The following is a 1,084,966-nucleotide window of genomic DNA, read 5'->3' on the forward strand; positions in this document are numbered from 1 at the left end:
TACGCTCAACCCCTCCCCGTGCTCGTCCCCAGGAGCCGGAGCTGGCTGGCTGCTGAGTAAAAGGGCTCGTTTCCAAACCTTGCAGGCGACAGAGATACCGAGTTGTTTACTGTGCACTAAAATGATCCAGTGCCTCTTTTCTACCGCAATTTTGTCAAGGCTATGCATGTGTGTAGGGGTCTCTCCTCCAATGCTGCCCTGTTTTTTAAGCGACACTTTCCAGCTAAGACGACTTCTTTTTTTAAAGCACACTGTAAAATGGTTTTATCTTCTCCCTTCATGCTGGAGCTGGTGATCCGCTCCATTATCGACACGTCCTGCCAGGAACGGTGGCCTGCCGTTAAAAGCCCTGCAGATGGAGGAGAAAGGGGCTGACCCCTCGGGCAATGCTGCAGAACACCTCGCCATTAGCTCCCGGTGCTCGCAGCATCACTGCCCTTACCAGGCTCGTTAGTGGCAGGACCTGCACTGATCTGCATCACCCGCTTCTGCAGCCATCAGTGCTGCGGTCTCGTTGCATGCACGGTCCTGAGCAGGGGACTTCTGCTGGGCTGCAGTTGATGGGACCTTCTATCTCTGGGCTGAAACCACTGATAGGGAAGAAGGAGCCAGCTCTATTCATCTGCCTGTCATTTTGTCAACAGGCCTTGGACCTTCCTTTCTCTTTTTCCTGCTCTGATCTCTTCAAGGAAATGGAAGATCGTTACGGGTAATACCAGTAACACTTTTATCCGGCTTCCGGGAGCACCCTGTGAGAGTTGGCTGCATGTGAGGGACTGAGGCACATTGAAATTAGGGATGAGATTTTTCAGTCCCACCGAAGGGATTTGGATGCCCAGCATCCATTAAAATGAGTAACAATTCCTGTCCCGCCCTAAATGGCCAGAGCCCAAATTGCTTCACGAGATGGAAACCATCTTGGTTAATGCATGGACACTTAAGCCCTCAGCATCTGACTTCACTTATATTTTATTTCCAGCAAACTTAGTTGATCATGTCCAATGAAACACTTGTACAACCCCCGCCCCCGCACCCATTACCCGCTCCCCGACAGCTCATCGGGCCGTCGCTTGCCAGCTCTGCTATCAGGGGAAGGTGATGAAGGTAGCTAATTTGTTTGCAAGTTGGTGAATGATGTAAAAGGTTCCTCGTCCATCATAATAAAGGCTCTCGAAAAAAACGAGACAAATGGCCCTTCCTCTCATTTCGCCTGCGCTATACGGGGACATTTGAAACTGAGGGAAAGTTCAGCGTAGCCATATGTACAGAGGGATGCGCACAAATCACAGCTGCTGCTAATTGGATCCAGAAATCTAATTGGTCCCTCATGGTTGGCCGGTGTTACATATAGGGTCATCGCGGTGGTAATGTGGGCTCCGCGGGGGCTCGGTCGGCTCGACTTGGCAGCCCGGTGGCAGGGGGCTGTGCTGGCACCGTGGCCCGTGCTGTGCCGGGGTGCTGCTCCGCGGAGCCGGGGGTGCAGAGCTCCCCCCCAGCAGCTCAGGCTGCTTTTGCTTTCCTTGACCTGCCACAGGGGCTAAGCTGCTCTGAGCGTCGGCCGTGGCGTGGCACGGGTCGCCGGCTAAGCAGAGTGGGCATCCAGGGCCCTGGCCAACTCCAGGGGGAGATAAAATAATATAAAATAACATAAAATAATACAAAATAACATAAAATAACTCCAGCTGGTTGCTCCTATGAATGCTTCACCCAGAAAGCATCCCTACACCAAAGCGTTGAGAAACACCTCTTAAACCGACAGAAATAGAGGATGTTTCCCACATTTCCTTCCTACCCAAAGCGCATCACAACCTTTTTGTCTGTGTCAAGGACTATTGGTATTTTTTAACCCTTTTTAGGACCACTGTCCAACTCCACGCGCGCGAGCCAAACCGGCCACTCTGGACTGGGATGCTCCCAAGCTATGTGGGGCCAGGGGGCCTGGAAAAGTGGGGAGGAAAGCCCCAAAGGTTGGTCTCAGGGCCATTTTAGTCCTGGAGAAGGCTCCAAGTCTTCTCATATTATGCAAATATCCTCAGTCAATCCTAATTTTAATAAAGTTGATTAATCATTGTGCTGCGGACAAGGACAGTTATTCCCTGACTTATGCCATGGCGTTTATTGAAGCTGTATCCTTAAATGAATTACTGCAGGGATCATTAAATTTTGACTTAAATTGGACATAGTAAGCTCATTTAAAAAATAAAAAGCTTAGCAAGTTATATATAAACTAGAGGAAAAATGAATCTCCGCAAAGTGTCTTCCATCCCCTTTTCGAGTAGGAACCTAAAGGGCAGATTTGCAAAGGGGAGTTTTGATATGCAGGGCAAATTTGCACGAGGGCGCTTTGAAGCTGCATTTGTGCAAATCCTAATTGAATTGTGGGCTCAAAATTTGGTGCTTTATCTTCATTCAGCTCAACGGGTGCCGTAAAATGGAGAGAAACAGCCTTGCAGAGCCACTCATCCCCGAATTTGGGGCTGCCAGGAGAAATATTGCTCCCCTGGAGAGGGAAAGTGAAAACTGCCGCCCTGTCCCTGCGCAGTGCCGAAGGGTTTGCTGGGAAGCGGGTGTTTCTCCATGAGCAGGTAAGGGTTGCTTGGGTTGCTTTTGAGGGCAAACAGGGTAAAGTGGAAGTGCTGGCCGTCAGCGTGTGCCCACCACCTTCGTAGTAGCATCGTCCAGAGCTGTGCCCCGTGCCGTGGGAGCCGGGGGGGGAGCAGAGACCCAGAGAAGAGGCAGGCATTTTTTTTCTACGGGATTGCGCTAAAAGTCACAGAAAAAAATCCGCCGTTGGCTGATGGCTTTAGGGTTTGAGTACTTGTTCCCTGAGGGTTTTTAGAGGGAGGATGGAGGTGTTGAATGTGTGTCTTCCATCTCGCAAACATTTGAAAACAACTCAATATTTGTTGTTTTAATTCTCCTCGTATAAAACTGTTGACATTAGTCTTTGGTGCCGACAATAATCACAAGAACAACAACGGGGCCTTTGTTGGACCAGAGGACAGATGGGAAGGAGGTTTCCAAGCCCCTGTCCCGTGTGCTGCTCTTTGACACCCCATCCCTGACAGCAGGGCTAGGCAGGACGTAAGCCACTCAATTTGGGGTTGCAGGGGAGCAGGTACGACCCTATCGAGTGCCTGAGGGTGGGGCAGTGCCATGTAAAACCCCAAACCCTGAAGCCTGTCCATAGTGACACTCAATATTCGTTTATTAAATAAAAAAAAGACTGCACCTCTGCCCATGGATATATGTTTGCAGTAAGGGGGAAAGACTATAAACAAAAATGAGGTGATAAAGCAGGGGGGTTTTTTTAAGTAGCAATATTCAGATCTATCTTTACATCCAACTTGTACATTCAAGTCACGCTTTTTCATCCCACCTTACACATCCCAGTCACACCATCCCGGGGGGAAGGGGGGAGCTCGGAGGGTAAAGGCATTGCAACCGCACGTGCTGCATCGGCCAGCTCTGCGTTTTCCATGCCTCCCTGTATTTTAATTAAAAACCTTTAATTAATGTTTCACCTCGTGTCAAAATTCCTTTCAGCGTGACTATCACTGATGGACGTATCTCTTGGGAAATGGGGCAGTTTGCTCGAGGGAGGAAAGATCCCTTTTTTAAGAGGCGATTACGCAGCAGACTCCAAAGGGCTGCAGTTCCCTGCCCCTTCGTGTGGACTTTTTTGATCACGGCAGGATCGAGCTGCTGCTCTAACAGGAGGTTTCAAGGCAGCTACTAATCTTTTAAGGAAATACAAACCGTGCTATGCTTCGGACCTTTAAAAATACACAATAAATGCAGAACAAGCATACGCATGCCCCCCCCACAAAAAAAAAAAAAAAAAAAGAAGGAAAATAATGTAAAACTTCACTTCTCCATTCAGGCTTTGCGCTTTCTGGTGGTGGGCTCAGCAGCCGGGGGGTTCGGGCCTTCCTCGATAACCCCCAAGTGCTTTTTTTCTCGATTGAAATTTCTATTGCATCGCCATCTCGTGGTTTTTTGCAAAAATTGCTGGCACTGCAGAACGCCTGCCTCGCGCCGCCGGTGCTTAATTGCACGGTGACACCTATTAAAACGTAATGCGCACATGAGGTACATGGGTAATTGCAATTAATATTGCGTAGCTGGACCTGTAACAGTGAAGCTGGGGAGGGGGCGATGGGGGGAGCGCGGTTACGATTTGTGCCCTGGCGGGGCTCAGCGCTGCCTTTCGCGTTGCCGTACACATGTGGGCCCTCGTCCAGGGCTCCGTTGCTCACTCCTCTGCGTTACACGGACGCTGGAGGTAGTTACCCGATGGGTTTTGCTTTTGCAGGTGCAAACGGGGTGGTGGGCTTGATCCTGATCCATTGGAAGGACTGGGAGCACAGTGTCCTCTAAATGGTGAAAGACATCAGGGCTGTTATTTAGGGTAGGACGTACAGCTGGCTCATGTCTATGCAATTGCTTTTTTTTGTAGATTTGACTGGTTTTCACATCATTTTACTTTGATTAGTTTGAGCTGCGTGGAAACCGTGAAGGGCAAAAACCAGATTTGTGATGTTTATTACATTACCATCGTGGCACTGGTACTGGTTTGGGAAACGGTCACTGACTTTGACCTACACTACTGTTTCTAGTTACACGAAGGTGCAGTTTTCATGAAGCCTACCATGATGTTTAGTCCTGTGGACACGCCTTTATAAAAGTCTGGACAGTTTATAAAAGTCTGTCAAAAACTGTGCTCTTGAATTCATTTCAACGTGTCCCAGCAGCGTTCATCCCCAGGTAATAAAACCTCCAGGCCTAAAATCGGCTCGGCGAGGCAATGGGCTGTGCAAGAGCCCCGCTGAGCAAGGAGGCGAGCGCGGGGCTGATGTTGCAAGGAGGGACGGTTGGGAGGTTGTGAGCGTGGGGTTGTGATTGCAAGGAGGAATTGCGAGGTTGTGAGCGTGGGGTCGTGGCTGCAAGGAGGGATGGTGGCAAGGCTGCGAGCACAGAGCTCCCCACCTGCACCGCGTGCTCTCTGCAGCCCACCCACTGGTCCTCCCGCCGTGGGGACGGGCTCCCCGGGGGCTGCGTGAGCCACCCCAGACCAGGGGGACCCACAACAACCCCTCTCTTGCGGTCACAGCATCTTTGCTGCCTGGACAAGCAGCACGTAGGGGGTGAAACACTCCATACCGCCAAGGAGGATGAGCTGCAAATCATCGGGCTGAAAGTCTCAACTCCAAGCACGCCAGTGACAGCTCTCCAGTCCAACCCACTCCATTGAGCAATGGTCAAAATTTCCCCACCTCGGTTTCATCCCGCTGGAAAGGGAGAAAGTCTTTGCAGGAGGCTGCATGTGTGCCCCTGGTTTTCCTCAGCACGGCAAGGAGAGCGGGAATGTTGAAACTCAGCCGGCGGTTGGGAAATTGCCCCCCCTCTAATACAAGCCAGACCCATGGAAACCCTCCAGGTCTCAAAAGCCCTCATCGGCCCAATCAGGACTTTGATGACGAAAAGCAGAATAAAAGTGAACAGGAAGAAAGCGAGTTTAAACAAGCCCAAACAAGAAACAGCAGATATTGAGAAAGCAAAGTGAGCAGCCACAGGCAGCCCCAGCTGTTTGAGTGGCCCTGGAAAAAGCCAAGAAACCACAGAAAATGCCATGTGGTGGTGAATGGCACCAGGTCTCTCCGTAGCCGTATGTATATGACCATGAGCGCTATGGACAAAGGAGGACAACGCATAAATCAGTGAACAATTTTGCCAGTGAAGAGTTGTTGTGAAGCCGGTGTTTTGCTCAGCTTTGGGGCTTCCTGATGAAGGCAGTCCCATTTTCCTGGGAAAAATCCCCCTGAAGATGTTGGCTGGTGGCCTCCCACTTCACATCCGCAGGGCACAGGGCTCTGCTGCCTCATCCCTGCTGGGTCTCCTCCACACCCCCCTGTTTACAGACAGCTGGAGCAACATACATGGTCCTGTCCCCCCCTTGTCTCCCCTCATCCTACTAAGCCTCAAACAGGGCTTTCCTTCGCTCCCAGCATGGTGCCATGGACTTCGCGCTCCCTCCCTCCAGCCCAAGGAACATAAGGAACAAAGCACTGCAGAGGTTGTTTGGGCAGGCTGCTGGGTGGGACATTGCTGCCGCATTTGGGACCAGCTCTCAGGGCAGAGCAGAGGCTGGTGCAGTAACGGCAGGGATCTGTGGGTGCCAGGAGGACAGCCTACAGCGGGACCTGGAGAGGCAGGAGTGGTGTTTGGCACATAGCCCCTTTGGAGGTAGATAATCCATATTATTATTAGTCATTTTAAAGCATTTGCAAGAGGCAGTTCCCAGCTTACATTTCATTCCACCACGGAGCAAGTTTAGAAACAAAGGAGAAACTTGTTAATTTGGATCTCGCTGAAATGAATGGTTTCCTTTATACAGGTTGCCTCTCAGAAATGTTAAGGTTTAATTAATCCCTTGCTGGAAATAATGTACAGTATTACCCTAATCTCTAATGCAGGATATCATTGCTAATGCTCAGCATAAAGAACGAGGCTTTATTAAACGTACAGCTGGAAACACGACCGTGCCCCCAGCGGTCCGGTGTGAGCAGCTCTGCTGTCTGCTGACCGGCCTCAGCTGCTTGGGTAGGTGAAATATTTACTGCTGGTTGTTATTTGGGACTCTATTTTTGTGCTGGAGCTTTGCTACAAGCCAAGAGGGTTGTACAGCAGCGTGAGTCCCAGCTTTCCCATTCTCTGTTTCGGCCCTGGCCGTGTAGCCAGTACAGCTCTTGGTACCACATTACTCATCAAAGGGGAGCAAAGCCACCCGAGGGGGACAAGCCTTTCCAGGCAACCAACTGTGTCTCTTTGGTCGTTTTGGTAGCATTGAGTATTCCTGACATAGCCCGTCCCCGGCACCCCCTGAGCTCCTGCTGCCAGTTCTCCCCTCAGCTCTCTCACACACGCGGGCACCTGCTGCCAAGATCTGCCCTGGCCCCATCTGCTCCGCTCTTCATCCCCGTCTCCTGGAAACCACTCTTCTTCCTCACCCTTTGCCCTAGGCTATATATAAAGGGCTAATCCCAAAGCTAGTGGTGTCAAAGAAAGAGCTGCCATTGACTTGAGGAGACTGCGAGGACCTTAGCTGCTCACTTCAGGGTGGATTTTTAACAGATTATTAAATAACCACAGGAGAACAGTACAGGTTCATCATTGAGATGCTTAAAATTTTGTAAGTGAGCCCAGCTGTGATTTCTTTCTGCCAGGAGAATGCAAAATGTGAGGGGTTGGGACAGGTTGATGCTCACTGGTGTCCTTTGACGTGGCTTGTCTTCATTTGCATTTTTGTAGGTGAGACGTGAAGCGCTGGTTGGGTTTTGAATGAAAACTGCAGCAGTTTCAGTGCAGAATATCAAGACGTGCTCTAGGTGGTCACGCACAGAATCCAACTGGAGAGGATCAAAGGAAAAGCGTCTATTTTTGGTTTTACATCTACTAATTACTCTGAACAAATGAGCAATGCATCTGAGAAGTAATCTTTTTTTCAGGTTTCCATCTGGTAAAAGTCTTGTAGGTGCTGTAACTTCAGAATAATTTCAAGCCTGTACTTTTCACTGAAGACTCTGAAGTTGGAGTCAACCAGTGAGTGGAAGAACGCAGATTTGTTTTTGTGTCACGTGTGCCCATTCAGAAAACTACTAAAGCGACACATCTCAGGGCTGTGAACACCTACACCTGGTAATGCTGGAAGAGGTGAGTTTTATAGTTGGTGCAGAATCCCTTTTGCATAGATTTCCTAAGGAAAAATATTTCAGAGGATCGGTCCTCTGTTGCTTATTTATCTTCTAGCTGCATTGGTAGGTGACCTTCCTTTGCAAGCTCACGTTGGGAGAAGGTTTGTCCTGGTGCGCTGAGGTCAGATGGGTATTCCCATGCAGTAATACCAGAGCTGGCTCCTACTCCAGGGCTTTCCACTATGCTTTTCCCAGGGGTATACCAACCATACACCAGGGAGGTGTAGGGAGGTCACGTCTCTGTTGGAGTTCTCCTAGGGATAGTCCTGATGACTGGCGGCAGCTCAGAGATGCTGTTTTCCAAGCCTTGTCTCTATAGTTGGTGGAGGGAGGTGGGTGCCCTCAGTAGGTGCTGGGACCTGAACCTTCCCTGTCCTGATGGATGGTTTGCCATCGCAGTGCACCACGACACCATTGTGGGTGAGTCTTGACCTACTGAACATCAGACCAGGGGGGTCTTTCCTCCTCTTATCCGTGCCCTGCTGCCTGGGCAGCACCACGTTGTGCATGGGAGCAATGTCCGTACAGGCAAGCTGAGGCTCAGGCCAGGGGCATTCACAGGGCCTCTGAAACTGGTACATTGAGATTGTGCATCCTGGGACCCAGTGGCTTCCTCTCTGCAGCTCTTCTCAATGTGTGGTGAACTGGTGCTACCTACACTGCACCTTCCTAGGTCTTTGTCTTCTGAAGCCCTGGTAAAGACCTTGAAGTCAATTTTGATGGCATGCAGGGAGGAACTGGAAACAGATAAGCTGACCTTGACTTCTCAGAAAGAAGTAGAATATTCCTCAGGGCTTCGCTTGGTTTTGAGAGGTACGAAGTTGCACAGCCAGGGCACGGCCTGATCACATCGCCACGCACACCAGCTTTGCAACGCTCAGTGCTGTTGCAGGCGACAACTTGTCAAGTAATGTGGATAAGGCAGACCCTCTTGCTTTTGCAGAACACATTCGAAACCTAGATTTTTATGCAAAGGGAAGAAAGAATGAAAGACAGCTGAAAGAACAAAAGAAGGAACAAAAGAATGACTGAACAAATAAAATAAAAAAAGAAAGAAGGAAAGAAAAAAGATTAAAGGGGCCCAACTCAAAGAGTTGTTTCCTTTTTATAACCTGTGAAGTTATACCAAGGTGAGAGTTCCCTTTGCTTCTAAGTCCTGTTCTGCAGTGATGATAAAATAGCACAGTGGGGAATGGGGAGGGTTGTGGGGATGTGGGGAAGCGGGAAGGAGTTAGAATTACACATTGGATTTACTATTATTTGAGTCCTACAGGAAGGGTAGATTCTTGCTATATTATATCCAAGGAGCGCAACAGTACTTAAAGAGTAAAAATCTCCGCCACTTCCCAATGATGGATGAAGTAGCACAGGGTGGCAGGCTGGTTCCCTGGGAGGCCACTGGTGATTCTGGGGTGAATTTCCCAGCTTTCTGTGAAAAGGAGGTTTCACATCATTCGTGAGCGAGTTCCACCCACCGAATCGTAGTGTCATGGACCCACGGAAAGGAGTGGGAGCAGAAAGGGAGACTTCAGAGCTGCTGTGTTTTAGACTCCGGTTATTGCAGAGTATTCTGTGCATCATTTGGAATTTGGGATTGTTTTTGTCTGAAAGCAATTGGCTGGCAAGATTGCTGTAAGAATTCCTAGTACAGCCATGTTGGAAAAAAAAAAAGGCTTTTTTTTCATGGAAAATTTTGACTTTAAAACTCAAAACTTGAAAATTTTAGCTGAAAACTGTGGGAGCCTTCCTCAGTGTGGCTTCTTGTTTTCTAAGAAAAATAAAATAGCATAGATGGAAGTAGAAAGTTTCTGTTTTCATTTAGAAGGAAAGTTTTCTGCCAGTTCAGATGGCTGGTAGTCTCTAGCCTGGCTTGTCTGCTGGCCTCTGGCTTCCCTGGTTTTCATGGATCATTGTTTTCAAGGAGGCAGTGGGAGCTTTGCAGAGCTGAGAAACGGTTCGTGCTTGGCCACGGCTGTTTCTGAGGATGGAAAATGTCACTGGAGTGTTTGAAGTCACTTTGCCACCGATGTCCAGCCTAGACACTGGTGGAGAGGAGACGCTTGTGGCTACATATATATAAATGAGTTAGCAGGGTGTGATCAGTAACAATCTGCTAAATAATCTGATAAAAAAGGTGGGGTTTAGGTTGAGAAATATGAAAATATAAATTCTTAAACCCCCTGTTGTTGAAAGATTTGTTCAGGAGTGGTGATGTGGCCGGCGGTGGCTGAATTCAGCTGTGGTGGTTTTGCACTGTGGGAACGTCTCAGAGCTGGGGTCCCCTTGCCTTAACGAACCATTTGCTCTTCCAGGAGGGTTTGGGGCTGGGAATAGGGACAGTGCATCAGAAGAGCTCACCCTGACTTCAGGGCAGAAGAACCGCTGGATTCTTCTCCTGATGCTGCGAAGCGCAGCACACCCATTGGTACTCCATCAGCCACGTGCAGCGTGGGCATGCCAAAGGGGCCCCACGCAGCAGCCTCCCACCTCCCGGCGGTGCCGTGGCCACCCGTGTGTGGTGTCACCATGGGCAAGGCACCTCCACTGACCTTCCGAGAAAGAATTGCATTGGCGGGGGATAAACTGCTCCCCACGTATCCCATCTCTGGCTAAAGCCTAGCCTGTTAAATTAAGCCCGTTTTGTTAAGGGTTTTAAATGCTGCTTGCCCATATGCAGAATTATGTCTTTAAAGATTAAAAAATCCAATATAAACAAAATAAATCCAGGGAGCTGAATGCATGAATCATTATTTTAGTACATATTGTCCATTCTAATCTGCAGTCCAATTGTGAAGTCATTCAAAATGCTGCTTCTCAGTAATTAGCAGGAATCTAACTCAGAGCCAATTTCTGATTAAATGTGCTTAAAATCAATAAAACATCATGAGTGATTAGAGTCACGTGTGATTAGCCCTGTCGAACAAAGCAGAGTAAGTTATGGCCTCAGTTTAACTTGTCAAAAAACAGAACTGGGGGTGGGAATGAGGAGGAACAGCTGATATTTCTATAAAGGGTTTTTCCAATTCTCTGTCTTTCTCTTCGCTCCTTTGGAAAAGTGAAAGGATCGGTTTGTTGTCTGAAAATTACAGGCTGAAGGGGAAAGTTTGGGGTGGCTTTGGCTTCTCTCATGGGTTTGTTTAAGGATACGCTAGGAACAGCATTTTTTAATCTTGTGTCTCAGCTGCAGGAGGGTTACCTGCTTCTCCTGGCGTCACTTTTTCTCCAGCTCAGTCCTGACTATTTGCGGAAGGAAATACCTGTAAGATTTTTTTTTATTTTTTTTTTTTCCTGGAAGAGGCACAAAGATCTCTTCTCCTCCCTCCCTGTGAAGGGGAGCCATGCAGTGTCATATCCCCTACCAGTAACAGAAATAAAGAGCAGCAGCAACTCAAACCCAGGTGTTGATTGAAAAGCAAAAGAGGGTAAAGCTGGTGGTGAGATGGTTTCTCTCCCTCACGCTGCCGTGCATTGGGGCAGCTCGCGACACTCCTGCCCTGGGGTCACCAGGACACAAACCACTCCCTCCGTCTACTTGGCGTCCGGCATGAGGCGCTGCTGATGGAAAGTGGCTTTTTGGGCAAGCAACTACTGGCAGCATCCCCCCCATCCCCAGCAGCTCAGGGCCAGGAGGCGGAGGTGTGCCAGCACCCGGCTGGGAGGGAGACGGCTGCGATCTCACGTTGGGTGCGTGGGGGCTGCGTGGGGTGGGAGAGCTTCTCCGGAGCTCAGCGCTTGGCAGGGTTCACCAGCAAAACTTCCCTTGACGTCAGGAGATGGAGAACAACACTCATTTATAGCTACAGCTTCTTCACTTACAGCTGTGTGACCACATCCCCGCCGGTTGGACCCTCGGAGGAAAATCCAGCTGCATTGCTCGGTGCTTCCTCCGGATCCAGCCCTAACAGTGATGCTGCTGGGGCTGCTTTCTTCCTATCTCAGTAACCAGAACAAAAAACCCCACATCCACAACGTGCACATGGTGGTGGGTGAAGAGGGGAGGCTTGGGAAGCATTGTCCCAAGTGTATTTCCGCTGGCAGACTGCGTTTAATTGTATTGTTTTGTGGCCTATTTGAGAGGACATTGTTTATTTCAAGAATACATCCACATCCTCATTTCCTGCTCTCGGCAAGGTTCTGGCCTTCCACCCAGTGAAGCTCAGGAATTTTTGGCAAAATCTGATTTTATTTTTTTTTCCTTGTGTTTGTAATCCTGACATGTTCCCTCCTACAGACAAAAGTTGGACATGGAGTTGCTCGGAACCGCTCATTCCCATGAGACTCCTCATTTGCCTGTCCTCTGGGATAATCGCTTATCACTCCGTGTCACACCTGGGAGATGCAATGAGCCGTCTGGGAAGGCTGTATTTAACTCGGGCAAAGGACCCGGAGGCACAGGGAGCCTTCTGCTAAGAGGAAGCCTGCAACCCCACTACCTCCAAGAACCATGCTGAGCTTTGGGTTGGCGTTTCTTCCAAACGAAAAGGTCTTGCAAGCCTCCAGCTGAAAGGGAAAGGCAAAGAAAGTTCATTAAATGGTGTTCATGAGTCAAAATTAGCAGTCTAGAGTCAGCAAGGTCAGGTTGTGCACCATAACGTGCCATTGGTGGCCAAAGCAGGAATGTCACTTCTCATTGAAAGTCAGTGCACACCAATGGGGACAACACACCTGGTGCACCTTATATAAATGTTCTCTCTTTTATAGGTTTTCTTACTGCTGTTCTTGCAAGCTGCTGGTCTTTAATGGCAAAAATAGTGCAGAAACAGAGGAGCAGATCCTCAGCAGATGTCCATGGCAGGAGCTGGGTTGCCCCCAGATTACACCAGCTGAGCCCCAAGGTCTGCTGTGCTCCGAGAGATAAATCACCCTGCACTGACCTCCTGGATCCAATGGCGATGTGGGACCATCTGTGCTCATCCTCGGTGCCACGGTACACACGGGGAGATCTGCTGCTCCCTTCGCCAGGCAGGAGGAGGGCTCAAGGTAGTCAGAGAAAAGACCATCCAACATGGGGTGCTGGTCGGCGCTCTGCATCTCTGGAAATAAAACCCAGAGCTGAATGTTGGAATTACATAAATCAGCTAATTATTCCTCTCCTTGCACTCCCTGTGCATAGTTTGGTGTCTGAGTTGGGGTTTTCTGCTTTTCTCCAAAGCAGCTGGAGATGGGATGTTGAACATGGTGTGTTATTGCTCCTAATGGTATTAAAGAAAAACATCTCAAGTGCTGGTTGGCATGTTTTGATTATATGTGAGGGTAAAATGAGTGCCAGATTTGGAATGGGGAAGACTTTTTCCTCCAGATTAGATTAGCAGGAGCTGTTGGGGGAGCGAAGCGGAGAAGCGAGGCGTTGGAGGGGTGGGGGGGCACTAGATATAATCTCTCTCTTAGACTTAATTTGGCATTTTCACTGAACAAATCCCCGCTACAGAAGACCAGAGCCCTTGGTGGTTCCTTTTCTCTCTTCCTTTGGTGTTACTATTTGTGGCTTTATTTATTTGTACTAGAAGCCTTAAGCTCGTTATGGCATTTTTCCGAAGTGTTTTTGTGGCTTGTGTTGAGTGAGTGTGTGCAGAGCAGTTGTTCCCTGGACCCTTTTGGGTTAATGTTTGTCATATGATTGCCTGTGATTTCATGACCTCTGTGGCTGAAGTGAGCCCTGTGGGTTTTTTTATGTATGTGCAATTTAGCTTTTAATTAAGGCCTTGTTATCCAGGGAGTTGCAGCTCGGTTGGCTTGCATGCCCCAAGGTTCTGCTGGCTTGATACTGGAGTAAGGTAGCCCATATTTGGAAATATTCAGCTCGTTTCTCTTGTTTCAGTTATCCAAGCTGTTTGAATTAATCTTCAGTCTTCTTTTCCAATGTTTACTGAAGAACAGCAGTTTTTTCTAACACTCCCTTTTATCACACAGTGTGATCAGCCGAGCTCAGACAATGCGTATTCATGCTGGGGTCTGTTGCTCATTTAACAGTCTACAAACTACTAACGAAGTGCAGATGCATTGAGGAAGATCCTCCCTCCGTGGATGAGCCCCGGACCGGGATGCATCGCCGAGCCGTGTTGTGCGCTTGGCAGCAGCCGGTTGCAGGCGTCCCCGGGCCGGAGAAGTTGCACTGGCTGTTAGTAGGACTACTCATCCCTAGGAGGTCTTCTATACCTCTGTCACCCTCATAGCTTACCATGTCAGCGCTATTAATTCAGCTGGGTTTTACTTCGATATATCTTCCTATTTTCTCCTTTTCTGTGCTAGCATGGTTCATCGGGTCCCTGTGTTTAGCTCTTAAAATACATATTATACACAGGCATAAGGTCTGCCTTTCTGCAGAAAAGTGAGCGGTTTCTGTTGCCGTGTTTTTTGGGTGCACAGGATCAATTTCAGAGCTGACTTCCTTTTCATGCACGATCTCTTTTGTCTGTCTCTAGGATACACAAAGATTTTGGGAGCTTTGACAGATACCTGGCTGCAGATTAATACCAGACAACCAGAGAAGATAGATACCAGACCTTCATCCTGCCCCTTCGGAGAGACCTGGTTCTCCCCTTCCTCCTGCCCCTCCCCAAAACAGGGATTTATTTGACAGCAAGTTCCTAAGACGCCACCATGCTCAGCTGTTTTACTAAACTAGCCTAAAGATTACTACTGCTAACAGGTTTCCACGCATCTGTTTTGGAGACTTTTAGCATAAGGGGAACTCAAGTTGAATTTAGTGGCAGTGGTTTGGGATGTAATTCTGGATAATCACATGCCATGTCTGTGAGTAATTAATAGAGATGGCTCAAAAATCAGAATTTCACTACCAGGCCAAATTTGGAGAACCAGAAGGTCTTGAGATGTTTTTGATAAAATACTTTTATTGATCAAATGCACATTCGTAAAAGGAGGATCCAGATCTGAGCTCAGATTTGGTACATTTTAAGAGTTCCTTGTATGTTAGGTGGGCTCCAGCATCTCCATTCTCGTGCAGTTTGAACGGCTCAGTGTTTCGTTCTTAGCACTTCTTATAACTGCCTTTGTTTTAAAGCTATTGATTTCTGTTTCCCATTTTTCCAAGTTCAGTGGTGAGCTTGGAAATGAGATGCTGAGCTGGGTGCTACACTAATCTAATAATCTTTAGAAATTGTTCTGGGGTGTTTAATATTCGCACGGTGGCCAAACTCTGAGTTCAGTCAGTCGTAATCATCACACTGGAGCACGGTCAAGATGCGAAGTTTGGCGTGGACCCTGTGGCCATCTGGCCACAGAGAAACCAGCTGCCTCCCAAGCTAAAAATGCCCTTCATTCATCATGATAAATCTCCTTTTCTACCAACAAACCTTCATTCTGCAGCTTACTTCTCTGCCTGTAAATGACCATACTCCTCAAACAGGGTTCTTGACGGTTGTTTAGGTTTCACGTGGCCTCTTGGAGAAAACTCACACCAGACACCCTGGCATTAACAGTGGGTAGATTTGCCAGACCTTGCAGAAATCCACCACCAGGTACATGCGCCTTGGTGGCATCACCTGGGAAGGCAGGTGCCTGTAAATCATTTGAGCCAAGGGGTACAGAAAGGTATCCCTGAAGGGACAAGATCCTCCCAAAGGAAAGACACATTCAGAACATTTTTAAAACTGATTTTGGTGATACAGGGTAGGAGTCATGTCTCCTGACATTGAGTTCTCCATCGCTTGCTAATTGAGGAAAAGAGATGCTTGTGAGGTAGGAATTACCTCCTGCTAAGTTCAGAGGCCTCAAGTAGGTCAGATAAATCATGCTTTAGCCACTCATTTCTCTCCATTAATGCTAAAAGGAGTCTAGACCACTAGCTCCAATGTAGGTATCAACCCCAGAGACATCCAACATCCACGGCGATGTGAATCTCAGATGGGTTGTCTCTGCCCCTAAGCTTGAATACAAGAAAAGGGAAGCCAGGCTGAAGGCAAAGGCAGCAGTTAGAGACAAAAAAAAAAACAGATGCAAAATGTCGAGAAAGGTAAAAGCTATGAGATGGCCCATAGTCCTGGGAAGCTAAGGGCACCTATCTAAAAACAAGGTAGCACAAGAAGTGAACAGCAGAGAAAAAGGCAGGGTTGGACCAGTGCAGGAAGATGAAAATTTCCTTTCAACACTAAAAGTAACAGTTTCTAAAATCCACCTTCTCTGTCCCTCCCAAAATGTAAATGCTGGTAGTTACCTCTGTGAAAATCTGGAGCAGTTTTGTGGTAGCAAGTAGCAGATTCTTGGCTACTGGAGCCTCAATGTGGCAGATGGGTTTTTTGGAAAATGACACTTGCGGAGCCCAGCTGGTAACCACAGCTGAGATCTCCCTATCAGAGATCTTAGGAGTCAACGGCTGCATGGGCTTTGATTTCACTGGAAACAGCGGCTGGGCTGCTGGAAATTACACCCAGGTGTTAGGTGGAGAGGTCAGGCTTGGCCAGCGGTTCCCAGGACAATAACTGACCCACTTCAGGCAATTACGCGTGTTTACCAGCAGAAATGTCTGCATTAACCGTGATATTGCTGGAACATGCGGCTAATAATTTTTGCCTTTTCAGGTGAGCTATTAAAAAATTTCCTCCCCTGGTTCTGTGTGATATTTAGGTCTATTTTGGCTGAAGGTTGGGCACCTCTCTTCTGTCGCTGCCCAAGGCACCTTGCTTTGGAAAGGCCAATCTGCCGCCAGCCTGCCGCTAAACCAAGCCAGAAACAAGCATTTTCCACCCCCCAGCAGGAAAGGCTGGCATTTAGAAACAGTTCCCTTCTGAATCACACGAGAAACTTGGAATATTAAAACATTTTCTTGAATTAAAGGGTAGTAGAGTGTTTTATCTCACATGTGGCAACGTGAAAATCAGTCAACAATTTCCCGCAAAAAGCAAACAACGCAGCATATGGGGAACTCTGTTGGTGCTGTTGTTGTTGTTGTTGAAATCTTCATGGTCCCAGAAAATTTTGAAGAGGTGTTATTTTCAGATGGAGGAGGGGGGAAAGCGTGTGGCATGATTGACCAGTTGCACTCGCTTCCGTCTCCAAAACATCAGCTGGGTTTTATCTCTGCTGAGGGCTGGATATTTTTTCCCTAGCACAAATGACTTTGTGTTATTATTTTTTTTTCTTGAACCAGATCGCCCTATAGCCAAGCATAAATGAAGGCAACTCCAAGCGTTTTCAGTGTCACCTGCAAACTGGCTTTTGTATTTTAACCCTCCCTGAGATCAAGGAAATACGGCTTTCTTTGTACCATCTGATCTGAATGCTATTTAACCCTCCCTTTCCAATAGTTTCTGTGTCCTCAAACTTTGTCTCTAAAACTTACTTTTTGCGCCCGTGCCATATGCACACCCACCTGGATGTGTTATGTGCTATGTTATGTTTTATGCTGTGTTAAGTGCTATGCACACACACCTAACCATGATGTGTTACAAGTAGAGATAGCTGTGGATTTTCCATCCTGTCATTTTCCAACCGAAAAAGTAGATTCAAAAACATCAAATTTTGCTGTTGAAAAATAGAAGTCCTTTCTCCCTGTATGTACAGCCCCCCAAATAAAGCCATCATTGGGAAAATTGAAATGAAATATTTAATTTGCAGGGGGGTTGGACTAGGTGACCTCCAGAGGTCCCTTCCAACCCTACGATTCTATGATTCTATGATTATATGATTATTTGGGGATGGATCGATTGTAACTAGTGTGTATATACTATTTCAACTAAATGTTTTATTATCCATCGTTTCAACCAAGTGTTGAACTGCTTTTGCCCATGGTGAAACCAGGGAACATGACAGCCGTGGTTCAGTTCTGTACCTTCTTATGGGAGATGACCTCTCCCTTCACATGGTGCACAGTGGTCATCGCACTGGTACGAGTGATAGGAAGTGGCATTTGGCCAAGGCCATAGACCTATGGAAAAGGGGAAAGTCATTATTTAAAACTGGGATTTACTGTTTTACATCATTGCTCCCAGGGAAAGGAGTAGTGTTGGGCTGCTCCTCAAGGTATGTTTGGGTCCACGAGATACTTCCCATTGCCTGCAGGGAGCACTGGAGAAGGTCTTCATTTTGCCAAGCTTGTCTTTGTGAGTGTTTTTAAGGAGGAAAGTGATTTTGGTACCAATTGGGCGGGGTCAGTGGAATGGACGGAGTCAAGCAGATGATGAAGAATTTGTTGGTATTGATCTCTACAAACAAGGGAGGTACGTACTTGTTCTTTTAAAAAAATAATTATAGAAAACATTGCTATCCATTCAGCACGTAGAGGTGGACAGGAATGGTGGTTTTGCTTTGCTTTCAAAGCCCTAAAATGCTTCTAAACAGAGCGACCCTGTTGCTGCCTGTAGGAGTTCACAGTCATCCTCTGATCAGTCCTCCTCTCCTCATCTCCCTAAAAACGATTAGTGGTTTGTCCTTTCTGTTGTACTTCTCAATCATTGCCTTTGCAGCAGCCCAGGAGAGTGGAAGATTCCTGTTCACAAGGCTCCAACTGCAAAGTGATGTGGCCAGGAGGGAGAGAAAGTAAAGTAACTCTGGCTGTACATTAGTCAGACTAATGAGTGGGATAACAGGAGACACTAGAGCAGAAAGTTGGAGAGAACACTTAAGAAAAAGAGAAAAAACAAAAAAAAAAGTAAAATACAAGGAACAGACAGGCTATGCTCAGAGGTCTACTTACATGATGTAGGGTTTGAGAATTAGGTCTATCCTGTGAAAATAAATAGTTTTAAAACCATTTTTTACCACAGTTGCATTTTCTAAGACAAAACACTTTATGAACTTCACTAGAGAGGTTCTTCGAAGGTTAAGTGATGGTGCTGTGGGTAAAGCATAATCCTGAAAGGCAAGAAATCTGGGTTCTCCTCCCGGGTCCGTGGCGATTTTGTTGCACGGACATGGCCAAGTGACTTCATCCCCACTTACCATGTTTGTGCATTCAGTCCTCCTTTAACCCATCTTAGTCTTTCATGTGGCTTCATAGTCCTCCAGACCAGCTAGTGAGCAGCTAACCTGGGCCGGCCAAGGTGTTGACGCTGAAGCTCAAGCCCTGTGTAACGGGTCTGTTTGGATCTGGTTAATCCAGTGGTTAAACCAGTTTTATGTAGCTGTGTGTACATGTGGCTCCTAAACCCATGGGATCTGAGCTCTCTTCTGGGCTTGTGCAACTCTCCTTGTTTGCTACATCTTGGTTTTTTGGCAAATCAGAGTGCATGCTAAGTCTGTGCTAATACACAGACTGAATGACAATATACTATCAGAGGTTATTTCACTCCTTTCTCACCCTCCGTTTTATGGGATTTAGGCACTGTGCACACTAACCAAGGCAAGAGTTACTTAGATTATTTCATTTTCAAAAAGGAGGTTAGTTGTTGGTGGTGGTGGGATGTTTGGTTTGTTGGTTTTTTTCCTATAAATAATTTTCTTTTTGCCTCTGAACATGCTGGAAAAGGAAAATTATCTTTTCCAAAATGATAGCCTTATCTATGGTCTAGTTATGTCCTCTGAAAATTGTCTCAGCTTTCAGAAGCATCTGTTGTGGAGAAAATATTACAGCTGTTCTGCAGTATTTAAAGGGCAGAAGCACCTAAGCTATTGCTCCCCTGACTTCTGTTTCCAATGAGTGAAAAATATCTTACAGCCAGAACACTGCTGATCACCCAGCACAGTGCAGAATTGTTGCTTGTTTCCTATTCTCTAACAGGGACGCACCAAAAATAGAAACAGCTGCATCTTTCAATTGGGTGAAATTTGAATAATGTTGCTGTGCTTGAAATAAAATGGGAAAGCCGTGTGGAGTGAGGGTTTGATCTGGTAGGTGCAAATGAGACCGTATTTCAGAATTCTGTGGCAGATATAATTCTAGATTTTTCCACGACCCCAAACTCAAGAACGTTTGAATCTGGGGTTCTAGTTTCTTCTCATAAAGACAGCAACATCGACACAAAGGTTTACAGTAGACTGCTCAGGGAGTGGTCTCACCAGAAGATGCTGATGATGGACAGATGTAGCAGACCAGTGACTGCCAGATGACCTCAATGAGATTTTAGGCCAAGAAAGTAATAGAGCTGCTTTTCTTCCTTAACTCTGTTCATTTGAATGATTTTATGGGTTCTAATAGAATTTACGGAAATCGGTAGAATTTTTCCTGAGGGATTATACATCTCTCGTCTATAGGAATATACAGGAAAGTAGCCCCAAAATTCAGGGCTCTCCATGAAGTTGTCTGCTGTTGTCCTTGCCTATAAGACTGAACCTGCAGGTGTTACTTCGCATGGGTGACAGGTCTCCGGCACACAACAAAGCTGTTATTCAGTAGACAAATACAAACTGAAAGCAATTTCTGCATGTGCAATGGATAAACTAGGTGGTTTAGGTCTTGCAGTACCTAAGTATCTTCAAAGACCCAGGTCCTGATGTAGGACCAATCACTGTGATCACTCAACATGGGGTCATTACACTGGTGCTCGTTATTGTGCTCCACAGTGTGAAAGAGAAACAGGGTTGCAGTCCTATTTCAGTGCCGTGTCAGGGTCAGTCTGTTCCTCCAGGTCTGTCTAGGACTGTCTGAAAGGCTTTGGAGGATCCTTCTTGGTTTGTTGTCAACTCATGGGATCACACCTCTGTTTGCTCCCATCCTCCTGTTCCTCTCGGTCTCAGCGGGTCTCCGAGGCCTCCCAGAGGCTGTCCCTCTGAAACGGTTACATCCTTCACATACTTGGGCTCATTTGTCACGTCCCCTGGTTTACTCATTGCACGGTGATGCATATTTACTAATTCTAACATTTCCTCGTTAGTCATTCCCTCCAGGCCCATTAATCACTATAAATTCCCAAACGAGAGGCTGCAGTACCTCGTTCCTTCCAACAGACAGCTGACACGTAGTAATTAGGCAGCTGAACATAAAAATAATGAGGCTGAGGCTCCCGCAGATCTCCTTCCCCCTCTCGGCACCTCGGGGGCAGCCTCTCTGCAGCACGCGCGGCCCCACACGCCACCGCTCGCTCCGCAGTTGCACAAGCTGCTCCCCAACACGGTTGTGCCCATTTCCCTCCCTTTACCCCCCAAAAACCTGCTCTCTGATCCATTGAAGAGGTACCCGAGCATTTAGCTTCATGACTTCTGGCGGTATTTTCCGTGCATCACGTCAACCTAGACACTGAATTATTTAATCTCCCTGCCTCCCCTGGTTCCCCGTCATGCGGGGACTGGTCCAGCTCCCGTTGCTCATCTCTACCTGCTGCTCCAGAAAGTCCCTGTGCCAAGCTGCCCTGCCAGTTCGCCACAGACTCTCTAACTCAGAGCACACTCTTGGAAATAATGCATCTTTTCACAGTGGCTTTACACCCTGAAATAAATAGCACAATTCAGGCATTGGTTTGACTGCCACGTGCAACGCAGAAATGGTCTGAGAGACCAAAAAGCTCTTTGTGTCCAGCCTAATTTCCCTATTTTCTTGTATTGTCCCTCCTCTGCACAGTTAGGGAGCAGTTCTGCAGCCTTTTTTCTCTCTTTTTTTTTTTTTTCTTTGGCCAGAATGGTTTGTGATGATCACTTTTGTTTGCCGCAGAAATACCCTGGAAACGGAGTGCCCATGGAGAGGGAACGCAGCACCATCCACTCCAAATTACACTGTCGTGTCCGGCATCACTGGCCAAACTGGAGTTAATGGGAGGTAGGAAGAAACTTCCCCTGTAGCTCTTTTTTTCTCCTGCTCCCTTCTGGAGCAATGTGTCTTGGCTGCATTTGGCTTAAATAGACCCTTGATCTGCTTTGTTTATGGTAATTTCTTTATTCCTGTGAGGGAGAGAGGGAAGCCAACACCGAACTGATATTGTTCTGGGACTGCAGATGGGCAGATGGTTTGAAAAAATGATTGCAAGATTTCACTTGCACTCTGGGCCTGTCTTTCACATTTGGGTGCAAAGACCAAGTTTTGTCTTCTGTCACGGGGAGCCTAATTTAGATTGCCTAAAACTTGAAATCAGTTTGAAGACAAATCCCCAAGGTCAACGACTCCACAGATTTGGAGGTTAAGGAATTGAGGTTAAGAACTGACAAACGAGGATGTCGAGGCAAGATTATGGAAATGAGGATCTGTAGCAAATTCTGTCTCGTTTCCCCCTTGTAACCTGCTAATGACATTAGCGCCCGTCTTTGACAGTCCCTCCTCGAAGGGGAACTTACTTGAGCACTAAAGACGCTTTTGTGTGTCCCAGAAACACACACAGGAAAATAAGTGGGCAAATCTGCTAAGACCCAGATATGGGACATAGGCCTTAAAAGCCCTGCACTGACTTAAAAGAAATGACCTGAAATAAGGAAGAGAGCAAAACACTGTTGGCAGGTGGGTCCCCACCACCGTATCCCCATCGCAGTCCCCGTGCTGAAAGCAAATGTCCTTTTTTACCCCCTTGCTGCTGAATGCACTCAGTTAAAAATTCAATCTTCTCATGTCCCCAGTGAGCTGGAACACTTCTACTGTCCCTTCTCACGGCTGCGAAGCTGCGATTCAGAGGGATTAAAGCCAAGATCATAAACCAGTACTTATTAACCCTGCCTGCCCAGCTCAAACCACCCATCTCTCGAGTCCTCGGTGTAAGTTAGCATTTTGTGTATTGCATTTTTGTGATTGCTAATGCAAGTCACTGTTCAGAGGAAGTAATTTACTCCAAGGGGAGTTTCTGGGTACCTAGTCCATGGCCCAAAATTTTTGCTGTAAGTATCTTACCCATCTTCACCTAGGAACACTGTGCGAAGTGTTGCCTGGATTTATTTCTGCAGGGTGGTGGTTCTTTGACTGAAGAACAAACCCCATATTTTCCTGCAAGGTTGTGTCTCATCTCGCACATTGCAGCTTGGTTGGTGCAAGCGAGGTTTCCTCCTGAAGTGGGTGTAGTGCCAGACCTTTCCCCCCTCTTTTTCTCTGGATCTTCCCCACTGTAACTACACAGATTGCTGACCAAGGACAGCTGGATGGATAGAAGGCATTTAATGGAGATGGCTTTAGTTCCCTGTGAATTTGGCGGACTGAGCCACAGGACTCACTCCTTCTCCCCTTGTCTGTAGGACTTTTCTACCAGTGTTGGTGAGATCAAGCCCATTTCTTTCCTGTGATTAGATGACCGAAAGCAAACTGAAGATGCTCCTTTTCTTTTAACATATTAGCCAGTGATGGCTAATGAAAATCTGAAAGATATTTTTTAACTGTAAAGTGACTAAGATATAGCCTACATGGACAACACGGTATCCATGTGGATGGAGGCATTGAGTATGGATAAATAATGTATATGGCTGTTTGAGACGCACCTTATTCACCTGCCTAAAAGACCTGCCATCCTATTGATCTCAGATGTATGAATTTATGGCCTTGTTATGGATTTTCTGATGCCTCAGCTCCCTAACATTGAAGCATTCATTCAAAGTAGCTATAGTTTTACAAATAGATTTTTTTTTTTCAGAAATAGAGTTTTTCCATCTGTTTGTTCCATTTTCCCATCTGTTCCTCCAGCCTCATAGTCTTGTTCAACCTGTTTACGAAGATTGCCTTTAAGTGAATATATATATATTTTTTTTCCATTCCAGGACAATTGTTTCTTTCACAGTGGTTTGATTTGTTCTTAAACTGCCTCTCTGAACTACTCTGGGCATTTTTTCTGCTGATCCATTTACTTTTCCAATATGCGCTTTAATCTATTGATATGACCAGATGCTTTAAGGCCACGAGGAGTTCTTGTCCAATGCACGGTGATGACTGCAGCAGGGCTACACTGTGACCTGCAGCTAGATCCTGATGAGAAACCCAGTATGCCCCGTGGATAGCATTACGGTGTCCACCTGGATACCACAACAGTGGATGACACCAGGACATTTCCAGTAGTGCTGCTCTTGGTCAACGGGATGAGTCAAAAGCAAAGCACAAAGGCATGTTGCTTTTTTGCTACACCAAAATAGGACTCGCTGCTACCAGAAGAAGCAGGGCAGTAGACAGCCCAACTATCGCTCTCTACCATGATAGGTGCTCTCCACCACAACATCGTTCTGTCATCCACTCAGGAGCATTTTCTGCACTCATCTAGTGTCATCCAGGTGTTGTTCAATGGCCAGACATCTTTTACAGAAGAGTTGTCAGGCAATCCAGACACACAAGCAGCTTGTGATACAAAGCAGATAAATTTAAACTTAAGAATAAATTACCACAAAATAAACTGCCTGTTCTCAGTAGAGGCCTCCACTGAAGATGGTCTTGAAGCACCTCCCAATGGTTCCTTTCACTGAAGGAACCCTAGTAGCTTTGAAGTATTTACCAGACAGAGATTAATGTACCCAAGGCAGTCCCCAGCCCAGGTTTGACCAATCTCTAAAAAATTCTTCGGAATCAAAGGCAGTATTTTATTGCAGCTAGATCAGAAGCTAGGCTGGATTTGTCTCTCTGTAATTGTTGAGAGACACAAGTAAGCACTCTTCGAGGAGCTATCATTTCTGCTACAAAGAGAGCACAAATTTGCATCTCTCCAGGCCACCCAAAAAGTGATCTTTGATTTGTCAAAATAATCCTTTATGCAGAGGAATCGAGAGCTTGGAAGATATCCAAAAATGTGTTAATCTACACTTTTAAAATTTCTCTTTTTATGTAAGGAGGGGGAGAACTAATAATAAGCTTGTAAATCATGTGGTTAAGTTTAAAGACAAATGCTTTGGGAAAGTTTTCTAGCCTTCTGCAAGACATTTTGGTTTTATCCTTCTGTCTCCACAAGACTTTTGCCTTCTACTGTTTGCCAGCAGGAGGAAGACTGGAAAAATTCTACTGGTCCTGTCATCGCAAGGGACAATTGTGGAGTGCTTTTATTGTTATCCTTCTCCTTCTGGTAGAATGAGATCAGCCCCTCCATTTAGCTAAAGACAAGGCATCTTCTTTTTTGTTCCAGATGTGCTAAGCTATTTGTAAACAATGAGGGGTTTTGTTGTATTCAACATGAAGTCAAACACTTCGTTGCGTGTTCATGAGCCTTTGAAGACTGCTGTGCTCCACCTTTCAGGTAAAAGGGCTCACAGAAAGTGTTCGGGGCAAAGGAGACCCCAGTTCCTTGTTTCCATGCAGGAGGACCTCCCTAGAAGGACTCATACCAAGCACTGGCCTTCCAGACTAAGTGCAACACCTACTTCTTTTAAAGGTTTATACTTAACAAGAGAATCTCGCTAAGATATGCGCATGCCTCTTGCAGCAGCCCCTCCTCCTCATCTTGGCAGTGGCTTTATTTTCGGGTGGTCTTCTGGCCGCTTGGAGCTAAGTAGAAATGAGCTATAAATTTACTTCCAAGGGCAACTATTTGGGCCATGGGATTTTAGGTACAAGAGGCCAGTCCCGCATGTTTGACAGCAAGCCCAAGGCTTTACCTTCGAGCTCAGCATATTTTGATAAAAAGTTTATCCATTACTAACCTTGGTTTGGTTCTCTTTGTTCCCAGAAAACAAAGGCCCTGTGTTCACAGCTTAATCCCCCCATACAAGTGTTTCCTTTAACTAAACAAAAGTCCGCTAAATAAGAACGTTTCTCCCTGTGGGTAATGATGCATTCCCCCATGCTCATGGTATGCAATATTCCCTTAGTTAGCTTATTTTGCTACTTTTTACACTTCGATTTCCATACGCCGCTGCTCATGTGTGGTGCCAGTGCTGTTGGTGATGAATTTCTTGCAGAGCTGACTTGAGCAATGTCTCTCTGAAGTAATCATTTTCTGTCTCCCCGGGCGTTTAGCTGAGTACGTAGTCTCCAAGATCTTTCACCAAGCACCCATCAGCTATGAGTTCAAGCTAAGCAAGACACTATCCTGTTCCAGAGGCTGAGCAAATCACATGCCTACGTTGTAACTAATTAGTTCTATTGGCTGATTGTTTTTTAATATGTCTGCTTTACAGGTAAACAGATTCATCTTAGGAAAGCAAAGGTAATAATTATGCTGGGGTTTATTCATTGCCTTCCTTCAGAGACTGAAAGGCTGAACACTGAAATAGGTGTAATTTAGCTGTACAGAGAAGTCACTTGGTTTTCATACCCAGACAGGATTGCTGGGAAAGATTGGGAAAGCCCAAAAAAATTGTGGAGCCTCCTAACAGGACTCCATAAATGGATGACATTAGCCGTGTGGTCTCCAGCCTCCGACTCCTCGTGAACCTCCCCATTTAAAATGGAACACTTCCTAATTGGCAAACTCCCTGGAGAAGCCAATTTCTGGTGCAAGGAGCCCACCACATAAACCCCACGTTCAGACGGCTCAAGAACATCAGCGATTCGTGATGTTCAACTCAACCTTATGATCCCAGATGCAAATCTGAGCATGGGCATCTCGCAGACATCTCAGCAACTGCTCTGGTAACTGTGATGCTATTTGTGCATCGGTTGTATTGCAGAAGCACGCGGAGCCGTCTCAGGGCACACAACCCATGGATCAAGGAGATGCAAAAAAACAGAGCTTGACCCAAAATGCTTATGACTGAAATACCAGAAGGGTGGATGGCAGCACAGGAGACAGAAAAGCACAGCTCGCTGGTACAATTTAGCTGCAGTCAGGGGATTGCAGGAATGGGAACCCTGAAAAGGGAAACCTTTCAGTCTTACAAATTAAGGAAAGGGAAGAAATTCACCAACTTAAAATTCTTGGAGGGAGATGTCCTATGTGTATGCTGTAAGGTAAAGCCATGGGCAGATAGTACTGCCTGGGTGATGTCCTCACCCATAGCACTCCTGCATGTTTTTGTAATTGTTTTTAAAGAAATCTGTGCCTCGAAAACAAAAAGCTATGGCTAGAGATATTCAGGAGTGGCAGTGGCTGCCCTTAATTTAGCATGGCCAGCCTTGGAGACCTGAACCAGTGAGTACAATCAAGCTCTCAGCACTGTCCATATGTAACAGTCCTACACAGGATGAAATCTGGGTTCCCCATTCCGGGAATTTTCTGGTTTGGAAGGACCCTTCTCCTTCTTCTTTCCACCACTGCAAAGAAGCTGTTTTCAATGGAAATTTTACCACGGCTAGGTTTTCCTGCCTGCCCTCCCTGGGCTGGGAGAGGGAGGAAGACCTTTACCTGCTGTTCGCTGCCGGGCAGGGGGCACCATGAAGGAAAACAAGACCCAGGCGTCTGGCAGGGGCTTTTTCGGCTGGATTTCGGTTTGCCTGCCGGGCTGGGGCTGCAGCTGGCTGGCCTGATCTCCTTCCCTCCCACCGGCTCTCACCGAGAGCAGAACATGCCTTCTCCTGCTGATTTCTGCTTGCCATATTGATTGCAGCAGGGTATAATGGAGACAAGTCAGGCAGAAAGCCAGCCACCCTTGGGAATGATTAAAGAGCAAGCAGGAAAGGATAGAAGTGAAGAAAAACAGGCTGACACTTAGGACGTGGTGGATTTGGAGCAAATTATGCCCCTTTCTTCACCTCACCCCAGCCCGGTGCCCAGGACAGCGCGGCAGCACCTCTTTTTCAGCTCTGCCCAAAAGAAGCATCATATCGACCCCCATGTACGCGGGGAACAAAATCCCCAGAACGTGTACAATATCCCCATTGTGCATGGATTTGCAGACTGATTATTCGGAGCGTAGCCAAGGAAAGGTAAGGCTATGACCCATTGTTTTCGTGCGATCAATTGAATACTGTCATTTGCATTTAAAACGCTCCGAATTCGCACTGTCAATATGCCAAACAGCTGCTCGGGCTTTTCAGCATTCCATGGTGACAATCACACTATCGTACATCATTGGCACCAGGATTTGCAATACTCTCAGTGTCAAAATTTTGTGGGTTTTTTTTTTTTCTTTTTCTTAAAGAAAAAAAAAATCTCCCCCCACCCCCCCCCCCCACACACACACCCCCCCGCCCCCCGCCAAAATACCCAAACCTGTGAAAAATCCGCTTTTAAAATGATGGCGTTCGATGCTGCTAAGCAGGCCCTCACAGATGCCAACATATCAAAATTCATCTCTTTTCTTCCTCTCCTACAATTAAAAGGTAGTTAAGAAAGAGGCTGTTCCTGATAGATCCACCTTCTGTTTTCTCCTTTGTATGCGTATTATTCATTAGCAGTCTAATAAGAGTTTCAAAATGCTCTGTGCCTCTGCCAGCAGGGCATATGTATGTAGACATGTGCTTGTGACAGATAAGTACATAAACAGCATATTGGCACCAGAAAGACATCTGTGCCTAGAAAAACGCTTGTGATATGTACATAAATGACATTTTAGCTCTAGTCAAGTCCTTGTGGCTTTGAGAGGAATATGTGACTGTACTCTTCTCTGTGAATACTGAAAAGGTGCATCTTAGAAAGGAGAGTATTTTAGAGGTTTTTCGGAGAGCTGGGGGAAGAGCTCGGATGCGGGAAGCCGCCCCGTGCGAACAGCCCGGGTTGCAGCTCCAGCTCTGCCAGGTTGCGGCAGACGGCGGTGGAGTCTTGCCGGGGGGATCGTGGGCGGCTGCCGCCGGCAGCGCCGGGAGCACGGCCCCCCTCGGGGGGAAGCACCCGGCACCCCCAGAATCCGATTCCATACGTCAGTATGGGGTCTGCCGTGTGGGGGCGCGGGGATGGCAAAGGCGATGCAGCGCCGGGCTGTGTAGGGAATAAATTCTTGGCCCAAAGACCAAAAAGTCAGGGGTGATCCAGGGTCTGGTGGCATGGGGAGTGCTCCCTGCAGCTCATAATGCCTCAGTTTACCCATTCATGGTGACAGTTGCCTGCCTTGTAGCTTTAATGAGTGCTGGAAATGTTGTTGGGGCCAGGAGACTATAGTTGAGAGATCTGCCGTAGTCCCAGGAAAACGTGGAGAATATTTGCATCTAGTCTTAGGTAGGATAAAGAGAGAAGATGCAAAATTGGAGGCACTTTAGTGTTTGCCATGCATGCACAGCAGTGAATATGGACTTGGCTCACTGATTTCGGGGCTTGGAGTGAGACTTCCAGAGATATTTGAGCCCTGACCTCCTATGGGAGCGCTTATGTCCCAGTGAAATCGCCTCAAGCTGGGAACTGAAACTTAAGGACTGGGTTCAACCATGTCTTTCCTGAGCTTGCTGCAGGAGGTGCAGGTGCCCCAGCACTCTCCGTTCCTCACCTTCTGCAATTACAAATCTCCTGTAGATTTCATTTGATCCAGTAAACCAAATCCTGAAAGGAAATGAGTGTCCAAAACGGCCGTTGCCTCCAGGTCCGTCGGGACTCACCTGGGCTGGATCATGAAATGGTAGCTGCACCTGCGTGAAAACCCTCTGGGATGTGGCCTTAACGCGCACATCGGGGTGGTCGCTGCTGTTCACCAGCTTGCCTACGGTGAAAATGGCATCACTCATTTGGGTCTGACATAAGGAGGAAAGAAGCAGGAAAATATTCCTCGATGTAAATCAGGATGGGTCCTTGGACTTCGCTAGAGCCTGTCGGCTGACGTGACCTGAGGACACGGCTCGCCGCGTGGGCGGGGGTCTCACACCTCCAACGTGGTGGATGGAACCGCGGTGGTGGGTGAGCTGTTACTTGCCTGAAAAAAAAAGTGTTCAGAAGGAAAATTGTCTCCAGTCATTCTCATTTTGCATGTGATTTTCCCTACATATGTTTCTAATCATTAAGAAATTCTGTAGCTTAAATAATGCTCTGAAAGTACGGTAACTGTTGGACTACATTCTGTTGTAACCTTATTGAATTTCACTTCTCTGGAAAAAATAATGGGATACTATATCTTGAAAAACAAATGGTAATTGCATTTTTAACAGAATGTTTCTCTTTGTGTTTCAAAACCTTCTGCACACAGTTAGACATCTAGCCAGGGAAGAAGGTACAAAGCATATGGGCCAATTTCTGTCTGTTGGCTGTTCAAGATGCCTTAATATTCGAGCAGTGATGTGCGTGTGTCCATGCAATATGGCACAATTTATCTACCCAGTCTCCATGAGCTCAGGTGAGGTGATCAAAAAGTTGTGTACTGTGGTCAGAAAAGGTATTTCAAGGAGGAATTGGGGAAGGTGGGTTTACATCCCGCTCCCTATTAGACGTGTGGGGGTACATCCTATCTCATATTAATTCACATTTTGGTATTTGGACCACAGCAGACCAAAGTTCCTGTGTTTGTGGTGATGGCCAGAGGCAGAGGTACATCTTCCAGGAGACCAGGATCTCACAGCTAAGGGTCTCGTCGAGACTGCAAAAATAGGAATTGTCCGACGCTTGCACTGCCCATGCGCCGCAGCAATATGACTTCCTCAGTGCTTCGGGGATTTGCACATCACCACGTGCTGGGAACAGATTTGATTAAAGCCTGGGACCCAAACCAGCATCATCGCAATGCAGTTTGGTAACAGGCTGGTGTTACTGCCTACTGAGGTTAGGAGAGCCCTGGTAATACTGGAATGCTCTTCCCTAATTTTTAGTAAAGCTGGCGTGTTAAGAACTTTGTGGAGAGGTACATTTGGACATGTGAAGCTTCAAGGCAAAGTAATAGGCTTGAGGTTTCTGACTGACAAGACACATGTGAGTACATGCGAAATGTGCTTCTCCTGCTAAAAATAACATTTCTCCTGTCAACCACGATGCATCCACCCCCACAACACCACCCAGAAGAACACATTAACACCTTGGCTTTGCACGTAGCCCAATTCACAGCAGCCACAAGTGGTAGAGGGATCTGCACTCTGTGTGCATGCTGACAAATCATATGGCATAGCGAAGAACAGAGGAGTGAAACTGGGCTAGCAGAAGTTGACGCCTTATCATCACAGTCCCTTTGAGCATGCTGTAGGCTGACACCTCCACCAACCGAGTCATCTCCCCGATGCCAGGATGAAGAGCACAAGCCCACTATCCTGATTTAGCCTCTGGTAAGTGAGGCTTGGCTTGCCGCACCGGGAAGGGTGGGATCAGTGTGTTGATGCAAATCTGTACAGGAGCATTACGGGTGCACCAGCATGGGGACAAGCAAAGCATGTCCAACCACTGCTGCTCACAGCTGTGCTGCGGTGACGTGTAAAATACGCTTTATAGACCACTGATGTGAGATGTTTCTCCCATTACTGCTCCCCATTTAATGCCTAATACCAACTGGAAACCTGTAAATAATATTTCAAACCAAGAAGCGTTGGGTTGCAGATACGTATTACCCTTTAAAGGAACTCCTGCAATAACTAAGGTGCGGGTCTGACATACAGCCTGTGTGTGCTCCTGCTGGAACTGTAGTCACGAAGGTTATGAAAGACATGGACAGCAAAGCTTTTAAGAGCAGTGAAAGACTAGAGAATACCAAAATTTTTTTGCAAAGTAAATCCCTTAAAATAAGAAAGAAAAGAAAAGCTGGAAACAAGATGTAGCTAAAATATTGGCAAGCGACATGAGGTTGATTCATGGTCACAAAGGTCAGTCCACTGCAGCCTTCCCCCAGGACTGAGCGAAGCTTTATTCGAAGGAGATTTTCGGAAAACCCAGGAGATTTAAATGCCTAAATTCCAATCTCTCCTTTAGCTGGCAGGGGCGTGAGCCTATGTTCTCACTCTCGCAATTAAGCTCCTTTAACTCTCATTTAAGTGGCTGGGCAGAGCCCTGGGCTCTCGCAGTGCTTCTGAACTTCACCTGCTGGCTCTGGCCAAGCCGGGCAGGCTTTGGTGGGCGCTGAAGGCATCCAGCCCTTTGCAGACGGTGCTTAGCACTTAACAGGATCAGCCCCTTAACGTCTTGTATGGTGTCCATCACCTCAGATGCCTTACCGTTTTTTAAATTATGCAACTCCCACTGTATGTAATTAGCCAAGTAAGCTGCTTTCACCTAACCTCAAATGTTTGTAATGCTTATAATCCCAGCTAGGTGTCTGTATAAAGGAGCTCCTTGTTAAGGGCAGAAGGGAGAAATATTCTTCCGTAAGAAAATTAGGGAGTTGGCAGAGATGTAAAGCTTAAGTGTTGCAAGATTGCTTTTGTTTGGCCTAACATTTGAGGTTTTGGGGTTGGTTTTGGAGATCCCAGTGTTTAAAATTAGTTATTCAGCAGGTGGTCTGGCACTAGCTGTATATAGGAAAGCAGCTCACCCATGGCAAGTCCTGCCCCCAATAAGCTATCAGCATCTTAACTTGTTTCATTTTCTTTTTAGTCTTTTCTTACTCCTGTTTGAGCAAATATAACACCAGCACCAAGTCCCTTCCTGGGATGAAAATCTGTGAGTTCATCAGCCAAGATGGAGCTTCGGTTTTGGCCTGATTTTGTTTCTTTCTTGGAAAAGCTGAACGGGCAGACTGTTTTGGTGGTTCTGGTCACGTTTCTTTTGATTATTGACCTTGTGAAAAAGAGACGTCCCAAGAATTTCCCTCCAGGGCCACGGCTCTTTCCTCTCGTGGGAACCTTTGTGGACTTTAAGCAGCCCCTCCATCTTGAGCTGCAGAAGGTAAGAGCTCCATGGGCATTTCTTCTACTAACAATATTTTACCTCTTCAGTGACTTTTGTCACCAAGCCTGTGAAGCAAGGGCTGAAGGAATAGCTATATAATACCCATGCATGAGGGATGCCCCTTCTTGGTTTTATCTCTTACTATCACCTCCTCTTCCATGGGAGTAGGAAGGTTCAACGGGAAAGAAACTTGTAATGGAGGAAGATTTACGTTCTCCTCCTCTTTCTTCCCACCCCGACCATTTTCTGCTGGAGCCCAGGAAGGGTTTGGAGGTGCTGGGCCAGGCTGGGGGAGGGATGGCAAGTGCTGTGTGGCAAATGAACGGTTTGGACTGTGAACATCACCTCTGGAAATTGTATTGTCATTGTCTTTGGCCAGAGGCCAATGATTTGCCCCATTACATCCAAAACAAACATTTAAGACCCTGAGTTAAGCATCCCTGTGGCTTCTCCTACATCACAGAAGGAGGCAGCGATTGCTCTGGAAAGGTTTCCAGAGCTTTGAATCCCACTAAAGCCAACAAGAGAGTGACATTTTATACGTGCTGAGTATGCTTCTCTGAAAACGCGAAAGGAAAAGTTCTGACTTGCTGGTTGCAAATACCCTTTCTAGTGACTATTTGTCTCATGGTTTTACTTAGCAGGCTGACACCAGCTTGCCTACCCTGGGTTTTCACAGGCTACAAGCACGGGTATCCCCAGAGGGACCCTTGGGGAAGGCTGAGGCAGCATGCTCAGGATATTTTGTCAACGCACACAATTATTATTAATAAAATCAGTCACATTCATTTACATTCACACAACGACTGAGACACCCATTTGGTCCCCAGACTGGTTTTCTGAGTCACCATGGCAGTTCAGGATGATCATGTGTGTCCTATCATGTAGACTCATATTAAGAAGAGGATGGCCTGAGCTCCTTGCTAGAGTGGGGCACAAGACATTATATGATCGCCCTTTGCTCTTATACATCGTGAGTTGAACACTGCACAGGAGACAATAATGCCAGCAAAGTCCATGCAAGGACAAGTGCCTTCAGCTCTTGTACCCTTCCTGTAATGAAAAGAGATGGAGCAGATGCCCATCAGTTACAAAGCAACTAATGTCCTTTTTACAAGTTAAATTGATGCAACCGCCTGGTGAAACCCGGGTCATACCTGTTAACAAATATAAGCAAACCATCTCTCCCACACCACACCTCTCTAACATTTTTTCCACCATCTCCAACCTTCACGGACTAGTTTAGGTTGGATGTGACCTGCAGTCTTGGGTTTGGGTTTTTCTTAAGTCCCCTTGCTCCCAGCAGGACTAAATTCAAAGTTATAAACCATTTCTTGAGGCCTTGTCCAGGTGAGTTTTGAAAAATCTCCATCTTCTTGCTCTCAGAGGGCGATGAACTCTCTTCCAGCTTACTGGTCGGTACGGGAACATCTTCAGCGTGCAGTTTGGAAGTCTGACTTTTGTGGTAGTCAACGGATACCAAATGGTGAGAGAAGCGCTTGTCCACCAGGCTGAAATATTTGTAGATCGGCCAAATATTCCACTTCTCCAAGAAATATTTAGAGGCTTTGGTAAGCACAGCTATGGCGATTTTGGTACATTTCTTTTTCGTCTATTTGCAATGATAACAATTAGAGTGAAAGAGGCTGAATTCAGTCCTTGGTAACTGCACCCGTAAAAGCTTGCAGAGAGGAAGACAAGAATTGAATTGAGTCTAATAATCTCACAGATGTACATTTTAATCTCTCTGGGACTTCGGGATGATGATGGGATCAAAGTCAGGTCCTGATGAAAGAGGAGAAATAAGCGCAAGCTGCCCAGCGATCGATACACTTGAAGAGTTTTCCCCTTGGTTTTAATTTCTCTTTTACTTTTCCTCCCCTGGGTTGCATATAGCTCCAGAGACGGGGTATGGTGCTCCTGCCTGCAGCTCTGCCAACAGCGTGATAGTACTTATAGTATTTTGGCTTACACCTTTTTTTCCCACGCAAAGTGACAAAGTAGCAGATTACAGCAAATCCATAAAGCTAGATCTTTGGCATGAGCCAATTACTCTTGAATTTTAATTCCCAGGCAAAGCCATGGTTTTTCAATGTCTGCGGGGTTTGTTTGCTTTGGTTTGGGGTTTTTGTTCAAGACAAAGGGCCATTTCTGAATCCTATCGCTCATACGTGACCCAGAGTGAGGTTCGTTTGCTTGTCTTTTTCCACCTGCAGGGCTCATATCATCAAACGGGCATATCTGGAGGCAACAGAGAAAGTTTGCTGCAGCAACTCTGAAAAGCATTGCTGTAAGTTTTGAGGAAAAAGTGCAAGAGGAGAGCCGGTACCTTGTGGAGACGATCGAGGAGGAGAAAGGTGGGCGGTTAAGGTACAGCACCGTGCCCAAAGCTTCCAGCTAAATTAATGATGAGAAGTGAAACTTTTACTCTAATGCAGCTCCTAACGTGCAAAATATTTCTTCGATAGCTCAAATCTCTATCCTACACTTCCAGACTGTGCCTCTCGGCACTTCTTTTAGACTTCAGGCCTCCTATTTTAGTTCTTCCTTATTAATATTAAGCAAATAGATACTAGGCGTTTGCTAAAGCTCGCATGTTTATATAGCTAAGAAAGTCTCTCCTGTATTCTGCGGAGGAATAAACGCAGCTCTCCTGCTATCAGGCACGTATGCTCCGAGGCTTAGTTAACCTCTGCTTGTCCTTGGTTTCGCAAAGTATTTTAAAACTTGTTTAGTCAGGCTTTCCTTTTGTATCGTGCACAGATGAAGCGTGTGCCTTGCTCTTTTATGGTCCAGCTTTTAAGAACTGCCAGAGGGATATTAGTAAGAATAATTTGTATGTTGGTACATGGGTGATGTTGCACTTCAGCTTTAAATAGAAGCAGATGGGGTTTAGATAATTCTATGGAGCTATATATAGTAAACAAGAAAGATCTAAATAGGAATTGTGAAATTATATACTGAACTTGCTCCATTTTAATTGCCGTTGCACTGAACAGGCCAAATACTTCATGTTGCCAATTGATTATAGTCCTTTATAGTCCTAATCAATAAACTAATTAAGCTGCTGGTTTGGGCCTTTCTTCCCATTAGTAATGACAAATAGTGATCATGTCCGTCACTCTAATATCTGAGCACCAGCCCGGTTTAATTACTTTCTTGAAGAGCGGAGAGATGAGCAGCCCTGCGCGCAGTGCCTTGCATCCCAAAGCGATGCTCCCACGCGTAGCGACAGCAGCTCAGGGCTGGACTGGATCAGTTACTGGTGTTAGTCTCTCGTATCATGGCAAGTAGCTCTCCAGGTTGCCTAAACGTGCCCTAGGAGATGGTGGTCTCAGCTTGGTAGTTCTCCCAAGAAATGCGGATGTGACAAACGTCACACCACACTTCTTTTTGAGATTTTTAGGAGTTATGATGTGCACCATATCTATGGGCCATGTGAGATTGTGCTGGACTTTATCGGCAGCCGCAAAGACGTGCAATCCTCACCCTCTCCCTTCTCTCCCATCCCACTTTATTTCTTTGTGGTGGACAGTTAGAGGCCAGTGCAATGGCATTTTTGCAGTGTGGTTAGTCCTGGGCTCCCTGTCCCAGGCTAAGCTTCAAGGGACCCTCTCTTGGCATTTAAAATTGGCACCAAAGCCATTTTGGAGCATGCAAACCCGACAGCCATAGCGTGGCATCCTACTGGTTGTTTTCCCTGGAAAACAGTTCAAACCCTGCTTCGGCAGCTCTGTGCTAACGTTGGTGTGTGCCAGTAGCCTGAGCTGGAGACGGGAGGGGATGTCCTCAGAGGACGGATGTTGTGGCACACATCCAACCTCCAATGGGACACTGGAGGTGATGGGGGTGGTGGGGACCCCAAGACAGGGGGTGAAGCCTTAGCATCACCATAGGTGAAAAATAAGTAAGGTCTCACCCCAACTTCCCAACTGTTGATGTGGTAGAGCACGTGGGTTAGACTGAGATTTTAAAGAAAAAAAAAAGCAAGCTGTCTTTCACTTTGTTTCCTCCAGGACAACCATTTGACCCTCATTACAAAATTAACAGTGCTGTTTCGAACATCATCTGTTCCATAACTTTTGGGAACCGCTTTGACTACCATGACAACCGTTTCCAGGAATTACTGCATTCACTGGCAGAAATGCTGCTGCTCATGGGAAGTTTCTGGGGCCAGGTAAAACCGGTCGGATGCTTTTCTACCTTCAGCTGCGTGTAAGAGCTCAGAAACTGGAGTTTCTAAGCAGATGTAATCTGCTTTTCCCTGTAGAAAAAGAGTCATGTTATAAGGGAAATGACCACGAGTATTGTTTTACCTTAGACTGGGTTTATACACAAAATCCATCAGGAAAGTAAGGAAGCAAGTTAAAATTGTTGAGGGTCACGGAGAAAAACCACTGCAGGGTTGTAAAAGCAATCTCATGCCTGAACATAACTGAAGAGCAGTGGAAAAACCTTAAAAATATCTATGTTTCTACAAAAAGAAGAGTCAACTAGTAGCACTGTCGGTGAAAGTTCCCTTCTTTTCCCCTACCCCTCTCCCAAACAGTTTCTCAAATAGCTTTTATTTAGGACAAAACCATCTGAGAGTCCAGGTTTCTGACGCAAGCAGGTGGATCTGGGGACAGACTGCCCCTAGCCATTCTGCATGGCCACACACCATGGGCCAGGTCTGATCTCTGTCCCCTCCACAGATCCCAGCACTAAGGGGCTCCTCTTCATCCACGCTGATTTATGACTCACTCTGGTGGCCGCCTTACATTAGGTGACAGCTTTGGCCAGCCAATATTAGAGAACCTGATCAGCAGAAAACATCTGGCCAATTCGTATCTCGTTTGTACTTGTTTACATCTGTGTAACTAAACTGACCTTTGCAGCAAAACTGATTTGTTTCCTGGTAGCAAGCAGAGCTAAAAATTGTACTATCATCTCAACTGTGGTACCTGCTTTTTTTTTTCAACTCAAGAAATGCTCTTTTGCTCTGTTTGATTTCTCACCAGCTGTATAATGCTTTTCCTTTGATCATGAGATGGCTACCAGGACCCTTTAGGAAAATCTTCAGGCACCAGGAGAAACTTCAATATTTTTTGAAGGGAGTGATCGCAAAGCACAAGGAGGATTTGGACCAGTCCGAGGCAGGAGATTATATTGACTGTTACCTGAAGGAAATAGAAAAAGTAAGAGAGAAATACCTAAAGCCACCTAAATCTTAACCCAAGAAATGAACAGACGGGACTCAAAGCTGTTTTGTCACAGGAGCCCATGCCTCCTGCGTTGCCTTCTCCTCCCTACCTCTTCCCCGTCAAACTCAAACTTTTTAGCAACAGCAGGAGCCTGATCACTTTGAAAACATACTGATTTTTTTTTTTTTTTCATTTGAAAGTATTTACACTTTGTCTTCTTCCATTTTTCATTCTGTCATGTGGCGTAGGAGGACTCTCGGGGAACATGTTCACATTTCTATGAGAGCTCACAGGCCTGTGTTTGCTATTGTGAAACTTCACATTTAAAAACGCTACCTGCTTTCAAAAGTCACTCTACAGCAAATAGGGTGTCTTTCAAAGCAGTTCACAGGCCTTGAAATTCAATGAAAGTAAGGGGTAGAATTTCCAAGCCCAGGGGTGATGGATAATAAAATAGCAGCAGGACTTGACTTATGTATTGGACTGGGTTCTTGAAAGCGTCGCCACCCTAATAAGAGTTTTCATTGCTATGCTTTTCCCCAAGTTTAAGGGTGACACCAGCTCATATTTCCATGAGGAAAACCTGCTGTGCTCCACTCTGGACCTCTTCTTAACGGGGACTGAGACAACAGCAACCGCCATCCGCTGGGCTCTGCTCTACATGGCTGCGTACCCCCACATTCAAGGTAGGAACACTGATGGGTCTTTCGTTTAGCCCAAAGTCAGATAAGCGAAACTCAGAAAATGGAGCTATGTCCATCTTTACTCCACGTTGGACGTGCCTAAGCCCCAGGTTTCTTATTGGGAACCTTTTGAGCACAGATATTCTTTTTTTTTTTTTGCTTTCCATAGAGAAAGTGCAGCTCGAAATCGACACAGTGATCGGCCAGTCCCGCCAGCCCACCATGGCCGACAAGGAGAACATGCCATACACCAGCGCGGTGCTGAGTGAGGTCCTGCGGATGGGCAACGTTGTGCCGCTGGGAGTGCCCAAGATGTCCACCAGCGACACCATCTTGGCAGGCTTCCACCTGCCCAAAGTATGTGGAGACCACCAGCTCTCCCATTGCCCCACCAGAGAGAGGTCTTCATGGCCCAAGTCCCAGATCTCACCTGGAGAGGAACCAACCAGCAGGATCTTATAGAAATATCACAGTTATATAGAAAATAGAAGCCTTCCTCCTATGGGTCTCACCTCCTAATGGAGGAGAATTGTGAAAATTTTCAGTTTTACAAGGTTTATCCCTTAAATTTTATACAAGACGTCCTCCAAGCATTATGGGAATAGAGGGCCAAGAAACATAGGAAGGCAAACAGTTTGGGTATTAACAATTATCTATTAAAAGTAGCCGTTGATAAAAGCCAGGTAATAGATATTGATGTGAACACACAGTTCTGGCATTATGAAAGCAAATATGAGATTTAGGTATACCTAGTCTCTTCCATGTATATGATTGGTTTCATCAAGGAAAATTAAAAATAAAAAAACCCGGGCAATTTGCTCCACACTGATTAAAATATTTTTGTTTTTCTGGTGGAGGTTGTGGAGATAAACCAGATCAGCATTTTTTAAAAAAGCTCAATAAAGCAGATCAATTGAAAATTATTCAGTTAAATTGCTTCAAATTCCTATGGGAACACAACGTTGTCAATTTAAAGGTGGTTTATATGAACATTGCCGGTGACAGCAGCACAAGGTACGGATCAACACTATGGTGATATATAGAGGAGCACAGAAGTGAACAATCCTGTAGGCTTTCACCCTAATTTAATTACATAGCTTACGAAAAAACATTTTGCCCTCAAAAAAAAATGTAGTTTACATTGTGTGTGGAACAGAGCTAATAATAAACTAGTCTGACAACATGTCGGCTCTTCTCCTTCGCATAATCATCCGTTTTCTCCACCTCTTGCAGGGCACCACCCTGATGACCAGCCTGACTTCGATAATGTTCGACAAAAACGTGTGGGAGACTCCAGACACCTTTAATCCTGAACATTTCCTGGAAAACGGCCAGTACAGGAGGCGGGAGGCTTTTCTGCCCTTCTCTGCAGGTAGGATGATGGATGGGGAGATGGTTTTCCTTTTTGCAAAGCTTATTTTTTCCCCAAGACACCCACTCCAGAGTAGGGGGTACTGCTCCTTGTCCGGCTTTCAGCCCATCCCCATGGTGAAAATCCCAGTAACAGTTAATGCTGACTGCTCAGAGCAGGAGGGAAATCAATTTGTTATTGTAGGATGAAAAAAAATAAGGCTTCTTCCTCTTGCGCAAGCTGCGTAAATGGGGTTTTTTTTTGCCTAGTTTCCTCTCTTAGTCTATCCGAACAGCCGTCGCAGTTTGCTCAGCAGCAAACTTCTGGGGAAGGTTTCTGCAAAATGTGTGGGTGAACATTGCCACCTAACCTTTCGAGGAAGAAAAGCTCCCACAGCTTGTGCAATGCGGCGTGCGCGAGAGGAGCCCAAGAGGCGGTTGAAGCTCGCTCGGGACTCGGCAGGGTTATTTTTGCTCCTTTTCCAGGCAAGCGGGCTTGTCCCGGGGAGCAGCTCGCCAGGACCGAGCTCTTCATCTTCTTCACAGCCCTCCTGCAGAAGTTCACCTTCCAGGTGCCGGCGGCCACCACCCTGACCTTCGCCTTCACACTCAGCCTCACGCGCTGCCCAAAGCCCTTCCAGATCCAAGCGCTGCCTCGCGACTGAGGCTGGCGTAGGGCCACCCCGCACCCCACAGCTTCAGCCCTCCTCAAGCCAGAAAGTGTCCCTTCTCCCATCTGCCCCGCAGATTTTGGGCTAAAATGATGGGGCATCTAGCACCCACCAACACGCAGGTGGCAGCGGAAAGGGCAGGAGGGCCACATCCTGCACACTGCAATGAGGACAACCCCTGGGGCTCTTCCTTTCACCTCCTGCCTCCTCCCTCTATCAGTTTGACAAAATGCATGAATTTAAAAGCCTTATTACTTCATTTCCACTGTTAACACCTCCCAGTAAGGTGTCTTCCAGCTGAAAAACCATGGGCATAGTTGGGGCCACAGTGGTTCTTCCACAGGGGATACGTCCACCACTCAGAGACCGTTACACAACCTTTACATCTGCAGCACCCTGAATGGCCACGGGCTGGTGTTTTCTGAGGTCTCCCTGGTCAGTGGAGCAGCTGGCCTTGGACGTAGAAGCTCTGGGTTCATGTCTCAGCGCCAGTTTGGACTTCCAGGGGGCCAAGGCCAATCCTGAGGTTCAGGTGGCCTTGGCCTTTGTTTCGTATGCGTTCCCCGCTTTACCCCACACCACCGTGTTGCTGTTTTGCAATGGAAATAGAGATCCTCACAGCATGATCATGCGTTTTTTTATCTCATACATGTATAGAGTAGTTTGGGTTGGAAGGGACCTTTAAAGGTCATCTAATCCAGCCCCCCCTGACATGGGCAGGGACATCTTCAACCCGATCAGGTTGCTCAGAGCCCCATTCAACCAGAACTTGAATGTTTCCAGGAATGGGGCATCCACCCACTCTCTGGGCCACCTGGGCCAGTGTTTCGCCATCCTCATTGTAAAAACTATCTTCCTTATTTCTAGTCTGAATCTACCCTCCTTTAGTTTAAAGCCATTATATGGAAATTTTAGTTAGGAGGCTACAGCGTAGTAGAAGCAGGTTCTATCATAGGCCGGCCCAAGTGGGATGGCATGAGGAGCCACAGCATCCATGCCATGGCTATAAAAATGCAGTATTGCAATTGTACGAGCAGGAAAGGTTTATCGAAAAAGATCTGTGGTAGTAAAATACACAATGGGAAAGAAAAGTGGCAAAAAAATAATTGCGCGCGGTTGCGCGTCAGCTGAAGCCCAACAGAATGAGAAGCAGCAGAAAGTGTCGGAAGGGTCGTGCCCGTGGCGGCTCACTGCTGGCTGCCAGGAAGGAAACATCGGCGCAGAGGCTTTGCAGTGGGAAGTCACGAGCTCGTCCCCGTCCCTTCCCCTTCTGCTGAAGATCGGTGGCCGGGCACGAGGGGCATGTCCATAGCATGGGGCTGAGGAGGTGGGCTGGGGGCATGGCACCCCCTGCGATGGAGACACTGCTTCTGCCCGCACCAGGGTCTCTTTGGAAAAGAGTTAATTAAATATGAAACTTGCAGAGATCTTTTTCGATTTACGTGACCGAGCATTAATGCTTAGAAGGGCTGTCTCCTGCGTGCTTTTTTTTGGAATCTAGTCACAGCAAAGATGATTGGTTTTGTTTCTTCTCACTTTTAAGTCACTCGTAAGTGACTCTTCTGTGTGCGCGCATGTAGGATACTGAATAGTTAACAGGGAAACAGGATTAAATCAAGCTTCATTTCCACTGTCTTTAGCCTCCATCTCTGGCATTAACCGCCTTTGCTGCTTTACAAAGCAATCGCTGTGCAGTGGCAGATTTGTGCCACATGGGAGAGTCCTTTGCACATCACATCCCCGCCACGCCGGGCACACAGGGATTTTGTCAATGAGCCATCCTTCTAACTGATCATTTTAATCCTATTGCATTTTTAATTAATGTTTCGCAGTTATAGGCTCCCGTGGTGGTGTTTTTTCCTTTCTAAAAGAGAAAACATAAAAGATCTGTGGACTTTTTTTTCACCTATGAAGTTTTCAAAGCCATGCAGGACTAAACACTGGCTTCTCTCCATTTTTTTTATCGCTTTGCTGTAGGTCTGACCCCTGGTATATGGGTACTGTTTGTATTATTTGCACCAGCTTAGCAAACAAATGTTGATCCCTTCCATCTTCCATTTCAAACTTGCCTTTCCCTGTTACTTTAGAGTTCCCTTCCCTACTCACAGAGAGAAGAAATGATTGAAATAATCTTATTTTTCTTCTTTCTTTTTTTTTAAAAAAAATCTGTTGGGAACGCCCCCACTGCCTCCCCCATTTTTAAAGGTAATGATCCCATACCACAAACGAAGGAGGCATTAATTTGTTTATTTTTTGAGTGGAACATCTCATGTCAGTGCAGGGGAACACGTGCATCTCCACAGGCTCATGCTTAAGTGTGCTTAAAAACCAAAGACAAAAATCATAGAATCATAGAACCTTCATGGTTGGAAAGGATCTTTCAGATCATCGAGTCCAACCATACACACACACACACAAAAAAAAACCAACCAAACAAACAAAAAAAACCCCAACAACCTACAATCTCTGCCACTAGAGCATGCCCTGAAGTGCCACATCTAGACGTTTCTTAAACACCTCTAGGGATGGTGACTCAGCCCCCTCCCTGGGCAGGCTGTTCCAGGGCCTGACCACTCTTTCAGTAAAGTCATTCCTCCTAATATCTAACCTAAAACCTCCCCTGCCGCAGCTTCAGACCATTTCCTCTGGCCCTGTCATTATTCCCCTGGGAGAAGAGGCCAACACCCCCCTCTCTCCACCCTCCTTTCAGGGAGTTGTAGAGGGCAATGAGGTCTCCCCTCAGCCTCCTCTTCTCCAAGCTAAACATGCCCAGCTCCCTCAGCCTCTCCTCACATGCCCTGGTCTCCAGACCCCTCACCAGCCTGGTAGCTCTCCTCTGGACACGCTCCAGCACCTCAATGTCCCTCTTGTACAGAGGGGCCCAGAACTGAACACAGCACTCGAGGTGAGGCCTCACCAGCGCTGAGTACAGAGGCACGGTCACTTCCCTGCTCCTGCTGGCCTCGTTATTCCTGATACAAGCCACAGTGCTGTTGGCCTTCTCGGCCACCTGGGCACACTGCTGGCTCATGTGAAGCTGGCCGTCCACCAGCACCTCCAGGTCCTTTTCTGCAGGGCAGCTTTCCAGCCACTCTGCCCCAAGCCTGTAGCGTTACTTGGGGTTGTTGTGACCAAAATGCAGGACCCGGCCCTTGGCCTTATTAACACTCATAGAGTTGGCCTTGGCCCATGGATCCAGCCTGTCCAGGCCCCTCTGTAGAGCCTTCCTACCCTCAAGCAGATCAACGCTCCCACCTGGTTTGGTGTCGTCTGTGAACTTACCGAGGGTGCACTCAATCCCCTCATCCAGATCATCGATAAAGATATTAAACAAAACTGGCCCCAAAACTGAGCCCTGAGGGACACCACTGGTGACCGGCCTCCAAGAGGATTTCACCCCGTTAATCACAACTCTGTGGGCACGGCCATCCAGCCAGTTTTTAACCCTCCTCGAAAACAGTTTTATCCCCTTCAAGTTCCACAATAAAACGGGATTTAACTTTTTAAAGTTTCTTAAGTGTAACAGTTATGCAGCAGCTTCACTCTTGCTCCAGCAGCACTGCTGCACCTCTGTGCTTGTTTTTGGCACTGGACAAGACCTACGGCCCCAAAAGAGAGCAAACGAACCCAAGTCATGCCCTGGAGCGTGAGGTGGGAGCTGACGACCACAAACAGCCGTGGCGGGGCTGTATGGGGCAATAGCAAAGTGCTGCTGGGAATGCCCCTGTTTCTTCTACAATAAAACTCAACACACACGTCCAGATCAAATGTGGCGTACGTGCGTGACCAGCTACCTGCCTCAGGGCCCCTCTTAGATGGGAAAATTCAGCACAGCCCGCCACCAGCTGCCACTGAAGGGCCACAGCCTGCAGAGCTGGGCATCTGCTTCGGCTTTTCAGCACCCGCTTCAGCTTTGCTGGGCTTTGGGCACGGCTTCGGCGCAGGCCACGGACTCAAAGGTGGGGAAGGGATGGCTGGAGGGCTCGGGGCAGGGCCAGCCTCATGGCCGGAGGAGGATGCTCTGCTTGCGCTTGTCTGGCAGAGGGAGATCAGGAAATGACAGTGCCTAGAAACAGCTGCAGATCCCGGACGGCTGTTTGCTTCCAGCCCATAGCACCCTGACCCACTGAAACCTCAACCCAGGAGTCAGGTGGTTTGCGAAAGGTTTATGCAAACTTATCTCAGATGCCCCCGCCGACCTGGGGCTCAGTCTGTGACACTCTGTACCAGCCAACAAGCTCCTGCAAACGAGGAAAGTGCAAGGTGCTCAGAGCAGCTGGAGCCTCCCTGGCACCGAGGAGCCAACGCCGGGACGTGGCACGGTGAGGGCACCACAGGGAGGGGAGAGCGGGGCTCGTGGGAACGGCACGGCCAGGCTGCCGGGAGGCTTTAATCCTGGCTCTGCAAAGCTCATTTCTGTCCTTTAGACAAGGACGTGGAGCGCTGGGGTTTTGCGAAGCTGCAGTGGGAAGGGGGAGGAGAGCTCTGTTCTGTGTTTGGTTTTTTTTAAATGAGATCAGAGGAAATGGATGAGCTTAATCAAGAAAGGGTTTAACCAAACGGTCCTTGCTGAAACCTGAGAAAGCAGGAGTCTGAACATAGCCTCCATGCCAGGTCAGCAAAAGCCACTCCATGCTGTCTTCTGTTTGTGCCCACAGCTGCGCCAGCACATCGTCCCTCTCCCCCTGTCCCTAGGAGGTTCAGCGGTGCACCGTGAGCTTGATCTACCCTGACCTGCTGCGGGACACGTCCCCGTGGAGCCCCACCATCCACCCATGCTGCGCTTCTTCTGGGACAGCATCTCCTTCCAGATGCTCCTCATCTTCCTCGTCGTCTTCCTGCTCATCGCTGACTACATGAAGAACAGAAAGCCAAAGCATTTCCCTCCCAGCCCCTTCCGCCTCCCCTTCGTGGGGCACATCCACATGCTGAACTTCAACGATCCCCACATCATGGTGGAGAAGGTACAGGGGTGGTGGGCACCATGGAGAAGGGGATGGAGGGAATTGCAGCTACGCAACCTTTGCAGCGTGGCGAGGGGGTTAACACAAGACCCATGGCCCATGAGGACTCGGTGGAGGTCACCCCAGGGTAGTCAGGAGGTTTACCCTCAGTCAGCAGCAACGTGGATGAAGTTTGCCCGGGTACGAGGAGGGGGACAAGCGTGGAGCGATCCTTTGGGCAAAGGGTATGGCTTGATGCCACAAGTGCAGCCACGGCTGTAGGACCCCCGTAGGTCTGACCAGGGACTGGAAGGGTGTGAAACAAAAGCTGGAAAAACACAGGATGGAAAAATCAAACCTGGAGAATTCCACTTGATTTGTGGCCGACTAACCCCAACTCCTGACCCGTGATCCAGGAAAAAAGGAAAAAGACTGCATGCAGACAAGCAAACACTTGTGAAACCCCACCTCCTCTCTGTCTCTTGGCTTCCCGTATTTTCACCCGTCTCCCCTGCCAGGGCTGTCTCTGTCTCAACAGACACATTCATTGCAAATAAAACCCCTTCTATTTATTTCTCCTCTTTCTTCCAGTTTACTAAAAAATACGGGGACATCTTCCACATGCAGATGGGCAGCACATCATTTGTGTGTGTAAATGGGCTGCGGCTGATTAAAGAAGTTCTTGTAAACCAAGCGGAAAACTTCATGGATCGCCCTGAAATTCCTATCGACAGTGAGGTCTTCAGCAAAAGGGGTGAGTTATCCCTCAGATCCCTGAGATCAGCTGTAAGGTCAAAGCATTGACCCTGCAAAGGTCCAAGACGGCTGGAGATAAGGGAGAGCTCTGGAGCTTTTTCCCCTCGGTGGAGGGATCTGCCTTGGCTCACGGTGGCATGTTTCTGACAGGACTTGTCTCCTCCAATGGGCACTTGTGGAAGCAGCAGAGAAGGTTCACCTTGACCACCCTCCGAAACTTTGGCTTGGGGAAGAGGAGCCTGGAGGAGCGCATCCAGGAGGAGTCACAATGCCTTGTGGATGCATTTAGGGATGAGCAGGGTGAGTGCCACGGGCCTCAGAAGCCGTGCTGAAGGCAGGGCCCAGTACGTCCCATTATATTTTTGCCCATGATTCATTGCATGCTGAAAGATACCTCACCTTGCAAGTGATGCTAGCACCCTGCCAGCATCCCAGCTCCCTTTTACAGGTGTTTTGCCCTCAAACATCCAAAGCGTCATTCGTAACCCGCCTTCAGCCTACTGCTCTCTTGGAGATTTCTGGAAAATCCCATGGGTGCGTAAGCACCAGTGTTTCCAATGAATTCAAGTGATGTCCACTCTTCTGCAGACCTTGCTTTCCAAAGTAAATAAACACCCCCATAATCTGATTGAACCGGGACCGAGGGTGGGATGTTTGCTCCACACTGGGGCGGCCCAGCCACACTTGGCCAGCTCATAGAGGGGCGAGGTGTCGCGGGAGAGCAGTGACACAGAATGTTGCCCATCAGGGGCCACTCATTTCAGTCATATTTGTTCAATATTTTACCTCCGACAACTGTGTTTTCTTCTCGTTTTCTGTGAAGGATGGAAGAGAATTGATTGTTGCCTTTTCCTTCTCCAGGGAATCTTTTCAACCCTCACTTTAAAATCAACAACGCCATTTCAAACATCATCTGCTCTGTCACCTTTGGCAACCGGTTTGACTACCATGATGAGGACTTCCAAAAATTGCTGCGGCTGATCGACGAGACGGAAACCTGTAAATAATATTTCAAACCAAGAAGCGTTGGGTTGCAGATACGTATTACCCTTTAAAGGAACTCCTGCAATAACTAAGGTGCGGGTCTGACATACAGCCTGTGTGTGCTCCTGCTGGAACTGTAGTCATGAAGGTAATGAAAGACATGGACAGCAAAGGTTTTAAGAGCGGTGAAAGACTAGAGAATACCAAAATTTTTTTGCAAAGTAAATCCCTTAAAATAAGAAAGAAAAGAAAATCTGGAAACAAGATGTAGCTAAAATTTTGGCAAGCGACATGAGGTTGATTCATGGTCACAAAGGTCAGTCCACTGCAGCCTTCCCCCAGGACTGAGCGAAGCTTTATTCGAAGGGGATTTTCGGAGAACCGAGGAGATTTAAATGCCTAAATTCCAATCTCTCCTTTAGCTGGCAGGGGCGTGAGCCTATGTTCTCACTCTCGCAATTAAGCTCCTTTAACTCTCATTTAAGTGGCTGGGCAGAGCCCTGGGCTCTCGCAGTGCTTCTGAACTTCACCTGCTGGCTCTGGCCAAGCCGGGCAGGCTTTGGTGGGCGCTGAAGGCATCCAGCCCTTCGCAGACGGTGCTTAGCACTTAACAGGATCAGCCCCTTAACGTCTTGTATGGTGTCCATCACCTCAGATGCCTTACCGTTTTTTAAATTATGCAACTCCCACTGTATGTAATTAGCCAAGTAAGCTGCTTTCACCTAACCTCAAATGTTTGTAATGCTTATAATCCCAGCTAGGTGTCTGTATAAAGGAGCTCCTTGTTAAGGGCAGAAGGGAGAAATATTCTTCCGTAAGAAAATTAGGGAGTTGGCAGAGATGTAAAGCTTAAGTGTTGCAAGATTGCTTTTGTTTGGCCAAACATTTGAGGTTTTGGGGTTGGTTTTGGAGATCCCAGTGTTTACAATTAGTTATTCAGCAGGTGGTCTGGCACTAGCTGTATATGGGAAAGCAGCTCACCCATGGCAAGTCCTGCCCCCAATAAGCTATCAGCATCTTAACTTGTTTCATTTTCTTTTTAGTCTTTTCTTACTCCTGTTTGAGCAAATATAACACCAGCACCAAGTCCCTTCCTGGGATGAAAATCTGTGAGTTCATCAGCCAAGATGGAGCTTCGGTTTTGGCCTGATTTTGTTTCTTTCTTGGAAAAGCTGAACGGGCAGACTGTTTTGGTGGTTCTGGTCACGTTTCTTTTGATTATTGACCTTGTGAAAAAGAGACGTCCCAAGAATTTCCCTCCAGGGCCACGGCTCTTTCCTCTCGTGGGAACCTTTGTGGACTTTAAGCAGCCCCTCCATCTTGAGCTGCAGAAGGTAAGAGCTCCATGGGCATTTCTTCTACTAACAATATTTTACCTCTTCAGTGACTTTTGTCACCAAGCCTGTGAAGCAAGGGCTGAAGGAATAGCTATATAATACCCATGCATGAGGGATGCCCCTTCTTGGTTTTATCTCTTACTATCACCTCCTCTTCCATGGGAGTAGGAAGGTTCAACGGGAAAGAAACTTGTAATGGAGGAAGATTTACGTTCTCCTCCTCTTTCTTCCCACCCCGACCATTTTCTGCTGGAGCCCAGGAAGGGTTTGGAGGTGCTGGGCCAGGCTGGGGGAGGGATGGCAAGTGCTGTGTGGCAAATGAACGGTTTGGACTGTGAACATCACCTTTGGAAATTGTATTGTCATTGTCTTTGGCCAGAGGCCAATGATTTGCCCCATTACATCCAAAACAAACATTTAAGACCCTGAGTTAAGCATCCCTGTGGCTTCTCCTACATCACAGAAGGAGGCAGCGATTGCTCTGGAAAGGTTTCCAGAGCTTTGAATCCCACTAAAGCCAACAAGAGAGTGACATTTTATACGTGCTGAGTATGCTTCTCTGAAAACGCGAAAGGAAAAGTTCTGACTTGCTGGTTGCAAATACCCTTTCTAGTGACTATTTGTCTCATGGTTTTACTTAGCAGGCTGACACCAGCTTGCCTACCCTGGGTTTTCACAGGCTACAAGCACGGGTATCCCCAGGGGGACCCTTGGGGAAGGCTGAGGCAGCATGCTCAGGATATTTTGTCAACGCACACAATTATTATTAATAAAATCAGTCACATTCATTTACATTCACACAACGACTGAGACACCCATTTGGTCCCCAGACTGGTTTTCTGAGTCACCATGGCAGTTCAGGATGATCATGTGTGTCCTATCATGTAGACTCATATTAAGAAGAGGATGGCCTGAGCTCCTTGCTAGAGTGGGGCGCAAGACATTATATGATCGCCCTTTGCTCTTATACATCGTGAGTTGAACACTGCACAGGAGACAATAATGCCAGCAAAGTCCATGCAAGGACAAGTGCCTTCAGCTCTTGTACCCTTCCTGTAATGAAAAGAGATGGAGCAGATGCCCATCAGTTACAAAGCAACTAATGTCCTTTTTACAAGTTAAACTGATGCAACCGCCTGGTGAAACCCGGGTCATACCTGTTAACAAATATAAGCAAACCATCTCTCCCACACCACACCTCTCTAACATTTTTTCCACCATCTCCAACCTTCACGGACTAGTTTAGGTTGGATGTGACCTGCAGTCTTGGGTTTGGGTTTTTCTTAAGTCCCCTTGCTCCCAGCAGGACTAAATTCAAAGTTATAAACCATTTCTTGAGGCCTTGTCCAGGTGAGTTTTGAAAAATCTCCATCTTCTTGCTCTCAGAGGGCGATGAACTCTCTTCCAGCTTACTGGTCGGTACGGGAACATCTTCAGCGTGCAGTTTGGAAGTCTGACTTTTGTGGTAGTCAACGGATACCAAATGGTGAGAGAAGCGCTTGTCCACCAGGCTGAAATATTTGTAGATCGGCCAAATATTCCACTTCTCCAAGAAATATTTAGAGGCTTTGGTAAGCACAGCTATGGCGATTTTGGTACATTTCTTTTTCGTCTATTTGCAATGATAACAATTAGAGTGAAAGAGGCTGAATTCAGTCCTTGGTAACTGCACCCGTAAAAGCTTGCAGAGAGGAAGACAAGAATTGAATTGAGTCTAATAATCTCACAGATGTACATTTTAATCTCTCTGGGACTTCGGGATGATGATGGGATCAAAGTCAGGTCCTGATGAAAGAGGAGAAATAAGCGCAAGCTGCCCAGCGATCGATACACTTGAAGAGTTTTCCCCTTGGTTTTAATTTCTCTTTTACTTTTCCTCCCCTGGGTTGCATATAGCTCCAGAGACGGGGTATGGTGCTCCTGCCTGCAGCTCTGCCAACAGCGTGATAGTACTTATAGTATTTTGGCTTACACCTTTTTTTCCCACGCAAAGTGACAAAGTAGCAGATTACAGCAAATCCATAAAGCTAGATCTTTGGCATGAGCCAATTACTCTTGAATTTTAATTCCCAGGCAAAGCCGTGGTTTTTCAACGTCTGCGGGGTTTGTTTGCTTTGGTTTGGGGTTTTTGTTCAAGACAAAGGGCCATTTCTGAATCCTATCGCTCATACGTGACCCAGAGTGAGGTTCGTTCGCTTGTCTTTTTCCACCTGCAGGGCTCATATCATCAAACGGGCATATCTGGAGGCAACAGAGAAAGTTTGCTGCAGCAACTCTGAAAAGCATTGCTGTAAGTTTTGAGGAAAAAGTGCAAGAGGAGAGCCGGTACCTTGTGGAGACGATCGAGGAGGAGAAAGGTGGGCGGTTAAGGTACAGCACCGTGCCCAAAGCTTCCAGCTAAATTAATGATGAGAAGTGAAACTTTTACTCTAATGCAGCTCCTAACATGCAAAATATTTCTTCGATAGCTCAAATCTCTATCCTACACTTCCAGACTGTGCCTCTCGGCACTTCTTTTAGACTTCAGGCCTCCTATTTTAGTTCTTCCTTATTAATATTAAGCAAATAGATACTAGGCGTTTGCTAAAGCTCGCATGTTTATATAGCTAAGAAAGTCTCTCCTGTATTCTGCGGAGGAATAAACGCAGCTCTCCTGCTATCAGGCACGTATGCTCCGAGGCTTAGTTAACCTCTGCTTGTCCTTGGTTTCGCAAAGTATTTTAAAACTTGTTTAGTCAGGCTTTCCTTTTGTATCGTGCACAGATGAAGCGTGTGCCTTGCTCTTTTATGGTCCAGCTTTTAAGAACTGCCAGAGGGATATTAGTAAGAATAATTTGTATGTTGGTACATGGGTGATGTTGCACTTCAGCTTTAAATAGAAGCAGATGGGGTTTAGATAATTCTATGGAGCTATATATAGTAAACAAGAAAGATCTAAATAGGAATTGTGAAATTATATACTGAACTCGCTCCATTTTAATTGCCGTTGCACTGAACAGGCCAAATACTTCATGTTGCCAATTGATTATAGTCCTTTATAGTCCTAATCAATAAACTAATTAAGCTGCTGGTTTGGGCCTTTCTTCCCATTAGTAATGACAAATAGTGATCATGTCCGTCACTCTAATATCTGAGCACCAGCCCGGTTTAATTACTTTCTTGAAGAGCGGAGAGATGAGCAGCCCTGCGCGCAGTGCCTTGCATCCCAAAGCGATGCTCCCACGCGTAGCGACAGCAGCTCAGGGCTGGACTGGATCAGTTACTGGTGTTAGTCTCTCGTATCATGGCAAGTAGCTCTCCAGGTTGCCTAAACGTGCCCTAGGAGATGGTGGTCTCAGCTTGGTAGTTCTCCCAAGAAATGCGGATGTGACAAACGTCACACCACACTTCTTTTTGAGATTTTTAGGAGTTATGATGTGCACCATATCTATGGGCCATGTGAGATTGTGCTGGACTTTATCGGCAGCCGCAAAGACGTGCAATCCTCACCCTCTCCCTTCTCTCCCATCCCACTTTATTTCTTTGTGGTGGACAGTTAGAGGCCAGTGCAATGGCATTTTTGCAGTGTGGTTAGTCCTGGGCTCCCTGTCCCAGGCTAAGCTTCAAGGGACCCTCTCTTGGCATTTAAAATTGGCACCAAAGCCATTTTGGAGCATGCAAACCCGACAGCCATAGCGTGGCATCCTACTGGTTGTTTTCCCTGGAAAACAGTTCAAACCCTGCTTCGGCAGCTCTGTGCTAACGTTGGTGTGTGCCAGTAGCCTGAGCTGGAGACGGGAGGGGATGTCCTCAGAGGACGGATGTTGTGGCACACATCCAACCTCCAATGGGACACTGGAGGTGATGGGGGTGGTGGGGACCCCAAGACAGGGGGTGAAGCCTTAGCATCACCATAGGTGAAAAATAAGTAAGGTCTCACCCCAACTTCCCAACTGTTGATGTGGTAGAGCACGTGGGTTAGACTGAGATTTTAAAGAAAAAAAAAGCAAGCTGTCTTTCACTTTGTTTCCTCCAGGACAACCATTTGACCCTCATTACAAAATTAACAGTGCTGTTTCGAACATCATCTGTTCCATAACTTTTGGGAACCGCTTTGACTACCATGACAACCGTTTCCAGGAATTACTGCATTCACTGGCAGAAATGCTGCTGCTCATGGGAAGTTTCTGGGGCCAGGTAAAACCGGTCGGATGCTTTTCTACCTTCAGCTGCGTGTAAGAGCTCGGAAACTGGAGTTTCTAAGCAGATGTAATCTGCTTTTCCCTGTAGAAAAAGAGTCATGTTATAAGGGAAATGACCACGAGTATTGTTTTACCTTAGACTGGGTTTATACACAAAATCCATCAGGAAAGTAAGGAAGCAAGTTAAAATTGTTGAGGGTCACGGAGAAAAACCACTGCAGGGTTGTAAAAGCAATCTCATGCCTGAACATAACTGAAGAGCAGTGGAAAAACCTTAAAAATATCTATGTTTCTACAAAAAGAAGAGTCAACTAGTAGCACTGTCGGTGAAAGTTCCCTTCTTTTCCCCTACCCCTCTCCCAAACAGTTTCTCAAATAGCTTTTATTTAGGACAAAACCATCTGAGAGTCCAGGTTTCTGACGCAAGCAGGTGGATCTGGGGACAGACTGCCCCTAGCCATTCTGCATGGCCACACACCATGGGCCAGGTCTGATCTCTGTCCCCTCCACAGATCCCAGCACTAAGGGGCTCCTCTTCATCCACGCTGATTTATGACTCACTCTGGTGGCCGCCTTACATTAGGTGACAGCTTTGGCCAGCCAATATTAGAGAACCTGATCAGCAGAAAACATCTGGCCAATTTGTATCTCGTTTGTACTTGTTTACATCTGTGTAACTAAACTGACCTTTGCAGCAAAACTGATTTGTTTCCTGGTAGCAAGCAGAGCTAAAAATTGTACTATCATCTCAACTGTGGTACCTGCTTTTTTTTTTCAACTCAAGAAATGCTCTTTTGCTCTGTTTGATTTCTCACCAGCTGTATAATGCTTTTCCTTTGATCATGAGATGGCTACCAGGACCCTTTAGGAAAATCTTCAGGCACCAGGAGAAACTTCAATATTTTTTGAAGGGAGTGATCGCAAAGCACAAGGAGGATTTGGACCAGTCCGAGGCAGGAGATTATATTGACTGTTACCTGAAGGAAATAGAAAAAGTAAGAGAGAAATACCTAAAGCCACCTAAATCTTAACCCAAGAAATGAACAGACGGGACTCAAAGCTGTTTTGTCACAGGAGCCCATGCCTCCTGCGTTGCCTTCTCCTCCCTACCTCTTCCCCGTCAAACTCAAACTTTTTAGCAACAGCAGGAGCCTGATCACTTTGAAAACATACTGATTTTTTTTTTTTTTCATTTGAAAGTATTTACACTTTGTCTTCTTCCATTTTTCATTCTGTCATGTGGCGTAGGAGGACTCTCGGGGAACGTGTTCACATTTCTATGAGAGCTCACAGGCCTGTGTTTGCTATTGTGAAACTTCACATTTAAAAACGCTACCTGCTTTCAAAAGTCACTCTACAGCAAATAGGGTGTCTTTCAAAGCAGTTCACAGGCCTTGAAATTCAATGAAAGTAAGGGGTAGAATTTCCAAGCCCAGGGGTGATGGATAATAAAATAGCAGCAGGACTTGACTTATGTATTGGACTGGGTTCTTGAAAGCGTCGCCACCCTAATAAGAGTTTTCATTGCTATGCTTTTCCCCAAGTTTAAGGGTGACACCAGCTCATATTTCCATGAGGAAAACCTGCTGTGCTCCACTCTGGACCTCTTCTTAACGGGGACTGAGACAACAGCAACCGCCATCCGCTGGGCTCTGCTCTACATGGCTGCGTACCCCCACATTCAAGGTAGGAACACTGATGGGTCTTTCGTTTAGCCCAAAGTCAGATAAACGAAACTCAGAAAATGGAGCTATGTCCATCTTTACTCCACGTTGGACGTGCCTAAGCCCCAGGTTTCTTATTGGGAACCTTTTGAGCACAGATATTCTTTTTTTTTTTTGCTTTCCATAGAGAAAGTGCAGCTCGAAATCGACACAGTGATCGGCCAGTCCCGCCAGCCCACCATGGCCGACAAGGAGAACATGCCATACACCAGCGCGGTGCTGAGTGAGGTCCTGCGGATGGGCAACGTTGTGCCGCTGGGAGTGCCCAAGATGTCCACCAGCGACACCATCTTGGCAGGCTTCCACCTGCCCAAAGTATGTGGAGACCACCAGCCCTCCCATTGCCCCACCAGAGAGAGGTCTTCATGGCCCAAGTCCCAGATCTCACCTGGAGAGGAACCAACCAGCAGGATCTTATAGAAATATCACAGTTATATAGAAAATAGAAGCCTTCCTCCTATGGGTCTCACCTCCTTATGGAGGAGAATTGTGAAAATTTTCAGTTTTACAAGGTTTATCCCTTAAATTTTATACAAGACGTCCTCCAAGCATTATGGGAATAGAGGGCCAAGAAACATAGGAAGGCAAACAGTTTGGGTATTAACAATTATCTATTAAAAGTAGCCGTTGATAAAAGCCAAGTAATAGATATTGATGTGAACACACAGTTCTGGCATTATGAAAGCAAATATGAGATTTAGGTATACCTAGTCTCTTCCATGTATATGATTGGTTTCATCAAGGAAAATTAAAAATAAAAAAAGCCGGGCAATTTGCTCCACACTGATTAAAATATTTTTGTTTTTCTGGTGGAGGTTGTGGAGATAAACCAGATCAGCATTTTTTAAAAAAGCTCAATAAAGCGGATCAATTGAAAATTATTCAGTTAAATTGCTTCAAATTCCTATGGGAACACAACGTTGTCAATTTAAAGGTGGTTTATATGAACATCGCCGGTGACAGCAGCACAAGGTACGGATCAACACTATGGTGATATATAGAGGAGCACAGAAGTGAACAATCCTGTAGGCTTTCACCCTAATTTAATTACATAGCTTACGAAAAAACATTTTGCCCTCAAAAAAAAATGTAGTTTACATTGTGTGTGGAACAGAGCTAATAATAAACTAGTCTGACAACATGTCGGCTCTTCTCCTTCGCATAATCACCCGTTTTCTCCACCTCTTGCAGGGCACCACCCTGATGACCAGCCTGACTTCGATAATGTTCGACAAAAACGTGTGGGAGACTCCAGACACCTTTAATCCTGAACATTTCCTGGAAAACGGCCAGTACAGGAGGCGGGAGGCTTTTCTGCCCTTCTCTGCAGGTAGGATGATGGATGGGGAGATGGTTTTCCTTTTTGCAAAGCTTATTTTTTCCCCAAGACACCCACTCCAGAGTAGGGGGTACTGCTCCTTGTCCGGCTTTCAGCCCATCCCCATGGTGAAAATCCCAGTAACAGTTAATGCTGACTGCTCAGAGCAGGAGGGAAATCAATTTGTTATTGTAGGATGAAAAAAAATAAGGCTTTTTCCTCTTGCGCAAGCTGCGTAAATGTTTTTTTTTTTTTGCCTAGTTTCCTCTCTTAGTCTATCCGAACAGCCGTCGCAGTTTGCTCAGCAGCAAACTTCTGGGGAAGGTTTCTGCAAAATGTGTGGGTGAACATTGCCACCTAACCTTTCGAGGAAGAAAAGCTCCCACAGCTTGTGCAATGCGGCGTGCGCGAGAGGAGCCCGAGAGGCGGTTGAAGCTCGCTCGGGACTCGGCAGGGTTATTTTTGCTCCTTTTCCAGGCAAGCGGGCTTGTCCCGGGGAGCAGCTCGCCAGGACCGAGCTCTTCATCTTCTTCACAGCCCTCCTGCAGAAGTTCACCTTCCAGGTGCCGGCGGCCACCACCCTGACCTTCGCCTTCACACTCAGCCTCACGCGCTGCCCAAAGCCCTTCCAGATCCAAGCGCTGCCTCGCGACTGAGGCTGGCGTAGGGCCACCCCGCACCCCACAGCTTCAGCCCTCCTCAAGCCAGAAAGTGTCCCTTCTCCCATCTGCCCCGCAGATTTTGGGCTAAAATGATGGGGCATCTAGCACCCACCAACACGCAGGTGGCAGCGGAAAGGGCAGGAGGGCCACATCCTGCACACTGCAATGAGGACAACCCTTGGGGCTCTTCCCTTCACCTCCTGCCTCCTCCCTCTATCAGTTTGACAAAATGCATGAATTTAAAAGCCTTATTACTTCATTTCCACTGTTAACACCTCCCACTAAGGTGTCTTCCAGCTGAAAAACCATGGGCATAGTTGGGGCCACAGTGGTTCTTCCACAGGGGATACGTCCACCACTCAGAGACCATTACACAACCTTTACATCTGCAGCACCCTGAATGGCCACGGGCTGGTGTTTTCTGAGGTCTCCCTGGTCAGTGGAGCAGCTGGCCTTGGACGTAGAAGCTCTGGGTTCATGTCTCAGCGCCAGTTTGGACTTCCAGGGGGCCAAGGCCAATCCTGAGGTTCAGGTGGCCTCGGCCTTTGTTTCGTATGCGTTCCCCGCTTTACCCCACACCACCGTGTTGCTGTTTTGCAATGGAAATAGAGATCCTCACAGCATGATCATGCGTTTTTTTATCTCATACATGTATAGAGTAGTTTGGGTTGGAAGGGACCTTTAAAGGTCATCTAATCCAGCCCCCCCTGACATGGGCAGGGACATCTTCAACCCGATCAGGTTGCTCAGAGCCCCATCCAACCAGAACTTGAATGTTTCCAGGAATGGGGCATCCACCCACTCTCTGGGCCACCTGGGCCAGTGTTTCACCATCCTCATTGTAAAAACTATCTTCCTTATTTCTAGTCTGAATCTACCCTCCTTTAGTTTAAAGCCATTATATGGAAATTTTAGTTAGGAGGCTACAGCGTAGTAGAAGCAGGTTCTATCATAGGCCGGCCCAAGTGGGATGGCATGAGGAGCCACAGCATCCATGCCATGGCTATAAAAATGCAGTATTGCAATTGTACGAGCAGGAAAGGTTTATCGAAAAAGATCTGTGGTAGTAAAATACACAATGGGAAAGAAAAGTGGCAAAAAAATAATTGCGCGCGGTTGCGCGTCAGCTGAAGCCCAACAGAATGAGAAGCAGCAGAAAGTGTCGGAAGGGTCGTGCCCGCGGCGGCTCACTGCTGGCTGCCAGGAAGGAAACATCGGCGCAGAGGCTTTGCAGTGGGAAGTCACGAGCTCGTCCCCGTCCCTTCCGCTTCTGCTGAAGATCGGTGGCCGGGCATGAGGGGCATGTCCATAGCATGGGGCTGAGGAGGTGGGCTGGGGGCATGGCACCCCCTGCGATGGAGACACTGCTTCTGCCCACACCAGGGTCTCTTTGGAAAAGAGTTAATTAAATATGAAACTTGCAGAGATTTTTTTCGATTTACGCGACCGAGCATTAATGCTTAGAAGGGCTGTCTCCTGCATGCTTTTTTTTGGAATCTAGTCACAGCAAAGATGATTGGTTTTGTTTCTTCTCACTTTTAAGTCACTCGTAAGTGACTCTTCTGTGTGCGCGCATGTAGGATACTGAATAGTTAACAGGGAAACAGGATTAAATCAAGCTTCATTTCCACTGTCTTTAGCCTCCATCTCTGGCATTAACCGCCTTTGCTGCGTTACAAAGCAATCGCTGTGCAGTGGCAGATTTGTGCCACATGGGAGAGTCCTTTGCACATCACATCCCCGCCACGCCGGGCACACAGGGATTTTGTCAATGAGCCATCCTTCTAACTGATCATTTTAATCCTGTTGCATTTTTAATTAATGTTTCGCAGTTATAGGCTCCCGTGGTGGTGTTTTTTCCTTTCTAAAAGAGAAAACATAAAAGATCTGTGGACTTTTTTTCACCTATGAAGTTTTCAAAGCCATGCAGGACTAAACACTGGCTTCTCTCCATTTTTTTTATCGCTTTGCTGTAGGTCTGACCCCTGGTATGTGGGTACTGTTTGTATTATTTGCACCAGCTTAGCAAACAAATGTTGATCCCTTCCATCTTCCATTTCAAACTTGCCTTTCCCTGTTACTTTAGAGTTCCCTTCCCTACTCACAGAGAGAAGAAATGATTGAAATAATCTTATTTTTCTTTTTTTTTTTTTTTAAAAAAATCTGTTGGGAACGCCCCCACTGCCTCCCCCATTTTTAAAGGTAATGATCCCATACCACAAACGAAGGAGGCATTAATTTCTTTATTTTTTGAGTGGAACATCTCATGTCAGTGCAGGGGAACACGTGCATCTCCACAGGCTCATGCTTAAGTGTGCTTAAAAACCAAAGACAAAAATCATAGAAACATAGAATCATAGAACCTTCATGGTTGGAAAGGATCTTTGAGATCATCGAGTCCAACCATACACACACACACAAAAAAAACAACCAACCAAACAAAAAAAACCCCAACAACCTACAATCTCTGCCACTAGAGCATGCCCTGAAGTGCCACATCTAGACGTTTCTTAAACACCTCTAGGGATGGTGACTCAACCCCCTCCCTGGGCAGGCTGTTCCAGGGCCTGACCACTCTTTCAGTAAAGTCATTCCTCCTAATATCTAACCTAAACCTCCCCTGCCGCAGCTTCAGACCATTTCCTCTGGTCCTGTCATTATTCCCCTGGGAGAAGAGGCCAACCCCCACCTCTCTCCACCCTCCTTTCAGGGAGTTGTAGAGGGCAATGAGGTCTCCCCTCAGCCTCCTCTTCTCCAAGCTAAACATGCCCAGCTCCCTCAGCCTCTCCTCGCATGCCCTGGTCTCCAGACCCCTCACCAGCCTGGTAGCTCTCCTCTGGACACGCTCCAGCACCTCAATGTCCCTCTTGTACAGAGGGGCCCAGAACTGAACACAGCACTCGAGGTGAGGCCTCACCAGCGCTGAGTACAGAGGCACGGTCACTTCCCTGCTCCTGCTGGCCACGCTATTCCTGATACAAGCCACAATGCTGTTGGCCTTCTCGGCCACCTGGGCACACTGCTGGCTCATGTGAAGCTGGCCGTCCACCAGCACCTCCAGGTCCTTTTCTGCAGGGCAGCTTTCCAGCCACTCTGCCCCAAGCCTGTAGCGTTACTTGGGGTTGTTGTGACCAAAATGCAGGACCCGGCCCTTGGCCTTATTAACACTCATAGAGTTGGCCTTGGCCCATGGATCCAGCCTGTCCAGGCCCCTCTGTAGAGCCTTCCTACCCTCAAGCAGATCAACGCTCCCACCTGGTTTGGTGTCGTCTGTGAACTTACCGAGGGTGCACTCAATCCCCTCATCCAGATCATCGATAAAGATATTAAACAAAACTGGCCCCAAAACTGAGCCCTGAGGGACACCACTGGTGACCGGCCTCCAAGAGGATTTCACCCCGTTAAACACAACTCTCTGGGCACGGCCATCCAGCCAGTTTTTAACCCTCCTCGAAAACAGTTTTATCCCCTTCAAGTTCCACAATAAAACGTGATTTAACTTTTTAAAGTTTCTTAAGTGTAACAGTTATGCAGCAGCTTCACTCTTGCTCCAGCAGCGCTGCTGCACCTCTGTGCTTGTTTTTGGCACTGGACAAGACCTACGGCCCCAAAAGAGAGCAAACGAACCCAAGTCATGCCCTGGAGCGTGAGGTGGGAGCTGACGACCACAAACAGCCATGGCGGGGCTGTATGGGGCAATAGCAAAGTGCTGCTGGGAATGCCCCTGTTTCTTCTACAATAAAACTCAACACACACGTCCAGATCAAATGTGGCGTACGTGCGTGACCAGCTACCTGCCTCAGGGCCCCTCTTAGATGGGAAAATTCAGCACAGCCCGCCACCAGCTGCCGCTGAAGACAGAGGGAGATCAGGAAATGACAGTGTCTAGAAACAGCTGCAGATCCCGGACGGCTGTTTGCTTCCAGCCCATAGCACCCTGACCCACTGAAACCTCAACCCAGGAGTCAGGTGGTTTGCGAAAGGTTTATGCAACCTTATCTCAGATGCCCCCGCCGACCTGGGGCTCAGTCTGTGACACTCTGTACCAGCCAACAAGCTCCTGCAAACGAGGAAAGTGCAAGGTGCTCAGAGCAGCTGGAGCCTCCCTGGCACCGAGGAGCCAACGCCGGGACGTGGCACGGTGAGGGCACCACAGGGAGGGGAGAGCGGGGCTCGTGGGAACGGCACGGCCAGGCTGCCAGGAGGCTTTAATCCCGGCTCTGCAAAGCTCATTTCTGTCCTTTAGACAAGGACGTGGAGCGCTGGGGTTTTGCGAAGCTGCAGTGGGAAGGGGGAGGAGAGCTCTGTTCTGTGTTTGTTTTCTTTTAAATGAGATCAGAGGAAATGGATGAGCTTAATCAAGAAAGGGTTTAACCAAACGGTCCTTGCTGAAACCTGAGAAAGCAGGAGTCTGAACATAGCCTCCACGCCAGGTCAGCAAAAGCCACTCCATGCTGTCTTCTGTTTGTGCCCACAGCTGCGCCAGCACATCGTCCCTCTCCCCCTGTCCCTAGGAGGTTCAGCGGTGCACCGTGAGCTTGATCTACCCTGACCTGCTGCGGGACACGTCCCCGTGGAGCCCCACCATCCACCCATGCTGCGCTTCTTCTGGGACAGCATCTCCTTCCAGATGCTCCTCATCTTCCTCGTCGTCTTCCTGCTCGTCGCTGACTACATGAAGAACAGAAAGCCGAAGCATTTCCCTCCCAGCCCCTTCCGCCTCCCCTTCGTGGGGCACATCCACATGCTGAACTTCAACGATCCCCACATCATGGTGGAGAAGGTACAGGGGTGGTGGGCACCATGGAGAAGGGGATGGAGGGAATTGCAGCTACGCAACCTTTGCAGCGTGGCGAGGGGGTTAACACAAGACCCATGGCCCATGAGGACTCGGTGGAGGTCACCCCAGGGTAGTCAGGAGGTTTACCCTCAGTCAGCAGCAACGTGGATGAAGTTTGCCCGGGTACGAGGAGGGGGACAAGCGTGGAGCGATCCTTTGGGCAAAGGGTATGGCTTGATGCCACAAGTGCAGCCACAGCTGTAGGACCCCCGTAGGTCTGACCAGCGACTGGAAGGGTGTGAAACAAAAGCTGGAAAAACACAGGATGGAAAAAATCAAACCTGGAGAATTCCACTTGATTTGTGGCCGACTAACCCCAACTCCTGACCCGTGATCCAGGAAAAAAGGAAAAAGACTGCATGCAGACAAGCAAACACTTGTGAAACCCCACCTCCTCTCTGCCTCTTGGCTTCCCGTATTTTCACCCGTCTCCCCTGCCAGGGCTGTCTCTGTCTCAACAGACACATTCATTGCAAATAAAACCCCTTCTATTTATTTCTCCTCTTTCTTCCAGTTTACTAAAAAATACGGGGACATCTTCCACATGCAGATGGGCAGCACATCATTTGTGTGTGTAAATGGGCTGCGGCTGATTAAAGAAGTTCTTGTAAACCAAGCGGAAAACTTCATGGATCGCCCTGAAATTCCTATCGACAGTGAGGTCTTCAGCAAAAGGGGTGAGTTATCCCTCAGATCCCTGAGATCAGCTGTAAGGTCAAAGCATTGACCCTGCAAAGGTCCAAGACGGCTGGAGATAAGGGAGAGCTCTGGAGCTTTTTCCCCTCGGTGGAGGGATCTGCCTTGGCTCACGGTGGCATGTTTCTGACAGGGCTTGTCTCCTCCAATGGGCACTTGTGGAAGCAGCAGAGAAGGTTCACCTTGACCACCCTCCGAAACTTTGGCTTGGGGAAGAGGAGCCTGGAGGAGCGCATCCAGGAGGAGTCACAATGCCTTGTGGATGCATTTAGGGATGAGCAGGGTGAGTGCCACGGGCCTCATAAGCCGTGCTGAAGGCAGGGCCCAGTACATCTCATTATATTTTTGCCCATGATTCACTGCATGCTGAAAGATACCTCACCTTGCAAGTGATGCTAGCACCCTGCCAGCATCCCAGCTCCCTTTTACAGGTGTTTTGCCCTCAAACATCCAAAGTGTCATTCGTAACCCGCCTTCAGCCTACTGCTCTCTTGGAGATTTCTGGAAAATCCCATGGGTGCGTAAGCACCAGTGTTTCCAATGAATTCAAGTGATGTCCACTCTTCTGCAGACCTTGCTTTCCAAAGTAAATAAACACCTCCATAATCTGATTGAACCGGGACCAAGGGTGGGATGTTTGCTCCACACTGGGGCTGCCCAGCCACACTTGGCCAGCTCATAGAGGGGCGAGGTGTCACGGGAGAGCAGTGACACAGAATGTTGCCCATCAGGGGCCACTCATTTCAGTCATATTTGTTCAATATTTTACCTCCGACAACTGTTTTCTTCTCGTTTTCTGTGAAGGATGGAAGAGAATTGATTGTTACCTTTTCCTTCTCCAGGGAATCCTTTCAACCCTCACTTTAAAATCAACAACGCCATTTCAAACATCATCTGCTCTGTCACCTTTGGCAACCGGTTTGACTACCATGATGAGGACTTCCAAAAATTGCTGCGGCTGATCGACGAGACGGTTGGCCTCCATGCGTCCGTCACGAGCCAGGTACAGCCCTCCTGCCACCAACACAGACGGTGTGTAGTTTTGCAGTGCCATAGTGTCTTCTCTGGAGTCAACCTTGCAACTCATAGCATTTTCATCACCGAACTTCACTGTCATTCCATATTCCTTTATTCAATTTGCCTTTCTCCTTTTGTGTCCAAAGCTGTACAACTCTTTCCCGTCTATAATGAAGTTCTTGCCTGGATCCCACCAAACCATTTTTAAAAACTGGAGGCTGTTGAAAAGTTTCGTTAGAGAGAAGATCAACAAACACAAGGAGGACTGGAACCCCTCGGAGAGCCGGGACTTCATCGATAGCTACCTGCAGGAGATAGCCAAGGTCAGCAACACAGAGCAAACCCTTCCACAGTGGGGCTTAGAAATCAGGAGGGATGAGAAAAGAGCCCAAATTCTCCATCTGAGCTGCCTCTGTGGCCATTTATGAGCTTAGGATGGACATCAGGTTCAGGGCACCCACCATGAGGATGGAGGTGCAGGGAGCCAGCAGCTTCTGCCAAAATCCTTGGTGTTGACTTGGACTAAGCCTGGTGTCAGGGCAGCCCTTGCTGTTCATGCAGCACTAACACACCTTTTTGTGAAGGACGATGGCAGTGGCAGCTTCCAGGAGGAAAACCTCGTGGCGTGCACACTCGACCTGCTGTTCGCCGGGACCGAGACCACTTCCACAACCATCCGCTGGGCTCTGCTGTATATGGCCATGTATCCGGAAATTCAAGGTATAATTAGCAAAAGATCGATCCTTTTCCTTGCTTTTAGTCCTCACAGCTTTGTGAGACACTCCTTTTTTTTTTTTTTTTTGAGAGAGAAAAACTGAGAGTTTTTTTCTTGAACTTTGGCTGACCCCTGCTCTTCCCTACCAGCCCGCGTGCACGCGGAGATTGACGCAGTCATCGGGCAGGGGCGGCAGCCATCCCTGGAGGACAGGAACAACATGCCCTACACCAATGCTGTCATCCACGAAGTGCAGAGGAAAGGCAACATCATCCCTTTCAATGTGCCAAGACTGACGGTGAAGGACACGGTCGTGGACGGCTTCCATATACCAAAGGTAACCTCAGCCCCGAGCACTGAAACTTCAGCAAGCGAATCTCAGTTTCCCAGGTGCGATTCGCCAGACAAGGTCCCTCCTGCGCGGAGAGGAGGGGCAGGGCCACAGCGTCCCTGCCCTGTCCAGAGTTCACTCCCAGTGAACCCGTATTTTGCCATCCAAACAACATTCTCCAGCCCATCGAACGGTGCAGAGCGCTGCAGGGCCACACACCCGCCGCGCACACCGTCGAGGCACAGATCCCATCTCACACAACTCTTACAGGAACTTTGGCCCAAAATTGGAGCAGATAAAAGTGATGCTGATGAGAAAAAAACGTGGATATATAATCATGGTACCTCTGAACAGACAAGTAGTAGGAAAAACTGTGCGTGCTGGGGAGTGTTGGACAAATAATTGCAGCAGAATTTGACTATGGATGTTCTTTGTGGAGACGAGAATGCCCCCTCGTGCTGTCAGTGACAGAGAAAGTGCAATTTATTTTTGTTTTTCTCCTCTTAGGGCACTGTTTTGATCACAAATTTAACCTCTGTGATGTTTGACAAGAACGAGTGGGAAACCCCCAACACTTTTAACCCTGGGCATTTCCTGAAGGATGGACAGTTCTGGAAAAGGGAGTCTTTTGTGCCGTTCTCTCTAGGTAAGATTTGCTGGATTTTGGTGCTTCCGTGCTGAAGCAGTGGGATGGGGCTTCCAACTGCACAGTGGAGAGACACAGAAAAACAGCAACGGAAAGGACAGATGTTGGCTCCAACCCTGGAGGTGCTGCTCAAGCAGTGCTCAGGTGGCCACCCCAAAGCACCACAACCACACAGTGAGCCCTTTCTTGTCTCCCCTCGCACGCACGGAAGAGAGATGAGAATGAACCGAAGACCGTAACAATGCCAGAGACCCTAGAAACGCCTTCAGCAAGGCAAGAGCATGGCTCTGTGCTCCTACTCGCACATGGCTGAGGTCGCTAGGGGCCTCACAGGGTACCCCAACCAACAGCTTCCCTGGGGAGAATGGCTTTTAGCACCCCTGTTTCCCGCCCCAGCATCACACACCTTCTCTGGTAGCTCTCCTTGTGTAGCTCAAACCAACCACCTCTCCCAGCACGGGCACTTCCAGACCGTGTGCCAGCACAGCTTATCCAAGCAGGGGAGGAGGCGATGCCTCTGCACGCGACTACACACATGTGCCCTCACACAGTCATGCGGTTCAGGGGGCAGCCCATGCTGTAAACCCAATGCTGTTATTGGGGAGCGCAATTTGGACTGCAAAATTCATCCTGGGAAGGGGATAACACAACTGAACCACGGTCCTAAGGGAAGGCAGAGGCTTTTTTGGCAGCAAAAGCAGCTCGGCAGCCAGCACATGCTGAAGGTGCCGTGGGTGGCTGTCTCCACAGGGAAGCGCTCCTGCCTGGGTGAGTCGCTGGCCCGCGCCGAGCTCTTCCTCTTCTTCACGACTCTGCTCCAGAAATTCACCTTCCAGCCACCCCCGGACACCACGCTCAGCCTGCAGTTCAAGCTGGGCATGACGATGACCCCGCAGCCCTACAAGATCTGCGCCGTGCCTCGGTAGGGAAGCCTCGGCCACCATCCTTGCAGGGACAAATCCTTTGGCAAGGATGTCGAACGGCTCCAAGGGAAAACAACCACCCGGCTCCTGGGAGAGGCTGGGCAGTCTGTTTGTTCCTTTTAAAGCCATTGCAAAATCATTTTTCACAAGCGGACCGAGGTGAGCAGCCTGGGATCTGCCAGGGCACTTTTCGGCTTGGGATGCAGCACTGCAAATGAATGAGGGACGTGGGGCTTCTCTAGTTTAATGATGTACAGCCATGCTTCACCAGGGCAGGAAAATGAGAAACGCTTTAGTGATTGCAGTGTGCAGGCTGTGACTACGTACTGTGGAAGAACAGTACCAGCCTTTGTTTTATAACATTAATGCAGGTATTAATTGCAAACGTTTTTTGATCTTGTTATCCTTGACACGTAATCCATTAAAAAAAAGTCATGCTGTAACATCTCTTTCCCATGCATCAATAAATCCTTATGAAAACATTTTTGTCCCAAAGCGTTCTGCAAAGTGAAGACCAACCCAGGCCATTTCCAGCGCTGGCTGGAGCCTTCAGCCATGCCCCACAATTCAGGGCAGGGAGTGGCAGGGGGCTGCGAGCCCACCCGGGCAGAGACAGCCCCACAGCACCCGACCCACATCACTGTGGCATTGCCCTCCGGTAGCAGAGAGATCAGCACTGTAGCAACAAAGGCAATTCCTAGAGCTGATGAAAACAAAGGACCCTGACAGTACAAGTAAACTAGCAGGGAAACCATCAAAGCCTGGGGTCAGGTCCTGGTGTGCCACAGCAATTAAGAGTGGAACACCCACATGGAGCATGGGAATGCTCTCCACTCCGACAGCTCTCTCTCTAAAACATCTATACTTGTAGCTATAGTTGTGAGTCCTGCCTCCTAAAATATGTTACATCCTCCCCATTTACCTGCCCAGCATCAGGAAGCAGCATGTGTGCCCCGGGGGCAGAGGGGAGAGCTCCAGCTACGCACAGGCTAAATCTGCTGCATTCAACAGTCTAATGAATTAAAGCGTCCCTTGGAGAATACCAGCACCAAACCGCGATGATTTTAAACCATCACATGCAAGGCGAAACAGGTCCAAGGTTGACAACTGATGGTTAACACCAGTAACCGCATCGATTCAGTAACAGTTGTGCCATGGGACCCCGGCACGGCTCCCAGGCGTGAGAAGCTGCAGGTCCCAGGAGCAGGATGGGGGCCACCTGGCAGGAAGGCATGGCACAACCAGCGCCGACCACGCACACCTCCAGCTCCGGTTCACCCAAGGAGGAAGCAATCTTTTCCTGTTCATTTTCAATTTTTCCTGGAGTACTTTTTCTGCATTCCTAGAGGAAGCAAGTTTTTCCCAGCATCTCTTATGAGAATTACGTCATCTCCGGAAGGAATTAAAAGCATCTTTTTTCCATGCAGCATTAAAACCCAGGTGGGTTTAAAAATCCTTTTATTTTAACTTGCATTTTCTTCTCCTCTGAGCGCAGAGAGGGGGAAGCACGGAAGCGGGGCTGGCCCTGCAGACCTCCCCAGAAAAGGGTAGAAACACCCTTCAGCTGCACACCAGCACCAAGCACCGCCATACAACATGAAGCAAAATTTTTAGCAGGTGAACATGGCTTTTGGCAAAGCTCCTTCAAGCACAGGGCTTGTGGGGAGGCTCTGCCCCCTCCTCTGATGTTCTGTGCCAGGCACAGCCAGCTGAAAACAAAGAGGGTAGACTAAGATGCTGTTCCTGGTGGAGATGTGAGAACACACGATGGGAACCAAACCAACCTATTTCTAAAATGCAGAAGACTTGACCAGGTTCTCACTAGACGTGGGACAAGACATCCCCAACCCCAGCTCACTCCCCCTCCTCTCCCTGCTCCTGGCGAGCGGCTCCCACATCTTCCCTTCGCAGCAGAAAGAAGGAAGTTCATTTGACTTTTTAAGACCTTATGCTCTTTCTTTTCCTTCCGTGGGAGAAGCAGAAGGGGAAGGCTGGAAGTGGGCTGGGTGCTTGGAATTGACTGGAAACAGGAGAGGGGAGCAGCAATGAGTTTCTGTTGTGTGAAGCATTACTCCCAAAGCACTCCAAGTTTCAGGTGTCATCTGACTTCTCTTTTTTCACTCCTTAGCTGAGTCCCATTTCCTTTCGGGCACACACACCACCCCTCGCTCGCCCCTCCTGTGCTCAGGAAGGCGGCACTGGCTGTCGGTGCATGGCCCGTGACAGCTCACGCACGGTCTGAGAACATCCTGCAGCTTGGCTCAGGCTTCCTGCACAGCCTGAGCCTCCTCCCTTCCCTCCTCCCTCAAACACGCACCTGCAGGTTTTGTTCCTCAGTGTCTGAAAACGCTTTTACATCCAGCCTCAGAAAGAAGGAGAAATGGTTCTTCCATACCTGGCCATTCCTTTCACACTCACAAGGACGCCTCTGCCAGCCCAAAGGCCCTTCCACGTTGAGTTATGACGCAGCTTCCCATCCTCAGAGGAGCAGCAGCCTAAAGCAATAAAAGTCATTACTTACCAATGTCCGGATAGTCAGGCCGAGGATTATGGTTCAGAGAAAGGGAAAACCTGTGGTAAAAACGGGTCTGAAACAGGGCCCCTGAAGGAGACTTGTGACACCTCTCCTCCCTGCTGATCTTCACTCTGGAGGGCTGAACAGCTGCCGGCTCATTCCCAACCTCGCTTCTGGGTTCAGGTTGGTGCTCAGGGAACACGAAAGCTGTCAACGAGACTAAGAACCGGGCACATAAACACCCTGCAAAGCAGACCGAAGAGGGCAGTTTTCTTTTCCAAAGAATCACCAGCACGGTGATTTACAAGTGTGTACCTGTCCTCTACATCCTCTTAGGTGGGGCTGAGGAGAGCAGGCAGAGATCCTAACTTATTTCCGAAGCAGTATTCGATTACTGAAGTCACTCGACAGCTAATTTGTGGTTGGTTTTAGTCCTTTCACTTCACAAGGTCACTTGCCCAGCATCCAGATGACTGTCAGCAGACTGAGCGGAGGAAACCAGCTTTGGGTGGGAGAACCGTACGCAAGAATGAACTGCAACGAGGAAGGGAAGGAAGCACAACTCTGCTTTGTTGTTATGGCACAACACACATGCACTCATTACACAAACATGTTACAGATCTCGTAACATGACATTTTAGACGGTGTAATGATAACAGCATGAAGACTCAGTTCGTATGTTGCCCAGAAATACGGATGCTTACATCAGCTAGGGACCATTAAACACATCACTTGGAATAAAGACACCAAAGAATTAATTTTTTTAATCTTTATGTGAATATAAAAGAATTCCTTCCAAAGAAAAATAAAACCAAAATTTTAAAAATTAGTGCAATTTTTCAAGTTCTATGCAACACAGTGTTTACATTTGTTTTAAACAGAAGATGTAGACACTGATACACTGAAAACCTTAACTCTAGCTTGACTAGTGGGGGGAAGGGAAAAAAGCAAAAAAGTTAAGAAAATTACTTTACTAGACATTACCAACTCTTAAACAATTGCTTCCATTTTCTAATTCCTAAACTATTTATGGCTACTTAAATAAAACATCAGTATTGCTTATATTACTTATTTCCAAGTAAGTGTATATTGTCGAAAATAGAATACCCATATATATATATTTTTTTTTTAATGAACAAAAAAAAAATCAGTTTGGTGAAAATTTATTTTCAGTGTATGTTTCTTAATCCACTATAATACAGTTGTTGCAAAAGAACCTTCTCAAAACTGCTGCCTGATCCACCTTGAGTAAGAGAACCTACTAGTCCAAAATTTGTATTATTATTGCTACAAAACGCTTATCTTCCATAGTGGTTATTCTTAATCTTATATAAAAAATATTAACAAATGATATGTCAATCAGAACATATTTTTGTTTCTTTGGATCTCTATTACCCGTTTTATTGGAAACTGGCTACAGTTACTAATAATGCTGATTAAATTCAGCAATATTCAATGATTTCATCTCGTAATTTGAATCTGTTCCCAACTGTGCTGTCTGGGCACGATACGAATTCACCTTGCATCAGAGACAAGACGTCTCTTTCTTCGTCCTGCCTCGGCACTGGTGCAATTGCATCAGAGAACATTGTCTTGACCTTGTTCTGCTGCTACGTGTTGCAGACAACTCCGCGGTAACACAGCAATGCTATTAGTAGCTTTTTTTGTCTAACATGAATGAAGTTAACATTAAGATGATACTTATTCTAATGATCCTTTTCTGCAGAGCCAGATGAGCTGCAGTGAATACAACACCATGGGTTTATAATCAAATATTCATTCCTACATATCGGTTCCCCATTCACAGGACGTAACCCCAGCTTAACCAGTTATAAAACAGCCACTCTTGAACAGGTTCTCAGTCCCAAAGAAACGCTTAAGTTATATTCACAGGCTTAACTTTTAACAGTTTGGAAAAGTCCCAAATAAGTAAAATTTCACCTAATACCTGAAAACCCGATTCATTTTTGGCAACCTCAGTAAGACTACTGGGGACAACCTTGCCCTGAAAAAGGCTGATCCCTGTCTGTAGTTCCGTTTTAAATTCTTCCATCGCTAGTCAGAAGACAAGCTTCCAATTAAATTATATGAAGGTTCTTGGTCATTTTTGGTCCCAGGGTCTGCAGTTTTGAGAAGTGCACATCAAAGACATTTGCGCCAAGTTTTTCACTATTCAGCACCTGATAACGACTACTGACACAGCTCCACTACTGTGAGGAATAAAACAAATGCATCGAGCCTACTAACTACATGAGTATTGGACAGACGTCCATGAAAGCTTCCATGCTGTAAAGAACGAGGGTTAAGAGACCCATTCAACACCACCAGTGACAGTTTCACATTTCACTAGAACACACCAAAGTACCAGGTTTTAGAAATGTAAGCATCTTACTAAGACTTAAGTCTCCCGTTCCACTGCTCACCACCACCTCCCACACCGCTAGCAGATTAAACAAGCAACTGTATCTTAAAAATACAAACCCCAATAATATCACTGCAGCAATAAAAGACCTCAAAACCCAAGAGGTAGTCCAAAGACGCATAGAGTCCTGAAGAACACAACCTGACAGACAAAACTATCCAAGAGCAGTTTGTCTGGCATATTCTCTGCTCATACCACATGTAGCATGAGACTGGCTTTTAAACAACACCTTGTGTGGACAGAAGTGTTGAAAGAGGAAATCTCTGTTGAATGCCTAAATGTATAGCACTATAAAACTATCACCACAACTAAGAAGCAACACTTATTAAATATTAAAAACAAATACTTCCCTTTTCGCTAGCATTGCATGCAATGCCTAGTCAAGAATTTAAGATGCTGGGGAAGAAATCAAAGAACAAGCCATACTGAGGGGAATGCAAAATGGAAGACTACTCAAATTTCACAATTCAAAACTTAAATTCTGCAAAGCTGAATCCTGCCCTCAAACCAAAGATGGCCTTAGTGGTGCAGACAGACATATGCTTTCATTCACGCACGTGTCTGAATTTTATATTAGATCACGGACTGGTACAACACCCTCAAATACTTAGTTTAAGTGTATTGCAAGGGCTGCTGTAATTTATTTTTTTTAAATTATGGGTATAATTAATTTGGTCTAGACAGTTTCAAAGAAGAGTGGACATTAACAAGTCCCCTAAAAATACATTTCACAACAAAAATAAGACATTTGGTAAATACTGACATGAATTTTGTGAAAGACAGCAACTTCCTGCACACAAATTTCAGATATCAAACCCCATTTCATCTTCTTTAATCTAGATACTGCAAAACTCTTACAGTTCATCCACTTTCCTCCCTGCCAGCAATCTTTGCTGCCAACAACTAGTAAAGCTATCTTTCACTCATCTGCCGAGCGCAGTTAGTTCAGAATAAGTGAAGGGCAACTACATTTAAAGACAGAAGAAAAACAATTTATGTGCGCAGGGTTGTATAAACAGCTGGAAATAAATGGGGTTCCTTCCCATCTGAGCCTCCTTCTGCAAATAAATGCAGTGTACCAATACGCCAGACTTTTAAAACATAGCCCAGACTTTTGAATTATTATAATAGCTTTTTTTCTCATACAGGAAAAGACAGGTTATTTGGCTTTAGTGAATTCAACACCTTAAAGTCAGGTTTTCCTTAATATATATATATATATATATCTATATATATGTATATGCACAAACTTCATCTTTTTTTAAATAAACTGAGTAATTCTGCTTCTCGCTTGAGATGACAAATCCTGTCTTCCGCTATATAACAAGTCAACTGGTACTACACTTTTTTCTTTTTCTATAAATGCAAGTATTTTCTTGCTTTTAAAATTTTCTTTGTATTCTAAAAAAAGTATTTTTTAAAACATGCTATCAATCTTTTAAATTTATTTTTTAGAAGAGCCCAGCAAAAATGCCCAATATTGCCAGTTTCCTGAAGTACGTTTTTGCATAACATCTTCCCATTACAAAAGTCAACTTTCTAGCCCAAACCCATTAAATAAAGTTTTAAATATATAGTGCCAATTTTTATATTTACAATATATTCTGAAGGCAAATATAAATCTTTTCAGTTGTGCTTGTAAATACATACTGCAGTTATTAAATCTACTTCTACTTGGAAAACTATGTGCTACCTTCTAGACACACCACTGATCAACTTAAACCACTTCCTGATAGGTTCTGATGTTGAATTCGCAGTTGCCCACCATTCTAACCTCCTCTTTCATCAAGTAGTTAAAGTGGAAGTTATAAAACATTTAAGGACACTTTAGCATATAAGTTTTCCTCATGGTCCTTGTGGTTTAATCAGATGTTGCACCCTGGACTTTAACAGTGAGATTCCTTCTGGTATTGGTGACATGACGTTGCTGAGCCAGGAATGAGCGTCCAGGACCGTCTCTGCAGGCACCACTACTGCCAACTAGTCTTGATTCCATACCTAGCTTCTGAAGAGTCAGGCTCTGCAAATAAGTTAAACAACATTTACATTATAGCAAAAACAGAAGAAAATTGGACATCTTTCATACACGAAACTCGAGCTTATTTAGCAGTCTGCACACAGAATTTCTTTTACTGTATTTCTTATATACCTTCTGTATTTTTTCTTATATTTTATATTTTCATATACACCTACTGTATTTCTTATATACCCTGCTGCCATAAAAGATATGAAGAAAATAAGATTCATTCACATTTGTATAGAATGTGTTAGTTTTAGCTTATTGTAAAGTTGTTCCTTTATTAAGTAATCCATTTAATTTTACTTTGTTTTTTAGTTCCTCATTCCAGTCTTTCTTTATGAAACTCTATTTAAACAGCATATGAACAACTTTATCCAGTCCTTTTCGCAGTAATCTAACACCAAATGCTCTATCAACCTTTGCAACACTGCAGCAGCATGAGAAGATGGCTCTCGCTTTATTTCACAAACACTGTGCTAAAGACATGGAACATCTTAAAGCAGGAGTCAGGGAAGCTTTTGAACCATGGCCTCCCTTCATCTCAAGCCCAAAAAATTCCAACAACAAACGCTATTGGACATTCAGGAATTTAGTCTGCTAAATCCAGATGGAAGCTTGCGGCAGCAAATAGTAGATTACTACCATGGAAGTCATGGCGTACACCAAATTTTAACTCTCCTGTTCCAAAGCACAGAAGACAAGCAGAAAACATAACAAATTAAGTTTACAAAATAGTTGATTGTTGCAGTAATACCAGAAATACCAGCCTCAACATTATCTCAACAGGACTGCAAATTCCAGCCAGAACTCACTCAAGCTTGCCTTCTGACTTGAAGTCAGAATTAGCAAGCGAAGAGTGATCTCATTTTAAACTGGAACCCTCAGGCTTTGTTCCTTTCCTTAGTTCCCTGCTTTTAGACATGAGGCCTGCAAAGTTCAGTTTTGCTGCCACACATCGCTAAACTATTAGCCTTGCTTCTTGAACACCAGTTTATAGTGAATCTAAAATGAAAAAAATGGTAAGGTAAGATTTAACTGTCTCATTTAGCAAAATGTGTTTTTCTGATCCTTGAGATACCAACAAACTTTTGACCCACCTTGTTATACCATGCAGTTACAATAAGCTTTTCCTCGTAATCACGCAACTTCGCGAGCTTGAATTCAGCCTGCAAACAGAAAATAGAAAAGACAATCTCAGTTAACACACAAAAATAATCTGCATAAACTCATGCTCCGGTGACTGAAATAAACACATGCAGCAGAATTGCTGAAACACGCAAAATAACTAGAAGGCTTAGAAGCGTAAATAAAGATACTTCCATAAATGACTATGAGAGAAGTTATAGACTACTTCAAGAAGAGAATATACTTCACACAAGTCGCAATTCAACTTAAAAAACATATTTTGAGGGTATGTGGAAGGGAAATGCATGAAAGCCTAGGGTGCATCATAAAGTCTATAAACAATGTAGTAATTTTTTTTACCTGGAAGTCCAAGACAAGAATGTACCTCTAGTGACTGAATTTTTCTTCTGTTACTGAATTGCTATCAGATAATATACGTACCTAGTTTATAATGTAGATGAGGCCACAGCATGTATAAAGTCAGACCTTTCAGCCTACTAACTCGCGTTGAGGAATTTTGTATTTGCTCAGGTAACTATTCTAACCAGTCCCATCAATATTCCTATAAAACTGAATGCAGCATTTCCCACATTTTTTTTGGTCCTCGGACTACTGTCAACAATCCTTTCAGGATTTCAGCCAGGCAGATTTTACTGATTTAACAGGTTTTACTCTTCTATATAGTTTCAAGAACTCCAGTACATGAAACCACTGATATCAGAGGTCTAGTAAATTAAACAAGTCACTGCTCAAACACCTGGTCCCCCATACAGACTGAGTTGCATTACTACTGAAAAAGGTCAGACTCTGCACCTCTGTGTAAGTTACCACAACACAGCAAAATTATTAGTCTTATCAAGTATTTCACTTACATCTTTTCAGAGGGTTTAGAGAGAATACAAATTAGAGTTCCAGTTGTACATTGAAAAGCACTGTTGAAAAGTAAACCACTCTGTCAGACTTATACTAGGATACAAGGTTAAGTAAGCCAAACTGAAAATCTCTAGGTTTGATGGTCTGTGCAGTTTCTAACTAAATGCAGCACTGAAGGGTACTGGATCATTAACAAACAGTAACTTGAGCATCTAGTATCAGAGACGGCAGAATATATTAGAAGTTACTATTAAATATATGTAAATTTTTACCTCTAGTGCATCAATTTTTTTGTCTTTCTCCGTTAACTGTTTTCTGAGCAACATAATTTCTGCTGATGCTGGATTTAGCTTGGGGTCTAAGGTTTTTATCACCTACACAAGGCAAAACGAAAGCATTACAAGTCAGGTTTGATTCTCAACAGCTCTGCATCTCATTTGCTCACAGAAGAAACATGAAAACAGATTAAGCACTAGTCAGGCAATAATGATGAAAACTAGGTTGTTCCACTGTACAACAGAAGATATCAAAAGGTGCAAAGGAATCATTAATGCATCGCATGCTTTAAGCTAAACCCCATTCTCTTATACGCTTAACTGACTACAGTGAGCAATTTGACTAAAAACACGACACGTAGCTACTGATTTTCAGTGCTGGGGGGGGACTCAAATTTCTTTAACAATTTATGAGGGAGGAACGTATACGTTCAGAAATACATCACTCACATTTCTTGCTTTCTCAAGGTACATTTTATATCTTTCTTCCATTGCTTTCATATCCTCATCTTTTTTCCGCAAAGCTGCTTCCAGCTCTCCAATCTTCTGGGCTGTTTACAGAAATCATCAACAAAGACATACAAAAAAATAGACATGGTACTTTCAAGGCTTCTGCATTCTCTTGATTTAACCACCCGCCAAATAAACTTGCTAGTTACTACACAGTTTCCTCAGTTCTCATTTTTGTTTCAGTTGTACCGTAAGGTCCCACCTGATCCTCAATTCCCATTTTGCAGAGTACTGTCCAACAAAGCTAAGCCCCACGAACCTTTCCTGCCCAACATGATGTGCAAAAAAAACCTCCTCCCACCCCCGTTTCAGGTTTAAAGCTAAGCTGTAGTAGAAAGCCTTATCCAGACCAGTATTGCATTGCCCAGTGGCTATGGGAATCATTTCAGAAGTAACTTAACACAGTCTCGTTAAAAAAAAAAACAAAAAAAATAAACCACACACAAAAAAGCCACACTGAACAACTTACGGTTCTGACTAACATCAGGCTGGAGTTCTGCAAGATCAGCCTCTTTCTTCTGTAACTCATCATGAACTTCATTCAACTTTTCCCTGTGAATGAAAAGCTCGGCTAAGGATTAAGCTCACACATAATTCCATGCACAGTTTTAAGAGCTGAAAGCCAAAACTTGATGGTGGAAGGGTTTAAATAACTATTTTAAACTCTGGCAACTCTTTTGAGTTTAAATAGAAATATTAGTATGTATTTTTGGAGAACCATAAAAAGTTGTGATTTCTTAATTGAGTCTCATTTACCTAAAACTAGAAACAAAAAAGAAAACGAACAATAAATCCCCCAGCATCTCCTTAGCAAGAACAACGTCTGCTGAAAGGATGGAAGTATTTCAGAAAAACGAAATACGTTTTGAGTCCAGTAAAAGTGATGGTTTTAGCACTCTGTTGTAGAATCAGACCAGTTAAAATGCTATAGGTGACGAACAGACAGTTACGCGGACACTGGTATTACAAGACGATCACGATCAGAGTAGACAAAACTAGAAGGTTAATACTTAACTCACTATGTGCATGATTCTCATCATGATTCTGGCTTAGAAAACAAGACATCCCTACAAAGACTTAGGCAGTTTCTGTGCTACAACAGTCAAATTATTTAGCATAAACAAGCTATCGTGCCTTACTTACATGTGCGCTGCCAATTTCTGCTTCAGGTTGCTAGACTACGAAAGGAAAGAGTTACAATTCAGTTATATTTCAGCATTTGGTACCATATCTTACGTATCCCCTAAATAAGTCAAACCAAATAAATCCTAGGAAAACTGCATTTTTTGATGCATTTCTGTAACTACATTCATATTTTTTGCATCACACAGATACCAATTCCAGCACCTTTTTTCTTTAAAGCTATCCTCACCATACCAACATTTAATGATAAAGCTACAGATTTTTAAAAGCAAAGTAGAAAGTAGAGGAGAGTTACAGTTCCTTAGAGAAGGCAGGGGGAAGGAATAACATAAAACACGAGCTTTTCAACTGAAATGCAGTTGCTGTAGGGTCTCATGGACCCTCATACTATAGAGACTAAACTCATCTGCTCTGAATACAGTAGAGCCAAGTCTGTGTTACATAAACTGAGGGAGTTGTTTTCAGGCAGGAGAGTTTTTAGAATACATTGAACTGTCTCAATCATTTAAGATCTTTCCTTGTAACGTCTTTCAAAAGGTGTGTGTTTGTTCGGGTTGGGCGGTTAGGTGACCCAAAGGGGCTTCAGACCTTGCTTACTCTTACTACTGCATAAACTAGTGCATTTCAAACTAATTTTAAAACAAACAAAAAAAACCCAACCCAAACAAACAAGCACACACAAACTACAATCCTGCCTTCTTAGTAGTTACCAGCACTAGACACACTGCAAAAGAGGCACATCTAAACAAACGACTTGATGTTACACTAAAGGATTTTAAACAAAACCAACAAGATGTCTTCAAGGTCAAGAAGCCTGAACTTTCACTTACTCCTTCAGTCTTAGATCCCTGCTCCTGTAAAGTCTTTTGCAGATCTTCAATCTGCTGTTGTAACTCCCCAATACGCTCTTCATTCAGCCTTTCAGGAGGAAAAGAGAGTTATTACCCATCTGACTGCATCACAACTGACAATTAGATTTTTCTGTTTCATGTCTGGATGATAATTTTTCAGAAGGTTTACCCAGCAGGACTTAAGACAAAGAAACTGGTTTCAAATGCTTTTAGTTTGACTTGAACTTCTGAAACAAACACGTGGCAGCTTCATTGAACATGTTATAATGAAAGACCTAGAATCATTTCAAGTTTTGAGCAAGCTTTACTACCCCAAATTCTCATATCCTAGTAAAATGCTTTCAACATTCATTAAATAATAGAGAATACATCAGACTATATCTCAGCGTTACAACATGATTAGTCTGAAGTTTTAGAAACAGAGTTTATATCCACACTTGGTCTACCAAGAATCAGGGCTAAGAAAAGTATCCTACAAGCAACACCTTCTTCAGAGCACATTACACACACCTCTACCACATTTTACACCACCATGTTTAACCTACTTCCCTTCTTGCTTCTTCATAAGCCTTTGTTAACGATTACACCGGTGAAAGAAAAAGCATAATTGGCTTCCTGCACAGTGCTACTCTACAGATGCAAGCCACAAGGCTGCTCTGAAGGTCTAGAAAACACTTTTTGCTATATTTTAAGATGCTGTTTCACCCATCACCTTTTCTCAGTTTCTAGTTCATTCACTGTCCGATGCTTTTGCTCCAACTGTTCCTGGAGCTCTGTAATACGTTCATTTTCTGATCCTTCCTGTTGTAACAGAAGCATCTTATTTTCATGCTGCAGGCGAATAAACATTTCTCTGAATCAAAAAGAAGGAAAAAGTCACTGTTAATTAAGAGAAAGGTGACTAAGAGTAGGACGTAATATTCCTGTTTATTCCCCCAACCTTAAAGTGAGCGAAACAAGTTCTGCTTAAGGATATAGTTGGAGTAATAATGCAATTTTTTATTAAAAGGCAACTTACAATTTTTAAACACCACAATAATTTAGAAGACGTGAACTAAGTCTTAAATTAAGTCACTTCAAGACTTTGTTGTGCCTTTATTTTTCATTCTGTCAGACTTTAAAAGTAGTATTAGTTAGCCTTTAACTGCTATGTTTTATTTGCAGTGTATTATTTATTTATTCTGTCTGCCAGTGGCAAGCTAAGATTTGTTTTGCTCCTTAAAGAGGATTCTTCCAGCCAAACTTTATATACAGCAATCTGATATGCTTTTAAGAAAGAATGCAAAGTACATTACAGTATGGGGAAATAATTATTAAAGCTACACGGGGGCCCAGACAAGCATCATGGAGGGAAAGCAAGACATGAGATACAGAGTCATGTTGCCAAAAATATTGAACTTTTACAGGGACAATATAATTCCCCACTCATGAAAATCCCAGAACAGCCTTAACCTTTTTGTCTTACCTGTATTCCACCGGTAGAATTTCAGCAGCAAGATTCTCATGGCTTTTAACATGAGATGCACCTGAAATCGGACAGGAAGTTTGATTTAACAAACTTAAAAGAAATTACTAATATACATAAAAAAGCTTCTGAAGATAAAGCAATACCTGTTTGAGTCAAGTGATCCTGTTGCATCTGTGAATACCGGAGCTCTTCATTTGTCTCTTTTAATGCATCACACTGTACTATCAGTCTCTAAGAAGACATATTTGAGGTGGAATTAAGTCATACTGCATCGCTTCAAGACCAAATAACATTAATTAGAAATAGTACCAACACACAGATATTTTAATACATATTTTACGTTTTATATGTGTATACATACACTCACAAGGCGCTAAACCTTATTTTTAAGGCAGCACTACTTCTGTGAAGGTTTTCCTCAAGCAGGGAATTTGAGAGATTTATTAGGTGTTCAAATAAACTCTCATTCAAGAGACTTACCTCTTTTTCTTTGATTAAAGCTTCATGTTTTTCTTCAAGACGTTTCATTTCAAATGCGAGCTTATCAGCTCTTTTTGATTCTTCAGACAGTTTGTTATGAAGCTCCTGGACCTTTTTATACAAAGACTGCATTCAGCACATGAATATTGCAAGATGCTACCTTTAAAAGCTATGTTAAAACCTTCACTCCTGCCCGGTTCAGCCAGAGTAAACAGCTAGTCCTCTCCAAGCCTAGGGGAGGGGAGATAGAATGCCAGGGCAGGGGGCGGGGGGTTTGTTTGGTTTTGGGTTTTGTTTTGCTTTTTGGGTGGTTTTTCTGTGGTTTTTGGCTTTTTTTTTCTTTTTTTAATATTTAACTCCTGCATCACTTAACTGCTATTGAAATAAGTGAAATTGAAATAAAACTTCTACAGTTCAAAATAAATTTCTGTGAAGAAAGTTAAGAATATTACATACAAGTGATATCAGTAATAGCTGAACAATCTCTCCCAGACACACAAAATCATGTCAATTATAATGAAGAAAAAAGCCCGCAAAGCATGGTCAACCAATCAATTGAGAGGGCAACTACATTTTAATAAACAGGGAAAAACTAAAAATGTATGGCAGAGTATGAAGAAGTTTTCACAAATAAGAAAGATTCTAAGGGGACAATACAGGTTAAATCCATGAGCTGTTAAACTTAGCTATTAAATTTTTTTTCATTGAAACATAATTAAAATAAAGTTATTTAGATAAGACAACTATCTGAGGAAAAAAGTAACGTTTTAAGCATAGATGTGGCCTTACCTGTCTTTTGTAGGTTTCTAGTTGGGCACGTGCTGCATTTGCTTTCTTCAGTTCATCCTCCAGGCTGACTGTATTGTGCATATACATCATGTTGGTTTCTTGCAGAGATTTGACTTGTCTGCGGAAGTCATTCAGATCCTGTAGCTTTTTACGATACACTTCAACAGTTGATTCCAGCTTACTTGCTTTGTCTGCAGTAGCCCTTAAAGTATAAACCGGAATTAGAAGAGTCTGTTTCTTCAAAAGATTAAAAACAAGTCGAATTCTGCATTCATGCACATTCAAGCTATTTTCAAAGGGAGATGCAATGTACTTAACAGCAGAGTTAAATCTTACTGCTTTATTTTTAAATGCATAATCAATGCAAACTTGTATTATGCAAAGACTGCTTATGAAAATTGAAATCACCACAGGGTTTGAGTGGTAGTAGGACCGATGTTCGTATGCCAGAAGTACAAGCAAGGGTTAGCATGTCAAATATCTCTAGGTCATTCTGTGGGGTGCAATATAAATGCAACATAACATGCTGTGCTAGGCAGTCATCTCAAAGTCCTTGTACCTGGTAAGGAAAACCACCCAGACATTCTCATTGCAGGGTTATACCTAATTATACATAATTAGAACATAACTGCACTATGAAAATGATCTTTAGCAGATATGACCAAGAATTACCACCTGATCATTAACAAAAATCTATGTGCTAAGAAAATATTTGGATCATAAATACACAAATTAGTTTTAATATTTGTGATTAATATCTGCTATCTCATACCACTAGAAGCTAGTACAAGAAAATTATGCAAGAAAATCTATAGTTAAGATTTGTTTCAGATGTCATTTAAGAATCACTGTAAGTTAAACACCTGAAACCACTTTTCTTTCCATGTTTTATTCATACTATACTATGAATAGCAGACCTGCTTTTGCAATATGATTTGCTTTGGACATTCCTTGGGTGGTCTGGTATTTAATGTGATTTACACAAGCTGGAATTTTAATCTCATCAACGTTATTGTGTATTTCATCTTTCTTTTGTTAATCATGTTACTAATCTAAATCTAGCCTACACAAAAAGTTATGTCGAAGTTCTAGCAGCATATATGCTTTTCTACATGAGAAAAGGCAACCTCTTCTCAACACAAACGTCCCCTTAATAAGAATGCACACGCACACCACCCGCTAAAAATTTCTTAATTCTTGCAGAACTTCACCTTCCATCCCATGCGAAGAATAATAATTTCTGTATCGATTAATCCTGCTTCACAGGAAAATTCCATGTTACTATTCTTATGCAAACAACAGAAGCTATCCCTGAAAGCTTCCACTCCATCTCTGCTTTGTCAAAGGGCCCTTTTCCAACATTTATTTTAGATCTCGTTCAGATAAGATCTATCTGCAGGAATAATGCCTCAGAAAAAAACCTTGTTAAATACAAAGCCTTGGATTTTGTCATTAAATCCTCCTAAAGTGTGTGAGGGGAGTTATCTCTATTACATACCTAAGAATATCGTTTTCATCTTTCAAGGCTCTAGATTCTTCTGCCAAAGAGGTTAGTTCATTGTTTCTATGTTGCAGTTCAATCAATTGTTTTTCTAGGTCTTCACAATGGACACGATAATCATCTTTTGCAGCTTCAAGCCTATCAGATTAAAATCAGGAACTCTATTAAGAACTCGCCGTTATTACACATTTTTCATGTAGTGCTAGAACTATTAAAAATAAATAAGACAAAGGAAACCTATTGTTTTAAGTAGCAAGAAAAACAGTAATGTAAGTGTGGAACATTTTTGTTTCTACCTGTTAAATCATAATGGATTCCGTACTACAAATTCACTTTATCAATACAAAGGGATCAAATGAAAAGGTTTTTTTTTCCCCCCAAAGGGATCACAGGGAGAAAGAGGAGTATGTAAGAGAAATCAGTACAGGTTTAGGGGTTTTTGTTTTGTTTACACAGAAATTGCTTCTGCACTCTTTTTCTGCTTTCCATCACCTTTTTTTGACGTGTCAAATAGCTGCAATACGGCCACTAGAAAATATTATTTTCTACAAAAAGTAACAGTTCCTTTTACTTTTTAAAGGTAAGTACCATCTGCAAAATATGTTTTTACAGTACTAGAAATCTTTTGTAGAAAAAGAAATTGAGATGGAAAACCCTGAAAGGGTACCAGAAATTCTCAGGATATATTTGACCTGACAAGCGAGGGATTTTTCAGAGACATCATTTCATACCTGAAGTTTTCTTCTTGCAGTTGCTCAAGCTGCAACTGTGCATGAAAATACTTTTTTGCAACCACAGTATTTGGATCATCAAGAGAGTCGTCTAATTGATCTAGCCTGTCATTCATAATCTCATTTTCTGACATCAAGCTGTTTTTTTCATCCTGGAGGGCAGCCACCTAGTGCAGATAAAACAGCAGCAACATTGTAAGACCTGCCCAACTGGAAAGAACTAAAACAAGACAGCAATACATCACCAAATTAGTTTATGAAAAAGATTCAGCGTTTAGAAATTTTAGAATGTAAATTCACATAGCATACTGGAGCATACAGATGCTTTAGTGTACGACAGTTATGAAGCACTAAAGGAAAAGTCCCTCTAAAAAAAGACAAATTTTTGGATCTGAAACCATGGCAAAGGCAGACAACGTGATATGGAGAGGATCTGGGACTTTCATTAAAAAGGATACCATGGACGCCATAAAAAAAAACAACTTTTAAGGATTGGTGTAAAGGTACTCTCCATCTTGCTTGTACGTAACAATAAAAAGCAGGATGGCACTGGCTAGCACACTAACACAGTACCGCCGTGCGCTCAGCAGTGAATGGTTGTGCAAAAAGCGGTTTCAGGCGCCATAAGCTAGTAAGCACACACGCAAAAGAAAAAACCTAGGCAGCTTCATATAGAGCATGCATATTTTACAACAATCAAACAAGTTTGATATCGAAAGTGTTCACAGCTAAGCAAATGAGAATACAACACTTTATTGAAACAGTTAAGTATATTAACAGCCATAAAAATGGGGAAGGATTAAGAGCATAGAACCTTTAAAGTTTTTCTAGTGAAAGCTGTTGTGTTAATTTTAACATCCTGTCAAACATAAGAGCACGTAGCATGTGTTAGTTAACTGGCATTTAAACAGGACAATATGCTTTTTGGGTTATGTTTTCCTGAATCATAAAGAAAACCTACCTTTCTTATACTCTTGGAAAATATCAAGGAAGACTGAGACCTTACAAGTGAATTTATTAAGAATTAGTTTAAATGAGAAGCGTCAGTCAATATTATGGCTTCAAATAAATAAAATTTAAAAAAACACCCCAACATATCATGGTGACATTATTACATAAAACATCAGATACAACCTGAAGTATGCAATATTAAGAAACAGTTTGTTTGTGATCATAATTTAAAAGTCTACCAGTAAAACAGATGTAAGAGAAAAACCAGCAATTAATCTACCACTTCATTAGATGCTGGCTTTCTAGTTCACTCCTTTATTACACACGAGATGTCACTTTAATACAGACACACACACACACACAAACACCTGTGAGTAGAGAGCATGCCTGAGCCTTGCTCACGGTAATCCTTCCTGTTCAAGGTTTGGCCACTCCTTAAACGAGCACAACAGTCACACTTTTAGAGCAATGTTAAAAGAACACCCATCTCACACTTTAAAAAAAACTACACCTTTCACACAACTCAGAGCAAGTTTTCACCTTTTCTATTATTTCAGCATAACAGAAGTGGTGTCAAAGTCAACAAATTATGAAGAGATACTTTAAAAACATGTCCCAGTATTACAGAGCAGTGGTGTCATTAACTCATCTGTTTATACTCAGTGGTACCTTTCCCTCAAACACCTTTCATGCCTTCCCCTGGCCCACACCATGTTATGAGCAAATGGCTTTATGCATCCTATCACTAATTAAGACAGAAGTCTTGAAAGAGAATGTGAGAAAGGAGAAAGCCTGGGACTTCTCTAGTGAGACATGCTGAGTCTCCTAATGGAAGCAGAAAGGGCAAGTACATTTTATCCCAGCACCTCTAGAAGAGAGTTTTTGAACAGTGAACACACTTTTTGCAGTTTAACAACTGTAATCTGCAAGTTCAGCTGTCAAATCTTTCCTCCTGCCCATTTATAAGAAATCATTTTCTCCTGCAGATCCTGCTCACAAGTGTTTTTAGATCTCTGCTTTCACTAGGAAGCCTTAGTACTGCCTCAAGAAAAATGAAATATCAATTCAATTCTATCAACAGTTTCCTGGGCATGGCAATTAGCTATGAGCTACTTATATATAAGTATTCCATTTTTCCAGTCATCATTACCTTTAAGAAATGTAAAACTGGCATCTGGCTTTCTGGGTTTTGGTTTTGTTTTTTTTCCCAGGGGCACATACAGCAAATACAGCACTCTGGCTCCTCTAAGAGGATGCCACCCAAATCTTCTCTTTGTACAGAATCAGAGATGAACTGCCTTACCAGATAAACCTCCTTCTACTCTCAGATTATAATGCCATAAAAGAGAAATCAGATTTAGGGCTAACAAATGGATTATTTTTTTCTTTTTTCTTTAAAAAGTTGATTGAAATGAATGTTCCTCTTTATTGTTATGATGTGCTCCCTCGTTTTTCTAAAAAGAGACTTGATTAACTTCTATACCAATTAAAAACAAAAGTAGGCCTATTATTAGTGTGGGTTGAAAACGTCAGCAAGGATCTATTAGTTTCCATTATTTTTATTTCCTGAAATATTCTCCAAGTTGCAACTGCGTACAAAAAAAAAAAAAGAGTAAGTTTTAAGATAAATTTCAAATTTTAGTCTTTCATCAGCTCCTACTGAAAACAGCATGATTTTCCTATGATTAAATCTAATGACCAATTGTTACATGAACTGGATTTTTTGGACACAGTTCAAAAGACTAGAGGAAGCAGTGACTAAAAACAAAGTGGGCAATTTTTAAAGCCATGATAGCATTGTTTTGATGGCTACCTGCTACTAGGGGTAAACATAAACCTAGGAGACCAAACCACCTTTGCATTAACAGTTGGTACAGCACCTCAGCTTATACTTCCATCAAGAAACTATGTCCAGTAATTGCATTCTGGAGTACAGAATGATTGCTTTTCCCACACAAATGGCTAAGAATCCTCATAGGAACTTAAATAAATGCAAAATTCAACTTTGCCCTTCAGAATTTCTGCACCTTAATAGCAGTACCACTACGTATTAAAGAAATAAGCGACTACTTGTTTCTTACCTGTAAATCTAGCTCTTGACATCTCTGTGCCAACTCTTCTTTTTCTGCTAGTGCTTCCTGAAGATCTTCCAAAGCTTTTTTAAGCTTTTAAAAAATAAGACAGTCAACCATTCATTTTCAAGTGGAAAACAGACCAAGCAGTTTGTGCAGATAGAAGACAAAAAAGTGCAATTTATTGTTGAGGTTCTTTTATTTTAACTTCTAGAACTGGAGAGGAAGAGCAGCCCTCTTCTTCATTTAAGGGATGGCAAGATACCAACTTATTGTTCGGGCTTGAACTACAAGGACAACAAATATCAGGCAGTTACCTGCTGTTCCATTTCGCTTGAAGCGTCACTTGTGGAAGGACCTGTTATTTCCTTGCTCATGAGCTACAGAAACAGGACACAGGAAAAGAAAGTTAAATTAGAGGTTTAGTATCTGTAAATTCACTGTCTACTGAGTACCAATTCTATTTTCCACCATGCCCTTGCATCCTTGCAATATATCAGAACAGTTTAATAATAAAACCACTTCATGGCTGGTAAAGAATTTAAACAAATCTAGAATAAAATGCCTTTTTTTTTTTAACTCCTCCCTCCCCAAATTAGCAGTAGCATCTTATTGGATGAATCTGTGATCTGTTTAAGTTATTGTTACCCCCTAGCCAAGTTAAAAAATTGAGTAAGCCAGAGGATGGGATTTCACTCAATTAATTTAATAGTTATCACACCTCTTTGTGCCACGTCAATTGCCATTAAGTAAACAATGGGAACATAAGACTCATAGAATCATAGGGTTGGAAGGGACCTCTAGAGATCACCTAGTCCAACCCCCTGCCAGAGCAGGGTCACCCAGAGCAGGTTGCACAGGAACGCGTCCAGGCAGGTTCTGAATGTCTCCAGAGACGGAGACTCCACACCCTCTCTGGGCAGCCTGTGCCAGGGCTCTGCCACCCTCACAGGAAAGAAGTTCCTTCTCATGTTTAGGTGGAACTTCCTATGCTCAAGTTTGTGCCCATTACCTCTTGTCCTGTTGCCAGGCACCACTGAAAAGAGCCTGGCCCCATCCTCCTGACACCCACCCTTTAAGTATTTATAAGTGTTGATAAGGTCCCCCCTCAGCCCTCTTTTTTCCAGACTGAAGAGACCCAAATCCCTCAGCCTTTCTTCATCAGAGAGGTGTGCCAGTCCCCTCATCATCTTGGTAGCCCTTTGCTGCACCCTCTCCAGCAGTTCCGTGTCCCTCTCGAAACGGGGAGCCCCGAACTGGACACAGGACTCCAGGTGCGGCCTCACCAAGGCAGAGTAGAGGGGGAGGATGACCTCCCTTCACCTGCTGGCCACACTCTTCTTGATGCACCCCAGGATTCCATTGGCCTTCTTGGCCACGAGGGCACATTGCTGGCTCATGGTCATCCTGTTGTCCACCAGGACTCCCAGGTCTCTTTCCACAGAGCTGCTCTCCAGCAGGTCAGCCCCCAACCTGTACTGGTGCATGGGGTTATTCCTCCCCAGGTGCAGCACCCTACACTTGCCCTTGTTGAATTTCATAAGGTTCCTCTTTGCCCAAATCTCCAACCTGTCTAGGTCTCTCACATAAACACAGCTCTCACTGATCTCCAGTACAAAGATGTACACAGTATGTTTGTCAACAATTCTTCAGAAATAGAGTTTGGTTAGTCAGAATACAACAAACAGACTTACGGGTTTATTTCTCCCAATAGGGCATTTATAGCTTTAAAGACTATTCAGTCAATTTAAATCTAAGTTTTAAAGCCTACTACCAACTCCACTGCTACCTAGATGAGGGTGCAATTGCACATTACATTTTCTTTCTGGGCCCTGCTTGGTCCTGATCCTCCCAGATGATTTACAGACGTACTTACACACTTCCCTGACCTTTCCTTGGATGAAAGAATTCACAAAGATTGACAAATGGATATTCAGACTTCTCAAATGACAGCATTAGGCTATGAATTATTACTTACCTCTTGAATGGCAGTCATGACAACATGTTGAACAGACTCTTCAAGGGTCATGATATTCTGTATGTGTTCTATGAAAAAGAATTCGCAGTGACTCACCACAACGTTCATCTTAACAGCTTGAGTAACATGACATACTGTTTGCAGAAAGATCCAGAATAAACTATTCTCTATAAAGCTTCTTCAAAACAAGTAGCGCTCTTTTTATACAGAGCACTACTGTTAACCAACATTATTATCCAGTAATATGATAGACAGGCATAAGAGATTATAAACTCTTCAGTGAACACATTTATACTGTGCATAATAGAGCAAGGAGATTTTAGGACATCTGTATTTCCACGGTTCTTTTTTTATAGATACACCTATGTATGTACATGCATAAGCTTTTGCAAAGAGTCAACAAGCTTGTAATTGAGTTAATAACTAAACCTTAATGAAAAAAAAAAGTAATTCCTAGCATCTTCATTCCCAATGCAGCCTAATGGCTTATGTCCCAATCAATCTTTGATGCAGTCATTTCAGACTACCTAGGAATCACACCTACGCTACTAACAGAATCATGCTGAGGATTCCTTAGCCATCAGAGCATTGAGCGTTAGCTCTGGTAAGGGGAGAGAAAACTCAACTGATTCAGTTTTGAGCCCCTGCAGATAAGCAAAAGGCAGTTTCTAATATAAGTTTTTAATTTAATTTGCTTTATTTGCATTTGAATAGGAAGTTCTAGATCTGTAGTTTTGGGTTTTGGTTTGTTTTGGGTTTGTTTTTTTTTTTTTTTTTTTTTTTTTTTTTTTTTACACCCACCCTGAGCAAAGTTTGAGTTTTATTCACCAAAGTTTCCCAAAGATTTTCTGCTTTTAAGTGAACTCCAGTTTCAGAATAGGCATGCAACGTGCTGCTTGTTGACCAGATTAAGGTAGCACCCACCTTGTTTCCTTTCACAGTTGACTGCACAACCTAAAATAAGCTGCAGAAGCCTGCCCAGTTCAGTGGGATTCGAGTTCTCCGATATCTGGTTTAAGTCCGGAATAAGCTCTTCTGAAATCTGCTGACCCAAGAACTGAAAAAAAAAAAAAAATGAAGACAGAAAATGGACTCCCACTTTTGTCCAACATGAAAATCTGGTATCACGTGAGAAACCTGGACTCGATAAGCCACCCAGAGAAAACACTCTACTAGTAAGTTTGTTACCATAAAACTTATGGATGGGAAAGATTTTAACCATTAAACATGGAGATACACACTAAAAATACTGGCTTATGAGAGAGTACGTAGATAGCAGTATCAGATTAGGGGATCTGAAGAGGCCTAGACAAAGCAGATGCTCTTAACTCATTTGTCAGAGGGCTTGATACATGAAACCCAGATGTCACACACTGTGCCTCTCTTGGGCCAGAAAAGACCGTTCCAAATGTCTGTCTCTGTCCCTCAGCGTGGATGTGTGTTTGGGGAAAGGGGTACTCAATGCACTGCTAGCCAAGGACATTTACCATACTTGGGACCTCATATTTTTCTCTGAATAGACCTAAATTAATTAAACAGCACTTAAAAATATATGCAAAACACCTACCAATTATTTAGTGCAATGAAGTTACGCACTTCAGTAAGAGTTGTATAAAACTGTACCTGCAAAACCACAAGTTTTTAAAGTCTATTAACTGGGGGTTTAGTTAACTGACCACTTACTACTGTCACTTTTTCATGTGTAAGTTAAAAGTTCTTGGGCTAGACCTGAAATATGAGAGAATTAATTTATTCTACCAACAAAATAAAAACAGGAATTTAAAGTGATTCCAAATTCAGTTTCTCCCTAATCCTTCAAAAAGCACCCCATAAACCTAAAGAAGTTCTATTTCTGGGATTGCCAGAGAGCCTCAGGCAATACAGAAGGGCTTGGAACTCGGTATCACAACTAAACCCAGGTGAGACCAGGAAGCCATGAAATGATCTGGCAAGTTTTTCTATACCATACCCACTACGTAGCTGTAATCAAACTCCATACAAAATTCAGCAATTTCCCCCCCCCCCCCCCCCCCCCCCCCACAGCACCCTTTTATGGCTACCATACTCATCCTGCATAAGAGAAAACAAACTATAACCCTTACTACGTCCAGGAGGATTCGTAACTTATCTCCCAGTTTCCAAGGGAATATTGTAAAAGCTAGACTAGGGTTGCCGAGTCTGTTCTCTTGTGTATAAAAGGATTAAAACTTCACTAGACAAGAGAAAATACGAAATGCACACGCAAAACTCAATGGGATTCTGCAGCTCAGTCCTTATGATATTCGCCTGGGCAATGACAGAAACATGGTTTCCAGATTATACTCCAAGAGTCTTATCTAAAATACACCTGCTCAAGTTAATTTTACGCTCACTCAGACCTCCCAATTAACCAGATAATTATCATATACTTTCTGACGAAAAGGTCCTTAAAATAAATTACTTTGCCAAGACAAAAAAAAAAAAAAGCTAGGTGAAGCAGGACAATCATCGTATTGTTTAATGATTAGAACAACAAAAAAAATTGCTGCTTTTTCCATACCTCATGATAGTAGTCCATAATTCCTTGAAGTATCTTCTTCAGATTACTGGACTGATTGTTGTACATGAAAGATAAGGTTACAGACTTTTATTACAATTCTTAATTTTGCTGAAATTAAATAATAATTTATATTAAAATGTTTATATAGCAGCTCTATGAGAGGACCCTACAATGACAGGTGAAAAGAACTATTGCAAGAAAAAAATCCCCATGCAACAATGCTGGAAGGCACTTAAACTATCGACAGACAGTTCAAGTTCATTTACAATAACCTAAAAAAAGTCTGAGCTTAATTCCGTAGTTTTTAGACTGCTAGGTAGTCTCAGCAGAGACACACTATCCAAACCCACAAACTTCCACTAACTTCAGATTTGAATACCTTTATTCTCCAGTTGTCACCAACATCATCTTTAATGCGATTTAGCCAAGATGCATCAAACCAAGCAACATCTCTGAAACAAAATTAAATGATTATACATCAACAAGCACACAAATAAATAAGATACCAAATTCCTAGCATTAAATCATCAGATGTTTGACTACAGTGCCTAATAAGGTATGAATTCCTGGAGATTGCAAGTTATACCTATGTCACAGGAAATCTCCATCCTGCTGGCTGAATTAAGACACTGCCTTCCAAGGCAGGAACAATTTCTGTACGTGCTTGGGCTAGCCACAGCTAGGAACACAAGGATCTGAAGGTCTTTGTTATGCTGAATTTTATACCTGACAAAGTGATCATAATGCTGTAAAGAAACATCCTCTTTTGACCAGTGCTGACATTATGTTTGGTACCTACTCTCCAACATCTGGATTTTCCAACATTTGCTACACCTGGTCAAAGGCACTTATCAAGAAAAAGTAACATTTTAAACTACTGGCATTTCATACTTTCGTATGTCTTTGGTTCCCCTGGGTAGAAGCATATTCACTTAGCCAGCATAAATAAGGATGAGTTGCTGAGGGAGGTGTTTGCACACATCGAGCTGCCAAGCAATACAATTACAGCATATCTAACAATATTTTAACTTTTACACCATGCTGTTTATTCATTGGTCTCAAGCACCTAATAAAAGACAATTATTATCCCTAGTTGCATATCAGCCAATTTGGTTGTAACGAAGTCTGCCCAAAGCCCATGGTACCCTAGTACCACAAACACATGGGAAGTCACCCTCAGCGAATCTTTACTGCGCAACCTTAAATCAATTTCTGCCATGCCTCCAGGAAAAGGTGAACTCTGTCTTTATACAGCACATTTAAAACCTTTTCAGGCAGACAGGTGGGTTGTTTCTGGTTGTTTGGTTTTTTTGTGTTGGTTTTTTTTTTTTTGGGGGGGGGGGGGAGGGGGGCATTTGTTTTAAGTAATTTCTTAGTAATCAAAAATATAGTTTTAGCAGGAGATGGTAATGCAGACTTCTCCTTTATTATCTGAGCCCACAACAGCAATAAAACTGCAGTGATGACTTGTAGCACGAGACTTTCAATAAAAGACTCATGTTACAACCCTCTGAAGTCTGAAGTAACTGCAAATTTCAAAATTAGCGGATCACTCAAACCAAGTACCATTTGTCATCACACCAATAAAATGGGAATTACTTTGTTTTTGATTAGATCACTATTATTTTTAATAATAAAATTGCCATTGAAGTTGCACAATTCTTTTTTTCCACACAAGTAGCAAATTATCATTTAAATCCTAGAACTTAAATCTAAATCAAGTGAGCAATCCCAAGAGGAAGACAGCACAAAGACATGTCTTTTGAACTTTACGTTTCTCATTCCAAAGAGGAACATATTGCCTGAGCATGGATATCCATGGAAATATTGTTGATGAGAAAAGTGAAAAAGATCATATCTTTCCTGACCAATTATCCTTAAGTAGGAATTTAATACTGCAGTATTAGAATATCTCATCACCATCACCAGTCTATCACACTATTATTCAACTATTATATCATCGCCAAAACAACAATGTAAAGGTGTATTTTATCTTCTGCTATAAACTGTCTATGCTAAGTTTCTGACTAACTATACAAAAACCTTTGGGTGGGAGAAAGCAACTATGCACGTCAAACACAAAAACCTCAAGAAATGAAACAGCTTTTTTTTTTTTCAAACTTAAGTATCAACTTACATTTGGTGAAGTACTTGCGCCATGGCAACCCCATTAGTCAAGTCCTGAACATCTCTGCAAGGTGCATCAGTATGGAATGTCTGCAACTAAAAAGAGGGAAAAACACTGTGTTTCTCGCTCTGTAGACAGGTACATGAAATTAGTTACCATCTTCGTTTTCCTCCTTAAGGCACAAACATTTAGCAAGATGTATTTCTTCTTGAAGCAATAGTTGATTCCTTCTTGAAATATTTATTTTTTAAGTCAACCTAATTATCTCAATATTTGTAACTGTTGATTATGACTAGTAGCTTAAAAAGTTAGTAGTAGCATGCTTTGCTTTTTCATGCTAGCCCTTCTATTGTAAATCAGGTTACACAATACTGACTTGGGAAACTAAAGTCATAGTTATCCATCCCTCAAATTATGTTGGAGTGCTTAGTTCTGGACACACAATTACCTAAACAAAAAGTGGTATCAGACAGGTGAAAGTTTGGGAGGCGGTGGGGGGTGGTGTAGTGTGTGTGAGAAAAATTCAGTCTTTTACTGTAAGCGTTTAGTAATATAAGTCATGACGCTAATAGAGACCCCTGAAATTATTTGGGGGTTAAGAATTTAAGGGAGAAAATTACGCAAAACCAGTGGAAAACACAGTTGTCTGAGAGCTACTACACACTTTAAGGATATGAAGATAGCTGAAAAAGACTGAACCATTTCAAGCCCTGTGAGCTGGCAAAATATTTCCTTGCAATTCAGGAATTCCCAAATTACTCTAAAGATGTTCCTATTTAAATACACAACTTCAAAATACTGCTAAAACCCAAGAAACTTTACCTAACCAGACGTAATGCAACTTTTCCTGGTCATCATATTTTATTCGTATATTATTCCTGGTGTTTATATTTAACATATATACATATTTTCCTGTTATTTTCCAAGCATCACACTACCTAGTGTTTAAACACAGGGCTGGACACAGTTTTACCCCATCTACATATTTCTTTCTAAAGATTAAGCAACAAAGTCCCAGTTTTCACTCTTCTCCTCTATTACAAAACCAGATTATAGATGGTAGCATTTTATAATAAGTTGCCTGATCTATTCTATATGAATTGTTACATGCAAGCTTTGTATCCTAACTGGTGCTTCCAGGCACAAGTACAATCAAAGTCCCTTTGTAGTAGGGCTACACAAACAAGATGCAACTCCCATTCCGAAGACTAAAATTTAATAGCTCAAGTGTTTTGCAGATAGCTTCTCCAAAAGCAGCTCAAATGACATAAATACCTTCGACATGTCTGCATCCTTACAGAGCACAGCAATAAACACTTACCCAGCAGACAGCTCTATGCACAATAACCAAGAACCCCATCATCAACCTGATGTATAATCCTAGTTTGTTACACATCCATAGGCAGAGCTGCTGCTGCTCTGCTAATTTCTGCCTGTAATTCTGATTGCTTCATGTATAAAGCCTTGAAACACGGAGGCATCCAGGTCCACAGATCACTCTGCAGACTGTAAAAAGTGACTGCAAGCTCTGCAAAATACTCCATGAGGCTCCAGGAATTTGTGTCTCGGAGAACCCCTAGAGCACAGACAATAAGTACATTTGTCTCTAAGAGTCCCCAGTGAAGTTTTCTTCCATGAACTTGCCTGAGGCACTTTTTGCAGCCACAAACGGAGATTCTGCAGGATATCCCCTTGTCAGAGTTTGTCACCTCACCTCCCTTGCTTCTTGTACAGATGGTGAACACTCTCCCCGGGTTGTCTTCTCCAGGAGATCAAGTCTGTATTGACCTTTACCACACCCATCTCCTCCCACTGCGTATTTCCCAGGACCAACAGTCCTCATTTATTCAGCCAATACTCATATGGAAGCTCTCCCATACCTCCTATGAAGATGATAATTTCTTCTCTAAGTTTTCTGTTTTTCCTGCATTTAAGAACTGTAGGATGTGATTACCTCAATGTGAAAAATGTTTCCCCATTTTGGATATTACGTATTTTTATTAAACTATTCCCAAGCTTATTGGTAACATTTTGACAGAATTATCTGTTATAATTGCAACATTTCTATTCACAAAAAACCAATCATCTCAGAGCAGAAAAATAAAAGCTCATCAACAATTCTGTTAAGTTCAGCCTTCTTTACAACAATGAATAAAACAGAAAGGGGAAGTTTGCTGTTACTCTGATTAAGATGTGTATGTGAAATAGAATGGAAGCAAGAACAGATCCTTCTAATCTCTGTCCACTGTGAAAATTGACTTCTTAAACTCACTCACTACGTTCACAACATCCTAAATTACCTGTCCCTCTGTGAGAGGGCTTTCCCAAACATCCTGTGAACCGCAAGCTTCTTCAGAGGTCCCTGGAGAGTGACCTTGTCAAGTGTGTGGGAAACGGAGCTACTTGGACCAGAGTGGTGGAAAAGCACACAGAAACTCAGTTCCCAGCTGTGAGAATTTGAGGCAGTTGTCATTCATTCTGTGTTTATAAAGAGTGACCATGCACTCTGAATATTCGTGTGCTTCCTTCAGAAAGAGTCTAATCAAGCCAAGAAGAGAAAAATATGCAAAGCGCATTTTTGTTTTTGTTTTTTGTTTTTTTTTTTTAATTTGTTTTTCAATTAAAAAAGTATTTTTTTTAAATCCTGTGTTACAGCAAGTGAGAAGTCAGTAATCCCTGGAAGGTTATATAAAAGATTAAGCAGCACACCACGCACTGAAGCGGCTGTGATTGACAGCACTGGTTTCTAATACTATAGCAGCCTTAATGCCAACGCAGGAACAGGCACACAGGCTTACGAGTCAAGACCGAGTATGACAGAATTCAGAGTTTCACGGCACAGTATCGTGATGCTGCTGTTTGGATATAGCCCCTTGTAAACCAAAGAAATTGCTACGCACAGGTACTACCATTTCACCCAAGCCTCCTAGAGCAGGTGAACGAAGCTGTAGAAAACCTTGTGAAACGCAACACTGCCTTACATAGGCCAGTACCTCCCAGAAGAGAAACAGCTCATTAAAATTAAGCAAAAAGCAGGACTGAGAGACTTAGTTTCTCCATATATTTAAAAGTTACATAAGTGCCTAGAAATAACAGGAGAGCAGTATTAATTATGGATTGTCCAAACCTCATGCCAGCCCAAACATTTCCTCAAAACCGATTTTTACTGTACTTACAAAAACAAAAGGTAATGGGCATGGGAAGGAGGTTGGTAGAAGCAGCCGTAGACTTCAGGACTGTGTAGTACTCCTAACCTTTTTTCAAATTTGGTTAGATTTACTAAATATAGCTTCAAGGACATGCTGCTACTCATGCTGAAGAACACTTCATGAATCTAGCTTAAATGCACCATGCCAATTGCTGCTACAAGAGGAGGAAATATTTTTCTCTCAGACATACAGCTACTATGTTCATAATATACGTTTGAAAATTTAATTCTATGTCATGTGACATTTAACGCCTTTCCTCTGGATTTCCTGAAGGCTCTATCCACCAAACAACTGTAGACTAAACAAGAGTGCTTACATTACCCAGGAGAAATCAACCTATCCAACTCTTGGGAAGGTATGGCCTCAACTTTATCTGCACAACGCAGAGTTGAGGTTCTACATTTTATACCCAGACTACACAGACTAGGGACAGAAGTTTTATAGAGTTAGTCAGAGATTTTAAAGTAACAGCAAACATTCACGTTTTTAATCCGAGGATATTAACAGAATAACTAAGCCAGTGACAAAGTTAACATTACCAATGCTGCCAGTGCCAAACAGGGCTACATGTATTGTGGAAAAAGCTTTCTGTTTAAGGTGTTACCATGAATCTAGTCTCTAGTTTGGAGACAAAGACAGAAGCAGCCTCAGAGCAGTACAGAAAGACACTCAAGCAACTTTTGCCCTACTAGAGTAAAGAAAACACCTATTGTAATGGCACCTAAACATAGAAGATACTACTGCATCACTAGGCCTACTGCTGCTACTGTTATCACTCCACTCCTACCCAGAGATGGAAAATATTAAGGTTCACTTCACGTATACTAATCAAATTTTGTCATTCTGACTTAGAAAATTGTTTCTGTAACAAACTTGTGAGTTCAATCTCAACAAATATTGCGTAAGTCAATTTTCCTTGGAAACTCATATACATTTCCCCTATAATTTAATCTAACTCTATTATGGTTTTCCCGTAACACCCTCAAAACTTTAAATTTAATGACACCCGGGTTGGAGAACCAACAGATAATATTTTTATTTGTATTTTTTCTTTCTTCTCTGGATAATAAATGTTTTCTAATACAGAATTTGCCAAAATAAAATAAATAAAATCAACCACAAACAAGATCCAGTAGCAGAACACAGAAAATCATTAGCATCTCTTTGCTATATTAATGAGTAAATAAATTGAGAAACCTTTAGAACCACAGAGCGTTACAGAACCCTCTTCTCTTCAGATACAGAGCACTTCATTCCCCTGCTCCCCAAATATGGCTATCTTCAGCAGACCAGTTTTTTGTCTACTATTCAGTCTGAAGTTCAAGTTGAAAGGATGTCTGAAACATATCTTCATATTAACAAATGGTTTCTACTAAGTTGTAAATAAGGTCTCAGAAACAGGGTGTTAAATCTAAAAACATACATCTGGCAATGCATCTGCTGAGTGTTGTATACAAAACCTGAACACACAGAGCTGGATGTTCATTTACATCAACAACACTACACAAAGCTCTTTCAGTTTGAGGCTAGTTAAAGTTCCATTGGTATTCCCTTTAAAGCTCATGATGTAGTTACAACTACGCACTGTGAAAATACCAAAAATGAGACTTAGGCTTAAAATATTTTAAGCAGGAATTGTAAAAATTATAAGAGTTCAGCACTGCTGACAGGATTTTGAGACAGAGTTCAGGAATGCATTGATTTATTTTGCAACTGTATCACGATGGGAGTTATTCCTACCTGACTACCAAGAGGAAAAAAGTTAAAGAGCCCAAAAAAGATAAAGAAAAGGATGCATTGATTAAGTGACAAAAGATATCCAACTCCAGAGAGGTAGTCATAAGTCAACTGAAGTTCTAAAGACCAACAAAACATTGGAAGCAAACAAGGCCACTAAAAGAAAAATGGAGGAAGGAAAAGAAAGGAGGAAATTGGTTTTCAGTGATTTATTACAGACTTTAATTCATTGAAACTTCTGTACTGTCATGCAGAAAGAAAGAGGAATACCTACTCAGGTAGCTGTTGCTATTACTTTTGCCAGTTTCATTCCTGGATCTCCACAATGTTTCTAAAACACTCCCTTCTTTCCCTGATTTACACTTCACATAGGCAAAACACCTGCTATTTCTAGAGAAACGCTTCACGCCAGGTAGTTGTGGCCTTCTCTGCCAAGATTTCATGCAGAAGTTCTATTTAGCAGAGCTCACTCTCACCAAAAATACTGCACCAGAATTACAAACAAGGAAGCAGAAGAAACTTGGAAGGAACAAAGGATAAAAAGAACGCAAACTTAATTACTGAACTGAACAAATACCTGTGCAAGAAGGGCGTAACACCACACATTTAGGTGTGTTGCGACCGACTAATTAACGCTTTAACCAACTGAAGGCTGGTATGAAACGTTCTGAGGTTTCTGCTCCTGTCAGCTCAATTCAAATTAATTGAATATATTTGTTACTATTGCTAATTACCGAGCAGTTTCCACAGGGAAAGCCACTGCCGGAGAACCACTACTCGGGCCTACAGGACACTCAAAAGCCCACATCCGCCCTTCTGTTTGCAGGAACGCGTACGAACACCTGTTCCCCGGGCAGGACCCACGGCTCCAGCCGTGCCCGCGCCCCCAACGCCTCACCTTTCCCCTCGCTCGCCGCCCGGGCCGCTCTTACAGGAGCCCGGGCCGCCCATCCGCGCCGGCGGGTCCCGTCCCCCCAGAGCCCCTCTCGGCCGGAGGAAGCCGCTCCTGAGGGACCCCCCCTCAGCAGGCGCCTCGGGGGCCGCCCCACTCACCCAGAGGATGAGGCTGTCACACAGCAGGAGATCCGCCGGTTTCGCCTCCATGACGGCGGAGGCCTCTTCCCCCCGCCCGCCCCCGCTCCAGGCGGCTGCGTGAGCGACCGAGGCACCGAGCGTGCTTACGCCCGCAACGACGCGTAGCTGACGTGACGTGACGTGACGTGACGTGATCGAATGTGACGTGACCGGGCAGCCCACCCCGCCCGCGCCGTTCCGAGCGGCGCCCACCTCCGCGCGGGGCCGGGATGGGGGGGGCGGCGGGGCAGAGGTGCTGTCAGGACGTATACGTCAGGGCCCGCCCATGCCTTCAAACTCCGGGAGTGGCAGCGGCACTGACCAATCACGGGGGAGGGGTGGAGGTGTTCGTGCCAATCACGGGGGGGGACTCGGTGTGCGCGGGGTGGTGCCTCACGGCGGCGGGTCCCCTCAGCGGCCGACAGCGCTCGGTGCGGGCCCGGAACTGGGGGTGTGGGCGAAGGGGGGACGTGTCCCCTGCCCACGGGACGAAGCGTGGGCCGGGGAGTCAGCCGGTACCGCCCCTGCCCTCCCTCGGCGGGCAGCACAGGGGGCACCGCTCCGTCCCAACATGGCGGACGCCTCTTCGCGCCTCTGGGCTGTCAGAGCCGCTGCTGTAGGCCGGGGACGGACGGGCCGCGAAGGTGGCGGGGTGAAGAGGTGTAAGCACGGTTCAGACTTAACCTGTGCCTAAGATGTAGGTAGGTCAGCGCGCCTCTGCCAGCCACAAATGCTGCTTTCAGAGCAGGATACAGAATTGCTTAAAAAATACTGTTGTTAAATGAGGCCAAAATACCCATTCCTTTTTTTGGGCAGGCGCAGGATAGAAAGCGTTTAAGCGTGAGGCTGATGAGCAACTGTTTTAACCCCTCTCCATGAGGTGGAGCAACATCCCCCTCATCCAACAACACAGGTGGGACTGCGAAGGGCTATGGCAGTTTTACCTCTTCTTAAATTATATTGTGTTTTTTTGTTTTTTGTTTTCCCCCCACCCCCCCACCCCTCAGTGGCTATTGTTAGCACTCCCCAAACCCCAGCAGACCCCAGCGCCTCCCAGGCGGCAGCCCACCCCGCCAGTGAGGGGTCGAAGGAGCCTGGCAGCTGCGGGGCCCTGCTGAGCCGCTCCTCCACAGCCAGTCTTTCATCCACCACCCAGTCTCCGCAGGCAGCCCTGTAGTCACTGCCTGCACAGCGCCTCAAACACCGCCAGACGGGCATAGAGCGCGTTCTTTTCATCCTACGTATTTCACTACATGATACCTAAAACGTAGGAGTACATTTTTTGTTTGATCTTTTCTATTTCGGGGGGAAAAAAAAAAAAACCCACACTGAAATTCTTTCACTTGCTTTCCTGTACTATATTTATTTCATAGAAAAACTTATTTGATCAGATCTTGGGTATGCCTGGCTCAGGATCTTGTCTTCTCTAATACCCTGCCCCAGACACTCCAGAGAAAAACCTAAGCACCTTACACTAAGAAGATGCGATTACCCTGTCCCTCTGCTGTTTCAGCACTAGAACTTCAGTAACTTTTGTCTCAAATAGCCTCTTCTACTAATTGATTTTAGCCATTTTTTTTGTTATCTGATTCTGTTTTATGAAATGGTCTTACATTGCCTGTTGTTACTGGAATGTGCAGGATGACATTAAACACATCAGCGTGTAGAGCAGCCTAAAAGTGGACTAAATAACTTGAATAGTACCTGTTACAGGCATTGTATGCTCTTCTTTTTTGGCTACGCTACTCTAACATACATGCTTTAATTTTCTGTTACTAATTCGACTTTGACTCACAGAGATTAAAACTATGTAAAAGGAAGTGGCAGTATTTACATGACTATGTCCCCTCATAGTGCTGTCCAGAATTGATAAAGGCTCAAGAGTGGACCTGGATTTCTGGAAAGCCGTTGATTGTTTCCTTCACCAAAGGTTCTTAAAGAGATTTGGTTGCCATGGGAGATTATGGGAAATCCTTATTAAGAATAGAATAAGGGATAAAAGGTTTTTACAGTAATATCACACAGAGTTCTGTGCTAGGATTTGTGCCTTTGAGCATGCTCATGTTAGTTTTTTAATATTTTCACTCTTTTATAAGTTCTACTAGCTTTTGTTATTTTTTCCTTTGCCACGTCTCATTTCCTCCCTGTTTCTCCTTTCTATTATTTTATATCCTTTCCCTTCTTAGGAAGCACCACATCCTAGCATCTCTCACTTCCTACCAACTTTTACCCAGTTTCCTCCGACCCATTTCACAGAAATGTGTAATTCTGCATTTCAGCTTTTTGATTTCATATACTTTTTCTCTGTAGATTCAACCTCTCACACACTTGCTTTCTTTATACAGTTTCTACAAGCAACTCCTTTTTTTCCTGGGTTTATGCTACATAAGCCAGGGAGCAGCAAAACCCAGCTGCTTTTCAGGGAACATGGAGTCAAAAGCAACAACGCAGCCAGCAGGGCAGGGGGTTCACCAGGGCCCCATCCCACAGTACCCAAGCAAGGCGAGCAGGGCAGCTCCGGGGATGTTCAACCATGAGTTCAGATAGTCAGGCAAGTTCATGGTGATGAGGCAAGTATAAGGTAAAGCCCAGAAGGTGAACCACCGGTCAGGGTCAGGCCCAGCGAGGGTAACCAGAGTCAGCCACAGTCCCATGATCACCAGGCGGTTCTGAGGTCAAGCTGGGAATTCAGTCCACAGGTCACAGTCCAGATCAGCAGAGGCTATGGCCAGGCACAGGCACAGCTGTGAGTCTGTTGAAGGCCAAGGTCTAAGCTTAAATAGAGTGGCCTGTGGGCAGAGGGTGTGGCGGAGGCACCAGGTGAGGCCATGAAGGCCTGTTAGTGTACTCAGGGCCCTGACAACATACCCTGTTTCGTTGGGGTCATCTTCCATACATGCAAAAACTACTGCAGAGGACAGTTTTCCACTAGAAGGCTAAAAAGTGCAGACAGGAGGGAAGGGTGGAGCATAATCGGATCCAGCCAAGGCTGATACCCCTGTTTCAGAGTCTCTCCACATTCAAAAGCATCCAGAAATAATTATTCAGGAGGGATGCCTGTGAAAGCATCCAGAAATAATTATTCAGGAGGGATGCCTTGGAAAGGTGTACAGACTGTGGACAGTGCAGGGAGATCTGTGGGAGAGGCAGTCTTTTGAAATAAAAAAGCAGGCTGTACAGGTTTGTTAATCTGGGGATTATGTTAGAAGAGATTGGCTCACCCATGCTCTCCTGGGTGTTGCGTCCACATCAGACAGCTGACTCCGACTGATTGAGTGCTCACCCAGATAAACCAGTATTAGCACACAGCAAAGATCTTTCTAAGGAACGTTAGTGACATACCAAATTCTACAAAGAACAAATGCAATATGGTACAAATACATATGGAAATCTGTGCAGCTATTTTACATCTTTCAAGTTTCAACTACACAGGAACACCCCAGCACCAGCAATCTGTGCTTAGAGTTCACCTGGGGAGCAGAAGTTGTAACAAAGGGAAGCTATGTAAGATATGTAGAGTAAGGTGGTATGTATTTTCTGAGCCTTGTTGGAAATTTCTTCATGAGCTGCAGCTCACGTGAATGTCTGTCAGCAAATTCTGGTTTTGTGCCAATCAAAAATTATGACCTACTTTAATATTCAAGAAACAGGGAAGACTAGCTTGGCACCTCACACCAGGACTGCCGTTCAGTCTCCTGATGTCTAATGCCCGCTGTTAGTACATTTTAAAGTCAGGTTAAATTACTTCTCACAATAGGAACTTACTTAAAATGTGCCTTCTTGGCAAAGCATCCGACAGTCTCTCAGTAAGGCTTGTCTACCTTTCTTAACAAAACAGAAGAATGGCACTTCCTACAACATTTTAAATTGCTAGGCTTAAAAGTAAAATCCAATTCCTAATTATTTTTTTTTTCATTTTCAATGGGACTTACATTATTATATCCAGTAATATGAACAATATTTATTTCAGACATTACTTGGTGGCTTGCTCTAGAAAGCTGCATATCCAGCCACTTGAATTGTCCCATACCTTCTGTGGCAGATATGCATGTCTCTTGTACTTTAAAAATATTCTTGTTGAAAAATCCTCATTTGCAGGACTGCTTCTAAAAGGGATTTTCTAAGCACTTGGGAACAAAGATGTCAGAATGTAAAAATATGGAACAGTGACGCTTGGTGGTTAGTTATGTAACTTGCACATTTCTCGTCATTAGAAGACATGAGATGAAAAATTATTCTCAGCTTTTCAGCCATGTTTAGTAGCTTGACTGATACGATGTATGGAAGTCTGCACTTCCTGAACATCTTTCAAAAGCTTTAGAAGCAGCAAATAAGCCTCATGATGTTCTGTGGCGCTGAGGCATGTTTGAATTTTTCAGATGCACAAAGTAGAAACTAACCAATTGCCAAAATGTGTGCAGTTAATTATTACACAATACAAACTGATTTGATACCGGCTGTATTCCCTGAGCCACATGTCCTGTCATAATCTCTTTCCTCATTCAGCGCTTCCTTTTGAATCAAGCTGTATGTGGATTGGAAGTTGTTTTATTTTCATGAAAAAGGCATTGGCTACCTGTTTCTTCTCCAAATGTGGCCAATTTAGAAGTTACTATAATCGAATAAAGATTATTCAGCATAACTAAACACCTACAGATCATAAAATATGAAGGAAAAAACACACATCCATCATGGTTATATCATGAACTCATGTTATTTGACTGCTCAAGATTATCAGTACTTTGTGATCTCATGCAGGTTTGTGTTTCCTGATTGCAGAAGAGATGGAACAGGCTTCCAAAATCTACAGGTCACTGGCAGTCAGCACTTTTGGTCTTGCTTACTCCATTCCGGTGTAAGAACAGGGTGGAGGGGGTACAGGGGATAGTTTATTTCACTATTGCTTTCTGATCTTACCATGAATTGTATTTTACAAGAGCAGCAACCCCCAGAACAGTGAGTGATTGAGGTACAGAGAAAACCTTACCATGATCTAAAAAGGCGCTGTTTGGGCACATGATACTGGCTTACCTCCTTCCCTCTATCTTAGAAAAACAGCTCGAGGAGATGAAAAAAAAGAAAGGATAAAACCAGAAACCATAAAAAGAGATAGTCCTGATGGCTGAAATACTACTGGGGTAGCTGACCACTTCAGTGTTTCAGGTCTATGCCCTCGTATGATTTTAGTGTTTTAGGTAAGGTGGGGGCGGAGTAGGACGATATAGGGTATATTGAGTATGTTTATACGTCGCAGTTGGCCACCACGACTGCCTACTGTGCTGTGTCAATGTGTCTCGTGTTTGAAGGAGATCCCATTGTTTTTTCTCTGAAGATGCTGTACCGTCCTTTCCAGGTCAATTTTGCCCTGAGGGAAATGGGAGCAATGTCATGATGATGAATGTAAAATTTTTCACTATGTAGCTGATGTATCTATTTTGTAAAATACTCTGAAATATTTTGTCTGGCTGTTACAGGAGATGAAAGTCACTATAATCTATTCATTATAAAAAGTGTAGGAATTCTGGATCTTTTGTATATTAATTCTGAAAATTAATACCTCGTATGAGAGTATATTCGTCAAAGGAGTATTGTATTCAGGCTTTTCTGAAAGGTGGAAATATTTTCACATGGAATAAGCATCTTTCAAGTATTTTCACATTAGATGGAAATACTTTCATCACTTGAGGCCCTTCTTGGAAGGCATTCAACTATGAGAACACTCGCTTTTAATAAAAGACTGTTTAAGCCAGTGGGATTCCTGGAATTCCTGAGCCATTTATGCTCTTCTATACACTTTTCTTAGCACATCTTAACTCAATGAGCATTTTCTTTGATCCTCACAGACTTAGTGGTGGTAAAAAATAGTCATCTCATTAAAACCATGAAGGCTTAGACTGGCATTTGTAGTCTGTCTTACAATGAATTTTGTTTTGCCTGGAGTAATTCTGGGGTCCTTGGTTACAAACCTTCAGGTATAGTTATCTTAGCCCTTGTGATACAGGGAGTGTGTATATAATAGAGCACAAATGCATCTACACCTGTTACCCAGAAGAATAATAACACAATTACTGTGTTATTATTTTAGTACATTTAGTTTATTATAGTAGTTTCAGAAAAAAATAGCAAGTACTTTTAAAAATATTAATTAAGCTTTATCATATGTCAGTGAAGTAGGCATTGGTAAACTGAAACAGATGTTACTTTAACAATATTGCTGTCATGAGCTATGCAGATCATATTTTAATACAGAGAATATTAAATTGCAAAGTAGGAATCTATCGTTAATCTTGTGAGTAAGACAAATAAATGAAACCTCATAGGGTCCCCCCCAGCTTTTTATCTTTTATTGGAGGAAGATGAGAAGGGGAAAGGAGCTGACTGGACAGAGAGGTTGCTTGGACTTGATTTGAAGCAATTGTTAAGTTACTTGCCTCAGTACTCTTCAGAGCCACAGGCTCTGTGAGTGAGCACATCTGAAGAGATGTGGCTTCTTTAAATGATATATGTGAGCGTCTCTGTCCAGTCTAAGTTCTCCTGGGGAAAGGAAATTCACTTGCAAGGTCAAAAAGAAAAAGACAAGATGGACTATGTGAGGACTACCTCACCTGGTCACTCCTTAAAGAGCTAGAAAAGATAAATGCAGAGAATGACGGACTATATCTGCTTTAGTATAATGTAATTCCCATGGCAGGGGTGTTAGAGAAAAGATGGAAATAATGCCACAGAGCCAAAAGTTGTGATATCTCATTAAATTCCATAAAAAGCTATACTGGAAACACAGCAGATCAGAGGTGGAAAATGAACTACCTACATTTATAAAAAAGATTGAGACCAGATCTTTGTAATTGTATCTTTTGGCTTCATACAGCAGGAGAATAAATAGTTACCATCTTTAAGGAATGATCTACCTCAATTATCTTAGGGAATTATCTCAGAATTGGCAACTTTGTGACTTGAGCAGGAAAAAATATTTACACCTCTACGACATCATTTTCCTCAACAAGACCTTGGTTTGTCACTGTAACCTCTCCTCCTAGCATGCTCTCTTACTGCCTCAGTTGTTTCTCTAACATTTGTCAATCTCGTATCTATGCCTTTCTATTTCTGGCTTTTTGTTTTCTTTCTCAGAGATCACTGCACTTCTATTTTAGTACTCTTATCTTTTTTTCAGTGAACAGGGTCACAAGTGAATGTGAGCTTTGGCAATTCCAGTATTAGCTAGCTGACAGTAACTGACATCATGGAACTGTTTGCACTGTCATGGTAGCAGCTCCTTTGCAAGTTTATGTGTATTAAATTTCTCAGATACAATTTCAGTTGGTGCCAGTAACACAAAAATTCAGTTCTGGGATACTAACTATGTCAGAGACATATTTGTCACAAATAAATCCACATTCACAGTTTCAAATCCTGTTTCCACAGGTACCTTGAAAAGGCAGCATCATGTTGTGACTTCATTTAACTAAGGCACCGCTTCGGCAAGTGGGTTTGTGTCCCAACAAGACCATTTGGTTTGCAGATTCTGACTCCTGAGAACATCCTTGCACTTATTTGCTATTGTGCACCACATATCTCCGGTTTTCACCACAGACTACTCCATAAGTAAGTTCATGAGCACGTTTTTTGCAGGATCAGGGAAATCACAAACTTAATTCCCAAAAAGAAGTAATCCCTTTAGATTGATTCTGTGCCAGGATACTGGTATGTAGTCTTGCACAGAGAAACTAACGATGGTAATATCTCTAATATCTTTAATCTCTCTAAACACAACATAATTTTCAAAACTCCATGTTCCATTGTACCTTTTATATACCATTACCTTATTCAGAAACATTATCATCAGTACACAAGGTTCACTGAATAAAATGTTAATAACTTGTTCATTTCCATTATTTTTAAGTTGAAAATTAACAGCTAAGTTATGAACGATTAGTCCTTTCTCAACATCTATAAGTTGGTGTGAAAAATTACTAAAAGACATGTTTTTAAATGGAGTATTTAAATAGTATTCTGTAGTTGAAGAAGAAAAACCTGTGTTCAAAGAGAAACGCTAGGTGAAAATGTCGTAAGTTATCACTTGCTATTAAATAACAGAGAAATGTCTAAAACCCAACCATAGTTAAACAGAGTAGGAAAGCTATCGCTATGTAAAGCGTAAGATGATTTGTTCTGATGCTCACTGCACATTTATATGTTGAATAGGCCAGTTAGCACGCCCCTGTCAAAATTGAGCTCAGATTTCCCATCATTTTTATATCAATGTCATTTCTCTTTTTTTTCCTTTGAAAATAAGCTTCAATTTGCCTAAAAATTTTGAGCACATTTTCTTTCATATTTTAAGGTTCTCTTGATATAGCATATTCCAAAGAGTGCAAGCCAACTCCTACAGCAGGCAGGTCGACCCTCTTTTTTAACAGATTGCTCGCTCTAAGCGGTGCCAGGGAGGTTACAATTATTTTTATTGGCATCTCTAAGAAAATTACATTTTGCACTTGCATAATTTTTTTTTAGATAAAAGTTACAATTGTCTGATTTTACTAGCTGTTCACTTATGTTTCCATTTAAAGAGATTTCTCTTTTGCTTTCCTGATGCTCTCCACTGGCAGCTGCTCTGACATGTTTTGCTTTTGCGTAGGAACTGGGTTCACAGCGGTTCTGATAGTTTAGCTTCTCATTTTAGCAGAACACTGTAAAGCCTGCCTACGTATCCAGCAGCCACCATTCTTACATCCCGGGATGGAATTAGGTCACAGCTGGGACTCACTGAGAGTTCATAAAGCAAAACTCCATCTCAGCCGAAAAACCCCTGGTTGGTGTCAAATACCATTACACAGGCAAAACAATTCCAGGAAGTGTTATTTCACATCTTTGTACTTCTCAGTTCCATCTCTGTACTTCTGAGTCCCAATTTTTGGTTAGGTAGGCTTTTGTGGAGTAGAATAAGAAATGTTATTTGCAAAATTGGGAATTAATAATGCAATAATACAAGTAGTTGGCATGAACAGATCTGTTGGCTTTGATGGGGCTATTCGACTAGGCAAAATAACCCAGGCACATAAGTGTTTGCCAGCTCAAACTCCAAAGCCAAAATGACAAGCTTATGATCAGTACACAGTAATACTTGCACTGCAGTTGCGCTTTAAGGCCTCAACCAACTCAACCTCAACCATCTAAGACCAAAAAAGCCCAACGTAAAATTAGACAAAATGGATCCAGCACTGCAAGTTTCAGGCATGTACCGGGACCAAAAATGTTAGCAAAACAATTGGAATGGCTGACTATGGTGTTTTTACTGATTTAACATACAGATTCATAAAAGTTTAAGATATTTTCTTGTGTCCATTATCTTTCTCAAAATATTCTGGAGCTATGTGAAGGGAACCTTGCTATTATTTAACAGTCTGGCAAATAAGTACGGTCAAATTCAATGAGTTAAGCCTAATAAAATCTCGGTTTCCCTGTTAAAGACTGCAGATTCCCTGCTGCCCTGCATCTAGCTGTGCCTGGGGGTGACAGAAGTGCTTTGAACTGTAATGGTAACTGAGCAATAATAGGTTTAGAGTGACATAAAAAACGGAACCAAAATCCTGCTTATGGAAACAATGCAGAATTTAGCATCCAGTTTCCAAGACCAGCGTTAGGCAAGGGCGTAAGTGACTGCAAGAGCCATAGCACTATGCGTACAGCCCCTGGCAAGTAAAAGGAAATCTTCTGGGCTTATTTCACCTTTACAAAACATCTATCATCTTTTTGCTATTATTTAGTTAGAGAGGGTTTCACCTCTATATTAAAACCACTCAGATCCTTCTTTGAGTTAGTACTAATCATATGCTCGAGTGGCCTAGCTAAAATAGATGTAATGTGTTCAAACCGATTTTCCAGTGTATAAACATTCCTGTCTAAAAATCACAGGAATAACTGACATCTTTGTTAGCAGCCTTTATGAATTTAACATGTTGAGCAGACTAGTTGGGAAAAGGCTGGAGAGCAAGAGCTGTGCTCTGGTATTTGGGGAGCCCATTTTACTAGAAGAGCATGGAGAAGATGCCACTGCTTACACTGTGTCAGTTCTCTGGATGAAGAAACGGCTCCAGCTTCTGCATCTGTCAGTCTGGCACCTTTAATAAGTAATTAAATCACACTGTAGATTTGTATACATACTTGGATAAATCATAAATGACAGCTATCACACTGGCATGTGAGCACGCCTGCATACCCAGGGCAGGAAATCGCATACACTATTTCATTTGTTGCCAATTTATCTGTAACAAAGTGAGGAAGATGCCCTGGGGACTGGTGACTAACAAGGAGCATTGTTTATGCTACAGATCCCATCCGGTTATTAGTCTTTGAAAAGTGCTTTGTTTAGCTTATCAGTGCTTCAGCAGGAATGCCAGGGGCATTATTTTTGTTCTAAGTGTATTTCTATTCCAATATTACTGACTCCCACTCCACTCCTCCATGAGAGGTTATGTGTTACCTGAGGGCTGAACACTCGTCATGTGCTTTGGTGCCGTGTTGAATCAGGATCAGGATGGTTAACACTGCACAAAACCAAGCCCTTAACAGGTTTCCTCATTAATTTTGCTGTATTGAATTGGAGAACGATCTGTACAGAAAACAAGCCTTTCTTAAGGACCATAGAGCACGACAAAGAATAAATACCTTATGAAGTATGTACGTCTGTCAATGAAAACTATTTTACCATGTTAGACTTTCTGCTTAAATTCTATACTTGATTAATTGGACAATATTGTGTTACACAATCTAATTCCGCAGTTACGCAATTCCAGAGTATCACAAGTGTCCGGCAAGTTTTAAGCCTGTTTCACAACAGTACTGATAAGCGGCTACTCTATCAGATGATCAAAATACCTGTAGTGTGCCCTTGATCGAGTTAATATTTAAAAATAGTAATGCATTTTTTTTTATTAGGTTCAGGTATCTTTTCAATAATGCTAAACATCTTTTGAGGGAAGATTTATTTTGATGTTTTAGAAAGGGAGGGCTGTTTCATTTTTCCCTGTTTGGTCCTTTCTTTTTTTAGCAGATTTGCTTTATTTGAGGGGAAAAAAAAAACCCATCACGTTTCTATCATAAGTGTAATTTAGAAAACCTGGCAGACCCTTGCCATTGGGCAACTTAGTTAATAATTGACAAAGACTCATAGCTTGGCCTTAATGAATGATGCCACACCAGCACTGTCAGCGGGTGTAACTTACTCAGCTCCTCTCAAACATTTCTGGAAAAAGGAATGGTAAGCCCAACTTTATGTAGGTCTTCTGAACCAGGGTAGGAAGTGTTCATTGGAATGATTAAGAATAAATAATTGAAGTATTTATTTAAGCTTTTAATCATTAGATTACTTTTGGAAAATTTGCATTAATCAATTCTTCGCTTTAAAAGATGTAATCTTTTTAATTTGCTTGTGATTAGGTTAAATATGTATTGTCAAATAATGAGCTGTCCCAGTGTATCCTCCCTGATCATTTTAATTGGCCTTATAATTGAGACACGGAGCAGCTGCTCCCCTATCAAAGGAATCTGACCAAGAGGTCACCCAGTATCATGCCTTCTAACAAGTTTAAACCGCAAAGCAAAGTCTATTTTACTTCTAAATAATGGCAAACGTTCATGGAAAAATGAATAAATGTTTTTTAGCACTTGAATCTGCTATGTGCTTTTTAAACTTTAATTCCTTCTCTTCAAACATGCTGGTGAGAAGGGACTCATCATTGATGCTTTAAAACTAGATTTTCTTGTGGTAGAACTGAAAGATGTTTCAAGCTGAGCTGTGTCACAGAGATAAAGGTTTATACCCAGGAGCTTCTCGCTCCATAATCAACAATCGGATAACTACTTCACGCCTTTCTTTTGCACACAAGTATTAAAAATGTACCAAATCTAATGGCTGTGTTTTAGTACAGTAGGCTTGATTTTGCAGAGTCCTGCTAGAATTATTTGCTGAAATGCTCAGCTTTCATTTTAAGCCAAAAGATGTGTTCAGATTTGAAGAGTTTCAAAGTCTGGCCCCTGATGAGGTACCAACATGGAGAATTCTTTAGCAAATCTGACCCCAAAAGCAAGTAACACCTGGGGTGCTCACTGAGAAAGGTATATAAACATAAAGACCTGGTATATAAACAGAAACTGGTGTCAGAGTTTAAGGCTTTCTCTGGATCTTTGAATTCTTAAGTCTTTTTCAGAATAATTTGCTTCTGAACTTTGGGTGGGTTCTTTTTCCCATTTCTTCCAAATGAAGTAAATTGACTTCTACTACATTTAATCTTCCCATTCTGGCTGTAGCGTGATTCCCAAGAACTTATGGGCTAATACACCAATATTTTAGGGTTTTTAAAGATGAATCTTAGACAAAAGCTAATATTAGGTGTTCAAAATAGTATTAAAATTGTACAGAAAATCTTGACTTGGGTATCATCCTTCATATAACACAACAGGAATATTGTAGTTGTAACGTATGAGGAGTTCTTGAGCTTCCCTGTGTCTCTCGGACTTGGGAACCATCTCATTTCAAACCTCACCAGGGTGACCAGTATGAATCCTGAAAGAACTTCCAAACTTGATTTTCTGTGCTATACTTTGTGATGCTCCCCGATTTGACTGCAGCTAATCAGGTTACTAGAAGATGATGCTTCTGGTGACAAATGGTACAAGTTTGTCCCACTTCTCCCAGAGCAGAGATGTTCCTGGCACAGAAGCACAATTTCCAGGTGCTACAGAGATAACTTCTTCCATAGCCCCCTTTTCATTGATCAGAGCTGCTTTACAGTATCAGTATGGCATTATCCAGGCCTGGGGGTTTCAAAGGTGAGATAGGCACCAGGATGCAAATACAAGGCTATGAAACAGTAACTCCTATAGGCACTATCAAAGTTTCCAGCCTAAGATGTTAACAGGAATGAAATTTTAATTACCGTTTGTAATTACATGGAGAACTAATCTATGAGAGGAAGCTCCCTTAAAACCTGTCATTTTAGGCTAAGTCACACTAAATATTTTATTTTGTTAAGACTGTTTAATGCCATCAAAAACTCACAGCCTCATGACACAAAATATTAACTGCCATAACCGCTACTTCAATGTCTAATTCAATCTGCTAGTTCAAATGTTCAAAGGCTGGCTCAAGATTTTGGAAGGGGTAAATTAATTCTGGCAGACTTATAGCTATGTCAGATATCATCTGTCTTCTCTTTCTATCAGATCCAGCTGGGCGGTCCCCTTATAACTAGGATAAAGCCGACTCGAGCACCATTTTGAGTGCTCAGACTAAAAAAATCAGAAATTTGATTATGTGCACGTAATCTATTAAAAATAAATGAAAGATTCAGCATGTTTTTCCTAGCCTATCTACTCAAGACAAGACTAAGCCACTGATGATACCTTTGCTGAAGGTGACTCTGAGTCTCTATTTTCTCCAAAATGCTCTATTAATGTAAGATTGGCTATAGCAGGTCAAACCAGGGCCACCTTACCCTCTCTGCAGCAATGGATGCCTACAGCAGAATAAAGAAACATTAATGATGCTTCCCCAGAATACTCTTTCATTCTCTAGCAATTTATGGTTCAGGAACTTCCTCAGTCAGAGGTAATACCTTTGCATTTAATAGTACTTGATGCCCAGTACCTGTTGAACTCAGAAATTTCTAGCATCCATAACAAGAATGTCCCCTACTTAATTGTATAAAGAACTGCCTTTTTTTTTTCCCCCTCGGAATTTGCCACCTGTTAGTCATACTGCCACAGCTGGTCGAGGTTCCCACCTTGCTTCATTCAGTGAGAGAGAGATTACAAGAAGATGAAAAAATGCTGCTTCATGGTACCGAGTTTAAATGATTTTTCTCTGTCGTATATATGCACGAATTCTTCATCCAGTGTCATTAGTATAGAATCATTGCCTGGTTCTTTGCTTTAACACACAGAGTCCTAGCTCTGAAGAGCATTTTCAAAGTCTCAACACCAACTTGCCCTCAGCCGATGAGTTCCCAGCCCCTTCGCGTGGTAGCTTACTCAGCAGCCAGAACCGGCATCACATGGCAACACAGCAGCATTCAATTTTCCTATTTTCTGAACAGCACAAACTCTGTTTCTGTGGACTTGCTCATTAAGTCAGCAGAAGATGAGTCATCTGGAAAAAAACTATAATCATTTGTCCCCTAGGAGTCATATAGTAAGTTAATTATTGTACAACACATTCTAATACAAAATACACGAGCGGTTTCAACTTGTTGAGGTTGCAGAGGGCAAGAGAGCTTTTCAAAATTTCCATCAGTTACGGTCTGGGAATGCTGGGTTTCCCTTGACTCAGTATCTATTGCATAATCAGAAACACATTTGCTTCCCTTTGTTGTATGAGACAAAGCTAAAGAAATGCGTGTGTTATTACTTTGCAAAAATAAAGAGTAGATACCTAATCGTCTTAGGTAATGTATGCAGTGTTTATAAACACAACTGCTCTGGGGCAGTTCCTCAGCTGATGAAAACTATTACAGCTTGTATCAGTTGAAATAATGCTCTTCTGAATCTGCAAATACCCCATCAGTACTTAAGGGGAAGTCAAAATACAGGAAGATTATGTGCCATATGGAATTTGGGTGGAATTGTGTTAAAACCTGCTTGCCTGGAGTTCACCTGTCAGCGTACTGGACTTGAATCTGGTCATTGTTGTGTTTGGGTTATTCATATCCAGTCAGCCCAGGTTTGTTGGGCTATTGTGTGGTTGTTATCTCAGCAGGAAATAATCATCTTATCAGTGCATGGAGAGGAAAACTTGAAAACAATGTAAACGCCTTCAGCATCTGAATTTTTTCTGTTGAGAATCAGAAACAAATAAAACTTCACAAACCGTAAAGGAGAAAGGCATTTTCCAGTAGTTATGGCACGTTGTTCTAGAACCTCTGGTTCTTCTTATTTACAGATCCTGATTATAGGAAGGAAAGACTGGTATTAAAGGTGCTGATTTAAAATTACTAATTTGGTGAACTCGTAATTTTAGACATGGCTCTGGCAAGAAAGCCAGTTTCCTGCTCGTTCCTTTGGCAGACCTACATTACGACCTCTCTCTTCTTTCTTTGAATTATTACGTTAGAAAAATTAATTACTTAAATAGAAATCTTTGTCTGTTTTCAAATGTGCTTGAATCTTCAGTCACTCCAGATCTTCCAGTGTTTGACATGCAAAATATAGGATCTAGTCAATTTTCTCTTTATCAAAACTTCTATAAATAGGTCAAATACTTGGAATTGATCAATTCATTGATCCACTGTGCAGACGGGTGCCAGTCAGGTATCTGAAAAACAAATAAGCAATCCAAATTGGGCAAGAAGGGACAGGAAGCATACAGGGATAGTGCAATCCCAAAGTATGCCAGCATCTCAGCTGAATGCCTTACTTCAGTAATGGAGAAATAATACCCATTCCATATAACGCTGCACCTCTGTGGTCAGAAAGAAGCATGTGAAATTCATAATTCCTTGATCAAAATACAAAGTAAAACTGTAACTGATGCCATCTCCTGTTGAACCTCGCTAAACATGCGTAGGCAGTGGAGGACAGTCAATAACCATCCAGACTCTGCCTTAAAGTGGAGGAACTTCCTTGGAAGCTCCCACCCAGTTTCAGAAGCGCTCCTCTGTTTCTGGGACTGATAGAAAAGTTCCGATAACATTATCTTGAGAAAGAAAGGACACTAACCACATTATTATTGCATTTTCTTCAAAGACTGATCTCATTGTGGTTACGGCAATCGAACATATGGGTAGATGCAAGTTTCTCCACAGTGCGCTAAAACAAAGTAGGTAGGTCCAGCATCCATGACAGATTATCTAACGCATCATAATAAAGGTAGCGAAAACTTTCAATGTGGTAGGGAATCAAGTAAGAGATATTTTTTTATCTCCCACTGTATCAAACAATGTTGTCATAGATGCATATACCGCCAAATGGATTCTGCCTGTTTCCAGGCAATGATTTAGGAGCAAAGACTGGAAGACCAACGTACATCCTTCAGGCTTTCCCCTACAGAAATATTACGATACAAATGTGCTCCAAAATGCCTCTTTAGCATTTCAGAGGCTTACAAAATTCTTATCTTAGCGCTGTAAAAACAAAGCTTAATATTATTCTTAATTATAGACTTTGCTAAGCAAAGGGAAGGATTGTTTGGAAGCAATTTATTTACTTGAAGGAGTCTTTTTGCTATGTAGCCTCTGGTACATGCTAAGGATGCCACTCTGCCACCCACGGGAGGCAGAGAATGCCCGAACTATATTTCAGTACATTTAAGTGGTAGACATGACTACAAAGGAGGTAGAAGAAAGATCCAGAGGCTACTAAAGCGGACTCCGTGTGCTGTCTGACTAATAATGACAGCTGGAGAAGCCAGTGGTTCAAACTCACCTGGCTTTCAAAACATAAATATTATCCAGTGGTGTGTGGATGTATCACTGGAAGCAGAAACGTGGCACCATGGTCTTACCTCTGAGACTGGTCCTTTCTGGAGGATTACACAAAGCACTTCACTTCGTTGTGCCTCGCTTTCATTATCTGCCAAGGTAACAATTAGTTATGTCTGACATCTATACTTAGTTTCTGTGACTCTCTGCTAATCATAGCAAATTATTATTAATGAACTGAATACGACGATCAAAACACTAATTTATTGAAGACTCTGTACTACTTCCCTTCCAGGATTCACTCCAAATTTGGCAACCCAGCAATCACGGTGACTTCAGCTGCCCCATCTGTCTCCAGACAGCTACTTTCCCAGTAGAAACCAACTGCGGACATTTATTCTGTGGTAAGTTTTCTGGACTGACAGTGCAGTGCTTATACAGGGTCCTACATGCAGTGCACTTCTTACAGAGATCTCACGTCCTGTATAAGAACCAGGACCAAGCCCGTCTCCCTGGAATTAATGTAAGATCTCACTAGAAGCAGGAGAAGCCCCATCATCATATCCTTCCCGCCCCGGCCTAAAAAAGCCTTAAGACAACAAAAGGAAACAGATCATCTTGCACGGTACTGTTAAATTACAAAACAAACTCATGGAATGGGCAAAATTGCAGAAAAACACACAGTTTGTCTTCAACTATGCAAGAAAACCTTACAAAAATCAACAGTCTAATAATCATATAGTTTGTGACTGTAAAAGTCTTATCTTCAAGCATGAACTCACTTCTAGGAAGACAGATTGTCTTTTTATATGTCAATACTCAACAGCACAAAAATCCAGCTGTCCCATAAAATTGATTCTGATTGTATTTATATTGGTGAAAATCAGGAGTAAAACACCATAATTTCAGGTCTGATTCTGTTCCAGAGACTTGCTTTCCATGGGAAACAATTGCCTAAAATAAAGCAGAAGTGATCTGGAGCAAGAAGGCATAACTACCTTGTAGACCTGTAAAAGCTTTCTAAACAAAAAAAGATTAGTGGAAGTTACATATTAAACAATTCAAAAAAGTGAGTTTCTGGTCTTCCAGTCTTCTTTTAATCTGTTTATCTTTCTTTTAAGTAAATCCATGTGCTCATGTAGGGAAAGATTGTTCAAAGATATCTCATCACGATGGATGCTCAGTCACTGTTTATTCCAGTCCAGGATCTGCCTTAAGTGGAAAGGGACAGATCCGGATTTAGAGTGTCCTTCTGTTGAGGCTGCCCGTGGTGTGGTCTCCTGTCCTCACCCGGTGCACTTAGAGTCTCTGGATAACCTAATAAACACATAATTCTGTAGATAAATGTGTCTGCTAAATGCCTTCTTTGAGGCTGCTAAACCATATGTTTAGGATGACAAAATTTAAATAATTTTTCAAAGGCAGTACAAGGATGGAGCACAGAGCAGTGGAGGGAGTTATGTTCATAACTGCATTTATAAAGGGGATTTCAGGATTTTTAAGGCCCACATTCTGCACCACGAGAGCCAGCGGGGGCTTTGCACCTGCTTCGAAAGGCAGCAGGATAAGGCCACCAGCATACTTGGACAGAACGTTGTTTCTCTCAGACCTCTGAGATACATTATCCAGTGAATTTACAGGTGAAGTTTACAACCCTGCCGCCCCCGCTGCTTATCAGGTTCCCTGCTGTCATCCCCACAGCAGGGCTGGCAGAAGAGGACTAGAGTTCGTGATCTGATGAGGCTGAAACTACCCATGAAGGAACTTCAGTGCTACTGTGCAGCATGAGATCAGCAGTCTCTGGCAGAGGGGCAGGCCGGTGGCTGGAGGCGACAATATCTGATCCTGTGACAGCAGGACATGTCAGAAGACACTGGTCGGAACCATACAGCTCCTTTCTACTGCTCTGGTATTTTACAGAGACCTCAAAGCAAGTGCATTATATTTACAAGCCATTTACACTTTTTTCACCATGTAGGAGTGTTATAAAAAGACCCAAGCATAAATGAGAACAAGGTTCTGTGTTGTTAATGCTGGTGCAATAAAAGCACGTTTTTATCTTTAGGAAGTGTCATTTTTCTCTAGGTTAGATTGAAATGATGCTCACAGAGCACAACTCCTCACCATCACTGCCACTATCTCCGACCTCCGAAACCACAACACATCGGTGGATCACCAACAGCTAGGGACACTTTGTAGGGCTCATCTACCTCATGAGTAACTTTAGGTTGTTTCATGTTTTTACAACATTGTTTTATAACACACAGGAAAAGGATGCTTTGAATGTAACTCACTCCAGGACAAAGAGTAAGCATATGGCCTCAAAACGTGTTTCAAAGAATGTCACAGAAGTCAGAGTTTCAAGTACACAGACAGACAAACAACATCAACTTCCCTCTTTCTCTGGCCTGCTTAATTTTCCCTTTTCCATCTGTGAATATGACATAATGACATGGACTTTATTTTTATTTTATTTTGAGACCTGCAGAGAAGAAGTACCATATACAAACTTGGTATATATTGTTATTGTTAGCTGCATATATCTAGCTCGGCTTTACTTGCCTCAAGTACATCATCATTTACACTCTGAAGCCTTGATTCCAGTGCAATGCATTATATATGTTATGACTATGTTTATATAGTAGAAGCGGCCTCTGTAACATGTCTGTTTTTCATGTCTTAAACCAATAAAACTTTACATCGGGCTTATCAAAACCATTCTGCGTAGATCTAAGTCTGTTGTGACTGAAATCAGTAATAAAACTTCTCTCGATGCCCCGTGGAATGGAGCTAAGGCAACGCTGAGCTCTCTTAATAAATTCCGCTCTGGTAAAAGTTTTATTTAAAAAATGTGGTCAACCCAGAGCTTTTAAAGAAGATTAATGTGGACTTATAAAAAATGTCTGATTTTATTATTAGTAGTAATTCATACAGTTTGTCCTGAAGTTTTCCTTTTCAGCTTCAGTTTGAACCATATGTTCAGGAAGTTCAACTGAAAAGCAATCCTTGAGCAATATTATTTTTTTCTAATTAACAATAACCACAGAGGTATTTTAGAGAAACCTATGGACTCCCGCGGAAGGTTGTGTAGCCAGCCAGATTAAACCAGGATTTTGTCTGTTTTATGAAAAACGCACGGAAGCACAAATAGGTCAACTTCAGAGAAGTCCTTCCTTTCCTGTTCTACTAAACAAAGGATTCTGCACGCAGCAAATTTTAATTTCCACAGGGCTCTTTTTTGAAAGCCCTTGAAGAACTATGGGATCCACCAGTCCCCCTTTGCCATTACTGGGAATGAGCAACAGAGCCGTGTGGATGACGATCCAGGATCTGGACCCAGAAGGTCAAAGCAGTTCCTGAAGCCAGGCACGATGCTTGTCAAATGCAGAAGTTCAAGGGAAAGCTGGAGGCTGGCTGCCAGGCTGAGTTTATCCGTACCGCATGGGGACTTAGATACAAACACAGCCGCGTGCCCAGCCACCCGGGCTGTATGTGCAAACAAAACAGAAGAGTCATAAAGACAAACCCTGCACTCGAATGAAAACACAGTAAAAAGGACAAGTCAGAGCAACGTTCATAAAAAATATCTTTGGGCCAAATTTATCATCCTTAGTATACAGGACATAACCGATAGCATCACGAGCACTTTTATACTGCTGCACCGAGGGCTCCTGAAAACTTCTTGTTACAATAGTGCTTATGAGAAAGTGCTCGCTGGTTATTTTTAAGAATAAAGAGCATTGTTCAATTCAATAAAACAATTCCATCAAAATGGCGGCACAGCGTTCTGCTTCTGTTTTCACTGGGGTCCTTGTCAAATTTGATCAGTTTAAATGTTGAGATTTTTTTTCCTGACCTGTCACACTGCACGCTGCGCCCGGGAGCTGAAAGTCAAGCTGTGCTGCTTCTGATTAGACGCTATTTATGCTTTGCTGTTTTTGCTGTTAGTGCCAGCTCTGACATTGATGTATGTCAACCACTGCTCTCAGTTATACGTGCAGTCTAATCGCACTGTCCTCACACTCGGCCCTCTTTCACACCTGAGACCTTAGTATAAGAAGAGATGATGATGTATTTGGAAACTCACCGTTGTCTGGGCAAGAAGAATCAAAAAGAATGCAGCAACTCGCTCTTCCACAGCTACGCAGTTCCAGAACGGTCACAGAGTTGAAATACAGTAAGAGAGAAAAAAAAAAATCAGATAGACAAAATAGCCCACTGTATGATACCTTATCGCAGAGACGTGTTATGCCACCAGAAGTCTGCATCACCAAGCTGTCCCTCGGCTGTGCGTACTGGTTTATTTGGGATAACTGACCCTCACAACCCTTAAAAGCCACACTGGCTCTGGAGGAACTCGGCGTTCATGCAGCTGCACTGCTTTTGTGCACAGCAGCCGGCGCTGGCTCTGAAGGGTACCCGTATTCCCCAGTGCTTCAGCCACAGCCAGGGGAGATTCAGGAATGACACTATCCGCAGGAAAAGAAATTGAATCAAAGTCTCCCTTAGGAGGTCCATGTATCTCTGTGCATACTAGTGTAGAAGAGCTGAGGCTCCATTTTTACAGTCACTTTGCAGAGTAAAACCACGTACTAAAATGAAAGCAAGGAATTAAATTCATTTTTACAGTCTGTTGTAGAAAGAGGGTTTATTAATTCTGATAACTTCCTTGTAAACATTAAATATCTTCAAATATATTTAATGTATCTTAATTTCTGTTTCTTTTTCTTTCTTTTTGTAGGTTCCTGTCTGATTACATACTGGAAGCATAGTCCCTGGTTAGCAGCGATAACCTGCCCTCTCTGCAGACAAAAGGTAAGACTTACCTCCCTCGTACACATCTGCAGTATGATACATACGAAATGACAAGCCTGAGCTCTTGGGATCAACTTTATTTATCCCCTAATTTTCCCAAGCATTTCAAAATCCACTTAGACTTGAATGACCCTGCAGCAATTCGCATTTATCATTTGACACATGTCATAGCAGGCAACGCTGTGAAATGTTAAACAGGCCTCCAGCATTTTACTTTTGTATAGTTTATTGAATCTCTGGGATAACATTCCATAAAAAGCAATATGGAAGTTCCTAATCTCATCTGACCCCGGTCAGAGGCTGCCTGTTGTACTGGAAGGTTGGATGCAGGTTATAAAAGGAAAATGTTCTTGCTATTGTGGAACTGCTGGAGCTGGACAAAGGTCCAGTTGCAAGAGAGAGACTATGGAGAGACACGTACGTACTACAGAATGCTATCCTTATACTGGACATTAAAATACACCGTGCTAATGGCAGTCTTTTCTTATGAAGGTGGTTGTTCTGGGTAACATCTCTTGTGAAAAACACCAAGATCAGCCAAGTAAACAAATCGTACATGACATCAGAGATTACAACAAGCGCTTCTCAGGGCAACCTCGACCCGTAAGTATTTGCAAATCTACATTTACCTAGTTAGTACCGCATAACACACAGAGGATTGAGAGACCTAGCAATGAAAACTAGTTTGTATCATTATGTGAATTACCTTTCCGTGCACTTATTGGCGATACCATAGTGGAAGTGTTACCAACTGCTGCTGGGTCCAGCACCTTCTAGAAAAGGTGCTTCTCGGCGTTCCTAGCTCAGAGGAGTCCTGCAGTCACCCTGGCAGGGAGGAGAAATCAGTGTGGGATCCAGCACAGGACGCAAAGCAGAACTAGAAACGGTCGGACTGGAACTTTCAAATATGAACTCAAATTCAAACTCCAGGATTTTAACTTGTCTGTAAAATTTCAAATCAGATTCCAGCTTAGAAAGCAGCTGGTTTTTTCCCCTGGTATTGCCAAGTTCGAACAGTCCACAGTGGCTCTGCAGTTTTTTAAAGCTGGAATCCCAGCTGGTACAGAGACGTGACAGGCAGTGGAAATGATGTGAAAGATGAGGGCTGAAGGCACAAGTGAGGCCCATTCCTGACAGGGTGTAGAATATCACCAAAGCAAATCTTCCTCTCCTGTCACATCCTGGTAGGAGGCCTGACAGGACTGTGGAGTCTGTTTCAATCTACAAACTAAGCTAAGCGCTGAATATTATTTTTCAACCCAACAAACTAGCATTAATGAAGAGGAATAATCACTCGGTCCTATTGTTCCTTTCCACACCAAGGCGAGGAACTTGAACGCTCACCTTCAAGCATTCACAGCCTACACTTGCTGTCCGATTTTAAAGACAGGCACATACTCAGTGCAGTCATTAAGGCCCAGTTTCCAAAAGGATTCAATGTCAAGCGTAGTACTTTCTTTTCAAAGTGCCGGGGGAGCAGAGAGTCCTTTAAGTGTGCCTCTAGGTACTGGAAAATAATTGAACAGCGTAGGTGGATTTGGACAGCACAGGAAGTTTCTGCATTCAAGAGATTTGAATCTAAAAGTGCTCAAGACACACTGAACTGAAAGAACTGCCTGCATCAGAATGCAAAATAATGTAACTCATCTGAATATTTAGTTTGCAGATTACCTTTATGACATGCCGTTATTCCTGACTCTTGCCTTGCGAGGAATCTTCACCTGGCATGGTCTCGTATGGATTTTTTTCCTAAGAGTTGCTGTTTGCTCCTTTGGAACAATCATATGCTTGTCTTCTCCATTTGACACGACGCCTGGGCCTCTCTGTAGGACGCTTGGAACAGCTGATGACATGGCGGTTGTTTCCCTTCTATTAATTTGCATGATAAACATTTGTCAGCAAATTGCATCGAATGGGGTAAATATGGCAAGGTCTGCAGCTCCGAGCGTGCAGTCAGAGTCCTGACTGACTCAAACTGGGATTCCTCGGTCAAACTTCACCGAGCGATGGCAGGCTTCTCTGATTCAGGGCAGTGTATGACGGATTTGTCGTTCTGCTGCTGACAAAGGCTGAAGCAGGACTCAGCAATACCAAGCGAGCCGGTGTGCGAGCGCTTAGGTGGCCAGTTTTACACCCCACTGTATATTTGCTAGACTCTTTCACGTTGTGCTTTTCTGTAACTTACCTTCAAAGTGCCTGAATTGAAAATGCCTAAAGCTATGAACAGAGCCCGAAATCACAATGCCAAACAACTTGCAGTTGAAGAATTTTAGAACTCTTGAGCTGTAACATTTTACATCTTGGCTCAATTTAAATAAAATTCTAATTTGAGAACCTAGCAAACATTACAATCGCTAAGTCTTGTATAATACAAGGAATGTTAGATAGTATCGCTACAAAATCTGGTATCAGTGCTTTGTCTTATCATAGCTGATTACACATCCACTGGAATACAGATTTTTTTACAGCTCTGCAATGAGTACAGTCCTGATTTTAAAATGGATAATAGGAGACTGGTAGTAACACTGGCTTGGAACAAAAATACAACTATAAAGTAGTATTAGAAGGGGAGAAAGGCATTAAAAATTCATGCAACAAATGTGAACAAATCTCTGCGTACTCTTTCGTATAAGCCTGTGCCCGGTACACAGCCTCCCGGAACTCTGGGCATCTGAGCTTTAACAAAGTCAGCAGGACTGTTTGTTTCCCTTCTAGACCTCACACACTCCTTGTGATTTCCTTGTAAGTCTTGGTACCAGCTCAGCCGGAAAGATCAAGGCCAAATTCATGATGCTGATATAAATAGCAGGAAGTTTATGGCAAGTGTGCCGAAGTTGGGGGAGGGTGTCCACGTCTGTTTATGTTGAGCTGCAAAGAGTTAAAAATGCTGGTGCAGGACCAGACAACCCTACGCGCCCGTCCCGGTATAATCTGTACATTTGCTCTGTATTTACAGACGGGGGCCTTCGCTTTTTCATAGGAATTGTATATTAAAATAGATATATTAAAATTTATGAATATTTATTGTTCACAGTACACTGGTCTCCAACTGCTTTTTCCTTGTTTATATTTTCGGTTGACATATTTTATTGTGCCCTTGAATCGTAAGCTACGATATACCATCATGTTGCAGTTGTTTTCTTGCTTGTTATAATCTTTTTGTTATGATGTTTCTTCATTTTATTCCCATCAACTTTCATTGTCTTTAATTATGTCCCTGAACTTGTAAAGCTGTTTCTCTTAACAATGGGTACTTTGGAAATGGCAACAATTGCTTTTCCATGAACTACAAGGCAGGAAGTGCATTGTTTCTTTAAAAAAATTACCAGATGTTTTTGAGTGCTGACTACTAACATAAAAAAACCCAGAAACGACTATTTTCCAAGTTCTCTAAGTGTAATTTTGTTATTGTGTAACTTCTGTTTGCATTTAACTGAGAATTACAGCCTATGCCAGTACTAAAGAATGGAATTTCTATCAAGCTAAGCGTATAAAGATGGAGTCCATTGATCGGGATACTGACTGCGCGGAGGGGACTGGAGGTGGTTTCTCTTGCGTAACACGGGCTCACCAAGGGGGTGGCAGTTTGCAGTCTGGAGAAAAGAAGGGTTCTCACGAGTGATCTATAACAGAGTGAGTTATAGTTGAGCTGAATACGCTCTTTTGGTCTGTCACCCCCTTGCTTCTTAATCCTCTCCTTCAGGTGGGGACTCTGGTTTTGCTTCTTAAACAGAATAGTACCTTTTTTTAAAGAAGTAACAGACAAATGGCAGAGAAAGGAGTAATTTCTGAGAGAATTTCACTGAAGGCAGTGGCAGTGTCTGGGTCTTGCAAGATCAAAAAAATTTGTACTGTCAGAGGTGAAACATTTTTGCTGACTACAACCAGTGTCCAAATGCTTTCCATCCACAGCCCAGTTATGCCACGACCTGTTGTTGCGAGCCTGGCAGTAGGACTGACTGTCCAGGGCAGCCTTCAAAAATCACTTGGGAACAAATGAAAGCCTTTTGTTGACAGGATTTGGCCAGCAGGCAGCCAGGAAGGTTTCTGAGCCTTAACAAAAGTAAGTTTAAGGAAGGAAAGCCCTCTCTCCCTCTCCCTCTGCGTTCCCGGTACCTGCTGTCGCCGAGCCCAGCTCTGCAGCTGGTGGGCCGGGTAGCCACACGTGCTCTGAGCTGGGTCTGGCTGATGCAACGTGATGCGAACAGACCCGGAGGAGAGCTGGGCTGTTTCAGGGCTGACTCCCCGCGAGGCAGCTGGCAGGGTGGATGGAATGCACCTGCATTATGAACATATTTTCAGCAACTGTGTCTGCTCAGCCTAGTCTTTCAATGTCAACGGTGGGCCGTTTCACGTCTGCACAGCGATTAACGTGCACTGAGGGTGAGTGACTTGCAAAAGAAAAAATGGCACAAATTATTGATAGCAAAATGACTTCGCTGCGAGAATGGAGACAGAGAAAAGAGGGTGGGAAACAGAAGAAAACAGAGAGAAAAAGACTGTGTAGCTGCAAAAGCGATTCTAAACTATCAGCCACCAAAGAAGTATTATGATCAGAGTGAAAAAATAACCACATATAACTTTCCAATGGAAGTCACATTTGGGTCTTAGCTGTAGCAGATACTAAAATTAAAAGGCCCACGTGTGATGCCAGGTGTGAAAAAGCATGGCAAAGGGCAGCGCTTCAAGTCCACCTGAGTGAGTTACATTGTCCCTTGTGCTGTTCCTGCTTGTGGCCAGCCTAAATATCAGCACTGGGGCACCCGCAGCTGGTTGTCTCATCTTCTCTGACCGGAGAAAATGATTATTCGTTGTCCCTGGGGGGCACGGATTATTGACAGAAAATACCCAGTGCTTCACAGTGAAGTGAATGTGTTTTATTTCTCATTAAAAATTAAAACGCGCACTTTACATGATAAAAGTATATTTTTACCACGGACAGTACAGTGAGAAGAAATTACCCTCATCAATAGCATCTGGAAATTCGTTATCCCTGTTGTTTCCCAGACGACGTGCCTCTGGATTAGCAGCTGTTCATGATGGAGCGATACTCTCTCTGGTGCTCCACGAGTTTCAGAAACACTTGGTATTTCTTGTCATAAAATCTGCACAAGAAAATAAATTTCAACAGAACCTGAGATTTTAAGATTTAAATCCCCTGCCCCATCCCCGTCAGGGAGCTCCCGGCTCCCCGGGGCCGCCCGCCGCCGGCAGGGGGCGCCCTCTCCCCGCCGAGCGCCGCCCGCCCGCGCCCGGCTCCTCTCGGCAGCGCACGGCGCCTGGGCCCGCGGGGCGCCGCGTCACGGCCCGGCCGGAGCGGGTCCCGCCCTGCGGCCGCTTCGGGACGGCAGCTGGGGTTGCCTTCACCTCCCGGCACCGGCGGAACCGTTCGCCGCGTCCCCTGGCCGTGCCGGTGCCATTGGCTTGCCGAGGAAAGCCATGGCATGAGCCACTGGGCTACCGGCCCACAGACGGCAAACCACTGCCTTCAGCCAGTGTAGAAAGCGGGATCCCTGCATCATCCGTAAAAAATCTGGGTGAGAAATCGTACCCCATTCAAGCAGAGCTATAAAGAGACGGACCAGACCGTCAGTAAACTCTCACGGATGAAGACACGAAAGTCAGAATTACCTTTTATGCTCATGGTTAGGCTGCACGACTCTCCCAATTTTCCCCATTTTCGCCATGGCCTCCTAGTAAAAGACAAACACGAACTGGAAAAGCCTGTTTTGATTTAAAATACTTTTTGACAAGAACAAGATGTTTCAAAACCAATCGGAACATTACTGATGTATTTTGTTTCGGCTGAACAAGCCAGATGGCATAAAATATGTTCAATCCTATTATATAGTAGTCATGAGAACAAAGTACTGCAGACCCCTCAGTAAACCAAAATCTGTTCCTCTTTCTTACTGGGAGTCCGAGGCAGAACAGACTTATCTTTTATTATTTACACTACCCAAAGGAAATGTTAAACACTGCATCCCCGGAGGGGAGATTTCTCAAACAAAACAATACTTTACATGAGATCTCTCAAGCATATTCCCAAAGTATCAATTCCCTACAGCGACAGAGGACCCGAGTGTGCTCCAGAGGCTAAAGGTAACTTGCAAAGTTCTGTTTCGGAGCCCAGAGCTGCCCTCCCATTCCAGAACAGAGGTGTAAGAGACGGACTTTGATCCTACTCTGCTTTTGGCCAAGCCAAGTCAGACCAAGAGATCTCACAGAATGCCCTGCAGAAGGAGTCTCTGGGACACAGCCCCGTGCGGAAGGGAGAGGACCAAACAGTTTGGTTCCTTTCCTGATCTCTGTGAGATTTTGATTTTCTGTGGATTCTCCTGAGCGATCCCACTGGAACGAGACACTAATCACCGACGTTAATAGAGGATCACGCTCTCAGGCAAGGGTGGAGGCAGCGGGCACGGGCTATTTTCAGTGGAAGTTATTTCACAAGGAGCATTAAAGCGATAGCTTTCAGATGGAACAGTGTTAAAACATAACAGGATCAGGATTCAAGAATCAATGTCTGACTAAATCTCTATCAGCGTTCACAGGTTCTAAGCAGGACCCGAAACCTGTTCTAATGTTAGTGCCTAAAGCACAGCGCTGTGAGAGTATCAGAGTGAGCCCTGGAGAACAGTCAGCGTGAGCTGCTGCTGGAAGCCATCTAGTCAACTACCATGGCTAGATTTTTAAAAGGGTTGGATGATTTTATAGGCTGTAATATCTGCTGTAGTAAAATCTTTGCTTCCCACTAATCCTGCGTTTTACAGCTGAGGATGTGCTAGAACGTCACGACACAGATGAGGAACGTAAGCTCAGTTTCACTGGCCCAGGGCAGGCAGGGAGGCTCTGAGGATAAGCAAGATGATCATCAGACTTCGCATCTTGCGGTTTCCCATTTCCCCATGTTAAAGAAATATGATCGTGACCGAAATGCTGGGATGGAAGTGGGCTGCCCCAGAAGCCAGCAGATCCTCTTTCTCCCATGCGGCGCAGCGTTTGCTCAGCTGGGCACACGGTGCCTGGGATGCCACCCGTGTGCCAGAGCAGACGGCGGTCCCCAGCCCTGCCTGGATGGGCAAACCTGCAGTATTTATTACCTGCCATGTTCTGGGCGTGTTTGCTTCGTCCTTCATCAACACGTCCTCATACTGCCAGTCCGAGTGTGCTACTGGAATGTGGAACGCCTACTTTCTACATTTGTCAACTGCAGGCAGTTAATACTGGATGAAATCCCGGCTCTACCAAAGTCAAAAGCACTGCCAGTGACGGGGCAGTCAGGATTTACTCCATTAGTGCATCTGATAAAACAGCGTGGAGTATTTCTGTGCACTCATATCCCTGTACTCTTTCGTACGTGCAGAACTTGATTGGACTTTGATTCCCCAAGAAACACCCTTGAAATAACACTTCCAGTGAGATAGCGCGTTCTTTCCTCTGGGACATGTGAGCCGGCTGGCACAGTCTCCGCACACCAGCCAGGTTAACATACTGCCATGGAAAGGTTGGTATCGTTCCCGGTTAGAGAAATGGCCATTTATTCCCTGGTCTTTACCAGGTGATACTTGCTCAAGCATTGTTCCTGTTTACAATCGTCTATCCTTTACAATCCCTTACACAGCCAGCTGGATTTAGAGGCTACACACACAAAAAAAAAAAAGAATGAACACACAGAAAAAAAAACAAACCCAAACCTCAAAGTAAAAGACAATTCCCTCTGTTACAATCAATGCTGCTTTTCCAGATATTTTCGTGTCTTACAGAAAACATAAGGCAAAGCCCCTGCAAGCACTCTCACTAATGGGAAGAGTCGCCTTGCTTTCTGCTCCCTGCTTAACACCTCCTTTTGACCTGCCCTGGAGATACTGCACAAAAATAAACCCAAGGCGTCCAAAGGGTCTAAACATCTCAGACAAATCCACTTCTTTCTCAGGTGTAACAAAAATGAAAGGAAGAGCCAAACTTTGCCATCTACACGCTCCATGCACACACAGGGTCTGCCTGGTGCTGCCCCATTCTGGGCAGCGTTGCGACGAGGACAGAGCCAGCGCCGTTCCCAGGACATGTTCTGCTTCTGCCATGCTCTACACACTCATGTTCTGCTTTACTCTGGGGGCTCTTAAAACTTCCAGAGCTGATAAATGCATTACTGCTGCTTTGGGAAACAAGCCAGCCTTTGGGGATCAACGTACCTTCAGACAGGCTTCATTTGTACACTGTTACTCCTCTACCTCCAGGTCTCCCCCGGGTCTAACTCCAGGCCTCCTCAGGCTGGTTCAAGAGAGAACAGACACCAGCGCTGACCCCACCAGGCACGGAAGGTCTGTGGGGAGCCTTGCTCGACACGGCTGTCCCACTGGCCACTCCGGCCCTGGCTCAGGCTCCCTCCCACATGTCCCCTCGCTCCCCGCCTGTGCCACCCTGCTGGGGCCCAACACCACACAGGGCACTTGCAACACTCCAGCTTTCAGACCACTTTGGTCTTCGGAGGGTGCACCCGAGTCTCCACAGGGCTGAAGAAAGCCCCTACGCGCCCTGGGAGGTCTCCTCAGACCTGAAACCCCTGGCGCAGACGGCCCATCTTCCAACGGGCAGCCGGGGAGGGAGCCACTGCTCCAAGTTTATGGTTGGACTTGATGATCTTAAGGGTCTCTTCCAACCTAATTGATTCTATGATGGGGCTGGCAGCAGGACGGGCTAGAGAGGTCCCTAAAGGAAAATTGGTCCCTCAAGCCCTGATCTAAACTGGGGAATAGGGCCTGGGTGCTGCTTATCTTCTACTGGTTGACCCATCTATCCACCTAAGGAGGAAGGTGCCACGTCTTTCCAGCTTAAGAGGTAAAATACTTCTGTATTTTTAGATCTACTGAAAATGCCTGGGTCTTTGAGAATCCACAGCGTTAAGATCTCACAGCAACTAGCACGGTAATGTGGAATAACATGTTAAAAAAATATACAGACATCAATTTTCAACAACTCACTCATTCTACGTTGCTCAAAATATCCTAAATGAATTCCCTTTCTTAATTTGTATTTCGGTTGTGTGTTTTTTTGTTTTTTAAAGTCAGTTTGGTCATTGTTAGTTTGAACAAAAACTTTACTCCCAGAGGAGAGTCTTTTCAACAATTTTCTGGGGACAAAGAGGAACAGAACATTGAAAATATGAATTTATAATGAAATCGGAAACAAAGGAACATTAGAATCGCATTACTGAATCAGATCAACCTTGTGCACTGTTCTGCCTCCAACAAAGCCTTAAATATAGCAAAGTGATAATACTGCTGTTCAGAAATAGTTTCTTTGAGGGTTGACATCCAAATCCATAATTCCAGTCACCAAGAATTTCACAATCTTAATTTGAATGACGCTCTATCTTCTTTGTTTGCCAGTCTAGACGGCACAATGAATACAGTGATTTAAACACAATGAATTCTCTCTTAAAACAAAATATTTTGTAAAATTGCTTTTTAATCATTTCTTTTCTCTCTTTCCATAAAGGCTATGCTATAAATAAACCCTGAAAGTTCGCATTTGATCATCGTTTCTAAAGGCTGGGCAAGAGGCAAGTGAAGGGTTTACACAGAAAAAAAGAGAGGCACTGTGGAGCAGAAATAAAGGGATGCATTCATGATTTCTAACCTTTTGTTAGAGTGTCAAAGCTGAGACAGATACAAGCCAGTAAACACTCTGCTTACCATGGAGAGAGTCAGTCGAACGGGGTGACCCTGCCCGCGATGGAAGGCACAGGCCCAGGGAACCAAATTCTCCAAGGCCCACCAAGATTTCAGAACAAGGTGCCATTTTGCTGCTGGAAGGGCGGCCCAGCCGGGAAGGTCAGTAGTCATGCAAATTCAGTACTGCTGGCTGATTTCTGCTCCCCGGCACGACCTGGGGCAGGGGGTAAGTTTAAAACACCAGAGTAGCCTCAACAGGCAGCGGATCTCCCAGGGAAACCCTATTTGGAACCCAGGGAAAACCCTATCTCCTAGGGAAACCCCCTTTTGACGTAGAATATAAAAGCTGGAAATGTCAACTGTTGTCCCTTCAATAACGGGAAGGAAAAGGTTTTTAACGCTGTGTGGCAGCCACAGCGCAGCAAGCTGGTCTGTCACGCCAGGAGGCACCAGGAAAAGCATGTCAGCCTGGCGTCAGGAGCTCACTGGAGGTGCTTCCAGGGGCTACCTTCAGACTGGGAGTCCGGTGTTTGATTCCCTAGTCAATGGGCTGCTGCGAGGGCTGTCTCACAGCACCCAGCACGATCCTGCTCACCCCCCAAGAGCAGCCCGTCTCCCTTGGGACTACAGAGGGAGCCAAGGAAGATCAGTCCGCTTGGGAATAGTCTGTAAGTCTGATTTTCAATAGTGACTCAAGGACTCACGTGGCTGAATATTACTGAAAATTAATAGGATGTAGGCCCTTAAAAGCACACATTAAATGAGAAACCAGATTTAGGGATGTCAGCCTTAGGTAAGGAAGTCAAGTAACAAAATCCCATTGAAATTAATGAGCTGAGAAACATCAGTCCCCTTAAGAGTTTGGGCTTTTGCTTTATTTATGTACTTTAAAAACTGTATCCAAAGTTAAATGGATGAGGCATTCGAGCACAAATGCAATTTCCCAGCTGTGTTCTCCCCACTTACTCATTTTGATAATCCCAAGAAATGTTTGGACTTTTACCTAGCGTAGTTATTAACTTAACAGTGAAAACAACCATCTATCATCTAAAGTTTTACTGTACAATTTCAGTGGCTGAAAGCATTTGGCTCACGCATACAAAAGCCCCCAGCAAAGCTCACCAGCCTGTGTGGGTGTAACCACGCACGACGTGAAAACCAAGAGGGGTACTCAAACGCATATTAAGCAAGTTTTCTCTGCGAAGGCGGCTGGTTTATGGCTTGTCCAGTGACAGCCACAGTTCTGTTGCACCAAGAACGACTGGCCTACAAATGAGAAATAACTCTGCTGTAAACCAGTTTGGGATCATAAATTGTAACATAACTAATTCAGAAATCTCAGAACAGGCTGCGGTGAGATGCACGGCTTGCTCTTCTTCTTCCTAAGCTGAAGCTGTTAATTCACCTCATCTTAGTACTTACGCAAAAGTAGGAAATTCTATTCATTTTTATTGTGGCAATACAAGCCAAGTGATCAATCACTGCCATTCTTACAGCCAAACGTGGTGAGAAATCGGTACCAGCAAAAGTGCTTCTTCACGTCATCCTGAGAATGACAGGAGTGTAAGCATGGAAGGCCAGTCTCAATTCCTGAACCACTCAGAGCTTTGAAACATGAATTTTGCCTTCATTACCCTGAAAACATTACCCAGGCTCCCACTCAGGCCAGTCCCAACTCTCTGGTGTTTTCGTACAACTCGACTGTCATAGATCCAGCATCACCCGAAAACAAGTTGCCCCATTTACAACAGACCGAAAGGTAGGAACACCCTTCTCCATCAGATTTGTTCTGATTTGCAGAATTCAGCAGGTTGTAAGTACCTTCAAACTAACAGACTGGCTTTCTTTACGCTTCTAAGTCCTCGTAACAAACACAGTAAATAATGTTATATGTAATAATTGTTACTGTTTTTCAGCAGTGAAGAACCTCTCTCTCATTCATTACTATTCCACACACATAAGCTGAGACTAACAGATGCTAACTACCATCATTCTAAGAAGTCCAATCACAGATATATTTGAATTTGAGGGCAATAAATAGATTTCTTGAAATACTGATGTTCAAGAACTACTTTTAAGCTTTTCTAAGAATCGTAAGCAAGGCTGCTATTTTCTTATAGGCTTTTATTTAGGGATTGCTTACTCAATAGCCTGGAGATGCAAAATTCATCTTATCTGTGCTTACAGGAGCTACATGAATGTATTTATGTAACAGAGCCCTAGCAGAACATTACTTTTTAGTGGTATATGACTGCATGAAGAAAGCATGTGATGGACCATATACAGTATTTTTCTAGTGGGTTTCCCCCCCCCCACCCTTAAATTTGTTTGAGTTATAGGGGCAGATCTTGGCAGCAAGCACAAAGCCCAAAATCTGTAACTCAATTCTCTGTGGTATTCTGAACAGAGCGAGCCAAGTTTTAAAACACATTATGGATAAATATTAGAGCTGAGCAAAAATTTCACACCTAAGACCAAAGTGTGAAAATTTGGCTTTCATTCATTTAGTGAAAAGGTGGAAAATTTCACACAAGCTTGTATTTTCCTTTTGCTCTGTTCCAACACAGATTTCTGTTTGTATCAAACCTCTCAGAGAGAGTGTACATTTCAGTCTGTCTGTGCCTGTAAGCGAGAAGGAGGGAAAAGAGGAGAACGGAAGGATGGAGGTCCAGCGAGCAGGACACCAGCTCAGGACTTGAGTTCAAGTCTGTCTTCGAAGAAAAGTCACAGGTCTTTTGGATCTCACTATCCATACGTTCGATAACAGCACTGGCCTACCTTAGGGGAATATTTTATGCATTTGTTTGTTGAAGACTGCTACTGAGGTGGAGGGGAATCAGGCAGGTAGTTTAAAAGAAGCCCAACATTATTCTGCCTCTAAACCATCCAACCTCAGCAGACAGGGCCTTGGATGGGCCTTGGATGGATCCTCAGTACTGCAACAAGGAAGTTTTCTGGTTCAAGCACTGAATCAGGATGCAGAAAGTTTGCAGCAGATTCCCCGAGTTACCTGGGACATGTAATTTAGTCTTTTAATTTTCAGTTACCTCTCTCCGCAATAGGCTGCGCCCATTGTTTTTCCCCAGGTTTGGTTTGGCTTATAGACAGAGTTTGTAAACTCTAGGTTTGTCCCTAATTTTGTCCTGTGGGTGGTGGGAGCTCTCAGTCCTACTGCCGGACTCATTAACGTATGTACCACTCCACCTGTCCTGTACCGTAGGAGCACGGTTTTCACTCCTTAGTATCAGAGACAAGAACAAACGGAAAAGCGATCGCATAACAATAGAGACAAGTGCAGATAAGGCCACGGTACCAATTCTACTTCCAGAGCACCTACTTTTACTCAGCTTCAGTGACTACACTGAGTGTCAGACAGACTGTGGCCACCACCGCTCAGTGTCACACAGAGCTTGAGCTTCAGCCAGGCTGGCCAGCCAACAGACAAAGCCATAAGAGGAGCAGCAATGGCAAGGCAGCTGCTGTAAAGGGTGGCTTGTTGTGCTAGCGATGATATTAATTACTTATTCCGCAGACCAAATTTAGAATGGGACAAGGGTCAGCTATGATTGCCACATCATCTATCAGCTGGAAACTATGTTTGGGTCTAAGCTCCAGCCACACTGCTACTAAATATAGGTTGTTTTGTTGTTGATTTGACTCTGTGCTCCCCCGAGTTGCCTTTGACTATCAAATAATTAAGCAGTTTGCTTTGTGAGGGCTCCAGTGCTGGCACCTCTTAGTGCCCAAAGCTGCTTGGATGCAAACTTGACAGCTTAGCAGGGGTTTCAGCTTACCCGGGCAATGGAAAGAGCCCAAGTGTTTAGCTCCTGTTTCAGTTTCACGGATTGCTGGCACTGGGTGCCATGAATCAACAGTCTGTGGGCAACATCTAAGCCGTCTGCACAGGAGCTGGGGCATGGTTTAGCCACGCTTACCCTGACATGAGCTCGTCTAGATTATTCATGAAGCGTACGGCCACTTTAGTGTCTGCGTCAGAAGATCCAAGACAGTTTTAAATACGGCTAGCACAGGTACTGATAAGATGCAATCCCAGCAGCACACATGGAAACCTGCCCACCAGCCTGGTTTCCACAACCTGGGGCCTCTCTGCCTCCTCGCTGGTTCCCCACTGTGGGTGGCAGCTTTGTCACCAACGGGGAGGCTCCCTGACTACACCACCAACTGGGACTGACAGCACATTTCCCTCACCCCCTTCTGAGGTGGAATAAATTTCTTAACCACACACAGCATCGCTGTTACAATAGACTAAGAAGGTTTGTCCATATAAACCACATGAAAATATATTGATTTAACCCACTTTTCAGGCTTGGGAACGTTATGCTGACAGGCAGCTCTGTTCAACAGAAAGCAAGCTCACCTGGGAGTCAAGAGAGCAGATTCCTACGTCAGATCCCAATGCAGGGCACTGCACTACAGCTAATTTAGCTTATAGCTGTATCAGCCTTCTCCACACTCATCGCTGCTGGTGATGGAGTAGACTAAGTCTGGGAGCGCTGCTCTTCTGCACAACCTGGAACAAATTGCTTCGCTTCTCTGGCTCCTTTCTCACCCTCTGCTGGCAGTATTGAGCAGCCTGGTCCGGTGGGAGGTGTCCCTGCCCATGGCAGGGGGGTTGGAACAAGATGATCTTTACGGTCCCTTCCAATCCAAACCATGCTATGAACTATTCTATGACTAATGCTTTTACCCTCAATTTTAGGTGGTAAAACCTTTGGGGCAGGCAGGGCAGGTTTGTCCTTCCACACCGATTTGTGCACAACAAAAGGAATGAGCTGGACAGAAAGCAGAAGGAGTCACTTGGAGAGGGGAGGTAAAACAGAGAAGTTGCATCCGCACAGGATATCCTGACACTCAGCTGTGTATTTGACACAATATTTAGTTGAACTGCACCACTTCCTTTAAGGTGCAAAATTCAGCTTTATTCAGCTGATTTCTTTTCACATTCACGCTGAACATAGAGCTTTCCTCGCGTTTAGTCATTGAGTTCAAACTTTTATTTGCCATCTGGCAATGGACTGGGCTGTACTGGGGGGAGGGGATAGGAAAGGGGGCTTTTTTTTTTTCCTTTTTTTTTGCATCTGTATTTGCTTTATGAGCTATGGCTAAGGCATCATTTACACATGGGGAACTGGATCGGGTTCTCTCAATTCTTTCCATATGTTCACTTACGCTGTCAAAACATTTTTTCGATCTAATTAATCTGCACACGTCTCTCCGTTCATTTCCCCACTCGGTGGGTTTTAGCATTTTTGGGGTATCTAGCTGGGATTTTGTCATAAAAACACCTTCTGCCTACACTTGGCTTTAGGGTTACTCCATCAAGAAAATGAAACCATTTGCAACACTTCACTCTTCTCTATCTAATTATTCTTTCCCTGTTTCCAACGCTAAGGAGACTTTCCTTTTCCCCTCATCTTTCAAAGATATTCTTTGCCATGCTCCAGTGTCTACCTGAGGTTAATGAGGGAAATCCCTGCTGTGAGTTTTGATTTGGGATTATTTTTTATCTAGTTAATCTGATGTGTGGTTTACTATAAAAAAAACCCCATCTACGTCAGAAATATGCTTACATTTTACCCAATCTGGACTGCATTTGGGAAATTACCCTGGACAGGGGCTCATAAAAACCACGAGACCTTTAAAAAAAAAAAAAAAGCATTTCACTACTGTAAACCAGTAGAAGGTTGAGATGTTAAAACAGAGAGTAAAACTGCATTAAAACATGAAGAGAGCCTTGCTGGTAATTTTACAGACATCCTATCTCCAACAAGAAGTTAAAATACCACATAAGAGAAAACTGATATCTTATAGATATCCAACATGCGGCAGGCAGAGAGTAAAACCTAGAAGAAATGAGAAATTTGTTAGGAGTTTAGGACGGGACTGCACAGCCATTTCTCCTGGGGAAGCACAGTACAGAGAAGACAGCTGTCCATGGCAGAGGGCAGCTGCTTTCTTTGCCATGATCGTTACAGACAAGGAGTGAGCAACCTTTTCACTGCTCCAGAAAGTCTTTTTCTTTCCCAAATCAGAGGCTACAAGTGATTAAACTGAGTGAGAGCTGAAGCAAAGCACACTGATCAGCTGATGATACTGTCCCATTTTGTTAAAAACAGGGGCACCCTCTCTTCTCTAGGTCTGAAAATCAGCGTCAGCCAGGGATGAGAAGCTACGGCTCTCATTTGCTCTCTGCCATTAAATCTGTCCTTTAAGGAGAGTGCCGTTCCTTAAAAGCACTTTAAATGCTGGATACATATTGCTATGAAATTTTAGAAAGCTCTTGATTCCTTAAAGACCTGGGAAGCCTGGTCTGATGGGTGGGACGGCCAGTCTGATGCCAAATGTGCTCTAACAGCAAGGGACAACCCCAAGCCGAACTGTGGGATTCCTGCGGACACAGAAATCAGAGATTTATGTGAGGAAACTTGTTATAGTCGCATCAGAATTGGTATTTTGCTCCCCTTGCCCCTAAAAAGATTGGCTTGTATCTCTTGGAGATCAGTGGGAAATGGTAAATACAGTTCTCTTTAGCATTAAAACTTCTCTGTAAGGAGGCAGCTCTTTAGACGCACAACCTCTCCGCGTAGCGCAGTTACGTTCATTGCACAGAAAAACCTGTAGGCACCAACTCACACTAATTCATTGGGAAAAAACTACTCCTGTTGGCAAATGTCAAAAGTTACCCTCATCACTACTCTGCCTGTTACCTGACTTTTTTCTGTACAAAACCAAAACCAAAGGCTATTAATCCCCACCTGCCCCAGAGCCATAAAAGAGCCTTTGATTACAGTAATATTACATAACCTCTTTTAATGAGCAAATCTAAACCTGCCACCCAGCAATGCCAGCAGGAATTTTTAAAGGTATCTGAGGCATCTTTTTCCTCAGGAGGCCTTCTAAGAAAGCAGTTGTATCCATTTGGTAAATAGAAAAAAAGAGCCCATTTTATAATTGACTGTGCCCAAAACAATAGCTGGTTCTGTCTGAAAACACCCCAGTTCGAATTAAAAGTGCAGTTGGCGTGCGAGTGAGTCATCGAGTGGTAGCAGAGTTTGGCTGGCTCACAGCCCGAGATCTAATGTAGCACCATCCTGCCCCAGGGCTTATCTTTAAAGCGGAGATCTTGCAGAGAAGAGCACACTAGACTCTCTCCACCTTCCCACCTCCAACTTGTGGCTAGGTGGGAGGGTTGGTGAGCTGGTTTATAAGCTGTGCTTTTTATCTCCGGGAAAGGCAAACAGCACAGAATCCCTCCAGAGCGATGTTCTCACCTTACAACACCCAGCTGGTCACCATTTCTTTTGCTTTGCTGTCCCATCCCCCAGTGAGCTGCACTTTGTGGCTCCTGTTTCCAAGCAAACCTTGCCCCTTCACTCGCTTTAATGAGAAATTTCGAAGCCACTGCTCCTGAAACGCTCGTGGGGGAAAGCTCTTCCCAGCACAACTTCTGTGACTGTAAGGAGGGCAGTCGGATACATTGGCTCCTGAATTTTAATCTCGGACAAGTCATGCAAGCCTCCTGGACCTCACTTTCTCATATATTCCATGGGAATCAATAACACCACTAGATTAATATCACTTAGGAGGGAAATCTAGCCAATGTGGGACACAACTGAAGAAAAAACCACTTTGTGCTTCACGACTCAGCTGATGCTAAGAATTGCGCCAATTCCTGCTGCTGAGGATCTGTCCTTTGATATAAAGACAGCAAGCTGAGAGGAGAGATGAATAGCAGAGACTCAAATGGCTCATGGAGCTTTGCACTTGTAGGTCACCGATCAGAACCTCAGCGAGGTCAGTGAGTGTTCATGAGTTATGGTGGTATGCAAGCTTTTTACAGCGTCCTTTGCAAAGTGGATTTATTGGTTTCAAATTAATTTCTATTGTATGCAGTTTTCACAACATGAAACCCCCCATTGTTACAGCTCAGACACTGTTAACCCTTTGCAAAGCCGCACATGAGAAACTGCTACCACCACCACCTGAACAGCCTGCCTTTTAAAATCGTACTTGAAGAAGCGTCCTAGCTGTGAACTGAGCCGGGATGACCTCAAAGAGCCTTTCCTAGCCTTGGGTAGGGGCACAGCCATGAGAGGAAAGTTGTCCTGCAGCTGCACATACTGTTCCTCACTCGTGCATAAATCGGGAAAGGCAGAGCCCAGCTCCGCGGGCTTGTTCTCTGCTCCCCACAGTGACTCCACAGCCTCTGCTGGGTCTGCGAGAGAGTACGGAGAAAGATAAGTGTGTGTGCTGGCAGCATCACAGGCCTATTCTTTGCAGAAAGTACTTTCTGAGAGAAAAAAACGAAACAGCAGAAGCAAAAATGAACAACTATATCATTATCTAATGTGCTGAGATCTCAGCAGAGATCATTTCAAAGATCCATATTGTTTACAGCAGCTGATGAGTCTAACAAGTGCCGAAGCTGTGCTCTTGCTTAAAGTGCTAACATATTTACAGTTTTCAATCCTGTCCTTAGCACTTATCTGTCATTTCAAGATGAATGCTCCTTTTGTACAGGCTAATTACTTGCACGAATACTCCACTAGCTTAAAATCCCAGATTTGTTTCATTTTTCCATTAGCAGCAATTTCGTACTTTGGAAATTGCTTAATACAGCAAATCTTAAAAAAAAAAAAAAAAAAAGATAGTTTTTGTTCAAAGGTATTTCTTTGGCTGTGACAAGTCTAGAATGGGGGGAGGGAAATTAAATTACTTTTATCTGATTAGAGTCTTAATTTTACTATACAACTTTTCTAAATGCACTTACCCATTGTTCTGCTCTGGCTTGGTTATCTATATAAAATCAGACCGGATCAGTAACAGGCCTGGCTAAGTGCTTTTCTCACGCTTAACAATCTTTTCTCTCTATATAATACATCTCTATATATAATACATCTAAAATTTGGTAGGATCCCATCCTACCTCCTCCTCTCCCAACAAACGGTAGGACCATGTGCAACTGCAAAGCTGTCAGTCATTTCATTTTTACAGGAATAGAAGGACTGCGGGCCATTCTACAAGTCAGTAACTTAATTAAAAAAAATATAACCCAGACATGCAAGAAAAAGGATACAGCTATAACAAGGAGGTCTTATCCCGTTGAATGTTTTACATTACATTCATTGGGTTACTGACCTGTCACGAACCAGTTTCAGATGCAAATCAAAAAATGCCCAGCAATGCAAGATGTGTCTGTTGTTTCTGCTAATCCTGATCCCACTGCAGCCAAAAGTCTGCAGCAAATGTCTTCAACTGCCGTTTAGAAGGCTCCACACTTGCGCAAAAAGAACACCCAGTCTCTCGGTTACATGTTAGATACAGCATGCCTACACCTAATGTCTAAAGCTACACGCCTGTGAATGAAAATGCTGATCTTGAATTAGCCTCTGTTGTTCCTAAGGAATTGCCAATACAAACCAGGAGTGAATTTGTGCTTTAAAGGATGTGGTCTCCCATTCCTGCCCAAATATTTTCTAAAAACACAAATTCTGCATACGAAGTGCATTTCACTGCAAATGTATAACACAACCTTTAAAAGTCATGAATGCTGTAGATATTAAAAATTGCTATAAACTTCAGAGTTGCATTCACATCAGACTACACAGGCCGTCTTCCACGTTATATATATATAGCTATGAAAATGACCACACATAATAAACTGGTTGCGGTTCTAAAGTAAGGTTTTGATTTCCCATTCAGAAGTCAAAAGACGTTCCAATTATGTGCAACGGCGTTGTCAGTCTACCGGCCTTTCCATTCTTACTTATTTTAATCCACCGGCGCAACACCATTAGCACCATCATAGATTTTCTTTGCACTTTTCATTCTAGCACCTTTACTATAACTATAAAACCAGCCTATGAGATACTTAACCATCACTAGATCTGCTTCACAACTCAGCTGGATGAAGAACAAAGTCGAGCAACTTGCCCAAAGTCATAGAGTCAGTGGCAAAGCTGGGGATAAAATCTGTGTACTCTGATATTCGAGTAAGGTAACATACATTGTCTTCTCAATGCAAAATTCTGCTTTTATTTATACTGAGGTGAACTCAGAAGAACTTGATACTACAGTGGCTTAGGTTAGATTTGAACTAGTACAGCTAGTTCAGAGACTAGTACAGAAACACTGAGTTTCACCCAATATATGCAGTATCTCCCATTACTAATAAGAACTACATTGGCAAATACAGCTTTTTCTCCCCCTGTCACTAAGAAATACTATACTACATTTTACGTGGTATTTGTTTGATCCATAAAGCCAGGCAATTCAGTTCTTATCTCAAGGACATTAAACAAGTCTGCTGATTTGAGGTGTCTAACATTTCTGGACATTAGTATCTGTTCATACTGGAGGAGTTACAATACAAACAGGGAGGACGATAAACAAAGCAAAGCCTTTCTTCCTTAACCCTTAAAGCTAACGCTGCAGGAAAAAATCCAGCACGCACAGGGGAATATGGGCAAAAACCTCTCCAACCCTCAATCCTACTGCTGTGTTGCAGATACAAGGTATTATCTATCCATAGCACGTTTTGCTGCTTCCTGAAGTCACAGTCAGAAGAACGGCAAATGCCATCATTCGGAGAAACTGAGAAAGTTACAAAACATAGCAAAAAATGTGGATGGGAGGAAAATGAGGCAGGGAGGTTCAAAGGCAGCTAAACGAAATGATCATGTGAAACAGATCCTGTGTAATTAGCCACTAGGGGGAACAAGAGTCATGCTGCTTAATTAAGGTGCAGTCACTTCTAGCAGTGGGCCCCGAGGTTTATCCTTGCCCAGGGAAGCTGGCTGGGGCCTTGGAACACTTGCCCTGTGAGCTTTGGAGTGGGACAAAGTTTTTCTGGCCTTTGTCTGAGTTTCACTTTCCCCTTTCAGGTCTATAAAGGCCTTGGCACAAGCCGTTACCAAGACTTGAAGAATTCATACACCTTTCGTATTTTCTAGCTGCAATTAACTGTTTTCTCACCTGAAGCAAAAATATTTAAACAAAAACCCGGGAGCAGAAGGGAGGAGACAAAGGAAAGGGAGAGGACCAAAAAAAGAGAAATGGGAAGAAAGGCAAGGCTCTATTTTTCGGACAGCGTACACTTTGGTGTTGGTTCATTTAAAGCAGAAGGGAGGAAAAATCACATGGAGCTCATGTGCAAACTGTGTGAGAAATGTGGAGCAATGCTCTGCTGGTATCGTTAGACTGAGATAGTGGTTGGGAGCGATGGCGAGGGACCCCCATCCCACCTCGTGCCTGCTGACCTGCACGACTGAAGCCACATGAGAAAAATGAATGAGGCAAAAAGTCAAAGCCCCTCTCGGGCCACTTTTTCTTTGCTGCTGCTGAGGACACAGCCCTGTTCAACAGCATGGCTGGGACTGAATCACAGACAAACAATCTTTTCTATTACCATAAAAATGACAAAGAAGTAATAGTTACAGGCTTTAAACACAAGACTCAAATTAAATAGAGTTCTAAGTGGTATACTGTAACTGGAAGCAGGATCCTACTCCTATTAGAGTCGGCTCAGCCTAAAGAGTATCAGATGTTACTCGGGCCTTAGAAGGCCTGAGACATAAACTATGTGTGTAAGAGAAAAAAAAGTCAAATGACTCATGACAGAGTTTGTTTTAATATAAATGACTTCTTCTGGCTCTTTGCTTTTAAAGACTTGCCATTTTCAGATGTTGAACAGCTAACTTAGGCAGCTGGCTTCCTTAGCCAGTGTCCTTCATTTTGTGTATAAAACGTTGGCATTTACAAACTCATATTCCTTTGGCTAGGGGAGGGCAGTTTATTTTAGCACTGTGATCAATGCCATCATAAATCTTCCCTCTTCCAGTCCAAGAACACTGGCACAGCCCAACCAGTGCTGCGTGGCTATGCTGGACCCACAGAACAGAGGATACGCCACAACGCTTTACTGAAGTCCTACAAGCCTTGAGAGCGGACCTAGGGAATCAGCACTGAATGAGCCACAAACCATCCCTTCCTCTTTCCTTTTTATTACATGAGGACACAGGTACTAGACTGAGATATGGAAAGAGCAGGGAAAGAGACAGAGGAGAGGAGAGGAGAAGAAAAAATGAAAAAAAAAATAAACAGAAGAGAGGCACGAACAAGAAGGCGACAAGAATACAAGAGCCAAGAATAAACAACATCAGAGGGGGAGTAGGGAGGGGGGAGATGGTGGGGATATGGGGGATTTAGTGACGAAATAGAAAAGCCCCGCTCTCCGCCACATCTATCTTCTTTCTCATGTTTCTTTTATTCTCTTTCCATGCCTGGTTCTCCTCTGGGATGAGTGGAACTTCCACATCCAGAAAGCCAGAAGTTCAGCATTTTGTGTCTTATGGCAAATGAGCTGGCTATCCAATGTTTCCACAGGGGCAAAGTTATACAAAGCAAATGAAAAGCAAAGCTTGCTTAGTCTCCCTTTCATGCAATGCAAAAATCATCCCTTAGATGGGACTATTGCAAAATTAAACAACCTTACAACAGGAGCAGTAAATAATGAGTAATGTGCTTGTATATACAAAGCTTTTATACCAACCAGTCAAAGAAAGTGAGGATAGCTCATCACAAAAAGACCCCATTTATCAGAAGAGCTTCAAACAGCTTAGCATCTTTAGGGCCATTAGTCATCTCTTTCACCTAAGCTAAGTGCCAGCTTCCAACCTAGAGGCTAACGCATATCCAATTCATCTGCTGTAAGGCACTCGAGCACGGCTTCCCTCAGTCTCATCTAAAGATACAGGATTCAATACCTAAACTACTTAAAATTAACAGAAATGAGTGATTCCACAACCACAGATAGGAAGACGCCAGTATGGGAAAATTAGGCAAAAATCAAGTCTAACCAGACATTCTGATAGCAAAAGGAGCCTGACACAAGGCTGCTAGGCTCAGCAATATTTTGCTGAATATATCCAAGGTGCCTAACTCAGTTCTGAGCTACAGGGCTGGACAACGAAGGGACCTTCCAAATGCCACACGTTATCATCCTCCACCCCACAGTTCTGGGAGGAAGAGGTTGGGCTTGGTTACGGTACAGCCCTCCACGCATACTCTTGCTGTGGAGAGATTCTTCAGAGGAGAAAATATTGACTACAAATTGGTTTATTTCCAGAGTGTTTACCCCTGGAGGGTCCTCTGTGATTTCAGAGCTCCAAAAGAAGTGACGTGGTGAGACCTAACCACTCCTCCCTCTGCTTAGCCGGGAGTGTGTTGCCACATCACTTTACTCTGTTCTTTGGCAAAACAATGTGCTCCCATCAGAGCTTCCACACCCACCCTCCTCCCTAAAATTTCTACCTGATAAAGGACTATTTGGAAGCCGTGCAGAAAAGAACAACTTATAGCAGGTGCTCACACAAACAGGCCCTACATGCGTCAAAATGTATTTATGTACTGAAGGTTAGTAAGGTTTTGGTGAGTGCAAGCCCTGGGAATACTACACATTGAGTACATCCCCCATACATTATTCTTAGCTGTAAAGCGCACTTGTGAAAGCTGACAATCCAACTCACTTTTGCTGCTTAAACACGCTTATAAGGCACAGCAAGATATGGGCACTGCAGTTCTCCTTATTCATGTTCTTCTAGTGTTTTTCAACCCTCATCTGGGGGAGTATCTTTGTGCAAAAATCTGCAACTTATGCTTTTCCATACCCACTTGGTGGTTAGCTTTTCTGCCCAGATTTCCCTCAAGAGTGACAATTATGGTCTTGCTAATCATTACGTGAACACTTGTCCCAGTAAAAACAAAACAGAGCCATGAAGCGATTTCATATGGATTCTCTCTACATGTCACTGTCCAATTTCTAGTATCAAACTGTGCCTCAGAAATGTCACAGCACAGTGGGTGTGAAAGGTTGCTTCAAAACAAGAAAGCAAGCAAGGGTTGGGAATGGTTGTTATATGTCTCCATCTAAGAAACCAAGGAAACAAGAACCTATGACTTAGCTGAACAAAGGAAGAGTAGGAGAACTGGATTCCAATTCTGAGGATGAGCTGCTAATAAAGGAACTGCCTTCTATTGCTAATAAAACTAACAAAGGTTACGGGATCTCTCCTCTACCATTTGAGATCAAGTATTTTGTGAAAGGGAACAAAGAAAAATGTCTTCACTGTTAACCACCAAAAAAATGAAATGTACTGGAAATGCCTAGACAGTAAACAGAGTCTTGTTAAACTACAGAGATAGGGCAAATTTTGAGAAACGAAGCCCTCTAGACATCTTCAGGAGAAAGGACAACGCAGTACATGAAAGTTATAAAACTTCTTCAAATATAGGGTGGCAAAAGTAAGGGTGGTATGAACTACTGGCATCAAATCCCATGACTAAGTGATCATAATGTCCTTCAAAAAATTTATTGTGAAAAATCCTCAAGCATTTCAGACAGCTAGTGCTCTGACTCTACATGCTTGTGCTTTGCCACAGAACAGTCTGATCCCCTGTGCTGACATAGCAAGAGTGCAAATCCCAGATGGAAAATTAATCTCACAATGCAGCCAGATTGAGTTTCCAATTCTCCAGTGCATAACTTGAGGGTTGTTCTGCTCAGCTATTGAAGAGGTGAGGGCAGAGGGACTTTAACTTGTTTGACATCCCAAACATCATTTAAGCAAGACACACTCTGCAAAGGACCTTACTGGCTATTGACAGTTACAAAGGATCCATGGTACCCTCCTTTGTACTCATCTTTCTATAAAATATTGCTATCACATTTTTCCCTGCTTAAATGGCCTGGACAGAAGGCGAGTCCAAGGTCCAAATGACTTCAGCTATGTCTCTGAGTATATGGGTAAAATCTGTCCTTAAAATAGAAAGGAGATGGATCACAGTACTTTTTAAAGAAATATCTATCTACCATAAAGACATATTTATGGTTTCTTCATATTTATGGTTTTCCTCAAGAAAAGACAGCGCCAGGAAGCTAGAAAAACTTTAAGGTTGTGATATTATTAAACTTCTACAAGCTGATCTTAGTCTTAACTCCGCTTGAAAAAAGATCAACTAATTGTGCATCTCCTTAGACAAACCCTACCATGGTCATTTCATGGTTTGTTACAAAAATATGCAGCAGCAGAACCTGAACTATTCTAGGCAGCATATCTTCTCCTGCTTGCCAGGTCTGGGGCTTACTGACAGATGAGAAGAATACCATTGGTTTAGTAAGAGTCTCAACTTCTGCAGATCAACAAAACACTAAATCTTATTCTTTGCCAACATCAGCTGATGTAAGTTTATTAAAAGCTAAAACTCATGACAATCTACACATTGAGCCTACAGACAGAAGAGACTGTATTCGCATGCATATCGCTGCTTCTAATATGGTAACCGGGTACGTGCATGCAAGACAGAGACCTCAGGTGAAGTCAATGGAGTTACGCCAATGCGCAAAGCTGGCTGCACCTTCAGCATAAACACAGAGGATTAAATAGATTTCTCCGGTCATTTGAGCATCGGAGAGGTCTTTATTACCTTTTCAGTCCATCCTCATAAATGTAAAAAATAAGTAATAAAATCTTTATCACCACTCTCAGACAGAATGAATAAACAAGTAAGTCACACTGATATCCCAACACACAGTGCCCCATCTCCTTTCACCGATGCCCAAAATAAAAGGCCATGTTTCATTTCATTTTGTTAGTGTGGTATTTCAATAAAGCACCTACTTTTAGAAAAATAATATGGACACATCTTTAAGTGTCGGATTTCTGAGATTGTTGCCTCCAACTTCAGTACTTCTGTGTCAGATACTTGGCTAATGTAAACGGGTAGTTCTGTTGTAGCCAATATATTACACTGACCTAGTGCAGCTGCCCTTCCTTGTCATTAAAGAGTTACTGAGAAATTCCAAATCTGAACATTCACGTACTGGATGACATTTAAAATGGAGCGTGCTAAGTTTCCACAAAAGGACAGCACTTAACAAAAGACACCGCCTTTGTATCCTATTACCTATAGCATCCACAGCTTGTTTCTGAATGGGAAATAATACGAACCAATCGCAAGAGCTGTAACAGCCTTTATCATTTCAAGATGTGTCATCTACCAGTGAACTGCGTGTCAGATTCCTGTTTGGGCTCTGATCCAGTAAAGTACTTCAGCACACGGGCAGTCCTGCTTATCTTCAACTGAGCTTCTTGCCTACTTGAAAGTTAGATGATGTACCTAAGTGCTTGATTGGATCAGGGCACTGGAGTAAACTGGTGTCACTCCTCTGAAATCCTGGAGCAACACTGATTTACATTAACTGAGGATTTTGCACTATGAATATGGACTAAGCTCATCCATCATTTCAGTAGCTGTATGACCTGATACAACAAACTTTGACATTTTCTTAGACAAGTTTTTACCTGTAATAATTTCAAGTGATATAAAACGACCACAAATCATCTAATGTGACAATGAACCAAACACTACTGTACAGCATGTACTGATCTGATCATACATCAAATGTATGACAACATATAGCGTTAGACATTGCACTCCACCAAGAATGTTTAACAGCAACAGAGTTATTTCGCTCAACTCCAATATAAAAGGCAGCCAGCAGGATGATATCAAATGATGGCAGCTCTGCTTCTCATAAAAGGACCTTGGGGACTCCAAGGAGATTTGTGTATCTGCACTTCAACAGCATAGCAATGTGGAAATGTTAAAGTTAGTAAAGCAAACAGTCCTCAAATGAGAAGGGCAACAGATGTCAACCAGTATCACATGTCAGTAAACAGCAACAAGACAGAGGGTACTTTTCTTAGCACTTTTGTGAAAGCGTCGTGCTATCAGCTACAGCCACATCTCAGCTGTTTGACTCCCTAAGTGGTGGTGCTTGTATGTGTGATTTCACTCCCACCAAGAGAGGATTTCCAACCGTATGGAAATACTGTCCACTGAAGTCAGCTGAAAGTAGAAATGCTTCTGTATATTTATTGCGGCTTGAAAAGTGAAGAAAAATCACACTCTCAAACTGATTGAAAGCTCATTCTGTGCCTGGCAGAGACAGACAAAGCATTTATATTTCTCAGCTTTAATACAGAAGGATCATCTTTAGGGCAAAAGAGTAGTTGTGATTCATCCACTTTTTACCCTTACTGCAAAGACTTCTGACAGTAAGGCCAAAATATGCTAACTAAAAAGGCACTCTTTGTACCATAAACACTAGGCCACAAGGAACTGGACAGTGGCCATCAAATCACTGCCTTTTAATTTTTCTCTCTCATCTATATTTCTCCAAAGATTTCTGGTAAGAAGGCAGCTGACTCTACACAAAAGCCAGAGGCAGTGCCAGTATCTTGGTGGTTTCATGCATGCCGTATTGAATCTAACTTTATTACACAAGGAAAAAAAAAAAAACCTTTCAATTAGGCAAAGATGTATTTCAGTGTCAAAACACCAAGGAAAGAGGTAAAGGGATAAAGTTCTACTGCCGAGTCACTGCTTTGAGTCCAGCCCTGGTTAGCTGCAAATATACTCCACAGCCATGGAACATCTTAGCCGCTTACGTGGAAAACAGTTTGGTTCTCAGCAAGCAGCAGGGTCTACATCATGAAGTGTCCATGACATCCCTTGATGACTTTGCTGCCAGTCAGAAGCGAGAGAACAACAAATGAATGGACTGTGAAGATCCACCTCTTTTCACCATTACAATATGTCTCTAACAGTAGGTATATAAGCTACACACTGAAACTTAAAGTCTCTTTTTTTATGGAGCACGTGTCCTGTCAGTTGAGATTGATAATACACAACCTTGGAAGGAATTTTTTAAAAAAATCGTTTAGATGAAGAGGCCGTACCCAGCCAATACACTACTCAGAAAAGCAAGAGCTGTCAGGTAGCCTTGCCCAAGGTTGGCCTCCTCTGAAACCTGGGCTCAAACTCTACGTGTACAAATCTGGAGCTTTTGAAGAACAGGAAGGCAAGATCACAGCACCTTAACACACTCCTTGTGTAGGGTATGGTGCTTAAGAACAACCATCTCCTTCCTCTGCCTTCCCCAAATCCTCTGATTAAGGAAACAGGAGGCAAAAAAGCCATCCCAACACGGCAGGAAGGCCTTTACTAAAAGGTGCATTAATTGGGTAAGGCAAGCCAACGAAATGATTAATTTGCTGCTCTCCTTCAATATTATGTTTACACAAGTTGATTATAGCACTTAATTACTAATTCACCCTGCTCAGAAACAAGAGTGCTTTAAATTTTTAATGAGATGAGGGAAGGCAACATTCCCTAACTCAACAGGGAGAAGTCATTTTATTTCCTCTTTTGATTTCCCAAGTTATTACCATTTCTAAGGAAAAAACCATCTCCTCCCTGATCTTGCATTTGGTTCTTGCTTTTGAAAATATGGAAATCAACAAGACGCTTGTATTAATTTCAATCCCTGACCTGACAGGTAATGCTTTGGAAGAGGAATAGAGGATCAGATCATCAACTGAAGCACGTCCATGGAAATAAGTGGAACAAAATTACACGAGAGACTGCCTGATCCAGAAATGGAAATAGGCTGATCCCCTTCAGTTCTGTCAGCAAAAACGCTGACTATGTCCCGGTACTATTTATGGGTGTTCTTATGAAATGTTGTCTACTCACAATTGCCAGTTGGTCTTACTGAGGTTGTGGACCAACTGTTGCACTAAAGAACTTCTTTACGTTCACGATAGTCTGTGACATTTTCATTGTTAGAAGGTGAATACACTGAATATCACATGTTCTTCCTGGCTGATCTTTACAAACCCTGTGTTATGTGTGGGCTTTGTTGTTTGATTTTATCCTCTATGCTATACCACCCAACAACTTCCTTAGACAACCGAGAGGAGATGTCCATTAAATTAAACATAATCAAGCAGTGCACAAACAAAACTCTTTCGAGTTCCTTTAGCACAGGGTTGTAAGTGAATCATTTCCCCTGCACCACCATAACTTCCAAGCCCTGTCTGCAGTAATATGTCTCCCTCACAGTTATGGTCTCTATGTCTGTTCTCTTGAAGGTGAGCCAGGTGACCTTGATCCGCATAGCTTCCAGGGCTGCTTCCAGGCACGCAAAGTGTACCTAAGGGGTACTTCACTTGCTCAACTGCTACTGCTGCTAAATAATTCAGCTAATCCACATTAGGTAATTACCTAACACCTCCTTCTATAGAATCCCACTAATTTTAATATACCTCCAATCCGCTTTATAAGAACAATGAAAAAGCTTTTCCCTGTCTTTTTGCAGGATATACCACCAATTTGCATAACAACCAAATCTAACAAAGAAAAGACCACATGTCCCTTAAAAGTCAATTTTATACCTGAAAAATCTTGTAGTCATGTAGACTCTAATTTCTAGCTCAATGTTTTACACCAATAATGATTACAGAAAGCTGATTACAGAAAGTTACCAGTAAAAGGTATGGTAAATCATATGAAGTTTCTTTTCTTCCATATCAGCCAGTAAGAATGACACACATTAAAATAGTAAATTAATACAAAAAATAATCTGGTAATCTAGTTTCATACGGGTAATTTTATTAATTGCTTTAATATGCAATTAAGGAATAGTCAGTGGGCTGCAGGATTTTATAAGGTAATAATCCTGTTCCCTGGTGTACAGCTTTGTCCCAAAGAGTAGGTTATCCAAAAAAAAAAAAATAGCTGGATGACTGCCAAATCAAACAGCACCTTCTTCCCATTTTCAATTACATACAAGTGAGGCAGAGTAACGAGGATATACTGGAAACTTTGACATTTATTTATTGAACATTTTTACTGAGAAGGAATTGCTGGCTTGCTAAACCGGAAACTATATTTTTACTACAGAAACAATCACATAGAAAACCACGATCCTGCTGCTCAGCATGAAAGGAATGGCTAGAACCAATAAATTGACCCATCTAAGCCAGCAATGTTAAGGTTATTTCATTCAATGCAGCACATATTTCAAAAATCCAAAACCCAAAAATACAGTGTATATTCCAAAAATCTTTACGTCATACTATTTTACACAGCGCTGTCTTCTGCGTCCCAGCCAGGCTGTGTTATGGTTCATAGGCACAACAATCAAGACACAAGAAAACCACTAAAAGAAAAAAGGTGTAGCATTTGTAGGGGGAAATGAAAAGATAACCCAAATTGAAAGAAGAAATTCAGAAGATTTTCTCCCCTTTCCAGAGATTCTAGAGACTAAATAACCAGAAGATGAAATGGGGAAGAACTCACCACACTGCGTATTCTTTTTTCTTTTTGCATAGACCAATTGTTTTAATTCAGTTTTACCACAGAGGAAAAAAATGCAGAGAGTAAATGAAGAGGAAAATAGGGAAGTCAACATTCTTTGAAGCAACAACATATGGTGACCAGGCATGAGAGATGGAGGTTATAAATCTTTCCTTGATAGAATTACCTAAAGAAGAAATTGCAGCTTCAAGGGGCTTGCGCATTTAAAACCACACAAGAATCTAGCAAATTAACCTGTATGGTTACAAATTTTGCAATAACTTCCATTTCCAATGCTTCTCTGTAAAGGCTCAGCGTACTGAGGATTTCGGTACTAATACAGATGTGGTCAATAGAAAGCATGAAAACCTTGGCTCCACAAATCACTCAAAATAGGAATAAAAATATATGAAAATTAAGAATTAGAATAAAATGCTGCATCCTGAAAACACTCCTGCCGTAGCATAGAAAGGGAAAGGAGACAGGAGGTACGTTGGTGCTTGTTTCTTTGTGAGAAGAAACTTATTTAGGGATACCGAAGGATAGAGGAAAAGCTCTTTAGTGTTCTAGCCGCTATGACCAACTGCTCAAGAGAGTGAAGGGTGAGAATCCTGTTGTCTCATGTACGCTTCTGACTGGGTTCATCACACAGCAATATGTAGGTAAGTAAGCTGTCCTTGCAAAAAACATCCTCCTCTGAAGCAGATACTTCCCCATTTCCAAATCCCAGTGATGGAATGCCACAGGACTAAGCATCAGGATAGTACAGGAGAGTATGAGAGTAACAGCAACCACAACGGCCACAGACTTTACCCCTATGGAAATACCATCTAATTCTAATGCATTTCTTAACTGTTAAGCTAAATAAAGCCTAACTCCAATTACTATATAAGGTTACCATAGAGCTGGGTCTTCCCTAGATGACCCATCTTTTCTTTCCTCTATTGAAAAGTGAAGCCCTGGTAGATTTGGAGGATCTTCTGTGTGTCCAGGTTTTCTGAGTGAAGAGCAGAGTGCTGGAGCCCTGGCCCTGACTTGGCTGCCCCATGCCCAACCCCCACATTGACAGAATGCACAAGCAGGTCAACTCTAGCACTTAATGCATGTTACATCCCCAAAGCATCACATTCGGCATGCAGACACAAGAACAGCCCTGTTCCGTAGGCTCACCAGCTCCTCAGGCATCACTCGCAGTGCACATACTACACAGCACACATCCACATCCTTCCATACGAGATTCCCTGGCAGAAGCCTGGCAGCGCTACTACTGTTGCTCATCGCTAGTGGGTTGTACCTGTCTGTTCAGCAGCCATTCTTTTTGTAAGCAGAGCATGTTAAAACTGGACTAAGATTATCAAGAGTGATTTTGAGGGATCCTGGCTTTGGGTGCTATTGCCAAGCTGTCCTGAAGACGCTCGAGTTTTAGAAAATGGAGAACGGCCAGCCTACGAAAACCAGATAGCTTTTAAGTGTTTTGATTTTGACATTGAGGGGAAATGTCCAAAAATAATTCTGAGAAATGTGACCAGTCACTGGGACAAATACAGTAAAAATTCCCCTTCAAACAACCATAGACATAAGGAAAGAGGTTATTGGTAAAACCCCCACAATCTTCTCCTTTACTATTAGACTGAGCAAACAAACAGCTTTGGAAAGCACAATAATTAAGCACAAACCATCTATTAGAGGACAGGTAATAACCTCTATTATTTGCAAAGACTACAACAATGCTGCACATTTGCAGCAGCACCTCTAAGAACCGTTTGTTTTGGAAGATGTGTTAGAAAAATAAATGTAAAAGGCTATTGAACTGCAATGCTAGATACGCGTTTACGCCTTCCCACCCCCAAAAAGACATTTATTCCGTTTCTTGTTTCTTGATCCCATGAAGCTGAATTCCTTTTAAAATATTTTTACAAAATCTAACGTATTTGCTGCATGATACAACTGATATTGTCGTAGGTGGCACCTCTTTAATGACAACCCCAACGCACACTAAGCCAAAACACTTAGCGGGTGGTTCTTTCACACTGCAGAGATGGTGTGTGACATCCCGGATAGGATTCAGGGCCTCACCTGGCTCCCAGTGATCACCACAGGCAGTATGACGGAAAGAAACATGCTACGAATGCCCAGGGGGATGTATAATAGCGGTAGCTTCCAAACTACTTTCCCCTTTTCTGTTTCAGAGATATGCCAGGGAAGCTCATGGGCTTGACCCAGTAACTCAGTGAACCAAAAGGAAACTCTCCCGCTGACCAGCAAAGCCCTTGGAACCAGACCTTACACAAACGGCTGCTGAAGCACTCAAAAAGGCAGATGCTGCGTCTGGGAAACCAGACTCCTTATGCGTGGCTGAGGCACTGGACTGCACTTTGTATTTATTCTTTTTCTTTATGTACTGGTGTTAACTTACTTGATTCAAGCAGAAATGGGAAGGGAGCATAAGGAGCCACTGGAAGTCCAGCTCCCAGCAGCCACAGGTAAGCTCTTAGAAGAAGTTTACTCCAGGAAGACCCACAGAACTTGTACCGTGCTTATGGCAAGCCAAAAACCATTCCCATAACCAAAGACGCAGGTACATCCTGACATATCGCAAGAGTAAAAGAGCAAACACTTTTTAAATTAAAAAGTCTGAGACGTGACTGGTTCAAAGGATCTAGTTTCACTGAAAAAGATTTCTGAAGGAGCAAGCTATGTAAACTGACATGTATGTATGTACGTATAAAATACACTTATCTGTTCTGACATTACTGGATACGCTTATGAAATATTTTGATACTAAAAGGCAGGGATAAAAACTAAGTGTAAATGAATATACTAAAATTATACAAAGAAACACTAGAGAAAATTTCGCAGCATTAGATTTTCCTAAGGTTATGAAGACAGACTTAATGAAATCAGTTTTGAGATGCATGGTTATTGCATAATAGGGCAAAACATCTTAAACTTGGAGTGAAATACCTGTGTACTTAAAGGCAGAAGATTAGCAGAAGAGTAGGAATTAAATAAAAAGTCCAGTCACCAAAAGCTTCTACTGAAATTACATTTATCAAAACAAGTTCTCTTTACAAGCACTGGAATTATTAAATAGAGATATCTATTGTACTCTATACTTCTTGCAATGGGATTAATTTTAATGGGAAAATTCTTATTAAAGGAAACTGCTCTTCCTGCTAACCACACTGTAGAATATTCACAATTGGAAGTTTCACATTTGGAGAAACGCCAAACACGGCCCAGTTCCTCAGCTTATGTTGAGCTGTTTATTGGTTCCAGCGGAACCGCATCGATTTTACTAGGCTGAGAAGCTGACCTCCCTATTCGTAAAGGACATTCAGGTATGTTTTTGTGCAAAATTTCAACTACAAATACCTGTGCCTGATGTGTCCTGGTTTGAGGTAAAACAGAACCAACTTTCTGTTCAGTAATTTTATTTCTTAGCCAGGCCTCTTCTAACTCTCTGAAATTACCAGCATGTTGTGTCTGAAGCGGTTCGTTCAGAGTGAGAAGACAGTTTGTGCCAAGGAATGGTATGCAGCAAGGCTCTTGCTTATCCTTATCGCTATAACAACCAAGGTCAGCTAATTTCGTTATTTGCCCCGTTAGAGGGTGGGAAGCGGAGGGGCGCAGAGGGGTCCCACCTGCGGGGAGGAGCGGACAGGACGGGTGACCCAAAATTGACCAACTGGGGTATTCCATCCCATCTGCCCCACGCTCAGTCTAAAAGCTGAGGGATCAATGGGTCAGCTCTCTTCCTTCAATGGCTGACATCCGAGGAGGACCCTGCCTGTTCATCTGCCTTTGATCCTGATCCGTGTGTTCCTGACTCCGACTCTGGAACCTGGTTCCCCGCCGTCGCTGAGTCCAGCCCGGGACTTCCCCAGTGCCTACCGGTGACATCATCCTGGGAGCTTAATACGGTTTTGCGTATACTGTATCTATTTCATTATTTTCCTTTTTATCTTATTATTAATATTTTATTAAAGTAGTTTAGTTTCTTCTAAACTCGTAAATCTCTCTTTATCTCTCCCCCTCCTCTCCGTGCACGAGAGGCTGGGGGCGAGCATCCGTTGCCGGCCATTGGCCAATTTGGCCAAAACCATGACATGATGTTATAAAGAAAAATCCATCTAGAGACCATCTTGATGAATAATTTTGTCCAACCGGATGCAGCATGAGGAGAGGACATGCCTTATACTGGTGGAATTGCCAGATGGGAAAACAGGTATGATTTGGGGCACGGAGACCCTTCTCCAGATTTCTTTTATACTGCTGTTGTTTACATAAAAGCACCTAAGTCATGCTTTGGCCGATCCACTGGACATAAAAGCCTCACTACTACTTTTACAACTGTTAATGGATTGAAAGAACATGATTAAACAAGAAGTTCCATCCTCATTATTAACTCTGCATTCACTGTGGGCAAGACAAGAGGTATAGGTGTGTCATTTTTTACTGCATAAATAGTGCTGTGTTGTTTCTTATGTTTAACATTCCTGAGTATGAAGGAAGGAAAGTAAGACAAATATAACTGGGATGAAAGTGTGACCTTCTCGCAGGATCAGAGCCTTGCCAAATTCCCGTTTTTGTCTCCAGAATTACATGGCCTAACTTCATAGGCAGCAGCTTCTACCTGCATGTCCCTACAGTCAAAAGACAAAGGAACCTTCAATACACCTAAATAACATACAGAGTTAAAAAGAGGGTGGAGAGAAAGCAATGCCGCCTCTTCTCCAGCTGTACAGAATGTACAAACTTTTCCACTTGAATTAAAGTCTGCGCACGGTGCCAAATGTCAAAGTGTAAAATGCATTAAAACTGAAAAAAAATAAAATAAAAAAATCAGGCACTGCATACCTGTATAGATGCAAAATCCCCAGAAGCACAAGCTCCAAGAATAGCAGCACCCACCAAAACAGACTCCACTTCTTTGGACAGGACAACAGGCTTGCCTATACAAGAAAAAGCCATGCCTCTGTTAGGAAGAATATAGCAGTACTGCACTAGCGGCACAATAAATAATTAAAGCCAAAAGAAAGACAAAGAACAAAGGAATCAAAAAGGACTTGCAAACCATGTTCACAACTCCATTCAGCGCTACAGCCTACTGTAGACTAATGTAAATCTCTCTGCTCTGTTGTTCCAGGCTCCAAGAAAAATGCAGAATTTAAATAAAACAAGTTCAACAAAATAGTAACGCAGAACATAAAGCATACAAAGAACAACCCCCCAGATCTTTGACTCTATTTATCTCAAAGGGCTCGGTATAGACCTGTTACCCACACCCTCCAAACCCACGTGCCTATTAAAAGTTGACCTCGAGGGGAAAACAGGGTGGTACCCTTTTTGTTTCTTCTGCAACAAACAAACAAAAAAGATTGTTTGTGTTTGTTTTTTAAATATATAGCCAACAAAGCCAGTCTGGTTTTGCTGGAAGACATGAAAATATAACTAGTAAACTTTCACAAGCTATGTATGAAATAAGAAGAGAAATCTTGTCTTCCAAATTGTGCAAGATACTCGAAAACAAGATTAGAACACTGGAAAAACAAACTAACAAACTCAATATATAGTCTGAAGTAGAATTAAAAATTATTGTTTCATCACCCATGGGTATTACCATGAACATACTTTCCCTCGGTTCGCACAGAGTTTTCTAAGACCTGTATCACTAGTGTAGAAACAGCAGGAAAAGGACTAATATACAAATGAAAATCAGCCTGCTTTCTTAATTCTCCTTAAAAACATAAAACAATAGCAAAAGTTTAAATACTTTTCTAGCTGTACTTTAGATGCTTATCCTCACTAAGCCAAAAAATTTGATATTCCTACAGTATTAAGAAATGTGTCTAAATTTCCATTACTGAGATAATTTCATCCAATGAATGATGATGCAAACACAGTGGTGGGAGGGCGGCTTCCTTCTGTGAATAGCCTCAATGATATTATGCCCCCAAAAACGCTGCTCCCGAGAGCCAACTGTAAGATCAGAAGGAGCTGAAATTTGGAGGAAGCTCTAAAGCGAGCCATGAACAAGCCCTACAGAGAAAAAGGCAAATCCACACTTTTCAAAATGAGAAATAAAATTATTTATATATGAAACCATTATTGATACAAAGCAAATTCACCTTGCACCCCAGGCATCCAGCTACATTATGCTAAGTTTGGACTGTTCCACCAGCATAATGCTCCTCACAACCACTTTTCAGTGAGTGACACAAAGCTGCCGCAGTGGTCTTTATGCCATTTTTTCCTACATTTAGCACAGGCAGAGTGACAGGGAGCCAGTGAGACCTTGTTGCTTGATTACTGGAATGACTAGCAGCGAACTAGCATAATTACAGCATGCCTTAAATTGCTCTGACCAAACAAATCCACCTTAAAAACATTAGTGTAGGATCAGTCACCTGAGCATTCCTCCGGTTCAGATGGACCACAGCTCAGGACTTGGGTCAACTTGGAATAGAAAATCTAAAAATCAAGTTTACAGCTACACGGCTGCGTGCCAGGCGCTGAAGCAGTAAGCAATTTTCAGCGTGCTCTAAAATTTACTGCAGATTTCCCGCATCATCAGAATGAATACAGAATTCTTACCAGGCAAACAAAAAGATCAAGATACTTTTTAAGTGGCCTGCGAAATTATCTATTGGATGTCTGCATGGCTGAGTCATGGGCATTTGCAGCTAACAATAATATATTCAGATTTTTTTCTTTTCGGGAAAGAATGGGGGATTGATCCTGGAATGCGAGTTATTTTATCTGATAGGCTCTAATGAGTTCAACATAACCAAGAGCATTTCAGTGAGATGAACTCTGACATCCCTTGTCAGTCACTGATTTTACAAATGGGGGAGAACTCCAGACTGCAAAAAGGCCTTTTTGTACGGAATTGTACTTGGCCATTAGTTACAGTCAAAGAACTTCTGATTACATTTTAATCAGAATACCTTTTCACGGATCTTTTCTTTTACACATCACGAACCAGCACCCCAACTCTACACGTAGCTGAAATTCACCTAAAACATCTGAGTTATACAAGGGAAGGCACCGACTTGTCAACATCATTTTTCACAAACAGAAAGTGTCACTTGGACTACAATGTACTCAGTGAATTTTAAGGTCAATAGGCATTATGCTTTTTGCTTCTCCATTGCTGTTTTCATCTCAGGTAAATACATAAAGCATGTTTTCATCTTCCCTCCTGCAACAAGGTTATGAAGTGTGGTGTGATGTTAGGGCAAGTCAGATCTCCAGACCAAATGCCCCAAATCTGAGCCTTAAACTGTATTCATGAGAGCTCAACTGGTCTTAATTTGAAATATACCCAAAACACACATCATTCAAAGTTGCTCTGAAGTCCTTTACACTAAATTTTGTTATTTTTTCCACATTTTTTAAAGTGTATTCAACTGACTCACAGGTGTGCTAAGATGTCCAATGCCCACAGGCTTAAGGGAGACCAAAAATACTGTGCAAGCCTGAGCCCTCCTCTTGTAGTGAACTACATACCCAGGACCTTCCCCCCACCGGGAATTCTACAAAACCAAATGGAACACCATGCAGGAGCAAGAACCCAGCAATTGTCCCCTAAGCCATATTATGACACAGCCATGGAAGCAATTCAGAATCGAATTGTTCTACATAATGGATCCAATGTCCAGCATGAGCAGGCAGTGTCAGAAGTCCAACAGAATTCAAATAGGATGAAGTTAATAGAGGTTTTAATAAAACACATCAAACGGTCACAAAATGTACTGGCCACTATCCTTGCCTAACTAACTTCTTGTAATCTGACCGAATAGAATCATTTCTAGAGAACGCTTGAAAAGTTTTTAAAAATCTGAGAGTGAGAAACATCTCTGACATGCAGTTTATACATATTGGTTTTAAAAATTCCATACAAAGTTTTTATATTTATTCTATCGGCAAGTCTAAGAGCCACAGATTACAAATCATGCTGGAGGTTTCTCCAGAAGTCTGTTTTCTAACAATATGACATATGGAGCTTTGTTTGCATCGCATCTCTGCGGTATTCAAATGCCTTTAAATTTCAGGAAATCCAGTCTTGCAGGAAGTAACATTTCATTACACGCATTTTGGCCAACCAGCAAAATCCAGTTCTATATAAAGAAAGTATTTATTTTTCCAAAGACAAAGTATTTAGCCACCTATAATAAAGGACCTTACACTCCTTTCCCCATGCTTCCTCGTAACTTACCAGTAATGTCAGCGTGCATCTGCACAAAGAGAGGGTTCTTGCTCAGCCCACCGCACAGAAACAGCGTGTTGATACGATGCCCTGCAGCCTCCATAGCTTCCAAAATATGTCTTGTCCCTAACTTCAAAAAGGGGGGAAAAAACAACGACAACAACAAAAACCACATGAGCACAGGAGAGCAGCCACAGGAACAGATCTTAAAGCACAATTTGCTAAAACAGAATGATACTGCTAAAAAGAATGATACGAACTGGCCCTACCAGTAACTTGCGGGCTGGGAACAGACCTGCAGGCGTACGGCCACTGCTTAGCTTCCAGCCGGTACCAAGCATTGAAATTAAGAACTACAAAAATCAAACAGATGGCACAAAGAATTGGGAAGTACATGGACGCCGCATATTGCAATAAACATCCTGGGGCTGGCTGAAGAAGCAAGAACGTACCAGTATAGGATAACACAGGGAAATGGGGCTTACAGGGAAGTACCCATAAGGCTGAAGACCGGGATTACGAGAAGACACAGAAATGGGCACCAGGAAAAATTGGGAAAAACTGACGGTGGTGATAAGCAGCTGTTTATGACCAAGCACAGCAGAGTACGGAAAACATTTCCAGATCCAGAACTAAAACCTACATGGCAAAGATATCCCCACCAAAACCATCTATTCACTTTGTATAACAGCATCTGAAATCACCCTCAGTCAAGAGATTTCAATTCTGAAGCCAAATAGCAAAACAGAACAAAAAATGGAGCAAATAAACCCCTGTATTTTCTGTCTTTTCAGCAAAAAGGAAAACCTGAAGAATTTTGTATTGGCTTAACTATTTCTCTTGGCCTTTGCCCTGTGCAAAATAAAATGTTCCGTTTCATGCCTGGATTAATTGAAACATCTAAAATGTAGGCATATTTTTAAACTTTTCAGTTACAGTCTCCATTCTGAGAAACTCAAATTAGAAGAGCGCGGTGTTCCGCTTCACGAATGATGAAAGCAAATGCTTTGCATTATAAAAAAAAAATAATCTTTTCTCTTTTTGTTTGCTTTGCTCGCCTCCAACTACTCACTGAAGTCAACTTTCTCCCTCTTTCCTCTTGCAAGAACATTTTCCATTTCTTGGACAAAATATTTGTCCAAAAATAATTCCCAGCTCTTTATAATACCTTGGAAGTTAATTTTGAAGCTCAGACTTGACAAAAAGCCAAATTCAAGCCAAAATTTTGCACTAGCTGACTCTTTATAGGTCGATTTCCCAGAAAATCTGGGATCTGGTCAAAGTTTTCACAAACTGTCGTTTAAGTTTTATTTATGCCATGCTGTAAGTTCATTAAGAGGTCTGCGGCCTGCAATAAACCCCTCTTCAAATAAAAGCTACTGAAAATTGAAGGTAGCAGAGTTTCATCAGACAGGAGACGTTCCCTGTGAGTGACTGGCACCACGCTGGACAGGCCTTCAAACATATTTTGGTTTTTCAGGCAAGCGATTATGAGGAACTTTAGCAGCCGCAACACCAGATGACTAAATCCATCGCTTCCCTATTGACACAGCGGGCTAATTTCCAAATCACACAGCCACAATTTTAATTATGGAAAAATAAACTGCTCTAAAAAGAGTCTGTCTCCTCAGAACGGGCTTGACGGCCACAATTATATCTCTGATCATGTTCTCATCCGTCTAACTGTTGCACCGCAGTTTGCAATGAATAGTTAAAAGGATATTCTCTTTCACTACTTCTGAAATTCAAATTTATTAACAACTTCTCTCACAACATACACACGTCAAAGACCCTGAGAAAGAACATGCTGTGAAAATTATTTTGTGTTTACCTGCCTGGAAAATTGTATTCACATAGCAATTTAAATTAAAGCCAGACCTATTTCACTATGGGTGGGGGGGAACTAATTTAATCCTGGATTGGAGAAAATGCAAATTGAGGGGCTTCAAATGCAAATTTTACATAAAAAGAAAAAAGGGTCTCCTGCTGAAAAGAAAACTAGAGATTAACATTCTGTGGGCAGGCCTACACTTTTTACAAGATTTTTACTTGTGTTTAAAGTCTATCTTGCACCCATTGAAGACAGCGAATGGTACCGGATTGGGGCTGTCCTGAGCAAGAACTGTTTCCTTCAACAAAAGTGAAGCTAAAATTGTGAGTGACAGAGTATGGGAGGAAAATTAAATTTCCTAAGTATCACATTAGCAGTTAGGAAATATATTGAGTCAAACCCAAGTCTACTCTGTCTACTTTTTAGTTACTGTTTCAAGAAAAATGAATTTCCACTAACTTACAATGAAAACTACAGTATGCCCTTTTTATATTAAATCTCATGATCAGTGCAATTAGCTACCAAAAAGATTATGCTACCAAAAAGATGCTGAATTTAGTGTTCAACACAGTATTTGCGTCTTACGATAAAATTTGAGTTGTATCATATAATGAGATAATAGGTGACTTTCCCAGGATTTCCAGCAGCGAACGTTTCCACTTCGTTAGCACGATATAATAATGGAGCACCTGTTTGATACTGGAAAGTTTCTTTCAGGGGGCGGTATCAGGTGCTGGCATTGTTTAAACTCTCCTCGACATCCCTATTGAAATGGTGGGATTATACTGAAGCATCAGGTATACCCAAGATACATTCATCTTAAAATGGATCAAAACTCCCAACAATGAATTCCAGGCTGGGGTTAAGTTCTCGTTATTTGCTGAAGAGGGAGGGTTAACGCATAAGATGTACAATTCACAGTAAATTTACAGCAGCCGCCCACCCTCTACATCCCAGATGGCTGACCCAGCCTAGCAAAAAGTTGTTGTTTAACCAGTAGAGAGGAGTTTGGGAGTTTTCCAACTGAACAGAGTTTTGTCAGGAAAACTCCCCAATTCATCAAACTTAATGTTTTCCAAAAATACCTCAGTTCAACAATTTAAAAAAAAAAAAAAAAAAATCACAAAAAGGATGTCAAAGGTATGCTGATTTCAGTCACCAAACGCCTGGGGATAGCACGCCCCATTGAAAATACCCTGAACCGGGGTTTCAAAACAATTTCTTTGACCCAGGTTTTCACCTCAAAATAGAATTTCTTGTGAACTGGAAATCCTGGGTTCCAGAGAAAATCAGGGCAGGAACAAAAGTATTCCGATAAAATTACCCATGTCTGCATATTAGCAAACATCGAGGACGTTTTCCTAAAGACGGTCCCTCTGTCTGCTTTTACAGAAATAGAGCCACGGGCTGGAAATGCTCCGCACGAGGCAACGGCTCTCCTTGCAGCAGGGAAAGCGAGGGAGGAATAAGATCTGGTCTGTTCGGACCGTAGCGTTATGAACTGAATCACAGACGCACTCCAACTCGCTGTGGTACACAGTTCTGACTCATCTAACAGGCAAGCGGGGGAAATCCGTGGACTTAGGAACAATCTGAAGCTGAGGCATTTTAGGGGAGCACAAGTTCCTTCATACAGTTGCCAAAGCTTTTTTTTTTCCACTCTCTCAGCTTCCCTCTAGACAGCCCATGATGTTAACGCTGCCCCATATAGTATCAGCCTCTTTCCTCACATCTGCTCTAGAGGCAAAAGCTCCATTTACAGAATCACCATACGGAGCAAACTTTTTAGGGGAACATTTTCTCCACAGTCTGACGATGATCCTAGAGTAGGGAACAGTCACCAACATGGATAAACAGTATCTTGTTCCTTTAAGGAGTCCATTAAGGGAATTCATCTATTATTAGATATCTGTTTAGCAGAAGGGAATGATCAGTCTGCCACAGAACACGAGACAACTCATTTATTCTTTTATGCACTTAAAATGGCTTACAGCAATGGCTTGAATCGTAGCCAAGTAGATAAGGGCAAGTTCATCCAGACCCCGAGACAATGTTAGTCCGACAACCTGTGCAAAGATCAAAAAGAAAACATACAAATCCAGCCAAAGTAAAACGCTATTATTTTCTATGCTTTCTTGTTGTAACAAGTTTTAAGTGCTAATTCTAAGCCCTGCTTTTGTGAGCCGTACACATAATGTTATGTTAAACATGTTATTCCTGATCTGGGGAAGAACCGCATAAATTGTTCTTGCCCTTGCAAAGAAATAAAGAACAAACAGCACATTGTATGGGATTAGAGATAGATTAACTCTGACAGTTTTATGTTATGACTCAGATATTGCTCGTGAATATATTTAATGTAATAATATGAAAATGCTATTACATAAAAATAACTTTTTAAAAGCATTTCTCCCCCTCCCTTCCAAGCACCGTAACACTGAAACACAATTAATAATTAAAGACTATATCTTAACCTCCTTTACTCTCGCATAAATCAATACTGCACTGTAGTTACTCTGGATTAATATCAGCGTAGGCAAGACCTGAATGCAGCCATAATTGCGGCAGAAAAAATGTGTTTCTATTACCAGTATTTGCATACAGCCATCACGCCAAGGAAATTCTGATTCTGCTGCAGCATATAATTCTTTCATAAAATAATACAGGTATTATTAGGACCCCAAAATATATAAGACATCTATTTCTTTTTAATGTTTCCCTCATTTGTGATTTAATGTGTTGCAGCGCTTACGCCTACCCTCTGCTATCTCAGCCTCAAATACAGCAGATCTGGGGGCTGGGGAGTAGCCTGAGATGCTCACTTCAAGGACAATATGCAATTTCAAAGTACATTTTTGCATTAATCACCAAGTATTTTGATACCATCAAATTATACCCTTATATTCTTCTGTTGTGGTTCTGCACAGTAACATCCTGGCTTGTGACCTAGCCAATCTACCACCACCACGTTCAGTGGAGAGAAACATCCAAACGTTTAAAGAGGGGCTGAAAATCTCCCCAGCAGAGGTTCTCGGGTGAGCTTCCAAACGCTGCTCTTTCTGCCCCCGGATTGCAATGCTCTGAAAATTTCTTCGTCCAGATCATAATATTTCAATCCCTTTAAGTTTCAAAAGTAGCAATTTTAAAACCACAAGCCAGAATTGGATCAGATTTAGCTTTGAACTGAGATGTATGAAGCACCATGGTTGCATATTTCCAATCATGAGAGCATCTATGCCCACTTTTAACAACAAGCACAGGAGCTTTTCAGTTTCTGTTGAAATCTACTACCCAAAAATCTAATACAGCACATTTACTGAACATTTATCTGTTTAAACCAAGCAACCTCTCCTCAGAATATTTCATTCCTTTCCCAGATAGGCATACCCAAATTTGTGTTGAAAATCACTGCAAAAGAAATGCAAAATTGGGCAGACAGGTGAGTTAACAACAGCAAACGCTGCCAGTCAGTGCTCCAAAAGGCGATTCCTAAAAAAGATACTGGGACACACATAACACTCCTCATATTTTTAGACAAGAAACGTGGTTGTAGTCATATCTCAACTACAACAATCTCTGGTTTTCTACTGAAACATTAGCACACTTCGAAATGCAGCAAGAAACCCAAATCCTATGGGACAGTTTAAATAGCTAAGGAGGAGTACGCTCAAAATTGAAAAAAAGCTCCTTCCAAGCTTTTTTTATTTTTTTTTTTTTTTTTTACCCTGTATTGACCTTTTTGCAAAGACAGGCTGTTTCTTACCATGCCCTTTAGTGTCAGATCTGTTAAGGGAGATCTGTTACCATGGAAATCTGGCCAAACATGTAAATCAACAGTGAGGAAACCCACAGGCAAAGATTTCTTAATCAGATCCAGGTGACTGTTCAAGTATGTATATATACTGTGAGCACTAGAAGAAAAACAAGTTGGAAAAAGAGTGGGGGAGGTTATTCATCAAACGTAAAACATTTGTACTACCATCAAATGCAGAAAACCCATCAAAGAATGCCAAATCCCAAATTTAACACAACGAGGGAGAAAGGCAAAAGCAACTTCTTGCCAAGCCCGTGCACCGCAGGCTGCGGACAGTGGGGATGTCCATCTGTGCGGCCCTTCAACAGGCACCCGAATTCCTCGGTTTCGTGGGATGAGGGGAGATAGCGGCAGTTTGTGATCTCCAGTTTGTACGTTGTCTCCTACTGGTCCCTAGAGGAGCCAGAGCTGTTTGACATTTTGGGGGCTGATGCTGCTTGTCTCTACCAGAAAGGTGCTGCCACTGTGGACGAGAAAGCTAGAGAAAAGCAAGCTGAGAAAGAGGAACAAGGAGGATTCCAGACAGAAATGCAAACCAAATTCCTTTACAAATGTTTAAAATTTTCTCTGATTAATCAATAGCACTGGACTTACAGCTTTCCTTTTTTAAACCATAATTATTTCAGTGTGTGTTATGATTAAAATACAGCACTAAGGGTGGAGGAGAGAAAGCAAGTGGCTGCTATTTTAGGGAGGAGCCGAACATGGGCCTAAATATGATGGTATCTAAGTTGCGATACTACACCCAACTCCACACTATCCAACGGATTTTTTCCTGGACAAGGAGTAATTTTAGGACTAACATTGAATTCTTCAGTGCTTTGGCTTGCAATGACTCTAGTGACATTCCATTTCAAAAATGTTGCAATTATGCTCAGAATATTTTTTCAAACACCCATAGTATCATAAACAGATTCATATATATTTTTCAACTCCTCGGAAATCTCCAAGTGGGGCATTTAATTCTAGACATGTGGGTCAATAATAGCATCTAACCCTAATTACAATTGATTAGTCATTGTCTCATCCACTGTAGACCCAAACAGCGATATTCATTTAGCCTCTACATGTATATTCAATCATGCACTAATGAGATCCCTAAGGGAATTTGGCATATGCTTTACTAGTTTGACTTCTGACCTGCTAGCAGCTGTATATTTATACTTTGCATTCAACCATTCAGCTGCATGTTTTTTCAATTATACCTTACCATGTGTATGCTATCAGAGGATATCATTCAAAATGAAGTACACTTGGAAGACATTAAAATAACTAATTCACATCATTATTCACGTACTTTAAAATGTACTTTATGTGTCTTCCTGGACCTGAATTATGATAATTTTGAGGTCACAATCATTTTTTCCCGCTTGTTGTAAAAGTGGCCCTGTTTTCTACATCCCTAAAGACTGCACTATAAGCAGTACATGCTAAGGACAAAGTCATTTTATTTCCAGTCTAAATCACGGCTTGACTGTTGGGAAGGAAAAGAAAGGAAAGCTTCACTCAACCACAGACCTACCAGACAGCCCAGCTTCTATCTGATCTCCATCCTGCTTGATGACTCTCGCAAGGATTAGCCATTCGCGCAGCTCTGACACAACACAAGGACTGCGCAAAAGAGGCTGAAGTTCAGCCAAATGTGCTTAAGACACACATAACCTGGGAATTACACTTTTTTTTCCACACCTTTTTACCTTTTTTTTTTCCCCCCTCTACATATAGATATGGGTTCAAGGCACTACATTTGGACTGAGTGACTGGCAAAATCCTTCAAGCACTTGCCAGTTCCAGTTTCTGCCATGTTTGTGTTATATGTAACATTACACCATCAGCTCTCTGGTGCTTTTTCTGTTCAGGAGATACCTTCTAGGAGAAGGTATCAGTAGCAGCTGGATCTGACTTGCAGAGTTGAGCACAAGCTGTTGCTATTAAAAAGGAACTATGTTAAAAGTAGAGAATAAGAAATCACTGCAAGTTTGCCCAGGGTTACATTCATATCTGGGACATAACTTCAGAAAGCAACAAGAGGCTGGTATTTAATCTGTTCAGGAATCCTGGAAGATGCCAGGAGGTATCTTTCAGGAAAAAAATCTAAACATTCTAGATTTCTAAATCTAAAAAAAAGGGCCCTAAAACATCCAGAGGTACAGAGAACTGCCCAATGTGATTATCATATTCTGCTTGAAAGATCCCAGAATTGCTGATAGATACTGTGTGCGTAACTTTTTTTTCAGGAGACAGCTCTTTAGATGGGGAAATGTCATCGAGAAGCATAGGAAAAGGAAATTCTGTCCTAAAACAAAGCACTTCACAAAGTGCCAAAGGGCATATAATCTTTGCTGTCAAATAGTTAGATACTTTTTTTCCCTCAGAAGATTAGAAACTGTGATTCTAGGAAGCACAAGTATTTAAACTTCAAAGCACAAATGATCACATTTTTCTTCTTTTTTTACTTTCCTACTCCAGCCTACCTATACAGGATTTAACGTATTAATGACGGCTAGATGTCAGACCTACACAAAACAGACTGAAGAGCAAAAGTGCTACATACACAGCAACTTCTGCAGCTCACTGAATTGCATGAAAAAATCCAAGTTTTGTTGCTCACAGAGTATGCCAATTTGTCAGACCAAATGCAAAATTTACAGCTGTCCAGAAAATCCTCATGTAATTCAACCCTCTCCACTTCCAGTAAAAGAAGGGAGAAGAGAACATAGGAATAGTACTGGGAGGGTTGCACAAGACTGGTCTTCAGCGCGAGTGGTCAGCGGGAGCTGGTTTCTGGCAAGTCTGTCTAAGCCACTCGCGCCCTAACAAGTTACCACAAATTACTAGAACGGTGATAAATGCAGCTTGCAAACTCTGCTCCTGGGACAGGCAAAGGGACAGCAGTCTGCACAGTGAAGTTTCTGGGCTCAGCTGCTCGGCAGGCAGTTTGCCATTGCCGGACCTACTTCCTAGCAGCGCTGGGAGCCTGGGAGAAAGGAAAGACAGGCTTAGGAAGGCAGAAGTAGGTGATAGGCAGCAGCAAGTAAGAGGCAGAGATTTGTGACCTCAGGTGTTGTTTTTTAATGATCTAGACGTGCATGGGCTTTTTGTCTCTGCAAAACCAGCCTAACTCTTCACAGTGTCGCACCTAGCACAGGGAAGTGAAGGTAATATGCAATTGCACACCTAAGTATGGAATTCTCATTTTGTTTTCTTTCAATGACAATTTGCAATGGCTGAACAGATACAAATTCCTACACCCTCACAGAGAATATACTAAAGATAATAAACCAGATTCTCTGAAATATTCTGCTGTGATTTCCAGGCAAATAATTTATCAACATCACCAACAATCCCCCAAAACGAGACACTGTGTTCTTATTAAATATATGACTTAATGTAAGTAAACACATAATCCAAAGTTTGGGCCCACACTGTTCATTAAAAAAATGCCTTGCACTTGTATAGCTGCTGCCACTAGTCCCTGCGATAAGGCTGAAGCTTGTGCTCCACATGTAGAAAGAAATGAAGAAATCAGGAGAAAAATTCATTTCAAATTGCAAAGTTCATGGGTTTTTTTGTTCAAATTAAATTTTTTAAACTTAACGAATATTTGAGAAGGACTGGGGGAAAGGGGATAGGGGGAATTAATAAGAGACTTGTTTACTACATTTATAGCTATGCAAGCATTTCATTAGGATAGTAATATCTGGAAAGCATTAGAAAAATACCATGGAGCAAATTAACTTTATAAATTATCATCATCCTTTTTATAAGATATCATAACCCTTTTTACCAATGGTATCCTCCACAGTTTTACTAACTGCAGGAGACTCAAATCCAAAGTTATGACACCATACACTCAGATAACGTGGAGTTCTATTCCCAATATTCTGTATTTAGTGTCACATCACAATCCAAGGTTTTTGCACTATGAAATTAGTCGTCGTCAGTCAGTTCAGTATCAGACCTACTATAGGCAAGCAGACGACTCTATACTTATTTTTCCAACAACAACAAAAAAGGGTTATCCTGGTATTACAGACTAAACTAACTGTTTGTCTTATGCTTGTGCTTCATATGGGGGCACCGGAAAAATGGCCTGGAAGCCAAAATTTTGGAAAAAAACCCCAGATCAATCCTTATTCCAAACATACACTGATGCATTTGTTTCCATTTTTTAAAGAACAAAGAGAATTCTAGGAAGCACGAATCTACTTCATCTTGAATGAAGTCCAATACATTTCTGGAAATGCTGGTCAAGTTCTTAACAAACAAGTAAGGCATCGGGCACTACAAAGCATGGAAGGGTCATCCAGAGACAGCAGGTAGCTTTACCTCCCCAGGGAAGCCTGAAAATAACTACAGAACTGCTTGTGCTTAATGCATCTACCAGGACTGACCCTTGCCTTTTAGACCAGAGTGATAAACTGGAGATAAAATGCCAAGTTTGCTATTTTTTTCTTTAATCTAAGGAGGAAAAATAAATTAAAAGAGAATCAAATTTTCATCCAATGTGCCTAACTGTCCAGCTAGGATCTCTCTGGGAGTGACATGAACCATCTTAAAAGGAATCCAAGCCAAAATAGCTTGAGAAAGTCCAGATCCGACTGAAGTATCTGGACTGTCTTCATCCACTTCTAAAGCAGACCAAACTAAAATTCCACATCACACACAGCCTCCTGCTGAAGGAATGCCGGAGCTACCTCCAATTCACTCCTACATCTTAGGTTTTGTCTGAAAATTCATCCTGGCTTTCTCTGTTCTATTCGCGCTGCCATGCAGGAGTTTCTCATACAGTGGTTATACCTTCCTTTAGATGACTGTTCTGAAAATATTGAATAATATATTCCTAATTAAGCTATATCTCATGCTTGGAGTTCAACAGTGTCAGCTACAAATTAAAACACATATTTAGCCCAACGCATAAAGGTCTGCTGAACAGGGCTGATGCTATGGTATCAAGAAATACCCCCAGCTGGATATAAAAGAAGTTGAAAAGCAGAAAGTTAATATCACCACTCAGATACGCCAAAGGTATCTGAGGGGAGTTTAAAGCTTTCATCTTTGAGCAATCACCTGGCAAGCCCTTGTAAATACTTCCAACCCACTATCAGACTGTTAATTCCCCTGTTTCAGAATGAGGATAGAGCAGCGCCGTTCTGCACTGCTGGGAATACAGTGTAGCATCAATTTGTAAGGCAGGTATGTGATAAAGGAATAAGAAGAGTGACCTGGCTGCAGCTTTTGACTGTAATTCCGGGAAGGCGACGTGGCCTCGGACCACATGATCTATCTGAAAAAGAGGAAAGCAACATTTTTGGAATGATTACATCTTAAACATTAGGTCTCAGAAAAGCGTAATGCAGTGTCATTACTTTAAAAAGACAAGAGAGCTACTAAATTACTCATGAGGTGTTAAGTCCTAGTCCTAGTGAAGCCAATGGCAAAACTCCCACTGACATTACTGGATTCAGGATTTGGCTTTAAAACAGGAAGAAAAAACAACCAATGCTGCATCGAAAAATAGGCAAAATGCTAAGCACGCAGCTCCTCAGTCAGAAGAGGAAGCTGAAAGGATGACTTTTTTCCTGTCCAACACCATCTGAGAGCATGTCCTCTAGTCTCTCCCCTTCTCTTGCATGCACACCCTCATTGGAATTCTACCAGGAGCATCTTCTTGGCCCAAATCCCTACATCTTTCTACATAACACTGTTAAAATAAAATACAAGGTGTGTTGTCATCCTGATAGATGCTCCATATCTTCATTGCAGGAAACAATATGTATACCCTGACAAGCAATTATTGCTATAAAAAAAGATCAATATAGGCTCTGTCTATACTCAATTTATAAATCATCTGGTCCTTTCACTTCACAGCGACTACCATCATTCACCAAACAAAGTATCAGGTAGAATAACATGGGATTTTAAGACAATAATTCAGCAGGTTTTGTGGCCTCTTGATAATATCCGATCAGAGGTGACAGTAAAAGCTAAAGAGGCAAAACTAGAGCTACTCAAGAGCACTGAGTATCTTTGGCAATACCTATTGGCAGCAAACCACATTAGGTATTTCATTTTTAACAGCGTGAGTCTAGTCCCTAGCCAGTGTAGCAAAACATACAATGAAGCATACACATCTGAACATCACAATAAAAATAGCTCCTGCCTGTTCTCTCTGAGATTTGCAAAGACAAAACTCAAACCTGTGCACGCGCTAGAGACAAAGCTCAGGCCTGAATTTGGCAATCTTGCATAAGCTCTTTAGAACATAGGAGTAGCTCATAAACTTAGAAAAAAAAAATCTATAAATAAATATCGCATATATATGTGTGCGGTGAAAACACTTTAAACAAAAATGTTACAGAAGTAATGAAGCTAGATATTTAAATGCTTTTAATTCAATACATGGGCGCATGAGGGTTGCATCCAGAAACCCTTTTCTGCAATTCTTTATTTTACAGTTTGTAATGATGTCATGCCATCCTTTGTCTGTCTTGTGCAATATCTTTGTTCCTATAAATTTTGGAAATCCGGTGCAAAAGCCCATCTAATACACAAACAAACAAGCTTTTTAAAAACAAGCAGAGTTCTTAATTCTTCATTTGGGCTCTATCTGAACCAGGTTTCAAAATCCAACAGTCTTTTATCGCAGCTGTATCAATAAAAAAATTAATTAGAGATTTCTAAAGGGAAGGGTATCAGTTTTAAGAAGTTCAACAGACTGTTCAAATTTCATGAATAGAATTCACCTTTGGGCATAGATCAAACAATGAAAATAATCCCAAAACGTGCCAATTTTTTTTTTTTTTTCAGAAAGCTTGAAGTATGAGAAAGCAGGACTTAAAAGGACTACAGCTTTAAAAAGGCAAAGATAATGAACGCAACTTACCCTCCACACAGTGCACAAAACACTTCCTATGGCTCCCTATGTGTTTTCTGTACATACAGTCTCAAGAAAACCATGATATATTCTAAGACTGTTTTAATAAGACACCTTCCCTAATATACCTAACAGGACTTCGAGCTGACTTGTGCTATGGGTCCTAACAAGACCATACCTTTTTGCCAGCAATTTCTTTAACGACTCAGGAACATCTTGTCCTCCGGTACTAGAACAGAAAGGATTTTTAAAATCATCTTTCTGAAATGCCCTAACTCTCATGGTACATTTTGAGTGTGGAACCACCCTGAACCAGCCAAGAAAAAAAAAAAAAAAAACGACTTGCTGTATCCTCTCCAGAGCTTAGTTAAGTGTCTTTAGCCGCTGTGTATTAAGCACACAGAGACTTCCTCTCTCAAAAGTGCTCACAAAGAAACGCACAAGATTTGCCATTTTCCTTTTAAAGTGATGCTGTCACAAGAAATAATTGCATCTTACTTCTGGTTGCAGCAGTTGCCTATAAAATGGGACATTTTGGTTCTAGCCCCACCTTGACCTGAAAAATTTAAAATACGCGCACCCCACCTGCTGAGAGAGCGCTTTAGCCGGGAGGCTAAGGATGGGTTGGAGATGGCCTGGGACATGGAGGCTGCAGAAGAGGAAGAGGGATGACTCTCCCACTGAAGCTGTGACACCGTACAGAGAGGAATGTCAGATTCACGTGGCCAAGGAGAGTGCACGGGAGGGAACAACAATTCATACCTCAGCGCTTTGGGTGTGTCCGGGCTCCCTCATCCTGGATTATTTGTTTCTCATTCAGTGACTGTTCCGTGTGGAATGTATAAATGTGGTGATGGCCCAATCTACTACTTCCTGGCCATGTACTCTGATCACCAGGCTTTTAAAAGCGTGGGTGGTGCTAGCTCTGAGTAAGAGAGCACTTAGGTCTGCAATTTGTGAAAGATCAGACCCACCTGTACGTTTGGAGAGCTTACAGAGGATACCCACAGCACTAGGCCCACCTCCTGCAGTTTCTCACGAGGAGCTTAGCACTTCACCCCTCAGGGCAGTCAGTATTTCTACAGACTGAGAGGGAGACACACAGGGAGCTTTAGAAGCTTCCAGGGTTAAGCAGCCACTAAGGTCTTTCTTACTAACACTTTTTGGACTCAAGCCAAATACTGTTTTATACATCTAGCCTTTCTTTTGACATCAGTCTTTTAAGTTCTGACTGCCTCCCTGTAAATAAGAAAAATCATTTTTAGAGAATCCAGTCTGGTTTTAATTTTTATTGATAAATTAAAATAACCTAATATAGTTAGATTCTGCACTCAAGGAAAGAATTGAAGTGACAATATAAGAAGTATCTATCTAGACAGGGTAACACGTTAATATATTGCTATTCTGCCCATACAATACATCTTTCATCACACATTCATATGATGTGCCCATCACTGAGCACAATTGTTCTATATAATACAACATGTATCATTTTCGCTATCTCAAAGTCCATCTCGGCCTCCTGCTAAAGTAAAGAATGAATGCCGATTTGCCTGTAAATTAATAACAATAAACATCACCGCCATCATAAAAGGAAGACACGCCCTTAGTGCTCTGCCCCATATATAATCCCCTATCAGTATGCAAATGAACAGTTTGTAAGAACTAATTGTGCATTGCTTTCAGCAGCATGGTTTCTCCTGTGATCTTAGAGAGGTGTTTAAGGCAGAGCTCCGGCTGAAGTGACAGTGAAGCTATCCTGAATGACGGCAGTTATACGTTTGTGTCTCCAAACACTTACCAGTTTTCCCGTAGCACTTTGACCTCCTTCATTCAACCACAGTCCAGGTACCATTGCAGAGAAATAAGGTCCCCAAACACCAGGCACAAAAATGGGTGTTTCACTGACCTGGAAAAGCAAGAGAAAGCTCTAGTGAATCAAACTACCTGTCGAAGTAGTTTGGCAGCTATCAAGAGTCCAATACTGAAATGATTCCTGCTCCTCCACTGGAGTTACCAACATGAGTGGAGATGTACAGGTAGAGATTTACTCTAAAGAGAATGCGGAAAAATACGTTCCCTGTTTGTATCAGTTTTAGATGAGATGACAGAGCTGCAGCTACTGATTGCAAAACTGCCCCCGCTCACTCCCATTTACAGAACAGCTGGGTCTGGCCATGCAGAAAGTAAGAAAGTTCAGGAACAGGAGCTGCACTTCACAGGGCAAAACTGCCCCGTTTCTCCAGAAAAACACCTTACTGCGAATGAACAGTTGGATACAACACTCCGCATGACTGTCATCAGAAAATACAACCAATGTAATCGGCAACCGGTGTTTACAGAGCACTCATCCTGTATGTCTTCAGAGTTAAGAAAGGGGGAATCCTGCTGACAGAGGACAGCAAGGTCCCCTGAGATCTGCCATCAACTCCCGAGGTTTGCAGTGGAACCCCGAGCTCCAGTGCTCCCACAGCGCTGTCAGGAGAGTTAGGTGCCTTGGGGAGAAGCTGCAAACCTGGGCCTATGGTAGCCAACAGGAAACGTTTGCCTGGGTAAGCATTAGATTCTGCCCCTTACTTAGGCTTAGCTTTATACAAACCACTCCTTCCTTCGCACCTGTGAACTTTTAATCAAAGCAGATATCTAAGCACTACCATCCAAAAACTGAGCAGGACTATATTCTACCGCTTGCCTACAAATATAACACCCACATATACAGTGATACCCTGCTCCTATGCAATATTTTTGTGGTTAGACCACTCAGGATGTGGGAAACACTGGTTCATTTCCTTTCTCTGCTTCAGAAGATGCAAATTACCAGTTTTTAAGGGTGGAGGGCGTTTTCCTTCCTCTTATAAAGCTGTTCCCCTTTCAAAAAACTAGATAGACTTTCTAGACTTCCTTTCTTGGCTCTAGTACTGTCTACAAAGACTAGTTATGTATTCTGTACTGGCTGAACACGTTAATAACTCTTGCAGCAGGGACTGGAGAAGACAGGTCGTCCACCCCCTGGCAGGCTACCCATCTTCTCTTGGAAGCATGACTCATATTGTCTCTTCCAGGACCAAAAGAGGTGTATACACTCGAGGTATACACAGCCATGATTTCACTGGGAAAAGAGGACAGCAGTGCAGTCCTACACCACCACACGACGCACAAATGCACTTCCCACTATTCCATGCTAGTGGGAAGGCTAAATCTGCAACAGTTCTCTAGAAGGTGGGAAGTTCTCCAAGAAGTGGAAACAAGAGAATTCCCTAACAGAATAAGTTTGTATGTTTGCAATGCTGGAACAACAAAAAAGAAAGGTCTCAGTCAATGGGACAATGTTTTTTTAGATCTTGCTCTTCATTAGCAAAATTCTAGACCCATTAAAGGATGCTTGAGGTTTGCCATTGATTTCAATAAGGCCCAGATCTCACGTCAAAATAGTTTTGAGGAGGAGTAATTAAAAAATGAGGCCTGTTCCTGGTAAACTTGATGCACATTCTCCCTATATTGAAACAGGCCAAACTTTAAAGACAGTTTTTGCTAGCAACTAGGGAATATGCTCTAGAATGCAGTTTACTGGCATTTGTGCATCGCACATGTTTAGTAAATACACCAGCAGGGAGGTTGCTGCACAAACAATAGTCTGCGCAAGCCATAAACTTACATTGCAGCTGATTCTTGTCACGAAGTTAAGTAGGAAAACAAAACAACAAAAGCTGGTTTCTCAACATACAGCACTACAGTTTCAATAAATACTTATTTCTCTTAGGAACGCATCTAATAAATACAAGAATCTTGCTCAGTTCTCCCCTATCAGCTCTAAGACTTACTTTCGCTAAAGACGTGTGCGTGCACATATGTTTGTGTGTCTGCGTAAGATTTTGGCTGACTAAACCCATTAAAGAGCAAGAATAGCTGCACTGAATTTAAAAAGGCATTTATGACTCCAAGTGGACGAAGCTACGTCAAAAACATTGCAAAGACATTTGGTTTTGTTTTGTTTTCTCTTAAAACTACAAATTAATACAGCTTTGAGTTTTCAACACCTCTATGGGGCAAGCCGCCTTTTACAATTTCAATAACAAAATGCAGGGCAACAGAAAGAAAACCCTAAAATAACCTGATTTTTTTGACCAGTTTCACATCACTGACCTGACTGAGAGCACAGCATAAGGTCAAAATTCCCAGTTAGGATCTGCTGTGAACTAGCGATGGAAGCGTGCTGGGAACCCAAGCGTCTCATCTCATTCCCATCCTATAGCTGTGGACGCAACATGTGTCTCTACAGGTGGGAAGGAACATTTAGGGCAGAAGGGGCCTGGGTTTTTGAAGTCTCATCTCAAAACATTTTTAATGCAGCAAACGGTGCAGTATTCTGCACTTTACTTCGATTTCTAAAGGAATCATCTGGCTACACGAGACATATCAAGCTTAAAATCCAACTGCTACACAGTCTGAAGAAACAACATAGTCTAAGGATATCAAGGGCACAAAGATGCTTTGTGAAATCAGGGAAGTTCTAAACATCAAGAAGGACAATACAGTTTAAAAAAATAAAATAAAATCTTTCTTCTGTCATTAGTCCTCAATTGTCCTATATGTCTGATAACACTAACAGGCTTAGACCGATTAAAAGACCAAACTCTCCCTGGAGCCAGTGTTTCTGGCCACGTATTTTGGACACCCACAGGAATTTGCCAGGACAGGATATTTTCCGTGCTGGCTCTTCTCAAATTACACTGAGACTTTCCTATCTTCCTACTACTGAAGTCCTGTTTGTACGCATTCCAGCAAACTTTCAACACATAAACAGTGCAAACGAGGGAGCTGCGTATCACCACACTGATGAATATAACCAGTGGGGTACAAGGTTATCATTTTTTTCTGCTGTGGGAACTTTCAACTGGAACGAAGAATACTGGCTGTCGTGCTGGGCTTTATTGGTACCACATATGGCATCATCAGATTTTCTATTTCCTCCTTCCACTTGAAGAGTTTAATTCACATTTTGCAGACTCCAGATCTTGATGCATGTGGAAAGTAAGAAAATTGGGAAATAACATACTCCCCAAAACAGACAGACAATCCTTCGGAAGCAACAGGGTGAACATTCGTCCGTAGATATAAGCATAAGAAATAGAAAATGGTTTCCATTTTCCCTCTTTGAAATAATTTACTTAAGTTTTTCAAGCCATGCAGCAGCTGGCATTTGTGTTTTCATAACAAAAAGTCCAAATTCTGTTTGAGTATACATACCAACCAATCCCACTAAAACACATGACTAGACATAAGCGTAACGTTGGAGAAATAGTGCCAAGTTTGCCACAGAACCCAGAAGATAAGTACTCAGAGACTCAGAACTAATTTTGTTACACTCATACCATGTCCTTTTTATGGCTTTCTACTGCCTTCAGACATCCTTATGATGATACAGGAGGATCAATGTGGTGTCAATATTTTTTTTCCTTTAATGAGCTTAAGAAAATCCTTAATCTTTTTAGTAGAAAAACAACATCTGTTTTAGATTTATGGGCAAATGATTATTATTATTTTTAAAGCAAACAAGACATGTCATCCTTCTTTGAAAGTTAAAATACATATTCAAAGGGAGCCTCAGATTTTCTGCCTTCTATTTAACTTAAATTCATCCTGTGACACACTCCTATTGTGAGGCATATTGACGTTTATTATTTTTCACATGTAGCGAAACTGAAACACAGAGGGGATATCCTCTGCTAGACGTTAGAGTGATCTCCGCAGAACAATTATTGCAGCAGGAATTGGAAGATGGAAGACGAGAAGAATCTGAACCTATTCACCCTTTGAGTCATAACCAGCAACTATAAATATTTCAGTCGAGTATATTCACACAGAGACTATTGCCCTCATCCGTGATGATGCCTACTTACTGAAGTATTATACTCAGACGAGCAATTCCACCTCACAGTTATTCTGCCTTTGGATGGGGAAGAATTCTTTTGTGCAGGAAAACGCCACCTTTCCATGTCTCCCCAACAAACACGTTCCTAGTCGCTCAGCCCATCATTTCAGATGAGATGAGCATTAAGCAGTTCCAAGATTCCTGCTCATTTGGAGGGAAAAAGAGTTCAACACCTTCTGAAAGGGAGAAAAAGGAGAAAAAAGTTCGATCTGGGAGGATTTAACCTCAGCGTGTGCTTTATAAAAGATCATACTAATATGTAAGATATGTAAACATTATAGAGCAATCAGAAACAAATGAAATGATGAATTCAGTTTAACAATATTCAGCTGTGGTGCAACTGCCAGAAGGCACTTTTTGTTATGAATAGATCATTTGGATGAGTTACAGACCAGATTTCAACCCTGGCGTGTGCTGGGAAAATCAATGTCAAACTATCTAAGATCAGAAGGTATCAGCAGCACATCTGGCAGCCCACAGAAATGAAAAATTTCTTTAAAATATATAATGCTATATAGAACTAAGCTAAAGTATGAAAGTTCCTGCTTAAATGGCACTAATATGAGCTCTGTGAGGTATTGCATTTAGTTGAGCCCTTCTCACTTGCCTCTCCCTCTAAAACAAAAACAGGCAAAAAAATCCACCTCTATTGTAAAAGTCTACTTGGAAAACAGCATTACTTACCACTTTTAGGCTAACTAACTTACAGAGAAAACCAAAGGTGTCAGTGCCTTTAATCCAAATTACGTTTAGCTTTCAGGACTGTCATTTGGTAAAGGAGCGGAACAGAACACAGACCTTCGCAGACAAGAATCACCTAGGCATACAGCCATCCCATAAAATGAGCAAGTCGCAATGTGAGATTTATTTCACTTAGCTTTGTTTGGCTAGACTAGCCATAATGATCAGGCACATGCTTGTGCTTCCTCCTCAGTTTTATGTAAATGTTACGGTAATCAGAGACAAGACAAAATAAAACAGGCCTCAGCGGTGAGCAGAGTTTTATGGAAGCATGAGTTTCAGCAGAATTTTCTTCCTTAGCTGACACCATCTGTCGCTGGTGGAGGCTTACACAAATTCCTTACAACAACACTAGCAGAAAATTTGACTATTACCTGAGAAGTAAATCTTTCTATTATTGGGGTATATTGCTATATATCCATCTTCTTCCACTTTCATTTCTGCTTCCTAACGTTGGGTCTCTGATATCTGGCAGCATTCTAGTATCACTATCAGAGTCTTTATTTACTTGCAGTATGCCATAGAGAAAATCGAATTTCTGTGGAACTATACTTGACTTACACTCACTTACATGAAAGCAAAATTAAGCCTTCATTCGACTGTCACAACTTTTTTAGAGTAGTCATTTGCTAATGAGAAGTTAGGTCAGAAAATTTGTTTGAAAATCACCTCATTTATCAGCTTCTATAGCCAGAAACTCGAAATAACAGCTGCTTTTGTTAGGCTAGGGCAGGTATGAAAAAAGATCTAAGATACTAATGGAGAGCAGGGAAAGAAACAACGAAAAGCACTGTATCAGTCACCAACTAATAAATGCTCTTTACAGTTCTGGACTTTGATCATTGACAAGTCAAATACTTTCATTAATTTCTCTGCTGACTTTTAACTTTCAAACTTTCTGACTGACTGTGGATTGAGAATACTGACATTCATTCAATTCAGGGGTTTTACACAGATGCATAAAATCCTGTATTAAGAAAACTGTATCATTTTGCTTCTGCTGACAGATGGGTCTTATATAGTTACTCGACCAGAACTCTCTGACAAAGACTGAAAGAGATTCATAAAAAAAGGAGCGAATTCAAAGGGAAACCCAAGAATGTTTCATTTCTAGGTTTCTGGTTCAAACTTAGGTCATGGTAATAGCTACTGAATGTGTGATTTAATAACAGCACTTTCTGGTGGCGTATCTATTAACTGGGCGGAGTTGGGCCATTCAATTGTATTTGCAGTGAACTGATGCCTACCCTAAAATTGCCATCCTGGCATTATTTCTCAAGCACTGAATGGGTCTAAAACTAAGCTTCCCCATAACTCTGGAGGCAATTCTCTAGATTAAGACTACGATGAGGTCAGTCAACTTCTTAAAATATATTTATTATTAGCAGTAATTACATGTTAAACACATAACAGCATTCAAGCTTTAGCCTGATGTAAAATATTTTAAGAAAATAAGGTCTTGGAACCCAAGAACACAAAGGAAATTAACATTTATTAATATTCCAATTCCTATAGGTCATATACCACAAGTAATTTATTTGATTATATTTTAAGCTTACGTCCCCTGGCCATCATCAGTTTGCTATGTAGCTGCATAGCTTGCGGTGGCAAGTCACATAGCTCTCTTCCACGTGACAGGTTGGCATCCCTTGGGCCATCCACAGTGACAGAGTTGTTCTGCAATGATATTAAGACTAGCCCACAGAAAATTTTGCACAGAGCTAACTTTATCCCACTGGAAGCGTGGAAGTTACTTGAGTGACAACAACACAGATACAGAAAGTGGCCGTCAGGATTGCGCCTGAACACATCCATCCACAGACGATTTTGGTAATCTCTTTACATGCAGTTGAAGAATTCTGGCTTATGTGATGAAATCACTTTCATAAATACCTTGCTGAACGTCCACTCCATCATTTGTTGCCAAGACTATGTCACAGGTTTACCAAACCTGAGACCTGGAAAGTTACTAAACCTTAGAGACTCCCACTTAGTTATGAGAATGGCAACACAATGAATCAAAGCAAAACAAAATTTCCCAACTATATCTATCGAGGTTGTGCAACCAAAAAAAAAATATTGAAAGCAATCAGGCAATAATTTTGCAATATAAGATACTGCAAGATAAGATTTCTGTGGATCCAGGCAAGGTTGAAAAAGACAGACAGAAAGGCAGATATCATCCAAACCAGAAAAAATCACACAAGAGAATCAAAGGGTTCTGGGCACTACCCAGAGTGTAAACTTATGGCAAGAGAGCGGCTGTAGTGAGAAAGCTGAAACATGTATTCAATATTATTTTTTTGCCCAAATTGTCTTCTTTTGTGTTGGCTGTAGTAAAGACATGTTTTTACGTCATTTGTGTCCCCTCACTGCCTTCAGTCTCATGGGAGGTACGTGTAAAGGGCGAGTGCTCGCAGGACTGGAGCTCTGGCAGGGGCACGTGTGCCTATTCAGCTCGCAGCGCCTGAGGTAATTGGCCTGAGGGATCTCAGAGGAAAGTTAACACCCAGAAAATATAATTGAGAGGCTGAGGGAGAAGACAACGATATTGCTTATTTACACAGGTCCAGCATATTTCAGTCCAGCAGCTCAGCAAGGTTCCAAGTGCAGCAGACCCACAGAGGACACCTATGATAACGTTAAAGACGTTTTTGATTTTGCTGCTTATTCTGCACTTGGTAATATCACAAACTTGTGTGACAAAAATCAAATCAATCACAACCACAATAATACCCGTAAGTAATAACTACCAGAATTAGAAACATAGAGGCACTACGCTTCAAAAGGCAGAATGGGATCTGAAATTTTCCATGATGATTTGGAGCTAGTATTGCAGTTCAATCCCTGCTTTAGTTATTTTCCAGACAAAACTTTCAGTACAACCTAAAAGCAGGAGAAACAGATGAATTTTTAGGGACTACTGTTAGCTATTATTCCAAATAGTAACCCTTATGAGAAGGGTGAATGACACGCATGCAGAACTATTTCTAATCTTCTACATTTTCCATAACACATTAACTGGTCTATAAACTACAGACCAAAGAAGGCATACGATTAACGCCCAGTAAAGAAACCACACTACTAGGGCAACTTGATTGCCTCATCTGTGAAAATATTTCATGTGAGTTATGTGATGGGACAATATACTGCACAACCTGGCTTTATATCTAACGAGAATTAATTGGAAGAAAACTGGACTGAGATTATTAAACATTTCCACTGTTAGATTTTTTTTATTCCAAGATAAATAAGGAAAGGCATTTGAATTTTTAAAAAATATTATGATTTTTAATGAAAGAATATGATGAATTACAATATTTTTAGTTATTAAATTTGTACTTAACTGATATTTAGGGGTATAAAGAGAAATTAAACTGGAGCAGTGCTTCCAGTCTTGGGAACCAAGGGCTCAACTTGTACAAACCAGCATATTAACCGCTAGCTTCCACGGAGATATGCTGATTTTTACTGTCTGAAGATCTAGGCTAACGCTTGTATTTAGGCACTTAAATAAACACTCTGATTTTCAAAAAAAAAAAAGCCAAAGACCCCCATTTCGCATTGATTTCTGGCTCAGGAGCTAAGAACATGAAGCCAGCTCTTCAGGTATCCAAAGGTGGACTTGGGCACGTACCCTTAGGTTGGTCCTAGTTTTTTAGTGTCTATAGATACTAAAAAATATATATAAATAAATATATATATATAAAAAATAAATATATAAAATATATTTATTATATATATAAATAATATATATAAAAATATAATTAAGAATGCTAACAAATGTCCATACAGGTGAGAGACACGTCTTCAAACGAGGGATAGCAGATACTTAGATACAGAACAAGAAGGGAATATGCCTGCTTCTGCATGTTCATCTTCTTCATTTCCTAACAGTAGAGAGAGTTCTTGCAGACAGCTCCTGAAGTCAGCACTCTTCAGAACATCACGCTAGCTCCTTAAGCACGCTTCAAAAAGTGAGAACTGGACGTGACTTTACTAGGTGTCCTCCTCACTCAAGGGGGAGGACCACATACTCAAGCGTTTACTGCTTTAAAACTAATCCACCAGCAGAAACTATACGGCAGAATTTGAGGGTTTCACCCCTTAACCAGAGGATCTTCGTTGTTAAAACAGTTAAACACATGAATTAAAATGTTGCTTAAAACTGACAAGAAAAAATACCAAATTTATAAAAAAAACCCTGTTTTACTCAGATGTATTTTATTTTACCTTTTAAATTGCACTAGACCAGGCCCTTGCCAAGAGCAGGGAATGCTGGAGGTCACAGGCTGCACTTGTATAAGCAGCTTTTCTGGAGGGCTGCCACCAGAAGCAAGTTCGAAGTTGCATTTCTGAGAAGACCTTCTGACAATGAATGCTGTGGGGCAGAACTAACTCACTGCACCCCTTAACAGAGCTACAGACCCCTCTATACGGTGGCCCGTTTTTAGATAGCAGCCAGGTCCAGCCTCTTCTTCTGAGCTGACTGTGGGTATTTGATGCTGTTTTTTAATAAGCTGCGTCAGTTTTCAGCCAATGGTATGTATGGTATTAGTACGGCTTAGGGTACAGCCACATGAATAAATTATTATGGGCAAAAGTAGGAGGTCAGTTGCCCGGCAAAACCACCTCTACTCATCATCTTTCTGTGGTGTATCGTGTGACAGATCCCAGGGACCTCGCACATTCCACAGGAAACCGGGGCCAGGAGTGCTCCTGCAGAGTTGCTGACATTGTGCAAATATACACTATAGATTACTCACTTAATTTCTTCATCTGTCCATACTCTTACCTGATCATACAAAAGGATTTAATTTTTTTTAATTTTTTTTTAATACTAATCTTAACGAAAGAAGCCCGCAATGATATCAGCCTTCAAATATTAACCAGTAAAGCGGGACAACTGACATCTGTTTTAAAAAGAATAATATTTTTCACATTCTGAAATTCTGCCATTTTCCTGAGGGGAAAATAGGGTGCCCACCTCTCCTACTGAGGGGAAAATAGGGTGCCTACCTCTCCTACTGTAAACTTTTGTCTTCCCCTCTTTGCACTCAAACCTCCAAATTCACAAGCAGAATATAAAAATAGGAAAACATGAAAATTATATTGGAAGCAAAATGCTCTTCCTTTTGTTTCCCTTACTATTTTTAAATGGTGAAATGTTAATGAAATATTACTTCTCTGCCAGAAAAATGTATTTTCATAAATCTCCTTTTCAGCCAGGAAAAGATGTTAGTAAAATGAGAGACAGAGAGCAAAAAGAAAATTTCAAGCATGATTAAATCAAATAGGGGGAGTATATATTTTATTTTCACTATATATTGCATTCCTCATCAGAGGAAGGAAACTCAACTGTAAGAAAGCTGAGTTTGGCTCACTGCATTTAGGGTTGCATTAAACCTTTGCAATGAATTTTCTCCTCAGAAGGACAGAACAAAACCAGAGTGGGTGCTCCAGTTCAGAAATGGTACTGAAATACGAACAAGGAACGGCACTTAGCCACCAAACTCTCACAAGCCTACCAGCAATGTCTTTGGAGCTCCTTGTCATTCAAACAAATCTTTTCCTTGTACATATGGAGCCGGTCCCTCCATGTACTTTTTGATAAAGGCATAAGAGACAGCCTACAACCTATATTCTTATTATCTGTGTGCCATAATAAAGGAGTTGTGAGGAGGATTAGAGATACCACAAACGCATGATCCACGATCCACTGGTTAAAAGCAGACGATGTACAAGAAGTGCAAAAAAGTGTTAGGAGATGCAATGCATCTCTCATTCACCTCATCTTATCTTCACCCAGAAGAACCCTGGCCATAGAAGCTGAGAGGGCCGCATCTGAACAATGTGTTCAAGTCACGTTTCAATTGTTTGCCGAATTTTGCCTGCTCTTTGCAGAAGATAGGAGCTGTAATAGGACATGAGCATTTGGAAGTTTGCCACTTAACAGCACAAGCTAGAAGAGGAGCATGGCTAAATGGTATCGGTATCAGGAGCGTTAAGTAATCACCCAACCATGTTACCTGTAGCCACTGTGTGAGACAAACAAGCAGAGAGAGGAAATATAAAAATCAGTGTTCTGGAATAGACACAAACTTCTCAACCTTTTATGAGATCAACAGAGAGCCGGTAGGTCCCTGCCAGTGTTCTCCTTAGCGTTGAGTGATGACTTTACTGACCCACTGTGAGCAGCAGATTCTCATGTTTGCATTCATGTGGATAATCCGCCCATGAAGCACTAAAAAACTCTGAGTCATACATATGAATCAGGGTCACTAGCCTTACATGTGATGGAAGAGAATGGCAGCTTGGCGTTAGGTAGCTCTACCATCTTGGAAGTTAGATCCGGAGACTCCTGTTACAAAGAAGCAAGTCCTGAACACTGTTCAGGTAAAACTGAAACCAATGACCAGAAAATTTGAGCAATAAGATCCATCCCTTGACTTGAGCAGCAGGCAAAAAGACCAAGATGGTAGAAAAGATGTTAGAAGTGCAGATGTACTTTTTTCTTTGCAGAAGAATGATGCTGTTTTCTTTGTAGAAAGAAGAGTTGTATGAGGAACTGCCAGATGGTTGAGACACTGGACCCAAGAACTGAGAACCGTCCTCAGAGACGGGCTGGAGCAAGTGGATCAAACAGCTTCTGTGTCAGTACAAGGAGAAGCCAAGAAGGTCCAGAGAGTAATTTCAGATTAACAGTTAGGTCATTCAGAGTCACATACGAGGTAAGTCTCCAGGAGACTTATCGGGAGCAGAGAGAAGTCTAAGCACAGCATCCGCCTCTAGAACTGTCCCTGGGTTTGCTCTCCCCAGACAGAGAAAAACAACAGTGGTGTCCTCAACAGAAAATTTGCACCCCTGTAAGTTTTTATTCCTTGGGTGTGAGGTTAACCTCCTGTGTTTATTCCAGGAAGCAAACTTGGAACTAAGCCTGGGACAACTTGAGAGTTTCAGCTCTGGAAGAAGTTAAATAAGAATGAATTCATGGGTAATCATTCCAGATTCATTCAATGTTCACCATCCCATCTGCCTAAATCAGAGATGCAAGAACTTCAAATACCTTATCAGGTCTCATTATCAGGCACCCTGACCAAATGCTCAGCTTTGAAACAAAACCTTTAAACTAGATGAATTTTGACTGTTCCAAGCTTGAATGTTCACATACATTTACTTCTGCCTTTTATCAGTATCCATTAACACTAAGTATATTTTATGTTTCGGCTGGGGAAAGTATACAACAGGCAGACAGTAGCATATCATCCTTTTCTTTGTATTTCCAAAGGTCAAGGTTTCTTACATAAATTGCCAAAAAAGACCTTTAATCTGTTAAATTGTTTTCAAGATCCAAAATAGAAAAAAAAAAAGCCCACATTCATGAGGGATTCAGAAGCTTTTTGCTAAGCACTTAAGCACTAGCAGTTCTGCCTTGATTTATTTTATTGTTTTATTTAGTGAAATGTCTGGATACAGATATACAGATTAACCTTTTTCTTTTTGCTCATATTTACTGTGTCGCCTCCCTTGAAATGGGAACTACAAGTGTTTTGATAAATGGACTGAAAGGTTGTCTGGTTACGCCATAGCTTCTACTTGTGTCCCCGGCTGAAATGCTATTATGTACCCTTCTAAAGCAACGTTGCTCCATGACTCACAGCAGTTACTTCTGTGCCTCTCATAACAATAGCTCACTGGGGATATAGGGCCTCCAATGAGCTAGAAGAATTTATACCACCCATTTATTTTTACTTCTCTTCCAATGATAGATACTCTCTGTCACAAAATGCCAGTTTACATGACAATTATAAATCTTCCAGCCCAGACAAGTAACTGTAGGCCATTTTAAATATTCACTTTATACCACTACAATTTGCTGCTATGGTAAATTAAATTCCTGAAAGTTCTTCTCAATGTTTAAAAAAAAATAAAATCAAAAAGACAAACTGAAGATCCATATAGCCTGCTAACCTGTTGTTAACAATAGCCAGTAACAGATGGCTTAGGGAAGAGCACAGGAACACGGTAAACATACAGAAATTCTTCCCCAGAATGTCTTCCCGGCCTCCAGTGAGTTGAGATTCAAGCAAATTTCTGTTCTTACTTCCAATCAACACTAGAGACTTCAAAGGTGACTGTCTGACATTGCAAACAAAACACACTTTTCATGAATGTTAGCAATCTCCCAATAAACAGCTCCATTTGTGCATTGGAAATTTACTATCACGCTGATTTGTAGATCAGTGTAAGTCTTTTACAAGAACGTTGGAGATTTTTAAGTGTCTCAGAAATATTGCTTTAGCTCACAGCCCTTCGACTTCAGTTCTGGTTCCTAAACAAACACGCCTCAGACCCCACTTGCAGCACTATCTTATTTTACAAGACTAGTAAAACCTCATCCCAGCTGAAAGATTGGGAACTGTGCATCGGAACAGCTGTGTCACAAATACTGGTTGATGCTGCATCTCACTCACTGGATACAAAAGCAACTCTACCTCCAAATGATACCTCAGAAAACCCCACCAAGCCTCCCAGCCAAACTCTTTGTGTATTCAAGGCGTGCCTGGTCCTTGTCACTGTGGCTAGAAGACAGCAGTGGGACATGCTGGGCCAGCACAGGAACAAAGGGTCTCCCTAAGAGGTTTCTAGCACCGATGTTTTCCCAAAGAGCTGATGGCAGAATCATCGACTGCAGGAAGATGTGAGCTATCCTGTCTCACCATTTCCTGGAGATTGTATCATAAGATCCTTGTCTTCTCTCAAAAAGTATTTTCATAGTTCTCTCTAATACGCATGCTAGGGAGTCCAAGTCTTAACAACCCCAGGCCCGTCAGTTCACTCTATCAGATGCTGACACAATCCTGAAGACCTTGGAGCTTAGTAGCTGATGTGACCGAAATTCAAGGCAAGGGTGGGAAAGAAATCTCAGACATGGCATTTAAACAGGAAATTCAAGGGTTTTGCTGCATGTAGGTATTATTCCTAACCTTATTATTTATGGGGGAGAATTATTCTTCAAAACCTGCAGTTTTTACTGCAATCAATGGGAAATATCTTGTAAAACCAAAATATTTTCAAATGAGTTCTGGTGTACTTATCTACTTTGGATGCCCTTCCTACATACCTTAAGGCCTTTCTTATTTATTTATTGCATAATACAGTACATTTTAGAAATTTATTTTCCCTTTTCGCCATTAGGTAAGTATTCCTTCTATATTAGTGAAAGCCACTACCAACAATAGTATCATACTTCCAGGTAAAATAAATCTTCTTCTGCAATACCCCAGAGTTACTGGAAGCAGATTTACATTATATAGGATATACTATCACGCACTACTTTAAACATATTTTTAAACATTTGAATAACTAAATGGTCAAATCCTGAGAACCTTACTCGGTGTTTATTCAGCCCTTACTTACTGAGACAAACTCCCAAGGTCAGAGTAAACACTGAGAGAGGACCTCAGGCCTTCACCCACACTTATAAACAATGAACTCAGCATAAACTGCGATTCCCGGCTGAGACTGGGAGAAAAGCAGCAGCTAAGGCTGCTCCTCATTTTGCTTCCAGAATGATTATATGAGAAGAGATTTACTTTCTCTCTAATAAAACTTGCCCCATCTACGATCTTCCCCTCCCCACAGCTGGAGCAGCGACAGGAAACTTAGATGAAGAACTACCGATTCATGAGAGGCTGAATAAAATTGGAAATGGAGAAAAAAGGCTTTAGTAAGAGGCCTGCTGCCCAAATACTGATGAATTTTGCCTGCCTGGGGGATTTGTTGCTGTTAGAAAGGGAAAAAGGATACTCAGAAATATCACTGCATCTGTATCCCCTTGGACCACATAGTCCCTAATACCCAGCACTCGCACATCACACTGTTCATTACGAAGATCTCTCTCTGCACAGGTTCAGTTTCATGCTCATATTGCAAGTGGGTAAACTAAGGAAAGGCAACAGTCTGACAGGATCACACAGCAAACCAGCAACGCTAAACAAAATCTGGGATTTTGACTCCAAAATCCACACTACTCATTGCAAATACGGCTAATTCCAAAATTTTAAATCTAACAGAAAACTATTGAATTGTTTTTCATACAATTATTCTATTCCCTTGAAAATTCTATTTAATTCTTTCAGGGCCCAGAAACAACCTAACTGATAACCAAGGACATCCCTTATCATATCTAATTTCATTTGTATGTTAGTTATTCTTTTACAGTTCAGTTAAGTTCTTGTAAGAATAGGAGCATAAATAGGAGTCCTTTTTGTTCACCGTGAGATCTAGACACACAGAATAAGCAGGCTGTTTAATAAATTCATGCCTGCTCACAAAACCAAGATAAACAACGGATCTGGAAAAGCCATTCATTAATACATAAATATGCTTGTGATCTGAGAGAAATCCCCTATCCAGCTCTCCTCACAACAGAGCACTCCAGGAAGACACTTGGGTTTGCTCAAGACTGTGCTTCAGGCCAATACATTCTTCTGGGTCTAGAGAGGAGCAATCAGAATTGGTTAGTTTGTAGCATTGATGAGAGTGTTGTACCTGTCAAATCTGATATCATCACTTTGAAGAATATAGAAAAGGAAAGACAAAAATCTTCTGTTCCAATGAAGGGCCACTGCTGCTGATGGACATTCGTGAACAAAAACGAGAATGACGATACATAAAGATCGAATCAACATGAAGTTGCTTTATCCTGTCTCCTACAATGGAGTGATGCTATACGACATGAACATCAATGAAGCTCCGTCTCTCTTGCTAACTCTTTCTATGGCAAAACAGAGTGAGGAAGAGGAGAGGAGCCCTGTTTGCAGTCAGACCTGGAGGAAGCCCAACATAAGCCTTTATATCCATTGTGCTCACATCAAAAAGAATAGAAAATCCAAGGAAGGAAGAAAACAGATCTCTGGTTTACATGTTGTTTACCATACAGTGCAATACACTATTGTCTGTAGTGTGTAAATGCTCTCAATTCAGAACACAGAAGAACTTTGCAACGTACAAGGCAAAATTTCCAAGTCGGATGCCATACGCTCCCAAAGCACTGCATTGGTGTGGTTTGTAAAAGTAAAGACATAACAATTAACAACTTACAACACTATGAAATGCCTCAGTCTCCCACCTAATATAACTGGAATAACGGTTCCTACTCTCTTATCCCATTCATTCACTGTTGCAAAGAACCCCAAGACAACCAAAGGGAAGACACTGCAGAACGGTATTACAAACCCGACGCCCTCGTCCATGGCTCTGTGTCACACAGGGTAGCGTGCAGTGAACCGCAGTATGGAAACCATTGTGTCTATTGGCATTTTCAAAGCAAGCGTTTTCACTGCTGTCAGTGAGACGTCTCTAGAATATCATCCTTCATGTAGTCTCCAAGCACAATATTTTTCAAAGCGTTCGCTCTGTCCACATCTATTCTTTGAGTCTTTGAACTCAAGCGATCTGTTCACAAAAGGGAAGGAGAGCTGACTGCAGAGTTTTCTGGACATATTACTAAGCTTTATCTAGCTTGTATACAGCAGAGACCTCATTGCTTTCAGCTACATTCCCCTGAACAGGTCGATTACCAGCAAAGCGATGGGGTGCGAAACCTGGATGTCTCTGATGGGCACACACTGAATAGGAAAGTTCCCTTCTCCCAGTCACTAAGGCATACCTGAGCTTTGAATTATCTCAGGCCAGGAACAAAGGAATCTTGCTCATAAGAAAAACTTTTAATAACTCATTTACTGAGAAAGCCTCCCTTTCATCTCTGCCAAGCTTTAGGAAAGGCTGGGAGGCAAGCAGAAATAAACATTATACAGACTCACCACTGCTGGCTCTAAAGTAAACTCTCCAACTTCCTATTTACATTTCAAGATCTTAAGCTTTGTGGTTTACTAGTTCTGCAAGTAAGTGCTTTGGGTTTTGGAGGCTGCCTGCACATGATCTCCCACCACTACTGAAGTCTTCCTAGCTTTTATTAATATAATAAGGAGGTCAGAAAAGCAACAGTCTTTTATATACCCTGCTAGCAGAAATATTTTACTTCTCGCCTTTTAAAAACAAAACAAAGCAAACAAAGCATACAATATCAAATTAATGCCAGCAAAGGGGATATTACAGTTTTGTTTGTTTCTTTTTCAAACCGAGGATGCTAGAACACAGAACGAGACAGTCTCATTAAAAAAGGGTGTGGAGGACTTCTTTGAGGGACAAGTAGAAGGAGGCGGCAATTTTATGGACATATAACCCTTCTAAGGCCATGGGCTGAAAAGGCACCTAAGTAGACTCTGTGACCTTTTCCTCTGAGGCTAAATCTGTGTGCACTAAGGACAGGCAACCTGTATCAACAGTCGTGAAGAAAATGTGGTTTTCATTTGATGCAGCCCTCTCTGAATGTAAAACGTCTTCATTAGTTGGGAAGTCAGCACTGTGACTGCTGCCAAATGCAATATATAAGCCAGCAGAACTGAACTGAATGAGGACAGAGCAAGGCAGAGGTCCCTGCGATACTAGTTTATTTCTACCATTTGAAAGACACTAGCTCTGTGACTCATCTGCAGAACAGGCCTTACAGAAGAGAAGAATATTAAAAAACCAAGAGGGCAGGCGCTTATCAGTTTCATAAAGCTCACACAGATCATTTCAAAAACTTAGCTGGGGCAACCTAGCTTCAATAGGTTTGCTTTTGTTTTTTCCTTTTTTTCCTACTGCATTCCTCCCCCTTCTCGCCACTGGCCTGACCCTCCCAAACCCAGCCCCTTTCCCCTGGTCAGGAGAAGGACAAATTGCTGCCTTTGCTAAACCCTGGGTCAGGGCCAGTTGGCACTGGGACACGTTGCCCTGGGCTTCTGGCCCTGTCCCCTCGGAGCCTGCACGTTTCACGTCAGGGATGCATGTGCAGCAGTGACTGAAGAGTGCGAGGCTGAAGTGCTGCACGCAGTCCTCCGACTCGCTCTCCCGAAACACGTTGCCTAGTGCCATCCCACTAGATTAAATATAGCTGGCAACGCAAGTACCAGCCTATTTAGTCCCCGCAAGTTTTCCCCTCGTCACAGATGATTTCAAGCAGCTGAGGAGTCCCTGTGTAGTAATCACTCAAAAGTCTGCTGCTTTAACAACGTGGCATGTTCTGAAGAGGAGACTCTCGTATCAGAGCCAAAATATACTGAATCCACTTGCTGGTCTGGCTCCCACCGAGATTACAGAGCTCAGGCTCTGAGAACACTTTGAGCCAGCATGTCTCTGCAGTCTCCACTCCAGGATGTACTGCAAAGGACACGTACTGTGCATGCTTTGGGGGTGGAAACGTGCTTTACACTCTATTTGTGTGAACAAAGCTGGCAGCTTGGGCGGATATTGTGGAGCAAAGAAGCTCTATTGTGTTTGCCAGTCATCACGAGAATCAAATGAACAAATTTAGAATAAGCAAATTGGGCTGAAGTTCCTTTAGCAGAGAACAGTCAAAGACTAGTCAGGCTTGGTAAAAGAGAGTATGGGATATTCTTCCTGAAATAATTCATAGTAAACACTGGGACAGAAAAACGATCTGATCTGCCCATTTTGCTGTTCGTGTAGTTGCTCAAGCTCTGTCTTTTAGATCATGTAGTAAATCTGAAAAGACAGAAAATAAATTACTTGTGCCTCTCCAATTTAAAAAATGACTAAATTATAAGCTTCAAACCACATACACATTATCACCCGGGGAAAAGAACTGCGCACCAAGCCAGGTGAGTCAGTTCCCAATGACAAGCGTCAGAGCAGTAACAAAAACAGATGCAAAGGAAGAGACTCCATCTAAACCTGAAAAGATTCCCTGTCAATCCCAAAAAAGAAGTTTTGAGTACAGAAAGCTGATAAAGAAGAAGGAATGACTGAAGAAGCACACAGACCACACAAACAAATGAAGATGGAAAAAAATATCAGAGACTCTGGATAGGAAGGAACACAAACCTTGTCTATTTGGGACTCCAAATGCCAGCAAATTCGCGCCCCCACTCCCCAGCCTCAGTAAGCTGAAATCAAGCCAGACAATGTTCCCATCAGAAGCTGCTCTGCCTACTTCCTTCAGCTGTGAATCCGAAAAGGTGTTAGAGCAAGAATGACAAATATTTTCATAATGGAACAACTGTTCTGGGACAAGTGCAAAGCAGAACGCTGATCTCTAAGAGAGCCTAATTCACCACAAAATAGGCAGAAATGAGAGTTTATACACATTTGATGAACAAGGCTATTTGATTTGGATCTCTCCTACTTTATTCATTATGCATAAATAGCACACATCCTGTACACATACAGGATTAGCAAGGACCCCATACTGCAGACAACAAAAGAGAAGATGGAGTGTTGCAAAAGAGCATCCCTGCCCTCCCTCACAATGTCTTCAATATTTCTGAATCTTGCAGCTCTGCATGCACATCCTCCTTCTCCTCCATAAAAGTCCCAGTCAGAGAGAAGAGGCACTATCCCCTAGTGCCTCCAATAACCCTCAGCACTCTCAATATTCCCATTCCAGAACTATCATTTATTTCTGCTTACCATTTTAAATTACTTCAAATTCCTTTCACGACCTCCGGCTATGAAAAACTAGTCCCAGTCTGGTCCCAGTCTGCGAGGTGTCACATAAATTTACTCAAACCTGTAGTCTCTTTGACAAAAGCCTTACAGTCTAATGAAACATTTTGAGGGGGAAAAAAAAAAAAGTTTTATTACGTGACTTTAGTACCCATAAGAAGAGTGCTATGCTGATATCAGGTATGGGAAACTGCAAGATTTATCTACCAGAAAGAAGCAGCAGTTCTGCTAGATCACTTGCTCCAAAGAACACTAGGAAACTTCTGTGTACAAGTACCATGTCACACTGCTTGTTCATGTGACGGTTTTGCTGTTTGGTAACTGGCACCCGAGAGTTAAATCAATTCTCGGTGGTTTTACACATCTGCAAAAGGGCAAACATGCCTGCGTTCAGGACTGGGACAAGATAATACAGATCTCTTACCTGAAATTCCCCCAATCACATAAAGGTTTCATAAGAAAACAAAGGATTTTTGAAACCTTTAAAATATCCCATAAAACCCTTAAGACGCTGGCAGGAAGACAGGCTTTTAGGAGAACCAATTACCTTATTCCCAGAAGTTAGGGCATGTCTGTTAGACCCATGCAAACTACTAGTTAGGAATAACATGCAAGCTCCTATTTCAATGCCTCAAACCTGCTGCTATTTTACTGTGAAAAACTATTCACAGATTTTGTGTAGTCGCCATGGCTACAGAAGGAAAGTCTCCTCAAAGTTCCAAAACTTAAATGTGGGTGCTGGAGCTTAGAGAGCCTGTCTGCAAAGCACGATGACATGCAGCAGCCCACTCAGAAAAGTCCCCCACCGAGTCTCCGTCACTTGAGACACCTGCGCTGCACAGACAGATCAAAGCCGCAGCAAATGAATCTCAGCTCTAAACAAAGGGACAATCCTTCACAAGTAAAAGGACAGCTTATTTGCCATTCCAATTGCAGATTCTGCCAATGATTTTTGCTAGGGCAAAAGAGGCAGCAGAGAATCGTGTAAAATGAATAACTGTCCAAAAATATTCAGAAAACCATCTTTTCTTTTCTTTCTCCTCATGGATAATGGATGAGCCCTGAGGTAGCAGGGACTTTCGGCAACTACCAACTCAGACCTGGACTTGGATCAGTAACCTAATTACAACGTGCTTTTTGCTTCTCTCATGAGCTATTTGAGTATCTCAACAGAAACACAAAATGCTTTGTGTGCGTCTGATTACTCCAAACTGTCAGTGGTTAATTCCAAAAGCGTATCCTCACTTAAAAATGGCAGTTCTACCACAAATTAAACTATTATAGCCATGAGTAAAATTAGGTTCTACATTTGTACTTTCTAAAATATCAAAGGCATGATTAGCGAAGTCTTTTGTTCAAGATCTCTAGAGTCCTTGAGGTAATGAAAACTGGGTCATGGAGCAGTTTCTCTTGAAGTTTAAAGTAAATGCTGCGTTCAAGCAATACCTGCTTCTGTGACTCACGGAGTATTCGGTCTAGAGAATGGAAATACTGTACCAACGCACATACACCAACTGTAGTACCCCTGCCCCCACCAAAAGAGGAGGAAGGGGGGGAAGAAAGAAAGGCACAGCAGATGATTTTGAACAGTTTCCTGTTACGATCCCTTGAAAGAAATCCAACCGTACTTTCACCCTGCTTTCTGTTTTCTGAATTTCTCCTGACAGTTGGCTCTTTCGTTTGCCAGAACCACAACAAAGGACGGCCTTGAGTTTCCACACAGGCCATTTTCTCCCTCTCTTGTCTCTGATCATCTCACAAAGGTATTATTGTTGCTGGCTCACTGGGGCTCAGTGCACCTGAGGCAGATCAAAGGCACTTTTTAATGCCCGCCTGACCACACAGGTCTCTCTCCCACTGCATTAAATTAAACTCGATGATTAATCTCTGTAGCCCTGAGGGTCCCTTGGTGCACAGGGAGAGAGAAAATATATATTTCTATCAAAACACAAGTATAATATACTTTCATTTTATAGCCCTAATTAAAAAAAGGAACAGCTAATTTCAGCCAAATGCAGCTGCATATAGGTCTCATTAAAACACAAATACAACTGCTCTGTGTGCTCTATATTCACTTCATGCACTCTATGCAGGTAACAGATAAAAGAACAGTAAAACAAAGTCCTTTCACAGATTAAATCCAGAGAAGTTTAGAATTTGCTTATTGTCTGCTGGCTAGAGATTGTTATACCTCTGAACAGATGAGTGAAGGAAGGCAGTTAAGGAAATGATTATAAAATGCTGAGTAGTTACATTAAATAAAAATCTACTTAAATCTAGCCAAAAACTGCACAAGCATCTATTCCCGAGTTTGCACTCCAGTGATTAAGAGCCTTAAAAGGTTCCTACCTGGCCTATGGTGTGCAGTCTGTGTATGACTGTGGGATTGCTTTAATGGCAGAGCATTGATTAACATCAACGTGGACCTCATCATGTCACTTTTGTTACATTAGCATATTTAATGGAGCCACATCTCTTATGGCTGTGGAGTACGCACACAAAAAGTGCCATTAAAGTGTTTATACTGCTCTAGTTCGGGGAGCAAAACAAACTGTAGTTGTGAACTGGGCCTACATTAAAACTTACCAATACACATATATTAAAAATTAATAAATAACCACACATGTGTCCTCCTACAGGGCTGCTTATACTAAAGGAATAAGTTAGAGCCAGCTGGCCCATTTCCAGCCGCTCAACATTGCCCTTAGACCTTTTGGGGAAACTGTCTGAGAGCTCCTCAGCTCATTTTGGTCCAGTATTATGTCGCTATTGACCCAACTCATTTTAACGATTTAAACTAACTCAGCTAAATGAAACAGGTTAGGAAGAGTTCACACAAACAGCTTCTTCTGAAAGGGCAGATATATATCTCCATCAACAAAATGGAAATAATACAAGTAGTGGCAGGCTCGAAGGGTGACTTCTTCCCCCAGAGCTGGTATTTGCAGGGTGCCCTACCTGCCCTGTGATAGACAAAGAGATACCAATGTAATTTTTCAGAGACAGAGTAAGCTAAGATTGGTGGAGTTTGAGATTTGAAACTCTTGTTTAGGAAGGAATCCACATATATTCCAATTCGTCTACAGGATTTAAGCTTTTGTTAAATGCTCTGCTTCACAATACTGGGATTATTCACATCTTTAAATTCAATCATGTGCTTAAATGCTTTGTTGAACTACAATCCATATGACAGAATCACCGTTTATTCATGCTCAAGATCACCACGTATTCATGGTGTTACTACAATGACAATGCAACTTACTCTTAAGCCTGACATTTTATTATCAGCTTCCTTTCTTTTTCTCTACTGGAGATCACTCTCCATGAAGCATGTTAGTCCTCCCTAAAAACCTCTAGCACTCCAGTTGCCATTTGCTCGTTTAGGAAAAATCCAAATTATAGTCAGTCTAAATTTAAGACCAAAATTAGTTTTAAATAAAAAATGTGGCAGAAAAGGGTACTTATCTAAATGGAATGCTTTCAGACTCATACATTTTAAAAAGGTATAAATTTCAAAAGCAGACACTAAATTTTAATTGCAATCTCAGAAAAAGCTTTTGTATTAATTCACTGAGAAAAATTAGCAAAGTGAAAATTGCTTATCGGGGTTTTTCTTTCTTTTTAGTCATGATACGTATCATAATTCTATACATCATGGCAACTTTCAGAGGTAGAAGGATTTATATTGATTAAGTGAAGAGGTGGGGGAGAAGGGCTGTGACTGAAGACAAGCACTCCTTCTCCAAAGACACTATTCTGTAACACATTAGTGCCAGGCTTGTCACGGATAACTCAAGCTCAGAGTCTTTGGCTCAGATTTCAGGTTGCTCTTTAAGCCACTCTAGCATCATGGTTTTTACTTTCCATGTCATTTTTCAGTATTGATTTCTGCTACTATTAAGGTTCTTGCTTAATAGCAAAAGCATGGTAATATATAATTAATATCCAAAGGTAAAGATGGAGTTACCAGAAAAAATTCAAGGAAAAAGAAAAGGGTGGGAAGGACAAAGGTCATTTTTCCCTTCAAAAACACTAGTTAGTATATTCTCTACAAATTAGGACTGCGCATACAACCTACCCCCATGTGGCATGAAGATGTTCCACAGATCATAGCAACACGGGATGTAATTGGCTGGTTCTCACATGGCAGGTTATGTCCTTTCACATCTGCTCCAATTACTCCTATTAAAATAAAATTAAAATTCCATTTTAAAGAAGAGCAAGCCAACTCTCACAAAACAGAGCTTTTCCGCACACAAGTAAGTGCTGAGTATCTTACACCACTGCCATATATTAGTCTACCTAGTCAATAAACAAAGTTATTTTATCAAGTCAGATATTAAAATTTATTTTTATTCTAGATACCTAAGGACACAAGATGATTTCTTCTATGCTCATGTTTATCATCGTAATTTTTAAATGTTATATTGACTACAACCTGACCTTTATTCTTTTAGGTAGTACACTAACGTGCAGAATAAAAGACTGCCCTGTTGTGAAAGGCAGACTGCAGATATGTTTATTTGTTCACAGTTTATCAGGCATACACTGTATGATGTGTTTTGTCAGAGGATGAGTTGGAGAAAAGGGTAACTTGGCAGGAGACTGGAAGGCTGCCAGTTTTGTTGTCTTGACTGCCGCTGCTGTTCTGTCCACGTCAGACAGAACCATGTAAAGGAAGAAAACTTCCCTTAGAGGAACTGCGCTTGGCTCTGAGGAGCCTCTGCGTGCAGGACAGGACAGGACAGGACAGAGGACAAACTCAGCAAGCACTCAGCCTGCAGCAGAAACATACGCCCAGGAGATGCCAGAGAGGAGCCAGGAGCTTGCTTACAGAAGTGGCAGGCTTACAGCCAAGCTTCAGCATGCATCACATCGTGCTTAATTCACGTAAGGGGAGGCTAAAGTGGAAATTCTGCCCTCTCCTCCTCCTCTCCTGAGCTGCATTCTTGCATCACGTTGTGCTGCACCCAGCAAAACCCAGTAGCCCAACAAGTAATATCCTTTTGTTTGTCTTTTTTTTTTCTTGAACATTGCTTTTCAACTGGCAAACTGGTCACCAGACTGCACATTGCAGATGACCAGTTTGCCCATCCTGCTGAAAAAGAATAATGTTTCTCCTCACTGTAGAAGCATCAGGAAAGCATTTGCTGGACATCGTAAAAGATGCCACATTTCAATAACACCTTCTTGTTTAGGTCACCACTGCAAGATTCAAATTGGTCTGTCGGGGTGTGTATTACCGTGATTGCCATGGTTATGATGGTATTACCACGGTTGGAAGTTATCTAAATAATCAGAAAATTAAGGGCTGAAGTTTTACAGTCTTCAAAAATCTGTCCTTATGTCCCTTTATCCTAGCTGGCTTGTAACTATGTAATAGCATCGCTTTCATACACAGAGTTTATTTGTAGGGAACAACAGAAAGCTAAAAGTATGGTTTCTCCCTCTTATGCTTTATTTTTCCCTGCTCAAACACAGACACGCATGAGTTCATGTTAAGAATTTTGGATAGGGTTGTCTAAAAGGCAATTTCCCGTACATTGTGTTAGAATTTCTTAAAGGAGTTAAAAATATTGTTCACACTTCAGAGGGAACAAATCTATTAAACTGAATTGTCCACATATGTTGCAAATGTATTTTCACAAACAATACAAAATTGAAGAGTCTCGTGTTTAGATACTTTTCAATCACTAAGAAAACATGCATTCTGCAAAATAGGCATTCTGGGCCTTTTTGAAATCAGTGGGATTTTCTCAGTGGCTTTACTAGTGTTTAGAGTTGCTAGAGTCTTCCTATTTGTGATTAATTGGAGTCAGACAGCAAATAAGTCTGGAACATTCTCCTAACAATGAAAGCTTAGATATTTTATTCACTAAAAAGAATTTAATTGCTGTTATAAGTCACATTCACCTTTAACTTAGTTGGAATTTTTCATACTCTGAGACAGACTCAAAATCTTTTGAAGATTCTCAAGCGAGACTGAGAACAAGAAGTCTGTGCAAATACCACACAAACTGTAGGAGAGATTTTAGAAAAGCAGGCAATGCTTAGCTTGCATCCTTTTGGATCTCTTCCACATTTTAGTGACAAACTATTTTAGATACTGTATAATAAATTATTACTTTTGCTGAAACAAAGCTGACGTCTTTTTAAAGGTGCAAAATAAACATTATTTTTATGAGGCCAGTCACAAAAGACTGGCCTCCCATAGTCGCATTTGTATCCGTAGGCTCTTTTAAATTGATACAGTAGGTCAAAATGTAAGACATAACTACTTGGCTTTCAGATTTTTACTTTTCCATAATAGGTATCAGATGGACTGATTCAGGAGTCACAGATGACCTCCACACACATACGCATTACATAATTCTTTACCTTATTTTACTCAAAACTTTGAAGCCTTCATAAACTTCAGGAACCTGTCCAGCAAAAACACACCTTATTTCCAGCCAAAAGCAGATCTGAACAGTGTGTCAGAAGTTATTAACACTGAAAACAAGATGTCCACCATGTCATTTTGGTTTAGCCTCCAGGATACAAAAGAGCCCTTTCCGTTACTCTGCTGTTACCGATTATTTTCAAAACAACCAGCAGACTGTGTTCAAGAATAAGAATAATGACACCCACTGGATGTTGTTGTCTCACAAACTAATCTAATGCTTACCAATATACAAGTCATATCCTTCAAACAAATTGTAAGCCTCAATATTTCAACACAGATCACAGCAGAGTAAGCACTAAAACACACATCAGCACCTTTTCAAAACAGAAGTTTTACATCAACTACAAGAACTATTTATTTCCACTGTTTTCATGTTTTAATTCTGTTTCAAATATCTCGTCTCTATTTTCTTTTCTTCTGTGCCTCTTCTATCAACATTAGAAGATTAATATGCTTTAGTGCATTGCTGTCCTTAATATCTTTTAATTAGAACACAGTTTCACTTCTTAGCTCTCTCATCTGTGTTCTCCTTTTGCTTTTCTGTTTTTCCTTCAGGATTTTCAGCTCTGTATTCTACACACTGTAGATTAAACTAGACTAGGTTTAAACTAAACTAGATTTAGGTTATTTTTATTAATGGCGATGGATAAAAGAGAGCTATTCAGTATTTGAGATGTAGCCACACCATTCTCTTTACGTGCATTTGCACTCTCCAGCTCTCCTTTTGCTCCTGCTGTCCCTTTTGCTATCCAAATCTTTTCCTTTTTACTGTTTTTTTTCCTGCTAGTTTCCCCACCTGTTTATTACCCTTCCCAGATTCAAGACGGATGAGTTGCATCTTAAATCCCTCCTCTTCTCCCAGACTCTACTCAGATACCGTGTGATTAGCACGCAGGTTCTCCTGTGGCGTTACCGACTCTTCCCTCTGTAATGCGTCTCTCCCTCTCTAACAACAACCTATACATTATTTTTTTTTCTCCTGGCAATGATTTCAGTAGTCTGCTAGTGTTTGTGGTGCCATCTGGGAAAACATATTCTGATCAACAGAACTAGCGTAAGCAGACTGTCTCTATCCGCTGAAGTTTTACTCTGCTGGGTGCCAGCAACTGTATGTTTCTAATGTTAGGGTTTCTTTACAGAAGTCTATAGCGAATGAACAGACAGTTGCTCTCTATTATTTTTTAAATTCAGTTCATTGATTTCAGCACATGAAATTTACTGGGCACACTTTTTGTGCTCTGAATCCAGTACTCGCATAATGATGCCAATTAAATGAGGACCCTCCAGTGTCATTTTCACATGCCCTGTGACAATCCAGTTTTTCAGCAACTTCATTATTTCAGCTCAGCTTATTATTACATCCTTTTCAAGAACAAAAAACTGCCAGGGCACAGATTTTAAACACATTTTTATGCAATTAGGATAGTAATTGACACAAACAGATTTTTAGGTAAGTCACAATAGTAGGGACACAACACATCTGTAACTATGACGCTGAAACTCAGGCTTCCTTTTTGCAGCTGGATCTGTATCTAATCCTTCTGAGGTAATAAGAAAAGCAATCTACATGATTACTTAAGCTTATCAGAAACAGATATCAGAAGCAAAGTAAGTGGACTTAAACATTTAAAAAGTTCCCGGCCACAACTTCTAGAAGAATAAATGAGATAGATACAAAACACCGCACTGGTACTTTAGCAGCTAATCATATTTCACTTAGATCTAGAGAAAAATACTCTGATGAGCAATAGATTTCCATTGAACAGTACTGTTTCGATAACACTGAAACTTTCTGAGGTGAGGCTTTTTTCTAACCTATCAAACTAAAAAAACCTCAATTTCCTGCTGAAAAAGTTACATTGAATCACTTTGTTATTGACCGTATTGTGATAAGGCCAAACAGCGTAGTAAGAAAATGAAGCCACTGAGCCTAACCAAATATTTTTCAACACAGTCGAAACTGGGCACATCAGAATATTGTGCTGGAAAAGAAAAAAAACTAAGCATCAGGCCTCCCACTCCAGTTATGGATAAAAAGTTCAAAGTCGCAGAAGGGGAATGCCGTGCAGTGAACAGTTTCCCCTCTACCCTTGTTTGCTAGTTTAGACACACAGTGTTTACATATTCTAACCCCCTAGACCAAAAGCAGCGGTCTTGGTATGTATCCCACATTGTGCTAGCACAAATGTACCTGAAAAAGTCTCTATCGCATTATTTAAACGAAGCACGAATCGCTCGTAAAATCAAGAAGGAAGACTAACTATGAACAAGCCTCAGACATGAGACTTCTCCTTTAGAATGTTCATTTTTTATTTTTCTTGCCTATCCCTAAAGTTTTGAGCAACAGAAGATGCAAACTCTCAGCACGCTGGCATGCCAGCACAATGGTGTTTCAGTTCGAAGTGGAACTAGGAGAAGTTAATACACAATTTGGAAATCCAGCTGAAAAGAAATAAACAGTGATAGACCCTTTCTATAAACAGATATTCAATATTAGCAGTTATTGTAATGGGTTTTTTATTTTAGTTCTGCTATTTCATAAAAATAGCATCAGAGCGAATTGCTGGATACAAAACAGGCTGTGAGAAAAATGGTTTTCTAAAATTAATTCCATACATTCCTGTTTCCAAGAATAGTAAATACATGACTGAGTACCTAGTCCTCCAGCATGTGCATCAATGAGAGACGCTGCTACTGCAATCCCTGCAGGGAGACCCAGATCTTTGGCAGCTTCTGGCGTTAGACCGTTTCCAACAGACTCTCCAGGAGACAAGACGTGGTTTCCTGGGCAGACACAAGAAAAACCAAACACCTGTCAATTTACTAAACAGAAAAACAAATGTGTATGTTATTACAAGAACTCCCTTCCTCTCCCTCAAGTTAGTGTGGTATATATAAAACAAAAAAGTGCATCAAAGAACTCTATCTGATTAAGAACTATCTCATTATCTGTCTGTATATTAACTACAAGCATGCCAGATCAGGCTGTCCCATAGCAATTCAAAAGTTCAAAAGTATTCAATGTCCTATCTAGCCACAGAGAAAGATTTCACCACAAGCAATTAAATTCTGCCTGGCATCTTTCCAAGAGATATGAAATCCCAAGTTCTCGTGGTAGTTACTGACTTGGCTGCCTGCAGCCATTCTCTGGGCATGTGAACCAGACTCAGCTCAGCCCATGCCCGCAACTGAAAACTCCACCTGTTGCACAAGGCAGGGACCAATTTTTTTTTTCCATTTCCATCCTTTCCAGCAGTTTCTACTCAGAATAGGGTGGCTATAGTAACAGAAACTCTGAAAAAGAAACTGGCTTAAGCAGCAAATTCCTCCATTTGCAGCTGTATTTCCTCACAGGCTTAAACAATCCGGTTTTGAGCCTGCCTTGGCCTTATGAAGTATGAAGAACATCATGGTCAGCCTGAACACAAGCAATGCAACCCTTCCTTCTCAGTCCTGTCACCAGGGAGCCTGGTGGTAGGTCCCATCTGCGTTTGTCTCCATTCTGATGTGTAGAAAGGAAGTAAAACACTCTCCACAACAGAGAATAATGCAGAGGAATAGCATATCAAACAGTATCAGAAATACCGTAATGCCCATGAGCATAATCTTCTAGAAATACAGTTATATGACCTTACTGCTAGATGAAAAGAAGGTTACGATATTAAATTCACAGGTGGAAAACAGGTCTTCAATTTTACATATCACTTAGATCTTTGTCTTTGCTGTAACTGATGTTGGTTCTTCGCTCTAAGGAAGGTGCTTGCTTCCTGACGGATGCAGTGCATGGAGCACTTTGTGACCAGACGGCACACACAGCTTCTCGGTGTTCGTTTTTCCAAGAGTTTCTATTCTGTTGAGAGCCACACGTCGGCCTCTGAAATGCCAGGCTGAATCTCATAATGGAAATTTAAAACAAGTATCTATAGCCCAAACCTTTGCACTTGACTTTGGGTTTATATGCAAATGTTGTGGCCAGTAAGTAAACCTTACCATTTAGCTTATACAGAAGGAAGTGATGACATTAAGCTACCTTCTCACAGGAAAAAAGTCTATATTTTATTAATTCTTAGCGTAAAGTCAAAACGTCTTGCTAGCTTTTTCAAGAGGTCTATCTTTAGCATTTTTTTCCCCAATAAGTTGGAGAGGACGACGTTTCTCTTTAAGAGAACTTTTTTATTACCTTTCTGTTTTTTTAAGACATTGGAGAATAATACCAGTAAAACAAAGTTGTCTGCTTCTCCTGACATTCAAAGACCCTGCAGGTGGAAGGAAGTTCAAAAGAGTTCATGCAGCTAAAACCACATCGTTTTCTTCAGAATCAGTCAGCTGACCTGAAAGCATACAAATATCTTGTATATACAGCATGAGATGAAATTAATCCAAAATAAAACCTCTTTCCAGGCACTCAGTTCCATGGTTGGCTTGTTTATATCAGTCGTACTGGTCAAACATTTTAGTGTGTAATTATTATGTGGTTAAATTCCATTTTAGAGATCAGGGCTACTATTAGACAAAATCTTTTCCTACCAGCTTCTCAATTACTGTATTTCTAGTTAATGAGCACTAAGGGAGCATAAGGGAGCACTTTCAGAGATAAAGATAATCGTCTCTTCTATGGCAGGAGTAGAAAATGACCCTACAGACTCCTCTAGTACTAGTTATGTGCCAGATACTTGTACTAGTTACGTATCAGACCAGCAGCATTGCTATCCCCCATGCGCATAAAGTGTGTGAGAACCTGCAGGGATGGGTTTCCTGTGATTTGAAAATGCAACGTAATAATCTTGTATTTAAAAAATTGGAATTAACCGTAGAGTATGCACTGTCTGTTTTAGGAGTCAAGGTAAACCTGAGCAATTATTCCTCAACTGAAAACACCTCCTGACAATCTGGGAAGCGACAGCAGTCAGGAGTCGCTCATGACAGGGACTGGGAAGGGGAGTCTCCTAGGTCACCCAACAGCCAGGGAACGCAGAAAAGTGGCGCCAGCAAGCAAGCGCAGCAAGGAGAGGACACTGGCTCTGCCCCTCTACTTCATCATCCCAGCTTTAGAAATCCATGAAAGCCCTGCTAGACCCACACAATATGTTCACGAGGAGCTTTGTAAAAGGGAAGAAGTGGGCTCTGCAGGGGCACTCCTTCTGTCATCATGGAAGTTGCCTCCCCACCCACACAAGTGTGAGTAAGTAGGTGTGGAATGGGCAGAGCCTTGCCTGAACCGCAGGGGTAGAGACCTGGAAAGGGAATTATGATTCTCATGGTTTACTCTTCACTGAAAAACTAGAAAACTCAGCCAGGCGTCAGTATGCTTAGAAGCTGTAGGTATAAAGCTATTAAATGATAAAATAAAAAACACAAAAAGCAACCAAAGAGGAGCCACAATTAAAAAGCAAAGCATTTGAAACAGATTGTGCTCCAGTACTAGACTGGGAGAGGGTGAACAGATTCTTACTTGAGTAAAACACAGTGGCTTTAAAAGTCAAGGGACAGCTGCTATAAAAATAAAGGTATTCTATAGCTACACACAGCAATTCAAGGGCAGGTGCTGCCCCCCTTAAATCCTACCTGTCAGGGGCAAGAAGCTGTCGGGGAGGGAGGCAGGGAAATGGGAGCCGCCAGCACACAGAGGCAGGCAGTGAGAGGAGCACAGAGGCTGCATAAAAGAGGCAGTGAAAGGACTGAGGCTTCTCAAGGCTCCTGCCAAAGTAAATGTATCGAGTCTTTTGTTTACAGTAGTCTCCTGTGCAAGTCATTTACCTTTGCTATAATGACTTCCAAAATTAGACCTAACCAAACAAACCCATAATGGCTGAAGCTGGAGAACTTTCTGTTTCACATTCATACAGCTGTTTCACTAATGCAATGCCTTAATCCACAACCTTTTCGTTCCGTATGAGACAGACTATTTCTAGCTATTTTTTCCCCTATAAAGCAGCGAGTTTACAAAAGGAAAAAGCTGTCTGAATCTCTTCCTCCTCTTTTATCCTTCTTCGAAGACTAATGTTAGAATTTGCTATGATCAGGTTTTGTTTAAAGAATTTATGTGGTACCAACGACCCTCTACCTTTTTAGGCGGTTACCGCAGCAACCAGCTATTTACCAGACGCAACACACAAGGCAGACAATACATCTTCAGTCAAGTTTAGTAATCAAAATTCACTGTACTGGCTTACTAATATTTAACAGAACTAGGTACTTTAGGATGTCGAGCTTTTTAAAAATAACAAAAGCAGAGCGCAGCAGGGGGCCCAGCTGACTCAACTATGACATACTCCCTGAGAACAGCTTTTCATCTATCATGCAGAACGCGGCTGCATTTCACAAGCACTTATATCTGGCTGTAAATACAAGGAAAAAAAAATCAAAAAATAGAAGTCCCTTTTCTTCACTATCGTGACACAAGCAAACTTGAACTTGGATATCTCAATCCCTTGTTGAAATTCCAGCAAGCTCAGAAAGAAACCCAAGCAAACTTGTCTCGATTTTATCATCTCCCCCAAACTGGACAATCTAAATGCTTTTTAATTTAAAAGACAATACACAAAACAGACAGCCTGTTAAATAAGCGATATATAACATGTATTGAAGAACTTATCTAGTTAAACAAAAGGGTGCAAAATAGTCATCAAAGGAAACAGGACCTTAGTAAAAAGAAGGACCGTCCATCCAAATGGATTGTGCAAAAGGCAATTTAAGGATTTTCCCCCCTTTGTTCATTACAAAGCTTGTAGACAATCTCCAGTTTCTGTGTTTTATAATAATCTCCGCAATGCCAAAAGTCTGGGATATGCACGGAATCTGAATAAATAATATTATAACTCTTCTGATACATTGTCCCAACCGTATATCACACACAATACATTACCAAATATCCCTCTGGCTTACATACGATACTCGTATTTAACGGAGACGTGTATGGCTGATTGGTCTACAATTTTTAACCCAGCTGATTAGCAAACATAGGTAGCGCTAAGATCAGAAGGAAGCAGGATAATGATGCAGACTATAAAATTACGACACTACTTTTTTTTTCAGGGCTGAATGCATGCTGGTTAAAGGGTGTTAGAAACAGTCAGATTTGGGGCTTTCTAAACATGGAAATACCCTCCATCAAATTTCCTAGTTGGCAGTTAAAAACTTCAGGATTCTCATTGAGGAAAACCCAAACAAATTGTGATATTATAGGCCAGCTTATTTAAAAGTGAGAAAAACAGTCGGTTAAACAAAATCACTTTGGCTTTCTTCAGTTCAAAATCCATCTCTGCCTATGCGAGCTGCCACAGTAGCTTGAGGCACATCTAATTTGGGTCCTTTCCATCCCACTCTCCCATCCAGCTTATGCCTTTGGCTGAACTACATCTCAACTACCTAACATGTAATTACTTCAGGCAGACATATTAGCTTGCTAAACACTGGCAAAAGCAGGCAACCTATGTGCAGGCAGATCCTGATTCATTAAGCTGAAAAGTAAATTGGTCTGCAGACCAATAGGTGCCTACTTCAACAAAGCCTACTGCCTTCTTGTCCAAATGAAAGAGAGCTACTTCATGTATAAATAATAAGCTTTCCTGGTTAAAGGTCAAAAGAAAAAGAAAAAAAGCATTCTGCATCATTGGATCGTTAGGCATGTACATTGACGGACGTGACTGAGTTTTCATTACTAGATTTCAGTGAAACAGTGCAGAATGAAAATCTCTTGTAATGCATGGTTCAGTACTCGCTATGCTGACAGGCCTGTGGGTATACAATACGTATATTTGGATGTCTTACTAAGTAACTACATGCAATGCATTTGCATCCAAACTCAGCCACCTGATCTCATATTTTAGCTCAGAAACAATAATTTCAATAGGCTGATAATTTGGATTTCTGGCACTTTGCAGTACAAGGTTCCTAATAGTCTCTCTAAATGCAAAGATGATCAACGTAGATGACGTGACTATCGTTATACTTTGAGAGTCGCAAGTAACCAGACTTCGGTTTGGTAAAGCACATCAAAAAGATTATACAGGCAATTTAGCTTGTATTAACTATGGATTATTACTTAAAAGAATTTTTTTTATTACTGGATGTTTTTAATAATTCACATGACAGCAACCCCTCTTTGAAGAAAAAAAAATACCCCTTTTTCAAAACTGAAAGAAATGACAGACCAAAAATAACCTGATCAGTTACTGAAAGGACGCTTTTGAATCTTTCAGCTAAGCTTCTGATACCTGCACAAGCTTATTCCCCACCATGTTCACACAGCATCCAGCTCTAATACCTGTACTGAGAAGATACTGATGCATTCTAAAGGGTTCAGAAATGAGTCAGGAAAGCAATTACAAGGATTGAGAAGTATGACAGTTCACATCAGAGTTTTGGTGAAAAACCTCAAGCAGCTCAGTGTTTTCCTTTAACGTAGAAAATTGCAGTCTATGCAGGTCAGGCACGTCACTGCAGTCTGCCAGACAGGAGTAGGAAGTTAAAGTTCAGATGAAAAATAAGGTGTATTCTTCAATTAATTCATTAATTTTGAGAAATGACAGCAACTAGCAATCAACAAGCTTTAAGTCTGAAGTGGGCTCTCCATCACAGGAAATTATAAAATCAAGATTGGTTCTAAGATACACTTTAAACTACTTAAACGTTAATTTTAGGGAGTCAACAGCCTCTGACTTGGAGGAAGTCGGCAAATTGTTTGAAATAGCCCTTCTGTTTTTGTGAATCCTGACTCATAAAGCAGACATCACTGTTTTAACAGGTATCTCAGTGTGAGGCTCAAGCAAAAAAAAAAAAGAAGATGAAAAACAAATCAGGACCAGGGAGAGGAAGAGCCAAGTAAAAAGAAGAAATGACCCAGAACTATTCTGAGAAATGCTTTTTTTTCCTCTCTTCTTTTTTTTAGAACTGTATAAAAAGTAAGAAAGGAGGATATTTGAGAAATTTAAATATTAAACAATCACAACAGGCTCAAAGTCTGCTCAAAGTTTCTCCAATGACTTTTAAAAACAAATTCAAAGAAAAAGCTCCTAGTTTTTACACTACAAAGAAAGAGAAAGTTCACAAGTCCACAAAGTTGACAGAGTAGAAGAAAAGAGAATTCTTCAGGCAGACAGAGCCTGAGACCGGAATTCTAGAAGTGGGCAGTGGGAATTTTTTTTTTCTTTTGAAAGCTCTGTGCTTTTGCTATTAGTTGTCTAAGCCATGATGTAGCCTGAGGATGAAAGAACACCACAGAGTACTCCTCACTTATTGCAGCAGAGACGAGGGAGAAGTGGAAAGGTACCATCTGCCAGGACTCAACCTGATGATAAGCAGGGTGAATGATGGTTCCTCTCCTTACAGTGGAAGAGGAATGGAAAATGTCACCCAGGAACCACTGTGAAGAAACCTGAGCTACCCAAGTTTAGCCCAGCCTCTTAAAGAACGGTTATTGGAAAGAGGAATAGCTCAGGCAGGAGAAACTGGCCGACAGGACACTCCTGAAATTCAAGAAAGGGAAAAGCAAAGTTGTGCACATGAGGTGGAAGGACCCCAGGCACCTGGACAGGCTGGGGGACAACTGTCTGGAAAGCAGCTTGGCAGGAAAGGACCATGAGGTGCGGTGGACACCACGTTGAACATGAGCCAGTGATGTGCCCTTGCAGCGCAGGTGGCCAACAGCCTCCTGGGGTGCGACAGGAAGAGTGCCACCAGCAGGCCAAGGGAGGCGATCCTTGCTCCCTGCTCGGGAGGCCACATCTGGAGCATTGTGTTTTATACTGGGCTTCCTCAGGACAGGATAAACGTGGACATACTGGAGCAAGTCCAAAGAACCTGAAAGATGACAGAGGCATGTCGTACAAGGAGAGACTGAGAGACCTGAGACTTTAAGGCCAGCAAAGAGAATGCTTGGAGGTGGGGGGGATCTTATCAACATGCATATAAATATCTGATGAGAGGGAGTAAAGATGACAGAGCAAGACTTTTCTCGGTGGCACCCAGAGACAGTACAAGCGGCAACACACACAAACTGAGATACAGGAAATTACATTTAAACAAAAGAAAAAATTTATTGGGGAAAGTTGGTCACGGCACTGGAACAGGTTGCCCAGGCAGGTTTTGGAGTCTCCATCCTTGGAAATTCTCAAAACTCAACTGGACACAGCCCTGAGCAACCTGCTGTAGGTGACCTGCTTTAAGCAGGAGGAGTTGGACTAGATAATTTCCAGAGGTCCCTTCTAACCTCAACCATTCATCTGAGTCAGTGACCTCAAGATGGAAAAAACATAAAATAAAATAGAAATCACAGGAACGTGTAGCTTTTCTGAGAAAAATTTTTTCTAACTTCTTACTGCTGAATCATATATTATGAAATAATGCCTGAAGCTTTGAGGAAGGAGACACCCTAAAACCTCTTTGTACTGTGCCAGTTTCAGCTCCTTTACAGTTGCTACAGCTCTTGGACGGACTGAAATGACAGGAAGCCAGAAAAATGTTAGCATATTTGGAACAGTCTTCAGTTGTAAATTCCATGGATTTTGACAGCATGTAAGTGTAAATATCCTCTGATTCATCCTTTTAATTTTGTTTGAAATTGCAACGTGTTGTAATTTATTGGGGATAGCAAAAGACCAATGAGAGACAGATAAAGGGACCCCATACTTAAGAGAATCCTTTTACTTATTATCCTCTACCATTTGCAAAGTATGGTGTTTAAAGCTCATTGTTACAATCAAGTGTTATGAAGAACTGGCAGCTACAAGCTGACCTGAAAAAAAAAAATCATCCCTTTCTCTCAGCCTTCAAGGAAATCCCTCATATACTCTGGAGCATCTGGCATCAAAGGCCTTGGAAGAGATAGAAAACTGGCAGAACGAAGGGATTGACCACTCCCTTCACATCTCTTGTAGCATAAGTTAATATTGACTGTATTCTCCCGCCCTGGACTGAACCTTCCATTTTCAGCCTAAATGTAAATAAACGAGTGGAACTTCCAAGTATTAGAACTGACTAGTTCTGACAAAATACAAAACCTAAGCAGATTCTATTTAAGTGTAAGAAGTGAGGTATACAAAACCATTATCTTCATTACCATTCCACATTTGTATGTGGAAGTAGACGCTGGCAGATGCAACACAAACATTCATATAATAACATGTTCATGAATAAACAACCTGCTGTTTTGCCACTTGTTTGAATGCCTAAAGGAACACCATAAACCCAGCATATTGTAAAGCTTGTGCAGAGTAAGAATGACAGCAGGTACCAATCAAGAGTCACAGCGATCTTGTCAAAGCCCCAAATCATACACGATTTTCTTTATTACCAATTCATGAATAAGTACTACAAATAAAAGAGCATTAGAGCAGAACACCCAGTCATAAAATTCTACAGATCCTTCTTCTCAGGGTGCTAAAAAATGGCATACACAAGTGCTCAGGTACATGAAAACACCAAGCTTCCAATCTCCGAAGTCCCGGACTTAGGGGAATAGTTAGGGACAAGAGATTGCAAAGTGCTAGGGCTGTACGCTAAAGCACAGGCAGAGTGCTATTCTACTGACGCATAGGAGGAAAGGCCACTAACTATAAATGCGCTTGAGAGTCAAGTCGGACCCTTCATAACTGAAAACCCAGTGCCAAAATTTGAAAACAAAATCTAAAAAAAAAAATCAGAAGAAATCCTACTGGAGATGGATTGAGGCAATCTGTGCAAAATGGGAAGCATTCTTCTTTAAGGTGGCTAAGGACAAGTGGGTAAAAGATACAGAGTGAGATTTAAGTAGAGAGATGTATAAGGACCAGAAGGTGTTCTTCCTCACACCACCATCGCCTGCAAAGTCAAAATCAAACATGAAAGAATTCTACCAGTCTTATGCTAAAGCAAATTAAGCAAAGCTACAGTTTTAGAGCTATGAAACAGAGAGATGTGCTGCTTGAAGACAAGCATAAAACTCTCATCTCCGTATTATCCAGTCATACGAAAGTTTAAGGGAAAAAAAAATCAAGTAACGTTAAGAAGGAGTTTATCATTTTGTGAACAGCATTGTTGATGATGGTTGTCTACAAAACCCTATCCGCCGGTATCACGATCTGTCCATGCAAGAGTTATTTCCATTAGCATCTTAATTTCAAGCACTGGAAGTTTAAGGTTAGCATTGAATTTCCGTAAAACTTGGGAGATTTAAACAATCTGAATACTTTTCTCAGTTTTGCCTCAGATGTTCATAAAGAACCCATACATATGAGTTGTGTATTTATTCAGTTTTGAGGATGTGGCTGTAAATTCCTAGTCAGGAAAAGCTGGGAAATGGGTTTATTAAATCCTTATCATGTTGAAGGGCTATATTTCCAAGTATGAAGCTTGCTTTTCAAAAAAATACTTCATTAAAATCAGGGTACTGTTTCATCATAGATGAAAACACCCCTTTACAAAAGAGCATTTTAGCCTTCAACACAGGATCTACAAGAAAAATAAAACCTATTCTGCAATACCTGCAATGCTCTCTCAGACAAAGGCATCATCTTCAACCAAAAAAAGACCTGGCATAAAATATTACTATTCAATAAAAAATCGTTATTTGGTCCCTTAAGTAGCCCCTGAAGTAGATGGCCGTGGTGAAAATTTATCAGGCATTTTCCTCCAAATGGAATATACGCTTCAGTACCCTAAGAGGTCTATAGTACATGAAATTTTAACGGAATTGTTAATGTCTTTCTAGGTTTTATAATACCACAAAGAGATACTCATCATGTGCTTTCACCACAGCAGAAAAATGCTAATGCCTGTAGCACACAACACTTTCATAGTGGTTTTGAATACAAGCCGTCTTCTACTCTCTTGGTGGGCAAATTAATGGGATCAATAAATTTTGTAGTATCTCCAGATAACACTCTTTACCTTCAGAAACGTGATCAGTAAATTCACAATGTACAGAAGGGACCACAAACAACTTATTATGTGGATTCCCTGAAAGATTAGTCTGCTCTGAGAAACGTGAAATGTCAAAGGGCTGGGAATTTTCATATGTGAACCCACGCCTTGATGTGGGAAAGGTTTGTGGAAGATCCTAAAGGTCAAATGTGAGGGTCTCCCTTATCAACAAGGTCATATGTTAAGTTAAACTGAAACTACGAGAAGCGTACTACCTGGAACCACAAGCACCACTCTGATTACAGTAAATATATTTTTAAAGGGCAAGGCTTTTTAAAAGTGATGCTTAAAAGTGTATTTATCAGAATAAAGAAATATGTACATTAAAGAAGTTGTTCTCAGGTAATTTCCATAAATATTTCCAGTGTCATGAAAGTTAAAGCTACTTCAAAAAAAAGTCTAGTCATAACTATTCTTCTATAGTTGGACTGGAAAAAAGAATGATTTCAGTAGAGATTAAAAAAACACATAGCTTTTCTGCCTATTTTAAACTGGTAAACTATGCATTTACTTTTATTACAGTAAGAAAATGTTGCTAATTTTATCTTGTAAAATTTTGCTTTGTTTAGAAAGAAATGATGATTCAGAGCCTACTAATCTTTTAGTAGAGATATGTGAGAAAATTACTATTATCTGTCTTTACAAGGGGAACGTGCAGGCATAAAAATACATCCTTGTATTTGAGCTAAACAAACCTTGAGCAGACATACACGGACTTGGACAAGCTTGAGAACAGAAAAGGAAATTCCACTAGAATTACTTCACACTTCTTAGGTTTTTGGTTTTGTTTTCATTTTAGGAGGAGTTTTGACCATGTACAACCTTCCTTCAACTTACTCCTACCTACGTTATCTGGCAATTTTGAGTTCCTTAATCTGCAAGCCAGCTAAATCTACTGCTTCAAATTCTTTCCTGTCAGCCGTAGCACACTATGATGTGCCTCCTGGAAACACACGCTCTGACTGTTCATCCATGTGAGTTATTTAAACAAATTGCCTGCCTTTGGTATAATGTGCTGAAGTTAACGGCACCTGAGACTGTTCATTTAGGCAACAGCACTCTGAAGCAATATTATAAATACAGTTTGAGTTGAGCTTGTGCAAGGTGTGATCCTGTGTTCGTTGTGCTCAGTGTAGCATTTGTGGGCTCCTGGAGGAGGTCTATGCAGTGACGGTGCCTCGCCACCAATGCTGACACCTTGGGAGTTGGTAGGAAGGAGTCTTCCACCACACAAGGCCGTTCCAGCTGCAGTTTGACCGGTGCCGCCCCAGTGACTGAATGGCACTCTCCTGGTACGTGGATCTACACGGTCTTGATTAATTTAAATTAAGTAAAAGAAAGCTGAGCTTATTCAGAGTGCTCTTCCCAAGTCCAACAACACTGAACACTCATTAAAACAAGCAAACTCCCTAAACTTTTATTGGAACAATGCTACCATTCCCGTTTTCCCATGTAAAGGGACACTGGTAAGATTAGGGGTGGCAGAAAGTAAAGCAATTCCACAGCACACAACGCAGACCTCAGCATTGTTGAGTAGCTTCTGGGCAGGGACTGAGTTGGTTTGTTTTGGTGTCTTTTTGTCTCCTTCTGAAGCTAAACCCTTCCAAGGGGCTCCAACAGGTGCAGTTTAGAAGATAAACTCAAAGGAATGAAGGAGTAGTTGCTACCTGGTTTCCACATTCATACAGAGAGCTCCTTACTCCCTCTTCATAGACACATGAAAGAACGTCACTGTCCTGCTTTTTTTGTGATTTTATCACACAGCTAAATATAATGAATGCAACACTTTCCTTTTTAAAAACGCAAGGTTAGACAAATGGTCATGGAAATAAGCATATATTCTACCTAAGGCCAGGTTTCAGCATTATTATGCAAAACAAAAACTGTCTTATACTTTGGATACACCTAAGGTAATCGGACCCAGAATCTGAAAATCAAAGGGTTTCTCAAGGTGACTAAAAGTACGTGCTCTTCAGAAGCTTCAAGTTCTAGCCTATAGTTTGGTGCAATTCTGGAGGTCAGATTCTGCTTCTCCAATTCCAGCTGAGGTGCACCCAGGTACTCTGTGGTTCATTTCTTGAAAATCAATGCAAGTGCCCAGGGAACTAGACGCTTTCCCCATTAGCTCAGGAAAACATTTTTGTCTTGCAAGAAACACCTATCAACAGAAGTTAATTTGCTGATTTATTTTGTAAACATTGTGTTTTAACAAAAATGTAAGCCTGATATTAGAAATTAATGATTTTTGTCTTGCTAAATGTTGAGCCATATATAGACTAGTTTTATGAGGCTTCCATCACAACAAAAGGGCCTTTTTATTAATGGCTACTTTATCATTTAAAACATGTATGTTTAGTTACTTAAAATGGCAAATTGCTTTGCACTGTCCTTGAAGTGCATTGCATAAATATTGTATAAAAGCCTTAGCTTACACTTCATAAATAATTTATTTTAAAAATACTCTTCCATGAGACCACCAGCTGCCGAGATGTTCAATTTTCTGGTAAAAACATGTATTTATTGCAAGTCTTATTTTAACTTGTTGAAGATTTGCTAAAAGACACATGTGATAGATGTCATAAGAATTGTATTCAAACTAAAACCTCAGGAAGCTAAAAGCCTACTACTCCTAACAGGTTTTATACCTTTGCATAAGCAGTTTCAGTTGCAGGGGGAAAAGCTGAAATCTATTCAAGGAAGCTTTCAAGTACCATTTTCTGATAACTTGAAAATTACTTATAATATATTTTGTGATGATCAGAAAATTTTATAGATTTCATTACATTTCATTTCACTACAGTCCTCCCTACACCATTTCCATTTCATGTTGCTGCATTTAAACTGCTGTACAAACTTGTTCAAAGTGCCAGACATGAAAAAAAAAATCAAAGGAGATTTCAGATAATTAACTTTGATGAATGAGCATATTTTAATTCATGTCTGGTAATATTCTTGTTAATGACATGTCTGCTTAGGACATCCATTAAAAGTCCATTAACTTAACAGGGAAAGTCTAATAAAGTTATCCTGGAAATTTTCTGGTATATTAACATTATGGACTTTTAATGAATATCTGCTGTAGGAATTGCTATTAGCAAGGCTACCATTCTAATTAAAGTTAAGGCTCTAAGAGAGTGAAAAAAACAGTATGAAGATAATAACAAGCAGAAGTAGCACTTTTTTTTGAAAATTAAGAGTGATTGGTACAAGTCACAAAACATGCTATCAGTAACAGCTATAAATTATTACATTGTGGCCGGCCATCCACTATACCCGTATCAGGTGCTTCCTTCATGTAATCAATTGCTGAGGCTCCCATTTACCGCTCCATTGTTGAGGCTGAGCAGTAGAAAAGGCTAGCCAGGCCTTTCAGAAGGGTAGAAGGTATAAAATTTAAACACAGTTTTTGATGACTATGCCAAATAAAAGTGTACTTAGGAAAGGCATCCAACCTTGTTATCAACCCATTTGAAGCTTCATCAAGTCCTGCTACATTTCTGTTGACATTCACAATAATACAGCAAAGGATCTTTTTATATGTGTGTATCTTTTATATATATATGTGCATATAACTTTTTACTGTATTTGTACAGATATAAAACAAAACAACACCCAGATTTACCTATTTTTTCATACTTATCCTTCACCAAATCTTCCAAACCGATCATTTCCCAGAAACTGTCATCCCAACCTCCATCTGAAGTGTACGTCCACTTGCACACTACTGTACAGAGGGACCTAGAAAAGAGACAATATAGGCATGGAATGAGGCAAATGAACACTTTTAGTTTTAAACTTGTGACTACAAAGAAATTTGTGCAAAATGATCTCTTCATTCACTGGTCAAAAATTCCAAGCATAATGCTAACATTAAAAAAAAATTGATTACTCTTTGGAGTGCACGTCTTGAGATACCTTAAAAGGACCTTATGTTTAAGATTCTTCTAAGCTGAAACAACTCCTGGTCTGGCCGCTTCACTGCATAAATCAGTCAAATAACAGGCCGTGCATATGCCTAGAAGACAGCATGGCATGAACATAACAGCTCTTTAGCAAGCAGCTCAGAGAAATATTCCTGCTTTTCCAGGCTGTACCTAAATAGCAATGTTTTGCACACAGTATGTCCCTAGAAAAACTTTCTATTAGTTATGTTCAAGCTGAATTACAATTTACAGGAGATTATGTATGCACTGATAATTGGGTTAAATGACGCTGCTTCAATACCTGCAGGTACAAAATGTCTTTATCAGGTGAATGTGTAGAAGCAAAATCGCATCCAACCACCAGAGCTTCTGCATAGCGTGTGCTCAAGTACCGCTACCATTAGGTCTGTATTTCAGCAGAAGCCGATGGCAATTCAGTGACATGCTGAAGCAGCATTAGCCATGACGCAGCCGGGTGCAATATTAAGTTCCAGTTTCAAGTCTCATTCCTGATAAGCTGACGCTGAACTTCACTGTGACAGCACAGCATCACAAGGGCAGACTGCAGGAGCAGAGTATTAACAAGAGAACTTGCGGAAATGTCTACCATAGCAAACAGAAAGTTTTTCTCCTAAAATGATCCATATCCTCAACCTCTCATTCCCCCAAAATATGAATAACATTCCTAAAGATTTAGTATCACACAGACTGTTTTCTGTCTGAACACTAAGAACCATCTCAGAAGATCAGTATTTAATTGTGCTTGAAAAGTCAATAAACTAAAAGGTATTTAAAACGCCAAACACTACTGAAAATCTCAGCTGCCTGTAGTCTCGGGAATACTACCATACCATCAGGTGCAAGACATCTTGGACGCATCTCAGGGAAACACCACATTATAACTGTTCTCAAAGAGAACCCCCTTTCAGAGATGGATTTTCATTGGTGTCTTACAAGACAGATTATTTGTGACTCATTTTTAGCCAAGACGTGCTTTCACAGATACATTCTTCTTATTAGGATCTTAAAATTTGAACATGTATCTCCAAAGCAATTTTACTGAATTTTGCTGAAGCATTTGACTTTTTCTTGTGGTTTTGCATAAGTAAAATCCAAACAAAATTCCTGTCTACAAAAAATATTTTTTGAGTTAAAGTAAACCCTCCCTTTCATCCAAGTCAGCTACCTAGGGACCTAAATAAGGAGAATTAGACTAAAAGTCTTCTTATTTTACTACATATTGTTACTTACTTTACCATAATGCCTAGGCAAACCAGCTCTGGACAATGACCCCAGTATCTACAGCAAGGTAGAATTACTGAACAAAGAAGCAAGACTGCTGCCTTCAGGAAACTTAAAAATAAGACAGCAACAAAGCTGGGAGTCAGATACAGCGAGGTGTCCCAAAGAATGTCACGTGTATCAGCATCTACAACCTGTACCTATAAAACACGCTCAAACCCAACTAGATACTCAAAATACTAAGTATTCCACCAAAGGGAGAGACAAAACTTCACATAAAATACTTGCTGCTAGTACAGATCCCATTGCACTTTTCCTGCCCAGGCAAAGTAGAACTTCTAATTTTACAGCTGTAGCAAAAAGCACGCAGTAAATAATAAAGGCTCTGGTCGTTTTGAAAAAGAGGCCATAAAGGGACTGAATTCTGCTATTTCAAGCTTGACAAACATCCTTGCCATAGTTTCCCATTCATTTATATAGAAATACGCCACAAAGAAAGCAACAGTGAGTGCCTCTCCTCCATTAAAACACAGTAACAGAAACTAGCAAAGAAACCACAGAATCACAGAATTGCCTAGCTGTTTTTGTTTACCATCTACAAACCAAAGCGAAGGCTTCTAGACGCTGATACTGGACACACAATAAAGCCAAAAAAGAACAGGAAGAGCCTTTCCACACAGCTAGAAAACTATCACCTGGAACTCGGATTCACCACGTTTGGGGGGTTTGCAAGGAGAATCAAGGATATACAAGTGAGAGCAGGATTCTCATGGAGCAGGACAGCTAAAGGCACTGTTCTCAGTGTACATCCATCCTCTTACGTGACACTGAGCAGATCAGATGATTATATGGACTCCCCGTACTCCCATTTTCTCGTCCAGGACAGAAACGTACATTCTAAATGCATCGCGTTTCACCTCATTCTGTTCTTTTGGAGTGAGCATGTTTTCACAACCAGAGGACTGGTGATGTTCATTACAATCCCACTGTTGACAAAGGTGCATTGTTTGCTTTTTGCAATGAGAGAATTTATTAACATTACCCATTCTGGGGGGAATAAAAAAGAAATAGAGATAACTATTTACATCCTTATAAATATTGTAGAGATTACTCCAGGGTTACTCTTCTAAACAGCTTTGACACACACACCCCTTTTTTTTTCTTAAACAGTTTAAGAATAAATCAGGCAATTACAAATCAATGTCTGGTTTGAAAACAGAAAAGCACATGACCTGTAACTACAGCAATGACAATGTTGATATAAGAAATTCCAATTTCTAAGGATTTAAAAGGCAGACACAGAAATCTAATTAGGCCCTTTGACAAAAACTGGCTGAATAAATAAATTCTAGGCTAAAGAAAATACTGTGAAAAAATAAACATTTTCCCCAAATCAGCTCAAACCTCTAATTAAAAGGAAAAATAAAGACAGGATATTTGAAATAAAGATCATTTCATCACTTTAGGAAAAATTTAGACATAAAGAGTGAAACAATAATGCATCAAGTTTTCCCAAATATGGTAAATACCAAATCATAACAAATTATCATCAGAACTGAACATGTATTTTTTTAATTAGATCTATGCTATGAACTATTGCCACACCCTGAAACATGCTTCAAGGACGAGAGCTCAATGTCATGGCTTCTCACTTTCAAAGATCCCAAAGCAACTCCCTCTGAGTTTCCACGCTTATCCAAAGCGAAAGCGGAGCAGCCTTGGAGGATTCCAAAGAGCGTGTTTTAAACAGCGGCCAACTCTCCATCCAGCTCACCGTGCGCAACACCACATTACATGTACAGGCCCACTGAAACCGTGTGAACGGGGACAGACTGGCCCTTGCCAATCCACCGAATTCCAGCATATTGGAGCTCTCTTACTCGATATGGCTGGGCTGAACATAGTCTAGTATGAAACGGCAATGGGACTGTGAGCATCTTCATCCTGCTCGTGTAGATTAATGCAAAGTGCTTGCAGAGGAAGCATAAACAGATGATTCTGGGTTGAATTTTTAATACAATGTAGACAACATGAACTGGGAAGGACACCTCTTCCCAAATTAGTTAACTGGCAGATCTGTAAGTGTCTCCACCAGTATATGATCACTGCAGCCCAGGCTGCCTCCAGTCTTAACATCACCAATTAACTCACTTGCACTGGTGACCATCAGGTCCTGTATCACATCCCTTCTTGGTGGGGCTGTCTGTTACCTGGCTTAAGGTACTACGTGCATTTCTTTGATGCAGTCCAGGAGTCTGCTGGATTGCCTACAGCTCACCGTGATACTTCTCCAGCAGATACCAGGGTGGTTGAAGGCCCCCAGCAGGACAAGAGCCTGCGAGTGCGATGCCTCCCATAGCTGGAGTAAAAAGGCTTCATCAATAAGCTCCCCTTGATCAGGTGGCCTGTAGTAGACATCAACCACAAGGTTCACTTTGTTGCCTTGCTCTCTTATTCTTACCCGTAGGCTTTCAACCTGCTTGTGGCTATTCTTCAGAGACGTTGGTAGGTTTTTATTTTCATGGCCACAACAACCTCAAAATGCTTGTTGTAAACACAGTCGGAGCATTTAGAGTTCTCTGGGATTTAAGCTCCTTATTCCACCCTTGCCGCTACTCAATTGCCACATAAAAAGTACACATTTAATTGACCAATATAGCTTTATACAAATCCTTAATATCTACGAGAAAGTATTATACTGCAGAAAGGCACTGTGGTCTCTTAGATAATAGTTGAAGAAAAAAGGATTTCTTTGAGATGCCCATAACGACAGATTAACTTCACACATGCTTCAAAAGAACCTGGATGTGTGGAACTCAAATCCCTGCCACTTACCTGATGAGGTGCTCTAATAATTACACACAGCTGCCCAATTTGTATATCCTGGAGCGCTGTAGGCACACGTAGACAGAGCAGTTTGTTCATGGTTTTTCACCTTTGAATACCCATAGCATAGATATTTATTAACTTTATGGGCAATCGCTGAGAAATTCTCCTCCAGAGTATCACCCTGAGAAAGTGAGAGCACGACTTGAAACTTGGAAAAAACATATCCAGAAAGACATTACGGTAAAGAGGGAGCCAAGGAACCAAATCGCTACACCTCAGAGAAAGCCTCAACTATTAGAAAATTGTGGATTATTTCACAGCAGCTCCTAAATTTTATGAGATGAAGGGCAGACAGTAGACAGAAACAGTACTGATATTCACTGTGGTATATTCCTTTTTTCTGAACTATTTGGCAGTATTGCCTCAATAATTTGGCCATAACATCAGACTTGCACTAGCTGAAGCTCGATGAACCAGATGGATAGAAGCAAATGTTCCCCTTACTTCACTACCAGGACCAGCTAGGTTCAAAGGTGCTGAGTTAATAGGCAATCATCTAGGCAACAGTCCTTTCCCGACTGCCTAATCTAATGCAGGACTTGAGAAGACATGGTGTGGGAACCCTCAGCAGCACAGGCCATATTTAGCTAGGCTGAAATACCATGAATTTGAAGACTGTTTTCCTCAAGCATATTCCCAATACAATGAAATGAAGGATTTCCTTTCCCTGTTCAGAACAAAATGTTTTGCTTAGAATACTCCTACTGAAAAAAACAACCCTTTTGCATGGAAAACTTTTATTTAAACCAGATTTTCAACAAGAAGATGATTATGTTTAGAGTTTCTTACAAATTCTAGTCTACAAAGAACTATAGGATCCTACTTGCATTCAACAGCCTCAAGAAAAAAAAAAATCCCTGCCACATTCATTACAAAGTTGATTTGGCTGGGCACAGCGTATTGCACAACCCATTCTATTAGTGTCTAGCTCTGAGATTTGCACATCTTTAACTGAGGACCGACTGTGGATGTGCTTAAGTCCTGTATGACCAAAATCTCAGTATTCTGAAAAACCCACCAGCAGAACGTCCTCATAAGAAAACAATGAGGTTCAGGGAGTCTGTGGTGATTGAACACACACTGATAATTCCCAAAATGTTGTCTGGAAGCAACTAATTGCTCCCACTAACCTTCAAAAGTTTCTAGGGCAGCTAGACTCATGGCCAAAGCAACTCAGGTGCTCAACGTTAGTTGATACGTGGCTCTTCCCACATTTTCTACCCATTCTGAGTATTATTTCTCACCCTTTTGTACTTTATAGAGAGAAGGAAATCATATACACTCATAAAAAAATGGGAAATACAGTATGGTCTTAGTTATCAGCATAAAAACGTATGTAAAAGATAAACATCCCAAAAAAACTTCTCCACACCTACTTCAGAGTTGCCAGAGCTTTACGCTTTGTCTGTTAGTTGCTGACACCATCTCCCATGCTCCAGAAGGGATAAAACAAGCAAGGACATGACTCTCAACTCTGCAGAGATTCTGCCTTGTCTGGGAGAATACTTGCTATCTCTGACAATGAAACACAGTTTGGGACGTATTCTATAACTGCAGAGTTTGGAAGTCTTCTGCAAGTCATCCTAATTTTGAGTATAGATTAATATAAAAGTCCTAGTAACAAGGATCGTTACTAAAATAAACGTTTTTTCCCTGAAAAGTGACCCCATAAGGTATTTACTCATGACTTTCCATTCAAGAGGGTTAGTACAATACGAGTTAGCCTGAAAAATGAGTCAGCTACCAGCTGGAAAGGCAGTGTACCCTGTATTGACCATCCTGAAGTGAATGGAAGCTTAGCTCTTGATTCCAAAGCAAAAGGATCTGCTTAATTCATCCTAACTGTTCAGAAATTAATTACAACTCATTAACATAATTAATTTTGCAGGCATTATTAACAGTGTAACAGTTTAATCACAAAATACATTCAATGGATCATTTCAATGAAAAATGTCTGTGCAACCTGGTTGTCATACTGAGAGTGACTTGATGGTGACGAACTCAAATCAAGTGCACCTTGGTGAAGACCGTACCAAAGCTAAGTCCTACAGAATCTAGGATAGGGAATAGTCAGGTCCCAGTAGAAATAGCGTGCGGTAGGGTAAACTAACTTTCTGTGGTCTGTTGCCCAGATTTATTTAAAGATACAAAGAATCAAAAACTGAGAAAGCTGTATGACGTTCTAACGGCAAGAAGGAGACCTGAAACAATGGAGTGTGACTGTCACAACATCAAACATGTTTTTCCTTTTGTTCTGCAAACTTCAAATTCAAAACAGATTTTTAATTCAAATTGAAAACCAGGGATTAGGTTCTGTTCAAGTGAACTTCCCCGCATACTGACATCTGCACCAAGCTGTCAATGTCCTCCCAAATTATGCACCCCACAGTCTCGAGGCTTTTTACAAAAACGAGCAATTCACCGCTCTAACACAGTCACAGATCTGACTGTGGTTTTGGCAAAAATGTTCCAGACAAAAAATTAAGACACAGCACACATGCTCCCAGCATCCAAACTTTATATTAAACAGAACTGGGCACTGGTACTGCAAGAGCCCGAAAAACAGCAGAGGTTATCGCAGAGCAATAGGAAACATGTAATTCTTCTCTGTTCCACTATGGCTAATGCCATATACATTAATACACGACCTTTGCAATAGAACCAGATTATTAGATCCACATACACCGCTGTTATTTATACCTGTCACGCCAATGTCTCTGCCTGCCTGGTGTACTGGCTTGCTTTGGGTCAAACAGGAAAAGAAGGGGGCAATTTGTCCTAAGGGAATACTTCTCAGGTAACAGGAGAAAAAAATGTGGCACCTAGTTATTTGGTTTTGAAACGTATAAAATGCTTGAGACGCTGCCCATGTTAAGTGTTTGCTAAAAAGAATCAAAGAGCAGTGGGTTGAGTTCACAGCGGTGTAAGAAGAGCTGCACCTGTTGTCACTCAGTTACTACAGTAGATCTCTCAGGCAGATTAGTTTTAAACCACAGGGCCAAGTAAGTCTGGGTGTGCTCTATTTCACACACGCTGTCTGCATTTTACTCATTTCACCTATTCAACAGCTCTTTAATTGCATGTACACAAACCAAAACATGTCAGGGTCTGTTCCATCCATCCAATCCTGCAAATCCCAAGTTCCTAATATTTACAACACACCACTTTTTATTATTATTGCCTTTGACCCAAAGCCTATGAAATTCCTGCCTGCCTAAACCCACTGTCTTAGTACAGCAGTGCAATACGACTCTTGCCTGAAAAGGGTTTTCTTCTTCTAACAAAACATTAAACATGCCAAACAAAAAAGACAGGTGGGGAAGCCTGTTTGGGACAACTAGCAGACACACACCAGTTGCACTCAGAGGCCTCGACTTTCAGTCTTTGCATGTCTGAGGACTTAAACCCGGCCAATAAAGGTAGCAAGGAAATAACAGTAATCAGCGTTAGCAATTCTACTAGCTTCATCCTTTCTATGCTCTGCATAACATTTATATTTGTCATAAATAATAAAGAGCAGTCTAACTGCCATTTAGATTTTTTAAAGGAGTTAAATATCACAGCAAAATCAAAGCTTCCTCTCCAATTCAAAACCTTCATTAAAATTGCACAGAAAAAACCCCACTTATAATATATATAATTACAGATCTAAAACTCCAGGCTGAATTTCCTTCCTTCTCCATGATGCAATGAAAAGCCAGTATTTGTTAACATTAAGGTCAATGGCAATTTTGTCAACTTTCACAGGTGAAATAGGATTAAAGTCCAGATCTCAGCCTTCAAGAGTTAACGTTCCAAAAATTATTTGGATCTTCCTTTTTTTTGTTTTGTTTGGAAGTCTTCATTATCTCTTTTTAAACATCTTCAGTATCGAATTCACCATGAGGAAAAATGAATCTCAGAAAATACCTCTTGAGCTTCAAAATATAAAGTTTTAGTAGAAAAGATTTCTTTTTACTACAAGCGTGGAAGTTTGGTAGAAGATACCAAATCCACAAAGTCACTAATCCAAAGAACAGCGAACAGCTGATGACCTATAAACTGGATACATTGAAGCTAGTGATACTGATATTGACCTTTCCAAACCCTTTCAAGCCAAATTTTTTTTGTTGAAAAAAAAAAAAAAAAAAAAAAAAAATTGAAGTAATACATTTGGCCTAAAGATTTCACAGATTTTCTTTAAAATCAGTGTTTAAAGTATTTGTTTGCATTTCAAGATACACCATTCCCTCCATTTTTTTTCTGCACACTGCTGACTCAGTCAACTTGTAGGGTCCTAAAAGACTCCTTCACAGTCAAGACTAAATTTTGGGTTAAAAATCTGTGGACTTGTATTCAGCAGCTCTGCTGACCTCAAATCTGGAAAGTCAGAAGTCTCACTGGACTGGTGACATGGATTTTTTTTAAAGAAGTAAAACAGTTCTCCCTTGCTCTACCGTAAATCTCCCTGCCAAAGCACAGTCCATGAAAGAGCAATGTACTCCTTTAGGTAAGAGGAAGGCTCTTGGGGAACTGGAGCTACATCACAGCCCTTGAGGGACTGGCGTCCATCAAATCTCTGACCAACAGACGTAGCCATTACACCAGTGCTTCAAAACTTATTTGTCAGACAAGGAAACGCAGGGGGCTGTAAGGGGTAATAAGGTGAAATGGAGAGTTTCTCTTTCAAACCTGGGAGGTATGGGATCAGACTTCACCACTGCTCAGGGAAACCCATGCTACAGATCCAAGCACAAAAATGGTCCCTCTGCCTCAAAGGGCAGCTGTCCCGAGGCAGGCCAGACAGCCAGATATGGCCATGACTGGTTTCCACATGCAGTAGGCAGGAGCTCCAACTCTGGCAAAGGCTGCACCATGTGAAGAAAAGCACTGGCTAAGCATGTGTCACAGATATTGTCTCCATGCACACTTGCTGGCCAGCACCATTTCAGTATTGTATAAATTCTCAACAATATCTGGGAAGAAAATACAAGTAAACAATTTCTTGTACAACCATAACATGGTTTCCTTGCAGATTATTTCCAGGACCTCACCAAGAGGAGGAATTTCAAGGCAGACATATTACCATGGGCTTTTAGGCCTTTTGTCAGGATACAGCATGTAGAAGCAGGATTCGACTCTTCTGAACACACACCACCACGTGTGACCTCAGCAACAATCAGTGAGCAGGAAAGTCTTTCAATTGGTAAATCAAAAAGTTAAAATTATTTCTGTAAAGGGAGAAAAGGAGTAATTAACTCAAACCTCGCTCAAATATTTGGTGTTCATGCTGTAACACTTAGGAGGTTTTTGGCTGGCTTTTTAAATTACAGATTTTTCTAACCAAATATGTTTCTTACTTAAAGGGATAGATTTTATTGTATGAAAAATACAATTCACATTTGCAATTTTCTACACCCACATCTATAATTAATCTCCTCTGATTACAGCCACTCCCTGACAAGATTCCATGTTATATTTAAGCCGTGGGTGCCACTTTGAAAGGAAAAGAAAAGAAAAAAAAAAAAAGAACAATAAGATCATTTTCAAAGACTACATAGCAGCACAAGGTTTCAAAGCAGCAAAGTGCTTTAAACTCTGGTATCAACATACTGACCACCCCAACCAGAGTTAAGAATGATCTCCAATTACCACCACAATAAGCACAGAAATCTCTTGAGAAGTGTAAAGTGTAGATGTTTCCTGTACTCCAGAAGAGGTATGAGACTGATGTTGTATTATACGGATATACCTCAAACTTAATGACAGGCTGTTGGGAAAACCACTTCTGTGACACTCAGACTCTAAGGATCAACCCCCATAAATAAAATGCTGTACATTAAGAATGTGACATTTGTACATCTTGACAGAGATGTGAAAGTATGCATTTGACATATAAATCTTGGAATAAAACTGACATGTTTTACTTTTTCATAAATACACACACACATATTTATACACATACGGAAATTCACTTTGGCTTGGGAGAATGTACCTGTCTGTAATTGTTTGCTATAACCTATTTAAACCTGTTTTTTAAAAAACACAAATAAATACATTAAACACTGCAAATGTCAAAAAAGACGTACAAGAAAAAAGGTAAATCACACCAACTAAAATGAGATTATGTTTGCTATTTGTAACAGAGTACAATTTTTTTTTAAAATATGTTTCTCTTTAGGAGCACACCATCAAAAGATTTAGAGACTTAGACTGTTAAATTCAGTATTCCTAGAAGAAGTTATGTCATCAGACCTGAAGGGGAACACCCATCTCAAATGCAACATACCCAGTCAGATTAATCCCCTGTGTACATCCAGTAATTTCAGTGGATTCATACCAGGGATCCATTTAGCTAAACATGTTGAGTTGGACCAGAAAGCACAAAATAAGAATATTTTATCCGCCCACATACGCCTCACCATGTCATGAGGCAAGGGGAAGCAAACAGTCAGCAGACTGTTTGCTTTTTTATTAACTTCATTCGGTATTATATTACAGACACCCAACCAAGATTCAAGCCCATTGTCTTCAGCATTGTTGAAAAACACATAATGAGACACAGTCCTAGACACAAAAATGTATTGTCTAGACAAATCAGACATAGCATGTGGAATTGGAAATATTAATCCATTCCCTTAAAAGATGGCAAACAGAGGCAAAAAAAATTGAGTGACTTGGCCAAGGGTCAAAGAGTAAACCTCATTCAGACCCCTGAATTGAATCTTGAACTCCAGAAACTCAGTTTAGAGACCCAGGCAGAAAGACACCATTCAGGCACTATGATGCTGAACATACGAAAAATCTTCCTATGCACAGCTACAGCCTAAATCTTTAAATACGAGAGTAACAAGAAGCGTGCACATATATAAAATTGAGCCTCTTTGCCACTGTAAGTTTTAAAAGCTTAAAAAGCAGAGGAGAGGTTATAAAAATCATCAAAAAATGGCAAGGCAAATGAAAAGCAAAACTGGAAATAAAGCCCACGCATCTAGCTGCTCCAGTCCGGCAGCCTGCCCTCTGGACATACCTCCTGCCATTATGCAACATCAGCAGTGTTACAGTTCAATTTATTCAGAAAAATATACCCTTTCAAGCTCAGTATTTCAAGCCAATCACTCTAAAAGAGGAAGTCAAATATCTATTTCAATTAAGAGCTTGTATTTAAAAAAACCTATCTTCTCCTGTTACCTTCTTCAGGCAGTTAAAACTATTACACAATTAAAACTGGAAGTATCAGTATAGAGAGCCAGTGTACAGCTTTCCCCTGGAAGCCTAACCTTGAGCAAATTTATCATAGTTCAAGGCTACACCAAACACTCAATGAAGTTAGTCAAAAGATTAAGCAAAGACTACAAGTAACTGAGAAAACGGAAATGGAAGTCAGGTTTCAGGCAAGCCCTTTCACCGCCATACGGCTTTTGATAGAGTGAGATTACTCCCTTCAGCAACACAAATTTCTCCCAGTACGATACCAGCAGCACACCACTGCACAAATCCACATGTGCATCACCTAACACATCTGTCAGTACCAGTCGGTGCTTTAGCCACTGGCCATCACACGGCCACATGTATCCTCGCATCTCTTAGCTATATGATAATAGCCTTTATTATTCCACAGGACTGGCATCAGCAGGCTATCGGAAGACTGCAGTTATTAGCTCCATGACACTTCATCCTTCTACTGTGTGCAAAGTAAACATGGGACACGCAGCACCAACATCCAAGTATAGGGAGCACAAAGACTTAGGAAGTACTGTGGACTTTTCCAGTGGTTTAGAAAGCATGGCATGATGCTGAGGGCAGTGTCTGGCCAGGAGCCATTGGGACACTGACACTGACCAGTACAGCAAAACTCCACACGAGCAATGCCACACTTGATGATGTGGTTTATGCCGTTTTCATATAATTGAGTAGAATTAGATTGGTGAGGAAAAAAAACACCCTTACAACCCTAACATTGGTATTTTGAGAGAGAGAACTATTAGTCCAGAAATCCCTTCGCAAGTTCACTATGAAGACACATTTTACTAATAATGTATCTATTCGTAACGTCACAACTGTTGGGAGGCTAATTTAGCACAGTACTTGAACATATGTGCAAGTATAAAGTCCTGAACAAATGTCAATAGAGTTAACTGGAGTTTTTACCAGCTTAGTCAGACTATGCTGAACTGGCACCTAGGCTGTCATGCACTTGTGGCCAGACAAAGCCTAAGTGAAACCAGAAGTAGAGAAATTGGCAAGAGTACTGCAATAAAAGAAAGTTTTAATAACTACATTTTGATGCAGACTGATCCGATTTCACATGATAAACTCCAATATTGAGCCCTCCTTTACTCAGGCAAACCTCCTTCGAGTCTTGCTCAAGGTAGGATGACAGGATTCGGCTACCACCTGCACCTGAATCGAAGATGCACGTTGGAGATTCCTACACGGGCAAGGGAGTGTGTCATTACCTCCCGTCACAAGAATCAGTTCATTCAATGTATACTCTTAAAATCATGAGTCATTCCTAAATACTGGATATATTTGGTCAAAATTTACAGTCATTAGTACCAGCTTTTAAAAACATTTTTGATGGTTAGATTTTAAGGTAAGGCATTTAAATCAAAGGAAAAGCAAGATGGCTCATTCCACATACATGACATGCTGTACTGTATGCTTGTATTGCAATCTTTTAAATGACAGTATCAATGCACCTAATTCTACAGTATATTTAATAATAATAATAATTATTTGAGTGTACAGTCCTTTGCAATTGTATTCATGTAAAAAGGAGGGTAAATTTTTGAGCAAATCTCAAAAAAGCAAGGAGATCAACAGTATTATTTGGATAGCTGTGTGATTTCGCAAACCAAAGAAAACTCCAACAAGCAGAACCACAAGGTGTTCTGAAACGGGTAACAGAAGAGAGTAAAAGTATACATAAATTTCCTTAAAGTAAGAATGAAAAAAACAGCTTATTTACATCAGTAGGGAGAGGAATGGGAGAATATAGAAAATACGGAAGGGTACAGAACAGATAAATCAGGTGTCATTATTCCTCAGAATACAGCAATACATTTATTCAAACAAAACAAGCAATCATTATGCAATTGAAAAAAGGTATAGGTATTGCTAGGACCAAAACCTTAACAGAAAAAAAAAAGAAGACTACATTATATGGATATCTAGACTGGCTCCACACATAATAATAGAGAGAAATAATCTAAGAGAACATAAACCCTCATTAACTGAGCATGATTTAAAAGAACTATCCCCAAAAGGAAGTTAACATGTTGTCAATTTTATGATTCCTCTCTCCTTTTTTCCCTCTGAAAGAAATACCGCTGCCATTGTAAAAGAGAAGGGACTGGACAAAATGAACCTCCACTTTGATTTGTTATAACAATTAATCAGATCAACCCATGTGTTCTTGGAAGGGTGGCTAAAAGAAAGACGTTACTCTCCTAATTTCAGTTGCTTTAGCCTGTTACACAAGGAAGGTGGACATCAATGGTTTCTACATTCATTTAAATCTTAAAAACAACTTCATCTGGGAATGAACATCGGCAGCTCTCTCAGAGACAGAGCTAACCCTCCCAGGTAAGCTGGGTAATGCCCGAGCTTGCCTTACACTAAACACTGTGAAAGGTGACGGTTGAACCAGAAGGGTGGAGTTTACCACTACTCTAAACTCTAATGAACCCTTTCATGCAGTTCTAACAACATGAAAATATTTCCCTTTCTTGATACTTGAACTATACTGCAATACTTGCAGAAAATACACTTGTAAATGCTGCAAGCACAGAGAAGAACAGACTAAAAGTCCATTTAAAATCCCTATGTTAGCTGCCTGAAAAATAAAGAATGCTTTATTCCCTCTTTAATGCTTTATATTTTTAAATTACAAAAAAAGCGCAAGAATTTCCACATTTGTATGTTTTACCAAATTAAGTGGTGGAATTAAAAAGGTCACTCTTCATGGACACCCTGTACATTTTTATGTAAGAGGAATTAAGAACTTTTTTTTTTTTTAAATGTAATTTTGCAAACTACTATTTATCTATGAGCTTGGTCCTACAAAGAGTTAGGTGTGAGTAACCTGACCTAAACAACTAGTGTCTTTGACGTCAACTCGAGCATTTATGTAAGTCACTTGTTTGCATAAGCGACTGCAGGATTGTGCTTGACCTATTCTATATAGTAGTCCTTACTAACTCCAGCAATTAAGTCAGCAATATCAGGCTGTGCATTCTGCACAATTAAGCCATTTTCCCTAGTGTAAAGTGGTTTGCACCTTGACAAAGAAAAGCACAAAGAAAATTAACTCCCTGATGTTCTAAGATGGTCCTACAGGTGAAAGGCTAACTTTCACTGCTGCAAGATGCAGAAAGAAATCCTAAGGTCTCAATTTAACTGAGTTCTCCTGTCCTGACTTGCCATGGATGGTATGAGAATGAGGAGGAGGGACAGTGCAAGACCTGCTGTCCTGCAGTAATCAGAAATATGCAACTCTGGACTGCAGTAATGAAAAACAGAAACAAACAAACAAACAAATCTACATCCAGATCAAAAAATAACAGCAAGTGCTATCTAAAAGGCAGTAAATAATTAGAGAGAATTTTCTGGAAGAAGGAATAACATGTCATACCATGGACTAAATCCACAGTACCTTAATTGTCTGAAAATCCTGTCATAAGACAAGTGCTGCCAGTCAGGTTACTCGGCTGGAGCAAGACATCAGATGAAAACTTCTCTGCGTGGACTGACCTTGATTTTTCCAAATACACAATTTCTGCATAATCGGTGCCAATTGATCTCAATCACCAACCTACAAACTGTTTGTGAATTGTTATCTGTGTCATACTGAAATCACAAAGTATCTTTTCGGGGCCATAAGTGGACAAAAAGTTCAGAGGAGAAAAATGAACAGTGTAAGAAGAAAAGTTCCCCAAACATTCATACAACCAACAGCCTGTTCATACCAACATGCTTGGAGAGCAAATAAAGGACCCAGACCAGCAAAGCACTTAAGCACATGCTTTAACTTTAAGCACGTGCCTAAGTGCTTTGCTGGAAAAAGGCCCAAAGAAAAGAATGAACATGGTTAACTGAAAAGCCCTTCAGAATTGGATTGACTGCTTTGTTTTTCCATTAACTCTAGTTGCTAGTAAACACACGTTTGGTCTCAGCATCCTGCCCAATATATTTAACCCGTATCACAAAAATAGCGATCTGGTACAACCAATCTCTTTCCTCAGGGATGTCCCACATATTGGAAAGCGAGGGAACTGCAAGAAATGCTAGGTATTTAGGCTTCTTATAAGGCGTGAGTAGAAGCAGCACCTTCACGTCTGACAGTGAAACCCACATGAAGGCCCCAACCACTAAATACTCTTTCAGAAGTTCACCACACAAGCCTGCATTGTCCTGACTCTTCCACTTCTTACATCAAGCTCCACAGAGAGCTTTTGGAGACCTCATAAAGAGGGCACAGAACACTGCCACAGGACCGATGGCTCTTCTTCCCATCCCCTACTTGTGAAAGAAAGAAACCCAAGCTTGGAGAAGATAATTTCCGATTCTGAGCCTTGGGAATGTGACAGTCTTTTTTATTACCTCCACCTTGGTCCATTAATAACATTTTTATATGCATCAAATTTACCCTAAAACCAAAATGAAAACAAAATTCCCTAGAATATCTTAAGCAAAACGCTGAAGTTAAAAAAAGACTGGAGTCCAAAAATGGAAAGATGATTAGGGAGGTAAGTGAAATTGGAACGAAACAATAATAAAAAGCCCTAAGAACACATCATATATTCATAGTTCTTGAATCATTAAGGCTCTGCATGACAGCTCTCACAAGCACCGGTATGGCAAACTCACTGACTTTTAAGCAGGAGTGAAAGCACTTAAGCCCTAGGACAAATAATTTGAAAATCTCAGCACAAGTCTGATCTCAGAGAGTTTAAAGGAATGCAGACTGCCCAAAAACACAGCAGCTGTTTGTTTTTTCTGCCACCTTTCCAAGGTTCATGTCTGGAGTGAGGATAAACAGTTCTGAAAAAAAGTTATGTGGAGTTCAGACTTTAAGAAAATAAAACATCAGACTAGTATTTCTTGCAGAAAGATTAAAAAACCCCAAACCTTAAATTATTCAGCCCTGGAAGTTTTCAGGTAGAGGTCTCAGGAGCAGAGAGGTAGATGGCTTGAGGCTTCAATATATTAAAATGCTTTCCCTAAACCAGTCTGCCTTTTCAAAAGCTTGGCCTGATGTGGTTTTCTTGAGCAATATTCCTCCAAGCAGAGTTTCAAATTTAATAAGGTAAAACTGTATTCCCTATTTTATGCACACATGTGTGCATACACACACACAAACAGAGGTCCTTTCAGATAAACCAACAAGTAAACAAGATAGCGGATGAAGCCTCAGAATCAGCCTGAAGTGATTTCCATCAGCACAGCAGGTATCACAGTGAGAAGGTTATTTCTGCTATGTCATTTTGGACGACGTTCTTTTTCCTCTCCCTCCTGCTTTCTCTCCCTATTATTCTGTTTGTGCCAAAGCAAATGAGCATCTACTTTAAGTAATTAATTAATATCTCTCTTGATAGGTGAGGCAATTAGAAATCTCTTGACTCTTAACACTTTTAGTAGCTATAACTTTCCATTGATCCACATTTAAAGAGACATAACCTGAAAAAGAAAGAGTTAACAGGAAATTTAGGTAGATGGATTACCAGTGGAGCTAACCCGTGTAAATAAGGATTGTCTGTGTTGCTACAGGCAGGTCAAAAATAGCAGGAAATTTCAGGCACCATGTTGAGATTCGACATCCGTTTATGAACTGTCCTTATACACAAAATGAAGAGTTGCTCCAGGACAAAGTATACAAAACCAGGAAGTCCAAAATAAACTGGAATCCCTCCAGAGAGCTCTCCTGTTATATTCATACCTGGTGCTACTGGTATGATAGGTACCACAGAATGAGGTATGGTGAACACTAAAGAACTCTGATTTGTCTTTGAGATACACATTCAAATTATATAAATCATGGACAAGCATTACCCAATGTGACATATGAAAGATACTGTTCAGGAAGGAGACTACATCAACGGCTCTTTCCAAATCCACGCTGCATATGTATGCCTGCAGAGCTTGGGGGCTTGGAAGCAGGAAGGGCAAGAACAGCGGGGTACTGCACAAATATGAAGAAGACATGTCAACAGTGTATCACGGTCTCACACATTCCCCGTTTTCCCATCTTTACAGGGAGATGAAAGCACGATGCAGCATTACCCTTGCATACAGATGCTGTGCTCAGGGAACTAAGAACAACATCACACCTACTTTTTCCATTAAGACAGGAAGCACACTCGATTTTTTTCTTGAAAGTAAAATTATATCATAATATTGCTTTTTCTCAAAAAAAGCCTGTATTAGGTATTTTATATACAACAACACACCAGCATGAGAAACTCCCAAGTACAGTTTCATGGAGGGAATCTAAGAAGATGGAAACTACAGGAAAATAGTTTTCTGTGTATTTTGTGGCACGTTCTCCCCCTCTCATCACTTTTAATTAAATATAAAACCACTTTATTGTGCAGAACCAGCCTCATCTCTCAGAAGAAAGAATTCACCTTGGAAAATGAGATTGGAAGGAGAGAAGGGTATTTTTCAAAGTTTTAAGTTTCAAAACTGAAGATTCAAACTGCAGTTAATGAAAGTTGGAGTTATTTCCTTCATGCTAACAACATGTACTACACATGAACAAATGCAAGTGGGTTTTGGGGGTAGGGAGGGTTTTGAATCTAACAGGCATATCGCTCTTTGCACATCCTCAGGTAAGTTTTTCCTGATCAGCTTCTGCATTATGAAGGGCTTTCCTGCTTTCTTTCCCATAAGAAAAATTCCTTGTGTGTGGGTACCAGAGGCAATTGCTTGGCCACCTTCCACAGTCTCCCTTCTATTCTAACAGACACTGGCACGTGGAGCCCGGGCTATGAGCTGCCTGCAGACCATCGGGTAACATGGGGACAGGCTCTCTGAGGAATGCTTACTGTTTCCAGATCCCCACTCAGGAGAGTCCAAGGATACATCTGTACTGCAGAACACCAGCAAGCTTTTAAGTCAGGCAGACAAATCTGAGATAGAGACTTGAACTAAAATAAAGTGGACGAGCACGGGTTTTAACTTAGATTAGCAGCTCCAGGGGCACTTTAAAGCTGAGCGTAAGCACTCTGAACCAAATATATAAAATTCGGATACTATCTGAAGCCAGCTAATAGTAAAATATTAAATATAGAACTTCCCCTTAGCTTTAAAATTAAAGTAACAGCCAGGGTGGAATCTGAAATTTCAACTGTCCTATCCACAAGAGAATTAAGCTTCCTATGCATGTAGGGTCTGACGACCTATAAGCGTAACTTCAGTCATCTTTGCTGTATCACACTGCAATCATTATTGCTTCATCTGTTTCTCTCAAGTCAGGCAGGCAGAATCCTACCATTGATATTTAATTAAAGAAGGTAGTAAGAAAATAAACAACCTTTCTTGGAATGTCTTTGATTCCATAAGTACATATACATTTCATCCACTGAAGACTAAATTACAACCTTTCATCTAATGAGCAACTTAATGGAATGGCACTGGAATAAAGAACGGGGGAAGGAAAAACCAAATCCTTGGTGATTTCATATAACACATTATATATTTATATATCGGGCCCACTATCTGGCAACATCAATTTGCAAGCTACAGTAAAAGTGTTCACTGTCTCAATGTAAGTAGAAGGCATAGCCAGGCACTTACACCAAATCAATAACCAGATCTTAGTTATAGTTGAAGCAGCAGATGGTCTACCACAATGAAGAAATGACAGAACACATATGTAGAAGCGTCTGCTTTCTTTAGACACATTCTTGAAAGCACTTTATCGTTGATCTAAGATTATTTTTGTAGGCAGATGACAGGTCAAGCATAAAAGTACACTATCTTAAAGGTTACAGTGTTGGCAAAATAGGTATCACTGCCATGGACAAAGAATCATTTTCTTTTGAAGTCTGCGTTGTCAGGGTATTTACATTTCACAGTTAAAAGGCTCCTCTCTGGATAATACAAATGCTAAAACAAATAAGAGAAAAAGTCCTATGTAAGCTAATGCTACTTTAAAGAGATAATGTAAATCAACCCTGACACCATCAGTGTCATCCTAAAGCACGATAAGAATTTCCAGTGAAAGTTACTGACATTAAACAGATTTAGATAGCCAGCCAACAAAAATAAAGCAAACGTGTAAGTAAACTGCCTTCCAGGCCAAGACTGTTGTTATAACCATGTATTACAGTGAAAGGGAGAGGAGGAACATTCTACTGGTGAAAAGCAGTTGTTTGGGAACTCTGGAGGAAGAACTGTCCAGGATAAATAATTTATAGTGTGATCTGTGAAAATGCCTACGGAACAGGACACCTAATTCTCACTGCAAGTTAGACAGAAAGCTGGACACCCAGCTGAACACGTAGAAAAATGTCACCCTTCAAATTATACAGCTATTTTCCCATCTATAAAATAATAATGCCACCTTCTTACTTAAGAGCAGCATTTTAAGGCTGAATTTATTAAGACTCTCTCATATGCAAGATATGACACAAGCGTAAAGTGGTTTGTTTTGTTTTTTTTTTTAAAAAAAGAGCCCCTTATGGAATAATAAATTTAAGTGAGTTTTAATATTTTTAAGCACTATCTGTACACATACAACGCACAGACTTCATGCTACATAGCTTTCTTTTCCTTCACTGGATGAGAACACTCCTGGAATGTTATTGTTTTCAGGGGGTGGGTTTTAAGAATTTACTGTGAATACATGCATTATATATGTGCGCACTGAAACACTGCTGGGGCTGTAAATGACCCAGGAGTTCATAAACTTGGCTATTTTCTTATCCAGTTCAAATTTATGCAAGAAAGCAATTGTTACCCAGCTCTTGCTGAACAGAGACCCGATCTCACAAAGGACAAGGGCTTTGCATGGGGCTTTCCCTGGTGTTTCACGTAAGGAAGAGTTCCAAGAAGATGGCAGATTGTTTATAACGTGCCTTGTGCCATGAAGGTCTGATCCCTGACAGTGTTCACCGAAACTAATGCAAAAGAAACATACACATCCTGAGCAGCCAGCCTATATCTGAAGAGAACTGAGATGATTGGGAAAAAAAAATGAGATTACGAGAACCGAAAGACAAGCTCCTCTGTGGTTTCTGCCTTGTCTTTCCTCAGAATTTAAGACCATAACACCGCAACCTCCTTCGATACTCCTCCTCCCCCACTCCAGCTTCAGTTAAGCACAGTTACCCAGTTCCACCATTAGCTAGCACGTCAGCAAGCTGGATCTCAAAGACTCCTAGCCATCTCTTTCCAAACTTTATTAAGGGAGATTATTATCTGACCCTCTGAGAAGCTAATAATTACAGTGTTCATATATATATTGCTTCTGCACAGGATCAACAATGAAAGGGTTGTTTAAACACAGCTCCTTTGCTTCGATGGAAAACGTTGTATGTGTACCACTCATCAGCTCAAGTAAATGTTAATGACTATTATGGAAAAATAAAAGACAAACATTTTCTGATGTACATACACACAGTATATTTATTTAAGAGGCTTCTTATGATGTAGGATGTTGCATTTTGAGACTGAAGAAATAAGACATTTAACAGCAATGAATATATGAACCCTGATTTTTTTTTTTTTTTAAAGCACTGGAGAATGTCTTAACCATCACAGAGACACACACACACACTCGCATATACACACACTCTCAAACTACCACACTAGGCAAGATCAGAGCTTAACAGCCAACAAAACACACATTCAATCCCTGAGATCATTTTCCTGAAATAGAAAACTACATATGTTTCTCAAATTTCACATCAAGCCACTGCACAGCCCGAACTGCAGGGGAGAACAGAGCCAAGCCTGCCTTTGGGCTTGGGGGAGTAAGAACCTGAAAACAAGATGATTCCTTTCATATCACCACATTTCTCGTCCACAATCTAAACTTACAAACACCCCTGTTTAACAGCATTTCTAGCGGGGGTTGCTTATCAAGCAGCCTTTGCTTTGTCAAATTAAGACACATTGCCTTGGATTAGTGAGACTCCCTGAGTTCAAAATGACTTCATGGTTGGCTCAGAGTTCACTGTCTCTGTGGCAAGTTGCCAGTAATACATCTACTACCGCGCCTGCCCCCAATCCTTTTCTATACTGACCGAGCTGACTCTTTTTTTTTTTTTTTAGCAGCAAATGAACACAATAGAAAACTAAGGGCGAGATAACTGTCACAGCTAATTAACAATCCTAACATCTTTAAAAAAAAAAAATCAAAGTAGTAAATATTTGAAAATCTGAATGCAAGTCCCTGAAATGCAATGTCTCAATGTATGTCAAAGCTGTGGGAAAGGGACAATGCAGGTTTTCTTCACTGTGCAGACACAGTTAGACACTATGAAGGGCTCCTGTTCTTGTGGAAAACACATTAAGCTTCTTTTGCTAATATTTTGTAAAGGGCATTTGTACAATAACAATAGCTAAAGCTTCCTGTTTGCCTGTGTGCTTCCTGGCTAGCATTAACGAGACCTGCTAACAATTTTCTTATTTAGCACACAGAACTCTTTCAGATTACCCTGTAGACTCAAGGACATGTCGGTTTTAAATAAAAAAAAAATAAAACCTAACAGTAATGGCCCACATTGCACCTGCCCTTCAGAGTCCTGATAACTTTTACAGCTATAGGTTTCCTATTTTCTTACACCGGATCAGGCTGTGTGTCACCAGTCTCCAAAGAACATGTTTTGAATTTATTAAAAGCCTGATAGAAGTGGAATTCTCTCATTTGGCAAAGACACCGTCACAGGGACACTTGCTTTTGGCTCCGTGACAAGAAATTCATGGTACTTTGTTTGTCCAATCCACAAAAACACCATCCCTCCCTTCACAACCAGCCCTTCAAGATAATTCTCCCTTCTCCAGAGACTTCTCCAAACAAGTCTGCAAGCCTGAAGTCTTGGGTTTCATTTCATAAACAGGACACAAAACCCGAGTGCAATTCAGGATACTGTCACTGCCACATGGGCTGCCGTGCTAACCAGGAAAGCTTTCTGAAACATTCCCTAGCCCCTTTCTTTACAGAGAGAGACCTAATTTTTAGACCAGGCACCTTTTGAAGCAGGCACAAAATATAAACAAGAAGAAGCCAAGAGCCAGAGTCCCAGCCAAAGGCTATACATTAGTCATGGCAAGGCTAGGAAGGAAGGGAAGGGCAGCTGGCCCCAAGAATCTGGTGTCTGTGCTGCTCCAGTTACCACATCTCACTAACCAGGATTGCCCAATCCTTTAAAAAGACACAGGCATCCTTCAGACAATCATTTAACTCACACCAGTTTGTTTTTTCAACAGTGACTCTAAACATAAGCTCCTCCTCCAAACTCTCTCTCTTTTCAAAGTTTCCAGCCTATCTGGATAAAATATTTGGTGAGGACTCCACTAACCACAGTGATGAAATACCTCAGAGCGGTAAAAGTAAGCAACCTCGTAAGAGTATATGTATATATCGGTTTAACAGATGAAGAACAAATACAGGGATGAACAAGAATCAAATCCTTAAAGGTATTCAGCTGCCTAAACACCTCCAAAGATGTAGATTTAATTCACTTCTCCACTTCTTCAACTCACATAACAGAGCAGAGACTTGAATATAGATCCTTGGATTCAAAAGCACCTTCCTAGCTTTAATGTTTTATTACAAACTTTCATCACTGCAATTCAGCAATGGACCGGACTCTACTTCTGTTTCTCCCAGCATATTCTTCATCGACCCCGGTAATATCAGTGGAGTTCTCTGGATTTAAATCTGTAACAGAGCCATCTCTAGCCCTAATGATAAGGAAGTGGGAACAGGTTACAAATAAACCTTAAGGACGTAATCACTGCTTAACATAAAGAGTCAGCTATTTAAACGTGCACAAGCCAAGGAACTAGCTCTCATAAATGAAAGAAAAAAATTTGTCAGGGTATTTTCCTGTTGAAAATATACTGTATATTAAAATATATCACTCCCTCTCACACAGACAGGGCCCAATATTAGTTATGTGGTTCCCAGAAATGTTTTTTTTAGGAACTACAAACACTTGTCTTTCACTTTACTGCCTATAACTACCATAACAGTATGAATTTCTTTCTTATAAAACTGATTTTATCTGAAGAATCTCATGATCCCAAGATCTACTGGAAGGAGATAATTTACAAAAGATCCCCCAAAAGTATATGAAACATCTCTGTAACACCATTTTCCCTGTCGTGATGGCTAGCAGTTGAAGACTGACTGGACAACTATTTCCACAAGAACATTATTTGGGTCAACACTCATATATGAGATGAAGTCTCTACTAGATAACACATTACTTTCCCCAACTATGGAAATATCTAGAGTGTAATAATATAAAATATAATTAAAAAATTATTCTGCACAAATATTCAGTTTGTTCCAACTCTTTTTGGTAATTTTGGGAGGTGACTTACAGCATGATGTTGAACACTCTCTACCTCAATAATGTCAGCCTGACATTCTTCCTTATGTTTCCAGATCTTCCTCCACAGGTTTAATCTCTCTTTGGTTACAGCTCATCTTAAACCACGTAAATCCAGCAAAGAATAGCTAATTTTCCAATGACTGAGTTGCTTATGCTTGAAAGTGGCCCTGAAACAGAACACTGGATCTAAATACACACGAACTTTGAGAAATTTGTGTGTGAATTCTACCCAATTTAACAGCTCAGCCATATTCTTATCTGCAATATAATCCTTCAGAAAAAGGACTTCAGAAATACAGTAAAATTGCAGATGTGCATCTCTGATAAGAATTCTCCATCCATAATACAGTAACCTGTAACTAAACCAGATAGGCATTTAGATTTTATTAAGATAGCTTTATCCAAAATACCATATAAAGGAAAAGTTATGAGAGGTTAAAGATGGTGGGTGGAAGAGAGTGAGTCACACTCGCCAGGAGTAAAAGTGCTGAGCCTCTGAGAAGCATTGCTAACGTGTCTGTGAAAAAACAGCCCTCTTCCTCTCCACAACAGTATTTCTGAAATAAGACAACTGAGTATTTGAGTGGCAAACCCAATACTCGTTGTCACAGCCTTGGGGGGGCAGGAGAAGGGAAGTTCCAAAGTTCTAAATTTTTTAACTAAAGAGCTGTCAGTAACATTTTTTAATGCAGAGTAGTCATCTGTATGAATCATGCAGAACAGTTCAATGGTCTTTCATCAAGTCAAAGGAGAAATAATAAAAAAATAAATATTTTTAATATGAACTATCACAGGCAGCAGTCTTTTAAGAACAATGGGAATCAATGATTTGGAACTTATCCTTTGCAATTGATGGCTGGATGCTGTTTGGTGAGATATATAGCGCTCTCAAAGACAGTCTCAGAACATGTTTGAGCCTCCACCTTTCAGGTAAGTATCTACTGTTTATCATACGTCCACTGGATAAAACATGGCTACAAGGCAGCTCAAGCCAGCAGAATCAAAGGTGAAAGACAAACAATTTCATACTCAGAAAAACACATCAGGAACTGCTTTTCAAATACTTCAAATCCTGATCTCACACACTACTTAACTTTGTGCACTGAGTAATCTCACTGAAGCCAAAAAGACTACACATAGTTTTTAAAAGTTAAATACATACAGAACGTTTTAAAGAGCCCCTTAAAAATTCAAAGAAGCAAGAGTAATAGTTTCAACGTGTGCAGAAGTCTTTCCTATAAAAGTGCCCTTGGAATTGCATTTATTTTGGTAAAATCCCCATCACCAAAACAAATTTAAAAAATTAAATCTTTCTTTTATCAGGGCCAAGTTATGTCTGATGCACAATGACTAGCACTGTGTCTTGCCCTGTGAGTAGGGATTTGTGCTCAAAGGGAGAAATATTATACTTGATAAATTCACATTTCCCTAGTATTATAAGCATATGAAGGACAAATTACTTTAGTTCACCAAACTACTAGGAAATTCCCAAGAAACAGGTGTGCACAGGGGAGAGCAGAGGAAGAAAAAAAATTAGGTTTGATTCCAACAAGACATTTCTTGTCCTTATTTTCCTGTCTTTTCCTTCCTCCTCTGTCACCCCCTAAGACATTCCACTAGAGCCAAAACAATGGGCTTAATTTTGGGGAGCACATTAAGGCAGCAAAGGAGGATGTACAAGGAACTATTTTATCCAAAATAGAAGACTTTGTCCAGAAGCTCTTTTCCTAACATTCCGTTCTCCCATAGAATGTTAATTGAGACAATCAAAAAGTTTTTGAATAATCAAAACGTCATTTCTAAGGGAATGAAGTTGTCAGTAAAAATTCAGTCAACTGCACTTTGGAGTATTATCTTCAGCAGCTTTTTTTTTTTAAGAGAGATTCTCTGCCTCACCTCCAGAAAGTTACTGCTAAGAACACAAAGCCAAAGCCAGGCAGGAACAAGGAGCTGTCATTACCACCGTACCCTCCCTCTTCAGTCCTACTTCCAAAGCAAAACCTGAGCTTCACTGACCTTAGACAGTCCCGAAGGCCACTGCAAGCCATGACAGCCGGACACCAGCTGACAGCACCACAACACTAAGTCTACAGCATTAGTCTTACCCCATCTTTTTCTTCCCTTCCCCGCACCCACAAATAACACTGCCCCCTAAATTAAGGCATCCATGAGGGACAGTAGACAGGAACTCTGTTACCATACTCCAAGCTCCTAACTTCCTTTTAAACCTCCTGCCATACATTTTGGTTTCATACAAAGGCTGAAGAGGAGGCTGAAAATTTTAATCTTGGGAATTCAGACTATACTCCTGTACAGGTTAGAGGGGCACTAAAGAATACAATCATCAGTTCATAAGATCTGTTTGCCTTTTCACTATTATTAGCGATATTTATTGCAACAGAAGTTCCCAGGAGGAATTAGGGTCCTACAGCATTGGGCACTAACACACCCAAGAAAACACCTACCCTTCCCCAAAGACTTCACAGAAATTATAACCACTGACAGGTACGTGCCGCAGAAGATGAACAAATACTACATTGGAATAGCAACTACCAGGCATGGCGTAACTCTAGCAAGAGTTTTGTGAAAAAACAAAATGTGAGTTTTCAGGAACAAGTAAAAGGAAGATGATAAAAAGCTTTACTGTACTAAGCACACTGTTATCTTTTTTTGTATCCAGATTCCCCACCACTGCAGTATCAGCTGTTAGCGGCAATCCATTAATTCTGCAACTTGGATAGCTGCATAGCTGGTGTAACTCCTATACTTCAATACAATCATTCATTTCCCAACAGCTAAAGAAGTAGTCGTAATAACAGTTACATTTTTAAATCTGCAGGAAGGTACTGCTGTTCTCCTACATCTGCTCTCACAAGCTACACTAGGTTATAGGTTAAGAAGGGCAGAGAGAGGAAGGGGCAGAGAGGAGTTCTTTTATACAGTAGGACTGCCACTATTCAAAACAAGACAGAACAGGCTATGGAGCAAGGAGGGCTCTGGGAAGAGCAGGAACTCTGTTTATCAATGCTGGACATCCCTCTGCTCAAGCAAGATAGGAATTCTTTTTCAAATATATCACCATTCTCTCTGAAACTGCTTCCCTTCCTTTAAAAATAAATCGCAAATAATATTTGACTCCAAGCTCACCTAGGCTGTATTCTATTTTAGCTTCTTCAGCCATTAGCACAAGGTGACCATTAGCACAAGGTGACCATTTCATGATTTGCTCACACATTTATCCCATCTATTAGTCATCACCTGGCCACAAGGCCAAATTAAAACTGTGTTTGGAACTGAATTCCAAACAGGGTCCCTGGCCAAATAAGAAGGGTTGAATGAAGACACCCTTAGCACATGTAAGAGCAGATGAAAATGTTCTATTAGTACACAAATTGCAAGAATCTGTAACCTAATAAAGTGACATTTATTTTCTGGGTCATCATATCCCCCAACTACCTCAAAAGGGTTCTCTTCAGGACAGGTGGCTACCTTTCTCACACATGACTGTACCTGAATTTGAGGAGCCCTTGATCTCTTACACCCTTACAGAGTGTATGGGAACAATGCAGTCACCTTTCTCCATCCAGTCCCCTGACCAAAGGGCGCGAGTTCTAAATCAAAGCCTTGAGTATTTTCACAAGATGGAGACCCCGCGTGGCACATCCTCTGGGAGCCTGGGATTTATCCTCTTGACGTTGGGTCAGGTGACAGGACTGCTTAGACTGCAAGATCTTTGGGATGAGAGTTGTTCTTCCGTTACACGGTTCACAGTTATACAGCATACAGCAGAGTCTGACTAAAAGTCCACAGGAAGGAGGATCTGAGATACTATCTTTCAGTTATCATCTAGCACTTTCCTGCTCTATAATACCAGTTATTCAACAATAGCTGTCAATCATGGAGACTAACTAGGAAGAAAAAGAGCACTCAAATAAAAAGAACCATGTCTGATGTCTGATGATGAAATCTTCAGTTTCCAGAGAGACTGAAACTGTCCTGTGACCAGTTTTGATTTTACACTAATTTTTGCACAGATTCAGCTCCACAAACTGCAGTGGAAATAATTATGAACAGCACTGAGCTGGGCATGGAACTGGTCCATACGACTTTATTTTAAATAAATAGTACTGTACCCCACTTTTCACAAGGACTTGTTTATCTGCAAATGTGCTTCACTTGTACTGGCCACTTTAATCAAGATTTTAAAGAGATTCTCTGACAGGGTTTTGCTAAACTGCTCAGCAAGTATCCTAGGATGCTTTTGGGGAACAATACAGCTGCCATGTTTTACAGTGAAGCGACCATTTTAAACAAGATTTTACCAGATCTCTCGCATATGGCAAAGAAGTGTTTTCTTCCACTTCTCAAAAAAAATCAATAAATTTGTCAACAAAAACAGATTTCAAAGAATTATTAGAAGCATATTTCACAGTAACTAGAGCAATCATATTTATGTTCCAAAATCGAGTACAAGACAAATTAACTGACAGTTGTAGCAACACACTGTATCTGTGAATTACACTGCTCACAGGAACAACTGTGTTCAGGAATGCACAATGGAAGCAGGAGATAGGTTCAAGATGTTTTGGAGCAGGCTGAATTACAGACAGATGTACATAACAGCATGTCCAGTCAAAATGAATTAAAGCAGAAACACACATAAGAAAATAGACGTAGAAGACCAAATCATATCGTTATAATTAACGTACCTTGCAGTGACACCTGTGGCTTTCCAAGATAAGAAATCCGGAAGATCAAAGAAGTAGCCTGCCTTCTCCCAGCACGATTCTTTCAAGTTCTAACAAAAATATTTTTAGAAATGCAGATATTAGAGGTCAGGCATGATCATGTCCTTATTTTAATGCAATTTAAAAACCTGACATTTATGTAACAATTACAATTTTCCACACCCAATATTCTGATCATCCAGTCTGCCCTGCTCACTTCACAGTGATTTACCGCCTGAAGAACTGAGACTCTCCCCCACCACAGGCTGATCACAAGAAAGGAGTTTCCCATGAAGAGTTCATGGAGGCACGTTTCAGATCAATAATGTGGGCTCTCTCAGTTCCCCGTCAGCTGCTCAATGTCAGAGCAGTCTCAAAGTCAACAGAAAACCTTCTCAAAAAATATTTGCTTGAAGAATGCCCTACTTTCTAAAATTAACCATTTTAAATTTAATATTTTTGAATTGTAAGTACAGGAAGAAAACAAACAGCTCCGTGAGCACAAGAACAAAGCTTTCGAATCTATTTCAAAATGACTGAAATATGATTGAAGCATGTAAGAAAGTGTGAGCTTTCAGTGAAGCTTTTTTCCACAGCAGGGACATTCAGGAGCTCTCAACTGCCTGAATTAGCCAGTAACAAACAGCTTTAAATCCACACTACAATCCTACAGCTGCCATCACAGCATGCACATGAATTCCCACGAACAATTAACAGAAGTTTATCTTTGCAAACTGCCCCTCTGCAAAATTTCCTTGAAACGCATAACAATACACAAAGCTGTATGAATGCCTAGGCTTCCACTTAAAAAGAAGTTCAACATTATTTCTTCAGCTGAAGGAATAACTGAAGACAGTTACAGGAAAACCCTCCAATTAAGAGTATGATACCTGCAAGCTCCTGATAGTCACGTGACATTTCCAAACTCCTAAAAACCTCTTCTACCAAGATAGATCATTTACAGAGATCACTATACTCTGCAGACAGCTAGTGGACCAGAAAGCAGGAAGTCTGTTGGAAGAGGCTGGTCGTATCACCTGGGCAAGACTCTGTTCTTTGTTTCTATCTCCAAAGCTCAGTCTGATTTCAGCTTACAATAGCAATGCCTATTCTTAAAACTACTTTTTCACAAAAACTGTCTCCACACTTGCCACAGGAATCAGATGATGATGAATGGGAAGAAAGTTTCCCCAAGAGTAATGGTTTATTCTAGTGTGACATAAAGAATGAGCATCACTGTCCTACAACACAACAATACCATCCCATGGCCACCTCTGGCCTCAGTACATTAAAATAACTAAAGAATATCAAAACCAAACAAAATTCAGTGCTGTAACCACAAGGTTCACAATTCAGACTTCCAAAGGAAGATAAGATTGCTTTAAAAACCTCCAACAGCTTTTTAAATAATTGAAACAGTGCAAAGTTTTCTCACTTAAGAGCAGCTGTTGTACTAGAAATGCAAATCCTAGCTGGGGTCTTTTGGGGATGGAGCCCTGCTGGATGGCACAGCGTCAGCCAGAACACAAGTGAGGTCAACACTTACATCTAGCAGGCTAAGACAGAGCTGGAGAGATACTTCAGAAGTGCATGAGATGGGAAACTACGTGGGTCTCCATCTCTGCACGAGAAATTTGAAGGATGATTTATTGCCTTCTTGTCCTTTACCATTCAGGTCCCACCTTTTTCATCTACGCTGCATAAGTTCAGGCCAATACTCTTGTACAAAATTCCAGAAGTAGAGGATTTTTAGAGAAGTATTAAACACTAAGAGAGTCTCAACAGCATAAGCTTTGTCAACAGCAACCCCACGTCCACCCCGTTCTTCCCAAAAAAACCCTGTAAAAATGATGTGTGGCACACAGCTGAGCAAAAGGCCAAAGTATTTTAGTAAAGGTTCTATCAGCTTTGTTATTGCGCTTTTCTTTTCAAGGCTTTTTTTTTCCAAAATGATCCAGTAAATTGTCAATAACTAACACGATAATTTAAATTATCTGCATTTTAAAAGCTGCCATCAGTTTTCTGGAGCAAAACTTAATTGCATGCAGTATCAAGAACGTACAGACTGAACTAAAATAAGATAATTCAATTTTAAGAAATACTACTTGGCTCTATAACTTAGTTCAGATACTATATGATATCAAACCAATATCTTACACGTGCAGAAAGTTACTGAAATGGAATCTGTGAATTCCAGAAACTAAGCTGCAACTGGGTAAGTACAAAACCAGCAAAATTTTGTTTAGTTTTGGATCATGCAAAGAATCTCCCTTCTTTGAGTTTAGTTCTTCAAAGGCATCTAAAACTTACTGGGTTTCTATTCAGTTCAAAAAAGGAGTGCACCAATTACAACTTTCTAACATAAAATGCACAACCTTTGGATGTTTGTTCCTAATCACTCAGGTTTACCTTACTTTGTAGACATTTGTGGCTGCTACTTGCATCAAATTTAACTTTATATGTGAAGGCAAAGATGTGCCATAGTCATAGTTTAGTACAAGGTCATTCAGCCTGATTATTTTGATACTAAATGCCATTATGTATTGTTAATATACCTGACAGTCTTCAAGAAGCAACGGGGCTAGTTTGGCTATTAGTGACAATCAGAAAAGAAACTGGATTTTAAGAATAACTGTCCTCTTCAAACAAATCTGTTTCATCAAAGATACTCCTTGTATCCTTATTTTATTACTTCAAGAATTCCCAAAAGCCACGTTAGTGACACTAAAATACATTGTTTCATGAACATCCAAATGATTCATCCTTTGCCATCTTGATGCTTTGTCATCACTAATTAGTACAGACAAAAAAAATCATAGCATGCCCTGATGCTTTTTCCAAATTTAAAAGTCTCCACGTTTTCGACACTCAGTGAAGTTAATTCTAATTTATTTTCACTCACAGTCAGGAATCTGTGACCACATTAAAAGGATTGTGGAAAAGATCCGGGAACGTTCCCAATGCTGTATTCATATCCTGCGACTCACCCTCCAAACTCACTTGTAAAGAAACTAATTCAATCTTTCTATTTTCCAGGGGTAGTTACTTATGGAGTCCCCTTTCCTCATCTCTCTCTCTCTGCTTTGGGTTTTTTTATCAACTATACCTCCAAACAATCACTTTCTGAGATCCTTACAGATAATCACAAATACTCTTTGGACACAAAGAGTTTAAGAACTCTTGGGTGCAAAGAGTTTAAGAATTATGAAGTACAATGTCTTTTAATCTTCCTAGACAAGAAGGGTCTAAGAGAGTGAGGGATCAGGGAACTGATACAGAGCACAAGAGAGACCTCCATTGCCCATTTATTCCCTGACAAGTCAAAAGATTACCATGAAGCCATACTGCACAATTTTGTATTGTGTTAAATGTATTGGTTCACTTCTTAATTGAACTGAAAATACACACACAGTCAGAATTTCACGTGAGCTCCAACATCCAATATAAATTTTTGGAGAAACTTAGAGACACATTCTCCTTGGGAAAGCTGAAAATGCTTTTGTCGTGATTTAACCCCAGCCAGCAACTAAGCCCCACGCAGCTGCCCATTCGTTCCCCTCTGGTGGGATGGGGGAGAGTATCGGAAGGGTAAAAGTGAGAAAACTCTTAGGTTGAGATAAAGGCAGTTTAATAAGTAAAGCAAATGCTGCACACACTAGCAAAGCAAAAACATGGAATTCATTCACTGCTTCCCATTGTCAGGCAGGTGTTCAGCCATATCCAGCAAAGCAGGGCTCCATCACCTGGAACAACGACTTGGGAAAACGAAGGCCATCACTTTGAACGTCCCCCGCTTCATTCTTCCCCCAGCTTTACGTGCTGAGCACGGTGTCATATGGTATGGAACATCCCTTTGGTCAGTTGGGGTTAGTTGTCCCAGCTAAGTCTCCTCCCAACTTCTTGCGCAGCCCCAGCCTACTCACTAGTGAGTTGATGTGAGGAGCAGAAAAGGTCTTGATGCTGTGTAGGCACTGCTCAGCAATAACAAAAACATCCCAGTGTTATCAACACCGCTTCCATCACAAATCCAAAACACAGCTCTATACTAGCTACTATGAAGAAAATTAACTTTACCCCAGCAGCACAGCTTTCGCATTCATATTTTACTGGTTTGATGAGGTAGTCTGTTTCTATACAGGAAATCTTTGATTTCTACTCTTACTGAGTATGTAATCTTCTTGTAAGACGAAGGGATCTTCAGACATCTAATGGTTTTTTCCACCAGAAGGAAAACTTGTATATAAACACCAAAAATGTCCTGACTTCTGTTGTTGCTAATACAGATTAAATATGAATCAAATTATCTTAAACGCCGTTATAGACAGCCTTTGTATCTGATCTCTGTTGGCCACAAGATTAACTAAAGATGGGCTAGAAGCAAGACGTCTGATTTAGCACAGGGTATCAGTCTGAATTTCATGGCTACTTATAAGCCAAAACCCACAAATTCAAAAATCATCCCAAACTGGTATGTTAGAAATCTAGATTAAAACCAGGAGGGACAGATGGAATCAGAAAAAATGTTTTACTATTTTGTATAAAAAAAAAAGCTGGTGTGAGCACTCAAGTTTGACATCAGGTCAAAATTTAAGTAATCTGAAAATCAGAAAAGATACTCATTCACTGAAGAACCACCTACTTTTCCCAATTCACACCCAAATTTGAATTTCAGTCTCCCAGGCAATCTGTGATAGTAGGCTACATAGCGTATCAGTTTCTTGTTTTCTAAATTACAGAAAACAAATATACATTGTGTGAAAGGAAGAAAGAACAACTGAAGACTTAATGCACACACACATGGGGATATAAGAAACTGATGTCCCATGAACTACTCCATTTGAGAAAAATCAAGGACTTAGAACTTGGATCTCCCACACTTCAGACTTGATGCCAAGCCATGCAATAGAGCTATTCTGAGATACCCAAAATAAGCTCTGAGCAGAAATTCTATCCTTGCCAGAGCCAAGGCTGCAAACTGATCAATTTTGCAACTACCCGTTGCACTCTAATTGGTAAAAAATTAACTAACTGAATTATAAGATTCATCTTGAGGCTGGAACTGGGGCAGAGGGGAGAGGGGGAACTTGGAAAGTAACTTCTTAGAGTAAGGCTGTGACCATTGTGCCAGAAAAAAAAGAAAAAAAAAAAAAAAGAAAATTATTCAAAACCTATTGATTTTAGTTATTAACTGCAAAGGAATGATATCCTAGCTAGTCACTCTTTGAAGTAATTTTTTTGCTACAGGAAGGTTCTTCTTTGCTCCATAGTAAGAACAGAGTTGTAAAAATACAGTATACGAAGTCTGCATTTCATTTGGAGAAAGTTATCAAGCAAATACTTACTCCCAGTCCAGCATCCCCCACCCATTTAGAACAAGCTGGAGCATCTCTGATTTAATGGGACTAGTATTTTTTAGAAATAGCTGATTTATAATGTCATCACTATGAGGAAAACATAACAAGCATCTTTTCATTTTGGCACAAGCTACAATAAAATTTCCAGCCAGAAATTAGTAAACAAGATTTTTTTCTTCTGCTACCTCTGGGAAAAAAAAAATACTGAGGCTAATTCTAGAGCTGGACAAACCTTCACTGGAATTTTTACATTGCTCTGGTTAAGCTATGCTCTCACTGCTGTGGTGTTGGGTTTGCCACAGCATAGACATCCATACAGTCATGTTGTACTGACAAACATTTGCAGCAAAGTAATTTCCAAGTGAAGGAGTATGTACCTTAGTTTTCAGTTTATATGCATGCATCTACCTACCAGAACTATCTACACACTCATTCAGGCAGTGAACATCCAATTTCTTTAGCCAAAACCAACAAAACAGCACAACCTGCTTAGCAAAGCTGCAAAAAATGTACCTGCAACTACAGAAGTAGAAAACTATTGCAATAATGTTTTGCAAGATATTTCTCAACAATGAAGAAATCAAAGGAAATAACAGCAAGAGGAGTGAATTTAATTGTTTATTTTGAAAGATCCAGTGAGCAGGGACTACTTCACTTTTCAGTGAGGTTTACATTCAAGCTTATCTTATTGACTTCAGGAAGACTTTTTCAGAATTATCTTTCAGTTAGTTTCTAAATATTTGTGAAAGGATAATGATTCTTTATTTCAACTTCATCTCCAGTTGACATTTTTAATTCAGCTGACCACATCCAAAAGTCAAATGTGACCGCATCCACAGAAATTAGCTTTTTTAAGAAGTCATATATTCACTTTGCTTTACATTACAGATTTAACAGTGGATTCTCTTTATCACCACACATGGTCCACTCAGGCAGAGAAATACAACGCTCCCCGTTAAGTGGACCGCAGATGTGCACACTTTAACAAGACTGCCCCACAGGCTACACAGTAGCTGCATTCAGTTGATCATTTAGTGCAAACAGCTGTCCCTGACACATAAACTCCACTTGCAGTGATGGCTTTCTCATATGAACACCTATCTGCAATCACAAACATCAAGACCACCCAATTAATTTCATGTAGACTAACCACTAGATGCCAGAGGGTAAAATGATTCAGCAGCGATCAAACTAAATTGAATGTAAGCCAATACAATTCAAATAAAAGATCTCAAAAGGCCTATTATGACCTTCATAGTTTAGTTTCTTAATTCAAGACCAAAATGGAATAGAGATGAAAAGCTGGAAGAATAGAATACACCCTGAAGCCTCTAGTCTCTAGTTAAATCTCTATTCTGTGTACAGTGGGAATGTAAGGAGAGGAAATGTTAAAGAGAAAACATTATATGAAAAAAAAAAGCCTAAAAGAAGCAGATGAGAGCAACTTGCAACTTCGAAATAAAACTGCAACATCCCTCTGCAAATAAATGCAAGTCAAGTGTAACAAGAAAGCCACAAGAGATAAGAACCAGTATCTACTTCTTGTACATGATGTTAGGTCATTCCTCACAGTGAATGAGGTCATCTTCAACTTCAATTCCAGTAACAAGATGATGGAATGGAAAAACACAGTTAGGTCACCTTAGCCCTCTCCCCCCGTCTTCATTACTTCCAACCAATTCAGGGTAAATTTGCAAAGTCATATTCTTTAGTAATACTTTTAATTGCTTAGATGAAAATTCTTCAAGTAATAGAAACTCAATTCCTCTCTTAGAGAGACAGCCTAATCACTTGAAACTTAGCAATGCTGCTGAATTGATCTATCTCAGACCCTTCCTCACAGAGGTCAAGTTTTCAGATACTACAGTTAGGAGAATCCAGGGCAAAAAGTGAGAAGACAGGATCTCCTAACGTGGCCTTCCTAGTCAGGTTAGCATCCTGGAAAGGCAGAGGGAGGCTTTGATGTCAATGTACACACAATTAACCTACAGGTATAACGACAGTCCAATGGGTCATTTAGTATCAATACCTTAAATAACTTACTTCCAAAAGTGCATCTAGTTAGTCTCCTAAATCACTAGTTTCCTAAATGACTCTTAACAAAATAATTTAGTTTACAGTCACATTTCTGCAACTTATCTTGTATTAGCAAGACTGCAGTTTTGTATGACTGAAACCATGGAATATGGAACATGAAAAAGTCAAGGGAAATCTTGAATATTTATTAGTTAGGCAATGAACTCAAAAAGAAACATTTATATTTATGCCAGCCTAAATAAACTTCGAAGCTCAAGAAAACAATGTTAAGAGTTCCAAAGAACTGTGGATTCACTGAAAGGAGAATATTTCATTAAGACTAATTCTAAGGTTCTTCTAATTCCATGATGTTTATTGTTATAAATACATGAGGTTTGATTAAAAGAAAAGTATCAAACATTTTCCCGATGACACAAAAGTTAACTCTGCTGGTTACTTCAGTGGATTTATAAATTGTTCGTACTTATTAGTACCAGGTTTTTTTATCATAACTACAGATATCAAGCAGTTATTTTCCCCACTGCACCCTATCTGCAAAACCCAGATCAATGCAAGCAGATATGGAATATGCACGGCACCAATGCCAGGCAAAGATGTACAGTGGGAAAAGAGCAAAAACATTTAATAGCAGAAACTCTAAATTCCTGGAGAGTTCAAAAAAAGTTCCAAGGAATTCAAGGCAAAAGTCAACACTGAATCTTCATACATGAGGGTCTACCCGCTGTCCTGGAGCATGACTGTACAAAGTGTATGTCTGTGCTTTTTGGTTTGGTTTGGTTTGTTTATAAACATCCATGTGTTGTACACATTGTAGACACACCAAGCTTTCTGATCAAAAACTTTCCAGAAACCTGATGCCTACCAAAGAGACAAAGGCCCGAAGCAGCTTCTGGATACACCTCGGTTTAGCTAGTTTTGATTGTGGCCAGTCATAGAAGAATGTGCCCAATCCATTGTTTGCCTTAAGGTCCTGGAATACTGTCAAGTATAGGACAACATTAGAGAGAATATTAAGAAAGGAATAAGGAAGGAAAGGAAAAAAACCCATCCCTGTGGTTCACGGCATGGGGATGTTGACTGGGGCATCATATAGTTCACTGTCTCATACACGTTTCAAGAACTAAAAGGCAAATGAAATTTTAGGAGCCTATTTCAGAAAACAAAGACACTTGTTCACACAAAGTACAGTTGGAATCATCACCACAGGACACAGAAGGTGCAAAAAGTGCATCTGGGTTCAGAAAAGATTAGCTAAATTCATGGAGCAAAAAACTCACTACTAATCAGACAAATAACGAGTCAAATGGATTTCTGGTCTGACCCAATACAGTTCTTGCATCAAGCAGCAGGCTGCACCACTTGCAGTCAGATGGCTGGAAATAGTTCTAGAAACACTGGGAGTGTTTTCAGATAAAACCTGAACCAACTGTGCATATTTGCAAAGGTTGGCAGAAAATTCTGGGAGAGCGTTTTACAATATAGCAACAGACTTTTGGGATGCTTTGAGAGGGATCTTATTTTAAAGCAGCTCCTGAGACTGCACTGCTCACTGGAGCAATCCGTATCTTGGTACGAAGGGTTATTTCATATATAATATAGAAAACACGAACAGAGGTTAGGAATTAAGGAAGACAAATAAACTACTCAGATCTATGATACTTTAAAGAAATCTTGCTGGTAGTATATTTGGTGACATTTAGTTACCAAAAGCTAGAGAGACTGAAGGCCACGATCACAGACAGACACACACTGGGGGCAGACACTATGTGAAACTTCCCCAGGCAGTTCTGCCAGCATATCTCATTCCTAACATTCAGTGGTCATAACAATCCCATTTTTGCCCTCTTCTCAGCGACACTAAAGGCCACGTTTTTAAAAAGAGTCTAATTTTACACCCATGAAGTTCCCATCTAGCCAACTGACTCAACATGTGGCCTGCGCGAACCAGGTACAGTGCAGTTATTTTCTGAATATCAGTTGTCACAATTAAACAGAGGCACAATGGGAATTCCAGGTTCAACTTTGGAAAGCCTTCGGATATTCTCAGTTAAAAAGGATAAAATAAAAATAAAATGTTTCTTTCTACCTGCTAATCTTGTGACTCTCCCAAGGGATGTGAAAACCAAACTTCCTTTTTGCCAGCTTATGTATTATCACTGACTTAAGAAATAATCCTGCAATCAGAATAGAATATTTTTTCCTTGTGGTGCATCAGCTAGATCAAAATCTCACTCTGCTACAGCTCTGGCAACTGTATAGTATTAGCAGGAGGGAAATACACTAAGCACAGTAAAGAAAAATGATACAACTCAAAAAACATGAAGGAAACATTAAGTACCATTTTATAAGTAGTTTTCCTGACCATACCTTTAATACCTGTGTCACAGTTTATTCATCTATAAAACATTAATAACAAAGTATCTGAAGAGACGTAACTAATTTATTATTTGTAGACCACTTGAAGACGCTTCACTGAATAACAACATATGTACAAACTGGTGTTTCAGCTCTCGTTTGGAAAACCTGACATTCAAAGTTAGTGTAAAATTTGCCTGCCTTGGCAAAAAGTGAGAACGCTTGCATTACATGAGGCTGAATTTCAGCTGTCAGAGGCTAACATCAACCTTTGCTGCCCTAAAAGTCATGTAATACACAGGCACCTTACTGTGGTTGGCACTGAAAATAAACCATCCAATTCTTCATGCAATCCTTTCACCCTCCTACTCTGCAACAAGTATAGAAGCAGTAAGCAAAGACTCGATCATGTACCTCTCTGAAGGCAAGAAGTTTATCACTACATGCCCACATCTCAACTGATTACAACCAACTCCATAATAAATGTTATTGTTCCTTTTCATGAGCTAGCTGAGGTGCTACTGTAAACGTTGCTTAAGGTGACAGAGCTAAGCAGGGTAAGCTTAAGCAGTTTAACAGTATGTCTTTGCTAGTCCACTCAGGATGCAGGAACTGTCGTGTGAGCAGCTCAGCAAGCAGATAATGAAGTAAAAAACCCTCTCTTAAGGATAATAATCTCTTTAGCTGGTACGTCAGGAGCTGAAAGGAGACATATGAACAAGCCCTGTTCCGTAATGCCCTTCTGCCAGGCAATTTCTGCTACTGGCTGGCATGTAGGGTAAGGTGAGTTCTATTTCCTACCCATGTGCTCATGGAAGGAACAAGCCCTGCAATACTTGCTCTCCCCTTTATACTATAGCAATTATGTCAGAGGGCTTTGAGGCCATAGCCTAGACTTACATCTCTGTGTGACCACATTTGGAGACCCAATAATCTGGCCTTTCCTGATCAGTCAGGTACTGATATTCCAGACCTTGCAATATAAAAATGTTTTAAACACAGTGGATTCATTTAAGGTTTTTACAGCTTACTTTTTATTATTTATAAAACGGCCAACATATGATACTCATAGCTCAAGATGGAACGTACTAGTAAATGGATATTAGTATTTCAGTACAGCATCTACAAACAACATTAATTATCCTCTGTTATCATTACTCTGTCAGTACCTGCTTCTACCAGTTAATTCCTTTGACCTTCCCCAATCTGCACCTTGTTACTATATGATGTTTCATGTTTGTAAGGACAGGAGACTTAGCTTGAAGCTGGCAGCAAGTAACTTACACTTGGGCTTTGTTAGAATGACAGCAAGCATCACTGAGACCAAATGTAAAAGCCAGATTGGCGGGAGGTTATAAAAAATTCAAGTGGCAAGCATTTCTCCTTTTATCTGACAGTTACTATTAAAAGGCCATATGTCATTCCGTAACACACAAAATTTAAACGCAAGAGACAGAGGTAGAGTTCCACATTATGAACAGAGCACCTTCCCTCTACAGTCTACTTCCTACAAATGGGACAGAACTAAATTGAAGCTCTAACTGAACAGTTTCTCTATGAGCAGCCAAAGACATCACACATCCCCTCACCGCTGGATGCAATGCCTCAAAGGCAGGATCTCTGGGCAGGATACCCAATGCTGAGATGGTGTTTAAATTGCTATAAATCTATCCCAGAAGTGGCACTTACACCCCTCTAAGCATGCCCAGCTACAGTAGTTGGAGCAGGAAATATGCTTCCATAACTAAATCCTAGGATACTTCGCAGACTCATTCTTTACCTGTAACTAAATTTGTAGGTATAGCTAACCTTAAAATTAGGTAAGAAAAGCTTATGAAATGTTTCAATCAGGAAACACTAGATTTCAATAAAATCAAAGATAATTCCAAATAACTGAGAGGTCAAAAAGAACCTCAAAACATTTTCATCACAACTTAAGGCTGGCCTTATTTTGCACACCTTTGGGTTCAACACTAAGGCTGAAGACTTTTGTTTTAGAAATTTTGTTCTCCAAAATTAAAAAACAAAGGGTATTAATTATTAGTAAAAATGCATCACAGTCTTAGATGTACTCACTTCCTTTATCCAGAGCAATTTAGGCGGCTGCATTTCCACAGACATCACTCCCCCTACATAGTTCAACACCTTATGTTGCGTTGCATTGATGCGCTCAACTTGACTGACTGCACGATGGTCCATCCACATAATAACATTCCTATAGTTTTGTCCTTGGAGGGAAAAAAAAAAGAAGATAGTTTAACCCCACCTCAGTACTGCAAATTGCTAGACTCTAAGCTGCTTCACGCTTTCACTTCTACATAGAAACCTCGAATTCTATTTGCTTTAATAATTCACAGTAGATATCTAAAGATAAAATTCTAGCCCTCTGAGCCAACTTTAAGACATGTTGAGCACTGAGAATGCTGACTGAAACCAATCAGGCTTGTAAGCACCCAAGAACTTTGAAACACCATGCTCTTGTAGACTGTATCTCATTCAAAGAACTCAAACTTCTTGACAAAGTATTTAGTTAAAACTATGAAGCCTTTTGGTGACTATGATCTAAAAATGTGAAAAAATCTGAGCAATTATGTTATAAACTGAAATTAACTCAGTTAGTCAGCTAGCTAGATAGTTACAAGGATTCTCTCTCCTTTTCTACTGTTATGAGAACTACCCTAATTTCTTTTAGAAATAGTTTCAGAGGGGTAATTTGCTGAAATGCTTTTATTTTGGATGTGGAAGGAAAAAGCATTTGGCAAGTCTGCATAGGATGTGAGAGCAAGAAGCAAAGAATATTTTATCAAAATTAACCTAGAGAGGACCTGCTAGACAGCTGGAACAGTAATCCAGGTGACACTTTGGACTCCTCTCTTGCTAAGTACGCTGCACACTCAACTTCATGACACAACCACTCGTGCATGATCTTGAAACCATACTCCAAGACAGGGCAGAAGTATGAGGCACACCATTATTTCTAACATGGATTTAAATGCAAATTCCAACTGTGAAACTGCCTGAAACCACACCGTTGCATGTCCATACCAGTGTGACAGTATTCAGTGCATTCTTGTCTTTCTACTTAACAACAACACTGTGTAAACTCAAAGTTCTTGGAGATATTAGGGAATAAAAAATGAGAACTGATTTGACTCAATAGACCAAAAATAGCCCCAGACATCATTAGGCATTGAACAGACTGTAAGAGACTCTCAAACTGAAAAATAAATAATCTCATTTAAATTTAGCAAAGGACATTCTGGGGGCAAAGCTGGTTTTTTGAGAAGGCTAGGAGGAGATGACAAATAGATCTGAGAATAGAAAGGGAACATCAACAGAATTGTGATTATGGCTCTGTAACTACTGATTTCGCACACACCTAATCTTAAACAGGATTCACTGAAAAAAAGTGCATCATAGACTTTTCTTGAGTCTTCTGAATCATCTACTCAAAAACTTATAAATTATCAGAATTTTTAGAAAAAGGTCACAGACTGTTTCTTAAGTTTAGAACTGTCCTAGACAAAGGCAGAACACCAGGGTAATAAAATACACAAGCTGAACCTCTTGCCTGCAGCTCCACGACAGAGTATGCAGTTAGACTACACCAATGCTGCATTTTTAGCATTCCTTTAGCCAATGTGAATGGGCATTTATAGACACGATGAAAGTCATGATTAGTAAAGTCTGAAGGAGGAGAAAACATGCACACAAAAAAATGAACATAGATTTCTCTAAGAAGAAATTTCTTTGTGCCAAGATGAAAGAATTTGATCTTAGGATACCAAACATTTAGCCAAATTACCAAACAGTAATTCTCATCTCAAATTTAATTTTGCAGTAGAATGAAAAATAATAAAACCAGAGAAGAATTCCCTTGTAAAAGATTTTTCTATCATCTGTATCTCCAAGAGTCAACCCCATCCCTTGGCGTTTGGATGAAATTGTACATTCACTCACATCAGTGACAAAACATGTACGGTAACACCAATTTTTGTGCTGGAATCCTACCTTCACAGTTGACTGCCAAAGGTTGGAACTGTTTATCCACAACAACAAGGGAACACGTTGCATCAAAACCAACCCCTCGAATCTGGCTGGTATCTACTCCACAGACAACTTTCTGCAAATATACAAAACACACATGAATACAAATATATCCATATATATATGCATGTACCATGTGAACTAATGACTACAGAAAATGAGTTACAAGTTAGAAATGCAAGCTCAAACTCAGAAATTGAGATTCAGTATTCTTTATCACCTCTAACCAAAAATACACCAAATTACCAAAAATCCTTTGCTTTTCAAAACCAAATTCAAAGACCCATGAAGAGTTGTTTAACAGCCTTTTAATCTTATTAGTCACAGCCCTGGATGAAAGCAGGAACCACAAAAAAATCAGAAAATAAAGGTAGCAGAAAACTAGCAATGTTAATTTTCTCTCTTTTCTGAAAGCTTGTATGTGAGCGGCATGTGAAAAATGGACACAGGATTAGAGCCAAGTGTTTCCATCAGTTACTTCACTCGGCTCCTACCTGTGGAAGCAATGATCTTCTAGAATTGCTTTGGTAATATTGTGCCACTTTTTGTTTTTCAATAGTGAAGGGTCCTAAAAATAAAGTTGGCCAAAACCTGTAGCAGTGATAAAGCTCTGCAATGCACATCTTTTCAAAAGCTCTGCTACCAAGAATTCGGATAGCATACTTTTTGGAAGATTTTTCCAAAAAAATATCACCACCCCAAAAGGTCTGAACTTCATGGCTTCCAGCAGCACTGGAAAAAAAAACACAACACCCACATGGATTAAGTGCCAAGTGAGGTTGCAAGACACCTAAAATGTAACGCAGTAATAAATTGCCACTTCTCAGCAACAATAAAAATATCATTATTTTAATTAGTACCATAACGAAAGACTTTCACTAGACTTGCTACGGTGCCAGTCTCTTACTGGCTCTGTAAAGCTATAGTTTCAGAGACCATGTTTTATTGCTTATATATAAGAGATGTATTTAAAGAGGTCCAGAACAAGAACAAAGCAATTCACAATGAGAAAAATCAAATAAACAGAATAAAAGACTTGCTCTGCTTTAACATCAAGCTGTTCTTCCTTATCACTCCTGTCACTCCCTTCTTTGCCTTCCTTCCCCCTCACCTCGTCTCCTTCATTTCAGGGCATTTCTGCAGAGCCAAGCTCATTAATGTTTGAAAAGGCTGATCAATAAAAAGAGAATGAGTGAACTGTCCATCTGCAAATTACCAAGCATATCATGAATATTTAAAAAGCCAACCTTAGAACATGGAGCAGGCTGGGGCTTTATTAAGAAGGATGAAATGGCCTACCATGTGCACTGCCAAGCAAGGTCACTAATTTACTTTCACCACCAGCACGTACAGGCAGATCGTTGGATCAGAGGGCTTATTTCAATCTTGTTTTATACTTGATACTATCCACGAACATATATAATTTATTTTGGTCTTATAATTCTGGACAGGCGTCTTAATGAGGATCATAGGTGACAGAGATTATATTAGGCACCAGATTACAACTTCTCTACAATAAATGCTCCTTTGTGACTCCAGTGCAGCACAATGCACATCTTTAAATATATGCATTACCAGGTTCTGAGCAACCTTGACTCTTCAAAGAACTGTCTCATGTCTAGAACATACACCATTGAAACAAAATCCACAGATGTGATTCCTGAAGGCAGTGGGTAAATCCACCCTCTGAGCTAACAGTGCAAAGGAAGAGCTTTTATTCTATTTTCAGATGTATCACAAGCTTCTTTCACTCTGGCCTTCAGCTCCTCACCTGTATAACAGACATTGTCAGGCTACATCTGCCATAGCCTCAAGGTGTTTTAATGCACAGGAATGGTTACAGTTATACAGTAATACCGTATGCACAGAACTGGATGTTAAAGGCCAGTGACTGGAAGACTTTAAACTTTCAAAACTTGAAGAGCCACCTGCAACACCTATCTCCTTTATTTTCTCTTTTTTTGCATACCTTTGTGACCGAGCAACAGGCAGCCCATATGCCTGCAGAGGATTGCTCGTAGTGGTCTGGCTGGGGTTCCCAAATTTGGATTGGCTGATCTGCATGTGCCACTACTGTCCCAAACTCGTCTACCAAAGCCGCGCGAACACTTGCTGACCCAACATCAATTCCAATGTAGTATTTTACTGGAGCCTGCTTCTTACTATGCATTTTTAACAAAACCTGTTGGGGGGAAATAAAAAAAAAAAGGGTTAAAAACAGATAAAATGACTGATGATGCAAAACTGTGCTGGACAGGACAGGAGAGATGCTGTGCAGGTACTCTGCTTGGTAACTCTTTTCTGCAGGAAGTCTCCACTTGGCATTTTTTAATTGATTTGAAATCTTAATTAATTTTCAAATCTTGCACTAGTTGTACTTTTTTTCTTCAAATGTTTGTAAGTTTCATGGCACAGAAGCTCCTGAAAAGCAAACTGTAAATTTGCAAGTAAGAATATGCATGCTAAGATAAAGTTCATGCACTCATATAATCAAGGAACTGAGCTGTGGCCATACAGTATTATGCCCACATAAAGGGAAAAAGGGGGAAGGAGACAGGAAGGGAAGGAAAGGGTATGGTTCCAAACTCAGCAACAATCAGGAGCTGGTGTTTAACACAGGAGGAAAATTTCAATCCAGAGACTTATGGGTTTTCCTGAGCTCTGGCAGATGGGGAAACTGCTGATGCCTGGTAAATTGGATTCACCTCTAGATGAGACAGGAAGAATCACCACAGATATGTCATTGCCTCAATGCAAACAAATTACACTCCTCAATTAGTGAAAGGGGTGTTGTGCATGGCTCTACTGAATCCTGACCTTAAGAGGAATGAGGAGACAAGAGCTGCTGCCTCCCATAGAGACAACCAGCTCATGAGTGGCATATTACGGCTGAATGAGACGGTGAGTCACGACAAATTTCTGCAGAATCTGAAAACAGTTCCCCCCCCCAAAAAAAAAAAGTGGTGTGATGCTGATAATTAAAATAACTAAGTGACAATCTGGCACTTATTACCCACTTTTGAGCCCTTCAAAGAAAAAGAAAAAAAAAAACACAAAAAAAGGTTTAGTTTTTAAGAGCTATCCACGATCCACACAATTTTAAAGATTCAGAAAATAATTTGCTGAAAATGTGTTGAGTTATGAAAGGATCCCAGGAAATCTCTGCCTACTCTCTGACAACCTACAAGAACAAAGTGAGGTTAAGTTAATTGATTTAATTATTCACAATGAGTTGCTTACTTCACTATATTACGTTTAACTATTTGACATTTAATACAGTGACAAATGCACTGTACTTAATTTCTCACAGTTTGTTCTTAATTAATAGTTAACATTTACATTCTAATCAAGCTGGGAGAGTGCTAAGTAAAAGCTGATACAAAGTATTTAAAATGTCAGACAAGTACCACATTTAGTGCTTGTATGAATCTCTTAGTAAGACTCTAAAACACACAAAACTCAGCTGATGCATAGTTTCTGATTTGCAGAAAATGAATGGATCAATTATAATCAGATGAATACACAGTATTTACTGAGCACCAAAATGGCTCTACTTAAAAACAGCCCATCTCTCCCAAAGAAGTGACCTGGATTATTTCTGTGCATGGAAGATGGGTTGTTCAGAGGCAGAGTTATGGGCAAAGGGGGAAAGATTTAGAAAGTACCGCTTAGTAGAACAATGGGATTATTCACATTTCAAATTAATCCTTTTTTTTTTTTTTTTTTTAAATAACTAGAGTTTAGTGGCAAAGTATACCAAAAGCCTGACAGAAAAAGCGGTGGAACAGAAAACAGTGAAAGTCCTCTTTCTACCTTCAGACAGTAACAGCTGCTGTAAATTGTAAATTGCCTTCAACTTAGGAAGCAATGTTTTTGAATTGTTTTATTTCTACAAGACAGAAAACCAAGCCCTTTTTTTTTCCCCATGAAACATCTTGAGTATAGGTCAAGACCTGTCCTTGGGTGTCGGTCTGAACATACGGTTGCCGTGTAAGTGGCTGTTCCCATCTCTGGTTGGCTGGTAACCACTTCATGCTTAGACTCCCACTGGGGACCAGGGAACATTTTTTTGTTCTTCGCTCGGACGGCATTAGCATGAGGGAGTTCTGTCCCATCACTACAGCTCCTAAGCACCTTGGTACAAACCAAAGCAGTTATCACACTGCATTCTATGTGCACCACAGCAGGGTCACTAGAGGAAGCTGTACAGATCACTAGCTTCTAACAGTATCAGAAACTAGAAAAAACTCAAAGCTACAGAGCATATTGCGGTACTGTTGTAAATACTAGCTTCTCCCTTTCAGCATACTGATTCTGCCCAGCAGATCAGGGGCAATACACACTAATCTTGTTAAGCAAGGTCATCTGTTCAAGCGATGAGCAATCAGCTAAAAATAATGGTGTGCCATGAGTCTAACACCTAGGAATACTGGCAAGAAAGCTCACTTTATTTTCTTGGCTCTGGCTCTATGACCTGGTCAGACTAACAAAAGCTAATGCCTCTGTCACAGAGAGGACAATTCTCCTGATATCAGTGATTAATACCACATCTGTCAGCTGGGGATACTTACAGCACTCTACATCTTCCTCTTAGCCCTTGGCTGTAAAAGCAGTTTTAAGACATTCTTTTCAACAGATGACGTTCACTTTTTAATTTTGCACTCCTTCTCCTCAAAGCTTAAAAGGCTGGCTGCAGATGCTGCTAGCTACTTGCAAGAAATTCTCCTACAAAGAAATTGCATAAGACTGTTCCTGATACTATCTCATGAATTTCCCTGTTTTTCCCTATTTCGGCACTGCCTTTATAGCTGCTGACTCATAAAAAGACAAGAATAAACCACAAACTGCAAAGAAGATTATTTTTTTAACATAGGCTTACTTGCTTCTTACTTGCTTTTTTCAAAATACAAATAGCAAAGGGAGTATTTTACATCCTGCCTCCTTCTCACACACACACACAATTACTCTGATTTTTGATTTCTCTTCCATCTACGGCAGCCTTGATTTTAGCTCATTAATGTGTTTTTGCTACTTAGAGAACAAGCTTAACAGATGTTAGAGAATTAAGCTCATAGTACCTCCTACTCAGCACTTAAAATTATGGCTTTGCATTGGATTCTTCCCACAAACATTTGAAACCTGGAACCCAATCAGCCCATGTCATGTTTACTTTCCTTTTTTTCCTTACTAAGCAACCAGGACGTGCATGTGTGAGTGACTATGCAGGAAGCAGAGTTTGTTTATGTGCTCCAGCAGTACATATCAGTCTACGCATATCCACTACTTTATTTCTGTAAATCAGTGTACATAAGAAAGAGTTAAGTGACAAAGTCCAAAAACAAGAACCACAAACCTATTTTAAATGGTCTTTCTCTGAGTAAAGCTCACCTAGATTTACAAAGCAAAACTTCAGTATCTTACGAAAAAAAGGCTAAAAGTAAATATTAATCCTTTTTTTTCAAGCACAGCAAGCACTACGTTACTGTTCAAAGTATAGAGTCTCTGCAATAGGATCTGATCTGCTTGCAAAAACATCATTTGATGCCAAGGGTTTTTCTGCAATACCAATCACTTGGTATGTCACCTACTTGTCAATCGGATCCACAAAAAGCACTGTCATTTCTAGGTCATAAGTGTCACCAATTAGGGACTCTGTCTAAAGGTACTTCTTGAGAACCTAAGAACTCAGCAGTGGTTGGTGGAAAATATTTAGCCAAAGTACTTTAATAAGAATTTAAAGAGGAATGTTGCCTTTCATTTTTCTTTACAGAAGATTCCTTTGGTACAAGAGGAAGCGAGTTCAGAGGTAGAAGAAGGTCCCAGCACAAAATTCTTGCTTTGGAGTCTGGACACCAAGATCCATTGCCATGTGTAAAGAAAACTTGGTTGTGCAAATAAAACTTTGGTTTGGATTTTGTATCTACTGAAGTCTTAGCATACAGCTTCTGCAGTCAATGCAATCACAAGGAAAAGAGCGAACAAGAAAAACAATTGAAATAAAAAGTCCCAAAGGTCCAGTCAGACATGTCAATTCCTCGAGTGCAATATTCCTACCAAGACACCAAAGTATTTGATGCATGGATAATGCATGTTTGTGGACCTCTCAAGAGGTGGAAAGCACTGCTGATAATGCCACTACCTTCTACACTCCTGAAGTACCTAACTCAGGAAGCCTGGCTTCTTGCAGCCAAGTAAAAAGGCCTCCAAAACTTCAATACACCTTTGCCTGCCCATTTCAGAATAAGCGCCCTGTATTTAGAACTTATTATTTGAATCTGCAAACAGAAAGAGAGAAAAAAAAAACCCAAAACATTTTAAAAGACACGTCCAGCTTGACCGCCTTAGTCCATGACTACAACTCCTAAGACAGGACAAGAAGCCAAAATTCCCTCCAAGCACTAAAACAGCAATGGCCTCTTTCTTTGCAAATCACAGCAGGGACAGAATGGCTTTTCAAACAAGCATTTATGATCAAAGGGCTACAGCATATGATAAATATTTATATGGCCCATTAAATAATAGTCTGTATAAATATTATTCAAAATGTGCGTGCTGGAAACCACAGACTTCCCAGTTTATCCTTAAACAAATGTGCTAGTTTTCCCACATAGGCAATGAAAAGAAGGAGGGGTGAAACTGTCATTTGCAAAAATATTTCTTTAAAAAAAGAAAATCCTTAACATTGTTTACTTTAATTTAAAAGGAATGACTAAGTAACCAGATGATTGTTTCATTACAACTAACTACTAAACTCAGACTATCCTACCTTAATTCACGGTTATCAAATTGCCAGGATGTACCTTTGTGTTAAAGCTACAGCACAGGAAGGCTGCACACTCACCCGCACGCAGGCAGAAGCTCAGCAGAAGTATGTATCAGCAGCAAGTATAGATTTTGTGGTATCATGTGCTCAAATACAAGGAATTATGAAGGGCTGGCACGTCTGTTTTAAACTTTGATCTCTGGAACGCTGCAGGTTGCCCAGACCCAGCGACCACGGACAAACAGTATGGTTTTAGTAGTGCAGCTGTGCTTTTACATGGATTACCGAGAAAAAGATTAACAGGCTCAAATTAGGCTTCAAAATCTTACTGTGAAAAGATCTAAATATGCTAAATAAAAGCTGTTTCTCAATTGTAGAAAGGAGATAAAATGAAAGAAGCATTTTTGACATTATATTGGAAATTCAGCAGTTTGTTGGCTTTCTAGTGTTACAGTAAACTAACAGAAGTGGTGGTGGTAGAGTGGCCATCTCTTCTTGAAGACAGTGAACTCCCTTTCCTCTTACAGGATCTTTAATTCCTGTTTGGATGTGAAGAGACAAAGAAGGCACATGTCTGTGTGGGAGAGTGGGAGCAGACGGAGAATTCTAACACTGCGCTGAAGGGCAGTACTAATATAGAATAATAACCTTAAATGCCCAAGGGACTATGCTATAACTATCAACAAGCATTTATTTTTCAGCTACCCAACAGCAAACAAAACAAAAACAAGGAACAAAAGCAAACCTCATCTCCCCTTTTCCCTTCCCAAAACAGAAACACGTACATGCAGGAGATCTCTGTCTTAGGAATGTGAGGACTGTGTTAACAATAACAAAACTGGCATAAATAAAAACCAAGCTAGAGAAAATATGCTTCTTCACTAAAATCCAAACATTTCTGGATTGTTTTCCATCCATTATTTCATCCATTCCCTGGTAAATTCTGTAGACCTTTCTCACATCTTAGAACAAGGAAAAACAGCTTCAAATAGTGGAAGAGACCTCATTTTAGCAGTAGAATCAGACCCCAACTCCCAGTCCCGTAATACCTAGATTGCTCCACCAAAATCTTCCTAATTGCCCCCTAACACTGTAACATAGTCTCAGTAAATCCCAACACAGGACTGAAAACATTCTACTACTTTCTAGTATCTCCTTCTCCCTATATAAATAATTCACTATGTACTAATCTTCTGTAATGTCTCTCCATATCTTTTTTTTTCCCCCTCTCTCAGTATCCAAGACAAAGCCATTACTTCATCACTGCCTTCTGCCCTTTAATTCTATCTTTTGTATTTTAAATACTTTCAGTCCAAACTTCTTCCACCTGCTCCGATATAAAGTAAAACATATCCTGGTTTATCCTGGTGTAACTAATTAGCGGAGAAATGAAAATGACTAACAAATTATTCTAAGAAATGAGATCCAAAATTTCTTTATTTTCAGCTTCTACTGCCTACATAGATATCTCACTCATGAACAGCAGAAAGATGTCAGCATGACCGGTGTCAACAAATATCAAGCTCTTAATTGTACAACAGAGTTGTTTTTCTTTATAATCTGCTCTAGAAGAGATTGTACTAAAACAGAAAAATGATGCTTGCCTTCCAGTTACTTTCTTGAACTCACACTGGCAGATACAGCCCATAGTACCACTGATCAAATAAAAACAGCATTCTGAACCCTGATTAAAGAGCGTGGCTGCACTGGGTCAGATGAAAGGTCCAATTAATACAGTATCCTGCCACAAGCAGCAGAAGCCATAATAAAAGCACATGCCTGCCCTTTTCATCCAGCAATACTTCCCCAAGACACCTTCTTCCTCCTGCTATCTACAGTAGAAGCACTTCCTGAGGCAGAAATTTTATCTTTAGGATTAGGAGACCTTGAAGGCTTTTTCCTCACCAAATTTGTTTGTGCTCTTCTTGAATCCAGGGAAACTTTTGCAATTGCAAACTACTGTCGTAATAAGTTATAAAGTTCTGTGTAAACAATGCAAGAAAAAGTCTTTTCATTTGTTCGGAGCGTGCCACCTGCTAGTTTTGTTTGACGTGCCTGAGTTCCTGAGCTAGAGCAGACATTAAGCAATTGCTCCGTATTTGCCTTCACCATGCAGCTGCAATTACATCGCCTTCTGAATTGTTCCCAGAAGGCTCTCTGCAGCTATTTAGCGACCATGGGTGATGAGCTGAACTCACAATCTTAACATGGCCAGGTAAGTCAAAAGCCATTTTTCTGCTTCCTGATTCTTCCTGGATGTGGCAATAATAAGTACCATAACAGAGTGCAGTAGTAAGTACTAATAAGCAGCAAGTAACTATCCCAACACTGGTTTCTTTTTTTCCTAAGACTGCAGAGATACTGCTCAGAGACGCCCACAGGAGAAAAACATGTTGGTCCCAACTGATGGGAACAGAGAGGCCCTATTATGGAAAGCCAGGGATTTCAAACTTCAGGCAATTCCCACTACATTGGCCCTCAAAGTGTGTCTAAACACAGGAATCGAGGAGCTCCTCACAACTATATGCTTGGAGAAGACTTAAGGCTACTGCTCACTCTGGTTTTCCTTGGAAGGAAGATCAAGGCGCCCACACCTGGGCACTGATGGACTCTGCATTGCAACAGGCATAAGACCAATGCCGCAGCACGCCTCACACAGCAACCAGGCTGCCCAGTCAGAGGCTGTGAGACCAAAAACCGACCAGGAATATCACTGCAAGATCATCAACATGACAGTGGTAAACTGGGCAGCCCCATTTGTTCCCCAGCCCGTAACCACGCTGCACAAAAGAACAAGCTCAGCTCGCTCTCTGCTTTACTGATCGTCTAACACCAGGAACAGCAGGAAACAGCTGCAGAGAGGAGCTCTCAGGAAAAAGGAAGGCTGAGCAAAGAGCAATATGAACACACAAAGTGAGATGAGGAGAGAAGACACATGCTACTGGGGAAACCCAACAGCTCCAAATCCCTCTGGGGCTCTCTTGCCCTGCTCGGACTGGGCCATCACTTTATAGGCAGGGTCTGATCCTGCATCCATTAAAGTCAGTGGCAAAACTCCCAGCCATATTAGTAGTGCGGGATTAAACTCTTGACACTTGTGAACATCACAGGTGCGGTCACATATCTGCAAGATTTTGAATGCTTGCCATAACCTACAATTTGTCAGAGGAAATGTTGATCAGTTTATGCCAAGACACAATTCTCATGCAGGAAAACCTAAGGAATTAAGAAGGTATATAGCAGCACGCTTTCTTTTCCACACCCTGAAAACAGCAATCGATACAATTCACGCACACCAACATATTTAGATCCATTCCCTCCTCTGACACTGCAGCTGCATGCAGCCCTAAAGGCTGTGCTAATGATTTGGCAGAGAGACATGTCCCAAATGACACTGCAGAATGCTTGAAGCTCTGAAAGAAGACACTATCTTGTTTACATTGACTGTGAGGGGAAAAAAATGCCATCTGATTATTACATAAATTCTAGCTGTAACAGCTTCATGACTAGTTGAAAGGAGGCAACAGGCTCCAAAATGACTGATGGATCCAAGTGGTTGGATCCATCAGCTTATTAATCTAACGCTAAGATCTTTCTTATTCCTGTATCTCTATCACTTAAACCTGCCCCATGCTGGACAGAAAGAACAATCTTTGTTCATTGCCTCTAAAAGAGAGATAGATCCCTGTACTGTGACTTTTGTATTTTTTCATTCTCTTGTATGCTAACAGAAATGGAGAAACAAGCAATAAAAATAAAAAAACTCCACCACACATACACAAAAGCAGCACACAGTAAACATATCCCTAGCACAATAATCTTAATTTACAAAATATAAAATACATATTATAAAATATAACTTGAAGCAGAATGCAATTCAAAAGGCACAACTGAAGTTCATGTTAACATATGCACACTAGCTTTAAACTGCATTCCTGGAGCAAACCAGCCTCAGCACCATGAGCTTCAGGGCAGGGTACATACGCTTACCCGGAATCCTAGGTAAATAAAGCCATTATTATGCTACTGTGGATACCAAATTAGTCAACTTTAGGTTAGTGCTGATACTCTAGCTTTTATCAGTTCTGTAGATTTCAGTGCTACATCAAGGTTGAATTTGGCCCTAGCTGTGTGACTATGTACCAGTAGATCAGTATAAAAATAATTTGTTCTGAGTTCACAGTTTTATGAAATTACAAAACATCAAAATTAGCATTCTGGCTGAAATCCACTGCATTTCCCATCAAGGCTTACACATTTAAGCAACATCTGAACCAACTGTCTATAATTACTCCTGGCAGATACTGGAACACTTAGACCAGCAGTAGATGCAACAGTGAAATCAATTTTTAAAGACATGCTGTAAACCATTTTTTTCAAGATGCTCAGCCCAGAAGCAAACATGTGTCTATACGCCAAATCCACAGTTTACAATACAGTATTTGTTCACTCTTGCATAGTAAGAGCACAAGAAGAATGACAGCCCTAAGTAATCTGTCACTTTAAAATTAAACATTTATTTGGGCTGAAAATCCAAAAACACTAGCCCTGAAGTTCCTGTCATAACTATTTAAGAGGAAGTGAGGTTGCACATTAGCTTAGGTTAAAAGAAACACAAATTCTGCACAAAAATCAGATCTCTAGATAGACCGTACATGTCTACATCCCTTTCTTTTTTACAGTGAAAGAATCACATCTGTTCATCTGAACCCAGTGAGTTCTCTTCCTTCTTCCTACATACACAGCTGGGTTTTTTTGTTTGTTTGTTTTGTTTTTATCAATGCAAAATCTGCCTTCTTAATGATCCTAACAGTCTCATCATTTCAAACTCCCACAAAGACAAGCCTGAAAGGGTATCAGGCCAACACTTGTCTATAAGTTCCCTACAGTGACTTTCTCAAAACATCTCAGATGTTAAGATCGTACGCTTGCTTGCCTCAAACAGCTGAAGGTCACAAATTTTTCAGACTTTATTTTATGAACGGTCTGAGTACTTTCCCTTTCACATGCGGAAATGCAGAGGGGAAACTGAAGGCAGCTCAAGACACCAACCAGAAGGTATTAACAAGAGCCAAAAAGACAATGCTGATCAGAGTTTTCCCTTTGAAAATGAAGCTCAGAAACACCTTTCTACCAAGGCCATGCCACTACTGTTGATTTAGCACTCCAGGCTCTTTGATATTCCAGTGGAAGGTACCAGGAAAAATTTCAAAAAGTGACTCATTAGAAAAGCCGGAGATACAAAACAGGAACACACAGGAGAGCTATTCTGATCCTCTTCTGTAAACCTACCAGTTCTCAGGAAACAGATCAACCTCCAACATAATGAAAAGAATGGTTAAAGGAAGAATGGCTTATGGAAAGAGAGAAGGCAGACTTATTGAGGAAGTACAAGAAACAAAATGGATAACAACCCTTATTTGGGAAGAGGACAACTTTTTCAAAAGAACAAACCATTTCAAATAATAACTTGGTGTAGGACTGTTAGAAACACAGGACAGAGTAACAAAAGTGGCTAAGAATACACATAAAAACCTCCCAGCATAGTACTAGTTTATTTAGTCTCTCCTGACGCTATAAATTTCTTTCTGCCCTGATTCTTACAGCTGGGAACAGCTGTACCTACAAGAACCCAATTCCCCCTGTTTTCCTCTTTCATCCTCATATCCCAGGCACCCTTCCCAGGGGAAAAAAAAAAAAAGAAAAAGCTGCTATTTTTTTTACCATATGCCAGTACATATTCCTAAAGGAAAGGGGGCCATTAACATTTAAAGACACTTTAAAATTTCATATGTTTTTTGTACTATATTTAAGTACATTTAGAAAAAAGTTAATTTCAATAAATTAAGCAAATAGTCTTCCAGGATGAGGGAATACATGAGGATGAAAAATGAGGAGACCACCTTCACGTAATGTGTCTGTTTATTACTTTCTAAGAACCTCAGAGATGAGAGAGCCCTCTCCTCTCCTTCCTCGACATTTATTTCTTGTGTTCTCCAGAGAAGAGGCACTGATGCTAAATTTACTAAACTAGATAACAAGTCCCAGACACCTCAGCAGAGAAAGAATCTGCAAGGTCACCAGTTCCTCACGGGTGCGGAGCACATCACTAGCGACGAACACGGCCGTTATGGCGAGGTCTGGAGCCAAGCGCAAGTAAACTCCACCAGGTTACTGGGGTGGGCTCCCTGCCAGCCCACAAGCTTTATGAGAATGCAGGAGCAACTGCCATGCAAAGGAGACAGTGCTGCAAAGGTGTGAGAAAGCGGAGCTGCGAGAGGAGGAAGGAGGCTGCAGTGGAAGCAAGCAGCAAGAGGACCCCGCTGCCAGCAACGCCAGCCTGGAAATGACCAATGTGCGTTAAGGGCAAAAAATACATTTAAGGAAATCTCCCAGGGACCTGGAGGATTAAGCAAGTATGTAAGTGATGTACACGTCCCATCTGCCTACGTCAGGTCACCTGAGCGCTGACATTTAAAGCTCAGGGAAAGGCATCAGGGAAAATGGTGACTCCTCCACCCCTGCCTGCAGGAGGAGGCCTTGGGAGGAGGAGATGTGCCTACCCCAGTCCTGCAAAACCTCCCCCGGCGCTGCCTGGAGCCTGTCAACACAAAGGGCCTGTGAAAAAGGGCAGACCCATTCTCATTAAATTTAAGCGTTATATATAGGCTGTGCTGTTGAGAAATATCAGTAAAAGCAAACTTCGGGAAGCCAGGCAGGGAGATGAGAATGTAAATCCTATAATGCCCCACCAGTTACGCGAAAACCAGTCTCCGAAAGGGATTCGGAGCAATTTAATCGCACAGCCAACGCGCGCCCTGGCCGAGGTGCGTGAGGCCCGGGAGTGCAGCGAGAGGGGCTCCCTGGGGAAAGAGCCGGAGGGCGGACGGAGAGGGGGCGGTGATACACAAGGGCACCACAGGCTTTTTTAATTAAACACCACCACCGCAAACGCGATACGTTTCTCAACCTCACGGAGAGCAGGGAAGGAGTTTGCGTGTCAGCGCGGAGCTCCGGAGAGAGGGGCCCAGCAGGACCGGGCGCGTTGGGCCCGCCGCCGTTAACGGCCCTAACGGCCGGCGGGGATGAGGGAGCGCGCGCCCCCTCAGGGGCGGCGCCCGCCTGGCCTGGCTGAGCTTGGGGGGAGCCCGCCCGGCCACGGCTCAGTCGCCACCGGGGCTTGGCGAGCGCCGGTCACTTACTTGTCCAAACTGAAACACTATATTAGCGGGGTACAGAAAACCGCGCTTTTCCTGACAAGGCAATTTCCTGACCGCCGGCCGCTGCCGGGAAGCCCGCCGCGTTCCCCCCACCACCCCCGGCTCGGCTCGGCCCGGCCGCGCTTGCGCTGCCGTCCCCCGCCGGGGCGGAGAAGGGGGAGGCGGGAGCGGCCGGGCCTCCCCCGCTCGCCTTTGAAGGCCGCGCCGGCCGGTGCCGGCATCTGGTTTGCATTTGGGGGCCCGCGTTGTGGAGCTCGCCCCGAGCGCCGTTAAAGGGATCTGCTGTGTGTTAGGCATAGCTGTCAAGCTGCACTGCCCTGGAAAGCCGAGCGTGCACTGTGCCCTGTCAGGAATTCAACTGATACCAGTATTTTTTGCCTCGGAAAGGGAATCGTATTTCTCCTTTATTTAAAAGCAAATAAAACAGAAACAAGGAGGAGGTTTGGCTCTTTTCGTTAAAGGGCTTGTTGCTAAATCGTATTTCTCAGCCCTGTGGCCATACATGACTGCAGAAATGTTGGGGGTTGCAGAAATGTTTAGCTTTTAAGCGATGCAAGAAGCCACACTGAGAGCCAGGGGAAGACTAAATATAAGGAAACAAGCAGAAGGGTATGTCTGGAGTGAGGACAACTCTAAAACATCCCCCACCTTGACCCATAAATACATAATCGCTTCTTAAATAAATAAAACGGGACTGCAAGCCATGAGTTAGATTTTTCTCCGTGGGGTTATTCCATTTGAGCATTTTACCTGAAAAGTTGGAAAATTCCTGATGGGAGGAATAAACCCTGAGTTTATTTAAGGTTTGTTTAAAATGGAGGGCAGGGCAGTAGGATCCGCTTGTCATTTTAAAGCATCCCTTGAAAATGGAGATGGGCCAGCAGTGGCTGCACGCTCCGGCGCAGGCAGGACCAGACCCCACCACATCCCTCCACGACCCACGGGGAAGGAGCTGATGGAAACCCTCATGCTCCCACCACGTCCCAGCGCTTCTCAAGAGGCCCCGGGGAGCCACTGGGGATTTTTCCCGTTATCCCCCCAAATAGTCTACAGCAGGAAATCTTGTAGCAAAAAGCTGTCTTGCAACATTTCCAGAGTTTTCCCACTTTGGCCCAGGCAGAAATACTGCAAGGAACAACCTTGCTCAGGGAAAGATGAGTGTTGTCTCGTGGTTAGAGCACAGGGTTCGTGGTCAGGAGCTGTGGGTTCTCATTCCAGCTTTGCCACTGAATCATTTTGAGAGCTTTGCTAGTCACTTGGTATTAGAACCAGTTAGTAATTTTCCGTTGGAGTGATTTTCTGATGGAAAACACCACTTCTACAAAACCGAAATCTTCTGGGTGAAAACTGACTTTCCATTGGGAATACTTTGCATCTAGGTGGGGTAGAAAAGGACATTAGACCCAAACTGAAGTATTTGTAGTTTTCTTGCATTAGTCTAAATGTTTTGCTTTGATAGATTTAAAAAAAAAAAAAAATACCACCCTCCTGACTGTAATTCCAAGTCAGCTCATTGCACAGGGGGAGTGTGTGCTCTTGTGCTCTGCTCTGCTTCCCAGGAGGTCCGCACCTCCTGTTGTGGGATGCAGATTTCTCCCTTCTGAGATGTGTACCTCCCAATCCGAGTCTGACCGGTCCAGGCACGCAGGCAGCTGGCCCGTGGGAACAAATCCTAGCGTGAGGCTACCACTCTGACCAAGGGAGTGCGCCGCGGAGGGAAAGCGTAGAGTTCAGAGACACAAACAAGCTGTTTCATGTTAGTTCACTGCCCCAAACCAAAGCACTGTGACTGTGGATATACCAAAATGTTGTGTTCAACTGAAAAGCAGTAAAATGAAGCCAGAGAAACGGACCTGAGTGTGCTTCTACTTCCTCTGACAATCAGATCTTATAAAGCCTGCCATGCGCGTGCTGAGCTCTGGTTTATAGTTCTTGCTCTTTATCCTCCCAACTATCTCCCTTCTCCGCTGTTTTGTTCCAGAGTCCTATTCTTCTGTTCATTAAAAACAAACTTCATTATTTCTCTCCTCTGTATATTCATAGATTGCTGACACTTTCTTTTAATATAAATAATACTTGTTCTCCTCCCACAGTGTATTTGTAGATGCTGTTTAAATCCCTTCTTAACTTTTGTTTTGCCAAGTTAAACATTAACCATTACACTGTCTTTCATAACAGCAAGTTTTGGATTCTCTAATAAGCTTCCTCTTCATTTGTTTCAGTCAGAATTCATCTTTTCTGAACATGAGTGATCACAGCCCGACATAACACATAGTGTTCAAAATGATGTCTTGCTAGTGACTTCTCCAATGGCAATAATAATTCCCTACGCACTCTTAGTTACAGACAGACAGGGATCAATTTTGCCTTTTTTACACCTATATCACATCAGTACCTCAATTTATTCAGGTCTTTTTGCTCCAATAAATAGCATTTAAAAAAAAAAAAAGTTATCTGTCTGTAAGTACAGACAAATGTATTAAAATGTATTAACTTTTCCTTAATACATTTTTCCAATTCATTACAGTTCTCCAGCACTCACATGGTTTCTTTCCAAGGGGGTTACAAATGAAGACATTTTCAAGAACAATTACAAGATCTCCAGCCTCCAAAATCAAAGTCCTGAAAACGCTTTCTTTTTAAATTAAAGAATCAAAGTTTAGATTATCACATATTCCCAAGACCACATGAGGCTTAATTCATTACTCCTTTGAAATATTCTGAAAGCTGAGGGTTAAGAGGTGTTATATTAGTGCAGAATAATGATGATTAATTTGTGCTTCATACCAAATGCAGGAAGAGTAGACATGTGTGCAGTGAAGCCTCTATAATTTCAAAATCTTTCTATAAACTTGAAAATATCTTGTAAGCATACGTAGGTTAAATGGAACACAAGACCACTTTTTTCTGTTTGGAGTGTGGCTGTTGTGGTTTTGCTTCAGATATTACTGCTTCAAATAACCTCCCTCTTTTTCCAAGATTCTGGACAGATTCACTTAAAATACACCCTTTTGCCTTTTCATTACAAAGTAACTAATGAAAATTCCATTTTAAATGTGCTTTCTGAGAGATGGGAACATTCTTCTTTTCATTATTAACAAAAGCCTGTGTTTCAAGCTGTAGGGATACAGCTTCAGGTGGTGTAAATCAGCATGGCTCTGAGATGGCCTGCAGTCCTCTCCACCAGCACTGCAGAACAATTTAGTGGTTTTAGATGACAGTTGGCATCTTTGAAATATTCTCTTTTGCAGAACTAGACTAGATGTGACACTTGCTGGAGAAGAAATCTTGCATAAATCTGTCTAAAAAGACTCCCTTAATCATATTACTTCACTACCAGTGGTAACCTTTGGAGGCCAAAGTCCAGACAGGTTGAGAAATGGAACATGAGTACATAAAGGTGACAATTCCATTAACTGCAATCAAAGAGAGAGGTGAATGGTGAGATAAAGACAAATGACTTATTCTATAAAGAAAAGAAAATATGTGTGTGAAGGGGAAAGAGACAGAACGAACATTTTCCAGCCTTGTCAAGGAAATAAAGATCTGGTCCCGCTCCATTGAGATCAACACGAAAATGTCTCTCGGCCTCCCTGGATGCAAGCTCTGGCCCAGCATCCCAGCCTGCCGTTGAATGTTCGCGCGAACCATGGTTTCAGGAGTCCACATGTACACAACCCCAGTTGCCCCAGTAGAAAACTATATGCAGAATGTCTTGCTGAATTGCCCACAATAGCTGTGCTGGAGATGCAAATACTGGGCCTAGCTTTGCTGTCAACTGGATATTTTGCAAAAATAAGTAAGTGGAAGAATTCTTGGCATTTCTGCATCCAGTGACTCAAGATTCTCAAATCCACCAGAAACGATCATAGAATCATAGAATCATTTAGGTTGGAAAAGACCCTTGGGATCATTGAGTCCAACCATCAACCCCACTCTACAAAGTTCTCCCTTACACTGTATCCCTTAACACCACATCTAAACGAGTCTTAAACACATTCAGGGATGGTGACTCCACCACCTCCCTGAGCAGCCTATTCCAGTGTCTGACCGCTCTTTCTGGGAAGAATTTTTTCCTAATGTCCAGCCTAAACCTACCCTGTTGCAGCTTGAACCCATTCCCTCTTGTTCTATCGCTAATTACCTGTGAGAAGAGACCAGCACCAACCTCTCTACAGTGTCCTTTCAAGTAGTTGTAGAGAGTGATGAGGTCTCCCCTCAGCCTCCTCTGCCTCAAACTAAACAGTCCCAGCTCCTTCAATCGCTCCTCATAGGATTTATTCTCCAGGCCCTTCACCAGCTTTGTTGCCCTCCTCTGCACTTGCTCCAGCACCTCGATATCTCTCTCATATTGAGGTGCCCAAAACAGGACACAATACTCAAGGTGAGGCCTCACCAGTGCTGAGTACAGGGGGACAATCACCTCCCAACTTCTGCTGGTCACGATCTTTCAGTCCAGCATGCTGCACTTCAACCCCGAGGGCTGAACAGAAACAGCTTTGGGACTTTCTTTTGGGCCCCAAATCAGAAAGTGTGGGTACATTTTGATAACAGAAACTACCACCACACGAGACAAATTAAGTTCTGACGCAGGTTCAGTGCCAAGCTTCAGCACAGATAAAAGAGAGATTGTCGGGACATATTATCATCCAGTATTCTTCAGTGAGGGCAAGGACAGCGTAAGTAGCATCGCTAAATTCACGTTACCTAAGTTTTTTCAGAGGAGGTGGAAGCTCAGAGACTAGCCACGCTGGCTACTGAGCCGCTTCGCAACACTGGAAATAAAGCCACGAAGGGATCAATCTGTTATCTCTCAAATCTGTCTAAATTTCAGGTAAAGAGGAAATGAATAATATAAAATCTATCCACATATACAATCTCCTTCTCTTTTGCAACTTTCAAGAATTTCTATGCAGAAAACCTCATCCAAACCCAATCCATGTACCAAAACAAAACAAGCAGGTAAGCAAATTGTTTTACTTACAGAAGCTGAAATGGATCTTTGAGGATTCAAAAATTCCGCTTACTCCAGTATTGATTAGCATAACAATTGAAGGGAAGGAAAGATTTATACAGGCTCATGTAACCTGTGCTTCATTCAAGCACCTGAGGGTGGTTTTTGATTTCGTTTTTAAGAAACAGTGTAACACTGGTGTAGGAAAGAAGCTGGGGAATACTCTGGACGAAATGCTTACTGAGCCATTAGACTAGGACTATTCATTCAAACAGGGAAATAGGGAAGTAAAAAACAACTGAATGCTATGCAACAACAAGAAGGGATTTTTGAGTGTACAATAGGAAAAAAAGGAAATTTCCTTCGGGGGACTTCTTCTGTTTATAATAGAGATATTAAGCTACTGTTAGATACTAGAGCAGCCAAAAAGGGAAATCCCTGTTCTACACGACTCTAAATATAGCTAGAAATATAATTCAGATTTTATCAATTTGTGACCCATTTCTTTACGTTTTGGGTAGCTCACCTTGTAATACAAAAGTCAGAAGCCGATACAAACAAGCATACAATGTTTCAGGCTCCACCAAAATTCCAGTGTCTTGCCCAGGGCCTGTTCCTGCCTGCCCTCTTGGCTGGATACCAATATCCTTTATTCTCAGGGGAGTCAGCCTTCCAAAAAACCACTTGGCACTTGAGTCAGGGCTGCTCTGTTTTCCTAACGTTCACGGCAGGCAGGATGTTTTCTGACTCTGGTACCCAACAGTTGAGCATTCCAGACAGCACGGGGATTTTTCTTTTGAAACCACACTGCCAATGCCATGAGAATAAGTGAAGTTCTGTGATACCGTGTGATCCTGGTGGGAAAATAGCATGACTTTGTTGCCATACAATGATGCACAAAGGGAAAATGCGCATGACTCTTGCCACCTTTATAGACTCGCCGTCTGTGGTGTGAATGCTGAAAAAATTCTGGCTTAAAGTCATGTTTTCGTCAACTGGTTCCCCTCTGGGAAGACTGCCAGATCTCCACAGATTAGGTTAAGGAGAAGACCACTGTCCCCCCTGCAAAATGCTTGGCCAGAAAAGCAGCTCGTTGCTGCAGTGTAGCAGGGGGGTGCTCAATCATCTTTGCACACATTGTTGCTGTACCCATCCACGTTGCCAATGTTTAAGGTCCCTTCCAACCCAAACCATTCTATGATTCTATGTGAAAATGTTCTGTTTGCTCCCCAGAATAGATTCAGCCTGTGAACACACACTACAGATACCCCTGCAACTTCTGCGTGTCCCTTTATGCTCCTTAAATATTAGGAATACAACTTTATCATTGACATTTATATTCAAGCAATTCCTGAGATCCCTGATGTCAGGGCCAACCACAGCTGTGCAGCCTTCACCTGGTGGAACAGAAGCTACGGAGGTGAGGGCAGGCAGGTTGCAACTCACGGACAGGGCTGGACTCCTCACTGACCAGGAGCAGACAAACTGCCCTGCTCTGTCTGGGAGGCAGAGTTGCCAGAGATATCTTCCATCATAACTCGAGGGCAAAATCCAGATGTGCAAAATCGCAAAATCACAATCTGTCGAGCTGGAAAATGAATTTCACAAGCCAAGCTGTGAAAATCCGTCGAGCTCCTTAAATTTCACAATACCTTACATCTCATGAAAAATAACTAACAGAGGTTAAATATTTTTCTGCAACATCCTTCCAGACTTTTTCCGTAGAACATGACTAGCGTATGTGAAGCGGTTTGTTACAGTGGTGATACGTCGTACAGGGATGCCAAAATCCAGTACGCATGGAGAAGGATTGAAGAAGACTCAACGCAAGCAGCATGGCCTGTTGCCGTGCCTGAGACTTTCTACAAAAGGCAGATCCTATTTTGCCCTTTGAATTTAGAAACTAGTGAACACCCTCATGGGAGGCGAAGTACCATCAGCATCTGCTCATTCGTAAAAAATATAATTGTCTGTTCTCCAAGGCTAAGAGTGTTAACTGGAATCTGGACTTCCCAGATTATAAACAACATGCAGCCTTTCTCCTAAACTCACTGCAAAATGTACAAATGATGTTCTAAAGCCAGCACTGTAATCTTTTAAAATCTTAAATTCAACGGGGACTCCTTCAAGTACATAAAAAGAAGTTTGTTGGATCGTTTAGCCACCTGCAAATCATACACAAATAAAGCAAACAGCGCTAGAAACAGGAATAAAATTACCAAATATGTGGCTAGTTCCTATAGCAGTTAGATTTTCATGCTCTGTATACAACCCAAAACAAATTGTCTGCTTATAATTAAAATATGATACTGTTTCCAAAAGCCTTGCCTCTAGGGAGGTAAGTTTATACCACGGGGCAGATTCAGCCCTGGTGTAGTATTTCTGATTTTCATGGAATTACACCATTAAAGAATTTGGCCCAACATCTTACCCACACTGATGCAATTCAACTTTTAAGGGACAGTTATGGGGTTTCCTCCTAACTCAGGCCAAGCCTCTGGAACAAGGGAAGTCTGTAAAAGAAACCGTTGGAGGAATGTTTTAGTCTGACATTTAAGAATATTCATATATTAGAAAACGTCACAGGATTTATTTTGTACAGATTACACATTAGAATTCCTGGCTTTTTTTTTTTCTTTCCTTACAGATACATTGCCAGTAGGTGGTCACAGCAAAACAGGATAAAACCCGAAGAAATGTAATGAAACAATTATAGACAGCCGTGAGTAGAAAGACATTTGTGGATCCAGTTAATTCCACTTCATCTTTGTTATATAAATCTATTTTCCAAACTAAATGTATTGCCTGAGCTTGTAATATACGATTAACAGAATGGCTGCGCCACTCAGGACTCTGGAGAAAAATGTAAGATGTTAATTCTCCAGCATTTTAGGTAACTTTAAATGTTTCAGCTATGATTGATCTTTGTATTTATGCTTTGCGTGACAGATGGAAATCAGAATATACTCACTGGTGCTCCCACTGATGTTGAAAACGTCTGACTTTTGTGCAGAATCGGAGAAAAAGAGCTATAACGCTTCCCTCCTCCTGAAGCTAACCTGGTCTTTCCTAAAATCATGCAGCTTCATAGATCATGGCCCAGAAAACAGGAGTCTCCCCGGCTCTTCCTGCCAGTGCTCCCCGTACCGGGCACCGTGACAGGGGGCGAGTTGCAAACAGGGGAAATGTGATGCTGTCAGAGGTCGGGGGGAGATTATTCCTTCCCTCTGCAGTTGCTTGAGCCGCCCAAACAGCAGAAGCAGATGCCTAGGTTCTCACTTAAGGCTTCCCGGGAAAATCAACACTGTTTCAAAACTGTATCAGGACCAAAACTACAGAAATATTAATCAAGGGGGAAGAAGGATGCAATAGCTTTCGACAGCAGTGAACTGGTAAATGAGGTACCCCGTGTTGATCTCTCTTACGAGTCAGAATATTCAGTGCGTCGCATCAAAACCCCCTTTAGACTATTGACATAATATTAGAAAGAACATGGAAAAAGATGGTAAGCATAATAGTATGTTTACCATCAAAGGTACATTTTAATTTACTACTTGCATTTTTACATTAATCTGACAATCATAAAGCCTTACTATAAATCAAATGGAGCAAATGCTATCAGTAAATTAAAATATGTACAATAATCCGTGTACAAAAGTTAAAAAACCTTTTGGCACAGAAGACAGCTGTGATTCAGAGTTCTTTCCAGGGTGAAGCACAAGCACCAGAAGAAAACTGCTCTAAAAATCACATTCTGGTTGCTAACCTTTGGATTTTACAGCTTGTCTTTCCGAAACAATGATAAAACTTCACAGATTTAATCAACTTTCTGAATCATTGACCAGTCTGAAAAACTGAAAGTGAAATAAAAAGCAAGACACAACAAAAAACAGAAATCAGATATCGTTGTTGCCGTTTCTGTCAGCCACAGCTAGGAAATGTTGTTATAAAGGAAGATAAAATTTGAGGAAGGAAATGAATGGTAACTGCACTCTTATTTTACGCTATTTTATGTCTGATTGTTTCAAAAGTAGGAGGAATACGAGACTGGGTATGTAACTCCACCCTCTCCAAGAACTGCCAGGACTGTCGACCCAAACATGAGAACAGTTTCCTTACCTACAGTGTGTTGTAATCATGGAAATATCATGGCATGTTTTAATTGACACTTTGTCTCCATCACCACGACGTACACTGAAAAGTCGTCATCTTGGGAGACACAGGACAGGAAAATTAGGATGGCACATAATTATCCCATGGGTTGCAAACATTTCCCTCAATGGACCCCTGGCCACGGAGGGCACAACTCCACCATGACGGGCACGCTACCCTGAGAGCTACGTGTGGCTGCTGAGAGCGCAGGCGCTGGTACAGACCCCCCTAAGCTGGTGGCAGGTTTTGGGAGGGAGGCCAGGGGGTTGTGCCACCTCTATACGTACTCTCTCTTGCTGCCTTCAAAGGGAACGATGCTTTCACTCTGTCCGCTCATTGATCTGTATGTTCTACTGCTATAATTCAAATTTCCCCCAAAAAATCTTAAGGTAACCTCTGAGGAACTGGGAGGAGGGAGAAGAAGCTTTTACTGAATGAAGCGCGTTTTCCAGAACACAAACTCATGCTTTTCAACCACCTATTCCAGTCAATCTGATGGGCTAGTGCTGTGCTTCAGGTTTACTCAGGTTTTTCCCCTCTCTTTATTGCTTTTAAATTAACTGGCAGCTAAGAGTTTAATCTAAAACAATTTTGTATGCTTTTCCTGCCTTAAAAAAATGCCCATCGAGGAATTATTTACTCAGCACCAAGCTTTAAGAAAACACCTTGATATGGGAGGAAAAATAGCTGTTAGAATTGCTTTAATATGTTAGTGAAGGGAAAGAAATCCCAGGCAGAGCTGTGGATGCGACTGTTTATCATCCTTTGAGAAAATCTGTGTTCTAAATCAGCTCAGTGGTACTTGTGTCACCAAGTTTCTAATGTTGTTGAAAACTGACACCAGTGCCATGATCTGAGTAAGTTAAAGTTTTGACCCAGGAGTAATGTCCCCCTTTAAAAGAAAGACCTCCAGAATGAAGACTTCAGCTGCTCCATCTTCAGCTAGAGAACTGTTTTTCCAAGCTGATGCCTGTATTGGCTTCCAACCAAAACTGAATGAATGCAAAGGAGGAAGCTTAATGTACAGCGGTTTAAACAGATAGAGGCTTTTGGGGTTTTGGAACATCAAACCCTTCAGAGTACAAAATATTTGCAATTCGGTATTGCAAGCATTTCCCTTCCCACTGGAAGGTTAACTTATCGTAGAGGAATACATCGCTCTCAGACAATATCACAGGCTGGTCGTGTTCTTGCTACCTTAACTTATTCTTATAACCAGAAGAAAATCAGCGTCGCCTGTGGTGAGGGTTGTCTTTGCGAGACCACTCTCTCATATCATACTCCTATTTAAGGGAACCAATTCAGAGGTTGAGCATAAGGCTAAGGATCTCAGTGGTATTTTGGATTTTTAATCACGTATTTTGGGCAGGTATTATGGCCTTTTCAAGGTAATCCCTATTTTAGCAGTTGTCCATAATTATTATCTTCATTTGTAACCTCTTGCTTTATTTATTCCGTAGAACTTTGCACAGAGCCTGTGACAACGGAGACTCACTGACTGCAGCTCCTCCCAGCTCAGCTTCCAGCAATACATCCCAGCCATTTGCAGCTTGTTTAGCATGCAAAAAGCCACACTGGTACTCTGGGTTGAGTAACGATGTTCTTATTACACCCACTCAATGTCCTTAATATTGGGTAACAGGAAACCAGGGGATGAAACAAGCTATTACTTTTGGTTTCTATGGTCCTGAATCCGTAAGCTCTAGTTCTAGGGAGGTATCTGCTCTTTGACAACGCTTCCCATATTGTCCTTCAGCCAGGAAGATGGATGTACCTTAGTTAAAGTGAGTCATTCACTGAACCCAGGCCAAACTTTGAAGCAAATCTGGGCCAGTTTACCGCCTCAGGAGGAAACCTGGGTTTTGCATGAATTAGACGTGAAAATAAGCAGAGCCTGACTGACATCTTCTCTGAATTCCAACTGTAAGGGTAAAGCCCAGCGGGCATGAGCCTCAGGCATGATAAAAATGAGGAGGGGAAAACGAGGCTTCCTGTCTCCCCTCCCGGAGCCAGAGACACACACGTTACTCAGAACTTAGGGTACATTGTTAATTATTTATACAATAATTAAGTAATGTTTATAGAATGTCTTACATATGTAAATTGCTGTAAATATGCTTACATTTTTCCTGCAGTCTCCAATTAAACGAACTTTCATTTCAGAGCAAAACAATTCCATACCAACTTGTTACACCAGTTCTTTAGCCAGGCAGCTTTTTAGCTAATGGTCCCAGCTCGAGCTGCCCTATTGTATTTCTCTACGGAAATTTCTGTGCTGGTTTGTAGTTGTTTTAGTTCCATCACAGATCCCATTCTGTTTAATGATAATTTGATTTTGCATTGCAAGACCCAGATGTACATTAGGAGGTCACAGCCTTTCCATTTATCTCTTAAAGTAACTATTTTTTCCCCAAGTTCCATCAGGTTAAAACAGTTAGCAATTTTTCTCCTTGAAGTGTCCCTTCAGCTTGGCCAAGATATATAATAGATCAGTGTAGCTACAAATGCATTACACCATTAGTCATCAATTAGTTTTAAACCATCGCTGTAATATATCATTTATCTAGCTTGCTGTAGCACTATTGTGAACATTTAATTTTTTTAAGGCATCTTGATTTTTTAACCTGACGGCTGCATCCCCCTTTTGTCTCCTATACAGACATCTCCTTAAGGAACAATAAAAATTAGATTTGTTTGACCTGCACTCAGGGTTCGTTTAAGCGAGATGGATTTTAATTGCTCTGCCTAGTCTACCAGACAGCTTTTATGTAATATTCCAGACATTTACGCACTGTCTTTTCCCTTGCTGTAAGCAGGTGTGTGTGCCCACAAATGCCTGTAAAGCAGCTCTAACAATTCATTTCACATCTCTGACGATCCTCTGGGAAATTGGTTACTCTGAGATATCATTGGCATCAAATCAGGGGCTCCAGTCATTGCCACTTCTTTCTTCCTAGTACCGTTTTCTTTTGTCTCTAAGATTCAACATTTTGTGTGGCTAATTCTAAAAGGACTTTGCTGAGGACTGTGTTCCTTGTGCTTGCATTGTCATCACGCAACACAGATGACTCACCTCTGCATCTCCCAATAGTGAGAGCGCAGACTGAGCCTTACCTGTCTCTCCCAAAGTCCGCACTGTCCTTCGACCATTTGCAACACATTTGACTTAGATTTATGACTTGAAAAGGTCTGGAGTATAAGACAACTAAGACTGAGAGAAGCATGTCTATGCCACAGACGTTCAGTATCTTGAAGGATCTCTAACTTCAATTAGTAAGTCACGCGAGCAAGTTATCACAGCATTGACTCAGAGCCCGAAACACCCTGGCTGCTCTGCCAGCTTGGAGTAGAGGCAAAATGAGCTCACATTTGCCCACGATGAACCTTATTTGCTCCAGCTGCTCCAGCAGGGAGAGGAGAACCTCATGCGGAGAGTTCTCTCCCTGCTGACTCCTCTTCCACGGGCGATACAATCTGAAGATGAGGTCCTCTATTTTTCCTATTCTTCCCATTCCTAAAAAGGAAGATTTGGCTGTTCTGTGAGTTACCAAATCAGCACAAAAAAATGGGCCTCCTAAGCAGTTATTTGTGCCTACAGCTGGTTCTGGTCTACTCTCTGTTGGACACACACATGTACTTAATTCCCATTTGTGCTGGATGCCTATTAAAAGAACAGATCTGCAAGTGAGGAGGGTCTCCTCTACCATGTCAATGGAAGTGAAATACGTAAATCTCCTGTGCGCTGAGGGTGAATGTATGCTTAAAATGCTTGGGAGAACAGCTGTGAGAAAGAATAAGAGGTTTGTATTATGCTGCAAAGTGTCACTGATCCAACATGCTAAGCTGATCCTCATGCAGTACATTGTGCTTGCTCCATGCTCGCATTATGCTGCCTACTGCTTCTATGTGTGGGTAAATCAAGACGCACAGCATTTCAGACAGCATAGAAAATGGGATAAACCTGGCTTCTTCCACTGCAGTCTAACCAGCAGCATGGTTCACAGCGGCGAGGGACCACTGGATTGGAAAGAACAATTCCAGTTAGGGGCCCCGCGCAGTGAGTGGAGGTGGAGATCATGGCGAGAGAGCTGTGGAGGAGCTGTGGAGGAGCAGGGGAAACTGCCTGTCTTTCCCAGTCTGGGAAGCCATAAGAGGGACTGGAATAACCTGCGTCAGTGCCACTGTTTTCCTCCCCTTTCATCTGCCAGTGGTGAATCCCAGTCACTCGGGAGACTTCCTGGAGTGAGACTGGTATATGATGATGCATGAATCACAAAACATTTAAATAATATTAAGGGTTCTGTAGGAGGCTGTGGAAGGAAGTCCCATTTCCTTTCCTTAAAACCGAGCAGGATTGCACCTTGGCCAAAACCCACAGTACGTCTTCAAAGTGCGAAGTACAACTGCACAGCTCAAGGCATTCGTCTTCCACCTCCCTGCCTGAGCCAGCACCCAAGCCCCACGATAAACTGCACATCTGGTTTCCCTCTGGACAAGAGAGAGAGGCAACAGAACACGTTAGATGTTAGTTATGGCATCAACGGAAGAAATTCAGATGCTACACTGAGAGAAGCCTTCAAAGATTTGACATGATACAAAAACTATGAATACAGCAGTGACATCAGGAAAGAGATGGGAAGTCCAATGCACTTCTTAATTTCATATTCTGTTTCTTTTTCTAGGGCTTGTATATCCATCAATAACACACACCAATATTTTTTACTTCCCTGACAGAAGCACTGAAAATCAGAACCCATTTATTTAGCACCAAACAAAATAAGAAGCGAGAGCAGGCTTCAGTACTAGAATACACATTTCCAAACCTCCGAGGACCAGACGCAGCAGAGCTGGAACACTCAAGAGCTGTAATGTGCGCTGAGGAGTCACATTTGTTCAAGAAAAGTCACATTACTTATATTAATTGGATGTGTCCAGCTCATCCTGAGTCCACTTAAGCCTTGGCAAACCTCTAACTCCAAGGCATAACAAAAGTATTAATATAGATATTCCTTTATATTATCCCATTTACATAACGACTCCCACCTTTGCAACCTAATACTTATTCTTTGGAACACAGAGAACTGTTGACTCATATCTGGACTGCAATGCCAAAAACTCCTAAATTTAGAGATGTTTGGAACAAGAGAGTTTGGTTCAGGCCCATCCACAACAGCAAATTAAACACAAGTCATCATGTGTGCGAGCGACATTTTCAGCATGTCCAGAGCCTGGCGTGAGCTGACATTCTTTCTCCCAGTAAGATTTACAGAATTTGCGCATTGAAAAGTATTGAGGTAAACCGTGGTCTGAGGGCCAAGTGCATAAATTAGACCTGTCCCCTCCCTTCAGTAAATTACACATATCCACACTGTAGGTTGGCTAACTATGCTTTTGGCAGCTTGAACGAGTCTGTGCGAGTGTGTGTTAACAGAAGGGGAGTTTGTGTCACACTCACGCATTTACATTTTCTTTTCTACGACTTTGGTGCGAGGAATATGTTGTACATCATTTTTTCCCTCCATTCACATCAGATACTAGATTAAACAGGCAGAAAAAAAAAAAAGCAATATTAAAAGCGCTGGCACATATTGCACTTTCTCAGCAGAAATCGTGTCGCTTGTACATCGGTTTGGTTTAAATTACGTAGGTCAATTGAAGGTCAGCAAGAAGTGCCGGATTAGCATCCTCAGAGACTGATGTCCTCTCCTCATTCACTGAACAAATCCAGATCAAGAAACGTCAATTAAAGCTTCATGCACAATGCTTCTTCCTTAGGAGACAGTTATACTCCCTCAGGCCAACCAAGTGCTCACCCATTCCGTGAGCCCTCTGCTTCTGTGGCAAAACAAAATGACCGGTTGGCAAGACGATAAGGGGACTGACACTATGAAACTGCTTCTTTAAACACTGTCACAAGATTTTTATGAGCTGCATATTTGCAGTAGTTCATGTACCTGTGAAATAACTGAATCACTGTCTTCCATGTGTCAAAACGATGCCATTTCTGGGCTATTCCAGCTTCCTCCCACGGTTCTACCACGTTTTAGGTAGAATGCATGGCCTAAAAACCCAAATACGTCTTGTGGCTCCGGCTGGCTCTTGGTGACTTCTAAAAAAGCAATACAGTGAACGCCTCTAGAAAACCCACACATTACCCCAAAGGGATGCAGTCTGCACGCCAGGCTTTCAGCCTCTCCAACTGGGTTATCCGTGCAAAGCTTTTCTCTATCACCTGAAGAACCAGCAGAATTATTTTAAATTGAAGGCGGAAAGCCTCATGTAACCAGAGGAGATGAGAACTAGGGCTTTCTGAAAAATGGAAAACACGGAACAATTTTGGATTAAAACACGAAAGAACTAAATATTGCATATAAGTCTTCTCCTGAATTGCCAGCAAATTCATCCTCTTGCCAGGAATCCCACTCAGCCCAAGCCCTCCTCTTGCAAAATTCCTTGGTATCCCATCTTCCAGGCTGTGTGATATCTCTACTTCCCCTCAATTTCTTTCCCAAAGGTCTTTCCCCAGATCCATGGCATTCCAGCGCTGTGGCATTTCTCAGTGTCCCTTTGAGCAACTGGAGGATGTGCTGCTTTGTGTGCTCTGTTCAGGCTCTTCCTAGCAGGTCTTCAGCCCCTCCCAACGTCTCCTGTGCAGGGTGAGGGAGATGAACAGTAGAAGCAGTTGTGGGAGTGTCCGGACAGAGGGTCAGAGCTCAGTTCCTTCCCTTAAATCCTCTGTGTTGACCTCTTAGCAAGCAGAACTGTTGTTCCAGAAATGAGTTCCAAAAATGAAAGTTGCAGGAAAGGTTTCCCTCCTTCCAGTTCTTCCTACAGTTATATCCAGGAGAACAAATTGATCATTAGGGGCTGACCCTGGGAGTTGGCAGAGTCTGATGAAGGGCTGTGGGGAGGGAATTCTACGTCTGTCTCCCAAAGCATTCTATCCTCTCCTTTTGGCATTGCATGCTCAGCCCTGGTTTGGAAGGGGCCACTGGATGGGAGGTGGATTTACCTGAAGAGGGAAAGAAAGCCATGACAAATAAAGTGGGCGGCCAGTTCTGTGTTAGCACGTGAGAGGAGGAGATGGTGCACCACTTGGTGAACCCTCTGTCCACACCTCTGGAGCACCCAGCCCTGCTGCTCTGCTGTGCTGGCCCTCCAAGCAGCAGGAGCCAGCCTGCAGGCTGTGGGCGCAAAGCTGAGCGCACCTTAGGGATGTCTGCTGCTTTGGTGATGATGGGAGACCAGTCCCAGAGCACCAGCAGCTCCCTCCTTGGCTTTGCCCTCCTGTTTCCTCCTCTGCCTCATCTCCAGAAAGAGATCTGCTGCTTCACAAGTCCCTTCCCTCCTCTGCAATTAGGACTACACTTCATTAACAGCCCCCAAAAGACAAGCCTGAATGCAATTCCCAGACACATACCTCGGGAGACTTTTTCCAATGTGCACCACATTTTAGAAGAAATGCTTTCTCTTATGCCACTCCCTCCTGCTCCCAAGCGCAGAACAGCCTGGTAGCAACTACAGCAAACTCACGGTGGGATGGTAAGAGCAGAGAAGTATTCAGGGTTCACAGTAATCTCCTTTACTGGGATTTAGCAGAAATGTAGCTGGCATGGGCAGAATATTAAAAAAAACTGAACGGTCTTTTGGGCATACTGCAGAAACTGCTGCTACAAAGTTATGCAAATTCCAGAACTTCTGTTTCTGTAAATAAAAATTTTCCGGGGGGGTTGAACATACAGAGGAGACAGTCATGTGCTCTAGCCTGAACAGGAACTGGGAAATTCAGGGTCTAGCCCCAGCTCCACTCGCAGACAGGTACTTCGGCTCACTCGGCTTCCGCTTCCCATATAAGACCAAAACAATGGTAATAAAAATCACAATGAAAGTGATTGAAAAAGATTTGCGTACTTATTTAGCATGTGTTTGCATCCTTTGCATGTTAAACAAGGGATTGTTCCTCCACCCACAATCTCAGAACAGATAGGGAAGTAGGAAGCGGGTGGGAGAACGGGAACAAAGCCTAACGCGTGTAGAAGTAACTTCAGTTGTGCAGAAAAAGAAGCTGAAATGTGTATTTTAGAGAGGCTAAATATGCACCAACTCGGAGCCTGGTGGAAAAAGTCAGGGAGTTCATACCAGGAACATAGGCTATGACACAGAAGGAAGTATGGAAATAATTGTGGAAGAAGCTCATAAATGGGTGGACTGGGCTGGAAATACTGGTAGGGCTGAAGGCAGTATCGTGACAGGTGTACAAACGATGACGATGATGAATAGGCTTTCAGTTTGGACAGTGACGAAGCATGAGTCCTGCTGACTAAGAGTGAAGCAGCCCAGACGGTGACTGTTAGATTCTGCTGCTGCAGGGCAAGATGCATTGGACTGCACCTAAACCAAGGACTGCCTTGAAATAACGCAACTTCTCCAAGTGTTATCTGCGGATCTCAGCTACTTCCAAAGCAGCGCTCAGAGCCAAGCACCCGCCTGAGGAAGATATTGCTCCACAACTCTTTGATACGGCACATTTACCAGCAGGTTCAACCAGTAATTTGGTGAAACACGCATTCAAGTCAATGGGACAAACCCATGTGGGAATAACTGTGAGTCACATCGGTGCAGGAGTGGCACGCCTGCCCTGAGCCGAGCCCATCCCAGAGCTGTTCCCTTGGCATCCAGCGAGGGTCTGCCACAGATCAAGTTCTCCATCTGAAATATCAAGCCCTGCCTCATCTGGGACAAAGTTACCGCTTTGATCTTTAGACCTCACTTTATGTGGACACGCCAGCTGAGGTTTCTCAAGCACTCAGACATCCACGGAGACAGAAATACCAACTGGAATCAATGCAGAGATATGTCACCTTGGCAGATTTAACTCACTAGGTCCCCTTTATGCTTTGGCAACTTTCAGCTGAGGCTGGTTGTAGGATTTGTTGAAGCAAATTAGGGAAAGGCTGATTCAAGAATAAAAAAATGGAGCTGAAGAGGAGCTGTGGTTTTCATACTCAGTGAAATAAAATGATAATCACTTTTCAAGAGAAAAATCTGTGATAGATGCTCCCGGCAGTAAAATTCTGAACGGCATCATGAGCTACAGGTTACAAGAAAAAAGACAAAGACATAAAGAAAAACGGATTAATCCAACCATGGGAGAACAGCAAGAAAAGCAGCTGGTTCAGATATTCATATTGACAAAACTCTGGCTGGCTACCAAATATAACCTTCCCACCCAGAAATAATCCGGGCTTGAAGGGAGCATAAACATCCCTTATTATTCTATATCATTAATTGCCAATACTACTTGGTGTCCAAATCCCAGAACGCTAACATCTGAATTCAGATATGATGTGGTCCTGATCATCTGAAAGTAACTACACCCTTTGCCCCACAGTGCACTCCTCAGGGTTCACGTGGGGAGAAGCGTGACTTGCCGTATGGAAAATATCAGTTAAAATAAAATATTTTTATCTTACGTTAAGAGTCATTCACAGTCTCCCACTGACATTTGCCATGAAACCAAGAAAAAGTGAGGTTGTTTAAGCGCTGTCTAGTCTCAGACTGCAAATGGATGTCCATCCAGTTTTGCTGCAGTCTGGTGTAATCTTTCTTGATGCAATGCGCAGGTTTAGCCGTCTACAAATTCTGTAGGTGTTTTTAGTAAAAGTGGGAGGTTGTGCTACCAAAGGAGAACATGAGCCAGAGAGGTTCTATTATCCATATCCTATTAAAGGTCAGACAGAGCTCTTACCTCAGTGTTATAATGTGACCAGAAACTTAATTGAAAATATACGAAAAGGTTATTAATAAAGAGATGAAGCCATAGTAAATTTAATTTAGCTCACAGAAGGACTTTTGCTAGAAAGATAAGGTTATAGAGATAGATAGATAGGCCTTTAATTAAGGTGTATTGCTGGGTTAAGTGTAAATTTTCCAAGCAAGCATGAAGATAGAAAACTGGTAATTGCTTCCAATTTATATTATAAAAATCAGTCATATTCATTTTACTTCCTGTGACAGCCTTACTTAATTCTAAGGTTCATTCACTTAATTGGAAGGGAAAATTCTTTGAGTAAAAACATAAGGAATTGAAGAGAGAGACAGACAGATTGCAAGAATTGAGGGAACAGCACTTTAAATGAAATCATTAAAACCCCTCGTCCAAGATTCTCAATAGATTCATGTTTGCTGTCCTCAAGGGATATTTATTATCAAAGCTGAGTAGGAAAAGATTGGAAATTATATCAGAAAAAAGTCTCTAATGGTCTTCTTGAAAATTGAATCTGAAGAACTCCCTGTTTCTATTACTATCATAATTTTTCCATGTCTCAGAATTAGTGTAGACTAGAAATTCAAATGTTTCCCTCACTGAGACGTCTTGCAACAATGGTATAACTTGGTCAAGTGTAACCAAACGGTGCACACATACAAACTAAAGTTGCTTCACCCACATCCTCATCTTTTACTTGTTCACGACAGAGTTACAGGAGGGAGTACGTTCAGAGAGAGCATTGTTCTAAGTATTCCTACTACTCCCTTTGCATAAATCAGACTCAGAAAAAAAAGCCTTACTGAAGTGATGAGTCTTTGTGGGTTTGGGAGTTATCCAGTTAGTGATAAGGAAACAATACGTGGTGGCTTGAGTGGCAAAGAACAAGCAGTAATGATAAGAGCTAACATTTAAAAGTAATAGGCCTGGAGAATTCACAAGGCTAAGTATCAGGATCGTTTGTTGGCTACTATTGAATAATAAATCTACATCTCTTTTGCAGGTAAATTGCCTTAAAAAAGAAGATTAAATTTTGAGGGTGTTTGTTTAGTTTTTCACTGTGAATATTCACGCAGCTTCAGTGATACCTGGATAACTGCCTGCCCTCCTTTCCCTGACAAAGACCAACACAGGACAGCTCTTTCCGCATTTACTGTTACTGGATAAAATATAATTCTGTAATTATAATCAACCAAGTTGCACTGAGTTTTAATCTCCCGATGCATAAATCAAAATAAGAGCATCACGAATACATTCCTGGCATGGCAAGTGGGTTCTGCTAAGACAAATGCATCAGCAGGACTACGCCCAAGTCTTTCTGGGATCCATTTAAGCAACCACTTGAAAAGGATCCATAGCAGAAAGAGGACCGTAGAAGTGGGGAAAGCTGAGGCAAAGAAAATAAGTAGCACAGATCTAAATCTCTCCCTGTCTGAAGTCACACAGCGTTAAAGAAGTTACTCTATGGATGGTTTTGGTCTACGTCTCTGGTTTCTGGATGGAAGTGACAAGGGATATTACTCCATCAATGCATATAAAGAGAAGGTTAAAACATCCTGATCCTAATCGTTCAGCAAACATAAAATAATCATGTTGCGAAATTATTTAATACTTTCAATTTTCAAAGTAACGAGCAAGCTTTAACTAATTAAACAGCAAGGTTAGAGTAATTAAAAGCTCAGATGTTAGGTTGCTAGTAGGAACGTAATAATAGATTGAATGAATTATCCTTAAGTGATTTCCAGACTAAAAGAAAACACCAAAACATTCCTACGTTTACATGAAAGGAATGAGATCTCAATACATGAAGAACATTAGAGCTAGCAACAATAAATTTTTATCTGTCATCAGGATGGGAAGATAGAGCTCAAGAAAGCCCAGGGAGGATTAGGGAGAACAGTAGACAATCGACAGAGACAAAGCTGGGAACATAACTATAAAGTGCTTGAGGAAATCCCTAAATCCGTTGGTATTAAAGCATTTATGATGACTTTTCAATTTTGTGGCCAGCCCCCTATCAAAAGAGTTCTGTCACTTCTGACAGCGGGAGCAGGATCAGGTCTTAAAGTCAATAAGTTAAAAAAGCTTTAGTAAGGCTTGAAGTTATTTCATGAAACGCGCTTATGGTGATTTTGCTTAAGAAAGATACAGCTAATAGCTACTAGTAGGGCTTTGCCGTGAATACAGAAACAAGTTAAAGCAAGGTGAGATGCAGTGTGAAATCACAGCATTTCAGCTGCTGGGTAGGGAGCACACGCGGTCAGAGCTCAGTGATACCTTATCGCAGAGCAAGGCTTTCTCCATCCTTCGCTTCTGCCCCTGTGCTATGCTTGCCACCCATTGGTGTGGCAAGACAGCTATTCATGCAACTATGTGGAGAACTGGATCGCTGAAAAAAAACAAGTAAAAAACAAAGATTTTTCAAATAAAAATCAAGGTGTCTCTCTTTTTTAGCACGGATTATTGCCATGATCTCACTTAAAGCACACCGCCACACACAGAGGCACCGAGACAGTAACCTGCAGCATGAGGGCAGAAATGAACTTCCAGGAGCAGAAATAACTTCTTAAAGTAGCTTTATTGCTTTGCTTTTGTTTTCAGTAAACATAAAATAAGCTGCCTTCAGGAAAAGAGAAGTAAGCTAACTTCCATTTTCCAAGGATAAAAGCAAGCACCCTGGCAGTTATCACGGACGTGCTGAAATGTTGCGTGTTCGCACCCTGCCTTACTCTTCTCACTAACGAGAGGGACAGAGCAAGCACATTAATTTGGCACTAAAAATAATTTCTGATAAACCTCCACGTTTGCTAAGAATTAAGCTCCAAAAAGAACTTTTCTCGTATCTGAAATAGAGTAAGGTGTGAAACACCAGCAAAAGCTGAAGAAATACAGTGGAAACTCCCTTTGCTTTCAGTAAGGACAGGGTCCAGATATAACATAAGAAGGGTAGGGAAAGGGACTGTGTTATTTCAGGGAAAAAACAGCCAGGGTTCTTGCCCAGAAGGACAGACCCAGCCATTTTTAACTGGAAGTACCCCCTGTGTCACTCTGTACCAGTTCCTGCTTCTGCCAGAAAAATCAGAGTGCTTCAATTATGTCTCTATCGTGCGGGGCTTCTAAAAGGACACACCATCAGTAGAAAAATGTGTTAAGATCGGCTTCCTCACTCCCTCTTCTGCATATGACACCTCTTTCACTCAATCCTTTTGCTTGTTCACGTGCTCTGAAACGACCGCGAAGCTTCGCATCCCAGTGCTGGGCCAGACACGAGGAGGAACGGCCCATCCACCTGGTCCAGTCAACATCTCCCAACACCCTTCGCTCATCCCCTCTCCTGCCACCTCTCTTTGAACCTTTTCATTTGGATCTTTCTCTTGAATTTTTAAACCTCTACTTTTTGCCATGTGCGAAGCATGGGGTGGCACCTCTGAAAAGCACCTTTGGTGCTTTTCAGAGGTGCCACCCCATGCTTCGCACATGGCAAAAAGTATTAGCTAATATGCTGCATCTCCTTTCAGAGAGACGAACTCATTGCTCTCTAAGTAGTTTTGTGAACACTGGGACAAAAGAAACCGCTTTCCCACTCTGTCTTTACCACGCGGACTGTGATATAGAGGTTGCGTTTGCATTTCCCTCAGAAGGGACATCAAGAAGACCCCTTATCCTTTAATTGGCCACCTATTTGCACAAAATCTATAGGAACTTCACGTGCTTGGCCTCTACTTCCCACTCAAATTTGGTTAATATCAGCCAAAACCATCAAGGATTACTAGAAAGGGAATAACAGACTGACACATATCTACTAGTTGAGTCTTGTTTCCTTAGAAAACTTGGCTGAAATAATCCTAGCAGCACTTGCCTTTTTTCAAGGATAGTCTTTGTGAAGATATGATGTTGAGGTATCTTTCTAACTATTCGGGTATCATTCCATGTTATACATTCTTTTTCAAGAAAGCCAAGCATGGTGGCTAGAGCAAGGTAAAAAGAAAATTTGGCCAAGAACAAAACAGCAAGAAGGCACTGTTGCCTAAAATAAGGATACAACCCATGGAAAGCTTGCTTCCCCTTCCTGACATGTCTTTCTCTGTGAGTGTCCAATGTTGTGGGGTTTTGATAAATTAATTTTTCATTTAAGAAGTTACAGTACATCTCCCTTTTTTTTTTTACCAGTCCTCTTCATAAAACACTTATTTTCCAGATTTCTCATTCCACTATAGGAAGAAAGGAAAGCTTCCAAAAATCAAGTATTACTCAACAATAAGCAAATAATGTAGAACATTTTTGCAATACGGTAATTAATTTAAAAAATCTGGTCTCTGTCAGGGCCCAGCCCAAAGCCCTGTAATGTCTGTGGAAAGACTTCAATCCGAGTTGATCAGTCCTCATAAATACAGCTATTAGTTCAGACTGAACTGTTGATAGTGCAAAGTGAAATAACTTGGGGCTTCGCTTTGCCTTTTCACCAACACGCGTCAGCGACATCAATGGGAATTACGCACGTGCAGGCCTGGGCAAAACGCAAGTACATTGTCTACATCAAGTCCTCAGCTTCTGTAGCAAATGTTATCCCGAGGACAACACATCCAGCATGTCAGTCAGCCCAACTGATTTTCTTCACAAATAACAATCTGCAAGCACCAGAATGCCAAACTGAGTGATACAACAGCAGGAATAGGCCCAAAACGCAAGTGAAATCAGGGCCAGACCTGCCCCTTCCCCGTGCTGTCTAGCTCTGCCCATCCCTTCTCTTTTCCAGTCATGGGTTTTATTCCAGAATTGCACGCTTCTTCTAAAAAGAAGAAATGAAAAAAAAAAAAGAAATTAATGAAAGAAGAAATTTCTTCTGAAAAGAATTACAGATTTTCTTCAGGAAAAAAAAAAAAAGCAGTAACTTCTACACTGTCCCCTAAGCCCTTCCATTTTGGACGGCTTCAGCTCTTACTGCCCCAGCTGTATTTCACCTCTACTACTCTTTCTCCTACTAACCAAGGAGGGACAAGTGTGGCCACCAGAAAGAAAGCCTTAAAACAGCCTTAGACTCATGGTCCAAAAGCCGTTTTAGGTAAAGGAGATCATGTCCAGCTCTTAAGTATGTGTGTGTGTGTGTATAATCATAGAACAGTTTGGGTTGGAAGGCACATAATGCTATTTCCTAAACTTCTAGCCCTATTAATATTAGAATGATATGAAAGTGAAAGGCAGGAGTGATTTATACGGTCACTGCCATGCTAGAAGATAACACTATGTAAGTGGTCGTATGCTCTCATGAACAGTACGCAGGGCTGGAGTCGAGAAGCCTGAGCTCATCCTGCCACTGACACCCCGTTCAACCTTAGGCAAGTTATACAGCTTGATCCTAGACCTACTGAAGTCATTGGCAAAGGTTTGTTTGACGTAACAGTACAGGATCAGGTCCTGCATCTCTCCCCTTCTTTTGCTGCAAGGTGTCTCTAGGGTGAAAGTGCGTGAAGTGTTTCAAAGATTTAAAGCACTAGCGTTGTCATCCTGCAATTCTTATTCATGCCTGATAATTTTTACTTGTGGGAGTAGACCGTTGGCTCCATAGCCGTCATTATTTGTAACATTTCTAGTATTATTCATAACACATCTAGTTTTCTGGCATATTTTTATTAATTTCAGAAGTTAAACATTTTTAGCGGCATGCTTTACATATTCAATAGATGCATGATATAATTAACCAAAGGAATGTCGTAAGAAACACAAAGGAAATATTCTTCTTATTACATTCAATATTTAATCGCCCACAGTTACTCTCAAGTCAAACCTTCTGCTGTTCAGAGAGAGTTGTCACAGATCACTTATGTTGTTCCATGGGGTCTTTTTAGCGAGTCTAAGTCAGGACTCATTTTTCTTAGTTTTAGAGGTTTATTGTATCAAAAGGAAAAAGCAAAATCACACCTCAGGTGAGGCTGTAGCATTAATAGCTTACCCTCAATTCTGCAGACACCTGTAGGGATTTTTTTGTACTCTATCAAACACAATTTTGCAAATCTTGGCCCAAGTTGCATCTATATAATGGAAATTTCAGCAGTCTTATAATGCTGCTGGGCTTCGTAGATCCTTCTCTGGATTCTCAAAGAGAAGTAAAATAAAGTGGGTCCAGTACACACATACGGGTTTGGCCAACTTTATCAAAGTCTAATTTTATGACTGAGTAGCCTGATTCTTTCCCCTTCATTATCCTAATAGTTGGAATTGCTCGTTCTCTCATCTGCCATCCATTCTGTGGTCTTATTCCCACAGAATGAAGCAAGTGTCTTCTTCTAGGAAAGGGCCTTATAGGGCAGAGATTCACAGGTGGTCCACAGATTAGATGCCTCCCTTTTTTCCACCCCAAAAGGAGTGGTATTGAGCTAAAAGAGGCTACAAGTGCCACCTATAAAAGAAAAGAAAGCTACTCAGACACTTTCAGTACATGGGCATGTCTGGAACAAGGTTAAATAAAAAATTGCTAGCATCCACAGAACACCTGCACAGCAGGAGCAGGTGCTTTATCCCATGTCCGTGTACCTGTCAGTGCCAGTATGACTATTTCCAGGACCAGTTACATCTTCACAGAATCACAGAATCTTCATGGTTGGAAAGGACCCTTGAGATCATCGAGTCCAACCAAACAACCTACAATCTCTGCCACTAGAGCATGCCCTGAAGTGCCACATCTAGACGTTTCTTAAACACCTCTAGGGATGGTGACTCAACCCCCTCCCTGGGCAGGCAGTTCCAGGGCCTGACCACTCTTTCAGTAAAGTCATTCTTCCTAATATCTAACCTAAACCTCCCCTGCCGCAGCTTCAGCCCATTTCCTCTGGTCCTGTCATTATTCCCCTGGGAGAAGAGGCCAACACCCACCTCTCTCCACCCTCCTTTCAGGGAGTTGTAGAGGGCAATGAGGTCTCCCCTCAGCCTCCTCTTCTCCAAGCTAAACATGCCCAGCTCCCTCAGCCTCTCCTCACATGCCCTGGTCTCCAGACCCCTCACCAGCCTGGTAGCTCTCCTCTGGACACACTCCAGCACCTCAATGTCCCTCTTGTACAGAGGGGCCCAGAACTGGACACAGCACTCGAGGTGAGGCCTCACCAGTGCCGAGTACAGAGGCACCATCACTTCCCTGCTCCTGCTGGCCACGCTATTCCTGATACAAGCCACAATGCTGTTGGCCTTCTTGGCCACCTGGGCACACTGCTGGCTCATGTTAAGCTGGCCGTCCACCAGAACCTCCAGGTCCTTTTCTGCCGGGCAGCTTTCCAGCCACTCTGCCCCAAGCCTGTAGCGTTACTTGGGGTTGTTGTGACCAAAATGCAGGACCCGGCCCTTGGCCTTATTAACACTCATAGAGTTGGCCTTGGTCCATGGATCCAGCCTGTCCAGGCCCCTCTGTAGAGCCTTCCTACCCTCAAGCAGATCAACACTCCCACCTGGTTTGGTGTCGTCTGTGAACTTACTGAGGGTGCACTCAATCCCCTCATCCAGATCATCGATAAAGATATTAAACAAAACTGGCCCCAAAACTGAGCCCTGAGGGACACCACTGGTGACCGGCCTCCAAGAGGATTTCACCCCATTAATCACAACTCTGTGGGCACGGCCATCCAGCCAGTTTTTAACCCAGCGAAGAGTACACTTGTCTATGCCATGATTCGCCAGCTTCTCCAGGAGAATGCTGTGGGGGACGGTGTCAAAGGCCTTACCAAAGTCCAGATAGACAACGTCCACAGCCTTCCCCACATCCAGAGGGCGGGTCACATGGTCATAGAAAGAGACCAGGTTGGTTAAGCAGGACCTCCCCTTCCTAAACCCCTGCTGGCTGGCCCTGATCCCTTGGCTGCCCTGCACTTGCCGTGAGAGCTCACTCAAGATGATCCTCTCCATGATCTTTCCTGGTACTGAGGTCAGGCTGACAGGCCTGTAGTTCCCCGGATCCTCCTTCCGACCCTTCTTGTAGATGGGTGTCACATTAGCCACACTCCAGTCATCTGGCACCTGCCCTGTTGACCAGGATTGTTGACAAATGATGGAGAGAGGCTTGGTGAGCTCTCCCGCCAGCTCCCTGAGTACTCTTGGGTGAATCCCATCCGGCCCCATAGACTTATGTGTGTCTAGGTGCAGAAGCAGATCATTGACTACTTCCTCCTGGATTATGGGTGGGCTGTTCTGCTCTCCATCCTTATCTTCCAGTTCAGGACGCTGAGCACCCCTGGGGATAGCTGGTCTGACTATTGAAGATGGAGGCAAAGAAGGCATTAAGTATCTCAGCCTGCTCCTCATCCTTGGTTGCAACTTTTCCCCCAGCATCCAGTAAGGGATGGAGATTCTCCCTGGCTTTCTTCTTGTTGATGTATTTATAAAAGCTTTTTTTGTTGTCCTTAATGTTAGTGGCCAAGTTGAGCTCCAGCTGGGCTTTTGCCTCCCTAATTTTCTCTCTGTATAACCTAACGAGATCTCTGTACAACCTAACGAGATCTCTGTACTCTTCCTGAGTTGCCTGTCCCTTCTTCCAAAGGTGGTAAACCCTCCTTTTATTCCTAAGTCCCATCAGAAGTTCCTTATTCATCCAGACTGGCCATTTTCCCTGCCCTTTAGACTTGCGACACTTGGGCACAGTCTGCTCCTGGGCCTTTAAGATTTCCTTCTTGAAGAGTGTCCAGCCTTCCTGGACCCCTTTGCCCTTCAGGACTGTCTCCCAAGGGACTCTCTCAACCAGTGTCCTGAACAAGTCAAAGTCCGCCCTCTGGAAGTCCAAGGTGGAGGTTTTGCTAACCCCCCTCCTTACATCACTATGAATTGAAAACTTGACCATTTCATGATCACTAAACCCAAGACGACCTCCGACCACGACATCTCCCACTAGTCCTTCTCTGTTTGTGAGCAACAGGTCTAGCAAGGCACCTCCCCTGGTAGGCTCACCTACCAGTTGTGTCAGGAAGTTATCTATGTTGATGATATACAGTTTAGGCAATTCCCATGACTGCTTTCATACAAGTCAGACTTTGGCCTTATAAACAGTGTTCTCTTTTATTAAATATAGTCCTTTGCACATGGCGATGTATTAGTGCTCGTCTTTATCTTACCTAACTTAGCTGTCTAACATCAATCAGCAATACTAAACTACCCACCCCAGATTCTCTACCTATTTGGTAGAGTATTGGGAAGCGGGATTAGGCAGCAACTTCAAAGGGCAAATCATTTCAGCGCAGCAGAATGAAGACAGACAGGATGAGTCACCATCTCAGAGTACCTGCTTGTCCCCACTGACAACGGATCAAGTGTTGGATGGCTTGCTTTGACTGAATGCTTAGCTTCAGATGGCGTAAATTAGGTGAAATGAATCCCACTAAGGTTTTTATTCAACATCAAATTCTGCTGCTTCCCACAAGCTAAATTATTTTAGTCATCAGGTGCCTTACTCACTGCCTTTTGCTGTTTTGTTCAAGGAGCTGAGTTATGGAGTAAAAAGCCTTTCCTAGAAATGAAGAGGAAAATGCTTCTTGCGTTTTTAACTTTGCTTCTGTTAGCCAAGTACTTCCTCCACTATGGCAAGATGTGGGTGTGGTGAACTCTTTGTGCGTAATAGGTGCCAGTGATGCTGAAGCCAGGGAGTAGGAGATAATTTTCAGAAGCTGCCTGGCAAGCAGTTGGACAGCTGGGTGTCAGAAGAACGCAGAAAGTGGCTGGCTTGGCAGCCAGAGCCGTGTTGGTTGGTGGACTAGAAATCACCACTTTCCAGAGAGCACAATGGAAGTAGATATCCCAACCCTATGGAACCTCAGCAGCAACAGGGGGGGTCTGATTCCCTCACAGTCCTCTGAAAACCTGAGTGTTGGATTTTAAAGACGCGGCTAATGGGTCTCCTGGTGACTCAACATGAGTCAATCCAATTAAGAACTGAATCAGGCTCTCCAAATATTCCCATGAAGCTCTTCCTCTGAAGACTTCAAAGTGCATTATGAAGATTCAAAGTGCTAACAAGTAGGATAATCCAATGATGATATCAATTCTGGCATGACGCACTTCCCATGTGAGCAGGGACAAGTCCATTTAGAGGCACACTTACTACAGATATTTAGAAGCCACACAGAGATTTGGACTGAAATATAATAAAGATTGCATCTTGACAATTTTCTCTGTGGAATTCTATCAACTGGTTGTAAAATTTTATAGAAAGAGCATTCCACTAACTGTTGTACTCTGGGGACTTTCCTATAATAAATACCTGTCCTGCTCCATTTTGGAACATAAACCGAGCTTTACTGCTCAGCCAGATCTATTGTCTGAACCATGTAGCCCTAAAATACTGATTGTGCTATCATCCTCCCGTTTGAGGAGAAAAGAGGTTAGAGGCAAAGCTGAAAAGAACCATGTTACATGTTTGTTTAACCCTTCCTCGATAGAGCCACAAAAGAATGCACTAATATCACACAAAGCAGCTGTACAGTTTTAGAACACCTCTAGTTCCTTCTGGGGACAACGATGAAACCACACACTGGTTTCATAGAATCATAGAATCATAGGGTTGGAAGGGACCTCTGGAGATCACCTAGTCCGACCCCCTGCCAGAGCAGGGTCACCCAGAGCAGGTGGCACAGGAACGCGTCCAGGCGGGTTCTGAATGTCTCCAGAGTTGGAGACTCCACACCCTCTCTGGGCAGCCTGTGCCAGGGCTCTGCCACCCTCACAGGAAAGAAGTTCCTCCTCATGTTTAGGTGGAACTTCCTATGCTCAAGTTTGTGCCCGTTACCTCTTGTCCTGTCCCCAGGCACCACTGAAAAAAGCCTGGCCCCATCCTCAGAGGATGGGGGCAGGCTCATTTGGGTGAAGCTGCCAACTGGATTCTCAGAAAATAATACTGGGCCAGCCCTTCAAAATGACAAATAGTTTTTTTGAAAGCAGTGATCGTAGGAGCAGCTGAGCACGTTCAGCAGCGTCGCTGCTGCTGTCACAGTGATAACGTTGGGAGCCTAATACTGAACCCACTGAAATGAACAAGAAAGCTGCTATAAGCACCAACAATCCTTGGACTGAGCCCTCATCCAAGTGCTCTTTGTTGCAAAATATGATAGCGCAAATCAAATTTGAGAAACATTTTATTGGCAGCAGAGAGTATGTCTGTCATATGTGTTGCGTTGATAAAGTATGTAAGTCATCACTGCAAACACTTGCACAATATCTAGACAGTTGGAGATATGCTTAAAGCACCTTAATTGCACAGTGGTATGCCAAAAGTTAGCAGCTGAATTGCAGTGGCGTCTCACTGCAGCAAGAAAGGATCAAGATCCTGTAGCTCTAGGTACCATGCAAAAACATTCAGATGACCTCAGCCAGTCCCTGAAAATCCCAGCCATCCTTGTCCTAACTATGGGTTCCCGGGTTTGAGAGGTGTTCTTCTGTGAACTAGCACTTGGAGCAGAAGACTGACAGCAATGCCCTTGTTCTCGTGTCCCTATCACACAACCAAAACCACCGCTGGCACTATCTGCCTTCCCTGCTTACAGCTTTCACAGAGGACACATCTATTCCGTACACTCAGAAGGACCCGGGCATAGCTTTGATCCATGGTCTCGCAGGTTGTGTAACTGCTAGGACACTCCCTGGCACGGCACTGGCCCATCCCAGCTAGCGCTCTCCCAGACGATGTCTGGGCACACTTGAGAGACAGCGAAGGCGAAGGGCTGTTCCCAGGAGGCCGTCTGGATGAGGCCACCTGCCTGGGACACAGGAATGGGGAAAAAGAGTTGAGTCATGTGGATATGAGTCACGATACGCTACTTTGTGTTTGGGTTATTTTCTCTTCTAGCCATGGCCAGAGACACTAGGGAATGAATGGTCACTCTTCCTGAGGCACTGGACTCCTCCGGAAAAAAAAGTTGCTTACTGAAAATAGCACTTTGGTGAGAACATGCAAAGAGAAAGCTCCTTACTTTTGAGGAGGTCTGCCCTGTGCTGTGGCTACGCTGAGGACTGCAGTCTCTCGGGCTCCCGTCCAGCTGGATTCAGCAGCGATTCATTCACTAGAAAAAAGTAGAAAAAGAAACAGGAAAAAACTATATGAGGTTTCCATGGCTACCGGACTGTATACTTTCTTCTGACCATTATCGCAAATTTTGCCATCCAAACAAGCAACAGATGTCAGAAATAATGTTTGGGTTTGGTGAGCATTCGTTTCAGATCCACCACAGGGAAAGGTACTGCCTCTGAGCCCAAGCAAGTGGCGCATTTTCATCTGTGGGCAAAATCCAAAGCACAGACAGCCAGACTTCTGAACGCTGTCCCTAGAGCTCCTCTTCAGTAATATTTCCCAATTATGTTGAACTGCTAAATGTGATAGTCTCTTGCATTGGTTGCTGAAAATAACCGGTCAAGAGTAACACCGCGTAAGGTTTTCTGAAGGACTAACATATATCAAAAATTGCAGCATTTTGTAGAGAAATAGCACAAACTTTGACTTCTAAAACAATGAAGAGAGGATGGAAATAAAAGCCGTGTAATCAGTTCCTCTTCTCAGTGATGCTGGACTGTGGAGCACATTACCCTGTATTCATTTATGGCATACGCAAGAGCAACAGGTGGAAGTATGAGTGGTGTTTCTTCTTCATTCCCCTGTGTGCCTGGTCAGCTTGTCACTATTATTCAGATAACATAAAATACAGCTTAAAAGGAAAAACTCTCAAAATTTTCATTAACCTCTAACCCTCTACTTGCTTTCCTATTATTCTATTTCATTCTGCTTCCCTATTCCCCCACCCTGGCCCACTGTTCAGAGCAATACCTGGATTCTACATTTGCTACGGAGCCTCCTTCCCTCACTTCCCTGTTTTAGACAAGTTCATTTCTTTAACATACAGGCAGTTTTAGTCCGGCAAGTTTTAGGACTGAAAGGTTCTACAGAGAATTTCATATCTCTGCCCAAATTTCAAGCATGTAAGGACTTTGCTAAACCAGAATCTCAGGGCTGTGGATTTACTGTTCTTGTAATTCAGACTTTTTTGGCAAAGTATAATAGATCAAAAAACCCCAGAGAGTTTCCTTACATATCTTTGCTGGCTAAACAGTCTGCTTGAACCACAAGCTACTCAATAGTTAATAATAACCAGGTTCTCCCCCCAACACTTGGTTTGAAAGAACTACAAGCTCTGAGTCATTGCACAGTTGATTTGAGCTTAACCCTAAGAGCTCTGTTATGTCGTGGCTTATTCTTAAATCTTCTTGGAAGCAGGGGAGCGTCAACAATAAACTTGTAGGGTTTAACACTCTAACACCAGGTAAACTGCTTTATCTCAATTAAAAATACCAGTAGTGTCCTTTCCACTGCATCACAGAGCCGTAAAGTCATGCTGGAGCAGAAGCATGTGCCTGCTGGTATATGCCTGAAGAGGTTCTGGGAATTAATTCTGCTTTGCAGAACTATTCCAGTTATTCATGTGACTCAGCGGCTGAGACCGGGATCTTCCTGCACTCGCACGGTGACGTGCTGATTCAGGCTGGTTCAGCAGCGCGGGACGGGAGAGACACCTTATCAAAAGAAAAGCCCTTTTGGGGACAGGCTCTCCCAGCAGCTGAAAAGGAAATTTCCGTTGCGCTATCTGCGCTAGGCCGGCGGGGCGAGATTTGCAAGTTATTATTAGATCCGGATGATTTGCTTTCCTCTGGGTAAGAAGGGAATCATTCTTTTCAACCAATAAAATATTTCTTCGTACTGCTGCTGTGCTTGCCCAGATGTGATCTCAGGGCTAAAGGCTGGCATTGTTCCAAAGGCAGGCAGAACTCTGAGCCTCTGCTTTCAAAGTCATAGCCACACTCGATACCCAAGTTTTATTTGTAAATGTGTTAGAAAGGATTAATACCCGCCTCTCCCTTGTTAGACGCACGTTGCAGAATTGTAAGTCATTTATCAGCACCCCCTAGACTTGTTCAATTTTGTATGTAATGACTGATCGAGACATTCATAACAGATTAACCCTTTATAAACTAATTGCAAATAGTATCTCGACGGAGAGGGCACTCATCAGCCCCGTTATGCACAGCAGATAGGAATTATCTGATTAAAAGCAGGCATCCGGGGTGGAAAACTGAGCATCTCAGCCACGCACTCCACATTCTCCCTGTGGGTAACGCAGTCAAGGGAGTGAGTTGAGTCCTGCAAAAGTAAACAGCTGAAATAGCTCTATCAAATGTGAGCCAAAGCATTTTAAGCGACCTGCCCAGGATCTTACAAAACAGACTGGCAGATGAAGAAGACAACTCGTATCTCCTAACTCCTGTCCTTATTTCAGTCCACAAGACCACAGCTGCCCTATAATCACATAATCATAGTTCTGCAATTCTTCAGTGAAGCTGTGAATGCATTTAATCAAGGATCTTAAATCTGCCAGCTCCAGAAAAACAGACTTCCTTTAATATTATGCACAATCTAGTGTTTTTTGTAGGAGCAGCCAGTGTAGTCAATACAATCTCGACCACGTAAACATTACAGCATAGAGAGGTACCTGGTGAAGTGCAGGGGTTACACCTCGCACCAAGCCCTTTGTTTTTACAGTTCATCCTGATACAAATAGCAATTACAAAGTATTTTTGCAATGTATTCTACCAACTGAAATACCAAAGTATCGCTGCCTCTACCTACTGTCCCCCCACAGCCTCCCTCCCCTGACCTTACAGTTGGATTTTCTCTTTCAAGAGACATTATTTTCTGTCTGCTCCGCTGCTACTTCTCCCACAACAAACGGTACATTAAAAATATAGGGGAAACAGTGTGTTTAACCCCTCTAATGGGTAAAAGAATAATGACAGCAGCCCATGATACATACATGAATTGAAAAAAGCCATCTGCTGACACAGGCTTTAGTGGGTATCAATGGCTTGGAGCAGAAGGAGATACTGTCTATAAAACTGAAAACAAGTCCGTCCATAATAGAAAGGAAAGGGAAAAAGAATTCTAGAACTATCTCGCGTTGTTCTCCCTTTCCACCTTGAAGATCTGGAAGACTTCTTAATGACTTGTCAGACTACAGCTGTTGATGTAGGTACAGCCGCTCGCAACCGCCTCCAGTCCATAAAGCTGTAAATTCCTACCAAAAAGAGAACTTAAATTTATCTACTTGAAAAACTTAAACACCCGGTACTCAGAGGCATAAATCCACATGGTATTTGAGGGTTAAAAAACAGAGGAAAACTGTAGCCTGGGAAAATTAGGGGCTTTCCATTCCCGGTGTAATGAAACGACAGATTTAAAGTTCAGAGTGAGAAAAGTCATTGAAAGGAATTAGATTTCAAGCTTCCTGAGACACACAGGCTTTGTTTTTTAAGGCTATTGATAAATCTATCAGTCTCCCGATTACTGTCCCCCCACCCCCTGAAAACCCCTCTAAAAAAGGAATTTGCTGCCTTAATTGGAAGGAAAAGGGTTTAAAGAATATCCACTGTAAGGTCTCTCTGAAGAAGGAAAGTCCCTGGAGGCAAAACAATAATTGGTTTTGACCTTCCGCAGTTAAGGAGGCGTTGGTAAAGACGAGACTTAAACACAGCCTGACAACTGTGAGTTCCAATCAAATTCAGAAAGAGACGGAAATTGGATAAGCAAATTCCTTTTTGTTCATGACCCCGGTCCCGCTTTCCTTTCCCCCTGCAGCATGACACATCAGAATCTTTCCTGCGTACCATAAATCACTTGCAAGACAGCAGTAGCCTTTGAATAGCTGTCTTATATTACGTTCATATCTTCCAGACAAGCGGTATTAGCAGTTCCCCTGTCTCCTCTGGAACAGCACACACGTTAAGCGCAGTACAAAGGCTCGCTGCAGCGAGGAAGGAAGCAGCGTGATTTCATTGCTGTTTTCAGCCTGGTGTAAATTCCCTCGCTCAGAGTTTGGAAGAACTCTTCACATTAGCACCAGCAGCCGCTTGCCAATTTAACAAAATTTGGTTTTGAATGCAGAAACCCACAATTCTCATTCTGTCAGAAGCTGCAGCTGACAAAATGCTTTCCTTTTTGTAAATTAGAGCTCGTAGGGGACGCTCTTTGCCATTCTCCGCCACTGCTCCGGGAAACGTAATGTTTCCTGTGTTATCTTCCGCATGGCAAATGCATCTTGTCTCGGTGTCCCTGCAAACTCCGGGCACCAGCTGGAGGCACCTACAGGCTTCCCACAGCTTGTGCCTGTCGATACTCATCCTCGCCGCTCAGCACGGCCATGCTGGCCAACCGCCCTCCAGCTTGCCAAGGCCTACTCAGGCTCCTCGTGTTATTTGTTACCTGCAAACTCCAGCGATTTTAGGTAAATCACAGAACTTGAACTTCATTTTTCTGATATTTTAAGGCCGTCTTAAGTTAGTAATGCCTTTAAGGCCCACAGAGCAAAGTTTTCCTTACGATGGCCCTGAATGCAAGCTTACAAATAAAAGAGAAATGGCAAAGACTCACAACACAAAGACCAAATAAAAACTCATGAAGAATCTTTCCACCTTAAATGGCCAGCCAATTTGAGACGGTCACCACTGAAACCCGACTCATGTAATTTGCAGATATGACTCACAAGAGTTGGAGGTCCAAAAGCAACAGGAGCACAGCTTGGAGAGACATCAAGACTTTGGAGACAAAAATTAGTTATTTTTAGGGTCTGATGAGACAGAGGTGAAAGTGTAAGAGGTCTACGATAAGGTAAGTGTGATGTCCAGGTATTTTCTCAAAGTTGAAACGGTTTCGCTTTCTCCTGGAAGGGAACTGAAAGCTGGGAATGGCTTCATATGGATAGAGTTACATGAATTATGAGCAGTAGGACTGTCCCAGAATGCCCGCTCCACAGGCTTTGACCTTTTCTCAAGTTTTGGGAAAAGCTGCTTCTTACACGTGTCTCCTTCAGCTGAACCCAACCCCTGTTACCATCAGCCATGGCTCTTCCAACCCTTTAGGTGTCATGACAGCTGACTTCTGCTGAGCCTATGGAAAGAACTCAGTCCTAGAAGCGCTCCCTTGCTCTTTTAGGCCAGAAGTGCCCAAAGAGTCAATGTGACATTCAGAGCATGACAGCAAAGCAGAAAATCCCAACAGTATCCAAGCCATGCTGCAGCTGCTGCAAGTCAGCAATGCTTAGACTCTGACCTGGCACCTTCCGTGCTCCCTGAGACCAGGGGCATTGGGCCCGAGCCTGCTCCTAGCGAGCAGCAAACCCCCAGTACACAAAGCGCAACCACGACTGATCTTTTGAAGGACCACGTTTGGACCATGTTTCAGAATCACAGATCTCTACCATTTCCATCCTCCAAGTCTCTGCTACCAAGATGCTTCCCAACCGTGAGGCCTACCCTGTTTCATTCCTATTTAAAAAGATGGGGTTAATTCACTTTGATTTGGGGAACTCTAGCAATGGATGACTCTCCTTCTGGCTCTGAATTTCATTCTGCAGACTCAGTGGAATTCTACGACTGCTCCCGGTTTTTCTCTCCCGTCCTTAGGAAGTGTTACAGACTGTGACCAGGAGGCACAAATTAGGAGGAGACTGAATACTCGTCTATAATAATGTTCAAGCTGTATGTAGGCAATGGAAATTAATAAAACTGGAACAGGCTCAGCACTGGCACTTTATGTAGGACAATACGTACCTCCTGAGCTGGGTCATGTACCTAGCACGTCCTTGCTGAAGTGCCAACTTTGCAGAGGAATGCTGACACTTACAGGGGTGCTGCTATGTACTATAGTAGTGCAGAGGCTTCTGCAAAGAGCCAGCAAGGCAGGTTAGCTGGGAGCATATCAAAAGCCTATAAATAACATTCTATAAACAAGGTTCCATAAAAGACCTAAAAATAACAAGAGGGCAGTTGGTCAGTTGTTGGGGGGGGTTAAGTTATTTTATTTATTTATGGAGTTCTACTGAATGGGAATGAAGCTTTAGAGCCAAATAAGAAAAGAGAAAACCCTAATACTCAAACTGCAAGATGCCGTGTGCCTCTAACACCCCTAGAAATCAAAGGTGCTGAGTTTCCATCACAGTGGCACGACTTAGCCTAAAACCATGGTCCTAAACCATCGTTGACTATTTACAGTTGTCATTCGACACTTGCTCGGTGTTTGGAAAGGACGATCCTTGATCCCAAGAAGGCTCAATTGAAGTAGTAAGGAATTCTTGCAACTTGTTTTTGTTTCTGCTTCTTGTTTTTAATTTTCATGTTTTGACTTTTTTATGTTTTGTAGCACCTAATAGTGAAACAAGAGGCTTCAGCCATTGATCTCAAAATAGTTTGAAAAAACTCCACCCTGTTTTCAGAAGACAAACCAGAGCCTTAGCACACTGAAGCAATTTATTCAAGCTACCTGGGCAAGTTAGTAGCAGAAAGAGCCCAGTCTCTGCCGTTAGCAAGGCCAGAGTGACTCCTCGATCTTCTCCCGTTTTCAACACTATGAGTTACACAAAGGGGAGCCCATGATGGCAGGGGTGACATTGGGGCAGGAAATGAGCCAAAACAAGTGTCTTGAGCGTTACTTCCTAACACAGGAGCCGGGTAGAGTTTTCTATCATGATCCTTTAGCTCTCCCTGTTAAGTGCTATAGCGGTTTCTCTTAAGAGGAGGTCAGCTGAGGACCCGAGACAGACAATTTTCACATACTGTTCCAGCGTAAGGCCGCAGGAGTGAGCCCAGCAGAGCCTTGCCTTCTGCATGGCACCTCAAGTTTGAGATCTCCTCAGTTATCCATAGGCAGCTGTTCTGGGAAAACACGCCATGCTGCTGGGGTGCGAGCATGTCTGCAGAGTCACGCCATGGCACAGAGGCGGCTCTCTTGACTTGGAGGGCACTTTGCCCTGCATATCCTTTTAGCTCACCACATTAGTTTTCAAGGTCTCTTGAGTCCCTCAAATGTACGTTTTAAAGATCATCAAGGCAGAAGCTGCCGTGCTTTCAGTGACACCTCTGTCGAATTATGCTCTCCTCTAAGAGGGGGGCAACCTAGCTTTCCCCTGTCCAGACATCCATGCTATGAGGATGACACACCGCCAGTCACACTGTTCACACCAACTGTGGCAGTAAACTTTATTTCAACTTTGACATTTAGTTCCTGTACGGTGACTCATGACCGCCTATGATGCTCCATTTACGGATGCAAGACTCAAAAGCCAATGCAGAAAAATCAGCGAAGTACAGAAATCAAAAAGAACTATTTGCTGAAACAAGGCACCTCGTCATTTTTCTATACTGCAGGGAGGAAACAATAGATGAGGACAAGTTCCAGTTGCTATGCCTTTTAGCAGAGAGAAGCTGCCAAGTGATATTTAAAGTACACTTTACTAAGCGTACTTTTACCTAGCATACTTTTTAAAAACAGTCTACCAGTCAATGGTGCCACCAAAGCCTTTTAGCGTAACGAAACCATCAGGTCTTCCAGTTTCCAGAGTTCTAGAAAAAAATGGGACCACAAAATTATTTTAGAGTGCATTGAATGAAACTGCAAGGAATACCACAAGCATAAAACACAACTACCTAAATTCCTTATTTTGTTCAGCCTATTGATAAGCCTTGACTGACTTACAGCGCCTAAGAGAAACTTGTGCGATGAATGACAATTTGTGTCCCTTCTGACCAGGCCTGGGGTTTCTCAGGGGTGCTGGGAGGTGACAGCAGCAAACACGTTCTGTTTCTGAAGGAACAGTGAAGCACGTGGGCCCGGGGCTCCGTCGTTGTCCCGAGGAATCCACCATGGTGAAGCCAGGACATCAACCACAGCTGACCCAGACACAACCAAGTCCCCTCCGCCTGTCCCTTCTAAATTTACTAGCTATGTTCTGCATCTATTTATGTAGCTGGTGCTGAGAGCACACTAGGAAAAAATAATAATTCTTAAAATCCTAAATTAACTTTCTATATGTGGGTGTCTAGAATTACTTCACAGATACCAACTGGGGCAAACATGGTTGTATACAAGAAGTTAGCAATTTTGTTTTTGTAGGTATTAGAGATTGTTCTCTTAGGCTGAATGAAGACATCGGGAAGACAAAGTAACACGCAATTTCACAATCAGCATTTACGTAAAATCTACATTATGTACAAACGCATCTTCCAAGGACGTGCTTCACTTTCTCAGAGACTGAAAAGATGCTCCTTTGAAACCTTTAATTTCACAAGGAATACTTCCTCATACCTTCAGTGTACATATGAAACCATGAAACCTCCTTTACAGATGGAGCTGAGCTCTGAGGTCAAAGACAGCTCACAGATTCCCAAAGCAGGATTACTGCCAAGCTCTCGATTACTACTGGTGACTTCACCAGCTGAAGAACAGCCCAGAGTGCCCAAGTTTTCCTTAAGTTTCCACCTATAGGCATAAAATGCATTACCAAACTCCCGCAGCAGAAAATCAGTAAACAGCTAAATGAGGGCATATACGTATCTGCTGCCTGGAAAACGTCCAAGTTAACCTACTCAGAAACCCTTTTCCCTCATCTTGCATCACAGAATTATTTATTTGCCCAAAGGCAGTTCGAGGCAATTAGTATATTCAAAGGTTGGTATTAAGGCTGCTATTGATAGTGGCGTGGGGAAGAAAATTGCAGCAAACGTCAGTAATCTGAGCATTTTTGGACTAGAACAGTGTTCAGATTAATGAACGTCAATGCTATTTCAAGGTTATGTTTGCTAATATTAGTATGTAGTCAGACATACCAGAGTGCTGCTTTTCTTTTTTTTTTTTTCCCCCCTATTTTTCCTTAAAGCCAAAGTTTTGACTTAAGACAAAATGTAGCCATGGCAGCAGGAGTGGCAGAGGGGATAACACGTTACCACTGAGCTGGCCAAGTCATTTGGATTAGCAGGTTTGGGAAGAAAGAGGTTTTAGTATATTTAATTAACTTGTCTTGGAGTTCTTGATCTTGTTTCAAACCACTCAACCCTTAAGGTCTCTCATGAGTCAACGTTTCTAACCCAAGACTTGCAGGAGAATTTTTGAATGCACCTAAATAGTCCAGGATCTTGCTAGTTTGGGGATGAACTTACACTTCTGAAAGGTGTTTAAAAAAAAAAAAATTCTCTCCAGAACCTGAGTGCTTGTCAACAGGTGTAGCTAATCATAACTTATTGTTTCACCTAAATATTTTCCAAGGTAAGAGAACAATTGCTTATTCCTATTTCCAGCTGAATGTGTTACCATTTTTTTGCTTCCCCCGAACTTGGAAATAATTTTCTAAGCTCTAAAAAGCCTCAATATTTGTGTTTTATGTAAGCAGCCTGAAAAGGTCAAGCCTAAGCATTTGATAAGAGGAACAAAGCCAAGTTATTAGACACCACTGGAAAAGCAGGCACTAAAATGTTCTCGGGCACACTATTCAAGTGATGCTTATGCAAAGTTATGCCTTTTGTGCCTCAGTCAGACCACCGTGGCAGAGATCATGTCAGTGCTTCCACTGTAAACTTGAAATAGAGTTTATAAATGAGCCCGAAAGCCAAGGAGAAGCTTTGACAAGGGCACATCCATTTCAGAGCAGAGCTGGACCAGAAGCAGCTCGCTCAGTTTCAGCTTTAGCACACACACCGAGCTGGAAATACAAAGTCAGTGATTCAAGCTGGATTTTTCAAACTTGCATGGAGAAGCCTGGGAGAAGTGGCAAATGGTCAGAAGGTCCTCTACACCAGCTACTAGAGTCCTGTGCTCACATTGCAGCCCTCCTGGCGTGGGAGTGAACACACTGCGGTCAGGATTTACAGTGGTAAGGAAAGGGGTGAGAAGATCGTGGATGTTGGCTCTCTTTCTTCCACCTCCCCTCGCCAGGTCCTGTCTAGAGCTCTCTTTTGCTCACCCTGACAAGCCTGGGATGTGTGGCGCAGGAGGATGGGACAGGAATTCCTCTTACACATTTTTTTCCTCCTGAGGGATGAAGTGCTGACACAGAAACATCTTGGCCATGCCTAAACTCCCTTGCTTGAATACAAGCTGGAGCTTCACACAGCCAAGTGGCTGGACCTCATTGCACCTGGACTTCAGGACAGAGCTGGTGTGGGAGCCAGGTCTCCCCTTCTATCGAGGTTCTCCGCCTGGAGGCCAGCTGGGTTGTGGCTAGACACAGCCCACGGAGAAGAGACAGAAGAGCGGTCTCACGAATTCTTCCATTTGATACAGCCTTTGGAGAAGCCTCAGGCACTTGGTATCGCACAAATATTGTAGCAAACCCTGACCTTGCTGCGAAACATCTGTTTAACAAACCACCACTGATATATTTCCAGAAGGAATTATATCATGGAGATATTTTGCTTTTATTTATAGTAAAGCCATTAAAGAATGACAATGTGCCAAAAGTACCGCTCTGGTAGATGATAGGCTATCACAAGAGCTTTCTTTTCTAAGTGGGAGGAAAAAACAACTCTGCCACAGCTTTGTGTTGTATTTCCAGTCAGAGAGTGACCTGACGGTGACCAACCTACTTAGCTAACATATACTACGCTTTACACAGGTTACACCACACAATCTGCACGTTGCTTATTTGCTACCTAACATTAGTCATTAAATAAATATTAATCTGATAGGTGGGCGTCTTAACCGGGCATGCAAAAATGACACCAGATGTAAAGAAACAACTTCTGCATTACACCCACACATGCAGGTAACGCAGAAATGCAAAGGGAGTGTGGGGTACCCCAGTTTGCTACCATCAGAGTAGGTAAAGGTACATCAAAAGAAAGGTACGCAAAAGAAAACATCTCCCTGAATAGTCCACCAGTTTAATAGACAGCTTTTTTGTTTGCAGGTAGAAATTTATAATTTGTGGAACTTCAAGTCATTGAGGTTGCTTGATAAACAAACAGGAACTGCTTGACAGATGCTGGGGAAAGGGAGGAAGGGTAGAATGCTTTCTATTGCAATCTCTACAGGTTTTTATAGTATATCACACTGTCCAGGTGTGCCCTGGTAGTCCCTTAAAAATAATCTCTTACATCTTTCACATAAGATCCTTTCCCCATAGAATTTCATCTTATTACATTTTATAGAAATGCAACCACCTTCCCAAATTCAAATGAGCCTTCAGTTTCTTCAACAACACATCAAGTACGGTACAGATGCTCCAATCTGGGGTCAATTTCAGTTCTTAAAAAACAAATTACTCATAGTACGTGTTCAGCTCATTATCCATGTGGGAGTAAGAGAGTGAGAAGTATTACTGTTTACCCACCTAACTAGCAGATTTCCCCCCTACTGCTGTACTACTTTTCTTCCATTGTGACTCCAAGAAGATAACTTGCAAATGCTCTAGGACCAACTCTGCTAAGAGGTAACCTTCCCCGTTAAACAGCCCCGTGGCTATGTATGTATGTATGTACGTATTTATGCGTAACAAGGCATGTATATGTATGCAAGGCCATGCCCTGAATTTGGAATTGTCAATTGGAATCAGATTGCATGAAATTCTCCCCTTTCTGACTTTAAACTCAGGATTTCACGCTGGGTACTGAAAAATTCTTTATTCTGCTATTTTCAACGCCCTGAATTGTCCAGTTTGCCATAAAGTTTATCACAGTTTTTTGCCATTAAAAACTGTGATAAAGCCAAAGGGGCACTGGAACATATGGTTACCTTCAACTAGTCCAAATAACAAAGACACCCCCCCCCGCCAAGATCTGTTGCAGAGAGGCAACATTAGGGAAATATCTGGCAAGAGCACCACATTTTTGTCTGGATGACTCTAGAAGAACCAGGTGAAAGGAAGCAGTGGCAGCCTGCTCTGTGACTGTTGAGATGACTGTGATACAACGTGCAAATGGGAGAGTGCTCTGGAAAGGACCTTAGTTCTGCCCGATAGACAGGCAATCCATAACTTCAGGTATTTTAAAGACCAAGTTGCTGGAAATGAATACTATGCAGCTATCACAAGCTAAGTCTTCAAGGTATTTAGCAGATTTTTCAGAGAATCTAAGTCATCTCTGAATCACTGAGAGATTCACCATCTAAATTCCTCTAGGGCATTCTGGAGGATAAGCCCTTCAATACTATGCATTTGACAGGAGTTTTGCTGTTAACAACATTAAAAAGCAAATATTGTCCCTATTTTACATCACAAAATCTCACTTGAGTTTAAAATTTTCCTCTAACCCATCCTCCACTATTTTCAAACTGAAACAGTCTTACTTTTATCCAAAGCTAATTGAACTACTAAACAATTTACTAAAAGCTGGACCTAGTGTGACCACAGAAGCAGTTTCACACCAGGAAGGACTCTCTCCTCCTGTTTGATAGTGGGTGCGTCTCACCTTCTGTCACCAATATTTCCACGGCACGCACCAAGCACCGAGTCCTGGTCTCCCATTGAGTATTAAACCGCTCACCACCCCGGGATGCCTGCCAGTGCCTGCAGCTGGACCAGAAGCTCACGGACAAGCCCAGCAATCGCCCATACACAGGTCTGCACGTTAGTCTTGCTGGAGACACTGGTAACAACCCAGTATCCCACTCTGCAGACTCTGTACCATGAACACCTCCATGGCGAACACCTCTGTCACCACACAGAGAGGCTTTGTAGAGCAGGAGGAAAATGGTCTGCTGTGGATAGTGCAGACTTTTGTCCAGCTCTGGCTTTTAAAACAGGAACAGCAGCGTTTCCTCGTTGGTGTGTGATGCCACTCCTTCCCATGCGCAAGCGTGGAATTTGTGGACATGGTGGGAGATGAACGTTAATCTCAGTGCACGTCTCTCATCTTACTGCCTTTTAAAACCTAGATGAAGACTGTGCTGTTACTGTTCTCCTGCCTTTAAACAAGCCCTTTCATTTTGATGCCTTGTGCAGGGCTTTTTGTTTTGCCTTTGGCTTCCTTTTGACTTTGATTCTTTTGCGAGAGTTTTTATCCCCCTTCTAGATGTCCCGCCCACTCAGCATCACTTGAAATGAAAAGATTAGATGTCAGCTCGTCTCCAAGTACAGAATAAAAGAGAACAACAAATTCTACCAAGGGTCTTGCTCAGACTGTAAAAATAAAAGATGAGTTTGTATTGGCAAAGGCCTCTCTTGATCTGTTAATATCAAGGAAGACAAAATTATCTGTGTTCTTTGTGAAGCAGCAGTTGTTTTAGTGGGGAAGGAAGCCAAGACAGCTGTTAGATAGTTCAGTACAAAATACTGACAGTGACACACCAACAACAACACCAGCAGTGAGGGACTCGGCCAAACCGCCAAAACACCAAATATTATTAATGCTTCTGCTTTTAAAAAGTTTGACAAACTGCAATAATTTAACATTTTCAGAGTGAAAGATGACTTTTTAGTTCATCTTGGCCTACTGTGCTTAAAGGATACTGCAGAAAGGGCAGCAAAATCCCTCAGATACAAAAGACAGCGTGGAGAACAAGGAAGCAGGTCTTGGTCAGCGGTCAAGATGAAGTGGGGAAGGAGCCGTCCGTGTTTGGTTTGGATGCAGGACTTTACTCCTTTGAGGAAGGAGAGGCCGTGAGATTTCAACAGCTTTTGAGGAGTCCTCAGCTTAAGCTACTTGAACAAATGGCTTTGTCCACATGACCTGCAGCATACCCAACCCCATGACAACGGATTATGAAATCATTTTTTCCACTTCCTTCAGGCAGGATGAAAGACGGCGTGCACTGCGGTCAGGAGCAAACCAGAGGTTCCTGACTGGGACCCTGCTCTCACCCTGTCATCTTGCTCTGGTGACTTGACCTCTCCTGAACATCATTTTCTCCGTTTGTTCTTACTTCCCAGGAAGGTTTTATTTCCAGACCTTCAAGGCTGTCAGATAGAGCTAATATCTAAATACAAGGAATTTAATTCTGCTTCCAGTCACCTGTCTCATACACACCACCAGGAGTAAATAGAGTTGAACCCATATAGCTACAGATAAGCTTCATGTTGTGCTCAGCAACAGAGATGCTAGGGAGCAAAATTTGGCCCATCAGCATGAGCTCCAGCCACCAGTGCAATGCAAGCTGTTGAAGACTGCAATAAACTTGCTCTCTGGCCTCCTTTGGAAGGTTTCATGTCCAATTTCTCCCCTTCCAGGCCCCCTGTGTCCTCTGGAAAAGCTTTCTTTTACTCAACTACACCCTTCTACATGGCACTCTACTTTTCTCTCCAGCTGCACCTTCAAAGCTTTGCTAACTCCAATTACTGTCTAAATTGCATTTATGGGAAAAAAAAAAGTCGTTTTCTTTGAGTGCAAAATTACATGTTGGCTGTTTTCTTATGGATTTGGATCATAAGAGAACTTAGAGAAACAAAATACAAACCTACAGCCCAGCTTGGCTGGAAGTAACAGCCTTTGTCCTGCATCAATGGATGTAGTAGAGAACGGAGCATGATACATTTTTTATAATAACAAGACCCCACAGGTCTGATGGAAATCAAAGTCCTTCACCCCACCAACTGAAAGCTCCCACTTACGCTGTGGGCCTCTTCCAAAAGGGAGCTCAGCCCTAGATCTCCCGAAACACTCATTGCTTATACTTGTGGAGAAATTATAATGAACACCCTTTTCACAGCATCACTGACTTCTGCAACCTTTTCCCCCCTCTCTTTTTTTATAAGGGATGCATCACACCCTAAATTCTGCAACAGATGTTCTTTACAAGGCAAGAACAACTTACAATGAGTGTTTTGTGAATAGGGAACTCATACTTTTCAAACCCCTGGTTTTGCATGTGTATGCAGCTCGCCTGCAGCAAGCACAGTCAGACTCAGTGAAAATTCCCGAGATCCTCTGACCTACGAGTGGGAACTTTCCCAAGACAGAAGTGGATCTGACAAGTCAGCAAGTAAAGAGAGATAATTTTTAGAATCTGAAAGTCAGTAGAAATACTTAAATATCCACAGCAAAATTCACTTTCAGTGTACGTTATCTCATATTTCAGGTTTATGCTGTGATTCAGCAACGTTTTTACTCAGGGAGCAGATCCTTTTTACTCACCAGATTGAAGATAACCTTGCCAAATGGGAACTTTTATGAAGCTGCCCACTGAATTCACGGGAGGTGAAAGTAAAATTGCGGTTCTAACAGCAACATCCCCTGTCAAAGTCTTTGGCATTTTATACATAAAAAAACTTTTCTGCAACTTCTCTTAGCATTTTCAACAGCTGCATATTATACTGTATTCATAGGCAGGTCCAAATATAAATAGTAGTTTCTCTACTGACCCACATACTTGGCCTATATTCAGAGTCTTTTAAGATGTTTCCATTAGCTGCACAACAGTGTCAGGTATTTCTCCAGTGTAATCTTATTTATGAGGTCCTGGTTCCCAGAACAAAACAGGACTAGATCAACTGGAGTCGGGCTCTTTGCTCGCAGTTGAAAGGCTGGTTTCCTCCTGTCCTCCGTATCTTTATCCTCAGTATCCTTCATGGCCACATTTTCGGTTCTTATTTCTAGTTCTTATTGTCTGTCTGCCTCCTCTCTGGCTACTCTCCAGTGCTTCTGCTTCCAGCTTCCCTGGACAATCCCCTCTGCCCACAATGCTGAATTTCAGCCTAGCTGGCAAATGATTGTTTCCTTGGAGGTAATGGTTCCTTTTTTACCATTTTTTTTCCAAAAAATAACTTGACTGCTTTTTTACATCTACTCTGAATGAAGAAAAATTGTCAACACCTCTGGATTCAGGGTTATATGAAGGAAAGAAGACCGAAGGAGATGAAAAGCCACAGCTGATGGGGGAAAGTGGGAAAATAAAAATCAAGGAAGGAAGCTAGTAGAAGCTGAGGCACATGGCTCCACAATTACTATTTTTTAATATTTTATAACTTCATTTACTGTACTCCTGACTCATCTGGTCTGTGAAATCCCCAGTCCAGAGAAATCAGAGTAACCAAATTAATCTAAGTACAAAAAACATGGCTCAAATCCTCTGGCCTTTATCTGGGGAAGTCTTTTATTGGAACTTTCAGCTGGAAAGAGACTGCAAGAATTTGTGGCCGTGGAGCATGCAGTTACAATAAATATATAATTCATCATGGAGAGGTTTGTTAAAACCGTTAGGAATAAAATAAATGTTCTTCTTTCCTATTGAAAAGAGATGTCAGTTTTTCTCTGACGATTACTCAAAGGGCTAGCCAGGCAGAATAAAGGCTTATTACATTAGAAAGCATATAGAGCCCTTTTATGAACTCTGGCTGCAGCCATTCTCTTTGTGAGACTCTTTGTTTCAATTTGTTTTTCAGCAGCTGTATCTGATCTGTATCTTGCACACTTTCATCCTGTGACAAAACACAGCTGCAAAGTGACTAGAAGTTCCTCATCTGTCCCCTCTGCGTGTTCTCACAGATGGGATAGGTACCTATGAGAAGCACCAAAACCAATTTACGGGTGTTAAATCCGATAAATAATTTTACATTGAGTCACAAGGTCTGGCTATCTCTCTGCTCATCTTTCTTGGAAATATGAATGATAGGACCGTATCACGAAAGACATCAAAGTTCACCAGTATAAAATGAAGGCAATTACTGGCCTAACAGAGTGACTGGGATTGCAACCCCTTGAAAACGAGGTTTTAGGGCAGAAATACTTTGTTTTCAAATGCAAAATAGAAAACTCATCATTATGTGTTTAATCTAAACCTTATACTCCGAAAAATCCTTGACACTCACACAGGAGTGGCAAGAACACAACCGATGCACAACTTCAAGCCTCTCCTTTCCTGATTTACAAAGGCATTACCATAGTTGAGATATTGCAGAGTCCCACTGTATAAAATGTGCATGTTAATACTCCATTTGACAAAGCTGTCTCAAGAGAAAACTGTATTTCTGTAAATGCACCCCTACGTATTCCCTACCATCCCTTACTCCCTACCGTTTCCCGAGTACCACCCTTCACAAGCTGAGGAGAAGAGGAGACATTTGTAAGCCTGACGGGGGAACGCAGAAGACATCATGCAGGAGCAGGCTGATTTTACACAGGAGGGTTGCAATGAATTCAATGCATTCCTCTGGGACACCAGAGGAAGAGACATGAATATCCCAGGACTGCTAGACTTGCCCTCTCCCCCAAAGTATTCCCTCTCTTGAAGTTTCCTGGTTTCTTGAAGCACATCCTCCTGAGGTCGATCCTCCATCCACAGGAGCTGCTCACCACAGATGGGTTACTCCATTCCAACCCTGCAAAAAGACCACTAGAAACGCTCTTGTGGAGCCCTCTCCTTCCCGGCCCAGGTACTACTGGCCAAGGGCTGCTGAAGAATCAATCCCACAGCTGCCAATTGTGATTTACAAAGAGGGAGCTAAAATGATACACTAATGACTGCGACTCTTACCACTAATTACCACTTATTCAGGCACTAATGGACTTCAATGGCCGACGAAAGTCAAATGTAAAAGCCTTTGCAATTTGAAAAGAACCATTTTAATTTATTAAACATTGTGGATCTCAGGCACTGATAATGGTAAACATGCCCACATTTCTCTCCACAGTGCAAAAAGGAGTGCACGCAGCAACACCAGCCGCACCTGCCTGACCGGCCGCGTTTGACCCAGACTGCACCCACGCATTTTACTGGTATACTTACTTTGAGTTTAAATACAACCAGCAAAAATAGCAGACTGACAAACACCTTACAGTGGATCCAGTTCTCAGTTATGGTTGGGGTTTTTTTAATCTAAGAATTAAGCTCTTCATGGAGGAAAACCAGCTGCGATACTTATACGGGGCAAGACAAGAAATGCACGATGAGCAATCAGGAGACCTTGTTACTGAGAGGGAAATCTCCATGACACTCTGCTGCTGCTCTGTGATGACAGAGATGGTTCTTTGGAGACTCTAGTACTGATGTACTTCCAGAAATCCCACTGAAAGAAAGAGGAGTTTCACACTCATCAGGAACAGCACAGGCATCAGCAGACAGTACAGGAGGATACACAACATCTCGATCGTTCATGATTTTCTTTGGGTTAGACAGTTTTCATCCCCTGCTTTTGTTTTACTGTTCCAGTACATTGCTTTCCATTTGGTGCACTGTTTGAGATAAAATTTATTGTTAAACTGATTCTAGCGGAGACCTGGCAGCACTAGAGGGCAAGTCCTGCCGCTTTGTTTCACCAGAGAAGGAATTCAAATGCTGGGTGGGAAACAAGCTGAGCCCTGATAGCGTCCATGGAACAGGACCAGATTAGATAGTGACCCCTATTTCAGATATCACATTGGGATCACTTTCTATTGCTTTCATCATTTCTGTTTGCATCTTTGCATCTTTCTAACAGGACTTTGAAGCTGAGGAGGCCTCACGTCCTACAGAACTGCCAGCAGCCTCAAGAGAAACGACAAGTTCAGTACATGAGAAAGAAGACAGTAACACAACCTTGTTCCCTTCCAGTTTTGCACCCAAGACTAATAAAATATGCCTTCTTTTGAAGATACCAGTTCAGATCCAGTCAGCTGGGTAGTAACACTTAAAGGCTTTACTGGAAGTAGCCAAAAAATGGGACTTTTATCCCATGGAAGATTCTGACACTGACATTTGTTTTTCTGCTAGTGAGACAGAAAAGCAAAATATCTAATATTTTGCAGAATGGAAAGTCTGAGTTATTTTTAGCTGAAAGGATCAAAATTAGTCCATTAAGAATTTCTACCTGATAATGTCAAACCATTCATATCTATAATTAATCTTTAATATTGCAGTAATTTTTAGAAGCTAAAAAGAGCTAAACTCTGAAACAAGGAGTCAAAATGAAAGTCACTATTTCAATCTCAAGTAATAGAAATGTTTCCGTTGAAAGCTTCATCAAGATGAACTTCCCCCCAAATGCTAATTCTGCCAAAACAGCATTTTCCAAAAGAAATTCATTCTGTTCAAATTAAGAAAAAACCCCACAACACAAAACAAAAACCTGAAAACACAGAACCTGGCCGCCTGGCAGCTTCAACCTCTCTAAAAATAACCAAGCCAAGCCAAATCCACCCACCTTCCCTCTCCATCACAAACGTTACCTCTCGCAATTTGATTACAAACCTCAGGGCACGCTGCGGTTTTGCTTCAAGCCGTAGGTCCTGGAGTCAGGCCGATTACAGGAACACCCCATGGCCTGCCTACGCTAGAAGGGCTTTTCTCAGGAAGAATTTGCTCAGACAGAAATACCAGTCGATCTGTCTTGGCAAACAGCTACGATGGACACCGTAGAGCAGAATAAGCTCTTTCGCCAGACGGACTGGTTTGAAGGTAGAAGCCCATTCCCAGCACAGCGTCTGGCAGCACGGCTGCTGCTGGGAGGTATGACTTCTTCCACTCTCTTGATGGACACAGCTGTGCCAGTAGAGCTTTCTAGTGTACATCGTAGCTCGCACTGAAGTGAGTCTCTTGCTTAAAGGACTGAATTTTAAACCTATCTAATAACATTTTGGGATCTGAGCTGTGAATTTTTCATTTGCGGGGTTGACAGAATGCACTAGTTTAATTAAGAAACTGAATGAAATCAAATGAAAAAGGAGCACCATTTCCAGAAACTGATTTAAATACTCCTTTGAAAATTATTAATCATGTATTTAAAGTTCAACTTTTTACTTAGTGAACACTTTCCATTTCTACACAAAAGTCACACTTGGATATTCCTCCACATTTGAGGAACTGAACTTTACCTTATCATTTAGAGTTGTGCAAAATCTTCAAAATTATGTTGATTTGGTAGCTTTTACATTCACTTTGCACCCACTTTTCACGGGTGTGATTGACTTTAGTAAGAGGGAAAGCAAGGGAAAAAAGGGAGATCTGTGTTCCACACTTTGTTAGGCTGTAGCAGGCCAGGAAAGACAAGAGAGCGCCGATGTTCCTCAAGTGCTATACATTTGCAGGGAGGAGGTCTAGGGGAGGAGAGACATCAGGTAACCACTCTGTTGAAAAGAAAGGTGTTTCCGGGTCACCAAAAATTCCAGAATTACTCCCAGTTTTCTCCAGTCTTCTTTTCCACTGCAAAGACCAAAACCTGCCCTGTCAGATGCCAACCAAGCTGTTACTTGTTTTGTTTTGCAGGTTGCTAAGACACAGGGCTGTTTTTGCTTACTTGCCTCCCTTGGGCTATTTCACAACACTTTGTAATATACACTGCTCTTTTTTGTTGCACATCTGGTTTCGATTTTACGTTTCAGAACCCCCTCTGAAAACTGAGATATTAGTTTTTCATATCTATCATCTAGACAAAGTGCATCAGCCTGTCAAACTGAGTGCACCGGTGAGACACATTTAACCCTCTCAAGTAACTCTCAAGTTACCCTCCAAAATGCTATTTTCATTTGTTGTCGAGTTCAGACAGTGGAAGTAGGTCAAGTATTTTGTCTAATTTGCTGTGTGAAATTAGCTGCAACCACCATTAAATTTTAGGTATGAAATAAAACTGCCCATTTGTTGAAGACATTACATTGGATAGGAAACCCTCACGCCTCACAAATGCCAGCAGAGTCGTGCAGTGGATTAATTGATCATCACCCCAGCAGATGCTTGACAACTTCTCCCAAAGCTTCTAGTCTTTCATTTTCGTTGGAAGCCACTAGTCACAGAAAAGCTACTAACTAGCACGGAGCGGGGTTCTCCTGTGTCTTTGAAAAAGGGTGTTACTGGATGGCAGAACAACCCAGCTTGTACTTTGGGACAGCTGCAAACACGTCCTTCAGTCATAGAATCATAGAATCATAGGCTTGGAAGGGACCTCTGGAGATCATCTAGTCCAGTCCCAGCATGGCAGATGGCCACGCTGAGATACCAGTGCCTCCAGCTGCAGGTAGGTCAGAACCAGGTCTCACAACCCGTCGTCATGGTTCATGGGCTCACGAAGAGCTTTTCCACAGCACTGATCCACATACAAACAAACTGATGGGGATAACACATGTTCCTGCTCTGCTGATATCTCTAAATTAAATGATCCTTACCTAAGTCCTCTCCCAAAGCCATTGTCCGTACTCTGCAAGCAAAGCTCTGACAGAGAGGAGGCGGGCAGAGCTAACAGCATTTCCTTAATCTTCACCCATCTGGTCCCAGCATCATTTAAAGTTGCAATTAAAATTTATATCACTAGGCTAAGGTCACTCAGAAAACGTTTGCCAAGAACTACATACACTTGACACCCTGCAGAGAAAAGAAACTCTCTGCTTTATCCTGATAGTTTGCTCCCACGACCACCCCAAGGATTTGTCTCTGTGCCCTTCTTAAGCCACCCTGGTGACTACCTGATGCTGTAGAATTGTATCTCTACAACTAAAGACTACGTTTTTCTTCATTTTTGGAAGGGATAAAGTCTGTTCCAATCAAGTAATTCTAATCAAATTAAGCGAAGCTGGACCTCAGCCTATCAGGTTGGAAAACCAGAGAAGCTTTGTACAACGTTGTTTCTTGTCTCTATACAGGTCTAAACATATGGCCAGCATTCAGAAACAACGCAAACAAAGCCCTGCTCCCTCTCTGGGCCTTCAAACACATCCGTATCGGTTCCCCTCCCGCTTGGTGTTAACTTCCTCTTCTGTTTGCTCACAAGCTGCTTCCCAGTCCTCTTCCCCCACTTTTCATGTAAAAATACTCCAGGGAATCCTCCTTTCTCAGTAGGACACAGGTTCCAGCAGGTTTCACAGCTCCTGTGCAAGGCCAGGGCAATTCACTCTTCTGGCCCTGCAGGTTCTGGCATGTGGTCCTCTCCAGCAGCACCAGTGCCAGGGAAGTCCTCAAGCACAGCAAGTTTGAATGACATAAGTCCTTCTGAGCATCACCAAAACTATCATTTAGAAAAAAATACCAGCCAGGAAAGCCAGGTCTGGCACCTGCGCTTTGTGCTGGACAAGGTGCAGGCTGCCACAGATGGTCTGCTGCAGAGCTGGGGCCACCAGGGCAGGACTCGCAGGTGGAAAGAGTAAGGTCTTCCACGGGACATCCACCCTCTTCAGCAATACCAGACCAAGTCTCAATCCACAAGCTTCACCTTGCAAACCTTAAGTGAATATACAATTTAAGGTCTGATTTTCACCCTTCTCATGAGACCTATCCCAGCAGTTCCCCAGAGAAGCTGTGGCTGCCCCATCCCTGGAGGTGTTCAAGGCCAGGTTGGATGGGGCCTGGAGCAAGCTGGGCTGGTGGGGATGTCCCTGCCCAGGGCAGGGGTTGGAACTACATGACCTTTAGAACCATTCTGTGATTCACTCTGAAAAAGTAATTGATGCCACAGAGGCTCATACCATTAAAAATGAAATTTGGAGATTCCCAAATATTTCTCTCGTAGAAAGGACAGACTGCCCTTTCCTAAACAGAAGAGTACTGGAAGACGGTACCAGAGGAGCACTCCATCATGGAGGGGCTATAGGTTTCTAAGACTGCACAGACTCCAAATCTTGGAGACTTTAGAGACCTGCCAAGCTCAAGATATGGTGCTAGTGGCTGTACCTCAAGGTAACATCTTGGTGCCGAGGGGTTTCCTTCCTGACAGGGCATTGAAAGCAGCTCAGGAGACAAAGGGAGATGCCTGAAGGGCAGCTGGGCAGCATAGCGTGGGATCTTCTCTACCCAACCTTCTCCCACCTGCTGCCAGACATAGCAGAAGTCTGCAGAGCATGGAGTTCCTCTCAGGACGGTGCATAGTGAGCCTGGGGCATGGCCGCAACCTCTCCTCCAGATGGGACACTCAGGGGTCAGGCTAGGACTAATCGCTGTAGGGTCTCTGTGATCCACATAATCACAGGCATTGTGGTCCTGCGGTGCAGCAGAGATTGAGAGTGTATGGGACAAAAAGCCTGAGGAAAAACCTCATGATAAAGCATACGGTTGGTCTCGTCATTACCCTGACAGAGCTTTTTAGATGCTCTGGGGGCAAAAGACTAAACAAAGGTATTAACAGCGGTAAACCACATCTTTCCATCTCTTTGCATCAAATCTAAACCAACCCAATGCTTGGAGCCCTCACATCCAATTTCCCCCCCCTCCCTTTTTTCTTTTGGTGTGGTCAGGCTTTCCCCCCACACAGCCTCCCGCCAGTTCAGCCCTGGAACGATTCAGGCAGCTCCCTCCACCCAGCGAGAGTCCTGCCCAAAATGCTGTCCTCCTGCCGGCGTGAGCTCACCGTGACCTTTCAGCAAAGCACAGCCCTTCGTTCCTCCTCGTGTTTAGAGAGACTTGTGGAGCAGTGCCTTTTTTTTTCAGCTTAACCAATTAATAACTCTTCCCACAAGGCGAAACAGTGTTGGGTGCTGCACCGGCTTCGGGCAAGTGGCTTGTCCTGATTGATGGATGGTGGGTAAAGAGAGGGTTAAGAATATCATGGAGCAGTGGGGGCATGAGAGAGCTTGGTCTGGAAGCAGTTTAAGTAACCTAAGGAGAATCTGATACAGACCAAAGACACACAAGTACAGATGCATTTAATAGAAGCCTCTCTCTGCTCGAGATCTACAGCTGAGACTCATGCAGCAAAATGTGCTGTTTGGAACACACTGTGCTCCAACCGCGATGGCTACGGGAGGAATCGGAGCCAGTATTATGTGCTGGTGCTCTTAAGGACTGAATGTTCACTCAGCACACACGTTTGGGGAATGTATATTTATGCATACATTTTGGGATGCGGCACATCCCATCGCGAACTTGGACAGCAGCTTGCTCTTCCATCTAAGAATTCGTCTATTAAGAAATCCCAGTATTGTGTAAGGGCGCAGCCCGACGTGCTGTTCCAGCAGCAGCTGAGCCAGGTTAAGAGGTGACCACCTCCGGCCTGCCCACAGCTGTTTATCCACTGCCCCCCATTAGGAGTTACCACCCTTTTCCATGAGCCACATAACCACATGTGCGGACACTCCCAAATCTGGCTCTGTCAGAATGATCCAGCTTAGCTTAAATACTTTTTAGTAGGTTTATTGTTTTGGTTTTTGTTTGGGGTTTTTTTGGTTGGGTTTGTTTTTTTTTTTTAGCTAGCTCATCTTGAGAGTGATAGTTTCTTGACTCGGTTCAGCTGCAACTGGAACAGCATCTCTGACCATGCTCCAATAAAACTAACTGTTGCAAAATTGCATGTCAGTCTCTTCAGTCAAAGCCTGTAAGGCTCACCTAAAGATAATGTATTTAATATGAATTCCCTAAACATTCTTTTGTTCACTATCTCGCTGTTTCCTAGGTATTACTGGAAATTTAAATACCTCGCGGTGAACCGATCACTTTTGTTTGCAGGAGTCTGTGTTGTCCACCACCTTATTTAAGGAGATCTAAGATAATCAACACTCTGAAGAAACCATCACAAAAAACCCCTCCACTGCCTCCCTCTTCCAGAGAATTTATAGTTTCTCTTAGGTGCAGAACTGCAAGAATCCAGTAAGTCACTGGGGAACTTTAACAGAGACTGTCAATGCATTTACACTATTAGCATTATTACTTGATTTCATTTTCAGTTCTTGGCACATGGGACGTAGAAGACTTCTCAAGCTTGGGCCTCACATAGCTGTGCCAGGAGGCGAGAAAGGTAGTTTGGGGAGACAAAAATACTTGCTTCGCTGACCTCTGTGTTTGGCTCCTAACTGGGTTTGATTTGTATTCACGGCCGTGCATGTACTCTCAGGGAACACACATAACTCAGGCCAATTGTACGAGATTGGAGTACAAAGAGAAGCCCTACTTAGGCTCTGACATTTAGCAAGCCAAGAGGTTTGAAAATGGAGCCAAGTCAATTGCCTGGCTTGGCTGTATGAACCAAAACACAAGCCTCGCCACTGGAATTGATTATATACACATGAAAAGAAAATACATAAAATGATACATAAGGTTCTTGTAACCTCCAAAAACCGATGCCAGAATATGCTCATTGGCTTGGTCCTTCCCTGGCTCAACACCACAACTGAGCACAGAGCTCAGCCGAGGCCGGGCTCAAGTTTTCATCAGATTAACTCTTCAGCTCAGGTCAAGGCACCCCTTTTCGCGTGCTCTAAGATCTAAGTTTTCTCTCAAGCCCCCAGGGAAAGTGGTAGCTCGCTATATGAATACAGGATTTATAGCCCTTAAAGCTGGTGCAAAAGGTGCTACAGCTGCCCACAAGAGGAAACTAAATTGAATTAAATGAGATTAGGAATCTACACAACAGAGTAGCCAGGAGACTGCTTATGCAAAATGCAAAATAATTCATAAGCCAGCCTCACATGTAGGGTATTTTCCCTCTGCTACAGATCCCATTTATCTCTCAACACAAACTGGGGTCTTTTGCTATGCATTTCTTAGTTTAATTACACTTAATAATTTAGTTAGGAAGCTCAATCCATACAGACTACTACATTGATTTAAACAAAAACCAGCAGGCACTGAAATGTTACATTTCTTGGAAGAATATGAGTTATTAATAATATTCTTTCCAACGCAAATATTTGTGCCTTTCTGTTTTGTCTCACTATTCTCCAGATACGATTAACTACCAAAGCAACACCTAACACTTTCAGGAAGGGCTTGAAAGGAGACCTTCTTCTTTACCAAATTTTACTACAATAACAGGGAGCCTCAACTTTTCCCTGGAAATGAGCAGAGCTAACAAAATGTTAAGCGTTTTCCAGTAACCCTTGTGCCAGGTGCTATTGGGAGCTTTCCGAAATGATCACTAAAGAGATTCTCTGAAAAATGAATCAAGCCTTTATCCAAAGACCTCAAAAACTGAATCACCTTGACTAGGTTTGCTTGTGGACAAGCACCTTTTCTTTCTGAAACACCAAAGCCAATGGCTTGAAGTAAACAAAATTTTCCTGAAGGATGTAGAGAAGCAAAGGGTAACATTGCAGAAGCCAGTAATTAGTATGGTCCCTGTTGGATAGGTTTCTAATCCCCAGAGTTACTTGGCAGTAGTCCTACCCTTAGCATCTCTCTAGCAGGAGTGAGAACATGTGGTTGTGTCGGCCATTAAGAGTCTGCTTTCTGCAATAGTGGAGTCCAACACTCGGGTATATCGTATCTTCTTCTAAGGAACATGCTGATCTTCTGCCAGCTAATACAGGTAAAATGGTCTCATCTTTAGGGTTAGACAGAGTAAAGACTCATTATAATCTCACACCTAGTACTCTGTGTACCTTCAGCCCAAGCTTGCTGCCTTTTCTCACATTTGTCTGCTGGCCACATCACTCTTCAGCCATGAATCAGCAATACAGTAACCTGCCATGACGCTGCAGAACGCTCTCCTGCTCTCCCAACCACTCCCAAGTTTTCATTCATCCCCTTGATTAAAACTTAATCTGCATTTTCACTAGAAAACTGCAACTCATGTGATGGGGGAAGGTACCACTTCCATTGGATGTATCCCCTAGGCCAGTTCCAGGGGATGGAAAGCTACCTAAGTTATTCTGGGAAATCTCAAACAGCTCTGGGAGACACCTCTCTGCCCACCAAAAACTATCTCAGTGAGTAACAAACCCCACTGGGACTGTAAGCCACAGGGCTCCCATCCGCTCAGGTATTTCATTGTTGATTGCTTTATGCATTTCCATTCAAAATACCTCAATGGAATTAATGACAAAATGGACCAAAAAACCCCACCAAACTTTGATGGAATAAAGAACTGTGAGAAAACCAGTCACTGCAGAGGCAAGCTATATCCAACACAGGCTGTTTCTCTTCCTTCAAACACCTTCTTACTTTTCAAAAGCAAAGCCAACACAAGGAGAACCTCCTCTTCACAGCTGTTACACCACACCCAGGTTGTACTCTCTGGTAGAGCAGCCATAGGATGTCCTCATTACGGCCCTTCCTTTCTCAGACTACTCTGAACACCATTAATTGAGTTACAAGAAGCTCAAATCTCTCACCATACTCTTCTAAGCCTACAAAGCGTGCGGGACCAGTTGCAAATGAAAGGCAAAGCACATCCTGCCCCACCTCAACAGCCACAAGACAGGACGAGCCACAGAAAGTGGCTTCATTGATGTCAGCTGTGGGCTAAGTAGATTTTTGAGGACCTGGGAGTTGCCGATACCTCTGCGTGTGCCTTATCTAAGTGCACCCATAGCCCACGTCCTGCAAACAATGAAAGATCAGTGGCTTGTAAAACTAGCTTTGAGACCTAGCTGCAGAAGGGCTACAATGCCACGAGGTGCAGACTGGCTCCCTGGTACTCCGTCCGAATCCTTCGCTCCTGCCATCTGCGTTGTTCCTTCTGTGTTTTGGATGAACTGCTGCATTCCCGGAGAAGTACTGAGACCTGACCACCAGCTATCTGCAAACTGGTAGGCCACCACTGGGGTTACAACGGATCGATCCTGCGGTTTGCTCCCCAGGTCTACTCACATGGGCAAAGACATAGATACGGATTCTGTCTTTAGACGGCAGCTTCTTCCAGAGTAGGAAACTCACTTCATCCAGCTTCTCTGGCTTCTCTAACACTCTTCACCCACACATATATTGCTCCAAACCTAAAGCGATTTGCTACTGCTACTGTTACTCCTATATCAATTTCTCTTCAGATTTCAGAAACTCCTAACAGAAAGCAGGAGTTCAATAGTGCACTCAAACTCTCCCATTTAATTTGAGGTTTAGTCTTTTCCAATTCAAAGATATTTCATTTGAAAGTGTTTTTTTGCCTTATAATAAACAGATAATAAACAGATTCTTGGTTTCCTACAATAAAAAGAGAAAAAAACCTATAAACTTCAAACTTTTAAAAGGGCATATGGGACTATTCTTTAATTTTGCTCTTTGGCTGTGGAATTTATGCTCATTAAAAGTGAAAAGCTGAGATCTGATTACTATTTGTGCTTTTAAAGTTTGCATTTCTACCCCCCAAGCAAAAGGCAAAATGGGCTGATGTGCTTTCATTTTCCGTTTTTAGGCCTTTTTACTTCCTGTTGGGATGTGGCACCTAAATGCTAAGTTTGGATTTCCTAGAGTGCAAAGAAGCAAGCGACTAACTACGTGTATTTCCTTTCAGAAAAATTCTTTACAACAGTGTTACGTTAAAGATATAAAATACTTTCAACATTTTATAAACTACGAATTTTGGCTACTAAGTGGTAGAAAGGGTAGTAAAATGGACCAACTCTTTCCTTGCTATGAATCGTCCAGATGTGCTGATGATCCAAATATGTAATTCCTTCCCTGTTTTGCTGGGGTTTTTTGCAGAAGCGTAATATATATTAATAATAAAAATAATATAATTGAGCTTACAGACGTAAATGGAGATCGGATTCCTAACAGCTAGCATGAGACAGCCAATGGTCTAACCTGGTGGGATGGGGAGGGGCAAGAAATGACAGAAGTTTCATTCTCCTCATTTTACCGTTGGAAATGGAAAGATGCCATAGTATATAAGGCCATATTTCCAAAGATGCTAAGCTCCTGTACATCCTGTTGTCGTACTATAGCAACAAGTTTTCCGAACGTCTGCAGAAGAGGATTTTATTTGAAGATAGGAGAGGGGTAGCAGAACCAGGATCCCCGTTTGGGGGATGAAAAGTTTTCTGGATCTCGCTGTAGATGTAACCGTATCCTCGCAGCATCTCCCTGCTGCACCCCGGGCCCAGATGCAGCTGCTGGCCCTGCCCAAGCCGGGGCACACCCTCGCTCCCGACGCATTTTGCCAAGTTTTAAATGTCGAGCTGTCTGTTGACAGCGAAGCAAAATAAAGCCTCGCAGCCCATGTGCAAATCAACAGCACATGTACAAATCTTCTCTACATGTCCCCCACGACTTTCATTCGGTTTGACTGTAGAGTTCAGAACGTCCCGTGCTTTAAAGGGTGTTTGGGAACTCGGCTTTCTCCTACAGCTCAGAAAAAAAAAATTACTCTTTCGTTAGAAGCTGTTATTTCAAAACTTGTTTTCATTCCTAAACAGAACCATAATGATCCAGCCAACACTCTCAATGCAAAAACGCTTAACACAAAATGTTTTTCAGAACAAACCATACATTTTAAGACTTCCTGGTAATATACGTTGCTGTTAAAGCAAATATTTTTCCATAGGTTTTGAGTCCGTGTTATCAGGTTTACAATAAATTTTGTATTTCCCTACATAAAGACATGAAAAATAGAAAGGCATTATGTGTCAAGTGAATTATTTCTGTTGGATCAAATGAATGCATCTCATCCTGATTTCCAACCTTAATTCTAAACATTTCTTGAAGGAACCGAAAAATATGTAAATATGAACAATCATTTGAAATAAAAATATGCAGCGTACGTTCTGAAAATATTGACATGAAATGATTGACATTATCAGAGGATCTCTGCCTCAAGATATCTAAATGAAATTAAATTGTTGCTGACAAGTTCCTGAAGAAATTTTTAGCTCAAATGAAACCTTATTTTCAAAGAAAAGCATTTCAGAGAAAAATCTGTGTCTCACCCATTTAAGGCAGAGTCCCTGCGTGAGTCATTAATAGAGGGGAGCCATTTGCTGTGCTGTAACTTTCATTCTCAATGTGCCTATTTTTAGTGCCCCGTGTCAAACTCAGTGGCAATTTGGGGGTTTTGCTTTCTTTTTTTTAAGCGTTGTCTCTATATGAGTCATTTGTGCTGTACATTGATGTTACTGCTGTTTGTAAACAGTGGATTATGAGCTGTTCCTAAAAACTCGGACAGGTTTTCCCAGACGGGTGCCCAGCTACTGCCTTTCCTTTAGGTTGTCTTTCTCCTGTTTCGTGTGCGTTTAGCTACACGCTCAATTCCACGTATTCTTGTAAATGTTAACAGCAGAATAAATTTAGGAACCACAGAGCTTTCAGCTGCCCCACCTCATTCTCACACCAGAGGTTTCCGAACTACTCCTTAGAGTCAGCTACTAGGGATATGCGTGAGCAGCAAACCACCGCTGCCTCCAAGGCATGGCTTGTCTCCACCCTTACTGGCAGCGTTTTTCTCGGGACGAGTCGCACAGGGTAGATTCTGGGGCTCTTGTTTATTTTTGCAACATGGATGGACCGAAATCGGGGGAAATTCAAAATAATGTACGAGGATTGAAACAGAAATGAAAAGCCGAATTAGTTTGACGCAGAAACTCAACGGTGTAAACACTTCTTGGGTCGGGATGTCACACCTTCTCAGACCTAGGGTCAGCGGCCGGTTTTGGCAGCCCTTGTGGGTCATACGCATCAAGCAGCCCAGGTAGATAAAGCACGTAAATACTGTAGGTGGATATTGACGTCTAGACTTTCTAAGCTTTCCTCTGAATATCCCCCCTCTCCTCCAAGAAAAAAGGCTGGATGGAAGAGGCCTTGGAATACACCCAGTAAGACTCGAGCAGCCACACTGCATGTTCAGCCTCTCTCACGCTCTATCAACATTTCTGCTTCCATGCTAAAAACTGGAAGTGAAAAGCCATCGTGTTAAAATCGTCCAGAATCAAGAAGAAGTAGGGAGCCAGGCTGCCAAACCAGGAAAAAAATCAGAGGGAAGTAGGTGACCAAAAAGGAGGAAGAAGATGGTTTCTAAATAATGCTCCTATTTGCCTAACTAGGTAACAGAGTTACCGATTAACCCATCTAATAAAAGGAAATCTGCATTTTAACCCTATTTCTTATGGCAACGCATTGAAACATCTCCTGCTTGACTCATTTCTATCTGTCATTTTTTCTCTCCCCAAAGGTGCCCATACCCATTTCATAAGAATTCTGTGAAATTCATCTGGTAAATTTTTCTCATGTAAAGGAGAAAGCTGAAGAAATGCAAGATTATTTCATAACAGTTTCTCAATAGCAAGGTTTTTGATCTTCATAACATTATCCAGAAATAAGACAGATATTTCTGTTCAGCTGAACCCAGCTGGCTGTGTGGAAAACATTTCAAAATCTGCCACAAATTTTTTTTTTTTCCTGATGTCTGTTAATTTAGTTAAAACAAATCAATTAAATGTCCTAATTACAACTGAAATATATAATTATATTGTGCACTCAGTTCAGTGCATGCTAATGAAGCAATCACCACCTTCTTATTAGTCACTCTTGCAAACTAAATCCAAGTGGGAGCTGAAAAATGTTTTTTTTCTGTATCTTCAAACAAGGCACTCGATCCATTCCTCACTTGTTTCTAAACTTGAAACTTGAGCAAAAAAAATATACAGGATCATTATATAGTCTTTTTTTTCTTATAGTAAAAATTCAAGGGGAATGATTGTCCACTGAGGTGGATCAGCTCACTTATAAATTAGAGACTATTCTTAACAAATATGTCAATATTTTGCAAAAAAAAATAATTAAGTAAATTAGCATAAATTCAGAAAGACAATAAACAGCTCTTTTAAAATGACTTTGCTGTAATGTCTTACTCCAGGTAGGCTCCTAAACAGGTAGTGCTTGATTTTAAAAAACTGTAAACGTAGTCTGCTGCTGTGTATTGACATCTGTTGGAGGTGAGAGTGCTCAAACTACCAATCCTCATGCCTGCTACCATTTTGTAGGTAAATCTTCTCTCAGCTACATATACATAACCCACATGAAACCTACAGATCTCCCTAGCTGGAGGAAGAACAGTTCAAAACAAAATTTGCATAATTTACTACAAAAAAAGAGTTGGTGAAACACATTACCAAAGGATTCTCATCTTAATACCACCACAGCTTTGTCTGCTTCCTCTCCTATTAACAACCAAAGCCCAACAGGCCAATACCATTAGAAGAGGTGGGTGCACACAGATGTGGTCTGTGGCCTCCTTCGCTCCACCCAGGCACTGGATGGAGAAGGGGCAGAGTTCCGTCCGCCTGTGTCATACGCCCACGCCATTCTCTGTGGAGAAGGACCTGGGAGTCTGGGTGGACAACAAGTTGCCCATGAGCCAGCAATGTGCCCTTGTGGCCAAGAAGGCCAATGGTCTCCTGGGGTGCATTAAAAAGAGCACGGCCAGCAGGTTGAGGTAGGTCATCCTACCCCTCCGCTCTGCCCTGGTGAGGCCACATCTGGAGTACTGTGTCCAGGTCTGGGCTCCCCGGTTCAAGAAAGACGAGGAACTGCTGGAGAGAGTCCAGCGGCGGGCTACAAAGATGATCAGGGGGCTGGAACATCTCTCTGATGAGGAAAGGCTGAGAGACCTGGGTCTGTTTAGCCTGGAGAAGAGAAGACTGAGAACAGATCTCATCAATGCTGATCAATGTCCAAAGGGTGGCTGTCAAGAGGATGGAGCCAGACTCCTTTCAGTGGTGTCCAGAGACAGCACAAGGGGCAACGGGCACAAACTGGAACACAGGAAATTCCATCTCAACATGAGGAAAAACCCCTTTACTTTGAGGGTGAGGGAGCCCTGGCACAGGCTGCCCAGAGAGGTGGTGGAGTCCCCTTCTCTGGAGATCTTTAAAACCGACACGGATGTGTTCCTGTCCAACCTGTTCTAGGTGACCCTGCTCTGGCAGGGGGGTTGGACTAGGTGATCTCCAGGGGTCCCTTCCAACCCCTACCATTCTGTGATTCTGTGATAGGGGCCCTGCACAAATCCTTCCTTTCCCCCCTCAAGCTGTTGCTGCCGTGGTTATTGCAGTGCCTGGTACTTCAGGCTGGACAGGCACCAACGGCAGCGAGGGCACGGTGGGGAGCTGGGTGGGGAGGCACCCACCAGCCAAGAAGAACAAAAGGAGCAGAAGGCGTCTACAGCTCAGAAAAAATGACACGTGGCGTCGTGACACAAAACACCTAAATTCACCACTACCTTGAATCCGGTACAGCCATGTATAGCTGCATAAAGTGGCCACACATCTTTAGGATATCAACTCATAGAGGCAACAGCTATCTTCCGAATTTGTTGCAGCACACCATGTAATGGAGCTACGGTTTCTCAGCATAACAGCAACACACGGTAGATTGATAATAATTTTGATGAAGCACCATTTAGACCCTCTTGCATCACAAGTGTGTCGCAGAGAAGGACTTGCCCGGTAGGCTAAGAACCTGAGACCCCCCCAAAAATACATTTCTGCAAGGCTCAATATTGTTTCATATCAGGAATGAGTAACTCTGAACCTTGGACTGTGTCCTCTGTTTTGCGAATACTTGAGTACTTCATCCCAAATCTAATTTAGACGAAAAGTATTTTGGTGAGTGTGCTTTGCCTGCCTAAACAGAAATATTATAGCAGCTACTTAAATGGTAATTGATAAACGCATAAAATTACTACCATTCAAACTGCAAATCAGTTAGCAAAATTCAATGAAAGTTTAAACATTTCATTGCATTAATGATATAAATGCATAAATTTACAGAGAACGGCATCCAGGCATTTGGCAGGCTTCCACTGTATTTACTTAAAGGTGATAATGCATTTAAAAAGCACTTGAAGCAGAATATGTATTAAGCGCTACTAAACTTGCATAGATTTATTAGCACAAGCTTTTAGACTGTCTCTGCCCTGAAGCAAACTCTTTTTTATTTCTGGAAATTAAAAAAAATAGAGCAATACATCATTTTAAGACACATCAGAGAGGTCGGTATGGTAGTTATCTTAAAATACTGTATTTCTTCATGACAAGCAGAGTTTTGTAGCCTTTAGCTTGCATGCGACTGACTGCTAAGACCGTCTAAGAAATGTTGATATTATCCACAGGATGTTTCATTTACACGTTAGTGAAAAAATGACAGTTTGGAAAATTTTCTAGCATCTCCAGAGACTAATGATCTGACACCTCTAGCACCTTAAAGTGCCCTGATTTTTCAGACAGCGTTGAAATCCTGTCCATCTAGAAGAAAAATCGGATGCCTTTAATAGTGCTGCTAGCCAGGCATTTCAAATTCTTTTGGGGAACGAACACTATTAATTCTCACAACAGATGCCAGCAAAGACAGCAAGAAAATATTTGCAGGTATTTAATGGCATTTGCAAAAGTGTTCTATTAGCATTTGCAGGATAGAGTGTGTGTAAAAAAAAATATCCTAAATACTATAGGATATCTCAGGATAAACCCACAAGCTGGACATGTACCTGCATTATCTTGTACTGAAGAGAGATCAGCAGAAGATCTTAACAAGTAAGCGGCAGGCAGAGTTTAGGACTTCACTCTGAGTTGGAATAAAACAATGTGATTTAGATAGTCGGTCAGACAAATCTGGGAATTACGTGTGTTGTGTGTCACACAACAGCCATAGGTCACCACAGCTTGTGATGCGCTCCATCTCTTCATTTCAGGAACAGTGTTAGCAAAAAAATACTTGTGGCTGAAGAGATAAATTAGAGTAAACCCATCCACTGTTAAGAATTCACATGCTCTGTTTGCATATGTCAAGGCTTCTAAATGCACCTGAACCTTAAACACAAAGGTCAGTGCCTCCAATTTTGTACAGAGGACGTGGGGAAAGAGTGGCATTTCTGGTCATCCAGCAATCGTGCAAGGCACAGCATTCATGTCCCCAGAATTCTGCCTCAGGGCTCTCTCTAAAGGCCACCATGTCTTCCTAATTAGTGTTCTTATCACTGTAAGAAACAACATAAATTAGTGTAGATCTGCCACATGAACCTTCCCACTTCCCGTCGAGGTCAGCAATGCTGGCACTGTAATGCCTGCATCCCGAAGCCAGCACAACTACTCCAGGCTGCCACAACAGAAGCAAAAGGGTATGCATTTCAAGTGCCCACATAAGAAATCTTTCATCATCCCACTAGCTGTTTTCATTTTTTTCACTTTTTCACATAAACCCCAATGAACACCAGGCCCTGGTGCAGTGACATTGCTCTGTTTCCAAAGGATTGCCCTCAAAAAGCTCAGCACATCTTCTCTCTCTCTCATCTCTCATCGGCTGAGGCCGAATTCCCCACTGTCTCACCCCTCGTACAGTCAGAAACGCCGACTGCGTGTGTAAACACGGCTCCTCTGATCTGCTGCAGATATACATGTCCTGCTCTTGCATTTTTGTGTCTACACTTACAGGGTAGGCACCCTTCTCTTGGCTGGTACAGGTTCTGAAAGGGTGAGCTGGAATGAGTAGATGACAGAGATTTCTCCCTCCCCATTTCAATGTTTTTCTGGCCAAAATCCTCTCTAGGATTCAACTCGGCAAGATCTTTAAATACAACTGAGAGCAGAATTTGGCTCAGGGAGTGTTTCCCTGTTTTATTCCCTCCAGCTTTTCATTACCACCTTCTAAATCTGTAACGAAATCAGGAGTGTTTTTACGGTGCTCTGTATTAGAGCGTTGCTAATAAGTAGGTCCATTAAAAATAGTAAACATAAATCATTTATTCATTTTATGCATTTCTAAGTCCACTTGAGAATATTTTTGGCTGAGCTAAGACACAAGTAAGGGTGTTAATTATTATCTTACTACAGCGATCAGTTAATAAGGCAGTTATGAGAGATGTTTGTTAGGAGGTTCTGGGGTGCCCGGAGGCTACTGAAGTCATTGTCTGGGGAAGAACACCACCGCCGGAGCTAGCAGGAGTCTGATGGCACCAAACCAAACCCCTCCAGGCCTCTGTCTGCCAATTAGCTGAAAGGAGAGAGCAGACATCAGGTCTGAGCCGGGGAACTGTAAACAAGGGAGCAGGTAGGAACTCCCAGCGCACAGCGGAGAAGTGTCTGGGGCCCTGGTCGAGGGGGCTGGCAGAGCTCAGTCCATGGGGAAGGGGTGGGAGAAGGACAGGCGAGTGGGTTCAGTTTCTTTCTGCTCCCCGCAAACGGCAGCAGCCTTTTCTGGGCTCCGCTGTCTCCTCAGGCCAAGGGACAGGCTCTCTGCAGCTGTGGGTCTCTCATCGCTCCCCTTGCCAGCCCCCAGTCCCCTCCACGGGCACGTAACAGCAGGATCATACAACGCTGAGCACCTAGACGCAGCCCTGCGTTCCCTGCTAGACCATTCATCTGCTGTGAGGACCCCAAACACTTTCAGTCTCCTCCAGGAGGCAACACATCCTTTATTCACTCTCCTGCTGCACCAGCAACGGATCGACATCCGGACTGGTGTGGTAATGACCAAAAGCCACTGATTATCCGACCATGGCTGGATGGCCTTTGCTTCCACCGTATTTCCAGAGAGGTTGATAGCACAAAAACCACTCTTGTAACTGTCACCTTCAATCTGGAGGCCAAGGACAGAATGCATTTTAAGATTAAATGCTAAAGCTAAGATTCAAGGAGAGCAGCACAGAGGGGCACTCTGCTCTTCTGCTGTTTGATTTCTGCCTGTTCAGTGCTCAGGAACGTCTATTTTCCATTCACCATTGCAGCAGCAGGGGTGACAAGAGCTAAATACCTCCATTAGTGACTTGCAGAAGGAAGGTTCACCCAGTCTCCTGAAGCCGAAGGAAAACCACAGCTGCCTGCCCTCGGCCTAGGGTGTGTCAAGGAACCTGTCCATAAGGGAAGTGTTTCTGGTTATGAATTACATACTACAAAATCCCCGTGGCCCTATTAGAGGTGCACTTCGAGGTGCTCCAGGGGTAGCCCGTACTAGAAGCTGAATTCTCCCTGTGGGACGGAAGAAATATTGTAGTAGTTGCTGGGGAAGGGAGGGGAAGAAGCCACTTTCTGATGTACTTCAAAGCCAAATAATTGGACTCCTTCTGTCCAACATCAACAGGGGATGATCTTATGTAACTTCAAAACACTTAAACTGATTTGCAGCGTAGAAATCATTTTTAAAAAGCAGGCCCTTCTACTTGTCCTCCCTAATCCAGCTAGCCCTCAAAACATGACTGTATGAGAGATATCCCGTTTAGCTTGCGCATGGGAGACCCTATTTACTTGAGACAAAACAGTCCAAGAATATATCCCAGATCTATCCTACAGTTGGGGATAGTACCTGAGTAGAGGGCTGTTCCTTGTCAGAGAGGGAAATACTGTCATTCCCATTTTGCAGATGGCAAACTGAGAAAGAACGGGGCTGAGCGGCTAATCCAAAGACACAGGAAAATCTGTAGTCAGTCTGAAAAGTGAGCCGAGATCTCCTGACTTCATCCAGTGGGATCATTGTTGGGTGGATTATTTTATTCTCTCAGGAGATTCAGTAAAGCTTTCGACAAATCTAGTGTGAATGGCCCAGAGCTGACACTGTCCCTGGGAGCTCCTCCTCCACTGGAAGAACGTAGTTGGAGAATAAATGTTAGATACATCCAATTCATTATTTAATAATCTAGCAGGGTTTTACGCTGGAACGGCTTGCTCAGAAATACAACAGGATTTCTGTCTGAATGAGGATGGCAGGACCGGAGCCTTGATATCTGATCTCACTGCTGGAATTCATCTGGCAGAAAGACAGCTCTGTCTGCATATATTGCAATTTTTTACTAATCCTTTGATTATTCTAACCTATCTCTGTCTGGAGTGTTAACCTTTGGTGCAGAGGCTGTGCTCTCCTTCATACCTCTTCAGCACCTAGCACGCTGAGACCTGATTTCGGATGGGAGCTGCTCTAAAACCAATATAACACCAGCAACAGGAACAACAGTAAATTGCATTTTTTGCTCCCAGAGTGAGATCTGAAGAGCATCTCTCCTTGGACAACCATTGTCCTGACGGAGCTCTGCATTTCTGCATAGGGAAACTCCTCCTTAATACAGTCAGACATTTCAGAACCATTATACAACACAGTTCAACTGACATTTTACAAGACGACTTCACTTTTAAAGAGATTAAGCTGATTCCTTCCCCTAAATTCAGTAGTTACCCCAACTATGCCTCATTGAGAAACCTTCTTCTGACAAGAGTCTTGAGTTATAACCAGGATAAAATGTTTCATTAAAATACAGATAGGGCAACTTAGGAAGCATGTTTTTTATATGGATAAAACTAGTTTTGCTTCAAAAGCAAATACTTAGCCATTTCTCAGGTCAGTAAGTTGAAGTCTGGGTGTTATAAATCCATCATCAATGTTTTCTTACAGCTATAGTAGCTGACACATCTGAATCACGAGGAGCTAAAAGCATGCCAGAAGAAATAAGCACCACCAAAACACATCAGAAGGAGACGTATAGCAATTGCGTCTCTAATGTACCTGGCTGCTGACGGAACAATATTAGTTTGCTTTCTCTGAGAGTAGCCGTGCGTAAAAACAAGTTCATAATGAACAAATGTCTGTCCGTGAAGGAATTGATTTAAGTGTATCAATTAAAAATTAGCCCCAGTATCACTAGAGGGATGGTTTTAAGCATAATTAATGCAAAAAGCTTAATAGCATTCTTCTTGAGGTTCAATCAAGTATCTCTGATGATGGTGCGTACGCACCACTCCCCACTTCCAGGGGAGTGTAAATGACTCCCTCTTGCACCGATCCATTTAAGTAGTTGTAAAATCTTGATTATATCCAGGTCGTACGGGTTTAGTTTAGAATAGAACTGCCCAGAAAATTATTCCTCCCTCCCCCATAAAGCATTACCATTTCATTAAAAAAAGATGATGATGATTAAGGAAACAATTGTGGACAAAATCATCTCCAAGTTTTTGTTCTTCTGGTGAAAAATGCATGTTAAAAAGGAGCGTCTTCCTCAAAAAGCTCAAAGGTCATGTTTACGTCTAGATTCAAGTAAACAACAAATTTGTTGGTAACATTTTGATCAAGAGTATTATTTGTCCTAGATAACAATACAAGTTAATTCACAAAAAAAATGAGGTTATAATTTTAATCTGTGAAGGAAGAAAGTCCTAAGGATTACAACTGTAGTATCATTAGACGTAGGCCAGTTCTGCAAAACACGTTAGGGATGAAAGTTTCAAATGTGTCTAGTGAGCTGAAATACCCTAAAATGATGGTACCAAGATCTTTTGGTTTTGAACCTGGTTTTGGCTCATGCACCCATAGTGCTTGATATTTTTCCCCTTTCTGCTCAAGAAGGTTGTTCTCACATGCTGCTGTCTGCAGCGGACTCCCGTGATCTCATGATGAGGAAGAGCATGTGAGGTTCTCCAGAAAGAGAAGAGCTTGGGGTCAGCTGTGGGGCATCAGAACAATTTATGGTGATAACTCAGAGAAGTCCCCAGGAAAAAGGATGGCAAAGCGTGAGCTGGGGGCTAGGAGAATCATTCTGGCACATGGTATTTCGGATATCTCTTAACTCTGTCCCAAAGAACACATTTTTCTCATTCTTCCCAGAATATGGTGATACTGGCATGTAAATAATGAAGTCAGAAGAAGTTGTGTCAATGGCTTCTGTAAGAAAGACTAAAATTCAGTATTTCTTTCCATTTTTTGTTATAATCTGGACAGAACTGTAGGAATCCTGAGGAATTCGGTGCTTCAAAATCTAAATTTTACACTATATTTTGGAAGAATTTATATTACAAGAAAAATGAGGACATTCTGCCACTCTAAACATGTTTATCTTTTGGGTATATGATACCACCACAGTCTCAGAAACAAACATCTGAAATATGTTTTTTTTAAATTAAGATATTTGTGGCTTAATGTTAAATGATGATGTTCAAAGAAATCTGGAATGGTATTAATCATTTTAACTAATCATTGATTTAAATACAAATGTACTGATAGATGAATACGCATCTACTGGTCACATTAACCTGCCTTCACCAAAAAAAATATTTCATGTGATACAATGAAATGCTGCAAAAATGAGTCAGTACTTTCTAAATCTAAGACCTTTCAAAAACTGAAATGATGGAAGATTTTTAAAAGCCATGTTTCCACATTTTTGGAATACCATGCCTCCATTTTTAAGGCTTGATTTCTTTAAGTATTTAGAAATCCCTTCCCACAGCCATTCAAGAGAGTAGTGAAAAGTCAGTGCCTGATTACTCAGTTCTTCGTGACTCGGGACCTCAAAGCCCTGTGCAGCATCAGTGGCTGTCACATCAGGAAATACGAGCGCGAATTCGCAATGCATTTGCTCAGAACACTGGAACTAAACAGTCTTCAGTGGAAAAGGACAAGGCTTGGGGCTCAGGGCTTCACTTCTCAGCCTACAAACCTGGAAGAGAGTAGGGGGAGGGATACAGAGGCACCTTCAGGTGTTCAATACTCTCCTGGGTCGCTGCATCAGTTTAAACAGCTGTAATTTACATCATGCGCACAGGAGGAATAGGAAGCAGTAATCTGCTTTGTAGCCAAGCTCCTATTTCACGTGTTCCACCCAAAGCCATTATTTAAAGATTGGCTTGTGCAACTTCTCTATTTATTACTGGTTTGTTTTTCCTTTTGTTGCAAGAATCAAGCTGACAGCTAAACACGTGTACCTACAATATGAAATCACGCTCAACAAGAAGAAACTAATTAAGTTGTTACATTCTGCCCATGCTCTGAGCACTGACGGAAACGCGCCACAACTGTGCTGCCCTGAGAATGACAAAGATGCAATGGCAGAATTGCAAGATACGGGGACGTGTGCTCCACAAGCAGTCCACGGGAGCCAGGGTTCAGCAGCAGCAGCAGCTGTAGAAGACAAGTTCAGGCACATGACAGGATGACGGATGGTAAGGCAACGACGAACCCGGGGAACAGAGCGATCTTTAGTTACTGCGCTAATACCTCTGAGCAGGCCTTTTTGGTTAATCCTGGCATGAATCATAACATGTCAAGAGAGGCAAGTGCCTTTCTAGCTCCTATAATGCAAGAGAGTCTTCTTGCCATAGTCAGAGCCACCACAACAGCCTCTTTTCCCAAAATGCAGTCTGCAGACAATAGAAAGAACAGAAACACACTGCTTCTCGTACGGCTTTTTTAACAAAGCAACTCTAAGAGCATAGTGACAGAAATTCTCGTATGAGACTGCCTAAAATCAGCTGGTCACAGGCTGATCCTTCCTTTCGACTTCTTAGTCTCAAAGTTTAGGGTTTTGTACACCAAAGGCAAAGTCAGTCTCCTTCATATCCTGGGTGGGTTGACAGGTGACCCGTATCACAGAGAGTCAGCAGGACTGAACGGTGCCTTTCCGCAAGTTTCCAGCACTCCCCGGGAAGGCGCCTCAGCTGAAGGAGTCAGAGCCCACCACATTATCGCAAGAGGATCGCATTATTCCCGATGCAGTAGGAATCAAAATCATTCTGTATTGTAATATGAACACAGGGTTGCCTTTTTGCACAGCAAAAGCCTCCAGCCACAACAGCAGCAAGAATCAAAACCACACTTACAAGATGTCCAGATACGGTATACGTTTTATCGTTATTCTGCAGACATATGTTTTGTGTGACTTGGTTCATTTATTTCCTCTTTGTTTTCAAAAGCTAACACATGGCCCTGAACAAAAATTACACTTAATGTTTTATTTGTTCAACTCGGTTTAAAATCACAGCACTTGTGTTGTGGAATTTTACATAATAATGCCCTGTTTTGTATGACTTTTACGTAATTTAATTTCAGTAAACTAGCCTGAAATAATTTAGAAAGTCTACAGAGATTTTGTGAATTCAGTGTTAGCGACTTGCATTTTATACATTTACTCATGTCAGACTTAAAATTCAATTTGAGTGTGGGAGTTAGTCCCTACATGGAGATAAAAACCACACCATGCAACAGGATAAATTCTGCCATATTACCCAGGACTAGAAGGGAGGGCTGCTGAACTCTGATGCTCATCTATTCAAGTGGAGGGCTATGGGGAAAAAAGAGATGGCTACTATTCAGGAAAACCATTTTTCAAGTGCAGACTTCAAAAAGGTGGGAACTGATTGCCTACTGGAAGGCTGCAATTGTCCGACAGCATTTGATGGACAGGCTGGAGGTAGGACATACATGACAAATGAGACGAGAGATGGAGAGATGACAATCCCTCAGCAATCCCTCTGGAAAAAGAACAACAAAATGTCAGCAGGAGCAAGAGAGACTGTGTAAACTGGGGGAGAAGCCATGAGCTGGGGGAAACCTTGACACCTCAAAGATGCTGACCAAGACCCACAATACACCATAGAGCAAAGAGGAAACCAGTACAGGTTTCCTCATTTACTGTTTTGTCCTGGTCTGTTAATATTTTTTGACAAACCTAAAGGATCTCTTTTGAACAGACCCCTGCCTGCTGAACAAGGTTGGACCTCTGGGAAAGGGAGTGCTTAAACGGGCGGAAATGAAGGGATTAACACAGGCTTTGAGGCTGAGGTCCTGTTTTTGTGGAAGGGTAGCACATGTGGCTGGTGTTCCTGAAAGCCCGGGAAAATGCTAGTGTGGCTGTATAGCAAGGAGAGTCTAGGAGAGAGATGACGCCGAGCGACGGTGCCAAACACATCGGTCAAGTTGGGGCTGAACTAAGGGAGCTTCCCCGGGCGCTCAGACACGGCTCTGCTGCAGCAATGAATCAGGAATGAGACAGATGCAACTCACCGAGGATGAAAGTATTCACCGTGGGCACCCATGGCGGCAGGAGGCTACACAGCTCTGAAAACCCCACAGTGTGCCTAACTGCAGCAGTAAGTACCCACACGACATTAAGAAGTTGGTGCTAGATCACTTTTGAAAACAACAGCTGAGTCTTTCTGATATTCTTTCCCCAAATCTGACTTTCTCATGAGGAACCCCCTAGAAAACAAATCAGGCATCAGATTTGTAACAGTCAAGACTGCATTTTTTTCCTCATCCCCTGCATCTGCTTTCCTTCCTCTTTTTTTGCCTCTTCTGCTTTCGTATGGACAACGTATCAAGCAGTGGGATTTTGACATCAGAGGAGAAACTGCTTGCGACAGAGAGAAGCATGACGAGCAGGGAAAGAGGAGAGAGGGCAGCACGCAGACGCTAACGAGCTTGTCACGTATTCGGCGCTGCTCGTCAGCTGGGACTGCTCACCGCGCTCGTAATTGTGCTTGTGTTCCCTCGTTCTTGCTTCAGCTGAAGCTACGCCGCAGTTACAAAGCTTCAGAAATGCTCGGCGTGCATGTTTTAAATTACAGATAATTCATTTTGATATGCCTTTTTTTTCTTGGATCCGTAGACAAAATGACTGCAGCGGGGTTTGGGAAAAAAAAAATCAAAGGCAGGTTTCCCTGGGAGATACACATCTAGCTATGCCTGTGTCTCTGGAGTGTTGCAATACGGCTCATAGCAACCAGGGAGAAATCAGTTCTCCTTTCCATGGCAAGGGTTTGAAAAACAAAACAGTTTCTTGTATCTTAAGAAAAACAGCTTCAGCGGATTGGTCAAGAAGACTTCCTCTGTATTTTTGGAGGACTGACCAACATCAGGACCACAGCTCCGATAAAGTCAAGATTAAGGCCATTGTCTAAAGAGATCGTTATTATACCTAGATTTCTGTTACGGTTTCGAGGCAGCGTAGCACTAAGTTGTCAGCGAGGGGCAGGGGTGGGGGGAAGAGTAATGAAATTACAGTCCTTTATTGTACAAATGCAACTTGAGACTTTTTTTAGGATGTTATCTATCAGCCTGTCTGGCAAATGTCTGTCTGCTAATAATGTATCCGTCTGCTGAAACAAGCCTAAATAATGCAACATTATATCAATAATTAATAGGCAGATAGGTCAACAAGTTCAAGACTGTGGCCCAAGTCGGGAAGCGCAGCTCTGCTGCGGGGGAGCGGAGGCAGGAGGGTTTGCAGCCCAAAAGCCAGAGCACAGAGCCCAGGGGACACGGGTCTCCACGCTGACATCTGCCCAGTCCACGGTCACTGACCAAAAACAGGAACCCACCCGGGTGGCACTTCCCAGCGAACTGGGGATCGCTCTGTTTGAGGAAGAGGGGCAGAACCTGCCCTTCATTCATACCTTCACTGAAATCCCCAGAAATGCTACGTTCGCCACCAAAAGGAGGAGGACTCAGCTCTAGAAGTTGCTGTTTCCACCACTGGATGTACAAATCTGTCACACAACATCATGGGTTTTTTCCTCTAATTAAGAGGGAGGCTTTATAACATCCACCTTTACCTGTGGGACAGTCAGGTCCCAGGGACTAGCTGAGGCCTTCCCTATAGTCACAAACAGACATGTCACAGACAGACATGTCCAGATGACAACCCCCATCATCCCAAGGAAAGGTTTCCACGAGGGATGGGAGAAGCATCCTCTGAATGTCCTGTTCTCCACAGAGGAAGACCAGACAACTACCTTGGACTAGATAGTTTTTTGATGGCTAGACATAGTCAAACAAAGGAACAAAATGTTAAACTCTATGTCCTTCCCACGACTGAGTGGTCCAGGGAACATCAGTGAGATCACATCTCCTGGGACGGCGGCAGCAGCACCAAAGGCAGGTTGATCTTTAAGCCTCCAGAGATGCGTATGCAGCTCCAGTGAGCTCTGAGCCATTGCGGCACACCCGGACAGAAACAGAAGTTAGCCCACAGAAAAAAAAGGCAGTTAGGGCATTCCATGCACTTGATTTGGGAATCTAACTTCTCTGAGCACATTTAATAGCCCGAGATGAAATGAGAGCAAATTAGGTACTGCTGATTTTAGTACAAGCTGACGATAACAGTAGCTGAGGTCACCTACCAACCAAGAAAATTTGTGCCTGAAGTAACCTCAAGTATTTTAAAATGGAAAGAGAAAAGAATCAAACTTACCATATGAAAATGAAATCAAAATCAGAGGAGACATCAAAATAGAAACATGGAGAATGAGATATTAAAACAATATTTCTTCTGGGAAGTGTGCAGAAAGTGATGGTATTTTGCTAATTGCAATTCCTCCCCACCAGTCAAACCAGGAGGGTGAGCTCCCACCTGATACAGAAGCCTCCTGAGATTACTTGGGATCAAGAAACATAAATGCAAGACTGACGTTGCTATTTGTAAAACAAACAAACAAAGGAGGAAGACTATGATAGTGAAGACTTCATCACCTGCAGTTATGGTCAAGTATCCACATACCACGTGTTCAAGCCGATCTTTGCACACACCCCCCACACACACTGGGACGCCTTAACAACAAAAATGTTACTAAAAATCTCAAAATATGCCCCAGTGTGGTGTGGTGCGAACACAACATCTTGCCGAAACAATTATACTGTGTACGTTAAGCTTGTCTTACTAGTAGTAACTGAAATGCGTGGGGAAAAGAATTAGATTTTGGCTAGAGTTTTTTGGGGGTTGGTCATTTGGGTTTTGGTTGTGTTTTTTTTTTAACGCAGGTCTTGTATAAGAAAACACAGCAACCATCACAGCTACATTTTCAGAAAACCACAGCCTACTTACTTACAACCGAGGCAGTACAGAAGGGAAACTGAAAGTAGAAAAGAGAATCACAAGCTGCAAAGGCAATTCTAGTAACAAGTCATTTTAAAAAGCAAATGACCAAGATAGAAAAATCCCAAATTAATATTTACAGTAAACTTTGCTATTAAAGTCGTGTGATAAGTTAGTTACTGAAGATTCTGTCAAAGGGATTTTCTTCAGTGTGAAGTCCTAGAGTATATGGAGGCTGTTTTGCCCTCCAGCCTGATTCTAAATAGAAAACACTGATTCTGCTCACTCCAGGAATCCCACCAAGCTCAGAGGAGTGACACCGACAAGGGAAGTCAATATGTGATCCATTTCTGAACTAAGATGAATTCATACCGGGAGAGTCATGCAGTCCCCCAGTTCACACCAGTCAGCTCTGGAGAATGCATTATGAAGCTTTTATGCTTTCTTCTCTTAACAGAGCACATGGCTTTTGGGTTTGAGTGTGCAAAAGCACCAGAGGACTTGTGTGCATCACCTCATACTCAAGAGACCTAAGCACTTGGGAGGAGATTCTACAGGAATTAGTTCCTAAACACTGGAGCCACTTTTTCTCTCGCAGCCTCTGCCCGGATAAAGCTTTCTTGGGAATTTCTGACCTGCCGAGGAATCCACCCATGGTAGTGGTTGAATAGGGCTGTATTCAGTCAGAGCACACACGCACTGAATTAAGGACATCTGCATTTAGCCTTACGACTGTAAGCTTTTACAATACCAGTGCAATTTATTTCTGTCACTTGCCCAAGGACAGAGGTACACACTGCCTGAGGAGGAAGGGCCCTGGAAAGTGCAAGGGGCCCTGCATCGCTGGGCAGTGACAGAGGAGCAGGAACGCAGCACCCTGCTCCTAGTGGACAATGACTACATCCCCTCCCAGTCCCCACGTGAGCAAACTCAGCTGCTTAGGAGCCCCATTTATACATTCGAAATCCCGCGGATGATCCTGGACATGGCTAAAGAGTGAACTGTACCTCTGAGGGCACCTGCAAGGGATTCCAAGACGCAAGACACTGAACAGGAAAAGGAAGTATCTGGCACCTAAACTTAGTGGAGTGTAAATTTTCCAAATTAAAGATACTGCAGTTCTCCAGAAATGATCAGATGAGAGGACTCCTGGCAAGAGGTGCTGTATGTAATTTTATAAAGAGCCTTAGGGAAGCAGACAGCCAATTCCTTTCAATCTGAGTGGCTAATTCCCTTCTCCTCCTTTGAACATCCACCTGGCTCATGTGGGATGTCATTAGGTTCCCTGCTTCCCTCCTAAGGGTAAAACAATGAAGGCCATTTCTTTCCAATGCATAGAATTGGATTTCTGAAGTTCATTTCTGGACTAAGAGCAACGCCCCCATAGGTCAAAAATAATTACTTTTATCATAAAGACACTTTTCCCTCAACTTAGTTGTCCTGAAATCAGAAAGCACTTTCTATTAGTACACATGGTCCTCACCATCTTCTGGCTCTTGCACAGTTACGTTTCCCTGACCTCTCCTTATGCTAGCTCCACTTCTTTTTTTGGACCAAGTTCCTCTGCTCTATAATGCAAAATACTTTTCAGCAATTTAGACAAAAGAACTGGACTGCAAGAGGTACTGTGTTCTCACAGGAGAAGTTTGGAAGTCAGCAAATTCACATGGTTCGTTTTGTATGTACAGTTACTTGATCCCAACTCTTTTCTCACCCATATGGTAGGAAGGCTTATTCTTCTATTCATGCCTCACAGTCTTTTAATGGATTTAGGGCACAGCTCTTAAAAATGTATAAGAGAGACGGGCATCGCATGATTTTGCTATGGATATTTTATGAGCAAGTCTGGGTGCATGCTGTGTGCTTGAAACAAAAGACTGCACAATTTGCTACCAGGGCAGGATCTGTGTTATTATGTCTTGCATTCAAGGCTTCCAAGAAGTCTTGGGCAAGAAAAACAACAAAACAAAGACATGGGAGAGACACCACGATCTAGAAAATGGGTCAAGGCAGCACCGATACACTGCGTTCATTGTTATTAAAACCTATAATTCAGTAATTTGTCAGAGAATAAATCCGATTGAGGAAGCAGCAGCCTAGCCTGTCCTTTTTTATTGGCTGTTACTTAGGGGTTGCATTTGTCAGTTAATTGACTCAAACTACTACCTTGAAAAGATGATACTAGTACCTAGGGGTTCTTTACTTCTGTGCCTGCAGCAGCCATCACAAGTAAGATGTTTTGGTACCAAGAACCACTTCAGCCATTATTTATCAATGGAGTGATTAATTTACATCTGGAGCGTAGACTTCCACTGCTACTGGACTGATTAAAGGCTTTGGTTAACAGTTTTCAAAGTATTCAACTGACAAAGAAGTCATCAATGATGTTCCGGCATCTGAATCTTTCAGATGTGTTCTCAAAGAAACACACCTAAGGGAATCTGCTTTGCTGAGGAAGCTGGGATATGCTCAGTACTTGGTAGCTTCCCATTTCCAGCTTGACTGGATGTGTTCTTCGGAGGACACAAGATGTCCTTTGAGACATCTTTAGGGTAAGATCGTACTCACTGAGGCCTAGGTCTACCAATGGTTACTAAACGCAACAGGTTGGATGCAACCTCCAGCCCAGCAAGTCCTGAAAATGGCTGACTGACAGACGCTGGGAGGGCGTCCCAGGCAAGAAACCTACATTCATGGTTTCTTACCTTTTTTCCCTAAGTATCTATGATGACTGATCCCCTCAAGACACGGGTAGGGTGGTCCCTTCTCCTAATCCAGTACCAAATTTTCCTCTTTCATATAACCACTGTCATCTGCAGGAGCAAGAGCATGATGAATAAGGACGTGATACTGGATCCAGACCTTCTCCCCTAGGGAGATTTTCCACCATACAACAGCAGCAATCCAAGTTCTCCATCAACTTCAGCTTGAGCCTGCAGATGCTGGCAGGTGGGGTTTTTTTCTGTGGGCTGTAGTCTCATTCATCATGGTGGGCCTGCATACAAGAAATGAAGCACTAAAGCTCTTGCAACGCTTAACCTATTCATTGAAAAGGATGGACACAGGATGGAAGTAGGGATATGCACACACAATCCACTGCTTATCAGCCTTTCCAAATCTAATTCCCGCACGACCATTGCAAATACAGTGAATGCTCTTTATATTTTCTTTATTCTATTTATACCGTTTTCACTAATTGAGAACTATGGAGCGACACACTCATGTGGTGCGTTACAACTGGAGAGCTGAAGGAAACTGCAAAGCTAAGTATCAGAAACAAATACCTAAAATTCTAACTGCAAGCACATGATTATATGGGCAGCACCCCATCTAAAGCTAAAAATGACGGTGTTTTTCTTGTTACCTTACTCAGAAATGGGCTCTTAAAGAATCAGCTCTGCCAGAGATATCAGATTCAGTCTTCTGTTTCAGTGCAGACTCATCACCAGGGAGGGCATGAAGGAATTTTTACACGTTACTTTTACATGTCACTGTCTCATTTTTCCTATGGGGAGAGTTGAGTCTCTTACATTATATTCAATGGCTCCACGGTTTATGCAGCAACCCCACAATAATACTTAGAACATACACAGTCTTTGGTAAATATTATTATACCAAATGTAACAACTTCTATTTGCTATTTATGGGAATGCTCTTTCTCAAGAGGCTTCATAGTAGAGAAATGTAAATACCTCTGAAGTGGTAGTTTCTATAGAAACTTATTTTTCCAGTGAATTGTAGAATAAACAGCCTAATTTTCTACTTTGCTTTAAATCTCAGAAACATGGAGCATCTTCAAAAGAGGCAGATAATAATACTTTGCAACCCTGTAACCATTTATGTCTTTGAAGCTTGCTGTAAATATGAACTGCTCATGCCTTCAGGAGTATCCTTAGTAATATCATTCGTCTCACGAAGAAGGGGAGGTAAAACAGCAGGTGAAAGACTTTATACAGAGTAGTGTGTCACAGCTTGATGTGCACTCACAGTTTTACTGCTGGCTCTATGACAATTCATCTTATCCCAAGCTCAGACATCAGCAGTTTCCCTCCCATCACGAAAAGGCTTCTCTCAGTAGTAGCTGCAGAGTGAGGGCTGGATACGACCCCAAAGCAGAGGGCAAAAGGAGCAGTATTTTCAGAAGCTCCATCGGTTTTGCCCGATGGATGTGTGAGCAGTTCATAAGTTCATCTCAGGGCTGGCAGTGCCGCTGCACAGCAAAGCAGAGCGTGGAACAACACTGGTCTCGGGATGGTTTATCTACAAGACTTCCAGCTTTCCAGAAAGCTACACCGGGAACCCATTTTTCCTGGCATTGACACAGCCCGAAGAAGCTCCCACAAAAGCAGCAGTGAGGAATTTCTGTCTGCCCCTCGGCCTCTTAGGGAACGCTGTGCCCATTGGGTTAGTCGAGGGAGGAAGCTGAAACTCAGCTGGGCTGAGCAACCGTTTCTGATTATTTTGTTACGACACTTTTTTACAGGGAACAAACCCAACAACATTTAAAACGCAGCCCCACTTGCCCATGAATGATGCTTTCCAGTAAGGAACCTGCAACAGATGCATGTCCCCAGATCCCTTCTCACTGCCCCGGGGCCGTTGCTGCTCCTTAGGCTGCTATGGAAAACTGCCTGGGCATCAGGCACTTCATCCCCCGAGGTGTTTAGGTGCCAGCTCTTCATGTGGCTAATTGTGCTGCACATCACCGTTACCGCCGTCCCCGGTCCCGCACAGATGCTGTACGTTAGTGCTGAGATCAGAGCTGTAGGAGTCGGCCCTCCTCCACACACCAGATGGCTCGCTCTTCTGCATTTGTTTTTAGTGCTTACCTATCTGCTCCTCGACTTCTGAGAGTCATGTGAATTTGAGAAAGGAAAAAAGAAAAAGACTTCCCCAACAACTAACAAAAAAAAAAAATAATAATAAAGCAGTTTCCTTTTCACGTGTTATCTCAAAACACAGAGAATATACTCAAGAAGGATTCTGAGCCTCCTCAGAAAGGAGAGAAATCAAGAAATAGGGGCAGCCAGAGAAGTGGAAAGTTTCTCGTTATCCGAGCAGTGTGGACAGCTCGGTCAGTGCTCCCTCTGCCCCAGCGACTACGTTGCCTAACGTTTTGGCTGGCTTCCAGTTGCAGTGCATAATGAAGAGCAGGTATTTTCCACTTCAACCTTCTCCTTCCTAAAACAGTGGTATTTAAAAGATGATAAATCTGTCTAGATTTAGCAATCTGAATCTATCCGATTTCACTTTTTCACTTTTAGGAATGGACATATTTTGATTTTATTTAAACAAAACAGCTTGTACTTCTGCACTACCTTTTCAGTCAATAAGCATGTAAATATATAAATAAATAGAAGCTAGTGCAAGTGAGGCATTTTACAAATGTGTGATATTTCCTCTCTGGACTTTTTCAATCCGGTACAGTCCTACTGACTGTTGTGATTTATTCTGCAAGTTGAACAGGATCCAGCTCCTGAGGCTAAATAATTATGTCTAAAAAAATTTTCTCAAACTTGATTGCATGAAGAAGCCTGAAAGTGCGACCCATCTGCACTCTCAAGACTTGGAAACAAGAAGGCAAATGGGGAGCACTATAAATTAATTTTTTAAAAAGCATCTGAGAAACATCTTACAAAAGCCTGTCTCAGATTTGTGGATACCTGAAGTAGACAAGTGTGGTAATGCTTATACGTTAAAATAAAAGTTAGGCCGTTTCATGATAGCATTTGCACTGGTGGCCATGGCCAGCTCCTGGTGCGCCTTCTCTAATAACCCTCACTTAGAATGAGAAGCAGGTCAAGAGCAAATCCAAACCATGATGGGGTCAAAACTGTATCTTGTAATCAAGTTGTAGTGAACGTAAGCAATAGGAGGCAACAGCTCAGTTCCTATCTCTAAAGAGATATGGCAAAATATCCATTAAAAATAGGCAGCTCTATAACGAAAATGCCCTCAACCAACTATGCAAGCGGAGCTACTTTCCCTTCATCCTTCCTTTCCTGCTGCAGATCCCTCTCACCTCCTGCTTTGGGCTTCTTGGCCATACAGCTGGTGCAATCGAGCAGCACGCAGAGGGGTGATGAGGGCCAGGTGCCACCAGTGGTTCCTGCTTCCTGCACTGAACTAAAAGGGTGTCCAGCAACCCAGAGGGGTGATGGCACTGCTAATATCATTGCTGTGGCCCACATGGATACGGACAGAACTGCATCCCCTCTTCCAGGCAGGGATATCAGTTTTCCAAGGAACCAGAAAGACAAGCAGTACTTCAGATAAGCAAGCTGGGTATTCTCATGGAAAAAGCCAGGCTGTTTTTTTCCTGTCACTGTATTTTCCTCCATTTTCTTCCTAGGGCTAGGGCTTGATGAACATCCATTTTCCTTTTCCCCACTGCTAATGTCTCTGTTGCTCTCACATCCTGATCCCACTTAACTACATCAGTACCCTTCCATACCACAGAACCCCATTCTCCCCATCAGCGGTTTCATTTCCTCCCCCACTTCTCCCATCGCCAGAAGCCCTATCTCCTCCTATTCCCAGCGGAGAGAGCTTTGCTCCCCATCTGATTTGAATTCCTCCCTCCCTACGTGGGCGATGAATCATTCAGAGTAATGGCATTTTAAAAACTCTACAGAGAAGGTAGGTAGACTCAAACCCGAGTGGGAGTGCATACAAAGTACCGTGTTAGTGGGTGCCTTCAACCCCAAGACCAGAAGTTCCCAAACTTCCCTGGCATAGGAGCAGTGCCAACGGGCTGGATGCTTCCTCCCGGATGTATGTGTTGATGGCAACTACCACAGCCAAAACCAGTGTTGTGTTACATGTATGAATATATAACATGTCATATTTAATCTTTATTTATCATTTATCATTATTAGATCATATACCATACCATTAACATACCATAGACCACAGAAGATTCAGAGAGAAATTAGTTAGAAAGATTATCTAGAAGAGAAAAACGTAAAGTGTGTTTCTGTCCCGTTTTAATGCTTGGGGGCCAGGCTTCTTACCGTGAAATGCTTCTGTGTCATTAGTGCCCTTTCTACGAAGAACCACTGAATGTGGCTGAATTTTTCAACTCGTGGCTTATCAACTACTGTCTTTTCTGATGAAAGCTGGGTTTAATTCTTGTCTTAGCCCTGCAGAGATTATCTTAGCTCATACTTCACCAACAAAAACCCCTTCTAATTACAGGGTGATTGGAAACCGCGGTCATAGAGGCTCGCTATAGCCCATGTCTCAGTGACATTTTCATTCTGAGTCACAATTTGATTCAAGGCAAGAAATAAAATTTTTCGTGATGGAAGTTCTGCAGTATTCTTTATCACCTGAGCACACGAAACAGAAAAGCCGCAGTATGAATTTGTCCAGAACTTGATGTGCTTAACAAATAGCATGTTGTTTAATGACTTTATTCAGAACACCTACATGTTTTGTTCCTGTTACTTGTCAGCCTTTACATGTGACAAAGAGACTAATTTTTCAACAGAGGAGGGAGAAGGAGAAGGAACAGCTTATGGACTTTTAAGTGTGTCTTTTTTCCGAGAGGCAAGTATAATAACAGCAATATGGGGCTCCATACCAGTTATGTCTCAGTGACTTCTTTTAAACTTGTTTAGCCCATAATTGAAGGATAATTTTTCTTATTGCCAACTCTGCCAGCTCACACTGACATCAGAAAACCCAACCGTGTTCTTTCTGGCTTACGTTTCATCAACAGTAAAGAATTTTGAAAACTAAATTTTCCTCTCTCTGCACGAGTATAATCCTTAAAATTATGGCCTTGGTTATGTTTGCGCAATACCCTGTACCCTGCAAAAACTCTGCGGTGCAGACGTGCGCCACCAGTCACTAGGGCGTCCTGCTCCAGCCATGAAGCTACAGCTCTGCCACCACTGGAGCTGCTGAGCTTAACTATTAGCTCAGCTGTGATTGATGTTTGATGGTCAGAGCTCCCAGCGCATCCCCCAGAGTCAGCTCTACGTAGCTGCATCTGCCTCTGGGATTTCAGCAGATAGAAGCTATGCCTGCCCGAAATGAGCACCTTTTCCTCAAGGAAAGATGCATTTCGCATCCCATCCAACTTCCATGGGTACAGATCTGTTCCAACCACCTTCTGAGTGCATCCTGCCTGACCAGGATGAAGAGGGACAGAAATAAGGAACTCTAGAGCTAAAACCTCAAGTCTCTAAAGAGCTACTAAAGACCAATGTTGCCTACACCCTCCAAGCAGTGCATTATACAACAGCCAAAAAGAGCTCAGGCTGACATAAAAATCCTACAGTCTGTTACAGGACCGAGAGAAAACTTAGCAGACAGAAGGATGTCATGTTGCCTTTTCGGAGGAGTCACCTCTTATGTTGAAAAATCTATTTAAAACCAATAAAACTTCTGTTTTCCTTTGGTCATGCTTTTTCTGTCTCTGATCCTGCCACAGTTCAGATTGCCATGGTGTAATTAAAGAGACCACACGGGACAGAGAAAACAAAATAAGTGCAAGTGCTACATATAAAAGCATTGAGGATAAAAAATCCTCCTAAAAACTCATTTTTGAGCAAACTGACGTTGCAGGTTTTTTCCCTTGGATTTCAGACAGAGGCTAGCAAAATTTACAGTAACAAACATTTTAATTCTCACTCAAATCAGAGAGTGACTCAGCATTGCAAGGAAAAGCAAGACTAAATGTTATGAAGTTTTGACAAACCCAGACGAGGAATGAGCGAGCAGGAGTCCAACTTGGAAGCAGACATAGAGTTTGTATCTGATGAAAACTTTGCTGATTATATTTTGGAGGGGGTTTGTCACAGGGCAGTCTCGCTGCAGAGTCAAATCCCATGTGTATATTGAATCCAGTGCCAAATAATTCCCTTCTGGGTACAAAACCGGTCGAAGAATTCCAGGAAGCCCTTCCTTACCAAGGAAGCTAATTCAAAGGCCCCAGATACATACCAAAAAAATAACTTTCCTTCCACGTTTCTCAATCGCAGGCACCTCTTTCTGGCTTGAGGGCGACTCTACCACTATTTTCAGACTTCTCATCTTTCACCCGTATCCACAAGACAGCTGGCCCTTATGAACTCACCAGCCCGGCCTCTACTTGTCTCCGGCTTGGGATAACTTGTACTGGTTACAGATACTGTTTCTTGAGAGCAACCCCTAAGATAACCTCCACGCTCAGATAACCCCCAGTTCCCTTCCTGCGTCTCTTGAGAGACCTGTCGATTTGTCCAGCTTCTGGAGGAGACGCTCTGAAACCAGAAACAGAGGGGTCAGATGAGGGGTATCGGAGATAAGGAAGGTGGAGGGATCTGGGGAAAGGCAGGGGAAAGGGAGGAGGTTACGCTGGAGCTGAATCATAGTGTGAGATGCTCTGGGGCAAACTTGCAGCAAGGCCTGCAAACCTCTGTGACCAACACAGCTGGTAAATCTCAGGGCGAATCTCTTTAGCTTCTACCCTTTACATACAAATGATGTATAAACATTTTTCTTCCTCTGGCTAATTCTTATGCAAATAGAGGCAAGGTCCAGTTATGAGAAGCTGCTGCCTCCTCGTCCAGGTTCACATCAAGTCTCCGCCTCACAGATACCAAAACGTGAACACATCACGGCTGGGAAGAAACACTTCGTTCCAGATCCAGGCTGGAACACCAGACGAAAGCTGGCGGTCGGAGCGGCAGCTGGCATAACCTCAAATTTTCAGGAGAAGCCATCAAGGGACACTAAGACTGATCTCTTCCTCTGCCTATTGCAACACATCTGCTTGGCCTGGGATTCCGGGCCATTCCCTTACTGACAAACGTCAGCAAGCAGCGTGTGCTTTTGAAGGCTCTTACATCTGCGTCCTACTCACGCTCACTCCAGAAGTTCCTGTTTCATATCCTGTTCTGATTGCTCTACATTTATCACGTAAATTCATTTCAAGTACACACAGGGGGAAAAAAATAAAGTTGGTATGCATAAAGATTATAACATATGAGAATTTGTCAGGGGTTATAATAAAGCTCAGTGTTAAAACTACACTCCCAAATACACATGAACACTACGCACCTTGACGTGTATTTCAGATGGAAGTTAAAGCACAAAAATTAGTTTCCAGCAACGTTCTAACGTGCACCTTCGGAGACCTCCCAACTTTCAGAGTCCTTAGAAACGTCACAAACCAAATGCTACAGCCAGCGACTCTTATTCATCCAAATAAACTGCACCGACATAACTCCTTCCGAGGCAGTGAATCTCTGTCAGCCGGGAACAGCGAGCAGTAACAGACACAAATGTTGACTTCAACAAATTTGAAGGGAAACATTTCTCTCAAACAGTTGGAACATGTTGCAGAACTTTGGAAACCTCGTGTTTCTTACCTGTGTGAAAGAAATGTTTTAATTTCTAACAAACAGACCGGAAGGCCATACTGTTGCACGGACATTGCTCTGACAAGGCAGACCACACAGCCCTGTTTGCCATCAGAGAGCTCCCGAAGGCTGTGCTGCCTGTGCCTGCTATTCTTGAAAGCAGAGATGGGATTACAGGCTTCTGTGGGGTGTCCTCAACTCACACCCACAGAGATCCAACATGCAATTCTCTGCCGACGTGATTTTTCCTACCATCTACTCTTGTGCCGGGCACTAATCCAGGGAAGTTAAAAAACCCTCCCCCATGACACCCACTCAGCACTCCAGTATCTGTTTCCCTGTCCTTCTGATAAGTGTGCCTGTTCTTCTGTTCTAAGATTGTCCCAAACACAACAGTATGCCCATAAGTTAAACAGCAAAGGAGGATAATTCAAACTAAACATTTACCTGCAAGCAATTTTCCAACAAAAGGGGTAAAAAGACATTTCAGCCCACCCCAACAGAGCCTCGCAGCTCCTGATTTTTAGTGCCTGTGACCCTCCAGTGACCACGCCAGGACATCGAGGGCTACGTTCAGCCATCAGACTTGAATTATTTCATGCAACAGAACCCCAAGTGCAGGTTGTTTGGCTCTGTTTTTCATGCTCTAGGTTACAAACGTTTTGAGAAATTCATCTGACTTGCAATCAGTAAATAAGCTGACATGTGGGAACTGTATTTCCCAGGCAGAAATACAGTCCCAGACCATCTCCAAAGGGAGTGTAAGTAAGTCTTCCGTGAGTAATACAATAGTTCTGCTCCTAGAGCCTACTCAAATTGTCTCTGACATTACTGAGATCCTCCAAGCAAGAACTACAACACATAGTTACTGCTATTTTTCAGTAAGATCTGAGAATAGGTGCAGGAGGTAAAGTATGTCCATTCAAAAGACTTTGGTTATAGTTCCTATTTCAAGCTAATCTTCTTTGACAAACAGCATTTCTTATTTAGAAGCTGGGCTTTAGGATTCACACACTTGTCCTCTCAGGCTCTCCAAAACAACATGAAGATCTTTTTCTTCCAACTCCAAATATAAGACGTGCCCTAAAAAAATCTCCTGGCTTGTTTAAATACAAACATAAGGACTCTCCCAACTGAGGGAGAGAAAGAGGGGGGTGTTTACCACATGAAAAAAAGGATTTCTCCCGCATCATCGGTTCTCTTTAGAAACTTAGAGGAGACTGTTTTGTGTACACAACAACACTCTCTGTTACAGACTTCTTTAAAGTCTGAAGAAATGGACGTTGCGAAAGGGAACTCCTACAGTGTGCGGCTTATTTAGTCTGCCTTTAGGTCAGCCCAGATGGAGGAGATGATAGGGCTCCTCATGGCTCACTTCACCTTCATCTCTCCCCCGCTGGGAAGGGTTTCATCAGTGTCACAGAGAAGATATTCAAGGGTGCTGCATTCTTGAAGCTTAAAAACTCTATTTCACTGCAGGCACAGCAGATCCAAGTGGATCATGGAGAAGGTCATTTGTGCCTATTTATAGCACCTCACAACTCAAACAGGTTGAAGACTGAATATGCAAATAAATGCATCTGAGGAACCAAAGAATACCGTTTTCTCAGGGACCAAAAATGCTCTGCTCTTTCTGATCTTCATTTATGTCTGTCTTTCTGTCTCCTAAAAGCAATCTTGAATGGTGCTTATACGTATTTAACCGTTTCTGCCGTACTATAAAGAACGGTGAAGAGTTTACCCTTCCCTGAACATGACCTGAAGGCTTCAAATTTATTCAGACAGGAAAGCACATACCTTTTTAAAGATAAATGACGTGACTACAGAATCAGATATAATTAATATAGCGTGTCCTCATTTTCCAAGGGGGAGAAAAAGAGAGAGATTATCACCATGAAATACCAGCCACAGATTAGACACAGCATGAATGAAAAAGATTAAAATGTGGATTGTGGCTCTTGTTCAGATACACATCTTTAGCGGAGTGAATTTCACCTAATAAGTCATTTTTGCTCCATCAACCAACCACTAATCTCTGGTAATGGCGTTCCAGGTTACTGACTGAGTTGAAATACATGGAAAATGAAGGCAGCGTGCAGATCCTGGATACCTGTATTTGTGATGCTGTTGACACAGCAGAGGCTCGGTGTACTCCTGCTGCAGCCATGTTTCCTGTTTCTATAAACATGCTCTGTTTGAAAAGGGGCTACTATGGGCACACATGTGCAGTTTATAGCTAGTTTTGTGCCAACATAAATCAAGCCCAAATGCCATCTCGGTGACATAATGTAAGACTTATGCTTAAGGGAGTCCACATACATAAGTGGGTTCCAAAGTAATTAATTTGAGGAGTCCACTTACATTTCAATCTCACGACCAGACAGACGGCCTCGTGGTTCCCTTGGCTTTTTAGCGTCAGACTCCCCAAATTTCACTCTTCCATTTCCTTCACTTCCTCACCTTTCAGGGTCAGAGCTTAACACCGCAAAGGGAAATGAAACAGAGAAAAACAAAACAAAACAAGCTGCGAAGCAGATTAAAGCTATGTTTGACATTCAGAGGTATACAGTTCCTTTTTCAGCTACAGGTATGAAGTAGTAATAATTTTGTGTCCACAACTCACAGTATAAACATGTTTTTTTAAAAAAATGGAAGTTTTCTAAATGCATCCTCACTTAAAAAATGTCATAACTTTTAAAATGTATTCTATTTAATGTTCAAGTCAGCTGAATTCTAAATTGCCTTTTTTTTTTTTTTTTTTTTGCTTAGAAATGGTCTGGGAAGTAGACAGAAACCCTCTTACACTTCCCTCAACTCTCAGTGCTCTAAACGCACCGCCTCTGAGGGGAAGGTGTTTGCAGAACAAGCCACAGAAATATGTGCTTCTGCTTGTTAGAGAGGCTGGATCGGCCCACTCTGCCACATGTCTTCTCCTGAGTGGGACCGAGAGAGTCGCCACCAGCCTGTGGCTCCTGCAGAATTCCTGCTCAAGAGACATTCAGTCCCATGTTTTCCGCAACAGAGAAAGCTGGAACCGTTTCACACAGCCAACACAAAGGGTATCAGCTTGGTCCCACGTTTCTCCCTAGAGTACGCTCACACCTCATGAGGAGGTCAGAGGAATTACAGCATATTTTTGCAGATCCTGGTCTATTCTAAAACTGCAGTGTTTCCATATTTGTTTGCACAATATTAGTGCAGAACTCTATTTGTTTCTATCTTGTTTTTTGTGTTTTTTAAAGAAGTACAGTGATAATACGGACATGTCCAATGAGATCTCCTCTGGTTCATTTTAAATGTTCAACCTCATTTTTGGAAGGGATTTCAGCTTTGTTTCTGATTCAGGCTGATGAATGTGCAGCAAGTGCCAGGACTGCCTCAATACTTAATGCAGTATTTACAGGGGTTTCTATAGAGATCATCATGCCAGCATGATCGATATATAGAAAAGGAATAGAGAAGCCAGTAAGAGAGCTCAGACTTCACAGACCTGCTGAGAAAGGTCCAGAAAAGGAACATGAAAGCTGGCAACAGAGTATAAGAAAGCATGGCAATGAGTAACCTTTCCTGATGAATAAGTGTTTACATAGCTAAACTTTTACTAAAGTTCTAGCCAGGCAGAAATGAAAGACCCCGACTTCCAAGTGAAATATTGCATTTCATCTTCTTTCTCATTTTGAGACCCAGAGAAATCAATTTTCAGAAAATGATGCCATGGTTTTGAAAACCCTAATACAATTTGCTGAACACCAGTGGCTTTTTCTACAACAGCTTAAATAGACATACAATGCTTCCGTCATTATAAAGATCTGAGGGACCAACCAGATTTTTCTTTTTTTCTGGTTACACTTAGAATTCCTCTTCTGTGCTTGCCTCGTGTCTGAAGAGACATAAATAGAGGGGAAAATATGTGGCTAAAGGATTTATTCAACAAAATAAAAAAGTGCATGTGTGCACTTGTACGGAAACAATAAAACCCTGCAGAGAGTTAAGTTTCTTATAAGAATCTCCTTTATTTTAGAGGAGAAAAGGTAATGATTGTATGATTTTAATGTTTATGTAAAGATAATCACAGAATGAACAGGCAGAATAAATGAACAAAGCCATTAAACAAGGATTCATGGTCATATAGGACCTTTTGCTCGTGTCAGAAGACAATTCAGTCTTCAGAAAAATGAAAATAAATGTTCAAAGTTTTAAAGGGCGGGTCTGTAGCTCAGAGGTGAAACAAATGTAGTTTTTGAACACGTCATCCCGAATTTAGAACCGAACTCTTCTTCTGCTACAAAGCAAATGGACGATTCTTCCAACTCGGAGACAGAAGAGTCCTGAAAGAAAAGGCACTGCAGTAATCAGCCACATTTCACACAGCAACAAACACGATGAGAGCGGAGGAGTTAAAGTGAATGTGCAAGTAGGCAAGAAACGCAGCATAGACTTGAGGCTTGTCTAAATTTTTTCAGTCCTTAGTAAAAGAAACGTCTTCCATCACATCCTGTCTCTTGCTTTCATGATCATTTTGCAATTTCCAGATTTTTACCCGCTAAAAAGAGAACAATACTCTACTTCGCACATGATGGTAGGATACCCTTTGCTGATGAGATGATAAACCGTGCCAGATTAGGGATCTCTCTGGTCCTTCTTGTATCTGTGGTTGTAACCGCTAACAAAAATTTAACAAGAAAGTAAAAGGAAGTTTGCAATAGGCAGCTATGGGCAAATCTGCCCACAAGAAGTTTCCTTCTTCACCCTAAAAGTCAAAGCTTGATTTGGACCGTCAAGTAATTCCTGTCCCTTACACAACTCTTAATTATTTTCAATCCTTTCTGTAGTCACTGTAAGTGTCCTCATAAACTGGGTAAATGCACCTTTTTCAGGGTTCTCTTGAATTCTTCCTGGCGGTATTTTGTGACAATTAGGTTTTTTTAAGATCTGGATACCTTCAAAGATGCCTTAATCAACAGCACATTTAGGCCTTACCACAAAGCTCTTGAAATTCATACGTGTTAAGTCCAGACAAGCCACTCCAAAAATGTAGCCAGGTACCCACAAGAGGGGCAAGAATTTCCCATGCTCTCCCATCCGGCTGGTAAGCATGTAGCCCAGCTCCCTGCCCACCAGATCCTGCCACAGGTCCGGGCAGAAGGTTTGAATCCAGCCACTTCCTCTTCCTTACCCTGCTCCAGGGAGCTGCACCCACCAGACACCGATCCTGGGAGATGTCCTGTGGAATCCCACCTTCCAGCTGCCCCTGGGAACCAGCTTCTGGCTGTAGAAAAGTCATTCAGTGAAGAGCGAGGGACGAAGGAAGTGGGAGCAGAGGCAGCCGGGACACTCCCTGCAGCCGCCGCTACTCCCAGAAGACGTGCTCTTGGGGAGAAGGGGCAAGGAGCCTGGATGAGCGGTTTTAAAGTTGGGGGGAGAGGTGGAACAAGTCTTAAGAGAATGTGGGAGGACACAGGAAAGAAACCCAGAGAACTGCTGATATAGATCCTCAGGTCAGTGTAATCAGCAAAAGATCATGCAATGACAGGAATGAAATCATGGCTTGAGCAATGATTTTGTGCCACCAGTAAAAGCCTGTGGGGAGTAGCCATTGAAAGGGTAGGCTTAGCTTGGGTTTTTCGTATTTAGGAGCACCGGCAGCTAAAGAGCTGAGGGGAGATGATTTATGAGGACAGAGCTAAATGCTTATTGCTGGGTTAAACAACAAGTAAGGGCAAACATAACAGTCTACAAATACCCATGGGAGTAAATGTCAAGGAGTGTGAGGAATTGTTTTGAACAGCAAGATAAATTTCCTAAGACTGAGGTGCAGTGGCTTGCGATACACTTGCCCAAACAACTCAAGTTTTGTTGGTCGTGACTAGCCTGGGCAAAGCACGAGCAAATGCAAGGCAAGGAACAATTCTGTGTTGCTGGACAGGTGAAAGAGATTATTCTAATCTGTCCCATGTCCACCATCACCGGAGAAGCCATCTGCAATGTTCAGCGACGTACAGGAGTTGGAGACAGCGTTCTGGAGACATACTGCAACTGCTTTTCCCATTGCGATTTTTGTGATAGCAGCAATTACAAAACGTATTTAATCAAGACAGTTTCGGGTTGATTGTATAAATGAAGAAGTCACATAGCTGCTATTGCGAAGGAATAAGCACACAACATCACTCGTAGCTAGAAAGACTATCAACCGCAGCAGTTTCACTACAATTAACATCAAATTTATCCTGCGCAGAGGATGAGCATTAAAACTGCACCCTGTCTCATGCCCACTTAAGCCCCTGAAATAACTCTTACGTGGACTTGAACTTTGTTCTGTGCTGAGCACCTGCACGAAGGGTGAGATCCAGCCCAAGGTCACGTTTCAGGGAGGTAAAGATTTCAGCAGGAGGCCTGATCCTTCACACGGGGAAAAGAGCTCCTGGGGCTACACGGAGCAGGAATGCAAGGGAAAGGGAAGGAATGCAAGGGGGGAAAAAACCAAAGGCAACAACCAAACAAAAAGAACCTTTGAACTTTGTTTCACAGCATGGCATTGCAACCGTGGCAGGGTCAGGAACAAGAGGCTATCAACAGCAAGGTCAAAAGGGAGAATGGGATTGCCTCTGAATCCCTCAGATTGCAAAATTATCACCTAATCAAAGGAAATAAATAGAGGCAGAGGGGAGAAAAGAGCTTCTACAGTCTTGAATTGTGGTAAGGGGGAGGGGACAGGAAAAACTAAACCAAAGCAAATGCACAGCCACAGGAAACAAATGTAACCCTACAATACCTTCTGTCTCCCTCAGTTCTGGCAGATGGCTCTTCCCAGTCCCTGTGGATTGGTTTGCGCACTAAGGAGGACAAAGCAAACAGTTTCCTTACTTCTTCCTGCCCTGACCGAGACATGGGATCCCTAATGAGGAGGGCTGGTTAACTTAGGGGCAGCAGGAACCTAATTCTCACTTAGCCCTGATGCCTGAAAAACAACCCCCGTGCTGGTGCTCAGTGACAAGAAAGAAGAGACCAACTGTTCCTTGGCCCCTGCATGGGGGAAGAAGAGAAATTCCCTGCGAATAGCCCCAAAACTATACAAGAGTTCACATTTTTTTCAGAATGCAAAAGTGGCGGGGGGGGGGCGAAGAGGAGCCACACATGTCTCCTGTGGTGGGGAGGAGGACTGAGAGGAACCTAGGAAAGCTGGGGGGGGGACGGGATTTGTTTCAGCTGAGCATCATTAGGTGGGTCACTTGATGGCTCTGTGGTCTCATTGCATCCACAGAACAAAACACGTTGCTAAAGCGTCATCGAGAGAAGAGGTGGATTTCAGAACTATCTAAAAACAAACCGCAGTTTGTCTCCCATCTTAAGGCTAGGAAAGAGCTGACCATCCTAGAGAAAATTCCACTCAATGTCATAACAACACGTCAAAGCACTTTGGAGATTAAGGAATAAACTAAGGAGAAATTCTGGTACAAAAAAACAAAGAAGCCGAGGAACTCTTTTTGTCAAAGGGTTTACAAGTGTCAGGAAAAAAGGCATTGAGGAAGAAAGGCCTTGTAATTAAATGCTTAACTTGAGATTCAGGTTCTTCCTCTCACCTTAGCATAACGCCGAAAACACATTCACAACAGGAGGTGCCTTATAAATTTGTAAACACTATGTTGCTTAAAGGTACACGATACAATACAAAATTTCATAATCCATGGCGTGCTGTCAGGAGGCTACAGTGGGAAGAGCTGACTGACTACACAGTAGCATCGTTCCTGTGGCAAATATATGTAAGAAACTTCAGGTAGCATCGTGGTACGCAAACTTTTGCCAGGGAAAGATTTTGAGTCTATTGTGTCTGTTTCTGTGTTGAGGAAGGAAAATGTTTTTCACCTTCCAGGCTTGTTTGGGGCTTTTCAGTAGGAAGCTAAAACAATTACCTGAACAGAGCCACACAGATCGTAAACTCTGACTCTCCCAAAGAAACATTTTCTGTTGCACGATAGCTTCCAATGAGCGAGACACTTTACTTTTGTTTCATTAGTTTTTTGGTGTGTCACAACACATCACGCTAAAAACCCAGGTAGGAAACAAAAAGAAGAAAATAATCCTTATTGTCAATCTTTACTTTTGTCTGGAATCCTTTTCTGTATGTTTATGGCATCCCATAAAGTTGCTGAAACAAGCCTGCTGTATTTTTAATTGTCATTTTAAATGCCAAAACCCAGAAGTCTTGCTTATATTGTATGCGAACAGAGTGTCTGCTTATGTTCAAACCCTCAGGCGCTTTAAATAACTCTACTGTACACAGAGAACGTTGTTCATTTTGTTTTTACAATTTTTGCCTGTGTAGAAGGAGCTCTAATGTCTTGAGAACATAAATGTATGTTCATAACCAAGGAGCAAGATCACAGCTGGAATCTACCTGAGCCTTGGATCATATTTCAGCAGTGGCATGAAGCGAAAAAGCAGCTTATTTCTCTGTTTAATTTACAAGAGCTACAACTGGAACAGCACATACTAGACTTACTGACGTAACGCACAGGTGAGTGCGTGTTACAGGTCCACCTCTGTGCCTGATCCACAGGGAATATCAGACTGCTTCAGCTTGTTAGAGCCACTGTAAGCCCTAGAGGAACCTGGTCCGAACCCTGGTGTGTTAGTAAAGGTGGCAGCTGCCATAACAGACTTCTGTGTAGGCTACGAACTCAGGGCATAAAATCAGGGTCTTTTTATTGATTCCAGTGAGTTTCGTACCAAGCCTCCATTGTTCTGTCTTAAAGAATAAACCATTACAGAGTATTCATAAGCAGATTTGCTTTTTTCTTTCAAGGATTAAACAGGAGCAGATCATAATTTCCTTTAAATGCATCCATTATTCATCAGAATTCAATAAGTTTTATTATTGGCTTAAAAACAACAGCATATATATCTTCAGACTCAGTTCCAATCTGCTCCCAGCACATGTTCTGAAACTCACATTTTACGTTCAGATATGATTGACCATGAAAGTCACAGGGTAATACATGTTCCCTGAGTAAAGACACCAACAAGTATCTGGCCAATGTTCATTTTTCACATGAGTTTGCTGTGAATAATCGTACAGGCAATTTTGCTACTTCCTTTCTGTAGGAATCTCTGCAAGGAGTTTAGCATACAGTGGCTTGCAGAAAGCTGACGCACAGTATTTATGAACAGAGGGGAAGTAAATTAATTTCAGTGTTTGATTCAACATTGGAGAAAGGCTTTTTGCACTATTTATTCACCCACAATAAGACGAGAAGGTACAGTCCCTTCTTTAGTCCAGCCATATTACCAGACAAGGAAAATTCTGCCAAGTTAGGAATACAGACAAGGGGTCAAAGAAAGAGACGCTTCATTTCTCGGTGTGCATCCCATACAGCCAGTCCTGTAACAGCTGTCATTATTTGCAACACGCACAGTAGAGGAATAGGTGGAGAAATGAAGCCACGCACGTAAGGTAACACCCTTTTTTTAAGCAACCACCATTTTTTGCAATGACATGTACAAGGGTCATTTGGGGTTTTCCTTCCCTTGAAGTCCGGGTTTCCTGAGAGGAAGGAGAGCTGAAATACAGGAACGAGTGGCTGCACACCATTTCCAGCGGCATAGTAGACCTCCCTCATTGACGCAGGTTTAGGAACCACATCTGAATCTCCAAACTTCCTGATGTTCCCCCTTTGAAAGGAGGGAATATGGGGAAGGAGATGGGTGGAGAAGGTGAAGAGGTGGTTCTGTCCTTTTAAAGGCCTTGCAAACACAGCAAAACTGCTCCCATACCCTTAAATCTACCATAAAAAGTAGGTTGCGATACAAGTGGGAAATACAAGGAAATTTTTCAACTAATAAAATGTGCTGGACTAGCACCAAACTTCTGCTTAAAAAGCTGTCTGTAATAAACAATGATTACTTACGGTATCACTGCAAGATCAGTAGAGGACTCAGAGATCGAAGACTACCTGGTTCATCTGGTTGAGACCTGGAAAACACAGTGTCACGTATCAGCAAACAACACCACCAATCAACGTATTTTTTTACGAGGACTGTTAGAACAGGAGGAAATGTTCAAACCCAGACTGCTGGGCCACTCTGTGACCTAATCCTGGCCAGAGAGAAGAAACTCTGCCGTTCGCTAGATCACCACTGATAAAAGAGAAAAGCTTCACTAGATAAAAAGGCCAGTTTGTCTGGGATGTTTTGCACATCACTTTTAAGGCTCTACGAGGGTTATTGGGACCCCAGAGATAATAAACACATTATGCAGCTGTGTAGGTGCTAGGAAGATGAATATAGGTGGATTTTTACAAACTTAACCTATGCAGAGTGAGTCATAATTTGCACCTTGCGTCACTCAATAAATGGGTCTTTTGAAAGTCAACCCACTGTGAACGGGCTGCTCGCTTGCAAAAAAGCAAGAACCCTGCTCTCCTGCCCACAGCCGGACTAGTTGTGGGATCAAAAAAAAGCTCTTCTCCCAAGTTTACAATGGGATGGCAATAATGGGATCCAAACAAACAGCTACGTGTTTGTGGGTTTGCTGCATCTCTCTTAAAAGGGCAAAAGGTTTTGACTGCAACAACTGTTTTTATTTCATGAGAGACTGATTCTTAATCATAAATGTGTGTTAATCTCATTGCTGCTTCTGCTGTGCCTTGTAACATTGTTTCTTCATTCAATTATGCCTCACATCAACTTCTTAATTAATGCCTTCATTAAGAAAACCTTGAAAGTTTAGATAAATAACATTTGCTTTTGTGCATTTCAACTGTAAGCTGCTGCATGAAGGAAATGTTTCAATTTCTTTCCAGGGGAAAGAAAAGCAAGTCGAGAGGAGGTCTACATGTTCACAGGGATCTCAGCACCGAGGAGACAGAATAATCATCTTTTGTTGAATAGGAAAATAACAAAAAACAAAGTAAACAATACTCTTTTGTTCTGAGCAAGAAAGGCAGGGCTTTAATAGTCTTTAAACGAGATAGAAAATTTCCATCCAAATGGAACCATGGAGTAGGTAGACACATTACAAGGTTTTGGAGTTCAGTGATTAAATTTAATACTGTGCCAAGCAGTGATTAGTTGATGAAGGGCGTTCATAAATAGAACAGAAACAAGGGAAGTGTGGCTCCGGCATAACACTGGGCCTCCAGTGCAGTTCGGTGTTCAGCTTTCTACTTTAATAACAGGGTCAAATGAAAAAAAAGTTTCATTTGATTTATTTCCCTAAGGAAACTCAGTGCAATTGTAAACAGAGGCTGACTGGTACATATTACTAAAACTTCAGCATTCAGGGTCAGATCCAAGAAAAGGGCTTAGGTACCAAGCGAAGCGCAGAAATATATCCTTTCCTTCAGCATTTTTCCGGCTCGCTAACTCAATCCCCCTGCTCAGTGTACTGGTACATGTGAATGCCATTACTGGACCCTAAATTCTCCCAACTCACTGCGCAGGCAAAGTAGCATCCCAATTAAGGCTCCTGAATCCCAGCCTCAGAGCTGGGTGCCTCTGTCCTCTCTGGATCTTTGCCTTAGTGCATTAAAATCCCTCGTCGAGCCTAATGCGACACATTGTCCTTAACACCACACATACGTGAGTAATGATCCAGAATAGGAGCACAAATCCTTTTTAACTTAGCTGTGGTCTCTCCTAAGCCTATCCAACCCAGGCAGCAGCAATACGCGAGTCCCATGCACACAGACGGATCAGGTCAACTTCAACAAATACTCACTGGTTTTGCAGAGGAGGACAAGCAAGATTGTGCCCTGGTTTTATAAAATGAAAAGTTCCCCCCTGAATTCTGAGAAGTGACCTTTGAAGGAAATAAAATTTTCACTTCAGTTTCTGCTAAATGAACTGCTTCAGCCCATCCCAGTATCTTAAGGATCAATATCTGAAGTCTCACATAAGCCTCACATAATATAAAAGTCTCACAAAATAGAAGTAAAATTAAACTGAGATATACGTGCAGTAGAAGACAAGACTCCTCTATACGGAGTCCTTCTTCCTTTTCTGTCATCACCTATTCCTACAGTCCAAGCAAAGGCCATCACCATTCTAATTTGAACTAAGTCCTCTTACTTCAAAATCTATTTTGGACCAGACCTGCTCTTAGCTCCATCAGCATAAATCTGCTGTCTTTTCATGGACTTTCTCCAGCTAGATCCTGGTGTAAGCAAGATCAGAATCTTATTTTGGTGATAATTTGCACGGTTATGCTAAAGGTCAACTTTGGTGCAGGCCACAGATTTTGGTAAAATCTCATCTATTTATGAGGAAAAGACTATAGAGTTACGAATTATTATAATAGCAACATGATTTTTTTAAAAAATGATAACTTGTAGATAATGTTTTAAGCATCTTGCTTAAAATTTTCAAGCCATGCATCAATTAACAATAATTGATCACCAAGTATGTTATCTGTGCGAAGTTACCTGCAGCTTTCCTTACAAGAATATAAACTAAAAAAGTCTAGGAAAGACTGTCTTGGAGTCTCTATTTAACACTTCAAATGAATGGTTTTGTACAGTTCCTATCAGTACCCTCCGTCACAGGCAACGTCCCTGGCTGCCAGAGGGCCCGGGAGCTTTTCTTGTCCGTGGGAGAAGCAAGTGATTTGCACACGAAGAAAAATTTCAAACTTATCCTTGATTTGTGTTCCAGGAGGTGGTAAGAGGTAAATCCTAGGGGCTTTCTCCACAATCATCATTGCCAAGAACTGGAGCAGTTTACTGGAACAGCAGCAGCTTCTAATGTCTTTGCAATGACAGTTTTAACTAGAAAGGTACAATATTTTATATTCTACGAAGCTGAGCTAGACCGTTTTGGCAAAGAGTCTGTCTGCCTACCAAGGGCGGGGTAGGTATTTACTATCTATATAATGACTTCCTACTGCAAGTGGGTCAGGTAATTCAAACAACTAGCCAAAACTGCCTTTGGTCGAGTCTGGTGGAAGTCTCGCCTGTAAGTAAATACATCCCGCCCTCTGCTACAGCGTGCACATCCTCCGTCATGTGACGTCTCAGCCATTTCCTGGTACCGCCACTCCAACAAATACTGCACTTTATCTCCCTCCGACACTAACATCGGCAGTTTCACCGCTGAGGTTGCTGTTGCTGCACTTTCTGGTGTCAATGGCCTGCTGTGAACTGAAAAAATACCTACTGAAAAAAACAGTCAAGCACTTGAATGATACCAGAGGCTCCTTCTTTCTCTGCCGTTGTTGTAGCACACGGGGCAACCATCCAGTTTGTCAGTTCTGCTTCTCCAGCACCAAACCAAATGTTTCAGAATCCAGCCTGCGCAAATAATCAAGTTTTAAGCAAATAGTGCAGCAGAAGTTTAGCTTGTTGTGTGTGATCAGTGTACTGCGTGGCTTTCCCGCAGCCTCAGCCTGGATGCTGTACGTCCAAACACGTGGATTGTGTTCGTTCTGGAGTGAGGTAAAAAGTATTGTGTGTGTGTGGTGGGGTGGTAAATCCCAAACTCAGCAAGATTTCAAAGGTGCTGCCTTGCGCAGTGGTTAAGAAATAACTAATTTCTGGTTGAAATGTTAAAAGAAAGGTATGAAGTAACTTGAATGGTAAGAAATAACTACCAGCTCCTCCCTGGTTCCTGCAGGAGCTCTGGATGGAGCAGGCTGCCCTGGCCAGTGGCAAATCTCAGTTCTGCACAAAGCAGCATCCCCATCACCCCTGCGCACCCTGAGAGAGCTGCTGGGAACAGACGCAGCGGTTATCGAAAAGATCCTGCAAGGATTCAGAATACAGCCATTTGCCAAAAACAGATTGGTATGGCTTTGTTCACCATAAACATTTTGGGCAACGCTGTTCATAGGAGCCATAGGAGCCAATTCACTTAAACTGCCTAGCTCTGAAAGCCAGCAGAAATTTTGACAAGCTTTGTAGTGAGCAACAACTCTTGCTAAGAAAGTCAAAGTCATTCGGCAAACTACAGTTGAACCACAACAAGAGAGGTCCTGAGGAGGGAGGAGATCCTATCGCTACAAGTCAGCATGACCAAGAGGGGCCACCATGATTCATAACTCTGTCCTTTACTGGAAACCAAGTCAGCAAAACAAAAAGGTGTTCACAGGCTCTAGTGGGGTCTGCATTAGACTGATGTCTTCTGGGGAACGGCTTCATGAATCCTGGCAGTTTAGAGTAGCTCTTTTAAAGCAAAATTTCTGAAAATGAACAAGTTATTTCATAGATGAACTATGTTATCATGAAAAGTTGTTGTTGTTTCAAAACAAGCACGCTCCTGTAAAGAACAAATGAATGTCAATATTAGCCCTAAATGTATTTGAAAATTAATACTGTAACTGTGTGTCATTTAAAAGTTCTCTGTTTTGATCTTCACAAGGTTATCCCAGTTGCTTCGCCCCATAAAATTAACCACAAACACAATAGTGAATGAGTCAGAATACAAAGCTGACTCTAAGCGAAGGGATAAATGCCTCCGGAGAGCAAAGCAAACAGGAGGCACGAAGCAAAGTTAAGGGTGCAGCAGTGGGTGGAAACAGTTGAATGAACAGGGACTGGGACAAAGAGGACACTTTTCTGTAGAAATTCTCATTTCTTTCAAGCTCCTCCACCTCCCACCAAGGCAAACAACTCTTCCAGGATCTGGAACGCCTGATCTGATGGACCAAAGTCTGAACTGGAAAGACGTGAGCTACAAGATGCAAGGTCTGAGCAGGAAGGTGGCCCACAGGCTCCGGCACTTCTGCGCAGGGGCTTTGAAAAGAGTTTCCAAGGGGCTTACACAAAAAGTCCTTTCAGTAGTGCTCCATAAAATACACCTGAAGAAAGACCGTTAGGAGGAGACTCGGTTTAGCTCTGTTCTCTTCTGTTTAACTCAGGTGGTGTTTTTTCACACACAGAAACACATGTACAGACTTAGTACACCATACAATGCCTCACTAAAGTCATCAAGTGGTGGTTATAACTGCATCCAAGATCAACAAGGTCTTTTTCCACAAGCAATCCTTTGTGTTTGGGAAGCCTTTGCCCTGAATTTTACTGTCTCCCAATCAACTAACAGGTGCTCTGCAGTCAAACACGAGCTATTTAAGGGCAACCTGCATAACAACTTCCCAGGCTGGCAAGCAATCTTAAATAGTAGTTAGGTACTGGAACGGGTAAGTTTTATACAGACAAACAGAAACACTCCCAACAGGAAAAGAAAGGGGGGGGGAAGAGGGAAAATGATATCTTTCTTGTTTTCCATTTAGTTTTCTTTTTCATATGTTGGCATAATAACTCTCAAAAAAGAGAACGACGCTCCCCAAACCAGACACGGTGGTAATCTGACATTATACAGTTGTTGTTCCTAAAACTTTCCAGTTTTGCTTTGGACAACAACATAACGTGCTGATTGTATATGTGATATTTTCTCCACATTCACAGGGCACAGATAGACATATACTGCTAATACCGAAAGTATGTTATTTCAGGCAATTTGTCTTATTCTTTTCCCTGGAGAAAGCATTTTGGGGTAGGGAAAAAAAAGTGAAAAAGCTCTCTCGGCTAGATGCCAGATGTGTCATTTTGCATTGTAAAGCCACACCAGAATTTTATAAGCCGTGCAACTGCTCATTTGTGTACCATTCCCATATCAGATTTTTAAAGTCTGTTTCAAGGATCGGTGCATTGTATGGCATAAAATGGGATGTTTCTCATACAAAAGTCCCTGCTAAGAGCATTGAATATACAGTGCCTTATGCCCCCAGATGGGTAGAACCATACCGCTGGGGTTTTTTGGTCTAGTGTCACCCAGGAAAGGCTGCTGCATTCTTAGACATTCATGTGAACCAGAAAAGACTGCTGAAGTGCTCCACTACTGAAGATCTTAAAAAAGATGTCAGCCAAGCGCAGGGGATGTGGGGAAGGTGTCAGTGCCTTGAAGCGATGAGGAAACAGAGAGGAGAATATCAAACAAAGACAAAAAGTGCTTCGAAGTCTGGTGTATGCTTCCAGTAACTTGTAAAATTGCAAGGCGCAATGCAGTGCTTTCACTTAGTCTATGCACAAGGAAGCAACAGGCTCCTGTCACAACCTCATCAGAGTCCCTGCAGTCGCAGAGGCAGAGGGCACAGGGTGACGTGGTCTAGAAGGTAAGTTGGTTCAAAGGTGCATGGGAAGGGCTGTGCAAGCAGCATTGCTGGGAAGAAGTCTTGTGGTCAACAAATACGCATGAGCCCTCATGATCTCCTGGATGTATAAAGGAAGACTCATTTGCTGAGATGCCATACAATTACTCAAGAGTGAAATACATCCCTGCGTAAGTGCTAAATTTCCAGGCAATGATGGAATTATATTATTCAGGAGATTGTGACATTACTGTAAGTGCCATCGTTTCTGCTCCTGTAATGTTTCAGCCTGCATAAAAACAAAACTCTTACCTCTTCTCTGCCCTCTTCTTCCCCTATGCCAATACCCAAGTACTGGCACTGAGTCTCTTTTATATTTAATGATAACTATTGATATTTATGGGGCATGCGAGTACATACACAGGAGGGACAAAGAAGAAAGATGTTCACAGGCACTGCTGGCTGTGAAACAAGAACGGCTGTGTCACAGGGAGCATGTCAAACACATAAATAGCACCGATGGTGTTATAACAACGCAAAAGAAAAGTATTTTTACCGTGTAGTCTTAACACTACAGGCCCGATAATACACACACATATAGAAACAGCCACACCAGTGAGAGCCAGCAGAGCTCTAGAAACTAATCCGTAATAAAATCCACGAAGCGGCAGGTAGGCACAGCATCACAGATGCAGCTAGAAGACAGACAGCATCTTCTCATGCACAGTGGGACATTTACTAGGGTAGACAGATCTCTGCATGCACCAAAAAAAGGCATCTCTTGTGCACAGCTGCCTAATGGCTAGAAGTAGATACGTGCAAGAGATGGCAGCTTACATTATTTAAACCTGGCTGGGCCTGCGAGACAGAGCGGAGGTCAGCAGGTGCAGAGACTTGCTCTTTGAAGACTCTTATTCAGTATCAGTTGTGCAACAGGTTATCAGCGTGGGTTGCTTCCGTATACGGTCATGACCCGTAAGAGTGGAAAAACTTGTTTTGTAGTAGTGGAGGGATTTTCCTGAACTAGGTTAAATAATGTTTATTTAACTAAAGCCTGCAGTTGCTGGAGCTGCTCTGGATTGACATTAGCATAGCTGGGCTCTTTAATCTTCTTTCATCTGCCACAATGCTGAAAATCAGTGTCTATTCATTTTTGTATTCATTCGATGTTCATACCAGAAACTCAGAACTGGTTTTCTGGATCCCTCGATTCTTCAGACAGAGAAATCTGACAATTTCTCAAACCACAGGAAACTTAAAAATAGCACTTGTTCCAGCACAGCTACACATTGTTGTTCTTGAAATCTGGGTTAGAAAATACTTACAGAGCCTCTAAAAGAGAGAGGCCTGAAGCGAAGCGTCTCTATAACTGCATTCCTTTATTTAAACAATTGACCCTGTGAACAGAAGAGCTACTGAAGCCAGATTTGCCATTGATTTTGTTCCTTGAGACTAATTCCTATATGGATTCCTAGTAAGTCTAGTAAGTGTTTCACCTCTACTGCAATCATCCCCTGGGGAGCGGGAGAGGTACAAGAGTGGGAGACACAACTTGGGCCACTGCACAGTATTCAACTTTTTATTTTCACTAAACATACAGGATTTTAAGTGCTTTTTAGGACTACTTTCAGAAAAGCAGAACACAGACCTCATCTGGCACAAATCGTCAGCCTCTACTGAATGCAGCAATTTTGTAATTATTTACCATTCACCCTGATACTTGAGGGGGGCTAACAATGCTCTTTCCCCTGGAGGAGAAGACCCTCATAGACTCAAGTCGATTAACAGCTCCGGATTTGGACTCAGATGGACGCTTCTATGGAGTGCTCCTCCCTGCTAAATATGCCCACCAAAGGGTTTTATTAGCCCACACAGCAACTGCAGCTGCCTCTTTTCTCCCCACCTGAGCACATTTGCATTTAAGGATCTTCCTGGCTAGCAAAATTAGAGACATTACATGTTCCAGCAGCTAGGGTTTGGTAGTCTATTAAAACAATGAAAGAAGAGCAATAGATGTGTCACCTTAATCCAGTTTAGGGACCTACATTTAGTTAATATGCATTTGCCTATTTTAAGCAGCCTTTCAATATTATACACTTCTTCTCTTGCCCCCTTTTTACACTTCACCTGCAATATTATTTCCACAACTAAGGGGATAACTTTCACTGCAAAGATGTTTCACAGCATTTTCAGTTATAGTCTGCTTGTGAAGAGCCTGCAGCGTAAGAACTGACCACTTCTTCATAATTCTTTTTAAGTACAGACTATTAACAAAGGCCTGTAAGTGTCCAGACAGAATCTTCACAGAGTGAAGAGGTTACGATTTGCAAATGATGTTTCCTTTCCACCGTAGGTGGATCAGTATGCGCTTGGGAGTAAATCTCCTATCTTTTGGGAATGTTTCCAGTTAACTCCATTCTAACCACATTTGCTTTGCTTGGTTCTGCTTCAGGAACTGAAACTAGCTAGGCTCCAGCATTAAATAACTGAGCAGGAAATAGCAGAAGGTTTGCCATATACAGGCTGGCCAGGGGTGGAGTGATATATTGAACTAAAAATACAGCAAAGATCGGTTTGGGAAGATTTAGATTGGTTCCATTTTAATTAGGAGATATACAAGCTCCCAGTCCTGGTGATGCAGTTATCTTCATTGAAAACACATTAACAGATTCAAATGTCACCATGTTTCAAAAAGGGAAGTGTTGAGCCATAAAAGCTTCATGCCCCAAAATGAGGATCTGGTCACAAACTGCATCCTGCACTTTGTGAGTTTGTCTCCGTGCCCTTTAGCAGTTTGTGTGCCTCCCGCCACCCCATCCCACACACAAGCAATGGGGTTAGAGGAAACCTTCAGCTGCACATCAGAAACTTCAGGAGTGATGCTAACCTGATAGGAAATTTAATCATGGGTGGGGATGGTGTTTATTTGGAAACTGAGGGTAAGATAGGAATAGCCTCAGCCACTCAGATGAAAAGTGGCAAGCAAAATGCAAATAAAATTTGAGGAAATTTTGGCAAAGGAGTAGTTGCAAACCAAGTCCCAAGTCATCAGGGGGAGAGAATTAAGTACCAAAATATCCTTACAATCAAGACTTCAAATCCTTCGAACTACTGTCCAATCTTTTAATTAACTTGTTATAAAGATGGAAGAAAAGAGAGTTTGTTTGTGTCCTTAGCTACTTTTGATATACACTAAGGTAGCATCAGTGCCGTCAGTGAACCAAGGCAAAACAAGCAGAGCTGAAATCCAGGCTTGGGTAGCAAACTCTAGGTTTGACCCTATGTTATTCTTTGAACAATAAATATTTTACTGTCTCCCAATCACATTCTGGAAGAATGAATCCTACACCAGATCTTAACTGGACTGCAAAAATAAAACCTAGACAGCTTATTTATTGATACTGTGAAATATCCAAACAAGTAATTTTATTGCTATTAAGCAAAATATAACAGCTGGAAAAATAAACCTCGAACTGTCATTGAGAGTTCAGCCACAGAGAAAGAAAGTGAAATGGTTGAAATAAACAGAAAAAAGAACTTCCCAAGGAACACTGTGAAGGGGGTGAGCCCCGGTTGCTCCCATTGCTGGCAGATCGATGTGGCCGTTTGGTTTGATGGATGAAGAGATAGGAAGTCAGGTGGGAAAATGCCCCTATGAAAGGAAGTTTCCATTGTATCTAAGCCACGAGGGAGGAAAACTGTGGGAAAAAAAATATTGTTGGCAAAGTATGAGGCATGCAAGCCTGCTACGCTATTCTTGCTGAACTTCAGAGGAAAACAGGAGCACAGACGTGAACACAGGGGTCTCCCTAGCCTAGGGGGAAAAAAAAAAAAGCAAAGAAAAGAGTGCCTATCCAAGAAAGTTACTCCTATCACTATAAGTCTTTCCAGTTCTATTTAAAGAAAGCAAAAGAGCCAACAGAAGAAGCTGTGTTTTGCAGCCCTGCATAAACACCCGCAGATAAGGGTGGTACCAGGTGTCAGCTAGCCCTGCAAAGTCACTGAAATGTCAAGGATTGTTTTTCCTCTACTCCCTTTCTCTTTCCTCCGACTGGGAACTGCCAATGTTTATTTAAAAGATATCCCTTGTATTTGGCAAGAATGCCAGCGGGGCAGACGTTAATGGATTATTATTTGGAGCTGGAAGCCTGCCAAGGTGATAAGGATAGCCTGCCTACCCAAAGGCCCAAAGCCATGCCATTAACAGTGGGAGTCAGAAACGAAATCGTCCTGCCAGATGCTTTGCTATACTGAGTACGGCAGAGACTTTAAAAGCGAGCTGCCTCCAACTTCTATTTGATCTGACCTATAAAAATAATTAAATAAGTAAAGAGGCAGACATGGGCTATAACGGGGGACTAATCCATCTGTAAGACACGGGTCTGATTCTTCTCTTTTGCAGCGGCGTGGAGAATTTGTTCAAACCACCGTGAAGTCACTGCCAACGTTTCTGTTCACTTCTCTGCCCTTGAACTAGATCTCAACCTGGAAGCCCTGAACTCAACTGCTAAAAGCAGCGCAAGTGAGAGGCCTCATTGTACTGCTGCAGCCTCGACGCTAAAATGACAACAAAAACATACCTCATTTTTAGCTCTGCTCCGAAACGGAGGAGCATGTCCTTGTGTAGCGATCCCCACAGTAAAATGGCTAATGGCAGCACCCCCTGAGAAGGCAAGCCTGAAGGAATGTGATATTTTATGTCTGAGATATATTTAGATTAACATTGTTTACTATTAATCTTCTCTGCAAAGCCCTTTCCCAACAGACAAAAAACGACCAGTATCGCTCCACCCTTGTTATCATACGTTCTTTGGGAGACGACCTTTTCCGTGGCCCATCAGACAGCATGCGCTGTAATTAAGGTGTTTATAATACAATTTAGTAAAAGCAGGAGCTGGGGCACAGTAGCATTTACTGCTGTGATTGAAAGCCTTAAAGGTTATGTGGAATTTACCAAGTAGTAATTTTATCTGTTTGGAGCTGGCAAAAAAAAAGAAACTTTGTGCTCATTTGAGAAGTTGGTCTGCCACTAATGAAGTAAATAGAGCTGCTTTCCTACATCTCATGAATGCATGCAATGAAGTATTGCCCCAGACAGGTGTTCCCTCCGAAAAGAAAACATGCATAAAGATTTAGCTACTTTTTTTCTCTGGATTTTTTTTTTTTCTCACCTTACACATGGCTAAACCGAACCCACATGCTGACATACTGTTACCCCAGAGAGAACACACAGCCCACCTTTGCTGGTGACCTCTCCTGGCTCTAATGTGGCCCACAGTAAAGTCAGGTGCAGAGCACGGTAACAGCCTCACGGAGAGCAGCCACTCATTTCATGCCGAGGGTGATGGCTAACACTTCCAAAGGAAATTCAGTGCCAAAATAAAAATACATTTCTTTACTTCTGACATTCTATTGTGCCTTTGTGCAACCTCTCCTTTACTCAGGATTGTTCTCTGAAACACGACTCTACCAGCAGCACAAAATTTAGACATCTGGAGCTGTAGAGCCATCCTCAGTATCAAGACAGGAATAAGGGAAGAGTACGCAAGTCAAGAGAACAGATTACGGTCTGGAAGCTGGTCTGACTTTGCCTTTCATACAATGCCAGTATCACAAACATTTGAGTACTTGCCCTGCAGCTAAGGCAGCACAGTACGGCTGGTTCTGAACGGTTCTGTCCTCTCCCTACTGTCTGAAAGAAGAGTAAGGGAAGATATGTGAGGTTACAAAGACAAAATCTTTTTTATGGATGTATCAAGAATTAGACAAGATAGATTGAAGGTGGTTTACTTTCTGAAGGTAATTTACATTTGTAGATTAATGCCTAAGCCGGACTACACAATTTAACCAGCTCTAGACTTCTTTCACTCCGTAGTCCTCAAGGAGAATCTTCACAACAGGACGGTGTTAATTGCTGAAACTCTACCAGGTTGTCAACTGTGAAAGTTATTGAAGTTTTGGATGTAGTTTTGTATTAGCATAAATTCCTGGGGTGATTATTTAATGTGGAGGTTGTTTGGTATCTATGTGCCTTGGTCTCGTAGCCATGAATTACTGGAGCTTAGGAAAGGTAAATCATCCCTACATGTAGTGCATGGGGTCTCCAGGCTGTGATGGCACAGGCAAAACAGTTTGTAGAGAAAAGGATCGCTGCTGCAAAGAAGGATAAACAACTCGGGCCTGTAAACACCATTTATTATTGTTTCTTTATCATTCACTAGGAAACAAAGATTGTGTTTCTCAGCAGCAGTTTTACCATCACAAATAGCAATCTGATTCCATGGTATCACAGCTTATTCCTAGCACTAGGAGTGGGTGCACCAAGGAAGGACAGATGGAGGCTGTGCCACAATCAACATTCAGTAGGGTGTCTGTCCTCACCCACTCATCTGCCTTCTCATTCCTCTCTGACTGCTCTGGGACTGCTCTGACCCCACCCTGTAAGCTGTTTCTTCCATGCTATCTCCTTAGTTGTTTTTCAAGAGCTTTCTTGCTGCCCACATGTGAATCCTCCTCCTCTTGGATGCTGTGTTTTCTACAGAAGCAACAGATTGCTGTGATGTTGTCCTTTTGATCTAATGAGAAAAACTCCCACAACAATGATGTGCATGTGTTTCTTTCCACATTATTTAGCAGCGGGGCTTGGAGGCACACATCTCTCCCAGGATCCTACTTTTTTCTGTAGGTCCTACCTTTATTGCCACTGATAGCTTAATAAGCTTCCCCCCCCCCAGCCCCAAATCTACATAACCTGGTGTGCGATGATTACTAAATTCTTAGTCATTGTGTATTTGTCCACGGCTTGAGCATAACGCAGGGGTTTCTGAAGTCAGACACAAAAGCCTCGCTGGCTTCAGTCAGGGCAGAGTGGGCTCCGGGGTCACCGCTAAAATGCCATACAGCACTTGTCCCTTTTCTCTGCCATCCCACCTCTGACGATAGCTCATCAACAGGATGAGCTCTTTGTGGTTGAGCTTTACAGGGATATCGGGTTTCTTTCTCACTGTTGCTCGTGATCATTTTATTTATGAATCATGGACTCAAGGATGGATTTTAAAACTGGCAATGATCATTCCTTTTACTGATACTGTTCTCAGATCTCAAAACCCTACATTCTCACACAAATAAATTTAGCCTTTCAAATCACCCGGGGAAGATAAAAGATTGTACTCATCTTACTACAGGCAGTGAGGTGGTTACAGATCTGCCACAGGATAAATCTGGGCATTGGTGGTAAGAGAATCCAGCTCCAAAACTTGGTCCCCAAATAATTTTCTAAGTCACTTGGAGCATCAGCCAACAAATCACCCGAGTCTTTGTGCCGGGGTTAATCTCAGTGCAGAAAGCAGCATTGCTCAGCACAAAAGCTAACTCTTGCCGACCGAAGGAAGTATAAATGTGCATTTTCTTAGCTATTAGAAGTCGTACCTATCAAAAGGAACTTATCACAGTGGACAATATCAATTCTTTGCCTCTCATTCCCTTCAACAATGTAACATGTTTTCTTTTTAGAAAATTGTCCTTTGCACATCTCACCGTCTTTCTCAGCACTTTACTGGATCCCTTCTATTTCTCTGTAAATTCCACCTCCCTTCCGAAGTCTCCTGTCTCCCCCTGCAACAGCACTGTGGGCTCTTTCTGACACTGGTACTGCCTCAGCCTGGGCCCATGTACGATTCGCTACAGCTCCCAGGGCTGCAGTTTGAACCCAATAAAACAGCTGCTTTGCTTCTGGAGGCTTGAAAGACTATGCATGCCAAGTGCTAGCTCAGCTCCTCCCATGCAGACCCCGAAGAGAGTGTCACAAACCAGTAAGGGACCAGTCAGCAAGGGTGCTGCGCTCTCTTGGAAGAGACAGTCAGAAAAGCAGGTCTGGTACAGTGTGGCAGTTGTGCTTCACACACCAAGGCTGGCTGTTCATATGCCTCTTCCCCACAGCTCTGCTATCAAGGCCACAATATTAATGTATGTGACACCTCAATGTATATATTGGGGAACCCCACGGAAGCTAAGACCTATAAGCTTCTGTGCAAAGCCACCTTGAAACATCTAGCAAGCCCTAGGCACAGCAAGGGCAAAAGGGTATATGTTCCGTTAAGTAACTAGGTTGAACTTACTCCATTCAACATGAGGCAGAGTCCTCTACGTTCAGGGACCAACCATCAGCAGGCCTCCTGTGTGCTGCTGCTTCTGGGGATGGGAGAGAAGGTCTTCTGTTCTGGGGATCTGAGCTTTAAGAGAGCACCGTGCGTGGGATTCTTGTCCAAGAATAAAACGTCTTTCCACCACTGCCAAGCAGACTGAATGTCTCTGAGAGGATGTTGACACACTACACAAGACAAGTCTCTCCTCCAGAGAAGGGCCATGAAGATGCTCAGAGGGCTGAAGCAACTCTCCTATGAAGACAGGCTGGTAGAACTGGGGGGGTTCAGCCTGGGGAAGAGAAGGCTCCAGGGAGACCTTAGAGCCCCTTCCAGCACCTAAAGGGGCTCCAGGAAAGCTGAGGAGGGACTCTTTATCAGGGTGATAGGACAAGGGGTAATGGTTTTAAGCTGAAAGAGGGCAGATTTAGATTAGATATTAGGAAGAAATTCTTTACTGTGAGGGTGGTGAGCCCCTGGCCCAGGTTGCCCAGAGAAGCTGTGGCTGCCCCATCCCTGGAGGGGTTCAAGGCCAGGGTGGACGGGGCTGTGAGCAGCCTGGTCTGGTGGGAGGTGTCCCTGCCCAGGGCAGGGGGGTGGAACGAGATGATCTTTAAGGTCCCTTCCAACCCAAACCATTCTGTGATTCTGTGATTCTATGTACATAGCTTTACTCTTCTCAAACTTCAGAGTGCTCATGTTTTTTCCGGTGCTAAAGTGTCTATTTGGTCCCAGCAAGGCAGGACTCTGAGCATCCATTCTGAACACGCTCTCTGAGAGCCCAACCGTGCACTCAAACCACTCCCATGCACTTCATTAAAGTGGAAAGAAAAAAGAGCAATGCTCCTGGAGCTCAGTTAGGTCAAATACAAGGTTTCATTTGCCCATTTGCCTCATTTTGCCGTCATCTTGAAGGCAAAAATAGGGGGTGGGAAGGCACCAGGAGAGAAAAGCATCATAAATCATTCCCTGTATTAGCAGGAGGCTGGATCGGCAAGCCTTGCTCATTTAGCTACCTTAAACTTCATCCAACCTGCTTATCCCCCAGCTGCAGGAATAACAGACCACTTGAAAGGTAATATTTTTGCTATTAGTGAAGAAAGGAAAAAATGTGATCTTTTCTGTAGCATGGGAATAATTTTTCCAGAGCTACATAGAATGAGCCTGAGTGAATACTGCTATTTTTGGCAATAGCCCTCCTGCTTAGCTCACATCAATAATTTTAATGCTTTATTTGTGGTTTGGGCTGTAAGCAATGGTGAAAGCCTGCGGAGGGAAAAAAAAAGTGGCAAAATTTGCTAAATAATTTTGAGTTCATGACATTCATAAAAATACACGAATGTTTTCAGAATTCTTAGAGTCCATACATGCTCATAAAGCTGAGCCATGAAAGCATTTTATTTTACATACGCAAACATCACCGAATTACTCTTTATGAGGTTTTAATTGGACCTTTAAGGTTTCAGCGGTTACAGTGACAGACTGTCAAACACATTCTTAGATTCCTGTGTCTTGCAGTATCATTAATACAGAGAATCTCATGTTTTGTCCCAGTAGCGTTTTTCTGAGTATTTTTCACTTTTTATATCACAGCAGCACCCAGAAGCCCCCCCTCAGAGGTCTGGGCTCTGGTGTTTCAGGTGCTGCATAAACAAAGAACTAAACCAGACTTTCAAGGTCTCAAAGCACTTTTTACATTTTAGGGGGAGATATTTCACTACAATAATTACAGCTTATGTCGTATCGTCTTCCGTGCACTCCTACAGCAGTTTTGACCCCTATGTAGGTGGCCTGCTTTTCAGAGCTGCAGAGATCCCAGTGCTCCCTCTGAACATCACTTCTCCTCCTACATGCCACTGCTTACTTTTCCTTTTTCCAAATCTGCTTTGGGGAAAAAAAAAAAAAAAGCAAAGCAGTACCACTGGCCTATATTTGGAAAAAGATGTACAATAGGTGAGGACTTGTCCAGCCAAAAAATATGTTGTCTCCCAAAGCTCACTGCAGACCGGTCACAGGGTTTAAACCACTATTTATTTCAGAAGAAAAAGCTTGATTCTTAACTGGAGTAAATCAGCAAAGCTCAGTGAATCTACACTGATCAGCCCTAAACAGAGTTGGCTCAAATCACAGCAGTATGCACAAGGCAAAACTATTTCATCACGAAAACCAGAAAAAAACTGCTGGCCCATCTGAACACCTAGGACTGGACAGAAAAGGGCCCTCTTGCTCCTGAAAAGTCTTCCCTTCTTCTATTTACAAAGCTTAAAGTATCTTCAATTTGTCAAAAATACACAAAAAAGTATATAGTTGACCGTCGCTACAAAATCCACATTAAAGCATCAACTGGCTCATAACAATTCCAACCCACCCAAATATTCACTATTTTTTAAATACAAGAGGAATCACACTCTAGTTAGTCATACTGCAGGTTACTGTAGTTAAGCATGTACTTAACTACTCTGGATCAGGCAAAGAAAAGTATTAGGTGGGGAAAATTTTGAAGTAATGAAGATACTATTAGCATCTATGAAAGAATAAAGATATTCTCATATTTTTAACAGGCAAACAACTACACAGAAGCATCAGTTCAGGCTCAGCAGATATAGTTTATGACTGTTGCTAAGTGAGTAACTTAGGTTAGAGGAGGAATAATCATTTTTACTACTCCATAGCAACTCCGTTTTTTCCTAAAAATGTGTAAGTTCTGTGAATTCTGCAGCCAACGTCAAATTCGAAATGATCACATTAACAGAAGGAAGAGCAAAAGTGCAAGAAGGGAAATTCTAGTGCCTTCCTCCACTCAACAAATACACAGTAATGATGTCAGGCTGAGACTTACACATGCAGGGTTAAGTGACCAGTAAATTTTATTTTATTTTTTTTTAATTGAAAGCTAACAGGGTAGCAAGGCCATCTGCATCATGTTTACCACACCATGCACTGGTTGCAATTAGAAGTTGTGGATTTGATCATTAGTTCATTCGTTTAAAGACAAATGCATTGGCTGACATACAGTCATGCTGGGTTTAATAGCAGCAATTGCAGAGTGCATTATTTTCGTTCATGTTTTAGTACTGTGAAGACTTGGGGAAAAACTGCTTGGCAGACAAACCCATCTTTTAAATTCTGTGGAGCAAACAACCGACACGTTGGCTCCTTGCCCCTTAATCAAAGTATACCCAGAAAGTACATCTGGACCAGCTTCCCAACTGGGCAGGACGGCGTATTCTGGGCTATAGCCCCAATAAACTCCTTCTATTTGTCCTCCTCCCTTGTTTGAAGAACCTCAAAAAGCGTCAAGCCAGAGAGTGAGAATGCGGACGACCTATAAATCAGCAGCCCTGTGGACTTGACATACACCTCGAGGGCAAGAGACCAGTTCCAATGAGTGATCCAGAAAACATAATGTTCTCTTCTCAAAATGAAAACCCAATCCTAAAACGTAGTGATTAAGACCATTCCTGGAAACTGGAGATAGAGGTTCAAGTCCCTCTGGAAGAAGGGGACTAGAGTTCAGCTTTCCTGCAGCCTGGGTAAGAATTCTCTTTATTAGACTCACTATTTTCTAATTCTATAAATCTAAGTATTAGTATTTGATAAAACACTGACGCATTCACAACAAATAAAATTGTAACAATTATCGTACAAATGAAAGATAACACTAACTGGGAGCAGTAGCGCCTGCATTTTCTAGCAAAATTACAGTTCTGAAAAATAAGCTATAATTATAAAACATTAATGCACAGCCACCTTGATCAATTGAGTGTGCCTCCGCAAATGTTCATACCCAATAACTTTGCAATCACAGCAGGATCTTCACTTAGGAGAAGAAATGAGTTTTCACAATGTCTCTCTCCAAGTTGATGGATTATCTTTCACCATATTGCAACACGTTCAAATTGTGTAGACTATCCTCAGCCCAAGAACGCCCCTCTCTTTTCACGCATCTCTTCAAAGCCAAAATTGATATTTGAAAGTATTGTAGCTTCGCCGCATAACCTTCTAGCTCAAGCCACTGCCTCAGGCACAGTTACTGTGAATCATTATGTAGAAAAATATTACCCAGCATAAGGCAGCAAAAGTACATTAGAAAGAATATCAAGAATATCAATATCTATATACCTAGAGCCTGACACACTAGAGAGACACTCCGGTATAACTTGATGAGAACGAGCAAATTTACAATAGCATAAAGCTGGAATAACAGTGGTTGAAAGGAACTAAACAGGAATCGGCCTCAAACTGATTAGGGGCCATAAGGGAACATGTGGCCTCAATCATGACAACGCTGGGTTTTGAGAACAAAAGCTACTTCTCCCTTTCATAGCGACACTTCTTGAATTACATACTCCTTTGAGACAGGAGACATGCTAGGCCGTGATACGCAGATAACCACTAGCCAAGGCAAAAGACTTCCTTCTGCTCTACACTACTTTAATCATCTTAAGCAGGATTTTACAAATAAAAAGCACTACTTCCTAGCCCCTCCTTGCAGTATATTCAACCCGCCACGATATATTCCAGGGGCCACGAACCACATGCCCAATATGCCCTCTGACTTCAGTTCAAATAGCATATGGCCACGGGTTTCCGAGTTATTATTTGATAATACTGAAAGGTACGATAGTGTGTGGTCCATCAAAGGCATCTGAACAGTTCATTCACCCTACAGCGAAGGAAGGTTTTCCCATGCTGGTATATTTTAGCCCACCCATAATTTGAAAAGGATGATTTTTAGAGCTGGTTACAATTTAAACCTTCTGACTTTGAGCAGTTTTTCGACTATAATGTCAATGTTCATTAGGGGGGGGGAAATATAACAAAAAATCCATTAAAATTTAAAAAGTTTTAGACAACTGTGTTTGTTTTACTTCCCGTTTGGAGAGCTTCAGCATCCTTGTACAAGTGGTGTTATGCAGAGTAAATGCAGCATAATGAACACGGGTTCAGAAGGCAAGCACAGTCGAATTCATCGTCATGTTTCCTCACACATCAGAAACGTACATTTTAGCCTAATGTGCAAAAACATTATGCAAATGTCCTTCCCCCCCCCCATTAATAACTTTCAAACCAACTAGTAGATTGCGAAGACATTTTAACAGAGCAGAAGAGATTTCTAAGATATTAAACTTCTATGAACTGTGTGAAAATAGGTATGTGGGTAGACAAGAAAAAGGTGATTAGTGCTTCCAGCAAGGGAAAGGTTGCAAAACGGGCTTGAACTTAATGAGACATCGCTGACTATTTTCCACACTGGAAATGAGAAGTACGATGCTTTTCCCAGTGAGGAGATATTTAATTACAGTTTTGACCTTATATTCACTAACAAAAAATCCAACACAGAAAACCAGAGTCAATGTATTTTACTACTCCTTGTTTAGACTAAACTCCTTGTTTGGAAAACAAGGGAACAAGAAAGTTTTCTTCTTAAAATAGTTAAAATGGGATCGTTGACCTGCAGCTGAAAGCAAGTGTGCAGACAAACTAAAGAAAATAGCAGCATTTTAATTTTAAAAGAAAAAAAAAAAAGGAGCGCCTGCTAATTTTGATCAGATTTCCTCCTCTCACCCCAACCTGCAAATATAAACACGTGAGGTGCCTCGGGTAAAAGGTATCTGGCAGCACGGAGGGATCTCTTCCCACTGGTAATGAGTAGACGGATCATATTATCTTAGTAAAGTAAATATGATTTTTAGCCAAAATGTCAGTTGTATTTCATGGTTTCTTTTCCTTCCATTTCTGAACAGATCACGCTGGGTTCAAGGTGAAATCATTTGGCATGTTTCTAGGATTGATCTGGAGAAAATTATGGATTAAAACAACCCACCCAAACCAACAGCAAATGACCAAATACCACCGCTGTCACACATTTCATTCGGGTCACTGCTGCGGCCTCAAACTTATCATTTGTACTGGGCAAAGACCTCCTGATGCAATTAATTCCTTTTAAAGAACTGTAAAGACAAGTAATGTTCGTGAAGTTGAGTGCAGAGTTTCACCTTGTCGCTGGCGCAGGAGTCCCGGACGGCTGCACAAAGCAGTCATTCAGAGAACAGGAGGGTTCTCATTGACAGAAACACTTTCCAAAACATTCTGAACTGGAATTTTGGTGGAAGGTGTTACACAGCTCCAAATATTTGTTTCTTTGTTTCCATGGGAACAACAGCAGAGTGGTTTAATAATAAAACAACATCGATCCTCTGAGTTTGAGAGAGTTCCTTGATTTCTGTTTTGAGTTAAAGATTTATTTTTCCGCGGGTTTCCCCTCTCCCCAACAACCAACAAGTTGCACAGTTTAATGCCCTTTTGGTACTTTGAGGGGGATCCAAAACATTAAAGACAAATGTTGCAAAACTTGTATTCTCCTGCTGCATATTCTAAGCCAAGCACTGCATTAAACACATTCTAAGATGTCCATATTTTGTAGACTTAGGTTATTTCATATCAGATCCTTAACATACGCAATTCTTCTATCACTCTCTCTCTGTATTACGAAGACTCGACATAACGCCATTGGAGGGAATGGAGTCCAGAAGTTGGGGCGTAAAATGTTGTCAGCGCTTGAACCTGTAATCCTAGTTGCAAAAAGAAGGGAGGAAGTAAAAGGTGGTTATTGACACAGCTTTATTTTAAAATTTTATTCTTCCTAATTCAGACCTCCTCTCAAGTCCATAGGAAGAGGAAAACTCTTCCAGAGGGTGATTCAGAGCAGAAGTTTACTTGAAAAGCTTCTGCAAAATGCAGCTTAGAGTCATCTGTTCATTAACTACGGAGAGAATCCAGAGACAGTGCCCTCTTATGTTAGGCACCTAAATTAATGTTTAAAGTTGGGCTGCATTTACATTCCGCGGGGATTGTGTGCAATTTTGCTCAAGTTGCTGTACCTGAAAGGTTTGTTGTGTAAAAAACTGGAATTGTGACACTCATTTCATCGTTGGTTTTGAGACTGAAGGAATTTTTTCCCAGTGTGACAGCAATGTACGCTCATACCTTATTCCCAAACCTGATGTGCATATTTGAATACGTACAATTCTTATTAAAATAGCTGACGCTCTTGGGCCATCAGCTGGAAGTGGAGATTCTCCAAATACACAAAGGATGTTCTTGCCTCTCAGTGGGATGTGGATGTCTAGGTACATTCAATGCCTTTCCTTCTCCTAAGCATTAGTATCACTAATATTATTTAAAAAAACATGGAAATCGTGGCCCAGGTAGCCGCTGGTGAATCTTGTATGACAGACTACAGAAGAGTATAAAGAGAATCTCAGCACTAGTAAATACTAACCATGCCACTGGAAAATAAATAGAGACTGACAAATTATTGTTGACGTAATCCCTGTGAGAGTGTCTAGACTAAGGGAGTCAAACCTACTGTCCGTAGGCTGAAGCTGGCTCCCTGGAGTCTTTCCACCAGCCTACAGTTTCTTGTGCAATATCCACTGCAATTCAGCCGACAGGCACCTGCTTGCTCGTCGTCCGAGAAGGCCAGAGAGTGTAGACAGAGAGACGGGGAATGAATTCTGCTCCCCCCTACAGCTGTCTTGTCTTTCATTCTGCAGGAATCCCCAAAACATCTACTATCGCTCCATCTCTACACCAGGCACAGCATCTCCAGATCTGGAGAGCATCTGAGTCTCAGCCTCACTTTGTGTTCGCAGGTCTGAAAGCGGTTACTTTTCCACAAGCAGTGCCTCCCTTTTGTCTCCTGCCAAGGGAAAAGAGAGTCAAGATGCAAAGGAAAGATTTTTTTTTTTCAAGTGGAGATGAAGAGAAGGGTATTGGAAGAAACCCAAGCAAGAGCCAGAAATGACTAACATGGATAGAAAGGCCCAGAACAATCAGAAGCTGGAGGAAACGCTGGGACAGAGATTCCTTGAGGAAGAAGCTCCTGAGGAGTGAGAACTAAAGTAAGAGAACAGAAATGTTTCATTAAGGCATTTTCTTCTTTAGGCAAAAAAAGTCTTTTTTTTACTTCAAATGAAATCTGTAACATTCAGAAATAAATAAATCTCTCAGCAGTGTGACAGGAGTGCAAAATGTGTCTCTTCACTCATCACCCCCAGACTTGAACTGAAATAGTAATCTGGCCCTTGCCAAGGTGTACAACCACTTAAATAGCAGTGCTGTAAATCAAAAGGTCCCCACAGGCTCCACACGAGCAGGAGTTTGAAGGTCACCAAGCATGATGCAACAGTCAGGCATGAAATATCTCTAACCAGACCTGGTACTTGTACCTTATCATCAATACTGGGGGGGGAATATCTAAGATCCACCTGCGCTCCTTCACATCTGTCAGGATGGGGTGAGATAAGGCAAGCAGAAGCTAACAAATTGGGTCAGTGCACAGTCAGGTAGACAATACACTACAGCCACCCTGCTAAAACATAACAAAAACCGCTTCCCCAAGCAGGGTGGAAATGATAACTTCCCTGAGATTTGGCAGATCAAATAGTTGTGGGCAGTTTTGACATTTCCCTAACATCTAAATCTCTCATCAGGCAGGTGACTTCATTCTTTACGCCAAATAAACAATCCAGCGCTTGCTCGCAGTAAGGAGGCTTTTGTAGTTATCTCCATGCCATCACATCACGAACATCAAAGAGGAAGAACACCCCCTTCCCAGTAATGAAAACACCTTAGTCCCTGTGGTAATTCAAGGCTTGATCCACCTCCCATTTTGTGAGAGGTGGCACATGAAAATGGACCGCTGGGTGAGCTGCTAGAGACAGTGATTCCCAGCAGAACCCGCTTCGCTCTCAGCGACTGCACGTGGCCTCGATGGCCAGCTGTGTACACCACCACCGTGCGATGATCGGTCTTGCTGTTTTCCAGGCAAGTGACTATCGCTGCCAGTTTGATTAAATTACAGATGCTGCGAGAGACTTAAGCGAATTATCAAAATGAGCAGAGCAATCAAAACTACCAAACACAAGAAATCATTAGTTGTCCTTCGGCTCAGGAGGGAAGAGGCTCCGCAGCTACTTTGAGTCTTGGGAGAAAAGCGCTCGGCTACTTGGGGAGAGAATCCAAATAAATCCTTGGGGAACTTAAGTCTCACTCCCAGCCCGCCTTTCAGATCAGTCTCTATTTAAGCTCTTTCACTGGACTTTTGGCTGAAGCCAACCACCTATGTGTTGTTTTCCCAACAGACAAATAGCAGCTGCTTTCCCAAGACCTGAGAAGACCCGTCTGACACGTCATGCTCTGGGCAGAGCAGGCAGCCTACAAAAGAGGCAGGGAACCCTCCTGACTCCTGGTGACATTACAACCGATCTACACAAACAGACCTAATCTTCTGGTTTTCTTCCAGCCATACAGCGTTTTTATTTTTTTAGTTGCTTCCACCATCTCTACGTTACCAATGACTAAGACCAAAGAGAAAAATAAAGCACAGAGAAGGAAAATTAAAAAAAAATTTAAAAAAAGAAAACCCTCAGTCAAAAAAAACATTCCCTATGCCAGAAGTATTAGTTAACAAGTCTGATTACTGGAAGGCAGTCGAAAGCCCTGCTTAACTAGAAAAAAAAAAAAAAAGACAAAAACAAAACAAAAGCTAACAACAGTATGTGAATTAATTCCTCCCCAAGCCTTACTGGGGGCTGTAACTCTTCTGCAGAGGGAACCGTGCTCTCGGTTAATGTATCCCTGTTACACACCACGTGCATCTCCCCCAGCCCCACAAAGGACTGACCGTGCTCTGAGGCACAGACAGAAGACCCCTGAGACTGCCAAGGTAAAGGTGCTGTCTCTTTTTTTAAATGGATATCACTCAACAAGGAAATTCAGACCTTTTAGGCCATTCTGAGATTTTGCCTCCTTTTTACCTACATCTCAAACAGCTCCAAAAACCTCTCAAATTCTCCGAACTCCAAGGAGATACAGTGAGGTTCCAACTTTTTGCTTTGAGATCTCCAGATGAAAGGCGACAGTCAAGTGCCAAATACCACAGGTTTCTAGTGGTCTCCAATATCCTGAAAATATGTTATTTTTAGTATGTGGCTGGCAGCGAAAGGAAGTGTTAAATCTTGGACCGGTATCAAATCTGACTGAAAATTAGCAGCTAGGAACATCCTCTTTGATTATTTATTCCACTTTCCCATATCCGAATAGCCCCAGAGGGGTAGTAACAATGACAATCACTAGGAAAACACCTGATGATAGCAGGTTAGTACACAGCATTTGCCTGGCTCTCCCCAGGAAAACATCCTAGAGTTTGTTTCCTCGTTTTTGATGAGCAGACTCCTGGGGCAAGCGGGACCGGCTGTCAGAAAAGGGCCCCTCGTGCTTCTCTGCAACTCCCCCACTGCAACACTTGTAAAAGAGCAGGAGGATACAAGACGAAAACCCCAGACAATCCGCTCCCAGATGCCTTTATTATTTTCTCAGAGGTCCTTATGGTGAGGGACCAGGTCAAGTTGCTTGTATTTACAAACAGAGCACAAGAAGCACATTACAATTTGTCAGTGCTCATAAAGGCTTTAAGGCCTTTTCTCTCCATATCTGCTAGCTGCTTTCTAAATTAAGAAACATGATCTGCTGCAGTTTTAACAGCATTTTGATCTCGATTACATTTGGCATGGTGCTGGGCCGGCCCTGTTTAAATCACTGGAGTGTCTATGGGCACCAGTCAGCATAAAATCGGAATTCACGCCACTTGCCTGCAGGGCGGACGCGGCCTAAGAGAGGGATGGTTGAGCAGGACACAGTTCTAGCATCATATTTCTCATTTATTCAGTACTAAATCAAAATTCAGATGTCAACACCACTCTTGCAGCACTCTGGGTTTGCCGACGCTGTTAGACAGTAGCTGGGTCAATGGCTGTGAGCTCTTCAGCACCGTCCTCAACAACAAGCACGTCTCCTGCACCGCTGCATGGGCTCACTCATCTGCTTCCTGCCCGTTGGGTCCAAATCTCGGCCCCCTGCAGTGCCACACGGGGGTCTCTCTCTCTGTCACGCTCCCTGCCTGTTAAAGGCAGCAGGTCAGCTTGATCAGTGAGACATCAACCAGCTGCATCTGCACAGGGAGTCACAGAGCAGGAGGGGATGCGTGGTGCTGCACTGCAGCTAGCGTAGGCATGTGTGCTCCCAAGGTGCAGAATATACAATGACATCCTTTAAAAAAGTTGTTTTCTTAGTGGCAGTCAGTGCAAAGCTATTTGGAACCTTTTCCCTTGGCAAGCGACGAGGCTTGGCTGCCATCTCCTCTCACCTATTGAACCAGCCAGGCTTATCATCACCATCAACCTGCTCCTAGCAGACGAGGTTTGGGGTTTGATCCCAGTTTTGGCTGCCTTGCTATAACAGAGATGAAGACTTAGCTCCAATATGCACAGAACAGCCTCTGCTGAGCTACAAAGCAGCATTCAAACACTGCTCCTCGTCCCCGCAACTCCTGTCATGACCCCAGAGTATACGACAAGGTCTCAAAAGGGCAGACGCGCCGGGGCAGGGCATTTCCTCCAGTCAAGGACAACACAGACGACTGTCACCCATGTGCTGCACCAGAAGCAGTACGCGAATAGCTACAAAATGCGAGGGGAAGCCTGTGGTGTCGCTAAATAATAAGGTCAATACAAACGACATCAACTCCTTTAGGTCAGAACGAATGACAACCAGGACATGCCACAGAAGGCTGCATGGAGAATTCACAGATGGACAGGCAATCTCAATTAAACTGTCCTCCCCTCCCATTCTCCTCTGAATTACTGCACTAAAACCCCTTAATTATCTAAACTCAATTAGTCTTAGAATATTTGAAGCTTCCTGTTCAGACTAATTTCTCTCTCTTTCCTCATTTGGAGTGCTTGACTTGCATTAAAGAACACTTAGTGCCTGTGGTAAGGAGAACTTTACAAAGGCAGGTCAGGACTTCGGGGTATTCACGATCTTCCCTCAATCCTCCCAGTGCCTGAGAAGATCATGCACTCACTCTATGCATATATCTATCCAGATGAAATTTCAGCGTCTCTGACATGCTTTTTTTTTTTTTTAATGCCTTAAGCCAAACATTTTCATTGCTAGTAGCAACTATCATCCGTTGCAGCTATTTTCACTCCTAAAGATTTCCGTGCGTACTCTCCAAAATTATTTGCAAAGGAGTAATTTTCTATTATTGCTATTATTATTCCTGGGAACAAAAACCATGGTGTTAATTCCAACGAAAAAAGAACATCGGTGGCAAAGCAGATAGTAAGACAAGACAATAGAAGGAAGCAGTTAAAAGATTCCCTTTCGTTTCAATGATGCAACTTCTTTGTGCAGGCTGAACCTGCACATTTTCATTCAAAGGGCATCAATAAAATTACTGCATTCGGAGCTTCGTAGTGTTTTGGCCTCTGCAATGATGGAGACCAATGTCAAGACTTCTCTCACCGCATTTCCTTCACTTTCTGTTAGAGCCTTGTAAGAAACCTCCATCATAAGGTTTTGTGCCCCTCCTGAAGTTCTGTGTATCTCATTCTCCCTACAAAACATACCTGAATACAGGGTCTTTTCAGACGGGTGAGCCCACAGCATAAGGGCCTCAACTAATCAGGTTCTTGGTAGACTCACACCTCCAGGATTGCCTAGAAATTATTTGATCATTTGTGTAGATAGCTGGACAAAAGGTAGTTTCTGTCCCTCCAGACAAGGTTTAGAGAAAAAAAATAATATTTTTTAGCTGTAAGCACACATGTCATGGACCTGTCAGCTTTATTACCTTGATTCAGTTAGATTTTTAGAGGCACTTGTGCAAAATATGTACTCGGAGTTGAAAATTAGCTCCTTCAGTTTAGTTTAAATCTATTCCAAAAAAGCTCAAACTAACCTTAAAATAGTTAGCTTGCTTAACAGGTTGTACTAAATTAATATCACATCTGTACTTAAAGCAGTTCAGTGATGCCTCATGCAGGCAAACTCGCACGGATAGGAAACTGAAGCACAGACAGATTAAAGGCATTGCTCAAGATGAAATAACAAATCCCTGGGCAAGCCAGAACTGAACCCAGTCTGAGTCCCGATTCAGCACATTAACCACAGAGCTGTCTCCAGCAGTGTGCTTACTGCCTGGGCTACAGTCGCTGTGCGGGATCGAACGCAAACCGCTTCATGGCGAGCTCTATCGGGGAACCAGACGCCTCCTCTAAGGTGCAGTAGCAGGATTACACTTTTCGCATTTAAGAGGAAACCTCTCTCTCTCCAGCCCTCCACAAACATCGAATTGTTCTGGCCCAGAACCGGCCGGAAAACAAGAATCCCATTTTGCAATTATTTTTGAGGTTTTAGCTTTATTCTTGCGTTGCGATAATACTGAAATTTAAAAGTAGACTTTTTTTTCCCACCAAAGCCAAAGAGAAAAGTCAGGTTACAAAAAAAAAAAAAAAGGAGAGATGCAAACCTTTCTCTCCCATGCCCCTGAGAAGTGCTCTCATTGAGAACACCACCCATCCCCTGCACTCTGAGATCCTCATCTCCTGCACTCCCTTCCCTCCACAAGTTCTATCTCTGAGTGAAGAAGGTTTCAAAGAGACCAGTTTCTTTGAAACTAATACATTTCTACCTAAAGTTCTGTTATTAGCAAGGCATTTTTTTCCCAGAATTAGAGCGACATTTTCTTTAGGCATAAAACTACAGGAGGAGGAGGAGGCGGCCATAAACCGCACGTGAGTCCTAGGCCTCAGGATGCAGATTATAATGCAAAGAATTACTTTGCGCAGTTGGTGGTGGAAAATGTCTCGCAGACTTGATATTGTGGAATGGCCCATTTATCTTTTCAGGTCACGTTTTGGGTTTTGTTTTTTGTTGGTTTGGTTTGGATTTTTTCTCTTTACAGCTGTAGATACATAGGGGAATGATTAAGCTTTTAATTTGTTTTGTAAGTTTTTAGGCTTCAGTCTAAAATACCCTCTTCATATGAATCAGGCAATAGCATAAGTCCTCTTTTCAGGTGAGTATCAATTTACTGTTGTGCCTATTTCACCTTTTACAGGGAATCCGTGTACAGAGTTTGGAAGAATGTGCTGTAGGTTCACAGCACAGGTATGTTCCCACCTTCCAAAAGCCCAGCTGGGCTCCATTTTTATTGCGGAAAATGCCAGGTTGTCATTTTATCAGAGAAATTTCTGCAGTGTCAAATTTGTATAAACTTAAAGCCCCACAGGTACGAGAAACACTTACTTTAGCTAAAATACTATAATTTATGCAAATTATAAAAACCTGTGAATACTGATTATTTCAGCACCCAGTCAGGGATAAGAAACCTTTTGGCTTTGACTTGGGTAAAAGCCTCCTCCTTTCACCAATAAAACACTGTGGAAAAGACTAAAGTAAAGCTAAAACTATATAAACCAAAGTTATTCTAACAGCTTGTAAAGACAGATGAGAGTCATTACGTTATTTATGCACACGAGGGTACTGGGATAGACAGGATTAGATGATTTACCCAAGATCAAACAATGAGTCAGTGACACAGTTTTCTGCTGTCCAGTGAAAACACGGATGTACAGTAAGCTGAAAAGAATTCATTTATTCCCCATATCAAAAGGATAAAGGAGAGAGCATTCCCTCTGCTATCCGAGCTCGTGGTTCCAATAAGTGTTGATAGAACTGAATTTGGCAAGCAGGAAATTAGCTGCACTAGTCACATATGCAAAGCATTTGCTGAAAAGAAAAGTCTTGAGTTACTCAATTAACAGCAGTTTTCACTTGCCGAAGCCACAGGCCTATCTATCACAGCAGCAATTTACTCCTTTGCTGCTTTCTTGAGAAGTTAGAAGGATAGAACCCATTCAGTGTCCTCAGCACAGCGTAATCAGTCAGGACATTGTGCAATGCCCGAGTCTTGCCTCATGTCTGCCTTCAAACTGCAAGAACTGACTGACTTGGTTTCAGTCAACACCAAGTTGGATGGTGGGATTTTGAATTGTTCGTGGATCAGATTTTAGTGGGCTGATAGGATCAACATGAAGAAGGAACAATTCAGCTGAAGGCTTGTCAACCCTCAGAATGCCCTAAAGTGGGCCATATCCTGCCATAAATATTTGCACAAAAATCCTGCTGACCTCAGTGGTGGTTCTCGGTACAAAATGATGGCAGGATGTGGTCACAGTGATCCTTCTAATAATAGGTTTTCCATTGAGATCAATGGACATTGGGCCTCATTTCATTGCCAAAGCTTGGTTCTGAGCTCTAAAGACAGACATTGTTTTCCTGCAGCAGGGAGCACACAATTGCCAAATTTACTTCTGGCAAAGGCAGGGGTTTATTTTTAATGCTGAACAACACCAAAAATGTCTGATATTAATTAAGAGAGTGTCTTCCTTCTGCATATCTCAAAGAAAAATAATCCTCCAATGTTGCTGTTGGAAAGACCTGCAGAAAACATGAATATATCCATATTTGCAGTCAGACATAAAGTAAGCGAAAAGCACTTTTCTGTTACCTGGATGCAATTCTAAGGTGAGTTTTGTGTGCCTGGAAGTAGCAGGTGCTCAGCTCGTCAGGAGAGTTAAGTCAACTTAATGTAGGTGTTGAAGACCCCCAAATAAGACCCGCAGGCCCCCAGATAAGTTCCTCACAGGCACATTCCTAAGTCTGTAGGCAGCACCCTTCACTCCATTTTCCCTGAGCCTATCCCTCCTTTGCTGTTCATTACAGCTTTGATGCCTCTATGTAGAAATCCTTATCTTCAGGATGCTAAAGGATGACTAAATGTTTTCCAGTGTTTTAGTTCATTATCTCAGTTCAACTTTAACTGATTTTAATCTTGTGGTTCTGCTATAAAGATAAGAAGCAGCCTGCCAGGGAAATAAGCATTTCACAGGTTAACAGCACAACTCTTCTAAAGAGGAAGCAGGTTTGTTTTCTGCCTTATTTTCTGGAAAATGTTAAAACAATAAAATGAATGAGAAGCAGTGGAGAACAAGTTGTAAAGGAGCTAATTTCCTGCTCGCAGCAGCTCTGATAAATTTCAATCTTGGATGACAGGGGCTGCAGAGAGCGAGGGGAGGGGCGGCTCTCTTCCTGGAAAGCCAGACAGGATAGGATTGATTTGAGACATCTCCATTGCCAGAACAGCCAGTATTGGCTAATCATCAGAAAACAGAGACTTCAACCTACAGGAAGCAGAGAACAAGGAAGACGTCTGAATCAAACCTTCAGGTTCCAAATGTGTAAACGAACAAAATAATAACACCAAAAAAAAAAAAAAAAAAGAAAAAGCCCCTACTCACACACAAGCCTTCCTGGAGACTGACAAATGCCAAAGGAAGTGCCAGTGCCCTGACTAACAAAAGAATCCTGAAGCGCTGCAGGCTCCGATGCCAGCAGCGGCAGAGCCGGCACCCAGTTAAAAGTGGGTGGCTGCCTGACACGGCTGCTGCCGGATGGAGCGGACAGCTCAGCATGAATCACGGGGCAAAGGATTCCTTCACTCCGGGAGGAATCGGTACAATACACAGGCTGCCTGCTCCTTTTTTTTTTTTTTTTCTTAAATACTCCTGACTTTGAGAGACCAGCCGTTTCCTTCCTGATGTGCTCTGTGGGCGTGCAGCCGGCAGATGACTCCTCATTGATGGCACTGTGTGTATGTGCGCGAGCGCATGAACGTGGTAGTGAGAGGTCGCAGACTGAAAACCCCCCAGGGACTGAACTCTCCCAGGCAGCCCACACAACCGCTGCTTTGACCGGCTACTAACAGGGCAGATCTCCCACCATCGCCCTCTCAAGGGGACCCATTCACCCAGGTCCCGTGCTTTAGACACACACACATACACACACGAGATTACTACGAGTCAATCCTACAGCAGATTTAAGACTCTTGGAAATCCTTCCCAGAAAGAGGAATGTCTCCATCTCCCTGGCCACAAGGCTGGAAGCAGGGCAGAGGTAACAGAGTTTTCTTACACTTACAGGAGCTCCTTAATTAGGGTTACAGGCAAAGCTGTCTTTGGTTTACTGACTCCTCTTGCCCCAGAACGGTAAGGGCAAGAGCTTCTATTAGGCTGACCATGTATCTTCACTCTCATCTCTGTATGTCTGGGAACTATTTGAACCAAGCTATCTGAGCCTGGGCAAGCACTTGAAATTATTCTCACTGGCCATTCAGACTTTTGGTCTCTCTGTACACCCCAGGTCTGTTTTCAGAGGTAAAGTTAACATGGTAACAAGCTATCTTCTCTAGATACTTTGAAAGGTAGAACACTGATCACAGTCTCCAGATACGAGACCACCACCGTGGAAGTTAAGTCCAAAAGACTCACTCAACATTTCAACTCTGTTCACTGCTATTAGCTCTCGACATGTTCCTTTAGATACATTTTGATTTGTGCTTTTCATAGTGTAACTTTCCTAAATGCGCGAGAGAGAAAGAGAGAGACTGAAAACACAGCTAAAGAAAAAGTGATTTTTAATCAGATATATAGCGAACCAACACTACTGACATCAGTCGGAGTCTTTGCATTTATTTCAGCAGGCTCTCCATCAGCTTTATGACCAACTGGCACGCTACGCCGAGAAGTACCTGCTTTAAAAGGTAGTCTCTTATGCGTGCTGCAGTACTGCCTATATGGAGAGAAGAAATGAGACTAAACCTATCAGAACAGACAATGCAGGAGGGAAGGTCTGCTCAGTTGGCACCCAGCATTCAACGAGCAGGAAGGCCACACTTCAGCCAGATCCTGGGGCTTGACAGGGGTGACAGTGACATCCCTCTCTCTGCTCACATCAGAAGGAAGTAGCTGCAGCAGCGCTCTGACACACCAGCCTGACTTCATGAAAGCTCTTTGTACCTTCCACCGCTCTGCTGCTGAGCTTCCAAGTTTAGCCATTGCCTAAGTCTCTTCCAGCATTGCTTGACAGTGATCTTACATCTGCCCTTTCCCATTAGCATTAGCGAAATCTTGTCCAGCTTGTCTTTCTCCCTGCTTTTATCTGCCCTTTCCCATATCAAGCTTGATTCTCTCCATGTTTTATCCTTCTCCATTAATCTTTCTCTTTCTTTTCCCATACTTGCCTTCTCTGCTTTTGCAGAGGAAATTTCCTGGTGAAAGTCTACCCCCGAAGACTGATTTTCCATCCCTTTCTGTCCCGCCACCTTTCTACCCCTAGAAATTCACCTCTAATTTAGCTGTAACCCACATTCATGATCTTAAGCAGTCTTTTCAGCTCCTTTGACCAGTGCTCAAACTGTTGCTGCCCAAATACTCCCTTTCTTCTGTCCCCACTTCTCTCTCTGCATTGGACCTTGCTTACCACTTCCAAGAGATAAACTGATAATGCACAATGTGTTCTTTTCCTTCTCTGCCAATAAGGCCCTCTCACATCCCATAAAGAAACCTCTTATCTGCTTTCCCACCAGCCTCTCCACTGATCCACAAATCAACCTTGTTTTCTTTTTGTTCACCCTTACATCTTTTCTTCTGCTCCAGTGCATATTTTCTTTCTCCCTACAGCACACAGTTGTGCTCGTTTAAATTTCTGCTAACTTAAAAGAACTCAAATCCATCCCTTGCCCAGCTTTACCTTTTTCAGTACTGCCCACTCTCTGTCCCTCATCTCCCACCTCCTCCTTTTATTTCTAAGATCACTGGGCTCACCACTTGCAACAACATCAGGATGTCTCCTCCTCCAGGTTCATGCCAGATGCCACCTCCTGCTCCTTCATTCCACCAAAATCATTCTTCTCTCCGTTTCAAAAGGCACTTGCCAAAATTTCAAATCCATACTCTGTCTTTTCTCTCCATGGCTTGTGTCAACCAACTTCAGCACTTCTAATCAAGCTCGTCTGGAAGTCCTGTCATCCCTTGGCTTAGATGAGTCTTTCCTCTAATGATTCCCCTCCTCCCACTCCCATCACTCTGTGCACATGTTCTAATGAGGATCACCCACTGGCTTTCTGTTACCCATCTTCTATGGGCTTCTCACTTCCCTTCTGCTCTACTCAGAGAGCTCAAGCAGCAAAGAAGAAATCCCATTCACAGCATCTTTATGCAGACAGAGATCCTTCTGCACGCCAGACCTTTAACCCAAGTTCAAGTTCCATGAAATAGATGCAAACAGCACCAGGAGGTTAGAGTTTGGCTTTAAAATAACAGGAAGGAATGTGATGTTCAAAGAAAATAACATATCACCATCTTGAAAACAACTACGAACGTGCCCAATGCATATTATTGTCCAAATTCTTAACTGATTAAATCTTTATCGGCTGAGAAATGTTTCAGAAGTACCTGGTATCCTAAAAGTGGCCGCAGAGGCATTCAGTGTCCCTCTCTACCCTCACTCTCACCTTTTTCCACTCATTTAATGAAACAGCTTGCAACTCGCACTTGCTCTTTGTACTGGTGTTTATCATGACAATCAAAGCCAGCAACAGCAGCGAGTTAATATATTTACTTTGGGAAAGGGTGAAAGGAGCAAGTTCAGGTTATGGCATCCCACATTTGGTCAGGATCCTGCTTGGCTAGCGGAGTGTGAATACTGATAAACTTCTTGGTCATGCCTATTTAGCCATGCTCTGCCATGGCTCCTGAATCAATCCAGTGTGGGTGAGCTGTGGGCAGGAGAAGTTCACGGTGAATTGCTCACTAGGAACAGAAAAAATGGTTTGCAAATGAGTTGCTATAATTCCAGAGAAGGGTGTCTCCTGTGCCTACACTTTGTAATGGTTCCATTGTACTCTTTTAACAGGTGTTTTGTTTCCACTAAGTAGTTCTGATTTTGTTGACAGTGGAGTATGCTGCATCTTTGTGGAGTGACAATCTATCATTCTTTCTACCCACGTTATTTTTCCTTCTGCCCAAATCATACAAAGATATTGATCGATCAAGGTTTCATTGGTCACTTATCAATTAGAAAAAACTAGAATGGTAAGTTACATGCAACAGACTAAACAAATCGAAGTAAAAAGTAAATTCTTCACATCTGTATTTCCATTATGTGCGAAAAGTCACCGATTTTGACCTGCCACAGGAGATAAGTCCTTATATAACAACATCATACAAACAATTCTCATCCCGTTTCTGCAGTTTCAAAAGTATAATAATCATATCCTCAAAAGCATCGCTTAACTTTATCTCCACATCCTAAAGTGATTCAGTCTTTGAAAAAGAGTTCTGATCTGAGTTCATCTGACATTTCCAAATTTCATACGAGAGGCTGAAATAGAATATTGGCATTTACAACAAAACCACAGCATGGTTGTTCCATAAACCACTCCTTCGGCTTCTAAGACCCAGTGCCTTCAGTGGACCACCACTTCAAACCTGAACTCTGCTGACTGGCTTAACAATTTGTTCCTGGTATCATGTGACAAGTTTTTGAAGCTCACATGTGTAATGGGGCATTTGCTGCTAGTACAAAAAGAAAAGAAAAAATTAAAAAATATAGTACAACATGAGGTTCCAATTGTCTGAAAACCAGAAACATCTGTTGGAGTCATGAGCAGTTGATTAGTGGAGTTCATTTCTAGGGTAAGGCTTCGGTAGATCAGCTCTTCTATCTAAGTACATCATTGTAGTCCCTGGAAGCATTACAAAGAGTTACAAAGAATAGGCAGGAAAGATAGATATAAACAATTTCTTTGGGTGCTAGTATCCTTAAAAGCCAACTATAATGCATCGGACTTCAGCACTGCTTTACATGATACCAGCATGTGAAATTAATAGCTGTACTTAAGGCTTGCTTTTATCCACAACAGCTAAACATCTGCCGGTCTTTCAGTTATAAACCTATACTATTTTTGAAGCTTATAACTACAGACTGTAAAAATTCTTTTGGAAGATACAACACAAAGTACAAGCTGTCAGTCTGAGCACGTTTCTTACTTGCAAAATAATCCGACCAAGTTGGGTTCAGCCTGCCAGTCAAGACAACAACAAAAACATTAGATGTTTTTTAAGATGCTGCTTGGATTTCAACCTAAAGCTTTTCCAGCTCATTACACCAGCACAAGGATTAACACCTGGGGACATTTCCACAAAAAGCAGAGGTTAATCAGAAATACTAATTCAGCCCATGTGCACTCTAAAGCTCCAGTGATATTGGGTAGGTAGCTGACCTGTATATACTACTTCCATTAAGGCTGCTGTTGAAGATCTGTGATCATAGGACCACAAGCCTTGGCACTCAGGAGTATAAGTAGCCACCAGGAAGAGGATGTCTTTAGGGTTAAGGCTCTCTTTCATTAGCTTGACTAGCTAATTGAAGGTTTACTAGGAATCTTAGCCCTAGCTCTTGTTCAGTTCCTGGTGTCCGTGGCCTGACCTAACCTCCCCATTTCCTAGTGCTCCATCTGCGTCCACCTGTCACCTCATATGTATTCTCCATCCAGGAATGGGGTACTGTTACATTAAAAATAACAACTAGAACTTGGTAGTAAGCAATTTCACTTCCCCTTCTGACTATACTGACTATTTTGTCTTTAACAAAAACATAGAATAACAACTACAAAATAACTTGTAAGATTGGTGGGTTTTGTGTTCAGGTACATAGTTTGATTCCACACACTGTGCAGCCCTACCATGAATTTAGGAAGACTGTCTAATTATACAGAAATTAAAGGGTGTCCCCCTTTTAACGTGAAGGACCAACTTCCAAGATGCTGTAGCTGTCTAAGTAAACGGCAGTTACTGAGGGATGCTCAGTGTTTTGAATTGCTTTCAGTCTACCCTAAAGCAGAAGAAACTCTTCACAGTTTTTAAAGTAAAAATGGTATTTGACTAGGGAAACTATTATGAGAGGTCCCTAAAAGAAACTGTCTTCTTTCCAATGCTCCTTCCTGAGAATTAGAGTCCAATCATTTCATCCAGAGACGACCTGTTGACCCTGATGATTCCCCTGTAACTTGCACACACTCTTCCCTGTAACCCCAGCTGGAGAATGAGCCCAGGTCACTGTGTAATCCTGGTGGGCCATATGATAGTTAAAATACAGCAAGGAAACCAAGTGTGAGTTTAGAATTATGCGCAAAGCTTCTCTTGAAAACCCAGAAATCCATTGTGTGCAGATTACCTTGTCTCAGCTTCCTTATAGCTCTAGCTATAGACTCTCTGCGTTATATTAGGTCCTCTGTGAGGGTACAGGATCCAGGCAGTTGCAAGCACTTTCTTCTGAACCATACAGCTCCTTCAGACCAGCTTGCCTTCTATGAATTTTACTGGCCCTTCAGTTAAACCTAACTTCTCTGGAAAAGAAACACGCATTTCTTCTCCCCTCCCACATAGCCTGAGAATTCCTACGTGAGGTTTCCCGCTTTGTTTCTTCAACAAATCTTTTTAGAACCCTTTCACGGTATACCTGAACTGTCTTTTACAAACTAAACTGAACTCACTGGATGTAAGTCAGATGGAACATGAAATTCAAAAACCTGCTCAGGCACAGCTGTATGCCTAATAAGCTAATTATTGACCTAATAAACTCAGGCCTTCAGCAGGGGTTACTGTTTCAGGCCACAAGTTACTTTAGCATAAGCACTTAACTTCTCTGATAGAAATAGTTTACAGCTGGCTATCTTGACATATGAGCAGACAAAGCTGAAGTCCATCTACACAAGACCAATAGACCTGCCCTAGGTCACTCCTGTCAGGGCTGGAGAGTTTCACTCCCTTGTTAACTTTACTAGATAAGTGCCACCTTTTGTCCAAAATGGCAAGCACTTTCCTGGATTGCCATTAAGATTTAATGACAGACTTTGCTGCTGCAAAGACATCTCATGATACAAAAATTCTATTGCATCAGCTTCCTAATATCATAAAATTAACTCAAATTTATATCAAAGAGCTACATTCCCAAACTTATTGGTGCTGCTGCACCTCTAGCTCCGTGATTAAGATGACAAGTTCTTAGCAAGGAATCAGGGCTGCGACGGAAGGTCTTTGGTGAGCCACAAGATTACCAGAAGCCTTGGGCACTCAGATGTTAGCTTTCTCTCTGCCATGATCTATGAACAATAGAAACCTCTAAATGATCTGCTCATTGCTGAGCGAGCTGTGGTACAACTCTGTGCACCTTTACATCAGAGATGGCGCAGAAAGATACAGAAGTGGGAGACACAGCTCTGTCCCTTCTCCACATCATCCATTTGCACACTCACTGTCTCTCAAACTGCAAATAGCGGACTCGTGGTACCAAGGTAGAGTCATTGCTAATACTGCTACAGAAAACACACACAAGCCTTGGATGAATAGTGGTTTGGGGATTTACCTCATCAGTGGGCTTAGGAAGGACAAATAACAGCAACACTCAACTGCCAGGTTCTGTTTCATTTCTGCCTTCTCTTCCTGAGAACGGATGGAAACAGCTCCTGTAGGAGGCATTGGACTAGACAGAACAAAATGAAGGGGCATATTCCTTCCAGCACTGAAAAAGCCTCTAGGAGCCACACAGCAGAGGAGGGACTGCTTGGTTTTGATGTCTGTATCCGTTATGAGTAAGCCAGTGGTGCCCTGACAAGGAGGCCTGAAGAAACTGGGGTGTGGCAGCTCTTCGGTGCAGCAAGAGAGAGCCTAGAAGCCTACACAGGGGGTTTCCTCTAGGATAGGCTGGAGCACGAGCCAGGGCAGGAGGTTCCTGTGCCACTGTGAGACGGGCTCCAGGCTCTGCCAGAACCATGTGACTCATGGAGGGGGAGGAAAGAACAAGTCTTGGCAACCTGAGCTGTCTCACACAGCAGTAGGTTTTGTTCTCCATGGGATAACCCAAGGCCTATGTGGCACGCGGTCAAACCCTTCAGTAAAGGACTGCAGTCCTTGACACTCTCTGGACATCTTCTTAATAGCAATGGACCATATCACATAATTAATGCGGCATACAGGCCTTGACACGTCCTGATTCTCCCCTACTCCAGCTGCCCAAACGATGGTTAGCAGGCTGCGGAGGAGTGATGCCGGTGGGACTGCGAGTCTCCTGCTCCTTTTCTCCCTGCGGCAGTTAGACCTGCTGGGCTCCAGAAGCCGGCAATATCCGCCTGGGACAGGACGCCACTCCCATGCAGCACGGTGAAACCAGGACTATGATTCACAAGTGGAACCACTTCCCTTGGGACAGCTGTAATGGCTCCCATTTCCTGCTCTCTACCCTACCATATTTTTAAGGTTCCCATCCTCACCACAAGAATCAAACAGCTTGCACAACAGAGGCTGGTCTGCTGTAGTTTACAGCCCAGCACTTTAAGGTGTTTCTGGTTAGTACCTTTAAAAGCTGGGCTGTACCCACCTGTGATAAGAGCCCTAGAAAATGCCACCTTCCTTTTGGTAAGCTCCTTTAGTATCACCAAATGTTGCTCTTGGGGCCCATGAAAAAAAACTCAGGCTCCATGAGTTGTATTAAGCACCCTGACGCTATTTTACTACTTTGCCTTTTGCAATGCAAATGGCATATAAATTGTATAACCTGGAGAACAGAGAGAAGACATCTCACATGTCTGAAGAAGACATATTATATTTTCCCTCCCAGCCTGAATGAATCCTGAAGCCATGATATTTAAAAAAGCCTAATCATACAGTGCTAAGTTTTTGGCAGGCCAGATCAAATATTCTTAATGTAACCTTTTTAAAATGTGGATAATATACACGTGGTCTAGTTTTCAGTGACACACTGAGCACCTGGACCTGTGGCTAGCACTACCTTGTGTGCGAAGCGGCACACTTGGTTGAGTAACCATGTTTAAAGGATAACATGACATCTCTTACCAATTCACTTCAGTGGGACTGACTGTGTGATTAGAGTTAAGCAGGTGACAGTGCTCAGCGTGAGAGCCTTTTCTGGAAAGCAACCAGCCCAAAAAGGTTCAAAGTATGATATCCCAACAAGGAGATTCAAAAATAGTTGTAATGGTTTTTACAAATCACAAGATCGTAGGGTAATTCATGTTGAAAGGGACCTCAGAAGGACATTTAGTTCAACCTCCTGCTCAAAGCAGGGTCAGCTTTGAGATCAGACCAGGTTACTCAGGGCTTTAACTAGTCGATTTGCCTTTACGATGTCTATTGCAAGCATTGAAGAGTTTGGGTTTTGTATTCAAACAGAAGGATTTAAAATTTGTGACAAAGAAATTATAACAGCCTTACAAGTATCAATGAACATGATCCACAGGCTACCAGGAGTCAATTAACAATATTTTTTTTTCCCAGTACTACCTACTCTGTTCTGATTTCCAACATACTATTTTACAGCACTAACAAGTAAGCTGAGCTGTGATGGTTGATTCTCTAAATTCTTTAAGTTTGATTGTCACAAGTGGCAATGACATTGACAGCTCAGAACACGTGAGCTTGTACTGTTTACATCGAAATTAACTATGAAAGTGTATTTGCTTACTGACCAAATATACACTAACATTAAAATGTTAGTTTTATATAAACTACCTACAAAGCCCTTCCCTGGAAGTAATAAGCTATTCGTTAAGGATTCCTTAGATTCTTAGTGACGTTTTCTGATAAAGGTCCCATTTATAAGCACAGATGACATTTAATATGCACAGTTTTAACAACATTAGCCTGCTAAAGCCTTTTGTTCTACAGTGTGCTTTAACCCGCGCTATCAGAATTGTAATTGAATTCCTCATACGGTTAAAGGGCAAATTCAGATACCTTTAGTCACCTTTTTCCACAACAAGTCTCACTGAACTAACTGGAGATTGATGATTAGAGAATGAACAAAGGGCTGGGACTGCACTGCACACAGGGCTAACACCAGGGTTACCATTAGACAGTGGGACTTCAGACCACTTCCATGACCTGAAAGGGCCCCAAGTTTTCTACATTTCACCTTCAAAACATTCACAAGTTTTCACTGCTCTACCGGTATGGTAAAAGCAGTGAAACCTCCTAAAGTCAGTAGGTTTATATTTTCTGAAATGTGATTCTACAATCCAACTTAATTCACATACTGGCAGGAGAATATGTCCTTGATTTCACTATAACTGTGTTCAGACACAGGAACGCAGTTGGAATAGTCTATAAAAAAATATTAACATCACTAAAGCTGACGGAGTTGCTCTGCTACAAATTTGTACATAAACAAGGACTAGTGAGAGCCCCATGCAGAGCTGCCACATTTTGGACTAAGAAAAGCAACACAATCACAGGTTGAGAATGGCACTACGGAGCACGAGATGGGGGTTGTTAATTCAGATTGACTGTAGTTCGGGTGCGTTCAAGTGCTTTGTGTATAAAAAGAACTTTTCTAACAGTCAAAGAAATTCTAAATTTTTCTAAAATTTCTAAAAGACCTTGAGAGTTCAGTCTGCTTTAATGATACAGTATGGAAGACAGGACAGTTTGCAGAAAAGTTGTTTTTCTCTTTAAAAAGTGAACCTTCTAAATTCAGAATAACTACTTTCCTTCTGGCAGTCCTCCCATTATCATTTCATGTGTTTGTCTTCCCAACAACATACATCCTCCAAAGCTCTGGGTCACAAAATGTGACACACGGTTTACATTGGGACCCCTACCAGCAGCCAGCCAAAAATGCTAAGGGGAAGAATTTCTTTAGTGAGTATTTCCCATGTTCCACGACAACCTTTTCTGACTACCCCCAACCTTGTTTGGCAGAGCCAGGAGCATCCCTTTGCCAACCAGGATTTTGTCAAACGTTCTCTGATATATTTAGTGTCCAAAACCCATAGCTGTAAATGGGTTTTCCTCCTAAATTATCAAATTCCATAGCCGTTGGTCAGACATGCCAACTCCTGCCTCATCGTACCAGAGCTGCTATCACCCTCTTCCTTATTGCCTGAGCAACGTTTCTCTGTAATTACCCTCTTCCTTATTGTCTGATCTCTGTTTCTTCCTAAATATCTCCTTTACCACCATTCAAACATGTGAATAACTTGAGTTTTAAGGTGTTTTACATGACAGGCATATTTAAGGACCAGCAGCATAAAAACATTAGAAAATACACAACAGATCTCAGCTAACAGTATGCATTTAATGAGTGCATGGCATTCTGTGTCTCTCTTTTTTTTTTTTAATCTATACCATCAGTACTGTTAACTCCACCTACTAAATCCACAGGCACACACCTAACACTGGTACAAAAGAAAAATGAGCTAGAAAACACCTTGTGCTCTCAGAAAAAGAGAAGATGGGGATGGTATGACAGATTCATAAAGAAAATAAGTATTTCATCCTTGTAACTGTGGAATCCGGTTTTGTAATAGTAATTGTTTGTGCCGCTGACTTCCTTCAACACCTGTGACCCTGCTTGTCACGGCCTCATTGCCTGCTGGAAACTTGGCAAAAGACAAGAGAAGAGATATTAGGGCACCAACGCTACATCCTGAGAGAGGCCATAAAGTCCAAAGGTTGAACAGAATTGCCAGGAGCAGCCTGATAAACTAAGGAAGCGTGTGGCTCTGAAGAGACAAACGGCTGTGCCTGAGTACAGTATGTTCAAACTCTGCGAGCTGCACCCCAATGTCTCACACGCTTGAAAGACCACGCTCACTATCCAGGGACCTTTCCCAAATAGCCCCCTCGGAAAAGAAGTATTTTAAGCCTCTTTCTGAAAGGAGTATGTGACCAGTCAGTGCACTACACATTGCCACAATTTCACACATCTTAAACTTGAAAAACACTCCTCTTTAATTTTTCAAATTAAGCGAGGATGATTTGTTGATTTAATAAAAAGAAAAAATCCCATGTAAAACCCCTTCTGAATTAGCATATTCAAGCCTCTCCAAAATCTGGCTCCAGTAAAGAACTTGTCCTTAAAAATCTATCAGACTGTAACTAAGCTTGTAACTTGGCATGTGAAATAAATAAGCCAATAATCAGATCCTTCAGAAATTTTCAATTAAACCTGTAAAAATATCTAATAAAATATTCAGCATTTGAAGAGTTTTTATTCAGGAAGAGACTACAGCAGCTCTGGTTTCTGTTAGGAAGAGCATGGGGCATTAATAACTAAGCTTTTTTTCCCCCTCCTCCCTATCCACCGCTCACTCTGTTACACTAGCACAACTTTTTGTGAAGCCGCACTGTAAATCTGAGCAGAAAACTCTTCTGGCTTTCAGAACAGACCAAACCAAGAACACAGCATGGCCCCCACAAAGAACTGAGCAAGCACAGGCAAAGAGGCAGCGCAGGAATGGCAGCCAGGGGAGGGAGGAAAAAGGACGTGAATTGCTTTGAGCTCATATTGCTGCTGAGTACTTTCTATTATAAAACCATAACCTAATATGCTTTCAAGACTACAGCTCTGAACTGCTTCACACGGTGCACCTCCTTCCCTACGTGGGACCCTACTGGGATCTATACCCTCGCAGAAATGTGCCTGCGCAGAGCGGCTTGCAGGCTCAGACGCTGCACTCTATTACACTTATCATTATTCACTGCTTATTCACTTAAACGAGAGGATAACCCCAGCAGTGCTTGTAAACACAATGGCTTCCTTGAGAAGCAACAGCAAAACCCCTAAGTCCGTCTCCCCTTGTAAGTAAAATGCTTGACTTGGGAGGGCTGTGCTCCCTGGGGAGTTCAGCTGTGGGAAGCGGGAGCAAGGAACTGCCTTTTTAGGACTGTGGCTGAGCAGAGCCGGGAAGCGCTGGGGCAGGAACGGGGCTCCCACAGCAGCTTGCTGGCCTTATAAGGAGAAAGCCAGGTATTTCCCCAGCCCCGTACTGGGAGCTGCGCAGCCTGCACAGCAAGGTAAGGTCAGGCAGGGCTCCCCGGAAAGGCTTGGCCCACCTCCGGCCAGGGGGACCCTCGGCCACGGCCACACTCCTGCTCAGTGCAGATCGACAGCCCCGCCGTCTCCAGCCTGTGAGCATTTCAAATAAGCATTATTAGGAAGCAGAGAAGCTTAATTAATTAGAAAGTTCGTTTTCAGATCTGTAAAGGCAGATGGTTTGTGGGTGAACCGTACTTGATTTTAATGTGACATTTTTAAGGCATTCAAGACAACATTTTGGAGCGCGAGTCTCTAATGTCAGACATCTTTTTAGCTACCTACATGAGAGGGCAGGTTTTCAGAGGTGATGAGCAACTGGATTTCCTGAAGACTTTAACAGAAGGGGCAGGACACTCAAAGCCTCAGAAACACAGCAATTAGCTTAAGCAAGCTTTAAGAACACACATGATTAAGATTCCTCCCCAGCTGCCTAAAAATTAAGACTGCTTGACAGAAAAGCAAAAAGATTTTAGATCCATTAGTTTCATTCAGTTTAAGTTACATTTCTTTTTATGACCTGTTTTATTTCTCTAGGGAGCAAAACAAACTAAACCACTTCAGGCCAAATCCATCTATATAGGATATATGGGTGAGCACCCTTGACCATGAACTATCCCATATCGTTGCCCTTTTTACTTTCCTGACTCTGGTCTTTAGAAGTAAAAAGAGGAGGCTGTGAGTAAAAGAGGAAAAAAAGTACAATTTTTTCCCAATAATATCCATTTTTAAATTTGATTTTTAAATCTTTCTCAGAAAATGGCCACAAAAATGGACTGTCCTTGCATATTTTTCTTTGGAAAAAAAAAAGTCATTTTCCTTTAGATATGGTTAAAAAAAATTTTACACTGTAACATGAAAATGAAATACTACCCATCCAGGAACAAGCATCCCTGAATATGAAATGGCATATTGCAATTCAAGGAATTACCCATACATCTTATTTTGCCAGCTTAGTTTTTTGAGGTTAAACTTTGATAACTGCCTGCCTTGAGATGCTGAATAGTACAGGTTTAACTGGAGGCAGCAACTTGTAACCTAGAGATAGGAGAATTGCTTGGTAGTTTTGATCTGTACCACTTTTTAAATTCACAGACAAGTGTCTGCACTACATCACAAACTACTGCCATTGTTAGTGCCTTCAGGTAATAATCGCAGCAGGAAGACCAAAATTTCGATTAATCTTGACACATCCCACTTGCAACATATTGTCAAGAAAACATGGGAGAAGTACTAATTACCCATGGATAATCACAGAGCATACAATTCTAGGATTCCTTCTGAGACGCCCATCAGGAGAAATGAGGCCACACACAACATGAAAAATTACATTAAACAACTGAAAAAATATCTAGATACGTGACAACCTCATTCAGTACGAGCTCAGACATTGCGTAGGGTTTTCTCCAATTGTTGCTTGGTCTGAGATGACATTTCTATAGCTCCAAAGGAGCACTAGGGTAAGACTACTTTCATAAAAGGAATAAATGTTTTGACACCAGGTTTCGTATTGTAAATTTCTCCTTTAAATTAACTTGCTTGCCAAAGCAGTTCAGCTGCCAGAAAGGGAGAAAAACAGGCAAACTATTCCCTTAAAAGCAATGACTGTGCTATGCTGCTCAGGTACATGAGGCATCGCTCCAGAACTAGGGAACGCTGGCTCATTAGGAGCAATTAAAAAAACTCTGAGGGGATTTTAAAAACAACAACTTCCAAAAACAAAACATGTATATATACCACATGCATTTGTTTATGCAGCTGTAACGAGTGATGAAATCCATTTATGAGCTGAAGTCACAAGATTCTAAGCAGGTCTTTGTTTAATCTCAGTAAGTCGTGACATTTCCCTACTACTTATAATAATGTGATTTGGATCAACATTTTCAAACTTATGCACCTGGTTTTTAACAGTGCTTACCAATTGCATTTCTCATCTGCTTCGCTGGAGACTGAACAGTCTACTTCTGAGCCACGGCTTTGATTAAGCATCCTAAAGACAGATATAGAAACTTTGTTTTAATTTAAGATACGCCTGTAATTCTTGAATTCAGCATGCATTCTGAAATTCTTACTCAAACTGAGACTCTGTGCAACCTGCAAAGAGTGTAAATAAAAATGAATGAGACCATTAAGCGGAATGAATACTTACAGCATCGGCCCTTCTGTAACCACAAAGTCTATCCAGATGGATGCCCTTAAAAGACTTCAGAAGGTTTGCTATAGACAATGGCTTTCGTTCCAGCATGTTGCTGTGACTTGGAAGAAATAAAATTAAGATAAATGCCGTAGTTTGCTGCTTACATGAATGCAGCGTTAGTGCCCTAAGTAACAAAGTATACAGAGTATACAGGGGAAAAAACAAAGATTCAGCATAAATAACTATTGTTACATATGTTTTATGTGTTTATAAACTGTGCTAGGCTTTAGATGTATTATTACATAGCTTTAACAGTATATGAATTGGTAATCCTGCACATAAATCAAGACCACATTTTTAGCTTTGATATTAAGGAGGGAAAAAAAAAAGGGTATTTGCCACTGCTGCTCTTGTCGTTACACTTCTATTAGTTTTGCAAACAGATTGGATGTTTTGTGAGGATCAGATAAAAACTAAATGAATCTAGGCCCACTGTTAATATAAACAGAGTGACTTTTTTATATTCCTTTTAAGAAGGGAAAAAAGATTAGACTCCTGATCTGGACAAAAAGTCAATCTACCTTATGCACAAGAGCAGGTCATCCCAGACAAAGAAAAAATTCTCTTAGCCTTTAAGGTCTGAAGGAAAGTGTTGCTGTCTACAAACATTCTCCATTCTGTTTCTCATGGTTGGCTCATTCATCTACCGCTCTCCAGAGTTCCAAATGAGCCAGGAGAACAAGTGGATTTTACAGCATGTCACCAAATCAAGATGGCAGAAGGATATAAGGAAAATGCAAGGATCTTTCACCTACAACGTTTTGTTCCAAGCAACTTCTTGTTTACAGGCAAAAGCATAAAGTACAAGACAATTTCTTAAGCGGCTTGGACCCAAACTCGGGAAGGCTCTAAAAGGCCAAAGCCAAATATGCATAACCAGGAAAGTCAATGTATCACTTAACTGCCACAAACACAGCATGTTCCTATACCTTGCATTTTTTACGATCTATTTTTGTTGATGAAGGAAAATAATACGCGCTATTGCCAGTGTCTTTCCTGAGGTGAAAAAAAAGTTCTAAAACGATCATCAACATGAGGCAGCCAGGGATGGACTGGAACTCCTGGGACGAAAGTGGCCCTTTTTCTGCCATTTCAGATCCACGCACCTATTGGATGTGCTTTTATGTTACACACAAGCACTACGTGGACTTGGGAAGAGAGATGACATTCTCAGTAGGACTGTATAAAGGCTTTGTTGCCTTCCATTTTCCTAGGATTTTCAAGTAAAAGCCATATAATGCATACAAGCCATATCAAACAAGAATCTGTAATATTCTTACTGACAGGTCAATTTATATATGCTAGATATTTTCAGGGGAAAACAAACTCAGATGCAATGTTCCTACCTAAATTCTAAGTCTATACGGATTATATTTTATATTCCCCCATTTACAAAGTCCTGTTCATTTCTTTTCCTGTAGCTTTTTGGGATCTACTATACCAGCGTGCCAGACAGAAAATGACTGTAACGAATGAAGTCAGAGTACCGACTGAAAAATACCTATCAGTAGAAAACATTATTTGATACGCTAGTCGACATGAACTAAACCCAGCTGAAAAGCTCTGGAAAGGCACATTGAAAAAATAACTGTGAGAGCATTAAGTAAACAGTTCCCTTACTGGATTTGCTGTAACTGACTAAAACCTTTCTTCCCCTTTCCACATTAAAGGAGAGCCCTAAAACCACATTTTGCATATTTTATTAGTTCAAACCTTTTTTAACATGGTTCCCAGGGCAGACCAAGTCTAACAAACTTTAAAAAAAGAATTTAACATTGTTCTAAAATAACAGTATTAGTATCTGGTGGAGTGTGAACAACAGGACTATCAATAAATGTCTACTCTTATTCCCAGACCCAGAATGGAATTCTAAACAATTTTTAGCCCCTAAGGTTCACAATTTATTGAACTTGAACTTGCGCACCAACTTTAGCAATCAATGTTACCCATTTCACGCCTCTGACTGCCTTCATCGGAGAGAAGAATTGCACATTTGAGGAAAGAAAAACATTTTTGTGACTGTTTTAAAAATCATAGTTGAAAGTTTCTTGAAAGGTCAGAAAGTGAGGAGTTAACCTGCTAGAAACAGATTAGCAGGCAGAGGGTAGGCAAGGTGGTCAGGGGTGTACGGGAAGGATAATCTATCAGATTGATAGCGCCACTATGTATATGGTACAATTATATCTTATCTTCCCAGCCCCGCAACCAAAATAAACCACACCGAAGTCTTGGAGTCTGATTCTGTTGTCTTTGAGTACACACCCCTTAGGGGTGGCGACCCAGGACACACCACACATCTTTTACTTCATGTAAGACAAAATCAAAACAAATATAATCAGTATTTTTCCTTTTCGGACTCTGACTGAGACTCTTTGATGTGTTTTCCCTAATTGTTTTCTCTTTTTAACCACCACACTCAGGGGTTTCTCTGAGCTTACAATGGTCTAGTTTTTATGTAACCTCTTCCATGCGGGCACCTTCCGAAGCTCCCAACACGGCAACTGCTGTAACAGTACACAGCAACACTACACCAAAGAATACCTTGTCCAAATGAAACCAAAAGGGAAATTTAGATGAGTACATTCTGCTTAGGTTGGAATTTTGGCTCAGACACAAGAGTTAACACTCCTGGTCTTGAAAAAAAAGAAGCTCTAATGGAGATACTGAAAATGAAAGTATCTCTTCTACTTCAAAGCTGAAAATCTGGCCACTTCTATAACATGTTTTTCTGCTCTGGGAAATTTTACTTATCTATTCCCATTCATGAAGGGGAAATCCTTGGTCCTACAGGTTAGCAGTGGCTTTGCCGTTCACTTGACTAGACCTGAGATTCCACCAGTATGATTTAGTACCCGTGGTATAGAACTAGTTACATTTCTAATTTCTATCTGGCTGCTTGCCAATTTTTCTTTGTCTTAGCAGCAATTATTCACATTTACATTTTATCTCGATTCTCTTTAGCAATATCCCTATTTACATCCTTAAACAGATTACCACATTCTTTTCAGTGTTACCTAAGCGATGCACTGGCGTACTACAGTTCTAAAATTTTCCAGATCCACTATTAATAAAATGCCTAAACTTAAAATAGGCACTGTGCAAAACTCGCATAACTGGAACACCTATAACATGCCCCGTACACAGCTGCCCTACATCTAAGCCGCCAGTAGATTTCATGAGGTTCTGGAGTTAATTTCCATTTATCAGCTAAGATTTACAGATATGACCGATACTCATTTCTGTTTTCTCTGCTGTGCCTTGTCAAGACACTGCACATGGAGGAAGCAGGAGCTAAGACAAGAACTGGAAACATTTCCTTCACGTGGGAAGGTGCCCTGCTAAGAAACTGCTTATTGAACCTGACAGCGAGCGTATAAACAACATTAGAGGGAGTGCTCACACATGTACTCCCAATAAAGGGGAGGACAAGGCGGTGAAAGTCAGAGCTATTAGAAGACAAATACAAATTAAAGACACTGCTTTTAATCTCCAGGATACTAAAATATTTTTGAGAGCTCCCCGTGTTTGGGGGAGGAGGGACGGAGAGAAGGGGGCAGGGGGAGCGGTAAGCTCTACTGAGACTTTTCGCATGGTTTGTATCACCTTTTGTGGGAAAATCACTCTAGAAAAAAGCAACAGAGGATTTTGAAACTAACAGAAAAGCGCTTGCTAAAAGGTAGCTTGCTCTTTGTAAAACTTCCCATGAGGACTGAAAAAGCACCCTGGGCATGCACTTTACCAGACAGCTTTGCATATGAAATGCTGTTTGTTTCAAAAACAGTTGTATATTTTTAGCAAGGGGTTATTCCTGTCAATTGTCCCCTGATTGCTGATCTGTGAGAGTAAAAGAAAAAAAGGAGTCAGAGCTACCACAAAGATACAAGCGTAACTATAAAAGTGTGTAGGATTTTTGACATTCCCCCTCCTTACCCTGAAACTTTAACCCTTGAGCGAATGCTGCCATATATATTTCCTTTGTTTGGCTGGCTGGTGGGCCACCTGGGAAGCATCAGCACTCTCAGAAGAAAACTGCTATTGTTTATTTGGAATTTCCTTAAAACAAAATCTTGCTGTCCATTACCATTTCCCAGAAAGGTATATTGTTCTATCACCACCCATATCAAATTCAAGTGCAGAGACATGTTTACGGTACGTGCAGCGGCTCAGATAGGCTGGGCTGTTGCAATCCTGTTGCAATCCTGCGCAGAAAACAGAATGTTAACACTGGCATGCTGCTCCCACGCCCTCCCCTTTTCAGGCTTTACATTAATTCAGTGACACCCTGCTAGGCACAAGGTTTATTTACACAACACAAAGTCTTGAGACCAGCCTTTGTTCGACTGCAATGTTGACAGGCTTATGAAGCACTACGGGCTATAGTAAAGGTGTATTAAGAATCAACTGAGGACCACATATGAATGAAATGTTTTGAAACTCACTTGATTGAGTTTCCAGCTGCAGCACAATTCTCTTTTAGCCAGAAGCTGTTGGGACAAACTAGCGACACCCCTGGCTTTCACGGAGACCAGTGAATTGCCCTAACGAGGTGGTTCCATGAGGACTTTAATCCAGGATATGCTGGTGACACCCTGAAAAGAAGCAAATGCCTCTCTCCCCAGCCATTCAGGTTTTTTGCTGGGATAGATGTGAACGGGATGTATTTCCCAACACACTTCACCTCATGGCTGTGTCAGCGCAAGGGAGGGGACAGCGTGGGAGCAGGAAGAGGGCAGGACGGCCTCTTTTGTCAGCAGTGCCGGCCGAAAGCACTTGGGGAACTAGCGACATCCTAAATTGTGCTGATTTACATCTGCTGAAAAGCACTCCTTAGTTTTCCTTAAAAATGATTGCTATATGCATAGCATTTTAAAACTTAACATCCCTGTAAATGCAGGCAAGAAAGCTTAGGTGCAGATTTACTGGGTGGAAGCGTCCAAGGGGGCTGTAAGCTTCACCTCCCCGGGACTAGCAATACCTACTCCTGCGAGGAGGGAGCAGTTATTGCACTCACCCTCTTCCCCAAGGGGTGTATAATGCAAGGAGTTCCCATGTTTCACATGATTATCTTCTTGACAAAGTTTTGGACTAAGTATCAAGGCTTTTTCTTCAAAGAAACTATCTGTGTGATTCTGGAGAGGTGCTTGTCGCTGTGCCTCAGCTTCCCCCTTCTGGGAATCTGACATGTAGTAATTCCTCCTACACAGCACTTTTGACATTAACAGCTCCAAACCACTGTCAGAGCCTCTCGCAGCAGAGACTCTGAATGTAAAGAAAAAAAAAAAACCAAAACCAACTAAACCCCTCCAAAAAAAAAGCAGGGACACAGCAACTGGAAGATATTTGGTCAAAATGTCAGAGAGTGACCAGAGAGTGAAAATGGCATAAATCTAGGTGCCAGTATATCACAGAATCACAGAATGGTTTGGGTTGGAAGGGACCTCAAAGATCATCTAGTTCCACCCCCCCTGCCCTGGCAGGGACACTTCCCACTAGACCAGGCTGCTCAGAGCCTCATCCAGCCTGGTCTTGAACCCCTCCAGGGATGGGGCATTGACAACTTCCCTGGGCAACCTGTTCCAGTGCCTCACCACCCTCACAGTAAAGTATATGCTCTACACAGTCCTGGGTGAGATTCAAAACACATTACAAGGCTGATGAACCAATAAAAATGTCAATGGTTGATATCCTAAAAGCAAATGAGAGCAGTAACAAATATTTTATACTAATAAGTTAATCCTAGATCTTCTTCCAGATGAAATTCCATTCCTTTTCCGTACCTTTTTCCTTAATTATTTTTTTTTAATAAAAATAGTTCATACCACTTGTACAGCATTTGTTCCCCATAGATCTGCATACTTTACCAGAACTTCAGTCTCATTATGCCCATTTTACAGGCAGGGAAACCAAGCCACAGAAATGCAAAAAGTGATTACAGGTCATTCAGCAAGAAGGTAAAACCAGGAAAGACCCAGTTCTATCCCATTTGAGTTTATTCTGTTCTGTTTTCCTCTGCTGGTATACAGAAAATAAGATTACTTCTCAATAAACTCATGAGGTTACATTAAAGAGGTTAACAAATTTTTGCTTTACTTTGTACATTCTCTTGGTTGTCTTGAAGGGATATATGTTCCCCACCACTACTGCTACAGGGTAAGGTAGATACTTTCCAGACCAGTAACTAAATGTGAAATACACAATGTGAAATTAATATTTATGTAATCATCTAGGGCTGAAATTGGCTATCATTGAATTGACCTCAGATCTTTGACATAAATGCCTATTTGAAGCACCTGGCAATAGGCTGTAAGCATCCACACCCAGAACTGCTTTGTCCGGGCTTGCAGATTTGCCAGCCACACACCTTTTCCTATACTGACTGTGAGGAACGCAATAGCTGGAAAACATCAGCACAAAACATGCTTATATAGAACAAGGCTATGTTGTACCATTAGCTCTTACAACACATCTGCTTAACCTCTCTCACAGGACTTACCTGAGTCCACAGCCCATTCTTAGCTGAACAGAAGCCCCTGCAAAACTGCAGCTGGTACCCAGATCTCAAAATGCCATACAGCCATTTTTGGAATGTCTTTCTAGTTGTGCTCCCTAAAAAAAAAAAAAAAAATAATAGAAAAAGAGCAAAATTTAAAAAAAATCCGAATTTCAATTAGCAGCCATCACAGCCCTTAGGCCTTTTCTTTATTATTGTCCTTTTATCCTAAAAATTTTCCTTGATGTCATGAACTTGTTTCTAATATATTCAAATGTTATGGCTTTTTATGTGTTTCATATGTTCTCAACAGACTGCGTAAACAGTCCTGTGAGCTGATCAACGCGCCTGCCAAATGCACTGCCGGCTGTTCATGCGGTACTTCCTCTAGCACATATGTGAATATGCGACTAGTGCTCCTGAACCCATTTTAAAAAACAAGATCTCAGGTAGGAATCAATGCTGATTCTAGACTAAATTTTCCATCTCTGCTTCCTTCTGAAACAAGGGAACATATAGACACTGCAGTGTTGGCAATTTTTACTGAAGAAAAGAGGAAAGAACAGCAATTTTGAGGGTTTCGAGTATCCAGGTTCTCCTATGGAAGTCTTAAGGGGCTGCTGTGAACAGACCAGGACATTTTCATCCTGTGAGGGGACAGGGCTGCCCAGACCAGCAGGCAGCAGCTACGCAGTCGCTCGCTGTGTGATATGTCAGTTGCGATCATAGATCGGGTTGTTTATTATTAATCAGATGGGATTGAGGAAGAGTAGCAGTTTAGTAAAATCTTCTCCAAAACCAAAGTCTTTAACTCTGCTTGTGCTTTCAGGTATTGCCCTACCCAGGCCATGCCCTTTCCTTCCTACAATGCCTTCCTTGGCTATTTGGCAACCCTAACTGCTCCCACACCGTGACTCCGACACAAATGACTGTCATCCAGAGTGAATGTTTCTATTTGAATTACATGAGCAGGCACTCTGTAAACTTCCCCACAGGCTCCGCCACTATAATCCCTGGGAAGGAGCACCCTGCAGGACCTACTTTCACTGTTCATCGCTTTCTCTGTTTGTTGCTTCTACTGTCAGAAACATTACTCGAATTCAGACAGGTGTCCTTACATCTGTCAGCCACCAGCCACTGGTGACATTCAGTAACAGAAACTCACTGTCCGTGCCCAAGCCTGAACCCATGGCACAGAGGAGGAAAGCTTGATTGCTCACTGGAAATCCCTAAGCTCCGTGGTGCTTTACACGAGGCATTTTTGGTCTCATGCAGACTCGCTTCCTTTCCTTCTCCTGTTGCAAGCACTGCTTTATCCCAGGTTGCCAGGAGCCTACTGTTCCAACAGCTGCTAAGACAGAGCGAGGTGTCAACTTTGACAGGATGCCAGATCGTTTATTAATTAAAAATCCAAGCATTTTGTATCCGTTCTGAGACCCTAATCAAAACTGAGCTACTTTACCAAGGGCTCTGAATGGTTAAATCCAGTTATTCTGAGGCTTTCATCCATAATTGTCAATCACCAATCAATGCATTTTGTTGCCACTACTTCCTTTAATATGTGTTTATTGAAACATCAGAATGCCAAAGGATAACTTCAGTTCTCCACAGTGAAACCACACCTTAGTAATGTCTGAACAAATGCATGCTTCCAGCGGGACCTTTGTTACCAAACACAGTAAGTATCTTTTCAAAGGTGTTCATCTGCCTCCCCACCACTCAGCATTAGTATTCTCCTATTTGTATGGTAAATTTTTTCATGCTGCCAGCTCACAATGCTGAGCGCAGCCGTCTGCTTCCCATATGCCACCCGTTCTCCAGTGCCTCCTCAACTGCTTACCTTCACTCTTTGGACTCCCACTGCGGATCAACTGCTATTCTGCCAGCCTTGTTTCTGTGTAGAGGATTTTTCCGACTGTAAGCTCCACAGGATGGGAACTTTGCCCAGTTCTCTATTTCTCGGAGCACGGGTCGTGCTATGGTATAGAAATAACAAACATAGAGGCATTAACGGGGTGATATTTAGATTCATAACACCCTAAAACGCATGGGGAGCAAGGCCCCAGGGTTCCTTTCAGACTCATCTCTAGACAGTGTAGTTAGCTTTTATTTGGTCAGGTTTTTGATCAAAAATTATACAATACATAGACTTGTTTAAATAAAAAAAATTACATAGTTCATAACTTATTGGAAAATATATTTCTGAGCACTTGCACTGACCACTGAAATCCTCTATAAAGCTAGCTGGGAATGGGAAAATAATAGTGAGAAATCTGGTATAACTAACCATTGGGTAAAGAGAAGATCATCCTATCAATCATATCAAATCTTTCATTCATATGTGGCTGCACACAAACATCCAGGGTTTGAATTGCTCAGACAGCATTCTTAAGAAAATGGAAAATGTTTTTGGTGGTTCCTCCCTTACTTCTGCAGTCTTTCTGTGTTTACAGTGTTGCCGTCCTGCCCCAGAGGTAACCCAACAGGTCTTGCAAAGTCTCCTAACTTTGCCCCACCTCCATCATTCACAATCTTGTCTCTCTAACCTACTCATCTTCCTCCATTCCACAAACTAGTAGTTTCAAAGAAATTCAGAGATTAATTAAAATGATTGGTGGGATGAGTAGGTGAGGGGGTCAGGCTAAAGGGCTTGACAAGAAGAAAGATGAAAAGGACTAAACGCGTATAGCTTGGTTATGCGATGACTAATTGAGGGTGGAGGAGATGGACACGATATTCACTTACAAGTGCCTATAGTTCTGAGAAGCATTTTTCATGTGCAAACTAAGACTAGCCGAAGACAAGCTTTTGGTCTTATATAGATCTGGTTCCAGGGTCCTTCACTTTAAGATGTGAATCCTATTCTTCCCCCAGCCTATGCATTCCCTTGTATCCTCAAATATTTATTTTTTTATTATTCCAGCTCAGCTTTCAGCCAGATTCAGTTCCTGGATCTCTGCCTGGCCACATGAGCCCTACTGGGGGCAAAGAGCAAAAGCAGAGGTGGCGCCTCTTTGCCACACCTCTGCCGTGGCACAGACTTAGGTGGACTTGAATCGACCACAAAAACACACCTTGAGGAACGGAGGAGGAACTGGGATCAGTAGCATTTGTGAATTATTTTACTTCCATTTAGCCTAAGGAGCCTTGTGCCGGCTCACTCCCAGCTTCTTTTACTATACCCTGATGTAGTAAATAAAAGAAAAATACTTGCTGCTTCTGAGTCTTCAAACTTTTGCCTCCCTCAGTTAGGGAAACCTGCTCTATTTTAATTCCTTAAGCAAATGGAAAGCAGTATGAGAAGATCCAGTAATTCCCACTCTTATTCACTTCATGCAGACATGAAGCAGGATATCACATTTGAAAGCAGGGAGTAAAAAAAGAAATATATTAAAAATTCTATATATTAAAATAATTGTCTATATAGTAAAAAGGTTGTGGAAACATCTCTGATGAGGGTAAAAAGTGAGATGGTATAACATATCTAAGTTTAAAGAAAAGCTGCATGGAAACAGGCATTTTCTTTCTATGATTACTGTTCCCAATATAAAAGAGCAGAAACTGTCATTTATCCTTTTTTTTTTTTTTTCAAATGGTCTAGAAATAAGCCAAAAGCATTTGTGATACAGGAATGAAACAAAACAATGAACCCATTTATTCCTGGACACCAAATATAATTTAGAGAGATGTGGTATGTATAAGAAATTTTAATTTATCCCTGAAAAGCCATTTAATTATTCAGATTATCTGATTGCCTCAGTCAGTCTTGTATTGATTGATTAGAGAACTTTATAAATCAAAATCTGCATTACTGCTGCTCAAAGCATCTGCCTCTCCCAGCAACAGAGATGTGCAGTTCATTTCCAACCCCTACCCACAAGCTAGTTTATTGAGACATGTAAATGGCTATGGTTTATAAATGGGTCAGTAAGTGTTCTTTCATACTACTAAAGGAATATTTACTTAAGGACATCAGGAAAGGGGGGAAAAGCCCTAAAGTAATAGCTGTTTAATAAATCAGGGCATAGTCACCAAAATTCCCAGCTCTTTGGCTAATGGCCACAAAGGATCACTGTCTCTCTGTTCCCGGGGCCCACTTCTGATCTGTGGCACTCTGCGAGTCTCAGGTGGTGAACTTGGGGCACTCGGCTGAAATCTAAACCGAGACCTCTGTAAGTGCCCGCTCACCAGTCAGTCCCGAATTAGGTAGAAAATCCCCTTGGAGAGGCAAAGAGCATTTGTCTTTGATTTCAGAGCTCTCCTGCTATGCACAACGTTTATGACCAGCTTGACTGTCTATTGCCAGCCTCAACCAAATAACCTCTAAGTGAGTAGCAATTAACATAATGAGTGGACTGATGGGTGTCCCCCATAGCTACAGGCCTCAGTAGCAACACGTCTTTGGCAAACTGGAATGTCTAGTCCTGAAACTCCACCTCTGTAAAAGGAAGGAAGTAGAAAACTAAAATGGGTGGGGGATTAAAAAAAGGAAAAAAAGACATTAAATTAAATTAAATTAAATGACTTTGAGTTAATATCTCCAGCCCAATCCAACACTCACTGAAGCTACTGAAGAACTTGCATTGATATCAGTCAACAGACTATAAAAGCAGAGTTTTTTAGCTTCTACAAACATGTTAGAGCTACACTAACCATGTTCCTTGTAGTCTGAACTTGGCTTTCTAGGACAAAAGAAACATGCAGAAAAAAAAAAAAAAACAAAAAGATAAAACAAAACAAGAAAACTCTAACAAATTAAATATATCAACAATTAATCAGAACAAACTTAATTAGTCTTATTTGTCTATACAGAAAAGTGACTAAAGCAAATTATTTGCATCGCTTCCTATGTAACAGAAACCAGAAAAAAAAAAACTTTTTAGCTGAATTTTAAAATAATTCTTATTTCACAATAAAAACCTCCACACAGCAAACTACTTAAAATTCATATCTTACATTTCTCCAGAATTTCTTCCTTGCATAGACAAGCCCTTTATAAACATCAAAACTGCACGCTGACACAATAGAGACAGATCATTTATGGACTATCTCAGGGGAGTTCTAACGCAGCAAGGACAGCCACATCAGGTCTGACTGGATACCCTATCTCTGACAGGAGCCAAGAGTGGATACCTGCAGAAGCACAGAAAACCAGGGCACAGCAGTTTTGCCTCGGGATGCTCTCCCAGGCACAAGCCATCTGCAGCTTTGGGGTTTCCAGAGCCAGAGATGCACTGCACTCAGCCCTTAAGTGATTCCTCTTCTGTGAATTCATCTAATCGCTTTAAAACCCCTCAGTCCACACAGCACTCTTGCCAAGGAGTTCCACAGCTTAACTACAATACTGTGAAAACATTTCTCTCATTTATTCCAAACCTGCCAGTTTCATTTGATGTCCCTTGGTTCACGTGCCAGAACAGTCGGTCACTGGCCTTTATTTACCTTGTATGTAAAGATTAAAAAGGAATTAAACAACTGCTTGTAGCATTCACTGAATTAATGGATTTCAGAGATTTTCTTATGAATATGCAGTAACTTACTGCTGTTTGGCAAAACTATTTGCAGCTGAAGATACAAGCTGAAGCGCGAGTAGTTTGAGCTATATGCAACAAAGACCAATGCTGCCTGCGTGAAGGTTGTGTGTATACCAACAGCACGCAGTGAGCCCCCACTTTCCAGCCAAAACTTCATATTTTGTGCCACAGACTGCTCACACAAATGTACAAGGAAGTGCATTTATTATTTGCCTAATTCCAGTGAGCATATAAAGTAACACCAGTGCCCACCATGTGGTCAAATGAATATCGTAGCTGAAGTCAGGTGGGAACACCAGGGGAAACAAGGAAGAAAAAAATTAACAACTTCAAACAGGGGAGTTAGACCTTCACTTTTCTTTCATAGATGCTTGTGTTTGTTTGCTTCATTGTTGCTTCCTATACTGTAACTGGTAATTATGTCATTACATCTAGGAAAAAATAGCACTGGAGAATTTGAAAGTGTTATTTTCAAACCTAGACATGTTTGTCAGCTTCACGTATTGTAAAAAGTGATTTAACCTGACAGACCAAGTTCTTCACTGACATTAAAAAGCTGGACCACCCTACAACAGCAGGTAACAGCTTTGTGTTGCAAGCATAAGGAGCACTTGTTGCACTGTCAGCAACACGATCCAACAGTCCACCCCTGTCCTGCTCCGTATTGTCACCATCTGCCCTTAAATAGCTGCTGCACTTTACTCCAGAGGTAGCTGCCCGTTAGCATTCACAAATTCACACCCCCCAGAGAGAGGGTGAGTGCATGGCAAGGTGAGGAGGGAGAAGGTAAGGAAGATGAAACCAGGCAGTAGGGCACACCCGTTTATTAGAGATATGTACTATACTGATGCCTGCCACGTTCAGCATAGGGCAGTTACAGCGAACCAGAGATCGCTTATCTGCTGCCGTGAGGTGAACATGCCCGCAGAGTTTTCTCCTCGGCTAGAGTCCTTCAACTCCAGCCTTTATTTTCCCTCCCGACTAACCTGTACTTTCACAGTAATACTAGGGCACTCTTTCTAAAATTAGGCCGTCGCTGTCCCCTCCCCTTGGAGGACGAGTTTAGAGAACCCCATCAGGAACCAGGCTTTTTCCCGTCAGGTTTTATTTCCCCCCGCTGTTACCCTGGCGCGTTTCTGAGACCGGGAATTGACATCCCCGATCGCCGTTAACGCCAAAGCCGTGCCCTCGCGTACACCCCCACAGCGACGGGGCGGTATCGGACGAAACCCGCATCACCCGCGGGGCTGGGCGGGGAGGAGGCGGCCCACGGGGGCTCCTCAGCCCTGCCGGAGGCCGGCTGAGCGCCCTGGGAGCCGGGCCGCCCTTCCCGCCCGGCGGGGCTCCCCGCGAGAGCCGGCTGTGAAGGCGGGCGAGGGCGAGGCCTCGGCGGCCGCCAGCCCCAGGCACGCCCGACCAGCGGGGAGGGAGGAGGGGAGGCGCTGGGCCCCTCGGCGGGGTGGGGGCCGCCCCGCGGCGGTTGGTGCCCGCCCAGGCCCTGCCTGGAAACCGCACAGGCGGCGGGACGGCGGTAAGGAGGGGAAATCACGTGAGGCCTCCCCCGGAGCGCCACCTGAAGGGCCGTACCAACGGCGGGGGGGGGGGATAGGAGGGAGGGACGACGACACCCACCACAGGCCGGAACGCGGCGCAGTGCGGCCCCGCCTCCAGTACCGGCCTAGAAACACGCAAACGGACGCAAAAGCGAACGGGGAGAGGGCGACGGCTTGGCGTGGGAGGGCCGCGGCGGCGGGAGGGGGCCGAGCGGCGCCCCCGCCCCTCCGGCGGGCGGTTGGTACGTGGCCGTGGAGGAGGAGGCGCCGGCGGCGGCCAACCCCGCGCGCGCTCGGGACGCGGTAACCAGATATTCAAAAACAATACGTCAGCCCACAATGCCCCGAGCCGCCGCCAGCATTACCTCATCCCACAAGGCCCCGCGCCCGCCCTGAGAAGCTTCTAGGGGCGGGGTGGCCATGGCGACCGGCTGATATGCACCGGGCCGGGCCAGCGGCCCGCCTCCCCCGGGAGAGGCGGCGGCAGCCAATGGGGAGCCCGCGGGGTGACATCATGGGCTATTTTTAGCGGGCTCCCGGTCGCTGATAAGTGAAGGGCTCCACGCCGGGAGCGGGCTCAGAGCGCGGGGCGGGAGGGCGGCAGGCAGGCAGGCAGGCAGCGCGATCGGTGGCCGCCGGGTGGAAGCGAGCGGAGCGAGCGCGGAGCCGGGGAGGGGAAAGGAAAAGTACTCGTGGCGGCGGAGCCAGCGTCCCGGCCCCGCGGCGGCGGCAACAGCAGCGAGAGGAAGGAGGGCGGCGAGGCGCCCCGCCGCCCCGCCAGGCCAGGCGGACTCGCAGCGCGGCGGCGGCAGCAGCACCAGGGACCGCGGGCCCGGCCCGCGCCGGGAGAAGCCTCCGCGCCCCGGCGAGAAGAAGTAAGGCTCTGCTTTCTCCTTCCCCCCTCCCTGCGCGGCCGGGAGGGTTGGGGTGGCCGGGCGGAGCGGGGCGCAAGCGGCGGCCGGGCAGCTTCTCCGCGCTGCCGCAGCTCCCGGCGCCACTCCGCGGACTCTGTTCTATGAGTGCAAAGATGGAGCCTACTTTCTACGAGGATGCCCTGAACGCCAGCTTCGTGCCGCCGGAGAGCGGCGGGTATGGATATAATAACGCCAAAGTGCTGAAGCAGAACATGACGCTGAACCTGTCCGACCCATCCAGCAACCTGAAGCCGCACCTGAGGAACAAGAACGCCGACATCCTCACCTCCCCCGACGTGGGACTCCTGAAACTGGCCTCGCCTGAGCTGGAGCGGCTCATCATCCAGTCCAGCAACGGGTTAATCACCACCACGCCGACCCCGACGCAGTTCCTCTGCCCCAAAAATGTCACCGACGAGCAAGAGGGGTTTGCGGAAGGCTTTGTGAGAGCCCTGGCGGAACTGCACAACCAGAACACCATGCCCAGCGTTACCTCCGCGGCTCAACCTGTTAACAGCGGCATGGCACCTGTGTCCTCTATGGCTGGCAACAGTAGTTTCAATACGAATTTGCACAGCGAGCCCCCGGTGTACGCCAATCTCAGCAACTTCAACCCCAACGCGCTCAACTCCGCACCGAACTACAACGCGAACAACATGGGCTATGCACCTCAGCATCACATAAACCCCCAGATGCCTGTGCAGCATCCCCGGCTTCAGGCTCTGAAAGAAGAGCCTCAGACTGTACCTGAAATGCCAGGGGAAACTCCTCCCCTGTCTCCTATTGACATGGAGTCGCAGGAGAGAATCAAAGCCGAGAGAAAACGCATGAGAAACAGAATTGCGGCATCCAAATGCCGGAAAAGGAAGTTGGAAAGGATTGCCAGGTTGGAAGAAAAAGTGAAAACTTTGAAAGCCCAGAACTCAGAGCTGGCATCCACTGCCAACATGCTCAGAGAACAGGTTGCACAGCTTAAGCAGAAGGTCATGAACCATGTCAACAGCGGGTGCCAGCTCATGCTAACACAACAGTTGCAAACGTTTTGAAGAGACTGTCTTAAATGAGAACTGTGATATTGTGGTATAACTAAAACAAAAAACCCAAAGTGGCAGATGCATAAAGCTCGTGGTAAAAGCTGAAAGGCTGAGTCCTGCCTGTGCTCTGCAAAGCGCATGTGTGGAAAGACTGGTGAGCCTTCAGCTTGAGTTGGTGGCGAAGCGGCCAGCACCACTCCGAGAAGTGCTGTTCCTGCCCAGATGAGACGTCAGATCTTCGTTTAACATTGACCAAGACCTGCATGGACCTAACATTCGATGATCATTCAGTATTAAAGGTTAAACTGCAATAGAAACTGTAGATTGCTTTATGTAGTATTCCTAAGAAAAAAAAAAAAAGTGGGAGGGAGGTTTGTGGGAGGCTGATAAACAAAAAAGAACTATTCTGCCTGCCTTCAAGTAAATTGTGTATGTACATATCTTTTTTTATTTTATTTTATGAAAGTTGATTAATGTCAATAAACTACTTCATGACTTTGTAAGTTATTTTTATGTTGTTTATTTGGGCACTGCCCAGTATTGTTTGTAAATAAGAGGCTTTTTTTTAGCACTCTGAGTTTACCATTTGTAATAAAGTATAATTTTTTAATGTTTCTGTTTCTGGAAAAAATTCTAGAAGGTTCTATTATATTTAAGAAAAATAAAATAATTAAAATGCATTTCCCCCTCACACTTTTTTTTTTTGCTAGTACCTGAGTTGGGAAAATGCTCTTTGTGCTGAACTCTAAAGGGTAGGGATTATGTTAGACTTTACTCTGTAACTACAGGCATGTCCTGGAGAATGTGTGAGGAGAGGGAGGAGTTAGATTCTGATCACCAAACTACTCCAGTTTTTTTATTTGTCCTGAAGTTGTAGTTCTCAGTCGTAACCTGTCCAGCTTGCCTGCCATACTCTAGTGGCCCAGTTTAGACGGGTAACACTGAGCAGGTTGTAGAGTGGTAGAAAGCCAGTGTATGAAATTGCTCCATAATTGGAGCGACTGACTACTTGATCTGACATGCTTTTTGTTAAGTTAATGCCCTCAAGAAGATAAGGCAAGTGATCGTATTTTAAAAAAAAAAATACAAACATGCTGTAGACTTTGAAAATAGAAACATTCACTATTATTCCTGTGTTGCTTCCTAGGTAGGACGTGACCCTTGTTTGTTGGTATTTATGACAATGCTGCTGTCAATAGTAAAATAATTCTATAAGCCTTTCCTTATCTTGAAATCCTTTCCCTATCTTGAAATCCTTTCCCTTTTGGGTGTCGCTGTGGGTTCTAAACTTTTTAGCAATAGAAAAGCTGGGAAAACTGAACCTAGTAGGAAATGAAAAGGGCAACTTGTTGAAAAACAGCAACTCCTGTTGCTAGTTTTCAGCAACTTGCTGAAAACAGCAACTTCTCTGGCACTTCCCATATATTTTTTTTTTATAAAATATTCTTGGATTTTAGTATAATGACAATTTAAATACATGCCTTAGAAACATGCTACTTAACTCATCGGGGAGGGGGGGAACAATTACTATACCAGGATTTTCAACACTGTACCCTATTCATGTCATTTTGTAAGCATATACATTTGAAGGGAGGGAGGCCAGATTGTTTCCTGCTTGCTGTTTAGAGCCAAACATCTAAGAGGAAATAGATGCTATCAAAAGACAGCCAAAAAATTTATATAATATATATTATTAGTGAATGCTAATGTTTTAGAGCAGGTAGTCTTTAAAATTTCTTTTTTTTTCTTAAAATAGGAATAGGCATAACTTTAACTGAAGTGACAGTCTTGTTTAAGGTCACTTCACAAGATGACTAGGTAAGTGGATATATACACCTTTACTGATACCCTGAAACTTGCAACTACTTGCGGGTCAGTTCCTGACAGGAAGCATAGAAGTATCTTTCTTTCTTTTTTCCCCCCATATTATAAATATTTTATTGTATGAAGGGTTGTTTTAATGTTTAAAATATGATAATATGGTAATCTCCTTCCACATGATAATCCAAGTGTCAAGGTGTGCACTGTTTAGATGGTGTTTGCTGCTGTCAGAGGAATACAATTGTAATAACACCAACCAAACAAAGGGTTACTAGGAGGATACTGTAGTTTGCCAAGAGTACATTTTGCTGATGTCAGCAACCCGGAAGGTAAGTTGATTTTGACCATATGTAGGAATAGACAGCAGAGGGATAATACACAGCACTGCTGGGTGTGGTTTTACAGGGATTTAGCAAGTGCCAACTAGCAAAATAAGCAGGGCAAGGAGATTAATTACATGCAAAGGTGCATGTTTAACTCTCAACAGTGCTGGGTTATGGAATAGATGTTACTAGCAAGCATTTTGCTTAATCACCTAATTACGTAAAAAATAAATACATTATATAAAATACTATGTTAATTAAATACAGCTGAGTGACAGTCTGCTCCACCCTATTCTAATACGCACACACAGACATTTAGCATTGCAGTTATGTGTTTTCTCTCTCAAGTACGACATTCTGTAGCACGGGCAAAAAAAGTTACTGAGTAATAGCTCTGCTCGTTATGTGGCATCGTCGGACGGGTTGGCTTCTGTGACACCAGTTACTCAATTCGGTCCAGCTTAGGAGGTACTGGTGTCCAGTCAGAGAACCTACCATCAAGCAAGGTGGGTTTTAGTGCCAGTTACGAAGCTTCACAAGGAGAAGGGTGATTTAGATGAACCCTTTCTTTGGTACCACATCTGGTTTAAGGATCAGGCCAAAACCAGGGCAAAGTAAGTTTATATGCCCTCCACCTCCAGCGGTAAATGGCGTGGTGGGCTATGAGCCTCTTGTTATTTGGTTCACTTCAGCATAGATTAAAATTCAGCACTCATTATATTACTAGATCACTTGGTGATCTATACACACAACTGTAATGAAAGACGTGCGTGCATTTGTATGTGGTGAAATGCAAAGTTTTAACACTTAACTGCCAAGATTAAAATTGCCTAATGCACAATGTGCCTTACTTCTATAAGGAATAGTCATTTCTCTCTGAGATTCAGAGAGAAACTCTCTTTTTGTTGCCCCAGCTGTACTCACAGGGGAATATTTTGCAAATAACAGCATTGTGAACATGTATTTTGTTTGGCTGTGAGTGTTGTCAACGGATTCAGGAAGTGAAGTCAGAAAAAGGCAGGGTTTCAAACAGGGCAGGCTACACAGAAATGCCTAGGCAAAGAGCCTCTAATCAGAACAATATGTTTGGGACACAGAAATATTAATTAGAATTCGGGTGCATACTAAAACCAACAAAACCCTCACACTTCTATCCCATGAACAAAAGTGAGCTACAAGGGGAGGGGGTTGACCATGATTACTCACCGAATAATTTTAAATCCAAAGTACATGTCATTACAGAAATAACAATAACAATCTAACTTATTCTGCAGTGGGAAAGAGTAACATACCCGCCAGTTTCAATCTCAGAACACAGTAGAGTTCCCACCCTTGAATTGCCTACATCTCTGTAGGTCTAAAAAACACTGACCTCAAAACATGGCACTTTAAATACCAGCCTAAGGCAGCGCATACCCATTTAATAATGAAGTCTAGCGACCAAGAGACGCCTTAGCTATCTTTCCATTTTATAGGAAGCTGTCAAGAAATACAGATAATATCTCTCCAAACCTATGTGAAAAATGACTGACAGTTTTGTCCCAAGTTTTGTCCTGAGAAATCCATTGTAATAATTAATTTACGAAAAAGTAAACAGGCCTTTCAATGAAGTACATTGCTGCATACGCATTCATGATCTTATCCCCACAACTCTGCACGAACCAAAGAATCTAACTCACAGACACCCAGGTTACTGTACAGCAGGCTGACACCATTTATCTGGTATCACACTGCACATACAGACACTGCACAGTGGAGTGTGGAGCCTGAACCAGTGGCAAAATTGGAAGTTATAGATCTGGATCGGCACAGTGCTCTGCCTGAGTGAATAACCCTGACTGAGGCTATGGGGTTATCAGCCCGGGCAGCATTACTGAATAGACTGCAGAAGCAGATGGACCAGCTCAGGCTGGAACAAGCTTGGGCATCTGTGGAGCACACCACGGAGTGTGGTGTACCATGTCCATGAGAAATACAAGGCAGAACTGTAAAAAAAGAACACTTACTTATCTTTAATATCAAGCTAAGCGCTTTCTCTGTTCTGCATCTCTTCCTCTCTACCCCTATTCCCAAGACTTAGGTATAACAGCATAGAGTTTCCCACATCAAGAAACTAAAACCAGTTCAGGCAAAGTTTGCTGTGTAGAAAAAAACATTGCAAACATCATAAGTAAACACAAAATATTGCTAACAGGCAGATGGACAACAAGGGAATAATATTTGAAATTACCATATACACAAACCCATTATGAAACAGAATATACCTTAGTAACATCTAGAATTAGCTTAGGGACAGAGAGAAGGAAAGTTTTAGCCTTCCAACTAAAGAAAAGGAAAATTCAAAATGTAGGTGGTTTGTTTTTCAAGAAGGTAATTCTTCCAGAGGAGTGCTTGTTCTTTAGAATTACACACACTGCTAACACCAGTGTCTGCACCCAAGGACTGGTGGCAATCCTAATACACATATACATTATTGTTGACACGAACATTATAATATATCCTCGGAACAGAGAATGGTGCTTCTTACAAAGAAAACTTGCAGAAAGTCATCATATAATTTACCGTGAAAGCCTCTGACTACTTAAACAGTTTTAGAGTGGTTTTGCACAGCAGGGCCCTCTTTTCCAATTTTGCACATTATTCTTTGCAGTACATTTTTGTTAAGGAACAATGGAACTACAAAAATCAAATTAGATGTTCATCACGGTCCCTTCTGTCCTTAAATATTCTGAAATACTAGAAACACAGTTACAATGGGGAAGAATGGCTTTTTTAAAAGTTAATTAAATACTGAAAACACTGCTAATTTTCCTAGTTATAGAGTAACAACAGACACTAGGGGAAAACAAAACAAAAACATAATTCAGAAAAATGAGTAAAGCGAGTAACTTATTTTTGAAATCTCATACAGAACTCGATAGGTTATGACTGACCTGATTAATCCAAATCTCTACAAAATACCTAGAAACTAACTCTGTAAACAGAAGTGGAAGAAGAAATAGCATTTCTTCTCCCCAGTCTCACAACTATTTCATGTTTTGAGCCTTGTATTCTCCAAGCAATCGTTTGGTTGAGTCCTTAAACAAAAGGACTAGTGACTTTCTAGAAATTCCTCTGAACTGTGAACTTTGTTCCTTATTCTCTTTTAAATTAAAACCAATTCCCGTGAAACCTGGCAGCATAGTAACACCAAAGATGTGGGAAACAGGACACAATTCCAGCAGATGGAGCTCAAAAGCAAACAGTCCTGGAACAAGCTGCACAGATGCCTGCAACAGGAGCCTTTGCTCAGATGGTGTAGTAGCCAGAAAAGTCTTCAGACGAAACCTGCTATCATGCAAACTTACTAAAAAAAGATTAATTTTAATAGCTTCCCTGAATTCTTAAAATAATCACTGCAATGAGTAGGGAGATCCTGCATCATTTCAATCATAGAATAACCACAGTTATTCCAGAGGACGCTAAGGGTTGAAAACCGAGCATCCATGTGTATTTCTCCGAATTCTCATCCACAATGATGAATTAATGGGGATGACTTTTAGTGGTCTGCTGTTAGCATGTCTCAGATAACTAGTCATGAAAACAGGCATAATCCAGTGAACATTGCTCTTTAAACTCACAAAGCCATTCACTAGCACTCATATTGCAAAGGGATAACTTCAGAAGTTTTGAATCTCCACTGAATGGATTACTGGTAGGTTTAAAAGCATGGCCTAACACTACCAAAATTGAAGCCTACCTATTTGAAGAGATGCAATTCTCAAAGCTGCTGACCTCCGCGCAACCACAAATCAAAGCACCTTAGCAACTATGAAAAGTTCATTTTAATCTGTGTCCAAAAGTAGTTTTAGAACTTTTAACAGTAGTAAAAATTGTGAGCTGCTGCACCCAACTTGCAAGCTCTGGCAGTTGTTTTGATTTTCACCTTGAGATGCTATGCACAAAAAGTTCCTTTTTAAATGAAGCCATAACATTGTAAAGACGAAGCCCAGGATTTATTCAGTTTAACATCTGACACCTAATTAAGTTAACTAGGTTAGAAGGCACCACAGGTTCTTCTTATGTTTAACAGTAAAGTTTGGGTAAACTGAATTGCTAATTGGAAGTGCCTATGCCTCAGTAGTCTACTTTTTTTTTTCATTCTCGTTAGGTTCTAGTCAGATAGGATGAAACCAGGGTGTAATGATTACCTGATTAGAATCAGGAGACACTTCCTTTTACTAAAAAGAAATCTGCAAACATCCACCATGTGTTAGTGACGAACAAATTTCCATCTGCAAAGCTTTACTCTACTGCACCATATACACAATGTACACTCTCTTTTACCTATACGAACACTAAGGTATCCCCAAACATTAAATGTTCGAAACTCCTTACAAGAAGTCATTACAAATAAGACTTACTATGAACCCTCCAGGGGTGTCTCAGGGCCCCAGTCAAGACACGATCCTTATCATGCTAAATAATCACCAAATGCCTGACCCAAATACCTGAAAGGGAGAAAAAGAACCCAAATTCTCAAGGCAAAATCCATCTCTAGATTTCTTGATTGGATTTGCTGTCATACAGATTGTCCGTTCTCCCTGCTTCCTCACTGAACCACATAAAGTATTTCTAACAAAGTGCTTTTCTATGCAAAATTACAGAAAAACCACGTGAAGTTATACAGTAAGTATAGCTGACTTCAGGACTGACAGCACAAGAGTTTACAGTTAGTCTCCAGCAAGGTTACTGACCAAAGCTAGCCCTTGAAAACCTAACAGCAAACTTTCCTTCTTTAAATGATGGAATGTAAACAGAATTCAGTGATCTTTGCCCAGGTTCCTTCTTCTTGCACCAGAGATTTCTAACCAGTATCTTTCCAGTGTGGCGCTGCAGGTAGCAGCACATCTTTGTCTAATTTCCCACTACATGAGTTTTCAGGGCTGTGACCTGTGAAGAGGCAGGCTGCTTTTCTCTATGCAGATTAATCTATTATTTTAATACATTGGCTTGGTTAGAGACTTCTGAATTTTATTTCCCACTTCTGCACTCCCAAAACCACCTAATCTTAGTCTTAGGGAAGTGCCCCTGATTAAGTGTCACAACTACTGACAGCTTTTGCTTCTGCGTCATTTTGCAAAAGTAACAGTAAAGTTAACCAATTTGATTCTTTCTCAAAATACTGATTGACGGTTACCAGAAGGTAGCAGAAGTCCTAAAGATGCTGGATATACCAGTTTTGGAAATCAGGCCACTGATGAATACGGGGAAGAAAAGGTGTTTAAAAATCATAGTATCTTCTTATGTTGGGAAACAGGGAGAATTTCCAGAGAAGAAAAAAAAAGTGAGCAAGGGCAAAACATTTTGTCCCAAGAGACTTTTTTTCTTATCAGGAATTTGCTTAGCCTTGGACCAAACTTTTCAGTTCATAAGAAAGTTACATGGCTCTAGCTTTTTCAAGTTGATTATTTCAAAGCGGTACACAAGTACGCAGTTTTACTTTAGTGATTTTGATATGGGGCCTTGCTGCATGACTTCAGGTAGCTTTAGCAGTGGTGTTTTAAGAAGCTACCAAGAAAGCAGTCTAGGTTTACATGCCAGTCTGTGGACTGCAGTAGCTGAACAGTTGGCCGCTACTGCTCCAAGGGCTGCTGCTGCCAGGCGAGCACTGACACATCCGCCTCCTGGCCGAAGGGAGCTCAGCTTTGGTGTGTGTAAGCAGGTTTTTCACACTGGTGCCAGCCTGAGCAGCCACCTTTTCCCTTCTCCTTTGCCTCTTCTTTTCCACTCCCTAATTTGTGCTGGAAGCACTTTTTGGAATATTGCAGGATACTTATTTTAATCTGCATTGCTTCCCTTATTCAGTTTTAACCATGCAGCTCTACAAACACCTGAAATAATGGGGAGCAATAGGAGAGGTGGAACATAAATGCAGGTACAAGCAGTAGGGATGTGGCATCTTCTGAAAGAAATGCTCACCAGCAATCTTGAAATTACCAGAGACTGAGTCAGAACTCTTAAATTCATTCATCCCAATTTAAATTACACTACAAAAGCGCCCAGGCAGATTTTGCACCAGTTTAACTAACTTAATTTGAATTCACACTTTTGGTTAAACAAGCTCAATGTCCCATATGGACAAACCTATAAAACGTGGTTTGACTTTCACACTGAACATTTTTCGTGCACCCATTAACTTGAATGAGAACTGTGAGTCCTTAGTATACCTGCTTATGAAACTGTTTTTGTTAGATGACTAACTTTACGCATATATATTTCAAATTATTTAAGAGGGCAGTGAGGTTATTATTCAAAATCTTATAAATGGAATTTCTCGCACATGTTCCTGATATTGGCTTCCATGTCTGTTTTGAATTTACTTACAAAATACACCATCACACCCAAAATTAGTTTCAAGCTATTTCCTTGGCCCCCTCTGTTCACTGCATTATCATTCTTACGTGCAGAAATTGTTCCTGTGTTTCTCACGGGACAGGAAATGCCAGACTGGCAAAAATGATCCTGTGCAACGTAGCTGCATATTTCACTTGCATGCCTACTTTCATGTTATGGTTTAATTTACAAAATTACATTGGCTGTTTTAGTTTTCCATTTTTACTGAGCTATACAGTTTGTTTCATGCTGAGAATTAACATGTGAATATTAATATATTTTCCCTTTCAGCATCATGGTATAAGTCTGTTTTTGAAGGTGCTCAGGGGAGGATTTACTGGACGTGAACTTCGGGGTCTGCAGTATGTTACTACCTTAAAAACTAAACCAGCCAATGTAACTTTGTAAATCAATGTGCGACCTTATGTCCCACTGCCATTCACAGACTACTACCATAGTGCCTAAGCTGAACTGCGGTCTGTGGGAACCTGCTATTTTGCCTCACTTTTATCCAAGACAGTATGTATCTCAAGAACAGAGAATGAATGTAAGTTGATACACCTAACGTTAAATTTTACCTTTGCCAATTGCTTATTAGGTTACTTGACAGTGATGGCCACTTCTCTAGCGACAGCTGCAGAAGAGGATGGATGACAGGTCTATCCTATCCCCTCCATAAGGTCGCACACTGATGGTAGCGTCCTGTGCCAGCACACTGTGCTGTGGATCGGCTGAGCCGGGTACACGTATCCCAGCTACTGCCCCGTCTGTAGGAGTGGTAGGGGCAGAAAAGTGGAAAAAGTAATGGGTTAACCAGCATAACCACACACAGCAAAGCCTATTTGTCAAAGCTCTTACTGGGCTTCTGTGAACACCCTGGGGTTTTTTGCACCAAATATTTTAAAATACTTATACTGTATATTGTATTTTATGCAATATATTCATATGAGAATTAACCATATATATATAACAATATATATGCCTATAAATAACGATAAATAAATTCTACATCCTGCTATGTAGAGGTTCCCTTATATTCAATATAATATTCTAAACTAATATTTTTTTCTTCTAATTAATTTTCTTCTGAGTAACATACACTGAAGACTGTTGGTGTTCATGGGGGAGGGTGTATATATATACATATGTATCTATAGAATGCTACTGGTATATTATTAAAATACAGAAAAAAATAGCATTGAACTTTATAGTTTTTCAATACCATTTCAATCACAAGAAAATGGGAAATGGGCTCTAGAAAAAAAGCACTGTCATATCAGATGCAATGGCATGTAAAGGGTTAAAAATCAAGGCAGTATTTAAGAGTAACGGAACGTTTTCCTGTAAACTCCTTCTGTGGTGTGATCTAGGGGAAGGTCCAACTTAAGTGCTGGATGTTCATACAGGATTTCCTATGACTAATGCTGTCAGCATTCAAAACTTTTAATTTGAAATGTGGGCGTTATACACAGATAGGAAATTTACCATTTAAAATTTCTTATTCGAAAATGAATGGAAATTACTCTGATTTTCAGATTCATTTGCTGTACGTGGAATGATAGCATAAAATAAGGAAGTTACTAAGTGGCATATGCCGGGATTGCCTGCCAAGCTTTTACACAAGTCTTTTATATCTGGATAGGATTCACAGGAAGCTTGTACAGGAAGGCCTTTTCCTTCCTTATTTTTGAAAAGCTTTGTTGGATGGAAATTATGCCAGTGAGTAAAAGAGGGGAAGGGGGAACAAACTACCATCCTGGTGGTTTTGGTGCCAATCCATGCAAAACTGAAAGTCACATCTAGATAACATTAATGCAACCTGTTGTAAAACAAACTGACAAAAAGCAAGCCTACAGAGCACAAAAGATGTTTAATAGTTTTTGGTTTGAAAGATTCAAAAAGAAATTAATACAGGTATGAAATGAAAACAGCATGGAAAGTGCAAACCTGAGATGTAATTTGCTACAATTAAGGTAAATGTGCCAATTTAAAATAAAATAAAATAATAAAATAAAGTAAAATAAAATAAAATAAAATAAAATAAAATAAAAATAAAACAAAACAAAACAAAACAAAACAAAATAAAATAAAATAAAATAAAATAAAATAAAATAAAATAAAATAAAATAAAATAAAATAAAATAAAATAAAATAAAATAAAATGAATTTGCAAGCATGCAATGGCCATCTATACTCTTATTAGGTTTGCTCTGAATTCTATTGCAAGCTCTGTCTGCTTCAGATAAATTTTAAATAGTGATATTTTATTGAATTAAACATGAAGGTGCTAATAAAGCTTGAGCTGTCACTACAATATCCCTTCTTTCATTTCTTAATGTCATGTTGATCCCATTTTCATGATGCTATATTAACTTTTAGCTGAAACTAAGCTTCCCCTATGTCTTGTGACACAAGGGAAAAAGAAGGTTGATTCCCTAGCTCATCTCTTTACTTATTGTAGCTAATTCACTGCACAAGTACTTGTTAAAAATCACTATTCTTTCCTTAATCTGGGTCTTCTAAAATCCCTAGTGAGCATATATTACTATTCTGTGTGCTATTATGCTATACATATTGAGCCAAAGAGTTTGCTACGCTGGGAACCGTAACAGCAGAAAATATACCTACAGGTAGACTACAGTGGGTCTAGATGCCTCTTCAGCATCTTCCATGTCACCCGGCAGCAGTCACAGAAGTCTCAGAAAGCACAATTTAATCCTGAGAGTCTTGTAAACCCAGAACTGCTCTTTAGGCAAGGAAAAACAAAACAAAACAAAACAAACCAAACAGGGAATGTTTCTACTGCACAGTAAAGGAGACTGTAGTTGTAAATGGGTGGGTTTGATCATAGGGGAATACTGTTGGAAGAGGAGACTCAAAAAGGCATAACATAGATAGTATTATTCAAAGGATGAAGAGAAAAGTAGTACAGGGGACAATGGAATCAAGATCATTACAAAGAATGACTGAAGAGCACGCAACTCTTGTAAAGGCTGTTGGTGGAGGTGTGCAATTCTCTCCAGCTGGACATCAGAACCAAACATTCACAGTATGAAAGCTATTATTAAAAAAAAAAAACAAACGGATGCTGGTATAGTGAGTCAAGCTTGTGCTTTGTCCACAGAGCAGCTACGGCACAGGTAACAACCATATGGATTCATCTGCTGTGAGAAAAGGCATTCCTAGGGGAAAGAAAACCCACGCTGATGTGTTTTCATTGCTCCTGTGACCAAAGCTAGTTAAAAAAAAAAGCCTCTTTATGCAGCAAACACTTCTCTTCCCACAGTGCAGACTACAGGAGTAAGGAATAAAAGTGTTAGTTCCAGGAATGGGAATACAGATTCTGAAATGAAAGCTCCAGTTCAGATAAGACTGCACATGATTTGCAAAGCGATGGAAACTGAGGGGGCAGCTAGGTCATGCCTTTCCCCTGCTGCATGAATCACTCTTTGAATGGAAATTTGAGTAGGAAGACATAATGGCTTGGGAACAAAGAGAGCTGCTGGAATATCACAGGTGCAGCTGAACAGGGAAGGATGTTTTGGGCTATGCCAAGGAAAGCAAACACCATGAATCTGGAGGAGTTGTCAGGACTTTGTGATTTAGGGAGCTATCCAAATCAACAAGAGTACTTCTCACGGACTCAAACAGACAGGAAAATAGTTGCGGTCCCGATTCAGTGCTCCAATTAATCAATTCCTTAACGCTAAAGCATAATTCAGAATTCAGAAAAAGATAGGAGGTGCTAATGTCCTACTTAGTTTCTGAGAGTCAAACTTACACACCACTGAGGCACTTCTCTACATAGAAGTGTAATTATATACTTTGCTGAATTGGAACTAATGTGAGGTGCAGGAATCCAGATCCTGACAAACAAGAAGACACACACATTCTGTGGGACCTAAAACAGTCAGTCAAAGCCAGAGGATTCAAACAGAAGACAGGGGAAGCTGTCAGAACTGGAAAGAGGAGATAACGTGAAAGAATCAACTCTATGCCTCAAAACACCCTCTAGCAATGAGAAATGCTGTGAAACTGAACAAAACATACTCACTAAATTACAGAATTGTAAACAGATTAAAACACAAATAAGAAAGAAACAATTACATGCCTATGATTTTCTAACATTGCTATACTAGGAAAATGAATCTTTTTGATGTACAACAAACATAAACTGAATGCAACTAAAAATTCAAGATGATTTTAACTAGTTGATCAGGATGGAGTCAACTGAATGATAATAAAGGTAACCAGGAAAAAAAAAACCCACAACTAAATGATTCCCTGTCTTCTTCCAGAAGAAGGAAGGAAAAAATACCAATTTTAAAAAAATGTGTTTACAAGCAAGCCCCTTGAGTAATTTGAATTGTCTAAAGACTAGGAAAGTGCTTTAAATAGATAGAACAGTGAAGATGAACTGGTGACAGATATCTGAACAGTAAGACAAGTAGAATTTAAGTGCAAGCTATATTTTAGCCATGTAAGATGAATAAATGAAATCAACTTACTAATTCTCTAAATATAGAATTCTAGACAAAGAAAAAGGAAGACAAGCTAAACCAACATGCTAGGCAATCTTTCTTGATCCTGAGTTGCCTGGCTTTTGTGTACCGCAGTGAACAATGCTACTGAAAAATTGAAAGGCAAAGAAGTAATGCAGGAATTACAGTCACCCAAGGGTCACAAATAAGCTTGCATGGAATTTTTTTTAAATGGTGCTAATTATTATCAGTCTTCTGTAGAACTATGGGAATAAAAAAGCTCTAAAGGACTCACAATGTAAAAGCCACCTTCCCAAGCTCAGAGAGCAGGGAATACAGGAACCATTTTCAATGTAAACAGAGAGACAAACAAGAAACAAAGCTAGAATATTAAGGAAAAAGAAAATAAATAAAGTTTATGGAGGCCTGAAATGACAGTTGTGGAGAAGGCAACTGATGCAGGGAATCGTCTCTGATGTATTACAAGCAACCTACCAGGAAGACCAATTAGACTCAGCCAAGCCCAACTGCTTCAATTCCCCTATAACAAGTCTAAAGAGGGAGTTAACTGAGCCCCTATTCACTACTATCTGCTCTCCCACTTGCAGACCACAGTATCTTTTTGCTGCTGACGATGTTAATAGAAACTAAAGCTTACCCTTGTTAACTCAGAAGACATACTGCATTTTTTATAGAGTAATTATAACATAACATAACTTAATTTAATTCTTACCAGAATAAAAAAATATGGATATTGTTTTACACACTGACTGAAATAAGTTTTAGATTTCTTCAAGTTCAGAAAAAAAACCCCAAACATCAGCTATGGAACTAAAATGAATGGATTTGAAAATTATTTTGACATAATAAATAAAATTTATATACACTTTACTGTAAATGGATTCCTCAGAGAGGGCAAAATTTCGAAGTGTGTGTGTGGAGACTTCATTAGCAAGACATTGTTTAGGTAAATGTCTGTACTATGTCTGATGCTTGACATCCAACTGTAACAACTTAATACATAACAGCAATTAAAACTGGTTTATGATGTGGCAAAACATCATTTCCTTTCAAAGTCACATTAGTCTCTAGTGATATCTACAGCATTCTATAATCAGTAAGAACAAAATTCAGAATAGTTTTTCACAAATTACATCTACAAAGCAAATTTGGCCAAGAGGCTTCTGTGGGAGATCTAGTGGCACTCCAGCATTCACCTTCTGGGAGTAATGCTGCCAGTAAGGTTAGTACGATGAGCGCAGGGGGTGTAAGGAGGATCTTGGTCTTCAACAGTTAAAGAACTTCTACAAAGTTTTTCCTTCTGTAAGATTTCACTGACACAGTGTATGTTCCTGACTCAAAACCACAAGGGCTTGTTTGGTTTAAGATGGAAAAAAAATCTGCCCATTTTGGAGAAAAACCTTGGCCCTCTCTCCATTTGGTTCTGCTGATCCTTGAAGCTGCCTCAGCATTTAGTAACTTAATACTTTTACATCGTTTACATTTTATGCTAATGATATGAGGGCTAGCATTTTGCCATAACTGCTTGCTATTAGTGTTGGTCTGAAAGGACACATTTAAACCTCTGAAATTATAAGATACAATTCATGACAGTGATACCACTTTAAGCCAATGAACTGGAAAATGGTATCTTCTTATTAGTGAAATCAGTATTAGTGTCCAGGTTTACTCAATAGATTAACAGGCAAATTAGTTCTTAAAATTAAATTAAGCTTGTGACAGTAAAGACTTCTGCAGAATAAATATGTATAGAAACAAGTAACTAGTAATACTTGTTACTTAGACACAAACATTGAAATATTTCTTTTTTTGTACTTTGCATTATGAAAATTGCAGTAACTAAATATATATTTCATCATATCACCACTAACATTTTTTTCTGTTTGTTTCAATCCAACTTAAATTCTATTTGTTATGTTCTGAAACAAGAACATTAATTTTCCTTAGTTCTGTGAAGCTAAATTAGAAAGCTTTTTTCCCTTTTACCTCCACTACGTAGTTTCTCAGAAAACTACCTGGCAAGTAAGTCCATGAGAGAACTTTGGAAAAATACTTAGATCTAATTATTCAAAAACCCCAATGGCAAAAAATGGTTTCTAAGTAGTTTGGTCACTCTTCTTAAACTTCACTAATATATGTATGGTAAACTGTAAAACAATCCTAATCCTCACTTTGGCTGAGTTACGTATGTTAAGCCTCGTTTCTACAGTTCAATGCAGATAGACAGCCTGCTCTGCCAGCATTTACAGACATCAGTGGCACTTTGCAGATGTGTATTATCCACTTACAACTACCCCAAGTTGGGAACCTCATGACAGTACACACTAATCTTTAGAAAAAAAGAACATTTTGCATTGCATGGGTGCAGCGTTTAGCACAATCTTCATTTGTTTATACTTGAGAAAACAGTACTGTAGTGTTCAGATAACACTGTGACTTGTATTGCAAATAGAATAAAATACCTGAATTATGGTGTCAGCTGTTGTATTACTGAGCATTTTGAAAGCATCCATGAACACGGGACAAGGCTAGGAGCTGTGCCTCCTGCGAGGTACCTCTTTCAAGCACAGGGCCTGGCACAGGACTCTGCAGGATGGTTACACATGAGTTACGCATGAGCTGCAGAGAGGGTAAGATGGGAGCCCTGTGTGCTCATCTGAGATGCAAAAGGTGAGACTGGACAGATCAGCTTTCCCCTCCCTCCAGCAGGCCCCTACTCAGGCCCCTGATGGTACAAGCTTTGTGTGTGCCAGTGCCACTCAGAGGATGGCACTACTTTAGGGAACACCTCATATTTAAATACCAGCCAGGGTAGAGATTCCTCAGCACCAGGAAGGCCCCAAGCCTACTCTCTACAGAACTATGACTAACACAAACAAGATCACTCAGCGCCAAAGCTCCCCTCTTCACTTCCCTAATTTACTGTAGTTAATCTTTAGGCAAAACTAAGCTCTACTTTTTGTCTCTCTTGCAGACATTCTGACTAGTCAGCTTCTCTTCCAGTCTTATAATAAGTCAAGTACACTCTAATCATTGTCATGAACACTTCTAACGCTGCTGTTTCTCAATCCAGCTATACCCAAATATAGTTCAACCTCAGCCAGTGAGGCCACACTTAGATTTCTGGTTATCCAAAGCAAAGCTTTATTCCTGAGCCATGTTTATTAATGAGAATGTCTTGATTACCCAGATATATTTCTCCATCCCTCATGATGTTTAGATAATGATGTTGGCTTTATTATCTCTTACAGACTAGTTATTCTACAGCGAGATATGTTCCCAATAAACAGTTGGCATTACCACAAACAATTGTCTTAAATGAAATTGAAGCACACATTAGAAAACATAAAAATATCACGGTGAGTGAAACCGTGTTATTAATGTTTGGCTTTCCATCAATTTTATCAAGAAAATGCCCTAGGGAACATAAGAAGTTACTGTAAGTCATTCAGTTGCCTGACATGCCATTTCAGCAGAAGACAGCAAGCCCGGCTGCAGGCTGCAGGCTCACTGGGAAAGCCTCCGTGGAGAAATGGTGACCTCTGCAGGCTCCTCACTCCCATGGCCACATCACCTCACGTGTTCATTTGACAACGTGCAAGGTGTTAGTTTGGGTTGCTTTCATCTTTGAGAAATTAAAATAGAGAAAATTAAATGTATATTTGATGATGACATAGCAATATAAAATAAGCTAGAAAACATGGGCACGTGTTAATTTAAGAAATAAACGTTCATCTTTGAGAAGTTAGAAAACAATACTTCAAAGGACAAAAACTTCAAAGCACTCTGTAACTTCAAAGCACTGCATGAACATTAATAAACACTTAGGACATGTCTGTGAGGTAGAAAAAAATTTCCTTTTTTAATGCTTGTGTAAACAGGGCACCGAGATTAAGTGATTTGCCCAAGGACACAAGTTAGTAGCAAAACTGAGATTGCAGGTCAGAAATAACTGGCTCAAGCCTCCCAGCTACAGCTGGGTTAAACCAGTTCCCTATATGGACATGTATTCGGCAGAGGCCAAAATAGAGAACTTTCCTGTCAATAGTATCACCTGCCCTTTTTAAGGCCTGCTCTAAACTCTACCATGTCGTTTTTAGCTGATATCCTCCCACAAAGTCAGTGCCGAGTATACATAGGTCTATCTGAATTAAGGTAATCTTAGACATACAGAGTCCTACTTCTGCATTTAACAGTGATGTTAGAGCTTAAGTGGTCTATGTGAAGATTTTCAGTATTTCTATGTCATGTCTACTCACTACAGGCTTCTTGACAAAACACAATTAAAATACAATTAGCACACCTAATTAGCACACAGCGTGAAGTTCCTCTGATGACACTATTGAAGGTGAACCTGTACTAGTACCAATCAGAATGTTTTACTAAGTCCTTCTAGAGGAAAACATAAAATTTCCTCAATGCATATAAGGTGACCTGCTATATACGCATACTGCTGAACACAGAGATCCTTAAGGGCTATCTGACAAAGAAGACAGAAGCAAATCCCATCATTTTCTTTTCAAAATAACCTAATAAGGAACAGTCCTTGGATACCTGGAGCTAAAGAAGCCAGCAGAAATAAAGCTGACCTGTGAAATACTTAGCAAAAAAACCAAAACAAACTACTTTATGCCCCTTAGACAACAAATAAATGTAAAAGATAATACAGAAGGCCAAGGATTTGCCTCTTCCTCTCTCCAACTTCTTTCTTTTCTTAGATCTTGAATAATACTAAGTTTGGCTATTCTTATTTTAAATTATGAACTTCATGGTGATCCTACGCATATATGGCCTCTTGCACTTAATTAAAGGAGGTGTGGAATCTTAATATATTTCCCTTCTTTAAAACATATATACATTGAATAGAGTTAATAAGTTAAAAAGACACAAACAAAAAGCATGTTTCAAATAACTGATTATGAATCTCTTTTCTTCTCAACTGTTTGGGTTTTTGTTCTTTTTTTGAAGTCATTGTTGGAACAAAGGCTTAATTCTAAAAGTAGTTAAAATACTAATTAAAAAATAAAGGCTTTTAAAACATAATTTCTAAAAATGAATCCATAAAACAAGCTTCCAAAATTTTCTTGTCAAATGCAATTCTTGTTTTAAGAATTTCCTCGTAAGTCACACACATATAATGAAGAACATTTTTAAAAATATATGCATAACTATATTTTGAAGACAATGATTTGCATCTAGTAACAAGTAATTTGCTGCCTAGTATTTTCCCAAAACGAAGTCCCACAGTGACTCTGAAAGAGATGCTGCCTGCATATATTGTTCAAATGTTCCTCCTCAAGGCCAGTTAGGAGTACTGCAGCCTTTAATTTGTCCTGTTTACTAGTAAAATTACTGTATTCAGCACACTAGGAAACTACTGCCACACCATTAGACTCTTAAAGAATATAAAAATTTCTGGTTTAAAATTTTAAATGTTTCAGTTCTAAAAATGCTTGTGCTGTCTATGTTAACAATACTGCTCGGCACTCACATAACATTTTCCATTGTTAGAACTCAAAACTTTCCTGTGAGGGTAATCAAGTATTGCTATCTCTATTTTGCATGGAAATAATAATAATGATGACACAAAGGCCTCATTTCACCAAACTTTAAGTAAGGACCATCAATTTACTCAAGACACAGATAGATCTTCAGTACTTTGTTCTGTCAAATCTGAAGACTAAATAATTTGCAGATCACAGACTGAATCTTTAGCAGATTTGGGAACACAATTGAGACCTCCTGACTCCCTACAATAAACCATAGTTTTCCATGCTATGTGTTAACAATCATTAACTAAATGACAAAGGTTTTGCTGTTCTTGGTGTAGTGCCCTCCTTTGCATTTCAGAGGAATTACTGAGCTCTTAAATTGGCTGTCAAATTTGCTGACTTGGTAAATGGCTGGCTTTCAAAATATATATTAAAAGTCTTGCCTTTCCCGGCTATTTCTTCAATAAATCTTGGTTTTTAATAGAATAGGCTTTGCGATCTTGCTTATAAAGCTAAAGTCAACAGAAAAAAAATTTAAAATCTTATCAGTCACATTGTACATACTATTGAAGAAAATACATGCAAAGGCAGCAGGTCCAACAGAAAGGGCACGCACTGAACTAAGAAACAGATGGCAAATTTTCCCACTTACTTAAATAAGGTCAAGCTTTCAGCTTTTCAGCTCATTTTACTTCAAGCTCCTACAGAACTCTGTAATCTCAATTTCTCTCTCAATTGGTTTCAAAATGTGTAGATGATTATTATTTTATGTCCTTCTCTCCATAAGGAATTTTAACACCAATAAGTTAAATTAATTACAGCTAGATTCAAAGGTCCTGCATCCATACTGAAGACGATGCATATTCACAGATTTGAAGCTCTATTTAATTATGCTTTAAATGTTGCATACTGAATCACACACCTTGATCCACCTCACGTAAAAGAATTAAATTCCAGACAGACTCCAGGTTACAGCAGGAATGACAAGCTAAATAGCCTTTAAGTTAAATATACCTTATAGACTGAAGTTGTAACTCATATTAGAAAGGCTGGATCACTTTTTATAACTAGCCGCTTATACAGTTTATTTTTATCTCCGTCTTTATGTTTGTGTTTCATTACATTACAGGGCTTTCACCTACGTAGCTGGCAATGTGTACTCTTTCATTTAAGATCATACAAGGTATGTAATCATGGCAACAGTAACTACGCTGTGGATTTTCTTTTGTCATGTTTAATAGACTGGTCATTTTGGCACCTACAAAAAACAGCTTGGCGAGAGGAACAGAGGAACTCGATAAACAAATATCTTTTATTCAAATATTAGCTTCACAAAAGCATTTTTTTCTCCCTAGTTATGCGTAAAAAATCTGGAAGAAGTCATCCAAGTGGAATATCTTTATATATCACAGATTTTTGTTTTGTTATTAAACTTCACTTGTTGCTAAGGAAGAACAGAGAAGATCAAAGGACTTCTAACAACTAGAAAACCAAAGGTGAGGGAGTTTTGATTTCTTTCTCATTCTTTAAAGATTTATCACTGAACTACAACGGTTGCTGGTTCATAGTTCTATGAAAAGAACGTGTGAATGATGTGATCTTGCTTTGTTATTTCATATTTAACTTCAAACAATCGCTCAATTCACTTTTGGATTATCAACATGATCATGCATTCAACTAGCCTGTTTACAAATCCATACGCAATTGAAGTCCTGAGGACCAAAAAGCAAGAGCTAGTAGAAGGCATAAATGACCCAGACCATCTTCTGAACTGGCTGATAGACAATGGTATTTTTACCCCAGAAAAAAAGATGGTCATGAGTTTCTACAGGACACGAACAGAAAAGAACTCTCGAGTTTTAGACATACTAATTTCTCAAGGTGAACGAGCCTGCAGGCTCTTTTTTTATCCATGTCTAAAGCAAGTGGAGCCAAAACTTTACAGCAAGATGAGAAAATATGTCACTGAAGTAAATGAAAGCATTGGAGATGCTAGAAGACAATTGGTAGGGTATTTACTTGAAAAAGACACAGTTTGGTTTGAAAATAGCACTGAAAAGCACCAGGAAAAAAAAGACAGTCCTAGGAGAAAAAAACAAGAACGAGCTATTAAGAGGAAAGAAAAAGAAACTCAACTTTCAAGAGCAGCAAAACCTAAAAAAGATCATTCTCACGTTGGCATTTTTGATGCAGTCGCTAAAGGCTATCTTTCTGAGTTTGAGAAAACATTGAAAGATAATGATATTAATGCAGTAAACTCTTCAAGTGAAACACTCCTGCATGTTGCAGCCGATAATGGACATCTAGCAATTATGGAATATTTGATCAGCAAAGGTGCAAAGATAGACGTGAAGGACGAGAAAGGAAGAACACCCCTGCACAAGGCTGCTGAGAAAGGCCATGGTGACACAGTGAAAGTGCTTCTCCGATGTGGTGCTTATATATACAGTTTGGATACGGAACGGAAGACACCGCTTCATTTGGCCGCACAGAATAACCACAGTCACATATTGAAGATGCTTCTGAAAGAAGAGGCGAGAAGCTACAGGAACCAGCACAACTTTTTGCACATGGCAGCTCTTAAAGATGAGAGCAGTCTGGCAAAAATGCTTTTAAAGGCTGGCGCCTCCATTGATGGAAAGAATGAAAGGGGACAGACTGCTCTCGGTTATGCTGTTTCTCGAGGGTCTGAAAATACTGCGAAAGTACTGCTAGAAGCCGGAGCCAGTGTTGATTCCAACATGGCCGAAAGAGCCTTCAATGGCAACCACCCATCCATCTTCAAAATACTGCTAGAATATTCTAAAGATTTGTCGTCTGACATAATGGAGTCAGCTCTTTTTAGAGCTGTACAGAAAAATCTGCATGGTATTGTAGCAGCTTTAATTGACAGAGGTACAGATATAAATGCGTACAATGAAATGCAGTACACTCCTTTACTCTTGGCGTGTGAAACAGGCAAAGCTGAATCAGCAGAAGTTCTAATCAAAAAGGGAGCAAACTTCGGAATAAAGACTCCTGCTTCAGACACAGCTTTGCACTTGGCAGTTCAAGCTGGCGCTGCTTCCATCACAAATCTGCTCCTGCGTGATGGGATGGAAGTTAACCTTGTGAACCAAGCCGATGAAACCCCACTCCATGTTGCTGCACTTCATAATAAAGGCGCATTAGTTGGCCTTTTAGTTAATGCTGGAGCCAAAATTAATGCTGTCACTAAAGAGTTTGTTACTCCCCTGCACATTGCAAGTCAAAGAGGTTACACTGATGTTGCCCAAGAGCTGCTGCGCCACAAAGCCAATGTTGATGTTAAGGACAAGCAGTCAAAATCCCCTTTACATTTTGCTGCTGAAAGGGGAGACAGAACAATGGTGGAGATGCTTCTAAAGGCTAACGCTGACCCCAACATGCAAGACAAGGAGAAAAAGACTCCCCTGCACACTGCAGCTGTGAGAGGACATCTCAGCATCGTGAAGGTTCTGTTAGCTAAAAAAGGAAGACTTGGAGCTAAGGACATGAATGGATGTACTCCAATGCACTACGCAGCCATCAAAGGAGACACAGAGATTGTAAAAATCCTTCTGACATCAGGGAAAAATAAAAATATTGATGATAGAAACATTTGGAGAAAGACCGCACTGCATATTGCAGCAGAATATGGACACAGCAACTTGATACATCTGTTACTGAGCTACGGGGCAGCCATTAATGCCTTAGACAGCAGCAAGGATACTCCACTGCATTGTGCGTGCAAGGCTGGTCATTTTAATGCTGCATTTTCCCTCGTAAACTGGTCACGAGGAGAAAAAGCAAACTTACTAGCTGCTAATAGTCTCAAAAAGACCCCATTGCAAGTAGCAGAATTTAATAAAACAGAAAATCAGGCTCAAATTGTAACACTTTTGAAAAAGAAAATGTTAATAACAAAATGAAAATGTTAAGCAAAAAAATCTAAATTTAAATGTAGAATGCTCTTTTAATGTAATTTGGATAGCGCTGTTGCCTAGAATGATCGAGGATTATGTTAGGGCAGGCAGAATTAAGTCAGCAATCAAAGGTGGCCAAGGAAAAAAAGGATCTTACAGACGCTGTTAAACTCCTAAGCACTGATTAGTCTTCTGCTTCTCTCACAAATCTCATACTTGGAACATATTTAAAAAACACCAGTCTTAAACACATTGTGTATGACCTCCTCTGGCATAAATTAAGACTTTAAAAAAAAAGAAGATAAAAAATAACCTTTCATATATCTGTGAATATTAGTATGTATGAATAGCTTAGCTAAACATTGCTCGGGAAAATCACATTTTTAAAAAGCCATCTATTATGAATAAGGAAACATCTGTATTCTCAAGGATATACAGCACAGAGATGTTGGAGTAGATAATGCTAGTTTTGTTTAGCTTAGGCGGACCTAACTGCAGAGCACTGCCAAAAGAGACTGATCTGCCCTCCCTTTCAGTGCAGTCATGCATGCCTGCTCCAGGTTGTATGTGTGAGCTGATCCAACTTATTCCACGGCTACAACTGAACGTGGGGAGACGCAGGGAAGCAAACAGCTGAACGGCACTGGCTCTCCTGAGGATAATGTAATATTAGCTTGGTTTATGCCAATTACAGTATTGCTCTGAGCTAACTGGAGATCAGAAGGCATCTCACTGCAAATTTACTAGTATGGGGTTGCTCTACTTTAGAGTTACTAGACTCGTTCCCCGCGGTAATAAATCGTATGACGAGGCTGGGTACGAACCAATCAGAGGAGCAGGCTGTGCCCAAAACTTTGCTAACACAATGATGCTGTTTTCAGGACACTATTATGGACACTGACATTCAATATTGGACTGGACCTGCTTTAGACATTTCTATATTATAGCCTATGACATGGTATTGACAAATTCCAAGACTGTAACAATTATTTTCTTTCTGTCTTTCTCCACACCATACGTCTAGATTTTGCATTTTTAAGTAGTGACAATGAAAACAATCATATTTTCCGTTTATTAATTTCACTTTTAAATCAATTCCAGCACAAAGATGAAATGTTCAGAATAAAAAGCTTGCAACAGTTTATTGGTTCAAAATATTTGCAGGGTCACCTCTTAAAACAGAAACACTTTCTTGAGTCGATGGAAGGTTCTCTGTGGTCATTTTCTACATAATGAGAATCAACCCTCATGGTTCTTCACACTTCCCTTCAGTATATGACTAGAAGCCCAATCACCATGAAGGGCCAAATACTTCTTGTGAAGCAAAACACAGATTTAAGAATATACGGGAATAAACCTGTCATTTTTACAGCCACGTTACAACACTTTAACTTGACTCGCACAACACCCTGCTGCTGTCATCTTTTAAATGAAAAGACACGACTGCATGCTCGGGAGTACACAGACAGAGGTTAGCAAAACCGACATCTGCAGGACGATGCACCGAAATAGCATCCTTCTTCGGCCAGCGCATCGCACTTCAGCGGGCCCGGCTTCACCCGGGCCAGCTCGCAAACCGCCGTTAGCCCAGCGCGCTTCAGCAGCCGCCAGCGAGGAAAAGCGAATCGCCAGGCGGGTTTCCATCCACCCTGAGACACGGCCTCCCCCCTCGGAGCACTCCCAGCCCCACAGGGAGCGGGGCGGCCTGGAGGAGCAGCAGCCACAGGGACTCGCGGCCTGTGAGGGCTGCGACCTCCGCGGCCCGCTCCGTCCCCCTCACACCAGTGCTTTCCCCTCAGCCCCCCGCGCTCTCCCGTCCCTGCCTGACAGCCAGCCCCTTCCCCTTCGCTCGTACCCTGGGAGCTTCCCCTCGGCGCCCGGCTCGCCCTCAGCTGCCCCTCGGCGCCCGGCTCGCCCTCAGCTGCCCCTCGGCGCCCCGCCTACCCCAGCGCCATCTCTCCGCCTCCGCCCCGGCTTCTCCTCAGGGCGCAGCTTCACTCAGCGCCGCTGCGCGCGCGCGGCGCCCCGCGCATGCCCAGGCGCCGGCGCCGGGCGGTGCTCCCGCCTCTTCTCGCGAGATCGGCGGGGCCGGTGTCATGGCGGCGGCGGCGGCGACGGCGGCGGCGGAGGAGCTGGAGGTGGACATCGAAGGCGACCCGGCGGCGGCGCCCGGAGAGGTGGCGGCGGTGGGGTGAGTTGAGGGCTGTCAGCTGCGCGGAACGCGTCCCTTCTCCCCCCACCTTCGGTGTGAGGGGGAGGGCGGCCCCGGAGCCCCGCGCGGTGTCGCCTCCGCTGGCTGAGGGGGCTGCCCCGGCAAGGCCGCGCCCGCCCGGCGCCTCAGGGGGAGACCTTGGAGTCTCACTGGGGGCTCTTTGGCGGGGAGAGCACCAAAGTTGATCATCACCAGGCAGGGCGGTGAGAACGGGGCCTGTGAAATCGCTGAGGTGGGGTGAGGTGAATGCAGAACCGCTGTCAAGGGATCCAACGGTACGCGAGCTGGGGACACTCGGTGGTGAGGCTGCCGGGAGACTCCTTTGAAATACATAGGCAGAAGGTACTGTGTTGTATAACTGGAAGCTGACTTGCGGAGCCAGATGGGTGGAGAAAAGTGAACACAGGGAGGATCTGAAAACTGATTCAACAAATTAAGGGGTAAGGGATCTGGAAACAGCTGCTGAAGCAAACGGGTAGCAAACACTACAAATCTAGCATTTGCAGATGCTATGAGTGTGAGAGGATGATGTCAGAGACGGTGGCAGGACTCACGTGCTGTCCTGAAATAGCATCTGCTGTTGCCGCTGTTGGAGACAGAATACTGAGCAAAGGGGACTATGGATCTGACCCATTCCTTGATGTGCTCCAAAAGAAGCAGGAATTGTACAGGTTTCTGGCTGTACATGAGAATTTAACCTTACCTCTAAAGAGATGTTTGAACTGCTGTTACAAAACAGTTCGGAATAGTAGGTGAATTTAATTTTAGTAGCATTGCAAGGGATGTAGGGGTAATTAGTCTTTAGTAAAGTCTGAGCATTCAGGAAGCAAAGAATGACAAAAAAACTGCATTAATTACCAAGGAAATTTTATGCTGCATTAAATAAGAAGAAAGTTGATCAATTATGTTAATCAGTGACAGCTTTCTAAAAGTAGTTATTTACACAAAAGATCAAGCATAATCTGGATGAAGTTCATAAGAGCGCTAACAACTCTGTATGATAGGATTCTGTTAAACCTTGTGTAAGTACGAGCTTTTCTCCACAGATTTTTCCTTATAAGGGGATGTTTTTACCTTATCGGGGGAAAGATGTATAAATGTTAAGTGGAGATAATAACACTTAATGACACTTTTAATATTAAAAATATAGGGGTTTAATTGTCTATAGAATTGTGGCTGCTTTCATTTTTGTCTATTTTACATGGTCCCTCCTGCTTTCAGTCTTTCTGGATGAATAGATTTTAGTATTCAGGGTTTCACCAGTGTCTCATGCGGTCTGCAGTGAGATAGGTGAGGAGTTACTATTGAGATTACGAAAAATGGTGACTTGCTGAGGGGGATTTATGCTAAGTCTAATGGAATGTTACAAGAGAGTAACATTATATAATAGTCTGCAATGTATGATTTTAATTTTAATATCTAATTCCATCATCTTCTGTTAAAGTGTGTGTTATTTCTGCATGTTATTTTCACTCTCACAGCATTCATGTTGCCTGAATATCAGCTTTCATTGTTTTGAACACTGGAATCTTTTTCAGAAATCATGAAAACACAGCTTCAAACTTGCTGCAGGATCACTATCTTGATTCATCTTGGAGAACTGATAATAGTCTTGTAAGTATGTTTTAAATGAATGGTACTTCTAGCAAGGTTATCAGAATTTCTGTTTTCTCCATTCTTTTCCCTCCATGTACGTGCTCTTTTAAGTTTTTAACCAGTGCTTTTTGCTTATTTTAGAAGCTATTACATATTGATTCTTGATACTCAAATAACAGCATGAGAGAATTAAAGTAGTAAAACATATTCTTCTTGTTTGCAGCCGTGGACGTTGGACAGCAGCATTAGCGAAGAAAACAGGGCTGTCATTGAGAAAATGTTGCTGGAAGAAGAGTATCCTTTTGCTTATTTGCTTGTATGGTTTTGTGTAGAACAATAGAAAACGTCCTGTTTCCAAAGGAACTGGACAAATCTTTTCTTGTTAAGGTGTCTGAAGCACTGTCATTTTGTAGGTAGATTTCAGAAGTCAGGGAGGATCCCTGAATTAATCATCTAGCTATCTGCAGCTTCTAATGGTGATTCTGATTGTTCAGAAAATGACTCTGAAGCTTGTCAGATTTAAGCTGACACTGGCACCAAAAATAGCAATATTTGTCCCCACTTCAGCTGCTTATTCATTGTGCTGATGCAGCTATTTGTGTGGTTTCATAGTGAACCTGATCAAACAGCTGATGTGGCTGAAAATAGCTAGTTCTTCTTGCTGAATTGTTCTTCACTTGGACTGGTTCACTGTCTGATTTTTGTTTGGCTCCATTCATACTTCTGCCAGCATGCAAGATGAAAATGGGAAAGAACAGTTGCTGCTTTTTTTTTTTTTCCTCTTTTTTTTTTTTTTTTAAGCAATATTGCCTGAAATAGTCTTACATTAGTAGAGTTTCTGGCATAAGTTGACTTCAGCAGCCTAGGTGGGTTATTGCAATAGTAATCATGGGCTAATTTATTTTCGTGTTCTTTTTGTAATTGAGAGTAGTAATAGGCAGTAGTAGAGGAACAAGAAAGTAAAGCAATTGAGGTTTTCATAATAGAATGAATTATTTAGGCTTAATTTGAAAACAGATAAGGTATCAATACCATTAAAATGACTTTAGTTAATGTTTTCTAAGTCAAAACAAGAAAAATGCAGTTGTAGAAAGAGGATACCTGGTTTGCCCCAAGTGAAGTGAGCATGGGGGTTCAGGAGTCAAATGTCGCTTCCTTATGCATTAAACTAGTAGGAGTGTGTGAAATTGTGCGTATTTCAGTTTTGAAAACAGTGCGGTGCTTGCTTCTACAACACAGCAATATGAACCAGTATAATTCATATGATTATTAGAGTCCTCGCGTGTACAAATATATATTCTGATGCTTCAAAAACTTACTTAGTAACTATTTCAGATACTATTTATCTAATAAATCACTTTCTGAAAAAATATGGCTGAATCAAAAGGAAGCAGAGAAAAGATCTATGAAAAGGTAAGCTATGTCCTTGGAAAAATTCTCAGTTGGTTGAGAAGAAATGAAAAGTCCTTCCAAAATAAGGTTATTTGCTGAGATATGCGACAGCATCACAATTATTAATTTTCATTTCCACTTTGTTTTTTATTTGCAGCCCACATAAGAAAACTGGAAAAGTCATGTACGTACATTTTAATGATTGAGTTGCTTTTTTAAGTGTGGCATCTGATTTATTTTTTTTTTTAAGTTTCTAGACACTATTGTAAAAAAAAAAAGTTACAGGTCCTTAGTTCCTCTTGCTTGGCTGTACAAAATTATTTAAGAGACCTTTCAAGGCAAAGAAATACTGTTGTGTGTAATAATAGGCCTGTAGTAAGCCGGGGGGTGTTTTGTAGCACAGTGGTCCTTACAAAAAAAAAAAAAAAACAACCCTTGTTAATTTTAGTTGGCTTTCTTGCCTGAACTTTTCTGTTTGCTGCTTCTATGTATTTCTGTACCATTAGTTAATGATCAATGTTGTGTTGCCTTGAATCTTCCTTTGTGATGGAGCTGACGTGATTCTCAGTATTTTATTTATCAGCCACATTCATGTTTAAGATGATACCTTTGAGTTTTACAGAAGATGGGAAATAGGCCTCCTGTCAGAAGTTGCCTTCAGTTGCTGGGATTTGTGAATATATATTGTTAAGAAAGCATTAACTTCTGTTTCCTATTTTCCTAGGGTGCGATCACCTACAAAATCAGCTAGCTACTCATTAAAGTGGACATCAGAAGAAAAGGAACTGTTTGAACAGGGGCTAGTAAGTTTGTTTATATATGTAATATTTTCAATATAAGTCATTAGTTTATCTTAAATAACAAAATAAGCATTTTATATTTATCTGCTTCTGCTTTTGTACTTCTAATGTGTTAAAAATAACTGCCATCTACTGAGAGTGTAATGATAAACAAATTTATATTAATGAATCCCCTGAAATGGCTTTGTTAACTAGACTTTGTTCATAGGAGGCTGATTAAAATTTGACATTGCAAAATGTCTCAAATATACAGCTTGATGAATTGTACAATCATAATGCTGTAGTTAACTACAGGAGGCATAGTGTGTGCTTAAGGCAAATGGGCTAATAAAGTGAAATCCTTTATCTACTATTGTAAGGTCTTTAGAGATTATGTGGTTGTACAGTGCTGAACGTAACAGGGTTTGCTTCACCAAGTACAAATTAATTTCAGTAGGATTCCTTGGGTTAGTAGGCAGTATAATTTACAGCGTGCCTGAATTGGGTGAGGAAGATCCTCTGGTTAAGAAGAATAGCAATAACTTACTGTTGGATGCAGTTTTCTTCTTGGTAGAATATGAGTAGCAAGGTTCTTTGCCATAGGTTTGCTGTACTGTTTGTGCATTTGTAATGAATAATAGAGTTTCTAAACTCTTTTTGGCACATAAATGCAATGTCTGGAATGTTAGCATTTGGGTAACTTAAATGTGCTTTGTTGTACTAGGTGAAATTTGGCCGTCGGTGGACGAAAATTGCCAAGTTGATTGGAAGTCGTACTGTTCTACAAGTAAAGAGCTATGCTCGGCAGTATTTTAAGAACAAGGTAAACGGAGTATCTCTGTAGCTAGTAAAAAGGCTGTTTGACAAGTATGCTCTGGTACATGTAGCTTGATGTTAATCCGTCTTTTCAGGGTACTGCAGTCAAGGTATGTAGTCTATTTATTCCCATATTCAGAAAAGCGGAATATGCTTTGGTGCCTATTTAAATATGAAGGCAGACCTGATTTCAAATTCCTAGAATTACTTTTATTGCTGGTCTAACTAAACAATAAATGTAGTATACTTGTAGTCTCTTATACTGTTGGTTGGTAGTCTGAAAATACTCGTCTTCCAGTATACAGTTGTTTCAGCTGTGTGTTGTATTTTTAGCATTAGCCTCATTTGAGACATCGGGGGCATTTAAGAAGAAATTACTAGTGTCTGTTGGGGTTTTTTCGAATGGTAATACATATTAATTTACACGTGAGCTAGAAGTTTACCTATAATGCTGTGTAAAAGTCAATTGCAATGGATTAAAATGTATTGAAAGGGTAAAATGAGGAAGAAACACTTCAGAATGTCTGCTGTTCCAGTCAAATGATTATGACTATTTGGGAGGTAGAGGGGATTGTTTTTATTTTTTCCTCCTAAAAGTATTTTATATTTTCCTAAGGCAAAAACTGATGACTCTGAAAAAGAAGAGCGAGGTCAGTGTGGTAGCAGTCTTCCCATTGAAGATGGGATAAGGGTAGAAGCGTGGTCGTCTGGAAACTTGAGAGGCCGTGCGGACCCCAATCTGAATGCAGTGAAAATTGAAAAGCTGTCCGATGATGAAGAAGTAGACATAACTGATGATGTGGATGAACTACTTTCTCCTACCTTCCAGCAAGAAACTGTAAAATCTGAATTATCTGTTATTTCAAAAAGTCCAGTTGAAGAAATGAAAGGAATGGAACGTGTTCTTTCATCTGTTGGGCACGCTTCTGCAATTTCTTTACCTAAAGAAGGTCCTCAACACACCAAGCAAGATACAGTGGATGCGTTAGTATTTCCAGGTGTTGCAGCAACATGTTCTCAGCACCTGAATGGTGATAAATCAGTGAATTTAAATTACCGGCAATACAATAATTTTATTGAGAAAGCTGAACAAGGCAGACTAGTAACATCTCATGGCACTGGACGAGTGACTGATCAGGAGCTTAATGAGGAACAGAGAGACCTGGCTGATAATGGATTGCTTTTTCCCTCTCCCTGCCAAGTGGATGGAGATCATCAGGAAGAAGCGGAGGAGCTTAAACCTCCTGATCAAGAAGTGGAGGTTGACAGAAGCATCATTCTGGAAGAAGAAAAGCAAGCTATTCCCGAATTTTTTGAAGGACGCCAGGCCAAAACACCAGAGCGTTATTTGAAAATTAGGAATTATATTTTGGATCAATGGTAAGATGCATTAACTTCATTTACTGAAAAAAATGATTAAGATGTCTCATGGCCTGCTTTGATGTAGTTAAAACTCTGCTTACTTCTGAGAAGAATAAAATTAATTTTATGGTAGCATTACAAAGATTGCCAGTGAACAGCACTGATTATTAAGGTAATGGTTCTTTTGCATTTTCCCTTTTTTTTTTTTTTTTTTTTTTCCTGACAATCTGGAAGCTAAGCAATGAAAATACTTTGAAGCATTATGAAAATGAGTGTCCTATATCAGAACAAGGTGCATCCATTTTGGTTATGTTATTTTCTTCCAGTTTTTGTCACCCTGTACATAAGAATTCATATATGGTTTTAATAAATGGTTCCTCAAAGTAACTGATAAAATTAATTCCATAATGAGGTCTGTAGCATTGTACAGAATGTTATGCCCTTTACAGAAGGGCGGCTAGAAGAAATAGTCTGTGCTAGAGCAAATAATGTCGACCAAAACAATACTTCACATTAAGAATCAATTTGGAGTAGTGCTTGGGCGCTTGAATATTTTTTATTCCATCTCCAAAGAATCAGTTTAAGAAACTTTAGTGATTTGTGGTAGCAGGCTCAGAATACAGTTTGTTCTGTGGACAGTTTTGTTTTGTGTGCTCGCTGTGTTGGTTACCTTGCTTTTAAGTAGAAAGAATTGCTGAGTTTAACTCTGTTCTCATTCAGTTGTCTTACATATTGACAGCTTATTCTAGTTGCAAAGAAACTCTAAAATTCCATTTTATTTAAAAATCCGTGCTAGAGAAGTGTTGAACTGCGATGGTTCAGTATCAGGTTAAAAGCAAGCAATAAGTGCATAGAGAGTGAAAACAGGTTTACTTATTACACCAAAGAAACCTATGATTATATGAGCTATTTACACTAATCTAATGCAGATGTTCTTATCTCAGTTTAACAGTATCGTGGTACTTCTGAGTAATTCATTGCTTCCTGGCACCAGTTGTGTTGAAGAGTTTGTTCTAACGGATGGAACATAAGTTTCACTCTGCATGAGTATGAATGTGTATGAATAACCCTAGAATAAATATTGTGTGTGTTGTGAAATTTGTATTTTTGCTGTGATTGCTGTGTAGCGTGTGCATTGCGGAGGGGAAAAAAAAAATCACTTCAGTGGCTCGTCTTAACCTCAGCTTCAGTCACACAATTCCTTCCTCCCCTTGTGATTTGCTTTACTGTTTAACGATGTGCTATACTTTATTTTAGGGAGAGGTGTAAACCCAAATACCTGAATAAGACTTCAGTACGTCCAGGCCTTAAGAACTGCGGTGATGTTAACTGCATTGGACGGATCCACACATACTTGGAATTAATAGGAGCGATTAACTTTGGCTGTGGTAAAGATATTTCTATTGGAATCAATTCAGAACTTAAATTCTGTCAGCTTTTTTAATTAAAATTAATGTTTTCATGGGAAAGGTAAACATTAAGGTTAGTAAGTGTGTCTTTAAAAGAAAAGTTATAAGTTCACTTCATTGAAGCATGGATGACTCCACTTAATCGGAATCAAGCATCCACGTGGATAATCTTCCAACTTCTCTGTACTCTTAATGTCTTAATTAATAATTGCTGTTACATTTCTGTAGAAGAGAATCTTTGTTTGGACAGCGTTTGGTACAGTCATGTTCCAGCCTGTTGTGGCTGTAGCCTATTTTGGCATTAGCGTTGGACTGCTAAATGTTAGGGTGTACTGCTCACGCAGAAGGATACACATGAATTCTTCCTAGGAAGGACCTTCTGAGCGGATTGTCTCTGTGACCTTTGAAAATCTAGAGGAGTTTGTAACTTTCTTGCAGGATTAAGGATTTTTAGTTTTACAAAAGGCCTTTTCTTTTTTTTTTTTTCTCACTCCCCCTCCCCCCCATGTTTATTTCACACGAACTGATGGGGTGGGTTTTTTGTTTCGTGCTTTTCTGTGTGTCCAGCGTTGGATTTATTTTTTTTCCTGATACCCACTGTATCTGAAATTCTGCCCTCTCTCTGTGTAAGAGAGAATTCAAGTTGCTGTTTCTTTTCCTATACTGAGCTATAACTATTTCCTAAATGAAAACCAATGTCTTCATCCTCAGGGCTAGTTTTTAGAAGACTCAAATGTTAAAATTAGGTGACATGTTAAAAGTATAAATACACCTATCAGTTACTGTTGGTTCAGTCAATCAATTTGTGGATTGATTTTGGTCCAGAGCTGGATGACTGTCACCTAGGAGAGGAGGAATGGCCTGCAAATACATTTTGTCTGAAATAAATTAGCAAGAAGGAGGAAGGTTTTCCTGTCTTAAAAATGCTGTGGTAGTGGGAGATAATCAGTGGGGTAGATAATCAGTCAGTAATATGACCATCAAGAGATGTCTCTTCACTGTGGGGTTTTTTTGTTGTTTTTCTTTTCTTTATGGCGTTTGTCGTGACTGCTTATTTATGTCATTCTTGGCTCCGTACCAGAACTAAGTGGCTTCATACTTTGCTCTCTTCTGTATCCTGCAGAACAGGCTGTCTATAACCGACCCCAACTAGCTGATAAAACGCGGTCCAAAGAGGGGAAAGACACAGTGGAAGCGTACCAGCTCGCTCAGCGCTTGCAGTCCATGGTACGTTTTGGTGGGGGCAGCAAAGAACAGTCAGCGTGGAGAAGGTCTTTTCAGTCTTCGTTTTCAGCCGTGGCGTCTCAGGAAAAGTCTCCTCTCATTCAGTTTGCAGTTTCATTAGAACGCCCTGTACTTTCAGTGTCAGTCTGAGTACAAGTTCTGCTGTCTGACAGGTGTCTGCCCCAACTTCTCTTGTCTTACGCATTTGATTTCTGTACAGGTACTTAACTACAACTGTGTTTCAGTCCTTCCCCTGCAGCCCCAACCCCTTCCTCCACAGCTCTCCATAAGTTATTAGTCTGAATTAGCCAGAAAATAGTGGAATGAGTTGGTAGCGTGTGATTAAGTTGCTTGCATTTTAACTGTTAAGCATACTAGGTATACGATATGACTTACTGAGAGCCTTATGCACACAATTAGTAGGAACTCATTTATAACTTCATGAATTACCAAGGCTTGCCAGATTTAATTTTCATACTCACATTTAATGTAGCATTTTAAGTACTTCATGGCAAAATAAATCAGTTGATGAGAGGAAAACTAGATCAATCCCACTGAAAAAAAATAAATTGAAATATAAGGAACTGCAGCATACACTAGATGTAAACAGACTGGTTTTATAGCTTTTAGTATTGTCTGAGCTATAATTCAGAACTGGATTGCTCTGATTGCGCTGGAATAATGCACCGTTACTGTCGGAGCTGATGATCCATGTGGAGCATCGACCAGGTGTTATGCTTTACAGCCTTAAAAACGGAAAACTTCACTGGTGATGTTTCGTGACAGACTGTGAACCACATAATTCTACAGAACCCCAGGGTGTCCGTGCTTTTCTGTAAATATGTCATAGTGTTAGTAATATTCATGTGGCAGTAACCTTTTGGACGAATTTCTTATGTCTGATTAAATGAAGTGCCTGCAGTTTTTTCAGGAGTACGATCCTTGACTCATGTTGGTTTGCTTGCTGCAGCGCACAAGACGACGGCGAGTGCGAGACCCTTGGGGAAACTGGTGTGATGCAAAGGATTTGGAAGGACAGACATTTGAGGTAACCCTTCTGTGTTTTAAACTTTCCTTATAGAATTAATTCTTGCTAATTGCTAGCAGGTGGTGTTGCATCAAATATACAAGGGTAACAGTTGTGTAATAGGTGCTTAACCTCTCTTTGTGGAAGCAATAATTTGAAAATAATGTAGCAGCTGTTACATCTTTATGCTGCTGATAAATACAACTGTACTTTGGTGTTTGCAGAGGTGTTCGTGTTGTGAGCGTGTATGGCCCTACGCTGTTTTATGCCTATAAAGGTCTTTGCTTTGTCTTGTAGGAGATTTCATGACCCTTTGTTTTCAGTTAACTGCCTTCCTAATGCTAACAGCAGGGAGTAGGAGGATAAGATTTACATTTTTATTTTTTCAGTTCTGTATGGTTTCTTTGTGCTTATAATGCAGGTGATGTGAGTTCCTAATATTAATTCTCCTACTAGCAATATCCTCAGAAATACTGTGGTTTATGAAGTGCTTAGAAAAATTCATACAAATGTTAAATACTTGGTAGAAGACTCAGAAAATATCTGCTTGTCTATTCCTACAACTTAAAATTATGCAAGAAATGAAGAACTGTAAACATTCTATTTTTCTTGTATAGAAAACCCCTTAAATTTGCAGCCTTCGCTAATAGTATCTGTAACAATTACTTCCATAATGTTATAAGGCCATACCTATTTTTGAGCAACTGTGGTAGATAATCATAATACTTTCTGCAAAATACATATTTGGATGGAAATAAAGTTTGAAAGCACTCATCCCTAAAGAGGGGTCGGGATAAATTCTGGCCGTAGATTGTAGTGGGAGATTTTCTCCTTAGTTATCACACTTGGGTTTACGTGTGGTTTGCGGTATGGGCTGAATTTGATTGACTTGGGGAACGTAAGAGTTCTCTCACCGGTTGTTTTGTGGACGAGATCTCTGATTGTCATTACTTTCACACTACTTGACTCTGCTACGGCTGTTGCCCTCTGTCTTGAGTAGTCTTGTAACACACACAAATTGAGAGCATATCAAGAAGACACCGATGGCAAGAATTTATTCTGGGATGGTTTTGGAATCACTACTGAAAGACCACTTAAGACAGATTTAATTTTTTTTAAATCGTTTTAGCATCTCTCTGCTGAAGAATTAGCAAGAAGAAGAGAGGAAGAAAAACTGAAACCTGCAAAATCTTCTAAAGGTTCCAGACAAATAAAAAGGTATTATTTGATGTACATCGTGTTCAAACATAGATCTTCTAGAAATGAAACAAATGTCTTGGGTAGCCTCAGGCTGGAGGCTGCAAATCGTTAATATGTATCACAGTCTGAAATAACATGTATCCATTTCAAATGTTTGGTGTTGAAATTCACAAGTGTGGGTAGTGAAGTTTCCATATTCGGTGGAAGTCATCCTAGTGTGGGATGAGAAAATCCAGTAACGAAAACAAAGTTATTCCTCCTCTGCCAAGGAGACAGTGGGAAACTTGAAAAGTTTCCTGACTGTCCTACATCTTTAGAGAAATTTTCTTTCGTTTTATAGTTCCTTTGATCCCTTTCAGCTGATACCGTGCTGTTTATTCACTGAAGAGAAACAGGTATGTACCTATGAGAGAATAATCAAGAATACTTTATTACTTGTGCTACTTTTCTTATACTCATTGTTGTGTTTATCATTTCAGGAACCTTTCCAGGTGAAAGTGTCTTCTGAAGCACTTCTAATAATGGATTTGGTGAGGACTAAATTTTATCTTTCAAAAAGCTATGATGTATACGTTGTGGTTTTCTTTTTTGTGTTTGTTTTTTTTTTTTTAATGGGCAACATCATAAGATTGAGAAATTCAGTACTATTCAGACCTAGAAATGAGAATCTAGTATTAAATAAAGCCCCTAAAGAGGAACTTTTTTTTGTATCGTGCTTAGTTTTTTCTAGAAGGTAAATGGTTGTACACTAATAAGAGTGTTACTACTCTCCGTCATAAGTTAAATATAATTTGCTTAAAGCTACTTTCTAAAATAGCCAGCCACTTTGCAGTTTTATGGGCTTGTTTCCTACTAGTCTGGGCATTGATTTTGTGTTTGCAAAGCAATGTCTGTTTGGGTTTTTTCAGTAACAACAGGTTCTACCAAAATTGGTGCAGTTGTTCAGCATTGCACAGGCTTCAGTTCTTGAAGCTGGCGTTGCTTCGTGTGTGGAAGTGTTAGACAAATGCACTATGTTCACGCATGTTTATAGTAGGCAAACATTATCTCTTCTGTTTGCTTTAAAATGGAACACTGGGTGTTTGGTAGTTTTTAGCTGTCCTAATTTTTCCTTCTAAATGCCATTGAGAAGTAGCTGTGAAGCCACTGTATTCTGTCATGTGCAGATCAAAACTAGGAGAAATTATACAACTTGAATTTTAATAATTGTGTAATATACTTTTAGCACTCTCACGTGTCCATGGCAGAAGTAATTGGGCTGCTAGGTGGAAGATACTCTGAAGCTGATAAAATTGTAGAAGTAAGTGTTTGTCTCTTTACATTTTCTCTAAAATACCAGAACTGTTAATATATAATTCGAATAGATGAAAGTTTCTGAAGGGCAACTACTTTAATATATTAAAAGTTGGCATTATTTACTGTAGTCTTGAAATGCTACTTATGCTTATGTTCAAGTGTTGGCCTGTCAACTTTATCATGAGGAAGATCTGGTATATATATCACCTTAAAATTCTTTAAATTTTATTTAACTGATGGAGACTTTTTTAACAGGTTTGTGCAGCAGAGCCGTGCAATAGCCTCAGTACAGGGCTGCAGTGCGAGATGGATCCGGTATCACAGACGCAGGCCTCGGAAACGCTGGCTGCCAGAGGATACAGTGTTATTGGGTGGTACCATTCCCACCCGGCCTTCGACCCCAACCCCTCAATACGGGACATTGACACTCAGGCTAAATACCAGGTACCTGCTGGGCTGTACAGGAAAAACAATCAAATAGCAGAAAAACCCAACAGCCTCAAGTCTCCCCAGTATTTACAATGTTAATGCACGTTATGTTAATACACACGATTGCTCTTAATGCATCTTAAAATCAGGTCATTTGTAAATTGACATAAAAATGCTATTTTTTTAAATTTCAGAATGCTGTGCTGAAAAAGGTTGTATTTCTTGTATGAGTTTGTTTTCATGTGTGCTTTTGGTCTTCTAGAGTTATTTCTCCCGGGGTGGTGCCATGTTCATTGGAATGATTATAAGTCCTTACAACCGCAATAATCCTCTTCCATATTCTCAGATTACTTGTCTAGTAATCAGCGATGAGATCAGTTCTGATGGTTCCTACCGTAAGTACTGATATTTTATCCATTGTCTTAATTTTTCTTTTCCTTTCTTTTTCTCTTTTCCCCTTTATGCATTCTAAGGGGAAAGATGTTTATTCTTGAACTTGCAAAATGGGTATTTATATCTTTATGTTAGTAACTTGTGCTGTACAAAACCAGGAATTTCACTTAAAGAGTAATCCTGCAAGTAGTCCATGCTGTCATGATGAGAATATATAGGTATAAAAAGATTTTTTTTCTGTATTGGTATTTCCCACAATCTGTGAAAGAAATTAAAGGGTTGGGACAAGGGTCACTGTTACTTACATACAGTATCTGTATGAATAGCCAAGAAACTGCTTTGTGTGTATTACTTATACTTTGCTGTGTTACAAAATTCTGAACAGATCCTCTGATGAGGAGACAGAAGTATAACAGCAAAGAATCGGCTGCTTTAGTGGCCAAAAATCCTTGTTTGAGTACCTTAGTGTTCAGAAGGTCAAAGGATCAAACGTGCCAGCTGTCCAGGAAAAGAGAAGATGTGAAAGATGCAGTGGTGTGCTGGCACGAATCCCAACCGAAGAGAACAGATTCGTGATTCAAAATGTCCTCGGCATTTCATGAAAACGGGGTGTTTTCCTTTCTTGAATAGTTAAGAAAATATCGTATACAATTTATGGCATTTCAAGTGATGATCAGCTCTTCTTTCATTCCCGATATTAATTTGAGGAAAATTCCCATGATAACGGTCTATAATTATGGCAGCTGCCTCTTCTCTCTCCTCCTCCCTGTCCCTGTTTTAGTCCTGATTTTTGCATCCAAACTCCAAGGTTTCCAGTTTTCTTGGCAAGGCGATCGCAGAGGCCATGTGAGCCCACAGTTCCCCCTCTGTTTTTTCCTGTGGAAGTAAGGAAGGGAGACCATCTGCCTGCAGAAGAGCTTCGTAGTCCGAGGGGAAACGAAGTGGTGGCCACATCTGTGCAGTAATTCCTGTTTACCATACTGATAGTGCTGTAATTTTATCCTCATTTCCCATTCCAGCGTGGAGTTAAAATACTTAAAACTTTATCCACCCTTAGAAGTAGACCTTTTTCTTGCTTACATACGTTTTCTATCTGAGACGACTTTGCATTTATGTTTTTCTCCTGAAATCAACTTTTTACAAAATGGTATCTCCTCTGGCTCTTTGGAAAAGTTATACCGTGGTGGAAGTGCCGTAGTACTGAGCAAACGAACAAAAATTAGTATCTCATATGAGCCCTAAATATTTCTGTAGATTAATTCTTACTCTTAGAAATGCATTTCGCACTAAACACTTCTCGCATTTGAGATTGTATTCAAATAGCAAATTGTATTTACTGCTTTCTTTTCATTTACGCTGAGGTACAGTTGGAAAGCATGTGTTTCATCTCATTATATTCTTATCTTGGAAAGACTGAGGGGGTTTTTTAATTATTTTTTTTAACGACTTACTGAAATCTACAGTCTTTCGCCCTGATTTTTGGTGACTGAATTGTGTTCTGCGAGTCGTTTTCTGGTGTTCCTTTAGAATACTTTCTAAATTCCTCTTCCCCCACCTGCAATAAACTAGAAGAATTTCTTGCTTTAGGAACAAAATTCCTCTGAAATCTAGAACAACAGTCAGCCAGTTCATACATGAAAAAACAAAACCTTTTTTATTCGCATAATAACCACATAGATCTTGGACTACAACAGTTTAAGTGGTACTAGGTTAATTTATTTTGTCATTTTTCTGCTTTGTTGTGAATTTCTGGGTGCTTCCTTACAGCACGAGGAATTGACGAGGGCAGGGAGAACAGCTTTGTTCCCTACTCCCACCAAAATTAAATTTGGAATCCAAAATATGTCATATTTTTAGTTTAACCTCCTTAACGTTGGCAAGTAACAGGACTGCCCGTTTCTGCAGTCAGTAATCAATTATTATGAACACTCATGAGGAAGGAAGTGATTGCACCTAAAACTGAGAAAGAAAAAAAAAAAAAAAATAGTATGTACTGGAAACCCCAAATAATCATGTTCAATTGATTCCAGGCCTGCCCTACAAATTTGAAGTGCAGCAGATGATGGAGGAACCTCAGTGGGAATTAATATTTGAAAAAACAAGGTGGATAATTGAAAAATACCGATTCTGCCATAGGTATATGTCTACTTTATAATATCAAGAATAACCAGTTCAGAATTTTTGCATGTTTGTTATTGATGTCTCAATAGAGACGCGTGTCTGCTTTCTACAGCACTGCTATTATTTTTCTTTCAACAGCAGTGTCCCCATGGATAAAATTTTTCACAGAGATTCTGACCTGACTTGTTTGCAGAAAGTAAGTTTTCTTCTCTTAATTCTTACCTTTTTTTAAATTGAAAAGTTTTTTTTAAAATACAAGTCTGTTTTGCATCATCAGAAGTCAACTGAAATTGCATTTTTACAAATTAGAGATGTAAACCAATCACAATAAGTCACTTCTGTAGTGCAGCTTATTAACTTACGAACACAGTGAAAGTAACGGTGCTCATTTGAGGGAGTTGGGGACAAGGGTTCCGTGCAGTTCCCAAGTTTAACCTGGGTTTGGGGGAGAATGAATGTCGGCTTAATGATGTCTCCTTTCAGCACGTTCTACACTTTCAGTGTCAAGCATTGCACGCGTTTCGGGGGATTTGGACTTCCTGGTCCTTTGTTTGATCAGTGAAGTCGTGCCGTGCCATGTTTTGTCACGCTTAAGTGGGAACTTGAATTTCCCTGTCAGCGTAGTCATTGCTGTGCAGTTCTGAAGAACTACAGCTGTAACATTAATTGCCCAAACAAGACAGCAAATCTGCCCAAAGCAAAAGACATAAACAGAAAACATGTACATGATGATTACCCGCATCTAAATTTTTTTCCTCTCAACATGACTTTGCTTATAAACAGCTTAAATCTAAAACTGAGTTGGTAAAATACTCTTGAATTTATCTGTTGTGTAATTGGTTTTACAGACTTGGTTTTAAATCACCCATGTGTTCCTGTGCGACTGTTCCTTTCTAAAATTTATGTTGTACAGTTGAACACTTTCTGTAGTGTTAATCCTAAACAAATAAATAAAAATCCTTTTGGAATACTTCTAGAAGGGGAAAAAAATAAACTCGGGAAAAGTGACAATTTAAAACCAATCTCCTTTTCTTTTGACTAGCTTTTGGAGTGCATGAGGAAGACTTTGGGCAAGGTAACAAACTGCTTCATTGCTGAAGAGTTCTTGACTCAGATCGAAAACTTATTCCTCTCCACATACAAGAGTGAGAAAAAGAGTAATGCCGAAGAAAATGAGAACGAACAATCAAATGAATCGCCGGTGTGATGGCTTTAACAAAACTAAATTATGGAATTTTGATTTTATTTTTTTAATTTTCTTCACCTCCTCCCCATTATGTCAACTCTTTCAGAATTATTATCCATTTTAATAGAACTGTTACAGAATCCGGTGTCATCTTATTGTCATGAAACGGGAATCTGAAAAATTTGTGATGTGCGTGACTTGACTACACGAGAAACACTTAATACTAACATTTTGTAAAAAACGAGTGCTACAGAATTAACTGCTTGACCAACAGTCTGCCACCTGGGAAGAAGGACAACCTGTTGAGAATCCTGTGCTTCAGTTCTCAAGGAGACTTTGTCCTCTCTCATGTCTTCCTGTTTAGAAATTTTCTCTTATTTTTTATTTACAAGTACCCATCTAACTCTGAATGAATTTATTTCTTAACGCTTTAGAGATTGTAAGTTTGAATGAATTCATAAAAGAGAAACTTCACTGAAATGAAAATTTTGTAGCTGGTTGATTTCAAACTTTCCTGGTATCCAGTCTGAAGTTTTATTCAGTTGTAGTTTAATACATCATCTGATTATTTTTATTTTTTTTTTTTACTTTTTTTTCCCCATTGATCCCTTTGGTCAAGTGGCTTTTTGGCATGTTCTTTGCCATCTCGCTTCTGTATTGGGGAGAAAAAGCTGGCAAGTTTTCCTGACTTCTCAGTAGCGGTTGTGCTTGTTTCCAGTGGAAATGATAACTCCTGTTTTATTACAGGTTGCAATCTTTCTGGTCTTCCATTCTGTGGGGAGAGAGTACGTTGTTCTGCCGGATTGTTGTGATCTGTCCACTTCTAATTGCCACTGTTTCCTGTGGAAACAAGAGCTCTTGATTGATGGCAACCTTAGTGCAACAAGCAGAAAAGTATTTGCCTTTTTAAAGAAAAAAAACCCACCAAGTTTTATATTCAGAGTCTCCTCTATAATGTGCAGTTCAATAAGAAAACGTCCTGGTTTGTATCAGTTCTTCAATTATAATTTCATACAAGTATACATTCAGATAAATTAGTCCTAAACAGATTGATCTTGAGAAGTTTTTTTGATTGGAAGTTGGAAATGTTTCACGAGCTATATCACTGTGAATCTTCATAGAAAAAATGTGCTTAAAATTTTGCTTTCTAAATCATGAGGGAACTTGTATGCAGTTATTAATATTTACACAAATTTATCTTGGGCAAAGTTTCTCAGAGAGGTCTAAAATATATTTGAAAACATGAATCAAGCAAGACCTTGGGTTTATATCTAGAGGGGTGACAATGGACTCAATTCTTATTTAAAAAAAAAAATATATGTGTGTATATATCTAGTCTTATGTAATATAAATGGAATTTTAAGATTTTATATGTTTACATTTTTAACTTCGGCTTTTCCTTTGTATGAAGAGTTTGAAAAGCTTTAAAATTGTGGAGTTGCATCCCAAGGAAGGAACTCCTTTACAGGAAGTTAACGTTACTTTTTTATCATGCCTCGCAAAACGTTCATCTCTTTCTGTTAGCGAGTGGAAGGTGCAGAACCCGATCATACGAAAATGTAAGCCCTTGAATCTGCATTGGGGCAATCACTGGGTATCAAGAGCTGTGGACTTAAAAATATTGGTGAATGTTCTCTGCTCTCCTCTATGTTCAGACCTGCTGGTGCGCAGCGTTAGAGCCCACTAACAAACTCGGGGGATCCATCTGTGTAAGGCATGGTGACTCACTCTGCATATATCCTAAAATGTCATCTTTGGGACTTCCTACTTAAAAAGATTGCATGGCTTTCTCTGTGTCTAGTTTAAAGGACGCTTTTGGTGAGAAAGCATTCCTTCCCTACTTAGTCGTGGAGTGGTCTGCAGTGGAAGGTGTTCTTTTGCAGTTTTGCATAAGTTACTCTCTAGAAAAATCGCACAGGATAAATGTATGTACTAAAAGCTGTAATTAGTTCTGATTTGTAGGAAGAGAATTCTAAACCTCTTGTGTAACAGCAATATGAAGTAGATAATGTTCTCTGTCCACACGCGGTCCGTTTCCAGCCATTTAAGGATGGATGTCAGTATTTCCCACGTAGAGGTAACGATGTGCTAGCTGCTTCTCTCTTTAATGATTAAAATGCGTTAAAGTAATACAGTTGTATTAATTGGATTTAACAGTGATGTTACAGAAGCATTTTGAGTAAAACATACTTTTGAAGCAGTTTGTCTCTTGAGAAGAGGAGGTGGTGCAGTATCGAGCCTTTGATACGCACATGAAGACTCCAGATCGTCTGGGAGTTCATTGGCAGGGTGCTGTGCGAGGAAATATAACCGCTGGTACCACTGTAATCCGGCATCACCACATGATAACGCATGTGAACTGGAAATACCGCATTTGTGATGCTAAGCAATAATTTTGTTGGCAGGAGCCATGGTAAGAAAATCACTAACCTACTTTTCATAAGTTATTTTGACTGTGTGATTAATAATGAGTTTGGCAGTTGCATGCTTCTAAAGAGATAAAAATCTATCTTACTAATATTACCAAGTTCTGCTACCAAACACATATAAGGCATTAAATATTTTTATTGGGAAGCTCACCGGAGGTTTGGGTTTTTTCCATCCAGCAATCCCTTCCATGCTCTCTTTGTTGTAATGTACCTGTTGCGGCCTAACACCCTGTTTCTTTCTGCAAGAGCAGCTGTTGCAGCTGGCCGAGCTGTTGCTCAGGAGATGGGAAGGGGTTGAGTAGCGAGTAGAATGATACAATTTAAAGTGGAAGAGTCAACAATCTAAAAAACAAATAAACAAAAAAAGCCCCCACAAACCCAAACCCCGAAGATGTAACTTTTGGCAAATACCCTTTATGGGCATTTGTTGGCTGAGTCAAGTTTTGCTGTCCCAGTTATCAGCGGTGCTTCTTCACAGGGAGATATACATATATATATATGTGTGTGTGTGTATAGCCTTGTGTTCCAGGGGAGGGAAATGCCTATATCTTATTTTATTGTTTTAAATAAGTAACTTTCCAATAACAAACAAACCCCAAAACAAACAAAACCAAATCCCAAACCAGCCAAACAAAACAAGTTAAGGCTGTTGCCACTTGATATGAAATACTTTTTTTCCTTTCTGTTGCTGCTTTGACATTCCCTCCTGCTGCCACGCAAGGGTCTGCTAATAAAGGCCGCACCTGCAGGACCTGGAAGGGTGTGTTCCACGTTTGTAACAGCTTTTTGTCTCTTGAGCTCAGATCTGGTATTTCCTCCAAGTCTGGAACAATAACCCGGTGATTCAACTCAGTGTGACGCCACCAGAGGGGGCTTTGTCACAGCTGATACAAAAAGGTTTGAAGTAAGATGAAAACTGTTCTTACCAGTGCCTGTAAACTTCTGGGTAGTGATTACACGTTGCGGGCAGCAGCCGTGTACCTTGGTATAGTTTTGTTTCTTTCGTTTGTTCTTACGAACCCTCTGCTTTAGTCTCCTTCAGAAAATTATCCCGTAGTACTTTGTGGCAGGGATGCCAGGATGGCAGATCTGTATTTCCCACGGTTTTCAGAGTCCTGGCTGTAGGATCGCTACAGTAACGTAATGGGTTTGGTTTTGTGGGCGACTCCAGTGAATTCTGAAGGTGATCATCAGATTACCTTTCAAACAAATTTGATTCAAACGTGGTGGTTCTACCTCTGTTTCTGCCAGCAGCAGGAGCCAGGCGAACCCTTTCCTGCTGTGAGAATTTGGTCTGCTGGGCGTTACTGAGCAGTGAGGACAGCGCTGTGTCAGGGAAAGGGATGCGTGGAGGTGGCAAACAAGTGGCGTGGAGGTGTAGAGCGCACCCCGGCCTCAGCAAGGGGAAGGAACGGTGCTGTGCCGCCGCTGCCAGCCTCAGCGAGGAGATAAGGGACATCAGGGTGCGTGCAGGGTGACTTCACCCGCCCCCACGGAGCCGGCGCTTGGGAAGAAGCTGGATGTTAACATCCCAGTGAACACTGTAGTCATATTTGATACTGAACAAAGTATTTAATGGCCTAGATAAAAGCATTCTGGTTGTTTAATTGGAAATGTCTTGCTGTTTTACATAGACCTAGTGCCCTATTTTTATGAGATTTAGAATTGTGCTGAGAAATTGTTTCCATGGAAGCAGAGATCACTAAAGAAATAATGCTCTCCACATTTCCTACAGGATTATTCCTTTTACAGCCTGCTGTTCTAAATAATTAACTCTTGTAGTGCCATTACATCTTAGCATGGATTAAAGGAAATAATACTTTTTATTTTTTTAGTGTCACAGAGATATTTTTATATATATATATAAATATATATATATGTATATAGGTATTTGGAATTTTGTCTTTAAAATACGTCTGTTCTGTCCTTATTTACAGAGGGGGAATGCCACCAGTGCAAAAAAAGTCAATGGAAAAGTGCACTTTCTTTGGCAATTTATGCAGCTCTGTCAGGGAAACTTAAAATTATTCTTCCTTTGCCCTTCTTGTGCCTGAGCTTTTTCTTGTTCTCTTGTTCTACGCTTTTTGCTTGGTGACGGGTATATTCTAAAACCATCGTCATGCTTCTGGCCACCTCGGAGGGAAGAGACAACACAGATTTTAATTCAGGTAACAGCAATGAGAATCTTCCGCCAGCAGGGAAAAGAGACCATCTCGTTTAGTTACCCATGTTTTTTCTTCCACATCTTACTTTTGACAAACCAGTCAATTTTTCTGTACTTCCCTGTAAGTGTCTGTAAAAAGGGGAAACTGTCAAATGATAATACAAGGCTGCGACCAAACATGAATGTCTGTAAACATCATACAAGAAAAGTACTAATTACCAAAAAGGCCCGTTAACTGCCCGTCCATACGGGGCTTTCTGGGCAGGAGGGCAGCGCAGCCCTCGGCTGTATAGACGTTGCCGTCGCTTCACTGAAGGCAGTTGTGGGCTGTAAGGTTACGGCAGTTGAGGCTCTCTCCTCCAGAGAGAAGAAAAACAGAACGTACCCTCTCTGAAGTTCTTGATGTGAAACAAAATAAAGACAAGAGATGGGTATGTAGGTGACAGTTCAGTGGATTTTGACGTTGAAGGAAGGATGTAAAATTTTTTTAAAAAAGCAGATTACTATAGGTAATATAGGTAATTAATTTTTAGAAATTAAAAATGGGAAAAGAGTTACCAAACTATTATCAAAGAATCATCAATATGACAACTTGAAATACCTAGCAGTTTTAATAATAATTTTAACTCCAGATCTCAATTCTTTTCTGAGAAAGGTAACTACTGTTAGGGGAAACGGAGAGGTGTGATAACGCACTATAAAGGAGCCAAGAATTATTTGAAGAACTTGCCTCACCGTTGCTCCTTCAAGAGGCGTATGTTTCTGTGGCTTATTTAGAAATAGGTCCAGCTGCAAAGTTCAGCTCCAGATTGTGCCCTTCTCTGGTGGCAGAGGGTATTTACGTTGGGGAGCGTTTAATTTTAAACCGATACTGTGTTACAAATACTCTCTGGCAGCCAGGATAAGTTCCCACTGTTCACGCTGACGCAAGCCATGGCTCCCAGGAGCCCAGCTTGCGTTGATTTGAAGCGGGGCAGGCCCTCAGGAAAGCAGCAGCACAGGTAGAAGGAGCTGATGTATACACTGTTCTGTGGTCGTTACTGGTCCCAAAATAATGATTTATAAAGTGTCTGACAGTGTTTGACAAATCAGATGAATGGGACTTGCTTAATGCAAACTGGAAAATATCTTTCAGCAGCTGCCCCAACACATGGAAGCGGTAACTCATGCTTTGTAGATCATTAGGACGCTTGGGAGCTACTGGAGTGTACTGCGAAAGGCATTACTCAAAGTTCAGATTGAAAAATCTCTTCAGAAACAGCTAACAACTCTGTAAAGGTAATGCAAGCATGAAAATCGTCATTCCTAGTATTGCCTTGGGATGAGCACAGGCCAGAGGAAAGGAGCGAGAGAAGCTTTCCGTGCTGGAAGGCGAGACTGCGCTCCTGTGCCCTGTCAGTAGGAGAGCAGCCATCAAACTGATGAACAGCCGTTCCTCCGGAGTTGGCAGCTGCTCCAGGGTTCTGTTGCAGCATACACAAACGTGTATTTGCATAGTCCATACAAAGCCTGAAGAAGGAAAAGGACAAGCTGCTTGTGCTTTAGTCCAGAAGGGAAGCCCAGGGTAGGATCTATGTTTCAGGTTGGCTTTTGTCTTTTCCCTGTTGGTTCCTCATCAAGGAAGAGGGATGGCAGGCAGCTGGAGGCAGGCACCAGTGCCGCTCCCTGCCAGGTAAGAGCTGAAAGTGCAATCTGTTGACTTCTCTAGAATTTGGGTACAAGATGCCAGTTGTTTTTGAAGGAGAACCTGTTTGGTGGGTCTGATTTGAATCTTGATAAAGGGAGCAGCACACCAGCATGTACAAACGAGTAAACTCCATGAATGGATTAAAGCTTCAGCTATTGCCTGCTGTCACCCAGGACTTCATCCACGCTTTTCACCTGCAATATGGAGCCTCTCTTGGGGGTTTTGCTGGGTTTGATTCTGGCGGCAGCTTCATCAGCGCAGAACAACTGTACCTGTGCGACCAACAAGTGGACAGTGTGTGCCCAGGACGGATCTGGGAACTGCACCTGCGTGCTGGTAGGTTCAAATCACAGGGTAGACTGTTCAACGCTGACTTCAAAATGCTTGCTGATGAAGGCAGAAATGACTCCCCTGAAGGAGAAGCGCTTCTGGGGCCAGCCCCGTGTGCTGTTAGATATTGATGGCATTTACAATCCAGACTGCGAGGACAGTGGTGTCTTCAAAGCCAGGCAGTGCAATCAAGCAGCTACTTGCTGGTGTGTGAACACTGCCGGAGTCAGAAGAACTGAAAAGGGTGACAAAAGCCTGAGTTGCGGTGAACTGGTTAGAACAAGCTGGATCTACATTGAAATGAAGCACAAAAAAAGGTCCCGTGCCTTCAATGTTACCAACATAGAAGACGCCCTGAGACATCTGTTTGAGAGCCGATACAAACTGCACCCCAAGTTCATCACAGCCGTGAAGTACAATTTCCCGCTTATCCGAATCCAGCTGAACCAGCAGGGCTCTGAGAAATCAAGGTGTGACGTAGATATAGCTGATGTGGCCTATTACTTTGAAAAAGATATAAAAGATGACTCCGTATTTCGTTCTAACAGAACGTTAACTGTCAATGGAGATGCTCTGGATATTGAAAAAATAAGGATTTACTATGTTGATGAAAAGCCCCCGCAGTTTTGCATGAAACAGCTGGCTGCTGGCGCGAGTGCTGTGGTGACAGTGGTGACAATGGCTGCTGGCTTTGGCATCGCTGTGCTGGTTATTCTGAGGCGGCTGCGGACAAGAAAATATGAGAAAATTGAGATGAAAGAAATGGGTGAAATAAGAGCACCAAGCTTACAGCTGCCCTGATCTGGAAGAAAAAAAAAAAAAAAAAAGGCATCTGAAAAAAGAAAGGCAACAAGAAGGGAAAAAAAACCAACCAAAAAACAAAAGGCACAAGATACAAACAGCAAACGGCCTCAGTGTGTGTGGATGGATTTGGAGAGGTTTTTTTCCTTTTTAGAGGAATTTATACAGTGATTGTTCTAAATTATTCTAGTTTAGTAAGAATGGCTTTTGTGTATAAACTAATCTGGGTGTCAGTTACCTAAATATTTTAAATGACTCCCAAATTAGAGGCTAGGAAAACTGTTACAGCTGTCTATTTAGCATAACGTAGAATGCTTTCGCTTGTACTGCAGGCCTCGTTCAGCTTGCTTAAATAATCTTTGAGTGGTTCTTGGTGTAATTGGGTTATACAGCTGCTTTTCTGTTGGTAAAGACTTTTTAAATGTGGGTGGGTTGGTTGGTTGGTTTGTTTTAAGCTGCTGGAACTCCTTAATCGACAAACAATTTTGGAAATATTACTAAATAACCAAATAAGGTTGTGATAAGATACTCAACGGCACCAGAGGCTTTTATACAGAGTCATTTGTTAGGAAACATCGCTGCGGTCTCTTCCAGGTGTGGGATCCCAAGTTTCCGAGTTTGTATTCAGGCAGCACCGTGAGCTATTCCCACTTGTGCTCTTTAACAAGGGTCTGACACTCCCCGTCAGCAAAGATCCCTTGATCCCGCTGCAAGAGTGAGTTCACCTTGGGGTTCTGCCCAAATTCAAACTCTGGGAACAGCTTTCTGTCTACCTAAATTCCCCTTGCAATTTTAATGGGAGGAGATATTTTTCAGTATTGTACAGCTTCACAGGAGTACTACACAATGCTTCAGGACAAGCTGAAAAAGAGCTTTATTCTAGTAGAGCTGCGGGGGGAATTTAAGAGCAAAGTGTAATTACTAAAGGTGGAATCTGGCCAAGACACTAGAACTGGACTTCTTCGCTACCTACTCATCTGCTGCTTTCCTTGTTTGGGAGGTCATATCCACCGTGAAGGACATTTTAAAGAAAATAATTCTAGTTGTTAAATATAGAAATATTGGCAGTTACATTCTCTGTACGGTGTACGGATGTCGTGAAGTCCCATCCGTCTAATCTGCTTACATTCAAAATGAGACCGCAACACAGAGGCACTGCACCAGGATCAGCTCTTTTATTTTGCTAATTAGTTTCAACATTACTAGTTTGTAATTCTAATAACAGTCAGTAATGAGCTACTTCTAGGGCAAACTATTAAATATGCATCTCTGATTCTACTCAATGAATCGGAAACCAGGAAAAAAAGTGAAGATGCTTTGATTCTGTTTCTGCCTTTGTTCATATCGAAGAGATCTGCTGTTCGTAGGGGTGGGAGTGTTTGTTTAATATTTTTTTAGCTCAACATCCACCATCTCCATTTAATCTCATTCTTGTTCACTTACCTGCTGGAAACACTTGGGCTTTGGCTACATAGGATGGGGCGGATACATCACGTTTCCCCAAAATTAGATTTTTATGCAATTGCATCAGCAGTATTAATGAACTCAACAACTTTTGGAGCGGGGTCTATAATTTATTGTGTGCCTTATGGCAACGTGCCCAAGCTGGTTGTGTATCAGTCAAGTATATACATTAGTACTGATAGAAGATGAAGTGAGAATTTAATATCGAGGTTGAATTTTCCCAAGTCATAGGAAAATAGAGAACTCAGCCTCACTCCACGCAATTTTGCAATTAAGCTTTTATAAAATGGATTAAATTAAAAATCTAGAGCTGAGCAGCCCTCAGTGATGAAGAAATGTAGCATCAGAATGAAAATTTTCCAAGTAAGTACAGTCCTTAACCACTTCCGTAACTTATGCAGAGCTGATAAAAGCTATGTGCTTGAGAGGTTGGTGCTTTCCTTCCATCAGGGAAGATCATGAGCTGTGCTATCTTTTCTAGGGATCTACTGTGGTTTTCAACATTCTTTTAAAATCGCTGCATTTTTCTTATTTCTGTCACAAGAAATAAAAAAAAAATTCAAGGTGAATGATGAGATTTTGTATTAAACATGTAGGCGTATTTTGATTAGGAGAGGCAAAAGTGACTAACTGTTGAAAAAAAACAGGTAAGAGTTTCAGCATTTCTTTGGCTCTTGCCTTTCTTTTTAGAAGCGGAGATTGAGAAGAGAGGCTGTTGTGGTGCCATTCATATTTTTGTTAATCATTAAAGGACTGCTCTATGAAAATCCTGTGTTGTGGCCAGTTATTTCCTTGCTGGTCATGAAGCACCAGTAGAGTGCGTACTGCTAGGGGACTGGAAATGCACTAGGGTTGTTTAATAGGTTGTTTAATAGGAGTGATAAAGTATGTGATAATGTATGTGTCTGCAATTAATCAAAAGAATGAGAAGATTAATGGCTGTGCAGAGCTCAGAGACCCTCTCTTTTGGATTAGAGCATTCTACTTGAATAAAGCTTTGTAAAGCTACTGTAGAATCTGGACTTTAATAAACCAAACATACCCGTTGCTCCTGCTACATACTCATTCCTCTCCTGCTGCTCCAGTCGTACCATCTCTTGGGCTATATATTAATATCTTTTTTGCATGTGGTAAATCAAGTATTTTACTGTAACAGTTCGTGACGTTCAGCTGGTTTGACTTTCTGTCCAGTGCTGTTCTCACTGAAAAGGAGAAAATGAGTTCCTTGTCAGCTTTAAATTTTGAAAATTTAAAGTTCTCTTTTATTATTCATTCTAATTTAGAAATTTCTAGTTATCCCTTTCCTGATTACATCATCCTGTTTTAATGGTGTGTTTGTTCATTGTCTTTAATTAGGCTTCATACTCTTTGCAGTAGGCTCTGTGGGTACAGCCAGCATGGTGACAGTGATGGTGGTTTTCTGTTGTAGACGGCGTTGGCCAACAGCTTTTAAGTAGTGCCCTGAACAGCGTGATTAACATCAGTCTTCTGTCAGTTTCTGTGGGGTCTGCTCCGGCATAAACGCATTCAGGGGAATGTTTTATTTTAGAATACTGTTTTAATACTCTGTATGTATAAAAGCATATGTATTTATGCATCTATCTGTGGGTAGATACAGAAATAAACCCGTAGCTGATATGAAAGATGCCTTTCTGCTGTCACCCACCTGTATGAGGTAACAGTGGCTATGCTTGCTTTAACCACAGTAGAGCTGTCTGCTGTCTAAATTACGTTCTGCAATTCCAACTGCTGAAGGGCTGCCTTAGAAAGCTCAAAATAACCACTGGTAGAGAACAAAAATTCTGTCTCTGTGCTAAGGCTCTGAAGAGGACAGTGCTGCCACCTTCGTGCAACTGCACAAAGTGGGTTTGGGCCTTTGCTTTTAACTTTTAATTAAAACTTTTTTAACCGCTCAAGATCTGAGGCAAGTGCCAGAAGCAATGCCAGCACTACAGCAAGGAAATGAAAGATAAGGACTCATGGAAGGATTAAAACCCTCTTAAACTCTGTTCCCTCTATTCCCCCTGGTAAAATCCATGCCTGCTTATATATGCAAGTATGTATTCTTGAACGCATTGACATAAAATCCCTGCATTAGTTTGCAAATGACTGGTGTGCGTACACACACGTCCATTCCCACACCTATACTTAAGGACACACACGTGACTATTTATGTTAGAGCAGGCAAGCCCCAGGGAAAGCTATGTGGCAGCAGATCCTACATTGCATTCAGCCAGCCTGCAGCCTGCTCTAGCCCTTATCAGTGGCAAAATAACACAAACCTGCTGCTGTTTTGGAACAAAAAAGAATCCCCTCCTGGTCCCACCTTCCCCCGATTAAGAATAATCTCTTTATGGATGTTTAGACTGGGATTATGACCAGATTAGGTTAACGATGTGGAACAAAATGCCTGCCACATAAAAACACCCAACCCCTCTCTTCTTGTTTAGATGGTAAAACACCAGCATGTCTGTGATGTTAAGCACTTAATGGCAACTAGAGACAAGATCCCCTCAACAGTCCTTAAAATATTTAAAATTTGGGGAATCACCTTAGAAAAAACAAACCAATTTATTGCTTGCGTATCAAAACCATTTTTTCATTGAATAGTTAAAGAAGTAACAAATTGGCCCTTCATCCACTTCTCCTTAATTGGACCAGTTAATGCTATTAAGCAGATAGTCTTCCTCGTGCAGGTATAATTATCCTTTCCAAAGCATTTCCACTGATTTGCCTCAGGGTTTTAAGTACTGCAATTACCTCTTTTTTTTAAATGCTAAAATTAATCTTAAGTCATTACAGTTACTATTAAAGCAGGAAAAATCAACTTACAGAACTTTTACAATTATTATTCAGCAGTTCTAACAAAATTCCTTGTACCAGGATTTATCTAGTTAAAATTTCATATACGCCAGACAGCCTGACAAGATTCACATCTCGTTTTCATGACGATCCCTATTCTCCGAGGAGTAACACTCTTACAGTCCTACTCCAGCACAAATCAAGCGCCACAGAAACAATTAGGGAGACTTTGTATTATCTAAATGAAAGACTGAATGAGAATAAATTTCTAATTTTCCACTGAGATTTTCACATGTGGGTCCAACAGTACTGGTGGCATATGCACCCAACCTTTTGCGGCTTTTTTTTTTTTTCCCAAATAAACATCTGTCCTTAAAAGGCTTGAAATGAGAAATCTCAGCATTTTTGCTAGTCTGGTTGCACCCAGGAAAGCAAAGTGCAACTTACTAAGAAAGGAACTGGATGTAGCTATGCTGTAGCCATGGCACTCTGCAGTGCAGACACACTCATTTTTAGCACAGGTCTGTGGAGTTCTCCTTTTTTTCTTCCTATCTTCCTGTGCTCTTTTCTGTTGTTGGAAATAAAACAGCTTTATAATTATCTCAATTCTGCTGAAGGACTTAAGCAAAATCTCTTGAATATAGAAAGTTAATTAATGCTTCCTTTTTTCAGTCTCTCCAAGTAAATTTTGCATTTTAGAGCGCTAGTAGAAAAATTCTGTGATATTTACTATTTTCACTGATGTTTTTAAGCAGGTTGGCTTCTTTAAAAGTTTACAAAGTATGTGCTAGAATTAGAAGCTAGAAGAATAAAAAATAAAATTAATAATAAAAATAATAAAAATAACAAAATAATTTAGTGATAGAGTTTCAGAATTTCTGCCAGTTTTGCAACTTAGCATTCAAGTTGCCCTCTACAGCGCAATGGTTGTCAGATGTGGCAAGCCGAAAGCAATACCTAATGCTGGAGTTCATTTTCATTACTTCACCTTAGGGCCCTCAAAATGAGAAGCTCCTCAAGTGTATTTAATCTGAATATTTGTACATGTGGTTCCTTAAGTCCCAGTATCTCGTCTATATTCCTCTTACCCCCGAGAAGAAGAAAAACAGAAAAATAGCTAATGCACTTAACCCTAGGCTGAGGAGTGTCCTGGGCCAGCAAGGTACACATCACTAGTGCAAGTCCATGTAGGACTGGCAGCACTAAGTGATTCCCAGGAATGCCAGTGCTGAATAAACGCACTAACAAACTGGACATCTGGGACATCAAAATCAATTCCCCAGTAGCGAGGGATCTTCTGAGTCTTTTACTGAAAGTCTTTCATTAAAATATTGTAAAATAGCGAGCAAAGACAAGACCACTCCTTCCTTACAACCTCTTCACAGATGTTTTGTAAAGGGCTGTACTCTCAATTAATACTTAGTTTTTGCTTGGATTTATATAAAAGCCAAATATTTTATAAGGAGATTTTCATTTGAAGCTGAAGACTGTACATTTTAACTGTCAGCTTTTTAATTGTGATGATCAAAATTGGTAGCAGGAGACTTTAATATCAAATTGTTTCCACCTGGATATACAGAAAAATATTTTCTATTTAAACTGTTTTTCATTACTTTTATTGGATTGGACATTTGCTTGCATAAATAATTTCATACATGTACAAAATCTCATCCAGTTCAGTACAACTACTTATACTGAGATACACAAATACTAATGGACACGGCTACACGGGAAAATTCTACCTGTTAAAGAGTTAATTGCTTAATTGTGCTAAGGACTACAGCATAGTGTATCTGTACAGTATATGTGGACAGCTAAAGCTTTGATAAACTTGTATTTACTCAGTCAAGGGGTTTTGATATTAAGTGGTTTCCTCCACTGCAACTTGAAGCAAAGATTTGGGGACAGGCAATGATAAATGACTCTGTGAGCTCCATCCTACCACGTAGAGAGTTCACAGGTGTTTCATATGCATTTCATCTTTGGGGAAAAAAAAAAAAAAAAGACAGCTGTGAAAATGCTTCATGATCTGAACTCACTCTACAGATCAGTTTTTCAGCAATGAAATTCAGTGCCGTGCTGAGGTTCATCAGAAAACCTATACATCACTTATGACCTCTAAGTGGGTCTTACGCAGTCTTAAGGCATGAAAGCTTGCCTTCTGGTCTTCTTCAGAAATGTGAATTACAGTCTTTTTTTCAAGAAGAGATGAGGCCAGAAAGCAAAATCTCAGCTACAAAGCGAGTCTCTCTAAAGCACAGAACTTCCTTATTTCCTCAGAAAAAAAAAAAAGTACTATGTATATATATATTCATTAAAATTCAAGAGGAGCCCTGGTGTAAGTGACTAGTTAGAATGTTGTTTTTCTTACTGTATGTCTGTTTAGAGAAAAGCACCACTTTGTAACTATCTGATTGCTCAACTATTTGACAGATTTTCATATAGAGACATGTAGCGTTGGTATCTGATAGAGATATCCTATAATTACCTGTGCTGTATTTGTTGCCTCTCTGCTTTGAAGTTTTAATTATAACTGATGCCACTTGGGGAGATTTTAGAAGTGCAGAATGTAGAACGCAACTTTTAGCCCCATCTTTGCACACTCAAAATATCCATTGAGTTTAACAGGAATTTAAGCAAGTCAGGAATGCAGAAATAGCTCCTATACCCTCTACGCAAACAGAGTTAAATAATGCAACGGGAGAAACAAATAACAGCAAAAAGAAATATGCAAAGTGAAAAAACATTTTCAGCAAACTTGAAATAAAGCGGAGACTCCGTGAGGTGGAAGAATGGCATTTGCTCCACAGAAGAAATGCTAGAAAGCTTTCATGCTTAGCTTAGGAACAGAAAATTCTACATAAAGGCAGCAAGAAAAGCAGGTAAATACTAAGTCTAAGAGATCAGGACATTAAGCATCAGGAGACATTAATGAAAGCTTCCACCTCAGTTCTTCGTTTCTTCACAGCTGGGAGAAACACACGCCTGAGGTTAGACAAAGTGCTTTTCTGCTGCTACAGCTCAGCTGTTTTTGTGACTGGAGCTGAGTGTCACAAAAATCAATGCCCTGCTAATTGACTTCAAGATTTTACTCCTCATGCCTCCCATGATAATGGAGGCTGGGCAGCCTTAACGGAACCGTGTCTGCTGAAAACAGACTTTCTACCCGTCACTACATAAAGTTACTTCTTGGCCTGGACTTCAAGATCTGGTCAGTATAGATTTTCCTCGGCATCAATGCTTAACACTGTCACAGGAGAGAGCCTCTGTAATAAAAAGGCATAGACTAGTGAGTATCTCAGCAAACAATGAACCATATTTGAATGTGCTCATACACAGAATATGTGACTGGTGACGGCAAAGATCTGTGTTTCTTCACATTTTGCAATGAGAGGGCCTTTGTTTACATGCAAAGCCCCAGGGCTTGTATGAAGCCTGGGGTGCCTTGTCATTACCATACATCCTAGTCTCATCCTTTCATGCAGCATATAACCTGGTTTTTGCATCACATCATTTCAGATGTACTTTGATCAGCTACACGAGTAGGCCAAAAGTTACATATTAGGTTAGCAGCTTGCCATTTTCTTGCATTTGGGAAAAGCCAAACCACCTCTCCACCTACCACTGTCGCAGTACAGCTGATTGCTCCCTTCCACAGGAGCATCACCAGCCCTCTGAGACCGGGAAGCACCTTGAGACTTCAGATCTCCAAAACCAGCAAGCAACGCCAAGGCATAACACCCACGAGCTCTGAAAGCTGAAGGGGCCTAAAAGTCTAGTTTGGGGCCTCTTTAACAGCCAGGCCCGGGAACATCAGGATGAGGGCCAGCCCCGCCGCAAGGTGAGGCAGTGCCGCGCCGAGACCTCACAGCAGAACCGTGAGGAAAGGCAACACAGGAGAAGGAACAGCACCAGCGCGGCACGACGCCTCCTGAAGGAAGGAAGACCCCCGCTCGCTTCCCTCCACGGCCGAGCCGCGGCCGCCCTGACTAACACAAAATGGCGGCTGGGGGTGCCGCGGCCTCCTCCCGCATGTCGCGCGCCGGGGCTCGAGGCCGCGGGCGGAGCCTCCGCGGGGCGGGAGCCGGCGCCTGAGGGAAGGGGGGCGCGCGCGGCGCCGGGCCCGTCCCGTCCCGTCCCGTCTTGGCCCGGCATCAGCGGCGGCTCCGCGGCGGCCCGGTCTGACTCCTCCTCCTCCGCCGCCGCCTCCCGGCGTGGTGAGTAGGGGAGCCCCATGGAGGAGGTCTTTCCCGGAGCAGATCCCAAGGACGTTCATCTGTGAGGGCGGACGGGGCTCTTCTTTCCCTCCCGCGCGCCGGCCCCCACTCCCCCCCGCCCCGCTCCTGGCGGGCGCCGCAGAGTGACGCGTCTCCCTCTCTTCCCCTCCGTCTCCTCACGTCTGCCCGTATCACGATAGTCGCCAGCACCGAGGGCGGGGGGTTGCTCGCGGCGGGATTTTGAGTGCCGGCAGTCGCGGTCAACCCCCGAGGGCGGCTCGGGGTGTCGGGCCGCTGCCAGAAAGGGAGGAAAGGCGGGGGGAACCGGCGGTTCCTCGCCCTGACGGGGGAGCAGAGTCCGCCGTTAGAGCCAGCGGGTGAAAATGCCGGTGCTGGGGCCTGCCCGTCCCGGCGGGAAGGTGTTTCCATACCCCGTAAATCAGGGGCTACTGTCTGGGAGATACTCGGTTTCGCTGCGTGGAGTCGTTTTGTTTCTAGGCCGGGTGTAGCAGATCTGCGCCCTGCGTTCAACAGCAAGGTATCGGCAAAATGCTCAATAGATGCCGGTTTTCCTCAGTGTGTATGAATGGCACCTGTGTCAAGGAGCCCAGCACAGAAAGGTGATGATGCACACGTCTTCCACAAGGGACACCTGCAGTCATTCTGATCTGGTGGTAATAAAAGTGAAAGAAAAAAAAAAAATCGCAGTTTTATTCTCAGCAGTAAAAGAAATTGACTTTTTCACAGTTGAAAGCAGATCGGTACCTTAAAACTGCAACAGGATGCGGTTGTAACTGCATGTATGTAGTTGTTATGAGAATTCTTGTGCAATTCAAGTGTTGGCAAACAAATACATGGTATCTGTTCAGCTGAAATGAAGAAACATTTCTGAGTTTCGTGTTTGGGTGGTTTTCTTAAAATCTCTCTGCTATTTTTTTTTTCTTTGTTTCAGGGTAACCAACCAAAGAAGTTATGAATATCATCTGTGGTCTAAAGTTGCCAGGCAGGAACTGTATTTTCTTTCATTTGGCTTCTTTGACAAAGCATGGGAATTGCAGTAATCTCTATAGGTCTTACGCAGGATATTGCCGAACTCAAGTCAGTTGTACACGACAGAGATGCCAAAGGCTGGATTTCAGTGGAACTACTAGAAACTGTTTTTTGACTGGAAGCCCTGAGTCGTATAGAAACTTCATTGGTAAAGGACAGAGGTGTCTTTTGACTATCTCCAATACAGAGGTATACAAGAATGTTCTCCACAGTTCGGGAAGGTTTTGCTTCCAGTCTTCTCAGCCGTTGGGGCAGAAGACCACATCCCTCCAGATCAGTTCTTTAGGGCAATTCCCACATCGTTTTTCTGCTTGGAATGCTGAGATCATCAGGTCTTTTCACACATCACCATCACTTCAGGCTGCACCAGTTCCTCTTTTCTGGATTATTGTTAAGCCAGCTCAGAAATTATTTGCTATCATTCTTGGCAGGTAAAATACTATCTCACTTTCCCTCTCAGTGTAAGACCCCATTACACAAGGATGTGTGCATGAGTTCGTTGGTTTTGGTGGAGAGTGGTAGGTGTATTTGTAGCGTTTTCATTTTAGTATCTGTGCAAAATTTTGTAGGACTGGGGCCTACACTGACAGTTTGCTCAACAATAAGTTATTTCTGTTATCAGAGGTGTTAGATGTATGGTTTGCTCTTCTCGTTCTCATTTACATGTGGTAAAGGGAGATGAACCAAGACACTAAGGGGCATTCTTTTTCCTTTGGGAGGGAAGAAATGGAATGGAGTAGAAGCCAATTACAGTATAACCTTCCATAAGCTCTTACCTGAGGTGAGGCTGTAATATAGAATACAGCAAGGGTGGACACTAACAAATTCCTTTTTAACTGTGTCCTAAGTTGACAATGTTTGTATCTTACAGGAGCATAAGAAATTGGTGGAAGGCACTTCCTCCTAATAAACGGGAACTTTTTAAAGAAAGTGCAAGGAGAAATAAATGGAAGATACTCCTGGGTGTTAGTAGCTTAGGAGTTTTATTTGTCATGTTTTATTTTACTCACTTGGAGGAGACACCCATCACTGGACGCGCTCGACTGTTGGTGTTTGGAAAAGAGCATTTCAGAGAACTGTCACAGATAGAATATGATATGGTAAGATTAAAAAAAAATTCAAAATACTCTAAAATTGTTAATGCTTTTTTTTAGTGATGAGATAGTCCAATTAATGAGATGGCCAAACAAAGCTAGTTGTGTCCTAATTCGTTTTGAATTTCATGCTCAGAACTGTGCAGAGCACCCCCATCAGTTACCCCCTCCTCTTGTCCCCATTCTTTTTAAGAGTTCCCTTTCCATCAGCAAACCATTCAGGGACACATGATGGTTAAAGAACACATGTAATGTGTGTAGCAAACATTTCTAACTGCATTATTGTAGTATAACAAGAAATATAAAAATCTGGTAGAAGCAATAAAAGCCTAGATAATAGGTACATGCTCAGGTCTGTCTCATTAAGGTCCTTTCCTCCAAGCTGTCACTTCCTAAGGTAGTGCTCTCCACCTGCATTCAGTTGTACTTTTTTTTTTTTCCATTGGATCAGCTCATTTTGAAGGAGCTGGGACTGTTTAGTTTGAGGAAGAGGAGGCTGAGGGGAGACCTCATCACTCTCTACAACTACTTGAAAGGACACTGTAGAGAGGTTGGTGCTGGTCTCTTCTCACAGGTAATTAGTGATAGAACAGGAGGGAATGGGTTCAAGCTGCAGCAGGGTAGGTTTAGGCTGGACATTAGGAAAAAATTCTTCCCAGAAAGAGTGGTCAGACACTGGAATAGGCTGCCCAGGGAGGTGGTGGTGAATGTGTTTTAAGACTTGTTTAGATGTGATGTTAAGTGATAAGGTGTAAGGGAGAACTTTGTAGAGTGGAGTTGATGGTTGGACTCGATCCCAAGGGTCTTTTCCAACCTAAATGATTCTATGATTTTTCTTTAATTGCTTTCTTTTAAACTGTCCATTGTATTAATTTCTGTAACTTTGAGTTCTGTGATTTTTCTGTTCCGAAGTCAGTAAAAGTTGATAATCCAGCCATATACAAATGTCTATTCCAGCAGATGGAGAATGCGAGATAAGAACATAGCAAAAGAAGTACAAGGATATATTCAAATTACATCTTTTGTATAAATTTGTCCACCTTACAAATTACAGTAGAAGTGTACAGACAGAGAAAAATTATAAATTCAAATGGGAATTCAGGAAGGTATAGAAAGGTTTGTCAAATTGTGATGCTGAGCTTAACTGTATAATAGGGAAACGCCAGATACAGGAGGCTGTAAGAACAAGTTTATACTATCTTATTTTTCATTTGTGGTCAGTTTACTTCCTTTTAAGTTTATTAATCCTTAACTTGTGGGTCTGAAAGCCTAAATCTAATATATCGGCTTTGGGTATATGAAAGGAAAATGTATTAAAACTTAGATTTAACTAGGGCATGTGTAGCTGCTAAATTGGTTTACCAGTTAGTCATTTACTGTGCGTTTGTTCTGCATGGCAATCAATGATTTTTTAATTTATTTTTTTTTTAGTGGATGGAAGAATTCAAAAGTAAAATGTTACCTGAGACAGATGCGCGCTATCAGGTTGTGGAGAGAGTTGTTGGTCATTTATCTGAAAGCAATAAGGACATCCCACAGGTCTCAGCGCTCAAGTGGGTTATCCATGTGGTTGATGAACCAGGTGTAAATGCTTTTGTGCTTCCAGTAAGTTGAACCCAATGCAAAAATTAGTAGTAATATTGAAACAGTATTTTATTTATTTACTTAATTTTGACTCTTTTTTTTGTTTACAGAATGGACAAGTGTTTGTTTTCACTGGGTTGCTAAATGCAGTTTCTGATATTCATCAGCTGTCTTTCATTTTGGGACATGAAATAGCTCACGCTGTGTTGGAACATGCAGTAAGTATTTAAAGAAAGCTGTCTAAAATCCTTAAATGAATTCTAATTAATTAAGATTTTCCCGATCGCTAGCAACCAAAGTTTCAGTGTGACTCTTTCTAATTAAAGAAAAATTGAGTTTGAAATGAGAGTATTCTGGTACAGTATATCCTTATTACTCCTGTAATACTTAACAACTGTCAAAAGTCCTGTAGTAGTCAGTGTCAGCACAAAGTCTGCCAGTACTTTTTTCATAATTGTATGGATGGATTATGGCTTACTATTAACAATCATTTAGAACTTGGTCTGGAGATGCCTTTTCTCCTATAGCACAGACATAAGGAACTAGAGGCACTCAGCAACTCGGTTTGTTACTCCTAGACTCGTTAATAAAATCATATAATTTCCTATGGCTGCATAGAAAAAAAAATAGTGATTTTTACAGTATTTCTGAATTCTGTTATGTTCTAAAGAAATATCTGACAGTAAAGAATGAAAATGGGACAATTTCTGTTTGCAGGCAGAGAAAGCCAGCCTGGTTCACTTCTTGGATTTTCTATCACTCATCTTTCTCACTATGATTTGGGCCATCTGTCCCCGTGATAGTTTGGCAGTTGTTGGACAGTGGATTCAGAGCAAGTTGCAGGAGGTAAGACTGACGTTTTGTTGTTATTCTTCCTGAGTTTCATGGAAAAACATTTTTAATCTTGGGGAGACAGTACCACTAAATAATATGTTTGTGGAAAAAGGCGAGAGGAGAAATATTATAAGCAAAAATTAATATTTGAGTATATTTTTGAATGAAATATGTTTTTATAAATCTGCATCTGCTTTAGTTGATGTATATATTTTCATTTATCATCTTGAAGAAATTTAGATTTCCCTAAATGACTCTCTTTAGCTGAACAGGCTCTGAACCTGCTTGCCAATTAAGTTAGATGATTATATTTTGGAAATGTAGCTCATCTTCTAAAATTGTATATGTTGAAATGCCATGTTTTTGTTTTGAGTAGTTGTTAAATTGTTTCTAAATGAAATAAAATATATGGAATTCTTTAAATACGTTGTTAGTGGTAAGATAAGAAAACCGAGAATCTAAACATTCTTTAAAAGTATAAACCATGCTATAATAAAACTTACTTAAGTAATACTTTCAGGCAGCGTATATTCCAATAAAGTAAAATTCAGAGGCTTTGTGGTGCCGTTTTTCTTCAGCAGTCTAATTTACTCCCTGCCTCCAGACAGTTACTGATCCATTTCTTTTTTAAAAAGTGGGGCTTTTTAAAAGAAATTTTGCTTACATCATAAAACTTGAATCTGAATTTAAGTGAAAGAGCTCTTTGGTTTCTTTGACTTCTCTTGATGCTTTTCCTGAGATTTCCCCTGGTTCCTCAAAACCATAAAATTAAACATAACCAATCTGTTTTGGGTGGTTCTTATGCTAATTGGTAGACATGTGGATTCTGAACATAAATTCTCTCTAAAGAGCTTGGATATTTGTATGAGTAGCAAAAACCAATACATTGATGAGTGCTAGCCAGCATTTTGAAGAGCTGAATTTGGAAAAAGCAAAGTGTGAATCAATCCTGATACTGCTCATAATTTAGACAGCAAAGATTTAACTCCCTGTCAGCATCCTTTCTCATCTTCTAGGCTAACTGCAACTGCTATTTTGGCATCGTGCGTTGAAGTTGTGTTTTAGGTTGCAAAAGGAATCTGGAGTTAAGCTCATAGTCCTAGTGTGGTACTGAAAAGATCTATCATATATGAAAAATTGTACAGCAATGTTCTGGTTTAAAACTGATCAAACTCAACTCCAGTAACATTAAACATATCCATATGTAATGCAGAATAAGTAAGTGATTAATACTGGCAAAGCTTTCATTCCATATACCAAAGATGCTGAATAGAAATTTTTGTTTCTGTTAGTTACCAAGGAGTGCAATGCCTGTTTGTTTCCTCTGTTCAACGTTTGCCTATTGTGCTTACATGAAAATGAACCTTTCTGCATGTTTTCTCAGGATGTTTCTTTTCCTCTTCTTCCATAACTGTATTTTATTTTTTTAAAGTGTTAGCATCCCACTCCATGAAAGGGTTATTTAAGCCACGTTGCAGTACTCGCTTCTCTTTCAGTATTTGTTTTCCTTTTATGTCCTCGGAGGCTTAACTTTTTTCCCTACTGACTATTGTTTATTTTTTATTATTGACTATAAGTAATTTCCAGTCCCTTTTCGTAGGCCTTTGTTATTGACCATAAGTAGTTTCCAGTGACTCTTCATAGGCCTTTTGGCATGCTAGCTCCAGTTCTGCTTTTTAATCCGCAGCTAGTAGGTTTGCTTGCCTCGAGAAATTGTGAAGTTCTGTTATGGGATTCATTCATGGTTGTTTTTGAGTCATGTATTTCTGAACTGACACATGTTGGCTTTGGTTTTACAGCAGCAGTTATTTTATAAGGGAACTGAAGCCTAGGAATTATTCTTGGAATAGCACAAAACGTGTTTCTGAGTTTTACTCATGTCACACATGCTAGTGTGTACAGTTACAGTACTTCATATTGCCTTTCTTGTCCACCTCACACCATCAGATTGTATTTCATGTGGAAACTAGTGATTTTGGATAGTCAACTTACCTGGAACTTCCTTTTCTTTAATATACACAGACAGCTCTGGTAATTGATTTGAAAAATCAAATCCATCTTCTTTATTGTGTCCAGTTTTTGAGAAAGACTTTAGATCAGAGTTTGAAGGATTTAATTTTTCATTCCAGCACAGTCACAAAAGATTACTTTTTTTTTAAATTAATTTTTCAGTAGGAGATGAATAGTATTGTATTTTAGGTGGCTCAGAACCCTTTTATGTGACCACTGCTGAGACTTCATTGGCTAGAAGCACACGGTGAAAGAGAGACTGAGTTTTCTTAGGTTCAGATTATCTTATAGTTTTACTTTTTGATCTGAAGAAGAAACACATAGAATTCTCAAAAATTACAGAGGACACTTTTAAGTCTCATACGTTAATGAAATTTGGACAACGATTGAACATAACAAATCTGGAACCCTACTCGGTCGTAAGTTATATCTAGAGTCTCTTTAGGCTCCTATCTTGTCTGTGACTGGCCAGTAGCAGATACATAGAGGAAAAGTAAAGGAAGTAACAGCATTTATAGGGTGATAGTTTCTTCAGATGCCATCCCTTTTCCCGCATTCTGCAGCATGGGTAGGTCCTGAACTAGAGATTGCATTAGTATTGTGTTTAGTTTTTAAAAATACAGCCATATTTTTGCAGGCAGTATTGGGATAGGCATACAGGTAAATAGTAATACCCTAGTGCTCAACTCTAAATGCAAATAAAACTATTTAAGGGTAAGAATTTACATGCTGGTCTTTTTATTACCATCTTCTTGCTGTCCCAGATCTCTCTTTCTAGATTGTCTATTAAGACACACACATGCAATTTCCGAATTCCTAAATTTTTGCAGATCTTTTTTGAGATGGATGCTACCCCTTCTTATTTACAATTATTGTATAAACCTCTCAGAGAAGAAAACCACAAGTGGTTGTAACTGTGAAGAAATAGCAAACCGCCTGCTTGTGTAAGCCTCTGTTCCAGTGAGTGCTTTTGGTAGTCCTGTTGCCTGTTACTGGTTTAATTTCCCTGTCTGAGAAATGTTTAAAAATTAAACAGTTTATCTGGCTAACTGGGAAATGGTGCTTCAGGAATATATGACAGACTAGCCAGGGCTATCTTTGCCGTTCAGTAAATATATGCACTCCAGTAGACCCAGAGCACTTTTCAAGGCAATAGAAATATATATTCCACTTCAGATAATGACTTTATCTTCAGAAGATTATTAAAATAAATTTAAAATTGCAATGCTTAAGTTCTGTAAGGACATTAAGAACTTAGAATGTGACCTGATCTATGCTTACTTATAAACCAGTGTATTTGGCTTGAAAAGACCTGTAGAGAATCAGCTTTGGTTTGGCTTTTATTTTTGCCCTAGTAAAGAAAAACCATCAGTACTACTTTAGAAAGAAGCAAAAAGTTACAGATATCCTTATGCACTCAAGGGATTGGACCACTTCTCTTGATGCTCTTCATTTCTGTCTGTTTTTTCTTTTCTTTTATTTTTTTCTGGAAACTATAAGGAGGATGTGTTTCTTTAACCAGATAGAGAGCTGATAAAACCTCTTCCTCTTCACTAGCGCCGCACATCCCCATTCTTCAGTTGATATTTCCCAATCGATGCCCAGACCAGATGTTGTGATGTGTTCCTTATCTCTGCAGGAGCAGGGCTGTTTTAACAAGTCCTGATTTGCTTTACTATAACCTGATATACTAGGGCAAGGCTGCCCGAATCTGCATGAATTATATATGCCAGAAGATCCTGACTTACATGACTAAATAACCTTTTGAGAAAACTACCACTGGCCCTTAGAAAAAAGGGAGAGCATTTGGCCAGATTTATGTTTTCTAGTTTGATTTATCAAGGGCAATTTGCAACTTGTGATGGGGGATAATCATGGCAAAGGAGTGATTTCTGCATGAAAATGTTTATGTCTACATTCCGTACTGTGGGCTGTTTACCATACAAAATAGATGATGTCAGATTTAAAGACAGTCATCCTAAAAGTTTAAGGGAGCCACTGGATTTTTTTACATGCACTTACTACAACAAAAATCTTAATGCCAATAAAAGAGTGAAGTGAAAAAATTCTGGTTTACAGCCGTCATTGACCCTTTAGTTGCTGCAAAATGCTGTGGGACTGGATGATGAGAGGGGCTATGAAAATATGTATAACGTGAATTAATTTCCAGTGAATACAGGATCAATGTTATATCAGTTACATATAATGGAAATAAAGATTACATTAAGAAAATTAGTACTGATCACACGCAGTGTGGACATGATAGATAAACACCTTTTCTTATGAGAAGGTTAGAAAAATGCTCTAGCTTGCTACATATTCAAAACCAAGAAATAGAGCTTTGATGTTCTTCTTTGCAGTTTATGTTTGATAGACCATACAGCAGGACGTTGGAGGCTGAAGCTGATAAAGTGGGACTTCAGTTTGCAGCAAAGGTAACTACAACTGGTTTGGTTTTTTAGCAATTGACCAGACGTTTTTCAGTTGCTGTTATAATCAGAGGGAGATTCACGCTTCATACAGAGCTAAATCGTGCGTGGGAGGGTTCCCAAAGTTTTGAAGATATGGAGATTAGTGAAGTAGTGGGAAATAAAACAGTCTGTACAGAAAGACAAAGTCATTCTGGCTAAATTGTATGTAATAAAATTGAAGCTTATGAAGTTGTGCGTTATTAGCTGCACAGTATACTTTCTGTGTAGTTTATTACCATTAGCAGAAAAAGCTATGTATTTATAAGGAGGAGAATGCCCAATAGTGAGCTTCTGTAAGTAGGATATATTTAATTGTATGTAAAGATGTAAATTGCCCTGTAGATTTTTGTTTCACGCAGTTTTCATCTATGGCGAGAAGTTCTGAGGAATGCTTTACTATATTGTCGTGCACCTAAAATATTCTGATCTATAGTATCTATCCTCATAACAATACAGTAAAATTTAAGAACTCTTGGATATTGTGATTATATTTTCTGTGGTTGCTACTAATTACAGAGCATATCAATATTGTTCTAGTATTTAAAGATTTGGTCTAAATACAGCCATAAAAATAATGCATCTTTGCTAGAGTAAGACAAAAATTTGGTCAGAAACTGCTCAGCACTTTTTTCATGATTTGTTTTTTCAGTCACTTCTTTTTTTGTCCTTGTGGATTTTAGTTCTAAATTAAAGAAACTAAGAGAACTCTCCCATTTTTAGCTAAGTGAAATAGAGCTAGATAAGCATTAGATAACTATGAGAGCAGCACCATCTAGTGTTAATATTTCATAAGGAAAAGTTTCTTTTCTTAATAATTATTAATATTTCTTCAAGGAAGAGTTTTTAAAATTACCTTTGATTCTGGGATTGAAACTACATTTCAATTTAAAGTCATCTAAGGGAATAATACAATCCATGAAAAAAGTGTAATTACTGTGTAGGTGCGCACTGCTTTGTAATACCTAAGATGTAGGGCCACCCCAGAAAGAAACAAGGAAAATGGTATCTCAGCATTTCTCTGCTTGTGCAGATAATCTTTTTATAGGAATAATTTTAAGAAATAAATTCAAAGGATAAAGCACCACTTCTATATTTCGGGGGGGGGGGGGGCGCGTAATTTTCTTTCTCGGGGGGAAGTAATTTTCTTATCTTCTGAGTACTCGTCTCTTTTTCTCTTAAACAAGTGAAAATTTATGTAAGAAATATTTTTTTCCCCTCTACTTAAATGCAAATATAAAGGAGTCTGTTGGTGATACACAAATGCCGCTCTTAAAGTTAGTGTTCCATGACTTTCTATGGTCTTTTGTAATTCAATATCCATTAGAATGTGTATTGTATTACTTCAAAAATATAGTGGTGTATACATTTCCTTTCTGTTTTCAGGCTTGCGTGGATGTACGAGCAAGCAGTGTATTTTGGCAACAAATGGAATTAGCAGAAGCCATTCAAGGGCAGCCCAAGTTACCAGAGTGGCTCTCCACGCACCCTTCTCATGAAAACAGAGCTGAGCACTTAGATCGGCTTATCCCAGAGGTGAGCAGAGTTGAAGAAGTGTGTCTTTTTCTCTTAGGAAGGTTGCCAGAATTAGTTTGATATTGATTCACGAGCTACTTTGGTATTGATTCACAATCTGCTCTTTTAGCATTGTGCTTATCTTTATCTTTACAGAAATTTTGTTACAAAGCTCTCAAGGTTTTATTAAATGAGGAAAAATTAAGATAGTACAGATAAAATGTAATTATATTCTAGTGGTTTTTTTTCTTCTCTGTCTGATTTCTGATCAAAGTGTAGTATTTTTGCTCTTGAATGGCCTTCCTAGTATAGATGCGATGGTGTCACAGCACCTGTTCATTCTTTTCTCTTTTTGCTGTTTTGCAAGCCAGTTTTCAAGTTGGATCCCTAAACTGTCTTGACTTTTCTTGCTTTTGTAGCTAGCCCTAGGCTGTCAAATAGAGAATGCTCCATCTTATCTTGTCTCTCTCATTGATGAGGGATTGAATACACCTCAAATAACTGTGCCTCAAAAGAATGTCAGATCCCCAGTAGAAGATTTCTTAATAGCCCTAGTTATGATAGGTCTCTGCAGACTTTGTAGCCCGCTTTTTTCTTCACATCTCTGTTTCATCACATTAGGGAGCAAATTTTATTCCACTCCAAGAAACTTGAACTAATTCACACAATTGCTCATCAATCTGCAGTCTTTTCTCTGTACTTTCTTTCAGATTTCCTCTCAGAGGAATGCCAAGTGGATAGTGACTTGGGGATTCGCTTAATTTGGTGTGCTACTTGCTGGTAGCTTAAGAAGAGACAACTGTTCCAAGTTTAGTAATCTTAGTTTGTTTACTGTTTCTTTAAATAGTGGGGGTTTTAACTACAGAAAAATAGTTTTTCTTTTTAAAATACAGTGTTAAAGCACTCCACAACAGCACTGTTTTTGAGCAAGCTAAACTGTGTTTGGGAACTCCCTTTTTTATAATGAACTGGTAATTTCTTCTCTTTTTTTCTTTTTTCTTTTAAACTCTCAGTCACTTTAAGTATTTCTTAATTCCAGACTGTAAGGACAGTTGAAGATTTATTGGCAGAGGGAGCATTACAATATTGGGGTGTTTGCTGATTTCAGTGGAGAAAAAAAAATATTCATGAATCCTTAGATGAGAATGCATGCAATAAATATTCTAAATAATGGCATAAATCAAAATCAACATTAGGGGTAGGAGGACTGGCTAGGCTGAATATTTTAAATTAATATACACAAATTCTGTAATTTGCAAAAGCAGGTTGTGAGACCATTTTGATTGATTTTCTAACACATTAGAACAGCTGAAAGGAAAATGGTACTTGTTGTGAAGCCGCAACTTAGTTAGATTGAATGCAAAGGGTTCAGGATCCTTTGCTTTCATAGTTATTGACTGTCTTATAAAGTGGTAACGAAATAAGTTACTCCTTACGTTCTGTTTATCCCAGGACTGAGCAAATAAGTTAAATAACTGAGCAACTGTGTAGAACTGGCAGTCGTGTTATTTCTGTCATGTCACTTGTAGTTTAGCAGGTGGAGCAACCTTGATCTTTATAGCCACTCTCACTTTCAAGAGCGGTGGAGGCTAGGAAAGATTCTTCCAAAAGATAATTGAGGAGATGTTTTCATTTGCATTTTACCTTAAACATTCTTTGGAGCAGGATGAGAAAGCAGAGGCTAAAGGCTTCCTGTTCTTAACAGAAGCTCACCAGATAAGTGAGGTTAATACTACAAAAGCGGAATAAAAATGAAAGAAGGTATTTAGAGGTGTTGGAGGCTTCTTGTCTGAAGCATTGACTCCCTTTCATCTGAGAGCTGCCTTCTTAAAACTGGATCTCAGGTATTTAAAGGGATTCCCAGGGGTCGGTGGGACCTTTATGTTTCGTTGTTCACATACTTAAAGCTTTTTAGAACAATATGTTTACCATGTATTAATGGCCATTAAATATTTAGAGGCCAAGGGGAGAAGCCAGATTTCGAAAAGAGCCTTTTTGTTTCTCTAGTATCTCTCTGTAAAGAAACTATACTTCTTAGACTTAGTATCAGATCCATCATGAGCAAGAAACAAGGGTTTAAATCCTAAAAAAACAACCTCTGTTGGGTTTTACCTTTATTCTTGACTTTGAATACTACTTCAGCTGAAATTGCCCTTCCTCTGAAAATATGAATGAAATAGTCATGTTTGTATTAAAGATTCTGATACAAGTATTTTTGTCTTTCATATGGTGATGATTTTGAAGCTGACATGATTTTCAGGACAATATAGTATCTATTACTAGACCAGCTACTGTAGCTGGGGGTAATAGGGTCAAGTTTTTGGACTTCTCAGGCCACACAGATGTTTCTCTATCGACTTCAAAACAAGTTCACAATAAGATGCAATCTTGTAAAGTGAGAGTTTTTCTTCAGGTAATGAAGTGGCATGTCTCAATGAGGTGACTTAACAGTCTCATGAAATGTAAATTAAAGCAGGAATATCACAAGGATTCTCTTTCCACATAATTAAAACTCATTTGATTTGCTCTCTGTCTTTTAAAGATCTTGCATCTCCTTTTCTGAACAATTTGGAAGCTATGGCCAAGCTGACGAATTAGTAAATAAGAGAGCTGTAAGCAGTTATCAAGTGGTGCTGTCCTGGAAAGGAAATAAAGGAAATTTAAAAGATTTACCATGTTGTTAAAGGATTTCCCCCTCAGACTGGGAGGGACCTGGATTGTAAACTAGGGAAACAGAATGTACTGTTGAATAGGAAACTGAAATATCTTAGAATTCCTATGTGGAAGGTGGTGAAATGCTTGGTAAAGGCCTGTGCATTTTATTTTCAAAAAAAGAAATCTTAAAATAATTACGTACTAGCAGGAAGGATGCTTACCATTGTTCTGGAGAGAAAAACTGTGGAAGTGTAGTGCCAGAGAAAAGCTATAGGATCTTCCAGTTCATCTCTGAACCTTTTATTTAATGTTCTCTGACTTGCTACAGTTTGTCTACCTTTTTCCTAGTATGCTGTCCAAATAAGACACTGTACATCAGCTGAAGCCTCAGCTATACTGAGTAAAGCAGAAGGTTATGTACTGAGCCTTGCCTGCAACATGAAAATTCATCTTGACGTGACATTTGCTTTTTTGGCATCATGTTGTTGGCTCAGATTCCATTTTTCATTCACTGTAACTCCCGTTTCCTACACTTTCTTGTGTAAATGCTGTGTTGAGATCATTTCAAGAGTAATATTAAGTTGGGATATGTCACCTCTACTGCTTCTCTTTTGTTTTCTAGGTCAATTAACTTGTCAAATAAAAAAAGTTAATGAATTTACTTTGGAAAGATCTGTTCTTGTCAAACCCACATTGGCTGTTTGTTATTTTTATTATTGTTTGGGTAGTTATTGCTTATTCCTTAGTGTGCTGCCTTTTGGGATATTGAAGATAGATTTATTTTGCTTCCTTTTTAAAAATGGGTTGGTATGTTTCCCCTTTGCTTCAGATAGTTCTCTTACTAGAATATATTAATTAAACCCTATCAATGTGGAAACTTACAGGAAAATAAGAATAAAAAAATACTGACCTGTATTCCTGTCCTCCCCATAAAGTTGTTAAATATTTTGTCACCATTTTTCTTTTCTGTGCCAACAGAAGCAGTGAAAGATTTGAAGTATTGGCATTATAAAGGTTGCTTTTCTTCTCCATCAAGTAATTTATCTATCCATTCTTTTAATCATCTTTTAACTAATACTTTCATTGTAGAACCTGTTGTCTTCCCTATTCCTGCTGATTGTAATTCATTTTGCAACTCAGCATTTCTTTTTTTTTTTTTTCCCTTTTTGGTCCTACATGTTTGTGCTATTTCTTAGTTTTTGTCAGAATTGCAGGGTCAAAGCGTAAGTCAGCCCTGCCGAGGTAATCGCAGTTAATACACAAGAGACTACAACCCTTGGCCTGGTTTGTGGACGAGAGTATGATGTGACTTTTATGCTGAGCGAGCTGTCAGCCTGAGAGGTAGGATGCACTCCAAAAGACTGTAAGAGGTCGAGATGCAGCAGTTAGCCTGGTATCTGTGACAGCGGTGAAGGATTAAGACTGAGAGCTAAAAATTACTTTTTTTCTATATTTGTCTCTGCTGGTAGGCTCTATATGAAAGCAATAGGATGAGGCAGAGCTCCCTGATTCTTATGCCTTCCCCCATCCCAGCACATTGCAGGAGGTGACTGCAATTGTATTGATAAGAAAAACAGCTTCACCTTTGTTACTTAGAAGCAGTAGTTTTGATGTTTTATTTGAGACCTCCTGAACCAGGAAGCATGCAAGTGGTCTTTATTCTGGACAGCAGTACTCCTCTTCAGGTTAACCTGAAATGAACAGCATTAAGGTACTCTCAATTCCCAGGTGAATCTACGTACTCACTCTAGCTAGTTAACCTTGTCTCAGTTCTGTCTGTCTTCTTTATTGAGAACAATCTTCGCTATAAACAGTCAATGAAACATGTTCTTATTATAATATCAGTACGTATGTGCTTCATTTAGAATGCTTTTACTTGTCCTCTTACCCAAACTGTCAAAAACCAATTTACTTGAGCAATATTAAATTACCAGATTTGAAGTTGCTACTGATTACGGAAGTACAGTATAGCTGACCATGTTGGGCTGTTTTATCTTTCAGGAAAAATTACACTATAAGCTCCACAGCCTGTTACTGGCATCTTAATGATGTTACAGAGCTACTGGTACAAAACAAAATAGCAGCAGTTAACAGAGCCAGGGAAAGAACACTTTCTAGCTAGGATTGAATGTTGCGTGGCATTCACAAGCATACATACAAAGGTTACTTTCACTGGAGTCTGCAGTCATAGCTGTCTTTAACAGTGAGATGACATGTCAACATAGCTTTCCACTCTCATAACTGTAGTCTTTTTAACGGCATGTGAGTCGATGGTGTTGAGTAGATACCTTGTACCACCTTGCATGGCTTTACATCGAGCAAGAATGCAAAGACATCTACAGGGTAAAAATGTTAACTCTGAAATACTGTTTTTTACCTTTGCTGTTGTGATTTTAGTATTTTAGATAAGTGAAACCATGGAAATAGGCCAGGCACTATATAGCCACAAAAACCAGAGATATAAAATTGCTAAATTAGTTTAAAAGAGGATTACATTGCCCTTTCCAGGATACAGCCTAAATCTTTATATTTCCATTTGCCTTGAATAATGCTGCTTGACATTAATGCAGTCTTGCAGCAGCTTGTGTTCTGGAAGAGAAGAGAAAACTCTTGGTTTGTCATAAATGTCAGTTCAGAAATTAATTGGTCACTGAAGCAGAAGAGTGTTCAGTGGTACAGTTACATTTGGTGACTACATCAGCGATCATGCTGTAGAAAAACAAATCCTGAAAGCTTTATTCGTATTTTTTAAAAGTTAGACAAGAGGAATATTTGCATGCCTAATCCAGACTTGTGTATCCAGTAATTTGAATGTTACATTTCAGCAAGAAACAGCTGGAGAAACTCTTGCTACATTCCTGGAGTGCTTCTTTTTAAAAAAACAGTTGTTAAATTCTATTTGTTTCTAGCCATTTACAGTAACCTTGTGGTAAAGTTAGGGAGAAGTATGTTTTGGTAGCTCTTTATACAAAGAAATGAGTTAAGAAGCTCTGCTCTTCTGTTTTAAAATCTGCTGTAGTAAGACGTTTCCACTGTCTCCTGTGGAAGAATACCAAATTGTTTCAAAAAGATGGACAAATACTTATGCATAGGTATACTGGAATATTTGATTTGTTATTTCAGCTAAATCTAGCGTGTATAAAGCAGGTTAAAAATTTCTGCTCTGTTTTTTAATTGCAGTGCTAGGACTGCTATGAAAACTTTACTTTCTTTGTCCTCTTTAATTCGTCTAGAACTAACGATCAACCCACGCTTTCTGCTAACAGTCGCTGGTGCTGGTCAGGAGGCACCTGGCTACAGCTCAGGACAGGTCCGACTATTACTTTTCAAGAATCCATGGTTATGAAGTGAAGTGGAACAAAATATACATTTGAACTTATTTTCCCATGAAAGGATTAAAAATAAAGCTCAGTGTTAATCTGCCCATTGTTTTATGCTGTTAATTGAGGCCAAGACACAGATAATATTGCCTTAAAGAGACCATACCACGGTGACCATTGATTAATGCTAAATTTCAGGCTAGTTTTTGACTGGGTATTTTCTTGGTATTCAGTTTTACAAATCTTGAAAAAATAGTTCTCAGCGGAGATGTAGAACCCTCTAAAATTCTACATATAATATTTTGCTATATGATACATAGATCTTACTTTTCTTGATTAGTTTAAAGGGGTCTTGTAGGAGTATCCATGGATACTAGCAGGTCTGTCTGCAACCGCTTGCAAAGTACTGCACTGGACTTAGTTGTGTGATATCCATTGGTAACTCTAAAACTAGCTGCCTGTTTGTATGGACTAATTAAGGTATGTTAAGCTTTGTTGAAATGAACGCCAACTTAAGCATCCTTTAAAACAGCTGACTCTCTACAGTTTTGTATCAATTTCTCCGTGGTGCCTTGAGACATTAGATTCATCCATTGTCATACCTTTCTCAGATTGCCCATGAGACAGGATGATCTGGGGGGAGTGTGCTTGTGCTAATGGATTTTGATTCTCTGGGAAATTTTTTGGCTCCTTTGTGCCTCTACTTCGTAATCCATAGAATGGAAACAATGGCACTTAGCGAGCAGGAGTAACTTGTTTGGTCTCTTAGCGCTAATCTTTTCATCCAGATAAACGTTTACATTCTAGAGACATTTTTTTCTCAGAATACTTGGAAGCTCTGTATTCAAATGCTTCTTGGAGATGAGACGACTTGTGTAACTGGACCTTAACTATACCAATCAACCATCTGGATCTCTGTGCTGACCAGTTAAACGTCCATTATATGTTATCGGAGATCTTTCCCTCTTTTTTTCAGTTGGACATCTATTTATAGTTACTTCAATAACAGAACGTATCTGATGAAGTAAATTATTCACAGCTCTCTATTTCTTGATACAGTCGTTTTAATTTACATGTGAATGTAAATTAAAAGGTAAAAGGTACTGACGTGGACAAGTATCATATAAAATAGTTGAACTTCCTATCTATTTATGCTGTACCTTTTAGAGTATCCATTCTTTGAGAGGCTGTCTGTGAAAAAAAGATTTTCGTTCTTCATTGTTCATTTTTTTCCCATTGTTTTACCATATTGCTACATTTCTTCTCAGGAATTCTTGGTTTCTCTTGAAAAGTTGTTTGTTAACAACTCAGACTCAGTATTATATTCACTAAGCTTTATGTGCAAATGCAGACCTTACTGGAAAGCCAAATCGCTGACTGAAACCTCTTTTGTTTTTCTTATTTAAATGAGCTTGATTTGTTTTCCTATGTATTCACAGGCTCTTAAAATAAGAGAGAGCTGCAATTGCCCATCTCTTTCTGGACCAGATCCTCGCCTCATTTTCAAACTTAACATGCAACATCTTCTGGAATCGTCTAAAGATCAAGAAAACCCAAATTCTACAAAGCGAGATCTCTCAAAACCAAAACTGGATTTTCCTCACACTCAAAAAGTTGAAGATATGCCAGTAACTTTTGCAGTCAAACCTACAAACTAACGATGATAATTTTCACTTTTTATGAAACTTGTGGTCCCTGAAGGTCTGTCTTGTAATGCAAATTTGTCTTTGAACCATAAAGAAGATGTATCCACTCGTATTCTATGTTTCTTTTATGTGATCTCTCACTCAAAGCGATAAGGAACCATGTCCGCACAAGAAGAGCAGCGTGTTGGAGCAGAAAGTTTCTTATTCATCAAGAGTTACTAAAAGAAATCACTTCTCAGGGGAAAGATAATCTCATACAATCCAGTCACACAGTGTAATTTTCAGCTTTATCAGGCTCACCTTGATCAGAGGACAGATGAGCCAGAAGCATCCCTAAAGCAGAGGAAAAAGTACAATTTTCATCACTTAATTTGTCTGGTTTATCTTGCTGTAATTTGGGTTAGATCTGTTCAGCTTCATTTGAGAAATAATGAGGAGAGCTTAGCACCTGTTCCACATATAGAATGTTTAAAAATATTAAGCTGAGATGTGGTAATAGCCTGTGGGCTAGATACACCCCCACTTAATTAGGTGGATTTACTGCTGGGATTTTTCTTCTTTCTAAGGCATTTTAGAATATGGATTGATTCAACATTTCTCTTCAAAGCAACCTGAAAGGGTTGCACAAAGTTCAGTTTAAAAAAAGGAGTTAAATAATTTTCAAGGAAGTCTTTCTTCTGGAAAAAACCAACTGTGTAAGAACCACAGTTTGTAGCTTTGCAAGGATGGCTGTTGTCTTTTTTAAATGATCAGGGTGCCTTATCAGTGTCTGGTTTTACTGCAATGACATTCGATTTGGATATACCTGTTTTGATAGAAGTGATTGCTGATGTGGAAATATATTACATAGTAGACAAATACAACAAGATTCCTTGACTCCGCAGCTTTCTCAGCTGTACCTTACCCTAAAAGGTAACTTCAGGAAACTGGCGTCTAATGCTGAGCATCCCCCTCTCTCCCCAATCCCCCTGAAGCCACACATTTTATACCATGAGGACTCGTATGCACAATATAGGTAAAGCTCTGCCTTTCATGGTGGAATAGTCAGTATAGCCAGCATGTTAATCTTCCTTTGCAACTGTTTGAGTTATCCTTGCTTTGCAGTTGATGAAAATACTGAAATGTCAATCTTGGAGGAAGACACAGAAAGCGGCAGAAGTGGATGGAAAAAAAAAAATAAAAGGGAAATCCTGTTCCTTTATCTGTTAAGGTGTACTTGCTGTTAGTTTTTTTGTTATTCATATTAAAACAAAAATCTGTTTTATGTATGATAGGGCTTTACATGAAGGGGACAATCAAAATATTTTACAGTGTATTGTGTTTTGAAACATTCGTCTTTATATATGGAGAGGGGCAGACTTTATCATATTTCTTCAGTGAAAGCAGAATGCAAGCTTTTAAAAAGGAAAAAATAACCTATTCAGTGCTGTCAGTGAATATAGTTGGAAAAAAAGATTGCAAAACAAGTAATTCCTTTACTGACTTCAGTCAACGAACTGGTATCCTTTGAGAAATGTCAGCAACTACCTAACTTATCTCTATTCAGAGGTAAGGTGATGTATCTGTAATGTTGATGATTCTAGGCCTGATTATATAGGTCTAGATTGGCTGCTTATTGCTTACAAGCTGGTTTTAAATCTCTGCTCAATACTTCTGGCAAGAGGCAGAAGGTCCATCCTGACTATTTTTCATCCATCCATTTTTATTCTTAGTGACAGGAGTTTTTGTAACAGACGTTCAGTGATGTGTTGAAGCATTTGGACATTGTCACCTGAAGGCAAACAGAAAAATACACCATTTAGATTTCCCTGTGGACCTTATAGTTTATACTGCAACACCAAGACTCCAACACTGCTGCCTCTCGCTGGCTCCAGTGTCAAAGCTTGTTTTGTTATCCAGGGATCCTGGTTGACATGCAACTTGATGCTTGTGTCTTTTAGGACTAAGGAGAACACAGAAAAGTTTTTATAGCATTCAAGATGAGGTATGAAACTACGCAAGTTTTTATATTTCTACTGTCTGTTTTAAGTGGCTTAAGTATTGCAGTGGAATGCTGGAGATGCAACTTTTAAGTTCACCAAGGGAGATTATTTTTTTTTTTTTAATTTGTATGTAAATGGTCTTCTAACTGTGATCGCGGTGATGTGAGAGAAAAGGTTTCAAGGGAGAGGTAATAGCTTATACTAGACCAACAAAGGGCTTACGTACTTTTTCCAACTATACTGGTCTAATAAAACATATCTCTCTCCTTAAAAACTTTACATATGCATACACACGTGTGTGTATATAAAGTACACACACAGACACAAGAGTTAGGCCTCTACACTAAAAAAACTATAGTTTCAAAGTCCAAAATGGGATGTTGAAGATTACAGGTTTTACTTTACTTATTGAATTACCCCTAGTGTTTCTCTCAAGTGCTTTGGGAGGGGTTTCTTGGTTCTGCTTCTCTTGACTGTCCAACACAGAAAATGGCTTGTGCTCATCTGCGTCTTGGAGGGCACTTTTTCCTTAAGTTGTTACTGAATACTATGCATTACATCTGGTTATATTATTAAAGTATTTTCTTCTTTCTTTCTTGAACAGAAAAATGACAAAAATATTGCTTTCCAAAGGTTTGGCAAGTCATAGTAAAAATTGCACTTTTAGAATTAAAGACCATATAATTTAAAGTTGTGTGTATATATAATAATACATTATTATATATAATATATTAATATATAAAATATAATATATTGCTATTATATTAATAATTATAATTCCAGAATATAGCCCTTAGGAAAATACTGTGGTTACAGGCTTTTCATTGCAGAACCTTTCACTGGAGAAACTTTTCATTGCAGTTGTGTAACTTAGTATGTCACAGGAAAAATAGATCTAGAAAGGTTGTTGAAGGAATTCAGTACTTGAAAAATGCGTGTCATGCAAGAGGGAGAATAGTGGCTAAAGTGAAAGGAGGTAAGATAGATCAGTAAAAATGCATCAGTATTGGCGTTTCTACCACCAATACTGCATGCTGTACTTCACAGCTTCCTGTTGAAAGACTAAACATATAGTACAAATTTCACTAAATCTCTTAATGCTTTTACTGTAGTGGGAGTGTTGAGAGATTTGATAAGCAGGGGATGTGCATTCAAGGCAGCCCTGTAATAAAAACAGCTCCTTATAACTTTTGGTTTGTCGTGTTTAGTCTTTTTTTTTTTTTTTTTTTTTTTTTAACTTGAAATACAGAAGTGCCAGGAAAGCAGAGTAAACAGCTGTTAGAGTGTTCTTTGTTCTTGAATTCTGTTTGTAGTCCTTAAAAGAGAACAATCCTGCAAGCCTGATGCTTTTTTCATACATTATGTAGACTGCCACAGCTTTTTTTTTTGTGTGTGTCGTGTTTGTGTCTCAGTACCCCAGTTGAAAAACTATTTCCAGTATAATAGTGTGTTGTATGCTATTTCCAAAATTCTTTCCGCTGAAAATTCTTGTTGTTTTTCCAGATCTTGTGAGCTTTTGAAGGGGGAGCAGGATGATAACGAAGTGTGGTTGGTAGTAGAGATAGCAGGATAAGACGTTCCTGTCAGCACTGTGGCTTCTTCAGTTTTCCAATCCCTATTGCAGAGTGTGGTTTAGTCCCCCAGAGTGAGGACTGATATTAATAATTTGCACTTCTAGATCACTTGAAGCACCTCATAAATACTTGTGAAGCTTTTCCGTAATACCTGCGTAGGTGAACTTTCTAACAGTTTTATTGGAGATACTGAAACTCAGTAAGATAGTGATTTTTTACAAAGCTTTGCAGATCAGTGAAAAAATCTGGGGTTAGAACTTTGGCATTCTGAATCATTGCTTAGCTTACTACGGCACGCTGCATAATGTCTGTGCGTCTAAAACCAGAGTCCTCATAGCGAATTGAAGTGATAGGCTTTGGGTGATTGTTATATTTATACAGTTTTTCACCATTTCATGTGTATCTGCAGAGGTTAGATGTACCTCCTTATGCATACTTAATTAAGTACAGTTATTTGTTCTTGATGTAGTTATTTCTTAACTGCTTTCTTATATGCGTAAACTGGTTACTGGTTTTGGTTTATCTAACTGCCCATCGTCACTAAGGAGGCTATGCCTAAATATGTTAACATCGTGGTTATTTAATCTCAAAAAAATTTTAATCTCAAATTTGTGGTTCTACCACAAAATCAGGGTTTGTTGTGTATTTACTGTCACATTAGCTGTAAGCTGTGTATAAAAGTTGGCTACAATTCTTCCTTTCCTGTGCCCCAGCCGCATCTTTTTCTTGTGCTGCAGGTGTCTCTGCTAGAAGCAGCAAGGGCTGCTGAGAGGAATCAGGATAAGCAGAATGGACTCTTAAGTAAGTCAAATAAAAGATAGAGTTGAATGTTCTGCCTGTGATAACTTTATTGCTGGGGTTGGCAATTGTTGGCAGATCTGTAAAGAGAACTGACTGAGTGTCTCTGGTGTCCCTCATTGCTGCCTACACATATTGCAGGCATCCAGTTAATGTCCTGTTTGATCTCATGGAGCCGAAGGCTACATGCCAAACATAGGCCCAGCATAATATTCCTGGCTACCTTCTTCTGGCTGTGCTGGTTAAAGGCTGCCGTTCTTGTTACGAGCCGGGGGCTCTTACCCTGATTTATGAATGGATGCAGAGGATTGTTATCTCCAGCATATAAATTTATTATAACTATTAAACTCAGATGAAATTGAACCTGTTGACCTGGAAGTGAATGGCTCCGTAACATTTCATTAATCCTTTGAGTTGTTTAATTTCTGCTAATTTGATATTTCAGATACGATCTTCTCTACAGATATAATGGCTTAATTAGTATACATTACATGGTGTCTCTTCACACTACAGCGTGTACAGTATTTATCCACTAGAAAAGTAATTCAGTAGAGCTCAATTATAATACATTGACTAGAGCATAGAAGTTGAAAAGAATATGTGCAGTAGTCGTTATATTTTAAGCATAAACATTTTTCAAGCAGTCTTCTATTTGTTCATATCTATCTCCTTCTAAAAATGATGTTCCTAAACCTTTTGTTACAGCTTACTAAAATATTTCAATTTAAAATGCAATTCTGACAATACTGGATTAATTGGGAAATCATAACCAACATTTGGTGGGACAGCAGTTGATAGGAAGTCTGATGTGTAACTTAGTCACCTGTATAATATCCTTAATGCAGTCTTTCGTGTTGTTGGAGACAAGCAAAACAGATGTGAAACTACAAGTTTGAAGAATAACTTTCTATTTGATATGATTGTCTTCTATATCTTAATTCGATAAAAACACTGCTGGCTGACAGCACTTTTTAGTGATAGATAACAAAATACGTGGTAAACAAATTTATTGTGTAGCATTCAGCTTGAAAATCTTTTAGCTGAAGACACACAGCTCCGTGTAACAGTACAGGACAGTGGTCCCAGTTGGAGCTGCAGGGAACAGGCAAAGAGAAAGGTAGTAAGTCTTTGGAATCTTGTCATTTTGCTGCTGCCTTCCCTTGAAAAGTAAGTGGAGGCACAGATACAAAGAAGCTCTGATAGCTTGTCTTAGAAACAGTTCATTTAACAACTGGAAGTAAAAAATTTTGCTTGTGGCATATACTGAATGATGTGACCTGTCTATTTTTTCCTTCAGCTTTCACTAGCATGTATATTTTCATGGGAAAGCTATGTTTATTTTAACTGTATTGGGACGTACTGTGGTCGGCCTTGTGGTCATTCTGGCTTTTGTTTGTAATGGCAAGTACAAAGATTGTCTTTCAAAGTAAGTTGCATGAAAAATGGTACAAGTTGGGGTTTTTTCCTGTTCATGAGTGACGTTGTGGTCAAGGCCCTCCAGTTTTTCTCACGTTCTTATCATGCCTTTTCTACACAATCCAATGTAGAAAATTCATCAAGTGCCACAGAAGTAGAGTGAGCAAACCAGCATTTCAGCCTTAAGTCAATGTGGGAAAAAAAAGGTGTAAGGTGATCCATGCGTAAGCAACAGAAGCTACTGAAAGTGTTAAGTGGGCTCAAAACTTGATAAACCTTGTCGGAATCTCTGAAGTTCTTGTGCAGGTTTCATTGCAGGTTCTTCATAGTCTTAAATACGACTTTTGACCTTTTCAAATGGCTGTTGAGGTCAACCCAGGGGGCCACAAAAGATGCAAGAATCTTCTGGAAAAGTGGTATTTCTTAACTCCCTCCCTGCCTAATTTCTAGAATTGCATAGAGGATTGGCTATTTGACACAATTGTCAAATGAAGTACTTTCCCCAAACTTTTAAAGGATGTTTTTTCATGTAGGCATTGAAGCTGGTTTTCTTTTGTCAGATCAGCGTGTACAAAATAGTACCCAAATTTAGATTACTCCTGTCCCAACCCAGATGCTCCCTCTCCTGCCACTCTCTGCAATCTAAGACTTGAGTTAATGAAACTTATCTCTTTTTCCCTTCTAGCAGCATTGATCTATATTGTATATTTGGACTCTAGAGAATCAGAGCTCCTTATTCCTACCTGACATATGTTGTCGTCAGATTTATTCCATATGTGTATGGAATAATTAATGAAGGAGTATATGATGAAGGAATAATGTAGCTAGTTGCAGCAGCGTGATTTGTTAGCCACAAGATGGCAGTTGGGCTGCCTGAGCTGATCTTGAAACTGATGCATTGCAACACCTTCATTTTTAGTCTGGCTTTAGTAAATTATCAAGGTGATTTTCCCTTTCAGTGTTAACTGCAATGACTCTTCCCTAGAGTAAACTCAAAACATCATCCTTGTGAGCCAGTGAATCTCATGTGGTTCTGTTGAAGGCTTCCACTTCTTTGTCTGGATAGCAGGTAACTTTACAGAAAGCTGCTGTCTGGGAAGCCTTACTTTCCTTTAGCAGAAATGATCAGAAAGGAGTGACTGACTTTGTGAAAAATTGTACATGCAGAAATTAAGTATGCACCATTGGATTTACACTTGTAATAGCCAATTTTGAGCCCTTATTGCAAATCTGGTCTGTAGGGTAACAAATGCAGACAGAATTTATTTATTTTTTTTCTTTTGGTGCTGACGGCATGCTTGTCTCTGTCTAATGATTGAAGCAGGATCTGTGCTCTAAGCAGATAAGAGCTGTGCCTCCGCCTGTGTTTCTGGTGTTCTGGGGCTTGTTTTTTTTCCTTCCTCTACAACCTGTCAGGGAGCAGCGAGAACGATGCTGCTCCATGAGGGAAAGCGAGCCAGGAGCTGAGGGTGACCATGGTACTGGCTGGTCATCTCACAAGCAGGGTGAGCAGCATGGGGTTGGTGATGGAATTGGGTCCCATTGACAGTCTGGTGATTGTCAGACAAACTCTAGGTGACAGGTCTGGTCCCAGGACAGAGCAGGAGGCCCAGGCAAGGGTCAGCAAGGGGCAGGGCTGTGTTCGGGTTACCTCCAGCAAAGCACATCAAGGCCTGGGGGGTGAGCTGAAATGGAGCCCTGAGTGGTGGGTACCTGCGCAGAGGCCCCTGCTGAGACTGGTCAGGGCAATTGAGCCTCAATACAACCATCCTGGGACAGGAGAGCCTGTTTGACTGTATAATGTAAAAATGGACTAATGGTGAAATTCGTAGCTAAGGAATGGAGATTCCAGATTTCAATTTCCTATGCCGTCTTGCAAGGGTCCCAGAGTTTTTTAGTGTGTGAGTTTCTCTTCTGTAAAACAGACGTGAGAGAATAAACTCAAGGATGGCAAAGATGTATCAGGATGGATACGTATCTGAGGTGAGGAGAAAATGAAAATATTAGGATAAGATGTTTTTATTTTCTTCTCTACAATTGTGTTTTTAGAATATGAGGGATAACAGAGAGGGGGAGAGGAGTGGTTCCTTACTATCATCCAGCCCTACTTATTCAGGAGGGGGTAAAATGAGAGGACTCTGGTTTTGTTCTGTGGTCTCAGTGCTTAGTGTTCTCTCTCCCTCTTCCCCTCTCTCCTCCCCCATTCCATGTGAGGTATTTCATGAACTAAAAGGGTGAAAGGAAATAATTGAGCTTGGTATTTGGTGGAGCAGGACATGTCAGATGAATTTCAGAGACTGACAGATATACGAAGAGTGTCTTCAAATTCTAAGCCTGGAGAAGGTTTCTATGTCTTCTTTAAGCACTTGAACAAAATGGCAAATGATTCTCAAAGCAATCAGAACCTCAGCTAGCACTATGTTTGGCAGGGTTTTGCCCACTTCTTTGCTATATCCTCAGCTGTATCACTCTCCCATTACTTTGATAATACAGATGAGGCTACACTGGTCTGTGTTTCACCATTTTTTGAGCCAACAAGCTAGAAGGAAACAAAACCCTTGAGAAGCAACAGGGTCCAATTTTCACTGTCGACAATGAGGCCTCTATTCTGTTCACACTGAAATTCCTGGCAAAAGTCCCAGTAGTTAGATCTGGATTTCTCCCTCCTTAAAACAATATTCTTCCTTTTGTGCTTTATCCTCTGCTTGTCAGAATCAGCTGATTATGAGCTCCTGCACAGATGACATTTTATCTTCAGTAAGCAGGAAGGAGGCGTGAATTAGGGCATAGAAAAAATGTTCAATAATTAGCCACAGAGGAAGGAAAACATCCAAAAAAAGTACACAGAAGGAATTGACTTACTTCATTTGACTGGGCTGGAAAGTTCAGCTGTAATGATAGTGGTTAAATTAATTATGATGATTTGGTGACAAGGAAGCTAGCTTATCCCCAAATGATGTGTATTATTTTTTTAACCAGGATGAAGTAACTGCGCACTGCTGCTGTGTGTCAGAATCACAGTGTCGTGGTTTAGCCTCAGATGGCAACAAAAAACCACGTGCCGCTCGCACGTGCCTTCCTAATAGAGGAAGGATCGTAAGAAAAGGCAAGACTCTTGGTTTGGGACAAAGGCAGTTTAACAGAACAGCAGAGGGAACAGGCAAACAACAACAACAACACGGGTAGGGGAATATACAAACGCGATTACGGAACCGCCGCTCCCCGCCGCTCCCGACCGGCCGGCCCCGGGACGCCCCAGCCCGCTTTTAAGCAGCAACTTCCTGTCCCCTCCCCCGGCAGCTCAGGGTGGGCGTGGCTCACATGGCATGGAATACCAGGGAAAATTAACCCTATCCCCACCGGAACCAGGACATTATCCACCCCTTATTCCATACCATCTATGCCACGCCCAGCAGGTTCCAATGAATTGCCACCACTTTCCCCTGTTATATATATATATATATATATACACACATATAATGCCCTTAGTTTATGGGTCATCCCTCCAAAGTGTCCGTTGAGTTCTTTTAATCCACGGCTTTGGGCTCCATCTGTTAGAACAGTCTCTCAGGGCAGGTGAGATGCTGGGTGGTGCTGGTCTGTTGCATGCTGTATTTTTCGGAGCTTGTGACTGATGCACCTGGTGTGGCTCATGCACGCGGTCCGTGGGCTGAAGATGTAGATCTTGAGGAAACTGCTGGGCGCCAGCTGTTGAGATCAGTTCTTATCCCATCATCCCTGTGCCTTACTTGTAGTACAACTGATAGTAATTATAGCAATGAGGACATACAATGACAGTGTTACTTAGCAATTAACAGCACACAATCTGATTCATTGGCTATTCTCGCCCAAAATCAGATCCCCATAAGGTACACATCGGACTTCCCCATCCTGCCGCATCACCCACCAAGTGCACCCAGGTCCTTGGGCAAAAGCAATCCCACGGATGGGTTTGCCTTTGCCTGAGGCAGGAGTAACCCAGACTGTCTTCCCTAGCATATTCTTCATGTGCACTACGGGGACTTTATCCCCTTCTACAGTACGTGGAAGTTTTGATTGGGCAGGGCCAGCCCGATTGTTAGATCCCCTGGTGTTAACTAGCCAGGTAGCTTTTGCTAAATGTGTATCCCAGTGTTTGAAAGTCCCACCACCCATTGCTCTCAGTGTAGTTTTTAACAGTCCATTGTATCGTTCTATCTTCCCAGAGGCTGGTGCGTGATAGGGGATGTGATACACCCACTCGATACCATGCTCTTTGGCCCAGGTGTCTATGAGGCTGTTTCGGAAATGAGTCCCGTTGTCTGACTCAATTCTCTCTGGGGTACCATGTCGCCACAGGACTTGCTTTTCAAGGCCCAGGATAGTGTTCCGGGCAGTGGCATGGGGCACAGGGTATGTTTCCAGCCATCCAGTGGTTGCTTCCACCATTGTGAGCACGTAGCGCTTGCCTTGACGGGTTTGTGGCAGTGTGATATAATCAATCTGCCAGGCCTCCCCATATTTGTATTTCAGCCATCGCCCTCCATACCAAAGAGGCTTCAAACGCTTGGCTTGTTTGATCGCAGCGCATGTCTCACATTCATGGATGACTTGTGCAATAGCGTCCATGGTCAAGTCCACCCCTCGGTCACGAGCCCATCTATATGTTGCATCTCTCCCTTGATGGCCTGAGGAGTCATGGGCCCACCGAGCTATGAATAGTTCACCCTTACGTTGCCAGTCCAGATCCACCTGAGCCACTTCAATCCTGGCGGCCCGATCCACCTGTTGGTTGTTCTGATGTTCCTCCGTGGCCCGATTCTTCGGTACGTGGGCGTCTACATGGCGTACTTTCACAACCAGATTCTCTATCCGGGCAGCAATATCTTGCCATAGGTCAGCAGCCCAGATGGGTTTGCCTCTGCGCTGCCAATTGCCCTGCTTCCACTGCTGTAACCACCCCCACAGAGCATTTGCCACCATCCATGAGTCAGTGTAGAGATAAAGTACTGGCCATTTTTCTCGCTCAGCAATGTCCAAAGCCAGCTGAATAGCCTTCACCTCTGCAAACTGGCTCGATTCACCCTGTCCCTCACTGGCTTCTGCAACCCGTCGTGTAGGACTCCACACAGCAGCCTTCCACTTTCGATGCTTTCCCACAATACGGCAGGACCCATCAGTGAACAGGGCATATTTCTTCTCATTTTCTGGCAGTTTATTATATGGTGGGGCCTCTTCTGCACGCGTCACCTCCTCCTCTGGTGACATTCCGAAATCCTTGCCTTCTGGCCAGTCCATGATCACTTCCAGAATTCCTGGGCGACTGGGGTTTCCCATTCGAGTTCGCTGCGTGATCAGTGCAATCCACTTACTCCATGTAGCATCGGTTGCATGATGTGTGGTGGGGACCCTTTCTTTGAACATCCAACCCAGCACCGGCAGTCGAGGTGCTAAGAGGAGCTGTGCTTCTGTACCAACTACTTCCGAAGCAGCTCGAACCCCTTCATATGCTGCCAATATCTCTTTTTCTGTTGGAGTGTAGCGGGCTTCGGATCCTCTATATCCACGACTCCAAAACCCTAGGGGTCGACCTCGAGTCTCCCCTGGTGCTTTCTGCCAGAGGCTCCAGGTAGGGCCGTTCTCCCCGGCTGCGGTATAGAGCACATTTTTAACATCTTGTCCTGCCCGGACTGGCCCCAGGGCCACTGCATGGACTATTTCCTGTTTGATTTGTTCAAAAGCTTGTCGTTGCTCAGGACCCCATTTAAAATCATTCTTCTTCCGGGTTACTTGATACAGAGGGCTTACAATTTGACTGTAATCTGGGATATGCATTCTCCAAAAACCCACAATACCTAAGAAAGCCTGTGTTTCCTTTTTACTAGTTGGTGGAGACATAGCTGCTATTTTGTTGATCACATCCATTGGAATCTGACGGCGTCCATCTTGCCATTTTATTCCTAAAAACTGGATCTCCTGCGCAGGTCCCTTGACCTTACTTCGCTTTATAGCAAAACCAGCGTTCAGAAGGATTTGGACTATTTTACTCCCTTTCTCAAAAACTTCTTCTGCTGTGTTTCCCCATACAATGATGTCATCAATGTACTGCAGATGTTCTGGAGCTTCACCCTGTTCCAGTGCAGTCTGGATCAGTCCATGGCAAATGGTGGGACTGTGTTTCCACCCCTGGGGCAGTCGATTCCAGGTGTATTGGACGCCCCTCCAAGTGAAAGCAAACTGTGGCCTGCACTCTGCTGCCAAAGGGATTGAGAAGAATGCATTCGCTATATCAATCGTGGCATACCATTTGGCTGCCTTGGACTCCAGTTCATACTGCAGTTCTAGCATGTCCGGCACGGCAGCACTCAGCGGTGGCGTGACTTCATTCAGACCACGATAGTCTACAGTTAGCCTCCACTCTCCATTAGATTTTCGCACCGGCCATATGGGACTGTTAAAGGGTGAGCGAGTCTTGCTGATCACTCCTTGAACCTCTAGTTGACGAATCAGCTCATGGATGGGAATCAGAGAGTCTCGGTTAGTGCGATACTGTCGCCGATGCACCGTTGTGGTAGCAATCGGCACCTGTTGTTCTTTGACCCTCAATAACCCCACAACAGAAGAATCCTCCGAGAGACCAGGCAAGGCAGACAACTGTTTAACTTCCTCTGTCTCCAAAGCAGCTATGCCAAAGGCCCAGCGGTACCCTTTTGGGTCCTTAAAATACCCTCTCCTGAGGTAATCTATACCAAGGATGCATGGAGCCTCTGGGCCAGTCACAATGGGATGCTTTTGCCACTCATTCCCAGTTAGGCTCACTTCTGCCTCCAGTACAGTCAACTCTTGGGATCCCCCTGTCACCCCAGAAATACAAATGGGTTCTGCCCCTCTATAGCTTGATGGTATTAAAGTACACTGCGCACCCGTGTCCACTAGAGCCTTATACTCCTGTGGGTCTGATGTGCCAGGCCATCGAATCCACACCGTCCAATAAACCCGGTTGTCCCTTTCCTCCACCTGGCCGGAGGCAGGGCCCCCCTAATACTCGTCATAGTATCCATTACTCACTTCTTGCAGAAATGACTTGGAAGTTCCTTCAAGAGGATCAGAAGCAAGATCAGGCCTTCTGCTTTGTCTGGGGAACGGCCCACTGGAAACTGGGGCGGCACTTTTCCTGGAGGGATCCCCTTTTGTGGTTGTCCTTCCTTGCAACTCCTGTACCCGTGTCCGCAGGATCGAAGTAGGTCGTCCATCCCACTTCCTCATGTCCTCTCCGTGGTCCTGCAGGTAGAACCACAGGGTGCCTCGTGGTGTGTACCCTCTGTACTCTCTCTCTTGAGTGGGGAAATGCCTGCTTCTAATAGCTGAGATGCTGGCCCGTGCAGGTGGGGAATAGAACATATTCTCTTCAAGTTGCTGGACCTTCCGCGACAATTTCTCCACAGCTGAGACAAGGGGGGAAGAGAGACTTTCTTCATATCGCCGGAGCCGGCCAGCTACCTCATCCACTGTTGGTCCCTCTTCACCTTTCCATTCCATTACTGCCAGGGAGTTGGCATATGACGATGGTGCGCTCCGTACAAACTTCCGCCACATGGGCCTTGTGCATCGCACCTCATCAGGGTCTGTGGGTAAGTCGGCATTGTCCAAGTCATAATAAATCATCTCCCGCACGGCTAATTCTCTCAGGTACTGGATACCTCTTTCCATGGTAGTCCACTTGCTTGGCTGACATACAACATCCTCACTGAAGGGGTACCTCTCCCTCACGCCTGACAGGAGTCGTTTCCAGAGGCTGAGGGCTTGGGTCTTTTTCCCAATCGCCTTGTCAATGCCGCCTTCCCTAGACAGGGATCCCAGCTGCCTGGCCTCCCTACCCTCTAATTCCAGGCTACTGGCCCCATTATCCCAGCACCGGAGCAGCCAGGTGACAATGTGCTCGCCTGAAAGTCGGCTGAAATCTTTTCGCATATCCCGCAGCTCACTCAAGGATAGGGATCGAGTAATTATCTCTGGTTCTGCCTCTTCCTCCTGCTCTCGTGATGGCCCTGGTTCATCATCATCTCTTACTAAACGAACTGATTTCTTTGTGTACTTCTTCTTCTGTATGGGGGCAACTGATACCGGCACGGGTTGGTTTCCTGGTTCAGTGGCAGTGGCTACCACGGGGGTTGCAGTAGCCGCATTGTCTGCTGCAGGGGTTGCAGTAGCCGCAGTGTCTGCTGCAGGGGTTGCAGTAGCCGCAGTGTCCGCCGCAGGGGTTGCAGTAGCCGCAGGGGCCGCCGCAGGGGCTGCAGTAGCCGCAGGGGCCGCCGCAGGGGCTGCAGTAGCCGCAGGGGCCGCCGCAGGGGCTGCAGTAGCCGCAGGGGCCGCCGCAGGGGCCGCAGTAGCCGCAGGGGCCGCCGCAGGGGCCGCAGTAGCCGCAGGGGCCGCCGCAGGGGCCGCAGTAGCCGCAGGGGCCGCCGCAGGGGCCGCCAGTCTGGTTTCCATCTCTTCCCCTTGAGGGTGCTGCATAATTCTGAGCAGTGCCTGATAGATACTGGCCAGGGCCCAGCACAGCGCAGTGAGTTGTGCCTCTCTAGAATAGCCACAGCATTTTCCCTTCAAATATTCTACCACTTTATCAGGGTCCTGTAATTGTTCAGGGGTGAAGTCCCAGACCATTGGAGGTGAGTAGTTCTCTAGGTACCTGCCCATGCTCTCCCACATGCCATGCCACCCCTGACTATCCAGCCTCGGAGCAGATCTCCGGGTGGTAGTCTTAAATAGTTGCTTAACCCTAAACAAGACCTGGAACGTATTCAGGAGACATAACACTAGGAATACGCTGGTTTGAGTATCCCAAGGATATTCAAGATTCTCAAAAGCTGTCATACCTGACCCGAAGGAGAAAAGGGAGGCAAAAGGGCTGGGGAAACTATTAACAAATTCTGAGAGACAGTGTCCAATGTACGGACAGGACAACAAAACCACATAAACACCCCAAAACAGCCGTCTGAACAGTGATGTTATCATATCATAAACAGATATCGCACAGGACAGCAGAATGATAATCCTCATCCCTCTTCCAGACATGGTAAACAGCATCGCAGGGAGTACATAAGCCATATAGGAATTTATGTAACACAGCCATGAGAACAAACCAAGCAACATGATGACCAGTGACTATTTACCTAATAAAATAAATGCATACAAGAAGAAAAAAAAAAAACCAAAACCGTTTTTTCCACGTTCTAGTTGGATTCTGTCGTTATCTCAACCCTTCGTGCCCCACGTTGGGCGCCAAAAAGGACTGTCGTGGTTTAGCCTCAGATGGCAACAAAAAACCACGTGCCGCTCGCACGTGCCTTCCTAATAGAGGAAGGATCGTAAGAAAAGGCAAGACTCTTGGTTTGGGACAAAGGCAGTTTAACAGAACAGCAGAGGGAACAGGCAAACAACAACAACAACACGGGTAGGGGAATATACAAACGCGATTACGGAACCGCCGCTCCCGACCGGCCGGCCCCGGGACGCCCCAGCCCGCTTTTAAGCAGCAACTTCCTGTCCCCTCCCCCGGCAGCTCAGGGTGGGCGTGGCTCACATGGCATGGAATACCAGGGAAAATTAACCCTATCCCCACCGGAACCAGGACACACAGATATCAAGGTATTCCTCAAGACTTGTATACTGCACGCTCACTCAGGGCGTGATGCACGATGGCCCAATTTGATCACACGCTACCCCCTAAGCCAGAGTTTGGATAAGTCTGTGGAAGGCTTTAGTGCTTTCTCTAAAGCCTTCGTTATTGTGAATAGCTATGATGGACACAGTCTTGGACAATATGCTGGGTTAAAAAGGCAAATATTTATATTTATCTGAAGCTAGGGGAGGTGCGTCCTGGGGCTGTGCCGAGAGCACTACCCTGTCTTTAGTAGTGACTGCTATCCTGAATGCTTCTGATCCCACATTGTCATCAATTCCCGCACCTCAGTTACGGCTCCATCCTGCCTTGGCTGCAGCTTTAATGACTGACATAACATACAAATTGCATGTGTCCCCGTATGATATTAGAGAACTCCTTACGGCTGTCTCAGGGTGTAGTATTTAAATGTGCCCGGCTTCAATTCCTCATGGCTATTTGGTCTCTCTTGCCATTCTGGCAAACTATTTTTAATACTAACTTACTTTTGACATGCTGACCTGTCCTTCTGTTTGATGTTGTTATTGCAAGAGAGAGGATCCATTGAAATGACTTGTCTGTGTGGCTATGGCAGCCATTGGGACCTATGGACTTCCTGATTTTTCTGTGTGAGCAGGTCCCAATCTATCAGGCTATCCCTGAAGAAATTGCCGTCTCTTAACTTTGGACTTTCAGTTTTATCATTTTAATGTTTTGCAGTGCCTGTGGGACACACATGTCAAGAGGCATCACATCTTGGAGGATGTTTCTTAATGGCTATCATGACCTGATACATCTAGGACTTTAAGAAGGAGGACCTTGAATTTGATGGGGGTATTAAGGGCAGCTAATAAAATGAGCACTGCATTAGCAAAGGGAAGTGTTCAGAAGGTACTCATGCACTGATATCTGATACACTGATCAGTTCCCCGAGCAATAGCCGATTTGAGGGTCTTTAAACAACTTTTCCTTTTATTGCCATTGATGTGGAGTCAGGCTGTAACTCATTGCCCGCATCTGCCTGTGTAGCTGTCAGGTGTGGATGTGAAGGGATATGGCTGCTCATGGTCCAAGTGGTCACAACAAGATGCCATAATAAAAGCATAGCTATTTTACAGGAAAAAAAAAACAAACCACAAAACAAAACCCACAAACATTTGTACTACTTTTGCTTCATTTTAGTGTACTAATAAAAATGCATTTTTTTCCGTGTATAACTTTGCACAGAAACACTTTGCTGTAATGGTTTGCAAGTTTCCCTACATCAGTAAAACGTTTCTTACAGTCATTTTGACTTGGTGGCATTTTTATAGACTGTATACACAATTCTGCCTCCTGGAACAATAGGAACAAAGTACACGCATGCAAGCCTCTCCTGCAGGAGCCATAAGCACAGCTCTTCTTCTCTAACACTAGGCAGAGCTGCTTTGTGACCTCTGTCTTCATCTAAGGCTTCTTCTAACTAATCTTTTTTTTCCCTATCCCATGCTTTTCTACTTTAAACTTGGTTGGTGTGAAAAATGTAAGGATAAATCCAGGTAGCTACTCTAGCTACTACTCTTTTCTGCCTCTGTTTTAAAATAACAAGAAAAGCTTTGACTGCTAAGAGCCTAGGTGAGATGAAGTGGCTTAACCCATGGAGTATGGCAGTGGCTGCAAGTAATGCATGGCGTCTTGAACTCTTCCTATAGAGACTTTCACCCCAGGTGCTGATACATCAATGACTCTTAATGTGCAATCTATTAGCATGTTTCACTGTAACAGTCTAATGAGTTGCAGTAATCCAGCCTGGAGGTCAGAGATGAAAGACTTGCTGTTGAAGCTGCTTATTGAACTTGATTCCCCCATCTTTAGAAGGTCAGAAAACTCATCCACCAAGAGAACGACCTTTGCCAGGTCACAGAGACTGATGGGCACGGGGGCCTGTGCAAAGCTGAATTCTGAAACCAGGCTTGGAAGCAGATAGGAGCGATTTCATTTTATCAATAAGACACGCCTACTCTGTATCTTTGTTAGTTTAAAAGGCTAACATAGGAAATCCTGCATCTTTTAAAATAAAATTGAATATAGAATAGAACATTTTGAGATTAGTATGCTGATAGGTTTGGACTGCAATACCTTATTTGACCAACGAGATCATATTTTCATGTGTCTGCTCCAGTCCATCAGGCTGACCTAGTGAAAACGTAGTAGAAAAAATGCAACACAGAAACTGTCGATAGTGAGACAGTTTAATTAGGATTTTTTTGCTACTACAAAAATTACCTAAATAGAGAGTCCAAAAAAAACCAACAAACCCAACCCCAAAAAACCTTGGCAAAACTACAGCTTGCTCCAGCATCCTGAGGCTTTAGAGATTCTGGTGCAAAGGTACCTCATAAAGCTGGGTATGATTTATAGGAAGGAAAGAGTTTAAAAAAAAAGAAAAAAAAAAAAAAGGGAATCTATATCTTTATCTCTCATCCCCCACAGGTGGGCTTCAAAAACCCAAAACTAGTCACCCTGGAAACTTAAAATCTTGCAGAATTCTCTTTAAGTATAAACAATTTTTAAAAACCTCGGTATTGTGATTAAATTTGACAGTAAAAGGTGTGGATTTGCACACTGTTTGTGGAACACAAAGGTGAAATGTCTGAAGTCCCTCCAGGTGGGAGGTTTGACCTTTTTGCTCTTTCAAAGCCAAAGATTTTGGCCAAAGCTTTGTGGAAGAAGCAGAACCACCTTCTCCACCCCTCCTCTTCTCATTTCATAGGTGCTATGTTGTTGGGGTTTTGTTCCTTCTACTTCCTTTGATTTACACTGTCACATAGACAAATCAAAGCCTACTCTTTATTTATTGCAGCTAGCAAGAGTGTGCTACAGACTTAATTCAGGATATGGACTCAAATCCTTCCCTGGAGCAGAGTATAGTACTTTGTCATTTGCAAACACTTGGAAGCACAGTGCCTCAGAGTTCCTGTAAACAAGAATAAATTCAAGGAAAATTTTGAATTACATGTGTAGTTTGAATGAATACATTGGAATCAGAGTAGCACACAGCAAGATGAATCTATCCATCATGGGCATTTAGTGTAAAGCCTGTATTTGCTTTTCTTTACTATCCACATAGATTCGATCAACATAGCAGTTCTGTCATTTGCTAAATACATGGGCTCTGCTTTCCAGGACACCAGCTCATCAGTTACCAAGTGAGCAGCCTGTCATAGGGCCTGCACAGACCATTTGTAACTGTCACGTACCCAGAGATCAGAATCTTCTCGGAGTCCGATCCTTTGATGGCTTGGAAATAGGCTGGCTGTACCTGATAACAGGCCTCGGTGGTTAGAAGGGAGGGTGCTGGACCTCAAACCTAGACATGGAATTGGCACTTTTGGCTCTGTGGAAGTTAGATGGTAGGCATTAGCTTTAAATTTGTACTCATTTTGCATTGATGTCCGAGAACACGGGCAATCACTTCAACTCTTTGTTTTTTGGAATTCTCTCTCTTGAATCATAGTCTGCTGCATTTCTTTAGAACGGCTGCAGGAAAGGCATGGAAATAATGTCACAAACATGGGTTAATGTCCAGGCAAAATCCAGGCACAACAAACAAATGCAAAGAAAGCTGCACTCCCTGAAACGAACCCCACCCCAACTCCACAATGTTTTATCAAGCTCTTCCAGATGCCAAACTACTGTGTGGGTTACAGGGTGCATTTTTTTGTTGTTGGTCAGGGTTTCTTTGGTTTAGTTTGTTTTTTTCTTCCATATTCCTGAGCTCTGGAAAGCTAAGAATTTACATCTTTTCCTGAGTTTGTTTACGCCTTCAGTTGTATTGTTTTCTAGTCCATAGTTAGTTCCTAGGATATGGTCAGGATGACAATTTGCAACCATAACTGTTCTGGATCTTAAAGGTGGGGATTTTTTGCACGGTTCAGTGCTTTCAGCTCCTGCTGTGTTTCCTCATACTTTTCTTCTTAGTTCTCTGACGAGAGTCAAGGAGTTTCATAATGATGCTGCTGCACAGCAAACACAGTATTAATGTTATTTTACTCTCCTGTATCCTAAAAACTGCTCTAACATGATACATCTTTGGTCCCTAATCTAGACTAATTGAATTCTGTTTTACTTTCTGCCTTTTTAATATTATTATTTTTATTAAATGAGTAGCTGATACAATTAACTTCAACAGAGCAGGAATTGTATAGTGGCTGCATGTAGTTCTAAGCCAAAATTTCTCAGGGATTTTATAGTAAGGCCAGTTGCCACAGATTAAGTGCTCTTTAAGGACATGTTGAAATACTAACGTTTATTTGCATTAAAGATTCCCTGAATATTGTTGACATTCCAGGTCTTGTGAACTCTAATACTGCTTTGGGAGCATCTGTATTCTGTCACTGCAATAATGCATGTCAATAAAAGAACTAGGGTCACCTATGTAATGTCAGTCGTGCATCTCTCCATCCCTTCCTTTTGTCACTAGCAAGTAGAGGGGAAATTTTAGTGTCCTGTCTTGTTCCTGTGAGACTTCTGATAAATCTCAGGTTCTTCTTCAAAAAATGATAATAAAATATTTTTGTGTCTTGCAGACCTGCTGCTCATTAATTGTTTAAGGTTTATGATCATCTGACAAATTGATATCTATGTGCATTTTTCTTATTATTAAATATATGGAAAAGGTGAGCTGTGGATGTGCTGCCGTGGGAGGATGACCTTGCCTCTGGGCCCACCTGCTTATGTCCTTTTTCCAGCTGGAAATTTTGTCTAGGCAGACCTTGAGACCTCAAGATGTTTGGTGAACTGTCCATAACATCACCTTCAGCATGGCAGTCAAAAAGCCAAGGTTTTAGTATATTTCTGTTGCTATTGCTTAGGACAGCTGCAGGGTGTGCTTTCTGAGTACGTCACTGCTGTTATGCGGCACATGAACATGTATTTCTGTACTAGGAATCCCAGCACACCTGGTACAGATCCAGCTGAAACCTCCTGTTTCCAAGGGAGACCTTGTCACAGCCCAGCAGATCTCACTAAAGCAAGACTGTTTTGGGTATTCAGACTGATAGTTCTTATTGTCAATTTTGCGCCATTACACCTAGATAGCTCCCCTAAGGACTCAAAGTAGCTTTTTGCTCTTTCACACCCTTCAAATACATTATGATGACATTGCATTTTCACTTCCCCCTCCCTACCCACTAGCCTCAATTCAGACTGAATCCCTGCGTTCTCTTATCATTTATGTTTTCCCATTTTAGTTTCCAATGAGTTTGTCAACATCTTTCTTTGACTATGCTAGAATACTCATAATTGTGTGATTGTATATCAGAGTTGCTTCAGTGACATTTCCCACTTAGGAAGGAAATGCCAGACTTACACGGTGTCTTTGCTTTTCACAGCTTAGGTCAAACTCTGCCTGAACACTACCGTACTTTCCTGCATGTTAATTTTAGTTAATAGCTATTCAGTAAAACAATGCATCCAGCTCAAGATATATGACACAAATTAAGCTGAACGCCCAAACAAATTCAGCAACAGACCCTGGCCTCAGTGGGCTCTTTAAGTCCAGTGTAACATACATTTACATTGTTTTATTTCTCTCTCAAACTGTAACTTGCTCCCTGTGGGGTTACATTGAGTTAGTTTCATTTTCACATTGTACTAGCACCGTGATAGTCTTGCATTTAAATAGTCTCATTTCATTTTGATATCATGATGTCATCTCCACAGAGGCATATTGAGACTGTCTGGAGAATTTAGTGATAATGCCAAGGCAGAATCAAGCAGCACTACCCAAGCTCGCCAGTTGGCTAGACACATTGCTGTGCTGCACGGTAGGCTCAACTTCGTTTTCTGAGCTCAGTCCTGTTCTCTGGACTCATAATGCAATGTATTTTTATATCCTTTGAGCCCAGTTCACTCTCTCACTGGCAGGAAGCATACATGTCTGGGAAATAACGTCTCTGGGAAAACTACTAGTTTTGGTCATGTGCAGATCAGCAGTAGCTGGGAAAGGACACAGGCTGGGCTGACTCTCTTGTGTCAGTGTTCCTCCATGGTTGTGGCCAGTGGAGAATTTTCTGTGGTGTCTAGTGATGATTAAAGCTACCTGCTGGAAAATCTCCTGGGGAACAAGGAAGGGTGAGTCCATCCCCCAGGGTGCCATGGAATGTGGGTGACTCTAACCTACCACTTGGCTATTCTGGAGCCAAGAACAACTAGACATTAATGAGCAGATGCCCAGGGTCCTCTGAGAAACGTACACACAGCTACTGCAGTGCCTCAAGTACCCTGAATACCATGGTAACGCGAAGCACTTCCAACTGTAAATGTCAACATCCCAGTGGCAATCCCTGTCTGCAGTCTACATTTCATAAACAACTCACAGGTTGTGTCCTGCCACACAAGGATTTGTGCTAGACCACTCTGTCCCGGCTCCGCATGAGCCACTCGGGGAAGGAGATCCAAATTTCGACTGTTATTAGCATGTCTCCTAGGCCAGGATGCAGCTCTGGGACTTCGCCCCACACCCTCATCTCCAGCAAGCATCTTGACTTCATGGTGACAGCAGAGCTGGTACTTTAGGTCAAGGAGTTTGTTTATTTATAGAGCTGCCATTAAATCAGTCTATCACAGTCATACAGTATTTATGGTAAGATGAGACACGTGACATCCAAAGCCAATAAAGAGATTCTCGCTTCTTGGTTGAACATGCACTTGAAAGGGAAACCCAAGCTTTAATGTACGTTTCTTTCCCTACTGCTGTAAGATTTCCAGGGACAAATTCAATCAGTTGTTTGACTCTAAAGGTGAAGTCTATGGTTAGTGTTTTTCTTTTCATTATTTTGTTTAAAAATAAATGAGTTCTGTAGCTTTTGAGCTTGAGGGTTAGTAGTATGGTTTTAATTCTCTCCAAAAGCAGTGAGACTACTTAGCGTGAACCTACAAAAGCAATTCCGTGAATCTGCTGGTTTTAGGCATTTCTAGAATGATGCACGAATAAAACCATTTGTTAGAGCTACCTCTGGGATCCGGTGCCTGTATACATTTGTCAAAGGACACAATATTGAATGCTTCATTTTCCAAACACTAGGCCAAGATAAATTATACCTGGGTGTTGAGCCCTCCTGATATAAATCAGTGGCATATCAATAACAGGATTCAGCATCTCTCTGAAATTTTAAAGTAAATATGCTAGGATCCTTGTGGGAAATAGTAGGTTTCATTTCATGGACTTCTGCAAGGAATATTGTCAGTGGAGGCTGCTTTTTAATCTGGCCAATAGACTAATAGGAAAGTAAGTGTAAAAAGACACAAACTAAACAGGATTGGGATGATGCCTTCTGATTGGTAAAGCAGCGAGGCCATTTGGAAGCCCAAACTGATGCAAGTTCTTTAAGGTTAGGGATGAGGAAATGAATACTTTTTAAAGGTCAGATGAGACTTGGAAGTTAAACCAAGTGGGGAAGGAAGACAACCAATACGTGGAACTGAATATTTACTGCATTAGTCTTTGACTCTAGGGGCCTGGGGCCAGATCTTCTCCTAAGTCTTAAATAACAATTAGTTTGGTGGTTTGATTCCAAGCTTCACTTTTCACGTCAGGCACAAGCGCAATTCTGAAATCTGTTTGTTATGATTGACATTTTATATTGATTTTAAAGTACTTTTCCTCACATGTAAGATCCTCAGTAGCACTTTCATGGACTGTCTATCAAGGCTGACTTTTCACTTATGCTCTCCAAAGAGTACCTGCTAGTTTGCTGTGACATTCCTATTCATCACAACCTGGAAACAGTTAAGGCTTTATGCCCTGTGGCTTTGAAATCATCATTCTCCTTATAGACAGAATACTGAATCTGCTTTTTCCCACTTTGAATTTGAAAGCAGATTCTACAGTGGCTGAGATTCTCCTAGGACTTTAAACCTCAATACACAAGTACCAGGTAGGTAGCTAGAAGAGACGGAGATCGCTAGAGTCCTTATTTATCCCTTACTCAGATACCCAAGATGCAAAGAAGAGTTGAATTCATCTCATCCTCTGTGGATACTACACATCAGCAGTAGGTGCACAGTTCCTCCACTAGCTTCTGCTGCAGCAGAGACACCATACAAAGGTGTGATAAACATGCTAAAAGGGAGAAAAGTGAGTAAGTGGAAGAAAAGAGGCTGTACCCCAGATGGCAGAGGTAGCAAAGTTAAAAAACAGAGAAACAAGCAAGCAGAAACAAAAGAAATGGAGAATTTCAGCAAATATTGAAGACATGTGACAGGTGAACATGTGTGCTGCTGTGGACAAACCATCCAGTAACACACATGACAAAAATAGCAAAACCTCATGAACCCATGTACTGGGTTCCTTTTTTCTTTAGAGAATATCAGAGAATTAGATCTGCTTTCCCACCCTTTAACTCCGAAGAGTAGAAGAATAAATAGTTCAGAGGCCAGGGACTATACTTAAGAGTCCTAGGTTAATTTAATTGCTTTGTCACAGGCTTCCTGTGTAACCCAGGAAAGTCAGTTCCTTTAGTTGTGCTCCAGTCCAGCAGTAGCAAACTGATACAATTGCTTCTTTGCCTTCAAAGAATATGAAAATAATGTGTTACGGACTGCAGAGCAGATTGATGTGGACAAGGACAGAAGCGTGTTTGATGGTATCATGTAATTAGTCCCTTGCTATTTGCCTGCAACTTTTGGTTCTTGTTGATCAAAACAAGAGAAGGTAAGAATATTTTGGAAGGAAGGTGCTGGGACATTTTATCTTGAAATACTGTCATTGTCCCTACAGGAACCTCCTCTCTTAACTCACACTTGAAAAGGGTTTTTTTAACCCATCAGCTCCGTGCAGATATTCAGACTGGACTCACTGATTCCTAAAGGCTGTGTTTCATTGTAAATTAATATTTTACCTGTAGCTGTCTACCATGTAATGTGAATGAACGCTAGCCCTCAGCGACTCTACTTTTATTTATACTCTACAGGATTTGGTGGCTTATAGGATTATTGAGTTGATTTCAACTAGGTAAAGAAAAGGAGAGTAAGAAATCATAGTTCTACTAACACTGAGAAGTGTTCATACAGCTGTATGTTTCTACTTCTTTTACTGTAAACAGTGTTTTACTCATGCTTATTATAATATTTTCCTGGGTAATATTCATACAATGCAAGGCATCTCCCATCTCTTTTGTATTTAATGATATTTATATTATTTGTTAACTGCTGGCAAATGCTTTCATAGATGAAAGCAGATAAAAGGAATAGATGAATCAATCATGGAAGATAGGAAAAATGTGTATCAGCAACACTCTGCTGTTTTTGGAAAACCGGGGCAAGTCCTTACTTGATACTTTTTGGTTACACTTACTACTGTTGCTGCACAAGAATACAGTATAGCAAACAGAACTTAACCTTTGCCTCCAAAACTTCACAAGAAGAACAGACCTATTAAGTTAGGTGGAAGGAGGTGTGTCCCTGCTGCTTATGGTACGGTATCACTAGCTATTAATAAATATTTTGTTGTTAAGGTTCCTGTAGCAGAGCTATCTTCATATACAGGAGGTAGCGCATTAATTGCTTTCAGATAATTTGTACAGATTCTCTGCTATTGTTGTACATTTGCTTTTCAAATGTATCATTTCTATTAATTTTTTGAAATCTTGACACTTGAAATATTTAAGTGTATTAGTCATACAAACATCAGTGTTATAGCATATTTGACTTTAATGGACATGTCTCACCAAGTGTAGGTTTTCTCCAATTTAAAGGCCACAATTCAGAAATTCTCTCAACTGTTTAGTGAGAATGAATATTGTGCCAAAGGTGATTTGCTGAGGTAGGCTACAGTTCAGAAGGCTCTTATTGGTCCTGGAACACATTCCTGCTGTTGGTCAACTGTCTGCTTACCAGTTATGATTGTTTTAAAAGGGAAGCCCTGGAAACTGGCCACTGTCAAGTTCTGCGTTTGTCATTCAGATGTAGATGCACATCAGCATCTAGGCTATAAAGTGGTCTTGAAACATGTTCTTGCTTTACACATTTTAGCCTAAAGTTTGCATTTGAATAGATGTATTGTGTTCTAAAGCATCCATGGATGGGGGGGGGAGGAAGAAGTCCCTTTGATTTCTCCTTCCCCCCAGTATTACTGTTATTGATTGGTCCTTACTGGTGAATAATGACTTTCTTAAAGTGGAAACAGATTACAAAGTCAAATCCAAGAGCATTCAGGCCAAATTCTGGTTTCACTGACACCAATATAAATCCAGAGGCACTCAAATGGATTACAGATTCATACTGGTGTAACTGAAAGCAGAATTTTGCCCTTAGTCTTTAACAACTCATTAGGGATAAATAGCCTTTTAGCTAATGAAAATGTAGCATTTTTGTTAACAGCTTCATAATGATATACACCGAGTGCTACATTACCTTGATAATTGGAAAATTTACTTGCCTTTTTCCTTGGGTAAAACATGGGCACTGTTGTAGTTGTTCCACAGTAAAATAATTGAGCTATAAAATCCAGACACCCAAAACACGCTCATAGCATTTAAGGTTAAGCAAAATGCAACTGTAAGCACTAAGCCCTACTTAAAACTGGCTGAAAACAGAACTGTGAAAAATATGGTAGTGTTGAGTTCCCCAGTGCCAAATGGGGACATATGCTTTTGTACACGATTTTTCAAAAACTCTTCCTTCACCCACAATTGGAATTTTGTTCTGTGTCAGGAAATGTGCAGTGGACCTTGAAAAGTGAATGACCATGTCAAGAGTGTGAATGTCAAGTTGGATGCAGGCTTTTGACTTTCTCCAAATCTTAGCTTTTTTTTTTTTCCCCCTCTGATCAGTTTGATTCAGCCTCGACAGGTTCTGTAGAGAAACAACCTTTCCCTTCTAAGATACAATAGGAAGTTTTTCAGGTCTGGCCTCAAACACCTCCTGTTTGACTCAGCAGTGCTGAATAACTGTCCTATTAAGTTTCTAAATGGTGATGCCAATATTGGAGGCAGTGTATTTTGTTTGCTTGGCTCCAGGGTTGAGGTTTTCCATTCTCCAAACTCCTCTTACCTGTGAGGATATTAACAAAATCCACTTGTCTTAGTTTCAGCCAATCTGTTATCAGAAAATACTTCCACTTAAACATACATCATTACTATCTTCATTAATGCTTCATTACAGCATCTTTACCTGCCCTGTCAGGGAACAGAGGGATGGAGAGTCAAGAGCAATAACCACCAGCAGAGCAGGAGCTTCACCAGCCAGAGCCACATCCCACAGTACCTATGCCAGGCAAACAGGACAGATGCAAAGGTGGCGGCCAGGTCCAATTAGGAGTCCAGATCATGAGACATCACGGTGACAAGACAGGGCTGAGATCAAGCCAGGAAGTCAGTCTATAGGTCAGGATCAGCACTTTCCATGTAGGCCCATAGTGATGAGGCGGGGCCAAGGTCAGAAGTTAGTCTGCAGGTTGATACCCAGATCGAGTAGCACCAAGGCCAGGAACAGGCATGGCTGCAGCCACATTGAAAACCAGTACTCCTCCAACACACCTCAGGAAGGAGCTTAAATAGAGTTTGTGGTCTCATGGGTGTGAGTGGAAGCCCCAGGTGAGGCTGGTCAGGGCCATTAAGGATTTTAGTGCCCTCAGAGCCCTGACAGTCTGGCAGATATATGATATGGTCTTTGCCAGGTAGTGGTAAATTCCACTAGGAAATGGTAAACTTGTACATTGTGGCATACCTTGGTTCAATAAATCTAAGAATTTTAAACTGTGAAATGTGATTCAGAATCCCCAGGTTGCCACAAACAGCACACAGAACTGGTGTGTGGGTCTATTCCTGGCTAGAGCAAATTACATCCCCCTTGTGTTGCTTTGATTTCCCTTCTGTTGCCTTCTTTGCTGAGAAGTTCTTTGCTTTGGGGATTAATTCTTGCTGTGTATTTGGGGTGCTTAGTCAAAAATTTTACCTGAAAATGCAAGGTGCTTTGCTACTATAGATCATAATTTGATATTACTTCAGAGAAACATGACTAGTATGTTTCTGTAGGGAAAAAGTTTCTGTTGCTTTGATTTATTGTCTATTCCAATTAACTTCTTTATGTTTGTTTAGGTCTGAGTAATTGAGCTACAGTATTCACAGTGCAGTCAAACCCTGTGTTTGGCCTTTAGACCAAGTTCAAAAGCGCAGTTCCTAGACCATGCTGTTGTGGAACACTTCTTGCAAATGTTTAAGGAATGTAGCAATTAAATAAAATAGGTACATTTGTCTTTTTGTACATAGAACTAGGTGAGTGTGTGTTACATTAATTAGCTTAAAAGCAGTTTTTAACCAACTATTTAATACTCACCTATGGCAGTAGAACTGATGTTAAAACATTGAGGATGCTTTGCACGTATTTCCGTGGGTTTTCAGTCTTTGTGAGTTTTGCTTTCCCTTTGTTGCTGTATTATTAGGTATGGAGACAGATAACTCAAAAAGCAGAAAAGTGATTTTGTTGTCCATTTCTCAAAATCTGCTTATTAGTTTAAAGCCAAACATTTCTGGTTTCTATTGTATTTACAAAAGCAATAGTAATAAATATTGACAAAGCTAAACAGCCTCTGGGAAGGAGAGCCTAGAATTGCTATGCAAACATGCTTTTAAAATTACCTACAGACAATGCTGCTGTATTAAAATAATAATCCAAATGAGAGTACTTGCTTGAATACTACTTGTTTTGCTTCCCTTTACATTGAGAAATAATGACGGATCTTGTGCTAGTTTTGAATGAAAATATCAATTGGGGAGTGGATTTACATAATAAAATTAATAGAGCATGGAAAGCATTCAGCATCGCTTTCTGATTTTCCTCAGTGTGTCACAGAAGTTATATTTAAAAAGACAGACGATTACAAGTTTGTTTAGGAAAACAAATCCTTTGGGCTGCATGTGTGAGATCTTTACATATGACAGCTGGCCCAACTCACAAACACTTGGGTTCCTCCTTTTCTGTTCCTATAAAGAAAATCTGTAATTGTGCAGCATGTCACATACGGGGCAAAATTGCATAATTTGCCCACTTTTGCACATTCACTAACCTGGTTCTCTCCACATAGAGGTGTCCTTCTTAGTTATGCTCTCTGGAGTGCACCCACCAAAGAGGAGATGGAATCAGACATCTATTATCCAGTCCAACAAAAAAATTTATATCATTGTGCTTACGAAGGGATGATTTTGCAGGAAAATAACTTACCATCTTTACATCTGTGTCTGGCCTTTCTGTTACAGTAGAGTAAACCTAGCAGTGTCTTTTTCCAGCTGTGCAAGCCAAGAGGTCTTCTTCCAGAAACTGATGGGAAAGGGACTAGTGTTAGAGTCTGGAAAGCCTGCTTTCTTGTGGATCGTAAGGGATGTGTCACTTAGCTACAGATTCATTACTTCCTCTCAGAGCTGCAACCACCCAGCTCTCCAGCAAGCAATAATGGTTGGGTTTTTTCATTACCTTTGAAAATCTTCATACCGAGAAGCCTGTGCCTCTCCATAAAATGGAAAGGAGGTCTTTCTGTTGAGCCAGCTGGCTGGACAGTGAAATGGTAAGCCTCAGGAGAGAAAGACAAAGGGAAAATAGGGAGGAGAAGAGTAGTTTCAACATCTGAGGTGATGGTTTGTCACACACAGACCCCTTCATTTATTCACCCCTGCATCATAGTTCTCCTTCTGGAGAAAGCTGTAAAAGTGATGTCTGGTCCCGTCACCAAAATCTGGCTTTTACACTCATGCCTGATGCCTGTTTTACACTCTTTTTTCATTATCCTGTAATGCTGCCATTTTTGGATTGGTGTTGAGTGTCTGTGGGCTGCTTCTGGCTCTCCAGATGGTGATATTAGGTGAGCTTTCTGCACTCCTTTGAGACTGAGCCTCTGGTTTGCATTCAATTCACTGTTTGCTTTATGAACCCTGTTTTAAGGCTTCTAAAAATTCAGTTTGAGCTAAGATGAAAGAGGAATTTACTAATTTTAAGGTAGTGACAAGTTTGCAATTAGCTACTAATGGAAACTTCATGGTGCCCTAAGGGTGATGAATCAAGGAAGGTTCAAGTTAAAAAAACAATTGCTTCAAGGTCTGTAGAAGAGTAAAAAAGTGGTTTCCTTATCACTCTCGTTTGTGATAAATCAGACAGGCAATCTCTGGTTGGCTTCCATTGTTTCCAGTCATGTCAATAAGGACCTACTTAATACTCAAATCTGTTTTGTTATTTTACATATAAATTCTATTTCATAACAACAATAATACTTTCCAGGCAGCTCATTTGAGGATGATTACTCTACTTCATAGGTAGTAAAACTGACTTGGTGTCATTATACAATTCAAGGTGTGTGAAACACACAATTGCCTATAAACATGCTGCCTGACGGGTGTTAATGCTTCATTATATTTACTGTTTTCTTTTCGTGGCTTCAGGTAGCATGACAAACTGTTTCCCCAGGAATAAAATTTGGAAAATCTTTCACTTTTTCTTGGCAGAGCATTCTTCCTAGTCTGGCAGTTAATGTGCCTCAGATATTCTCTAAAAATTGAAGAGAATATCCTCATCTTCACACTTTGGCTAGAGGTTTTACAGTGTAAGAAAAATGACTGATTTGTTGTTTATGTGAGAGAGTATCTTTACAGAAACGCATAATTTATGGCAAAGTGTTTTAACTTCTATGCTTAAATTAGGCACCTAACTCTGCTTAATTTCCCAAATAATGTCCCAGTTTACATCAGCACTTAAGCATGTGCTGAAGTGTTTTCTTGAAAAGACAAGTGATTTTGCGGTTGTTCGTTTATCAAAGTTCTTGAATAGATCAGCCCCTTAGAAGCCAGAGATGCTCAGCTAAAAAAGAGTTCCCTGCTTATCTGGCTGGGTTTGAATTTAGATGTCTGGATTAAGACATTCGTGGCTGAACATTTTGGCCATCATGTTTTCAGTGCTTACCAGTGACAGTTTTAATTATTATAATTATTAATACAAAAAAACCGAATACTTGACTGCTTCTTCCCCACTCTGCAGCCATTATCAAGAGGTTCAGTGTGTCTGTACTTATTTGGAAATGGAAAGATTACCCTAGCAGATGAAAATAAAAAAACCTCATACATTTTTCTGCCTGTTTAGAGGGTCCACCTGATTCTGTCTGGCTATTGTGACAATACAAGTAGTAATAAGAATACAAATGTTGCTGGCCGGCTGTTTTGACCTTCTGCAACACAGAACATTTATAAGGCTTTAAGCAAACTGAGGCAGACTGTTACATGAGAGGTTCATATAATGACAAACTTTCAGTGGTTTTGACATTTTGTGGTCAGGGCCTTCCATCCAGGGTGCAAGTACTGTCACACAGAACATCGTGTAACCCTGAGATATCGTCTGTTAGTTTCTATGAGCAGGAATCTTAGACTTTTGCATCACTTACTTTTATATTTTACATCACTTTTATATTTTACGTAATGGAGTGCTGTGTTCTTTGAGAAAATGGGGCTAGGAAAGATTTCTTGGGTCCCTGAGTCTTGCCTGTTGCTGGCTTTGGCAAGCAAGTGCTATAATCCCATTCACAAATAGTTAGGTTGTCCTGCCTCTGTTGGAACTCTTCCAGAATCTTGTCCTTCTAGTGATTAGAAACCACCTAACTGGTTTCCTAATTTTGCTGGTGGCTGATTTATACAGACAGTTTTGGGGCTGATAATGCCCTTTCATTTCATGTTGCTGCTAATGCCCTGTTGCTTCAAGCTTCTTCCTTGAGGTATTTTGTCTTCCTGAGATATTTAGAAAAAGCATTTGTATCACTTTGACTATTTTATAAAGCGCTTTTGGATCTATCCCCCTAGCGAATCTATCCAACTTGCCTACCTCTTCTCCTCAGCTATGATCTGTAGTCATCTGACCCGCTCCTCACCTCTTCTTTTCATCTGCTCCTTTCCGGCAGAACTTTTTTGTGAGATGGATCATATAATCTAAACCTCATCTGGTCACTTTCTACCGAAGCTTAAATAATTGAAATGTCAATAACATACCATTTAAAATCTATTCTGCTTAATCTCCCGGAGTGGTGTGTTGGCAGATTGTGAATGTCACACTACTGATGAGCAAAGGACTTGGATAACTATGAGCTTCTAATCAAGAAATTCATCTAAAATTGTATATCTGTGTAAGAAATGCTGGCACAGAAGGGTGAAGTACTCACTGAAAGCAGTTGAGCCTAAAGTGATTACTAAAGCAGTTCAGGGCATCGGGGACTCTACAGAATATAAGTCTCTGCAATGATTCAGCCCTCGTAAGTCTGTCTGATTCTTCCCTGCTGTGGTGCTCCCTAGCAGCGGCAGTGTTGCAGCATCCTCCTCTAGCTGATGCTCACTGAGCTGACTTTCAGGAGCAGCAGGGAGACCCGGGACTTACCGCCTTGACTGAAAATTGTCCATTTGGGTTGGGCTGGCTGCACTGTTGTCGGTGTGCTCTTCCATGTGTGTGCTAGTCCTCTTGAGGAACCTTCAAAGTAACAAGTCTTGAAGCTGTGGATATTCACATCTCTCAGAATTATTGTGTCAAGATACCTGCAAATTCAGATGGACACCACCATATCAATTGCGTTTAGAATATATTTTCAGGAATTTATTTTCAGTTGTAAAAGATAGTAGGTTCTAGCCAGACACTCAGTAATGCTATTCTAAGTTTTTACAGTTTATTCTAGTGATTTGAATAATGACTAGAATAACAGTTTATTCTAACCATTTGAACTGCACATCAGCCTGGTAACTGAGAATTTATTAATAATGCTTAAAGCTTACACATTGCATTTCAAAGAGACTTACAGACAGTAGGTAATTAATAGCCTGATGCCACTGATCTGTCTGTAAACTTCAGTTCCTGTCACAGACCTTATTTCCTGTGAGGCACAGTTATGATGGCAGAGATCTAAAGCACAACTTTGCAGAAGATCTCAGATGTCTCTGTGGGTAAAAAGAAGACTTTGACTGTGGTCTTTTGAGAGCTGGAGCAGGGCACCCAAACTTCAAGTTGTTGTCCTGTCTCTGGCCAGCAAGAAAAAGGAATGCTCCTTAGTAGTTTTTCTGTCTTTGAGTGATACCTGTCACAAGCAGTTTATTCCCCGCTGCCTGAAGAGGGGCAAGCTCCATCCACAGGAGCCTACAAAACCCAGCACGGGACAGCGAAGTTGCTACTTGGCAACTGAGTGTTCAAGGGTCTGAATACAGATGCTAACTCTTCCTTCTGTGTGAGTGGCTTTTCAGCACAGGTATTTTGGCACCCTGACAGTTGTCCTAAAATTAGGCTGCTGCCTTTTCTGCAGCAGGACTTGCTTAGGGCAAAGGTATGCCTGCCACAGAGCAGATGAAGACCTGAGCAGCCCTGTGTTCCTTATCGCCCTCTTACAACTACCTGAAAGGAGGTTGTAGAGAGGTGGGGGTCAGTCTCTTCTCCCAAGTAACAAGCAATGGGACAAGAGGAAATGGCCTCAAGTTATGTCAGGGGAGGTTTAGATTGGATATTAGGAAAAAATTCTTCACCAAAAGCGTTATCAAATGTTGGAACGGGCTGCCCAGGGAAGCGGTGGAATCACCATCCCTGGAGGTATTTAAAAGATGGGTAGATACGGTGCTGAGGGACATGGTTTAGCGGTGGTTGTGGCAGTGTTAGGTTGATGGTTGGACTCAATGATCTTAAGGGTCCCTTCTAACCTAGACGATTCTATGGCAATGAGACAGACCTGCTGAGAGGTGGATGTGGGTGATGCTGGGATAGGGAGGGTGTTTGTCATATGGTACAAGTTTCGTACAGTCTAGTACAGACTAAATTTTGGAGTCCAGAGGAAGGAGGAGCACTGTCAGTGCCAGAAGGGAGTGGCACAAATGGGTCGTGGTAGAAAGGTACCTTATTCACAGAGTCAGAATCTTTCTAGGATTTATCAGCGAGAATAGGCTCAGTCAATATGTGGATGGGAGATCTCTCCTGACACTTAGGAGTTACTGGCATCAATAGTTTGCTGTCAAAGGTCAGAGATTCAGGTCTAGTATTCTAATGCGGTTTATTATTTTTCCAATTGTTTCAGGATCTACCTGTCGGGGGTTAAATCCTGCCAGTATAGTTCATTGGCTTTCTGATGACCTTGACATCTGAATGTGGATTATCCTTTCTGTGCTTAAAGATTTACTTTGGTGGTCTGGTCATTCCCCTTACTGTATACTCTGTGTTGTTACTTGGTATAAATATTTACATTTAAAGATAAGGTACATAATCTACCGAACATCATACAGGAAAACTATAGAAGAGTCAGGAATGGTAACCTGGAGTCTTTGCTTAGCAGCAAGATTCACCTTATCCTGTTCCCTAAGGTGTTGTAAATAAATAAACCGAGTCAACTTACTAGCTGTTAACGAAAATGCATTCTAAACCATAGGTTAAACAGGTAGTTTGCAGTTACCTTTGACCATCATAGATGGGATTAAAAAATGTTTTTTAAAATGTTAGAAAATAGCTTTATATCCTTGATTTATTAAATGCAGAAGGAAATGTCATTCTTGCAGACTCGTGCTTTTTCATCTGATTATTGCTAATGTAAATTGCCAGTAGGGAATGCATAAATCTGCAATGCAGTTTTGAAATTGGTGCAAACAGTAAATTTTTTTCGCAAACAGATCTATCCGCTTCAGTCCTGTAATGCAGAATGCTACTTTCTTACTGAAAAACTTGATAGACATTGAGTTGTCACAGATGGAAGATCAAAATGCTATTTCTTAAAAATTGTGCAACCATTTTTCATTTTGCTAGGTTCTCACGGAGTGTTTAGTACAACAGAACTTAATCTCTGTACATGGTTTGGGAAGATGGAAGTTGTACTTGCGGGGAAAGTTTCACTCCTGATCAGAGAAGGTAAAGACAAAGCACTCAGCAAAAACATTTAATAATGGATCATTTTGCTCCTCTCCTGTAGCAGGAGACAATTAGAAGAGAACATAATGTTGGGGAAGGGAAAAGAAAACAACACTATAGAATTAGTGAGCTGAACAATATCCTCTCTTGCATTTCAGAGGGAGGATTGGAGAGAAGTTGACATTTTAATATTTTCTAAATTACTCTGCAACATGTTTTCTGATGAATCTAATCTGGCACCTATTCCAAATTGATATTTCATCCAAGAAGGTTTGGGCAAATATGTTATTAAACCGGTAATTTAGATTTAGCAAGTTTTATATTTCAGTACATTTAAAAAAAGACAGCCTAATTTCCAGAGTTAAAGGAATAGGGCTCATTATTTCCCATGCATAGGGGTAAATTGTTTTACTAGCAAAACTCCGTATTGATTTTCATCCTACATCTCAATATTGAATGTTGTTTACGCTAAAAGATGCAAGAGGGATAGTGGGTGCTCAGAAGGCAGGAGATACATGTGGTCGCTATTTGAAAGCAAATAACAAACTAAGTAAAATGGTCTGTCTCAGCCATTCTCAGTAACTAATGAAACCACCAGCTCTTCAGATTTCATCTGGAGCTTTTACATTTCGGCATGTGAGCCTTGTTTTCTGGGCCACTTTGAGAAAACTCCTGATTGAACAAATGTGAATTGCATAAATGCGCAACACTTCAGATGATGACTTCGATGAGGAGAAGAAATCTCTCCTCATAAGTAACTTAACTATCAATATTCAGCCCCTCGTTCACTAGAATAAGCTATCAGGTGACCTTCAACAGATCACCCATCTTGTCATCTCTTGGCCAATAGTGTTTTTCAATATTTCTGGTAGTAGCAGCGTACTTTGTAATCTTGAGGAACCTATTCAAACCTGTGAGGAAGCGGGATGGCTGCTGCAACGTGCAAGGAAATGGGTGAATACTTCTGTGCGTCCTGGTAATTTAGAAGTATTGATGAGTAATACTTCAAATCATAATGAATGTTGGAGTCTGTTGCTTTTGATTGAAATTTAAAATAAGCTCTGTTTGCTGGAAAATAAACTGCCTTACATTTTTATAAATCACAAGTTTAATATTCATTTATAAACATCCCTTTGCATATGATGAGAAAATTTACTTGTAAACAACAGATATAGTTCATCACCATTACATTCTCACCAGCTTTATTTGAAATCAAGTTTTGAATCTGGGCTTGAACTCACTCAGATAATTTCTCTGTAGAAACGATCTTGGCTTCTGCTACTTACAGTTAGCAAGCAGCTCTGCCTTCCAAGTGTTGATGTTGATGCAAGAAGTAGCAACATTCCATTTTCTTTTCTTTGTCTTCCAACACATTAAATTACTTGGCACTTGACAAACTACTGTGATTAGGTTCTTGGGGACAGCTGCTGAAATGGTCAGGTCGAAAGGGAAGTGGGCATGGTATTTTGGATACACAGGGGATTTTTTAGAGACGTTGGCTCAGTGGTTTTTTGTAGACCAGTGGCTGGTAGCTGAATCTAGGTCTGTAAAAATGATAGGTTATATCTGATTTAAGGTTATCAGCATGCTGGCAGTGTAGAGCCTTTTATGGCATTTGCTCATCATGGGGTATTTGAAACCCATCAGCTGACAAGAGGGAAAATATATTTAAAAATTGCTGATAGACTTAAAAATCAATTTGCTTTGCACCAACTTAACTTGTTGCTAGAAAAGCTGTCCTTGTTTAATCAAAGAGCAAGCTAAATTTTTCAAAGGCCTGCACATCCAGTGTTTACTTGACTTGTCTACTTTTGATGGAAGAGAACTAGGAATTTATTAGGCATCAACAGACAGAGTGGGCTGAAGGATTTTCTCCCAACAGCGGGCTGAGTTCCGTACCGCATAACATCAGGTTTTGTGTATCCAGAGTCAAACACATTTACTATTACAAAGCAATCAGTCATTTAATTACTGATGAAACAAAGCAGAAAGCTCTAAAATGTACCCACAGCATATTAATCTTTTCTTCTCTCTGTTCACTCTTTTGTCTTTGAGCCAGACACACTGTATGTCTTCTTTGTCTGGTGCATACCCTTTATTTATATTGTAGTCCTAACACTGTTAATCTGCTCAATAATGTATAAGACAGCTGACCTCAACATTAGGTGAGCTATTGAACAAACATCAGGCAGTGTTAAATTCAGTTTAGGCACCGTAGTCTGAAAAACCCCTCAGAGTCCATAGACTCCACTAAGTGCACAAAACGCACGGGGGGAATAGGCGTCCCCGGGCTTCTGCACATCCTTGTCTTCTGTCATTACCCAGCTGATAAATATTTAAATCACAGACTTAGGTGGGTGGACCACTTTTTGTCCTATTGTCTCCTCTTTCACTTCTGTGGCTGAAGGTATAATCTTTGCGCACAAACCCTGTTTAAGTACTCTGTTACTAAGGAAACAAACTTGTCAAGCATGGACCATGTGGGAATAATGGTGATTTATTTAGAAAAGGAAAGGTTTGTCATTTTAAGCTCACTACTACAAAATTGCTTTTTGATTACCTTCAAGCTTATTGCATTGTCTTGTCACAATAAACTATGGGAACAAGTGGAAAGGTTAATAATTGTGGGCTTTGTTCTTGTCAGTTATTCTACAAAAGATCATACAGGAGACTTGCACCCTTTGCTCAAAAGAAACAAATTTCAGGAGGACTGAAGCGCGATCTTGGACTCCCATTTTTTTTGTTGTTGTTATTATCTATTTATTTCCTCCAAAGGCAGCATGGCTGAGATGCGCAGATTTGCAGACCGCTGCAAGGATGGACTCTGTGATACACTGCTAAGGGTAGGCAAGGCTGTTCACGCGTATTTTTCAGAGTGAGGGAAGGAGAAGGATCTGAGCAGGATAGGAGAAAGACCAGGAGATTTGAGAGTGCTTTGTAGGGTCTAAACTGTCATGCATTTTCTGAGCCACATCCATGAAGGTTCCTTGTTTGTTAGGAAACATCAGGTTGGTTGTTTTGTTGTGTTTTGATTTATTTTATTTTTTCAGGAAGTCCATTTAGATCCCCATAGTCAGGTAGAAAAAAATTCCAAATAACTTCATCGTGCTTTGAGCTAGGTCTAATGTGCTTTTTGTCAGGATAAATTAATATTAAGTCAAGAACTTACTTTCTCCTGGAGAAAGTGGATCATTTTCTTGCCCAGGGGTGTGTTCATCAGGAAGCACTGTTCCGCTGTGAGCTGCCTAAGGATGAAAGAGTTAAATTGTTTGAGGAAGAACAGAGTGAGAGGTTCAAGTTGTTGAGTTTGGGGGTACTTTAAGGAACGATTGGCACTAACAAATCACCCTAAAGGCTTCTGTATTTTCACAGTGTGACGAAAATTTAGCATGATGGAAGGTATTTGAAGTGGCAGTTTATTAGAGCATAGTTGTTTTTATGGTAAAGTTTTGAGGAGAAATCCAAAACTGTTAATGTAGAGTACTTTTGAAAATGAATAGGTTTGGGGTTTTTTTAGCGTGAAATGATGACTCCTTTTGAAAATTTTTATTGAAGTAACTTTAAGAACATTTGAAATCTAAATGAAATGTTTCACATTCACAAAGGGAATTTATTTTCATCTGTAATTCACATTTTGACTTTCCGTTCTTCTCTGGATTGGCAAAACTGAAAAACCTTCAAGTATTTCCCAATAGAGGAAGCATATTTCCTACATACTTCTTGGAGATCTTGCCACTTTCTCTCACTAGCAGCACTCTTTCCTTGCTTTCCAGAAAACCCTGAAGGCTGACTGGAAAAGGAAAAAAATCCTTGCTAACATCCACCTACAGTCTTTTCCCATGGGAGATTACTTGCCTCGCATTTTGCTAGAAAATGAATAATACAGTAGAAAAGGACGCAGCATAAAGTATTTATGGCAAATCAAAACTCATCTCCAGGACAATTTAGATATCAGGGACACGGACCACACCTGTTCTATTCTTCACTGGAGTGAACTTTTGAGGAATTATTTATCCATGTAAGTTATTTTCATTAGCTACAAATATGAACGAAGAATAAATTAATCACAACATAACAGGAGTTTTATGTTGTAATTATGACCAATTTGGTATTATTTGCTACATTAGAGTCAGGTTGTGTAGTGCATGTACTTAATGAGTGGGTTCATGCCATTGTATTGCGGAATCTGTATTGAGACATTATATTGAAGCTCTGTAGTTGAATGCATTGAGATTTGGTCAGTAGTTTTTATGCAACGGTGATGTCGGACACTGGCATATCTTTATTTGTAATTTGGGAAGGACTAGAAGTATTCTAGGATGTTCTGTAGTATATCGGCTGCCCTGTTCTGCAGCCCTTCTTTACCTACTGCTTAGGATCCAGGTGTCTAAAAAAGGACTTAAAAATATGATAATTTCACTCAATCTATTGAACTTTTGTATGTCTCTTCTGACACCAGACTCCGGGTTAAAGGCACTGAGTAAACTGCTCAACTGCAATATGAGCTTCCATTTAAGAAGAATTTCAGAGCACAAGGCACTGTAGGTTTGTTAGAGAGCTACCAATGAATTCTTGAATGATTAAGTAATTTGAGATTTTGTTTGTGGTTTTGTTTATTCTAAATGCTTTTGAATATATTTTTATTTTAGCATATAGGTGTTAAACTCACTGTGGCAATCAAATGCTAAATCTTGTAACTTTGCTTTAAAATGCACTGACAGAGGTCGCGATAAGGAATAAAAAAGATTTCACTATCATGCTTGTGGGCCATATTATAAAAGCCACCTTGCTACTGTGGCCAGCTATCAGTCTGCCTGCCCTTCAGCCTGCTCAATCAATACTTGTATAAATATCTTTTCCCAAGAGATGAATGCAAGACACTGCCTTGTTCGTTGCTGGAAGTAGTGCCAGTGAGCCATGACAGCAGCGTGAGGACGGTGGCCTTCAGAAAAAGTCACCAAAGCAGAGATTCTTGACCTATCTGTACATTTTCACCGAAGAAATATTATTTTGCACTTCCATATGTCCCTTGTAACAAGCGTAGCATCTACCCCCATTAAAAGCCAGAGCACATTTCAATAAAAGAACACAATAAAAAGGATCAATGTTAGTCACTTTGGTGGAGGAAGAAACTCCTATTTCTAATCTTCATTTTGTGACAGTGCGATTGATTTCTTCACCGTGTGGTGTGGGGCTGGCGTTGCTCCTGAGTTCGCCTGTAATGCCTACAGCTCCCACTGCTCTCATCTCTTCAGGTGACTTTGCAGCTTGATTAGGTCCTGCTGTGTGTGTGTTATAGCTCCTCAGCAGAGCTGTCACCTGTACCTTTGATCACAGCTGAATTCCAACTGTAAGAAACACCCAACAAAGTCACGTCATGTAGGGAACAGAGTTGTTTGGGTTCCTGTTGCTATAGCTACAATGTCTAAAAAGCCTTGGGAAACCCTGGCTGGAGTTTAGCAGGTTGTGACATTGCTTAAAAGTGACTGCATTGTAAGGATTAAAGCAGATCTGGGAACCCCTAGCGATCCCATCAGCTTTAGTCTGAGAGTCACTGTTGAAAGGGGCAAGTGTCCAAATCTGAGAATCCTGTAAGTTTCCTGTATTTCATTTTATTTTTTACATTTAATTCATTATGTGGTAAAGAGTACAAAGAAAAGGCAACATTTTCTACTGAAAATTTCCTGCCTTTTCTTCAATAGCATCTCTTTAATATGGGGCCAAGGACATGAGCTGTTTTCAGACTTGTCGTTAAGGTCTTCATTCACTTCTTTGAATTCGCTGTAGAGCCAGAGGCAGAGATAGACAGCTGTGTAGAGTGATTCATCCCACTCATTCTAAGACTGTGCAGTCTTTTGGGGAGGAGTCTATCCTCTCTTCACTAAGTATAGTGAGAGCCTAAGCAACTAATTTCCACTTGATGTCCTGCTGAATTTAGACTAAAGATATTAGTTGAGATAAATCTCACAGGAGGTGCCCGTGCTGGCTGTGCAGTCAGCGGTTCCATCGACAGGGGCCAAATCCTGCCCCATGCTGTTAGGTGCATGCCTTGCTCAGAGGGGCAGCGTGTGGCTTCACCACCCTGCTTTGCAGTTTCCTCTCTGACAGCAATAATGTTATTTGCACTCAACTAGTTTAGCTTAAATAGCCAATGATTAATTTTTCTTCTGTAATTGGACATTTGAGTTCCTCGTTCATGCAGTACAGCTCTGTGCTTGAACCTTGCACCTTTTTAGAAGTTGATTCAACATTACACTGTATATAAAATCACAGTAATATAGTTGGAAGCAACAATGAAAGCCCTTTTTCCTGCTCCAAGAAAAGACCAACTATACCTAGAATTCCACAGATGCTATCAGCCAAGTAAGAAATTAGAATACTGTCGCTACTCAGGGTCTTGAATAACGCAACCACACAAAAGCGTTGTGACTGAATTCCCGTGGGAGGCTGGCTGGGAGCTCAGCTGGGCTCCTTAGGACTATAGCTTACCTTCTTCTTAAAAAACATACGTTCTTTTCAAGTTTCTGTGATTTTCAGAGCCTTAAATTACTTTTCAGGCCTTTCTAACATTAAAATTGCTTCCTGAAGACCAGAAATGATTTACTGAAGAATAAAAAAGTCCATCTTCATGAAGTGAGCCCCTGTAAATATCTTAGATGTAATTTCATAAAGGTAGATGGCATCATTGCAATTTTTCTCTGCTCAAGTGGCAGTAGGCCCAGCAGAGTGAACAAAAGGGAGGAGATAGGATGTCTTACAAATAAATCCAATTAAATTTCTATATGTGAATTGATTGTATTTTATTTACCCAGACATAAACCAGATTCTAGATAGTCAAAGCTTTGGCTTACTGCACTGTATTTGGTTATTCTCAATGAGTTGTTTTGTGGGAGGCAGAGTGTATGCAAGGTTATTTTGTAACCCATTTTGTTTTCCTCCCAAGCCAAGCTAGAGTAAATCGAAAAAGTTTGATGTTGCTGAAAGGTATTCTGCTAGGATTATTTGTCCTACAGCACACCACTGTGACTGCCATTCAGGAGACACCAGGCCACTTCAGAAGCCCAAACAGTGAGGTTCATGTTAGGAAGCCTCTATTAGGTTTGAATATTCAGTGGTTCAGATATTGAATATTTTTACGTGGGTGTAGCAAAAGTTCTCGGAGTGGGGCACGTGAGAAACACCAAGATGAAGTTCTGGGATTTGCTGTTGCTTTTCCTCTGTTACTAGTCTAATACTTTGCATAAAGAGACTTTGTTTTTAAGAACTGTATTCATGCCATCTCCCTTAAAGTGCAAATTTAATTCTACTTTAGGTAAGAGAGTTACCTTGGAGCTGAAATCAGAACCTTCTTTGGTTCTAAAACTGTGTGTGGTGGGAGGAGGGCAGGGGCTGGGAAGACTGGCAAGGCTGGAAATGGAGCACTTCTGATGTTTAGTTCTAAATCATCTGTGATGGTCTGAATGGACAGATCATAAAGATCTTAATTTCCAGATGATGTCTTTTGTGATGACTCAGCTGATTAACAGGATCACATAGATTGATACCAATCTGACTGCTATTTCATGAATAGTTTTCCTGAGATTTTTAACCCTGTTGCTGCTGATGGTCAATCTTGATTGTAATGCAACTTTGCTGGTCTTGAAACGGCTGTTATCTGCTTCATAAGCCTCACATGTGTCTTATCTCCTCTGTCTCTCCTTGCCTACAATATTAGCCTATTCAAAGTGGTACCATTTTTCTTGGAAAATACACAGGGCATTCTCATCTTGGAAGTCAACCCTTTTTATGTTATTTTAACGTCTTCCCTATATTTCTTCTCTTCAAACACTGAGGAAAAGTCCTTCACCGTTTTATGACAAAGCAGTGAGCATTTGCTGTATGGTGGGTGGAGTCAGCACGTAAATAAACAGAGCAGTCTCATTAGCGTTTATTGTCAACTGTCAGTAACGGCTGACATTTGCAGCTTTGTATATTATAACCTATTTTTTTCAGCAAGGGGAAGTTGGGATGCAAGGGCTGTTCCCTGTGCTGCTTAAAAAATGCCAGGACATCTTTAGCTTCCAGCTGGAAGAACCACCAGAGACTAGCAGGAGGAATCTTAGTTTAAACACCTCATTTGAAGGTCAGAACCTCTAACAGTGTAGCAGAAGTACATTGCAGTGTCAGCATTGGTTATGAGCCCAGAGCCTAATGTAGGGCTCAAAACCATGACCTTCTACACCAGAGGCAAGAATGTTACCAACTGAGCCCATCTGACATTAATTAAACCCTCATTAAAAAGGAGGGCTTTTTTCTTGGTTTGAAATGCGATTTCCTCTGCAAGGTTTTATCATGCATATTTTATTACGATTTTTAGCATGTGAACTATAGACCCTGTTCTGATCTTTTGGAATCACTGTACATGGCATATGTTTCATGCAGATGGGAAATAGAAAAGAGAGAAAAATATGCATATTCATTTGTTCTAGTTTGTAAGGTAGGTGGCTACGTTATGACATTCAGGAGCAGCTGAAAGGGTGAAGTTTATTGTCTATTACCACATACGGATATGGGGAAATATTCCATGTAGTACTAATGAGGCATGAACGCACAAACTCTCCAAGATTTAAGTTAGATGTGAGTCCTCAGGATTATCCAGAGTTTGAATATCACCTGGCAACAGAGTCTGGAAAAAGTCCCAAGCCCTTTCTGCTTGTTCTCCTGAGCTCCTCTGGGAAGCGTATTTACTCACAAGCCTGTTTTACCTGCAGTATAATGCACATTCTCCTTTACACCAACCAAGTCTTATGGTAAGTACAGGAAAGCAGCAAGGCAGAGTTCAATCTTAACAATGTCTTCATTTCTAACAATATCTAAATGATTTATCAGTATTACTGAGGTTCTTTCCAATCTGGTGCTGTGGGGGTTGGCAGTGTCTGGCTGTTTGGATACCGTCTAGGAGCTTGGATGTCTGGGATACTCTTAGTTTTGCCATTTAGTCTATGTTTAATCCAATTTCCCCATCAGGAAGAGAGAGGGACAAGTCTTGAAACAACTTCATAGCCACATACTGCTTCACTTCTTTCAGAGTTAATACACAGGAGGTCAGAATTGAAGCGCTGCCCAGTGGAGCACCCTTCCCTCCTGCTTTGGCACTAAGTTACAGGTCACTGAGTTACCGGACTTTCTCTTAACGTTGAATCAAGGACTCTGACACAGCTGAGCCATCTGAATTCTTTCCAGCAGAGGACAGCACTTCTTCCAGCTGTGCTCATCAGTTACTGCTTAGCTGGCCGTGGGGTGTGAAGAAAGCTTGTTTGCCTGTGATGTTTTGGTGTCCACAGAAAGCACGTCTTAACTACAAAAGCCCTAAATAAATACAAAAATATATTTCACCATGTCAGTTAATACTCCTTTTAACAGCACTAATCTCATCAATCTTTGTTTTGCTCAGATTGTTTTTTACATATTCCTCCCTCCTAATCACAACTTTTCAGTTTCAGATACTTTTATATTTTCCTCCCTTCTAATGACACACTGAGTTCTTCCTTTCTAGCCAAACCTCTGCTCCTGTCTCTTTTTCTGAGAAGACAAGGTTCATCACTCAGGATTTCTTGACCCTCTGAGGAAAGCAGATGATCTTTCTTCCTGGCTCTGTGGGAATCCCTAATGCCAAGATACACTTCACTGGGAAATCAATATAAATAAAAAGCAGTGAAATGTCTTTGTTGTGAAGCAACCTCTTCGCATTGCTCATGAGCTCGTGCAGAGGGCACATCCCAATCGCCAGCCTAACAGAGCAAGTAGCACCACCATCGATTCGGAGTCCATCTTACTCCACATCCTCTCCTGCACATCGATTCACTCTTATTCCCCTTCTCAGCTTGTCCCCTTTGGTCAATTGATTAATCATCAATATTACTCACCAAAGGCAGCTACAATTAAACAGACATTAGATGACTTCCCCTCGCATTTAATAACACTGAGCTCAATCAGACACCTAACACTTTGCCTTCCTCAAAAAATTTTAACCAATATCCAGTTGAAATAAAACGCTGTAAATTTGGTAGAGCAGTTGATCATTGAGAGGAAGAAATACACAAAGATTCAGACTACAGAATTTCCAGACAATGAGTCTGTAGGTTAGGTTTCTGTTCAGAGCAGCATTTTAGTTCTTGGAATCCCTTTTTATTTAATATTGTAGTGTTCCATAGTAAAGCATTGTATAATACAATCGCGATATTAATAACATCACCCACAGCCTCTGTATTTGCAAATCATGGTGTCAGCACACATGACAGCGTATATTTTAATATCAAAAGTCTATGCAAAAGTGCCTTCAGTTTATAAAGACATACTTGAGGTAGCTTCAAACTAACAAGTCCTCTCCAATTAGCAACATGCATTAGTGGGAAAGTCAGCACCTGCTGCCAAACCCCGCTGAGAAGCTGGGTGGTTGCGCACTTTGTTAAGCACTGACTTCCATCGTTTTGCACATCCGTGCCATTAAGAGTTCATCTGTGAGCTGCCGTAACTGAGACGTGTATGGATCTCAGAGCAGTCCAAAAGAAATGTCTTATGATGTAAAGGAATTAGTTCATATAAGAACAGAAATGTGTTGTGTGGAACAGAGAGAGGAGAATATCCATGTGAAGAAAATCTGTCAGAGGGGTGGCTGTAAACCAGCGACGACAGCCCTACAGCTGCTTTATTCTGAACAGGGCAGCATTCTCTGGCACAGACTCCCCAGATGATAACCTTGTTTCATTTTATGGGCCTTCCCTGGACCTATCTCATGGTACTTCTCAGCTCTGATCGAGACTTAGCTGCCTGTCTTTCTTCCCTCCATGGGTACCAACCACATGAGTTTCTCCAGTGGGGAGTACTGATCAGTTCAGCCCCAGGCTGACGTAGTGCTCTGCGAAGAGAGGCCCCTATCTTACATTTGCAAAGAAATAAGTACAATATCTCAGTGCTTGACTTTACACTAATTCATGCGTAGATTACAAAATGCCACTGAACTACTTTCTGCTCACCGTGAAATAGATGTATTTTACCTTTGCCTGGGTGCAAATGGATACGTAAGATGAGGGCAGTGGAAGAGGTGACCTATTTTGTTCTCAGAGTGTATTTGAACCCCCTGATGCTTCCACAGACTGTTGCAGATACGTGGCTCAATGCAAACCGGTACAGCCACTACTCCTCTGCAGATGATGAAAGTGTGTCTGTTTTACTGGAGAGTAGGATTTATCTGTCAAACTATGTAGTCAATTGATACTAAAATACTTGAATAAACTCAGAGAAATAGAAAGAAAAAAAAATTATAGATGTGAAGCAATAGGAAGACTTGTCATTATCATAGCCTGGTAGAAAGTTTCTTTTCTTGTATGCATTCATCATCTAAAGGCTCACTGTTTTTATAAATTTCCTGCCTGGCAAGTTTTCCATCCACAGATTTCTAAGAGGGTTGAAGCCCTAGAACATATATTTAGTGCCTGCCGACAGGTCCCTAATTATGGCTTGATTAATCACAGCAGTGCCTGCACCTGTCTGTGCAAAACATCTTCATTTTTGCTTTGTGACCCGTGCAGGATCTGGGAATGCATGTAACAATGGCTGTGGAAGCGCCTAGCTTTGTTTTCTTCCCTGCTGTTAGTTCTGCTTCTGTTCTGACCAGAACAAATAATTTCTTTTTTGTGGGAATGGGGGGCTTCTTCATTTGCTGATGGTTCTGGAGAGGCTGGTACGCACTTGGAAGCTTTTCTCAGGAACTGAAAAGGGCTAAAACCTGGTTGTATTAATTTTTATACGCTGTTCCTTCCACAGAAATGGGTTCTTATCAACCCCAGTGACATTGATGGGGAGGTTCGCAGGATTTTCCCTAGATATGGATAAAATTCCTTTGTCTTTTGAAAGCCATTAAGTACACTGGGAAACCTCATAGGTCTTGAATCGCTGCAGGCTTATAGGGATATGCAGAACTGTGGCTTTGACTGGTTTTCCTTTTTGAGCAAATACAATAGATTTTTTTTTCTTTTTGCTTTATTTTGGAAAAGTCTTAAGGAACCATTAAGGGCACAACAGGCCCTTTTCTAGGGTGTAGGATGGGGTGGTTTGCACAGGACTCAGCTCAATGCCCTGAATAAGGAGAAGGAATTCATAGCGTACTTGAGGAGAACGTGAGACTCCAAGCCATTTCCTACTGGGAAATACAAAAAGCACAGAGAATCCAGTGAACTGCCTGTGTCGGGAGGGGACTCAAAGGAGAGGTTAGAGAATAGTTTTCTGCAGAGGGTCCTTTTTTATATTTCAGAGAAAGACTGAAAAATGAGAGACACTTGGAAGGGATCCAGACAGAACTGAAAAAAAAGTCCTTTTTATACCGTTGAGATGAAAAGGCCCAACTGAAACTACTCTTAGCAAGGAACGTGAGGAAAACACATCAGCTTTCATCTAGGATGAGGATTTGCTTTTCAATTTGGCGGCAACCAAAGAGTAAATCTGGAGGAAATAAATTTGGTGTGAATCAAACCAAAGTAGATCTAGTGGTTTTCATCCTGAAATGAAAACCAGGAATTTAATTAGCAAAATACAAAGCATTCTCTTTGACCTCGGAATGAAATGTTTTCTTTTTGGGATCCTTTAAAAATAGCCAAAGAAATGAAAGGTTTGTTTGACCAAACAGGAGGAGCTATGGTACGTCCCTTTTATCCTAAATTTTTGAGACCCAGTCTCTTGTCTGCTTGCTCCAAAAAATAAAGGACTGTCATTCTGTACACCTTGCTTTACACTTCCCATCTTGGAAGGGATGCCTGGTGTGGCTTTTGTTGATGCTAACATTCCCAGGGATGGTGCTGGACAGCCTCTTTGACGCAGATGCACCCTAAATGTTTCTCCTCCCCTTTCCCATGCAAGAATGCCGTGACAGAACACTCATGTTTAAACACAAATTCGAATACAGATGGAATTACACCAAGCACCTGCAGCAGAACAGCTCGAAAAGTCTCAGGGCATTGGTACTTTCATTTTGCAGGAGTGAAGAACAATTCTTGCAATAAAACATACCTGTTTGTTAGCATTACATTTGCTTCCAAACAACATGGGCTGTCGTACTTCAGGAAAGGATTTCTGGAGATAGTAAATAGCTCCAGCCGACCCACGCTTCAAAAATAAAACAAAATTTCTTTTGTTGTGGCTTTTCTATTTTGGACAGACAAAGGCACATTGTTATTTGGAATCTGTGAAGCACAGAGAATGTGGTCTGTATAGCATGAGGCGTGGATGCCAGGATTGCCCCAGCTGGCAAACTGAAGGAACAAAAAGGAATACAGGAGAAGGGAGGCTCTTTGTGTAGGCAGAGCTGTAGACATACAACTAGAAAGTTGTTACCATAGAAGTCAAAGAAACACTATTCAGAAGGAGCACCGAGTTCTGACTGATGGGCTGGAGGGAAACTTCATGGATCTTAATCAGCCTGGAGGGAAGGAGGAGGCTGTATTAGTAGAATGGTGAAGTTGTGAAGATGAAAAGGGCATAGGCAAAGTTTGAGTTGATATAACTGAGAGAAAGGGTCAAATATTATGGAGAATAGAGTTCACTAAATCTTGCCAGGTTGCACGTGAGAAGGAGGTGGCAGAAGAAGAAAAGGTAGTGCTCACATTGCTAGCTTGGGAGAAGGGGAGAGAAGCGGGGAGGGAGGAGAAATTAAGAAAATAATGGAGAAAGGCAGGAAGGGGGAGGGTGGAGGATATAAGAAATAAGGTGCTCAATTTTGTCCAAGTTGCCCTTGAGCTGGCAGGGCGGTTATGCTGGGTGATGTGCTGAAGAGATTTATGTGTACGGGGTAGGGTTGGAAAGGCAGATTTGTGAGTTGTCAGCATAGAGGTGATAGTGGAACAGCAAGAGAGAGCCATGAGACTGAGCACAGAAGGGAAGAGGAATGAGCCCAGGCCAGGGTCTGGGAGATTTCCAAAGAGGAGGAAGGAACAACATCACCAGAAAAGTCACCAGAGAGCAGAATGCTCACCAGGAAGCAAAAAGCAGGAGGGACTCAGAGCCTAGTTAAGAAATGGATGAAGAGTTTGGTCTGTGGAGGGAGCATGAGCATTTAGAAGTGAATTTTGGGAGAATGAATCAGTGTTGTAGTTATTACTAATTCGGTTTTTATGACATGGTTTTGAGAGAAGGATTGACTTTGGGTATCAGTTGAAGTTCACAGATTGCTGTGTAGCATGGAGTATCCCAGAGGAAACCTGTACCTCGAGTCAAAGAGGCCAAAAGGGAGGGTGGGCGGGCAGAGGTGGCATGAATAAACAGCCAGGAGAAGACAGTCGATGGCTTCTCACTGCAGATCTCCTCCATTTCCTCTGAGGATCTTGTCCTACTAATGGACTCCTGTGCAAACTCTTCTTTAACCCAAGCAACTTCCCATAGCACAGTTGAAAAGTGTTAACATTAAGATTTGCCCCCTGAGGATCCTTTGCAAGTGTCAATCAATTGTCATTTGTGAATAACAGATAACCTTATTGCTCTGATTCACTCCGTGCATCTGCTACATACAAATGTATATAAATAACCACTAGATTTTTAAATATACCCATCTTTTAGTACAAAGTAGCCCCCCTCTTTTGAAGAGAAAGATTTTTAAGTGCCCCACTTGTATGACTGAGAGAAGATGGTTTTCAAGAAAAGTCAGGTACCACTCCAGGGAGTTAAAAGGCAAGTTTTCATGAGCCTTCTAGCCTTCACAGGTTCCACCAGGTAACGTACACCCAGATGTTTTGTGGAAAGTGAGCGCTGGGGAAGGAATGTCATTCACAAGTCCTGATTTTAAGAGGTGCTGAGTGATGCAGATGCTCTGCATGCAGTCAGAACAGTGCATGGAAATCACATAAGTGGGAACTAGATGTGTAGGAAGAGTGCAGGATCCCAGTAGGCACCTCTCCGCATCTTTAGGTACCTAAATACCTTCAACCATCTGGCCTTAGGCAATAAGGTCTAATAAAATGTTAGGCAGATGTAGTAGGTAGGTAATTTGATTTTGGCAAGTAAACAGACAATGTGATCTCAGATCGTGTATTTTTTAGCTATTTTCAGTAGGTCTTTTGTATTTGACTTTTATTTTGAAGGTCCTGATTTTAGGCTGTTATTTTAAACCTCTCTCAGCTGGTGACTCTGATTGCTTTTCAAACCTTCTATTTTATAACCTTTGTACTCTTATGCATGAATCTAGGCCGAGTTACCTCCTTCTGTTCGCTTTCCAGTGTCTTTGACACTTAAAGTAAGCAAAATGCAATTTTGGTCTGCTGGGGCTGGGAACCTTGGGAGACACCATTGTTGTGGTTTAGGTTTGGTTTTTTTTTAATTGGCTTGTATACATTTGGATGAGTCACCATTGATATGAATTGTTCCCTACACCTATACCTTCTTTAGTCATGCACAATTATAATAAAATGTTCATAGTTTTTTTTGCCTGGCTTGGAGTGGGGCTTGTTCTTGAATGCCAGTGGAAAGCAAAGGTGGCTGTCACATCACAGCAAGAAGAAATAAAGACGGGAGCAAATTTTACAGCTCTCCTGTGATCATTGTTCGAGGGAGAATTCTCATGAAATGAGAATGAAAATCTAATTGATGGCCTGATTCTCCATGGCTGTGCAGCCATCCTTTCCTTCTCTGCTTCTAATAAATGCTCTCTGTGTTCACCCCCAACATAGGCAAGAAAAATCCATGTGACCAGATAGGGAGACCTTTAAGAAAAGACCAATATTTGCATATCTATTATGGCTATACTCAGTGTTATACTTGTTTCATTAAAATTTCTATTTGGATAATATGTAAGGTCAATACTGTCAGTGTTCTGGAAAATTCATTTATTTTAAAATTAAAGCTAAACGCAGGAAGTATGATTCTCCCCATGCCTCCACCTGTATAAATCCACTAAGCTTGACAGAGTAAGTAAGTGAAAGCAGAATTGGGCCCAATGTGTTTAGAGATGGGGGTCTGCTCTGTGGGATAAAAGCATGCCAGTTACATGAATCCTAATTTTCAAGGTAAAAATCACTTGTTATAGATGCTGAGTTCCTGCTTTTCTATGTTCAAGGAATGGTTATTATTTCAGCTGGGTGCCTACTGGGGTCCATTAGCTTTTACACACCAGTTAAGGTTGTCAATTGCTGGGATTGAAAATACATGAAGAAATACTTAGGACTACTTAAAAGTACGGTGCTTCCCTAAGGTTACCAGCTTTCAAAGCTCAAGCATCCATTTTCAAATGAATTTGCCTGCTGAGAAGGTTGAAGACGGGAGTTCTTATTCCAGAAGAGAGGAAGGGGATAGCTGCTTTCAAAGTCAGGTGTCAGTGGGTTTCTTGGTCTGTTTGTGGGCCATCAACATTTTTTTAGGGCATGTGCCTGGTCTGGTCTAAGTATTTCCAGAGTCTGTGCCCTTTTGTGTGGTCAGTTGTTGTTTAGAAATATTGCTCAACAATCCTTAAAATGGCATCTGGTTTAATTCTCAAAAATCAGGAAGGGGGAAGGAATGATCTAGGACAGCTGCTATGGAAGTCACCTTTAAAGTCTTACAAAAATATATTAAAAGCAAAAGCTATTTTCAACATGCACCGAGGGAAAATGTCTATTAAGATGGATCTGTTTTAATTTTAACATTTCTGATGTAAAATTGTATTTTTTTAAAGGCTTAATTTTGTATACAGGAAACTTCTATGTGTCTGTTCAGTCGTACTGAAATTACAAATCTGTTTGTTAAATGACCATGCTTGGTAAATAACCATAAACTGGTTATGCTAGCTTTCACCCTTAAGGCAGCTGGCTTGAAAGCAATCAGATGGTGTCTTTTACCCTTTTCCAAGGTGGTAGTGGTCTCTTATATGTCAAATGAGCTCAGTGGCTCTAATCCCTGTCCCAGATGTCCACAGCACAAAGAGCAGGATCTCAAGCAATAATCTTTATGTCAGTCTCAACAGACAGAGCCAGAGCTACATTCACCCAGGGGAGCAAGAGGATTTCTTGTCAGCAAAGATTTTTCCTCCAGCAGAAAAGAAGGAAAATTTACATTAGTGCTTACAGTGCTTGTTCCTTTCTCCAGTGCCATTTCTGAAAATTACTGTCATTTGTAGGTGAGAAACTGGATGAAGTGAAAGTCCACCGCCACCTTTTTCATTCAACCTCAGATCCTATGCAGCATGTTGGACAATATTATTGTTTTATAGGAGACAGGGTACAAAGGTGGGATTAATCTCAATGAATTTAAGTTAGAATCTAGAAGTTAGCTGTAAGTACCCTTTATAGTTAATGAGAAGGAATAGGTTTCTCCAGAGGGTGAATCAGTAGCAGATGAATTTTTTTTCAGAGCCTGTGGCAACTAACTTGCAGACGCTTAGAGTTGGGCCGTGTGAATGCCACCCTGCCTGACAGAAATCTTTATCAGGGCAAAGACAGGAACTGAAGAATCCCAAGTCCACAGCTCGCTTGCTGTACCGTTCTTCCCTTATCTAAATTCCTGATTTATTATGAAACAAAAATGAGCAAATAGCTTCATGCACATTATTAGTCTGGGGAACCGGGGAATGCAGATGGTGTTAGACTGGGTAACCCATGGTGGCTCTAGCTGCTACATTCAGAAGAGCCACCAGGGCAGTGCTCAGCACCCTGTGTATGTTCTGCAAACTGAAAGAAGCCCAAAGCAGCAGAAGTTTGCACCCTGCCAGTTTTTCTGTGCTGTAGGGATCAGGGATGGTTTTCTTCACATGAGAGTATGCTGGAGATGAGCCTAAGCTCATCATTCTGAATGTAGAGGTCTTCTGAAAATTGTAAAGATCTTGTAATATGAAGTCAGTAGCTATGAAACTCAAGGACAGAAATGACTGCTTCAAATACATTTAAGAAGTGCTGTTAAATGGTGGTTGGATGTAACCAGCAAAAACATTTAAAGAAAATCAAACACAAACATTTGCTACTGAACAGAAATAACGAGGTTTATATTAGGGACATGGAAATTATCCCTTTCCCTTTAAATAGTTTGAATTCTGTCTATCAGCAGAAAGGTTAAATTGTAAACCATTTCAACAAAGGGTGTATTAATCTCATACAAAGGAATGGATTTTGCATCACATGTGTATATATGTATTTATCATCTACTTAGAACTGGTCAAAGTGGGTTTTGTTTAGCTTGGTAAGTGCCAAGATCTAAAAGAGGCCTGAATGATGGTAAAATAATATCATCACTTTGACATCAGTGAGCAGGAGTTGTTAAAACGGTCATTTCTTTTCAGTGCTTCACCCATGAGTTGAGAAATCCAATCTTATACTTGTAGTAACCAGTATTAGCACAGGGAAATAGAAAAAACATCTAGAGGCAGAAAATCCATGGCATTGACCTGGGGAGGTCAAATTGTGATACTGGCCAGGGTTGGGGGAGAGGGGGTGAACGAGGTTAAAGGCCAGATTTGAATCCTGATAGATTAAATGAAGCTCAGAGAGGGACTCGGGGAGTAATAAAGGATTCTTAACCCTGCCGGCAAAGGGTTTCTGTAAGCCTGCAGCTTGATCATTCTCCTGGGCTGGGAGATGAAGACTTTGCTGATTAGCATGCAAATGCAATAGCACTGTAAAAAGTTCCAGATGATTTTATGACTAAGCCTTGCTGCAGGGAAAAACATGTTCAACAATATGCATTAGGAAAGGAGAGGTGAACGAAATTAGGTGTCAGTCTATCATCAGAGTGCTTGGGGAGGTACATAGCAAGAGGTGCAGGTACATGGGACATGAGAAAGAGAATCCTGCAAACAGAAGCATAGACTGAAAAGGGGAAGCCCCTGCTGTTTAAAAAAAAAAAGAATACTAGTCTAATAAATGCAACTTTCTGCTTGGCACTAATGAAGCAGATTAATAAGGCTATTGGAGCCCATATGGCCACAGAGATTTCCTTAGACTAAACATTGCTAATGAATGTTTTCAGAAAGTAGTGTTTACACTCAGACATATTTCACCCCTGGAGTGGCCTGGTACGTGAGGTAACTGCAGTGTTTCTCTTCAAGCATCAGATGCGTCATCTCTCTGTGGAATAGGTATTATTCCCATTTCACAGATAGGAAAAGTGAACCGGAAGAGCAAAGACCGACATTTGCAAAAGCCACCTCTTACATCAGGCCTTGATTTTTAATAATCTCAGAGATTATTTAAAAAGCCACATTTTTAACTAATAGAACGAGGCCATGAAGAAGGTCGACAGTAGAGCAGTGGTTGGAGTGCAGGCGTGTCCTGGTGTCAGTTCTGTGTGCGACTGTGGGTGTTGTAGGAGAGGTTACACCCAGCTGCCCAACAACTGCTGGCAATCCCCATAGCGGCAGAGGCCTTTCCTATAAATACATATCCCTCTAAAAAGAAATAACCTTACCAAGAATGGTTCAGTGACAGGACTCCAGCACAGGTTGTCTGGGTCACATATCTGTTTAACTCTATGAGCTTTATGGGTTTGACCTCCGGACGCACCAGCTATCTTTCTTGCCCAGCACTTCTGGTGGCCTAAAGGGAGGCCGGTCACATTTAACTTCAAAATTACGGCCTGGCTGCTTGGGTTCAGGCAGTCAGATGTGAAAACATACTAGTTTCATTCTTAAATGGAGATTCAGTTGGCTGCTTATCTGCTGAACAAACATATCTGCAAAGATAACAGCACACAGAGCCCCTCTTCCGCTTTCTCCTCTCCTGCGTTTCTCAGCTTTCTGTTTCCACATGCTTCCCTGACATTTTGGTCTCTGTGTCCCTACATAGTCCTGACCAGTCAAGATAATGGCTTTTCTTTTGCTCTCTCTAGAAACGGGGAACTTTAAGCCCTAAATCTCCCTGAAAATAACTCGGTTGTAATCTTTCCTTAAAGATTTCTAAAGGTTCTTGTCCCTGGTTGTGCAGTTTAGATTGAGTGCGTGATGTATGTTCAGACTCTATTTTCTTGTAGCCGTCTTCATGTGTAACTGCTGCTTTGTTGGATTTTCCATGTAGTGAACTATTGACTGAACCCAATTCCCTGCCACAGCATTAGTGTCCAAGTCTGGTGAAATGGCTATAAACATGAACACTATTATCTCCTCTTTAACTGTTTGTGAGTGCAAATGTGTGTTTAAAGACAAGTTACCTTTGAAAATCAGACTCAAAGTACACATTCGTCCTGAAAAGTTGAGGAGAATTCAGCTCAACACCAGCACATAAGTATGTGTGTATTAATAAATGTACGTGCATGCATATGTGTGTGTGTGCACCCTGGCCAGAGACAACGCAGAAATACACCTAAAATCATACCCCATGGATGTGAAGGGCAAAGTAAGAGCAAAACCAGATGCGTCAGCCGTCTCCGAGGCAGTTACCCTGTGGAAGGAGGCAGAGCAGCACAGCAGGTAGCAAATGTCTTTTTCCAGTGCATAGAAGTGACTGGTGTGTAGGCAGGCATGAAGGAAAATCCCTGCATTACTTTTATTGTCAGTCTGCCTGTCAAACTACCTTGTTAGGCAGGAACAGTAGGATGGAAAATAGACCAATATTTAACTTTTTTTTATGTGTATGTGTGAAGGCAGCAATTCCTAGAAAAGGCTTATTTCAAAAATGTGCTTGGTAGTGCCGGAAATTAAATGTACAGGGCTAAGATAAGAGAACCGTACACATGGCACTACAAAGAGGAAAGAGTTAGACCTTCTTTTTAACCCCGAGCTGCTAGTGTTGAGAGATTTGTTCCTTCCATTCTCAACTGTGCTTGAGCCCTTCCATGGGAATGCCTTATTTATTCATGGAGGGGAACGTCCTCCGTGCTCGATTCCTTGCTGCACTCTGTGCTCTTGCCGCAGGACAGATGAAAGGAAAAGAAAGATAAATGAACAGCAAGGGAGAAGAGAGCTAGGGCACGATGGTGTTTATTTTCCATCTACCCTCACATCGCTAAAGGAGAAGAGAGGGACAGGAAAGAGGAATCCTCCAACTATACCAGCTTTTGGACAGACACCACTTGCTCTTCCCTGGTGCTTGTGAATGTCACTTCTCTTTTGTGTCAAACTAATATCCCTCTTGAGCAGGGAGACAAGAACAACAGCCCCCGCATCATAGGAAGATTGTCTGAAAGGCACCTGGATTGTCTCAGAAGCTCTTGGATGGGAAACGATGCCTACCTAAGCATTTCAGTACTGTTTATCACCATGGCGCCTGGGTGCTTCTCAGACATTAATAAGTGTATCCTTATTAATAAATGTATTATTCTGAGATAATTTATAGCTATTCTATTTGGGAGAGATTTAGGCCACAGACAGGTCAAAGAGCAGATTCTGCAAAAGTGTCGAGGTAGGAAAACGGATAATTTAAGGATTCTGAAGGAAAGTCCAAAGTTGTATGTCCAGAGTATGTATCCAAAGTTGTATGTATCCTGCAAGTACCCTTCAGCTCCCAAGCCATGCGGCCAACTTCTTTTCTTCTTGCTGAAGCTTTAGAGGAGAGTATTCTCTCTGGGAAACATTCAGCATCCTTTTCCCTGACATCAGTCTGGCAGAGTTTCTATTCCAGTTCTGCCAGCGAGCGGTCAGTAAATATGTGACTGAAGTGAAAATATATCTGGGGCAAACAGAAGAGATCTCTTTTATCAGTTTCCCCTGTATCTTCAGCAAAATTAATATCAATCTATCTCTTTCAGGCAGGATTGCATGAACAGTAGGTTTATTTGCATTTAGCATTTTACTGTTGGCAAGAAGTGTTTTTGCATTAAGCATTTGCCCATTTGACCAGCAGAATTTCCTGCCATCATTTAAAACAAGGCGAACATCGTTAAAAAGCCCTCCCAGGATAAAATGGACAATAAATATAGGTAAGAGTTTGCACAGAGTAAGCAGGCTGCCCAGTGCACATGTACTCAGCTGGGTGCCCTTGTCACAGGTACTGGGTTTGTGTCTGGTTCCCCAGCGTGCTGTGGAATTTGAATTCTTCCCTTCACACAGCATGGACAAGCTCTCACACTCGTTTTACTTCAGGCTCTTTTGCAAAGGCAAATGGCCCTGCTGGAAACTAATCAACGTAATTTTTTACTCTTCACAGAGGTCTATTAGCAATCATTGCTGCAATCTTGGGCTGTAAATGGGGACAAGCATGTTCCTAAATTCAAACCCAGAAATGTTTTGCGTTTTCTATAAAATATTATTGCCTTGGCTTGTCTCTGGCCAGCCTCTTTTGGGGCTTTTTGTGTTTTTTTCCTACATGCTGTAGCTGGCTGTCAGATAGGGGGATGCTGCTGAGGATATTGAAAAAGCTCAAATGATAATGCATAGGAAAAAGCTAACTCTAATGGCACTGCTGTTGTAGAAGCCTTGCACAAGCTCTTCCTGTATAAGCGTACAGGAATAGAGTACAAATATTAGTTTTATTAAATGAGACACAGACACTTGGTTTTTATGTTATCTGCCAATGGAGAAGAAAATAATCGTTTTCACCATACAGAGACAGCTTTTGTGGTGTAAAATCCCAACAGAGACGAAGTGCTGCAGATTTATCATGGCTAAGCTAAGCAAAGCTGTCCTTAGGGCAGACTTCATCTAGTTTTATTTCTATAGAAATTTTGTTGGCCTAAAGTTTACAGCTAAAAAACTAGTTTGTGTTACAGACAAACAAGCAACTTGTTTATAGCGTAAGAATACGACCTAAGTGATTGTGTGATTTGCCAAATCCCATGAAGGAATTCTGTGGAGTAGGGATGTATGGTGCTACATTCCCAGGTGACTGCAGGAACCACTGATCACATTTCCTTTTCTTATTGGTATTTATATTGAGAGCGATTAACTTAATTGATAAATGCCTGTTTGGCTAAAAGTTTCGCTGGGACTCAAAGGGAAGCATTTGATTTCTGTCCTTTGCCCTGGCTTCTCTGAGAGCCTGGGGATGAAGGCTGTGGTTTCTTTTAGACGTGCAGCCAAACTGCTTCACTGTGCCCATTTGGATAGGATTTAAGCCTAAAATAAGTGTGAAAATTTAAATTCTCATGTATTACAAGCGCTTGCCCATTTATCAGAATAAAAATTATAAGGATCATTAATTTGTGCATATGTAAATTAGGAACTGGAGAGGGTTTCGTGATAACCAGTGGTAGCATGTGATATACTCCATTGCAGTCATGCCAAGGATGAAATGTGTTGATTGCCTCCAGGGTTAACCCTGCAGCTTTCATGCGGCGCAAAAGCAGCTTGTTCTGCTCACCATGTGGCACTGGAGCGCAGGCAGGAAAGGTCACAGGAGCAATCAAGATCAGCACATCCCTACTCAGGTAGGGACCCCCTGTGGCTGTAGGATTAGCTGCAGAGTCTGAACTGACTTTGAATACATATTTACTTTTAAATGTCCTGACTCTGTTATAGACATTTTTTGATTCGCTAATCTGTGTCCATATTTGCCATGAGCTTGGACGATGCTTGCCGTTTCTTGCTGTTTGTCTGTTTTTTGTCCTTGCTGCATTTTTGAAAAATGAATACAGGAGGAATTAAAAGGTTAGATTATTTTGATAATGTGTCTCTCTGCAGGAGTGAGGCATAATCTGACAGGCTGCTTTGAGAGCTTTGCTGATGATGTGACTTTAAGAAGGATTCTATGAGAAAACTAATAGTAAGCACCTGCAATTATCAGATAGTATTTTTTTTTAAACATGAGTGAATTTTTAAAAAATGTATGGGGGTTTAGAAGCATGAATTTAGTTGGGGTTAAGAGGAGCTGTACGTCTTGCCTCCTTGCATCATACCTAGAATTTTGGTACACTAAATTCAAGTTGAGACTTAAAGGCCAGACAAAATTTACCCTCCCCTTTTCTCTTTACCATTCCCACAACATTTGGGTAAGCAGTAAAAGCACATTTGCTCTCAGCACCTGCCCTGCCCGGCACTGGAACAAGGGGCAGCAGCACATACATGTAGTCCTGTCTCCAAGGCAGATATTTGTCAGGGAGAAGTCACTGGCCTCCTTGTTTCCTTAGCCCTGGAGATCCTTGCACTCTCATTGCTGAGTCTCCCCAGGGAGGTGAGGATGCTGATGCCTACCCTGGGAGGAGGATAGCATTTAATCTTATCATCTGTCTCAGCTGACATCCCTGCTGATGCTGGAGAGGAGCTCTGGGAGCAACCTCCAGACAGCAGAGCAAGAGATGTCCGTTCCAGAGGATCCTCTAAATGAATCCTCAACATTTTCATTAAAAAGAGACACTCCTGCTGGACAATTATGGATTGTGACTCTCCCATTTTTCCACAGGCAGAGAGCTTGTGTAAAAACTGACTGACATTTAAAAATGCCAGCAGTCTTATTAATTCTTCAGTTCGAGAAGTGTTTCTTGGGGCTTTGTATGTGGAATGCCAGTCGGAGGACAAAAGGGTGATGCAGCCACGCTGACAGAACCAAGCTCTTTTCACAAATACTGGACTCCTTTAAGTCTTACTTCTTCAAAATTGTGTTTACCATGTAACTGCAGAGTAACTGGGAAATGCACCTGGTGAAGGTTAAGGCACCTAGTGCCCCTGAGAGTTACAGCTGTGTGAATACAAGCTCTTTTGTGCTCTGTCCCATGATTGACCTCTTTCTGCCTCGAGAAGAGCCCCTTCTGCAAGAATTAAAGGCTGTTCTGTCTTCCTGCTAGCACAGCGATGTGCTGCTGCTCTTCCTCGTGAGCGGAGTGCACTAACGCAGATTACTGTCCACCAGTAATTTGAATGGCATTGCTAATGTATTGCCCTTATTCCAGGATCACAAGTTAAATTCCAACCAGAGGACAGTATGTGTCAGGGCTTTTTTCTCCTGGAGGATTGAAGGGCCAAGCACGTTAAAATGTCTGTTTCCTTTTCTCACTTCCCAATTTGTGGTAACCAACACTCCAGAAAAGCTGTAGCACTTGTCTGAGGAAATCTGGGTTAAGTTAAGCATCTGCCAGAAAAAAACCGCAACCTTTCCCCCACCCCACCTTTATTATTAGCTATGTGCCGAGTTGCAGTTCTTTTCTCTGCGGTGGAGGCAAAGGGAGGTAGTTTCCAGCCGATGAACTGTTCTGTGAGCTGCCTTTGTACAGCTCCCACTGCCTTTACTGAGGCTGCCGAGCAGAATTGGTCCTAGGCTGGACTGACAGCGCAGTTCAGAGAATACAGCGCGTTCCCCTTCTAATGGCTGCTTCAGTAGATAACTGGCATACGCTGCTGCCAGCTTATTGTTACTGATTTATCTCCAGGAGAGCTGGGTGCCGGGCTGGTGATTCACGCCAGTTAAAGTGACTGGGATCCTGCGTGTTTGCTCCGTGCCAGATGTACATATATTTTAATGTCAAATTTGTTATTCTGTGTTGAAAATCATTCTCAGTGATTGGTAAGTGTATTGTTTTATTCGAAGTAAATCTAGCCGTGTGCTGCACATATAGAATCAGAGCCAAGGTTATTTCACTTCTAAATCTCCAGTGACCATCCAGTAAATAACAGTTCCTGAAGTCCTGAGTCTGTTGGCAGAAAATACAACTGTAGATCACCCTTAAAGGAATGACTCATTGCAGTAGGGTTAGGAGAGAAAAGAGTGAAGAGGTTTCTCTAATCGGTTGATTTGGTTTATTAATGCAACAGCTACTACTGCATTAGCAATTATATTTAGTGCGTAGCAAATGAAAAAATCAGATGCCTTCCAGTTCCTGCCAATGGTATGGAGCTGCTTTTTGTTGAAAATGGGAGTGGTATGTGAAATTCTCTCAGGGTAAGAGGTTATGCATGCATTAAGGTGGCAGCCAGCCTCATATAGGCTGAGCCATCTGTAAGCCATGGATGCTGGTCACAAATTGTGAAGACACTGTCTGCAGGTCAGTGCAAGGTCTTCAATCCTGCTTTTGAGAGCTTTTATTCTTTGACCTGATTCACTGCAGGGGAATGAGTTTCAATTTGGAATAATTTTTGACCCAAATAATTGAAAGTTAATCTCACTTTATTTTACATAACGCTTTATGATAATGCAATCGTAACATGTTTAGTGTGGGGCATAGAGGGCAACAGTCTACAGAAGCTGACATTTTGCATAAAAGAAACAAAAAGAGGTCCTGAGTTTATCTATTCAAACTGATAGCAGCAGTTGAGAAGATTAACCTTTTTAATAATGACTTCCCCTCTTTTATGTACTTTTGGGGGTGGTCTCTTGTAGGTATTCATTTGTGGCACTCAACAATTACATTATGTGCAGTATGGTATATGTGAGCTGAATAGTTGACTAGGTCAAGCAAATGCAGAAGAGATTGAACCAAACAGGGTGAAAAAAATGAACTGTAACAGAATAAGTGTATTGCAAGTCAAGTGCTGCTTGAATGAAGCAATGTATTGGTGTAAGTTCCTAGATACAAAATACTTTCCTTCTTGGGGAGTCATCAGAAAATATGCGCTCAGTGAACCAGAAAACTGTGAAATTATTTAATAAAATTAATCCTCAGCTGTGAATAGCAAAAAATGTCAGACTTATTTTGCATCTAGATTCTCATCCCAGCAAATACAAATTTATCCCTGGATTCTTTTGTCCTGATTTTAACATTTGCTCTGTTGTACTGAATATATTTTTATACCCAGTCCATGTTTTCTTGATAAGTGTCAAGTTAGCATTGAGAAATAAGGAAGCATGTTTTCAAGTAGGATTTAAAACCACAATATTTGTGTTTAGTGTATATTTTCAGGTTAAGCCAAATAATATCATTATATATCCTTCTAAATCTGGTATTTGCTTTCTTTTATTTGTCAGCACGATCTTCTGTTTTCCATTGGGATACTTGTGTTGTGGAGGGAGCACAACATGGATAAGGAATAGAAGGAGGGATGCAGGTTGCTGGTCAGTGGATGGTGCTTGTTCTCTGTACCCAGACCGCAGAATGTGTGAGTCTTATCAAGCACACAGACTAAAACCTTTCAGTCCTTCAGGAGAGTAGGGCCCCTAAGGTTAGGGTGAAGACAATAGTTATTAGAAAGCCTGCTCCTGATCCTCTGGGATCTGCGGGTCTTCTCTGTAGTTCTGAGAAGGGAAGGCAGTGTCCCTTAGCGTACTGCTTACCCTACAGCTCATCCCTTTGGGACACGGACCTGTTCTAGCTCCCCATTCCCTGGCGCTTGCCAAAACTTCTGTCTGCAGGCTGTTTTGGTTGCTGTTGTAGCTTTGGAAATGGACCTGAATGTTACGGGGTAGGCTTATAGGTGTTCACACTTATAAGCTACACAAAAGAAGATAATGCAAATACTAAGAAAAGGATAAGGAGCTCTTGGAATCTTAGAAACGGATCATTTGAGTTATATATTCATTTGCTTCTCTACAGCTATGCCCGTTCCTTGATCTAGAAGATAAATACATTAGTTTCTCACTCCCCTGCCAAGGTGTCCTAAAAGAGTATTTTCTCTGCCTCAAGTCATATTGGAAGTTGGCATCAAACAAATTGATGCTGCTTTGCCCAGCTCTGCCAGTCAGTCTCCATCTTCTGCTTCCCCTTTAGCTGTGGCATCTTCTACTCCTGCGCCACCCTTCACCAGCGTGAACAATTCAATTGTCTGGTCTGTTATGACTCTTATCTCCACGTGCCATTGTCTTGGCCTCTCCAGGCCACCACCTTTAAGAAAGCATCCTCTTGCTTCCTTTGGCAGCATAGGCATGTCCAAAGGATAAGTTTTTCCTTAACTACAGCTTCTTCTTCTGCAATATTTTCCCTCTAAGTAGTCAGAGCGACTGCAATAACGAGCACATGGAGGGACCTTGCTTCCCCATTGACAGAAAGTGGCACTTCTGATGTCTTGCCCCTTCCTGGATCAGAGTGCGTTCTTCTTGTTAAACAGTGGTCACCCACTTAATGAACTGTGCACAGCCTGCTTGACTTCTCTTTCAGTGCTCGCGTGCACTGGATCCAAAGGGGCACGCTTGCATTTGGTACTAGCAGGACTGAAGGACTGGCAGCTGCCAGCCCCATTAACTCCTCTCACAGCCCCGTTCGGAATTGAGGTGACCTGTGTGCATGGCTGGATTCAGAACTCCAGCAGCAGGAGCTGAAATCATCAGCATTGCCTCTGTTCAGATGCTGGAGCAGCCGGTATTAATGTTCATATTCTGTGTCCCAGCTCCAAGAGTTCCCTTTAAAAATTCTCCTTTGAAACTCTCCTCTGCTTCATTTTCCCTGGGTGAAACCATCGCCGTGTTTCAGTCAATGTCAAAACACCCCGTGAATGAACAGAATTAGGCCAGAATGGGGAGGGCATTATTTCCCTGCCTGCATGGGAGCGGTTTGGGACTGAAATCATAGGTGCTCTTTGAAAGCTGAGTTATTTCCATGAAGATGCCTTAGGAGTGCAAAATGTTATTAGAATATGCATTATTATTTTGATTCTCACCTGTCAGTACTGACATCAGTGACAGGAAAGGGCACTATACTGGAAATGCGATCAGCTCGCTTTTCCCCAACATGATGCAGCACAAAGACAGGTGATTGTTACGCTCTGCTTTTACGTGGTAGCTCAGTCCCAAAGGGTATTGTATTGCTGGATGACATTGTGCTAGAGTCTCTGTGCTTGATTTTATTTTGAGTAAGTCATACCTCTTTATACATAGATAATGAACCCACTGCGCACCTGGTACAGTCTGAGCATGCCTGAAAGTGAAGTTATCTCATAAGTATAAGCTGCAAACCCTTATTCAACATTAAATCAAATCAATGTTAATTTGTGAACTAATTAGCATTTCGGGCTTTTTTTCAGCAGTGTGGTGATTTTGTATATAATGCTATGTGATTGTACCGAAGTACATAATTATGGAGCTGAATACATTGTCTCCTGCTGACATGTTGCAGGAGGAGTTTCTTTCAGCAAAGGGTGCTTGCTACATCTGAATTAAAATAAAGACACACATCCGAGTCCCATGTATCTGACCCATAGCTGAATTAAATTGATGTAATGTCAGAATCTACGGGCCTTGTTGAGCAAATGGGCTGAATATGTATTAACTGAATTTACTCATTCATTATTCTACTTTTTATTTTAATGAGGAAATGGCAGGATATGCTTTGGCGCGAGACAGATGATGAGACAGGTATTTTGAGTGGGGAATATGCATCAAGGAAAACCAAGTGGTTTAAGGAGTATTTATTTTTTTTTAAACCTCTGAAGTCTGAGTGCTGGAGTACAGGAACTGTCAGTACTTGCTCAGCTCAGTCTTCATTCTCGCCCAGAATCCTCTCCCTGGCAGCGGCCAGCACCAGGCAGCTGGAAATGGTGTAAGAAATTCCAGCAGTACTGTAATACCTGTCTCTCTTACAGCAAAACTGATAGAAGTCTCCTCTACATTTACGTATATTTACCTAGCAACAAGCATTTCAATTTAGATACCACTACCCACACTCTATTTTTCTTTAAAAAATATTTTAAATAATATTTATGTCCTTCATGATCTATATGTTGTCTTTGACGACACTGATTTTTTATAAGTAACATGGTTAAGATAAAAGCCTCTTTCTTACCATAATGCAGAACACACAATCTGCATCGACAGGCTGAACATTGCACCTATCTAATATAAATATATGAGATAGTAATGCCACCTCGCTTATGTGTACAGTCAGTAACCTTGTTTAAAAAAGCCAACACATAAATTGTAAAAGGTTTCTCCAAAATTGAAGGTTAGCGTGTGAATATAGTTCCCTATAAGATCCCTGCGTCAATCAGCGAAATTTCATGTCCCCAGATAACCTTTGCCCAGGTGAGTTACTGCTCAGCTGCTCACAGGAGTCAAAATATGACTGATTGTGCTGGGGACTCACTGGTCTCCTCCTGCTCATTTTGTCTTGATGGAACTGAGTGTGGGACTGTCAGAAACTATTTTGGGTGTTTGTCCTTTCGGACTGACAGGCTATTCTTGCACCAGACTGACTCGGACTGAATTGCACAGAACCGTGACTCGCAACCTTCTTCATTATTTGAAGAATTAAACACTCAAAAGTGTTGGAATTTAAATGATCAGCTCCGGCTGTCTGGGCTAGACTGTGAATGAGTTGACTGTGACAAGTCATACTTCCGAGCTGTTGTTTTGCCTCTTTTTGTAGACTATTTTTCTGGGTTCTTCCTTGCTAGATCTGGGGCTGACTCCAATCAGAAAGGCTAGAGACTTCAATTCTTAGTCTTATCTTCTAGGGAAATGAGGCGTGTTGGATCTCTCTATCTGTATGCATTATCTATTGGTCTTTCTTTGAAAACTTTTGAAGCACTTAACTAATTTCAACTAAATCTGACAGACCATTAAGTTCTCTCAGATCTCGTACAAACAGATCGCCCCTGAGGAAAACACAGCAGGGTGGGCTCATTGCTTTGGTAGATGGCCAAGATCTGTAGGTAACAGGCTACATTGATCCTCCAGCCCTGAGAAATGCAGTTATAGACTGAGATTCCAAAGGTCCTGACTGAGAGGTGCTGTAAGTCCCCTGGCTGGGTATTAGCTTTCTCCAAGCCTTACCGGTGAAATTCAGTTGCCTACAGAATCAAACAAAGTAGTCCTGACAGTACAGCCGTGTTGTTCTCTTTTGTTCTCCAGTCCAGCAAGTCATGTAACTTCACATGATTCAGCTGTACTCATCAAACGTAGGAACATTGGCCTTACAGTAAGATAAACACCAATACATACTTATTTATTAAACCATCTCTTCCCCTAAATTGGTCAATGAATTATCTCTATTAAAATTCAGTGAAATTAAATTGGTGATTTTTACTTTAGAAGTCCAGGGTATCTAACAAAGGGCTAAAAATATGAGCTTAGGTTTAATGTGCGTTTTGCCCTTTGGAAATCTCAGCCCACCTATTACCAAACTCTCATGCTGGTTTTGGACGTCTGCGTTATTAGATGCAAAGCAGATGAGAGGAGAATTGGCCTTGATTTTCAGTTTTTACTATAACTTTCTTACATTTGCATGTTTAAGGCATTTAAAGTGTTTAACGTTTCCCCCAGTTATGTTTTATGGTTGATTGTACACAGTGCTACCTTTGTGCAAATACCCCAATACCAATATTTTCAATGCAAACAGCAGAAAGTCGAACTATTTAGAAAAATACAATCGAGCCCAAGAAAGATTCTAATTATATCCTTGGTTATTTTCATACAGAGAAATATTTCAATCTACACTCCCTGTTTATATGCTAAAGATGTTCCTTCTTGTCTGAACTAGCAAATATACCTCAGGGAGCTTTATTTTTGGTTACGCATTTAATGCAGAACATTATTTGCATCACAGAAAGATCACATCTTCCCCTTGCCCGTTTCAGTTTTTCCATACCAAACCTCAGGCTTTCCTATTATTTGTAAAATTGCTTTTGTTTCCAGTTGGGATCAGATTTAGAAATGGAAAGATCAGGGCGTATTAGAATATGTAGCTAGGGGAGAATTCTGCTCCAAGTGCAGAATGCTAAACCGTGGCGGGGGAGAAGAGGATGCACAAGACAAAGGAAAGGGTTTAGAACAGGTTTTTTGGGTATCTGATTGCTATTACCCTGCAAAAGAGCAAGAGATGAGGACAGGAGGAATAAGGTATAAAAGCAGGGAAAGAGAAGTATATTTTTAAATGGTGTAGATAATGATTTTATACTTCCTAAATTTTGAGGTAAGTGATCTTGCCTATTTGGGAAGAAAGCTGGCACAGGCTTATGAATCAATTAGAAACCCTCAGGACATATTTCAGAGAGAAGGTGCAGAGAAAATGTTCGTTTTTAGATATTCATGGAGAAATTGTAAGAATGTTCCAGTTTGTATGACCAACACTGATCTGCTTAACCATTTCCCTGTCATCTCCCTGTTTGCAATGAATTTATAAATGAATTTTTAATTGGATTCTACTGTTACTAGCAGACTTTTTTTTTTATTTTAGGCAAATATCACAAAATGACTGGCAACTCGAGAGATAAGGTCTGCTCTGCTTTCTAGCAGCAGCTGCAATATCAAAGGGGTTAATTTAAATCATCAAGGTTTCATCCTTTTGCCCTCTAAGGTCCGATTCATAAAGCTGAAGAGATGAATTCAGAAATTTCCAGAGACAAATGGGGGAGAAAACCAAGATATATGAAAAAGGGGGGTGGAAAATTAAGTTTTGTCTCAGTGTATGTGGTTACCAAGCAGGGCTTGAAATTCACTTACCTTCTTGTGCAGATAAGGTGTTGAGATGTTTCCCTCAGCAAAAGGGCAGTCTTCATATCCTGGGCCAATTTTCAATATTGAAACAGATCAATGATCCATTTAGTCTCCATCGCTGCCCAATGCTGGAGAGAAAGGCAGAAATCCTTGATGATGCATTTAACAGTTTAAAACTAAAGAGACGAGATATTGCTTCCAGCTAGTGTTTGTCTTCTGCCCCTAAAATATAACTACTAATCAGTCACTATTGTAATGCTGTTCTCGCTCACGTATTTGTATATGTAGTCGATACTAAACATCTTGCTGAGCTTTCCTAAGTACTGTGCTCTGCTCTCAACATCCCACGGGTTCCAATTCAGCAGGTTAATTAAACACTGTTTAAGTACCACTGTCTTTAACATAACACCATCTTTCTATTAACTTTAATTTAATTTTGCTCCAAATAAGCATTCCAAGCTTCATGAAAAAAAGAAAAAAACAGCTAAAAATTGGTATAGTTCTAAACCATCCAGCTCAGAGAGTACAAGATGTAGTGGACGGTTATGCTTGAATCTTCCTCTTAACTGAAAGGAAATAGAGGCAACATTCTCCCCCTCCTCTGGCAGGGGGTTGGACTAGATCATCTCCAGAGGTCCCTTCCAACCCTATGATTCTATGATTCTGTGATTCTTAATGTCTCCACTGGGACAGTTTTGTTGGCAGCGTCTGACTTGGATTCAATCAGGTTTTGCTTTCGAAATTCTCAACAGAAGAATTCCAAAATTTGCTGATCATGTTGCTAAAGCCTGAGATGTTAGAGGTAGTTTCAAAAGCTTCAGAGGTAACACTGGTGCTTCCTAAAATCATGCAGATGTGCCCTGTTGTGGAGACCACTGGATGTAGCCACGCATCCTAAAGCTGTGGAGACCCAAGGAACTCAGGATGCTATTTTCAAAAGAGTAGTTTTAAAGAGGACCATGATAACTTACTGTTACACAGAGAAAGAAAATCATCTGTTCTCTGCATCTCTGGTGAATGGTGCTGGGCTTAAATGTCCATTGTGAGGATATAGATTCAAAGAGAAGACGAGTAGAAGCAGTTGGGCGTCACAGCAAAGTGCTGGGTTATTATTCCAACCAAATCAAGACCAATCTAGGGCAGTTCCACAGGACTGCAGGAGTGGGAGAGGAGGAGGAATGCTGGCTTAGAGAGGCACTGAAGGGCACAGGAACACTGGGGGAAAACACAAGTCTGGGTCTTGATTATTTCTACCACAGATGTTTTCTGCTGTTCATTGTCCACTGGGTTATTTACATTAGAGTCAAAACTCAGGCTTCCTCAGTGCAAGCATGATGGAGCTTTGATATTGCCTGAAAGTGCACTTGTTACTCTACTACATCATGATGATCATAAATGATAACCCTGAAACCAAGAAGATAATCAAAAAACCAAGATTCTGGGCCTTGTATTTAGGGGCAGAAGGAGAGGTGATCAGAGAAGGAGAAAGAGAGGGCTGGCAGTGATGTTCTTTGATGTGTTTTTACTTGAAACATGAAGGTGGGAGGAGAAAAAGAAGATGGTTTTGTTCATTTGAAGCAGTTATGAGAAAAGACCAAGCCTTTGCATACCATCCTTATGCACCCTGTTTTATGCCTTAAAAATGTTATATGCTCTGAGAAAGGACAAATTTGTAGAGCAAATAGTGAGTATTCGTTAAATGCAAAATAGGCTCTTAATTGGACAACCAAAGCCTGACTACATTATGTCTGGATTAATTTTACAGCGGTACCAGCAGTCAGATAGCCCTCTTCTTTGCTTCACAAACAGCAGACAGCTAGTAACCCAGTGAGAGAACTACATTTAACCTTTTTCATTTTGTTTTTTAAATGCTGATTTCAGTCCTATCTGGTATACAGAACAGTTGCAAGTTTAGACACAAAACCAGAAAATGCCAGCGCTCTTCTTATTTTTTTGATTATGTGCAGTAAGAGTCCAGGCTGTTCCTTCCTGCTTGCTTTTTTTCCAACACAAAGGACAGAAACGAGTTAAATCTCTGCCTAGAGGATTCTCAGCACTGGCGTGCAGGCTGAGGGATAAATTCTCTGAGCAGTGGAGAGGGGAGCGGTTGGTTAGCCAGTTTGAAATTTTGGGGTTTGTTAATTCTTACATTACTGACATGCCTTAAGTCATCAGATCACTTTGGTTTATTAGCAGAAAGAAATTCTTTCTGTTATTCTGCACTTTAAACTCTACGTTCCAGCAAATTATAAGCATCATTTAGAGATGGCTGGATCTCTCCCTAAAGAGCTGATGAATGGGACGATAAACGGCAGCAAAAGGTGAAGAAATCCTTTTTACTTCAGCTCTACCCTGACAATTGCCTTCAGCACTCAGGAGTGGCTGGTCTACTCTGGTACCTGGTCTCTGTGTGATGGCACAACTGAGCCACAGACACTGGTATGGACGCAAGTTGTCGCCCCCGGAAACAGTGGATTGTAATAATGCTTCTTCTCCACCTAACAAATAACTTTTTCACATAGCGATGCTCCTTGTTCTATGAGACACCTCTGCAGGAGCCTCCCAGTGCAGGGATCTAAATGACCTTCTTCCCCATACATTTCTTAGGTCTAGAAGAAATAAAATCATAATAGTGGTCTGTAGTATATTGAGGGAGGAATGCAAACACATAGAATCCAGGATTAAGTTCAGATAGCATCTAAGTCTGTTATCTTTTTGCATTTGCTTTTTATTGTGTGTCTGTAAATCCACATGGTTTTGGAAATCTTTCCTTCCTGATGCTTAGCTCTTTGAGGAAAAAACAGCTGAGAATGTATATATTGTTGAATTGACCTCATCAAATTCAGTCCACAGCCTTTAGGAAGTTAAAACAGAAAGTCATGGAGCACCTGCACAGATTCTTGTTTACTTTAGGAAATCTTAAAGATTTAATAACAAGTGTTGTCCTGGTTTATTTCTGAGCTTTCTGCAACCATCCGTGCAGAGAGAAGACTGTTCAATGTGCTACATTTTGAATTAACAAGTTAATCTATAGCTTCTTGCTGGAAGTGAGGGGAAGCAATTACTGGTATGCATTAGATCACTTTAATTTCAGGTATATGTTCAGATATATCTTCATTGGCCCAAAGAAGGACTGGGGTTTGGACAGAGAGAGTGAACAGTGATTATTAGCCAAAGCAGCCCATGTTCCTTCTCGTCATGAAGTTTAATCAGTTGCTCGCTTACATGACATTTTTCAAAAGCTATTCATTACTCTTAAAAGGTGCTTGATTCTGTGACAGGGCTGGCTGTGTTGTCTATTGTTGCTGCTTTTGCAGACAGGATGGTACTCATTTATGTGTCATATCCAAGAAAATGCCATAAACAGAAGCCCCAGATTCAGTAGTTCGATGCCAATATGAAAATGACTGATGTTGACCTACGTAAATGATACAAATCAATTAACAAGAGTTTTCCAATTATTCTATAGCACGGATGACCTGCCATGAACAACCACAATGCCCTCTTATGCGCAGCAGCATTTCCGTTTGCATGTTTTTTCTAATTTCTTCCTGGCAAAAATGTTTTTTTGCCTAGAATTATTATAAATAGGGTATTCTCAATTGCTGGGATTTGCCTCACTTGTAGGATGAGAGTTTGTAAAGGTCGGGCATAAGCTCCCTCCTCCCCCTGGAAAAGCAGCAGAGCATACTGCGATCGCTGGATAGCCCTCCTGCCTTTTCTCCATAGCGTCTGCAGAATTTCTCAGTGCTGCAGGGCATTTTCAGCTGCGTGTCTGAGTGCTGCTGGAGTTGCCACCTCATTTGCCAGGCTGGTGACCAGACCTGCATCCCATTATCCTTCCTGCTCCCCTCGCTCACAGCATCCTCAGAGCTCTGCAGTTTCTAATGACCTCTTACCTCTCTCCTTCTTTTGGGTCCCAGGGTAAGTGAGGAGGAAGAGAAATTAATGGAGATGAAGCTGCTAATGTACGTATGGAATGTACGTGCTGGAATAGTGCAGTGTAAATTTCTAGGCATTACAAACAGGGAGGACAATTTGTTTTATCTTGTTCTACTCTTTTAGCACAGCCATGGGCTACTTTGGGTGCAGGATGTTTCCCGTGGTTATTTAGTGCTCTATTAGCACATGTCCCGCTCCTTGGACCTCATCATCAGGTGTAATTGATCTCACCGTGCCACGCCATTACTGAAACCCACTTACTTGAGGCTGAATTTATCCATTAGTCTGTACATTTCTAGGTTTTCTGGCTGGAGAAAGAGTCTATCATGAAAAATATGAATTATTTAGAAATAGAATTTTGAAAGGGAGCAGGTAGGAAAGTGACCAGGAGGAAACAACAGTCTTCTCCAGCTGCATTGTTTCCGATTAGCATTTTATATTTCTCCAGCACATGTACTTAAAAAGTCATTTTTAAGTCATTTTGAGGTAAGCACCAGAGCAGAAGTGTTGTGTGGCACCCAGGGAGGTGCCTTAGAAGGGGAAGCAGGAGTGTCGCATGTTACGGTTATGCCATGCCTGCTTGGAGTGGATCTTGCTGGGTTCTTTAAACATGGAGCTTCCCTTTCCTGCACACAGTATTTACTAATGCAGTTGACTTGCAGAAATGAAGCCAAGGCCATGAAACTGGGTAATAGAGGAGCTGCTCAATAGGCAGTCAGCGGAAATTCCTGGTGGAAACTAAAGCAGGTACAGAAGCGATAAGCTAACGGGAAACACTATGCCTGCTAATGAAAGGGAAAATAGTGACGAGGGAGTGTGAAGGGGGATTATTACTGAAGCATTCACACTTCTTTGCAGAGCTCCTGCTTTTATATTCAGATTACTTGATGATACGCTGACTCATGGAGTTTGCAGAGTTACTCTTTTCCATGCTATGAAACTAGCAGGTGATTTTTTTTTTATTTTTTATTTTAACCAACTGTTTCCAAAGGGTGGCTTTCATTGCTTATAGTAAATGTCCTAGTTTTAAATTCAGTAGTGTAAGGCATCCGTCTCTGTCTTTTACCCCCGCCTGCACTGAACTGTGTGCTTTTTGATGTTGAAAAAGATATCTCACGCAGGTTGCAGCTCGCAGTTGGTAATGAGGAGGAGTTATCGTCACCGTGCTATTCTAACGTTTCAGTATGCTTTCTGTAATGTGAGAGGATTATTACTGATGCTCTGCTGGCTCTATTCATTGTTGGGAATGAATTATGCTTTTAAGCTGGGCATTAGCCTAAAAATACCTTCAGTAACTTAAGTGGGGATTATTATTATTACTGATCATGTTTATGGTTGTTCTTAAAAGCCCACCAAGAACGGAGCCCCGTTGTGCCAAGCACTGTATGCGAGATGTGCTCTGCCCCAGTGAGTGTCTGTCTAAAAAGCTGTATTTAGGGTGGGGCCAGGGATAAAGCATACAAACGGGGTGATTTCACACAGCAGATACTTTTTCTGCTAAAGAATATAAGAAAGACTGACATCTTTTTCCTCCTGATACTCCGGTTTGTCTGAAGAAAAGAGAGCATCCCTCCCCTGTGTAGTTCTGGGTTTGCGTGGTATGGGGCAGAGTCCTCCCACCAGATATCTTAATGCTTGCCTTGACCTGCTCCTGCAGGCTGCACTTTGCTTTGCTCTCTGTGGACTTCCCTCGGGTGCCCCAGGGTTGTGGGGTGAAGGATAGTGGGAAAGCAAAGGCAGTGAGTGATACCATGCAAATCACCGTGTTTTAATGCTGAATTATTGAGCATTTGAATCTGGACATGCATTTCACCATAAACAGAGCATTTTAGAGAAGAAAGCGAGGAGTCAGGTTACTCAAGGCATCGCCGTTGGATGGCTTATGGGGAAAGCTGTTGGGAGGAAACAATACAGACTAGTCCATGTGCTTTCTCATTTGCAAAGATTCAGTTGCTTTCTTATTTCTCCCATCATAAAATTGTCTCTCTGAGTTTTCCAGGTGGATGCATCACAGGGGCTGGAATGTAGCCTGACAGGTAGAAATCAAAAGCAGCATGTCTTAGTGATGCTTTGTCAGCTGTGAATAACGAGAAACGTTTGGGGGTTTGTTCTGAAAATCCGGATGCCATCCATTGTCAGCTCTCAGCTTCTGCTGCCCTGGGCAAACCTCACAATGTGTCACAGGCAGAACGGTTGCTGTGCCATGTATTTCACTTCCACAGACATTTGCCTAATCTGTCTGTGTGGCACCTCTAAATCTGGTGTCACCACCTTTCTGGAATGAAATCTCTATTGCCCTTGTGTCCTGAAACGCAGAGGACAATATTGAAGATGTTCTGTGACTACCAGGATGATTTGTGCTTAATTCTTAACAAGTTAGGTGACTAATTGCATAAAGTTAAAAAGCAAACGCAAACTCTTTAGAGCATTATGGTTTTGCGTAGTGATGCTGATAAATAATCTGGCAGTGGAGAGGATGAGACCTGCAGCAGTTCCTCAGAGCTTGGTAGTGACCTCCGCACCCCGTGGCCCTGAAGTCTCAGTGCATATAACGGATAACCTCTCCCCTTTCCAGTCAAGCATCATTTCCAGTACAGTCCGTGAGCAATGGTCTAAATGCTACTCTGGGGTGTGTGTCTATGGATATGTATGTTTATATATGATCTGGAATTACTTAGCCTGAATATTTTAGGATATTTGTTCGATATAGTGATATATGTGACAATATCTACATCTGTTCATTGGAATAGCAATACTTAGAGGTTTATATAAGTGTGTTGCATGCTGCGTTACACTCATGCTTGTATCACTGGGTATTAAAAAGTACAGCACATTCTTACTTGACAGTGTACTTCATAATATATTGCAGGATTAATATGTTACTAACCAAATAATCTATGATATTAATTTCTTCTGCTTCTGTTCCTCTTTCTTTTAAACCTCTGAACTCAAATACCAAAGGGAGCAGATTCACCACAGGACTCTCTTCTCTTCCTGTGCTTAGGCGAGGTTGTATTCAACGTTCAGTAAGCTTCTTGTATTTTAAATCCAAAAGATACCTCTTTAGAGATGTAACAAACTAAAAGTTTTGTTCTTCATAAATTACATATCAATGAGTTAGAGGTAAGATGTTAATTAGAGTACCCTTTCAAACTCCAATCTTCAGCTGGTAAGAATGGGAGAAAAAACCAATGAAATGCAGGATAGCACCATGCAATTTCGCTAAATAAAGATCATTAAAGTTTCTGACAAGGCTTTGATGCTGAAATGCTGCCTTACTCGTAGTAAACACCCAAGTGAAGCAAACACTCGACCTATCTGACAGGCCCTGAATGCTTCCATTAGCATGGCATAATTCTAATGCATTTAGTGTGTATGTTTAATGCTAAATGCATTAGCACTTAATGTCAGGAGCTCCAGACCTGCTAGAGTCAAGGGGTTAACACAAATTAAGAATTGCAAGAGAGATTTGTCACTCTTTATAGCTTTGTGTTAGAAGTCCTAATTTCATTACTGAAGCTCACTCTGTAAGGAAAGAATATTATTTTTGTGTTAGGCTCTTTTTCTTTCTTTTGAAAGTAAAGACCAATTCCCTGCTAGCATTTGCTACCACACTAACATCTCCTGAGAAGCCACACTGTAACATTGTGTAAATATATATATAGTAATATAGTAAAACCTGCAAAATATGTTATCTAAGACTATTTAGCTACCCAGTTTCATTAGCAGATTGACATTACAAAATCAAGTCTGTAATGGGCACCTATGGTTAAAGGTGGGCTTTTGGTTTTTTTTGTTTAGCCTCTCTAAAACCAGAACGTTTTGGACTTCAGTTGTGTAAGAGAGTGAGCGAGACCGATGTGTGAAATACAGCAGCCCAGGCCACAGCTCCAGAGAGCTTTCCCTCAGCATCCAGTGAGGATTAAGCAGCCCTTAACCTTTCCACTTGACCTTGCCCCTCTTCATATTTCAGCATAGACAGTGGCACAGCTGTGCAGTCATCCTCGCCGGGGATCAGCCCAGCTGAAAATTAACATGGGAGGGGAAACTGGTGCAACAGAGGAGTTGGCTTAGAGGCTGGAATGAGCACAGAGGGATGGGCATCAGTTTTGCCATATTGCTGATGATTGCTTAAGTGCACAGAGCTTGCTTTATTATTCAGTGTGCAATGAGGAAGATGCACCTGATCTCCTGTACAGCACTGCAAAGCGACAGTGCTTCATTGCCTTAATAGCAATTTCTTCTAGCAGTAGTAGTGTTAAAGTCAGTGGGACTGCAAACAGGGCATAAAGAATATGCCTGTCTCGGTAGGGTCAGGATGAAGAGCTGTTATGTTGATTGACCTCAGGAAAAAATTATTTTGAAGGGTTTTTTAAATGATTTTAATTAAAACATGTATTTAGATGAGTGGGATTTATGCTAATTGGCACTTGTACGTCACTCTTATTCTTGAAAAAGTTTCAGAAATCTTAAAAACTTTATCTTCTCACAGTGCTTCAGTGAGACGATGATTAACTCTTCCTCACAGGAAGGCAGTAAGGGAAATGTTTGCTCACCCATGGCCAGTGTGTCAGGGCCCAAGTGCACCAGCAGGTCTCACTTGCCCTGACCAGGAGCCTCCCTGCAGGCGCCTGCTGGCCAGGGCTCCATTTCAGCTCATGCCTGGTCCTCACTGAGCCGTGCCAAAGGTGGGTCCAGCAGGGGAAGCTGAAGTACAGAGGGAACGTGGCAGGAAAGAAAGCCTCATCTGTCGCTTGGGTCCTGTTCAGAGACCATTGCTCTGTTTTTCATGAGGGTAAATTCTTGTGCTTGGTACTTTGCTGCACTTAGTAGCTTTGCTACTGATAGCAGCTAGATGTGCAGGTATACTTTACATAGCTATCTTGACTCATAGCTTGTGCGCCAGGTCCAGACTGAGGAATATTTCTATGTGATTTGCTACCTTTTCCCCAAAGAAGGAGTAAATACTGCTATAAGAGCAGACATCTCCTCTTGCACCCTCCATCTGCCTTTATCATCTCCTCTTGAGGTCCAGAGGTGGATCTCAGAGGGTCTGATCCCACTCTTGTCCCTCTGTAAAGGTTTACCTCAAGATCCCAATAATTCATTTCCTTCTGTCACTGCATCACTTCTCTGCCCCAGTGTCTCCCAGCTGTGTTCTTGGTTCTCCAGCACACACATGCACCAGTGAGGAGGCTGGGGGTACACTGTAGCTTCAGAGGGGACCAAGCATTCATCTTGCTAACTAAGAGGATAAACGGTGTATTTCCTTTCCCTTTTCAGGCATGCTGGGATTCTTAACCTTTCAAAGTATTCTTAACATCTGCTCCTTTCCATAAGCATGCAGTGTTGCTAACATGCCAGCAAATTCCTAGGGTTATGGCTACGAGAACAAGTTACTACAGGGAAAGATGGAGAAGAGAGACTGCAAGGTAAGAGCAGGCTGTGGAGCAGCTAACAGGGTGTAAAGCTGCACTTCTTCACCCTGCAGCAGTTTGTTCATGTAGCTGTACCCTAGCACTAGCCTCGTTAACCCTGCCATGTCCTCAGAGTACACTGCTATCAAATGAGACTGTCCAACATTTTCTGTGTGTGGAAGAGCTTCAAGTGATTTTCCTAGTCTGAAAACCAGCCATCTGGTCAGTTATAAGCTACATGCTGGACAACACGGTGTTAAAATGCCTACAACCTAAGTTGTGTCACTAATAGAGCCTAAACTGAGGCAGCAGGCAGAGGCAGTTTGTGAGCATTGAGCATTCCTCTGCTTATCTCAAATTGATTGCAAGGTATCATTTTAAATTAAGGGGAAAATCCAGTTAAAAATGTATTCATGGGAGGAAATCAGCACAAAGTGTCTACTGTTAAAGTGTGCCTTGATTTTAATTTTTTTGGCTTTCATTTCATGAAGTGTTAGGTAAGTGGATAAGCAACAGAAATTCTATGATAAAGTTGTCTGTGTTCTGCATTTACATTTGGGTATTAATTCCAGATGAGAAAGAGAGCCCTGTGGTTTGACACGTACCTTGTGCTGACTATCATGGCGTATTCTGAGAGGCTGATTTAGTTGATTCTGGATGAGGTGGAAATTAATTAACAGACACCAACACGCATGCCTTCCCCGTGAAAATTTGAGTGGTGAAGTAGGATGGATCTCTGGCTCTGCCACCAAAAGGATCACTGTAATGAATGGGAATGAGACAGAAAGCTGGAGCTAGCAGGAGTTTTATGCTCACTCTCTCATAAGCTCTTGGTATGTGGCATCGACAGGACATCTCCTGCAGCAGGATGGAGGTGAATGTCTAGGATATACAGGTGTGGGAAGGAGCTGTTTCCCAGCTGTGGCTTCTTAACGATCTCTGGAAACGCAAAGAGTTTCGTCAGGCCGGAGGCTTCCCACTGCACCTGGCCTTTGGGAAGAGTTACAGCTACTTCTCAGCTGGCCAGCAACTGAGATCCCTGCTTTTGCTCTCAGTTTCTTCTTGGACCTTGAGTTTTATTTCAGTCTAACCTTGGCTCTCTCTCCATTCCCCTGGTACCTATCTCTGGCCGTGCGGCTGCCCTGCTGCCTCTGACTGCAGTGATCCCTAGCCTAGCTGCCTGTGCTCTATAAAATGAGACCTTTTCCTCCTCATGCATCCTTGTTTTGGCACACCTCGAAACTGAAGAGAGTGATAAATTGAGCTCAGGCTGTACCTTGGGAAGAATTACAGCTGCCTGAACAACGATGCATATGGGCTGCGTATTTTCTTCTGTCCTTTGCCATTTTAAAGTGGCATTTGCTTGATCTAAGCATTTTTATTAAAATCATGCATCTCAGTAACACTTGCCTGTTAGTCTATACGCTATTTGTAAGCTCCAATCGTAATACATTTTGCTGTGATTTTGGCAGAGTTTTCCTTGTATTTGTTGAAATATTTGAACACTGTTTGAAAAAAACCCCAAAACTAAACCAACAAAAAACCCCAACAACTAGCCACCAAAACCTGGTGAAATTCCTGATTTCTTAGATGCTGTACCAACTCTATAAATAGTCTTCTCTCTCAGGGTTTTTTCATCTGTGGCCTCCCCAGTATAAATTTCAATAGACAAATTTAGATCTCAACACGAAAACAAATTGCTTGCTGTTTATAAATTGCATATATTTGTGTTGTAAATGAGTGTAATGGATGTAATCCAATAACACTACTGTTGTCAGGATCACATATTAAAATTATATATACATTTAAAATAGATTTATAACAGCCTATTTCTATACCCGAGCGAAATCTGGCATTTCACTAGCTGGGCCTTTGATAGTTGAGACTTCTGTAGATGTTTTCATGCTTTCTTTTGTGGTTAGTGAAAACAGGAACTGTTTATTTTGAAGGTTCTTATTTTTAGCATCTGCAGCTGAAAATGTGTCTACTCAGTTATGTCAGTGCCACAGTTGTAATTTATTAAAAATATGTATAGATTAAATGGAAACTTATACGTATAGATTAGTGGAAAGTTTCTTTTTTTTATATATTTATAGCAAATATTCTGACTCCAGGTTCAATTTTGTGAAGAAAACACTAAGTTATCTGTGTCTTCACGGATCACACCTACCAGTGGTAGGTGCTTGGCATTGCCAGCTCTTCCAAGGTTGCCTCCTTCATGGGCTGCTTGGTCCTTCTGGTCACTGCTGGCACTCACGGCTGCTGCTCTTTGTCCAAGGACTAATAGTAGGGAGCAGCCTTGCTTAGACTTGTCCAGACACTCAGCATGCTCCTCTTATGCATCCACCTATTTCTTATCTCACTAAGTGGTTGAATATTTTATTTATTTGCAAAGTGTGCATGCTGGCTTCATTTATATTGCATGCACTGTGTGTTCAATGCACGCTATATGTCTTTATATGCTGCAGTTGTACACTTCCCGGTCTGTATCTCTTCATCCATGCCGAACCACCATGTTTGTTAGTCCTCAGACAGCTAATGTTCACCTCGTTAGCCCGTCCTGCAGCTGTTGATCAGTCACTCTCAAGCTCCCTTATTTTTCCAGCTCTTCAGCTACCATGGTTAGACTGCTTTTTCTTAAGGCCTTCATAGGATTGTTCTAACCTGCGCCAGGAATGACCCAAAGAAATGGTTGGCACTGTTTTCTTCCCTCTTTTCAATAATCTGTTTGCACCATGTGCATCTTTGTATGCACAAGTCTTTTTGGGGTCAAGCCCTCACCGGTGTCTTCCAGGTTCATCCAGCACCAGCTTGAATGAATTACTACTTTGTGCAATCACTAAACAGAGAAGGTAGTATGTTCTGGCTGAGCAGAACCTCATGGGCAGTAATTAGACTTAGCATCTGTAAATTACTTTGCAAACCACATCTGAAAGGTGCTAAAGAAGCACCTCTACGGGGATTACTAATGCATACAAATAAAATGAAATTTTCAAAACTAAATAACTAAACAAAACCCAAAGACAGATATTAAAGGTATTCTAGAAAGGCTATAAATCAGTTGAAGCCAGTAGGTTGGAACAGTGTGGAAGTGCTAGAAACACATCTGTCATCAACGTAGCGGTAGCAGCCTTATTTCCTGACTGCAGAAAGGGAAGCTTTGATCACAGCTGTCACTGAAGCACTAATTTCTTAAAAAATGAGTTAAAAGCCAGTATAAAGTTTAAAAAAGAATGGAGGTTTGTGACTTTGAAAACTTGTTTCAAATGTTGATTTTCTTTCTTTCTTAGTAAAATGTATTTTAATGAAAGTAACTTAAGGTTCCTAATATTTTGAATTTGTAAGTTGATTTCATCCTTTTCTTCTTGCTTACCTGTCGACCTCATTTCATCAGCTATCTAAATGTAATATTTCTTTAATTAGTGAGTAGTGACTGACATCGAGGAACTGGAACTGCTCAGATTGTGTTATGCAGTGCTGTAAATCAGGTCAGAACGGTACTTGGATACAGAAAAGAAATTCTGTTCGTCAGGTGGGTATTTACCGTGATGTTTTAATTCAGGCCAGTGGTAAGCTTTTAAGGTAATCTCTAATTCACTGCACCATGGTTCTTGGAGTGCACAAAGTGGATTTGTTTAGTATGAAACTAAGTCAGAAGCAATGCTCCGGGAGTGCACCTAATATGTCTGCTAATGGACACTTAGCCCACTTAAAGCAAGTGTCTTGGGCTGGTCTGAAATAACCTGCCCAAAACACAGGGCCCTCAGCGCAGTTGCTGGGCTCGGCAGGTCGGCTCCTATCACACTCAGGTAGCCTGTGATTCCTGTGAGCACGCTCTGTCTTTACTCTCCACCTGGTAAAGAAGATGGTAAGATTGTGAGATATTTTTCTCATTGAGGACATGCTCCGAACCTCTTGTGGTGTTTCAGCCCCATGCGAAAAGGGAGCATGAAGGCTCGTTGTTAGAGAAGTGGGAGGGAAATAAACCTGTGTTTACTCCTTCCTCCATGCAGCCTAGAGAAGTCCAGAGCATCATAACTGGAATCAGAAAAGTCCTGCTGTGAGGAACGCATGGTTGTACTTATTTCTGCACTTTGAAGTAGGGAGAAAGGATTTAAGAGCTGACTGTGAAAGTAGAGGTAGACATTAAGTTAGACATAAAGAAATCACTCTGACACCGCTGCTTCCTAAAGACGACTGGGAGCCGGGAGTGAGTGCTTTAAGGGATCCTATAAAGTGATGTTTGTTTTTGAAGCTGTTCTTCAAACTCTTCTGCATTTTTGCCAAGGCCCTGCATAATAAACAGTGCATCCATAATAAATGATACCTCAATGGAATATCGGCAAATTAAGTGATCAGCTTTGGTTTTAACTGCTTCTTCTACAAACAAACCACCTGCAGCTGTACATGAAATTGTGCCTGTTGTTTATGTGAAGTTCGTGTGGTAACAGCGACAAGTTATAAGATCAAGTCCAGCCATCAACCTAACACTGCAAAACCCACTGCTAAACCATGTCCCTCAGCACCACGTCTACGCGTCTTTTAAATACCTCCAGGGATGGCGATTCCACCACTTCCCTGGGCAGCCTGTTCCAATTTTTGATAACCCTTTCAGTGAAGAAATTTTTCCTAATACCCAATCTAAACCTCCCCTGAGGCCATTTGCTCTTGTCCTACACCTGTTACTTGGGAGAAGAGATCGACCCCCACCTTGCTACAACCTCCTTTCAGGTAGTTGTAGACAGTGTTGCCCTTAAAGGTCCCTTCCAACCTAGATGAATCTATGATTCTATGAGTGTTATCCTTGCTGCATCCATTAGCTCATGTTATTCCACTAAAGCATCTTGAGAGAATGGGATAATTCAGCTACAGGAAAGAACTTGATTAGAAGCATGGAGAAATTGAACTGACTTCTGATCTGACTTGATATAACTATGCAACCTCGCTCTTTGTGAAGCTGCAGCTGTTATGTCTGTAGAGGCAGGTGTCTGCTGACTCTGCTAATTCCCTGGGCTAGGTGGCCATGAATGAGTGCTGCTTGTTCAGACACGAGGCCACAAACAACCCCTCTAGCGGTAGGTCCTGCCTCTCCTCTGCAGGCTTGTCCCAGCACTGATGTGTACCTTTGGGGCTGGTCTACGCCTCCAGGCTTGGAGTGCAAGAAACGACTGTCCACACCTGAGAATGTCCACATGTAGGAGCCAAACTGGAACCCAAACTTGAGATAGAGCCTTATCTGATCCTGCCTTGGTTTGATATAGTAACATGAAAAAATGTGAGAGACCAACATATTCCACCTTTATGGTCTTCTTGTATTTGGTTCTGTGTTTTAGCAACAGCATCTTGGTCTCGAACTAGCTGGCTTCCCACTCAATCTGGGGCAGATGGAGGGAGTTGAGTTTTATGATGGGAGGTAAATAGAAGGGGAGGGACCATGAATTTAGATTAGAAAAAAAACCAAACAAAATGAAACAAAAAAAATGCTCACATTATCTGTCTGTCCTCATCTCTGAAAGAAACATCAATGTTTAAGCCTTTGTGTCAGTATGTCAAACTCAAGTTTTCTAAAAAATAATTCAGTGCTCTGGTTATTCAGAGATTTCAGCTACCTCACGTAAATGCAGGAAGTGTGGACAAATTGCTGTGTCATATTTTTGGTAACAATTTGCTACTGGATGAGAGAAACGACCTCCTTCAAGGTTTGGTTTATTTTGATACTTCGCTTATTGCTGTTGACTTGCAAGTGGGCATCAGGCTGAGAAAGAGTTCCCTGTGTTTGGTATCTGAGCTAGAAACACATGAAACTAAATAGAGAATTGCTTGCATTTATAAATGTTGGATTCACCCGTATTTTGAATATTGATTGGCTCTTGATAGCACGTTAGAATGAGGTAATGAATGTTTGGAAATAGCGAAATTGTTATCGATAGAGTGAATGGTATAAACCAAGATACTACATGGGAGAAGGGCAGAAACGTGTGATGGTGGTTAAACAAAACTGTTTGTATTTGTACTTGGAGGTAAGGACGTGTTCAAGGGAAAGAAGACCTATATGGGTTGGTTTTGTATCCGGTACTTAACATTTGGCTGTGGAGTTTTTTGTTTTGTTTCACCATTTTCAGGTGATAATGATGAGAGGTATTAGGATATGTCGTTTTGAACTGAGATTTCAAAATCTGCAGAAGGAATTTTCTCCTGGATATTGTCTTGAGCTCAGGACAGTGTAACGTTCTGGCTAATGCGTTAAGTGTTACATCTCTTATCAGGATGTCAGACCTACTAAAGCAACCACATTCTGGATTTGAATATGTGTGAATCCTAGATAATGTTACAAGTGAATAAGTGTAGGAGAATCCATCTTAAGTGACATCTCATTTCTGCCTTTCACTTAGTTAAAGCCAATAATAGGCTGACTAAGGAGCAGATGTAAGCTCAGATATGCTGTGTTCGTACTTATAGTGCTTATTCAGTGGTACCAGTTGCGTGAATATGTGAAAGCTCTGAAAGATCTTCTGAATAATACTCGTGCAGGTTAGCTGCCATCACATCCTGATATCATATCTTCAGAACAGGACTGGGAGCGGAACAGCTTTTCTATCCTTGAAGACTTCAGAATTTCAGACTTCCAGTGCTGGTGCATCACAGGCGCTGAAGAGTTTAGAATTTCTTTGGTGTCTGAGGGAAACAGAAAAAATTCAACCAAATTCTCACAGATTTGGAACCTTCTCCCATTCCTGTCAGGTAATACCCTGACTGACTGTTGGGATAACAAAGTTCATTTAGATTTAATTTTTTTCTCTTGGGGGACTTTTCTCTTGGAAAGTCTATAAAGCTTCTAGCTCCACAAGTACCTGCTGTTGTATGAACCACTCTGGTGGTTGATTTGCAAAGGGCGAAAGCACTGATCTGGGGAATCTAGTAGCGGAGATGTGTAAGGTTAGCCTCGTGTCTTCTTCAGTGGATCATTATCGCAACAGTCACTGTATGCAGCATGGCTAATGCTTTGAACTGTCAAGGCAATCACGTATTATGCTGCCGCAGCTCAAAATGCAGATCCATGCCTAATAAGAGTAACTACTGTCATGTAACTAGTTACTTTTCAGTAACTACTTACATGCATGATGTGTTTCTGTGCTGTAAATACAGGCTGGAAGATACCGGTCGGGGGAGAAGGGAGTGAAATATTCTTTGAGAAGTCTTTTTTTATGTTTGCTTGAACAAAGGGGTTTAGGAAATGCTGAGAAAGGGAAATTGCCTTTCCTCTGAAGATTAGAGAAATCAGCATTTGCTTAAGCAATCTATGGTGCCATGCTGTAAAACCCCTATGCCTTTCATTGGAAAGGAACGGGAAATGAAAGGTTTGCATTTTAGGATGTACTATTCCAATGTCTACCTGCTGTTAGAGAAGTACAGACATGACTCTATCTCCAGTGGTGAATCCTGCCCTTCTATTTAAAGACAATTGAGGAGTGAATTTTTCTGGGACATATCTGGAGAATCTAAAACATTGAAACTGTTACCATTCTGCCCGTTAAAACATCGAATGCTTATGGTCAGTGCTTGGTCCTTGAGCCAGAGGCTGCCTTGCAGGAGCAGGTGAATGACCTGTATCACAGGGGTGTGTGCGGCGATCCCAAAGACAGGTAGCTCCTTTGTCTCTCTTCAGAGGTGCCAGTGACTGGAAACTTGCCTGGATCTGTCACAACTGGGAAAAGGGATTTTCCTGAGGTGCCAGAAGAGGGAGGAGACCCTCCCTGGCTGGGCAGCGAAGTGCCTGGATTAGAGGGTGCCTCAGCAGTCTCTCTCCCTGCTGTGGGCTGGCTGGTGGATTTGTGTTCTGTCTAGGAGAAGGAGTAGGAACTGGAAGCGCAGTATGCATGCCTTTCATTACCGACCCTGCTTTGAGCAGTGTGCTGGACTACATGACCTTCTAAGGTCCCTTCCAATATGAACTATCCTACATCACAATAAAAAAACCCAATCACCTGGTGACCCCGCCTGGGAGCCTCTTTCCTCCCCTGACATTCTTCCTTCTGCAGGTGTGGACATTAGAAGCTACTGACCTGAAGATCTGGCCCTGCTTGAGATATTCAGAGTTTCTTTATTTATCATTATTCTAGACAAGATGTAGAGACAACTAAACCTCTACTCTGTCATAACAGAGCACTTGGATTTCTGAAAAGATCCTGAAATTCCGAATGTGCTGAGTTCACCTTGCTCTGCTGCCCCTGTGAATACACGTTAAGACTGTATTGTATGTGAAGAAGGACCTTGTTCTGAGTTTGTCTTTAGGGTTTTCATTTCCATTGGCTTGCTGCTGAGCAGTTCTTCCTTTTTTTGGCTCAAGCCTGGGAGGGAGGGTTATTTGGTAAGTTTAACAATAGCTGTGTAACCTTTGTTTTTATTTAGCTGTGTTCTTTCTTTCTTATGACTGTTGCAATCGCCTGCCATCTGGGGGCTTCTGGACCTGCATCAATAAATTGTATCCTCTTTTCCTGTTGCTCTGAGGATTTGCAGAAGGAGGGGAAACTGGATGGGTCATGTAGTGGGCTGCAAGCTGTGGAAGGAGCATTAGACCTATTTTACTTGTTTGTGCTTATGTAAAATTGTTGTGGTAAGTCACCACAAATGACAGACATGGAAGAAATCTGTGACTAAGAAATTTTTATTTGACACGCTGATACAATGTGAACAGGGAGCTGCTAACCCCCTTTCTGCTTTGCCTCTAGGAGAGCGTTATTGCTGACCTTTATAGATGTCTGTGTGTGTTCTTGGGTGGATCAAAACATTGTCACGAACCATCCCTGAATGTACGAAGTAGTGCCTACCAAAAATGTCACCTTCTGGAGGTGCAGTCATCAGAAGCTGCATTGGAGACAAGTTCCCAGGAGACCCACTTGTACACTACAGCCATATGCTTCTGGAAAATTCTTGCAGCGGAGTTCTTTCTCTTAAAAATTGGCTCTTTCCACTTACATGCTGCATCGGTGGGTTTTGTAAGTTTTGTTTACACCTTTCTTAGGAGTCCTTATTTATAAGTTTCTGTGTGAAGCCTCAATGTTTTGTACATTAGTTTTCTTTCCCAAGAGACTGCGAAATGACTCAGACCAGGAGCCTTCTGTGATTCCAGCATCTGTATTTATGAGCTAGAGGATGTGTGTGATGCAACATTTCATTTTATTTTGCTTTTTGTTTTATATACTTATTTTCACTTGGCATATTACTCATTCCTCCCTTTCTGTAAATATACCATTGGTGTAGATTGCCTCAGACCAGTTTTTACTTTCCTTGCCCTTTTGCCCTGGCTGATGGTCCTGCTCAAGTACTTTGTTGCCCTTACGGTCACCTTTGGACTAACTGGCACATCATCGTTCTATCAGCAATTCTCAGTTTTTGAATTGCCGTGTTTAATAATAGTAGTTTTGAGATTCAGCATTGTCAACTTTGACTGTTCCCTTGACCTCCTCATTTTCCTGGGAGGTTATTGGGATAGAGATATAATGGGAGAACATGTTAAAAGAAATTCTGTGGCTTTCATTACTCTTCCTATGAACCTTCATTTGTAAAAGCTGGTTAATGGTAATGTAGCTGCTGTCCAATGTGCTCTCAGTTAGCATATGTCATGCATGCAAAATAGATATGCCTTTCTTGCTTCACTGCAAAATAACTTACCATTTGCTATCTACTAGCACAGCAGTGAGAAATATGCTGTTCTGTCCCCCTTTAAAGTAATAATCCATTTAATATGCAGGTGGATTAGTTCAAGTGGTTGGGTTAAAGAAATGTTTTTGTAAGGAGAAATAACCACACGAGGTACGTAATTAGCTTTTGCTTTTGTTTTTAATGAGTTTAATCCCAGGGTTTAGTCTTTCGGGCCTTTTTTTAGAAACTTAGGTATTGCAGGCGTTCTCTTAGTGCTTTTCAAACCTCCTGACTTGGTGCTGATGCCTTCTTAGAGAGCTAGAATTAACACGGCTTCAGCTTCAGTAGTCCACAAGCAAGATAAACGCTAGAGTCAGGTCACTTCAGGTGCACTTATTCCTAACGGGAAATACTAACTGGATAGTAGTGACTGTTTTACATCTCATGACAGGGTTAGATCCCAGTTGTGGAGAGTTTTCTGGTAGGCTTCGTGCTTCTGTTTGGAGCATTTAGTCATCTAATGGAACTCCTGCTTTTTATTTGGAAAAAGCTACATGTTACACAAAGACTCTATCTAAGATACTTCCGGAAATCTTATTGGGGCATCAGAATTGCGTGACCTTATATTAGGACCTCTAATATTACTTGAACATGGCTTCTTTTGTCTGTTTTTGATCAGTTACAGGCAAGTTAATGCTGTGCAGAATCGAGCCCCTAGTGAAAATTTGTCTTACATCAGTCTCTTCAACTTTTGAAGTAGCGTTCTCTCTCGCCTACCTAACGCTTGCACATGACAAGCGATGGGGCCCTGATCCTTTTGCCCTTTGTGTAGTCAAGATTATAGTGAGAACATCTACAAGCAGGTTCCACTGTACGCGTAGGGCCAGACTATCGATAATTGATCACAATTCCAAAGACACCTGCTGGTAGTCTATTTATAAATCTAGTCCACATTGAGTGAAGTCCTTGGGGATAAAAGAGCTTTATATATGCAAAATATTCATTTTTCTTCTAAGTGGGGTAAAGCTGTTTCCATCTCAAGGGATGAAAAACCTGGGAGTGTTCGTGGAATTGAGCCCATCTTTTAATGATTGTATCAGCAGAGTTGCCAGGCTGACATTTGATTATCTCCGAACGGCGTAGTGCCGCATTACCACCTCTCCCAAACGGATGTTGGATTCTTATCCATGCCTTTTGCAACACCCTGGTGGAATTAATTCGACTATTCCTGGAGTGCTTCCAACAGAGACAATTCACTGGTAACAACTAATCTAAAAGTTTCCCTTCCGGGATTTTAACTCAGTCTTTGTATGTTTTTGCTCATCCCTGGGTGCATGGTGCCGACTTACAGGTGCAGGATAATGGAAAACTGTATCTCGCTTTGCAGTGTGTGGGTTAACGCCGTCATTTTTCATCTCTAAAAACAAAGCTCTCAACAGACTTACAGTCATGAGTAAAGTGAGCTTGGTGGCCCTGACCTCATCTCAAGTGGATGTTTGTCTGCAATATAAACCAACCACATGGATTGGCACGGTTCATGATGATTGGCAGTCCTCTCTTATATGAGATCCAGGGAAGGGCTACCTGGGGGCGCTAAAGGCCACAGCTGAGGTGAATTAGCAGAGTTCTGTCAAAAACTTGGTTCCTGGGCACACTTCATTTGGTTCCACTCAGACCTGTAGCAATTCATTACTATTAAGCAGTTACCAGTCTACTAAAGGGAGCTGAAACAAGAAAAATGCCATTGGTGTATGTTGCTGAAGTTTAGGGGTTTTAGTGCACCTACAGTACTGTGCACACAGCAGTTGCTGTGCTGGTTTTTATAAAGGTACAGCAATACTTCCACCTTCAAACTGTTCATATTATCCTCTCTGTCGCTCTAGAAATGAGTGCTGGCTGTTTACTGATGTTGCAGAAAGACTCAATATGGCTGTGGCTAGCTTAAACTCTTGTGTGCATTCAGGTAACTTGGACAAAATCTCTGTTATTATCTCTCTAAACTGTGTTGCTCTGCTTATAGCTAATATGACCTGACTGCAGTGCACCTGCTGGGAAAACCTTCATTGCTTTCGGAAGGAGCAAGCCTGAAAACCAGCTTTTCATCAGAACACATCCTATTTCAAGAAAGCTGGGATTAGATCCAGTTTCAAACTTTATGGATAATGCTCCTGTCTGATTTCTCATTTGTATCTCTGCCATTTCTATTGGCAGAGCATCAGATCTGAAAGAGCCTCTGACCCAATAAATGCATGAATTATTTAAGACGTGAGTTAATTTTCTTTGGGCATTGTAACAGATTTAAACATGATACCAGCAGAGAGGACTGTTTTCTGGAATTCCTTTCAAGTATCTTTTAAACATTTTGAATATATTTGCATTATGGTCAATTAAAAGGAGCTGAAACAATGCTAATAGTGGATTTCTTGTTACTAATGCTTTTAAAATTCCTAGATTTGTGCTTCATGCTTGAGGGTATAACCTTACCTCTAACTAATGAGAGCTAAGAAGAAGCTTCCCTATGGGCAGATTATTCCATAACTGCTGTACGGCTGCTGGCTTGTCTCCCCAACTAAGGAAGGGCTAACATCTTGCCAAAGTCTCTTCCAACCTCTTCCCTTAGGGCATTGTTTATTAATTCAGACAAAAACCTCTGAGAGTAATGCAAAACAAAGCTGTTCCTTGAACACCACAGCCTTTGTTCCATGCCCTCTTCTTTCTCTCTCTTCTGTGGGGCTAGTTGTAGACGAAATCTACTTAGTGCACGTTCATCTCGCTCTCTCTTCGTCTTATTTGAGCATCAACCATTCCCTTTCTGCCTGGATCTCAAAACTGCAAGTGTTGGTCTTGGCTAAAGTGGGTAGGATCCTGGATAGACAGCCCCTCCGTCTGGGCTACTACACCAATTTTAATGTTTCTTTTTTAATTATCAGTTATAATAATGAAATTAAATACTGTAATGAGGGCACAAAAATGCTTCAGAGATGCTTCAGCAAACCCAGGGAGATGTGGCTGCCTATCCAAAGACTTGTTCAGATCCGTTGTCACCTTTGGCTCTGACAGCTGTTCTTGTGTGGTCCAACGTAGTGTCTCAGCGAGTAGCGTGACTGTGGAGGCTGTCTCTGAAAACGCAACTGGATGACGCCGAAACAGCGACCAGAGATGGTGTGGGAAAGTCTCTGCTTGTGTTCGGACGGCAAGATCAGGACGAGCAAGTGGCAGATCTGGAGCCCCAGTGCAGCATTCTCGTCCGGCAGCAAGTGTGAAATGTGCACAGTGAGACAAGCTGGGAAAAGTACCTCTGCAAACCCTGAAATACACACAATGCCTAGAAATCTATTTTCATATTATTTTTTTTGCAAGTATTGTTTGATATGCAGCTTGTCTCCAACGAGGGATCACATTTATAGCAGGCAGTCATGTCTGAAATTATTAGGAAAAGGAAGTATAGTGCATTCTAATTTAATTATATAAATAATGAAAATTATTTATAAGGTTTGCTTCAAATCTCTGTTCTGAAAAATCTTTACAGACTGCACGTGATTTGGTATTAACACAACTGAGATGCAGGGGGGACATTAAGTGCTTCTCCTATTTATTTTTATTTTGGAAAACAAAGAAGTCAGTAATTGTGCTGTAACTGTTGATTTTTAACCTTATTTCAAGGCATGTTTGAATACAGAGAGCAATTCAAAAATTCTTGTGAGCAGCAGTTTTAGTAGCTGCCATAGCAACAAGTAGAGTGTCCGAGCCCTTTCTCCCCACCGGGGGCTAGAAAACCCCTGAAAGGACACTATCTATCGACATTTAGACACAGTTTTGCTAACAGCACTTGCACTAGGACATGACTCCAGGAGAGCACTCCATTTTAAACCCACACATTTTTACTTGGAAAACAGCGAAGTGTCACTCATCAAGTGACGGTGGTACTGGCTGAGAGTAGGGGGTAAACTTTGAAAAATAAAATAAAATGTTAATACAATTTGTGTAGTTCATGAAATGATCAATGTGTGTTCTAGTATCCTCTAGTTTAGTTTTAGGCTCTTCTATCTGTATGTTTTAGTCTCTTCTATCTGGACATTTTCCTGTGGTTTGGAAGCCTTCATCTCTATGATGTTACCTGTGCCGACAAACAAGGAGCTGTATCTTATTAATGATGCTGCTGCCTGTTGCTTTGTCCTTATGATAATGGAGAGGAAGACGAGGGCAGAGGTCGGAACAAGCTGCGTATATTTTGGAAAGCGGAGAGTTTGAGATGGCCGCCTGCTTCTGGGAGCCCTGAACTTCTTTGAGGTTTTGGAAGCCAAACAGAACTGAATTTCAGGGCTGTCCTTATCTTAACAATAAGCCAAATCAGGATCCTGCATCTTAATTAACATTTCTGCATTTAGAATTACTTTTGTGAACACAATGGAGCTGATTATTACTGAAAGCCTCTTCAAAGAAGTTAAATTAATCTGATAAATCAATGTGGCCAGTGCAGATAAGTCTTGCAGAGCATTTTCAAGCTGTACCAGGATCTGTCAAAAAGAGTAATGAAGAGCAAATTTCCAAAAGTACACATTTTTTTGTGGAAGTGGGGAGGAGTAAGAGAAATGACACACAGAAACTCCACTAACTTGCATGCCAGGTAACATGAGGATGAAAATATGAAGTTAAACCGGGTCAGCAGAAGCAAACTTGATGACAATAACGGAGAACGCTGAAATGGTTTTGCCTGATGACTTCAGGAGCAGATGGCAAAGAAGGGGAAGTGATGTACAGGAACGATGGTATGACATTTGCGCTCCTTCAGATGTATTCAGCTCAATAATAATAATAATAATAATAATAATAATAATAATAATAATAATAATCCTGCTGTGAATTAAATTTCATTCCCTGTCACAGCCAAGTGAGGAGTAGCACACCGAAGATGGCTTGCTGGTAAACTCATCATATAACTGAAGAAATACAAAGGCCTCAGACTGTGGCTCCTGCAGAAGATTACAAAGAGCGACGGGCCACTTCTGTGTTTGCAGCAAGCAACAAGGAGGTTTCCAGAGGAAGTTCTTACCACTCTAAGGGAAAATTTTGCATCTTATTCTTGTGTAAGATCATTTTTTCACAGTGCCAAGTCTCAGATGATAGGTGGTTTTGGATGCCAGCGATACATGAGTGGAAATAGAAGATAGTCAGAGTAGCTATTTTTATCAAAAAGTGCGAGTGATGAATTCTATTGATAAAAAAGGCATTATTTCTCTTTCTTACATGTGAAGTCAGAGAAGCAAATAGCAGAGGGTTGCATACAGAGAAGTGTAGGAAGAAAAAAAGCCTAGCCTGAAATCAAGAGGAAGAAAGAGGACATCCCTAGAGTCAAAGAGAAAAGGAAATTAGAAGGTGTTAGAGGAAAGTTAGCATTCCCCTCCCAACAGGCTCTGACTTGCAGGTTGTGTTCCTGACCTCCGCTGGTGTCAAATGTCAGGCCTGACTGGCCTTCTTAATATTCTAATATGCCTTTGTGGCATTAAAGGATGGGAGACAGGCTGGAAAGCATTCAACAAATTAATCCGGGAGCTGCTGTATGCCCACATACAGTGCTGGCTGTTCGGATCGCTTCTGGGTTACTATTAGAGCAGTTACCTCCGTGGTACCACAGCTCTTTCTGCTCCTGCCCGCATCTCTTTCTCCTTCATGATGTTCTGTAGGAGTGGTGATGTGATTTCTGTTAGATGCATATGTTTATTTAGATATAAAGGTTTGTTTAATTTTTATTCTTTGTAGATGTCATGACCCCCTGGACTTTCAGGTTCTAGCTGAACTTTGAGCAGGGAGCATCAGAAATCTCACAAGAGTTTTTATTCTCAACACTTCTAGTCTAAAGCGTTTATTTGTGCATGCACCAGACTAACATCCAAAGTCAACCTTTGGTAATGTTCCCTAACGATCAGACCAGCTATGCCAGCTAGCTTTTTGAGAATGGCTGTGCTCCTTTTCAGCATTTCTGTGCTCTAGGATGGTCTTCACAGAGAGAAAGAATCACAGGGGAACCTGCCTAGGTTTCATGGAGCGGTTCTCAGACTTGAAGCTGGAGGAGGAGAAACTGCATTCTCTGAAGGATGTGCTGTTGTTTCTCTCTTTGGAATTAGGGGACAGAGTATGAGAATAGGGAACTTGTTTACAAGTTCTTCTTCTCTTTCAAGTCTCTGAGCAATTTATGTCACCTTTTTTCATAGGCCATGCTGACACAGACTTGCCAGCTCGAGTTGAAAGATAAAATAAAACAGATGAAGGGAGTGGAGGGGGGGAAAGCGTTCCCTTTTTTCAGTTTGGTACAATGATATAAAAAGTGGGTTACGAACTAAAATACTGAATCACAATTCTTCAGGCACTTCTATACTTAAATCATAGTCTTGTCAAGTCTGTGTTTGATACCATTTAATTAATGCTTCCCTTACTTTGTGTTTGATTTTGATGTGTATGTGATAGATTCGTACAACCCCAAGTGATCAAAAAGAGGCATTTGTCGGTGTCAGAGGCTGTGTGAAGGTCTCAGTTGGCTCCACGTACACCCCAGATGAGGAAGGTGGGGATGAGTTATTAGACGAATGTGAATCGGCTATTAAGAAATCAGCTACAGTAAATGAAGTTAGTACTGTTTTCATTAGGCTGCACGTGGTACCAGGATCAAATGAGTTTGGAAAGTTCAGTCAAACCGAGTATGACATCCCCCGTAATGCGACAGGGGGTTGTTCACAGCCTGTAGGTTTGCATTTGTTAGTAAGGTTTGATCATTCTTCCAGTGCAAAATCCTCATTTTGAGCAATCACCATCTGAAGGTCCTAGCTTTTTGCGAGACAATTAACATTTGCAAACACCTTTATTATTTGAGACAATCCGATGGGAAGGAAAGGAGATGGAGCATGTAATTGTTCTCGCGGGGCCTGGTGGGGAGATCATGCAAACAGCGGAAGAAGTTGGGAAGGAAGCTCCGAAGTTGGGATTTGCTCGCAGATGGAACTGGCAGTGACAGCAGCCCCTGGATCAGCCTCAGCCAGCGACAACTCTTTCTCTCCTGTTTCCCTGGGTAATCTCCTTAATCAGTTAGGATGTACCGTGGTTTGTCACCTTCCGTTCCCCGTTCGCTCCGAGTGCCTTGGGATGTTTCAAGCATCCTCATTGCTCTTCATTTCCTTAAGTGTTAATAGAAGTAATACCTGTTATCTGTAAGGTAGTGCTTGATGGGATAAAGTGCTTTGATAAGCTCTTAATTATATGGGTTCTTATAATTTGTTGACTTCCCATCACAGCAATAGTGGGATGCTCCTAACACAAGGCCTCGCTCTCAGCGGTGTCATTTGACATAATTCTGCTGATTTCATTATTTTACACTCTGATTTGCACCCCATTTTTTTCAATCAAGTCGATCACAATGATTGATTGACTAGGAAAATAGGTTTTATCATCCTTAGTCTCCAAATTGAATAGTTGTAGCTGTTGGATTATGCTAATCCTGGCGGTATCCTCCTTTGGCTGATTTGCATTGCTGAACAGAACCGCCCCCGTCTTGTCCCCCCTCCGCCGCCCCTGCAAATTAGGGGATTAAGCGAAGAGGTGCTTAAGCTTAGCTCACGATTGATACACATGGTTATGCAAATTGTGAAGGAAATCATGAGATTCTTGAAATTTAGCTTGAATATTAGACATCTTTAGCATGAGAGCCCACAGAAAATAGCAATAGATAGTGAAACTAAGGCCCAGTTGTAGCAAAAAATTGTCTTCTTGAGCCCATTTTGTTTAACTCCGCACTGGGGCAAAAAGCTCATCCTTTCTCGGCTATTGTGCAAGACACTTTTGAAACACAAACCCTCCGTTTCCTTCTCAGCTTGCCAATAAAAAAATTCTGCACCAACCAAAACCAATGACAACTGGTGATAAGCAGGATGATTTTTTTTCCTTGTGCTGGATTTTATAGTAGTGCTGCTGCTGCTGTTCGTGTTCTCTTTCAAAAAAACGTCTTGTCTGTTTTCCTGCGCTGGTTGTGCTGTTGTGAACAGTTCGGTTTGCCATGGAACACATGTGGCAATTCACAGAATCTCAGTCCAACGTGCCACCGAGCACACCAGCTCTGGACTTGAATTTCCTTTTGAGGGTTTTTTCCTGCTGAGGAAGAGGAGGAGCTCTGGAGGGAGCCGTGCCAGCCTGCTACCCGGGGACCAAAGGGCCAGGGACTCATCTGTACTCAGTCGTTTCATCTACCCAGTTCTTGCAGCCCTGAGATCTGCGTGTCCCCTGTGAGCAGGTGGAGGGAGAGGAGTATGTTTTAAACACAGACAGGAGGCAGTAGCTTGCGCGATGTATACAAACGTTTAAATAAACTATATCATTTACATTCATACATGGCAGGTGAAAGATGGAACAAAATGGTGTCTACCACAGGCTACGAGGGAGACCCAGTGTGTGATTAAATAATGAATAAAATATCATCGCAAATGATAATGTTATATTGTAAATAATTCCATTTGTTTACCCTACTGTGGCATTGAAGTTCGTCTCCCTTGGAGACTTCTTTGACTTTTGATGCTGTTTTGCTTTGCATATGCCTGATTTTTTTTTTTTCCTGCTTTCCACAGAACCTTTACAAAGGTTTGGGAACTGAAAGAACTGAGAATAATTCACAGCAAATAATTTCTTGGTTGAATTTAGCATCTTTATTTCTGTAAAATAGCCCTACACGTTATGTATGTTTTGCACTAATTTATTGTTAAATTAGTTTTAAGTATGAATTCCCCTCTAGCCACCATCCTTCCATTTTTATGAAAAGAATAAAAAATGTAGTCTGGAAATAGTTGATTTTTAAAATTAGTTTATTTGTGACTGGAGAAATAAGTATTGTTTTTGTTACCTGCTTGGATGACTACAGTATTGCTACTGGTATAAATATGTCCAAACATAATATTAGGCAATATGAATCTCAATTTATATGTTTATTTTTCTTAATTCATATTTAAGCTGTTAAAGTTTGATCTCTCAAATGCTTTAGAAAGGGAACACGAGGCAGTCAAAAGAGATCTTCTGTGTTTTCCTCTAGAGAAATCATACGGAGGAATATATTTTAAAGAAGAAATCATGCAATTATTATTAATGGGTTTTACTTGACTTTTACTTTGGGAAGCAGTATTTTTTGGAGCTGACTACTGCATAAAAATACTAAATTATTCTTTCAGTGGATGAAGGAGGTGGGCGTGTATATTATGGATTTAAATCCAGACTAATGTTTACACCTAAATATTTATCTAAAGATTGCAGTTTACTATAAGAGTGTGCGGGGGATGTTACAGTGACGCAATCCATTTTATTGGGCAGTATCTCAGAAATCCCTCTTAACTTCCTGTATTGGTCTGGTAATCATAAAGAAAATGTTGATCATTTGCCTCTGATAGAAATGGAAGCTCTGTTGTACCAATAATCCCAAAACGTCCCTCCCCATCCCCTTCTTCTGCTTGGGGTGGAGGGAACCTGGAGCATTGGGAACAGCAGGGATGTAAGGCAATACGATCTACTTAGTGTCACCCAAGCAAAGACTTCAGATGAGAGTCTCTTGCTTTAATTGTTGAATATAGGATATTTTTTATAACAGAAGTGAGAAGGAATCCTCCAGAAAGAAAGATCTTCTTTGTAGTGCAGCTAAGGATCCAAATTTTTTTGTGTGTTTTTGAATGATGTCAAGTCAAGTCATGCCACCTGGTCTCCTTCTAGACGGTGCCACTGGCCAAACACCAGCTACCTCACGTCACTTGTCTTTTTGGTAAAAATGGGGTAGTGACACCTGTATCAAGTTCCATCCACGGATGGGAAGTGTAAAGTAAAAGCATTGCAACATAAAAAGTCAGAACATTTTTCAATGCATATGAGACTTGTAGTATTCCTGGGCATGTATTTGATTAAGTACTTCTGTCTCAGCTAAAACAGAGATCAGAGGGGGTTTTTTTGTTTGTTTTTAGGTGCCCACAGCAGATGTGTGTCCTGCCTGAGAAAGCCAGGAGTTTCCTAAAGTCATAAAAAAGAAGGAAAAAAAAACCCCAAGCTGTGATGAAGGATGATGGCAAGGCAAGTCAAACTTCCCTTTTTGGCAGAGGCAAAAGTTTGCTAGAGGTTTGCATTGATACTTGCCTGGAAGTTGTGTGTCTGGAAGTTTTGAAGGTTTGGGAAGAACTGAAGTACATCAGGGAAGGTGGGTTTGGTTTCCTCATAGGAATTTTGGGTTGAGTAGGCACTATCACCTGAGGCATTCTTAGACATGCCTGACTGCAAAGGGAAGACTCCGCAGCTCAGATGTGAATTCCCGACTCTGCAGGCCTTTGCATTCCATCACAAGCAATATTTTGTTTCCAAGCCCATAAGGATGGGACTTGTGTAAAGAACTGGTAATTTGCTCTGCTTTGAGTGCAGAAGCCGAAGCCTCCGCGTGCAGGGAGACCCCAATATCAATGTCAAGATGTGAAGGTAGAAATAGTTTTTTCTTAATGTTTCATTACAGTATGGGACACTTTGAGTTACAATTAACTGAACTCTGCGATGAGCTGAATAATGGTGAAACAAAACAAAGTCCACGCTGCACGCTGCCTGCTTCCCTGTTGTCTCAGAGCAACGTTTACTGGAGCTGCTGGGTAGTGTGGCAGGGAATTCTTCTCCTCATTTCCATTTCAAACTCTGCCTGCTCGGAGATGAGTGTAATCAGTCCCTCGCTGCAGTTGTGCACTGCAGCATCTTTGCTCCTGCTCCCTCTCTCGGGGCTTGCTCCTTTGCTTGCCCAGCTGTTTGCGGCACTCCGCTTCCCAGCTGACTCACAGGCACTGGAGCTCCGACTGGGAGCACTCCAGTGCTCTCTTATTCAGAGGCACTTATCTGGCTTTTTTGCTCAGACATCTGCGTTTTAAGGAATGGAAATTAATGTCGCTTGCATATAGATCTCTTTCAGTGATCTTTTGCAAGCATTTCCCGATTCTGTATCTCTTTGTTTGGATGGGATTGCAGATAAGCATTTGTGCATTTGGTGCTCTCCGTACAGATACGCATCATTATGCCCTTTCTGGGCAAGTTGAGCACCTTCCCAAAGCTCGGGGAGTTCATCGTACCAACAACAAGCTTCTGAACCCAACCGAGCCTCCTGGCTGTCTTTAGCAAGTATTTTTGCTAAAAGCAGGCAGGAATCTGGAGTTGGAAGCCTAACACCGACCTCTCAAATCCCACTTTGTACCTGAATCACAACCCACGGCTGTGGCTTAATCCAGTCACTGTGAGAACCTGAGGGATTTCCTGCCAAGCTTCTCCCTCCAAAACCAGCCAAGAAGACAAAAGTGAGAAAACTGTTGGTGCCTCAGAGACATCATAATTTACCACTGGAAGGAGGCAGGGCTTGAGATTTGACTAGTATTTTTGCCGAGAATTGAATTCCTCACGTAGACGTGGTGGGATCAGAGAAGGTTGGGCAGACTGACTGCAGGTTGAGTGCTGTTTTGTAGACATGGTTCCTCTTTCCATCCACACCCAGAAAAGAAATAGAATGGAAGAAACTCGAGGTAAGAAGGGCAATCGGGGTACATCTCAATCACATAATCAATAGGATATTTGACAGCTTTATTCATCTTTTATCACCCACGAGTTCAGGACAGCAAAATGTCTGAGGCAGCCATTATCAAATGGCTCAAGGTTTGCATCAAAGCAGCTTATTAAGCAGGAAGAGCCATTACTCTTGCAATAAATATGTGACTCGGGAGAGCTGGTAAGAGATTGGGGCCAGGAAAAATGGTTTAGTCAAATGTGTGGGGTCATACTGACAAAAGGTTAACACCCTGTCGCATGGTGGTAGTCACCGAACTCGGCAACTATTAACACCTCCAGCGAGGCTCCCTCTCCTATGAGGGGCAGTAGCCACCGACGCTTTAATGATCTTACATATGAAGGGATGTCTAAAGCAGCTTAAGCCTCATTCTCTAGCTATTACAAGCGTGATCTCCTAGAATTAGACAAGAACTTTAATCGCTGCCTCACTGCTGAGGTTTGCAAGCTCACACATGAATTTCTTCCTTGCCAGGGATTAATTTTGCTGTTTGGTGACATCCCATTGAAAGAGCGGGCAAGAAGAGCAAGAAAGATACCTGCAGACAGATGGAAATTCTCTTTCCTGAGCGCAGCCCAGCCGGCCTGTCACCTACTGACGGAGCTGGGCGAGGTCAGAGCTTCCCGGAGAAATACTGAACATCAACGGGAAGTTTGATCTACTGTGGCTGTAAACTATCACGGAAAAGTATTTCTGCTTTCAAAGTCGGTTTTCAAGCAGCAAGAACAGACATCTACTCTTCCTCCCCGCACAGGACAGACAGCGGGAAGCAAACCTCTTGTGGGACAGCCAGGCAGAACTGGCCAAGGAAAAGAAGTCCACATGGGAATGAAGTGCAAGGCCACATCCCAGTGGGCCCAGAACACCCTTAGGGTCTACGCTTGAACTGAGGGACCTACCTCTGCTGGCCAAAGGCACGTCAGTCTTCTCAGTTACTGCCTGTTGTCTGGCCACTGCTGGAGAGGGACGATGCTGCCCGGTCTGGGTGACAGTTCAAGTGTCCCATTACCCAAACTCCGCTGTTGGCTGTACTCCCCCTGCCACCGAGCCGGCGGCGATAACCAGCCCAGCCCCTCTGGCCCCAGCTGCGTGCTGGAATGACTTTCATCAGCTTTCTCCGGAATCACCTGCCGGCCCTTGGGGCAGGAGGAAGAAACAGCAGCCTGGGGAGCGTCTGACGGTGAGAGGGGGTGTAAGAACGGGGTTGCCGGGGGTCGGTGGGGTTGAGGGAGGATGCGGGTGGGCGACCAGCGAGTTGGGAGCCGCGGGCCCGCACTCGCCCTCCCTCGGGGCACCCTGCGAGGCGCAGAGCCCCGAGCAAGAAAACCGGGGAAGGGCAGCCGAGGGGCGGCTGCTGCCGCCCGGGGGGGGGCCGGGGCTGCTGGGCCGGGCCGGGGGGAGACCCCGCCGGGGGGAGACCCCGCCGGGCGCCGCCTCCTGCCCCCCGGCCGGGGCGGGGGGCTCGGAGGCGCGGGTGCGGCGCGCCCCGCTATTAGGGGGAATGCGGTAGCGCCGTGGCTGCAGGGGACCGGCGCTGCCGCCGCTGCGCGCAGAGCGCCGCGGGTCCGCTCGCCGGGGAGCCGCGTCCGCCGGCGCAGGCTGCGCGCCCAGCCGCGGGAGCGCAGGGGAAGGGTGGGGAGGGGGCGCGCAGCCCTCCGCCGGCAGAGGAGGATGAGCGGGAGCGCTGCGGGGAGCGGCGCCGGCTGCAGGTAGGAGGAGGAGGAGGAGGCGGTGGGGAGGCGCGGAGCCAACCGCGGGGCTGCGCGGGGGCGGATGCGGGGCTGCGCGGTGGGGGGGGAGTCACCCGTGGCATCCTCCCCCCCCCGCCAATCCTCCGCGCTGACGCCTTGCGCGGGTGTGTGGGGGGATCCCGGCTCTCCGCGGGAGCCGCTGCCGGGGCGGCCGCGCCCGCGTAACTCGGTGCGGAGAGAAAAGCGCAAAGTTTTGTCTGCCGGGAGGGAGGCGCTGGCGCGGCAGCGGAGGAGCCGCCGAGGAGGAGGCGGGGAGGGATGCCCGGCCAGCCCGGTGCCTCCGCGGCTGGCAGCCAGGGCGAAGTCGGCGAGAACTGCGCGATCGGGACGTGCGAGCGGGGAGATGCGAACCGCGGCTCTGCGCGGGGAACCCGCCGCTGCGGTGGCGTGTGGAATAATTTAACACTTCCAGAGCCGGGCAAAGCCAACTTCGAGCTTGTAGTGAGCATCTCGGCGGCCGTAGCGGGAACGAACGTGAGACACCGGTTCCTTTCTTATTTTTCTCTGTGTGTGTGTGACTCTTTAGCAGGGTTTTCTCGCCAGCCACCTACGTGTGCGCAGCCTGCAAGGCGCAACTTGTGCCAGTTGTCCTCTCTTGGTTTAATATTTGCAACCCCAATGAGTATTTTGTAGCCCTTCGGCCTTTTTCTCAACGCCTTGTTATAATGTAGGTAATTAATCATTTAGGTTGGTGGCCAATTAGGCATCATCGTGTAGCAAAATAATTATGCAAGGGTATGTGGGGTTTGAGTAGTGATGTGATACAGCATACACCCAGATTTTAGTAGCTGTTGCCCACTGCGTGCAAATTCAGTGTGTTCTTGATTTTGAATGAAAATCAAAATGTAGTGACAAATATGTTGTTACTTCTAGTGGAAAAATATAATTTTCTTTGCCAGTGAAATATATGGCAGCTTTAAAGTAATGGGAGGGGAGGGGGGAATACAGAGGACAGAGAGGGGCTGTTTTTTCTGGTCAGTCACAAAATGTTTTTCTCCCTTTTAAATATGCTCTTTCTAGTGCTGCTGGTTGCTTTGAATGTTTCGTTTGGAGAAATGAATTTCATTTTGGTGCCCTAGGAGTCTCACGAGAAGAGGTGCACTGCTATGTCTTTTGAGGATAGTGTTTGTAACTGATCTTGTTAAATAATGCTATTATTAAATAAGTGCAAATTGAAGCAAATCTATTTTCCATTGTCCACAAGTTGTGTTTCTGAGCTAAATTTCTTTTTATGTCTAGAGAGGCTTTTGCACTGCAGTATTACAATACAGCCATATTAAAAAGGTCCTTGGAGCAAATAACCCTCTAATGCTGCAGCGATGTTTTCAGTAGACTTCAGTAGTTCTATGGGAAATAATTATGTTGGATTTAAGCAATCTCGGCTGAATTGATTGTGCCTTTTTAATTGTGGTGTTAAACTGCTTGTAGGTATTCATGTGAGTGGTTAATCTAAACCCAAAATATAAAAAAAAGCACCAAACCCAAACCTTTAATCTGAATTAAATAATTTTTCTCTCTTTTTTTGCAACAGGTCCTTCTGGTCTCTTTTTTTTTTTTTTTTTTTTCCCCTTCCCTTTTCTTCCCCCCCCCCCTTCCTTCTTCCTTTAATTGGCAGTGAGGTCTCCTGCTTGAATATATTTCCTTAACTAAGTAGAGTGCAGTTTGTGTTCTGGTGATGTGCAGTGGTACATGATACCATCATTCTCTTCTGCGTATGGTATACTCCCTCTGTGATGCTGCAAGGAATGAAGGCAGGGAAAACTAGAGAGAAAAGGGAAAAGATTCCTGAGGTTGATGGTGTTGGCAAATTGAGTGATGAACGTTGATCCTGAGGAACCCCAACACATTTTAGATGGTGGTTTCTGTGGGATGTAATGCTGAAATCACAGCATAGGCGAGCACGTATCCTTCAGTGATCTCGCACCAAATCCTCTGGTGTGTACTTGGAAGGTGTGAGAAGCAGACATTGAACTAAGCTGCTTACCTTCTAATGTCAATATTTGGTGCTAAAAATTTAATTTTGAGTGGAAGACAAGCAGGTTGCTTACTTCTCTCTAACTGCAGCTCTTCATTACTGGTTTTTGTTTGCTCTAGTAAACAAACACGTATCTCTTAAAATTGAATTAAATGTATAAACTGCTTGAACTGGAGGCGGGGGGAGGGAAGATGACTCTGTTTGTTTTAAATAATAAATAAAAAAGTAAAATATCGTGCCATTGGCTGTCTGAAGTACAGCTTTGGCCTGATCAGTCAGTCAGTGCTCCTAGCAAACCCTCAGTGTCCAGCACCCTTCTCCTGGGTTGGAGGGTGGAAGTGCTTGGGGTGACTTGCAGGGTGACGCCTGCTTGACTGACAGACGCTTATTGCAGAGCGGCACCCGGTGCTTTCCAATTTTGCCTCTGTAATGATTTCCTCCAGCAAGCTGACAGAGAATTAAAATGTTTACAGTCAGGTTTTGGAAGGGTTCATCAGGATGCAGAGGGGAGGGCAGGGAAATCCTTCCAGTTTTAGATCTCTCTAATCCCAAGCTTCTGTTCCTGTAGTCATGCTGATTTTTTATTGATTGTTGTGGCAGTGACTACTGTGTTTCAGAGCACAGTAATGCGAACGTCTCCGCTCCAGATAGAGTAGTCTTGGGGGGGGAAAAAAAAAAAAAGGAAGTGGGAAGGAAGGAGTGGCCGAAAGAGACATCTTACTCCAGTCTTTTCAGATTGTTCATGAAACTGAAGCTATTGGTGAACGATTGTACACTTTTGAGATTAAGTTTCAGTGAATGGATTAAGCTTTCAATCCCGTGTTTCCTGTAGAAATGCCAGGTAATCTAGAGCATTACTTACCATAAGGATGCACACTTCAGTGTTTTCCAGCCCAAGCCCGTTTCTCCACTGGAGTGGAACTATGGGAACACATGATTGAGGATGGGTATCGTTTCCCATGTTGATGTCAACTACTGTGTGCAAAAGGAGCTGAGCTGGAGTCGAGACTGGCATGCAGAATGGCAGTACATGAGCAGCAGAAAATTGAGTCAGTCACATCTGATGATCAGCTTTCTCCTTACCACCTTCGTGTGTGCGCTGCAGACCAGGAGCATGGTCTGTGTTTCTTTAACCATCTGATTCTGACATAAAATTCCTTTGCAGAACCATCTGCGCTCATCAGGTGAGCTTGTCGTGCTTGTGCATGACATTGGCCCTCTGGTACCAAGCTTTAATTTCACCGCTTGGTTCCATACCTTAGTACTAGGAGCGTTTGCCCCTGAAGTAGGCTGCTGTTGGAGGTCCCACATTGTCCCTTCCACGCTTTGTGTAGGGAAGTAAACATCATGGTGTAACTAACCCAGCCTGGAGCTGGCAAATGCGGATGCTTTCACAGTGACACCTATTAAGTGAATTTACTGTCTACAAGGGGGAAAGGAGAAGGGTTACGGTACTCATGTGGAAATACCAAAACGAGTATATCTCTGTGTTTCCTGTTCACCTGGCTGCAGGCTGCCTACAGTCATGCTCTCGGATTTTTAAGGATGTCCTTCTGCTATCAGGGCTCTAACAAACCAAGCAGGCGGGATGTTTGTGTTTTACGCTTTACCAGGGATGCAGAAGCAGGCTGGAAGTGAAAACAAGCCATTCTCAACTGATGCTAAGAGTTCTTGGAAGAGGGAATGAAAAGTATTCTTTTGAGTAACCTGGATAGCTGATGGAAATGACCCTTTACACAGTGTCTATAAAACAGCATTTTGGATAAAATAGTCCTATTACAGGAAGTGCAGAGGGTGAAAAACCTAAGCAGTCTTGACAATCGTTTTGGGATTGTTCCACAAGAAAATCAAAGGCTTGTCAGTTTTTACTGTTATGCACATAAATCACCTTTGCTCCTCCTGTTTTGTAAAATGCATTGGGTCAGGACTTTTTAGTTTGCCTCCATAGTATTATGAGTACTTACAGTAGAGTACACATAACAAACAACAGGAGATTCATATTTCACAGCACTTTCATTTTTCATCGGTATGCCAAGGTAAAGAACCTCCAACTCTCCTTTAAATAAGTATATTCTCTGTTTATTTCCTTTAAAATCGCATGAACGTTGTGCAAGCCAGTTAAAAGCAAGGAGAATACATTCCGAGATTCCTCTTCTGTATCTGCAGATTGATGCATTCAACAGCCAACTTCAGTGATTCTTGCAAGATTTAAACATGAGTGACTTAGTGGAATAATACTGTGTGAATATTTACTCCTGGTTTAATGCAGCGGAGTTCTATTGAAGTCAAAGCAACTGCATCTGGTTCCTTAAGATGAGGATATGGCCCAGCAAAGGACTTTTCTAATTGGCAGGAGGCTGCGTTTGGTACCTTTACCCTTCCTTGCAGGGCAGTATTTTAGGAAAAAAAAATAATAATAAAAAAAAAAATCTTACTACCAGCAGTGGGATTTCTCATTTGAAAAGTTAAATACTCCTTAGTGAGAGGTGAGGGTATTACTCTGGCTCACAGAGCATTTTCTCTGACTAATGTATACAAAATGTATGTTGGGATTGCCCAACACTGATAATTCACGCACCTCTGGAGTGGAATACAGCAGCCATTCTGGGCTAGAAACATTATGCAGGAGGGGTTTGGGGAAGAGAAATGAAGAAAAACTAATCCAATTGAAACTGCAAGGGGAATTTAGGAAGCAGAATGCAATTATCCGAGTTGGATATTGGCCAGGACATGTTAGTTAACATTTTTACTCTTGCAAGAATTGCCATGGGATCTTTAATGACGATGAATGGTCAGGGCTCTATTTTACATCTCATTTGAAAGCCTGAGCGTGAAGATGAAGTGAATGCTTTGCCTTCCTTCAGGATATGTTGCTTTGGTCAATGTTTTTGCCTCCCCATGGGCCCAAGGCTCTCTGGGCACGCCTGCCTGGCAACTCCGCATGTCCAGGGGTTTCTTCATCTTCAGCTGCTAAACCGAGAGGAAATCCAGACACTCAGCATTACTTGATATTTCCTTTCTGCTTAGCTTCGGTTTTGTGGAGGGGTAGGTGAAGGTGGTCTTACACCATCACTCCTCCCTTCCCTGGAAATGTGTCATGGTAGCAGTGATCTCTTTCTGTGCATATTATTAGTTGCAGGTTCTTCTAAACTGAGTTATTGTGGCTGAGCGTTATATGACGCAGTGTTCCACTTCAGGTGGTCTTTATAGTGGATTATGTCAATGCATAGAAGTCATTGCAATTACTTGTTTCAGGGACTAAGTCATTTTTTTTGCAAGACCACACATCAAAGCCCATTTCCAAGTTAGACAGCTACAGACTTCTAATGGAGAAGTCCCCCTTCGGTTCAAGTTGGCCATGGCATATTTCCCTCTCCTTCTAGTGTGGTAGTTCTTCCCCTTGTTTTATGAGGACCAGTGGATGGAAGAACCATCTGTCCATAGTAAACAGTTGATAAATCTTACCGAAACTGGTATTTCAGGAGAAAGGAGTTGATGTGTAAATCTTTTCATATCTATAATCACGATTTTCCTTTTAGCTATCTGAACTTGAATCTTTTCTGCAAAAAAAAAAAAAAAAAAAGCACCTCTTCTCTGTAAAAAGTCATTGTCGAGTTACGAATGTGTTTTAATGGCAGTGCTCTTTTTGGTATTCAGGTTGGAAAAGGAGTAGGGTGGAATATGCTGCTCGGGGGAGAAGAGGCTTCATGTTAGTTTGGAGTTTTAGGGATGGTGCGTTTGTTGTGATTCAGTCAAAGTATGGTCTGGGAACTTGGAGGATTGCTGTGTATCTACTGGCTGCCTTTTAGTCCATTTATCAAAGCGCTTGCAGTCAATCTGAGAGGTCACGGAGCAGTGGCAGATGCTAAGAGATAAGATTAGATATGCATCCAGACTTTCATATATAATTTTATTACAAAGTATGAAGAGCAATAGTAGGTACTTATTTTTTTTCTTTTTCTGTTGGAAGACTTGTCCTGAGATTTTATTCTCCTGCAAGCTGACACATAAGGAGGCTCTGCTTCTAACCTACATATGTCACTAATACTCATATGCAACACAGATAGATAATTAAAAGATAACAGGGTTAAGGCTCTCCTTCTAGCGAAGAATTTCTCTATTTATGTTGAATTTCCTCAAAATGCTCATGATGACATCAATGTCAATAATTTAAAATGCGGTTGCAAAATCACTCAAAGTATTCATAACCTATAAAGTGATACATTTTGCACCCAAGGATTTCCTTTCTACATTTTCATGTATTTTGGACAGTTTCGATTGTTTTGTAGGCTACGGAAGGATGGGTAAAGCCAATATCTGCATCCTCGTGTCTTGAATTTCTGGTTAATAGAGAAGATCTGACCACTCCGACCTGTGTTACGCAGGCTTATGGGGCAGTTTCTACAGAATTGGTGGGATTTCACCAGGCAGTTGTGAGCGCTGGGGAGAGTCTCATCATTCTGTTACTGGCTGTCAGAGTTGCCTTAACATACAGGTGGGTCTTAATTGCACTGATTTTTCTCTTAGGATGTGAATCAAAATACCAACTCCGAGCTTTTTAAGATGTTCAGGGTATGTGGAATGTAATGTTAAGGAACAAAATGAATGTTCATCGTCATCCACAAGCCTGAGAGAAAACCGCTCTTCCTTATCTTTGTAAAATAACAATGTCTTTGGTCCAAGGCTTCTTGGATGACTGTGTAAGGCCAGATTTTGTCCGTCATAAATAAAGTGAATGGGCTTGGGGACTTCACATGTAAATAAAGTGCCCATTCCATCTGCCTCCGTGAGGCTTGACCCACAAAATAACAACAAACGTTTCCACTGCTTGAAAGAATTTGATGAATCTATTATGTTGGCCAGGTGTAAATCTGTGATCTGTGACATTTCATGCCTCATGTGGGCATTACGCTGTCATGCGGCACAGTGGGCTGCATTAATAGAGTCTTTGGGGATAAAGAGAGAGAGAATATGGACAGAAGCTGTTGTTAGGCAAAATAAATTACAGAGTAGCTCATCCAGTGTGAGAAGGATTGTGAGTGATGTAGTTTCAAACATCATTTTTTCAGTAATTGTGCTGTTTGAATTGTGACCTACTTTAATAACATTCTATCATTTTTAATATTTCTTTATTCATTACATTTTATACACACTCAGGTGGTTTACTGCAAGCTGTGTGGAAATTACAACGAAGGTCAAGTGCTCTTTGTGAGGATAACTTATTACTGAAAATATTAACTTGTTGTCATTATTGTTTTCCAGCGTGAAATTTTCTTTGTCTGGTGGATGAAGAGATGATGTCGGGCTTGTGTTAAAGTGTGTGATTACTGTCAATAGACCAAAGTCCCTCCAGTCATAGGTCTGAGATGTACATGATCACTGAACAAGTTTCACTTTAAATTGATTTATTTTTCCCTACGCTGTTAAGCTGGTACAGGCCCTTACTGGAAACCTCTTCAGATTAGGACTGGCTTATATATGTTTAACGTTTAAATGCCTTCAGTTAGCTGAAGCTAAACTGAAAATTGCAACTTTACTATTGAAATAACCATGCCTATACATGGTTTTGCAGCCTTTCAAATGAGCTTAAATTCATGCTTTAAATTATATTAGTTCAATATTTTTCATGTGGAAAAGGCTTTTGTGGCCTGGTCCACAGGAGTTCTGCATAGAGTTGGAGTCAAGCCTTGGTTAGGGCTGAGAGGATGCTCTTTATTGCTAGCGCTGGTGTCGATTCAGTTAGATCATAAGTTCTCCGTAGCAGTTATCCGTACAAATGACCTTCCAACGGTTGCCCCGTGGTTAGTGGACAAGTAATTGTAAATGATATGCGAGAGTTTGGAAAAATGTGTCCTGGGATCCGGACATCAGGATCACCAGCTTCTCAAATCATAATCCCACTAAATGGTCCAGCCTACATGGCTAAGAGCTATGAAAAGACATCCCACTGGAAAAAAAGAAAGCTTTTCAGCATCCCCGCTAGCTTTACAAAGCATAACAGACATGTTGGATACTAATGCATCATTTCTTACACATTATTGAAATAGGATAGCTTTATGTGAAGGTCAGCTGTGCTTAGTGTCTAAAATGTTCCCATTTTTTATTATGCGTATTTGAGGTTCCTCTTAGGAATCAAGTGTAGAAAGAAACCAGAAGGGTTCCAGTGAATATTCACCATTTTGGCTGTTGCAGCAGGTCAGGGGTTGAGGTGTTACCGTCTTTCATCTTTTCGATGACCAAAATTCTCACCTGCTGGTTTGATGTGGTGGACATAAAGATTTCCCTAATCCAAAGCCAGAGAGGTCTCAACTTAGAAGTCACCAGTTTTTAATTTTCCTTGTGAGCTGTGTAATTTGAATTCTGTAGAGTCATGTCTTCTAAGTACAACAGGGAAGAAAACTGGACTAATTAGGTAAGTATCCTGCTTTTAAAGGTTCTGGACTGCTGTGCTAGGTTTGGGTTGGACAAGTAAGTTGAAATCTTTTGCAGGAATAGAAGTGAGAGATTTTTAGCTGAATGTCTATTTTCTGAGAGCAATTGAGCCACCCTAGACAAAGATTTCGTGTTCCTTCAGCATAAAAAAGGGGTAGTGGAACAGGAGAAGCTTAGCCCAGAAAAGAGCGCGCTTTTGATAGAGACCTGTTAAAACCAATGGAGAACTGAATAAGGAATTGCCTTTTCCAGTAAAGGGTGTCGTATGCCATGAGCAAGTAGCAGATACAGAAGTAGTAAGATGCTTCACATAAGATGGTGTTATGCAGGAAGACTCTACTGCTTTGGGATGTTGCAGCTGCTAAAAGCTTACCTGGACCAAACAGTCTTCTGGAAAAGTTTGCAGTAGAGCTGAGGACTATTGCGTGGGGTGATACTGCTTCTGGTGTGGAAATGCCAGGCTCACGAATGTCTGGAGGCTGGAAATGTGTTCTGGTGGGTTATCGCAATATGTGTCTGCTCTTGGGGACTGCCAGAGAGTCAAGGTTACTGGATACAGGGCCAGCTGGCCCATTGCTCCCAGCCAGCAGGGCTTTCTTACACGAGGTGAAGAACTTAGCCAAGAGCCAGGGTGGGATAGTACACCATCTCCTCTCCCTGCTCTCAGCTGCGGCTCTCTTGACTTAAGGGTGTTAGAGCTGGGCTGGAGTATGGGAGACGGTAGAAATTGTTTCTAAGAGACAGGCATCAGTGTTGGAAGAAAGATGTGAAGTTCTAGCGAGGCACTCGCTATAACAAAGGTGTAGAAAACTGAAGTCGTTCTTTGTGCAGGTGACTGACTTTGCTGTAATTGTAACCAGTCACTTTGGTTTAAGCCAGTTATTTCACTTATTTGGTTGTACGTGCTCTACCCTTGCTGTTTGATAGTGTAATGATCTATCTGTTGGCATTGCTTGTTCTTAGTAAACACTTGTGTTACGTAGATCTGTATCTGGCTCTAGTGTTGTGAGAAGCTTGTAAAGTGACCCAGCAGAATTTTAAATGTATATTTTTAAAAAAAAAACCCAACAGTGTCCTGGTGTAAAGTGTTGAAATAAGAACTTGAAATGCCCTAAAGACAGGTCAGTCATAGAATCATAGACCTGCTCTTCCACCCTATTTCTCCACAGGCCGTGATCACTGCTGGTCCTGGAGGTCGTGGTTTGGCCAGTTCATTCTGATTCTGGAGACCAAGGAAGGCCTTTGGATTCTAAATGGCCCTCTTTGAAGTACGTTGTTTTCTGTGGAAATGCTGGTCTGTTCATGTAACTTTCTGCATACAAATGTTGAAGAAATAAAACATTACCTGCTAGCAAGAATTTCACCTTGTGCAGGGTTCTAGGGTACAATGCCATTTGTTAGTGGGAAGACCTGGAGTAGAGTTTATTAATAATTTCACTTATTGCAGACTCTGTTGCCTTCAGATTGTCACTTCAAGCGCAAGTACACAGTGGTATTTACACATGGCAACATTTAAAAAGCAAAGTTCAGATACTGTAATTGTGCAATGGAGTCGCTTGGAATTACTTAATAATAAAAGAGCCATACAGAAAGGTTCCTCTTACTCTAATTTCGTTAATAATGCATTTTGCAATTGGCTGGAGACATTTGGCTGACAACATTTCTTTCAGTAAGTTGTGGAACAAATCGGTAACTGACGAAGATTCCATCATTGGAATTATGCTGTACATCATGGCTGCGGAGAACTTCACGGTGACAAGGAGATCATATAGCCCTTATTTCAAAAGTACAAATTAGGGAATGGAATAGCATTTACCTGTCAGCAGACATCAAGAGATGGGAGCAATTGTGCTTTTGAAGGAGAGTGGTGTGTCCACCAATGCTAGTTAATTCATTCTTTTGATATGTATCCTGATTTATTTTTCCCGGTTTATTGAAGAAGCGGTATGAACACATGCCCACCGACGTACACTTGGGTCTTCCAAAGAATTTCACGAGAGCGGTTTATGAAACGCCCAGCCTTTTTTGCCAGTGAGATTTCTTTTCCTCCTTCTGCCTATTAATTGCAAACATCGTATTTTACCTTGCAAATGTTGGATGCTGGCTCTCTGGTCGTGTTCACCTTTGCTTCCCCTGCAGCTCCCACACCTGATTGGGCTCTCGGCTCCACACTTCCCTGGCTAACTTGCTTTCTGCCTCATTTACTCCCCAATGACCACCGAACGACCTTCCCTCAATTCAGGACCAGCTCAACTTTGTGACTGGCTACTCAGGATGCCGCAGCAGCAGTGCGGTTAGTGACTTCTCTTTAAAGATGTATAGCTGTACATCTTTTGAATTGTAAAGCTAAATTTCATTAGCTTCACTGGAAGGAAGGAATGAACACTGAAGGGAAAAATATACCACTGAGGCTATTGTAAGAAATTCTAGGTAAATGATTCAGCGTAGTGGAGCTAGTGCAAGTATGGGTAAGTACTGGTACCCTCGCTGCATGCTTTACTGCAGCTAAAGCAGAAGGTCGTGGTTACCTGATATATCCTGAACTTTCATTACAAATACCAAACCAAGCCACGTGTTGAGCGAGTCACGTGTGTTGTTTGGTACTTTGCACTTGAAGTTGAATAGTTGAACTTGATGATCTTAAAGGTCTTTTGCAACCTAAATGAGCTTACGATTCTAAGTGTATGCTAGGTTTTGGAGAGGTTTAAAATTTTATTTCACTGAGCTGAGACCTTCTTTAGAGTAAACCCAAGGCAACTTGAGACCACTGCCAGTCTGTCGTCTTAGAGTTTTGAGCCCTTTTCAGTGTGATGCTTGCAGTGGCACTGAACACAAATTAGGGGTGTGAGCTGTGTCCCCATCGTCAGTTTTTCGCTGTGCAATATTGTGTATTCAGTCCTTGGTGGCTCAGAACTGAGAGTCTCGCACTGATTCCTTTCTTGCAAGTACACCTGCATCTTTGTGGGCCCTCATTAATCTGGTGATCTCTGACTTTAAGCCTGTGGAATGATGAATAAGTGTGCGAGTGTGGGGTTTTCTTTCTTTTTTTTTTTGTTAAGGTTCTGCTCACTCAGAGACGAGTCTTTTGCAGTGGAGACTTGTATGGGCAGATTGTGGTGGGTTTTTTTCCACGTGCTTATTTATAATGTCTATCTTCCGTGATATTTAAGGCCCTTTTTAAAACTGTGGGTGGATGTATCCTCGCTGCCTTGAAGCTTGGGAAGAGCACTGTGATTGCCTTCCTTGTGTACTGTCTTAATAAAAACCTCCTTTTATGTGTATATCTCACCTATTGTTTTTTTCCCCACCTAACTAAAAGTTCCGTTTCTGGCTTCAGAATCCCAGTTTCTTAAACGTTGGAAAGTAACTGCTTCTATGAATACTGTGCTAACGGTAAAGAAACAAAATGCTACATAACCTCAAGTAATTTTGACTTAATTCCTTAGCGAATTGGGCAAACTAATGAATTAAAATTGGAGCTGAGATATAGCATGCATGTGCTTTGCTGCATTCTGCAGATATCTGATTTATAATTTTAATGCTGGTTATCTCATAGGTGGCATTATTATTATTATTTTAAAGCCAGCATTGAAGCCTGTGCATTTTTTTTGGAGGGAGAGACAACAGAATTGGCCCGTGATCTTGTTTTTTGGTGGTTTCTTTTGAAGGAGGCTGAATTTGAGACAAACTTGGCACTGCTCCACGGCAGAGGAACTTGCAGTGATGCTGCAGTTTTGTTGGTGCCACTGCAGAGACAAAGGGTAAAACAAATCAAAATGAACTGAGAGGAGCAGATGGGGCAAGTGAGAAGTTGGGAAATCATTCAAAGTGTTAGACACCGAACGATTTCAATTTTCCCGAGACAAGCGGATGCTGTGGCACAACATGGCTCTTCTTGACACTCAACACACGTGAGACAATTTTGGAATAAAGGCTGCATCAGGTGTTCTGTTTCCAAATTTTCCTGCCTGAGGGAGAGCGTTTGCATTTGGCAAGGATGTCTGTAAGGGGGGTGGGGGGTGAAAACAAGCTTATAATAAATCCTTTCAGGTGTTTTGTTGACCACTCGGGGCATAGCGCGTCTGTACAAGACGGGTGAAACTTCTCCTTGTGAGACAAAAATGGAATTTTAGGGTTATCACAATGCAGTGGGAGTAAAAGAAGTCAAACAACCGTGTCCGAAAATGTTGTCTTGATTTTTATGTCCTCCTCAAAGGATACACAGTTTTCCTGTAGGATGAGAGTACGCAAAAGAGCAAATTGTTCACTTTGCTGAATATGAGTATTGGAAATTTGGTCCTCTTCATGTGTGCAAAACCCATGTGGGACAAAACGGCTCTGTCTCACAGTCTTTTCAGTCCTTAGTGACGTTTTGCCTTGTGCTAGCAGTGGGTTTTTTGGGTGCCACCTTACCAGAAGCTCAGGTAAGCCTGTCACTATGGCCTAGGCTTAGTGTTTCCCCTGCTTACGTTGTTTAAAAAAGCTGTAGTATTAAAAGACATAGAGAGTGGGGAAGCTTGTAATTTTGAGGGTGGAAGTGCTAAGGTCCGAACTTACGTGCTCTGCCAGCATCGGCTAAGCTATACTTCATCAATAATAAATCCGCAGAAATTCCTCAGACTGTGTGACCTCTATTTCCCTCTAACATTGTTCTTCTGTTTAAGATTCCTCTTTAAGGGATTTGGCTTCCTTTAAAAGTAGGGAAATGAGATATAAAGAATTCTGTTCCCATCCGGTAATTGCAGCCTAAACATGATTTTGCAGTATTTATTGTTTATAAATGCATAAATAGGCTGTAGATAATTCATGCTTTAAATACTGTGGGGCATAGCAAAGTTGGATGTAGGAAAAATGTGTATGATAAGGCATAGTTCCAGCAGAAAGAAAAGGAACTTAAAAAGCTGTTGGATTCTTTCCATCCACCCTACAAAGAAGAAAATTGGTTTGCAGGAAATATAGGTCATGGCACTGTCTGGCATCTTGATGTTGCTGTTTTGTTAAGTACAGTATATTGCTAGCAGCACAATTCGGGACTCCCATTAGAACCGTTCTTTGCTGTCAGACTTAAAAGGCCATTTAATATCCCTTATCTGATCTAATGCACTCCTCGCATAGACAAAGAAAATTTAGAAGGTGGTTTGTTGTTGTTCTCTTTTTTTTTTTTTTTTTAAAAATAAATTATTGAAAGCTTTGGAGACTGTTCCTGCTGTTGCACCCAAAAGTCAGTTACTTCAATAAGGATCCAAGAATCGGGGGTCCACCAGGAGTGGGGCAGTGGAACTAAATTCTTCTCCCCTCTCCATGGCAAAACATAGAAGAAAATGAAACCTTGTGTTGCTGTGCCACAGGGTTTTCCAGACAGAAACTTACTATTGGAGAAAAGCCTTGGCTTCTTAAACGTGACATTCGCTTTTAATTATGAGATTAATTTAATTTCTTTGTGTTAGAAAAGATACTAAAGGCAGCTGTATTCTGTGAGTGAGGTTGTCTGTATTCTCCTCCCTTTGTGTCCAGCACCGGGACGGTGTCTGTGGTGTTTGCAGAACAGGAGAATGAGGCCAACAGTGTCTCTGTGGGGAAGGGAGGCAAAACTGCTCTCACCTTAGAAATTGTGGCACTGAAAAGTACATGATTTTTCTGCGTAGTCGTATACGACTGGCTACTGTGAACCATCTAGAGGCCAAGATGGAAACAGAAGGGTGGGCAGGAAATCTGGGTGAGGAACTGTACCTACACTGCAGGTTTTGCTCGTTTGCTTTTGAGGTGTGATGAAGTGGCAGGAGCACAATGATGTGACTCATCTCCTCAGCCCACTGTGATGCTGCTCGCTCTCTGTTTAGCTTTCTGGTACAATGCGATGTGATGCAGCTTTGAAGAAAGGGGTGTGTGTGTGTGTGTGTGTATATATTTTTTTTTTTAAGTTGGTTTGAGATGTTCTTCATATTCTCCAGCTTTCATAACCTTGGGTCAACCCTGTAGTGGTAGGGATGCAGGCAGCCTTCTTGTATCCATCCCATGGTATTGCTGTAGTTTTAGAGAGTACGTGCTGTGTATAAATACACCTGACTTGGCTTCATATGCACGTATGTTTTCTTTTTAAATGTTTTATCCCAAATGAGGCTGGAGGTTAACAATCCATGGAATCAGATGAAATCAAGGTCAGTCTTGCCTCTCCCTTGCCCTGTCCTCTGATCCCCTGTGGCTCATGCGATTTGTTGCAGGTCCAGGACTTTTCTCGAGCTCGTTGTACCAAGCCCGGGCTGCAGTGAATTGAAACCCTTTTGTTTCAGTTGAAGTTCTAGCAAGTTATTGCTGCTCAATCTGGATATTTTCAGGCGTGACAAAGATATAAGAATGCAACTACAGATTTTTATTGCTGCCCCAATGTATTTCCAGTGTGGTGTTATTACTTCGGAGTTCATTAGGAACAAACAAAACCAGTGGCAAGCATACTGCCTGTAACGCAATGCTGCACAGCACGCCTTGCTCGCTGCTGGCTGATGAAATGTCTGAGCTTTGGAATAAGCAGGATCCCAACAGTTTCCTCTACGGCTTGCCTGAAGATTTCCTAAACCCCTAACTACTTTCATTCATTATCTGTTGGTGCACTTGGATAAGAAACAGGCTTTTTTTTTTTTTTTAAACAGGCAATCAGGAAAATTTCCTGTGGTGACAAGTAGTTTTTTCTTTTGGATTGATCTAAGTACCAGACCAGTCTTATTGTATCTTAGTTTCTTCATTTCTTAGTTTCTTACCATTTAAAACAGGATTTGGAGGACTGATTCTTTGCATCCCAAACAAGGTGTGTGCGTGCACAAGCATGTGGGGCTCTTTGGTTGTTTGTTTTGTTTTGTCTTTTTTTTTTTTTAATCAAAAAACTTCTTGGTGGATCTACCCTGGCTGTTTCCTGCCTCAGTGGGAATGTGGGGTACATCGAAGTGCTTGAACACGTCATGAGACACTCGTGCTTTTGACCAGTTGCTGTTTGAGTCATCTGACTTGGATGGCGTCTAGAAGACCGAGGTTAGAAGCCTAAATTCCTGAGATTCATAGGTGGGGAATAAAGACAATAGGGCTTTGGGGGGAAGGCACTTCATAGGATGCATAATGAAAATGTGTTGAAGACATCTCTCAGTGACTGCTTTCCAGCAGTTAAAATTCCATATTCTGATAGATACCTCTTCTTCGAAGGTGTTTCAGCATTGTGAGTATTGTAAATATACTTTTCAGATTTTAAAACACCCAAATGTAATACCTTTAAACATGTGTTTGTTTCTATTATTTTTTTATATAAACATGCAAAAATGAACAAATGGGAAGCCCTAGCAGTTGCGTGTATCTGATTGAAATGTATACATTCTTATACATAAATTATTATTGCATGTAGTTGTATCAACAAATGGAAAAGCTGAGTTTAGCACCCCTTGAAAATAATCTATTTCCGTTAGACACGCATATCATGTAGATACATGCTCGTCTATGCAGTGTATAATTTTTCACTGGCTCATTCAGAGGTAATTTTGGAAGGTGAAATGCGGCGTGTGAATATGGTACTTCAAATTGTAGAATGCTTCCATGAGAAAATATAGGATTAGTCTGCAAATAATCTCTTCAAAGGCCCTGTTACAATTCTGAACTCTCAGATGGCTTGGCTAGTCTTTGCTATTGCTTTAGAGGGACAGAGAATGTTAAAATCATTTACATGTATTGTCACTAAATAATTTTATGTGGTTGATCCTGCCTGACACGATGCTTCACAACATGATGGAAAATTCATAAATGTTTTCTTCAATTTGATGCTCAAGAAGCACTTTAAAAGCGCTCATTTCCTTAAGAATTATTTTCTCTCTTTATATCCAATTCATAGATTATGGTCAAGTGTTCATTTTTATGGTATTTACAAGAAAGCAGGTGAGCCAGCTTGCTCATAACACCCCTCCCTCCCCCTCCACCCCCTGCCCAGATACATCCGGGCAGCATCAGGGAACAAAGAGAGTTGAGATTCTGAGCCATGCCCAGATTTGATTTAAGAATGCATTTTCTTGTAGTAAATTTTGGAGAGGCTGTTCGTGGTCAAAGATTCTAAGGTTATGTCCATTATATTAAAGACAAGACTGACGGTTAATAAGTTTTTCAGCTGTCTAATATTTTAATTGTGGAGGAAGTTCCTAGTCTTGTAGTTGCAAGCCATTTGTGTGTGTGTGTTTATAGCTCTCTCTCTGCTCAACCCACAGATGCCTAGCGATAGTCTTCTCTCAAACTTCTCATTCCCTTGGTGGTAAAGCATCCCTCCCAGCTTCCTCTTCGCATGGACTGGGAGTTTGTCAGTGACAGTCTGCTCTGGACATTAAACTCTTGGAAGAATCCCAGATTAATGGGGAGATCTCTCTAACCAGTTGATCAAACTGTGTTGTCTGTTTGGGCTAAATCACAAAAGATTGAGTTGTCCCTCGGAGCATTAGCTACAGAGTCTTAAGTCTGATTGTGGAAAAGTATCCTGTTGGATCCTGAGGTTTTGGACTTAACTGGGTGGAATGGAACCTGTTCAGGGGTTGTACTGAAATTACTGAAATCTGATGGCTGCAGTTGTGATGTGGAAAATTCATGCTCCATCTACTCACCCAAGTCCAGATGAAGCCTAGAGCGACAATGTGCTGGGGTGTATGTTGTGCCCAAACTGAAATGGGATCTCATGTTTCCAGACTGGCGATAGCTTCTAAATGTTTCGTGGTAGTAGTGACGCTTCAGGATTCATAAGGAATTTCTGGAATTGGATCAAGAGTTTATAGCAGTGAGTAGCTTGCCTTTCATAATTGGTCAAGTATAATCAATCTGCATAACAGCATTTAAGGTTGGACTGGTGGATAAGTATTTGGAAAATAGATCGCTGTCTGAGACCAGCCATAACTCCCAATGTGTGAGGTCAGCCTTGCTTTTCCTCTTAGAGAATTCCTCTGTGGTTGTCTTGCTTTCCTCCAAGCTGTTAGCCTTTAGGAAGGATATTCTCCGCTCGACTGTTCTGCACTTTGGCTGGCTGTTTTGATCTACCGTGACTAGTGAGGCTTTTTAAAGTTTTACAGCTCACTTGGGATTGTATGACATATTAAGTGAGAAAGAGAACATGCGTGGGGTGTTGGTGGCATAATCCTGAATCCAAGCTTGACAAATTCTGTGTTCTGAATTTTAGGAACCCAAAGCACCTGTTTGTCCACTTGCAGTTAGAAGAAATCATCCTTGTTTTGTTGCCTTGGTTAGGGTGACTTGCTCTGGTGTGGTGTGTTCCCCCTCATAAGGGATATTTTAGTGACTTCGAAGGTGGATGGGAGGCCAGGTGGCTATCAAAGAGGTGTGTAGGATTCAGACTCTTCCTACAGTTGCTTTAGCGAGTAGCTTTACTTGCTCAGGTAACGTATTTGTTTCAGTCTGTTGTTTTGTGGCTCAGCCTTTGTGTTCCCCATAAAATACGTGTGCGGCTTGGGCAGCGCTGGCTACACACTGATGACAGTTTTCAGCTAATGCTCCTTTCTGGGGAGGTTGTAGGAAAGGTCGTGGTGTGAGAGCTCTGAGGAGCAAAGCGTGTCACACATCATCAGGCAGTAGAAGTGTGGAGGTGGCACGTTGATGGTGTTACACAGTCCTCTCTGGGTGCCCGTGACCGGGTGATGAGACTGATGTTTCACAGAACTTTGGTTACCTTTCACAAGTTCACGATAATTTAGCAGCCTGTGCACCTGGAGCGAGGGGTTCTTTTTGAACCTCAGTTCGTGTTCAGTGGGATTAATGGTTTAAAAAATGTCTCCACAACACATTAAATAGCTAAACCCGTTCAGGAATTCAAAGGGATCGGACTGGTTACCATAGTGAGCATAGCAGGAAATTTTTGCTAAATATTGGGACTGTATTTGTTGAGATGGCACCAGAAAAGGAGTTCATCATTTGGGTCATTCTGCAATAGAAATGATGTAGCTAGCAGAACAACATTAACAAAAACTCAGTGGTGTCCCCTGTTTTCAGGTATTGGTCAGAAATGTCTTATTCTGTCGAGTAATAGGGCTGCTTAGTTCTGTTGAGAGCAATAGGTGATCTCTTTGGAAAAAAACAGCGGAAGCAAACGATGTGTTTGAGGGCGAGATGGGCGACGCGGTGAGTGTGAGGGGAGCAGCGCTGGTGGGCTCAGCCCAGGAGCCTGTTCGGATCCTGGCAGCTTTTAGCTGGTGCATTGGCTACAGCAGCTGTTTTCTGGATCTTCTGTTTTTTTCTGGTGTGAATCTGTAGTAAAGGGTGGATTAATTTTTAATCTGGATTAAAAATCTGACATAAAGTGAAAAAAAAATATCAAAGGAGTGGGAAGGATCCCATATGAAGTTCCCATTTCGTGCTGGGAGTCTGACTAATGTGGGAGCAGTGTTGCAACAAAATGATGCATAGATCCTTGAGGTAAACAAAACCGCTGGATGAAGTCTGAGCAGAGACATCAAACCCTGGGTAGATGGTATCTATGAATGCTTCTTCTGGTTTTGGTTTTCCCATGATGTTTCTTCAGCCTTTTTCACTCGCCAGCTTTCACTCATCATATTCTCAGACACCAGTTTTGGTCAACAGACCCCTGTTCGCTCTTCCCTATTCACTAGACCTCAAGGCAGTGTTTAGACTGCAAGATCTGGCATTTTCATCTGATCTTTCAGGTTTTTCTCTTTTCTGTCTTTCCCGCAGACGCTTGCTGGGGCTGCCGGGAGCACTTTGTATAAACCTCTGGTAACTCTCCTCATGGCTGAGGCCAAAATCACTGCATCTTGCTCAGCTTGGGCTCTGTCATCTTGTTCTGCGGCGCAGTTCACTCACTGTGGTCCTGGGGCTGCTCTTGTGGGGAGTCTGTCATCTGGGATTTGCCACCTGGGGATGATGCTGGAATGCTACACAGCGAGCAGCTCTTGCAAGGAAAGGCCTCTTTTGGCTACTGAGACTCCTGACTTGTATTCTCTGTGCTTCAAGCCCCTGTTAATTACTGCTGTAAACATGCACTGAGCCACACTGTGTGTTGGTCCCCGTGCAGAGGCTGGTGTAGGATGTGGTGACCTTTTCAGGAAGCCCTGCTCTCCCCTGGAGGTGCCTCCCTGCCACCAAAGATCAGTCGCATGCGTCAGTTGTAGATAGTTCACGGCTGGTAGTTTTGGCCAGGTTGTTTTTTATTCCTTTTCAAATTTACCTCTGGTCAGACTTTCTTTTCCGAGATGAGGAATAGCCACTGTGCCTGCACTGTTGTTTTTAGCGTATTTCTAACTTACAGAAAGACGCCTGCAGCTCAGGGTAGGCAAGCTTTAAAATGTGTATTTAGGAATTTAAAATTACAAACACTTTTTTGTTTGGGTTTTTTTGTTTTTTTGTTTTTTTTTTTTTTTTTTTTCCCAAATAAGCCCTGTAACGAGTTGATCCTTCGACTCACCCACAAATAAGACAGTTCCAGTGAGAGAGGCTTTTTTATGGGATTCATTTTGGAAGCTATTCAGGGAAATCACTGTAGGCTTTTTGAGCAAATTAGTGAGAGTGTGGAAGGACCACAAAAAGGCTTTCTCCCTTAAGATTTGTGGGATCTTATGAAGGGAAGAAAAAAAAAACACATGGTAATTAAAGAATTTTTTATAATGAACTAAAATTATGCAAGCTCTGGTTTTGAACTTGGGTAAATTCTTAGCTGTTTCTGTTAGTGAAAGTTTTATTTTAAATTGAGGCTTTTAGAAAGGAAAGGAAATTACTTAATCACCGCTTCAAGTGCGTGTGTATACATAGGGGCATGTGTGTATCCCCTTTGCAAGATGTTAAAGAGTTTGGATTTAGGATGTTGTTAAAAAAATATATGCACAACTCGTAGGTGTGAAATGGTCAATGCAACTAATCTGTTGGGTTGTGGGAACCTCAGGAGCTCAGCTCATGATGAATATCATTAGCTGAGTTCACCTGAAGTGTTTGTCCTGGGGAAAAAACAGTGAATCAAATCTCTGGGTCTTTCACAGTGTCATGGTTTTGGCCAAATTGGCCAATGGCCGGCGACGGATGCTCCCCCCCAGCCTCTCGTGCACGGAGAGGGGGAGGAGGGATAAAGAGAGATTTACGAGTTTAGAAGAAACTAAACTACTTTAATGAAATATTAATAATAAGATAAAAAGGAAAATAATGAAATAGATACAGTATACACAAAACTGTATTAAGCTCCCAGGATGATGTCACCGGCAGGCACTGGGGAAGTCCCGGGCTGGACTCAGCGACGGGTGGGAACCAGGTTCCAGAGTCGGAGTCAGGAACACACGGATCGGGATCAAAGGCAGATGAACAGGCAGGGTCCTCCTCAGATGTCAGCCGTTGAAGGAAGAGAGCTGACCCTTTGATCCCTCAGCTTTTAGACTGAGCATGGGGCAGATGGGATGGAATACCCCAGTTGGTCAATTTTGGGTCACCTGTCCTGTCCGCTCCTCCCCGCAGGTGGGACCCCTCTGCGCCCCTCCGCTTCCCACCCTCTAACGGGGCAAATAACGAAATTAGCTGACCTTGGTTGTTATAGCGATAAGGATAAGCAAGAGCCTTGCTGCATACCATTCCTTGGCACAAACTGTCTTCTCACTCTGAACGAACCGCTTCAGACACAACATGCTGGTAATTTCAGAGAGTTAGAAGAGGCCTGGCTAAGAAATAAAATTACTGAACAGAAAGTTGGTTCTGTTTTACCTCAAACCAGGACACACAGGGACTTTTCAATTATTTTAATTGGAGAGGGGCATTTCTTGTTGCTTGAATTACGTTAATATTTTGTGAGTATGCTGCCGAGACAGCTCTGGTTCAGAGCATGAGCAACTGGGGAAACTATTTATGGACCTCTTCTGTGAACAAAATCGTGTCTGTGACTCTTAATAACATACGTTATGACAGGGGAAAAAAGTCAGATTGTTGGAATAACTTAATCCAATTCTTGTAAATGTGTAACACATGTGGACAGTGTGATGTTGAAATGCAGCAAAAGGAGTAGAAGAGCAGGTGCGGCCGTGGAGGATCCCAGCAGTACCCTGTGAAACTTTACACTAAATGGCAAGGCACTTGGAAATGTGCCTCGTCTATGCGTGGGGCTAATTGACTTATATGCCACTTGGTCTGTGTCCTTGTTTGTATTTAAGGTACTCTTTGGATTCCCTCTACCTCTTGACTAATTCAGAACGTCCATAGGAGGTGAGTCTTCAAAACAGAGAGAGATGGATGTGGCAGCTTGCTAGCGATGGGGACTGTGTTTCCCTAGCAACAGTATCCCTACGGAAGCTCGCAGAAAAGCTTGGACCCTCTGTCCTGTTTTTGAGTTCGGAAAGTCTCAGATTTGGCTATGCTGTTTGTTTGGTTTGGTGTTAAAAGCGAGATGCTGAAATGGGAAAGCAACAATTTCGTTTGCACATGGCTGAAATCACATCTGGCTAAAGCTGCTGCCCAAGTATTCTTTGCAGTGTACCGGGCATCGTGGACCTTGAGGTCTGACAACAGCCACACTGAAGCTATTCAAGTAATTTTTTGAGGCTTTCGCATCAAAGGACAGATACTCTGTGTGTGTATATCTTGCATAATCTGGGATATAAAAAACCTAAGACCATCTTACTGTAAATACTTTTGAAACATCTAATTGCTGGTTAACTTCATCAAGCTGCGTTGACAACTCAGCTGAGATAATGTGGGGATGAAAAAAGTGCGTGTGAGCACTGGGAATTGCCGGGGCTGGGAAACCTTTTCTGTTTCCAGTGACATTTTCAAAATCGTGTTTGCAGATGCTGATCTCTCTGCCTGGCGGCACTCCGTAAATCCCGTGCAGCCTGGCACACGGGGAGCCAAACCTTGGTGTAGGGAGGGCAGCAGCCCCCTGTGTCTTTTATCATGACATCTGAGATCTATCTCTTCAGCCGTTCCTGAGCGTTGGGATATGACAGTGTGGATCAGAAGGAGGAAATGAGATTCAACAAAGCTTTTTTTATAATGTCCACATCGAGCATAAGCAGGTTCTCAGGTGGTCTGGGCAGCCACTGTCCATCTTCACCATCTTCATCAGCGTACATGTATTGTTTGTGGTTTTAGGGCTGGCATTACATGAGTAGATGCTCAGGTTGGACAGTAAGGAAAGTCAAGAGTTGTGTGAGAAACCCGTAGCTTCTTAGTGCATCCTTCTCCTTTGGTGTGCCGAGACCTGTATTGTCTTAAGTTTCACAAAGCCAGTGCTTGAACCCCTTTCTGGGTGACACAAACATCTGCACGTGAGCGTGTGGCTTCTCCTCTCCTCTTGTCTCTTATGCCCAATGTCCCTGTTTCTGGGTGGGGATAGCACATTAGCCTATTTAAAAATAACAAAAAAAAAAAGCCCCAAACAAAAAAAGTCACACCTTGAATCACTGAATTTGTCACAATAATTAAGTATGGTAGCTACTGTTTTGGATGCATTTCACCTGCTCAGAGATACTGCAGTCAGCACCATATGGTAGCCTTTTTTTTTTTTTCCTTTTTAACAGACTTACAGCAGCAATTTGTTTCACCCGTGAGCCAGCACCACAGCGTGCCTTGCTTAACAGAAACAACGTTAAGACTGGTGAGCTTTTCATTTTACGTTTTCAAGGAGCATTTAGCTGAGCTTCAGAGCCTGGTTTCTGGCACTGTCCTATCTGTCCTATTTGCATCGCAGCTCTCTGATGTATAAAAGTGAGGGGCTGAAGGACAGAAGGGCTTCATTTTTTTTTTTTTTTTTTTTTTTTTTCCTGACCAGAGACTCCTCAGTGCTACAGTCTTAACTGTTTCCAAATAATATGCCAATATTTACCTGCCTTTTAGGTGTATTGCTAAGCTCTCTTCAATGTCTGTGTGTCACCCTGAGATTGTGGAAAGAAAATGGTTGCCGATATGGAAAATATTATTTTATTTGATGGGTGGACCGAAACTGCAGATTGAGTTATGGGCACGTCTGTGCTGAAAACAGGACCCAGTGCAGGATCCCTCATCTTCTTCCAAAGCACAGAACAGTGTTACAGCACCATGATGCTGGCCTGAGGGCCTTATTCCTAACAGCATTGTGATGATGTGTTGGTACTTTGAACTAATATCTTTAATGGGGGTGTTTTGTTTTTTTTTTTTTATTTGGTTCTGGGTTTTTTTGTTAAATTACCAGGGTACTCAGATTTTGACTAGCTTGCTGCACTGTGCCCCGTAAGCTGATATACTTAATGTGAAATCATGGTGAGTTCAGGATCCCCTTGTCTTACAGCTCTTTTTTTTTTCTCTGACTGCCAGACGAACTATGAAATTTTGTATATTCTTAGGCTTCCTTAAAACTTGGGCAAGTCTGCTACAGTCATGCAATACCTTAAAGCCTGGAATGACATCCCCAGTGTGGAACGATGACCCAGTAGCATAGCAAGTTAACCTGCAATGCAAGAGACTCATGTTTAATTCCCCTTCCATTATTGACTCTATAGAACTCCAGGTAGATTGTTTGGTTAGGGAGGCGGTAGGATTCCCTACCTGGAAGGGCTATAAGCGTACACATGAACACCACAGTGGGTCTCAGATACTGCGATAACGGAGGATGTGTAAGAAGTAGATAGCCCATTTCAGACCCTGTCACCTCCCCAGGCAAAAGTCGATTAGGGTCATGCTGAGTCCTCATTCAGATGCGGGAGCGGTGGTCCTGGTGTCTTGCATCCTTCCTCCCTGTCCCCTAATTGGTCCTGGGATCTTGCAGTTTGTGATGGGCATCTCACTCGGGATCAATATCTCCGGTTAGTTTCGTTATATCAGATAGTGTTGATAACCCCCTTCTGCAAGTCGTTCACTGGGTGATAACCATTTCCTCTGCTTAATTAGGAATATCTGCTTAAAAATAAGATATGTATCTGGGTGAAGTGAGGGTTACAAAGAGGTGCAATTAAACCTCAAGTAGCAGATTTTCTACATCTTATCCTATTGTGTTTAATTTTCCTTTCTCTAAAGGATAAGAATGCAACATTTCTAGAAGGTAGAGGTGTTCTGTTCAGAGCTCAGGATCATCTAAAGTGAAATGCGTTTGAACTGTTGCACATCCCAGCTTTCTCCTGTCTTGCATCCTGTGTTCTTTAACTGGAATATAATGCACTTTTAATTTCACAAAGCTTTAGGAACAATGGGGAGGTCTGAGTGGTTTTTCTTTTTAAATTAACCGACTTATTTAAGAATGAGATGTGACTTTTTGTGTTGGCGATTAAAAAGTTATTAAAGCAGTGTTTCCTTTAGACTTGTTTTAGACAACGCTGGACTTGAGACTGGAATACAAATTGTCAGCTTCACACCTAATCACATTTTCTTGGTAAAAATTGAGCTGTTTGACTGGGACAAGGGACCCAATTTGTACATTGTGCTGTGGTTTTTCTCAACTTTGGAAGCCAAAAAATGCAACAGTTGCCTTAATCTTTCCTCTCTTGTTGCCCGAGTTATGTGGACGTCAGTGGCCTCGGAGAAGGCAATATCTCACCGCATCCCTGTGAGCTGACCAGGCAGCAGCAGGAGGGAGCATCCTCCGCAATGGGGGACTTTCCTATCCCAAACGGAAACTTCTGTTTCATTATGCACCAAATGGACTTGCTCTGCAGAAGAGAGGTTTTAATCTAAGTTTAAATAGAGTGGGATGAAAAGCAATATGCCTTGCAATGGTGTTCTCTAACATAATGTGGAGAAAGGTAAACGTAGGGAAGGTAGTCTGGGGCCCAAGAGGTTTTTGTTCTTCACAGTCCTTTACCTTCATGCATCCTTGATGCTTCCTAGTGCTCAGATTGGTTTACTTTGCAAATGTAAACGAACTTGCCAACGTTCTCATTTTAGCAATGCCATATAGAAATACTGATTAAAAATGTCAGCTAGTGATTTTAATCTGTGAGGAATAAGCAGTTCTAGAAAAAGTAGATATACTTCTTTCTCAGTATACCTCCCTCACAGCAAAAATGGTTCTGGTAATGTTCCTTGCCTGAAAGGTGTGTGTTTAGCTGTTTTTGGAAATTAATGGGAATTTGCATTCCTTTTCTGAAGCACCAATAAACTCCAGTCTTTTCAACCAGCCCTGGGTTTGAAGTTGAAATTTCTGCTTTGAGGGGAATCTGGAGAGATGGCTCTGCACCTACTTGGGAGTAGAATGCAATTAAAGTATTTGTTTGGGTTTTTTTAATGACAGTTTGCCGTTCTATGTTCTTCCCTACTGGAAAACAGGGATCCTAAATGTGTTGCTGTGGGCTTGATGAGCTGGGAGGTGGGAGCTGGGCCACCTTGAGGCTAATGGATGGTTGCCTTGTGCCAACGTGCATTGTGGAGCTTCCCCATGGGCCCAGCCCTTGGCTCCCTGTGAAGCGTTGGAGGCTCACCAAACTGGTGTTCGTTGTCCAAACCCTCTTTTTATCACAAATTTTCTGCTCAGCTGTCGTTAAGGGCTAAGATCTGCTGATATTTGCAACGGAAAGGATGTTGTGTGTTTCTCCTTCTTGCAGGTCCCAAAGTCAATACTTGTTTAGCAAATGCTGATATTCTAATTTGTTTTGCAGTGCAAAATCCTTCAGTAATCCAGAAATTGCTCCCCAGACTACAAGTAAAGGACAGGATTTTATCTTGTGGGAGAACAATATTGTCAAGTGTCCCATTTTTTTTTTGAGTAGTCGGGAGGATGCGTCTCCCGCGGTAGGAGATACTTCAGAAAGCGGTTGTGTGGCTGGGGACTGCCTGGCTGGATTGATTCCTGGAAGGCGGAGAGATGCCAGTGAGTAAAGAGAAGAAGGGACTTGCAGTTCGTATGGATACTTTTCCTCTGCTCGCTGGAGCAAACACGTGCACAGTATCCAGTAGCGCCTACCTTAGGGCACCTTATGTACCTAAATAAAGGAGGGACAAGATCAAAACATCGCCTTATTATTAACAAGAAAGATGAGTTGTGTAGTGACCTTAGAGCAGAATCATAAAATATTTTGTTGTTCCTAAAATTCTTTGAGGAAAAATAAACTGAGGGATGCAAACACCCAGAGCATTGAGCCCTTGGACAAGAAAGAAAAACAAAGCAAAAGGGAGTAAAAAGACTAACGTTTCATTTCTCATTGAATTTAGTGTTTTCCATTTAAAAAAAAAAAAAAAGACAGGAGGGGAGAATTGGTTAACATATGCCAGCACTAGTATCGGATATGTTCTTTCATATATGAAATTATCCCATAATTGAGACAAATTACTTGGAGCATTAAAAAATTCCCAGAAATGCTGATGTGGAAAAGGCCTTGGGAGGTAACTTAGTATGTTGCCAGGCTCTTAGGCGAGATCAAGTGTACCTGTCTCACCTCCAGAAGCTGACAGTCTGTCTCACCTCTTTTTAAACCTCAGGTATTGATTTCTCATCTTCCCCAGACAGCCTGTTCTGGGTCTTCACCACTCCTACAGTTAACAAGACTTTCATTTTTCTAATACCTAATTCTTTCTAGCGCTTGTCCTCCTGTCAGTCCTATGGAGAAGAACTGATGAATGTCCTCTTCTGTTACTGCCTTGTTGAGCATTTTTGGATGATGCTTAGCACCTCCTTAAATTAATCTTGGCTTGGCTTTGCTTTGCAGGAAGAGACGAAGAAGACAAAAGGAAATCTTGGTTCTTTTCTTGTTGACCAGGCTTTTGAAATCACTTAGTTGTTTGGGTTTTGTTCCCCCCACACCCCCGCACTCCCCCGCACCCCCCTGTTGACTTTTCCCTATATTTTAAGGAGTGGCACTCAAAATGGCATATCTATTGAGATAATCAATGTCTTTCTAGTGCAATAGGAAAAGAAGAATAAGCTGCTTGGTCTTAGCATCTCATGCTTCTGTCATACTTCTCTGATATTTCTGGTTTTCCAATAATACCATATTTTTTTCTTGTATTCATTGTAACTTGCTGAAGTACAGATACTTGGCCTTTTATCACCTCACACTTTCACCACATGTATTTTAGAAGGAAGAATAAAATGAACAAATAGAAAGTGCTGTGGTGTATCAGGTTTCAGCTCTCGGATATTGTATCCTCGTCTCCAACTTGATGATACATTCTCTGCTGATGCTGCTCACTTTTCTTAGCTCGGTGTCGCCTATAGTTGTTCAAATGTTCTTGCCATTTAGTCCTGTAAGAGCAATGGCATCTCCGATGTTACTGCTGATGGTGGCTATTTCAGAGATCATTTATCAGAAAAGAATTGGCGACTTCAAGCCTTGAGCCACTCTCTTAGCAGAGCTTTATGTGAGCCACTGCGAATGTCCAACCCCATGTGCTGAGGATTAGAAACAATTTCTAGATTTAGGGCTAGTCATTGTTGCTTTTGCACAATTTGAATACGTTGATTTAAATTTTACAGTTGTTTAGAGCTGATCTTCTGAAAGCTGTTAGTGATTTAGATTTTTAGAACCCTCTGAAATGAAAAATATTTTACAATATTATTGTTATACTATTCTATTAGAACTCTATCTTCTATCGTGTTGATGCTAGCATCATCTGTATTCTCATTTGGGACTAGTAATATTCTATAATTCTCCAGTGAAGAGGAACAAAAACAATTGTTAAAATATCCATTCCCTCCCTTGAAAAAAGCTACCAGTGTTATCAGGTAGCTCAGGTATTTTTCAGGACTTGTCAGAACGTACCAATCCGCATAAGGAGGAATATATTTGCAATATGTAGTTGTAGTGTAGTTATAAAGCATTATGAGATTCTTGAGTCTTATTATTACTAAATGCTTTCACATGCAAAGTGACACTGGTGCATTTCATTTAAGCTATTATTATTTCAGACTTAATTTTATACCCAAACTGAAATAAGGAAAGGACTTTCAGAAATATTTGGGGGCGTTGCTATGTTATTTAGAATTACTGGGAGAAGCAAACAAACCCCCTCGCACGTTCTGAAAGGTGAGTATCTAAAAGGCCTCATTTTATTTCAGAGGAAGCTGTTAAGTAAAAAAAATTCAAAGCATTTTTAGAGGGCAATGCATTTATCCCCTTACATGAGTGCTTATGATGATGTTTTCATCAATGCACTCTGTGATAATTATTCACATACCACTTTGAAAATTCATAGTGGGTACAATATAATGCACATTGCTGTTGGTTATCTCACTGTATGTGACAGAATTGAGGCTCTCCAAGTTTCTGGCGGTTTATAATTCTCCTCTGGGTTTCTTGCCTGATGGTCCGGAGCTCTGTAAGTCAGATCTTTCCCTGGGACTCCCCATCTTTCTTAGGGCCTGTTCTGTCTGGTCCTTTTTTTTTCTTTTTCTTTTTCCCTTGTCCTTTTTTTTTCTCTTGCTTTTTCTGGATGCTGTTTGAGAATCTGAACCCCCCATTTTTATTATTTTTTTTTCCTTCTTTGATGCTTCCAGTGATCCAGTGATGCTTCCAGCATTTCCATTCGCCTGCTCGCTTTCCCTTTGCTCTCATGCACCGATGTTTCCTACCCCATGAAGCACAATTTCTTTCCTTTTGTGCTTCGTTTTTCTTCTTCTCCTCACACTAGCCTAAGATGGCTGTATCCCTTCATAGCTCACCCCCTTACTGTCCCCCTCCTCTGCACATCACTGGTGTCCCTGGGCCGCCCTGCACCCCATCTCAGCCCATTTCCACCCAGGTTTCCAGCTGCGGTACTTCCACTTTGACGTTGTTCTTTTTCTCCCCCTTTCCCCGTGTTTTTCCTAACGCTGCTCTGCTCGCCTGCTATGTCTGATTAGCTGGCTCGAGGGTGCGAGTTAAATGTCAGTCTAATTTTTTCTTTCTTCCAGTCTTAAAGGGGTGCCATGAAATGGAATTTGAACACCAAAAAATTCACTTTTGCTGGGAAAGGTTTAACCTGCAGTGTCCAAGTAGGCACTCAATCCCTGCGTGGTTTGCTTCCCCTTCTAATGGCAGTCGTTGTCTTGTTAGAATCTGTCCTGATCAACAGTGGCACAGGCTAAAAGACTGGAAATAAAAATGGTTGCCGTAAGTGAACTGATGCCACTGAGTGTAGTCTCTTCTGTTCTCACATCTTGAGTGTATTCTGTGTTTATAGTGTAAGAAGACGCTTGCTAATGGTTGTAACTTCTCTGCTGTCATGATATGATTCTGGCCTCGATAGCAGCAAGAATGAGGCAATAGCTGTGGATGCACTTCACATCTTCCCTGTGCTGCTACTGCTTAATTTTTATTTATTTAATTTTAATGCAGTATTTTTCAATAAGGAGACAGCAGATCATAATAATATCTTTTTTCTGAGAGCTTATTGGGGGTTATTTAAAAAAAAAAAAAAATTTATGGCAGTGGACAACAGCCAGTAGCTGTGTCTGCCCAACTGTGACGAAGAAAATAGGGTGAGCAAGAGACTGAAACGTGCTCTGTGCTGCAAATCAATCCAGCGATGACAGGCAGGACCAGCCTCGCAGGGGGTCAGGGTGCAGTGGTTGTGTTCTGGACATTGGGAAAAAGGTCAGGAGAGATGAACAACTTGGCAGCAAGAGGGATCCTGGGGTGGGTTTGCCTCTAGCTGAACTCTTAGCAGTTAAGGTAGAGGCGGGGGTGGTGTGGTTTGGCAGGCCGTCTTCTGGCCAGGGGACGTGTTGGGTGTCATGGCTTGAAGAGCCCTGCTGTGCAACAGCTGGCTCTTGTCTGAGCAAGGACTGGTCTTTATGACCTGCTGTGCCAAATTGGGTGGTAGGGACATGACAGATGATGTTAGGCATGGAGGGCTTGACCCTTGACTTGTGCTTTTGTCAGCCCCACTGCAGACTGCAATCATAGGTGAAGAGCTGATTGCACACTTGAGGGCTTTGCTGGGTGGAGGCCAGGAGAGCTTTTCCATGGCCAGGCATTAATACCTTGTGCTTTTGATCAAAACCAAATTTTGGTCTGCTATATATTTAGGGACAAAGAGCTCTTATTGCAGCATTGACCCCTCTGTCTCAATTTAAAGCTCTTCTGTATTGCTCTCAACTGTTCACAGATACTTTATATTAAGATAAGGATCATTGTTTGGTTTTTAGAGAGATTTAAAGTAGCCTAAGGGAAAGCAGCGCGCTTGGCAAGGACAGTTACTTGTGCAATGAAAAAGACATTGCTACAATAAATACAGCAAACACACTGAGCTCAGAAGGAAAGAGATGACGTTTGGGAATTAAGTCCTACCTTACCGTACTGTGGCTCAGGTTAGTATTTTCTGTCAAGTGACATCTGAGAGCCACAGTCTGTGCAGTCCCATTCCCCTGAAGGGGGATGCTCTGACCGAGATACAAGTGGAGCTACAATGACCGCAGACAGCCATCCTCTAAGAACTGGCTTTGTACGTCCTTGACGTGCAGCAGCAGATGAAGATAGACTTGGCTGTTGATAAATATATACATGATTATAACTGGTATTGGGCTGTGCAGGGTGCTCTTCCCCGTGGACTGCGCTAATAACATGATAGAAGGAAAGGCAGAGAATTTTGATAATTAATCTGTGTTTGATTCCCAAAGATAAAAAATTGAATAAGTTAATATTTATGACCAGCTCCTTTTACTTTCTTCATCAGTTGAATAGGGAGTCTCTCAGAACAGCTAACCCTTGATGAGTGGAAGGATCAGGAGGAAACCGTTTTTAAGAAGGAAAGAGAGAATTTATTTTTGCGTTGCACACTTTGCTTGCTTTTTGCCCCATGCTCATGGGAACATTTTGATGAAAATCTAATAAAAAATAAGTTAGAAATTGATATAAAAATGAAAATCCAGCTACTTCTTACTTGAAAAGTAAACATGACTCATAAGCCAAAACTCATCTTTTAAAAAATGAAAAACTGCAGTGAAATTGCGCGAAAGGTTTTAGCTACATCTATTAATGGCTTTTTTTATGCTGGTGAAGATCTTCAGAAATCTCGCTTCTAAACACTCTGCGTGTTTCTTAAGAGGATGCTTCCTGTTGTGTCATGTTCTCAGCTGGTTTCAAGACCTAAACACACTTAGGAGACGCTGAGTTGGGATCTCAAGATTTGTTTACACGAGGCCTTGAGAAAGACACTTGAGCATAGGTTTCATGTGTTGACATTTTAATCCTATTGTATCTGAAGCTCCACGGGGAAATAATTTTAAAAGGTAAATATGTTTATATCAAGCCAATTTTCATTCCCCCCCCTTTTCATAAAAACTCACCCTCCCTAAGATTTGTGATTATCCAACCTTAGCTGGATAATCCTCTCTCCTTCTTTTCCTCCAAACAAAGAGACTTGAATGGTTGGCAGAAAACAAGCACATTTGCCTTCAGTAAGCAGCTTATGCCTAACAACAAAAGAAAACTTTTGCTTGTTTTCAAATGTCAGTGGGCAAAAGAACTGCCCTGGCAGCACACATGCCTTTTTAGTGTTTTCTTTATCTCCAGAACATCTCTCAGATGAACTGTCTGGTTTCGTGGGACTTGGTGTCTAACCAGTCAGAAGGTGGTGCTAAATGGTGTTCGAACTGTGGACAATTACAGACCATTAGTAGACATGACAGTGGTTAACAGCTTTTAAAAACATTATTATATTAAGGCAGGCTTTTCAGAGTCAGACTGTTGAGATAAATGGAGATGCCCATGGTGGGGAGGAACAGGTTGGTGCTCGGACAGGCAGAAGAGAGCTGGGAGGGTACGGCAATGCAGGAGGTGAGATGTGCTCCTATTTTTGTTAATGTTGGATGATAACCTTGTCTTGGGAGGCCTCCCCTCTCTCTTTTTCTTCATTAAGCCTTTTACAGCTGGACTATGCCTCTTGACTTCTGATTTTTCACAGCTACCGCTGCTGATCATGATGTGCGGGGAAACATGCCTTCATGCTGAGGAGCTCAATTTTGGCATCTTGCCATTTCAGGCTTTCTGCTAAAGCTCCCTGCGTGAGAAAAGCAAGTCACTGTCAAATTGGAGTACTTGTTGGCACACTGGGTTTTGTACCCTTAAATCCTATAGCTTATTATTTGTCTTGCTATCGTGCGTAGGAACCTTCACTGGGGAGCAGAACTCTTGTACTTGTCTATAAATATTGAAGAAAAGAAAGTCTCCCCCCACCAAGAGTCTCTGAGTAGGAGAGATGTTTGATGCACTTAAATGGACGCGGGTAAACAAATGGACAAAATGAATCACTCTGAGAATGGGTAATCTCAGCATGCCCATTGCTCCTGCATGCCCCCTGTGCAAAGTCTTTTGTAAGGCATTGCCGTGGAAGGCTTAAAAAAGATACGGAGGTGTTTTTGTAGAATTCTGTGGAAACTCCTGCTAAGGGCCCAGATCAGATGTAGATAAAATCTGAAGGTCGGTGTTTGAAAGTGTAACGTGTAAGGAGTATTTATTGATCAAAGATAGGATCAGTTCTTGGTGTAATGATTGAGAAATGAGAGGTTAGGTGGAAAAAAGATCTAACGAAGGGTATTTTCATGAAGATACCGTACATTGACAAGTCAGAGGTTGGGAACTCTTGGGGGGATTTTGGGGGTCCCTCTGTTCATCACTTACCAACACGCCATGCAATTTGTGGCACTGACATTTCTCTCACTTAAACTAGTATTTGTCTGTTCATTTACCTTGGGCTTTATGGATTAGCATACAAATCATAGCACATACTGGTATTTATCTTTCTGTTGTGGCTTCTCAATGTATTTTCCAGAACACTCACTTTCTGTGTTGTTAAGGTCAGTGGATCTTAGTTGCATCTATCCATCTCATCGTAACTCTGGGCAGGCTGACGTGTAGCTATTTGTTTAACCGTTTCAGTGTCTCTGTCACCCTCGGGCTGTTGATTGAGTCTGCTGAAGAGACACACATCTATACAGCCACACTTGATTTGTTGCAGGTCATTTTTTCCCCTCCCCATTCAATTCTCCCTTGTCATCAGTCAACCGCTTCATCTTAGCACCGCTCTCTTCCTTCAGCTTGTGTGTCGACCTCCACCGTTGCCAGCCACACCAGATGGAAGCAAAGTTGTGTGCCCATTGTGCCACTGATCACATCCAGGCCCAGGATGGTGTGTGCCAGCTGGCTTCCAAGGTATCATTTCGTGTGTCCTCCAGTTGCCATTGGGTTGGAGGATAATTTGGCATGTTGATTTTGGTCAGAAAAATTATCTGTGCATCTGTGGCAAGCCATCTGCTTTGTGCGCAGTCAATGGTGTGGGGAGTGGAATGGTCGCACCTGACCCTGTTCCACCGTATCGCAGTTGGTAACTTCTGCCTGTGTTATGTTCACATTCCCGTATCTGGCTGGCTGCGAGTGTCAGTAAAACGCACTGTCCTAGTGTGTGTTTCAGGGAGAGCATCCAGTTGCCTTTCCAATTACACGTCCTCACCTTTGTTTTTCCAGCGTCCTTTAAGATAATGGCTAGGAGCTTTGCCTTGCGCTCTCCTGGCTTCACACCACTCTGCTGCTGTGGTAGATTGCAGTGTGGCGTGGGTTTTTGTGCTACGGTTTACTATCACGTACAGTCAGCTGATGCAAATTTCATTAGGGTGTTTTGCGTGTTTGTAGCCGTGAACCCTCCTGCGTGTACGTTCTTGTACGCCCAGTAAAAAGTGCCAGTAGTGAAACATGCTGTTCCTGGTGCCTTTCCTGCGTATGGTGTTACCGGTAGTGGGCAAAGACAGCCTGATGCAGTGTTTGAAAATAACATTCCTACACATCTGTCTCTTGCCTCATGGCTCAGGCTGTGCTACTTCGTTGGGAACAAAGCCAGAATGTAGCCTTAATTTTGCAACATGCAACCATCAGCTTGCAAATGCTGAATCAATTAAACACGGCCTCATCCGAAATGCCGGTAGGGTCTGGTCTGTGCAGGTGTTGGTGGATGCCGAGTGGGAGCCCGGAAAGCCTGTATGCAGGAGGTTATTGCACTTGTTCTCTCAGGAGCAAGAGGGTATCATTACGAGTGACTGGATTTCCAGCCATGAGGTTTGCAACACCATTTGCTGACACATGGTAAATGCTGATTTTAGTCTCTCCTTACCTCACTTCACAGAGTGGAGCTGGAAGTAATTCACTACTTTGCATTTGCTAGTGCACAAAAATGTACTGCCACTTCCAAATGGGAGGTTCGGACTTCTCAAATGTGAAATTTGGGGCTTCTGTCTCAGCAATTTCTTGCTTATCAACGTGTTTAAGTCACTCTGCATTTGAATGGGTGAAATAAGGTATAATTCACGTTATTATTATTTCCAGTTGTTAGGAAGAGCAGACTGAGCCAAAATCACCTGACTCTATTCTCAAACAACGGGAGTTAGATGAAATATATTCCTAAATAATCAGACTAAATTACATGTGTACTTTGGCAGACTTCAAATGAATGACATTGATGAATCCTTAAAACTGTGACCGTTGAGTCAAACACAGGCTTTGATACCATTAACGAAGAAATAATGTTTTGACATTCATACCTTCATAAATTCTGACGCTTCCAATTGTCCTCAAGTAACAAAACACTGTTGTCATCTGCAATAATGTGCTCTTTAAAAACTTTGCCTGAGCTATATAAAGCTGGGCGCTTTGTGTTAGGAAAGGACAAGCGTTTCTTGTTTGTGCTTTTATTTCCCCTGCTTTGGTGGTTGCAGGTCCCGTTGTTTAAGGCCTCAACCATGCTTCAAGGTCTTGTGCAGCGACTGTTGTGTGGGTCAATAAGGCTTGAGCTGAGCCTCCAGACCTAAGTGATGTGTTGTGCTCTGACTTAGCATATTGATGTATGACTGCTTCCTTTTCTAGCCTCAAAAAGCGCTTTAACGCTGCTTTTTCTTTTGTTGGTATTGCCTTTTGTTCCCATTACACGGAGGACAATCCAGTCTGAGAGAGATAAATTTCACAATTTGTCTTGTCACACTCTGAGATGGAGTTTTCTGTTCTGCTGGCCGGGCAGAGGAGCAGTAGTGCCCTATCTAAGAGCGCGTGGGTGGCTGTGCGCAGAGACCCCTCGCTTTCTTAATGGGATCTGTGTACTTACCTCCCACGCTGCGACCTGCAAATGTTCCGCAGAAACTCGCACCTCCTTGGCTTGCTCTCTTCCTACCTACCGATGGGGCTTGACAGCGCTGACTTGGGATGTAAAACCACTCGGTAACCCGTCTTGGTAAGTCATGAATTATTAAGGTGAAGTACCCGTTCTGTGCACTTGCACTGCTTAAGGATTCATTGTGTTGCCTTTTGGTTGACCTGACAAAGCTGTTCAGTGCCTCTCCTTCCAATGCAAAGTCCCAGATTCAACTTTGCTCCTGGGACCACGTACTCCAGCTCTGGCCGACCTTTCAGAGGAAGGAGAGAACAGAACACAGCTGAGAAATTAATTTCTGGAGAGAGTTAGAAAAAGGTATATAAAAATATTATGCTTGCTGAGAACGGGAAAAATAGCAGTGATCGTGCTGAAGGTAATAGGAATCTGGTTCACGTTCCTCGCTGCCCTTTACTGCAGCATTTAAGTGTCTGGTGGAGAAATCCTCTAGCTATACAGCTATGTTATTGTTGACCCATTTTCCCAACAGCTCATGGCTAAGATTGAGTACATATTACTACCATTATAATTGTTAAATTTTGCCTCGCTGCATCGGGAATTCTGTGAATATTGTGAGGCTGGCCCAGAGCACTTTGCTAATCAAACACAAATTAAAAGTAACGCAACTGACTGCTGTAAAAATATTGGTACGCTTCCCTAGTAGATTTACAGTCTCATGTACTAAGAGAACTTCATGACCCTCTCTTAAAATACGTGGCCGTATCTCCATTTTAGAGGATGAAAATGAGATGCAGTAAAGCCTTTAACTTGCCACCATACAGCAAATGAAAACTGGCTGCTCCTAGTTTGAGACTGGGAGCTCTGCCTTTGGTGGAGAGGTAGGTGTTAGAGATTTACTCCCAGTTTTCTATATGTAAGAAGTGATTTGTAGTCTTGGTATTGCATTTCCTGCTTCAATAAATAGCTGTTTTCTGAATGCTGTATATTTTAGGTTTGGTGCCAAAAAAGGCCATTACAGGTTTTACTGCGATACATTCCAGAGAAGAAATACATTAAACCCATTTTTTTTCTTTATTTTTAAGAACATCAGCCAAAGTCATGCAGTTCTGAGGAAGGAAAAAAAGGAAGATACCCCGCATTTTACTGAAAATGCACATCGCATGCTGTCGATTGCCATTTTCCTTGCGCTGTACTCAGCGTGGCATCCTATAGCACAATGTAAACAAAATTATAATCTTATCAAGCAGGCTGCTCCTACAGTGATGACAGCTACTTAGATTGCCAGAAGCAGGGCCAGAAAAACAGAGACCATTTTAAAGCAGCTGACAAATTTTTTTTTAGCGGTGTGAATTGAAAGAAAATTATAATGAAGATTTCATTAGATGCTATTCAGAAGGGTCAACACAGTCAGTCTCCAACAGACCTCCAGGCCCCCACTCAAATGGGGTCAATGTGCTGAACATAGCGGTACCTTGTGTGTTACGATGAGGTTGGGAAGATGGGATGAGAGCACTGTGGGTCTCATTCTTCTTGGCTGTTAAGTGCATCGGGGTTATTGCTCCATCTGGTTGATGGGATGGAGTCACTCTCTGCTTATTCCAAAGCCGGCTAGGGCTGCTTTGGCCTGACTAAAGACTTGAGAAGAATGTACTCGACTGTTTTGCTAAGTAGGGTATGTCCTTAACTCACCTACGTATTGAACTGGTTCTCGAAATATTGCTTTAGTATGCATTTGTAGCATTATGATTAGGGCTTCTGGTTTTGCTCACTGCAGAAAGACTTGCCTTGCCAGGTCCCTGGACAGCGCATATCTAAAACTTTGCTTATTTTAGAGCTGTTTTTGGAATGACCTATTGTCCTAGGACCTGAGATTATGAGTGTGTCCCAGAATTTACAATGTCCCGATAAAAACTTGTTGCCCCATTCCGTATTCATTGTGTTTTCAGTTGACCGGTACATCTTAAAAAAGCCCTGGAGACACGGAGTGAAATACTGCTCTACAGATGGCAACATCAGTTTTAGCAGGAACTCAGGAGAACTGCTCCATCACATACTTGCTTTTAAATATATTGCATAAAAGGTCACGGTCCCAGTGCATTTTGTTTCCTTAACAGAAAGGAAGTATATTTGAAGTTGGCTATATAACTGTCTCTCCAGCTTGTAAAATATCGTAGCTCCTATATATTTTCAGTTATTCATGAAGTGTATTGCATATATAATTAAAACATTAATAAAAATAACAGCAGGAAGAGTTCATCAGCAATTCAAATACAAATATTTGTGAAAATCTGTCTTCTCCAACATGTTCCTTTCCCTCTGCCTGATTTTTTTTGGTAGTGGTGGTGGGGGAGTAAAAATATCCTAAGCAATGTTGCTTATCCATTTTCACCATTCCAGTATCTCTGTAGGATAGTAAATTCATTTAGCTATTGAATTAATTTACCATAGATTGTGCAAGCTCATTATTGTCATGCACTTTAGGAGCCATCACATGCATATTCAGCACAGTAGAGGCTCCTGCCTGGCTTTGTACGTCCATTCATACTTCAGGGTCAGGAGTTTACCCAGAGATTTGGAGGCAAACCCAACCCTCCCAATGCAGCTTGGCGCTCCACAAAGAGTGCCGGGCATCTTTGTAATGTTAATGTCCTGCGAGCAAAGGAGTAGGGCTTGAAGTGCTTATTTTGTTTCCGTTTTTTTCTTTGTAAAAGGTGCCTTTGACTGCTCTTTGAAGTATGAAACTGAACCACAGCTGCCAGAATTAGGCAGCGCAGGAGAGTTGGAATGGGCTTGGGAAGGTAGCCAGGAGATCCCGCCTGCCATTTACCATGATTTTGGTGGGACTTGTGTACTCGCCTTTCACAGTCAACTTCGGAATTCTCAGTATGTGGATTCGTCCTTTTCAGAGTCTTAAAAACCTTGCAGCATGTGTCTACTTTCTGAGCTCATAATGTATCTTTTTAAAGAAGCGCTGTCAAATGAGTTAGACTTTTCTAATTCTGGTTTATTAAATTTCCTCGGGATAGAATCAAAATTGTACATTGCCTCTAATGACTGTGATCTACTGTATGTCTGTAGCACATGCTGTGTTCCTAAGCAAACCATTCGGACAGTGTGCAGTCTTGGCATGTTGGTTTGAATAAGGATCACGGGATCCAGCCAATAAATACGTCTGATGCACTGGGGTCCCGTGCATTGGTTGGAAATCAGTTCCATTTCCAACAAATGGGTTAAAAAAGAAAAAAAAAAAAAAGAAAAAGAGAAGAATGGCTGATATGGTGAGACTGACCACTTCTTTAATTAAAAGGTCCCCTTTATTTGAGGTGTTTTTTCTGCTTTTCTTCAGTTTTCTGTCAGTGGGTGAACCCATGGCCCTGGAGAGAAAGGAATCACTTTCTAGAGAGGATTTCTTGGGGGCCTTACTGTAGTTTCACTGCATCTCTTGACTGATTTAGTGTTTCACTAAGGTCTATCTTTGGAGTACTCAGCTGTGAGGAGGATCTTTGTGTTAAGAATGAAAAAAGAAGGTTTAAAAACCCCTGTCTCCTGCAGGATGCTGAGCTCCAGTGCTGGCAGTCCCCCTTCTGGGTTGTCTCTTCCCATCCATCTCTTTTTGAAGGAGCACTGGATACGGCTCGACTTTTTCCACCTTTGCATTTCACTCCCAAACCACCCAGGTCATATTAAAAGACTTTGCAATGAATCCTATGCTTTTATTGTTTAAAAAGTCACTATTTACTTCCAGCTCAGGAAACCTAGCATCTCCCTGCAGGGTAGCCAGCCTGCCTCTCTGGAACCAGCAATGAGACGCTGATTTCGTACCTCCGTAAGGAAAGCAGTTCTACTTTCTGTTATTCAGTGTGTCGATTGACGTTAATCCCATAATTGAAGCATCCGGTTTTAGGATTAAGCTGATATTTATCAGCAAAAGCCTGCTAAAAAAGCACAGATTTGTGGTAACTGGTGATTTAGACCAACCCTGCCTGCTCCTCCAACACACATCAAATTTTTCTGTATTTCTTAGTTCTTCGCATCCCTGAAAACTCACCGCACTGGGCGACTTCGTGTGTTGGTTGAAAGCTGCTCCAGTCAGCTCTGTGGCATGGAAACGTATGAGGCTGGGGAGGAATAGATTCAAAGTGTGAAGGAAAATAACATCTGAAAGTTATAATCAAATAAATGCCACCAACCAGAAATTCAATTTGTAATAGCAACAAAATCCATTTTAGGAACAGAGACAACAAAAGCTTTTACTGTCAGAGAATGTGACTATTGTATAAAGTCGAAATTCCCTGAGCAGTAGCTTGGTCTGAAGACGATGGTCTGAGTGCCAGAAGAGCCTTTACCGTTGGGTTCCTGTGTGAATTCAATTTGTTCATCAGACCAACTGGCACCACAAATTTCACAGGTGCCAGCAGTCCAAAGTGGAGGCAGCCACTATTCTTAATTGCAGCAAAAAGCAAAATAAGGTTGACGTCGTTTTATCAGAAGCTCCCTGGATTTATATCCTTGAACTCTGTTTCATGTGGCAACAGGGAATGTCAAAATCCTTATCTCCGACAGAGCATTTTCTTCCATTCCTTACAAATATCTTTAATTTAGTATGTTACGCTTCAGCTCTTTTCAAATGTGTCGTACTTATATTTTCATATAAGTGATTTTTTTTCCCCTTTGTTTTAACTTCATTTTCATTGTTTTCTGATTCTTCACAGTATTTCTTTTCTGGCTTCAAAAGGGAGCTAACTAGGTATAGTGAATTATATGACAAAATGGAAAAGAAATGTTAGCCGAGTGATGTATTGCCTTTTTTTTTTGTTTTTCTTCTGGATATACGCCGTTATCTTGTAGTACTGCAAGAATTTGAATGCTTCAAAAACATATTAAATGAATGAAGCTATATAAAATTCCTTTAGAAAAAAAACCAAACATGCTTTGCATAAGAGTTTTTAATATTTTTGTGTTTCTATTAGAGATGGTTAATGTCTTCTGAAGATTTGTTGCTCTAGAACCCCTGTGAGAAACAGCAGGATTTGTGCTGTGAAAGGAGCGCCATGCATTAAAAACTGCCTCCAGTTTGTTTTTGTTCGGTGCTGTGTTGGTTTTTTTAGTTGTCTGTATTGTTTTATCTACTTTTTGCAGGCAAAGCCTAGGACTGCTGTAGGTTAAAGAACTGTACAGAGCTGGAAAGGAAGAGAAAGTAAATAAACCTTTGCTTTTTGATTTATTATGTTCATTTCTCAGCTGTTTCGGTACAATCTGTTTTGCTGTTTCTTAGGTAGTCAGTTGGAAAAACAAATTTGGAAATTAGGCAAATATGATTATAAAATGACACACAACTGAGAAACCTAAAGTCTGAGGAGCAGGTGAACTGCCTGAAACGACTTATTTGGAACTATTTTTGGCTAATTGCTTAGTCTGACTCACTAAGAAAATGTCATGTCCTGTAAATGAGTTTTAACTGAGGATGTTTGTCTCTTTTTTGTTTGTTTGTTTTTTTTTAAATCATTTTAAAGTGGTTTTAATGTTTCTCTTCAGGTATATAGATTGGTGCATTTGCTCTGAACAGCACAGATAGGTCTTACTGGTGATTTCCATGTTAGATCAAACTTGCTTGTGCAAAGCCTGTTGTAGAAGTATCCGAGGACAGGTTACACCAACGCACTCTGCGTTATCTGCACATAAAGGGTGGCTGATAACGAACTGCTGACCCTAAACCGCCGTTTGGGGTAGAGCGCGGTCATGTCACCGTCCTGATGTGTCTCTACATTGAGAACTAGCTTCATTCTGACTGTATTTCCGGGGCTGTTGGAATACTTAGTGTTCATCAGAAAAAAATGGGAATAAGAACGGGAACAAAGACCAAGTTTTGCGAGATGTTCTTGAAATGATCTGTAATTGAGCGCAATAGGAATGTATGTCAGGAGAAAGAATGGGAGGGAAATGCTATCAGAGATATCTTCCTTATCAGAAGTGGCTGTTGGGCATTAGCTTAGGAAAGCAGATGCTGTTAAAAAGCCTCATTTCCCCGTGCTCTGCTCAGCTCTTCTGAATGCGCTCCACGGCTTCCCAAACCTGAGCGAGGTGGAGTCTTGTCCTCAGAGACAACTTTGTGGAGATAAAGGTGGCATCAGAGTCTTGATACAAAGCAAATATTGACTGATTTACAAGGGACCCTTGCTTCTTTGAATCATCTTTTCAAAACATTTTACGTCAGCATGAGATTCCATGGTAGGAGTAGCCAGTTTTTAACCCCTTTTAGCTTTTCAAAGGTCCAATAAATCACTTTTGAATTCTGTGTCTCTCCTGAAATATAAGTGTCAGACAAGTTAGACTCAAATACTGCTAATGTTAACGAGTCATGGTGATTCTCATTCCTTATGCCCTGAAATAAGAAATGAATAAATGAAGGATAACAGCCCCTAGTTATACCACAGGCCATCAGCAGGTGAGGGACAGGTGATTCAAATGATTTCCATTTTGGATTTATGATTTTAAATGAACAATATTTCATGGGGTTTTGGGAGGGAGAGGAGGAGAAAGAGAGGCAAAGTTGAACGGAAGTCCCAATAGGTGCTTCTACTTCCAGCATTGAATACGCAAGAAAATATGAAACATGAAGTAGAATATTCATGCTCTCCTAGACAAAAACTTTTATTGGAAGACAAAAAAATTATTATTTTTTTTTGTTTATGTTATTGTCTTGCTGTTCTTCCATGTCAGAAACGAATATGGCTTAGGGGTACAGCAATATGCAGTTTCGAGACCTTCAGGGCTGAATAAAGGTTGTGCAGGTGTGGAGCCAACGCGAGCTGATGGGAGGTGGGTCCCCAGAAGGGGTGGGCATTGGCTCAGCTATCCTCGGAGTGCACAATCTGCTGTTTATGTGTGAAAGCTCTCCCAGCCTTGACCCTGTGTCTAGGAAGGACATTTCCTGTTGTATTGGAGTATTTTGAAGATGAATGTGCTCCGTGCCCTGGCAGTGTGTCTGTAGTCCCTGTGTAGACAGCATGAAGTTTCATGGACTCCTATTTCCTGTTACTGTGGAGCAGCTTTATAGGTCTTAAGTCTTAAATTCCTCTCAGGGACCACAGAAAGCATCAATGCCTGCATCCTGCCCTGCGTGATGTGCCTCCTTTTGCGTGGTTCTGGTGAGAGCTGTGTTCTTAGCTAGCCGTTGAATGCATCCAACCTGTAGGGATAATTAGGCATTATTAATTGGGCTGAGGAACGTTGACCTGAAGCTAGAACCCTGATATAAATGGGTCAGATACACACAGTCTGTTGTTTCAGCATAGAGGAATGTGGCATTGCTAAGCAGTTGTGAATATGATGTGAAAAACTGGGCATGGACTAGTGGCCTTGGTAGGAGTCTACAGAACAGCAATGCTGCCAGAGCAGTGAAATCCCAGGTAACGTGGTGATTAGGGAATTGTGGAAGCTGGGGCAGCTTCACCGGGCAGTTGCCAGAAGTGTTTCCTCTGTGAGATGGGAGCTGATCAGAGACCAGCACATCGCGTTACCAGGCTGTATTTTCTCTTTGCAAGAGTTATTATATCACAGCCAGTGTTGTATGTCATTAAGATTTACTGTGTAATAAAATTCTTGAGAAGTTTGGGAAATTTAAGCCACCTCGTCATTCTGATACATCGTTGATAGACTTACCATTTGGGATGTGCTTCGTACTTGAGAAATGAAATGGCGCTCTTTCAAAAAAGCTGAATAAAAACATAGAAAGCTATTAAACTCCAGTATATAGTTGTTGTTACTTAGTTACACTTCTTGTGTTTGTTTTTTTGTCTTAAGTTAGCTGTCCTCAAAACACATGAAGAGGTATCGCGTGTTTCTGCAGTCTGAAAGATTCCCTGCTGCCAACCTGTTGTCTCCGCACTGAGACGGGATGTCTGAGCGGATGTGGAGTACAAGCTGTTTATTCTATTTCGTGGCATCTCTCAAAGATATAAAACCTGTTTTCATTCCAGAATTCAATAAAAACAAAATCATTTTAGCTAAAATTGGATTGTTACCACGTCCGTTGCTGAATCATGTGAAATGGGTGCGACTGGCGGAGGCAGTGCTGCATTTCCAGTGGAATTCTTCATCCTGCCTCAGGTTGACTGATGCGCTGCTGTCGCCCAGACCTCAGCCCTAGCCACCAGCCTACAGTTGGTGACAGAAAACATCTGCTTCATTCTCTTGCACAGAAACACATCTACAAAAACGGTAAAACATTTTGGCTGTCAGGCAGCAGGAACTTGGAAGGAAATCCATTTAATCCGACATGCTCTCATCAGCCACTGTAGGCAATTTATAGGGTTCTCTGTGATCAGATGTTGCCAGAATCGTTGGGGATCATCTAACCGCAGATGCAGATACCCAACCTGCCTGCACAGAGAACAAGCCCAGGTCAGGGATGACAATTCTGTCCAAAGCAAATGTATTCCACCTCATCCTCTTTGCCGAAATTGCTATCGTCTAGTAAAATGAAACTTTTATTGAAAAAAAAAGTATTGACAGGAACTATTTTCATTCAGACATCTAGCACTTCTATCTGTTTTCTAAACTACTTAAAAATAATCCTATTTTTCCCTTTTCCTCAATCTGTTTTTTCTTTTCTTTGTATTTTTCAATGCCTGGCTCTAAAAAAGCCTGGTAGGAAAAGAGCTCAATAAAAATTGAAAGGGCGGGTGGGAATGATGTAATCAGCTGTTTGTTTTTTCTAATTTGGTTGGAAAAGTACAGAAGGCAAAATCCATGAACTTTTCCAGATTACACAAGCATATTTTGTCCAAAGAATTTTCACTGAAAAATTTTGATTTGCTTTACCTTTGTGCATAACTGTCGCTCCGCATGGGTAAATAGTACCTAATCGGTCCCTAAGGGACCAAGGACTGTTGAATTGAACCTGAATTTGTTTCATGGGGGAGCCGAGCTTGAGAGCTAAGTCTCTGGGCCAGCCCTACATTTCTGCTCTTGCAGATTTCAGGAGCATGCTAATAGGATTAGGTACTACAAAGCTCTCTTGCATTCAAAATTAATATCAGGGGGGAGTGTGCTGTGGAACAGAATTTCTTGCAAAGAGCGCTGATAACAGAAGCGCAAACTCCCTGTGAGATTCAACTCTCACGTTACCGCTTGCTGCTCTGAGCTTCCTGTTCCAGTGCTTTGGATTACTGCTATTCCAAAACCTCCTCCTTTTCACACAGCTCCTCGGCTTCAGCCAGAAGATCCCCTTGAGATGGACACTCTGGACCACACACGGATACCCGTGTATCAGAGTGTTTTCACATGTGGCTGTGTCACGGTTAGTATGGCTGGCGGAGGAAGAACTGGGGTGGCTGTGTAAATAGCACATGCTTAGTTTCTGAAAATAGCCTTATTTGATGTTTTTGGAAAAGTTGAGTAAGTAGGTAGCCATGGTCTTGGTAGGCTTTGGCTCTTGAGTGGTGGGAAGTCAGGCCAGTGTGTTTCTTAAAACGAGCAACATCTCTACTCTGCTGCTCTCCCCTTCCCACTCTTTCTTTTTATTCGTTTTGCAAAATTCTACAGCACTGGAACCAGAAACGTAAAATTAGCTATTCAACATATGTTGGGTTAAAAAGAGAACAAAATTAAAATTCCTGCTAAGGGATACAAAGCTGAACTCCACGTAATTCTGTTAATTCCTGTTGACAAGGTCCAGCCCACGATCCCATCTCCAGCAGGGGCCATGGGCTGGGGGAGTACGAGCAGGGCAGGCACACGTGATGCTTCTCCTCTAACACTTCCCAGGCTCCAGATGTTTTCAGCTCGGGGACTTTGTGCCAGGAGTGATGTCTGCGTAGATAGTAAGCATGAATAGATTTTTCTCCCGTGAACTTCATCTTCTCTACCCTTAAGCCAGTGTAGGCTTGTGATATCCACAGCTTCTCTTGTTAGGTAACAAAATCACTTCTGTTTGTTTGTGTTGGACATAGTTCCAGTTTGGTTTAAGGGGTCCTTGTGTCAGTATTGGAAAAGTCCATGAACAGGCGCTCCCCATCCATGCTGTTCATGCTATAAGTTCCTTTTCCCCCTAACGATTCTTAACATTTGAGCTGCTGTCTTTTTTCCTTTGACTGTTGGTAGCACTGAGCTGACATTTCCATGGGGCTGTCCGTCGTGAATCCAGGATTTCACTCCTGTGTAGTCACGGTTGGCTCAGTCCATCATTTCATATGTGAAGTTAGGATTGTTCTTCCCACATGCATATTTGACATTTATCTCTATTGAATTTCGTCTGCCATCTCATATGTCACATCATTTCATAAGGTCCTTCTGCAGTTCCTCACAGTCAGCCTTTGTCCTCATTACCCTGAATAAATTGATATCAGCAAACTTCCTTGCCCTGCTTTCCAAGAGTAGTTGGAGAGTGTAGATCCCTAATTTGACCAGTACAGGTGACAGGCTTTCAGTCCTGCAGGTCTGTGCATCTCCCTTGGTTAATTGGTACTCTGCATTACATTGATAAACTCAGTATGCTGAGAGATGAGTATGTATGTGTCCTGCTTGCTCCAGTGTTCTTGTTTACAAGAAACCAGAACAAGCTATGGGAAAAAAACTGCTAACAATTTTCAGCTCATTGGGTGTTTGTGAGTATTCTGTTTGCAGGTGTTTGATGTTGCAGAAATCCAGGTTAATCAGGAGCTGTATTACTCTTCTTTCTCTTGAAGAGGAGCCTGGTAGCTGATGACAATCCTCTGAAGTACAAAATCTCTTCTTGCAAGTGGTTTTGACATCCTGCTCTAATGAGCTTGACTATTTCTGTTGATAGAGTAGCACGTGTGAGAACTGAGCGAGCAGGTTGTAGGTGTGTGTTTAGAAGTAGTAAAGTGACTTGACTGAGTTGAAGGAACTTCCTTGAGAAGCTTGCTGGTAAATACGCAACCAGCGATTGAGGATGTGCGGCTGCCGTTCACATCAGGTAGCCCTACATTGTGGCTGTACTGGATGCAGGAAGGAGGGATGGCCTCTTATCCCTGGGCATTCAGGGCCTGTCACCCTTTCTCCAGGTCCCATCATGCCATGGCCATCATAACCGTCTGTCATGGTTTCAGCTGGGGTAGAGTTGACTTTCTTGCTAGCAGCTGGTATATTGCTGTGTTTTGGCTTTGGGATGAGAGTGATGTTTGTAGCGCACGGATGGTTTTGGTTGTTGCTAAGCAGTCCAGGCCTTTTCTTCTCCTTACACTGCCCTGCCCTGCACAACAAGTTGGGAAGAGACTCAGCTGGGACAGAGACTCAACTGCCCAAAGGGATATTCCAAACCATATGACATCATGCTCAGTATATAAAGCAGGGGAAGAAGAAGGACGGGGAGGACATTCAGAGTGATGGTGTTTGTCTTCCCTAGTAATGGTTAGGCATGACGGAGCCCTGCTGTCCTGGAGATGGCTGAGCACCTGCGTGTCGATGGGAAGCAGTGAATGAATTCCTTGTTCTGTTTTGCTTTGCTTGCGTGCGCAGCTTTTGCTCTACCTGATAAACTTTCTTTATCTCAACGCACAAGTTTTCTCACTTTTACTCTTCTGATTCTCCCCCCATCCCACCGGGGGTTAGTGAGCGAGCGAGTGCGTGGTCCTTGTTGCTGGCTGAGGTTAAACCATGACACTGTCACTTCGCTGAGCTGATCAGCAGCATCTGCACTGCATGGAAGAGCCTGGGCACAACCAGTGTGAGTGCTGCACATGGTCTGCTCTCTGCACCGCAACAAAGAGCGGAGATCTGGCTTCGGAGATCTGTGGTGTCAGGGACTTTTCTAGCTTAGAGATCTACAGGAAAGACATTGAAGTGCTGGAGCGTGTCCAGAGGAGAGCCACCAAGCTGGTGAGGGGTCTGGAGAACAAGTCCTATGAGGAGAGGCTGAGGGAGCTGGGCATGTTTAGTTTGGAGAAGAGGAGGCTGAGGGGAGACCTCGTTGCCCTCTACAACTCCCTGAAAGGAGGGTGGAGAGAGGCAGGGGTTGGCCTCTTCTCCCAAGGGAATAACGACAGGACCAGAGGAAATGGTCTGAAGCTGCGGCAAGGGAGATTTAGATTAGATATTAGGAGGAATGACTTTACTGAAAGAGTGGTCAGGCACTGGAACAGCCTGCCCAGGGAGGTGGTGGAGTCACCATCCCTGGAGGTATTTAAGAAACGTGTAGACATGGCTCTTCAGGGCATGCTCTAGTGCCCAAGGTTATTGGTTTGTGGTGGGGTGTTATGTGTGGGGTTGTGGGTGTGGAGTTTAGTAGGTGGGTGTTGATTTTGTTTTGTTTTTTTTTTTTTTTTTTTTTTTTTTTTGTGGTTGGACTCGATCATCTCAGAGGTCCCTTCCAACCACTAAGATTCTGTGATTCTGTGATCTCTTCCCTGCCCCAATCCCACATGCGTTCCACTAGAGACAGAAAATTCTCTGTGACAGATTCCTTGTTGAGTCCAAACCTAAAATTGTTTATGTTGATGTTTGTCTTCTATGTGTACAAATTGGAGTCCCTGCGTTGATGAGTTGGAGAGAAGAGGCTGAGAAGAGGGATCACATAAGAATTTTCCTGAACGGTTCACAATTTGATTTCTGTGGATAACACGAAAGACGCCAATAAAACCTAGAAAAGAAATGGAAAATTTGGAGGTACCTCCTCTGATGATTATGATGTAGATAACTTGGAAAAAATCTGCCATTGGTGTATTGTGCTGCTTTTCAAAACAGGCAAGGTTGAAGTTGTAGCAGAAAGGCAAAAACCAAAGAGGATTTGATCAGGTACGTGAATATTCAGACAGGAGTGGGAACACGGTCCTGTGAAGCTCCTTTGCATGTCTCTCTTCTGCAACAGTAGCTTTTATTTCAGCGAACGTGAAGTGCTAGTGTTTTTTGGCAGTATTTCAGGCAAATCTTCAGATAGGGATGAACTGTTCTTGAACCAAGTCTCTAAAGGATTTGGCACAAGAGTGCTTTCCTGCAATATGGAATACGGATTTTTGTTCAGTATTTATATTTGAATAGATATTAATGAAAGCCTAGAGAAAAGCACAGTCTCTACCTTTTCTCTTGTTATTTGATTTCCCTTTGTCTGCTTAATGCTCATGCAGATTGTACATATTGTACTGGCAAATCTTACCTGGTCTCTGGCTCCCTGTTGGGGTCGGGGGTGGTCGGGGGGAAGACTTGACTCTGATGTAACCGTAACAAAACATTTCCCGATCAAGTGTAGCAGCTTCAGTACTTAATGCCTGATGATGATGCCAAACTGGAGGAAAATCCATCTCTCTTTTTTTTTTTATTTTTTTTTTTTTTATTTTTACAGCTAACCTTTTCTGTGAGTCTGCTACCAATACCACAGTGTGTGAAGTTGCTCTATAGGTGTTGTTAAAAGGAGAGAGGTATCGTTAAATAGTTATTCTGTTTGGCATTGGTTTTGCCCCTTAATGTGGGAGATGGACCGGTTTCTGTGTGTGCTCATCAGGAGCTGCGTGAAGAGATCCAGTGCTTGACTGGATCAGCGTTAAGTTGAAGCTGAAATCTAGAGTCATGCCAGTGAGGTAGCTGACATCACGGGAGAGCTAAATGCTTGTGACCTTTTTCTGCTTTGCTGAGTTAGTAGATTTATTGCTGTAGTATATTCTTTAAGGGTGGTTTTTATACACCACTTGTCAAATTGTAAGTCCTTGTAACAGATTAGCCCTTCAGAAGGTATGCCCCAAGTTTCCTCTAGATTTTCCACATCTCACTGAGTAATGATTCTCTATTAATGAAAAATTGAGTTTGTTTCATTTGCTGTCACGTTTGAAGCACAGGTTTATTTTTTCTTCCCTAGGACTGGTTACATTTTAATGCATATATTCAAAATTCAAGTCCAATCTGAAATGAACTGTATCAGCGAGGATATAGTCAGTGGAAAGCATCAAAACATGATGCATTGAACACATTTTACAATCCTAGGATAACAGCATCCTTGAGTTGATTTTATGCAATACCTATACACAATATTCGATTTTGATGAGAGGGTCTGTAGATGCAGATGTACTTCTCTGAATGTATTTTGGCAGTGGTAATGTATACCTTGCATTAATTTTGGATACAGAACTCACATAGATGATTTTTAGGGTACGATTAGGAAAACACAACTGAAAGGGTCAGGGTAACTGTTAATAATTACATTTTAGAGTTTAATGGAGAGGAAAAAATATATTATTATAAACCAGGTAGGTTCCAAGGCATTTCACTGAGTCTAGCAGACACGGCAGGTTCTCAAGTTGTTCATCAATGGGCAAATAAATCTTTTATTAATCTCTTTGTGCAGTTAGAGTAGAATGTCAGATATGTAAAAATATATTTTTTTTTACAATTAACTATGTCTGAGTTACGTGTCTCAGAAGGTGGTGCAAGTATCCGCATAGGTTGGTATATAGGCCTAAAGGGAGAACCAGAATAACATGCAAAAAATGGGTAATTAGAAGCTGCCCGTTTGCTTTCAAATTTCTAATCAGATTTGTAACTCCTGCTTCAAATGAATGGAAATGCTCTTTTTGTGCAAAACTAAAAAATAAATATTTATCCTATCAAAACCATTCCAGTATTTCCCTGAGCACATCAGGATTAGGAGAGCTTTGTAGCTAAAATGAATCCCTCAATGCCTTCCTGAACAGAAAGGAGATACGAAATTATCTCAAAGTAAAAGTTATAAAGAGAGTTTCATACATCACACCTTATTAACATGCAGACTTTAAAAGGGATGTTTGAGGTTAATTGAAGACATCTGTAAACTCTAAGGCACACCGTGAATCCTTGGAAACCTCGTAACAAGATTATTTGATAGCAAACCACATTTTGTGGTACTAACAGAGATTTGATGGAGAATTTTAAAACTTTCCAAACCCAAGAAAAATGTCAACTGGAGAATAATTCAGCTTGTTAAGCTCTGAAGACGAGGTCTCAGCAGATATCGGTCCTCTGACCCGTTCACGAGAAATCGACTGCCCAGTAAACAGCGATTGACTTGGGACTTTCTACCCCCTGTCCCTGGCTCATCCTTTATCTGGTTTGTGAACGGCAGAACCTCTTGCCATTGGAAATCCAATTACAGTTAAACAAAGATTCACCTCAGCGCCTCATGGAAAGCTTTGAAAAATGTTTTGCTTAAAGACAGTTCTGCCCACATCTGTCTAGACAGAGACCCAAGAATTTCTGAAGGCTTTAATGCTGTGTCGCACTCTCTCCTGAAACGGGATATTCGCTAATCTTGACACTGGTGTTAATCTAGACCAGTCCCCTTTATAGCTACAGAGGCCGTGTAGGTCACACTCTTACTGCCTGTTTCCTCATGAGATTGGCTTAGAAAGTGGACTTCATTAAAACGAAATGTATTTTTTTTTCCCTTTAGTTTTTTGGTCTAGCTTTCTCATTGTGTCATTTGAGCCCCTGAGGATTTATATATTCAGGATTTTCTCTTCCTTCCGTGCACCCCTCTTTCAAAACTCAGCAGGTAGAAAATCACTTTGACTAAAGCTGAGATTCTTGCATTAAAAGCTGAGATTCTCCAGCTTTTCAAAGTATGTGATTATATAAAGTATCAAATACTGTGAGAATTGGATTAAAAAAACCATGAGGGCCGATATGGAGACAAATGATAATGAGCAGTGGGGAAAGACAGTGCGCACAAATACAGTAATGGGTAGCAAATGTCAAGAGTTCAACATTCAATTTTATTTCTCTGTTTTTATGAGCTGGATTTTTACTATATATGTCATGGGGAGTGTGTGTGTGCTGTTAAGGGAATAGCTGAAAAGGTCTCTAGAGGAAAGAGACTAAGGGTCAGGATAGTCAGAGAAATTTGGGATGGAAAGGTTTGGGATGAAGCCAGGGGAGGGAGCACCAATAACACCAGGGAGCCAGACTGTCAGACTGCTGGGGATGGCACTGCGTTCCCCCAGATCTGTGTTTGCCACCTCCCTCGGTACCTGCAGAAAGTTAGGAGAGTCACTTCAGCACCAGGAATGGTGCTTGAGCATACGATAGAGATGGATCCAAAACTGTCTTCCTCACGTGGAGGCAGTTTCTCAGCACATTCCTTCAAAACCAGAAGGAAACTGTAGCTTTGTGTCCACGCAGCTCCTCCTTCCCTCCGTGAGGAGCTGGCTGTCAATTTTAGGGGTGAGATCTGATTGTGAAGACTGGGGCTCAGGCACAGTAAAGATTTTCAGCATATTGCAGCAAAGATAAATGTTTTTCCAATCGAGAAGAGTGTCAGAAAAGCAAAGATGTTCCCCAGCATCCCGCTAAGCTTTAGACTCCCCCAGTGGAAAGAATGATGTTTACTCCAAATTTTCAAGTGGGCCGTTTTCTGACGTTGGGTTCAGCAGCTGCCTTTGCAGCTTGTGCGTTTCTGGAGCGTGGGAACTGTTTCCAAACTGGATATAGAAACTGCGAAATGCTTCAGTTGTACTGCAGGGAACTGCGTTCAGGTACACTGTTTTGTCTGCTGACTCTGTATTCAGTTTTGCCCTTTTTCATTGTTGAAGTCCATTCTGCCTTTTTTTTTTTCCCCTCTCATCTTTGTTTTCATTAATGACTGCCAACGTGCCCACAGATTGCTGTCCTTGATCAAGTTGCCTGAAGAGGACGGAGGAGATACAGTCATGAAGGGCAGAGCTCCTGCCGTACAGAACGACCCGTAAACCCTGGGCTGGTGCTTGGGATTAAAACCAGCCTCTGACAGGACTGTGCTCGTGCAGCTCCTCTTGGCCACCTCTCCTCGGCCACCTGCCCTCTGTTTGGCAACTGCTGAAGTGCTGCTGCCTCGTGTTAGATTTAGGATTAAAAATGGTGGCATTTCTGGCCTTTCTGTGTCCTCTGTCCTGACTTAGATGGAAATGACCTGCTTGCTGTTTGAAAGTAGACTTTAAGGAGGCAGATGGAAGTGATGTGCCCTGCCAAAGTGAATGCATGTATTTGGCAGAGAGTATTTATCCTGGTGTTTGTACACAGAGAGTCAGAGGAGGAGACTGGTTGGGTTTGAGACTGGACTGGTTACTCATAGGGGTAACCATTACTGGTTACTGCCCAGCAGGGAGGCGGCTGCCTCACGTTAACACCCCGGCACAACTGCGCAATTGCTCTGAGAGTATTCCCAAGCACATCTGTAACAGAGCTCTTTAAAGAGCGGTTGCGCTATGAAATGCGAGACTCTTCAATATCACATCTTGGTGCCTCGCATTTATTCTTGCTTCCGCAATGACTTCCTCATCAAATGTGGTCCATTTAAAGATTCAGAACGAGATTTTTCTTAACTGCCAGCTTTGCAACAGCAACCTGCTGTCCAAGAAATCAAGCTGTGTGCTGTCTGCTCCATCAATCATTGCCAGCTAGCGCTGACGGGAAGGGTTCGGGATGGAAACTTAGCTGGCGATTAGGCAGCTAACACGTAGGAGCGGGCAGAACGTTACCTTGCACTGGCAGTGGCCGTGTGGACTCTGCAGTACAAACGGTAGGGGAAGGAAGTTTTGCATATTTCTTAAGGTCAGCCCTTGTACAGGGATTGATTTTCCCCATTTTTGGGCTTTATTATCTAGCTGTATCTCTCTGCGCTTGATAACAGCAGCAACGTTATTTTTTTGTTTAAATTTTATTTTGGGGAGGGCAACGTTTTGGAATTGACAGCTTTGGCATCCCTTCCCAGCGCTAGTGTTGGGGCATCATTGCATCTTCCTCTTGCCAACAGCCTCGTGGACAACTTCAAGAGTACAGCATGTGGCATCCTGTCTGCTTTCCCCTCTGCTGTAGGCATAATTGTAGATAGTCTCTGGTTACCACATGCATTCCTAGTATGTGTTGCAGCATTACACAGCAGTTATGAGACTTTCAATGATTTGGAGCTATACCGTATGGCCAGCAGCTCGGTGAATTAAAGGCTTTTCCAAACTAACAGTGGTTGTTTGAAAAGTCAGTGTGTGACATGGTGTTAGTGCTTTCTCACTGCTGGGACAGGCTGTGTGTCCACACACACACCACACGTGCACAAAAGAGCTGCTGTCTCCCTGCACGTTCTGTTTTCTTTCACACGTGACTTGCTGAAAGAGGAAAAGGTGCAAATGCATCATCATCAGCTGATCTTCGTAGCTGGGTGAGAAACATTTCTTCAGTCATAGGTTTAAAAGACTTCATAAAAGTTCCTGGCTTTGGAATTGGGATTGACTACAAGCTTTGAGAGTGGTGAAGTCAGAGCACTTTCAGGATGGAGAACAGGGACCATCACGCAGAATCGGTAGTTCATGCGTTAATACCTGTCACGGGGAAGCAGGGCTTGAGTCAGGGAGACCTGGGACCCGGACCTTTGCTTTGCAAATCCCGAGTGAGTACCCTAAGCACGGTGAAGCTCCCGTCCCCTTACCTGAGAAGGTTTGTTTTCAATTAACTTAAAAATAGTGGTCTTTCCAGCAGCCTTCGCTCTGTTTCTTCCTGGCTGATAGACTGTGTCCCCAGCCCGGAGACATGGTGAAGCTCTTGGGGATAACCGAAGGCAGAGGGGCCATTCCCAGATTTTCCAGGAGACTCGATACTGCAAACCCCCAGCAGCAAGAGCTCTTGCAGCATGTGCTGACCACAGACCCTTGGGCAAGTACTACACGAGCAGACTGAAGGTGATGAGGAGGTATGGAACGAGGGCTTACAGCAGTTTTAGATATACCAAAAATTGAGGGGAAACCCCAAAAACATTGCAGAGAAAAGCCATTGGTCAGTTATTCCCATTTTTGCAAGCCTGTGTATGAAAGCAAACCTGCGGTTTTAAGATCTGCAGTAATATTGCAAAATTGTTTCCTCTTCTTAAGTGGAAATGAATTAAGTCATACTGTGAGTGGTATCGTGGTCAGTGTATCATAATGGAAAAGCAGCAAATAAAAATTACTCCTCCAGCAATAATGTGTTAATGTCTTCTAGCACCAAATAAATTTTTGATAGTTATCACTGATGTATTTTTTTAATAATTGACTGGGATGCTTAATAATGCTATGTATAATTTAGGAATCCAATTTATTGACAAAACTGGAAAGAAACCACCATATTAAATGGACAGAAAAATCAGTTTAATACAATTCATGGGGAGAAACCGTAAGTTCCCAGCAGGCGAAATACAATAAGCACTAATGTAACCTTTTAAAATAAGGATTAAGCACAAAACCTCCCAGCCTGTCCAGAGCAGAGCATGAGATGGTGTGGAGGCTTTCGTACCTTGGTTCATACGCTGTAATCCCTTTGTCCACCCAGAAAAGTCCTGTTTTGTTGACCACTTTTTTACTCCTCTTCTTTCCCTCTAGCTGCCCTTATTTTCCTTTTTAAAATATCCCGCCTTCAGTGCGCTCTTCACTGTATTTTTGAAAACCTTTTCATTGTGGCAGGGTTTCCTTCAATTCTGTTCATCTTTTCTTCAGCAGTCGAGTCTGTTTAGTGAGTTTATTAATTACCATGTTAGGTTCATTGAAGTGAGCACCTCATTTGGAGAATCCTCCTGGGGACTCCAGCAAATATACACATACTCATTAGACAGAATGTTTTCCACTTGTATATCAGCATTTTGATAATGAACACTTTATAATGTTAAGGTAAATGGTCCAAGTTAAAAGTTAGAATTTAGTTGACGCTAGAGTTTGTTTGTTTGGGTTTTTTCCATGGCCATCAGTATGTTTATTAGCTGTACAGCTATGGGTCATCAAACAGCCAGGAAAATAATTTCTCACATGATTTCTGCCCTGTGCTTAAAGAAATCTGCCTCTTCTGTCTTGCTGGTTCATGCTGCTCATTATATGACACTTGGCTTGGCTGTTGGCAAGTCAAAATATAAAGGGCCATGCAATTAAATATAGTTCTGAATTTCCTCGCTTTACAGTAGGGGCATGTTAATAGTGTTTGACTTGGTTTAGCTCTGGTAGCTGTGCAATTTAACCCAACATGTGCCCATTTTACAGACTGTAAAAGGCACAGCCAGGTTAGCTCATGGTCTGCAGCGAGTGGAGGCTGCAAGATCCAGCTTCCCTCTTGCCTCTGGATGAGCAGCCTGTCAGAATACTCCACCGGGGAAATGCCGTAGTGGTTTGGCTAATCCCTTGCAGGGAGACCTACTGCAGCCCTTTTGCTTACCGTCAGAGAAGCTTGTCCCAGATGTTTTTGTCTGAAATGAGGATATTTGTTTGGACTGTCAGAGCCGTAATTTCTCTCCGCAAGGATGAGCAGAGCTGTAGAACCAGAATCAGCCTCCAACCTCCCACTCTAAATTTTAAAAGCGAGGGAAGACAGCTTAAAAACCAGCCAGCTAACTGGAGGCTGCTGGTACCCTCCTCTCTTCTAAGAGGAGACATGACACCTATATTGAGCTTCTCTGGGGGCACTTAAGGCTGAGTTTATTTACTGTGTAACATGGTAGTTCAGTGTGATTCCTGCTTACTGCCTAATTAGTTCCACTAATTTATTTGGAACAAAACTTCCTTCCTTTCTGTTGAATAACTGGAGTGTGGTTTCTGTGAGCACCTCTAATCCCTCATTTAGCCGCTGCGTGGCTTGCTGGGTGCTGTGCTCGCCCTCTCCAAGGCCTGTGTTTTGAATAACTGTTAGCTTTAGAAGCACTTTACCTTAGCGATGCCCAAAGGCCCTTGTGGAACAAATGCAATAGACTTTGTGTAGACGGAAGATGTTTCCTTGATCCTTTTAAAAGCTGTGTACTCCTGAGGAGCTCCGTTGTTGTGAGTAGTCACTGGAGCACAGGGGCTCCCGAGAGCCTGACCTTCAGGGAGAGGACGCGAGATGGCGGCAGGCGACAAAGGGCTAAAGTGAACGGCCTGACCCTTGGCTGGTTGGCAGCAGAGTGGTGGAAATGCCCAACTTCTAATTTTACCGAGTGCACGGGTGCGTCAGTCCACTGGCAGTTCCTGTGACAAGACGATGCCTTGAACTCATCGTATGCTGTTGTGTTTTTAATGGCTGCCTCAGCGACCGTGAATAGCCTGGTTTAGCCGCTGTTTGTCTGCTGTTTTTCGTTTGGCAATGTGACCACTAGCTACGCCTGACAGACATCCACATCTGCGCATCCCTGCACACACGTACCCCAGCTGGCTGGAAGGTTCTGCTGGGAGCAGCGCCCGCAGCGTCCTGGGGCTCGGGGAGGCCAACGCGCGTTGTGTCTGTGCCCTCAGCCAGCTTCAGTGTCCGAACCTGCGCCGGATTAAGCAATATAGATGAGTCTAGAGATACTTCCGACAATTTTATTCATTCACTTTATTTTATTTCTCATACTTTGCTAATTAGTTTGTGCCTGATATAATTTAATTTATTTATTGGCCTTAATTCAATACAGTAGGATAAATCAGAGAATTTTTGTATACTTTAAATTTCTTTTGCTTCATATCCTGCTGCCTGCTGACCTCTTCTCTCTTCCCTACCCTTTTCCAACCTTGCTTACTGTCTGCTTATTTATTACCATTAAAAATGATGTAATTATTTCTATAATGTATGCACACTTGTAACTAAAACTCTTTGGCTTGAGAGCAATTTGTACGGAAGCAGACTTGGTACTGGATCTTCCTGTGCAAGTGCTGCGTCTCTGTTCTTTTCCCTGCCTGGCTGTAACCTTTGGGATTTCGGTAAGTGGAGCGGAGCGTAAGAGGAGAGATTGTGCAGATACAGGCGTTTGCTTGCGCAGTGTGTGCCCCAGCACCCCTGCCTCCTAGCGAGATGCTTCCATGCTTGTCCTTGAAGTTAGGACTTTTGGGTCACGAAGCAAAAGTGCCAGACCTTAAACTTCATCATTTCCTTTGTTAGAATTGCTTCCTTCATTTTGCTGTCACCATGTCTGGGGCTCAGAGCAGCGAGAGGCCACGGACGCTTTACTAGTGTGTGCTTTTACCATTCAATATGTATTTTTTCATTGTGAGGGTGGTGAGCCCCTGGCCCAGGTTGCCCAGAGAAGCTGTGGCTGCCCCATCCCTGGAGGGGTTCAAGGCCAGGTTGGACGGGGCTGTGAGCAGCCTGGGCTGGTGGGAGGTGTCCCTCCCCAGGGCAGGGGGTGGAACTAGACAATCTTTAAGGTCTCTTCCAACCCAAACCATTCTATGATTCTATAAGCATACAACACCTGTACTTTGCCACTGCAGACATATTTGTCTCAGATAACCAAATGGGTGCCATTTAATCTGTTGCAACTTCTTCTGAAAGTTTCACAACACCGTCTATTTTGAAACTCTTTTCTAGTGAAGATGGTCTTTTTGTTTGGTCTTTTCCCTTTTGGCAACGAGGACTTTTCCCACTTCCTTGGCTGCGGAGCTGGAGGGAGCTGCAGGCTGCTCTGCAAAGCTCGGTGCCGCTATGAAAACAGACGTGAGGTAATCAGACTGGCACAACAATGTGCTGTTATTTATGAAGGCAGCCCTTTTCTAACTTTTCCTTTGTTTATGCAGTGTAATTTCGTTGTCATAAATACTAAAAGGTTTACTGCTGTGAGATGAGAACTTCCCTCATTCATCTCTGCAATTAAACTTCTTGTGCCCACAGTGGCTTTTCCTTTTAACTGTCTTTTAGGATGGAGTCCAGGATTCTAAGAGTTTTCACTAACTGAATTTTTTTAATGAGGTCAAAGAGTTTTTGGGAGAATTTTCAATACTACTTCATTTTCTGTTTTCTTCACAGGTTTAGGCTTTATTTTTTCGCACAGTTCCTGAGTGACTTCAGACAAATCCTTTTTCCTTTTCTGTGTCTTACTTTCACCACATCTGCAGTAGGGTAAACCAGGCGACTGTCTTTAAAGTGTCCAGTGCTGTATATGAGCTACCCCAGAGCTGGGTGCTCCTGCTGGAGCAGCTCAGCCCTTTCTTTCTGGCACAGTCTCTGCAGCCTCTGGGCTTGTCCTGGAAATGTGTCACACAATGACAGATATTTTAAGGGAAGGAATCCCAATTGAGTTTTTCTGCAAAGAATGGGGAAAGTTCCTGTGTAATAATCCTGAACAGTACTGTGTGATACTTCCATCAGCTGTAGGACAGGTAGTGCTTTTGTTCCATTGATAGAGCTCTAACAATTGGGTTTGCTTCAAATCTGAACCCGTATATGCTGGGAGAGCTATATATATATCAATGAATTTCAGACTTTCCTAGAAGAAGCAGGGTTTTCTACTGAAGTGCTGACACATTCCTTCATACCTCCACAGACTTTGGTATTGTCTGTGTTTCAGTAGAGTGGACGTGATGTTACGTGACTAGCAAGCCGTCAGAGCAAGTCCCGCTGTCCTAAATAAGACTTTGTGCGATCTTTGTAAAGAGTTTCTTGGATGCTCCTGGCTGCAGAGCCCTCCAGGCCTCTGCTCCTCTGATTTTTCTAGTTCCAAGGGAGGGCACGGTGCAGCCTTGCGCCCACTCACTGATGGCTGTTGCTGTGGGCAGCTCCGAGGCAGGGACTGGCTAACAGAAAATGAGAAAGGGTGAAGTACTCGAGTCACACTTCCAGAGCTCTCCCCAGACCTGGCTTCTTTATTCTTTATCTACAGACCCCGCTGGCTTTCACAATTGGGATGGGGGAAAAAAAAAAAAGTAAGCTGTCTTTGGACCCTAAAGTTAACTGAATTGTTTCTTTCAGTAGCAGTCACAGATTTTGTGGGTAAATTTTATCGTGAAGAGGAATATAAATTCCGTGGTCACTGTCGAGCTTTAATTGTTTTAAGCTGTAAGTATGATGTTGCAATAGTGGGAGTAGCTGGCGTGCGTCAACCTACTCTCATTTCAAACAGCTGTTTAATGAGAGCTTCTTGTAAGATCCCCTGTTAAGAATAGGCCATAATGAGTATGATGAAACCACCTCATCCTTGAAAACAAATTCCTTTTCATGGCTTAATTAAAAGTGCTCCTAATACTTCTGTGAGCATACATGATAACTTAGGAAAGCCTCTGTTTTAATTTATATAAAGCAGTCTCAATTAAGAAGCAAAAGAGATAATATGTTGCTTTAATATTACATAGTAAAAACTGTTCTTATTTCTGAACTGCTGTTATCTTCCAGTCAAATACAATGTGTGTCTTAACAATTTAGCCGCTTTCCCCAAGAGACTGCCATGACAGCCGCTTGCTTGTATGCTTTTAGTTGTGTCTTATTGTGGTGGAAAAAAATAGTTGAGACTGGAGCGACTGACTTAGTCGTGCATGATTTGTTGCTGAATTTTTTGGGGGAAAAATTTACAGACAACTACGTCTTCCGCACTACTGAAGCCCAAATTTTCTAGGAACAGACAGCGCTAGTTAAAGTTGACCGTGCGATGAGCAACAGTGCAATTTGGCCAAAGTACCACACCGGATGGGTTTCTGTTAGTGAGCCTTGGTGAGAACAAGAAGCTGGATCGCCAGGTATGGACGGGGCAGGCATCTCGGACCTGTGGCTGGGCTGCCATGGTGAGCCGTCCCCGCTGCCCCAGTGCAAAGAAATTCCAGGTGCAGGAGAACAAAATCGCTCCTGCACCTGGATTTTATTTGTTGCTCCCCGCCGCTGGCAATTCCTCTGCCTTTTCTTCCTTCTTCTTCTCATTTGCCACTGTGAAACGTCATTCTCGGTTGTAGTTTCTATGAGAGATGCTAGGAAAGATGCTAATTAAAGAAAGAAATGTTGATTTGAGAGAAAATTGCCAAAATGAGCATTGTAAAAGAACAACTGTTTCCTTACATTTGTCTGAAATTCCTCTCCCCTTGGGAGAAGCGTAAAGCTCCAAGTCCCTCGTGCAGGGACTTCCCAGCCTGTGTTACATGAGGTGGAGGATACTGAAAAGCAGATTGTTTCCACGCTGTTATCCTTCACAGGGCTCTCTCCTGATGTACTGAAAAATCAGTGAATAAATGGCAGTGGAATGTGTTAGAACCACCCTTAATAAAGGGGTCTTTTGAAAAGAGAAGAGTGAAGTCTTGAGGGAGGGTTGCCGTCCTGGGTGAAGAAGTTTATGGCTCTTTGTGAAGCGCCCTGTGTCTCTGGCCTGGCCTTGGGGTCTGGCCGTACTTTGGAGGGTCACGGGCAGTGACAAGCCCGTGGGTAGCTGTGACAACCAACCAGTTGGTGTTACAGAGCAAAGTGAGGAGGAACAACCTGTAACTTCCCGTGCAGATGTAGTCCTGCAACAAGGGCTTCAAAATGGAGGAGGGCTGGTTTAGATTAGATATTAAGAAGAAATTCTTTACTCTAAGGGTGGTGAGACACTGGAAGAGGCTGCCCAGAGAAGCTGTGGCTGCCCCATCCCTGCAGGGGTTCAAGGCCAGGCTGGACGGGGCTTTGAGCAACCTGGTCTAGCGCGAGGTGTCCCTGCCCAGGGCGGGGGGGGTGGGACTAGATGATCTTTAAGGTCCTTTCCAACTCTAACCATTCTGTGATTCTATGAAAGGTATTATATCCTGGTCCTCTTGCCTCTTTTAGGTGCAGCGTTTTGATTTCCCACCAGAAGGCACGCTGTAGTTTGGACAATGCACTCTGATGTATAACTTGGATTGTTTTCACATTGTCAACTTTTCTTTACTCAGTAAAGACATGCTATATCTGCATGCCACTGGAGATCGTGGAGGCATGGGAGATTCAAATCTAATAGGTAAATGGTGACTTGGTCCGTATTGCAAAACCCTGACCTCTTGCACTTTGACACCACAAGAGATATTATTAGCAAAAGGATAGTTTAAAAAAAATAACGGCTAAGAAGGCTTTGTTTTCATATTGATTTCTGGTATGTCTTCCAAATGATCAGGCTGACACCTGCATTGCTGACCCTTTGCTCTCCACTCAGTTTAGGAGACTGCTAAAACCTGATCTTCTTTTCCACCAATGCTGCAGACTGATTTTTTTCGCCGATTTTTGTTTTTCCTTGCAAATCTGTCAATCACACTAAACATTTTAGGTGTAATCTGTCTTTCTCAAACTCTCCTTCACACTTAGCTGTCTCCCTGTCTTTTCTCGATGGGTTGTTGCAGACGGATTTGCATTCATGCTAGATGGGAGATCAAATTCTTTAGCAGAAACACTGCCCCGAGTAGCATTGTTTGCAAGTTTTGTTAATTGCTCGTTGATGGTGCCTTGGTTTGCTGTTAGTCTGTTGTTTCCTCTAAAAAGAAGTGTATTTGCAGTACCGAGTAATGTTCATACTTCCCCTCCTACTTTGCCAAAATGCTACTTGCAAGAAGCTAAGAGATTGCAAATGTCAAGCATGGTACCCAGGAGGACAATCTACCAGTCGATGCTGAAATGATTTGAACTAGTGAACTCTTGTTAAAACTGTTAATTGCTTTTTTAAAAACACTTAATGGAAATTGCCACATTTAAGTAGTCCATAAAACTGTGATGACACCAGCTTTAATCAGGTGTCATGAAAACACGTACTTTATAAGTTACCTGGCCTGATAACTTTGACAGCGGAAATCAGTCATGACAGCGTTGTGTTTACAGTCCTGGATCTCTCTGGTAGAGAAGAATGGTGTATTTATTTTACTTATGAGGAGACTCTTCTCTAAAATGCACCTTTATGTGAAATAAAGTTTATTGAAGAGAACGACCCCAGTAAACTCAGAAGTCTGTAGGGTGAGGTTGTGCTGCCTGGTTTTGAATATTTCATGCTGGAATATGCTGGTTGGGAAGATGACCTTGCTGCAGACTCAAAAAAACCCCACGGAGAGCTGAATGAAAGCCACCGTGCTGTGTTTTTGCTGGTGCGTTTGGTCGATTCCAAAAGGCAAAATGGGCAGTGAAGTCATATGTATTTGAGAATTATCAGCCACCTTCGTTGCTTAGGACCACTCAGGACGGGGTGTTTATGGGACACGTATTTTTTTAGATATCAGATGAGTTAACTATAAATCCCTCTGAAAGCTTAGATGGGCTCTTAAAGTATTTATGAAGATACGGTGAGATGTTGATTCATCTCTTCAAGCTGTCTACAGAAGCTGGTAGAGAATGGTGTAGGGGGAAATAACCACGCTTATCTGGACTGTGACCCATCGGAAAAGATCTTTAGAAAGAAGAAACGATGGGAGCAAGCATTAGGTGAAGGTGTTCGAGTGGGAGAGGAACATGTAGGTTCTGTGTATCCAGTTCAAATTCAGACTTTTGCTGACAGCAGCCTGCAGCCTGCTCAGAGGCCTCACGCCAGTTCCCCCTGCAAAGGCGTTCCTCTCCTTGGATCTTCTGGAATAGGTGTCATTAATTGCTGCGCTTATCAGCGGTCTCAGAAGAGGATCTGAAAATAGAAGTGGCCCGATGAAGTGACATACTTTCTAACCCTTTGCAATGGACCTTTTTAGGTCACAGCCTCTTAGTAGGACACTGCATTAAATGTTCTTTTGTTCCTGGTGTTGTTTACTATCCATCCCCTTGCACCTTTCCTGCGCTGTATCCTAGTCACATATTTTATTATACACTTTAAAAAAAAGGTATCTGTAGTCACTGTCAACTTGTTTTCTCTTTTGACACTAGGAGACAGGTTGAACGGAGCTATGGTAGCAGTGGTATTACCAGGATTGTCTATTTTAAGTAGGGTATTGGTGACAAACATTGGTAAAAAAATGCTAGAAATCAGCAAGCCCAGTGTTTCCAACTTTGTGTCATGCAGAGTTTCTGTAGTACTATGATGATGATTCTTTTTTGGATGCTTGTTAAAGTTTTATTCTGGCTCTTACCACAAGTTATTTGAGGAAACTTCAGGATATAACCTTGAATTCCAGTGATCTCCCTGAAAGACTTCACAGAAACTCTTCCACTTCTTTTGGGGTAAAAGTTCACTTTATTAAACCAATTTAATTTACTGACGATACTGGTTTTGAGCAGAGCTTTGGAGGCACATGGAGGTGCAGGTGGTCCATCTTTCTAATGATGGGATGTTTTCAAGAAACAAAGCCTTAGTGAATTTCCTGAAGTTAGTGTCGACATTCCTCGGGTCTCTGGAGGTTTATTTCATAGAGAAGGTTTCTTTGACAGCCAACGCTTTCTCGATTTGAAGTTGCCCTTAGTCAGAGCGCTTACCTACTTTCAGATTAATCATGTATCCACCTTCACACAGAGAAGGGGGACTCTGTTCACTCTTTGAGTTGGCAAAATGTATGAATAAAACTGTAGAAATGTAGAATTTTAAAAAATGAGAAGTATTTTTGCTTCATTTTTTTCTTTTCAGTTCAAAACTGTGTTTTTGGAAAACAACATTGGAGAACCTATGCATTTGCAGAGGACTGAGCACTGTCACTTTGTGAAAGTCGGTGTTTGTCCATCTCCATGAGAAATTATTTTTCATTTCTTATGATTTGTTTTTGTTTTGCCTTTTATTGAGGGGATGAAAAAGCATTTATGGTGCTCGTAGAGCAAAATATTTCATGGGCTGTCGGAGAGGTGTGTGCTAAAGTGTCTTGTCCTGAAGCAGGTTTGGAGACGATACGGGTTACCAGTTAATGTTGGTTTTCTCTTTGCTGCCAATATCCTGAACCCTCCCAGAGCTGCTGTGCAGCAACTCCTTGCCTCTTTGAAGTTATGAAAGCACATAAATAAAAGTAAATATGAAATATGAAGTCATAGGTCTTTATTGCACTTATGTGATATTTTTTAAAACTGTATTTACCGGAGTTCCTGACATTTTCTACCATTATCATTACTTTTTAAAATATAAACCCTAAATAGTGCAGACAGATTACCAGAAGAACTAAAGGTAATTTAAAGCAGAAAATTTACAGTGGAACTTGAAAATCCCTTTTTTTTGAGGCAGCTGTTCTAAATGATGTGTTCTTAGTCTTCCTTCTCCAAAGGGAAATTTTGTCTCTTCCAGTCAGGGCAATAAATAAAGGTGAAAGAACCACCATGAAAACATCGCTGAATTATTAATTTGCCAGAAACACTGTCTCAGAAGAAAAAACCCTCTTCAGGATAGTATCGGAATGTAAAATACTCATTATTCACCAAATACTTTAGGATCTGCACACAGAAGTGATGCAACTGGGCCCACAAACCCGAGATCAATGAAAGACTTGTAGCAGATTTTGAAGACTACTTTTTTTTTTTTTTTTAAAATAAGTAAACGAGTGATTTTTAAAAATAAAAAACATCTAGCTCAAGGTATACTTTCATTATAATTCCAATGGGGAATATCTGTGTTATGAAATCAAGCTCCTGTAAGGTGTAATGATGGGTGTGCTGTAATTTTGATACCTATTGCAATTCTTGGCCCAAAGGTTTAAGGTCGCGATCAGGAACATAACACAAGCCTTATGAGTCCCAGTCCCTGCTTCTGCAGCCACAGATCCTTTAACTTTGTGTATCTTTAAAAATTACAGATGCAGAAGAAAGGTGAAATATTAACAGTGGATTGTTTACTCTATCATAACAGTTCAATCATCAGTGCTGGAAAGTCAATATTATATTAACTTCAAAATAGTCTCTAGTTAAGTTCTCCAAAATGATGGAAATTCAGCGGTCCTTGTTTGCTAGCTGTGCATTAGGCTGCTTATGAAACGTCACATAAAAATGATGTTTTGGTAAGAAATCATTACCTCTGTTCTCCCAAAGGTAGCAGTTATGTGTTACATCAGGTTTGCTTCAGAATAGAGTTTACTAAAAAATATGTCATATAAGTTAAAATAATATTGACATAAGGTTGTCGGGTAAGAAACAGTGCTTGATGATTCTTGTTGGAAATTCTTTGAATATTTCTCAAATTGAGTATCAGCAGTAACTTCTGAATTTCTGTCAACAGATGACTTCCCAGAGGGTGTTTGTTTTCAGTCCTAACCACAGTGGAAGTTCATTACCCGAGATATGGATTATTTTGTCCGTATTCTTCCTGTTGCATCAAGGCTGTCTAATTGGCAGCTATAGCGTGTTTTAACACCTGGATTAACAAAGGCCTTTTTCTACCATTTATAGAAGATAAAAGAGGATTTGAGCTTTTATAAACTAAATGTATTTTACAGGACGATAGCAGATGAAACACATTGCGCTTCCTATTATGTAAAATACAGCCAATTTTCACTAAGAGCTTCAAGGGCTTCCCTCCAGCCCTCATTCCCCTCCTGTTAAGCAGCCTGGGCCTTTGCCAAGGGAGCTGGAAAATCTGGAAGACTTTGATTCCCAAACTGCTGAGCCCCAAACCAATGGAATAATTTTGGAGAAAAAAAGTAGTACGGTAGCCCACGTGTACCTACACGGCAGATCTGCGCCTGGTGGCTTCCTTTAAATGCTGTGGGTTTCAGTCTGTGTAGATGTGTGTGATTCCCAATCTGCATTTCTGAGGGCTGGTGTCTTGCTCATCTCTGATTCCAGTATTTGTACAGTTCACGGGAACCCTTCAAGGGCTTATTTGCTCTATGTTCGTCTGGGATGGAGTGAGTGTACCATGTAAAATAGTATGTCAGCTCATAAACTGCCTGTAGAGCAGCGAGATGCGAGCTCATTTCACTTTTATCACAGGACCTTGAATCATACCTGTTCTGCTGCCAAGTCCCCAATTGCCTCCTTGCAATGTGGCTGGAATTCACTTCTCTGGAATTGTTGTTTGGTGTATATTTGTGTGCCTTTTCAGCCTCTTGTGCAGGGGACTGATTGCTTCACAAATGAGAGGCAGGAGGGATGCAGCCAGCCCAGATGGGAAGCTTTTGCATCTTGAGTCCTTCCTAGAAAGCTCAGGGCAGGACGTGAGGTCCACCGACATGAGCAAAACACTGTAATCGGTGCTTTGTGGACTGTTCTGGCTTCGTCTGCCCAGTCTCATGGTTCCTGCTGGGTGGCACATTGGTTTTTGTGCATTTTCTTGACAGCATGGAGGCCTCAGTCTTCCTCTGTGCCACGTGAAGTGGCATGGAACGTCCTGTCCTCGCACACCGAGCAGCAGCAGGCTGTGGTGGGACGCGGTAGCTCAGCGTGGAGAGGAGAAAAGATGCCGACAGCGTTCCTTCTTTTCCTTCTCAGCTGCTGAGCTCTATAGGCAGAAGGATGGCTTCTTTCAGCCACTACTTCAGGGAACCGTTTTTAATGAGCGTGAGACACACTGTGCTCCTTTGTGCATGGAGTGGTGATGTCTCAGGAATGTACGTTGAAGAGGTTTAGGAAATTTATGAACTCGACTTACCCACGGTGGACTTAGTGGGATATGTAATTCCTTTTACTGTTACTGTTCGCAGAATGACTGCTTTAAGTCACAGCATTTTCTTAAACCTCTAAAAGCCGTCTGTTAATCACGTTATCTTGCTGGTAACGGCTACAGTGTTGGACATGACTGCTGCTGCAGACTGGGTTTTTTTCATCTTCTCTCACCATCTCTCCAACAGCTGATCTGCTGTGACTAGGAAGATTTTTGGACTCTGCCATGCCTCTTGTTTCCTTGGCAGAGTGATACTTCTCTACCAATAGGTTGCCGCTTTGCGAGACGTTATGAATCATGCTTTGAAGCGAGCTGCTGTGTTGTCTCATGTGCTCTAGAGGAGCTAACTTGTTATTTTACTGCTCTTCATATCCTTATGACAGCTTGTCAGAGAAGAGAAGTTTTGCTTTATTTTCTTTTCCTTTCGGCGCTGTTGACTAATTAGTAGCCAAACAGACAGCATTTGTTTTTGTTATCAAACTGGTGGTAATTTAAGAGTTGGACGCAACCCAAAGCTCTGGAACCAAATAATGAACTTTGGGTACGGTCAGATGAAGACGGGACTTGGAGTCCTGGCTGGGTCCATCCAAAGCAGGACCTGAATGGGGAATTTCCCATCCATGGTGAAGGTTTCTATATTCTGGGCTATCTCAAAACAATCATGATTGAAATGCCATTTTAATGGTTCATGATAAACGATTCAAGCTGTCATGCTCTAAAATCAGGGGGGATTGAACCAAGGTGGAATTTTGGACCTGACTCTGGTCCCCTTTATTTGTTTAAACAAGAAGCAACGGGTGAAGCAGACTGCTTTTTGTGTTGATCCAAGCCCTGTAAAAGGGGGTCAGAACTGAAGCCCCTCGGTAGAGGTGTTGTCTCCTAAAGATGAATGGTTGTCAGACAGTGCATTGTAGCTCCATGTGACTTTCTGGGTGACAGATTAGCTGTGTATTTGGTGTGTTTATTTATACCTGGCTACTAACGGGAATGCCGTTCTTGACCAAGGGACGTATTTGTCCAAAGAGTTAAACAGTCATGGATTCGTGTCATTTGGAGAGTAACTAGCGCCCTATCTTTTTCAGCCAGTGATTAATTGCAGCAGAGCAATAGGTGACACACAGCCATTTTTCATACCTAACGTGATTCCGGATGGGAAGACGCGTGGCACTCCGTGTCCCGCGACTCCCTGACAAAGCAGCGATGGAGAGCAGACCTTCTTGCTGGCTGGTTTCCCGAACCGCCTCGCCTCATGCGAGGAGACTCTATCACCTTCCCACAGTGGGACCAGATGTCCCAACACAGAATGTAATATTGCAAAGAGGAGGAAAAAAATGAGGTAAAAAGCTCTGAGAACTAATCTCTGTTTTGTCGAACAGTTGGAGAGCTTCTGGCCATGATGTCTCAAACCTGACAAAATTACCCCGAAGTCACTGATTTTACATTCCATTTGGCAGTAGAAAATCTTCCAAAGCATTCAAGTTCTGCTTTCCTTCATCAGCTCCATTGGGAGGTAAAATAATTCAGAGTAAGGGATTATTGTGTTTCACTCAGGCCTGCAAACAATTAGCCATTTTTCTACAAAATTCCTTTTTTAAAGTTTTTCTTGTCTTGCTTCCTCCCGGCTGTGTTTGCACAGCGCTGGCACGTGTCTGCTTCTGGTTTGATGAAGACTAGCCGTCTATGGGAGGCGTGTTTAGAGTCAGACCTTTGCTATATAATTCTCATTAATGTTAAGAGAAAAGTAGTTGGGGATTTCATCTCTGTACGTTGAGCTGATTATCCATCCCCGGCTGCTGCCTCGGTGACAAGCTCAGACCCTGCAGCCTTAATGTGCGTGTGTATCAAACACGGCTCTCCCACAAGGTAGCAAGCAAAGTGTATGTTTCCTATGCATTATTTATGTAATTGAAAATGCATTCTCTTAAAAATTATTGTGGACTGTGCACTTCTTCGCGATGCAGCTAGAAACATGGGGATCTCTGACATTTGGGAGGGCCTGGGATGGGCACTTGCGCATCCCTACGCCTTACACAGCCTGTTATAATTCACAGTGAGGGCCCATGAAGCCCTTTTAGGAGCTTAAGCAAAACAATTAATAGCTTGTTTATTGGAGTTTGCGGTTCAGCGAAGGAAGATTAAAAAATAGCTGGCCAAAAATACATGTATGGCACAGCAATGCTAGAAAAGTGCTTTGTTTTCACAAAAAAAATTTATATTTTTTTTCTTTGGGGTTTTTTTTTTTTTTCATAATTGGATGTACAAATTGTTCTTGCAGCTGTAACAGTTTGCCAGGCAGGGTGTGTTTATCGTGTTCACTAGCCTTTGTTCAGAGGTGCAAATTTGCGCTTAAAACCATGTTGTCCCCTGGAACTGGAGCACAGAGGTAGGATCCTGTGCATGTAGGGACTTCCATTGTTGCTGACACCCTTTTTCATAATAGCGTCCATCCACCCTTTATCGTTTGTACACATCGAGAAGCCAAAATCGGGTGGATATTATTTTTTTTGGTTTTGGATGAATTTTTTTGCTCATGGAAGCAGTCCGTTGTTTTGTGTGGTTGTACACAGCAGTATGCATGGGCAGTCATCAGCATCTCCCTCACCGCTCTCAACTGTGCGGAGTCAGGTGAATTATGATGCCTTATGGTATTCTCTGCAGTGAGGAGCTATTAACGCTTTGACTCAACTGTTCTTGATTAGTCTGAGAATGTCGAGAGCCAAGCTTTAGACCGTGCAACGGCTAATGTATGATTAAGCTCGACCAAAGGCAGATTTATATTTCTACTAGCAAATTTAGGGTCTGTTCCCATGCCTGTTGTAGCTATCAGGAGAAGTTTCAGATGTTGGTCTACAGGCAAATATATTTGCTCATTAATGATATGAATCATCTAGAAGGCAGGAGAATGAATTATATAAATTGCTGGCAACCTCCAGCCAGCATTTCCACGTGGGTTTAAAAGTCTTATTTTACCCTGGGTATTTTATCCCTACCTACTAAGGTGCATGCCTGGCGTGTGCTGTGGATAGCCTACGTGCAGGTAATGTACGCAGTAGGTTTATTATTTCCAGGTAACAAAGAGGAATGCATCAGCACATTGGAGACATTAAAATGTATGGTTTCTCTGTGGCCTTTAATGAGGGTTTGCAGGAGTTCCAGTGCTTCACAAAAAATACCTGGATTTTTCTCCTACTTTTTTGCAGGGTCCAAAGAGAAAGGATGAATTTGCTGCGTGTGTGTTTTGAGGATGCCATATTTAGGGTAATCACAACTTTTCGCTGGTTTCTCACACGCACCCAAACATGGAGCTCGGTAAGCTGTTTAGCTACGCATCATTCCTGCGATGGTGCCTGAAAGAGGTTAAAATCCCTGTGCCCGTGCTTAGCAGCTGAAATCAGTCATAGGTGTAGTTTCCGAAGGCGGCAGCTCTGCCTGGGTTTGGTTTGGTTCCCAGGACTGTGTAAGCTTGCACAAATGTTCTTTTAGATATGACAGTGAATCAGCTTTAGTTGTTTATTTTCTTTTTACATTTATTACCTATAAATGTACTAGCCGGTAGGTTTTCTGGCTGCAGTTAGCACTGAGATAGGAGGATTGAAAAATGTTTCCAGAAGGAACATTTCGGGTGGGTAATTGTGACTGTTCACCCTGGAAACCTGACCCTGAGATTGTCTTTTCCAGGCAAGGAGCAGATACACTGTGTGACTTACGTCTTACCAATTCCACTCAGGTATCTTATACAATCAAATACTTGGAAGCATTGTTACAGCCTAGGAAGTATTCACAGAAAGTATTTAATGGCTCATCTCAGCTAATATTCAGTGTCTGCTGTGATAAAGTCAAGACGCTCATGAATTGTTCACAATTTGCAGAAAGAAAAGCGTCCGATGTACATTAGATATTCCTCACCCATCACTCAGCTCTGGCTACACCTGGAGGCAAGTCTGGGATAGTATTTCCCTTTATTTTCACATCCCCAAGGTCTAATGGACTGTGGCGTACACACCTTTACGGTTCCTCTCTCTCATCGGTTAGGGTACCACCGTATCTTCCAGAAGCGGTGCGTGGTCGGGCTTTAGTCCCCAGAGAAATGGTAGCTCTGAGCTGTCCTTTGCGTCTCACCTGACTTTCACATTCCCCTTCTAGTAGCACCGTTTGTTTCGGGACATCTGCTCCCCCGTGGGAAGGTGGCAGCAGGTGACAACATGAGATCAGTTAATGATTCTAAGTACGTTCAGGCAATCTGCCAGTCTGAGCGCTCAGCCCTTCTTTTTTTAACTTGTCAGAAATTCAAAGGAAAAATATTGTAGTGAAGAGGCTCATCTAGAAAAACAGCACGTTAATTATGGAAGGCAGTTTCTTGGCTATCAGTTGCTGTCCTGCACAGAATAACTCTGAGATTTCTGCTTTTACTGTGGGAAGGTGCCTGAGTCTGGAGCTACTGGCTTTGGTTCTCGTGGTTTGTTATCGCTATAACCACTCAGTAAAATCTCTAACAAAGAATTTTTGAAGGCTACAGACTAGAACTGCAGTTTCCTCCTTATTCTTTGTCCATATTGGATAAAGTTTCACTACATCAAGTCAAATTTTCAAACGTTATCGGAGAGTTTTGTGTCCAAGTGTCCAATAGGTTTTATAAGTAGCTGGAAGTGCCGGTGGCTGGAAGCAAGGCATTCCTATCATGTGATCGATGTTTTGTAATGTATAGCAGGGGAATTGACAGCATTTCAGAAATAAGGCCAACATTTATAGATTATATGCCAAGATGCATTAAAACTATGCAAATCCACAGAAAAGGAGAATCCAGGAGGTTTAAAAATCAAGTCCTTTGTATAAATTATCGTGGTAGCATTGGATCTGCATTTGCTGACTAAGAGTCTTGGTGTAACCCGGGGCTCAATGCATAGAGTGTATGCCTCAACACTTTAGCATATCCTTGTTTTGCAGAAGTTTTAATGTACTGAGATTAAGCATGCAAATAGAAACTATGACGGAGGGAGTCGGGGAAAGGGGCTTACCTGATGTTATTTAGGCTTCGGTGTTTACTTCGACCGTTTTTGATTTGTCTTTTTAAGCCTTGAACTCAAGTCAATAAAAAAAAAAACCAAAACCACAAACCCTCCTTCACTGAAAGCCAACCCTTTCCCAAATACTCCAAGTGGAGGGTTTTACCCCGAAAGAGGGAGAGAGACCCTGTAAGGACCCCAAAAATATAGTTGTCTGCTCTCAATTATACTTGAAAAGAGCTCGGGGATTCCAGTGATGGATGACAGTATACAAATCTCAAGTAGCTTTGTTTAGTGTGTTTTGTGATATGATATAGGAGAGATAATTCTTACCCAGTGTCTTTTAAAGGAAATCCTGAGGGCGAATCAATTACCTTTCTTTTCTGAATCAATAAAGATGGGATGTATTGCAGTTACTTTATGCTTTAGCGAGTGCTCAAGCACAAAGGATGGCTGTTGATGAGAACCGTTGCAAAGAATGCCGTGCCATTTTTTCCTCTTTCTTCTTTTAAGGACACTACAATCCCCTTAGTTCACACACTTCATCATTCCTAGTCACAATCTTTTCTCAACAAAGATTTAAGAGCAGAAGGAGGAAGTAAGCTCTCAAAACGAACAGAGTACGCACTGAAACATGGCTTGTAGTTCTAATGACAGCACTGCCCGTTCCTGAGACTCTCCAAACCCTCGACACTTGTGAATTTTGCCTCTGGAACGATCAGATTTAGGAGATGGAGTAAGAGGAGATGGGTTATGAGCTGACACTGTGGTGCTAGCTAAGGTTAAATCAAGTAGTTGAGGCTCAGTCAAGGATAAAAAGACAGATTCCCTGTATCTCTGATGCTAAAGCAAATACCTTTATGCTTTTGCAGCATGCTCCCGTGTATCCCACCAGGTACCCTTTTGTTCAAAAAAAGGTATAATACTGATATATGTAAAACGTGGTATTTTAAAGTTATGTCTGTTAACTTATTGCCGTTATAAACTTCATCATTATCCTCTCAAAAGAGCATTAATACGTGTATATAATACAATTTAGCAAGACTCTAGCGTAAGAGCTTCCTGAGTGCAAGCCATATGGTAACCTGAGGGTGGGATGAAATGGTGGTAACACAAAACGAAGCATGGGCTGCGGTCTCAGTTTTCCTAAGAGATATCTTAAGACAATTGGGATAGCACTTTCTTTTTTCCCAGTTGGATCTCTCCGGAGATCCAAATGTATCTGAGAGGTCTGTATAGGTCACTTGACTTATCTGTATTGTCAGACTGATACCTAAAGAATACGGGGAGACAGGAAAGTGGAAACCAGATGAAAAAGGATGGCTTCTTAAGCTCCTGCCTTTCTTGCCTGATGCCGAGGTCCCAGGAGGGCTAAGGCAGTCTGAGGCGATAGAGAACTGCATTTGGCTTTTCTCTCTATTTCCCTTGATCAGGATCCACTTTCCTTTTCAGAAGCTGAGAGGGAACTAAAGACACTAAAAAGACAGCGAGGGGTCTGACCACATACTGGCTCTGTTGGCTGCTGTTTCTGGAAAGGAGGAAGGCTGCGGCTTAATACAGAAATTAATTTACTTGTAAGAGAAGGTCTTGCTCTGTTGCAGGCATTTCTTTGCATTTTGTGGCCTGCATAGCAACGAACTGAAAAGGAAAAGGAAGAGAGTTAAAAAAGAAGAAAATTTAAAAATGCTTTTCTCAATGAGAAAGAAATAAAATTGTCTGAGTAGATGGGGACAGGTTAGAAGGCTGGGCAGGAGATTTTGACATGGCTTCACCTTTGTTTCTGTAGAATAGTTTGCATTGCACCACCTGAAAACTCAGCAGAAGCAGTATGTGGAAAACGGTATGAAAACAGTATGAAAACGGCGGAGTTAGAGAGGACACTGTACAAAAGGGATATTCAAATCATTGAAGTGCTGGTTGGGAGGGAGAGTCTGGAGGGAAGTCTGGAGGTTTTGAGTCCGACCTCCTGCTTGAAGTGGGATGATCACAAACACTAGCTGGGTCAAGCCAAGTCTTGAAATCCTCCGAGGACAGAGGTTTGACAGCCTCTCTTGTAACATGTGCCCATGCTGCTTTCTCAAATGACCGCCCTGAACCTTCCAGCCTGGGTTTGTGGCTCTTGGCCCTGTGTTGTATTGTCTGCCAATGCCAATGAGAATTTGGCTGTTCTCTTTGCATTAGATTTCACAGTAGTTGTAGCTGCCACTAGATCTGCTCTTAGTTTCCAGATGAACAATTTCAACTCCCTCGGGCTCTCCATGCAGATCAGTTTTGTAGCTCACTGACCCATCTTGATAGCAGTTTCGTTGTCCTTTGACAGCTTCCAAGCATCGCTCCTGTACGCGGAGGTCCGAAAGTGAACACGATATTCCAGGTGTGGCCTCACTGGTGCCAAGCAGAGGGGAGTAGTAACTCCCCAGGCTCCTAATGTAGGCCACGTTGTGCTTCCCCTCACTTGTGGTGTATGTCCACCGTTGGTTTCTATTTCATTTGCTGCCCACCAAAACCTCCAGGTCGTTTTCAGCAAAGCTGCTGTTCACCCACCCAGGTGATGCCCAGCCTGTGCTCATCCATGGGATTAGCCTGTGGCAACTGCTAAACTTCGCATTTCTCTTCATTGAGGGTCATGAGGTTTGTGTCGACTCCATCTTCAAGTTTATCAAAGCCTTTCTGGGTTGAGGCTCTGCTCATTTTATTGACCTCTCCCCTTAATTTAGTACCATCCACACGTTCGCTGATGGTGCGTGTCTGATAATCAGTTTTACGCAGAGATCTTTAATGAGTGGGGCATTATGAATGTCCAAGCTTGAGATTTAAAATAGCTTCAAGAAATGCCAATGAAGTTTTGTCTGGCAGCCAGAGAGGTAATACTCCTTCTGTGCAAAGACCCTTTTTCTGCCTTGGAATACAGCATTCATCTACAGGAAGTTCGATAATAGAAACAGGTTAACAAATTAGGTGGAATTCAGGAAAGAAAGATGATTGTGTCTGAAAGTGAATTTTCTGGGTGAATAACAGAATAGTTTTGATATATTTCATTTTGATTGAAGACCAATCAGCTTAAAAGGGGCAACTACCAACAAAAATGTTTCAAGGATATTTAAGGTACAGAAAGGGCTTTTTATAAAAGTTATGTACCTGTTAACGACCAACAGGGATATAAATGAAGCCTGTCTCTAAAAAGCTGGATCCTGGAACTGCTGCAGTATTCCGAGGAAAATCGCAACAGATACAGCTGCACCACAGGGGTATTTTTTGGGTTTGAGATGAACCATGTTTGAGTGCCAGTGCAAGCTTCTAAAACCTTGAAGATCACCTTAAGCACTTAAGGTAAAAATTAAATCTGTGCTATGACTCTGCCTCCGTACGCTTTCAGAAGAGATGGAAAAAACACTGCATTTCTCCCAAGGTACTTCTCTTTTCTCTTTCGCTGGGAGGGATCCCTTTAGAGAGGAGATCCTGCCAGCTTTCTTTTATGTTGCATTCCACTGAGTTGTTCCCCTTGGTTTCTCCTTGCATTCTTGGAGGAGAGAGAAGCAGCTTTCGTACCTTCAGGGTGTAAAATCTGGCTCTGTTGGGGTGAATGGAAATTTTTCTTTGACTTAATTTCACCCTTAGAGTCTGCTTAGGAAGACCAGAGGATTTAATCTGAAGCATTGCACGTTATGGTGATCATACATAAAAGAGCAACATTAACCTCAATGCCACATGCAGAATTATTTCTGAGTGGAAATGAACAAAATTTTATAGAGTAATATTATTTGCAAGGCCTCCTCAGTAAGAGAAAATATTACAGATGATTAAGAGAAATAAGAATTACAGCTTGAACTAGTGAAAACCTCCTTTTGACACTGTCTCTTTAATTAGAAAAAATGAGCCTAACCAAGATGTATATCATCATTGATTTTTATAATAAGCTTTTAAAGCAAACATACGTGGTGTCACCGTGCTATTTTATAACATACACTGCTAACCATTTATTCTGTCGTATAACAGTTCACCAGCAGACATATTTTATTATTTTTTCTGTGTAATAAAAAAGATAAAATCAATACCTATTATATGGCATACCTTCAAGGTTAAAAAGTACTAAATCTTGATGCTAACATCTTTCCTTGTATGCATTAATTTAGGAGCAATATAGATTCAATACAAATACATTTTCTAGCTATATGGTTAAAACTAGATCCGAAGTATAACAAAGCATTTGGATATTTGGATACTGATGCTGGACAGTGTGTTCACGCAGATTGTTAAACTTTGTGGGAAATGGAACTGTGAAAACCTGAGAAAGCTGGTACGTGGGCCAAATACGATTGGAAGGAAAGGTACTGTGATTTCACATATTTGGATGTAGGTTTTGATCCAACAGAAACTCATCTGGCCTGACAAACGCATGCCAATTAAATGGATTTATAAGGTCAATACAAAGATGCAGTCATTTTCCTTGGCTCTGTTGCTGGTCGTCATTTAACAACAATTACAGAGTACAGTTAATTTAATGATGACAAGCATCAAAACTGAGAAAGTGAAAATGGAAGTGTCAAAGCCATCAGAAGACTTGTCTTTACTAGGTTATAGCCGAGTTATTTGAACGACTAAGCGGGAAGCAATATGATAATGTTGCAGCCTATTACTGTGCACTTTGTCAGTGCTTCAAGAAAACATCAAAAAAAGAAAATCCAACACTTATCTCTGGTTATTATGAATTAGTTCAAGGTCTACTGTGATTGGAGTAGTCGTAAATGAAGAAGGACACACTAAATCTCTTTTTTATTGAGCAACTAAAGCTTTTGGATTCCTGATGCTATGATGAGTTTGTGGCAGGTGTGAAGCCAAGTATACTTGTTGGTGATGTAACGTGCACAAAATGTGTGCTAAATATGTATTTTGTTCACTGTTAAAGTAGAAATCTTTTCTATTCATTACTGCTTTTTCACCACTCAGCAATTAATTGTGTGTTGAGGTGCTTATGAATATGCAATTACTGTTTCCTGCCTGTGAGCAGTCTTCTCTATGCATGGGAAACAGTTGCATAGAGTTAACTAAGCTGAAACTCCCTCTTTATAATAACATCCTTAACACGCAAAATGCAGGTGATGCTGGAAATGCTAATGACCGGATTCATATTTAGGGGACAAAATTCTGCCCCAGGGTTGTCACTGCTGGCGGGCAGTTGGTTTACCTGGGTGCCATCCGGGTGAGGAGCATCACCCCTTGTGTTGTGATGCTTGTGGTGAATGAAGTAGACTTCCAGTGGTGAAGACAAAAAGAACCAGCGAACACTGGAGACCTCTTATCCCAAGAGTCTTCTGTTCCGGTTTGCGTCTGGATAATGTGCAGTATAAAATTATGAAATGTGGGGTGGTTTTTTCCACTTGGCCTTAGAGCTGCTCTCAGCAACTTCAAATAACAGCTTACACCTGGAAACATCCTTCAGTTTACTTTCAGTAACAGCATGAGAAGTTCTTTAATGGACTTATTTGCATGACTTCTTGTTAAAACTTAATTCTCCTCCCAGCTGACTTGCAGAACCCCCTAGAGCAGAGGAGCCCATTTTTTCCAAAGTATTTGTCAGCTGAAACACATCTTCCGAGAAGCGTGGCTGGGCTTTTGTCAGTAGGATGAATTCACTGACGTTGCAGATTTTTTTCAATTTCTTGGACATTGCAGAAGGATTTCCTGTTGTGGCAGATGAGGAAATCTCTTTGGAAATCTCCAGGCCAGTTATCAAATCCTCGCCGATTTCTGGATTTCTTCAAATTATTCACTTACCATTAACTCTATCTCTTTCTATTGACAGAATTTGAAGGAAAAATTCTGTGGGCTAATTAATATTTGCACTGTTGGGGTTTTTTTTTGATGGCAGCAGCTGTTTAGTGAACCAAATAACTCATCACAGGCACCTTCTTTTTTGTATGTTGTACATTTACTGGCCTTTATTTTTAGACGAAGGTTTTCTGGATAAAACTTGGCTTTGTTTGGCCTTGGATTTAAACATCTTGAGATAATTCAGCTTGCTTCTTGCAAAAACTGCAGCAGATGCTAATAATATAATTTATAAAGAAATACATGTGTGTGGTTTGTGGTTTTTTTTTTAAATAATTTGGTGAGGAAATAAAAGGCTAGCTGATAGATTAATGTCTTACACGCCAAGTGTAAGTTGGAGAGACATTTCACTGGCAAGCTGTAAGCTTCTGGATACAGAGGATTATACGGGAAATGCTCACGCAACCTTAGCAGCATTACAAACAGCAATGCCACAATGAACAGAACAGCCTCATTGCAGCGATCTAAAGCCACTGCTGTTTTCTTTAAGGCAAACATTGTTTTTATGCCCTACAGATAAATCCCATTTTAAGCTTTGATCAAAGCAAATACACTCACTTTGAGGCTTTGGGCAGATGTAAATTGCTTTGTTATACACATGCATTTGCATACATTTGCAAGGAGACAGGGTCTACATGTAATGGTGCCTTTTATTTTTGATGGTGCGCTGAAATTCAAGTAACCAGTGGTTTTCTGCCTTTGAGAAGGCAGAAGTTTCTCTGCAAAGGAAATAAATAGCACAAGTGAAGCAACGTGGAGGTTTGCACGAAGCTCCGTCATTGCCAGAGCTGCGAGAAGAGGCCACGCAGGGGCCTGAGCATCAAGAGTTGGTTTATTCTATTTATTTTGCTGTTCATTGTGGTGATCAAATGTAAATGAGATTCCTAGAGAGGGGCATTTCTCTTGTTTGGCCACTTCTGGCAAGACTGTGCCAATAGTGTATGAAATGTGCAGATTGCCAAAATATTGGGTATCTGTCTTTGTTACAGACTTCCATTTGTTTTCTTATATATTTCTGTACTTAGTTTCCTGAATTAAATTGGATTAACATTCTCTCTCTCCCAATTAATGCTGTTAACAGTAATAACAACCATAATGTGTGAACATCTGGCATTTTAGTACACAGTAAGCTTTTAGAAATACCAGATATGAATCTATTGAAATCTCTCTCTATAGTGATTTTTCCCAGCGTTTTGTGGCTTAGATGATGAATTCTTCTTTCTTCTCTGGTTTCCTTTCATTATCAAGGTTTGTTAATTCTTTAGATGCCAGGGTTAGATAATTAAATACCCCTTTGTAATTACCGTGGTGCCTGTGGGTTTGAGACCTCTAGCTCATTAGGCAGTATGCCGTCCTTCTGAGATATTTGAGGGAAATACTTTCATACTCATCAAAGATCTCTGTGGCAAATTAAGGTCACGGCTGTCTCTTTGACAGGCTGAAGTTTAAGGGTTTATTTTTTTTTTTTCGTTAGTTACCACTAGGGCAGTTCATAGCAGAAACAGCTTTCTGAATCCAAATATTGAACAGCCAGTTCTTCAAAACTTCTGTGCTTTCAGTGGCAAACACGTTGCCTTTGTAAATTACCCACGGCTTCCTCGCTGCAGTGAGCAGAGAGATTTTGCGGGGCTGTCTGCGCTTTTGTACGCTGAAGATTGGCCTTACAACGTCTTTTATTTCTACTCTGTCGCAGCTCTTGACCGTTTTCCAAAGTTGTTTATTATGGCTGAAGAAAGAATTGGAGCAAACTTCCAATTATTCCCCCTTGTAATTTTAAGAAAGTGCTAGCTGTCAACCGCAGGTGAAAAATATGAAACTTACACTAGGGTTGTCCTTCGCTCCATTACATGTCCCAGAAATTTCTGTTGACTTTGTGTTACCTATTTTGATGTTTTTCCGTGCCCGTCTTCACTGTATTCAAGCAGTTTTTGTGAGTGCGATGAGGCTGGGTTTGCTAGTGAGGATTTGCACTACAAGGTGTGAACTCCTGGTCCAGTTCATCGTTGCACTTTTGTTCAGTAAAACTTCCTATGATTCGGTGTCTCTTCATTAAAACGGGAAGGAAAATACTTCACTGTTATCGAAGGATCATAGAGTCTGAATACTCAAATGGCACACGATGCAGCATTGCTTGTTTAATGGAAGACAAGCATATGAAGCCAATGAACTCTGACATGAAAACCCTGGAAATACACTAAAAAGGAGAAATGGGAGATGCATGTGGCTGATTTAGGAAGTAAACCTGGTTTTAATCTGCAGAATATTTGGAAAAGAGAAAAAAATCCTTCCCAAAGAGAAGGATGGTGTGGTAGGGGTGCAGGTGTAGCAGATGAAATGGGTTAATTGTGTGTCCCCATCCCCAGCCATGGTGGATTGTCTCCTCTGCCTGGAAAGAATCAGGAGGGTAGATTGGAAGGTGAGCATATCTGAGGCATCCGGAGAAAAACATGGGTTGAAGCTTGTTTAAAAACCCTATGGAGGCAAAGTTAATTTTTGTGTGAGGCAGAAGCCAGCTTATGAGCAGCAGAATGCGCTCGGAAGGGAGCCCCAAGATGTTTTTCCCCACTGCAAAATTAATAGGGAGTAGCAGGCTGCTCTTCGGCTGGCTCCAGGCAAGCGATGGGAGGAAGGGCGTCCCAAAGCCTGCCGTCACAAGCCTACCAGCACGTAGAGGGGGGAAGGGTGTCACCACCGATCTGCCAGATGGAGCATGTTAAAGGGCAGCCTGCTGAGTAGAGAAGGCAACAAGCTTGAAAAGCCAAGCACATTGACGAGTGCACCATCTCCCCTAGGAAAAAAATGAAGCTGCAAACAGTGTTTACAATTGCATCACACTGATTCACAGAGGCAGAGTTGGGGGTGCAGGTACAACTTGGATTTATTGGGTTGTATTTGTAAACGACTGCGTTTGATTGTGGCTTGAACCAAAATGCCAGCTCCCCAACGTTGGGGCTGTGCGTGAGTCTGTGCTTGGAGATGGTCGAACTGACAGTAAAATTCCATTAACTAATGTGGAGCTGAGATTGGAGTTATTACATTGCAGGAGAGATATCCGATGGGGCAGAGCACTCCAGCACCCAGGAGTGAGGGCTACGGAGGTTGAGAAGTACCTGTAGAACAAAGGAAATGCCAGCGGGCAAAGCTGCGTACAACTATAAATCTCATGAAGAGCGTTACAGTCTCTTTACGTGTCTCCATGCTTTTTATTTTTTACCACCCATGAATCCCATAACAAGCATCAGATTAAAAGAAAAGCAGCACATTGTCAGCTGTATTTCAAGAGTGCTATGCCTCACGTGGCCATCTCTGATGCTGGGCATGATCTGTGAACTTTGGTTTCCAAGAATTTTAGCTCTACAGGTATGATGGCTTTTGCTGACATGGAAGTTGAAGGCCATAAATAACACTCCAATTTGCAAAGTTTTCGGTTTATAGTGCTCCAGTGCATGGAGCTATGAAGCAGATTTTCATAAATCTTCTCTTTTTATCTCGTCTGATGGTTTCTTTTTAGATCTTACCCTGCCAGCAATTTTCCACTTTGCCGGACAAATGAATGCATATAGGCAGAACGTCCATGGCAGTTGAAAGGTTAATGGAAGGAAAATGTAGTGACATCAAAGTAAGTTTTATTAAGTGAAGCTTTGATTTTTTCCATTATTGGCTCTTTTGTATGAACAAACTTAAATTCTATATAAAGCACACACGCAGAGACTGCTCAGGAGCAGAAAGCACGAGAGCACAGCAAAGAATATTAATTTGTTTTTTTTCTATAGTTCCTTCCAGCTGAAGGTCACAATGAATGCATTACATTTCAAGCGTCTCTACTCTTACATGTGTGTTAAATATTACCACTTTCTTATTATAAATAAATAAGAGACTGAAGCAGAGAGTTGCATATTTAAAGGCGAGAATAAATATCTAAGGCAGCCTTAGGAGGGGATGTTGGATATTTTGGTTCCCAGTTTTGGCCCTTCCCTAAATGAGATTTTTTTCTTTATAAGGCTGTTTCTGTGCAGATACTGGGCACAGCACTGTCAGCGCTAAACAGATAAATAATAATCATCCGACAGATTCACGGTTGCACCTGACATACCAAATTTATTTGAGAAAACTTCTACTGCTGGCAAATACCGATTCCATGTCTGCATGCCAATTATGGGGTAACTACCTTTTGTGAAGAAGAGAAAAGCTTATTGTTTTAAGGGGGTTTCAGAAAATTATTCACCTGACAGAGGTCACTTTCCATTACGCTTGAGCAATTTCAGTTATCTTAAAAAAACCTGCACATAAAAAAGAAAAAAAGATCCTATAATTTTCTAAATTGCAAAAAGAATTCTTCTCTTTCTCGTGTTCGTTCCACCCGGGTTAGCTGCTGTGTTATTAGTGCTACGAGATTTGAAGGCTGTACAATGCAGAGGCAGGTTTCGATTTTGGGCGAAGCTGTACGGTACTGGCATCGTTTCTTCTTCGTGGGGTGTGTGGGGTTCGGCTCGGACACCTGTGATGGTGAAGGGTTCTTGGGCAAGTGAGGATGAAGAGCAGAGGAAGGATAAACAAACACCAGGAAAGGTTTCTAAATGTGACCCCCTTTTTCAGGGACTGAAGAGTGGTGACAATTTTGAAGAAGTGTTTAAGGTGGGGAGAAAGCAGGAACTCTGCATATGTTACAGATACAGAGGTTTTGGGTGTTTTTAAAGAAATGCACTTGACCTTTTTGTCAGTAGTTTTATTGAGGGTTTTAATCTTGTCTTTTTGACATAGAATAGTATGAAAATAGAAAATCATTATTGGCACATTCATAAAAAATATAAGCAATGTTTTCCATGAGCTTATTCCGTTAACAGTAGATAATATATCCATTTCCAACCCTGATGAAGTAATACTTGACATTTTATTTTACACTGTTTTGGGATGAAAAAACCCCAAGTTTCTCCTATATGCAGTGATAGTGTGTAGTACTTCAGTGATGTGAATCCCTGTAAATGTGGACTTTGCAACGATAGACTGGTCCTTTGTGGGTAAGATTCCTTTCACCCTCTGTGTTATGGCAACTTCCACTGCAGATCAGATCTATAACTTGGCATGTATGGGATTTATACGCACAGCTTATATCTTGTCCTATGTGGAAATCCACGGTGTCGATATAAGCATGTTTATAGCTCATTCCAAACTAGGGATGTTATTCCACTTTAACTGCACCAGTACCATTGAAAAATGGTGATGTAGGGAAGAAAAAAAAAAAGGGGAGACAAAAAAAAAGGGGAGACAAACCCACAAGGACTCAAAATCCCATTGAAAGTCAATAAAGCTTTAGTGCGGGAGTTATTTATATCCTTTTGTAAATGTTAACCACTTTTTCTGGGTGCAAAGTGCAGATTCTCAGTGGAAGGCTGGCTGAACACGGTGAGTCTTGAGGGGGAGGATGGGAAGAAGATAACAAGGCCACTGGGGAAGGACACAAGGCAATGGAAATTGTCTCAGGCAGAGCAGAGCGGGGCTAAAGAGGCATGAAAAAGGAGGTGCGAGAAGGGTAGGCGCAGAGGAGGGGGGAAGAAAGGAGAGGGCTTAGGGGGAAAGTAAGAGCCGTCATGCACTTGGGAATGCTGGCTGGGGAGGAGAAGCCTGGCTGCCCTTTGCTGGCAGGGGGGTCTCGGGAATAAGCTGGGTCGTTCTGCTCACACGGTTGTATTTCCCATCATTTTGAACTGCAAGATTTTAAGGTGGCTGGTAGCCGCGCTTTCTAAAGCTGTCTTGTCCACCAGTTAACCGCGTGGCATAGTTTCCATTGCGAATGAACGCCAGCCCAGTCAGTCCTTCGGGGAAGGGCTGTTGGGTTGCTGAGGTCGGGTCATGGCACACACTGGGTCGGGGCATCCCTGAACCAAAGGGCTCTGGGGGTGGCACCTTCGTCGGCCAGGGCTGTGCAGGACCGGCACGCCACACCGGCCTTACTCCCGCCTATATTCAGGTAGTATTTTCACATGGAGGAAGGTGGAATGGGGGAGAAGGCAAAATTGAAGTTTGACAAGATATATATATAACTTGGTAAAAATTGCCTGCTAGTCTGTTATTTTATTAAAAAACACTTTATATATATATTCATTTTTTTTTAATCCTTTATAGCAAAGAATTCAACCAGAGATTTTATTCTGGCATTAAACTCCCCACCATCGTTGAATTTCATTTTACTGTAACTGAGGAATTGTTTTAAGGCTGCACAGAGTTGCATGGTCAAAATGGAAATGAGTCGAAGAAAACACAGCATAATTACGAATTCGGCAATTTTACGTATCAGTTCCCTTATGATAATTGGCCTGCAACATGAAATATTTAAAAACACAATCAAACTCTGTCTGTATACATGCGGATATGTTTGTGTATCTGTTAGCACTGCTCTATGTATTAGTTGCTTGCAACTAATTAGTTGCTAGCTACACACAGCATCTGTATTTCAGATCCCGTGGGACTCTAAGGAATGTGACCTTATTTTAATGCTTTTCTGTGCTTTGAGAATCACTCCTTTGTATCTGCTACTAGGACGTGGTTTGTTGCTTTAATAACAATAACGCTTAGCGCTCTTTTTAGACTTAGATCCCAAGGACATCTACAAAACTAGACAAACATTATCTCTATTGTAAAATCGCGTCTCCTACTTTAGAGCTGGCCACTTAAAAACAAGCGGGATCTGATTAATTATTGGGTGCTGCTTGTGCAGAGGTTCCAGTAAACTGTGCTGGAAGTGCCAAAGATGGGACTCTGCCCTGGGTTCCAACTGTACAGCTCCAGGGGCTTCCCTCATCTCCTTTTACTCCTTCCATAGCTTCTCCCCATGGCACCGATGGGGGGATCTGCCCCAAAGGGACCGGGCTGCTTGAGCACGGGAGCGCTGTGCTCCATCACAAAGCACAATGGGAAAGGAGCTTCTTGGAGTACGTCCATTTACACGCGGTGGTGACTTGCAACAGAGATTGTGGTATCTGTCCAGACAGGGAGAGAGAAGAGAAATAACAGCTCTGCTTCTAAACAGCTTGTGTTTCTAGGGCTGTGTGACTGCACAGCGATCATACGAGATACTGGGCTTTTGCTCTGCTTTCCCTATTACGCTTCTGTCTACAAGGCTGAAGAACTAGAACAGATTTATTTCCACAATAAAGAGTCATATTGATGTTCTTCAGGCCCAGGGAAGCTTGATTAAAGAGGTTTATTAGACTTTGGCTAGAATTTGGTAGAATGCTTGGTGTGTAGTTCTTAAATACGCTGAAGTTTGCCAAATCAATACTTAGCTTGTATTTTTATGAGAATGTTTGCATGTAGTAGATGATGCAAGATGTTTTGTGGTTTGTTTTTTTTTTTATTCAGCACTAGAGCCACATTAAAATTGGAGCTTGCTCAGTGGCTATTTTCTCTTTAAAAGGCCATATTATATAGGATGCAACACTCTGGGATCTTGCCACTTGTATTCGTTAAAGATCTCATGGCACTTCTGGCAGGAGCTAGGTGGCTGGACTTCATGTCCTGGCTTGTACTCCAGTTCACACTGGCCAAAGTCCAGCACGAGTAATTATATTCTGCATGCCTTAATTCCTCCAGTAATTTCAATTAGAGTTAGTATTGTTCTTTGTGCCTGATCCTAAAATGTTGCGTGGTGTTGCTGTGTGATTAAACTGTTGCGACATTCCATCCCAGAGGTAGGTAAAATGATCTTGGCTTCACACTTTGTAAAGCATTTCCTTGGGATGAATGGGCAAAATAGGCGTAAAAGATTATTACTGTTTATCTGAGACATATTGATGGCAAGGTTTTCTGCTTGTTTGTTAGTCTTTTTTATTTTTTTTTACACTAAAGCAAGGAGCGTTTGAAACTCGAGACATGACGAAGAAAGTATAATTAGGCTTGTTGCTCAAGGTGTTTTAAAGGTTTTAAACCAAATGAAGATAATGTGCCTTAATTGCATTTGCATAATGGCCATAGTTGAAATCAGGTCCCTTTTTTTAATGTCTGTGACTTCCCCAGCAATGCATGCCAGAGCCAACTTGCTACCTGTGGCAAAAAGGAAAATTGAAACTAAATCTGGCTGGAGTTCAGTATGTGAGCAGAGTTCAAATGAAGATGTAGTTGTGCTTAGTGCACAGGGAGGCAGCCGTCCTTATTCAAAGTGGTCACATGTTCGCATTTGGGATTTGCCAAGTCCTTGATCTTTGAGATACTGAATGAGCTCATTCCATCCGACTGCACACTCAAATCAAGTCTGAATTGCAGAAGATAAGACCTGCTGCAGAGTGCATACGTGTTTTTTTTCCACCCCAGTATTCACCTGGCCCCAAGATGTCACACCTAAGCTGGATTAAAAAAAGCTTTGATGACTAAGAAGCATAAATAATATTACAACAGTCTCCTGGAGTCAGAGGAGTCACGGAACAAGGGCAAATCACATGTATGTTAGTTCCCGAGCGGGGAACTCTCCCTGGGGAGGTGAGCGTACGTACAAGTTACCTTCACGTGCTGTCCCATATCAGCAGAATTGGCGTGCTGCTTTTTAAGCCTACAAACCCAACTCGTTCCTGGAAGTAATGTAGATCCTCGGGGAAAAAAAACAATCTTCCTTGCTCCAGAAATTGTCCTTGGTATCAGATGTCAGTAGCTCCCCCTGAAGCAATCTCAGCAAGGCTGAGACAATTGACAGCCATGCGTGAGCACATTAAAATCCCATGGAAAACACTGTTAACTAGATGAAAATTTGTGGGTGCTGGGTGATATTTTAGAGGAAAATGTCCCCTTCCTAGGCTGACAGCACAATGGTTCCCTTGAACCGATGGCTTTTGGGGTTAGGAAGAATCTTTAAGAGCAGTGTTTTGGGCGAGGTTTTTTTCGTCTACCTCTTTTATAATTTCAAAAGCTTTATAAAATGCTCCTGAGCTGCAGTTTCTCAGCTTTAAATAATTCAGGCCTGAAAGCAGTGGTCCTTACTGAGACAAAGCTCTCAATTGAAGTCAGGTTTTTTGCTTGAGAGGGTCAGACTTGACTCTGAAATAAAACCTAGGACACTTGATGGGAAACAAGCTTTATTTAAAAAACGACAACAACAAACGGTTAAAATACTAGTAACTGTTCTTTTAATGAACAAACAAATGTCCTTCCAACAAGGGCGAAATCACAAGAGTCCACATAGCACTCGGATGTGTCTCTTCCTTCAAATGTTCAGTGTGTTTTGAAGTTGAGCAGAAGGCACAAATGTGCTGGTTCTCGTAGACTGTCCTTGCTTGCAGAAAGCAGGTTCCTCGGGCAATAGTATTGAGGTTTTTTCACTCACTGGGGCAATAGCTTGGCAGAATTCAACCGGTAGGACTGGTGATCTCCCATAATTGTTCATGATAAGCGAATTATGATGAATGAAGCCTCTTTCCTATCTGGGTGATGTCTGTCAATAGACTAATTTTATTTGTTGTTGTGATTGCTGTATGAAATGTGTTGGCCATAACTGATCAAACTCCTCTAGCATCACCACAGCATCACTACTGTGCCCTTGCTCTGCGCTGGGCTGGATTAGGGTGAGCCACCACCTTCATCCTCCTGCCCGTGGACTGTGCCTCACTGCTGGGTTTCATGTACGGGATTTTCTCTTTAGGCGTTTCACTGTTTGCTCGGTGTTTGTAGAGGGTCAGTAGTTCTCTAGTCCCACGATGCTGTTTGTTCATCAAGGCTTCAGGGTTGAAAGTAGGGAGCTATAGGTTGGGGGTGAGTCTTTGGAAACTATACGAATGATGTGTTTTAACATGTCAAAATAAGGACTTAGGTGAAGAATTCCCTTTTGACAAAGCCTCAGCTGCCCTCTCAAAGTGCAGATGCAGATAGGATGATAGCGTGGATGAACTAAAGAGAAGTTCGTTATCACAGCGATGTTTCACACCATTGATCTTAGTTAAGAAAAGCCACACTTCAAAACCTGTGTTGCTGAAATACGGTATATGCTAGGGGAGACGACCCTTCCTGCAGATGGGAAATACGCTTGGACCAGTGACATTTTTTCTGAACATTCATGTATATATCCGTATGAGATTTAAATTCTATTTTACTTAAATGTGTAACTTTTACATCCTGTCTTTATTTGTTTGAAAAGGTGTAAAAGCATTTTGGATAAAGGGGGTTTGGGTTTTATTCCTCCTTTTGATCTTTGGTCTACTTCTTAGAGCCTTTTTTGAGTATGGTCTTTAGTAAATCGCGTTGTTTGAGTTCTGCAGTTGCAATAGTTGTGGTCAAAGCGTGTTACCCCAGGAAAGATTAACATAAAGCTAATGGATAGTTGTGACAACTTTATTTTCAGAAGTGACTTACACAGAGGGCACACTGTGATTTGCTGCTTGGTAAGTAATCTGCGACATTGACTCTTAAAATGTACGTTTCTTAAAGAAAATAATCATGACTGTAGTTGAGACTACAGCTGTAAAACACAAGATCTGTTCGTGGATAATTCAGTAGATGCTGAACGTTCTCAGGCTCAAGCCCGTAAGTGGAAAATAATATATGATGGTGAATCTATTTCAGAAAGCATCTTAAAAAAACCCACACATTGCTGCATTATTCTTTCAGTTGATGACTATTCCTGGTATATATCTCATTGCCTGGTTTATGCCATCTGTTTTCTTTCCAAGTTTAGTATAATTATATTAGTTACCCATCAGACTTCGAAAGTTTTAAACGTTGCCTTGAAAGTGTGTGGAGAAAGTTGAAGTCATTGTTGTCTTTTGGCTTTGAATTCCGCAGCTTCTAAGTATGTCATGTCAAAATAGCTGCTTTAAGAAAAAACACAACTACCACCTTGAAAAGTAAATTGACTTAATAATGGTATAGATAATAATCTAACTTCTGTATGCTGCAGATGTGAATTGTCAGAGGAAAAAGAAGATAAAGCAGTATATCATCAATAGGACTACATCTTAGATGGGGGTTTTTTGCATAATTTGCATAGTAATGAAATACAATTATACTCTTAGACTTCATTGTAAGCTCATATGAATCACCTTCAAAATAATTTATAGTACATGTATGGAAAGAAAACCTGTATCGTTTTACTGATGTTTCAGCCTGGCCGTGTCAGCCTGACCTTCGATCACTGTCAATTGTTCCATTCAAACCAATCAATGAGAATATTATTGGTAATAGTAAGTGATTGCTTATGGCAGATCAGTGCGATGTGATTAAATCGTTTGTGCAAATATACATGAGCGCAGCTGTAGGTGCAAGGAAGTGGCCCAGCAGCAGGAATACGTAGATCTGCTCCGTAGACTTAGGCATGTCAGTACTTCCAGAAACAAATGTGTGGAATGGGCAGTAAACTGAACACCAGAGATGAGTAGATGGTTTGTTGAAAAAACTGCATGTGAAACTTAAATGACAAAGAGCAATAGCAGCCTATGCTTAATCAAAGTGGCGTGTTTCATTTCTACTCCAGATTAAATTCAGGTCTGCTTCATGCCATTAATTGCATGTTCCCACACTGTAATGCAGTTACTTTCAGAGAGTAGCTTGCTCTTCTTGAATCAGTACTCAAGCTTGGAGCGACCTACTGATGGAAACCTCTCAAAACTGTCATCATAGAATCATAGAATCATAGAATCATAGGGTTGGAAGGGACCTCTGGAGATCATCTAGTCCAACCCCCCTGCCAGAGCAGGGTCACCTAGAGCAGGTTACACAGGAACACGTCCAGGTGGGTTTTGAATGTCTCCAGAGATGGAGACTCCACCACCTCTCTGGGCAGCCTGTTCCAGTGCTCTGCCACCCTCAGGGTAAAGAAGTTCCTCCTCATGTTTAGGTGGAACTTCCTATGTTCCAGTTTGTGCCCATTGCCTCTTGTCCTGTCCCCGGGCACCACTGAAAAGAGCCTCGCCCCATCGTCCTGACACCCACCCTTTAAGTATTTATAAGCGTTGATAAGGTCACCCCTCAGACGTCTTTTTTCCAGACTGAAGAGACCCAAATCCCTCAGCCTTTCCTCATAAGAGAGGTGTTCCAGTCCCCTAATCATCCTCGTAGCCCTCCGCTGCACCCTTTCCAGCAGTTCCCTGTCCCTCTTGAACCGGGGAGCCCAGAACTGGACACAGTACTCCAGGTGCGGTCTCACCAAGGCAGAGTAGAGGGGGAGGATGACCTCCCTCGACCTGCTGGCCACGCTCCTCTTGATGCACCCCAGGATGCCATTGGCCTTCTTGGCCACAAGGGCACATTGCTGACTCATGGTCATCCTGTTGTCCACCAGGACTCCCAGGTCTCTTTCCACAGAGCTGCTCTCCAGCAGGTCAGCACCCAACCTGTACTGGTGCATGGGGTTGTTCCTCCCCAGGTGCAGCACCCTACACTTGCCCTTGTTGAACTTCATAAGGTTTCTCTCTGCCCAGATCTCCAACCTGTCCAGGTCTCTCTGTATGGCGGCACAGCCTTCCGGTGTGTCAGCCACCCCACCCAGCTTGGTGTCATCAGCAAACTTGCTGAGGGTGCACTCTATCCCCTCATCCAGGTCATTGATGAATATGTTGAACAGGACTGGACCCAGTACTGACCCCTGGGGAACACCACTCGTCACTGGTCTCCAACTAGACTCTGTGCCCCTAATCACAACCCTCTGAGCTCTATCTTTCAACCAGTTTTCTATCCACCCCACCGTCCATTCATCTAACCCACACTTCCTAAGCTTCCCTATGAGGATGCTGTGGGAGACCGTGTCAAACGCCTTGCTTAAGTCAAGGTAGACCACATCTACCGCCCTCCCCTCATCTATCCATCTAGTCATGCCATCGTAGAAGGCTATCAGGTTAGTCAGACATGATTTCCCCCTGGTGAATCCATGCTGAGTACTTCTGATAGCTTTCCTTTCCTCCACGCGCCTTGAGATGACACCCAGAACGAGCTGTTCCATCATCTTTCCAGGGATGGAGGTGAGGCTGACCGGCCTGTAGTTCCCCGGCTCCTCCTTCTTGCCTTTCTTGAAGACTGGAGTGACATTGGCTTTCCTCCAGTCCGCAGGCACCTCGCCTGTTCTCCAGGACTTTTCAAAGATGACGGAGAGCGGCCCAGCAATGACTTCCGCCAGCTCCCTCAGCACTCTCGGGTGCATCCCATCAGGGCCCATGGACTTGTGAATATCTAGATGATCTAATTGGTCCCTCACTCGCTCCTCCTCAACCCAGGGGAAGTCGTCTTCTTTCCCCGTTACTTTATTCAATGCCTGGGACTCCTGAGGGCTGGGCCGAGCAGAAAAGACCGAAGCAAAGAAGGCATTCAGTAACTCTGCCTTCTCCACATCCTCCGTCACCATGACTCCTGCCTCATTCAGCAGTGGGCCTACAACTTCCCTGGTCTTCCTTTTGCTTCCAATATACTTGTAGAAGCTCTTTTTGTTTTGCTTGATGTCCCTAGCCAGGTCTAATTCCAAGGCGGCCTTGGCTTTCCTTGTTTCATCCCTGCACGCTCTGGTGGCATTCTTGTAATCCTCCCAAGGGGTCAGTCCCTTCTTCCACTTATTATAAACTTCCTTCTTCCACTTGAGCTTTTTCTGAAGCTCCCTGCTCAACCATGCAGGTCTCCTGCGTCCCTTGGCCGATTTCTTTCTCTTAGGGATGCACCGATCCTGAGCTTGGAGGAAGTGGTCTTTGAATATCAACCAGCTTTCTTGAGCCCCTTTGCCTTCCAGAGCCCTAGCCCACGGGATCTCTCCAAGCAGTTTCTTAAAGAGGTCGAAGTTAGCCCTCCTGAAATCCAAGGTTGTAATTTTACTTCTTGTTGTTGTTTTGTGGATAGTACCCATGATCCTGAACTCAATCATTTCATGATCACTACAACCTAGGGTGCCCCCAACCTTAATGTCCTCCACCAATCCCTCTGTGTTTGTCAGTACCAGGTCCAGGAGTGCTCCTCTCCTTGTTGGCTCCTGTACCACCTGTGTCAAAAAGTTGTCATCAATGCACTGGAGGAGCCTCCTGGACTGTGCATGCCTGGCTGTGTGGTCTTCCCAGCAGATATCGGGGTGATTGAAGTCCCCCATGAGAACCAGGGCCTGCGCTTGCGAGGCTACCTTCAGTTGTCTGTAGAAAGCCTCATCAGTCTCCCCATCCTGATCAGGTGGCCTGTAATAAACACCCACAACAGTGTCCCTCATATTTGCCTGTCCCTTAATCCTCACCCATAAGCTCTCAACCCGCTCTTCATCCGCCCCTAGTGAGAGCTCGATGCATTCCAAATGCTCTCTCACATAGAGTGCAATTCCACCACCACGCCTCGCTGGTCTGTCTTTCCTGAAAAGGACATAGCCATCCATGACAGCATTCCAGTCATGCGAGTTGTCCCACCACGTCTCAGTAATTGCAATGAGATCATGGCCCCGCAACCGCACACAGACCTCCAGCTCTTCCTGCTTATTCCCCATGCTGCGTGCATTGGTGTATAAGCATTTCAGAGAGGGAGTTGTGTGTGTAGTTTTGACCCTTGAGATGTGGTGTGCCTTCTGGCTTTCAGAAATACTGGCACACTGGCCCACGAGCGCTGAGCAACTACACCCTGGCACCTCACCAGCAAGCCCAGTACCATCCCCACCCCCCTTCAGATCTAGTTTAAAGCCCTCTCAATGAGCCCCGATAACTCTTGTCCTAGAACCCTTTTTCCCCTGGAGGTCAAGGTATTCCTGCCTGCTACCAGCAGGCCAGGCGTTTTGTAGATCAGGCCATGATCAAAGAACCCAAAGTCCTGCTGGCAGCACCAAGCTCGAAGCCAGGCATTGATCTGCTGGGTCCTTCTATTTAGCCCCTCATCATTCCCCGCAACTGGGGGAATAGACGAGAACACAACTTGCGCTCCCGATCCCTTGACCAGCCGTCCCAGGGTCTTGAAATCTTTCTTCATTGCCCTTGGACTTCTTCTCGTTACCTCGTCGCTGCCTACCTGAAAGAGCAAAAGCGGATAGTAGTCTGAGGGCCGTACCAGGGAAGGAAGCATCCTCTTCACGTCCTTGACCCGGGCCCCAGGGAGGCAGCAGACCTCCCTATGTACCGGGTCCGGCCTGCATATTGGGCCTTCTGTTCCCTTCAGTAATGAGTCACCTATGACAAGGACCCGTCTTTTCTTCTTTACCGCAGAGGTTTTGATGCAGGGGGAGGTCTGACTAGACCTTGCTGACGGCTCCAGGGTAGGAGAAATAGGAGAAGTATTGTGCTCGTCATCATCCAGGTTCCTCTGTAGAGCACTGTACCTGTTAAGTAATGGCACCTGGGAAGATCCATCCATCCTAGGAGAAGGAGAGAGCCTTTGCCTGAGCTGTAAGGAGGACATGCTGCTGTGCTCTTGCTGGCAGGCTCTTGCTGAAAGGTTTGGGCAGGGCATGTGTTTCCCAGATAGCTTCTCTGAGTAGTCACCATCCCAAATCCAGCTGGAAAATGGGACAGGAGATGATCCAGCTTGACATGTGCATCTGTGATACACAGTGCTGAATGCAGCCTTCCTATTTTTTCTGGCTTCTAGGAGACGACAGCAACAACAATGATGACTTCCTCTCTTTCCCCAAAGTATTTCATCTCAGGACCAAAGGGCTTCTGCACTTCCAAGGTGCAAAGAGCGTGTTTTTTCTTCTGGGCCACATCTGTCTTGTTCACAGTTTTTAGTGTCAAATCCAGTTTCCCTTTAGGACCCTCCATCTTTTCTGTTTAGCTACTACCAAGAGACTTTCTTCTCTCCGCTGCTTGCTGGTCAGTTAGGTCTTCTGCTGCCCGTCAGAAGACCAAGTCACTCGAAGGGTAACAGACTACTCCAAGCCATCAGAAAAAGAGATATTTTTTCATCTGCTGACAAAGGAAGACCACTTTTAGCAAGTGCTGTGTGCTTCCATCCTCCTTAGTTGGAAAAAGGTTGCTGAGAAGAGGAGCCAGGGGATCCGGAGGAAAGAGAAAGGAGAGCTCTTGGTGTTGGTTTTTGTGCACTTGTATGGTAGAGAGTAGTAAATGTGGAAAACAAGTGGGTGGGGAAGGAAAAATTATTAAAATAGTTGGAAATTTCATTTAAAACCTTCTTTGGGTTTTTTTTTTTTTTGATTGAGCTGTCGTAGGTGGGTCTGGATCCAGTTTAGGATCTATTTTGGTTCCTCCTTGTGAACAAATACTATTTCTGCTGTTCGTCTTGATCAGGATGCGTGCCAGCCCTCCTGCTGCTCAGCTTCTCCCACTCCCCTGAGCTATGGAGTATTGCTCATCTCTGGGAAGGGTTATGGGTTGTACTGAACCCTCTTACACTTACAAGACGAAGCGCTAGCCACCTAGGTTGCCAATTTGTTTACTAAAGGCTGAAATAAAGGAAGGCCCCTTCCTCAAACGTGGCAGTGCACAGCACTGCGGTAGCAGAAGCACGCTGTGCAAAGTGAGGTTTTCCAAGGGACTGATGCACCAAATACAACAAATTGCATTACTGATGATCTGGGACTGAGTGGGACCGTGTCTTGGGGGCAACAAGATGAAACAGTGACGCTAAAAACGAAGAGGCTGTGGTGAGAGAAAAGCCAAGAGTAAATATTTGGGTTACATGCTGGCTGGCTGAAGAGCAATAAAATGGTGTCTTATGTTTCTCTGCCCACAGAAATAGGGCTTGTAAATAAATAGGATGCTTTAAAGGGACTTTAGAGATCCTCATGAGATCATCTTTCTTGCTGGAATTAGTCTGAGATGATTTGATTCAAAAGGGATAACATTACTCTTTGACAGTAGTCAATGACAAGTGCAGGCTCCTCACATGGTAACTAATTTGTCCCACCAGCGCCTCATTTCTCATTCCGCGAGGACTGAGATATTTCTGTCAATGGGCTTTACGGTAGCGCCACGGATCCATCTCGAGTTCTTGGGCCCTGATTCAAGTCTTCTGCCTGTGCTTTTCCAGCCTTAGAAAACAGACCCCCCAGTTACCCTGCCTGCTCCCTTTCTTCCAGCAGTGTAGGTATCTCACAGAAATGCAGGTGTCCATCTTTGGACAGTATCAGCTTTATTTTCATGCTAACCTTAATATTAAACTCCATCTCGCTCTGCTTTGTTGTTAGTTTGGTAAAAACTGTTGTCACTCCCACACTTCTTTTGTGTTTGCCCAGTGCTTTGCGAGCCATGAGGAGGAGGTGCAAAGTTTTAGTGTCATTATTTCTGAGGATTGTGGAAAAGGAAAATCAACACAAGCGTTCACCTGTGTTACAAACTACAGTTCATATCAAAGAGATGACCGTTATACACATTATATACGTTCAAGCTGAACCTTTGAGTAAATTTTGCCATAGTGAGGAAAACAACTAGATCACACCAGATCAGATCAAACCAGGTATGAATAAGCCAAGACTGGGTATTAACTTGATAGTTAGAGCACTGGACGCTTTATTGAATATAGTCAAACAGGTTAAAATCAACCCCAAGCTCCCAAATGTCATGCACAGAGAGTAAAAAGTGGATTATTCACAGGGCCTTCTTCACTGCAAGCAGCAGCTTGCGTTGAACAGATCTGATGTCCAGAGGTGACCTTCTCATGGCTGCAGCACGGCAGGAGAGCAGTGTCTGTCCCAGAGAGGTGGGACAGCCGGGGGGTGCAGGGCCACTGGGCGATCAGCACATCCAGGCCTGTCCCTGGTGGTGCCATTGATTTGCGGAGTTGTTGGATGCAGCTTTCCCTCTTGCTGTCCCTGCTTTCCTGGCTATGTGGAATAACCTCTGTAAAGAGCTTTGAAGTCTTTACTGACTGTAAGGGCTAATTATTGAATAATAATTTAATGACTTATTCCAGTTGTTCCAGCTAATAGATACCCATGTAAGAATTTGAAACAGTATTTCAGTTCTTTTTACTAATAAAAGAAAAACATTGAGTTTTTCAGTGTCACTAGCAAGCAGTAGCTTAAAACAGGATTGCCAGCTGCCAGCATGCGTTCCTGGTAGCTGTATCACCGAGATCTCTAAGCTGAAAAATCAGTTTAAGAGATAAATAGCTTTTTCTTATAAACATTTTTCAAGTACTGTCTTAGCCCACCTAATGCAGAATATATTAGTAAAACTGGTGTTTAATCTTCCTTTGCCTTTCCCTCCTCTACATCTGATTCCCATCCCCATCATCGTGTGCGATTGAGAGGAGTTCGCCTTCATTTGTTGTTTAAGGATCTCTCTCCAGAACAGTTATTTTGTCCAAAGCCGGGGATAACCTTTGCTCCCCTGTTTCATGCACACTCTCACCTTTATCCAGGCTCCGCTCTGCTTTTTTACAACTGTTGCTTCCTGCCATTAACTTTCCTTTTACTACTTGAAACAAAACAAAACAACCTCCCCTCCCCAAAGCCCCAGGTTTCGCCAGCAGGTATCCTTCTCTATTCCCTTTTCTTTGCCGTGTTTCACTTCAATTACACGGTGAACATGGTTTCCCTTTGAAGTTCCCTGGCTCCTCGGCTCTGTATTGACTGTCCCCCATCGTTGTGTATCATCAGCAGATCTGACAAGTTCACAGCTGGTTTCTCTGTTGTAGTTGCTGCTGATCAGAAATAAAACGGGGCCTTATTGAACCTTCCCCCTCTGCTTACCTGCTCCTACAGCCCGTATTCTCATTGTTTCTTTCAGAGGGGGTCTCTTCCACGGTTTTGGTTACTTCACCCCCAAAAACAACTGGGGGAAGAGACATCCTTTCAGTGCTCTCTAGGATTACAGCTCGGCAACCCAACACAGCCTAACACCCACAACCGTGTGCCCAGTCAGTTGAGTCGGACAAGAAAATTTCCCATTAATTTGACAGATACCCCATCTCCATCCTTCAGTGTGCTGGTAACTATAGACCTGGGCATCCTGAAAGAGGCAGATGCTGCTGCTGTGTGGTAGAAAGCTAGAGTGAGCAAATGAATACGCTCCTTAAATTTGCTTTGGGAAAAATCAGACTAATTACAGCTCTGTAGGATCTTTGAGGAAGGCGCTTTGTCCTAGCGGAGGTGTCTGCTTGAACCTTCCTCCGCTTGGCAGATAACATTTAGCACGGGCAACAGAAATGCCTTCATCTCTGAAAAGGCTCCCTCTTTCAGGGTGAGAGAATTTATTAATTTTCTGTATTGTTCGTGTTTTAGTTACTTTGCTGAAAGTGTCCACAAGGGGCCAGTCTACTGATTACTTGGGGATGCAAAGACTTCTCCGTGGGGAGCTAGAGTGAGACCCTCCAAACTCTGGGCATACCTAGGGTACGGCCTCGCAGCCGGTAGCAGGAAAAGCATCCGCGCCTTGCCTGAGCTACACCGAATGCAACACACCGATATGAAAGATTCTCTGAATTATTTTTTAAAGCCACCGGTCTCCTATATCGTCTAGTCCTTTCCTTATTATGTAGCTACTTTGTAGTTTTAATTAATATTATGATTATACCACAGACATGCTTCTATAGCGTCTGTTGCTGTGGCAGCTAGACACTTTAATTACAGAGATTAAAACACAAATCAAGGACAATACAGAGTTGTTATGATGATAATTACCAGATTTGAATATTTGTAGAAAACTGGCCACTTGAGCCACTGAGGTTAATGTACAAATACGTGCCGGTCGGACTCTTCTGGAGACCTGCGTTCAGGCACTGGCTGGGACAGGGAAGGGAGCTCGTGGAGGGCACCTTCTTGCTGTCACCTTCCTGAAGTGTTCAAGCAGTTGGAAGAACTGATACTTTTAGCCCAGGAGGTATCAAATTTGCTCATCCAGGATCAAGACTCCAGTCTAGGGCTTCAATTGTTTTCTTCCGTTCTTTATTTTAAAATAACTTTTCGTTTAATCCAAAAGGAAATATTTTCTCCTTTCTCACCAAAATGAAAATGCTGGAGGAAGATTTTTAGTATTTACTTAAAGGAACCTTGAAAAGAAAATCAATTTAATGTTTAAAAATCTGAAATATTAATATAAGAGTTTTACTTTTGTAGAACACAAGCTGTTTGGTGGGTTTAAATAGTTTTGTGTCTTCATACAAATTTGGGAATATTCTAGTTCATCTCAATAAGCATCTGTGATTTCAGGGGGGAAAAGATTGCTTGAGATAATTCACCTGCCTTTAAAATCCCCATATAATGGTGGTGTAGATCCAGCCCGGAAAGCTTTCATAAGGCTTAAGAATACTTGCCAGCTTCAAAATAGGGTTAAAGTCTTTGTCTTCACTTATTTTTATTTTACAGAAAGGAAGATGGGAAATCTGTAGTTTAAGAATATAAGTATATTGCTCTTGTCAACTTGTAAATGCCTTGTTTCTTGATAGGTGAGAGTATGTATTCTCTCCACTAGATTTTCTGCTTGCTTGCTTGCCTGTTCACTTACTCTTTAAATAGAAGGAACAGAATATGATCTCTCCTTAATTATTGGCCCAGAGGTCTGTAACAAATCTGTTGTTATCTGGCAGTTCGTAGTTGTCAGTATGCTCCTGCAGTGGTCACTGGGAAATGTAAATGCTGCTCCTTTGAATGCAAAGGACCCTGATACTTTGGTCGTACACGCCCTGATTTCGGCACCGTTCATCCTCCTACACGATTGCCAAATCCCACTTGTCTCGTGCTGTCACTCTGGCAGGGAACGGAGAGTCATAATCATATTAGAAACATGGCAGGTTAAACTCGGGAAGGAAAACTAAAAAGGGTCTCTCCAGAAGGAATTCTGACTTGAAAAATCTCCAAGTCATCTACTGCCAGCATTGCTAGACACCAGGGGATTGTCACCTGTGGTGCAGCAAAGGAAAACATTTCTTTTTTGAAAGAATACACCACCATATTCTTCCTTAACTAGGCAGAAATAAGGGGCTACCAGCAGGAGCTAACTATAAACCTACAAAGAGTGACAAATAAACCGAACAGAAGCAATAGAGTATATGTGGTCGTTTGCTACTCGTCTCCCCGGAGAGCTGTAGAGATGCTGTGTGCGAAGGTGGAAACAGCAGCGTCTGCACGGCCTTCCCTTTACTGCCACCCTCTCTTGATCTAAAGTAACACTCCCTCCTAAACGCACTCTTGATTTGAGAGAAAGCTCAGATGAAACACAGAAAGTGTCTCCCAACCATATTCCCTTCCTCTGCCTATTTCCCATCTGTGGAGGAAGGAAGCCAGATCTCTAATTGTTGCTCTAATGTTGGTCCCCATGGATGCTCTTAAGGAAACAAGCTGTGTCCCGTGGGGAATTTCCCTGTGTATTTTCAGCAGCAGTGGGTTTTTACTTGCAAGTGAAGGAAGATACTGTGGTCTATCCAGGGGAGCGGGTACCTGCCTACCTACAGCAGGTGAAACAAGAGCTCTTCAGGCCATGCAATACAACTTTATTTTGTACAGGATATTTCATTTTGGGGTATCTCCAACTACAGCGTAGAATTCATAGAATCGTAGAATCATAGAATGAGTTGGGTTGGAAGGGACCTGTAAAGGCCATCTAGTCCAACCCCCCTGCAGTGAGCAGGGACATCTTTAACTAGATCAGGTTGCTCAGAGCCTCATCCATGCTGGCCTGGAATGTCTTCAGGGATGGGGCCTCCACCACCTCTCTGGGCAACCTGTGCCAGTGTCTCACCACCCTCATGGTAAAGAACTTCATCCTAATGTCTAATCTAAACCTGCCCTGCTCTAGTTTAAAACCATTGCCCCTCGTCCTATCGCTACATGCCCTTGCAGACAGCCCCTCTCTCTACACAGCAAAAGGTATGTGGTCTAAATTAGAGCAGAGTACAGGCATGGAGTGGTGCATAAATTAAAATCATAAATAACTGAAAGAAGAAGAGCTTGCAAGGTAGGGACAAAGAGAAAACCCATGTTCTCACAGTAGGTTTCATAAACGATGGTATTGCTGAGCCAGAAAGATAGAAGGTCATTCAACTATGGCAGAACCTAGAAGGAAACGTTGTCCTATGGGTAGAAGAATGGTGGGGAGCATCATCTGTTTCCCTTGTCTCCTTGTTGATGGGGAGTTGATAAAGATAGAGAAAGAGACCGCTGGGAGTTTTCCAAAATGTTACAAGGCATTCCTGTGGCTTGGGCTCACGCTAATGATCAAGTTACCTCTTGTCAGCTGAGCAGAAGTGTCTTTGTACAAGCTTTTAGCCTGCAGCAAAACCAAAATAATTCAGCTTAGTTTCCATTTGCAGTGAAAAAAAGTTCCGTGTGCTTCTCGGTATCTCAGTGCACAGGCAGCTACTGATCTCTGTGTGCACAGGTGACGCAGTTCTTGCACATTTTCAATGAAGAATTACCTAGCAACTTTTAAAAGCTCACAGTCCAGGACAATGGGATGAAGAGGGTTGTACGGTTTTGTTTTAAAAGGGAGATAATTTTGAACCAGTCTGTGTTTAAGAAAGAGGGATGCTGTGGAACAGCCTGATGACTGCGGTGAGGCTGAACTTCTTGGTGAATTGATCACCTACAGGAATATCTACATCTATCATCTACAATGCAAGTAGACCATGGGAGCGCCCTGGAACAATAAATTGAAATACCCGACTGAAAATAAGGCTGCTGTACAGAGTAAGGATTCAGCAGATGTGCTGTTGAAGTACTTACAGGGCTTTCCGAAATAATGTCCCAGAAATAACTTTTTTTATTCCTTACGTGAGTTTTCTACAGCATATTGGCTCCTATATTGGCTAGGTGGAGCTGTTGGCATCCCAACATCCTTGGCTCTGGGACTTTTGGAGTACACTGATGTTTTCTATTTGCTGAGAGGACGCACAGGAGCTGGTAATAAACAGCTCCAAGGGACCGTTCCTTAGATTGTCCATGCACTGTCTTAGTTTCTAAGTGTGATGGATCACTAATCATACTGGTGGCGTTAAACCAATTAATAGTAGAAAAAGCAATAAAAAGTTGCGTTCCTCTGAACTGAATCGAGGCTTTGTCAAATACGTTAGTAGTGCTGGGATTTCATCTTTATTATTTCATCTTTATTAAAACATCTGAATTGCAGTTTTAAATTGTGTTAGTTAAATGCATAACTAGTCCAGATATTTAGGGTCGGCAGGTGTATGTGTGTACATACACACGGCGTGTTCCTGTGGATGCACACTGGGTCTGTAAATTGATATACTTACACGACGTGTATGTTATGTGTGTATCCACATCTGCCTATGTTAGATCCTTTGTTACCTCTCCAGACTTATTTTTCAGACACCATTGGACAACTTAATTCAGAGCATTAACAGTAGTTTCTTTTCATTAACAGTCTTGTTAATTTGGGAAGCAGCAGTCATTAGAGTACAGTGTGAAAACAACAGTATCATATCTCAAGTGTTAGAGAAGTTCTTGATGTTTTCAGATCCCCAGCTCAGTCTTAACCTGTCGATACTCCCGTGCCACTGGGCACTGAATGGCCACAGCCGGATCTGTCCCTTCGTTCTTCCTTTAAAGATGGTGTTAAGAGGGAGCCCCACCTGCCGTCCCCATGAGCTGCTAGAATGCCTCCTCCCGCCACCTTCCTCTTGTATTGTGGCACACATAAAATCAAATAATTCTGAACCTTATTTGCCTTCAAGATTTTTTGCATTAATAAAGCCCAGGCTGGCATTTGCTACGAAGGTTTGACTCCAGAAAGTCAACTCTGCTGCTGCTGGAGCGCTCAGGTCAACTGCGTGTGTACAGGGAGAAGGAGGGTGAGTCTTGTAGTCCAGATGTACGTCCTGCTTTAGCTGACATCTGCGATCTAACGGACACAGCGTATGCCTCTATTTCATTCAGGTCCCCTCAGCCCTTTAACAGCGTGAGTCCTAATTTTGCTAAAAGTATGTCATTTCTTCAGTGTTTTGGGGGTTTGAATCTAGGACAAGAGTATCAGCAGAGAGCAGCAGGTACAAATATTCAGCCTGTATATCTTATCAGATATTCAAGAATGCAGTAAGAAATGTCAGAGAGAGCTTTCTACGAAATATTTAATTAACAGCAACAGCTACAGAAATGAAAAACAACATCCAGGCAATTACAGTGTTCAATAAAGCAGCTCTCAGAGGATGGAGCAGCAACGGATTAGTGACTGACTGGCATTTAAATATGTTATCAACCAGTTAGGGAGACCAGAGTAAATTTGCTCCCCTGGGGATCAAGCTAGTAGAAGTATTATAACTATATTATTGTTTCTCAAGGCAATCAATTGAATTAGATGCTGCAGTAGTCTAGGATGTTTGGCTGTTATTCCAGCAGCTGGTTACGTGATTTGTTTCACCGGACGTTAATACAATGTACTGGGTGAGATACTTCTGTCAGTTTGCAAACTGTTTTCTTGCTTAAAATCAACAATATGTACATTCCACTTTTGGATTTTAAATGCAGAGTGTGCCGGAAACTCTATAATTTATAGAAGTTGTGGAATATACTAATCTTTGGATGTTAAAATAGAACACAATAAAGAATTTATGTTATCTTTACCTCCAGGACCAAATATATGCTGAGAAGGCATAATTACTCTGCCACTTGTAATGCCTCCTTTTCTTATGATCATGCAAAAGTGTGGATAGTTTCACTGATTGGGGATTTTTGCTGTTACAGATTTTACATTAAAAAAAAAAAAAAGCCGTAGAATAAATAACTGGTTTTAGTAGGATGAATGAGATAAAATTACATGGACTGCAACCGTACTTCATTGCAAGCTGATGCGTTCCCTTTATACACACAGACAATTTTGCTGATGCCAAAACCCCACTTGATGATGAAGCTGTTCAGGGAAGACATGCTCCAGTGTACGCAGACACGTGTGTAGTTGAATTTCGTATTGCATCTGGTGGTTGAGTCCATTGCTTCTCTCTGTCTCTTGGTAAAGTACAGGGGTGGAAAGGAACTTGTAGGGAGTTGGCAATTTGCAAAGTTGGACCTAATAAATAGAGTTTGTATTGATTTACGCTTGATGCTGACCAATTTAGCAAGTAAATTAAAATGAATCAGCGTCCCCTCAATAAATAACTGGTCCAAACCCCACAGTGTATGAGCCAAAGGATAGCAAGCCAAAATGATTCAGTAAGGGATCTACATTTCTTTGGTATCCTTTATTCTTTCGTTATAGCAGCAGGGTTGCCTAGGATAGCCTGTTGAGCCAGTAGTGTAACAGTCTTTTTCGTAAGGAGACACAGGGCAGCAGAGAACAGCTTGCTATTTTTTTCTCCCATTTTATTTATATAGATTCATTTTCCCCCACGGCCCCTTTCTTCTCAGTTTCTCTTCCAAAGGTGAGAGTAACCTTTGCCCTAAGGACACTAGGAGCCAATATAATGGTCCGAGACAGAGCAGCTACCAAAAGGGACACCACGGTGAATTATTTCTTTCACTGTAAGTGCATATTGTTGATGGTTGGAAGTGAGGAAGAGCCCTGGGTAAGTCAACCTGTTGAAAACCCAGGTGTCTAGGAGTCCTCTGGAATAGCTACACAATTTTCCACTAATGGCATGCTTAACTTTAGAAGAAAAGACTGCCATTGAAAGCAGGAGGCTAGATATCTTCAATACAATTGAAAAAAAATTATCTAGAGATCGTGCACCTCAGAATAATATAGTCAACAAAATAATACATCAATATGAACACTTTTATGTTCATGAACAGTCATGAGGGCAATTACAGACAAGCGTGTCATGCTAGTAAAGCCCACCTTGAGTGATGACTTGCATAAATCAAGAAGTGTTCCACATGCAATGCTGATTGCATCCAAAGCTGGGAAAATGGGCGGGATGGTCTGGTCCAACCGGCAGGAGAGCAGCTAAAGTAGGGTCCTGTTGCTCACTGTGACCAGCTCATCGTGAAGAAGAGAGGGGTGTTGTGCGCTCCCTTAACTTGCAGATGCCAAGATAATAAAATACGTTACTGAGTAAGAAATTCTGGATGAGATAAAGCGCAGACTGAAGAAGACGCGTTTTTCATCTCTCTTCCCATTGCCCTGACCACTGAGATGTTTTGAGAGCTCCCGAGCACCCCTCGGTGGTCTCTGGTAATTCCAGATGTCAGGCAGGTGAGAAGCTCATAGAGAAGCTGTTCGTAGGCTGCTCAGTCCGCACAGTCCCGACTGAAAGGGGCAGCACGGATCCACTCTGGTGTCTTACAAAGACATCTTGGAGAACGTTTGTCAAAGTGGAACCAATTCTCACTGCGAAAATTATGAAGCGCCCCTCTGAAGTGAAATATTAAGGATCCAAGTTGCTTGAAGCTCACGTGGTTTTTTTCCCCATTACCCCTGTAATGCAGGGAATTGAGGGAAGCAGAACGAGAAAAAGAAAGATTTTCTGCATAACAGAAGCCTGAAGTTAATTAATGCTCGGAAAGTGGTTTGAAGATGAAAAGCACTACTGCTAAGTGTTATTAATAGTGGAGTAACCCTGCTGTTAATTATAAATAACAATAATGCTACAGAGCACGCTACACGCAAAGATCTCAAAATCCTTTTGAAATACGAATCACTGATTTATTCTGATACTCTAAATGGGAAGAATGGGGCGTGGAGGGATGTAACAATTTGTTCGAGTAAGGCGTTAAGTACAGTAGAGGAGTCTACTGTAGAGGAGTCCAAGACTGCAGTCCACATCTCAGACTTGCATTTGACAGGTCGAACTCCTGCAGAGCGTTCCCTGGCTCTGCAAACACTGCGCAGCAGAGCCCAGCCTCTGACTTCTCTTGAGTTACATAGGAGTGTCTGATTGTGGAGAGTGTTACTGATGAACTGAGAAGATGTGTACCTAGACCTCTAGTTTCTCTTCTATAATGTTAGGAAGCGCAAGGAGTCCTTGCAAGGAGTCTGAAGCTGTGTAAAATGGACAAAGCAATCCAGCTCCCGTGCAATAATTCCCCTGAAAGCATCCCTGGGATTCCAGTCTTGCTGTGCATGTAGAAATGAAAACATTCAGTATTGTTCCTCCTCGCCACTGCTTTGTTTTCCGCATGGAGTGATGCTATGCTCCTCTCTCAAACAGAGGTTTCCAAACTCAAAGCCCGGTACTTATTCCTAGAATTCTCAAAAATGAAGTCTGTAGAATAAAGTGACTCAGTCGGGGCTGAGCGAACACTGACCGAATTTCTATCAGAGATGGTAATCACACCCAAGGACCCGCTTAGTTTTAGGGAATGACAATTTGAAAGTAAAATAAAAAGAACCAGCTCCTGCCATAAAAAGAGCATCTCATCTAGGTCTTGCACTCTCTCTCGTTTCTTGTGGCTAATAGACGTTCGCCGCAGTATTAGTTTGCCTCTCAGTTTCATCAGACCCTTTTTAAATGAGGATTTTTAGTTCTCAAACTAATCTTTTCCTGCGAAGGAGGGTTCATTTGTATGCTGTTATTGTCATTAACAGTGTAATCTTCAGCCTTAATGTTAGTGTGTCTATTTTGTGCTTCCTTAGGGTAGCTGTGAAGTACTTCGCCACTAACCCGCGCGTGCCTCTGTTTTCGCATCTTACTGAGGACTATTGTGTATTGTGATCATCTGCTAATAGAGGAGATTAGCTGAATCGCAGCAGTCTCCCAAGCAAGAGATATGACACTTTTTTTTTCCCTCTTCACTTGTTGTTATAAGCTTGTCTTTTTATACTGGGAATAATCACTTTGTGTTGTTCTTTTATTATTGCCATTTCTGCTCTAAGATTCTAACTGCAGAGTCCTAAAGCTCTTCCTTGTTTCATCTTCATGGCCATTCAGTGTGTTTAATGGGCTTACGAGCAAATCAAGGCTTCCATCTTCCTTGAATGGAGCTTTTGTTGGAGTCAATCTGCTTGCACAACTGGGATCACAGGTGTACGCAACCTTTCAAGCAGTGGTTGCTTGTATTCCGGACCAAATTTGCCCAGATGTTATTTCGAGAGCAATCAGAATTATTAACGTATAGTTCAGCAAAATGTTGACAGAATACAAAGCATAAAACACCTTGCGCTGAAATTCCAAACCCAATTAAATGGGCTAATTCACCTACTGCTTAATTGGCTGGAAGCCATATGAGTAATTACGCCACTGACATCTTCCAAAATTATATTCTTAATTGTTACATTTATTTGCATCACAATGAAATAACCGCATCTCAGCTCAACTCCTCTTCCAGCGACGGCCTCACCGGCGTGAGGGAAGGAACAGTTTTACATTTCACAGGGTTGCCTTCCTGAAAGCGTCAATTGGCAAGGTAGCAAAGCAAAGCCGCTGGGGAGACGGGGCAGGAAAATGCAAAGTTGGGCTGTTTATTCTTGAACATATGTAGCTTGTTATTGTCGTACGTGGTGGCTTTTATTGTAGCACGCTGCGCAACGCTCCTTTCTTTTCTTTTTTCCTCCTCTCTGTTATTGTTCACTAAAACGTATGAATGTAGCAGGGCAATGCTATATTGGTTGTGCTTGCAAACTGCAATATAATATCACACTCCAGAGATGCAGTGGTTCTATTTGCTATCATAAATTTATTTCGTATTTTCTTTCCTTCATAAAATACACCCCTACTTCTTTACACAAATAATGTCATTCCAAGGAAAATGTATGCAGAACCACTTTACAGAAAACCTCTATAAGCACTGTTTGGTCTTGCTGTGTAGATCTACTCTCTAATTGCTTTGAATTTACTTTATTGCAAGGCTGGGGATTGCTTTGAAGTGATTATGAAAGAATAAGCAGGCTTCTGCAAAAGGAATTTAGGAAAGAAAAAGCTTCTAAGAAATCCTATTTTGAAGTTCCAGTTCCAGAGGGTCCCCGCTTACTGAAATGTAATGCCAATGCATTCCCTTCCCTTCGTTCGCTTTAACGGTGCGCTCCTCTTCGTTAATAAGTCTTACACTGGCATGAAAATTGTTTCTTGAGATCATTTTCCAGCCATGTCATTTTGTTGTAGGGGGCCGCAATATTCCTGTATTTATTGGCTTTTTGAAAGTCCTTTATATGCATTCAGGAATATTTTCATCCATCTCACAAGAGCTTTACCCAATTCTAACCCTCTTCCAAAATACAATAGAGACATGATGGGTTTGCTGGCTGCGTGATATCTCCTTTCTGAAGTACATGAGTTAGGTACAAAGTTCATCCCAGTGTCTATTTGACCAAAATAAATTGAATACTGAAAATAAGGACTTAGATGGAACAGGTTAATGTTATTTTAAAGAAAATAAATAATGGAATAATAAAAAAAGGAAGTGAAGATTTGGACTCAAGTTTTTTATATTTGTGAGCAGTCAGGAGACCCAGGTAAAAGCTGCTACGTCTGATGACTTTCTGTGATAGAAAAGAGCAGGGTTGTATTTTTCAGTATATCACCAGTTAGAGATTTCTGTAAAAACCCCAAAACAGATCCAGCCATCTTTCTATCCCGGCATGAACACTAGAGGATGGCGAAGAAAGAGCGGAAATCAGAGTCATGTTGTTTTCTTCAGACCTTGTGAACAGCGTGATTCCCAGCCTGCCTTCCCTTTTAGAAACTCTCGGCGTTCCTTTATGAATTGTTTATTCATCAACAAACTCAGGCTTTCCATCCATGCATAGAAGACATGTTGGTTTTCTGACGCAAAGCTAATAACGTCTGCTCTTAATTAAACATTAATTGTAACAAATGGCTGCCTATCAGGTTTTTATCCACTGTCAGTCTGTGCGGTATCTGATAATCTTCTGGAAGGCAGATTTCTCACCCTGCCTCATTTACGGTGCCCTGAACCCAGCGCTCACAAAAGCATCACCCGTACAGGTGTGCTCAGGTGTCTCTGTTTCAGGATATAACTGATCTGATACTAATTTGGGTCTCCTCTGTTCCAGTGACCCAGCATTGTACTGGGTCACTCGAACACAGCTTCAGATCCTTTTTTCTTTCTTTAATTGTCTTTAAAATGGATTTTTGGGAAACAGGTATCAGGGAAAAAAGATGGGTCTGCTAATAGAATGAAAATTAGTGGCCATCACTGACAGTCCCACAGCAGATACATAAGAGAATAAAGCTGCTGGCAAAAAAGGAAGTGAAAATTTTTGTCGTATATTAGTTAAGCATTAAATTCACGGTAAGTCATAGTTTCTCTGGTAAAAATGTGTTCCTATTCAGACAACCCATGGAAAAGTTTACATGTTCTGTAAGTGGTTTGTAAGCCCCACGCGGCAGCTCCTGCCGTGGTGGGGGAAATTCAGCATCTCCAGCTCCCAGCGCCGTTTGGGCTGTCGCCTCCCGGGTGAGCTCTTCTCCGCTGGCTCGGGATCGATTTTTTTCCCTGCACAAAGACCAGGCACCTTTTCCCCTTCTCATTTACAGCCCGTCTCCGCAGAAGTCAATCAAATGCTCTTACCTATAATTCACTTCAAACGCTTGCTAACTTCAAAAACACCAGTTCAAAGAACTCTGGTTTATTTGCAGTTTTTGCAGTAGTTACAGCCTAAATAATTAGCTAATACCTTTTAAATATGTGTTTTAAAGATTATGGTTTAAATCCCCAAACTGTGTCATCATTTGGAAACAAGTCTCCTTAAAATTGCCGAGCAAGCAGAAATTGCAGAAAAGCTCCAGATGGTCCAGTAGTTTGCCGTTTATTTACAGTAAACCGGATCCTTCCCCCCAGCCTTTTATCTCAGAAAATACCGTCAGTTAGCAAAAGGCGAGGGGCTGTCTGTGCGCTCTGTGGGTGTCTGAGTCCTGTTACCAAACCTGCAAGTGAAAAAGCCACCTTGGCTGATTCTGATGCCGTAAATTGGATGGGAAAGTCCGACGTCCGTTGAGCCCCGGGCAGCGTTACCGTCCCACACAGCTGGCAACATCTGTGTCACCTCCCCCCGAGCCAAGGGAAGAGCTGCCGGGGGGAGTCTGTTGGTAAGACACCTCTGAATTTTTTATTATTATTCTTTTTTTTGCCCTTGACTGTTTGTTTTGAGGATCTTGACAACAGCGTTTTATTATCTTATGATCTGTGGCTTTGAAGGTAGGACTACAAAAGAGATTTGACTGAAATATTTGGGATATTTGCAACTCTCACATCTCTGGCGTGGCTCCGCTCTGCTTTCTGATCTTTCCCAAATAGTCGCAGTTTTCACCGATCACAGCTGTTGCCCTGAATGAGAAGAAAGCCCTGTTGTCCATCTATGCCGAGATCTATAGCAAACATCTTTTTGGGTCTCCCGGTACATTTTTTGTCAACTGTGTTTTTCTTGTGTGCTTGTTTGTGCTCCAGCTGGGCCTTCTGTGCCTTGTACAGAGAAGCAAACCCTGCCAGCACGTTACATTATTTATAAGGCAGAGATGCTATCAGATCTCACTCAGGTTGGAAGAGACTCTGCTTTCAAATAATTACGGAATTTACATTTATGGAGTGCCTCTCAGGGAGACCTTGAAGCGCTGTGTCAAGTGTCAATAGGAATCTAGGATTGTTAGTTCGCTGCCGAATAGAAATAAAATTGGTCGGAGGGGGACAGGGCAGAAAATACCCCATCGGTGGCCGGCTGCCAGAGGTTGTGAGGAGGGTTTAGGTGGGAGATGCAACCATCTAAATTGGAGCTGAAGTAAGAGAGCAGGCCTGAAGCAATCTGTGGAAAGAGTGCTGGACCCACACGTGGCCAGTGGGGACAGAATCCCAGTTTTATTTTTCATCTAAAAGAGTTATTAATGGCCGCGTCGTTCTTTATGCAAAGCAAACTGGGACTTTAAGTCCAGTCTACAAGGGAGGGATGGGCAGCCATCTGGTTTTGACAGAAAGGAGGGTTTGACATGGCATGGGGTGAATTTGGGGGTACACGCGCGGGTTAATCACAGCTGCTCACATCTGGGCTGTTGCACCTCACGTCTGTTAATGTAGTTTTCCAGTTTGAGCCACGACTTGGCGTATTTGTGGCTTCTTAGCAGGGACAGGCACAAGCTGCAGTTTCCTCCAAAGTTCATTTTATCAGGATGTTTGTAACATATGCCTGTCTCTAGGAACGTGTTTGTTGGAAGGAGGGTGTTCTGGAAGGATGCAAAAGATCCATATTTTAAGCGTAAAGCCTAGGGAAGAACTTAATTTTAGTGCATTTGCAAGTGGAAGAAGAGCTCTGCTTGTTCTCGCATTGGCGCAATGCAACACGTTCGTTAAGCAGTTTGGAAAAGTAGATTAACTTAATGGAGAGGTCCCAAGTGACACCCTTTTTTCCTCTTTCTTTGGAAAATAAGTTGTATACAGGAAGCTTTAAAAGAAAAAAAAAAAAAGGCAGGGAGAGGCCCAGGAATGCCTGGAGTGGGATGTCAGGACAAGAGCTGGTAGGGCCCAGGGTCTGATTTGAGATAAACTGGATTCCTGCCGTAAAGGCTATTCCACAGCTCTGCTCCCGTGTTGCCACAGTTCTCGTGGGAATACCTGAGCAGGGGTGTCTTTGTCTGGTGTGATCAAAGTACATTTGGTTACCACTTTTTTGAAGACTTGTGCTGTGGCTGATATAAAAGGTCCCCGTTTAAGATCACGAGTGACCTTTGTGTTTGGTGCAGCACAAACAAATTCGAGGGACAGTTCAAGGAGATACCAGAGTCTGCGAGCTTCAGGCTGAGAAGATGCAATTTTGAAAGCTGGCTAAATGAGCTATGATATTTTTGTTGATAATTTCAGATCAGAGTTGTAACTAGTGGCTTTTTAAAGCATACAGAACTCCCAAACTCGGAAGATTAATATTGTGCTGATGGACCTGCTTGAACAAACATAATAAAAACTGTGCTCTCTGTCACGGCAAGCTGAAAAAGCAGATGGCAGTCGGAAGCTGAACAGCATACAGAAGTTTGAAATTTTAAATTAAATCAATTTGAAGCTTTGTTTGTGCCTAAGGCAAGCTTTCCCCTCAGATGAAGGAGAGTGGCTAGCTGAACTCTTTTACGTGGGCCCTGGTTTTGAAAAGGCTGCTGAAAGATTTGAAATCCTCTACGATCTACACCATTGTGTTACTCCGGGCTCACAGTGGCGCAGAAATATGAAATTCAGGTTGGTCCAGATCAGAAAGCCTTCCCAAAAATGTAAACTCCTGTAATGAGATGGGTACAGAAGAGGGGCTTCTGCTTTTACACAGCGTGCCATAAATATTCAGATTATGTCATATGTTTCCTGCGCTCTGAAGAGATGTAAAAAAATAGCTGAAGAAAGAAAGAATCCTGAAGCAGACATACGCATTGTGTTGTTCTGCTACAATAAATCAACTTGCGCCTTGATTTAAACATCGTGAACTGTCTTGACTTTCCTGTAAGCTCACAGGAGATCACGGAGTAAAGCAGGGAAGCTGCTCCCTGGGCAAAATTTTGTTCTCTGTCTCTGAGTTCATTAGTAAGATGGGATAGGCTGGACCCTGAGGTCCTTATTTTTACTTACTCAATACTCTCCCGGATTTTAATGAGAGCTTTACCTGAATAAAAACTACGTTTTATCCCAGGCCAGTAAGATTGCTGTCTTCTGCAGAATCGTAAGCCTTTTTCTGCTGTCTCCTAGCTTTTTGATAACTCTGCCTTCTTTGTAGTTAACCAGCTTTGTGTAGGGAGCCTTGGAGCAGGTCTTGAGCTTCTGCTTCTTGGCCACTGATTGCTGCATTAGTTCAGTGGTGAAAAGTTATTTTATTTCAGCTGGTTTGTTTTTGGGCCTCTCCTTTTTGGAAATCATCCCGTCAAATTGCAGCTGTACTCATCTGTTGCCTTGAGCTCTACAAACCTGCTGCTGGTAGTTCGTGTGATTCCTGCCCTGACCAGCTGTGACCACAGTGCCCTGACTGTGACTAAAATCCCAGTCCCAGAGATTTTGTTAGCCCCTGAACCCTCAGACCTGCCCTGAGGTGGTGGGTATGTGGCTGGTTTTGAAAAGATACATACATGCAAAGAAGGGAAATACTCATTTTAGCAAAGCACAAGAGTCAAGAGACATTAAAAGAAAATCAGTTTAATGGCTTTGAATTTTGCAGAAAGAAAAAATAATATCAGGATTCTCAAAAGATGGCTGAATCTCAGCCAGCCTTTTAAATAAACGAGTTACTCTGTTCCTTGCTCCTTCTTTAAGGCTGCTGGTCTGCTGCTCATCCATTTGGTCAGGATGAGTGGTTTGTGCTGCAATAAGCATTCACCTGGAATCCACTGTCAGTGTGAACTATACCTTTATCCGGGAGAGTATACTCTATGGAAATACCAGCCGTAATTACTGCAGTTCTCCTGAACAGAAGTGTAGAGAAGAATGCAATGCCCAAAGCTTCTGCCCCACCATGTCCTGTGGGACAGGCCAGAGTGTAAAATGAGCGTGGCTGTGGGGTGAAGAGAAGCGTGGGCTGTGCGAAGGAAGAACCACACGTGGTTCCCCCGCGTTAGACAGGTTGCTCCTTTGCTTCTTGATTAGAGGAGCCTGTGGCATTGTTTTAGCTGCAGATTGAGCCAGAGCAGATCAGCAGTGTTGTGTCACGGAATGCGTTTGTAGAATCATAGTCACAGAATGGTTAGAATTGGAAGGGACCTTAAAGATCTAGTTCCAACACCTTCCACTAGCCTAGAAAGCGGGACGTGTTACATGCTTAATTTGACTCTTCCCCACATTCTTCCTTTCTGTTATCAAACCCACCAGGTTCTTCAGCAAGTTTTTGCATAGAGAGGTGGAGCTGCGTGGTGGTGGAGAGGAGTTGTGAGCTTCTGCTCCTGGCGCTCTGCTTGTGCTGGTTAAGTGGGTATTTCTGAATCCCGGCGGAGTTGGTGGGTTTGAGCGGTGGCGTGCTGCCCGCGCAGTGTTGTCTCCGGGAGGCTGCGGCAAGACCGCAGCAGTGACCTTCGTGGCTCTGCACAGCGTGTGATTCCCGGCAGTCACACTCTGTTGCCTTCTCCAGTGTTGTCTTTGGTGGTACGCTGATTTACGCTGAAAGGCTTGCTACAGATGACAGGTCACCGCTGCCATTAACATTTTTCTAGTGCTTAACCACTCGTTCTTCTTTCTGATACGCAGTTTGTTTTGCATCCTGCAGGTCAGATTGCACGATGCAAAGAGCAGTGAACCTATTGCTCAGTGTCTCTGGCATATTCAATACATGCTTCCCTGACCACTGATTATTATCCTTGCTAATGCCCAGGGCTCCACTGTAGCGAAGCGCTTGGCATCGCTGCCAGCTGCACTAGCTACCAACCAGCTGGCAGAGGACAGGGGAAGGGAGCGGAGAAAGGGAGAGAGTCCACACTAGGAAAAAATAATATTGTAGACCCAAGTACATTCTTTTTGACGGTACAGCTCCAGAGAGATCAGTGTGGCTTTTTCGTAATAATAAATAAGCATAGCTCATGGACAAAGCGGAGACTGGGTTTGACTTTCCCTTCATCGATAAATTCCAGTGGCTCCATTTGGCTTTAATGATCTTACTCTTTTTGAGGACTTTCTGTAGAAATGACAATTAACGATGGGCAAAGGAAGAAAATTGTCCTCTCGCTACTTTTCTTCTACTCTCTTGCTCTCTCTCAATCTGCTTTGCAGTCGGAAGAGCTGCTGGATGCTGGCGAGTGTAATAGGCCTGATACAGCTCTGTGGTACCCTGAGCTGTTGGAGACTGGGGACGCCACAGCCCAGGGACCTGCTTCTCTTCCAGGAATTTCTTCTGCCATTCCAGCTTTTTGGCCAATGTCAACATATTTTCTTTCTGTGGTCCCAGAAGATTTTTAAAAACCTTCCTGCCTGGAAAACTGTGGAAGGAAGAGGCTGGACAAAATAGTCCTGATGTTTCCAGTGTTGGACATCCAGATAAGGGTTTGGACCGAGAGGCACGTCCTGAACTATTGGGATTTGCTCTTCTTGCATGGAGCATTGTAAGCCTAAAGCCTAAGCGTGAAGCAGATATACGGGATGTAGAATTCAAATACTCACCAAAAAATGTATGTAAAGTCGTAAAATCCTGGAGCCAGTGTTCTGGGTCTGCCTTCCCAGTATAAACTGGGAAGTTTATAAGGAGATACCGGGGGTATCCTCTCAGATACCACTTTCCGATACATAGACATGGACTTTTCTTGGCTTCTCTCCTTTTCTCACCTTCTCTCCTTTTCTCTGATAGGCAACTACCACCAGGTCCCAATCCAGCTGGGAGGGCACCCGCGTAGTCTAGCAGGGCGGTACCTGGGTTATCAATTGTGTGTGTACAGTCCGAATTTCAGTGAGAGGGAGACCAGCTGGTGTAAAATTACCCCTTGACTCCAGTGGAGCTACATATCTTACTTCAGCTGAAGATCTATACCATTTAATAGTGGCTCCGGCTTCTCCAAAGTCTCTTACACACACCTTGGATTTAGGTCTATCTGATCTTTGATTTAGGTGTGTCTTGAATATAAAGAATCAGAAATTAGCCGTGTCATTAAGTGGGATGTTACGTTGCCACTGCTGCTGGGCATTTGTGTGATGAATTAACATAGCGTCGGGTGCAGGCCCCTCTGCAGTGCTGTCTTGCAGGCTTTATAGATATAAATACACTTATAAATGTAGCAGCCCAGCTGCATAAATCTTCAGACATGTTTGCATCTGGCTACCCTTGGATATCCAGATTTAATTATCTTCAGATAATTAAAAATAATATATCAATACACTGCAAGTAGAATAAAAAGGACAGGGGTTCGGGAAGCCTCAGACGCCTCTATTGTGTCTTGATAGATGCGCGTGCCGCGTGCTTCCGTGTGTGCGCCGAGCGAGCTCTGCATCCCGGGTAATGATCTACCAAGTTTCCCATGTAACAGCTCCCCTGCCCCAAAAATGGTAGCTGTTTCTTCTTTCTTTTGTGTGTCAGGAATATGTGATTTTGTTGTCAGCACATTTTTTGTAATGAAAAGCAAATGGTATCCAATATGTCTTGGAGAAAACGTGCAAACAACAGCAAAATTATATGTTGTTAAAAAAAAAAAGATATGCAACTTGTTTGCTGTCAATACAGCTCTTAATGACAGAGTACAAGGAAAATGTACCCTATGTTCAGTGCATGTGTGCAGTGATATGTGTAGGATCGGAATATATATGTGTATTTAAAAAACTCTACCATGAGAAATTAAGTTGCAAATATTGCATACACATCTGCAACATTTCAGAGAGTTAAGAGCGTATGTGGACTCTGTGAATAAGGCCTTGGTTCTGTAAAAGATTTCTGAATTGAAAATCCCCGGCTGGTCTCTTCAGAGAGAAGACAGAGAGAGCTCACCGAAATTACTGCTCTGCCATTTACTGTAATTTTAAGTTCAGATATGGAGAGTAATGTCCTAAATCACAAGTCTGAACAAGGAAAAAGCCAAATAAAAAAAAATCGGTGTATTTGTGTGTGTGTGTGTGCGCGCGTGCGCACATACATGTAGGGGCGTAGAATAAATATGGGAAGAGCCTTCCCTGTTTTTTTGCAGTATCCCATTAACTTTGTCCAAGCAAGTAGCCACTAATAGAATTCATCCTCAAACTAGAGCTGATTTTAAGTCCCTGTGTTATTCAGTGTAACTTGGGAAATGGATTTTTTTGTCAAAATATCTCATTCTAAGAAAGATTATGATTTGCTATTCCTATTGCCAGCAGAATGGATTGTTCTTGCTTTGAAATCAGCTAGAAGACATCTGGGGTAAAATCTCTGGTTTTGAAAAACAGCAAAATTCCCATGGACTTCACAAATGTCAGATTCTCCTCAAATATGAAAACTTACTGCTTGCAACCAATATACATATTTTACGCGAAGATCTAGTCATGCTAAACCTAGCTCATGCAGTGAATTTTTGCAAGTGAATAAAAAGGAGAAAGAATAGTTGAAAGGAGGCTCGTGGGCCTTGATTGAATGACTGCCCATAAATATTTGATGCCAGTATTTGTCCTGCTCTAGCAGAGACTCTTAAAGAGCTTCTCCTCTGTGATCTTCACTTGACTATTCTTTTCTTCTTTCTTCTCCCCATCTGTTGGATGGCTCATTTCTGTTCCAGTTGTGAAAATGTACGTCTCTGGAGTGGAACTTCTCTTAAAAATGATAATAGTTTAAAAAAAAAAGAAAAAAGAATCTGTAGGCTGTTCCTAGGAGCATGTTTTTAATAAAAAGCTATTAAACTCTCTGCATCTGCCCTCCGCAACCCTATTTATATGCTACCAATAGTACTTCGCAGGAGGGCCAAGTTTCAGATAATTACCCCCAAAACTGTCCCCATGTGTCACACACATCTACATGTTCCTCGGGGTTGTATTTGATTCCTTCTTTATAAAAACATGGCGGGGATGAAGATTTCTCTCCTCGTCCCTGCTGGAAGCCAACATATCGCTCCCATGATAAATTCAGCTGGGAGAGTCCGGTCCAGCTCGTCTGCGCGTTCGCTTGGTGCCTGCTGCGTGCCGAGGCCTCGTGTCTGACCTCTGTTGCTGATCGTCTCTACACAAAGCAAGGCCCTGCAACCCTTAGAGGATTCCCCAGGCACTTTGAACAGTGGCGTACGATCCCCCAGTGTAGTACAATAGGGATATCTGCAGTAAGCAATTAAAAAATGCCTAAGAGTTTATTTGAAAATAATTTTTATAAATCTAATTTTCAGGCGTAACGTTCAGCCCAGGAAAGGCAGAGAGTCTGGCTGCTGTTCCTGCTGGTTTACACTGTTGTAACCCATTAACTTCAATAACGGCAATCTTCATTTACACACTCGTGGTGTGCAGCAAACTGCCTGGAAGCTGTAGCCGCGGGGCTGATGCTTGGCTGCTCGTTGCTGCTGGAATAAACCTCGGAAACAGACGGTGCTGAAAAAATGAGCGCAAGGTGGAGACCATCGGCGAGGACCAACCTTGCTGGCTTTAGCTTCCGCGCTCTATAATGTTTTGCTTTGTTATCTCTGCTGGGATTTTACGTGCACCATTACGTTGAGTGGCAAAAAATAGGAAATGAACAATTGCCTAATTGTAGTTAATATTTTTTTTGCAGCTGTAGAACCACAGCAAAGGGGGAACAACTGGGATGTAGTTTCAGCTGGGATGTAGTATTGGCCTCCCAGCTCCCATTAAGCTAACAAGAGATGCACACCTAACGGCCCTTACCCTGTAATTAGTAGGATGCAAGAGGGAATTTGGATCCAGAATATTTTTTTTTTTAATTTTTATTTATTTAAATTGTTTTTTTGGCATCTGAGGCTTGCTCTTGCAAATATTTCAGGAGAGTCAGGGCTTCTTGGGGAGAGTAGCTCACGTGAAACATTGAAGTGTTTAACGTTTTCAGCAAGACGTTGTTACAGCTGGTGGCCTTCCCAATCAAGAATGACATTAACGAGGGAACTGGTCTTAAGGATGCATGCCATTTCCCAGTGAATTGAATGATATCTATACACATAGTCATTTGAAATGTACAAATGCAAAAATGTGAAAATTAATTCAGAATATCTTTGTGATCATTTTTAAATAATTAAAAACTCTGTCGTAGGCCCTTTCATTTCTTGATTCAACCACTATGACCACTTTTTTTTTTTCCATGGTAAATTGTATAGCGACCTTAATCTGTGATAGAAAGAATAGACTTTTAAATCAAAATAAGCGTAAGGGGAAAAAAAAAAAAAGGAGCATATTAATTGCTCCTTCTTCCTACACAGTTTTTTTCATTCTCTTTCCTTCAGGCATTCCTTGCATAAAAATATCCATTCACCAACTGTTCACCAACTGTTCCTCTGCTCATTGCCCTACCTTGGATTTCATTTTAAGACACCAGCGAAGATTTGCTCTTCAGCCTCACAGTCTTTGAAGTTTTCTTCAGGTTTGTAAAGGTAGCAATTTGAGGATATACCAAACAGCAACAGTGAGTTAATGAGCGCTTTTTGGAAGGCGCTTAGGTGTTATTAAACTTACATTTTTATGAAACTGTTACTAGAAACATCGTGCAGATTAACCGAACTGCCAGCAGCGTATTCCTCACTTTAGCATCCCTCAGCGGTTTAATTCCTCTTGCTCATATCCTTCAACTTTTGTCACTTTCCAGCCACGTCCTTCATCATCATAAGATCAAGTGGTGCCTTTTCAGGCTCGGGATTTGGTTTTGGGGGGGAGGCGCGGGCAAGACGGAAGGAGAGAAGATCATACTTTGACACTATTGCAGGGGCACGTTCACCTCTTGATGTTTCTTTTGTCAGTGGGGAAGGGACAGAAAGGGGGTTTGTGGGCTTCACGTGGGGCTGTGTCTGCAGCTGGTCTCCGTGGGCAGATGCAGCTGGAGCCCAGCGGTGGTCAGCAGGGGCAGCACATCTGCTTCGTCCGCTTGAGGCAGGCGTGGGACGGGGCACAGTGCAGCGCCCAGGGGTGGAAGGACCCTTCAAAGACGCCTGTAGAGCTTTCGGTGGGAACGAATTTCAAATCCCACCCTGTGCCCTGGTATTTATACCCTGGTTTTCCTATAGCTATTTACATTGTTTTCCCCTTTGGAAATAGAGAAGCAGATTGAAAACACAGACTGTATCTATAACCATTAAAGTCGATGTTCAGCCTATAACAGTGAACTCCTGCAACTACCTACTAAATTATGCACAAACACACCAGTTCCTTGAAGACTGTGGACAAGTGTAATAAATATCTTCAGTTACCAGCCAGGGGGGTTGACTGTGCAGTGTCTTTCCACGTTCCCAGGTGATGGGCCAGGTGGTCTTCTCCTGGAAGGTGGCTGAGATGAACAAGGTATTTGGGAGGCAGCATTAGTTTTTTTTTCAGAGCTCTCTATTGAAGTTCTAGGGAAAAAAGTTATGAGAAAAGAAATACGCTGTACACAAACCTGTTTCTTTTTCCTGGGAATGGGGATGGAGCCCCAGTCTTAATAGCCGTGAAGCCGTGCAAAGTGTTACCTCTGTGCTTGAAAAAGGAGGGCAAGAGGAGCAGATGTTGACTGAACTGCCTGCTGCATTGTTCCTTTTTTCATGCCCTTTCATTTTTAGGGGCTCTGTCATCATTTAGATACCTGTGACAGCTTCTCTTCTAATAATAATATAGGCACAGGAATTGAATGAGTCCTAAGGTCCATCTATTCCAGTATCTTGTCTCTGACAATATTCATTACAGTCTTTGGGAGGAAAAGTGTAAGAGCTGGGCAGGAGGGAGATACAGAATAATGGGATTCCCTGCATGGTCTCCTTTGGATCTATAATGCTTAGAGACTGACCTAACCCCTGAGGCACACGGTTTTATATCCCTTCATGTTTTTTTGCTGTCATTAATTATGACAGCGCTGGACGTAAGAGTGGACGCGTTTGTTGTTTCTGTGGATTTTCTCCTCTCTCCCTCTCTTGAGACCTGTGATCTTGCATCTTGTTTATCTGAGCGAAGCAGGACGTGCTCCTTACACACAAGTGAATTATAGGGGCGTGAAGGGACATGGCAAAAGGACTAATGTGCTCCCTCCTCATTATTCTTTATGTCTGATTATAAATAAGCTAGGTTTTATGATGGAGCCCAGAAGAACTTGCAGAGCAAGTATTCGAACATTTTGTTGTGTCTTTTAGCTCTGGGGATTAGTTTGGCCAATTTCAATATATTTCCTTATCTCTCTAACGTAGGGGCTTTTATAGAGTCCCTCAAAGGAACATTAATATGCTCCACACAGAGATTATTTTATGTGCAGAATGAAATCCCTTGCACCTCTACTTTTTCATCCATTGTTTTTAAAGCCCCATTGTACACTGGTAATTTTGGAAAGCTCTTAAAAGAATAGGTGGGATTTGCTCATAAATCAGCTGTGCTTTGATCTGCCTGTTTGCTTCCTTAAGGCGCTCTAAAAGGTGATAATATTTCACTATTTTTTATTTTCCCCAGCGTCCCACTTTCACGAGCGACATAGGTGTGTAAGAATTATCAGGTTTTATTAAGCTCAGACTTCTCTTCCAGTGTTTTCTTTCACCTCTTCATTAGCAACGCTTTGATGTATCTGCGGTGAGGTTTTGGATGCACCCCATTACTGAACCATGTTCTCTCATAATGACTTACTGCAGTCACTTAAGTTCTCCGTGCTTAAATGTGTAAGTGGCAAATGTAGACTCTGTAATGAAATAGGGAAAATGTTGCCGTAATATTTGAGATGCTTCAATTTGGAGAACAGAACAGATGGGGTATGGGATTTTGTTTTTATTTATTGTATTGCTCTTTGTGCTTGTTCCATGAGTCTGGTAACAACATACTGTATTGTGCCACTTTGATCTAGAAGAAGCTTTACTTCGGGAGTGTAATTACCCTTTCTTTAGCATTAGTTCGTTCTCGGCACATGGGGAACTGTTCCCATATTTCTTCTTTTGTCCTTGTTGGTACTTTCTTATGTGACATTCTCTCCATTCGTATGATCTCTGACCCTAGTGATGCGCAAGATGCTTCTGAGCTAAACTACAGATGAAAGCCGTTCAGAACAGCTGCAAAAAATATTCTTTACTTCAAGAACTGTTTGATGCCATACTCCCTAGGGAAAGATGTTTGTTTCCCAAAACAAGAAAAAAATCCTACTGCGAACAAAAGAGATAAAATACTAAGCATCATTTTACCACCGACAAAGAATAAAAATAATTTAAGTCTGGACATGAATGACTTCTAGCAGAGCATAGATTATTTTTCAGGTTGAGTGTGCACTCTGCAATTCAAAACACGGTTGAATATTCAGACTTTTTTATTATTCATCATTTCAAAATGCATCAAATGTATTTAGTTTTTTTTTTTAAAACGAAAAACATGCTTAATAGTACATTTTCTAGGGCTGTTGTTGGCCTCTAATGGTGAGTCAGTTTGTCCTTTATCAGAATGGCAACACATGGCTAAACTAACATAAACTCCTTCGACTGTTTTATGCACGTGGTTAGTCTGCTAGCGTTTGTGTTGAATTGCAGAGAGGTGATAAGGATGCAGCAACCGTTTCATCCAGGTTTCCATTACGGAGCTGGATTTCAGCAACATCCCCCCTCGCCTGCACTATTCCCTTGCAACCTGCAAGTGAAAAAAAAACGTGTTTCAACTCTGGCTGGCTGGATCCTCGCTGGCAAGGAGTATCCTTTCAGATAACCTCGGCAAAACCGAACAGGTTCTTTGGAGATATAAAGCCTCCACATTGGTTCTTTAATTGTTACGTTTCACATGTTATTTAATGCTTCTGTATCCCCTTCTTGCAGCCCATCCAGTTACTGAGTTATATCACGTACGAATCACAAACAGATGATGGGTCCTGCCATTCCCGTGGCATCTTCCAGGTCTAGATGCAGACACAGTGCGAACATCCCCCCAGGGAACATAAGATGCTCCTGATGCATCACTGAGCTCCGGGATGCCATCTGCAGTTCCCAACACTCCTTGCCCTTTCAGGGCAGCCGCACTTCCAACAGGGAAAGTTAATCAAATCTGTCTCAAACTTTTCTTTCCAAACTCAGTACTTCATCACCGTGGCCCACAGAGTTCAGCATTTTGGCTGAGAGCTGTTTTGATAAGTTAGTTGCGGACTTTATTCAGTAGTTGTTTGAAAAGTAAGAAAGTTTTGTGCCAAACAGGGAGAAGCTTTCAGTGCCGATACGTGACAAGATGCATGAGGACCTAATGCAAATATGGATTATGCTTTCTTTGGCTGTCAGCAGTGCCTTGAAATTGTGATTCTTCCTGATTTTTTAATTGTTTTTAGAGGCTGCCGTTGATGTGAAATTCACTTGATTAAATTTGACTGCAGCTTGCATGTTTTGAAAGTTTTATTAGGAGCCCCCACTGCCTGGATGTGCAGAGCGCCTGTCGAGTTACCTGCCGTCATCTGCTTTCTGGCCGGTCCTGAGAGAGAAGTACTAGGTCACCACGTCAATTTATTTACAGTGGTAGGGCATCATTTTAGCTACTTGCTGTATTTCCTCCTAATTCCACCCCCCCGCTACTCCCCCCCCAGTTCTGTCTTAATATTCACTTTCATTAACACGATACAAAACCAGACAATCATCTTAGGGCCCTTTTTGTCATCGTAATGAAAATGTAACGATAACAGCGATACACTTCCAGTGCAAGGTGATTTGACTGCAGCAGGGTAGGCAATTACTATGGCGTTAACATACCCACGTTCCGTTGGTGACTGCGTGCCACGCTTGCTGTCAGGAGGCTGTGGTTTACTTTTGTCTGGCATGCAGAAAGGGATCATTAGAGTTCCATGAATAATAGAAATCAGAGAAGAAAAAAAAAAACCTATTAGGGTATTTTATCTATCTTCCTGCCAATATAAAATTCTTTTTTTTTGGGTACATATTCTACAGTTGTGTTCTTTTTCCTGACAAAATGTCTGCGTTAAAATTCCTGAATAACTCTCTGTGGGAAATGTGATCCGAGTGCTGGTAGGATCAGTGGCAGGACTCCCGCTGATTTCAGCAGCAGTTGAATCAGGACTGTAAAAACTTGAACACGTCTTGGTAGGTAGCTTCTTCCAAGCAGGTTTTTAATCTATAAATCAGTAGGAGATGTACAGGGTCTCTCCGTTCACAAACTGTAGCTATAGAGCATTTGCAGGGCAGCGGTAGTCGCTGGATTTAGGCAGCTAGAAGGCAGATGGAATGCAAGTGGTTCCACCCACGTTGCCTATTGATAATTCATTATTCTTTCACCTTCAGAAAATGTTTTCAGCTCTATTCTGGTAAAAAAGGCACCAGATATTTATTTTAAAATGTCTTTTTGCATGGGTTACAGCTTTATTCCACAGCTGCTGTTTTATTTTTTACTTAAGAAGACAAGGCATCATGGAGAGAAGAGGACCCGAGATGCAGACCCCCTTCCCGTGTGCTGCTCCTCCGTCGGCAGCATCCAGAGGTTGTGAAAGGTATCATCGTTTCTGGAATATTCAGGGGAAAAATTTCTGAAAGCAGGATGGTTCTTATTTTTCATCTGTGTAACCTCTGTGGGGAACCGTGTGTGTTTTTGTCATTAGCCTTGCTCTTTGGTGCCTCTGATTTCGCTTGCCAACGTGGGGCCCGTTTACACAACGTTGCTGATACCCTCATGAAATGCCCGTGTTTTACTGTCCTCCGTATTTTCCATCAGCTGCTGAGCGAGAGCTGCGCTATTCCTCACATTTTCCTAGCGTGCGAGGTCTGGCACGTGCCCATTTTCACAGCGTTTGAGGGGTCCCGAGAACTGGCAGCGCTTCCTGCACGCTTGAAGGTGAAATCCCACATAAAACTTAATTCTGCCCATGTTTCATATTCCTAGCTTCCCTGATACCGTATACTTGTTAGGTCAGGACACAGAGAACAGTACAGAAAGCGGCAACTTCCAGATAGCTCAATGAATAATAGAATGAATAAGAGTGTTTTACACCAGAAGAACCTGTTAACTGCAGGGGACAACATTGGGCTGTCCATGCTGCGTGGAAAAAGCCACCTAGGAATGCTAAAGTATGCAAGAACTGCAGCAAATGTCTGTGATTTACAGATTTGAATCACTCTTATACTTGCCAATAGCTCTTATGTACAGGGATTATCCACCCTCTCAGATAAAAATATGGTTTATAAAATGTGGAATATAGGAAAGATCGGGTGACCTTGAGCAGTGCTAAAGCTCCCGAGACAGGGGACAATAGATGTTTTCTTTGGTTGACTGTCCAACCCTCTCCTATTAGGGCTGTGCTCACTTTCAAGATTTCTCAAAGTCTGGCGTAGCAGCCTGACTGCAAATCAGCCTCGGTAAAGAAAACAGCCTCTGACTGTGAGCTTAGTCCATGGGCTGAGCGGTTTCTGGTTTTGCCATCCCGGGTGGCAATTTTCCCCCCGCAAGGTGAAGGGTTGGCGTAGGGTGTGGTTGTGCGGGTAGAGATTTTTTCTGAGGTGATGAATAATTGATAGATGCACAAACAGGATTTTTACGCTGTCAGATGTAGAACATCACGGGCTATAATATTGCTGTTAGGCTTTTTGGCTGAGATCAAGTGTAGTGTCAGCTTTGGTTTATGTGTCTTCCAAAGCAGCCTCGCAAGAGATTCAGAGGTTGTGAAAACATGCTCTTGTGTGGCTTTTTACTTTGTTCTTTTAAACGATTTTATCAGAAAATATAGTTATTTAAGCAATTATAGGAGTTTATCCTTCATATGCTAATAAATTGACATTTACAAACAAGAAACATATATGTCAGTAACCAGATCAGTAACTGTAAAATAATTTCTATTTATCTCATCTACTAATATCATTCAAAGAAGGCCTCGGGCTTCCAGACAGCAATAACATAAATACCAATTTAAGAGGTCTAGTCAATAAAGTGCACTGCACACACACTCCAAATGTAATTAGTTACTCCATTCTGTTCCCCTTGTGTTACCTATGGATTACGGCTATGGATTAGGCCTTCCAGAAATGCTTCTCTCCTGCTCTTTTTCCCTCGCTGTCAATCAGAGAGGTCAGGAGGTAGCTCCCACCTTTGGGTGGGAATTGTTTGCCTGTGAATGTACCTTCTCCATCGGGCACAGCCACCCCCAGCCTGGGGAATTTCCCCCGGGGAAATCTGAGAGGCATTTTGGTACAGTTAGTACTTATCTGAGCACCCAGGGGCGGGATGTGGATATCCAATTAGGGTAACATACAAAAATTGGCGTCATAGTGAGATTACTTCGAAACTCTAACTCCATTTAAAAAAATGCAGGAACCAATTTCTAATTATGTTTCTTGCACGGCAGAGCTACAGGTTTTCCGCCGTCAGACGGAGAGCGAGGCAGCGTGAGGCTGCCCGCCTTTCTTTGTAGTTCGCTGATGGGGAATGTTAACCTCCTCCTTCTCCAGCGCTTTCAAACTTGAGGCTAATTATCAACAGGGGTCCATGTTGCATTTCTTTCTAAAGCAGATTTCAAGGCCATGAAATCCAACGTAGTAGGTAGCTGAACATTAAAAGGGGGTGGGGGGGAGGGAAGATGAAAAGAATCTGTAGCAGAAGTTTGATTTAGCAGAAATAGGGCTTTCAAGTTTTGTTTGCTTACCTTAGCAGAGACGTAGGAGCCAAAAATACACAGCGGACTGCAAAAATAATGAGCTGGAAAACAATGCGCCATTGAGGGGAGTGAATAGTTGGAACAGGAATGAAAAAGTCTCCCTTTTCTGAGCTTGTATACTCTGGTGTACTGGCGTTCTGTGTAAGTTGAGTCTTTGGAAGTGCAAAACTGTGAAACTTGTGTTGGTGTACTAGCCCATATCGTGTAGGCCATATTAATTCATTTTCAAGTAAATTTAATTGCAGAAACTTTGACAAACTATACCCTGTTGAGACCTGCACTTGTGTTAAAATGGAAATATTTTGTGAAATTGGTTGCATTTGCCAATATTTAATTTAAGAGAAATCTAGGGAAAGATGTTAAGATGTCTAAATATCTCATTTCAAAGTTTTTGGAACAGAATGTCTCGATTTTTAATTTGCAATCATACTTTCATTTAAAATAGTTTTCTCATGTTATGAAAGCGGGCAGCTCGGCTATGGAGCATTTTGCTGATTGTATGAAACACTCTTTTCTGCAGAATTTTCCTGCATTGAAAATTTCAAAATTACGGCAGATTCTCTCTTAACTGGGATGAAGCTGGATGTCAGAATTTTAAATTTTGTTGGTATATTAGAACATGGATCTTTTGCAGAACGGAGTTTGTAATGTAAAAAAGAAAACCAAACGAACAGTAAATATACCTCAATGTTTTGTTAGTCACAACCAGGTAGAATTTTAATAGAATAAAAATGCTAGGAAGGTACGATTAATTTCGCTGTAGATCGGAGGAGCGGGCAGGGGAGAGGCAGCACATTTGCTCTGCCAGGACGTTCTCCTGGACCAGGGAGCAGCAGAGTTTGTACACCGGGCAGAAGAGAAGAGGGCCTGCGCGTTTGTACTGACGGTGCCAAAAACCGAAGGAAATTCAATATAGAAATAACACACGAAATCATCTGCTGTGCTGCTTGCTCATTCTGTCTGCTCTCGTCCCCTCAGCTTTGTCCACCCACTCTTTAAATGCCTGAAGCTTGAGGACTTCCACTTGATTTTTTTTCAGACTGTTTCTTAAACCAAATAGCTACGTAACTGAGCAATTAGTCCTGGCGTTATTGAAATGCCTCCGCTTGCTTGCTTTCATTTTGCCTACATGTCACCCTAAATATTAGGATAGTTTACAGGCTGGTTTGCAAAACAGTATGAGAGACTGTAAGATGATAATTTTTTAATTGGTGTGAAGCACCTCATGATTCTGCCTAAGAGAGAAGATGCTTAGGAGGGGATCTGCGATGGATGGTATAATTCCAGATGGTGGAAATAGCTTCCAAAGAGTCGAAAAATAGTATGGAAACGTTGGCCTTTTACAGGGAATGATTTCTGATGCAGACCAGTGCTCCAGCAGTAATTCCACAACGCATGAGGAATATATTTCCATCCTTGGCTGTTCTTTATACATTCCTTCCGCGAAGCGTTTGAGCCCTCAAATCCAGGAGGCCTTTGCATGGCTGGCCCGCTCTACCTAAAGCTACATGAAGGCTCCTCTATTTTATATTCCTTTAAGGGCAGCTTTTCCCCTGTACGACCTTCCTAGAGATCCTTCCATTCCCCAGCAGGTTTTAAAAAGTTAATCAGTGCCTTGTACAGCTCTCAGTGGTAGAAAGTGCTACAACACAGGCTATTTGTTCCTAAATCTACACTTGATCTAAGAAGCAGCAAGCAATATATATCCTCATATATACACACGCACAGACGCTCACACCTTCTTTGGCTGACCTGGTTGTTCCTGTGTTCCCATTAGCCTGCTGGGCTGTTCAGTTTAACCAGCTGCATGCACTAAATAATAGAAACATTTAATGTTTTGCCGCTTGAATGGTCCCCAACAACAGTTTGGAACAATCGCGTCCCAGCGGATTGTGATTGCGGAGCGGCTGGATGACAGCCCTGCTTCCTTCCAGCCATGTGCGGGGCTCTGGCGCTGCGGCGAGGTGGGAGCGAGGGAGGGAACATGTGCTATTTTCTGAACACTCTCGGTGCAAACAGGAGCGGGGTGTGGATGTGTGCGCCGGCGTGTTTACACTTCATGCAAATTCAGATGTTCCTCTAGCAGCACAAACCTCTTGCTGCTGCTGGAGAAGCTCTCAGAAGTTGTTTTCCTCTGTTGTTAAATTTTATTTCAATGTTTTACTGTGTCACAGAATGTGTTCTCTGCCTTCCTGCCGGGGAAGACCTTCCTGTGCAGCACTGGCTGGCTGCAGGCATCCCAGGGTGAAAGCAGAGCTGCAAATCAGCCCTGTATCTTCTGACAGATTTTATGAAGAGCGTGCAAGTCTCTGTCCCTCCATCCCCCTCTCTCCTTCCCCTCTCCTTGGACAAGGCACTTTCATTGCAGACAGAGATGCTTTCCCTTGATTTATCCCTGAGCCTGAAAGCCCACGTGGTCAAGTTCTTAAAAAACCTGAAATATCCAAGGGAAGGACTTGGCAAACCGGCAGGATCGGCGCAGCAGGAGGCTGGTGCCTGCGCTGGGTCCTGCTTGTGGTCAGGGAGCTGAACCCTGGAGAGTCCAGCCATTGCAGAGAGGCTTCGTTTAATGCACGGATCAACCCTTCTCCAACAGAGCCAGCCTCGCGGAAACTACGTCAGGGTAACTCAGGTGTGCTGAAGGGCCCTGCGGAGCAGGGGGTGCCTCCGTAATCTGCTGAGACCCCGTAACACGGGAACTTCGCTGGGAAGGGGTTAGCAACCCTGCAGAGGGGTTGGTGGCCTTGGCTGGTCCCCAGGAAGGCTGGGAGCTGCCACTTGCTGTGGGACGGGTCGTGCAGGGTTTGGAGAGGCTGCAGGAGGCAGAACTGGTGGGTCGCTGCAGGTGAAAAAACATGTCCCGCAGAAGGATGTGGGAGCAGGATGCTCCCAAATGGCTCTCGGTACAAAGTGCCGCCGCCAAATGAAGCTCACGGCTGATCTGTGTCAGCTGGGACCGACGGATGAAATACCCAAGTCAGCTGGCGCTCCCTCCAAATGAAGTGTTTTCTTCTCTTTGTCCAGACAGAAAATTGGAAAATGTCAGCTTTGTTTTCTGATGAAAATTCATTGTCTGCCAGCTTTCCTGAAAGCCGTTGGTAATGCCTAGCCCCAGCCTGCATCGACGGCAGTCCTGAAATACAGCTAGTGGCAAAGAGAAGTGGTAAAAATGTAGGCTGCTCTCTTCTTGTAGGTGCTATTACTCTTCCTGCCCTCCTGTGGGTGCCTTATGTGAGTGTGGCAGCTTCTATTGATAAAGAACGCTGTTCCTCCCAAAAGAAGAGGAATTTATTATTTTTGCTATGTGGGGAACCCGTCGTCTGACAAGTATTTCCCTCTCCCAACCTCTGTTCTCCTTTTCTGTACATAAATATAGTGCTTGCGCCCTTCCAAATGCCCCGGCTTTTCTGAAAAACCCAGTGTTGTATGCATCAAATTGGCCCATGCATTTTTAATGCGCTTATTGACTGGATTCAGGAAACATAAGGATAAAACAAATCACTATACTGCGAAGGAAAAAGCCATTTGGCCAAGTGCATCTGCTCACCTTTGATTTATTTCAGCAACTTTCTCCTATATTTTCAGTCTATTCCCTCCCCTTAAAAATAATCTATTAGTCTTCTAGTATTTTGGCATTTGCATCTGCAGTCTGCTTCTCAGCCTATTCCATATGCACATTCCTTTGATATATACGTATGAAATAATGACCCAGAGCTGAAATACTAGCTAAACCTGGTTTCTGGTACAATCCCCGTGGTATTTAATTTTGCTTTCTTAGGCATCTGAAATGATGGCCCGTGTGATTGGTATCTAAATGTATAGTAGTGTATCTTCCAGGAGCTAAACATTGTGTTGGAGCCGGGAGCGTGAAACCTGGCTGAACGAAGCCCCTCCGGATAAGTGAGCTGTGTGCTGTTGCTCGGCGCAGTGGGGATAACCCGAGCCTTGGGTAAATGCTGCGGAGGAAATGGAGAAATACGCATTTCAAAACCTCGGCCGCCTCCCGAAGCCATCCCGGCTGTTCCTTCAGCCACCAGCTTTGGGCGTGCAGCCTTTCGTGTGGGCTGTGGGACGTGCTGGGAAAAAGGGAGTTTTGAAAAGGGGTCTTGTGTGTGTGTGTGTGTGTGATTTGGGAAGAGGACTTGCTTTTTCAACAAAGAAGTACTGCTCTCCTCTGCTGTTCTTCAAGCAGGACATTCCTTAGGATGTGATCGAGTGTGGTCCTGGGAGCAGCAGCGTGCAGGTGCCATCCCCGAGGAGCTTCTGGATGAGCTTAAACTTCTGGGATGCCTTTTGAGACGTGGACTGTTGTGTCAGCTTTCCGTGCATTGCTGTTACATGCTGCAGAGCTTGTCCACGTCTTCCAGAAGCGAAAGTAGCTCCGTTGTAATGGAGCAATGATCAGATAAGGCCGGGCTCTGCGCGCTGCCTGACAGCCAGCCCCACCTGTCAGACCAAGGCCGATTGTGTGGGGAAATGAGAGAGGCTGTGCTTGCAGCCAGCCCGCGGGGAGCGGGTCGGGCAGGGCATGATAAATCCACGGTACTTCAACAGCTAAACCCACTTTTTTTCCAAGCAAACCAAGGTGGATCTCGATCTTCTTGCTTCTCTTTTCCTTTCCTTTCTTTACTGCGGAGCCTTAGGCACCTGTGTGAATTCTAAAACCCGGAGTAACAAGCCCTTGTCTTGATGAGCCAGCCTTCTGCGCGAAGGAAAACGTGTAAAGCACACAAATTCCAATAATCCTCATACACTGAATTAGGGGTCCAAGTGGCTGCGTGGCCACACCAACAACCCGTGTCCTGCTAGCATTTTGTGTGAGTTAATGGTGTAATTGCAAACGTCGGCACTCGTTATGGAAGTGCCTGTGAGGTCCGTCTGAAAATGGGACCCTCACGGTGATGATCACTCAACCACTGCAGCAGACCATGAATATACCAGCCTGTCCCAGAGCTGTCAGTCCGAGCGGGTGAGACGGACAAAGACGAGACAAAACGGAGAAAGATGAGAGAAGGGAATAATCTTGCACAACTCAAAGCGCGCTGACAGCAGTTAGATCTCGGTGTTTTCAGTCCCATCCACTGTCCCAGGACCATATGTTTTTCCCAGGAACAAACCCAAGCTTCGTGTCTGTCTCCTCTCTAAATATTCACGCTGTCTCGTGCTCTCCTGTGTTGTGTTGCTGCCACGGGTCTGTGAGGCTTGTGTGCCACGTACAGATATAAATTACTATCAGCAGCATAATAGGGAGTGATATACACAGCCATGTCAGCCCTTCTCACGCTCCAAGCTTTTATGTCGGTTGTTTAAATCCACCAACAATATTGCTGCACCTTCACAAGATATTGGTGCTTTTTAGTCTAATGGGAATGATACGGCTGGTTTTCAGCTGCCTTCGGGAGCAAGTACCAGTGCTTTGGGATTGGAAAATAGACTCTCGGCATCACGAGGATGGTGCTGCCCTGGGGACTTGGAGTGGGTCCTTCAACGGGAGCAGTCCGGCAGGCCAGAGCACTGGGGCGGGACTGTCAATGAAAGTAACCTAAAACTCATTGTAGAGGCAGGGTATCGTCGTGCTTTTGCAGTTTACAGCCATTTACTAGTGTGGGAAAGGATAGCTTGTGAAAAAAATATGATAAATACAGTGGAATGTAAATCCTTCTGCATTAGGATGCGTTTTCCCTAAAGCATCCCGTAACCAAATGGGCTGTGAGCTCCTCTTTGTCTCAGGTGGTATTTTAGCCATTTTGATTTTAAGTGATGGAGGTATAATTCTGTGACATGTCCTTAAAGAAACATATTGTGTCTGTGTTCAGTGTTGACCCAAAGCCAAAAGTGAGAAGGGTTTTTTGCAGATTTTTGTATCCAGTAACTTCAGGGAATAATGCTCTTTAAAATATTTCTTTTAATAAGCTTAAGTGGAGAAAATTGAAAAACATCATTCATACTTTGATGTCCTAAAGTATGAAATCTGAATAGCTTACTAGCGACTAAATTCTATCCCTTGACCGTGGAAAGAGGCAAGATTTAGGGACATCTTAAGATCAAATAAAATAGGGTCAGCTTTGTGATGTAGTGGCTGTGTGATTCAGTGGCGTATGGGAGTCACGAGTTCAGGCTCTGGGCTCAGTATTTCTCTTACAAGCTGACAGTCCCCCAGAGGGCTGCAGGGCTAATATTTTAAACACAATCCTTGAGAAAGGCTCGGCACCAGCTGCGTGGGGAGGCCAGGAGTTACACATGGGACATGGGACATGACACGGGACACCTCGGTTTGAACCCATTAAACTACAGCTTTCTCGGAGATTTTGGCTAAGGTAACTTCTGCAAAACAGAAATAAAAGCACTTTTGTGTCTCAGGAAGGTGTTTGGAGCATTAAAGACACCCTAGACCGGAGTTTAAAAGGTGTTTAGATGCCAGAAGATTCAGTTAAGCAATTTGGAAAATCGCTCAGGGTTCCCAGGTGCCTAACTCGTTGGCTTCGCTGAGGGTTTCTTAAGCTGCTCAGCCAGTATTGACTGCTACACCCAGATAAATGAACCTGGAGAGATTTTCACTTTGTGGCGTGATTTTGAGAGGTAGCTTTAAACACTCTTCATCTGCTGTGGGAAATGTAACATTTGGGAAATAGCTGTAAAACATGGTTAGACCCCTACTGCAGTTTATTAGTATTCTTTATGTAAATCCATGTGGAAGAATTGCTCTGAAGATACCTGCTCAGAAACCTAAGTACTGACAAGCTTGCCACAGACTGCAGAAAATTGGACATACAAATCTCTGGCCTGACCTTTGAATAACCCTGGTACTGAAATATTCAGTTTGTTGTACACGGTCTGCTTTAATTCATGTTAGAAGCAAAATGGTGTACCCCAGAGCAAGGAACCTGGCCAGGTGTGAAGGGCTGCAGCTGATGTGTGTCATCACCTCCGTAGCTGAACTCCAGCAGTCTGTAATGGAATGTGAACTTCAGCATCTTCTTTCCGAAATCAACTGATCGAGGAATTGGCTGTGAAGCGTTTGAGATTATGTATGTTTGTATGTATGTATTTAACAGGAAGCTTTGTAGAAATCAGACAGAACTGGGATGGTAGCAAGGATGCTCTAAGCCGTATGGATGTGGATGATTTGGCCACAGCTTTACGATGATACTGCTACTAATGTATGTGCTGCCTTATGCTGAGAAAATGTATTCATCTTTTACCAGCAGGAATATGTTAACATTTGTGGCGCATTATGTTTGCCTTCCGCTTTTTTAGGAGGGTGTAAAGGAATCTTATTTTGGTAACTGGGCTTTGATCAAGAGTCTTAATACCTTGCTGCTTATTGACTACAGGCAATGATCTTGCCTTCATTTATACCTGACCTCCTCAAAGTCTTGCTTGCCCTCCTTCTCCAAAAATATTTGGAGGAAGACAGTACAGCTCTCTTCTTGGGGAGGAAGAAGTGGATTCAACCCATAGCTGAATGCCTCACCTGACCAGGACACGTAATGTAGAAGTGTGGTTGGCCAAATTTCGCCTGTAGTTTATGAAGAGGAATAGACCCCCCCAGGCATTCGGTTGGATGGATTACTGCTTTTTCTGCTTTGAGTGAGGACAACCGAGCTCCCATGTTTCAGGCCTCATTCAAGTGCATTAGGTCAGGAGGCACGAACCCAGGCCACAGGTATGAGCAATTGTTTTTTGACAGTGCATCAGGAGGCCCACCTGGGCTGCCTTAATTGACTTAGCTGGGGTGGCTGCAGCAGTAACGGCATGGTACATCAGACCGTAAAGGCATTTCCAGCATCCTTGGATGCATTTTTATGTACTTTAATAAGCCCGGGTACCTGTGTTTTTATTGCTGCGGGATTCTGTTGTTAGAGCAACGCTTTACTTGTGCTTTTATGCAGCACCCATTACATCTGCTCTGTGGAGAGACAAACCTACAGAGATGTGTGAGAACACAGTACTGAACCTCTCCCCCAGGTTCTTGAGTGAGAACATAGGCCGTGGACCATCCCTCTCCTTACTCACGCTTGTATTATATTATTGTTCTTCTTTAATTCATAAAAATGGATGCAGAGGAGATAAGTGACTTATCTGGTTTCCATCTGAAGCTGGATAAGAACTTCCTGGCCTCTTCAGTAACCCGCAGCCATCCCTGCTCAGAGCCTATAGAGTACAGAAATATTAATGCGTCCTCTTTTTTTTATGGCTTTAATTATTGTGTGCACGGGGTATGATGATAAATGGATATCTTTGTGTTAAGCAGCTAATTAATGTTTGGAACTTAGTCTTTTGTTTATTGTAGAGTTTTGCATGAAACTGTTCTCAGCTGTAATGGAGTTCATGAAATATATACTGTAGGTTTAAAATGTTAGAGACAAAAAGATGAGGTGCTGCTAAGGGCCATCAATGCATGTTGACTTCTTTTGGTCCTACATCCATCAAAAAAATGAAGTGAAACCCGTTGCTGGAGGACTGATTGCAGCTAAAGTACCTTGTTTAATCTCACACGTTCAGGATGCCTTGTGAGCCAGGAAGGCTATCAAGATACAGTTTTAATTAACATTTGCTTTTTAGATAATGTGCACAGTTTATTTTGGCAAGAGTTCATTGAATATGAAATTTCCATAATTAAGATACTTAAACCTGCAATATTTTGTTTTCTGCAGTATTTTTTCCAAAATGGCATAAATTCTGCAGCATTTATTACCCAGTAGACAACTACTACAAGAAATGGCAATTTCTCCCCCTCCTTTTTTTAATCTGCTTTTAACCTCTTGGATTTGGTGCCCCGTTAGACAGCATCTTCTTTTCACAAATGTGTTTGAGCAATCACAGAATAAAAATAAAGGAGAGAAAGTATAAATATAAGTACCTATTCCTAAGATAAGTAAATACAAATCTTCTATTAATTTGGTTTAATATGCACATCTGAATGAACTCATCGCTGTATCGTCTGCACACCCCACAAAATTATGTAAATCAGTGAGTCATCACAGATATGATATTTCTCTTCTGTCTTTCAGAAGGAGCCAGACTCTTAAAACAGTATGTTTTACATATTCAGAGGTATTAAACCCTCCTTTCAGAGATATTATCAGCCTCCTGTTGTAAAAGGAACAAAGAAAATAATATGAGATACCTTCCGTGGCATAAACGGTGAGCTGAAAGAATTTAATGATTCTTGGATGTTCCCCTTATTTTTAACAGTGCCTGAAAAAGAGTTTGCTGAAAAAAACATAGTTGTGCTTTATATTTTTCTGTCACGGATTCTTAAGATAAGGCTAGAAGCTCTAAAACCGAACAGAAATGGTTGATGAGCAATGAAACCTCATCTCTTAGCTTTGTGTAACGTCAACAGATTTTCACAAGAAGCAACGTTATTAAACAATGTCAAATTAAAAGGGAGAAAACTGCTTCCATTCTGGTTGTGTTGGGAGGGCTTTGTAGAGAAGAGAAGGATAAAATTGCTGTTCAGAGTGATTGCTGGAAAAAATGAGATTCTTCAGAGTACTCGATGTCATTGGTAGGGGAGGAACATGCAGATCCATTGTACACTGGGACTTTATTATTTATTGAGGGACTTCCAGATGAGTGCAGGAGGAGTGTAAAATTGAAGAACAAATTAAGGGTAAAAGGTTATTTGTGTTCTGTCTACATCCTCTTTCTTTTGCGTGTTGTCAGTAACTCAGTTTTTAGCTATGAAGTGGCCCACCCTGAGAAACCGCTGGGAATCCAGGGCACGAGGTTTGAGGGGTCCCACCTCCTCCCCGCCTGCTCGGCGCGCCTGTGTTGATCTAAGGGTTTACAGGCCGGGAGGAGAACAACTCACTCATAAGAATACAGAGTTTTATGAACTGCGCAGGTTATTTCTCTGTTGTCCAAAGAGTAAATGTGAGAGTTGAAGTCAGGCCAGCCTCCCTGCATGTGCTGTGAAAAAGATAGCTTAAATCCAAACTGCCAGCTAGCCTCTGCTTCCCCTGGGCTGTGAAATAGCTCTAGCTCTTGGTCCCTGGAAGGAATTCATCTGCACCCAGTGTCTGCACCCAAAATTTAGCGTGGGTATGACTTTTTTTCACAGCTTAGCCCTTACATTGATCCGTGAGATAGGTAAATGTGGTCAGCCCAGCAGTACCCATCAGAGCGTTAGCTTCTGCCGAAATACCCGGAGGTCCTGGACCAGGTTACGGCTTGGGAGAAGGTCTGTGTAGGACCTCGGTTCTCACCTGCTGGGCTGGGCTGAGCTGTTCCCAGCTGCAGTCAAGAGTAATTTTGCAATAAAACACAAGTTTGCTCAGCAGAGGCGCCGGCTGGAGGAATGCTCCATTGATTGCATCCTCAGTATCTCAGAGGGCGTAAATGCTAATTAGCATCAGCGATTGCTAGAGGGGAGGATGGTGCCCGTTGGACTCGGAGGGGTGTAGCTTGCCCTTTCAAAGCAATAAATCTATATTGGTTAAACTGCCTGTGTCGGGGTGTTTGTGGAATCAAAAACGGTGTCTGCAAATTTGTGTGAAGTTAATAGTCTGCGTTAGCCATCATCACAGAGATGGGCGACCCCGCTCAAGCAGATATTCTAGATATTAAAACAATGTTGAAAAGCTGGAATTACATCCTTTGAGCAAGGAGGGGAGGCGATGGAGAACAGGCCTTACTGATGGATCCAAAGCACTGCAGGGAACTGGCAGAAGAAAGAGGCTGTGAGTTTATTCAGACTAATGCCAATATTTGCCTGAGGGTCCACAAATGTAAATTTAAGCTGCTCACCAAAAGAATATGGGAATTACTTCTCTGCTGTCAGAATGACAGCTAACAGGACTGTAACCAGCCAGAGAATATACGTGTCTTTAAATGACCATCATGTATTATCTTCAGAAAATAATGTAGTCTCTCCACAGCCTCCATATCCCTAAAGTATGTGATTGTCATTCGGTGTTACGATGTACATAATCGTCCTTTCATTTTGAGGTCTTTTCTTCGTTCATTTTCTTCATTGTTCATTAAAGAAGATGTAAAACTACACGCTGTTTTAATCCAAACAAAAAATGCTACTAAAAATAAAATATAACATTTTATATGCTGCTTAGGAAAACTGTTATCACAAATTCTTGATGCCTTGGCCAGGTACTTCTGTAATTCTGGCCTTTGCGCTCCTGCTTTACCCGTATCTTCATATTCTCACTCAGTTCTTTTTAATCTGTATTAAACAAGTTTACATTTAATTCTATTAAAGGCTCATAACTGGTTTTCCAGGACTTTCCACGCTGCGTGAAAAAAGCTAGCATCCCATTACCATACGCTGCATCCCATTTATCCATTGAAAAGTGGGCGGACCAGGCAGGCAAGTCTGGGAAGGAGAAGGTGGATGGGTTGTAAGCTAATGGGTTAATAATGACGGCGGACAGTGCTATGTCTCTATCAAGTTCGGCGCCTTTGTAGATACGGCTGGGAAATTGTACAAGATGGGTTTGCTCAACCACAAACAGACTCACACAGTAGAGACGAAAATGAAAACCAGAGATAAAAGGAGCAATACATTAGCTTCACAGAAAGCTGCAATACAAAGGTTTCAGGAAACCATGTTTTGAAGAATTAAGAAAGTTTTAGGAGGTAAAGTGGGATGGCTGGAAGGGATATATGGAACAATCGGCGATTGCTGTGCCTTAAAGAGGAACTTCTCAGAGACTGAGGCTGAAAGTGTATGTTGAAACAGCCAAAGTAGTGAAAGAGGAACACAGAGCTGAGTTAAATGCAAAAGGACAAAGATAAGCAGGAGTTAGAGTCAGCAAAAAGAAGAAAAAGAAGCTCCCTTAGAAATGATCTATAAAGAAGGGAGTTCTAGAACGAGAGCAGGCCTATAATAAATGAAGAGTAGGATTTATTTAAATAGTAATTCAAATGGCTAAGGTGCTAAAATAATTTTTAAACATTTCTGTAGCGAAGAGAGAGATTAGTTTCTGGCTCCAGGGAATTAGTATCGATAGATATTTGTTTTTGATGGGGCCATATTTTGCCCAGTAGTTGTGAAGAGGTATTGTGTGAAGAAGCATTATCTCTGGCATCCCAGAATGTACTAGGAAGGCTAGAGGCCATCAAGGTGGGTGTAAGTGATGAAGGAGGAGCTCGGTGAGAGCCCTCGAACCTTTGCCGCTCGGGAAGGACAGATGCTGGGGAGTTACAGGGCCCAAGGAGTTAAACTGGCGACTCGGCAGCGGAGCAGCAGTGGAGGAGCTGACGGGCCCGTCTAACATTTAGAGGTGCAATGTTAAGAGCCTTGATCTAATTAGCACCTTCCGAAGCAGTAGCCAGGGCAAGCCAACGGGATGTCTGCGTGTCTGAAGTAAGCTGGAGAATCTAGGGGGGTGCTAAAAGTGTGACAATATGTCTAAATTGGCATTAAGTGGGATTTTCAACTGAGGGGTGTAAGATAACACCCTTGGGTTGGGTACTGGGTTTGGCAGGACGCGTGCCTGCGGCTGCCCTGCGCCCTCGACTGACTGCGCTTGCTCTTTCCCCCCTCGTTTCTTCTTTTCTATAATGTGAAAATAAATCCTTTTCTCCCATTTGTAATGAGACTTTAAAGATAGACACACTTCCGTTGGTCTTCTGCAGAGGAATGAACTTCACCCGCAGGGATTTAATTAGCAGTCACTGTGTAAACAAAATGGGCAAATTATAGTAAAGTGGAGCTGATAAAATTGGAGGAATCATGGGTTACCTGGTGAAAAGCTAATAGACTATCAGTTTGAAAACAGTATGTAAAGTGATTCTGGCAGTTCCATTTGAAAAATATCTTCTATCATCAGTAAAATAAATGGAGCTAAAATCACTGGTGTTAGAAAGCTAATGAAACTAAGTGCGATAAAAAATACAAGTTTATAAAGAGTAGATCCCACTAAGAAAGCGCACTGTGATTTAAAACAGAATCACGCCTCTTTTGGCAGCAGATAATGCAATTAATGTCATAAATTTGGATTTTTCCAAAGCATTTGATATCGCATTTCAAGAAATCTATTCGACAAATTAGTTTAGTGAGGCTTGCAATGTGAAGCACGGCCAAGAGACTGCGCAACAGAAGCGGAATGATGGATAGCCAAGTATTGCAGTCAGGAGTGGTTCCTAATGGGGGTTTCTGGGAAAGGTGTTAGGTCCGGTTTTATTTAACCTCTTCATTAATGAGCTGGGAGCGGGAGTAAGTGTGCAAATTAATGAATGATCTCGGTTTGAGAAGTTTTGCAGATAAAAAAGAACAGAGAAATAAGGAACGTGGGCAAAAAGATAACAAAATGCCTTCACCTTGAAAATATGAATGCAGGTGTATATATACCTTAGGAGAACTACTTGGAAACACACAGCTGGCACTGAAATAATAGACCGAGAGGGCAATAGAAGGAAACAAATTAGCCATAAGTTTGCAATGAAGTGTGCCGATATGAAAAATAAATACAAATTCGAGGTGTGTTTGGCAGCATTTCATCATAGTGCAGAGGATGTGACAGTATGAATCACATCTCTTAGGACATTGGCTAGTCAGATGGGAGGAAGTATTAAAATATAGACTGTGAAAAATAATCTTATATTGGCAGGTGGATGGTCAAAATGATATACCGGTCTTTCACCTATACCCTGTATTTCTCTAAAGTCGAGAAACAAATACTTTTAGCCTGGATTTGTTATGCCATAAAGCTACACGAAATACAAACTGGGAGATAAATCACCGCAATGACAAAAGGGATGAAAAGGAAGAGGAAGAAGTGCAAAGCCTGATGCTTAGCATATGCAGTTTCCAGCTCTTGCGACTGAATTTTTCGCCTCGCAGAGAGTTTATTCATACATGATCTGCACTTTCGGTGGTGCTTCCCAGCTGATGAGCGCTGTGATGTGACATCTGAAAGATCTGGGACTATGGAAGGAAAAAAAACCCCAAACAACAGGGGAAAAAACACTTAGATTTAAGAAAAACAGAGATCAAATGCAGGCCAACAATAATATTTTGGGGTTATTTCAATCAGGTTGCAAAACCTCTTTGTACGATTGCAAAGGGTGCCGGATTTTCTGTGAAACAGGTGCCTCGTTAAATCAGGCTTATGTTAGGGAAGGCTTGAGAATGAATTTTTTTGGAAGGGGTAGGGATAAATTGAAATAACAGTTCTGAGCAATTGTCAGTTCAGAGTGACCATCAAAGCCCCGAAAGTGTTATTTTTAGTTGTAGATGGCTGGTGAGAGAGAACTGAGTGAGCTCCTCTTGTTCTTTGCTGGGGGGCCGGGTGCTAACGAACACAGTGGTTTCTCAGGACGGAGAAACAGCTCACACAAGCCGAGGTTTGTGCTTCCACAGCTCTTCTCAGCAGCAGGTTGCGAGTATTTGTCCAGATCCTTCGTTAAGCGGAACGATCTGTCGAGCAGTGAGAGAGCTTGCAAGTCAGGTATTATCTTTGTTAGAACACGAACAAACCAACAAAAATGAATCCCACTCGGTTTTTTGACCACAGGGGTGAAGACTAACAAATTCAACCTGGGTTTTCTCCAGGAAGATGGGTAATTGCTCTTAAAGAGTTGCTGTAATTTAAGGTTACCCATGTTTTCCTTAAGGATAAGTTAAGGAAACTTATATAAGGATATAAACTATCCTTATTGTTTTTAGTCCAACACATGCAGCTTAGACCTGATTTTGAGAATGCATTTATTATTTCCATGAATTTGGCAAATAACATAGGTCTGCTTTGTAAGTGCTGGTGAATTGTTCCCTCTTCTTAATTTACGATGTACAAATGGCTCCTTAAGACTCCTGGCATTGCTCCTCTTTCCCTCCTTGGAGGGCTGGGGTTTTCCCTGAGTTTGAGTGGCTTTTTGGAGGCAGGACGTGTAGCAGGCAGTAATTTCCAAGCAATTTCAGGCATTTCTCACTGACGCAGGCTTGTCACAAGTGCACTTTGTAGCTTTTGTTTGCTGTTCGTCTGTGTTTTAGTTTCCACCATGTCCTGGGCGTTTTCCCATAAGAAGGAAAGTGTTGAACTCATGTCGTAGTTATAGGAAGAGTTTGTGCTGGTGGAAGGTAGAGCTGATGATGGTTAGGACTGGTCCTGTGCTCCCCTTGCAGTAACTCCTGTCTCCATTCTGCTGCGGCCACTTCTTCCTGGGGGACAGGAGCCGCGGCACGGCTGCATCTTCAGCCTCACGCCTCCGCCGTGCTCCTCCGTGACCCGCACCGTGGGCTATCCCATTTCCCGAAAGAAATGGCATCAATAATAGGGTGCATTCTGGTAGGACCTTCTTCATGATCTACCATCATGGTTCTCCTATTTTCACTGTCTTCTTACGAAGCAGGAGAAGTCCTTCCAAAATGTGATGGAGGGAAACTGTGATGGCACCAGTGAAAGAGGGCATTTTGGAATACCTCTTTTGAAGAGGACAATGTGAAGTCACGGGAGGATATATGATACTTGCTTTCTCTGCATTATTTTTATGGCGGCTATGGAGAAATTTGCAAAACATGCTGTTTTCCAGCGTATGGCTGTAACCGATTGGTAAGGGAGAGTGCTGAGCTGCATTTTCTCTATCTTGTGTTTCATCTTTTTTTGTTTTCAAGTCCAACCTGCTACTGCGTTCACTTACCACAATCTAGTATTGTGTACTCATTCACATATGCTGGTTTTCTCTTGCCATTTATATACCTGCAACCCTCTGTATAGGCATCATTGATGTCTGGGTGCAGAATCAGCCCTTGTATGATGCATCGTGATTAGGTTCAAGTGTGCAGTGTGTGATAAACCTGCCGTAGCCAGGAGATGCATTAGGGAACTCTTTGTTGCACATGAATCACCTGCCTGATCAACTGATGCAAAATATTTTTTCCGTTAAAGAACAGGAATGAAACAGTGCCCTTTTCCATAAATAATATTTCGTTTTGTATGTGTGTGCTACTGAGCAGGAAACCGAAGGAAATATTTATGAGTGATAGTAATAGTTAATTTTTTTAAAAGCAATATAAGTCCGTGTGCTCTAGGTCACATGGCAAGGCTCAGTTGACATAAAATCAGAAGAATCAGTCTTTTATGGACAAGATAGTCCATAAAAGTCAGGGGGTTTGTGCATCCTCCATATTGTCCGATCCTGTCCGCTTATGGATGGGTGGCCGTCCCGCTGCAGCAAGGCAGCTCCCGTCTCCTGAATGTGTCGTTGCCTCGCTACGCACTTGCATTTCTATTTAGTAAAGGTCATAAAGTGTTGGTATTTTGTTTTTCATGGCCTATTGCATCTTCCTTTCAGCTGAGCGCATCGTGTGTGGGGGACAAGTGGCTCCTCTGTTCAAACCAGTGTCACACGGGCAAGCCCAGTCCCGCTGCTGAGCTGCCTGGAGACCTACATGCGATTTGCCTATTTGTGATGAGAAATCAGAGATGCCCCGGCCCAGGGAGCTGTGATCCTTTTGCAGTTGGATACGCTTTGTATTACTAAACTGAAGATTGTGTGAAATCAATTGGGAGGGGGAAAAAAAAAAAATCAATGCCTGGTTTTTCAGGATGAAAAGGCAAGATAGCCACACAATTAAGCACTGGAACACATTTTCCACACTCTTCCTGTCATGTTCTCCTGATTCCGTGTCTTGGCTGTTCATCAGAAATAATTAAACTCTCTCCCATGGGCAACAATTACTTGCTTAAAATATTTGAGTAAAAAGAATGCATTTATAATTACCTACCCTTTTTGAAGGTGAAAATGGAGATTATCTGTTGATGAAATAAATGTATGTGGGAAGACTTCCCGACTACCAGAGCATGGCCCCCCATGGTGGTATGAACGGTGGTCAGTGTCAGAGGTGATGCACTCCGCGGCGTGTTGCCAGCCCTCCGGCACGGGTTAGCCGTGAAGAACCGGTGAAAAAGTTTTGATTTCATAGTTAGGCCCAAGTCTCAGCCCCTGTCCATTCAGTCAGAGACGGTTATTCTGGCAAATCTGCATACGGACTTGACATTTTTAAGCAGCAGGAATGAAGCAGGAAACATAGCCAGTTTGTACCTATCAAATATCGCCCTTTTATTTAGTCATACCGTGTCTTCCCTTTTCATGCTAAGAGTTGTCTTTGTTCCTTTTGACTCTTACTCCCAAGGGAGTTTGAGCTTTGAAAGTGTTTCATGTTTCAGAGCAGCCTTTTTTCCCCCTCAGATTTGTTTACTGATCCATCCTCGGTGAGACCTTTTAGTGAATGTGATGGGAAGGTTATTAAAAATAAAATATTCATCAGGAAACCAGCCATAAACATGTGGGCTGGTTAAAATTCAATTCCTAATTCTTTCAACCTTGACATCATTTTGCTTTTTGCTTAATACCTCTGTATACAAATTTCTGAGCTAATTTATTTTATCAACTTATGCTTATTTCAGTTGTTCATGCAACTCGCTCTTGTCTGCTTAATAGCATCAAATAACGCGACAATGGTAAAAATGACAATGACAAACGGAGGATTGTGACAGATTGGCTGAATTTGAATGTCTCTGACTGAGAAAAATGTTTCAGGAGTGCCATTAATTGCTTTCACAGCAGTGAGTTATGTTTGTGCATCCTGTCTGTCACTCAGCGCCTGTTCCTGCTCTTCCCGTGCCGAGGGGTGCCGGCTTCTTTCCCTCAATTGCCTGGGACAATGGTGCGGGGAAGCCAGGGCAGGGAGTGCTGGGGAGAGGTACGGGAAGGGAAGCAGAGAAAGTTGGTCCTGGGCAGAGGTGGGAGCGGGATTTATCTGGATTATTAAAGGCATGTGGGGATGGAGGGTTGTTGATATGAACCGAGCACCTCTGGGAGGCCACGGAACACGGTGGTAGGGAGCGGCTTCCCCCTGGCAGCTCTGGTGGGTCACACCACTTCCACTGCACGACTCCCAGAGAGGCTGAGGCTGTCGATGATGCTCATTCTGGTGATTGTGTTCTTCGTTTTCTAGAAGGATGGTTCATTTCTCTTACTTCTTCCCACTGGCTCTTCCTCGACACCTTTTCTCTTTTCAGCATCCCTCTGTTTTCTCCCACCTCTCTTCCTGCCGCGGCGCGGGGTGTTCACTCTGATGTGGTCGTTCCTTCAGACCTTCCCTCCTATCATGGGGGAGAATTAAAATTACTCTGTTCTCCGTTTCCCCCCGTGGGTTCAGGTGTGTTGCCTGCCAGGCCAGACTGCCAGACCCTTGCTCCATCTGCTCTCTGAAGACACAGTTGGGCTGAGGAGCCGTACAAAAGCACATGGCCCTCACTTATCCCAGACCCGGGGAGCTTGTACAGGGCTGGAAGAGCCATCCCAGTGCCCTGTACAGGCAGAGGGACTGAATTTCAGTCTAGCCTTCAGTACTTTATTATGGTTACTTCTGCCTGTCACATCAGGGTTCAGTAGTGTACTGCTTTCTTTGTCAGCTCCAATTTCAGGTGGTTTAGGCATGGATTTTAGCCTTTTTTTAATTAGAGAAAAATATGCTTCAGTCCTTTGGACATCTTGCTTTGCAGATCAGTGACTGCAGCCAACAGTTGCCTGTCAGCTCGCAGTATGTGTGATAATTGTAAAGGTCAAGTAGGAACCTGCATCATCAGAGAGCTACCAGCCTTCAGCACGTCCACAAAGACTACGTGCTGCTGGTGTGCCAGCGGGAGGGACACGCGACAGCTCGGTGGGGCGAACCAGAGCTCGAGCAGGACCTGTTGGAGAACATCACTGCCGCCGTGCACCCCTGCCACTCGCCCAGCAAGGCTGTGCCTCTGAGTCTTGTTCTGGGGGGTCCCCGGGGGCTTCACTGGTGGAGCTGGGCAGGAAGAGAGCCACCACTGAGATCAGCAGGCCAGCGAGCACTGCTAGCAGAGGAATGATCTAGGCATTTAATTTCCAGTTTCATTTTCAGAGCGATTCAGACCACTTCCTCCGGGTGACCAACGTATTTTGGAGCCTGAGGAACGTTTTTAATCTTTGTAATCTTTATTTTATTAAAAAAGAAATAAAAGGTGACTCTGAAAGGGCTGGAGGTGCACACGAGGTGTTCATTTCTGAGCCTCTCCTGAAGCACTCGTCTTCAGAAACAAGAATTTGCTAATTCGGTTTCTGACCCACGCATGTCCCTTAGCCTTCTGCGAGGGTTTGGTGTGCCGAGGAATAAGAAAAATAATTATCGCTTTTTATTGCATGCAGGTTTTCTCTGACTTCTTTCCTTCAATTCTCCAGGTTAAATAATCAGGAGATACCAAAGGGCAGGTTTTGAAATACATGCACTCGATTGCTCAGCCGTCTGTCTTAGTTGAAATCATGATTATGCTTTAGAGCAGAGATTGATTTTCTTCCTTGACCGCATTGTCTTTCGCAAGCGGAGAAGATGCTCGCCAAGCCTGCGTAAGCTCTTGCTCTCACCTTCAGTAGAGGTGAGCGTTTTTAAGTGCCACAGGTACTTAAAAGGCCTTGTTGGGTCATGGAAATCTATTCAGAGGCCTAAAGATCTAAGTAAAACAGCTTGGAGTAAAGTATCTTTTTTGATAAATCCACCTCTCCTTCTGTCCTTTCCTCCAAAAGGTCAAAGCTAATGATTTCCCATACGGATGGCACGATGGAAAAAACAGTGCGGAGAATCCGAGTTTGTTTACCACTACTTTGTATATCAATATGAGGAAAAAGCATAAATAGTTTTCCTTGCAGGCGGGTGCCTGGGGAATAGAAATCAGGGAGCAATTTGCTAGTCCCGGTGTATTTGTGAATGTGCATTTCTGCCTGATGGCAAATGTGAAATCAGCCTTGGAGTCAGTCACCCGCCATAAACTTCCCCGATCCTAATATGCACAGAAATGTATTTGTATCCCAGTAGAGGACGGATTTTGAATTAGCTTTAACCAGGCAGTGCCTCAGTTTTGCTCATGATCTGCAAAAAGATAGAGAACAGCTAGGAAGTGCGTATTATGAAATTTGATAGACAATGAGTGATCGAAACGTGAAGCCGGTAATATATTTGCTTTCCCACTTATCTGTAATAGAAGTACAGGGAAAGCAAAGATTTTCTTGTTCCTTTTTACTTAAATGGGGGCACTTCTCATTTATCTTTTCTTGCTCTAGAAAATTGGCTTTTTTCCATTAAAATATAAATGTGTATTTCTCCTTTTCAGATGCTTCCTTCTGAAGCAGGTTGTTTTAAAACCTAATAATTCAGGGATGGAATATGTTAACAGCTTACATTATTTTTCTGATTTGTAGGTGGTTTTTTGCCCATCACAACTGTTTGTGTTGCCAGTTGGGGGCAGATTCTAAATCAGTCACTGGCGAAATTCTTAAAAATGGGGTGTTTTGACTGATGTGAATGAGGTTACCCATGGGAGTAGAATTTGCAGCATCTGGATCTTGCAAAATGTACGGACAGGGGATGTTTGTCTGTTAAAAGAGCGAAGCCACTTTTTGGCTGAAAAAAAATCAGGGCTTGCCTTTTGATACAGAAGAAGGTTGTCTTTGTTTCTCAGATCAAAGTGTGATCCTGTAGTTGAGCCTGTAAAATGCCCGGTGCCTCCCCCTCCTCCCCTGGATCCTGTAATGCATTGATTCATCAAAATCAATCGCACTTTCATGAATTAGTCATTCGGTTCCTTGCTGCATCTGGACAAATTATGTACTTCTTCCTGCGCGCCGATATCTCGGCTCTGGTCTCTGAAGCAAATGCCGCTGACTGGCGTGTTAACGGGCCGGGCCGCCTCTGATACGGAGCTGGCTGACAGCAAATAAACAGTTATTTTGCAGGATTTTGTTTGATCACCTGCAAGAATCACCCCAAACATCTGTGATGAAGGGACTCGTTGCCTTCCAGTAGCGATGGCAGAGAGAGGAGTTTTCAAAGGCATAAAGCACCGTTGCCATTTAAGGATGGATTAAATGCCACGTTATCACCAGCAGCTTCATCACGGTGGAAAGCACAAAGACGTGCCTGTCGGTGTGGCAGGTTGCCCTGCGTGCCAGTCCAGGAGCCACATCGCTGCAAGGGGCAGTGCAAGCCCTCTTGCTTCTCGGGTACTTCTTGCTCCGAAGAGTTTGAAGCATGGCTGCTGACAAGCTGCCCGTAGCGACTCCCTTGTTAAATCGATATCTTTTATGACCAGTAGGCTGTGCTGGAAGAGGGTTCAAAAGCAGCGGCGTATGGCAGGCGTGCAGGATGTGTCCCGTGGAGCAGAGCACGGGGGTGGCAGGGCTCGGTTGGCGTGGGGTGGGAGTTTGAAGCAGGATTTCTGCATCCCCCCCAGTCCTCCCCAAGCCTCTTACAGTGCCATGGGCCCCAAAACATCCGACCGTTTTCTGTGTTGGGAAAATGGGATGTTGCTGATGGCGGAGCATTCTTGAAAATGTTGATTTGTGGGCACACACTAAATTCTCCTTGTGGGAGCCGGTGTTCGCGTCTGCGCAGGACGTACCTGCAGCTACAGCTAACTCATCTCGCCAACGAGCGCAGCGTGGGGTGTGGGCATCCTTCCTGGCTCCTGTTGTTTCGTGCTTTGAAGCATGAAATGTAATCATCATTACTTTATTGCTCTCTTATCTCCCTTGGGTGCTGTGCCCTCTATCCCATCCCTCGGTGCAGAAATCACTGCTCACAGAAATCCTCATGCCTCTTTAAAATCTGGCTGGAGCGTTTGGCTTGATGGGCCTTCCGTGATAGGAGATTCTTCAGGCTGGCTGTGTGAACAAGTATTTCCTTTTATTCGTTCCAAATTTACTGGCAATTATCAACTGACCCTTTTGCTCTTGTGCTATGGGATGGTATGAAAAGAGAGGGATTGATCAATCTTCAGTATACTGCCCTGCAGAGTTAACGATATTTTATTTTCTTGTATTATGGGAGAGAGAGAGAGATCCTTTTTCATTACAAGTCTGATCAATTCCTAAGTTTTTCAGGGCATTCAAGTTCCTGAACTTTACAGATAGTAATGAATAAGATGAAAAGGCGTAGAGTTGTTCTCGAAATAAATCGTTGAAGAAGATGAAGAAAAGTCAACGGTTGTTCATTTATGTGTATTGCTTTGTGCCTAAAAAAATTAGAATCAAAATTGTCCAGCGAAGGAAGTGCAGGCCTCTGCTGTCTCTGCTGCATAAGATCTTCAGGCAACATTTATGGAGTTTGAAAATAATGTTTCTGGTAATAAATGGCAGAAATATTCTGTTTTCTGCATCAGCAGATATGAGGATTAAAGGATTTGACCATATTAAACAATTTTGCACAGCTTTGGCTCCCAGGGCTTGCAGGCTGCATTATCAGAGTTCATCTCACGGCATTTCCAGACCTGATTTAAGAAGAGAATGTGTTCCTGCTTTGCAAGTTGTCACTCCCTAATTTAGGCCATCTTTGACAGAATTAAAAACCCCAAAGATAACGAGATTATTTTTCTTCTCTTGAAAGTGGGATGGCTTCCTAAGGCACCCCCCTACCCCAATCAGCCATTTGAAATGATGGAGATAATTGAATTGTATTGTTTCTCCATACTCCCCCGAGCTCTGCTTACGCTGGACTATCACATTGCTATGGAAACTTGAAAATGATAGTAGCTGATCTTTGTTTGGGTGAACAAGAAGGTTTCCTCTGCCATTTGTCATCATAATCAAGCTGGACCTGGAGTATAACACCCTGCCCCGTGGTCTCTCCGAGGGAGGTATCTCCCACTCTATTTTTTTATTTTTTATTTTCTGAATTTAAAAGCATGGAATAGTTGCTTGTTATTTTAGCTATGCACCACAAAGCCACAGCACAGGTACCAAAATAAGAGTGAGATGCCTTGGAGGTAACTAGGTGTGAAATAGATGCTACCTTCAGGCGAGGAAGTTAGTCCCCGCTGCGCTCCGAAAGCCAGTGTTCCTGCTTTCCTCTGCCAAGAATGGGATGGGGCAGGTATGTCTTCAGCTCAGTTAACTCAGTATATTTTCTTAAAATTGCTCTGAAGACAAGTGCTAACAGCAAAGGTTGATGCAGGAAGCTGGCCTGATTTGTGACCGTGGTTAAACCCATCCCACCTGCCTTCCTGCCTTTCCAGCAGTTTTCTTTTCGCAGCGTCGAGTCCCCTGCTGTGAGGGCACCAGCCCTCCCGTGCTTTTGAAGAGTCATTGCTTCGTCGTCATCTGCAGGGTTGTTTGACTTCCTTTACACGTTTTCCAGCTGGCTGTACCGCTTTGGGTCCATGTATCAGGCACACCACGGTGATACATCATCACTGGCTTGCGTCGCATGTGTGTGCCGAGGAGTTATTTTTATGATCCAAAGAGTAAGATTTTACATGTTACCGCTTTCACTTAATGTTTCGTGTATCCAATAACCATCTAATAGACTCCTGAGAGCCCTAGAGGCTGATTTTATTTTAGAATTATTTTTTGCATTGAAGAATCATTAAATTTTAGGTGAAAAATTATGTAGACACCCATTAAGCTATGCTTGGGTAGTCCTACCAACTCTGTTTGGGCTCATTCTTCCTTGTCTTCTAGTTTCTTTTTCCCGACCGAAAGTTCTCAGTCATACAAGCCTTTTTTTTTGAATTTTGAACAAACTGTAGCATCTACTGCAGCATTAAAATTCTCTGCCAGTGCTACATGTCACGAACCATATTTTACAAAGCTTCTTTACCTTTATCAAAGAAAACTCTTAGAACTTTGGAAGTCCTGAATGCAGATACCTGCACACGTTGACTCTTGCTGTCTTCACAGGATTAATCAAGGCTGTCACATGCCTGGCTCTAAAACCTTTAATATTCTTAAAAGGTTTGAAGCTGCTGTATTTATCGCATGCATCAGGGAGAATAAACTGTTAAACTGCTGTATCAGTGGGAAATAGTTTTAGTTGTTGCCAAGTGAGGCAGAGATGGGCCCCAAATGCTAGCCAGGTAGAAAAAAAACCCTCTAGATATTAGACTGAGATGCTGCTCTTTGAGTCTTTTGCAAATATTTCCTCTCACGTGCAGACATATGCAAATCACACTGTATTTGGTGGAATTTGCACACGGAGGCTGGTGAAAACATTAATCAGTTCCTCTAAATAGGCAATAAAAAGGGTAGCATGCCCTTTCCTCTGCTGGTAAATACCTCATTTCTGAAGAAATCCCATTGTTGACTTTGTCACTACAAGGCATTTATTTTGACACACGGCTTCGGATATTGTGCACCTAACATCAGAAGTGGTCTCACGTATTTGTAGCAGCCTGTGTCTAACGCAAGCATAACGCAAAAGTTCGTGATTTTATTTTAATACTTTTCTGGAGTAGCCGCCCGTTCGGCCTAGTTATGGAAAGTGTCTATGAGGTTTCAACCTAGAGGTGGGAAAACTTTGTCAGAATTTTTGCAATGCATTTGAGTAATCACAAACCAACAAACAGTGGTGATGGTTTCTCAAAGCTAATTTGAAATTCTTGAGTCTACAAAGCTAAATTGGAAGTGCCACCAAGACAGATGTTGCTTTTCCCTTAATCCTACATTTCAGCGTTTAGCTTTGCTGAGGATTTGAACAAAAGAGAAATGGTGTGGACGAAATAAAAGTTAATGGCTCCTTTTCATCTTTGAAACAGGTTTGATTATGGAGGAAGTTTGGATAAGTTTACTTCTCCTTGAATATATTCCCTCTGTCCACACATTATGTTATATATATGCTTAGAAATGTGTAACGCCCAGTAAAACGCAGCCCAAGTAAAATGCTGGTTCTACACAACCCTTGATTGTCTGCCCAGAGGATAACGATGCTGCAATCACACGTGGATCCGAATGGCCGTTATCGGATACGCTGATCCCTGCCCAAACGCGCTCATGCCAGAAGGAGATGGGCTTTGTTCTGTTCAGCTTAAGATGTTTGGGAAGACACAGGCAGGATCTAACCAAGGAAAAGCGTGTCGGGGCCATACCGGCCTGTTCTAAATCTCCAGGAGGAATTACAATCATACTGGTGTGAATGGTGAGATGTGTGCACTGATATTGAGCAACAGCCTGTACTTTGATGTCCTTTTATGAAACTGTAGTGATTTTCAGTGTTGGGCGAGTTGTAAGATCCTGAGAGGTGTTCAGCATTCCCTGAGAGCTGCTGAACAATGTCATTCCTTATGGCTGCCGTCGGAGCCGAGGGTGTTACGCACCGTATGAGATGAGCACCTACCCGATTATGCACGGCTGCAACGCTTACTTCTCAATTCTCCCATATGCCTTTCTTACAATTGAAGCATTGCAAAGGCTAAATTATCAAAAAGGTGTCCAAATAATGATGGCAATTACATGATTAATTAGGCATGGAAGTGCAGTTGCTTAAAAATTTTCAACAGTTGGTGCTTAATAGCAAAGAAACCATTGTGCAACTAAATAAACCCCCGGAAATGATCAGGTGGATCTGGGGGCAGGTAAGTCCCTTTAAGTGTGGAATTGCAGAGTCAGTGTAATTAGTTACCTAATTGTGTGCCCAAACTTGTTTGATGCACTTAGTGTGCATGTATAATTAATGATGATTTATTGAAAAGCACTCTTACTGTAAATGCTTTCCTTATCATTTCCTAAAAATCAAATTGCTGAGGGAAAGATTAGAATCTGATTTAATATATATGGATGGAACTGGAACTGGATTTTTTTCTTGTGTTTTTTTTTTATAAGCTTAAACCAGATAAGCCGAGAAATTACCTGCATACAAACTCCTATATAGGAATGGACCCAATACACTCAAGTTCAATCAGTTGCACTAATACTAAATATTCAAATATTTCTCAGATTTTTTTTTGCAAACATTTTTCTCAGTTCACACACGAAAGGGGAGAAATAGCGACAACTTTTGCCAGTAGCACAGAAGTGTGAACAGTGTGTCTCCTTTTATGCTTTATCTTCTCTCCCAAAGCTCCCCGCCTTGAATGGTTCTGTGCACCTGAGTAGAAATTAAGCTGAGCACGACCTGCTTCCTAGGTACATACGTTAACTTCGGGTTATGGCAGCATTAACTCTGTTACTGAGTTTCAGTGCATCTCTAGATGCCGTAGTCAAGTGAGGGGGGGGGTCAGAACCACTCAGAAGCCAGGCTTGCAAAGCTTTCTCAGCCTGCCATGGCATTGGTGTTTAAGCTGTTTCGAGAAGGTCGGGTTTTAGAAGAAGGCAGGAGAGGAGAAGGAATTGTGGTGTGTTTTTCCCTGGTCAGCTGGGGCCCTTGGTGTGCACTCAAATGGGCCAGTAGACTTGCTTCTAATGCGGCCTCAAAAGCAGGGGAGGACCCTAAACTGAACTTCATGTGTGGCATCCTATTTCCTTGTCCAAAATAAAAGCTTCAGGTGAGGTGGGCCATGGACAGCAGGTTATATGGCAGCCTTGAGAACGAGAGCTGCCCCTCCTCCCGAGGCGACAGCCCAGCTGTGCTCTGCCCTCTCGGTGGTGCTTCCCTGGTCCAAAGAAGGTGTCCAAGCACATCCCTGTTCCAGCAGCAACTGCAGTACATACTCCTGCTACTCATGCTCCTTCTTTCCAGGATTTCCTTTTTCTGTGACGGGTGAATCTCATTTCTTGGACATTTCAGACGGGTTTGAGAGCCAAATGATGGAAGAAAATTCATCATCGATTTTTTCAGGTTTCCTAATAATCTTTGCACTATCACCTCTTTCCTTCCTATTTTTCACTTAACACAGCACAGATCTGTCATTGCTCCTTTTTCATCTTATTATTTTCAGGCTTTGGTTTCCTGCCTTGCTTTTCTTGATGGGCTCAACACCGCTTCCCCTGATCTTCTGTTCATCTTTGTTTTCCCTGACACGCACAGATCCTGTATTCGTTCTGGCATTCAGATCTTTCCTCATTTCCTTTCTATCTTTTAACAGTCTTCTCTCATCTCTTCAGATATGACTTCCAAGCTGTCTGGCGGCTTCTTCCCCAAAGTACCCCGTAGTACGAGGAAGAGTAATGTGTACTGCGCAGCAGGTCCAGTGGGGGAAAGCAGAGCAGATTTATGTACAATAGACATTGCTTGATTTTTTTGGTTTTCAAATACTGGCTTAAACGAAAATTGGTTCCATTGCTTGCAAATACACACAATCAAAGAAATACTTTGATCATCTGAAAAATACAATTCTATTATATGAATATAAATTAAAATATATCGTGTGTAGGCTATTTACTGCGTATTATTCTAATATTCTAATTCAATTTTCTGTCTCTTATTCCTCCCAAATTTTTCTCAGTGTTATTTTTAAAGCAGATTTCATAGATAAAAATTATAGAAACAAAATCAAAGTGTAAATTATTACAACAAGGACTCTGGAAAATGACTGAGGTTTTAATTTTCCATCCTATAATAGGTATTTCCATCCTATATTAGGGTAAACAGATCAAGAACCTCATTGATTTCAGAATGGCTTTGTGCGGAAAGACACACGTAGCAAGATTTATGCTTTAATCACCACTAGGATCAAAATCAGTCCGAAAAAGTAAGAATCAGTTACTCATCCGTACAAGCTGGAAGAACTCTTTCCTTTTAGCACAGCTAGGGTTCTTCTGCAGACCGCGGTGGTATGCCGGCAGTAGGATGACAGGGTACATAAAAATTAGTGCAAAACATATCAGTAGTAATGCTTCACATCTTCAAAGCACTTTACGGACATTAACTAATGAATTGTCACAGAAACCGTATAACATAGACAAGTGTCTTTCTCCTCATTACAGAGATGGAGAAAGTAAGGTAACAAGGATAAATCACTTGTCCTGGGCCCCAGACAGCAGGGAAGGATTTGTAAGGGAGGAATTTCTGTCCAAACATGTGGGAAGGCTGAGATTTCGTTTTCCTTGATGACTGTCTCTCGTACAGAAAATTGCCAAAGGTGGGTAAATACCATCCCTTTCTCCCATCCTTTTCCTTCCTTTGGCAAGTTTTATTGCCTCTTGCTCTCACAGATGTTTCTAAAAGGTCTGTGTACAATAAGTTGGGGGAGAGTGTAAAGGTCAAAAATTGTATCTTGGAAAATGGTATTTTTTTGAATTTCCCAGTCTGATGAGTCATTCATTGCTATGACATATCGTGTCTGCTTTTGTTAGTCATGTCATATTAGACTCAGTGAGCGAGAATGATCCTGCCTATTCCAGGCTGGCTGATTTCATGAAAAAACTTAAATTGAGAGTGACACAGAAGTGCAAAAGAGTAATCTGAGGGAATGCAGTTAGTTTGCTTCAGATCTTATTTCTCCTGTACGTTGGACTGACATGAATGTTTTTCTTCATAACCTGCAGTTCACAACCATCTGAGTTCTCTAAGATTATGCACTTTACAAAAGTGACACTATTTTATTGAATTAAGTAAACAATTTGTCACTGCTGAAACTCGGTGTTAGTAATTTATTACAAATTACATCATTATTTTACAATACAGGACAAGTGAGTCAGATGAAATGCATCTAGCTAATTCTGAATTTCAGGGTAATCAATGAAGCCTTTCTTAGATTAAAACATGATATATTATCTAAAGCCATTTAGCTGGGCCTGGGCTGAAATGTAAATATTTCTATAATAACCTAACTCTTAATTTCGAAAACAAGCACATGTTTCCGTTAGTACTTTCAGAGAGCATGTGTCATCAGTTTCTGATGACAAAATCCATGGAGAACGTGCTTTAGTCTGTGCCACTCATCGCTGGGTGGTGCTTTGTGCTGTGATATTGAGGGTTTACAGCAGAACAAGAAGTCATGCCAGTTGAGCGTACAGAGATGCCTTTCCCTCCCTGACTGACCCTTTGAAAGTCTGTCTGCTTTGGCGGCATCCCTCTGACAGACACGTTTTCCGTCAAATTGTTGAGTTTGTATCCAGGAGGCACTGAACTGAGCTTTGGCTGTTGAGTGCTCTGATGCTGAGAGGGAGACCGTGGATGGGATTGGATGCGTCGTGGGACGTGTGGCAGAGCAGATGGCCGAGGTCTTCCTGCACGTTGTGTGCCCGGCATATCTGTTGCCGTGCTCTCCTCCAGCTCGCTTGGGGCTGATGGCTTCTTTTGTGGGTAGGTCGTACTGCCACAATCCTGACAGGAGAGTTAACTGAAGTCAAGTCGTCACCTGTGAGGCTGTGGTCCTTTACCTCTGCCTTAGGCTTTAGAAGTATCTGATCCAGAACAACTCCCAAATTACTCTGAGTTGGCTATAGTCAGGTCTACCATTACAAAGAAGTTGGCATCAATGTGGTTGTAAACTTCTGCCTGTGACCATCACCTCTACCTTGCTGTAATCGCCCGTTATTCCTGCTGTTTCCCTGCTTCCCACCCCTGAGATCTTTTTCTGCTAAAACAGTGGGATGTTTTAGATTAGTGGTGTGCATATACATGGGGAGAGGGCCTAGACCTGCCTTAAGTGAAGCACAGCGTGCTGCTTCTCACTGTAGGGAAATCTGCATTTTAAAGTTTTAAAATTAGAAAACTCTAAGATCTTAGTGAGATACGAAACCATTTTTTCCAACCACAGGAAAAAGCAGGAATTTTGAAAATGTTACCAGGTGGTAAAAAAAGCTGAAGCCTGGAATGTTTTCATTAACGGAAAAGGAAAATAAAATTTTAGAAAGAAAGAAAGAAGTCAACTGAATGGAAGATTTCCTTTCAAGCTATTGTAATAATAATTTGTATGTATGTCTAAATGGTAAGTAAATTGAAATCAGAGGTAATGATTTCTTAAAAGTCAGTATTAATTGATTATTATTATTTCCCAAACTGGTTGATAAATTAATTGAAAATTATTTTTCCTTCAAAAGCAATGTTATAACAGATCTCTTATTTTCTAATTTGAAAAAATTGCATTCTGAATTTCCCAAGATTCTTTTTTTCCCTGGGGTTTTTGCCATATATTTTTCAGGGTCAGTATAGCCTTACCACCACCTATTAGGAGGGAAAGACATGCTGGCCAATAGTTGTAGGCCATTTGCACAATCTAAACCAAGCTTTTAAGCGTAGGGAGGAGAAGAGCTCTTCTAAATCAGAGGGAAAACTTCCAATTATAAGGTCTGTTTCTGAGGCGGTGGCTCCTGCTGACTTCCTAAGGGGAAGGTGCTCTTTCTTATAAAGAGGATTTTTCCTCCCTCCCTTTAAGCCGTTGGCAGTAGGAGTTGGATTTCTTTCTGTCAGAAAGTCTGCTCTTGGCAGTGGATGTGCTTGGGACACTTAGGTGATTAATGACCCTAGTTAAGGGCCTGTTACCAAGGGAGAGTTCAATTCATCTCACTTCACTGGATCATTATACGCCACGTATTGTCATCGGTGAAGATACGGTCTTTTGCAATTATGGTAGGTAAATTCTGTCTCTGAGCATACAGGTGATGAGTCCCCCTTCAGCTTTCTCCAAAGGACAGGGATGTGAAATAACCCCAGCTGTGTTGTCTTAGGAAATAATCCCCCTAGATTTTGTTCTGCTTGTGTACGTGGCTTTTGGGGGGAAGCAAGGTTTGTGTTACTCTGTGTTCAGGGTTTTGAGGTACAAGATGAAGGTTTAGGCAGTTGCTCTAGAAGACGTGAGGGAGAAATATCAGAAAAGTTGCAACCCAGCCTTTATATCTTGGTTTCCATTCTGTCCCCTGATGTCTGTATTAGGTTATGGTTTTCCATGTGTGCTGTCTGCCTACAGTACATTGAAATAAATAAAAAGAACAGCAGCATTTCAGCTACATTTTTTGTTGGAGGAAAATGGACTTCCCTGAGTACTAGAAATTGTTCCCAGAGCAGTTTATTTAATATTCCCCAGGGGATATTAAATGCAGGGAAATGCAAACTGGAATGGAGAAAGAAAATAAAGTTTATTGTGAAGTCCCCTATGTCTGCTGATGCAAGCACAGCTCCCTTCTGCGGGTGAGGTCCAGCTGCCACCACCGTTAGTGCCTGCCTTCAGGAGGCTTCAGCGCCCTTTATTCAGCCAGAGAGTGTAAAAGAGAAGCCATCAGAAGAGGATATTTGTAGGCTGTTGATGTCTCATGGATGGGTGTAGGTCACTTCCCTCTCCCTGACTGGTCCAGGGACCCACGAGGCAGGAATACAGGTGAGGAAGGAAATGGCAAAAGCCAGTTTGCTGGTGGCAGAGACGTGGCATGGTGAATAACCTGGGGGCTGCTGTTCCTCAGCCCCCTGCCCGTGCATCGCTGCCTTCTGCTTGCAGGGAGGCAGGGAGAAGCTCATACATACGTTCTGGGTTAGGCACTCGATGGGTTGATAACTCTTCCAAGGTAACTTTCCCAGCAGCTGTACAGTTTTTGCTGCAGCCCAGGTGCAGAATTAACAACTTTCTGAACCAGAGCATAGAAGTACCGAGAATTCATTTGCAGCTCCTCTTTCTGCAGCGTCGCTGGGCTGCTCAAGGGAGTTACCGGCTTGGTGAGGAGTTTGTGCATCACACTAGGAAATAATCTGAGATGCTTTTGTCAAGATGGCTTATGGGTTGCATGGCTTCGTGATGGCATGGCCTGGCACGGTTGTTGTCACACGATAGACAGGAGTGACATCCTCCTGTCACAGCATGTCCCAGTCCTGGTCACTTTTAGGTTTCTGCACCTTGTAGTTCAACCATCAGCATGAGCTCCAGCTCAAGAAAAACAATTTATGAACGGTTTTATTTAAGATACTGCCTAAAGTTGCCTTTGAAAATGGTTGTTAGTCGCCTCTGTCACTTTGATGCTTTTCAAAATTGTATTTCCTGTCCAATTTCTCACTTTGTCAGGCAGCAGTAATTAAGGTTTAGCGTGCAGAATTTAAGCCAGAAAGGACTTGCTGTGCAAAAGATGTATGTGGGCACTGGGGAGTAAATTTAGCAGCCTTCTAGTTGTAAATATTTTATCACTTTATCTGTGAGATTATGACCATGATACGCAACGGGAGTTGGAGATGTGACTGAAGATGAAAATGTGGCTGTCTGCTGAGGGTGTTCGGGCACTGAAATGCAGCGGTAGCACTATTGAGCCTCGCTGGCCACTGGGTTAATTTATATTCACCAAACCCCTAAACTTGGGAAACGAAGGGAAAGTTGTAATAGTTCACTAGCTAAGGTAAGAACATTCTCTCCGGAAAGACCCAGCACTGGTCCTAGCATAGCTTTTTCCTGTCTCTCTCTCCCTTTTCTAAGCCTTAGGTCCTCCAGAGAGATGTCTCGGTTTGCAACATGCAGGAAGGAGGAGTCACTGGGTTTGCAGTGGCTTTGGCAAATTGTATTGAAGCCTGAGGATGAGTAGACGGCAGCCAACCCTTCGTCCCTCGCCTGGTCTGTCGGCTTGTTATTCTGTGTGTGTTGTCAGGAGCAGATCCAACTGAACAATGATTAAGAAATAACTCGCTGAAAGTCATTTTTTCTGAAAATTTTCCTGCTCTGAAAATGAGACAAGGAGCAGATGCAGAAATTGTCCTCCAGAGCTGGGCTCACACAAGGCATCGATGCTGTAGGTTGTTTCGATCCAGTGCCTGGTCTGTCTTACGGCCCAGGAGAGGAATCGTTGCGTACCAAAGCCTGTGCCGTACTTAGGGTGCAAATTCTCTGCCGAGTAACCCCAATGTTATTCAGAGAGCAGGACACAAGCAAAGGATTATGAATCTGGATGCCAGTTTGCTTATAGTTGGAGCTTTACTTCTGATAAATCTCTAATGAGGATAAAAGCACTCCTTCAGGAAGGTATTACACTGTTACTTTTGTTACTCGTTCAGTTGCATGAGAGAAATGATAGATTGAGCTACCCGATAGTTTATACTTACGGCATATGGGTTGTTTGTTTTTTGCAGCTGAGCAGAGCGACAGCTCTGGGCTTGCCACTGTGCTGAGTGTTATAGATTGCATTTGCGATTCCTCCATCATTCCCTATTTGCATGGACATTTTAGTGCCTCTGGACCTTTGCACAATTATCTCCCAGACTTATTAATCAAGTCCCAAAACATTAACACGTCCAATCAAGTTAATTGAAAGAGATAGGTTTTATTAAAAAGAAATCCTAGCAAGGCCTGTAGCCTATATAATAAGATTGTTCTATAGAATCTCTACATCTGATGGCAAAGAAAAACCTCTAATGTACAATACAAAGCAACTACGGTAAAAAGAGCTGCTGCAGCTGAGATCTTGCTGTATTTGGCTAACATGTGGCTGTACAGCAAATAGCAAGGAATGTCTTGAATAGTTTAATTTTCCCCTCATTTAAAGCATAAGCTCTGTGTACAATACGACGTTATGTACCGCCGTCCACAGGGCATGTTCCTAGCCGTTTTGGGGGTCTTCACTTTTAATTTATACAGTTCGTGTGTCTTCAACGTGAATGGATATTTGCAGTAGCTGCATTAATGAAACACAACATCTATCTCAGTGAGTCAGTGAAAGCCAGGGAATTTATTCACCATAGATTTGCTAGCTGAAGTGTAGGTAATGCAACTACGTCTACGTTCGGTTTGGACGCGGTAGTTTGAGCAGTAGAGATGCAGTCGTTTGGCTGTGAAGCCAGTCCTCTCGTTGTCCCCACTGATTGTGTGCTGATTCAATTCACAGCTTGGTTTGCTGTGCGCAAACGGCCCCAGGCAGTGCGTCCCAACCTCTAATGGAGATAAAGGTCGGAAACAGTGATAAGTTTTGAACCACATGCGTGGTGGGCATGGTTGGTTGGGGGGAGCAGATTAAATCTAGTCCCCAGTGAATGCCTGGACTACATACAGTGTAGACGTAGATTGAATCTAATGATTTATTTCTGCTGTGTGGAATTACTTCCTAACATAGATATAGCAGTGAGATCAAGATGAGGAAACAGTTTCAAGTTGGTGGCTCTGGATGTAACCAGACCATTGTCACCTGAAATTTCCCAGCGCGTCTACCATCGTGTATTGCACTGAACCAGTGAATCATGCACTCATCACACGCTGCGCCTGTGTATCTCATTTCCTTTCTTGAAGTCTTGCCAAAGATATCCTAGGACTAAAACTGGACAAAATAACGCGTTCAATATGTGTTAATGTAGAAGTCAAGATCAGTGTAAAGAATGAGACTCGCTTCACCACCAGCTCAACACCACCAGCTACTGCCTTCACGTCCTCAAGTGTTTTTCTTGCCTGTAGAATGATAATAGCAATTGTCCCCTGTCAACGTTTGTTTTCACCAATATTTTAAAGAAAATGAGGTTGTAGATGTGTTGAGGACCTAAATTAGCAGAGAAAAGAAAAGGCAGCAACCTGGAATCTTAACATGACCTAATTGGGGTAAGAATGCATTTGATGAGGTTTCGGTGATTGGAAAATCTGTGGCTGAAGCTTCCCATGAACTCCAGCTCTTTGGAACCCTCACTGTTCTGATGCCATATCAGAAGATAACACTCACTGCCTTAGAAGAGAGAGGCCTGTCTTAACCTCTCAGATACGACACGTCTCCTTGTATTTACTACATCTTTCCAAAATATATCACAAACTAATTTTCAGTCCTCAGGGGTTGTACTAGCTTGTCCGTACGTGTTTAAGATGTGATGCCTTCCAGTAATGGTTGAAAGACCAACTGGTGGTTGTACTTCTTGTAGCAGTTCCTTTAGCTCAGCTGTGTGACGTTGCTGCTTTCGGACAAGGTGTTCAGGGCCGGGATTTTAGTCCTGACTGCTATGTGTGTGCATGCTCATATACATCATTAACCGTGGGGTTTTTTAATAAATCTGTGCAGTTGCAGTATCTTAAAGGCGACTGATAAGGGCTTGATAGAACCAGCTTGTTAATGCAACACCAGTGATCAACACAATTGTGTGGTAGATAGAGAGCAAAGCGGAGAAAATGTGTGACAGGCTGGTGTAGAGTTGTCACTACATTCTACCCGGGAGACACTGAGCAGATGTGGCAGATCTACGAGCAGGGGCCTGCGTGCGGCCACAGACACAGTGGGCAGAGCACCCAGAAACAGGAACGCAGATGTCGATACGGATGGAATGGAGAGGAACTGGTCCAATACAAACACGGAACAGGAAGCAGCTTCGCGATATAAACATGGAACAAGAAAACAGCTTTGCGTGCTTATCGTAGTGGGAACTGAATAAGGCGACTGGGTTAGTGATCTGAAACATGTGTTTCCTTGACTAGCAGGTGCACGGAAAGTTTTAGAGCTCGGGTATAAAAGCTGAGGCTTGAGAAGCAATAAACGATTTCGTGCTTATCACAGCCAGAGTCCGTGCCCCCATATACCACGAGCAGACCCTAACCAAAACCTGTCACGTTACAAAAATACTGTAAGATACATAAAAAGGTGGGAAGCACCAACATAGAAAACATCCTTACCTCTTTGTGCACCATCTTGTGTTACTAATGCCAAAAGGATTTTACAAGATGGCTTTATTTTTTACCACTTGTGCTTTATCCTGTCTGTCTTTAAGTCTGATTACTTAATTCACTGATTTCACATCCCATTTTTCATCTGTTAATGCTCTGCTGCAGTGACTTGGCTATCCAACAGGGCAGAGGGATATTACATCCAGAATGTTTTTTTTCTCATTTTGAACACTTATTTCTGACCATCCCTTTACTTTTTAAACTCACACTTACAAATCTAAGTTTTGGACCCAAATGACTTGGAACTATACCTTTAAAAAAAAAGAAGAAAGCCCAAAACCTTTATTAAAGTTACCGCGACGTTGCTGTGTCAGCATCAGTGTAATTAACCTGCCATACAAATGTGGGTGCTATAAAGTGAACTTGCTCCAAGGCAGCTTTGATTTGCATTCTTAACACTTTCCAAGTGTTGCATTCATAAATCAGGAGTTTTTTGTGTGTGTCTGTTCTGAGGAAGTGTTTTTCCTTCATCCTCCCCTCCGTCCTGCAGCCCAACGTGTGTATTGTGACCATATGAGACCTGCCCAGCATTTAGACACACTGATTTTATTTCTTAGGTAAAACGGAAGACCTATTGCCTGATCTTTCTAAAACAAATACATAAATCATTAATAGCTTGTGGAAAAAAGTAATAAAGAAAAAAAAATAGGAGAACGTGACCTGCTAGAGCATTAGCAGGAACCGTGGTGTTACAGAAGGTCCGTGTTTCTGCCCATTGCAGCGTGCAGTATGGAGCATGTGGCGTGAACATCTGAGATCGTATAAGCAGAACCGCTAGCAGAACACATCTAAATTCCCTTCTATTTGAAATCTCGCATTTCTTCCAGAGGAGCTGAGCTGTTGCCGTTTCAAACAAACACAGCCCAAAGTCTTCCACTTCCAGATCATGCTGTTTTCTGGGGAGCGCCCCGCTTGGGGGCTGCGTTTCTTAGCAAACAGCCCTAGTTGTTTGTGGTGGGGAGTATGGCTGGCTCTGCCCAAACATTATCGATGCCAAGTTCATTTAAATTGCATAAAGTTAATTGACTCATTGTTGTGGAATGGGATTTCACTCTTCCCTTATCACAGCGCAATGTCCTCATTTGATGGTACTGATTAATAGATTTTCAGTTCTTGCAGATAAACTTTCTGAGCAGAGTGGTGGCATCTTAGGATGTGGAAGAGGTTATTTTGGGAGAGGTGGAAGGCTGATCTGAAGCAATAGTGTGTTTTCCCATACTTTATCCATAAGACCATAGCACCCCTAAGAACAGGCAGTAGCTTCTGACTCAGCATCTCTGCTGGAGACTCAACATTAGTATATCTGCATAAGATCTGAAGACTTATTCCTTCTTACTGTCTTGCACCTAGAAAACTGTGTTGCGGCTGTTTTATCCCTGCCTTCTTACCACTTCAGTGTTCAGAGACAACCCACAGCAACACCATTTGCAAACGCAGGAACAAGAGTATGGGAATACTGTTGAACATTGTTGACTTGAATACTTTTTGAGTACTATTGAATACTTGTTGACTTGTTTTCACCGCCTGATGACATCTCATGGAAGATCTCTCTGGGTGACAGTAACCTGGGTTCAGATTTCTCATTAGAGGTTGTTAGACTGACAAGATGGGGCATAACTAGGTTTGATTTAAGTGAGTAGATAGGATGAAGGTGACAGAACGACAATGAAAAAGCTAGGAAGGATTTTAAGTTGTTCTGACATAAGCAAAATTACACTGGGACACACCAAAGTTACAGCAGTCTTTTATGTTGGATATTACAGTTTTGTATCTTACCAAAAAAAAAAAAAAAAGCTTCAAAATATATTATGAACCCAAATTGGTATTTAGCTCAAGAAGTTACAGATCAAAGGATCTGGAAAACAGCATTTTGTGGGCTCTCTGTCCTGCACAGGCAGACCCCAAACTTTAAGAGTGGTGTTACATTTAAGAAATTTGAATGATGATTTTCCCTCCAGCCCTTTAACTACCTAAGGATAGCTGTTGAGCTTTGGGAGTTGTTTGGCATTTGATCCTGAGCCACGAGTCTTAATTTTCTTCAGGCTCTTCTGAATGGGAGAAGACAGGAAATGTATCACGCGGTATACAGCTGATGAAGCAGTTGATGATATTTTAATACGTGGAATTTATTTTTAGATGCAAGTATGGATTATGTATAACATATTTAAACCATTTCTGTTTGAATTCCCTCTGCAGCTGACAAGGTGCGTAATTAAAAAGAGAAGCTGGTTATGGCCAACTAGACCTGGCTGATGCCATGTGGTCGGCTTGTGAAGAGAAAATTACATTAAGGAAAGATGGGTGTTAGATCTAATGTCAACTGATTAGAGCAAGGGTGGCTAAGTGCAGTGTTTACCAGAGTAAATCAGAAAAAGGTTAAGGAAGGAAAACAGGGCAAGAGATGAGATAAGAGGTTTCAAAGCCCTTGTGTTCCTCACTTACATCCTAGGAGATAATCCCAGCAAGTCCATCAAGATGAATGTGGTGCGTGGTACTGAGCTGCATGTCCCACCAGGGACCAGGCATGGAAACTGGGAGAAAAATGCCCGCAAGTGTCACTTTCTGTGCATCAGATACGGGAAAGATAACAACAATAATAACACCAGTAATTTTAATTTCAAAGGACTTTCGGTATTGTTTGTTGAAATACTTATTCTCTCATTTACAGCATTGTTTCAGAGCAGGCAGGAGAAGAGAAACTAGATAAGGTGGCATAATCAGGCTTGAAACAGAATGAGCAGAATATGCTGCTTTTTTTTTTGATATTTCAGAGAAGTTTTTCTTTGCCTTTGCTGCTTTTGCTACCTTATTTTTTTCACAACAAATGTTGCACCAGAGGATCTGCAACTCTGCATATCAGTACAGAAAGCACTACATGGGAAATAGTCAAGTCGTGCCAGTATTTATTACACCAAAGATACGGATTTGCTTTGCTGGGCTTTGTTGGTTTTTTTTTTGGTTGTTCTTCTAATATTACTCTCTTGTCTCCAGGCAAGAAAGCAATTCTCCCTTTGCCTCAGAAACATGTGGTATAACCTCATGTCTCGCTGGCAGGGGATTTAAAACAGCCACTATAATTTACATGATAATTGTGTCGTATTTTTTACTTCCCATACAAGTTCCTCCTCGTTTGAGATTGTTCTGTCCTTTAGCAAATAGCGCACTTACCTTTGGCTCTGCGGGGAGCTCTTGGCAATCTTGAGTAAGGAATATAATGGAAAAATGGCTCACCTGATGATTTCAAGGGGATTATAGATTTAGGGGAAATAATCTGGTGGATGGGAAAGGGAGGAGAATTCCACCAGGCTCTACTGGAGCAGAGCAAATATTGAATTCTGTCATCATTGGTTTGCCCAGCTTTCAGCACATCTGGGTTTTTTTGTCAGAAAGCGGCCGGAGGGATGCTTGGGATGCGCCTGGTGCACGTGCAGCGAGGATGCGCGTGGGAACCCGGGTGTCTTCTCTGTGCTCAACAGGCTGCCAGCAGCTCTTGCACCACAAGCCCATCTTGCTCTGTGTTTTAAGGGGGATTGCCAGGCTAAGGGGAGCATTACAGACTTGTCCGGACATTTTTTCCAAGTTCAGACCCGAGCATATGCTGCAGGAATGACGACTGTTCCGTGTTTATGCTGCAGAAACGCAAACTTTGCTAAGAGCTGCAGCGCTTGTCCTGGTTGCAGAGATCGATCATTCTGGCCTTTGCACAGCTCCACTCAGCGCCATTCGGCTTGTCCTGTTTGAAATACAAATGATAGAAATTAGTATATTAGCAGGAGACGGCAGGATGTAATTGTATGTTGACTGAAATGTTTCTGATGGATGGATCTGGTGAGATGACATCTCTTATTTATGGAGAGGAGAACACAGGTAGTTGATAGATTTGACAAGAGCACAGTGGCAAAACAAAATAACAGTAAGGCAGAATGAGAATGTATTTCCTAATGGCCTCCCTCGCAGCTGTATACACTGATTTAATCTCTCCAAAGCACTCCGTTGTTTATGAGGCCTGTGGGTACAATTTTATGCCTGACTGAAGAGGTTGCTAATAGCTGCCATATTTGTGTTTAAGGACCTGCGAAGGATTAAACTAAGTATTTTAAAGCAATGAGCCATAATAAAGTAATAATATATTGAAAATAATAAACAGCTTTTTATTCAATAATTGGCTGCAAAACTGGTGAACTTTAAATGACAAAACTACTAATTATAAATGCAGTTGCTAATCATATATTCATTGGGGAATGCAAATTAAAACTGTGGCATAAAGTCTCTATATGTGCCAGAGGCGACAAGGCACGGCGCGGGACGGTAGGCTCCTTTAAAAAAAAAAACACAAAACCCACAAAAAACCCATAAGGGAAAACAAAATATTCCTGTAGGAACAAGTTGTGATTACCCAGGATTGCTTTGTCAGGGATAAAGCGGTTGCATGAAAGGAGAAATATCCGTTCTTCTCAGTGCCAAGGTGTGACGTCCTGTGTTCGGGCATTTCGTGTCTCAGGCAGGATGAATTAATCTCCCACCCACAATAAGTTCTGGAGCGCCGGTGGTCTCCTTTTCCAATTTTCAAAGAATGATATTCTTCCATCCCAGTAAACTTACTCCCTTGCCTTCTCTAGGAACTACAGTTCTTGTCATTCCCATCCTTCAAAGCACAGCGTCATGATCAAGGTTTCCTCTCTTCTCGAATGGCTTTTTTAGCGCAGCAGGTCTGGTAGAGATGATCCGAGTAGATGATAAGAGGAAGAGATTGCTTAAAGCCTCATTGATGGGGTATTTTGTGCTTTTCTTACCAAAATGTGTCTGTCTGGACCTTACCAGGGTCTGGACTGTGTAGACTCACTGACTCCCTCCTGCCTCAGTAGGGGGCAAGATTGCAGACTAGAAGGCACTGTAGGGAATCGCTTTATAGACGGCCACATTCTGGGTGGGAGTGTGTATCATGGTTACTGAATCAAGCATAGAGTACTTCTGTCTCAATCAAGCATAGTTCTGTCTCCACGCAGATGGAGATGTAGGTGCAGAAGCCGTGAGAGAGGCTGTCCCAGCAGAGGGCCTGCTGAAGGGTGCAGAACGTTCCTGGAGCTGAGACAGCCAACTCATGGACTAGCTGCCATAGTGGAAATATAATAAATATTTCACACAGCCTGTTGATGAATTAAACTTAGTCTGAACCTACCATTCAGTATTGAAACGTAATTTGAGTTTCACAGGTCAGGAAGTGACTTTAGGATCTGTGAACCAAGAAGTCACGAAGATGCTGAGGATAACCCATCATCAGCATCCGCATGTTCAAGGGCAAGAGCCTTTCTCAGGCCACTTCTAAGCCAAAAGCCATCACTTCTATGTCTGTGCCATCTGCCCATCCACAGCTTGATAACAGATAGTGGCCGATACTATTGATTGCAGTTCAGTGTCGTGCATGAAATTAGTTTGCTGGCCCAAATTAAGCTGTTTGGGAAAATCCTGTCGCTTGCTAAATGGCCATTTCCATGTAGTCACAGCAGTTGCTGCTGGTGCCATGGCTTTGGTGCAGGGAGTCTCACTGTGGTTCGAGATGGTGTTAAAAGGAGACAGAGCGGACTCTGCTGCTGCTGTTTCTCACTGAAGGCTGTGCTGGCTCGGTCGCACCTGAAATCCCTGCGGGACTTGCAGAGTTGAAGGTGTTACAGGGCTGTAACACCTTCTGTCTGACAGGATGAAAAACGTGGAGGCATGCTTGGATCTGAGGCTCCACTGGTAATATGTGTCTCCTGCTTCCAGCAGAAGCTGTATACATGGCTGCACAGGCATATTTCCCTTTCTTGATGATTACATAAAATATATATGTCTATTAATTTGCTCTTAGGAGCCTTCAGGTTTCCATTAATGACTTGTGTCCCTCAAGGACCTTGCAAAACCAAGTTTATATAGAGATGCCAGCGTAATAGCCTAAGGGACAAGCAGTACATCACGTGGTTTGTGCCCTCCAGGAATTCACGTGGAGGGGTGGTGACAGTCCAAATGTCTTGGCAGGTCACTGAGTCAGCAGTGGCTCCTCCTGTGCAGCCTCAAGAGCAGCTTCTCCCAGTTCAGCAGCCAAGGAAGGCAGATCTCTGCAATGAGAGCACCGACCGGCTTTTGGTGGTGTGAGCTGTCTGTGTTGAGCTCCCTGGAAAAATGGAATAGGTACTTAGACACTTGTATATAAATTTTAGGTCCTTACCTTAAATATCCATGTTTGAAATCCTTCAGAGGAAAAAAACATTTTCCAGGCAAGGCATGGTTGGAAATGATAGTTTTTATTCTGCTTCCTGTAGATTCTGTGTTGATTTTATTTTCTTATTTCCCTGGTATCACCAGGCTGGGTTACATATGCCCAGTTGAACAGTTTCCATGCAGGTTTGTTGGAAATCCCATCTCTTTTAAATGTCGCTGCTGAGGCTGGACAACCTTCTGGAAAACATACAGTCAGAATCAGGCTTGATGCAGAAGCTACCAGATGAACTTTTGGCACAATTTATTGCAGGAGATTATATGAGATGATGGTGGAAATCTGCCTTTCCAACTGGAAGATGTTTCCAGCGTGGCCCCCGTGTATCTATAGTACATGAGCGACAGCAGGACTGTGCGGTGCGGAGCTGCTGGGTCATCCTGGTCCTCCTCGGAGGGAGGGAGGGAGGGAGCCAGATGGAGCTGCTGAGGCTGGCAGCCAGCAGCCCAGATTCAGAGTTGCAGAAAGTTAATTTTTCAGTGACCACATGAGAAACCCGATTTCTCTTTATTTAGTGTTACAGTGTAGCCTTCAGAGAACCAAAAACAGAAACATGTGATTTGTTTGGCTACAAAGCTCATTAGCGCAGCTTGACTACACTAAATTACTTGTGAAGAATTTTCAGACCAAAAAAAGGCAAGTTAATAAAAAGAAACAATAAATCTATGAACATTGTAACTCATTAAAAGACAATTTATAGACAGTGAAGGGGCTGAAGTTGTTAAATAAATTATTATCACTGAAATTATTCAGCCCTGTTTAAATTATGGAAGACGTTACCAGGTTGTTGTCTTGTCTCAAGTCGTCTTGCATACTTTACATCCAGCAGTCTTCCGAGCCCTTCTGAGGTCTCCTGCATCAAGCTAACCCTTCAATTGAATCTTTGTTAACATTTTCAGTCTTTCCACAAAAACCATGCTTTTACTGCAGCTTGTCAAAGTGACACAGCATGAAGGTATCAGCGCAGGTTTTGGTGGCCCCGGCTCAGCCGGGCTCTCCAGACCAGCTGGAGGAGCGGGTCTCTGGGTAGGGGAAGCTGCTCTTGGGCAGAGGCTGGGCTTCCCTGGGTGCTGGTTTAGGGCTGGGGAGTGATTCCCTGCAGGGATACAGCAATTATCAGTCTTCCCTCTCACCAGTGTCAAGTGTAGGTGTCACTCCTTCAGCTCACCTGGCACAGAAGCACCCTGCAGCCAACACACACGGAAAAACGCTGTAAATGCAGCTGGGGAGATGTGTTTCTGAGCTGCCCCTGGTCATAATGTTCAGTCGTGGCAGGGGATGGGTCAGGATGGGGCTGGCCCAGGGTTGTGCATCTCCTTTGGGCTCTGCACAAGATCAACACCAGGGACTAGTCTTGTTCTCCAAGAAAAAGCATTGCTCAGTCTGTACAGCCAACTAAAAAGGGAGGTTTCTCCTGGATCCCAGCTAGTCAAAGATGTTCAGGAGGACTCAGGTGTTTCCTTAACAAAAAATCACACTGAGTTACAAAGAAGGTGCAAACCTGTTTCCCTGATCACCAAGGGGATTGCAGCTCAGGGGATTTTTTGTTGATTGAAGTGGTAACAGGTTTGGATAAGGATACAGGTGACACCAATCATGCATTGTTTGCAAGCAAAGCCACCCAGCCATGTGCATGTAATAACCACCAGCTGTGCTGACTCCTTGTGGGGGCTGAAATTCAGCTTGTGGCTGGGGTGAGTCCTTGGCCACACCTGGGCAGCCCCTGCTCCTTCTGGGGAGCTCAGTTGGGAGGAAGGACCTCATGTGAAGAGGAAGGGCCTTGTATGAAGAGGAAGGGCTTTCCCAGCTTCCCCCCTGTAAATGCTCTCTGGGAGCAGCTTGCTGTGGGGCAGAAGAAAAACTGCCTTGCTGCTATGGAATATTTGGAGCGACAATAGATTTTTTTTTTTTTTATCCTCTCTGACTAAATTAGCAAACAGTTTGGATGCTGAGAGTGGGAGCAACTCTGCAATGTGAAAAGGTACTTTTTTAAAATTATGTCTTTTCTTGGAGTATAACTATATAGAAACGCAAATGTCCTGTTAAAACAAGGGCAGGTGTGTAATTCTGTTGTTCTGTGGGAATTGTGGGACTATTTGTGTGTGGACTTGTGTGACTCAGCTCTGTGACAGAAGTATTTATGTAAACAGCAGTTCAGCTACTTTCTGGATTTTAAGAGGTAAATTACTGACATATTTAATAACTTTCTCCCCACTGCCGTTAGGGCTGGGACTGGTGGTGAATCGGGGGTAACTGCTTTGTGCTGTAATGCCCACTGAATGAACCACACTGGTGGGGAGAGCTGAGAGTTGAAGATCAAAGTCCTGAAAGTAAGGATTAAAGTTGCTTTGTCTTTTTGTAGTCTGTACAGCTTTGCTTTTTTCCAAGTCCCGGATCATTCTCTGTTTTGTCTATGTTAGGTCTCGCATCATGCATTTCCTAGGGAGACTGGGTGCTCATCACGTAATAGGCTTTGGGGGTCGGTGGGGGCAGTTTCTCTCCAGACTACTGGCTTTTTTTTTGCCGCTGCTTTTGCTTTGCATTACCTCCCCGTGGTGGTTTGGTGTCACTAAGAAAGTGGATATGGATGTCACCAAACCATTCCTCTGCTCCTCAGCTGTGCTGTTTAATTTTGCCACAGTTGTTTTAGTGATATGGTAACAAATTTACAGACAAAGGAGGTGGGAGTGTCACAGAAAAGATGGATTTAATAACCACTTGTAGAGCACACAAAAGCAAATCCAGTGACAGCCCTGGCAATTCCCACCTTCGTTATTGCTGACAGACGGCACAAGAACAAAAACAAGCTGGTTTACATGCGCTGACACTAATATACAACCAATGGTGATGTCCCAAAGGAAATCTCACCAATTAGCATGAAAGCTGCTCTAGTTATCAACTTAGACAAGATTTGGCCATGGAAAGTACAAGGTTTAAAGATGAACCTATGACTCCTTCTCCCAAATGCTTTCCTATCCAAACACGTGTGGAGATTTGTAAGACAGCTCCAGTGAGCTTCTTGGTAGGCTCTTGTGGTCTGGTGAAGCCGTTTCCTACGTGGCTGTCTTGTTTCCAATGCCTGTAGTCTCTGGGAACGAGGGAGCACAGCGTTACGGTGAGAACAAATACATTTTTATATGTATAAAGGTGTGAAATGATGTGGTTGCACGACATGGTTTAACATCGGAAAAGTGTTTAAAAATGAAGATGGAAACACTGAGATGCGTGTTATGGAGATGGAGGATAGCCGGGGAAGGATTTGGGTTCCTTCACTTTGCATAAACTGCTCAATACCCTGTGTTTAATCTGAAACTGGACAGGAAAAAATAAAAGGGGGGAAAGCTGCCACACCGTCTGTAAAAACTGCCAGGACAATTTATGCTGCATTAAAAACCTTTCCCTGAAGCTGTGCTTTAATAAGATTCCTAGTCAGAAGTCAAACTCTGCCTAGTAATTCATTCTAAACTCTCATAATGCATTTATTAGTGTGGAAACGGCAGAAGTGAAGTGACCACATTTGAGGTCCGTATTCAAAATTAGCAAAATGTAATGTCATTCTGTGTTAAAAAAGAAAGAAAATGGGAGCTGTAACATGCAGTGAGTGATATCTCTTACGTTAGCAGGCAGCTAAATGAGCATTGTTTGAAATAACATTTTATTAGGTTTCCTTAAAGCGGATACTCAATGTGATAGATTCTTTTTTTATCTTGGATAAAATTACTGAAATGAGAAATGTTCCATTATAAAGGAATTTCCTGAAAGACAGGGATACACTTTATCATATTATGGCTCTTGCATCATATTAAATGCTACTTACGTGTTTTACTGAAATCCAAACCTCTTGCTTAGCATTTCTCTTCCAACAACACAAAAGCTTATGATTCACAACCTCTTACATAATAGATATATTAATGAGTTTCTGCATATTTTATTGCTTTGTATTATTCTAAAAGCCATTAATCTATTTGTCTTGATTATCAGTTATGGCAAAAACATTATCATTTTTCTCTCAATTTCGTTGCTGCCAACCAGGTTCAAGACTCTTGGAACTAAGTTCCTTAGCTACCTGTAGGACTCATTAAACCTGATTGTGGTGTTCTTCCTTTTTCCTGTTGAAAATCGTATCCGGCCAAAGATACAGAGTATTTTTGCCTGAAAACAGGAGGATAAATTCTGCTTTGGGGTACTGGCATGTTCTTTCATTGAAGTAGATTAGAGTTGTGCGTATAAATCTCAGGCCCTAATTACGATTCTAATAATAGACATTTCTTGCTATAAATACGTGCCTCACTGAAATGATTCCTGTATGTTTAGGCTGCAGACGTGACTTCTGCATATTCATTAACCTCCCAGTTCTCCACCAGAGAGATGGAAATGAATGGTGATTAGCAGAGGACCTGCTAGGAGGACACGGGGAGAGAGGGTATTTGCCACCTCTAGTCGGGGGGTTAAAGCCAAACTAACAAATTGTGGGAGCAAATGGCAGTGGCTTCAAGCGGTTCCTGTGTCCTCTCTGTCACGGACCTGTTTGGGGTTTGGGACCCTGTAACTTCAGTCTGGAGAGACTTTCAGACCTGGGGCTACCTCATGTGCTGCAGTTTTGACTCTGTGTAGTGCTTCATGCTTTATCTTTTCTCATATTTTCTTTAGTTTGATTTATTTGCAGAAGGGGGGAAAAACCAACTATATATAGGTTTGTGTTTCAACTAATTTTTCTGTTTGCTGTAAGCCATGTAAGCGAGATGTTTAAGTTACCTGGTTTCTAATTTGTTTCGGGATAAACTTCAAGTTTCCCAGGGATCGGAGCCGTTCATAGGCACGTAAATGGGTAGTTTTGTGCACATATTGCAGCCTACTGTTTGTCCCAAGAACTGGTTTTTCTGAGGATCGCTGCCTGCGCTGGTCTGAACAGTGGTTTGTGTAAGAATAGGAAAATATCTGTTATATACAGTACATAGTGTTCTGTATTTTTTACAAGGCCACCTAATAATATTATTTGTATATGTTTTCTTTTCCTCCTTAATGGCTTTAGTTACTATCAAAGCAGGACATTAATGATTAAATAAAAAGACCCTTCATTCTTACACTTAAAAAATTAATGTCAAAGACAAGTTCTACTGTGCAGAAGCAAACATGGGGACCGCAGACCACTTAAATCCCATTTTAACCTAAGTGATGCACAGATCTCATGCTGTCGCAGCTCCAAAGGGCCCACGTCACCCACGGGGAACCACCACACTTTCACCGTGAGCATAGACCTTAATGGTGCAGGTTTAATTAACAAATCATGTGAATACGCCATGGCAGAACGAACTCTCATTTTACCCTGGCAATTATTGATTTATATTCCCAGAGTCACAGAAAGCATTTTTATTTTTACGTCCAGCAACAAGTTGTTGCCATGGCAACATCAGCGTTGGGTACCATTTGCGTCCCACCCTCATCCCGAAGTGAAACCCAGTAGATTCTGAAACTCTTTAAAAATTATTACGGTAATAATTTTTTTTTAAGCTAAGTTTTACTTCTTGTCCCCTTTCCTGGGGGGAATAATTCATATTCCACAAAGGTAATGCATGACTCTACTATACCTTTTGCCAGCCACTGTCTGTATTGGGTGAAGTCCAACATTCCCTACAAAAAGAGCTGGAAAAGCTTCACTTTTGCTGTCTTTGACCCTTTGCCTACTCCTTCCCTCCTGCTTTCTTTCAGGGGGGAAAAAGACTTCACCAAAATGAAACCCATCCTCAAGACTCTCTTCAGTTGCACACTTGCTAAATTATATTTAAAATCTGTGGCATGTTTCTACTAGACGTGAAGCCAGCAGCAGAGCTTGCAAAGCCAAGCTCTTGTCTTTGCCAGGTGCCTGGACAAGGCGTGTGTGACACCTATTCCGTTTGCTGAGTGCAACTTTGATGCTTTCCAGCCTTGCTAGATGATTGTCCGTGTTTCCTGGGGAATCTCCCCAAAGCCAGAGATGAGGCGAGTTGGCTTATTCCTAAGGCTCCAGTAATTTCCTTAACCTTTTGTAGTTGCTCAGGTCTTTAGCGCTGAATTTCCAGGTCAGACTGCGTCTTGACAGCAACCGTGCTTTATGCTGTGACTGAGTGGGTTGCTTTTTATATATGTATATACAGAGAGAGACTGTATGTGTATCTATAGATGGATACAGCCTGCTGCTGCAGAGTACCCATGCCCAAGCTCTGTGGGGCCTGCTCTGCTGAGTGATGACCTGCTGCCATCTCTGTTGCTACGAGAATGAGTGTTTGGACTTAAAAGATCATGCTTGTATTCTTCTGACTATGCTAAAATGTTTGCTTTCTTGGACAAAGGGAGGGATAGCTAAATGGCTATCCCTAGCAAGCTCCTGCGGTAGCCGCTGTAAATCCAATAATGTGAATGCTTCTGACCAGCACTGGGTTGCATGTCGTTCCCCTCTAGATTCTCACAACCGGAGTTTGCTAATAGAGATGCTTTCTGCCTAAAAGAAGTGTCACATTTCCAGCAACTATTATCTACTGCTCGTTGCCCAGGCAGGTTGTGGAGTTTCTGTCCTTGGAAATACTCAAAACCCAGCTGAACCCAGCCCTAAGTAGAGGGGACCTCCACACACCTCTGCCAACCTCAGCAATGTGAGGAAATAAACCCAAACCATGCTTTAGTGCAGGTGCCAGCACTCCAGCTCTGCCTGTGGGTTGGTTTAGGGTAAACACTCACAGCTCACGCAGCTGGAGTGGCCTCCTGCCATCCTGGGGTGCCCCAGAAAGGCTGCTCCGCTCCCTGCCAGCCTTGCTGGGACGGGACAAACAAGCATCATGACTACTGCTTCCAACAAAAACAGCAAGAAAATACCCATGCTGCCGCACCTACTTTTAGCGTTGACTGGCTGGAATTATTTACTGTTAGTGGATCAGCAGGTAGTGAATGATCTTTTCCTTTTTATTTTTTTTCCCCCATCTTGCAAGGTTTAAATATAATTAAAAGGAGATTGACTGAAAATCAAGTTTGGTTTATCTGTGGGTGACCCAGCAAACCACATCTTTTTAATTTCATGCATCAATGAGATGATACGTCATGCTTTGTACAGTGCGACAGCTTGCTACATTGCATAACTCAACATGCTGATGCAACCAGGCATGCAAAATTAACCTGATCGTCAAACCCAGGAAATTCAAGACAACAAGCAGCTTCCTCCACAGCTCGCGTTGTTCAACAAGCCTCCTTATTCCCCACCTTCCCTCTTCCTCCTCTTCTGTACAAATTGACAAGAATGAAGTATTTTGAAAGATAGGTTGGGTAACAGGTATAAAATGTGAATAACTCCAGACTGGACTGGGGTTGAGCCAACACAGTATCTGTCAGGGGCTGCTCAAAAGGATGGGTGTCTCTTTGGCTTTTGGCTTGGCTTGGGAAGGAGAGTGGCTTTCTGTGCCCTCTTGCAGGGCTGTGCCTATCTCTTTTTTTCAGCAGTGGTAAGAGGCTATAGTTCTAACATCTCCTTGCGTCCCATTTACCAGCTCCTAGGACTATTCCAGTGCTGCAGAGAGGCTCTGAGTCCGACAAACCTCATATGAATTTCCCTTTCTCCATTTCCACACTGCACAGCTGTGCGAGCACCAGCTGCCATCTGGCCTTTGGGGCTAACTTCTCTTTGGAGTGACATGCAGAGGGTCATTGCTGCAGCTTTTCTGCTCCTCTGCAACCCTGGAAGGCGTTTGGGTCATCTCATCTGCTTCCATCCCAGGGAAGGGAGGAGCAACATTGCTCAGCTGATGCAGGGCTGCTTTGTGGGACCCTCTGCAGCCACCCCTGAAAGCCGCCAGCAGCTCATGCTTGGTCTTGCTGTGCCCCAAGTGGAGCATAATTGTGACCTGCAGGGAGAATAAAAGACTGACGCTGGGCATGAATATCTGCGGAGTCAAAGGCCATGGCGTGCCACACATAAGCTTGAGCATCCAGCGCTTTGCTTGGAGCAAAATCTTTGCTTAATATCTGACATCTGTCAGTGGCTCCCTGCATGTTCCTGGGTGAAGTAAAATAGAAATTCTGCAGGAGTTTCTCGTGTGGTTGTGGCGATGGGAAGCCCTGAGAAACTGCTCTTGATGACCACACTTGAAAGTATGGAAAATGGGGAGGATTTTCTGTGCCATCTTACCAGCCTACTTGTGCTCGTTACTGTAGCACCTGAGAGCAGCTCAGGGAAACCCATGGCATGTGCTTACCTGGCCAGTGAGAATCAAAACAGAGTGGTGCTCAGTGGCCTAAATAAGGACCAAACTCAGTGTTGGGATTATTGCAGTTGGGATGTTGTTGGGATAGATTTTGGTAATGGTGACAATGTCCTAGTTTCTTGCCTGCACATCAAAGTAACCAGAATATGGGCTTGGATGTCTCTGTGTGACCAGAGTGATGTCCAGATGCTGCTCTTCCAGCTGGAAGAAGTCCCTTTGGAGCAGGAGCTGCCGCCTGTTTGTGTAGCACCCGGTGCGATGAAGCTCAGCTCCTTCAGCTGTCCCTCTGATTTTTTTCATATATGTTAAGAAGGGAAAATACACTGCCTGAAATCTATTTCTCACCTTAATCCCCATATTGGCAAATGGGCTCCTCTAAAATAATGAGAATTAGTGTGTCTTGGAGAGGTAGAAGAGGGCCATGACAGTTTGGAGTCCTTAGATATTGTTCTTGCTTGAGTTGCTTTGCATTTTTGCAAAGTGTACAGTGCCCTCTGGCACAATATACATCCACACTGCATCGCTAAGTGCTGAAACTTCACATCTTAATTCTATGTGAGTGGTTTTCTCTCGAGGCTGCGATGCCTCTGTGGAGAGGGAGCCTGATAGCAGCACTGAGAAGGTTACGAATTATGCAGAAAAATCTTGATGGTGTATTAAAAAATATCTTCACTAATGTCTCTTTATTTTTGTTTTTGTCTTGCACAATCATATTTGAAGTACATCCACTTTGAGATTCAGTGAGAAAAGCCTGTTTATTTGAAGCCAATGGAGATACTTGAATGGAGGGTAACTGGGATATAGGGCTCTGGGATAAAGTACTCCACTTGTATTTTCTTTTTCTTTTAATCTGGAATGCGCATAAGCCACACAGCAATATTATCATCACTTTGCACTTTCCTTAGGAAGTATCTTAATATTCCATAATCCTCTTTGCTACAGAATGGGGACTGAACTAAGATGGAATTATATTTTAATATTTTAATGTAATTCCTCATGAAACAAAAGGGGACCGTGTTCAGAAGCTGGCTGGATATATGGCAAATGGGAACTAGACAAGCTGTGTAACATCATGACCAGTTTCTATGGCAACAAAAATGTCAGCTATCCTTTTGGCTGATTCTATTAATCTGTGGTAGAGGCACTGATACTGACACATTCGGAATTTATTTAAACAAGAAGGTGAAAAGATAACCTCAGCCCAGCTTATAAACAAGGGGGAAGTTAAGCCACTAACATAATGCTATCTGACATGTATATAACGGTGTAACAGGCAAGTAAGACATTTCCAAGGCAGCCACTCTGAATTTAATCAGAAAAGTGATTAAGCCATTTACTGGGAGGAGTTACCTGCTATTGTTTGGGTTTTTGACAAAATTCCAGATCCGCCTCCAGGGTTGCCATACCCGAAAATGCGGTCCCGTGTCCGCCCATGTGCTGTAGACCCAGTGCCCCGGTAGCACTAAACCCACCGAGCGGGGCGAGATCTGGGCATCTGGGACGCCCTAAACTAGTTGCCCAGTCTCTGGGGTTGTCCCCCTCCATGTTTGCTGGCTTCCGTCCTGGTTTTATCCATGTAGCCGGAGCAAAGTGGCTGCCTGACAGAGAAAGCTGTAGCGCTTGGTGATTAACATGCATGGGCTGGCCACTGAGAAATGGAAAAAGCAGTTGCAAGGAAACAAACTACATTTTCTATTCCCTCTATGTGGGTCAAATATTTTCCTAGGGATACTCGGAAATGATTGTGCCGTGCTATTTGCCTTTGGTACTTTATCCTTTATTCTCTTGTTATTGAAATAGCTAAATGTTTTCCTACTTTTCAATGTACCATGATAATACAAACTGTACGGTGATGTCAGAGCACAAAATAAATATGGATGCAGATACTTGTCATTATGATAAAACAACATCTTTTCATCTTTATCTTGGAATTACAGGCTCCTCAGGAAGATGACAGTGTCTTGTTATGGAAAATGAATTTTCAGTAGTAGAAAGATATCTTTTAACTTATTCTTGAATTCTTCCTGTTTGCCAGAGGCATGTAGAAAAATTAGCTTCTTTCCCAATTCTTTTGCTGGTTTTATTAAAATTCATAGTACAAAAAGTGCTCTATAAAGTGCTTGGTGTGTGACCGAGAAAAGGAAGAGCTGGGAAAGGCAGAGCCGAAGTTATTATAAGATTATTAGCTGGCTGCTGTCTGGATTTTTTTTTTAGTTACTTAAAAAAAAAAAAAGTAAGCCCACAATATCTTTGTCTGTTTCTTTTTAGGCTTGTGATGTACTGAAGGGAATTTAATACTATATGTATTTATATATTTCTGATTTAAAAAAAAAAAGTCAAATTCCCAACTAGAAAAACTGTCCACATTGTAACAGCAATGTAGCAAGTGGAAACAGAGTTCATATGAACTTTTGAACTTCTTCAAATTTAGAAGAGCTTTCTGGCAGGGACAGGAATACTCAGGTTTATTCCATGCTTCCGTTAAACAAAATCACGTTCCTACAACGTGAAGATGTGCCTCTTGCATCCCTGTGACCGTTGGCTTTGTTAAGCAGGTTTTATTGCAAAATTGCACAAATGCATTATGTTTTGGGCTTTTACGAACGTAAAAAGATAAGTAGCAACAGTATATCTGGTATACAGCAAAGCTGGTTCCTCCCGGTTTCTAGTCCAAGAACAAGAGTTATGTTAAAGACACGTTTCTTGTCAACCTATGTGTTTAATATCATCAATTTTTGAAGTTCTGCCTCTAACTCCCATGGGAGTTTGCCAGTGTTTTAGACAGCTTTTCCTTCCATCTTTGTAATGTACTAGTAGAGAAACATAGGTAATGTCACTTTATATTGCACAAAATGAAGCAGATGTGACAAGACTGAACCTGAGAGCTTGAAATAGCATTGCTCTGCCCCCGTCCAGGGGAAGTGAGGATGGAGCTGCTTACAGAAAACCTCCACTCCCTCCGACATCCCAGTGCAGTTTGACCTGGTCAGGAGCTTTTTCCAAAGGTTATAGAATCGTCTAGGTTGGAAGGGACCTTGAAGATTGGGTCCAACCTTTAACCTAACACTGCCAAAACTATTGCTAAATGATGTCCCTAAGCGCCATGTCTGCTTGTCTCTTAAATCCCTCCAGGGATGGTGACTCCACCACTTCCCTGGGCAGCCTGTTCCAATGCTTGACAACCCTTTCAGTGAAGAAAGTTTTCCTAAAATCTATCCTAAACCTCCACTGGTACAACTTGAGGCCATTTCCTCTTGTCCTATTGCCTGTTCCTTGGGAGAGGAGACTGAACCCCCACCTCGCAACACCCTCCTTTGAGGTAGTTGTAGCGAGCAATGACCTTGATTATTTTGCTTTCTTTTTTTTTTTTCCCCTTTCTACAGGAAACTTTAACAAACTCTAGTTAGGAAGGTTTCTCTAGTCCTGGTGGCAGTGAAAGAGTGTATTGGGTTTCTTCTCTCTTGGTGTGCTTTCAAGTCTCTGCTGTCTCTTCTGCTGGAGATGCTTCGCTTTGGACATCCTCACTGAAGAACCACCTGAACTCAGAGATCCCACAGACTGGGCAGTGTCCTACCTGCCCCGCCCTCCTTGCCCCCCCCCCCCCCCCCCCCCCCCCCAGGGAAGCCGACTAATCTAGATCACAGGGAAGAATGTCATGTGTATCCTGAAAATTAGGGAACAACAAAACTTTAAGCCTCTTCAATGAATAAAATATAGGAAGCCTGTTCTTTATCCCGGATTAATTGTTACAGCAAAACCAGACCTTCTTTTCTGAAGGTGCTGAAATCTCCTATGAGGGGGGAAAAAGTCGGGGAGTGGAATTTTGTCAAGTTGTTTTTATTCTTAAGCAGGACCGACATACCCTGTGCAACAAACGTTAACAACTCTTAATTCAGATGGAAAGTCATGCCAGAGACAATTGTGAAAAGAATGCAGTCTTTTCTTCTGAAGCCATTGACTTGGAAAACTTGCGCACGCAAAAAGGCTGACCTTTCGAGGAGTCACAGACATTAACTTTTGATTAAGTACTGTATTTAATTTCACTGAGCATCTAACCTGAGGGCAGGCTCTAGCTTAGCGTACTTTGAAGTCAAATGCCTGGCTGGTCCTATCGTGATCAAAACGCATTTTTGAGTCCTAGGTATTAGCAAGGGAAATACCTCTGGTGCAAAAGCAGATATATCTTGATTTGTTTTAAGTCCTTCCTGGATGATGTGTCCCTCAGGGCTCAGTTTTGGGGCCAGTTTTGTTTAATATTTACAAACAAATGTTTGGTTTACAAACAAAACACTTATCGATGATCTGGATGAGGGGATTGAGTGCACCCTCAGTAAGTTCACAGATGACACCAAACCAGGTGGGAGCGTTGATCTGCTTGAGGGTAGGAAGGCTCTACAGAGGGACCTGGACAGGCTGGATCCATGGGCCAAGGCCAGCTGTAGGAGGGTTAATAAGGCCAAGTGCCGGGTCCTGCATTTTGGTCACAACAACCCCAAGCAGTGCTACAGGCTTGGGGCAGAGTGGCTGGAAAGCTGCCCGGCAGAAAAGGACCTGGAGGTGCTGGTGGACGGCCAGCTTAACATGAGCCAGCAGTGTGCCCAGGTGGCCGAGAAGGCCAACAGCATCCTGGCTTGTATCAGGAATAGCGTGGCCAGCAGGAGCAGGGAAGTGACCGTGCCTCTGTAGTGGGCGCTGGTGAGGCCTCACCTCGAGTGCTGTGTTCAGTTCTGGGCCCCTCTGTACAAGAGGGACATTGAGGTGCTGGAGCATGTCCAGAGGAGAGCTACCAGGCTGGTGAGGGGTCTGGAGACCAGGGCATGTGAGGAGAGGCTGAGGGAGCTGGGCATGTTTAGCTTGGAGAAGAGGAGGCTGAGGGGAGACCTCATTGCCCTCTACAACTCCCTGAAAGGAGGGTGGAGAGAGGTGGGGGTTGGCCTCTTCTCCCAGGGGAATAATGACAGGGCCAGAGGAAATGGTCTGAAGCTGCAGCAGGGGAGGTTTAGGTTAGATATTAGGAGGAATGACTTTACTGAAAGAGTGGTCAGGCCCCGGAACAGCCTGCCCAGGGAGGGGGTTGAGTCACCATCCCTAGAGGTGTTTAAGAAACGTCTAGATGTGGCACTTCAGGGCATGCTCTAGTGGCAGAGATTGTAGGTTGTTTGGTTGGACTCGATGATCTCAAAGGTCCTTTCCAACCATGAAGATTCTGTGATTCTATTTTGAAGGCATTATTTGGGATACCTCCTATAGTGCTTTAAAAATAAGGACCCTCATTTATTCTTTGTCGTCTTTTGTTCGATAACCCCAATTCTGATCTGGCAGAGAAGAGTGAATCTGCTCCGGTTGCCTGAGTTGCTATCCCTGGATGCTGAAGTTGGACGGGCTCAGTGCTAGCGCGCTTGGATTTCCTTGTCTGCCTTGCCTTCTGCCCTTCCAAGACACAAGCACTGATTTTTATTATTATTTTTTATGCATGTTTGTATACATTACACGCACATACATGTCTGCATGCATATATGGTAAAAATGATATATATAATATGTATATTGTATATATACAATATCATATATATTCGGTTATAATGGCATATTTCAAGTATCAAGCGTTGTGTTTAAAATCTAGGCATTCCTCATCAATAACGTGGCCTGCTAGATGCTTGTCTAGTGAGCCAGATGTTGCTAGAGGAGCTCTTCAATAAAGCCTGCCAAAGGACTAGAAATCACGTTGCTGGCTCTTGGCAGATTTACGTGTGCATTGGAAGTAGGGCCTCCAGTACGTGTGTGCCTCCTCGGAGCAAATGGACTGATGTTTTCAGGGTCATGTGCGAGCACGATAGGCCAGAAGTGGAAGGTGGTCTGAGCTGGTGTGGAGTAGCAGAGAGCTGGCCTGATGTTCATTAGCAAGCTTCATAGCTAATTAAGTGCCTTATTTGACAGATCTAAAAATGATGGATGGACACATGACTTGGTATGTACTTTCACCTCTAAAGGATAAAATCAGAACTGCTTAATTGTAAACTGAAGGGACTCCTTCTGCTAATAACTAATGTTGGTTCTCCATCTGCTTATGAAACATGTGGCCAGGTGGTAAAATAGTAAAATCTCATAAAAAGATGAGATGGGGCAAACTTCATGTTCTCTCGTCTTTCTATCTCACAGCCTCTTATTCCTTTCCCTAGATCTGCCCAGCCTTATGAATCAACATGAAGGAGGCCTTTGTTATGCGAGGCTGGAGACCTGTACCTGGTCTAACGGGAGGTGTCCCTGCCCATGGCAGGTGTGTTGGAACAAATTGATCTTCAAGGTCCCTTCCAACCCAAACCATTCTATGATGTTATGATTCTATGACTCGCCTCAGGTTACCATTGCTCTGAGCTCGCTGTGACGGTGTTTGCAAGGGTTTGGGTTATTACAGTTTAAAAAGCCTTCTGCTTGTTGGTGGGGTGCAGTTGCCCTTGTATAGTCCCTCAGACTGTCTCTGTTCTACAAGGTGAAATGTATTTGCTCAAGGGGTTCATGATAGGGTTTAGCTAAACCAGAGGGGCACAGCTGGGAGGTTGCACGGTTGCTTCATGTGGCTCTGCCAACAAGGAGTTGCGTCGCAGTAACGTGGTGGCTTGCAGCAGTCTACCACTTCCTTGGAGCAATAAATTCTGTTTTCTCCTTCTTGCCAGAAAGGTCTGATCAGCCTTGGGGTGTAACACAAGGAAACCCGTTAAATTCAGAGCTGCTACGTGTTGACTCCAAAACATGCTCCCTGTTGAATTTCCTTCTGCCAAAGAAAAGCAAGTCAACCAGGAGCTGTCAATAGCATCATTTCTCCAAAACTCACTGGTGCACAAGGGGAATCACTTAATGATCGCAAAAGCTACCTCACTTGCTCTGTGTCATACAATTATTTTGGTTGGAAGAGACCTTTAAGATCATGTAAGAGCTTTAAGATCCAACCATTTGGGTAGCACTGCCGAGTCCACCACTAAACCATGTCCCTCAACACTACGTCTACACATCTTCAAATACCTCCAGGGATGGCGACTCAACCAGTTCCCTGGGCAGTCTGTTCCAATGCTTGATAACCCTTTCAATGAAGAATTTTTTTTCCTAATATCCACTCTAAACCCTCCCCTGGTGCAAGTGTTGAAGTCCCCCTTGGCAGTGGGCAGATTCCCGGTGTGGCTGGACCACAAGTGAACAACTGGTGGGTTTCTTCCCTCTGGACTGGTAGGAGATTCACCCTGGTCAATGTGTGAATTGAAGTCTTACCTTTATGTGATACTTAAGAAAGGAAATATTGAAGCATACTGAAGTGAGAGGATATTGCCTTTAATGAGGCTGGACGTGTGCTGAATTCGCAGTAGAAATGTCTGTTCAGTATGAAATCAGGCGGGATTAGAGCCTCCGCTAGTGCAAACTGTCGGGGACGCGGTGAAGTTGGTGCAGACATGCTGATTCACTCCTCTCTACGCGTGGCATTAACGCCGATCCTTGTTACCAGGCTAAAAACGTCTAAGACGACACAAGACTGTGATACTTAACATTTTTAGGCAATAGCTGTTTTTGTCAAAACTGTCTGTAGCTTTTCTTGTTCGGCACAAGATGGTAAGTAATGAGCTATTGGAATAATGTCTGTTTGAAACATCCGTAGCCATATGGCAATGTGGGAGGCGAGGATAAAACAGGGATCAGTCACAAGTGTTTACTTCGAAACGTAGATAAAAAGGCAAGTTTTGAGCTGCCGCTTGGTTACATGTTGGATCAGGTACTGGAAACAGAGTACTTTTTAATTACTTTTGTGTCTAGTGAACTTTAAAATCCCAAGCACTCAAATCCGTTGTGTGTTATTCCTCCCGATTGCTCTCTTCAAAGCTGCACGGTGAAACAACGGGACAAACCCCTGTTGCCGCTGAGTGAAACCGCAGCCGGCTTACCCACAGATATAATAAATGTTATTTCCAACACTGATACGAGCTGTATGTTGTTAAAATGGGGAAAATGTTGCGTAGGAAGGTTCGTAAAACTGCCTAGCTGCACTTGCAAGATGGCTTCAGAGGTTTTTGGGGTGGTTTTAAGACCAGTTCGAGATCTCCTGGCAAGCGCTTGGCCGAATGGTTAATTTTTTTCCCAACTAGCTGAAAAACTTCCACTCCTTCCTGGGGCGAGCCACAGCTGCAGAAAGCAGAGTCCTCTGGGAAAGTAGGTGGGTTATTTTAGTAACTGAAGTGATTTTGGGAGCAACAACTTGTAAAAATATCCCTCTGGAGATAACTCCTCATTTGGGATCAGAGGCATTATACTGATTTTTTTCATTTTTATTTTGCACCAGGGCTGTCAGCTCCCGTCTCCCTCCCGGAGCAGGAGCCCTGGACCTCAGCTGTTTGCCCCGTCCTGGGTTTCTCACTTCAGAAACCTTTCAGCGGACTGAGGAAGAGGCTTTTCTGCACCTGTCGGTGAGGCCTTTGGAATTGAGTGTTACTAAGAAAATGGTTTGGTTCAACAAAGAAAAACTCACGTAGCCCGTGTGCCTTTCAGTTCTAAAATTCTTCTGCAGATTAATTAGGTTGATGATCCTATTGGGTAAGACAAAGGTGAATATGTAGGGGAAGTGAGAAACTTACTGCGTCAATGTGGTCCGGCAGTTTCCTCCGGGAATACGTTATTGATGGCTGATCAACCGTAGGATGGTCTTTAAAAGGAAATTTTGTGGAACACTTTCTTTACTGAGTAGAAGCACTGAACAGAGGGGTGGGGGAAATAATCCTCCAACTGTGTGGGCTCTTGATTAGAGAGCGCTCTGTATGCTAATTGAATGTTGTCTTATGTTAGAATAATCTTGGGGTTATGTCTGGTCAGTGTTAATGATATGTGACAGAGACGCATTTGAGAAACTCTGTTTCATCAGATGGGAATTATATCCTGCAAATGCAAGCCCAGATCATAATATTTCATCTTTGTGTTGATTTATCCCAGCCTTAAACTATTTACATCGATTTGCTACTGGAAAAGATATCATCTTGCATGTGATGTACTAATTATACACGTACAATACAAACGTTATACACAGTATAGTGTAGAAATATATAAAAGATGAAGACTTCTTGAAATGTATATAAGTGGATTCTAAGACCAGTTTCGAGAAAAAATTGCTTCATAAAGGAAACATATTGTATATATGCTTATATGTACAACATGTACATATGTTTTTGTAAACTTTGTAACCATGTTTAATGCGTGCGCCTTAAACTTCTAGGACCATATTGCTTAGAGAAATATGCTTGTAGTTGTTCACAGGATAAGTGTTTATAATTGCTGTGATTTTTGAGCACAATTATTGTAAGTAGCTACGCATCAAAATGAGCATTTAGAAGAGAAAAAAGCTTTTTCCATGTAAGGATCGTCTTTATATATAAAACCAAAAAATCCTAGGAAAGTGGCTTTGTTCTACCAGCACCTAGGTAACTTCCCTAAAATTAAACAGAAGTAATCCCAGCATCTACCCGTCCGTTTTAGTGCTACATACAAATGTCTTTACAGCTATTTGCACTTGAAATGCTTCATTTGCCAACTCCAACGTGGCATTTGCAAATGCAGATTAGTTATGGGAACGCTGTTGGCTGCTGCTGCTTCCTCCTTTCAGATGTGGCTCCTACTGGACATTTCCTGCCCAGACTTGTAGGCAGCAAACATATGGTCTGGCAGATAGTTTATGGAATAACTTGCTGGGAGTACTTCAAGTGTTCCAGAAATCTCACAGGCAAAGACGCACAATTTTCAACACAACATTCATCTGAAATGCCAAAGTTAAGATATTCACTTGCGCGCTCATATTGTTGCATTTCATAACGATAGCGCTGACAGAGATAGATTGCGGGTTAAATTAACAGATATAAATCTCTGCCTTTATTAGCTGTTTGCTTGAAATGCAAACACTTTCAGGGGTCTGCATTACAAGAAAAATTGCTGTATCTTATTAACGAATGAATTCCAGAGCGTCAGTAGCTAGCGACAGTGGAATTGTCTGTCTCTCCGAGATTACAATTTCCCACTTCGCACTGTACAGCACTTCTGTTTTATCAAATGCATTCAGTGCCTGCCATCAGTGAGCGAACTGTCTAATTCTTCCTTGTACTCCTGAACTGTGTCAAGCGTTCTGGGAATCAGTTTTCATACAATTTCAGTTTTTCATAGCCTATAGCAAATGAGTGTAGCACACCAATTTTGTATTTTCATATTTCCTCCAAGATCTTTCATAAACACCCTGGCACACAGGGCCAGATTCAGCCAGTGAAAGTCACTGTAGCAAGAAGAGTTTGACTTCAGTTGCCTGGCGGGACGTATTTATTTACATCAGCTAATCGTAGGTGAGGATCTGGATTCAGGCTTAGCCTGAATACCCTGTTTAATACCCAAAACATGTGATGGAGATCACTGTGTGCTAGAATGATTCACCGTTTTGTTTCACATGGCACTTCTATGTGCAGGTCCGTTACGTGGCTCATCTCGGTACTGCCTGTGAAGTTGTGGTGAGGAGGCTGCTATGGTGGCACAGGGTGTGTGGGTTTATCTGTGATGAGTTTGTGCCTGCGCTGAGAACTGATGACAGGCCGCCTGGATGTGGAACCAGGTAGCTGTACCTGGAGGATGGAGAGGCTCGGAAAGTGCCCAAAGGGTTGGGAAAGACAATGCAACTTCCATGTGAGCTTAATAGGGATTTTTCTTTCCCTCTAGTTAATTTCTGTCCCACTGAGTTGAAACCATATAATTTAACTTTGTCATAGAATCACGGAATGGGTAGAGGTGGAAGAGACCTTAAAGATCATCTAGTTCCACCCCCCCTGCCCTGGGCAGGGACACCTCCCACCAGCCCAGGCTGCTCACAGCCCCGTCCACCCTGGCCTTGAACCCCTCCAGGGATGGGACAGCCATAGCTTCTTGGGTGACCTGGGCCAGTGTCTCACCACCCTTGGAGTGAAGAATTTCTTCCTAATATTTAGCCTAAATCTCCCCTCTTTCAGTTTAAAACTGTTACCTCTCGTCCTGTCACTCCACTCCCTGCTAGAAAGTGGCTCCCCATCTTTCCCGTAGCCCCCTTCAGGTACTGGAAGACTGCTGTTAGGTCTCCCCGGAGCCTTCTCTTCTCCAGGCTGAAGATCCCCAACTCTCTCAGCCTGTCCTCATAGGAGAGGTGCTCCAGCCCTCTGAGCATCTTCGTGGCCCTGCTGGATCTGGTCTCGTTGCCCAGGTGCTTGTGTCTCCTTCACAGCCTTTCTTCTTGGATGCACATACATCAGTGGAAACATAACTTGAGGTTTCTCTTCCTCCTTCTCCTTTCTGTTCTTCCTTGGAGCTAGATAACCAATTCTGGTAGGAGGATCAGGTAGTGGATCTGGGTGAGGAACAACCACCCAGCTCGTTTTGGAGTTAATCACAGTAAATCTGTGCTGTGCCTTTCAAGTTGTAAACAAACCAGCTTCGCTCTCCAACTGCCCAGCCCCATGGGTGCAGAGGGGTGGTCGAGTGGTGGGGCTCAGGCTTTGCTACTTGCAAATCAGAAGGGAAAACATGGTTATAGTTTGGAAACTCCTTTTGGCACCTTGTCTGTTGCTCCAGAAGTCCCAGGTGCTCCTGCTGTCTTGGCAGCTGCAACACCCAGATGCCAAATTGAGCAAGAACATACGTATTTTCTGGTGGCTGGCATATTCACATGATTCTTATGTGATCTTTGACTGCTTTTCTCATAATGCATCTGGAGCTGGTCCAGGGTCATGCTTCCGATAGCCTTTTCTGGCCGATTGTGTTTGATCAGCCCATGGTTGGTTCCCAGTAAATATTTTCAGATAAATACATAGCATGATGCAAAAATTAACTTTAGCTTCAAGTGGTTTTGTGGCTTAAAGGCCATTTATTAGGTGAAAGTTGAGAACCACCTTTGTCCTTGTTGCTGGGTAACTCGTGGCTGTGGCTCATGTGAAGTGACCGAGAGCACCGCCTTTACAAAAGGATGTGTTGCGAAAGGGTGAGTCTTCTCACCTTGGGACAGAAAAGCAGTCTGTCTTGCAGAAAGGCTGGCGTCTTTCTTTTTCCCAACCCATCCCTTTCTACCAATTGGAAAAGAAAGGATCGAGCCACTTGCCTGAATCAAAAGATGCTTTCAGTACCTGCGGTTAGGTACCAAAGTGAAACCCAGTTTCACATCACTGTTTTATTTTAACATAGGCTTTTATGGCTCAAAAGGGAGGTGGGGTTTCGAGCATTTCCTCTTGCCCACCTTGGCACCACGCTGCTGTGGGGACTCTTGTTTCTAAGCCCGTCTCTCTTTTTGTACCACCAGGGAAACGATGGTGCCCAGCTCCAGGCTGGGGAACCCGCCTGGACACTGCCGTCCCTCTGCGGACTTAGCCCTAGACCAACTGGGTTACTGGTATTTCTAAATTAGGCCCTTCCAGGCCCAAATAAAACATTATCAAACTTTGCATTTCTTTTTCACATCCCAAGATAAGTAGGGAGGAAAATCAGAACCTATTCAGTATTGTAAATACAGCAGATTATTATCCTAATATGTTATCCAGCAGTAACAAGCTAAATAATTCAGCACACTTTTAGGTCTCTATTCAAACTGATGAGCTAAAATAAAAAGTGTTGATTAAGCTAAGTGCATACCTCAGTGTAGATGGATATTGCTGTTTTGTTTGGTTCGGCTTTTTCCGAATAGGGGAGGTCTCTGATACAAGAACAGTTGTGTATTTAAGGCTTCTCATGAGCTGCATTCCTTTGCTGGTTTACTCTCATTTTAGTGTGATCGCTTTAAACCTGAATTGCAAAACTAGTTGGTTTTTCTTCTGTCACAAGCTTGTGTGCTCATGATGGGTTTTATTTTTAATCCTACCTCACCGCTGGAGTTCAAGCGTCACATAAAGAAAACCTGGCTGTAGGACGATGATAAAGCATAAGCGTCAGCTGCTTGTATTTTCTTAAAGTATTTCATAACTGAGGATGAAATGTTTTTGTTCTAATTTTCCTCTGCTGCTCCCTCTGTTAAAGATCGTATGGTTTCTAGAAAATTCAGTATTATCACACCCGAATAATGTGTCTGTATTTAACAGGCTCCGTCTCCCCCAGGGAGGGCCCCCTTCGCGATGGGGCCTTTGGTCACTTCTCCCGTACTTCCATGACAAACGTGAGCTCTCCTGGCGGACGGTACCCTCAGGAGCTGTCGGGGTGGCTGTGCTGCTGTACCACGTTAGCAGGGTCTCGGATAGCTTCGTCGTGAATAACTGATGTCCTGGCAGCATCCCAACAGGAAACAGATTTGCAGGGATGTAATTGGATCTATTGACCGACTATTTTGCCCACTCAGATAAGTTATAGGTGTCTGCTTCCTCTGCACAGAGTTCCTTATTCCAAGAAGGTCTGAGGGAGTGGAATCCAGATTCAGTTGTTGCTCCATTTTTATGTGGAAATCCCTACTTTCAGCACAAGGTAACAGTTTGACTTGATCTGTGTATGCACTAGCCACACCTTTCTGTAACTTACTCCTTAAATTCTCAAACTAAAGCTTACGTATAAGTGGAAAGAAAAAAAAAACACCGTGATTTTTAAATGCTGCTTTATCCAATGCAGTAAACCCACAGAGGAGGGCGCGTAGGCAAAGATAGCTGGCAGTCTGCTTGAAGCATTGTGATGAAGAACAGAATAAATGTTTCTTCGGGAAGCTAATTCTTCATAATATGTGGTACATGGATGGAGCAGTGCTGTTCCTACTGAAACAAGCTGTTATCGCTTCTGTAATTAGCCTGATGTTAATGATATGATAAGAGTTCACCCTAATTTCAAAGACATCAAGTTGTGCTATAGAGGCTCAGTTCCCAGAAAATTGATATAAGAATCTTTAGTCTTGGTATGAAGTATTTAGATAAACTAGCTTTCCAAATAAACTTTTATGGTGTTTGCCTAAATTAGATAGCCAGTTGCTTAGGAAAAAAATTGAAACGTTAAGAAAACCCCGCACGTGTTCAATTAAATCTTTTTTTATATAAATGCTTGAAGTATGAAATGGTCAGATTTTAATCTGAGTTTTCATTGTGGGGGCTCTATCTATGGAGATATTTCTGACTTGCACGATTTCAATCAAGTTCAGAAGCTGATCTCTTCCTTCTCTGTCAGCACAGATACAGAAAAGCTGTTACAAAATGATCTCTTTAATCCTCTACCATTTTTATGTGCTGATTAGAATCAGGGTAACTTCAGCCTGCGTTGAAGGAGTTAATCTTCCTGATGGAGATGTGAAAAGTAGGAGCCATTTTAAATCTCAATACCACATGCTGCCTTAGGGATCACACTGTGCTAAAACCCAAGATAAAAAGGCCTGACAAAGATTATTGACGGTTTACCTTTTAATGAGCAGCTTGGATTGATTTTTATTTCCCTCTGGGGCTGCTTGCTTTGCCCTGTTTCCACCCATGATGTCATGATTAACAAAACAACAAAATTAAGGCTTCATATCTGAACAATTGCAGAGAAATAAAGAGTAGCCGTGGCATTAAAGGGAAACCTGTGCCAAATCCCATTGAACCTCCTCGGAAAAGCCGGAGCACTTGAGTCAATGGTTTGGTGCTTCTCCCGTCAGAAGAAATGTACCTTCTACCAAACACCACCTCAATTCTTCTTTTATATTATTTATTTTAAATAACGTGTATCTCTGCAAATCAACAGGAAAAACGTCAAGAAGTCTAAACAAAGAGAAAATGTCTTCAAATGTATTTAATACTATTGTTGAAAAAAAGCAACGATTTCTGTTTTTTTGCCAAGCCCCCCATCCCCTAAAGCCAACAGTGAATGAACCGCCTCTGGCTACGTTCCCATAATTTCGTTCAAATCCTTAAGCTTCAAAAGAGAGCAGCTCTGCCGCCACAAAACTATCATCCTGAAAGCTCTTAAGCTCTGACATCATCTATTCTGTTTGAGTCCTTGTGTATAGACCTTGCCAGAAAATGGAAATCCCGTTTTCACACGAGAGAAAGGGCGTGTTGGGGTTTTTTTTTTTAAATAAAAATAAATTCCCATTCTGTATCAGGATGAAACAGTATTTAAAATAAAAAAAAAAGACAAAACGAGAAGGAAAAGGCTGGTTTTTCCCAGGCATGGCTTTCCAGAACAAAAACCTTGTTTTTGAAGAACAGGCTCGAGCAAAGCCTTCCAGGCAGGCAGATGGGAAGCCGGCGGCACAGAACTGTTCTGCAGTGGAAACTTTCCCATGGAAATCTCCTGTTTTCCGAGGGCAGGAGAGGCATGTCCCTCCTGTGCTGGGTTAGGGGATGGCTCCAGCCTCCTGGTCAGGGTTTGACAACCTCTCTGGGATTGTTAGGCGTTTTTTGGGCCAGCTGGAGTGAAGCGTAGAGAGTGACAACATGTGTATGTGGCCACTCAGAGGCTATAGGGGCTGGAAAAATGTGAATCCAAGCCAGTTTGTGAGAACTGAAGGGGCCTGATGGTATATAGATGTTCCTCAGAGTTCTGTTGAGTGGAGGTGCAATTGGAAATGTGGTGGTTAAGAGCACTTGAAGAGTGGTACTTGTGCGAGGCCATGTGGAGCTGGACGCTGTAGAGCATCATTCCTTAATGCACTCGGCCTGTTGCGGAAGAGATGCTGTTGGGTGGAGGATGGAGAGGGGAAGAGCAAACACAGAAGGGAAACTGGTGGTTAAATTGCTTGAACTATCACTGAAATCCTCTTCTCAAAGTGTGTTGCGTTTTCTTTTTGTTAATTTTTTTTCCCTCGTTTTTCTTCAGAAGATGAGTGTGTTGAATAACTACGGGCTATTCTCAGCAGTGTAAAATTTCAATTCTTTAAAACACATTCTTACCTATCAAATTGGCAGGCTCGAGGAGCAGTTATTCTGCTGCAACTTCAAATCACCACTTCAAAAATTGATCTGGGCTTAGGTATGTCTTTGCGTGTCCATGCTTATTAGCTTCATGTTGTGATTAACTTAATGGGCTATGGAATTTTACATGTACTCTATGCAAATGCAACTGAAAAACCAATTATTGAAAAGTGAAAAATGAACTCTAGGAGACAGTCATTAGACTATTAGAATCCCCAGTTCCTTTGGAAACTGCATTTGGGTAATACGTGGTTTTAATACTGAATTTCAACCCCAGAAAGAGCAATTGGCAATTATATTTTTTCAGTCAGTATGAAAACATTTTGACAGCCCTGCCTGCATGGGCTACTAAGACCTACTGGGCTTTACCAGTTGGAAAATTAGTCACAGCTTCAATAAAATGCTGTAGTCCACTTAGCACCCTATTTTCAAGATTCTTAGATGTACAAGCATCTGTGAATTTAGCTTGGGTGGCTGGTGAGTATAATCCATATTAGCTGGGCTGGATCCAGCAGCAGCGATGCTCCCCTTGGCCGTTTTCTTGTGGGACTGTCTCCCAGGGAGTGTATTTTTTTGTGGGTGATGGTGATGGAAAAACCTCTGCTAAAGCCTGATTAGGTAACTTATGTGCCTGAGACCACAGGGACAGGCTGTGGCAGCACCTATTGAGACAGCAAATACATTAACACTGTTGTGTTACAGGGTTGTGGCTACTGCTACTGGTAACTGGAAAATGATGGTGATGATTTTTGCTCCCCTCTGTAATAGCTCTGTTTTTTAAAATAAGTTCCTATTTTTGTGCTAAAGGTGCTGCTACAGGTGGCTGTTGATCAGCCTTGTGGCATTTACAGACTAGTGCCCCCCAGCTTTGCTTAAAAGCATCTTTAAAACGAAGTTGCCGGTGGGGGCATGGCCTGCGTGTTGCTGCTGGGGGTGTTCAGCCTGGAGAAAAGGAGGCTGAGGGGAGACCTCGCTCTCTACAACTGCCCGAGAGGAGGATGCAATGAGGTGGGGGTCGGTCTCTCCTCCCAAGTAACAAGTGATAAGAGGAAATGGCCTCAAGTTTCAGCAGGGGGGGTTTAGACTGGATATAAGGAAAATTTCTGCACTGGAAGGGCTGTCAGTCACTGGAACAGGCTGTCCAGGGAAGCAGTGGAGTCGCCATCCCTGGAGGTCTGTAAAAGATGGGTACAGGCAGTGCTGAGGGATGTGGTTTAATGGTAACTTGGCAGTGCTAGGTTAATGGTTGGTCTGTTCCAACCAAAATGATTCTATGATTCTAACTAGCATTCAGCATGCCAAGATGCACATTTGGACCCTTTATCCTCCCTTACCTTCCGTTTCCACCACAAGTTTGTTTTTCACCATCTGCAACTTCCACTGTCCCTCTGGAAGAGGTTTGGTGCGTGCAGATGCTCCCTGTCCTCTGTACGGTGGAGCTGTGTGACTATAACACACCGTGCTTGGCATCAGCGGGTCCTGCGTGGGTTCAGGGCCCCCACCTGGAAATGGTTGCAGGACTGGGGGCTGTTGGTGTATGTGATGGGCCATGAGTGTCTGTTTAATGCCCGCACATACGCTGCCTTGTGCTGCGGGGAGCGCGGGGCTCAATTCGGTTCCTTGCTGGGCTCACTTCATCTGCTGTAAAACACTCTCGTAACAGGGTGACAGGCTGGAAGACCTTGTGTAGGATGGGTCACCCTGGGCTCCGCAGGGAGTTGTGCAAACAGATTAGGGGCAGCGTCTGACCTTTCATTTTCGGTAGTGCCTAGACACAATTGGATGAAGAGGTGAGAGGGTATCCAAAGAATACCGGCTGTAATTTAATCAACTGGCATTTAGATGTGCGGTGATGAGTGTCTGTAAATGCTTTGGATGGATGAATATACGGTATAACCAAAGGGAAGAGAAAATAGCATGTGTAAATTCCATAGACCAGAGCTTTGGATAGTAAAGAGTAGATGAAGAGGAGTGAGATGTGATGAATATAACAGAGAAGCTAAAAGCTGCTGGACATAAAGCATCGTGTGTTGAACTGTTTTGCGTCTGCTCTATCGGGTAGCTTAGGGCCATTTAAAATACCCTGTGTACAAATGGGGGGGAAAAAAATAATCCAAGTATGGATAAAGCATGTACCAAGAATAAAGCACGGTGATAAGGAAGATTATGAAGCAAAGAGAAGGAACAAATATGGTGTGGAAAGCAGATGTGGAGACCGAAGGGAAGGTGCATAAAAGATAGATGGTAAATAATAAGGCATTTGTCAAATCCTTGAATTTAAAATGTCAGGGCTTCAAGAACGTGTAAAGGTTATTTACTAACTAAGGCCAGAGTGAAATACTGTTTAAGTCTGTTGATGCAACACAGGCATGTGCATGTATGCTTTGCTGAATAGGACAGGTTTCATTACTTAGTGCCTAAATAAAAAATAGTAATTCTTTGTCTCTTTGTTGCCAGGGAAATCAGAGATAAATGCCATAAGAAATTGGTGTAAATTTCTGAGCTTTTAAAAGAAATCAGGAATGAAGGGGGAGAGGGGGGAATCACACCAGAAACTACAATGCTTTAGCATTGAATTCCATATTGGAAAACTTAAGAGATAGAATTAACGTAAAAGACTTGGGATTGAGAAAACTGGAGAATTGCATTGTTCTAGGTGTGGGAAAGCTTTGATAAAGTGTCAAAGGCCCTTAGGGGGAATACATTCGTAAGCAGGATCTAGATCTGCTTTTAAATCTGACTCTGGAATGGGGAGAGTCAAAGAAACTCTGTAAGAGCCTCAGTAAGGTATAATACGGAGAACCTTTAAATCGGTATCATTAGTGTTCATTCAGAGTTATAGTCACACACAGCATCTAATTAATTATTTTAAGGAACTAATGTCAGTAGCTAAAAAAAGTCAAAATACATCAGAAGTTTGGGAAAACGTTCTTTAGACGTTGTAGCGTTCAAAGGCTCATCTTCCTCTGGTAGCTGAGAAGGGCGAGTGTCTTTAGCCTCTGCTACAGAGGGTAGGATTTCACTTGGACGGCTTGAAGCAATTTTGAATTATTGGCGTAGAAACAACAGAAGGAATTGTAAATGCTTTGTAGGTTAATAACCTGGAAGGGGGAATTTCCAGCAGGATAAGAGAAAAAAAAATAGTGATATACAGAATGGGGAAACAAAGAGTTAGTGCAGAGAAGGTAAGCAACCTCTAATACTTCTGAATACATCACAGATTAAGAGCGTAGACAGATAAGCAGGCTGCACAATTTATGGCAAAGCAAGATAAGCCTATGGACAGACAAAGCATGAAATAGAAAAAGATGCAGCAAAACAACCTCCATGGCTGTACGCTGACAAGATGGCAAAGGAACAGATGAGAAAGGTAGTTGGGTGACGTTGCCTTCATCACAAATGTTATCATCAGTGCATTACAGCAAACAATATATTAAAGCACATGTAGCAGAATGACATTTAAATCGGATGAAATAATCTGACACCAAACAAAGGACTGGGGACTACCTCTGTGGTCACACGTGTATAGCTTTACTTGCGTCTCTCTTGGCTATAGGCCCAGACAACATACGGCAGAGGGCAGCCACATTTTTCTTCCGAACTCCTGAACCGTTTATAGGCACTGTCCTCACATTTACATATATTGTATTGTCAGACATTGTATTGAGCACGTTCATTAAAATTAACCAATTTGTTGTAATAGTTTCTGGTTACATGCACACAATTGCCAGAGGTCTTGCAAAGGGAGAGAGTATGGAGAAGAAATGGGTCTAATTACACTCAAGACTTCTAGAATGAGATTTCTGTCCTCACCAAATGTAAGTTCATCCCCCAGATAGTTTCTTTCAGCTATTTATCCTCTGAGACTCTATTAGCTGTTGCTTTTTCTGTGCGGGTAGTAGGGTGGCTGTTTATAAAGAGCCGTGTAGATAAATCAATAACATTTGCAAATCTGATGAACTAGGATGTGCTGCAGGTTGCTGTGACCGAGCTGCTCTGGGGCATAAGTACAACTCACTTGACTCACAATCTGTTCCAAGGTGGAAAAGTGTGACTTTTTTTCACCACCCCCCCCCCTTCCTCAGTGATATATTCTTTCTTCTTCTCTTCCTGATGAAGCAGCTGCAAATTATGGCACAACCCCAAGCTAGAGCAGGGTGAATTCCCTTCCTCAGTCTTCTTGCCTGTGTCCACTTCTTCTGATGGGTGACAAGGGGGCAGAATCCTGGGCATGCTGTGAAGGTGGTAGGTAGATTGCCCTTTGCTAGACACCTGTGTGGTTTGTGGCTTACTTGCCATGTGCCTCAGACCCTGAAGACCCAACTTCTTTTGTAAATCAGTGGTGGGGAGCAGATGCAATTTTCTCTGCATCCTGCCTGTCTTTCTTGCCAGGTTGAAGATGTAGGTTGCTCTTGGGTGCATCCTTCAAAGAGTCTGTCATTCTGCTTCCTTATGTGCAGTTGTGCTTTTCTAGGTATCGTGATCTAGTTGCATGGTGAGCAGGGTACACATCTTTGAACTGAAAATCTTCCTTGTTCAATTTTAAGCACGTTGACTAAATTATTGGACCTATAAATCTTCTGTAGGCAGCAATCCTCTACATTTTTGGTCTTGTGACACTGGGTTAACGGGGAAAAGGCTCTTCATCCCCACAGATCAATTGAGCAGAGGCAGTGAGTGTGTCGTCTGTGACCCATGTTGGACATGCTGCTTACAAATCTAAGTCTGCTGGTTGTGGGACACTGGCTGTATTGCACTGAGGATGAAGACGACAGCAGTTCCTTCCTAAATCCCTTGTGTGTGTGATGTAGTACATCCCAAATAACCCCAGAAGAATTTTCTCTGTAGCTTCCCTTAGTCACCTACTTTGAATTCAATGACAGCTCCTAATCTCACGGCACTGTAGATGTTTGGAGGGTTAGAGCAGTAGTGGCCATGTGCATGTACTGGTTGTGTTTGCCTCTGCTGTAGCAGCAAGGGAGAAAGGTCTTTATTCACCAGAAGATCAATGATTAATTCCAAACTGTAGAGTCTGGAGCTGATCCAGCTCCAGAACTTCTCCAGTACTCATGGTGTTTAGCTCCAGGATTTTCCAATTTAAGCATTACTCTAGTCCAAGAAGGGTTATGAAGTGTTGAAGGAAACTCAAAATACTTACCTTGCCCTAAGAGGAATAATCCGTGCAATAATGTGAAAAGGTTTTAATCTATGCACTCTGACTAGTGATTTGATAGTCTCTGAAGACATCCCATTTAATTTGGAGTTAATTCCACCTTCATTGCTCCGTGGATGCACTTGAGGTGCTCTGTGGTGTTTAATTTGGGTTCTTTTGAATGCCAGATGCAGAGAATTAGAGTAATTATAGTGTGTAACTCAGCTTTTAAAGGCTGTTTCCTTTTTAGAGAGTATAAAGAGTATATAAATTGTTCTAAACGTTTTAGCGGGTATTGATGTCCTGGAAGATTATCCAGCTGGAAATAGCATGCAAGTTCTTTATGTTTCTCTATCCAAAGATAACATCACCATTTCTGGCTGCTTTCTTAAGGAGAAAAAAAACAAACAACCCACTCAACCTTGTCTGGTGGGAGGGAAAAATGACATGTATCTACAAATGTGTGATGCTCTTCAGGGAAAAATACCATGCCTCAATGATGGAAATCATCTTGTAGCACCACTCCTTACTTTTTAGGGTCTAGGAGACCTAGTCATGGATTTGCAACCTACTGTGATTGCTTTGGACATAATGCCAGTACGTATTTTCAAGTAAATATTTTATGCCACCTCATAAGAGCTGTTACTCCTAGGGAGGAGATTGTCATATGCATCTGCAAAAGAACCTTTTATTTCTCTTCCGTAAATTAATCTTTGTGCCTACAAAACCTCAAGAAATATTGGTTTTCCTTTGTGCTGGTGCCTATTGTGGAATCTTAGCCCCCTGTTTCTATGTGCTTGCTCTTGTATCTCTCCTGAAGCTGCACTGTCGGAAGCAAGGACTTTGCTCTGTGTTGCTGCAGCACCTGGCTCAAATGGGCATGACAACAAAGCTATTGCTCTTGAAAAGCTAAGAAAAAGCCCGAAGCATCCAGGTCTATCAGGGTTGACTCAACTCTTCGGCCATTCTGCAGGTCAACCAAGGTTCAGAGTCTGGAGCTATCGACTGTGGTTTTCCTAAGTTTTTAAGGTGTGCTGAAGTTTAAAAAGCAAACCAGTAAATGTTAACAAAATATATAAGTAACTGTGCTTTTTCCCTTCAGTGTGATCATGACTGCAGGTTTTTAGTACAGAGTAAAGGCAGTGGGCAGAGGCTTTGTTTTCTTTTCCAGTAATTGAATGCAATCCTATAATCATTTCTGGTGCCTGTGTTTTCGGTGGTTGGGTTCGGGGTGTGCAGAACACGTTTGCACCCACTGGCCGAACAGCGAGGAGCAGCTGCCGTGGGGATTTTCCCGGCACAGAAGGACTGACTCTTAGGAGGAGTCTTAAGTTTTCTGTACATTTAATCAGGTCTCCCGGTGGGGAACTGAAACAAGAGGAATATACGTACTACTAAACTTAAATCAAATTTCCTGTGAAAGTGTGAATCTGACACTCTTGTATGACCTGTTTCAGTGCATCATAATTCACTTGGGCAAAATGCGGTCCTGGAGCTGCCTCACACGATGTACATACAGGCTGTGATGAGATGCACCATCTCTGATGGGGGCTTTCGAGGCAGTGGCTGCAGTGGGAATTGTCTGACAGCTTAATATTTCAGTTGTGACTGGCCATACTTACAGTAATGAGGATGTAATTTTTTTTTTAGCCTGGTTAGAGCCACAAACATATGGTACAGTAGCAGAAAAAAATTATTTTGGGTAGCAATCCTTAAATATTTTTTGGCAATCAAATGATTAGGCCTTTCCCGAGGGGAAAACACAGAACTTCCCATAAAAGCCACCATACTGGCAAGTTTTGTTACCGTTCTTCCATCCAAAGACAAGTGGTTCCTGCCCCCATGTTTCGTTTGGCTGCGAGTCTGGATAATATCATCGCTGTTGGCAATGCTTGCTTAGCTTGCTGTCACCTGGAGGAGAGGATAGCACAGCAGGGTCTCTTTCCTTGCTATTTGAAGGACTGGTGTGTAGAGAGAATTATTTTAGGTTTGATTTATGTACTTTTTTAAACTTATTTCTATTTTTTCCCCCATACTTGGAAAGCATGTTCATTGTTAGTGCAAGAGGAGGTGACTCATCTTTTTGCAGTGGCAGTAAAGTTTTGCAAAGATCTATTGAATAAACAGTGAGCTAGTGCTCAAAAGTGGATGACTATAGTAAAACTACTGAGTGTTAGAGACTGAGAGCATCGCGTCCACGAGGGTCTGTACGGTTTTCTGGTCACCCCTGTCTCCAGGGCTCTGTGCAGGGCAATACACAGACCTTGGTTTCTCTTCCTGCAGAACTGGGAATTTCCAGTTGTGGCATTCCATAATGAGTCTGTAGTCTGCGTCTGGATGTCCTTAAGGCAGGTTACACATATGCCGCTTCCTCATCAGCATGTGAAACTCTGCCAAAGAGAATGAGCGCGTGCCTGGGATCCGGAGTTCTGTGTGGTGGCTGGTTGCTCCTTCTCTCTCTTCCACATGGAGTGATTCCTGCAGGAGCTCCGATGTGGACAACGCAGTTTGATGGATGAACTATCAGGCAGGTTTGTGTCCTGATGGTGGCTGAAGGGGCTGCTTTGTTCAGAAGCAGAAGGGAATCTGCTCTCAGGTGAAAGAACAAAGTCCCATGATCCCAAATAATATCTTTGTCAACATTTATGGATTTATGGGGCTGCGAATATATCGCCTCAGCCCTGCGAGAGCCTTTGTAGAGGAAAACAAATCTAGCATGAGCGGTCCTCCAGCCAACCTTATTTTCCCTCCTTGCTGGAACAGAGCACACTTCCCAGTGTTTTCAATGTAAAAGGCACGCTTTGAAAGTGAGACCTCTGACCTCGCTCTATAATGCCATGATTCCTGGAAGCTGTTTTGCTGAATGCTTTTGCTTTTAAAGGAGAGAAAGACCAAACAAGGATGCTCCCTGGAGTCAAAGCTAAAAAGAATTCCTCCTCTTTAATGTTTGCTCTTAGAAGTTGGAGAGGAATTTGGGGCCCAAAATTAGGTGTTGAGGTGTTACTATAGGGAGAGCTGATGCCTTACTGTCATGGTTTGGGCTGGGAATTGAGTTGAGATGAGCGTTGTGTCCAGAAGTGCCTCCCGAGGGAGGTTCTCTGTTGTCCCGTCCTGCAGTGTTCACAGCCCTGACCCCTCTCCTGAGCTCCATATTTACATTTATATCTTGAAAGGTGGAGCGAGTTTTGCTTGTTTTCCTGCTAAATCATGGCTGAAAGAGGTAGAGCTGGAGCAGGAGGAGCCGCAGCAGGAGCTGCCATGCTCGAGGCGGGAATGATGACATGAGTCCTCTTGGGAAGAGCAGGGAACTGAAGTCACGTTTTTTCAAGTGGTGGACACATGGTGAAGGCTCCAGGCTTTCCTACTGAAGGAGTACTGGTTATGCCCTTAACCTGTGGTGCTAATGAGGGGGGGAAAAACCCAACAAGCACAGACCGGTTAGTTGATAGCTTTCCCAGGAGTTAGATGGCCATGGAGACAACTCGGGTATCAAAGTTGCTTTGACTTTTTTTTTTTTTGAACTCAAGAAAATGACAGAAGGATTTGTCTTTGCTAATAATTGACCTCAAGTTTGGATTTTGTGCAGGCAAGGAGGGTGCTTTGCTTTGCATTTTTTTTTTTTGGCCTTTTCTTATTTCCCCCCGTCTCTCTTCTCTTTGAGGATGATAAAGCCATAGTCAAACCGTTTGGTTTCTGGCGGGCAAAATGGAAGAGGCAGGGGCGGCAGGGTGAGAAAACTCCAACATCTTTTTTTCCCATCTTTTAGCTGATGCTGTTTCCCTTAGAAGCTTTCTCATAAATGCACATGGTTTTGTTTTGAATCTATTCTGTGAAAAGACTAAATGATAAATTGGATGTAGCAATAAAAAAGTTATCTCTTCCTTTGAACTGATTCGTTTATCATGTGATGTGCTATTGTTACAGAAAATTACTCTAAGTGCCTATTGATTTCACACAGTTGTATGCAAGGGCTTATTCTGGAAGAGCCTGGGTTCTGCTCGGCTTCTGGGGACAGCAGCAGAGACAGAGGGCAGATGGCACCCCACAGATGCAATATAGCTCTTCAGGGCAGCCAGATCACAAATTCAGCCATGCTAGTTCAGATCTTGATTCATAAATAACAGTTGGGTGATCGGGTCTCAGCAGCCGTTTTGGGGTGTTTTTGCCCCTGTGTTTAGCAATTTGCTAATCATCTCGTTCATTAGCTCTTGGCGGGGAGGAGGGGACCTTTCTTGGGCAATGTAAACTGAAACAGGCTCAGAAGAAGGTATTTTGCAGGTATTTGTAGCATATCTACCAGTGTAGTGATGGATGGGGAATAGCAGGACAGGAGATAATCTCCTTTAGCCTTTTACTTGTGTTAAGTAGCTCGGTTACTGGGGGGGGGAAAAGGGGACTTGAGATTGGGTGGGTGGGGAGAAAAGTCCTCTTGCGTAGCTGCCCAGTGCCTTGGGTGCAGGAGTGATTTTGACTGACTGCTGACAACAGTCTGTCAAGGCAGGAGGACGCTTCACGTGGCAGCAGCAAACTACAAGTGGCATTTTCTGAAATAAACATGTCACAAGGCTATTATATGTGCTTTGCTGGGAAAGTGCCTGATAGAGAACTAATTTAACTCAACTTAGACACTTATTGTCTTGCTTCTTCCTCTCTGCTACGTAAACTGGTGGTGTTTTATCCTGCTTTTGTCCACGAGAAGACGCGCTCTGTCTGCAGGTGGGACGGATGTGGAGGCAGGGCTGGCCGTAAGCACAAGCAAGGCCAGCAATTGCCTCGGGCAAAGGATTGCTGGGAGCAGCGAAGTAACCGTGACCATGGCCTTCCTGGAGCTCGAGGAGCCAAAATGAATGGCAGGAAAGGCTGGAGGATGAGCAGAAGCCCTTTGTCCTTTTTTCAGGGCAGGTCCTAAAGGTGTCCACTCATCCGTGGGCAATAAAGCTTGATCCTGCCATTGGTCCCAAGAAAACATGAGCCTCTTGCAAACTAGAAACAAGACACACCTTTTAAACAGGGAGGATAATTGAAATCATTGCCACAATTTGCCATAGGGTGCAACACTCTCCATCAGCGACTGTTTTCAAGTGCTGTGTCCTATTCGATGCAGATCAGGCGAGATGTTCCAGTTTATTCTGACTTCTTCTTCACTGCAAATGTGACAGGGGAAATATTTTTGTCTTCCCAACCCACAATTTCTCCTAGAGCTTGTGGGCTTGGTTATTAAAAAAAATAAAAAAATTAAAAAAATATCTCCTCTTGTTACACAGTCTCAGGGTCCTGTAAGATGTCCATATGCCGTGAGAGGTGCTATTGGGAATGCTACCAGTCCCCTTATAAAGCTGTACCTGTCATGGTGGAAAACACGATGGCTCACTGGCACTTCTCACCAGAGCCAGAAGCTGCTGCAGGTAACAAAGTGCACAGATCGACAAGGTTGCTTCTTACCTTTGTGTTTCTGAATGTTTCCTGGTTTTCTTCATGGTCTCATTAAGAAAGTGAAGCTGCAGCTCGCCCCTGGGCAGGAGGCCACGGTGAGGCACCTCCTGCCTGCCCTTCAGGCCCTCCAGGCGTTTTGGTTGGGGATCAGGTTAGTGGCGTGGAAAGCAATTGAGAGAGGCCTGACTTAGATTATTAACATCTCTCAAACAAGTTAAAAAAAAAAAAAAAAGACACTCTTCCATCATTCACAGCTCCTGAAATATCACTAATTAGTTTCTGAGGAATACAGACTGCGTGGGAAGTTAGACATTCACCAGGCTGTTCATCTGGGAGCCGTCTGAGGAACAACTCTTCCATGCCGGACATCTGCGGGATTAAAAAAAAAAAAAAAGAGAAAGAAAAAGACACAGTTCATTAACCAGCAACAACATTACCCGTAAAGCAACTGGGGAGGCTAATCACTGCCACTAAATCTTACTCTGTTTACCATCAATTAATATTTAGTCTCCCAAATTTGGAGCTCCTTTGTTCATGTGCCTCGTGTTGTGTGGAGTTGCTGCGAATCTGGGAGTTGCGACTGGCGGTGGTTTGCATCGGCGTACCCCATGGGCTGCCATGCTCTCCGCAAAAGCCTTCGGGGGGCCGGTCTATTAAAGAGATAATAGTACAGATTTGAAAGCTTCAGCTGATTAATTAAATGCAAACACAAGATTGTACTCACAGTGGCTTTCAAAGGACTCGGAGTCCTTTTCTTAAATCAGTTCAACCTTGACCTGCGTAAGTGCTTGCATAAAAGATTAAAGGTGACCTGTAAAGAGAGAAAATGGATTTGCATTGGTTTTAAACCTGGTTTTGTATGTTGTGGAGAGAAGAACTTTTCCACTGCACGTGCATGCCTGCTCGCTCCCTTATAAACGTGTGGAAAGCAGCATTTTGTGTGTCCAGACGATGGGGGGGATTAGGGCGGCACGTCAAAAGAAAGCAGACGATAGAAACTTTCTGCTTGGTTTGTGCATCACACTGGCAAGAAGCAAGCGTGGCACAAACTGCATTTCTGGTGAGCTGCTCTCAACTACTAAACCACGAGAGACCTCCGGCAGTGTAATTTCTGACTTTGCGCTGTTGGCACGTGCATCGAAGCCCCTCCAGAGCTGGGCTGTCCGTGCTAGAGATCCCGTGTGTCTCGGATGGGATATATCACAGGTGTGCACCTGGTCATTGTGTGAGCGGCATGTCTGGTGCGTGCGACCGGGGTCGGATCTGCTGCGTGGTGCAGATCGGCTTTATGCTGAACGGGCAAAGAGGCTGGGCTGGGACACGGCAGCTTCACTGCACCTCTGCTGGGGGGCTGCTCTGCCGCTGCCTGGCGTCTCCGGGCTGCGAGACCCCGAGAAACCCAAGAGATCACTTCCTGGAGAAGCCAATCACCGCTCAAAATAGTAGTTTACTCTCTGAACCGGTGGAGTGGTGAGGTCTGGGCATCCTTCACCCGTGGAAGCGGGTGGCCGCCTCTCTGAAAGCTGGCGGTTTTGCGGTGGCGTTGAGGGTGGTGCGCTGGGTGGAAAGGCATCTGCGCTGCTGAGCCCTTGATGGGGCAAAGCACCAAAACCATGGGCTGTGGGAAACCAGCAGCGCCGGGACCCGCCGTCTGTCTGGGAAACATGTTTCCATCTGACTTGTTAGGGCGGAATTTAATTTTGGAAAACGCTTCATTAAAATTATTTGAATCTCTTTTGGGACCAGTCAGAGCAGACTGTGGCAGGAAATGTTAATGTACTTGGGGATTCTTAACGATACGGTTTCATTTGTTTTGTTTTGCTGTTTAACTCTGGTTGTACTTCTTATTTTCGAGAGCTGAGCTGTACGTTTAGCATTCGCTGAGCAGCATGACAACTTGTGAAGTATGTGACAACGTGGCTTGAGGAAAATAATGCGGTGGACATCACAAATTACCTCTTCAGTTATGTTTCTGAAGCTTTTAGAACAACTGAGATTTGATCCTTTCTAACTTGAATTGAACCTTATGAATTGCAGATTACTATTATTTTTTGATCAGAAGAGAAAAGGTTTTCATTTTCGGGCCACATACGTGTTTTTTCTAGCAGCTATTTCCTAATCTGTAGCCGTTGTAACCCCTTAGACTGTTTAATTGGGTGTTGCCAGCAAATATACAGAATTATAGTGTTACCAATCATTGCACTACATTACAAAGCTGAGTTCATCCAAGTGTGCAGTTTTTTTCTCAGTAAGTTTGTCCCTGCAGACTTCTCTTTAAAGTTAACGTTTGTCCTTGACAGTGCACACGTAACAGAAGCAGTAGAAAGGACCAGATGTAGTGTTATGGAGCTTCTTTGTTCTTCCCTTCATGATAAAGCATAAAAATCCTACATAGTTTAACAAAACTCTAGTATCTAGTCCTAATTGCTGTAAGTAAAGCACGTGTGATCTAAATGTTAATCAGATTTTTGCATTTAATGAGGGAAAAAGCAGCTATTATATGAGAAATGTTCAGGAGCAGGAGCTGTTCGTGTTCCAATCAGGTGATTGTGCATTTGAATAGTATTTCCATTTAAATAGCTTTATCGCCCCGCTGATTCCTAAGCACTGAGTCAAAACAAAAACTAACAGCTAAATTGATATTATTACTAAGGAGGAATGAATAATAGGCAGTAAATCCATACCTGCTGGGAATCGTCAATGTGTTCACGGACTACGTAGGTGTAAGGGTTTGCACCAACTCTATGAAACTGTTATATTTACAGAGGAGCGTCGCGGGGATGTAATTCTGTCCTACTGAGTTCATGTTATGTTTCCATTAAATTCTTCCTCTGCTCATTTTACTACTGATTCTCATGAAAATGCTTGGTCATGCAGCGGGCTCCCTTCTCAATTCCCAGCGTTTGGAGAAGCCAAGCCTTTCAAGCAGGCGCATTGAAATTCGTAGAGGTCCTGCAGGACACATACTCATTTCCCCAAATCGCGTTCCCAGTTTGAGCGTTTCCCGGGACATCAGTGAGACACTATTGCTTTGGCCACCCGTATCTCCTAATGCTCCTGAAAGGATTATTTTATAATCTTACCCTGTGAATGCAACAGCTGTAAGCCCAGATAAATTGCATTCCTCTAGGGAAAGTGAGTTGGGACTCGTTTTAACTGCATCCCAGTGGAATTACATCATCTATAATGTTAAATGGTATTTGGCTGACTGTGATTGCCGTTGATTCAATGGAAGAGCCACCTTAGGATCTACTGGCCTTTCTCTGTTCATATAAAACAGGCCGGTATATACCGATGCTGCAGCCAAGGCACTAGCTCTGAGGTATCTGCAGTGGGACTGCCCTTCAAATAACGGCCTTTGGGAGAGTGTCACGAGAAACACATTTTATTTTAGATTTGGCTATTCTTCTAGCACGTGCAGCTGTCATGCTAGGTTGGACACAATACGATTAGACTTTACGAATGTTCAGAAACTCTGGTTCTTTCAGGCTACGCTTCGCAGCTTCACAGATGGTAAAAGCCAGATGAGGTTATATCATGATCATCGAGTCCTGCCTCCTGCATAGCCCAGGCCAAAGGATGTCACTCAGCAGCCCTTTCATCAGGCTCAATGCTTTGTGCTTGAACCGGAGCGCTTCTTTCGGAAATACACTCAGGCTTCTGTGAAACAATGGCGCATCAGGCCTGCCCTGCTTATCAAAAATAAAGATAAGGGAGAAAACCTGCTTTTTCTCCCAAATGGGAAGCCTAGTGTGACATCTGATTGGAAAATGCTGGGCTGGAAGGGACCTATGTCAATGTGATGCAGAGCAGGTGAACTTTGGTCCTGTGCAGAGACCAATCCTTGCTTGCTTTTAACCGTTGAGGTATTTTGTAGGATACTTCATCACAACTGCTTAAGAACTTGCGCACATTTTAATACATCTGCTCGTTATTTCTCTTTCTGTTCCAGCTCCCTGAGGAATCCTTGAGTACTTCTATTTGTGCAATATGTCGCTGCTCTTGATGTTTCTGTTCCAATCACCCTCCCCTTTCGCATAACCATGTTCTTAAAAGTTCAGGCCCTGTGTGCGTACATACCAAGTAGACGAATGCTTGTACCATATTTTAGGTAGTTCATTAATAACAGCTAAAGAAGAGGTATTTTTTTTCTTTAGGTTATTTCAGTTCTTCAGCAGAAGGGTGACTTCTCTTTTCAACTTTTTTCTTTTCTGGTCACAAATCATAAAAGCTCTCAAGAGAAAGCGATTACTATTGATTCTTAACCATGTAACAGTAACAATACCAAGCTTTGGAGGGGGAGACCACAGTGACTTAGAAATTTAGTAGGAAAGGACACAGTGATTTCTGTAGGAGAAAGGCTAAGCCCGGTGCTGCAATGTGCACTACGCAATACAGAGGTGGAATGCTGTTGTCTGGAAGGGAGACTTCTGTGAAACACCACCTTTTCCTGTACGTTTGTATATAAATGCATATATGCGTAAGGAGGGAGAGGTGGCATATGTAGGTCTAATAGAACCCCAGTTTGCAAATAGGAAGGTGATGCTCCAAGAGTGCTTTGTGTGGGGAAAAGGTCCCCAAAGACATGAAGTCCTGGCTCAGCGGCTTTAACCACAATTTCTTCCTTCCTTCCTTATTGTACGTACAGCTGTAATATTTGTGTGACAAATAACAGGCTGCATGTGACTGCTGGTTCCAGGTGAAGGTGGCTGTATTCTCAAACATGTGGTTGAAGGTATCAAAGATGAACAGAGTACAGCCAGGAACTGATCAGAAATGCATATATCGGTTGAATGAGAAATAAGTATCGTGGTAGCGCAAATATATTTGGTGTCAGGCTGGTTTTGCCACTGGGCATTAGAATTTCACGTTGGGCTTGGTAGAGGGATACATTTGGTTTCAACATTACAACTTAACACCTGGAAATCAATTCTTATGCACAGCCTCATTCAAAATGTTAAACGGAAAACATTTTCCTGATCTCTACAGAAGCCACACTTTCAGCAATTAAGATTGGAAGTGTTTACTAGAAATTCAATCAATGGTGAAGCCTGGAAGAGATCTGATTGCAGGTTTGAAATCTGGGATAGATGCTGTATTATTCTCCCATTACTAATGATTGCATTAGTAAAGAAAGAAATCGATAGCATGGACCATGCTGGGGAAGTGGAATAAAATGATTGAATGATTGGCAAAAAAACTTCATAGTATGAGACGTGCAAAGATCCTTTGCACAAGATGAGCATCTTATAGTAAAGAGCAAATAAAGTGTTTGCCTGACAACTCTGCAGAATTCCCCAGCCAGGGGCTTTCTGCAGATCTAGTTCAGCTTAGCGGTAGGAGCACTAGAAGGTTCCCCTCCAGTGTCAGGCTTAGAAAAAAATAAAAATGGATTGAGTCAATAGTGCTGAATTGCATTTAGCTTTATGTTGAAGTGACAATTTTTGCATAGTTTTAATGAGAGGCAGCCGTGGGCCAGAAACTTCAGCCCGGGATGCTTCTTGCTTTCTGCCCTAGTTCGTTTTCTGTCGGGCTGAGACTGTTTTCATCCCTGTCACATGCGAGTGCCGTCCTGTAGCGCATTAAGCAGCGGGACTAGCATCTATCATGTGGTGTTTATTCTGTCATCTCTCCCCAGGAAGAGAAGTGTGAGCAATGGAGTGTTTTATTTTAATAGCATTTTTGTTTGGCTGGTTTTGTTGTTGTGGAAATCTCTTTCTGAGGCAGGAGGAGGAGTTTCTCTTTGGTTTTTAATGCATCAGTTGCTGTGTACTGAAGTTAAAGCAGGGAGAATCAAGGTTCGTATCCTGCATTTGGGATGGATGGGTGTGAATTTTCTCCTAAGCTTTGCAGTTGATTCCACAGCCTTATGCTTGCCTTCGAGAACATCTGCCTTCTGCCTGGGTAAGCTGTAACTCATCGTGCAGAAAGAGTTCCCAAAGGATGGCCCGTGGGCACCTGCAGCCTGCAGAGTCACTCTATGTAGCTTTTTAGAAAAAAGAAAGTCAGAAAGACTTCTAAAATAAGATATTGAGTCGCAGATGAATTTTGGTAGGCAGACACCAGCCTAGCATTTTGCCTTCCTCCCAGACTTTAGGGTAGTCTTTTAAATACCCTGGGCCAAGATCATGGACTGCTGTGAGAGGCAGGGACAAAACTGTCAAAAGATGACAAAACCATTAATATCTTGGTTCTGGTCATCATTTGACGTTAGTGTCCTGAAAAACCATAGCTGGAGGAAAGCCTTTCCCACAAATGGCAACATGAGAGCCCATGGCTGTGAAAGACTAAGGTCTACACCTTACATCAAGAGCAGCCGCTGGACACATTGACCATGGCGGGTGGGAATATTTGAATGAAATGTATTTCTCCATGGTGGTGCACTCTCCAGAGCTTGGCCTGGATCCAGCTATACGCCACCTCTGTACCTATGTTTCTCCATCTATAAAATTGTTGGGTTTTTTTAATACTACTGTTGAAGTATGACCTGACTTTGTAGCACAGAAAGGTCTAAAGGAGACAGCTTCACAAATCATTTATTTGCGGCTAAAATAAAAGAAGCGGAGAGGTATCCGGACACAAAAATGGGGAATGGACAGAGGATGTAAAGAAAAGGAAAGGGCAGGAGGAACTAAACATCCTCTTCAGTTCTTCAGAAGGCTGCCAGTGGTGGAAAGCCTTTGGGAATACACAATTTCAAAGCTTATGCTCCTCATCCGGAAAATGAACGTATCTGGGTTTTATAGTATGGAGCAGTAAAGTTAATTGCAGCTGGATATGAAATGGAGAGAAAGAATTCAGGGGCTGGGGAGGGGAGCAAAAGATTAAAGGTGAATTATTCAGCAAAAAAAATGGGTAGCGTGATTTATGGTGGGGAAATGCCTAGACACTTCCTTATTATTTAGTAAAATCAACCCATAAAGGTAAAATTAGAAGAACAAACTTCAACATGTGAGAATAAGAGAAATAAAAAAAAAAAGTTTTCTTGCTGGTTATAGAATGTCTTGAAGATGATGAACACAGTAATAATGCTAAGATTACAGTTGGGCACAAAGTGAACTCTGAGTCCCGCACGAAACCTCTAGTCAACCCAAACGACTGGGTCAGTAGAAATTAAATCAGCACTGAGCCCCAGATAATATCTGATTGTGGGTTTATGTCTGGATGGATGGCTTCTTTCTTGTTTCCTCATTATGACTGATTGCAGTCACTGCAGAAATCAATAGTCTGGGCATGGCTGGGAACTGAAACAGTATTAGGCAGAAAGGCAGCATCACACAAGAGCTTTCTGGGAGGCTTTACAAATCCCGGTGCCAATCCTCCCAGGTGCGCAGTACCTTCTAGCAGGGACTGGATATAGAAGACTCAAAGCTCTCAGTCTTCCTTGGTTGATCAGTCAGGCAAAGTGTTTCTTTCTGTAGTCTTGTGTTGGATAGCGTGTGCTTCGTCACGGCACTGGAATTCCTCCCTGGTCTTAGGAAGCGCGTGCAGGTCCAGCTGGGTGGGGAGAAGCGCTCCTTGGAGAATCTGCATTAGGGACAGCTACCCAAAGCTTGCTGAAAAGTTCTTTTTGGCACTGTAGTGAACAGAGAAAGAACCAATTACAACTTCTACAGGGGGAAAAAAAACCCTAAAAGCTTTGAACCTGGTCTTTTGAGATCAATAACTGAAATTAAATGGTAAAACTTTGCTGTGGCTTTCCAGTAAACTTTTAAAATACAAATTTAGATATAAATTTTACAAAAAGGTTCTTTCATTCACCACATGCTTGGGTTTATTTTACTGTTTCATTGGTTTTATCTCTACTTGGATTTTTATGTGGTATTTGTGAACAGCAGCAAAAATGTGATGTTCCTGTAAAATTAATAAGTAAAATCCACTCTAGGTCAGGTGGCTTATCATATATTAGTTGATGGCGAGCATATGCTTTAATGGATTTTTAAATGAGGCTTTCAGTTTGTAATTCATGGATCTGCGTACCCCTGAGTTTTATAGGCAGGGTTCACACAGAAGCTAGGCTGGGTAATTGAGTTTGATTTCTACAGAATCCTGCAGGATGCTTGTGTATTGCACTAAAACTCCTGTGTGTACCTCGGAAATTCCCACGGATCCAAAAGCTTGTAGCAGAGGGGTTGAATGAATAGGAATATAGGAAACGGATTTAAAAAAAAAAAACAACAAAAAAAAAAACCAAAAAAAAAAACCACAACAACAACAAAAAAACCCCAAAACAAAACAAAAAACCCCAAACACAGTGGTTTTCTGATGGGGTAAATTATAACAAAAAGGGAAAAATATTTAAAATACTCTTTAATGGGGAGGACAAACCTACCTTAATAGCACGTGGACTGTGCTGATGAGAGCCTGTGCTCCCTGTGGCATGTGCCGCGCATCATAGAATGGTTTAGGTTGGAAGAGACCTTAAAGCTCATCTAATTCCATCCCCCCTGCCCTGGGCAGGGACACCTCCCACCAGCCCAGGCTGCTCACAGCCCCGTCCAACCTGGCCTTGAACCCCTCCAGGGATGGGGCAGCCACAGCTTCTCTGGGCAACCTGGGCCAGGGGCTCATCCGCAGCAATGTCCTGGGCTTCTCCTCTGCCCTCTCCAGGTGATGGGGCTGGGATTGGTCTGGGACCTACCCGGGTTTGTCTCCCGAGACCCTGGGGACGTTCGGGTCTGCGTTTCCAACTTCCCCGCATTTCAGTATTCAACAACTTTTGGGGTATGCTGTGCGTGCCTTAGGCTGAGGATAAGCAGAAGCTTAATTTGTTCCAAATGATTTTCCACCCTTTTTCCTATTGTTTATTATTTATTATGCTTTAATTTATTCACAAGATTAAGTGGGTAAACAACATCAGAACTACTTATTGCTACACAGTCCAGTAAGCATAATGATGCCAGTTTTAAATGCCGAACGGTGCTGATTAGAGCTGTTATGCTAATATTCATTTGTTTGTTTTACCTTTACCGCTTTGCTTGCATACTTCACAAATTAGGGTATTATCCTGCTTTTTCCTCTTACTGTTTTTATCATCAAATGAAGGTAATTTACCATTTTTCCATTTGAATTGTAAAGCTAATTGAACTTAATGGCTTCAGAAAAATCAATAATATCCTACTGTTATTGATATAACGAAGCACATGTAAGAGATTATCCAATAAAGACACAAACCACTTAAATGAAGAATTCAACTCCACATTGAACTACTTAAGTTCTCTACATGGACAATTAAGGGAAGATCCTTGTAAGTGGAGAAACAACAATAATTTTAGTACATTAAAGTTGTGACGTAAACCGTGCAAGTCACAGAGGAGCGTACCACTCCATTTGAGAGCCATCCCGTTATACCTAGCAAATGCGTTTAGGGTTCACTCCTGCCTTCCTTTGGACGTCGTATCTCCCAAGGTTTGTGAGCTGTGTCCCCTCACGTGCCACTAACTGAAGTTAACGTTCTTCTTACAGGACAGTTGTGCGTGTCCCGTGCAGCTGAAGTATGTGAGGGTTTACCCAGGGGGCTTGTACATTCTCTATGCCTTGTCTGTAAGCGATAGTGCAGTATTTTCTGTATTATGGTTTGAACTGATACAGCGGGAAAGGCTGCAGTCATCAACCTGCCTTCCAGGTGTTCACCATCGCTGCCCGACGGTGTCGCAAGAGACGCAGCCCATGTTCTGCAAAGGGGCTGGAGTCCAAGAAGTTAATAAGGATCGCAGCGGTCATAACAAGCCAGCTCTAACATCTCGTTTGCGGCAGCCGGGCTTTTGTGATTTAACCTGCTCTATTTTTCATGGCTGGTTTTAGAAAGTAATAACAATCCCACATTGAAATGTGTTTGGGGTCAGAACTCATCCCACGAGGAGGCTCCTCAGCTGCACTGCTCTGCCACTGAAAGGGAGAAATAGGAATTGGTTGGTTAGAAATGGAAAACGTTGAGGTTTCTTCTCCAGTTTGAAAATACAGATTTATTTGGAAACTACCATTAGCTTGCACCCTGGTTCTGGCAGAGGTTTAATGGCTCCTAGGAGAGTATATGAGAAACTCCAAACAAAACACTTCTAAACCTTTAAATCTGGATCAAAACCATTAAATCCCTAAATGGCGTAGGGGAAATTAAGGCCCTTAATTTAGGGATCAGTGTAGTAAAAAGGGAATGGCAAATATGAAATTAATGACATTTAAATTACTGTTTCATTAGAAAACAATTTTGCCACAGTATCTTACTGAATCTAGGATACCCAGAGATCAATAGCAATTCCCTTTATTTAACGCACTTGTGACGTTTACTGTGTGGCTTTTTTTTTTTTTTTTTGGAAAGGAGTTGCCATTTGTGAAGATGTTCTGTGTGAAATATTAGTGGAATTAAACGCATTTTTAATTGCACTCGAAAGCTGTATTAGTTTGGCACTTGAAAATTGCGCATTAACTCGTATGATGAATGGATGTTGAGAATCCAGGATAGACAATTTCTGCTGGGTTTGCAAAATGGGAAAGGTAGACTGGAGCCGGTTCAACACAACATGTTAAGGGATGAAGAAGAGAGGGGACATAATGGGCTGCTTTAGCTCAAAAAAATAAGAAAAAGTAAGAACAAAGAGTGCTAAATGCTAAAACCTGGACACTTTTTAATTCTGCTTGCCCAATATTTTGGTAGGTGCCTTGGTGATGCTTCTTGAGCACCACCAGGATGTCCACATTACCCCCGTTTCATTCCGCGTGCCAGGATTGGCCTCCCACGGGGCGCTGGAGTCCCCCGTCAGCGTGATGAGAGAAGGTACATCCCAATACATTTAGGTCTAGACTGTACTGGAAAATAATCTCCATGAAGTAATCCAATTAAACCCCCCCAGAGGCACTCAGGGAGGATGGCTGAGTGGAAACACTTTCATTTAGGAGGCTTTTGTTGCAAATACCTGAAAGGTTCCAAGGAGAATGAATACCTTTATGGAAATTGCCAGTCCACAAATCTGCATTTACAGAAGGAAATGTTTAAATGAGCTGTTGACTGTTGGTGATAACTGCCTGAATGCTGTGTGCAGCCCCCATTTGATGTCTGGTGTCTTTACCTCCGTGGTGTAAAGAGGACAGTGAGTCCTGCCACGCACCGTGCCTGGACTTGAGTACTCTTTGGGAGTGTTTCTCACATCGCAGTTGAGGCACTTCTCCTCCAGTGCTCCCCATAACTTCTATGGGATGACACTTTTATGGGCATGGAAAAAAAAATAACAAAGAATGGTAAGAACAAACCACTCCTTTTTAGCACTGTAAAAATCGTGACTATTACCTTCCCAGCGTCCTCTCAGCTAATGGCCTGAAACAGGACCAATATTTGATTTCTACTTGCTGTATTTACTTTATAAATAGATACTTCATGGGTTTCATTCTTTACTGAGATTGAATTAGTGGGTTAAATAGACAGAAGTATTTCTTACCATGGCATACTGATCTCTTAGCATCTTGCACTGACCTGATAACAGGCTAGCAGGAGAGTAAACTTAATTATTTTTTAAGCTAGAGACTGACAATAGAGGACACTGAATATTTCTGAAACCGAGATCTTCTTTTCTGTCATTAAAAAGCCAGGGAAATCTGAAAAGAGTGTGAATTCATGGCATATATCACTGCGATTATTGAAGGGTTTTCAGAGAGTGGCTTATCACCTCCAGGCTTATTTACCTGATAAACAGAAGCCTTATGCTTCAAAAGCCCCAGCTCCTCAACCCTGGCGCGGTAGCCACCTCTTAGCGAGGATGAATAAAGTCTGATGGAGTCGGCAAGCAGGACCTCACGGAGGCCTTTTGTTGCAATTTGCACTTCAAAAAATACCCCCCAAACGTCTCATTATAAGCAATAACTGTCTAAAATGAGCTTGAGAAGATTCTGAGGGGGCTTGGCCTCCCTCAGTTTGCTCTTTGAACTTGAGTTCTTCACGAGTAAAGGTGATGAAGAAGCTGAAGGGTGAGGGTCCGTGTTTTTGGGGATGTTTGAGAGGATGCACGACACATCCCCGTGAGCTGCTGAGCCCAGGTGTCATCTCTGCCAGCCACCGGGGCACGAGATGAAGATCTAATTTCAGATGGCCTTTACCAACCTCGCTGTGAACAGCAGTAATCTGCAAAAACCAATAAATACCCTTTGTGTCGGCGTTCGCCAGACGGCAGGGTACTGGAAAGCCACTTCTGTCCCCGGGGAGGTTTTGTGAAGGGTTCCCGTTTCCTCGCGCATCCTTCGTTGCCGCTCCCTGGCCGTGGAGCCGTCTCTCCTGCCCGTCATCGTGCCCCCCCTCCTTCAACGTGCATATTAATCTTGATTCTAAACCATCCTACAGACGCTGCATGCAAATGTACCGAGCGATTCAAATTGGTTTTCTCTGTTTGTAAATGTAGTGTTCTGTGACTGCTCAGGGGCACTTTGAACATATGCTCCTTGGTATCTGACATTTTTCAAAATTTCAAGCAAGGAGGATATTTGCAGCGTAGGCACGTGTGGGCCTGTTGGGCTGCCCTGCCTCTCCTCCCGCCCCGCGGCACGCACCCGGAGCCTGCCTTGGGCGAGAGCGGGTTCAAATCCTTAAATGAAAGGTTTTTCTTCTTGGATGTGTGTATATTGGGGGGGGGGATGGGACAGGGACTGCAGGGGGGATGGACAAGCAGCAGAAAGCAAATTCTCTGTGAATTAAGCAGAAAAGCCCATTCCCAGAATTTCAGTTACAGCAAAGTCTATTATGCAGGAGATTTGTGTGAAAATAGTGTTACTTATATCTTCATGCCTTAAATTTGTCTCTGCAGAGACCTTCTTTCCATGGGGTGGTGATCTGGGAGGGGAGAGGCCGGCTGCTGCTCTCAGCTCCAGGCTGGGGCCACCAGCCCTGGGTAAGGGGAGCCATGGGACAATCTTTTGCTACCCCTTTCCACATTTTCATGACCTCCACATGTTTCTTGCTGCTCGTGATGAGAATTCTCAGTTCCCCCTCTCTCCTTGGGCAGTGTGACCTAGTGGGCGGCACCTGAAGGTCATTTAATGGCTCAGGTCACTGGTAAGCACGGAGGGATGGAAGTGAAGTGCCTGAAACTCCTGCTGCTCTCGCCCGGTTGTCCTGCTGATCTGCAAGATGCTCGTGCTCTCAGATGAGTCTTCCCTGCCAGGCAGATGCTGAGCACACTGCTGTGTTTTCACGGCAGCCCTAATGGGCCCAGCTGCAAGCTGGGAGAGATGAGGATGGGGCTGACATGCTGTTTGTCCACCTCACTGCAGGGCTTGACCATGAGCCAGCAATGTTCCCTTGTGGCCAAGGTGGCCAAGGGGCTCCTGGGGTGCATTATAAAGAATATGGCCAGCAGGTTGAGGTAGGTCATCTTCCCCCTCCGCTCTGCCCTGGTGAGGCCACATCTGGAGTACTGTGTGCAGGTCTGGGCCTCCCCGTTCAAGAAAGACAAGGAACTACTGGAGAGAGTCTAGTAGAGGTCTACAAAGATGATCGGGGGACTGGAGTATGTCTCTGATGAGGAAAGGCTGAGAGACCTGGGTCTGTTTAGCCTGGAGAAGAGAAGACTGAGAGCAGATCTCATCAATGCTGATCAATACCTAAAGGGCAGCTGTCAAGAGGATGGGGCCAGACTCCTTTCAGTGGTGTCCAGCAACAGGACAAGGGGCAACGGGCACAAACTGGAACACAGGAAATTCCATCTCAACATGAGGAAAAACCCCTTTACTTTGAGGGTGAGGGAGCCCTGGCACAGGCTGCCCAGAGAGGTGGTGGAGTCCTCTTCTCTGGAGATCTTTAAAACCGACATGGATGCGTTCCTGTCCAGCCTGTTCTAGGTGACCCTGCTCTGGCAGGGGGGTTGGACTAGGTGATCTCCAGGGGTCCCTTCCAACCCCTACTATTCTTCAATTCCATGAATCCACCTGCATTTGCAAGCCAGCACCGCTTGATTTGTCTGGACGAGGAAGCTGAGGTTACCGGAGAGATGCTGCATCGCTCGTTGGGTTCCCAGGCACAGTCCGCTCCTCGAGTGCGAGGTTTGCGCATGGCGGCCCAGAAATCGCTGCAGTGCATCTGGCGAGAGGCTGCGGTGGTCATGGTGCTGCTGGGACGGAGCTGCACTCCTTGGGCTCCAGAAGCGCACGGCCTTGTTCCTCAAATGCCTGGTTGCACTGCAGGACTTTAGGCACACATCTTCTTAACACTAATTCCTTCCACTGAAGGGGAATAAGTACTCTAACAGTTAGTTTGCTACAATAATTAAAATTCATGTTATCTTTCTTTAAGCTCAGAAGACTCTCTGTTGTCAGTACCTCCAGAGGTCCTAGTTTAGCTGCTTCTGGTTCATTTAATGATATAACAGTGAGAAGCAGAGATATTCCTTTTAATGTTGATGTGCAAGGTTTAGAATTAAATGTCTCTGCTGGTTGCTGGGTACTTTCTGCTACTGCCAACCCCATGAACTCTTTAAACATATGCTAATGAGCCTGACTTGCTCCCATTCCTTCTGTATAATCCATGAAGGAAGAAAAGTCAATCTTAGTCTTACTGCCTAATGGCCTCTATATGTTGTAGTTAGCACAAGAACACTGTGAAGCGACGGAGATCAAGAGTTAAATGCATGAATTAAGCAGAGTCCCTCTGACCACACTCCATTAGAAGAGAAACTGTCTCTAGGGAGACAAAACAAGATTTCTCTTTATATATACATTATGAGAGTCGCCCACTGATCCTCCAGGCATTTTGAATCGTTACTGGCACCCTGGTGATGTGGACGAAATATAATTATCGATATCACTACAACTTCCTACCTGAGACGTTGCTGGAATACAGATGTGTTACAGCATAATAAAGTTTAAAGGAGTATGTATGTCATACGTAGCATCGCTTTCTGTCATGCACCTGACCTCTCAGCCCCGATGGGAGTCTAAAAGGTTTATTAATTGGAATTGCATTTATTTTAGCAGTCTGTACTGCTTTTTATTTTTAACATTGCTTTTGAACACCTGCACGCAGTCTTCTGGCTTGGCCAGCAGCTGTTTGCGTGTGATTTGCTCAGAAAAGAGAGGGGGAAAGTTATCCCGCAAAGCTCCTGTGATGGATGAATGCAACAGAATTAGTGGTAAACCTCCTGCTACGGCAGCAGACTGGTGAGCTTCAGCCGCGGGACAGGAGGCTCTTCCACAGTTCTTTCAAGGAAAATCTTTTCATCTATAGCAGCTGAGGAAAAAGCAGTTGCTGTAAAAAAAACTGCCTGCACTCCAGCTCTGTGATGCTATTCTTAGCGTTGTTATGATTGATTATGGCATCTTATATGGTCATTGGGTAAAAATAAGAGACTAGCAGACCTTGTCCCCTGCCTCGTGTTCCTGCAACCCCATTCAAAATGCTGCTGCCGTAATCAGCTTCTTACCTGGAGCGTTTCATGAGGGTATGAGCTAGTCTTCTCTGCCACATTGGATGTGATCATTTGATCTCAGCTTTCAAAGTTATTGCCAGTTTATTTCTCTGCATTTATCTTACCGCAATCCTCCTGCGCCTCCTCTCGCTTCAGGCATTTCTCCCGTAGCACCTTCCCCCTCACCACCCCAGCCCCAGACATGGTTCTACAGACGCGTGGTTCTTGCCCCCCAGTGCAGGCTGTGAGCTGCTGGCTGTCCTTGGGGGGAAGCCTCGAATACCCTTAGCCAGTGCTGGCACCGTTCCCTTCTTCTCTGCCTACCACAGCCACAGGAACCGTGCTTCTACACCCATCTCCTGTTTGGGAATGCAAGAAGTATCTTTTACTTGAGTTTTAGATGTTGTTGTGGGTAAGCACATTACCTTAACTGGGGTCTCTGGACGCTGCTCTAGCACAAACAGTAACGTTCCCAGCAGCAGCGGTGACCGCTGTGTTAACTTCTCCAGGGTGCTCGAGCGGTTGGCCTCAGCATTTGTGCTCTTCCGATTTTAGTGTGGGCAAAGAGATACCAGATAAGAATCTGCAACAGAGGGAAACTTGCTATTTGCATGTAGAAATTCATAGAATCATTTAGGTTGGAAAAGACCCCTTGGGATCATCGAGTGCATTGTGCATTGGTGTAATGCACCAGATTGTGCATTATGGAATGGGATGGTACAAATCTTATGAGTTTATTTGGATAATGTCTTGTCAGCATCTCTCAGTAGATACTACATGACCTTTCAAGACAGGGTCTACCATCACCTGTGCTCTTTAGGAGGGTTTGGTACCAGTACCAAAAATTCTGCTGGCTACTTTGGAGTGAAAAACTTCAAAGAATAAAGGTAGCACCAGAGAATATTTATTTTTCAAAGGAATCCATGAATATGAGTTAGTTCTGTCACGGTGATTTGGGCAGACACGTTTCTTTCGGTTGCTCTTCATTCTCAGAGAAGCCTCCGATCTTCCACAGAACACTTAAGGACATTTTAACCCTTCTAATAAATTATTTAGAAGAAATCTCTTTATCTGTAGTGAGAATCCCACTTGACATTGTTTGTCTTCCTTTATATACCTAAACATGAGACGAGTTCTGCAGAAGTTGGGTGTGGGTGTTTACGGTGGAGTGTGCTAAACTGTTTTCAAGATCTGTTTGCTGATCTGGTTTGTGATGGCTTTCAAAAAATGAAAAAAAAAAAAAATCTTTAAGTTTATCAGTAATTCCTTAGCCACAGGATCTAAATGGGATTATTAAAAGGGCATAAAAGAATAGGAAGAGCTCACTTCAGTGCGCGTACTTTTTCTGCCAGATGTGGTGTGTAGGCCTGAGTCCCTCTGGTTTCAATGTGAACTTTGTAAAGTTACAGTCTGCGGCAGGGCGGTACGTTGAGCCTCGAGTGCAGCGTGAGGCGGTACGGTGTTTACAGCTGCTTTCGTTCCTCTCTGGGTTCCAATAGCTGCCTTTTAGAGAAAGCAGCTGGAAGAGCACTCCGGTAATCCTTTTAGAGCTGGCGGGATCTGTGTTTAAGTACTCCTTTTGCTGCTTCTCTCTTGAAGGCAATTCCTTACGGTAGGAGCAGCGTGATCGGATGCGTTATTGCTGAGGTTTTGTGCAGGGCGTGCAGCCTTTCTTCCAGCGCTAGCGTGCCATGTGTATAAAGCCGTCACCCCAGGAGATAAGCTTCTAGATCCCTATTGCCTTGAACATGAAGATGCTCACACAGGAAGGTTTTTTTGTGGTACGTCATTTCTCCTCCCTCGCTCCCACCTCTCCGCTCCCACACATACTTCCATGAATGCATTTGTTCTATAAAGACACAGGCTTTGGTTTAGTTTTGTACTATTGCCACATTTCTGGGTTTCGCTGTGATGTTTATCCTTTGTGCTCTGCTCTACCCCATCATGTTTTGGTTTGATGCAAGCATCTTTATGGAAAAGCAATTGCTTAGGGAAATAGTCTGCCTATCAACTGTCTGATCACGGCTATCAGTTTACGGAATTAAACTGAGACTGTATCAGTGTAAAGGCTCCGCGATGAAAATTTGCTTCATAAAATTCATCTTGCATATCATGGCTCTCTTCGTCCGTAGTGTTACGAAGCTCACTGTTCTTTCCCCATAATCTACTGAATAATAACAGTTAGCACTTGCATCTGCAAATCAATACGCAGGCTTTAGCTCCTGACCGTAGTGAAAGTTGTGTTATTGTATTAAACCAGTAACCATTACCTTCCACGCCTATAACTGATCGTTGCGTTCTGTATTTCTGTCAAATTTGACAACAATCACCTCCTGAAGCTTTAACAAAGACAGAAATTCCCCTGGCGCTTCTGGCAATTACACATTAGTCTACGTGGAGACAGAAGATTACTTGCTGATTCCTGTTTGCTGATTCCATTATGTATGCTCCGGTACATAATGGCTTGTTAATCCTTTAAAACAGCCTAGCTAGAAATACTCTTTTTAAATTATACTATTTTGGTTCTATTAAAAAAAAAAAAAGAAGCCATCAAAAATGATGAATTCCATAGAGTCTCTTATAACCACTGGGGTTTTTAAGATGATCGCTATCAGGAAACTTATCATTATGGTAGCTGGACTGTGTGCTATGTGGTGAACTGTTTCCTTTTGAAGATATTCATTTTCCTTCCGTCGATTTGATGCGATATGCTTGCAGTCTAGCCGGGCAAGAGTAATAGTGGTGATGAAGACAGCGCGGTGTTTTATTGTGCTCTAAAATAATTCCGTTAAGATCTAGTCTCGTTCCTGAGATGAATTCCTGTTTTCTCTTTGCTGCGTTTGCGATCGCTCAGCTGCAGGCTTCACCCGCAGCCCTGTCCCGACAGAGAGCCGCGGGCTGTTTTCGTCCTGCCAAACTCAGGCTGATACACTCTCGTGAGTATAGTACTGTTGTCCCAAATCCGGGTTCCTTACCCGGTGTGCACGTACCGGTTGACACACGGAGTCGAGATACTTGTTTTATTGCAGTTCTGTGCAGAAAGGGGTGCGAGGCGGTAACTCGCAAAGCTAGCACGCCTTTTGAGAAGTAAGCTGGGTCTTATACCAAATAACAAGACGAAACTACAGTAAAGTACGTGATTGGTCAGTCATTCTTCACTCCGAACTTTACATACAGAAGCAGAAATTCACCATCTTCAGACTCCTGCTCTCTTTATTTGAGATCAGTGTGGCATCACCAAGGTCTCTTCCAGTCCCCATTCACCAAAGACACAAACCCACGTGCTTGCGAAACCTTTAATTCTTGTGACTGTTAACCCTTTTCTTTGGACAAAACTACCTCAGCCTTGCTTGCAAAAAATGCAATGCTGTATAATACTGTGCTCTGTGAAATGGGACGAGAACAGGGAAAACAGAATGTGATTAAAAGTTTGGCCTCGTCCTTCTTTGTGCTTGGGTGCAAACCTCGCCCTTGCTGGGCACAGGTCACGTGTCTGAGCAAGTAAAACACGTTCCTTATGGAAAAATGGCCATAACACTCACTGAGAAGCCCTGCATCGCTTTCCCTCGAACCTATTTTACGTCCCTTGCGTACGTGCATGGCTGACGTGAGGATGGCGGTGAAGCCATCCCGCAAAAGGTCGCGATGAGTTTGAAGGGCCAGAGCAGCAGCAGGTCCCGCTCTGCGCCTGTCCCTGTCGTCACGAGTGTTGTCCGTACAAGCTGTAATAGATAGTCCTTTCCCTGCAGAGCTCGCCATCTAATAGACGAGACAGAGAGTAATATTATCCGTCTTCCACAGATGGGGAAAAGAGGCGCGGAGAGATTAAGCCCAAGGTCGCAGAGGAAGTCTGTGGCAGGACCAGGAATTGAATTCAGCTCTCCCGGGTCTTTGTCCAGCGCCTTAATCACAAAACCCGCCCTCGCCTCTATGCTTTTCTATTATTTAATCAGCTGAAGAAAAAAAATGCAAATTGATTTAATTAAAGGAGAGAGCAAATTTCTAATTTCAGCCTGGGTTCGTTCTATGGTTATGGAAATTTTAAAGAATGGAGAATAAACATCTGTAATTTCTTTTCTCGACAGATGTGTTTTCACTTACACAGCTGTGCAAAAATTATATTTATACATATGTTGTGACGTATAATTTTATCCTAGAAACAGATCTGATGTTGGACTACCAAGAGGTGTCACTTTCTGGCTTGCAGAATAATCCTCTTTCTGGCAAAAAGTCGGTCACGTTTCTTCCCGCAGACATGGTTTCTTCCTTTAAAGTGTCTCTCAAAATTATTTTATACTCGATGAAGCAAATCCTCCAAAGGCTTCATTATTCTGATGGTAGCATCATCTGATTGAATATTTCAATCATAATGTCCTCTGGAGAATTTTAGCGGTTTCCACTTGGGATTTTGGAGGCTTGGATTCATGTGTGTTCCCGAGGTTTTGAGGATCTGGTATAGGAAATTCAGATAATTTTGGATGCACAGAGTTCGCTGGGGAGGTAGATGTTAATGTTTACTCTAGTCGTTGATTAGAATACATTAAATCGCCTCTTTCTCACGTGAAAAACACAAAGGCAGCTTCTTTGGATCCCACTGAGCAAAGCATTTAAGCATGTGCTTATTTTTAAGCACGCGAATGTTGTCCGAGCATGTTTCTGCCGCGCATTATTAGTTAATCGCAAAGGTTAATGCCATAAAGTCACATCAGACGGCTGGGGACATCAGCAAGAAAGTGCCTGCTTCCTGATGCCGGGAAAACATTTAACGTGTGTGGCGCCTGCTGTCCGAGGCGCGCTCCGTGAGTGCTCTCCGCCAAACTTCTCTTATTTTGGTAGTGTTCCCCTTTGTATTGCCACGTTGTTGGGAAGCCGTGGGCCCCGACGCTGCGGGCGCTTGGGGACACGCTTCGTTTCTGTGCCTCATTGGACTGAATGTGGCCGTGCCTGTGTGTTATGGGTGGCGTTCTGCAAGTGGTGGGATCGGGGCCTCTGTGAAGGGCAGAAGAGGGAGGAAAGAAGCTTTTCTGCCTTCACCCTTGATGTTTCTTCCCTGTTCACTGAAAAAATATCTTTAGATAATTCTGAAAAAAAAAAAGTCTGTGTTTGTTTTGATAAGCGAGTTCCTACAAGGATGCCAATTTTAGAGCTTTCTACGCCAGCCGTTGGTACCCTGTTGCCTCCTTTCCCCCCTTGCATCCCCTGGAGAACGTATGAAAGACTTTGACATCCACTTTTGAAGAAGGAGCTCCTCAGGCTTACGTCGCTGCCTCTGAATTGCTGTGTAGCTGAGGACTACTTGTTAAGGTTGTTCTTATTTCAGGCTCACATTAGGTTTTATGAACTTTAATGAACAGTAAGTAATAAATTTGCTGAAGAAATTGGGTTAGCCTGTGATTAACATTCAGAGTGATGCAGATGAGTGTACCAATGATGGGAACATGTGCTCACATCACGATGAAATGCAGATGAGAGGCCCTGGAGCAAGCCCAAGGATGTGGGCCAGCGCAGTTTCATCTCTGTCAGCTTTAATCTGATCTAAAGTGCGAGCGCTACCGGCCTGCAGAAGGAATCCCAAACCCTGGGAAGACCTAAATACAACTTTTGTTTTCTATTAGAGGCTATTAAAACATCTTCTTTACAATCAAAGCTCCACAACATAAAAGCACAAGGTGCTGCATCTGAAAAACAATATTTCTAGCAGTAGGGAAGAGAGGGGAAAATGGTTGGAAGATGCCTCTTGATTTGGTTTAGCTTTTATAACACGCTGCTTTACTGAGCAGTCATTTTAGTCAATTGAAACCCAGCTGAGCCTCATCGTCTTATGACAGCGCCGTTGTACAGAACAGAGAAAAAAAACCCACCACCACTCCCCCCCTTTTAAATGAAGTGCAAAGTAATGCTAGAAAGGGAAAGAATAAATCAATTTTAAGTGGTAATCTATGAAGTTGGACAGAAAATGATGAGAAATGAAGCAACTGGTCATAGGAAATTGACCTTGAAAATGGTGTTTATCTTGCGGACGCAGTGGCGGGGCCCCGCTGCTGCTGCAGGCCGGCAGCTGAGGGGGGAATTTAAATCAGAGGTTCTTTGCTTTGAATCTCAGCTGGCTTTTGGGGGAGTTTCTTTTAAGACTGTGTTCTCTGACAGTTATGCCAGTGGTGCTGCTCGACAGCATCTGGCAGGCAGGATTTATTCCTTTGTGGCAGTCGCGTATTTTACTCTGTTGCTTGAAAGGCTGCCTGCGTCTGGGAGCGGTAATTGCCCAGCGTCCGAAGAATAGCCGTGATTGTGTAATAGATACACATGCTAGCAAAAGAGATGGTATTTTTACCTGACTTTAATTTCCATACAAATAAACATGTTAAAGCAAGTAAAAGGGTAAATGAGTAATACAAGTCACCTCAGTTATTTTAAACTGTTAACACCTACTTACACCAGAAGGATGGCTATTGTGGTATTATATACATCTTTATTTACAGTACAGGTACAGAAGGGCGTGGGAGCTGGAATATATTGGCTTCTCACTGAAACTTCTCTAGCAGAAAACAATTGATAATGTATTCCATGATTTGTGTATTCCTAGGGCAGGTGGCCAGGGCTCCTTCAGATTAAGTAAATACTTTTTGGTTCAATTGATGACGATCGTGTTCTGCCTTTTTTAGCATCACCTGTGTCAGTGAGCCATCCGCAGCTCATCATGGTGGGTTGTCTCTGGTTCTCAGACACCTGCTTACTGGATGTCTCACTTATTCCCAACTAAAACATGAAGGTACCAGTAGCCACGTGCTGCTCCATGGAGACTTTATGGTTTTGATGGTCAGGAAAATAACCTGATGTTCGCACCTTAACATGTTAACTCTTATGCGGAGCGGCTGAGGGAACTGGGGTTGTTTTGCCTGGAGGCTGAGGGGAGACCTTGTCACTCTCTACAGCTGCCTGAAGGGAGGTTGTAGTAAGGTGGGGGTCGGTCTCTTTTCCCAAGGAACAGATGATAGGACAAGAGGAAACGGCCTCAAGTTGGGCCAGTGGAGGTTTAGGATGGATATTAGGAAAAATTTCTTCACAGAAAGGGTTGTCAAGCATTGGAACAGCCTGCCCAGGGAAGTGGTAGAGTCACCATCCCTGCAGGTATTTAAAAGACAGGTAGACGTGGTGCTGAGGGACATGGTTTAGTGATAGTTTTGTCAGTGTTAAGCTGATGGTTGGACTCGATGATCTTAAAGGTCCCTTCCAAACTAGACGATTCTATGATTTTCTAACTTTACTGAAACATTAGAAAGCTTTGCGTCAGTTCTAATCTGAACCATACAAGTGGGCTATCTGGTTTGCTCAGTGGGTTAATAAAATCACTGATCTCCTTTCAGCACAGATTCTCTTTCAGCCTAAGTCAGACAGCAAACACAGGCAGGAAGGTCGCTGGGGCTGCTGAGGCGTAAGTGAGACCAGGGCAAAGCCCTTCACCGCTGCCCTATATTGTGTCCGGTGATTTGTTGCAGACTTTGGCTGATACCTGAGCTCCTAAGAAGCCTGAGGAATTGCTCATATCAGCCATTAAAAGATATGGCCCAGGCAATATCTGCAAGTGGCAGTTGCTTCTGCGTGTGTGGCCAGCACCCACCCTAGCTCTGTGTACGTAAGGGCTGACTTTCCCGGATGGGACCGTGCAGGGTTTGGAAATGCTCCAGCTGAACGCCTTTCCCTCGGCTGGGAGCGTTTCCCAATCCATTCGATCCTGCATGTGCCTAGCAGGATAGGGGCTGGGACGAGCATTCAGAGCAGGCGAAAGAAACCAAAGGGAGCGAGGTGGGAAGTGGGAATGCGGCGGTGCTCGCCAGCAAAGCCCCTGGAAGAGGGGAGGGGAGCCCTGCTCGCGGCAGCTCTCCATGGAAAACTCGTATTGATCAAGCGCCGGTGACGTTCGGGTTGGTTGTGTTATTACAGCGCTTGTGCTCCGATGGAAAACTAACAAATAATAAATCTAAGCAATGTTTTCAGACCGTGCAAAAATTAGGAATTTTGAAGCAACCCTCCTCCAGATATTTAAAATTCAGCGAGCTTTTTTTGTCCTGGGTCTTGAGACGTTAATGACTTTGACTAATTGTCAACACCACCAATTACTATGACTGATACCTTATCATTTCCCACAATGAGCAATGCTAATTAAAATTGATTGTGCTGCTGTTCTGGCACAGCAGCAAGTTTCCTTTTCATTTTTTGTTTAAACATGAGCTTATTGTGCCGATTTGGTGAATTAAATAAGGAAAGCTTATTATTCTGATGTTTATTTTTGAGCAGGGGTTTTAAGGCACATTGGAAGCCTGTTACAAGTGTCAAAGAAACAGAAGAGCTTGAATGAATTGTATTTTTGGAGTACCAAAACATACACCTAATAATAATACTTAGCACTTTTATACCACAGTGCTTTTTACATGATCTCATTTCTGTACAAACGTAACTACTCCTATTATCTCTGCGAGGTGGGTAAACACTATTACTTCGGTTTCACAGGTATTGAAGCTGAGACACAGGAGCTTTGATTCTCTAATAGCGGTGCACTTCAAGCTATTCACTTCAATTAGATTACAGATCTCTGTTTTACAGCAGTGTGAGGTGGCTAAGTTAGGATTTGCAAGACTGGCTTGCTTGAATTTTATACGAACTTGGCCTTTTATTTCTCACTTGTTGTTTGTTTTTTTAAAATGTGGTTATTTGTCTCTCCCAAAGATGGGATCAAGGCTTCCTTGTGCTGGCCTGCCCTGTGCTGGCTCCTGCCAGTAAACGTAGATTCCAGACACGCAGGGCACAACCGTACAGGACTGGAGTTGTGTCCTCCTTTTTCGTGGTCTTTGTTTCATCAGGTGAATCTCCTCATGTCAGGAAAGACTGTTCTTTACTGGGGGGAAGCTTCTTGTGGGGAGGAGAGAGGGCTGGGTTATAGCGTGGGACAGTACCCTGAAGCTCGTGTGGTATGTATCGCCTGTGCGGCACCGCAGTTGTATTCTGAATTCAGCTGTGGTTGTGGTTGTATGCGAACTTTTCCACAGGGAATGTTTATGGGGTAAGTTATCAATGGAAGATGTACCTGGCTTTTGAACTATTCTGCTGGTTTCCTCGTCTTAAGTGGCTGATTGCACATAATAGCACAAGTCTATGACCTTATCCTGTTGGAGATTTATTTAATCTGAACAACAGATTCCTTCCATGGTTGATATATAATGAGTTAATATGTAAAGGATATAAATGCATGGAATTGCCTTACTTCCTCCTATTTAGTCTGTTAAATGAGTCAACTACTTCATGGTAGTTAATTTAAAAAAAAAAGTCTTTTAAAGAATTCTACATGTTGCACTCTTTCATAAACAAGATCTCTCTTAGGCCTTGACAAAAAGGGAACCCATGTTTGCCTTCGTGGTATCTTGCATGAGCAGTTAGAGAGGAGTATGTCAATCAAAAAATGTTTTACATTTATTGGGGAAAAAAAACTTTAAAATATCTCGTACTTGAAAGCAAGAGAAAAATACTTACATTACAGAAATACCAATAGCAAAAAAATCATATCCAAAAAGTAAATATTTCATTCCAGAAAACTGTTTTCTTGATTATTTACAGCTACATGAATTTCCCTTGAGCATTGATTTCTCTTCTGATCCTGATATGAGCTGGGAGCAACCTTATAAATCTACAGAGCTTTATCTTTATGCCGTAGTGCCACGACTGACTCCAGTGCAAATCCTCCTTGTTGCAAAAAAGGGAAGGTCCTGCCCTTCCCACCGCTCTTGGTTTGGCTCTCCTGCTCCACCAGTAGCGTTCATAGGGACCTAGATCAAGTTAAAAGTCTGCCTGACAAGTAGTTTAAAAAACAATAACGTGTGCTGGTTTTGGCTGGAATGGGGTTAATTTTCTTCATAGTAGCTAGTAAGGGGCTGTGTCTTGGATTTGTGCTGGGAACAGTGTTGGTAACACAGGGATGTCTTCGTTATTGCTGAGCAGTGCTTACACGGCTCCTCACACCACCCCACCAGTTGAGTAGGCCGGGGGTGCACAACAAATTGGGAGGAGACACCACTGGGACACCTGACCCCAACTGGCCAAAGGGCTATTCCATGCCATATGACGTCACGGTCAGTATATAAAGCTGGGGGAAGAAGAAGGAAGGGGGAGGACGTTTGGAGTGATGGACTTTGTCTTCCCAAGTAACTGTTACACATGATGGAGCCCTGCTTTCCTGCCGATGGGAAGCAGTGAACGAATTCCTTGGTTTGCTTTGCTTATGTGCGCAGCTTTTGCTCTACTTGCTAAACTGTCTTAATCTCAACCCATGGGTTTTCTCACTTTTACTCTTCTGATTCTCTCCCCCATCCCACCAGAGGGGAGCGAGTGAGCAGCTGCGTGGGGCTTAGTTGCTGCCTGGGGTTAAACCATGACATAATTAAAAGAAAAGGTGTTTTCAGTGGTGAGCAGTTGTTTGATGTGGGGTTTCTGCATGGTTACGTGAAAGCCAAGGTGGCATCAGGCAGTGGGGGGCCTTGGATGTGGGGTCTCGGAGCAAGCCCACCTCCACCACAGCAGTGCGATTTGATGCCTAATTGAGCCGACCCTGCAAGCGAGGCCTCGCGCTGTCTGTCTAGTGGCGCTCTCCTGAGCGTTTCACCTAGGTTAATTTGTTTATGTTGGGAAAGTGCTAGGAAACGGTGCTGGAGAAGTGCAAAGTGTTCTGGCTGGACGTAAGCGCTCCCTTTTTTTAGCAGTAAAAGAGCGGTGGTATGTGTTCAGCTGACACGCACTGATGGCACCATTATCAGAAGGTAATGTGTTGCCATTAGCACATGAAGCTGTGAAATAACATGCCAAGTGTGTCTTCTTGAAGCACATTGGACCTAATTCTCCTCTCATCTGTATTGATATCTCTCTACGGACTACGAAGAAGTTGCTCATGATTTACGCTGTAGAAAATCAGAGAGGAATCATGGATGACTGACTCCCTCAGTGTAATAAGCTGTACGTGGGGGCAGAAGTTTTTACTTTCTCCTCTATTTCCAAGTGTCCCCTGGAGTTTTGTTGTGAAAAGTCCGTTATGAAAATGGAGGCGGGGGGAAGGGGGGGGAATATGTCATTTGGGTTGTGATTTGCTGTTAATTAAACTTCAGTGTGACACATCCTTTATGTCAGGGGATTCCTGATTCTCATCTCAGTGGCCTGGTAGAACGGAGGAGCATCTCCATTGAGATCAATGCTCATTATGATTTTCTTCATTATCATCATGATTCTCATCAGTATTTGTTCTACAACGCTGGCTGTGGAACAGAAGCGCAGGCAGAGATGACCCTCGCCCGTTCCTGTTCAAAACATTTCATTTTTAACAGACAAGAGACACAAAGGCTGGGGAGGGGAAAGCGACGGTGAACTCATGACAGAGAATTAGATCCAACTACTCGGAAGTCAAAATCAGCCTTTCTTTCCACTGCAAATGACATGATGAGATAATCAGATTTCATTATTTTCATCAGAGTAGAAGCACTTGCACACAGGTTGAAACCCACAGCGCACAAGATGGTGATGGATCTTATCAGACAGGTTTTAGCTGCTTGAAGCTCACACATCTGTGTGAGAGAAGGACTCAAGGGTAGATGGGAATGGAGTCTGCCTAAATAACAGCCAAGGCAGAGGAGGAGGGTGGTCAAATTTAGTAAATGATCCCTAGAGAGGGAAGATTTGTCACAGAAGGTAAGGTCCACAGCATTGACCTGTTCGTGTTTGGTACCCTAAAGGGATTTTAAGAACTGTTCTTTCTCCTCGGTGTTATTGTGGGGAAAATGCTCGTTTTACAGCCTCAGGCCTGAACCATGGCTTTAAGGTGGCACTGTAGGTGGCAGGGAGCTCAGTATGACTTTCTTGCCTAGCAGTAGCTCCTCTGTGAGGTGCAGGTAGGCTGAGGTCAGGACAGAGGGAGCTCGGCCTTGGAGGAGAACCAACAGAAGCAAGGTTCAGCTCCTGCTCAGTGCCCCTTGAAATAACCTCCTCAGATGCGGTGACGCTCACCATGGGGATGTGGCTGGCATGAAACGCTGAGAAAGGGCAGACGCTGCCAGAAGCATTCGGGAAACAAATTCAGAAAGATGGGCCGGATATGGAATGACATCTGGGGGCAAATCCAGGGGCAGAAGAACCTGACTGACATCCCATTTGTTTCTAAGTGATAATGAACGTAGGCGTGGAGAGAAGCTGGGCTCAGATCACGATTGCAGGCAAACCCTGGCAAGTCAGCCTGTTCCTGGACCTGCTTTGCGCTACACGTGGGACAGCAAGAGAAGCATCTGCACTGATGCATACCTGTGGGAAACCTCAAACATAGCAAGCATTTGATGATCTGACCACCTTGTTTTACTGGATGACCTCCTGTAAAATCTGCAAGAAGGACCACAGAAAAAGAGGTGTCCCTTCAACTTAAGGACCTGGATCTTTCTGCTTAAAATGTTTAAAATCAGTTATTTTGGACACTGTGGAACGGAAAACACTGTTGCCAGCCTGACAGCTCATTTCTTCTGGTTTGAGGTGTAGGAGGAGGGGTGCGATTTCTGTGACTCGTGTTTCTGAGTGGTTGTCTCATGCCAACCAACTGATAATCCCACAACCATCCCTTCAGTGCCGGTAGTTTCTCGTTTTGCTGATGGAAAGTTGTCTGGGGGTCAGGAAGCAGATGGAATTGTTAAGGTTCTCACATAGAAACGATGGGACACAAACACGTTGAAGTTGTCGTAGGCGGTACCAAGAAAAGCTGCAGCTATCTCTTTGGGGAAAACCACAGCTCAGAATATAACAACTATTGAAGGCTTTGGGGTTCCTGGAACAGATCAAAACTAGTCAGGATCAGCCTTGCTTCCAGCCTGATGAAAGAGGTGTTAATCTTGCTGCTCATAAAGAATTTAAGAATATAAATGTATGAGCTGCAGCCTGGAAGATTAGAAGACCACTTAAATAAATGATAGAGGCTGGATTGACAGAAAGGCTGTCGTGGTGGGATCAACTTGTCTTTCTTCCTGACTAACCAGTTCCCAACCCCTGTAGAGCTTCCAGTTACGGAGAAGCACTGTTGTGATAATGATTATCAGGATCCCTGCCTATGGCCAATGTCCAGGGGTCCCTGTCATGCTATTCAGACGTCATCTGCACGTCCTGTACGCTTGAACTCTCTGTGGGATGCTGGTTTGACAGCAGGCTCTTCCAAGTACTCTTGGAAAGACAGACATGCTTGCCAGGGAATGGGCAAGTGCGGTGGGTTGACCTTGTCTGGCTGTCAGATGCCCACCCAGCCGCTCTCACTCCCCCTTCTCAACAGGATGGGGGGAGAAAATGTGATGAAGAAGTGCATGGGTTGAGGTGAAGATGGGAGATCACTTACCAATTACTTTCATGGGCAAATCAGACTTGACTTGGGGAAAGTAATTTAATTTATTGCTGCAAATAGAGTAGTATGGTGAGAAACAAAGACAAAAACTAAAACGCCTCCTACCTGTTTCTTCCCAGGCTCAGCTCCTCTCCATTCCCAACTCCCTGGCCAGCAGCGCAGGGGGGGTGGGCGTAGGGGCTTGTGGTCAGTCCGTAACAGCCCCCCTCTGACACTCCGTCCTCCTCACATGTATCCCCCGCCCCAGCATGGGCCCTTCCATGGGCTGCAGTCCTTCAGGATAAACCTGCTCCAGTGTGGGCTTTCCACGGGCTGCGGTTCCTTTGGGAAATATCCTGCTGCTCCAGTGTGGCGTCTTCAGTGGGGATGTCCGCTCTGGTGTGGTCCTCTCCATGGGCTGCAGGGAAATACCTGCTCCACTGTGTTGTAGGAAGTTTGCCCTCATGACCGGAGGCATCAGAGCTCCCTGGTCCAGGAGAGTTGCTTCTGTTTGGGGGGGGCAGATTTGTGGCTGGCAGCGGTGGGGACCCGGGCTGGGTTTGTGGATCCATGAAGCAAAGCAGTGGTTTTGATGCATTTTCCTGCTGATTTCCTAACGCTAGCTGTGTTTTGTGTCTGTCGCGTGGTAGCTGTGGTCTCCCCTTCTGGGATTTGTGTTAAGTTGCAAGCGTTTTCTAGGTAATCTTTTTTTTGTTGTTGTTTAAATGCTTACATAAGGGATTAGTTATATTTCAGAACATTGAAGTATAGGTAGCCTTGGTTTATAAAACAGAGAACAATGCTCATTTATTGCAGAAAACAAACAGAATACTTTTTTTTTTTTCTGAAAAAGAAGAAGATAGCATTGCAAGTTACAGAATTAACGCATTACTGAAAAGAAAAAACACAGCAAATTTCTTCCTCCCCTTCCTCTCCAAGACAGGGGCGGTGTGGAGGGTCTGCTCGGGTTCACCCTCTTGCTCCTTTGCGCTGCGTGAGGGAGCACTCTCTGCTCTCTACCTCGAGCCCGGCGTGCCCTTAAGCTTGCTACAGGAGCCTGGTTTGGGGAGATGCTTTGGTTGCACCAAAGTGTTTTGCGAGTCAACCTCAGGAGCTGAACTCATGTCATATTAAAATGTTTGCTGCATGTACGAAGAGGTTTGGGGCTGTTATGGACCCAGAGAAGGTGGCAAATTGCTCCCTCTTGTGTGAGCCTTATAACCCGGTGCGTTTGCGTAGCACGTGGGTTAATGGGCCGCGGCTCAGACTTGCTGGAAACTGCCCGTGACCGTAGCACTACGGTGACGTTTGACCTCTCCTGGCCCCGAACCAGAGCAGTGTGTCCCCTTTGGGCGAGATCTCGGCTGCTCTTTGCAGCAAGCTACAAGTCTACAGCTTTTTATGCACTTAAAATGGCTGCTGGGGAGAGGACGCACAAAATCCTTCCCTCTTGTGAAAACCCCTTTTGCGGCGATAGGTGTATTTTGGCGGTATGGATTTTCCTGGCGTGTTTTGTTGAAAGGCAGCGAGGTTGCCAATGTGCGTCTGCATGTGCGGAGCGGCTGCTGGCACGCGGAGCTGGGTGCTGGGCTGGCTGCGAGGTTGCTGTGTGATGATTTGCCCCTCTAGAGCACGGCACAGCTAATGAACACGGTCCCTCCGGTCACAGGAAGCACACAGGCGCTCGTCAGAACAGATCGGACACAGCCTCTGCTGACCGGACTCATGAAAAAGCTGTATTTTCTACGCGGCAAACAGCAGGATGTTGCATATTTTTCATTGTTAACTCTGAATCCATACAATTAGGGGTAAAAAAGAAAATAACATATTTTTATCTGTTAAGTCTAATGATAAAGTAATACCCAAGGAAAATATTGATCCCTACCTTGATCTCTTCCTCTTATAAAATAGGAATTTTCATTGTTTTGCCAGTTTGTCAGCGCATTGCATGTGCTGGAGTTGGCAGTACATCTTGTACGAACATGAGCTCCGCTGTCCTGTTCCCATCCCTTCCGTCCACCAAGACTTGCCTCTATCTCTTTCCCTTCCCATGGGTGACGAGGAGTGCGTCTGCTCGATGGACAGAAGGATAGAAGAGACAAAATGCCTTCTTGTGACACCAGGAAGAAAATGATCCAGGGAGTTACAAAGCACTAAGCCTTCCATTTGTACCTGGTTAACTGGTGCAAACGATAAGAGAAAAAAAAAAAAAAAAAAAAAGAAAACATTTGGGAGATGCTGATAATATCAGGCTTATCCAGTAGAAAGGTACTGTAGGATATGGCTGGAGGTGATAGGAAAAGCCTAGGCTTGATGACCCAGTGGGTCACTTAGAGTCTTTCACTCCTAATCTCTTAGAAGACTTTGAACTTGTCAATAAGAAATGAAGAGAGAGGAACTGGCTTATCTCATTTATTTATGATATTGAAAGGTCTTTAGCAAGGCCTCTGGTAGAAAGCAGTCAAAAAGACAAGGTAGGTGGGTGAAAGGGAAAGGTATAGTCATGAATCAAAACCTGAAGTGAAGATTAGGTATAACCAGACAATTTTCACCATTGCAGACTGTTAAACAACACAAAAACGTACAAAAAAGCCTCGTATGTTTCTAAGTCCTGTATCAGGTCTTTGATCTGGGGTGGAGAAGAGGTGGAAGGGTCGCCAGGTTTGCCGGTAGCAAAAAGCCACTGAGGTCAGTCAAGTCCAGGCAAGGCAGCAAGGAAGGTCAGAACAACCTAAATCAAGCCAATAAATACAGGACACAACATCCAAAAAATGTTCAGTGTTAAGGCATGGCGTGTGCCCAGCCTGTGGTTTCTGTTTGAATCTGCTATGGTCAAACAGAAAGACAACAGCCTTCAGTTCGGCAGCCCATGTGGGAGATCTTGTTGGGGCTGCTAATAGGAGAAGAGGGGACACCTCCCTGACAAACTCCCCGGGAGGGTCTGCATTTCAGGAAAAACTGTACCAGTGAGTTCAGACTCCAGTTAATGATCCTTTTTCAGAAGTACAGAAGAGTTAGACAAACACACACGTAGTATTTTAAAAACTAGCAATGGTACTCAGCATCAGAGTAGTCCCGTTAGTAAAGGAACCCAAATTAAGAGGTTTCACGTATGAGTATGAACAATTTCTCGAATTACTACTGGGATTTAAGTTAGGGTTTTTTTCCTCCCTTTAGACACTACATCTTATTTCTTTTAAATAGCCATCTCTGTCTCCCTGTGCCAAACAGAAATTTTGAATAAGAGTTAAAGAACTACCATTTGTTTGCTTTGCCTGCTGGTTTGTCACAGCCCAGTGTGTTCCCCGCTCCACTGATTTAACAGACCGCGGCACCTCTGAATTGATGGAGCCTCCCGCCCGCCTTCCCTGCCCAGCTCTCCGCCTTTCCCCGCTACCTTGTAAGCCAGAGAAGAGCTACTAGATGTCCCTTTCAAAGCCAAGTCCTGAATGTTGCTAATTAACAGCAAGAGCCTTTTAAGGAATTGAAATGTTGCATTGTTATGATTTGGGAAACAAAAGCTGAATAAGAACTGTAACACTTAACTATGGAATTCCACTTTATTTTTCCCTAATGCAGGCTAAGCTGCCTTACAGCAATCTTTTAAATGTAATGATTGAGACTATTATAGGAAATACTATACAAAGCAACATTTTTTTTTTTTTTGCAGCCTAAATAATAAGTAGGGCAAGGTTTTAAATGAGGCTAGAGTAATGAATGCTGTACAATAATTTTGATGATAAATTTCCCCGGAGGATAAAGTGGAAGAACAGAAGCAGGCTGTATTTAATCATGCAAAGTTAAAGGAACGCGGGCCAACAAATATTTATAGAGATGTACAGTTTTTCTAACCTTTTCTGAGATGCTCTTGCCTCTTTTCACCTGAGAAACTTAGCAGAAATTCAGGTCTTTTGGTGTGTAATAATTAGGAGGGGGGGATTGATCACTTAGTGTCAAGTGTGTCTTTGATGTAGTGCACAGAAATTCCTCCTTCGTGTCAGGCTGGAGAACTCAAAACAATAAGACATTTGTTTTTCACAGCTATTTCATTCATCAGTGAGTCTGAAAAGCATGCTTTGAGCAGATACAAGGCATGCGGTGGCATATGTTGCAGCTGCTCTTCACCTAGTACTGACCCAAGGAGATATGACCCCACCATAGAGCAGAGCACTGTGCAGAGATCCTGACTTTGCTCCCACAAGCAACGTAGCTGCCTTCGTGCGGTTCTACGTGCAGAATAATAAGGAGGTCTGTGCATTGCATCGCAGAGATGAGATCTGGGCTTCCACATACTGAGCAGGCTCAAAATCTTTACCCCGTGCTCCATCACCAGGTGCAGACCTACCCTTCCCGTGCGTGTACCAAACGTGGTGCTTCTTGGCTGTGGTTTCTTCTGGTCTTCGCTGTTTGTCTTGAGGAGGCAAGTATGACTTCAAAAACTACGAGGCAGTAAAAAAAAGTCACGGCCGACATCTGGCTTAGCGTGTTCCTGGTTGTTCGCACCGATGCACAAGCTTGTGGTAGAATTAGGCAACAATTCCGTCAAGCGTAGGGTGGGGTAGCTTTGTGTGGGGTTTTTTTTTAAGTTACTGTTAAAAGTAGGGCGTTTCGGTAGACTTCAGCTCAACCTATAACAGTATTCACTCGGCAGAGGCAAAAACCCAAAAATTTCTGTTCTGCTCATCAATACTTAAAGCATACATTGATTTCCAATTTAGGTGTTAACTTTTTAGCTCTTAGAAATGCTCTTGGTATCAATTTTCACCTTTCCTGATGTTCGTTATATGCTGACCATTATGACAGTGTCCCGTCTCTGGCGAGACGATTAGTTCTAGTGACTTCAGGACTGCAACGCGCAAAGATCCACTCGTCTTGTGTAAGCGTCATGAAATATCTGTGTTTCTGGCAATAACCTGAGAAATGCTTTAATACTGGCCTGGCACAGGCTTCCTCTAGCGTCTGTGTAGTCCATCCCTGACATGATACACTAAACTAAGGAATAGTGCTGTTTATTACCTTTGTGTTGTTTTCCCGTAATAATTCATAGAAGATGAGCCCGAGGTGCACAGCTCAGGTTGCTGGGTGGCTGGACTTTATTTAAGCACTGAGACACACATGATAAGCAGTGCATTCCTATGTGATTGTGCCTCCAGTAGTGTTAGGAGGCACAAGGTCAAAAGGCTCAGTGACTTTAACTACCTGAGAAGTGCCATGTAATCCCCTGCAAATGGGCTGTCTGCAGTGTCTTATTGCTGTATCAGAGAGGGAATTATTTCTTTTTTAAAGGCAGGGACATGAATTAGGTCTGTAATTGGCACAGGTATGACGTCACTGACTGCCAATCAGAAATCCTCTTTGTCTTGGATTTTAACACCTTAATTTCAAGTTCAGGTCATCTGAACAAACTGATTTTGTTAAAACGGTGTTTGATCCTCTTTGTGCTGAGTCCCATCTGCTTGGGTTAGTGAGGGAAAACAGCATTTGTGCTTGTGTGTGCTGCGAGTCCCTCGGCGGTAGCTTTTGTATCACCATCAGGCACTAAACGGGGACCGCAAAGTCTTTGCAGAGCTGGGGATGTGCAAGCCGTGGCTGGACTTGTAGTGCCTAGAACGTTATTTAGAGTCAGAAACTCAAGGAAGCAAGGGGAGGGCAGACAGCAAGGTAAGCACTTCAGGATCCAGGCAGCATGGCTGGGATTTCAAAATCAATGTGTAGCCATCAAATTCGTTCAGCCTAGCACTGTCTTTTCCTTTTTATTGGTAAACATAACCCCCAAAATAATAAAGTCATCCCAATTTACAGTTATTGTTGATAAAATAAGTACACATAGGTTGCAGCTTTACTAGCCTGAGCAGACGAGGAGCAGGCCACAAGAAGGATGATACTTGTCTTGGTGGTATTGAACGACCATAGGGAGTTGCTACCATTTTTGAAGCGGGGGGATGAGAGACCCCAGAATAGGGAGATTTCCCTTTTTTTTTCTCCCCACTTTAAGCCCCAGCAGAAGAGAAGGTGAAGGCACAGCCCCTTTGAAACTCTCTGCAGCCCCTTGGGGCTCGTTTCCCTGGCTTCCAGCCAGCAGTCGCTCCTCCTGCAGGGGAGAGAAAAGCCTGCACTAAGTCCCCGGGGTCAGTCCCAGAGGATGCTTTTCCTTTGGGAGAATGGGAAGGGATGCCAGAGGTGACGGCTCGCCTGCGTCTCACGTCTGCCGGCGAGTGGGATGCGAGCATCTGCGCATGGGAAGGTGCGAAACACACCGGTCAAGGGGATGCTGTGAAAGTTGCTGTTCAGTTGCAGAAGGTTTTGGGGGCAAATCATCCTGTTAGAGGGCAAAAATTTAACTCCTAGTTTTAAAGGCTTAAAATAAATCTATCTTCATAACCCGACTGCAGTGCTTTTTTCCTTAGATACGTTATAGAGGTAATGATACCTCTACAGTGAACTCAATTAACCTTCTGCAGCCTTCCGTGTGACAGGGAATCCTAAATCTTCTTTTTTATGAGTGTATGTGCAAGATTTGAAGCTACTCTGAACTTAGCGTTAATAAATGCCATTTCCTAATTGGTGCCCATTTGTTTGTATTTTTTTACAGTGAGAAAGACATGGTGGCTGTGAGTGGGATCTAGTGTTCATGGTTGTAAAGAGCCTTCTACACAGGAGTGAGGTAATATTATTATCATTATTATTATTATTGCAGATCTGTTGCTTGTGTGGGTGCCTTTTGGGGTTTCTCTTGTTCAGTGATGTTATAAGATGATCTTAAGGAATTTAGCTTTGTCTCTCGGTGTTGTTTTGTATAAATGGACATTCATTGCCAAGAAGAACTTTGTGACTCTTCTCTGTCTGAGACCCGGTGCATTTTGAGTGTCCTTTGGAAGTGCTATGGGAAAAAGGATAGGAAGGAGAACCCGTGTATTCAGGCTTTCGCAGCTCAGTTAGTTTTGCTGCAAATCTTCCTTCTGCTCTGCGATACATCCTAGTAGGTGCACATTGCATCAGGAGGCTCGGTAGTGTTGGCTCCTGCCTCGTTCCTGAGATCTCTGCAGGAACACATGCTGTACGGAGCAAAATGTTTCGTCTGGGAGGGGGGACGTCAGCGAGAAATGAGAAAACAAGAGAAATGGATGATTCCCCCATAATGCATACCCTATAATATAATCATTGTTGTTTGATAAAAGAGACACTTCTAGCGACTTTCAGTGCCCTGCTAGGTATGTCTGGATTTATTATTCAAAAAGGCACAATCAAATCTCTTCATTCAGTTGACAAATGGGAGCTATTCAATTCAGTATCTGCCTCTTATTTATAGCATATAGCGGGGTGATTTATATGCTGGCTGCAGATCTTCCAAAACGGTTTTAATTAGCAGCATTGGCTATTAGAATGAGAGTCCTGCAGCATCCCTGTCATACACATCCCCTTAAAATTGAATAGAAATCACGCTCTTTGCCAGGTAATGCTTCTCTATTTTTTCGCAATGCCGGCAGGAAAACGTACCTGTGCGTTAGTAGCTCAGAGGATGCATTTCTGTTTGAAGCTCCAAGGGGGCAAGAAGGGGGAGGTGGAGGAAGGTGATGCTATTTATTGCTGTGCCTTGAGGAAACAGGGCAACCCTTGGGGCGTTAGCGCTAACATCTCACGGGGGTTTGCAAATGTCATAAGCGACTTTGGTTTTGAGAACAAAGTAAGCGCCGAAGACGCCAAGCCCAGATGCTTAGGCTGCCGGTGCCGTTGTTTCTGGGCTCTGCTCTGGATTTCTGTGCTGGGGGGGATGACGGATCTGAGAAGGCAGGAGCCCTCATCCCAGCGTGTCCTGTGGTTGGAGCTTTCACAACGTTATTTTTCTTGTGTGCATTGTCTGATGATATAAGTAAGCATTTCCCCAGCTGTTCCCTTATCCGCAGAGCTGCTCGGGCTTGTGGTCTAATTGGTACCCCTGAGGTACAGACCAGAGGAAGGCGCGGTGCGGAGGTGAGTTCAGTAAAGGCACTAGTTTGAGTCTCTATTATTTTCACGCATCTAGTCGGAATGTAATCCCTTTGAGACCTCTGCCTATCTGTCAAACCTGAGATCAGCCAACAGGTTCAAAAGTTATTTGGGGAAGCGGTGACTGACAGAACAATTGCATGTCTCTTGTTGTTTTTTTTTTTTCTCTGGGAAACCAGGCTAAAAAAGCGCAGGAAACATAAAGAGTATTTTTTGTGTTTTATGCTGTGTGTGTAGCATGCAGAATGGTCTGTTGTTACGTTTCCACTGATCTTTTTTTGACATGAGCCATGCAGTCATTCTGTCTTCACATCAAATAAGCCTTTGTACTACTTGTCACCAGCGCGCAGTGTCTCCGAATACGTGTAAACTCCGTGTTTGCTACATCCCCTCGTCAAAACTCTGCTGCTGCCTGCGGGTGGGCGGTTCTGCTCAGTCTCTGGGTGTTTTACATTTACGCTGGAGAGCAAGAAAACCTTAGAAAATCTTCAGTTTGAGGTTGACAATAATATGAGAAGAGAGGACATGAGCACTGGACCTGGTCGCAGATGCTCGGTGTCTCTGCGTGTCCCTCCCTTGGAGGAGGTCCAGGGCACAAGCCACAACTGAGGGAAAAGGCTGAATGAAGTTCACCACTGCCCCGCCAACACTGTGCATGTATGGTGCTTAGGAGAATGATGGAAAAACGAGGAAATAGGAGGTGAGGTCACTAAAAAATCCTGCTACAAACAAGCCTGAAATAAATGTGGTCAGAAGGGGAAGGGCAAGTAGGGATGGAAATGGTTCCTGTGGTTTGCAAGTGGGAGATGATGGACTCTGCAACCAGGACAGCATCACAGCCACGGGTAACTCACAAATCAGTGCATTCACTGTCAAAATCCTCTGACTGAACACAAGTCAGACTTATTTATTTATTTTTTTTATCTACGAAAGTTCTGTTTAGGTATTTTTATTTCCTTTTCTGAGCATATTGATAAAGCACATTGTTTAAGGAAGCTTTCAAATTATTAACATATTTGGGCTTGTCTTTGAGCCAAATGAATAGTATTTGGTAAGCTGTCTTCAGATATTACGCTAAGTGCTTTTCTAGTGCAATTCTAATAGAGTGTAGGGCTGAATTGGATGGTGTTACCTATTAGTGATTAGAAAGTGAAGGGCTTTCAGTGCCTCTGGACTGCAGAGTTGGCTTTGATTGATAGATCAGGCATTATGCATTTCATCGGTTTTAAATTTGGCCTTAAAGTAATGAGATTTCCTCTTAAAATTCCTCTTTTCCGCAACATTTTGAAAACGTTTTGAAGGCATGAATTGGGGAGGAAAAGAAAGAGGAGAGAGAACAGTTTTGCTCGTAAACACTTAAATAGTAAATTGGGCATTAGTCAGTGGTACAGACTAAACTCTGCCGGAGAAAGGTAGTTTTAAATCGCCAAAATATTAACACTGTAATTATTGAGCATGGATAATAGTTATGAATTATGGATCAGTCAGGTTAGCAAAATCACAGCGGCCTAATAGAGGAAGGTATGATGGGAATGTGAGGGGAAAATGATTGAGGATTCCCTCTTAATATTTTCATATGCTCCTCTCCGCAAAAGAGGTTGCTGCCGTTCTCTGGTCCCTGAGAGCTGCACAAGGCCACCGAGGGCTGGAGCATCCCCGCCTGAGCAGCACCTGCTCTGTGGGAGGACAGTCTCTGTGCCACCAGGGCTTTTCGGTGTGCCAGCCCAGCTGGGCGGCCCCCAGTGCTGAGCTTTATTTGACGTTGTGGCCAGTTGTCACCGTTGAAAAATCCTGGTGTGCTCCGAGGCACAGCACCTGCAATGGGAATCGCTGCCGCTTTTAAACCTGATCTTCCCTGCGGAGGCTGTGGAGGGTGGCAGCGATGCTGGATTGGTTAAGGACCACGGCTCTAACTTTGCTGATGACCCACTATCTTATCTTGAGAAAATACCTTCCCATCACCGCCTCTCAGTTCCCCTGTCTGTAAAATGAAGATAACGTCATGTCATACCTCTGCAAAGTGTTTTGACGTCTAGGAAGGAAAAGTGCAACCTCGACACACTCAGGGAATATCCTACTACCAAGCGACTCCAACAGGAGCTCTGGGAACTGCTCACTGTTAGGATATTTTTATTTTTATCCGTGTGATTGGTGTGTCCTTGGGTTTGCCATGGCAAGAGGTTCTGCCCTGTCCCTCTTCGTTTTATAAGAGCAAGTTGGTGGTGGTGTTAACGTACAGCTGCTCTTCCATGGGTTATTCAGTTTGTATCTGGCCGGCTTCTTGTCTTTCTTTCAGCCACATCTATTTTCTCCAAACAAAACCAGTTTTTGTTTTACTTCATTTTTTAGAGGATGGCTGTAATGCGTTTGAGTTGTTTGCAATAAACTTTTGAGATTCAGTGACCTTTGTTAATCAGGAAGGGTTGTTTGGTTGGTTTTTTTGAGATCTACAGGAAGAATTAATCATATGTAAACTGTTTGCTTTAAAGAGTCTCTTACTGAATTTGGGATTTCCCAGGTAGTCATGGAAAGGTCAGAGGCTGGAGGCAGAAGCTGTGAGCAGCTGGGAAGAGGGGAGCTGGAGAGCACTGCAGGAGGACAAACCGTCTCAGAGCGGTTTCAGAAGTAGGGAGAGACCTGTGGTACCACATGGCCCTGGGGAGAGCCCAGTGTGTTTGAGAGACTGGCCTCAAGCCAGAAATACGGAGTGTCTAGGGAAACAATATACAGACGAGCAGCACGCTGTTGTACCATGCTCATTTTTGCCTGCAAAATTCTGCTGTTTCAAAGGCAAGTTTTTGTGCTTTCAGCAAAATCTTCCTTGGCCCTACAAGACTCTGAAGTCATATGTGGCTCAAAGAAACCATGAGAATTTTGCAGAAGTTTGCAGTCAGCTGCTGACGTCTCAGCTGGTGGTACAGTCCCTTCTCCCAGGCACATCGGGTACAGGAGTCTCTAAAGGAGAAGCTTTGCCTTGTGGACTCTACCACCGTCAGCTGTTGGCAAGAGCTGCGTGTCCCTCCAAGCGGCCACCTAAACCCTCCCAGCATTGCAGTGCAGTAGCGAGGACCATCCAGACTTCAGTCCCCTCCTGCTGCTGAGAATAAGTCCCAGGGCTATGCCGAGGAAGGACGTGCCACGTCTCTGCAGGAACCAGAAAGGGCACTGCTGCCGGCACGTGTTGCTTGATGTGCTGGGGGAGAGGAGCTTACGTGCAGTTCATCCTTGCAATTGAATAAATGGGTGAACTGTATCAAAAGTTACCATCAGCACCCTGAAGTAGTAATGGCTGTAGAAGCAGAGGGATGGTAGGGACTTTCTTGGTTGTCCAGTAGTATGTCCTATACCTTTCTGTCACACTTTGGAAATAGATTCCCCAAAGAGTCCCTTTCCCAGAAGCTCCGTGGGATGAAGCAGAGCTGTCGGGCGTGTTAGGTGGTTCATGGTCAGAGCGGTGGAAAGTGGCTCCAAAGCTTCCAGTGCAGACCCCCTGAAGAGAGAGAGGGCTTCCCCCTGCAGGTGTGCTTTGTGTTGTTGCTAAATACGTTCCATGAAGCTTAGCTTGGGGGAATTTCATAGTATAGCAAACTCCTGTGGGGTTGTTGTCTCTTACCAGGCTCTGTAGCAATGATTATGGGGACCTTATAGCTCTGGGTTAAACCCACAGAGGAAAAAGAGTTCATGGAGAAAAGGGCAATTGTCAAAAGAGAGGGTCAGTCAATGTCATCGATATCCTAAAGGCTGCAATGTCTTGATCTATAGTGTCCTTAGTAAGGAAGGTCTTTCTCTGAATTTTATAGAACTCTGCATGTTCAAGCCAAACCACTTAATGTTGTTTTAATGCATTTTGCTGTATTCAGTAGTGGTGTTCACTTGTGAGCCCTTGGCATGCCGTTTCTCAATGAAGGTAATGTTGGGAGATGTCTCACAAATTAGTTGCGGTCTTTGATTTCCTACTGTGCAGCTCTGTTGTTCACCCCACTTAGCTTCTCCAGATGATGCAGTGGAGCCTGTCCTCAAACTCGGTTTCAAATTTCTGTCAAGTCTTGGAGAATAATTGCATTACGTGTTACAGGGAAGCACATTTGGAGGGTTTCATTCATGGAAGTACATCGCATGACAGTCGGCAGAGTTTACCGAATTTCTTCTTTGCCAGTACAGGGGGAGGACATCTCGAGCACCATTAACCCTTCCTTCCCTTCCAGGGAAGCGGAAGGAGGGAGATGGCACCTCACCAGCCATCCGTTTGCAGTGTGTGCTGTTAACTAGGGATGTATTTAGGTCCTGATTTCTGCCAGTGTTCAGAGGGACTTCGCTCCCAGGTGGCTCAGAGCTCAGGGGCTTCTCAAGGCTCAGGCTGCAGCAGTGAAGCATGGGCATTGCTCTTTCTCCTGATGATTAAAGAACAGAGCTCTCTCTTTAAAGAGTTCCTTCCTCAAAAACATTAATCAAAAAGTTACGGGCTAGAAACATTTCCGTCCAATCCAGAACACACAGAAAGTCTGGATACGAATGATTTAAAGACTATGGGAAAGCATAAAGATGTTGAGGTGAATTTACTACTTTGTTCAGTGCCACAGATTGTGTGAGGGCTCTTCAGCATGAATTAAAGAAAGGTTCCAGTCATGAGATATTACAGTTTAATTCAGACGTTAGCAGTCAGGGAGAAGACAGTAATGTATTTGCACAACCAAATAGGATTTCCCATACCGGATCGCACCTTGGATGTATCTGGTCCTGTTTCTGTATGGACCGTGATATGCGTGTAAGGAAAAATCATGTTATATGGGATAATAGGCAGCTGTGGAAGTCTACTAATAGTTGGCTCCTATCCCAACGCTGACCGTGAGAGTTCATTGTTGAAAAGCCCTGCTGGATGTGAGGATGGTCTCCTGACCTTCATCCACCTCAACGCATTGATGAATCGCCTACATCTGCACCTTGTTCATATCAAATAGCAGCGAGTTCTGCAGGACAATGTACTTAAAAGCATACCCAACATTTTTTAAAGGCAAGAGTTAAATGTGATGTTTGCCAGAGTCATCTGTTGCCACATTTTTATACTGAGACGATGGTATACCAGAGAGCTTGCTTTATCTTCGTTAAACCACTTGCCACTCAAGTATAACGCCCCCTCCATTGCTTTTCATTCATCCCTTCTCCAAACTGAAGGTGATACCAGCTTTCCTTGCCTCTAAAAATATTTGTACGTCGTTTTTAGCTGGTTTTTTTCCTTTCTTTTTGAGGTCATGTGTGCTGGTTTCATTCGAGGTGAGATGCACTTCCCAGCTTGGTATTTTAAGTGTCATTTCTTGTTCTAGTCTCTTTAGATCTTCACTTTGACTTTCTGACCGCTTCTGTTGACAGACCCGTGACTTTCTTGGAGCTCTTATTTCTCCTAGAAAACGTGGAGGAAATAGAGGTGGCCAAGGAAGAGCATTGTGCCTGTGTGACTCCTGTGCTAGAAGATTTGTTTTAGCCTTCTGAAGGCTTTCTTCCCCCCTGATTTTTTTTTTCCAGTTTAAGAGTTTCCAGCAATGGCTCTGAAGTAATCCCAGTGCTCCGTCTCTTTCCATTTTTCGGCTGAGAAAGCTTTGCACTGTGCGTTACAGGGGCCATCAAACCGGGGTCTATTGCACATCAGCGGTGTTTGCTGCTCTCTTCAGAAACAGTGTTCCCGGAGCCATGCCGTGAGGAGCTCAGCGAACAGATGGGCCAGGAAAGTACCTTGCTCTCGGTGGGTCTGGAGAATGAACTCATTATCCAGCCAGTGGTCTGTCACACGAGCCTCATTTACCAGCGGCTGGTGGAAAAAATAAAACCCTGGAAAGTGATGCCTTGCAGGGTGTGAGTGCTGCGGCACCAGCCACGTCGGTGTCAGTCAGCGAGCAAGCTTGTTGGGTATGAGGAATTGGGAGGAAGCCTGGAGAGGCAGAGAGTTTACAAACTGGCATCAAAAAGCTTCATAAAAGATGACAGATAGTCAAGGTTTTGGGAAGCAAAAAAATGTCACATGGAGAGGAGCCACATTTTGAGGCTGGCTCTGTGATTTGGACACACGTCAGATGAAGGTCCCATTTCCTTAGGTGGTACGTCCTGACACGTATTTCCTAAAAAAGCCATAAAGTATTAACAAAATATGTTAAAAAAGCAAACAAAAAGGACCAAAAGTGCCCAGGTTATGTTAGACTGGATAGGTAACTGGACAGCTTTCCATCTTTCTCCTCTTCAAATGCCAACTGGGAGACATCTCTGTGCCCCACACGGCTCAGCCTCCTGCCTTGGCAGCCAGGGAGCATCCACGGGGGCATCTGAGCTCAAACCGCCCAACAAAGGTAACATCTTCCTCCTTGTTTCTTGCCTGCTCATCAGCGGGGAGCACACTTTGCTAGAAGCCTGGTGCAATTTTGGAAAGCCGGGAGAGATGAGACTCCAGGATTTAGCCAAAGGGATGGTTTGATAGTGTTGGGGTTTGGCTCGGTCGTTGTGGTGATGGGTTGAGGATTTCAGGAGTCCTCAGTAGCTCCTGCTTCGGTTGCTGTTAAAGGTAGGGAAATGTTTGGCACCGGTTTACTGAGAGGAATACAAAAAGTGTCAGTCGGCAGCAGTCTTAGAAAGGGAAAGTGCAGGGTGGGAAAGCTTTTGTTTATTTATAGTAAAATCCATTAGGAATATGGGGGAAGTTGTTGCCTCCAAGTTGCTCTGTGGGTTTGTCAGTGAGTGATCGATGGCATGTTAATGGTTTTAAGCTCCCTGCTTCAGTAAAATCACTAGGAAATCTGGCTGAAAAATATTTGGCTGCCTGTATAATCCCAAGTTTTATGCAGGCAAAGCACACGGTATCCACTGCTCCTGTGTGGAGCGGGATCCTGCACCCGCATGGGAGAGTCCCATCAAAACAGCACGTATCTGATGGGCGCCAGTAGGATCTCGTGTGTGGGGAGAGATGGGAGGATGCTTTAGCTTCGAATTTAGCAGGATATTTTTAAAACGTATAAAGACGCCAAAAATATGTCCCCAGAGGCTACTGCTGGGTATTTTTGTGTTTGTTTTTGGTTTTTTTTTTAAAGAAAAAACAACCCTAGTACCTGACACAGCTGGCACCGTGACGGTACATAACCTTTACCATAGGTGAAGAGGCTGGAGGCAGACAGATGTTCCAGCGTTGTTGGCTGTGGATTCTGCATTCTGTGCCCACATGTCGTGCCCAGATGGTCCTTTGTAGTGACGCGGCAACCTCTACCTCCTAACGCCCCGTCCCACCTGTTGACACTTACAGTATGTCTCAAAAGAATAGCCGACTTGCTGGGGAGAGGAAGACAAAAAGATACAGCAGCACTTCTGGCTGTGAAACAAGGCAAGCTGTGCTGTAGTGCATAGCAAGGAAGCCAACAGTTACGGATCTCTCCAAAGCAGGAGGCTTTATATAAATAATACATTCTGGTAATTCACCAGATTGCGGTACGTATGGAAATACAGAGGACTTTTTCTTTTTCTTTTTTTTTTTTTTTTTTTAATGAAAGGGAGCTCCTGTCCTGAGAAAAATTAGTTGATGCTGAATTGGGTTCTCTTCCTGCATGCTCAGCTTTATATGGAGAATAAAAAAGGGCAGGGAAGAACAAATTGACTCTGGAAACCACCTCTTACAAGCCTGGCTTCAATCTTGCCAACCCTTCCTATAGAAATGAGCCTTCTGCCCACAGAAAGCAGCTGAAGTGGACAAGCCCCTTTGCAGTGTTCACAGAGCAGGTTTCAGCAGATTGCGCCCGCGCTGCCTCCCAAGGGACTCATCTCTGGCCGTTGTCCAGAGATGAGTCTGGACAAAATGATGTTTCAGAGATGAAACATCTGACCCCATCTCTCGCCTTTGTCCTCGCAGCAGGAGCAGGACTTCTGCCCGATCCATTCCAGCATTGGCACAAGTTGGGTTGGCTTCAGCCCTTCATCTGAGCGCTGGAAATAAACCCAGAATAAGCTTAGACTTCAGCGTCATTCATGTCACACCGCTCTGCAGGTGAGAAGGGTCTTCAGTAGTAAATGTAACACTGTAGGACCATCGCTCAGCGCACAGGGCCTCAGTGCTTTCCTTAATGGTCTGTGGGGAACCCTGGCTGGACGGTGAGCTGGCCCAGCATTACTAGCCTCACAAGGACTACACTGACTCCCAGCAGCAGGAAGATAAAGTAATAGTTATTGCTTTCTAATAAGTTACAACTTGTGGTTAAAAAATTGAGTGCTGACTCAAGGTGGCGTTTGAGTTGGTTGGTTTGTTCAGGTTCAGAGCAGGAGAGCTGTACGGCAGGGAGCGTGGTAGCCGGGGCACCACACGGACCTTCGCAGCTGTTTAAGGCATAGTACGGTATCACACAAAATATTTTGCAGGCAGGCACTTTGCAAACCCCAGAAAGTGTTTTGCAAATTCTTCTGCAGAGGAAGTTGCCATTCAGTAGCATGGTTTATTTATTTTGTTTGGTTTATTTGGGTTATTAAATGTGTTTTATTTATAGAGTGTGCTTTCTAGAGAACCATCTGCATACGTGTTCTTAAATAAAACACGCGGGACTGTGCATTTGCAGATGCTGGGTTGCCATTTGTGTGCGTTGGGCCGTGTTGGGTACCAAGAGCAGCTCTGTGGGATTTGTAGGAAGGGGTGGAGCGATGCATGGGAGTGCTCAGCACTCACCTGGAGACAAGAGCCAACCTCTCTGTGTTTGTGAGGAGAGCGTGTGCGTGGCTCACTCTGTGCCCAACCCACAGCTGCTGATCTCTGCAGATCCCTTGTTCCACCCAGAATCACAGAATGGCCGGGGTTGGAAGGGACCTCTGGAGATCATCTAGTCCAACCCCCTGCCACAGCAGAGACACCCAGAGCAGGTGGCACAGGAACGTGTCCAGGTGGGTTTTGAGTATCTCCAGAGAAGGAGACTCCACCACCTCTCTGGGCAGCCTGTGCCAGGGCTCTGCCACCCTCACAGCAAAGAAGTTTTTCCTCATGTTGAGATGAAAGTTCCTGTGTTCCAGTTTGCGCCCGTTGCCTCTTGTCCTGTCCCCGGGCACCACTGAAAGGAGTCTGGCCCCATCCTCCTGACACCCACCCTTTTAGATACATTGATAGCCATTAATGAGATCCTCTCTTGGTCTTCTCCAGGCAGAACAGACCCAGGTCTCTCAGTCTTTCCTCATCAGAGAGATGCTCCTTTCCTTCGATCATGTTTGTAGCCCTCCGCTGGACTCTCTCCGGTAGTTCCTTGTCTTGCTTGAGAATGACTAAATTCTAGCTGGAATCCTTTTAAGCATAAGCATGGAAGGATCTTGCTAGTGACCTTGTGTCATAAAAAAGTGTGAATTTGTGTGTGTATGAATTTTTGCACCATCTGTTCCCTTTCCTGCAGCACAGTGAGATTTTTGTCTCCTTTGCTCCATTCCAAGCAGGTACGTGTGATACTGATGTCCGCTACAACATAATACAGATTGCACACATTTTTTCCACTGGAACATATCAGTACATGGGCGTAGGTGTATCAGTGCAATGCGGGTAGAAATCTATTGTGATAATAAACACCCTCCTGCCTTCATCTCCTCTTCTCACCCTCTTAATTAAATTGAAATTCCTAAGACGTATTCAGTTTGAGATTTGTTTTTTTTTCTCCTCCTGAGAAACCCAGGTAGAAGGAATTATGTGCATAATGGTGTGGCCAGCTGGCAGAGTGGTACAGAAATACGCTTTTCTGTATTTCCGCGTAGGTTTTGTCCTAGCAATCTACAGAGCGGCCAGTAGGGAAAGAAGCCCTGCATATAAGAGCAATTTCATATCATTATTAATGACCTGGAAGCTGAAATCAAATATTGCCAGTCTCTGGCCCTTGCAGTGCTTTGACACTGACACATCCCAAGGAAAGAGAAGTGTAGTTTAAGTTATACTTCGATTATAATGGGTTTTGAGAAAATTAAGATTATCATCTAGAACAGAAGTCTCTAATTAGCGTTGTAGAATGAATTTAAAACTCTTCTGCTCTCTGTCTAAACCCTTGGCCATGTAGGACTGCTCCTCCACGCAGTTTCTAATTCTGATTTCTCCACAGCAGACTGTCTGCAGAAACCTTCCAGCAAAGTTTTCGGTGTGGTTCAGGGCGTCAGAAGCCGCCTGCAGCGTGACACTCCTTCGGCTTCTTCTGCAAACTGCATCTGGGGCAAAGGGTTTTATCTGTTTGGCAGTCTGTGGTATTCTGGGGGGAAAAGACTTACATCTGGACTGCGGTCCTTGTGAAAATGTTCCTCCCCCCAGGGCTGAGGCAGTGATGTGCTTTCAAGGGTGCTCGGCTCTTTGGAAAAGCCGCCCTTTTGGGGAAATTCTGGCGTGCTGCGCTGCAGCGTTGCAGGCTGCGGTTCCCCTCGGCTAAAGCGAGGAGGCCTTGAGGACTCAGGAGTTAAATGGCCTAACGCATCCACACCTCGCAGGCTGTGTTTTAAAATTTCACAGCTTCCAATTGCATCGCTTTCTCAGTCGCTGCAGCTCCCAGCAGAAGCCCGAGTGCTGTTTTATGCAGCCGTTGATCAAATCAGGATGCAAATGAGGTCCTAAAAGTACTTGTATAACATGGGAAAAAATTTACATGTATAGATGGAAACCTTTCAAATGACAAAATTTTGTAGCTGAGGCTATCGTAATTTATTAAGATGAGCTGTAGATTTCGTATGGCAGCATAATTCAGAGTTTTCACATCTTGGCATTTCGAATAATTTTAATTAAGCAATAGATTTACAATTTGTTCCAGAAGTAATACAGTCTGCTCAGATTACGCACATTTTCTGTAGTTTTGATTTTACTACTGTATTCATTTAGCTCAGCAAATTTATAAAACTAATTAAAACAGAAGTACTTTTTTTTGATTCAAATTGTAAATGAAAAACAACAATCTAATGTAAAATGACGCTTGCAGAGAAAATAAGACCAATTGCAACTCTATAGGTATTTTATAACTTAGTTTTTTTAAGCGAAAAGCAATTATTTTTTATAGCAGATTCTTGGCACGGTGTTACTTGTTTTCATGTTTTGAGATGCCAAGAGAGTAAGAGATTAGGATCTGATTCAGCAACATAGTCAAACATATCTAACGTTACCCATGTAATTAGGCCACATTGAATTCATAGGTTCTCGTGTTTGCTGAAGCCCTTTGCCGAACTGAGATGGTGTTTTAGAGCCAGCGCTGGCCCCCAAATTCCAACTTGGAGGTACCAGTGCATGTCGTGCTGCTCCCCAGTTCTCGTTTAAGCCTCGTGTCACCGAGGGAGTGAAACGAAGCTGCAGTTCCTGCGCTATCAGCATCTTCACACCAGGATTTTTCCTCATCTTTGGAGTCCTCCCTGGCCCCAGGTTAGTGCTGACAGCCGAGCTTTGTTACGATACGGAGAGCGAGGAACGCGTAACGTTGTTTGAACTCATTTGATGACATGCCGTTGCAGGTTTAAACACCAATTACCACGTTTCAAGTGACAAATCTGGAGGGGGAAAAAAAGATGATCATTTAATAAATTTATTATGAAGGCAAATGACTCATACATAAATCAAACTGCTTCATTAAGGGAGAAACTCAGTCAGCTAAACACGGAGGTGACAAAGGTTAACTCCACAGTCGTGACACCAACTCTTGTGTCATTTCTCCTGAGCTCTTGCGATGAGCGTGGCAGTGCCTGCTGTTGCCGTCGCCAAGTCCTCTGGCAGCAATGGCATTTCTTGCGTCACCTTTCGCAACATCAAAAGCGGTCTAAATGTTAGGAGAAGTTAGTAACCCTACTTTTGACAGAGGTGGAATTAAGGACTTTTGTTCTTTTTTTCCTGTGCACGTCTTGCGCAAGCTGCAGCGTTCCCGGCGCATCCATGATGTGAATTGCTGCATGCCTCGCAGTAACCCTCCCGGAGCAGGATCCTGGTGGCTTCCACATCTCTTGCATTAGTAACGTGTCTATCTCAGCTGATGTCCTTGCAGGACTATGAGCCTGTGTCTTTATCTGAACTGCTATCCCATGCCATTCCCGTGTTTTCTCCTACTGCTCCAAGGCCAATCTTTGCCCACCAGACTCACGTGGCAGCCGTGCCATGTTTCAGCCCACGTGAAAGGCACATTGCAGGACCTGGCTGACACTGTGGGGCTGTTCCCTAGGACGGCACTGTGTGTTTTAGCCCATTTCACACGCCAGTGCGTACCTCTCTGTGTCGTGGTTGATACAGAGAAGGAGGCTGCGGGGTGCTGTTGAGGATGGGTGAGCCACCTCGACTTTTGTCAGCTCGTTTCCAAATTCCGTATAATTCTTTTATGCTCTGTGCTTTGGGATTTTGTGAATGAAGATGGGGATGATGGGGCATATCAGCTGCATTGAGAACAGAAAAAAGCGCAGGAAGGTTTTGGCCACACACAGACAAAATGGGATAATTTTTTCAGTGCCTTTGGAGCTTTTAGAATTGATGAAGATGTGGCGGAGATTTTAAATAACCCTGATAAAGAATTTATGCATCCTTTTGACCCCATACGGTTCTGCTCTCTGCGATGCTCTGCTCACGTGTGCAGCCTGATTCTCTCCTAATTTACTTATACCTTGAGCGGAAACAGGGCAGGCAGAGAAAGGCAGCACGAACACCAACCCACCATATGTTGTTTCTAATGATTGGGAATAGTGGATGCGCGCCTTGGTCTCCCAACATATTCCTCGGGCCAGGGGCCTGTGGCACTACAGCTGTTGTGCTTTTATTTCCCCCCGTATTCTCCCCTCCGCCGCTGAAATCTGCAGCCGGGAAGCTGAGGATGCTGTTGCTGTGATACGCCTTTGGATGACGGCTCTTCCGTGAGGATGCAATCGCCGCCACCTATTCCACCCCCTCCAAGTTATGCGGACCAGTGCCAAGTGGCAGGGAACACGGTTATGGTTTGGGAATGTCAGGTTTTTCCAAGCCCCTGGCATTAAATACTTCTGTTCTCATTGGTGCGGTAGAATCCGTTGCATTTTCCTAATCTGGGGTTGGTCCCAGGGCCCAGCTGCTTTTGCACATCGATGTAGAGCGAGGTAGTGCCTGAAACCAGCAATCCGAAGAGACGGTAGAATCACGTCATTGCGCTATTAGTTCATATTTTTATAAAACGGCAGGAATTCAGAATATAGCTCTTTTAATGTCTCATTCAAGCAGACAGTAACATTGAAATGTATTTTATTTGATGCCCAAGAGACGCGCGCTAGCATTTATAGTGACAATAGAAATCTACTTGTATTCCAAACTCTTCAGGAGGAACATTGATAGCTTTATTCAAAATAATGGCATTCAGAATTGCTGAATCGCGTTCCCAGAGCGTCTATCCTGGAGGAAAGTCAGCGGCGTCATTCTAGTCAGAGTTCCAACAATTAAATAATATCTAAGTGAGGCATATGGGTCTTCTGGTCCGTACTGCAGGGAGGGGATAATTGAGGAATACAGAGAGGAAAAATGCATCAGGATGGTCCTGGCTCAGCTGCGGTCCCTCTTCTCTTCTCCCCTTTTTTTGGGGCGAGAAGTTTTCACCCTCTACGAGGCCCTGAATTTTGTGAGTTAGGCTGGCAGGGATGCTGAATAACAAGCAGTAAGGATAGGTACGCATTAAATACGCTATTAATCTGACAGCATTTGTTTGTTACATTTTTTGATGTAGTGGTGCATTATCCAACAGTAGTGAAGCCTCGGGTGTAGGTGACATTGTGGTGAATTTTGGCCGTTTCGTTTTGCTAAGGGTTGAAGGGAGGCTCGTTTCATTTTTATAGAAGAGCTCTGAGGCCTCTGTATGAGCTCCACAAGAAGTAGCAAGATTCTGCTATTACATTAAATATAAGACCTGCTATGTGTTAAAATAAAGTGGAAGTCTGTGTTAAACTGGCACAAGGCAGAAATTACCCTCATATTCTGAAAGAGGCACTGATACCACGCAGAAAATAGTCTATTTGGAGATCATTCTGCTGATATTTTCCTCCCCTGTATCTTTTTGGGGAGGAAAACAAGCTCTCGGTGGCTGAGGAGTTCATTTTCTCCCGCTGCTGCATTTTCCATTGAAGTCATCATAATCCTCCATTTGTGACATCAGAGTTACTGGCTAGCGAGATAATTATGATTTCACAAACTGAAGATTATGACCTTCAAATGAGGAAGGCACAGCGGGGAGGACAGATTCCTAAGCAACAGCCATCAGATATTTGTGAAATATTTGCGAAAATGTCCTTGCAGTTTAAAAAAAAATTGAGGGAGAGGGGGCAGGAGGGAAACATCCAAAAAATATTATCAGCAGAATGAGTTGCCAGCCAGCATCTTTTTTTCCCCGAGTTTTCCATTTGGTGCCCATGATTCTCTAACCTGTCTCATTTAGCCTTAATGAACACGAGACTTTTTTTTAGCATGCCATATGTGCTGTGGTCCTTAGGAAAAAAAAAATGCATCCAAATAACTTATCTTTTATGTTCTGACTCTACCCAATCATAATTTACATTTTGCACAGTTTGATGCCCATCTGCAACGTCTTTACTATCAGAAAAGGTAATAAGAAAGGGAGGGAAAAAACATAGGAACATGTTGAACGACTAACACAAGAAAACCTGGTTGGAAAAAAATCACTTTTGTCCCTGCGTGAAGAAACAACTCGGAAAATGGGTTGAAATCCTGTCTCCAGTGGTGGGGCCAGCTCCTGTATCAGCAAGGCCTGGAGAAGAAGAGCCCCAGCAGTTGTCCATGTGTGTCTGGGGAGTCTCATGCTCTGTAAGGGGGTGGGTGAGTGGTCCCCCCCGTGGCTGGGGAGGCTGAGGAGCAGCCATGTGTCTTGAAAATGAGCCCTCACTCTTGGTATGAAGTTCAGAAAGGAGCTCTCTGTACAGAGGAGTTGGCCTCAACCAGAACCTTATTTGCAATTATGAGACAGGCTATTTAGTGACCATAAGTTCTCCCCTGTCTAAAGCTCCTTGCAAACATTTTGTCCCGAAAAGGTGGAAGGCCTTGAAAGAACATCTGTCCCTCTTTAGTCTTCCTTGTCCTTAAAAACACTCTACTCCCCTGTTTTTACTTTGGAGCTTGGCAGAAGGAGGTGGGAAGGAAGGAAACACTAAAGGGAGGTCCCAGATAGCTCCAGGAGCACGTTTCCACTGTGTGATTTTCTGCCTGATGGGCTCTGAGACAGTTCCCAGCACGGCGCTGATGGACTATGAGCTTCTCTGCATCCTCGCTTCTGCTGAGCGCTGTGTATGTGGGGCCTTGTTCTCGGCGACTGCAACAAACGATAACAATTAATTGCATTTCAAAAACAATCAACGTTTTCTAAACAAAGCTCCAACCGTAACAAACCAAATTAGTCACATCAAGCCATGGGAGAGCCCTGATACGGCCGGGCCAGAGGTCCGGCATCTCTGCAGCCCATCTTGGCTTCCCTGTGACCCCGTGCAGGGCAGGGTGTGGGACACAGCAGCAGGGGCTCTGCTAGTGTCCCCGTTCCCATTTTCCTTCCTAATCACCTCTAAAGTCTATTTTTTCCTCTAGTAGCCCGAGTCAGAAAATTTTGTGTATGTCTGGAATGGTACCGCTTCAGAAATGTTTCATTTTGGTAACGTGAGCTGATGGGAGCTATTAAAGCCCAACGAGACCTTCAGTTACTCCAGCCCAGATTTTACAAACTCCGAATTTAAAAGTTGGTTGCAGTAGTCAGTGTGGTGCTTTTAGCCTTTTCCAGTCTCTGTGGGAAGCTAGCCCGGGTTTAATGACTTACAGACTCTTTATATTTAGCGGGTGATTTAAATTACCAAACAAGCAGTGCTTCTTACTTAAATGATGCAAAGAAGAGAAATTCCTGGTGTTAACGTTAATTCCTGGTGCTCCGTTTGGATGCGAGGAGCGGCGGGAGGCACTGCAGGGGCGCCTGAGGGACCATGCAGTGGGCGATGAAGCATCTGGCATGTGGGCTAAGGTCTTTGTCAAGGTGAAGAGGAGAGGTTTCTTGACATTGGGTATAGCAGTTGGTGGTTTTCCATAGGTGAAGACCTCCTCCATGCAGCCAAAGTCATGTTTGACTCTGGTTTTGCTTCCCCCACTCTAAAATAGGGATATGGTATTTGTACGTAGCTCTGAGGCTTAGGAGGTGCTCAAGGTATAGATGATTTACGGGAAATATGCGGGAGCGCTTACAGCTAATGGAACTTTAAGCTTGGTCATCTGAATGCTGGAGCCTGAAATACCCCAACTGTTGTCGGGAGGGCTGCTTTGAGAAGCAGAGCGAGCAAGCTGTCTCCAGGAGCTAGATGTGGCCAATTTGCAGTCAGCGGGTACAAATCCAATCCGAATCCTCCCGTCCCACTTGAATCCGCCGCAAACTGCTTGTGATCAAGATACAGACTAATAACTATTTGTATAAAATATTTAGTGACTAATTTCTCATTACAGATGCTTTGGGGAATGCTGGAAGCTGCTTGCAGACAATTGAAAAATTAAAAAAAAAAAAAAGGGAAATGATTTACTACGTTATTCACTACACATGATTTGACCAGCTTTAGGAACTGCAGTGTTAAACCACAAGACAGGACCCTGCAGAGCTTCTGGAGTGTCTTTACCCACTAGTAGAGAATAAAGTAGCAGCAGTACCGTGCCAGGTACCACAGGAATGAGTATATGTATTGCAAAACAGAATTCATTTAAAGTTAGAGCTTGAAAACCTTGTGGTTGGAGTGAGAACCGAGTATAGAACTGAGCCATTAACCTCCCTGAGCCCCCCTCCTGTGTTTGCCATTACTCAGAGCAATACAGGATATTTTTTTTTCTCATTAATAAAGAAAAAACTCAGTTTACTTCTTCAATTTCACTTTTGCCTAAACATGCATCCGTGGCAATGAACTGAACAAACCAGCAGAATAAATAAGTATACACAAATACATGGAGGAGTTCAATTATCATTTTCCCCTATTGAAACTGCCTTTTAACAACTACATCTTCTGACTGACAGCTTATTAATACTAATTACATTAGATATATGCAACATAACTAATGCACGAGTACTTTCAATTATCTTCCCTTGTCTTCATTGCTTCCCCTGCTCTCCCGTCCTCCCTTTTTATGCCCCGTAACCGCTACCTTGGGCTGCAGCTCAGAGCAAATGTCTGTCCATGAGAAAAAGCCTTTTATTTCTTACACGGGTGAGAAATGTAGGAAACGGGTGCATGTTTGCAAGGCTGCGTGGGTGCTCACCGAGGCACGGTGGGAGGGGAGCTTCCAGCCTGACAGTGGTGGAAAATGCGTTGGACGTTGGGAGGAATTTCGTATGGAGGTTCTATGAATTTCCTGTGGAGGTCATTTGAAGGTCCTGTAGAGGTCTTCTGAACTTCCTGTGGAGGTCCTATGAATTTCCTACGACGGTCCTGGGAAGGTCCTATGAATTTCCTGGGAAGGTTCTCTGAATTTCCTGTGGAGGTCCCACACTGTCTCAGGCTGTTGTGGCCTCCAGCCCTGATTTCTACGTCCATTTTCACAGCTTTTCCAGAGCGCAGTGCGGACCCAGCGCTAATCCTGGTGAATCTGCAGGAGCTGTTTTGGTGATCTGAGACTGAAGCAGCACTGATTGACCCTCTCCTCATTACGAGCTCTGCAGAAGGACTCAGTGCACTGCCCTTTATTCTTTTACAAAGCTACAGTCGCTCCCCCCAGGTCGTTGCGCAGACCAGAGTCCCCAGTATTGTCTGGGCTTTGTTTGTGTCTGTTTTTTTCCCCCCTGTATCTAATGAGCTGTCAATCGCTTATGCAAATCAGGGTAGAAGAGACATTTAAAGGTTATTTATAATGCCTGAAAACATTATGAAATCAATCATTGCAGCTTTTACAGCTCCTCCTATTCAGGTGTCATTTAGATCTCTAAGTTTTACATTATATTGCTATAATAGTTTATCTAAGAAGACAAATATGTTTTGATTTTTTTGATATAAGCTTGCTGATTGCTAAAACATCTATGACAGTTGACATGGAAATCAGGGAGGTTTTGATTAGGCTTTTCTGATATGTAAATGAATTATATGTTTTGGGTTTTTTTTAAGTTCTATTTAAAAAGTAGGCGGTAGTATCTCATAGCAATTACACTTTAAAGAAAGCGCCTGAGATAAATGTGTGAGTAACGTGTATTTAACGGAATTCTAAGAGTCAATATTGACTATTCTATGCAGAAAGTTAGCGGAGAGACCCTTTAGTATTAACCAAGGTGTTTACATTGGGCTCTTACGCAGTCGGTGTGCCTTGGCTATAACACTTGATAATTGCTAAAAGTTAGACTGGAACCATGCTCAGACACAACATGAAATGGTTGTCCAGTAAAAAACTCAATAAGATCAGACTACTACCATGAACTCGCAAGTGATTTCCTATAGCAGGTCCTTACACAACGATTGTTGGTGCTTGCTCCTTGCACTGTAGATGACAAATGGAGGGTACGTCTCTGTACAGCAGGTTTTATGCCTGCTGTCTTCGAGACGTCCTGAACGGTGCTGGAAGGTAACATAGGGGGAAATTAGATCCACCACATCCCTCGAGATTAATTTTAATAATATTTTTCTATGGAGTAAATATGTTTTACCTGGTGCCCCTAAGAAAGCACCGCTGGGGTTATGGAGAGCTTGAGATGCTGCAGGTGGTGGAAAGTACCCCGGCGTGTGGTCCTGCTGCAGCACCGTGGGGCTTTGAGCACCCCGCGTGGGCACGCCAGACTGAAGTGAGGAATATTGTTCAGTGTTGGGGTCCTTGTTAGCTCTCCTTTTGGTTTTGGCCTCAAAGAGCCAACCTGATGTTTTCAAATAGCAAGTTGGCTCTTGTGGAGCATCTGCCATCTTCTGCAAATCACACAGCTTTGCATCAAAGGACAAACGAAAAGCTGGGATGCAGGAGGTTGAATCTAAACCTCCCCCGAAATGGGGAGGTGTGGCAGGAGGTTCTCGTTGCTGGTCCATCTGCAGCCTTAGATCTTGCATTTGTGTTGTGCCCTGCTGGCATTCCTGATCAGCTTGATGGAGTTCAAGACTCTTGTTAATTCACCTGCTTTCTTTCATCTTTCAAAGTAATTTAACAGCTATTGTAGCAGTATCACGGTAAATCTGTAACATTTATTTTGAAAAGGAAAAAAAAGCTCAGAAGATTACCTAGGTGTCCAGCTGTGATCATATTACCTGCCTTGTAAAATGCCGTAGGTGACTTTGGAGATGTAAAGCAAATTGAGGATTACATTAACTTCCTCCTGATTTGCTAAAATTATTAATTCAGTGTCACAACTATCAGATAGTCTAGGGTTATTATTTTTTTAAGTATAAATGCATAACTATTTTTTTATACGCATGGCAAAGTACTGCCTTCAAGTCAATAAAACCTGTTTTGATTATATCTGTAGTAGAGGTTAATACGTCTTTTTTATTTTTTACTGGTGTTTTCTTTACAATACAAGATTATAGTAGCCTGCGTTCACATTCAGCCTAAATAGTCAGAAGAATGAGTATTGCATAGCAATGTGATTTTGTAATACAATAGTGTTACCTTGGAGATTCCCAGATTTTTTTCAATCTCTCTGCCTCACTGCGGGGCAGAGTTATGTTACATGTTACTCAGGGAGCAAAGACCCTGTTGACATCCAAAGCAAGTCAGTGGCAGAGCTGGAAACCTGGTCCCTCTTTCTAAAACTTTGTAGTCTAAAACATGACTAGCAATTTTGTAACTCCGATTCTCCCTTTTTCCCAATAGGTAATTTTAGTGGTTTATGCATTCTATGTAGCATCTAATACCACTGTTGGAAGGTACTCTGGTTGGCCTCGCGGCATGCAGGCGCTCTTTGGAAGGGACTGGCTGATTCAAGCTGCACTATTTTAAGGGATGCCATTGCCGGGCAAGCAGTTTCAGTAGTTTTCTTCCTGCCACTTCAGTGCTGGCTTCTGACTCTTCCCAGAATTCTGCCTTCCCGGGGGCTGTGGGGAGAATTGCAGGGCTTGTTAGCAGAGGACATTGCAATTGCAGTGATTTAGAAGAGGACGGCTGACTCACAGCTCGCGTTCACAAAGCTGGGGTGGATGACACAAAACTCTTTACATCTTTTTCAGCTCTCACGTGTTCAGGCTGGAACGTTTCATTTCTCTGGTGGAGACTCGGGCTTATTGTTTATTCATTGTTCCCTAGTCTCGATGCAGTAGAGCAGGGTGTAGAAAGAAAAGGTGGGAATGGCCGGGAGCAGTTATTATCCACCACAACGTAATGATGGTTTCTGGGATGGCGAGCCTCACCAGTTAGGGAGGCTCACACCAGATACCTGAGCTCCTGTACTAACAGCGAGGCAGGAAAGGGAATGAAACATTCTCCCAACAGATTAAACAAATATAATTACGTGCCGGGGTAGAATCTTAAAGTATCTTAACCCCAGGTTTAATACAGAAACATACTTTCCAGTTCAGGTTCCCTATTTAGCCAGGCTGGGCTAATCCACGTTTCCAGGGCGGATGTAAGACAGTAATCGGTGCTATAGTCCCCTCCCTGCCCGTGCTCTTCGGCCTGTGCTCTGCTTCCGACACAATGAGATCACTGTTTACATTTCATTGCCTCTCCCATTAATCAGGAACAATTTAAAATCGTAAGAGCACTGTAGCATTTCTGTTAATCAATAACTAACCGAGCTATTAATTTTCTACTAATATATTGTTCTTTAGTGTGCAGAGAGTGAAAACTTGTCGATTACCTGTACTGATCCTACGGAGCGCCCGCGAGGGCCGGTGGAGATGTTTCCCTGGACTTCAGCGAGTGCCCAGGGCTGCCCTGAGGTGCCCCACTGGAGGTACTAAGGGTTGCAGGAGAAGCAGGAAACTCTGAAGCCCCTCACATTGCTGCTTTTTTATCACGTCAAGGTTTTAAGAGCAGCCCTAACCCCAGTTAATATTGGCAGGCTTGGGCTGTTTAAGTCTTTGGCTTTTTTGAAGATGTCTTCCGACTTTCTTTTCCCTGAAAGGTATTTATTGGTAAATTTGATTCAAAACTGCCTTTTCAACTAGGAAAGAAAATACCTGTGACACTAAAATACTTTAAATAGGGGTATGATGTGTATAGGAAGTCTGGAGGGACGCTGCTGACCCTTGTTGGGACCAGCATTATACGTTCTTCCTCTGCCAGCGTTTATCGTTTCTGTAGCAGGAGGAAGAAGGAGGAAGTGTCCACGTTTTCATGCTTCTTGCAGCTCCATGTGACAAATAAGTATGTACTCAACTTTAACATCTGCAGCTGCCCCAGCGAGGTCTGGCAGAAGACCTCTGCTGGAGTCCTTACCAAATGTCCTGCAGCAAGGTGTCAGCTGGGAACTTCAATAGCTATAAAATTTTACAGTAGCAGAGCTCTGATAATGAGTTTAACAAATAATTAGCTGCAGCACCGCTTTCTTTTATAGAAGTGCAGTAGTTGATGAACTTGCTATGCCACAATTAGGAGCTCATTAGCAAACAAAATCGAAGGGTAACAAATACTTTAAGGGCGTGTTTTTAGGAGTATTTCATGAAATCCTAAAATCAGAGGAAGAAGAGTGAAGAAATGTAAATTTTCTTCCCAGACATGTTACACACCTGCTGCGGGACTGGGGACGGGGTGGGATCTGGAAGTCATGACTGAAGCTCTCTAGGCCTCTCCACGTCATCAGAAATGGCGCTGCATCCCCATTTTATTTTGCCCAGCTAGTAAAAGCCATGTTGTTTTTCTACACTGTTGTTTAGTTTGCTGGTTTTAGAAAAAAGGAACACATTCCTTTTGCCACTGCAAGTATCTCGGGAAAGAGTTTTCTCTTTGGTTTTGATCTTTTTTGTTTTTCAGTCTCATTGAGGAAATAGTAATCCTAACAAAGCTGGCAAAAAGTATTTCCTGGGCTGCCCACAAAACAACAGGAGTTGTGTTCCATGAAGCCATGTACTCCATCAAAGAGTGTTTCTAGGAAATTTTTGCTATTGTTTATATGCTTATTTGAAGCTGTAATTTTCTGCGGATAACTCCACCTTGTCCCCAGAAATCCATCCCTCATTCTCTCCGTAATGGGTAAAGCAATAGGACAAAGAAAGCTGTTTGTACCCTTGTTTTTATCCTGAGAAAAACCTTTTAGAAAATGATAATGAACTTCTAACAAATGAGAAAGGTGGTTATCATTGGAGAGAATTAGTCATTGACTTGATTGAGGATACCTGTGCCAAATTACGAGCTACGATACCCATCTGCTGCTGTTATCCAGCAATATAGATTTATTGTGACATTTTGGAGAAGGAGTAAGAAAACATATGAACAACTGTTTTGGTTCGTTAGCCCTTTATTGGTAAAGCATGGGGCTCGGTGATGTTAGGGGTGTACGAAACGACAATCCTTTGGCTGGAATCGGTGCAATCGTTGCTTTTACAAGGCTGTGTAGAGCATCCCCAAGGACAAGCTTATAAATCAGCTGCTGCTTTACGTTACTTGAGTGTGAGATCGTTCTTTAGGTTCAGCCAGCAGCTCCGGAGATGGCAGGGAATGTTGGGGTACATCCAGAGCGCTCTGACTCGCTCATCCCAGTGTCAGGCTGTCGTGGCAGATAAAACCAGCTCATCTTTCCTATGGCTCCTCTGCCACCACGGCTCGAGAGGGCTGCTGGCAGGGCCAGCGTGGGCACAGAGCAGCCAGGGTCTCCTGCTCTTTCAGAGCCAACCCGTCAGACGGAGGGCAGGTGAAGGAAGCACCACCAGGATATTTCTAGTTTACTCTCGTAGCTCTGGGTGTCATCGTCAAAAGTTCTTTGGTTTTGGCAGGTTTCTAGGCTGGAAAATCCATCTGTGTTATCGCTTTCTTTTCTCACAAGTATTTACATTTAATCCACTATAGTGGCCTATTCCTTGGATACAACCACACAGGCTGTTGATTTATTTACAATTAAGGATCTCAGTGTCAGGATCTTAAAGCCTTCTAAGCCAACTCCCTTTTCATATGGGAGAACCTCTGGAAATGCACTTTAGGTTTATGACACTGGCTTGGCTTAATTTAATTTACTGTTCACTTAACCGATTATTCAAAATACCAGATGTGACACACAATAGATTCAGCTGAAATATTACCTCACCGGCATGTTCAACATGCAGAATATGGTCTCCATATGTAAAGGTACGGAATGTCCCCCATCTACATCTAAGAGCAATAAGTTTGGTTTTGAAAGGATTATGAGGCTGAGTGGGAAACAAAGTCCCTCATTTCTTCCGCAACCTTTGTGATAGCTGATGTGAGGGTCTCACCAAAGCTCTGTTGGGTGAGATAAAATGTGAAGATCTAAAAAGGCCAGCGGCAAAGGATTTGTCATGTGTTAAACGTTTGTTCTTAATTATTTACTGACACTAGGCTAAGTAATTCTGCTAGTAGCATTAGTAAGTACCGTAAAGTCAGGCAATAAAATGGTGGCAGAAATGTGGATCATTCCATGCTTTTAAGAGTGTGTCTTCTGATGGCTGGGACGGTCTTTCTGAAATGAGAGGTCAGACAGAACAGCGCTGGTAAAAGCGCGTATAGGTCACAAATACTTGCTGACTTTATGGTCATCGGTGCACTAAAACCTTGACCTGGAGTAAGGTACAGGTGCTTCAAGAGCTGGTCCTTAGAGGTGGCATTGGCCATCAGGTAGGAACAGAAGAGTTGCAGCAGTCTGCTGAAGCCTCCTTCCTTTTCTCTCACCAGCGCATCGGTCTTTTGGAGCAGGATGATATGTTTGATCAAAACAAGATCAATGGAGATGTGATTAATTCCAGCAGTACCTCTACTTCAGCAGGCTAGAGACCTGGCTTCTTCTGGAGAAGCAAACATCAGATGCCCATCATCAGTGCTTTTGAAGTTTATGGTCCGAGGTTCCTTCCTGTTGGGGCAGGACCATCTAGACCTTTACTATTAAAGAAAGATTAAAAATTAAACTTTCAGTAATGCGAGAACCTGAACTTTGAACTCCCACGTGCCAGTGGAATGTTAATCTGATCTCAGCAGTACCTGATAAAGTCAACCCATCTTCCTTGCCTAGTTAATTTTTAATCATTTCTATGGATAGAAAAGCTGAGGTAGGGTGAGACTCAGAGAAGGCTGCCTTAGCACAGCCCCTAGATCCCAGTCTGGAATGGGATATGAACTAAACTTCTGTCATTATTTATATTCTGTATTATAGCCCTGTGTTTATTTATCCAAGACTTGGTCTGTAGGCGTGTTCTCTGAACTGATGTTCAAGGGTAATAGTACACAAAAAAATCTGCTTGTGTGTACATGTTCACAGTATACTGTCAAGCTGCTAATGGGAACAGTATTTCTTAGGTCTGCAGCAAATGTTTTTAGCAGTGCTAGCTGGGAAAGAGGATTAATGTGTTCAAAAACAAAACCAGTTTTAGCTCCAATTTTGGGGTGATTCAGTAGTCTGTCCTGGGGTACTTCTCTCAAAGTTTATAGAAATATTTAAAATTAACTTTTGAAGCATTCTTTTTAAGATAATATTTTGATTTTCGCTATTGGTGATTTCTGCAATATTTCCGTCGTTCTGCACCAACACTTACAAAGCGTGCGAGGATGTAAAGGTTAATGCCCTGTATCAGCACAGCACTTAACGTGCTGAATTTTATCATCATTCTAAAGGGAGGGAACTCAGAGAGTTTAAAGCCTTGTTTGCATTACACGGACAGCCCCAAAATTACAGTGCTGAGGTAACGGCAAGCCCAGGCTCAGACTCTTGTTGAACCAGGGCCACGTTAGCCAAAGCCGCTCTAGACCTCCCCGTGCTTCCTCTGCCACCGTCTCACTGCCAGCAGGGACCAGGGCAGCTCCGTCACTGCCACTGGTTTTTTTTGTGATACCAGGAAGCTCCCATGAAGAGACCAGCCAAGGTCGGCAAGACCCAAAGGCTCGGGTGGCTGCCAGGGGAAGTGCGTTAATGGTGGCCATTGGACCTCAGTGGAGAAAAGTGGGAGTTAGAGGATCCCCAGGTAGATGCAGAAGTGGAAAGGTCTTCCCTGTTCCCTTAAACACAGGCTTTTCCAAAGCATTTGTGTGCCTAACTTGGGCTGAAGTCCGAGCTGTCAGGCGACTAAAGGACTTTCAAAACCTAACCCCAATTAATCATCTGTTTGTAGAAAAAAGCTGGATCAGCAAGAAAATGTAGAAAAGACGAAGCAAGATGCTGCAAATGCAATATAGAGAGCTGAAGCGTGCACTTCTATCACTAGATTACCCCAACATGTGCATAACTTATTCAGGCAACTGTAACCTGGAATAACATTGAATTCCCTTTTTTTTTTCCCCAAGGTAGGGTGTATAGAACAATTTTCTTTGCCTGGTCTCAGATCCGACCCCACCATACCTGTCTGTCCGGCGCCCTTCAGGCGAGCTAGTTCTGTCTGGCAATGTGGGAGGTGACAGCTCTGTGCAAATAATTAGCAGAAATGCAAATCAACCTAAGTATGTTCTGTAATACTTGGTGCCCGGAGCCGTGCTAAACTTAGCAGCTACGAATAAACAGCATCAGCATTCCCCTCCTTGAAAGGACAAAGAGCCTCCTGGTATTTGGGATGTCTCTGGTACATCTGCTATCTCAGCGTAGCCAACCCCAAACATTTAACAATGTGAGCGGGCCCTCAAAAATTACTGAGATTAATGAATGTTGAATGTTTTAATTTCTGAGCCTTGAAGGTGTACTCAGCTAACGTCTTTAAGCTTTTCTTTGCAACTGAAAGGCTGGGAAATTACTCCTGGTTAATGACAGTAAGATTCTCATGTAATCACCTTATTTCAGGAGCAAGACTTTTAAATAAATTCCAAGAGACTCCTGATACAATAGCGGGAACTGGCAACGTTGAAATATGATCCTCTATCATCGAACCATTCGCTCTTAATTAGTTTTTACTTGCAATATTGACAGCTAATCTCCTCTCTCTATTACACATGTGCGACTTCCAATGACTGGCATGGCAGAGTGTATATGTAGCTGAAGACATAATTTGGTCCTCCCCACATAAGATTTCCAAACCACTCAGGATTTTTTAGTAAAATGAAGGTGTGTAAGACGTGTGGGAAAAGTCAATAATTCCAGACCTGACCTTCATTTCCCCTGCTTTAGAGATAATGAGAGACTTATGGGACCAGCGAGTAGATGCAGCCCAGTGGCCGGCTAAAAAAAAGTCGTGGATGTTGGAATAATTGTGTCTGTCTTTCAACATCATCCCATTTTTGAAAAATAAATAAATAAATTTTAGTTTCAACAAGGTGACATTTGATGATGTTCACTAATTTAAGAGAGACTGATTTATGCATGTTTAATCTTCACTAATGATGACTCCAGGGCAAGAAATGAAAATAAGTTCAGTTAATAATATGTGTATATATTATTAACACCTTTACTGATGGAGATGGTTCTCTTCCTCGTAGACAAATGTACAAGCGATTCGTGGAAGATCCAAATGATTCGGGGCTGTCAGAACCTCTCTCTAACTTACCAAAATGCAGAGAGCAGGGGTATCTGGACGGTAAAAATCCTCAGCTGATCAACTGTCATTCAAAACTTGTTTGAAAACTATAAGTAAATACAACAAGCAGCTCAGTCCCTTACGGTTTGGGGTGCTGTATAAAAATGCAATTATGTGTATTGCTGTTATTATTATACCCTGATTGTGGCTGGTTTCTCCTCCTGCCATACAAATATTAAGAAGGATGCAATCCTTGAATTCAGCCTGCGTGCTGACGGACAAAACTTATTGCCAATATTAATGTGCTTGGTCTAATCATCCCGCTAGTTTTTTGTGTAATTTGCTCGCTCAGGGAGTTGGAATTCCCTCCTAGCAGTTACAGATTCAAGCATTTATGCAAAATCCTCCAGTCTGGAGATTTACAGTGGATTATCTACAAATATTTGAATACATTAGTGCAGTCTTTTAAATGCTTTCCCTTTATTTACATATAGAACAAATAACAAGCAACTTGAATGACAGCACTGTAATTCCATCAAGGAGCTCGTGTCCTGAGAAACCACAGAAATAAAGCACTAAGAGACCCGTGCGTTTGGTGGAGCTCCGCCCTGGAATTACAGCTCCCTAACCTGGATTTCATTCATTTTTCATATTTAAAAATAAATCCACAATTTCATAAATTGTGGAGCTGTTGTGGCATTTCGAAGAGGGAAGAGCCAGAGAAGGGTGGGGGTGGCAGTCTCTCCTCTCATTTACTTCTACAATCCCGGAAAAAAATCAGTTATTTCCTTGGTATCACTATGTCCATCATTATAACAGCAGATCAGAGAGTAAACACTGGGTTCATGTTATCGATGGGGCGAGGGGAGGTTTACTGCGATTGATGGTGGTGGTTTGAAGAGCTCCTTTCAGTCTGACCCACCTGGGCTAAGGAGGGTTATCCCGTATCCATGGCTGCTGTAGAAGCTGATGCTATTTGCATTGATGGATGAGGCTGCTGCGCTCGCGCTCAATTGCAGATTATCGCGGTACATCGGCGGGTGGATTGATGCGAGAAGACCAGCCTGGGCTTGGTTTCTGTTCCAAATGTTCCTCCTGGAAGGAAGGGAGAATAAAATCAAACCCCAAGACTTGCAGGCTTACCTCTGTACTAAGAGAGATGGGTTCCTGCCGATCCCAGAGGTAAAGCCCTAACAGTTTCCATGGAATAGTCAATTATCTGTTTCATTGCACAAGCCAATATCTTTTCTCAAAAAGATGTATTAGAGTGTTTAGCCATTCAAGTGATCCATCTGGCTGAGCGTTCTGAGATGCTCTTTAACTTGATTTATCAGGCCCAGAAGCGGCGTCCTTGATAGCTTCTGGGTCTGTGTGGGGGCTGTCCATGCATCCGCTTTGGTAGTCGCAGGGGCTCGTGACCTTCAGTTCCTAGCGGAGACGGGGCCTGTGCCATCACGCTTCTCTGTGGGGACAGCTGCGTTGCACGTTAGCCCGAGGCTGCCGTGTAATGGTGGGATTTAAAGATTGCTGTTGCAGATGAGGGCTGGGGGGCCACCACACGCTTCCAAGGGAAATGCAAGAAAGCCCCCAGGCAGCAGATCCCTGATAAGACACCCGTCTTTTTCTGCAGCAGAATCCGCACCTAAATCCTAATGGAGTCTGGCTAAACCCCTGCGGCATGAGATTGTATATTCCCTTTAAGTCTCCTCTATTTATAAAATACACATTACAGCCCCAGTATTCACGTTATCCCCATTTCCATCGGCTGTCGCCTCCAACGCAGTTAAAATGTGGCACAGTGCAGTTTTTGGGGAAGTCACTTTTCTCACGTTCTCGTCTCGTTGGGGCGGGGGCTGCGCTGATCCGCAGCCCCGGGGGCTTGGGCACGGCTACGAGATGCCCCTGGGAGAAGGCGGCTAAACTCCCCCCGCTCCCCGTAAAACAGGGAATCGGGATTGCAGCGTATCTGGGTCAGGCGTCGTCGGGGCTTGCTGCCGAGCACATGGTGAGATGCAGACCCAGAGCCTTGGGCTGCAAAGGAGGGGAGGGAAACCCACCCCCGGGAGGTGCTGGAGATGTATTTAGGACCAGAGAGATGCTCAGCGTCGAAGGTACGACCCGACTGCAGGGCACTGCTTTAACGCAGGAGCAGCTCTAAAGAGGCTATATGTAATGTTTACATCCTCAAAGTGCATTTCAAGGCAAAAACATTTACTGTGACACAAGTAAATTAAATCAATAGTGTAATATTTTAATTACTAAAAACTTCAGGCGAAATCCTACGTATTTTCTTCTGGGCTATCATCCAGCTTTACAGCGTTCTTTAAAGGTAAATTATTACATTAAATGAAGCTTAGGTTCGCACTTCCTGCTTTTTAAAACCGAAGGTTGCCACTTGGCAATGATTTATTCTTCTCCCCCCACCTTGTTTTTTTCAAGTGAGGATTGCAACAAAGTTTAAGTACGAATGCATTTTGGAGCAAGCGGAGTTATATATTTAATATAATCCAAAACAGATTGTCTACTCAAACACTGTTCATTAAATGAACTGTCTGCAAGTGTGATTTACAGTGCAACGTGGTCGTGTGAATGTCTGTGTGTATTTAATAACGGCACAGTAATAGCTTATTGGCAGGAGTGGTAATTCGATTTTGGAGTTTTATCTTATTTTTGAATTTCTGGACCGTGAAATCCTGCTGTCTGACACACTTTTCCATTGCTTAATCTCCTGAGATCTGTGTAAAGAACAACAACTTCCCTCCTTACTAAGGATCCAGTGCCCTGCTGTATATTTTTTTATTGCTAACCCCCCAGCGCAGCTATTCACATACACCCATCTCAAATCTATGGGCTCGGTACCGCAATACAAACTGGAGTAATAAACAGAAATACTGACATTTAATGAGCTAAGACCTCCAGTTTTGGAGAAGAGAAAATCTTCCAGTATTGTGTAAATGCAAAAATTTCAAGGATCATTTTCTGCATAATCTGTTGTTTTCTGTATTTAACTTTCTGAGCTTTTCTATTGATTTAAAGTCAAAACTCTCTCATTTAATGTACCTAAGGATGTAAATCAGTGATTCTTATCGCACAGAGAGACTTGCGAGTGTGCTCTCCTCCTTGTGGCTCGCACGTTTGGCAGGTTAGCACCTGAATCGACCCGCTTTATACCATACTCATATTCTCTGAAGGTCTTGAGAAATGGTTTTAGAACCAAGTGTTGACGTTTTTCCTTTGGAGCGATGTCCAGTGTCTGTATGTTGCGGCTGTGCTTCTCAGAGAGGTTAGTGGCCCGAGGGGCTCTCCCGTGCCCACGGAGAGCTGCCTCGAGGCCGGTCCGTAGAGTAGGATGAGGACTCAATACTTGGGATGGCAAGGAGGACACAAGGCTGGCGGTGGCAGGATTCAGTAAGGCGAAGGGGATCTTTCCCACGGCCCACACTTGGGTGTGTGGGGCTCACACGGTTTTGGGGTAGGGAGGCTACGTGCATAGGCTGATAGGGAATTATTAATTTGCATTTTTTTTATCATCTGCCTTTGCCGTAGCTGTGGAGAATGATGTCTCACGGCAAGTTTGGCTCCCGCCTCCCACCCTTTCTTTCTTTTCTCGTGAGAAATGCACTGCACGATTGAACAAAATATTTTGAGTACCCATAATCAAATATAATTCCACCTTCTGAATCAGTCAGCAGTGTAAAGGCTTCATGAAGGGTTCCGGGGGCCCAAATAATAGCAAACCCACCCTCTTATGTGACAACACAGGCATCAGCTGTCATCTCCTCACGTCGGGAACGCATGTTCTTTAATTCACTTGTCATTATTTTAGTGTCTTTCTGCCTCATGGAACACTATTGTCCCCATAAATACATGTCTGAATCAGCTAATTATTCACCCAGGATTAGAACGGAAATCCTTGCTTTAAGGCTAGCTCTACCCCTGAAATCATACTATTTAAGATTTTAATTATTTTAAATCATACGTAAGTTGTGTCCTTTAAGGGTTGGAGCCAATTAGTTGTCAAATACAGTTGGGCAGTGCACATCTGATGCAAAAAATATTTTTCTACTTTTTTCTTCTTAAAAAAATGGATATTAGGTAACTCCTGAACCTGTAACCACCTCGATAGTCCAGAGGGAGGGTCACAAAGCAACTACTGATGGGAAAGAAGGTGCAGAAAGTTAAGTAAAACAAGGTTAATTTATGGGGAATTACAGGCGTGAAAGTTTTACAGCGTAGAGGTTTCTTCTACCCCTACAACAGCGACAACCACACCTAAGGCCCTGATACAAAGCCTTTGGAAATGAACAGATAACTTTTAGTTAATAGTGGATAATTCTGAAGTTCTGCTTCTATTTAATACTTGTTGTGAAGAAACAAACAGAAAAATAAAGAAAACAAAATGGGAGAGGTTTGCGTCAGGTTTTTAAGCAACGACCCGTACTGAGGGCCAGGACTCAGAGGGTCATTGGGAACATTTCAGTTAAAGAATTGCGAAGGAATTGTTGAGCCTGAAAAGTCTGAAAACTTTCTGAATAGGAAATCATGGCAAATAATTGTGATTTTGTTGTTGTGTTTTGATGCTGTAAAATATTTTCGTGTTGCTGTTTTGTTCAGGTGCATTTTAATGCTTCAGATGATACTTAAACGTTAACCCGCATTAAATGTATTCATAGCACGTACATAAGTGCTCTTGTTTTATGATCCAAAATTATCTTTCATTGTCTCAAGCTGAAGCATTTTAGCATTACTACAGCAAATCTTTTGATTGTTTAAAGTAAATTATTTCTCCATATTTATTTTACCAGAAAGGTTGAAATGGAAGAAGGGTTTGGTATTCAGCATGGCGGCATCTCCGGCGGGAGGCTCCGACACGGAACAGCTCTGGTATTTTGTGAAAACAACAGCAAAGCAGTGGTAGAAGATATTTCACAAATGTGTTTTAAAGTGGCTTTTGCTGGCCAAACCCTTCTTTCCTTGAAATCAGTGGTGAGACCCCCTGTGACTAGAGGGAGGCCAGCACCAAACAAAAACCCCATTTGAAAACCAAACATGTTTATTAGAAGAGACAAGGTGTTTTTCAGAGCCCATATAACTCATAATCATCATTTAAATGCACAATGTTCTTTCTTTCTTCCCCTCAAAAGGAGCTTCATTAACACTGGAATGTAGTTTAAGGGACATTAATATTCACCTTCCACTCTCTTGACAAAGTGTCTGGCTGCGACGTGAAGGACCATATGCCATTAACGTAAACCCATGCACGATGCAGGTTGCCTCTTATATACACTATTCTCTTGATAATTGGAAAATTAGGCAAGAAGGGGAAGAAAATATAACCGGTGAGAATGGAGCAAAAGCAAGCTCGTGTGTACCACCACAAGAAGTCCATGAGGCACTGGTGGCTTGGGTGGAGTTTGGTGACCTCTCTGTAACTGTTCAAGAATTTTAAAGATTTCCTCCGAATGTTTGGGTTTTTTAGTTAAAAGAGCTGGTAACGAGAGCTGAAAAGGTTGGCGAGTGTTAAGCTGCTCTCTGTGCTCGTGGAGTTTTATCAGTCTTAGCTTCTTTCCTTTATATGTGTGTATGTTTGTATCTTATCTCTGTACAGTAACGGTATCTAGCAGGCTAGATGACTATTTGGTGCCTATAAGGGCATTATCTTTATGCTCAGAAGTTTTCTATCACGTGAAGTAAATGCAAACTGCATTTTTTGCAAAATTGATGCGTGCGTTAGGGGAACGAGGAACCTGACTGCATTTCTACTGCCTACGTTTTACCACGTACTGACTCCGTCTTTGAAGAGTTTTTGTCCTGTTAGCTCTGGCTCTTACTGTTCTAATTGATATACCATAGGGTTCAAAAGCGTTATGGTTCTATGACAGCATCCAAGGCAGTGGTCAAAATCCCCCGGAGCCACCACAGTAGCAGTGAGCCCCAGGGTTCACTGTGAAAACTGGGAAATAAAAGTGAAAATTCAGAAATCTGCTTTCCTGAGTGCCGGGAGAAGTGCTGGCTTGCTTTGCCTTTTTGTGCTGTGGCCTAGTGCAGACATGACATAGCAGAGGATATCAGCACTGCAGGAGCTTCGAATGCATGCAGCAAACACTCTCACAAAAAATACAGTCCTGGTACCCCTTCCCTTTCCCTTTTCCCTTTCCCTTTCCCTTTTCCCTTTCCCTTTTCCCTTTCCCTTTTCCCTTTCCCTTTTCCCTTCCCTTTTTCCCTTCCCTTCCCTTTTCCCTTTCCCTTTTCCCTTTCCCTTTTCCCTTTCCCTTTTCCCTTTCCCTTTTCCCTTTCCCTTTTCCCTTTCCCTTTTCCCTTTCCCTTTTCCCTTTCCCTTTTCCCTTTCCCTTTTCCCTTTCCCTTTTCCCTTTCCCTTTTCCCTTCCCTTTTTCCCTTCCCTTCCCTTTTCCCTTTCCTTTTTCCCTTTCCCTTTTCCCTTCCCTTTTTCCCTTCCTTTCCCTTCCCTTCCCTCTCCTCTCCCCTCTTTTCAAAGCCATGTGCATCAGACAACATTTGGGCTTGGAGAGGACCAGCTGCCCGCAGAAGAAGGTGTGCTGTGGAGGGGACCGGGTGGCACTGAGGACTCCACTCTGCCTCTCCAAACTGAATTTTGGCATCCAGGGAGGAGGGGAAGGCCATCTGCACAAGGCTTAATCACGGCAGTGTATGCTCAGCCGTGTCGGCTGTTTTATCTTGCCGTTGCACTCTGTGTTCGCTTCTTCCCAATGTGTCATCCAGTCCTTCAGAAATTGCTGACATCATTCATTTGGTCCTCATCTTTGGGCTTTGTCCTGGCTTCGTTGACACTGCTGCGAAGCCTGGACCTGCATACACTGAGCATTTTAGGGACCTGGTCCCAGCTAATACTTGATATTTGTTAGCGAGCACCTCTGATTCCCTCCGGCAGCCATCCATCCTGCTGTTCTTCCCTGTTGATCATCGTGAGCAGCACATCCCCTCTTCTTCCGGGATCCCTGCACAAACCTGGTTTGCTTTTTACTGGTCACGGGAAAAAAAAAAAAAAAACCACCAAAAAAGAAAAGCAGAGCAAAATAAACACAAACCTGCCATTTTTTGCTCTCGTGCTGTTGATAAATGTGCTCTGTACTCATCCCTAAAAGGCCGTTGTAGATACTTATGCTGTTGGTGCCATGCCATAACAAAACCCAAATCATTCCTCCCCACTTCGCCATATCTCATCTGTTTAGGCCTCTCAGACGTTCTTATCTTAATGGAATTTTGCCTTACAATCCAGAAATTGTATCAGGGGGCTCTTGCATATCCCGGGCAATGCTTTAGTATGCATATTATAGCACTGCATTGTCATATGTTACTATAAATAGCTCTCACAGAGAGTCCATATTTCTGCAGAGATTTGCCTGTCAGCTCTTAACAATGGTAGTCGTTCACAATGGGAAAATAGAATACCAGCTCCATCAACCTTTGACAGACTAATAGGGGTTATTTGACTTTCAATTTTTCATTATCGGGTTTGGCAGCCACAATCGTCATGTTGAAAAATACAAACTGATCCGCACTCCAACAGGAGAAAACGCTCCCGGTCCTCCTTCAGCAGGGACATGAGTGCCTGCAACGCTGTGGGACGTGGCCACTGATAAAACAGGACATAAAAACAGCGCGTAATGTGTCACGAGTTCAGAGATCCCAGTATTGGCCTTTTTTCCCCGCTTTTGATAGTTGCAGTAGAGTGGAATGATCTTGTTTTGCTGCAAAAACCCCACACCTGAGTCTGACGAAAGGACGCTACCTCTGTTACGAGGGCTATAAAGCGCCCGTTCAGGACCACTGAACTCGGGCTCATCGCTGTCCTTTTGGCCTTTGCAGCTCCCCAGTACGTCCCCTGTACTCCTACTGCCACGACGTGCTGCGTGCTCTCGGAGAAATGGCTTTTTTCTGGGGCAGTGACATTGTCAGGAGGCAGCTGTTCTGGGCTGTGCAAAAGGTGAATCACTCGATAAACATTTCAAATTTAGCTCAGATTTGCCACTGGCAAAAAAAATGCCACATGAGGGTTGGAAACGCAAAGGCTTTTACTTTGTCTGTGATGTGAAAAGGCATCTTTTTACACCAGGATAACTGTCTTGGTGTAAAATCTGGCAGCAATAAAGGACAATGATCTACTTGAGGTCATTGCTTTTACCACAAAGTAATTAGTCAAGACCAGCTTTATAGGCCTTTTACAGGACCCAAACTGGCTATTTAGGAGAAATAAAACACTAACCTTTTTCCTCGGAAGATGTAGGCTGCGTGTCACACATTTCAGGAAGGTCCCCTGTGTGCACGGGTCGGCTCCGTAGGTGCCCAGGCCTTGTCAAGCAGTTGGTTGTCAAAGCTGAGTCGGAGTTTGCACAAGGAAATATATCATAAATAAGAGGCGTCTTGCAGGTTTCAATCATACGGATGAAAAGGGTTAAACTGGAATCAAACAAGATGCATAGCTGTCCCTGCAGAAGATGTGAGTCTGATGCGCTTTGGCAATACCCAGAGCACGGGTGCTCGGTGGCTTTTGAATCTTGGCCTTTCCCCTGGAAAGTTGCCTGCAAGGGCTCTCCGAGCTCCTGCTGAGAATCCATGTCACAAAAGACAGCACCTTGGGAAAAAAAATCTAGAAATGGATTTTCAAGTAATCAATGTTCCTCTAATTACTTAAGAATAAGTACCAGTAGTAGGTAAGTCTTCTAGCAGGAACCTCCACGTAACTCAGCAAGGTTAAGAGGGTGCTGCCCCAAGGACCTTGATCCATTATCCAAACCTAAATCCTAGCGGCTTTATATTTAAGGGCCGTCCAGCACATTTAAATATAAATGCCTGCATGACTCTGTTAGTTCAGAACGTAGTCTAGCACTGTCTTACCTTTATAAATTCCAAGGGTTTACCTTTAAAAATGACAAATTACAGGAACACCTGTTTTAATGGGAACAACAGCCTAAGATACTCAAGGGCCATCCTCCTCTGCAGACAACAGTGGGCTAGCTTAGTCCCAAAGCGTAGAAATGGAAAATTTCTTTGTTTCCTTCTGACTCTGGCACAGCAGCTGCGGGGATTAATTGAACTCATGAAATATATTGATTTTCTGTAGCCGTTATTAAAAAAAAAAAGGCACTTTTGCACCCTGTGAAAGGTATGACTATCACTAAATTGTGTGCAATAAACCAACACGGCTCCGGTCTGTTGAGAAGACCAGAGTCACATTAGTCTCCTAATTTTATTTCAGAGCACAGAGACTTTTATTACGTTACTGAAGCTTCTGAGGTAGTCCTGCTGTGCCATCAGCATCAGCTCAAGGAAGAAATCCTTCATGGTCCCCACATCTCTCTTGCAGACCGGCAAGAGAGATGCCGACTTGCTGGAGAAGCCACCCAGCCTTGCCGAAAGGAGGTTCTCACTTCTGCAACTAAAACCCCGTCAGCGTAAAGACTTGTGCATTCTGCATGATCAGATGTTGGAGGCATAAATGCGACACTCATATTCTTTATCTCCATGTGAACTCCCATGAATACATCAGGAAAATCAATTTCATTTTAGCAGCTTTGAAGTATTCCACTTGAGATAAGACATTGAGTTTTTTATTGCTGACCTCCCTGATGATACTTTAGTAAAAGGAAAGCTGTTTTCACCCAAGCAACTCAGCAAGGTCCCCTCCGCTCAGGCCTCGGGTAGTTTCCAAGAGCTGCATGCGTTTACAACATTGAATAAATTACCTCCATTAATAACAGGAATGAAACAAAATCGCATGGTGTGTTTGGCGCTCGTTCTTCCTTTATCACTTCAGTTGGTAGATCTAGAGCACTGCAAATGGAGTGGGACACAAGTGATAGTTTTTATTTTTAAACACAGTTACATTTATATAAAACCCAAGTTGTAGTTTAAGACCAGACCAAAATCCAAAGACAGCAGTGTAATGTTTTACATCTGAGGTTATCTATCTTAAAACATTTTGCTAATTTATATTCTCATCGTAAGCGGCATGTGGTGGTGGTGGTGGCAGCAAGCTATATATTGCTTTAAGGCTCTCTTACTTATTTTAGCGATGAGGTTATGGATTGTGTCATCTCTACTAAACAATGTGGTTAAATAAATCCCGTACTCCGTTCTCTATAAACTAACAATTTATTGAGTCTTGTATTAGTCATGTGCTTGACGATGTATTATGAGCAAATTCCCTTCGGCATTAACTAGAAGGGATTTCAGAGGATCCCTGTTAGATTTGATTTCCCAGTTTTCTGTGCTTTGGGGGAGTATTTTGCTAAGTAGTTGTTAGATAACTTAGCTAATGATTGGGAAGTGCTTTGCAAATGCAGAAGTACAAAATACCTGGTTGGTGGTTATCACATGATGAGCACTTTAAAAGCTAATGCTACTCTGCACGTCTCAGGCAGCAGGAGGAAAGGAGTCTGCGCGTGGCGTGAAAAACTAGTTCAGTCTTTGGTTTAAAGTTTTCCAGCTTGTATCTCCATTGGCCTAGGTCAGAGAGTGCTATTGGATTTAATTTAATGTAAAGCTTAGGGAAGGCACATATATTTATTAAGATTAAAGGCATTTCTTTTTCTAGGTCTCTAAAGACCTGAGTACAGGCTTAGAGCTCTCCTTACACCTCGTGGGAAGTGTGGGAGTATACAAAGAGGAACAAATAGACTTTGCTTTATGTTTTAGCACTCCTGATGGAGTTTTGTGTGCGTGTGTCTCCTTCAGAGGAAACATCAGCTTTTCAGGGCTGCAGTAATTGGAGCCTGTTTTAAAACATTCCCTCTTTGAGCCATTTAAGCATATGGAGCCTTTCCCATTTTTCACCCCGCTGTTGGCAGCGGTGCCTTTGCGGTTTCAGGAGTTGCCCCTTTTCAAGCATGGCAGGTCGTGTCATGGTTGCGAAACATGACAATGGTGTGCAATTGTCTTGATTAGATGGATACCAGAGAGTCAAAGGCTTAATGAGGTGCTCTGGTGCGTAATCATCATCACTAATGGGTACTTGCTCAGAGTGCATTATTCAGCTAGGATATATGGTGTCCTGCACTCTCTGGCTGTAAATAATATTTGCAACATTGCACAATTTGTTGACCAGCTGAATGAGCTTTCAGTGCAAACCTTTAAAAATCATCTTTATTTTAAATAAGAGCCTGAATCTTTCCATACAGCACCAATGAGAACGGCTTTTGGAAGCGGCGTGGGCTGAATTTTGGAATTGGTTTGTTTTGCCACAACAAAATGACCGTGTGGTGCTTAACTGAGCCTGCACGAGGCTTGAATGGGCTCGGGTCTGGGGCCAAGGGACAGGAGGAGGAGGACTGGGAAAAACTTTTTCAGGAAGGGGAACATTGGACATATCATGTCACTGATGAGGAAAAGTGGATGTGAACAAGGGAAGGGTCTGCGTTACCGTGGGACAGGGGCTGAGGGAAGCTTATCTCAATGGCAGAATTGTCTTTTGATGTCAGGACTCAATGAACATTTTGCGCTGGCTCCCTGTATCTTTACTCCTTTGCTGACACCCTGTTCTTGTGGTCCTGCATGTCAAAAATGGTTTCTAATGGCACAGCCCTTTAATTAAATTGAAGGCCGTGACTCTCCTTTGGGGAAGAGTCATCTGTGCTGTTGTCCCTGTCCCCTCCTGGCACCTTGGTCAGATGGTGGCTCCAGAAGGCTGCGTCCAGCTCTTCCTTTCCAAGAGTCAGTTGGTTACAGAAAACATTGAGGCCGGCTCAGGTTTAATTACCATTAAATTAAGGCAGCAGTTATAGCTTTAAATTGCATATTCTAAACGAAAGGAGAGTGGATGTTAAACTTAATGACCTGAAGGAAGCACTCAAGGCCAGAGGTGTAGGAATGGGGATTGATCTAGAGACCGTGGTTTGTAAAGCCAGAAGGGACCGGTGTAATAATCTCTTCTGACCTCCTGAAGGCTACCCTGAATTAACCCAGCTGAGCTGAGGTGTATCTGTCAGAAAACATCCACTGGTGAAATACAGGTTTACAATGCTGAAGAATGCGGCTTAACTCTCGATAAATCATTTCCAGTTGTTAATTACTTTCCCTATTAAAAGCCAGCATCTCATTTCAAGTCAGAACTTGCCTAGCTTAATTCCCAGCTACCGGATCGTATTATAGCTCTGTTTATTTCATAAAGAGGCTTCAATTATTGAACGTCAGCGTCCCGTGTAGGTATTAATAAGCTGTGATCAACTTGTGCCCTCTCCTTTAGTCTGATAAACTGAATAGATTGAGTTCCTTACTTTTTGCACTTAACACGTATTTACTGTTCCTTTAATCGTTCTTGTGGCTGTTTCATGCAAGACCCATCCTGGGGACAGCACTGCTACATCACTGTTGTGGTTGTACCAATTCACATTAACAGTGTGATATAATCTTTCTATTCCTGTGCGGCTTTATTCTGCTAACGCGGTCATGGAACGCATGACCCCTTTGCTGCAGTGGCAATGCCTGGGCATGATTTTCGCGTTTTTGTGGTTTTCAGCTGCTGGCTTTCCAAAAGAGACTTCTCCAACCTCTGAAAGTGCCATATGTTCTTTGTTCTTATGATTCAGTTTATCCTAATTCCTAATTAGGATTTAGGAGTCATTCGATAGCTGTACTGCGGAGCACATAATGTTTGCTTGTGTTGATCTTATCAGGTTGCTTTGAATCAATACCTTCTCCACTTCATTATTTACCATTCTCCTAATCTTTGTCAGTCATTTGACATTTTTATCAAGTAATGTTTTCATATTTTCTTCCAGCTTGTTGATAAAAATGTTGTATAGCTGAGGGTCAATTACACAGAGTCCTCACAGGATCTCATTAGAAACACCCACCACTCCGTGATGCCTCTGTGGAGTGACTGAAACGCAGTAAAATCAAACGAATTGATTAGTGAAGTGATAGAGGAAACAGTGACAATTAGGGAACTGCCACATTATACAGTGCTGTGATGGCAGAATTCGATGGCAAACCGTTTGGTGGCATTGTCTTTTAAAAGAATTTTTACGATCTCATTAGAGAAAATAACCTCTTGTTATAATACAGTTGTTCTGGACTGGGGCTTTTTAAGGGAAAATTTGTATATTGAAGGAAGCTTGGGTATTGAAATGGCTGTGATTTTTAAAAGGTCACGGTTTGTTTCAGTTTCTTTTCTTTTTGGCCTTGTTTTTGCCTTGAGGAGCCAATAGGTATCACCTGCATAGGCAGAGCCATACTGAGAGTACGAGGGTTACCTAAATAGCTGGTGCATTCTGGTACCCCGCCGCCTTCTGTAGTACTTTGCATTGTTATTTAAGTGTAGTGGGTGAGGACGGTGAGTTACCTTGCTAGAAATTCAGGTTTCCGAGTGCTGCTTTAAAGAGCAGCAGGACAGGCATGGCCGGGGCAGTTCAGCACATGCTGTTGGGTGGTTGTTGAGTTTGGGGTAACGTACAGCATTCTTTCTTCAAGTGTTAACGTGGAAACAAGAGACTTCCCTTTTATCTTTTGAGTAACTGAAGAAACAGGTTTAAAGCAGAGTCTGCCTTCCTCCGTCCTTGCACGCCCAGCCAATGTGACTGTATTCCTTCTGTAGCCCGTCACTGTCCCACCCCTGGGCAGGTCCCTTTTGCACTGAGCTCAGAGGAGCCCCCTGCTCAGCCCCTCTCACCTGCTGGGCCTGCTCCTCTCCTGCATGCCGGCACGGGCTGTTCCCATGCAAACTGGTTCCCTGCTGGAGCACGGGCATCCACGTCCCTTGTGAGTCGACGCTCAGCTCTGTTACAAAGCTCCCCCCTCCCCATCAGCCTGGTGGGCTGAATCTCCAGTGGAGAAACAGCGGAAGAGGTATTCTGCCAGTGTAGCTACTCAGATAAACATAAGCGAAGCTGATGGGCCGGGTTTTGTCAACCTCATTGCATTTACATCAGAAACTTTGCCTATTTTAGTCATGTAGATTATGGGATGTGATTTTTCACGCTCTGTAATATCAAGCCAAACCCTACCAACAAAGCTTTGTTGCCTCAAGACTAATGAGGTTGTAAAACTCTATCCATAAAATCAGAATAATAGTATTCCCTTGCATCACAAGATTGCTGTGAGTACATATGTATATTCTGCACTCGCATGGCCTGATGTTATGTGCTACACAGAGAAAAAATCTTCATTTATTAATGCGAAGAGCAAGTGTCTATATTTTACAAGGTTACAGTTAAAATCCCAAGGTTTTCCACCTACATCTTGCTATGTAAATAGAGAGGAACACTGATACAGTTCATTTTATACAGTGAATAATATAACATCAATTATTGCTGAAATCTTTATTTGTCTTTTCATGTAGTTATCTGTTATGGTTTCTTTCATATGTTCTCATTTGTTTAATTAAATTATGTTTGGTCTTTTCGGAGTCCTTTCTGTCCCTGCTTGTTGTGGACATTTATTAACAGTGTCACTTGGTTGATAGTCTGTTAATTTTAATCTAGTCTGAATTTGATTATCTTTATCTATTTACACTTCAGAGACTTTTCCCTGAATTCAGAAGGACCTGCTCTTTCTTCCCACTGTTATGCAAGGCAAGTTGTCATGTGTACTCTGCGTAGGTGCTTTAATGGCACTAATTAATCAAGAAGCAGCGCAACAGAGGAAGGAAAACATTACAAATGAGTGCAGCCAATTTCTATGCAGAGTACCATGACTGACCCATACTGGTAGTCCGAAGGGACCGTCCTTACTCTGGCGTTACCCAGCACGCAGAATCAGAGTACTGCAGGAGTAAGGCGAATGAGACCACTGACGAACGATTAGCGGCTCTTCCTTGGCATCCATCCCTGTTGCTTTAGGTCAGGTGAGGTTTTAAAGCACTAATCTCTACTGCTTTAGGTTTCTGAAATCCTGCGGTAGCGCGGTGTAAGTACTTAAGGAAAGCCACTTCTGGACACGTTCCGTGCGGTTCAGTGTAACAGCATCATGTCAATGTTCAAATGAGTTTTGTCAGCTCTCAGGTGTCTTGCCTTTTTCTCAGGGCATTAGGTCTCGACCTCTCAGCTTGCTCTGCTTTTCAGTTCCTAGTGCTTATAGTTGGTGGAGAAGAACTTTGAAAAGGTGAACTTGAAATACTCAAAGACCTCTCTGCAAAACAGGAGATAAGTATAAACACTTGCACAAGGTAGGGAAGATCCTCTAGGTAGAATGTGGGTTTCTGGCACCGTAAGTCCTTTGACCACTAAGGAACACAGAGGGAGCAAGGGACACTCTCACTTTCTTTCGCTGGTTTTGAACAAATACAGTCACCTCTCCTTGTTTATCCATGTTTAATAGAAACGGCGCGGGCAGTGGACTCAAGGCAGGGCACGTCGAATAGGGGCAGAGCCTCTTGTGCAGTAGCGAGAGATGAGACCCAAGGCACACGTGTCTCTCTGCTGGTTGTGTTGGGTGGCTTGCTGTCCCAGTAATTTCAGGTATGGTAAAATTCACTATTGTTCCCCTTGACCGCTATCGGAAAGTGAAATACCTCATTCTTCCTTCCAGATTCATGTGTAGGTGTTAGGACTTTAAGTAGTTTATAGTCCAAAGCATTGTTGTCCAATTAATAAAAGCGTTTCTTGACATTGCACCAGCGAAAAGAGTGAGAAGAAAACAGATCTCTATACCCCTGTCTATTCAAAGAGATAATGTGTAATTAATAAGAAACGCTGTTGCCAGTTGTCTCCTTTCTCTGTCACAGTGGAAGCACGGGGCAAGGATCACACACAATCACCTTTCCTCATTTTATCTAACGAGGGTGAAATTCTACTGTCAGGCATATTTTCCAGTTAAAGTCATGATGTACAGCAGATTGTTATGCGTGATTATAAAGCCTAATAAATTTCTCACCATCTCATTTTTGCTGGCTGGTAGAAGTCAGGAATTAAATGCAGTCCCGATGGGTGGAAAGGTGAGCTGGAAGGCTGCGGTCACAGCTCCCAGCATGGGGCTCCATCTCTCCCTTAAACTCCGTGTCAGGGACTTGTCACTTGTGTCAGTGTCCTGGTTTGAGCGACATAGGACTAACTTCTCTTCTAATGCTTGGGAAAATGGCACTTTTAGAAAACTCTAATGTCTGAACTCATGAAAATATTTACTTCGTAGCCAGCTATGCCATGTGGGATTCAAGGTCTCGGTGTTTTCGAGCCTTGCCAGGTGCGGGGATGAGGAGGAGCGAGGCCTGGGCGCTTGACCCAGGCTGGCCAACAGGATTATTTCATACCATGAACGTCACATCCTATGTAAATTAGGAAGTTTGCTGTGTAGATCTCTCTCTGCCTTGATGGCAGTGGTCCAGAGAACTCCTTGCCCTCATGCCGGGGCGCTGAGCCCTTCCCTTCTCCCCGAAGCCGCAGCGCACTGCTGGGAGTGCCCAGCTTCCTACTGCTGTAATTGGCTAAGTATAATTCTCGTATATCTTATTTTAGCACTGGGATCAATACCGGTTCTTTATTATTGTTGTTAATGATACACTCTTATCCTATTAAATCTATTTATATTTCAGCCCTCGTGTTTCCTTGTTTTCCCCAATTCCCCTTCCCGGGTGGGTAGGGATCATCGGGTGATAGAAGAGTTGTCTAAATGACAATAAATTGCTATGGGTTTCTCAAACCATAGCAGTCAGCTAACGTGGTGGAGGCAGTATCTATTTCACAATTTCCCTACCAGTTTGGGATCTCACAAGCCACGAGTGTTCGGGTCGACACACGGGGCCTGGCTTGCGGGGCTGAGCCAGGGAGACTGGGACTTGCCGTGCCACAGGAGTGGGAAACGAAGAGCTCACGTAACGGTCACTCCCGTGACTTTGGTTTGCTAAATGTAAGATGAGGTTCTTCGATCGCTTTGTTCCGTCGTTAGTTCTGATTTCACACAGGCAGTTGATAACCTGTTGAACGACAGAATGTCTGCTTGGGTTATCTTGAGTACTGCCTTAGGCAGGGCCGTGCTCCTCTTCTAAAATTATTACGAAATGAATTGTGAGAACAAAATGGATGAATTATGATTTGGGAGTGCTCTATTAGCTGGCTTCTCCTTGAGTGGTGTGATCCATACTGATGTTGGCTTTCATCATATGGAACAAAAGCTTTTGTGGTTTTCATATTCATTTTCTTACATCTGCATTCAGCTCTCCGCACTGCCTGTGACTACTTTTTTGCTCACGAGAAGGCAGTGCGTGGTAGGGAGTGTTTAACGCAGTGATGATCAGAGCGTGAGCCTGGAAATATTAGAGAGACTGTTACATGATGAGGTTAGGAAGGGAAAACAGTAAGAAAAAAATATTGCAGTCTTTGTATAGCGCTAACTATTTCAAAGGCACTTGAGAGTTTTTGGATCCTTTTAACTTCTCGGAGTTGTGAAAATGTTAATTGAGTATCTCAGAGGGTGACTAATAAGTTTCTGGATTATAACATGTTGTTAAATTGCTTATCTTTGCTAAAGATAGAGATCCATAATGCTAACAAGGGACAGACTACAGCTGATTTTTTTTTCCTACAAAGTTCTCAGCATGGGCAAGTGGCTTTCGTGGTACCGATGGGAAGACTGTCTCGGCTCGGCTCAGCGCCGTCAGATTGTTTATCTCAAGGGAACTGTCGGTGAGACAGGCATTTTCCATTATTGGTTTCCTAGTGTTAAATTTGATTTGTTCTCTTACCTAGTTCTTGCTACAGAGACTAATCATGCCCTGATTTATTTCCTTTTTTTTTTTTTTTTGGTTACACAACCATTTGGAAAGAACACTCCGAATGATCTATTCAGCTTCAGACTGGCACAACTCCGCTAAAAGGTTGGAGTAATTTAAACTGCCTTTTTATCTCCTTCTTCTCCCTCTCTCTCTCTTCTACTCTTCAGGTTATTTAAAACATCAGCAAGAAAAATACTGCTGCACCAGTAATTACTGGAAATAGGAGTTCTATTTAAATAAATACATGCATCATGCTAAGCATTGATTTTCAAGAACTGTGTTAAACATATCCACAGTAGATGGAAAAATGAGGGGGCAAAATGAGTGGCGGAACTGGGGTACAGCTGGGGGCAAAGACTGGGTTCTTCGGGTCAACGACTGACCTGACGGTGCAGTTGGAGGGGAAATTGTGGGAACGAAGTAGAATCTGTGTTGTAATAAAATGTACTATTCAGTACATCGGGAAAACGCCATACCGCTAACAAGTCAAACCACCCATATTTATGGCTAACACTGACAAGCCAGGAAGTTGCTATTAGAATAATTTGAATGACCTCAGTGGTGTAAGGTCGCTCTGACCATGACTTCCGTCATTCTTTTGTAATTGTGATTTTCTGTAATATAATTCATTGTCCCTGCATATAAATTTCTTAAAATTATCCTCCCTTATCATTTTATGTCTTTATTAGTTCGAATCAGTTTCTGGTCACTTTAATTGTTTTCTGTACTGCCGTAGTATTTCCTTGCTGAGATGTGTTTCCACCTGAACCACATATTTTTGAAAGATCCTGCACGTCTGAGCTTCCACCTCGTTAAATTGCTGCTGAAATTGCTAAAATACAAAAAGTCACAAACAGGGATGTCCTAAATGCATTTTGCACAGCCTTTAGCATGGGTCTTGTTTGTTCTGAAAGGCGCAGGACGGAATGGAGTAAGGTTTAAGGCAAAACATCATTAACAAGGGAAGGCTGTTAATTGATAGGTTTGAGAGGGAGTAGCTATTTTGGTTCACTGATCCCTATAGATTTATTGGCAAATGCAATCTAGTCATTGCTTGCAGTGCAGTTCCAAAAGGGGAAGGAAAAAAAGGAAGCTTTTCAGGGCTCAACTTTATTTTAATAGGTTAGACCGGCACAAACCTGCGTGATAGCGTTTCAGATGAAAGGACTTAGATCTAACAAGTCTCCTTTCTGTCAAACTAGAAAGGACATGAACTATTATTTTTGACACAGAGGGGAAGTAATCAAATATGTAGGTCTTTTGTTTTCATTAACAAGAACAGGAGGATAAAAAATAGATACCAGAATATTCCTTTTGATTTGCTTCAAGAGTAAGTGAGGCATAGCTATTCATTCTTCTTCATTTTCTTTAAAAGATGAAAATCAAGAGTAGTGCTGTCCTCCCAGAGCGTGCTCCAGTTTGTTGTGGTAGGAGCATTTTCTCTGTCAGCTTAAAGTGTCCATACAGAGCACTTTGTCTCTCTCTGTCTCTCTTTTATTTATATGAATGGTTTTTCAGCAGAAATAAGTGCTTAAGTGCTAACTTTTTTTCCCTTGAAGATAAGACGAACCGCCTGTCGCGGCATACAGACAATGGATGAAAAACAAACAGAATTTGTTTCAGAGGTATTTTCATGTACACATTCCCAGAGCTTGATGCGAAAGTGCCTTTAAAAAAGCCATAGACACATCGGCTTTTGTGCTCTAAATCAAGACTGGAATTCTTTGCTTTCCAAGAAAGCCATTCGAAAGGGTGAAACGTAACAATTATACATTGATCCCTCTACACGAGAGTGTTTTATAAAGATATCCCGATCCCCATATTAGAGGTGGAGAAAAAGAGATAGAGGCAAAGAGATTTTTGCAGGGCAACATACCAGAGGGCAATGGCAAATCCAGGAGCATAACCCAGGTCTCCTGAGTCACAAATGAGAGGCGGTTAAATTCGTTACGCGGCAGAGCCTGGACTATAATGTAAGAATTTATTCAGGGGCTGCTGGGACGTATATTGCAATATGATAATCATTTGAATGGACAATTGTCCCACAGGCTGTCATTGAACGATGCGGAAGTATGGCTTGTCTGCTCAGCAAAGAAACTGTAAATGAACTCTTTTTTTTTATTCCTTTTGTTTTGAAGACCTTTTTAACTGGAGAAATCATCCTTATGATGTCAGCAGGGGAAGATTAACCCAGTACATTCTTTCTGAAGGTGAAAAAACATTGAAAATTGCCTTAAGAAAATTACATACTATGTCCTGTTTCGAAAGCCATTAATGCCTAAGGCGATGGAAAAAAAAGGCATTGAAATTTCAAATATATTGGACAGTTTTTTCCCTGGCATTTAAAGGAATGAGTGTACGCTAATTATTTTCTTACTCAGATTGGCTTTCGTAGGTTTGGTCCGATATTTCTTCATTGTGTGAGAATTAAGCATTGCAGAAACATACCACTTTTTTCCTTTCTGCAAGATATCCTGGGCAATTTCTCATGAATTCAGTAGCTTACAAGTCATGTAATTAGGGGATTAAAATCTAAGTGTAAAAGGAATTCTGAGACTCAGGTAACAGCTGGAATGAGCAGGTTTTCTTTGCAATGTCTGTAGGAGGTTGTCAGAATTACTCAATCTTACTCAAGAAAGGTGTAAATCCTGGAGCCAAGGATTTTTCTTTCTGTATGCTAGTGGGGAGGACCTCTGTGATTTAAATCTTGGTTACGGGAATGTTGCAAGGGAAGAAAGTTTCTAATATATCCAAAGTGTATTTCATATATGGCTTCGTGGTTCGTTTCAACATTCTGACTTGCACTTGGAAGCAAATCGGATTCACTGCATTAAAAGACTGATCAGAATAGCCCATTATGGGTTTGGAAAAGCTGGGCTATCTAGTAGTGCTTTTAAATCTACTATTCATGGGAAAGGGTGGGAGAAACCTTGGAATAAATGTATTTTAAGTGTCTGCCACTGATGTTATTTTCTGATAAGCTGACCTTCATGGTAAGAAATGATGGAAGATTGGCAGTCCTTGGCTTCCTCTTGGACTGAAACAAATAGCACCAAGATAGAGGTTGCTGCATTTGAAATGTATTTGACAAGAAAGTTGATGAAGAGTTTTATTATTTTTTTTTAGTTCTGTACCCCAGCACTGTGAAAAACATGCTTCCCTGTGCAGGGAGAAACAGCCTTTCGATAACTAGTAGCATGTAAGAATGAAGGATCAAATCCGCTGTTCCTTGGGCTGGATTTACCAGGTTGCATCTTCGCTGACCCTGTTGACTCTGGAGCAAGAAAACATAACCGGCTGCCAGCAGTTCACTTCCATTGCTTTAAAAGCTACTGCCCCCAGCCGAGACGCACTGACTGATTGCGTGTGTCCTTCTAGTCCTCTGCAAAGCCAGGTGAAACAGCTCAGCTTAACCTGCCACTGGGCTGAAGTCTGTTTTACTGCACGTTGTGGTAGACGAGGAGCATGAGTACCACTGCCGCTTCGATTGCTTCCTCTGGACGAGGCAGTAACTTACACTGCTCTAACCGTAGCTCGTGCCTTGAGGCAGGTCTCTGCCTAGACCCATAACTGTTATGGACATGATTCTGGTCTTCAAACCCTCCTCTGCGTGATCCACAGTAAAGGAAGACGGCCGAGTATAATCACCTACGTGTGTACATAGCCAAATTACTCCTTTAATTGTGTTAGGACAACCCATCTTTTGAGTTCAGTAAATGCTCTGCCCCGGCACATTTTGATATGGACTGCTGATTAGCCCACAATACATATTTCACTTTACCGCCAACAGGACCTTAACCTCACTTAAAAAGAATAATGACAAAACAGCCCAATTATCTGTTCCCAGAGAAAAAGTCCATTACCGAGGGGGAACCAAAATTACCCTTTCTGTTCAAACAGCCCAGTTCTCTATTACATTTGCATTAAAAAAGGGTCTGCGATTAGGTTACCTTTGTGTTAGTCACTGTACTAACAGGTAATAAGAAATAGGTCCTGGCCCAAAGAGGTTACGGTGTAAATTAGACAGAAGTGGAGAGAAAGGCAGTGGCTTTTTTTCTTTTCCTAAGGGGAAATGAGGCACAGAATGTGTCACATAGCAGAAGTGCACAGTTAACTGTGAATGAGCTAAAGAAGTCCAGATACATGTATTGTACTGCCAAAAGGTGAGGCACGTAGTGATCTGGTTAGTTTGCATCTGGAATCAGGACTCTGGGACGCTCGAGCGATGTGCACTCATAACCCTGAGGGACAGGGAACTACTGGAGCGAGTCCAGCGAAGGGCAACCAAGATGATTATGGGACTGGAGCACCTCCCTTATGAGGAAAGGCTGAAAGAGCCGGGACTCTTTAGCCTGGAGAAGAGAAGGTTGAGGGGGGACCTGATTAATGTTTACAAGTATCTAAAGGGTGGGTTTAAGGAGGACGGAGCCAGGCTCTTTTCAATGGTTCCCAGCGACAGGACAAGGGGCAATGGGCACAAGCTAGAACATAGGAAGTTCCGTTCAAATGCACGGAAAAACTTCTTTACGGTGAGGGTGACAGAGCACTGGAACAGGCTGCCCAGGGAGGGTGTGGAGTCCCCTTCTCTGGAGATTTTCAAGACCCGCCTGGATGCAGCCCTGAGGGATGTGTTTTAGGCAATCCTGCTCTAGCAGGGGAGTTGGACTAGATGATCTCTAGAGGTCCCTTCCAACTCTGAAGATTCCGTGATTCCGTGATAAGCACCCACTTGAAGGTTGCTTGAGTTTCTATGTGGAGGCAGCATTTTAAAAAATCATTAAAGCAGATTGTGGGACCTGCAGTGTTTCTTCTATCTCTTTCTCCCTTACTGGGAAGCACAGAGGCCCGAAGCCTTGGGGCCCCTGGTCTTGCGTTAGGTACCCCTGCATCGCTGTCCCCTGCGCAGAGGGACGTATGTGCCAGGTAGGACTGCCCAAGGCCGTGGGCGGTGGAAGTCCTGATTCCGGAGGAAACCAGCAAATGAGCCACTGGGAAACAAGAGCATTGAAGGTTAAAACATCTCAGTGTCAATAAATCAATATTTTCCCCTGAAAATCTGTTTTGTCAGAAATTTGCTGATGAACGGTGCTAAAAGCCAAGCTCTGTCGCTGCTCATCAAGGGAAGTTCCTAAGGGGAAGGCAGTGAAGTGAAGGAAGAAGCCAAGGATGGCTTTGGCCTCTCAGCTGTCTCCTGCTCCCCCTGCCAGGGCCCTCTCTGGGTCCCCTCGCGTCGGGCTAAAACAGCAGCACTGATTCTTTCTTTCTTTCTTTTTTCTCCCCCACCCACCCTCTTTTCTCTCCCCTTTTCTCCCCTTGCTGTGTTCTGGTTGAATTTCCGTGCCTTACATCGGCTTTGTATTGCTGGGAGGATAATACAGCCCCGAAGTAATCACTCATTTCAACACCTCCGTATCTTTGTCTACAGTTTGAGGTCATTTTTCTGACCTGCAAGAATGAATTCTGAATCTTCAGTGAATCTCACTTTTTACTTAAAATACAGTTGTTGGTCACATCTTTTCTTTTTGACTATCTTCTTTCCCTCGGAAAACCCACAGGTAGAATCCTGACTTCTATGAATTTATTGGCAAAGAGGCCAACAGCTCACCTTGCGTGTTTGGTAAAAGACCTTTCACAACTGCTACAGGAAGAATTGCCCTTAAACAAGAGCTCTGAAGAGTCTGGAGCCCAGCCAAATGGGGAAACAAGGTTGTTATTGACATGATTTTAATCATGATAGACAATTAGCAAGGCTTAATTATATTGAGAAAGAAAATCAGAGCAAGTGGCAGTAATGAATTTTCCTAGTAAATCTCTTGTGCTTCAAAATAAAGCTAGCTGACCTATAAATACAATGAAACGAGAAGAGGCGTTTGCCAGTACGGCTTAGCTGCGTGCTGCTCGCTGCTTGCTCTGTGAGTGCGGCTTCTATGAGTCCCTTCTTAAATATCTTTCTCGCACGCAGTAATAATCCTAGGAACAGTGTTGCATTTTAGCCATTTAGATGGCATCCAGTGTCAATAAGCGGCAAGAGGAGGCTTTTTTTTTTTTTTCTGCAGCTGAACTTGGTAGTATTAGAAGTTAATAGGCTTATGGAACCTAGGATTTTTAAAATACTGCCGTTAGCTAAAATAAATATTATTTAGAACTTAGTAAGTGGGTTATTTTTTAATATTGTGAAAGTCTTGAATATTTCCAGAGGAATTTCTGGCTAATATAAAAATACTAAATTGAGTACTAGCAGCCTTCAAAGATTTCAGAGAGGATTTCTCATGTTGGTGTTAGTAGCCTATAGGTCTGGTACTTGGTGCAGAGTGAAAACATCTGGCTTAAATCAAGAGTGCTATTTAAATCATTAAACCGTTTAACGGTGCCATTATAATGGAGCTTATAAAACAAAGAAGCTTCTGGTGAAAGCAAAGAACCTCCTGCCAGTAGTTTTATGTCAGATGTCTTTAAATGAAAGCTGTGCTTTATGGAGGTGTGAACGGTTCTTTCTCTGACTTGTTTTAAAGCCCAGGAGACCAAAATGCATCTCACTGGCCAAAGGTAGCCAGGTGAGGCCCACTTCTCATGAGTGGTGCTGTGACCCTCAAGTGACCTGGAGAAAGTCAAACCTGCTCATCTAGAGTTTCACGATGGCAGATGACTGAGGAACGGAGCTCATCTCCGCTCGTTGCACCACGCTACGAAAGCTGGAGGCTTCTGGTCCAGAGCTTTATTTGAGTCCGGGTAGTGTGACTGCATCTCCTGTAAGGAGCCATCTGTTCCATGGGTGGCAGTGCTGTGTTAGAGTTGTAAGCCGTATCCCTTCGCTCCACTTGCACAAACGAGGGTTGCTATTTTGCAAGTATTTACATATGTGCAGAGCTGTGATTTCAGTGGGATTAATCGAACGAGCGAAGTTCAGTGGGGTGCGTTCGCAGCATCTACGCCCCAAGCTCGCTTTCTTCTGCTCTCTCATTTGTGAATCGCGCTTCTCCTGACTGAAAGATGAGGTGGGATGTCTGTCACTGCCATGCTAATTTCCACTGCTCTGCATCCTCCTCAGCAGTTTGCAACACAGCTGGGTGTATAGAAGAGGGGTGCGCTGGTCCCAACTGGCATCCAGCATGAACACGCCTGACCTGGGATCACACTTCCCCGTGTTTTGGGAATTCCCTTTGTGTTGGGGTCCCCAGGGAGGCTACCGAGTGCTCAACTTGGTTGAAACCAGAGAAGCGGCAGGAAAAGTACGTTTTTATTTTTCTGGCAGTCGTGAGGATGTGCTGGGTTGCTTTACGGCTCCAAATTGCCTTTTCTGTTAAACTGAGATACGGATCTCCATGGCAAGTCACCTGCGATAAGGTCGGCACAAATTTAGATTGAACTCGGATATTCAAAACCGAGCAATTTCACAGCTGGGGCTTTACTGTGGAACTCTTCTCAATTTAGCTTTTTTAGCCTCATCTCCAGACTGTCTAAGCAGGTGGGAGTGAAGGTCTGCTCATGCTGCCCATCCTAACAGAGATCCTAATTTTGACTGGCAAGTCGTATTTCCCCAAACAGAGGAGAAAACCGGAGAGAGCGACTCTTTCCAAACCATTTCCGAAACCCAATTAACTCGCTGGAATAGTCTCTAACTAGTGTTGTTAGACACTCCAGCGCCTAAGCAAGGATACAGAGCAGGATTCTTGTTTTTGTGGAAAGGCTGCTATGTGAGTAGTGACAAACAAGTTCTTGCCTGTGGAAAAATCTTTTACAACTGAAAGAAAAATGTTTTAGCATTTCAAATAGCTAATGCTCTGAGATCAAGTGAAGTTCTTTGCTTTAGGAAGTGAAATGAATCTGTTTGACGGGATATTTTATTAATCGGTTTTAAGTTTCAGCAGTTTAGTTTTACATTTCCATTAATATTGTAGTATCATAGGAATTTGAGATAATATTGTTGGGATTATTACATGCAAGCCACTAATGGCAGAGAAGATGTAAAAATTCATTACCATCATTGAATTTTAGAGGGAAGTTAAGTCCACCTAGTTATGTGTGATTTGCGCGTAGAACTGTACAAGCTGAAACAGCTCAAAGCCTTTCATCTGCATTTTGTTGTGTTACTGAGCCAGCAGGATTTCAGTCGTGACAGCGTTCGGGCAGCTTCTGCTCTCTCTTACACCGCCGTAAATCCTGCGGAGCTACCTAAGATCCACAATGGACTGGAAGCTAATTTGTCATACGCGGCATATTACAAATATTTTCCATCCGTAGTTAAGAACACAGAGAAAATGAACAAAGTCCCACTCTTACTATTTGCTTAAGGCAAAATCATGCAGTTTATAGACGGATAGGTTGATGGGGAAAAAGGGGCAGCTTGCGTTGCTATCGTTTTCGCAGTCCCTGTTCCAGGGTCGAATTTCTGGAACCAACATTAATGCTGTAGTTACGAAAGAAAGAAAGAACGAGGGAAATACATATACAGCTCTTTACATCTTCTTTAGCTGGACTGTTAGAGCTTCATTGACTTCTGTGAAGCTATGCCACTATTTCACCAGCTGAACAAATACCCATCAGGGTGTACTAAAAGCACACGAATATCTGGGATAGTACCTCATAAAGTCATCATTTGCTCTGGTTGCTGAATTTAGTCCCTCAGAATTAAGTTATTGCATGGGCACCGATTCTCTGTGTTAAGTTTCCGTAGCGGTGCAAAGCTGGATTCTATAATCGCGAGGAAAACATTTACTCGCTGGGATGCGTGCGCCCTGGTCCTGCCATTGTGCAATTGGTGAAGTGGATTTTTCCTCTCTAGCTCCAATGATAGGAGCAACTGAAAGTAAGATCTTTGTATATCCTGTCTTTTAACTGCTCGACTGATGGATCGGTGGTGAGTGCCTGCCTCCAGCTGACTTTGGGGAGCGGGAAAAATTTTCATGGAACGCAGTATGGCTTTTGAAAAGGAGGTGAAGGAGGGGGAAAGATTTTGTTTGTTTTTGTAGTAAGAAGTACCCTAAAATATTTGTGACCTTTTTTTTGGAGATTCTAGCCCTTTGTGCTTTGGAATACACGCTTAAGAGCTAGTCACTGATTTTGAATGCCTAAATCAACCTTTTTATTGGCTTCTTGTCTACAAAATGAGATAACGTGTTCTCTTCTATGGAGGTTAATAAACACTTGTGGAAGGCTTGTATTCCATAATGCCGAGTGCCTGGAACAGTCTATAAAGAAATGAGCAATCTCTCTCTTCAGAGAGGGTTTTGAATGGCGTGCGGTAACTACAGTGTGGATTACGCGGCGGCCAGGCAGATGAAGTACTCCTGCATAGCTGCTTGCTGCATGAACAGCCCTCACGGCCTCTCCTGCCGTAGCCAGCCTGCAACCAAGAAATGAAAAAGCTGTATCGAGTGGCGGCATGGAACAGGGCTGAACTGAAATTGTGCGGGAAAGACGTTCCCGAAGGTGTGGGTTCTAATGCAGTGTGAGAGCTGCAGCTCTGGGTCCGGCCTGACCCTGTATTTCCCTTCTGTCTTTTGGCTTCTCTGTGGACAAGAGACTATTCCAAGCGTTATCGTGAGGTTTTGTTTCCTTTTCCTAGTTGCTGTGTGGGAGACCAAAGAGCGAGGGAATGCACGTAGAGTTGTTTACTAACCTGGATTTATGGAAGCGCACATAGGAGGAAAAGCACTCTGCTACTTACGTATGTTTAAATTAACCCAGATTCCTGTAGCAGAGCCAAATGGAAGAAGTGGGTGATCCAATGTGGAGCTGTGCCAGCAGACGGGCATGGACGGCACCGCTGGGTGATGGAGAAAGGACCGACGTGCGTGCAGCAACGTCACTCAGCTTCTCTCAGAATCGCGTAGTCAAGGCGAAGGTGACAGAAGTGTTTCTACAAGTTTCTAGTAGTAGATTTTGTGCAAAGCATTGCTCCAGTCTGCGTTGAATGGTCTTACTTTCAGTAAATCTCTCGTTTGAGGGCAGAAGGCAAACTTCTGCTTGTATCTGTAGTAGTTCAGGAAATTAATGCAAAAGCATCCTTGCATTTAAAGGCGGATCAATGGTGGGTGAAAGCAATGGGACGTTTGTTCTTTTATTCAGTTTTTGTCAATGGCTAGTAACTCTAATTCAGATGGAAGAAACTTACTGTGAAATACCATACCTGTAAGTGCCAGGCTCCTGTCAGCTTATGGTTAGCAGCTCAGGTTTTCCATTTTTAGGAAAGAAAAGAACCATAGCAAACCTAAGACCAGTAGCAAATCCATATTATCCTACTCTGCTTTAATGTTTAGCAAGGGCTGGGGAAAAGGGGTCCATGGGTTAATTACGCATTGCACAAAAAAGGAATTGCCTTTTAACATATTTTTTTTCTGAATTCCACAGAAATTATTAAATTAATGGCTATATGCCTGTGTTGTATCATTCATTTCCTGCCCTCTCGTATCCTCTCTAAACTAAACAGGCTCGATAATACAAGCTCAGCCTTTTGAGAATGCCGTTTGTGCCACTAACCACATAAAACAAGTGTTTGCTGCCCCGGCAGTCGCAGGGCAGATGTGCCACTAAGTATTGTCACCTCCTCGGAGCCGTTTTGGGTCAGACCTCACCTCTGGATGGCTTGTGGTGGCTCGTGTCAGCGCCTGGCCGGAGCTCTGGCCGCTGTGTCCCTCTGCACGGTGCAGACGTGCCTTTCACTCGCCTCTACGGATGCGTTTCCCCATCGTGCTCCGTCTGGTCTGTCAAAATAAACCTGAGTTACTACAAGCTGTAACGGCGGACGGTGTGGGCATTACCCCCGTGGGCCGCAGCTCCTGGCACGATGCGCCTGCCGGCCCGCAAGCTGTAAAACCGGGCAGCCTTATTTTTAGCGTATTCCCAGCCCGACTTATCAGTGAAGCACTTTGAGGTAACGACTTCAGCGCGTTTGATGATTGTTCATTTTGAAAGATGTCATTTTAAGAATTTCTGGAAGTTTCAAAACTGCCCCGTGGGAGATCTTTTCCATGCCAAAATGTCATTTCAGATTCTAAACTACATCCTCCCTCATACTTTCACTTTATAAATGTTTCACAGCACCTGCATTTTTTATCATTGCACTTTTATGTGACCTATGAGTTCTTTGTAGCTAACCTACAAGGCCCGTCTGAGGGAAATAATTAATATATTTTTTTAAATTGGCTTTTTTCCTCTGTCAGAAGATAAAACCACCACGCAATTATTTCTTCCTTGTGCACAGATATTTGTATTAATATTTTAACAAATGCAGTGTTTATAGTGTCACTCATAGGTCTCGTGTTAAAATGAAATAAAATGTGTCCTGGAAAGCGAATGCTTAGTTTCATCCCTAATAGTCGTTGGAGTCAGGCCTTACTTCTTCAGTAGTAGATCAATCTCATGGTATTTTCTGCAAGTCATCAAACTTCATTCTCAGGCTGTAATTACGTGTGAAATCCTGCCTGATCGCTTTGCCGGCAACACTACCACTCCGTGCACAAAGCTAACATAAAAATAAACTGAGCTAATATTTGCGTTGCTATCCTGCGCGCGACGAGCACCACTGAAACATTAATGGTGTCTCCCTTCAACGAGCCCGTCATGAAGGGGAAGGCTGGTGAATACTTTAAAGGTTCCTGCAAAGGCTGGTAGCATGGGGAGGTGAACGTCAAGTGGAGACGTGCAGCTCTAAAAATGGAAATGTTTATTAATAACAGCACAAAAAGCGATGCGCAGCCTGCGTAACGACCAGGAATCAGCAGCTCTTTTCCATTCGCAGCCCTGGGAAGGCCCGTGAGATGGTGGCGTGGGTGGGGAGAAGCACCCCCAGGGAAGCCTGGTGGGCACCTAACTGGGAGCAGGGGTTTTCAGCTGTCCTCCTACAGCCCGTGTGGAAGGGGACGCGGCCACGGGCCTGCGGATTTGTTCCGTTGCTTTTGATCTCTTCTGTTTAAAGCCCATCCACTTTGTAAGAATAAATATTCATTGAGCTAAAGGGGAGGGGAACGAGAGACTGAATACTTGGACCTGAATTAGGGAGGGCATGAACTTAAACCTGGATTTCTTTTATCTCGGTCTCTTTCATGGATTTTGATCAGAAAATTCATCCTGTATCTCTAAAATCGTTGCAGAAATGTTTTAGGTAAACGGATTTCTACCCAACCTCCCACAAATGCAATGTTTTTAATGAACTAGGTTGTGCTGCTTATTGTGAACAGTTAAAAACTAGTAGGCAGGGCAAGCCTGAGGGAAATTTGCTCATTAGTGTGTCAGTCACACAAGGATCATAAGGATGTACATCCTCCCGTTTTCAGTGGGGGTGTCAGTACTACACAGCTGAAAAGTTAAACCTGCTCCTTCCACCTGTTTGGATTTTGCGTTTTGGAGTATTATTTTTTTTCCACCACGAATAACTTTTCTGGGATTTCTTGGTCCCCCGAGTCCTGCATTGGATTTTCCCTTTCTTATGCACAATCATAGTTGTGCATAAGATGGTATAATAAGATCTGATGGTTAGATCTTTTCTTACAGCTACAAAGTCATGAACTCCGGGGTAGTATTTCCACCTCACAGCAAGCTTCAATAGAGCAATGGTAATGCCTCTGGCAGCCTTGGGCTGCTGTGTTAGGAGGAACAGTGCTGATTTAAGCTCTACAGTTAACATTATTTTTAAGGACTCAAGACATAGGAAAACCTCTGAGAATAACCGGTCGCTTCTGTGTTCTCCCCACAGAGCTGATACCGGGTATCAGGTGCCACAGCAAACCCTTATAAGCAGTACTGGCTAAAATGGTTCAGAGGTGTCCTAAACAGCAAACAGCTAATCGCTTAAAATCAAAGATAAACCCTGGGAGATATTTCGCCATAATTTAAATGTCGGGAGGAAGAGACTCCGGTCTCAGAGGTAAATAGGTCCTGTGGAAAATATGTTATTTCTACGCTGAATACGTTATTTTTGCGATGCTAATGGAAACTAAAATCCTGTAATGCCACCCCTCCTTACGTTTCCTTTTGTTGCTTGCTGATGAAGACGTGTGACCCTTCCCACCACACCCCACACCTCCATTTCCCCGGCTCCGCTCTCACAAAGATGTTTTCGTAAACAGGCACGCCAATAGATTTCCAATGGTGAAGAAGGTTAATGAGCAATTGGCACTGATTGCCCTTTTCCAGGCCTGGGAAGCCAGGGAGTCCCCTGGGGATCAGGGACACCTCCCCAGTTGTCCTCCCTGGGGACTTGAGGGGTCACTGGTCAAATGGGAAGAGATTGCAAGCGGTGCGACTCCCTACTCCACTGTTTTCTGGACCACGCTGGCAAATGCTGTAGCTTGAGAAGGAATTAATTGCAAAAACTAGTCACCCTAGAGTTCCTTATTAGGAAAACAAACGTTGTGGTTATAACAAGCTTTTTAACTAAGTCAAGGAAATGAAGAAATGTGTCCGTGAATACCTCGAAGTAGGCTCCCAGGCAGTAGTGAAGCGGCCGATAGTAACACCAGCAAGGTATAATGTTATTTCCAACAGCTTGCAAGACTTTTCGTAAGCTTGTAGCAAGAGCACTGACTGGAAAATGATAAAACTGTCTTCATGACGTCCCTCCACGAAGCACCAGTCTGGAATAACACAAGACAACAGGGCTTGTTCTGAAGTCAATAAGCAGTTTTGTTTAAGTTTAAAAAATGGCTTTTTAAGCTGTGAACAAATTTTGCATGAGACAAGCGCTGAGGAACATGACCATTACTATTTCTGCTTAAAGATTAATTTAATTTGCATTCGGTTTGAAATGAAAACATTGAGTTAATATACATTTAGAACGTACTGTTACTAGGAACCAGCTCAGAGCCAGGCTTTTCTGATTTTGTAGAAAGTGTTTGGAATCTAATTAAGAAATAATAAAAAAAACCCCACAAAACAAGATCTCCAGAGGGAGATGGTCAATGACAATAGACAAAATTTCGGACACAGGTTCCTCCTGACCTATTTTTATTTAGTATCTAATAGGACAATTGGGTCTTGAAGCCACAACTTCTGTACTATGTCATAGTGTGTGGGTTACATGTTCAGAACTCCTCAATGCAAACGTTTTGAAAGCACGTGCTTAGGTGAAGAAAGTTACCCCAGAACCTCTGCCTTTGAGTTTATAGCAATTATTTGAGAATGCCAAGCTGTGTGAAGACTTCCTTTCCAAATACTTACGCCTTTAAAGGGATATAGAACATCTGAAGTGATGATTAATATGTACAAAATTACATAACTCCAGCACTATGGATAAGACTTGACACAGAGTCTGCATTCATTAAGAGAAAATAAATAACTATTGTAAAAAGTCCTGTAAAGAAATCCTTTTTCCCTTGATCTTTTAATGGAGACATAAATTAATAATCCCTGTTAAAATGTACACACATGTAGGGAGCTATTATTCAGAAGTCTTGATAGCTTTTATCATGATTTTTGAAAGTCTTTTAAATACATTCCATTCTTTATGAGCCATAAGCATCTCTTGTCCTGAGGAGAAACCTAAAAAGACAACGGTGATTGCGTGTTCTGGAAAGATTCAGAGGGAAAGGCTGAGAAAAGAATAGTATGATTGTACTTTTTGCCACTGCTGCAAGTAACGCACAGTGTATTTTCAAAAAGGGGGGAAAAAGAAGTTTTGGCAGGCTTCACTAGAATAAGTAATTTAAAAGCTATCACAGAACTATCTTACCAAAAGGACCGGTTTTAATTATCCTCCTGGGATAAAGTAATATAAACAAGCAAACAGTTTGGTCAGATTGGGCGGATTCTTACAGGGTTGGTTCTGTTGTGAGATGATCCAGCGGGAACTCATTTTCCTGCAGTGTAAGTTATGTTTATTGTACATTATCCCCATGCTGTATCATGTACCTCATATATTTTGCTTTATGGGACAAATCAGATAACAGTTTAAGGCTGAGTGGTAGCTGACTATATATATTCCCAACTAGTTAAAGTGCTGGTTGTCAATGGGCATCTTTCACGTGAAAGGCAATTTCAAGGGGATGAGATTCTATCTAACAGAAGTACCTCAAGTACATTTTTATACTTGCTCACACGCAGTATTTATTTCACAGCTATCTATGCAGAAGATAGATGAGAAAGGCACAATTACTGAAAATCCCTCAACCTGCTTGTGTCGTGTAATTCTTTTGGGCTCCAAGACAAGTTTCAAACGCTCGTCCCTTACACAAACGTGATAAAAATGTTCTTATTTTTTCATAAAAGCAGTTTTGTCTATTCTTCAATTTCCTGTTGCTGGAGAGGATGTCATGGTGCATGCGCAAATATTTGTTTATATTTGATACACCACAAGCAGTGTGACAGTTACCCATTTTTGCTAGCTCAATTCCAGCAAAGAAATAATAATAGATTTTGGTTACTTTATGACTTTGAAGTTTAAAATAATTCATCGAAAGTCAGAAATGTGAATTGGATATCCGTACAGCTTTTCTGTACATGTTTAATTGAACGTTGAGAAACCAACAAATGTATTTACAGAATAAAAAGGTTGTCTTATAAAGAGAAAATTGGCTGAAAGAAATCATCTTTGATCTGCATCTGTGGTGGCGTAGAAAATGTGAGGTTGTGGTGTTATGAGAGTGATGTTGTTTACTCTGTTATATGGATATAAAATCATATCGATCGTATTAACGTCTGCGTTTAAAATGTTATCCCTCCTGGCTGTTGATACATGTAATATCTTTCCTTCTTTAATTTTCTATTCTTTATATAAAGGGATGAAAATGGGGCAGTGCCTATTCCGGTTCAACTGTCTGGAGACCCTTCTGTGTGGATTTTGCGTGCCTTCCAGAATAATAATAGTAACAAACTTTCAACCAAATCTGTAAGGGCAAGATACTTTATAATTATTAACTGCACATTCCTTTCAAGTTTCTCGGTGTGCTTTACCAACACTACCTCCTCAAAGCTTATGGTGTGTCTCGAGGTGGCTGGAAATACTCCCATATCCAGCAGAATATTTAATAGAGACAGAAGACCATACGAGAGATAGCTATAAAGATTTTTAGGTACTTAATTCGTAGTGATTTAGGTAACGTTAAACACTTTTAAAAGTTAGGCCCTACCATATTTTCCCAGGGTCCTCTGTAGGGTGAGGGATACAGCCTACATCTTCTATGGGGACTTTGTTTATAATTTCCTATGGACCCTTTGTGCAGTGGAAGAAAAATTCACTGCAGCGAGAGCACAACTAGGATGCTCTGGCCTGGAAACTGGTTGTCAAAAACAAGGCTGTTTCAAAGCTGCCCGTGTATTGAAAAAAAGAGGCAATGAATTGAATACGTGACATTCTCCTCTGTTTCTTTGGAAAAAGATCTTGAGGTATAGTAACATAAACAATATCTTTTCTTTTTCCTACTGTTTTAAGGCGATAGATACACTGGTCCATGAGCAGTATTTTACCACATGTATATCCAATACTGCAGAAATGTTTTCCTCCGAAGCCTTTTCTATAACCCCTGCTACTCTGCATTCTGTAATTGTAGGGATCCATAGCATACTGCTTTTTACCAGCTGACCTTTGCTTTTCACTGACATTTGCAAAATGTGACTAAATGAAACCAGACTAAATAGATGTTAACAGCAAAATCTTTTTGCTGCTCTTCTTTCTGTTAAAAAAAAAAAAAAAAATCTATTTTCTGAAACTGCAGAATGTGAGGAATAATGCGAAAGTTCAGATATTTGCTGTTACCACACTACATCCCAGTGTAATTAAAGGCATTGACCACTTGCTTATTTTTATGTGCTGATTTACACAAATCTATTCAAAGTAATGAGAAGCCCAGCTGGTACAAATCGTTACCAAATGCCTTTCCTAGCCACCTTTAGCTGGAGAACATTTGTTCCGTGTTAACTGAGAACAAACTGTTTCAAATCATGCTGGAGTCTCTCCGAAGTATTAGACACCAGTTTATCAACTGTTTTGAAAGGAAAAATTAATTTACGTGCTTTTCTACCCCAGATGTGTGTTCTGACAGGCTGTGGTAATGGCGGGTCTCAGTGCAGAGCCCCAGCTTTTGGGTGGAGGGGACCTTGCTGGGTAAAGCAACCTTGGCAGCAAAAGCTGCTCAACAACCTATTTATTAGTATCTGTACTCCTCCCCTGCTGTTATATTAATATAATGAATTGTTCACAGGTGCTTCAAATGAGGTTTAGATGATCGCTGGGAGCTTTGTTACTCAAACAAGCCAAATTGAAAGGAGCAGATGCAACAGTCCCCTAGCAAAAGTACAAAGTATGACTTAATGAAGGTCATTTTCCACATTTTGGCCTTAGTGACCCTAAGAACAATCAGACCGTCATTATTTCACTGTTTCTAGACAGAAAGGTGATTCCTTCTTGCCCACTTGCCTTGATTTTTTTTTTTTCTTAAGTTGTCTTTATTACATCATTGGGAGCTCTTAATTGCATTTAATCCTACTCCCTTTTAACTAAAATGAGATAGTTCCCACATGATCGTTGTTAAACCGTGCTCTAAGTCATGTTTGAGCTTTAACGCTCTTTTGTGTGGCAATGTTTAAATCACAATGAGTATTCAAACACTAGGCCAGGTGAATAGACAGTCAAATGGACATTCTCAGCTGGAGATGCAGACCAGGGGAAAGAGAGGAGTCAAGAGGTCGTGACAGATACATGGCCTGAAGGCTTCCTACTGTCCAAAGCTTGTGGTTTTCTTCTCTTTCCTTATTTTGGGGCAAATACAGAGAAACTAACAAACTGCCAGAAAGGTCTGTGTGTGCAATTAGCTTTGTAAATGTTGATTTACTGGTCTACAAGGTCTCTTCAAAGGCTACGCACAGCATGAAAGAGCTGCAGCCCCTGGAAGACGATGTCTGTGTCACAGACGCGTGGTTCTGAAGTGAAGGTGTCAACCGAGTTATGCCCCCTCACTTATGTTCTATACCGCCTTTCCTTATTATGGAAACAGAGACGAGGATGTTTTCTTACCAGCCTTTTTAGCTGTGTTTAGCTTATGCGTTTTTGAGATAAGGCCTTTCTCTTGCTTTATGTCTTACACTGCTCATCGTAAAGGGATTCTGGTCTCAGCTGAAGCCTGTAGGGGCTATAATAATTGCAATAAATGTAAAGGCTGCTGCACCCAAAGAGCCACTTAATTCCCCCCTCCCTACAAATGGAAAAGAGAAGAGGCTCTTTTCCTTCTCATTTTTTAGATGTTTAAAGGGAATGCACTAAGGTCACAATGTGCATCAAAGGCCTATCTTTGCATCGCTTGACTATCCACTTGGCAAGCTCTCTAACGCGTGTGCTTTGATAGTTCGGTGACAGATATCACCGAGGAGAAAGGACAGCATTTTAACCTTGAGTACACATTGCAGGAGAAAATTGCACAGGGACAGAAAAACCGTGTACAACTCCTGTGCAATGAGCCGAAGAAAAGTGTCTTCATTGGGCTTTTCATCTAGAGAGGGTTTTGGAAGGAGCTGCCAAATGCCGTTGTTTTGTAAGAGGGGGTTTCCAGTGTGTTCACACTAGCTGCAAGTGGTCAGTGATGGAATTACCAACAGGACACCATTCCTGCCAGCAAATGTTACTGATGACAGTGAAATTATACTGTAAACACAGGCACGGTACTCTTTGTTCTTCCCAAAAGAGACATCAGTTTTTTTCTTTCTCCAACAGTGTACATCCTTCTTTGCTCCAGCAGGACGTAGTGTATTCAAGATTAGATACAGCCTAAGTCTTGGGTGGGTTTTAGAGTGAAAGATGTGTGTTTGGATGCTTTTCTGTCTTGTGCCTTGCTAGACTTTGTTTATAGAAGTTTACACTGGACTCCTGGGGTAGGTGTCTCTTTCATGCTTATTGGACTCTAAGGCAGAGTCCACAGAGTGGAGCACAGAGGTAATTGTTGAATTCAACCATGAAAACTGCTATTACTTGGTTTCTCTGTGACATCTGTTATATCCTGTTGCGCGTGTAATGAGAGGTAGATTTTGTTTCATTTTAAAATCTGCTGGTGAGCTTGAATAGTATCTAAAATAGTTGATGGCTCATCAAAACACATACAAAACCCATGCTTCAGTTTTGCTCAATGCAAAATCATGTTCTGAAGGTGTTGCAAATTAGTGTTCTATAGAGAGACGGATTCCATTTCCAGACTATGTTAGAGGCAAAGCAGTGAGTAGGTATGTCAGGCAGACTAATCCCTCGTGGATTAGAAAAGGAAGGTGTTAATCGAATAGGAAAAGTGGGAAGGTGGATTTATGGCTACCTGGATACAAACGTTAGCAACTTCTAGTTTCGTTTACAGGTAGTGTTTAATTTCAGCAGACTTTCCCGTGAACTCTACTTTCTCCAATCCAAGTCATGCTCGTGTCTTCATGGGAGATTACATACCAAGCACAAATGTAGACAGTGACGTGCAGGACTGGAACATGCATTGCGGCAGATCTGAAGTTAACGTCAGGGCATGAGGCTGAGGAAGCTGGACGCATCCATTTTCTCATCCGGTATGACCCCTTGCATATGTGTTCCTGCTCACACTCCTGTAGCCATGAGTTTTACAGTGTTCTGTCTTCCTCATCAGCAGGCCAGATGGATCTAGTCTTGCTTACCACCCACTCCCGTGCTGTATTATTTATTGGCATTTGTCAGTCCCAAGCACTTATATTTCAACAGAAAGTAACTATTCAGTTGAATGCTATGGTGTTTTTGTAATCCGTTATCCATTTAATCAAATTTGTCTTCTGTTCCTCACTAAAGGTCATGTCTGTGGTGTATTTAAAGCCCAGAGTGAACATGCTTGCATGTTCAAAAGCCTTGTTTTTCAAACAACGTGGATTTTTCCCTGCTCTGAAAGCTGACAAACATCTTGGTGTTCTTGTTGAAATTTATTTTTATGTTGAGGAAACAAACTTCATTGTAAAGGGAGATACACTTAGGCAGATGTTGATGGGGAATGAAGGAATCAGAAAGGAATGGGTTATTCAGTTTAACAATAACTTGGATTTCTTTTTATTCTGTACGTAACCTTGATTCCATGTAACTTCTTTGGCTACTGCTGCTGCTGTTTTTGTCAGCTTTGCTAGAGGTTGGCATACAGATTCAGTCTTTGATGCACAATATACGTGAAAGTAGGTCTTCCAAAAGTTGCAGTAGTGTGTGCTAAGCATCAGAAACTGGAACTTGGCCCTCATATTGCGTTGAAGGGGTGCCATTGTATTCTCTAGTTTCTTGAGTGTTATCCTGATTTGGAGAAACACCACCTTAGCCAGAGGAACCCCGTATCTGAAAAACTGTCATCTCATCTATGTATATGCTGCATAATCTCAAACTCAGCCTTAAGCATGTGACAACCATCACTCTGTTAAAAATCCCTTTTGTTAACCGTCTTTGAAATTAGCCTGTTTTTGTGGCAGCGGATGAGGACTCCAAAACTGGCCTGTTTAGGTTCTGTCTTGGTTCTGTCATAACTTCTGACTAAATATGAATAAGAAAGACAGGAAGAAAAAGTTACATAGACATTTAGGAACTCAACTGTACCATTGAGCAGTTTTCTAATATAAATAAATGGTATGCATTTGAGATGTTTTGTTAAACCTCTGTGTTTTGTCTCAGGCTAATGTCATAATCTCTTTCAAGTGAAGGATTGTCTTTTTAGATAAACAGCAAAACCCCTTTAGAAATGAAGCCCTGATTTAGTTGACACCTACAAATTTATTACAAAATAAAAATACTTCAAACATCCTTCATTTAAATTGTTATTTGAAGATTTATATTATTGCACTGAGTTGCTATGGTGGCACTTGCAATTTACATTTCTGCCTGGAAAGCTTACAGAGAAAAAAATATGAATGCCAAACGTCAGAAAGTAATGATTTGTCAAGTTTTGAAACGTACTACAGAAATATCAACTTAGGCAAATATGTGCGGATGAACTCTGGCATGCTGCCTAGAGCTGAGGGTTCCAGACTTGGGCGAACCTTCACTGTGCAGAGGGCCTGGGGATTGGGAGCTCCAGGGTGCTTGGCATCCCAGGAGCTAGTTCTACTCGTACTTTAACTTCATGCTGTGTTGTAGGGGTCCCAGAAGGGCAGAGATCTTGTATTTGAACTGGAGGTGTTAGCCCTTGCAGTTGTTTACTGTTGAGCCACATACGTGGAAGTCGTGAGTTCATAAGCAAGTGAAGCATCCTCATGTAATTCCTCGGTCCTTGGCCACAAGGTACTCCACAACCTGAAGGGTGGACGAGCTTTGGGGATGGTCCCGTCAGTGTCAGGTCCATCACGAAGGAGCGGTGGCAAAACAGTCAATAATCAGCGTCTGTTAAAGAGGGATTGTATCTGGGCTTGTAAACACTGAGGTTGGGTCTGAAATGGCAAAAGGAAACATCTGTGCTTTGGTACCCATGAGCTAGACTGAGAGGCTGAGCACTCGGAAACATAACGAGAGGGTAAAAGGAAAGCTCGGAAACGTAGACAGTAAAGGCAAAGAAATGTAGAAGTTACTATTTAAACAGTAGATTCTTAAAATGTAGTATTATTAAAAGGAAAATGATTAAAAATTGATTTCATACTTTCAAAGATCGTTTTGCACAGCAGTGGGCTCAACTGACTTGAAAGTGGGCTAAAGCAAGTTTCAAAGAAAAGCGTTGGGAACCTTTTCTAGTGCCTAACAGAAATAACGCATTAAATCTGACTTGAAAATGCCTTGTTCAGCTAGTGCTCGTAATACCATGCTGAGGGCGTTTTTCAGGATGAGTCTGAGGTTAAGAAAAACACCTATTGAATAACTAGTGCCACTTACTTCAGCACTTGAGTTTTCCTCAGAGGTCTTCCGTCCAATTACTGACCAGATCCAGTGATATTTAACTTATCAGATCTGACAAGAGCTGAACCCAAGGTAGAATGACTGCTTAAACATTTATTTGTGTCAATGACACGTTTAAAACTCTCTGCTCTGTCTAAATATTTAAAGGAAAATATAAAGAGGAAAATGTAATGTGACACAAGAGGAAATGAAAAACAACCTTACTCGTTGAGGACATTCACTGCACACAATTGCTGTCTTCTGAATACCTGTTATTTTGGCAGAAATTGAGGGGAATGAAGTCCTAAATATCATGTTTGTCTGTCTCTTTTTAACAAAAATGATTTTTACAATGGCAAGTGGATCTTTTGCTGTCAAAATCACAGAATAGGACAACAGCCAGGATCTTTAGGAACCTCTGAATCTGAAGCTCTTGATTGTAAAGCTTACATCTGAAAATGAAGAAATAATGAAGATAAATATATACTTAGTAAAAAGAAGTTGCAGTGTTGTCCAGATCGGAGAGCTTAAATGTGTTGACTGCTTGTTAAAGTAGACTACATCTTAAGAACAAGCTGCAATAAGCTTTCTGCGTGGAGAAGCAGAGTACAAAACAAAATCTCCAAAACCCCTTTTACTGGGTAACTCAGAATAAAGCCAAATTTCAAAATTCTCCGTAGAGCAGATCTATATTTTCCATGGGTAGATGATAGATTTTTCTACAGTAAATGTACATTTTTCATAGTAGATATCCTTTGTTGTCAGTTTACGTGTATTTAAACTACTGTGAGCACTTTCCAAAGTAATACAGAACATGTGGGCTTCCAGTATATAAGGGATGCTGAAAATTTTCTTCATCAGTGAACTTTTCCTAGAAAGGAGCTTATTAAATTCAGAGATTTCTCTATGTGGATCATCAGTGATGTCTGGGGGGGATGAGAGAACAATGGAACTCGGAATGCGTGCATATATCATGCTCTTAGCAACACGTTCTCTGTTGGAACCTGACACTTATGTTTGCAAAAGCAAACCCACTCTAAATTAGTTTGCAGTTAATTGGCTGTGAAGGGAAATGCACCTTGCCAAAAAGGATTTGAAATATGAAGCAGTTTGGATTTGTGAAGAAGTTGATGGCTGTACTTGAAGAATCACAGGCTCTTTCCTGGGCATCTGGGAAATAATGTGGTTCATAATCTCCAGTGCTTTCACAAATTCCGTTATTTGGCAAGAGGGGCATCTACTTGCTGTCATCTACTTGAAGATTGATTTTAGAGGGGCAGTCGTAGAATGTATGTTGGAGCTGTTCGTTTGCAGTTGAGGAAAGAGATTTCATTAGTTCAGTAGTGTTTTGAATATGCGACGGAGAATAACAGGAGCTAAGAGACACAATAAGATCTTTCTTTCTGTTTTTCCTCCTGTGACTCAAAATGGAATGAATGGTCACGTGTGTAACAGTGGTTAGTGTTTAGGTACGTCCTTCCATGTCTCTGTGGTCTTTCCAAATATTAGTGGAGAAAGTCTCATAGTGGGCCGGTGAAACAGGTGTGGTAGAGATGGATATAAAAAAAGGACAGGTTGACTCATCCAAGGTCACACAACCAGTCAGTGACAGAGCTGGGATTTGAACCAAGCTCCTGAATCCTTTTTGCATGTCTGACTACAAGATCGTGCAGTCTTTGCTGAGATCCATGAAAGGAAGAGTTCCTTCTGTGACCAAGCCGTAGAACAGTAGGAGCTCCATCTTCAGCAACCAGTGATGAGTCTCTGGAACTTTCAAGACTTAATTTCATTGTTAGTATTTCCATGTGCTGGCTTTTAATAGATGTACTTGACTTTCCAGGATAATACATGTTTCACCAGATTGCACTGTGTGGTTGAGAATTATCATAACCTCTTCCTCATGTGCCACGGCCAGAAGATAAGAGGGGCTTCCCATTTTCCATGAAGGATCATCACAATTTTTCTATATAGATCTTTTTGACAAGCAAGAGTAGTGTTCAGGAAGATACTCTGTTCAGTCACATATCAACTGAGTAGGTATAAGTAGGTAAGAAAATAACCATAATAGATCTTTAGTGAAATGAGAGCACTGGGTTTCTTCCCCTTTGAGAGAACAGAGGATGAATGTAAATCGTGATTAATTCTGCTGAATGGCTAAGGAGCTAACTGTGTGGCTACAATGGTAAGAGATGGGCTACCATAGCTACTAATAATGCAGCAGGTATTATTTTCAGTCAGTATCTAATTGCCTTAGAGGAACTTATTAAACTGAAGCCACTATTGTGTGAGGAACTATTCACGTAGAGTATCTCCAGAGTGATCAAGATGATCCTGCTGTGGGCTACAATAGAGATCAGTAAATGGGAAGAGTGGTTTTGTGAGGAAGCTGACATTTTGAGAGCTCAATTGGTCTGAGCATTGTTCTGTATTTTAGTAAGATGTTAATAGCAGAAATAACGTCTGATTCTCTTTTCAAATATTTGAATACCCACTCCAGAAATCACCCTTGAATTCAGCGTAACAAGTGTCTCACTTCTAGATTCTTTGAAAGCACCACCTAAAGCTCCTTCTAAAGCTTCTTCTCGAACATCTCTCAAAATTTCTCTGTAACATTGTTTGGTTGCCGTTTGTGATCACCACAGCTTGAGGTATGAATTAGTTTAATGAAAAGAGGACCTATATTCCATCCCAGAGAATGTCCAGTTCTCATTAATACTAATGGATGCTACACATTTGCGCTGATAATAACCTTACAGGTTTTATGGCCTAGTGATTTACCACTTATGCAAGATGTTACTAGTTTTACGGAGTGGGTGCTATCTTAGCATTTCATGTGAGAAACACACAGGCTTGCAGCTGGACAAACCCCAGTGGATTCAATAAAAGAAAACTTTCTTCTCCTTGGCCAATAGAATGCTAAAAATTTGCATCACCAGAGGAGATTTTAGGAGTGGAGGCTCTGGAGATACGTCTTTCAGCAAAGGGTCCTCATTTGGATCTGCTCTGAAAGGAAACCAGGCCCATGCTCAGCTTGTTTGCCTAACCAGGGTGAGCTGATGCTGATTAACTTGCCTATGAGGTGAAAGCGGGAAGTTTTTTGGGTACCCTTTTCTTAGGGAGTCGGAAAACTTGACTGTGAATTATCAGTGAATTCACTTTCAATAATTATTCTGCGAATTATCTCTTATTTCCAGGTAAGCTTTTTTGCTCGGTGGGGTACTTCTTACAGCGGTTTGCTAGCAACTGCAGTTCTTATTGTAAATGGAGTAGTATAACAAATTACTTAAAATCCAGGTGTGAAGGTATCAGTAGCGGATATTTTAATGTTATTTTGAGGCAATTCTTTCAAGAACGTATGCAGTGCTCTTGGTTGTAACATTGAATTCATCCCTCTCAATAAACGTGTACCAGAACACTTAAATGGTTATGGTCATTGTCCTGTTAGCTCAAATCTAATTAAGAACTACAAAGATGATGCTACTTTCCCTTCAGCTCTTTTAGCAAGGACTAAGGGACTCAGTGCTGCAGAGGTGACTATTCGACACATTGGAAAAACAGTTTAGAGAACTACTTTTTTGGGTTCCTACCTGCAGCTCCTCCAGCTGGTCGGTGGGTGGTGGAAGTGCCATCTTTGGCCTAAAGTTCGTAATATATAACTCTTAATGGCTTATCACTTAATCTGTGATGGTACGGTACATCACCAGAAAGGAGAATATAGCAATGTTGAGTTTAAATAAGCTTTACAGGTAAAGACAAAAGAAGGCTATGCCGATCGTCACCCCACATTTCCTGCCCCTTTGCGTCTTGGTCGTGTTTTTCACTAGAGAGGAGGAACCGTGGCCATATATACGTTCTCACGTGAGAATTTGTGTTGCAAAGTAATAGCCTAAAAAATATTTTACATTAAAACAGAGCAGATTGCTTATGGCAACTCTTGCATAATGAAGGAACACAATGAAGAACCGCAGTTCATACTGCTCTTCAGGTCTGTTCTATTTTCATAGTTTTTTTTAAAAGTAGAAAATTGCATAGTATAATTACAAGTTCATTTGCATTCATATTACAAGCTGTGAGCTCGTACAGTCTTTTATATTTAAAAAATATTGTTAGCAAGTGTGACTTGCATCCATAAATTTCAGAAACGGGAATGAAGTTGACACTTACTCAAAGTCCCTCTTCTTCTTAGTCAACAGCCAGCACCCTTCTTGTAAAGTGCAGGACCTCAGTGAGGCTGGCGACATGGTAAATGCAATTTCATTTTATAGTGTAATGGGCAAGAGTGTAGAGCAGTTTTTTATTTACTCTTTCCCCAACAAAAATATACGCCTTTTGGGAACTGAGGATCAGCAATGTTTTATTGGACTTAATACTTCTAGACGAGCATAGCCACAACTCATCTAGAGGATGCTGTCTATCCTTTCCGAATGGAAAGCTGACTTCTCTTACTTTATTTTTTCTTAAGTTCTTTGTCTTCCTGAGATGGCAAAGTTCTCACCAATAGGAAATACTGCTGCAGTTAAGTTTACTACTAGGATTTGATTTTTTTAATCCACATTAGAATAATTTGGTTCAATTGATAATCCTGCCGTTCATTTCTGCAATAAATGGAATTGAAGGAACAGGTCTGTAGTGAAAGTCTCCATTCCACCAACTGCTTCCATAAATGTGGTTATGACTTTTGAAGTGCATTTTTGTTACATCGTAAAGGTTGTTAGATGACTTTATGCTTAGTACCTAATGTGCTATGAAAAGAAGAACAGAGGAAGATGAAGCTGAAAATATTTGAGAATGTTATTGGATCTCTGCGCGCCCTTTAAGTCAATCTGTTTGCTCAGCCTTTCCCTCTGCTCTTGGATGGGCACTCCCTGCCCTGTTAGGCATGTTGCCACATTGGTTCAGATCTCCTGCCTGTCAGCTGGAGGGGAAATAACCTGTAGACATCTTTCTACCTTGTGAGCATCTTGGTGATCACTCCTTGACTGTCATCTCGAAGAGTGCACATCAGCAGTTAGATATTTGCGTGCCCGGCATAACGTCTCGCTCGTAATTTCTGATCAGATCAGATACTCGGTAATGGTTTGAACCCTCTTCTCTGTCAGCCAAAGGAGACGCTGCCACTCAGACCCGGGAAGTGAATCAGATCTGCCTGGAGCCTGCAAAAAGCTTTTCTTTTAGTCATTTACCTCAGTTAGCTAGAGCAGAGCTGCTTTTATGCCTTGATTGGAGATAATACCAGTGAAATAGCAATAACCTCGCGAATGGACTTCTCTTGTGTATGTAAATCCTTTCAGGAAGTGCATGACAGCCTCTGTTTTCTATGGGGCTCCGTTTGTAAAGAAGCTGTTATCACAGAATAAGTTTAATGGGTCGTGAATTTTGTGTTGAAAGGCGAGTCTCTCCATGACTTCTGATCTGCCTGCAATAGACCTATTGGCTCGGCAGCAAGTGCATTAGGCTAAATATGCTTCCTCCATTGACTCTGAAGGTAACAGCCCTAAATGCCTCATTAAATTTTCATGGGTGACTGCGAGAAGCCATGAGAAAAACACCACGCTGGTAACGGTGTGACGGCGGGGCCCCCCGTGTATCCCCCCCCCCCATCCCCGGTGTGTGCCACACGGGCCGTGGGCCACCAGCCCCCGAGCGGGTCGGGGTGGTGGTGGTGGGGGGGTGTCAGCCCGGCCGCGGCCGCTCTGTGCGGGAACGGAGCCCCGCGGCTGCGGGGGACGGGAGCGGGGGGAGACGCGACCGCGTTCGCGGCGCCGTGGCCGGGTTTCACGCGTGGGCAGGGGCCGGCGGGACGCCCTGCCTAACCCACCGACCGCCCCCCCCCACCCCCGGGCAAGCCCGTTTTTCCCGACACCGCTGGATGCGGGAGCCGGGCGGCGCTGAGGCGAGTTCGGCGGCGGGGCCGCCAGCCGCTCCCTCAGACTGGGGCTACCGCCGAGGCGAGTGACAGGTTGGGGGCGAGCGGGCGCGCCGTCGCCCCCCCCCCCCCCCCCCCCCTCCCGTCCCCCTTCTCCCTGCCCAGCTGCACCAACGGCACCGAGACCCCCAGCCCTGGCAGAGGAGGAGGAGGAGGAGGAGGAGGAGACCGACCCCTCATCAGCAGCTTCCCTCCGCCACACACCTCCCCCTTTCCCCTCCCTCTGGCCTCAGCGCCGCGCTGGCGGGGGCCGGAGAGGGCAGGCAACGCGGGAAGGCGGCTCTCCCAGCATGGACGAGCCATGTGTATCCTAAGGAATAACAGCAGCTGCTGCGCCCACGATGGGGAGCAGAGGAATGCCAGGAGGAGAGGGCTCGCTGGGGCAGGTGAGGGCGCCGGCTCCCTTCTCCTTTCGGCGGCCGGGGGAGGGGGGGGGGGCCGATCGCCGGGAGGGGGGGAGCGGGCGGCTGCGCCCCGGGGGAAGCCCCTCTCCCCGCAGGAGGCAGGGGAGGGCAGCTCTCTCCAGAGGAAGTTTGGGGGTTTTTTTGCCCCCCTTCTCCGCTCTCTGCCGTCGCCCGGAGCGTGGCGGGGGAAAGGGCTGACATCTCCTACGAGTCGCGGGAACTTGCCGGCTTGGAGGGGAGCGGGGGTGGGCGGCTTTCCCTCTCCCAGCCGAGTCGCGGGGCAGAGGCGGCTTCTTTCACACACACACACCCCCCATCCCTCACCAGCCCGGACTCGCTGTTCCCTGAGGGGGGGGGGGGGGGGGCAAGAAAAAAACCAAAAACCACAAAAGGGGAACCCCCAGACTCGGGGCGGCTGCGGGATTTCCATCGCCGCGGCCCGCGGGGGGGTTCCCGGGGCTGCTCCCGCTTTCAGTAGCTCCGGCGGCGGCCGTGCCCCGCTTCCCTCGGCGCGGTCCGGGCGGGGAGGGGCTGTCAGGGCCCGGCCCCCGGTCGGGGAGCCCGGCGGCGGTCGGGCTGCGCCGTCCCCGGGAAGGTGCGGCGGCGGCGGGAGACGCCGCGCTGAGGAGCGGCGGGGAAATGGCGCCTGGAGCTGCGGGGCCGCTGGCCGGCGTGCGAGGGGGGGAACGAGCCGGGGCCAGGGACCCTCCTCGGGAGCCGCCCGTCCGGTCCTCGGCCGGGAGCCGCCAGCCCTCGCCGTCCCGCTGGCTGCGGCCGAGGAAGGGGGTGTAAAGCGAACGGTGGCTTTGTGGGGTGCTGTAGGTTCACGTGCCTCTCCTTTGCAATTATCTTGGGGGGGGGAACCAACCACCAAAAAAAAATAATCCCTGATCTGGATGTTTTGGATGCTTTTTTTTTTTTGTTTTTGTGCAAAACCACCGTGTCACCAGCAACGTTTTAGCAGACACTCACGGATTAGTTAAAGTTGAAAATTGCTCCTCGGCTGCCGTCTGTGGGCAGGGGCCGGCTGCCAGCCGGGGCCGGGACAGGGACAGTCGGGACAGACCCTACGAGGACCGACAGGACGAGCATGGGGCTGTAAACTCCCCGGGAGCCAGGGCCACCTCTTTCTTTTGTGTTTTGCAGGGTGTTTTCACACCATGGGAGCTCATGTTCATGACCGGCACATTTGAAATGCCTCTATGAATGGTAAAGTAGTGAGGTAGGGAACTGGGACCAGTGTTCATCTGAACAGTAGATAACAAAGCTTGTTTCTGGTTTGGACAGTCGTGGAGCTTGCAGATGAGTGGGAAGTTTTTGATTTCCGTATGAACTTCTGTTTTGTTGTACATTTCAAAGCGACTAAGTTAATTTTTAGGTCTTGCCCCAAAGTAGTTTTAAAAGCAAAGTCCTTAGAACTCTCTGCCATTTGTCTAAATTCTGAATGCATGTCTGAAGCATTTAATCATGTTTATTGTTTTCAGCCACTCAAATGGAATAAAAATTACTTATCGTTGATGAAGCTTATCTTGCAAGCTGTTTCACAGTATGTTTCCGTTGCAAGACACAGCACTGTGTTAAACTACTGATGATTGTATTGTTTATTGTTCTTTCATTCTCCACCCTCACCCCCCCATAACGCCAGTACCAATCTGTTCCTTACTACTATACTCAAAAATAACGGAAAAGCAAGTTTTCACCAGTTAGTTTGATATTTCTACTTGTATCTGAGATTTACATCTTTTATATTTGGTCTTACGCTATTTTTCATTGTGTGTGCTAAAGGCAGATGATATATTAAAAAAACGAGTTAAGGTGCAAAGCTAGAAGGTGCTTTCAAACTCTTGAAATGAAACTTTTACAAGGAATTAGTGCTGGATTCATAGTCATGGTTTATTTCTTTAGGCACATACATAACACCTTCCTGAAACATAAGTTTCTCTGCCCCTTTGTAATTACCACTTTGTTTCATTGCACATTTAAAACGCAGCATTCACGTTGGTCTGGAAGTTCAGATTTATTGTTTGGAGGGTTTTGATAGAGGCGCTGATCTCGGACTATACCTCATAGGTGATTTTGCTGCACTTCAACAGTGTCTCAGCACAGTGATGGAGGACACCATCATGTTTTCTTGTAGGATTACCTTTGGGACTTTAGTGACTGCACACATCAGTGGTTTCATCTTAGGAGGATTGAAATTGATTTTCTTCTTTTTTTTTTTTTTTTTAAGCTCAGCTAGTGAAAGACCCTGTGTATGTCCTTTGACCCGTAGCCTCACATGATGAAGTGACACCAATAGTGGAGGATGTAGACTTGAAGTAGCTGCTACTAGGGCTTCAAAAGTAGAGGTACCAGGGTGAACACGTTGTCCTGGTGGCAAGCCTGCCTGGTTCTTTGGTCAAGGCACAGTTTTTTAAACATATGTTGGAAGACCCCTGCATAGATGTACCAAAATAATTTTAAACCATGAACCTTGTGATTCTTTTTTAATACTTTTGAAATCTCCTTGCTCAAGCAAAACACAGGAAGATTGACCTTTCCGTCTCATCCGTAACAGGCCCGTTTTCTTTTAATATTTTAGATTTCAAGTTTTGCAAGATAGTTATATTGAATTTAGCAACAGCCAAGCTACCCAGTTAAATATTGGTTGAGTGGGAGAACTTCTATTTTTACAATTGTGTTTACATTTTAAAGTGATAGCAAATACTAGTAAAGAGGACCAAGATTTTCTAGACTTCATAGTTCAAATTAACTTTCCCAGTCAATATTTAGTCAAGATCTTGATGGTTCAAGTTAACTGTCCAAGTCAATGTTTAGTCAAGGTAATGACTTGGTTTTTATAAACACTACCTAAGCATTCTTGCAAAATTAATCAGAGTTGCTGGATCACAAGGCGTTTGCTCAGCCAGTTACTTAGGAATGAAAGTACGTTATTACTTGGTCTCTCATATGTCCTATACTCTTTGGTATTATTTCAGCCTTGCCTTCAGCCCGTCTGTGTCTTCATTCTTACAGTACTAGTTCTATCTTTAAATCATTTACCTGCCTGGTGGATTTGTGAGATAAAGTCAGTCAGGTAATATCCTGTGTTTATGGGTAGGAAGATGAGGTGCGGAGATGCCAGGTGCTGGCTTTGGGAAGTGTGAAGCCTTGCAATGTGATTGCAGCAGCAGCGACATTCACGTATGTAGTTCCAAGAAAGTTTTTCAGGAGCCTGTGCTGAGGACCCATCTCCTCCTACAGTGTGCAAGAAGAGGTGGGCACTTGTGATACAGCAATCGTTGGGTAAAATATGAAAATAGTTTTGGTGTCTGGGACAAAAACGATGAGATGGAGTATGTCGGTACTTGCAGCGCTAGATTGAAGCATATGTGATGTGGGAAAGGACTGGAAATCTTTATCACAGTTATTCCTTTCTTAGGGGAATCTTCGTTCTTCCAGATTGTCACTTGAGTCCCTTCAACTGGCACTAAAAACACAGTCTGGACTTCAGTTGTGCCAGTGTTTTTTTCTTTCTTTCTCTCTCTCTCTTTTTTTTTTTTTTAATTGTACCACTTGCAAATGCATTCCATGCAATTACATGGGTATTAGAGTAGATACTCATTAGGATTTTACTAATCTGAACCTCAAGTGCTGTTCTGCAAATTTGCCAGCCTTTGTAAGGGAGTGCTTGACTTCATCAGCTGCACTGTTTTATTATGAGTATTTTGATACAGTAGAATGAAAAGCATATATTCTAAACCAAGTAATTAATCAGACTTAAACATTTTCATTTTCATACTTTGACTTGTCACGTAGAGAACCTGCAACTCTGTATTTTGCCCTTAACACTAGATTTTGCCCTGTCTAGCCACAGCAAAATTACATTTCACGGTGCTGGTTTAAGAATTTCATCCATGAATCAATCTTCCATTTCTGTTTTTCTGTTTAAAGGTGGCAGAATTGTCACAACTTAGAAAAAGTGAGTAAACCCAGTACCATGAGTTACAGGAAAGCTGCCATGTTACTGTGTGCAACCTCGTCTGTGTATCGTATCTTAAACAGCCATCAAATACATTTCAAGTGTTACAGATGTAAGAAGTGTTCATTGGTTTTAAAGGTGCAGTATGAAACTTACCATTCTTCTGTTTGGAAAGGGCTTTCAATTGTTTAAGCAACAAACACCATAAGAACTTGTAAAGTAAAACCGGTTGTAGTGAAAAGCCCATGCCTGCGTTTGTTTTCAGGGGTTCAGTCGCATACACAGATCCTCTGTCAGAATCTGCTCGCCTGAGCCTCGCTGGTTATGGTGGGGTCTGCGCAACCGGTTTTCGGTGGCAGGTCTGTTTCAAGATGTGTGCCGTTTTGAAGAACCAGATCAGAGAGAGACCTGTCAGCTTTTGTCTCTTGATCAGTATATTGCTTTTTGAGGAGTTAAGAGTGAAGCTGGTACCCTGGGATGGCCAGTTGTGTGGCTGTGCAGCTGCAGAGGCTGTAGGCTCTTGTGTCCCCAGCTGGGGGGGAAGCAGTTATCAAGTTCTTTAGACTCAGCTGCATGTCCTAACCAAATCTGACTCCAGTAGAGCAGCAGGACTGCTGAAGGTCACATCTTGGTCTGACTCAGTCCTCTTCAATATGTGAAGTAGCTGGCATGATCTTATGGCCCTTGGAGGTATGAAGATTTAGTTTTAATTGCTTATAGAGTCAGAAAGGATGATCATAGAATGGTTCGGGTTGGAAGGGACCTTAAAGGTCATCTAGTTCCACCCCTCTGCCATGGGCAGGGACCCCTTCCACTAGACCAGGTTGCTCAAAGTCCCATCTGACCTGGCCTTGAACACCTCCAGGGGATAGCGCATGATAACTGTGGGTAAACTTTTAGAAGTACAATGTTCCTGAGCCCAAGAAGCCTGCCGGGAAGAGTTTCCAGCCTGTAATCCTTTGCAGTTTCTACAGGTAGTGCTTCTCCTGTCATTCCATTACTGTTGGTTTAATGAGGATGCATAAATTTTTGCTTTTCATAAGGATATATGCAACATAAAATAGGGCAGTTTAATACCTAAGTACACAAAAGCACTTGCTGATTTTTTTCTGTATTGAATTTTGTATATCTCTGTGTACGGATACACGTATGTATGTGTTATATTTACGCAAAGATTCATTAGCTGCTCTTTTTATTATATCAAGATTTCTCAAGTCTCCAGATACTGTCAAGCAGTTACGCTGAGAGATTCCCCCCACCCCACCCCTCAAATAGTGATTACTCTTGTGGGTAGAAGAGCATCAGTTTCTTGAGAGTCTTTGCAATTCCCCAAGCCTGAAGGCAAATGAATAGAAATTTAGTGGACCACCTAGTTCTTGACACAGAATTCTCCGAAGAGGAGTCTGACCTAATTTATATTGTATTGAATCAAATAATCCTATCATGCATGTGTGCTTGCCGTTTTGTTTTCTCTTAGCAGGCATATTGCTGCAAAAAACTTCAGATTTAGATGTTAGACAATGTCCCTGTGGTTTTAGGAGGTGCTTTTCCTCAGTGAGTAGTTACCAGAAAACTACATTTAGAGGGCATTTGTGAAAAGGCAGACAATCAAGGCATAATACTGAGGCTGCTAGAATTATTCATAGCTGGATGTGAATGTATCATTGTTTAGTATTGCGGGTAATCAAGAGTCCTCTAGTACAAAGTCCTCCTATTATTACTAAAGGTGGAGCTGGAATCTCCCCCAAATCCTTTTTGTAGCAAAAATCAGTATAAATATCTTTGTTAGTGCGATAGGCATACCGGTAGGTGTGATTGCTGCATTTTGTCTTTGCAGGGTTGCTGATGATAAGTGGTACTGAGTGTATTTGTTGGGGCCAGCATGCTTTGAAGCTAATTGGGAGCTGATTAGCATCCAGGCACTGCAGTTGTTGCCTCTTAAAGCAATTCCTGGTGCGCAAATCCCTTTTCTGGTGTTATTCTCTAGGTAGTAGGACCCAACAGTCTATCCGTTAGGTCCCAAGATACTCTCTGAAGCTTATCAATCGGTCTACGTACGTTCATGTTTTGGGAAGGAACTTTTTTGAACCTGCATAGTCTTATTCTTGGGAAGCTTAGGAAAGTTGTGAGTCTGTGGAAATTCAAGATCATGGCAACAGTTCTTTGGTTTTAGAGTGAGTAGGTGTCCCAGCTGCAGGACTCTTACTCAGTGTCATTCAGGGAGGTTTTGCTTTATCTCTTTTGACCAGAGTGGCTTTTTTGCTTAGAAGTGTATCTCTTCTCTTTTGAAATGTAGTGTTTAAAACCTTTTGGCTTTCCAGTTAGAGATTGTTTTCCACTTGTAATTTCCTCCACTTTCATTTTAGGACAGCTGGGCATAAACACCTCTTTAGCATGGGTGAGTGATTAGCGAGTTAATAGGTTTGACAGGCACTGGGTGACTCTTCTTGTTTTAGGTCTCTGCGAAATAAGAAAGGTCTGTCGTCTTTTCCAGCTGTGGAACAAATTGTATGAGGTTACGCTTTTCTTGGACTGTGTGTGGTCAACACGAGAGAGAACAGAACAATGCACTGTACAGTGTTCTTAGCCCCTGTAAAGGATATTGGAAACCAAAAGAGGTTCTTTGATGGACCCTTCCCTAATTCCCACAGTGTCACACTGTTACAGTTTTTCTCTTCCAGCTGTCTTTTAAGATTCACAACATACTTAACTAGGAAGAAAATCCACAGTCTGAAGATGATTTGTTACAAACCTTAAAAATAATATTTTTTTAAAAGGCAAAAAAAATACATACCGAACAATTAATGGGTATCAAGAGTATCACTTGATGTGACTTTTAAATTGTACTACATGATTTGAATGGACACTTTCCAGTAAGCGCAAAAAGTTCCTAAGTTGCAGTGGATCCTGCAGTGTTGCTGTATTCAAGTCATGGGAAAATTTCTTTTTTATTGTATCTGCACATCTGGCTTCATACCTGTACTCATACCAACTGTTGTTCCTCAAAAGTTGACTCACTAACAGAGAGTGTAACATAGCTTTTTTTAAACATATGGCTGTCATAGTTGTACCTACCAAAAATAATTTTATCAATTAATTGAAAGGTTTAAATTAGATTATTGACATTTGTAGCTTCACATTTAGAATTCAGAAATGCAAAGACTTTAAATATGCCCATTTGAAAACGAAGAGCTCTAATTACTGGGGATCCAATTGATGCAATACACGTTTCTTCTTTTTCTTTTACATAACTGTCTTCTAACCTACTGATGGGTTGGTTACTTAAAGAATAGCAGGAATCCTATCGGTTGTTTCTCAACCTAAGGGATTATAATTTTTTTTTTTCAGTACTTGAAGTAACTGAGGGGGAAAAAATGGAAGTGATCTCTGTACATCGTACAAAGAAAAACTTTTGTTTCTGTTCCTAGTTACTTGAGAGGCAGCTCTTAATAAACTATGCTAAAATGACAGAGAAAAAGAGCACTTCGTCTCGCTTCACCTTCCTTGGATTTATTCAGGTGCCTCAAGTAGTTCCTGAGATCGAGCCAGAATGAAGAGATCCAAGCCGGCAGGATTCGGTGCTCCCGCAGAAGCAGACAGCGTGTTAAGTAATCTGACAGCATTTCCAGGACCTGTCAGTCTCTGCCTGGAGACTGGCCATAACAGTTCCATTGGCATGTGCTTTTTGCCAGATTAACATGTAGTAGGTCACTTGAATTCTCCCCTTATTGAGTTCGTACCTTTTCTTTAATTCTCTCTCGCAGTAATCTGTCAGTATTGATGGGAGGAAAGAAAAGCTTTCGCTGGATTCAGGACGGTGGGTGTTTTTAACGGGTAGTTAGTTTGAAGAATTTCAGTTTTATCGTCTTTTATATTTCCTTGTATAACCTTTACCAATCAAATAATTTGTAGCGTATCCTATTTTGCTTGTGGCTATGGTGGTGTAGGAGAGTCTGCTTCCTTGATCTTTGCTAGCTCTTGAAGTTAACGGTGATGGGCTGCGAACGCTCCCATAGCTTGGACTTCAGTGCATTGCTGGGAATTTCCAACTGGCTACGTGATTAAACCAAGCATAAAGGTAATTAGGAAAAAACCAAAATACTTTTAAACTTTAATGCAGTCCAGCTGATATTCATGAAACCGTACTGCTATTTAGCTCGTCAACAGTCAATGCAGAGAATATTTTATTAATATTTCAATTTTCCCTTTCATTCCTTTATGTAACAAAATACACAGTTAAGTTAGTTTTATTGTTACTGCCTTTTATGCCAGTTTTGTTCAAGCTCTGAGGCGTATTAGCAAATTCAAACCTTTTAATGGCAAGATTAGATGACTTGTTAGGTGTTCCTGTCTTAACTGTAGCAGGTATACCACTAATATCAAGGGTCTTCCCAGTAGGTGGAGGGTTTTTTTCCCCCCTTTTCTAACATAATAAAGGTTTTCCCATGCTAGGATTTTCCTCCCTAAGTGTACATACATTTTTAAATTCGGTCAGAGTGCCACAGTCACACTAGCAATATTGTTTGAAAATTTTGAGGCCCCTGTTTATTGTTTTAAAACACCTGGTAGTTGATTGCAATAAAGACTCCCCTTTTTAATTATGCCGTAATTAATACCAAACAAATCAATAGGAAGTGCTACTTCACACAGCATGTTGGCAGTTTGCTCAAGTTTAAAAACAGTAAAAAAAAAAAATGTCAGTGAGTTTAATAAAGGTTATTTTATGAATGGGTTGGTTTGTTTTTGTGGGTGCTGAAGTAATCAAATCCCAGATCATGGCTTCAGGACCGTTTTCCACCCACCATCCCTGTTTGACGGTTTTCATATATTCAGCCCCATTTTTCTTCCTTCTGAAAACAAGAGAAATAAAATGTTTGAGAAGTCCTAAAGAGGATAACAAATTGAATTGACCACTTACTGTTCCTGGCACTCAAATTTTATGATCCTTACCTCCCTAGTGATAGAGCAAGCTATTCAAAAGCACTGTGTGAGAGTCACAGCTGATGAAATTTGGTAAAGTTCTTTCAAATCGGAAGAACTACACTGATTTACATCAAATGAGGGCTTGTCCGCTGTTGCTATGTTACATTTGTAGCAAATGCTAATTGATTTTGGTGGATACAGATCCTCAGAGAAAAGTGAGAATTGTTATTGAGTGATTCCCACTGTGCCAAGCTTCAGTTTCTGGATTTCAGTGCAGGATGATCCTGGAGAGGACATGAAATCGGCTTTATGATGTGAAACAACACGAGAAAAATAATTCTGCCACAGCCACAAAAATGGTCTGAGTCTTCAGCACTCACAATTTTGGGCCTGACAAAGAACAGCAAGTGATTTTCGTAAAGGAGATCTCTGTTTGCAGCTCCTTTTTTTTGTAGCAGGACTGTTGATCCAACAGGCAACTTATGTGTGGTTGGCCCATTTAAGTGTCGTGTTTCTCGTGTTTAGTTCTTGCATAGTTTTTTCTCTTGGGCTCTTGGGTAAGGTGAAGAGATGGCAGAGACAAGACTCTCCATGGGATGGTTCTGTCACTCTGTCTTCTTTGTAGAAGAAACCTAGTTCGTCAGGTTATGCAAGATGCCCAGTCCTGACAGCTAAAATTTAGGTGAGAATAATCCTACTCTCAGTCACTGAATTCTAGTTGCCTTGCTTTTTCCAGACAGCAGAAATCCAGGGAAGCGGTTCGTGTGCATCAAACTTTGAAATATTGCTCAAGCCTCTGTAGAGAACTGTGTTCTTTATTGCAAAGATCATCTTTAGTTCAAAGACTAGATTGCAAATGACCCATAAACATTGTGGGTGGCTGATTCTGCTAATCACTATTTTTAGATGGAACTTTTCGGTGGAGGTGGGAAGAAGTACAGTGCAGAGAAGGAAAATAGTGCAGGTACATGTCATTTGGTTTGTGGATCCAATAACATAAGAGTAAGTTGTCTTGATGGGTAGTGTTGATTTTCTCATTTGTGGCTGGAAGTGTGCGCATAATTTGCATGTAGATAATGAGTAAAGCATCTGTAATACCAATTTTAACGTGTGTAATGGACTGCCTCTGAGATTTTTTTTTTTCTCATTTTGGTGGACTACGCTGTATTATCGTTGTCTGCTTCACAGTGATTAATTAATTTATTTATTTATTTATTAAAGAAAAGTACTCTTAGGTTGAAGGATAATGAATGTATTTGATTTTCATATGTGGACATATGTTTTCATGAGAGAAATTAACGTTTTCCCAAAACTGCCTAGGGTTTGATTTCTTAGGAGAAACAGGCATCAGGGAACCACCAGGAATTGTGCTGGTTTCTAGGAAATTAGGATACATACGGTTTCTTCCCCAAAAAACTTTCTGGAGATTGGTGTAGGGTTACTGTTGTGCATTCAAACAATACTGGAAAAAAACCCAAACAAAGCTGAAACTGGAATCTCTGAGGATTCCTTCCCGTTTCAGACATGAATGTTGCAGGTGTTAGGTAAAAAGAACAACTTAAGTTTAAGTTATAATCAACAAGAATAGAAGTAGTTTGTAATAGCTGTCTAGTTTTCACATGAATAAATCGGTGCTCAAAAGTTGAGCCAAAGTTACAGAAGATTGTTACACGGGTTTTGGTCACTGCTGACATACTTCGGTTGGACTGTGCATCCTTAACGTTTTAGTATCACTGCGTGAGATAAGATGCAGTCGTGAGGACATAGTGAATATTCATCTTAAGTCCTTATGAGTGTCTTGATTGTCCCAGCAATTACTTCCTGTAAGAAGTTGGCTACACTGGATGTGTTAGGGAGAGCCCAGTGCTCAATAGAATGAATTGTGTATTCAGATGTATTTTAGCTTGTATTTTAGTTGAAAAAGTGGAGAAAATCTTGTCTGCCTGTCTTGAAAGGATGGGGGATGATGTCTGGAGGAACAGTTCCAATGCTTGGCCATTAATAATAGCACTTTTAAGAGAAGCTTTTAGCAGAAGACAAGCATGTAGGTTACAAAGCAGTGCAGCGAACAATATATTTTTTGTGCTGTTCTGAAGATGTTGAAATCAAATAACTAATTTATAGGAGAACAATTTATAAGGGTGATGCAAGTAGAAGAGTAGAATTCTTCTAAATATTAATGTATTGAATATGTTCTTTATTGTTGTAATAAAAGCTTGAGAAGTGGACATGGGAGACTGGAATGCCTTGTAACTTGTAGTGGAGTTCACAAAGGGCTTTTTAAAAACAAATTTCCTGTAAATGAAAAAATGTAATGCTTTGGTGTGGTGCTGGTAATAACTTGTCGTGATTCTTAATGCATCTCGGCGCGGTGAGGTGAGAGGGAAACTTGTTAATGATGGTGCAGCAGCTCAGGATGTGTGCAGTGCTGTGAGAAGAGCTCGGAGCCAGAGTTGTTACTCGCTCTGAGGAGCAAGTGCTGTGTAAATGACTACGGCTGGAGGGAGGAGGTCTGACGTACTGTACTGGTGGAGTACGGAACTAGGCACAGGAGAACCGGGTGCTTCTGAGTGTGTGACCCTGCTCTGGCAGGGGGTTGGACTAGATGATCTCCAGAGGTCCCTTCCAGCCCCTACCATTCTGTGTAGGAATCTTGTTCTCGTATGCAGCTGTTTTGCCTGAATATTTGTTCTCTCCACTTCTTTAAAGTTTATTTTAAATATCTTAATATATATTATATATGTATTATGTAAGCTATATAGAAACTTTTCTATAAAAGTAGGAAGCACTAATGGGGTCTGTCTTACCGTTTCATAACAATATACCACACTTGGAAGAGAAACTCTTCTGAGTTTTGGCACCCAGAAAACAGTCCCACTGACCCTTCCTCCTTCAGTCTCACATGCCAAAGGTTACTTTTTTTTTTACAGTTAAAGAAGCTTATTACATTTTGTTGTTATAGCCTTAGAGGCTATGCTACAGCGTACACAATATTATTTCAAAAATATAATGTGAAAAACACATTAGGAAGGAGTCAGGGTACAGAGAAGCAACAGTTGCTATTGTAGGTATAATGTGTTATTACCCAGGGCCTCTCTTTCTCTTCTCCGCATAATTGTATATTTAACTACTAACTTGTGAAACAGTGTGACGGTCTGTTAATAAACGGGAGAGGGACACCTTTGAATTGTTGGTATTTTCAAAGGTGTTATCTTCCTATCAGGAGAGTGTATATTTGTAGATGAATATTATATCTTTTTTTTTTATCAGCCTAGTGTTTGGGGGTTTTTTGTAGTACGAAGACTTACATATTTCTAGCATTCAAAAACCTGACATAATAACGCTGAATCCCCTCCTGTGATAATTCTGACTGATCACGGATGCTTTTAAGACTAATGCAGCCTGTGGAAGAATTCTTAACATATGACAGAAATGTATCTTGCTTATTTTGAAGATGAAGAAGCGGAGTTCACGTACGTTCACAAACATTTGTAAAACAGTTCCTTGTAAATCTTTGCAACAATTGTAAGCCAGACAATGAGTTGTAATGGAGACTTCAGCCTTCTTTGTGTTTTGTGAAAGCTTTTCCACGCATTTCTTCTTTTTGCTTTGTCCTTGCATGATTTGCTGGCATGTGTTGATGTTTGAAAGATTGTTGTCACGTTTCAGTATGCAGGTTTGGGTAGAAAACAGCTTTTTTGGTGTTAGTCAGAGATGCCCTTCCTGCCTCAGGTAATTTCATGTATTATTGTCATTGATTCAGTTGTGTGTAGGAATGTGTTATGCTTAACATAAAAAATGTTACTTGCCCTTGGTTTTATGCTGTGGTAAAACAGCCGTTCTCATGCTCTCATTTAGTGCTTTATGCTGTTGTGTATCTGTAAATCGTACAGACGGGGGTTCTGTACTCTGGGGATTCCATTTTTCCTTGTACTCAAGAAAGTAGTAAAAAAGCTCTTGCTCTGCACAGAAACCTGGAGGCCTTGCTTCTGACTTCAATGCTTTCATATGTGCTGGATATAGGTAGAAAGATGTAACACTACTTTCCGAAATGGCCATCATAGCGTTCTAATTACGCATTTGGATTTTTTTTTTCTCTTGTGACAGAGTTTAAATGTTACATATTAGCAATAATGCTTAAATTGATGAAGTGTAAAACTAGTGAAATGGGTTATGGGGAAAGGAAGTGAAAATATTATGAACGATATGCCCTCATTTATGTCTTCTTAGAAAATTTGTCTAATGAAAAAAAATATTTGAAATAATTCAGGTTACAACATTCACCGAGAGGTACAGCCAGCAGTAATAGTAGGATGGTCTTGCTTTTAACATAGTAAATAAAATAGAACTCCTATTTTGTTTTTTGGGAGGAAGAGTAACATCAGATCAGGTTGTGTTGAGATCCATGTGAATTGTTGAGGCCAGATTTATTTATCCTTCCTGTGGACAAGTTTACACCATCGGGTTCAATCGTGTACCTGTGACAGCAGTTTCTGCCACGTTCTTTGTGACTGTTAATAGAGACAAAGGAGATGCATGTTCTTCACATCAGTTCTTCATCCCAGTTTCCTGGGGACCATGAGTTGGCTCTCCTTTTCTCCTGGCTCCTTATCTGGACACAGCACCTCTCTTGTCGATGACCGTCTCCATCCGCTCTAATCCTGCTCCTCCCCTGAAGCTGTTTTTGCCTCTTGACTCCCAGGTTAAACCTCCCAAGTTCTCCGTTATTAAAGAGCAGTCAGAAATTCTTCTCTTCCAGCTCTTGTGATACAAGTTTTCACGTCAAACTCCATTCCTCTGTTCTCTGGTCTGGTTCTTGTACCTTCTGCATTCAAATCCAGCAGCTTGCTGGGTTCCTTAATCGAAAGACAAAACCTCTGGCCATTGGTTCCAGTGTTTTGTGTTATTACAGTTCAGAGCAGTAATTACAAGGATAGTCCATTTTGTGGTACAACATTTATAGGAATGTGCATACACATTTTTTACACAGTTTTCTTCCTTCTGGAGGATGCAGGAGGGGGTGACAGTGTAGAGAAGTTTTTTAGTATAAAGGAGTCATCACTGGACAAGTGTAAAGTCTGTCATTTTATAATTCGGGTAGTTTTGTGGGGTTTTTTTAGGATTAGCAAGACAAACAGATCCATGATGTGAAGACCAAATCTTACTCCCAGTTTCAAAACCCAGAAAACTTTCCAAATGTAAGTTCATAATGATTATTTAACGTGGTCAATATATACTGTTTTCCTACAGTCTAAATCTTGGAATTGATTCAACTCATTCCTCTTCCCTCACGTCCTGAAAATCACCCTGAAGCGGACACACTTGACGTGTAAAATTGTAGCCTAAACAGTTAAAAATGTGGCAAAGTTGCAAGCAATTGAAAGCAGACTGTTCAGAGTGGGAAGCACCAGGCAACCTTAATAATAGGTGGTGCTCCCTGTCCTACCTTTGAGTAGAGAAAATTTAAATAGGTAACTCGTTTAAAGGGAATTATTTAGCAATGTTACTGTTCATAGCAGCATCATAAGTAAACTGCTCCAACTTTTCAGTGAAATGTCTGACCTCGAGATCAAAGATTTAAGAGGCGATTGGAAGAGCGTATTGCGTACAGGTTGTGTACTCATTAAGGGTACTCTGTGTCCGGTCATTTCGGTCAAACAACTGAAGGAAAAGTCTACCTTCTTCTATCAGCACATGTGACGGTGCATATTTTGAGAGCATGTGTTACAGCTGATGAGTCCTGTGAGGTGGAGTGCAGAAGTCATGGACACCAAGAGTCCTGTTGACTCCTGTTGACTGGGAAGAGCAGATTTTAAACTACGCTGATCTTTGGGCCTTGGTGAGAAGAGGATTTGAAATGGAGCTTGGAAAATGAATCCAGCTTGATGAACTCTTATACTTGGGAAGTGATTGAGAGCTTCTGAAGAAGGAGGAAAGCTCTACGTGTAGTCACAGCATTTGGGCAAGTTCAGATGCCTTGCCTTTTGTATTTGTTTCGCAGTTCTAATGCTACCAGACTACCCTGTGGTGATTTAAACATGACTTACTAGAGTTTTTATAGCAAGTGGTATGTCATTAGCAAGACTATAGTAAATGTATCTTCTGCCACCTAATTCCAGTGTTGACAATTGACTTCAGTTTTCAGAAGCATATAAAAGTACCTCCACCTCTGTCTTTCGTATTCAGGAAAATCATGGCGGTCTTAATGGCTATACATGTATGAATAATTTTGCTTAGGTAAATGAGTTTGGGATGGGGTGTTGGAATTTAGGGGGAGGAAGATATGTGAATAAAAATAATTAAAAAAATCTTGGGCCCTCGTTAGAGAATTCAAGACATGCAAATTCTAAGTCAGTGAGTGGAAATGTCATCCTTCAAAACCCTATGAAATGCAAAGAAGCATCGTGCACTTCAAGGTATCTGAGTTACAAAGAAAGCTTGTAGTTCACGGAATTATATCTATGAGCCTTTTAATATACTTCGGGTTGTTCTTTATCTCCTACAGAGCACTGCAGAATTTGTTTCCCTGGAGGTGTCAGAAGTAAGGCTAGAAAAATCCTACCTGATCTTTAATAATCCCTCACACGCATGGTAATACTCCAGAATTGTGCTATCATTGTATAGTTTACACTTAAATCCTTTCATCTCTCTGCTTCCACCCGTGAAAAAATCCCTTAGTGTTATAGGGAGCCGGTGACTGCATACTTGAAACACCTTGGTCTTGTTGCCAGTCTAGACTCACCTGCTTTGACTGATTTATTGTGGTTTGGGTTTGGTTTTTTTTTTTTTGGAGGGTAAGACTGAAAAATACATTTCTCCCATTATAGTTAATAGATTCAGGAAGTAATTTGCAGATCAGGAAACAATGGATCTCATGTAATAAAAGCACTGCCTAGGTAACTCCTAGGGAAGATAAACTTGTATTGTTAAGCTTGCACATTTTACTCTTATTCGTAGGCCATATATTGCTCTCCTGTGCTTTCCACCATTAAGCAGTAATGTTATTGCATTAGTAAAAAAGCACTGCTACTTTGACTGGCTTTCAAAAACACACACAAAATCAAATAATGTATTTTACTGAATTATGAAGAACTGTGTTATTTGTTTTATAACCGCTTACTTAGTTATTGCTCTCAGTGCTCCATGTTACAATTTAATCACTGCTCTGCATCTCTGGAGTGCATGCAGGCTGGTGTGAGGCAGCAAAGGGACGAAGCAAGATGACTGGCAGTTAAGTGTTTCAATCAGTCAAGATACTGATTTATTTCTTTCAGGAGGAGTGTAAAGGAAATGAGAATAGCTGTTTTTTGTAACCGATGCACTGAATAGTCATCAGTTAAACTGTGGAGGTCACACATATGAGTTGGAATAGTTCTTGAGAAGGAAAGACTGTGTCTTGTCATCCAGGCTGCACACAGTCTTCGTGTGAAGCTTGTGATGTTCAGCATGTCCCGTAAAGGCAGCACAAGGGGTGAGTCTGGAATCCTTTCGCTTACAGGATTTTCATTGCAAAAGAAGTTATATGAAGAATTAAACCACAGGGTGTTAGAAATTCTTTGTTGCCTGTCTAGTTAGTTAAAAAACTTTGAAGTTACATACTGCATTCAGGACGATTTATGTGTTGATATTGCAGAATGTTTAAACTGGAATGCCACTCGGCTAACAAATAAATCCTGTCTCTTTGCAATGGGGCAGGTGGTATGAATATCTGTGAAAATGGATCCTTCTTGGAGTACATATTATAACTCAACTAGGGCAAAACCATTGGTGGCATTTTATATCTCTGCTGTAAAAATATTCATAGGTGTGCCTGAGATAGCAACAGATACATTAAAGTTTTCATTGCCCACTTTGATGCAATAGAAATCACGTAATTTTACATTTGTCTCCCCCCCCAGCTGAACTTTGTCCATTTAGTAAAAATAATTGGTTTTTTCCTTACCTTGAAGTGCTGGTTTTAACCTGAAAAAAAAAAAAACCCAACCCCCCCAAAAACTATAGCAAACCTGACGGTGTTAAATGGTATTTATAAGATATAGAAAATTAAACCAAAGTTTTTTGCGAATGGTGTATCATCATTTCTTTTGCCCAGTGCTCTATTCTGTCTGAACTCATAGAGATATAAAATCCAGAGGAAGCAAGCAGAGAGTGTTGAAGGAAATTAGGTCTTTCTAAGACTTTAAACCTCCAGAGCCCACTGAAGATCTCTGCTCAACAATCGTTGATTTTACAGCAAGAAAGATACCTTACCTATCGAGATTGCTTTGGTGGGGTATTCCCTAAAAAGCCTGCTATAGCCTAGCCTACATTTCATATTCTTTTCCTAACCGAAATCCTGAGGTTTTCAAACAGTTTCATAAAATGTATGCACTAAATTTGATGAAAATGTGGCTACATACAAAAAAAAATAGAACTACTTTGAGAGAAGCTTTCAGTGCTGACAATAGATAAACCTTTCACTGTCTCATGGAAAACTGCATGGCTGAAACTGCAACTACAGAGAGAGAAAAGGTGGCTTCCCTCTTGGTCAGAGGAGGAATTTCCAGGCTGGGGAAGTGAAGGTATCTCTGGCTGAAATGATGAAAACAGCCCCTACTATCACAGTGGCTGGGTGGCAAAGGGGAAGCCTTGCTTTTTAATGACACTTGATTTCTGGATTTTTGTTATGCATGCTACGTGTGCTACATCCAGATGAATTGCTGTTTCTTTTGATGACACCCATTGAGACAGAGATTTTGAGACCTCTTTTGTCTTGTTTCTCAGGGAATGTGCAAGATATGGTGGTGGATGTGTGATCGTGGTAGTTTTAGAATGAGGAAGGAGAAGAGAAAGCGTGCTGCAGCCAGGAGACAGGGCTACTTCAGCGTTTCTTTTCCCTCCTGCCTTTTTTCTGAGCTAAGAGTCCATTCAGTCTGAATACAGATCTGTTCTTAACGTGTCGAACTGCATTATTTATCCCACCACTGCAAGCCGTCTTGTTATCACCTGGAGATAAAATTGCAAACTTGATTTAATGGAGCTTTGTTAATCTAGAATTTCGTCTATATCTTCTCTTGGATCTGTCTGCTGTTGGCTCTTTGTATTTATTAAGTACGATTATGACAAAAAAGACACAAATATCCACTAATAGCAGCTATTCAGCTGGCTCCTCAGTGCCCGGGAGAAAGCTGTAGAGGAGACTCTTGTCTTGTAGGAAGCAGTTGGGACTTGCTATTAAGTCCTGTAGTGCCTGTGTTCGCACCGCATCGATCCTTTAGGAGTGAGACACTGAAGAAGCAGATCTCTATTATGTTGCTTGGCTGTGAGTAATTACTGAGAAATTCGGAAAAAGAGTACCTGAGCGTTTTATTCATAATCTACTTAGTGGCTGCATTCCTTACTCCTGCATGTTTTGAATACCATTTGCTGGAACGCCCAGTTGAATACGCAACCAACCGCTGGCTAAAAAGATGTGCAGCCGTGAAAAATACTGTGAGGTGTGCTTGCCAAGATAGAGATCAGAATAGTCCCCGGGAAGATTATGGATGGAGGATTACATAAAAGAGAGAGTTTTGTGTTTTTCCTACAGTGTCTATTTCCATTTTCTGTGAAATGACTTTCAATTTTTAGGTTATTTCACATTTTGTTATAATCTCTTAGATGGAGAGCAGACTTGAGATTTACGGTCTGAAGACAGGTTGCAAAGGTTCTTGATGATGTCTGGAATATTTGTGAAGTTTTAGCAGCTGATATGACGCAGATGAGTGCATAAAACAAATAACAGCATTTATTGTCTATATAGACGCGCCATTCCCCAAAAGGTAGAGGTGGGTTGGGGCTCTCCTTCCCTTCAGTTTCCCTCCGTGGTGCCAGGCACTACATAAAACAGAAAAAAAACAACCCATATCTCTCTTTCAGAATGCTTGATAGTAGAGACAGCAACTGTTTTCTGATGAGGAAATACCAGAATGATGGGTCTCTGGTTGTCAGTTTGTCAGTGGTGTCAGTACTCAGATACCGACATCTTCTATCCCTTCCTTTCTCTTTCATTAAATCGCACCATATAAGGTATATTTCAGGTGAGATTTTAATGGCAAAGGAATTGGCTTTGGAGAGCTGTGTGGCACTGCTTTAGGAGGGCAGCTTGGAAACGCCCCCATGAAGATGCTTGTTTGGCAGGGAAGTGTGGTGATGTAGATAGAGAGGGTCATAAATGAGACGAGGGCAAGTTATTAGTGGTTTAAGAATATTACATGTGATAAAAATGATAATCTCTGTATCCAACCTCCCACATCAGAGAGAGACGTGATGAAAGAGGCCACTAAAATGGTTTTTGCAGTAGCGTTTTGGATGGATTATGAATGGAGCAAGACTGAGATTAGCGGAACGAGAAGCTGCAGTGATTGACTTGTGAGACAATAGCTCACAGACAGGCTGTGCGGCTTTTGAACTAATGTGTGGATCAAGATGTTCATAATATTGTACTCAGCCTGGTCGCTCTCTAAAGAGGGAGGGGGGAAAAAAGTTTTCATAACTGCTGTAACTTCTTAGCTTTCCTATTTTCTTCAAGCATTCAGTAGATCTTTCCAGGTTGAATTTTGCATGATGCCTGATCTGCTGTAAACTCTGGCTACCGAGCAAAGTTAACCCTCTCACCTGACTTGAGTAAGACTTACCATGGGCAATAAGTCTTTCTGTAACAGCTTTTTGTAGGATCAGGCTTCTGTTTGCGGGATTTGTTTGAGTGTTTCTTAATGGAAAAAGAAAAAGTTCTCTGTTACTTGTAAAATGCTGAGTGTTTAAAGCTTTCTGCTTGCTAACAGTTTTCTAGTTTGTAATTGTTTTCCCATAAACATCTATTCTTTCCTAAATTATTCTATGTCCTCAGAGCAATCTTCAGCTAACTGTGAGGGCAGATTTGCCCCATTAGCCGTATATTGTCTTGAAGCTGAGATTTGTGTTCAGGAAAATAGGGTTGTTGGGATGTAAGGACAAAAGGGGCTCTTGCCCATATTGCTGTGTTTGTCCATAATTTATGTGTTTCTTTCTTGTTGGTTTCAAAGGATTTCTTTCTAGTCAGGAGTTAAATGGACCCATTCAGTGTTTACATTTATGCAAATGATCGTTGTGTCACTAGGGTTGCCACAATAAAAAAAAAAAGTGCCAGATATTTTACATGCCTTTGAGTATTAAAGTGATTACAATTACCTACATAAAAGGAGTTGCTTTATTAATTAATTAACTTGGAGAAAAAAAAGGCTAGTGACCCTCTGAAGGAATATCAATAACTGAAACATTAGTTATGCAAATAAGAACTGTCTTTACTGTTCATTATTCATAGTTTAACATGAAAATTGCCTTTTAAAATAATGCTTCATTCATATATTTCAATAAATGCCTAATCTGCCTGGGCTGTCACTTGGATCTAGATGTTGAGACAAAGCCTCTGCGGTGACATTGATACAGAGACCACTCCATCCCGGTGGCACTTCCTTCGAGTCACCGGTACCTAATTGCTGGGCTGGCATTTTTGGGAAGGCTTTGGAGGACAGCAATCCCCTCTGTGAGTGAGTTCTTGCAAAATTTGAATTCAGGGAGACAGACTTAGTACGTTTCATAGGTGAGGAAGGGGAGGAAAGAAGCAGCAAAATATTTGATGAGCTTTTGTGACTTTCTCGTGGTTTGAAAAGGGAGGCTGTAGCAGAGCTACAGAACCAGCCTGGCTCCAAGTCCTGTTTGAGGCTGTCGAGTTGTGGGATTGACTTTTTCTTTGGCCAGTCCGTAGAGGTAGTACCAAGACAAACAAATACCATAAGGAAAGCAGTTAGACCAAGTGTTCGATGACTCTGAACTTACGCCCTCAGTCAACTTGCTGGTCCTTTTTACATTCTGAAAATGTGACTATGTGCCACCTCTCAGGTGCTGCAGGTGATTTCACGCAGATTGGGAGAACGCTGTCCTTGTAAAGAGCTCTGCCTTTTTATTTTCTGAAGTTTCAAGGAGTGCGTTAGCAAATTCTGATGAAGGATTCCTGGGGGTTTATTCCTTTTCGTATCCCTAAAGACAGTAGTCAGAGGTTTGCAGGGCTAGTTCTTGCTCAGGTGTCTGTAATTATTCCTCCAACAGGAGAGAGAGGAAGAGCTGCGTTTTCTTTTTCATCAGCTGACAGGCTGTGCAGCAAATAATCTTGGTTTTGTTTTGAGTATGCAGACAGAAAGTAGTAACTATGCAGTCCCAGAAAATCTTTTACTCTCCACTCCCTGAAGATTCAAACGTACGCGCTTCTAAATGTAAAGCGTGAAGATTTCCTTTTTTTTTAATGCCCTAGAACTCGCTATGCCAATAGCAGAAAGGGCTGATGAAGAAATATGTGTCGTGTCCCCCCCCGCCCCCCCTTCCCTTGTAGCGTGATGAATTGTGGAAGTCCTGATTGAAAATTCTAATCACAGCCTTGCAGTCCTTCAGATCACAACCCTTGACAGCTGATTCACTCCTTTTCATGCCTGCTGCCTCCGACTGCTTCTGGTGCCTCTTATGCATGAGTCTATCATTAGCACACAAAGCGTGATGGATTGGTTGGGGTACCTCCGTCCTTAGAACCTGGGAAATGCTTCTTTTTCAGAATCAAAGAACCTGTGTGTGACATCGTCATGAATGAGAGAAGAAAGTAATACAGTATTGGATGTGCCTGTTTGCTGCCACTGTTTAGAGAGAAAATGATGCATTATGGGGAATGTAAGTATATGGCCTGTTTGTTTGGGTGTTTTACTCCACTCCAGTGAGCGGTGCAGAAAGTCATGGATCTTAAACAATGCGTATGCCGAGTCCGACAAATGCCTGGAAGTTGTAATACTTGTTGGAAATCTGAACTGTAAGCACTTCCAAAACTCTACTTAAAGATCAGCCAGTTTATGAAGTCTTTTAACTTTCAGTGTGATCTGATGACCCAAGTGATTAGGAATAATTAGTTTTGTTAGTGGCTGTGGACTCGATTCACTTTTGTGGATTCTCCTCTATAGACCTTTTCAACAGGAAACTTTTGCAAATGTTTGCAACTGTAAATGCGGATGTTACCCTTGCAAATGCTTTTATTCATCTGTGTGACTTGGCATTTAATGTTTCAGTGAACAAGACAGTTAAGTTTTGGCTCCAGTGAAAGATTGATAGGAACAATTTTCGAGCGTGGTATCAAAACAAAGTGAAAATATGTCATGTTCAAATACAGAGCTCTGATGCGTCATGTGGTCTTGTAATAAATGAAATGGCACTACAAACCTGACAGATTTGCAAGAAAATGTTTTCAGATTTATGATGATTAATTTTCAAGATGAACTGCAATAAAAAAAAGTGTTAGTAGATACTTAAAGAAGGTAAAGGGAAGCAGCTTTCTGAAATGAAAACAAGCAGGTAACGATAGGGCTGCCTTCACTTTTATATCATGCTTTTGAAAATTTGTGCAGTGAGTAAATTGATATTCTGGCTGCTGCAGCTGGCACTAACAGCTACTCACGCAAGTGTAACATCTCGTGGAAACTCCACTTCTTGGATTTGTGCTGTTTCTTTGTACTGGTCGTCTCGGAAATAGGAGTAACACAGAGCAGATTTTTCTATCAGGATTGGTGATTCTCTCCGAGCTATCGAAATAAACCAGCACTCAACCTGGTGAGAAAACAGAAGTAGCTCTGTAGTTCCTTGAAAGAAAACCAAGCTTTTCTGAAACTCAACGTGTTCGTTCATCTCGAGCATTTGCCACTTGAAGATTTACTTTGTTTTGCATTAGGACGGTTAAATGCAAAGAATATTGTTTGGTAAGATATAAACAGATTTATTTAAACTTCTTTTGGGTAGCATTGGGCTAAAAACGTGCCTCGATGCCATTTGTACTTAGCAAGAAGTCAGCCATACATGCCAAGTGCTTAAGTTGTACTGTATTGATTTAGGTTTATTTTTACGGGTAGGGTTCCTTGCTTCACTTCTTCCCATTTCATTGTGTTTGCACAGGCGCCTTGGCAATCGACAGGTGCAGAATAGCTTTATGCACCCATTAGTACAATGTAGTTGCTGGCAAACATGATTTAATGGCGTGAATGAAGGAACCATGTGCTGGGACAGATCCTGGATCCGGCGTAAATCAGCGTAGCTCTGTTGCACCGGCATAGCGGTTTGGAAGTTGTTTGTTCCATGCTGTTACAGATCAGAAGCTACATTAAACTGAGTGACAATTTGCATGTTAACTCTTTCTTTGGTAGCATTTAGTTTTAACCAACACCTGCTTTTGACTTACAAATTGCCAGTTGGAGACTGTCTGTAGCAGATACAGGCTTTTATATATATACACACACACAGATATAGAGCATCTAGTCAATATATAAAGTAATATATTGAAACAGTGACATTATTTTGCTACTTATTTGAGCATGTGTTTAGCAGTTTTCCTCCCTGCAGTGCCTCTTTGCTGTATCTAATGTCTCTCGTAGTATCAATTCCTGCCAAATGCAAAAAGGTAATATGTTATAATTCCCTAGGAGTTAGCCTTCCGTCTCCTTTATTTCAAGAAACTGCATTGCTGTGAAAATTGGTATAACTTTTGCTCACGTCAGTCTGCTCTTTTAGTCGAAACTGTAAAATGTGTCTATGTATATGCAGGGAACTGGTGTTTCAGCTGTTTATTTTAAAACTAGGCACTGAAATGTATCTTTATGCGTCAAATTCAATGAAACTACTACTGTGCTTTGGTGGGACCGGCTCATGCTCAATGTTTCGGGTACCTTTTCAGCAACTGAGGCTGCATTTCCACGAGCAGCTCATCGCCGTCGAAAGGGCAAGCCTCACTCCTCTCCTACATATGCCAAAGTGTTGTTTGTTGGGTCTCTCTTGTTTAGCAGCTGAGAAGGCATATCTGTGAGAAGATACAAGACACTTTTTGAAAGAAGGTGTTAGGAAGGAAGTGGGATGCATTGTGGTGGAAGCCTGAGAAAGAAAGGAATGTGCTTTTATGGTGTGTTTGGACAGAGACCTGGCTTTGTCTTAGTGAGGCCAGAAGTGAGCTTGCAGGTTGGACATGGAGGGAAGAGGCTTCAGAAAGGACATAAGCCGCACTTTTTAAGAGCAGGAATTCAACAGGGGAAAAAAAAAATAATCAGAAATATCAATGTCATGTTATTTTGAAACGGCTAAAAGGCATTTAAAAGGAGATGTTAGAGTTATCATTAGCACTGTGAACTTTTAGATGAGAATGTTTTGTGTTGGGAAGATGTTACGTGGGAAACCCCAGCAATTGTCTGCCAACCGTTAACTTCAGGCACTTTGAGGACACCAGACCTGCGTCACCTTCTCATATCTTACCTTCCTTATCTTCAGCAGTGCTCCCCCTTCTCTGTTGAAGAAACACGCTTGATGGTTCTAGAATTTTTCCCTGGTGCCCTTGGGACAGTGGGTGTGCAGCTTAAAAGCAGTTTTTTGTCCATAGCTTATAATTTAAGTTCGCTTGGTTTATAGTAGGAAAGAAAAATTCTAGAAGCCATTTTGGTGAGAAGTAATTTTGAGCTGGAGTTGCTGACTGAATATAGATCTGAATGCGCTTGTGCATTTGTATTACGTTTTTTCAGCAGAGATGTGTGTCACAAACAAGGTCCCTGCTGGTCCCTACCAGGTCCCTATCTTACTGTGCACAGAGAACAGAAAAAGTCAAGGCCCATCTGATGAGCCTGAGGATCCAAACATAAAATCAATATAAAAAGCTGGTGAAGAAAAAAAAATACCAAAACAGATGAAACAAATATGTGAGTGTACAGTATATTGTGCTTGCTGCCTTTAGTGTACTTTGTAATGGCTTTCAAATGCAAACGAGTTGCTTTGGTCCTCAGTCCTTAATATCAGGAATCGTTTCTATCCACTAAGATCCCCAAAGAATAACTTAAGATCATGCTGAAACTGCATGTTCTTTTCCTCCAACTAATGCCAATATCTGTGCTGGGCAAAAAAAATAAATCTGTCCTTTGCAGATGCTTGCAGCTGTGTGTTTTATCAGTGGCCACAGAAGGGGAACGCCTGTGTTTTGGGCTTGTCTAGAGAGCATCTCGCTTTTCAGATGGAATCAATATTTTTAGGGGGAGTAACCTTCACCAGGACGTACATACGTTCCTGTGTTCAGTAGAGATCAGCATTAATTAGTTTCTCAAAATGAAAATACATATGGGTTTCCAAAAGTTAGAGTGCACTAGGTGAGACTTTCAAATGACCACAAGAAATTCAGCCGTGCTGCTTCTGTCATTGATATGCTCTGCATTGAATAGCAGAACCGTGGTGTCTAAAACATGTTGGATTATGTTCTGTACATCACTTAACAACTGGATAGCCTATGCATTCACTGCTTACTATTTGTAAAGCATTATACATATATATGTGGGCTTGTTTATACTTGGGCTGTCTTCCATTCCCATTGAATGATTTGTCTCCACTCTGGAATTGACAACAATCCATTGACGACTCATTTTCACCAAAACCTGAAATTTTCACAGTCGTAGTTTGTTTCGGAAATGAGAATACTCTGGAAGACTTTCATGATCATGACTGATCAGTTATACTGTGGCATTTACATTTGGACAGAATTCAAAGTTTCTTAGGCATAAATATTCACAAACATATGATGTCTCGTGTGAATTGGTGTTTAGTGATTCTGATGTCTGTTAGCACCTGACATGAAATGACCAGAAAAGTGTATTCATTACTTTCGATTACAATTGATTGTATCTCTTTTGCAGATTCTGACAAGTTTAGCTATCAAATAACCTGTAGTTATTTACCATCTGAGCTGATAAAGCTGTACAAGGTTTGGAAGTTAATTCAGAGAACATTTGAGTTGTATTTACCACCAAAGAGGTTCTGTACATAGTGGGCTGGATTATACTCTAAGGGTGTAAAGCTTCAGGATTGTTTGTTTTAAGGATTTATATTGTCTGTAGTTACACACAAAATCTAGTGGTCTAAAGGCATTAGTAGAGATGGGTTTTGTTAAAATAATCTCTTTTCTCCGTTTGATATTTCATATGCATTAACTTAGATTTTCCGATATGTTTAAATCAATGAAATTTCATCAATGAAATTACATAAGCATCATCAGAAAAGATGTCATAAAATGAATGTGAAGACATGTCCAAATTACTCTTTATTACCATGTAGAGATGCAGTTCTGGCCTTTGTGGCTGTACCAAAGTTAACTTTAACCTGGGCAGCAGGAATACTGCCCATGCGCCAACTGGGACCGCTGAGGTTTGCAGGGGGCTGTGCCAGCCTGCCCCCCGCTGCCAGAGCTCCCTGGCACTGCCTTATCGTGGCTCGTTCAGGGTCTGCCTTAGGTCTGTTCACCCCAGCTGCATTCCTGTTGCCTAGGTTTGTCGTAGAATCACAGAATGGTTTGGGTTGGAAGGGACTTTAAAGATCATCGAGTTCCAAACCCCTGCCCTGGGCAGGGACACCTCCCACCAGCCCAGGCTACTCAAAGCCCCGTCCAGCCTTGATTCTTAGCTGCACCTGGATATTTTAAATTCAACCTCATTAAATTTTAATATCACTGAAACTAAGCTAGTGTGTGGATCTTCTATGGGGTCTTGTAGCGATCCTGTGCGTGAGGGTTATCCTCTTGCCTCTGACTGCCCCCCGACAACCAGGGATGCGTTTGTGTCGGGTCTTATTGACTTGTCTGGAGTTTTGAATACTACTGGAATTGGCTTGAAGAAAGTGTTGCAAGATTTTTTTTAAGATACCCTGCAAATATGTTTCACTAAACAGACAATGTGGTTCCTGTTTTTCCATTTTAACAGAGTTCCTGGTGTCCTTTGCTTGCAAATCTAACATGAAAGGGGCTTCTTATTTACAAAATAAAGTGATATTTATGATCACTGTAATGCAAGTATGTAACTTCTTAGCACACAATAGAAAATACTTGTAAAACTAGGTTGGTATTTGAGATGACTATTCTGAATGCTATTGAGAAGTGCCTAAATTATCTTCACCTCAGCGACTTAACATTTTGACATTTTGACATTTACAGATGGGCCTTTGACTTTATAGTTTATGACCTGCATTTCCTGGGCTACATCAAATCTGGAATCTGTAGTTTGAAGATGGAGTCCATGTGTAAATTTATTTTTAATGGTTCACTATAAATACTGTTTATACCTTAAGATAGTTCCCATCTGTGATGTGAGTTACCGCTGTTGGTATAGTTGTTAGATTATTAGATTACTTGGAATTATTAGTTATTAGAGTATTAGAAATAGCTTGAATTTAAGAATGATTATGAGTCATGGTCCTTATGTAAAAACTTCTGAAGATAATGGAAAAGCTCCCATTGAAGTTAGCCGACTTTGATCTCACTGTATGTTATTTCTTGTGGTACTTAAGGCTGCGGTTGTGCAGTCTAGTATGCATCAACTGCATTGTAAAAATGGGGATTTAGGGTTTGTCTAATATTCTGATATGTACTTCTATGAGATGAGCTAAGTTCTTAGTGGAGATTTTAGTTTGCCTCTTAAATGGGGGAAATATTTTTCTTCTGAAGACTGAGTGTAGAGTATTTTGTCAGGTTTTGCATGTGTTGCACTTTTCTATTTGTCGACGGAGCAGCTCTTACACCCCCTCCGTACGTGCTCAAAGGGAAATCCATGTACTTGCAAGTTTTGTGTAGAGACTTTGCATGTTCAGGAAGTTCACCATGTAAACTCGGTGTATGCGCCTAGCGGTGATCGTTGGGGAAATGAAAAGTGGCAAGAAAGCTAATTTTCCGTCCTACTCTGCCATTGTTTGGTGGCAGTTAATGAGTAATTTTTGGAACAGGTGATTCAGTATTCTAGCTTCCTTTTTAACTTGTATTTTGGCAAATACAGGCAGACCGATCAAAAGAGACATTGTCAGATGACAAGCGAAGTCAAGATTTGTACTTTTCCAGGGAAAATGTGGATTTCTATATAGACCATTTTACAGTCCAGTTCCAGAGTTTATTAAATATTAAAAATGCAATCTGTAATAAAAATGAGAAAAATGTATTGATATGTTCATCTTTTAAGCGATAATCAGTGTGGCTTGTCTTAAATGGTCTAGACTTCCATTTTAACGTCTAGTGACAAAGTGGAAAGGCTGCACAAACGTATGGTACTTTAATTAATAGGGGCAATATTAAGCTTTGAAAGTCCTCTGGAGCTTTTGTCTCTGTTGGCGCACTCTCTGTGCTGTGAATCTTCCCTAATAGTTAAAGCAAATGAACTAAAATAGCCTTTGGGCTATTTTGTTGCACTGTGTTGTTGGGGAAAAAATTAATCCTATGCCATTTTGCATTTGCTGTCTGTGAATCAAACTGTGAAAGCTAATTTAAAAACTTTCACACTTGGCTTGAATGAGGACTGCCAGTGCTTGGAGAATGTTAAATTGAACGCAATTAGCTCCAAGTGGGCTAGCTTAGATGTACCCATCAGCCTCAAAGTGCCCAGGCTTAATGACTGCTCTGATAAACTAACACAGGCGTCACAGGAAAGAATTTAAAGGCCTTAAGTTGTTACTAAAAACTTACCCTGAATAGAAGAGATCTTTGAAACCAAAATAGTTGGTACCCCAAGGGGTAGGGAGCCCTGTTGGCTGAGGCCCCGTGGGAAGTTAGATACAGCGCAGTGCTGCATCTGTGAAAAGGAAACAAAACAACTGATGAACCTGCTCAGAAATTTTAAAGACATAAATAATGTAAGTATTTGTAAGTATAATACATTGTAATAGCAATAAATTACTACTTATGGTCTCTGAAGTAGTTGGGTGTTATAGATATTTGAAGAGGCGGCAGCTGGTACAGCCATGGTAGAGTGAAGTCATGGAGTGTTTTAGGGAACGATGGCTGTACCGGTGCTGGTGTTTTAGTTTGAAGAAATAATGTGGGTTTGAAGTTAATCTCTTAATTGTGTGTTTATCAAGTCCTGCATCAACCTGTAATGGAGACATGAGGTCCAAACTTAATCGGTAAAGTGAAATTCCATGCTTGGTGTGGGAGTTCAGAGTAGCTTTCAGACTGGACGTGAGCAGATCTCTGGGACTGCAGCTGCTCTAGTGCTGGGGATTTTAGAAAAAGGACTGGAGAAGAAAAAGGTGATGAACAGCTGAAGTTGCGAGAGGAGTTACCTACACTGACATTAGCTGCTACTCTAAGTATAATGCCTCTTCTCTTGGAAGATGGGGTGTTTGTCAGTCACAGTGGACTGTGGCTTTTGGGATACCATTTTTCCATGACCTGTTTGGAGCTCGTTCAAAACCTCTTTTTCTTTTTTTTTTCCCTGTTCGTTTTTTGTTTGTTAGTTTGTTGTTGTTTTTTTTTTTTTTTTTTTGTGGGTGGTTTTTTTTTTCTTCCCTCTTCTTTTTCTTGGAGAAGACTGCCTGCAGAGTTTTATCTCCAGGTGCTGAGTGAGGTCTCAGCTCAAGTTATTCTGTGAGGACTGTAGTGACCACTGAATTTCCTAGTGCAGAGAGACCCTGATGGTAAATTGAAAAGAACTGAGTCTGTAAACCAGCATTTTACGTGTCATCCATTCTTATGTGAGCAACGTGAATTGTGCAGACAACAGCAACATTTTTAGTTAATGAACCCAGCCATAAGCACTATTCACATTTAACGTGTTTACAGGGGGTACCATCCAGTCGCAAACTTCCATTAATTCTTTTTTTGCATGAATATTGTGTGCATGAGTGCATACATTTATGTGTGGATTTGTATATATGTGTATGCTATTAGTGCATGCAGTGTTAAAGCATATATAGTAATTCAAAAAGAACCACTGAAAAAGTTTCATTATGCATGTAAATATATTCAGCAGAAGACTTAAAATAACTCTTTAATGGAAAAAAAGGAAAAATTATGCTATTTGACATGAGGCATCTATTTTGAACTATAGTATATGCACAGTCTGTTTTCTGCCTTTCCTTTCTTGAAATTGTTGCCTGAAATATTATGGTGGCATGCAAAGGCTTTGCTTTAATTTTAAATTTGCCTGAATGCTGTCAGGATATTTTTAAATAGACAGTAAAATTGGAACTTGGTAATATTTGGCACTCAGTTTCCAGAGAAATGGCATTCAGGATACAACTTTGGTCTCATAAGTAAAATAAGATGAAGTCACGCAAGTTAATGATGATTTTTAAATATTTTCAAGAACATGTAAATTTAATTTCTGCCTTGATTTGGTTAGTTATATGGGCAGCAGGGGGAGGGTTTGTAACAGTCGTATAGATATAAAGCTGTGAATGAACTGTTTCAATCTGTTAATCCAAATGTTCTTTAATGGATAAAAATAGAATGAAATTACTGCACATATAAAAATCTGGGACTTACTGAGCTTCAAACAGAATTATTCTTCCAATGGTGTTCTGAGTATTCTCATGTTTTGGTCTTGAATGGACTGGCAGAGGGTTACTTTGCTGCTGAAAGACATCCTCACCTCTGCTTATGGTTTGGTGACATCAGTTGTTCTTCAGTTACACCCCACTCCTGATAGGAAGGCTAAGTCTTGCTGAAAAAAAAAATAAAAATTAAAGGTTTTCATTAATATGCTTTAAGAAGATGTTCAACCTGTTAACACATTTGTTACCAATATAACTTTCTCTTAAATCGCGGCCAACTTTGTGAAGATTTGCGTGAAGGTCACCATGGATGTGTCTCGGTTATTCTCCTCGCGTGGTTTCAGAGCGGTTCTGCTCTGACGAGGAGCCATCCCCGGCCTCCTGGCGCTGACTCCAGCGCAGGTTCAGTCCCTGAGGGTGGACCCAGCCAGCAGAATCGATACGTTTCCTTCTGCTCTCGTCAGAGCTGTAGCATTGTAGCAGAGTAAAGCATAAATCACAACGGGACATCTCCTGTGTGGGTCTGAAGGCATATGCTCCTTTCCAAGTCATCAATCTGGAGAAAATGAAAATAAAACCCCGTCCAGAACATAGACAGATTTCCTTTCTTGTCCCTCTGAACCAGAGGCTGTATTGCAGGTGTTCTGAAGTCCCCCTGGTGACCCCTCTAGCGTCTTCTCGGGCAGTTACAAGATTTTGAGTTAGCCTCCTTACGGGAAACTAAACTGGCAAGCAGTCTTGCCTTCTGCAGCCAGGCCGCTTCGCAGTGCGTCCCGGCGCTGGATGTGCACAGCAGCAGAATTTTACTCCCAGTTGATTAGTTGGGTCAGGTCAGCCCCAGTTGACTCACTTGCCAGAGCTTGTAGAACCAGTAACCCTGCCACCCTGCTTTCTCATCAGTGCCGTACCTGACACCAGCTGGTTCAGAGTAACCCTGGTACTTTGTCGTACGTGTGAGGTAGTGGTAGATAAAGTACTGCCGGTCATCAGTAGTGTGTATAATTTGTGGAGAGGAACAAAGACGAGAGAGAAGCTTTTTTCCTTGGCTGAATGTCTCGTTCCTAAGGAAAGTCTTTGGCTCAAAGGTGTCACTTTTTGATAGTGCTGAAGGACCTCCTGTTTTCCTTTCCTGTCCTTCTCTACCGAGGTCTTCCTTGAGAGACAGTCACTTCTGCCACACTCTTACACATATTGCCAAAGTAACTTTTGTAGGAATAGGTGCTGAGAGAATGCAGCTTGCAAGACGAATTCAAGAAGACACTGCAATATGGCTGTGGCACACCTGTGTTGCCTCTTTTTCCTCTATGTTATTACACACATATGTAAAAAATGTAAATTACTCTTACAGAGCCAAGCACATCAGTAAAGAAATGCTAAATTTAACGTTGTCCAGATGGAAGATAACCGAATGCAGAGTCGTGTGTGCAGTCACATAGTAACTTCTCTTTCCACATAAAGTCTTAGTGCAAAAGAACAGATCTGTGCTGGAGGAGCGAAATCGGGATGGCATGATAAAGGCAGTCGTTGTCTGTAGGAAACCTTGCTGCTCTCTAAGCAAGGAAGGAGGAGGAAGGGATGATCTTCTGCCTCAGGGCAGCCGGACCAGGTCTTGGAGACTGAACTGTATGTATCATTGCTCTTGCGGTGTGGCATGCAAGACGTCAGCTCCCGTAGATATACTTTGGTTTGGTAAGGTTCTAAGAAGCTAAAATGAGAATTCTTAATGGGAAGTGTCAGGCAACTTTAACAACACGTGGTGTTACCAAACACCACTTTACTTAAACCAGAATACCTTGTCAGACACCCAAATAGCAAAATCTCTACAAAAATGACCAAAAAGACTACTAAAATTCTTGTAAGAAACATTAGTTTTGACTCAGACTTTATTGTCCTGTTTCGGGCTACTGTAATGTGCATTTATTTGAATTAATTTACCGAAGTTAATGCATTAAAGATAATGAATTGTAGCTACTATGTAGCCACATGTAGCTTCTGCGTACCTATGAACTAGAAGTAGAAAGTGTTTTCTGTGGCCACGGTTGGAAATAAATCCAGAAAACATAAGCATAGTTTGCAAAGGAAGCAATGTTTTTAGGCAACGAACCAAACTTTTCTTTGCTGATCTGATAACCATGTCAATACGTCTTTTTTGGCTGTTCTTCCTTGTCTTTTTTTTTTAATTGACTTTATTGCTAGGCACTGTTCTGTGCCGTTACTGTTATCAATGCAATAATCAGTAATCTGCCCTTCTCGCCGTGTTTTTGGAAAAAAGATATCTGAAAACAGAACCCAGTATGCATATTTTTCAAAAAAAGGAAACACTTCAATGCTGTTATTAAAATTAAAGAATATGATGTATCTTGGGTTTTCTAAAATCTAAGCAGGATGATGAATTCACTGCAGATGATACTGTGGAAAGGCTTTGCAAGAGGAGGGCAATCAAGTAGGGATAATTAGAGTTACTATTTAAATATGCAGAAAGCAAAAAGCTTATCTGGAAAAGCAGAGTGAAATTATAACAGTGTAGACTAATGTAAGGATGATTTGCAAGCAATAAAATCACATCTCCCTGACTTTGTAAGTACAAAATAATAAGCAATATTGAATAATGGAGGCTGTAATAGTCTGGGTTATAAACCCAGCGGTATGTGATTTTACCATTAGATCTTACCTAAAGGGGATAGATTGGTTTAACGCTGATAGAGTTGAGCTGTGTGAGGATTACAGGTATTTGGAATGTGTGTGCAGTGAGGGACGAGAGTAATTGCTCAAGATAATCTCCTAGCAGTTAACTCAGAATAATGATATGAAGTTGGCAGAACCTCTATTCTCGGGATTTACTTCTTCCTCTGAATCAGTCTGAGTGTAGGGACGCCTCTGAAGGAAGAAGTGACTCTTACTGCTGGCGTCATTTTAAAAGTTCGATGAAGAACAGAAGAATGTGCTGTGAAGAACAAATCCTTCTTGGCAGAGAAATGGGTGGGATGGTCTTCAAGTTCTTAATCATCTCTGATTTTTGTAACTCTGTCATTATTTTCATTAATTAACTTGAGCGGGTAACACAAACATCACATGCCTTCCAAAACTAATATTACTGCTGCCTGCTATTCAGTCCGTGGAACTGAAAAAAACAAAACAAATCAAAATGTTGAAGTGACATATAGGCAATAACGTCATTGAACCTGTATTTATCCGAATGGCTTTAATTGGCCGTCGCCTACAGTCTCACCATATTGTACTGGTTTCACGAGCTGGGCAAGGCCAGGCCTGCCTAATTAACGCTGGGTCCCCGAGGAGCTGCTGGAGAGGCTGTCATGGAGGAGCTGGTGTCCTTCCCTGGGCTTGGCGAGAGGGCATGGGGCTGCCAAGGGTCCTTGCTCAAAGAAGATACCCCTGGTAGTCGTTTGAGTTCCCGTGGCCCTTTTACAAGGGCATGGGCGCTTAACCCAGCGGCCCTGGCTACCTGCCAAGCGGAGCGATTAAATTCTGCATTCCTCAGTTCCCTCTCATTTTAATTGGATTAAGTACTCTTCACCTTTTGGCTTTAAACTTGGCTGGCTAAACAACTAAGTTTTTCATTATAGCAGAGTCTTTATTTCAGATGAGGTTACATTACCCCTGCATGCAATGTACGTTGCTTTAAGCGTGCCAGGTGTTTGGGGAGAGCAGCGTACGGGGCAGATCAACACTTTGCTTATATTTGTAACTGATTTTCTTTGCTGTACCAAAGTACACCCATTTGATGGTTATTTCTGATTACTCTCTCAACTTAGAGGCCTTGTTGAAACTGTATAACCAAAGACAGTTCAGAAAAATACTTTAGATCTCCGCTGTATCCAGGAAACCCTCTGTTCGCAACTGTCATCTCCTTTGTGTAGTCGGTGAAATCTAGGGCATCACTGGAAGTTTAGTCTTCAGCGTGTATTCAGATGTTCACCCGATGACTGGGATTGCTTAGTACTTTGCAGAAACAAGCTTGTAAACAGGGGAATCTGTGCCACATCTCTAAAATCTGGATTGGTTTCTAGTGTGCCCATAACTTCTGTTCAGGTACCGCAGCCTAAATAATCGATTTCTCAGTGTGTGCCGTTGCACAACATTTTAAAACCCAGGCTGCGTTGTCCATGTGTGCTGTGATTCTGCAGGAATTTTAATTAATGAATGGGGGTATCCAAAGGACATATGAAGTAATAAGAGTTGAATACACAGTTTAAATCTGAGAAGTTAATTTGTGGACAGTACGAATCTTTGATATGGATAAAATTCAGATTAGTTCACTTAACGGTTCACCTGGCCCTAATGGTACCTAAATTTAGAACTTGCGAGCACCACTGGCCTGTGATCAGAATATGTTTTGCCCTGCATAAAATGGAATTATATTAGTCAATTCGCATTAGCCAAGACTGAATTCTGTGTCTGGTTGGATTTAGTTGCACTCTGCTGATGACAGAGCTCCATTTGGCTTTTGGTTTGACCTGGATATGTGCATCTTTCTTAGTGCTGTCAGTCTTCTCTTATGTTGCTTAGTGCACTCCTGTTACTGAAAATCCAAGATCCACAGCCCTTTATTAGATTATAGAGTACACTTCTTGTACCTGTAATATTTACCTTTGGGCATTAGGACCTTTTTTCCTGGAAAATAACCTGCTACAGGATTTTGTGGGAGTTTCTTACTCTAAGCTCTCTGAAAACTCTTGAAAGAAGGAGGGGAGCGGGGGGGGGGAAGAAAAAAGAAAAAAAAGAACAAGAAGACCTCCAGGCATATCTTTGTGGGAAAGTCTTAAAAAAAAATAGTGGTAATGAACACGTGCTGTTTTTGTTTTGCTTTGTTGTTTTTATTTACCTTTTTTTTTAATTAAGAAGTATATTTCTTGTACATAGATGCACCAGAAGCCTTTTAAAAAAGGAGGATCCCACCTGCGTTATGGACTGTAAATGCACTTTCCGTAGCATTCTGGCCCCTTTCTCTGTGTGAATTCTAGAGGACTGCTCTAAACTGACATAAAGCCTTTTCGCTGTGGACTTAATTTTGTTGGTATGCAAGGAGGGGGTAAAACCCGCATCCCATCTTTCATCCTTCTGGATGAGGATTAATCATGATCACAGCTGCAGAATAATGCAGATCTTAGCTGCTGGGGCTGGAGAGGGGGAAGGGACAGGCAGTGGGGAGGGCGAGGGACATAGGCTGGCTTTGCTTCCATGTGGCCCTTCTGCCCTCGGAGGCACTGCCTTTAACAGGGGAGTTGCAAGAAGCAGAATCTCAGAAATTGTTTTCCTTCCATTGACTTAGCGGAGCCCCTTGTATTTCAGTTTATGCTTGCTGCCCGCCAGAAGCATTCCTTGACTTCATGTGCACCGTCCCTTACTGCAGGATACGGCACGGTACTGTCTTCACTATATGAGAGCGGTTCATATTAAATAAAGGCACAGATTTGCCGTTGCCCCAGCTTACCTTTTTTATTTTGACTTATTAATTTTTCATGCATCTTAAGTGTTTGTTTTTTTGTTTTTTTTTTTTTTTTTCCTTTAATCATAAGGAACGCATTCAATTTACCAGCAAGACACATATGCACACCATGGCTTACTTGTTTTCTTGGTGATGCATTAGGCAAGGGATGCTGAAACGCTGCTGGCTCGACGGTACACAGATTTAAACCAGTGACTTTTACTATGTCTCTGTAGATGGCCCCTGAATGCCTTGCAGGTCAACTGTTTCTGAAATGGATAAAAGTGTGCTAATTCCTTCAAGGTAAATCAGAAGGATTATGACATCTAGGAAGAAGGGACTGCCAGACAGCTCATGAGCAATATAACTAGGGCTGACCCAATAGCATCTCTGAAGCTTCCAATAAAATTGCCTGAGGAGTCTGCCAAGAAGCCAGATGCTGCTGCTGGAAAAATACCTTCTGTAGCTTGGCATTTGTCCTGTAATTGCTTCCAAGAGAGAATAAACTGTAGCATGACAGTAGAAGGTGAATGGTTCCTCACTGCGTGCTACTGGGGTGATTTTTAAAAATGTTTAGAAAATGAGCATGGTTTTGTGATGCATTACGACTTCTGCAGGTCCATATACTCGTTTATCTGCCTAAGGGTTCCCCATCTGAATAATCAAGAGCATCTTCCCCCCCACACCAGCCCCGAATTTTAGCTTGGCAATGGCTTGATTTTTCTTTTAGGTAATTCCTTTTACAGGGTCACTAACCTGATCGCTTAGGCTTTGACTCTATCAGTACGTGGTGTGGTCATGTGGACCTCCCCAGTTGCATGGTTAGAGCAGAGTGGAGGCTGGTGTGTTTCCCTGTATGGATGTTTCCCTGTATGGATGTTTCCCTGTATGGATGTTTCTCTGTATGGAATTATGATACAGAAAACAATACCTGGCCCATGCAGTTTCAAGGGTTAGATTGTTGTGGGGGTTTTTGGTTTTTTTTTTTCCCCAATAGTACATTTTCCAGCTGTGGGAATAGTGCTGTCTTTTATTTTTTAGAGACACTGAGTCTTACCCACAAACAGAAAATGCGTAGAGCCTGACTACTTATGGGAGGTGCTTCTGCCCTTTTCGAGTGGTTAACGTTCTTACTGATGTAAAGCAGAGGCGTTTGTGGAGCCAGTGTGTAACATAATCAGATACAAGGCCCTGCATTCACAGATGAGATGAGAACAGATAAGTGAATTAAAGAAAATCGTTTATAGTTTGAAATTTCTCCAGTAAAATCTAGCAGCCGTTGTCAAATGCTTCTGTTTGGCATCGTTCAGAAGTCTGCCTGCTGTTCGTCTTAGCAGTCGTGTGGAATTACCTCCATCAGTGACGTTGCTGGTCTGAAGACTGTAGCTAAAGCTCATTTATTAGACTATTTAAGATACTGATACTTGTCAGTTGTGGGACAGCAATGTAAAAATAATTTTTGCTTGTATGTAGAAATTCATACTTACAGTTGCAGAAAGCTTCTTTCTTTTTCCCCTTTGCTCTGCTAGTCGATGAACTTAGAAGTCTGGTGGTTGGCTTTGGTGTAATAAATCAAAAGTCCGTTTACAGCGAGGTGAAGTCCTCTGATTAGTTTTCCTAATACTTAACTGTCAGGGAACAAGGGCTGAGTGTTGAAAAATAGCAGTGAATAAAGATCCTGGCATAGGGCTTTTTTGTTGTTGTTGAGATTAGGAAAGTTTGCTTTGCTGTAATGTCAGGAAGCATTCAGAAAATTGAAGGGTACGATGTACAGGTTAACTAGTAAAGTGAATGAGGACATCTCAAAGGGACCTGGAAAAGTTGGTGCAAAATTCACGTCCGTTTAGAAGGCCAGTATAAAGCACCACCTCAAGCTCTACTTCAGATTTCAAAGTATAGCTTAAGTTGGATATTATGTAGGTATTGTACTGTATTTTATTTAAAATAAATGAGAGGGTGAGTCCCAGTTCAATCTCACTTGCAATACTAAGAAAGTCTTGAAATTAAAAAAAAAAAAAAAAGAGCTGAATTAAGATATTTCTATTTAAGATATTTCTAGAAAGGACAGGAGATGAATAAGTTGCCTTCAACTTACTGCGCCACTTAAAAACATGCTGAGCTGTCCGGGATGTGTGAGACATTTAATTCCATAACCTTTTCTTCCAATTAGAAGGCACAGATTCTGATTGTGAGGAATTTGCATTTAAATATAAAACGCGGTGTCTCTGACATTGCTTTTACCTTCTCCCTGGTGATGCTCCTGACTGCATACTTCTCCCTTTCCTTCAGTGTGATGATTGCACCACTGCGCTTTAGTAATCATTTAACAGCTCTAATTACAGAATACTGTGATCCCAACCGTGTACTTTGTCCTTTTTCCCTTCTTAGTCTTCACTCTGTTTCTTTGGTGTCGAGAGGATCGCAAAAGAGCTGTTCTTCTGCTTTGGTAACGTACAGCTTTGCATTTTCTTGTTGCTTTAGAGTTAACGCCATTGAATTTTAGACATAGAGGGGTTGGTTGGTCTGGTGTTGTTTACATCAGTCACGCCGGCATAACTTCACTGACACTAATGCAGATACACCAGCATAAAATTGGTGTAACTCCAACTCCATTAAAATCAATGGAGTTACGCCAATATAAGTCAAATGTAACGCTATTGATTTTGTGCTGGTGTGGCTTTATTGACTTTAATGGAGGTAAAGCAGTTTTCTGCTAGCGGAGCTCAGATCGCAGCCAGGCTGTGCCCCGGCAGTATTTATAGCAGTTGTGAGTTTTGTTTCTTGTTTGTTCTTACACAGCGTTACCAGAAAATTCTTTTTCTTGTCTGCTTCGGGGTCAGCAGTGGAGCGATCTGGGTTTAGTAAAGTCTTGGCGTAACGCAGTTCATATAGGAAAAGCATTTGGGTGGTTCAGTTTCACTGTGAGCACAGGGAATCTCTAGTCCAATCTGAACGGCTTCCTATGTTATCTGGCACCATGGCAGCCTCTCTGCGGCGAAGGAATAATGAGAAGTTTTTAAGCCTGTTTTGTTTGGCGTCAATCTTTTTTGGGGGTTTTTTCTTGTTTGGTTGGTTTTTTGTTTTTTGTTTTTTTTTTTTTTTTTTTAATATAATGCCCTGCAAAAGCTTACAAACAGCACTTTGAGTGGAGTTTTCCGTCTCGGAGCAGAAAAAAATATGCTTACAGGAACAACGTGTGTTGTATTTCTACCCCTGGCACACAAGAGCTGATTTTCAGCTCCCCGGGCTGGAGTTGCGCTCCCCGTGACACAGGCGGAGGAGAAGCAAACGTGAGCCCGTGTATCCCTCCCTGCCTTCCCAGAATCCGGCAGGAGAGTGCCGGGAAGCCTGCGTGTGCCCAGCCTTTTCCAGGACTGACTTGTTTCGTTCGAGGCTGCAAATACACCTGTGCAGCAGACTCGCGTGCTTTCTTATGGACTTGAAGGCATACGGCGCTGCCACGACTGGTTTTTAATAACTGTCATTCCCATTTTGATTTCCAGCCCTTAATTTTCTGTGGCGATAGATTTGGGGTTTGATTCCATCCCTTCTAACCTTGCAAGACTCCGGAAAGCGATGCCACTTGGCGTTGCGTGATGCTCCCAGGTACCTAGCTTTTAACAAAAAACTGAACTTAGCCTTTAACAAAACCCGTGGAAGGGATGTTAAAGGTTATTTCACGGAGTTGAAGCTGGTTATTGAACCTGATTATTGGAAACCAGACTGAGACCAAGTGGAAGGGCCACAGCAGCACTGGAATTACCCAGCACTGGCTCTGGTCAGCAATAGAGCAGAACAGGGGAGAGAAGCAAGTCCTGGGTTCTCAGTACTGGGTGGGTTTTGTGGGTTTTGGATTTGTTTGTTGTGTGTTTTGGGGTTTTTTGGTTTGTTTTGTTTTTTTTTAAAAAGAAAGGTTTTACACTGTGATTATAGAAATTCTTTTAAGAGGATAAACTTCATGTTGAAAGCGTTGAAGGAAAAACTACAAATACTTTTCTGTTGGCCTTCAGTGACTAGATCAGTTTTAGCAGTTTTCCTTGTAAGTAGTTGAATATCCTTCCTCAAAGAAATCAGGAACCGGTATCACGTCACTTTTCGTGAATGCAAAATGGCATACTTTTGAGAATTTCACAAATTCTGTTGAAGCAAGGTTGGTGTCTTCTGGTTTGCCTTTGTTTCCAGAATGCTGCCCTCTATAATATAAAGTAGAAGCTGTAATATTAAAAGGAAATGTTAGCAATTTCCCATTAAAACTGTTGATGAAATCACTTCATTCCTGTGAAAAGCATCTTTTTAATCCAGTCAGCATTCTCTACGAGTAGAAAATTCACAGCGCTTCTGGTGAATAATTGGTGAGGTGGAGGGTAGTGTTCTCCACTATGTGGAGTGATTTCCAGGAGGAATTTTAGTAATTATTCCTGCTGTCATTGCAATACTAATGAACATCTTACTTTGGAAATATTTTATAGGTCAATTTTTTGGCAAGATGCTCTTCTAGTGGTAAATCAGCTTCAGTGGTGCTATTTACACCATCTGAGGAACTGGGTAGCATGCCTGAAAGATGCCCTAGAGATAGAATAATGAAGCATATTGTAAACCACAATAAATTTAATACAATGTGTTATTTGCCTTAGTTACATGTCAGGTTTTTTTAGAAGAGCTTCTTGTTTTCAGGAGGTAGAGAAGTATCTTATAAATACAACGAAACAAATAGCAACTGTATGCAACAGGAAAGGAAATGTTGTGGTTTGAGTAGTCTTCTGATGTCAGCAGAATTAAAAAGGATTAATTGGGAAGTATCATTCTGGTATCTCACTACAGGCGTAGTACAGACAGCACCGTAAAGCGCATAAATCTCCTCCCTTTGTCTCAATGTATAGAGGTCGGAGGTGGAGGGGAGTGCTTGCTCATTTCAGAGCAGACAAAATGAAATATGAAACACAGAGGTGGTTGTGAGTCTGTGTGAGCCGCGTAGGTCGGGGAGGCGGAAGGAGAAGAAATCGGGTCCAGGTTTCAGAGGAGGGTTTGCAGTTTGGAGGGGGAGATTCGAGGAGCTAAACCAGACACTCTGCTTTCCCCAGGTGTGCAGTTGTGCTGTATCCCCGTCTGTGCGCGTGAACAGTGAGCTTCCTTTCACCTCGCTGGTGTTTCTGTAGCCTGTAAAAGAAATTGCAGGAAAACGCAGTGATCGACATGCGATGCCATGACGGAGTCATTTGGCTTGGCCACTAGGAACAGTTTATTACGCCCTTCTGTGGGCAAACGGCAAAACTAGAGGAAGGAGACTGGACACACGCAACAGTCTAAGGGAGATTGTTTTCTCTTGCAGGGCGGCCAGAATTTTAAAGCATGAGCTGCTTAAATGCTAAACATGTTGTTATAGAATTTGCTTTAATGAAGTATATATAGAGGCACCTTCCCCTGTTTGCTCTTCTTTGCCTCCTCATTTTCTCCTCTGTGTCAGTATCTTAAGCTCTCTCCTTTACCTTGTCTTCCTCGTTTTCAGGTTCTTAGTTATAGGCCTTATTAACTGAAATATTTCAGTGGGTTTTGGACCAGTCCCTCGGGTTTCAGGAATTAGTCTAGTGCCTTCTGTAAAAGATAAATACTCTGATACCGAGTAGCTTCCCGCAGGATGTTTGCCAGACCTGACCATCGGGGAAATGAGCGGATGAGCACAAAATAGTGTGAGCAGCTCCAAAGGGCTCCGTGGCCTCCTCTCCCTGGAGGGTGTAAAGGGCAGTACTGGTGGTTCCGCACGGGTTTTTCCACCGTCTGTTCGTGCGCGGCCCCGCTGAAGTTCTCCCTGTGAGGCTTCATGGTCAGGTGAGACAGTTGATGAGTAACATTTTTCTCCCTGGGTAGCAGTCCTTCACGCTTGAACTGCTTGCAGTTTTCCAGGATTTTAAAATCATTTTGTCACTTTTATTTTGCCCTTTTAATGTCTTTGGGCTTTGTCTAACACGTGCAGAATCATGTACATCAACACCCCTTTACAGACGATTATGTCGGGTGCTTTGGAGCAAGGGAAAGGAATTGCAAGACTTCAGAGGTATGAAAGCAAGAGCGAAGGATGGGAGCGCGGTTTTTGTTTTGTCAGACCAGGGTGTCGGAGGTACCATCCTCTTGTCAAATCCCACTTTGGGGCTGTGGAGAACTTAAATACCTAGGGAATGCCAGGGCTTAGTTAGAAATCCTTTCTAAGACTGCTTTTGCTTTACATAAGCAGATGGAAACTGGTTTCAGGGGAGGGAATTTCTTAAGTTTTGAAGCCCTGAAGAAAATTAATAAATTCATGTATTTTAAAGCCAGAGGGGAAGTATTATGATCGTCTTGTCTGACCTCCTTCGTAACTCGGGCCAGGGGAAGTCGCCTAATAACCCCTTCATGAGCTCGCTCGAGCGTGGTTGAAAAGACAAATGATTTGACAGAAATTGTTGTTTTACAAACGCGTGGGGGAGGCGGGTGGAGCATGTGACGAATTTCCCTGCGCATAAAAGGTCCAACGTGTGTTAATCCTAACTGCAAAGTGAATTTACAAAACTCTTGCTTCACTGAGGCTTTAGGTTTTATGCCAGCGTAGGAGTAATACAGAATGCAGGCTTAAGGCTTCTCTTGGAATTAAAAGCCAGTTAATTCCAGAATGCGCTGATTGTGTTCCTACTGTAGCTGCTTAATAAGGGAACAGAAAATGTCAGTATTTTGTTAAAACGAAGAGCTCTGAATCCTCTTTAGGAAAAGCTGAGGCATGCACATAACATTGCAATAGCTGGAACAGTAACAAGGCACACAAGAAGATCGTCAGAGTGTAAGATGACGGATTTATTTTTTTTTTATTTTTATTTTTTTAAATGCAGCTAACAAAATTTTGTCTTTAGAGCAGGGAGAGAAATGTGGCAGAACCGATCAAAGAAAATAGCATCACATTGATAAAACACATGCTGCAGTACTTCCCACAGTTGGAAGAGCGTAGTATTTAACAACGGTGACCTAGATTGGAGGAGACAATAAAAGCTGTTGCGGTGAGGAGCAGATTGACTGCCATTCTCATCTGGGTAATAAACGGCTGAAATATGGACAGTGTATGAAAGTTTACTAATGTAGCTTACATAAAGACCTATACTTCTGGAGGAATTGTCTCTGTAGCAAATTCAGTTTGAACTATAGCTTGCATCTGACAGATGTTTATGTGCTCCTTTGCAAAGATACCTATTACTTTATTCAAGGATCTATGAGCCTGCAAGAGTATGACCTGATTAGGTTTTAAAGTAAATCAATATGTGAACCTGTCCAAAAGTAGACATGCATTTATTTTAAAAAATATTACTTGGTGGGATAGCCTCGAGGGGATGTAGCTTTTCTGGAGAGTTTCAAATGAGATAGCAGTCATATGTTGTTATTTTAAAATATTTAGTGCCATTCAGATGCTACTATTTCAGCTATCCTGCTGAAAGTGCCTGACAACAGGAGATGACATTCTTGATGCTTTGTACCCAAAACAGTCTTTTAAGACATTAAAACTTGCTTAACTCTTGACCCTGGGGGTATTTTTTTTCTTTTCTTTGTTTTGGTTTTATTATCAAAGGACGTATTATACATATTTTTCTTTTGTTAAGTGGTTCATGGTAGTGCTTCTTGCAAAGTTACCCAGTTAACCTTTAGGTAAATATAAATCCAAATTCTAGAAAAATAAACCGTCAATCCAGCTGTGATTGATTGAGAGATGCTTTAAGTAAGTGCCATTGAGCTGTAAAGACCGATGCATCCCTACTGTGCTGTAAAGCTAAATATTATTAAATTGGGTTGTGTGCAGGGGGAGGGGAAGGAGATGGGGGTTGGAGGGACATCTGTTCTCTGCAGCGCTTTCCTCCCTGTTTGCTGGGGGGATTTCAAGCGTAAGTGAAGAGCGACGCCGTCAACGGTGGGGTGAGGTGGTTCCCTCACAGCACTCTGCGTGCACTCATCGGTGCCAGGGCCCAGTGGCTACTGCACTTGGTGGCCCACTGTGACCGTGTGTGGGGCAGAGACATCTCCCTGGCCATGGACCTGGCCAAAGAGCGCTTCAGATCCTTGTAGATTATCAGTTTTGGGGCCATTATCTTATTCCTTTTCTCTCTTTGATCAACCTTCATTTGCTTTGTCCTTTCCTACTGTCTTCTTCACTAAGAATGTTAATGAAGAGGCTTTTAGTTTATTCAGGTATTCAGAGAAGGTGTATTTAGCAACTATAATTTGTAAGTCGCTTTATTTTTCCTCTTTTTTTGCTATGGCGCACTTACTCAGACTCCACAGAGGAGGAACAGGCCATGTTGTGTTTCAAAATCAGTTCAGCAGATTTTGAAAAGCTATCTTTGAATATTCTATAATACACATACAGATTTGAAGAGCTTATTAAAGAAAGCCCCTGACACACTTCAGCAATATTAAATCACTTCAGACGGTGCATGGCAGTGTAATGTTACTGAAGCATTTGAAAATGTTAACAGAGCCTGGATTTGAAAGTACTAGAGGCTTCACAGCCCTTACTGTGAAAAGTGATTTAAACTGTCAAAATTATTTCAATGTTTGCAGTGTATTACTTTCTTAAATGACAGAGAAGGGACATTAGTAAATAACTGTAACTGCAGTTAATCTCTGGCCAGCTAACCAGATGATATGCCGGGTTAATTTCTTTATTAAATGCTTGTTTAGTAACTGGGCAGCTGTTCAGACAGGCCAGATGGACTTCACTCTAATTGTGCTAATAATGAGAACTTTTTCACAATAAGAAGGAGCAATAAGAAGATGCATTTAGTGAGGGAGCATCGTGACAAATGGCTTCAGGACAGTATGGTCCTCTGCCCTCAACAGACTGGCTGAAATAGGTGGCTCATCCTTCAAAGCAAGAGGGTCCGGCAGCAAGAGCTGGAGTAATGGTTTATTCTTTGCTTGGTTGTTTATTTTTTTGGGTGTTCTTTGCCTCCGCAGCCCCCAGATCCCCGGTCCTACGTGCAGCCTTACAGCCTGCCCCCCTCCTGCCGCTCAGCTCTGCGGTTACTGCCGGGGGTTCGCAGCGGTGCAATTTGTGCATCCCCCCAACAATTCCATGTTACGTAAAGCTGTGCCTTGCGCCCTGAATGTTGTCTTTCTGACCCCTATCCCATTTGTGTTTTGTCGGTTTAATTAACTGTGTTCTCAGAGTTCTTTGCAAGAAAAATTACTAGATGGGCGTTAAGAAATTACAGCTTTGTTTACATGGAGGCAGATTCTTTTATACTGGAAACATTATCATAAGCAAGAGGAGTGGCAAAGTATGATGTTCTCAGTATGAGTAATGAATATATTTTTCATTTGTCTTTGTTCAAAAGCATTGAGAGAGCGTTTGAGGAATAAAAGTCTGAATTTATGATCTGGCAATCTGTTTTTACCTTGGAATTGTTCCGTTAAGAATTGAGTCCTTGCAGAATGATTTGCTCTTGTTGACATTTCCAGCTACTTCCCGGATTGTAGCCTTTGTCCTCCCACTGCTGGTCCAGAAGTACAGGTCATCTGTGTACCTTGTGTGGCGTCCCTAGCCTGCGAAGGCATCTCAGATGTGCCAAAACATCTCAGACGGGACTCAATGACTGTGTTTAAACTTCTAAAATTGTGGGCAATCGACTCTGTAGACGGAGAACTTCACAGCTGTTGTTTTTTTTTAATGTTTTAAACCCAGACAATGACCATTACTTTTTGTTTCCTTCTTTAACAGCACTCGAAAGGAGTGAGTGAGATGAACTGTTTGGGTTATAGTATCTGAAAGGCTAAATTATTCTCTTGGAGAGACGTTCTAAATGAGCCTGACCGAGATCCTGGATCTGTGTGAAGAGGACTAAGGATATAGGATGTCAACTGAGACAGAACTTCAAGTGGCTGTTAAAACCAGCACAAAGAAAGACTCCAAAAAGAAAGGTAGTGACTAATTTCTCTTTATTTGTGTGTATTTTGTACCTTAATCGGCTCCTACCTCAGCCACCTTTTATGCATCTGTGATTCGTCTGTTATCTGTGTGCTCGGTGAAAGTAAAATTGTTAAGCCCCGTGGTATGGGAACATGGGATTCGATTCTCTGACATTAAAACTATATCTTAGTGAAATATATTTAAAATATAAGAAAGAATGTACGTCTTACTGTTCATTAATTTTTACTCTCTATATGTATTGTAATTGTTTCACAAATGGAAATATAACTTTAAAAATTACACTTAGCAAAAGAAAACTTTTTTTCTCTGTCGAGAAGTAAATTTTCTTCTAAAGGCTTTGTTTCTACTTTGTTTTGAACTGACTAGAACTTAAATGCACTTTCTGTTACTGGAAGGTGGATCTTACTGACACTTAGTGAAGTCACAGAGAACTCCGTAGCAATCTAGAGAGAGATTAATTGCAATCTTGTAAAAGAAATATGAACAAACTCAAAATTAAGGAGAAGCTCTGAATAAATGCGTGGTTGGATAAGTTCTTATTTGTATTTACAATTTTGTGTCAGATTGTAGGGCAGTTCTTTGGACTGATAAGCATGAGAAATGGGACGGTATTAATTTGGTGCTTATGAAAGATTTTTAGTAGGGATTTTTGTTGTTCAATTTTTATTAGAATTTTATTGCTTGTGGTTTTAAGTAGTGATGAACTTGGAGGCCAAGACCTTGATTTCTAGTGGCAATTCCTGTTGGTTTGTGTTGCTGTCTTTGATTATTTTTATTAACACCTATATAGATAATGAAATTGAGATTGAAAACAGATTTACTATGAATTGCTCAAATAAAATAAAAAACTTAAACAAACAGAAAAAAATCATACTTCAATAGTTTCAATACTTGAGGCAGCAAGATTTGGACTTCCATGTGAGCTTTTCAGCTTGACATTCAGTTTCTTTTTGTGGATGTATAATTTAGCCACTTACTTTGAGGATTTTTTACTTTTTTTAAGACAAAAAAAATCTCATCTTTGCTCCTATATATGTGCGTTGCAAATTTACTCATCTTAGATATCTGATAAATAACTTGTTCAGCTTCGGGGCAGCTATACCATTTACTGCAACGATTTTACCAAACCGTTAATTAAGGCCTTGTGTTTGCTATAGGTTTTGTATCAGAAATCTTTATACTGGTGTTTTTAACAAGAGACACAGCAATTAAAAATGCTTAGCGTTGATGTGGGAAGATGGTGTAGAATCCTTATGACTACTCTAGGCCTACACTTACGAGGAAAAAATTATTCATTTATGATAAAAAAGCTGTAGTTTGGAAAGGTAAAAATAGGGGAACTTTGATGGAAATGAGAACGTGATTGGGAGAGATGTTCAAGGGAAGTAAAGAAGGTAAAAGATGTTTTGGTTGTATGATCATTCGGTATTTTTGGGCAGGCAGGAAATTAAAAAGTGTCAGTTCTTTGCAAGACGGATAACATATTTTTGATTTGTTTCTCCTATGTTATTTCTTCTGCTGGAGGGTGAAAACTTTTGAAAACACCAAACAACTGTTTTAGCAATTTGATGTTTATATTAATAAAATATTCAGCATCCAACTTCTAAAAACATTTTCCTAAATCATAATAACTGAATGCTTCTCTGCACAAAATCGGATTCTATTCCCCACGTGGAAATTCTGAGAATTATCTTTACTGCTGAGAAGAAGTATAAAATATGTTCTGTGCCAGCGATCAGAGCTCCCTGCAGCATGTGCAAGTACCTGAAGAACTGGAAGGGACAGTGCACAGCAGAGCGTATCTCCAAAATTAATCTTGTTGTGTGTTGTATGTGCAATCTGAGTGCATCCCATCACATCCAGCCGTCCAAAGGCCTCGTGGTACAATGAATGCCTTATACAGACAAGGTATAGACAATTCAGACAGTGTTTGCTATTCAAATCCCACATAATGAAAATCAAAAGAAACTTGGTGTGCTCATTTACTTGTCATTGAATTGTATGTATTTGCGTATATTTCAACAATGAGCCTTCCCCTGTATAGTGGGAATGATGGGCACGTGAAAAACAGGGTGGTGGGGTTTTTTTTTTTTCTTCTTTTTTTCTCAAGCTCATTAACTGAGAGCAGTGACAGGTAGCAAGTACTAACATGAAGTTTCTAATGTTACTAATCAATTTGTTTGATTATGCAATGGATCTGACTATTCCCAAGAAATTAGGCTTTGCTTTATAAACAGAAATTTCAGCTCTAGTGTGTTTCCAGTGTATCATAGAATCATAGGGCTGGAAGGGACCTCTGGAGATCACCTAGTCCAACCCCCTGCCAGAGCAGGGTCACCCAGGGCAGGTTGCACAGGAACGCATCCAGGCAGGTTTGGAATGTCTCCAGAGACGGAGACTCCACCACCTCTCTGGGCAGCCTGTGCCAGGGCTCTGCCACCCTCACAGCAAAGAAGTTCCTCCTCAGGTTCAGGTGGAACTTCCTATGCTCAAGTTTGTGCCCGTTACCCCTTGTCCTGTCCCCAGGCACCACTGAAAGGAGCCTGGCCCCATCCCCCTGACACCCACCCTTTAACTATTTATAAGTGTTGATAAGGTCCCCCCTCAGGTTTTGTTGCACTTCTGCAAGAGCCATGCGACCACTTCCATCCCGAGTGGGGAGGGGGCTCTTTTGCTGTATTATCTACCGTTCTGGTAGTTCACGGCACTGCGCTGAGAAAGAGCAGTAAGTTTGATAATAATTTCCTAACGGAACGTCTGTCCCGCAGACGTATCCCATGCCAAAGATCTGGAGTGACTGAAAGGGGACAAGGATTAGTATGGAGTTAGAGCAGGGGACAAGGTTCTTTCCTGATCTCACCGTAAGTCTTCTGTGTAGTGTCAGCTAAGTCTTCAGCTCTCTCTATAGCTGCATGAGGATGCAGTAAGGTAGTGTTACTTATTTGAAGTGTTCTAATAATACAAAGCTTAATTGCCACGATTTGTAAAGTATATGAATATAAAACTTGATGAAATGTTAGATAAATGCAAGCTGCTGCTCTTATGGAAGTACAACGGCCAAAAAGAAAATGGTGGTCGCTTAGATGATGTGAGTCATACGTTTGTAGTGTAGTGCCTGTCTTGTGTTAAGGGCACCGTAACATCGTTAGCTAAGCAAACAATTTAATAATCTGGAGAAGTTAGAGGGAAAGTCCAGGAGGAGTCTCGCGATGCTCAGTGAGTGTGGATGCAAAGTCCTGCAACTGGGCTGGACTAACTCCCTGCAGCAGGGCAGGGTGCGCGCTTGACGTTCTTTTGGGGTTCCTTACAATGGCTTTTGGACTCTGTTGTATTAGATTACTGATTTTTTGGTGACAGGGAAATAGTTTGATTTCTGATGCAGAGGGGGCACATGGCACTAAATGCTGCTGCGAAGTTCCGGATTTTACCGAATATTTCTTTTATGTGTGGTCGAATGCAAAGCAATTCTCTTACAAGAGATTATTTAAAACATTTCTCATTAGGCACATTCTCATCAGTGTTTTTACAGCCAAAAGCTTTCTAGTCATAGTCAACTCTTCAGTCTCTCTCCATTGTCATCAGAGCTGGTTCGTAAGGCAGTATTCTCTCCTAACACTGAAGGATTATTACTACAGTTAGGACAAGAACTTAACATATGAAATCCTCTCAGAGGCTGCTATTTAAGTAGAATCGCAGCTGCGAAACTCTAATGTGCGATAGGTAAGCTCAATATTAACACGATAATATCAAATCGTAATTTTCTATGTTAACATTATCACCCTGGCTAATCTTAAAAATAGCCTATTAGAAAATCAAGTACTAATTTTGCCTTTTGTTCCATCAATATTGATCTGATGGATCAAGAAACTGATGGGCTCTAGAAGTGCTACCTGGTCACGCTCCCCGCAGAGGGTGGGAGTTTTAACTGACTTGAAGGCGCAGTTTTGAAAACGGAGGTGAGCCGAGCACCTCCCTTTCTCTCCAGATTGGGGCTGTTTGCTCCATGTACTGTGAAGATGCTTACCAATGGAGGACCCGTGTTTCACCCTGACCTCCGCAGCCTTCCTTTCTACACTTCACCCCGCCTCTTAGGGGTTTACAGCAACCTGGATGCTATTAGAGGAGATTATATTTCTGCCACCCCCCACCTCCAGCCCTGATCTTCATGCCAGTCTTGACTGATACCTACTAGTAACTGTGTTGTAATTACCTTTTTTAAGAACAAATTGGAAGCGATGTCTTGAAGAAGTTTCACGTTGCTCTCTAAAATGAATTCTCAGGAGATTTAGGAAGCTTTATTCAAGGACTTTTTTCTGGTGGTTTTTTGTTTGATTTTTTTTTTTTGCGAGTTTACCAAAGATCATGTGTTCTTTCAGAAACATTTAGAGAATTAATCATTCAAGTAATGCTCTTAAAGATTGATTTTACTGCATTCGTTTATGTCACCTGGTTCATTGAGAGGTGAATAAAGATTATGTTTTTACCATTCATGGTGGGAAATTAGAATTTTTTATTAGCCAGAGTTGTTAGAAACACAAACCGTGTTTGTCTTGTGGTACACGGCGGAAAAGCCATTTATAAGTGCGTATGGATTATTGAATCAAATGGAAAACATTTACTTGAGCCTATTGGAATTAAAATTGATTTAGAAACCTCTTCAGGGGAAATGTGTTGCATTGGTGTTGAATCCACACTGATAACTGCCTTGAAAAATCCCTTCTTGCAAAATTAACTTAAACAGGAAAACTGAAATGGGAGGTCAGTGAAGAATTGACCCAGGCTACCAAATTTGAATGGAGATCTGCAACTGCTTGGGGGAGGCCAGGAGACTTTTCTAGGGATTTGATTTCTTCCTCTTGCGCTTAAATGTTGTAATTATTCTCTCTCTCTCCCATTTTTTTTTTTTTTTTTTACAAAATCATCTCTCATTATATCCCCTATAGTAAGACTTTTGAGTCAACTTTCAAAATGACAAAAATGAAGGCAAGACGCAAAGAGTAGCAGCTCAGGCATGTTGACAATCAGCATATAACGATCTTTGATGCTAAGGATCCCCATGGGTGAAATTCCCTTATTTAATAGATTTCCATGTCAACGTGTGGGAAGCACGTGGCATCTGGAAAGAGATTTCGCAGCAGGCAGGTCGCCAAGCCGGGGATTGCCGTAACTAGCCGGTAGGACCGTGACATTTAGAGGGGGTGTAATGTGCTATGTCTCTACCAGAGCTAGATGCCTTCTCACAGCCATGAGCTGGGCACTTGGTTTTGACTGAATGGATATCCAGGTTCGGAAGCTGTGCCTGAGGAGGGAGAGCGAGAGCAGACTCCGCTCAGGGGGCTCTTTAATGCCAGGTAAGGAATTACCCTGCTTGCATCGGCAGAGCAGAGGCTGCTGCATGGCAGCGCTTTCTTGGTGGTAGAAGATCTGAGTTTGATCCTCCCGGGTTAAGTGTCCACTTTTAACTGTCTCGCTACTCATTAAAAGGATTGCAGTGGCTCCAGACCATTCACGTATATCGGATCAGGCCTCTGGCAGAGTCACATCTATTTCCTGGGTCTTTTAAACTCTAATGAGAGAGTAGAGTCTTAACTATCTAAAGGAAAACCTTTGCATCCCCAGAAGCAAAACTCTAGTCCTACTGAGATCAAACAGGAGGTACCTAGTTAGTTTAAAAGCCTTTGGGGATAAGCAGCCTTTAAACAGGGTTATGTTTTTGTCATTTTCAGTTTTCATCATAGGTGCCTAATGCTACCCAAGTCCTGTTTTGGGTTTTTTAGCCCTCACTTGAACCTAGTCTTTGGACTAATCATTGCTAAACTGGAGAGTGGGATGGAGGTTTCTGGTTGATGTGAAGGTTGCGATTTTGCTGATACATAGAAATCTCGATGCAGTTTGTACAGGTTCATCTCCAGATTGGAACTTCAGTTTGAACTAATAAGTGTTATGAACAACGGTAGTTGATTTCTTTAAAAATTATTTTTTTAAATTATTATTATTGAACTGTTTTTTTTTTTACATTACTATCAGTTAACAACAATTAAAGCATCATCACTGTAATGAGGCATTTCAGGTTGTCAGATTGGTTTAGGTTCATTTATTTTGCTGATTACCTTGCTAAGATCCGTGGAATCCAGCAAAATTCAAATTTGATCTAAAGAGTAATGAAAGAGGGGCACAGTCAGGAGCTTATTTCATTGACGGGGAGTGGATTTGCTTTGTTTCCTTGCAGTAGTTATGATTTTTTCAATAATTTATAGATCAAGTAACAGCAACATTAATTGATACACTAATTGAGTCCACATGCCTGCCTTTAACAAATCTCTTTTGTGAAGTCGTTACTGACAATATTAATTGCACATCTTTTGAGTCTTGATATAAGTTATGAATTCATTCTGAAGTTGAAAGAGGGTGGGAAAATCATTAATTTTGACATTGTGTAGCTATAATTAACAAGAGTTATTCAATAACCCTATCATAAATTAAGAGAGCTCATGAATTTTATTTTAAATACCGCATTCAACCAAAAGGGGGTCCATGGTTGTGTTAACTGAAGCATTCTTTGGGGGTGATGGATGTTGTCTCTTGTTGCGGTTAAACTGTTTGCTGTTGGTTTTAATTGAGGGGACAGGTCTGCCTAAGTTAAGGCTGGGGCTCTGTTACTTTGCTGCTCCTCAGGAGAGAAATCAATAATCTCTTGCGTGTTAAGAGTAACATTTCCTGCAAGCTTCTGTTATGTTACCCCTTCTCAATGTTTTAACAGTCGTCAAAGCATTTCAGTTGAAACTAGTAATTAGGAGCTTAATGCAGCGCGTGTTCCACGGAGGATTTGACTCATGTAACAGTCATTAAGTACCGGTGGGTGTTTCCGTGCTGCGAGGCTGACTGTGTGTTAGGAAACCTGTTGGTTGCTGGTTGTGGGGATCACCTGTACATCCAGTTCAGCCTCTGCCGTGCATTGGTTCTGGCTTTGTCCACTTACGCTGTTAAACTACGTCTGAGTTTTGGTTGAAATATGCAGAAAGCGAGGGGCTGAGGCTGGTAAGGAGGTGGAACTTCCAAGCAGGCAAATAAAGAAATATTCAAGGAAACTTTTCGTCTACTTGGCAGTCATTGAAAAGACTCCCAGCAAAGTTTGTATTAGGACATTTGTGAACAAAAAGTTTTGTTCAGAGGGTTTGGTGGAAGAAAATTCTGTCATGCAACTGAGCAAGGGTAACTTAATTCATCCAGTTTAGTCGCTAAAATGCCTCGTCGGCTTTGGATTAGTGGAAGTTTCCTAATATGGCTCACATAGAAATATTCTACAGGGACAAATGTGTTGATGATGATAATGTTTTTATATCATTCTTCATCCAAAGATATTTGCCTGCCTAATAAATATTGATGAGTGACGTTTCTGTCAGCACGTTGCATCACGTGCATTTGAACATTTCTACTTTTCTGAAACATTTTACCTTCTCCGTTGGCATTATAGGAAATTCCACAAGTAATAATAAAATATGTCAAAGTATTACTCACTGTAAAGTACAGGTTGGAGGTATCAGCTGTGTTGGTAAATACTCCTATTTTGCTGAAGAGAAACCAAAGATAAGTTAATCTGGAAAATGAGCTTCATCGGAATAATCTTGGAAGCATTGAACTGCTCACCAGTTTTCTGTGAAATAAACAGATAACCCTTAGCATTAATGTCCACATTAGTGCAGTGTATACTTTTTCAAATTACTAGGGAAAATTTGTCCAAACTTACATAATTTATGGAAAGTAATGAGCTTTCGCGACCGGTGTACGTATGGGGACACGTAAATTGATTTCAAAGGTGGTTACATCTTTGCAGCAAAAGCCAGCGCTGATCTCATGATTCCTTTCCTAAGATTACACCACAAACCAGGGCAGAGCTTGATACGTAATCTGAGGGTCCTGTTTCTTGTTTTGTGCTCTACCCAATGTGTTTTGCTCTCTCAGTAGCGATATCCCAGTAATTTCATCAGTCAACTTGTGAATAAAGAAGCGTGGAGCAACGTACAAGTTAAGGGAAACATGCGGGGTTTGGCTTGTGTATTTAAGCAGCGAGAAACACAGGTGTTCAGCTAAATGCCACAGTAAATTAGTCACAAAACTCATAGTTGAAAAATCTTTGTGTCCTTAATCTTTAATGTCCTAGACCTTTTGAACACTGGCCACTTCCTCCTAAGAAAAACTTGCCACAAAATTGGAAGCCTTTTGAAATATACTGTGGCTGAATTTGTAAGCCCTTCATTCGCGGGTGAGGGCATATTCCTGAGCTCAAAGAAATACACAGTGAATTTGGCCAAGCAATAGGATGAGACTTTCCGTGATAAATACGTCAGGCCCTGACACCCACTGTGCTGCTCAGGAGCAAGGAAAAGATGTGGTTGTGATTCTTGTAGATGATGAGCTCTAGCTATATAATCAATATTCACATTATTGGCCATCCAGAATAAAGGTAATAATGTATTTGGGTTGTCTAACGGCAGAGTGGATGAATGTGTTTAAGTATAACATTCCTTTTGAAAATGAATTCCCCAGAATTCATGTCCTCAGGAATAATTGCATATTATTTGTATTATTTTAAACTAAACATTGTTATATATAATAGCTAGTGTTAGTGTACAGGCAGGAAAGAATGCATTTCTCTGCTTTTACAGTTGGCTGGTTTTTGCAGATGAGACAACAATATATTAAGTTTGTTTAACTAAATAATGTGTTTGTGGGAGTCTTTTGTCTGAAGACAGAGAGCTGAATAAAAAGCAAAAGAATTCTCTCAATTTTTTCAACTAGAGCAATTCTCAGTGAAATCATGAATAGGTGCATTATATGCTCTTAATGTGTATTTTAATGCAAGTATCAGATGATCAGATCTTAATATATATATATATATGGACGTTGAACAGGCATACTAAGTGTGAATAAGAATCAAGATCCCCTGCGACGTGAGCAGCAAGAAAGAGAAATTTTTTTTTAGAAAATAACAAGCGACGCCAAAGACAACTGAATGCTTTTGGTTTTGCAGGAAAGGAGAAGTCAGAGTGCTTCTTGGTAGCTTTGGTCTTCCAGGAACATGCCCCAAAAGATGTGTATAGAATCCTGGAGCCCTGCATGAAATAGCTTTTGGATACAAAGGGAGATGTGCCTCTCTGGAGGATGACAGGAGGAAGCCCTGACAGAACCAGGCAGCGCATGTGGACATGTTGCCAAGGGTCAGACTGGCTTCTGTAGGTGGGTTCTGGCCTCTGTGAAATCGTGGGGAACCTGCATCCTGAGAGCAGAGTGGTGGTGTACAATAATCGTACCGAAACCGCCAAGGGGAGTCCTCACGCTGTGTACCTCCGGAGTTTTTCTTCTGTTCACCTGCTGCAGTGGTTTCTGTTGCAGATTTCCTGGTGCCTATAATATTAAAATCATTAACAACTGGATGATAAACTGATGGATTACGCACCTATGATCCTGTTAAGTTACTTTTTTTAAGTGACAAAAATATTCTTTCCCTGATAGTATGAAGAGCACTTGCTGCTTAGAAAAATACATGGTGTTCAGAAAGATTGTAAATTCAGTGCGTTGAGTTACTGGTACTCATCAGCTGTTCGCTGAAGACCTCTATCATTAGGGACCACCTTCTGAAACTTTTCTTACCTTGAATAACTTCTCAGTCTGCATTCAGATATCATTCCCACCAGAACTTCTTTGCCTCCCGCTGGCCCAGAGCTCAGGCTGCAGAGGCCTCGATCAGTCTAGCTGGACGCGTTAATGGCTCATCACGAGCAGGAGCTACACCGTGTTTCACAGTTAGTGCTCTGTAGTGAGGAACATTCCAAAGAGAATCCATTTTCTAAATCATGAAAGAAGACGAGTCTTCCCTGCTTGAATCTGTGTAGCCTCTGTGAATGGAAACTGTACGTGGATCCAAGCCCTAAGGAGGAAATACGTTAACGCTCATTGACGTTTTGCCTTCTACTAGTAATAAGAGCGAGGCCAAAGCTAATATTCCAGCACTGAACTAACCTGAGTTTTGGAGAAGGCCACCCTTCAGTCTCTTGCTGTCTGTACAACCACATATCAGGCACTCTTACATCTAACTAGCTACACGTTCCTACTTTGATCCTCCTTGAACAGCTGGTGCTTCTCTCCCACAACCTCCCTCCACAGCTGAGGATCAGTGGAGTTGACTCATTTCTGATTTAGACACAGTGTTTATCCTGTTCTTGTCGCCCAGGCTGAAACACCAACCAGTAGAGGTTATCGCTTATTTGCAAGCAGGTGAGTTTACACACTTTATTTACTATAGTATTGTTGGCTTTTCCCAATTCCTTTTATTTATGCTGTGGTGCAGTGCAAGAGGGCAGTTGCCAACACAATATCCATTATTATTCTGACAAGAACAGAGTAGCTTTCACTTCCATTTCTTGGAGACAGCATTATTCAGTGCTTTAAAAAAGCAATAAAAGAAAAAAAAAAAAAAAAAAGAAGTAGGGCAAATTACCATCTGGCTGCTGAGTTGTGAAACCGCCCTTCCTTGCTGGAAGGAGATGAAGTTTGAAGTGAAGGTGTGAATAGTGTGCGGTCTCTCTGGGCCTTGTGTCTGCTTTGTGGTGCTCGCAGTAGGGAAGAAAATGAGCTGTTCCTCCATCAACACAAAAGTCAGCATGTGTGGAGCCGAAATGTTAACATGGTCCTGTTTCCAGGACCTTCCGTTAGAGGTAATGGAATCTGCTGGGCTACGGGGCCTGGGGGATTCATCCTCTCCCAGCCTGATGGAAGGCTGCTGCCGGTTTGGTGTATCCAGATCCAGACAGCAGCAAGGCTGAGCATGTAATTCCCCAAAGGTGTGTTTGCACGCACTGCAAACAGCCACACAGACCGCCCCACACGGAGCAGAGCTTTTGCCTGCACCCACAGGATCAGAAACAGTACTTACATACACAGGGACACCACAGCTGGCTCAGTCCTGTTCCTCTCCTCTGGTTGATCAGCTATGAAGTTTGCTAGTGGACACACGCACACGTTCTACGGTTTTCTCTGTGGTGATGTTAGACATCCAGTTTGTCCATAGCTGTCCCTCCCAACATCAGTCTCCTCTAGTTTTTGGCACCTGAACCTGTGGGCCCCTCGGGATTTCAGCTTCTTGCTTCAGTGGCTGGTGCTCAGACTTCTCCTCCTCCTCTTCAACTAGTCTGACTTGACGTTCACTAGTGCTCCTGCGCCAGCTCAGAATGGAGAGCGTGCCTCTGGAGAAGTCCTGACCGAGGAATACAGAGTGAGCTCGAGGGAAAAGGAGACTTCAAGTCATGCCATGGACTCCTGGGTTGGTGTTTTGGGAGGCTGCTGTGTGGCTGTGTAGCACAGGCAAGCCTCTGCCCTTCCCTGGTTTGTCCTGGCTGTAAAAAGGGGATGGTTTCTTGTGAGGGATTCTTGGGACAACGTTGTGTCCTCCTACCTTACCCATAACTGATCTCGATGAATGCAGCTAGGGAAGGTGGGAGATCCTTCTGGTGGTCGTTTCAGCAGTGGTAGGATATCCTGTTTTGGGGAGCCCTGCAAAGTTGTCCAAACTGGATATTAGGAAAAATTTTTACGCTGAAAGGGTTATTAAGCATTGGAACAGGCTGCCAAGGGAAGTGGTTGAGGCACCATCTCTGGAGGTATTTAAAAGACAGGTAGACATAGTGCTTAGAGATACAGTTCAGTGATTTGTTTTGTTGGTTTTTTTTTTGGGTTAGATTTAGGTTGGTGGTTGGACTAGATGATCTGAAAGGTCCCTTCCAACCTAGGCAATTCTATGGTTCTGTAAAGCTCTTGCCTCCACTTCACAAATATTAATGTTTCATGACAGTCTCCTCTACAAATGTCAGGAGGAGCAGCTTTCTCTGGAGTCAGCTTGCTTTTAACGTCTACCCCCATTTTAACTACTAGCAAATGTTGAACAGCTAATCTGTAATCTATAATTACACCTCTGATTCTTTTTAGTTTAGTCAGAGGAGAAATTGTATAGTGAAAAGGATGATTCGGGGAGTGAAATGAAATTAAGCATAATAAGTCTTTTGAGGTTAGCTATTAATTTCATTTTTAAATATAAAATTGCCATCAAGGTAATAAGAGGGTAATACTTGCACGTCACAACAATGTGGACTAGCATGCCGATAACTAGGTGGAAGGGAAAAATAGCAGTAATGGTTGACTAAATTAATTTATTTTTTTTTTATACCTTGTGTTGCCTGTAAGAGTTGTACATTGAACTCAAATCTACAAAGTCACGTAAAGTGAATTAAAATGCATCAGGGAAATTGAGTGAACTCTGTACTTGGACATGGCTTAAGTTTAATATTGATATGATTACCTATGTGTGTTTAGTGTTTGCTATATTTACTAGTCTAGGGATGTTTATGGATTGCATTTTTTTATAAAAAGTGTCTCTTTAAAAATAATGTGTTATCAGCCCTTCTGAGTAAAAATGGATGTGGAAGAACACAGTCGCTGCTGTTGTGAGCATGTCAAAAAGATGGCAATGCTTGAGAGACACCAGAGATCAAAATGAAAGCTACCTACAGAGTTCTTTATCTGTTTCACCTATTTTCCTTTTCTCTGCTAGACTATAACTAAAGCAATATATTACATCTATACCTCTCTATTTAATTGCATTAAAGAAATGCTGGGGCTATAAGGTTAAGCACCACAATTCCAAGGAAGCACAGACTCAAAGTTGCCTCGGTAAGCCTAATTTAACATCCCTTCAGGGTATACATTTTCATACAGTTTTTAATGAGCTGAGCTCACATCGCTGTTTCCTGGAGACCTTTGCCCTGTTCAGTGAATGGAAGGACAGTGGTCAGGGGATGTGCTCCATTTGGGGCTGCTTTCTGTGCTTGACAGTCAAGATGGAGCTGCCTCCTTTCTTTGCGTGGTACCCAACCCGCCCGTGAATACATGGATGTTGATGGGAGCGCCAGAAGATCTAAATTCTTTACATCTTAGCAACGTTCTTTTCATGTATACATTTTTATTTTTTTTTTCCCAAAAAGTAAAAATAAAAATCTCGTGACAGGTAGTTGTGGTTTTGGTTTTCTTTTTTATGAAAGATTTGAATGATTTTAAGGCAGCAGTCTCATAAATAGCTTTTGCAAAAGGTCACATCTTAGGGACGTGAAAGGAACTGGGAAATGCTTCTGGAAGAAGAAAGTAGTCACAATATCCAAGCTGACAGTGGTGCTTCAGTGAAGGGAAGACAGACTGGCTCAGGTGAGAATTAAATAAGGGCATAGAAACTGTAGGTGTTCGGGAATTACTCTTGGATGTTTGTTCAACAAAATAACAGAAGGACTTTCCGTAGAGAAGTACTGTTTTCAACTAAGGCTTCGTTAAGGAAACTTCCTCAGATCCAAGATAATGTTTCAGAAAGAGGAGCTTTGTGGCAGAGGAGTTGGGATCCCTCCCACTCATAGGGATGGGAGAAGAGCTTGACCCTCCTGCTGATTGTGGGGCATGATTTGGGGGGGAAGTCCCATAGCTCAGGTGATTACCCTGGGCCACTGTGGCATATACGTGTGTCTCACCATTTCCTTCATCCCTTCTTCCTCCTTTGTTTGCTTTTGTAGCTCCCTTTTCCTTTTGGAGAATATCAGATCAGGAAAAATCAGAATATTTTGAACGTGGATCTTATTTTTGAGCCAGCCTTCGCTGGGAGAAGGGAACAATGTGTTTGAAATGAATAGTCTGAATGACTGGAAATCAGTGCAGGGCTTCGGAGGGGTGCAGTCAGAGCAGTATTCAGGAGAGATTCTTTTGGTTGCCCTTTCTGAACAAATAAGAGGTGGCCAGGAACAAGTGATGAGAAGAGACTGAGATCGCAGCAGTTGAGAAGCCGTTGAAGATACAGATGCTTAACATGGCCACAGGGTTAGAACAGAGAGGGATGGACAGTCTTTAGTGATAGTAAGAAGAGGTTTATTAGGGGTCATCTAATTCTATTTAAAATGAAGCAAAGGCCAGTGCTTTGCGGTTTATCTGTATGTGCATGTGTTACGGAGGTCCAGGATAATGCGGGTTTATCTTTCTCTTTAGGCCAAGTCCTTTGCTACCAAGCAAGCGTAGATAGTCCCACTGGCTGCTACTCTACGTATTTCAATGAAACAAACACAATTTGGGTGTTCAAAAATAGCTTGAAAAGGAGTTGTAACCATGTGAAAGCCCCTCTTTAATGGTAGTTTGTAGACTCATGGGCAGTTCTTTTTTTTAACGGGGAGATATTTAAGAGAGCAGTGAGGATCCTGGGGTCGGATCTTGTGAAAGCCGTGAACCTTCATTGTTTTTAAAAATATTTAGTATGTTATATTAATTTCATTATTCATTCATTTTAAATTATCTCCTAACCATTTTCAGGGACATGGTCATTTCAGCAAATAAAGATAAAGTAAATATATTTGAAATATATTTGAAAACCTAGTAAACTCTCCAAGTAATTCTTTAATTCAGTAATTCCTCATATTCTATTCAGTGCATAAACTGGCAATGTACTGAAAAGATTATGGAGATCACAGAGGAGGCTTAGTTTTCTTTTAATCTTTTGGTGGAACCAATCATTTGGGGCTAAATGTCCAGAGAGCAGTTGGATGCGGGAATCGTAGTAAGTGACATTACTGGATGTTCATGTGAAATACTTTATGTATTTGTATCAAGCTCCTCACTTCTTAAAACAAAAGGAAATTTAAAAAAAAAAATGGAGGGAAGATTCGGATCCTTTTCGTAATGAAGCAATCAATGCAAATTTTAAGACGCAATAAGACCTTTTATAAACATACTATGAAAGCATATTTTCTGTTGCCTGATGATCATCTCTTAAGATGATCTGTAACCTGACTTGATGACTCTTTGTTCCTGGAGTCCAATTTTATTATAAAACTGTTGCAGTGGAGGAGATTTTGAAGCCCTGTAATTTTGCAAAATCAACTTTACAAGGTGTTTTTCACCTTTTATTCAAAGTTCAGCTTCCGGGAAAGTCATATCAACATTTAATCTATTTTTAGAGTGGGGTTTCTTCTTCTTGAGAAACTCTGTCATTTAGAGCTGTGGGCAAACACAAAAGAGTAAGGTGGTCAGAGCTACACCTTTGTGCAAAATTACTAAAGAGGGCTTCTATGTTTCATTAAAAAATAGTAAATTTGTATGCCACATATTAGACATTGATTTTTCGCTGCTGAATTTCAAGGTAATGAGCCGGTTAGAGATGGGGGCGGGGGGAAGATACCAAAGGCGCATCTCTCTTTGTGTTTTTTCAGAAATGTGACGATATCTTGAGAAATGTAACTTGAAACTCATGTGAATTTACAGACCACCAGAATGAAGTCAGTGAGGTCAGCATTACCTACTCTGGCCTTTCTTCACGCTCCCTTCTCTGCAGTGTATCTCCAGCAGATAAGGCTGAGCCGTTACAGCACCATCTTTTGCTAATGCCCTATAACCTCAGCGGGCCAGATTTTGTCATTTCTGTTACCACACTAATTGTATCTAAACACAAGTCAATTTATTTATTTATTTTATTTTCAAAGCAGATGATGTTTGGAGGAGACTGAATTCTCTGAGGTTAGTAATGAAATTTCCGTTTGAAGTAACCTAGTTCAAAGGGAAAAATTTCCCCTTTAGGTTTAGACCAAAGGTTCTAAAAGCCCGAGATGTGAAAATAAAGAGGCAGTAGCTATAAATACCTTTCAAATTACGTCTCTTTAGACTTGCTGAAATGTGTGGTTAAGCTTCTTTCTTGCTGCTTTAAAATATTCAAGGTTATTGGCCTGCATTAAACCCTAAACTCTTTAAGTACCATTTTTTAACCCAAGTTATTCAGAACTGACAAGCTGAAAGATTTGGAAATGGTTGTCTGTGAGGGGAAATGGTTGTCTGTGAGGGGAAAAAAAACCCAGATTTTTGAGATGGACCCTGGGTATTTTCTCCTAAAAATTAGTAAATTTCAATATTTTCACACACAGGAGTGAATGATTTTAGTTGCCAGTAGTAGGTGTGTAACAACACCAATTCCTTATTGCCAGTACTCCTTACGTAAGCTGAGCATCCCTGGACTATGGGTATTTAGTCAGCCAGACTTTCATCTCTGGAAAACATGAATATGCTTATGCTGGTATGACCAAGGCAAAATATTCAAAGTACGCTACAGTTCCAAGTTCCTTTTGCCAGCATATAAGAGTAGGATTTTTGTTTGATCTGTTCTGTATGATGCGCTTTGAGGTCTGAGATTTCATAGTCAGTGTGTTTCTATTCATCAGAATTTTGTTTATTTAGAGATGTTAACTTACTGGTTTACTCACCTCAAGCCCAGTAGTAGTATTAAGTTAATTCTTAGCCACAATTGTTGGGGGAAACGCTTTTTTCTGCCAAAAAATTTCAACTTTCACTCTGGAATTCAACCATTAGATGAGAGAGTTTCGAGTCTGGCTAGAACATCCTTGTCCCGGTGTATGCACAGCTGGGTCGGTTCTTGCCAGTGACGGTGACCGTATTCCTCCAGATCAGGAAGAGAACCAGATCACAGCCTGATGTAAAGTCTGTCACTGAATCCCGACAGTCATTATATTAAGCTGAAGCGCTAGATTCATTATATGATCGGCGATATCTCTCCTTGCTCCCTTTTTTATGAGCCTTGTAACACATAAGCAGTATTAAAGATGGCAAGATTGTGCCAAAAGCGTCGAATAACTCGGAGTATATCAAGCCATTGTAGCCTGCAGATTTTTATTTCATATATAAGATAGAGGCGTGGCTAAAGCTTCATGTGACTCTTCTTTAATGTACTTAACCTTTGTACCGAAAGCATTTTTATTCATGTAGTTGGTAAGTATGAAAGGAGATTGGAGCAGCATGCCGTTGCAAAACGCTGCAAATGCTGTAATCACAGTATTAACCTACTTCAAAGCCTTGGGAGCGCGCTCACTTTGGGAGGGCAGTAAGAATGTTTTCATCACTCCCAGTTCACTGCCAGATTTTGAAACCAAATCATGTTCCTTTTATTTGTGCCTTGAATATAAGGCTACAGTGGAAACAATTGTTTCATCTTACTTTCCAATTAGAAGAGTAAGAATTTCTTACACATTTTCCATGCCTGCATGTGAAGGTTTGTATTTATCGCTGCTCTGCGCAGAGGTAGACGCTTTGCTAGAGCCTGGAATGTTGTTTTAGGAAAAGGAATTAACTTGGTTTATCTCCAAGTAATTTGCCAGTCAACTTTGGATTCCAGCTTACAACAGCTTATAGTCATTACAAGCAGAGGCCTCGCAACTCGTTAGGCACAAGAAGTGAGTATAAAAGGCAATGCTCATGTGTACCACGTACAGTTTTTGTGGTTACCATAGCAAAAGATTCCGTGCGTCTAAAACTGACTTGGTTCTTTAGTTAGAGACCCACATACAGAAAGGTAAGTACGGTCAGGTTTGTAGCCAAACTATACGTAACCTGGTGTCTCTTTCCAGTTCTTATGGCCTGCAAGTGAAATTTGGCTTTACAGATTCGCTAGCGGGATTTTGGGAGTACTCCTGTATGTCAACAGCCCTGTTAACATGAGAGAATGTTCAGAGGAAGTCATGTTTAGCCGCTTGTTCAGTAAAATCTGAGTTGACCCCAAAGTGGAGCCTTCAAGGACAGAAGATTAAGAAGGGGGAAGGAGTAGAGGAACAGAATTGCTCTAAATACAGGAAATGATCTGGAAACGCAGCTTTTTCAGAAAGCATTGAACAAAATGGTAATCTTTAGAAGGGGTTTCGCATCTTATTTGTCATCTGAGGATCAACTTTTGTAATGTCTTTACTCTTTGTTTTCCATACTGGCAAAGCTGTTAGTGCAGGTTTAGGTGGAGATAGTAACTGGAACTCCAGAGAATTGGGATGCGGCAGGGAAGGGACCGGCAGTGAAAGGGCAGGGGGACATCGCCGGTGGTAGCACAGGGAATTTCTTTGTTGTAGTTGCAGCTACGAGACGTCAGCCACTGTCTGGAAGAGCAGACAATTGGCAATACCGGGGAACTGAAGAAATGTAGACATTAAACGTCATGACTGAGGGCCACCCAAAACCTGTGATTAAGACATGTCCTGATACTGATCCAGAGTCACAGTTTATTGCAGGCATCTAATTGCTCCTGCATTCTTGCTGTCTTGTGAGTTTTCTCCTGTATTACCCCACAAAAATTTCAAGGATAAAATGCCTGTGGGTGGCATCAATCCCATACCGCCTCTCAGACCTTGCATGATCGCAGTGCTTTCCTGCTCCGTCTCTCTATATGGTAGATGCTACTAGTTGGGTTGACCTGTTATCTGTGGACCGGCTGCTCCTGGAGTTTGTGCTGCGGAGTGGGACGCAGACCGGGCAGTTGTCTCACCTGGAGAAGCTCTTGGCCGAAAGCAGCCCTGCTAGAAGGCATGGCCCACTTGCAGCCTACCTGTAGGACTCAGGAGCTGATGCGAGAAAGGTGCGTGGTCTGTACCATTCTTGGCTATTGCTATTAATCCGGTTTATTAATTTTCACCATCCATCGCACCTGAACCAGCCCCACAGATCTCCATACGTGGTCACGGCACTGCATCCCTGGCATGCCTTGTCTCCTTAAAAACAAAAGAAGGTGGGAGCCATTTCTAGATAAACGATCTCTGTGTTCCTTTCAGTTAATTTTCAGTGAAAAGAAGCAACTGACAGTTTTCTAGTTTTAACCCCTCTCATAATAATAGCAAGTTGGCAGCAACAGTGAAGAAGGGAAAATTCAGGCCTTTGCAGCTAAACATTCTGTTCTGAACTGTATTTTAATTACAAAATGTCACTTCATGATAAATGAAACTTTCTTCTTCTATCTGGTTTCAATTAAGTTTTGTTTTCAGAAGGAAGAATAGGTTTTAATAAAGCTCAAAATACATAAAAGTATTTCATTTTGATTTTAGTGGAACAAAGAGGATTTCAATATTGAATCAATATTGCATACCTGGAAGTTACCTTGGCTGCGTGCCTTGGTTTCTTGCTCTCTAGGTTGCTCCTTTTACTGGTCCGGGTCACCACTGGTTCCAGTGGGTGTTACCTTTCCAGAGGCTGAAGTGCCGCATCCCGGATGCTAGCAGGAAAAGTCGAACCAGCCTTCTGCTTATGGTTCTTCCAGGCTTAGAAATTTTATAGAATCAGGCACACAAACATGGACTCTATGTTAGGGATTTTGCCCTAAAGGAAGAAAATGTTTCCAGGAACTCCTGAAATTCCAACAATACCAGCAAAAAGATTACTGTTTTGTCTTAAAAATGAAGTTGAGCCTTTCTCCTCTAATAAATGGAAGTCAGTGTTTGTCACAGCTGCATTCCAGAGTGCCTGGTCCGGGAAATAGACTGGAAATATTGCCCAACTGCCGAGATTCATCTGGAGTGAAGAAGGTTAATGGAAGCCATGTAGGTGATAGCTTAAGATGGATGGGAAAGGGAAGCAATCCGAGCTTTCTTGCTTAGGTTTCTCTGGGAGCAGCAGCACCCAGTTTGAACCACCAGGAGGTGACTGTCCTAACACCAGCGTAAGAGCGGCTTGAGCTTTGTTCTTGGTTCTTGAACGTCTGCATGGAACAACAATTGCGTCTTCCTCTGGGAATGAGAGTTACTTACCAAGATAGCAGCGTAGGTCAGCTTGGGCAGGGCCGACGCATTGTTCAGACAGTGTTCTTGACAGCTTCCATTTGTTTTTCCATTTAAGTGGAAAAACTAACCTGCAAATTGGAAACATTTAGTGAGATAGTGAAATAGATGCTTTTTAAATAAGTAAAAACCTGCCTGAAAAGAGCAGGAGTCTTTACTCTTTACCTCTCTTGGGTAAGTTTGGGCCTGAAAGATAAAGGTCTCTGCTGATAGATTTTACTGTGGTGAAGAAACATGATGCTGTAAAATCACAGGTTTAAATTGACTTTTGAGGTAGTGGATTCATCAGAAGACGGTTTACTAAATATATTCTGTTTGAATCTTATCCGAAGTGCTGTATCATTCATTAAGCTCCAGGCTGAAGTATCTTTGGTGAGATTTCATGGGAGCAAGAAACCTGCCACAAAACATTTATCCTCCTGCGGGAAACTAAGAAGAGAGAATTAATTTTTTAGTTTGCTAGACCTATCCCACTTAAGACAAATTAGCTGTAGACTCTGCTTTGGAACTAGCGCAGAAGTTTTGCACATTTAATGTGCTGGGCTGAGCTGTTGGTTGCTCCAAAATAGATCTGCTGAAATCAGTGCAGACCTTTTTCCCAGAAGTTACCAAACTAAGACAATATTTTAACAAATATCTCCTGCTGGCTGAAATGGGGTTTCTTCAGTATGGAAATGCGTTTTTCTAGAATATACGTTTTGAAATGGACGGTTGTATTTTTGCATATTTTTAAGACTGTAAGCTAAAATTATGTTTGTTTTTCAAGATTGGCCATTCCATCCTATTTCGGACTAGCTGAAATGTGTAGGAATTGTTAAGAAGCGTTTCATGCGAGTGCTGATGTTCCTGGTTTGTTAATTGTTGTTTTTATCTGTTATAGTTTTCTTTCTGAATAATTGCCCACTAAATTTGAGATTCATAAGGTTTTGTTGGAGTAGAATAGTAGATAATTACAGAAAATAAACAATAGTTTGGTTTTTAAGTGTTTTATTGAAATATAAGCATCAAAGGAAACTAAGGGGTGCCTGTTACAGAGTAGGTTGTGGTACAGCAAGAGATACTGGGATCCTCCTGAGTTTATTAGTTTCCTCACGGAACTTAACTTTTGTGTTTTGGGAAGTAAATTACGGTTCTTGAAACCATCGCACGTGCATAATTGTTTTCTTCATTATGTGAACAAATTCTTTAATCTTCCATTTTGGAAGTTCCTGGAGAAAGGAAAAAAATTATGGCGAGGTTACTGTTGGCACAAGGCAGGCGTTTTTCTGTAATGCTTTTTAAAGGCAATCTGCCCACACCTGCATGGCAGATGTTGGAGGTGACCAGTTCCTGTTGCGGGTGTTGGCTGGGAGGGTGGCAGTATCCTTAGGCAAGGTGGTAAGATGTGCTTGTTGACGTTGCTGCCTATGAAGCTATTTGTGGGTTTGCAGGTTCAAACCAAGCATTTAAACATTACTAGGAAATTCAGAGACGGCCGGTAAAATAGTTTAAAAAATCCAGTAGCTATGAGCAGCCTCTGTTGGTTAGCGTGTGAGTGGCCTTGTGGAGTTCCTTAGGGCAGGGGACACGGCAGTGATTTCAGGGAATCGACGTCCCAGGTGTCTGTCCATGGCACAACGTTTTGATAAAAGAAAATTTGAAAAAATAGCACTATCCTCAAGATGAAGGATGCTTTTTTTTTTTCTTTTTTTTTCTCCCCCTCCACTCAGCTAGACAACAGACCCACAAAATGTTGCCGTGTAGACAAAGCCTCAGATTGGCTAAAAGCCTTAAATTCCACTTACTGCTTGCTGCTGGGCAGCGCATCAGCCACGTCCAGGCTCTTAACGGAGCACTCTGGTAAGGGAATGCGATTTTCTCTCTAAGATACCTGAAATAAAGCTGGTTCTCTAGGGAGGAAGGGTTTTAAATATCTCGTCGTTGTGAAGGGATTTTGGTCCCCAGCTGTAAGAATAAACACGTGTGACTCCAGCTCGGCTGCTTACGGAGCCATACAAAATACTTTGGGGAAAATAAATAAATATCGGCGGTTTCTCTAGTTATCTTTTAAATGTAAACAAATACACAACGCAAGGTCGGTCTAGTTTTCAGAATGGTCAATATAATAATGGCGTGTATACGTGGTAATTTAATGCTGTGGCAAATCTTATGGCAGTGAGAGACTCATGGCAAACCCCGCGTTGGAAGTGCCTTGGAGGAGGAGCAGGTGAGTGTTTAACACCGAGTGGCCGCTAAGGGCGCTTTATTTTCTTTGTTAGTGGAAAAAGGCAGAGCTATTATGGGGTGCAAGTAAATGGGAACTTCTCTAAAATTTTCATTTTCATAGAAATAGAATGAAGTTGCTACGAGGGAGAACAGAAAAGCTGCTTCAGAGATCAAACCGCTATTAAATTCAGTGCTTTGTAAATACTGCTTGCTCTGTGTTGGCGCAAGTTCGTCGCTGTCAGGTAACATGACCATATTCACTAAAATAAACCTTTATTTCTCTTTTTTAGACGCATTTTTACCCCCCTCAGTCTGACAAAGCCATACATCTTACTGCAAATGCGTAAAAGGCTGTAAATATTTTCATCTCCCGCAGGTAAAATATGCGGTGTGACATAATTAAAATAGAAAAATAATTCGCCGTGTTTTTCTTAACTATTTTTTTCCCCCATCGTTTGGCAGCACGTTCTTAGGACATTCCTAATGAATGCAGCCTGCAGCACGGCAGCAGAAGCTCATCTCCTTCCAGTTTCCCTTGATGAGTTAACAAAGAAAGAAAAGTAGGAGAAGCGTGTCGATGGCATCGGAGAAAATGACAGGTGGCTTCAGGAGCCTGTGTTGCATTTGCACAGCTCTGAAGGTGTCGGTGTGCCTTAAAACACACACTTTGGACTCTGCTGGTAGGAAATGGAGAATTCTGCCCAAGGCAGATAAAAAGGAAATTTGGATTTGAAGAACTTGGAGGAAAAAATAACTTTGGCAGAAAATCCTCACCTTTTTTTTTTTTTTTTTTTTTTTTTTTTTTTTTTCAAAAGGCACACAGAAATCACTTGTTTTCTGGGGTTTCTTTTTTATTTTTCTTCCACTTCTGTTCAGCTGTATGGCAGATTTAGGCTATATCATGCTTGAGTTTTAAGGAGCTTCTGACAGTTTCATATTTATGACTTGTCTTCCCTTGAGGGAAACTGTCATGCTGGATTGAAATTAGCCATACTAGCTGGTCTGTAATTTCAGGTATTTCCTTAAACTATTTACAAATATTATTGGAGCACATCAAGCACTTTTAGTGTCATGTTTCTCCTGAACTGAGTGATTGCTTTGAAAACACCTGCTTTTTTTTGTCACTTTATACCTCACATCCCTCGTATGCTGGGACAGCGTTGTAGTCCAAATACACCCAGGTGGGAATTTTTTCACCAGTCTTGGAGGTCTGATCCGCAGGGAGGGTGCAGGTTGCACTCCTGCTTCGGAGATGTGCTCCAGCCCTCTGGAGTAAAGGACCTGGAGGCTGCACCTGCGGAAAGCTGCTCCGCTCCCTCGCTGCAGTGACTTACGGCGGGGATGGTTGGTAACCTTCTCTTGTCCACCATTATTTTTTGCTCTATAATTTGTCTGTTTATAGGCAGGAGTTTGTGTTTACAAACTGAGACGGTGAGGCTAGTTCTATATTTATTCTTGATGGGATGAAGCGCCTGGTGATGTCTCCCATAACATCCTCGTAGCGAAGCTTAGGGAGGGTGGGTTAGATGAATGGATAGTGAGGTGGATTGAGAACTGGCTGAAGACCTCAGGGGGTTGTGATCTAGTTGGAGGCCTGTAACTACTGATGTTCCACGGGGGTCAGTACTGGCTCCAGTCTTGTGCAGCATATTCATCAATGACCTGGATGAGGGGACAGAGTGCACCCTCAGCAAGTTTGCTGATGGCGCAAAGCCGGGAGGAGTGGCTGACACACCAGAAGGCTGTGCCGCCATACGGCGAGGCTTGGACAGGCTGGAGAGTTGGGCGGGGAGGAACCTAATGAAGCTTAACCAAAGGCAAGTGTAGGGTGCTGCACCTGGGGAAGAATAACCCCATGCACCAGTACAGGTTGGGGGCTGACCTGCTGGAGAGCAGCTCTGCGGAGAGGGACCTGGGAATCCTGGTGGACAAAAGGTTGACCATGAGCCAGCAACGTGCCTTGTGGCCAAGAAGGCCAGTGATATTCTGGGGTGCATTAAAAAGAGTGTGGCCAGCAGGCGGAGGGAGGTCATCCTCCCCCTCTACTCTGCCTTGGTGAGGCCGCACCTGGAGTCCTGTGTCCAGTTCTGGGCTCCCCGGTTCAAGAAAGACAAGGAACTGCTGGAGAGAGTCCAGCGGAGGGCTATGAAGATGATCAGGGGACTGGAGTATGTCTCTGATGAGGAAAGGCTGAGAGACCTGGGTCTCTTTAGCCTGAAGAAGAGAAGACTGAGAGCAGATCTCATCAATGCTTATAAATACCTAAAGGGCAGCTGTCAAAGGATGGGGCCAGACTCCTTTCAGTGGTGTCCAGCAACAGGACAAGGGGCAACGGGCACAAACGGGAACATGGAAAATTCTGTCTCAACACGAGGAAAAACCCCTTTACTTTGAGGGTGAGGGAGCCCTGGCACAGGCTGCCCAGAGAGGAGGTGGAGTCTTCTTCTCTGGAGATATCCAAAACCCACCTGGAAATGATCCTGTGTAACCTGCTCTGGGTGATGCTCTGGTGGGGGGGGATGGACTAGATGATCTCCAGAGGTCCCTTCCAGCCCCTGCCATTCGGTGGTTCTGTGAATAGCCGTACAAGCTTTTGACCTTCGTCAGGACAAACGCTTTGTGTCATGGTTGGGGCAGCATCTTTACTAGAAGTCCAAAGAATAAGTAAATATGTGTGACTGCTCAGGTTTTGTCATGTTTAATACTTTGTTTTTCTTGAACTCTTTTTATAGTCTGAATCTAAATCAAATTTTTTTCTTTTCAAATTGCGTTTCGTGGGATATTCCTGAAAAAGATTCATTCTTCCTCACCTCCTTATGAAAACTGTCAGCCCAGAAGTGACTTTGGGAGTATGTGAATTGCAGTATTTACAAATAGACAGGCAGAAGATTTCTCTAGTACAGATGTTAATCTTCATAGGTTTACCTTCATAATTAATTAACCATAACTCTAAATGAAAAACTGTTTAGTTTTTTTTTTCCTTATGTTGCCTGAAATACAGTATTTCAAGTAAATCGTCTTTCAGTGTCTTCCCAATTTAATTTGTTGCACTTTAATTACTACTCTTTGGCATCATTACAGTCTTGTTTCCATTTCTGTCTAAATATAATGTTTCTGCGGTGCTTTTCCAGCGGTTGCAGGTAAAGAGCAATAACAGTGATGCAGAACAGAAAATGATAATGCATACGCGGTCTCACAAGGATGAGAGACAATGCTTAGTGTAGTTCATGGAAAAGTGCCAAAGCTTAGCTTTTATGAATTACTAATGGAAGCATTTTGTAATCATGAAACAAAACATCATATGGTTATTGAGCTCCAAACTTAAAACGCTGGTCAGTCATCAATCACATCAGTATATTTGTTTCAAGGATGGAAATAGATTTTTATTTTTTTATTATTTTTTTTTTTCCCCCTGAAGTGGCAGGAGCTTCAGGGAACTGCAACACCAATGGTGATTAGCCCTGTCCTGATTTTTTTTGGACCTCCTATTGCTGGGATTTTCTCACTAAAACTGGTTTATAGCAGTGTCCTGGGAGGTGTTGCTGGTCAAGTGCGAGGATTGTTTAACTACATCCTAGAGGCCTTCTGCAAATCTGGCTTGCCCTCGATCTCTTCTGTCATTTTTCCCCTTGTTATACCCCTATATCCTGACACCACGATCTTCCTCAAAATCCTACTCGTGTTTATATCCTTGCTAACAGTATTCCGAGATTTGCTTGAAAAAACTTATTCTATGCCTATTCTTCCATAATACACTTGCCAAGAAGGTTGCCAGAATTAACCTGTTATTTAAAATAAGCATCCTTTTGCTGCTGTGGAATGGAAAAATAACCAGAGCAAAAGATCCTGAAAATGGCTTTTCTTTATTGAATTCAGGCTGAGGATAATTTGGGGGCATGACTTAAAACCAGCTATACTTCATAGCAACTTAGCGTGTGGCTTTGTATAGCCTCCCCTCTCCTTTGCACATTGTCTAGGAAACCAGAGGAAGGTTTGTAGGCATATAAGAATGCTGTGCTTTGTCAGATATTATGTATTTGTGTGGTTACGGAGTTCTAATGTATTTGGGCTCAATATAGGAAAGAGAACGAGTGACTGAGAAGGTCTGATTGGGATTGAGGGCTTTATGCACTGAGTGACCGCAGAGCTGTATTATGCTGTCGTGTGTGTTGATGCTGAACTAGAAAACCACTTTTCTTGCTTCCCTTTGCAGTTAGAGAAACAAAATACAGAAAAATGAGATCAGGGTTGCAGAAAAGTGAAGATCTGGAGCAAATAGCAAGTATATCAAATCCAGGTGATTGCATATATGGGGATTCTCACCTGCCTTTTTAATGGGCTCAGAGGAATTGGATCTCTGTTAAGGTGACAATTTGAAATTGTGAGTTGCGATGTCGGTGGTTTTCCGTTCGTTGTGGGTAAGATCATGTAGGCAGGATTGGTTTAGTTCTCGCTCTTGCAGTAAATTATGATACAGTGGAGAATGTTTGTGGGGGGGGGACACGACACAAAAATGGCACTTTTTACAGAAAGCTCTGCTGTGAGCAAAGAGGATAAGGAAGTTTCAGGCTAACCATTAGTGTAAAGGAGGATGATGTAGTGACCAGTAGGACCGCAGAGGGGATGAATATTGAGATGCCACTGTGAAAACCAACACACTGTGATAATGCATTGGTAAGCCAAGAACACTCCAGCTGATGGTAATAAAGTGCTACAGCAGATTCCCATCCTTGCATTCTTCCCATGCAGGATATAGGCAAGTGTTTTTACATCAATTTATTCTACTGAAAAATTAAAATACTGCTTTTTTTCCTTCCTTTTCTGTAGAATGGAAAGGAAGGGCTGCTAAATACTGAGTCTAACTTGATAAATTTTTAAAGTATTTTTGAGAACTCGCTTTGCAAGGAGCTGGTAGTGCTCATGTACATCTTGAGCTTTCCGTTGCTGGAGGTATTTATGGCGTGTTTGAACACAAAATTAGTAGAGGTGCTGTACACATCTATAAATACTGTGTGTGGAGATGGAGCTCTGTCTTTTTTTATCCTACATCTCAAAGTATCGTACAAACTTTAAAACTAAATAAAGACTAGATTCGCAGAATCCTGCCTAGAAATCACGGATGCACGCTGCCTATTGTGAGCAGTGCTTTTTAAAATTTTATTTTAGAGCTGCTTTTTAAGAATGAAAATGAACCTGCACCCATCAGTGATGGGCAATGAATGCAAAAATAATAAAGCAATCAGCCACCACTGAAATGCTGCCGCCTCTCAAGAAATGACAGCAATTTACCATATGCCGCAGCGCATTACAGTAGCATCCCTCATTTTAATATTTGATTTTGAAGAGTCACGTTTCTGATATTTATGACGGATGTAAATCTTGGGAATCCAGAGATGTAAAATTATGGACTCGGTGCCCGGAGTTAGGCTTTTGTGCTTCTTTGCTACTGAATAACATCAGAGTTAAAGGGAAAAAGATTCTTCTGTCTGAACGTGAGTCCTCCCAGATGTGAGTGTCTGTAGGTGGTTTCTCTGATGATGCGTTACCAGGTTCTGTGGTTTATCCTATACATCAGTGGAGAGTAGATACCCTACATTGATTTTACAAAAGAAAATGCTGTTTTTCCATATTAAATGATACCAACAAAACTACCTGCTTGTAAGGCATTTTATCCTCTGCAGAGGCGACACTCTCAGGTTTTTGTTGCTGGCGTGAAGCGTTTCAGGACTGGGGAAGTTGTCTCTGTTTCTAAGGAAGGACTCGCCGCCAACAGGTCTCAATGAAATAAGGTTTTCATTTCCAATCTCCAGCGTGACTTAAAAGCAGAATTTTTACCTCGCTGTCACTCGGCTTTGCTTTTGTGAAAAACTTGAAGCGGGATACAAGCCCCTTAGGTGACAGCTTCAGCACGATGCTGCCGCCCCGAGCTGTGCCGTGTCGCGTTCCGCCACTGAACAGGCGCAAGAGCGAAGGGCATTGGGGTGTTGAGTTCCACATCCCATTAGTGCTTCTTCCTTATCAACGCTCTGTCAGAGTATTAGTTGTAAATGGGATCATTTTATCGCAAGACCAGTTTTAGGCGAGCCATCAGCCGGTGATGATGGAAGCGTTCAGCCCAGTTGAGTGCTAGCAGTGCTTCCTGCAGAGTTGGGCATGCTTTACTCGGAGCTGAAGTGACCTGTAGGGGATTAAAAAAGACAAACATCTGCTTCTCAAAAATTACAGGAAAGCAATCAAAATTAAGAAAGATGTGCCCTTTTGTTTGCTGGATAATGTTCACCTGGATTTCACTGTGCCTTTGTTGCCAAGAGCTGAATGCTTAATCTGTATTTTCTAATTACTTCTCCATGCTATGTTTTGCCTTGTCTGTCGTTGGGGTTTTTTTTTTTAAATAAAGAATAGGTTTTCTCTAGCAAGTGAGCAATTTGTATTGTAGATTAGACATTAAAATGTTTCAATCGGGCCGAGTTAGTTGCTGCTGAAACTCAAAGTGCAGGAATGGATTAAGATCAGACAAAGCTGTGCAAAGTTGGCCGTCAGCTACGCTCAGACTTCTGACGGGGATGTAAATTATACTCCGCTGCGGCTCTCTTAGTTAGTTGATCTATGGAGTGAAATTGAACCTGACTACCCGGGCGGCTGTTCATCTTTCTTCTTGATTGAGAAAAAGGTGCTGGTGGCACCGAACAGCAAGTACCAATGTAGAGGGAAAAGGCTCAGGCCGGGGGAGATCGGGGATACCGCTGACAGCCTGTGGGAGATGAGGAGTGATCGAGCCCTCCCTCACCTCTGCTGCTCTGCAAGGGGAATGGGGGAGGCTTAAAAAAGAGTAAGAAGAAAAATAATGGAATGGCAAATAAAATGAAAATACCTTCAATTACAAAGAAAAAACCCACCCAAACCCCAAAGCTGTGTCACACTCATAAGTGTGACTGCAATTAATAAATATAAATATTTATGTGAAGTACTTGGAAAAGAAAGTCAATATGAAGTCATTATTGAATATAATTTGTAACTTAAAACTGACTTTACCTTTATTTTCCAGTGCTTTTGCATTTGTCTATGTTGTGAGAATAAGGATATGATTCTGTAGAGGATTTCGGGTTTTACTTTGGCTTTCCAGTGTGCTGTAAAAATTATTCTTGAAGCATTTGTTTCCAAAGCAGATCTTGAAAATCAGTTGTTTTGGTTGTCGGTTGTCGAGGTTATGAACTGATCAGGATTGGCGGCAAAAGAGGATATGAGTAATTCTGTCAGCTGAGTCTTACTTTCTCTTACGTGGATTGTTTAGTGTGTAATGATGGGATTGAACTGGTGTTGCAACTTTTTTCTCAGTGGAGACCTTCATTTGAATCTTTCCCCTCTGTCTGGCTTCTGATCTTCGTAGAATCTACGGGAAACTGATATCTTTCGTATTCTGTTGAATTTGATTGCAATTAATTAGTAGCTCAAATCATTCTAACAAGAGACAGAAGTTTGGGCATCATGTCTCTTTAGGAAACCAGCTTATAAAACATAAGAATGGAAAAGGGATGACTAAGATGGTAAAAAAAAAAAAACAAACCCAACCCAACAATAAAATCCTTTGGCTTGTAAACTGCCAACTTAATAGAGGAAATATGGTATTGATGATGCTCAATGATGAACAGCCATGGCCGTATATTTCTCCTCCACGGGAACGTAATGAAGGTCTTAGGTTAGAAGACAAACCACAATGACATTACTTAAAGGTACTCTAGGGAACTTTCCTTTACATGGGGCACAACATATAACTATATATTTACTTATACGTATAACTATATATTTACATTTGAGTCAGTACTGTGCCTGGGAAAACCATGGTGAACAATTGCTATTAAGAAAATAAAGGGACAAATCCTGTACTTCTTTTGGCTTAGCTGAATCCCATGCAGTTCAGTGAAATAATGCTCAGCCTGGGTATGGTTTTCATCTGAAAGAAACCCAGCAAACCGATGCCAAGGAATAGAAAGAATGTCTCTAGAATTGATGACTCCGTAGAACGGTTGCAGGAGAAAGGCTGAAGATGAAAGCTGTAAACTTCTTGACTCAAGTCAAGGATGATATTAAGTTTGCAGTCTTCAAATAAAAACGTCTTGGCTTTATAGGTTCTGCTAGGAATTTATACATTAGACTTTCTGGCAGCTGGGAGTGGTGGGTAAATTACAAATGCTTCCGTTTACCATTTAAAAACATCCGCTTGCAAAGAAAATAATTAAGTGATAGTAGCAAATGAATTTGATATAATTTTATAGAGTTATGGGGCTTGAAAGTCCTTGAGAAATCACAGAGGTAAGATCTGGACCTGGACCATGCCAGGCAGATCTTTGTCTAAGCTGCTCTTAGAAAAACTTTAAGAAGAAATAAGCGTATTATCGATAGGTAGGTGTTCCTATGGTCCAAGTGCGGGACAGAAAGTTTTCCTTAATCTCTACCCTGTAAATTTAACTGGTTTCTTCTTATCATTTACCACCATACAAAGAAAAAAATAATTACCTGCCCCCTAATGTTGACAATATGATATTATGTCTGGAGAGTGGAATAAATTAAAAAAAAACTGCCAAAGTTCTAGAATGCCGTTGTGTTACCAGAAGTATAGTCAAAAAGATGGTAGATAGGGAAAGACACAAGAGAGAATTGGATAGAATTAGAGTGGTTACTGCAGAGAGCTGGCAAAGATAAATCAGATGCTTCATGCTAAAAGATCAGACAAGAAGTAAAACCTGAAGAACAGTAAGCTTAAGTTTAAAAAAAAAAAAAAAAATGGTATATGTCCTATGGAACTCGCCACTGCAAGACCTGAGTGCTGAAAATTTTCTCTTTAAATAATGGGCAATTATTCTGATTACCTGGGTAGCCTGTTGTTTTGTTTTGTTTTGTTTTAAAATTTGGGGAACAAAATCCTGTCCAGTCACGTCCGGCGACTTTCTGATAATGGATTTTGCAAATCTGTTGACTGAATTGAGAGACAAAAGACTTGCGTGTTAGCCAGTGAGGCACAGAGTCAGAGATAGGGCAGCTGTAAATGTTTACCTACTGTGACTCATTTAAATGTTAAATATTACTCTCTGAATCAGTCGGCGTGTGGGAAAAGGTCACCTCTGCCTTTTCACGCTGTGGGCAGGCTGGCTGCTCAGGAGCAAAGATTGTAGTCAAAGGATAAAAGTTGCTGAGGAGAACCAGAAGCCTGTGGGCAATGGGGCTCCTTTGCCCGTGGGCGAGAAGCTCAGGCCGGTGCTCGGCAGCGCTGGTGGGGGCGTCCTGGTCCTCTCCGCTCCTGCGCTGTGATCCTCCCCTTGAGCCTTCCGCGAGGAGAGGAGGCAGCACAGGCTTCATGTTTTCCCAAGTGCTGCTTCCATGTTACAAGTTGTTTTAAATCAGAAGGTGCCGGTCCCTGGATCGGAGCTTCTGCGGTTGTTACAGAAGTCATTAGCCTCCCATCTATTAGGGAAGAAAAAAAAAAAAAAAAAGAGGTGACGCACCTCAGGGCTTCCGCACCTTAAAGCAAGCAAGCACGTGTGACTTCTTTGAAATGTCTCATTATGGCTCTCTTCTCCTCCGCCATCATTTTCATTAGCCAGCATTGTTGGAGTGAAGCTCTCAAATGCTGAGCTCTGATTTCAGCGCACCGAGCGGCTGCTCGCGCCGCACGTAATGGCTGCGGGAGAGCGTTGAAGGGAGCCTTGGGAATCGTATGGGGGCTAAACGCCAAGACCAGAGGCACGTTGTGACTTTCAGTGGTTATCCTCATTATTCAATAGCTCCACGCAGAATCATTATTAATAAGCTGGGCTGAAAATCCTATTTGTCAACAGAGATGTGCCCAACAGGTAAGCTAGCCCTTCAAAGTGCCTGCTGGCGTGCGCAGGATTTCCTCCTGCACTTGTGTGGCTGCACAAAAAAGCATTTGAACCTAAGAAACAGTAAAATTCAGTTGTCCGTCTTCAGCGTTTGTTCTCCGACGTTCCAGTATTATTCAAAGAATGAGCTCGTAGAGGATAATAATGACACGCCTAGCCTTGCTGGGAGCAGATGCCTTTGTATAAATGAGTGCATATTTCCACTGCCTTTTTTTTTTTTTTTTTAAATCTAGAATTTTGAAATGACAGCACTAACACAAACAGTATTAAAGTCTGCTTTGTGCTTCTACTGTGGTGGTGCATTTATGTAAGATCCAGTGTTCATCATCTTAATTAAAGGTAAGGTGAAGAGGTGGTGGTGAGGAAAAGATTATGCAAAGGTTTAGGCTGCAGATTCAGATTCAAGGTAAAAGAGCTTAATTCCTGCAAGCTATTTTAGCAAAAGCCCCAAACTGACTAATTCTCATGTGACAGGCCAGCCTGGAGAGGTTTTCACCACCCTGGTATTTCTCTGGGCTGTAATTAGAAAAAAAAAATGGGCTAATCCCGTCTTGTGGTCTGAGCTAGAACGGCACACGTAGCGCTGAGTTTGGGACTGTCGGAGTTACTGGGACCTCTGTAAGCTTGAAAAGTGTAGCTTTGGTGATTGACACTTGACTGCCCCATCCCTGGAGGGGTTCAAGGCCAGGTTGGAGAGGGCTTTGAGCAGCCTGGTCTGGTGGGAGGTGTCCCTGCCCAGGGCAGGGGGTTTGGAACTGGATGATCTTTAAGGTCCCTTCTAAATCATTCTATGATTCTATGACTGTACGGAGGCATCAGGGTCTACTGCTCTTTCGGAGTGAAGCTTGTTTGTCTTCCTGCATCAAGAAGTCACAGATAATTATGCAAAACATATGAAAAGTTTATTGTAGTCTGCTTCTTCAGTGTCGTGTTGCTGTTTCCATTTACCTTCTGCACGTGCTAGGCTAGTGTCCTGGTTTGGGGTGATGCAGGGCCAACTTTCTGCTCAGTTGAGAGGCTCTTGCTTCTCCTTGTTGCCGTGGCAACCAGGGGCAGCTGGCTGGGGTGTTTACCCCATGGAGGGGTCGCACCTGTGGGGAGGAGGGGACAGGTAGGGTGACCCAAACTGACCAATGGGGTGTTCTGTCCCAGCTGCCATGCTCGGTATAAAAGCTGGGGGAGCAAAGGGGTTGGGTTGGCTCTTTGCCTTCAGCTCTTCTCCAGTGGGTCTCTTCCTTCAATGACTGGTGTCTGGGGAGGACCCTGTCAGCTCATCTGCCTTTTGATCCCAGTCAGTGTCTTCCAGTTCCCATTTGTCACTGAGTCCAGTCTGGAACTTCCCCAGTGCCTGCTGGTGACATCTTCCTAGGAACTTGATCCGGTTTTGTGTGTATTTGTATATATTGTATCTATTTCATTATGTTCTTTTTTTATTTTATTATTGCTATTTAATTAAAGTAGTTTAGTTTTTTTCTAAATTCATAAATCTCTTTATCTCTCTTCTTCCTCTCATTAGAGTGAGAGGTGGGGGGAGGGCATTTGTTGTCTTGTCATTGGCCAACTCGGCCCAAACCACGATGACTAGTCTGGGAGCAACCAGCACGGTTGAGTGTTGGGCAGATGACTTTCCAGCTACAATGTAGTTGCTGTTTTTTTTTTTTTTTTTTTTTTTTTTCCTTGAGCTTCTTTCTTTACTCTCCTGGTCCCCACCGTAGGTCACTACAGTAGATGTTCTTCTGCTCAAGCCTGGGGCCGATTTCTCAGATTTGTATCACCATATCATCTGCCAGAGCCCTCTTCCCTTATTGACATAGTATTTTTGTAAGGCTGTTCCTGGTGTCCATCTCCTTCACGTGTGTACTTTGACACCAACTTTATCCTCTTCCACCTTGGTGCTGCCAAAAGGGAAAAAACCAAAGTTCTCTTTGTGTTAGGCGCTGAGGTCAGCATTCGATATTTAGCCATCACGAAGAAAATACTTTTCTAAGGTTTTTTTTAAGTATTGGGCACATCTCAGTTTTCTATGAATTTTTCCTTTTTTATCTGGAGAAAATGAGAGCTAATCTGACCAGGTTATACAGAGCTTTTAGTGCTGCGTGTGTCGAACCTCAGCAGAAGGTGAGGGAATTGGCTCATGAGAAGTTAACAACTTTAGAGATCTCTGTTTTCCTTCCACACCTCCCTCTAATTTACATCCCAGTTGAGGAAAGAGAAGTCTGAATGTAACTAAATTATTTCTTTCTAATTTTTGTTCCTTCCTGGAGAAGGCAGACAGGAGATGGCAGACCCTTTTGCCGTACAGACTGAGGAAAAATGCCCTGGTTTTGTGCCATTTTACTTCAGATTTCCAAGGACAACGATCTGTTGTCTTTTACATGAGCAAATAGAAGGTGACCATATTTAGGAGAGGTTGTTGTAGTAATGTTTTTGTTAATGGGGGTTTTGGATTGATTTGTTGGGGCATATGGCTTCAAGTTCCAATTGCAAAATCTCGTTTTGCTTATGAAAATAATTTTGGAAGTCTGACCTGAAATCTGAGATCCAGGAGAAGACGTTCACATCGACCGTTGTTTTACCCGAGCAGATTTGCGACGGAAAGCAGGTAACGTTTGGGTTCCTGTGGGCGAGAAGGTGACTCGTTCTTAGGAATGGGAACCCGGGGAGCTGCAACCGCTGGCCACAGCTGGAAGCCCTGCGCTGCTGTGAGGTGCTGCCGCGGCCCCGCTCCTCCTTCCCGGCCCCGAAGGCAGGACGTGCTGCGCCGAGAAAGCTGCTGGCAGAGAGGCAACAGGGGAGGCAATTTGAAGAAGGCTTAAATGAAACTCAATCAGGCACGGCAGCCCTGAGCCGAAGGGCCAGATTCTGGGCCCGGAAACACACCCTTAACTTCTATGTCCTTCTGTAGGGTTTGAGAAAACAATGCTGGCATCAAAAATAGAAGCAGAAATCCGCCTTTTCATCCCTCCTGCGTTTAATTTTCGACAGTCTTTTCTCCCTTCTTTCATTACGTCAGCTGTTTCTTTTCTCTTTGAAAAATTTTTCACTGCATTTAAAATCTCAAGACCTAAACCGTGTGTAGACATAATTGTGTCGCTTCGTATTTACGTAATCTTACTACTGGTCACCCACACGATATTAGCCGTGACACATTTTCCTGGGCAGGGTTGTAAGTGATGTATTTTCATGAAGGAAGGGGGAAAAAGGATGAATATTTTGAATAGAATAACTTGATTTATTTCAATAAAAGTAGGCAGGTGCTGTGTTTAGTATGTTAACCCCCGTTCTTTGACATTATTTGAGTGCTTCTGTCTTGAGATGGTAAAAGACTGGAAGGGAATTAAGGAGACCGAAGAAAGTCCCTTGACATTTTTATGTGCTGAAGGAACAGGCAGGCAGTCCTGCTTTGTACAATGCTGTCTTCCTGTGTAGAACAATTATTGTTAATATGGTAATGATAATTGTTTCTGTAAATTATTCTTAATTAACTATTTATGTAATAAGACACTTAAGAATCTGTATTTAACAATTTTGAGAGCGCTTTTCCCCTGCTAATTCGTTTCCCCATATATTTCTCTCCTGTGCTAGTGACTGTCTTCTGTTCAGTATTAGCTGTGTGACATCCAGACTTAAAATTGGGTATAGATGATCCTTAATTAACACAAAATGGTGCATAAATGATCCAGTAACAGGTGGGTTCCTTCCTTCATCAACGCTGTAATTGCCGATTGCTGGTCTTTCAGTGAAAGAATGAAACTCTAATATAGCTCCCAGCTTGTGGGGCCACCAGACCTACCCGGTAGTGTCACCCTGCAGTTTTCAGCAGGTGACAATATGCCCTTCTGCCTTTCAGGTGTTAAACTTTATTCTGTGCCAGATGTGGAAGTGCCTTTTTGGGAGTCTTTGGTATCCAATTGGCACCCCCGAGTCAAAAGTAGAAAGGAGGAAGGTGTTTAAAACAGAAGCTTCTGGGCAGCCGGTTTCTGTGGTTATTCATAAGCAGGGAAGAGAGTAACAACCGTACGATCTGCCCTGTTTGATGTTGCTTAATGTATTTTGAAGGGGTATTGAAACACAGGGAGAGAGAGGGAAGAGCCTGCTACGTCATGTGCTCTTTTACTAGCTCCCCTTGTTCTGCTTTGGACTTTTTTATCTTGAAAATGTCGTCTGCTGCCTTGCTTTTTCCTCATTGTGTTTTTTGTCGTTTTTTGTTTTGGTTTTTTTTTTTTTTAAACTTGCACGCGTGTGAAGCGTATACCAATATTTTATGTACATAATTGGCTTAGATTTCTGTATACTGCCTAATATAAAGTGCACATTCTCTTTTTACGGTGGTTTATGTTTATTGCACTCACTACGTTGGTTTATGTGCACAGTGTGCTTATCGAATGTGTGGTGTAGTCGGAGAGATGTTAGATCCCATTCTTAGCATCATTAGTGCTGCTTTCCTCACTGATTTTCATCAAGCTATAGTTTAATTTAATTCACTTTGTTATTTTGCAAAGCAGTTCGTATCTGTTGGATTTCCCTTCTGTTGCTTTTAAAACCACCAGCGTCTCAAAACAGTGAGAACCCAAGTATTTTTAGCTTTGTTTTTCCTTTTTTGACATGTTCTGAGCACCCCAGGATTTCTGTAATACAGCCAATCAGTTAAAGCCAAATACTGATAGCTTTACAAGCTAATTAGCACCTCAGTTCATCAGCAGTCACACTCAAATTAATACTGGAGTAAGCATATCAGAATCTCATCTTCCATTTGCATTTAGTGAAGGTGATTTTGCAATATGTTAATTTGTATTGTGTGCAGAGTGTATTTAATTTCCAGTGCTCTTTTTTTTTTTTTTTTTTTTTTTTATTGACCTGTTTAAACTCAGGGTCTAAAATCTTAAAGGAATTGGCTTGTTTCAGCTCATGTAAAGAATATGGAAAATTCTGTCAATTGCTAGGATTTATTCTGATTTAGCAACAGTGACTAATGTATTTCTGTAGTCGTTCACTTGGAAGGTAGGTATTTCTTTGACTATTTTGGCTTATTTTTAAGTATATGCAGCTTAGGGCTCTTGATGTAAATAAGAGCAACTACATGACTAAAGTAGGAAAAATAACTTTAGCCTCATCAAGCCTTAATTGTCTGGATTAGTAAGACCTATGATAACTAAGATACTTTGCAGAAGTAGTAAGCCATTCATATTCAATCCGTTGCACCCTTAGATTTTCGCCGAATAGGCTTTTCTTTCAACGACTGAAAGAAATGGTGGAAAGAAATATTTACTCTGACAGCGAGCTGTGGTATATATGAGAACAAATAATTGGCATTTCAGAGACTTGATATTTTGGGAAGAGTACAGATAATTACTATTTATTGTTGTCCCCTCAGCTGCGGCATATCAAGAAAAAGTAGCTAATATAAATTAGTCTTCCTTTAGAGATGATCAGTGTGGGAACACGTCGTCAAGAGTCATCTGCGGTGCTGCAGAAGATTCTGTCCAAACACTGTTGGTGAGCAAGAAGCCAGAAGCTCATCAGTGGTGCTTCCTCTTCAGACTCCTTTGAGTTGCAAGTCTAATTTTACGCCACTGCAGTGATGCTTAGGGCTGAATGCGGCGGAGATGCATCAGTACCATTCTGCTAGCTGTACAGTCTAAGCAAGCTGTTATTCCCGATACTGATATATGGATTTGGAGCATATTAAAAGCGTCGGTCAGGACCATGTCTCTCAAGAACACTGCTCATCTGTGCATTTTGGTTTTTAGCAGTATTCTTCAGGGGGTTTAGCATACTTATTGCATATATAGTGTACCATCATGTCTTCCTTTGGTTTTCTTGGGTTGGAGCAGAAGTAGAGGCAATCTGAGTTTAGCCTGTTTACAGTAAGAACACGAGGTAGAATAGATTGGCCGCCTGCTGGAATACAGACTTTTATCAAAATTTATTGAACAGGGTACAGGTAAATGTTTCTTTCTTTTAATCAAGGTTGATTAAATTACAATCAGAAAGATGCCCCTGCTCCCTTAGGCACATCACAACCTTGTTATCATCTCAAATTCATCTAGCCTTTCAAGAGGGTTTTATTAGCTCTTCCTAATCCCCAAATAATTACTCTAGACAAAGAGCTATTTGTAGAGAACATCTTGTCTAAGGAAAAGGGATTCACAAGAACTCACAGGCCCTAATAAATTCTCTGGGGCTCTGTGACATGAGTTTCCCTGGTTGTCCTTGATCTTAAATCACAACTGGGTCACGCTGCTAAACAGCTGCTAGGGGAAGGGTACCTCTGCCGACAGAGGTGCCTCCTCCTTGGGGTGGTGGGGTTGAAATTGTATTCTCAGTACTTAAGCCCTGTGTTTGAAAAGGAGCAAGAACTTTTTGCACAGATAGGTAAAAGGGAGAGGAGACTTCTTCTCCTAAGACTTTACATTTGTCCATAAGCACGCTGCGAGGCACGGTCGCACAGCCTCCAGAAGTCATTTTGAGACCTGCGTGTAACAAGGTGTGTAAGTGTTCCTCGTATCGTGTACGTAGGGACTGAAAATTGCAATGCAAACTTCAAGGTGCATGGTCTTCCATCTCATCACTCCATTGATGGAGTCCAGACTGCGCCAGCTCCCACGTTCCTTCTGCATCCCATGGGAAGAGCCGAATCTACAAGGCTGAGGTTCAGAAGAGCCCGTAGATAGACCAAGCCAGGAGTCTGATGTCCTGCCCTGCTCTACGTCTCGGGTACCTGGCACCAGGCTGCATTTGCCTCTAATTGAGACGAGAGACCTGAATCCTCCTGGGATTTGCACCCTTTCTCTGAGCACAGAGCCAGGGTTCTTTTGAATACTGGCACCGCAGGAAAAAGGGGATGATTTTGATGATTGGTGCTGCTGCCCTCTTATAAAATAGCTTCATGGTTACAGGAGTAGGAGGTAAGAAACCCAGCAGGGTCATTAATTCTTTAAAGTTTCCGCTTTTTTCATTACAGCCACCTCTAAAATAGGTTCCTAGTTTCTGAGCTTACTGTATTTCAGACATCAGCAAATTTTGTGGGGAGTTTTATCGCAGTGACAGGAAAAAAAAAACCCCAAACAAACCTAGACTATTTTATATACTTTGAAGTAATTTATTTACTTGCTAATGAAATGCTCACTAACACCCAGACTATCTGCTCACACCTATCCCTGTTTTAAAGGAAAACGCCTTTACTACTGCAAACAGAGAAATTAATCATAACTGGCTTGTTCTACAAAACACACTCCCAGTGATAGGGGAGGTCTGGTTTTTTTTTTTTTTTTAATTTTTTTTTTCCCCTCAAATAAGGAAACTTAAATTGCTTAAGGGACTACTTAGCTTCCACTGGTGCAATTAGATTAATGTAGGAGGAATTTTGATTTATTTCCAGAGACGAATATATGTTTCTAGGTCAGTAACTCTATTTAGAACAAAAGGTCTTAAGATTTTGCGAAAAGAAATCCAAATGTAGTGTTAGGTGTGCTGCTCTCCATTTGAATTTCAGTTTAGTCTTCATCTGACTGACTTATTTTTCTGACATGAGTCCAAAAGTGTTGAAGTTCAGAGGTAATAAATGAATTCAGAAAGAGGGGAAGTGGTAATAAAATGGTGATCTTCATTTGCACTGCCAGAGGACTGATGTCAGTCACCCTGAACCAGTAACGTACGCCGGGAAGGGGGCAGATAGGGAGGCAGTGATGTTTGCCAGCGGTAAAATACTACCCAAAGCGGCAGAAATGAAAGATTGCAGTGAAGCATTGAAAGGTATGATGATATTGAATAACTGGGCAATGAAACAGCAGATACAATTCAATGCTGATAATGTAAAACAATGCACACAGAGGGGAAAAAATAGTAATAAATTTATACGGGCAGTGGTGGGCTCTCATTTCTCAGTGGCCGCTTCGGAAAGGCATCTGAAAGTTTAGTTCCGCAAAACCAAGCGAGCAAGCGTTCGCTCTTCCTTTGAACCCCTGGGGCGGGTGAGAACTGGTGGGAACTGGGTTCGGGGGGGGTTCGTATCCTCCATCGCCTGTGACTCTGTGCAGCAATATGGTTTAGGCGGTAGGGTTGTGTCGGATGCTTAAAATTCAAAAAGCAGTTGGGCGAGGTCAGTGAATTAAAAAGTGTACTGGAGGCCGCTAATTTGCAAAGCTGTCCCTTCTGGCACAGGAGTCCTTGGGGACCGAGGGCATGTTTCAGGGTGGTATCACTGTCTGCTTTTCCATCCCACCGAACGTAGGGAACTTTATTGACGTGTTCAACACAAGCTGCTGATTGCCTTAACCTCCATCTCTAGTCAGTGCGTCTCCGGAGGGTGACGTCTATTTTGGCTGGTACTTAGTGGTGGGTGCTGTGGTATGGAGGTTCTGCCATGTCCAGGATGGGGGCGGCGGGGGCCGTCAGTGAAAACTGTGATTATTGATGGAGAGGTGTGAAATGTGTTCTCAGCGAAACGGTTTACTTCGTATCACTAGAAAGATGGATTTGATGAAGCCAGAGTTTGCTGCCTGTCAGGTCGTGACTCCCTTTCTATGAATCAAAAACCCATTTCTGATTTGGCCCCTTGTATGCAACCTGGCGAATATATCCTAAAGGGATATATTTTATCAACTGAAACAAAATTAAGTGTGCAGTATGTTGCAGTGTGTACGACTGGTTTGGTAATGTATCTGTTGACAAACTCCGTAACAAAATTACTAAAACTCGAGCTTTGGAGAAATGAAAAATCAAAGAATTAGTTGAGGTTCTCTTTGAATATTCAGGATGCCGTGCGAGACTGAAAATTAACCGATGTTTCTTGTGGAAAAATATCCTCTGGCAAACTGTTAAATGTAAATTTTGAGGAAGTTATATGTATCTATGCTAGTTAAAAAAAAAAAAAAGAAATCTTCTTACCCATCAGATGTTCAGTATAATAAACTTTCCTCTTGATAGCTAAACTACCCAGGGGATTTTATGGTAGGTGTTGGCTTAAAAAACAACTTCAGCCCCTAAAAAAGCCCCAACTCTTCCTCTTTCCCCAAGAAATCCCTTCCTCAGTCCTCGAACACCAAGCAGAGACCCGGTCTGTGTCCCACTCTCTGGAATCTGCTGCCATTTGCAGCCACTCTTGAGTGCAGTCGCAAAGATTTGTGACTGAGCTAATTACCCGACGGTATCCGATAGTTAATTACTCTGTATATGCCATGTACTGTAGCATACATGTAAACAGTCGTTGGGAAGCAAAGTAACCCTCCACGGTAGAACTGAGTGTGTTCTGAGGAGTGTTCTCCGTTTGCGTCTCGGGAGCAGGACGCTCTTCTCTCGTGTTTCGGTTTCTTGGGGGTTTTTATAAGGTGACCTGTTATGTATAAACATGGTTTATCCCCATTGCCAATAGCGCTTATGCAATTGTAGTCTAAATACTAATCCTGAAATATAGTTTAGGCTCCTTTTGTATTCATGACAGATTTTTATGAACGTTTTCTGTTGCCGGTGATGTCAGCAGAATCTCTCTATTGAATTATGGATTAGATATTTAACCAAGCTCTGTGCGTTATTACACAAATCACTTCTTTCTGTTTTTCTCCCGAAAAAAATGAAATAAAAAAAATAATTGGTTTGCAGTGTAAATGAGTGAACAGCTGATAAATAAAATTCAGTTGTGCATCTTGTACCTCTGTCTAAGAACACGCAAATATAGAACGCGAGGTGCAGGCCTTTCTACTGAAAACCTACATCAGTAAGGAAGGAATATAAAATTCAGAATCATTTCCACCAACTCTGGTGCACTTTTTTGTAGTAGTTCCAGCAGATGCTAGGTTTAAAACATCTGTTTGTCCTGATGTTTCTTTTCTCAACATCTTGAATCGTAGTTGAGACGTGGCTGCAAGACCAGTCCAGGACCACCAGACTCGCTGGTTTAGCAATTACTTCTGTTTTTATTCCAAATTATGGTTTTGTCCAGCTGTCTTTTAAAACCATTTCTATGAGTTGCTAGGATACATTTCTAAAAGTGGAAACTGTTTACACAGCTACAATATGAAAAATCTTTGTATTTCACTTATTTCTTGCCAAGGCTTCATTACAAGGCACTGCTGAAGTTTACCAAGCTCTCAAAATCGTCATACAATCCTGTTTCTTTGTTTGTTATAATCAGAGGAATACATAGCTGATTAAATGAGTCTTGTTTTGTCTACTATTGTTAACTCCTTTGAGCTTTCCAGTGGTTCTAATCGAAGTCAAGCTGAAACGTCTGCCTTTCGTAGGTGCAGGCGTGCGTCTGCGCTCGCTGCTTTACAAAGGCCTAAGATCTGAGTTTGTGAAAAGGTGAAACCACATCATCTGAAACAGAGTCAAACCCACACATTTTCCCAAGGGAAGTACTGAAGCTTTAGGTAAACAACTTGAAATTTGTGTAAGCGAGGGTTGGGTTGCCGAGGAAGGCAATGTCGGCATTTGCATAGTGAGGTCTGCCTAATTTTTAAATTGGTACTTGCCAAAATACGATCCTAAGGATCTTACAACATCTGCTGTAACTTGCTTTGACTTATACTGTTAGGCCTTCTGAAATCTGAAGGGGTTTTTATATACGGTAGTCTTTTAACTGTAAAACCTACACAATAGAAGTATTTTTTCAACATGTGAGTTTATATTTTGATCCGCTGCTTCAGGCTCACTGCTGATGTTTTTAATATTGGATAGATTTTATTTTTGCGGTGTCACGTAGGAGGGTGGCCGAAGAAAGAACTGGCATTTAAATTTTCAAAGAATTTTTCGTAAATGGTAGTTCTGAGATTAGTCTTGTTAGCCACCCTTGTGTTTCTTTCAAAGCAGCCCAATAGGCAGTTAAATAACTGCTACGGACATAATCAACAATCAGATTATATTGAATGCCTGCAGACTCCACCAGAAAGGTCTAAGGGAAAACTATCTAAGATGAAACAAAACACAGCATTTAAATCCTAGCATGAGAAGCCGCCAGACAAAGGGAACACAGATCGCGGTTTGATTACCTTTGTAGAAGAACATTTAGAAAATTAATATTAGGACATTGGTAATTGAAAGCATTTAAAAGTGTTAATGCCTTCCTTTTCTTTTCTTGGATTAAAAAGGTCGTTGACAGAACATAGCTGTGCGCATACGTGGTACCCTGAGCAAATACGGGAGCAATGGCTGTAATATCTCAGGTCTTTGTCTAGCAGGTGTCAGGGGACTGAGCTCTCACGGGTGGGACACAGCTGCTTAGAATTTCGTGGTGGCCAGAAACACGGAATTGTATTTGAAATCTTCTAAAAGTAGCTGCGCAGTTGATCAAATCGCTTCATCCTCTAGCAGTTTTTTCAAGTGCAGCCTTTCTATCTTGATTGTACCTTGAAGATTTGTTAATACACAAAGGTGACACACCATCGAAAGGGTTAAAGTCTCGTGTGACTTTCGCTGTTGTTCGGGGACGGCTTCTTAACTGAGGGAAGGTAAAGCCATCCCTCCCTCTCTGTCCTGGAAGCAAAGAATCCTATAAATTATAGCCACGTATAAACTATTCCACAAGACCTAGGAGGAGAACCTGCACGTGGCCTTTGTGCCTCTTGCCTCTTGCCGTGGGCATTGCTCTGGGGAGGGTCTCTTCATTTGGAATTACCAGGAAGGTGCTAGAGTGGCATAAAAGAAAACATAGTACAGCGAAGAATTAGGCTCGTCAGTTTTTGCCTTAGGAATGACAGTAGTGTACATTTTTCAGTTGCACCTCCTGGCAGTATATTAGAAGATGAAATACAGGCTGAGGCAGCCCTTACTTGGGGAGGACAGTTAAAAGATTTTAGTTCTGCCAAACCTAAAAGATTTTAGGCTATTTAATAGGGATACGATTGGTTAAAAAGTGGAACCCATCACGTGGGCGCTGATAAAAGCAAGTTCTGGTAAAAGCAAGGGGAAATCCGCAGGCATTCTGAATGCTGCAGCAGGGTACAGTGGAATGAAGGAGATGGTGATCCTGAAGACCTTTTCTTTTCCTGCAGCAGCACTGAAAACCTCAGAGATGTTATTTGTTTCTTGTCTTTATATGATCAGCTAGTCACGGGTGGCCTTGGTTGGGTAATGGACTCTTCCGTCTCCCTGTTACTGCGTGAGCGTTGCCTGCAGCTCGGAGTCATTCCTAATCTCTCACTGGAAGGGGTTAGATCTTGCTGAGCATGTGGATGATGTAAGTCCTGGTAATGTTTTAATTTCAGCGGAGAGAGACTTTTGTGAGTTGAGGAACTGGGGAAGCCTGGATTCTTCGATCTTGACGTCGATCTTCCCTGTGGATATTGGGCTCTAAGGAAGGACAAGCTCACAGCGTGGTCTTTCCTTGGCAAATCCATGAATAGGGTTTCTCTCCTCTGTTCAGCCACCTATTTGCCCCTGACTGATAAAGTGAAAAGTTCACAATATAGACGAGACTTGACTGAAATTGGCCCAAAGGTTGAAGTATTAACGCAGGGAATAACAGGCCTGCGAAGGGAGGATGGGGGCTTCTGTTGCTTTGCACATTCCCGCATACACCCGTGGAGAGTGTGGTTGTGTTACTCGTGTTTCCTTGGGAAACCAGGCTAAAAATAGTGCCAAATAGGAAATAAAAATAACTCTGTGACTACACAGTACTTTGTAAGGGAAAAACATTCTCCGCGTCTCTGGATTACCAGAGTGTTTGAAGCTGTGATAACCCAGTTGTTAGCAACCATAATTTAGATTTTTTTTTTTTTTTTTTTACATAAATATGACTTATTTGAAGTATGTTGAATTAGGAAAGTCATGAATAAATATTTTGACATAATCAGAATTATATGGCTAGAAATTGACCTACTTTGCATGACAGATGCTTGAGAATCCCCCAGCTAATAGCACACTAACCTGGCATAGCAATGCCCCGTCTTATGATACACTAAGCTGCATACAGACATTAAATTATTAGATTGTTGTGGTGTTGTTTTTTTTTTTTCTTTTTCATGGAGATTAGCCACAGTCAATTTTGTTTGTAAATGAATAAGTTGTGGGCAAGTCATTGAGAAGGCGTCGGGTTGCAGTCCAAAGGAGGACTCGTGCATCGTTTGATCAGTGTTTTCAGCGTCGTCTCACAAAATACTGTTAGAGGTAGAAATAGCCAGAAAAAAACTTGATGGTACCAGCCACCAAACTGGAGTGTTAAACCAAGTAGACAGGTCTTACGCTCTTCAGAAGATAAGCACAACTACAAGAGAAATAGTAATGTTTTATAAGTCTGGTAATATTTTAATGATATGAAAAGCATCTTTCCCCCCCGTCCCCGAGGCTGTTTTTTATGCTTGTGTTGATCTCATCAGACTGACTCCATCTGCACGTCCTTAAAGTTAGCATGACCAGGATCTCGTACAGGTTAAGTCCATAAAGAACTCTGGCCTAAGAATAAAACAGTCTTATCCTCCTTTTGAGTTCATATTGATTTATTTTTTTTTTTAAGTCATCTTCCTTCATTATTTTAAGAAACACGGGTGACGAAACAGTTTAGATGCACTTTGCATAGAGTGTAGTTTTCAAGCTTCATAAATTTTTGTTGTTCAAGTCCAGCGCAAGAAATAGTAGTGCTTTTATTTGTGAAGTACCACTGGTTTTTATGTTTAATGGGAGAAAGGTAACTTTATCTTGGCTCGGTGATAGTGAAGAAAACCCTCCTCTCTTTTATTTAATTCGTGCAATGAAAAATAATATCATATTCAATTTCATTAGCTTCTTTATTCACTTCTCAGTCGTTTTCTCTGTTTTTAAAGAACTGCTGCAGATGAGGTCAGCTTTGTTCACACTTTTTTCCCGCAAGGTCTTCAGAGGAATATGATTCTGCTCTCTTGTAATGAACTCTTGTTACCACAAAGGTGGTAAACACACATTTGTAATCTTGGCAAATAATACTCTCTCTTTAAAGCCTGAAGCAGGGACAGACCAAGGCACAGCTCCTACCCACTAACTTGGTTTACTCCAGCTGCTTAAAACTTCCTAGAACTAGGTTAAACCGTCCAAGCTCTCTATGAGTGAACAGTGTGCTGCTGCGGCAAAGCAAGCCAACAGGCTGCCGGGTCGCGTCACCAAGGGCGTCACCGGCAGAGAGAAAGAAGTCATTATCCCACTCTACTCAGCGCTTGCCAGGCCACACCTGGAATCCTGTGCTCAGTTTTGTTCCCTGCTATGCAAAAAGAGATGCGGACAGGCTGGAGAGAGTCCAGAGAAGGGCCACCAAAATGACCAAAGGCTTGGGAAGCATGCCATATGAGGGAAGGCTGAGAGAACTGGGGTTTTCAACCTTGAGAAAAGAAGGCTTAGGGGAGACTTTATCACCATGTTCCACGACTTAAAGGGTGGCTACAAAGAAGACGGAGACTCCCTTTTTACAGGGAGTCACATGGAAAAGGCGAGGGGTAATGGGTACAGGTTACTCCTGGGGAGATTCCAATTGGGCACAAGAAGAAAATTTTTCACAATGAAAAACAATCAGCCATTGGAAAAATCTCTCCAGGGAAGTGGTGGATTCCCCAACATTGGACACATTTAAGCTTCGTCTGGAGAGGGTACTGGATGATCTTGTCTAGACTGTGCTTTTGACAAGACAGGTTGGACCAGATGATCCTTGAGGTCCCTTCCAACCTGGTATTCTGTGATTCTGCAATCCCTTTTACACCCATACTTGTTCCAAAAAGGATTGCAATTCGGTCGTCCTTGCAGTGCCCAGCTACCGGAGACGGCCTTGGGGGCTGTAAGCACAGACACCTTCAGGTGTTGCTTAGTTGGGGACTGAGCTGCTCCTTTCAGGTAACGAAGGCATCATTTTTAAATAAGTCATGTTTGGAGGACACCGATTTGCGGTTGGGCAACTTGGGTTCTTTGAAAACTTCACCAAAGGGCAAGAGACAGAGGTGATTATTTGGCTGGGTTAGTTATAGTCAGCCTTCCAAGAGCTTCTCTCTGGCTTGCAGGGTGTTTGGAAGGAGGGTTGTTGGCAATTTCTTCCTCATTGCGCTATACCTTCCTGCCATTTTTTAGATGAATAGCTCTGAAATGCTGGACTGGTCTGCAGGTGGCTCAGCAAATCTGTTAAAATTTGTAAAAGTTTTGGTAGCGCTAAGCACTCGGCTTTGGTTTTTTTTCTCCTGTTTCCCCTCACATACCAACAGGCTCTTTGGGTTCAAACATTCCAGGTTAGCTTGATGGGCAGTTGGGTCCTGGTGCCCTTACAACTCAGTTCATTTACCCAATGTCTTAAAAAATTGTGCCAGCTTTTCCCAGTTGAGTAATTTTCTTTCGTCTTACTTGAAGTAGGGTTATCTGGAGGGTTTTGTTGGTTTGTTTTTTGTTGGATTTTATTACTTTTCTAACAATACTCTGTTTCATTCTTAGTTTCCGGAGTACTACGCCAAACACTTTAGCTCTTTGATGCCTGATCAATGTAGTTCCAGAGACAGAAGGGTTATCCTGATGGGCTGATCCTCCGTGGCACTACACACACGAGAGATGCGCAAACCCCACTTTCTTACCTCTGGAATTCGTTATGGCACAGGGGTGTTTTACTTCTTATTAACGCTTTGCCCAAGGGCGATTGCCGGCAGTAGTCTTTTCATTTCTGCCTCCTGCTGCCACTTTGACAATAGGAACGGCAGCAGGAGGCAAAAATGAAAGGACCAGATTGAAAGAAGCACTTTGCCACTGTTGTAATTTTGAAATTGATGGCGTTTTTTAGCCCAAAGTCTCGGGAAAAAAGCTGCTTTCCTCTTTGCCTCCTATTGTTTTTCCAACAGGGAGAGACATTCTCTGATGTTGCAGAGGCAGTGGGAGGCCAAAATGAAAATAATTTTCTTCCTGAAACATTGGGTAGCAAAACGTGAACAATTTCAGCAAGGAAATAGCCGTTTGTTTTTTTGTTGACTGCCACGTGGTGAATACTGGTATTTCCATTTACCCATGGGAAATAAATAGTAGCTGCTTTTCTTATTGAATTATCGCGACCATAGGATAATTTCTACAGATCTGTTTACTGCGTGTTTTTAACATGTCATTTTCATTCTTCTCCTTTTTCTGCATGAGAATAGGCTTTGTAAGGTGGGTAAGTACTTCCCTTCTGAGGCCACGTGCTGCCTCTAATTCCGTGGCCTTGGAGCCAACTTCTTAAGCCAGAAACTTATGGGTCTGCGTGTTCCAGAACTGCATTTTATACCAATATCGTCAAAACAACTAATAAATCCAGATGTATTTGTCAGTGCCAGTAATTCCGTAGAAAGCAAGGTGCAGGCTGGTTCTGCAGCGGCACTGTCACATCAGTGATGTAGATGCCATCTGTCATGGTTTAACCCCAGCCAGCAACTAAGGACCACACCGCCGCGCGCCCCTTCCCATGGGCCGGGGAAGAGAATCTGAAGAGTGAAAGTGAGACAACTTGTAGGTTAAGATAATTTAATTAAAATAAAATACGATAATAATGAAAAGAAAAATAACGAAAAAGAGAGAGAAACAAAACCCAAGGAAGACGAGCGATGCAAATGAAAAACGATTGCTTGCCACCAACCAACCGATGCCCACCTGACCCCAAGCAGTGGCAGGTGTCCCCCCAACCAACTTCCCCCAGTTTATATGCTGAGTGTGACGTGATGTGGTATGGAATATCCCTTTGGCCAGTTGAGTTCAGCTCTCCTGGCTGCGTGCCCTGCCAGCTTCTCGTGCACCCCCAGCCTACTCACTGGCAGGGCATGAGAAGCTGAAAAGTCCTTAACGTAGTGTAAGCACTGCTTAGCGACAACTAAAACATCAACGTGTTATCAATATTATTCTCATACTAAATCCGAACCAGAGCACCATACCAGCTGCTAAGGAGAACATTAACTCTGTCCCAGCCGAAACCAGGACACGGTGACAGCACGGGGCGTGCTGCAGCCTGTTGTGATCTACTGCGTCGCTTTTGTAACTGTTTTAACTAGTACTGGCACGAGTCTTCAGCGAAATAGAGTTCTGCATTGACAAAGAGGATGTCTTGGGGAGAAGAGCTGCAGCCCCGATGTGTCCCTGGCACGGGGCCACGATTCCATCCGGTGTGGGGCACCAGTCCCTGGTGCAGCGGGAGACCAGAGTGTTGACACGAGAGGGTGAAGGGTAAATCAATGAATGGCTTTGTCCTCCTGCTTTAGCTGTTACGGGATATTGCCCTTTTCTTTGGGGATTTTAGTGTCTGTAATTAGTTATCTTGAACGGGAAGACTTTTCTCCTATTGAACATGTGAGAAATTCGGGGATGTTAATCAGCAGAGCATAACCTTTTCTTAACTTGTGCTTTTTATAGTCCCGGAGAATTAGCATTTATCTTAGGGCAGCACAAGAGTTTGGCATTTGTATGAAGTGAACTGATTCTCCACCCTTTCCCTTTCTTTATACATAACAAAAACTAAACTCTTTGATAGCCTCATCAACACGATATATTTGTAGGCTTTGAAGTGTAAATTGTGAATTTGTGTGTCTCAACATGACTTTGGGGCGCCGCGTGCAAGCGCATGCATGTCTATGTCCTGGATTAGTTAAAGTCTAATTAAAATTGTTCCTGAAAACTACATACTTAAAGCCAGATATAGGTAGACGCGTAAAAGCAGCTTGGTATTTTTTTTTCATGAATTCTGAGCACTTTTAGTTCTTGTAGGATTAAAGAGAGCCAGGGGAATTCAGCAACTCTGCAAATCTTTTTGCATGTTCACATACCGAAATAATTCTTTAGCTGCTCATCTTTAAACGATCAGTTTTCTTAGTGTTGGCTGGTTTTTTCAGCTGCCTTAAGGTGATTCTCAGTGCTACGGTGGAGCTTGGAAGGAAAGGCAATTCATACTTATTTTCTTCTTCCCCAGCAAGTTCAGTTTTGATTGGGAAATGACACATTCTGGGGTAATTTAGCAGCACCGTTTGCACTGGCCTCTCCTTGCTGCTTTGGAAGTCCTTCATGGAGATTTTTGGCAGTAGTTGGTATCTACTGGCTGCCCCATTAGGGCTGTTTCTCTTGGGCGCGTTAGTGCAGCTGGGACGGGTCCCTTGGTTTTCAGAGCTTTTACCATGCCCCATCCAAATGCAGTGCACATATTAACGCCAATTAAGGTTCCCTATAAAATCGTTTACCTTTTCTTAGTGATTTTGTCTCAGAAGCAGCCAATTTCCTACTGACATCCAGGCAAGTGGGTAAAGAATGAACTGGTTGATGACCCTGTTTTCCCAAGGGCTTTGTTTCCTTGACATTTTGATGTCTGCTTGATTCAAACGTTTATCCCAGCTTTGAAACATCAGGTGAACAAAGTTTGATGAACTCTCTACTGTCCGTTATATATCTACTGTCTTTTAAAGAAAGGAACCCGCAGATACCTGTGCTCTCCCTTCCCCTCTAGTTGTACAGAAAACACCGTTTTTATTCTTAATCTCTAAGAGTAGAAAACGGACCAACAAATTTTCCTTGTTTCACTTTTAGTTGCTCCCTAAGGCTTGCGGAACAAGGCTAGTACCCCAAAACGAAGTTTTACTGCAGTGTCTTATTTCAGTTTCAGTGTAGAATTTGGAATTGTAGCTGCTTCTGCATCCAGCCTGTAAAAGGCACCTTACAAAATGGCTTTCAAAGATTTATGAAGACTTGCATGGTACAGAGGCTGAAAGGAAGCTTAATTACATTCAGCTTTTGGTCATCTCTGTGTCTGAGGATGCGCCCATATACTGTCATCTCAAAGACCATCTAAGAAAATAAAATTGATCAGTGAGCCTTCTGGCTAAAACTAAAAGGAGTGCTTTGTCATCTGCCCGTAGAGCGTATGTGCTCAATCACTGCCATCTCCCGTGTGCTTGCCCTAGACTCTTCATCACTGAGATTTGTCCAAAATTTTAATCAAACATTATTTTATACTGAGGCCATTTCTGTAGATAATTGAATTCTTCTCTTGACATACTCACACATACTTCTTTGTACTAAAAAGACATAATTTCACCTAGTCCACGCAACCATTTTGCTTAGGAGGCAGTAAAATGTACATCTTGATTTGTATTAGCTCGTGTAGCGTACGAAGAGTTAAGATAAAAACTTGGCAAGTGCAATTGCTGTCACCTTGTGAATGACATCTCTGCTCATAAACCTCTGATCAAAGACAGCAAATAATATGGGAACATCTTATGTACTTACATAGGAAACTTGGTTCTAAGAGTGGGGATGTGTAGGTGTTCTCGAGTACAGTAATTCACAGGCTAATAATGCCAGAAGCCGTAAAATCTCTCAGTTGGAGGTGACTGTGAATAGCAGTGCTGAACAATCGGGAACTACTGCTGAGATGATAGTCTGAATGATGATTGAGTTTTCCTGGAGAGCTCTTATCTGTGTTTAAAATTGTAGGTAATGTTTTTAAATTTAACCGTGATAGAAGTTCATTGAGCCTTCAGAGAGGTTGGTGTTTCCCCTCTCTAAATCGTGGTCTGTAGCAATATTCTCAGTCTTTGCACTCAAGACAAATGTTTGCGTTGCTGTCAAAATGGGGCATTTTTACCTTTTCTGAGCAGAAGGACCAAGAAGACGGAAGGACCAGCGGGACAGGAGGGAGGTTCTCCCTCTAGTTCCTCCAGCTAGGAGGCTCACGTGCTCCCTGGTGGCACTCTTGGGCAAGGGCAGCTCGTAGGACGAGGTAGGGCTCTTGGCAGGAGGAGGTTTAAAAGGTAGTTTGCTGAGGTTTTTTGTACTTGTACCTTGGCAAAATCACTTTCTAAATACAGTAGACCCCATCAGGGTTCACCTGTTGACCCTACAGCAAATTATCTCTAGCTGGGTAAGGAAGCTAAAAGCGCTCCAGAGCATGTCATACAGACATTTTAGGAGTTTCCCTGTCAGTTGATGAAAGAAGTTTGCATTCAGGTTGTACTCACACACTGTAACCAAGGGTTTTGTTTAGGTTTCTATATAGAAAAGAGGCACTTATTTCCCATAAAATTTTAACGTGCTTTTTAAGGTTGTAATCCACCCGCCAAAACCAGATTGCATTTCACTACGTCAGTGGGTTTTCTTCAGTTGCTAGGAACTAGCCTTCATTGATGAAGTAAAGTGCGAAATTCAAAGTACGTCTTCATTTAAAAGGTAGCAATGATTGATATTGCGAGCGGATCTTGCTGCGAATGTACTCTGGTCACTTGAGATGAATTACAGATCTTAAAATTAAACCGTCAAGTAACTCTCTTGTTATAAAAAAGTTAAAAATGGCTAATTGCGAGAAACTCGTTTGAGAAGTATTGTTAGAGGAAGAGAATGCTAGTGATAACACCAGAAGTTAAATTGTGTGCACGTATAGTGGTAGGTATGATGCCTTTTCTTTTCTAAAATGTTATGTTAACAAAGGAAGAAGATTTTAGTTTTCTGTGTCAGATCTCTAGGCGCGGCACAGTGGTTTTGGGCAGTCGTGTTCCCGAAGACAGTGACAAATACACGACTTGGCAACTCAAAGTTTTCTACCTCTAGTAGAAGAGTTCAAAAATTAGAGTAATGGATAGCAGGAGGATCTGAGAACTTGTGGGCGCTTTTTAGTTTTAAAATCCCAAATAAACAAGCTGCACTGAATTTTTTTATGCCTGTGAAGAAAGAATTGTGTTCCCGAGGTGCTGTGGTCCTGGTTTGAAGATCCGTCCCTTTGTGTGATGGATAGTTTTGACCCCTCCGAACAGACGTGCGGTTCTGTGAAGCCATGGAGAAAAATGTGCCATCAGGGAGAATGATCTCTTCGAGCTTTTCATGATTCCTTCATGAATTGCTGTTTAGTTGCCGCTGTACGGAAAGGTACATATAATTATGTACGAGTATTTTCTGTTTAACACCTGCATACGTACTTTTTTTTTTTTTTCCTGGGGAAATCTGTAGTTGATTGAAATTACCGTAAATGTTCTTCAGATAATTGATACCAAGTGAAGCTGTGCACCCTGTGTGTATGCATATGTGCAAAACCACACAAAATTATGGGTGCGTATGTATGTGGATGTAGGGGCGTATATATGCACGGTTAACAGGAAATACCTTTCACGTGGTAATTAATTCACTAGTCTTCAGCATGCGCGGCGTCTTGGAGGTCACTTTCCACCGCAGTGTTTTGTATTTTCCACCGCATTGGTGCTATAAAAATGCTAATTGTCCCCATGAAGATGTAGGCTGTTTATAAGCGCGTATGTGATTGTTTTTCAGCCCTGCGAGATATAAGGAGGTGTTATTTCAGGTTTATAATTTGAATGTGTGATGGTTACAACTTTGACAGTTTATTAGCTAGAAAAGAGGGAAAAAAAAAAAAAGATAGTGGTGTGTCATTCTTCAGCGAATTGATTGCCAGGAGCATGTTATTGACTTTGGTGATAATATCATTATATATTTTACAGTCGTAAAATCAAGAAATTCAGATTATGCCCTGAGGGTTTCACACATTTAAATAAAGGATATGGCCATTTCCAGGGCTATTGGTTTAGATTAGCGGGTGCTGTGAAGAATGTGTAGTGTGTTATAAGGGCATACAGAAAAAGCACAAGTGTGCTTATTGTGGTGATGCTTTGGTTTATTTTCTTTTTCTATTTATGAAATACGCTTACTTACAGATCCCCTGGGAGAATGAACAGTGTTTGCTGTAAATGTTAGCATATTAATACAACGTTAGCTGGGCACTTTGTTGGGCTAAGAGCCGAAATCAAGTGTAATCCTTGATTTTTAGCAAGAGTGAGGATAAGTCTTCTCAAGACGCTTGAGTCACCAAAATACATGGTGCCTGGGAGAAAAACCTTGCGTGAGCTTCAGTCTGCGAAGTCAAGAGTTTACTTGGAGTCGGATAACACGGCTAGGTCTCCTTGTGGGTGACAAAGTCAGGGTTGAATGGCAGCTGGTGGGCTGCTGGGATGGTAACATCCCACATGCGGCTCCAGAGACCACTGCTGATGGGCACGGCCTGGGGAGCACCTGCCTCTGGCACCCAAACTTGGGCTGCTCTCGCCTGGATCTTCCACAACAGCTTCTGCTCCTCTTGGACTGCTCACCAGTCACGTCTGGGGACTGAATGCACTTGAGGTACTTGGGTTGAGCCCTGGGGGGTTTGGGTTCAGGTCTGTCTCTAGTTTGCTTGCTTTACAGAATCTGAGTTTAATTAAGGTATATTGCCTCAAATAAAAATGATTGACTGTGTTAAAAACCTTGTTTATTACTTCTACAGCATATTTAGTGAGATGGATAATATAGCGTAACGCTGATCACGATCTCTGCTCTAGATGCAAACTCAGAAGCACATTGCATCACCCAGCTCCGGGGATTTATTGTTCTCTTAAAAGACTGTGGAAGTCCAAGTGCAATGTCACAACTCGGCAGCAAAGGTCATGTTTTCCCACTTAGGCAGGAGCAGTGGCTCCAGCTGGAACACGTACGGCTTAAAGGTGAACAGTGACATCTATAGAAGCAGATAAAATAATTACTCTTACATTTACATTTTAAGGGCCTCTGAGGATTATAAATCTATATGCTGCAAACAAAACATTTCGTTGCCTGTGTCAACAGTGGCACATTTTCTAATTAAAAGGGATCACCTTTCGAAATTGAATTTGTGTGACGTTAGTGGGTTTTTAGCTGTTGCATTTTTATCTCGGTTTGGGGCATGAGAATCAAATTGGTTTTAGTTTTTGTTGATAATCTGGTTCCATTTTGGATTGTGAAATGCTGGTGTCAAGTTGCAAACAAATGCTTAGGATATGTCTTTACTTATGAAAAGATATTTATGAAAGCATTTTAGAGCAAACCATTGGAAAATACTCATTGGTGTTGAAGTTAAAAAAGTTTTAAGACAAAAATTTAATTTAGGTCATTTTAGAATGACCTAGTCCTCTGATGAAGAACACTGGGCAGATCCCTGCCTGTGCAGGGCTATGGTGGACAACTGAGATGAGCATCACCTGCTCACCTGGTGTGGCTTTGGCAGATGTGGTCTCCTCTGCAGTCAAGAAATCCTAAAATGAGATCTCGGGAAACCTGTGTTGTGGAAAGAAGTGATTGTCCTTAAACACGTGCTTCTAATTTTGCTGTAGATTATGATCTAGTAATGATTTGAGACCTCAAGCTTCACTTTTCCATAAAATCTTCACAGCTGGTTTGTGAATGTCTGTCTGCCTGCCCTTGAGAGGTTATTTGTAGTTTGGGGAAGGCAAGCTGAGAGTGAAAGCCCCAAGATGCAGCTCCTCGTTATTCAAATAAAGCTGAGCTCCAGCAGTAAGTGCAGTCCCGCATCCAGGATAATCCTCCTTCCCGCCAGCTGGGAACCGAGCAAGTGCGGTGGCAGGGGGTGGCTGGGGAGCCGAGCGCGACAGCGGGTCTCCGGTGACAAAGGCGGGAGCTGTGAAGAAGAAAAGATTGACTCTGCTTGTTACACGGGGAGAAAGAGGCAGGACGTTCCTGGGCGGGTTTCTGGCACGGGCGCAGCTCCCTGGTTTAGTGGTTTAATGTTAGCACTCAGCCTCCTGAAGCTTAAGAAGAGTTACAGCCTCCTAATTCAGGCATCTCTTATTTATGCTGTTTCAAACACAGAAAGAACCTTGTTCAAGAACTGTCGTTTTAAAAAAAAAAAAACCACTTTTTTTTTTTTTTTTGCTTTAATGATGATATGTTTATGAGAGTCCGGACAATCTGCCTTATAAGCGTCCAGTGCGCAAATGAAGGATCACCCCACAGAAATCTCACGTCTCGTACTGCTGTAAAATCGACCGTGCTGACAGTGTTTGTCCTACGGTAATTTTCCAAACAGGTGGAAGATTTTTCAGTGCCCGTTATGGCACCAAAATTTGGAAATACAGTATGAGCATTGATGGGGGGAGATCTGAATGTATGCTGAGAAACGGTGACTGTTGCAGATGGCTGATGTATAATATAGGGCAGCATGTGTGTGCGTTCTCTGTGCTTTTTCATGGGACATATGCTCTAGGGTTTTACGGGTGAATTTGTAGACTCTAGTAATTTACAGTTTCCACCACAGTTTTAAAATATCTACATCATTTCCAGGTTGATGATTTTTCCCAGTCATTTATCCCAAAAGCACTTCATCCTACTTAATCTGGGTCATAATTGACATGGGACTTGTGCGTAAGCAAACATAGCCATAAGTTGTGTTTCAATGGGCTATTAATGTCAGGGATTTAGTTAACGTGCAGGAAAATAGATCAGAGGTTGGAATAAGTATAAATGTTCAAATAACTGATGAATGCGAGGTCGCTGTCATGCCTCGGACCCAGGAGACACTCTTGAACGCTTACACGCTCCTGCTATTAGCAAGCAGCTGCCTTCGGCTGTAACGAAGACGTAAGGTTGAAAATTGTTGGCAAGAAGGCTGTTGGAATTGGATTTTATTTACTGCAAATCAACAGGGTATCTTTGCAAGTCTAAAAGACATATGGAAAAGTCCACTGTTATCGTTGTACTTTGTTGTGTCTCCAGATGTTCCCCCTCCTGCCCCACTCTGGAGCTGAAAGTGGAAAATGGTTTTTCATTGTTTTTAGCTGACGGTGCCAACATCTGCTGTGGCATTTCCCTGGGGAATGGTATTAGCACTTCTTCAAGTTCCCGATTTATCATTTATGTCTCATTGGATTTTTATTTTTTTTTAAACAAAAAATAATGTAAGAGCATGAAGTTTCAACCCCCTGTTTAATTCTTTTTGAGAGTGTGGAAATGAATCAAGGGAAGCAGTTGGGTGGCCACTGAACTCTCACAACTATGAACAATTTATCAGCTGCCTTATTTTTAAGGGGCTATAAATGAGGCATTAAAATATTTCTCATTGAAAGAAATAGTATTTGTGTGCTCAAACACACTCGAAGATCTCAATAAGCTTAAAATAGCTCTATTTTTAACATACATTTAGTCCATCATTAGTCACAGTGTGGACTGTGCTGTACTTTGGGGAAGGAGAACCGAGTGAGTATTTTCATTTGGAAGTACTCTTCGTTGGTCATGTATACTTTTTAATTTTTCCTATAATGGTATTGTAAAAATTGCAATTCCATAGTTTTGCCTAGTTCATTCATCCGCTTGACGGGTGCGTGACACTAGCAAAGTTGGCCCAAGTGTTGGCTGCTGACAAAGGTGCTTTTAATAGAAATGCAGAACGAAATAGCTTTTCCCCAAAAAGCCTTCTGTACTTCTGCTTGTCAAAAACGAGCTGCGCGGAAGCAGATTTTGTTAGTTTTTCAGTACTTAAATCTGACCTTTCAAATAGGAATGAGCTTTGGAGAAAATTCTCAAATATAGGTGTCTAATACTAGGTTCTTACCCTACGGTTCATTTGTAGCAGGCTCTTTGTTCATTTTTCACAATAGCTAGAAATTTGGGGTGAAATTTGGGGCAAAATCTGTGATTACAGTTCCTAGGTGGTAATAGTATAAATTTTAGCAACGTCAGTCCAAGTTTTCTGGCGGAATCTGTTGGGTCCAAGAAACTTCAAATTCTTTAAAATCTCACGTTTTCTGCTTGCCGCTTTGTTCCTTGGAAGTTGTTTGCTTGGTTGCATGTTTGGTTGCAATTATTTACAGTTCACTGCTGGTTTTTTTGAGAGCCTAGCAAGAAATTCCACAGACAACTGCAAAATATATCTTTAATCAATTTTAGGGAGACTGATTTGCTAACTAACATATTTCTTCCAGCTGAGAGACAGCATAAACTCTTCTGCGGATACTCGGGGAAAAATTCTTCCTGGGAAAACTATCCCTTTCATGGATTGCTGTAGCGTCAGCGTCGTGTGGTTCAGGCTATTCTGAGCACTGTAATTTATGTACATTGGCCCTATCACTCCTGTGCTATCTTACACCCTGATTGCTTTTTTATTAAGAAACATCTCGTGCCATTTTTTAAGCGTCTCAGGGCGAGCCCGTGAGAGACGATGTCGCTGGTTATGTTTTTTCTGTGTGTATATATATAAGCAGTAAGACTAGAACAAGGAGAGAATATTTTTTGTGGAGGTTTTAGAGCAGCGATATTCTATAGGCAAATAACATCATTTGTTCTTTCATCATTGAAACGGTAATAGTGTAAATATTGCTGATGCGGTTAGATAAGTCGGTATGCGAGGAAATAGTAGCATGTTTCTATTAAGAGTTTTGTCTGCAAAATGAAAAATCCTCAAGTGTGTTGGGATTAAAACAACCCGTACAGATCAGGAGTTTTCAGATCCGTGAGGTCTGATTCAGGCTTATCTCTTATTTCTGTAAACCTAATTTGTGTGCAAATTTCGTGCGGAAGATTGTGTATGGCAACAATTCCACTGTGAATTCATTTGAGGGAGTAAGGGCAAAAGGTTTTATTGAACTAGGACTTTTCTTCTAATTTTATTGAAATGTTCGCATGTTTTGGTGTTGAGGTAGGAATTAGATTTAATTTGCCACTTAATTGTGAGTATGTATTCCTTTGTTTTCCTTTGCACTGATGCAAATTTCCTTCTTTCCCGTATGTCTTTTCAGGTCAGGATCGCAGTGAAGCCACTTTAATAAAGAGGTTTAAAGGTGACGGTGTCCGATACAAAGCAAAACTGATTGGGATAGACGAGGTTTCTGCCGCACGAGGAGACAAGTTATGCCAAGACTCCATGATGAAGCTCAAGGTGCAGTGAAACTTTTAATGTTTAATATTAGGGAGTCGAGGGGAACGATTTTCAGCTTGAACTTTTACTCGTTCTCCTTTCGTGACTCTGAGTCACACTCTGGTTAATTATGTATTGAAATCAGTCAATTTTACATGAACTCCTGGCTGGTACTGCTTATCCCAGTTTAATTTTAATACATTATCTCGGAGTTCAGTAGTTGCTCATGATTGACACCGCTGCAATTTGTCCACAAATTATAAACAACGCATCTCCAAATTGAATAATTTTATTATGCAAAAGGGGAGGTAAAGCACTATGAAGAAAAATGGTTTATCAGAACATTTTATATGACAGTGTTAATCAACTACAGCCCTGCCTTTGACCATTATCTCCTGTTGGGCCCGGCAGGAAGGGGTGAGGGACGTTGTGGGGTGTAGGTAGCCAGATACAGGGGACGACTGGTGTCCTCCCTGGGAGGATGATGTCTTGCACCTGTAATGGCAGAATTTCTGGGTTACAAAACCCGGAGGCATTGCACTGAGAGGACGGAGCCCGAGAAGACAGAGGATTCCCCAGAGTTTCGGGAAAGAAATGGAGCAGTGATAAAAGCAGGTTTTGAGTAGACTGCAAACTTAGAGAGCAGAGAGTCTGAAAGCACGGGTGGTGCAGGAGGGTGGGCTTTCTGGCGTGCTAGACATCTCTCTCTGGCTCAGTCTTTTCTTACAACCCTCAAAGAGCATAAGAGCTCTCTACGGGAAGCATCCTTTATGTGGCCCTGGGAAATGTGGAAGAGCTGGAGCGTTTGAGGAGGAAGGAGAGATTGTGTTTTTCTTGAGTGCAGTGTTGGCTGTTGGCTTCCCATCTGCGTCGCAGAGTTACGGGTCTAGGTCTAGGAGTTACGGGTCTAGGTCTAGGAGTAAATCCTCCGCAGTCTTTTTCCCATTTTTTCCTTCCAGTCCTCTCCCCAGCAGTCTACCGAGAGCTGATGGATTTCCCATTACTAATTTTTTCAGGAGGAGAAATCACTAAGTAGTATCTTTTACTCTACCAACTAGCAGGATCTGGTCACAAGGAACTGTGAGGAATAGGTGGTTATTCAAGAATAAACAGCAAAGGGTGACATGATCTTATGGTTCAACAATCTAAAAGCAAGATCTGGCAGATAATTTACAAATCAGTTATTAACATTTTATGAAAAGCAAAAACTAATCTGTTCTAAAAGGTGCACTGTTGATTTATCACATCTGCCACAATATTCCTATCTGGTTATTCCTCCTGATTTCATACTGGATCTTCCTCATCATTTCATAGTTCCTAGAAGCAGTGCGGGAGACTCGTCGCTGTTGTGCTGCACAAGCTTTTTTGTCTCTCTCCTCCATGGATTACCATTTCCACATCTCCCAGACGCCTGATACCTGGTCGCAAAGTGGCGAGATTGATCTAAACAGTGTTGTGAGGTGACGGAGACTGTAAAGTGAAGGGAGCATTAGAAATTCACGTTTGTGTATAAGGCAGCGTAGCATGAAGCTGTGGGCTCTGGAAACCTAGTGTCTAGCGACAGGAGTTTTAAGGCCAGGCATAAAGTTTTGACAAATGACTCCATTTGACTTTTGAGAAACGACTCCGTTTTTTCTCTTTCATTTTCATGTCTGTGTAACGAGGACAACGACCTCATGAAGGTTTTAAAACATAAGTTAGTAGCTTTTAAGACATGTTGAAGCTGCAGAGCACCAGATAAAGGCTAAATATTTTCATTTATTTGCTAGGGCAATTGATTACATTTCATCTTAGTAGTGTAATTGGTCAGGGCAGGCTCCTGAGAAGGTGGAAATAGAAGTTACTATTATAGTTATGCTGTGGGAGAATAATACAAGAGATGCGTATCAGCAAATTCACTTACGAAATAAAAGCTTGAGATCAGGAAAAAAACCCTAACCCTCAATATTATTTTTTTTTTTACAGCAGAGGTATAGTTTGATTTGGAGAAGAATATTCTTCTTCTATAAAAAGCTCCATTTGCTTATTCCAGATAAGCGTGCCCGTGAAGTAAGCTAAAGTTGGTGGTTTTTTCCTCCACTCCTTGTGTTTTTTTCTTGGGGGGGGAAGAAAACAAAAGCGTGCTAGAAATGACCTTCAGCTTCCATGAAACCAGATTTCATGGAGGATTAGCGGGTGCAGGGGTTGGAAGTGGGAGCACATTTGAAATGCTGTCTGGGCAGCGTGAAGAGATGTGATACCTTGAAAAAAGGGAGGAAGCCAGAAGTAAGAGGGGGGCTGTTCCTGGAAAGCCCTTAAGTTTTCCTAGAAAAGTGGCGAATCGTCTACAAGCACATCTTTGTGCTCTGCTGTGGCACCTGGAAGAGAAATAAACCAGCCAAACTGTTCTTTGTTTCCACAGGGAATTGTCGCAGCGGCTCGTTCGAAAGGAGAACATAAACAAAAAATCTTCTTAACAGTCTCCTTTGGGGGAATCAAAATCTTCGATGAAAAGACAGGGGTGAGTAAAATAATCATGTGGTGGAACAAAACCGAATCTTTTCATGGATTTCTTTAAAAGCATTTCCTGGCTGGGCAGTAATATCTCACCAGGGTAAGCACACATGAAGCAGCATCTGACAAGCTTGATAAAGGGTTATCATGTATCAGAGCAAGCCATTAGATGACGGAGGTGTAAAGTGTAGCGTGGGGACGTGGTTTATTGTAAAGCCTTGTCCTGGATACTTCTGCAGAGCCACTTACTTGAGTACCCAGATGCTCCTTACGTCCATAAACACTCACAGCTCTGAGTCCAGAAAGTGGCAAGAAGGGATTTATTTTCCTTCTGCCAGATAAAAAAAAATTGCTTCTTGGAAATATCAGCCCCCCCATCCGTGGTACAGGCTGCTGTTGGTGCCCAGATGGGTTTTCTCGCCCAGCCTGGGCTCAGCTGCACCAGTCCTCTGGATGCTGCTGGAGACTCCTCAGCACTACCAAGTGACTTGTGAGAGTCTACTGACAAGGGATTGGGATGAGAGGCTAGGATTGTCTTGGATTGGGCCCCTTGTGTCACTGCAAGCCGAGGGGAAGAAAACAAGCTGGAACAGGGAGCTGCAGACAACCCCAGGAGAGTGAAGGTTGTTTTCCCCAATGGTGCCTCAGCTAGACAGGGAGAAGGAAGGGCAGCAGGAGCTGGGGAGCGGCTCACGCTTAGCTGGGATTGCCCTCGAGATGTCCCAGGGGAATCCTAAGAATTTCTATCAGGTCCACAGTTCTACATGAACCCAGATGTAGTCACCATGATGCAATATACTCCTGTTAACAGCAGTGACAGTCCCCTGTGAGGTATGTCGTAACCACAAGAATGAGAGCTTTTGTATCATCAGTGACAGTAGCACAAGTGTATATTGTGTGGAACTGGAGGTAAAATATATTGGGAAGTTTGGCGTTGCTCTTTGAGGTTGCCAGGCAGCAACTCGTCCAGTAGCATCTGGTCGGGGAAGCTGCAGGAGACTTCCATGCCTTACGCGCTTTTTGCCACAGCAATATCATGTTTGATTTTTTAAATTGCTCTGAAAGAAGAAACCTAAGCAAAACATTATACTACTTAAATATAAAGCGACAACACACAAACTGTTTTAATCCTAATTAAGAAGATTTTTCCAGCAGTTTAAGCTCTGCCTTGAATTTTAAAAAGCTCTTGATTTAATCTTTTGAAAGATTAACTGTTTTACATGATGCCAGAAATAAAACCCTACTGATGATAGATGAAATTATCTTTGCCAGTTAATTTATATTATTAGAAAATCAATGTCATTGAGCTCACTGATACATAATACAAGTAGTTAGTGATGAAAAGCTCGTTTGGAATGTGTTGTGTGCAGCACGTGTAAAGTATTCATACAAAAGCGGTGTTCAAGAGAACGTGGCTGAGGTTACAGGCTGTGCTCAGAGGCAGGAAAGGTCAGGATTAGGGCTGCCGGTGCAGTCGTGGTTGGGTCCTCTAGTAAACAGATATTAGGGTAGTATCGAAGGAGGTGGTGACGCACCTTTTTTTGGCCAGAGAATACCAGCTTCGTTCAGTGTACGGAACAGAGTGTAATACACCGAACGATGCAGTAATATTTTGTTTTCTTTTTCATCTGCAAATCGCGCTGAGGCCACAGTTACTTTCCTAAGACTAAAGTCTTTTTCTTGGGAAAGTAAAGAAGAAGAAGAGAGAGAAAGACTTGTCCGGTGGCACTTGTCTCTGAATGTTTCAAAAACATAGGATTTATTTTCACAAAGTCAAGAGGGAAAAGGGGATGTGTTTGGAAACGAAGGTGTGGTTGAGCCAAATTGCTTTTCCTGCAGTGTCCTGGGCACTCTCCTGTCTGCAACTAGCGAGGTGGGGACATGAGAACAAATCTCCTTCATTTCATAACTTTGACACCCTGTGCTCTAAATCTGACATAACTATATCATCCTTATAGTAACGCTGTCACTCACTCGCTGGGGCTTAGACTGAAACCTTTAAATCCACCTTCCAGACGTCTGCCCCTGAGCTGCCGGAGTGATGGACAGGAGTATTGAGTTGTCCTTCTTGAAACAGGACTGTGACAGAGGGACGGGGGGAGCTTTCATTATCAGTTTTAACGTGGTTTTGTGCAAGCAGGCGAATCGTGCTTTCTATGCCAAGCTTTTGAAGGAGGGACGCATGAACTCCTCTGACGGTTCTTCACAGCCACCATCCCTTCGTCTTTTTCCCCAGCTTGGGTCTCTCCAAGTTTCACTCCCAAAGTTTCACGTCCTTGGCCCACTCTTCTCATCGTCTCACTCATCCAGCCTGTCTCTGCTTCATCAACCTACAGTTGTCACCTCGTGCCTGTTCCTGGGGGTAGTCACATGCAATTTCAACATCTGAAATACACCAGGTAACAGCAGCAACAGGGCACGGACAGACCCCGGCAGCGTCTCTGGGCTCTCTGAGCCCGCAGGAGCGCTACCGAGGCAAGGTGCTTCCCACAGCACGAGAGGCAATCATTTAGGGGTGACGCATTTGGCTTTGGCTCGTAGTAAATAATACTGTGCGTGTCCTCTCACGTCGATGCCTGTGTCTAAAGTCAGGCCCAAAGACAGCTGCATTACTGCTATCGTGTGGAGCCTCCTGTAAGGCAGAATAAGGACGATGGAATTAGGTGATGCAGGACACTGATAAACTCGTTCTTGATTTAGAAGCAACAAGGAAAATCCCACAAGTTGGCAAAACTGGGGACGTACAATTGCTCAGCCTGGCTTTTTTCGTAGAACGATAGAGTGGTTTGGGTCGGAAGGGACCTTGAAGACCATCTAGTTCCACCCCCTGCCCTGGGCAGGGACACCTCCCACCAGCCCAGGCTGCTCACAGCCCCGTCCAACCTGGCCTTGAACCCCTCCAGGGATGGGGCAGCCACAGCTTCTCTGGGCAACCTGGGCCAGGGGGTCACCGCCCTGGTGAGATCTTCTGATATCCATGTTAAACTTAAGAGCTTATAAAATTTGGAGAGTGATGTTCGCATTTGTGCGCCAGGGAGAAAACTGTGCTCTTAATAGAGAACAGCCTGGCTAATCTTGCATTTGCTTTCTCTTCCTTTAACTGCCCTCCCTGTCCCCTGGAATGCTTTCTCCTTAGTTGCGTTTCCATGATTTTGTAATTCCCAAAAGGATATTTTGGGCCCCGGTGCTCATCTATTGCTTATTTGGAAAGGTTATTTACCTCTCTGGAGCGTCCTTTCTTAATTTTTGTCACTGGCTATTGCTGTCATGTCTGGGACAATGGCAGTCTGATGTGATAGAAAAGAGAAAAAAGATTCTGAAAAAAATGTAGGTTTCTGTATGTTTAGAATCTTGTAGGCTACTATTGGATTTTAATTTATCACAATAAAAAATCAATTTGTAGCTCAAAACTAGCAAATTTTTTAAAATTGGCAGTGTCATAGCTGACTTCATACAGATGATTTAAAGGAATTGCTCCATAATTCATTACAGATGAAGGGCCATAGTTGGTTTACTACTGAAAACGATAAGCAAGGTTTTTCTCCCTGTACTTTATAGCTCTCTTTAATACGTTCCAGACCTAATATTCATCAAAAAATATTGATTGTAATAATGCTGTTATTCCACCCATCAGGAATTCTGCCCTTTGAGTAAATTTATCTATGGAGGAGATTAGGTTGAAGGTGGAATATCATTTAGGAAGAATTTATCTCGGCAAGAAAAACACAAGGAGGATTTGCTGGGAGATTGTGCTGTAGATGCGATGCAATTTAGTTCATCTATAGCACCGCGAGAGAAATAATGACACTCCTCTCTTGTATTTCGTCACTCTGTTCTGTGGACTAATCCAAATAGGTCCCTTCATACCACTTTTTCAAATACTTGTCAATGTATTTGGAACATGGTAGAAGGGCCCTGCGTAGCAGCGTTCGCCTTGCAAGGCCGTGGTTTGCGTATACTGTTACATAGACTTGCTCGGCTGCTGGAGGAGCCTGCTCACGTAGGCAGAAGACCACAAACTGTCCTGCTGTTAAAGTCCCAACGTTAGCTGTATAAGCCAGAATTGTATTTAATTTGACTAACAGGATGGTCTCCTGTTGTACGCTGCCAGAAATTGTCATTACCCATGGGGTTTGACCCTATTTTTTCTTATAAATGTACCTTTTTTGTCTGCTGTCATATGTTGGCCATCCATCCCACTTGCCTTCTCCGGACTACGTTTGCCAAATATATACTTCACCTGAAGAAAATACATTAATTTTTTTTTAACATAAAAAATCTACCACAATTATTATTTTTCTGTCTACTACAAAATATTTTTCCTATCTAATACCACTTCAAAGATTTCATGGCTGCGTATTATATGAAAATAATTGTTGATCATTTGTTCTGTCGTGTTCCCCCTGCACCCTGGTGACAACTCAAGACATGATCTTTCAAACACAGTACGGCACAAGCTGAAACGTATTCTTCATTAGTAGACGAGAGAGTTCTTTTATATTTTCAAAAGCGTGGTCTGCAGAAGGCGAAAATGCAAATAGTTTTGTTGTGCAATTTAATACTCTCCTTTTCAGGGTGGAACTTAGTGGTTAACGTGTTCCTTAGAAAGAGGCGAAACCCGTAACTCTCAGTACAGCAGGATATGCAAAATTTTGAAAGGACCGTCATTGTTCGTTAGCTATTTATGAGTATTATTTTGTTAATCACACACATCAGGCTATCTCCCTGTGATAGCTTAGTAATGCTTCATTAGACATGCGTGACTAATACGGTCTCCATAAAGAGGCTGTAATTGTCTCATTGTTTATTTATGTAACGATGGATCTTTGTTTACTGTAGGTTACTTTCCAAAAATGTATTTAAAAATAATAACTAAATTCTATAAAATACTTGGGAAAACATTTTCTTCTACATTCATGTAATGAGGTGTACTTTGAAACTCGTGTTCTCTCTAATGGCAAAATTCTGTTGGCTCTAATGGAAAACCCAGACACTGTGAAAGAGAAATAAGATGAAAGGGAAAAAAAGAGTATTTGGCTTCAAGTAAAGAATTATTTCTGTTAAAGTGGATTTCCTTTGCGTTGTCTATGATATACGTTTGGAGAGATTGGCCAGTCTTGCAGAGAGGTCGACCCATATCTTTATCAAAATACAGGGCTTGGGCACAGCCTGTGGGATTGTAAAATTTCTAGGAATACTATAAGTGTCCGATTGGGTTACGGTATTGCGGAGAGGTATTGCAGTCTGTTACTCATTTTTATGAATTTAATCTGTAGCCGTTTTCTTCAGGCTGTCAGTATGAAATCCAGGAAGGAAATCTGTGTGTATAAATATATATATATTTTGTGTTGACTGTCTATTCTCACTCTTTTTATCCATCCCTTACTCTAACCTTTATTATCTTTGAGGAGGATTACGTGACTCTCACGCAGAGCGGGGGTTACCTGCCCGAGAAGGTGTTACTCAGTGAAGAACACCTCCCTGTTCCCTGGAAAGGGGACGAGACCTTACCTGTGGCCGCAGAAATAGTGATTGAGCTTCTGCTTCAACTCTTAGCGATATCCAATCAAATAAAATGTGCAGTGGGGGGTTATAATGGTTATAGTCCTGCTGGCCTCGGTTTGTTTTCTTCTAGTGAGATGATTATGGCTGTGCTATGATCCAGCCACTGTTTTAGATGCCTGCATCTTGCCCATCTTCCTGACCTTTAGAGCTCTCTTGACCTTATAATACACAGATTTTTCAAAGTTGTCGCGAAGGCTTCTGTAAAGCGTTTTCTAGCTTGTTCTGGGACTTTATCGGGTTTGTGCTGATAACCCCTGGATTTGCTGCTCTTCTCCATTTGATGTGAATGATAGTGTTAATTATGCTGATAGATTGCTAACAGGACAGCTAAACTTGGCTGAAAGAAAATTTTAGCAAGATGACAATTCTCACTGTTGGCAGAAGATACCTCATTTAAAATGTACCAAAGGTACTTCTTGACTTTACTGGAAATCTGTTGGTTCTGGCATCTTTGACCAGAAATCGAGGTACGATTACGGATCTGTAGTTATTCCTTGAAGCACATGTGCTGGAGCAGATGAAATGTCAAACTGTCAAGTCTCTATCACTGAGCGTCTCTGAATATTTAAAAATAGAAATAAAAGAAGGAATTAATTTTATCTGCACTCTACTCGCTCTGCAGTGAGCGGGAGAGATGGTGTGATTGGTTCACTGAATTTTTGTGTTTGCCAGAGTGTGGTATTGGCCAGGAGACTGTTAAGGGTCCCTGCCTGGGGCTCCTTCCAGCTCCAGGCCAGAAGCTCCCACAGGTGGGTTTTCTCCCCTTCATTTCTTTGAAACTGATCTTCCCAAAGTTCCTGCTGGTCTCTTCATGATTGATCTCAGGGGTAGCACTTCATTAGCATCATTAGCTTATCAGCTGATTTTGAATAAAGTCCTTCTACTTGGCCTCCATGACTCTTGTCTCTGTATTTTACCCCTGTGTTTCTAATTTCTCTGTCTCTCTCCTGCAGTTTTCATCTGGGATTTCCTGGGTGCTCTCCGTCCTTGATCCCTTTTTCTTCCTGCTATGCTTTTTATAAGTTACTTCATTTGCAAATATAAATTTGGTTATTGTGTCAAACCAAATGATGCCAGCCCCGTCTCCTCCTGTTCAAATCTTGACCCGTCTCTCCAGCCCTCTCCTTACACGTTTAGCCAACAGTTCAAGCTTAGCGTGGCTGAACCGGGTCTTTTAATCCTGACTCCCAAAGGTCTTTCTCTGACCTCCTTTTGCGAGTGCTGAGGAAAATATCAGCATCATCTGTTACTCAGCCCTGTAAACTCAGCAGCCTGTTTTGACTCAACCTTGTTTTCGACTGTCACATCCAGGGTAACTCCAGATCTTGCAGATTCTTCTTAACTGCTCTGAAATACAGCATTTATTGTCATGCTTACAGTTAAAACCCAGACCTGCCTCTCTTCATCTTGTGTCTCAATTGTTATCCTTTCCTTTGTCCTTGATAAATGTGACTTTTATTTCTGAAACCTATCGTGACTGCCAAGATTGCTGTCTCAGCGTATTCTTTTGATCGTGTCACACTTCTCTTTGCGTTCCTACACTGAATCTGCCTTCTCTATTTTATCAGCCCATTGCCTAACTGTTGGGTTTTTTTCCCAGGCTCTTCATGGCTGCCTTTACTCTTCATCCGCTTTCAAGGAATCATTCCGCAGTAACAACTTTTATCATTTCATTTATTCAGTTTCCAAATGAATGACTCCAAGCCTCTTCCCATCCTGCCCATCATGCTTTGGAGGAATTCTTTGCAGATATTCATGGAGTGCCTCCTTATTTTGTCTTCACATCCCTCCTTAAAACACTTCCATGCTAGAAACTTATTAGTTTCTAGCTAATTCTGGGCTCCCTGGTTCAAGAAGGACAGGGAACTGTTGGAGAGGGTGCAGCAAAGGGCTACCAAGATGATGAGGGGACTGGCACACCTCTCCTATGAGGAAAGGCTGAGGGATTTGGGTCTTTTCAGTCTGGAAAAAAGACGGCTGAGGGGGGACCTTATCAACGCTTATAAATAGTTAAAGGGTGGGTGTCAGGAGGATGGGGCCAGGCTCTTTCCAGTGGTGCCCGGGGACAGGACAAGAGGTAACGGGCACAAACTTGACCATGGGAAGTTCCACCTAAACATGAGGAGGAACTTCTTTCCTGTGAGGGTGGCAGAGCCCTGGCACAGGCTGCCCAGAGAGGTGGTGGAGTCTCCATCTCTGGAGACATTCCAAACCTGCCTGGATGCGTTCCTGTGCCACCTGCTCTAGGTGACCCTGCTCTGGCAGGGGGTTGGACTAGATGATCTCCAGAGGTCCCTTCCAACCCTATGGTTCTATGATTGTAAACTCCATGGTGCTGAGACCTCTGGTACCCATGATCCCAGCCTGTCACGCAGAGCTGTGCTGCCTCGTAGCCACCCTGTTGTCATTTGCCTGGGATGAGGACAGCCCGTCTAGTGGCTTGTAGATCCATCCCATGAAATCATTCTTCTGACCATCTGTCGTTTCTGTTGTGACCTTGCAAAGGTGTTGCTGGGGGAATGGTTCCACAGATCAAATCAACCATGTCAGCCTGGCATTCCGGGGTTGAGCCACCCGCAGTGTACTCATCTGGGAGGAAGGGGCAGAGGAGTGATGGAGGGCATCTGCCGGGGCAATGAGCGAAGGACTTCTCCATGCCCGAGGGTTTATGAGGAGGAGCTACTCCAGTCACGCAGCTCAGAGATGTCCCAACGTCCCTCGGCTTTCAAAGGTTGGAATTATAAGTATAAACTCCCTGGGATTACCTTTTAATTCAGGGGGTTTAAAATCAGAATTATCTGTTTATAGGAGCTTTTTGTAAGAAAAGTTGGGTCTTGGACCGCGCTGAGGACTTCTAAGGACTACACTGATAAAAATGTTACGTAATAACAAAAAAGAGCATACTGAAAAACAGCTGAGAAAGTCAAATTTTGCGCGTATGTTTGAAAATGGTGGTATATGTGGCCGTTCTTATACCTTAGGGGGATTAGAATGAATTGTTCACAGCTTCTGCCTGGGAAGGATTCTTCTGGCCAACTGGGAGTCTTGCCCTGTTGCTTGGCAGTTTCCTGTCTTTCTACTTGTAAATATGAATGCTAAGACATGGCATTTACTGTTCTACATGCAATAAATATATCTAATTAGAATATGGTGGAGTTAGGGGGCTTCAAAACTCGGTGTATTACTCTTACAAGGTATTCCTCTGATACTTTAAAAGGGAAACAATAACACATGACATAAATATCATTTGACAGTGAGCAAAATGTAAATGTCAGAAGAACCCGCTTCCATACTTATATCCCTTATTGACTATTGTAATTAATTTCTTATTGGTCTTCCAAACTGTGCCCTAGGCAGTTTAGATGGTTCAGAGTGTTCCATGGGGATTTTTAATAGCCACAAGCTCATAAAGATACATTTCGTAGATGCCCAGTTTGCTGCATGAAGATTGTAAAAGCCTTACGATGTATTATGGTGGTTTTGTCCCTGTCAAAAAAAGATCCCAAAAGGCAAAACTCGGGTGTGATTTTGCACGGTGTGAAGTCTGAGGGTTTGGGGATCTAGAGCTTTGGTTTGAACCTTAGGTCTTTCCTCCTGACACTTGGCATCCAGAGGAAGGCCGAGATTTCTCTCCTTCCTCTACCTTCTGGTAGAGAGTGTGCGCAGGAACTGCCTTGTGAGACTTCTGACGCTAATTGGCATGAAGAGAAAATAAAGCTATTCCTGACGTTTTAGCCAAACGGAAATAATTTGTGGGAGTGTGTCGTAGTTGTATTTTTCAGTGTGAAAAGGGTAAAAATTTGATTGCTTTCAAAAAGGCAGAAAATTAGATTTTTATGACTTTAGCGATGGTCTTATTTGGCTGTGTTTGGCTTCCTGTTGTTTAATCCAAGCACCCCAGGATGGATTTAAGAAAGGGAGGTACTGCTATCTGCATCATGTGTTGTTGTATATACATGTATATATGTGTTCCCAAGTCCTATGTGTTATTGTATATAGACGTATATACGCGTTCCCAAGTCCCATTTGGCCTCCATTGCATATGGGGGTGGCTATCTGCCTATAGAGCTGCTGCCGTAAAAATTCTTCTGTAAACATTTCCGATTTTTTCTAGTTTTAATGTTTGCTATGCTTAAACAGAATTTGGGGTGAATTTTACTAAAGACTCGAAAGTCAGCTTTTGGTTATAAAAATGGTGGGTTTTATGAATCCCGTTATATAGTGGAGCTGCGCTGCATCCCTGTGAGGAGGTATTGTCCCACCACAGAAAACTCAAAGTATAGGGCTATATTGGGGTTTTTTGCTTATAATCACTATCCTTTTGTGATTCAGATACACAATTTCGGATAGGAAAGCCACATTGCAGTCCCACTGACTCCAGCTGTGATTTTGCCTTATAGAAGAGCACCCAAAATACACAGTTGCTCGGGGCAGGGGAGTTGTTTGCAAGTACTGATATTTTTAGGCAGGGTTAATGCATTAACTAGAAAAATGAAAGAAAAAACACTAGAAAAAAAACATTTCAGACCCATTTTCAGCACACACTGAACTGTAATGGCTGGATTTCAAACTGCTCAGGAAAGGATTTAGCAAGAGAAATGCTGACATAATAATAGCACGGGCGGCTGAGATGCTCTGAAACCTCTCTGCAGCGCGGTGGGGGACCTTCAGCGGGGACTGTAAGAGAAAGTTACGTGTCCCCCCTTGAAATCCGCTGCTCCTTCCTCTTGGAGATGGCTGGGAAGCATTACGCCCCAGGTGTGCTGGTGATTTTCCTGCCTGTTCGGTGCATTTTATCTGGTAGGCTGCTCTGCAATTTTCCTTTTACCCTGGTAATAGCAATACCACCGGCGATGTTTCTGAATTCCTGTGCGAACTCGTAGGCTGTTTAACCTCTCCTATTGCTGGGCTGAGATGCCAGGGAGACCAGCGACCTTCGCTGTCAGTGTAATGGGAGAGGGAAACTACAGGAAGGTTTACTTTTAAAGTTACTCGGAGTTTGCAGGATGGTAGTAATACATCTCTATCGGCAATAAAATCAGTGGGTGATGTTCTGCCCTCAGGAACGTGTTTGTGTTCGCAGGGAAGTTGGGAAGAGCCTCGTTCAATCTGATAGTTCAGGTGGACAAGTAAGTGCCTTTTCTTCTGCTTATTTTATGCAATAAGTGGCCCTGTGGAAGGAAAAGAGGAGGAAGGACAGCGGTCGCCCACTGCATGCTCTTATTTGTCAACAGTTACCCAACGCAAATACCTGCTTTTTATCCCTGTCTTTCAGTTGAATAAGTAATGAATTTCAGATACCAACAGATCTTCGCTTAATATGTAAATAACTCTTCATAAAAGTTGTCTTCCTAAACGAGATAATTGTACTCATAACCTTTCTGGTTTATGCACTGTGCGCTCAGCGTGCAGGCAACCGTGTGTCACAGAGCCTAAGGGCCGGAACAGCAGCTCCCGTTGCGCTACCCAGCACCTGGCGGTAATCCTGGAATTGCAGCGGTGCCAGACGTGTCCCTGCGTTGTAGCACGCCTTTAGAAAAGCAGCATTTAAGGGGCTCTACCTGTCCTTTTTTAATCCTTTGTGGTTCCCACCCTAGTTCTGCATCATCGTGCTCCCAGTGAAGCAAGCAGCTCCAGGCCTGCGGACTTTAAAGGGAGCGTTGTGAGATGGGTGAGGCAGAGCAGTAATTAATTTGAGTGCCTTGACATTTAAAGCAAATGAAAAGTCTGGGTATCTGAAAATATTGCGTATGGCTCCTACCCCCTGTTCTGCATAGCTCTGAGTATTTTTATTTTTTTTTCTTTTTAGGTAGTCAAAATGTGGATCCGAATCCAATTTTTTTGATTGTGTCCTTGCTTTTAAAAAGGCTGAGTTGGTTTGTAGAAGGTTTTATAGCCTTATGGGATCTTTAATTAGCCCAATGCGTTCCTGCGAATGATAACAGGAATTTGGAAGTGTTTTAAAGCGTAAAGCACGTGTAACCTGTACGTGCATAAGGCTTAGCGCTGAGGGTGGAGGAATGAGGGAGTTCGGTTTTGATGAGGAGAAGAGAAGCAGAAGCCATGCTGCGCTCAGACGTTGTAACGGGTGGGGGAGGACTAAAGGAGTAAGTAGCAGAAAACAGAAGCCAGCATCCAGGCATCAAGGCTAGGAGAGACTCGGCTGCGTGCGTTTTAAGTAAAAGGTGAGGCACAGCTTTTCTGAAAGGCAGACCCGGTGTGACACCTGAAGCCAGGACAGAAAAGCAAGGCAGGGAGAGAGAAAAACAAGTGTTCTTGAGCTGTGCTCTCTGCTGGGCCATGGCTGCGTGCAGGCTTTTTAATCAAAGTTTGCTTTCTGGAGATTTCAATTAGCAGGAGAAGACTAAAAGCAAACATTCAGCCTGCTTCACATGAAAATGAGCTTGGAAGAAACAGCTCTGGGCATTAAAATGTGCAAATGGGAGCTTTAGGGCTTTTTTGGAGGGTGTCGGGGGAGAACTTGGAAACACTCTCCATTGCCTGAGTTGAAATGGAGAATTGTTGTCTCACAATGCGCCAAGCACCTACTGAGTGTGACTCCAGAAATTCTTAGCTCAGGATAATGCAGGGGGACAAAAACCCCAAAATCGAGCCAAAAAATACCTGCAAGTTCTTTGTTCTTCTTTATGGTCTCTTTGAGGTTTGTCTTTTGCGTTTTATTTTATTCTTATCTTAAGGCTCGAGTACTGCACAGGCTCGTGTTGCTGCAAATGCTTTATATCCTAGGTTAGGTGGCTGTTGTGGGACCTGAGCAATTGAAGGAGTGGCACATTTATGGGATTGTCTGAAGTTTGTTTATACATGTAACTAACTCAAAAAAAAAAAAAAATGTTTTCCTCTCTTTTTCTGTAGGAAGACTGAAAATAAAACGGCATGAAGTGCCAGCGTGCTGTTTATGACCAGGATAGGTAGTTAATGATCGTGTTTCTGAACTGTAAAGCTCATCTCTCCAGAGTCATTTTTTGCTGACCTGCGGGTACACTGAGTCCATCAACAGCCCTCGGGCGCCTTCAGCACGGGCGTCATTATAACACTCTGTGATCGTACACCTTCAGTTACGGAATGATCTGAGATCTTACAATATTGGTAGAGGTTGTTCCTTAGTCTTCTCAAAGAGCCTGCCATAGCCTCACAGGCCAGTTCTGTGCTGGGAAGAACATCCAGCAGCTCAGACGTCTCTGCTGGGAAGCAGGAGGAGTTCTCAAGATAACGTACGTCAGAGAATGTAGTAGTAGAGAAGGGTGACCCCAGGATGAAAGGCTTACCTGTTTATGGTATAGACAAAGTAAATTCAAGTGTTTCTCTTATGCAGACTGATGCCTGTGGTAGGGGACATTCCAGGATGTCTCCTGTACTTGTATATTTATATCCTGGCCACTAGAAAACTAAGCCATTGGAGATGACGACGTGAACTGAATAGATTTTGTCCAGTTTGATACTATGCCCCTGGAAACTGATCTGTCATTGCAGAACACAGAATTTCTTCCTTCTGTACTTTAATTTATTTCTGATTATGATATCGCTTTTGTATTTGAAAGATATAAAACATTGTGTCGCGTGAACTTCACCACTTTCCTTGAATTTTCAGTTGGCTCATGATCATGACATATTGGTTTGTGAATTCATAGAGTCCTTTTCTATTCTTACTCTTCTCTGTACACGTGCTTTCCCTTAGCCCCCTTTAAATTCTTATCAAATTGGTATGATTGTCTGGGAGACAGATAGATAAGTATAAAACAAATCCCTCTTGTCCTTTTTCCCCTTTTCCAGAGAAGTTTGTAGCATTATGGAAGTAGATTTACGGTTAAAGAAAGTTGCTGTTTGATGAGTATCCAGTGCAACTTAAATGTTAGTGTTACCAGGATGAGCGGGGGTTTTGTGATCTTTGCAAGCTCTGCTTTATAGGCTTTGCATGACAAATCAAGAGAATCAGAGGCTGGTTTTCACTGACGAGCTTTTCGAGTCACAGGCTACGAGAAGAGGGTGGGTCGTAACGCTTGCTGAATCTGAAGCAGTTAAGATCTGAGACAGTTAAAGCCAAAAATTACCTCTAAAGCTCCTAGGAGTTGTATGAAGGAATTTCTTGTGCTGTTCCTGTAAATCACAAGCATTTCGGGAGGTGAGGAATATTGGTGTGAAGGAACAAAAGAACCTTGTAAAAATAAAGGCTTCTCAAAAGACATTCACAGGCTATAAAGATGAACGCAATAAAACTATGGAGAGGTTCAGTGAACCTGTAACAAACTGACTGTCTCATTACTCAATATTGTGCTCCCTCAAATTCAAGATTTAATCAATAAGAGTCTTAAGAAACTTCAGAGTCTATCAGGAAAAAATACAAGCCATGGTCAGAGGTGCTACGCTTAGGCTGTATGCAAGCTTTGGCTTTGGAGTAGAGGGCAATATTGGCATATTTATGGCTATTTCAATCTACTGACCATTTTGCAGAAGGTGATGAGGCGGGGGCTAAGGGGGAATACACTCAGGTGGATGTGTTACAGCCCTGGAAACCCAGCAGTGGCTATAATATCCTTATAGGCAAGTATTGTTACTTGTACACCACAATGAAATAGTGAAATGACAAGGTAAAACAATGTATTGTAGTCTGTAGGTGGTCCCATACAGTTGCCGTGTAGGGCCATATTGCCTTACTGAGCTGATAACGGCCTAGTGGGGCCACTGACTTTGGTAGCAAGGATCAGGTTTGCAGCATCTTGATAGCCCTGTGCAAATCCTTCTTTGTTTTGACCATCTTGATAAAACAATGACTGTGTCTGATGCAGAAACAATAAGAAAACAGTACGAGACTCATGGGAGGTCCAGCATCACAGCTTTAGCGTAGCACATTTGTTTTCCAAAGCTCGGTGAAAGTGTTTCCTTGCCCTTTAGGATTTTCTTTGTCCTGGAACAGTATTTGCAAGTACGTATTTAAAATATAACTTGGGATTAATAGTAATTGGACAAGGGGTTTAGATTTAGTTAGCTGCTTTCACTCCTGGTACAATAAAAAATTGAAAAGCCTTTGAAGTGAAGATATGAAATTGGCCATGTGCACGTTCCAGTTTTGTTTTGTTCCTTCCCCAAGTTCATATATCTAATAAATGGATCTTCTGCATGAGCAACTTAGCATTTGCTTCCTAAGACGATGAACAATAACTAAATTCATATCTGGTCTTTGTCAGACATTATTACAAATTATGAGAGCCAGACAGAAGTTTATTACCTTAGTGGTGTTCTCTTTCACAAATTAGGTTCTTGGAACATCCAGCTAGCTCAATATCGTAGGTCCATTCATCACAATTAGACTGCTGCGCTGGCAAAGTTCAGTCCCGCCAACTTAATTGACTGTGGGTGTGCGCCGGGCGTCGGGGCCGAGGACAACTCCAGGCCAGTGGAGAGCACCACCGCGTGTGCCCGTCGCAGGGGGCACAAACAAGGACACTCGTGTTTCCCCTCTGAAGAATTTGCTGCTCTTACTCCGCAGGTTAGATACAGGCAGTAGCCAGGATACCTTGTTCGGCAAGCGAAGGAGATGGTAAGGATGAATTCAGATTTTCCTGAGGCTGGAGTACCCTTTTAAGCCATCTTCCTGAGTCCAACCAAACAGGCTCCTACCTGAGGTACTCTCGCTGAGTGCTTGCCTTTATGTAGGATGAATTGGAGTGTACAGATTGAGCTTAGTCTCGCGCTTCACCTGGAGACGAGCTGATCCTTACACGTACAATTATGCTCGCTGACTTCCGTCCTTCTTAACTCGGCTGCGCGTTGGTGTGTAAGCTTGGGAAGTCGCGTAGTCTGTGTTTTGCTTCAGTCTCCTCGGTTGCAGGCAGAGAACGGCACTCAAGAATTCATTATTATTGTTATTAAGAGGAAATTAAATTTACATATCTTTTGGGTGCTTTGCTGTGTCACAGCCAGACTGCTGACCCCTGGAGGGACTGCGTCTGTGATAACTGGGGCTAAATCTGTCTTGATTCTTTTCTTTATCAGCACCGTATTTTATGTGCCCCTTTGTGATACAGAGACCAAGCTTTGATCTGCGTATAATCTGAAAGTCTGCTTTTCGTGCCAAGTGCTTTTATTGCAAAGCTTGCGGACTGAAATGCCTTTTAGAAGTTGGCACTTGGAGAAGTCAGTCGGTAGGTTATTGTCTGCAAAATCGGTGTGTATGGAAGAAGCACAGGGATTAGACAGACTTATTTTCTTCTCATCGCGAAGACGTGCTTAAAGGCTGCCATCTGAGAAGTCCCTTCAGGCTTGGAGGACATTCCAGAGGTTACGTTTTCCTTTTCTGCTCCTATTCTTGGTGGGTTTTTTTTTTCAGATGGAAAGTCTATAACCTATTGCACAGCCCAAACTCCATGAGTGGCTTTGGGCCAAAAAAGATTCAGGGCTGGACCATTCATTTCAGCTGTGTACTATGTAGCACACGTTCAGTCTCCTTCAGCAGAAGGGTCCACTCACGTTCACCCTCAAAGCTCCAGCTTCCAAGACCTTTCTGCAGTGTGTGCTGCAGTAACCCTGTCGTCGTTATCCTCATTACATGCTTTTTCTCACTCCGTGTGAGAATGTTCAGTTTATACTCTTTTTATGTGCAAAACTGATCGTTTTGGCCAGTGCCTGGAAATGCCTCCAAATACAGGAGGTTTCTAGTGGGTTTTGCTTTTCAGGTGTTCATATGTGACGTTTATTTTTGAAAGCTGAATTGAAATAATACTTTGTTCCCAGACTGCTTGCTCTTCTAGGAGGAATTCAATATTTCGATAATTTGCTAAGCTTAAACTCTACTGCTCTCTTCCTTTTCTAGATCAAACTAGATTAAATTTTCCGTGTGTTGGAGTAAATGTTTATAGAACAGATTTTTTTGTCTATTGAGTGTTTACCCGCACCGGCCACTACCACATTTAAGCCAAATTACTGTGATCTGTCATATATCGTTTATTCTGCTGTCCTCTCCCCGTGGACGTGCAACGGGAGTACTCATCACGGTAGGAAAGGACTGTCAGATGTGAAATATGATGTCTTCTCTCTTGCATTTTGTTCAGACACATAGTTTATAAAGCTGTTTCTCTTGTGAGCGCTGTTTTTCCTCCTTTCCTCAAACATCCCCTTTTGCATTATGTGGCCGAGGTGAGCCGCTCCCCTCTTGCCTTTCTGACACATTGGAGCAAAATCCAAAGAATTTTTTGTAGTCGCCTTTGGAAAATGGGACAAAATAATAGAAAAGAAAAACGATAATGAAAAGCATCTGCCCAGTGGAGGTAGAGGAGACTGCAGCAGTAACATCACGATTTGTAGCAGCCTGTCATAGAATCACAGAATGGTTTGGGTTGGAAGGGGCCTTAAAGATCATCCAGTTCCAACCCCTCCCCTGCCCTGGGCAGGGACCCCTCCCATGAGCCCAGGCTGCTCAAAGCCCTCTCCAGCCTGGCCTTGAACCCCTCCAGGGATGGGGCATTGAGAAAATTACTAATTGAGAAACCAGCAACACCCACAACACCACTGAAACGTCCCCAGGCACCACCAGGGAGGTAGGGAGAGGCTGTGGGTGAACGCGCTGCCAGTGCTGGGGGGGAGCAGTTGGCTTTCCGGGTGGATGAGCTCCGTCGTTCCCCCTGCTCTCGGTCACCCTGGGCTGTGTCCAGCAGTAATTCACAGGGAGTTTGGAGTTGTTGGTAACTGTAGCTCTGAAACACGCCAAGCTGCCGCCTCTTCGCTATTTCAGATTAAACTGAAAATTTCGGCAGTGGTTAGGGGAAGCCTCGTTGCGTTTCCCCCATCTGCTCATCCCCTGCGTAGGGGCAGGCTGGTGCCTTGCCACCCCATCTGCCACCCAAATGCTAAGTTCCAGGAAACAACGCGGGAAAGTTTGTGGTGCAAATACAATGTACTGATTCATTTTCTGACATCGGAGATCGTTGACTTTTTCCCCAAATTTTCTGTCCACGGTCCTATGAAAATGCACTTATCTCTAGGGGGAAAGGAAGCTGAAAGGTTTACGACTGCTTAACGCGCACCGTTAATAGGTAGCAGGGAAAACTCCATGCCAGCAAGGGGTTTTGGGCGGGTTGGGTTCTTTATTTTTAATTGGCTACATACCTGGGACTGCTTTCATCCTTGCCTGAAAGTTATAAAACTAGACAGGTCTGGGATTAGAATCTCCAGCTGTAGGCAATTTAGGTGTTTCGCGTCTGCTCCTTAAGCGTGTGTTTGGACTGTGGGGTGTTTGTGATGGAGATGAGCAGCCCCAGACCACCTCTACTGAGTGCATTTTAAGGAAACGGCAGAGAAGCATTGCAGCACGAACAGGCAATTAGAGAAAGACTTGTGACCAATTATTGTCCCCATGATCCCTGCAAATCTCAGGTGAACCAAACGGGAATTGTAAGGAAATGGCCATGAAGAACATTTGACAAAGTGCCATAGCATGGGCGTCTTGAGCACCGCTAAGGAGCACAGCAGGCTCCTAGGTGCCGTGGAGGAGCGCATCTGTACCGCTCCAGCGTTTCTTGCAGCAATGAGACCAAATTCATCTCAGAACCACTCACCTGTTTTACAATTCATTGTTTTCACTTAATGCATTGTGGTAAATAATGCTCAATGTCCTATTGCACTTCGGGCTTGCTAAGCTTGTTGTTAAGGCATTGCCGTAATTCTCCACCTTAGATTCAGGTTCTACGATTTGTTCATTAGTCTTCCTGGTTATTTAATTATGAATCCATTAAGGATTTTGCAACTTGGTGGGTAACTTTGATGTTTGGGGAGCTTTATGTGACACGCTAAATACATTCTTGCGTATTCGAATGTGATAGAAGCGAATGGACGGGAACAGAAACGCAGAGGATGCTCTGGCCACGTCCGTCACCCACATCCCGGTGTATCGGTAGCGTGGAAATGGTAACAGCGGAGCTGCTGGGTGGGAGCACCTATCTGAAAACGGGCTCACCGTTTAGTTATTCAAGGTGAAAAGGCCGTGCAACTTAAATCCCTGTGAAACTTGTCCGCCCGGATAGAATATTGTATGGTACATGCTTCCCGCTTTCAGTGGGGCAGCTCTTATAGGAGGCTTTGCAGCTCGCAGGATACTTTTTGTTGTGGCTCTTAACACTGTGCCCCAGGCTCCACTAAATAGACAACCTCATTAAAAGAGAAATAGCGATAGTAAAGCAGTGACTTTCTCATGCCATCTAACTCACATATTTGACATGATTGCTGGACCCTCCAAGTACTTAATTGATTGACTTAATTGATTTAGTGGCACTGGAGGCTACAGCATGGAAATAAAGGGGCAAGACGAGGATAAGGGGTGAAAAAATTTATGATAGGTGCCAAGCAGCCTGAGGGAAATTAGAAATGCTACAGATCTCAGAGGCAGCTAAATCAATTCAATGTGATGTACAGGGAGCGACCGGGGGGAAGAGGAGAAGCGGGGGGGATAGAATGGAGAAAAGGAGAGAAAATAATGGCTAGTGGGAGAGAGCAGAGCCAACTTAAGGGGAAGAGGGAAGACAGCAGCCTTGGCGGGTATTTTGTACTTCTTTAAGTTTAACACCAGGAGAAGACTTTCTAATATGAATAAAACATAATCATGACATCATATTTAGCTTAAAAAGAAGGACTTGTGCATCACAGGACTGTCTTAAGTTATCCGGTTTAAGACTTTATCTGTGCTTGCATTTAAAATCCTCGACGTTCGCAACAGTGACTGAAGTCACAAGAGACCTAAAATAATTTGGAGGCTATGTACAGTGGATTTTTTTAACAACTGAAGCTTAAATGTTAAATTACTACCTAATCTGCGCGATATTTAATTGACTGTATTGAACCATAATGCAAATTAAGTCTTCTCTATAATTTGTTCTGTCGTACTGCAGCCCTCCAAAACGATTTGATACCTCACTTAAGAACTGGTAATGGCTCGTAGCAGCACTCAGGAAGGATACAGTAAAAACATCAAATAGCGTGTGATGGAATCCATCAGCATGGGCATATGGGGGTGTCATAAACATCCCTGAGTTGTGAAATACTTCTTTTATGTGCTTCTGACCCGCTAGGGACAGGGTTAAGTCATGGTAAAACCGTAAAGATATTAAAAGAAAAGGAAGAGGCTGGGGAAAGGGGGGGAGAGAGGGGCAGCTCAGCTTGTGAATGGTCACTGTCGAGCACTGACCAGCAGTCCTGCCATAAGCAGTTTTACATGGCTTTTGTTGCATTTCCTTCCCGGACTGTTCGTGTCGAGTCATGGGAGGGGGGTGGGGGAGGTTGGCTACACCTGAGCAGTTACAAACTGAGGGATAAAGATGAAATTTCTATTGGTTGGTCTCGTTTTCCGGGACAGATTAATCCGTGCGCATGCACCAGCCGCAAATGAATCAAACCACGCGAAGACGGTGTATTTATAGAGAGCCTCAGTCGTGAGTCTCCGTTGGGCGGCTGGACGAGATGGGCTTTCTCCTCGTGCTGTCCCTTCTGCCGTCCTTTGCCCTAGTGCAGGTCTCGCCGCCGGGAAGGGCTGTGCGGGGGGCCGGGCAGGCTGCCTCCTCAAACGAAGATCCACAAAGAAGATGCAGTTCTAGTCTTGCACTTTACGGTGGTAAATCTCTACTGACTGCAACGGGAGGCTCGCTTCTGCGTTATGATGAGCAAAGAATCAGGCACTCGTTAAATAATATTTAGAATGAAGTATTGGAATATGTAGAAAGGACACGTTAGATGAACGGAGGGCTGCGAAAACGTGGGTTCGCAGGAGTGTTTCTGTCTACATTTGCGCACAGATGCGTGTATGCAACATCGCGTTTCATGTGTATGTTCCAACTTGATATCCCTCAAACGAATGAAAAACTCCTGCAAAACGCTCCATACGGTAAAATGTGTGAAAGGATAATGTTGCAGTCACCTTTACTTAATTTGTACATCTATTGATACAGTATGTAAAATATCATAACCATTAAAAATGTAATGATTTTTGAATGGTTAATGAGGGTTCCCAAATAAATTGGAGTGTCTCCATCTGCTGTCTTACATTGTGGGTGATACTTTTCCATGGTAGAATGATCTTCAAATTTAACTCCATGAGGAAGGAATCTGATCACAGTTTAATTTCGGTGAAAACGCTGTCTTGCAATCAATAAAGCAATGTCAAAGAACTTTGATTTAATAGGAGCCAGAGATAGCGTTCCCTGTCATATGCAGAATGGAGAGATGGGAACATTTCATTTCATTGTAACAGATAGCGTGCAACTTGGTTTTCAGAAAAACCTAATAAATCAATATCCCTGTATTATCTAAGTAGGATCCCATCATTAATTTTAAACGCTTAGCACGTTGGGAGCATCTGAAGCGCACCTTCGGCTTAGCCACGTTCAGCCTGGAGTCAATGGCAACACTTCCATTTCCCTACGAGCCAGCAGTCTTGATCTTGGGAAGTTAGGAGTCATTTACTGCAAAATGAAAATGAAACACGTCCAGGCTCTTGTTTTATATGGACTCATCCGTCTCTTGCATGCTGTTAAATTTCAGTCCGTGTTCAACTGAAGTCTCATCGCTTGTCACTCGCCCTGCACGCGCTCAGCCTTTTCTCTTCTACACACACGCGTCCTCTCCGGTTTTGAATTTTAAAATGTTTTGGTTTGTCTTTTTTTTTTTTTTTTTTTTTTTTTAAACTCTAAAAATAACTGGTTGTTTAGAGATTGCCTGGGTACCACGCTGATTTTCAAAATGTGCTTTTCTCAAAAGCAGCAGGGATCTGGACCTCAAAAGAATTCTTTGTGAGGCTTTGCCTGCTCTCAGAAATAACATCATCCCTAGATGATATAAGAGCGGGTCAATATATCAGAAGGTAGAAATTCATACTAATAGGTTGTTTTAGATAAAATTTTCAAGGGCATTATTGTAAGTAGAAATACTGAAGTATTTGGTAATAAAATACTATTTAGGCCCAAGCGAGAAAGATGCTGGCACTGTGAGACACGCTTATAGGAGCCTGTGAGTCTCAGATTCCCGTCCTGGCTCTGGGGAGAGTTTTATTCGTACATTTAAAACAACATTGAGTCTTTTTATAATTCCAGTTAACCAAAGTGGGATTTTAAATAAAATGTGAACTTTTGCGTTAGCATTGATTTCCAGTGAATTTTATGGGAAAAATAAATTTTTGGAGTCGTGGTGCTGCTTTAAATGAAATACGGCTTGCTGGCTGATGCCGAGTGTTGCAGAGATAAAGCAAGTCTGGTGTCGATTCTTCGAGAAACTGGGTATCTGAGCTCCAGCTCTGCAGCCCCCGCAGATCAGTCTGTCCCCAGGCTCGCCCTGTACGGAGCTACGGGTAGCTGCTGCTGCTTCTTTTAGATACCTACAAACATTGGCTCTGTACCTGGGATGCTGCGTAGGCAGCAACTAGGTAACATGATATTTTCTATTGAATTCCATCTCACCAAAAGACAGCAAGAAAAATATTCTGTTGAAGCTTTTAATCAAATTATTAAAGCAAGTCAAGCCTGGCTGGATTTTAAAAAGAGAATAGGCTTGAAGAGTTCGGGTATTAATTGATTTTGATACAAGGTTACGTTTGGTTTAATTCCATAGGTGCATTGAGAACCGGGTAAAGCCGCGATGAAAAAGAAATTATACTGCTTTTTACTAGAACATTTTGATGGATATTTCTGACCGTGTGGTTTTTGTTTTTGTTTTTAATAGCTACTACAGCACCACCATGCAGTTCACGAAATTTCATACATCGCAAAGGATATCACAGACCATCGAGCGTTTGGATACGTATGCGGAAAGGAGGGAAATCATAGATTTGTGGCAATAAAAACAGCCCAGGCAGTAAGTATCGGATCACTGTCGTTTTCCACAGCGTAACTCAACAGAAAAGCCGTGTTCGTTAGAAGCTGTTCAAGAGGCCAGTCTTGTGTTGTTTACGGTTGTGCTGGAATTGTCACCAGTGTCTGCCTACGTGCTCTTAAATGGCAAATTATTGGGACCAGCTTGGGAAAAAGGGAACGTATTTCACTATTTCTGATTCTTCATGATTTTTTTTTATTTATTTTTTTTTTATAACTAGTTATTGCTTTGCTTTCTAACTAAACTAGACTGGATACAGATAAGTTTGGTTTTATTTCTATACTCATTTAAACAGAAAGCGATAGATACCAAATATGTACTTTGCCTATAGTTTACTGTAATTCCATTGTATGAGAGACCACTAATAAATATGCCTTTGCATTCATATATATGCCTTTTATAATCATAACGCCTTTTATGTTAATAATCATAATTATCATGAATTTGCAAATATAGTTAGTTTGATAGCAATTAACCCGAGCCTGGATGCTAAGGTAGAAATCAATTCTATATGAAGTTCTCTCCAACCGTGGAGATGCTCTAACTGCTCTATCAGCAGGACGGGGTAAGAGGAATATATTTTCCCATATAGAAACTTCCCTTCCTGTTTTTGCTTCCGTAGGCTGAACCTGTAATTCTGGACTTGCGAGACCTGTTTCAGCTCATCTACGAACTGAAACAAAGGGAAGAAATGGAAAAAAAGGCACAAAAGGACAAACAGTGTGAACAAGCGGTATACCAGGTACACGCATAAGCTTAGCCTACTGCCAAGAAAAGTGTGGTTTGAAGTATCCCCCCAAAGTTGCTCCCAAGAGGCCCTGAGCATCCTCAGCATTTCTTAACAGCAATGGGTTCGAACGGTGCTAGCTTCAAATGGACAAATGCGAACCTAAGAGCCTTCGTGAGCTCAGAAGTAGGATTAAACAGTGATGAGAGCTATCGCTTAGCGTGTGATGAACATGTCTAGCGACTGGAAATGATCTCTTCATTTCCCATGTAGTATTTGTTCTAATTCAGGAGGAAAACTTTAATGAAGGTCAATGTGTTGTGAGTCAGGTGTTTAACGGTGTCTAATACTTTAGGGAAGATTCACTATACTTCTGAATGTGTGTTTTTGAATCAAAGCAAATAAGGTGCAGATTGTTAAACTCGGATGAAACTTGAATAAAGTTACTTTGTACAATAATGTGACTTTATCTGTATGCTAAAGAAAGAAAACTTTATACTTACCTGCCCATTTGGCTTATTTCTTTGCTGTCCTTTAATTTCTGAATACAGTTCTTTTATCTCTGCTGTTTATGTTCTTTGCTTTTACTGCCTGTCCTCTTACTTTGCTGTAGACAATTTTGGAAGAAGATGTAGAAGATCCTGTATACCAGGTAATTTCTGAAGCTGTATGGCCTTGGAGTTTCAGAAATGACTAGATATATATTGTCTTCAAACACAGCCAAAACCTTTAACAAGATGGTTTGAAATTTACTGAGATAGGTCTTCTGAGAAACTTGTAAGATTTTTACGGAAAGTAGCATATTTAGAGATTAAGCTGTAAGTAATGGCACAATACGTCTGATAGAAATATTAGATTAAATATTTCCTAAAATGTGGCTTGTGAGTCCAGATTTGAAGTTTCCAAATGAGATTTGTCATCATTTTTTAATACAAACTCTAACTGAAGGAGGGTTGCTTTGAGAAAAAGGAAGGTGACATCTTGTCATATGTCAATATGTCAATAAATTGACATTTTGGTTTTGGCTTTTATGGGGCCAGTATTTAATTCAGAGGGTGAATATTTGGGAAAAAAACAACAGTGGAACTGATGTTCTAACGCACTCCCTTGTTGGCATTTGGGCTATGATTTAATAATAGATCTGAAATTGAAGTCTTGTTTCATCCAAGCAAAATGTCTGGGAGCAAAGATGATTATCAGAAATATGTCAATATATTCATGTCCGATACCCTACTGAGTGTGAAGAAGAAAAAGATGTAATTTCATTCTCATGTTTTTGTGCTGAAACAAAATACGTGATAGTTTACTTTTTTTTTATCCTGGAGATTTTGTGTTCTTCCACGTAGGATGTCAGTGGGAGGCACGTTGAAAGAAACTGATTCAGCCATTAGTGAATATTGAACAGTGCCTAAGGTGCAGCAAGAAAGATGATGAGAATTAGGATGCCCTAAATTACTATTCAGCTTTTATAATGTCAAGAGTTTTACTTTGTGCTCTTCACAATAAAGCAAGAACCTGAAAATGACAAGTGTTGTGACAGCTTTTTGCCATGTGGCCTGTTACGTGAGCACCAGCCTGTTCTCCCAGTTTGGATTTAGCTTTTTTATTCATAGATAATAAATATACGTGGAAATAATTGCCGTTATGTAAAAGAGGCAAAATTCACATTGACTTCAGAAAATTAATATCGGGCCACAGGCGGTCTCCCTAGTGAGAAAGAATTAGGAAGTTGCTCTAATGATCATTAGAGGAGATTTAGGTCTATTCATTGCCGGGTTTATGAAATATGAAACCACCTTACCCTGCGCTTTCCAACAAACCGGTTGTCCTGCTGCCAGCCTGTACTTTGAGCTTGTTTCTTTAATGCCTGCCTATGTTTTTACGTGGAATTCCAAATCGCCTTTTTCCCTTCTGTTTCATCTTTGACTTTTCCTCTCTGGCGGCTGGTGTAATAGTACATTGTGTTTGAGGCTGGACACGAGCCAATCCGTGAGCCTGAAACGGAAGAAAACATTTATCAGGTATAGAAATCGCTAACTTCGGTGTTTTCATTGCAACGACTGCAAGCATTTAGCAAAGTACATTTCATATCTAGTTCACTTTTATTAGTTTCCATTCATCACGAAAATGTCTGGCATTTCATTCTGGTGACATAACATGAATAATCTGCCCAGTCTCAGTGTGATTTTTCTGTTGTTTGTCGCTTCGGCTTCTGCACATTTTATTAACTTTCTCAACTTACGAACGGTCTTAAACTTTTGAGTACCCCCTATAAGGTGATAAATAGTGGATTCTCTTTTTTTTTTTTTTCTGTTAATTTTTTGAAACTCTTTACACCTGTTCTAAGAAACGGATACCAAAATCTCACGGAGGGCAGACCATCCACGCAATTCTTGGAAAGACATTTTGATGATAGTGCTCTTCGTTGTGGCTAACCAAGGAAATAACTGAGCAAACCCTCTGAGTTCCCGATGGTTATCCCCCAGACTGGGGAAGATATTTTCCGAGTGCGTATGTTACGTTAGAGCCCAAGCTTGCATTCTTCACACTGACAAAAAATTGCGTTGAAAGCAATATAAAATAATCTTTTGTCGTTCAACTTATCCTCAAGGGATTGGTGCAGGGTTTATTAAAATATAATGTAATTCATTTTGTAGCACGTACTAGAGGCAAATCTGGAGACAGACAGAAAGCTCTGTATGCTGTGAGAAAATTGCGATTTGAGGAAATCATTTAATATGGAGGGGAAGGAGACTCAAGCAGTGATTAAGCATTTCATCTAGCTGTGCTAGAGGTTGATCCGCTAATAGGAAAAGCTTTTTTAAGGTAGACAGGAGCAGGCATAGAACAAAAAAAAAAAAAAGAGGGAAAGGTATCTTTTTAAGTAACAGAAAAGGCGGGAAGATAATAGAAAAAATGAAAGGGTAGAGTAGCTGTAAGCCAAAATAGAAAGAAGCTAAGTGGGAAAGGGAAATGCAAGCTAAACATTAGAAAGTAACCATCTCATAGACCCCATCACAGGGTCATTAAGCTGAGATTCATTTAACCTGTCTCTGTTGATTTCCCGGCACCCCACCACGCACGCTAGAACCTGCGTCTTTCTGCTTCTCTAGACCAAGACATGCAAAGCTCTCAAGGTGAGAGTATGCCTACGGTGGAACGTTTTCTACCGCATGGTGTTGAAAGTTTGACTGTTTTCAGGAAAGCAATCCCTTAATTAATGACTACTCTAGTTGTCAGTTTCGTGCTAGAAACAAAATTCTTGTGACAGCTACATTCAGGTGAGAAATTCCTGGTTGTTCCTCGAAGTGCGGAGCTTTTAGTGACGATGGAGAGAAGTACCGGTGGAAGCAGGCAAAATGGTGTGTCGCTCCCAGTGTTTGGAGAGGTTAGAGCAAACTGGTGGGCAGGGAGGAAGGAGGAACTGTGTTCTGAGCAATGACCTAAAGAACAGGAGGGGGTCTTTGGACAATTTCTTTTTCGTAAAATGGACACGGAAGATGAGAAGCAGATAGTGAGGTTTTGCCTCATCTTGAGGTACCGCTGCCACTGTCCTGTAAGTCACCAGAGAAGTGTTTCCTCCCATGGTGACGCACAGAAAATACCCGTCATTAATACACCATACTCTCAGTATATGCCGTCTAACATCGTCATTTGCTGTATTTGCTACAGGCAATACCTTGAATACAGCAAATGCTGAGATTAGGGAGCTGGGAGTCTTTTTCTGATATCTGTTGTAATTGACACATGCTTAAGTATGGCTGCTGTAGTTTTGCCCAGAGCTGGAGCTTCCAAGTACCCATGGACTTGGTGTGCTCTTGCCTTACCATAAATCTGGATTCCCTCAGCTCAGATCTTACACTCGGATCACTGGCAAAATTGGTTCTCTTACGAGACCTTGATGATCTCAGAGCCATGCAGGCTACTATTAAAAATTAAATTAGAGAAGGTCCTCTTACGTTTTGGTTGGGTTTGGTTTTAGGTGGTTTTCGGTTTTTTTTTTCAGTTTGTTGCAAATTGGTGCCGGCTTCTATTATTTACTACTACAAAGCCTTCCCCATAGTACACTTTGGTAAACATGCATTTGCCCAGTAACCCCATGCATCCTCGCTTCAGCCTTGCCAAATCTTTCTTCTGGTGCTGCTCCGGTTTTTCAACCAAGAGCTGGTATGCAAAGAATTCACTTCTCCCTTGGTGGAAAAGGTTCCTACCCAGTGGATAACTGGAGATGGAAGATGTGTGCTGGAAGGGACAATTAGAGAAATTTCTTTTTAACATAGTGGAGGTCACACTCTTCTTTTTGAGCGTTATTTCTCTGTCTGTCACCTTTCTTTGATGCATTACCCCAAGGACTGTCTCTGTCTGTCTCCTCTTTTAATATCATCTGTCCATGTAAGTTGCTCTAATGTGTGAGTTATGCAAGGATTTGATGACTGAGCATGTACCGATCATCTCACCTAGTGTCAGATTTCTTGATAGCATCTCTTTTCCTGCCGGCTGTTTTAGTGAGGTGGGGATGGGATTTTGCTAGGTGGTTTTGCGTTGTGGATGCGGCAGCGCTTGGTCTCTACGGAGTGGCAAGTTCTGCTCCATCAGGAGCTGACAGTCTGAGATGGGGGGTTTCTGAGCTGCGGTGCTTGTATTGCTGGTAAGATGCAAGTACGTCAAAATGGTTCACAGCCTGTCACAGAGCCAGAGCTGTCAGCAGCGATCGTGCTGGTACCCCTTCGCTGCTGTTGCCAGTCAAAGGAAAAGCAGGAGAAATCCCTTGCAGACCCCCAGTCTCAGTAGCGATGCAAAAAAAGCGGGATGATACGTGGTAAGAAAAGACAACAGGAAGACAGGCGGTACCGAGTGGGGAGAGGAAGATGTCTTTCAGAAAAGTTTCTCTGTCTTGATAGTAGAAGTCAGAAGCTTTTTTTCTAATGTAATTATAAGCTGGAGTAAGAGAAAGGGGGATCGATAGTGCAGGGAAAGGCTCGTTCCATAATAAGCTGTGGATAGGAATGTGCAAACTGGGGTGACTTCATGGAGAAGTTGACCGATGGGGAAACTTTCCACAGAGAAAAAAAAAAAAAAAGTGCTACTAATAGTTTATAAATAGTTTATCTTACCATGTTTGTCCTCTTTCTATGAAGACTAAACTTTGCAGTGACTTACTAAATACACCATTCTTGGTTTCTGCTCTTGCACTGTCACTTAACAGTCTGTAACAAGAGAGCACTTTATTTCCATGAAATTGAGTTGTTCCACTCTTACCAGTTTCAGGTTCTCTAATGTCATAGGTGGTTTTAGTGGTAGAAGATGGTACTTGGAGAAAACCAAGGCAAGCAAGTCATTCCTGAGATAGGAATAGAGGAGATCTTTTAAAAAGCTCGTTCAGTTTCTGTGAGTGTTCTACACTCATGCTCTTTAACCAAGTTAAAGATGCACCAAAGTGAAGACTTTGACGTTTAAACACGGGCAGGAGAATGTTTGAACAGTAGAGAGAGTTTTTGACATACTGTACCGAATAAGGAACAATAGCACATCTCAATGAATAAGTAACAGCTTCCCCTAAACCAGACCTACTCTAGTATCGGAACTCTAAGATATTTATTGCCTTAAAAAACAAAAACCTTATAATTTTTATATTTTTTTTTTTGCCACAGCTGCAGTATTATTTCTCCTGTTAACCTGTGAGGTTTCATTAATGTCTGAAATGTCACCTTACGCGGCATGCCCTTGTTCCGTGGAGAAGCAGCACTGATTTACTTAGAGCATTCGTGTCTCTTTAGAGGAGCAGGTTTTTACTGTTCTTTTTGCTTGTATCATTTACAAAAGACCTTCAGTGCTTCTAGGACGGAAAAGAAATATAATCACAAATTATTTAAAATACGTAAATTTAACTTACCTGTGCAGTCCTTAGGTAAGCAAAGCCCAGCGTCACAAAGCAACTGAATTTACCTGAGCAGGTTATAAATGCCCAAGGTGTAAATCGTGACTGTTGACTGAACTGAAGACTCACCCAAAATTTTTTAAGTGCGTCAGCCCCTGTCCACACAAGGCTGTTGACTGCAGCTCCCTGGCTCTGTCAGGCTTTGGCAGGCCGGTAATTCCTTAGTAAAATTGCAGAATTGTAACCAAACATCGCTCAGAGCAGCAGCAGGGCCCCATCACTGCAGGGGTACGTGTTATGGCTTTATTTAACTTAGATTATTAAATGAATTGGAAGGAAGAAGTCTTAACACCATAGGCCAAACGTTTCTTTCCCTCAGATGGGTAGCTCTGCTCTGGCTCCCTGCCATCGAGGAAGGTGACATACTGACCTGAGCATGACTTCCATGTGCATCTTCTAACCCCCCAGGAAAATGAAAAAAACAAGCATTAAAGCAGGAAGGAGATCCAAGTGTAGCTGGACTTAATGAAGCTGAATCTAACTGAGAATGAAAATCTCATTTCTGAATACTACTGGGCTTTAGGATTTAAAAAAATCAGATAGATGTTTTATTTCTCCCGTATCATTTCCATTAATGGTACTACTTGGATGAAAAGGGAACCATCCTTGTTTTCATTAGTATTAAATGACTACCCTGTACGTAAATACCAGTTGCAGATTTCAATTTTTCATCAAATCTGCTTGGGTAATGACCTTGGTTTTCATTTGCTGTTGCAGGTTCCTACCAGCCAAAAGAAGGAAGGTGTTTATGATGTGCCAAAAAGTCAACCTGTAAGTGTAAGTATCATCACTATTTATATGCAGTAAAGAAGATGTGTTTCGTAGCTTCTGTGATTTTTCATTCTTGTATGTAACATTTAGTACATTCCTCGCGATGGGAATTTTATCAGGGATGTGTTATGGGTTGATTGGGTTGGTTCAGACTAACCAGGATTGTAATGTCACTTCTATCCATCTCATTCATTACTTAAATCTCCTTTCTGTCTTTCCCGACTCATTCTTATGGAAGTCACCATTTATAAACTGTGTTATCTGTGGTTAAGAGTCGGCAATGAGCCTTCTGCGTGTTGAAGCATGAATTGTTGCTGCCTGGATTGGAAGGGTTCCTCTGTTACTCAACGCTTCTCACTCTGAGTGACCATGGGCTGCATTTTCTCCCCCGTGCGCTCTGTCGGAGTCGAACTTTATATATTGTGCTCCTTACACCTTGGTTTAGTAGGACAGCAGGGGAGGCAAGGTCTGGATAGAGTGGAGGTCGAGAGGAGTAGCATTAGGAAAAGGTATGTCAGAACACTGGTTTAAACAGTGTGCAAAAAGACCTCGCTCAACGAATTCCTAAGTGGCAGAAACTTTGCTGTCTGTATCGCACTGCTTTCCTGATTATTATGGGCTGGAATCAGCACAAGGAGATCTCCTCCCAGTATTGCTATGTATTGTTTCTGTAGTGCTCTAAGTATCCAAGAGGCTGAGGGCCAATATAGACTGTAAGCTTACTTCTTTCTGTCCCGTGCCTTGCATGGATAGTGTACTCTATTAAAAAATAGGGGCAAGATGCTGTTGTATCCAAATGGCCCCATTCCCTTTCTGTGTATTAGCGTTTTGAAGAGGTGAAGCATTTATCCCCAGAACGTATAAGGAATGGTAGCAGGTAGTTGAGAGAAGAAGAGGAGTGGCAGATGCCGTAGCAACAAGGATGCGTTCGCTGAAGGGCAGGGCAGGTTATAAATACCTCGAGAAATTGTGCGATTGCATTGGTTATACGGAAAATTAATATTGCTGAGGATTTGTGTGAGAATGGAGAAAAACAAAGGAGAAGGTCAAGAATTTCAGTCTGCTGTAAGCATGGGAAAACTGCCTGTATGCGAAAGAGAGAGAGAGAGAGACTCCTTTCGCATAAGGATGTGGTAAATTGCGGAGCTTGGGCTGCGCACGGAGACCGAGATGCCGACCGAAAAAGATAAATGCGGGGGAGGGGCTGGATGGGGGCCTGAATTGTGACACTTCTGTGGTTTGCACAAACAAACAAAACTTGCCATAAATATTTCATGATAAGCCACAGGGAGGAGGGGAGGCATCATCGTGCTGCCTGGGAGAATCTAGTAAAATAACTCATGGTGCATAACTAATTAAGGTATTTGTGGACAAGGGGTAGCTGTAGATTTTTCACTCGTTTCTCGTATAGTTCAGTGTTACAATTTTTCCGCTGTACATTTCCTGTGACTTTTTTATTATTCCTTCAGCGATGATTCAAATTTAGTCTGAGTGTAGTCTGTAATTTGGGTCGTTGGGGTATGACTGGGTGTACAGTACACTTGCAATCCTGTCTGCAGACACTTTGGTATTAGACTGTCCTGGTAAAGAGCATGACTGTGAGATATGGGGCATATGGAACCTACTCTGCAATCATCAAATACATTTAATCTGTCATCTCCGTGAAGCTGGTTGCAGACCTAATTTTTTTTATTGGTTTTTTTTGCTGTTTTGTGGTTAAATTTAAAGTGATTAGGACATTTTCTCCAAACAAGTTACATACTTTATGAAGGAAAAGAGAAGAAAGAGAAGAGGAAGAAATATGTAGCTGAGATTTTTGTTTCACCTTTTTATTAGTATGTATTAAAAAAAAAAAAGAAAAGCAGCAATAGCTCTTAAAATTAGCAATTTAATATTCCACTGCCCATCTGATTTATTGTTCACCCTTCCACATCTAAGACTCTCTGTCATTGAGACACTTGCCATAATTTTTTTTTCAATTTATAGCTGTCATTATTATATAAACCTCTAAAATTCAATCTGAGAGCAAATAATGTAGCTCATCTACCTGGTTTAAACATATAAGGACACTTTCTTTATTAGGAGATCTTGCTTTCATTAATTTCATAACGGATGAATAAAGCGAGAAACTTTTTGTAGCTCCTGATAGGTTTCAGGCACCATGAATTCTCTTTCCTGACAATAAATGCAACACTTAATAACAATGCAGCAAGTTTTGCTTGAGTTCAAACGGAATTGCCCACATTCCCTGGACGGAGATCAATTTTCCATCTTGGGATTGTTTTCCTCTGGTGTGTTCTCAGGCAAGCTGTCTCTAGTCTTTGCGCATAAAAGTTGCGGGATACCGAAGTTGTCATCTAGGTGCCCTCCGCTCTTGTCTCTCTGTAGCCAGTGGAGAGAAGTAGTCGCTTCACGGGGAAGTTCCTCCTGTCTGCGTGAGGTGTCCCTTGCAGGTGGAAATAAACATATGTCTGGCCATGGTTCTTTTGTGGCTGCAGAGGAAGTTTAGATGACTTGCAGGTATGATGACTTCTAAATAGTTAGGCTTCGGTGAGGTGAGATCTACCAGTGTGAAAGCTAAAAGCCAGAATCCATTTTCCAAAGGTTACTTTGAAACTGGGAAGTGTAATTCATGCTGGTTTTCAATAAGCTACAGCTGGAGAAACGAAGGCTCCGAGGAGACCTTATAGTGGCCTCCCAGTATCTTAAGGGGGCCTACAAGAAAGCTGGTGAGGGACTTCTTGGGATGTCAGGTAATGGTAGGACTAGGGGGAATGGATTAAAACTAGAGATGGGACGATTCAGATTGGACATTAGGAAAAAGTTCTTCACCATGAGGGTGGTGAGGCACTGGAACAGGTTGCCCAGAGATGGAAGCCACATCTCTGGAAGTTTTTAAGGCCAGGCTGGACGGGGCTCTGAGCAACCTGATCTAGTGGGAGGTGTCCCTGCCCATGGCAGGGGGGTTGGAACTAGATGATCTTTAAGGTCCCTTCCGACCCTAACAATTCTATGATTCTTAAGAAACCAGGACTGTTTGGGCAAGTATTGCTTCCTGTGTGCGTATGGGATCCCACTGGGGCTGAAGGCACGAAGCATCTTCCTGGCAGTGCCATGAAGCAGAAGTACTCAAGATTGTATAGGCATCGAGAGCGCCGATGTACTTACACAATGCCGTGCCGTTGTGTGAGGCCATTTGTCAGGAGGTGTCAAAGTACTTTATAGTGTGACTCCTCATGATCTCTGATATCAAGTAATGTAAATACGGTGCAAATGAGGCGGAAAGGAGTGAGTCTCGGATCTCAGAATTTGAACCTACCCACTGAACTCAATTATGAGTGGTGGCTGGTTGCCAAGTCACTTCTCTGACATTGGGATGCAAAGATTGCTTACTCAGTGTAATTCTTGTATTTTCCCATCTCTTTGCTGCATCCCTTTCCAGCAAATCCTACTGTCCTGTAGATTTCCCCTGCTGGGCATGCAGCTCAGCTCCAAACGTAACGCTTTTCGTGATGTCCAGTATCCTCCCAGTATCTCTCCCTTTCTCTGTATCTACTCACACTTCTTGTATTCATTCCTGCTTTCTCTCGGCTCCTTTCTTAGACCAATTCTCCTATTCTCCATTCGCCGAGCATAGACATCAGGCCAGACAAAGAAACAAGCTTACCCCAAAGAGCTTGTGTTAAGTGGCACACGCTCCGCTTAGAAATTGTAGTTCTGTATGTGAAATTAACTGTTCTAAAAAAGTGAAATGTTTAATGAGCTCTTTTTGTCATAATTTCCCATCGTCTCCCCATTATACATCCACATCAAGTTCTACCTGTCATGGTGTTTTTAGTAATAAGAGGCAGACTGTAAATACCCTTCATGGAGACTGTCAGTCACATCACAATAAAACCTCTTCTCATCAAAATGTCTAAACTATCTGCTTACAATTTTATGAAGGCTTTCAAACAACTCATCTTACTGCTGTATAAAGACTCGGGGCATTATAGCTGATGCCTTACAATGCGGGCAGTCATCTGGCCAGCACCGACGAGGTGGAAAATGTTAACAAACCAGGGTGGAATGGACAGGGAGGAATTTGGCTGCCTTAGGGGCAAGGCATGGGAGGAGCAGATGAAGCTGGGCTGGACCCGAGCGCACTCAGGTCTAGAAGCCGTAAGGGCTGCCCGAACTAGGAAGCTGCCTTTGGGAAAGCTCAATCTTAATTCTGGCTGGAATTCCAGTGCCGTTTGCAGGTCTGATTTGTTCAGGTCTCGTGTCAGAGGAGTTGTGCCTGGGGACATCTGGAAGGCATGGGCAGCCCTGGGCTCCACTAGCTCACTCAGAAAGTCAGTCCCTGGAGAAATGTCCAGGACGTGAAAATGTCTGGCAATAAAATAGTTCAGAGCAGCTTTCCAGGTAACTCTCACCATCCTCTACGAAGCGAATTCTTCCTGTGACACTTGGTCTGGAGAAGAGCTTTGTAACTCTGGCTTTTCCCTAAGTTTGCATCAGTGGCTTTAGAGAAACGACCGGAGACATTGACTTCAGCCTCCTCACTCAGGCTTTCGGGACCAAATTTTCCAATGTGAGAAGGAAGAGAATGCACGGGCCCAGTCTCTGACCACCTGAGCTGGCGAAGCTCAGGTTTTATTTACCTTTGCTAAAAGAGACACCTGTGTTCAAATGCCCCAACCTAGCTACACTCAATGAAGCCCCACATATGAGGTTTAACGTGGCGGTGTGGGATGTGCATTTTTAACAGGAACAGCTACCTGTTGCAAAGTTTGAAAATATATGAGTTTGTTAAGATAATGTTGCGTGGCATGAGTTTCTTTGGTGTTTTAGTGGGTCGTTGCTATTTTTTTAGATAGAAGTGAATATACGTACCGGTATCTGTAATGTAGACATTGGACTAAGTCTTCTGAGAAGATCTTGTGCAGCGCTGGAAGCACGTCTGCACCATGTGTGCCTCCTCTCAGCTTGTCTTTTGATTTAATACCAATATTAACTCTGATGCTGGCTTATAATGGAAACAATTAGCACCACACCAAAGGTAACATCTGAGCCCTGAAGGTGAGATGACGTTGTCAGAGACATGTCTTCAAGAGTGAGACTTGTGCTGTAGCAGGAGGCTGTCATTTTAACAGCCTCTCCGCACATCAGCGTTTGTTTCCGTCTGCTGTGTGGGTACCATCCCCCTCGTGACCTGCCTCCCCTGCCCCGTGTTATCCTGTGGGCAATCACAGCGGATGCTGTTAGGTGATGTCCAGCGATGTTGCTGACATTGCACTGTCATGTCATAAGATACTTCCACCTGTGGGGTTTTTCCTCCTTCCTTTGGGGTTAGAGGGTCCCGCATTCCGTCGGGTCTGGCTGATGCAGGAGAGAGGCAGACCCTTGTTTGGTTCCTTGGGCACCTTGGGTGACACATCTATTGCGTTTAGACTGCATTAGGTGTGCGTGTTACTCGTCAAGGTCTGTCATCAGCTGTGATTTAATTACTTTTGCATTGTAGAAGGTCACTGAGATACGTCAAGGTGGTTTTTCCTTCCTTTCAGCAAGACCCATGGGCCTCATCTTCTTCTCTTTTATACTTTCTGCTTCTGTTTATACCTGTGCAAAATGCAAGTAAAAACTGAATAAAAGCCTTTTACCCTCACTCAGCACTGGCATAAACAGCTATGCAGCTGATAGTTTGGAGTGGATCCGCAGCAAAAAACACCTAAACACCTGAATTTTCACTCGCAGGCCCTGTTCAGCTTCAGCTGAGGTGAAGGGCTGGGTCTGAGACTTTGCTCAAGCCCCCGTGTTTCTTTTCCCAGGAGAGGAACGAGCCACCCTCAGGGATGTTTCAAGGAGATTTCAGGTTACAAAAGCGCTACGGTGACGCGGTATTCAATAATAAAATTAGAAATAATGTGGTTTTTTGGTTATAGCTCCGGTCACCTGTTGTTTTGAAAACCTGTTTTCAAACAGGTTTAGATAGACCTGTGTAACTGTGCCTTGTATTTTAAACAGTAAATTTGGGGTTATTCCTAATTCCCTTCCATTGTTAGGTTTATTCCCTGCAAGCATCCAAAGGTGTCTCTGCTGTCACAGTCTAGAAGTGGAGTTTTGCTCTCCCATGGAAGCTGGATTCTTATCATCACTTGTCTCTCGAACCTGCAGCTAAAGAAAGCCATCAACATGTCACCATGGCTGGCAGCATTGTGCCACCCAGGCGGTGCCGTAGTTAAAGAGTTTAAAGAGAGTTGAAAGAGTTAAAGAGAACATTAAAGAGTTCATCTTTCCCCATCTGAGCTCTTCCCGTATCCTGTGCCGCTGTCCTCATTCCCGTTTTCCCCAGGGAGAACTGGTGGAGCTGCACACAGGGAAGAAAAGGGGCATTACTTTCAGAAATCGATGTTCAGGCAAGAAGTGCCACTGATGCCATTGGATGTGTCTGCGATAAGTCTGGATGGAAACCTGGCCACGCAGCTTGTCCTTGGTCCCTGATTCTCCTGCTCAGACACCCTTCCTCAGGCTGAAATGAAATTTGGTGCAGGCTGGCTTTTGCCACCCTATCAGCTAAAATCTTTTGCTCTTCCCCTTTGTTTCCAGTTTTCTGTTGAATGGAAAAATATGTTTCATTTTAATATCTTTGCATTGCATCAACCGCGTGCAATAAATTGCACGTATTTGTAAGGGTACCTAAATCTAAAGCCAGGCTTATGCTTCTGGAAGACAGATGCCAGGGCCTGCTAGTGCATAGTAAATGTAAATTACAACAGCTTTTGTAGCTTGTGTCAACATTTTGAAAGCCTCAGTGTTTAGTTCAACAACATAGTGATATTTCTGGGCTTGCAGCGTTTCTTTCAAATACACGTGACGTGACCGGTGTACAGCATGGTGGATACCATGCGCTCGGAACCCACCACATGGGGTCTGGAGAAGATGTGGAGGAGGTGACCATGTGGCTGGGACCTTTCCACCAGCATCCTCCGGGCTCTGGGAAGTTTAATTATCTTGGGTGTTGTGTTGCCTGTAAGCAGCATGGGTCTGGCTCTAACCTAGAGTCACTCTTTTGGACTCTTGATTTATTAGAGTCTGACAGAGAAAAGTGGTAATTGAAGCCTTTTAAATGCCATTTCCTCTAAGAGTAAATACCTGCAGAACACAGGGAATTCAGAATTAAGTTCCCTTCGAATGAAGAGAAAATAAACAAACGAGTAAGCGCATGTTTTGACCATATGAAGAGATCCTTACTTTAAAGGAAGCTAGCGAGCAACAGTGAAGCGATTCGCTCAAGCGCTCCTCAATAATCTATTACGTCAATTATCCTTGACCATCCCAGCTCTTTAGCTGTACAGGGTTGACTAACAACATTTTTAACCAGCACATCCAGTGCTTCCCAGTGAAGAAGCAAAGGCAACTGGACAGTTGGTGAATGCCATGGAGCTCAAGGCTACCCTGTAGTTGGGTAGAGCATACTTAAAGTCAGTGCTTAGGTTTATTACTTCAAATAAAAATATAGAGGAGAAGAATTACCTGAAGAAGAGTGCTCCTAACAAGTAGGAGTTACCCTATGAAACTGAAAAGAGAAACTATAAACAGGAGGGTTCCCGTGTCCCATGGGATTCTGAGCCCCTGGATTCCAACCCTGTGGAAGTGACGGATGCCCAAAGGCATGTTATTTCGGATAAAAAACATCCAGTGTAGTTTTATGGCAGCCCATGTGGCTGATGTGACCTGTACCGGTTGGGAATCACCCTAAATGTTCACAGCAGCCTTACAACTAAAAGGTTGTGCTCGGCCATACCTGTGTAAATCGGGGCTGATGGCAACGTTGTGGCTGCCGTTACCCCTGTAACGGGGAAAGGTTACGGCATTTGAGGACCCTTAGGATCTGTAGGAGGCTGAAGATTGCAACAGCGTTGACAATTTTTTCTTCACACGCATATTCTTCAGTGTATTCCCTTTAATTAGGAAGTAATTGAGCAATTCTTTGATGAGTTATCATGCTACTTCATTAATCCAACAGTAGTTTTGCGGGAAAACAATATGTCTGTTGGTTGTTTTCAGTGTGGCTCAACCTATGAGACGTGGTTTGACTGATGATCGCTTTAGTCATGATTGTGACGTGCTCCTTCGTTACAGTTCTAATTGTTTTTTAGAATGAATTGTAGTTAATTAGCAAGCTGCTTGCAGCTCGTGGAGCTCGTAGTAGTATCAACACTCGGTGTATAAGGTTGTGCAAATAACTGGAGCTTTGCTTAACTAAAATAATGATGGGAACCATCAGAAAAAAGAGTTGACACAGCCAAAATATTTACATTTTCAACTAAAATAAGAACAAAAATCTTTAGTTTGACTAACCGTTTGACTTGTCATGAGACTTCCAGTGTGAAATATCTATTAGAAAAAGGGAATTGGAAACGCAGAGAGGCAGCGCGGTTGGATGATCCCTCTTTTTCTCTACCGGGCCGAGTGGTAGGGCACTTACCCTGAGTGCAGGAAACCGAGTTTAAATCCCTCTGCTGTCTGAAAAGATTTGAATAGCTAACACCCAGCTCATAGGGTTAATTACTAATTGCTGGTTATTTGCACTATTTAGTACCCTTCATACTCTTCTTTGCTTGCTGAGCTCTGTATCAGAAAACAAGTTAATTACTGTGTATTTTTTTTCGTGCTTTTTAAGCACTGTCTTTGCGTTGTTCTCTGAGATTTCAGCATTTTGTAAGACGCTACTTTTGTCATCTCGTTTGCAAAAGTATAGCAATGTTAAGCAGGTTTTCTCACGCTGTAAGTCAGCGTAGATCCCTTGCCTTTGGTAGAACCATGCTGAGTAACAGAAGTTGAATATTCTGGCTTGTTTATATATACGGGTGTGAAAGAAGTTAAAGTGCTTCACACTTTTGTGAGCACAAGAGGCCTGTCTTAGATTTTTCATTTAAAATCTGAACTTTTGCATTGCTTAGAAAAAGATATTTTTCCGATTAGTTGGCAAGCAGAGGCAATACTGTAGTGGGGGAAGATCATTTTCGATTCAGGTTTGTGAAAGCTGCAGTTTTCTTATCTCTTACCGTTGCTTCTGTACTCTTGGGTTTTCTCCAGCTCTTGGACAAAATGTTTTTCCTTAGTGAATAGTGTCGTGAGGAATTTCATTACTGGCTGGAGTGGTTTAAAAAGCCTGCTGCTGCTTTAAGAAGCCAGATTTACATATTTCATGTTTAAAAGATTTACAGTATGTCTCACATGCCTGTATAGAAAGATGGAGCTTTCATTATAGGTTTAACGTCGCCGCGATACAAGGATTAATACTCTTCCCTCCGCCTCGGTCTGCGCGGCTGGTCGCCAGTGACTGGTGTGTTCCTGGGTGACTAAGCTGTAGGGGTGTTTTCATACTCAAGGAGATGCGTTTTTGAATAATTAAAGCGAGCTTTTACATCACCCTGTGGAGAAATCCACAGGCAGCAATCCTAGAGGAAGATCAAGGACTGGAGCGTCTTTCCAGGCTTCTGGTTATTTTCTCTCGTGTGCTGGGGAAGGAGGGAGGGGATTGTCGGCTTTAATTGCGAAGGTTAAGCACTTCGTATCGAAAAGCTGAACCTGAGGAAGGCTCGGAGGGCCAAATTCTGCCCTCAGTAGCCGTGGTGCATGGTCACCGTTGAAGGCTGTTCCATGCTCTAATAGACGGGGATATTTCACCCTTAGGATGTGTCTCCTCACCAGCGTGTGATGCGGAACACGGGCTGATGGAAGATGCAGCTCAAGTGCTACATGATAATTGGGCACTTGGGGACGTGCCGTGACATGCTGGGCAAATGTTTTCTGCGAGGTCCCGCTGTAGCACAGGTGGGAATTTCTAATGGCCCGTTGAACGCCGCGCGCATGTTTCCTCTGTGCTGTGACACGGGTATTTCTCAGCTGATTTCACAGAGCGATTGGCTGGGGGGGGGCATTCCGGGAAGCCCCTGGCTGGGGGCAGGATCTGCTGCAGAGAGACAGCCCGCACCCCTGGATGCTGGAGGATGGGGGTGTTAAACGAGGGGGCTATCAGAAGAAAAAGTGATTAACTGCTGGCCAAAACGGGTCCCTCCTGAAGGTGTAAACCCTTCTGGTTTCATTTAAGACTATTTTCAAGGTCTGTGGAGTTCTTTGAATAAACGGACACAGCTTTTTTCACACTTCCCTTACACCTGGGGCTGGGGGAACACGCTGTCAGCTCCAAGAGGGAGCAGGACTGGATCCTCTCCTGGTTGTGCACGATGGCATTTTCTTCCTTTAGCTTTGCCTCTTGCCATTTTATTGTTTTTGTCTTCAAGCCTGTGATGAGATGGGGCTGGAGGGGGGTGGGGGAAAGCATTCTAGCCTGTGTCTGAGATTTTTTTAAACTTCTTTGTTTTAAGATGGCATGGGATTGCCGGCTGGTAACGTGTATGAAGCTTCTCGGTCATCTAAGATTTGATTTTCGATAACTTGCCGTTATGTTTGTCTCTTAAGAAATCAAATCTCCAACACCGCGTTAAATGTTGTCTGAAATACATCGTTCTGAGGGCACTGAAGTGGTAGTTTGTGTTAAATATGTAGATGGATATAGATGTGTATGCACGCGTGGGCAGTGTACTCCCACGTATATTTACACACACAGAAACTATGGATTAAAATAAAACTCGCATCGACTTATGTAAGTAATTTTAAAAATTACTGTGGAAAGGAAGTATTCATCTTAAATATGTTTACATTGTTGTTATAGTTCTCCTAGTTAAGAGGAAGCTGTGTTTATCTGCAGATACTTGCTTTTAGAGCTTTTGCTGTCAAAAACTCAATTTTTTTTTTTCCCCTGAGGATGTTAAGTCCTTTCTTTCACCAAGCCAGTGAAAAGTTCCATTAATGTAAGCAGGATCAGAGCTCACTGGGTGCGCTTATTGCTGAACTAATAAATATCTGGGAAAATAAATAGTTAGGCTTCAAGCGGTAAAATTGCCTTACACACCAGAAGATGAGGTTTAGCACAAATAAAGTGTATGTTTGCCCCCCCATCCCAGCAGCGTTCAAACTCACTGTTTTGACTGCATGATCTGTGCTCCCTGCAAGATGGAAAGGGTTTTCATTTCAATACTGAAGTCAATAATTATGGAGGTTATCATTTTCATGCTCAGGAATTCATGTCATTTTCATAAATCATTCATTTCATTTCATAAATCATGCTTTACAGCTGCAGAATGGAAACTTATTGCTGGACATTGATGAAAATCTTGTTTCAGTCACTCAGGTAAGGTTGTGACACTCAAAATGTTTTAAGGAAATATAGATGAAATCGTCTATAGGAATAGTGCAATTTGGAAATTTTTGGCTTGGGATTAACTTCACTGGAACGTAGCTAATATCAGATGTGAATAATTTAAAAAAGCATAATGGGTGAAATCAGTTCTGCGGTGACAGGGAAATCACAAAAATAAAAGATAACTATTTGGTGTCCAGAATCTCATATGCTGCAAGTGGATAAAACTACGTCTATGTCAGAGAAGACGCATTCATTTATTCAGGCTGAGAATTGGGTTTTGTTAAAAAAAAAATCTAGGTCCAGAATCCAGATCTGAACCATTTGGGACTTTAAAATCCCGTCTCCAAGTGTTGCTGTTTAAAGCTGTCTCTAGTAAGTAAATGATGAATTTGTGTTCCCACTGAATTTCTGTTTATATTCTCTGACGTAGGTCTGTAGCTCCTGTTGCATATAAGGTTGCTATTCTGTAAGAAATAATTCCCCTGTAAATTTATTCCTTTTTCTTGGGGAATATTATGACTGGGAGTTTATTACAGCAAATAGTGAAGTTGGCTTTCATATCCTTCTCTCCAGCTGCCTGTTTTGAAATCCATCCGCAGAGTTTCTCTTAAGACCTTTAGCAGAATTATATCTGTGAAGAGTTTCCAAAGATCCATCACCTTGAGGAACTCTGAAAAGTATTATTATTCCCCTTTTACAGGGGCGTTGAGGCATAGAGATCTGAGTTGCCAGCTTTCAAAGACATACCATATAATGTTGAGTTCAAAAGTATACTCACTCTCAATTTTCGGTATCGATATGAAACTTATAATAGTTTTTCCACCAAAAAAATGTATAACTTTACAGACACTTCCTCTTAGCCTCTGTAACCACGTGTGCCCTGCCCTTCCACATCCCCCCTGGCTTGCCCTCCTGCTCCCTCACCTGGGACGGAAGCGCTGAAGGAGCCTTTGCTCATGGCCTCCTCGAAAGGACGCAAGCTATTTCTTAGCAAGCCAGAGAGGAGGAAACAGTGAAAAGCTCACCCGTCATGCAGGAAAAGGGCAGATTTAGGGGTGGTGCCGAACAAGCAATTTGGAGAGATGAGAAGAAAGTGGCTCTTTCAATGATTCGGTGTCACCTGGCATCTCTCGAGTCAGTAGTGCCTACAGGAGCCTTGAAGTGTTTTCCAGACAAGTGCTGCTGTAGTCATTATTCCAACTTCTTTTCTGGGCGTTTCAATAATGCTTGCCTAGTGTGTTTGCACACACTGCAGAAGTGACTTATGGGCTTTTGCTTTTTTTTTTTTTCCCCCAGAAGCTACTCCTAGCATTATTTTAGTAATGTACAGTAGAATCAGTGTACCCTGAAGAAAAGGTGGATTTTCTTCTTTCTTCCTCCTTCCATTTCCACACAGATACTTAGAGGGATGTATAAGCCCATAAGAATAAAATATATTGTCATATCGCTAAAGCAATGTGATCTATTTGATATAAGGCATGATGTGGGGAAATGTGAAATAATTCTTCCCTAGGTACGTCGTTAGACATAAAGCCGAGGCTCACCCAAGCTACTAGACAAAATTCCAGGTCTAAGCGATTGTGGCATTACTTTTGTATATGGGAATAGAGATTGGATTGCAAAAACGCATACACCTTTGAAATTATTATATTTTGAATGATAGTCTTATTTCTTAAAGGATCACTTGTAATAGAAGGTTGGAGGGGAAAAAAATGTTTTAGGGCTGTCGTGCTCCTTTGTTAGGTTGTAAAGACTGACCAGCCAGTGGGTTAATGTCCAAAGCGTTGAGTGTTGGCTACGTTTGCAGGTCAAGACTCAAAGAATTTCAAGCCTATATGTGTAATAGGAGGCTGCACGGTTTATGTGCCTAAGCAGGGGAGGAGATTCAATGAACTGAGTTAAGACGTGCATTAAATCTCATCCATAATGAGAATTGTGGCTTCCCACGTGCGTGGGTGTGATTGACTATGGTACGGGGAAGAAGAAAAGCTGGTAAGCAAAAGAAGGGTAGTGAAGAAGGAGTAGTTCTTGAGTTCCCATCAAAGCTTTCCAGTATAGCCACCCTGATGAGGATGATAGATGGGGTTTAGGTTTCCTGCAGAGCTATAAGGGATCTGTGCTTTACCGTCCCTGGACTCCAGATGAACTGATTTGCAGATGCAGGTGGGTGGAAGAGAGTCATTTTACTCCAGAACATGTGAAGGACCTTTGATTATGCAGTCACTCAAGGTTTTCCTTATTATGAAGGTGCTTTTTCTCTTCTGGTCCAGTTGAGTGAGGCCCGTATGGGTGACCTATTTTGAGATCAAACTGAAGGATGCCCTGAGAAAACATTTCTAGCGTGAGTTAAACATAGAGCCACAAACTTTTAATAACCCAGTTGTGCATCCTCCTTCAAGTCCACTTATCCAGGTCACACCTGTCCCATGGGCAAGGGGAAATCAGGCAGCACTTTAAAAGCCCTTCCCTTCTGTATCCTTCTGTCACTTCCACAGTCTGCTGCCGTGTTTTAGGACCTTGAAATTAAGGTTTAGAAAAGGAGCCAGGGAAAAGGACTGGTCATAAATCATGCTTGGTGCTCACTGATGGTCAGGGCAGAGCAGTAATGCAGCCAGGCCCGTTCAGGATAGTTTTTTCATGCTTTATTCATTTTTTTCATGATGGAGAATTCCCTACAGAATCATTTTACAGGGTCAGCTGCTGGCTTATTTGGGTCCATCAGTAATATCAAAATCCCACACCTTGAACCCATGTGCTTCCTGCATATGGGACTTGACATTTGAAGCCTACATGGCTTTTGGAGGATTTGTATTGCTAGCTGTTATTAGTTAAGTTTACAAGTTCTAATTAGTTAACTCACAGTTTCTTCTCCTCAAAAGATAAATGGAATTATTATTTTTTTTTTTTTCTCTTTCCAGGCTGTTACCCAACTAGAGCTTTTTGGGGACATGTCCACTCCTCCTGACGTAACCTCTCCCCCAGTGAGTATCCAGGGAAACTGAACTGTGCATTTTTCTACCTGCTATTTTCAGCACATTTATTGAGCACATTTACAATTCAGGTCATCAGCCATTCCGGTAGGGAGGATTTCAAAGTAGTTTTTACGTTGCGAGAAAATAAAAGTGAAGCAAATTGAATGTGGAGTCACTGCTTCATGATGATGTGCAAAAATACCTTCAATTTTTATTTTTTTGATATAGGGCTAGGTGTCACATAAGATATAACCTGAGCTGCAGATCTCCTTCCCTGGTGTTTATCAGCGGTGCATGCTTTGCTGCACTGCAGGAAGATCCAGTTAAAACCTTATATATCATGTCTCTCTGGTTCCACCAAGCACGTATCCCAGAGCTGCTGTTAAAGGAAGACAAAACAGTGGAGGCAGAGAGGACTGAATGTGTTTTGAGGGCAAAGAAAATTTTTTCAGCATGCTTTCCTGCATCATACAAGGAAAAACCAATCATTTTCCTATAAAATTTTTAAACCTTACATTAAGCTGTAAGGGAGTATGAATGTACCGAGAAAACTGAGGCGCTGTGAAGTCATCAGCCTCAGATCTCCAAGGTGTTCTGGAACGTGTCCGGCACTGGATGTTCCAAGTCCTGTCTCCTCATTCTTAGCTTGCTCAGTTAGGTTGGATTTCTCCTTTATGTGGTTTTATCCTTTATGTAGACCTGTGGTTCTGGTCCCGTTGCTTAGTTGGAAGCAATATGTATTCACTTTTCCATAAATTCTGCAGATATTTCACTTGCCTTTACTGTTTCTTACGTTAATGCCTTGGTCTTCCACCTCTGCTGCTCGTCACCTAACACCTAGAATCACAAGTCTGTATGTTCCGGAGAAATAAATGATGTCAGTATTTTGCATGGGACATATTCCAGGCAATTTTTATTTTTTCCTCCAGTACAAAGTCTCTCCTTTTCTTTTTTCTCCCGTCTCCAGGATATTCCAATACTGTTATTTCTGTTGCTTCTTTCCTCCTTCATCCTTCCATTCTTTTTGCTTTCTCTTTCTTCCCTCCAAACCTGTATTTTTAGAGTTACGGATGATGTGACAGTAAAGTATGTGCTGCAGAAGCTGCAGCTGATATGTCATCGTTGTGTTTTATTCCTGTCGTCTTGCAGACTCCTGCTACTCCAGGTGATGCCTTTATCCCATCTTCATCCCAGTCACTTCCTGCTAGTACAGACGTGTTTGGCTCTGTACCTTTCAGCACTGCTGCCGTACCCTCAGGTAGGGAATCTACTGCGGATACAGGCTCGACTCAAACTTGGTGATCGGTTCTCAGCTCTGGTGTGCATTTCGGTACTCAGGGTGTTAATTTAGTCCAGTGGAAGCGGGGAAGGATTTTGAGGACAGCGCTGCAGGGCAAGGCAAACCAAGTCTTTGACAAGCAGGGAGTACCTTACCTTGAATTCACCCGCATTTTTTAAAACAAAATCCCAAACATTCGCTGGGAGTTCAACCATAGTTCAGCCATCTGGATAACATACCTTCTAGGTACAGTAGTAGCAAGACAGAAAATAGCATTTAGTTTAGCTTTGCTTTTTGTTTGTGGTAGGAATGATTAGCCTGTGCTGTCTCCCGTAAACAGAGGATGAGATGTGGAGAATTTGACTGTGTTTCAAAGGTATTCCACTTAGTCAAATCCTGGTATTTCCCTTAGAATTTCTCGTGTTCCTTAAAGTGCTCAAAATACAAAAGCTGTGTCGCGTTCCGCACAGGCACGCAAGGCGTGTGGTTTTGACTGCTGATCTCTCCCTGGGATACTGAGAGCACTGCAAGAGCCGCGCTCTCAGCTCCGCTTACGGGGAAAGAAAAAAAAAAAGGGAGGAGGAGTGCCTTGAATCATTCAACAGTGACTTTCTAATCGGTTAACTGCTCCTCTGATGGGCTGCGTTGCAGCAGCGGGTTAGCCACTGCATCTCTGAAGGGTTGCACTGATGGTGACGCGTTTGGGGATCATGTCAGATGAAAACCCCCGCTGCTTGGGTGAGGTTGCGGTGGGGGCAAGATAAAAGGACATCTGGAGAATCCATCATGGCCATCTATTGAAATAGATACCTATCAAAGTTACTGTTCTTTCACCACTCATTAATTTAGTCTTTCAAAGTTCTGCTTCTATTTTATTTTTGGCTTTTCCCTTTACGATTTTGCAACCACCTTGCTTACATTGAGCGTTACAAAACAGCCTAGAAATAAAGTGAAGAGGAAAAGGCACAGGAGGACTCAGAAACACACTCAGGTTAGAAAGAGGAGTTTTAAAGCTCCGACAGTACTAAAAAGTAAAAGAGATTTTCATATTGTGAAGTATTAGCAGTAAATCATTAATTTAAACATGAAACAGCATATCTGTAAAGCATAATACTTCTATCAGTGGAACATAATTGTATTACATGGTTTAATTTGTAACATTTTTTATAGTGGTTTTAGTTTCAGAGTTTGGTTTTTTTGTGGTTTTTTTTTCTGTTTAACAAAGCACCTGATCATGTAATTCCTACACAGTCAAACTCTCGGTAGCTTGAAAAGAGGGTTCAGGTCTAACAGGAGGCAATTATAATTTTAGTTGTAATCTTCAATTTCCTCCCCGATTAGAGAGGTTTTATGCAGGCATAATGCCTGAAGCCGTTTGTTGTTATCGGCTATGTAGTCCAGGAGAAGCTCAGGACCTTTTTGATGTTCTCAAGGAATAACCAAATGTGGGGGGTTTTAAACTGAATTCATCTGGGTTCTGTCTTTTTATTATGCAATCTGAGACGCTTGCTTTGCTCTTCGGAGTCCCAACGGTTTGAACTGTGGCTGTGTCAGAAGAGGTGGCACAGAGTCTTTCTCTTGCAAGAAGGTCTCACTCTCATTAGAGCGCCCTTGAGCTGTTATCTTAATATACATGAAGGTGCTTCCCTCTAACTTGGAACCAGTTTTGTCGCTGTGCCATTGGCAGGAGTTGGCTGGTGTTTGATTCACTCTCCCCAGCAAAGAATTTAAAAAAAGGATGAGGAACTGCGGAAAAACTGGTCCTGGGCATCCTCTTCCATCCCTCTGCTTGCTCTGGCAGCTCATTTTTAGCAGTGTGTGGGCTGTTCTGAGAAGATGAAGTCCATCCCAGCCTGACACGGTGCACCACGTTCAGTCCTGGAGATCCTTGCCCCGAGAGGAACAGGACAGGCAGGGGGGAAAGGCAGAGGATGGGGGGAATGAGGGGAGCAGGAGAGCCTCAGTGGTGAGGAGCAGGAGTGTGCTGCAAGGGGGCGAGTCTCGGGAAGGCTTTGGGAGCTCCTGTGTTTCTGGTACATGGTTTGACCCAACTGATCCCAGCTGTGTCAAAGAGAGAGCTCTGGGGAAGGGAGCTGCCAGAAGGCCAGCTGCCAGCAAGGTCCATGTGCACAGGTCTTCACAGACCCAAGGGGGTACTCACTGAGGAAGAGAAGAACTTTTTTGCTCAGACGAGGGCAAGGATTATTGCCAATATCCACCAATTTGTGGGTTTCTATACGAGTATTTGTTCGGTGGTGTGAATTCAACCATGTCTTTCAGTTTTCTGTTTGAGTGTGCTGAAGCTCTGGGAACGCTAATGTAGCCTTGCGTGTTTCTGATTTCTTGTGTAGCTTTTTCTGCGTGCTCTTGACAGTAGTGTTAAAATCTTTCATCTTTTTGTTTTTTTTTTTTCCCCTGCTCTCTTTATTCTTTGAAGGTTATGTTGCCATGGGAGCTGTTCTGCCCTCATTCTGGGGACAGCAACCACTCGTTCAACAGCAGTTGGCCATGGGTGCTCAGCCTCCAGTTGCTCAGGTGATGCAAGGAGGACAACCGATAGCGTGGGGCCAACCCGGTATTTTTCCTCCTACGCAGCAACCGTGGCCATCTGTAGCTGGTCAGTTCCAACCAACTGCCTTCATGCCAACACAAACTGTTTTGCCTTTACAAGCAGCCATGTTTCAAGGTACCATTGCTCCTATAGCTACTGTTCCACCCACAAGTGATTCCAACAGATCGAGTCCACAGACAGACAGGCCCAGACAGAAAATGGGAAAAGAAATGTTTAAAGATTTCCAGATGGCTCAGCCTCCACCAGTGCCATCAAGAAAACCGGATCAGCCTTCCCTCAGTTGTACCTCAGAGGCCTTCTCAAGTTACTTTAGCAAAGTTGGGATGGCACAGGAAGCAGATGATTGTGATGACTTTGACATCTCTCAGTTAAATTTGACTCCTGTGACTTCCACGACACCCTCTACAAATTCACGTGAGTATTTATATGCTTTCAGCCATACCTTTCCTCAGACGCGAAAATTATCCTTTTTTTTTTTTTATACAGTAAATTGCAACACAGATATGGACTGAGAACCTTCATGCATGGTCTAGCTTATTAAATATGTTCCAGCTATAAAGAAAAGTACCAGAGAGGAATTTCAGAGCCCTGATAGCTGCAGTCTGAAATTTAATTTCTAAGACGACAGTAATATATGTTCTGTGCTAGAGACATGCAAGCTGGTTGGAAAATGCCCGTGACATTCAACCTTGCAAATGGTTTCACTTATGTCCCATTCAAACCATACTTTGCAGAAATTCGGGGATGGGTATTTATTTTAATAGCTTGCTGTATTGGACATGTGAGGTAATTCATTGAAGGGCTGCAAAATAAGCTTAGCGTGTTCGTCGCATGGAGATGGGGGATTTTCCAGATTGCTGAAAAGAGGAATTCATGAGACACAGATTTACCAGGAGCCAGCCGGAGACTTTCTGTTCCACTTAGCTGCCATAGGGCAGGCGGCTCATGCATTCTTAATGTAATGTAGTGGCGTCTCCCTGGTTCCCAAAGACGTATGCCAGATGCAGCCAAACTTAATTTGGAAACTGCTGAATGAAATCAAATACATGGAATTGATAATGACTTCTGTGTTCAAATTTACCTCTTACAGCTCCTCGGTAGAAAATAATTTTCAGGGGTAATAAGAGTTGAGGGCTCTAAAGCACGAGCAAATTTTGTGCTGCTGTGTCTTTCTGAACAAGTTAACAGATACATATTCTGTTGCTGTTACCTTAATCTTTGTTTAGCTCCAACCCCTGCACCCAGACAGAGTTCGCCATCAAAATCATCAGCATCTCATACCAGTGATCCTGCTGCAGATGACCTCTTTGAAGAGGGGTTTGAAAGCCCAAGCAAAAGTGAGGAGCAAGAGGCTGTGAGTAGCAACAAGGTTTCTAAATACTGATTAGCTCTTTTAAGCTAGAAAAGGCAGAAGTTACTTAACTGTTGTTTGGTAGTGTCAGAAATAACTATTGTAATAGGGCTGGGCGGTATTTACGGGGGAACTGCAGACAGCATTCACTTCCCAGTTCAGTTTTGGTAGCTAAAAGCATGGCATTTGTGTTGATATGCACTAATATTGCATACAAGGAACCAAACTCAGAGTTGATATGTAAGGTTCTATATGTTAGTCGTATCCAATGTCCTTTTTAGCATACCAGCATTCACTTGATGGTAAGGAAGTCTGAGGTAAAACAACATACATGCTGAGACTGCAGAAAGAGATGTGAGAGTTTGCGTGTTAAAAAAGATGATGGTTGATGTTGTCTTGCACATTCTTGCATCGCAGTTGCTTGCCTAGTTACATTCCTCAATGTTCTGGCCCTCGATATGTGATTTCTTTGCCTTAGACTCAGTGGACCAAAGCAAGAAATGTTATCCAAGCAACGACTTTAAATCACAAGGCATCTTAGGCTGATAAGAGCCTAAGTGAGCCAAAGGCAAGAGGGAGTCTGTACAAATAAAGGACCCAAAGGTACAAAATAACGCTAGCCTGGACTCTTTCTGACTCACACAGAGTGACTGGCTTTCAGGACCTTTTGCAGTTCTGGTTTGTCTGCTCCAGTACCTTCTGAAGTCTGTGGCAGCTCCTGCAGGGGCTCCAGCAGGTACTGGCGTGGTCCTTCCCTGCCTGCATCAGCTATAGGAAACCACCGTGGCTTTTGAGAACGTAGCAGCGGTGAGGTCTCACTTTGTGGTTTTCATGAGATAGGATGTACTTGTTATGCCCACAGCATGAAAATGAACTCATGTTGACTTTTCACTTTCTTATTGTTGAGAAAAAAAGGTGTTATGTTCTTGTATTCTAGCCTGATGGGTCTCAGGCCTCATCCAACAGTGATCCATTTGGTGAGCCAACTGGTGATACTATAAGTCCACAGGTCGGTAGCTAGATAGCGCAGGTTGGGGTAGGTATCTGTCCTTTTTTTCTCTACACCTTGAGGTGCTCACTTACTCTTCCACCAGTGCCTACCATTGCTTTCATGGATGCATGGTTTGTTTTTCCTTTTCATCTCTTCTGTTTTTCCTCTCCATTATCCACAGTGTATTCCTCATGCTCAGTGGTTTGCATGGCTTTTGCCATTCACTAAGTGTTGCAACTTATGCAAATATGTGTGTTTTGGCTGCCTGCATGCTTTAAAGAAATGTAGACTTATTATCGTGTTCAAATTCTAAGGGGCAATAGGGAAACTGAGCCATTACTAACAACGTATGAGGCAGAACATTTTTTTGTTATCAAATCCACTCTGGCCTTCAGTCAGACGTAACATATTAAATGGAATAAGTCATCTTACCCATAGACATAACAAGCATCAAATAAAATTATGTAATGATACATGAACACCTCTACCCTAAATCAATGTGATAATCAGTAGAAGCACATTTATTATCTGCATGTATAAAATATTGAAATGGGTTTGTGTATTTTTATCTCCAACTGCAAATTAAAAACATCTGAAAATTATGATCATTCACATTACCATTGGTATACTGATGTTTTAAAAATTATTCATCAAATGTAAGTCATTTAAATCCAGACAGACGGGAAAGATGATCTTTTCATCTTTTGTGTTACAGAGCACGTTAGAAAATGTGGGTGCCAGTGAATGTTCTGGGATTTGTTTCAACAGACTATATATGTTTTACCAAAAAAAGACAGTAAAGCTCCAAAGTTTTATGGGTGCTGAACATTGTTATTCCATCCAAATACTCTCTGGTGTTACTATTTGAAGGATATGTTTCGTTATCTTCTCCCCGTCTGCCATTCATGTTTTGTATTACCCAAATAAGTGACCTGATACTGCTTCGGTGCTTCAGCACAGAGCTCCTGGAGCAAATCCATAACAATGGTAGAACCCCTTTTATTTTTGTACAGAAATTGCACTGTGTTTACCAGTGAGTTATCCACCCTGAGCCAAAGTAACTTGGTTTCAACTCAAAATTAATAGTTTCATTAAGAGTCAGTTTACTTTGTACAGTAAGTATGGTTAAAAAAATCTTACGCTAACTTAGCTTTGATCCCCTTGGGAGTTGTAAGATTATCTCGTAATAATATGTGGTGTGAGAAGGCAACTCCCTCTTCTTTAGCTTCGCCAACCTAATGCTCAGCTCTTGGGGGCTAAAGCAAAAGTAGCATTAAGCTTGGTGTCTCATTGAGCCTAAAAATGACAGAGTCAAGCTGGGATGAGCTGCTCTAGCGAGAGCATCCGTTGGTTATTGTACTCCAACGAGAACTGCTTCTGCAGGTTGATGGTGCCACACAGTAATTTGCCTTTGCCTGATGTCGGCCAGCGCTGACATGTCCCGGCGTCAGACCATTTCGGGAGTTCTTTCCTAGAAAGAGAATTTGACCTTTATCTGAGTCCCACGCTCTGTCTGCAAACCCATGTCCATTTGTTTATTGCGGTTTATCCTAGTCAGGGTAATTCTGAAATTCATCGTGGGGAGAATAAGGTTAAAATCTCTTTCTGATTTTCTGACTGTCACAAAAATAGTTAGCATTATTTGTAAACTATCAGAAGTTCTGGAGATAACTTGAAGCAGTAGCTTAAATCTGTTAATGCATATTACTATGTAAGGCGGTCAAGTGAGGGACTCCTTTAGTTCTGCTTTTATATAATGCTTAGTAAAATACATTCTTTTACCTCTCAAGGGTCTCTAGGAGCTACAAGAACAGTCTATTACCAGTGATTCCATACGTTTTTTCTATATTTTTTGTTAATCCTTCTAGAGTCTCGCATAAAGAATGTGTAATTCTCAGAAATACATTCTGGGAAATGTTAAATAATATTACTGATTATCGTATTACAGTAATTCTTAAAAGCTGTAGGCAGGAACAGGAAGCTGAACGAAAAGAAAGCCTCTATCCAGTGAAGTTACACTAATATCATTGTGCCTCTGTGCGGTGCCATTCAGCAGCAGTCCGTAGGAAATCCACTTGCTAAAACCAGCCCATCTAATTCTGAAGCCTAGTATCGTCAGAGCAACGGGAAGTCTAATCTCCATGGAAAATTATCAATTCGGGACTTACTACTGTGTTGTGTATTGAGCTCCACATTTGAAGAGAAACTTAATGGGGAGAAACATGTCGTACAATAGAATCGCGGTCTGCATAAAAGCCACTTTTGTGTGCCAGATGGGAGATTACTTGGCGCTTTGGAACATGGTTCTTCACACCAAGAACAGCACAGTATACAACTCAGATGAATGGACCTCTCAGGAGCACTACGTAATATTGTGCTCAGAAACTCCAAATGTATCTGTTCCCAGCATCTCTATGAAATCAGCTGTGCCTACGTAATATCTTGACTTACCTGATCTTGATGTACTCGGAATGCTCACCTGCCTAGTATTTTGTATGCTGATCTTTCAAGGTGCCTTAGCAATTTGGTCTGTTGATTCCTTCTGATGCTCCTTATTCTCTTGTAGAAATAATTCAGCCTCTTTCAGTTACTATCTTCATTTCTCCATTTTTCCTCTCTTCCTTTTGCGACCTTCAATTAAGATCTCAAAATCGTCATCCTGCCAGTAGCCATTCTTGTAAGTGACTCTTCTACAAATAGCTATGGGTTCTTAGTAGGTAAACATGACATTTTACGGCTATGTTCCGTTTTTGTCCCTTTGTGGTTGGAGATAAGAAGCAGACAGGCCTAACTTTCACAGGTGAAATAAAAATCAACTATTTGCAGAGCTATTCATAGCAAGATTTGTATTTGGTGGTTTTCCCTTTATTCGTGAGTGGCGTTGAGGATGGATAGTGATTTTCCAGAAAGGGTGAGGAGAAGACTGAATACTAAGACTGCCATCTTCAGCTGACTTATATTTAATCCTTACTGCTGCCTTAAGACATTGAGTGGGGGATAACTATGGTGAAAAGTGAGAGAGGGAAAGAGCTGTGTTTAGCTATGATTCTACCAAATACGTTAAACATTTCTTATTATTGACATTTGGGATGAAGGTAAGAAGTTGGAACAGAGGAGTTTTCTCCTGATCATCCTCTTTGCACCAGTGCTCCCAATCAGACTGAATTAGAGGATGTTGGGTGCAGACCCTGACGGTGCAATGGATCTACCACACCTTGACTTTAGGAAGCCCTGAAGCTATACCATGGAGAGCTTAGCAAAAGCTATAGAAAGGGAAGCCTTCAAGCATGATGAGAAAAAAGAAGGAGAGGAGCAAATTTTGACTCTCTGGTGTCAGGCTTCTTTGGATACCTGTGGTTATCTTGGCCAGCATCTTCTAACAAAACATCCCGATTGCGGAGAGAATAAATTCAGCCTGAATACTCAGATGGTGTATCACAAATGTGTTCTGACCACACAAACTGGTTGTTGAAGGCAAATTAGCAGTAGGGTGAGACTTCTGAAAGAGAATAAGGGGATATTTGATACCACAATTATTGCAATAAAAGTCATTTTAAGTGCTGGAACAAATGCAGCTCTATTGATGTGCTGCCCGGTTCAAGATTTGCACTGGCAGTCGTTCACGAGAGATTCTCAGGAAACATTCAAAACATTTGTGGCTAGAGCATATCTTCCTCAAAAAGTTGTTTAGTTGTTCTGTGAAATGTGTGCAGACAATTATAAGCCCTCAAAATATGTCACACCCTTCACAATTCTATCAGCACTGTCAGGAGAGCAACAGTTCATTAGAATATTTGTCTATCAGCTTTTGGTGGTACTTTGGTGGCCCGCTGCCATCATCCATCTTTGAGCGAGTGCCATTCTTAGTGATAAATGTTCCTCATAATCTTAGTCAGCTCCAGGATGGACGACTATAACTCTTTATTTGGGCTGTTATTGGGAAGCTGAAAGAAAATAGCAACTTATGGACAAAGCATTGGCGTGTCTGGGAACTTGGTGAGCTTCAGGAGGGCATATTGAGCTGATTCGGCAACCTCCTCTTTCTTTCTGCCTGCCTTCTGTTGCGTGAAGAATCTGAATGGGCTCAAATTACCAAAGGCTGTATTTGCAGGATCTGTTACCATCGTTCATCCAGCTCAATCAGAACTGAATAGAGTCCAGAGAGAAATTCATAATGATTGTAGGCGATCTTTTCTTAGCGTAAGCTCTAGAGCCGTCATTCTCAAACTAAAGACACAGCACCGAGCAGGGTTGTGACCCTGAGACAGAAGTAGATAGGGTTGTGCATTTGGAAAGAGATCACAGTTTGGGAAGTACTGCTTTGTTCCAGAGTAATCCTAAAATTGTCACTTCGGGCCCCATGCTCCTTTGTCCATCATCATATTTCCCAGAGAATCTGAAGGGAGAAGACCAGAGAAATCCAGGCTGCTCTGGAACAGAGGCATCCTACACATTTGCCTTCCAGTCCTCTGCTAAAATCCCCTTTGATCTACCCATTTTAATATGACCAGCTCACACACAGGTTTCTCACCCTTTTCAGAGTGTCTCCAAGCCCACTTGAAGCGGCCAGGTACCCTTCCATTTCTCCAACTTCTTTCTCTAAACAGGAGACAACATACTGTGTAGCTTGCGTAGAGCCGTGTACTTGCTGATTGTCAAGCCAGCAATTCAATTAGGGAACGAGCTCTCCCAGCTTTCTCTCTAATGAGGTCATTTAAAAGTTCCCCGTCTTCTGCACAACAACTGATTTTAAAAAGGCGCTTGCGATAATTTAGTACCTTTGAGACTTCTGAACAATTTGCTTCAAATTGGCCATCGGGTTCAAAAGTTAGGAAGGAGAATTGACAGATACGTAGGTGGAAAGCATAATTGTGTGGCTACTGTTTTGGTAAGAAAGGGACCCAGAAATAACAGGCGTATTTCTTTGCTGCAGTTCATCATTATTAATCGGGAGCAGGGTTCGTCTCTCTGAGTAGTTCTCATTGCTTTTTCGTTTTATAGATGTGTAGCATCCATCTTGATACTAAAATGACGGAGACTTTTAAAACGCTAATAATTAAACTAGACGTCTGAGACTAGGAAATATTCCTAGGTAGGGTTATAATTAAACTAGACATTTGCGACTAGGAAATATTCCTAGGTAGGTTTATAGTAAGAATAGAGGCGCTCTGCAGTCATAATCCTGAACTAGAAGGTTGCTGTATTTATGCTGCTAATAGAGGCTAACTGTAATAAAATTAACGAAAGATAAGCCACTGGCTGTTAATGGGCCGGTAGGAATTACCTGTCTTGTCACCAAAGATATTTAATTTGAATCCCGCTTGCCAAGTTTACTATGTCCTATTTTATTGAGTCAGCATGCAATAGAGAAAGACACATTGCACTCCCGTTCCCTTCACTTGCATCCCCAGCACAAGATTCCCATTTTGGCTGGCGCTCCGGCACGCTTATTTCATGAAACTCTCAGCGTTTGAGCCTGCCCTTTCGGATCAGTCAGCCAGGAGTAAAAGCGATGCTGGGAATCTATTGTAAAGGGCAAAGAAATCTCTGCGGGCCTCACCTCTACAACTGGGTACATCTCGCCTGAAGCGTTGCACGTCGCGGGGTGCCTCGCAATGATGAAAGGACTGCCAATGGAAAAACAGTTTCCTCCCGACCAAGTCCCGTGTTAGGTTTGGGGAGCGAGCTCAGCTGCACGAGCCCAAGTGTAGATGCTGAATCTTTCAAGAGCGGTTCTCCAACGAGGAGTTCTGCTGGGGAGCAGATGTTAATATCTTTAAATTGGATGCAAATTTACTTCTCGTATTTACATAATGGTATTCAAAACCATTAGCGACCTTGTTACATCATGCAGTAGTGTACTATACCAGAAATACTTACTGTTTGCTACAGTCTTGTTTGTTGTGCAAAATGTTCCCTCGAATGGGAAGAATAAATTGATTTTAAGCATGAAGTATCTCTGGAATATGTAAATGTAGCGTACATAGGGAAAATTTTCACTTTGGCAGTTTTGGCAATTAATTCCGAGACACTTCGTAACTCAACATTTACACAACGTACTTGCAGCTTTCTAAATATTTAGATGTCAAACTGAAAGCACGTATATTTACACCTTCCTGGTCCCTTACTGTAGCCTATCACCTTGGTCAGATACCAGACCTCTGAATTCATACCCTCTTCCTGCAGTATCTCGTTATTTAAAGGCTACTGTTCAACGTAAAGAGCCCCATTAGCACGTGAGGACACAGCTAAACACTACTTTGGTAGCAGCCTCCAAACACAAAGGAAAACACACACTTTTCTAACCTCTGCCAGAAATTGCATGTCCTCAAAGTTGACAGAAGCCTTCAAATAAGATTTAGCAGCAAAAAAAAAAGGTGCTGTCAGTTGTCGTCTTGGTTTCTCCCCGTGGGTTGATGAAAGCACATCAGAAGCGCTTCTGGGCCAATCCTATCGAAAGGAAAATACTTTAAGATTCAAGGTGTTTATGTGAATTGGAAGCTTTGTATGCTATTTTACTTGTTCCTCTCATTTTTATTCCCCCCCCCCCCCCCCCCGACAAAAGCCCACTCTTTCATTTCTTTCCCTCCGGATCTGTTCCTAACGCAGTGGTAGAAGTAGTGAGATGATTCCATCCGTGAGATGATGCCAGTGCTGTGAGAAGAGTTAGGCTCGCCTGCCTTTTCGTGGCATTCCCTGTGATTTTTGCATGGAGTACGTAAAAAAAAAAAAAAAGGGGGGGGGGTGTCGTTATTTCTGCTTCTAAGACTCTCCAGAATAATGCCAGTGAAGCCCCCCTGCCTGCCATTGTGAGAGAAGCTATCTGTGAAGTCAACAGCACTCGACTCTCCTTTTGTCGCTTTTTGGTCCCTTCCTGCTCTCTCTTGCTCTCTTGAGTATCATTCGCAACACTCTACAGATACCATTCACAATGTTGGGCTACAGGCAAGATGCACGGCTTGAATTACCTCAAAATAATATTAGAAAACAAATCTCAGTCATTGTCAAAAAAAGCTTTGGCTGAGAAGATTGCACGCAATTACTGCAATTAATTTCTCATTTAGGCATCTGAAGGGGGAAATCAACTAAAAGGAACACGTAAGAGCACATTTTTCATTCAAAATGCTCTGGAAGAAAAGTTATTCAAATCAGTGAGAACTGCAGGCGTTTGCCACACGAAGTGTATGTTCAGATAAATATTGGGTACGGATAAAAGAAATTTCTAATTCTAACGGCTGCCTCATGTGTTGTTGGAAGTGCTGATGGCCGATGATGAACTCCTCCTCCCCTTCCCATGGTGTCAAGTTCAGTGACACCTGAGGACACCTGTTACTTAAGTGCATCTGCATATCTTAAAGGTATCTGAGGACAGCTCTAACAAGCACGCTTGACATTTTGAAAAGCTCTTTTTTCCCCTGAAGGCATTTGAAAAACTGACATCTTTTGTTCCAAAGGGATGCTCTCCCTCCCTCCCCTTCTCTTCTCCTCCTTCCTTTTCACTTCCCCTTGCAATCACCTCAGGTTCAGCAAATGCCTGAAGAATGGCCTGGTGTGTGTCAGGTTCCCACATTAATTAGTACAGATTTTCTCTGAACGAGCTGCAATAGATCATTCTGCCAGCTTCATGTCTGCGGTACGTGAAAATTGGCATAGGTGGACTCGGCACACAGTATGTGAAATGCAGTTATTTACTCTCAGTCGTCTCTTCTGATTACCTTCGGTTTTTCAAGGTCACAAAATATATTTGCTTCTTGCTGGGAAGAACTTTCAGCAGCCTTTATTTAATCATTCCGAAGGATTTCTCTCATCCTCCCGTAGTGCTCAGGGCTTCACCTAGGTGGGAAATGGGGAAGCAGAGTCTTTGCAAGCGTCAGAAGTGTAGTCATCTCAAGGAACGGGAGACAGCTTTTCCCTGGCACGGAGGAAACGGGTCATGTTTTGGATTTGTTGTGTTGCTCCTCATTCAACAGGAGATGCACGGTGAGGTGGGACAGGGCGCTGGGACGGGGCACAGCCTGGAGCACCAGCCAGGCACTCTGGGCACAGAGTAAATATAGCCCTACGGATCCGCCTTCGGGGCTATTTTTCTCATCATTTTTATAAGCAGTGATTAAAATCCTGTGCCATCCCCTGCCAGACATCTCCGTGCTCCACACGGCCCAGCGATTTGCCAGCCTTCGGAGGTTTTTCTGCTCAAAATCAGCTTCTGCTGAGGCTGCTGGAGCAAGAGTTGATTCTAACTTGGTTAAATTCAACGTCGTGGCATGGTATTTGAATATTTATCAAGCTGTGGAGAGTTAATGCAGTATGGCATTAATTAGCCTTTCTGCCTGTCTTGTTCTTTTTTTTTAGATGTCATTCTTAGTTTAATAAATTAGTTTCTGGAAATGAAGTAGAATGGATTCCAGGGTCCGTGGATAGTTTGCTTCCCACCGCAGCCAAGACGAACGTAGTTTTAAAGCACAGGGTGTCAGCTGTGAGGCAACACCGAAGAACATGGCAGCTTTTTTCCCCCCCCCGCGTCCAGGAAGTTCCCAAGAAAATAGCTGTTAGCAAATGGACGTGCTTTCCTTCCGGCTTTAACGATTGTACTAACGGTTACACGGCCTCCTAATCGAACTGCGCAGAGCTAGCTCTCCTCCTTCCTCACAGGCAACTCGTATTGGGATTTCAAATCCCGTCCCAGCTTCCTTAGCTTGGCTTTCAGCAGCGGTTTCTGCTTGCGAGTGGTTTTTCCTCCATGAGGTGTGTAAAACCCACAGCGATCTGCCGCCGCTGTGCTGCCGGGGGGGCCTCCGCCTGGTACGAGTAACCGTGTTTTACGCCAGCCACATTTCTGGCCTGTAAACTTCAAAACATCCAGTCATATAAATGTCATTTCATTTCTTCATGTGTCTACGGCCAGCAATACCTCCTGAGGATTGGTGCACGGCCAATACTGGAAGAGGAAATTGATAGGAAGCATTCATTTTCTCAAATTATGTCACGTTTTCTTCACAATTCAACCGGGGTGCCCTGATCGCTCAAGGCGGCACAGAAAGCAAACGCTTCCTTTGGGTTTTGCCTCACGAGGTATTGCTGTTCTCAAGCAGATGTTCTAAAAATGTTCTGAAAACTGTCTGGAGACATCTCCGCTTATTTTTATTTTTATTATCCCCAGGAAGCGGAACCTCTCTACGCCCAGATCAACAGACCTAAGAAATAGCATTGTTACAGGCTTGTGGTGCTCCAAGACTCAAACGAACCCCAACAACCTGGCAGGCCTTTGGCTTTCATGCTTTTTGCCGATTGATTTTGTCTGACAAGGCGAGATGATGCCCTCCTGGACTGGCTCTACGAGTGTTCCTGACGTATTTTTTTTGGCAACCAATGGCAGATTCCTATGGGCAGCACAAAACAGAAACTCTCCCTGCTTATCGTACCGCGTGTCCAGCCCCGTCCCCACAAGTCATGGGTATCCAGCCTAGGAAATGTTACTCCTCGGTCTTCTTTTAAACGTTTGTTATCTTCTGTATGCCACATATGAATAACGAGCATCTGAAATTTATCCAGTATTAGACATTCTTTTTCTTTTGAGCAAAAAGCAGTGTCTGTATGTAGCAGTGGCATTATCATTCAACAGCCTTTTGGGCACAAGTCGGCACTTTTTATGTCACGGTGACATGTTTTTCATCATCATTGACATCAGGCTGATCCTGACCTTTGTTTTTTCCCCCCCCCGGTGTAGACATATTTAAACAACAACAACAACAAAAATACTGGCAGTGTCATTGAGAGGTTTGGGTTTTTTTTTTTTTGTATTTCTTATTCTGTAGTTTTGTATGAGTGACAGATCTAACAGCAAAACGCCTCCTGCGGAAACGATTCCCAACTTGAAACCACAGAATAAAACTGGGTTGTTTATCCGTCCTGACTGAAAATGTTGCCAAATGGACCTTTCAGTTCTAGCGCATCATGAGGAAGAAATGCTGCTTTTCTGTTTGAATACTCACGTTGTGGGTAGAGAAAGGACATCGAGTCCCACTGAGGAAAGACGAAAGAGTCAGTATTTCCTAGGAAACTCTAAACAAAGTGCAGAAAAAGGAATATTTTTATTTCTTCGATATCTTGCTGCTGTAATGCTATGCAGACAAGTGTTTTCTTCTCTGTGTGCCATTTTTGATGAAAAAAAAAAAATCATTTGCCAAATAATACTGGTATGATTCTGGTTTAGGAATTTGGATGAAGCAGACTTTACAAATGGGACAAGGATGGCATGGATTTTGGAGCTACAAACTGATTCTGTGATCAAATTGTTCATCTTTATCACTTTTTGTACATCAGAAAAATCAAATGGGATTTTTATTTTATAACTTGGAAAAAAAAAATCTTACTGTTAAACTCTTTAAATGTTTAAGGGGAAATGGCTTTAAGGAGTTCGAATGAAAATTGCCAGGTTTTTTTGTAAATATAAATGTTCTGAAAATTCTTTTACTAATGCCATTACACGGTAGAGAAGGTAGCAAGTTGCAGTGCTTGGGAGGGGTGGCAAACCCAATTTGTGGTTCTCACATCACATACGTTTTTTCACGTGCTTACGATAACGGGCTGAAGCTCAAGAGCACTTGCCAAAAGCCGGCAGCTTGTCGGCCACTAGTGAAATTAATGGGAACACACGATTTGATGATCTAGTTTTCACACGGACGTACTCCACTTACAAGAAATCACATTTCATTGACATTCCTTTGCGATTCCAGAACCTCTGCATAGAAGTCATCAAACTGTTTACACACAGAACGAAAGAATTTAAAACTTCCTTTTTTTACATTTATGAAGCAGAAGTGCAGTGTTTGGGTTCATATGTTTAGCACATGATTTTCATAAAGAATCTATATATTTTTGCCCTACAGAGAATTGTTATACAGGTCAAATGTGTTTTCCTGATGTTCCTATGCAGTTACAGTATATTGAATTTAGTGGTTTAACACTAAAAGGAGGAAAAAAAAAAAGAAGAAAAAAAGAAAAAAAAAGAAAAAAGAAAAAAATAGAAAAAGGAAAAAAGGTTAAAGAAATCAAATGATTAATCAGTTTTTAGGGTTATTGTGCAGATTTTGGTTTGAAATTGACACATTAGGATTTACATTTTTGTCATGAATAAAATAGGCCTGGCGTTATAAATATTTTACTTTCTTTCATCTCTGTTATGAGCTAAACATGGTTTAGAAGACAGAATAACTGGGGTGGCGATTGTTGATATGTACAACCAAATCTGACAACATGATTCCGGTCTTTTATTTTGAATTAGAGAAATTAGAGAAATGTGCGTTACAGAATGTATGTGAATGAAAAATTAGCTGTGAATAGACCTAATGAACCTGCAGAGAAGAGAACTTTTATCCCCATTCACGGTCATTTGATGCTTATTCCTTAGTCATGTGCAAACAGCTTTGTAGCTGATCTCATTTTCCCATCCGTAGAATGATCGAGTTTTCTAACCGGAGAAGATGAATTAAAACTTGGCGGATTGAGTGTTTCAGGATTAAAAGCAGAGGTAAAAGTGTTTCTGAAGGACATTTCTTTACGAATATTTTCCTAATTTGCACAGTGGTGCTACTTTCTTCCTCAGTGGCTCTTTTGGGTTTTGTCCTACATATGGAACCACAAAGACGATTTTGGTTCATCATGGACATTTGAGGTTTAGTATCATCGGTGCATTTCTGCTTATGGGGTAAAACGTTGAAAGAAAAAGAAGAGATTTATGTCTCAGAGGATCCATTGACGTCATATTTGTAGGAAGCAGATCATTTACGTAGTCCTTGCAACGAATAGGTGCCGAGGGAATGAGGCTGGGATTTTAGTGTCTCATGAGAGACAGCTGGACCATCACCGTGGACCTTTGTCTTACCTTTACCAACGCTCATAAATAAAAACAAATTCTGAATTGTCTTGTCATACGATTGGATTGTCCTTGTCCTGGTTGAGATGCTGAGTTGAGAGGACTTGGAAGGCCTCCGCACTGTACCAGTATTGTAGATAACTAAAATATCCAGCTTGTGCAATTGTTTAATCCCTCATCCTTCACTAGCACTAAATTCGTCACTTTAAATTTAAAAACCAGGGAATCCCACCAGCCATCCTGTGATCATCCCCCGTAGGTTCTTGATCTTTATCTGTCATGAAAAGATATTTTGATAGATCGTAGTCATCCAAGTGTCTGATGAAACCTTTCATCTAATAACGTACTGGGCACCTTCTTTGCAAAAATGTTTACTCCGTGGTTTTCATTCATTTTTATTTCTGCATTCTGACACATATTTTTTTAATAAAGATGAGAAAGATAAAATGACTGTTGCAGTACATTTCTAAACCTACTTTAACTTTACCTCAGATAATGACCATTTGTTAACATATACGGACACATTATTTTTAACTTTATGTATAATGCATTCAGCAACAACAAAAGAAACCAACAAATTTTTAGAAATTTTCCATTAATTTCTGTAACACACCATGTAATACTGTTATGAATAAAAACATTTTAAAAAGGCGTCATTTCAGTAAGCGTGTTTCATAGCTTTTGCTCTTGTGTGGTAATTCTGCCATTCTTACCGTGCAGCGTGGGTGTCTGTCGTGGCCAATATTTTTGGCAGTGGAAATCATAGAATCATAGAATCTTCATGGTTGGAAATGACCCTTTGAGATCATCAAGTCCAACCATACACACGCACACAAAAAAAGGGCCTCAATGTGAGGAATACCTAATCTTAAGCGCTCTAAGTGTTGCTTATCTTGCAAATATTGAACTTGCTGCTTTTAATTGCTGCCTCCCTGTTTTTGGCCTCCTTTGGGATGTTTTAGGATGAGGATCCCAAACCAGTAGGTGTTTTAGTCATCTGTACAATCTCAGGTTCCCGGGAGAGACCACTCCCAGGTGCTACCAAAGCTGGAGTACCTTTGTGGCATGAGAAGCTGTGATTAATTTTGCTCGCATTTTCCTCTTTGAGTAAGATTTAAAACGTGCATTTAAAAATGAAAATTTGGAAAGTAAATAAACCCAGCACTTTCCAGTAATACGTATAGAATTGAGAGCAAAGCCTTGATCCAGTAAAACATTAACGATACCACCATCTATTTCAGTGGGACTTTTCTGCTGGTCGGGGCAATGCGTAGGGTAGGCTGAAGTGGTTTGCTGGTGTGAAACTCTTGGTGCCGCATGCAAAATAAAGTTGTTTGATGTTCAGAGGTACCGAGTACTGGATGTCTCAGTCGAGCTAAGGAATAGGACCATTCTTTGGGAAGCAAGCACTGCAAACATGCAAGATACCACCTGGAAATTTAAAGGTAAGAAGTAGGTAAGGAGAGAGAGGTGTGGATGTGTGTACGTATCTTTTATTGTATTTTTTCTTCTTGATCTCTCATCCACCAGAAATGTCCAGTAGGTCATACTGAAACATTTATTTCCTTTGTCAATGAACGTTGTTGGAATACTTGGATCTCACCTAAGAATAAAGGTCATTCTGTTGTGATGAAAACACGTTAGCGTTGTCAATTTGAGTTGGTGTGTAGCCAGCTGTGTTCAGCTGTCTGTGGAAGGAGGAACATGATCTCTTTTGTTTTCAATGAGCTACGAAATGTCAACTTAAAGTGAAATAAGACACAGCTAAGCGTGCTTTTAAACTAAAGTGCATTTTTACAACGTAGGCCGAATCCAGTCGTGTTGATATTCATCTGGTAGCCCCACAGTTACGTTGGGTTTATGTTGAAAAAGCAGAAAAATTGGCTCATGTTGCACAGTTGCTATGCAGGCTCAGGTTAAAAATTCAGAGTGAGCGGGTTTGAGATTTAGTCCGGTGATGGTGAGGAATCCCCAAGTAGGAAAGACCTGGCTGTGTGTTGGCCTTGTTCGGAAGGGGAAAAAAATCTGATTCTTACTGTACCCTGTCAATGTTCTATATTACATTAATGTCGCTGTAACCTAAGCGCAGTAGGAGTCTGAGATTGTATGTGAGAGTATCCAGCTCAAACATGATTAGCTCAAGAAATGGTCCCAATATAACTAATGCTAATTAAAGCTGTGATCTCCTGCAGTAATGAGAATTTATTTAGCAAGGGTTTGCAGAATCTACCTGCGGTTTTACAGGAGTGAGGACTCTGACAGGTCTCTCTTTTTCATGTCAGTGACTTCTGGGAAAGCAATTGATTGTATAGACTGGGAATATGCAATTTCAACTTGCTTACATTGGATTAAAGGCAATGTTTTATGTGCTTTAATCACTACACAGTGACAGTTGCTGCAACAGATAAGCTAACCTCTTTCTTCCTTTTTCTAGGTTGTGATATGTGTTTCCATGCGCAGTTTCCTTTTTTTCTTACTTTTCTTTCTAAACAACTCACGTCCCGTCAGGTTCATATTTATTAGTTTTCTGGCAAATATTGTCCTCAATCAGAAGAATATCTTTTCAAAGAAATAAAAGAGGGTATTTCTTGGCAGTGTTCTGTAGAGGTTTGAATCGATTGTCTACAGTTGTCTCTCTGAACCAACATGGGAAGCACGCAGTGGTGAAAGAACAAAGTGGAAGTCCAGATGGCGACCAGAAAATGGAGGGGTTTGGGTGAATGGGTGAGCGTGGGTCATCTACACAAGCATCTGTGCTAACGGTCTTGCTGTCACTGTCCTTAACTGCTGCCTGCCCTACTCCTGGCGTCTGGTTCTGCTGCTGTACGTGAAACCAGAGGGACTCGCCCCCTGCTCCTGCCTGTGCTCTCGCGTGGCTACTGCAACAGCCGCGGTTGGTCAGAGGACTTCTGTCAGCTCCTCTGACGAGGTCTTCCACGAGTTGGTCTTCCATACTGATTCGCTTTCTCGGATCAGCCCCATTAAAAGCCTATTTATTATGTTTGGTTTTTTTTTTAAATATCTAAAGCGGAGAGCTGGCATGGGGAAGGAAAAAGGGTATTTTCTTTTCTTGCTTTACTTGCTGTCTGAAAGTGTGGGGAAAATGAATTATACATTTCAGCGTGACAGTGAGGAATATGGGGAGATATCCTGATACGATTTCCTGATTACCTGTAACATCGCCTGTCTCTTTCTAAAATTATTCTACGGGAGGCAGGAAATATCAGGTCTATTAGTGAAACGACTCTCCGGCTATTAGTTTTTAAAGCTTTAAATAGTCTTATCTCAATGGACGTGTTTGCCCTGTGGCTCATCTATCACCCCTAAAATGTTTTATCAGCACCTGAAAAATCTCAATAAGAAGAATAGCCTCAAATGTTACCCATTCAAGGGGCTTTCCGATACAGAATGTATTTTTTTTTTTTTAAAAAAGGGTCTTTTAAGATCTGATATTGTTTGCTGGCTTTTCAACCCCATTTCATAGCTCCCGCAGCACCACTTCTATAAATACTCCTGACCAGCGAAGAAAGGAAATCACAATAGATTAAAAGAAAACCAGGTTAACAGGCAGCAAATCAATGTCCATTCGGCCTCAGACATTTGTGAAAATAAAGGATTATGAAGAATTATTGCCGGGTACTGGCAGCGTGAAGACCTTTTGTGGCATCTTTGTCTTCTTTAACAGATAGTTATTAGGGGTCTGAGAAAAGCTCTCGGTGTCAGAAGCCAGTTGTTATTAGAAATAAGCAGAAGTTACAGTGCTGTAAGATGTTGCATTTTTTTTCTAATTTTCGTACCGTTGGGCATACCGAGATCATGAGTGTTCTGTGTTTTTTCTTTGAAAAATTGCTGTTTCTAGTTTGAAAATGGGGTTGTGTGCCACCTGGAGTTCTAATGGAGAGGAGATAGAGGCAAGGAACGTGGCACGGTGGGTTTTCATTTCTTTGCCTACTCCTTACTGCAGCCCCTGTCTTACCGTCTTCACGGGACCTTAGAGCTTTTGAAGTAGATGGACCTGTGCCCAGTTTGGACCGGGGCACTATGAGGCATTACTTTTAGTGAATCAAAAGGCAGAAAAGAAGAATTCAGCTCAACAAGGTGAATTTTTTGATATCTAGGGCTTTTCAGAGACCAGCCTCGGCACCAGACAATGACTGCATTGGTAACAAAAACGGTGATGCAACGGAGACGGTTGTAGCAAACGCCTGAAAACAGTCCTTAGGGTTTCATGCTTGTAAATGTTACTGTGTATTTGCCGCTTTCTGTTCTTCACCCTTAAAATCAGTGGGCGAGCCTCCTCTTACCTTTGAATGAGCCAGTTGTGGTGTTCTGCAGAAGGAAACGCGTTGTGAGTTATGAAGCAGGGAATGAAAAGATCGTCTCAGAGAAGAAGAAAAAAAACCCCTCTTTTTGCAAAATGCACTAACAGTACCACAAAAAGCTGCTTACTGGCTCCATTCTAACCTTTCCCAGGGAGGGCCTTTCGTCTCTGGTGTGTTTCACAGTTGTTCTTTGGTCAGGAAACTGCTATTTTAAAAAAAAAAAAAAAAAAATCTTTGGTGAAACTTGTACAGGTTTTATTTCCAGGGATCAAGGGGTCAGAAGCTCCTGTTGGTGTTACGAACTCCGCACAGGACGCGTTGCACTTGAGAGCTTGGTGTTCATGATGGAGGCTTAGTGGGGCTTCATTTTCAGGTGTGATGAAACCCACGTTTGGTGACTTACAGCGTTGTTAGTGCTGAGTGCTTTGGGACTTAAAAACAGCTCGGCAGGCAGCCACGGCTATTACAGTCAGCGACGAAGAAGGATCCAGACTGGGGCAAGAGGACACAGGCGGAGTTACGAGGCGACGTTCCCACTGATCGGCAGACCCGCTAAGCCCCAAACTGCAAGGACGTGGAAAATGGCGCTGTGGTGGTTGTGAATTTTGCATGTCAGACCTACCTCCAATTAAACCGGATTCTAAATCGTGTGGCAAACCTGGTTTTGCTTTTCAGCGTGGGGAATTCTGTCTCTTGGGTCCCCTGCTGTTGTTTCAGCCAAATTTCTCTCTGCTCATTCAGGAGCAACCTGGTCACCACGACGGTGTGCGTGGCGAGAGGCAGCAAAGCAGGAGCAGGTTGCTTTGAGATCATCACGCGTGGGATCACTATCACAGTTTGCAGTTAAATCGGTGAGGGTGCTCTGTGCCTGGAATCCTAGCTTCTCTTTTGCTGCTATTGAAATATTGGATATGTACCGCATTTCGCAGCCAGCAAAGATCCCACCGATGGCGAGGTCTTTCATGTAAAAGTGGGGGGTTTTTTGTCACGCACAAATGATTAACAGGTAAATCAATTGTGGCAAAGGTTGAGCAGGCTGTATCGCGTAGGCGCATCGTGGGTTTTAGGCTGGGGCAAAGTCATTTGAAACAAAAACGTAAAGCAAAAAAAAAAAAAAAGGCAAACAAAAAGCTTTGGGCAGCCTAAGCCGTCTTTCCTCACAGTTTGTCCTCCATGTCTGGAGGTGAAAGGGCAGTTAATCACTGCCTGCCTGTTCGGGAACGTTGGGCTAAAAAACAGGCCGCCTGAAACACAATCTTTTCATTCGGAGCAGATTCCTAAAAGGACTCGGTTTATGTGCTTCTCTGTGTTGAGTTGTTATCATCAAGCTGCCAAACTAGAAAGATGCAGCAGCAAGTAGCTTGTTTTGCAGAGACGTGGCTCCGCAGGCAGAATAATGTCACTTGTAAGGTAACTGTGACACATTAAGCGGTATAGCACTCGGCCAGGTAATGATGCTGAGGTTGTCAGCTTTGTTTAGTATTAGTGAATATGATTCATTTTAGGTATAGCATCCATCATTCCCATAATAAGCCAATTAAAATGTATTTATTCTCTGTATCCTCGAAGCACTCGGGTTTAGCCCAGGGTGAGAAGCCATGCTGTTAGAAGTCATGGTTGCACACAGTGCAAGGAACCTCTGCTTGTCTGGCAAGTGGAAGGGTGGAAAAACACAACAATATTCCTCGTTTTGTACAGGGAGAGACAGATTCAGAGAACTTTTCTCCCTCAAAGACACTCATTGTAGGTTAAGGCTAATTAGGAAGGGGAAGGGAAAGACTGCTGCGCCTCAGGAACCAAAAAGAACTGTACCTGAAGTGAGAAGCGGTGGGATGTGGACGCTGCCTCCAGAGGCAACCGAAGAAAAACTCTGCAAGGTTTTGAAGATCCTGATCTTCCTTTGAAAGCCCAACTGACCTGATGGAAATCAGCCCTTGGTAAGTTCTCTGCCCCTGTTCGGACCATTTAAGAGAGAATGACTCGATGTAGTAGCTAGAAAACACCAAGATGTTTAATTTTTGGACAGGTCTTGCTTCCATGGGCTCAAGACTTTGGGTACGTGGAGCAGAGGACGTCTACGGACGGGCCCAGCCAGGGCTGGGGGCTCTTGTCCTTCCCCCGCAGCCCGAGCCCCGCTGAGGGGCAGCAAAGGGCGCTCGGGGATGGAGGCTTTCCCCGAGCAGTCAGAATAACCGCTCACACCGGGCCTTCCTCTGGAA

At 42.4% G+C, this 1,084,966-nt stretch overlaps 12 protein-coding genes and 1 long non-coding RNA gene across 41 annotated transcripts; 10 read left to right on the forward strand and 3 right to left on the reverse strand.

Annotated features, from left to right (window-relative positions):
• Positions 1 to 26,597: 26,597 nt before the first annotated feature.
• On the forward strand, positions 26,598 to 40,613 carry LOC134519148 (cytochrome P450 2J2-like). 2 transcript variants are annotated; one of them, XM_063342823.1, is made up of 11 exons: positions 26,598 to 27,330; positions 29,809 to 30,576; positions 31,835 to 32,125; positions 33,537 to 33,699; positions 34,345 to 34,485; positions 36,145 to 36,305; positions 37,129 to 37,305; positions 37,856 to 37,997; positions 38,164 to 38,351; positions 39,228 to 39,366; positions 39,831 to 40,613. In XM_063342823.1, exons 3-11 carry the CDS (start codon positions 31,919 to 31,921, stop codon positions 40,007 to 40,009), a joined length of 1,497 nt encoding a protein of 498 aa, XP_063198893.1. In that variant the 5' UTR covers positions 26,598 to 27,330; positions 29,809 to 30,576; positions 31,835 to 31,918; the 3' UTR covers positions 40,010 to 40,613. The 2 variants fall into 2 exon arrangements, with proteins under 2 accessions (XP_063198893.1, XP_063198892.1); XM_063342822.1 differs by lacking the exon at positions 26,598 to 27,330 and having other exon boundaries at positions 27,865 to 30,576.
• A 3,009-nt stretch (positions 40,614 to 43,622) lies between these two features.
• Positions 43,623 to 58,127, forward strand: LOC134519582 (cytochrome P450 2J2-like). The gene is made up of 14 exons (XM_063343977.1): positions 43,623 to 44,337; positions 44,674 to 44,979; positions 45,550 to 45,712; positions 45,865 to 46,014; positions 46,576 to 46,718; positions 47,802 to 48,032; positions 49,444 to 49,606; positions 50,252 to 50,392; positions 52,051 to 52,211; positions 53,035 to 53,211; positions 53,761 to 53,902; positions 54,068 to 54,255; positions 55,132 to 55,270; positions 55,736 to 58,127. The coding sequence occupies exons 2-14, from the start codon at positions 44,791 to 44,793 to the stop codon at positions 55,912 to 55,914; spliced, it is 2,166 nt and encodes a 721-aa protein (XP_063200047.1). The 5' UTR covers positions 43,623 to 44,337; positions 44,674 to 44,790; the 3' UTR covers positions 55,915 to 58,127.
• Positions 58,128 to 59,931: 1,804 nt separating this feature from the next.
• LOC134519149 (cytochrome P450 2J2-like) lies at positions 59,932 to 65,570 on the forward strand. The gene is made up of 10 exons (XM_063342824.1): positions 59,932 to 60,061; positions 60,398 to 60,703; positions 61,275 to 61,437; positions 61,590 to 61,739; positions 62,299 to 62,459; positions 62,620 to 62,796; positions 63,058 to 63,193; positions 63,338 to 63,525; positions 64,027 to 64,165; positions 64,916 to 65,570. The coding sequence occupies exons 2-10, from the start codon at positions 60,515 to 60,517 to the stop codon at positions 65,089 to 65,091; spliced, it is 1,479 nt and encodes a 492-aa protein (XP_063198894.1). The 5' UTR covers positions 59,932 to 60,061; positions 60,398 to 60,514; the 3' UTR covers positions 65,092 to 65,570.
• A 2,812-nt stretch (positions 65,571 to 68,382) lies between these two features.
• On the reverse strand, positions 68,383 to 97,726 carry HOOK1 (hook microtubule tethering protein 1). The gene is made up of 22 exons (XM_063344066.1): positions 97,459 to 97,726; positions 91,469 to 91,554; positions 89,711 to 89,783; positions 89,332 to 89,382; positions 87,717 to 87,849; positions 86,793 to 86,860; positions 85,132 to 85,194; positions 84,824 to 84,907; positions 81,792 to 81,958; positions 81,058 to 81,198; positions 79,560 to 79,761; positions 78,771 to 78,881; positions 78,434 to 78,521; positions 78,288 to 78,348; positions 77,535 to 77,675; positions 76,802 to 76,889; positions 75,972 to 76,006; positions 75,298 to 75,380; positions 74,769 to 74,869; positions 74,316 to 74,417; positions 73,143 to 73,211; positions 68,383 to 72,045 (listed from the first exon to the last, which is right to left on the reverse strand). Exons 1-22 carry the CDS (start codon positions 97,507 to 97,509, stop codon positions 71,887 to 71,889), a joined length of 2,157 nt encoding a protein of 718 aa, XP_063200136.1. The 5' UTR covers positions 97,510 to 97,726; the 3' UTR covers positions 68,383 to 71,886.
• A 179-nt stretch (positions 97,727 to 97,905) lies between these two features.
• LOC134520004 (E3 ubiquitin-protein ligase RNF170-like) lies at positions 97,906 to 122,054 on the forward strand. Of its 4 annotated transcripts, XM_063344875.1 has the most exons (7): positions 97,906 to 98,180; positions 98,296 to 98,392; positions 104,902 to 108,736; positions 114,187 to 114,295; positions 118,633 to 118,706; positions 119,199 to 119,309; positions 120,366 to 122,054. In XM_063344875.1, exons 3-7 carry the CDS (start codon positions 108,734 to 108,736, stop codon positions 120,669 to 120,671), a joined length of 603 nt encoding a protein of 200 aa, XP_063200945.1. In that variant the 5' UTR covers positions 97,906 to 98,180; positions 98,296 to 98,392; positions 104,902 to 108,733; the 3' UTR covers positions 120,672 to 122,054. The 4 variants fall into 4 exon arrangements, with proteins under 4 accessions (XP_063200945.1, XP_063200946.1, XP_063200947.1 ...); XM_063344876.1 differs by lacking the exon at positions 98,296 to 98,392; XM_063344877.1 differs by lacking the exons at positions 97,906 to 98,180; positions 98,296 to 98,392; positions 104,902 to 108,736; positions 114,187 to 114,295 and adding an exon at positions 117,962 to 118,068.
• LOC134520005 (uncharacterized) lies at positions 117,979 to 120,496 on the reverse strand. Its single transcript, XR_010072341.1, has 3 exons — positions 120,378 to 120,496; positions 119,413 to 119,531; positions 117,979 to 118,031 (listed from the first exon to the last, which is right to left on the reverse strand). It is a non-coding gene; the product is annotated as an uncharacterized LOC134520005 (long non-coding RNA).
• A 1,507-nt stretch (positions 122,055 to 123,561) lies between the features above and the next one.
• FGGY (FGGY carbohydrate kinase domain containing) lies at positions 123,562 to 451,168 on the reverse strand. 11 transcript variants are annotated; one of them, XM_063344960.1, is made up of 22 exons: positions 451,099 to 451,168; positions 419,524 to 419,659; positions 417,687 to 417,799; positions 410,915 to 410,986; positions 366,036 to 366,100; positions 300,848 to 300,937; positions 291,189 to 291,300; positions 258,026 to 258,238; positions 256,021 to 256,132; positions 254,086 to 254,237; positions 242,246 to 242,334; positions 213,555 to 213,670; positions 199,688 to 199,816; positions 194,666 to 194,769; positions 171,142 to 171,249; positions 167,689 to 167,750; positions 162,413 to 162,560; positions 160,641 to 160,715; positions 156,828 to 156,948; positions 153,467 to 153,561; positions 124,338 to 124,399; positions 123,562 to 123,811 (listed from the first exon to the last, which is right to left on the reverse strand). In XM_063344960.1, the coding sequence occupies exons 7-22, from the start codon at positions 291,213 to 291,215 to the stop codon at positions 123,730 to 123,732; spliced, it is 1,695 nt and encodes a 564-aa protein (XP_063201030.1). In that variant the 5' UTR covers positions 291,216 to 291,300; positions 300,848 to 300,937; positions 366,036 to 366,100; positions 410,915 to 410,986; positions 417,687 to 417,799; positions 419,524 to 419,659; positions 451,099 to 451,168; the 3' UTR covers positions 123,562 to 123,729. The 11 variants fall into 11 exon arrangements, with proteins under 11 accessions (XP_063201030.1, XP_063201029.1, XP_063201035.1 ...); XM_063344959.1 differs by lacking the exon at positions 451,099 to 451,168 and adding an exon at positions 451,010 to 451,065; XM_063344965.1 differs by lacking the exons at positions 291,189 to 291,300; positions 451,099 to 451,168 and adding an exon at positions 277,425 to 277,506.
• Positions 425,355 to 427,219, forward strand: JUN (Jun proto-oncogene, AP-1 transcription factor subunit). Its single transcript, XM_063344971.1, has one exon. It carries the CDS (start codon positions 425,786 to 425,788, stop codon positions 426,728 to 426,730), a length of 945 nt encoding a protein of 314 aa, XP_063201041.1. The 5' UTR covers positions 425,355 to 425,785; the 3' UTR covers positions 426,731 to 427,219.
• LOC134519274 (CARD- and ANK-domain containing inflammasome adapter protein-like) lies at positions 446,893 to 449,160 on the forward strand. Its single transcript, XM_063343200.1, has one exon. The coding sequence runs from the start codon at positions 446,893 to 446,895 to the stop codon at positions 449,158 to 449,160; it is 2,268 nt and encodes a 755-aa protein (XP_063199270.1).
• A 57-nt stretch (positions 451,169 to 451,225) lies between the features above and the next one.
• Positions 451,226 to 470,508, forward strand: MYSM1 (Myb like, SWIRM and MPN domains 1). 3 transcript variants are annotated; one of them, XM_063344161.1, is made up of 20 exons: positions 451,226 to 451,345; positions 452,905 to 452,980; positions 453,186 to 453,256; positions 454,298 to 454,375; positions 454,512 to 454,538; positions 455,079 to 455,157; positions 455,858 to 455,956; positions 456,566 to 457,329; positions 458,569 to 458,699; positions 459,844 to 459,947; positions 460,915 to 460,992; positions 462,101 to 462,189; positions 462,512 to 462,566; positions 462,651 to 462,701; positions 463,397 to 463,471; positions 463,723 to 463,911; positions 464,159 to 464,291; positions 466,320 to 466,425; positions 466,549 to 466,606; positions 467,453 to 470,508. In XM_063344161.1, the coding sequence occupies exons 1-20, from the start codon at positions 451,251 to 451,253 to the stop codon at positions 467,615 to 467,617; spliced, it is 2,523 nt and encodes an 840-aa protein (XP_063200231.1). In that variant the 5' UTR covers positions 451,226 to 451,250; the 3' UTR covers positions 467,618 to 470,508. The 3 variants fall into 3 exon arrangements, with proteins under 3 accessions (XP_063200231.1, XP_063200229.1, XP_063200230.1); XM_063344159.1 differs by having other exon boundaries at positions 462,512 to 462,701; XM_063344160.1 differs by having other exon boundaries at positions 462,512 to 462,701; positions 466,552 to 466,606.
• Positions 470,509 to 470,629: 121 nt separating this feature from the next.
• Positions 470,630 to 479,697, forward strand: TACSTD2 (tumor associated calcium signal transducer 2). The gene has a single exon (XM_063343576.1). It carries the CDS (start codon positions 474,078 to 474,080, stop codon positions 475,005 to 475,007), a length of 930 nt encoding a protein of 309 aa, XP_063199646.1. The 5' UTR covers positions 470,630 to 474,077; the 3' UTR covers positions 475,008 to 479,697.
• Positions 479,698 to 482,720: 3,023 nt separating this feature from the next.
• Positions 482,721 to 501,778, forward strand: OMA1 (OMA1 zinc metallopeptidase). Of its 3 annotated transcripts, none has more exons than XM_063343573.1 (9): positions 482,721 to 483,490; positions 484,443 to 484,971; positions 485,412 to 485,640; positions 487,066 to 487,239; positions 487,329 to 487,436; positions 487,936 to 488,064; positions 492,423 to 492,497; positions 493,917 to 494,066; positions 501,460 to 501,778. In XM_063343573.1, exons 2-9 carry the CDS (start codon positions 484,463 to 484,465, stop codon positions 501,676 to 501,678), a joined length of 1,593 nt encoding a protein of 530 aa, XP_063199643.1. In that variant the 5' UTR covers positions 482,721 to 483,490; positions 484,443 to 484,462; the 3' UTR covers positions 501,679 to 501,778. The 3 variants fall into 3 exon arrangements, with proteins under 3 accessions (XP_063199643.1, XP_063199645.1, XP_063199644.1); XM_063343575.1 differs by lacking the exon at positions 482,721 to 483,490 and adding an exon at positions 483,493 to 483,551; XM_063343574.1 differs by lacking the exon at positions 482,721 to 483,490 and adding an exon at positions 483,721 to 484,028.
• Positions 501,779 to 600,337: 98,559 nt separating this feature from the next.
• Positions 600,338 to 1,079,070, forward strand: DAB1 (DAB adaptor protein 1). 11 transcript variants are annotated; one of them, XM_063343440.1, is made up of 18 exons: positions 600,667 to 600,921; positions 836,145 to 836,216; positions 931,284 to 931,396; positions 955,213 to 955,412; positions 1,013,656 to 1,013,795; positions 1,016,176 to 1,016,274; positions 1,038,546 to 1,038,677; positions 1,039,318 to 1,039,437; positions 1,040,036 to 1,040,074; positions 1,041,378 to 1,041,443; positions 1,046,078 to 1,046,137; positions 1,057,317 to 1,057,373; positions 1,060,304 to 1,060,366; positions 1,061,507 to 1,061,615; positions 1,064,074 to 1,064,622; positions 1,065,435 to 1,065,562; positions 1,066,497 to 1,066,568; positions 1,075,711 to 1,079,070. In XM_063343440.1, the coding sequence occupies exons 4-18, from the start codon at positions 955,346 to 955,348 to the stop codon at positions 1,075,753 to 1,075,755; spliced, it is 1,746 nt and encodes a 581-aa protein (XP_063199510.1). In that variant the 5' UTR covers positions 600,667 to 600,921; positions 836,145 to 836,216; positions 931,284 to 931,396; positions 955,213 to 955,345; the 3' UTR covers positions 1,075,756 to 1,079,070. The 11 variants fall into 11 exon arrangements, with proteins under 11 accessions (XP_063199512.1, XP_063199510.1, XP_063199509.1 ...); XM_063343442.1 differs by lacking the exons at positions 600,667 to 600,921; positions 931,284 to 931,396 and adding an exon at positions 600,338 to 600,405; XM_063343439.1 differs by lacking the exon at positions 931,284 to 931,396.
• Positions 1,079,071 to 1,084,966: the final 5,896 nt, after the last annotated feature.

Source organism: Chroicocephalus ridibundus, chromosome 8 (assembly GCF_963924245.1).
Source record: "Chroicocephalus ridibundus chromosome 8, bChrRid1.1, whole genome shotgun sequence".
Classification (NCBI taxonomy): Eukaryota; Metazoa; Chordata; class Aves; order Charadriiformes; family Laridae; genus Chroicocephalus; species Chroicocephalus ridibundus.

Excerpts from the sequence above, each read along its gene's own strand:
- LOC134519148 (XM_063342823.1), top strand. The coding sequence starts at position 31,919 with ATGGAGCTTCGGTTTTGGCCTGATTTTGTTTCTTTCTTGGAAAAGCTG. Across the intron at positions 37,306-37,855 it reads ACCTGAAGGAAATAGAAAAA|TTTAAGGGTGACACCAGCTC; the intron begins GTAAGAGAGAAA and ends CTTTTCCCCAAG. Across the intron at positions 39,367-39,830 it reads TTTTCTGCCCTTCTCTGCAG|GCAAGCGGGCTTGTCCCGGG; the intron begins GTAGGATGATGG and ends CTCCTTTTCCAG.
- DAB1 (XM_063343442.1), top strand. The coding sequence starts at position 955,346 with ATGTCAACTGAGACAGAACTTCAAGTGGCTGTTAAAACCAGCACAAAG. Across the intron at positions 1,013,796-1,016,175 it reads ACTCCATGATGAAGCTCAAG|GGAATTGTCGCAGCGGCTCG; the intron begins GTGCAGTGAAAC and ends TTGTTTCCACAG. Across the intron at positions 1,016,275-1,038,545 it reads TCTTCGATGAAAAGACAGGG|CTACTACAGCACCACCATGC; the intron begins GTGAGTAAAATA and ends TGTTTTTAATAG.
- LOC134519582 (XM_063343977.1), top strand. The coding sequence starts at position 44,791 with ATGCTGCGCTTCTTCTGGGACAGCATCTCCTTCCAGATGCTCCTCATC. Across the intron at positions 46,015-46,575 it reads TGCATTTAGGGATGAGCAGG|GGAATCTTTTCAACCCTCAC; the intron begins GTGAGTGCCACG and ends TTCCTTCTCCAG. Across the intron at positions 53,212-53,760 it reads ACCTGAAGGAAATAGAAAAA|TTTAAGGGTGACACCAGCTC; the intron begins GTAAGAGAGAAA and ends CTTTTCCCCAAG.
- OMA1 (XM_063343573.1), top strand. The coding sequence starts at position 484,463 with ATGAATATCATCTGTGGTCTAAAGTTGCCAGGCAGGAACTGTATTTTC. Across the intron at positions 484,972-485,411 it reads TTTGCTATCATTCTTGGCAG|GAGCATAAGAAATTGGTGGA; the intron begins GTAAAATACTAT and ends TGTATCTTACAG. Across the intron at positions 492,498-493,916 it reads GACTTCAGTTTGCAGCAAAG|GCTTGCGTGGATGTACGAGC; the intron begins GTAACTACAACT and ends TTCTGTTTTCAG.
- LOC134519149 (XM_063342824.1), top strand. The coding sequence starts at position 60,515 with ATGCTGCGCTTCTTCTGGGACAGCATCTCCTTCCAGATGCTCCTCATC. Across the intron at positions 60,704-61,274 it reads CCCACATCATGGTGGAGAAG|TTTACTAAAAAATACGGGGA; the intron begins GTACAGGGGTGG and ends TCTTTCTTCCAG. Across the intron at positions 61,438-61,589 it reads TGAGGTCTTCAGCAAAAGGG|GGCTTGTCTCCTCCAATGGG; the intron begins GTGAGTTATCCC and ends TGTTTCTGACAG.
- MYSM1 (XM_063344159.1), top strand. The coding sequence starts at position 451,251 with ATGGCGGCGGCGGCGGCGACGGCGGCGGCGGAGGAGCTGGAGGTGGAC. Across the intron at positions 454,376-454,511 it reads GAGAAAAGATCTATGAAAAG|CCCACATAAGAAAACTGGAA; the intron begins GTAAGCTATGTC and ends TTTTATTTGCAG. Across the intron at positions 458,700-459,843 it reads AGCGATTAACTTTGGCTGTG|AACAGGCTGTCTATAACCGA; the intron begins GTAAAGATATTT and ends TGTATCCTGCAG.
- TACSTD2 (XM_063343576.1), top strand. The coding sequence starts at position 474,078 with ATGGAGCCTCTCTTGGGGGTTTTGCTGGGTTTGATTCTGGCGGCAGCT.
- FGGY (XM_063344960.1), bottom strand. The coding sequence starts at position 291,215 with ATGGAGAAAGCCTTGCTCTGCGATAAG. Across the intron at positions 213,671-242,245 it reads GCCACAGGTGTCACTGCAAG|GTCCCTCTGTACAGTAGTGT; the intron begins GTACGTTAATTA and ends TCTCTTTTCTAG. Across the intron at positions 123,812-124,337 it reads CCTAACCATGAGCATAAAAG|ATTTTATGACAAGAAATACC; the intron begins GTAATTCTGACT and ends TTTCTTGTGCAG.
- LOC134520004 (XM_063344875.1), top strand. Across the intron at positions 114,296-118,632 it reads CTGCGGACATTTATTCTGTG|GTTCCTGTCTGATTACATAC; the intron begins GTAAGTTTTCTG and ends TTCTTTTTGTAG. Across the intron at positions 118,707-119,198 it reads GCCCTCTCTGCAGACAAAAG|GTGGTTGTTCTGGGTAACAT; the intron begins GTAAGACTTACC and ends TTTCTTATGAAG.
- JUN (XM_063344971.1), top strand. The coding sequence starts at position 425,786 with ATGAGTGCAAAGATGGAGCCTACTTTCTACGAGGATGCCCTGAACGCC.
- LOC134519274 (XM_063343200.1), top strand. The coding sequence starts at position 446,893 with ATGATCATGCATTCAACTAGCCTGTTTACAAATCCATACGCAATTGAA.
- HOOK1 (XM_063344066.1), bottom strand. The coding sequence starts at position 97,509 with ATGGAGGCGAAACCGGCGGATCTCCTGCTGTGTGACAGCCTCATCCTC. Across the intron at positions 86,861-87,716 it reads CAACTGTGAAAGGAAACAAG|AACACATACAGAATATCATG; the intron begins GTGGGTGCTACC and ends TCTTTTTCATAG. Across the intron at positions 81,199-81,791 it reads CTGCAAGAAGAAAACTTCAG|GCTTGAAGCTGCAAAAGATG; the intron begins GTATGAAATGAT and ends TTAATCTGATAG.